At 39.8% G+C, this 1,153,433-nt stretch overlaps 7 protein-coding genes across 31 annotated transcripts; 3 read left to right on the top strand and 4 right to left on the bottom strand.

Annotated features, from left to right (window-relative positions):
* Window positions 1-86,007: 86,007 nt before the first annotated feature.
* Window positions 86,008-159,603, bottom strand: SEC16B (SEC16 homolog B, endoplasmic reticulum export factor). 3 transcript variants are annotated; one of them, XM_064276600.1, is made up of 27 exons: window positions 159,526-159,603; window positions 149,926-150,140; window positions 128,073-128,417; window positions 125,710-125,822; window positions 124,367-124,487; window positions 123,475-123,583; window positions 121,727-121,871; window positions 120,890-121,038; window positions 120,488-120,549; window positions 118,866-119,001; window positions 118,140-118,374; window positions 113,565-113,658; window positions 111,384-111,465; window positions 104,839-104,956; window positions 103,092-103,203; window positions 100,237-100,342; window positions 98,054-98,194; window positions 96,771-96,893; window positions 95,854-95,926; window positions 93,256-93,555; window positions 92,036-92,103; window positions 88,873-89,028; window positions 88,501-88,599; window positions 87,976-88,084; window positions 87,768-87,847; window positions 86,837-86,935; window positions 86,008-86,191 (listed from the first exon to the last, which is right to left on the bottom strand). In XM_064276600.1, exons 3-27 carry the CDS (start codon window positions 128,357-128,359, stop codon window positions 86,123-86,125), a joined length of 3,186 nt encoding a protein of 1,061 aa, XP_064132670.1. In that variant the 5' UTR covers window positions 128,360-128,417; window positions 149,926-150,140; window positions 159,526-159,603; the 3' UTR covers window positions 86,008-86,122. The 3 variants fall into 3 exon arrangements, with proteins under 3 accessions (XP_064132670.1, XP_064132671.1, XP_064132672.1); XM_064276601.1 differs by lacking the exons at window positions 86,008-86,191; window positions 86,837-86,935; window positions 87,768-87,847; ... (4 more) ...; window positions 93,256-93,555; window positions 95,854-95,926 and having other exon boundaries at window positions 96,783-96,893; window positions 98,054-98,160; XM_064276602.1 differs by lacking the exons at window positions 86,008-86,191; window positions 86,837-86,935; window positions 87,768-87,847; ... (5 more) ...; window positions 95,854-95,926; window positions 96,771-96,893 and having other exon boundaries at window positions 98,088-98,219.
* A 51-nt stretch (window positions 159,604-159,654) lies between these two features.
* Window positions 159,655-201,858, bottom strand: LOC100654875 (quinone oxidoreductase-like protein 2). Of its 2 annotated transcripts, XM_023549244.2 has the most exons (11): window positions 201,710-201,858; window positions 201,509-201,617; window positions 199,129-199,225; window positions 197,112-197,170; window positions 196,496-196,561; window positions 195,731-195,840; window positions 194,797-194,878; window positions 184,989-185,170; window positions 182,697-182,925; window positions 160,460-160,563; window positions 159,655-159,766 (listed from the first exon to the last, which is right to left on the bottom strand). In XM_023549244.2, exons 1-11 carry the CDS (start codon window positions 201,757-201,759, stop codon window positions 159,739-159,741), a joined length of 1,116 nt encoding a protein of 371 aa, XP_023405012.2. In that variant the 5' UTR covers window positions 201,760-201,858; the 3' UTR covers window positions 159,655-159,738. The 2 variants fall into 2 exon arrangements, with proteins under 2 accessions (XP_023405012.2, XP_023405013.2); XM_023549245.2 differs by lacking the exons at window positions 159,655-159,766; window positions 160,460-160,563 and adding an exon at window positions 171,219-172,257.
* Window positions 201,859-251,510: 49,652 nt separating this feature from the next.
* Window positions 251,511-681,223, top strand: RASAL2 (RAS protein activator like 2). Of its 8 annotated transcripts, none has more exons than XM_003410874.4 (18): window positions 251,511-251,795; window positions 483,615-483,742; window positions 506,978-507,104; window positions 583,626-583,732; window positions 609,430-609,539; window positions 637,029-637,182; window positions 639,157-639,255; window positions 639,892-640,446; window positions 642,661-642,805; window positions 647,319-647,463; window positions 648,305-648,541; window positions 652,331-652,532; window positions 654,641-654,819; window positions 655,583-656,444; window positions 666,882-667,016; window positions 668,669-668,871; window positions 670,422-670,509; window positions 675,769-681,223. In XM_003410874.4, exons 1-18 carry the CDS (start codon window positions 251,594-251,596, stop codon window positions 675,931-675,933), a joined length of 3,843 nt encoding a protein of 1,280 aa, XP_003410922.1. In that variant the 5' UTR covers window positions 251,511-251,593; the 3' UTR covers window positions 675,934-681,223. The 8 variants fall into 8 exon arrangements, with proteins under 8 accessions (XP_003410922.1, XP_064132667.1, XP_003410923.1 ...); XM_064276597.1 differs by having other exon boundaries at window positions 654,620-654,819; window positions 655,583-656,450; XM_003410875.4 differs by having other exon boundaries at window positions 251,513-251,795; window positions 654,620-654,819.
* Window positions 681,224-681,302: 79 nt separating this feature from the next.
* CLEC20A (C-type lectin domain containing 20A) lies at window positions 681,303-697,661 on the bottom strand. The gene is given in 10 exon segments (XM_010591109.3): window positions 681,303-682,262; window positions 684,377-684,462; window positions 685,301-685,547; window positions 688,277-688,481; window positions 688,593-689,027; window positions 690,586-690,802; window positions 691,967-692,332; window positions 694,072-694,217; window positions 696,955-697,322; window positions 697,325-697,661. Coding segments are annotated over 10 exon segments (2,484 nt in total). The 5' UTR covers window positions 697,658-697,661; the 3' UTR covers window positions 681,303-682,181.
* An 11,822-nt stretch (window positions 697,662-709,483) lies between these two features.
* TEX35 (testis expressed 35) lies at window positions 709,484-733,563 on the top strand. Of its 2 annotated transcripts, XM_064276594.1 has the most exons (9): window positions 709,484-709,962; window positions 713,968-714,192; window positions 717,789-720,129; window positions 720,899-720,967; window positions 722,293-722,349; window positions 723,528-723,587; window positions 731,465-731,529; window positions 731,746-731,932; window positions 732,654-733,563. In XM_064276594.1, exons 3-9 carry the CDS (start codon window positions 720,040-720,042, stop codon window positions 732,780-732,782), a joined length of 657 nt encoding a protein of 218 aa, XP_064132664.1. In that variant the 5' UTR covers window positions 709,484-709,962; window positions 713,968-714,192; window positions 717,789-720,039; the 3' UTR covers window positions 732,783-733,563. The 2 variants fall into 2 exon arrangements, with proteins under 2 accessions (XP_064132664.1, XP_023405005.1); XM_023549237.2 differs by lacking the exon at window positions 713,968-714,192.
* A 169,739-nt stretch (window positions 733,564-903,302) lies between these two features.
* On the top strand, window positions 903,303-1,151,980 carry RALGPS2 (Ral GEF with PH domain and SH3 binding motif 2). Of its 14 annotated transcripts, XR_010319387.1 has the most exons (22): window positions 903,303-903,504; window positions 970,619-970,827; window positions 1,033,025-1,033,157; window positions 1,038,373-1,038,477; window positions 1,039,554-1,039,604; window positions 1,055,573-1,055,656; window positions 1,064,294-1,064,383; window positions 1,067,345-1,067,437; window positions 1,070,720-1,070,846; window positions 1,109,235-1,109,372; window positions 1,111,100-1,111,190; window positions 1,117,889-1,117,956; window positions 1,119,980-1,120,115; window positions 1,120,758-1,120,909; window positions 1,124,534-1,124,588; window positions 1,127,077-1,127,154; window positions 1,128,912-1,129,017; window positions 1,132,795-1,132,887; window positions 1,141,426-1,141,531; window positions 1,144,281-1,144,372; window positions 1,146,191-1,146,315; window positions 1,147,243-1,151,980. XR_010319387.1 is itself a non-coding variant. In XM_064276590.1 (20 exons), exons 2-20 carry the CDS (start codon window positions 1,033,101-1,033,103, stop codon window positions 1,147,270-1,147,272), a joined length of 1,752 nt encoding a protein of 583 aa, XP_064132660.1. In that variant the 5' UTR covers window positions 982,645-982,774; window positions 1,033,025-1,033,100; the 3' UTR covers window positions 1,147,273-1,151,980. The 14 variants fall into 14 exon arrangements, 6 of the variants coding, with proteins under 6 accessions (XP_064132660.1, XP_064132659.1, XP_003410920.2 ...); XR_010319389.1 differs by lacking the exon at window positions 970,619-970,827; XR_010319386.1 differs by lacking the exons at window positions 903,303-903,504; window positions 970,619-970,827 and adding an exon at window positions 982,645-982,774.
* On the bottom strand, window positions 1,080,366-1,100,597 carry ANGPTL1 (angiopoietin like 1). The gene is made up of 4 exons (XM_023549236.2): window positions 1,099,150-1,100,597; window positions 1,083,897-1,084,090; window positions 1,082,102-1,082,372; window positions 1,080,366-1,081,467 (listed from the first exon to the last, which is right to left on the bottom strand). Exons 1-4 carry the CDS (start codon window positions 1,100,006-1,100,008, stop codon window positions 1,081,280-1,081,282), a joined length of 1,512 nt encoding a protein of 503 aa, XP_023405004.2. The 5' UTR covers window positions 1,100,009-1,100,597; the 3' UTR covers window positions 1,080,366-1,081,279.
* Window positions 1,151,981-1,153,433: the final 1,453 nt, after the last annotated feature.

Here is a 1,153,433-nt window from a genome sequence, read left to right as displayed (position 1 = left end):
CCTATGGCGGGGCCAAGATGGTGGAATAGCCAGATGCTTCCTGCAATCCCTCTTACAACAAAGACCCACAAAAACAAGTGAAATGATTATATTTATGACAAGCTACGAGCCCTGAACATCAAAGGCAAAGTTAGAAAATGGACTGAGTGGCGGAGGAGGGAGAGACAGTTCAGAAGCAGAGAGGAGTTGCCAGACCTGAATCGCTGGGATCCCTCAGGCACCATTCCCAGGAGCAGCTGTGGCGGGCTGGTAGTAGCGTTTGGCCGCAGTTTCCTCAGGAAGAAGCAGCCGGCTGCACAGCCTACTCACACCTCTGGAACCAGAGAAGAACAGCGCTCTCAGCAAAAGCTAAGTACTTGTGTATATTTTAGCACACCCCCAACCCCCAAGCTGGCTTCAGTGGCTGTTGATTTCCCTGGGCCTGAGATAGGCCCTGTTAAGCACCCTGAGCCATCCTCCCAGCCTTGGAGTAGGAATAAAGTCACATTTGAGGGGAAAGATAATTTGCCAGCTCCACTAACTGGGGGAGCTCAGGACAGAAGTAGCTCCTGTCCAGGCATAAACGGTCCATGGACTTTGAACACCATTCCCCCTGCACGGTCTTGTGTGGGCCTATTTCAGGAGAATAGGCCCTTGATGGCAGACTGCAACAATTTCAGCTGTGTGTTGAAGAGGTGGGTGTTTGATATTTGACACCGCTTTGCCTATTAAACAAGGTCCTCACCTACCCACATCAGGGACATAAGGACTGGTGGCTCCACTCAGGTCACTCAGCCACCCATGACAGGGGCCCAAGGATAACTGGTACCTCCTAGTCCTTACAACCAAAAGCATTGGGTACCCAAGGTCCATCTGCAGAACCCACCCACCTATACACTGTAGGGAAGAGAGTCACGCTTTTCTCGCAAGCACTCAGGGGACGGTTCTCAGCCCCCTGCCTTGTTCAGAGCATGACCCCCTGCTGCAACCAGATACTGGTACATACACCAATCACCCCTGCGCCTCTAAGACTGTAGGACAGAGTGTACCACACACTTGATGATCAGCTACCTGGACACCTGAGCTGAATTTATACAGGAAAAATGAATGGACTCCAAGACTGATATACCTGATAACAGTTCCAGCCATCTGGTGACAGGAAGTCAGAGCTTCAAAAGCCAAAATAATCAAACTAACTCACTCAAGCAACCCATTTGGGTATTTCAAAACAAAACAAAGCAATAAGTGAGGATACAGTAAGCAAACATAAAATAAACTAATACAATAACTTATAGATGGCTCAGAAACAACAGTCAATATCAAGTCACTTAAAGAAACAGACTATGATTGCCTCATCAAGCTCTCAAAATAAAGAACCACTGGATCTTCTGGATGAAGTTGCCTCCCTGGAATTACCAGATGCAGAATTCAAAAGATTAAAATACAGAGCTCTTCAAGATATCAGGAACGAAATTAGGAAGGAGATCAGGCAACACGCAGAACAAGCCAAGGAACACACAGATAAAGTAGTTGAAGAAATTAAAAAGGTTATTCAAGAACATAATGGAAAATTTAATAACCTGCAAGAATTCACAGAGAGGCAGCAATCAGAAATTCAGAAGATTAACAAAAAAACTACAGAATTAGACAACTCAGTAGGAAGTCAGAGGAGCAGAATCAAGCAAGTGGAAGGCAGAATTGCTGAGCTTGAAGATAAAGCACTTGGCACCAATATATTTGAAGATAAATCCAATAAAAGAATTTTAAAAATAAAGAAAACTTAAGAATCATGTGGGACTCTATCAAGAGAAATAACCTACGAGTGATTGGACAGACCAGGGAGGGACAACAGAAAATACAGAGAGAGTTGTTGAAGATTTGTTGACAGAAAACTTCCCTGCTATCATGAAAGGTGAGAAGATACCTATCCAAGATGCACATCGAACTCCATATAAGGTAGATTTTAAAAGAAAGTCACCAAGACATATTATAATCAAACTTACCAAAACCAAATATAAAGAGAGAATTTTAAGAGCAGCTAAGGATAAATGAAAAGATGTGGGGCCTATTTTCCCATTCCCTCGAATGTAGTCTTGTGACTTACTTTGGCCAGTAAGAATACGTCAAATGTAACCACGTACTAATTCCAAGCTTAAATATCAAGAGGCCTTGAGTGGTTTTACTTATTCTCATGTAATCTGCCCAGACACCACTTAGAACAAGCCCAGCTAGCCTGCTGGATAATGAGATTTACGTGACGCTTTGGTGGGTTTAATCTCCCCAATCCCTCAGCCAATAGCCAATTGATTGCCAGACATGTGAATGAAGATATGCTAGACCAGCAAACCTCTATTTGACCCACCTGCTGACTGCAGATGCATAAGCAGACACGTCCAAACAAGTTTGCCTCAGATCAGCAGAGCCGCCCAGCCGTTCATAGAGTCAGTCATATTTACTGTTTAAACTCATTGACTTTTGGAATGGTTTGTTACACAGCATTATTTAGGCAATAAATATCTTTAAGGGGGTCTTTTTTAGCCATGATCAAATTTAAAAGAAAATTATCTTTTAAAAAAAAAATTTTTTTATTCTGCTTCAAGTGAAAGTTTACAAATCAAGTCAGTCTCTCACACAAAAACCCATATACACCTTGCTACACACTCCCAATTACTCTCCCCCTAATGAGACAGCCTGCGCTCTCCCTCCACTCTCTCTTTTCGTGTTCTTTTTGCCAGCTTCTAACCCCCTCCACCCTCTCATCTCCCCTCCAGGCAGGAGATGACAACATAGTCTCAAGTGGCCACCTGATCCAAGAAGCTCACTCCTCACCAGCATCCCTCTCCAACCTATTGTCCAGTCCAATCCATGTCTGAAGAGTTGGCTTCAGGAATGGTTCCTGTCCTGGGCCAACAGAAAGTCTGGAGGCCATGACCACCAGGGTCCCTCTAGTCTTAGTCAGGCCATTAAGTCTGGTCTTATGAGAATTTGGGGTCTGCATCCCACTGCTTTCCTGCTCCCTCAGCGGTTCTCTGTTGTGTTCCCTCTCAGGACAGTCATCGGTTGTAGCTGGGCACCATCTAGTTCTTCTGGTCTGAGGATGATGTAGTCACTGGTTCATGTGGCCCTTTCTGTCTCGGGGGCTCGTAATTGCCTTGTGTCCTTGGTGTTCTTCATTCTCCTTTGATCCAGGTGGGTTGAGACCAATTGATGCATCTTAGATGGCTGCTTGCTAGCGTTTAAGACCCCAGATGCCACTATTCAAAGTAGGATGCAGAATGTTCTCTTAATAGATTTTATTATGCCAATTGACTTAGATGCCCCCTGAAACCATGGTGCCCAGGCCCTGACCCTGCTACACTGGCCTTCAAAGCATTCAGTTTATTCAGGAAACTTCTTTGCTTTTGGTTTAGTCCAATTGTGCTGACCTCCCCTGTATTGTGTGCTGTCTTTCCCTTCACCTAAAGTAGTTCTTATTTACGATCTAATTAGTGAATACCCCTCTCCGGCCCTCCCTCCCTCCCCCCTCTCGTAACCACAAAAGAATGTTTTCTTCTCAGCTTAAACTATTTCTCAAATTCTTATAATAATGGTTTTATACAATATTTGTCCTTTCGCAACTGATTAATTTCACTCAGCAGAATGCCTTCCAGGTTCCTCCATGTTATGAAATGTTTCACAGATTCCTCACTGTTCTTTATCGATGCGTAGTATTCCATTGTGTGAATATACCATAATTTATTTATCCATTCATCCGTTGATGGACACCTTGGTCGCTTCCATGTTTTTGCTATTGTAAACAGTGCTGCAATAAACATGGGTGTGGATATATCTGTTCGTGTAAAGGTTCTTATTTCTCTAGGATATATTCCAAGGAGTGGGATTGTTGGATCGTACGGTAGTTCTATTTCTAGCTTCTGAAGGGAACGCCAAATCGATTTCCAAAGTGGTTGTACCATTTTACATTCCCACCAGCAGTGTATAAGTGTTCCAATCTCTCCACAGCCTCTCCAACATTTATTATTTTGTGTGTTTTGGATTAATGCCAGCCTTGTTGGAGTGAGATGAAATCTCATTGTAGTTTTGATCTGCATTTCTCTAATGGCTAATGATTGTGAACGTTTCCTCAGGTATCTGTCAGCTACATGAATGTCTTCTTTAATGAATTGTCTATTCATATCTTTTGCCCATTTTTTAATTGGGTTATTTGTCTTTTTGCAGTTGAGTTTTTGCAGTATCATGTAGATTTTAGAGATCAGGCACTGATCAGAAATGTCATAGCTAAAAACTTTTTCCCAGTCTGTAAGTAGTCTTTTTACTCTTTTGGCGAAGTCTTTGGATGAGCGTAGGTGTTTGATCTTTAGAAGCTCCAGTTATCTAGTTTTTATCGTGCATTCTTAATAATGTTTTGTATACTGTTTATGCCATGTATTAGGGCTCCAAATGTCCCTATTTTTTCTTCCATGATCTTTATCATTTTAGATTTAATATTTAGGCCTTTGATCCATTTTGAGTTAGTTTTTGTGCATGGAGTGAGGTATGGGTCTTGTTTCATTTTTTTGCAGATGGATATCCAGTTATGCCAGCACCATTTGTTAAAAAAGACTGTCTTTTCCCCATTTAACTGTTTTGGGGCCTTTGTCAAATATCAACTGCTCATATGTGGATGGATTTATGTCTGGATCCTCAATTCTGTTCCATTGGTCTATGTATCTGTTGTTGTACCAGTAGCAGGCTGTTTGGACTACTGTGGCGATATAATAGGTTCTAAAATCAGGTAAAGTAAGACCTCCCACTTTGCTCTTCTTTTTCAGTAATGCCTTATTTATCTGGGGCCTCTTTCCCTTCTGTATGAAGTTGTTGATTTGTTTCTCCATCTCATTTAAGAATGTCGTTGGGATTTTGATCAGAATTGCATTAAATGTATAGGTCGCTTTTGGTAGAATAGATGTTTTTATAATGTTAAGTCCTCCCATCCATGAGCAAGGTATGTTCTTCCACTCATGTAAGTCTCTTTTGGTTTCTTGCAGAAGTGTACTGTAGTTAAAAGAAAACTATCTTAATTTAAAGCCTTTCAATAATGTCAAGAAATCTGTTCTTTTTTTTCCCCAATATATCATTTATCCAAAATATTCAAAGAATAAGTTAATACACATAGTTAATTGTTCAGACAATTGATGCTTACCCCTTAAAGCATCAAATCTTTTTTAACCATTTCTATGGTATCTTTCTAAACTCCATTATACATATGGAGTCCTGGTGGCATAGTGGTTAAAGAGTTTGGCTGCTAACCAAAAGGTCAGCAGTTCAAATCCACCAGCCACTCCTTGGAAACCCTATGGGACAGTTCTACTCTGTTCTGTAGGGTCACTGTGAATCAGAATTGACTCAAAGACAATGGATTTGTTCTTCTTTTTTTTAATGCACACACTTACTCTGACACATACAGGGTCTCCATGAGTCTGAATGGACTGGGTGACAACAGGTTTGGATTTTTTAATGTTACATGCATCAACATAATGTTTGAATTTTGTATTTAACTTTCCCTCAATGCTTTTATTTTTTAAAATGCTATTCTAAACTGTTATACAGTAATGGCCTCAGGGATCATAGTGGTATATTGGACAATTTATATTGGATGGTACCAGAACATTATACTTTTTGAACTCTTATCTGTGTATACACATATTTTGGGTCCCCCTCCTCACCCTTTAAGATGTCATCTATCATTTCTTGTTACAGTAGTATGTGCTTGCCTAGAAGCTACCTCTCTTTTAATTTGTTTATTCCAGTCTACTGTGGTCATATACCCGTATTTGTAATTTTTTTAAATCCCCCAAATTAAAGAAACTCTGAGTAATTGTAATACCAGAAACACTGTGCTCTAAGCTATCTTATCTTTCTCTCTCTCACACACACACATGCACACTCACACACACACACACACGGTAGTACAGATTTATTTCCACCCCCAGAGACACATTATCAGTTGATATAGGTGTAACCTCAGAAGAATATGAGCTTTAGAGAAAAATAACAAGACATCAGAAAAGTACAACTATAAAATAATTACAACTAATTGAACAACTATACATATAATGCAAGATGAATGGACCACACAGAACAAGAATTAAACTGTATATTTCAAATACTCTCAAAAGATTGAAGGAGAATAATTAAGAGATGGAGCAAGAATATTAAGTCATAAAGTAGCATCAACTGGAGATGATATATTTTAAAAACTTTAAATATGTAACAGTCAGATTCATGCTGGTTGAAGAATAAATAAGGAAGCTGTAAGATCCATTTGAAAAATACCCAAAAAGCACCAGGAAGGGATAAAGAGAAGAAAATGATATTAGAAAAGTAAAGAGATGTGGAGGGTAGACACAGACATGTTAACGTTCATACTATTTGAATCTCTAAAAAAGGGAAGAAAAAAACAGAAGGGTGAAGATATTTAACAAAATAATGCCCCAAAATTCCAAGAATTAAAGGTATGAGGCCTAAGATCAAAAAGATTATAAATTAACAAATGAATTAGATAAAAGAAAATGCCTAATCTTGTGAGAATGAAAAAGAGAAAATTTGTAAAGTCAAAAAAATTCCAGTGGCTTCCAAAGGAAAACAAAAGGAGGCTACCTACAAAGAAACAAAAAATGAAATTTTTACCTGACTTTTCAACAGTAATACTGGATACAAGAATTCAGTGGAGAACTATTTTCTAAGTTTTGAGGGAAAATAAATTCAAACCTAGAATTTTATAGCTAGCCAAACTATCATTTCAATGAGAAGGTGAAATAAAATATTATTAGTAATATAAGGCTTCAGTACATTTGCTATGCAAAATCCCTCCTTGAAAATGTTCCCAAAGGAAGTACCCCAAAAGGAAAAGATATTAATCCAAATGGATGCCATGAAATATGCATGAGGGCCTTAGTAACAATTGATGTGTAAATTTTTTAAATGAGCTAAATAAAGAAAAATATATTTGCAATATGTATAACTAAAATTCCATGATAGCAATATGGGTTGAGGGACAGTGGCACTTAGCAATTAGACCAGAGTGAGGTGAGAGCATACTAAGGTACTTGTCTTGTTAAGAGGCGGAAATGTTGCTAGTGATATGCTTAAGAAATTGATAGATGAAAAATAAAAATAACAATGTTAGAGGCAACTACGAGAAAAATAAAAACGGAACATTTAACTTGAAAACCACCCCAAACCAGAAGAAAGTTTAGTGTCCAATGAAAGTTAAGAAAAGTGGGGGGAGGGAGCTAGGGTGAATGGAAAACATAAAATAAATTGACTAAAACTAAGTCCTAATGTAACAGTGATTTTAACATGTGAATGGGTTGAATTTACCAAGTAAAAGACAAAGACTCCCAGATTGGATGAAAACATAGTTAACTTAGCAATACAATATTTATAACACATTTTAAAACAAAAGGATTCTAGAAGAAAAAAAAAGATGTAGCAGCTAAAGCAAAAGGAGGAAATGATGAAGCAAAAGAACTGAACAGAAGATATCAAAGGGCAGCTCAAGAAGACAAAGTAAAATATTATAATGGCATGTGCAAAGAGCTGGAGATAGAAAACCAAAAGGGAAGAACACACTTGGCATTTCTCAAGCTGAAAGAACGGAATAAAAAATTCAAGCCTTGAGTTGCAATAGTGAAGGATTCTATGGGGAAAGCATTAAATGATGCAGGAAGCACCAAAAGAAGATGGAAGGAATACAAAAAGTCATTACCAATAAAGAATTGGTCTACGCCCAACCATTTCAAGAGGTAGCATATGATCAGGAGCCGATGGTACTGAAAGAAGAAGTCCAAGCTGCACTGAAGGCACTGGCGAAAAACAAGGCTCTGGGAACTGACAGAATATCATTTGAGATGTTTCAACAAACAGACGCAGCCCTGGAAGTACTCACTTGTCTATGCCAAGAAATTTGGAAGACAGCTACCTGGCCAACCATCTGGAAGAGATCCATATTTATGCCTATTCCCAAGAAAGGTTGATACAACCAAATGTGGAAGTCATCAAACAATATCATTAATATCACACATACGCAAAATTTTGCTGAAGATCATTCTAAAGAGGCTGCAGCAGTATATTGACAGGGAACTTCCAGAAATTCAGGCCAGATTCAGAAGTGAACATGGAACTAGGGATGTCGTTGCTGATGTCAGATGGATCCTGGCTGAAAGCAGAGAATAACAGAAGGATGTTTACCTGTGTTTCATTGCCTATGCAAAAACATTCAACTGTGTGGATCATAACAACTTATGGATAACATTGCAAAGAATGAGAATTCTAGAACACTTAATTATGTTCATGAGGAACCTGTACAAAGATCAAGAGGCAGTTGTTCAGACAGAACAAGCGGATACTGTGTGGTTTAAAGTCAGGAGAGGCAAGTGTCAGAGTTGTATCCTTTCACCACAATTATTCAATTTATATGCTGAGCAAACAATTCGAAAAGCTGTGCTAGATGAAGAAGAACAGGCCATCAGAATTGGAGGAAGACTCATTAGCAATCTGTGATATGCGGATGACACAACTTTGCTTGCTGAAAGTGAAGAGGACTTGAAGCACTTACTGATGAAGATCAAAGACCACAGCCTTCAGTATGGATTACACCTCAACATAAAGTAAACCAAAATCCTCACAACTGGGCCAATAAGCAACCTCATGCTAAACAGAGAAAAGAATGAAGTTGTCAAGGATTTCAACTTACTTGAATCCACAATCAATACCCATGGAGGCGGCAGTCAAGAAATCAAAAGAAGCTTTGCATTGGGCAAATTTCCTGCAAACGATCTCTTTAAAGTGTTGAAAAGCAAAGATGTCACCTTGAAGACTAAGGTGTGCCTGACCCAAGCCATGGTTTTTTCAATCATATGCATGTGAAAGCTGGACAATGAATAAGGAAAATCAAAGAAGAATTGATGCCCTCGAGTTGTGCTGGCAAAGAATATTGAATATACCAAGGACTGCCAAAAGAATGAAAAAATCTGTCTTGGAAGAAGTACAAACAGAATGCTGCTTAGAAGCAAGGATGGCAAGACTGGGTCTTACATACTTTGGACATGTTGTCAGAAGGGATCAGTCCCTGGAGAATGACATCACACTTGGTAAAGTACAGGGTCAGCAGAAAAGAGGAATACCCTCAAAAAGATGGACTGACACAGTGGCTACAACATGGGCTCAAGCATAACAACGATTGTGAGCATGGCACAGGACTGGGAAGTGTTTCATTCTGTAGTACATAGGGTGGCTATGAGTCAGAATGGACTCGATGGCACCTAACAACAATAACAAAGAAGGAACGAGTTCAAAATATATAGCAATATTATTACACAAAGTAATGACTATTACTATCGAGGACTAGGTACCATTCTAAGTCCTCATCTAAGATCTTTTCCTATACTAACTCATTTAATTTTCACAGCAAAACTATCAGGTAGATTATATCATCACTCTCATTTTACACATGAGGCAACTGAGGCCCAGATACATGTAATAATCATAAATACAACTGTATTTAGAGAGACAAATAAACCAACTATTATAGTAAAAAATGTTTAAATGTGAAATTAAGCAGCTCTCCTTTCCAGAACAATACCAGCTAATAAATGTCAAACATACACTGGAATAAGAAAACCATCGTCTGTAACTAACGATGTAATTCTTGATTCAGGCAAAGATCACCAATGGATGCTGAAACCACTGAGTGAACGGTTTTAAGAAACAGGGTATTAAAACAGTCTCAAAGTATCACCCCACAGATTACTTATTAATTTCAAAGTAGGAAAAAATACATCTTTACAATAAAAAGATGTAACAGACTCCACCTAAACTATGTTACCAACAATGGAACAAACTGACGTTATATGCCTCCTGATGTAATGCACTGGGAAGAAATTCAGGTAACTAATAAATATATGAAGAGATGCTCTACCAGAAATACGCTAAATGAAATTTTGAAAAATACATGTACATGAATCAGTTTGCCAAACACAATTAAAATGATGAAAAAGTGGGGAAATAGGAAACCTAGTGCGCTCCTGGTAGGAAAGGAACGTGGAGAAGCCATTCTGGAGAGCAACTTGGCAGTCCTGTGAAACTAAGTGTGTGATTACCCTATAACCTGTAATCCCAGGGCTAATTCCCCAGGAACACTCACACCAGGTCCTAAAGGGGCATAGAAAAGAATGGTCTTCACCGTGCTGTCTGTGGTAGGAAGGCCTTGGGCCAACACTGATGTCTACAACTGGGCTTGTAGGCAAACCCGCGCACGCTCTGGATGACAATGCAGAAGAGTTAAACAAAGGCACATTCACCAACATGATAAATCCTGACAAATTATGCTAAACAGAACCAGTAAAAAGTATGAAAAGATATATATTGAAATGTCATTTATACGAATTTGAATGCCATACATTTCAAGAAGATATTCTAAACATTAGTATCCCCGTTTACTGCCTGTAGAGGGAGAGAAGACCAGGCACAGGAATGAGACATGAAGGGAGAAAACACTAAAGGAAATTTACACGTGTCAGCCATCGTAAACAGGTGCTGTCAGGAGCTCCATAGGGTGATGACTTCACCCCTTTGTGCCTGAGGTCCAAATTAAAGAAAAAAGAGGGAGATGGTAGCTCTGGATGCGAGCTTGAGGAGATCACTTTTGAGCTAAGAGTATGAGTTTTAGTGTGGATAGATGTGGGAACATCTATATTGTCTACTCAATGGCCCTTTTTCTTTACATACTGATGACAAAATAAGTCATTTCTTAATGGCCAGATAAGTCATCCTCAGATAAGAAAGACATTGCTGTACTGGGTTTCATAACAATAAGATATACTACAATGTAACCTGATAACCCATGAGTAATTCTTTCCAAGATCATTATGAATTCCCAAATTCACAGGTAACAACTATATCACATCATTTCCACTATGTCACATCATTTCCCCCCTCATGGGCATACATTGTGTGAAAAACAACATTTTTTCTTTCAGTGGCTGAGGGCAGGGTGTCAGACTCATTCACTAGCCATGTTGCCCAGCAGCCCAGCCAGCAAGTGCAATGCTAATTCATGCTTCAGCAAAGATACAAATTACCACACATTTTGAACCTGTAAGGTCATTTGCAAATAATGAGAAATGCAAATTCTAAATCAGTGAAAGTCAAGGGAGTGCTGACCATGATGACCACTGCAGTGTCCTGGAAGAGTTACTGCAGCTTTTTGAAAACAGTGAATATAAGCTCGGGAAGAACTCGGGCCATGAGCAAGCCCTGCTCATCTTGATTGGCAGTTTGGCCTGTGGCTCAGACCAGGGCAGCACTTACTAAAGTACATCCTAGATGATTGAAATCCTAAAAGAAGCAGTTGATTTCAAAGCTTTTAACGATTCAAATGTTCAACCAGTGGTTTTTTGTTGTTTTTTTTTTTTTTGCTTCTGACTGCGGATCAACCAATGTGTGCAGCCCATCTCCTCCTTAATTCCTCCAGTAAGACAATCCTGTCCATCACTTTACTCAGCCGGGGAAAACAAAGCCAAAATATACATGTTCATTTCACCTTCATTTTCTTTGGCAGGATTCCAAAAGCATGGGAAACAGAGTAAAAATCTCCCAGCAGCTCCAAAAGCTTCTCAAATGAAGCGGAGCAAGCCAATGATTGCTTAACGCAACTGAGTGGATGGGCGATGGAGCATGGGCTGGCAGCTCCGGCTGTGACAAAGGCGAGAGGCAGGAGGCAAAAGAGAGGGAAGGGGGAGAGTCCAGCCTCAGGTCAGAACTGTGTCCATCTCCCAGTGCCATTCCACCTCCGGAGGCTGGAGATGAAAATGACTTGGCTTTGAAACATACACAGGCTATTCAGGAAAGCAGCCAACAATTACAAGTATGAAGGGGGATTTGGGAATGGGTTCCTACTGTGTAAAATTGCACGTTATTGAATTGATTGTGTTGTCATTCAGAAAAGGTAGTCTTAGAAATGAAACTAGCAGGGGAAATAAATAGAGTAGAAATTCAGATAAAATTCATTTAAGTAATGCCACTGGTATCTATGAAACTAAAGGATTGCAGCAATGAAGGTAATGTTATTAAGCGATGCTGAAGGTTATTCCTTGCTACCCTTGTCTATAAATTATCCCACTTTTTGGCTTTCTCACTGACCTGACTGGCACTCAGCAGAGCTGCTTGCTCACTGACTCCTGGGAGCCTGGACCAGCCAGGCTATGGTAATACTAAGAAATCAGCAACGTTATAGATTAAATTGTGTCCCCGAAAAATATGTGTCAGACTTGGCTAGGCCATGATTCCCAGTATTGTGTGATTGTCCACCATTTTGTGATCCAATGTGTTTATCCTGTGTTGTAAATCCAGACCTCTATGATGTTAATGAGGCAGGATTAGAAGCAGTTATGTTAATGAGGCAGGACTCAATCAACAGGATTATGTTGTATCTTGAGTCAATCTCTTCTGAAATATGAACGAGAGAACCAAGCAGAGAGGAGAGAAGCCTCATATCACCAAGAAAGAAGTGCCAAGAGTGGAGCCCGTCTTTTGGACCCCCGTCTCTGCACTGAGAAGCTCCTAGACCAGGGGAAGATTAATGATAAAGACCTTCCCCCAAAGCTGATGAGAGAGAGAAAGGCTTCCCCTGGAGCTGGTGCCCTGAATTCAGACTTCTAGCCTCCTAAACTGTGAGAGAATAAATTTCTGTTTGTTAAAGTCATCCATTTGTGGTATTTCTGCTATAGCAGCACTAGATAACTAAGACAAGCATGGTGTCTTAAAGGTCTCCTAGAACTCATTTACCATGTTCTCTCCCCAACCATGACCCGCCGTTACCTCTAGTCACTTCAGTGCCTCTACCAAGTTATTGGTTCCTGTATTTGACCAGTTGGTGGGAGCTGGAGAGAACTGGGACCCAGCTTTAAGGCATCTCATGAAGCAGACAACAGAAGCACTAAGTACAGTTTTTAACAGTGTGTGGCAAACTCATATTTCGCTAGGTTTACCTTGAGAACTGAGGAGGATAAACCTTGGACTGTGTCTTGTATGTAGTGGGGGCTCAATAAAAATGCATTCAATGAATGAAGGAACAATGAATAACTGGATGTTCCCTACAATAGTAGGTTGTTGTTGTTGGCTGCTGTCGAGTTGGCCCCTGACTCATGGTGACTCCATACACAGTGTGAAAACTAATTGTTGTGATCCAGAGGGTTTTCACTGGCTGATTTTCAGAAGTAGATCACCAGGCCTTTCTTCCTAGGCTGTCTTAGTTTGGAAGCTCTGCTGAAATCTGTTCAGCATCATAGCAATATGCAACCTTCCACTGACAGACAGGAGGTGGCTACATATGAGACACACTGGCTGGGAATTGAATCTGGATCTCCAGTAGGGAAGGCAAGAATTTCACCACTGAACCACTACTGCTCTGTCATGTTAGCAAGAATCAGAGGAAAAACAGCCATCAGCACCCAGCCTGGCAGGCCCATCCAAAGGAACAAAACCCCAGCTGGAGGTGACAGCATAAACACAAGGCTCAGAGAGGCAGAACCAAGATGGCAGAATAGACAGACGCTTCAGGTGAGCCCTCTTACAACAAAGACCTGAAAAAACAAGTGAAACAAGTATATTTATGACAAGCTAGGAATGCTGAATATCAAAGGCAACCTTAGAAAATGAACTGAAGGGCAGGGGGAGGGAGAGAGGGTTCAGAAGCGAACAGGAATTACCGAACTTGAATCTCAGCAAGCCCTCAGGTACCATTCCTGGGAGCAGCAGTGGCAGGATGGTGCTAGTGTTCAGCCGCAGTTTCCTCAGGAAGAAGCAGCCAGCCACACAGCCTACTTATACCTCCAGAACCAGAGAAGAACAGCGCTCTCGGCAAAAGCTAAGTACTTGGGTGTATTTTACTGCACCTTCCCCACCCCCCCAAGCCAGCTTCAGCGGCTGATTACCCTGGGCCTGAGATAGGCCCTGTTGAGTGTCTAGAGCCATCCTCCCAGCCTTGGAGAAGGAATAAATTTGCAAACTGGGGGAAAAGATAATTTGACAGCTCCACTAAGACGGCAAGCTCTGGACAGAAGGAACTCCTGTCCAGGCATATTTGGTCCACGGACTTTGAGTACCTTTCCCCTCTGTATGGACCTGTGTGGGCCTATTTCAGGAGAATAGGCCCTTGTTAGCAGACTCCAACCATTTCAGCTGTGAGGGGGAAAGGTAGGTGTTTGATGTTTGACATTGCTTTGCCTATTAAACAGGGTTCTCACCTACCCACATTAGGGGCCTGAGGACTGGTGGCTCCATACAGGTCACCTAGCCCCCCATGACAGGGGTCCAAGGATAACTGCTACCTCCCAGTCCTTACAACCAAAAAACATTGTGCACTCATGGTCCGTCTACAGAACCCACCCACCTGTACACTCTAGGGAACAGGGACACGCTTTTGTCAGAGACACAAGAGGGATGATTCTCAGCCTCCTGCCTTGTTCATAGTTTGACCTGCAGCTGCAACCAGATACCAGTATCAACACCAATCACCCCTGCCCCTCTAAGACTGTAGGACAGAGCCTGTGCCACACACTTGATGATCAGCTACCTGGACACCTGAGCTGAATTCATACAAGAAAACTGAATGGACTCCCAGGCTGATATACCTGATAACAGTTCTAGCCATCTGGGAATAGACATCAGAGCTCCAAAGGCAAAAATAATCAAGCTAGCTCACTCAAGCAACCCATCTGGGTATATCAAAACAAAATAACTCAAGCTACAACACAGTAAGCAAACATAAAACAAAGTAATACAATAACTTACAGATGACTCAGAGACAACAGTCAGTATCAAGTCACATAAAAAGCAGACCATGATCACCTCAACAAACTCTCAAAACAAAGAATCAACGGATCTTCGGGATGAAAGTGCATTCCTGGAATTACCGGAGGTGGAATACAAAAGATTGATATACAGAACCCTTCCAGACATCAGGAAGGAATGAGGCAATATGCAGAACAAGCCAAGGAACACACAGATGAAGCAATTGAAGGAATTAAAAAGATTATTCAGGAACATAATGAAACATTTAATAAGCCAGAAAAATCCATAGAGAGACAGCAATCAGAAATTCAGAAGATTAACAATAAAATGACAGAAGTAGACAACTCAATAGAAAGTCAGAGGAGCAGAACTGAGCACGTGGAAGGCAGAATTTCTAAACTTGAAGATAAAGCACATGGCACTAATATATTTGAAGAAAAATCAGATAAAAGAACTTAAAAAAAAATGAAGAAACATTAAGAATCATGTGGGACTCTATCAAGAGAAATAACCTACGAGTGATTGGAGTGCCAGAACAGAGAGGAATAACAGAAAATACGGAGAGAATTGTTGAAGATTTGTTGGCAGAAAACTTTCCTGATTTCATGAAACATGATATCTATCCAAGATGCTCATCAAAGTCCACATAAGGTAGATTTTAAAAGAAAGTCACCAAGACATATTATAATCAAACTTGCCAAAACCAAAAATACAGAGACAATTTTAAGAGCAGCTAGGGATAAATGAAAAGTCATCTACAAAGGAAAGTCAATAAGAATAAGCTTCAACTACTCCACAGAAACCATGCAGGCAAGAAAGCAATGGGGTGACTTATATAAAAAACTGAAGGAAAAAGAAAGTCAGTCAAGAATCTTATATCCAGGAAAACTGTCTCTCAAATATGAAGGTGAAATTAAGACATTTCCAGATAAACAAAAGTTTAGGGAATTTGTAAAAACGAAACCAAAATTATAAGAAATACTTAAGGGAGTTCTTTAGTTAGAAAATCAATATTATCAGGTATCAACCCAAGACTAGAACACTGGCAAGAGCAATCAGAAATCAACCCAGACAGGGAAATCACAAAAACAAATCAAGATTAAAAAACGCTCAAAACAGGGAAACAGCGATGATATTATGTAAAAGAAGACACCATTAAAAACAATATAATGGGACTAAGAAATGTAGTCATAGATCTTCCACATGGAGAGGAAGACAAGGCGATACAAAGAAATAAAACTTAGGTTTAAATTTAGAAAAATAGCGGTAAATAATAAGGTAACCACAAAGAAGACAAACTATCCTACTCATCAAAATAAAATACAAGAAAAAAAATAGAGACTCAGCAGAAACAAAATCAACAACAACAAATATGAAGAGAGGACAGTATATAATTTCGTCACTTAAAATTAAGTAGGAAAAAAACTGTAAAAAAGACATCAAAATGATATCACTAAATGCATACCTATCTATAATTACCCTGAATGTAAATGGACTAAATGCACCAATAAAGAGACAGTGGCAGAATGCATTAAAAAACAAAATGCGAATATATCCTAGAGAAATAAGAGCCTTTACATGAACACATATATGCACACCCATGTTTATTGCAACACTGTTTACAATAGCAAAAACATTGAAGCAACCAAGGCGCCCATCAACAGATGAATGGATAAATAAATTATGGTATATTCACACAATGGAATACTATGCATCGATAAAGAACAGTGAGGAATCTCTGAAACATTTCATAACATGGAGGAACCTGGAAGGCATTATGCTGAGTGAAATTAGTCAGTTGCAAAAGGACAAATATTGTATAAGACCACTATTATAAGAACTTGAGAAATAGTTTAAACTGAGAAGAAAATATTCTTTTGTGGTTACGAGAGGTGGGAGGGAGGGGGTCGGAGAGGGGCATTCGCTAATTAGATAGTAGATAAGAACTACTTTAGGTGATGGGAAAGACAGCACACAGTACAGGAAAGGTCAGCACAATTGGACTAACCAAAAGCAAAGAAGTTTCCTGAATAAACTGAATGCTTCGAAGGCCAGCGTAGCAGGGGCAGGGGTCGGGGGACCATGGTTTCAGGGGACATCTAAGTCAACTGGCATAATAAAATCTATTAAGAAAACATTCTGCATCCCACTTTGAAGAGTGGCATCTGGGGTCTTAAATGCCAGCAAGCAGCCATCTAAGATGCATCAATTGGTCTCAACCCACCTGGATCAAAGGAGAATGAAGAACACCAAGGAAACAAGGTGATTACAAGCCCAAGATATAGAAAGGGCCACATGAACCAGCAACTACATCATCCTGAGACCAGAAGAACTAGATGGTATACAGCTACAACCAATGACTGCCCTGACAGGGAACACAACAGAGAACCCCTGAGGGAGCAGGAGAGCAGTGGGATGCAGACCCCAAATTCTCATAAGACCAGACTTAATGGTCTGATTGAGACTGGAAGAACTCCAGTGGTCATGGCCCCAGACCTTCTGTTGGCCCAGGACAGGAACCATTCCCAAAGCCAACTCTTCAGACAGGGACTGGACTGGACAATGGGCTGGAGAGGGATGCTGGTGAGGAGTGAGCTTCTTGGATCAGGGGGACACTTGAGACTATGTTGTCATCTCCTGCCTGGAGGGGAGATGAGAGGGTGGAGGGAGCAAAAATTACACAAAAAGAGAGAGTGGAGGGAGAGCACAGGCTGTCCCATTAGGGGGAGGGTAATTGGGAGCGTGTAGCAAGGTGTATATGGGTTTTTGTGTGAGAGACTGACTTGATTTGTAAACTTTCACTTAAAGCACAAAAAAAATTATTAAAAAAAAAAAAAGATGCGTCTATATGCTGCCTACAAGAGACACACCTTAGACTTAGACACACAAACAAACTAAAACTCAAAGAATGGGAAAAAAACGTGTCACGCAAACAACAATCAAAAAAGAGCAGTAGTGGCAATATTAATTTCTGACAAAATAGACTTTAAAGTTAAATCCATCAAAAAGGAGAAGGAAGGACACTATAAAATGATTAAAGGGACAATACACTAAGAAGATATAACCACATTAAATATTTATGCACCCGATGACAGGGCTGCAAGATACATAAAACAAACTCTATCAGCATTGAAAAGTGAGATAGACAGCTCCACGATAATAGTAGGAGACTTCAATACACCACTTTTGGTGAAGGACAGCACATCCAGAAAGAAGCTCAATAAAGACACGGAAGATCTAAAAGCCAAAATCAACCAACTTGACCTCGTAGACATATACAGAACACTCTGCACAACAGCAACCAAGTATACTTTCTTTTCTAGTGCACATGGAACATTCTCTAGAATAGACCACATATTAGGTCATAAAGCAACCCTTAGCAGAATCCAAAACATTGAAATATTACAAGGCATCTTCTCTGACCATAAGGCCATTAAAGTAGAAATCAGTAACAGGAAAAGCAGAGAAAAGAAATCAAACACTTGGAAACTGAACAATACCCTGCGCAAAAACGACTGGATTATAAAATACATTAAGGATGGAATAAAGAAATTCATAGAATCCAATGAGAATAAAAACATTTCCTATCAGAACTTTTGGGACACAGCAAAAGCAGTGCTCAGAGGCCAATTTATATCAATAAATGCACACATCCAAAAAGAAGAAAGGGCCAAAATCAATGTATTATCCCTACAACTTGAACAAATAGAAAGAGAGCAACAAAAGAGACCCGCAGGCACCAGAAGAAAACAAATAATAAAAATTAGAGCTGAACTAAAAGAATTAGAAAACAGAAAAACAATTGAAAGAATTAACAAGGCCAAAAGGTGGTTCTTGGAAAAAATCAACAAAATTGATAAACCACTGGCCAAACTGACAAAACAAAAACAGGAGAGGAAGCAAATACCCCAAACAAGAAATGAGCTGGGCGAGATTACAACAGACCCAACTGAAATTAAAAGAATCATATCAGATCACTATGAAAAACTGTACTCTAACAAATTTGAAAACCTAGAAGAAATGGATGAATTCCTAGAAACACACTACCTACCTAAACTAACACAAACAGAGGTAGAACAACTAAATAGACCCATAACAAAAGAAGAGATTCAAAAGGTAATCAAAAACTTCCAACAAACAAACAAAAAAAAAACCCTGATCAGGAAGGCTTCACCACAGAGTTCTGCCAAAAGTTCAGAGAACAGTTAACACCACTACTACTAAAGGTATTTCAGAGCATAGAAAAGGACGGACTACTACCAAACCAATTCTATGAAGCCAGCATATCCCTGATACCAAAACCAGGTAAAGACACCACAAGAAAAGAAAATCATAGACCTATATCCCTCATGAACGTAGATATGAAAATCCTTAACAAAATTCCAGCTAATAGAATTCAACAACATATCAAAACAATAATTCACCATGACCAAGTAGCATTCATACCAGGTATTCAGGGATGGTTCAACATTAGAAAAACAATTAATGTAATCCACCACATAAATAAAACAAAAGATAAGAATGGCATGATTTTATCAACTGATGCAGAAAAGGCATTTGACAAAGTTCAACACCCATTCGTGATAAAAACTCTCAGCAAAATAGGAATAGAAGGAAAATTCCTCAACATAATAAAGGGCATTTATACAAAGCCAACAGCCAACATCACCCTAAATGGAGAGAGCCTGAAAACATTCCCATTGAGATCGGGAACCACACAAGGATGCCCTTTATCACCACTCTTATTCAATATTGTGCTGGAAGTCCTAGCCACGGCAATTAGGCTAGATAAAGAAATAAACGGCATCCAGATTGGCAAGGAAGAAGTCAAAGTACCTCTATTTGCAGATGACAAGATCTTATACACAGAAAACCCTAAGGAATCCTCCAGAAAACTACTAAAACTAATAGAAGAGTTCAGCAGAGTATCAGGATACAAGATAAACAAACAGAAATCAGTTGGATTCCTCTACACCAACCAAAAGAATATGGAAGAAGAAATCACCAAATCAATGCCATTTACAGTAGCCCCCAAGAAGATAAAATACTTAGGAACAAATCTTACCAGAGATGTAAAAGACTTATACAAAGAAAACTAGAAAACACTTCTGCAAGAAACCAAAAGAGACTTACATAAGTGGAAAAACGTACTTTGCTCATGGATAGGAAGACTTAACATTATAAAAATATCTATTCTACCAAAAGCGACCTATACATTTAATGCAATTCCGATCAAAATCCCAAGGACATTTTTAATGAGATGGAGAAACAAATCACCGACTTCATATGGAAGGGAAGAGGCCCCAGATAAATAAGGTATTACTGAAAAGAAGAACAAAGTGGAAGGCCTTACTTTACCTGATTACCTGATTTTAGAATCTATTATATCGCCACAGTAGTCCAAACAGCCTGGTACTGGTACAACAACAGATACATAGACCAATGGAACAGAATTGAGGATCCAGACATAAATCCATCCACATATGAGCAGTTGATATTTGACAAAGGCCCCAAAACAGTTAAATGGGGAAAAGACAGTCTTTTTTAACAAACGGTGCTGGCATAACTGGATATCCATCTGCAAAAAAATGAAACAAGACCCATACCTCACTCTATGCACAAAAACGAGCTCAAAATGGATCAAAGACCTAAATACCAAATCTAAAACAATAAAGATCATTGAAGAAAAAATAGGGACAATGTTAGGAGCCCTAATACCTGGCATAAACAGTATACAAAACATTATTAAGAATGCACAATGAGGTGTTGATAAAAATGAATGTCCGGCAGTGGGCCAAGATGGCGGACTAGGTGGACGCTACCGCAGATCCCTCTTGCAACAAAGACTCGGAAAAACAAGTTAATCAATCACATACATAACAATCTACGAACCCTGAACAACAAACACAGATTTAGAGACGGAGAACGAACAAATACGGGGAGGCAGCGATTGTTTTCAGAGCCTGGAGCCAGCATACCAGTCAGTGGATTTTCTGGAAAAACTAGTTTCCCAGTGATGGCTCAGAGACAGCAGTCCATATCAAACCACATAAAGAAGCAGACCATGACAGCTTCTCCAACCCCCCAAACAAAAGAATCAAAATCTCTCCCAAATGAAGATACAATCCTGGAATTATCAGATACAGAATATAAAAAACTAATTTACAGAATGCTTCAAGACATCACAAACGAAATAAGGCAAACTGCAGAAAAAGCCAAGGAACACACTGATAAAACTGTTGAAGAACTCAAAAAGATTATTCAAGAACATACTGGAAAAATTAATAAGTTGCAAGAATCCATAGAGAGCATGTAGAAATCCAAAAGATTAACAATAAAATTGCACAATTAGACAACGCAATAGGAAGTCAGAGGAGCAGACTCGAGCAATTAGAATGCAGACTGGGACATCTGGAGGACCAGGGAATCAACACCAACATAGCTGAAAAAAAATCAGATAAAAGAATTTAAAAAAATGAAGAAACCCTAAGAATCATGTGGGACTCTATCAAGAAGGATAACTTGCGGGTGATTGGAGTCCCAGAACAGGGAGGGGGGACAGAAAACACAGAGAAAATAGTTGAAGAACTCCTGACACAAAACTTCCCTGACATCATGAAAGACGAAAGGATATCTATCCAAGATGCTCATCGAACCCCATTTAAGATTGATCCAAAAAGAAAAAGACCAAGACATATTATCATCAAACTCACCAAAACCAAAGATAAACAGAAAACTTTAAAAGCAGCCAGGGAGAAAAGAAAGGTTTCCTTCAAGGAAGAATCAATAAGTTCAGACTACTCAGCAGAAACCATGCAGGCAAGAAGGGAATGAGACGACATATACAGAGCACTGAAGGAGAAAAACTGCCAGCCAAGGATCATATATCCAGCAAAACTCTCTCTGAAATATGAAGGGAAAATTAAGATATTTACAGATAAACACAAGTTTAGAGAATTTGCAAAAACCAAACCAAAAAAAAAAAGAAATACTAAAGGATATTGTTTGGTCAGAAAACCAATAATATCAGATACCAGCACAATACAAGGTCACAAAACAGAACGTCCTGATATCAACTCAAATAGGGAAATCACAAAAACAAACAAATTAAGATTAATTAAAAATAATAATAATAATAATACACATAACAGGGAATCATGGAAGTCAATAGGTAAAAGATCACAATAATCAAAAAGAGGGACTAAATACAGGAGGCATTGAACTACCAGATGGTGAGTGGTACAAGGCGATATAGAACGATACAAGTTAGGTTTTTATTTAGAAAAATAGGGGTAAATAATAAGGTAACTACAAAAAGGTATAACAACTCCATAACTCAAGATAAAAGCCAAGAAAAACATAACGACTCAACTAACATAAAGTCAAACACTATGAAAATGAGGATCTCACAATTTACCAAGAAAAAGTCTCAGCACAAAAAAGTATGTGGAAAAATGAAATTGCCAACAACACACATGACAAGGCATCAAAATGACAGCACTAAAAACTTATTTATCTATAATTATGCTGAATGTAAATGGACTAAATGCACCAATAAAGAGACAGAGAGTCACGGACTGGATAAAGAAACACGATCCATCTATATGCTGCCTACAAGAGACACACCTTAGACTTAGAGACACAAACAAACTAAAACTCAAAGGATGGAAAAAAATATATCAAGCAAACAATAAGCAAAAAAGAAGAGGACTGGCAATATTAATTTCTGACAAAATACACTTTAGACTTAAATCCACCACAAAGCATAAAAAAGGACACTATATAATGATAAAAGGGACAATTGATCAGGAAGACATAACCATATTAAATATTTATGCACCCAATGACAGGGCTGCAAGATACATAAATCAAATTTTAACAGAATTGAAAAGTGAGATAGACACCTCCACAATTATAGTAGGAGACTTCAACACACCACTTTCGGAGAAGGACAGGACATCCAGTAAGAAGCTCAATAGAGACACGGAAGACCTACTTACAACAATCAACCAACTTGACCTCATTGACTTATATAGAACTCTCCACCCAACTGCTGCAAAGTATACTTTTTTTTCTAGCGCACATGGAACATTCTCTAGAATAGACCACATATTAGGTCATAAAACAAACCTTTGCAGAGTCCAAAACATAGAAATTTTACAAAGCATCTTCTCAGACCACAAGGCAATAAAACTAGAAATCAATAACAGAAAAACTAGGGAAAAGAAATCAAATACTTGGAAAATGAACAATACCCTCCTGAAAAAAGACTGGGTTATAGAAGACATCAAGGAGGGAATAAGGAAATTCATAGAAAGCAACGAGAATGAAAATACTTCCTATCAAAACCTCTGGGACACAGCAAAAGCAGTGCTCAGAGGCCAATTTATATCGATAAATGCACACATACAAAAAGAAGAAAGAGCCAAAAGCAGAGAACTGTCCCTACAACTTGAACAAATAGAAAGTGAGCAACAAAAGAACCCACCAGGCACCAGAAGAAAACAAATAATAAAAATTAGAGCTGAACTAAATGAATTAGAGAACAGAAAAACAATTGAAAGAATTAACAAAGCGAAAAGCTGGTTCTTTGAAAAAATTAACAAAATTGATAAACCATTGGCTAGACTGACTAAAGAAATACAGGAAAGGAAACAAATAACCCGAATAAGAAACGAGAAGGACCACATCACAACAGAACCAAATGAAATTAAAAGAATCATTTCAGATTACTACGAAAAATTTACTCTAACAAATTTGAAAACCTAGAAGAAATGGATGAATTTTTGGAAAAACACTACCTACCTAAACTAACACATTCAGAAGTAGAACAACTAAATAGACCCATAACAAAAAAAGAGATTGAAATGGTAATCAAAAAACTCCCAACAAAAAAAAGCCCTGGCCCGGACGGCTTCACTGCAGAGTTCTACCAAACTTTCAGAGAAGAGTTAACACCACTACTACTGAAGGTATTTCAAAGCATAGAAAAAGACGGAATACTACCCAACTCATTCTATGAAGCCACCATCTCCCTGATACCAAAACCAGGTAAAGACATTCCAAAAAAAGAAAATTACAGACCTATATCCCTCATGAACATAGATGCAAAAATCCTCAACAAAATTCTAGCCAATAGAATCCAACAACACATCAAAAAAATAATTCACTATGATCAAGTGGGATTTATACCAGGTCTGCAAGGCTGGTTTAATATCAGAAAAACCATTAATGTAATCCATCACATAAATAAAACAAAAGATAAAAACCACATGATCTTATCAATTGATGCAGAAAAGGCATTTGACAAAGTCCAACACCTATTTATGATAAAAACTCTCACCAAAATAGGAATTGAAGGAAAATTCCTCAACATAATAAAGGGCATCTATGCAAAGCCAACAGCCAATATCACTCTAAATGGAGAGAACCTGAAAGCATTTCCCTTGAGAACGGGAACCAGACAAGGATGCCCTTTATCACCGCTCTTATTCAACATCGTACTTGAAGTCCTAGCCAGGACAGTTAGGCTAGACAAAGAAATAAAGGGTATCCAGATTGGCAAGGAGGAAGTAAAGTTATCACTATTTGCAGATGACATGATCTTATACACAGAAAACCCTAAGGAATCCTCCAGAAAACTACTGAAACTAATAGAAGAGTTTGGCAGAGTCTCAGGTTATAAAATAAAGATACAAAAATCACTTGGATTCCTCTACATCAACAAAAAGAACACCGAAGAGGAAATAACCAAATCAATACCATTCACAGTAGCCCCCAAGAAGATAAAATACTTAGGAATAAATCTTACCAAAGATGTAAAAGACCTATACAAAGAAAACTACAAAGTTCTACTACAAGAAATTCAAAAGGACATACTTAAGTGGAAAAACATACCTTGCTCATGGATAGGAAGACTTAACATAGTAAAAATGTCTATTCTACCAAAAGCCATCTATACATATAACGCACTTCCGATCCAAATTCCAATGTCATATTTTAAGGGGATAGAGAAACAAATCACCAATTTCATATGGAAGGGAAAGAAGCCCCGGATAAGCAAAACAAAAAAGCATTACTGAAAAAGAAGAAGAAAGTGGGAGGCCTCACTCTACCTGATTTCAGAACCTATTATACAGCCACGGTAGTCAAAACAGCTTGGTACTGGTACAACAACAGGCACATAGACCAATGGAACAGAATTGAGAACCCAGATATAAATCCATTCACGCATGAGCAGCTGATATTTGACAAAGGACCAGTGTCAGTTAATTGGGGAAAAGATAGTCTTTTTAACAAATGGTGCTGGCATAACTGGATATCCATTTGCAAAAAAATGAAACAGGACCCATACCTCACACCATGCACAAAAACTAACTCCAAGTGGATCAAAGACCTAAACATAAAGACTAAAACGATAAAGATCATGGAAGAAAAAATTGGGACAACCCTAGGAGCCCTAATACAAGGCATAAACAGAATACAAAACATTACCAAAAATGATGAAGAGAAACCCGATAACTGGGAGCTCCTAAAAATCAAACACCTATGCTCATCTAAAGACTTCACCAAAAGAGTAAAAAGACCACCTACAGACTGGGAAAGAATTTTCAGCTATGACATCTCAGACCAGTGCCTGATCTCTAAAATCTACATGATTCTGTCAAAACTCAACCACAAAAAGACAAACAACCCAATCAAGAAGTGGGCAAAGGATATGAACACACATTTCACTAAAGAAGATATTCAGGCAGCCAACAGATACATGAGAAAATGCTCTCGATCATTAGCCATTAGAGAAATGCAAATTAAAACGACGGTGAGATTCCATCTCACACCAACAAGGCTGGCATTAATCCAAAAAACACAAAATAATAAATGTTGGAGAGGCTGCGGAGAGATTGGAACTCTTATACACTGCTGGTGGGAATGTAAAATGGTACAACCACTTTGGAAATCTATCTGGCGTTATCTTAAACAGTTAGAAATAGAACTACCATACAACCCAGAAATCCCACTCCTCGGAATATACCCTAGAGACACAAGAGCCTTCACACAAACAGATATATGCACACCCATGTTTACTGCAGCTCTGTTTACAATAGCAAAAAGCTGGAAGCAACCAAGGTGTCCATCAATGGATGAATGGGTAAATAAATTGTGGTATATTCACACAATGGAATACTACGCATCGATAAAGAACAGTGACGAATCTCTGAAACATTTCATAACATGGAGGAACCTGGAAGGCATTATGCTGAGCAAAATCAGTCAGAGGCAAAGGACAAATATTGTATAAGACCACTATTATAAGATCTTGAGAAATAGTAAAAACTGAGAAGAACACATACTTTTGTGGTTACGAAGGGGGGAGGGAGGGAGGGAGGGAGAGGGTTTTTTATTGATTAATCAGTAGATAAGAACTGCTTTGGGTGAAGGGAAAGACAACACTCAATGCATGGAAGGTCAGCTCAGTTGGACTGGACCAAAAGCAAAGAAGTTTCCGGGATAAAATGAATGCTTCAAAGGTCAGCGGAGCAGGGGCAGGGGTCTGGGGAACATGGTTTGCGGGGACTTCTAAGTGGATTGGCAAAATAATTCTGTTATGAAAACATTCTGCATCCCACTTTGAAATGTGGCGTCTGGGGTCTTAAATGCTAACAAGCAGCCATCTAAGATGCATCAATTGGTCTCAACCCACCTGGAGCAAAGGAAAATGAAGAACACCAAGGTCACACGACAACTAAGAGCCCAAGAGACAGAAAGGGCCACATCAACCAGAGACCTACATCATCCTGAGACCAGAAGAACTAGTTGGTGCCCGGCCACAATCGATGACTGCCCTGACAGGGAGCACAATAGAGAACCCCGGAGGGAGCAGGAGATCAGTGGGATGCAGGCCCCAAATTCTCATAAAAAGACCATACTTAATGGTCTGACTGAGACTAGAGGAATCCCGGCGGCCATGCTCCCCAGACCTTCTGTCGGCACAGGACAGGAACCATCCCCGAAGACAACTCATCAGACATGAAAGGGACTGGTCAGCGGGTGGGAGAGAGATGCTGATGAAGAGTGAGCTAATTATATCAGGTGGACACTTGAGAGTGTGTTGGCAGCTCTTGTCTGGAGGGGGGATGGGAGGATAGAGAGAGAGGGAAGCTGGCAAAATTGTCACGAAAGGAGAGACTGAAAGGGCTGACTCAATAGGGGAAGAGCAAGTGGGAGTACGGAGAAAGATGTATGTAAACTTATATGTGACAGACTGATTGGATTTGTAAACGTTTACTTGAAGCTTAATAAAAGTTAATAAAAAAAAAAAAGAATGCACAATGAAAACTAGATAACTGGGAGCTTCTAAAAATCAAACACCTACGCTCATCCAAAGACTTCACCAAAAGAGTAAGAAGACTACCTACAGACTGGGGAAAAGTTTTTAGCTATGACATCTCTGATCAGCTGATCTCTAAAATCTACATGATACTGCAAAAACTCAGCTGCAAAAAGACAAATAACCCAATTAAAAAACGGGCAAAAGATATGAATAGACACTTCACTAAAGAAGACATTCAGGTAGCTAACCAGATACTTGAGGAAATGTTCACGATCATTAGCCATTAGAGAAATGCAGATCAAAACTACCATGAGATTTCATCTCACTCCAACAAGGCTGGCATTAATCCAGAAAACACAAAGTAATAAATGTTGAAGAGGCTGTGGAGAGATTGGAACACTTATACACTGCTGATGGGAATATAAAATGGTACAACCACTTTGGAAATTGATTTGGTGCTTTCTTAAAAAGCTAGAAATAGAACTACCATACGATCTAGCAATCCCACTCCTCAGAATATATCCCAGAGAAATAAGAGCCTTTACACGAACAGATATCTGCACACCCATGTTTATTGCAGCACTGTTTACAAGAGCAAAAACATGGAAGCAACCAACTTGTCCATCAAAGGATGAATGGACAAATTATGGTATATTCACACAATGGAATACTATGCATCGATAAAGAACAGTGAGGAATCTGTGAAACGTTTCATAACATGGAGGAACCTGGAAGGCATTATGCTGAGTGAAATTAGTCAGTTGCAAAAGGACAAATATTGTATAAGACCACTATTATAAAAACATGAGAAATAGTTTAAACTGAGAAGAAAACATTCTTTTGTGGTCAGGAGAGGGGGGAGGGTGGGAGAGGGGTATTCACTAGTTAGTTGGTAGGTGAAGGGAAAGACAGCACACAATACAGGGGAGGTCAGCACAATTGGACTAAACCAAAAGCAGTTTCCTGAATAAACTGAATGCTTCGAAGGCCAGTGTAGCAGGCGCAGCGGTCTGGGGACCATGGTTTCAGGGGACATCTAAGTCAATTGGCATAATAAAATCTATTAAGAAAACATTCTGCATCCCACTTTGAAAAGTGGTGTCTGGGGTCTTAAATGCTAGCAAGAAGCCATCTAAGATGCATCAATTGGTCTCAACCCACCTGGATCAAAGGAGAATGAAGAACACCAAGGACACAAGGTGATTACGAGCCCAAGACACAGAAAGGGCCACATAAACCAGAGACTACATCAGCCTGAGACCAGAAGAACTAGATGGTGCCCAGCTACAACGGATGACTGCCCTGACAGTGAACGCAACAGAGAACCCCTGAGGGAGCAGGAGAGCAGTGGGATGCAGACCCCAAATTCTCATAAGACCAGACTTAATGGTCTGACTGAGACTGGAAGGACCCCAGTGGTCATGAACCCCAGACCTTCTGCTGGCCCAGGACAGGAGCCATTCCCGAAGCCAACTCTTCAGACATGGATTGGACGGGAATATGCGTTGGAGAGGGAACTGGTGAGGAGTGAGCTTCTTGGATCAGGTGGACACTTGAGACTATGTTGGCATCTCCTGCCTGGAGGGGAGATGAGAAGGTAGAGGGGGTTAAAAGCTGGCAAAATGGACATGAAAAGAGAGAGTGGAGGGAGGGAGCGGGCTTTCTCATTAGGGGGAGAGCAATTGGGTGTATGTAGCAAGGTGTATATAAATTTTTGTGTGAGAGACTGAGTTGATTTGTAAACTTTCGCTTTAAGCACAATAAAAATTTAAAATAATAATAAAAAAAGAAAAACTGAAAAACAACTTAAAAAAAAAAAAAAAGGCTCAGCCTCTTTGAGGCAAGGACCGGCAAGGAAGTAGCAAGCTTCCAGGACTTCAGTGTAGGAGGCTGGAGGTCAGAACAAGAATCCCTCCAAGGAATGCAAGTGTCGAATGGATTCAACCCAGCAAGATTAGGGGAAGTGTGTGGATTCCCACAGGTACACTGCTACCTTAAAACCAAAGCATCGAACCACTTGCCATCCAGCAGATTCTGCCTCATCGCAACCTCATGTGCGTCAGAGTAAAACTGGGCTCCTTAGGGTTTCCAGCAGTTGATTTCAGAAGTAGATTGCCAGGCCTCTTTTCTGAGACACCTCTGGGGGGACTCAAACCTCCAACCTTTCGGCAAGTTCATTAACTATTTGTGCCACCCAGGAACCAACCAGGAGTGGGGAAGGGTGTGCACTGCTTAGGAGAAACCTCAAGGCCTGCTCCGAGCTGAGCAGGGCCCAGGAAGATTGCTGGCCCTACTCTCCAGTTGGCATCTACCACGTTTCATATCTGGCTCTCAAGAAGGCATGCATTTAAGTCACAGATTTGCGGAATATTTTACGCAAGTGCCTGCCCCAGTGGAAACAGCCCTGACCAGAGGCTTCATCAGAAGCTCCAGATTCCAGTCCCAGCTCTCCATCTCAGACAAGTCACTTAACTTCTCCGAGACACCTCATAATTGGGGGCAATTATTAAACTTACCGGAGTGCTTGACAGTAAAGGAGATGGCACATAAGGAAGCCCTCTGTAAAGAATGTAGCACCATAAATACCGGCTATTTGTACATTAAGTTGTGTTTTATATTGAATCCAATACTCCATTGGTCAAATTGAATTTTCTGTAATTATAGAAATAAAGTTTTAGTTTTCTGTTCAAGGAATTCTCAGCATCAAGAAATCAAAACGAGTTTTGGGAGGGGCCAGAGAAGACTTCAACGGGCCCCTGAAATCACCTTGCAACTGGCATCCACCAGCTGCTTCCCCACTTAACGTGAGCTCTGCTGGAAGCTGTGATCACTAGCCTCGGTATGAAGCATATTTAAGTACCTGCTGGAGGGCATGTAAATAAAACCTTCATGGAGGTAAACAGTTGTTCAGTTTTACAGCCTATTCACACGTAACTTTTATGCTCCATTATGATCTATGACTTCTATGTGTTTGGAAGTCCTGGTAAGTCGTTCTGTGTGTCATGTTCTAAGTGACTGGCTGATAAATGGTTATTTACTCACTAGCTTTCACAGGCAATGAAAGCTTTTAAACTGGAACGCTGTCCCTAACTACCCATTAGTGATCATGGTAATTCTTTTTAACGCAATATGAGTCAGTTATCCTGACAGCCGTAGTGGCATAGGTGGAAGGTTGGGTGTGATGAGGCGGAGCCCTGCTCAACTCCAGGGAGTTTCACTGCATCATCTAAATCAAACCATCAGTGTGTCACGTTGTGACAAAATGTCACATGCACTTTTAACACATGGCTCATGTCACAAATACAAAGAGGTTCCAGCAAAGGACTTGGGTGCTATCAACAGCACCTGGTAATGAATCAAGACTGAACCCTCAATCCCCACCTTCTGCTGGTTTCACACCAAAGTGACCGTGTTCAGCTGCTTGACAGATCTTAAGACACAGACTAGAGAGTCAAGTATGTTTGCTCCATTTCCTGGTGACACCTATGAATGCTTCTGTGATAGAAGGCAAGTCACTTTTCCACTCTGGGGAAAGAGGCAGTCTGTAGCTTGACAACAGGATGGATCCAAATTTTGTTTGCAAGATCGTTGATTGGCATTTGCAAAGAATTTTTAGTAGAAATAACATTGTAAATAGTAGTTTGAAAGTATCACAATGTTTATTGTAATAAAACAGAACAAAAAACAGTTCTCTTTGAAGACTCTGACTCGAACTGTGCTCCAGAGGGTTTTCCATGACTGATTTTTCAGAAGTAGATCACCAGGTCCTTCTTCCCAGGTACCTCTGTAATGCACAGCAGACGTGTGAGAATATGAGTCTAAGCAGAGGACCAAGAGAAAGATGAGAAAGAAGAATATGGAAAATGAGGGACCAAGGATAGAGGAAGATGTCAGAGAGGGAGGAGGAAGAAGATAAGCAAATAGAATTTAAAAGAAGGAGGTCTGCATGGAAGAAAATGTGGACACATGGAGATACAGGGGAAGGGCATTCCAGGCAGAGAGGACAGCAGGAGCAAAAATATAAAGCAGAAAACCTAGAGTGTATGAAAAAGAACGGTGGAAAGAAGTTGCAGTTAGGCAGCGAAAGACTTTGAATGTCAAAGTAGGAAACGTGGACTTTCTTCTGTCTCCTGAATCAGTACCACTTCTTACCTCATGTGGATTTCATCACACAAAAATGTATTGAACGTTAAAACTGCTATGTTGTCAACTGGAAAAAGAAAGAAGCGATTGTTAGCACCTACAAAGATCAATTCTTTTTTTTTTCAAAAAGGAGGAAATTACTTAAGTGTCATATTTATAATAAGAATTGTCTTTTCCTTTGAAGTAATGGAACAAGAAGATTTTCGCATTTTCAAAATACTAATGATCATCCAGCGCCTTAAATTATTACAAGGATTCGTCTGCATGTGATCAGGGACCATGTCAACTGTTGAGTGTGTTTTTTATTTTGTTCATTGTCCTCAACAGTATCTGACACTGTCCCTACACTCAAGCACTCAGTAAACATTGGTGGCTGGACTTTATGGACAGATCTCCAGTCTCAACAGGTAACTGGAATATTAAGTAGGGAAACTGAGGCAAAAGCCCAATTATTAGCCAACCTGGTGGCATTAAAAAGGCTGCCACTTGGGTGTTCTCAGGTATTCAGGGCTCAGTTTATCACAAGAAAAACTCAAATGCCAGGCAGCCCTCCTGGCACAGCAGCACTACACACCCACTGAGCATTTGGGTGTCAGGCCCCGTGCTGCTGCTGAGGAAACAAAGAAGACAAGCTCACCGCCCTTGAGGAACTTACAGTCTCATAGCACTTCCTTTGTGGTCAGAATTAACACAGGGACCTGAGGGACAGTGCTGGTAAATGGAAGATGTCTGTGAGTCCTGCCCTGAGAGGCTGGTGGGGTAGGTGGGGAGGCGACGGGGACAGGGACTCAGGCAGGGACCCTCCTACACGACATGTACATATTCTTCACTGTCCTTCAGCAACTGTGCAAGGAGGGAGTCTCCTCTCCCACACCTACTGGTGAGAGAAAAGAAAAGACGTTTGTTGTAGCTTTGATTTGGTTTGACCATTGTGCCAGGGCATGCAGGGTCACTTTCCAGAGCTGGAAGGATTCTCTGAACTCTCCATCCTTGCTATAGCCATCTTGGATATTTTCAATTCCTCAAAATTACCACATTCTCCCTACTTTGATTTTTGGGCATTCTTTTCCTTCTGATGGGCATATCCTTCTACCCTCATCTTTCTCTCCTCCTTCATCTTATTAACTCAGTTCTGTGTTTGAGTGATGACTGCATTTGAGGCTTCTCCCAATCCAGGATGAATACCCAAGGCACTTTGTTGTTCCCTCTTCCTAACACACACAGTTATTTTTTTTTGTTGTCCCCCACTCCTCTAGATCATGAACCTTATCAAGAAATAGTTTCATCTGTGTTGTTTCCCACTGTATCCTTAGCATCCAGCACAGGGCCAGGCATTTAACAGTTGCTTAATAAATAGTTGTTAAATAAGTGACTGAGTGAGTCATGAGTCACATCTCTATGCAAGACCAAGTTTCTGGAAATTTGCATTACTCAGTTGTGAGCTACTAGAGCTAGGACCAAGCCTGGTTCATCTCTGTAGCTCTGGTGCCTTGCACTGCTGATGAAACATTGTAGTCCTTGAATAAGAAATAAAAGGAGTTTCTGTTTAGAACGATGAAAGTCTTTTGGAAATGGGTAGTGGCGATGGTTACACAGTATGGTGAATATGATTGATGTCATGGAATTTTACACTTAAGAGTGAAATGGCAAATTTTCATGATATATATATATATTTACCACAGTAAAGATGGATGAATGAATGGGTGGGTGGATGGATGGATAGTGTGATGGATGGATAGTGGGATGGATGGAGGGATGGTGGGATGGATGGATGGATGGATGGATGGATGGATGGATGGATGGATGGATGGATGGATGGATGGGTGGGTGGGTGGATGGAGGGAGGGAGAGATGGAGGGATGCATGGAGGGATGCATGGAGAGAGAGTATGAGATGGGATTTCCTCATACCAGGTTCTCCCCCTCTACACAGCCCCGGAGACCAACTCAAATTTCACTTACTACAGGAAATCGTTCCTCTCTACCCCAGCCCCAAATTGTTTTCAGTGTCTTAACTTCTACAGGCCTTAATGGCTGTGCCATCATTTGGCACTTGTCACACCCTTTTTATGCGTATCCCATAAGCCTTTAAAAGCAGCAGCTGTGTCTTCTCTTTCCTTTAATTTCTTGGCTCCTAATTCCTTGCACAGAGTAGGTGCCCAATATATGTTGACTAAGAATTGATAAGAAATGGAATTTGTTTCCAAAAAGATTTTATAAATTTTTCCCTAGCCGACTTTAAAAACTAGAGTAGATTTTCAGATGTCTGAAAAAACAGAGTGAGAGCTTTTCTGGAAGCAGAGAGGTAAACTACGTGAGCCCCATTCCAAGTCTTCGAACCCATGAAAATAAGTGTCTTATTGACACTATAAAAATGATAAAATGCTCTTTTTGTCTTTACTCTTTGAGATGAAGGCTGGCTTTGTCAGATATACTCAGGTTTCAGAGGGCTCCAGAGTAATAGGCAGCATCCTCCATGCTGGCTTAAAGTAAACAGGTAGACTCATCCTGTGAGGGCAGAATGAGCAGCCCTCTTGAGAAAGCTGGGGCTGACTCCCAGTTTTAGCCCAGGAAGGATCAGCAGCACCATGAAGAAGTGCCTTTACTTCAGAGACAGGGCCTGGTGTCCTAACGTCCGTAGGGACTAAGCCCTTCTCCCTGCACTTACTGGCACGTTGTGCTGGCCCACAGATATTGAAGGAAAACTTGCCTGGCCTTCACATCACGATTCCCCTTCCAGGAGCTCTTCTAAGCCTCTCCACACCTTTCCTGGTAGACAGCGACGGGAAAGGCTCCCTCAGAGGGGCCCCTGGGTGTGTCACTAATCCATTCGCCTGCTTCTACGTCACATTTAATTACTCATTCAATACAGAATTATCTGTACTGTGACTCCAGGCTAATGAGATGCTGCAAAGCCTTCAAATCAAGGATTACAAACTGCAGCACATTGCACCAAGGTCGGCTGGGCTTGTTCTAAAGCTCTGACTACTATATGAACATCTTCTTCTTAACCTGAAAATCTTCATTTCTCATTTTCCAAAAGGAAAAAAGTTATAGAGTGTTTTGGAGGAAGCAAAGGTATTGCTAGGTTGTTTGTTTTAACAACATGGAAGCTTTGGTGATCAATGTCTAAATCCTCAGAGTTGCATTGAAGAAAACTCTCAGTAATCTTCCCAGTAAATACGTTGACCTTGCCTAAAAGGAATAAAACACTCAAACCTCTTGATGGCATTTGGTAGGAAAATAATGCAAGAGGTTGGATGGATATTGTCTTAAATATATATGCATTCTTACCTAGTTTAATAGTTAAGGGATCCTGCGTAATCTTTTTATCCCAATTGCTTATTATATGAGTGTCTTAGCTTCTTAGTGCTGCTATAACAGAAATACCGCAAGTGGATGGCTTTAACAAACAGAAATTTATTTTCTCACAGTTGAGCAATCTGGAAGTCTGAATTCAGGAAGCCAATTCTAGGGTAAGCTGACTGTCTGTTGGCACCGGAGGGAAGGTCCTTGTCTCTTTTCAGCTTCTGTTCCTCAGTTCCTTGTCAATTTTCATGTGGTGTTTTAGCTTTCTTCTCCATGCCTAATTTGCTCTTTTATATCTCAAAAGTGATTGGCTTAAAATACACCCCATACTTACATGGTCTTATTAAAATAACAAAGAAAATCCTATTCCCAAATGGGATTATATCCACAGGTATAGGGGTTTAGGGTTCACAGCATATATATGGGTGCGGGGGGGGCACAATTAAATATATAACACTGGGTCTCTCAAAAGTACTAATACTTTGCATCTCACCCAGAGGGAGGCTATACCCAGGAAATGTGGGTCAAAGAGATCTTCCTGGACTTTATAATTTCCCTAGAACTGTGATGTCAAATATAGCAGCTGTAGTCATGTGTGGCTATTGAACAATTGAAACATGGCTAGTCTGAATTGAAGTGTGCTGTAAATGTAAAATACACACCAAATTTTGAAAACGTAGTACAAAAAAAAAAGTAAAATATCACATTAATAAATGTTTATATTTGATGACATGTTGAAATGTTAATATTTGGGATTAAAAAAAAGAATATATTAGGTTAAATGAGGGTTCCTCAACCCTGGAACTTTTGAATTTTGTCCCAAATAATTTTTTGTTGTAGAAGGTTGTCCCCCTGTGCATTGTAGGATATTTAACAGCATCTCTTGCTTCTACCCACTAGATGCCAGTAGGACCCCCCCTTTTGCAACAACCCAAAATGTCTCTGTTGTTATTGTTGTCAGCTGCTGTCAAATTGTCCCTCAAGTCATGGCCACCCCATGCACAATGGAACAAAATGCTGCCCAGTCCTGTGCCATCCCCATGGTTGGTTCAGATTAGACCATTACAATTCACAGGCTTTCATTGGCTGATTTTCTGAAGTAGATTGCCAGGCCTTTCTTTCTAGTCCATCTTAATCTTGAAACCCTACTGAAACCTGTTCAGCATCATAGCCACACTCAAACTACCACTGACAGATGGGTGGTGGCTGCGTATGAGGTATATTGGCTGGAAATCGAACGCTGGTCTCCCATATGGAAAACAGGAATCCTACCGCTGAACCACCAATATCTCTAGACAATGCCAAATGCCCTCTAAAGGTCAAAATCTCCTTTGGGGTTGAGAACCACTGGCATGAATAAGGAGCCCTGGTGGCGCAGTTGTTAAGAGCTGGACTGTGAACCAAAAGGTTGGCAGTTCAAATCCCCAGCTGCTCTTTGAAAACCCTATGGGGCAGTTCTATTCTATCTTAAAAGGTCACTATGAGTTGGAATTGACTTGACAGCAAAGGGTTTTAATGAATGGGGCAAATAAAATATGTTATTAAAATTAGTATCACAATTTCATTTTACTTTTTTTAATGTGGCTACTAGGACACTTCAAATTACACACGTGGCGTGCATTTGTGGCTCATACCATATTTTCTCTGGACAGCACTGTCCTGGACTATGAGCTCCTTGAGACTGAGGCTCTTGCGTTTTCCTTGTTGTATCACCAATGCTGAGAACCAAGACCCTCAAGGCCTGGCACTGGGGAGAGAAGAAGGGTCAGAACAACAATAGGCAATGTTTATAGGTAGGATTGGTAGGTATTAGCCCATTGAAGACACTCAGAAGGGTAAGAAGAAGGAAATGGGACCAACACTAGGTCATGGATGGATAATCCGGGACAGGCCAGGCCTGCACATGATGAAAGGATATTCTTATAACAAGTCATTGAGCTTGAGGAAAAGTGAATTCTTAATAATTGTTACAAAATCCCTGGTTGCCCCTGATGGCATATATACCACTGGATAAAGACCACTTAAGGACTCCATGTTGTTTTTTAACTGAGAAACGCTGCTGGTGTCAAAATAGAAAAAAATAATATATCATATGGGGGCATAACATCTCATTCAGTACACAAGCTCCCAAGTCCTTTTGCCGTTTTTTACACTTCCTGCTTTCCAGTTCTGATCCCCTTAGCCTGCCTTTCCTAGCTGTTCTTCCCAATCCTTTCTTTTCACCTATCGTGTCCCACTCAGACCATAAAGCCCTCAAAAGCTTGCTGTTCTTATGATTAGTAACCCAGTATGTCTCCCTACCCACGCATGTGCTCCCAACATATTCTTATTTGGTAGCATCTCCCAGGTTGTGAATGCTTTACTGACACCCCGACTTGCTTACCACTCCACCCTTTCCTAAAATTAATCCTTTCCTGGCTCTCCTCCCACTACTTGGAACTTGACTTAAGTAGAAGGTTTATAGCTAAGTGCAGCCTCTAGCACCAACACCTACCATTGCCTTGAGTGAGGCCCACCCAAACCAAAACCAAACCCAGTGCCGTCGAGTCTATTCCAACTCATAGCGACCCTATAGGACCGAGTAGTACTGCCCCATAGAGTTTCCAAGGAGCGCCTGGCGGATTTGAACTGCCAGCCCTTTGGTTAGCAGCTGTAGCACTTAACCACTACACCACCAGAGTTTCCGAGTGAGGCCCGAGGCACCTGTATATAACCTATCCTTGTGTCCGCATGAGGGAGAAGAACTGTAACATTATCACTTCATCTGTTAGCTTGCCTTTGACTGAAAGCAACAAACAGAAAACTCCAACTCAATTTGGCTCAAGAATTAAGAGGTGGGCAGTCCCACAGTTAATTTAGCAACTAAATGATATCATCAAGGACTCGAATTCTTTTCATCTTAATTGCTCTGTCATTCTCAGTGTGTCTGCTTTGCCCTAAGGGTTGCTTCCTTCATAGTCACAAATACAGCAGTCCCAGGTGCCCCATCCAGAGACAACAATGACCAGAGGCATTTCTCTGTGTTTGAAGAGTGAGAAAATCTTTCCTAGGAGTTCCCAGCAGACTATTCAAATCTCATTGGCCAAAACTGCATCACATGTCCATGCCTAACCAATAACCAGCAAGAAGAACAAAGTCACCATGATTGGCTTAGACCAGTGGTTCTCAGTGTGGTCCTCACAACAGCAGTATCGGCAACACCTGGGAAGTTTTTAGATATGGAAATTATCTAACCAAATCCAAACCTTCCAAATTAGAAACTCTGAGGGTGGGATCTGCAATTTGTGTTTTAATGATGCACATCAAAGTTTGGGAACCACCAGCTTAGAACAATCAAGACCTCTTTGTCGGTCAAAGCCTGCCTCCCTTGAAAAGTGCAGTCATGATGAAGGAGGGTAGATATGTGAACAAAAAATCAGGGTTTTTTGAAAAGGAGAAAAGAGTGATGGAAGAATAGATGATCAGTAGATAGCCAACGTTATCAACTTTAATCACCATATCCATTTTCTTCCATTTTGACCAGAAAAAGAGCCCTCCTATATTGTAAGCTTTTATTGCCCATACCCAGTAACCATTCTGTGAATGGTATCTTAGTTATCTAGTGCTGCTATAGCAGAAATACCACAAGTGAGTGGCTTTAACAAAAAGAAATTTATTCTCTCACAGCCTAGGAAGCTGAAAGACCAAATTCAGGGTGCCAGCTCCAGAGGAAGGCTTTCTCTATCAGCTCAGGGAGAAGGTCCTTGTCATCAATCTTCACCTGGTCTAAGAGCTTCTTAGCTCAAGGACCCTGGGTTCAGAAGATGTGCATGCTCCTGGCTCTTCTAGCTGTGTGGTAATGAGGCCCCACTGTCTCTACTCAATTCTCTTTCATATCTCAAAAGAGACTGACACAAGATATAACCTGATCTTGTAGACTGAGTCCTGCCTCATTAATGTAGTGGCCTCTAATCCTGACTCATTAGCATCACAGAGGCAGGATTTACAACAGGCAGCAAAATTGCATCAGATGATAAAATGGTGGGCAATCACACAATACTGAGGATCATGGCCTTGCCGAGTTGACACACATCTTGGGGGGACGCCAGTCAATCCATAACAAATGGTTCCAAGAATATTTCTAGATACTGTTATGGGTCAATTTGTGTTTCAAAAAAAACAGGTATTACATTAGTAATACCTGTTAATGTAATCTTATTTGGAAATAGAGTCTTTGCAGAGGTAATTAGTTAAGTTAGCATGAGGTCATACCACATGCTAGTTACCCATTGCCTTAGAGTCAATTCTGACTCATAGTGACCCTGTAGGACAGAGTAGAAGTGCCCCGTAGAGTTTCCAAGGAGCAGCTGGTGGATTTGAACTGCCAACCTTTTGGTTAGCAGCCAAGCTCTTAACCACTACGCCACCAGGGTTCTGGTACCCCTAATCCAACATGATTGTTGTCCTTATAAAAAGAGAAGAGACACAGAGACAGGGGCACACAGAAGAAAGACAGTGATGTGAAAATGGAGGCAGAGATTTGAGTTATGCTGCCACGTGCCAAGAGAGCCTGGGGTTACCAAAAACTGGAAGGGACAAGGAAGAATCTCCCTCAAGAACCTTTGGAGAGAGCATAGCCCTACGGATACCCTGAATTTGGACTTCTAGCCTCCAAAACTGTCAGAGAATAGAATCTTGTCATTTTAAGCCACCCAGTTTGTGGTACTTTGTTATGGCAATCCTAGGAAGCTGATACAGATTTCCTTAGAGAAAGTTTGACTAACGCTATTTCTAGACAATATCCAACAAAAACAATAACGCTTTAGCAATCACAGTCTTTAAAAGTATTTCCCATGAAAGGTTTCATATTATCCTCAGGACGGTACTATAAGGTAGAGAGAGCAGTTATTTTTATTTTCATTTTATATGTGGAAAAACTGAAGCTCAGAAAGAGCAGGATCACTTACACACACATACACACACACACACACACACACAACTCATTCCTTTGATTCCAACTCATAGCGACCTTATAGGACAGAGTAGGGCTGCCCCACAGAGTTTGTAATCTTTATGGAAGCAGACTTCCACATCTTTCTACCACGAAGCAGCTGTTGGGTTTGAACCTTGGACCTTTTGGTTAGCAGCCAAGCACTTTAACCACTGCTCTTACTTCTTCCATGCTAATACCAAGCTGTCTTCCAAGTTGTTATGGATTGAATCACGTCTCTCTAAAAGACACGTTGCAGTCTTAACCCCTGCACCTGGGAATATGACCTTGTTTGGGGAATGGGATATTGTTTTGGTTATCAGCTGGGTCAAATGAAGCTATACCAGAGTAGGGTGGTTCCTAGTCCTAATTCTTTCTCAGTAGTGTCTTAGAAAAACAGAGTGACATGCAGGGGAATGTGACAACAGAGGCAGATGCATCTATAAGCAACAAAGGAGCACCAAAGATTGCCAGCGGCCACCAGAAACTAGGAGAGAGGCCCACAGAGGGAGTCGACACTGCCAAGACCCTAATTTTTACTTCCAGGCTCCAGAACTTTCTGAGAAAATAAATTTTTGTTCTTTAAAGCCACCCACTTTGTGACGTTTTGTTATGGCAGGCCTTAGGAGACAAAGACACAAGTAAACACTGCTAGACGAGGACGCTGTGACCCAGTGCATCCTATAGCAGAACCCTGTGGGGAAATAACACCCTGCAGTACAGTCTTTTAGAGAGAACACTACGAATGCTTTGATGGCTTCCACGATGCAGAATGCTGGAACTCCAGCTACAAGAAAATCTGACAGCTTGAAGAAATGGCAGAGATTTCTCCACCACTGTTATTCTACAGCAGAGAGAGTTTGCGTGCCACTGCCCAAGAAAATGAGCCCTTTCATTAAGCACCATAGCTTTAATTAGCCACCTAAATTCTAGCAAAGAAGGTGAAACTTTGATCATATTGAGGTTACCTAAGCACTGAGTGGGTTAAGAGGATGTTTTTCTCTAGAAAATCCATGATTTTTATTTGGGTTTTGTGAGCTAGAAATACGGATGTTTTTAAATACTTAAAAAGAAAAAAAAAAAAAAAGTACACATATTACACCTTAAAATAAACCCCAACAATGGCTTTTCAGCTAGGGGACCCAGGCTGTAGTGTTCTTAAAGAGCCATGGAGCCTGGAGCTCAACCCCCAAAGATCACACAGGGTTCCTGGAGCAGCAGAACCTAAGAAACAAGGCCATAATGTTGCTCAGCCCCAAGGGGCTCCATTCTCCCTGTATTCAATTCATTTTGCAGCCCTGCCAGGAATGCCCTTGAGGCCCCGGGAGTAATTTTACTAGAACAATAAAAGATGTGCTATTGTGATGTTCCCGAACTCTATCACAGCCTGGGTCAGCCCTTCAAAAGCCTGAGCAGCATCTTGAGACCAGGGAGCAGGGAATGACGTATACTTGGAGAGTCCCAGGAGAAAAAGACATTCACTAAGAAGAATAGGTCAGCGGATTTTAGTGGAAACCCTGAATAATGGACTAAATAAATAAATACATAAAGTTGCCCTTGAATCGACTCTAACCCATGGCAAACCCATGTGTTACAGAGTAGAACCATGCTCTGTAGGGTTTTCAATAGCTGTGTTCTTTTGGCAGTAGGTTGCCGGATCTTTCTTCCATGGCACCCCTTGGTGGGTTTGAATGGCCAGTGTTTCTTTTAGTAGCTGAGCACTTAACCGTTTGTGCCACCCAGGGGTTCCAAATAAAGGACAAGGGCAACTGAGTCCCCTGCTCTAAGGCTCTCCAAGGGAAATGGTCATCTCCAGATTCTCTAGTCCTGGCCCTGCCATTGATTTGGGACTTCTCCCTTTTGTGGCCTCAGTTTACCCAAAATGATGATCTTTGAGCCCTGAAGTTCTATGATTCTGTGCTGGGATTAATAAGAGGATGGACCAGCTCTCCAGCTCACACTTCAACATCACACCAACATGACTTGTCTTAGATCTAATGCACCTGCTCACCAAGATGCTGTCACTAAGGAGAACTTTCCTTTGGATACAAAGCAATCTGTGCTCCAGCTCCACTGGGTCCTCGTGTATCTGCCAGGTTCTGTCCCTGATCACAGTCAAAAATCTTCCTGCCAGAGCCCAGGCGACAGAGCACACACCCTACCTCAGCCCTGCAGGGGTGCTGAAGTTCAAAGTCCCAGAAAGAGCTCCTCCTAAGCTGGGTTCATGAATGCTTTATTATTGTTCTCAAGAGCAGATACCCCCATACCAAGCAAGTCAGAACAAGTCTTCTAAGCTGTGGTGATGAACGTTTGCAGGGAATCCGTGGGAGTTATTAATATTCATGCTCCGTCACACTTTTGCAAGTAATGGAAGCTTGTTTTCTGTAACACATCATTAGGCAAGGAAGACAAGTGACCTCCTAGAGTTTTGAGGCACAAAGGGTGGTCACTCAAGACCGAGAAGGGGCTGAGGGGGGAGCAGAAAAAGTAAGAGGGTTGAAGATATTAAACTTTCTCCTTTTGGAGACTCAGAAAAGATCCCGTGGAGTGCAGGCGAGGTTTTCCAGCCATTGTGGCATCTAGAGGCTGTTCAAAGTCTCTCCTCCTCACAGAGGTCAGGGAACTCACAGCAGGGCATCTGGGAGCACAGCTTTGAGAGTGAGAAGCAAGGGATGTGGCTGCCTGGGCTGAGCCTGCTGGCTGCTGTAGAACACTGAGGGGCCTGCAGACACAGTATCAAAATAGTAGTCAAGGAGGTCAGAGAGAGAGCATTTGCTGAGCCTAGGGGGACCAGGTCCAGAGCCGCAGGGACTAGAGTGAGGGAGAGTAGACGCTTCCAGCAACTAAAAGAGCTGGCCAGTGGGAGTAGGGAAAGGAAAGTGATTATTTCAAACAGGCCTTTCAAAGCTGCCCAAACCCCTCTAAGGAAAAAAGTACCAAGTAAAGATGTTAAGCTGCTTTCACACACATCACTCACACCTCGATTCGAACACTTCTCACCCTGCATTGTAATTAGATGCATGGCCCCTCTGTGCCTCTGTTTCCTCATCTGCAAAATGGGCATATGAACTACACATACTTCCTTGTGTTGTGAGAATTAAATGAGTTAATATGCATAAACGCGCTTAGAACAGTGCGGTACATAGTACACCCCCATTCAATGTGAACTATTATCATTATTTCTATTAGCATTATTTATGTATTCATTTCCCTCAGTGAACTGAGTTCCCTGAAAGCAGGTACCACGTCTCCGTTATGTTTGTTACCCCAAAGCCTAGCACTGCGCCAGGCACAGTTTAGTTGCATGATAAAGGCCTAGTAAATGAATGAATCGATGAATAAATGGTACATTCTCTAATCCTGCCATTGTATGGAAGGCCTTACTCCATGCCCAGGCTATACAGAAACTTCTTCCTAATCTAGGGTCAGATGATTAATTCATTCAACAAATATCGATTGATCACCCACTGTATACCAAGCTCTGTTCTAAGGTGCTGAGGATACAGCAGGGAACAGAAAGGGCAAAGCTCCCAGCCCTCATGGAGCTTACCTTTCATCAAGGGAGGGGGGAACTTACAATAAATAAATAAATAAATAAATGGACAGGCAGGAGAATGAACAAATGAATAAAATAAATACAAGTCAAATATACATGCTATGCTATGAAGCAAAATTGAACTGGCAAGTGTGATTAGGATGAAGAGGTGTTTTTTTCATTTTACTTTTTGTAGTTGTTGAGAATTGTCTTAGTCATTTAGTGCTGCTATAACAGAAATACCACAAGTGGATGGCTTTAACAAAGAGAAGTTTATTCTCTCACAGTCTAATAGGTTACAAGCCCAAATTTAGGGTGTCAGCTCCAGCAGAAGGCTTTCTCTCTATGCTGGCTCTGGAGGAAAATTCCTTGTCATCCATATTCCCCTGTTCAAGTTGCTTCTCCGGCGCAGGGACCCTGGGTCCAAAGGACATGCTTTGCTCCTGGTGCTGCTTTCTTGGTGGTATGAGGTCCTCAACTCTCTGCTTGCTTTCCATTCCTTTTTATCTCTTGAGAGATAAAAGGTGGTGCAGGCCACATCCCAGGGAAACTCCCTTTACATTGGATCAGGGATGTGATGGGTGCGGGGGAAGGGGGGTGGGGATAAGGGTGTTACCATTCCACCTTAATCGTCTTTAGCATAAAATTACAATCAAAAAATGGAGGACAACCACACAATACTAGAAATCATGGCCCAGCCAAACTGATACACATTTTTGGGGGGACAAAATCGAATCCATAATTTAATCCAAGAATATACACAGCAAAACATACACTAATTCAACAGTTCCTACGTGTACCATTTAGTGACACTGATTACATTCTCTGAGTTGTACAACCATTCTTACCCTCCTTTTCTGAGCTGTTCCTCCTCCGTGAATATAAATTCACAGCCCCCTAAGGTTTTTGTCTAATCTTTCAAGTTGCTATTGTCAGTTTGATTCTATACAGATACTTCTTAAGAGAGCGTAATGCACAAGGCAGACATTTTTTACTAATTAAGCTAAACTATTGTTTGGTTTTAAGAAGACTTCAAGGGATATTTTTGGTTTAAGGTTTAAAGATTATCTCAGAGCAATAGTTCCAGGACTTTATGAAATCTTCATGGCTCCAGGAAGTCTGGAGCCCATGAGAATTTGAAATTCTTTTCTGCATTTTCCCCCTTTTGATCAGGATTCTGCTGCAGAGTCTTTGATGAAAACCTTCAGTGGTGATAGGCAGGCACCGTCCAATTCTTTTGGTCTCATGACAAAGGAGGCAGCTGTTCATGGAGGTAATCACCAACACAGCCCATATCATCCTGATGCTCCTTCTCCCTCTATTGCCCCAAGTGAATAGAGATCAGTTGTTGTGTCTTGGGTGGCAGCTTGTAAGATGTGAAGACCCCGGGCACTACGCAATGAACCAGGAGGTAGAAGAGAAGCACTAAATGTGTTATTAGGCCAATTAACTGGGATGTCCCATCAAATCATGACCCTAAACCTCCAAACCAAGAAACCAAATCCCATGAGGTTTTTGGTTGTTCACAGAGTGGTCGGAGAAGACCTACCAGAGAAGGTGATATCTGTGGACCACATAGTTGTCAGGGAGGTGAAGCATTCCAGTCAGAGGGAACAGAAAATGCAAATGTCAACTAACTTCTACTGCATCCTGTCTGGTGACACCTCAGGGATACATGTCACAGCCTCCCTGAAATAGAAAGGGTTTCCTTCACCTCCTGGGCAGTCAGGGTCAGCTTGTAGTATAGATTCTTTCAGAAAATCAAAGCACGATCATTGTAACAGCTCTTTATTAACTAATGTGTACTTGTATAGTGAAACTGGATGTCTCAATCTGGTCAGGAAGGGGCATTCCTGAAAATTCCAGATGTATTTCTCTCTATATACCATAAACTTCTTCTCCTCTTAGACATATTGATTAAATATTATACATGAAATATCTAGCGCCATACCTGGCACATTGTAGTGGCTTATTACATGGTGATTCCCATTATTTCTGTCTTACTCCCTCACACACACACACAATCTCCCACTCCACCAAAATGCTACACAAGAGAAAAAGTACTGCAGGGGTTGTTGTTCTGTTGCTACTTGAGGATCTGGATGGGGAAGCAGAGGGAAAAGACAACTGACTACTATATTAATGTATTATTAATTTTCTGCATCAGACTGTGGGCAGATTGAGAGTAGAACTCGCCATCTTTGTAACTATCCACAATGTTCAACTGAGTGCCTGCCACATAGTTTAAAACAAAAAACAAAAAAAACCTGTTGCCATTGACTCAATTCTGACTCATAGCTACCCTATAGGACAGAGTAGAACTGCCCCACAGGGTTTCCAAGGAGTGGCTGGTGGATTTGAACTACCAACCTTTTGGTTGGTAGCAGAGCATTTAACCACTGTGCCACCAGGGCTTCATAAATGCTTGATGAATGAATACTAAGGGGGGTACAATGCAATAGGCTGTGGTCCTGTACTATGCTAACCGGGATGAGCCCCGCCATGCTTCTCAGCCAGCATGAGCTGATGACACCCACAGAGCTAAGCTTGACTGAGACCTAAGATCTCAAGAGCTTAACTCTCCTACTGTCTCCTGGGCACGCTCCCTTGAATGTCACCTGGGGTTTTTGGTAGCAAGTGAGTGGCAGCCCACAAAGGGGGCCTGGGTAATTTTACCACAGTTTAGCTTTGTTGGCCTTTAAATAAATCATCTCTTTCTGTAATTTTAAACTTTAGTTCAGTGTTCTCAGAGAAGATGTAAATTATTAAACAAAGGAAAGCAACTCTGGCTCCAGATGAGATGGCAATTAGCATCACTGAGCACTGAGAAAAGTCCATTCATGTGGCCCACGTGTCAGCATAAGGAGTTTCGGATTTGCCAACGATGCCTAGTTCTGACTGATGTTAATCTCAGATGTGCTCAGAACCCAGAAGGACTAATTGAAAAGATTCTTCTCTAAGACATCCCTGCCACCTACAAAAGAAAAAGAGAGGAAAGGGGAGGGAAGGGAAGGAAAAATAAGAAGTAAATCTTGGTGTGAGAACAGAAGAGATTTTGCACTGATGGCTCATCTTCTCTGTGCCACATACAGTACACACATATCTCATGTTAACTTTTACATCATGAGGTAGGTGCTACTATCTCTGTTTTGCAGCTAATGAAACTGAGGTTCAAAGAAGTTAAATAACTTCCTTGAAGACACACAGCAGGTGGAGGAGCTGGCGCTGGATGAATGAATGAATGATCGTGGGTCCGCCTCACACTAAGCTATCTCCTCTCAGAAGGCATCACTGAACCCTTCGGGAGCCACAAAGCACATCCCAAAGGGTCCCACAAGCAACGAGCAGGGATGCCCTGGGGAGAGCTTCAGTGGGGCCTACCGCCTTCGAAGGAGTGCAGTGGGAGAAAGAAATGAATCTTCATACATTTCAGTAGCCTCAGAATTGCTTTCTCCCTGGCAGGAGAGGAAAAGTCATGAGGTCCTAGCGCAGTGTTTTTCAAATTTTTCTTCATTATAAGTCCCCTAAGGAGCTTTTTTGGAGTCCCTGGGTGGTGCATGTGATTAAGCACTCAAAGACTAACCTGAAAGTTGGTGACTTGAACCCACTCAGAGGCACCCTGAGAAAAAGGCCTGGCAATCTGCTTTCGAAAGGTCACAGCCTTGAAAACTCTATGGGTAGCTCTACTCTGCAACACGTGGAGTCGCCATGAGTTGGAATCTACTTAAAAGCAACTGTTTTGTTGTGGTGATGGTTGTTGTGGTGGTGGCACAGGGTTAACCAAAATTTCACAGTTAAAGTTCACCCAGAGCACCTTAGAAGAAAGGCCTGGAGATCTACTTCTAAAAAAATCAGCCATTGAAAAACCTATGAAGCACAGCTCTATTAGGTTGTACAGAAGGTTGCCAGGAGTTGTAATGAATTCAACAGCAACTAATTGCTTTTTTGTTTTTAGGAGCTTTTTCAGACATTTTTTTCTTATTTGGCCCATCATGAAATTTTAATACCACAGATATACGGAACACGTACTCTGTGCACGTGTGTATGTGTACATCCACACGTGCGTGTGTGTGTGCTGTCATGGATTGAATCGTGTTGCCCAAAAATATCATCAACTTAGCTGGACCACGAGTCCCCGCATTGTGTGATTGTCCACCATCCTATGTCATTTCCCTATATGTTGTAAATCCTACCACTGTGATGAAATAAAATAGATTAGCAGCAATTATACTAATGAGGTCTCCTAGATTAGATAGTGTCTTAAGCCAATCTCTTTGAGATATAAAAGAGAGAACCAAGCAGAGACACGTGGGGACCTCATACCACCAAGAAAGCAGTGCTGGGAGCAGAGCGCTTCCTTTGCATCTGAGGTTCCTGTGCTGAGATGCCCACAGATCAAGGGAAGACTGATGACAAGGATCTTCCTCCAGAGCCAGCAGAGACAGGAAGCCTTCCCCTGGAGCCGGCACCCTGAATTTGGACTTACAGCCTACTTGGCTGTGAGAGAATAAATGTCTCTTTGTTAAAGCCATCCACTTGTGGTATTTCTGTTATAGCAGCACTAAATGACTAAGACATGTGCTTTACATATAAAAAGAGTAAGATTTTTTTTGTGCTCCTCCCTGAGAACCAGTTTTCACTCCCATTGACAATGCGTGTCCTAGAGGAAGTCAGGGTCAGCAGTTCTTTCAGTCATTCAACAAATATTTATTTTCTGGTCTCTATAAATGGACTCATTTCACACTCATTTTCCTTCCTGACTCTCTAAATTGTCACTTTGAAGAGCAACCTAACCCTTTAAACACTGAAATTTTTTTTTAATTTTTGATGATGCTATTTTTTTTTTCACTAATGAAATGGATGCTGAATCATTGTTTGTTGGTAGTTTTTTATTTCAAAAAATGGGGTGCCAATTGCAAGTAGGCCATATCAGTCCCATGCTCCATGAAGTATATCACAAACAAGTGGGCCATATCAATCCCATGTTCCAAGAAATATATCACAAACAAGTGGGCCATATCGGTCCCATGTTCCATGAAGTGTACCACAAACACAGTACATATCGGTCCCATGGCCTAGGAAGTGTATCACAAATCCTGGCTAAACTTGAGCCATAAAATATCAGGCATTCTAGCTGTACTTCTTCCAAGACAGATTTGTTCATTCTTCTGGCAACCTATGGTATATTCAATATTCTTCACCAACATTATAATTCAAAGGCTTCAATTCTTCTTCAGTCTTCCTTATTCACTGTCCAGCTTTCACATGCATATGTGGCAATTGAAAACACCATGGTTTGGGTCAGGTGTACCTTAGTCCTTAAAGTGATGTCTTTGCTTTTTAACACTTTAAAGAGATCTTTTACAGCAGATTTGCCCAATGCAATGTGTCTCTCATTAAAGTTAGGAAAATGCATAGAGCAATTTCAACATAGGGAAATACACATTGTATCTTTTCTTCTATTATGGAATCATACTTGCCTACTGAGTAAAATTTGTGGTTCCTGAATCTGTAAACTTAGTCTCATGTAAGAATGAAATCGTTGTACTTTTCCATAAAAATCTGTATTTAAGTCATTGGGATAATCTTTCACTAATTTCTTGGATGCCCTCATGCATTCTTCATTGGGTATATCAACATTGTTTAAGAAGGAAAATCTACTTGAAAGAGCTTTATACCCTTTCAGTATGTGATTATCCAAAATTGATCTCTGGCACTCAGTCCTTCTGAATCACTTCCGTTATTGTTTCTTTCTAATGCTTCTGTGATGGTAAAATTCATGATTATCAGTATTTGGCAGTGTTTGTTTTGTTGTGTTTTCAAAATCTTCTCTTAAAGTATGTATATATCCCATTAATGACTGGTAGGGATCTGTGCATGTCTTTAAATTTACTTCTGAATCTTGAACAGCTTGACTCATCCAATGAAAATGTTGCAATATATTATTCCACATAACCAACTAAATACACACTCTAGGGTTGGCATTTTTGTTGGCAATATTTTCAGCTTCTCTTTTGATATCTCCTTTTCGTATCTGGTCTTCAGCAATATTTTCTAAGGCATCTACAATTTGAGTGTATGATTTCAGGATTGCACTTATTGCTACAAAATGCACTTCCCAATGTGTATTAGAACAACATTTTAATAATTGATCATTGCCTAAATGTTTCAAGAATAGCCCATTAGTGAGAAGTGATAAAAACGTGTAGAGTAACTGAACAGTAGAAAAAAAATCAACTGCTTTCAGACAACAATCTACTGAACTACATCCTACAAGATTACGTGAAAGTGCCATACGTGGTATGACAATAGCATATTCATTACATTCTAAAATTTCCTGTTGCATGCCTTTATAACACCCTGACACATTAGCAGCATTGTCTTAGGACTGGCCTCTGCACTTAGGAAAATCAATTTTGCAAACTTCACACAAATAGTGAAGTACTTGATTTGTAATTTCTTCACTGGTATGACTTTTTAAGCTTGTAAATATGATAAACTGCTCAACATGTTTTCCATCTGAAGGAGATACATACATATCTTAAAAAAATACATAGCTGATCTGTATGAGAAAGGTCAGGAGTGGAATCTACAGACAAACCAGAATATTGAGCTATACTTATTTCACTGAAAATAGTTGATCAAACTTCATCACTTTTTAAGTTTATTAGTTCTTAACACATTGTTTTAGACATATATTATGGGTTGCTCTTTCCTGTGTTACCACATTTTGAGATATGACTTGCTAAAAATGGATCAAATTGAGCAACAAGTTCAAGTAAAGCCAAAAAATTTCCATTTTGTGGGAGCCCAAACACTTCATTTCTTCCTTGAAAAGATAGCCCACATTCAGTGATTGTTATAATGACAGCAGCAACATGTTGCAAAATGGCTTTCCAATACTGACATTCATTAATTTGTGTTTCCAGTTCATTATTTAAGCCAAAACCATGTGTTCGGTTTAAGTATGACAACATACAAACTCTGTGAATTGAACTGTTTTCATGTTTATCAGTCACATTCAAGTTATGCCAATAGCTAAATCCTTCCATAGCAAATTGAGAATTAAATGATTTAGGATTGAATAGTTTGCAAACAAAACGATATATAGAGCTGAGTGATGGAGAATACGGTAGCTACTTCCTCTTATAATTTTCACCCTAGAAATATATCCTGGCTACAGAAACTTGTTTGCTTACCATCCAGAAATTTTCAACATAAATTTTCAAATGGTCCATAATCACTTGGCCCTCTTTCAATCCAATAATTTATATCATTAGAAGAAAAATTATTCCACAAAACAAGATCTGTATTTCTGTTATTTATGGGGTTACTGATGTGACAATTTCAGATTCTGAATTAGTTTTACTTTCTACATAGTTTTTTTTGTTTTTTTACTACAGCAAGGAATGCATGCAGAATTTGGAACAAATCTGTTATGTTCATATTGCTGTTAATTTCAGCACTAGTGGTACCAGTAAAATGAGTTACACCCATTAAACTCAAGCAATCAATGGGAGAAGTCTCTTCTGATTCATTACATTGTTAAAAGGACGTTAATTTTGGAATTGTCTTTAAGGATTCACAAATCCTTTTCTTTTTATATTCTTGGAGCTTTCATTTTTTGCAGTCCACTTAGTTGTCACCATTTCATTTTACCTGGATATAAAATTAGGTCACTTCTTAAATTTGGTTCTACTGTAGCAAATTTGTATAATTGAAAATAAATAAAATTTACAAAACAAGTAAAATTTATAGAATAAAATTTACACTCAAATTTGGATGCTAACACAAAATTTTATATTTGAAAATTAGTTGAGTAAAAACCTTATTTGGTACATGTAATTTTGCTCTTCAGGTCTGAGATAGTCAAAAGAAATAGTATACAAGGCAGTCAGAGATAATTTCATTTGTTTATCATACGATGTTTGTTGGCAGGCCCTTCACAGATCTCCATAGGTGTTTTTAGTCTTGAAGTAATACTTAAAAACTTGCGCACTCACTTTCCTCCCTTTGATGCTGTGTCTTCACAGTTCATTGGACTACTGTTGATATCTGACAGGGGCGAGAGTGATTGCAAAGAGCATGATACAAATACAAAGGTATGTTCGATCTGAAGACGTGTTTTGGTCCACTTTGCACAGGATAGGATCAAATGCATCACGAGTCACATGATTACAGTGCCACTGGCACATTTTTAGGTTGTCAACAAGAAAGAACTGAATGTGAGCTTATACCTGGTTAGTGTGAAATGAAAAGGAAAACATAATTGTTATGATACACAAAATTTATAAAATGCACATTTTACTTCTTTGTGGAATTGTTCAACTCCCATATTTTAAGATACACACATAATAGATATAACAAGAGCACCACTTCTCGACCAGCAAATTTGTTTTGCAAGTCATAACAATATCAATCAATTTCTTAAAAGAAAATCAGTATAAAGGGAAATGGAAAATAAAATACATTTATATAATTTTTATTACCTAAATATTTAAATAAATTTAATTGATTTCCTCGAGTAATTTGCTCAATTCCTTATGTGGAGATATGTAAATATTCTCTTAAAGTATAAATGTAATGTTCTGATAAATGCCCTTTGTTGCTTTCTTGGAAGAGGAATTTAGAAACACCCATTGTTGCAAAACAGAAACATTTTGCAAAAATAAATATTGACTTTTGCATCCTCTTAGTCCCCTAATACCTTGTTTATTAGCATATGGAGAGTAATATCAGACTGGAGAGTAATATCAAGCACTGTGTCCCACGCAACAGAAAATAAAAAACAAAACTCACATGATCATAAATTAAAACGTTTTGTGTTAGATAAATATTAATATTTCCAGTATTTTTGGACATTTGCTATGTTGGTATTATATTAAATTATTACTCATGTTAGTATTATATTAAACGCATGCCAGATTGCATCTGCATGTATGCCAAACATATTTTAAAGTTAAAGTTATAAATATTATTGATTACAAAACTTAGAACATAACTATGTATGTAAATGCTATACAGTTAAAAAGTAACTTGATTGAATTCATTGTAATGGTTGACTTATACAAGTTCCCTCACTTTTGAGCATCATCTGGGACTGGAGTTTCCATTGGTTGTTTACTAGGACAAGAGCAAGAGCACACTCTTGTGTTTGTATCATGGAAAAGAGCATTGCTGGCATTCCTGGCTGGAATTGCTGGATCAGCAGATGTGGATGTACAAGATAGTTCTCTCAAAATGGATCAGAGACCTGTTCTCTATTAAATTAATCTGTCCTTGCCCAGTAACTGTTCATGTTGGATTCAGTTGCATATCGGATGAATGTATCAAGAGTTATACTAGACAGTCCACCCCGCCTTTTGTTTATTAGAAAGAAATAGTATACTCCCAGGAGAGCCACTGTGATGAGGAGTTTCAGTTACATGGGAGGGAATCATAGGAGACTGTCATGAATTGAATTGTGTCCCACAAAAATATGTGTCAACTTGGCTTGGCCATGATTCTCAGCAGTTTGGCAGTTATGTAATGATGTAATTATGCCCCATGATGCAATTTTATGTGATCAGCCAATCAATAGTAAGGGGATTAAGGTGGGATGCAACCCCCTTACTCAAGTCCTATCCCTGATCCAATGTAAGCTGTTTTCCCTTTTATCTTACAAGAGATAAAAGGAGAGAGAAGCAAGCAGAGAGAGGGGGACCCCTTACCACCAAGAAAGAAGAGCCAGGACCTTTGGACCCTGAGTCTCTGCTCTGAAAAATTCCTAGACCCAGGGGAAGATTGAAGACAAGGACCTTTTCCCAGACAGAGAGACAAAACCTTCCTGAATTCAGACTTCTAGCCTCCCAAACCATGACAGAATAAATTTCTATTACAGCACCACTAGATAACTAAGACAGACAGATGTCAACGAAGGCTTTGAAGTGGTAGGGCCTCATAGCTTAAACAACTGTCTTAGTCATTTAGTGCTGCTGTAACAGTAATACGACAAGTGGATGGCTTTAACAAAGAGAAATTTATTCTCTGATAGTCTAGTAGGCTACAAGTTCAAATTCAGGGCATCAGCTCCAGAAGAAGTCTTTCTCTATCAGCTCTGGAGGGAGGTCCATGTCATCAATCTTCCCTTGGTCTAGGAGCTTCTCTGCACAGGAACCTCAGGTCCAAAGGACACACTCTGCTCCTGGCACTGCTTTCTTGGTGGTGTAAGGTCCCCATGTCTCTCTACTCCTCTCTTTTGTATTTCAAAAGAAATTGGCTTGGGTTGGAGAGAAATGCTGATGAGGAGTGAGCTACTTGTATCAGGCAGACACTTCAGGCTATGTTGGCATCTCCTGCCTGGAGGGGAGATGAGAGGGTAGAGGGGGTTAGAAGTTGGCGAAATGGACATGAAAAGAGAGAATGGAGAAAGGGAACAGGCTATCTCATTAGGGGGAGAGCAACTGGGAGTATGTTGTTGCTGTTGTTGTTGTTAGGTGCCATCAAGTCGGTTCTGACTCATAGCGACCCTATGCACAACAGAACGAAACACTGCCTGGTCCTGCACCATCCTTACAATCGTTGTTGTGCTTGAGCTCATTGTTGCAGCCACTGTGTCAATCCACCTCGTTGAGGGTCTTCCTCTTTTCCACTGACCCTGTACTCTGCCAAACATGATGTCCTTCTCCAGAGAATCATCCCTCCTGACAACATGTCCAAAGTATGTAAGATGCAGTCTCGCCATCCTTGCCTCTAAGGAGCATTCTGTCCGCACTTCCTCCAAGACAGATTTGCTCATTCTTTTGGCAGTCCATGGTATATTCAATATTCTTTGCCAACACCACAATTCAAAGGTGTCAATTCTTCTTCAGCCTTCCTTATTCATTGTCCAGCTTTCACACGTGTATGATGTGATTGAAAATACCATGGCTTGGGTCAGGCCCACCTTAATCTTTAGGGTGACTTCTTTGCTCTTCAACACTTTGAAGAGGTCCTTTGCAGCAGATTTGCCCAATGCGATGTGTCTTTTGAATTCTTGACTGCTGCTTCCATGGCTGTTGATTGTGGATCCAAGTAAAATGAAATCCTTGACAATGTCAATCTTTTCTCCATTTATCATGATGTTGTTCATTGGTCCAGTTGAGAGGATTTTTATTTTCTTTATGTTAAGGTGTAATCCATACTGAAGGCTGTGGTCTTTGATCTTCATTAGTAAGTGCTTCAAGTCCTCTTCACTTTCAGCAAGCAAGGTTGTGTCATCTGCATAATGCAGGTTGTTAATGAGTCTTCCTCTAATCCTGATGCCCCGTTCTTCTTAGTATTGTCCAGCTTCTCATATTATTTGCTCAGCATACAGATTGAATAGGTATGGTGAAAGAATACAACCCTGATACACACCTTTCCTAACTTTAAACCAATCCGTATCCCCTTGTTCCGTCCGAACAACTGCCTCTTCATCTATGTAAAGGTTCCTCATGAGCACAATTAAGTGTTCTGGAATTCCCCTTCTTCACAGTGTTATCCATAGTTTGTTATGATCCACACAGTCGAATGCCTTTGCATAGTCAATAAAACACAGGTAAACATCCTTCTGGTATTCTCTGCTTTCAGCCAGGATCTATCTGACATCAGCCATGATAACCCTGGTTCCACATCCTCTTCTGAAACCAGCCTGAATTTCTGGCAGTTCCCTGTCGATATACTGCTGTAGCCGTTTTTGAATGATCTTGAGCAAAATTTTGCTTGCGTGTGATGTTAATGATATTGTTCTATAATTTCCACATTCAATTGGATCACCTTTCTTGGGAATAGGCATAAATATGGATCTCTTCCAGTCAGTTGGCCAGGAAGCTGTCTTCCCTATTTCTTGGCATAGATGAGTGAGCACCTCCAGCGCTGCATCTGTTTGTTGAAACATCTCAGTTGATATTCCATTAATTCCTGGAGCTTTGTTTTTTGCCAGTGCCCTCAGAGGAGCTTGGACTTCTTCGTACCATCGGTTCCTGATCACATGCCACCTCTTGAAATGGTTGAATATTAACTAATTCTTTTTGGTATAATGACTCTGTGTATTTCTTCCATCTTCTTTTGATGCTTCTGGCATCGTTTAATATTTTCCCCATGGAATCCTTCACTATTGCAACTGGAGGCTTGAATTTTTTCTTCAGTTCTTTCAGCCTGAGAGACGCCGAGCGTGTTCTTCCCTTTTGATTTCCCATCTCCAGCTCTTTGCGTATGTCATTATAATACTTTACTTTGTCTTCTCGAGAGCCCCTTTGAAATCTTCAGTTCTTTTACTTCATCAATTCTTCCTTTTGCTTTAGCTGCTCGATGTTCGAGAGCAAGTTTCAGAGTCTCCTCCGACATCTATCTCGGTCTTTTCTTTCCCATCTTTTCAACCACCTCTTGCTTTCTTCATGGATGATGTCTTTGATGTCATTCCACAGCTCGTCCAGTCTCCGGTCACCAGTGTTCAATGCGTCAAATGTATTCTTCAGATGGTCTTTAAATTCAGGTGGGATATACTCAAGGTCATATTTTGGCTCTCATGGACTTGCTCTGATTTTCTTCAGTTTCAGCTTGAACTTGCATATAAGCAATTGATGGTCTGTTCCACAGTCAGCCCCTGGCCTTGTTCTGACTGATGATATTGAGCTTTTCCATCATCTCTCTCCACAGATACAGTCAGTTTGATTTCTGTGTGTTCCATCTGGCGAGGTCCGTGTGTATAGTCACTGTTTATGTAGGTGGAAGAAGGTATTTGCGATGAAGAAGTCGTTGGTCTTGTAAAATTCTATCATTGGATCTCCAGCATTGTTTCTATCACCAAGGCCATATTTTCCAACTACTGATTCTTCTTCTTTGTTTCCAACTTTCGCATTAAAATCACCAGTAAGTATCAATGAATCTTGATTGCACATTCGATCAATTTCAGACTGCAGCAGCTGATAAAAATCTTCTATTTCTTCATCTTTGGCCCTAGTGGTTGGAGCGTACATTTGAGTAATAGTCGTATTACCTGGTCTTCCTTGTAGGCATATGGATATTATCCTATCACTGACAGCGTTGTACTTCAGGATAGATCTTGAATCGTTCTTTTTGATGATGAATGCAACACCATTCCTCTTCGAGTTGTCATTCCCAGCATAGTAGACTATATGATTGTCCGATTCAAAATGGCCAATGCCAGTCCATTTCAGCTCACTAATGCCTAGGATATCGATGTTTATGCATTCCATTGACGATTTCCAATTTTCCTAGATTCATACTTCATACATTCCAGGTTCCAATTATTAATGGATGTTTGCAGCTGTTTCTTCTCATTTTGAGTCGTACCACATCAGCAAATGAAGGTACCAAAAGCTTTACTCCACCCACGTCATTAAGGTCGACTCTACTTTGAGGAGGCAGCTCTTTCCCAGTCATCTTTTGAGTGCCTTCCAACCTGGGGGGCTCATCTTCTAGCACTGTATCAGACAATGTTCCGCTGCTATTCATAAGGTTTTCACTGGCTAATGCTTTTCAGAAGTAGACTGCCGGGTCCTTCTTCCTAGTCTGTCTTAGTCTGGAAGCTCAGCTGAAACCTGTTCTCCATGGGTGACCCTGCTGGTATCTGAATACTGGTGGCATAGCTTCCAGCATCACAGCAACACACAAGCCCCCACAGTACGACAAACTGACAGACATGTGGGGGTGGGAGTATGTAGCAAGGTGTATATAAGCTTTTGTGTGAGAGACTGACTTGACTTGTAAACTTTCACTTAAAGCACAATAAAAATTTTTTTAAAAAGAGAGAGAGACATTCGCTTAAGACTCTAAGCCTATAGATTTCGTCAGTATTAACTGCCACTAATCCATTTCATTACATCGTAGTGATAGGATTTACAACTCAAAGGAAAATCACATCAGATGACTAAATGGTTAGACTTATACAATTCTGGGATTCATGACCTAGCCAAGTTGACAGATATTTTGGAGGGGCACAATTCAATCCATGACAACAACCTTACGTATGGCTGCCCTCATAACCCTGTGTGAACAAATATTTCTTGTCAGCACATCCTCACACAATGGAGCTGGTACCAGTTTCATTTAGTGCCCTTCCAGTTCTCTTCCACTGTGGTGCTCACTTTTCTTTGTGTCCTATCTGCTTGGCATCTGTGGGTCTTTGCTTTGCACAGCTGGTGCCCCTGTTTTGGTGATGGCCCTAAGCATGTGCTTACCTTGCTTATTAGGTAATCTATCCCTGTCCACCAGATACCTAGTAAATATTTGTTGAATGAATATTCTTGTGTAAAATCTATCATGGGAAATAAAAGATTATAACTGATCCGACTAAATAGGGTTCAAAGAAGTAAAACCATTAAACATTTTTTTTTTTTCTGACTGTAAAAGTAAATCCCCCTCTTGGAATTCAGAAAGTGACATGAGTTGCTGATGCTGGAGTATGAGGGAAGAGGAGGCTGGATTAATCAGGTATCCCAACAAGAGTCTGTATTTACCTAAGAGTCCCTCAGTCCCTGCCAGATGCCACTTAAGATGAAAAGTTGTCACTTCTCAGGGAAGATTCTGATAGAAATGAGGGAAATGCGGTTGAAAAAGGCTTTAAACGGGCATCACTGGGGGCATGGAGGGCTCCCAAGTTGGTGTTCTAATTGGTCAGCTAACATGGGGAGGAGAAGAAAAGAACAGGAAAAGACTGCATTGCGAAAGACCCTCCAACTACCAATGCAAAAATGAATTTCTGAATGACCACAAAAGCCAGGCAAGTTGGGAGGAAAATATTGCTTTAAAGATTCCTAGTAAGACCTCTTTTACCCATCTGGCCAGGCTACACACACACGTATATACACCCCACACACAGGCACACATGCGTATGCACACACACCATACACACACCCAACCTACACCCGCACACACAAGCACAAAGCTGATGAGAATGCTCCTGGGTTTCGGTAACCTTCCAGTTACCATTGTTGCCAACTGCTGTGCCTCTTGGTCCCAAGCCAGAGCCACAGCTTCCCGCTGAGCATTCCAGGACGATAGACGATTACACACATCAGGTGACTTCTGAGCCTGAGGGAAGAGCCAGCTCAAACATTTCACTTGGGATCACACCAAAAAGTAGCTGCCTAAATAACAGCCCCATAACCAGCTCCAGTAAGATTCTCCCTCTGGATGAGAAGGGCCATTTATGCTGCCAGGTTGTGGGCTGTAGGGCAGCAAGAAAAGGTCAGGTAAAACAGGCTGAGAATGTGATAAAATTCTCCTCTGGAATTTCAAACTGTCTCAGATACAAACACTTAGAGAGTTTCTCTATTCCCTTCTATGGTAATCCCACTTTTATAAAATAGCTATAACTCATCTACTATTCACAACGTGCCCAACTGTTACAAGTATTTACAAGTATAAGCTTATTTAATCATGCAAAAAATGTTCTATGAGGTGCAAATATTATTACCCCCATTTTAAGGACAAGGAAACTGAGTTCCTGGAAGGTTAACTTATCCAAGACCACACGGCCCCAGAGACCTCACTCTTATTCAATATACTACCCAAATCCATTGCTGTCAAGTCAATTCTGACTCATAGCAATGCTATAGGATAGAGTAGAACTGCCCTATAGGGTTTCCAAGTCTAAATCTGTACAGAAGCAAACTGCCACATCTTTCTCTCATGAAGTGACTGGTGGATTTGAACTGCCAACCTTTCAGTTAGCAGCCGAGCACCCAACCACTGCACCACCAGGGCTCTCTTCACTAGCGTGTCATATATTTGGATCCCAAAGAACCTCTTTTATATTCTTATCTCTCTTGATGTCATTGGCACAAAATAACCCCTCAATCTTTAAACCAGGAATATGTGTTTGTCCCTCAGGATTTATCCAGTTCTGTAAATCCAATGACCTTTCAGCACTTGCTAGGTGAAAATCAGGGTTAGGTACAGGGCTGGGCTCCATCTGGTGGGAGGAGTCAGGGCTCTCCCCATTGCAGTCCACCCAAAAGAGGAGGTGCACCGATGCAGGACATGGCTTAGGATGCTACTGGGCCATAATGCTGGGTGGAATGTTCTGCGCAATGAGCGATAGGTTTAAAGCTCTTGTATCTCTGATCTGCTCTCTTTCCTCCTTATTTAGTCCCTAACTTTATTTCCAGACTGGATCCTGTTGTGAAATGAATTGTGTGCCCCACAAATATGTGTTGTGAATCCTAATCCCTATGTTGTTGTTGTTGTTAGGTTTCACCAAGTCAGTTCCGACTCATAGCAACCCTATATACAACCGAGCAAAACACTGCCAAGTCCTGTGCCATGTCTGCAATGTTTGAGCCCATTGTTGCAGCCACTATGTCAGTCCATCTCGTTGTGGGTCTTCCTCTTTTTGATTGACCTTGTACTTTACCAAGCATGATGTCCTTTTCCAGGGACTGATCTCTCCTGACAACATGTCCAAAGTATGTAAGATGTAGTCTCACCATCCTTGCTTCTAACTCCTTGCTTCTAACCCCTATACAGGTGGATATAATCCCATCTGGGAATGAAGTTTTGTTATGTAAATGAGGCCATATCAGTTAGGGTGTGTCTTCAGCCAATCCTGTTTTAGGCACAGACAGTGGTGTCATTAGGGAAGTGCAGAGGGTGTGGATTGCTTCGAGTGACACAAAATGACTATCTGAAATTTTTGTTCAGTGTTGCAGCAACACTTTACTATTTTTTATAAAAAATCCCCCTAGTTAGTTATAATAACAAAAATATTTCTTATAAGCCCAGCTTACATGTATCAGTATACCTACAAGGCTAAAACCCTGTGCTAATTTACTTTTTGAACCTTCTAATGCTGTCCTTATTACCCAATTACCAAGACGCTTTGAATCACGTGTTTTCGTCTGCACACCCTATAAGCATGCGCTGTTTTTTCCGTTGCTGCTGCTGTTTTTATGTCACTGATTTTGTCAGATTTTCTGGTGTTTTAGCTACAAGATTGTGGTAATTAGGATTTGCGAAACTATATCAATAACTTTTTTGAGAATGAAGTAGTAATTAAAGGAATAGAAGCAATGATATGTGGGAATTACTATTTATGAGTATCATTAGTACAAAAAACTTTACTAAGGATTCTGTATGTTTGGTACGGGAGGAGGTCTATGGGAGAGGTGACATCATGAGTTACCACACTGGGAAACACCAACCCTAGTGACACCACTGGGCACAGAAGCAAGCATAGATGGGAGAAGATAGATGCCACATCACATGAAGACTGCAAGTAAATGAGGAACAAAAGTTGAAAAAAGGAATTCTGTTAAGAAGAACAAAGGCAGAAGGACTGTTGCCTGGTGTGGCAGGCTGAGTAATAGCCCCCAATGATAGCCAAGTCCTAATCCCTGAATTCTGTGAATGTTATACAGTAAAAGGAACTTTACAAGTGTGATTAAATTAAGGATCTTTCAATGGGGAGATTATTCTGTCTTATCAAGGTAGGCCCAACGTAATCAAAAAGGTCCTTAAAAGAGGGAAGAAAGGGAGATTAGGCAGAAAAGAGAAGACAAAGTGACCACAGAGCAGAGAAATAACCAGCCCTACCAATACTCATTTTGGACTTCTGACCAATAATAAATTTGTGTTATTTTAAAAGTCACTAAGCTTGTGGTAATTTGTTACAGCAGCAGCTGGGGAACTAATAATGTCTTTTACAAGTCAAAAGGACCCTAGACAAGAATTGCTGGGTCTCCAAGAATCCTTCTAACCTTGAATTTCTAAGACTGTAATGGGGGTAGAAGGTAGAAACAGGAAGGCCTTGTTTGATTTTGGTTATAAGAAAAGCAGGAAGTGGGGGCTGCTCTGAGCAATTTGGCTGCACTGTTGAGACTGAACTTTGGGTGTTCCAAATCCCAGCAGTGAAAAGGGCACTGAGCTGACCATCTGGAGAAGTAGGTTCCTGCCTGTGTAGCCTCAGGCAAGGCCCTTCTCTTTGTTTTCCTTCTCTTGCTACTGGAGAATTGCATTAGATGATCTCTAAGGCCCTTTGGGGAGCTCTGGCATTGCAGTGGTTAAAGCACTCAGCTGCTAACCAAAAGTTTGGCAGTTCGAATCCACCAGCCGCTCTGTGGAAGAAATAAGTGGCATTGTGCTTCTGTAAAGATTTACAGCCTTGGAAACCCTACGAGGCAGTTCTGCTCTGTTCTATAGGGTCACTATGAGTCAAAAATGACCCGCTAGCAGTGGGTTTGGCTTTTGTTAAGACGTTTTACAGTCCCTAGGTGATGCAAATGGTTGATGTACTTGACTGCTAACCAAGAGGTTGAAGGTCAGTCCACTCAGAGATGCCACAAAAGGAAGGTCCAGCAGTCTAATTCCAAAAAATCAGCAATTAAAAACCCCATGAAGGTGGTCATTCAAGGCACAAAAATTGGTCTCTATTTGCCTGGAACAACAGAGGAAGAAGAAGAGTCAGTATTAGGAGGACGAAATGGAATTTGTGGCTAAATACCTCCATGAACAACTACCTCCTTTGCCATGAGGCCAGACGAACTGGATGGGGCCCAGCTACCCATTACTGAACATTTTGATCAAGGATTCTACAGAAAAATCCTAATCAAAACGGGGAAAATGCAGAACAGAATTTTAAATTCTCATGGGCTTCAGACTTTTTGAAGCCATGGAGGCTGCATGAATCCCCAAAATTATTGCCCTGCAATAATCTTCAAACATTAAATCAAAAATATCCCCTGAATTCTTCTTAAAACCAAACAATATCGGGGGCCAAGATGGAGGACTAGGTAGACGCTACCCCGGATCCCTCTTGCAACAAAGACTCATAAAAAGAAGTGAATCGATCACATACATAACAATCTACGAACCCTGAACAACAAACAAAGATTTAGAGATGGAAAACGAACAAATACGGGGAAGCAGTGACTGTTTTCGGAGCCTGGAGCCAGCGTCCCAGTCAGGTAACCTTGGCGCCGGGCATCTGGACCCAGGGGAGCTGAACTCATAAATCTTGTGATGGCACAAACAAGGGGCACAGCCCTACCTCCCCTGAACTCAACCCGAGAGGGGGCCCAGCTGGTCCACACAGGCTGCGTGGCGACGCGGCTGGTGGGAGAACTCCCTGGGAGGCAGTGACTGGTTTTGGAGCAGGGAGTGCTGCGTCCCAGCCGGGGAACCTTGGCACTGGGCTTTTGACTGGGCGCTTTCAAGGCGCAAACATGGGGCGCAGCTCCACTCCCCTGAACTAACCCCAGGAGGGGGACCAACCGGTCTGCGGGGGCGGCGTGGCGACGCGGCTGGCGGGATGAGAAATCTCCGGGAGGCAGTGACTGATTTTGGAGCCGGAAGTACAGCGTCCCAGCAGGGGAACCTTGATGCTAGGATTTGGACTGGCAGCGGAGGATCTGACAGCGGGCTTCAGCAGGCCAGACCCCTGGGGGAAATCTCCACACAGCCAACACACATAGGCGACACGCCCCTCGGGAATCTCAGATATAATAGTCATTCCAAGCAAGACAAGCAACTCTGGCTATAGTCCGAGGTGCTACTCTCCTATCTCTCTGATCCCTCCCCCACCCTCCCCAGTCGGCTTCATTAACATTGGAATTTCCTGAGCCAGAGGGAGAACAGCTCCAGCTCCACGGCGGCTTTGCTTCCCCCCCCCTTTTTTTTTCTTTTGGTCTTTTCCTAACCCACTCTTCCAGCCTGAGAGAAGGAACCACAAAAAACCCAGGGACCAAAAATCCAACCCTAATTGGACTAAAAACACAGAACCAGCTACAGCCAAGCATATACAATCCAAATCTCGGACTTTCATCCTTACGGGGAACAAGGTGGAGGTTATAATCCAAAGGCAGTTCTGATAGGGATCTGACTGCATTTTTTTTTAGTGGAATTTCTGGAAAAACAAGTTTTCCAGTGATGGCTCGGAGACAGCAGTCCATATCAAACCACATAAAGAAGCAGACCATGACAGCTTCTATAACCCCCCAAACAAAAGAATCAAAATCTTTCCCAAATGAAGATACAATCCTGGAATTATCAGATACAGAATATAAAAAACTAATTTACAGAATGCTTCAAGACATCACAAATGAAATAAGGCAAACTGCAGAAAAAGCCAAGGAACACACTGATAAAACTGTTGAAGAACTCAAAAAGATTATTCAAGAACATAGTGGAAAAATTAATAAGTTGCAAGAACCCATAGAGAGACAGCATGTAGAAATCCAAAAGATTAACAATAAAATTACAGAATTAGACAACGCAATAGGAAGTCAGAGGAGCAGACTCGAGCAATTAGAATGCAGACTGGGACATCTGGAGGACCAGGGAATCAACACCAACATAGCTGAAAAAAAATCAGATAAAAGAATTTAAAAAAATGAAGAAACCCTAAGAATCATGTGGGACTCTATCAAGAAGGATAACTTGTGTGTGATTGGAGTCCCAGAACAGGGAGAGAGGACAGAAAACACAGAGAAAATAGTTGAAGAAATCCTGACACAAAACTTCCCTGACATCATGAAAGACGAAAGGATATCTATCCAAGATGCTCATCGAACCCCATTTAAGATTGATCCAAAAAGAAAAACACCAAGACATATTATCATCAAACTTGCCAAAACCAAAGATAAACAGAAAATTTTAAAAGCAGCCAGGGAGAAAAGAAAGGTCACCTTCAAGGGAGAATCAATAAGAATAAGTTCAGATTACTCAGCAGAAACCATGCAGGCAAGAAGGGAATGGGACGACATATACAAAGCACTGAAGGAGAAAAACTGCCAGCCAAGGATCATATATCCAGCAAAACTCTCTCTGAAATATGAAGGTGAAATTAAGATATTTACAGATAAACACAAGTTTAGAGAATTTGCAAAATCCAAACCAAAGCTACAAGAAATACTAAAGGATATTGTTTGGTCAGAAAACCAATAATATCAGATACCAGCACAACACGAGGTCACAAAACAGAACATCCTGATATCAACTCAAATAGGGAAATCACAAAAACAAATTAAGATTAGTTAAAAAAAAAATGCTCATAACAGGGAATCACTGAAGTTAAAATGTAAAAGATCACAATAATCAAAAAAAAAAATTTTTTTTTTTTTAGAGGGACTAAATACAGGTAGCATAGAACTTCCATATAGAGAGTGATACAAGGCGATATAGAACATTACAAGTTAGGTTTTTACTTAGAAAAATGGGGGTAAATATTAAGGTAAACACAAAGAGGTATAACAACTCCATAACTCAAGATAAAAGCCAAGAAAAACGTAACAACTCGACAAACATAAAGTCAAACACTACGAAAATGAGGATCTCACAATTTACTAAGAAAAACGCCTCAGCACAAAAAAGTATGTGGAAAAATGAAATTGCCAACAACACACATAAAAAAGCATCAAAATGACAACACTAAACACTTACTTATCTATAATTACGCTGAATGTAAATGGACTAAACGCACCAGTAAAGAGACAGAGAGTCTCAGACTGGATAAAGAAACACAATCCGTCTATATGCTGCCTACAAGAGACACACCTTAGACTTAGAGACCCAAACTAAAACTCAAAGGATGGAAAAAAATATATCAAGCAAACAACAAGCAAAAAAGAAGAGGAGTAGCAATATTAATTTCTGACAAAATAGACTTTAGACTTAAATCCACCACAAAGGATAAAGAAAGACACTACATAATGATAAAAGGGACAATTGATCAGGAAGACATAACAATATTAAATATTTATGCACCCAATGACAGGGCTGCAAGATACATAAATCAAATTTTAACAGAACTGAAAAGTGAGATAGACACCTCCACAATTATAGTAGGAGACTTCAACACACCACTTTCGGAGAAGGACAGGACATCCAGTAAGAAGCTCAACAGAGACACGGAAGACCTACTTACCACAATCAACCAACTTGACCTCATTGACTTATACAGAACTCTCCACCCAACTGCTGCCAAGTATACTTTTTTTTCTAGCGCACATGGAACATTCTCTAGAATAGACCACATATTAGGTCACAAAACAAACCTTTGCAGAGTCCAAAACATGGAAATATTACAAAGCATCTTCTCAGACCACAAGGCAATAAAACTAGAAATCAATAACAGAAAAACTAGGGAAAAGAAATCAAATACTTGGAAAATGAACAATACCCTCCTGAAAAAAGACTGGGTTATAGAAGACATCAAGGAGGGAATAAGGAAATTCATAGAATGCAACGAGAATGAAAATATTTCCTATCAAAACCTCTGGGACACAGCAAAAGCAGTGCTCAGAGGCCAATTTATATCGATAAATGCACACATACAAAAAGAAGAAAGAGCCAAAATCAGAGAACTGTCCCTACAACTTGAACAAATAGAAAATGAGCAACAAAAGAATCCATCAGGCACCAGAAGAAAACAAATAATAAAAATTAGAGCTGAACTAAATGAATTAGAGAACAGAAAAACAATTGAAAGAATTAACAAAGCGAAAAGCTGGTTCTTTGAAAAAATTAACAAAATTGATAAACCATTGGCTAGACTGACTAAAGAAATACAGGAAAGGAAACAAATAACCCGAATAAGAAACGAGAAGGGCCACATCACAACAGACCCAACGAAAAATTGTACTCTAACAAATTTGCAAACCTAGAAGAAATGGATGAATTCCTGGAAAAACACTACCTACCTAAACTAACACATTCAGAAGTAGAACAACTAAATAGACCCATAACAAAAAAAGAGATTGAAACGGTAATCAAAAAACTCCCAAAAACAAAAAGCCCTGGCCCAGACGGCTTCGCTGCAGAGTTCTACCAAACTTTCAGAGAAGAGTTAACACCACTACTACTAAAGGTATTTCAAAAGCATAGAAAATGACGGAATACTACCCAACTCATTCTATGAAGCCACCATATCCCTGATACCAAAACCAGGTAAAGACATTCCAAAAAAAGAAAATTACAGACCTATATCCCTCATGAACATAGATGCAAAAATCCTCAACAAAATTCTAGCCAATAGAATTCAACAACATATCAAAAAAATAATTCACCCCGATCAAGTGGGATTTATACCAGGTATGCAAGGCTGGTTTAATATCAGAAAAACCATTAATGTAATCCACCACATAAATAAAACAAAAGATAAAAACCACATGATCTTATCAATTGATGCAGAAAAGGCATTTGACAAAGTCCAACACTCTTTAATGATAAAAACTCTGGCCAAAGTAGGAATTGAAGGAAAATTCCTCAACATAATAAAGGGCATCTATGCAAAGCCAACAGCCAACATCATTCTAAATGGACAGAACCTGAAAGCATTCCCCTTGAGAATGGGAACCAGACAAGGATGCCCTTTATCACCACTCTTATTCAACATCGTGCTAGAAGTCCTAGCCAGGGCAATTAGGCTAGATAAAGAAATAAAGGGCATCCAGATTGGCAAGGAGGAAGTAAAATTATCTCTATTTGCAGATGACATGATCTTGTACACAGAAAACCCTAAGGAATCCTCCAGAAAACTACTGAAACTAATAGAAGAGTTTGGCAGAGTCTCAGGTTATAAAATAAACATACAAAAATCACTTGGCTTCCTCTACATCAACAAAAAAAAACATCGAAGAGGAAATAACCAAATCAATACCATTCATAGTAGCCCCCAAGAAGATAAAATACTTAGGAATAAATCTTACCAAGGATGTAAAAGACCTATACAAAGAAAACTACAAAGCTCTACTACAAGAAATTAAAAAAGACCTACTTAAGTGGAAAAACATACCTTGCTCATGGATAGGAAGACTTAACATAGTAAAAATGTCTATTCTACCAAAAGCCATCTATACATACAATGCACTTCCGATCCAAATTCCAATGTCATTTTTTAAGGGGATAGAGAAACAAATCACCAACTTCATATGGAAGGGAAAGAAGCCTCGGATAAGCAAAGCATTACTGAAAAAGAAGAAGAAAGTGGGAGGTCTCACTCTACCTGATTTCAGAACCTATTATACAGCCACAGTAGTTAAAACAGCCTGGTATTGGTACAACAACAGGCACATAGACCAGTGGAACAGAATTGAGAACCCAGATATAAATCCAACCACATATGAGTACCTGATATTTGACAAAGGCCCAGTGTCAGTTAATTGGGGAAAAGATAGTCTTTTTAACAAATGGGGCTGGCATAATTGGATATCCATTTGCAAAAAAATGAAACAGGACCCATACCTCACACCATGCACAAAAACTAACTCCAAGTGGATCAAAGACCTAAACATAAAGACTAAAACGATAAAGATCATGGAAGAAAAAATAGGGACAACCCTAGGAGCCCTAATACAAGGCATAAACAGAATACAAAACATTACCAAAAATGACGAAGAGAAACCAGATAACCGGGAGCTCCTAAAAATCTAACACCTATGCTCATCTAAAGACTTCACCAAAAGAGTTAAAAGACCACCTACAGACTGGGAAAGAATTTTCAGCTATGACATCTCCGACCAGCGCCTGATCTCTAAAATCTACATGATTCTGTCAAAACTCAACCACAAAAAGACAAACAACCCAATCAAGAAGTGGGCAAAGGAAATGAACACACACTTCACTAAAGAAGATATTCAGGCAGCTAACAGACACATGAGAAAATGTTCTCGATCATTCGCCATTAGAGAAATGCAAATTAAAACCACGGTGAGATTCCATCTCACTCCAACAAGGCTGGCATTAATCCAAAAAACACAAAATAATAAATGTTGGAGAGGCTGCGGAGAGATTGGAACTCTTCTACACTGCTGGTGGGAATGTAAAATGGTACAACCACTTTGGAAATCTATCTGGTGTTATCTTAAACAGTTAGAAATAGAACTACCATACAACCCAGAAATCCCACTCCTCGGAATATACCCTAGAGAAACAAGAGCCTTCACACAAACAGATATATGCACACCCATGTTTATTGCAGCACTGTTTACAATAGCAAAAACATGGAAGCAACCAAGGTGTCCATCAACGGATGAATGGGTAAATAAATTGTGGTGTATTCACACAAGGGAATACTACGCATCGATAAAGAACAGTGACGAATCTCTGAAACATTTCATAACATGGAGGAACCTGGAAGGCATTATGCTGAGCGAAATCAGTCAGAGGCAAAAGGACAAATATTGTATAAGACCACTACCATAAGATCTTGAGAAATAGTATAAACTGAGAAGAACACATACTTTTGTGGTTACGAGGGGGGGAGGGAGGGAGGGAGAGGGTTTTTTATTGATTAATCAGTAGATAAGAACTGCTTTAGGTGAAGGGAAGGACAACACTCAATACATGGAAGGGCAGACCAATAGGACTGGACCAAAAGCAAAGAAGTTTCTGGGATAAAATGAATGTTTCAAAGGTCAGCGGAGCAAGGGTGGGGGTTTGGGAACCATGCTCTAAGGAAACTTCTAAGTCAATTGGCAAAATAATTCTATTATGAAAACATTCTGCATCCCACTTTGAAATGTGGCGTCTGGGGTCTTAAATGCTAACAAGCGGCCATCTAAGATGCATCAATTGGTCTCAACCCACCTGGAGCAAAGGAGAATGAAGAACACCAAGGTCACACGACAACTAAGAGCCCAAGAGACAGAAAGGGCCATATGAACCAGAGACCTACATCATCCTGAGACCAGAAGAGCTAGTTGGTGCCCGGCCACAATCGATGACTGCCCTGACAGGGAGCACAATAGAGAACCCCGGAGGGAGCAGGAGATCAGTGGGATGCAGACCCCAAATTCTCATAAAAATACCATACTTAATGGTCTAACTGTGACTAGAGGAATCCTGGCGGGCATGGTCCCCAAACCTTCTGTTGGCACAGGACAGGAACCATTCCCGAAGACAACTCATCAGACATGAAAGGGACTGGACAGTGGGTAGGAGAGAGATGCTGAAGAAGAGTGAGCTAATTATATCAGGTGGACACTTGAGACTGTGTTGGCATCTCCTGTCTGGAGGGGGGATGGGAGGATAGAGAGAGTTGGAAGCTGGCAAAATTGTCACGAAAGGAGAGACTGGAAGGGCTGACTCATTAGGGGGAGAGCAAGTGGGAGTAAGGAGTAAGATGTATATAAACTTATATGTGACAGCCTGACTTGATTTGTAAACGTTCACTTGAAGCTCAATTAAAGTTTAAAAAAAAAAAAAAATAGTTTAGCATAACTAGTAAAAAATGTCTGCCTTGAGCATTATGCTCTTTTAAGATCTACCTATATGGAATCAAATTGACAACAGCAACTCAAAAAATTAAATAGGAAACTTAACGGGCAGTGAGTTTATGTTAGTGGGGAAGAACAACTCAAGAAGGAGAGTAAGAATGGTTGTACAACTTGAAGAATGTAATCAATGTCACCGAATTGTACATGTAGAAACTGTTGAATCGGTGTATGTTTTGCTCTGTATAGTCTCAACAACAACAAAATAAATAATATTAAAAAAAAAAAAAAAAAACTTGGAGCACAGTTCTACTCTCACACACATGGGGCACGAGTCGGAATCAACTTGATGGCAACCGGTTTGTTTGTTTAATGAGTGTTGTGGATTGAATTATGTCCCCCAAGAAATGTGTGTATTAACTTGGTTAGGCCATGATTCCCAGTATTCTGTGGTTTTCCTCCATTTTGTCATGTAATTTTATGTTAAGACTATTAGGGTTGGATTGTAACACCCTTACCAGGTCACATCCCTGATCCAATATAAAGGGAGTTTCCCTGGGGTGTGGACTCACCACCTTTTCTCTCTCAAAAGATAAAAGGAAATGGAAGTAAGCAGAGAGTTGGGGGATCTCATACCACCAAGAAAGCAGCACCAGGAGCAGAGCACATCCTTTGGCCCTGAGGTTCCTGCACTGAGATGCTCCCAGACCAAGGGAAGATTGATGACAAGGACCTTGCTCCAGAGCCAACAGAGAGAGAAAGCCTACCCTGGAGCTGATGTCCTGAATTTGGACTTCTAGCCTACTAAACTGTGAGAGAATACATTTTTCTCTTTGTTAATGCCATCCACTTGTGGTATTTCTGTTATAGCAGCACTAGATAACTAAAACAATGGATTTAAAAAAAAAAAAAATGATTGCAGCCCCTCCTTCTGCTGACTCCTTCGATGTGAAGATGCTGGAGGCAGACACAAGCCCAGTCCAGGTCCCCTTCAAGTCAGGTTGGCCTCTTTTGTAACGGTACCTTTAGGAAACAGTATTTCCAGGCCCAGTGAATAGAAATCATCCTTTTTTTTTTTTTTTTTAAGACCATTAGCTTTCCTAGCTCTTTCTTTTTTCCCTTATGGGAGGAGGAGAAAAAGACTTCATGCCCTGAAGTAGAAATAATTACCTTCAGGACAGCATCCCCACTGCTTATGCCATTCTAATCAAAGTCAGTCTTGAATTAAAAACAAACCACAGCCTTCTATTCGTTGTGTCTTCAAATAAGCTTTCTGTCTCGCCTTTTTGGAAAAAAAAATGTTTTAAACCTAAGACTAGTATTACCCATAATGATAATGCGGCACGTTTATATTCTCAAAGAGCATCAGCGTCATTAGGCAGGCAGTTAATGCAGAAGACACTTCTGTCAGGGAGGGGGGCCAGTACAGTTATTCTCTCTTGGCAACAGGGACCTGGGTACAGCAAGAGTCAGCACTAGCTCACAAACGTGTCACCCATCAGTCACAAAGCCAGGGCTGGAAACCAGGTTGATGGAGTCTCAGATCTTCTCAACATATAAAGACTCCAACAGCAACAAATGGCCCCCGAAAAAGATTGAGTTAAAAAAAAAAAAGTTGATCACTTAATAACAGGATTAAAATGAAGTATTTCTATTATTTAGGGGAGATAAGAATTGTGAATTAGAAACCAAAACCAAATTAAAAAAAAAAAAAAAACAACTCATGGCCATCAAGTCGATTCCAACTTGTAGCGACCCTGTAGGACAGAGTAGAACTGCCCCATAGGGTTTCCAAGGAGCGCCTGGTGGATTCCAGCTGCTGACCTCTTGGTTAGCAGCCGTAGCTCTTAACCAGTATGCCACCAGGGTTTCCAAAACAGAAAACAGTGTAAAAACCAAGGGCTACTCTATGTGCTGTAGACATGCTTCACTTCAACTAGAATTCCCGTAGCTCAGAAAGGCACTTGGCATCACACAGTCATTCAGGGGCAGGTTACGCAGTAAGCAAGATAGGTGTGGGCTTAACCATGTTTACTTACTAATTTGTAGTGCACAATTTCACATGGGTTTCACCACATCTTTAACGTGGTGAAAAACAGGTGAATTTGTGCACTAGAGATTAGTAAATCAGCCCTGTGTACCTTGCTCATTGGGTAATCTGCCCTGGCAATCAGAGAACATACATGTTCTAACTAAAGTCAAGACAGCAGCTACATGTCCAGCAGAAGAGAACACAACAAACGTTAGTGAATCAGGCTTCTGTGCTCTTCTGTTCCTGTGGCTGACCTGGATTTAAGACATATCCTCTATCTTAGGTAGGGCATTTCCACAAGTGTGTGACCAGCCTGTATCCCTGGTCTGAAAAGACAAGACAGAAAAGTACTTGTCAAACCTGAAGCACCTTATCATTTACTAAACTGAACTAATTACACAGCCAAGTGTCTCACTTAAGGCCAACAAGTGATTTTAGTGATTTTTTTTCAAAAAGAGATGAGTTAAATCAGTGGTCTCAGACGTTGGAATTTCGAAGACCAATAAGAACTTCCTACCTAGAAAAACTGTAGAAGACTGAGAAATGAATAAAAAGTTACAGACTTTTGTTTTGCCAAAGGTGTATTTTTTTTAATTTATTGTGCTTTAAGTGAAAGCTTACAAATCAAGTCTGTCTCTCATACAAGAATTTATACACACTTTGCTATGAACTCCTAGCTGCTCTCCCCCTAATGAGACGGTACACTCCTCCTCTCCACTGTATTCCCCATGTCCATTCAGCCAGCTTCTGTCCCTCTCTGCCTTCTTATCTCACCTCCACACAGGAGTTGCCCACATAGTCTCATGTGTCTACTTGAGCCGAGAAACTCACTCCTCACCAGTATCATTTTCTGTCTTATAGTCCAGTCCAATCCCTGTCTGAAGAGTTGGCTTCAGGAATGGTTTCAGTCTTGAGCTAAGCTAACAAAGGGTCCAGGGGCTATGACCTCCAGGGTCCCTCTAGTCTCAGTCAGACCATTAAGTCTGGTCTTTTTATGATAATTTGATATCTGCATACCACTGTTCTCCTGCTGCATCAGGGATTCTCTGTTGTGTTCCTTGTCAGGGCAGTCATCGGTGGTAGCTGGGCACCATCTAGTTCTTCCAGTCTCAGGCTGGCATATTCTCTGGTTTATATGGCCCTTTCTGTCTCTTGGGCACATCTTTACCGTATGTCTTTGGTGTTCTTCATTCTCCTTTGCTCCAAGTGGGTTGAGCCCAACTGATGCATCTTAAATGGCTAATTTCTAGCGTTTAAGATCCCAGACACCACTCACCAAAGTGGGATGCAGAACATTTTCTTAATACATTTTGTTATGCCGATTGACCTAGATGCCTCCTGAAACCATGGTTCCCAAAATCCCGTCCCTGCTACTCTGCCTGAAGGCATATTTTTAAAACGCTTGTCATCCACAGTTATCATCGTTTTATAAAAGAAGCAGTACAAGTACCTGTTGTCATCAAGTCAATTCTGACTCATGGCGACCCTAGGTGTGTCAGAGTAGAACTGTGCTCCATAAGATTTTCAATGGCTGATATTTTCAAGTAGATTACCAGGCCTTTCTTCTAAGGCAAGTCTGGGTGGACTCAAACCTCCAACCTTTTGGTTAGCAGCCTAGCGTTTTAACCATTTGCACCACCCAGGAACTCCTTATAAAATGGGTACTTCAGCACCAAATAAAGTAAAAGCACCTGATGTCAGAAAACTCATTATCGTGTCCTTATTTTTCGAATATCATTGAAGATGTTTTGGCACCAATTGCAGACCTGCATTTGGAAACTGTTGGGTTAAATGTTTCTTAAGGTTTCTGAGACTCTTAGTTCCTGAGACCCTTTCTGCCTTTTGACCATTTGCAGGCAAATTCAAGGAAAGCCATGTCACTTACCCATTTTGTTCCTTAAGCCACAGTGACAGGTGGACTGTGCCTGCAGAGAGCAGTCTCCAAGGGGACAAACACTTTCATCCATTCACCTATCTACTAGTTCACTCACTCATTCATCTGCTGAGCACCTACTGAATGCCAGGGACTGTGTTAGGAAATAAGGAAACAAAGAATTTGCAAGCCCTACGAACACACAAATGATGAAACAAAGAGATAAAGTTGCAAAATGCAACAAGATCTGCAAATAGCAGTGCCAGGGTCTGTCCAGGTATGGTTGGAAGATAGAGGTTTGGGGCACGGGGAAAGAGGTGGAGCGTGCATGTGTCACACCCACCAACATGCTCATCTTCCATTGTACACGCCCTGGTAACCATGCTGACAGCAGGCATATCTTCAGATAAGGCAAACAATGATACATCCCACTGTTCTAATTCTGGAACTGCTATACCACTTCATTAATATGTGAAAACGTGCTAAAAAGCTGCTGATAAACAGCTGCACAGAGGCAGAAATAGAGGCTCCCCTCACATTTGCAAGCTTTACTGGCTCTCATGCGTGGCATGAGAAGTGAAGCTTCGCCTGCATGTATAAACTGGGTAATTTGCTGTAATGCTCCACTTTATTGGTAGACATTTTGCCATATCATGTCTCCCCAACCACAGTTTAAAGACACTCCTGATTTACACAGCCTTGTAAATGGCCTCTTTCTTAGAAAGAACTCTCATGTAGATTGGCATCGTTGTTTTAACATTCCAATTTATCAATAAAACGGAAGATTGACTAGCTTCCGTGTCTTGCACAGTTTCTAATCACTGGATTTCCACTCACTCAGAAAGCATTTGCTAAGAAATTAGAGGTATAAATCAGTACGAGTTCTGAATTGACTGAGGCAATGGAAAGTGCATTTCTCAGGCCAGGAGAGTAAAATTTCACCCCAATCTGGGAACAGATCAAGAGTTAGAAAAGAGGTTAGCCTGAAATGTTACAGGCAGAGCAGATTTTCAAATCTTACAGGCACAGCTCCCCAAAGCCAGGTGCAAAATTGCCAGTTTACCTTACTTTAGGCATGGCCCTGCTCGTATTCTCTCACTACGCTTCTGCTTCCGGAGGAAGGAAAAGTCCCCAGTGAAGCTCAATTCATTTACCACCTCTCTCCCCTACCTCTCCCATTTTCCGTGACAGATTGATGGTCTCCTTAGTTGCCTTCTGAGTGCGCCCTGTGACAGGGGACAGCAACGTCGAGCTCGCTAAATTGATTCCCTCCAGGTCCCTATTTCAACAGGCAGGGCCTGTGGAGATGTTTCTCATCTGGCCTCCTTCTGCCTCCCCCACCCCACAAAGGAATTACAGCCTGCTGGGGGGCCTTGTCTTCTGGGTAAATATTAAACTGTGTTCTATTTGGTACCAGGTGGCAGCTGCTCCCTTCCTTCTGGGTTGGGGATTATGTATTTGTGTAATTTTTACATTGTGTTTGTTTTCTTGGCAGATGGCTGACTTCTCATTATTGGGGTGGCATGGTGGGGAGAGGAAGGGTGTAACTTTAGGGGCGTGTTCTGCTTGTTAAAAGCAGATAATAAAAAGGGTTATTTTTTTTAACACACGGAGAGCAAAGCTATATAATTTAACCAAACGCGAAGTGCCTCGAATCCTACAATTATCCAAGAAATGCATGGAACATGGGATTTTCTTTCTAGAAGCATTTAGATGATTCTCCTAGCACACACATTTTCCCTAGCTCCCCTGGACCCCTTTCCCAGCCATGCGCCCGAGAGGAGTGAACAAACCTACTCTGGGTCAGGGTGTCCCCACCTCTGGAAAATGTGACTATTTCCTGGCAGTGTAGAGAGTTGGGGGCCTTAGAATTGCAAATGCAGCATTCAGTTAAAGCCCTTGGTATAAAATTTGACCTAATTAAGGCGCTACCGAGGCAAAGCATTCCAAAAGCAATTATGCAGGTTGTAAAGGGGTGAAGTGTCTTTTAAAACCAAGAAATGCTTCTGCCAGAAATAAGTGCCCCTGGGGGTCAAATGAGGAGTTGTAAATGCAGGGCCTCACTTGCCTTGACCTCAAGTGCAGCACCTGCCACGAAGGCTGCCAGCCTGGGGATCCTGCAAGGAGCAGCGGTCTCCCTCCTCTGATGATCTCTACCGTCTCTCTCCTGGGCAGTTCTCAGAAGCTGTGATGAGGCTCCCATTTGTACCCCTTTCCTCCCTTACCAATCCATCCATTCATTCCCAGATATTTTTGGAGCATTTACTATACTAAGACCTGTATCAGCCTCTTAAGATGCAGAGGTGGATCAAATTCTAACCACAGAGTGGCCACCCAGGACAACTGGTAGACCAGAAATGATTTCTGGACCTTCTCTGGTTAGCAGTCATGGTGTTCTCAGGATGGGAAATACATTCATTCAGCTCTATTCTGGATATTGAGCACTTATTAGGCATAGGCACTACGCTAGGTGCTGGAAACATAAAGATGAATAAGTTTATTGTATCATCCCTATCCCCACGGGGTCACAAGTCTAATGAAAAAATATAAACACTTAAGTAATGAGTACATGATATTCCTTCTTGTAGATGGGAAACAGGCACAGAGAATCACCCTGAGACCATACAAGTCTGAGAATAAGGTTCAGGGGTCCTGCTTGGAAGAGCTTATAGTACAGATACATCTACCTTAAGTGAACATGTAAGTAAGAGCACAGGCTCTGGGGCCAGACTGCATAGGTTCAAACCCTGGTTCCTCCACTTATTGGCTTTATGCCTCTGGTTCCTCGTTTATAAAGTGAGGCTTATAAGGCCACCTTTTTCAGTTGTTTCAGGAATTAAAGAAGACAACATACGGAATGAATCTGCCATGGTGCTTTCCCGGCTCCATCATTAGCTGTGTAATGTTGGGCAAGTAATTTAAACTCTGTGCCTCAAATTCCTCAAAATACTTACTTCGTTGGGCTGTTAAGAGAATTTAATGAATAAGCACATGTAAAACCTTAAAACAATGACTGGCATAAAACCTGAGCTATAATTATTGATGTTTTTATTACTACAAACACACCCTCAATGGAATAATAAAAAGAGCCTTACATTTTAAATTATGTTCTCATATTCAAAGGAAAAGGCCATCAGCTTGGAAATCAGTAGAACTTTAATGAAAGGAATTTAGGAAAATTGATTAATCTCTCAGGGCCATTGTTTTTTAATCAATAAATTACCTCCTCCAGAACCTTCTCCAATAACATCTTTCCCTGGGTAGGCAGGCATGACATGCCCACAGCACCAGGAGAACCAAGTACCCGGAGTTGTGCTTGGTCACATATTAGTCTCCCAAATTATTTGTGAGCTCTTTGAAAGTACTTTGCTCTCACCTATCGAGGTCATAAATAAATGTTTATTGAACGACTGAATCTCAGGTTTTTAGCTGAGAAGTTTGGAGCACTAGGAGGTTTAATTAACTTAAAGTCACCAATTTAGCTAGTGGGAGACGTGAGCCCAGAGCTCAGTTGTCTCATTCTTATTATAGTGTCTTTCCCAGGACTACAAAATCTGCCTTTAAAAAAATCATAAATTGAGAGCAATTGTTTTCTTTGCAAATAATTCATTACTTTGGAGGTTTAACATCCAATAACCTTTACATTGCAAGCTACTCCAGAGCATTTAAAAACAGATTTGATTCAGCACACGTCAATGTATCTGCAACTTTTCAGTAATATATCCATTGCACAATGCAAATGTGTTTGGATACTGACTCAAGGCATTAATTAATTGATGTACATCATCAGTATGATTAACACCATCTGCGGACTTGGAGGTGGTGATGATGATTTGCAATGAGAAGAAGCTGAAAATTACAGAGAAGTCGTGATTACAGTGAGATACCACTTCATACCCACTAGGATGGCCATTATTGGAAAAGTGGAAAATAACAAGTGTTGATGAGGATGAGGAGAGATTGGAACCTTCAAGCATGGTAGAAATGGTGCAGCCACTGTGTAAAGGGCGATTCCTTAAAAATTAAACATAGAACTACCATATGACCCAGCAATTCCATTCCTAGGTATATGCCCCAAAGACTTCAAAGTAGGGACTCAAACAGGTACTTGTGCAACAATGTTTATTGCAACATTATGCACAATAGCCAAAATGTAGCAACAACCCAAGTGTCCATCAACAGATAAATGGATGAACAAAATGTGGTGTATACATATAACGGAATATTATTAAGCCATAAAGACAAATAAAGCTCTAATACATGCTATGACATGGATGAACCTTGAGAACATTATGCTAAGTGAAATGTCAGACACAAAAAGACGAATGTTATATGATCCCACTTATATGAGATGTCTCGAATAGAGACAAAAGGTAGTCAGTGGTTACCAGGGGCTGGGGGGAAGGGGTACAGAGTTTCTGTTTGGGGTGGTGAAAAACTTTTAGAAAGAGAGAGTGGTGATGGTTGTACAACATAGTGGGAGTAATTCATGTAATTAATGTCACTGAATCATACACTTACAATATCAAGTTTTGTGTTATATATGTATTTGCCCCAATGATTATTTTCTTTTTTAAGTCATGACTGTTAGATTCTGGTTTGTTCTTAATTCACGATCTGACTTGAAATCAAATACCAAAAGAAGTGGTAATAAAATCTTGAAGCCCAAAAACTCAAATTCTTTCTACTGCAGGATAATGAGGTGTCCTTATGATCCCCAGCCAGGAAAGTAGAGCATGAAGCCAGTGGTCATCTTTTACATTCCAAAATGGGCTCTTAAAACCCAGAGACAAGTTTTAAAAGTCAAGACCTTTGGTTTTCAAAAATCCAGTTTTGAGGAACATGAAAAAATTAGCAAAATTTTTCTAGCCAAAAGTTTGGTATTGCCTGCCTGAGACCTATTATATCCTATTCTGGCATGTGGGACTCCATGGATGTCTTCATAATACCAGCAGCTTGGGAGATGCTTAGTGAAGATGCTGTCCTCTGGATAAGCCTCTCTTGGGAGTAAAGAGGAGAAATAAAAAAGGCTAGAGTTGGAGATTTGGAGAACAAGAGAAAAATTCCAAATGGATCCTCAGGCTATGGTGCCCACATATGGGCATACACACAAAACCCTTCACATTCCTCATCTTGGACCCTTCCCTTCAGAGGATTTCCATTGCAATATTCATGGTTATTTTCTGCCTCCATATCTTGTAAAGAGCAAGGAGGGGAAAGAAGGGATCCTCTGATGGCAGTTTGACAAGTTTAAATCAGACTGTGCCCCTTTCAGATGCCATTTCTCCATGGATAACATGGATGGTATTTGTGATCACAGTGCTCTGTTGCTTTTGTTCGTCAGGCTTCATGGGCATCCATGCATTTTGATGCCACTTTAAAATTTGGCCAACAGATACTCTGTTCTACACAGCAAACAGTGAATTTGACCTTGACCTTAACCTACAAGAGGTGGAACAATTTGAACATGTTAAATATTTTCCCCCAAAATTATACAATTACATGAAATCTCTATATTATTAAGAGATACCAAGGGGCAAAGTTCTTTGTACATATCTGTAGTATAACAGTTCTCACGTTATGCTGTAGTTTACATGTTTACATGTCTGTCTCCCCCACTAGACTGCATTTTTAATGTCAAACCATCTTTGTTGGGAAACCAGTATAACACCCGATACACCATCCAGTAAAGATCTGATGGATAAACGAACAAATATGTGCATATTCAGGAACACTGTGGCTAAAAGCCCAGATTCTGAAGTCAAACTATCTGGATTCTAATTCCAGCTTCATCGCTACTAGCTGTGTGACAATGGACAAGTTATTTGACCTCTCTTGAATTTTCAGATTTCCAATCTGTAATATGTTAAAATTAATAATAATACATACTTTATGGAATGCTTTAAGTCCCTGGGTGATGCAAATTGGTAACACGCTGAGCTGCTAACCAAAAGGATGATGGTTCAAGTCCACCCGCAGCACCTCAGAAGGAATGCCTGGTGATCCTACGCCTGGAAAATCAGCCACTGAAAACCTTATTGAGCACAGTTCTACTCTGACACACATGGGGCCGCCATTAGTCGGAATGACTCAAAGGCAACTGGAGGTAGAATGCACAGCACAGTGTCTGACACAAAATAAGCACTCGATAAATTTTATTACTGTTATTATTGAAATTCAGATTCTCTGGCTACTGTAGCTACCAAAAGATGGACATTTTAGCTGGTTTAATTCCCAACTCAAGCCAAGAAAAGCCATTTTGTAAGCCTTTATTTCTTAAGCTGAGGCATGTTTTAAGGGCCTTCTAGAATGTAAAAGGGTTCTGGGCACAGGTGTTGGTGAGCAGCTGTTTTCCAGCTCCACTGAGGACCAGCTGAGAGCCTTAAAGAGCCACATAGTGATTTGGGTATAAAGTATTAGGAACAGCTTCCAAATGTTGAAGGGTGTGAAATCTTGTACGAAAACATCAAGGAAAGCCATGGAATCTCCCTCTCTTGAGATTCTTTAAAAATTGGTTAGTGAAGTGGCTCTCTCTAAGCTGGAGAGGGGCCAGGAAAGCACCTTACATTAAAATAACAGTCTGGACAGGTCAGTCAATTTGAGTTACGCTTTTACTGACCTAGTTCTAGAGAAGTACTATTACCTGGAGACATCAAGATACAAAAAGGAAGAAAGTATGGAAAGCAGATTCCTCCACTTTGTCAGTGAGATTGTAATGAACACTTTTTAATGTGTTGTTAATTCTTGTTCAACATAACTTTAAATATCATTAAGAAACCATTTTAAAGGACCTGAATGAATGATGCCCTGGTAGGAGCACTTCATGAGAACAGTCATTGGAGGCTATGTTTAGGGGCACCTCAGCTAAGTACCTAACATTCTATTGCGTGTAGATCATGCTATATGCGATTTCCCGCTGAAGACAGCAAATAGAAAAAGGGAAAAGGTGCTTCCACTTCTCTCTCTGGGGGAAAAGGTGTCAGAGAACCTCCTGTAAGTGGAGAGTCCCAAATTACATGCCTATTAAAAAAAAAAAATTTTTTTTTTTTTTTATTCTTTCAGGGGTCCCTGGGTGGCACAAATGATTAGGCGCTCAACTACTAACTAAAGTTTGGTGGCTTGAATCCACCCAGTGGTACCTTGGAAGAAAGGGGTGCTCTGTTTCCAAAAGATCACAACCTTGAAAACCCTATGGAGCAGTTCTTCTCTACACACATAGTGTCACCATGAGTTGGAATCAATGGCAATGGGTTTGGGTTTGGGTTTATTATTCTTCCCAAGCAGAAGAATGTTTTGCAGAATTTCTCTTGAGTAGAAAATATTCCGATTTTAGTAAAGAGGGAGATACAGTCTCTTTCTCATCTTCTTGATTGCTCAGAGGAAGAGACCAAAGGGAAAGAAGATTTCTAAAGCGGGGGAGCAGAGAGTAGCAGGGGTTTTGATGACAAGCAACCTGAAGCTTGAGTTAGGACTGGAAGTGAGTACATGCAGGTGACTGAGAAATCAAGGCTTCCTCTCATTTTTTATAGCCATATAAGGGGATTAGTCAGAAGGCTGGAATGGTGAATTGTGTTACACACTTAAATGGAATTTAAAGGTTTGTTCTCTTTCAGGTTATTGAATATTAAGTTTAAACATTTTTATATAAATGTTAAGCTAAATGTAGCTTCTTTGTTTCCTGTAACTGACCTGTTCTTCCATGCTCGCCACTCTATTGAGGAGCAGGGGGGAAAAGAAACTTGTCAACTAATATTTGAGGTTCTTCCGTTTTAAATAGAGATGTTTTAGTTACCCAGTGCTGCTATAACAGAACTACTACAATTGGTGGCTTTAAAGAACAGAAATTTATTTTCTCACAGTTCTGGTAGCTAAAAATCCAAATCGGGGTCTCTGACACGTAGATCCCTTCCTTGTCAGTAGGCCCTGGCATTCCTCAGTTCCTTGGTTTGCACACAATCCTTACGTGGTATCATGGATTGAACTGTGTCCCCCAAAAATATCTGTCAGCTTGGCTAGGTCATGATTCCCAGTATTGTATGATAGTCTACCATTTTGTCATCTGATGTGATTTTCCTATGTGTTGTAAATCCTAATCTCTGCCTGTGGTTAATGAGGTAAGATTAGATTATGCTAAAGATGATTGGAGTAGGATATAACACTCACACCCACATCACATTCCTGATCCAATGTAAAGGGAGTTTCCCTGGGGTATGGTCTGTACCACAAGAGATAAAAGGAAAGGGAAGGGAGCAGAGAGTGGGGGACCTTATACCACCAAGAAACCAGCACTGGGAGCAAAGCACGTCCTTTGCATCCAGGGTTCCTGCATGGAAAATCTCCTAGACCAAGGGAAGATTGATGACAAGGACCTTCCCCCAGAGCCGACAAAGAGGGAAAGCCTTCCCCTGGAGCTGATGCCCTGAATTTGTACTTCTAGCCTATTAGACTGCGAGAAAATAAATTTCTTTTTGTTAAAGCCATCCACTGTTAGTATTTGTTACAGCAGCACTAGATAACTAAGACATATGGTATATGTCTTCCCCCATGTGTGTCTCTGTGTCTATCTGGTCTTTTAATGACTCAGAAGTGATTAGGTTTAGGATTCACCCTAAACTGTTATGACCTCATTAACATAACAATGGAAAAACCCTGTTTTTAAACAGGATCACATCCACAGATATAAGGGCCAGGAATTCAACATATATTTTGGAAACACACAACTCAAAAGACTTCTCGTAATTTTTTTTTTTTTTTTTAAAGAGATGGAGGACACTGTTCATTCTCCCTCTGTACAGTAATCAAAACAGCCTGGTTCTGGTACCAGGATAGGCATACAGACCAATAGAATAGAATTGAGATTCCAGAAATAAAGCCATACATCTACAGCAAACTGATCTTTTGACAAAGGTGTTAAGTCCATGCAATAGGGAAAGAATAGCCTCTTCAATAATGGTAATGGGACATCTGAATCTCCACATGCAAAAGACTGAAGTCAGACCCATATCTCGTGACATACACGAAAATTAGCTCAAAATGGATCACAGACCTAAATGTAAGAACTCAAACCATAAAAATCTTAGTACAAAACATAGAAGTAATGTTTTGGGACCTAGTTTTCAAAAATGGATTCTTAAATACCAAAAGCAGAGAGCAAAAAATAAAATAGATAAATTGGACTCCATCAAAATTAAAAACTTTTGTGCATCCAAGGACTTTATCAACAAAGTGAACAGATGACCTACAGAATGGGAGAAAACATTTGGGAACTATATATCTGACAAGGATTTAATATCCAGAATGTACAAAGAACACCTACTACTCAACAACAAAAAGACAAACAACCCAATCACAAAATGGACAAAGGGCTTGAATAGACGTTTCACTAAATAAGATATACAAATGGTCAATATGCACGTGAAAAGATGTTCAAGGTCATTAGTCATTAGTGAAATGCAAATCAAAACCACAGTATGAAGAGAGAGAGGGAAGCTGGCAAAATTGTCACGAAAGGAGAGACTGAAAGGGCTGACTCAATAGGGGAAGAGCAGGTGGGAGTACGGAGTAAGATGTATGTAAACTTATATGTGACAGACTGATTGGATTTGTAAAAGTTCACTTGAAGCTTAATAAAAGTTAATTAAAAAAAAAAAAACCACAGTATGATACCACTTCACCCCCAACAGAATTGCTATTAAGGAGCCCTGGTGGCACACTGGTTAAGTGCTTAGCTGATAACTGAAGGGTCAGCAGTTTGAACCCACCAGCTGCTCCACTGGAGAAAGATGCAGCAGTCTGCTTCCACAAAGATTACAGTCTCGGAAGCCCTATGGGGCAGTTCTACTCCATCCTATACGGTCACTATGAGTCAGAATCAACTTAATGGCAATGGGTTGGGAAGGTGGCTATTACTAGAAAAACAGAAAGTAACAAATGTTGGCCAAGATTTGTACAAATTGGAACTGTTATCCATTGCTGGTGGGATTTTAAAATGGTGCAGCTGCTGTGGAAAACAGTATGGTGGTTAACTTCAAAACGTTAAACATAGAATTATCATATGACCAGCAATTCCACTCCTAGGTATAAACCCAAAATAATTAAAATCAGGGACTCAAACAGATACCGGTACAGCAATGTCTGTTGCAGCATTATTCACAATAGCCAAAAGCTGGAAACACCCCAAGTGTCTATCAACAGAAGAATGGATAAAGAAAATGTGGCATGGGCATACAAGGGAATATTATTCAGCCATAAAGAGAAATGAAGTTCTGATACACGCTACCACATGGATGAACCTGGAAAACATTATGATGGGTGTAATAATTCAGACACAAAAGAACAAATATTGTATGATTCCCACTTATATGAAATATCTAGAATAGGAAAATGCATAGAGACTAAAATTTATTAGTGGTTACCAGGGGTGGGGAGCACTGGGGAATGGAGAGGTATTGCTTAAGGCAAGTGACTTTCTGTTAAGGGTGACGGACAAATTTGGAAACGCATATCACTGGCTCCCTGATGGTTACACAACATGGTGAACATAAGTAATGTCACTGAATTCACTGACTTGTACATATAAAATTGCTTGAAATGGCAAATGTTTTGCTATATACATTTCCCACACTAAGATTTTTACAAAGTAACATTCCCCTTATATACCTATATCAAGAATGAAAACTCCACAGTTAATCTGATAGACAACAAAGAGAGATACAATTTTACTTAGTAGAGGGCATACTAATAATGAAAACATTACATAGTGCTTAGCATGTACCAGGTTCTTTTCTAAGAGCATGACTCATTTAATTTAATTCTTGCAATGTCCCTATGAGGTAAGGACTATTGTTATTACATCCTCATGTTATAGATGAGGAAGCTGAAGCACAGGACAGGTAGGTAACCTTGTCCAAGGTTACAAGGCGAGCAGTGGGTGAGCCAGGACTCCAGTCTAGGCAGTTGGGCTCCTGTGAAACTCACACACTACTGCCACAGTACGGCCACTGGGCGTCAGCATACCGAACTGAAGGAGCAACAGCCTTTTGAAAGAAGAATGGGGAACGGCATTTATTGAGGGATTTCTATGGGCTAAACATCTCTGAATAAACTTTCTAGGGAACAAAATATGCAACATTTAGTTAATGAAGTGACTAACTTGTATTGGAGAAGTTTTCTCCATACTTTTTAAATTGAAAAAATAATAACATTACAGTAGACTTGGAAGTTAAGAGGATCAACTTCTAGATTCTTGTTAACAAAGAGCTCTTCCCAGCTATTCACACCTGATCACACAATAAAGCCATTATCAGAAAGACTTCAGGGAAAAAAAAACAGGGAAGAGACCACTAAATGTACTTTCTCCCTCTGCAAAAATCAGTCAGAGATAGCATTTGCTATAAAATTATCTGAGTTTAATCGCTATCCACATCAGAACCATAGTACATTAAAGTACAAAACCTGTACTTACAATTACACATACAAAAATGTTCTTTGTGAGGAGCAATTTTCAGCAAATCTGACAAACAGCAAGAGCCATTCCTATTTGGGGTTTGAAAGGAGAAATGGAAATTTCCAAGATACCCCCCTCCTCCCTCTGGCTGCAGGGACCCTCAGAACATCAATTGGCAAAGGCCTGAGGTAGGAAGGGGGCTGTTAATAATACCAGGCACTCCTTCCTCCCCTCCTACAGAGATGAATTTTTAGGAAACATTTCCCATCATTTATTATACTGATGTTCCATCCATCTGCATCATTAGGTTCAGTAAGTTACCATGACAATATGATGCTTACAGCAATCTAACTTGATAGCCAGATGCCAGCATGTGAAAAAATAGGACCAGCTAAGAAAGTGGGAGAAATATAATTAATCTGAAACTCATAGAAAATGTGCACAAAACTAGGACCAAGAGTGAAACTGCTGAAATGTCACTGAAGAGGGAATTATGAAGGGAAGGAATACTCCAGCTTCAGTATAAAAACTTTGCTAACTAGAGCTACGTATTGGTCTATTACAAAGACTGGAGTGGAAGCCAATGTTAATATAGACGATCACTCCGAGCCTCTCCCTAACCCCCAATCATTTCCGGCTGCACAGCCCAGTGGTGCCATTGTTGATTCCAGCAGTGGTATTTTTAGGGCCCTAGGGTGGGGGGGCACTTTCCAGTATGCTCCTTAGAAGCAAGGATGGCAAGACTGTGTCTTACATACTTTGGACATGTTGTCAGGAGGGATCAGTCCCTGGAGAAGGGCATTATGCTTGGCAGAGTACAGGGTCAGCAGGAAAGAGGAAGACCCTCAACAAGGTGGATTGACACAGTGGCTGCAACAATGAGCTCAAGCATAACAACGATTGTAAGGATGGCGCAGGACCGGGGAGTGTTTCGTTCTGTTGTGCACAGGGTCACTATGAGTCGGAACTAACTCGACGGCACCTAACAACAACAACAACAACAACAACTTTCCTGAGAAAACCCTGGTGGCGTAGTGGTTAAGTGCTATGGCTGCTAACCAAAGCGTCGGCAGTTTGAATCCACCAGGCGCTCCTTGGAAACTCTATGGGGCAGTTCTACTCTGTCCTATAGGGTCGCTATGAGTCGGAATCGACTCGACGGCACTGGGTTTGGTTCTTTTGGTTTTGTAACTTTCCTGAGGATATCAAGCCATCATCCTAAGCGCTGTGTCCATGGCATTCTGCACACTTCCAGTCTGCTATTATATCCAGCTTTTCCATTTGGCAAAATGCCCATAGTTCTGAAGCTCATCTTAAGAGATGGGACTGAACTCTGTCTTGGAAGACCCTGTCTCCTTGCCTTCTAAGTGCTCGGTGGAGGCACAGGCTAGCACAGCCCTCTTGTGGGCCAGCATATGGCAGGGAGACTGGGAGACTGAGAAAATGAGAGCAACTTGAAAGTTGACGAGGAGACGAGCCCGGAACAAGCGGGTATTCTCATCATGGCTGGATTGGATAGCGGCGCTGAGCTAGGCGATTTGGCTGATTCAGGCTAGTAGCCACGGAGAGCTGAAAGAGAAGGCACAAACATCCCACGAGATTATGGGCTGACTAGTTAAACTGAGCTAGTGCACCCAAAGAGCCTAGAACACTTCCTCTGCAGTTGGCTTACAATGGTTGTGTTCTAATTATTCACCTTCACCCTACACCTTCACCTTTCAAATATGGTGAAAAGGAACCAGGTTTTATAAATTAAAAAAAAAAAATAGAAGAGGCCAAATGACACATTGAAAGAGATAAGTCTGTTCCAGGTTACCGAGTGAGCAAGGAACTTAGCTTCTCTCAGGGTTCACAATGATACCGTCACCTCCAGGAGGCAGTGGTGGTGCACCCACACCACTGATACCAGCACCAACTGTGTCTCTCAAGAGTCTCAAGACCTATGAAAGGTCAAGAGCAAAATTAGGAATACCTACGTTTATTGAACATTGTCTTCATGCCAGGCCCTTCATGGACATTATGTCATTTGATCCTTACAACTACCCTCTGAGGTCACTACCACTAACCCTATTTTACAGATGAAGAAACTCAGACTGAGAGAGGTCAAGTAATTGTTCAATAACTCATATATAGTAAGTGGTAACCCAGGATTATAAACTCAGCCCTCCTCATCCAAAGCCTGTGCTCCTAACCCCTCCACCTCAAGTTTCTTACCTGAGGAACCTGAGATGGATTGTAGAGAGGAACAGCCCCTTTCAAGGAGGGAGGAGGGAGCAGACCACCAGGGTTGAAGCAGAGCTCAGAGGAAACACCCTGCGATGAAAAAATAACAGAAAATTACATCCATCGATAAAATCAGCTTCCCAGATTCCAGAATGCTGAGGCCTTCCCTGAGCAATCACTTTGCTCATGAGAGACAGATAGGGAGGGTTTCTTGACAGAACTCAGGGAATCTCAAGCAAACAAACATGGTTAAAGCGGGTACAACCAACACCTGGGGCTGAAGTGGCAATGCAGAGTCTCACATGCTACCAACATGGAGTGAGTACAAATAAAAAAAACATAAAGCATCATACTGATATCATCATAAAAAGTAGTAACACATTTTTTGAAAGGCCTAAAACACCACACAAGTTCTCTAACCAGACCACGAGAAATAAAAATGTTTTCTTGGCAATAGGCATAAAATCCGTATGAGTGTACACAGCCCATCAAGAATTTCTTACAGCCTTTACTAAGGATGAAGGTCCCTGGGTGGCACAGTTTGTGCTCGACTGTTAATCTAAAGGTTGGCAATCTGAATCCACCCAGTGGTGCCACAGAAGAAAGGTCTGGCAACCTAGTTCCATAAAGACTACAGCCAAGAAAATCCTATGGAGCAGCTCTACTCTGTAACACATGAATTGGAATCCACTCAACAGCAATGGGTTTGGGTTTTTGTTTTGTTTTGTTTTGGAAAATACATGGGTGAATTCTTGCTTCTACTGGGACAGAAAAAGAGGTGGTTCTCCAGGCTTCCCCTAAGGAAGTATTTCCCATTAATCAGTCCTTTACAGGTAGCACCTTCAGCCCATGCTGAAAGTTCAGTCCTCATACACACCAGGCACCTGGTGGGGTTGTAGGCTTGAGCCCGTGGGCTGCTCACCTGAGGTCCCTGCACACCTCCAATCCTGGTGCCCTCAGCATTTCCCCTGCTGGACATGGATCCTTGGGCTTCACCACCACCTAGAAAGCAATGTAGCTGTTTCCTTTGCTGGGGACTGAGAGGTCCCCATGCCCAGAAGTCACCGCCACGCTCCCTGGAGTGCTGAGAGGCCCACAGGCAGCCCAGGAGGACAGGAGGCGGGCAGTACCTGTGCTCTGGGAGAAGGTGCTGGTGCCCGGCAGAGGCTGGGGTCCAAGGGGTGGAGTCAGGGAGAGGCTGGGGCCACCCTGGGTGGGAGAAGATGCTCTGGGGGTCTCCTGCAAAGGGAAGAGTTTGGATTTAGAATGCTTCGTGGAAAAAGAAAGAAGCATTGGTGGCTAAGAACTCAGGCCAGCCTGCTTGCATTTCTGTGGCCCCCACCATAGTGCCTAAACCTGCTGCTCTCCCCCAAACTACCACTTTCCTTGTGCTGCTTATTTGCTCAGTCATCCAGATTAGCTCCCTGCTGCCGGCCCTCTAAAGTTAAAATTCTCTATCCTAACTTACAAAGCCTCTCATAATCTGTCTTTGCCCTTGCTGGACCAATTTATTTCCCAAAAGCTCCCATGGCAAAACTTCTGTTTCCTTCAGACTGGGGCAGGGTTGGGGGCCTCCAAGGTGCTGAGGAAATTTCTTCTGAAAGAAAGGCCCACAGAAGGGGGAGCGTCCTGCCCCCGGAGCCCCCAGAGGTTACCTCAGAGTCTGGACTGTCCGACGAGTCTTCGTCTCCAGAGGAGGACACGGTGGTGGTGGGCTTTGATCGAAACCAGCTGAACCATCGGAATCCTGAGCTCTAGAAGGGGAAGGAGAATTTTCATTCCTCTAGGTTTGCCCCTCTCTGATGAACAAGAGATTAACCCACCCCCCAAGGTGACAGTGGTGAGAAAGGGAGGGGACACAACCAAAGGCCAAATTCCTGTCTCTGCTCCACTGGGGAAGGGAAGGAGAGGGGAAGGCTGGGGAGGGGAAGATGGGAAGGGAAAAAGGGGATGAGAAGGGAAGGAAAGAAACAATGGGAAAAGGGAAGGGAAGGGAATAAGGAGACGGGAGGAACGATTCCCTCCACCTTTGCGTTCTCTTTCACATCTAGCTTTTCTCGCTGTGCGTTCTTTTGGAGAGATTTTTTATCTGCCTCGTCAGAGGACTCTTTCTCATCCTCCTTGATGGAAACGGTGGAGCTTTCAGAAGTAGTTCGTGCCCTGGGAACCAGTGGAGCCTGGAACTGAAGAAAAGAGCTAACACTGGTACAGCCCCTGACAGGTTACAAAAGTGCATTGACATACACTCGCTCACGTGACCCGCTGAATCAATCAGTGAGACAGTCTGATGAGATTACATCTTACCGAAGAGGAAGTAAGGCTCAGATGTGAAAAATGATTTGCTGAAGGTCCCAAGACAAAGCCAGAGCCCAAACCCAGTTCTCATACTATCCCTAATCCTCTGGAGTTTTGTCTGCTGTGCTACGTCTCCAGAAAACATAAAGTTTCCAGAATTATGCTGAGCCTGGAGCAGCGGGAATGGAACACTACTGCTACAGATTAAAAGGGTCAGGGAACACCCCCACAGGGACCCAAAAACCCAATATAGACGGACAATGTACGAACTAATGGATCAACTTCATCTTAGAGCTCAAGACTGAATAGACTTGCTCAAAATCAACTGTGAGTGTGTGCATCAGGGAGTGTAAAACATGCTGATCCTCTTTATATTTATAGTCAAGGAAAGCATAATTTGTACAACCTTTGGAAAATACTTCAGTAATATACAGAAGAAGGCTTTTTAAAAAAATTCTAATTAGTATAGTATTTACTATGTGCCGGCCACCGTTCTAGGAGCCCTGGTGGCACAGTGGTAAAAGTGCTTAGCTGCCAACCAAAAGGTTGACAGTTCTAACCTACCAGCTGCTCCATGGAAGAAAGACATGGCAGTCTGCTTCTGTAAATACTTACAGACTTGGAAACCCTATGGGGCAGTTCTGCTCTGTCCTACAGGGTCACTATGAGTCAGAACCGATTTGAAGGCAGTGGGCTTGGTTTATTTTTGGAGGCACTGTTCTAAGTAGTTTATATATGGTAATTCATTTAATCCTCATAACAGTCCTATAATCTAAGTGCTATTTTTATCATCAAGGGTGATGGAAACATTAGCGCTCAGCTACAAGTCTAAAGGTTGGAGGTTCCAACTCATCCAGTGGCACTGCGCAAGCAAGGCCAGCAAGAAAATCCTATCGAGCAGTTCTTCTCTGTAATACATGAAGTCACCTGAGTCAGATCTGACTCGACAGCAAAAAGGTTTGGATTTGGTTTTATTATCATCTCATTTTACATATGAGAACACTTAAGTCACAGAAAGGTTAAGCACCCTGTCTAAGATCACACAGCTAGTAAATGGCAGAGCTAGGATTCAAACCTAGGCAGTCTGGCTTTCCTCCTAGGAATTTCTTCTAATTAAGTAATTCGAGACACAGGCAATGGTTAATATACTAGGATGCCCATTGCTGTGTTTTATACATTAGTGAAAGAAGCAAAGAGAGAAAGGAAGGAAGTGGGGAGGGAGGGAGAAGGAAAGAAGAAACAAGAAAAAGGAAGGAAGAAGATGGGGAAGAGAGAAGGAAGGAAGAAGAAAAAGAAAGAAGGAAAGAGGAAGAAAGACAAGGAAAAGGGAAGTGAAATACTCTAATCTCTGACAAGGTAGGTCCTTACCATGGCCTACAAGGCCCTCCATAATCTGGCCTCTTTGCTACTCTCTGGCTGACCTTGTTTCTTAGCACTCTCTCCGATTGCTCCCCACTTTCTCAATAAACGGATTCCCTTGCTCATCCTTGGTTACAAATTCCTATTTCAGGGCCTTTTTTCTTGCTCCTCCCTCTGCCCAGAACACTTGTTTCCCAGATACTTCCAAGGATCACCTCCATGCTTGTTCTCATCTCTGCTCAAAGACCTTCTCTGAGAGACCTTCCCTGACCAGCCTATCTAAAGTAAAATCCCCTGTGTGTATATTTGTTTATTTCCTGTCACCTCCACCAGATGTAAGCACCATGAGGGGATGCTTTACCTGGCTCGTTGACATGTTCCCCGTCCGCTGTAACAGTGTCTAAACCAAAAACCAAACCTGTTGCCGCCGAGCCGATTCCGACTCATAGCGACCCTGTAGGACTGAGTAGAACTGCCCCGTACTGTTTCCAAGGAGCAGCTGGTGGATTCGAACTGCCAACCTTTTGGTTAACAGCTGACCTCTTAACCACTGCACGCCAGGGCTCCAGCAGTGTCTAGAACTCAATAAATATTTGTGAATGAATGATGTTAGTTTGATTCAATGGATTGTGTCAAACCAATATTAAAAATCTTATTTATGAATAACATAAAAAATTTCATTATATAAGGTTAAGAAACAAATAGGAAATAAAGTTTATACACAATGATCTTAATCACTTAACTATATATACACACAAATATGTACATATGGAAAAAATACTGGAAGAAAGGAATCAAAATACTTGACTGGGATTAACAGTGATATTTGTTTGATTCTTTATATAACACTTCTCTTTATTTTCCAAGTTTTTTATAGCAGTAATGTACTACATTTTTTGTTGGAGAAAAAAAAAAAAAAAGTAAAGGAATAAAAGTTTTACAAGGCCTGTAGCGTAGCCCCGTGACTACCTGAGAAAATTGCATGCTGCAGCCTTCCAACCAGGAAAAGCTGGAGAACAGAAGCTGCTGCCCACCACTGCGGGGAGAAGTGCATTGATGCAACAACTAGACAGAATGATTAACCAGACCTGGTCACCCCCAGAACCTTACAGCCTAACCGAGGAGCTATCACAGATGCCACAGATCCTTCTTGAAAATAAAGGAAGGTAAAAATTTAAATGAAATAAATCTCCGGAGTCTTCCCATGACAGGAAGAGGACAGTGAGCATTTGGTGTTGCAGAAGGAAGGGAAGGACGTCAGAAGGAACAGAGATCTGAGAGCAAAGCAAACCAAGAACAGCTCTGCTGCCCCTTCCCCCACTGACACAGGGTGGTGGGACTAAGCATTAACAAGCACACAGCCCCCTCCCCCGACACCCAGGATGTGCACGGAGAGAAACGAGCAGAACCACAAGGTGGAAAGAGAGCTGGTGCAATGCTGAGCAAGGGGTTTGCATGTGGCTAAGAAACTCAGGTGATGGTAAAAGCCAGAAGCATTGGGGTGGCATCAGCATCTTGTAATGCTTTGTCTTTCACCTGTGGTTTGGAAGTGTCCTTTTGACCATCGGGGTCCTGAAAGGGTTCATGACACACGTAGTTCTCTCCTGTGCACAAAACAAAACCAAACACAGCAATTTGAAGTTGTACTTCTTCCACTCACCTTGAAGAAGGGTGATGGGGACCTAGTAGGATTTCCTAACCATAGCTGGAGTTCAAAGCTCATGACCTGAAGGGGATGAAAAACAAAGCAAAACAAAACCCATTGCCATCGAGTTGATTTCGACTCATAGTGACCCTATAAGACAGGGTAGAACTGCCCCATAGAGTTTCCAAGGAGCACCTGGTGGATTTGAACTGGTGACCCTTTGGTTAGCAGCTGTAGCACTTAAGCACCATGCCACCAGGGTTTCCAAGGGGCTCCCAGTGAGTGAGAATTCAGCTTGCATGGTTCCTCTCAGTTCCAGCCACTCCCAAGACACTCCTCACCCCAACCGGACGGGGCCTCACCTTAGAAGGTCTCTGATCTAACCCTTCTGTTTGGTTTCCAGTACTTCCCAGGCATCTCTCAGCCCTGTGGTCTCATGGCTGATGGGCCTGGGGAAACTCAGAACTAGGACAGAATCCCAGCCTCTGACAACAATCCATGACAGTAACCTCTTGGATGCAGGATGACTTTGAAAAAAGAACTTTCCTACACTACAGTGCATTTCCTGAAAATTTTCAGGAAAGACTAATTGCTTAAAAAGGACATCATGTTTGACAAAGCAGAGGGTCAGTGAAACCATGGGAAAGTCTCCATAAGATGCAAAATGGACTCAAACATAGCAACAATTGTGAGGATGGCGCAGAACAAGGCAGTGTTTTGTTTTGTTATATATAAGGCCCCCATGAGTGGGAGCTGATTGGTCAGCAACTAATAACAACACTATGCATGCAAGGCACAGGTGGCATTTTCCCCACCCTCCAGCCTCTCCTAGAAACTCTGTCATTCGAGGGGAAGGGCAGCAGTGGCTGCTGTTTGTTTGCCATGCTCATCCCAGTAGAGACTGGCCACTCCCATAGACTAGACTTTAAGAGAGCAACCTTCTAATGTCCACAAAGTACCAGCACAGTGGCTGATGTATAGCAGGTCCTCAATAATGTGCACACCCTCCCCCCACCACCATTCATGTCTTGACCAGCTCCAACCCTACATCCTCTGAATGGTCCCTGTACCTCCATCACTCGAGGCTTCCAGCCCACCCAGCATGTCTTACCAAAGAGTGGGTGTGCCTGCAGGGCTTCCTCTCGGGCCCTTGCTCCAGGAGCTGCTGTCACTGCCATGCTGCTGCCAGTCCCTGGTAGATGGGTCTCAGGAACCGAGCACAGAGGCACTGGTGGCCCTGTCTGCCCTGCACCTCCTCCCACTGGGTGGGAGCCCAGCTGCAGGGGAAAGGGCTGTTGCGAGCTGGGCTGACTTGGGCCTGTCTGCTCAGGCATTGGCCATGGGGCTGAGCAGTACCCAAGGAGCTCTGAGTAGCCTTGATGTCTTGAAAGATCCTGGTAGAAAGGATTTTCTAAAGACAAAGGATGAAGAGGAAGAATGGAGACCTGAAATGTGGCATCTGCATAGACACAAAGAACATTCCTGCCCATGTCCATTTTGCAAAGCAGTCATAAGGATGGGCCAGGTGATGTGGCTTCCACTAACGTGATGACAAGTAAATCACAGCAGTGATCACAGAACTTCTCACTGTTCGTCACTTACTATTTACAAAACATCTCCCTCACTGCCTTCTGTGATTCCTGAGCCTTAAACCAGCGGGCTGGGAATACAGATATTACAAACCCATCTAACACCACACCTATTTTCAATAAACTCTGTCTCCTCTAAGGATTTCCAAAGTGACTTGGGTATTTGAAACTTATAAAGTTTCCAGTTACAAGTCCAAGTCAGACTACAGAAATGACAGCTCTGCTTTCAAAGAATCAGAGTGTGTTTGCCCTGGAAGGGACCTTAAACAAAAAAAAATTTTTTTTTTTTCTTTTTGGTGGTCATTAATTCTGGCTCCGCCATTTTGTTGATAAGATATACGAAGGTAGGAAGGCCTTTGGTAGTGCAAACGGTTAACACACTGGCCTGCTAGCAAAAAGGCTGGAGGTTCGAGTCCATCCACAGGTACCTTGGAAGAAAAGCCTGGAGATCTACTTCCAAAAAATCAACCACTGAAAACCCTATGGAGCATAGTTCTACTCTGACATACATAGGGTCACCATGAGTTGGAGTCGACTCACAAGGTGGAAGATTAGCCCAAGGTCGTAGGGCTTGTGCGGCGGCTGTCCCACCTACTCAGTCGGGTAGTAGGAGACACGTCTGTTAGGAAACAGCCATCTGGAGACAGCCCAGCCTGCCATCCTCCACTCCCTAATCTTTGCAGATCCTGAGACACAGCGACAAAGCTGAGAAACAGGACCCAGGGCATGCCCTTCCTTCCTGTCCCCATGCTCATCCCTGAGGAAAGTCCAAAAGGCCAGAAAACGTTTGGAAGGGAAGAGATGAGGACCTGTACCCAATTTGACCATGAGTGTGACTTGGGGAAAGTGTATGGAGTTAATTGGGGATAATACTACCAGACAGATCCACCAGTCAGAGGCATACTGAGGGGAAAGTAGAAGTGTAATGAAGATACTTTTAAACCACATTTACTTCACACGTATGTTACAAGTGACAGCTCAAAAATCTTAAGAGCTTCCTATATCCCCAGTGGGGCCAGTGGTGGTTCTGCCTTCCAGGCGGAAGACCCAGGTTGGAGTCCCAGCGAGTGTACTCCACGAGCAGCCACCACCCATCTGTCAGTGGGGGGTTGCATATTGCTATGATGGTTTCAGCAGTTTCAGTGGAGCTTCCAGACTAAAACAAACTAGGATGAAAGGCCTGGAGATCTACTCCTGAAAGTTAGCCAGTGAAACCCCTATGGATCACAACAGTCCAATCCCCAACCAATCATGAGGATGGCGCGGGACCAGGCAGTGTTTAGTTCCATTGTGCACGGGGTCACTGTGAGTCAAGGGCCGACTCCACAGCAGCGAACAACAACAATTATGTCCCCAACACTCACATAAAATACAGATAACTCACATCCCTGACAAGAAACTTATCTAGTTGGGGAGAAGCTACTAATATGGGTGAAGCAATTAGATAACAATACCATACAGTATTTAAAACCTAAATGGTGAAGCAAAAACTATAATAATGTGGAAACTTAGAACCATCCAGACATGTGGACTGCGCTCTGTGGAGGAGGTGGGTCTCGGCCTTGCCTGGAAGAAGGGTCAGATTTCCACAGGCATACGGAAGAGCAAGGAACGTACTCTGGGAATGTGGGGCAAAGTGTTTTTGGAAATTATTTTGTCAACCAGAAATGACCATAATCAGTTTAGATCAGCCCCAGGGGCTTCCACCTACAAACCTCACTTAACTAGTATTTTCCAAACCCACATGCTCTTGAGATTTCATCAGAGTAAAACCAAGAACACTTGCACCTATTACAAATGAAAGAAAGGACACGGGGCCCAATCAAACTTGTCCCACCTCAAGAGGACCCTCCTTTGCTGAAATCACAACTTTCCAGAACCTCTCCCTTTTTCCTCAAAGCCAATTATAAAAGAAAACAGCTATCTCTCTCAAACTGAAGTCCTTGTACCTCCTCTTGAGTGCCAGGCTCCCTTGCTGTAGCAATTTGGTTTACTCTTAAATAAAATCTGTGTTAAATTTGTAGAACTCGACTCCCGAATCTGTCATTTAACAGTTGTATCTTGTATGATCAGATCCTGGAAGTCAGCTATTTATTTGTTCTCTTCATCAGCGTGGGTACCTGTTGTTCCTCTGGCTCCCGGAATATCTGAGTGAGCAGAATGCGGATCACCAATGTCCTCTGCTACCTTCTGCTGTTCAAAAATTAAGTAAAATCCTTTTAAGTACCACAGAGTAAAACAAGAACGGAAAACAAGGTAGTTTAAAATTAGGTCAAAAGGATACTTCCAGGGGAAATATCAAGCTAATCAAGCCTCAGTTGAAAGCTCAGGGGCCTTGTGGGTCACATGGGCAGGGAGCAAGGTCTCCACCATCTTGTCTCCCAGCTGTGCTTGGTGGAGACAGAGGCAGCCTGGAGACCACGACATCTGTCCTCCCCCGAAGGAAGGGGCAGTGAGAGGAACTGAACTGTGGGCTTCAGAGCATGCAGGAGATGAGGGTAGGAAGGACCTTGCATACTTTCAAAAATCCACCTTGTCCTTTCTTCAGAACAGAGTGGGAGAACAAAAATGGAGGGGGCCCCATCCCAATTACTGTTCCAGTTACTACCAGCAGCTCCTGCAATTGTCAGAACAAAAAGGAAAGGCCCGGAAATCTTTGAAGCAATTGCCCTACATTACATGAAAGTGACACAGGTTCACTGTGATCCACTGTTCCTAACAGAGATGTGGAGGCTTTGATGGTCATGAAACATGTTTTCTGGGGCCTCAGAGAAGGATGGCGGGTGGGAGATTTGGGGGAAAACCTACTGTCGCATGAGCAGATAGCACTGCACAGGCAAGAGGCACAGCCAGGAGCTCTGACCCCCACCCTTTCCCAGGACAGACTGCACTTGGTGGGCGATGGGAGATACCACAGCCTGACTATGGAGCATATGTGTGCAGGAAGGGGGCTTGCTGTTGTCAATGCCTACTCTGTGACTAGGGGAGGAAAGAGGAGGGACACAAAGGGCCCACCCCACCAACCTCTGGCCCCCACCTCATTCACTCCCAGCTCCTTGTGCTGCCTCCGAAGTTGCACCAGCCAATCTGGCTCTAGGTCTCTGTCTCCACAGCGACTTTCCAACACCAGAGGATCCGACAGCTTCAGTTTTTCTGCTAGCTGTGCCAGGTTTCCAAACAGGGTAGGGACAGAAAGGCAGAAAAGAAAAGGAAGAGAGAGAGACGAACATGGAAAAACAATGGGGAAAGAAGAAGTAAGGGCAAAGGAAAAAAGAGAGCTTTAACTCACATATAAATGAAAATTTTAAAGAACAATTGAGAAACAGCAAACTCAGGAGATTGCCTCATAAAACTGCAACATAAATAAACAATTAACCCATCTTGGTGTCAGATACTAAACCAAAGAGGAGAAACTCTTACTGGGCTGGTCTTTCTCTGCAAAGCTATCTGCTCTACAGCCGCGCTGCTCAAACTTCAGGGTGCACGGGAATCACCTTGGGTCTGGTTAACTGTGCACGCTAGTTCAGTAGTTCTGGGGGGGCGGCCTGAGGCTTTGCATTTGTAGCAAGCACCCAGGTCATGCCGATGCTGCTGGTCCAGGAACTACATTAAGTAGTAACGTAGTTAATTGGCATTAAGTCCCCAAACTTTCCTCCTCCTCCATTCTGGGTCCCCGAGCTCCATGCAACCATCCTCCAAAGTACGGAGGCTTCGAGCCACAGATTTTATTGGTTACGGAATCCAACACTTGGGTCTCGTCTAAAAACAAAACAAATATTGAGAGTAGGCTGCTTTCTATGCTTTCCAGCTAATGAATGGATTTTTCTTAAATTAACTGGAACAGCTCTCGGTCTGATTGTTGTTTTCTTCCCCAGAAACTACAGGTTAATTTTTTTTTTCCAATGTGTCCCACATGTAATAAAATATTCGACAGACCTAAAAACATTTTAATATGGATCATTTCCTGTTTTAATCATCAATATATATTTTCTGAGCACAGCTTTTGCAATTAGAGCCGTTCACAGCAGCATGCGGTTTTACAGGCAGGCGCAAGAATGAATTTCTCACATAGCACATGCTTGGTCTCCAGTTCCCCAATCTCCCCCTCCTGCACCCCCTCCCCTCAGTATCCTTCTTTGTTCAATGTGCGGGGCTTCTGCTTATCACATCTGGGCATGCATATGTGGTCAAAGACAGCCGTGGGCGCCAATTTTACAACACGTTCAAAGAAGAGGAAATGCAGAGTCTACGCTGCTTTACAGTGGCTTTCTCTGAACATGGAAGATAAAACACCTGCAGAGAACCCTTTGAGAAGCTCACCTTGATGAGTTCCGCTAATAACACAGGGTGACTGTACTCTTCCTGGCTAAGGAGGGCCACACCAATGGCTTCACAGTAATGCAAGGCCTGGGACGTGAGGCCGTAATCTGCCAGACGGGAAGCATAAAGGAGTTTATATACCTGTGAAGAGGAACAGGGCCAATGACTGGTCCATCCAGGCAGGGAAAGAGAGAGAGAGAAAAATGTAGATCAGACTTCTTGGAAGTCAGCTGACTGCCAGCTTCCGCCACTCTGACATCCAAGTATCAATGAGGGCCTATGCCACTGGGGGCATTTTATACTTGCATGGGCACAATTTCAAATTCAGCCTGCAGTTGAATAGAGAAAGGGATGGAAACACATCGGCTCAGCCTTCCTAGAGCCTGGCCACCACGGAAATGCATTCCATCTCTGGAGCGCCTGATGGATGTGTGGTGTGGGACTGGGCACCAGGACCAGAGAAAGGAGTAAAAGATAGCTCCTGGTGCAAGAGGCTGGAAACCCAATGGAATCCAGAGTACAGGCAAACTCAGGTAAACTTTCACAGAGCAAGAGGGACAGGGTAGGATCAAGGATGAGGTCTGTGGAGTCAGACAGGCCCAAGTTCAAATCCCAGTTCCACGCTGTGGCTCAGTTTCCTCATTATAATATGGTGATAATAATACTGCCTGTCTACTTGGCCATTGTGAATATTAAATGAGATAATTCATGTATTTATAATAAACAGTGTACATGAGACTGAGCCATTATCACGTAACCCTTCTAAGCCTCAGTTTCCTCATTCGTAATAGGGGTAATAATGCCTACCTCACATGATTAGAAATAATACACAGAAAGCATGATAGCACAATGCCAGACATGTAGTACACGTTCAACAAAACCAGCTAATATTCCTACTGCCAGCCCAAAACAGAACCAAAATAAAGGGGAGGTGGGATGAATGAAGAAAGATGTTGGCCCTAGAGACCAAAGTGCCTGCACTCAAGAGAAGCTCAGGAGCCAAAGCTTTGCTGGAGAAGGTGGGTCTTTAGTAAACTCTTAAAAAAGAGATACTACTATTTGAGTTATTTCCCTATATACAGTAGTTCCTTCATATTAAAGTTTTCATTCTATGTTTTGCATTATGTTTTTATGTGTGTGTTGTTGTTTTGCTGAACATATACACCAGGCACTAAGGGAGATAAAAATATTCATTAGAACAGGTCTCTGCCCCAAAGAAGATCATTCAGATAGGAAGGTACCTGGACATGAAAATAATAATAATAAAGAGCAATATGAGTTAAATGCTTAATGGGGGTCTAGTTCAAGAGCGTCCTGGAAGCCCAGCTGTGGGAGTCCCTTATCGTGGGGTAGAATAATTTGTATGCCAGCCACTGTTCTTACAAAAATTAACTAATTCAGTCCTCGTGCCAGTTCCATTACACAAGCACTACTATAACCCCATTTCACAGATGAGGCCACTGAGGGGTACTATTACAGTCACACCATCAAGAGTGGCTACAGAAGACTTCATGGAAGAGAGGGTGAAGGGGAATACGCACAGGATCTGGACATTAGGATGACATGACGCTGGTATTAGACTTGTTCTCTGCTCAACCATAAGGCATCAAGTTGAGAAGTTGAGAAGGAGGTTAGAACCTGCAATGCAGACATTACCTGCACAGAGGAGGCCCTGAGAAGAAGAAAGAAGTATGAGGCCCAAGGACAGGACACAGAAGAATTTCCAGAGTTAGAAGGAGTCCACAAGAACTTGGAGGAGAGAGTGAGGAACAGGGTGAGAGGCCCACTGTGTTGGCCACTGGTGTTCATACTCTTGGGCAGGATAGCTATGGAGGCTGAGGAAAGGGCAGGGCTGTTTGGAGAGAGAAGAACAGAAAGAGCAGCAGAGCAGGAGTAAGGAGCTGGACCCCAGGACTGCAGCACAATTTTTATGTGTCACAAAGAGGCAGGAGGCCACCAGCAGAGAAGCCTCTGCAAGATTTTGCTTTCATATCTTAAAATGTAGACCTTTCAGGGACATAAAAAGAACTTCTAAACCTCCCCATGCTTGAGCTGATGAGGAAAAGTTCAGTAGGCGATTTATCCCAGCACGATGTGGACAACAGCAAAGCTGAGAATTCAGCTGCCTGGCAGCTCACCAGCCAGGCACAGCTAAGATGGCGGCCTCATCTGGGTTCACTTACCTGAAAAGAAGGGATGAAGGACTTGGGGCGGCCCAGCATCTGGCAGTATTCGAAGATCTCTGTCCTCTGGATAGCCTCAGTCGTTGCAAATTTCAAAAACTCTTGGCTAAAACCAGAGAGACAACAATAAAAGAGAGTGAGGTCTGGGGAGAAAAATTAAAAACCCTAGAAGATGGCCAAAGACACGCTGCATGAGTTCATGGTAGAGTTTCTGTCCTGGGCTGATCCCTGGGCTGCCCCAGGAGAAGAAGGAGACTCTGGGCATCCAGTGGGAGTGTTCTGCCTCCTCTCCCCCTGCCTTCCTGAGGCTGGAGAAGGAACTCAACAAAACACTGCACCAAAGGCACTTGCAGGGTGGGGGGTCTCTGTTTTCTCAGTTAGAGGGTAACATAAGCTGGGCCTAAGCAGCCCAGCCTGCTCTCCATGCCAGCTCAGTGGGCACTGGGTCCTCCTCTTAAGTACCTTGAGAGTTAACCTTAGTGCCCTGAAGCCCAGAACATGCACTTATGAAAAGCCACCCCTAACCTGAGCAAAACCCAGCTTGGTGGACACTGGGTCCTCCTTTTAAACACACTGAGAACTTACCTTGTTGTTGTTATGTGCCATCAAGTTGATTCCAACTCATAGCAGCCTGTAGGATAGAGTAAAACTACCCCACAGGGTTTCCTAGGCTGTAATCTTTATGGGAGCAGATCACCAGGTCTTTTCTCTCACAAAGCTGCTGGTGGGTTCAAACTGCTGACCTTTCAGTTAGCAGCCAAGTGCTTAACCATTGTGAAACAAGGGCTCCTGAAACCTTAGTGCCCCTAAAGCCTGGAACCCGGGGAAAGCTACCCTTTATACAAAACCACAAAAAAGAGGGAGTGATTTGAGGCTCCAGGAATGCTGAAAAAGGAAGGCAAGGCAGATAATGGGGAGACCTGCTGAGCCAAAAATCAAATCACAATTCTTATGTTGGGTATTCATTCAGCCAAGCAGGAAGGGGACTGGGTGAATGTCATCAGAGGGAGCAACAAGAGTCCCCACAAAAGGGTTCTCCAAATCTCTCCCCTCAACGGCTTATCGTGATATTTGAAATCATGGTCACCAGGGTAATTTCTGGGTTAAAACTTTACCTCCAGAAATTTCCTCTTGAAGCACAACATAGCAGTGAAGACATATTAACCCATACACATTAATTGCCATACTGGCGTAGAGAGACTTCTTTGACAAGCACACGACGCACTACCAGAGAGTGTGGCCTGGAGAGAACAGGCTGTGAGGCAGGTACGGTCCTACGGTTGCAGGCAGTTTGGTACAACCGGTCAGCGTAAGAGTTTGCAGCCTGACTGCCTGGCTGTACTCGCTTAGACACCTTATTGAACCTCTCTGTGCTTTAGCTGCCCTCCTGTATGAAATAAAAATTAAGAATATACCTTCTTCACATGACAAATTTTGAATATTTAAAGAAAATACTACAAATAAAATGACTGGCATAACAAAACCAAAAAAAAAAAAAAAACAGCTGCTGTCAATTACAACTCATGGCGAATCCATGTGTGCAAAGTAGAACTATGCTCCATAGGGTTTTCAAGGCTGTCACCTTCCAGAAGCAGACCATCAGGCCTTTCTTCTGAGGGACCTCTGGGTTAGTAGTTAAGAGCTTCACCGTTTGTGCCATCCAGCGATTAGCATGACATACCAAGCCGAAATCAAACCCACTGCTATCAAGTCTGACTCATACAGACCCTATAAGACAGAGTAGAACTGTCCCATAGGGTTTCCAAGGCTCTAAATCTTTTCTTTCTCTCTCAGAGTGGCTGGTAAATTTGAACCATCGACCTTTTGGTTAGTAGCCACGCGCTTAACCACTCTGCCACCAGGGCTCCTGGCATAACATAAACCAAATCAAAACCAAACCCATTGCTATAAGTCAATTCCAACTCATAGCAACCCTGTGGGACAGAGTAGAACTGCTCCACAGGGTTTCCAATGAATGGCTGGTAGATTCGAACTGCCAACCATTTGATTAGCAGCCGAGCTCTTAACCGCTGTGCTACCAAGGCTCCTGGCATAACATAAGAGCTTAGTACACCTAAACTATTACAGTGAGTCCCGGAGAGAGACTCAAAACATGGAGGTTTGCTAGGGAGCAAAGTGGTCTGTTCATCCATTTATTCATTCCTTCAAGGCTTATTGGAAACCGTGGTGGCGTAGTGGTTAAGTGCTGCAGCTGCTAACCAAAGGGTTGGCAGTTCGAATCCACCAGGCGCTCTTTGGGAACTCCATGGGGCAGTTCTACTCTGTCCTATAGGGTCGCTATGAGTCGGAATCGACTCGACGGTACTGGTCAAGTCTTATTAAGGTCCTTCTGCGTGAAAAGCCTAATGCTATGGCCAACAGAGAATATGTGACTGGTGGGACTCTGAGTAGCTTGTGTACCAAGTCATTGTGGGCATGCTGGGGCCCCAGAGAGAGGCTATACAGAACCTTCTTCCACTTCCCAGTTTTGCAGGATAGGCCCTGAACAGGCCCAGGGCTGCCTAAGACTCCATGAGCACGCTCGCATTTTGTTTAATAGCAGTCTCTGGTCATGGAGCCAGGGCACCACACAGTGGCTAGGGTGGCACACTACAACCCAAAGACACCAGCTCTAAGCTTCCCAAGCCGGGCCTGTGGCCTGAGGCCCCCTGGTGGTGTCATGCGGCTTCCACCAAGTACCTCCTTGCCAGACCTGTGCAGAAAACAATCCTAGATGAAAGGACCAGCACTAGCTGAAATTCATACAATAATGTGAAAAATGAAGCCATGAAGCCAGCAAGGGCTAAAACAATCCCCTAGAAAACGTCCTTCCCGCTTCCCAGAAGATCACAAACCTGTGGCTGCTGCCCAGCAAGGCCAGATGGTCTGTCTTTACGGTGTAGTAGCCAAAGGGCACATGAGCCATGAGGTAGCAGAAGTGAGCAGCCTCCACGAGTCCCTTCCCAGCTGCCAGAGGAGAAAAGTAAGACCCAGTCACGGACCACATCCCATCGTGCCGGAGGGGAAAGGGGTAGAAAAGTGGATCCAGAGGGGAGAAGCCTCATGAGAAGAAATGAACTTCTTATAACACAGCTCACAGACACACACACATGCCTCCACTCCCTCCTACCAGCATTTCTGGCCTCATACGTTACATTTCAATTCACTCTAGCCAGAACAAGGCACTATTTCATGTTCCCCTTGATGAATTTTTTTTAATATTTTATTTTTGTTGTTGGGAATATGCACAGCAACGCATATACCAATTCAACAGTGTCTACATGTGCAATTCACTGATAATGATACATTGTTTGAGTTGTACAACCATTCTCATTCTCATCCTCTTTGAGTTGTTCCCCATGAACACAAATTCACTGTCCTCTAAGGTTGCTATTTAATCTTTCGAGTTGCTGTGTTACCTTGATTCCATGTAAATAGCCCTTAAAAAGAGCCTAATGCTCAAGGCAGACACTTTTTACTAGTTAAGCTAAACTAGCACTTGATTTTAAGAAGACTTCAGGGGATATTTTGTGGTTTAAGGTTTAAAGGTTATCTCAGGGCAATAGTTCCAGGAGTTCATCCAGCCTCCATGGCTCCAGAAAGTCTGGACTCCATGAGAATCTGAAATTCTGTCCTGCATCCTTTGATTAGAAATTTTCTAGCATTTTAGTCCTTCCTGAGGATAAGACATGATGGAGAGATACTTACACCTGAGAAATGGAAGGGGCAGTGGGAGTGGCAGCTCTTAAACTAGGTATCTGGGGGTGCTAATGCTCTCCCTGCTAAAAGCAAACAATAGGAGACTTTTCCTAGTGCTCATAAAAATCACATCAAATACCAAATTTTTCCCAATTTAAAAATGCTTTCACCAATATTTTCCATTACCTTGAAATTGAATTAATTCAAGTATGTAATGTACCAAGCATGGCGCCTGGCACTCAAAAAGAGCTGAAAAAATTTAAGTTCCCTTTCCACCAGTGTGCTGACTAACCAGCTATCTCACATGTAGATACTTTAACAGGACAGTATTTCACAAAGTTCCACAGACAGCACCATGATTTCTAGATGTTCTGCCCCTTGAACAAATGTGAGAACTATTGATGTGGAACATTCAATAGCCCCTCAATGTCTATAAGGCCACGTTCACAGAGATATGATAAAGAGAAAAGATGACACAATGACCCAGGGTAGTTCAGGCAAAAATAGAATTTCCTGTCTGATTGAGCTGGGTCACTGCTGGACTAACAGCAACAGTAGGCAAGGTGGCCCATGTGTTAACTCCATCGACAGGGAAATCTCACCCAGGGTAGAAAATAACTGCTGAGAAGCCTCCCCGAGTAGAACACCAGAGTCCCAGGGGCCTGGCCTGCATTGGCTCACAGCAGAAATTCTGGGAAGGAAAGAGGCAAGACAGATACTCCTTTTTCTGGGATTCTTTCCCCAAAACACTGAGACTCCAGAGTCAAGGGAAGGCCTGAGGCATAGACTCTGGCCCCACACAGAATCTAAGAATCTAGGAAAGCACGTTTAAAGCCTACCTGGAAATGCCCTGCAAGAGAGGAAGGAGCTGGAGAAGGAGAGTAGGACTTGGTTTCTGCTTACCCAAGGTGTCGCCCATGGTGATAATGGCACGCTGATGCAGCTCTGGGTCCCCAGCCTGATTCGACAGAATCACAGCCAAGTGAGGCCTCCAGTCTCCCCACTGCTTGTCCCCACAACACTGAAAAGCAGCAGAAAAGTAAAGATTTACTGAATAACGTAGGGTAACCAGAATGTGGAATCCCTGGATGTGCAAACAGTTAAGCACTTGACTACTAGCCGAACGATTGGTGATTTAAACCTACCTGTGGATGCCTCTGCTAACCAAAGCGTCGGCAGTTCGAATCCGCCAGGCGCTCCTTGGAAACTCTGTGGGGCAGTTTTACTCTGTCCTGTAGGATCGCTATGAGTCGGAATCAACTCGACGGCACTGGGTTTGGTTTTGGTTTTTGGTGGATGCCTCAGAAACCCTGGTGGTGTAGTGGTTAAGAGCTACAGCTGCTAACCAAAAGGTTGGCAGTTCAAATCCACCAGGCGCTTCTTGGAAATGCTATGGGGCAGTTTTACTCTGTCCTTTAGAGTCCCTATGAGTTGGAATTGACTCGACGGCAAAGGGGTGTTTTTTTGTTTTGTTTGTGGGTGCCTTGGAAGACAGGCCTGGTGATCTGCTTCCAAACCATCACTGTTACTGAAAACCCCGTGGTGCAGTTCTACTCTGCACACATGGGGTCGCGATGAGTCAGAATCAACTCAATGGCAACTAACAACAACAACAACCAGAATGTAGGCAAAGGATATTGTTGTCTATTTCCTGGTTTGGAGGAGTTCAAGGAATACCCATTATGCTACCTGTAACGCTGCCCTTCACTGATTTAGGGTTCTCTTTTAAAAAGACAAAACTCCTAGAAGGAAGGAAGGATGAATGCGTAAGTGGGTGGGCAGGTGGACAGACAGATGGATGGGCAGACGGACAGATGGCTAGAGGGACATACAGATTTAGGAAGATAGATAAATAAAATGACATTATTGGTCACTTACTAATTTTCAAATCTCTTCCTGGTGCTAAGAAGCTAGGGGGAAAAAAACTGGTGTTTCAGTAGGAGACAGATGATCAAACATCCTTGGCTCTTGAGCAGAAGAGATTATATTAGCCTGTCACAGAAGTCAGAGGAGCACTCGGTTCCTCAATACCTTACCAAATGGTTAATATGTTTTGGTTTTACAAAGCCCTTTCACACACATCATCTTAATTAATCTTTACAACAACCTAATGAAGTTTAATTCCTATCTTTGCTTTAGGAATGAGAAAACCATGCTAAGTAGTCCAGCCAAGACTCAATCCCATTCATCTTCCTCCTGGTGGCACTGCAGAGGCAGTAGAACTCCACCAGAGGGCAGCAGAGTACAAACAGAGCCGTGGAAATGGCAAAGAGCCCCACACAAGAGGTGCTTTCCCTACAAGCTGGCCCGGGGGGCATCCTTCTCCTGAATGAAAGGGAATTTCAGGGCAGGAAATATAGCTACCTGTGTGACCTTGAGTAAATCTCTTAGCGTCTTCAAACCTTTATTTCCTCATCTCTAAAATGGTGACCATGATTTCTACCTAACAAGGTATTGTTGAGAATAATGTGAGATAATTACGTAAAGCACGTAGCACACTGTTTGAGTGTTTGGATTTGGTTTGCACTTGGCAAATTACCCGTAGGTGTAAATACATACACACACACACACAGTGGGAAGCCCAGCAGAGAAGAGATGTGATGTGCAAACCAGTTTATCTTCCAATTTGTTATACAGAATGGGTAGAGCAGGACATTGACAGTAATAGCTAGATCTGGAGGTCAAAACTATTGACAATTATTTGGTCTTTGTAAATACCCCGGGGAACAAAAGATGTTTATCCAGCTCTATTTTACACTTCCTCCTTGTTAATCAGGGTGATGCAGTGTTGATGAGGAGGAAGATGTTAATACATTACAATGATGATAGAAGTTCTCATTTATGCAGCACTGGCCATAAACCATACCCTCTGCTAAGCATCTCCAACCAACAATCACATGTTCTAGGTACTATTATTATCCCCATTTTAACATATAAGCCACAAAAGAAGAAAAGACTTTGATAAAGAGGAAAAAAACTTGGAAGTCATTCTTCTGTTTCCTCCCAGGTGATTTTTTTAAAAATCACTGTAAAGCAGACCTACAGGGAGAGAGAGAGACAGAGCAACATTTACTAAGTAGCTTCAATGAACCAAGCATGGTGGTAGGTACGTTCACATATTCTCTTTCCTTGGATTTCCACAATAACTTTATTGGCTAGTGTCATGGATTGAGTTGTGTCCCCCAAAAATATGTGCCAACCCCGTTAGGCCATGATTCCCAGTATTGTATGGTTGTCCTTCATTTTGTGATTTTCCTGTGTGTTATAAATCCTCTCTGCCTGTGGTTAAAGAGGACTAGGGTGGGATGGAACACCCTTGCTCATGTCACATCCCTGATCAAATATAAAGGGAGTTTCCCTGGGGTGTGGCCTGTGCCACCTTTTATCTTACAAGAAGCAAAAGGAAAGGGAAGCAAGCAGAGAGTTGGGGACCTCATACCACCAAGAAAGAAGCACCAGGAGCAGAGCACATCCTTTGGACCCGGGGTTCCTGACAGAGAAGCTCCTAGTCCAGGGGAAGATCAATGAGAAGGACCTTCCTTCAGTGCTGACGGAAAGAGAAAGGCTTCCCCTGGAGCTGATGCCCTGAATTTGGACTTCTAGCCTACTGGACTGTGAGAGAACAAACTTCTCTTTGTTAAAGCCATCCACTTGTGATATTTCTGTTATAGCAGCACTAGATAACTAACACAGCTAGGTACCAAAATTCCCACACAGATGAAGAACTGAGGCTCTGTGAGATTAACTAGCAAGGCAAGTTCATGCGGCAATAAGGAGCAGGGTCTAGATAAAACCTGTGAGTAAATCCATGTCTGCGATTCCAGGAGCCCCAGTGATACAGCGATTAAGCTCTCAGCTGCTAACCAAAAGGTTGGCATTTGGAACCCATGAGCAGCTCCACAGGAGAAAGATGTGGTTGTCTGCTTCTGTAAAGATTTACAGCCTTGGAAACCTTATGAGGCAGTCTGACCTGCAGGATCTACTCTGTCCTATAGGGTCTCTATGAGTCAGAATCAACTCGACAACAACAGGTTTGGTTTTGGTTTTTGTGTGATTCCAGTTGCCATGCTCTTTCCACTACACCACACAGTACATGTAACAAAACCTAGCCTTGTTACTGAGATGCTACTGTGCCACCGGTATTTCAAATACCAGCAGGGTCACCCATGGTAGATAGGTTTTAGCAGAACTTCCAGGCTAAGAAGGACTAGGAAGAAAGGCCTGGCAATCTACTTCTGAAAATTAGCCAGTGAAAACTCTACAGATCACAACAAAATATTGTCTGGTATAGTGATAAAAGATGAGCCCCTTAGTTTGAAGGACGCTCAAAACACACAGTGACCACAACAATGGACATAAGCATGCCAACAATTGTGAAGATGGTGCAGGACCAAGCAATGTTTCATTCTGCTGTACATGGGAGCCGACTTGACAACAACAACAACAAGAAATTCCCAAGCTCTAAGCTCATATACTACATTGGCACATCCCCTCTGGCTCCTCAGTCTTCTTACCCACATGTATGGAAAATCCAGCTAACTTTACTTTTGCAGTGAGATCCAACGGACCGTAAGTTGATTAAATCATTTTGTGCCTTTAGTGCTTCGTGACACAATGCCATTTCAATGGAGCGCACAGGCATTCAGCTGACGTGTGAGGCGCACTCTGTGTTCCAATATAGACAGTCAGTTTTATGATGGGGCATTAAAGTTACCAATTTTGTTTTCTTTTCTCGGACTTATCCACAAGCAGTAAGAATGCAAAAGCAAAATGTGAAGTTTATTTTCATTAAAACTAGGCTTCAGCTAAAAGCCAAGCCTCAATACACAAGCAAGGGCTGCCAAAAGCAGTGGAGACTGAACAGAAGTGCACTCAGAAGGAAACAGAGAGGGGACACCTGAGAGAGAGGAGCCCCACTATCTCCACTGACTGGGGAAAGTAAAGGCTAGGTGGACTCACACAGAAAACGCTGGGTCATGAGGAAAAACTACCACACAGCCTGGAACATAGCCCTGACCCCTGCCCTATACAAACCTCCTATAAATAATCAGTCCAGGGAAGACTCAACTCCTTCAAAGGTACCTAACATAAAGCAGTATGCACAGAATCTGTTCAAATGTACTGTAAGATCAAAGAAGGAAAGTCACATGAAAACAACTAGAAGGGAGAGAGAATATTCACCAGAAAAATGTTACCACAGAACAAAGGAACAACGGTCACCAAACATTTCATCATGAATTTAAATAAAATGAAAAGTAGTGAAACAATTGTTTCTATGAAGCAAGAGCATAAAGCTGAGTTACAAGAGTTCAGGAAAGAGACGGTGGGCAACAGGAGGAGATAAATATGACCTGCAGTGCTCGGGAAAGAAGTGGGAGAAAAATCAAAGAAATAAAGGCGCAAATGGAAAGAGCACAAAAGTGAAGAGAAGAGACACTAATGAAAACACAGGAAGGGACAGGGAGGACAGAAACGAGAAAGGCAAAATAAAAAAATGAAGAACAGGAGAGCAGTGGCGTGCAGACCCCAAATTCTCATAAGACCTGACTTAATGGTCAGACTGAGACTGGAAGGACCCCAGTGGTCGTGGTCCCCAGACCTTCTGTTGGCCCAGGAAAGGAAGCATTCCCGAAGTCAACTCTTCAGATAGGGATCGGACTGGACAATGGGTTGGAGAGGGATGCTGGTGAGGAGTGAGCTCCTTGGATCAGGTAGACACTTGAGACTATGTTGGCATCTCCTGCCTGGAGGGGAGATGAGAGGGTGGAGGGGGTTAGAAGCTGGCGAAATGGACATGAAAAGGGAAAGTAGAGGGAGACAGTGGGCTGTCTCATTAGGGGGAGAGTAATTAGGAGTGTGTTTTTAGCAAGGTGTATATGGGTTTTTGTGTGAGAGACTGACTTGATTTGTAAACTTTCACTTAAAGCACAATAAAAATTATTTAAAAAAAAATGAACACACAAAAAAAATTTTTTAATGAAAGAGAAAATTATATATCTATAATTCCTATATATATATGCTTGCTATATATATATATGCTTGCTAACCAAAAGGTCAGCAGTTCAAATCCATCAGGCGCTCCTTGGAAACTCTTTGGGTTAGTTCTACTCTGTCTTATAGGGTCGCTAGGAGTCAGAATTGACTCGATGGCAATGGGTGTGTATGTGTGTGTGTATGTATATATGTATGTACATATTTCTCATATATACACATGTATATGAGAAATATGTACATACATCCATATGAAACATATACATATATATATATGAAATATGTATACGCAGAATTCCTGAAAAGAAAACCAAAATAATGGGAGAAAACAAATATTTAAGGACATAATTCAAGAAAAATTTCTTCAATTATAAGACATGAATACTCATGTTAAAAGGGGATGCTCTGTCCCGAGAAAATACTAATCTATACTGTAAACACCAAAACATATCCTAGTACAGTTATTAGACTTCAAAGATAAGGAAGTAATACTCTGGGGGCAAAAAGACCAAGCCTTTTATAATGGGAAAATGATCAAATTGGCCTCAGACTTCTCCTCAGCCATATTCAACTCTAGAAGGCAGTGGAGCAACACATACAAAATCTAATATATCCAGCTTTGAAGGATCATGCACAGAGGTGGAAATGCTTTCTTCAAGGGAAAAGGACAGCTTTGCTGTGGGAAGCCTGGAGAACAGTCATGGGGTCTTTTGCTATTCACAAGGAAGCAGACCGCTGTGGTGTAGAGGCAGCTGTGGCACTGTGGAAAGGGCAAGGTCTTGATCATCAAACACACTAGGCTGATCCTCACTCTACTACTATCTGTGTTATCTTGGGTTACTCTACACCTTTGCACCTCAGTTTCCTCATCTGCAAAATAACTCCTACCTCCATGGGTTAAATGAAATAATATGCATCAAAGTGCTTACCACAAGGCCAGACACATGGTAGATGACTAATAAACAATATTTATTTTTAATTAAAGCTATCAGGGCTCAGGAATAATACTTGTGGTATTTCTGTTACACCAGCACTAGGAATAGTAGCGTCATTAGGGTTGGTGTCACCCAGTATGGTAACTAGTCATAACCCCCGTCCCCCTCCCCCTTCTCTTCTCCCCCCTGTCTCAGTCACCCACCAGTTTGGGTGCTGGCCAATCACAGCACCTACCCTTGGGTGCAAAGAAGGTTGTCCACCTTGGCCAATGGGAGAGGGGAGGAACTATGGAGAGCAGCAGGGGATAGGGCCGGGAGGAGGGGGATAGGGCAGCATGGGCACGTGGCACTGAGTAATGCGTGGTGGTGGGGAGGGGCCAGACCACTCACCCACAGGGGTGGAGGGTGGGGAAGTTCACCAGCTGCCCACCCATGGAGGGTTGACACCATGAGTTACCACACTGGGTTACACCAACCCCAGTGATGCCGGTGATGCCACTGACTAGAAACTAAGACAGGTACCGTGGCTGCTTGTGGAATCCTCCCCGACATGAGCTGGAAGAGGGTCTGCAATGGGTCGTTGAGCGCCAGCGTGCTGGTAAAGCTGCAAAGAGAGGTGACCGTCAGTGGGGACTGTGCCAGGAGAGCCTCTTTACCCATTTCCAGCGAGGGAAAAGCCTTTCCATATTTCCATTTGATTTCAGCAGCTTTGTTTGGACATGAGCTTCTCTTTGCTTTCTACTACACCTTTGTTACATCCTCCATTTGATGAGGATCAGCAGGACCTTCATTCCCCTGCACACCCTAGGAAGATGTCATTCCTGGAGGATATTCCTGTACTTTGGCACTGATGCCCTAACTCTTGGTTAACAATCTCTGTATGCTTTCTTCTGTCAAGGAGATGACTTGCCATCATCTGAAAGGCCCTTGGAGAGCCCCAACAGTTAACCTGGAAGTTCTTCTCTGTGGACCTCTGCTTCCCAGCCACCCCTCTACTCCTATTCCACAGCATTCCTCCTGCTTTCCAAGCCCACAGCTCTCAGTGTCATTTTTCTAGCTCATCACAGGCCTGGGTCCGTAGTGTTTTTACTCACGAGTACTAAACAGCCATTTTCCATAACCAAAGAGGCGTGGAACAGGGACCAGAAATTATCCTGCTGATGACAAACCATGGGATATGCTTAACAAGGATATAATAAGCTCTACAGCTGGTATGAGATTTAAGCAGACTCAGTAAGAGAGATTTTTCACAATTCACTGGGACCCATCAAAAATCAATGGCCCAAGGCAAAAATGTGTAGTGGAGATAGATGCTACAATGTGGGGTTGTGGGATGTTCATTTCCAAAACCCAAAGGAAAATCATCCCTCTGAACACCATCTTTTATTTAATAGCACCCTTGCCTCAGGAGCTCAGAGCTCTTATCATAATAAAACTTCAGTGTTCCTCACATCTCAGATTCTGAATATAATGAAGTGTGCAGTGGTGTTACTTCCTAGTCTGGGAAGACCGAGGTTTTGAGTAATAAAGAGACTCAGCCGAGGCCATCATGAAGAATGAGCTGCTTGGTAGTGTGACAACCATCAGGCCCACAGACTGAACTTAAAGTGGAGGTGTCTGTCTTTTTATCCAACTGTTTGCCCAAGAGGATTTATGGCCAAGTCTCAAATGGTACCTGAAGCCTGAAAGATTTAACTGAGAAACCCTTCTCCAGTACTCTCTACACCTACCACCTCCATTTTATCTTGATTTTCTTTTGCTCTGCTTCATTTCCCCAATTTCACACTCCTGGCTCTGTAACCTCACCTCAGTCCCTATTTGCTCCTGGTCTGGGCACTGTATGCCTTCTTCTATCTTCATGACTCCATCTCAGCATCCAGATCTTGGTGTGTCGCCATAATTTCTAACTAAGCACATTCCTTCAGTCTCAGTATCTCCCACTCACCTTCATGAAGACTTCTGCCTCTAATTCCCAGTCTTACAATCTCCTTTTCCTACCACAGTTCACTGTCCTGTTACACCATACCAAAAAACCCAAACCAAACCCATTGCCATAGAGTCAATTCCAACCCATAGCAACCTGTTTCTCAGTATCCAGATCCACACTGCAAGACTACCAAAAACCAAACCAAACCCAGTGCCATCAAATCGATTCTGACTCATAGCAACCCTATAGAACAGAGTAGAACTGCCCCATAGAGTTTCCAAGGAGTGCCTGGTGGATTCGAACTGCCAGCCCTTTGGTTAACAGCTGTAGCACTTAACCACTATGCCACCAGGGTTTCTCTGCAAGAATATGCAGTAGACAATTACATACATCAAAAATCTTCAATCCTAAGGCTCTGTCAATTATGCTTAAGTGATCACTTCCTCCCTCACTGATGGAATGAGCTACAATAGCCACTCAGAAAAAAGATTACAGCAATGTACAGACCTATTTAATTTTTTTTTTTTTAACTCCAACCCTGGAAAATATTACTAAAATGTTTGGTTCAATTTAGCAGGTAGAAATGTAGGCTGTATCTAGGTTATAAGAATCTGGAGAAGAGAAAGGCTACATTCATCTCAGAGAGAAGAAATTGAGAAGATGCTTGGAGTGTGGAGTTTCTGAGTGCTACTTTCATTCCTTCCCACCCTCAACCCCACCACTGCTGGGAAGACCCCTCTGCTCTACTGGCCTCCTTTGCATAGGCCCTGACTCACCCACTCATGACCCAGCTGTAGGTCCTTGGGTCCATCTTGCTGGACAGGAACAAGGCGTGGCCCCACAAGTGGTTCTTCATGGCCCATTCTAAGGCTTCCTAAAAACCAAACATATCACAGTCAATATTGGCTTACTCACCTTCCTGTAACAACAATGATAAGAATCAATTAATCAATAAATAACCTACTAAGTTTACATATGGTGGCACCCCAAGCAGCAGAGTCTGGACTTCCAGGAAAACTCTTTTAGAGCCTCATATATGAAGAAGCAATAAAGGGGAAATAACAGGTATAGTATTTCCCTCTAGGTTGTACCCTTTTACAGCCTTCACCTTATCAAAATCTATTATGTTATTTCATTAGCTTCCCATCAAATATAGTTGCAGTTAACCTTATCTCTATAGCAAAACTCAGAAAATACTTTTATGAATCTAAGCTGAGGAACCCAAACTGAGGAAAGCACCTCAACCCAAGGACTGAATATCAAAACACAAGTAGCAAAATTTTATTCATAGGGGTATCTTAAAAGAACAGTGTCTTTTTTAACAACTGTGGCAGAGACTACTAGTTGCTCACCAAAATCCATGTTCTTCTTCTTGGGCCAAGAGCTAGACTACATTTTCCCACCTGCCTTGCACCCAGATATGGCTGAGTTCTAGGCAATGTAATGGAATGGAAGTGAGATGTGCCACTTTCAGGTTTGGCCCTTAAAACCACCCACATGCAATCCTCCATGTCCTTTTCTCCAACTAGCTGTGTAAAATGGAGATGACTACATGGTGAAGATGGAAGAGCCTCCAACATCCGGAGTGCCTGAATGACTACATGGAGGAGACCTGTCCAATACAGTACTCTCACCTGAATAGAAAAAAAAAAAAACTACAATTACATTTAATCTAGTATTTGTTGCTGTAGTAAGCCGCCATTGAGTTTGCCCCCAAATCATGGCAATCCCATTCACAATGGAACGAAATGATTGGCTGCAGATCAGACCACTGTGATTCATCGGATTTTTATTAGATTACTTCCGGAAGTAGATTTTCAGGCTTTTCTTCCTAGTCTATCTTAGTCTGGAGGCTCTACTGAAACCTATTCAGCATCATAGCAACATGCAAGGCTTCACTGACAGGTGGTAGCTGCACATGAGGTGCATTGGCAGGAATCAAACCTAGGTCTCCCACATGGGAGGGTAAATTGGTACAAACTCTAATTCTATCACTGAACCACTAACGTCCTCACTAAGCTAGTTCACATACTAGCCAGTGGCAACGTAATCCACTTATTACTACAACTAATTACAGGTTAGCTATCAAATGCCTTCATACACCAAATTAATGACACCATTAACTGGGTGAGTTAGGTTAGAATAGCATATTAAAGAAAAACAAACATTCTCCTATTCATTTGATTTTCAGGAGTATTCACTAAGGACCTAATTCATATGTGAAGTTTTGAGGTAGTGTTGGTAATTTCCTTGGTGCCAAAAAATAATGTGATTTTTGGATAGGAAGTCACTAATGAAGTGATTCCACCTCCGAATGTATCTTCACTGGAGAGAAAGAAAGTGATAATCAATAAATGAATGAAAATTAATTTTAAAAAGAGAATAAATTTAAACAAGCCACAGTTAGGGAATTCAGCCTCACATCCAGTACAAGTAAAATATGACATTAAGAGTTACTATTTTGTATGCTCAAACCATCTCATAATAACTATTAAAAAAAAAAAAAAGAGTTACTAATGCTTGGTTGAGAATCATCAGTTTACTCAAAAATCTGCCTCTCCACATCTGGGGTCTTAAATGCTAGCAAGCAGACATCTAAGATGCATCAATTGGTCTCAACCCACCTGGAGCAAAGGAGAATGAAGAACACCAAGGACATAAGGTAAAGATGAGCCCAAGAGACAGAAAACGCCACATAAACCAGAGACTCCATCAGCCTGAGACCGGAAGAACTAGATGGTGCCCTGCTACCATCGATCACTCCCCTGACAGGAAACACAACAGAGAATCCCTGATAGAGCAGAACAGTGGGATGCAGATCTCAAATTCTCATAAAAAGACCAGGCTTAATGGTCTGACTGAGACTTGAGGGATCGTGGAGGTCACGGTCCGGGATCCTTTGTTAGCCCAAGATTGGAACCATTCCCGAAACCAACTCTCCAGACAGGGATTGGACTGGACTATAAGATAGATAATGATACTGGTGAAAAGTGAGCTTCCTTGGCTCAATAAGACACATGAGACTATGTGGGCAACTCCTGTCTGGAAGGGAGATGAGAAGAAAGAGGGGGACAGGAGCTGGTTGAATGGACGCAGGGAATACAGGGTGGAGAGGAGGAATGCGCTGTCTCGTTAGGAGGACAGCAGCTAAGAGTACATAAAAATAGCAACATGTAAATAACTTTCTGTATGAGAGACTGATTTGATTTGTAAACTTTCACTTAAAGCACAATAAATTAATTAATTAAATTTTTTAAAAAGTAGACAGACACACACACAAAAAATCTGCCTCTCCAAAAATATAATTTAAGACTAAGTGAAGAAATTTGAGAATTTTTATCAAGGTCTATGAATCTCACACAGTACCAGAAATAAGACCCAGTCAAGTATTAACATATTTTTAAAGGTGTTTTTATATCCCACTCCTTCATGAAACCCTCTGAACTCTGCAGTGCTCCATCTATTCCTTGCTTGCCTTTGGGTCAAGTTCAGAAAAGCGGTGTGGTGGAGTGGTTAGAAGCACAGGCTCGGGCCTCAGGCTTCCTAGATATAAACCCTGTCTCTATCCCTTACTAACTTAGCTCATCTTTGAATAAGTAAAGCAAGAATAGAAATGTAACTTACAGGGTCTGTATAAAGATTAAATGAGATGATACATGTAAAGCCTTAAGCAAGTGTCTGGCAGGTAAAAAGTACTTAAGAAATATTTGCTTTTGTTATTAAAAAAATCAAACCCGTTGCCAAAGAGTCAATTCTGACTCATAGCGACCCTATAGGACAGAATAGAGCTGTCCCATAGGGTTTCCAAGGAGCAGCTGGTGAATTCGAACTGCCGACCTTTTGGTTAGCAGCCAAGCTCTTAACCACTGCACCACCAGGGCTCCACTGTTGTTATAGTCATCATTTATTTTTCTTACAGGGAGAGATCATAACTGATTTATCTTTGTATTCCCCACTAAGGTGGTAGAAAAGATTTTTGTCCCTCTCAGATTGGCACATATTGAAAAGCTTCAAAACACACTGGGACGGTGAGGATGTGGGGACACATGCACCCCCATACATTGCTGGTAGGGTAAATTGGTACAGTCTCTAAAAAGGCAATTTGCAATATCTATCAATATTAAAAACCATATACCCTTTGACCCAACATTTCCACTACTAGGTATTTATCTTATATATATTCTCTCACACTGGGCAAAATAACAATGGCAATTCATTGTACCATGGTTTGTATGATTCCATTATTTGAACTATCCAAAACAGGCAAATCCATAGAGACAGAAAGATTAGTGGTTGCCAGGGTCTGGGAAGATGGCCATAGGGTTTTGGTTTGGAGTAACAGAAAGGTCTGAAACTAGTGGTGAAGGGTGCACAACATTGTGAATGTATTTAATGCCATGAAATTGTATACTTTAAAATGGTAAATTTTGTTACCACGTTTCTCCACTAAATCCCCTTTTAGTAATCTATCCTAAAGAACTAATAAAAAGATTAGCCAAAGGCATATAACAGGATGTTCAAATGGCATCATTTATAACAGGTGAGAAAATTGTAGACAGCCTAAATATTCAACAACAGTAAATTTGTTAAATAAAATATGATATATTCGCATAATGGAATATTGTTCAATCACTGTTTTTAAATGGTGTTTTAAAGCATACTTAATGCCATGGGGGTATTTCACCATATAATGTTAAGTGAAAAAAAAACTGTATATGTAATTTAATGTGCATAGAAAATGTACATAGAAATGTATATATGTGTGCATAGAAAAATGCTATGAGTAGAGGTATCAAAACATTAACAGTACCCTGAAACGATTGCCCTGAGATAATCTTTAAACCTTAAACCAAAAATATTCCCTGGAGTCTTAAAACCAAATAATAGTTTAGCTTAACTAGTAAAAAATATCTGTCTTGAGCATTATGCTCTTTTAAGAACTATCTATATGGGATCAAATCGACAACACCAGCTCGAAGTTATTAGACAGGAAACTTAGGGGGCAGTGAGTTTATGTTAACGGCGGAACAACTCAAAAAAAGAGTGTGAGAATGGTTGCAAGACTCGGAGAATATAATCAATGTCACTGAATTGTACATGTAGAAACTTGACTTTGTGTATGCTTTGCTGTGTATATTCTCAACAACAAATAAAAAAATTTTAATGTTAACAGTGGCTATCTTTTAATGGTAGGGTTATTGGTGTTTTTATTTTCTTCTCTGTACCTTTCTGAATTTCCCAAAAGCTCCAGAATGACTATAATATTCACATATTTGGGGGAGAGCTGAGTGATGGGGAGAAATGGTGGTCACTTCCCTAAAAGCGTAAAACAAGCATGAGGCGGGGCACACTTGCCTTCTTTCTTCCATAGTAGAGCAGTTTCGTGAATTTCCCCAAGGTCTGGGCAGGTGTCTCCACACTCGGGGGGATCTCCCCGGTGAGCAGGTTCCGGGTCCTTGAGCTTGGCATTGGCCAGTCCTCGTCCGTCAGGTTGATGAGGTTGGCCACAGGGGGTTGCCTCTTGTACTTCTCCAGCTTCTTGCAGTCTTGCATCAGCAGCTCAGCTACGTCAGACCCCACCGTGGACTGCAAGGCAAAGAGGGTCATCCTAGAGGCACAACCCTCTTAGGCTTGCTGGCATCCCAGGCCGAGGAAGGAAGGCACCAGAGTATCGGGCATCTTCATAAGGAGGCCAGTCATACAAACACAAACACAAGGCAGTCCTTTCTTGGGTTTCTGTATATCAAAATTCAGCTTCAATATCATGGTTATTTTCACCCTGTCAGAAGCCACAAAGGACCAGAAATATTCACAATTTCACAGGTGTGTTACTTGGCCGGTGTAATAACCCAGGAGCTGGACGATAATCCCCAGACAGGGGAAAGAAGCAACAGAGGAAAAGTTAGCGTTTGCAAACTGGTGCTGATATTTGAGCAATTTTTCCCTGGGCCAGTTGTTCACATCTTAAAAATTGTATTCACAATCCTGCCATAGGCCTACTCCTCATCCATCCCAAAAAGACTTAAAATTTCAGTCCAGTCTACAGCTGCGTACCCTATTAGAGTGGTAATACTTACCCCATTCTGTCGACAAAGGAGAACCAGCAGCTGCCACAGTAGAGCCGAGTCTCTGCTCCTCGGTGTCTCCAATTTGCAGCTCTGACCTGCTTTCTGTTGGCAAAACGTCATGATATCCACTTTGTGTACATCTTCCCTATAGGAGATTTCAGGGAGCAAAGAGTGAGTGGGCAGACACTTCCCTGTACAGGACCCCAGTATGAGAGCCACTGGTTGGGCTGAGATTTAGATAGAAGCCTGACAACCCCAGGCTGGGGTGATGAGTCTCTACAACAGGAAAGGACTTCAGAGATTACATCCTCTCCATTCTGAAGATGAGGACACTGAGGCCCTGAAGTGACTCCATAAGGTGGAGGTAAATGAACAGACTTTAGTGTCACATAGATCCTGGGTTTAAATCTGGTTCTACCACTTTTCACCTTAGACAAGTTACTTACTTCCTCGAAGCCTCAATTTTTTTTCCCCTAAAATAGGGATAACAAAAAACCTACCTCCATACAAAGAAGAATTAGAAAATAGTAAGGCAAATATTAAGTGCTCAATAAATAAATAAATAAAAATTTCCTCACACTCATTCAATAAAATCAAGGCCAAGTTGGGACCAGTATCCTACTGTTCTAGTACCCGCCTTGGTGGTCTACCCCACATCTGTATCCCCCAAAGAAATAGAGACAGCAATCATTTTTCATTGAAAGGGTTGTATTTTGAATATCTGAGGATATTCTTAGAGGGGGAACTTCAGAATAAGGTTGGATTTACAGAGTAGGGTTGACATAGAAAGAGTTTTATCTCACTTGAGTCTCACAGCCACCACTTGGAGTAGGCAGAGTACACATTACATCATTTCTCAGAGAAAAACTCTAAGGCTCAGAGAAAGCTAACTGACCCTGTCTACCATGGACCCACTAGTTAGTAGGATACCTGGGCTTGGGATTCAAGTCCTCAGACATCCAGGCAGGACTCTCTCCACAACAAAAAACCCAAAAACCCATTGCCATCGAGTCAATTCTGACGCATAGCGATCCTGCAGGACAGAGCAGAACTGCCAGAGCAGCTGGTGGGTTCAAACTGCCAACCTTTCAATTAGCAGCCAAGTGCTTAACCACTGCACACTAGGGCATCTTGAATGTATTTATCAAAAGCATGACAAGAAATTTTCTAGCAGTCCTAGCTCATTCCTGCAGAGGGCAGACTTGGACACTGTTCAGTAACTCCAACATTTATACTGACAATGTTATCTCTCTAAAAAAAGACCACTGTTGCAAGAATTTTTTCATTGTGATCCCCTTGTTTATGATTTTCCAGGCTGTGCTCTACTTTTCAACTAATATCTATTAATCACACTGAATGCTAAAACTTCCTACTACATAACCTCTGCAAAATGGAACTGATTTTAGATTTTTTAATTATGTTGATTTTTCTTTGTGCCCTTCAACTACAGAACCTCTTGTCAAAATGGCTCAGGCCACAGGAGACTCTATCTTGTAGCAGAGAATTCTACTCCAACAGGGTTAACATTTTCTTCCAAGAAAGCTAAGAACAAATCCTTCAAATGCTGATCTGGGCAGAAAGGTTTTCTAACTTTCCAGAGCCCTTCCTCAGCCGCTCTTGCAGACGTGCACCTGATCAGGGGTCCTGAGAAAGTTCTCATCTCCTCTTGTTCCTCAGAGTCACTAAGAATAACCTGGAACAAAAAAAAAGCAGATTTGGCCTTTAAGACTATATCCACCCAATTCCCCTTTCAGCTCAGGATATTGTCAGTGCCAAAGCAGACAGACCAAAGGGAGTTATCCTGTTGCTGAAGATGAGCCAATACCATCTTAGGAAAAAAAACAGAATTCTAGCATCATTGCTTCCAGAAAAGAGTCACCCCCACTTTCTGCACCCCCCCCCAACCCAGGGAATGCATGGCCCAGTTCCCCACCAAAGTGCACCATTCTTGTAGATGCCTGGGAAAGGAAGTATGTTAAGAGTAGCTGGGTGAGTAGCATGCTGGCATTCCAAGGGCACAGAATCTTGTTTACCTCCATGCTGTGCAGCTCAACAAGGGCCGTCTGCCCATCAATGGGAGACCTGGGACCCACACACACCAGCTGACCTCCTGGTCCAAAACTCACAGGCACATGGGGGACATAGAACTTCATGGGGGCCTTCGGACCAGCTGAGATATCCTCTGACCAACAGACACAGATGAACACTGTTAGCATTCCTGCCACTGCTTCTTTAGTTTAGAAACATGCCACAAACATGTTTCTGTCCAAATTCCCCCTAGACAAGATTCTGGGTGGGGACATAACTACAGAAAGCTCATGCTCCAAGTCAGATTTAAGGCTCTGAAAATACATCAGAATATAATGCAAGGGTTTGATTATTTTGTCCAAATGATACCACTGCCCCCCCCCACCCCGGCCCAGTCTCCCAATGATGGTGAGAGGCCCAGGGGTCTCTGGCTCTGGTAGACTCCCTGGCTTTCATAGTCTCTCTACACGTGAGAAGAATTTTCTACACCAGACCAAGTAATTGTGCCTTGTGTCCTTGCCTTTGCTTTACCTAATTCTCTCTGGTCTTCATTTTCCTCACCCATTACTTAAAACACTTCTGAGTGCCTCTTCTGCAGCTTGATGATGGTTAGAGGCAGTGTTCCCTTCCAAGAATCAGCTATGGTATCATCATCAGTACAAGGGAAATGTTGATAATGGAGCCAACCAGCTGGCCTCTCGGCCAAGGAGACCACAGAAGCAAACAAAGTAGACAATGGTCTCTTCTTGGAAACACAGCCTAAGGGTGATTTCCCAAGAGACCTGCCACCTAGCTCTTTCCTCATCAGACTTAACCAAATCCTTTGATCACTTTGTACCCACCACCCTGAACGGGACTCCAAACTGCTGAAGCCGTAGGATCATACTGCTCAGAAGCTTCCACCATGTACTGACTGAGCTCATAGCTGCTGGAGCTGAGGCCAGACTCGTGCTGCTGGAGAAGGTTGGACTCACTGGTCAAGGATGGCTGAAACGTAAAAACAATCAAAACACACAGGAACAATCAGAAGCAGTTTCAGGGAGCTGGTCCTCACGCATGGTCCTTCAAAGACACAAAGTTCTAATTTTCAAATAAATGCAGTGACAATGGATCTGCTAAAAGGAGAAGAAGGAATAATTCAATCGACAGGAATTTACTGAGGGACACATTATGGCCTAGTGACAAGAGTACAGTTCTTAGGGTCAGGAGGCTTGAATTCAAATCTCAGCTTTGTTAATACCTAGCTACTGTGATCTCAGGCACAGGACTTAGCCTCTCTGAGCTCAATACCTTCATCTGTAATATATATGCTCAAACCTGGCCTATGTTGCTGTTAACTTCCATTGAGTCAGCCCCCAACTCCTGGTGACTCCATGCACAACAGATCAAAATGCTGCCTCGTCTTGTGCAATCTCCATGATCAACTGCAAATCAGACCACTGGGATCCATAGGGTTCTCATTCGCTGATTTTTGGAAGTAGATCACCAGGCTTTTCTTCCTAGTTCATCCTAGTCTGGAAGCTCCACTGAATCATAGCAACACTCAAGCCTCCACTGACAGATAGGTGGTAGCTGTGTATAAGGTGCACTTGCCAGGAATTGAACCTAGGTCTTCCTCATGGAAGGTGAGAATTCTACCACTGAACTACCAAAGCCCCCTCCACATACCCTGTATGCCTCAAGTGTTTACTCATGCATTCATTCAGCAACTATTGACTGAGCATCTGTTATGCTGCAGGCACTGTTCCTTACCATTGGGATACAGTGGTATGTAAGAAAATAAGGTCCCTGCCCTCATGGAACTTACATTCTAGGAACATACAAGTAAAACAGTGCATGCGAGTGCTCTTTGCACACTGTAAAGTCCTGTACACATGTGCTGTGTTTTCTGTTACTGTGTTGTTGTTACCATTAATCATTACAATATGTGCCCTGCCCTGGTAAGCACTGGATATACAGAAGAAACTGCCCTCAAAAAATCATATAATCTAATCATGGGGACAAAATTAATACAACTATCAAAGATTAAGAGCTCTTCTCTGTAGAATCTTTGACACTTTTCCATAAATTTAAAATTATTCCAAAATAATATATTCATTAAAAGCTTCACTTTGTGGCTCAGCTGGTACACACAGTTAAAAATTTAGAGGAAAGAGACAGAAGAGTTAGGAATGACTTCAAGTCCTGCTTTCTGACCTGAATTAAAAGACTCTTAAGAACTTCCAACTTTCTGCATAAAACAAATTGCTAGCCCATTAGGGTTCCAGACAAAGAATTAAACCCTAACACCTGGCTGCAGCCTCTTCTCTTTCCTAGAACCTCAGAGTGACTTGGTGATATTTTCTGACCAAGACGCTTTGACAAAAATACAGAAGGGCCAGATTAGAGCGCCAGACTCATAAGATGGAAGCAAGAAGGTAGGGAAACGGAGGAGGTGTGAGCAGAGGCTCTGCCAAAAGGGGAGGAATGGCACCCCTCAGACTGCTGGGCACTGGAGACCCCCAGCCCCAAGGGCCCTCCCTGCCACTGCTGACAACAGCAGTTGTGATGTGCTGTCACAGGCCAGTACCCCCAAGTCACTTCAGGTTACCTTACTCTTCTGGGTCCCAGGCAGCAGACTGTCTGGAAACGCCTCCCCAGGCCTCTCCTGTCCAGAGTTGGAAGCAGGACTGTCTCTATAGGAGTTCCGATTCTTAGTTCTGCAGCAAAATGACAGGAGCGGGTGAGAGGGGGTCCAAGGCTGAGCTGCTCTCTGCTGGAGGCTGCTGTGCTTATTAAAAGTGTGAGCAGGTGTCAGGTCGGCCTGTGTACCACAGGGAAATGCATTTCCCTCCCGTTCCCCATTTCGATCTATTAATAGCAGAAAAACAGGAACACTTGTGTGCCATAGTGCAGTTACTGAAGTAGCCTCAGACCCTGCAGAGAAGGGTTGGTATCTGTAGCCTGACACTCTGGAATGGCTTAAATCAGAGCATGGAGATCAATGAGCTGCAGGGTAAAGGCACCAGGAGTAAGGTCACTTACGCAGACGCTCGAGCAAAAGTCTCCTTTCTGCTCTGCCTTATTCCAGGGGGATACCCCAGTCTCAGAGCACAGGAGTGGGCAGAAGAGAAGCACCCCAGCCCCAGGCAGGACCCAATCATGAGAGCTTTTCCCAGGCCAGATCTGTTCTCAGGCCAACATGGGATTAAGGCCCTCCTTTAAAAAAAAAAAAAATTTTTTTTTTTTTTTTTTTTTTAGGGTAGTGGCCTCACAGAACCCAGACTAGTCCAGGTCCTAGAACTGCCTCTCAGAGATACAAATATCTCCTCCCAGGGTCTGCGCTAACAGCTAGCACAGGCCATCTTGGCTTAGCCTATATCCTGGAACAAAACCAGACCAGCTGTTTGACGAGGGACCAAGCACCGGATGCTGTAAGATTTGCATAAAGTAGTCTAAGTTTGGCTGAATTATGTTGAACTAGTCCCTCCTTTTACACTTACTGGAATTGGGTCTCATTATTTGTTCCAAACGAACTATTCTTAGTTTCATAATGATGTTCTTTGAGGTACTTTTGGTCTTGGTAATCTTCATGCCAGGCATAAGGACTCCCTTGCCTTGGAACTGCACCCTCAGAGAAAACAAAATAAAGACCGGTCACTTTCTGAAAGTTCAGAAAGACACTAGCAAGTTGTAATGCTGAGTTACTGGAACACAGGTGGTATAAAAAAACATGTTGACTAAATTGAATTAAATTGATGGGTGAGACCTAAGATGAAAGTTCATAATACACCCCTCAGTCCTCTCCGAACCAATTAGCATGCTTCTATTTTTTTTTTTTTTATACAATAGTATGGAGTCCCTGGATGGTGCAAATGGCTAACATGTTTGGCTGCTAACTGAAATGGAAGATTGGAAGATCACGTCCACCCAGAGGTACCTCAAAAGAAAGGCCTGATGATTGACTTCCAAAAAAATCAGCCATTGAAAATAGTTCTACTCTGACTTACATGGGGTCGCCATGAGATGGCAATGGGTACTGGTATACAATTGTATAATGGTGGGAATCATGGTGTGGTGGGTGTGTGGGGGTGTGTGTGAGGGTGTGTGTGTGTGTGTGTCCAGTCTTGAAACAGACTTCTCTCTTTGCTAGCAGGTCAGAAGCTGTCTTTCACATACACCACCTTAATATTAATGTTGTTGTTGTTGTTAGGTTTCAACTCATAGCAACCCTATAGGACAGAGCAGAACTGCCCCACAGGGTTTCCAAGGAGCAGCTGGTGGATTTGAATTACTGACCTTTTGGTTAGCAGCCCAGCTCTTAACCGATACTAGTGTACGGTTTGAAAACTCCTATTCAGGCATATCTGTTGCCCAGCCCTCTGCACAAATGGGTCAGAGCCTGAGGTCTATGCTCAGGGTGGAGTGACAGTCAGATTCATACCTCAGATGGTTAGAGCCCACTGAAACACCTGATGCCCTTGAGAACTGACTTCACTATTACTTGATCAGAGACTACAATCTCAGCTATAAGAATGAGTATGGAAAAAAATGCAGGTGAGGTACAAACTATCCATACTACTAGTAACATAATGAGAATCGTTTCAGTACCATTATCTCTGGGCAAAAGATGATTCCTTCTTATCACTTCTCCTCAAGACATCTAGGAATAGTGACTTTACTTTGGGCTCATCTGGTCAAGAAAGAAGAAAAGGAGGGCCTCTACTCTAACCCAGTTGGTTGCCCAAGTTGAGGCTCTGAGCATGGCTCCTTTGGTCTCTGCTCTGTCTATTAGATCAGCTTCACCACCCCCAAATCCCAAAGGCTTCTTGGAGACTATTCATACCTCTTTCTTCCAGTAGCCTCTGAGGATGTCCATGACGGTAATAACTTCTGTAAACATATTCTTCCCTGAGGGTCGGAGAATGATTGCTCTGATATGGATTCTCATAGCCTGTCCTAAAACATCACAAAGACTGCCAGTCATTCGAAGACAAGCGTGGTAAAAAGAGAAGCCAATCGAAGACTTGACAAACTAAGCAAGCGCAGAGCTCAGAATTGTGACCCCAAAATAGAATCAGCTGGAAAGCCAAAATTAATTCTAAATCACATAAACAGAAAATCCAGAATCAGACCAGGAGGAAAGTCTTTGTTAAAAAACAAGGGCCTGTACTTTTATGGTAAAACCATAACCAAACGCCTTATTCTCTCTGTTTCCTTCTTGCTCCCAGAATACACACATCCAACAATAGTGAGAAAACCCTGCCTTGATGTTATCTTACAAAACACCTTCATGAGATGATTTGCAAGTACCCAACTTATCATTACAATTTCAACGCATATTACAGATGGAAATGAGATTTTAAAAAATCAAGTTGGACTATCTTAAATCTGATTTAAGCAATTAAATACTTTTACTGCTGCCTTCCTTAACAAAACTCTCTTTGAGAATTCAACAATCTAAAACGATTGGGAAAAGGAAAGTGATGTACTTAGTACTATTATCAACTAATAATTCTTTAGCATTTTCTAGGGGCAAAATGCCTTGCAATAATTGTCCTAATTTCTACCTTAAATTTGCAGACAGGTAAATATCACCCCACCTGGAAAAGCTAAAGTAAACATTGATGGCTTCCAACATCCCATGAAATATCCACTCCAGTGTAATCACTAGAACTCAGGAGCAGCAATTTCAGATTCTCCAACATGAGGAATTAGGTCACTGAGACCTCTTCCTTACGAACTTGGAACCTGCAAGTTTATATCTACTTTCCCTGAGGTTGATTTAAAAAAAAAGTTCATTCAATACGGGGTCCCGTCTGCTGTCTCAAATGTCATCATTCTTTCTAATCCATTCAATGGTGACTTCTTTACGAAGCTCTACTGGGTAGAAAATTGTTTTCAGTCTCCGAAAAACAATTTGGGAGAGAAAAGCGTTTAGCTAAGGCAATGTAGTAGGGTGAATGTCTTAGTTATCTAGTACTGTTATAACAGAAATATCACTAGTGGAGGGCTTTAACAAACAAATTTATTTTCTCACAGTTTAGAAGGCTAGAAATCTGAATTCAATGTGCCAGCTCTAGGGGAAGGCTTTCTCTCTCTGCTCTGAAGGAAGGGCCTCATCTCTTTGAGCTTCTCCTCCTGAAGGATCTTCATGTAGCTTGGCATCTCTCTTCATCCATCTCTGCTTGTTAGCTTGCATTTAATCTCTTTTATATCTCAAAAGAGACTGACTAAAGACACACTCTACACTAATCCCGTCTCATTAACATAACAAACACAACCCATTCCCAAATGGGATTATAACCATAGGTATGTTGTTGTTAGGTGCCATCAAGTCGTCTCTGACTCATAAGGACCCCATGTACCACAGAATGAAACACTGCCCGGTCCTGCGCCATGCCCACAATTGTTGCTATGCTTGAGCCCATTGTTGCAGCCACTGTGTCAATCCATCTCGTTGAGGGTCTTCCTCTTTTTCACTGACCCTGTACTTAACCAAGCATGATGTCCTTCTCCAGGGACTGATCCCTCCTGACAACATGTCCAAAGTATGTGAGACGTAGTCTCACCATCCTTGCTTCTAAGGAGCATTCTGGTTGTACTTCTATCAAGACAGATCTGTTAGATCTTTTGGCAGTCCATAGTATATTCAATATTCTGTACCAGCACCACAATTCAAGCGCATCAATTCTTCTTCGGTCTTCCTTATTCATTGTCCAGCTTTCGTGTGCACATCATGCGACTGAAGATACCACGGCCTGGGTCAGGTGCACCTTAGTCTTCAAGGTGACGTCTTTGCTTTTCAACACTTTAAAGAAGTCCTTTGCACCAGATTTGCCTAATGCAATGCATCTTTTGATTTCTTGACTGCTGCTTCCACGGGTGTTGATTGTGGATTCAAGTAAAATGAAATCATTGACAATTTCAATCTTTTCTCCATTTATCATGATGTTGCTCATTGGTCCAGTTGTGAGGACTTTTGTTTTCTTTATGTTCTTCCATACTGAAGGCTGTGGCCTTTGATCTTCAAACCATTGGCATAGAGGTTAGAAGTTACAACACATATTTTTGGGGGACACAGTTCAACCCGTAACAGTGAATAAGGAAGAAAAAGAGAAATGAAAAAAGGAAAAGGAAGATGGAAAAGGACAATTTGTTCATAAGTATTTAGGAGAGTTGGGTCCATTCCAAGCCCTACAACCATACCTGGAATATATGGGATAACCACCTTCATAATAGTCAACAGACACAGGTTGATGCCACTCCCCAGGCCTGTATGGATGCTGAGGCTGCTGGTGGTCTGCCCTGGGGTCCTGCTGTGGCTGGGGGCTTCTTCGGAGGTCTTGCCACTGGTGGAACCTCTCTCCATTGTGCCAAGAGTGAGGAATAGGCCTGTGATATCCATCTCTCCGAATCCCTCGGTCCGAATCCTTTGACGGTGTTCTGGTCCTCCCCTGTGGCTCAGGCGGCTGCTGGGGAACCCAAGGTTCCATCCCTGACCCTCTGAATTTCTTTTGGGTGTTGAGTAAGTTGTGTAGTTATTTTATCTTCCTGAAGACAAAAACCAAAATAAATTATCATCATTTTAAGCCTGTATCTACCCATGGTGCTTGATTAGGTTTTGTGAAAAGAGGCTTAGCCGTCACAGCTATGGTCCTCTGAAATAGTCTCTCTAAAACGAACCACATGGGTACTGATAGAGAAATCTGAAAAACAACTTTGATCTGCTACATGAAATAAATAACAGACTTGACAATTATATCAATGTTGCTTAAAAAATTAAAAGTATATTTTGAGAAATATTAGATGTGGAAGGCATGAAACAGGTAACAGCACAGATGCAATTTAAAAATGCTTTATCAAGGTAACCCGATTCAATACATGCTTGTTCATTTATTCTACTAGCAAATATTTACTCAAGACTTATTTTTGAGGCCCTGTGGTATATAGAAATAGAGTGGCCCTTGGAGGGAGCTTGACCAGGGTTCAAATCCTAGGTCTGCTATTTGCTACCTATGTGATCAGAGAAGCTAATCTTTTTCCAGCCTCAATTTCCTTACCTGTAAAATGGGGACTATCTTTCAGGTTTATTCTCAGAACTAGAGATAATGTATGAAAAATGTCTAACACACTGCCTGGCATATAGTGGTTGTTCAATAAATCGTACTTAGTATCATCAGTATGTGCAAAGCACTGTAAAAGAGTCAGAGAGAAAGATTAGGGTAGTGTGAGTGGCTGAAGACATCTCTCAAACAAAAAGAAGATGAAATAACCTCTCCAAAAGAAGTCTTTTCTGAATCCTTACATTAAGCTCTTGGAAGAACTCCCAAAATATGACCACACTCTGTCCCTCCTCCAAGGGAACCAATGAGATGCAACTTTGGAATTGTTTACTCAGTACTACTTCCTGACTGGAGATTTTAAAACCCAGAAAGTCTCCCCCCACATCAAGCTAATTTTCCCCACTTACTCCTCAAAATAAAAAATAGCTCCAGGTGGCTAACTGCCTTCCAAGTTCCTTTGTCCACCTTAGTATCACAACAGAGCGCCTGCACCCAGCTGCCTCTAAAGGGAAAGCTCCTATCAGGCCTTCCTCCTGCCTAGGGATTCTCTTGTGTCAGGACCGTACACCACCTCACTCTGCCCCACCTCTTGTCTCCTTTGGGAGCTGTTTTTGGTTGCAGGATTAAGATCCTGATTGATCCAGTTCACTTGCTCCCCTACTGAAACTCTCAGCTCAATATAAAAATTCATATCAGGACAAAAGGTCAAAAGGGTGTGTGTTGAAACCAAGGTGTCACTCTGCTCTAACGTCATGGAGTCAGGGTCCACAGTCATGAGCCAAGGGCAGTGAGAGAGCAGTTCGGTTCAGAACATACAAGTAGAGCTAGGCACAGAGGAGCTTCCCATGTCAGCCTATTTCCTTGAAAAAGCCAGGTGCAATGAAAGTGATGTCCAACAAAACAGCAGAAAGGCTCAAGGTGCCAGAAATAGTAAAAGGGTGTGTGAGTCTTCCTGAAGTCCCATGGAACTCAATGCCACTTGGACACAAGGGCAAACCCTAGTGGCGTGGTGGTTAAGTTGGGTTTTTTGTTTTTTTAAGAGCAACAAAGAGCCTGGGTGATGCAAATGGTTTGCAATCAGCTGCTAACCTGAAGATTGGTGGTTTGAACCCACCCAGCTGCTCTGCAGAAGAAAATTCAGGCAAACTGCTTCTGTAAAGACTAAAAAAAACAGACTACGGCCAAGAAAAACTTATGAGGCAGTTCTACTCTGTTAACACATGGGGTTCACATGAGTTGGAATCAACTCCACAGTAATGGGTTTGCTTTTGGTTTAAGAGCAACAAGAGGAAAGCCACATTCACCTCGTCCCCGGATATTTTACTAGACAGCCCTTTCCTGCCTGCCGCAGCGCAATACCCAATCCAATCTCTTGGCCAAAATCACACCAAAGGAAAAGCACTTAAGATTCTCAAAATGAAGGAATTTCATCTACAGTGACAAGTCACACTGATACATTCATATACATGACCTTCTCTTATTCCCAATAAGAGCATTGTTGTCTTTTCTAATCTGACAGCAAAGCAAGTACAGCTAAAAGAAAGAGAACAAACAGACCTATCATTTCCACATATCTGTTCTGACCACTTCTTACCTTCCTCCAGCGCAGCTCCAGGGACCCAGCCCAAAAGAGTCTCCTTTCCTCTTGGAAACTGTCAAAGTCCAGGTGCCACATCTACTGAGACTTACCTGGCCCTCAAATCCACAGCCAGTGAGTTACCTTTGCGATTGCCTGGCCTCCATGGAGCTGATTCATTAGGGCAAAGTACAGCCCAGTTACCTCAGTCAAGAACAGATCTGACTTGGCATATTTGCTTAGCACCCTGTCAGAGGCTCATGCTTCAGCTTGCCTGCTTGTGGACTGACGCAGGTTCATCCATATGAGAGAGAATCCAACCCCCCCACAGCAAATCAGGAAGAGAGACGATGGGGAGAGGAAATCAGAAAGCCCTGAGGCAGCCTGGTTTGGTGAGAAGAGCACCACCGTGAGGGTGTTGACTTATAGTTCTACCACTTACTGCCTCTGTGACAAAGGGCAACTTACTCAACCTCTCTGTGTCTGCTTCTTTTTCTCTAAAATGGGAATAACAATACTTGGTTTATGAGGGTTATTATGAGGGTTAGATATTGGTGAAGTGGTACGTGATAGGTGCTCTATAAATAAATAGCATTTTTTCTTTTCAAAGAGATGGGCTAATTCCACTGCTCAGGCCAGGGAGAATACTTACTGGTGCGTAGTAAATAGCTGGTTTGGAATTTTCTCATTCATTTTTTTCCCCCATTGAGTTCAGGCTGTGTGACCCATTCTTTTATCTAGTTGGACAGCAGATTTAAATACCCAATATTGAACTGAGGGCACTAGAAAGTTTTCTATTTTAATAAGAATGCAATTTCTCACATTTGAAAAATACATTTCTTCAACATTTTCAACATAAACACAGAAAAGCTCATGTCTACCTTTGAATTAATATTCCAAAATACAGAATTTGCTTTAGAAAGGCCCAATAGAGATTATTCTTTCTTTCAACAAACATTTATTGAGTTCCTATTATGTGCCAGGATTTGGTACACATATATATGAAAGACACAATCCTTGCCTTCAAAAAGCTTAGAATAAATGACTATCTCAAGTTGTTACTAGTCCAGGGGAAACTACCACTGTTGTGTCTCAAGTTCAGGTAGGAAAATGTGTACCTGAGCTGCAGGATTTTGTCTCTAGCCCTTCAACTGATTTCTAGGACCTGGCAAGTGAACACAGAATTCTCTGACTGTGGGTGATAGTTTCTCACCTCACTGGTGGGCCGTGAAGTTTGACTCACTAGTAGCTGCACTGCCTTTTTAATCCTTCTGGAAAGAGGTACTGGAGGTCACACACGTTGACAGCAGGAATCATAACACAGTTGATTATAACACAGACTCAGATATCAAATTATGTGTTCCGATAGACCACAATAACACTCATGAAAGTCTGATGTAACTCTTTTGGTAGTTAACTCTTTTGTAACATGATGGTAGCCCCACCCCTGTAACACTAGCTACATTAACTCATTGCTATCATTTGGTTTTGGTTTTATCGAGGTGATTCTGATTCATAGCGACCCTATAGGACAGAGTAGAACACCCCCTTAGGGTTTCCAAAGCTGTAAATCTTTACAGAAGCAGACCGCCACATCTTCCTCCCATGGAGCAGCTGATGGGTTCAAACTGCCAACCTTTCACTCAGCAGCTGAGTGCTTTAACCACTGTACCACCAGGGCTCCTCTAGCTACTTTACTGGAATGTTAACTTTGGAAGAGACTGTAGAGGTTATTTTAGCAGCTTCACTTCATCAATGATAAAACTCAGATCCTGAGAAGTGAAGTGATGTGCCCAGGATCGCAAAGCAAACTAGAAGCTCAGGCAGTATTATATTGGTGTCCTGGAGCTGTTTCACACAGGCTTGCAAGAGCTGTTGTTAAATATTCAGGAATTTGCTGAGCCAGTTGTTAAACCACTGGAAGTGTGAAATCCACCATAGAAGGAGTATTTATACCACAGAATCAGCAAGTGCTACAAGACAGAATGGTTTATTCCTTCAGAGAGCCAGTTTACCAGCACACCACTGATTACAGCCCTGAACTCCTAGTTGCTAACTCAGTGTTCTTTCCACAGCAGAACTACCATTCATTCTGTTACTACTCTTTGTTGCATATCTCTGGCTCAAACATCTAGCCCAGTTACTCCAAATGCTCCTTTTGTGACATCCCAAAGCATCTCTAATTATCTTAAGAATTATTATGAAACTCTTCACTCACCAAGCAAAATTAATTTCAATTAGCTTTAATTATTTTTTAAAGACATATGGAATACCATACTTATGTGGGTCATGGAATGAAATAAATTATGGTGGGATCTGACCACTCCAACGGGTTTAGGACTTACCAGTTCCCGCGTTCCTCAGCCCCATTTGTGTCAATTACTTAAGTCTTTCAGCCTGGCAACTCAAACCCTCCCAGTTTCTAAACCACACTTACTCAGGCCTGACAATACATTAACAGCTCAATCCCTACCAGGAGGTAGGCTAGAATTAGTCTTGTCACCCCAAGTCCAAGTCAAAGTGCCTGTGCATGATCCCCTATGTCCCTCATGCCCAAACAGCTGCAGTCTTCCCATTCTCCCAGCCACTGGTGTCCTGTCCTCATGACTGATTCCTCCTCTGCATTCTAGTGCTCCACAGGGGTTAACCCAACCGATTGTCATTGAGTGGATTCTGACTCACAGTGACCCTATAGGACAGAGTAGAACTGCCCCATCAGGTTTCCAAGACTGTAAATCGTTATGGAAGCAGACTGTCACATCTTTTTTCTGTGGAGCAGCTGGAAGGTTAGAACCACCAACCTCTGGGTTAACACCCAAGCACTTTAACCACTGCACCACCAGGGCTCATCCTTGAGGATTAGAGTGCTGGAAACATGCTAATTTATGTGAATTTCCTTTCTCAGTCCCTGTCCTCCTTTCTAAATCCTCAACCACTAACTAGAGTCTTGCTTCAAACTGGAGTAACTGCCCCAATTTGGCATCTAACAAAAAGAGCACCACTTCCCAAAGACTGATGCTGTAATCTCTACCCACCAGATTAGGGCTAATGGATATAAACACCTACCCAGATCCAAGTCAGGTTTGCCATGAATCCTGGAGCACTGCGATTTAATAAGTAATTACTCTCGCAAGGGACAGCTCAGCAGCTGAGACATCCCTTGGCCTGAGCCCATTCCTTTACTGAAAGTAAAAAGTTAGAAAACAGACTGGGAGACTCTCTGTCAATATGTTAACAGTAGTCCTCTTTTTCTGAGTAATGGAATTACAGGTGACTTTTCTTCTTCTTGCTTCTCCATATTTTTAACTTTTTTACAGTAAGTATGTATTAAAAGATAAAATCAACTAACATAATTTTTTAATCACCACTGTCCAAACGTGCTGCTGTCATATCAGTAGTTAAGACCCCCAAATTACTAAAATGGACAGTGACTCCCCAAAGTTTCCAAGATTGAATAACTGTACACTGTCTACTCTTCCAGACAGAGGTTGAATTGTTTATTCACTAAACAAATGTTCATGAACACCTACTATATACCTGAGGGGCCCTGGTGGCACAGCAGTTAAAGCACTCGGCTGTGGAACAAAAGTCAGTGGTTCGAACCTATCCGCCACTCGATAGAAGATAGATGTGGCAGTCTGATTCCACAAAGATTTACTGCCTTAGAAACCCTATGGGGCAGTTCTACTCTATTCTGTAGGGTGGCTATGAGTCAGAATCGACTTAACAGCAATGGGTTTGGTGTTTTGGTTTATTACATCCCCAGCACTGTCATACGTACTGGCGATACAAAGATGAATAACATATAGTCACTGCCCTAAAGAAGCTCTTAATCCAGTGAAGCAGTAGACATTCAAATATGCAATCACAATTCAATGAGGTCATTATTCTAATGGATATACCACTGATTTTCTAGTGTAAGTACTAGGGAAGATACATGACTAGAAATGAGGAGATGTTCTATTCAAGACTATCGGGTACAATCAAGTAAGGCAGATAAATGCCTAAACTAGAGCAGCTGAAGAGAAGTTGGAGGAAAGGGGGCAGATAGAATATATACACGTCTGTAAAACAGAATCATGAACAGGTACTCTGTCGACTGCAGAAGATAAGGAAGAAGGAGAAGCCAAGAACGGGGTACCTTGTAGAGGGGATCATGTCTTTTTTTTTCTTTAAATAAATAATCTTAGAAGAGGAGCCAATTTGGCAAGGAAGGTGACAAGTTCAGTTTTGGACATGCTAATTGTGAGGGGCCTGTGAGACACAGAGGTAAGTATGGTGAGTAAGTAATTGGCTGTAAAGGTCTAGAACTCAAGGGACAAGTCTGAGGAGGAGAGAGAGATGTGATGCTTGAAGCCACTGGAACGGATTAGTATTATCTATGAAAAGCTTAGAATAAGAAGACAAGTCTAAGAAAAGAACTCTGAATAACACAAACATTTGAAAACTGAACACAGAAAGAGGAGCCTATAAAAAATACCAAGGAAATGCCAGCAAGGTAGGAAGATAACCAGCAGAGGGTGGTGTCATGAAAACCAGCCAAGGTGATAGCTTAAAAAATGAGAGAGTGGTCAGCAATGCCAAATTTAGGAGAAATACCAAGAAAAGTAACAAGCAAAACTGTTCTCTGGATCACAGGATTTGACAATTAGGAGGCTTGATGATTTAATATGAACAATTTCAGTCCAACTATGGAGCCCTGGGGCACAGTGGTTAAGAGTTACGGCTGCTAACCAAGAGGTCAGCTGCTAACCAGAAAAGGTCAGCAGTTTGAATCTACCAGCCGCTCCTTGGAAACCCTATGGGGCAGTTCTACTCTGTCCTGTAGGGTTGCTATGAGTCGGAATCGACTTGAAGGTAATGGGTTTGGTTTGGGTTTTTTTGGTATGGTCAAAGGAGTGAGAGAGTAGATACAGAAGCCAGTTAAGCAACAGGTGGGAAGTAAGGAAAGGGAGACGCAAGTATAAATTACTTTTTCTAAGAGCCTGGATGTGAAGAATAGTGGACGATTGCTGGAGCTACCATGAGGCCCTCAGGTTTGAAGAATTAGTTTAGGGTGGACAAGATGATTCATATGGAAAGACTGGAGACACAGAAAAGAAAAGGAATAAATCTCAGAAGAGGCTGGTCATGTGAGACCCAGAGTATGGGAGCAAAAATTAACCCTATCTGGGAGGAAGGAAACCTCTTTCTTTGAGAAAAGGAGAAAGGAGACAATGCAAGTAAGTTTGTACATAAGGGGATTGGAAATGGTGACTCTATGCCCCACGGCCACAAAAAATCTCGACTGCTTAAAGATCAAAATGAGCATTTGATAAGAGATTTGAGGAAAACTGTGAAGGTTTGGAATGACCAGTGTAGAAAACGAGAGTGGGCTTGAACTAGGAAGATGTCCTCAGAGTGACAAACGGTCTGGAAATGCAGCTGCTATTGGATATCTAGACTGGCTTTAAGCTCCATGGGCACGTTAAACATCTATGTCGTGTTCTGTGCTTTATCAACAGTGCCCGCCCATAGTGCCCAGCATTTGATAAGAGCTCAATATTTTGTTTATAAATAAATAAAAAATAAATAGATGCCTTAAATTTATAGCAGCAACAGCCCATACTATATGTTTTTATCCAGTAGTTTTCACAGCCTGGGTATAGAATTTAACTTTGATAGGGAGTTTCCAGAGAAGAGAGAGATGAGGGAGTGAGTCAATGGGCTGACCAGAGAGTGGTTGAAGGGATGCCACACAGAACATAAACTAGACAGAAGCAGAGAGAAACTATCTGCATAGTTTGTTAAACTGAGATTCCTAAGAAACCCACTTCAACAAGACAGTGGATAAAAACCTTAAATCACAATTTTAAAAATCTGGAATGACTAGATAATATCTACAACTCCATTTCAATAACATCTGGAACATCACGGCTCTTTTCAGTAAATAAGCATCTCATATTTCAGACTCCAGGAATGAGTCAAGGGGTAAAGATTTTGTGTGGATTAGCCTCTAGACTCTAGCAGACAAAGCCACCACATGGAGCTGGCCTTGGAGACATGGAATTTATGGCCTTAGCCAGGGACTGGCTACGAAGACTTTGACCCCTTCCCTCAGGTGAGCTGGGTCTGCAGGCAAGATGCAGAGCAGCATGTGCCAATCAGCAGTTCCAGTTATCAGGAAGGTGTGTCAGGAATAACTGGCCTGAGGGCCCAAGACAATTAGCCTGGTGCAGGCACTGTAAGCTACTGGGGACTCCTACTTTTACCACAGGCTTAGAAGTGAAAGTTTGGGCACAATGTGGGCTTGCTACTAGACCAAGGAACCTTGTGTACAAGCCCTGGCAAAAGAAATCCTTTAAGTGCCCTACCTGGCTGTCTACACTGTCCTCCCTGCGTCCACCTCTGCTGCCAAGAGCTAGAAAAGCAGTGTGTCACTCAAGAAGAAGAATAACTCCATTCTTCCTTATCAGCCCTGGGCTGGCAGGGGCCCCCACCTTCTCTTCTCTTCACCTTCCCATTTTATTGATGCACCCTGGATCAGAATGAGTGGGACGGCAGATGGATGATGCTGTGACTTCCGACCCCACGTCAAGCTCCATTAGCCGTGGATGACTCACACACCCACAAAATTGAGTGAAATGACTACATGAAATAAAGGCTAATTGTAACAGACTGAATTGTATCGCCAAAAAATATGTGTCAACCAAGTTAGGCCATGTGTGGTTGTCCTTCATTTTGTGATTTTCCTATGTGTTATAAATCATAATCTCTGCCTGTGGTTAAAGAGGTTTAGGGTAGGATATAACACCCTTTCTCAGGTCACATTCCTGATCCAATGTAAAGGGAGTTTCCCCAGGGTGTTTGGCCTGCACCACCTTTTATCTTACAAAAGATAAAAGGAAAGGGAAGCAAGCAGAGAGTTGGGGACTCATACCACTAAGAAAGGAGTACCAGGAGCAGAGCATGTCCTTTGGACCTGCGGTTCTTGGACAGAGAAGCTCCCAGTCCAGGGGAAGATTGACAAGAAAGACCTTCCTCCAGAGCCGACAGAGAATGCCTTCCCCTTGAGCTGACGCCCTGAATTTGGACTTCCAGCCTACTAGGCTGTGAAAAAACAAATTGGTCTTTGTTAAAGCCATCCACTTGGGGTATTTCTGTTATAACAGCACTAGATGACCAAGACAGTAATATTCTCGGAGTGTTCAGCAAGCCCTCAAGGCCAACAGGATATAAATTTCCTATAGGATATAAATTTCCTATAGGAGCAGTAAAACGTGGTGGCACTGGAATAAGGTTGCCTTGGTTTGAATCTCAGCTCCACTATTTGTTAGTTGTATGAACTTGGGCAAGTTTTTCTGTAAAATGTGGATAGCAAAACCTTTTCTTCATCTGTAAACTGGAGTAACAATATCTACCTCACAGAGTTATTATAAGCATGAATTACATTAAAAACCTACAAGGTACTTGGCATGCAGTAAATGCTCAGTAAACGTTATTACCACTTTCCTGGAAATATTGTACAGCACCTAGGAGGTATTCTGCACAAGACATCAGTAAAGAATTAATTGACTCTGCATTAATGCTGCAAAACCCACATCTCCTCCTTGACACTTATCCAGTGTCCTCACTGAGCCATGAGACCAGGGAAAAATGGAGAAACTGTGTCACTCAACTACGTAGGAAGAAAAAGAATGAGCTAGGGTGAGAACACCAGAATTAGAAACTTTGAGAATATGCTGCCTAAGCCCAGTGCTTCATACACTGGATTTACTTATAGTCCCAGAGACAATGCAGGATGCCACAGGATAAACATTCATTTTATTTATAAGTAATTTAAAATACCATTTTAACTTAAAACAAACACAAATATTATGAGATGAAATTCAAATTTGCATTAATTTAAGAGATGAATTATGAGATGTCAAAAAAAAATACATACTTGCCCCCCAAAAGGATAGAATACCTAGGAATAAATCCAACCAGGAATGTAAAAGACTTATACAAAGAAAACTACAAAATACCACTGCAAGAAACCAAAAGAGACCTACATAAACGGAAAAACATACCATGTTCGTGAACTGGACAACTTAATATTATGAAAATGTCATTGCTACCCAAGGCAATCTATTGATGTAATGCAATCCCAATCCAAATCCCAATGACATTCTTTAACAAAATGGAAAAACTAATCTCCAACTTTACATAAGAAGGAAAGAGTCCCCGAATAAAGGATTATTGAAGAAGAACAAAGTAGGAGGCCGCATGCTTCTTGATCTCAAAACTTACTATCCAGCCACAGTAATCAAAACAGCCTGGTACTGGTACAATGACAAAGACATAGACTGATGGAACAGAATTGAGAACCCAGAAGTAAACCCATCCAGCTATGGACAGCTGATCTTTGACAAAGGGCCGAAGTCTATTCAATGGGGAACAGATAGTCTCTTTAACAAATAGTGCTGGCAAAACTAGATATCCACTTGCAGAAAAATGAAACAGGATCCATACCTCACATCATATACAAAAATCAATTCAAAATGGATCAAAGACCTAAATGTTAAACCTAAAACTACCCACAAGATAACACAGGGACAAAGCGGGGGGGTCCTAATTTATGGCATAAATACACTATCAAACATAACTAAAAATCCACAAGCAACAGAAGATAAACTAGATAAGTAGCAGCTCCTAAGAATTAAATACTTATGCTCATCAAATGACTTTACCAAAAGAGTAAAAAGAAAGCCTATAGACTGGGAAAAAAATTTTTGGTAATGACATACCTGACAAGGGTCTAATCTCTAAAATACATAGAAAACTTCATTGAACACCTTAACAACAAAAAGACAAACAATCAAAAAATGGGCAAAGAACATGAACAGACACTTCACCAAAGAGGACACTCAGGTGGCTAACAAACACATGAAGAGATCCGTACAGTCATTAGCCATTAGAGAGTTGCAAATCAAAACTATGAGATACCATCTCACCCCTACAAAAATGACAATGATCCAAAAAAAAACAGAAAACAACAGACGCTGGTGAAGTTGTGAGGAAACTGGAACTTTTATACACTGCTGGTGGGGTTGTTAAATGGTACAACCATTATGGAAAATGGTATGGTGCGTCCTCAAAAGGCTAGAAATAGAAATATCATATGATCCAGCAATCCCACTCCTAGGTATGTATCCTAGAGAAATAAGAACAGTGACACGAATAGACATATGCACATCCATGTTCACTGCAGCATTATTCCAATAGCAAAAAGATGGAAACAACCTAAATGTCCATCTGTGGATGAATGGATAAACAAAATATGGCACATACATACAATGGATACTACGCAACCATAAAGAATAATGATGAGTCTGTGAAACACCTCATAACATGGATGAATCTGGAGGACATTATGCTGAGAGAAATAGGTCAATCACAACAGGACAAACATTGTCCTTTTTTTATAAAATATTTATAATTTTTATAAAATATTGTATGATTTATAAAAAGTCAAGAATAGGTTTACACACAGAAAGCCATATTCTTTGATGGTTATCAGGGATGGAAGGGAAAGGGAGGGAGAATCTTTCACTAGATAGTAGACACATATTAATTCTGGAAAAAGGAAAGGCAGTATACAATATGGGGGAAGTCAGCACAATGTGACCAAGGTAAATGAAGACACTGAGAGGTAGGTAAGAATAAAGAACAACTTTTTTTTATGGTAAATGCTATAACATATACAATTCTGCAACAATGGTAATAACCACCAAAAATTTGTGAGTGGTTACATAGGTAGGTATGTATCCTATATAGGTAAGGGAGGACATATGGGAGTATATGTGCATGCATCTATAAGAATAGTTGAGGGCATTTGTATATACATATTTGTATGTGCTGCATATAAATTCATATATATAATAGAGGATGTAAGGGCACAGTTATGGAAACTTCTTAGACATATCCAAATATCTCATGAGTCTGAGTTACTGGGCTTCAAGGCTAAGGACCATAGTCTCAGGAAACATCTAGGTCAATTGGCTTAACACAGTTCATAAAGGTAATGTTCTACATCCTAGTTTGGTAAGTAGCGTCTGTGGTCTTAAAAGCTTGCAAGCAGTCATTTAGGATACAACTATTGATCTCTTCTTGCCTGGAGTAAAGGAGAGTGAAGGAAACCAAAGACTCAAGGAAGCAATTAGTCCACAGGACTAATGGCCTACAGGAACCACAGCCTCCTCTAGCTTGAGAACCAAAAGAACTAGATGGTGCCCAACTAGGAGTACCAACCACTCTGACCAGGGACTCAATAGAAGGTCCCAGTTAGAAGGGGAGAAAAATGTAGAACAAAATTCAAATTCATAAAAAAGACCAGACTTACCGGACTGATAGAGACTGGAGGCACCCCCAAGACTATCACCCTAAGATGCCCTTTTAACCTGGAACTGAAGCCACTACCAGAGGTCACCTTTCAGCCAAGTAATAGATCGGCCTACAAAATTAACAATAACACCCATGGAGAATACGTCCTTCAAACAATCAACTGTAGGAGACCAAGCGGGCAACATTTGCTTAGAAGCAAAGATGAGAAGGCAAGGAGGGGCAGGAAAAACTGGAGGGATGGAAACGAGGAAGGCGGGGTAGGAACAGAGAGAGTACTGACACATTGCAGGGATAGCAACCACTGTCACAAAACAATTAGTATATGAATTGCTGAATGGGAAGTTAATTCGCTGTGTAAATTTTCACCTAGAACACAATAAAATGTTTTAAAAAATTTTTTAAAATGCAATAATAAAGAATAAATAAATAATTTTTTTTAATAGCTTACCTTAATTAGTAAAGTACCCCTGCTTTCAGCATTGTGCTCTTTTAAAGAATTATCTGTATAAAGAGCAAAAAGATGGAAACTATGTAGATGCCCATCAACAGTCGAATGGATGAACAAATTATGGTACACACACACAATGGAACAGTATGCAATGATGAAAAACAATGATGAATCCGCGAAACATCTCACAACATGGATGAATCTGGAAGGCGTTATGCTCAATGAAATCACTCAGTTACGAAAGGACAAATATTGTATGAGACCACTATTATAAGAACTCAAGTAAAGGTTTAAACACAGAAGAAAACATTCTTTGGTGGTTACAAGGGTGGGGAGGGAGGGAAAGGGGAATTCACTAAACTGGACAGTAGACAAGAACCATCTTAGGTAAAGGGAAGGACAAGACACAATACAGGGGAAGTCAGAACAACTGGACTAAACCAAAAGCTAAGAAGTTTCCTGAACACAATCAAACACTTCGAGGGACAGAGTAGCTGGGGCTGGGGTCTGGGGACCATGGTTTTGGGGGACATCTAGGTCAATTGGCATAACAAAGTTTATTAAGAAAATGTTCTGCATTCCACATTGGTGAGTGGCATCTGGCGTCTTAAAAGCTACCAAGGGGCCATTTAAAAAAAAAAAGGCCATTTAAGATGCATCAATTGGTCCTAACCCACTTGGAGCAAAGGTGAATGAAGAACACCAAAGACACAAGGAAAATACTAGCCCAAGAGACAAAAGGGCCACATAAATCAGAGACTCCATCAGCCTGAGACCAGAAGAACTAGTTGGAACCCGGCTACCACCAATGACCACCCTGACAGGGAACACAACAGAGAGTCCCTGACAGATCAGGAGAAAAATGTAGAGCAGAACTCAAATTCACGTAAAAAGACCAGACTTTATGGTTGGATTGAGACTTAAGGAGCCCCGAAGCCATGGCCCTCAGACGCTCTGTTAACCAGGAACCAAAACTATTCCTGAAGCTCACTCTTCAGACAAAGATTAGACTGGACTATAAAATAATACTCTGAAGAGTGTGCTTCTTAGTTCAAGCAGATACACGAGACCAAATTGGTGGCTCCTGTCCAGAGGCAGGATGAGGAGGCAGGATGAGACGGCAGGAAGGGACAGGACCTGGTTGGATGGACATGAGAAACCTGGGGTGGAAAGGGGAGTGTGCTGTCACATTATAGGGATTGCAACTAGTGTCACATAACAATATGTGTATAAATTTTTGTATGAGAAATTAACTTGAGTTGCAAACTTTCACCTAAAGCACAATTAAAAAAAAAGTGAGGATGGCAAAAAAAAAAAAAAAAAGAATTACCTATGTGAGATCAAATTGACAATGTCAACTCAAAAGGTTGGATGAGACGCTTAGGGGGCAATGGGTTTAGATTATGGCAGTAGAATAATTTGGAAAAGAATAGCGAAAATGGTAGCACAACTTGAAGAATGTAGCCAATGTCACTGAATTGTACATGTAGAAATAGTTGAAATATTGTATCTTTGGCTGTGTGAACGTCCACCAAAAAAAAAAGTTCTCTGGTATTTAGAATAGGCAAATTCATAGAGACAGAAAGTAGACCAGAGGTTACCAGGGGCTGGGGATTGAGAGGAATTAATAGTTACGGATGCAGTCTCTGCTTGAGTTGAGGGAAGAGTTTTGGAAATAATGGTGGAGGTAGTACAATATGGTGAATGTAAGTAATGCCACTGAATTATATACTTAAAAATGGTTAGGATAGTGTCAGTCATCTAGTGCTGCTATAACAGAAATACCGCAAGTGAATGACTTTAACGAAGAGAAATTTATTCTCACACAGTTTAGGAGGCTAGAAATCTGATTCAGGGTGTTAGCTTCAGCGGAAGGCTTTCTCTCTCTGTTGGCTCTGGGGGAAGGTCCTTGTCATCAATCTTCCCCAGTCGAGGAGCTTCTCAGTACAAGGACCCCTACTCTAAAGGACATGCTATGTTCCCGGTGCTTCTTTCTTGGTGGTATGAGGCCCCCCATTTCTCTCTGCTCGCTTTCTCTTTTATATCTCAAAAGAGATTGACTTAAACACAACCTAATTGTGCAGACTGAGCCCTGCCTAATTAACTGCCACTAATTCCATCCTCATTAACATCATAGAGGTAGGATTTATAACACATAGGAAAATCACATCAGATGACAAAATGGTGGACAATCACATAACACTAAGAATCATGGCCCAGCCAAGTTGACACACTTTGGGGGGATACAATTTAATCCATGACAGATGGTAAATTGTATATTATACATATTTTACCACAATAAAAAAAAATGTTATACTTGCAATGGGACAGATACACACACACATACATTGCCTGCACCCACGGGAGTAGCTCTCTGCCATTTGCTGGAAAGTTGAAGAGACACATTTTGAACAAGAGCAGACATTCAGATACACAGAGCCACTGAACTAGAAAGAACCTCTGGAACATGTCCACCCCTGCAGGCAAAGCAGCGACTAAGCCAGCGAGACCCAGGCCAAGGCCCTTGCTCACATACAGCTCTTTCGTTTACGAACCACAGCAAGTCAAGCTCTCTCTGCTGCTGGATAAAACTAGTCCCAGTTGCCACAGAGTTGATTCCAACTCAAGAGTGACAAGGCATGTGTGTCAGAGTAGAACTGTGCTCCATAGGGTTTTCAGTGGCTGATTTTTTGGAAGTAGATCAGCAGGCCTTTCTTCCAGGATGCCTGCAGATGGACTTAAACTTCCAACCTGTCAATTTGCAGCCAAGTGCATTAAACATTTTCCCCACCCAGTGACACTCTACTGCTAGATCCAAATCCAAACCCACTGACAAAGAGTCGATTCTGACTCACAGCGACCCTATAGGACAGAGCAGAACTGCCCCATAGGGTTTCCAAGGCTGCAAATCTTTACAGAAGCAGAATTCCACATCTAACTACCGTGCTCCTTAAAAGAATCACTTATATGGCACCAAACAATTAACAATTACTTTAAAGCAAAGATGAGGATTAATGTAAATGGAACAACGGGAATGGAAATAAAGAGAATGTTCGTGCATTGTGAAGAACGTAACCAATGTCACTGAACAACTTACATAGAAATAGTTGAATGGGAACCTAAACCAATGTGTAAACCTTCACTTAAAACACAATAAAATATTTTTTTAATGCAAGTATTTAAAAATCCATTCCATGTAAATACAATGATTACAAACTTCAAAGTTATCAGTCAATATAAATAGGTTCGCTCAATCTGTTACAAATACATAATCGTGAAAACAAGAACTCAAAGATCAATTTCTGTATTTTCTCCTTGTCCCACTTGTCAGCCAATCAAAGTCTGTACCACTTGGCTGGTTCTACTCCTCTTCCCACTCTTCCATGTACAGGCATAGCCCACATGTGTGCACAGTGTGAAGGCATGCATGTGTTTTAATGGCACTCACATCCCTTGTTCCCTCAGTCTGGAATAAGAGACTGCAGCTCCCCAGCAGTGTTGTCCTAATGTTGAATTTAGCACATCAGAACAATTTCCATAGGAGCCACTTATGATGTCAAAAAAACAAAGCTCAGACTTCAGTTTCTGGAGGATATTGAAGGACATGACAAGATGATGGAGAGGTTTCTTTTCTAAGCATAAATACCTGCAGCCATCACAAGGGAGACGGCCAAAGTTCATTGTTTTCTGGGGCTATCCAATAAGTGAATGTTACAGATTCTCTTCATGCTGAGTAAATACTTACTGCCTTTCCTGACTGCTTCTCTGATGTAGTTACTCTACAAGCCGGCTAATATTTTTTTTTTACACTAAGAACACAATACTGTGTATGACCATGGCAGTATGACACTATGACACCATGTTCTAGTGATGGTCCAGATGTCATTCACTCAATGAATCTGACTGGGGAATCACCTCATGCCTGGGAGAATGAAAAATTTTTTTTTACTTTATTCATTCAACAAATAACATTTTAGATAAATACTAATTTATTCATTGTAGTAAAAAGGTTGTTCTACTGCATAAGCTGACTTTCCAAGGCTCCTCCAATGCAGCTGCTAAGCCCCAAGGCTAAGAAGAAGTAATTCAAAAGAGACCCTGTTCCTACTTAATAAACAAGACATTGGTGGGAAACTGAGTGCTTCACTCATCATGTACTTATTAAGTGCCTGCTGTGTGCCAAGCATCATGTTAGGTATTAAGTGCAGACCACACTAAGTGATCAAGATGAACTTGTCCCTTATCGTTACAGACTTTACAGTCCATTGGGGAACAAAGACCAGATAACAGGTGATTCCAATGACGAGTGCTAGGCCAGGGTGATAGTAGGAAGAAGATGGAACACACAGCAAGGGCACCAAACCTAGTCAGAGAAGGCTTCCCAGCAGAAGAGATGTCTCAAGTGAGATCTGAAGGACTAGGGTGTGTTCACCTGGCAACAGGAGAAGGAGAACAGGAGAGAATGTGTTCCTGGAAGAACGAAGACTATGAGTAAAGGCTCTGAGGCAAGGGAAGGTGGTGCATTCAGCACAACTATAGTGGGTTTGATGTTCAACGTGGTTTGAGCCTAGAATGCAAAGAGAAGTGGTGAGAGTTGAGACTAAAGATACTGTCCTTGATGCCTCATCCAGCCAAAAAGAGCAAAATGTGGCCCTAGCACTCCACAATACCTAGGTTGTTTGCACACACTTATGGTAGATATCTACTATTTTCCCCCTACCCAGCATCCCCTCTTCTGGCTTCTGGTAATATAGCATCAATTTTCCCTTAACGAACTTCCCTGACTCCTCTCAATTTTTGTAGGATGTGTGGGCCTGACCCTTCCCTTGCTTCAAGGGTATGCACAAGATTCATACCTGGACGATAAGAGTCTCCCATCTCTCTGGCCACAGTAATAAGCTCAGGGATGAGCACGTGTCCAGGAAAGTCCAAAGAGCGTGCACCCAGAACTGATGCTTGAACTACTGGGAAAGAAGCACGTTTCCCACTGAGTTGACCAAGATGGTAAAAGTCAGCCTGAGCTGCAGGTGGCCATCTGTTCCCCATTCATTCATTCAACAAACATTTATTAAATAACTATCATGTGCCAATGCTGTTACAGACATTGACGATGCAGAAATAAAAGACATAATTCTGTTTCTTAGGTGTTGACCATGAAGTAGAGAGGCAAACAAAGTAAATTAATCAATTTAATACATACGATAAGTGTTAGGACACAAATTACATAGATTATTATATATACAGGGAAGTGCAGCAAACTCAGGGAAGGCTTACTGGAAGAGAAAACCCTCATTGAACCTTGCTGGATAATTAGGACTTCATTGTGTGAACTGGGAAAAGGAGTTGCCTCCAGATGAAGAACCAGTATCACTATGTACAAAGGCATGGAGAGGAGGATCAGCTAGATGAGTTCCGGTGAGCCACCACATTCAATCAGGCCAGAGAGTAATGCCAAGTCAGGAAAGTGGGAGAGGGGAGTCCAGACAGCCAAGCAAGGACTGCACCATAGAGGCCGTGGATGTATGCTGAAGACTCTGAGGGGCTACTGAAAGATTCAAAGCAGGTGAGTGACAGTATCAAGTCAGCATTTTAGGAAATCACACAAGTTACAATATAAAGAATGGTTTGGAAAGTTCCAAACTGCAGACAGGATGAGTTTTAGGAAGTGGTTGCCATAATCCTCCTTAAAGTCAACGAAAGCTAACCCAAAGCACTGTTGCTGTTTTTATGTGCCATGGAGTCAGTGCTGACTCATAGCGACCCTGTGTGACAGAGCAGAACTTCTCCACAGAGAAGCAGTCTGCTTCTGTAAAGATTTACAGCCTTGGAAACCCTATCTATGGCACAGTTTGTTGTGTCCACAGCATTGCTAGGAATCAGCATTTACTCAATGGCAATGAGATTTTTGGGTTTTTAATCTTTACGGAAGCAAATCGTCAAGTCCTTTCTCCCACAGAGCCACTAGTGGATTCAAACCTCCAACCTTTCAGTTAGCAGCCAAGCACTTAACCATTACACCACCAGGGCTCCTTAACCAAAGCATTGGTGGAGGGAAAAGTGAACGGGCATGGGTGTTGGATTCAAGAGACAGCAAGGAGGCAAAATAAACAGAGTGTAAAGGCTAATTGAATTCACATGGCTCTGGATTGGTCACTGTAGATAGCAATGCCCCTGAGGAAGACTGAAATGCATTTCAGTTCAGGTTGGGCCACAGTAACTTGAGTCACCTGCAGGATGACATACTGAAGCCCTGTCAAACAGTGAATATGAATCAGGAGCTCCTAAGTCTGAGGAGACACATTTTTGTGGTTCATTTGTTTATACACTGCTTCTTTCCTTAAGCTTCTATGTATTTGACTTCTGTGTTATTAGTATTCGAGTCATAATTAGAATCATGGGTATGAATGGGATTGTCAAAGAAACGCATAGACTTCAAAATGAGAGGATAATGGTTTAAAAGACAGAAAGAGAGGCCCATGAAGGCTGAGAAGGCAGAGCCAGAACGGTGTCAAGGAAACTGAGGGAGGAGAAAGGGGAAGAGAAAAAGAGCACAAAGAGGCCAAGTTATGTATGAACTTGAAAACGTCCACTGGATCCCACAGAGTTAATAGGGTGGTCAGGAAAGGGATATGACAGTAAGGAGGGCTCATGAGTATTTGTTCATTGGCTGGTTGGTTAGTATAAAGTGGGAGAGACTTGAACATGTTTTCAAGCTATAGGGAACGCCTCTGTAGGAAGAAATTGATACAGGGGGAATAGAGGAAATGAGTGATGGACATGGTCCGTGAGGAAGCTGATAGGGATAGAGTTCATAGCCCAAGAGAAGGGATTAGTCAGGGGTAAGGAAGTAGACCTCTGCTACTGAGAAGGCAGTGAGGCAGGAAGGAATACATGAATGCCCATGCAGATAAATTCGTGAACCAGGCTAGACAAGGCCAATGAAAGAAATATACATACTAATTACACTGAAGAAATTGATTTTATCCATCAGTGTATTAAAACACATTAATGAGACTCCCACAATTTGCAAAGTCAAAAATGCCTAAGCTGATGATGACGAGTTTCAGGAAACTGAGGATCACAGCACAGTTACCAATGGTGGGTATTTTCTATTTTGTTCGAAACCACGGCCTCGTTTATTTTTTACTTGGTTTAATTTCTTCAAGCTTTTGGCCTATGGGGCACACCTATTTCAAACAACGTCATTTTCCTCAGTGTCAGGCTTTTGTGTCTTTGCCCCATAAGGGGCGGCAGCAGCTGGAAAGGAACTTGTTCCAGTCAATAACCATTTGAAAATAGAAGGCTGGATATTTAGGTTGAGTATGGGTGGAATCGCCACCTTTAAAATGCGTTTCTTGGAAGCAACCTTTCCTCCTACCAATACCATATTGTAGATGGGCCCATCTAGAATGATCCTTCGAGTTTCTATTACAAAAGGTCACAATCTGATGGGGTCTGGATGGTGACAAGTCAGATCCATTTCACGAATAAAGCACCCCTTCCCAAATTGAATGTGGAGCAAATTCCAGGCTGAGTACAAAGCTGCTCAGCAAGGGGAAAACTCACACTAGGTGAGGAATCAAATATGACTGAAGAGGTGACCCATTCCAACGCATTTATTTTATAGCACATAAGCTGAAGCTCAGAGTGCCGTGTGGGTAATCGGGATCAATGCCAGTACCTGAATCCAGGTCTCCTAACTCCCAGCCCTGTGCTCCTTCCTCCTCTCATAACATCGGCTTTTCCTGCTGGGAAGCAAATTACACAGAGGCAGGGGCCCCTTGCATCTTGTTCACTTATGTCTCCCCAGCATAGAGGTGAAAATCAAAAACATCTGTTAGTCAATAAGTTGATCACACTCTGGGTGGATTGGTGTTGGTCATTGTGAGGTTTCACACAGAGCCGATCAGCGTAAAAGTCTCAACAGAAACTTAAAAAAAAAATCACCAACCCATAAACAAGTGGTTTATGGACTCTGAAAACACCAGAAACTCTGGAAATGACTTTCAGGGTGGAAGCCTTGGGCACAGCAGCCTCAGGGCCACCTCTTGTTAAAGGGATCCATGCCAGAGTTTCGTTTGTCATGAAGTTGGCAGGCGTCATGCGCCTTGTCATCTCTATAACTTGAGAGCAGAAGTTTCCACATTGCCTCTAAGTCAGCTTTAACCGACTTGAATCCTCCCTAAAACATTTAACAGGCTCTCTCCTCTCTCCCAAACACTGTAACTACTAAGCCTCCCTTCACCTTCCCACAGTCAAACCTGCCTAAGATTTCTATGTAAGTTGAAATCACATTTTCTTTGGCACATTAGCAATGCATTCCATTTCACAGGGGACAACCCCTGCCAGGGTAAGTGAGCACTTCAAGGAGTTAGGGTTCAAAAGTGGCATCGCTCACAGTTGAAGTTACGATTTTTTTTCAAGACCCTCTGAGGTTCTTCGTGTTGCTGAAAACCATGTGCTGGTTTAATGTCGTTCTTCTTGGGTTGATACCAAATGCTCCTTAAATGAATCTGCTAGAAGGGTCTCTAGCAGAAATTCTATTCCCTCTTAGCATTCTTCAATTTGGTTTGGGTTAACTGGTTAGGGGTGAAAATAAGTACTTACATCTTTTGCCCCTAAATCAGGAGGTGCTGGTGCTGCTGCTGCTGCTATATTCCATCATGACGCCTGCAGTTACTCACAGCTGGCAGACACTGGAAACTGTGATGCCACGTCAGCTGTCCAGAACCTTTCTGCTTTAGCAACAGTTTCCCCACGGAATGATTTGGCGTATAGATCCTGAGGCTGGAAACGTGATCTGACCACCATATTGAGAAGGTCTAAATAAAAAAGCCACCAGCTGAGATTACAGGAACAAACCACACACACCTCTCTCTGTGCCTAAGTGAGAATACCAAGAAGGACCTAAAAATCACATTGGCTTTCTAAACAATCATAACAGCAGGTTAATAACTGACAGAAAAAAATCCAGATTAGAAATTGAAAAAGTAAAATTTAGGGGCTCATAAGCACCATTACGGATTATTTAGTTCATTTTAAAATTATAAGTTTGGAGTGGCAAAAAACTGAAAAAGTAAATGCTCATGAATAGGGTAATGATTAAAAAAAAATAAATACTTGTGAATAAATAGTTGAATGACATTTATGTCATGGAATATTAACCCGCTACCCGCTGCCAGCGGGGGGGGGGGGTAATATTAGGATATCTAATTAACTAGACAGCATTGGGTAATAAATAAGTTAGAACTATACCAGTTGGCCTAGAGGGATTTCAATGACACATTATCGAATGAAAAAAAAGGATAATATCCCATTTTTAAAAAGAATATACATATATGCTTCTATACATGTACATACATAATTGTTTAATTAAATATAAGTATTTATGTATCTATATGAATAAAAGTATAAAAAAGATGATATATAACTGGCTGTCAATAATACTTTTTGCTTAAGAGAGAGGTATGCAGGGGCAATGGGTAGGGGTAGAAGTAACTATTTATTTTTAGATGAAGGTTTACATAACAAACTGGTTTCTCATCAAACGGTACACACATTGTTGTATGTCATTGGTTAACAACCCCACAACATGTCAACACTCTTCCTTCTCAGCCCCGGGTTTCCTATTACCAGCTTTCCTGTTCCCTCCTACCTTCTAGTTCTTGCCCCAGGGCTGGTACGCCCCTTTAGTCTTGTTTTGTTCCATGGGCCTGTTCAAACTTTGGCTGAAGGGTGAACCTCAGGAGTGGCCTCATTACTGAGCTGAAAAGGTGTCCAGGGCAGTACTCCCAGGGTTTCTCCAGTCTCTGTCAGGCCAGCAAGTCTGGCCTTTCTTTTTGAGTTAAAATTTTGTTCTACATTTTTCTCCAGCTCTGTGCAAGACCCTCTATTCTGATCCCTGTCAGAGCAGTCAGTGGTGGTAGCCAGGCACCATCTAGTTGTACTGTACTCAGTCTGGTGGAGGCCGTGGTAGATGTAGTCCATTAGCCCTTTGGACTAATTTTTCCCTTGTGTCTTTACTTTTCTTCATTCTTCCTTGCTCCTGAAGGGGTGAGACCAGTGGAGTATCTTCGATGGCCACTCACACGGGAAGTAACTTTTTTTAAGGGCTTCACAATAAAGTCACATTTATTACATTCCATTCCTGCAAAATTGTGTGTATGGGAGTGGGGTGTGTATTTAAAGAATAGCATGTATAAGGTTATAGAAATCTTAATTAGTTATCCTAAGGTGGTGGGACTCCAAGGGATTTATTCTTTCTATATTTTTACGTATAGTTTCATTTTTTTCAAGAAATTTTTATTTAAGTAATTAGAAGAGATAATAAGCCTGTTTTTATTATATAAAAAACATGGACAAGTGGTTGCTTGTCTGAACTCTTACGTTTCTGAGCTCTTCTGCAGAATCTTAAATGTATTTGGGTTTTTTCCTCTCTCTGTTCTAAAAACACTCAATAATTCTAAAGATGTTCTCATGCTTATCAGAAACATGACAAGCCATCACAGAGAGAAATGTAAAACACTCTTCCAGCCCTGACCTCCCTTGACCCTCCTCTCCTTTGAGATTGATATCAGAGGTGGGCACATCTTTACGCCGTTCCATTCGGTGATGTGTGCTACGGGGGGGCCCACAGCACATACACACACAGAGGAGTTACTGACTGCGCTGTTCAATCCATACTGCCCTAGATAATGTCTCTAGGGCTGATTCAGAAATCCCTGGGGAATTTTCTGATTGAAGGAAAGAAGAAGGGGTTGGAATTCACCAACCTATCCCTCCATTCAGCAACAGGGCCAGAAATTGTGAAATAAGTTCTTACTGATCAGTTACCAAACAACCAACAAATCTTATGTAATTAGAACACAGGAGAGGTCGCTATGTATTTACTGGCCACATTTTCTGAAATAAAAGTGAAGTCAGGTATACGAATATACTTGGATGTTAAATTATCTTAATTATATGGACAACAGGATAGATCTTTTAAAATTGAGGCAATCATAGAAAATTCAAAATGTCCAGTCACTATAAGGGGCGAGTATCAAGTAAATACATGTATGAATCAGAAGAGAAATCTTGTATGTATTTATTCATTATCCAGAAGGAATCGGGAGAGCTCTCAATTTTAAATTAAATGGGGCAAAGGCCTGATTTAGGTAAAATCTCTGATTTATAGAACTGTTTTAAAAATAGCTTTTAAAAAAGAAACATTGCTCTTTTACTCCCAACTATATAAATAAAAAAAAACCAATTGCCCTGGAGTCAATTCCTATTTATAGTTATCCTACAGAATAGAGTAAAAGTGCCCCATAGGGTTTCCAAAGCTATAATCTTTATGAGAGCAGACTGCCACATCTTTGTCCTGCGGAGTGACTGCTCGGTTAGCAGCCGAGCGCTTAGGATCTCTAATTTAACCTATGATTTCAGACAGAAATAACTGAAGATCCCACCCACCCACTGCCGTCAAGTTGATTCCAAATCATAGCAACATTATAGACAGAGTAGAACGCCCCATAGAGTTTCCAAGGAGCACCTGGCACATTCGAACTGCTGACCTTTTGGTTAGCAGCTGTAGTACTTAACCACTACGCCACCAGGGTTTCCACTGAAGATCCAGAGAGGTTAAATAACTTGCCCGGGGCACACAGCAGACCTCAGGGCTGCTGGCTCTCAGAGATCATCCCAAAACATAGTGCTAGAAATATTAAGAACAGCTCGTGCTGAACCCAGCTTTTCATAACTAGAGAAGACATTCAGAGTTGCCATATTTTTGTTTTGTATACAGAGTACCTTCTTAGACACGCAAAGAACAGTCAGATATGGTCTGCTTTTGCCAGCTTGTCCGACAATTAGTTTACTCTCCTGAGCTTGCTGATAATCACTCAACTAGATGAAATGCTGTTGTTGTTAGGTGCGCTCGAGTAGACTTCAAGTTATAGTGACTCCATGTGACAGAGCAGAACTACCCCTTAAGATTTCCTAGGCTGTAATCTTTGCAGGAGCAGGCAGCCAGGCCTTTCTCCCTCAGAACCACTGAGTGGGTTCGAACCTCCAATCTTTCAGTGAGCAGGCAAGCTCTTAACTGTTGCACCAGCAGGGCTCCTTAGATGAAATGAAGGATACAAACAGACATCCACAAAAGACGAATGAAATTAAGTGCCTGATGTGAGAGGTCAGGAGAAGGAGATGAATCCAAATTGATTTCAGTAATTATATGGGGCCACAGGGAGAAAAAGCCAATGAAACAAAGGGATAGGAAGGAATATTAAAAAGATGAAGATTGTTATCTGTGAACATTGCACGTGTTCTGAGAACACTCTGCTGTTCAGGCTATGACTAACCGTATTAGGTGTTAGTTTACATGGGGCTTATAACCCTCATCCTAAAATAATAAAGCAGTTTCATTTTCTACACATTTCTTTTACTTTAAAAGAGACACATTTGGCCTCAAAAAGTTATACACAGAATCACCATATAACCCAGCAATTCCACTCCGAAGTACATATCCAAGAGACCTGAAAGCAGGGACTCAAACAGATACTTGTACACTAATATTCGTTGCAGCCTTATTCAGAACAGCCAAAAGGTGGAAACGACCAAAGTGTCCATCAGTAAATGAATGGATAAACAAAATGTGGTATATATATAGCAATGGAATGTTATTCAGCCATAAAGAGAAATAAAGTTGATACATGCTACAACATGGATGAACCTTGAGAACGTTATGCTAAGTGAAATACGTCAGACACAAAAGGAAAATATTCTATGATCTCACTTACATGAAATCTCTAGAATAGACAAATGCATAGAGACAAAAGTTTATTTGTGGTTACCAGGTGTTGAGGGGAGGGGGACTGAGTTTCTGTTTGGGGTGATGAAAAACTTCTAGAAATAGATAGTGATGATGGTTGCAGAACGTGGTGAATGTAATGTCACTTAATTGTACACTTAAAAGTGGTTAAGTTGGCAAGTTTTTTGTTATACTGTATATGGCTTACCACAATAAAGTGTTTTAAAAAAGACACACTTGGAAAATGTGCAGAAAGCCTATATCCACATATTCTTAAGTCTGCATTTTCTTTGGCTCAGACATCTTAGACAAATTGGGGAAGTTACTGGACTTGTCCTCATGTAACTAAACAATCAAATAAAAAGTAGACAATGCAATGGCTGGCAGGCTTCCAAACACAAACTTTTTGCATCCCAACTGCACATCCTTACCAATATCATCAGCAGACTGGAAGTATCAGCTCAGACTTTGCTGAACCAAAACCTATGGCAGAAAATAATAAGTATAAATGTTTCTTCTTGAAAGAATGTTAAGCTCCACTCCTTAACCTAAATGACTTATTTACAGCTGACCAGGGATCTCACATTAACCCACCATGCTAACCCAGGTCCAGTGATAAGAAAACATCTTGAACTCCTCAGGAGTTGCTATGTGAAAGCAGAAAGCCCATTTCTGAGTAGAGGCACTATATCGCAGTGGTTACATACATGGGCTCTGAAGTCACACTGCCGGGCTCGGGTCCTGGCTCCGCCACTTTGTAGTTCCAGGATATTGGGTAAATTACCGGATCTCTCTGGGCCTCAGTTGCCTGATATGTAAAACGGGGTCCATAGTAACTACTACAAGGGCTGTTATGAAGAGTAATTGTATCATTACAGATAAAGCACTTAAAAAAGTGTTACAGGCTATGGTTCGGGCCACTAATCTAATACTAATCTACTATTATTATTATTATTTAAAATGTGTTGAGTGCATACAATGTGCCACACATTGTGCTAAGTGCTTTTTATATATAATTTTATGTAATCCACTCAGCAGCCCCATGGAGTAGCTCCTGGTATCTATCCCCTTTTTTAAAAAATGAGAAGCTCAGATAGGGTAAATAACTTGCTCAAAGTCCCATAGCTAGCAAGGATAGAACAGGACTTTGAATCCAGGTCTAACATGAACCAAGACCTTTCATTTTAGTCACTGTTTATAGTGCCTCCCAAGTCAACAAATTCACAACATAGATCACAACATAGATCCATTCCTTTATTCACTCATTCATTTACTCCCTGAGAGTGTCTTCTGTGCCACGCACTGTACTTGCTTTTGGGGACCTAGAGATGAACTCGAAGTAGACAGACTAAAAGGAAACTAGCTTCATGGAGCCCACATACTAGTTAGGAAGACAGATAAGCAAACAAAAATAAATCCATCATGTAATGTCAAATGGTGGTAAGCACTATAAAGAAAGTAAGATTTAGGACAGAGAGTGTCGGAACAGTGTGGGAAGCTATTTTAGGCAGAGGAGTCAGGGAATGCTTCTCCTAGAAGGTGAGAAGAATCCAGTAAGGGGGTGTCCCATGGCAAGATCTGTGAGAAAATCATGTTAGTCAGAGTGAACTGTAGGTGCAAATGCCCTGGGGCAGAAAGAGTCTTGGTCCATTGGAGGCGTGAGAACACCAAAGATACCAGGGGGAGTTCTGGAGGTTTGGAGAGAAAAGAAATCACCTCTCAGAGAAGGTGAAAACGAATTAATTGGGGTAATGGGGCAGTGCTGCCAGGAAGCATCCCTTGAGCTTTGTGTACATAAAATTAAGACCAGTAAATCAGCTGTGTATTGTTTTCAGTCATATTCTGAGATCTGGTGCTTGGAGACAGACATGGAATAGGTGAGTAGAGTTTTATCAGGCCAGGGGTTTGCCATGTGAAGGCAACAGAGGGAGAGAGAGGGGCAAGAGTGTTGAGCACGGACCCTAGACTCTAGGTTAGGTAAAGTGGAAGGTGAGGCCTGGGGGTCATAATAGACAGTGAAAAGGAATAGGGGCTATGTGGACTGGTAGACCTGGGGAGCTCGAAGAATGATTGGAGCTGGGGTTCCAGAAGGAGTGAGCCAGAAATGAGGTAACTGTTAGAATGAGATGCCAGAAATCATAATTCTTCAAGTGGGACATGTACTAATCATGACAAACACAAGTGTGTGACTATGAAAGTGAGTGCTAAGGTGGGGAAAGGACTGTTGACATAAGGAAGTTAAGGATCCAAGAGGCCAGATACTACGTGGACCACCTACACCAGTGGTTCTCAAACCTGGCCATGTGCTAGAATGACCTGGGGAGTTTTTAAATTGTACAGATGCCTGTAGCCCACTCCCAAAGATCCTGGTTCAATTGGTTGGGGTGGGGGGAGTGATACCCGGGCCTTTTAACATTTCCCGAGTGAGTTTAAAGTGTAGCCAAGGCTGAGACTGGCTGATTTAAGTGGACAATGCAACCCCCAAGAGTGAGGACAGGAGCTGTGTTGAAGAGTGACGGTGAGCCGGCAGGGGCTCAGGTCTTCACTGAGTAAGGAGGCGCAGTGACAGGCCAGGCTGGTAGGTAACTACAGTAAGGAGCATTGGTGGGGGTTCATGGATATTCTGAGGTCCTGTGCTTCAAAACTTGAAAGGGGAGAGGAAGAAGAGAGAAACAATGGTCTAGGAACGGCCATGAGGAACAAAGAAGACACCTACCCTACCACGAGGCCCTGTATACTTACGGGATATCTCCATCTCCCCAGAAGAAGTCAGGTATCAGCCAGAGCAAAAGGTGAGAGGCACACTGAGAGAAGAGGTTGAGGGTATAAGGGAAGGGCTTAGGGGTGAGGTCAAAAAGGAAGATATGCCAAGATGTGGAGGTTGGGAGGGCTTGGGCGTCTAGTACTTAAGTAATCATAAGTAAGTGTTATGGATTGAATTGTGTCCCCCCAAAATATGTGTTGCAATCCTAACCTCTATACCTGTGGAATAATCCTATCTGGAAATAAGGTTTTCTTTATGTTAACCTATGACAGCCCTGGTGGTACAGTGGTTAAGAGCTTGGCTGCTAACCAAAAGGTTGGCAGTTCAAATCCACCAGCTGCTCCTTGGAAACCCTATGGAGCAGTTCTACTCTGTCCTTTTGGGTCACTATGAGTTGGAATCAACTCCACGGCAATGAGTTTTTTGGGGTTTTGTGTTAATGAGGCCCTATCAGTGTAGGGTGTGTGCTAAATCCAATTACTTCCAAGTTACAAGGAGCAGCAGAGACACAGAGACATATGAAGCACGAATGGCAGAATACAGACACTATCTGAAGATGACAGAGACAGACGAGCCTACAAGCCCAGGAACTCCCAGGAATGGCGAAATACAGACGCTATCTGAAGATGACAGAGACAGATGAGCCTACAAGCCCAGGAACTCCCAGGAATGGCGGAATACAGACGCTATCTGAAGATGACAGAGACAGATGAGCCTACAAGCCCAGGAACTCCCAGGAATGGCGGAATACAGACGCTATCTGAAGATGACAGAGACAGATGAGTCTACAAGCCCAAGAACTTCAAGGACTGCTGGCTACTAGAAGCTGAAATAGATAAAGAAGTATCTCCTCCTAGAGCCACAGTCAGAATTTGAACTTCTAGCCTCCTAAACGGAGCCCTGGTGGTACAGTGGTTAACTGTTAACTGAAAGGTCTGCAGTTCAAACCCACCACAGCAGAAAAACCTACTTATCTGCCCCCATAAAGATTTCAGCCTAGAAAACCCCATGGGGCAGTTTTAGTCTGTCATATAGCATCGCCATGAGTTGGAATCAACTTGAGGAAATACAACAACAGCCTCCTAAACTGTGAGAAAATAAATTTCTGTTCTTTAAAGCCACCCACTTGTGGTACTTCTGTTACAGCAGCACTAGGTAACTAAGACAATAAAGTGTGATGGAATTGGTACCAAGGTCTTTCAGGGAAAGATGGTTAATCAATTCTAATTAAAATATCCCTTTACTGGGGAAGCCAGCACAACTTGTCCAAGGCAAGGTCATGGAAGCTCCATAGATACATCCAAACTCCCTGAGGGACCAAAATGCTGGGCTGAGGGCTGTGGGGACCACCTAGCTCAACTGGCATAATATAGTTTATAAAGAAAATGTTCTATATTCTACTTTAGTGAGTAGCATCTGGGGTCTTAACAGCCTGTGAGCAGCCATCTAAGATACTCCACTGGTCTCACCCTTTCAGGAGCAAGGGGGAATGAAAAAACTAAAGATACAAGGGAAAAATTATTCCAAAGGACTAATGGACCACAACTATCAAGACCTCCACCAGACTGAGTCCAGTACGGCTAGATGATACCTGGCTATCACCACTTGCTGCTCTGACAGGGATCACAATAGAAGGTCCTGGACAGAGCTGGAGAAAAATGTAGAACAAAATTCTAACTCACACACAAAAAAAGACCAGACTTACTGGCCTGACAGAGACTGGAAAAACCCTGAGAGTATGGCCCTTTTAGCTCAGTAATGAAGTCGCCCCCTGGGTTCAACCTTTAGCCAAAGATTGGACAGGCCCATAAAACAAAATGAGACTAAAGGGGCACACCAGCCCAGGGGCAAGGACTAGAAGGCAGGAGGGGACAGGAAAGCTGGTAATAGGGAACCCAAGGTCAAGAAGGGAGAGTGTTGACATGTCATGGGGTTGTTAACCAATGTCATAAAACAATATATGTAGTAATTGTTTAATGAGAAACTAGTTTGTTCTGTAAACCTTCATCTAAAGTACAGAGGAAAAAAAAAAACAAACCATACCTCCCTTTAGTATTTATTTAGACTCCTAGGCAGTTTGTGGAGGTGAGGCTGGAGGTGATGTGCCAGCCACAAATGACATTCTTATCCAAGAAACACAGGCTCTTTGGGTCACAGTTAAATCCACTGAGTGCCTGGCATGGCCAGAAGAGGGCAGCTCTGGGCTTCCTTCACGGGGCTGTGTGTCCTGGCAGCAGAAAGGTGCTCTCACCAGGCACACACACAGCTCTGTGTGCCTTCCTCAGCCCTGCCTGAGTGAGAAAACAAAGCTGATTCAAGGACAACCCGTCTGCACAGGTAGATAAACAAGTCAAACAAACTGTTCATGGCAGGTCATCAGTATCTTTGAACACAAGCATAGCACATGTTTGATGAGAAGCCACGCATTGACAACATAATGAAAGCCAAAAAGATTTCCTGCTACTTCACCATGACAAGCAGGGAAACTGGAGAGATAAAGACAAAGAAAATAACCTATGTTGTGCTACAGAACCCAAATTCAGTTAAATGGAATAATGTGCTCCATCAATCCATTCTCGAGGATTAAGTGCCTATTGCCGTAACACTGACACAAGAGAAATAAATACACAGCACCATCCTGCAAAGAACTTACCCAACCAATGGGGATGCGGAAAAACTACTAAAGAGCAAAAACAGCTGCTGTCACGTCCACCTTGACTCATGAAGACCCCACGTGTGTCAGGATAGAACTGTGCTCCACAGGGTTTTCAATGGCTGATTTCTGGAAGTAGATTGCCAGGTCTTTCTTCTAAGGCACTTCTGGGTGGACTCGAGCCTCCAGCCTTTGAGTTAGCAGGTGAGTACATTAGCCACTTGAACTACCCAGAGATTCACTATTAAAGACAAGACATGGTTAATTGTTAAACTGTTTGGTGTTGATAGACTCAATGATACAGAAATCTAAAAATAGGACAAATTGATGATACTAGAATTACTCAAATTGAGCTTTTTGGAGTTTGCTAAGTATTTCTTGGGGGGCCTGTTCTGTGCATTCCAGGTAGTCGGCTAGATCCTTAACCCTCAACCTTCACTCCATGAAATTATCAGCATCCCTGTTCTACAGATTAAGAAACCAAGTTCACAGACATGAAGCAACTTGCCCATGGACAGATAGCTTGTAAGCTTCCCAGTCGGGATTTGAGCCTACGTCTTTTATCTCCAAGTCCATGGCTTTGTCTACAATGCACCGAAGAATGAGTAAGGTTTAAATAGGTAAAGGAAAACAAGGAGAATGATTTATGTGTGGGAAACAGGATTAATACTTCATTATTACATTTACATGATCAGCTCCTAAGAGCCAGTCTGTATCCCCAGATGAGAAGCTGCTGTCAATCCTCCAGCTTTTAAAATATCTGGGTCAGTGAGAAGAGGATCACAAGTCCTCCTTGTGGTTATATTTAACTTAAAAAAAAAAATAACTTTTAAAGCATAGGAGAGGATAAAAATGAAAAAAATAAATCAGAAATTTTACAAGCTGAAGTCAAAAGAGAACTAAACTGTTCAATGGGAACAGCTCGACTACTGACCTGACTTGGAAGCTGCAGGGACAGGTCCCTAGTTGGGTCACAGTGGTTCCTGGCTCCATGGGAACTGAGACAGGTGGCCTGGAATCACACATCAGAAAGTGGACCTGAGAAATGAGCAGAAACATGAGGCAGGAGACATGCTGAGACTGGTCCCATACCTGCCTTCAGAAAGAGGCTGCCCTTGATCTTTCTTCAGAGAAAAAAAAAACGGAGAAAGAAATTCACTGGACCTGATTCAGCTTATACCTCTGGCTTTTGCAATTTTCAGAACAAAAGGAAAGGAAGGGGAATCTTTTAAGCAATTGCCCCATGCTATATGAAAGTGGTACCAATTGGCCCATGAGTGCTGTTCTTATGAGAAAGATATTGAGTACTGCTTTATATTTTTTGAGACAAATTAGCGATACAAATAACACAAACCCCTTGCACAACTCCCTATCAACTCAAAGACACCAGGGATGAGGAAGCTCTAAGAGCCAGAACATAGGTCTCCTGGGACCTCAAAGTGAGAGGTTCCTGCAATGTACCCCACTGTGTCACATGTCAAAAGCAGCACATAGGTTTTCCCTCAAGTCTCAGCTAAGGCCAGCACTTTCTTGCACTGGGTTCTATAAAGAAGAAAAAGTATCAGATGTGGGACCCCCATCTAAGGAATTTCCTACTTGGTTGCATCTCTAACCCAGGGCCTAGGTCATAAGAAGTGCTCACTAAATGTTGAACAACATCGAAAGATAAGACTAACATATGCAACGCAACAAGACAACTATGTAAATTCATGGCTGTCTGAGGGTGGAACTGAGCACCATGGGAAAGCAGGATCAACACAAGCCAGTTTCACTGAGGAAATAAGCCTTCAGTTGGGACCTGATTCAGATACGACTTGCTCAGAAAGAAATGAGAGTTTCCTGGTGCAGAGAGGTTTGTTCCTTCAGCTGTGCGTGCACCACAGACAGCAGTGAGCAAAGCACATCCCAGTCCCTGCTTTTGCAGAGCTTGTAGTCAGTCCAGCAGTCAATCTCCCTAGAGAACAGGATATTGGTGGGTCATACAAAAGCTGACATTTGTTTAGGGCCTACAATGTGCAAGACACAATGCTAAGTGTGTCACAAATATAACCTCATTTCATCCTCACTGCAACTCTGTAATGAGATGTTAACCATTGACACCGCTTTATGGTTCTGAAACTGAGCCCACACTGCTAATCTGCAGTATAGCCAAGATTCAAAACCAGGGCTGCTTGGCTCACCGGCCATTCTCTGTCCACTACATGACATGGGAAATTAGATCAGATGAGGTCATAATGTAGAGTGCTTGAAAGCCAGGTAAACAGTTTATACTTGCTACAGAGGAAATAGAAAGTTTTTTCTTACTGGTTCTCTCTTCCTGCTGTTGCTGCGCCCCATCTGCCAAAGTCAGGTGCCCAAGAGATGCACATGGAATTCAGCCAACCTCCAGGCAAGACATATTCTCTCCCTGTAGATCTTCATCAGCTTTCCTGCCACCGTGAACTGCAATGGCCATCTTCAAAGGAAAAGTCATGGTCCTATTCTTTCTCTCTCCCTTAAAGCCTAAACCTATGAGAAGCCATAAGAAGCAGTCCCCATGGTTTTTCTCTTCTAAACCCTGTACTGGCCCTTTTTAGTTTCCCTAAGATCTACAGAAACCCTCAAAGTCCTAAGGACCAAAAACATGCCACCCTTTTAGTTGGCATTGTACCACATAAGACATCCAAAGGAGAAGAGAGATGCTTACAAAATTCTCCCGACAACTTTTTACAATTCCTTTAGTTCTCCTACCAGATCTTCCCCAGGAATGAGAACAGGGATGAGAGAAGAGGTGTTTGCATTCTCTCCACCTCCCTAGAGGATGAGGGATTGATCCCTGTCCTCTCCTTCATTTTGAAGTTGAAAAGTACTGATCCCTAAGAAGGCCAGGGTAAGGAAGGGCAAGATGAAGGTTAATCCAGCTGAAGGGCACAGAACTGGAAATGCTAAATGAAAGTAGAAATTATTTACCAACTACAAAACACTTCCAAAAGCCTTGCTTCATTTGAATCTTTCAGAATAGCCCTGTTAAGGTAGATTGGTAGGTAGATAGATAGGCAGGTAGGTAGATGGGGGGGTGGGGAAGGTCGGTAGGGAGGTTGGGGTGGTGGATGGGTGGATGGGTGGCTGGGGGGATGGATGGATGGATGGATAGACACAAAGACAGACAGATAGATAAATAAAGAAAAAAAAAATAGTTGCCATAAAATCAATTCCTACTCATAGTGACCTTATATACAACAAAATGTTGCCTGGTCCTGCATCATTCTCACAATCAACAGTAAGTTCCAGTCCATTGCTGTGGCTATTGTGCCAATTCATCTCACCAACTGTCTCCCTCACCCTCACTGGCCCTCTATTTCACCAAACATTATGATTTCCTCCAGCAACTGATCCCCCCTGATGATGGGTTCAAAGCAAGGAAGTCAGACAACATTCTGTTGTTATCCATAAGGTCTTTAATGGCTAATTTTCAGAAGATCACCAGGCCTTTCTTCCTAGTCTTCCTTAGTCTAGAAGCTCAGTTGAAACTTGTCCACTATGGGTGAACCTGCTGGTATTTGAAAAATCAGTGGCATAGTTTCCAGCATCACAGCAACACACAAGCCAACACAGTACAACCGACAGATGGTGGCCTATGAGGTTACCCGTTGCCATCTAGTCAATTCCAACTCATAGCGACCGTACAGGACAGAGTAGAACTGCCCCCCATAGGGTTTCCAAGGAGCGCCTGGTGGATTTGAACTGCCGACCTTTTCGTTAGCAGCCGAACTCTTAACCACTACGCCACCAGGGTTTTCCCCTGTGAGTTTAGGCAGGTTTTAATGTTGCATAACCTTTTCTTTTTTTAACAGATGAGGAAACTAAAGTACACAGGAGAGAAGTCACCTCCTAAGGTCAGACAGGTAAGACTAGCAGCAAGCTCCTCTGAGCCCAAATTCTGTACTCTCTCCTCTCCTGCACATCCACCCAGGAATCCTGACGGAACAAGGATGCCATATAGGAAGGAAAGCTTAGCAGTCACTCCCTACGGTGTCAACCTCTACTCGAGTAATTTTAATTTCATTTTACAATCCCCGATAAGTCTATCCTCCAATAACATAATCTTTCTCTTATAATATTTGTTTTTGATCCTGGCAAACCCTGAGAGTATTAAGTTCTATATGGTTACTACCCAGTACCCGGTAAACTGGGTAATATGGTTACTATGCCTATGTAAAAGAAGTGCTATTTTTACTTTGCCCAAAAGTGTTTTTTTTTTTTTTTTTAATAAAGGAAAAAAGTTATCCCTAGTTTCTGTGCTCTGGGACTTAACAAGTTCATATTTTCATCCTGTCTATGATTTTCATTATTTTATAAATTTCAATCACACCCCACTCTTGGCCTGCCTTTCCAGAATGGAAAGCCCTAATTCTTTCATCATTCCTCACAAAGAACTCTCTCTCCCCTCTTGATCAATTTAGGTGTCCTTCTCTAGTCCTTGCCTCCCTCTGGTATGTCTTTGAGGTACATCAGACCATCAGGCCCCTATTACTTTGCCTATTGTTCTGTATGAAAGAGCACAATGACCTCAGCTAAAATAAAATATAAAAATATTTGAGAGATTTTCAAAAATCAAACAATTCTCTTGCTTCAAGTCAGCAAAGCATATGCTGAAAAAATATATACACATTTTTGCTTTAACTCTGAAATGAACTTGAACACACTGGTACTAGGCAATCTTGTAATCTATTATAACAATGACAATTTGCAAAGCACTTTCCCCTGTACTATCTCATTTAACCCTCACATGAACCATGCAAGGCAGAAACAAAACATACTCTTATCTTCATTTTTCAGATGAGGAAAGTAAAAGATGAGTCTAGCCCAAGGTCAAATAGCTGGAATTAGAACCCCAGTCTCTTGCCCTCCATTGAGAGGATGGTGTTGTATCCACTATGCAATACAGCCTTCCTTATAACCACTTGTCATTTATTTTAAATCACCAAACTACCCCTCTCTACATCTCTTTCAGCAGTCTATAGCACAGTCACAAAACAGTCTACAGTTCTGTTAAAAGGAAAGAGGTCCAAGGCTAGTCTAGCTTCTCTTCCTTTCTTACCCTACAATTCTTCCTGGATAATCTCGGCCATACCATAGGTATCAATATCACCTTCATGCAAATGACCCCCAAATTTGTATCTCTGCCCGTATCTCTCTTCTGAGCCCCAAACAGGTATACAAACTGCATGCTTGACATCTTTTAAATATCTCAACACGTATAAAACTTAATCTTCTGCCTCCCTCGTCCCCATACTCCACTGCTAAAACCCAATTATCTTCTGTTGTTTCTCTTCTCAATCATCTACCCAGAAACCTACGAATAATTCTGACATTTCCCTCTCCATCCCCTGGCTCCCATGTCCAACCTAACACCAAATCCTTTTACTTTTTATCTCCTGCATAACCCTCTATTCTGTCCATTTCTCTCTTTCTCCATCATCTCCACCTTAATACAAGATACCATTTCCTCTCATTTGGACTTCAGTGGACTCCTCACTGGTCTGCCCACACTAATCAAGCTTGTCTCCAATCACTTCTCCCGCTATAAACCAAAAAAAACCCAAACCATTGCCATCGAGTCAATTCTGACCCACAGCGACCCTACAGGACAGCATAGTGCTGCCCCATAGGGTTTCCAAGGCTGAAATCTTTACAGAAGCAGACTGCCACATCTTTCTCCCACAAAGCGGCTGCTGGGTCCAAACCACCAACCTTTCAGTTAGCAGCCAAGTGTTTTAACCACTGCGCCAACAGGGTTCCTTCTCCCACTATAGCTGGGACTTTTCCAAAATGTCATTATAATTGTGATGTCCCTCCCTATCCTGCTTACAGCATTTAAATGGTGTAAATACTCTTTAAAGGCAAAGCTCTGTAACTGACCCACAAGTTCCAGCCTAATCTACCCCCATTCTCAGACTCACCTCCCAAAACTCACCTCCATTTCCAGAGTTCCAGCCCCGCTAGCCTTCCTTTCAGCCCCTTTTACTCCCCACACGACCCTAGAACATGCTCCCCTTTCTTCTCTGCCTATTTAAATTCCTAGTCCATCTTCAGATAGAGGCTCAAGGGTCTTTCGTCTGGGAAACCTTTCCTGACTCCCTTGAGTCAAATTCTACTATGTCTTCTACGCCGCTGGTTTGGCACGGCTGTGTGTATTTGATTAATGTCTATCTCTCCATTAGATTTATAAGCTCCAAGGGGCTAAGGGACATACTTACCTTTGCTCAACACTATATCCTCTGTGCTGTGCTTGGTATGTAGAGGAACATCAAAAATATTTACTAAAGAAATGGATAAGCCCACCAATAAGGAAATACTATACACATCCTCACTGTGGTATACTATGCAACTGTTAAAAAGAATGAGGTAACTGTATTTACTAAAACGGAATGATGCCCATGATACACTATTGATTAAAAACAGTACATTACAGAAGAGTATGTGTACTATGATCAGTTATTTTTAAAATGCATAAAAAATTTCAAAAAAAAACCTGTATGTGTTATATATGTGTGTGTCCTATTAAAAAGGTCTGCAAGACTAACACCAAACTGCTTGCAGTGGTTTATTACCTAAAGAATGGGAATGAGACAGGAATAGGGAAAAAGTAGAATAACAATTTATACTCATAAAAACTTCTGGGTGGCCTGAATTTTTTTTTCAGTGACTATGTGGTATTTGTATGATTATTTTAACAATTTGTTGTTTTTGTTGTTGTTGAGGTGTGCCATCAAGTCAGTTCCAACTCATAGCGACCCTACAGAATAGAGCAGAACTGCCCCATGGGGTTTCCTAGGCTGTAGTCTTTACAGGAGTAGATCACCAGGTCTCTTCTCCCACAGAGTCACTAGTAGGTTCAAACTGTTGACCTTTCAGTTAGCAGCTGACTGCTTCACCATTGCACCACCAGGGCTCCTTACTTTAACAATACCAAAACCAAAAAACCAAACCCATTGCCATCAAATCGATTCCGACTCATAGCGATCCTACAGATCAGAGTAGAACTGCCCAATAGAGTTTCCAAGGAGCGCCTGGTGGATTTGAACTGCCGACCTTTTGGTTAGCAGCCATAGCACTTAACCACTACGCCACCAGGGTTTCCACTTTAACACTACTATCTTTAAAATAATGAGGCAATTCACTAAGGTTTAGAAAACTGGCCATTCCCAGCCACCGTACAGAAGAAATGAAATCTTCCCAGACAATGAAAAAGTTCTAGGAACCAGCATTTCTAATTCAGATCTTCCATCTATCAATAAGCTGTGATGAAGAGCAAAATGGGACAGTCCAACATGCCAGAGTTTGTTTGTTTGTTTGTTTGATTGGATGTTTAAGTAGGTCTTCCCCTCACATGACTTTTATAAACAATAAAGATTTTGAAAAATCACTGCTCTTTGATTCACTTATATGATCTTAGGGATAAAAATAAGAGAAAGAAAATGAATTATTTCTTAGTTTACATGGATTTTTCTAATTAAAAAAATGATTAGAAGATGATACTGAAGACAGTCTTTTTAATAAATGGTGCCGGCATAACTGGATATCCATCTGCAAAAAAAATGAAACAAGACCCATACCTCACTCCATGCACAAAAATGAGCTCAAAATGGATCAACGACCTAAATATAAAATCTAAAACAATAAAGATCATGGAAGAAAAAATAGCGACAATGTTAGCAGCCCTAATACATGGCATAAACAGTATATAAAACATTACTAACAATGCAGAAGAAAAACTAGATAACTGGGAGCTCCTAAAAATCAAATACCTATGCTCATCCAAAGACTTCACCAAAAGAGTAAAAAGACTACCTACAGACTGGGAAAAAGTTTTTAGCTATGACATTTCAATCAGTGTCTGATCTCTAAAATCTACATGATACTGCAAAAAGACAAATAACCCAATCAAAAAATGGGCAAAAGATATGAACAGACACTTCACTAAAGAAGACATTCAGGTAGCTAACAGATATATGAGGAAGTGTTCATGATCATTAGTCATTAGAGAAATGCAGATCAAAACTACAATGAGATTTCATCTCACTCCAACAAGGCTGGCATTAATCCAAAACACACAAAATAATAAATGTTGGAGAGGCTGTGGAGAGATTGGAACACTTATACACTGCTAGTGGGAATGTAAAATGGTACAACCACTTTGGAAATCAATTTGGTACTTCCTTAAAAAGCTAGAAATAGAACTACCATAGAATCCAGCAATCCCACTCCTTGGAATATATCCTAGAGAAATAAGAGCCTTTACACGAACAGATATATGCACACCCATGTTTATTGCTGCACTGTTTACAATAGCAAAACGATGGAAGCAACCAAGGTGCCCATCAACGGATGAATGGATAAATAAATTATGGTATATGCACACAATGGAATACTATGCATCTATAAAAAACAGTGAGGAATCTGTGAAACATTTCATAATATAGAGGAACCTGGAAGGCATTATGCTGAGTGAAATTAGTTGCAAAAGGACAAATACTGTATAAGACCACTATTAAAAGAACTTGAGAAATAGTTTAAACTGAGAAGAAAACATTCTTTTGTGGTTACAAGGAGGGGTGGGAGAAGAGGAGTATTCACTAATTAGATAGTAGATAAAAAAAAGAAACTACTTTAGGTGAAGGGAAAGACAACACACAACACAAGGGAGGTGAGCACAATTGGACTAAACCAAAAGCAAAGAAGTTTCCTGAATAAACTGAATACTTCGAAGGCCAGTGTAGCAGCAGCAGGAGTTTGGGGACCATGGTTTCAGGGGACATCTAAGTCAATTGGCATAATAAAATCTATTAAGAAAACTTTCTGCATCCCACTTTGAAGAGTGGCGTCTGGGGTCCTAAACGCTAGGAAACAGCCATCTAAGATGCATCAATTGGTCTCAACCCACCTGGATCAAAGGATAATAAAGAACACCAAGGACACAAGGTAATTACAAGCCCAGGAGACAGAAAGGCCCACATGAACCAGAGACTACATTATCCTGAGACCAGAAGAACTAGATGGTGCCTGGCTATAACCAAAGACTGCCCTGACAGGGAACACAACAGGGAACCCCTAAGGGAGCAGGAGAGCAGTGGGATGCAGTTCCCAAATTCTTATAAAAAGACCAGACTTAATGGTCTGACTGAGACTGGAAGGACCCTGATGGTCATGGCTCCCAGACCCTCTGTTGGCCCACGACAACTCTTCCCAGAGCCAACTCTTCAGATATGGATTGGGCTGGACAATGGGTTGGAGAGGGATGCTGGTGAGGCGTGAGCTTCTTGGGTCAGGTGGACACTTGAGACTATGGTAGCATATCCTGCCTGGAAGGGAGATGAGAGGGTAGAGGGGGTTAGAAGCTGGCAAAATGGACACGAAAAGAGAGAGTAGAGGGAGAGAACAGGCTGTCTCATTAGGGGGAGAGTAATTGGAAGTATGTAGCAAGGTATATTTTTTTAGCAAGGTGTATACAAGCTTTTGTGTGAGAAACTGACTTGATTTGTAACCTTTAAAGCACAATAAAAATCATAAAAAAGAAAAAAAAAAGAAAATGATACTGGTGAGAATTGAGCTGCTTGGATCAAGTAGACACGAGACTATGTGGGCAGCTCCTACCTGGAGGGGAGATGAGAAGGCCAAGGGGGACAGAAGCTGGCTGAATGGACATAGGAGTACAAGGTGGAGAACACAAGTGTGCCGTCTCATTAGGGGGAGAGCAACTAGGAGTACATCAAAAAATAGCAAGGTGTATATACATTTTTGTATGAGAAACTGACTTGATTTGTAAACTTTCACTTAAAACACAATAAAAACTAAAAAAAAAAAATAATGATTCCAGGAAGGCACCTCTATTTTCTTTCACTTGTCAAATAGCAAGGCTTTTATTGGTTGTCGTTACCACAGCTCAGAGAGAAAACAGAGTTTTCTAAATCCACAGAGATTACAGAGGCAGTAGCAGGGACAAATATAGTGATGATATGTAGACAGGATTGTTCCATGGCTAATAACTCAAAACCTCACTTTGATTGTTGAGAGAAGTATGTGCAGGTGGACAGACCCACAGTTACTGAAAAAGAAGATATAGGTATGTGGGAGTGATTTCTCCAGCAGCCAGCCTACAAGGGGGAGCTGGGAAAGTCTGTGAATATAGAATAAATGCTGTCACTCAGAGCTGCATTGGTTTTTTTTTTTTTTTTCCAGACTAATGGCTCAGATGGTAGAACAACCAAACAAGGACTAAAATATGAGCCAAATGCTTTCAAATCAAATCATTCCAGTGGAGCAGAAACACAGACAAGCGGAGAGCAGGTCATTAGGGGCTCTAATCAATTCTTGTTAAACTTGAAAAAACTCACTCTCCTTAATGACTGACTCCTTCAATCAAAGTCATTTTGATGTTAGTGAGCTGGGGGCAATCGATCTTTGTTACTTGTGACACCTACTGATCAGCTCTGAATGGTGGGAAAGATAGCTCTGGGCTGGGCTCCTGCACTCTTCCCAATCCTGAGTTTGTCTTCCTTCTCTCCCGGGATCTATCCAGCATGTCTCCAATTATCACAAAGGATGTTGGGAAATTCTAAAATTAGTCTCAAAGTTGAGTTTCTTGATATTTTCGAAAACCAACTTTCATTTAAATACAAAAATGACTCGAATTAAGAAGTGGGGCTTAAATGGCTGGAATTAAGAAGGCAGATGAGAGGAGGCGTGTCATTAAATGGAACCAGAAGATATAGAGCTCCCAAAGGCTGGGTCCTGCCAACCAAGGCACAGAAGAGGCAGCAGTAAGTGCTTGGGCCATCATGGAGGCACCACTAGGGCTCACAACAGACACGTGGGTGATTTCCCCACCATCTTTCCCTTCCCCGCCTTCTGTGAATTACTCAGTTTCAAATTCATTCCCCACATGTTCAATCCCTATTTTACAATTCTATTCTTTAAAAGAATCTTGGTGAAAAGTCCCTGAGAAGATAACCAAAACCAAACCCACTGCCATCGAGTTGATTCCAACTCATAGCGACCTTATAGGACAGAGTAGAACTGCCCCATCAAGTTTCCAAGTGCCTGGTGGATTCAAACTGCCAACCTCTTGGTTAGCAGCTGTAGCACTTAACCACTACACTACCAGGGTTTCCCCTGAGAAGATAGGTATCTTTAAATGGCCTGAGGTACTTATCAGAGCAAAGCCTCTTACCACATTTATTGCAACAGGGCTTCATCAGAAGTAAGCCGACATACCCACACCCCTATTCTGTCAGGTGTCTGTTTTTACCTCTCCCACCCTTTTTCAAGCAGTAGGAGCAGTGGAGTATAAGGCTTAACCAACCACTTGCTGTCAAGTGGATTCTGGCTCATGGCAACCCCCTGTGTGTCAGAGTAGAGCTGCAATCCATAGGGGTTTCAATGGCTGAATTTTTGGAAGTAGATCACTAGGCCTTTCTTCCAAGGTGCCTCTGGGTAGACTCAAACCGTCAACCTTTGTGCTAGCAGGCAAGCACATCAGCCATTTGTACCACCTGGGGACACCATACAATTCTTAGCTCCTAGCAGATGTGTTAGGATTTCTCCTCACAAACCAAGACATGGGCAGAGACTTGAGCTTCCTTCCACCTAAGCTAGGTACTCTGCACACACTCTCTCCTCTCTTCCCTGAATGGATTCACATAGATGTGAGGGTAACAAAGTCTGAACATAATTCTACAACTCAAGACTTGCAAGTAATTCAAATTCAATTCACTTTATTGAGTATTTACAATTGAGTAATACATTGGGAAAGGAGAGGAGAAAGAAGGGAAAGTACCTAGCATTTGCTAATCACTTACCATGTGTTTTACACAATCATTGCATGTATTGTTCTCAACAACCTTGTAAGGTAGATATTGTAATATTGACTTTACAGTTGAGAAATTGAAGGCTCAGAGGCCAGGTCCTAAGGTCAGGAAGGCTTATGTTTGACAGAGATGAGGGTGTCCAGAGAATGGCATGGGCAAAGGGAGATAGCAGGTAAGTACAGTGTATGCTTAGGGACCAGTGAAGCGGTAGAATGTAAGGGTAGAAAGTAGAGAAGGGCAAGGTCATGGTCATAATTAAAAGCTACCTCAAGGAGTCTGAATTCCACCATGTAGCCAACGTTGAGCCACTTGTGGGTTTTCTGAGACAAGACATAGACGTAGTTATGCTTCAGGAAGGTCACCACGGCAATAATGTATAACATGGGTGGAGAGGGTGTGGGTGGCTTGAAGGTAGGAAGGCCAGTTAGGAGGTCACTGGAAACAGCAAATGAGAGATAACTAAGATATGGAAGTGAGAGATACCTTAGAGGTAGGACTGAAAGAAATTGGCAATTGATGCGTTATGAAGAGGGTGACCATACAGCCTTGGTTTGCCTGGGACACCTATTTTCCTGGTGTAATTATTAACATCACTCTGTCTCTCGAAAGGTTTCAAGTTTGTACATTTAAACTATGATCACACTAATTATGAGCAATAAAAAAAGAAACAGAATCAAAGGTGACTCTAAGATTTTAAATCTGGATAAGTAAGGAAGGTGGTGGCACCTTTAGGAACTCAGGAGGGTAATCAGGTTCCTTGGAAAGGGGATCAGTTTGGATTTGAATAAGCTGAGTTTGTTGCTGAGGCGAGGAGTTATTTGAGAGAGAGAAGCACCTTGCCAGTGGATTCTCGCTGTATCACATGAAGGAAGGCATCATTGACCTAATTAAAAAAAACAAAAACAAACAAACAAACAAAAGCTGTAGCCAGACTTACATATATATATGCATATTTCCACAAATGCCTGCCATTGGCTAATTATTAAAATAGCTAAGGTATTAAGATGTGTTTACAATGAACTGTACATAGCTAACTATGCAATTCTAAGCAATTAACCACCACAAACTCAAAGGAAAACAATGATAAAGAATCACCTTGCCTCAGTTTTTCTCTCACCTTAAACTTATAACTTTCAATTTTGTCAGACAAATTGCCAACAGATAGAGAGTCCTCCCCACTGTGGCCTGTCTATATTGTCATTGTTCTATGTGCTATAGATTTTGAAAGAATGTAGTCTCTGCTAGAGAATTAATACTCAAATTTTTTGTATCTTTTTATTAAAATGTTCCTGTTTCCTATGTAACTGAAATTGTAATCCATCTCAAATCCTTTTATAGAAGTACGAGGTTACAAAACATAAATAATAAGGCAAAGAAGAATGGAAGTAAGTACATAAAAGTGCCATTATTTGTAGACAACATAATAATCCACACATACGCACAAGACAAACCAATCAAAGCAACAGGCAAACAAATAAGAAGAAAGGTAGAAGACTGAGATACAAGATCAGCAAAAATCACTGGTGTTTCTCTACATCTAAAATAATCAACTAGGGATATAATGGAAACCCTGGTGGTGTACTAGTTAAGAGTTACAGCTGCTAACCAAAAGGTTGGCAGTTCGAATCTACCAGGCGCTCCTTGGAAACTGTATGGGGCAGTTCTATTCTGTCCTACAGGGTGGCTATGAGTCAGAATTGACTCGATGGCAATGGGTTAGGAATATAACAGAAACAAAACATTATTCTCAAAGCCAATAGAAACCATAAAGTACTTATAATTAACATAAGCAAAAATAATCCAGAAGACTTTATGGAGAAAAAATGTAAATTCTATTAAGAAGATAAGAAACGTTGGCATCTTCTGCCTGGAGGGGAGATGAGAGGGTAGAGGGGGGTTAGAAGCTGGCAAAATGGACACGAAAAGAGAGAGTGGAGGGAGAGAGCAGGCTGTCTCATTAGGGGGAGAGTAATTGGGAGTACGTAGCAAGGTGTATGTATTTGTGTGAGAGACTGACTTGATTTGTAAACTTTCACTTAAAGCATAATAAAAATTATAAAAAAAAAAAGAATATACGAAAGAGCTGGATAAGTGGTGACAGATCCCTGTTCACAGGTGATACAACTTAACATTATAAAAATATCAATTCTCCCTCTAAATTAATCTATAGATTCAATTTAATTCCAAGGAAAATTGCATCCAGATTTTCTGAGGAACCAAACGAATTTATTCTAAATTTTATCTAAAAGGCTAAAGATTCACAAATGGTTAAGCTTGAAAAAGAAGAGCAAAGGTGGAGTAATTACCCTTACAGAGATTAAAACACACTTCAAAGCTATAAAAAAAAAAAAACAGATATGTGAACCAATGAAACTGAAAAGAGAGCAGCCTCACGTACATACTGGAGCTTGAAATAAGAGTGGCACCACAAATTAATGGAGAAACAATAGACTGTTTGGTGCTGAGAAAACTGGCTGAGTATAAGGAGAAAAATAAAAATTGGTTACCTAATGTACATCCAACACAAAGGTGACTTCAAATTGGTGAAATCCCTAAGTGTGAAATAAAGTTATAAAGCAAATAAAGGAAAACGGAAAAGATCATTGTGACCCAGGATGGAGAACTTCTTAAAAAAGCTCCAAATAGCACTAACTATAAGACAAAATATTGATGTATTTGATTACATTAGATCTAGAAAAGATGACAAAAAACATGATAGGCTCAGAAGGAAACTTTTGCAAAATCTAAAACTACACCTAGAGCCTTGCTACTGAAAGGGTGGCTCAAGACCATCAGCTTCTGCATCATCTGGGAGTTTATTAGAAATGGACAATCTCAAGCCTCATTTCACCCCTACTCAATCAGAATCTGCATTTTAGCCAGACTTCCAGGTATTTTAGATGCATATTAAAGTTTGGGAAGTACAGATTACACAAGGAACTCTTGCAAATTAGTAAGACCGAAAGATCCGTAGGGAACTGGGCACTTCAAAAAAATTGGAAAACTGAATGGCTGGAAAATCTATAAAGAGATGCTCAAATTCATCAGAAATCAGGGAAATGTAAATTAAAACAATGACATGCCACTTTACATCTATAAGTTTGGCAAAAACTCGGAAGTTGGACAATGCTACATACTGGCAGGCAAATAAACAGGAATTCTCACACACTGCTTTGTTGTTGTTAGTTGTCCAGTTGGCTCTGATTCATGAAGACCTTATGTATAACAGAAAGAAACACTGCACAGTCCTGCACCATCTTCATGATCATTGGTATACTTGAGTCCATTGTTGTGGCTCTCATTGAGAGTTTCTCTCATTTTCGCTGACTCTCTACCAAAAATGATATCCTTTTCTAGTGACTGGTCTCTTCTAATGATGTGTCCAACATAAGCAAGCCAAAGTCTCACCATCCTCGCTTCTAAGGAGCATTTTGGTTGTATTTCTTCTAAGACTGATTTGTTTGTTCTTCTGGAAGTCCACGCTATATTCTTCACCAACAGCACAGTTTGAATGCATCCATTCTGCTTCTGTCTTCGTTTTTCACTGTCCAGCTTTTGAATGCATATAAGGGGATTGAAAAGACCATGCCTTGGGTCAGGTGCATCTTAGTCATCAAAGTGACACCTTTGGTTTTTAAAACTTTGAAGAGGTCTTCTGCAGAAGATTTGCCCAATGTAGTGAGGGGATAAACTAGTCAAATCATTTCGGAGAGCAATTGGCACTCAAATTAAGGATGTATACAGCCTTTGATCCAGTAATCCTACTCCTGATAAAAGTACCCCAATACAAAAATACAAGTCCCTAAAATTACATATGGGGCCCTGGTGGTGCAGTGATTAAGAGCTTGGCTGCTAACCAAAAGGTTTGCAGTTCGAATCCACCAGCCACTCCTTGGAAACCCTATGGGGTAGTTCTACTCAGTCGTATAGGGTCACTGTGAGTCGGAATCAACCCAATGGCAACAGGTTTTTTTTTTTTTTTTTAAGTCACATATATAAAACTGTTTACTGCAGTACAAATTATGGTGTCAGGGAATCTGTGTCAACCTCCGAAGTTTATCACTAAGAGGTAGATTTGTAAACTATGGCAAGTGGACATGATGGACCATGATGTAGCAATGAAAAGCAATGAACTAGATACACACACAACATCAAACCAAAAACCAAACCTATTGCCACTGAGTCAATTCCAACTCATAACAATCCTATAGGACAGAGGAGAGCTGCCCAACAGGGTTTCCAATGCTGTAATCTTTATGAAAGCAGACTGCCACATCTTTCTGCTGATGGTTAGAACTGCTGACTTTTCAGTTAGCAGCCAAGCGCTTAACCACTGTGCCACAAGGGCTCCTTACGCACAAGACAGATGAATCTTAAAAAGACAGCGCTGGGTGAAAACTAAAGAAACACAATAAGGCCTACTGCACAATATCCATCTATCAACTTAAAAATATATTAGTACAGCTGGATGATATATGATATGATGAGAATATACACTCAACAGCAACAAATAATAAATAAATTTATATATACATACGTTAGTATACAAAATAACTGTTTTATAAGGAAATACAATCCCCAGAATATTGCAGTCACATTACAGTGACTGACTCTGAGGAGAGGAAAAAGAACGGGAGTGGAGAACGGCAATGGGAAATAATGATAAAGGGAATAAGCAAATACAGACATTCATACAGACATAAAAGAAAAAGGTGGGCCTTGTGTGGCCCAACGAAGAATATGTGCTTTGAAGTGAGGATGATGATTAACCAACCCTCTCCATCTGAGAGCCCCCCAAGGAACCATAAGAAAAATACACACAGAGGGGTAAGCGGAGAAACTAACCAAGCATGGCAGTCTCTCTGCAGTATGAAATCCCTGGTTCCAAAAACATCTTTCAGGGCTTTGTGCCTTACAGAGACCTTTCCAACCTAAGCAAACTTAGGCTCACCCAGAGGAGACCCAAGAAGTTCAAGACAGTTGCTTGAAGCACTCATCCCCCCTGTCAGTCACTCCACGGTGCAGGTACCTCTCCAGGTGACTCACAGCTGCATCCCTCTCCCTGGCAGTCAGAAGTCACTTATTCCCAGAGAAAAGTCACAGCTCCACAATGTGAAAGACTTGGGAAAATAAGTATCATCTGGGATAGTGACACCTTTTTTGCTCAGCATCATTATCTCCTGCAAGTCAATGTTGGCAAAAAAAAAAAAGTTGCCCCTCCAAATGCTAGATTTTATTTTTTAACCTTTCTGGATATAAATTTTTATTAAAATATATCACATTATTTCCCTGACTTCTTTAAAAGATAATATTGGGGAAAAACATAACCTTTTTAATCCATGACTTGGGAATCTCACCATTTTGACCACCCATTATTTTACCTTGCTCCTTCCCTTCTGTTTTTTCAGATGTTCTGTCACTTCTCTTCATGTTCAGTTGCCGCTTCTGTTATCATTGTTAACTGCTTCTAAAAATATCCCACCTCTGCTCCTTTCTATCTTGTAGCTTCTATCTGGGCTTGGAAACTGGACAACCAGTGAATACGTAATAAGAATCTTAAGGCTCTGAATGAGAGACTGAGAAGAGAAGTGTACGGCTTTAATCCAGGGACTATTTTTTAAACCAGTGTCTTCTTTTTCAAGACCAGGGCCTTTTGATAGCTAATTCTGATACTTACGAACACTTCCCTCCTTCTGTATTTTAAAGGCTGCGTTATGAGAATGAGGCTGCTCAATACTAACACCTAGATAGATCCACAGGCTGTTCCCAACATCTTTGTTCTCTGCCTTGGGGTTCTCTACGGGGATGAAGTTGTAATTAAATTTGTCTCTGGAGATATGCAACCTGGAGTTTGGAGCAGGGTGAGAATATTGCTTTTGTTTTCAGATGTGAAGGTTCTACTGTTGAAATTTTTTAATTAGCTCATCAAGCAGGAATAATCAGAGTAACTTACAGTTCCCTAAATATGTCATGCTGATTCATGCTTCCCATTAGAAACAGCCCCTCTCCCTATGCTAACATTGCCCTGAGACCTTCTCCACTAACAAGGGCAGAACTAGGTCATGCTTTGCTTATTGACTGGCATAAGAAGGTACTCGGTGAATAAAAGAAATTTCATGAATTAATAAATATGTCTGGGATGGAGTGAGACTGTTTCTAGAAAGTAAAAACTTTTAATTTGTGATATATTGCTGTAGCTGAATTTTATTCATCGTATCATTGCTGTGATGCAAGTTGATCTGAATCTTCTTTTAAAAGTCAGTCAATGCATTTCACCAAAGAGGACGTACAGATGGCAAACGAGCACAATGAAAGATACTCAAGATCATTAGTCACTAAGGAAATATGAATTAAACCCACAATCAGACACTACTACATGCCTATCAGAATGGCTGAAATTAAAGAAAACAACTGATCAACACTAAATGCTGGCAGATGCTTGGCCACTGGAACTCTCATGCATTGTCAGTGGGAACGCAACCTGGTACAACCATTCTGGAAAATTAGTTAGGCAGTTTCTTGAAAGTTAAACATATACTTAGTATAAAAAAAAAAAAAAAAACTTGGTATATGTCCCAATATGTCAGTCCTAAGATAATTAAAAACATAAGTCCAAACAAAAACCAGTACATGAATCCTTATAAAGGATTCATTCAAAGCAAAAACTGAAAACAATCAAATGTCCACCCACTGGTGAGTGAATAAATAAATCGTGGTGTATTTATCTCATCTTTCATTTGTTAAAGCCTTCCCCATGGAGTGAACTCCCCACACTTCAGGACTGCGGTACTCAGTCCCTCCAGGCAGTTCTCAGCAAGCCAGAGGCTCCAACAGGTCCCCACTGAGCACAGTGGAGGCTTTGCCTAAGCTCAGCCCTCACCCCTAGGAATGCATGAGACCACCCACAGCATTAGATGTGCCACAGCAACACTGCTCTGTGACTACAGGACACGCGCCATCACTAGAGAAGCACGACAAGTGGCCAAGGCTTAGGGCAGGTAGGGACAGCGGACAGGGGGAGACCCATAAGCCACATGTGGAACAATGGGCTAAAATTAACTTACCTTCTAAACGAAAAGAGAAGTTTAATTCCTAAGAATAGGCCACAGATACAGTCAGGAAAACGCAAACAAACAATTTCTATCCGTTAGATCTCTTCATTTTGTGATCTCGCCTGATCTTTTACAATAAAGAAGTTCAGATCTGTGAGGTTTAAGTACTGCATCGGGTCAAGATGTATGTGGGCGGCTCCACACAGACAACAGACTTTGCAGAGATGAAAAATGCCATACTCTGGACAGATCATGGAGCTTATGGTCTATGGGAAACATAGGCATTAAAGTTATTAAAACTAAAAATAAAAAAATTTTTAAAACTGTTGCCGTGGAGTCAACTCTGACTCACGGCCGACCCCATGTATGCCAGACTGGAACTATGCTCCACAGGATTTTCAACAGCTGATTTTTCAGAGGGGGATCACCATACCTCTGGGTAGGCTCGAATCTTCAACTTCAGTTAGCAGCCAAGTGTGTTAACCGTTTGCACCGCCCAGGCACAGACTGCTATGGAAGCTCACATCCTACGCCTACTAAAAATGCTATGATGTAAAGTTTCTGGTCACATTAATATCAACACTCAAGGTAAAGTCTATAAGAAAATTTGTCTTTACCTGGGTTCATGCTTTCAGGAGAAAATACAAGCTGGGTAATCCCTATCTCTAGTACTATATATAAAGTATAGTAGTCATTTTCCAAACCCAAACAGGCTCTGATAAAGATTTTTCAAATATGTCAACTAATTTACATAGAAAATATTACAAAGACTTTAAAGTAAAGTGAAATTAATTATACACTCCTTTAGCCATCTTCATTTTGAAAGAACAAAATATATAAATTCTGGTACTGCTTAGGGAATACAAGATTCCTGCTCATTTTAACTCTAAGATAGTTCTTTCACCTAGATAATTCCACCATAGATTGATAAATTTCATACTATAGAATAAGGTTTCTAAGAAGCACCTTCCTTGTTTGTTTGAAGAGAGAGTCTGGTGTAGTCATAAGGAGCCCAGATTCTGAGGTCAGGCCGACATGGACTAGACCCCAGGTCTGTCACTGTCTACATATTACTGGGCAGGTTTCTTAGCCTCTGGTGTTGTTGGGTGTCGCTGAGTCAGCCCCACTCATAGTGACGCCACGTGACAGAATAGAACTGCCCTATGGGATTTCCTAGGCTGTAATATTTACGGAAGCAAATTGCCAGGTCTTTCTCCCGCAGAACAACTGGGTGGGTTCAAAGTGCCAACCTTTCTTAGCCTCTACCAGTCTTGATTTTGTCTGTAAAATGTGATAAAAGTAGTTCCTACCTCAAAGGGTTGTTGTGACCATTAAATGAAAAAAATGCATATGAAGTGTTTAGCAAAGTTCTTGACCTATAATAAGCACCTAATGTATGTGAGAGGCCATTATTGTTATTATTCCCCTAACAGTTTACACAGTGACAGAAACAGAGAAGAAAAAGTAAATGAGACGCTGTGTGAATGAGATGCCTGAAATGTCTTAGGGAGCATGGCCTCAGAGAGCCCCCTGATAACACCACGTCAACAGAGCAGGAAGAACTATAAAATCCTGGTGAAGAGCCCTCATTGGAAAGGAGAAGAGTGAATGGAAGCTGACAGGGAGTTTACAGTGATTATATATTTAATTCATGTTTAAGAGGAGAGGGAACTTCAGTGTGAGTAATTAAAACAATAAGCCACCTCTGGCTTTGTTTCATGCCTAAGCAATACCTAAAACATGTCAATGGAGAGAGGAAACAGCTGAAATTAACGCTTGTTTCCATTCCGGTACTACCTAATTGTTCTTATTCTCTGTCAACAGGTAGACAAGAGCCTCAGATGAGGTAAACATCAGTCTCGAAGCCACTTGATAAAAGCCACAAAATAGAAGGACTCTGAGATTATACAGACTGATGGTTTTCCAATTTTTAAGCCACAAAACCCTCTCTGAACAGAAATCCTAAAAATATGAACAAAAAAGTAAAAATGTACAGCTACTCAGGCCCAAGCAGAGTTGGGGTCCCAGAGCCCAGGCAGTTCGAGTCTACACCTGCACACCCCACATCCCTGCCGTGCCTCCTGATACACAGTCTGAAAACCACTGATCTAGTCCTGCCCCTTGCTTTTAGAGATGTGGGAACTGAGGGTCAGAAACAGTGAGGGGCTATCACACAGTCACAGGACTAGAGGGACAAAGCTGGAACTAGAATCCAACCTGTTGTCTTTTGGCCCGTCAAGCTTCCCACTCACCATGTGGTATGGATTGAACTATGTCCCCCAAAATATGTGTTGGAATCCTAACCCCTATACCTGTGGATGTAATCCCATTTGGGAACAGTTTTTGTTATGTTAATGAGGCCTAATCAGTGTAGGATGTGTCTTAAACCTAATGACTTTTGAGATATAAAAAGAGCAGGTTAGACCCAGAGAGACCTAAATACAAATGGGGGAAAGGCAGATGCCACATGGATACCACCAAGGAACTGAGGAACAGAACTTGACAAGGATTTTACCCCAGAGCAGACAGAGGGCCTTCGCCTTGAGCTGCTGCCCTGAATTAAGACTTCTAGCCACCTAAACTGTGAGAAAATAAATTTCTGTTCTTTAAAACCACCCACTTGTGGGCGTCTGGGGTCTTAAATGCTAACAAGCGGCCATCTGAGATGCATCAATTGGTCTCAACCCACCTGGAGCAAAGGAGAATGAAGAACACCAAGGCCACACGACAACTAAGAGCCCAAGAGACAGAAAGGGCCACATGAACCAGAGACCTACATCATCCTGAGACCAGAAGAACTAGTTGGTGCCCGGCCACAATCGACGACTGCCCTGACAGGGAGCGCAACAGAGAACCCCTGAGGGAGCAGGAGATCAGTGGGATGCAGACCCCAAATTCGCATAAAAAGACCATACTTAATGGTCTGACTGAGACTAGAGGAATCCCGGCGGTCATGGTCCCCAAACCTTCTGTTGGCACAGGACAGGAACCATCCCCGAAGACAACTCATCAGACATGAAAGGGACTGGACAGTGGGTAGGTGAGAGATGTTGATGAAGAGTGAGCTAATTGTATCAGGTGGACACTTGAGACTGTGTGGGCATCTCCTGTCTGGAGGGGGGATGGGAGGATAGAGAGAGTTGGAAGCTGGCAAAATTGTCATGAAAGGAGAAACTGGAAGGGCTGACTCACTAGGGGGAGAACAAGTGGGAGTACGGAGTAAGGTGTATATAAACTTATATGTGACAGTCTGACTTGATTTGTAAACGTTCACTTGAAGCTCAATAAAAGTTAATAAAAAAAAAAAAAACAACCACCCACTTGTGATATTTCTGTTACGGCAGCACCAGCTAACTAACTAACTGAGGTACCATGGAACACTTCCTTCCTCGCTGACATGTTAAAAAGATAAGAAGAAAGTAAACTATGTTTGAAAAGAATGTGCCTTATCCCAGGAAAAAAACAAACCATAAAAACGGAAGGCTGGGAAGCAATGAAGTCTGGCACTGACAGCTTGGACTCTACTAATGTTGCATGTGAACAAAGTGTCTCTTCCATCTATGGCTGACTGGAGTTACCCAAACAGTTCTGAAACATTAAAGTAAATTAAGCCAGAAAAAGAAGGCCCCAGAGTGAACGCCCAACGGATTCGCACTGATGACGACATTAACGACGACATTGCTTATGCGTGCACAGGATTACACTTGGGAGGAAGTTTAAGCCACATTAATGGGACTGCGGGGGAGGAAAAGAGGGCGTGAACAGCCAACACAATTAACTACGGTGACTAACTGATGAATTACAGTCTTATGATGCTGGGCAAGATTTCGTATTCTGTTCACAGAACCTCAGTTTAGATCATCTGCTTGTGCTTTAACGTGTCTGTGTTTACAAATCAAAGGTCAAGTTAAGTGTTTCCTTCTCAGGCAGAGTTCAGGGTTCACATCAACACGTGTAAATTATTTTCTAAAGTATCATAAATTCGTTCTGTCTGAGGCACAGTGATGTAGATAGTGTCCTCAAAATTCACTCCTTCATGGCCTTTGCTGATTGAGCTTCAGAGGTGGCTAACTCGGCCTGGACATACACCCACATGGCCCTGTAGCCTGTGAAGCTCCATTATTCTGGGTTGCATTTCCACCTTTTTGGTCTATAAAAGGAGAATTTCTAATATTCAGAGATAAACTACCCAGTAGCTTGATACAGATTACTTCCTGGCCTTTGCTTTTTGCTCCTTATTTACATCCACAACTCTTAAAGAGCATCTTACCTCCTCCAGCTTAAACTCCGCTCCAATGTGAGGCCGGATGCGCCCTTGCTGGCAGTACTGAAGCGCCGAGGACAGGATACTGGAGAAGAGGGGGAAGTTCTTGTGTCGATACTGGCCCCAGGATATCCCCATGGCAGAGATATTCCTCAGGAGTAGGAGGTTGGCTGGCACAGAAGCAATGGTTCCTCCAGCAAACCCCACCACCACGATCCTGCCCTCCCATGCCAGGCTGAGGAGAAAGGGGAAACGTAAAAGAAATTATAGAAAACAATGTAAAAGAGATGACTAGGTAAACAAAATATGGTACACACATATAATGGAGTATTACTCAGCCATGAAGAAAAATGAAGTCCAAATACGAGCTACAACATGATGAACCTTGAGAACGTTATTCTGAGGGAAATAAGTCACTCACAAAGGAACAAATACTGTATGATTCCATCTATATGAAATAACAATAGGCAAGTGTATAGAGACCTATGTTTATTAGTGGTCACCAAGGAGGGCTGGAAGGAAGAGTGAAAAGGGGATTTATTGCTTAGGGGACTCTCAGCTTCGGTTTAATAGAAACATTTGGAAATGGATAATGGTGACGGTTAAACAATAAGATAAACATGATTAATGTCGCTGAATTGTACAAGCAAAAGATGTTGAAATGGCAAATGTTTTGTTACATATATATTTACCACAACCAAAATTTTAAAAAAGCAATGTACATTAACGTCACAGCTATAAACTTCCCTTGACCTTACAAACTGGCATGTGTGAACCATTTTGCACTTTGGGTCCATGAGTAGGAAAATATAAAAATAAGCCATGAGCAAAGCACTGGGGGCCAGAGCAACCAGCCAGTTTTACAGGGGGACCCACTTAACAGTCAAGGCTATTTAACCATCTAAAATACTATGTGGAAGGAAAACGGGTGTAAACAATTGTCACTCCATTTGCCACACTGCAGGACAACACAGTCTGAAGATTTTGAACATAGGAAGCAGGAGTAAGAAGATAATTAAACACTTTAATGAAGGATCATTTGCTTTACAAAAAGACTTTAGGACTCCTTTAAGTTGTATGTTTCTCTAGAGTATTTTGGATAATCTAAAAAATTCATAACCTTTCTGGATCTCGTTAGGAAAAGTACCATACGGTGCATGCTAAGCAGAGGCCTCAGAACAAAGTCCTGCTGATTGTCTTCTAAACGACCACAGACATTGACAACCCTATGGGGCACAGTTCTGTTCCGACACATACGGGGTAACGGTGAGTCAGAGTAAACTCCACAGCCATCAGTTCGGTTTTTGGTTTCTTAAGCAATGAGTTGTGAAAATAAACTTAATAGACATCTTTGATATAAAACATTTGTTTGTTTGCCTTTTGCTCTTTTTCTTTAGAAGGGAAATAAGCTGTTGTCAAAACAAGATTATCCAGAAACCCAAAAGGAAGGCAAGAGAAGGGTGAGTTTCCCCAGCTCTCTGTCCCGCCTTCCCCTTTGGTCTATATTCTCCTTCCTTTGTATCTTCAGTCAAGCACGGTGTCGGCACAGTGCGACGGTCATCAAGCGTGTATACTGCCTGCCTCTTGGCAAAGGGGCTACAGAGCCAACTGGATCCCTTCTGTGGGTAAGCTGCTCTCTCTGCTTCTGTTTCTTCAACCTCAAACTGAGATAAACCACAATCAAAATGATGCCTGCCAGGGTACCCTGAGAATTAAACTAATATTACCGGAGCATTCCAGGGTCCAGAGTTGAAAACAGAAATGAGAATTGGTGTGATGCAACAGTTCCACTAAGTCTCCAGTGATTTTTTTTTTTTTTTTAAATAAAACCAATCAAGGAAACACCTACACTGCTGATTGTTTCAGAAACCAGTAATATCAGCAGAGCCTGTACCATGGTGCACAGTGAACTGGGGAATGAGGAATGACCACCCCAGTAATTCTAACATCTGAACAGTGATCTCCAGAATTCTCCACATCCATGTATAGTTAGTGCTGGCTACCATAGCTAAATTTAGCAAACGCATAATTTCTAAGTATTTGAATATCTGCAGTCGTTTTTTGGATATTTTCCAGTTGGGTGTCTTGTTTTCGCTATATTTAAATGAAGCTTTTCCTGATTTTCCCTCTGCTTCTATTCCTTTTCACTCACCCACTCAGCTGTTCTCACGGATGCCAATGTCTACAGGAGAAGCAGCAAAGGCAAGAACAGAAGCAAAGCCAGGAGGAGAACAGCGCTTCAGACAGGTTTTGGTGGAGTCCCAGCCCCAGCCACTCTGAACAAACCCTTTCATGTACCTGCGGAGGGCCTCCAGGAAGACATCTCCTCCCACGGTGTCGATGACCACGTTCACCCCGCCATTGCCCACCAGCTTCCTCACTGCCTCCTTCAGGCTGCCCTGACTATAGTTCACGCTGGAATGCGCACCTCTCTGCATCGCCAGCCTGCACTTCTGCTCACTTCCGGCTGCAGCTATTACCTAGATAAAGAACACAAGGCTTCTGATGGTCAAGGACATGTACCAAGAGGGCTCATGTGACCCAACCCAGCCTCCAGTCAAGGAATGCTACTCAAGGAAACCAATGTGACCAGGCTGCCCTGGTGTCAGCCTTGATTCCACACATCAGGCCCCACACACAGCATCACCTTATCAACTCTTCCATGCCCAACTGGCCATGGTGTCCACATTCCTAGGAATCCTGGTACCCCAGTAAGTCAAGCTAGTAGATGGTTCAGGAGATGCTCACAAACTCTTCTACGAATACAAATTAAAACCACCATTTGTTGAGCACCTGCTATGAGTTAAGTAAGAATACAAGCTAGATACCAAGCTGAGAGTCAAGAAAGCAAGATACCATACATACAATGGAATACTACTCAGCCAGTAGGCAAAATGGAGTCTGGAAACATGCTACGATGTAGATGGAGCTGGAAGACATTATGTTGCATGAAATAAGCCAATGAAATATTGTATAACCTCACTTATATAAAAAGACGAGAAAAAGCAAATGCTTAGAGAACAAGTTATTAGTGGTTACCAGGGTGGGGAAGCAGGAAAAAGGGAGGTAACAGTGATGAAGACATCACATTAAGATGTTACAACTGTTGTCAACAAGCTGTATATGTATGTATACCTGTAAAAAGTTGAAATGGCAAAAGTTGTGTGATAGACATATTTACAACAACAAAAGACAGAGAGAGTAGCTACTGAAGCTGCTTTTGTACAACCAAAATCCTCATGGCATTTGGTTTCTTGGTTTGGAGGCTTAGGGCCATGGTATCATGGCACATCCCAGTTAACTGTCTTGATAACTTGTTTAGTGCTTCCATTCTACCTCCTAGTTCATTGCATAGTACCCGGGGTCTTAAAAGCTTGCCAGTGGCCATCCAAGGCACACAATTGGTCTCGACTGACCTGCTGCAACAGAAGAAGGAGCATCGTGAACAGAAGAAAGATATGGATCGAGTGGCTAATTACCTCCATGAGCAATTGCTTCCTTTGCCATGAGACCAGAACTCTATGGAAGAAATCTGGATCAAAAGGGGGGAAATGCAAAACAGAATTTCAAATACTCATGGACTGAAGACATTCTGCAGCCAGGAAAGTTCGAAGACCACCTGAAACTACTGTTCTGAGATAATCTTTAAACCTTAAACCAAAAATATCCCCGGAAGCCTTCTTAAAACCAAACAAGTTTAGCTTGTTAGTTGTTGTTAGGTGCCCTGGAGTCAGTTCCGACTCATAGTGACCCTATGCACAACACAACGAAACACTGCCCAGTCCTGCACCATCCTTACAATCGTTGTTACGCTTGAGCCCATTCTTGCAGACACTGTGTCAATTCACCTTGTTGAGGGTCTTCCTCTTTTCCGCTGACCCTGTACTCTGCCAAGCATGATATCCTCCAGGGACTGATCCCTCCTGACAACAAATCCAAAGTATGTAAGATGCAGTCTCGCCATCCTTGCCTCTAAGGAGCATTCTGGCCACACTTCGTCCAAGACAGATTTGTTCGTTCTTTTGGCAGTACGTGGTATATTCAATATTCTTCGCCAACACCACAATTCAAAGGTGTCAATTCTTCTTCAGCCTTCCTTATTCATAGTCCAGCTTTTACACACGTAGGATGTGATTGAAAATACCATGGCCTGGGTCAGATGCATCTTAGTCTTCAGGGTGACATCTTTGCTCTTCAACACTTTGAAGAGGTCCTTAGCAGCAGATTTACCCAATGCAATGCGTCTTTTGATTTCTTGACTGCTGCTTCCATGGCTGTTGATTGTGGATCCAAGTAAAATGAAATCCTTGACAGCTTCAATCTTTTCTCCGTTTATCATGTTGTTGCTCATTGGTCCAGTTGTGAGGATTTTTGTTTTCTTTATGTTGAAGTGCAGTCCATACTGAAGGCTGTGGTCTTTGATCTTCATTAGTAAGTGCTTCAAGTCCTCTTCACTTTCAGCAAGCAAGGTTGTGTCATCTGCATAACGCAGGTTGTTAATGAGTCTTCCTCCAATCCTGATGCCCCATTCTTCTTCATACAGTCCACCTTCTCGTATTATTTGTTCAGCATACAGATTCAATAGGTATGGGGAAAGAATACAACCCTGACGCACACCTTTCCTAACTTTAAGCCAATCAGTATCCCCTTGTTCTGTCCAAACAACTGCCTCTTGATCTATGTAAAGGTTCCTCATAAGCACAATTAAGTGTTCTGGAATTCCCATTCTTTGCAGTGTTATCCATAGTTTGTTATGATCCACACAGTCTAATGCCTTTGCATAATCAATAAAACACAGGTAAACATCCTTCTGGTATTCTCTGCTTTCAGCCAGGATCCATCTGACATCAACAGTGATATCCCTGGTTCCACGCCCTCTTCTGAAACCAGCCTGAATTTCTGGCAGTTCCCTGTCAATATACTACTGCAGCCATTTTTGAATGATCTTCAGCAAAATTTTGCTTGCATGCAATATTAATGATATTGTTCTATAATGTCCACATTCCGTTGGATCACCTTTCTTGGGAATAGGCATAAATATGGATCTCTTCCAGTCAGTTGGCCAGGAAGCTGTCTTCCATATTTCTAAGCATAGACGAGTGAGCACCTCCAGTGCCGCATCTGTTTGTTCAAACATCTCAATCGATATTCCATCAATTCCTGAAGCCTTGTTTTTTGCCAATGCTGTCAGAGCAGCTTGGACTTCTTCCTTCAATACCATTGGTTCCTGATCATTTGCCACCTCTTGAAATGGCTGAATATCGACTAATTCCTTTTGGTATAATGACTGTATTTCTTCCATCTTCTTTTGATGCTTCCCACGTCGTTTAATATTTTCCCCACGGAATCCTTCTCTATTGCAACTCAAGGCTTGAATTTTTTCTTCAGTTCTTTCAGCTTGAGAAACGCCAAGCGTGTTCTTCCCTTTTGGTTTTCCATCTCCAGCTCTCTGCACATGTCATTATAATACTTTACCTTCTCTTCTCGAGAGCCCCTTTGAAATCTTCTGTTCAGTTGTTTTACTTCATTGATTCTTCCTTTTCTTTAGCTGCTCGACACTCAAGAGCAAGCTTCAGAGTCTCCTCTGACATCCATCCTGGTCTTTTCTTTCTTTCCTGTCTTTTCAATGACCTCTTGCTTTCTTCAGGGATGCTATCCTTGATGTCACTCCACAACTCATCTGGTCTTCAGTCACTAGTGTTCAATGCATCAAATCTATTCTTCAAATGGTCTCTAAATTCAGGCAGGACATACTCAAGGTCATATTTTGGCTCTGGTGGACTTGGACTTGCTCTGATTTTCTTCAGTTTCAGCTTGAACTTGCATATGAGCAATTGATGGTCTGTTCCACAGTCGGCCCCTGGCCTTGTTCTGACTGATGATGTTGAACTTTTCCATGGTCTCTTTCCACAGATGTAGTCAATTTGATTTCTGTGTGTTCCATCTGGCGAGGTCCATGTGTATAGTTGCCGTTTATGTTGGTGAAAGAAGGTATTTGCAATGAAGAAGTCATTGGTCTTGCAAAATTCTATCATTTGATCTCCGGCATTGTTTCTATTACCAAGGCCATATTTTCCAACTACTGATCCTTCTTCTTTGTTTCCAACTTTTACATTCCAATCGCAGTAATTATCAATGCATCTTGATTGCATGGTCTATCAATTTCAGACTGCAGCAGCTGATAAAAATCTTCTATTTCTTCATCTTTGGCCCTAGTGGTTGGTACGTAAATTTGAATAATAGTCATATTAACTGGTCTTCCTTGTAGGCGTATGGATATTATCCTATCACTGACAGCGTTGTACTTCAGGATAGATCTTGAAAAGTTCTTGTTGACGATGAATGCAACACCATTCCTCTTCAAGTTGTCATTCCCAGCATAGTAGACTATATGATTGTCTGATTCAGAATGGCCAATACCAGTCCATTTAGGATATCGATGCTTATGTGTTCCATTTCATTTTTGACGATTTCCAATTTTCCTAGATTCATACTTCATACATTCCAGGTTCCAATTATTAATGGATGTTTGCGGCTGTTTCTTCTCATTTTGAGTCGCACCACATCAGCAAATGAAGGTACGAAAAGCTTTACTCCATCCACGTCATTAAGGTCGACTCTACTTTGAGGAGGCAGCTCTTCCCCAGTAATCTTTTGAGTGCCTTCCAACCTGGGGGGCTCATCTTCTAGCACTATATCAGACAATGTTCCGCTGCTATTCATAAGGTTTTCACTGGCTAAGGCTTTTCAGAAGTAGACTGCCGGGTCCTTCTTCCTAGTCTGTCTTAGTCTGGAAGCTCAGCTGAAACCTGTTCTCCATGGGTGACCCTGCTGGTATCTGAATATTGGTGGCATAGCTTCCAGCATCACAGCAACACACAAGCCCCCACAGTACGATAAACTGACAGACATATTTAGCTTAACTAGTAAAAAATGTCTGCCTTGAGCATTATGCTCTTTTAAGAACTATCTATATGGGTTCAAATAAACAACAACTTGAAAGATTATACGGGAACCTCAGGGGGCAGTGAGTTTATGTTAATGGAGGAGGAACAACTCAGAAAAGGAGGGTGAGGATGGTTGCACAACTTGAAGAATGTAATCAATGTAACTGAAATGTACATGTAGAAACTGTTGAATTGGTGTATGTTTTGCTGTGTATATTTCCAACAACAACAAAATTAATAAAATTTTTTTTAAAAAGGCAAGATACAGTAGTGTGGCAGGGGAAGTACAGAGGGCTCCAGGAGCGTAAACAAGATTTAGGACAGGAAAGATCAAGAAAGGCTTCCCAGATGGTAAAACAGGATACAATGGAAAGATATTGAAGTAGGACAGCTGTGAGTTCAAATCCTGGCTCTGACACTTATTAGCTGTGTTACCTTAAGCAAATTACTTAATAATAATCGTTCTGGATTGAATTGTGCCCCCAAAAAGATATGTTAAAGTCCTAACTCCCAGTACCTGTGAACATGACCTTGTGTCATAAAAGAGGGTTTGTAGATGTAATTAATTAACATGAGGTCATACTAGAGTAGGGTAGGATTTCCAATATGGCCGATGTCTTTATGAAAGAGAAGAGACATAGAGATGCAGACACAGAAAGAAGATGACCATGTGAATACAGAGGCAGAGACTGGCAATGGTGCATCTATTAGCAAAAGAATGCCAGTGGTTGCCTGCAACCACCAGAAGCTGAAGAGGTAAGGGAAGAATTTCCCCTAGAGCCTTCAGAAAGAACATGGCTTGGCAGACACCTCAATTTCATACTACTAGCCCCCAGAACTGTGAAACAAGAAATTTCTGTTGTTTTAAGCCGCCTAGTTTGTGGTACTTTGTTACAACCATCCTAGAAAACCAATATGATAACTGGCATGTATATAGTGCTTACTATATGCTGGGCACTATACTAAGTGCTTTACATATATTAATAACTCATTTGATCATAACAACCCAATGAAAGAGCCTTTATTATTATCCCTATTTTATAGATGAAGAAAGTAAGGCAACAGAAGTTAAGTAGCTTGCCCAAGGTCAAACAGCTAATGAGAGGCAGAGCTGGGATCCAAAGCCAGGTAATCCAACTCCAGAGGCCATGTTTTTAACCTCTATACTGCCTCTCAGCTTCCCTAGGCTTCAGTTCCCTGATCTGTAAGATAAGACTTATCTTAAGAGTTAAATGGAATACTGCACGTAAAGCGTTTAGAAAACAAAGTGTTAGCTAAATTGAAGCAATTACTATACATACAGAACTACTTATTTTATTTAACCCTCATGACAGCATTATGGGGGAGGTATAATTACTCCCATCCTATAGATGGAGACACAGACTCAAAAGAGGTTAAGTAATCAACCCAGGCTAATCCAGGTGGTATGTGGTAGAACATCAGCTCAAACCCAGTGCCGTCTGACTCCAAAACCCATGCTTTTTCACTCTATCACCTTGGGGGAAAGCCATATCTAAGGCTTGGTACAGATGGCATAGCTGGCTGTGGGCTATACTGTAGGGCACCCTGGGGCTTGAAATTCTCCAGAGAAATTCCAAATACTACCACACTGCCTAAAACCAAAAAACCAAACCAGTTGCCATCAAGTGAATTCCGACTCATAGTGCCCCATGTGAGTCAGAGAAGCGTTTTCAATGGCTGTGACCTTTTGGAAGTAGACTGCCAGGCCTTTCTTCCGAGGTACCTTTGGGTGGACTCCAAATGCCAACCTTTCCGTTAGTAGCCGAGCGCTTAATGGTTTGTGCCAACTAGGCAGCCTAAAGCACTGTTGTTGTTGTGCCATCAAGTAGATTTTCGACTCATAGCAACCCCATGTGACAGAGGAGAATTGCCTCGTAGGGTTTTAAAGGAGCAGCTGGCAGGTTCGAACCACCAACCTTTCCGTTACCAGCCAAATGCACTAACCACTGCACCACCAGGGCTCCCAAGAACATCAGTGCCCTTTAAAGATTCCACACTCATTCATAACTATTGGAAACTGAAAGCTGCCCTGAAATAATTCCCTGGTGGAATTCTCAAAGAGCTCAGGTTCACTGAAGAGGCTATCAGCACACAGTGCCACAGTTGGCAGATGCCACAGTAGGGTCAGGCTCCTCATCTCAATCCCAGGATTCCCACTAGGACTCAAGGAGATCTGAGATGAACCATTTTCTCTCTCAGTGCCTCACCTTTATCTGTGAAATAGGGATAATAAACACTTACATTACCTGCCTCTCAGGAGTGTTGTAAGAATCAAGTGTAAGACAACTGCTGTGGAAGCACTTTGAAAGCAATATGAAATCTGTAGATGGAAGGTGTTATCAAAATGACCAAGTAGGCAGCATGCGTTACTTTTTTTTTTTTTTTTAAACCATCATTTTGCTAGAGAAATACAGTGTGGATTAATTTTAAAATCTGAATTTTATCTCTCCTTAGCCTCTCATAACTATTTAAAACAAAAAAACCAAAAAAAACCAATTTATATCTTCCTGAAATGTTAAGTCGATGGTTCTAGACAATGAGACTAATTATGGTCTTCCCCGTAAGAGAGGGGCTTTTAACATGAAATGTGTTAATATTCCTTGAGGAGCTGCCTTCAGAATTCACATGTCTTTCCCAAAAGGAACTTAATCTGAGAAAGGAGAAATGCCACCTGAAGAAATTCCAGACCGATCTAATTATCTCCAAACTTATATACCTAGTTGCCTTATGGATATCCCAATAGAATATTCCACAGGAACCTCATGCTCAACACATCCAAAACTAAACTCAACATTGCCTCCCGTGTTCTCAACCACAGGAGAACTGGCAAACCCACCAGTTAACCTAGATTGCTCCTTCACACTCAGTGCCTAATAATAATAATAACCCATCGCCATCGAGTTGGTTCCAACTCACAACGACCTCATGTGTGTCAGAATAAAACTGCTCCATAGGGTTTTCAAGGTCTGTGATCTTACAGAAGTAGTTCCACAGCACCGCTGGGTGAATTCAAACTGCCAACTTTTTGGGTAGTAGCCGAGCACAAACTGTTCGCACAAATAATAGAATTTTTTTATCAAGAGATTCTTAACAACACAGGCACGCTACACATGTAATCTCAACATGCCCACAACAACCCTATGAGGAAAGTGTTACTTTACAATAAGAACAATGATGCTATTAAGCTGAGGCAGAGCTAGAATTTGAACCTAGGCTAACTTCAAAGTCCTAGTTCCTTTAAGTATATTAGGATGTTCTCCAAGCACCAGATTCTGTATTTTCTTCCACTTCACTCAATCCATCACCTCCATAGCCTTGTTTCAGGTATCATCATCTCTGACTAGGCCTGCTCCAAGAATCTGCCCTACTGTCTCCAGACTACTACAACTTTGTCCCCATTCCTCATCCCCACTGCAAAGTGAAGTGTGCAAAATGCAGATGATCATGGCACTTCCCTACTTAAAATCTTCAATCACTCCCTATTGTTTCCAATAAATGTTCAAATTCTTTGGGTCCACACAAGGCCCTTCAACACCTCTCTGGAGTCACTGTCCACCATTCCCTCCCCAAGTCCTTTGCTGCAGATATGCTATATGCAATTCTCTGAATGCATCATGCTAGTTCACATTTCTCTGTCTTGTCATATGTTTTCCCACCCCTAAAAATGACCTTTATCTCCATTCTTCCTGTTTTACTGCTACCAATCCTTCCAAAGTCAGCTTAAATGTCTACCTTCTCCAAGAAGTCCTCTTTCTTTAACATCCACAGCCCACTCCTGCAGAGACTTGGGTCTTTCTTTCATTCATTCAAGAAATAGTTTGACACTAGCAAGCGGCCATCTGAGACACATCAATTGGTCTCAACCCACCTGGATCAAAGTAGAATGAAGAACAGCAAGGGCACAAGGTAATTATGAGCCCAAGAGACAGAAAGGGCCACATAAACCAGAGACTATATCAGCCTGACACCAAAAGAACTAAATAAATGGTGCCTGGCTACAACCGATGACTGCCCTGACAGGGAACACAACAGAGAACCCCTGAGGGAGCAGGAGAGCAGTGGGATGCAGACCCCAAATTCTCATAAAAAGACCAGACTTAATGGTCTGACTGAGACTAGAAGGACCCTGGTGGTCATGGCCCCCAGATCTTCTGCTGGCCCAGGATAGGAACCATTCCCAAAGCCAACTCTTCAGACAGGGATTGGACCGGACAATGTGTTGGAGAGGGATGCTGGTGAGGAGTGAGCTTCTTGGATCAGGTGGACACTTTAGACTATGTTGGCATCTCCTCCCTGGAGAGGAGATGAGAGGGTAGAGGGGGTTGAAGCTGGCAAAATGGACACGAAAAGAGAGAGTAGTGGGAGGGAATGGGCTGTCTCATTAGGGGGAGAGCAACTGGGAGTATGTAGTTTTTGTGTAAGAGACTGACTTGATTTGTAAACTTTCACTTAAAGCACAATAAAAAGAAAAAAAAATAGTTTGCCTACTACTTGGAGGTGCCTTACTAGGTGCCAGGACTGTAACATTGAGCCAAAAAAGGCACTTCCTCTGACTTCATGGGATTACAGTCTAGGAGGTGGAAGACAATGACACAAGTAAAGGAGTAAGCACAGACCGAGACGTATACTATGAAAAAGAAGTGTAAGGTACTATGAGATGGAGTTTAAATATGAAGCACAGGGAGAGACAGTTCAGAATACTACAGGGAATAGCATCTGCAAAGGCCATAAAGTGAGTTGGGTCTTGCCAGATTCCAGTAACTGAAGGACAAATGATTTACTTCTAGATCCCCCTCACTAGTCTATAAACAAATACAGCGAAACCTGTGAAAGCCAGAACGCAATGGGGCTGCCTTGTTTTTCCAGGTCTCACAAGCTTTCCACCTTTGACAGGGTACAGTCTTACCACTTTTCTATCCCTCATTTTAATGGAAAATATTTGAGTTTTCCCTCTCTGACAGGGTTCTGCCTTACACGGGTTCTGGCTTTAGGAGGTTTTACTGTAGATGGCAAGATCCTACTCCAGGTTACATTATGTCCCTAGTGCCTGCACATGTTTTTGAATAAATGAATGACTATATCCCATGTTTGAAAATGGGGCGGGGGGGGGTTAAATAGAGATTTTAGCATGCAAATACCTTGGCCTGAAGAACATTTGTTGCCACATCTATCACTGCAAGGCCTGTGGCTCCAGCTGCTGCTGTCACTAAGACAGTTTCTCTGTGCCAGAGAAAGATAAGTGTTATTTCAAAAGCCTTCACAAATCATCCTGTAATGTGATTTCGTGAACATTTTAGAGTTAGAACACTCTAAAGCAAGAACTCCGAAGTCGTTTCATTCAACCCTTCATGTACATCTGTTCTCTGACTTTACGGCTGGGTTATGTATGTGCTAATTTGGTCTGGTTTGAAGACTTCCCAGGAAAGTGATTTCTTAAGCTCTCCAGGTAGCCTCTTCCCTGCATTAGTGCAACCCTTCCTTTGAACTAGCACTCCGACTTCTGCCTCAGAAATTCTGTCCTAAAACCATTCTCACAGTAAACACTGCCGGATTTTAGAAGACGGTGGCCACTGCTCAACTAAACCCACCTCTCTGGAGCAATCCAGAGGCTCACCAAGAAGAACAAGAGGCAATATGTATGGTCCAGGAAAAATGGAAAACTCTGGCCCCTCTGAGCATGAAATACTCAAGTTGGGCATATCCAACTAAGCCTCACAGAGAAACAAATACCATAGGCCTCCCATTAAAACTGGGGCCAAGTGACTTTCATCAAAGCAATTCTCTAAACTTTAAGATTTTCTATGAGTTGATCCCCAGAATGGTCAGGTTTGAGAGAGATAATTTTCCAAATTCATGTTGGCAAAGTTCACAACCTACCACTGTCTCCCAGACAAAAAGATGGCCCCATGATGACCAGACCCCAAACCTGGGTCAATATCCCTCTTTGGCCTTTCCTTAGCCAAACTGAACGTGGCCTGAAGGACAGAAAAGAGAAGAAGCAAGGTCCTGGCCAGCACTTCTGGTATCAGAGAAGGATACCGGCTAGCCCTTTATTGTCTACACAACCCTTACCCCGGCTGGGTACAAGCCCGATGCTCCAGGGCCAAAATAGCAGTGCCATAAGTTATAGGCAGGGCAGCAGCTTCTCTGAGGGTGACCCCTTCTGGAATCTTCCACAGTGTCTACAAAAAAGAAATAATAGTGACTCAGGGATTTTGCGCATATACCTGGTCATAAAGGTTGCTCAGTAAACAGTATGACTTGACTGAGTGACTGATTTGCAAAGGGAAACAAATCCAAGTAACCAAGCCCAGTGGAAAATTCTCCAAGAGCAGTGGAGAATGGAACAAAACCAGTGTCTCAATAAAGCTTTGAAAAAAAAATTGTGTACTGCACACCACTAGGGGACACCATTCATACCCCACACAACACTACTGGGCCGCCCAGGCTGGCTCTCTTCCCAGGGCTCTCTCTTTCACAAGCTTCATGTGGAGGAGAAGACTATTACATTCAGTTCAATGCCCCAAACCAGTTTTTCTACCAAAACTACCTAACTATGGTCCAATTTGGAAAACAGCCAGTTGCTCCAGGACTCAGAAAACAAAATGCCTTCTTCATTAAGCCACTCCACAGAAACAAAGCTCTGTGCAAGGGTTGTCACACCTATATACAGAAGGATTTTAGCATTTGAAAGAAAGAAGTGCTTGGCTGAGAAATAAGATATGACGAAATTAATAGAAAGAAAAGAAGGGGTAAGGGGAGGGATAGGTAGAAAATCAAGAAAGAAAAGAAAGGAGAAAATAATCTCCAAATATTGATAATGAGAGGTAAGGATACCTTCTCGTCAATGACGCATTCTTCAGCCAGACAATTAAGGACACTCCAGCCAATAACCGAATCTCCCTGAAGGGAAAACAGCATTAAGGGTTTGTTCAAGTCATTCACCTCTCTCTGAATTAGTAAAGTAAACAAACAATGACAAAACTCACACCTCTGATTCCTGAAGGTTCACCTTAATTATCTGTTCAGAGTTAATGCTTAGTAAATAAACCAGTCATTCTCACAATACCCCACCAGATTGCCAAGGCAATTTAGCTCATCTTGGAACAAAGATGGGATAGATGAAGGAAAAGGCTACAATATGAAGTAGAAACCCAGGGCTCATTTCTTTCACAAGAGGTTGAAACTTGCAAATTCCCAATCCTCTCACTAACTAAAGATGGAGGTGCTGCCCTTTACTCATAATAAAAAATTTAACGAAGCCAGGAACTTTCATGGCTTCCTTCCCCCAATTCAAAATGAGTTTATTTCCCCTCCCTCTTGGTTTCCCTTTGCTGTCTGCTGGCAAAGACCAGGAGAAGCAAGACCCTGATTCTGACACTTAGTACACTTCTGCTGAGCACATTTCTCACAGCTATACACACATTGATGCCCTAGATTTCAACTAATTTACCTGTTTCACTGTGCTGACATCTGCGCCTGTCTCCAATACTATCCCAGAAAACTCCATCCCTAAAACAAATTGTTTAAACATTAGGTCATCTGTAAAGCCCAGCACATGAAGATGAGACAATCTTTATCAACAGGCCATGCTATTAACTTTCTGGAGCCAAGAGAGTAGGTGAGTGGACACCCCACCCTACTCCCAGGGCAAAGGGGTCAGCATATTGTTCCCAAAGCCCAGGAATGTGAACGATTTTATGATCCCATTCTTGTTGTGATACAACGGAAATTTCAAGAATGTGCAAAAGCACAGAGGTTAGCAGGTGCACATGTATATATACACACATTGTTATGTGACCCTAGTTGCTCTCCCTACTATGTGACAGCACACTCCCTCTCTCCCCCAGTGCTTCCCATGTTCACTCAACCAGCTCCTGTCCCCCTCTGCCTTCTCATTTCGCCTCCAGACAGGAGCTGCCCACATAGTCTCAAGTGTCTACTTGAGCTAAGAAGCATACTCCTAACCAGTATAATTTTAAACCCTGGTGGCATAGTGGTTAAGCGCTACAGCTGCTAACCAAAGGGTCAGCAGTTCAAATTCACCAGGCGCTCCTTGGAAACTCTATGGGGCAGTTCTACTCTGTCCTATAGAGTCACTCTAAGTCGGAATCGACTCAACAGCACTGGGTTTGGTTTTTTTTTTTTTTTTTATAGTCCAGTCTAATCTTTGTCTGAAGAGTTGGCTTTGAGAATGGTTTTAGTTTTGGGCTAACAGAGAGTCTGGGGGCCATGACCTCTGGGGTCCCTCCAGTCTCAGTCAGATGATTAAGTCTGGTCTTTTTACTAGAATTTGAGGTCTGCATCCCACTTTTCTCCTGCTCCATCAGGGATTCTCTGTTGTGTTTCCTGTCAAGGCAGTCATTGGTGGTAGCCGGGCACCAACTAGTTCCTCTGGTCTCAGGCTGATGGAGTCTCTGGTTTATTGCCCATGTTCTTTTAACCCTGATCACTGGGGTCTTTGGCTCGCCCAGCACCCCAATTACAATGTTCATCACATTGTGTTTATGTGTTTCCCTGTGTCGCCTTTTGGACTATGAGGTCCTTGAGGACAAGAACTATTTTTATTCATATAGTACCTGGTTCATTTGGATGAACTGGTATTGCCTGTCCTTTCCTCTTCTACCTCCGAAATTTCTGAATTTAATGATTACGCATTTCCCACATAAGCTGCCAGGGGAATAACTCGATTGAGTCTGACATCTTCCACCCTACCCAGCACATCGGCAAATATAGAGGGAAATGGGTCCAACTGTTGAGGTACAACCAAACACCAAAAGACCGAAACACAGCAGCTATTATGCAATCACTGTATCCTTAACACCACATATGTATATTGAATATACCCACACTGTACACATGCTAAACTATACCTACAGTTCTTTAAGTAAATATTAACAACAACAACAACAAAAAATCAGTCATTTGTGCACATATTCATAATCTAAAAGGAATAAGATTGGGCCTAATGAAGATCAGGCACTGAGCTCCTAAGAAATGGAGAAGAAACTGTTTTTCTTCTTTCTAATCACTTGGCATTAGGTTTCTTTGGAAATGTTGTTTGTGAAGACTAGAGTTTTAGCTGCAAACAGATGTTTGTGATCCTTCAGTAAATAAAACAAAGTCGCAGGCGCCATCAAGGAAGAAAAGGGAATGACTGGGGTCACTGAAGATTTTGACGAGCAGAATTCTAGAGAACATATTGGCATGTGAAAATTCATTCAGTTATTAATTTTTAAAGTATTTATATTGAATATCTACCATGAGCTAAGCCAGAGAGATATAATGCTCAGCAAGACAGACATAGAACCCACCCTCATGGGCTCATAATCTAGGGATTCTAATTATCAGAGAGGCTAAAGTAGCTCACTGATCAGCACTGATGGCAGAGCCTGGGATGGAGGGCATGGTTCTAGAAACTCTCTGTATCCACCTTCCCTGAAGCAATCACTTGATCCCCTCGTACTCACCAGGTGTGAAGGGAAGAGGGGGCTTTTCCTGATACTGACCATGGCAGATTAGTATATCAGCAAAGTTAACCCCACAGAAGTGGACGTCAACTCTGACCTATAAAGAAAATAGAGCAACAAAGTAGAGCAGTACGCATTCACGGAGATGAACTTCATTCAGTTTTACCAAACTATGGTATATATTAAATGCCAACTACTTCCCAGTGGACAAACATGAGGCAAAATAGACAAGATTCTGGCCTTCATGGAGCTAAAAGTATAGTAGGGAAGACAGATATTAATCAAATAATTGTGAAAATATATGTGTTAAATTACAAATCCAACATAAAGTGTTAAAGACAGAAATATATGGTGCTATGAAAACACATAATGAGGAGATCAGATCTTTTAGAGAGGTCAAGAAAATCATCTCTGGGAAAATAACACTTGAACTAAGGATAGCAAGAGTTAACCATTCAAAGATAGGAAGGGGAAAGCATCCCAGACTGAAGCAGTGGCATGTGCAAAGGCCCTATGGTAAAGACTAAAGAAAAACCAGTGAGCCTAGAGCACAAAGAGGAGGGGGATGAGGCTAGAGGGAGAGACAGGAACCACAACATACAGGTACTTGTAGGCCTTATTGAGGATCTTAGACTTCATACTAGGAACAGTAAGAAGCCATTAAAGAGCACTAATCTGTTTGGGGAATCAGGAATCCTGGAGGCTAGTCCTAAATCCCTGGCTTCTATGTTTTTCCATAGTACCAGATCTGAGGCAGGTCCTCAGCAATGCAGTCAGCAGTTTTCTAAACTCTGTAGGCCAGTGGTTCTCAAACTGTGGGCCCCAGACCACCAGCAAAAGAATCACCTGAGAACTTGTTAGAAACGCATAATTCTCAGGCCCCCATCCCAGGCCTACTGAATCAGAAACTCTGGAGATGGAGCCCAGCAATCTGTCTTAACAATCTGATTGTTTTACAAATCCAACTTGTTTTAACAAAGCCCAGGTGATTCTGATGCATGCTAGAGAACCAACCGTAGTAGACCACCCCATCCCATCAGGAGCCGGAATTCCAGGAGGAAATGAAGTATTAGAGGCAGAATTGACGGCATTCATTTATTTGTTTGTGTGTCTAGTATTGTACAGAGGCAGTCATATTGGTAAGAAGGCATTTTTATCTACAAAATTCATTCATTCGTTCAACAATTTATAATTAAATATCTGCTATGTGCCTGACGCCATTCCAGACTGTGGAGATTTGATGATGAGTAATGCTTATTTAATGCTAACATAGTCCCAACTCTCACGAGCTTACAATGTAATGTTGGGACATATCACAGAACAAAGAAGCCCAGCCCTCACTCAGCCTGCACACATTCTGTGTGACATCAGTTGTTGACAAGTGCACAGAACACACACGTTCCCAAGTCACTCTACCTTGAGTCAGGAAGGATGGAAGTCTGTCAGCAGGTGAATCCCAGGAAGCAGACTGTCTGCCATCATGGGCTCACCCAAATAATTCATTTTAGACACAGGTCCATGTTAGTGACACTTCAGGGCTGCAGCCACATGTCTTCCTGCTCACCAGTGGTCTCCAACGCTGAGGCTCATTGCCTGCTTCACCTTTTCAGAGGTTCTCATTCTCCACACCAGATAACACCATATCCCCAGAGTGGTCAACAGACATGGAAGCCAATGTAACTTCCAATAGTTAGTGAAATTGCCCACAACCCTAAACTAACCCCACCCCAAACCACTACAGTATACTACAGGAGGGCACAAGGCACAAATTCACATGGAAATGCAGGGTGTATGATAATTAGATTGAACGATGTGGTCATTCAATCAACATTTATTGATCATGTACTATGTGCCAAGCACATCATACTGGGGAACAAAAAGATTTTAAGGTTTTGGCCTAACTTCAGTTGGAAACATTCTTTGGATTTGCTAATGCAGTGTAGAATCATTCAACACCGAATTATTAGTGGTTACTAATAATATTAGCGTAAATGTAGGGGGGAGGCAGATAATTAGAAGATGACTCTGGAGAGGAACAAAGCAGATGATGGGGTCCATTTACCTGTGTTAAATTAATAGCTTGCAGGTAGTTATTCAAAGTAATGTGCAAATCAGAATTCTGTTTCTAAGGCAACAGCTCTTGGGCATTCGGAGAGAGGCCTGTATTTGTGTAATGGGGAACAATCCTCCATTAGCACTTCCCGCCTTTTTGTGAACTCTGAAAGGGTCCTACTTGCCCAAGACTAAAGTTGAGCTCCAATTTCCAGTTCGCCCCCTAGCTGAGGGTAACTTGATTCAGGATGGAAGCCTGCGAGGTCGAAGTTCAGAAGGGTGGTAAACGGGGCGCCAAGGGTTCCTGGGGGTAGGCCAGTCACCCTACCTCATGAGGACGGACAGAGCGGGGACTGACTTCCTCAATGGCCAGGGGCTGCTTCAACTCCGTGCAAATCGCGACGCGGTACTCCCGGCCGCAGCCCTGCCAGGCCCTCCTGCAACAAGAAACAAGGCCCGGGTTACTCGGGCCGCCCCCCGCGCAACGCGGGGCTGCCTTTTGCAGTTCAGAAAAGAGTCAGAGTTGCACCTGCGGAGCCATGCCCGAGGGAAGCACCGTCCCCTTGCCACCACCGCCATGGGCTCGCCAAGTAAGTCACGAGAGGGGAGTAGGAGCGCGGCAGGAAGAGCCAGACAGCGCGGACCTCAGCGCCGCTGCACTCGGGGAGAGCGGAAGAGTCCCGGGAGGGGCCGGGCATCTGCGCCCCCGGCCGGCCGCTCCGCGCGATTGCCGAGCTCCAAGCCAGGCGGGGCGACGGCGGCCGGAAGGGCAGTCCGGTGGCAGCGGCTCCCCTCGCAGCGGGCGTTGTTACCCCAGCGGGGGGCGGGCGGAAAGGACCCGTCCCGGGCTCTGCGAGTCCCCTAGTTCCAGGCCCCTCTGGAGATGGAGTCTGCTGGAGGGAAAACTAGTACAAGGAAATAGATTATGGAGATTTAACCTTTGTTGGCGTTTTGTTTTGTTTTTGTTTAGCAAGAAAAGATTTGGGAGACTTTTAAAACCACACTTGGAGACATTTAAATAACAATTCTTGGGTCCTCTGCACGTGTGAAATCTTAAATGCATGTAAGTAAAGGCTTTAATGTCTGTGTATTTACTTTGCTAGGGTTCACTTAGTTACTAACTTTCTTAACACAGGACCATTTACACTAACGTTATTGGTAACCACTAATAATTCAATACTGAATGAGTCTACACTGCATTAGCGAATCCAAAGAATATTTCCAATTGAAGTCAGGCCGAAACCTTGAAGTCTTTTTGTTCCCCAGTACTAGACGCTTGGCACATAGTAGGTGATCGATAAATGTTTGTTGATTGCATGACCACATAATTCCTATGTGAACTGCCATACTCTAGAAGAATATAATATAATCTGTGAATTATTCTAAAACTGAGTAGAAGCTCTGTTGCAACAGTAATCAAATAGCTATATATTTGCAATATAAGAGAAACACTTGGTGTCCTGGGAAGGAAGTTTCATTTGGCTAGTAGCTTTTAAAGACCGAATGATGTAGAAAGCCCTCTGGTCAAAGTACTAGATCTCAGGTTCAAGCCCCAGCTCTACCACCTAATTGTGTGGCCTTGGCATTGAAACTTGATGGCTCTGGGCTTCAGTTTCCTTCTCTGTAAAGTAAAAGCATTGGGATGATCCTCAATCCTGTGTTTCTATTTTTTAATGAAAAAATATTCCAAAGATAGCAAATGACTTGGAAGACATGGTCAGAGATGGAATAAAGGAAAAATGGAGAGAGAAAATGAAGTAAGAATGAAGTTCTGAGATTATAGCCTAAAGGGTTTGATGGGCAAGGGATCCAAGAACCAAGTCTCCACCATGGATATGTAGTAGAGGTCAATGTGATTTTAATAGAACTCACCGGGAATTGAGAAGTCATTTTAGGCCACCCCTAGGGGAAACTCAGGCTAAAGAGAAAACAGGCCTAGAAGGAGAGAAGGTAAGAAAACTTCAAGTCTTTCCAATGAAACATGAAAGCACTTTGTAAGCTGTTAGACATTAGGCACATAAAATCAAACCAGGGATAAAGGAAAAATATTAATATTAGCATCAACAAAATGAGCATTCTGTTTGCCAAATAACAGTGAGCAACAAGAAATCTCAAGGTTATGAAGCGTGGAGCCAGTATTGATTGCTCTGAGGATGAAATGAATTGTTGCGTGGGAAAGCGTTTTGTAAAATGTTAAGCATTTGTACAATATATAAGGCAAGCAATTTTTAATTCCGCTCCTCAAAAGCAGTACACATCTTACTCTCCTTTATGTTTGTAATACTTTGCACAATGCCTGACACTTTTAGGCATTTAATACAGGTTTACCTAATGAATTGTTGAATGAGCATTCAGTTATCCAGCATCAATTTTCCAGATAATTCAAAATATCTTTATACATCAAATCTTTTATTTTTAATTAAGTATTTTTATGGAAATCCTTTCTATTGTGGTTGTCATAATAGTGTTGTCATTCTCAAGGAATGTGAAAATCTGTGAGTTTGGGGAAATCTATCAATACTGCATTCCACATTTATAACAATAAAGGAAAAAATAGAAGTCTCTTTAAGAAGAATCTTGGAGGGAGCTAAAAGTATCTTAGGTAATTATAGGTGATTTTAAGCACTTACTTGCAAAATAACTTTCACATTACCAAACAGTTTTAAAGTGAAGAGCTATTTAATAGTAGTTGCTATAGTAGCAAAAAAATATTTAGCCTATCCATCAAAGTTACTGCCACCACACCTCACTTTCTAGTTTGTTCTCGGCCCCCCGCCCCCCCCTGCTCCCCCCCCCCCCATTATTTGGTTTTATATGGGACTGGGGAAGGAAGAGGGGACAGAAAGAATACAATTTGAGTACTGGTGGAGACTAAGACCAAGCAGTGAATTCTGAACTGATCGGTCCTCTAGGGAGAAAAGGAAAGAATAGTTGCCCTGCAAATCAGCTTGAAGGCTCATTAGGAAGTAAAAAAAAAAAAAAAAAACAGATGACTCTTCCTTCTGGTACAACTCACACGAACAGATAATATTTAATATCCAGAAGCTGCTAGAGGGTTGAGAGTGGAGAAACAAGTCAAAGTTAAATACACAAACAGCTATGTTTTCACAGAATAACAAACAATTTATAGACAATATAAGCACCATACAGGACTATACAGAAGATGTTCTTGTACCTACTTTCCTGTCTTAGTATGCAGGTAAAAGTATCTCCCACAGTTAAAATGCTTTATCCAATAGATTGTCAGCCCTTTCAGAATAGAAACTATATCTCAGTAGCCACTGTATCCCCAGAGTGTTCACCACAGCATCTAGCACATAACAGGTACTCAGTAAGCATTTTTGCTGTTGTTACCATCAAGTTATCTCCGACATATGGCAGGCGACCCCATACAACAGAACAAAATGATGCCCAATCCTATGCCATCTTCATGATTGTTGGTATGTTCAAATTCATCGTAGCCACTCTGTATTTTCAGTGCCTTCCAACATGGGGGAGTCCCTGGGTGATGCAAACAATTAATCGCTCTACTACTAGCTGAAAGGTTGGCAGTTTGAACCCACCCAGAGGCACCTCAGAAGACAGACCTGGTAATCTGCTTCTGAGAGGTCACAGCCTTGAAAACTCTACAGAGCACAGTTCTACTCTGACAAACATGGGGCCACCATGAATCAGAATTGACTTGAAGGTCACTAACAATAACAACCAACCTAGTGGGATCACCTTCCAGCTCTGTATCAGCCAATATCCTCTTTTGACCCATAAGATCACATTGGCTAATTTTTGGAAGTAGATCACCAGAGCATTTCTCCTAGTCTGTCTTAGTCTGGAAGCTCCAGTGAAATCTGTCCACCATGGATGACGCTGCTGGAATGTGAAATACGGGTGGCATAGTTTCCAGCATCATACCAACACACAAGGCCACCACAGTATGACAAACTGGCAGACAGTGTAGCAAAAACTTTGTTGTTTTGTACCATCTTGAGTCAATTCCAAGTCATAATGACCCTATAGGACAAAGTAGAACTGCCCCATAGCGTTTCCCAAGCTGTAATCTTTACAGGAGCAGATCACCTGGTCTTTTCTCTTACAGAGCCACTGCTGGGTTTGAACCACTAACTTTTCAGTTAGCAGCCAAGCACTTAACCATTGTGCCACCAGTGCTCCTTCAGCAATAAGTGTTAAAACCAAAACCAAACCTGTTACCGTCAAGTTGATTCTGACTCAGTGACCCTATAGTAGAGTAGAACCGCTCCACAGGGTTTCCAAGGCTGTAATCTCTATGGAAGCAGACTTTCCCATCCTTCTCCTGTGGAGCAGATGATAGGTTTGAACCATGGACCTTGTGGCCAGCAGCCGAGCACTTAACCACTGTACCACCAGGGCTCCTTGCAGTATTAGGGAAATAGAAAGCAAAGAGCCCAACAAACTGTATGGGGAGAACTGCCAGTGCACCACAACTTTTCAAAACCACAAATCCAAAAAATATGAGGGGTTCATGTACCCACTTTCCTGTCTTAGTATGCAGGTACTAGGCATAATCTGGTCTTTTTTCTGACTAGCTCAGTATTGCCATTATAGTTATAAGTTGTTATCTTCTGCTACAATGATATCCTTCAGGATTCCTGAGGTGTGTAGGAGTATCTTGCCTTCTCATTGAATTTCCCTAGATTACTGTCCTGGTTGTTGCAGTTGGGATTAACTTTTATCAACCTCAGAGAGATGCTTCAAACATTGATACATATAACTCATAATGACCTTCTCCTCTAGTCCAGGAACTGTGTAAGATTTGCTGTGTAAGTTATTTGCCCATGGAATCATAGAATTCCAGAGTTTGATGGATCTTCAAGATAAGCTAATCAAATGGCTTCATTTTCCAGTGAGAAAAAAGGAATCTCAGAGACAAACTTGCCCAGGGTTACACTGCTGGTTAGTGGCGGGGTAGCATTAGGATCTGGCTTTCCTGATTTCCTTTTCTCTGCTCTTTCTACCATGCTTTTTAGAGTTCACTCCTCAACAGTGTACACAATAATAATATTTTACGGGTCATAGCGCTTCATAGGTCTCAAATCACATTCTCCCAAATTGCCTCATCTTGTTAATGATAAGAATAAGAATAATTAATATTACAGCTAGCACTTATTGGTGAGTTTTAAAGAACCAGAGTCACTAAGCACTTTTGCCATTAGTTCATTAATCCTCCCAATAGCATACATACTATTATTATCACTCTTTTAGAGTTCAGGAATTTAGGCTTAAGGTTAAGTAACTTGCCCAAGGCCACGCAGCTAGGAAGTGGAGCAGGTTAGAATCATCCTAATGGCCTGGTGCCAGAGCCCCACAAAGGTATCTGGCCACCCACTGTGCCCTCCCTCACAAATACCCTTCAGAGCAGACAAAGAAAGTATTGTACCATATGTTTTAAAGCCATGCTTTGCTTGTAGTTATAAGCTTAATTCTATAGAAACTTTCCGGTAGTTCAAGCCTAGAATATAGATGAATTCCCTGAAGGAGAAAATCTAGAGAAAGCAGCCTCCAGGGATGCCTTGTAGTTATGAAACAAGAGCAGAAAGAGGAGCCAATACTAATTAGGAGTTACTATCCCTTTTTTTTTTGTTTTTTTTTTTAATCCCTATTCCATATAGCCATAAACTTGAAAATGTGCTGATTTCGTTTAAATTTAACATATATTGTGGAAGATTAAAACTATGCTTATGTAAAGTAGGAGTTTTCACATATACATGCACACACAGGCCTATGATTTTAATGAAACAATGTGTTGACTGGGTTGCCTGGTAACCAGTTGTCCCTTAAGCAGGTACCAGCAGGCTTTTGAGCTAAATTCCTGTCACCCAAATGGACCAACCTGAAAGCAGTAGTGACCTGGGCAAAGGCTGCTGTGGCTCCTGAAACTAACCACCAGTATTCAATGCAGGGAACCTTTTTCTGCTGCAAACCATCATTATGGAACCAGTCTACAAATTCCAAGCATTCTGGCAACCTTAGGAAGCCTTTCCAGTCCCCACCTCCCCCAGAGAGAACAAATTCTTCCCTTGCATATGTTCCCTCAAAGAACTTTGCACAAACCTGTATTAGCTCACCAAACTCATTATTTGAGTGGTATGTATCTGTTTATCTATACCCCCAGCTAAGCTGTGGGTATCTTTGAATGGCTCTGATGATAACATAGTGAAGTGAAAAGAATTTGGGCCTTGGAATTAGATGTACCTAGGTTTAATTCCTGGCTTAGCTACTCATTGTGACCTTGGGAAAGTTATTTAGCTTCTCTGAGTCTCAGTTTCCTCATCTTTAAAACAGGCATAAAAATATCCACCTCAAGTAATTGTATTGAGATTTAAAAAAGGTGAGTGAGTACACGTCCACCCTATTTAACTGTATATATAAATACCAAAAACCAAACCCAGTGCCGCCAAGTCGATTCCAACTCATAGCGACCCTATAGGACAGAGTAGAACTGCCCTGTAGAGTTTCCAAGGAGCGCCTGGCAGATTTGAACTGCCAACCCTTTGGTTAGCAGCCGTAGCACCTAACCACTACGCTACCAGGGTTTCCGTATATATAAATAGCAGCTCTTATTATGAAGACATAGTACCTGCCCTGGAGCCTCTCATCATCTAGTGGGGAGAGGCACACATAAATAGGCATTTATCATTTGTATAGGGAGCATTGGCAGTTCAGTAGCAGAATTATCATCTTCTATATTTTTTTTTTTTTATGTGTGGGAGACCCAGGTTCGATTCCAGCAATACATCTCAGGCACAGCCATCATCTATCAGTAGAGGCTTACATGTTGCTATGTTGTTGAACAGGTTTCAGCAGAGCTTCCAGACTGAGACAGACTAGAAAGAAATGCATGGTAACCTACTTCCAAAAATTAGCCAGTAAAAACTTTATAGATCACAATGGTCCAATCCGCAATCAATTATGGAGATAGCACAGAACCAGGAAGCATTTCATTCCATTGTGCATGGGGTCATCATGAATCAGGGGCCAAACCAATGACAGCTAACAACAACAACGTGTCTGATGCATTCTATGACAAAAGACTCCAAAGGGATCCTGGCATAGCAGAGAGGAAGGGCAACCTATCCTAGCCAAAGAGCATCATTTCAGGAAAGCCCCCCAGGAAGAGGTTGAGGAAGAATTATAGAGAGCAGCTGAGTGTGTCCCAGGCAAAGTAAACACCTAACAGAAAACATAACATGTTCAAGTGGTTAATTATGGCTGAAGAGTAAGATTTGAGTTGGAGAATGATGAGGAACGAGGTCAGAGAGTTAGGCAGTGTAGAAAGAGCATAGGTTTTAGAGTCAGGCAGAAGGAATTCCAACTTTCCCCACTTTCCAGCCATATTATCCTCAACCAAGTAACTTTTCTCTGAGTCAGTTTTCCTATTTGTGCCTGGTGTAGAACATACATTTTTTTAAATAATAGCAAATGCTATTTATCTCTATTTATCTAGGATATGCTTGGTAGCTGGCCCATGAGTATCCACTCATTTTGATTTAGTGCAAGGATGAATGAATGAGTGAATTAATTCACTTAGCACAAATTCGTTAAACTCCTTCTATGTGCTAGATAGGACCCCTAGTGGCACACTGGATAAGCGTTCAGCTGCTAACCAAAAGGTTGGTAGTTCAAACCCACCAGCCACTCCTTGGAAACCTTATGGGGCAGTTCTACTCTGTTCTGTAGGGTCGCTATGAGCTGAAATCGACTCAAAGGCAACAGATTTTGTTTTTTTGGTTTTTTGTTTGTTTATGTGCTAGATACTCTTCTAGGCACTAGGGATGCAGCAATAAACACAACAGACAAAAATTCCTACCCAGTGGGACTAGAGGTTCATGAATCAAAATAAAGGGCCACTGGTGTCCATGAGGGAACAGCCCACTTCATAGCTGAGGTGGCTCCAGGGTTCTCCAACAAAAAGGTAATAAACTGACCAAGAGAAGTTCACGTGGAGTCTGAATGTTAGTCCCACTTCCTAACAATGAGAAGGCGTTTGCCCCTTCCCTTGATCATGTCTCACTTATCAACCCTCAGCTTCCTGTTGTGATCCAAGGGAACTGATGAGTAGTGTTTGGCAGGAAGAAATGTCAAGGAGGGCTCAGTTCATTCTTGGACTCTAGCGTCTAAAGTGGTGGCCAGAGGAAATAGGAAAGCAGCACACACAAAAAGGCTATGGAGAGGGGCTTTGCCTATCTCAGCAGCCAAGTGATAAGTGAGCTCAAATGTCGTGCTGTGTGGAGGTTTTATTTCCACAGCAGGATAATCATACTTCACATGTGCATACCTCTGTACAAAAAGGGTTCACCAGGGGATCTCGTTTAATCCTCAGAAGGACTCCGTGAGGTAGTAATTAATCCCGTGTAATCCCATCTGTCTCCTCAAAGTTAACTCCTCTCCTCCACTGCCTTCTTCTCTGTGGCACATAACTATGCCCAAGTTTTAATCATAAACAAAAACAAGGAAAACCTTGCTTCACCCCTCACCCCTCTCTAGCCAACACCCTATTAATCTCCTCACAACCAAGTCCACTAAACATTAAGATATACTGATTAGCTCTGATGCTCTCCTTTCATACTATCACCCCACTCTGATCTTCCCCCAAATACCGCTGAACTGTTCTTGCTAACATCACCAGGTAACTCCCATTTACCCAGTTAACGGGTGCTTGTCCACCCGCATCGTAATTGGCCTCTCCTAGCATGTAAAGACATTCCCTACTGGTTCTCCTCCTACTCCTCAGCCCATTCCTTTTCAGTCTTCTCCTCAGATTCTTTTCCTCTGCCGTGCCTTTAATGTTGTCAACCAAGGGTCCTTCTACCACTGTACTCACTTTCTCTCTAAGTGGTTGTTCTTTTTCTTCAAAATCTTGCTCAGGCTTCTGATTTGTGAAACCTTCTGTAACAATAGTCTCACCGCCTCTCGCCCCCATCCCCTGACTCTCTCACTCTTCTCCCCCATTTCAAAAGCAACACAGTCCTCTTCCTTGCTCCCATAGCAACTCTTTCATACCTTCGGTTAAGCACGTATTGTGAGGTGACTGTGCCTGTCTTCTCCAGCAGAATACGGAAAACTTCAGGATGAAGAAAGTGACCTCTGTTTTTGCATTCTGAGTGCCTGGTACAGTGCCTGGAACATGGTAGAAACTGAGATTTCAAGGTGTTTCACAAATGCTGAAGAATCAAATCTAGTTAGGGCCTAAGCCCTAATCTTCTGACTTGAAAGACATATTTTCCCTACCTCAGCACAGAAAAGAGTGATGTTGCCCATATCTAATTATAAGTGCCTCAACCCCAGACAATTATATAAATCAAGGGACAAGGTGGCGGGAAGGATTTCCTTTTCCCCACAAACATTGCCCTGGCTGCCAGGTGTGGAAGGATTGTTTGGTATTTGTAGCCTTCCTTTCTACACCGCAGGATAACAGCAGCAACAGAAAAAGAAAAACACCTCCCATCTCTTCCTTCCAGCAGACAATCACCACCATCACTTCCTTTCAAGCCAGGAGGCAGGAAGCCTATCCTAGCTCATGAAACTCCTGATTTGCCTCAGGTTTCCTCACAGAGGAGAGGGATAGGGAGTGACTTAATAAGAAGCTTCGTAGCTGGGTCAGCTCTGAATATGATCTCTACCATCCTGAAGTAAGACTCCTGAGGAAACGTTCCCAGGGTGGCCAACGGTACATCTTGAAGGAAGGAAAATTCACCCTTCACAAGGAATAAACAAGCTTTCCAGGGAGAGGCTCTGAAATCAGTGTGTGAACTCACCAATTACAAGCTCAAGCTCCACCCAAATACACACAAGGCCATCATTACATGTACTGGGACCCCCTGCTGTTTGGGTAATATTTTAGTCCTGCAGTGAAGCAAAATAAATGTCATCAGTGTGGCGAGGTAAAGACAGATCTGTTCAGCAGTGCCTTTTTCAACCTGATGATTCACTTAGCCTTGTCATTTATAATGCTGCAGTCTGGGAGGGGAAGGAGGAAATGAAGAGGAAAGAGTGGGCTGTGTTGTACGTGTAATTTGTTTCCCAATTTCAGACGGCTTTTTAACGAGCTTTCTCATTAAGGACTCTATGAGTCTGTGCTTAAAGTTTTCCGGACAAGCAAATGAGCAGGACTGAAATCAGATGGCATCAGGCCAGCCCCTCATGTTTTGTTTTAAAGATATAGTAATCTGGGGAGCGGGTGTGAAAGAAAACATTGTTATTTGTGAGAAGAGAGATTTGGTAAGTCTTTTGTCTAAGAAAATTTGAAAATTAATGATGTGGTTTTAGCCAATCCCCATGAAAATACTAATGTTCATCAATTATTAGTATATTAGAGGCATCTGTGGTAACCTTGCTCTAGTCAACCATTTCCCACAAAGGTAACTGTACTATGTATCCTAGCCCTTGGTTCATATTTCTAGTAGGGGTGTCACCACACTACATGAGAAATAATGTCCCCTCCAGACTCTGACCCCCTTGAGGTAGGTACTCAGCCTTCCCTATTCCTCCTTTGTCTTCTCAGGTCTAGACAATAAATGTTTTATTTTACCTTTCAGCTGAATTCGTTAAGTGCTATTAGTACATGCAAAAGTACATTACAAGAATTAGACTTGAACACTAAACTACGCATCAGAGTAATTTATCACCTTGCAATGTTCACCAAACATTTTAATGTGCTAACAGCACCCCCTTGGAAACCCTGGTGGTGTAGTGGTTAAGAGGTATGGCTGCTAGCCAAAAGGTCAGCAGTTTGAATCCACCAGGTGCTCCTTGGAAACCCTATGGGGCAGTTCTACTCTGTCCTATAGGGTTGCTATGAGTTGGCCCTAATTAAAGCAGCAGCCTTCTGTTAAAGTTATCAAAAGGGAGAAAGAAAACAACTGGGGAAGATCGAGGGATGCAATTTCTTTGTCACTGATGGGCATTTTGAATTGGGTTTCTGAACATGACTTAGCCCTTTTTATGATACAGAAAAGGATGGGATTGTTGACTTTTTTTTTTGTATTTTTAATGAGTTTGCTTAACAGAACATAAGTACAAAGTACAACACACGAAAGCAAACTCTAGCTGTTGCCTTTGCGTTAACAAATTGTGCAGCAATCCTTCCCTATGCTTGCATGATATCAAGAATGCCTCTCAGCCAAAATCACCCTAAATGGAGAGAGCCTGAAAACATTCCCATTAAGATCGGGAACCAGACAAGGATGCCCTTTATCACCACTCTTATTCAGCATCGTGCTGGAAATCCTAGCCAGAGCAATTAGGCTAGATAAAGAAATAAAGGGCATCACTAATTAGATAGTAGATAAGAACTACTTTAGGTGAAGGGAAAGACAGCACACAATACAGGCGAGGTCGGCACAATTGGACTAAACCAAAAGCAAAGAAGTTTCCTGAATAAACTGAATGCTTCGAAGGCCAGTGTAGTAGAGGCAGGAGTTTGGGGACCATGCATCTAAGTCAACTGGCATAATCTATTAACAAAACATTCTGCATCCCACTTTGAAGAGTGGCGCCTGGGGTCTTAAATGCTAACTAGCAGCCATCTAAGAGGCATCAATTGGTCTCAACCCACCTGGATCAAAGGAGAATGAAGAACACCAAGGATACAAGACGATTATGAGCCCAAGAGACAGAAAGGGCCACATGAACCAGCAACTACATCATCCTGAGACCAGAAGAACTAGATGGTGCCTGGCTACAACCGATGACTGCCCTGACAAGGGAACACAACAGAGAACCCCTGAGGGAGCAAGAGAGCAGTGGGATGCAGGCCCCAAATTCTCGTAAGACCAGACTTAATGGTCTGACTGAGACTGGAAGGACCCCGGTGGACATGGCCCCCAGACCTGTTGCCCCAGGACAGGAACCATTCCCGAAGCCAACTCTTCAGACATGGATTGGACTGGACAATGTGTTGGAGAGGGATGCTGGTGAGGAGTGAGCTTCTTGGATCAGGTGGACACTTGAGACTATGTTGGCATCTTCTGCTTGGAGGGGAGATGAGAGGGTAGAGGGGGTTAGAAGCTGGCGAAATGGACACGAAAAGAGAGAGTGGAGGGAGACAGCGGGCTGTCTTATTAGGGGGAGAGTAACTGGGAGTGTGTAGCAAGGTGTATATAAATTTTTGTGTGAGAGACTGACTTGATTTGTAAACTTTCACTTAAAGCACAATAAAAATTATATATATAAAAAAAATGCCTCACTTGCTATATTCCAGAAACTTGCAGAGATGATATACATGATGTCTCTGGCACAGTGTTGGCCATGGAGTGTGTGTTCAGTAGAAGTTAGGTGCCTCCCCTCCACCATTGCCAGGAAGGACACAAGAAAAGGAAAGGGTCTGGGCTCCATTGGAGATCTGTAGAGGTGGACATTGAGGAGGGTGACACAGTCCTTCCTGAAATGTTTGCTCAAGGGTCCAGAATGCTTATGCTGCAGAATTTTCTTCTGTGTCCAGGACTGTATTTCGTACCAGAGGTCTAGGCTTTCTCTGTTTCTCTGTCTCTGTCACTCTCTTTCTCACTCAGAAACCCACAAGCCCATTACTTGAGTAGTCAGTAAGGAGTAAGTGACCCATCCTTATGAGCAGATGAGTTTTGGGTGTTCTCAGAATTCTGGAATTTTTTTTTTTTTTCTGATGAGCATCATCTAGTCAGTATTTCACAAAGAGTGATTGGAAAACTGTGCACATCAGATCTCTAGAGATGCTTATTAAAAGCATTTATCCCCCACCTCCATCAGACGCAGGCCTGAGTTGAAGTTTCTGGGGGAGGGCACTGGCGCCTATATTTTTATCAGGCTCCCTAGAAGGGTCAACATCGTGCTCAAGTTCAACAGCCATTGGCCCTGGGTTCTGACCTAGTGGTGCCTCAGATCACTAGAGGGCACCCTGGAACAACATTTTTCCCAGGCTTCGTGCTTCCTGCTCATGCCAGCTGACCAGGGCTGTGGCTCCCACATAGCTCTGGGCTGTAGCTTCCAAGCCCATCCTGCAACCACAATTTCCTTTAAGAAACTTAGTGCAATTTGCCACATCACCAAATACATCTAGCATGCATTTCCACAACAGCATTGTGATAAATTCAAAGTCTAAAGAAAAATTGGGCTTTAAATCATCTTATGTTTAATCATTAAACACTTAGAAATTGTGTACCACAGCATGAAGTATTAAAAGGATTGATTAAAAGATGTCCTTCCCTCTTTAAAGAAAAATGTAGGAAAGATAAGACAGAAATAGCAAATCATTAAAAAATTATTTAGATAGAAGAGAATAAATTACTAAATCTGACAGACAAAGTGCCAGTATATGCACAAACATGTAGGCTGAGGGGTGGCCCCTGAGTTTTCTGGGGTAACTGCAGGTCTGGATTCCTGGGAAGGCATCATGGAAAAGGTGGGAAGGAGGGGCTTGAAATAAAGTGAAAATGAGATAGGAAGTTCAGGGCAGCCCATCTACAACACCTGTCTTTCTAATTCAGGACTCTTCCTTATGTCTCGGAGACACTTGGTTAAAATAAATATGGCAACTGCAAACCTGGGAAGCGCCGTTGAAATTTTTATTATCATATTGGCACAGTGCCCATTTTATTAATAAATACTCACTGAGTACGGCTGTGTGCCAGGCACTGGCCGAGTACTGGGGATACAACAATGAATGGGACAAGCATCCTAGACTGGTCTCAGGTGCTTACAGTCCAATAGGGAAGACAGACAAGTAATTACAAGGTAGTGCATTAGGTCATATATTAAGCAAAAAGTTTGTAGGGGCTAGTAGGAGGAAACCAAACCCAGAACCAAGGTGGTGAAGGAAGGCTTCTCTGGGGTAGAAATGTCCAACAGAAGAATTTAAAGGAGTTAGAAGCAAAGTATTCCAGACTGAGAGAAAATAAGCGTGTTTGAAGATTGGGGAAGAAGGAAAGAAGAGCATATTTGAGGAACTGAAAGAAATGCAGTCAAGCTGTCCATGTGGTGGTGAAGGTTGTACCAAACAGTGAGGGGGGTATAGGGTGAGCCAGAGCCAGCTCAAGAAGAGCCTCGTAAATCCTAATAGGGGTGTCTGGACATTATCCTAAGGGTGCTGAGCAGCCATTGAAGGGTTATGAGCAGGGGGATGGTGGGATCACATTTGCATTTAGGAGGACCTGCCTGGGTCAAGTCAGTGCTACCTTGGCATGTTAATAACCAAGCAAGCTATAATAAACAAGCAAAGCCAAAGAAAGCAGTCTGTCCCTTTCATTGGACATTTCCGGTTTCTTTCCTCCCTTCACAATCACCACCTTCCCAGGAAACTCTTTAAAAACTGAGGTATTTGTTAAGGTCTTATTCACATGCCTGATATCTGAGGCAGAAAGAACACTCTAAAAAATATGGCTGGAATGCCCTTTTTGGCATGCCCTGTGGTCCTGGCAAAAGGTGATCTCTGGCAACATGGAGAGGGAGGCAGAGCCACCCTGGACTGAGAGAAAGAAGATCCATTCCAAACCACATGTCCTCGGTTGGACACTTTTAGCACTGCCACTGAACTGTTTAAAGGCAATTGCAAAGAGGAAAAAAACAAACTTGTGAGTTGGTGTCCAAAAATTATGCAAAATTTCCAAGAGAGGCCTTATCTACCTACGTAACTATTGTTCTATTATTTTTATTACAGACTTATTACTTTCCCTTGGCCCACACATCAAAACTTACAACTCTTAATCAGGCCTACCATCCTTAATCTACATGGTAGCCAAGAGGCAGGTGATGGCAATAAACCTTTATGACCAGGAGAAGCATAATACTAATGCAGGTATTTAAGCTTTCCAATTTAATTGAAGTCTGTTTCCTTCCCATGCTTGCTTGCTGTTGTGGGTTGAGTTGTATGCTCCAAAAAGATATATTAGATTCCTAACCTCCAGTACCTGTCAAACCAAACCAAACAAACCAAATCCATTGTTGTCGAGTAGATTCTGACTCACAGAAACCCTACAGGACAGAGTAGAACTGCCCCATAGGATTTCCAAGGAGCCGCTGGTGGATTCAGACAGCCGAGTTCTTAACTACTATGCCACCAGGGTTCCATACTGGATTAAGGTGGGCCCTAACTCCAATGACCGGTATCCTTATGATGGAAATTTAGACACAACGGGAAGAATGCCATGTCATGATGGAGGCAGAGATTGCAGTGATGTATCTACAAGCCAAGTGTTGACAGCAACCACCAGAAGATAGGAGGAGGCAGAAATGAATCCTCCTCTAAAGCCTTCGGAACATGGCCCTACCAACACCTTGATTTTGGACTTCTAGCCTCCAGAACTGTGAGACAATAAACTTCTGTCCTTGTAAGTCACCCAGTTTGTGGTAATTTGTTACTCCAGGGCTAGGAAACTAATTCACTTGCCTAGGGAGTAATCTTAAGAGCACCTAAAAAAAAAAAAAAAAAGAACTCCACCCTCAGGCCTGTCCCAAAGCGGCCTCATTGGTAAAATGGAGGCATGTGGAATACAGGCCTTCGAGTAACACAAGTTCCTCAATTCCGGCCTCTGTGACAGGGAGGTCTCATGCTCCAGTTTCCTTTCCTTCCGAGTAAGGAAGAGGCTGTGCACAGAGGCCTGGAGCCTCTGGGTCCAAAAATAGAATATTTGAGTATTTGGATTTTCCTTTCCTGACAGTGGATTTACTCAGGAAGAGGCACTCAAACAAGATTTTTTTTTCCCCTGTGTTTTTCAAAAAACGTATTTAAAGGCAAGGAACAAAACTGTTGTTGAAAGGAAGTCTTTTCAGCCCCATCCTCCTTGTTCCCCAGACAGGCTCAGGTAAGGAGGTCCTTTTCCCCTTCATCGCCTTTTTTACTTGCACCTCCCCACTTCTGCCAGCCTCTTTTCAGACTTCTTGCACAGCCCCGATTAAGTTCTAAAAACACCGCCTCTTTTGTTGGGCTCATAACTGAGACTTCCCACACAGTGGTTCAAAGAGACATGATTCAAGCATCCCCATTCCAGAAACATTAATATAGGCTCAGGAAAAAAAAAAAAAAAAAAACAGGGGCCTGCTCTGTCTGTCGCCCGGAATAAACCCCCAGTTCCTTCCCTACTGTTCCCCAGATGCTCAATTCTAAAGATTATTCAAGCTTATTTTGCCACCCCCAAGGTTCCTAATCCTAGCTAGTGGTTGAGGGAGAGGAAGGAGGAAGGGCGGCCCTGAGGTTGGCCAACTCAGGGTATGTGAAGCACATGCTTGTCACGTGGAGAAAAAATGTGCCAAGCTAACCTCTGAGACTCCCTAGAGAATCCAGAGTTTGTGTCTCTTTGCAGAGCTCAGAACAGCCTGTATGTTCTCCTTCTCCTGTTGTGTGCCTGGCGCTTCCCCAGTGAGATATCTCCTATAAAAGCTTTTCCTGTGAGGGGTGGGGAGCTTTTGTTTTCTGGGAAATACGGTGCCAGCTAATTAAGCGCATTGTCCTGTGAGGGAGGGGTAGAACGGGTGGGTTTAGGGGCCGGTTGTTTTCACCAGGGGTGAATGCAGCTGCTGCTACTCACTGTTGCTATGTTATTGATCTCTCTGCCCTGCTGAGCTAACCACTTTGAGGGGCAGACAGTGATGAAGCCCAAAAAATAAAAATAGATATCTAAAGTGAAATCTCTTTTTTTTTTTTTTTTAACATTTTTCTCTGTGATGAATTGGCTTTCTATTAATAACTCATTTAAAAGAAGGACCCTCCAATCATTTGGCTTTTGGTTCCTACTGACCAGGTAGAGGCTGGAAGGCACAGGACTAATGCTGTTTTTGTTTATCCTCCATTTCATACATAATTACATGTAGATGTGCAGCTAACATGACATTTATAGCAACTCTTTTTATTTAACTTTTGGTTGTCAGCACAGTCGTAGTTTAACAACTCTTAGTTCTTGAATCAAAAAATATGCAGTAGCATATTGTATGGCAAAAGTTTTAAAATATCATACAAGCTGTGGTTGTCCCCATAATGGCAAACCCAATTAGGAGCCAACTTCGTTGCGGCAAAATTCTGCTAGCTGTGTTATGTACCTGGTTTGTTCTCTCTGGGTTCAAGAATCTTCATTCATTAAATGCTGAAAATATTTATTGAGCACCTACTACATCTTAGGTAGTGTTCTGGGTGCTTGGGATACATTAAGAAGTAAAACAAACAGAGATTCCTGTTTTTGTGGAGCTAATATATATTATAGATGGGATGACAAACAATGAAACAACATGTAAATAGATTATATGATATGTTAAAAGATAAGTGCTTTGTGGGAAAAAATGTAGCTCAGGATAAGGGCAATTGGGATGAAGGAGGTTGGCTGCAACTAAACTGGTGGTCAGGTAGGCTCATTGAGAAGATGACAGTTGAACAAAGATTTGAATGAGGTGACAGAGTTAGCCATGTAGATATCTGTGGGAATGAATTTTTCAGAAGGACGAAAGAGTCAATGCAAAGGATCAGTGATGTGAATATGCTAGAACAACAAGGAGGCCACAGTTGCTGGAACTGTAGAGAGTATCCAAAGAGAGGGCAGAGAGATAACAAGGCTCCATATGCCATTAGAGTCCTATATGCTGCCGTTTTAAGTGCTTTGCCCTTTACTCTCAGTGAGACAGGGAGCCACGGGAGGTTTTGAGCAAAAGAATGAAATTATCTGACTTAAGTTTTAACAGACTTATCCTGGCTGTTGGGTAAGATAGCAGCAGAAGTGATGAATCCTAGATATATGAATTTTTTATTTTTTGATATTTTCTGAAACTTGAGCCAATAAGATTTGCTGATTGGATGTGGGGTATGAGAATAAAAGATGAATCAAGGGGATTACAAGCTGCCACCCAAGGCACAACAACTGGTCTCTATCCACCTGGAGCAAGAGGAAAAAGGAAAGTTAGAAATAAGAGGAGGAAATGGAACGTGTGGCTAATTCCCCCCCCACACAACTGTGTCCTCTGCCAGGAAACCGGAAGAACTGGGTGGTGCTCAGCTACTGTTACTGAGCATTTTGGTCAAAGATTTTATAGAAAAACCATGATCAAAAGGGGGAAAATGCAGAATATAATTTCAAATTCACATGGAATTCAGAATTTCTGGAGCTATGAAGGCTAGATGAACCCTTGAAACTATTGCCCTGAAAAAACAAACCAAACCCTTTGCCCTAAAGTCGATTCCAACTCATATTGACCCCATAGGGCAGAGTAGAATTGTCCCGTTGGGTTTCCAAGGAACTGCTGGGGGATTTGAATTGCTGACCCTTTCATTTGCAGCCAAGCTCTTAACCACTATGCCACCTGTGCTGCTATTGCCCTGAGATAGTCTTTAAACCTTAAACCAAAAAAATCCCCCAAATTCTTCTTATGAACAAATGATAGTTGAGCTTAACTAGTAAAGAGTGTCTGCCTTGAGCATTGTACTCTTGTAAGATCTACCTATATGGAATCAAGTTGACAACAGCAACTGGAAGGATTAGATAGGAACCTTAGGGGCAGTAAATTTATGTTAATGAGTGAGGAACAATTCAATTTTGCTATTCTCCTGTGTCTGACTCACATCTGCTGATAGGAATGAGCCTCAGAATGAGAATGATTGCACAACTTGATGATGTGATCAATGTCACTGAAGTGTACATGTAGGAATTGTTGAATTGGTGTATATTCTGCTGTGTATATTCTCAACAACAACAAATTATTAAAAAAAAAAAAAAAAGAGTTAAGTGAAGGGTGACTCCAAGGTTCTTGGCTTGAGCAATTGAAGGGAAGGAATAAGCATCAATTGAGAATGGGAAGACTGCACCAGGGTCATCTGGGATCTATTTGCTCTGAGTAACTTCATCTGTAGTTCTTATCTAAGTATGTACGTCAGAATCACATGAGGCACCTTTGCCAGCTATATTTACCCAAGAACCCCACAGATTCTGATTTGGTAAGTCTGAAGTGGAATCCAAAAATATGTATTTGATGTGTGCTTCAGTTTGAGAACTACAGAATTCTAAAATAATATTTGGCAAAGTTTTGTGTTTAAAACTCTGGACTTTATAATGAAATAAGTAGAAGGGTTTGTAGATAATTCTCCCACTCACTGAAATGAACTATATACCGTAGACTCTACTTTCAAAATATACACAGAATAAACTATATATAGAAAAAAAAGGTTTTTTTATATATCTCCTACTAAATATCTGATGAATGCTTAAGCATACAAAAATGCCAAATAATATAGAATGACTTTGTGAGGTTAACTTCCAATCTCTTAGCCAGTTATAGGACCGTCTGTCCTAAATATATTTAGATTTATTTCATCCTCTCTTAGTATCGATTATATGAACATCAAGCCAATCACCAGCCCCACAGCAGTGACTAGAAGGTGGGCAAAAGAAAGGCAAACTTCAGGTTAAAGAGGAAGACAAGAAGATTAGTTAGCTCCAGGAAGATTCTGGGGATAGTTAAGAAGTGGCCTGACAATGTCTCCAACTCAAGCACCGTTTATAAATATTCATCTGATATGAAGGTTACTGATCGCAGTTTTCAGATTTAAAAAGCTGAGGCTCAAGGAGGCGAAGTATGCTTGCATACACTCAACTAACAATTAGTGTTAGGACTGGGCTTCAAAGCTATGAATCAAAGCCCAGCTTTGCTAGTTCCCAGGGCTGTCAGCCTTTCTTTGTCACAATCGGTTCCACCAAGGGTTGGATTCCCTCAGTGAAAGGAAAGGTTGCATAATGAAGCAGCATTCAATGAGAATGTTTTATTCAGGCTGACTACCAACCAGATCATTCTTTTATCGTGGACCATTTTCTCAAACCATTTATTTCTATGCAGCGGTGGTTGGAAAATTGACGCCAAAATGGCACCTTCTTACTCAATTTTGCTGCTCCCTGTGTGTCTGACTCACACCTGCTGACAGGAATGAGCCTTGGCTTCTTCATTTCCTGTGGAGCTGGAGGTGGATTTTAACTTGCCCTTGCCCTCCCCATCATCATGAAGACTGTCAGTTTAGTTCTGATTTAAAAACAAAAAGAGAAAGAAACAAAGCAACACCACAAACCTTTATTACCCAGCAGGTCACCAGAGGCAGAGGGAGAGCAGCTCAATTCTCCAGGCTCACGTGGAGGGACTGGTGCTGGCAGTTGAAAGGCCATCTTTTGACTTGTAAAACAGCAGCTAAATTGGCCACAGAGGCTCATAGGCAGGGAGGAACAAGTGGCTCCCCTTTTTGTGTTCAACCTTTGCAGCTGAGAATACTATTTTCACTGGGTGGAATGTCTGTCTGAGGACATTTATTTGAGGGGCATTTGTGTACTTGTCTTTTTGAAATCTAGCTTTCATTTGACCTGAAAAATACTGCTCACAGTCGATGAGAGTGTAAAACCAATTGAATAATGTTCTATTCTTATTGCCAACAGGCTGGGATTGCAAGCTGCTACTTTTTTTTTTCATTAGCGGTAATAGGCTGGGACTCATTCTTCTTCATCTTTCCCAGACGCTCTGCTCTAGAGGACAAACCTTTGCAAGAGGGCTGGCCCCGGAGTAACAGTAGTGTACACTCCTGCAGAGAGCAAAGGTTGACTAGTTATATGTGGATTAAACCCCTGACCTTGTCTTCCTTACCACCTTGTTCTATGACACCAGGACAGAGCCCGTTTGGCATAGAGGCACTACCTGTGGGATCTGTTTGGACTTAGCCCGTCTCTAGAAATAACTTTCTTTGGAGTCAGGACTTGGGTTATTTCCCAACTGTGTTGGAATATTTGACCTTTACTTGCGTGCTCGTTAAATGGCGAGTGATTGTGCTTTTTTGCCTCTCTCCTAGGGTTGCTTTGGGATATTGGGAAAGGGGGCACAATTCAAGAGCAAATTGCTCTGATTAATATCGTATTTATAGTTCAGTCTATCAGGCTCATTTCCCTTGATGCCAGCCTTCCTTTATGAAGACAAAAATACTGTGTCAGTGTCTGTCTATCCCTAGAAGAGGCAGGAGGCAAATATATATATATGTTTGCCATCAAGTCAATTCTGACTCATAGCAACCCTATAGGGTAGAGTAGAACTGCCCTATAGGGTTTCCAAGGAGCGGCTGGGGGATTTGAACTTGACCTTTTGGTTAGCAGCCCTATCTTTTAACCACTGTGCCACCAGGGCTCCCATACACACACGTACATATATAAAAAAATATATATATATATATGTGTGTGTGTGTGTTTTTAGCAGCTTGGTGCTATAAATACGTCTGGCGCAGCCTTTTCTTTCTACTCTGAATCATCTAAACTTCTCTTAAAAAAACTTCTCTTAGATTACCTTAATTCCCTCTTAAATTGTTTCTTTGAAACAAATCTACCTCTGTTAATTTTATTCTGCTTCTGTCTCTCCTCTGACCAAACTAAGTGTCTGGTGGCATCACTTTATTAAAATCTGACTTTTAAATCATACAAGCTTGTGAAGCTTGAACTAAGGCCTGACCTCTGTGGCTCTGGACAGCGCAGTCACCTGTAGAGCGCAAGCTCTCTTTGAGCAAGCATGACTGAGATTACAGACATCTGTGACACTAAAAGAGAGGGCCCAGTAGTCTTAAATTACAGAAAAACAAGTTAAAACAGTTACCTTAATGTTCACTTGTTTCTAAGGGTCACATTTACATAAAGAAGACGTTACCTCAGACTCCGTCATGACGCCTTCAGGAACCTTGAGATGCCCTGTTTGATTCAGAACTCAAGGGAGTATAACTCCCTGAGTGCTTGGGGTAGAAATAGAATGAGCTCAATTCCAAAAAGCTCCAATTGACCAGCAACCATTTTGGTGTTTTTTTCCTAATGCATGGTACATAGTTTAATGTATTTAATATTTACTTTTGGGTTAATGGTAAGAGTTTTGGTGACATGTTTAGAGACATTCATTTATTCATTTCATGAATATTTAGCGAGTAGCTATAAGGAGATGAATGATACATTTCCTGCCTTCAAAAGTAAAAATAGCTAAGTCTCACTGAGCACTTGCTATGTGCTAGGCCAGATTCTAAATGCTTTACTTGGTTTTTCTCGTTTAATCCTCACAACAACCAAATGATATCCATTTGACAGATGAGAAAATTGAGGCACAAGAAAGCGACTTGTCCAACATCACAAAACTAGGATGTTGCTGAGCTTGGATTCAAATCCAGGCAATCTTGCTCCAGAGCCTGAATTCTTAACCATTGTACTCAATTATCATGGCCTCGAGTTCCTTGGGTCTAAAGAGAGAAGATACAAAATGCACAATGATACAAGGAAGTACAGGAAATAATAACTCATTTAAGAGGTCTACTGACCCAAGCCACCTACCACTGTGACATATACTTTTAGGCAGATTCCCTGCTTCGTATGAGACTCAGGAACATGCCTTGGAAAATAATTTAACCTAGTCCATAATATGTAGAAACATATTTGGATGTATAGTTTGACAGAGAAGAGAAGTTATCACAGAGAAGGAATTAGCTAGCTTGAGATTAAGGACAGCTTTCTAGCAAAGAACCCAGTATCCGTTCAGCAAGGTTAGATATAAGGGGTGTGTGGGGGACGAGTGGGCAAAGGAGAGCTTGGTGAGAGGTTGCCAGATTACGAGAGGCCGCACATGCCATGCCAAGAAGTTAGGGCTTTATCTTGAAGGACTTGTACTTTAGAAAGCTCACTCTGGCTGCAGGATGGAGAATGGATTAGTGAAGAATAATATTGGAGTCAGGCAGACCAGTCAGAGGATGTTTACAGTAATCCTGGGTAGAGGAGATGGGCTTGGTGAGGGTTTGGTCCTAGGCAGTAGTAGTAGAAATGGAAATAAGTTAGTGAGTTTCAGAGATATGTAAGAGGTATAATTGTCAGACTTGACTGGAAATGGGGCATAGATGAGGGAGAATAAATTGAGAATGGCACCCAAATTTTTCTTAGGCAACTAACTGGTTGAATGGTAGAGCCATTCACCGGAAGAGTAGGTTTGGAGGGGGATGGTGATGGGAAAGCAGGTAAGTTTGGAAAAGTTGTATTAGAAGTGTCTATATTTTTTATAGGACATCTAAGAAGCCCTAGTGGCATAGTGGTTAAAGCAATAGACTGCTAACCAAAAGGTCAGCGGTTTGAAACCACCAGCAGTTCCCCTGGGAAAAAGGTGTGGCAGTCTGCTTCCTTAAAGGTTTATAGCCTTAGAAACCCTCTGTCCTATAGGGTCGCTATGAATCAGAATCAACTAGATGGCAACGGGTTTGATTCTTTTTTTGGTTTTGGGTAGCATATCTAACTGAAAATGTTCAGAAGACAGATTGATGTATATTTAAGTATTAAGCTCAGAAGAGAGATCTAGGCCAGAATTACAGATTTGGAAGTCATAGTCAGACAGGTGGTAACTAAAGCCAAGGGTAATAGCTGCAGCAATGGACTCATACCAGTGATCATGAAAATGGCACAGGACTAGGAAACATTTCATTCTGTTATACATAAGGTCGCCATGAGTTGGAGCCAACTCGATGGCAACCAACAACAACAAAACCAAGAGAGTAGATGGAGCCATCTAGGGAAAGTGTATACATTGAGAAGTGAAAAGACCATAATACAGAACCCCAAGGGAAAGAGATGACTAGTAGAAGAAGAGTTAAAAAAGAAGAAAGCACAATCAGGGAGGTAGAGAGGAAACCAAGCAAAACAAAGAGAGCAGTTTAAGACAGAAATAATGAACGAGAGTGTCAGATGCTGAGAGGAGAAGAAATTGAGTGAGCAGTGTCACTAAGATTTTGTAATGCCGAGGTCATTGGTGTCCTGGGTAATAGCAGATTGAGGGAGGTGTTGGTGGTGTAAACTGGGACATGGTGGGCTGAGAAATGATTGGGAGGTAAGGAAGAAGTACCAGTGTAGACAACTTCTTGAGAAATGTGGTTGAGAAAGGGAAGAGAGAAAGGGTGGGGGCTATTGGAGGGATTTTTTTGTTGTTAAGCATTCTAAAGCATATTAAAATGTATATTTAAGTATTTTTGAAAAAATGATAATAAGATTTAATAGGAGAGAGAGAGGTGGAGAATGAAGAGAGAAGGAACACTCAATAGAGAAAGTTTCCTGAGGAAGTGAGAGGGTTTTGGATCCAAAGGACAGGCAGAGGCTTTAGCTGCAGAAGGGAGGAGGGACGCTTCCATTGTAACCACAGACAAAGATGAGATGTGTACAGGGGGAGGCCAAACTTTAAGGAATGGTGGTGGGAAGTTGATGTAGTTACCATCGGATGAGGTAGTGACATGTGTGGGTGTGTTGAAGACTTCCAGAGAGTAGAAAACGTGTGAGAAAGCTGCTTTGGGGAAGGGTAGGGGACATGTAACAAGGGTCCCAGCTGGGTCTGAGTAAAACTGGAGAACTTTCCCCACTGTGACATACACGTTTAGCCAAAGTCTCTGCTTTATATGAGATCCAGGAGCCTGCCTGGGAAAGTACATTAACCTAGTCCACAAATAAGTTTGAAACACATATAGACATGTCAGTTAATTCAGAGGTGTACCTAAGATACGGCAGGTAGGGTGTGTGACCTGGATGCTGCTTCAGGAGGGGCACTAATGAGCAGTTTCTTCTATTGACTGTCACAGTTTCCATTGCCAGCTGTGAGAGATCATTCAACAATTTAAAACTCATTGCCATGGGCACTATTTTCTGTAGATAGGCCCTTGCAGTTACCTGGCTGGACATAGAACAAATAAATACTTCCTTGAATTCATATTCATTGACTCTTCATTGTAAGTACTGTGTTTTCCACAGATTTACAGACTCCACAAATCTCAAGTTTTCATTAGATTCTAATATTAAGACATTGGTATAACTGGTACAAAGAAGTGGTATTGCCTGATGATTAAGAGCATGGACTCTGGAGTTAGTGAAACTTGGGATTCAGTCCTGGTCAGGCTACAGTGCAGATGCATGACCTAAGCAAGATAACCTATTAAAATACCATCTATAAAACGGGGATCTTAAGAACAATTACCTCATAGAGTTGTTAAAGGAGATAATGTATTTGGTGGAATAATATTTTTGATGTCTGTTTTAAGTTATTAACTAGTACCCTTCCTGGAACCGTTTTCTTGTGGTCTCTTCCTTAAAGGATTGCAGGAGATGGGGTCAAGTTAAAAAAAAAGAAGAAGAAGAAGAAGAAAAAAGCGTTTTCTAATTTGGGAACCCCTAAATACATTAAGAAAACCCTGGTAGAGTAGTAGTTAAGAGTTTGGCTGCTAACCAAAAGGTCAGCAGTTGGAATTCACCAGGAGCTCCTTGGAAACCCTATGGAGCAGTTCTACTCTGTCCTCTAGGGTCACTATGAGTGGGAATCGACTTGACAGCAATGGGTTTAAACCCATTAAGGAGATTTTGCCAGGCAATACATCTGAGGCCAATAATAGCAAGAGAAGGATTATGTCTGAGGCAATTGATTTTTCCTGGAGAGTAGAAAAGGCCTTTTCCTTCCTGAAAAGAACAAAAAGAAGCTGAGAGACAGGAGTATGTGTGTGTGTAGGCAGTGATGCAAGAGGTCACAGCAGAGAGGCCCAGACTTGTCAGAGCCAAACCCACAGAACTGAGGAACAGCTTAGCAAAGAGACACTGAATTAACTATCTATCACTATGAAACATTTTACCCCAAAACCTAGCAGCCGAAGAAATAAAATATGTATTATTTCACACATTTTCTGAAGGTTGGGAACGTGGAAGTAGCTTAACAGTGTGATTCTGGCTCAGGGTCTCTCATGAAGTTGCAGTCAAGCCATTGGCTGGGTCTGCTGTCCTCTGAAGGCTCAACTGGGGCTGGAGGATCTGTTTCTAAGATGGCTCACTCACATGGCTGTTGGTGCAGTGGTTAAGAGCTACAGTGAGCTACGGCTGCTAACCAAAAGGTCAGCAGTTCGAATCCACCAGCTGTTCCTTTCACCAGCCTCATTTCTTCACTACATGACAGCTGGCTTCCCCCATAGCAAGCGATCTGAGGGAAAGAGGAGGAGAGAGAGAGAGAGAGACACTGAGAGAGAAACTACAGTGTCTTTTATCCCTAATCTTGAATGTGTCATACCATCGCTTCTACCATATTCCCTTGGTTACACAGACCAGCCCTAATCTAATGTAGGAAGGGACACAAGAATGTAAAGATGTAAAGACCAAGACACAGGGATCATTGGGGATTATTTTGGAGGCTGGCTGCCACAGATACCATGAAGGACATTGTTGGAGCAGCCAAGCATGAATGGAAAGAGACTGCCCATCTTCCCTGGAATTTTTGTCAGCGTCTGTGGCCATGCCAGCTGAACTTCCATTTGGCATTAGTTGTGAACTTGCCTTCTACAGAAGACATCCCCTTGACACACAGGGCTCTTCCAGCAGAAGTGATGGCCACTATGCACTGGGACTTTGCTTGGTGCTGCTTACCCTGCATACAAGATGCCCCACCTTGTAATGATCCTCAAATAATGAGGCCTGGACTTATCCATGGGTTGGAGTACTCAGGAGCTCCCTTCCAATCTGGGATATTAGTTAAATATTCTGAGTGCATATATGTAGCTAACATTTGTTGTTATTATGTGCCAAGTGGATTCTGACTCATAGTGATTCTATAAGAAAGAGTAGAACTGCTTCATAGGGTTTCCTATGTTGTAATCTTTACAGGAGCAGATCGCTAGGTCATTTCTCCCAAGGATTCCAAATTCATGATCTCAACCTCTACCCTACATGTATGTAAAGCACTTAGCACAGAGCCCAGTGTTAGTAAGTGTTGTGAGTTGGAATTGATTCGACAACAATGGGCTTGGTTTTGGTACTATCATTAATTTTCCTCATGGGGGCAAAAGTACTTTTCCTAGGTGCAAGAAGCTTAAGAATTGGTGAAGTAATTTTGAAAGATAAACATTATTAGGTTTTTATACCCTTTTTGGTTACTCTCAATAAAAGTTCAATGAACTTTATAAAAAATTATACTTACTAAATGTAGTCATTTTGATTTATTTGCTCACCAAATTGCTTTTTGGTGTATCTAGATGGGCTAGGCACTTTAGCACTTTATAACATCTGATAAATAAACACCATTTGTTTTAGCTTCTGTTTATATAGTTTTAATAAGCCAAAAGCCATTCTTTCAAACGTTAGTATCTCATCTAAATCAGGAGCCATCAATTCTTCCCTTATCTCAGCTGTAAGCTACATTGACACCTTCCTTGAGGTACCTGAAAACGGAATGGACTCTACTAGGTTTCAGTTTAGCCTGGATACCAAATCTTAGCTGTGTGACTTCAAGCAGCTTACTTAATGCTGCTGAGCTGCTATTTCCTCATGTGCGAGGATTAAATGAGTTAAGATATATAAAACACCAAGCACAGTGCTTATCACAGGGTAGCCTCTCAAAATGTCATTTTCCCTCCCCCAAGTAAAGTTTAATTGCTCCAGCCATTGTGGTCCCAAATCAGCTTTTTGACACCTGAAATTTATTAGAAGATATTTAAATGCTCATTGCATAAGAAAAGTGAGCCTAACATCTCCATTTGTTTTTCATTTTGTTTAGAGTCACCTCTTTCTTCCCCCAATGTATTCCCTGAGGGCAGGGGCTATTTCTTATTCATATTCATATTTTTGATCACTGTAGGGTTGCTCATGAGTTGGACTGACTGGAAGGCAATGAGTTTGGTTTTGATTTGGTTTATTAGGGTGCATACGAGTTGTAATCAAATTGACAGCAATGTGTTTTTTTTTTTTTTTTATGGTGCCTATCAAGAGTCCCTAGGCAGTGCAAATGGTTACTACTAACCTAAAGATTGGTGGTTTGAACTCACCCAGAGGCTCCTCAGTAGAAAGACCTGGCAATCTGCTTCTGACAAGTCACAGCCTTGGAAACCTATGAAGCATAGTTCTACTCTGAAACCCACAGGGTTGCCGTGAGTCAGAATCAACTTGACTGGATGATTTGGCATAGTGCCCAACAAAGCCCCCGGCATGTAGTGATGTTTAATACATATTTGATGACCTAAACTGAAATCAGAGTATTTGGAAATGATTTAAACCATAACAAAATAGAAAATGTTTGAAATAAAAAGTGGCGTGAATGAGTTTTAGGAGAGGGGAAATTCGTATTTTCAGGAAGCCAGTTATGTGCCTTGTATAGAGTTTCATATTATACATTATTCAGTACCTTCCACATGCATTTTCAAATTCAATTACATAACATTTCAAATCTTCAAAGAGATAATAGTGACAGAAATAGAGGTTCATCTTTTTGAAAATATTTAATATTTTATTTCCTGAGCTTAAATGATATGAACACCTGTTACTGGAGAAATTATACCATTAACCATATTAATGATTTAAATGGTTTCCCAGAGTATTTCAGTTCTATTGTTACTTAAAGAGAGAATTCTTAGAAAAAGGATTTATTTTAGAGGAAGTCAATTTATAGTTTCCATTCAACTATTGGGGGCAACAAGACAGCACATTTAAAACTTTGATAATATGAATGGAACAATGAGTAGAAGACATTTTCTTTTCCTTGCTCTGTTGTCTTAAGCATTTGGCTGTTAACCAAAAGGTCAGCACTTTGAATCCAAGAGCTGTTCCTTGGAAACCCTGTGGGGCAGTTCTACTCTGTCCTATAGGGCTGCTATGAGTTGGAATTGACTCAATGGCAATGGTTCCCCCCCGCCATGGTCTAGTCTCATAAAGTTTTTACAGGCTAATTATTATTATTATTTGGAAGTAGATTGTCAGGTCCTTCTTCCTACTCTCTTTTAGTCTGCAAGCTCCACTGAAACCTGTCCACCATGGATAACCCTGCTGGTATTTGAAATACTGGTGGCATAAACACAAAGAACATAAAAATCTTCATAAGTGGACCAATAAGCAACATCATGATAAACAGAGAAAATATTGAAGCTGTCAAGGATTTCATTTTACTTGGATCAACAATCAATGCCCGTGGAAGCAGTAGTCAAGAAATCAAACGACGCGTTGCATTGGGCAAATCTGCTGCAAAAGACCTCTTTAAAATCTTAAAAAGGCAAGATGTGACTTTGATGACTAAGGTGTGCCTGACTCAAACCATGATATTTTCAATTGAGTCATACACATGCGAAAGCTGGACGTTGAAAAAGAAAAACTAAAGAAGGATTGATGCATTTGAATTATGGTGCTGGCAAATTTCTATGGACTGACAGAAGAATGAACAAATCGTTATTGAAGGAAGTATAGCCAGAATGGTCTTTAGAAGCAAGGATGGCGAGACTTTGTCTCACGTACTTTGAACGTGCTATCAGGAGGGACCAATCCCTGCAAAAGGACCTTATGCTTGGTTAAAGTAAAGGGTCAGTGAAAAAGACGAAGTTTCTTAACAAGATACATTGACAGTGGCTGCAACAACAGGCTCAAAGATAGCAAAACTTGTGAGGATGGCTCAGGACTGGGCAAAGCTTTGTTCTATTATACATAAGGTCACTATGAGTCAGAGCTGACTCTAAGGCACCTAACAACAACCCCATTGTCTAGTCACATCTGCATGACAAATGTCCAACCTGTACCAACTCAATCATCTAATTTCTCCTTGCCCACATCTGTTTGGACCAGTCACTTGGCAGCCTTGGATTGCTGCCTCCTTTTTGGATGTGCAGTGCCGTGGTTCTCTTTTTAATTCCCCTGCTCAATGATATGGTCTTCCATTGAGATTTGGGACTCTCTCCCAGGCCTGTAGAGAGACTTCTGGTCAGGCACAGCTCTTGGGAGGGAGTGGGCAGGGACTTCTCTGTAGCAGAGCTCCCTTTTCAGTGTTGAATGGATGCACTGGCTTTTTCAAGGGGCTGAGTCAAGATGGGTTCAAGAACGGAATCAGACTCTAGTGGGAGTATCTCCTTTAACTTCCTTCAGGTCCTGTTGGTGAGTCAGCTCCACTGCTTTAGTCTACTCTCTCCCTTATGGTGATGTTTTTTGTCTGGAGGGTCCCACTGTACACTTCTGTAGTCTGGCTTTTATTTTGGGGGGTAGAGGATGAGATGGAGAATGGCATGAAGCTCAGGGAGTGCATGAGGAGGTCTGCCACACACATTACTTGGTCATAATATTTTAAGTGAAAAGTTTATTCGTTTGTTTTCAGGCAGAGTCAGAATGTACCCATATCAAAAGAGCCATATCAAGGCAGCCACGTCAAGATGTTCCTGACATCAAAATGATTAGGTCAAAACTGTGTGTCAGCAAACGGACTATGACAAAATGGCCTGTGTCCTACGTTAGCACAGGACTTGACATCAAGGGAATGATTTCTAGAACGTCAGTCCCATTTACAGTAAGATGAAAATAAAGATGTGTTTCTTTTCATCAATGCTTCAACTTTCAGTTTGGAGCTGGCCTCACCCACAAGGAACTAATGACAAAGAGGAGTTATTCGTTATTCCTAGAGATCAATGCCTTCTGCAAAAAAGAATTAGATATGTATTAACAAAGATGATCCTATTTTTATTACGGAAATCATAAAACTTCTATACTAATTTTATAGTCATGCCTTTATGCTTTGTTTTAATCACAAAGATCTTTTGGAATTAATCTATTATAGATCAGCCAACAAATTTATATCAACATGGAGGGGGCCTGGAGCCACTTGTTCAGGATCTACCACTCTGCGTTCCATCAGGGGCCTGGAAGAAACACAGCAAATGCTGATCCCCTGATCTGCAGTCTTTGTGGAAACCCAATTAGGTTGCAAAACCTTTCCTGGGAAGTCTGTACCTTCAGGCTGAGAAAGCTTATAGGTTGGTCAAGGTCTTACAGAGGATGTGGACTATACAGTGGACGCAGTTCTGTCCCTAACTTAATTGCTGAACACTTCTTCCTTGACTTCTGAGGTTCCACACTCCCTTGGCTTTCATCCTGCCTCACTGGCTGCTCCTTCTCAGTCCTTTTGTGTGTCCCTTCCTCTTACCTATCAACTTGACCCTGATCCTCTACTTTATCAAGCATGGTGTCCTTCTTCAGGGACTGGTCCCCCCTGATAACATGTCCAAAGTGCATGAGACAAAGTATCACCAACCTCACTTCAAGGAGCATTCTGGCTGTACTTCTTTCCATAAAGATTTGTTCACTCTTGGGCAGTTTACAGTGTATTCAATATTCTACACCAATACCACAATTCGAAGGCATCTTCTTCGGTCTTCCTTATTCATCTTCCAGCTTTCCCATGCATATGAAGCTATTGAAAATCCCATGGCTTGGGTCAGGTGCACCTTAGCCCTTAAAGTGACATCTTTGCTTTTTAATACTTTATAGAGGTCTTTTGCAGCAGATTTGCCCAATTCAATACATTGTTTGATTTCTTGACTGCCGCTTCTATGGGTGCTGATTGTGGATCCAAGTAAAATGAAATTCTTGACAACTTCAATATTTTCTCCATTAATCATGATGGTGCTTATCAGTCCAGTTGTGAGAATTTTTTTTTTCTTTACGTTAAGGTGTAATTCATACCGAAGGCTGTAGTCTTTTATCTTCATCAATAAGTGCTTCAAGTCCTCTTCACTTTCAGCTAGCAAGGTTGTGTCATCTGCATTTCACGGGTTGTTAACGAGTCTTCCTCCAATTCTGATGCCATGTTCTTCTTCAAACAGTCCAGTTTCTCAGATTATTTGCTCAGCATACAGACTGAATAAGTATGGTGAAACAATACAACCCTGATATACACCTTTACTAATTTTAAACCATGCAGTATCCCCTTGTTCTGTTTGAACCATTGCTTCTTGGTCTATGTACAGCTTCCTCATAAGCACAGTTAAGAGTTCCGGAATTCCCATTCTTCTCAATGTTATCCATAATTTGTCATGATTCAGAGAGTTGAATGCCCTTGCATAGTCAATAAAGCACAGGTAAATATCTTTCTGGTATTTTCTGCTTTCAGCCAAGATCTACCTGATGAAACGATGATATCCCTCATCCCACGTCCTCTCCTGAATCCAGCTTGAATTTCTGGCAGTTTCCCGTCCATGTACTGCTACACTCATTTTTGAATTATCTTCAGCAAAATTTTACTTACATGTGATATTAATGATATTGTTTGATAATTTCTGTATTCTGTTGGATCACCTTTCTTTGAAATGCTCACAAACATGGACTCTTCCAGTCAGTTGGCCAAGTAGCTGTCTTCCAAATTTCTTGGCATAAACAAGTGAGTACTTCCAGTGTTGCATCTGTTTGTTGAAACATCTCAGTTGGTATTGGAGCTTTGTTTTTCAGCAATGCCTTCAGTGCAGCTTGGACTTCTTCCTTCAGTACCATTGGTTCCTGATCATTTGCTTCCTCCTGAAATGGTTGAATGTCAAATAATTCTTTTTGGTACAGTGACTCTGTATTCCTTCCATCTTCTTTTGTTACTTTCTGTATCATTCAACATTTTGCTCATAGAATCCTTCAATATTGCAACTTGAGGTTTGAGTTTTTCCTTCAGTTCTTTCAGTTTGAGAAATGCCAAGTGTGTTCTTCCCTTTTGGATTTCTAACTCCAGCTCTTTGCACATTTCATTATAATATTTACTTTGTCTTTTCAAGCCACCCTTTGAAATCTGTTCAGCTCTTTTACTTCATCATGTCTTCTGTTTACTTTAGCTACTCTACGTTCAAGGGCAAGTTTCAGGGTCTCTTCTGATATCCATTTGGGTCTTTTCTTTCTTTGCTATTTCTCATGACCTTTTGCTTTCTTCATGTATGATGTACTTCATTAGTGTTCAGTACATCAAATCTGTTCTTGAGATGGTCTCTACATTCAGGTAGGCTATACTTAAGGTCATACTTTGGCTCTTGCGGTCTTGTTTTAATTTTCTTCAGCTTCAACTTGCACTTGCATATAAGCAATTGGTAGTCTGTTTCACATTTGGTCCTTGGCCTTGTTCTGGCTGATGATGTTGAGCTTTTCCATCATCTCTTTCCACAGATGTAGTCAATTTGATTCCTGGGTACTCTGTCTGGCGAGATCCACATATATAGGTACCATTTATGTTGTTGAAAAAAGTTGAAGAAATTGAAGATTTTTACCAACGTCTACAGTCTGAAATTGATCAAACATGCAATAAAGATGCATTGATAATTACTAGCGATTAAAATGCAAAAGTTGGAAACAAAGAAGGATTGGAAGTTGGAAAATATGGCCTTGGTGATGGAAACATTGCAGAAGACTACATGATAGAATTTTGCGAGAGCAATGACTTATTCATACATATATATACCCATTATAATTAAAAATGTAGTGGAGGAATACAAAATTATTATTTTGAAATAATAAAGGTTCTTTTTAAGTAAGGAACTGCCTTTGTTTAGAATATCTTGAGAGATTCTTGAGGCTCCAAGGTGAGGCTCTACATGGGTTGGAAAGAAGCAACAAAAAGATCACAAAATCGTTTGCATAGGAAATTATTGGGAGTTATGGAAGAAGAGAAAAGGGAAGTGAGGATAAAGAATGGGAAAGAAGGTTGAGCAAAATATCAGTAGGCTTACGCCTGAATTGGTGTAAATAAAACCAGGAAGTCAAGTTTTCAGTTTTGAATTGACTGCTGAAAAGTGCTATAATATAGGCCCCTACATAGCAAACATTATCTTTGAATCTTCGGCAAGAGTCTATCATACACAGCTGCCTCTCATGAATTTGGGGCGGGAAATCAAAGAGGAGGGGCTGTAACCTACCCTTGGGTTAGTGCCAAATGAAGATAAAGAAACAGCTGCAAGATGCAGAGTGAAGAATAGGAATTCAGCAAAAGCCAGAAATCAACCCCTGAAGCAACCAGTAGAATAGGGAGCCCAGGGAGAATTGCAGTGAGTTGAGGGAGAGTATTGAATTTCCCAAAGTACCTGGGATGGGATTTCCAGCTGAGCTTATGTAAATCTCAAGGCGATGTCTGACTTCACAAATAGTCACAGCGTAATTCGGCTGATGACTATTAACCACAGCCAACCACAGTATTAGTGGAAATACCAGTTAGTGATGATAAGTAGTGTATGTTTCAATCTGGACCCTCTCCTTTCATCATTCTATCCTTCTTTATTTGTTTCTGTTTCCCCTGTGGTTCCATGCTCCTACTAAAATTATGATAGCCACACTGATAGGTCATTTTTATTATTATTATTATTATTATTATTATTATTATTATTATTATTATTATTATTATTACATCCAGTTAGCCAGAACAATCCGAATTAAATTTATGAAGTCTATGGAAGACTATGGAAGACTAGTGTAAACTAAATTTTAAACAGTACTACAAAACCCAAAAGTTTTCTGCAAAGAGCATATTCAACTGAATTACATCTTTTGTTCATTGACCTCAACAAATATTTATGTGCCAGATACTCTGCTGGGCCCTGGAACTACAAATATGCATAAAACCCAAGTGCTGCTCTTGATGAACTCACAGTCCTGTGGGGATGCATAAACAAATCATTATGATACAATGTAGTAAATGCAAAATATAGCAATAAGCATAAACATTTATAGGATCACTGAAGAGAGGCAAACAGCAAAGTCCATGAAAGAGGTCAGAGTTAGGGATGGCTTTTGAATGAGCTCACAGCTGAGTTGGGTCTTAAAGGATGTGAAGAGTTAGCAAGGCAGAGATGAAGAGGGAAATTGGAGAGAGGTTAGAGGTAGGAGAGGAGAGTGGAAGCAGAGGAGTACATTCTAGGCAGAAGGGACAGAATAGGTAAAGGCTCGGAAGAAAGAAAGCAGCATATGTTGCATAGGGAACTACAAGCAGTTTTGAATTGCTGGAGATAAGAGTAAGGTGCTAGATGAGGCTAGAGATAAAGGTAGATAATGGTGGTTCTGAATGCTGTATTAAGGAGTGTAGACCATCCTGTCTGCAATGAAGAACCACTGAAAGGTTTTAAAGCAAGGAAGTGATGTGGTGAGACTAGAGTTTTAAACAGATTACTTTGGTAACTGTAAAGACAGAACCGTTGGGAAGCACCTGGGGTTGCACCTATATTTGATGTGGACAAAGCAAAGGAGATCTGTTAGTAAATTGTTGTTCTAGTCTAGGTAAAAGATGAAGCAAACCCTATTCAGGGTATGGATAGTGAAGATAAAAAGATGAAGATAAATCCAAGCAATGTTTAGGAAGTTGAACTGTAGGATATGGTAACAGATTGGATTTGAGAGATGAGGGGAAGACACTATTGAAGGATTCTGTCTTGGATACCAGTTATGAATAATGAAGTCATGAGCTAACATTATGACTACAGGAGAAAGAACTAGTTTAGTGGAGAAAATGATGAGTTCAGTCCTAAATGATTAGTTCAGGTGCCTTTGGGACAGCCAGAATGAGCTACAGTAAGCTAGAGCTGAGGGGAGAGATTTGGGCTGAAGGCGCAGCACTGGAATTAATTTCCATACAAGCGGTAGGTGAAACACTGAGGGTGCATCAGATCACTTACAGAACATCTGTAGAGTGAGAAGAACAATGGTCAAGGAAGATTCTCCAGGAGAGATAAACCCACAAGAAGCCAAGAAGGCATGATCAGAGATTTATGAGAGAATGAGGAAAATGTGGTGTCATTAAAACAGAGAGTAATTTTAAGAAGGAAGTGATCGACAATTTTAAATGTAATAAAAATATTGTAATATAGGGTTTAGAGGAAAATTCTTTTTTTTTCTTTTTTTTTTATTGCACTTTAGATGAAGCTTCACAGAGCAAATTAGTTTCTCATTAAACAATTAATACACATATTGTTCTGTGACATGGGTTGCCAACCCTGTGACGTGTCTACAGTCTCCCCTTCTCACCTTGGGTTCCCCATTTCCATTCATTCAGCTTTTCTGTCCCCTTCTACTGTCTTGTCCTTGCCCCTGGGCTGATGTACCCATTTAGTCTTGCATACATGATTGAACTACATGTGTTATTGTTTGTTGTATAGGCCTGTCTAATCTTTGGTTGAAGGGTAAACCCCAGGATAGGGGAAAATACATTTAATGTGTCAATTGAGATATCATTTCGAGAACCATTTTTATAGAATAATAGAGGGTTAAAGAGTGAGTAGGGAGGCAACTCCCTTTATTAGGCTAGCATAAGCTTGATATTCAAACTGGATAAGGGCAATATTAGACAGGAAAATTATTGAACAGTCTCATTTATAAGTATAGATACACACAAAAACTAAGTAAAATATTTGTAGTTCATTGAAAACACAATATAATCAAGGAGAGTTTAATCCCAGAAATGGAATAATTTATTTTTAGAATTATTTAATGAATTTATTATCATATCCAATTAAGGGGGAAACATAAAATGATCCCTCCAATAAATACAGAAAAAAATATATAATAAAATTTAATATCCATTTCATGATTTTTAAAATATCCTTTATAAAAAACTACAAATAGAGAAGGCTTAACTTAATACCAAAAACGTCCAGCAAACATCATAATTAATGGTAAAATATTGGAAACATTCCCTTTAAAGTCAGGAACAAGATATGGATGTCTGTTATTGTATCTATTCTGTATTATCCTTCAAGTTCTAGCCAATGTAATAAGACAAGGGAAAGAAAAGGATAGGAACTGCAAAGGAAGAAACAAAATAATCATTATTAGCAAGACAATATTTTGATATGCTATGGTATTTATTACAGAGTTCATCAAGGCTGATAGACAGAAATTTAATGTTCAAAAATCAACAATGTGTCTATACATTAGCAATATAACTAGTTGGAAAATATAATAAAGATAATTATAATACCTAAACAACAGCAGCAAAAGCTATAATGCTCCCATAAATAAATTTAAAAAATGTCTAAGATCTCCAAGAAAAAAAATTATAAAACTATATTGATGGGTATAAAATAGAATCTAAATTACTGGAGAGATATACCATGTTAAGGAAGGGAAAATTCAATATTACAAAGATGGCAATTCTCTTCAAGTAATATATAAATTTAACACATTACAACAGGAATCCCAATAGCGTGCTTTGTGGAATTTGACCAGCTGAGTTCAAATAGCCTATGGAAGAGTTCAGGACCAAGAAATAGGCAAGATAATTTTAAGAACACATATACACACACACACACACGCACACAAAATGGGAGGAGTTAACACAGTGTAGTGTTGAGCATAAGGAGAGAAATGGGTCGGTGGAAGACGAGAGCCAAGAAACAGAGCAACACATATGAGAACTTAGTATATGATAGAAGTGAAAGTACCAAGCAGTAGGGGAAAGCTGGACTATTTAGTAGAAGGTCATTTAGCTATCCATATGGGGAAAATTAGATCCTTACTTCCCACTGTATGTATAGATAAGTACCAGTTGGATTAAAGACTTCAATGTGAAAGGCAAAATAATAAAACTTTCAGAAGATAATAGAGAAAAATATATTCATGACTTTGGAGTAGAGAAGGCTTTTTTAAAGTATGAAAAATTTAAACCGTAAACAAAAAGGATGGTGAATTAAAATTAAAAATTCTGTGTGAAAAAAGATACCAAAATATGTTAAAAGACAAGACCCAGATTAGGAGAAGATATCTGCAATTCAAATAACTGACAGAAGATTAGGATGAAGATTCTATGGACAGAGAACTTTTATAAATTGTCATAGATTGAATTATGTCCCCCCAAAAATGTGTGTATCGATTGGTTGGGCCATGATTCCCAGTATTTTATGGTTGTCTTCCATTTTGTGATTGTAATTTTATGTTGAGAGGATTAGGGTAGAATTGTAACACCACCTTCACTTAGGTCACCTCCCTGATCCAAGGTAAAGGGAGTTTCCCTGGGTGTGGCCTGTACCATTTTTTATCTCTCAAGAGATAAAAGGAAAGGGAAGGGAGCAGAGAGTCGAGGACCTCATACCACCAAGAAAATAGCACCAGGAGCAGAGCACGTCCTTTGGACACGGGGTCCCTGTGCCTGAGAAGGGAAAGATCGAGAACAAGGACCTTCCTCCAGAGCCAACAGAGAGAAAGCCTTCCCCTAGAGCCAACACACTGAATTTGGATTTATAACCTACTAGACTGTGCGAAAATAAATTTCTCTTTGTTAAAGCCATCCACTTGTGGTATTTCTATTGTGGCAGCGCTAGATGACTAAGAATTCAATATGAAAAAGATAAAAATTCAATAGAAAAAAATCACGAAAGGATATGAACAGGCAGTTCAAAGAAGTGAAACCCAATTGCCCATAGCATATTAAAAAGATGCTTAACCTCTCTGGTAAACACAGAAATACAAATTTTAAAACATTGGATAGCTTTTTATATCTATGAGAATGGCAAAATTAAAAAAGTCTAATAATGCTAAACATTGGCAAAGATATAAAAATATGAAACTCTTATATTCTGCTTCTGGGAAAGTAAATTGGAGCAACTACTTTGGAGAACAATTTGCCAATATTTTATAGTGTTGAATAAATGTATACCCCACCATTACAGAACATCTTGATCAAAGATTCTGTAGCAGAATCCTGATAAAGGGGGGGAAATGCAGAGCAGATTTTCAAATTCTCCTGGAATCCAGAATTTCTAGTGCTGTGAGGCTGGATGAACCCCTGAAACTATTGCCCTGAGATAATCTTTAAAACTTAAACCAAAAATATTCCCTGAAGTCTTCTTAAAACAAAGTAATAGCCTAGCTTACAAATGAAGAATATCTGCCTTGGGCATTGTGTTCTTTTAAGATCTATCTATATAGGATCAAACTAACAACAGCAATGTGAAAGGCTAGATAGAAAACTTAGGATGCAGTGAATTTATGTTAAAAAGGGAGGAAAATTTGGAAAACGAGGATGAGATGGTTGCACAATTCGAAGAATATAATAAATGTAACTGAATCGTACATGTAGAAATTGTTGAATTGGCCAATGTTCTGCTGTGTATATTCTCAACCCGTTTACCCATTGTGGTCAAGTAGATTCCGACTCATAGAGGCTCTATAGGACAGAGTAGAACTGCCCCGTAGGGTTTCCTAGGCTGTAATCTTTATGGAAGCAGATTGCCACATCTTTCTTCCCAGAAACAGCTGGTGGGTTCAAGCCTCTGACCTTTCAGTTAGTAGCTGAGCACTTAACCACTACTGCACTAGGGCTACTTATATTCTCAACAACAAAAGTACATTCTCTAATACATAGCAATTCAATTTCTGGACCTATATTTAGAGAAACGCTTATACATATGCACAAGGAAACTTCTCTTAAAAATGGTCATTGCTTCATTGTTTGCAACAGCGAAAAATTAGAAACAACCATCATTAGTGGAATATGTGAATTAATATTTACATATAAATAAATAGTATAAATAGTGGGCGATTTGTACAATACAATACTACGCAACAGTTAAAAGGAACGGACTAGGTCCATAAGTATCAATATTGATAAATCTGGAAAATATAATATGGAATGCAAAAGGTAAATTCCAGGATATAATATGTATATGTACATTTTAAAAGACACAAAACAAAAATTCAATAGGAAAAAGCTATATAGATTGTATATCTACGTAGCATATAAAAACCATATATATATATTTTTTTTTTTTTGACAGTGTACACCAACTTTAGAATGGTGGTTACATCTTGGTAGCTGAGAGTGAAAGGGGATTAAATAGAGTACAAAGGAGATTTCGACTGTATTTAGCACATTTTTATCTCTCTTTTGAACATCTGAAGAAAAATTGTGACACGGGGGCGCCAAGGGGATAGTAGAGACGGTGAGTATAGTCTATTCTTTGAAGAAGTGCAGATGGAGAACGGGAGATGAGAGATTGGATGGTGACTTGCAGAGGATGCTGAGTCCCTCTTTCCCCAACATTTTCATTAGGACAATTTTTAAATGTACAGAAAGTTTGAGGAGTTGTACAGTGAACACACATACCCGCCACCTAGATTTTACAAATGACATTTTGCTATATTTGGTTTACCACATATTTATCCATCTATCTATCCATGAATTCATATTATATTTTTTTGGTATGCATTTCAGAGTAAGTTGCCAACATCCACGCACTTCATGGGTTGGGAGCTTTTTGATTAGATGGGAAAGATGAACACATAAATTGAGAGAAGGAGCCAATGTTGCAGGAATGATTGAAAGAAGAGAGAAAATAATCATCCAAGCCCTGAAGGAGGAAGAAGGGCCTGGCCTTTGAAAAAAAGGAGGTGGGGTGGGGATGTTGATGGCAATCTTACTTGGTGACCTCAAACATGGCAAAATCATTTGTTGAGGCTGTCATAAAGAAATGTAGTCCTTAGTCCTCAAAGTGACATCTCTGCTTTTCAACGTTTTAAAGAGTTCTTTTGCAGCAATTTTGCCCGATGCAATACGTCCTTTGATTTCTTGACTGCTGTTTCCATGGCCATTAGTTATGGATCCAAGTAAAATGAAATCCCTGACAACTTCAATATTTTCTCCATTTATCATGATGTTGCCTATTGGTCCAGCTGTGAAGATTTTGTTTTCTTTATGTTGGGGTGTAATCTATACTGAAGGCTGCTGTCTTTTATCTTTATCAATAAGTGCTTTAAGTCCTCTTTGCTTTCAGCAAGCAAAGTTGTGTCACTTGCATATCACAGGTTGTTAATGAGTCTTCCTCCAATCCTGATGCCATGTTCTTCTTCATATAGTCCAGCTTCTCAGATTATTTGTGCAGCATACATATTGGATAAGTATGGTAAAAGGCTAGTAAAAGGCTACAATCCTGACACACACCTTTCCTAATTTTAAACCAGGTAGTATCCCCTTGTTCTGTTTGAATGACTGCCTCTTGGTCTATGTACAGGTTCTAGATGAGCAAAATTAAGTGTTCTGAAATTCCAATTCCTTGCAATGTTATCCATAATTTATGATCCACACTGTCGAATGCCCTTGCATAGTCAATAAAACAGAGGTAAACATCTTTCTGGTATTCTCTACTTTCAGCCAAGATCCATCTGACATCAGCAATGATATCCCTCTTTCCACATCCTCTTCTGAATCTGGCTTGAATTTCTGGTAGTTCCCTGTCCATGTACTGCTGCACTCCTTTTTGAATTATCTTCAGCAAAATTTTACTTGTGCATGGTATTAATGATATTATTCAATAATTTCCACATCCTGTTGACTCACCTTTCTTTGGAATAGGCACAAACATGGATCTCTTCCAGTCAGTTGACCAGGTAGCTGTCTTCCAAATTTCTTGGCATAGATGAATGAGTGCTTCTAGTGTTGCATCCATTTGTTGAGCCACTTCAATTGGTAATTCCTCAATTCCCGGAGCCTTGTTTTTTCCCAATGTCTTCAGTGCAGCTTAGACTTCTTCCTTCAGTAGCATCAGTTCTTGATCATACGCTATCTCCTGAAATGGTTGAATGTCAAACAATTCTTTTTGGTAATGAGTCTGTGTATTCCTAGATTATGTGATTTTTCTCAGTTCTTAGTCATTTAAGAGGAGGGGCAGAAAAAGCAGATGGTGAAAATGATTCAGGGTTGATGTAGGAGGTCGAAGCGAAGGGGAATGGGAGGGATGGGTGTAAGAGTGTTTCACATTATCAACCACTGGTCCCAGGCAGGGCATGGAATGAAGAGACTCTGGAAGTGGCTTATAAATTGAAATAAAATGAAGGAATCAACAGATCTGAGTTCTCAATAAAATGGAAGAATAACCCTTTCCTCAATCACAATCTTCATCTCTATAGGTCGGTAAAGCTAGGGTCCTTGCTACTACTCCAAACAGAGAGGCAGCTCAGCTAAAAACAAAGTCCTTATGGGTTCTCCAAAAATTTGGGGGTAGCCTTCACCACATCTCTGCATTTTGAGAGAACCATTTTCCAATTGTGACACTACAAAATGTGTACCAGAATATTTGAAGTTATAATATTTGAAGTCTGTCTCTGTCTTAGCAATCATTGGTTGAAAGGCAAATACTTCCAATCACCTATCCTCTGTTTTATCCTCATCTTCTTAATGGTTCAGCACTTTCTCACTTCTTGTGTTTATCACTACAGACCCCACTAGTCGTGCTTTCTGCTATGCCCTCTGGAGCCATTATTCCATTATAAATAAGACAGTCTTAATATTATTCCGTGTAAGTGTATCCACTTCCTTGCCTTCAATTTAGGTGCTTTCCCTCAACATCAGGATTTACCCTGCAAATTTCTCTAGTTGAGGCTGCTCACTCTTATCCTTTGCTCTGTTATGCTGTAGAGGGAGTTGGATGCAGGGATTGGCATTTGACCAGCTAGCTCCTTATTGCTACTTCCAGGTCATCATTCTTTAACTCTCATGTAAAATCTCATCTTTCTCTTGTGGGATTTTGTCTATCCTCTCCTCATTGCCACTAACCAACTACCTGGTCTCTTTCCCTTATTTCCCAAAGCCTGGAACTTAACTCATAGTTGTTTTCTTTAGCTCAACTCCTGCCAGTTGGTGTAGGTGTTATCAACTTGTTCAATAACTCAGCTTCCTAATTTGTGTACTTCCTTAACTTTAATGACCTTCCCCTCCACTCTATTTTAGCTATCTATTTTCCAGGACCACATTTTGTACCTTGTTATCACTCAGATATTAAATTTTAGCAATCTTAAATTCCAGTATCCGCACTTCCAGATTATCAGCTTCTAATCTCCCAGCTCCTCCTTGCTTGTCCTGCTATGGATGTCTTGTTATAAACTGATGGGAAAATGACCAAAATAAAAAAATAAATAAAAACTTTTCATATTTTGTATTCTCAATACTAGCAATCAACCCCGATTAGTAACGAGTTGCTATGACCATCTTCATCTACATTTGGATATCAGTTTACAAGGGAGATAGTTTAGATATTTCCTGCCTCACAAGAGTCTGAAATAGGCTCTGGTTATTACAACTGATATCTTGACATCTTTATTATACAAGAGGAAAAAGTATCCTGGGCTGGTGTAGCCTCTACATATTGATCAGTTTTAACAATATTGCTCTCAAGACCAAGGTGAGGACAGTGGACTTGTTTTAAAAATCTCTCTTCTAGAATCATTTGGCTCTGATTTTTTGACTACATCTTCTGAGGGCTCATGAGAACATCCAAGCTAAGGAAGTGATCATTTTCTTTGCCTAGGGTGAAGTTAGTTGGTGTTTCTATATTTCTATATTTACTAGAAGAACACAGAATTTAAAGCTAGAGCTTATCCCCTTCAAAAATTGCGTTAGTTAGTAGATGTTTGGTGCCGTGTATTCCAGACAAGGCTTGATTATTCAAAAGATATGGGGCTCAGGGCACTGGCAAAGCAGGAGTACAAGTAAACACCTAAAAAACTGTTTAAATTTTTTTAAAAATATTTGCTATTTCTAAAAGAAGCCTTGTTGCAGTCATCACTGGAAAAAAAAAAAATTGGAACCTTGTTGCTCTCCCTAACACTTTTCATTTTGGTTTTGCTTTTATTTTGAATTACATGTGGTGGGGTATGGCACCTTATTATTTTCAGTGCTTAGGACCCCTAAAAGTTTTTATTAGACCATGTTGTCATGGGCCACCATGTTTCCATCTGAATGTTTTTATTCTTTTTGCATTCCTGTAGTTGAATGCTGAAGTGAGATCATTATTTTGGAGGAGGTTTTGCCAAGAAGAAATGACTGGAGGAGGTCTGTTTGTCTCTGACCTCTTCCACTGCTTTCCCAAACAATATTGTCATCGGCTGGCACAACAGTGGCTTTCTCTTAGGGGACACAGGCCAGGTATAAGAGGGTACTTACAAAACCAAAGACGAAAACTAAGCCTTTCTTTGATACCAATGACTGGCTGAAATCATGCAGTTTCCATTTTATAATCACTATCGAATGTTGCTCTGAAAAGAGTCAGTGTTCTTCAGTTTTTTACTTCAACCCCTGTTTCCCTGTTTAGAATACTTAAGTCCTTTCTATCTGACCTGCTTCCAAACCTGACTCATGCCACAGCTTTTTGTTGTTGTTTTGTTTTGTGCTTTAGGTGAAAGTTTACCGAACAAATTGGTTTCTCATTAAACAATTAGTACATAAATTGTTTTGTGACATTGGTTGCCAACCCCATGAAGTGTCAACACTCTCTCCTGTTCCACACCAGGTACCCTGTTTCCATTCATCCAGTTTTCCTGGCACTTCCTGCCTCTTATTTTTGCTTTTGAGACCGTGTGTTCATTTAGTCTCGTACACATGATTGAACTACGAAGCATGTTCCTTACATGTGTTATTGTTTGCCTTATAGACCTGTCTAATCGTTCGCTGAAGGGTGAACCTCAGGAGTGACTTCATTACTGAGTTAAAGGGGTATCCAGGGGCTATACTCTTGGGGTTTCTCCAGTCGCTGTCGGACCAGCAAGACTGGTGTTATTTTGTGAATTTGAATTTTGTCCTACATTTTTCTCCTGCTCTGTCTGGGACCCTCTATTGTGATCCCTGTCAGAGTAGTCGGTGGTGGTAGCTGGACACCATATAGTTGTTCTAGGCTCAGTCTGGTAGAGGCTCCAGCCAGGATGGGACCAGTAGATGTATCTTAGATGGCTGCTCGTAGGTTTTTAAGACCCCAGACTACTTATCGCAGTAGGATGTAGAACATTTTCTTTAAAAACTATGTTATGCCAATTGAGCTGGATGTCCCTGGAGACCATGGCACAGTTTTGATTTTTTATTCAGCTTCTTTCTATCCAGAAGGCAGGGGAATGAATGGCAGATGCCCAAGCACTTGAGGTTTGCTGTCCTACTCTCTTGAACAAAGAGACTGAGAAAGTAGAGAAATAGTTTCTTTTAAATTCATATCCTTTCTAGAAAGTAGGGAATGTATTTTCTTTTATTGCATTAGATTCTGCTTAAGACTCTGGGTGCAGGATGCTATCTTGATAAGGGACAGACAAGGTTGAAAAGGGGAACATACTGAGCAGTGAGGAACAGCTGAGAGCTACAAAGATAGGGCTGTGTTCATGTATAAATAGAAATGTTGCTGCTACCCTGATGAATCAGACCAGATGTTTCTCTGATGTCTCTGTTTGGTCCTTTGGTTTAAAAAAAAAAGGATAACTTTGCTAAAATTATATGTGGGACCAGGAATGTGGCACAAATGCTTTAGGCTTAATAATATGTAAAAGAATAAAATTACTTTACTGTGGAAACCTTTATCAACAAGAAAAATATCCATTTAGAGAAGGACAGGAAGCCATAGGAAGAAATCAGTCTTCTGATGGGGGTGAATTGAGATTCAGGAGATCTGAATTCTAATCCCTCCTCTGTACTTGTGTGTGACCTTGGGTGAATCATGTTATTTTCTTGGGTCTAGGTTTGTTTGTTTTTTGAATGGGGAGAGGAGAGGAGAGGAGAGGTGGTTATAAGACTAGGTTCGTTAAATTGATTTTTAGTCTTTTGCAACCACAAATATGTGAACCAAACCAGATTTTATTCTTGTCTTCTGTCTGATTTCTTGTTTCCTGGCTTCTGGTTTCATTGAGGGGTTGATATATGAAAGACATTGTGGGGATAAACATGAACAACGTGGTCTCTGTCCTCAAGATGGTTATAACCTAATAGCAGATATTAAGATTTACACCAAGGGCTATACTGTGATCAAGCTCCAGAAGACAGACAGGAACAAATGCCCTGGGAACTCAGAGGAGGCTGAGGATAGGGAAAGACTTGGTGAAGGAGGATGCTGATTTGAGGGACTTGAGGTTGGTAGGTTTTTAGCAGCCAAACATGGAGTAAAGGATATACCAAGTGGAAGAAACAATTAAACAGAAGCAAAGGGCAAGTAAAGTGTTGGATATATTTAAAGAACAGTGAGCCATTTGGGTTGGTTGAGTACAGGCAACGAGTCGGGTAGCAGTGGTAGTTTGGGACATTTGTGAGATCCTCCAAAGCTTGGTAACCAACCAACCAGTTGCGATGAGTCGATTCTGACTCATGGATACCCCATGTGTGTCCGAGTAGATTTTCAATGGCTGATTTTTTAGAAGTAGATTGCCAGGGCTTTCTTCTGCGGACCCCCTGGGTAGACTTGAAACTCTAACCAAGTGCGTTAACCATTTCTACCACCCAGAGACTCCAGAGCTTGGTAGAGCTGCCTTTTACTCAGTAGGTCACACATGCACACAAAAAACCCAAACTTACTGCTGTCCAGTAGATTCCGACTCGTAGTGACCCTATAGAACATAGTAGAACTGCCCCATAGAGTTTCCAAGGAGCTCCTGGTGGATTCAAACTGCCAACCTTTTGGTTAGCAGCCATAGCACTTAACCATTACACCACCAGCATTCCCTCAGTAGACCATAGGAGATATTTTTTGAGCTTATATTTGACCAGGTCTGAATTGTGGATTAAGATAATTGACTTACAATAGAGTGTAGGATGAACTGTAGGTGGAAAGGTCTCAGAGGAAGGCAGATAGCTAAAAAAACTAATGCAAGAATCCTGGTGAAAGTTAAGAGACCTGAGCTAGAGTGGTGGCAGTAGGAATGGAAAGGAGGGGTTGGATCTACATAAATTATGGCGAGTGGAAGGGCTCAAAGGTAACTTCATGTTTAAGTGAGCCTGAGATAGAACCTACTAGTTTCACAAACATAAAAAGGAAATTCAAGAAGAGAGTGATGTTTGGGCAGGAACAGAGTGACGTCACTTTCCATGCATCGGGTAGATCTGAAGTGCAGAAAGCACATCTTGTGGAGGTGTTCAACATTTACAAACTCTTGACTGGACCTTGGTACTATGAATGGGGCTGAAGATGGGTATCTCAAAGCCAACATTATCAAAGTGAGAGTTTAAATCACAGAAGTGGATTGTTCACCAGAGAATTAGAGAGTGAGGCGGGAAGAAGACAACAGCCTCTAGGCGAGTGTCCAGATTCTTCCTGATGGTAGAAGGGGCATGGTCAGTGCTAGTGAATATAATTGGAAGAGTGCTACATCATGATGTTCAAGGGTAATAATGAAAAGGAGGGGCTAGTGAGCCACAGTTTAAAAATTTAATTACCTTTTTGGGGACTAGCTGTTTAGAGCGAGCTAGTGCCTACATATTCTAGAAGAGACTGGCAATGACAAAATAATTAAGTGTTTTTGATGAAGGAACCTTGTACGTGTGTATGTGTTTTCTGAGAAGTAAACAGAGAAGAAAATTGGATGTATACCTGGCCCTCGGGTTGTGACAGCCAAGAACTCAGACCCTCATCTCCCCTTAATATTGGCAATGTATGTTCAGAACTGAAGGCCTTTTTCTTTCTTTTGGAAGTCTCTGATTATTCCCAACCCTGTTTTTCAGACTATTACCTAGGGAATTTATTTTTTCTCCATCACAGTTCCCCAATTTTTAGTTCCCACTGGTCTTGGATTTTATTCTTGGAGTTAGGAGTTCCAACACAATGAAAATGTGGATCACCTCTGAGAGCTTAGAGTCAGCAGCCCTAGAGGGTGGGTCAGTGGGAGGGGAGAGGGACACTGAGGGAAGGACGAAGCAGGGAAATGAGACTTTAGCTCTATTGTGATTCACATACAAAGGCCTGTTTGCAAGTTAGCTTTTGTAAACAGAGACTTTATCAGGCCAGGATTTATCTTCACATTAAAATCTGGGATTGTACCAGGGAGGTACTAAGGGTATAAATCGAAGTAGGATTAACCACTTCCCAGCAAGCCAAACTGGTTTATCGCTTTGTTTTGTTTTGTTTTACTTAAATGATAATAATTTGAAGCCACTACGAAATATTTACTTTTGGTTCCACAAATGTCGGAACAACCCCCACCCCCTCCAGGAAAAAAAAAGCTTTTAAGAAATCCAGGTCTTTAGTGAATTACAAAATCAGGACACTAGGTTTCCAATCTCAGTCTACTAACTAGGTATGTTAATTCAGATAGGCTGCTTAATAGAATTTCAAGCTTCCATTTTTTTCCCATTGGCTCGATTATGATAAAAAAAAAATACTGGTTCTGCTTATCTCAGAGAATTATTGTGCAGGTTGCGAAAGTGTTTTTTAAGTTATGAACACTAGATAAATTCCAGACATACTATTACTTAGGCAACTAGATAACCACCTGCAGCTAGTCTGCGGACAGTATGGGTAGGAACTGGTATTTGGAGAGTCTGCATGAAAAAAGTAGGAGGATTACTAGGAGTTGGCAGAGGCTTTTTCTTCAGCTCAACAACAGATGACTGAAGTTTGAAAAAGTTTGAAAAACACTTCAGTGCATATTTCATACACCACTCCTAATGCTGTTTTGAGATAATTGCTTGGGTATATAAATTCCTTACATATTGACTAACAGAGATGCTCACATCTGTACATCTGATGCCCATTATTCACGTGCTCCCTGACTTACGTTACTATGACTTCAACAGTAATTTAATATAAATAAAAATACTCTAGCCCTGCTTGGTGTTAAGCTTTAAGATCTTCCCTTGTCCATTCAAATGCTGAAAAATACAGTAGTTAGACTTGGAAGACTATGCATCAAATAGTAAGAACTGGGGTTCTAAGTATTGGAAGTGATCACTCCAGTAAGTTGCCAAGAGTATCAACAAGCATAATCACAAGAAGTTCTTGAGGGAACAAAGTTGCAATGCCATCAGGACCTTACAGGCATATCTATACTGGTGGTTGATTTGCCAGGTCATGGCTCTTCCAGTTTCCTCACCTGTTGAACAAGAGGCCAGATGAGATTATCTTCGTTCTTTTAAATAATATTGCTCTAAATAAGAGTTTGGAGGAAATTACAAAATATATTCTCATAGCATAAGCCAAACAATGGACCAGGACACCACAAAATCAGAAAACTAAAACATGTCCTGGTAGACCAGCGTCTTTGCGCAAAGAAGAAAAAAATGAAAAACAAAACAAAACAAACAAAAAAACCCAACAAAAAGACTAAACAAAACCCTCACAAAAAGGTGTTTAAAAAAAAGCAACGGTGTTTTTCTTGAAACTCCAGCTGTATTTTAAAAAGCCATGTTCAAGAGAGTATTGAAGACCTACTGTGTGCAAGGCAGTATTTAAGTTTTTAGTTTTCAATTTTAAAAAGTTATTATTTTGACAGGAGTCTGTTATACCTGAACTGGTCGGCCCGCCCTGGGTGGGCACACAAGTAAATCCAAGGTCAAGATGGGAGACAGAGTTTACAAATAGACCAAAAATAAAACGCAAGTGACATCATTAGAGAAAAAAAAGCCAACATGTTGCACAAAGATCAAAGGCAAAAAAAAAAAAAAAAAGAAGAAGAAGCATGTTTGGTTAATACGGGGCTTTTGAGCATTTCATGTGCTTGCGCTGCCGGTCCATCCATCCACACCACACTTCTTAACCATGCTATTCTAACCCAATGGCAAGTCCAGCTTCAGCGCGGACAAGGCACAGAGCGCGGATCCTATATATATCCCACAATCCCAGAACCGCTGCCAACTCTCTTCTCTGGGAAGGAAGGAGGCGTTTCCCCCTCGGGTGACTGTAAAATAAAGCAGCCTCTCCAATCTCTTCGTCCAATAAAAAATAAATATTGGTCCTTTCCCCCTTCCCCCAACAAAGGAAAGAGGTGGGAAAAGGGGAAAGAGAAGCGCCTTTCCTTTTAAATTTCCCGCACCCCTTTTCCTCCCCGCCTCCCTACAGCGTCTTTCCACTTTAAGCAGCAGCTAGGGAGAACGGGATCAGGTACTGCTGGGCGGTCGGGGAAAGGGTTTTAGGAAAGTAGGCGGGACTGGCCAGATGAATAATTCGGTGTCCGATTCTTCCTGCCTTCGGCGGCAGTTCCTCCTCCGCTTCGTTACTCATTTGCACACGCGGCCGCGTTCTCGGCCCTCGATTGCTCCGGCCTATCACCCTGGGATTCCGCCTGCCGCCGCGACCGCCGCGGTTGCCGGGCTTGTGGGATCCGCGGCGGAGCCGGAGCCGGAGCCGGGGCCGCGGCAGGAGCTGCGGCCTGAGAGTTAGGGGGGCGGGTCGGCTCATTTCAGGGGCGAGGGTCGAGAACAGGCGGGCGAGAGCCTGGAGACAACGGCTCCTCAGACTCAGGGAGCGGGCACTCCGAGCTCCTGAGGCTGTGGCGGCGGGAGCCGGTCTGAGGGGGCGGCCCCTGGCGGCGACGCCCCCGGCTCAGTCAGCCCTAGCCGGACCCGCTGCATCCCCAGCCTGAACGCGATCTGGCCGCTAGAGACGCCGGCGGGGGCTGAGGAAGGCGGCTCCGAGGGGGCGGGAGGGCGAGCCGCCCCTTTCCACGGTCCTTCCACGTCCGCTCCCGAGAGGGACCCACACCTGAGCCCGGACCCACCCCCGGCCGGGACCACGCTGGATCCGCCTCCTCGCCTGGGTCCCGCCCGCCGGCTGCAGGTGGGCTGCAGCGCCCGAGTCTCGGGCGGTGGGCGGCAGGGAAGGAGGTGAGCGGTGTCGGCGCTGACCGCCACTCGGGTCCCTGCCCCGGCCGCTGCGCCCTCCTCCTCGCTTTCCCTCGGGCAGGGCGGGGAGCCGCGTGCCCGCCCCGCCGCCGCCACTTCGTCCCTCCGGGGCACCATGGAGCTCTCGCCGTCGTCCCGAGGAGCCGCGGAGGCGCTGTCCTGGCCGGAGATGTTCCCAGGGCTGGAGTCCGACTCGCCGCTGCCCCCGGAGGAGCTGGACGCGGTTGTTCCAGTCAGTGGGGCCGTGACCGGTGGCATGTTGGATCGGATCCTTCTGGAGTCCGTGTGTCAGCAACAGAGCTGGGTCCGGGTGTACGGTAAGGACCGCCTGGCGTCTTCGAGGCGTCTTCATTTCTTATCTTTGCTCGGGATGAAATTCATTCAGTGTTCTCAGTCCTTCTTCATTCTCGGTCACTTTCCCACATCCCTTTTTGTTCCAGGGTGCGTCACCAGACTCACCTGGGTAGAGAGGTGTGCCTCAGTGTGGTCTTTGGACCTCTTCAGGTACTTGCAGTAAGTTTAGGGGGAGTTGGGCTGTCCAGGCTGTCAGCCCATCTTCAGGAAGGTTGTGACGGGACACACCGTGAAACCAAGTGAATGGAGCCTCATCTTTTCCTCTTGTTGAGTGAAGGAAGGCTGGAAACAAGACACACTGAACAAGCTTAGTAGAAGATAAGCTAACGACCAAATGGAAGACAAACAAACAAAAAAGCCAAACAAAAATCAAAAAACAAATCCAAACATATTTATTTAACTGATGATAGCAGACTAAACTATAACCTCTTCCTGACCTTTACTTTCCAAGGGCGGGAGTGGGGAGATGGGGGGTGGGAGGGAGTGGGGTGGATTGTTTCAGGTAGCGCTGTTGTTTCTGCTTCTCATTGTAAAGTGACTGAGTTGCCACTCAGCAGGCTAAAAGTGATGAACACACTAAAACTTTCCCTTTCTGCATTCCTAGCAACCGCCTCTTTAATTAAAACTGAATGACGAGATTCTATTAGGGTGAGCCTAGTGGCAGCGTTAAAACCATGCTGGTTTTGAAAACTCATAGCCCAAGCATTTATACTCTGGCATTCAGGATTGAGCTGTGGCTTTCCAAAATATTGAAACATCAAGATGTTTATCACTTAGCTCACATGAACACAAAAGACATTAGTAGTGTGGCTGAGTATAAGACAGCAAATTTAAAGCACCTAGGATCGAACACAATATTAAGACGTCATCCTGCAGTCATGTGTGTCTGAGCCCTTAGTGATAAAGTACACTACGTTTTTTTGTCATCCCTCTCAGCAGGGTATATGTCTACCATTCAAGACTAACCAGGACTTCAAGTTGCCTTTCTGGATAGTTCAGTTGGTTTCATGAATCCATGTCCATCGCTTTCAGGAAGAGCACAGAACTAAGAGTTGATAAATCTGGCTGCTTGCTTCAGTTAGGCCACTGCTGTGTGGTTTAGGGCAGATCGGATCACTTTTTGTCCTCTGATTCTCTAAAATGAGTGGATTGGAATAAATAATCTCTATACTCAGCAATCCTCATAACCATTTCTTCTTAAGGATTTATGTATTTTTATGGGTGGTTATAATTGTTTCTTGATGTTATTTGATGGAGTTGAGAGAAATAAAGCAAATAAGTGGGAGATGATGCAAGGTCACCCAGTTTGTTCTCAGCGGATTAAATTAAGAATTTTAGTGCCTGATTTTCTGTTGGCCTACTAATCCCATTTAGTTGATTGTTTCTAACCAAGGATGGTGAGAATCTGAAAATGAGTATGAATGAATGTATTGTGGTTATAACATTTTCCTATTCTATCCTACTTCCTGTCCTTACATACTTGTTTGGTATACTGTTTTTTATATGAAATTAGAGATTAGGCCATGCTATGGCAAGGATATATATATATGATCGTTCAGAATTTCAGTGTCCAAAACTTTATCATGGTTTTCTAGACCTCATGTTAACTATGGTTCTTTGCATTTGCCTGTTTTTGTAGTCTATTCCTATGACTTGGTTTGCGTTTAAGAAAAATACACATGTACACTGTGTATTTCTGTGCCAGGTTTCAGACTTTCTACTGCTTTGTAACTTTTTTTTTGGTCTTCCCTATCAATTAACAAGAAGTTGTTTTTATTTACTGTTCAGTACTGCTGCTTTCCTTCCTCTGAGGTGGCTCATCCTGGATACTACTTTGTTGTCTTTAGTTTGATGTAAATACAGGCAATCCCCAGGTAAGAATGTCTGACTTATGTACAACCCAAAGTTAGGAACCAACCCCCGCCCCACCGTAAAGCCTATTATATTAAAAATTCGAGGTACATACAATGGTTCATAATAACAAAGGGGTACTTCTTTTTGACATGAATCAAAACATTATTAATACCGTATTATTATGTTAAAGATGTTTTAATCTATTTGAAAGTGTTTCTTTAATTTTTTTATGCATAGAAAGGTGCACTTTATACTGTATACTAAGACACAGACTTGTCTAATGTACTTAACTGTATATACAAATTCGACTTAAAGACAGATTTAGGAATGGAACTTGCTCATAATCCGAGGAGTCTTTGTATTCCCAAACTCTCTGGTATGACTCTTGTCTTTTGTATATCCTTAGCTAGTTTTTAAGTTACCTATTTGAAAAACTCTGAAGTAAAAATAATAAAATGTACAGAATGAATTTGGAAGATACCGGTTTTTTTCCTCTTGTTTGTTTTGCATGCTCAAAACCTTGATTATCTTGGAACGTGTAGGTTCTTCTACTCAAGTGTAAGAGCCTTTGATGAGTATAGTCTGATATGTTTTAAAGACACCCCCAGATTGGGAACCTAGTCTAGGAGTATATAACTGGAAATGGAGAACCTGGGTTTTCATTCTGGCTTTGCCACAAATTGGCTGCCTAATTTTGGGTAAGTAATTTTAGCTCCTTGGGACTAGGTTTCTACATAAAATGTGAAATCTGGAGTAGGTGATATCTGTGAATCCCTTTTAACTTTAAAGCTGTTTGATTCTGTGGCTACAGCTTTGCCTTCAAATTCCGGCCTGACTCTTGGGGCCAGTCATCAAGGAAGGCTTAAGTTAATGCTTAAATTTAAATATCATGATTGTCAGGGGATTTGGGGGAGCATTTTTATCGAAAGGTCAGTGAACTAAGTTTTGAAAGAAGGAATGTTGAGGGCAGTTGTATATTTGTTTGGAATGTTTTCATAAGATAGGAAGGTGGGGATGGGGATCTTGCTCAGGTCTAGCTCATGCAGTTTTGAGACCTAACCTAAAATAGCCGCATGAGTTTTAAAGATAAGGTACAAAATAAGGAGCTGTGTCAAGCACTGCTGGCTGATGCTGTGGTTCACAGCCTCTGTGATATACTTCTGTTTAAAATAAGTATGGAAACAAACAACAAGACCCCGCCCTCAAAAAAAAAAAATCTTAACAGAAACTTTTAGAAGCAGTGTTTTATTAGTTTGCCTCATGTAATTTCAAGAGTGGGCCCTGTTCTGAGTTTGCAGTTGACAGGGCTGGGTCTCTGGTTGATAATACATGTATCCAAAGTTTTGTGTCTTGGCATGATTTGGAAAACTTTTCTGGAATATATTCAGAACTTTATAATAGGTGAATCTATATTTAGAACACAAATGCACATCGTTGAGCCACTGCTAAGAGAAAATATTTATGCTGTCATGGTCTTCATCTTCTTTTAGCTGTAAAACATTTCATTTTAGTATTAAGTTGTATTTATGCCCTGTCAAGATTATACTTGACAACGAGGTCAACGAGTCTGTCTTGTTTATCTTTGTATCCTTGTCTTTCCCCCTCACTCACTGTCACTGTGTCTAACAGATGGGTACCTTTCTCATATGGTTCAGTGTCTGTTGAATGTTGCTATGTACTTAGACCATCTAGATCTCAACCTGACAGACCCTATGGGTGGTAGAGTAGCTTAAACAAAGGCATGCTACAAACAGCTAAATATGGATGCAGAATCCAAGAGCATCAAATGCAGAACATTTTTCAGATATTTATAGCCTCAAAGCAAAGTCAATTGGCTGAAAAAGCTCAGCAGCCTAGCAAAAGGAAACGGGAGCGGCAAAGCCAGCCTCACTGTCTGTGCTTTCTGGTAAACAATGAGAACATTAAAATTAACTACTTTACCATGAATGGATGGTGAGTGTTGAACACTCTTTGGTAGAAGTACCAGTCCCTGGGACTGCCTGCTGAGGAGCTCTGTACCCATCAGTACAACAGGTCTGCAAGTGTATTATGCACAGATGTGCTCTTGGATGGCTTGAGGGGAATATAGGTACCCCACTAAAGGGGTCAACAAGAAATTACATACTTTCTAATTTTAATAGTATCAGTAGGTCTTAACTAAAATATGCAGGTAATGAAATGAATAGTGTCAATGTTATTGCTTACCATTAAGTGGCTCTGAGGGAGAAAAGACCTGGCCATCTGATCCTGTAAAAGATTAAAAACCCTGGAAACCCTGTGAGGCAGTCCTGTTCTGTCATATAAGGTCACTCTGAGTTGGAATTGACTCAGTGGCACACAACAACAAGCTAGTATACAGTTCATTGTTTATTTTTGGTAGCTCAAATCTCAGTTTGTTCTTTTATTTTTAGCTGGGTTTCTGTGAGTCCCATATTGGTCTCATCTCCCATGTTTCAACTCTCTAGAATCTTCCTACTTTTGTTCACTATTCAGAGCCTTCAGGCCATTGAGTTTGTTTGTTTATATATGTATGTATTTAACTTTATTTATAGTATTTTTTCCCCAGAGTTCATAGTTGTTATCTGTGAGAGGGTTGGGTCTGATAAGAGTTTATTAGGCCATACTCAAAATAGATACTCTTCCCATTGCATTTTATTCTGTCTTCATCTTCTCATTTTCATTCAGGTGATTTTCCTTCTGCCTGAGGAACCCCTACAGTTCATTGTTTATTGGTGACTGATAGGAGGCTGCTGGAAAATTTCTAAAAGGCTGGTACTGTTTCAGCAAGCATAAGAAGAAGGGAATTAAAATTAATTTAACATGGAATTAAAATTCCATGTAATTCCAGAAATGGTAAGAAATTCTCAGGGACTGGATATGAGTCCTTGGGATGGAAGTTATATCTTTTGGTTGTATGTATTATTGCTTATGCTTTAGGAATTAGCACAAAAGATGAAATTTATTGTGTTTTTGGAGAGTGTCTCTATTAAAATGTTGCAACCAATAACAAGTCCAGGAAGTTGTTTGATTTTTGCCCAGTATGAATTCAGTGTGACTAACTCAGTGGCCTTATACAGAATGTTGTTAGGTAATTTACTTTGAATCTTCTTAGCAAATCACTGATTTTTACATGTCTGAGTATCCACCCATGACTCCTATTTTGTATTAACATGTAGATGAATTAAATTGTTCAACCAAGATAAAAAGTTTTATGTGCATTCTAGTTGACTGCTAGAAGAAATTCAGTGTGTACAAAATGCATCCTAAACGTGTTCATACTATTTAAGTGTTTTAATTTCCTCAGACACTATTAATTTAACCTTTAGAAATGAGTTTTAACACTTTAGAAAATTTTGGGGATTCTTGAGCTTGAGTTCAGTACTTAGGATGTGACATTGATACATTCATTTCCCATGATTTCCAAATAAATTTGATAACATTAGCAGTTGACAGTTATTCACTGAAATAAGAGAGAGCTTCTGAGAATGCCTAGGCATGTAGTGTTTATTTAAAGCATTATATTGATCAAATAGCCCCCTTTTTTCCTCATTGAAACTGTTCTGTTAATGTTCATATATGATGGGCAGTTCCCTTTATAACATCTTAGCATTTTTCTACTGTCCGTCTTGGTTTATTGCTATTTCGTTTTCAAAGAGTGCAAATATTTTTGAAGAATGAACTACCTATCCACAATATCTTTTCCAAAACTGGGTTAGAGTGTTTCAGAATTCAGAATTCTTTAAATCTCAAAAATGAATATGGTACATATACAGTAATATAAACCTCCAAGTGGGAGCAATGTCTAGTAATCAGTCATGTTAATATTTCTGCAATGAAACAAATGAGTATTCACACTAAGTGGTATAAAAAGACTATAAATAGCCTTATGTCAGTACAGGTCAGATTTTACTGCCAAAGGAGTTATGAAAAAAGCCTTGCATTTTAGAGAGCTTTTTAGATTTAGGATTTGCAGATGTGGGCTTAAGGATCTGTACGAATTTTCTGACATAAATAATACAAAGTTCTAGAATGACCATTTATTTGAGAATGGTTTGTTAATAAGGAATGGCATTAGTCTTTTTTAAGAATAAAATTTAGTGCATACATTTAAAAAAATGATGTACATTTGTCTCCTATTATATTGAATGAAATACATTTCTGTGATTTGCTAAGGAAAAGAAAAGGGATTCACATGACAAAGAAAGCAGGCTGTATGGAGATTACTAAGGAAATGGTGTCAAGGCAGTGGTTTCTAATGCTTTGTTTCATTAAAAAGAAGGGTGAGGTAAGTTGAAGCTGAAGGTTTATGTAATTATTCTTTGCAGTTGCTCTCTTCAGTAACACAAACTGATTTGATCACCTTTTAAGTAGGTGAACCACAAAAAAGCATTCAACTAATGACTGAGTTAATCCAGAAAAAATTCAGCCATCTGTTTCCTTGTCCCTCCCTATTGGAATGATTTTTAAGTAACTGGAGAGGTGTTTGGTCTTGTTAACCATGAGGAGGAGCTTGAAGTGCTGAGGGCACTGCTGAGATTGCTTCACCCTGCCTCTGCAGAGGGATAATTGCTCTCTGATGTTTGGAAAAACCCGGGCTTCAAACAGGTTCGATCTGGTTTGAACCCCTGTTGAGAATTTGCATTTCTAACCAGTTTCCTTCTGAGAATTTGTGTTTCCACCCAAGATATACTGAATCAGAATCTACATTTTAACAAGATGCCCAGGTGATTCTTATGTATAACTTCCTGGGAACTTGCAAGAAATTAAAATTCTCAGCAGGGGTTCAAACTGGGGCGAACAGATTCAAAGCCCTGGTAAAAACATCTTTCTTCTCAAAGGCTTTCAAGAACTTCTCAAGATGAGTAGGTAGAAAACCCTTTACAAATGTAATGTAGCTTATTTTCTAGTGAGAAGGCAGTCATCAAGAAGTACATGACATGCAAATAGAAGGGAAAACAGACTCTTGAAACTTCAGCCAAGTGGTGGTGTGGATATCCTGTTAGCAAAAGAAATAAAAATTGAACACTTGAGGGCATAACAAAACTTCATTTGCTTAGATTATGATACAGAAACTTTCACCTTCTTTATCTTTACAGCAGGGTTCTCAGTTAATTTACTCTGAAGGGAAAATTAAGTAAATGACCCTCTGGTTTCATTTCAGATGTTAGGAGTCTGGGTCTTACCTTCACTAACCGAGTGTTAGTTACACTAATTAGTTGTCTGTGTCTTCGTTGTCCATAACTGTCCAGTTTAGATACTGTTGGCATTCGTATTCCTGTAATAAGTTGTCTTCAACATTTGCTTAAGTTCTGTTCACCTTGTGTTTTCAGTAGGATTTCTAAAATTACACCCTTTTCCCGATCCTTGAAAACAATACGTGTAGATAAACTGTTTGGGAAGAGTGAAAATATAGAGAGGAAAATATTTAACATAAGGCAAGAAAACAAAATTCAAAAGATAATTTGAAAACTTAAAAAGAAACTTTAAAGTTCATAGTCCTCAATATTTTTCAAAACAATCCTTTATGTTTCCTCATTAAGGAAACTGGCTCAGGAAGTGTAGCCTGTTCTCAAAACTAGAGGCAAATTCCACAACTTGTCAGGATTGGAACCCTTAACCTTAGATTCCTCTGCCTCCTTATTTAGCCTCTAAATCTTACTGCTTTCCCGTAGGGAGATGGCCTACTAAAGCTTAAGGTCAGGAAAATTCGACAGTGAGAAATACCAGATTGTTTGATTCACAGTCTTTAAGGGAAATGCTGGAAGCACTATTACCTAGGTAACAGAAAACAAAAATGGACAAAACATCCAGAAAGTACAGGGGTGAGAATAACTCATAGTGACCCTTAAGAGGGTAGACTAGAGGAAAGATTAGGTATCTTTCATCTCTGTCAGATGTGTGCTGCAATTTCAGGTGATATTTTAAGGACATTTGAATGTTTCCTATATGATGCTTAGAACCCTAGATAGTGTCTAATAACTTTCCACCTTCCCCTTTAATTTCTAACCTCTATGTTTCATATCATTAAATACCTTTCTGCTTAATGTAAAGAATTTGAATTATAGAGAAATCCAAAGGTAATTAAAATCACCTGTAATTGTACCTTTGAGAGATAACTATTTTTAATATTTTGTTGTATTTTATTCCAGTTTTTTCTGTGTGCAATTTATTTTTTTTGTACATATTTGGTATAAAATTTTTTCAAATATATTTAATCTTATTTTCTAATTGAAACATTTTTTGAATAGGTAATACATTCCTGTGCTTCAAAATTCAAAAAGTATAAAATGATATTCCATGAAGGTAATCCCTCTGCCTGCCATCTGGCAGGAGTCCCCGGGTGGTACATATGGTTGATGTGCTCGGCTGCTAACTGAAAGACTGGAGGTTTGAATGTACCCAGAGGCACCTCAGAAGCAGGACCTGGTGATCTCCTTCCAGAAAATCAGCCATTGGAAACCTCACTGAGCATAGCTCAGCTCTGACACATGGAGCTGTCATGAGCCTCAGTGGCAACCGGTTTGGCCATCTGGCAGGCAGTCATTGCCCCTTCCACAGAATCAATAAATGTTTTAAATTCTTGTGCATCTACTAATCATCTTTGTGCACAAGACTTTGAACCAAACTTCTCTTTCCTTAGGCTGAATTCCTAGAAGAGTATGAAGTGTATTTAAAGGCCTAAGAATTAGTACCAAATTGGTGCAAACTTCTTGGAAAGCAATTTCTGCTACTTGTACATGAAAGTATAGCTCATAATTTGAAGTCCAATTGCTTCATTGCTGCTTTCAACATAATATCTTTTTATATAGATTTTTTGTGTAGTTGTGTGTCATTGAGGTGATTCCGACTCATGGCGACCCTATAGGACAGGGTAGAAGTGTCCCATAGGGTTTTCTAGGCTTTAAATCTTTATGGGAACAGACCACCATGCAGAGCGGCTGGTGGGTTCAAACCACTGACCTTTCGGTTAGCAGCCAAGCACTTAATCATTGTGCCACTAGGGCTCCTAGATTTCATGTAGTACCGTAAATATTATTTTAAAAAAAAAAAAATTTTTTTTTTTTTAAATATTATTTAGCACATATTAAATGCCCTCAGAGTCCTGATACTTATAAGACTGTTCTTTACAGGCTTAGTTGTTTTTTCCAGTGGTACTCCTTTTGATTAATGACACATTTCCAGGTGAATGAGGGAAAACTAGGAGTATAGAGTCAAAACAGTTGGTCTGCTAAAGGTCCAATCCATGACTATGACCTATCTCACCTATCCAGACCTCTCTAGCTGAAATAACCTGACACAAACACATAATGTTTTAGGTACTTCATAAAATACATGGTTAGTGGTTTTCATCTCAGCTATTCCAGTCTTCCATCTACTCTTTGTTTCTTGGAGTATTACAAAGGAATTGACATTTATGAAGATTCTTTTGAACATGAATATAGGTTCATTTTGCTTTAGCTGGATGAGCCATTGACATGTATACCTTACCTTACCTAGTACTGTTTTATAAATTATAGTATGGGATTAATCTAAGTATTTTCTGAGGGCAGTTTATTATAATGTCAATGGCAACAAGAATGTTAATGACTAAAGTGATATAAAGTCTTCAGGAAAAAAATGTCAGAATAGGAATTAGACTCTGAAAAATTTTATCTTGTATAGATCATCAACTAACCAAGAATTTTTTTTATCAGTTAGCTGTGTTGCTTATGTTTTGTTTATCATGCAATACATAATAAGCTTGCCTTGGTAAGTCAGAAAGGAGCACATTTAGAAGGAACTAAGTAGTTTAACTTGATTTCAGAATAGGAGTTTTTCATTTTGTTCTTGTAACAACATTTTTTCACTGATGTATTTTATGTAATAACTGTCCAAAAAAGGACAGAATTTGCACTATATTCAAGGCAGTAACTGACAGCATGAAACATCCCCTTGCCTGGCTGCAGCCTGTTTTTGTGCGTTCCAGTTTGTGCTGAAGTAGAGCACAGCCACAGTTTCAGACTTCCCCCCATGTTTCCCTTAAGCTTGACTATGTACAATTTTCTTTGTATTAGTAATGCATGGTCCTATTTTGAAATGGGCCAATTTTGTTCAAGTGGTCAGTAGTTAGTTTGAATCAGTGGACCTTGAAAAAGATGGCCAGTACAGGCCTACTAGCAAAAGACATATTTCAACAACTAAAAAAAATGACTCTGGCTTTAGTATTTTCTAGTTTCATAAAGACATCATAACAGTTTTCCTTTTGTATAGAAATTAAAATTTATAAGCTTGTTTTTGAATCTAACCTGATAACGTGGTTAATAAGAAAGAACAGCATCATACGTTGTGATTCCCAGTGAAACAAAAAGATACACCAGGTGATTTGAATATGGCTAGATTTCTTGCTGTTTGGTTCAGGTAAGAAGCCTTCAGTCATTCCTTTGCAAGTTCAGACTAAATCAGTTTAAGAGGAAATTTTTAGTTATCTGCACTTTAGGTTATGTTTTTGGTCTACACCTAGATGTTCATATGTGAGAGTATCAGCTGGAGAGAGGTTCTACTTTGTAACGCCTACTGGGAGATCATCTTCCTTTTCCTGTTGCTTAGCTAACAATATTAACTTCTATAGAAGCAATGATGTTAATCTATTTATCTGTGAGCATATTATATTAAAAAATATTTTTCTGACATTGCTTTTTTCCCCTAAAATCTCCAAATATCTTGGATTATTTTTCTTTTGAACAAACTTATGAAATATGGTAAGCCTTTTTTCCTCTCTGTCAGGGAAGAAATTAGTCATGAAAAAGTTCCTGTCTACTAAAAATTTTTAGTGAAATGAGATTATCACTACCTGACTCCCAATCCAGTACTTTTTGGGAAAGGATTACCCTCGCTCCTAAGTTCACAGTTACTGCTTCCAGTTGAAAACATTTGTGTTAAAATAAATCACAGGCTGTTTAAAGTAGCACTTCCATGCTTTTTGGGGGGACAATGGTAGTTCCGTGGTAGTATTTTCCCCTTGCATGCGGGAGACCCAGATTTGGTTTCTGGACAGTATGCCTCATGCGCAGCCACTACCCGTCTGTCATTGGAGTCTTGCATGTTGCTCTGACGCTGAACAGGCAACAGACTGGGAAGAAAGGCCTGGTGGTCTACTTCCAAAAAAACCAGGGAAAACTCAGTAATCACAGTGATCCAGTTCTGCTGCACATGTAGTCGCATGAACGGGTGGCCGACCTGATGACAGCCAACAATGACAACAACAACCAGAAGTTGTCTCAGCAGTTAGCAGCGTGCCTCACCCTGGCTTCCTAGTCTGTCGGTGTCGGGTAGGTAAAAACTGATTCTGAGTTTTTCATTGGTGAGCTTCCAGAATTAAACTGAGGATGCTGAGTAAACAATATATTCTTTTGCATTATTCTTAGCATATTGGTATTTGTCCCATTGTTACTCATAGTGTTGATTGTCAGATATATAAATCTTAACTTACTAGCAGGATAATAACAAAATGACAAGCAAAACTTCCTCGGTGTTTACCATGAGCTAGACACAACTCTTAGGTGCTTTATGTCTGCTAACTTATTTAATCCTATAACTACCTGTTAGGGATTCAATTGTGTCCCCCCAAAATATGTTTTAGAAGACTAACTTCTGTACGTACACCTAGAAACCCTGGTGGCGTAGCGGTTAAGAGTTCAAATCCACCAGGTGCTCCTTGGAAACTGTATGGGGCAGTTCTGCTCTGTCCTGTAGGGTCGCTATGAGTCAGAATCCACTTGACGGCAACGGGTTTTTTTTTTTTTTTTAATACCTATACCTGTGGCTATAATTCTATTTGGTAACAGGGTTTTTTTGTTATGTTAATGGGACCATATCAGTGTATGGTGCGGTCTAAACCTAATCACTGCTGAGTTACAAGGAGCAGCCTAGACACAGACAGGCAAGCGCAAATGGAAAGATAAATGCCAAGTGAAGATCGTGAAGAACCCCAGAAAAGCCAGGGCTGCAGAAGCTGAGATGAGGCTCTTCCTCCAGAACTGGCAGAGAGAGCCTTTCCATATACCCTATGCCCTGAATATGGACTTCTAGCCTCCTAAACTGTTAAAGCCATCCACTTGTTTTTCTGTTACAGCAGCACTAGATAAATAAGACATTACCTTATAAGGGAGATACTGTTACTATCCTTATTTTATAGATGAGAAATTGGAGGCATAAAGGTATAAAGGAGCTTGTCCAAGGTTACACAACTAGTAAACGGCTGACGTGGGATTTGAATCCATGGAGTCTGCTCTTGAATCCACGCTTTTAACCATTGTATACTTTGGCTTCACACAGATAAAAAATTCAAACGGTTACTATATGCAGCATGATGTTCGTTAATTTGAACCTTGGCCCTGTAGTTTACCTGTGTGTTCTATATAGTACTGTAACTACAAAATAATGTCATTTCTTCTTCTTTAATGCCACGAGGCTGTAGAACATCTTCATAGAGTTGTCCCAAGTTTTAATTGCATGCAATATGAGAAAAGTGTATGTGGGTAAGTGTTGTGAATATTTCTGTAATAAAAAAAGGTTGAATATAGTCTGTTACCTGTTAAAAATTCTTGTGTTTTTAGCAGTTATACAAAATATGAAATAGTTTTTTTGTGAAAGTGTGCCTTTCCAACCCTTTATTTTTCTTTGATCGAGTCAGTGAGAATAGTGGTATTTAAGAGACCTCACAGTCTTAACCATGAGTTATATTCATCTGGAGCATAGCTTTATTTACTCCAGAATTTACATTCCCCAGTTTAATATCAATAATTCCAGGAAAGAGAATCCACTTTCACAGAGCTAAGTCAACCCAAACATTGATCAGAGCTTGGTCATAATAGCAGACATTTTAGGATATTTATAGAATTCATATGTTCTTTTCTAAATGCCCAGGGGCAGTGAAGCCTTTTGGTGGGCCTTGTTCGCTTTCATCTTAGTTCCTCTTGAACATGACTGTATTTATGGTGCATATATGTTTTATAGTTTAGACATAGCCCAAGGTTTATATTTCAAGAACTCAGAAACTTAAGGCATGATTCATGGATGTTTTTCTGTGTGAATCAGTTTGGAAATTTAACTTCATTTCCTACTAATGGGCCTAAAGGTTTTTAAAAATACGTGATTCTGTTGAGTTTTGGGCACTTTAGCAATAGGAAGTGAGGTGTAGTCTATTACATTCTGATCAATTCCTGTATCTTTTCTTAAAAACAGATTTAATGAGATATAATTGACATACAAGAAACTACACTTTTTTTAAAAAAAAATAATTTTTTTTTGTGCTTTAAGTGCAAGTTTATAAATCAAGTCAGTCTCTCACACAGAAACCCATATACACCTTGCTACACACTCCCAATTACTCTCCCCCTAATGAGACAGTCTGCTCTCTCCCTCCACTCTCTCTTTTCGTGTCCTTTTCACCAGCTTCTAACCCCCTCCACCCTTTCATCTCCCCACCAGGCAGGAGATGCCAACATAGTCTGAGTGTCCACCTGATCCAAGAAGCTCACTCCTCACCAGCATCCCTCTCCAACACATTGTCCAGTCCAATCCATGTCTGAAGAGTTGGCTGTGGGAATGGTTCCTGTCCTGGGCCAACAGAAGGTCTGGGGGCCATGACCATCGGGGTTGTTCTAGTCTCAGTCAGACCATTAAGTCTGGTCTTATGAGAATTTGAGTTTTTTTTTTTATCCCACTGCTCTCCTGCTCCCTCAGGGGTTCTCTGTTGTGTTCCCTGTCAGGGCAGTCACAGGTTGTAGCTGGGCACCATCTAGTTGTTCTGGTCTCAGGATGATGTAGTCGCTGGTTCATGTGGCCCTTTCTGTCTCTTGGGCTCATAATCACCTTGTGTCCTTAGTGTTCTTCATTCTCCTTTGATCCAGGTGGGTTGAGACCAATTGATGCATCTTAGATGGCTGCTTGCTAGCATTTAAGACCCCAGACTCCACTCTTCAAAGTGGGATGCAGAATGTTTTGTTGCTGGTTTTTATTATGCCAATTGACTTAGATGTCCCCTGAAACCATGGTCCCCAGACCCCTGCCCCTACCACTCTGGCCTTTGAAGCATTCAGTTTATTCAGGAAGCTTCTTTGCTTTTGATTTAGTCCAGTGGTGCTGACCTGCCCTGTATTGTGTGCTGTCTTTCCCTTCACCTAAAGTAGTTCTTATCTACTATCTAGTTAGTGAATACCCGCTCCCAGCTTCCCTCCCTCTCACCTCTCGTAACCACAAAAGAATGTTTTCTTCTTAGTTTAAACTATATCTCAAGTTCTTATAATAGTGGTCTTATATAATATTTGTCCTTTTGCAACTAATTAATTTCACTCAGCATAATGTCTTCCAGGTTCCTGCATGTTATGAAATGTTTCACAGATTCCTCACTGTTCTTTATCGATGCGTAGTATTCCGTTGTGTGAATATACCATAACTTATTTATCCATTCATCCGTCGATGGGCATCCTGGTTGCTTCCATCTTTTTGCTATTGTAAACAGTGGTGCAATAAACATGGGTGTGCGTATATCTGTTTGTGTAAAGGCTCTTATTTCTCTAGGGTACATTCCAAGGAGTGGGATTGCTGGATCGTATGGTAGTTCTATTTCTAACTTTTTAAGGAAGCACCAAATTGATTTCCAAAGCGGTTGTACCATTTTACATTCCCACCAGCAGTATATAAGTGTTCATCTCTCCACAGCCTCTCCAACATTTATTAATTTGTGTTTTTGGGATTAATGCCAGCCTTGTTGGAGTGAGATGAAATCTCATTGTAGTTTTGATCTGCATTTCTCTAATGGGTAATGATTCTGAACATTTCCTCATGTATCTGTTAGCTACCTGAATGTCTTCTTTAGTGAAGTGTCTATTCATATCTTTTCCCCATTTTTTAATTGGGTTATTTGTCTTTTTGCAGTTGAGTGTTTGCAGTATCACGTAGATTTTAGAGATCAGGCGCTGATCAGAAATATCATAGCTAAAAACTTTTTCCCAGTCTGTAGGTAGTCTTTTTACTCTTTTGGTGAAGTCTTTGGATGAACATAAGTATTTGATTTTTAGGAGCTCCCAGTTATCTAGTTTTTCTTCTGCATTGTTTAGTAATGTTTCGTATACTGTTTATGTCATGTATTAGGGCTCCTAATGTTGTTCCTATTTTTTCTTCTATGATATTTATTGTTTTAGATATTATATTTAGGTCTTTGATCCATTTTGAGCTCGTTTTTGTGCATGAAGTGAGGTATGGGTCTTGTATCATTTTTTTGCAGATGGATATCCAGTTATGCCAGCACCATTTGTTAGAAAGACTGTCTTTTCCCCATTGAACTATTTTGGGGCCTTTGTCATGTATCAACTGCCCATATGTGGATGGATTTATGCCTGGATTCTCAATTCTGTTCCATTGGTCTATATATCTATTGTTGTACCAGTACCAGGCTGTTTTGACTACTGTGGTGGTATAATAGGTTCTAAAATCAGGTAGAGTAAGGCCTCCTACTTTGTTCTTCTTTTTCAGTAATGCTTTACTTATCTGGGGCCTCTTTCCCTTCCATGTGATGTTGGTGATTTGTTTCTCCATCTCATTAAAGAATGTTGTTGGAATTTGGATCGGAATTGCATTAAATGTATAGATCGCTTTTGGCAGAATAGACATTTATATAATGTTAACTCTTCGTATCAGTGAGCAAGGTATGTTTTTCCACTTACGTAGGTCTCTTTTGGTTTCTTGCGGAAGTGTATTGTATTTTCCATTGTATAAGTCTTTTACATCTCTGGTAAGATTTATTCCTAAGTATTTTATCTTCTTGGGGGCTATTGTAAATGGTAGTGATTTGGTGATTTCCTCTTGATGTTCTTTTTGTTGGTGTAGAGGAATCCAACTGATTTTTGTATGTTTATCTTGTGTCCTGTTACTCTGCTGAACTCTTCAATTAGTTTCAGTAGTTTTCTTGAGGATTCCTTAGGGTTTTCTGTGTATAAGATCATGTTATCTGCAAATAGAGATACTTTTACTTCTTCCTTGCCAATCTGGATGCCCTTTATTTCTTTATCTAGCCTAATTGCTCTGGCTAGGACCTCCAGCACAATGTTGAATAAGAGCGGTCATAAAGGGCATCCTTATTGGTTCCCGATCTCAAGGGAAATAAATGCTTTTAGGCTCTCTCCATTTAGGATGATGTTGGCTGTTGGCTTTGTATAATTGCCCTGTATTATAAGAAACTACACTTTTAAAGTATAATTTGATTTGTTTTGAAATATGTAAACAACCATGAAACCATTACCACAATTGAGAAAATGAATATATCTGTTTCCTCTGAAAAGTTTTCCTGTGTCTCTTTGTAATACTTCCATCCCACCTCTCCTCCCTCCCCCATCACCAGCCAGCCACTAAGCTGCTTTTTGTCTTTATAGATTAGTTTGCATTTTTAAGAATTTTATGTAAGTGGAATCATACAATGTATACTCTTTTTTTTTTGACCTGGCTTCTTCTATTCAAGATAATTATTTTGGGATCCATCCATGCTGTTGCATATGTTGCTGTTAACTGCTGTCAAGTTGCCCCCCCATCTCATGGTGACCCCAAGTACAATGGGATCAGACTGTTGTGATCCACAGGGTTTTCACTGGCTAATTTTGGAAGTAGATCACCAGGCTTTTCTTCTTAGTCTTAGTCTGGAAGCTGTGCTGAAGCCTGTTGAGCATCATAAACTAAAAAAAAACCAAACCTGTTGCTGTCCAGTAGATTCCGACTCACCCTAGCCACAGGCAAACCTCCATTGACACATGGGTGGTGGCTGTGCATAAGGTGCATTGGTTGGAAATAGAACAGGTCTCCCACATGGTAGGAGAGAATTTTACCGCAGAACCACTATGACCTTGCAGTTGCATGTGAAAGTATGTACCAGTAGTTAATTCCTTTGTGTTGCTGAGTAGTATTTCATTGAATGGATATTCTACAATTGTTTATTCGTTCATAAGCCCTGACGACAAATTTCATAGCACATTCCTTCGTATACATGGTGTAATGGAAGCTGGAAATACATTTGATCTCAATAAACCATTGAAACCTTTTTTACCTTTTTGAAGGTGCTGCAAACAAGGTCAGTTTTACAAGGTTAGTTTTACAAGATTTAGATCAAAATTTTCAGGTTCCTTACTAGCAGGTAATTAAGCTACTAACCTAGTAAGTCATGCTAACTATATGTTAAAAAAAAAAAAAGTTATTTTGCTAAATACACAGAGGGAAGTGAAGGTGTGGGGGGAGCTGATCAAGGGGCTGCATTTGGCCCATAGGCTGCACATGGTAGTTCATGCAGGGCAGTGATGCCGGCTATATTTGTTGGTTTACCACAGATATTTTGACAGGAGAGAAAACATGTTGGCTAAGGGGAAGACTCTCTTGAGGAAGTGACATTGGTACTAAGCTCTAAAGGGTGAGTTGGTGTTAACTAGGCGAAGGGGGTTAGGAATGGATGAGCATTCCAGATGGAGAGAGTAGCATATTGCAGTTATACTGGTGTTAGCAGGCATGGCAAGTTTGAAGAACTCTGAATAAAAGCCAGAGTGGCTGGAGCACAGATAGTGAGAGGGCACGTGGTGTAAGATGAGGCCAGAGAGGTAGCCACGTCAAGGATTTGGGTCTGGGAGGTGATGTATCTTTGTTTTAGAAAAGACTACTCTGACTACAATGTGGAAGGTAGAGTGGCATGGAGCAGCGAGACTAACCAGAAAGGCTATTGTAGTTTGGGCAAAAGATGATGGTAATTTGGGCTAGGGAGATGGTGGTGGAGAAGAGAGAAGTGGACAGATTTGAGAGATATTTAAGAGGGAAAATAGATAAGATTTGGTGAGGGATTAGATATGGGGACATTGAGGGAGATGTGTTGAGGGTGACTCCTAACTGAATGGTAAATGATACTGGAGGGGTTTTAGTATCATTTACTGAGATGGAGTTCTTTCCCAGTGATCTGGAAGCACTTTTCTTCTTGGGAAATGTGTATTTTATTTAGGGATGTTTCAAAATTCTATTCATCCTTTAGAACCCAGCACAAATATGACTTCTTGAAGTCTTCCTTGCCATCTCTTTGCCTGCTTTTCCTCATGTCTAGAAATAACCTCTCTCTTCTCTGAACTTCTGCTGAACTTTGTTTATATTTCTGTAACGGAACTTTTTATCACCTAACTTGTCATATTCTATTTATTTGTACACGTATTGAAAACTGCTTAAAGGGACATTTTCTTCATCTTGATATTTTCACAACTAAACAGCAACTGTTTTTTAATGAACACATACTCTGGCCTTAATGGAGGTGTGGCTTCCATGGCGGGGTATATCATTTAGTTAATTAAAACTCCTATGTACATTAAGGTATCCACATACAAGAAGGATTCTCTCGGGTAATGTAGTAGTAGAAATGTTTCTTGACTGCATTATTTAGATCATTAATGTTATCAAGCATTCCTTTTTTAAAAAATGAACTACTTCAGTTAAATGTGAATACTTTTGCTTAAAGTTTCTTAACAAAATAAGTTGTTACTTTTTATGATTACTGATTTAATATATCAATCTGAAATTGGTGAGCTAAGCATTGTTGTTATTGTTAGGTGCCATTGAGTCGATTTCAACTCATAGCAACTCCATATGACAGAGTAGAACTGCCTCATAGGGTTTTCTAGGCTGTAATCTTTACAGGATTAGATTGTCAGGTCTTTCTTCTGTGGAACTGCTGAGTGGGTTCACACTGCCAACTTTTTGATTAGCAGCTAAGTGCCTAACCAGTGTGCTACCAGGGATCCTTGAACTTAAACATAGGTTTATGTAATGTCTAATATTTGTATAGGGCCTGACTGTTCAAATCGTATTCACACTGTATGTCTCACATTCTATCTTCAAATAGTTCTTTTAAGATAGGTAAGTTAGGTATTCTCATTTTTACAGGTCTGTGCCATATACTGGAAACCCTGGTGGCATAGTGGTAAAGAGCTAAGGGTGCTAACCAAAAGGTTGGCAGTTTGAATCCACCAGGCGCTCCTTGGAAACTCTACGAGGCAGTTTTCCACTGTCCTGTAGAGTCGCTATGAGTTGGAGTCAACTCGATGGCAACGGGTTTGGTTTTTTATGCCATTTAGTATGAGGAGCCCTGGTGGTCCAGTGGTTAAGTGCCCAGGGGCTAATCAGCAGGCTGGAGGTTTGAATCCACTAGCCACTGCGGGCGGGGGTGGGGGTGGGGGTGGGGCGGGGTGGGGGGGTGGGGGTGGGGTGGGGTAGAAAAGACCTGATGATCTACTTGCTCCCATAGAGATTATAGCCTGGATAACCCTGTGGGGCAGTTCTGTTCTGCCCTGTAGGGTCACTATGAGTTGGAATTGACTTGAGGGCATATAACAACATGTCATATATTGAAGGATACTTTTGAAGTTTTTGGAATGAGACTATTTTGTCTTTATAAAGATCAAAATATTCCCTTTTGCTTTCTCTAATAGAGTAGTAAAGTAATTGGTACTGTTGTAAATAGTAGTCTTTCTGATTATTTGACCTGAGTAGCAGTTTAGGCTAGCATCTCAATCAGATTCAGTTTCAGAGATGACCTGGACTCTAACTCATTCTGTTTAAGCATTTTATGATCTTTTAGTATTTTAGATTTAAAAAAGCCTAAAGTTTGGCTTCCAAGTAACTGGTAAAATTGCATTTTGTAATAGATTTATTTTAAAAAACAAAATATACCTTGAGTGAAGGAAATGGCAAGACCTTACACATAAAGCTCAATTAGGATTTGGAATGTGATAATATGGCTCTTTAATTTTCTTTTAATTTGTTTTAGAGAATCAGGGCAGAATCACAATAATATCCTTTCTCCCAAGTTTTTGCAAATCAACTGTTTCATAAAGTGTTTTTGAATTTTTCCAGGTGAGTCTCATCACACTTAACTGGTTAGCCAGTTTCTTAAGTCTACCCCAGACTTCTTTGTGAAAACCAGTACAGTATCTTTGTTTTATGAGACTACTTTCAGAGGTGTTGTGAGTAAATTATCTCTTGTTTCAGATTGCTTTCTTTTCATTTTTTATTGTGCGAGAAATATATAACAAAAAGTTTGCCATTTCAACCTTTTCGAAAAGTACAATTCAGTGACATTAATTACATTCACCATGTTCTAGTTTCCTCTTAATATTCTTAAAAAAAAAAAAAAAAAGATCCAATTTGAATTTTGTTCCTTAAGGGATTAAAAATTTACAGTTTTGTAGCTCTTGGACAGGCATGACATAACGTTTTCCTTTCTGTTCCTGGTAGCAGCTTTGTGAAATAGGGTTATAGGTGAAGAAACTAAGGCTAAAATAGGTTGTGATTGGCTTAGAGTTATAGACTCCAAATCTGGTGTTTGACCTACTCTCTACTAATAGAAATTGAGTAGTTCTGTTTTCTTTTTGTCATTTATTGTCCTTACAGTCTTTTCTCCAAGCCCTAGACCTTGCCCTGCTTTTTTCATTTACTTTGTATATAGCTGAAAACAAAAATAAGAGCAAGAACAAAGACCCACCCTCTGTTTTTTTAATTTCTCTGATACTGTTTTTTTCAGTTTTGGGTTTCTTTGGAAGCTTTTGGAGATAGATGCTCTTTATTTAAGAGCTAAGCGTGGCTCTAGGACTATGTCACTTTTGGACTGCTTGTTTTTATTTATGGTATTCTGTACCTTAAAGACAAAGACACCTTGAGTCTTCTCTAAGGAGCTTGGAAGCCATGGAGCTGACTCCTGTTGCTGCAGCTGGGGGGAGGGGGGCAGAAAATCAGTGGCTGAATGTGTCCCCTAGCCTGAGACTTATGAAATGTTCAGCAGAATGGGTTTGGAATGTTAGGTGAAGTGTGTAAACATTAGTGAGCTTTATCAACAATCCTGTTCTTGTATGGTATAAGAAATAATAGACAAATATGCAATTGCTCATCTGTCTTATAAAGCCAGGATCGGAGTTGAAAAACTGAGTATTTTGTGATGCACATTAAGTCAAAAAGAAAATGATGCTGTCTGCTTCAGCTTTGCTAAAGTAAAAAAGGAGATGAAGTTGTCATTTCTGTTTGCTTAAATAATATTTTCAGGTCTTCAGAAGACTGTAGTAGGAATGATTGGATGTCAAAAATGACATGAGAACTCATTTATCTCTTGCATCCTAGCACGTCTTCTTAATGTGTGTCCAGGAAGAAAATGCATCAAAAAGACTGATTTATGAACTTACTGTACTATTGTTAGAGGCAACTATTTTTTGTGGTGCATGAAAAATCTTTATAAAAGAGTCAGGATTTTTACATCCAGAAAAACATTTTTTCCTCTTTATTGTTTCTTACGTATAAAATTATAGCTAGGATAAGTGTAGTTTTTACATAAAGGAAAGATTAATATGGATTTGTCAGATTTTATATTCTAGCTCTTCATTGTAAAATGAATCTGTCATTTTACTTTCCTTTTCTTCGCTCACACACTACCGTAGACCATTTTAATTGTATTTAGAATTTATTTTTAGATCTTAGATAAGTTGACCAGAGGCTAGTGATAGTACTGAGTATAGTATAATTCATTGCCATCAAGTCGATTTTGAGTTATAGTGACCCTATAAGACAGAGAAGCACTGCTCCATAGAGTTTGCAAGGAGCAGTTGGTGAATTCGAACTGCTGACCTTTTGGTTAGCAGCTGTAGCTCTTAACCACCAGAGTGTGGATAGATAAGAGTGTGCTAGAACTTGCTTATAACATTGTATGTAATGCACAGCTATGTGTGTCAGTTGAGGCTTATGTGTTGCTATGATGCTGAACAGATTTCAGTAGAGCTGCCAGACCGAGATGGACTAGGAAGAAAGGCCTGGCGATGTACTTCTGAAAATCAGCCAGTGAAAACCCTGTGGACCACAATGGTCTGATCTGTAATCGATCATGGGGATGGCACAGGTTTGGGCAACATTTTGTTCCATCATGTATGGGGTTGCCATGAGGCTCACTCACTGGCAGCCAACAACAGCAGCTTGGGTGCCAAATCCAGCATGTTGACCACTGGTTTTCAAAATGAGTACTTCAGCCATATCACCTGGAGCATATGTTAAAAATGCAGAATCCTAGACCCTTTTTCCCTCCTGCCCCCCAACAATCAAAATCTCGGGAATTGCATTTTAACAAGCACCTGGGTAATTTGGTAATTTTTGAGGGGGCGGTAATTTGGATTCACATTAAAATTTGAGATCTCCTGATACAGAAGATTCAACTTGTTACACATATTACCCTCTTGTTGAAGATGGTTAATTAGGAGATCTTTGAAGGCAGGCAGAGCAAGGGTATCATCTATTTTCAATTTAAGAATCAAATTAATCCTAGGGGTTTAAAACAAAACTTAATGTACAGGGTTAATTTCATTTATTAGCTTCTCCTGATGATGAAACTTGGACACAGGATTTTATAATTCAGGGCTTTGAGCATCTAAGGTTTATTTAAGCAGAGTAGAAAGTAATGTAATGTTTCCCAAAACTAATTGCAGTTTTTATTGGGTTAAAGAACTACAGATGAACTACACATTCAGCTTGCCTTCTGACCTTCACTTCACTGTCTTTTTTGTCTCTTTAGTGTTCTTCCAGATGTCAGTTTTTCCAAAATTGGCTTTCATTAAAAAAAGGAAAAGAAAAATTTTGAAGTTTTTTATTTAATGTGGTATGCAGTTTGGTATTATGAAATGTCTATCTAGGTCAGGATTTTCAAACTTTTATCCTCCCCTCCAAAGGAAGTATTAGCCAAGAAATGAGAGTAGACCTGCTCTGGTTAAAGGGAGTAACCAACTCTACTTAGCCTCCCTGTCATCCCCATGGGTGCTCCTGAGGCATTTTCTGGAAACTGTAGGGCCTTGGGTATAAAATTTGAAAACCACTGGAAGGAGAGGTAGCCAATATTTATTAAATTATGAGTAGAGGGAAGAGGTAAGAGTCTGAAATCCTGTCAAAGATGTTCAATCCTTAGAGCAGTGGTTTTCAATCAGGGTTGATTTCACCCCCAAGGGACATTTGGCGATGTTTGGAGACATTTTTAATGTCACAACTGGGGCAGGGGTGGGGGTCTTACTGGTATTTAATAGATAGAGGCCATAGATACTACCAAACAACCTACAATGCATAGGACAGCCCTCTACAACAAAGAATTATTTAGCCCCAAATGTTAGTAGTGCCTAGGTTGAGAAACCCCGCCTAAGAGAAACAAGTTTTCTAAAATAAAACTTGGTTTATGGACCAAGTAAATAAGGATCTATAAATAAGAGTTTGTGAAAAGAACTGGCTCAGTGGAAAAGAGGCACTTGCTTTTGTGAGTGGTTAGGTAAATGTGATGTTACTGTTAGGTTATCTTTCATTAGGGTGTTTATTTTATAAAGATATTTTGATTAAATGTAAGGTTTGTTTCAACAGTTTTAGCAAGATATTTAATAAGAATACATGTTATATATGCTTTATGTATGATAACCTATTAGCACAGTGTGAGAAAATCTCTGAGTTCCTGTCTTTTGAAGAGATTCTCTGTTATTTTATGACCAGCTTCTATCAGCGGATTTGACTTTTTTCTAAAGAAGTTTTTAATCAGCTTTATTCAAGAGGGTAGAATGTTTTTTTTTTAAGTGAAAATATTTCTAGTTTAGAATCTCCTTTCTCCATAAGCTTCTTTCTATTAATTCAGCATCATGTTATTTCAGCATTAAAAACTAAACCAAACTCGTTGCTGTTGAGTCAATCCAACTCATAGAGGCCCTGTAGGACAGAGTAGTACTGCCCCATAGGGTTTCCCAAGGCTGTAGTATTTTCGGGAGCAGACTGCCACATCTTACTCCCATGGAGCAGCTAGTAGGTTTGAACTGCTGCCATTGTGGTTAGCAGGTGAGTGCTTAGTCACTGCGCCACTGGGGTTCCTAGGAATTGAGGTCAAAAGCTTGTGTTAGAGAATATTCTGTCTCAGTCTTTGAGAAATTATCTCCTATTAGGCCTTTAATAATTGCCAGTCATAGAAATACCTGACGAAGAACCCAGACGTTAATTAGAGAAGGTGTGTTAAGGAAGTTCTGGTCACGCAAAATACTTCCTTTAGCCTTATTTCCTCTTTAGTGAATATATGACATTTTAGCCAGTTCCCCTGGCATTATGTATTTAATGAGTATGCTACATTGCCTATATATTTTTTTTAATATTTGACAGGAAAGTTAAGTATTTGATGGGTGGAGATCGTTGAAAATATATTCTTACCATTTTATCTAAAATTTCTTTCACTAGGTTTTTTTCTCTAAGGCATTAAGGTGGTATCTCTTCATATGCAACATAGCATGTATGTTTATTAACCTAGGTCATTTGGGAATCTAAGAACAAGGCAAAGTTTTCCTTTAGGTTTTCTCTTAAATCTTGTAGAAAATTTGTCACCTCAACGCTTTCTGTAGATGTATAAAACAATAGCTAAGTACTATAATTTCACCCAGTGTTATGGTCAGTCGCAGCACTTAACACAGGCTTTACCTAATGTTTATTGATTGATTTTAACATTGAAATGGTAGAAAACAATTTTATTAAATGGAACAGAAGGCATTTGAAAACTGTAATTTTATATGTAGTAGAATGCATTATTATCTGGTTTTATTTTGTCTGATATTTGCCAGCTAAGCATATTGAGAAGAACTACTTTGGGTTCATACTAGGTAGAAACCGCTACCTGTGTCCTGTTACTGTGATTTATAAGGTAAGTTTCTGTATCAGTTAGTAAACTGAGGCATGGGGGGGCTGGTAAATAAGGGAGGCCAAGGTCACGAAGCTTGGATTTGAACTTAGGTGGTATGGCTCCAGAGCCTGTGTTGGTTTTTTTGTTTGGTTCAGAGAAATGGCTTACATGATTGTGGGTGGCTGGCAAGTCTAAAATCTGTAGGTCAGGCTGGAAACTCAGGCAGAAGTGGATGCTGCAGTCATTAGTCTGAAGTTTGTGGGGAAGGCTAGCAGGCTTGAAACCCAGGCAAGATTTGAATCTTGAGACAGATTTTCTTCTCCTGGAAACCTCATTTTTTGCTCTTAAGGACTTGCTCTTAAGGCCCACCCGCATTGAGAGTAATCTTTACATAAAACCAGCTGATTGATTGTAGATGGTAACCACATCATCACAGCAATACCTAGATTAGTGTTTAATTAAATAACTGGGTACCATAGCCTAAATCCATTGAAGGCATTGGCGAAAAACAAGGTTTCAGAAATTGATGGAATACCAATTGAGATGTTTCAACAAATGGATGCAACGCTGGTCGCGCTCACTTGTGTATGCCAAGAAATTTAGAAGACAGGTACCTGGCCAACCAACTGGAAGAGATCCATATTTGTGCCCATTCCAAAGGGAGATGATCCAACAGAATGTGGAAATTATCGAACAGTATCATTAATATCACACACAGATAAAATTTTGCTGAATTCAAAAATGGTTGCAGCAGTACACCAACAGGGAACTGCCAGAAATTCAGACCAGATTCAGAAGAGGATGTGGAACAAGGGATATCATTGCTGATGTTAGATGAATCTTGGCTGAAAGCAGAGGATACCAGAAAGCTGTTTACCTGTTATATTGACTATGCAAGGCATTCAACTTCGTGGATCACAACAAATTATGGATAACATTGGAAGAATGAGAATTCTGGAACATTTAATTGTGCTCATGCAGAACCTGTACTTAGACTAAGAGGCAGTCGTTTGAACAGAACAAAGAGATACTGCATGATTTAAAATCAGGAAAGATGTAAGTCAGGGTTGTATCCTTTTACCATACTTATTTAATCTGTATGCTGAGGAGATAATCCGAGAAGCTGGACTATATGAAGAAGAAAGCGGCATCAGGATTGGAGGAAGACTCATGAACAACCTACATTATGCAGATGACACTAGTTTGCTTGCTGAAAGCAAAGAGGGTTTGAACCACTTACTGATGAAGTTCAAGGACCACAGCCTTCAGTTTGGATTACGCCTCAACATAAAGAAAACAAAAATCCTCGCAACTGGATCAGTAAGCAACATCATGATAAGTGGAGAAAATATTGAAGTTGTCAAGGATTTCATTTACTTGGATCCATAATCAATGCTCATGGCAGCAACCCAATGGCAGCAGCAGTCAAGAAATCAAACGACGTATTGCATTGGGCACATCTGCTGCAAAAAAAACCTGTTGACATCAAGTTGATTCCAACTCATAGGGACCCTATAGGATAGAGTAGAGCTGCCCCACAGAGTTTCCAAGGAGTGCCTGGTGCATTCCAATTGCTGACTTTTTGGTTAGCAGTGTAGCATTTAACCACTAGCCACTAGGGTTTTCTCTGCAGCAAAAGCCCTCTTTAAAACATTGGAAAGCAAATATGTCACTTTGAGGACTGAGGGGCGCCTGATCCAAGCCATGGTATTTTCAGTTGCCTCATATAAATGTGAAAGCTGGACAGTGGATAAGGAAGACCAAAGAAGAATTGATGCCTTTGAATTGTGGTGTTAGGGAAAAATACTGAACGTACCATTGACTGCCAGAAGAATGAACAAATTTGTCTTGGAAGAAGTACTGTGAGAATGGTCCTTAGAAGTGAGAATGATGAGACTTTGTCTCTCATACTTTGGACATGTTATCAGAAGGCACCAGTCCCTGGAGAAGGACATCATGCTTGGTAAAGTAGAGGGTTAGCAAAAAAGAGGAAGAACCTCTATGAGATGGATTGACACAGGGGCTGCAGCAGTGGGCTCAAACATAGCAAATATTGTGAGGATGGTGGAGGACTGGGCAGTGTTCATAGGGTCACTGTAAATCTGAACTGACTTCACAGTACCTACCAACATCAGCCTAGCAACATAGCCTAGATCAGGTCCCTGAGTGGCACAAATGGTTTGCGTTGGACTAACATAAAGTTTGGAAGTTTGGACCAACGCAGCTGCAGTGTGGAAGAAAGGCCTGACGATCTGCTTCTATAAAGATTACCGTCAAGAAAACCCTATGGATCAGTTTTACTTGTAACACGTGGAGCCTCCATGAGTCAGAATCGATTTGATGGCAATGGTTTTTGTTTTTTATTTTTTATAGCCTACGTAATACCATCACAATTTTCAAAGAGCTGTTCTTTTTATAACTGTTTCTCAATTTGTTACTTGATATTTACTATGGTTCATTCAAATATATTGCCGTTTTGAACTCAGTTCCTTTTCCTTGGAGATAAAATGCAAATTTAGGTATAATACCAGAAATGCAGTTTTCACCTCTATTCCATTTGTAGCAAAGTAATAACTTAAAATATGATACAAAATCATATGGTCAACTGTCTTACATATTGAATACGAAATGTTTAAGTTGACCGTAGTAATTTAAGATTTTTACATTATAAAAAAATCTCTGAAGTATCTTATTTTTTACTTTTGAAATTAATTTAAATTATTCTTCCAAAGAATAACAATAAGCTTTCCTATGTTTTGATAATTAGTGTGATATTCTAACTATCCTAAAATGGACTGGACGAGGTTTCCTGCTTTCTCATACTTAGTAGCTGGAACTGTAGTGCAGATGCAGAACAAACAAATGAAGAATTTGTCCTGTGGTTTAGTAATTATTTTCCAATTCCTCCTTCTCCTCCAACTCTCCCAACATACACATCTGCATCCTCTTCCTGGTGGTATCTTTTTAGTCACCAGTTCCAAAAAACTGATTCTAGTTTTATTACCAAAGAAATGATTTCTCACATTTCCCCCACCCCTAGTGCAAAGTTTTGCTCTGACCAGTCATTCTAGGCAAACAGTTTAAGTTTCAGTTCTTAGGAACTATATTGTCTTGTGAGTTGGAGACACAAAGATACTGGATTGGGCGAAGTGTAATCTCCCTAGGAGCTCCTGGGTGGTGAGAACAATTAAGCACTTGACTGATAGCCGAAGGTTGGCCATTGGAACCCACCCCGAGGTGCCTCGGAAGACAGTCCTGGTGGTCTGCTTCTGAAGGTCACAGACTTGAAAACCCTACGGAGCAGCTCTCAACTTGATGGCAACTAACAACAACGTAGTCTCCCCACTAGGGTAAAGAATATAATAACCTATTTTAAATTTTCTTTATCGTAGTAGTTTGCTATTAAAAACTATGTATGAGGGGTACTCTAACCGAGATTGAAAAGTAGGGGTATATGATGTTTTAATTTAGAGTAATGGAGAACATCTTTCAGAATTATATAAAGAAGGCATTCTTAAACTGTAGAGTGTTCATTGTTTATAAATTATATGGTAGTGATGAACGAAATTCTAACTCTGATACAGTTGTACAATTTTTAACCAAATGGCAAATACTTGAGCGTCTACTAAAGAAGCAAGGTTTGGTGCTAGTTACTGTAGGGAATAAAAAGAAGAAAAAGAAAAAAAAACCCGGTTGCTGTCGATTTGATTCCAACTCATAGTGACCCTATAGGACAGAGTAGAACTGCCCCATTGAATTTCCAAGGAACACCTGGTGGATTCAAACTGCAGACCTTTTTTGGTTAGCAACCGTAGCACTTGACCACTGTGCCACCAGGGTTTCCACAGGGAATACCAAACCAAAACCAAACCCACTGCCATCGAGTCGATTCCGACTCATAGCGACCCTATAGGACAGGGTAGAACTGCCCCATAGAGTTTCCAAGGAGCGTCTGGTGGATTCAAACTGCCGGCCTTTTGGTTAGCAGCTGTAGCACTTAACCACTAGCCAACTGGGTTTCCACAGGGAATACAGATCATTATAATTAATATTTATAGTGCTTACTGTGTGCCAGATACTTTTCTAGGCACTCAGAATTTATTACTCATGCTATAATTACAATAGCTGTATGCTGTTATCCCCATTTTGCACACTTGTAAACTGAGGCACAGGAAGGCCAAGCTGGTGGTGGAGCTTAGATTTGAACCCAAATGATATGGTTACAGAGCCTGTGTCTTTTTGTTTTTTAATTTTTTAGTGTTTTAAAAAAAAATTACGTATATATAAAAGAAAACATTTCCCAATTCAACAATTTTTACATGTACAACCTAGTGATATTGATTATAATCATACTGTACATCACTATTTTTTTTTTTCAGATTATTCTGCTACGTTTAACAGAAATTCATTGCCTTCAAAGCAATGACTCCCGCTTTCTCCCTCCCTCCCTCCCACCCGTGGTGACCACTAATAAACTTTGGTCTCTATGCACGATTTGCCTGTTTTATACAAGTGGGATCATACAGCAAGGTTCATCCTGTTGTAGCATGCACCAGAGCTTCATTTGTTCTTCTTTTACTAGTTTTGTAAGGTGAAAGCTGAGGATATTCACTTTGTTGATAAATAAACCAAAAAAAAAAACCCAAACCCACTGCTGTCGAGTCGATTCCTACTCATAGCGACCCTATTGGACAGAGTAGAACTGCCCCAAAGAGTTTGAACTGCCGACCTTTTGGTTAGCAGCCATAGCAATTAACCACTACACCACTACACCACTAGGGTTTCCTGTTGATAAATAGAGCTTGTGTTTTTAACTTGTACTACTGTTACTGTATGCTGAGCCCAAGTGGCATAGTGGTAAAGGGCTAATGCTGCTAACCAAAAGGTCGGCAGTTCTAATTCACCAGCTGCACCTTGGAAGCCCTACGGTGGAGTTCTACTCTGTCTTATACGATCCGTATGAGTTGGAATCATCTCATCGGCAACGAATTAATTTTTTTGTGTGTTGTTTTTTACTCTGTGCTAAAAGTGTAAGACATGGTTCTTGCCCTCAAATAGTCTCGTTGAGGTGACAAGTCTCAAACACATGCACACATATGCAATGTATGTTTTTTAAAGATTGTAGATGCTAAATAATTGCAATAAATGGAAAGTTAGGTCCAATTATTCGACTAGATTGGCATAAAAAGGCAGAATCAGGATACTAGACTCCTGTAGCATTGTTGCATAATATTGAGCAGCTGGACTGGGCTATACACTATAAATATATATGTGCAAGATTTAAAGAACACCATTCTTTTAGTCAGTACTTTTTTTGTTTTTTAGCCATGTGCTTGTAGTTTTGTTGAATAGTTTATTAAAATTCTCTTACTTGTTTTTGAAACCTATTTAGCTAAAAATGTGAGAAAGCCTTAAGAGTGAGTATACTGTTTTACAATTTAGCTTCCTTTTTAAGGGATTTCTACTTGCACTGCCTTTTGAAAGTCGTTCTTTTTTCTTTGTAATCAAAGGGAGATGATGGAGAGGGGATACAGAAGAAGGGAACAGCTGCATTCATTAATTTCCCATAAATGACTTTTATTAACATTGTTTTAATGCTTCAGGTCTGTGCTCAGGATGTGTCATTCATTGCACATCATGCTGACATGTCCAGTGGGCCTCCTCAAAGACTTCTCTGAGTAGAAATGACTCAGTGGTTTGATTGAGGGCCGGCCTTCCAGTTTAAGGGAAGCAAACTTCTGCTTAAGATAATCTTTCTCTCTGAGATACTTAGGTAGGGTCATAGTCTAATTCTTTGGTCCTTTATAGCTTCTTTTACCTCAGTCATACTGTGACCCACAAATTATAGGTTGATCCTGCTCTTCTTTGAATAATTTTAATATTTCCAGAATGTGCCACAGATAGGAGAGTAAATTAGTTTGAAGATAGGGACCTTTCAAAGGTTATTCATCCTTTTAAATTAACTTTCCATCTAACAACTGCTTGTTGTCCAGTACTGGTGTTGTTGGTAGGTTCCGTCAAGTCGGTTCTGGCTCATAGCGACCATGCCCAGTCCTGTGCCATCCTTACAATCATTGGTATGTTTGAGCCCATTGTGGTAGCCACTGTGTCAGTCCATCTCGTTGGAATCTTCCTCTTTTTTGCTGACCCTCCAGTTTACCAAGCATGAAGTTCTTCTCCAGGGACTGGTTCCTTCTGATGACAGGTCCAAAGTATGAGAGACAAAGTCTTATCATCCTCGATTTTAAGGAGCATTCTGGCTGTACTTCTTCCAAGACAAATTTGTTCATTCTTCTGGCAGTCCATGGTGTATTCAGTATTCTTTGCCAACACCACAATTCAAAGGCACCAATTTTTCTGTCTTCCTTTCCGTGTATAAGACATTTGAAAATACCATGGCTTGGGGTCAGGTGTAACTTAGTCTTCAAAGGTACAGCTTTGCTTTTAAACACTTTAAAGAGAGGTCTTTTGCAGCAAAATTGCACAATGCAACACATCGTTTGATTTCTTTTTTAATTTTTATTGTGCTTTAAAGTGAAAGTTTACAAATCAAGTCAGTTCTCACACAAAAACTTATATACACCTTGCTACATACTCCCAATTGCTCTCCCCCAATGAGACAGCCCGCTCCCTCCTTCCCCTCTCTCTTTTCGTGTCCATTTCGCCGGCTTCTAACCCCCTCTACCTTCTCATCTCCCCTCCAGGGAGGAGATTCCAACATAGTCTCAAGTGTCCACGTGATCCAAGAAGCTCACTCCTCACCAGCATCCCTCTCCAACACATTGTCCAGTTCAATCCCTGTCTGAAGAGTTGACTTTGGGAATGGTTCCTGTCCTGGGCCAACAGAAAGTCTGGGGGCCATGACCACCGGGGTCCTTCTAGTCTCAGTCAGACCATTAAGCCTGGTCTTTTTATAAGAATTTGGGGTCTGCATCCCACTGCTCTCCTGCTCCCTCAGGGGTTCTCTGTTGTGTTCCTTGTCAGGGCAGTCATCGGTTATAGCCGGGCACCATCTAGCTCTTCTGGTCTCAAGCTGGTGTACTCTCTGGTTTATGTGGCCCTTTCTGTCTCTTGGGCTTGTAATTACCTTCTGTCCTTGGTGTTCTTCATTCTCTGAATCCGGCTTGGGGGTGGGGGGGTGCAGTAAAATATACCGAAGTATTTAGCTTTTGCCGAGAGTGCGGCTCTTCTCTGGTTCCACAGGTGTGAGTAGGCTGTGTGGCTGGCTGCTTCTTCCTGAGGAAACTGCGGCCGAATGCTATTACCAGCCCAGCACCACTGCTCCCGGGAATGGTTCCTGAGGGCTCCTGGTGATTCAGGTCTGGTGACTCCTCTCTGCTTCTGAACTGTCTCTTCCTCCCCCTGCCCCTCTGTTCGTTTTCTAAGCTTGCCTTTGATGCTCAGGGCTCCTAGCTTGTCATAAATACACACATTCCACTTGTTTTTTTGTGTCTGTGTCTTTGTTCTAAAGAGGGCTCGCTGGAAGCGACTGTCTATTCCGCCATCTTGGGTCCGCCTCTCGTTTGATTTCTTGGCTGCTGCGTCTATGGGTGTTGATTGTGGATCCAAGTAAAATGAAATCCTTGACAACATCTGTCTTTTCTCCGTTTATCATAATGTTGCTTATTGGTCTAGTTGTGAGGATTTTTGTTTTCTTTATGTTGACGTGTAATCCATATAGAAGGCTGTGGTCTTTGATCTTCACCCGTAAGTGCTTCAAGTCCTGCCTGCTTTCAGCAAGCAAGGTTGTGTCATCTGCATAATACAGGTTGTTAATGAGTCTTCTTCCAATCCAATTCTTCATATAGTCTAGCTTCTGAGATTATTTGCTCAGTGTACAGATTGAGTAAGTACGGTGAAAGGATACGACTCTGACATATACCTTTCCTGATATTAAAGTGCGCAGTATCCCCTTGTTCGGTGAACAACTTCTCCTTGCTCTGTGTACAGGTTCCTCATGAGCACAGTTAAGATACACAGCCTCTTAAAAATGAGGCAGCAGGAAAGAAAATGTTTTCTGTTTTGAAATGAAAGCATTTAAATGCACAAAGAAGTGGTAATCCCCTTTTCTCCTGAATGACAAAACCAGCATTAACTCTTTTTGTTCCCAAATAATATGTAATCATGTTAGAATATTCCTTTGCTTTCTCTGATTCTTAAAATTTCAGGGATAGATTATTTGTGAAAAACACATTTTTTGGGAACTTCTTTTGGGAGAATTATGATATAAATGAAATTTAAGGCTCACAGAGGAAATGATATGAGCATTACATTTTATAACTTCGTTACTTTTAGGATGGAGATATATTCCAATAAGAACATCTCCAATTGTATAGATGATTTTTAGTATATTTTGTTTCTTCATTCTTATTCTAGAATATAGATTTTTCGTATATATACCATCCATGGATACATTTCCTTTTCCTTCTCTGATAAGAAAATTGTATGTAACTTCAATTAGATTCTGTCATTGCTACTTGTTTTTACTGTGAATAACTTGTGAAAAAAGAAGGCAAATGAAGAGCCTTGGCTCTGACCTACTTACCTAAGCACATAAAAAATTGTTAGGTGCTGACAAGTTGGTTCTTACTCGTAGAGACGCTGCGTAGAGACAGAACGAAATGCTGCCTGGTCCTGTGCCAGCCTCACAGTTGTTGCTATCTTTAAGCCCATTGTTGGAGCACCTGTGTCAATCCATCTCACGAAGGGTCTTCCTCAATTTCGCTGACCCTCTACTTTACCAAGCATAATGCCCTTCTCCAGGAACTGGTCCCTCCTGATAACATGTCCAAAGTATATGAGTTGAAGTCTTGCTACCCTTGGTTCTAAGAAACGTTCTGGCTGTACTTCTTCCAAGACAGATTTGTTTGTTCTTCTGGCAGTCCATGGTATATTCAGTATTTTTCACCAGAACTATAACTCAAAGGCATCAATTCTTCTTTGGTCTTCCCAATTCATTGTCCAGTTTTCGAGTGTATATGAGGCAATCGAAAACACCATGGCTTGGGTCAGGTGCAGCTTAGTCCTCAATGTGATGTCTTTACTCTTCAGAAAATGAGGAGGGAGGAAATGATGGCTCTAGTGGCAATACTGAAGCTATAGGAAACCAGTGGCGAAAGATGTCTTGATTTTCTGTGGAAAATATTCCCTTTTGTGTAACGAAATTGAATGGGGCTTTAGAGGTTGTCTAGTTCAGTTCCCTCATTTTTACATAAGGCATATCAACTCATGTTTTCTGACTTTGAAGAAATGGTCTTTGTCTAACATCGTTTTTGTTGTTGGTAGTGGCCATCCAGTTAATTCTGACCCATGGCGACCCCATCTGTGCAGAATAGAACTGCTGCATAGGGTTTTCCAGGCTGTGACATTTCAGAAGCATATCTCCAGGCCTGTCATCTCAGGTGCCTCTGGGTGCATTTGAACAGCCAACCTTTCAGTTAGTAATCGAGTGCTTAATCTGTTTGTACCACACTACCTAGGTGTTTAGGAGCCCCTGGGTGGCACAACTGGTAACAGAAAAAAGAGAAGCATTTTATGTGACTTGGAACATAATGATCTGGACACCTTTTTGTTAAACAGTTTTACTGAGGTGTAATTGTACAATTCAGTGATCTTAAGTAAATTCATAGAGTTGTGTGACCATCTCCAAAATCCAGTTTTTAACATTTTCATTATTATTCTCTCACCCCGCTCCCCCCTTAAATTTCCCTGTGGCACTTAATCTCTACTCCCAGCCCTAGGCAATTACTGATCTGCTTTCTGTCTCTGTGAGTGTGCCTTTTCTGGACATTTCGTATCAATGGAATGATACAATGTGTAGTCTTTTGTGACTGGGTGTTTTTACTTACAGTAGTATTTTCAGGGTTCACCCATGTTGTAGTGTGTACCAGTACTTCATTCCTTTTTTATGACTGGATAGTATTCCATTGTATGGATATGCCACATTTTGTTTATTCATTCATCAGTTCATAGACACTTGGGTTGTTTCCACTTTTGGGCTATAATGCTGCCACGAACATTCACATACTAAGTAAGCACAAGTAAGCCCGTGCTTACCTTACTTACTGGGTCATCCACCCCTATCAGGGATTGTAAATTTGAAAAAAGGCTTTGTTTGTGTAGAAAGGTGCTGTGGGGTGACAGAGACGGATGACAGTCATACCTGGAAGCAGAATCTTTGATGTGGTGAAAAAATATGAAATTGTTCACTACAGATGATCTGGTATGCAAGGTCAACACCATGCTAACATTGCCTTTTGGATAATCCACCCCTGCACACAGGTTAACATATGTTTTAAATTCTTTTGGGTATATGCCTATGAGTGGAATTGCTGGGTCATCTGGTAATTATATTAAACTTCTTGAAAAACTGCCAAAATCTTTTCCAGTGACTGTATCATTCTACATTTCTACCAACAGTAGATGGGGTTTCCAGTTTCTCCATATCCTTGCCAATATTTGTTATTTTCTGATTATTATTATTGTTGCCATCAGAATGTGTGTGAAGTGTTATCTTCTTGTGGCTTTGATTTATGTTTTCCTAATGGCTAATGATGTTTTGTACCTTTTTATGTGTTTATTAGACATTTTTATATTTTCTTCAGTGAAGTGTTGTTCCAGATTGAATTGTGTCCCTCCGAAATGTGTGTCAGTTTGGCTAGGCTATAATTCCCAGTATTGTGGTGTCCTCTATTTTGTGATCTAATTATCCTATGTGCTGTAAATCCTTACCTCTGTTATGTTAATGAGGCAGGATTAGAGGCAATTGTATTAATGAGGCAGGACGCAAAAATCAATTGTATTAATGAGGCAGGACACAATATATAGGATTATCTTGTAATTTGCGTCAATCTCTTTTGAGATATAAAAGAGAGAAGTGAGCAGGATAGGGACCTCCTCCAAATAAGAAAGAAGAGCCAGGAGCAGAGTGCATCCTTTGGACCCATGGTCCCTGCAAGGAGAAGCTCCTAGACCAGGGAAAATATGATGACAAGGACCTTCCCCTGGAGCTGACACAGAGAGAAAGCCTTCCCTGCAGCTGGTGTCCTGAATTTGGACTTCAAGCCTCCTAAACTGTGAGAGAATAAATTTCTGTTTGTTAAATCCATCCACTGGTGGTATTTCTGTTATAGCAGCACTAAATAACTAAGACAAATGTCAGTTCATGACTTTTGCCTATTTTAAAATTTGGTTGTTTGTCTCCTTATTGAAGTGTAGGAATTCTTTATTTTGAATTCAAGTCCTTTATAAAGATGTGTACAGGAGCCCTGTTGGTGCAGTGGTTAAGTGCTTGGCTGCTAACTGAAAGGTTCGTGGTTCTAACACACCACCCACTGCTCTGGAGAAAGATGTGGCAGTCTGTTCCAGTAAAGATTTACAGCCTCGGAAACTCTGTGGTGGCAGATCTACTGTCTTATGGGGTTGTTATGAGTCAGAATAGACTTGATGGCAATGGGTTTTAATTAAATTTCCAGATAACTGGAGTTTAATGCATTAAGTGCCAAGACCCATTCAACAACAAACCTTTTGGATGGAAATATTTAAATTTATTTTCTTACCCTCTTGGAAGTATATCCTAAAACTTAATTTAACATTCACTGGATAGTATTTTTTGGATGGTGGTGGTGGTGAGGATGGTTTTTCTGGAAATCTGGCACTAAGGTGAACATTTTGTATAAATTATCTTATTTCCTTATAAGCTAACAAGCTAGATATTAGTATTTTTAGACTAAAGATTAGTTGATTTATCCACAGAGAGGCCAAATAACTTTAATATGTCCAAAGATATATTACCTGTACATGTTGATAAAAATCAGTAATTACGTGGTACTAGAAGGCCTTCAAGGAGCCCTGGTGGCACAATGGATAAGTGCTCTGCTGCTAACTGAAAGGTTGGTGGTTTGAATCCACAGGCAAAAGACCTGGCGATCTGCTCCGGTAAAGACCGCAGCCTTGTACAGCTTTGGAAACCCTATGGGGCAGTTCTAGTCTGTCCTTGAGGGTAGCTGTGAGTCAGAATCGACTCAATGGCACACAGCAACAGAATGTTTTTGACATGTTAAGACTTCATCCCTATACTTAAATCCCGTTTGACTTTTCTGAGTTTTTATATCTCCATTTTATAATTTGTATTTCTTTCCTCATTGGCAGACTTAAAAAAAAAAAAGTATTGTCAATGTAGCATACCTGTTTTTGTCCCTCTTCTTATTTGTTTCTAATCTTCTGTGGGCTTGAAAATCAGATAAGAAAACTTGTTAGTGTAGCTTCTAATGTAAGAGTGAATAGGTCATGAGTGAGGACAAAATAAGTGAGCAGATAATATAGCTCTAGATATGCAGGTTGTTACTATAATAAGATATCACATAAGATGCTAAAGATTTTTTTTCAAGAAGGATTAAATATTTTGCGTATTATATTTAAACAAATAGTTTTTTTTTTTTTAATTCTAGTTTCTTGTCAGGATAGCATGATTTTTTGTGGATTTATTTGTTTCAGTTTACATGAAGTATGTGTAAATAAACAAACTTTGTTTATTGGATTTGTTAATCCAGGGAGTAAATGAACAGCAAGTACAATTAAAAAAACCCAAAAAACAAAACCAAACCTGTTGCCATCGAGTTGATTCTGACTCATAGCAACCCTATAGGACAGAGTAGAACTACCCCATAGGGTTTCCAAGGAGCGGCTGCTGAATTCGAACTGCCCACCCCTTGGTTAGCAGCCAAAATTTTGAACCACTGTGTAATAGTCACCATTAAAACAAATCCATGTATACTTCCTGTAATATGTAAGGTGCTGGATAAGATCCAAATGAATATAAAGCATGGCTGTTACCTTCAGAAGAAAACAGAATACAAACATATAAAAAGTAAATGATTTCTGATTGAATGGATACACAAGAATCTGTTGATGACCATTAGCTCTGGTGAATAGAACTAAGATCTGATGTGGGAGAGTATAACTTTTTGTACTTTGAAATTTTTACTATGGGCATGTTTTATTTTCACAATACAAAGACATGCTTAAAAAAGAGAATGTAAATAACAGTTACGTTAAGTAACAGTTCCATACAACAGTAGAAACAATGCCCTAGAGAAATAAGTGATGAATTGATGAGTGATACTTGTTTAAAGCGAGGGCGAAATCTCTTTGGGCTTTTAACTTGGAGATAGAATTTGAAAAGCGGGATGGATTTTTCTTGAGGTCTGGAGGATGAGTGCTATTATAATTTGACTTGTTTTTTTTTTTTCTTGCTTTCATTCATCTTCGCGGTTCAGAAATTTAAATGATAGTTTTAGATAGTTTTTATTGGGGCAGGGAAGTGAAATTCATGAACTAGAAACAGTTTGGTATCTCCTTGGGCTTCAGACTTTGAATCCTGTTGTCTTTCTGCTGCATCCTTCTCTTAGTCCTCTGCTTCCAACCCCTTAGTAAACTTGCCTGAGGAATTAGCTTCACTCATGTGTTTCCTTTCCTTCCATCCTTCCATTTTTGGCTGTTACCATGACTGTTATCAGAAAGCCTGCCATCTGCCTTTCCATCACTTTGGTCACATTGTATCAGCCGCAAGTAAACGTGGCAATTCAGTGAACAGCAGGACAGACTTGAATGTGGCACGTGTGCAGAGGAAGTTGTTAACTTTTTTTTAATCTTAAAAAGTGCTACCAGAAAACATTCACCACCCTGTTGCTGGCTTTTTGTTTTTGTCTTTTGATACTGTTTTTTTTAAGCTGGTAATTTAATTTGCTTTATAACTAACGAAACTTTGAAAATTTGCCTTATATGTCTTACAGGCACTATAGTGTATGAGAAATTGCATAAAAATTTTGGATAGGGCTCTTGCCTCTATTCCCTCCTGTGTTAATAAAAGCCTGTTCATAGGACTCATGTGAAAGAGCAGGGGAATCCCTCTGAGGTTTGGAGAAGTCGTACCAGTTAGTAGGTCCTAGCAGAGCCTGGTCTGCTGTATAAATCTGTCAGAGCCTCTTACCTTTCTTACTATACCCAACATCTGTAGGGTGCCTCATTTATTTTTAGATAATCATATTGCTTATCAGTGATTGTTAGTCATGGAGGGAGTGTGACAGGATTACCTGGGGGGACCTTTTCTTAATAAAAAGCTGCCTTGCTCCTGAAGATTCTGTTGAGCATGGGAAAGGAAAAAGGCTAAGGCAGATGTTCATAGGAAACAATGTAAGAAATTTAATAATTGAAAGCTTCCTTAGTTCCATATCTATTGCTATATAACAAACCACCCCAAAACTTAGTGGCTTAAAACTGCAGTGAGCATTTATTATCTCACAGAATTTTGTAGGTTAGATTCATGTGCCAGTTAGCAACGTCATTCTGGCTCAGGGTCTTTCATAATGTTGTACTCAAGATGTTGACCAGGCTGTAGTCATCTGAAGGCTTGTCTGGGGTGGGAGGATGGCTCACCCCTATGACTACTGTCAGGAGACCTCACTTCCCTTTGGCTTTTGGCAAGAGGCCTTCATTCCTAGCCTCATGGACTTCCATAGAGCTGTTTGAGTCACAACTGCTAGCTTCTCCCAGAGAGATCCAGAAGACAGAGCAAGGAGGATTTGCAATGCCTTTTATGATCTTGTCTTAGAAACTATGTACTGTCACTTCTGCATTATTCTTTTCTTTAGAAGAACATCACTAAGGCCAGCCCATTCTCAAAGGGAGAGGAATTAGGCTCCACATTTTAATGGGAGGAATGTCAAAGAATTTATGGACATATTTTAAAACCAACACAACGGGTATAAGAGAAAATTGGTTCCTTTTTTCTAATATTAAAAAAAAAAAATTTGAGAAGCTAGTCTAAAAGCTACATACCATATGATTCCAGTGGAAAAGGGGAGACTATAAACTTGTTGCTGTCAGGTCAATTCTGACTCATAGTGAACCTGTAGGACAGAGTAGAACTGCCTCATAGGGCTCCAAGGCTGTAAATCTTTACTGAAGCAGACTGCCACATCTTTCTCCCATGGAATATCTGGTGTGTTCGAACTGCCAGCCTTTCAGTTAGCAGCTGCCCATTTAACCACTGTGCCACCAGAGCCCCTTAGGCAAAACTATTGAGACAGTAAAAGGAGCAGTGGTTACTGGGAGTTTAGGTGGAGGGAAGAAGGGATGGGTGAAGCACAGGACATTTTAAGGGCACCAAAACTATCCTTTGTGATACTATTATGGTTTATATATGACATTATGCATTTGTCAGAACCCATAGAACTGTAGGACACAAAGAGTGAACCCTAATGTAAACTGTGGACTTTATTAATAATGTATCAATATTGGTTCATCAGTCGTAAGAAATGTACCTTTCTAATGCAAGATGTTAGTAATAGAAGAAACGTCTGCAGTAGGGAGATAGAGTACGTGGGAACTCTCGCAGTGCAGTGGTAGAATTCTTGTCTTCCATGTGGGAGACCTGGGTTACATTCCCAGACATTGTACTTCATGTGCAGCCATGACCTGCCTTTAACTGGTAGCTTTTTTGTGTGTGTGTTGCTGTGATGCTGAACAGGTTTCAGTGGAGCTTCTAGACTTAGAGGGACTAAGAAGAAAGTCCTGGCAATCTACAAAAATCAGCTGGTGAATAACAAGTTGTGTATAAAGTATTGAATGGGGAACTAATTTGATATGTAAACTTTTCGCCTGAAGCACAATAAAATCTTAAAAAAAAAAAAAATCAGCCAGTGAAAACGCTATGTATCGTAAAGGCTTGATCCACAACCAACCACGAGGATGGCTCAGGACCTGGCAGCATTTTGTCCTGTTGGGCATGGGGTTGTCATCATTTGGGGCCAATATGATAGTAGCTAATAACTGTACATCTCCTGCAGTTTTTCTGTAAACGTAAAACTGCTCTAAGTAATGTATTAAAACATTTGAATACCTACCATATGCAAGGTATTATGGATATGTATAGGTTAAAGACTTCCCTCTAGAAATTTACCTTCAGAAGAAGGTAAATTTAGGGTTTAGTTAGGCATGTGTGTAAATAATATGAACACAAGGTAAAGCATGATATATTTCTAGAAAACCTGTAAATTCGTTTTCAAATAACTTTGCCTAATTACTCTTCTAACTTATTAGCCTTAATTAGAGAATGTTAAAAATCTGTCTCTTCATTAAAAAAGAAAAACCAAGACAACAACAACAACAGAAAAACAGCTGCCATTCATTAGCAGAATTCCCTAAGGTAAACTCAGAAATTCTATACTTGATTTACCTATTATAGCAAATGTATAAAGTATAAAAGAGAAATAGTAGCATTTTAAATATACCTTATGAACTCTTTGAGGGGATAGGAGAAATACGTGTTGTTCCTTTAATATAGCATAACCCCAGTTGGCTAATTGCTAGTAAAAAAAGAAATACTAATATCAAATGGTAGTTTTGAATAGAGTTAATTATCCAGACTGTCAGTTTATAGATCTTTGTGTAAGCCACAATACTTTTTGTAACTCTGTATTTAATTAGGTATTTCCTTCTAGTATTGCAGCTTCCCTTTAAAGAGAGAGGTAATGTAGTGTAGAAGAAAGATTGTGTGCTTGCAATTAGACAAATTTGGGTTTGAATCTTTGCTTCATTATATACTACCTATGTGACCTTAAAAAAAGCCAAACCCACTGCCATCGAGTTGGTTCTAACTCATAGCAAACCTGTAGGGTTTCCAAGGCTATAAATCTTTACTGAAGCGGACTGCTACATCTTTTCACTGTGGCCAGCTGGTGGGTTTGAACTGCCAACCTTTTGGTTAGCAGCCAGGCGCTTTAACCACTGCACCACCAGGGCTCCTTAGGTAACCTTAGGAAAAAAAAAAAAAAGCCTTAGAGCAGCTATTTAAATCTCTAAGACTGTTTCCTCATGTGCAGGAATTGTGAAGAGTAAATGAAATCATTGCCCATTGTATTTTAGGTACTCAGTAAACCTCAGTTTCCTTCATTTTGCTCCTCCCCTTTAAAGAATGAAAAGATAGTCAGGAAGGGTTCTCTGAGGAGTTATCTTTAAATGGAGATCTAAAGGTCTACCCTGTCCAGGCAGTGGGAATAATATGTGTAAAATTACATGTGAAGATGAACTTGGAAGTTTTAAGGACTAATTGAAGGCCTTTGTGCCTGGAACATGGAGATAGGATTGGGGAGGTAGGTAGGAGCCAGATCATAAAGCCCTTTGAGTTTGTGACAAGCATTTATTTGTGTTAAGTGCCAAGTGCAGTGGGAAGCCATTGGGAGTTTAAATCCACAAGGGCTGTAACTCTGATTCCCCCAAATTTGTGACAGTAGGCGGCAATTAACCCCAGAGGATTTCTTTCATTATTCAGAATTTTAGAATCTAATGCTTGTTACTTGTTTTCAAGATTTTTTTTTTCTTTTTTCCAAAAACCAGAGAATAAACCTTTATAGAGGAGGTCCATGTAGATACGTGATCCTTTCTCACTAATAACCTTTAAAATAACTGCAGGGGCTGAAATTGAAACCTACCCTCCCTTCTGCTCCCAGAGTTGAAGTTGTTTTTCTTCTGTACAGTTGCTGCATTTTTGGAAAGTTAGGAATTGAGCATTTGAATTGAGCTCTGCTGTTTCCCTCTGTTGTTTTTCTGTGGAGTGATGCACAGTTTTTACTGTTAGCTAAGCAGATTTTTTTGAAGATTTCTAAGGCACATACACTGCCATCCCCTTGTTTCTCTTTGTGCTCTCAGGATTCTATTGCCTGTGCATCTGTCATCTGTGGTATATACCAAGCAAAAACCCGTTGCTATTGAGTTAATTTCTACTCATAGAGACCCTGTAGGATGGAGTAGAACTGCCTGGTAAGGTTTCCAAGGAGCCGCTGGTAGGTTTGAACTTTGGACCTTTCTGTTTAGCAGCCTTAGCTCCCCATAGGCTCCGTAGGGTATATACTAAAAAAAAAAATAGGGCGTAATAAAAAATATTGAGGTTAATTTATTAACTCATGTTATCTTTCAAATGATTTTTTGAAAGTTTGGGAATTTCATTTCACAAAATGAAAAATCTTGTTGGTGCTTATAGGAAGAGAGTCAGCCTCAGATGCTGACTGACCTTTTCAGGTAGTCTAAGAAAAAGCGTAAGTTAAGGATATTGTGAAATGATTTGTTTGTGGCCAAAAATCATGGTCATGGCTTGGATGATTTGGTTAAATGTATGCCAAATACTTTTTTTTAACTAGGTAAAAAAATATAATGTGTCTAGAGTAGGTACTGTTTTTGCTCACTGTATCTGTTCCATACTATATCAGAATTTTCTTCATCAGTTCAGGGAGGGTGACTAGAGAGAAGGTGCTCTGTGTTGCCAAAGGTGTTGTAACAGAGATGCTGTCGGTTTTCTCTCACTGTGCACTTCCCAGAAGCACTCAGGAGCTGGGTGTGTTTTCCTATGGAGAAGGAAGAAGAAGACTGCTAATATTTAATAAAACCTTAGCGTGTTAGTATATATTAGGTACTTTACTTAACTATTTAATTGTTATAAACATATTTATAATACAGGTTCTCTAGAAACTGAGATTTAAAGGGATTAAGTAATTTGCCGGTGGTAACACATCTCTTAAATAACGTAGGTCATGGTTTGAATCCAGGTCTGCCTCATTCTGAAGCCATATCTATCCTTTCTTCTCTTTCCTATTTTTTCTTCTCCTCCCTTCACTTGCCTTTCTTCCTCTTCCTTTTCTTCCCTCCTCTCCACCACCCTTCCTTTATTTTCCTTCCTTTCTTCTCCCTTCTGTTCCCCTTCCTTCCGTTCTCCTCCTTAAACAAAAACAGAAAACCCTTATTAATTCTGAAGCAGCCCAGGTACATTGTTGAAAATTGCAAAATATAGGTAAGTCAAAAAAAAAAAAAAAAGTTAGATTCCCACCATTTAGTGCTTACCTTTGTGAACACTTAAGTGTTAATTGCTTTTTTTCCTCAGCTGTGTTTGTCTTTCCATGTTAATAAATTTTCATTTTATCTAATGAGTCACTTAACCCCAAAGTTTGCTTCATAGCTGGTTTGTCCAAACCAGTATTCAGTCTAGAAAGAAACATACATTGAATCTGCTCGTCATGTCCCTTAAATGTCTTCTAATCTAGTACCAATCTAATCCTATTCCTTTTGTTTTTTTAATGACACTGTTTTGTACAAGAGACCAGGCCGATTATTTTGTAGAATAGCATCTCTATTTCTGCTTTTGTCTGTTTGATTCATCATGGTGGTGACTTCTTATTCTGTTTCTTGTATTTTCTGAATACAGGGCATATCTATGCCTCATATTGCAGCGCATTAGATGACATACAATATCTAGCTAATTGACAATTAGTGATGCCGCAATTGTCCACTGCATTTGCTCTCTGCATACATTTTAGACCTTGTTACTAGGAATTCATTTATATAATGTTACTTTGGCACAGTAAAAATGCCCAGATCCCCATCAACTATCCTCATTGCTTCAACACCAAATTGATTATCTTTGCCCAAATGAATAATTTCAGTAGAGTATGTGAAGTAATGTTTTCCTAGTTCTGTTGTTCAGTCTATATTTATTAGGTGAAAAGCTCATGTTTTCCCTGAGTGGGCTGACTGAGAACAGGGAAGCTTGAGCCGTACTGGAGATGATCTTATAAAAATACGGCAGTGAGACCAAACTAAATAGTCCTGGAATGGAAATAAAATCTCAAATACAGTTCTAGAGAAGAAAGTCATTGGCAAGAGTCAGTTGAGAGGAAATTTACATATTAGCTCCTAAACCTGATTAATCTAAATTTCCCGTGACTCATATTTTTCACAAATTTTGCATGTAAATGATTAAGTTAAAATTAAGGTAAGTATTTTAGATACTTCGGTTAGGTCTGCAGATTATTGCAGGCGTAGAAAAATGGTGATTTACATATGCATTTGACTGCACAGGGACTCAGTTTAAAATCTGAAGATCATTTAGGTACCTTTATGAAAAGGGGAAGATAATAATTGATAGCCATTCCAAAGCCAAGAGTTAATTCCTTCAAGTTCCCAGAAATTGTCAGATATTGTATATATTTATGAATTGCTGTCATATTGGTGGTTCTTTTATGCCTCATAGATACACTTCAAATTAAAAGTTTTTACACAATGGTTACTAAATTCGAAATTGTACTTATGAGTGGGTTTAGGAGTTAGAACTGATTTTGTCATGCATGCTCTCTCTGTAATGCATCATAGACATCATTTCAGAATAGAGAGTGGTGGTAATACTATACCTCCCGGTCATATAACCTTGAGCAAATTACTTAAATTTTTTATTTCTCAGTTTCCTCATCCCTAGAATGGGATGATAATACCCTATATCATTTGATTCTGAGCTGTAAACATTTTTTCACATTTTAAGTTTTCTGAAATCAGGGTGCATTTTTACGATTGATATGTCTGTCAGCCAGATGACAATGGGAATGATATTACATGAAAATCTTTCATTGATACTTTCTGGTAAGATCAAAGCATCTAGCCAACCTCAGCCTTAAAGATTTGATGGTAGAACATACATCTGTCAAAGGATTCTTGTGAGGATCAAATCAGGTAATATACCTGCCACCTAGTAAATGTAATGTAAGTGTTAGCTATTATTAAGTAGATTAGAAATATAAAACACTGGTTGGTTGGTTCATTTAAAAATTTAAGATGATATAGTACCTTTTCTCTGTGTAATGTGAAGCATTTTCCATTGACCATTTTAAAAAAGGAAACTAAATTACTTCATGTTATAGATATATAATAAATACAAGGGAGGAGATATGATTATTGGGTTCCCAACAAACCACCCAGTGCCGTCTAGTTGATTCCGACTCATTGGGTAGGAGAGGTAAATGAGGGTGGTAGAGGTGGTAAAAACAAGTAGAATCCTATATGATTTATACTTACTACATGAAATTTAAGTTTCTGCTGTATTTGTTTCTGATTTTGGTGTTTGGGAATAGATTTTAAGAAAATATCTAGTGGATGCTTACTTTTTTGAAGATGGTCAGTCTGCTGGTACAAACTTCCTCTTTCTGATAGGAGCAAGGAAATTTTTTCTTAGAAATCTGTGTTTGTGAAAAATTGATCACTTAAATTTTTGTCTTATTTGTGATTTTTAGGGGATCCAGCCTAAATCTAACAGATTAGTATTACAACTGGTCATATTATCTGATTATCTCTGTCAGTTTTTTAATTGACCTCTTTCCTGATTGATGTGTATCTTCCTAATTAAAAGTAGAAAATTCCAGAGTGAAAATAGAGCTTTTGAATTTTTTCAGGTAACCTCTTACCATTATTCTATTCATTATTCTGATTCCTCAATATGATACAGAGTTATATGTAAGATAATTTTCAGTTTTTATCAAGTAGGAAAGTTACCTACGATAGTGTTAGAAGCTGCAGGAAAGTTATTTCTGTTGGTATGGTACTGAATTGTTCATTAAATCACATGAACTGTATGTCATATTTTAATTGCCATATAAAAATTGTCAATTGCTACAATTTTCTTTTTTTAAATGTAGTTTTTTCCAGGTTGATTTGCTTTGTAGTAAACTAGTGATATAATAGCCTAAATGCCCTACTGCTTTTTATGGGAATGAAATATACTCATCTTGCTTTTTCAAAAATCAGAAGGGACTCTACCTTTTACTGAGCTCTTCTGTGTTTAAGCCTGAGTGCTTCATATACGCACTTATGTTTACTTGGCAAAAATAATATTCTTTTTCCAGATGTCCTATGTAAAGTTGGTATTCTCACCTCCGTTTTCAAATACATACAGAGTTTGAAGAGTTTCAAGAACTTGTCACCAAGATTTGAACCCAGTTCTACATTTTCCCAAACCTTATGAAAGCTGTTTGAAAATTTAAAACTTAAACGACGCCTCTTTTTGCAGACTAGAGCATTGCTTCTCAACTTTTTTTTTATTATCACCTCTCTAAGAAGCTTTTCCTTAGACATTTTTCCCCCTAATCTCCTTACCCCCCACCATGAAATCTTAATACCATATTGTGTATTCGTTTATGTCCCGTGGTCCTTTGTTGCTAGGTGTTGGCAAGTCGGCTTATAGCAACCTTATGTAAAACAGAACGAAACATTGCCCAGTTCTTGTTGTTTGAGTCCATTGTTGCAGCCACTGTGTCAGTCCATCTCACTGAAGGTCTTCCTCTTTTTTGGTGATCCTCTGTTTTGCCAAACGTGATGTCTTACTCCAGTAATTGGTCTTTCCTGATGACATGTCCAAAGTAAGCTAGATGAGATCTTGTCATCCTTGCTTCTAAGGGGCATTGTTGCTGTACTTCCTCCAGGATAGATTTATTCGTTTTTCTGGTAGTCCATGGTGTATATTCAGTATTCTTTGCCAGCACCACAACTTGTATGCGTCAATTCCTCGGTTTTCTGTTTTCATTTCCCCAGCTTTCGCGTGCATGTGAGTCGATGGAAAAGACCATTGCTTGGGTCAGGCACATCTTAGTCATCAAAGTGACATCTTTGCTTTTTAATACTATAAAGAGCCTTTAGCTGCAGAGCTGGCTGGTGGAGAGGGTTATATTTGAAAAGATTGTCCTTCCTGGTAATTGAAAAATCTCAATGTGAATGTTTCTTAATTGTGAGCATGATTATTATGTTAGAACCTAAATTATGATTTTTACAGAAGAGAGTTAGTTTTGGGTTTGACTGCATAAAAGAAAACTCAAAAACAACAGTGCCTTAAACAAGTTAGAAGTTTCATAAAAGAGGTGGGGTGACAGGCAGGGCTGCGTGGCTCTCAGGCACCAGTCTCCTTTCTTCTCTATCATCCTAGTGTATGGCTTCTGTATTTACGATGACCTTTTGGACCACTGTGCCTGCAGAGCTGCAGCCATTGTGTTTATATACCAGGTAGCAACAAAGAGGAAGGGGGGGGGCAGAAAGGCTCCACCTTTCAGTTACGCCAACTCCCTGTAATCTGCCTTCCGAGAAAGCTCCATACAACATTCCTACTTAATCTCATTAGCCAGAAAAATCAGACATATGGCCAAAATCAGACATATGGCCACACCTAACTATAAGAGAAGCTGGGAAACTGAACTAGGTGCATTGGTGCCCCAAATAAAATTGGAATTTCATTTACTAAGGAAGAAGGAGAGTACGTATTGAATAGCAAACTAGCTATTCCTAGGTAGGGCAAGAATGGTTTTTGCTCCTACTGGGATACAATAGGTAATTTTATATATTTTGTTGTTAATTGCAAATTTGTAGTAAATTAATTCTAATTAGTTACTAACAAGCTTTCTCTTATAAATTCCTTAATGGAAAGATTGTCATCTAGATGGTTTTAAAAGGTACATCTGGGTAATAACACAAATTATAGTTTGATTTTATACTTTAAAAAGGAATAATCTTTCCTTTTACTCTTCATACTCTACTCAAGCTCCTGGTGTCTTTAATGGGGTTTTGACATTATCCTTTGCAAAGTGATATAGCCCTGCAAGCTTTGATTAGCTTTTTAATGCTTACTAATTCTAGTCAGATTGCATTCTTTTCTTCCTGATGTTTAAGAAGGAAATAGAGAATATTGGGATATGTAAATAATTTCATGAGACTCTAACTCAGTTGTTTAGTGCCGCTGTAACAAGTGGTTGGCTTTAACAAACAGAAATTTATTTTCTCAAAGTTTAGGAGGCTAGAAGTCTGAATTCAGAGTGCCGGCTCTAGGGGAAGGCTTTCTTTGTCTGCTGGCTCTGGAGGAAGGGCCTTGTCTCTTTGAGCTTCCATTCCTGGGCAGTCTTCATGTAGCTTGGCATCTCTCTTCCTCATTTCTGCTTCTCTGCTTGCTTGTTTTAATTTCTTTTATATCTCAAAAGAGATTGACTCAAGATAACCTACACTAATTCTGCCTCAGTAACTTAACACAGACAACCCATTCCCAAATGGGATTATAACCTCAGACATAGAGGTTATGATTTATAACACATATTTTTGGGGGACATAATTCAATTCATAACATTCTCTCAAAACATGAGGCCATTTTTGTAATTATGTTATTTTCAAAGTGGCTGCAAGTATTTTTGCCAAGGTACTTGGAAAACATGTTCTTGTCTCATTCTATTATTATTAGATGATTGAGTTGGAAATGTTTATGCTGCTTTTGTAATGGTGACTTATTGGCTGAGTATTTGTGCCTGCTGCTGTCCTTGGCATTTGAATAATGAATTAACTTGTAGGTGGCCATGGGAAGGGAATGTTATGAATGGACTTTGCCTACGCTTATTTGGTAGCAAATTATATTTGGTACAAGGTTGCTGTGCCATACCTTTATGTCTTCAACTATTATAAAGCTATTAATTTGCACAGTGATGGATGGCAGTAACCTTTCCCACACAGAGCTAATCTCAGCATGGTGTATGTCAGGCTGATCTGCAGGTGGAGACGTCTATATAAAGGCTTGGTATGAATGCCAAAGTTACTTAATAGCATAACGTGCTTACTTTTAGCAGTAGCCTTTGCCTATTTTCAGCTGTCTTGAGATTGGTTTACTTATTTCATACAACTTGGCTGCTTTATGAAGTTACAGATTACATCTGTAATTAAGTCTTCCTTTAAATTACTTAAGTCAACATAGATGCTTATGGCAAATAACTCAGATAATTTTATTTTGAACTTTTATATTCAGAAGGTTGGATATTTCAGTTGCCTTTACCCCTACTGCACATTATACTGTTGTTATCTTAAATTAGTTTCTGTGAGCAGTAAAAGAGGCCCGTGAATAGAACAAACCATTAAAATATATATGAGAACACAGGCTTCTTTGTCAAATAAATGGGGTTGTATAAGGCAAGATGTTCTTTTTCTGGAGGTCTGAGAATGCCTGCAATAATGGAACTAGGTCATATACATATATACAATGGGGAAAAGTTTGCCTTTCTGAACAGCTTTATCTTAGCCTTACTATAAAATGATCGTTAGTTTACCATAAACATCTATATTGGAGTAAGTAGCATTTCTCTGGTGTTCTTTTTTTTCTTCTTCTCATTTTATTTTTAAGGGTATAAAACTATAAATAAGGCACTAGAGAAAAGTGTACAAAAGGGTAAATCTTGGTAAAATATTTTGACTTTTTATCTTGACTTCAGGAGCAAGTTTCCCGTATTCACCATAAATTATCTGGAGGAAAGCCATTTAGTTACTGTCTCTTAAGTGGTGAATTGAAGAACAATCTTCAAAGTACAATCAACAAACTTAGCTGGTTTATCTATTTTAATTCTTTACTATAAACTGGGTTAGAATTTAGAAATCTGTATTGTTGCTCCAGGCTACTTATAGCTGTTGCTCCACACCTGTTGAATATAGATATGTAAATATGTGTTTGTTTATGTTATCTTGGAGATTGTCTTTGTAATTTTGCGAATTATGTTTTCTTTACTATAGTTTTTCACTTACCTTCTTTTTCTCTCCGTGTGGTATAGAAAGAAACAGTACTATTGGAAACCCTGGTGGTGTAATGGTTAAAGGTTCGGCTCCTAACAAAAAGATTGGCAGTTCGAATCCACCAGGCGCTCCTTGGAAACTCTATGGGGCGATTTTACTTTTTTTTTTTATAGGGTTGCTATGAGTCGGAATAGACTCGATGTCAACGGGTTTATTTATTTATTTATTTTATTGTGACTGTTGTATTCGGCTCTCGCTTTCTCTTCCCCACATCTTCCCTCCTTCCCTCTCTTCTTCTTTTCTTCCTTAAAAGTATTAAAAATATTTCATAAGTATTTAAATACTTTGAAAATATTTCATTAGGGAAGATTATCCCATATGAATGATCTAAATCAGTGTAAAAAAGTCCTCGTTGAGCTAGGTTATTCTAGGACATAAGTTATCACTAAAAAAAAAAAAAAACCAAAAAACCAAACCCAGTGCTGTCGAGTCGATACCGACTCATACAGACCGTATAGGACAGAGTAGAACTGTCCCATAGAGTTTCCAAGGAGCACCTGGCGGATTTGAACTGCCGACCCTTTGGTTAGCAGCCATAGCACTTAACCACTACGCCACCAGAGTAGCCAGTTATCACTAAAAAAAAAAAAAAGGATGCTAGATAGTGGCTGGGTAGATAGTGATATGAAAATTAAGAAGCTTTTCAAAGGTTCCTAATTTACAGAGAAAAGTATAGGAAGAGTTTGACTGTGTTCACTTCTAAGGAGCATTCTGGTTGTATCTCTTCTAAGACTGACTTGTTCGTTCTTCTGGCAGTACACGGTATATTCAGTATTCTTTGTCAGCACCATAATTCAAATGCATCAGTTTTTGTATCTTCCTTTCTTTTTTTTTTTGAACAACTTCTTGAGTATCAGTTGGAGAGAGGTTCCATGTCCTCTCTGTGGGCCAGATTAGAACAAAGTAGTCACTTTAAAAGGAATGATCCTCCTTATTGGTACAAAATCAAAACTGTCCTACATTCTACTTAAACACTTTTCCCATCATCTTTCCTTCACCACTTTCCTGACTAGAGGGCATTTCTGTTGCATTTAAAATAAATTATATTTAACATGAAAATAGGATCACTGTGGTTGTCTAACCGTTGGTTGTCCTCCTTCATTAGCTAATGGATGCAATTAGACTAGGACTGGCGACTACTGGCCTGGGTTTAGGAACTGCTTCAACCCCGATACATAAATATTGGGAGTTCTATCAGTGTTGGTTTCTACTTTAGGTGGTTCAACTTGTTCTCATTTCAAAGGTACTGCCTTTTTTAAGACAGTTAAAATTGTAATTTAGCCCCTTGTCAGGTCTTTAGACAGGCTTGTTCCTTAAACTTTTCATGTTTAATAGATTTTCTGAGATGTCTTAAGAAAGTGAAAGCCGTGTTTTGTCGACTGATTAAGACATCACAGCATGTTGAATTTAACTGTTGGAGGTTTTTAAACCAAAATAAAAACCCACTGGTTATTTTTATCATAAAAGAGAACATATCACCTGCTGTTATACTGGTGAGAAAGTTAGAGGTTAAATTCAAATACTGTGATATAGAAATACTGAGTACTTCTAAAACTTCTTCCTTCTATAGGGAATAGATAGCAGCTCAAAATTCCACCATCACTACCACTACCACCATAATCATTATCATTTTTTTTTTAAACTTCCTTTTTAAGCTTTCTCTGTCTGTCAGCCTTCTCATCAGTCATCGCCTAAACTAGGAGCTTCTCTGCACAGGATCCCTGGGTCCAAATGATGTGCTCTGCTCCTGGTACTGCTTTCTTGGTGGTATGAGGTCCCCCATCCCTCTGCTTGCTTTTTTCTTTTACATATCAAGAGATTGCCTCAAGACACAATCCAATCTTATAGACTGAGTCTTGCCTCACTAACATAACTGCTGCTCATCCCGCATCATTAACATTGTAGCGGCGGGATTTACAACATATAGGAAAAGCACACACATTTTGTGGGGTACATAGTTCAGTCTGTGACAGGAAATAATCATGAGCTTGTAGATTTGGAAGGACCCTCATTTTAGGACAATCTTTATAAGGAAATTGAGGCTCAGAGAAGATAAATATTTTCACCAAAACTGGTATGAGAAGAGCTAATACAGCAATTCAAATCTCTTGACTATAATTCCAGTGTTCTCACTACAATAATGTAAATAAGCTGTTTTGAATGGGCTCAACATTTTAAAGACCTGTAGCTTTCCAATTTTTTTTTTTTTAAAACATGGGTTGTTGTATCCAGGTTTCAAAATGTGTGAAATTTTTGTGTAAAGCTATGTCTAGATTAGGAAACCCTGGTGGCGTAGTGGTTAAGTGCTACAGCTGCTAACCAAAGGATGGGCAGTTTGAATCCGCCAGGCACTCCTTGGAAACTCTATGGGGCATTTCTACTCTGTCTTATAGGGTTGCTATGAGTCGGAATCGACTTGATGGCACTGGGTTTGGCTTTTTGTTTTGGTTTATGTCTAGATTATGATACTGAGGGTGTGCCTAGATTGTATTGGTCCCTTTTTGGAGGAGCTGTTTTAGTGAGGGAGCTCTGGTGGCTCAGTGGTTAAGAGCTCGGCTGCTAATCAAAAGATCGGCAGTTTGAATCCACTAGCTGCTCCTTGGAAACCCTATGGGGCAGTCCTATAGGGTCGCTATGAGTCGGAATCTGCTTGATGGCAACAGGTTTGGGTTTTTTTTTTTTTAAATATAATTCATTGACTGTTCATCTTGATTCTATTATTCCTTCTTCTTTATATGCCTGTATTTATGCGTGCCAGTCATTTTGGTTGTCTGAAGCTTGTTCTGTAACTGCATTATCAAAAACATTAGCTGCTAGCAACATAGCTAATTAAGATTAAATTTACATTAGTTAAAATAAAAGCTTTGATTCCTCAGTTATGCGAGCCACATTTCAAGTGCTCAATAGCCACATTTGGTGAGTGGCTACCATATTGGGCAGCACAGAAAGAGAACATTTCTATTGTTTCAGAAAGTTATACTGGATAATACTGTGCTATAGTGTGTTTCTCTGTTCAAGGGAACAGTATGCTCTAGGTTCTTACATGTTTATAACAGTGTGTGCCGGTATATTTGAAAGTCAGTTTGGGTTGATATAGAATCATTGATATTTTACCTGCCTGGTAGCTGTTGGTAGTTTTTCTTTACTAGGTTATATTTTGAGGTCCAAGGAAATGGTTTCTTATCTAGTTTTGTTATAGATATTGTCTCTACATTATTGGCTTAGCCGTCCTAGTTGCTCTGTTTTTATATAGGAATTTGAGGAGATTCAGAAGTGTGCTGCCTTCATTGGTATATTCCCAGAATCTCTGCGTATTTATTTTAACAGAACTCATTACTGCAATGAGATAGCATCTGTCTGGAGTGGGGCCAAACTTCACAGGTTAAGGGCACAGTTCTCCACAAGATTGCCTTCACTTCAGACACCAGCTGTGAGTTTGGGAGTCCCTGGATCACCTTCACTTCTGACCATGCAGCAACAAATTTTGGGGTCCCCACTACGCTATTGGTGCAGTGGTTAAGTGCTATGACTGCTAACCAAAAGGTTAGCAATTCAAACCTACCAGGTGCTCCCTGGAAACTCTATGGGGCAGTTCTACTCTGTCCTGTAGGGTAGCTATGAGTTGAAATCGACTCGACAACAGTGGGTTTGGTTTTTTGGTTGGACCCTCTTAGGTTCAATAATTCACTAGAACAACTTAGAGAACTCAAGAAAGTGCTATACTTACCATTACAGCTTCATTATAGCCAAAGGGCACAGATCAGAACCAGCAAAAAGGAGAGATGTATAGGATGAGATCTGGCAGGGTTCTGAATGCAAAGTGTCCGTTGTCCTGAGGGATGCGTCACCCTTCTGGCATATTGATGTGTGACAATTTGCAAAATATTGTGACCCAGGAAAACTCCCTGAGCTTTGGTATTCATCGTTTTTACTGGAGCTTCGTTTTATAGGCATGATTGATCGAATAATTGGCTATGTGATTGAACTCAATCTTCAGCCCGCATTCCCTTCAGGGAGCTCAGGTTGAACTCTGTTGACCCAGAGCTCCAACCTTCTAATCACAGTCTTTCTGGTGTGACAATCTCCCATCCTCAGTCATCTCTTTGAGTAGGGCACCTCATTAGCATAAACTTTCAGGTGTGGTCTGAGGGCTCTCCATGAATAACAAAGACATTTCAGTCACTCAGTAAATTCCAAGGGTTTAGAGACTGCCTCCCAGGAACCAGAGAAAAAGACCAGCCAAGTTCTTTATTACACAGTTACTAATTTAGAATTGTAGAAAGTGCTAGAAAGAACCAGGGAGGTCATTTAGTTCAAACTCTTTGTTTTGTAGATGAAGAATTTGAATCTTGAAGAAGCTGTGTGATTACAAGCAGAATCAGGTTTATGGCCCAGTTTGCCTGACTCTAGTCAATGCCTTTTCCCGCATCTGTAGCACTGAGGCCAAGTATGAAATGGAAAGGGAGGTGAGATAACTTAAAAAGAGGCAAAATGGATAGCTGGGCAAAGAGACTTAATTGTCTTTTAAGGTCAAATGGAAAGGAGAAGGAAAACAAAGTAACCAATAGAAACAGTTATAAAGAATCAGAATACAAGATTTAAAAATATGATGTGCATATAAATATAATTAAAATATTTTTAAGGTAGATAGTTGGCAAACTATTTGCCTATTAAGATGGATTAAAAATGCCTCCTGGGAAAGGGAAGAGTAATTCCAGGGAAGCTTCATAGGGTGTGTTAATAAGATTTGGGAATTACATTTCCAGTTAACTGACACAACTGCAGGTCACTTGTGTGTTTACTGTGCTATTTTATAATTTCATCATTTGTAATTCTTGAGAATTTAATCCATACTTGCAAGTGAAAATAAAACAAACTTAGAATCATAAATATTGTCAGAAAAATCTGTTGCTGTTGCGTCGATTCCAACTCATAGTGACCCTATAGGACAGAGTAGAACTGCCCCATAGCGTTTCCAAGCAGTGGTTGGTGAATTCGAACTGCTGACCTTTTTGATTAGCTGCCAGGCTCTTAACCATTGTACCACCAGGGCTGCAGTATTGTCAGAAGTAAATGTGAAAACACTTACTAAATTTTTTTCATAGAAGATATAATTACGTATTTAGAAAACAAAAGAATCAATTGAAAAAATCTTTTAAAGTTGGCACACACACAAAAAAAAGTTGAGTAAAGTGATGGGAAGTGTGATAATACGAAATAAATAACCATCACCTACCTAATAAGATGTTGAGTTTTCTAAAATAAAAAAAAAAAAAGAAAAAAAAATCAAAAGCCGTACTTAATTCTTATAATTCCCCCATTATTGCCCAGAATGCCCAGTATTATTATGAAATTAAAATCTTTTAAAAGCTGTCATCAGTATATGATTAAATAAGTATCTGCAGTAGAGAGGTAAGGTTAGATCAGTAGGGTATGTCTGTTTTGCCGATGCTCTTTAGTGATAAGCTGAGACACTGAGAACTCATTTAAAGTTTTTGAATAGAAAAGTTTGTAGTTTTTTAATTGGGAGATAATTAAGATTAATTCTTTAATACATGCCAGATAGAGAGGGCAGATCCTAAAGCCATGGGAATCTGGAAATTTCAGTAATAGTGATAAGGCCTATGAATTAAGGTAGTGGCTCTCTAAAAGTCAAGGAAGATATGGTTAAGAAACTTTTTAAAAAAAATTTTGAAATGGTTTCAGATTTACAGAAGAGTTCCAAAAATAGTACACTGAGTTCTTCTATACCTTTTACTCAGCGTCCCCTAATGTTAACATCTTATAGTATATATAGTACAATGTTCAAAACTAAGATATTAACAATGGTATAATACTATTAACCAAATTAAAGACTTTATTCGATTTCACCAGATTTTCCACTAAAGCCGTATTCTGTTCCAGGATCTACTCCAAGATGCCATGCTGCATTTAATTGTCATGTCTCCTTTAAAAAGCAAAACAAAACAAAACTGCTGTTTAGTTGATTCTGACTCATGGCACCACCATGTATTTTTTAATAAAACTGAGTTCCATGGGTTTTGAATGGCTGTAATCTTTTGGAAGTAGATTGCGAGGCCTTTCTTCCGCATGTCTCCTTAGCCTTTACCAAACAGTGTGACACTTGATGCTTTTTTTAAAAAAATAATTTATCTTTTGTTGTTGTTGAGAGTGTACACAACAGAACACATACCAATTCAACAGTTTTCTACATATACAATTCAGTGACATTGATTATATTCCTTGAGTTGTGCAACTCTTCCCACCCTCCTTTTCTGAGTTGTTTCTCCCCGTTAATAAACACTCACTGCCCGCTAAGTTTCCTATATAGTCTTCAGAGTTGTGGTTGTCAATTTGATCTCATATAGATAGATCTTAAAAGAGCACAATACTGAAGGCAGACATTCTTACTAGTTAAGCTTAACTATCGTCTGGTTTTAAGAAGACTTCACAGGATATTTTTGGTTTAAGGTTTAAAGACTGTCTCAGGGCAATAGTTTCAGGGGTTCATCCAACTTCTGTGGCTCCAGAAATCTGGATTCCATGAGAATTTGAAATTGTGTTCTACATTTTTTTCTTTTTTGATCAAGATTCTTCTATAGAATCCTTGATTAAAATGTTCAATAATGGTAGCCGGGCACCATCCTGTTGTTCTGGTTTCATGGAGAAGGTTGTTCACAGGCAATTAGATCTCCTTCTTCCTTTGTTGCTCAGTAAAGACTATTGTTGTGCCTTGGATGGCCACTTGCAAGCTTTTAAGACCCTAGACACTTAGGAGGTCGAACAGAAACACTAAACAAATTATTAGGCCAGTTAGCTGGGATGTCCACAAAACCCATGACCCTCAACCTCCAAACCAAGGAACCAAATCGCAGGAGGTGTTTGGTTGTACATAAGTAGCCTAAGCTGCTGCTCTTTTTTTTTGTTGTTGTTATAAATGTATCTATCCCACCGAAAAAAACCCCAAACCATTGCTGTGGAGTCAATTCTGACTCATGGTGATGCTATAGGACAGAGTAGAACTGCCCCCCATAGGGTTTCCAAGGAGCACCTGGTGGATTCGAACTGCTGACCTTTTGTTAGCAGCCGTGGTTCTTAACCACTGTGCCAGCAGGATTTCCATCTATCCCACAGCTTTTACCAGATCAGCTTTTTGCAGATGCAGAACTTATCGACAGCAATTACATTAATCAGCTGTGCAACTCTACCCTCAATCAATGCAGTTTTTCCATCACCGTAATCTGAACCTCAATATTCCATAAACAAAGATTCCCCTTTTCCCCCTCTCTCCTGCCCTTGGTAACCACCACAAAACTTTGGCTTCTATACATTTGCCTTTTCTCATATGATATTTGTCCTTTTGTGATTGACTTATTTTATTCAACGTAATGTCTTCAAGCTCCAGCTGTAGTGTGATGTGTAACAAGACTTCGTTTCTCTTACTAGCTGAGTAGTATTTCATTGTTTGTATGTATCACAATACATGTAATGTATTTTGTTTATCCCTTCGTATATTCTTTTTTATGTTGATGGGTATCTGGATTGGTTCCATTTTTTGGCTGTTGGGAATAGTGCTGCAAGGAACATTGGTGTGCAAGTCTCTTTTTGAGACTCTGCTTTCATGTCTTTTGAGTATATATATCTAGAAGTAGAATTGCTGGGTCTTATGGTAGTTCTATTTTTCATTTTTTTGAGGACTTGCCACACTGTTTTCTACACATGCTATACCATTTTGCATTCCCACCAGGCTCCAATTTCCTTACATCCTTACCAACATTCCCTATTTTCTGTTCTTTTTTTTTTTTTTTTTTAATCTTACCCATCCTTGTGGGAATGAAATGGTATCTCGTTGTGGTTTTAATTTGCATCTCCCTGATGGTTAATGACGCTGAGCATCTATTTATGTGTTTGGTGGCCGTTCAGTGTTCTCTTTGTTGAAATGTCTATTCAAGTCCTTTGCCCATTTTATGATTGGGTTGTCTTTTTGTTGTTAAGCTGTTGAAGTTTTAGATATATTTTGTTTATTAGATTCTTGTTGCATATATGGCTTGCAAAGGTATTCTCCCAGTCAGTAGCTTGTCTTTTCACTTTTTTGGTAAAAGCTTTTGATTAACAAATGTTTTTAATTTTTATGTGGTCCCAATAATATATTTTATCTTTTGCTGTTTGTGCTTTTGTTATTTGTAGTAGATAATCTGTTGGTAAAAGCTAGGCCTGCCAGCATTACCCCTGAATTTTCTCCCAAGAGTTTTATGGCTTTAGTTTTCATGTTTAGGTCCTTTTTTGTGTATGGTATGAGGCATGGCCCTGTCTCATTTTTCTGCATGTGGAAATCCAGTTTTCACAGCACTATTTATTAAAGATACTCTTCTTTCTCCATTGAATAGACCTAGCATTCTTATAAAAAATCGCTTGATGATAGATACGTTGGGTTGATTTCTGGACTCTCAGTTCTATTCCATTGGTCTGTGTATTTGTTGTTAAAAATAAACATTTTCCAGTAAGTAGAATGTTGGCTGTTGTCTTTCATGTATGCCCTGAATCATATCGAGGAGTTTTCCTTCTGTTGCAGTCTTTTTGAGGGTTTTCATCAAGAAGTGGCACTTGATCCTTTTCAGTAATGTAGGTTAGATATTTTTTAGAATGCCTCTCAATTTGGTTTGTCTAATTAGACTGAGCTCATGAATTTTTGGGAGACTACCACAGAGGTGAGGTGCCTTTCTCATCATGTCATAGCAAGAGGTACATAATACCAACATGACTTACCATTCACTGATGATGTTAATTTTGATCATTTGATAAGGTGGTGTCTGCCAGATTTCTCCACTGTGAAGTTAGTATTTTTTTCCTTGTCATATTCTGTTAGTTAGAAGTGAGTCACTAAGTCCAGCCTACATTCAAGGGGAGGAGAATTAAGCTCTGCTTTCTGGTAGGAGGAGAATTTATGTTAAACCAACCTTGTAATTAATCAATATTTTTTTGCGAAATACTTTGAAGCTATGCACATTTTGAGAGAATTATTATTAGGTTTTTATACCTACATCCTACGATAGTTATGATTCTAATTAATTATAGGGGATAAAAGAAAGGAAAGGGAACTTTCCCAGACTTTGAGTCTTGATCACTGATTATATTATTGAAAGAAATAGAGTAATTCATTTTGACTCTGTCATTGATTCAGTCTGTTTCTCCACTAAAATCCAGTTCTGTAAAGAAGAGTTTAGGCAGATAATCTAGATCTAATACCAGGAAATACTACTGTAAACCACTTTGATTCTATAGTCTTCTGTTGCCCCAGGCATATTAGAATATTTCAGAGCATACATGCCATTCTGATGTGGACTACTCAGTCCTGAGCCATAGTCATTAGGCTGCCTGCTTTGTCTTCTGACAAAATTTCATAGTTATAATTTATGCTTTTTTCCCCTGATAAACTTGCCTGTTATTTTTTAATTTTAAGACATTTTTAGGGACCCGCCCCCCCCCCACAAGAATGTAACTCACCCAGCACTTTATATACTAGAAAAAATTTTTTTGTTTGAAGTGTGGTGGTGACATCTTATCTGTTATGATTTACATGTTACCTTCTCAAAAATCTGTTTCTGTCTTGCAGGGGACTTTTTAGTCACTGCTAAATCAGCCTCCCACGGGCTTTTGTAGTGTAGGAGACAGATCTTGCTGGATCACTGTCATCTTGCCAGCCTAATTTTAATTTCTTTCCTTTTAATTAAAGAATATGCTGAATATGTTGGACTTTCTTTCTCAGTTCTACTTAAAGCCCCCATGAGTGACTTTACCACTGATGACTGTCTTTCATCAGGCTGTGGGTGTGCTCCAAAGGACTTTGTTGAGAATGTTGCACACCTGTTCTGTGCAGGGAACAGTTTAGTTAGGCCCTATCACATCAATATGAAGTTGTTGTAGAGAATCTGAATCAGAACCAAGGTCCCTTCTTCCCAGTAATTAGTAATCTGTCATTTGAGTTCATAGTTTCCAGAAACCTGTTGTAAAATAGTGTTTTATTACCTCCGCCCTGGAAACCTTTGAATTTTTGCCTTGTTTAATGATTGTGGTGTGATGATTACTAGGTATTTAATTGCAAAGGGTGTTTTAAGAAGTTCTCTTCAGGTAATATTTACTTCACAGTTGGGACCTGGTAATTAACTGCCTTATAGTAGAAACTTACAGCTGAAGAATTTTTAACTGGAAGTTTAAAAATGATTATGTTTGAGGCAGATTACTGGAATTCAACTCCCAGATTATTCACTATTTGCTACTGAAGACAAATTTAATGCAAAGAAATCAAGCTATTGTTTTAGGAAGAGTTGTGATTTAAGTTATCGTTTTGAGAATTTCCTGTCATTTAGCTGATTTTAATTTTCATTATGTACTTTATGAAAATTATTCATCTCTAACTAAGCATTAATTGTTTGATTTTACATTGTCCTATTTCTCGTTTTGTCAGGTAGTTGTAGAGTATATACAAATAATGTGTTAGTGGATTTCTTGTAAACAATGAACTTTGAACCTAATTTTTGTTGTCGGAATATCTTTATTTGAAAGAAATATACATGAAACTAGAGTGGCAGATGTCAGCTAAAACATTAGACATCTTTAGAGCTGCTAAGCAATTCTTGTATAGAGGAGTGTGATGGACTTTTAGATGGTTGACATTTAACAGGTCTTATTGAATAGGTAGAGAGAAAATGAACTAAGGCATCAATCATTAAAAAAAAAAAACCCACTGCCATCGAGTCGACTCCGACTCATAGCGACCCTACTTTCTAATAAATGTTATTCTTTAAAAAAGCACACAGAAAAAGGTTCAGTGATACAAACCTGATACAGCCATTTATAGGCAGATAATCCCAACCCCAGTGCCGTCGAGATAATACTGGCTAAAATAGAAAAAAATATGTTACAACAGGCTTGAACAAATGTCATTATATCTAAGATCCTCAGTGTTTTAATTTCATGAAGGCTGAGATCAGTGTAATATTTCATCTTTAAACCAGCAATTCTGTGTAGCCTAAGTAACTTTTTTTTTAAGTAACTACTGATATTATCATCTCTTCTTTTAATGCCTGGCATTATGCCTAGCCTTCTTTGTGTGTATCAAATATTACGTATCAGGTGGGCTTGACTTTTATACAGATCCTATCTTTGAACATTATGTATTGATTTCCTGAGCTATTTTTTACATGTGGAATTTCATCTTCCATATTCTGTTCCCTGGCCCACTATGATAATTTTGAACTATTGCATTGTGGCACTTCCTGCCTCAGACCACTGACAATATCTTACAGCATAAGCATTTGGGCTGGCCGTGGTATAAATATTTTTGCTGTGACCTGCCTTGTAGAGGGAGCCTCCCAGAAGTCCTAGATTGCCAGGTGCTTCTCTGGACCACTGCATAGCCTGCACTTGCAGTTTGTTTACTTACAGAGGTGTCCATATACCCTGGGTTTCCCCCACATCCAGCCCTTCCTTTTCTGCCACTCCTCTTCCATTTTTACTACCCAATTTTTGCTCTTGTGGGAGTGGGGAGCTGGTCAGTGGAAGGGCTGTAGTCCTGTACTTGATTGCAAAACCAGCAACTTATTCTTTATTTGTCTAACTCACTGAATACATTTTAATTGCAGTGCCTCTGTTGGCCTTTGAGTTTGCAGCCTTTCTTTAGAAGAATAAAGGAATGGGCAACATAGTATAGTGAAGGAATAAGTTTTGGAATTAAACAGACTTGATTTCAAAACTCTGCTCTTCCTTGTGCCTTGTGTATGTCCATGGACAAGGTAGTTGACAGTCTTATTTACCTCATTTGTAAGATATGGAAAGTAATATTATTTTTTGAGGATTAAATGAGACAATTTATATGTAGCGTGTAGCACATAGTAGGTATCCTATAAATTGTGATTCTTATTAGAAAATAGCGGTTCTTATATTATAGACAGTTAATGAACAACCACTACTATCATGGCAACTTTCTTAAAATATTGCAGGCACCTGTTACTTTGATCCCCCCTACCTTTTCCCTTTTAATTCAGATCCTCAAGTTGCTCTTCATGGAAATATGTAAATAGATTTCTCCCTTAAAATTTAGTTGATGCATCCCCATCTTAGAAGAAAAAATGTTTGCCTTGTAGCTCTCTTTTAGTAGACATCAATCTCATCCTGACATTTCAGAGGTCATAGGGCATGTGACAACATGCAAGTGTTAAAGTATTGTAATAGAAATGTTTCTCGATGACTTCTAGATAAGGCCCAAATTCAGGTTACTGGAAAACATTTACTTTGTGAACTTTGTATTGTCAAAATATAGTCTTAAAAGCTCCCAATCAGGTAAAATATGACTTGAAATTTGGCATGTAAGTAACAGAAGACTTAATTGGAAAATAAAATATGGTTTTAAAAGAGCCAAAGTCTAAGGTTTGTACTACTTGGTATTTCAAACTAAGTTGTGCAAATTAGTATTATACTAGGTATCCTGAATTTTGTTTTTGAACTCTCTGTCCTTCGCATTTTAATCTTTATTATTTAATGTACAGATCAATGCCAAAAGAAACATTACTCATGAAATGTCATCACTGTAGCATCCATATTGATGATGCTTCTCTGACTGTCATGTGTATACATCCTTTAAGTAGGCCAGTCACATAATACAAAAGGGTAGACTTGGCATATCTTATTTCAGAGTAGTGCCAAGACTTTGTCTTGGCTGACCAGACAGTTTGCTTACAGCCTAATAGTTTTCAGGTGCCCTAGAAAATAAAATAAAAACAAAGTGATGCAGGGAAAGTGCTCCAAAACAAACGGACTTACACATCTACCTGTTCCTTTCTAAAAGGCTGTCTCACTTATTAGACAATTGTTGAAGAACAGGAAAGCCATTTTTTTGCTCTTCTGTATATATTACATAAAATACCACTTTGGATGAGTGTGCCCAAAGCAAAAATAAAAATGTCCAGCACTTTTAATTTTCTAGTCAATCTCTGGGAAAATTGTTCCTTGGTTTTAAAAACTGTAATAGCATTAGTGCAGAGGAAAAACAAACACTATAACTTAATAAAGTGGTAAAGTAATAGAATATACCATACATTTTTTTTATCTGTTCATCAGTTGGTAGACATTTCGATTGTTCCCACCTTTTGTCTGTTGTGGATAGTGTGCTGCTATGAACATTTGTATACAGCTTTTTGAATACCTGTTTTTCTTTTTTTTTGGTACATATCCAGAAGTGAAGTTTCTAAGTCATATGGTAATTCTATTTTTATCTTTTTAAGGAACTGCCAAAATGCTTTCCATAAAGGCTGTACAATTTTACATGCCTACCAGCGTGTGAAATGAAAGTTCCAATTTCTCCATATCCTCATGAACACCTGTTATTGCCCATCTTTTTGATTATAGCCGTCTTAGTGGTGATGCTGGCACATGACCAGGGAATATATTCAGAGCTGACTCTGGCAACTAACAGTAACAACAAGAAGTAGGTGTGAAGTGGTGTATCTTATTTTGGTTTTGATTTGTATTTTCCTAATGACTAATGATGTTGAACATCTTTTCATGAGCTTATTAGCAATTTGTATACCTTCTTTGAAAAAGCATCCTTCTAGATCCTTTTCCCCTTTTAAAATTGGGTTGTTTTTTGATTGTCAAGTTTTAAGAATTCTTTGCATTTTCTGGATACCAGATCCTTATCGGATATATGGTTTGAAAATATTGTCTCCTATCCTTTACTTTGTCTTTTCACTTTCTTAACTGTGTCATTTAAAGCATAAAAGTTGTTAATCTTGAAGTCCAATTAATCTGTTTTTTTCTTTTGTTGTTTGTGGGTTTAATGTCATTATCTAAGAAACCATTGCCTACTCTGAAGTCACACAGATTTACAACTATGTTTTCTTCTAAAGGTTTTACAGTTTTAGCTTGTACATGTAGGCCATTAATCTATTTTGAGCCAATTTTTATGTATGTGTGAATGGTACGAGTCCACTTTGCTATTTGTTTTCTGTATGTCCTGTGCCTTTTTTTTCCTCTTACTTCATTACTGTCTTCTTTTGTGTTAAATAGATGTTTTCTAGTTTATTATTTAATTCTCTTGTTATTCCTTTCACTATGTTTTTTGAGTTATTATTGTTTTTACTTGGAATTGCAGTTAACATCTTAATTTCTGACAGTCAGGTTTGGATTAATACAAAGTTAATTTTAACGGTATATGAAAACTTTATCTCCATTCCATCTTCCACCCTTTCCAATTTTGATTAATGGAATTCAGGTGTCAACATCTGAAATTAGGGTCATTCTAGAAATCTTTCAGTATGCATTCAAATCTACTTGGTCACTGGCCCTGATGATTGTATGTTCTAGGATCTCCTAGATCTGCTCCCTCTTTTTCATGTTGGTCACCATTTCTCACCTAGAATGCTACTGTAATCTCCTGTCTGGGTTCTCTGCTTTCTGTCTTAATCCCTTGTTTCTTCCACATTGCTGATTGGGCGATCACTCTGAAATGTAAATTTGAGTATGTAGGTTCTCTACTCAAAAGATCCTTTAGTTTCTTCCTGATCTTTTCAGGTTAAAGTATAAACCTCCTTCCTTGGCATGCAAGATTTATTATAGTTTGACCCTTGCATACTCCATTTTCCTCTTTCACCTTTCCTTCACGTGGTCACTGTATTTCAGATCATATTGACCTCTTTGCAGTTCAGTAAGCTTGTAAATTTCTCTTTTGCCACTTTGGTTTTGTACATGCTGTTCTATCTCTCTGATATGTCCTTCTTCCGCCTTTTTCTTTTTTTACCTAGCTATTACGGTGAAACATTTGAAATTTCCATTTTTTTTGCAGGTCAAAAACAATTAGATTGGCAAAGCATCCAACTGAGAATTTGACCTTTAACCTGGGGTGGCAGTGGTGAATGTATATATGGATCTTCTATTGCTTGCATGTGTGTGTATACATATATGTCTACATATATATGTATACATCTATATTAAAAAAACAAACAAACCTGTTGCTGCTGAGTTGATTCCGACACATAGAGACCTCATAGGACAGAGTAGAACTGCCCCATAGGGTTTCAAAGGTTGTAATCTTTACAGAAGCAGACTGTCGTATCTTTCTCCTGCAGAGTAGCTGGTAGGTTCGAACCACTGACCTTTTGGTTAATAGCCGGACACTTAACCACTGCATCACTAGGACTCCTAATGTATATAAATACATAAATAGATAGATAGAGATTGATTCTAAGGAATTGGCTCATGTTATTGTGAGGGGCTGGAAAGTTAGAAATGTAAAAGGTAGTAAGGCTGGAAACTGGCGTGACTGCACGCTGTAGTCTTGAGGCAGAATTTCTTCTTCTTCCCTGGGAAACCTCAGTTTTTGTTCTTAAGACCTTCCAACTGAAAAGGGAGGTAGGAGGAATCTTTACTGATGGGGGTCATGTGTTTACGATTAATCTCAGTGTTGGAAAGTGTGAAAATAATAGCTATGTGACATGATAGCAGTGCGAACACTTAATGGAGTTTTAAATGAATACACTTTAAAAACCCAAGGCTTCTTATTCAAATACAACTATTTTAAGGTGGAAATTTCCTATGAAATGTCAGCTATCTTCATGGAACTAAAATCGAAACCTATTGCCGTTGAGTAGATTCAGACCCATAGTGACCCTATAGTACAGAGTAGAATTGCCCCATAGGGTTTCTAAGTCTGTAATCCTTATAAGAAGAAGACTGCCACATCTCTCTCCCGTGGAATGGCTGGTGGGTTCGAACTGCTTACTTTCAGTTAGCAGCCAAGTGTTTTAACCACACGCCACCTGGGCTCTTAACTAAAATCTAATAAGTGCCTAATATGACTTGGATGTGGCTAGAACTCATGGTACAGTTTTGAAAGGCACCGTGCTAAAAAAAAAAAAAATTTTTTTTAACTCCTTTTTTTTTTTTATTAGTCAGTTTATTCAAAAAGGAAACTGCTGAATTAAAAAAAAAATCGAGAGATTCATTTTAAAATTTCAATTAAAGGACTTTTTAAAGTCATTTATGTGGGTTTTCAGAGTTACAAAGTGGCTCTTTCTAAAAACAATCAAGCAAACAAAAATTTTTCCTAACTGATATATCCCATGGTGCCCCCCCAGCCCCCAAGATCTAGCAAGATATTTTTCATCTTCAAAGTTTTCTTTAGGCTTTTAGTAACATGCCTGTCAGTTTGTTGTACAGTGGTAGCTTGAAACCTATCCTACCAGTATTTCAAATACCAGTAGATGGATGGGTTTCAACAGAGCATCTAGACTAAAGACAGACTACGAAGAAAGGCCTGGTGATCTACTTCCTAAAATTAGCCAGTGAAAACCTTGTGAATTACAATAGAACATTGCCCACCTTACTTGCTTTGGACATGCCATCAGGAGGGATCACTATCTCGAGGAGGACATCATGTTTGAAGAACTCGAGGGCTGCCGAGGGAGACCCTTGAAGATATGTATTGGCACAATAGCTGCAGCAATGGCCTTGAACATACTGGTGATTGTGAGAATGACCAGGCAGCGTTTTGTTCTGTGTGCATAAGGCTGCCATGAGTTGGAGTCGACTTAATGTTAGCTATTTACCTACCTAAGGAGTCCTGGTGGTGCACTGATTAAAGACTTTGGCTGCTAACCAAGACGTTGACTGTTTAAACCCACCAGCCGCTCCACAGGAGAAAGATGGCGGCAGTCTGCTTCTCTAAAGATTACAGCCTTGGAAACCCTATGACACAGTTCTACTCTGTCCTGTAGGGTTGCTATGAGTCGGAATCTACTTAGTGGTAATGGGCTTGGTTTCTTTTTTGTTTTACCTACCTACCTACAGTATGTGAGAATATGCACGAGTTACTAGTCATTGGTGTTTTATGTTATTTGGACACAGCGGAAGTGGGGATGAACTTTATCACTGCCCAGAAAACTTGAAGTTTAAATTTGAGAGACAGATAAAACAATAATGAGAGCACGAGCATTTATATTTTCCAGATAACTACTGTGAAACCTAGGACGGTGCATGATTTTACTGTACTTTTTTCTTGCCTTCATATTTGTTGATATCTGGACTATATGAGATAGAAATAATTTCCATTATAAAAGATGAGCTTATTTTTTACATAATGAATCAAAATAATAGATTTTCAGCTACTTAATAGAGAGTACTATTTAGAATTGGTGGTTCGCATTAATTTGAGTTTTCTTTTTTAAGGTAGGTGTATAAGGAAAGGATATATAAAGCAGACAGCTGCTTTTAGAGGGGAAAACAAGTTTTTAACTATGTCTAAGAGCATTTTAAAAAATAACAGTTCATCTTGGATATAGAGTATGTTTTCAGTGTGAGCTAAACAACCAGATTTTCCTGTCAACTTTGGAAACTGCTAAGGTTTAGCTTGATTCATGGCACAAGCAGATGGCATCCTGCTTCTGGCAAAATGGGCAGAAAATTCCTTAATGCACCCACCTGCATATGTTCTAGTCTTCTTAAAATCCCATGCACCTTTAAACTTAAGTACACTCTCCAGTTTTTTTTTCAATTGTGCTTTAGGTGAAAGTTTACAGCACAAATTAGTTTCTCATTCAAAATACAAATTGTTTTTGGCATCGGTTGCAATCCCTGCAATGTGTCAGCACTCTCCCCCTTTCCCTTTCCACCCTTGGGTTCCCTGTGTCTATTTGTCCAGTTTTCCTGTCCTTTCCCGCTGTCTCATCTCTGCTTTTGGGCAAATGTTGTTGCCCATTTGGTCTTACATACTTAATTGAACTAAGAAACATATTCTTCATGTATGTTATTGTTTGTGTTATAGGCCTGCCTTATCTTTGGGTGAAAGGTGGACTTCGGGAGTGGCTGCAGTTCAAAGTTAGGGTGTCCGGGGCCATAGTCTCTGTCAGACCAGTAAATCTGACCTTTTTTGTGAATTTGGATTTTGTTCTACATTTTTCTCCTGCTCTGTGCGGAACCTTCTACTGTGATCCCTGTCAGAGCAGTTGGTGGTGGTAGCAGAGCACTATCTAGTTCTTCTGGGCTAAGGTTGGTAGAGGCTGTGGTTCATGTGGTTCTTCTCTCCAGTTTTAACAAGCACATTTATGAAATCATTGATAACCTGCAAATTTCCAAGACTTAGTCTTATTTTAGAGCCTACAACAAACAACAACAAAAAAAGAAAATCACAGACCGGAAAGTATATACAGGCATACCTTGTTTTATTGCACTTTGCTTTATTGCGCCTCGCAGATACTGCAGTTTTTACCAAGTGAAGGTTTGTGGCAACCCTGTGGAGAGCAAGCCTGTTGGTGGCATTTTTCCAATAGCATGTGCTCAGGTTGCAGCTCTGTGTCACATTTTGGCAATTCTCAGAGTATTTCAAACTGTTTCATAATTTTTATATCTGTTTTGGTGATCTGTGATCAGTGATCTTTGATGTTACCATTATAATTGTTTTGGGGTGCCATGAACCACGTGCATATAAGATGATGAACTTAATAAATGTTGTATGTGTTCTGATAACTGCACTGACTGGCCATTGCCCCATTTCTCTCCTCTCCTCAGGCCCCCTACTCCCTGAGACACAAAAATATTGAAATTCATAACCCTACAGCGGCCTGTAAGTGTTCAACTGAAAGGAAGAGTTGCACATCTTTCACTTTAAATCAAAAGCTAGAAATGATTAAGCCTGGTGAGGAAGGCATGTTGAGAGCTGAGATAGGCCGAAAGCTAGGACTCCTGTGCCAAACAGATAGCCGGGTTGTGAACGCAAAGTAAAATTTCTTGAAGGAAGTGACAGGTGCTACTCCAGTGAACACATGCATGATGAGAAAGTGAAACATCGTTATTGCTGATCCGGAGAAAGTTTTAGTGGTCTGGATAGAAAATCAGACCAGCCACAACGTTCCCAAAGCCTAATCCAAAGCAAGGCCCTAACTCTCTTCGATTCTTTGAAGGCTGAGTGAGGTGAGGAAGCTGCAGAAGAAAAGTTTGTAATTAGCAGAGGCTGGTTTATGAGGTTAGGAAAGAGGCTGTCTCCGTAACAAGGAAGTGCAAAGTGAAGCAGCCAGTGCTGATGTAGAAGCTGCAGCAGGTTTTCCGGAAGACGTAGCTAGGATAGTTGATGAGGGCGGCTACACGAAAGAACAGATTTTCAGTGTAGATGAGACAGCCTCATATTGGAAAAAGATGCCATCTGAGACCTTTATAACTAGCGAGAAGTCAATGTCTGGCTTCAAAGCATCCAGGACAGGCCGGCTCTCTGGTTAGGGGCTAATGCAGCTGGTGAATTTAAGTTGAAACCAGTACTCATTTAAGATTCTGAAAACCCTAGGGCCTTTAAGCAATATACTAAATCTGCTCTGCCTGTGCTCTGTAAACGCAACAACAAAGCCTGGATGACAGCACATCTGTTTACAACATGGTTCACTGAATATTTTAAGCCCACTGTTGAGACCTACTGCTCAGAAAAAAAGATTCCTTTCTAAATATTACTGCTCATTGACAATGCACCTGGTCACCCAGAAGCTCTGATGGAGAGAAGTACGAGGAGATTAATGCTGTTTTCATGCCTGCTAACATCCATTCTACAGCCCATGGACCAAGGAGGAATTTCAACTTTCAAGTCTTATTATGTAAGAAATACATTTGTAAGGCTCTAGCTGCCCTAGATAGTGATTGCTTTGATGGATCTGGGCAAAGTAAATTGAAAACCTTCTGGAAAGGATTCAGCATTCTAGATGCCATTATGAACATTCATGATTCATGGGAGGAGGTTAAAATATCAACATTAACAGTTGGGAAGAAGTTGATTCCAACCTTCGTGGGTGACTTTGAGGAGTTTAAGACTTCAGTGGAGGAAGTAACACATATGTGGTGGAAGTTGCAAGAGAACTAGAATTAGAAATAGAGCCTGAAGATGTAACTGAATTGCTGCAATCTCATGATAAAACCTTAATGGTTGAGGAGTTGCTTCTTATGGATGAGCAAAGAAAGTGATTTCTTGAGATGGAAGCTACTCCTGGTAAAGATGCTGTGAACATCGTTGAAATGACAACAAAAGATTTATAGTATTTCATTAAACTTAGTTGAGATATCAGTTGGCAGGGTTTGAGAGGATTGACTCCAGCTTTGAAAGAAGTTCTACTGTGGGTAAGATGCTGTCAAGCACTACAGAGAAATCTTTCATGAAAGGGAGAGTCAATCGATGCTGGAAACTTCATTGTCTTATTTTAAGAAATTGCCGTGGCCACCCCAACCTTCAGAAGCCACCATCTGAATCAGTCAGGAGCCATCAACATAGAGGCAATATCCTCTATCAGCAAAAAGATTACAGCTCGTTGAAGGCTCAGATGATGGTTAGCATTTTTTAGCAATTAAATATTTTTTTATTCCGTTTTTTTAAAATTGTACTTTAGATGAAGGTTTACAGAACAAACTATTTTCTTATTAAACAGTACACATACTGTTTTATGACATTGGTTAACAACCCCACAACATGTCAACGCTCTCCCTTCTCGACCTTGGATTCCCTATTACCAGCTTTCCTGTCCCTTCCTGCCTTCTAGTCTTTTCCCCTGGGCTGGCATACCCCCTAAGTCTTGTTTTGTTTTATGGGCCTGTTTAATCTTTGGCTGAAGGGTGAACCTCGGGAGTGACTTCATTACTGAGCTAAAAGAGTGCCTGGGGGCCATACTCTTGGGGTTTCTCCAGTCTCTGTCAGACCAGTGAGTCTGGGTTTTTTTTGTGTGTGTGAGTTAGAGTTTTGTGCTACATTTTTCTCCAGCTCTGTATGGGACTCTCTATTGTGATCCTTGTCAGAACAGTCAGTGGTGGTAGCTGGGCACCATCTCATTGTACTGGACTCAGTCTGGTGGATGCCATGGTAGGTATGGTCCATTACTCCTTTGGACTAATCTTTGCCTTGTGTCTTCGGTTTTCTTCATTCTCCCTTGCTCCTGAAGGCGTGAGACCAGTAGAGTACCTTAGAGGGCCACACACAGGCTTTTAAGACCCAGATGCTACTCACCCATGTAGAATGTAGAACGTTTTCTTTATAAACCATGTGTTGTCTGTTGAGCTAGATGTTCTCTGAGACCATGGTCCCAGTAGCCCTTAGCCCAGCAGTTCAGCCCCTCAGGGAGCTTAGATGTGTCTGTTGGAAACCCTGGTGGTATAGTGGTTAAGTGCTATGTCTGCTAACCAAAACGCCAGCAGTTCGAATCCACTAGGTGCTCCTTGGAAACTCTATGGGGCAGTTCTACTCTGTCCTTAGTGTCACCATGAGTTAGAATCGACTCGACAGCAACGGTTTGGTTTTGGCTTTTTAATGGTGCTTACGAGACCTTGCCAGCAATTAAGTATTTTTAAATTAAGGTATGTACATTTTTTTTTTTTAAGGTATAATGCTATTGCACACTTTCCAGAGTATAGTATAGTGTAAACATAACTCTTGTATGCACTGGGAAACCAAAAAATTCCTGTGAACTGCTTTATTGCAGTGGTCTGAAATTGAACCCGCAATGTCTATGAGGTATGCCTGTAACCCTTGAGGAGAAAATTTATTAGAAAGATTACCAGAAATGTTTTCTTTTCATACCTTTAGCTCCAGCTTTAGAGGTTTATTTTCTTTAAAGTACTTTTTGAAGACCTAAAGTTTGTAATCAGGAGTTTTCACTGGTAATCTATAAGAGTGTACTCCTATTTTGAAGATGATATTCTCTATCCCACTTTCATGCCTCATTTTAAAATTTGGGATTGTGGTATGTTCTGTCTTTGATGGGGCCTGCAGGTCTCAACAGTAGCCCTCAACATTAGCTCTGTAGGCTAGTTGAAATGCACACTGGACTCTGTATTTCTGAGATTTTTACCTACCTTTCATGTGACTGTGCACATAGCCCCACTGACTGCCTTGAGGTCAAACATAAACTGGTAGGTAAAAATCTCAGTCACACAAAATGAATTCTTTATAGTCACTCTTATGGCTGCTCTTTACTGGATGGAGTTTTAAAGTTTGTCACCAAGTGTTTTATAGCACATGTATGGAATCCAAAGTCTAATATTAATATGTTTTTGAACATGTATGGTAATGTTTAAGTTAGTTGTGGTTCTATATCTCCATTCATTCTTTAAACTACAAAGCAGTTTTCATTTAACATTTAAAATTCCCAAGACCCTGAAGAGATTGATGAAGCTACCCGTTGTTCTTATCTTTTTCTGGAGCCGTAATTATTGTGTGGAAAAGGAATAGCATTATTTTATTTTACTTATTTTTTTTGGTGAGAAATAAGATTTTTATTGATTATTTGCTGTAACATATACTATAATAAACATATTTGATTAGAAATGTCCATTTGGATTATTGAAGTATGGATGGTAAGCTACAGCTTAGATTATCAATTTACATTATTCAACTGATTTTATTGGCATTACTATTTACCTTTAAACAGTCAGACCTTACTAAAAAAATTGCCTTTATTGCTTTCATATTTTATCGTAAAGATTTTATTTTATAAGAGAATTTTAGAATTGAGTTTATTTTCAGGTATTTGCTCTTTGTTTTGATTTCACTTTAGCCTGTGTAATAATAGCTAATATCAGTCAAGTACTTACTATGGGCCAGTTATTATACTTAGCAATGTTCCGTGTATTGAGAGTGGCAGTAAAGTATAATGGTTACAAACCGAGGTTCTTGATTTGGGCTATCTAGGTTATATTCCAGCTCAACATAGCTGTACATAAAATTTTTAGCATTGATATAGGCAGTTACCTGCTTCTCCTTAAAAAATGCACCATTTGTCAATTTTCTGTTATTTCTATGACTCTCTTTTTTTTCCTTAGCCAGCATATTGTTAGAGAAAAAAAAAATCCCATGTATATTCTTTGTGTTTAACTGTCTCCAATTCTTACTTAACTATGATGGTTGCTTTCTCTTTCCTCTGTGATTGACAGGTTTTAACAGGTTTTATTCACATAGTTTAGAAAAACCCCAAGGGATCCTTGGTGACAGTTCTTACTGGAAGATTTTATTTTGGTGAGGTGTTCATTTATTTTTGTCTGCCTTTTAGATAAGAGCTTGGTTGTCTCTTCAGTGGGCTCCTGCATTTGAATGAATTCGTTTTTTGAAAGACGTTCTTTTTAATCATTACAGTCGACGTTAACTGCCTCATTTTTTGGGTACATAGTGAGGATGCTAAGTATTAAGTAAGTCCAAGAGAGCATATGTGTTTTTTTTATACTCTTATAGGAGGCACAAGTCAAGTTGTGTGCAGAAGTCTTATGGTTTGTGCTTGTGTCACACCTATAATTGAAGAGTCTTCTCCACAGTTCTCAAGTTTGTTACCGACCATTGTTTACCAACCATTCTACTATCATTGAAATTAGCTCTTTAGAGTATGCACCCCATGCTGAGGTCTGAATGTAGAGAGCAGTTGCAGTACTTACAGCCTTTAAAATGAAAGCTAAAGTATTTAATTATGGGAAAGTACAGTTTTAAAATGGGTGAGCATTACCAAAAGGAACTTACAAAAATTACTAGGGTGTTTATGCTTGCCAGAGGGCTCCCTTCTTAACATTCCACTTTATATTTTAAAGAAACGCACGTCATGGAAGAATGGAAGTTTTAAAATAGATGAGCAGTTTGGCCAAGTGATTATGAATACATTTATTTCTACTCTGAAAATCCTTAACTTTGTGACTGTGTCCTTTCCCATCCTCCCTACCCCTATTTATTTCAGACTTGTCTTTTCTGTTTTAAGATGTTCCTCATTTCTGAGTAGTATAAATTGAAAATAGGCAATACTCTGTATTACTTCGTTGCTAAGAAAGATTCCAAGACATTTGAAAGTGGGTTTTTGATCTTCAGTTTAGAGGAAATAAAATTTGACTGGAGTATTAAGCATTTATGAAGTACATTAAAGGATTTCCTTTCCCTATTTTAACACAGAAAAAGATACAGTAAATTGTTCAGTAAATTGAGAGAGAGAAATTCTGTGATCTTTCCCTGTGTAAAGACACGGTGTACACATGCTTTGGTAGGAGCATAAAAGAGGAAGCTCCTAAGTTAAACCTAACAGCTGCTATTGTGGGAAGAATTAAGTCATAGTTAATTCTTCCATTGTAATAAAATATATAATTCAGAAAAGAGAATCTCTAATTAGAAGCACAGTTTCAAGGAGGATTAAAATATTTTTAATATTCATATGTGCAACTATTTAAAACATATCTCTCGTTTTACAACATACTTTTCAAAGGGAAGTTCTTGGGTGGTTCTTTTTCTTAGAGTTGGTCTTTCTATGTCTCTTCTTAAGCTGATTTTGTTTGCTTTTTTTCTGTGAAGGACATACTATTCATTCATATTTCATGCTGTTTTCATATATCTTTTTAAAAATTTTTTATTGTGTTTTAGGTGAAAGTTTACAGCACAAATTAGTTTTTCACTGAAAGATTTTATATACAAATTGTTTTGTGACGTTAGTTGTAATTTATATATCTTATTTATCCAGGAATTCTGATCTATCTTTGGCCCTTTTGCGAGTCCCTGGGTTTTAAATGTTAAACATTCATGCATTAGCATATGCTTACAATTAAGCACATACACATATCACACACATACACACATGCGTATACATAGCCTGGGTATTTTTTTGTTTAAATATATCAGTTCTTTTTTAGTTTTGTCGGTTTGAGCTGTCAGTTCATCATTCTATTTCTTCATTTCTTTTTTTCTATGAAGCTTTGCCTCAACCAGTTTGAATAAGGGCAATACATTCCTTTTGGCTAAACTTCTCAACACTTACTCTCTTTCAACATAAATTTGTATGTCTGCATGTCCTTACTGAATTAATAATCAATAAATTATCAATCAGTAGCCAGTAAATTTATATACCACTCCATCGCAAATTGTTTCTGAGAGCGTGAAGTATGTTTTATTCACATAATATACGTATGCGTCACCATCTAAATAACAATGCATAACATTGTTATTCTTGCTTAAAATAGTCTGATCTATCAGCAGATTGTTTCTGTTCACTCTGACTCTTACAGTGGTACTGGTTTTCTTTTGAGAAGCATTGACATGCTATGGACCTCTGGCAGCTTAGCCTGTCCACACAGTGATGACTAAGGAAACGTTAATAAAACCTGCAAACTCTCATGTTATTTTGATCAGCTTTCTCTACAGAAGAATGAAAATAATAATTGACACTTGAGTAGCTTGCCTAAAATGCTGGTTTGGGAAATTCAGACTTGTAGCCTCAACAGTTAGTAGTTTTGAGGGGAAAAAAGGATTGCCATTTTAGAAACGGGGTAAATCATACTATGAGTCCTTTCAGACAATACTGTACTTGTGTTGCTGGGGTGAACAGGGTGGTGTGGATCAAAACCTACTAGAGATAATAGGATGTGAACAGTTTAAAGCAAAAGTTCTTCACCCAGTAGATAATATAAGCTATTTTAATGAAAACATAAGCTGTTTTACTTAAAACATAAGCTATTTTAGTCAAATAATCCATTTGGAGAGGATTTATGAATTTAGGCCTAAGGGGGAAATTTGAGGAGGTTGTTAAAAGACTAAGACGCCCTGGTGGCACAGTGGTTAAAGTGCTTGGCTGCTAACCGAAAGGTCAGCAGTTTGAACCCACCAGCTGCTCGCCTGCAGAAAGATGTTGCAGTCTGCTTCTGTAAAGATTATAGCCTTGGAAACTGTATGGGGCAGTTCTGCCCTGCCCTATAAGTTTGCTATGAGTCAGAGTCCACTTGATGGCAATGGGTTGGGTTTGTTATAAGACTGAAGTTAAAGTGTTAATTACTCTCTGTTTTTAAGTCTTTTATGGGGGCCATACCATGAGTAACGATGTCCTTAAATTTGCCTTCTTACTTGGTTCTACTGTTCAAGGCTTTCTAAAATTACTATTATGCCTAATTTTTTTTGAACCACTAAGAAGTTTATGGGCACCCTGGTGGTACAGTGGTTAAGAGCTTGGTTGCTAACCAAAAGATCAGTAGTTCAAATCCACCAGCCACTCCTTTGAAACCCTATGGGGCAGTTCTACTCTGTCCTTTCAGGTTGCTGTGAGTTGGAATTGACTCAACGGCAACAGATTGTTGTTACTGTTTGTAAGACGTTCATAGATACGTAAATTTGATATGTTCCTGGATAGCTTTTTTTAATTTTCCATATCATATATTACCTTACCAGCCTGAAAGAGTTTTCTCTTTTCCCTTTCCTTTTTTTTCTTTTCTCCCTCCTTCCCTTCTTCTTTCTATTCATTCATGGCAGTTCTTGTCAAACCTGAACTCTGGGCAAGGCCTAAGTTAGAAACAATTATTAGAAACAATTTTCCTATTTGGAAAGGTTGTCAATGAAAAATTGATAGATGAAAGAGAGGTCTTTTTCATGAATGTGGAAGTCCTTTACTCCATCTATCTACTTTTCTCCATCCAGTTTCACAAAATCATTTATACCTACACATGGGCTCTAAGGTCAGGGAAAAGACCTCTTCTGACTGTGGCTGAGATAACTTGTAGAAATGGTGTTGGTCTGAGTAGAGAGAACCTGGCTGTAACACCTACCTCTGGCGTGAGAAGATAAAAACACCCAACACATGAACCTCACAAACTACCATTTAACAATATTGAATTGTATTTGTAAAGAAATTTGACAGGTTTTCCAGTTAAATTTAACATTGTTATCCCTAGAGCAGTGGTTCTCAACCAGTCTGATTCACTGCCCACATTTTATAGCAAATATTTTGTGATGCCGTCTTCACCCTATCCTGAAGTGAAGTTCATATACAGAGTACACTACTTCAACATAAATTTAAAATAATTATAATACTCTAAGTAATATAAATGAGAAATAATGAGAGTAATTTATAATAAAGTATTATGTATTTCAGTATATAAATGTTCAAGCATGACTATACTAGAAGACATAATGAAGTCAGATACTTGTACTTATCTATAAAATCACCATAACTGCAGCATTTCCAAATGCAGATTGATAAAGGTGTACTTTTTTTTGGCAGCTCAAAGACTATAAGTAGTGTTGCTATTGGTGACATGATTTTCCAGTGAACAACTTTGGTAAAGATATAAACAAAGTACAGTCTTCATCTTTTTACATGGTAATCGCATCCCTAGAAAATTCAGTTTATATTAAAATTATACAAAAACGCCTTATGTTTATGTGTAGTACAGATTTAAGTTTTGGACTTTGATAATTACAAGCAGGTTTTCCCTTATGTGAATGTCTGGTAGTACCTTCTTCACTGTGTGAGGATATCCATGCATCCAAGATGTCAAACAGCGTCTCTTTCTCTTCTTCCTGGGGCTGGGGGAAGGAGAAGACAATAAACCTCAATACCAACCGTTTGTCCCCTAATCGGTTACAACTCATAGCAACCCTGCAGGACATAAAGAACTGGCCCATAGGGTTTCCAAAGCGGTGAGTCTTTACGGAAGCAGACTGCTGCATCTTTGTCCTGCCAAGTGGCTGGTGAGTTGGAACCACTGACCTTTTGGTTAGCAGTCGAGTGCTTAACTACTGCGCCACCAGAAAACCACACACACACACACACACACACCACACCACACACACACACACACACACACACACACACACACACACACACACACACACCTCTCTCACCGCATCGATTCCTACTAACAATGACCGTAAAGGACAGACTAGAACTGCTCCGTAGGGTTTCCAGGGAGCAGCTGTGGATTCAAACTGCTGACCTTTGGGTTAGCAGTGCAGCAGTTAACCGCTGTGCCACCAGGGCTCCTCATGAACCTAAGTCGCAACTTCCAGTTACAGTGGTAACCAGAAACACCCCTACGGATCCCAAAGGTACCTCCTAGGGGTGCATAGCCCCCATTTGGAACTAGTGCCTTAGAGGAATGGCCAATGGGAAAACAGTTTTAACGTTCCGTTATACCTTCAATAATGCCTTTGCACAGCATTCTTAGTATTCATGTTTCCAAAGTAATGGTCTTTCCCGTAAAAAAAAAAAATAGTGCTATCGAGTCGTTTCCGACTCATAAGCGACTCTATGCAACGCCCCACAGGGTTTCCGAGGAGCGCCTGGCGGAGTTGAACTGCCGACCATTTGGTTAGCAGCCATAGCACTTAGCTGCTACGCCACCAGGGTTTCCGGTCGTTACCGTAGGACACATATAATAAGTCAATCGTAAAAGGCTGCCACAGTGTAGCATACATCTAAGTATAGCATTTACCTTGGTAGGAAGTATATAAATACGTCATTCTTTTTTTTAGAGCAAGGATCCTAATCTGGGATTTGTGTTCTCCTGGAAATTGCACAACTTTGTGTGAAAGTTCTAAGGTGTGTTTTCTTTGCAGATATGGTTCATAGTTTTCATTAGAGCTGTAAAGAAGTCCATGAGGTCATGAGGAAGTCTAAAAAGTATGAAAAAAGTTATTTCTCTTTCTGTGTACCTTGGAGCACAGTGACACTCCTTGAGGTTGACTGAGATTAGAAGAGTCTTACCTTTACCAGTATATTTTCCCTTGTTGACCAGAAGCAGTAGGGCTTAAAACCCTGAAAATGAGAAAATTCACTTTTGAAAATTTAGAACTCTTGAAACCATGGCATTAAAACTGAGAAGAAAACCTAACATATTGTTATTGAATCTTTATTCCACACATTCCAGGAGAAGAATTTTAATCACTGGGTAAAAAAGCTTTCCAGAATATCAGTTATGAAAAATAAGCGTTTTAAAGAAATGAAGTATTTTAAATTGTAATCAAGTGTAATGTTTTATAAAAGAATGAAAGACTTGTCTTTAATAACCCCCAATTAGCCTCATATGTGTGATATTAAAATATTTAATTAGTTGTTGTAGCTCTTCCTTTTGCTTATTACTTATTCCAAGAATTTTTAAAAAATAATTTATTGTGCTTTAGGTGAAAGTTTGCAAATCAAGTCAGTCTCTCATACAAAAAGCCATACACACCCTGCCCTGCACTCCCAGCTACTCTCCACTTAATGAGACAGCACTTTTCTCCTCTCCACCCTGTATTCCCTGTGTCCATTCAAACAGCTCCTGTCCTCCTCTTCCTTCTCATCTCACCATCAGACAGGAATCACCCACATAGTCTCATGTATCTACTCGAGCCATGAAGTTCACTTCTCACCAGCATCCTTGTCTATCTTTTACACTCCAGGCCAATCCCTGTCAGTAGAGTTGGTTTCAGGAATGGTTCCAGTCTTGGGCTATCACAGGTTCTGGGGACCGTGACCATCAGGGTCCCTCTGGTGTCAGACCATTATGCTTTGTCTTTTTATGAGAATTTAAGATTTGTATCCCACTGTTCTCCTGTTCAATCAGGGATTCTCTGTTGTGTTGCCTATCAGGGCAGTGATCGGTGGTAGCCAGGCATCATCCAGTTCTCCTGGTCTCAGGCTGATGGAGCCTCTGGTTAATGTGGCCATTTCTGTCTCTTGGGCTCATATTTTCCTTTTGTTTTTGGTGTTCTTTATTCTCCTTTGCTCCAGGTGAGTTGAGACCAATTGATGCATCTTAGATGGCCGCTTGCTAGTGTTTAAGACCCCAGATGCCTCTCACCAAATTGGAATGCAGATTGTTTTCTTAATACATTTTATTATGCCAGTTGACCTAGATGTCCCCTGAAACCATGGTCCCCACACCCCAAGTCCCTGCTACTTTGGCCTTCGAAGCTTTTGGTTATATTCAGGAAACTGCTTTTGGTTTAGTCCAGTTGTATTGACTATCCCTGTGTTATGTGTTGCCCTTCCCTTCATCTAAAAAAATTTTTTGTCCATTAGCTAGTTAGTGAATATCCCCCTCCCCCCCACCCTCATAACCATCAAAGAATACTTTCTTCTGTATTTAAACTTTATGTAAAATTCTTGTAACAGTAGTCTCATACAATACTTGTCCTTTTGCAGTTGACTAATTTCACTTAGTGTAATGCCTTCCAGGTTCCTCCATGTTATGAAATGTATCATAGATTCATCGTTGTTCTTGTTGCACAGTATTCCATTGTGTGAATATACCATAATTTATCCATTCATCCATTGATGGGCACCTTGGTTGCTTCCATCTTTTTGCTATTGTAAACAGTGCAGCAGTGAACATGGGTGTGCATATATCTGTTCGTGTAAAGGCTCTTATTTCTTTAGGGTATATTCGAAGGAGTGGAATTGCTTGGTCATATGGTAATTCTATTTCTAGCGTTTTAAGGAAGCCCCAAATTGATTTCCAAAGTGGCTGTACCATTTGACATTCCCACCAGCAGTGTATAAGTATTACAGTCTCTCCACAACCCCTCCAGCATTTATTATTTTGTGTTTTTTGGATTAATGCCAGCCTTGTTGGGGTGAGATGGAATCTCATTGTAGTTTTGATTTGCGTTTCTCGATAGCGTTTATTTTTTTTTTATAATAGCTAATGATAGTGAGCATTTCCTCATGTATCTTTTAGTGGCCTGAATGTCTTCTTTGGTAAAGTGCCTGTTCATATCCTTTGCCCATTTTTTGATTGGGTTATTTGTCTTTTTGTTGCTGAGTTTTTACAGTATCTTGTAGATTTTAGAGATCGGACACTGATCAGAAATGTCATAGCTAAAAACTTTTTCCCAGTCTGTAGGTAATCTTTTTACTCTTTTGGTGAAGTCTTTGGATGAGGATAGGTGTTTGACTTTTAGGAGCTCCCAGTTATGTAATTTCTCTTCTGGTGTTTGTACATTGTTAGTAATGTTTTGTATATGTTTATGCCATGTATTAGGGCTTTTAACATCCCTATTTTTTCTTTGATGATCTTTATTGTTTTAGATTTTATATTTAGGTCTTTGATCCATTTCAAGTTGGTTTTTGTGCATGGCATGAGGTTTGGGTCTTGCTTCATTTTTTTGCAGATGGACATCCAGTTATGCCAGCACCATTTGTTAAAAAGGCTGTCTTTTCCCCGTTTAACAGACTTTGGGCCTTTGTCAAATATCAGCTGTCCATATGTAGGTGGATTTATGTCTGGATTCTCAATTCTATTCCATTGGTCAATATATCTGTTATTGTACCAGTACCAGGCTGTTTTGACTACTGTGGCTGTATAATAGGTTCTAAAATCAGGTAGAGTGAGGTCTCCCACTTTGTTCTTCATTTTCAGTAATGCTTTACTTGTCCCGGGCCTCTTTCCCTTCCATATGAAGTTGGTGATTTGTTTCTCCATCTCATTAAAAAATGTCACTGGTATTTGGATTGGAATTGCATTGTGTCTATAGATTGCTTTGGGTAGAATAGAGATTTTTATGACGTTGAGTCTTCCTATCCACAAGCAAGGTATGTTTTTCCACTTATGTAGGTCTTGTTTGGTTTCTTAGTGTCTTTTCTTTTTCTTTGTATAGGTCTTTTACATCTCTGGTTAGATTTTTTCTTAAGTATTTTATCTTCTTGGGGCTATTATAAATGGTATTGATTTAGTGATTCCCTCTTGGACATTCTCTTTGTTGGTGTAGAGGAATCCAACTGATTTACGTATGTTTATCTTGTATCCTGATTCCCTGTTAAACTCTTCTATTAGTTTCTGCAGCTTTCTTGAGGATTCTTTAGGTTTTTCTGTGTATAAGATCATGTCATCTGCAAACAGAGATACTCTTACTTCTTCTTTGCCAATTTGTTTGCCCTTTATTTCTTTATCTAGCGTAATTGCCGTGGCTAGGACCTACAGCACAATGTTGAATAAGAGTGGTGATAAAGGGCTTGCTTGTCTGATTCCTGTTCTCAAGGGGAATGCTTTCAGATTCTCCCCTTTTAGGATGATGTTGGCTGCTGGCTTTATATAAATGCCCTTTATAATGTTTAGGAATTTTCCTTCTATTCCTATTTTGCTGGGAGTTTTTTTTTTTTTTTTATGATGAATGGGTGTTGGACTTTGTCAAATGCCTTTTCTGCATCAATTGATAAGATCATGTGTTTCTTGTCTTTTATTTATATGATGGATTACGTTGATTGTTTTTCTAATGTTGAACCATCCCTGCATACCTGGTATGAATCCCACTTGGTCATGGTGAATTATTTTTTTGATATGTTGTTGAATTCTGTTGGCTAGAATTTTGTTGAGGATTTTTGCATCTAAGTTCATGAGGGATATTGGTCTGTAATTTTCTTTTTTTGTGGTGTCTTTACCTGCTTTTGGTGTCAGGGATATGCTGGCTTCATAGAATGAGTTTGGGAGCATTCCATCCTTTTCTATGCTCTGAAATACCTTTAGTAGTAGTGGTGTTAACTCTTCTCTGAAAGTTTCGTAGAATTCTCCAGTGAAGCCATCAGGGCCAGAGCTCTTCTTCGTTGGGAGTTTTTTAAATTACTTTTTCAATCTCTTCTTTTGTTATGGATTTGTTTAGTTGTTCTGTCTCTTTGTGTTAGTTTAGGTACGTAATGTGTTTCTAGAAATTTGTCCATTTCCTCAAGGTTTTCAAATTTGTTAGAGTACCGTTTTTCATAATTTTCTGTTATGATTCTTTTAATTTCAGTTGGGTCTGTTGTGATTTTGCCCATCTCATTTCTTATTTGTGTTATTTGCTCCATCTCCTGTTTTTGTTTTGTCAGTTTGGCCAGTGGTTTATCAATTTTGTTAATTTTTTTCAAAGAATCAGCTTTTGGTCTTGTTAACTCTTTCAATTGTTTTTCTGTTCTCTATTTCATTTAATTCTGCTCTAGTTTTTATTATTTGCTTTCTTCTGGTGCCTGGGGTTTTCTTTTGTTGCTCTGTATTTGTTCAAGTTGTAGGGATAATTCTTTGATTTCAGCCCTTTCTTCTTTTTGTATGTGTGCATTTTTTCATATAAATCGACCTGTGAGCACTGCTTTAGCTGTGTCTCAAAGGTTCTAAAAGGAAGTGTTTTCATTCTCGTTAGATTCTTTGAGTTTCTTTATTCTGTCCTTAATTTGTTCTATAATCCAATTGTTTCTGAGCAAATTGTTGTTCAGTTCCCATGTGTTTGATTTCTTTTCACTGATTTTTCTGTTACTGACTTCTAGTTTTATGGTTTTGTGGTCAGAGAAGATGCTTTGTAATATTTCAATGTTTTGGATTCTTTTTAGCCTTGCTTTATGGCCTAATACGTGGTCTATCCTACAGAGTGTTCCTTGTGTGTTGGAAAAGAAAGTATACTTGGATGCTGTTGGGTGGAGTGTTCTGTATATGTTTATGAGGTCAAGTTGGTTGATTGTGGCATTAGCTCTTCTGTGTCTTTATTGTGCTGCTTTCTGCATGTTCTGTCCTTCACTGAAAGTGGTGTGTTGAAGTCTTCTACTGTTATTGTGGAGCTGCCCACAATATGTATGTATTTTGTGTATATTGAAGCCCTGTCATTGGATGCATAAAGATTTAATATGGTAATGTCCTCATGGTTTATTGTCCCTTTAGTTATTATATAGTGTCCTTCCTTATCCTGTGTGGTAGGTTTAATTTTGAAGTCTGTTTTGTCGGAAATGAGTATAGCCACACCTCCTCTTTTTTGCTTGTTGTTTGCCTGATATGTTTTTTTCCATGTTTTGCGTTTTTGTTTGTGTCTTTAATTCTAAGGTGCGTCTCTTGCAGGCAGCATATAGATGGTTCATGTTTTTTTTAATCCATTCTGCAACTGTCTCTTTATTGGTAGATTTAGTCTGTTTACATTTAGTGTGATAATAGATAGGTATGAGTTTAGTGCTGTCATTTTGATGTCTTTTTTTTGTGTATGTTGTTGATGATTTCATTTTTCCACTTATTTTTCTGTGCTGAGTAGTTTTTCTTAGTAAATTGTGTTCCTCTTTTTCATTATTGTTGATATTGTTTCTTCTGAGTGTTTATGTTTTTCTTGTATTTTATTTTGATATGTAGGATTGTTAGTCTTATTCGTGGGTACCTTAATATTTACCCCTGTTCTTTTAAGGTTAAACCTAACTTGTATCTCCCTATATCGCCTTGATTTCCTCTCCATATTGAAGATCCATTACTACCTTATTTAGTCCCTCTTTATTGACTTAATGTTATCATCTTTTACATAATGACATCGCCGATTCCCTGTTTTGAGCGTTTTTTTATCTTGATTATTTTTGTGATTTTGCCATCTGGGTTGATATCTGGTTGCTGTGTCCTGTGTTCTAGTGTTGGACTGATATCTGAAATTATTGATTTTCTAACCAGAGAATTCCCTGTAGTATTTCTTGTAGTTTTGGTTTAGTTTTTGCAAATTCCCTAAGCTTCTGTTTATCTGGAAATGTCCTAATTTTGCCTTAGTATTTGAGAGACAGTTTTGCTGGATATATGATTTTTGGCTGGCAGTTTTTCTCCCTCAATGCTTTATGTCATCCCATTGCCTTCTTGCCTGCATAGTTTCTGCTGAGTATTCTGAGTTTATTCTTAATGATTCTCCTTTGTAGGTGACATATCACTTATTCCTGGCTGCTCTTTAAAATTTTTTGTCTTTGGTTTTGGCAAGTGTGATTATAATACGCCTTGGTGACTTTCTTTTGGGATATGCCTTGCATGGGGTTCAGTGACCATCTTGCATAGATATCCTTTCATCTTTCACGTTGTCAGGGAAGCTTTCTGCCAAAAAATCTTCAACAATTCTCTCTGTGTTTTCTGTTCTCCCTCTCTGTTCTGGTACTCCAATCACTTGTAGGTTATTTCTCTTGATAGAGTCCCACATGATTCTTAGAGTTTCTTCATTTTTTAACATTCTTTTATCTGATTTTTCCTCAAGTATATATTTTTTTATATTGTTACCAAGTGTTTTATCTTCAATCTTGCTAATTCTGACTTCCATCTCCTCAGTTCTGCTCCTCTGACTTTCTACTGAGTTGTCTAATTCTGAAATTTTATCGTTAATCTTGTGAGTTTCTGATTGCTTTCTCTCTATGGATTCTTGCACCCTATTAAATTTTTCATTCTATTCTTGAATAATCTTCTTAATACCCTTGACTGCTTTATCTTTGTGCTCCTTGGCTTGTTCTGCAATTTGCCTGATCTCCTTCCTGGTGTCTTGAAGATTTCTGTATATTTATCTTTTGTATTCTACATCTGGTGATTCCAGAAATACATCTTCACCTGGGACCATCCTTGATTCTTTGTTCTGGGGGTTTGTTGAAGCAATCATGTTCTGCTTCTTTATGTGATTTGACATTGTTTTCTCTGAGCCATCTATAAGTTATTGCATTAGTTTATTTTATGTTTACTCACCGTGTCCTAGCTTCTTGCTTTGTTCTGTTTTGATATACCCAAGTAGGCTGCTAGAGTAAGCTGATTATTGAAGCCTTTGAAGCACTGATGTCCTGTTACCAGAGGGCTAGAGCTGTTACCAGGTATATGAGCCTAGGAATCTATTCACTATTCTTGTATAGGTTCAGCTGAGGTGTCCTGGTAGTCTGTCACCTAGTGTGTGGTGCAGGCTCTCACCTATGATCTTAGAGGAGCAGTGGTGATTGGCTTATGCACAGCTTTCTGGCAGCAGCAGGGTGTCACACTCTGAAGAAGGCAGGGGGCTGACAACCTTCCCCCAAATGTCTGTGAGGAAGGCATGTCCCTATTCTTTAGAGTGCTCTCATGTGTGGGCTCTGCAGCCGTACCATAGGCATCCAGTGCTTTTAACTGTAAGGACCGGTAGGCTTCACTTATCCTTGGACAGCTGTCGTGGTTGGCTAGGTATCGTGGGTGGAGCCTCTAGTCCTCAGGCCCCTGCTGTGTGTAGGTGAGGGCTCTGTTTAATTGGCAGAATGGTATCAAATGTCAGAAACCTGCCTCTCAATGACACAGCTGAAACAGTTACAGTCAGACCTCAGATTCGCCCTTGCAGTATAACAGCCAGATCTTGTCTACTGTAATGGGGTCACCTGGATCTATGCATGGTTAAAAGACAAAGTCTGTGGACCACTTGTGTCTGGACTGTAGCTACTTCTGCTCTGAGTTTCCAGATTTGGGGAGTCGACAGAGTAATTTTTTCCCCCTTTTGTTAATTTCTTCCTTCTCCAAGGCCAGGAGAATTGCTCAGGGAGCGCAGTAGGACCTATCTCAGGCTCAGGGAAATCAACTGTTAATGAGGCTGGTTGGGGCAGAGAGAGGAGGGATTAGATAGATAGGTAAGAGTTCTTTCAAAAGGAGGAGCTATTAGGTCTGCTCGGTAAATTCGACAAAGTTATCTTGTGCTGAGAGCATTGTTTTATCTCAGATTCTGGAGCTGTATGTAGGTTGTGTGCACTGACTTGTCCCTGCAGCGGTCTCGCCAGGGGTTCAGGGCTGCGGCACCTCACTTGCCTTCTTTCATGGAAGCACCCACGTCCTAAACGCCACTGCCAGTGTCACCGCAGTCACACCAGGGGGTCAGGGGCACGCCACTTCGCTTGCCTTCTTACGCTGAAGCAGCTGCATCCCCGAATGCTACTACCAGCCCCGCGCAGGGGAATAGGGGCTGAGGTGCTGCTGTGGAGTTGGCATCTCCTCACTGCTTCTGCACTGTCTCTTCCTCCCCCTGTCACTCAGTTCGATTTCTTAACTTTGTCTTTGGTGCTTGGGGTTCCTAGCTTGTCATATATATAATCGATTCACTTATTTTTTTCAGGTCTGTTTTGTAAGAGGGACCCCTGGAAGCATCTGACTACTCCACCATCTTGGCCCCACTTCCCGTCCAAGAAGTTTTCAAAAAGAATCTTTATTCTTTAATAATTTAGTGTGATATGAAAAAGTATTAGCATATAATTTTTTCTCTTGGGAAATGTCAGCAATATTCTTAACCTCTCTCTAAATGCTTAATTTAGGTCATACGGTATCTTGTCATAATAGGCTTTTTAGAATGTCTATATCCCTCATCTATCTATATCTTTCTGTATCCTCTTTGGGAGCTGCTTCAGGGTTCTTTTTTTGGTGTTCTTCATATTTCTCTTTTATTTTCTGTCTAAGATTAATGCTTACCTAGTAGTACAGTTACCATTGTATTAATTAAGTCGGAAATCTTAAAAGCTTTCTTCAAGTTTTACTGAAACTAAAGGGAGCCCTTTCTAACACATATAATCTAAATGATGCCCTAACATATGCTTCAAAGCAAGGAAAGAAAAAGAAGAGGTAAGGGGCTTTCTGTCAGGGTAACACCTAAGATAAAATGAGTTCTACAGGTTCGATGAAGTTAAATGGTTTTTAGACCAGATTCCCTAAAGGATTAGATTGTGTTGGAGATGAATTATAATTAGGCCTGTCAAGAAAGCCTAAACTAAACAGATAATAAATGAGAGGCTGATTAATTTCCTGCTTCTGTCTCTAGATTTAAACAATGTAAAGAGTTCATGCATGAACCCTTTGACTTTGGCGTTTACAGTCCAAGGACAATTGCAGGCAGTAGCTAGTTCCTCCGTGAGCTAAATCCAGCTCCTTCCTGAACTTGCTTTAAAAAATAATCATCCTCGCCAGATTTCAGCTTCTGAGCTGTGTATTCTCCAATCAGTAGAAATTATTGTCAAATACTGATTGTTCTATATTGCTTATGTAGAATCACAAGAAGCTTTTAAAGTAGGTTTAGTGTTCTGTGGAGCTTTTGCTTTTGACACTTATGTAACTAAGATGAGGTAGTGAAAATCATATAGTACATGGCACATTTTTGGGAATAAGAAGGTTCTGGATTTTAGAGCTAATGTGGCCGATATGAGTTTGGGATAACAAAATTGTCTTAATTGTTGCTTCAGTTTTCTCATTAATAAAATGGGAGAGATTGATCTTAGGTCCCTTTCACTCCCTTGATTTTACCATGTATTTTCTCCTTCTGGTTTAGTTATGGCACTCATTAAATCATTAATTTAATTTTGAAAAATTGTATATTAACTTTCTTGGGAAAAGTTATTTATGGAGAATGTTGTAATACCCACAAGGTTTTATGGTGAAAGAGAAGTCCACCGCATCCTATTCCCCGCAGTCTCCCAGTCCACTCTCCCAGAGCCAACTACTATTTCTGCAGTATTCATTTAGAAATATGCTGTCTGTACACAGTCACATTTGTGTGTGAATGTGTGTGTATAATTATGCCCTTTTTTCACCAGTGAATTATATTTATTTTAAACGTTGGTATTCCTTGGCAATATATTATGCATAAATACTAAAAAATAGCTATAATTATTTAATGGTAATTAAGTTATTTACTTATACTAATGCTATTTATTTTGCTAGGTCATTCTTATTTTACACCATCTGATTTTTATTAGAAAGTCATTTATGGCTCAGTTAATGCTTTTCTTAGATGAGGAGAAGGTATGTGCTGTCATTTCTGAACTTATTTTCAAACAACAATATTAATAGTGATAACCCAAACCTGTTGCCACTGAAATGGATTCAGACTCATAGTGATGCTGTAGGACAGAGTAGACCTGTTCTATAGGGTTTCCAAGGAGTGGTTGGTAAATTCGAAGTGCTGACCTTTTGGTTAGCAGCCGTAGCTCACAGTAGCTCTTAACCACTGATAGCTTTTTATATTTTATAATGTTTCTACTTGGTTCAAATGTTTGAAAAACTTGCTGTGTCAAAACTTGTCAATCTCCATATGGCATAAAAAGTGAGGTGGTATTTTTAGGGTATAAAATATTCAGTGTCTAAAAAGTGGCCAGGGTCAAAGAACTTTTGTCAGAGCTAGTTGTGTAGCTGAGATCTCTTTGCCTAATCCATTTTTTTTTACCCTGTGTAGACAACTATTAATATAGGTTACCAAAGCCTCTTAACACTTGTCTGTGCATTTTCCACTACTTGCATTTAGGCCAGTTATACACTAGGATGAACAAATTTTAACGTGGTTCAAAAATACTTTTAAGTGTTTAATTCTCTCATAAATAAAATAAATATATGTCATTTAACTAGGTGGTCATATGCATTACATAGGTGCCGCCACTCCCTTAGCTTCTGCATCTTTGGCAGACACTCATTCATCTCTCAGTTCTCTTTTCCCCTGAGTTTAGACGCAGCCTCAGGATCCTTCTTAACATATGCTTCAGGCAGTCATTACCAACTCATGAGAGTCTGTAACCATATAATATCAAATCATATAATATTAATCACAGTTTAAAGAACGGGAAGAGGGGAAGAGAAGGAGAGGGAGAGGAGGGGAAGTGGGGAAAGGAGGGAGGAAGGAGCTTTAAGATTGAAAATTGAGATCAATTGATTCAAAAAAAGCTGGGGGTAGGGGAAGAAAAACAAAACTATTGAAGTGATAACTCGAGTTTTATCAAAATAGGCAACAATCTATTGTATTTTGTCACTGTAAAGAGGACACACGGCATATACTAATAATAGCTACTACATAGTAAGGGCAGTTGTGTTCAGATGACTGCCTTCCTGCAACTCATTATCTATTCTTGTAAGGCTTATTCACTCCGATTTCAACCAATGACCACATCACTGCATACAAAAACAGTCAGCAAAATAGAGAATGTCACTTATTTCATACGTAAAACACAGTAAGTAGGAAATAACAATCTCTTATTCATATGACACAGAAAATAACCCTAGTTTTCTGGGGCGTAATGGGAAAACCAAATATGCTGTCCAACAGGCATCACTTACAAAACTGTTTGTTTTTATAAATAACAAGGAAAGAGAAACATAGTTTTAGAGCACATCTAGAATGCAGAACCATTCCCCTGAAATTTTCAGAGTTGTATTATGAAATATTCACCTGTTTGATCTGCAGTAAAATCCTATTATATATGGTTTGAGATGTATAAGGTACCAGATAAAAAGATTTTCTGTATGTTTACAACCAATCACATCAAAGCCATGTATTTTACTAAAATGTTTTGAGTTGTGTTAGTGGTGTGTAGCTTCTTTCATTAGGCATATAAAGTCAAAGTTGAGCCAAGTAGCAGGAACATACAACCAAGAAAATACATTATTCATTTTAGAAAAAAGTCTTTCCCTTTCCCACTCTTGCAAAATTATATGGAACAAAAGAATGATATTGGAAGAAGAGGAAAAAGGCACCACTGCTACCCTAACCACACTTTTTTTAAAAATAATTTTTATAGTGCTTTAAGTGAAAGTTTACAAATCAAGTCAGTCTCTTACATGAAAACCCATATACACCTTGCTACACACTGCCAGTTACTCTCCCCCTAATGAGTTAGCCCGCTCTCTCCCTCCACCTTCTTTTTTCATGTCCATTTCGCCAGCTTCTTACCCCTTCCACCCTCTCCTCTCCCCTCCAGGGAGGAGATGCCAATATAGTCTCAAGTGTCCGCCTGATCCGAAAAGCTCATTCCTCACCAGCATCCCTCTCCAACCCATTGTCCAGTCCAATCCACGTCTGAAGAGTTGGCTTCGAGAATGGTTCCTGTCCTGGGCCAACAGAAGGTCTGGGGGCCATGACTACCGGGGTCCGTCTAGTCTCAGTCAGACCATTAAGCCTGGTCTTTTGAGAATTTGGGGTCTGCATCCCACTGCTCTCCTGCTCCCTCAGGGGTTTTGTGTTGTGTTCCCTGTCAGGGCAGTCATCGGTTGTAGCGGGGCAGCATCTAGTTCTTCTGCTAACCACACTTTTTAATTAGCTCTGCAAAGTAGTAGTGTCTAAAATGTTCATGCAGGAAAATATTAAAACAGCCCTGAAAAAGTGACTTTATTAAAAAAAAAATATTTATAGTTCACAACCAAAAATATCAATTGAAATTAGAGAGAAGCCACTGAAATTTAATTCTGCCCTGTTTTTATATCACATAAGAAACACATATACATTCCTTTTAAGTTGTCACACTTATTGACATAACTAATCATAATATTCCTTTATCTTATTAGTGTCTGTAGAATCTATTGTGAGTTCCTTAAGAAGTGAAGAGTTATGCTCCACCTCCTTGAGGGTGGAGTATCTACATAAATTATTTAGAATTCTTATACAAAGTGGATTTGTCTATTCTTCTGCATTTATTTACTTTTTCATCCATTTTACATCAGTATGGAGTCTTGGATATCATGTCATCTTTGGGTTATAATCCAATACTACTTTGTATATCTTATTGCTCAAATTGTTCTAATTTGACCATTGGGAGCGCTTTCAGTTGGCTCATCTTGTATATTTCTTGTCCCAGTCCTAGTTCAGCCATTTCTCTTAGGGACCTTGGTTCCTTTTATTGGAGAATGATATTAGAATTCAAGATGTGGGTGCTAGATGTTTTTGGTTATACTGGAGTGTCATTGCTTCTAGGCCCTCTCAGCTGACAAAACTAGGAAATGCGTATATATGCTAACCTGTGTATATATGCATATCAGTAAATATTTCTATATTAAACTAAATGAGTTCATACTGATGTTTCCAACTCTAATCCATTACTATATAGATTATTCTGGCCTCCCCTTTATCAACTATAGCATAGTGCTTATTTACAGTTTCTTTTGCATTTAGCTGTACAGAAGTCACTAATTTTCAAAGTTAGTTATGTCAGCATCTTTTCCTCCCACTCCCTCACTGAGGTTGTTTCATACATTTATTAATATTATTAGATTTTTTTTTTATCAAATTCTGCATTCCATCCCAGAATCTCTAGCTTCCTAAATGATTTGTTTTTTAATTTGCATATTTTAAGTTTCACTCTTTGTACCATAAGGTTCTATAGGTTTTGACAAATGTTTATACGCTGTGCCATATATACACCATGTGATACCGTAAGAAGAGTTTCTAAAAACAATCCCTATTGCTTCACTTGTTCAACACCTGCAACTGCTGATCTGTTTATCGTCTCTGTAGTTTTGCTTTTTGCAGAATGTCATATAATTGGAATCACAGAGTACATAGACTTTTCATACATATTTCTTTCATTTAGTAATATATATTTAAAATTCATCCATATCTTTGCAGATGTTGGATACTGCATTTAGATATCTTTGTGTAATTCATTCCCTTTATTGCTGAATAGTTTATATTCACCCATTGAAGGACATCTTGGTTGCTTCTAGTTTTTGGTGATTGTGAATAAAGCTGATATAAATATTGGTATGCATGTTTTTTTGTGTAGACCCAGAGCCCATTGCCGTCGAGTCAATTCTGACTGACCCAGAGCCCATTGCCGTCGAGTCAATTCTGACTCCTAGCGACGCTATAGGACAGAGTAGAACTGCTCCATAGGGTTTCCAAGGAACACCTGGTGGATTTGAACTGCTGACCTTTTGGTTAGCAGCCGTAGCTCTTAAGTACTACGCCACCAGGATTGTGTAGACATAAGTTTTCAAATCAGTTGAGGAAACACCTAGGAGCTTGATTACTGGATTGTATAGTAACACTATGTTTAGATTTGTAAGAAACTGCCACAAAGTTACCATACCATTTTGCGTTCCACATGGATGAAAGCTTGTGTTGCTCTACATTTTCACCAGCAATTGGTATCGTCAGTTTTTTTGATTTAGCTAGTGGTATCTAATTTCTTTAATTTGCATTCCCCTACTGTCAAATGATGTTGATCATCACTTCATATGCTTATTTGCCATTTATGCCTTCTTTTGTGAGGTGAATGTTTAGACTTTTGGCCCCTTTCGTAAATAGGGTGTTTGTTTCTTATTATATTCAGTTTTAAGGATTCATTGTATACTTTGGATACAAGTCCTTTATCAGATAGGTGTTTTGCAGTTTTTTTCTTCCAGTCTGTGGTTTGTCTTTTCTTTTTCTTAACATTGTCTTTTGTGTGCAATCTTTAATTTTAATCCTGTTTATCAACTTTTTTCTTTGACAGACAGTGCTTATGGTGTTGTATCTAAAAATCTATCATCAAACTCCAATAATAGCTTTTTTTTTTTGGTAGAAGTTTTATAGTTTTTCATTTTACTTTTAGGTCTACATTCCATTTTGAGTTAATTTTTGTAAAAGATGTTAGGTCTGTGTCTAGGTTCATTTTTTTTTTTTTTTTCGCATATGGATTTTCCCGCACCATTTTTGACAAGACTATCCTTTCTCCACTGAGTTTTCTTTTTTGCGTTTGTCAAAAATCAGCTGACTATTTATGTGGATCTATTCCTGGGCTTTCTGTTTCATCCTATTAATGTGTCTGTTCTCTTGCCAGTACCACAAAATCATGATTACTGTGGCATTATAGTAAGTTTGGAGCCCTGGTGGTGCAGTGGCTTAAGAGCTACAGCTGCTAACCAAAAGGTAGGCAGTTCAAATCTACCAGGTGCTCCTTGAAAACCCTATGGGGCAGTTCTGCTCTGTCCTGTAGGGTCACTATGAGTTGGAATTCACTTGATGGCAACTGGTTTGGCTTGGGTTATAGTAAGTCTGGGTGTGATGTAAATGGTTTGCACTCTATGACTAACCTAAAGGTTGGTGGTTTGAACCCACCCAACAGCACTCCAGGAGAAAGGCCTGGTGATCTGCTTCTGTAAAAATTAAAACAACCAAGAAAATCTAGTGGGGCAATTCTACTCTGTAGCACATGGGATCACCATGAGTCAGAGTCAACTTGGAAGACAGTGGGTATAGTAAATCTTGAAACCTAGTAGTGTGATCTACAACTTTGTTCTTTTTCTTCAGTATTGTGTTAGTTATTTTAAGTCTTCTACCTTTTCATATAAACTTTATAGTTAGCTTGTCAGTATCCACAAAATAACTTACTGGAGTTTTCATTGGGATTAATTGAATCTGTGGATGAAATTGGGAATAATTGACTTTTTTTTTTTTTTTTTTTAGCATTACTGGGATTTTGTATTTTAAAATTTTCATGGGCATATAAGCAGGATTGATAATTAGCTGGTATGTCCCATGTGGCTCTTCTGGTTCTTTATAATGGGCATCAGTTTTTTAAAAAAGAATTTATTTTATTTTTGTTGTTGTTGAGAATATAATTCAACAATTTCTACACGTACATTTCAGTGATATGATTGCATTCTTCCAGTTGTGCAAGTATTCTCACTGTCCTTTTCTGAGTTGTTCCTCCCCCATTAACATAAACTCACTACCCCCTAAGTTTCCTATGTAATCTTTCGAGTTGCTGTATTTACTTTGATACCATATAGGTAGATCTTGAAAGAGCATCATGCTTGTCTTGGTTGTCTACTGCTGCTATAACAGAAATACCAGAAGTGGATGGCTTCAACAAACAGCAGTTTATTCTCTCACAGTCAGGTAGGTTAGAAGTCCAAATTCAGGGTGTCATCTCCAGGGGAAGGCTTTCTCTGTTGGCTCTGGAGGAAGGTCCTTGTCATCAGTCTTACCCTGGTTGAGGAACTTCTCTGCACAGGAACCTCAGGTCCAAAGGACACTCTGTGCTCCTGGTGTTGCTTTCTTGGTGGTATGAGGTACACCCCCCTGCCCTCCCCCCGCCCCCCGCTTCCCTTTCATTTTATCTCTTGTAAAGTAAAAGGTGGTGCAGGCCACACCCCAGGGAAACTCACTTTTTGTTGGATCAGGAATGTGACCCGAGCAAGGGTATTATATCCCACCCTAATCCTCTTCAACATAATCCAGTCTTGCCTCGTTGACCACAGGCAGAGATTAGGATTTATAACATATAGGAAAATTATATCAATCACAGAATGGAGGACAACCACACAATACTGAGAGTCATAGCCTAACCAAGTCGTGACATATTTTTGGAGGACACAGTTCAATCCATGACAGTGCTCAAGACAGGAATTCTTTACTAGCTAAGGTAAACTATTGATTGCTTTTAAGAAGATGTCAGGGAACATTTTGGATTAAGGTTTAAAGATTATTTCAGGGCAGTAGTTTCAGGGGTTCATCCAGCCTCGGTCCGTGGCTCCAGAAATCTGGATTCCATGAGAACTTGAAATTCTGTCCCACGTTTCCCCTCTTTTGATCAGGATTCTTCTGTGGACTCTTTGATCAAAATGTTTAGTAGTAGTAGCCAGGCACCATCCAGTTTTTCTGGTCTCAGGGCAACGGGGCAGTTGTTTGTGGAGGCAATTACCTACACATTCCATTTTCTCCTCCTATTCCTGACCCTCCTTCTTCCATTGTTGCTACAGTCAAATAGATACCAATTGTTGTGCCTTGCATGACCACTTTTAAGCTTTTAAGACCCCAGGCACTATGCAGTGAACTAGGAAGTAGAAAAGAGGGACTAAGCACGACATTAGGCCAGTTAGCTGGGATGTTCCATCATACAACTTTTGCCAAGTCAGCTTTTGTGTGCAAGTTGTATATAGCAATTACATTAATCAGCTGTGCAAGCTTACCCTTAATCAATATGATTGTTCCATCACTGTAAACTGATAGTACTGCATAAGCAATAACTCCACCTTTCACCCTCCCTCTTGCCCCTGTTAATCAGTAATAAACTTTGGTGTTTACGCATTTGCCTATTCTTGTCTTTTTATATAAGTAGGCTCATACAATACTTGTCTTTTTGTGTTTGGCTTATTTTATTCAATGAAAAATGGACGTCTTTGACTAGTTTACCAGTTATTATCTGCTATTTTCATCATCTGTGTCATTTCTGGTTCTGTACCTACTGGCTGATTTTACTGCTGGTTATGGGTCATATTTTGCACTTCTTGACATGAATAGTAATTTGTATCGAATGCTGTGAATATTACATTGTTAATTGGTTTTTGTTGTCTTTTAATTATGATTGTGTTTTATTTTTCTTGAGAATTAGCTTTTCTTTTTCAAAGCATGAATTTAAGCTTCATTAGGGTAGGTTTAAAGTAACATTCATTTTAGGGCTAATTTATTCCTCTGACGAAGATGCAACTTTTGGGGGGCTCTCTAAGGAATGCTCTGAGTGTTCAGCAAGTCTCTTTCTCTCTGACTTGAAATGTCTCCAATGTCTTCCAGCCCTTAGCTCTGCAAAGTTTCCGGCTTATGGCACCCTAGATTTTTTTTTACTGTAGTCATGGAGTTTAATCCTATACACATGCAGCTTAATATCCAACTATATATATTTCTAAATCTGCCTTTTCTGTATAGTTCCCTTTTTTCTGCTACTCTACCCTGAAAATTTTAGCATTCTGCATCTCTTTTAACTCTGTCTCCTCAAATTTGGTGAGATCATTGTGCTCTGCCTGGATTCCTTCTCCTTGTGCAAGTGTCCAGAAAATGCCTTTAGCTTAAAATCTGGGATGATTATAGGTTTATCTAATTTGTTTTCCTTCTCTTAGGGATTACAGTTTTGTGTTTCCCTGTTGTCTAATATCTGAAAAAAGCCATTTATATATATATTTGCCTAGTTTTTACACTGTTTATAGCATGAGGGCAAATTCAGCTGGTCATGGCATGATATGAATTAATACAGTTTTATTTTTAGCACAATATTGATTATCTAAAATCTACCATTAACTTTAATTTGCATATTATTTAAAATACTTTCTATCAAGGAGTATTTCAAATAAAACCTAGAAATAGTAAAATACACACGTCCTGATTCCATGTTTAATTAAAAAAGCAGTTATGGGGTGGAAGGTTTATTATACACAAGGTAAATTACACTTTTCAGTATTTAAAAATATCATGTATTAGCCTAAGTATAAAGTGAATGGAATTGCTTTCACCACCAGGGTTTCCTATGAATTATAAAAACAACCGCACTGCCAGCGAGTCGATTCCAACTCATAGTGACCCTATAGGACAGAGTAGAACCGCCCCATAGAGTTTCCAAGGAGCACCTGGCGGATTCGAACTGTCGACCGTTTGGTTAGCAGCCGTAGCACTTAACCACTATGCCACCGGGGTTTCCCCTATGAACTATGAACTATAGGAATCATTAATAGTACTTTATTTGTCAAAAGCTGTTGAATGTTATACCTCTGATGCTTCTTTTTTGATTCAATTATTTACTGAGTTTACATTGAGTTGGAATTACTGAGTTTGCCTGATATGAAGTCACATTCAGTGACATCAGTTATAAAAATAAAGTCCCATATGGTAATTAGGAGTAGCCAAGATAAAGATAAGTAGCCATACTAATTATTGTGGTTCATTGCAAATGTTGATTTGTTACTTTTACAAAATCTGAAAGATTATGCAGCTATCAGCTGATCATTATCAGCCATGAGTTACTGCAAGTCAACAGCTCATAATATTCTCCAAAACCACTGTTACATGGATACCTTATCATGGTGTAAATATGGGACTTTCAGCAGTAGCCATAATTATAGTTCTTATGTTTGTAGGCATGTATCCCCACTATGCTAACCAAAAGGTCGGCAGTTCGCATCCACCAGGCTCTCCTTGGAAACTCTACGGGGCAGTTCTACTCTGTCCTATAGGGTCTCTATGAGTCGGAATTGACTCGACGGCAGTGGGTTTATCCCACAAATATTTTTAATAAAATATGATTGTTATGTGAGGATATAATAACTAATTTTTTGCTCCATTCTTTGGATTGGTTTGAAAATAACGGTTGTGAGACTTTGTGGTAGAACTGGAAGAAACACAGCTAAGTGTCATTTTATGAATTACTAATATGTGCAAGGAAACCCTGGTGGCGTCCTCGCAGTCAAATCCACCGGGCGCTCCTTGGAAGCTCTATGGGGCAGTTCTACTCTGTCCTATAGGGTCGCTGTGAGTCAGAATTGACTCGACAGCACTGGGTTTTTGGGAATATGTGCAAGTAACAGATATTAGAGAAGGAAAGACCAAAGTGAACCAGAGAATTGATCCTGAGTCACTAGTCTCAGCATCATAGTTCTTAACATTAGCAGGAGTTTAATATGTTTTCCTGGGTAACCTTAGAGTCTTCTTACTTTTTAATCAAGTTCATAACTCTGTTTTATTATTGCTGATTTTGTTTTTGTGGTTGATTTGTGACTTAGGAGACCCCATGTGTTACAGAGTAGAACTGCTCCACTGGGTTTTCTTTACAGATCGCCAGACCTGTTTCTTCTGTAGTGCCACAGGGTGTGTTCACAGCTGAGTGCTTATCAGCTGTGGTCACCAGCTGAGTGCATATCAGTTTGATAATCTCTCTTTTACATTGTGGATGGGAGTGATTATATTTAATTTATAAATGACATTAGTATGGCATAAACAACCCAGTGGTCTAAAAGTCTCACTGTAAATAATAACCTAGTCTAAAGAAACAGGTCTCCAATCTGTGACTATAAACTGTACCAGTAGTCTTGAAAGTGTGCGCTGTATATCCCTGGAAGTACACAAATAGCCCACTGGAGTGCAGGATAAAAGCAGTAGTACTTTTATTTATGTGCTTTTTATCTTATTCTGTTTAAAGTTGGCAGTTTGAATCCACCGGCTGCTCCTTGGAAATCCTGTGGCGATTCTGCTCTGTCCTGTAGGGTCACTATGTGTCAGAATCAACTCGACAGCAACAGAGTTGGTGTGGTATAATGAATATATTATTTAGTACAACACTTCATGTATGCAATTTATAAATAAATTTACCTAGATAGGGATGCATGCTCAAAACTTTTTTACTGATGGTATATATTTGGGGAAAAGTTTGGATGTACTGTTCCATACTGTAGACCAGTGGTTCTCAACTAAGGGTAGTGTCTAGAGACATTTTTGATTGTCATGGCTTGGGGGAGAGGATGTACTACTGGCATCTAGTGGGTAGAGGCTAAGGATGCTGCTAAACTATAGACTAACTACTTGATTTTCCTGTGGGTATGTCTGTATTTCCTAATATCTAAAAAGTAGGCACTAAGTGTATTGAAGGTACTTTTAAATAACCACAATGGTCTAAAAACCAAAAGGACATTGTGAGTACTTGGAGGAGACGAGGTAGCAAAATTTGTGAGGCCCTATACACAGGTAGTAACAAACGTGTGTGTGTGGTTTTATACTTCTTGGGTTACCTAAGTATGTTAATTCAGCTCTACTTTATGTACCTGTTAATTCCTATCAGACTTTTCTGTGTTTTATGAATTATATTGGTTTCGTGATTCATTAGAACCTAAAAAGGAAGCAGCTGCTAGTAAGGTTGACAAGAGAGGATTCATCATCAGCTTGTAGCTAAAATAGACTGTGCAAAGTAAAGAACAAAGAGTAGTATATGATGATTTCAGAGAGAGATTCTGACTCAAGGGTTTTATTTTGGGGTCTCCTGTGCCTTTGCTACATAATCCTATGTGTATTAAACTTTGTTTTGGTTTCACAGTCTAAAAAAATAACTCCCTATTTCAACCAGGAATAAGCATTCACTGTGAATTTTCCATTTTAGAGTGTAAGTTTTTAGATGGTAAAGACCTGTCCTTATTTGAATTTATATCTGCATCAAACCTGTCTTATTTCTCTATACCCTTAAAATAAAGATGATTCCAAAGAAGTGCAAGGCCTGTCTCACAAGAGTGGTAAGGATTAATAGCTTAAGTATTAGAAAAATTAGAGTTCCTATCACCATGTTAGTTGCTTCTGCTTTTGATCACATGTGCCAAAGAATGCGAACCAGCAGCTGCTCACTCCACTGAGATGCTTAAGGATTTTGGTCAGCATAGCTGAATTGTTAGCACAATCTTTAATTAAAATGGATCATCATCTAAATGATATACATTATTCTTCCGGAAGTCAGAGGAAAAGACTTTCAAGTATAATCTAGCTCCAAAAAGAAGTTTAAAATTGGGAATAACTTGAGAGTTATATTCAGAATTAGATGCATTTAATAATAGTGCTTCTTATTGTTTCTTTTTTTATTTTCAAACTAAAACCTTTGTAAAATACAATAAAAGTGAATAACTAGAGAAATGATATTTAAAAACCTACACAAAATACAAGCCATAATTTTTTTTATTAGATTAGTCAAAGATATAATTACTCTGTCAAATTGCTATAAGAGTTTCTAAACACTTCTTTCTGTTTTTCTTTCAATCTTGACACAGCCTCGTAGTAAACAACTTGTCTAGCGCCAGAAGTGTATGAACCAGGCTTTGAGTAGTAGTGATTTCAATAGAAATTACTTGAAATAAAATTTCCTTTTTCACATGTTTGCATTTCAGGCTTCACTAAGTACAAACGCCTGCCTAACTCAGTTCAAATACTACTTTCTCTACAAAGCTTTCCTTGACTTCCCTAGGCTGTTTATGTATCTAATCTATCTGTCTGTCTGTCTGTAGTACCTCTCTCTCTGTGTCTCAGTCATCTATCTGATACTGACCTAGCGTATGCAACCCATCACTAAACAGATCGATTTAGGTTCCAAAGGTAGAAATGAAGCTAAAAGAGATGAGAAATGGTAAGGAATTTAGAGGCCTAGAGTCTTCTGCCTTTAATGTGTGTCTCAGAAGGCGATGAATATATATGCAGTTCTTTCCCCTCTGAGGCTACAGAACTATTTCCTTTGCATTCCATCTGCAAGAGACTGGTTTAGGAGAGGGAGGAAGTACTAAAGTCTGAAGTGCTAGGATGCTGGCACTACCCTTGGGAAAAGTTCAGATCTTGCATCACTTCTTGGGTATGTGCACATTTTCAGTTCCCACAGAGAAGCTGATCCCTGGCAGAAGGCAGATAGATACAACTAGACTGAGTCACATCTTGAGAATCAGAGAAATTATTTTTAAAGGAATAAGAGCCCTTAATAAGTAGCTAACCAGGAAGTAATAAAGAAAAAAAACCCTTTAAATCTGGATCACATTTGAGGGAACCCATCTCAATAATTTCAAATTATTCTGCCATTGGAAACAAATCAGTGTAGGCTTACATGGCAATTATCTCTGTTGATTCTCCTTCACAAACACTGATTCAGAATCTTCTGTTGTATTTTAACCCAACTGGCAGCTGTACAGTGCTCTTTGAGTATGGTTCATAGGATAAGCAAAGACCGTGTTATTAAATGAATATTAAAGACCGCAATAAATACCACAAACCCTCTTTTCTGCTCCTTTTCTTTGGTGATTAGTAAGTTTATTTATAATAAAATCTTGTAACAGCAAAATAAATTACTTTTGTTTATAATTTAATAAATTCTCTATGTTGAAAAAACTAAAACTAAATAAACAGCACTGTCTGGAGAAAATTGAGGACATGGTTTAATGACATTATGCTTCATAAAATTTAATTTTATTGGCAGTTCTTTAACCTTTCTTCCTGCCTGCCTATCTACCTACCTACCTACCTAGCACCGATAGTTGATATACAGGTAGTCCCCAACTTACCGTGGGGTTCTGTACTGATAACTCTGTCGTTGGTCAGTTGTGACGTAAGTCAAATGCCTCATATTTTTTTTTTTTTTGTCTTCATTATTACTGCATTTTCAGTATCAGTATCTTTATAAATCCAATCTTTGTCTTTGGGGGTTGGAAACATTATATATAAACATACAGATCTGTTTTAATACATGCACGCATACATATATAAAAAAATACATGAATCATAGAAATTTATTCTGATGATGAAGTGTTAGACGTTGGCATTTTGTCAGTGACAGTAATAACTCCATTTGTGGAAGGCCCTGGATCATCTGGATTATCCCTGGGAATAGGGATGATGTTTCTAGTTAGAAAATTAGTGAGAGTTGTCTGTGTGGTCCTTTTATTTTTTTCTTCATATATTTCCTGGTAAATTCTTACTACTTCTTGAATCTGCCTGTCGAGTTTAGCAAAGTGATCATTGTTTCAGTCCATGTTTTCAAGCAACTAAACCCGTGATATAGTTTAGAAAAAACGCTAGCTAATCCTTTTACTGTAAAATTTTTTGGTAACTTCCCTCCATCCTTTTCCTGTTTCTTTCTTCTTCAGCATTTCTTTCCTCTTCAAAATCCATTAAGTCCTGATCTGTCAGTTCCCTTTCTTTGTGATCTACGAGGGATTCCACATCAGCAATATCAAGTTCTAAGTTCAGTGTTCTTGCTGTATGGACGATTTTCCCACCGATTTCTTCCATCATATTATCCGTATGATCAAATGCTTAGAGCCTGTTCACATAACTCAAGCAATTTTTTCTGTATCCCCTGCATGCATTTTCCCGTAACTTCCTCCCAGGAAGATGCAATGTTCCAGATACACTGACATTCCTAAGTGTAGTTTGTCATGATTGGAATACATCGTAAATCGGAGATTACCGTATTTTTACGCAAATAGCGCATACCTTCTACATTTGTTTGCCAAAAGCACCTCCCCACCCCCACCCCCCCCGAAGTATTTTTGTAGGCTCCACTGTGCCAATTTTTTTTTACATGTTGCTGTAAAAAAAATTAGCATAGCACGCTTAAGAAAATAGGTCACGGGGGAGGGCACAGTTGGCAAACAGATGTAGAAGGCATGTGTTATTTATGTAAAAATATGGTACCTGTACTGCTTCCCTTCCTAGATTTAAATATCCTCTTAGGGAGGGACTTAATCTTTCTGTTTCCTTGTGTATAGTTTTTTATAGTTATTTTTCACTCAGTGGCTTCATTTTATACTCAGTAATCCCATGCACATACATGACACTTGAATAAATTTAACTATAAGCACTTGACACAATGAATGATTTTAAAGTTTAAATATAGGTATTTTTGGTCAACATGCCCCCTAAATGTTTGCCAGCTGTTTTTTTTTTTTTTTTTTTTTGTTCGTTAACCAGGCATGTTCAGATGATGAAAAGTAAATACAAAAATAATAATAGCTGTATAGGACATTGTAAGAGATGTTAACTCCTGATACTGTAGTTTGAGTGATTTAAGAGGGTAATTTTGACTATACCTAATTATTGCTTTACTCATTTACTATAAAACCTACTCCACCCCTGCCCCCTTTCCATTCAACACAGATACATGTAAACAGTGTCACTCCACAATAGTCCCGTTTTTAGTTGAGTAAAGTAAAGCCCAGACTATTAAGTGACTTGCTCAAGCGGAATCAGCTAGACAGCTTGGAGTGGGACCAGCTAGACGTCATGTTTTTCTGATTTTAAAGTTAATGCTCTATCTTACAATCCAGACCGCTTCTAATTTGCCAGCAGTAATATAGTACTTTCTTCATGGTAGAAGGTCATTAAATATTTATTATTTAATTAACTGCATTTGAGTGACTAATTATAGGTGACATTTTCAATAATTTGCAATATAAATTAGCACAAGGATTAAGAGTTACCAGGCTTGTGTTTTAATTATTGCTCTTCCTCTTGCGAAGTATGGTTGTACCAGTTAATAACTGTTGCTCTGGTCCTTATTGTGTGGTTTTGGCAGTGAGCCTCATTTTTTTCCACCTGTAAAATGGGGATAATATCTACTTCATAGACTGCTGTGAGAATTCAAAAAGCTAATGTATTTCAGATGTTCAACACATACCAAACCAAACCTGTTGCCATCAAGTCGATTCTGACTCATAGCGACTCTATAGTACAGAGTAGAACTGCCTCATAGGGTTTCCAAGGAGTGGCTGCTGGATTCAAACTGCTGACCTTTTGGTTAGCAGCCAAGCTCTTAACCACTGCAAAAAGCCCTGGTGGAGCAAAGGTTAAGCTCTTGGCTGCTAACCAAAAGGTTGGCAGTTAAAACCCATCTAGCGGCTTTGCAGGAAGAAGACGTGATGATCTGCTTCCAAAAGGATTATAGCCAAGAAAACCCTATGGGGCAGTTCTGCTGTGTCACATGAAGTTGTTATGAGTTGCACTTGACTCAGCAGCATCTATCAGCAATGACATTATCCGTTTACACACTTGATGTTTTCCATCTCAAGAATACTGCTACAGAAAACGAATCACTCTTTGCAGTATCAGGACTAAAGGAAACTATTCATCACACTGCGCATTACTGTCTAGATAGAACTCTTGAAAGTGTGACACTTAATTATCCAGGAAAAAAAATACAAAGCTAATTAAGATGGGTTATGAATTAAAGACACTGAATGTGTTATTCTAAGATTGTTACTGTGATTATAAAAGAATAAAGGTTACTGAGAGTTTTCCCTCTCTCAGATCCTTACTGTTCAAGGGTCCTTTGTAAATCTTAGGTTCGGGTTCTATATCATATTAAGGATATAAATCCACTGTGTCCAAACCAAAGACTTAAGAGAAAATTCCAAATTGCATAAATATTTGAGGATGTCAGTATTACCATATCAAATAGAAAATAAATGGAATAAGAAAGAATGTAGAATATTATATGCTTTCAACTTAAGAAAAAAAGTAACATCTTTTTTTTTTTTCAATTTTGTTGTTGAGGATATACGCAGCAAAATACATACCGATTCAACAGTTTCTGCTTGTACAATTCAGTGAAAGGAGGCATCTTAAATTTTCAAGTTTTTTACCTCTTTTCATTGAATGAAAAAAAAAAAAAAAGTAAGTAGCTTCCAATGATATCATGACCAAGCCCCAGACTCTTTGCCGTTGAGTCTATTCTGACTCATAACTACCAAATGGAACAGAGTAGAACTGCCTCATAAGGTTTCCAAGGAGCGGCTGGTGGATTCGAACTGCCAACTTTTTGGTTAGCAGCTGAGCCCTTAACCACTGGGCCTCCAGGGCTTCAACGATATCATGTAAGCCTAAAAATCTCTTGCTGTGTACATTTGGGGTCCATTCACACTCACTAGAAAATAAGTTAAAAAATTCTAATACTTTAAAGAGAGGGAAGAGTCAAGCTTAAAGTGAGAGAAATTCGTAGCCTTTAAAACTCAGAATATAAAAAATATTATGAATTAGTAAGAGAAAGACAAACCACTTAGTAGAACAATGAGTAAATGACTGAAAGAGGCACCTGCGAAAGAGAAAACACAAATGACTAGTAAACACATCAAAAGATGTTCAGCTTCATTGGTAACCAGGAAAATGCAGCTTAAAACCACAGAAGTACCATCACACACCATCAGATTAGCGAACATTAAAAACAAAGGTGGTCAGTGTTGAAGGAGATATAGAGCAATAGGGACTTTTATTCAAATCTAATGGGAATGTAACTTGGTACAAGAACTTTGGAAAGTACTTTGGCGTTACCTGGTGAAGTTGAACGTGCTTGTAGTCTATGACCAAACAATCCCACTCCTGCATATTTACCCTAGAGAAATTCTCAAATATGTGCACCAGTGCCATGTATTAAAAAGCTGATAGAAACATTGGTCATGATAGCATAAATTGGAGATAATGCAAATGTTGGTATCAGTGAATTGGTTAAACGGTGATAAATTCATATGATGGAATGTATTTTACAGTAGTGAAAGTGAATATAACTACCTACAACAACATCGAATACATGAAGGTTTACACATTTCATGGCATACACTCCTTTTTAATTTATTGGAGGCAAAAATTTTAGGTGTAGGCATGAGAAGGCTGATAACAGAGCCAGATACTGCACTAAGTGGGTATAGCCTTCTACCAGCACTATCCCTCTATGCACCTCTGATGTTTGACTCTGTTCTTGAAAGCATTTGCAATATGCAGTATGCATCTGAGGGGTGATTCACACTACAGGATTTTGTATTTTAACAGTGATCCCAAAAAGAAAGCTTCGTTCTAATGATGATGATGGAGGTAAAGAATTGTAACAGATGGTCCTTAAATCAAATATTGAAATTTTGCATCAATTAAAAAGCAGAACATTGAACTCCCAAGCATCTTGACTTTAAGATTTGAATAAATCCATCCTATATTCTATACAAGGTCCTAAGTGGTGCAAGAAACTGCTAGCCTAAAGATTGGTTTGAACCCACCCAGAAGTACCTCAGAAGGAAAGACCTGGTGACCTGCTTCTGCTAAGATTACAACCAAGAAAACCCTGTGGAGCTGTTTACTTTGTAACACATGGGGTCACTATGAGTCAGAATTGACCTGGCAGCAACTAAAAACAGTATATTCTATACAAAAAGAACAAGGTATGAAATTATTTCATGGCTTTTTTCAACTGTTGTAAAAAAAAAATGTCCATTAACTAATGGATGAATAATTTGTCACTTTAATTTCATGTACTTTCTTCCAAAAAATGGAATTTAGTGGTATTTCATAATTGGAGAATATGCAAAGGCTTCCAGGTGCATTATTTGACCATAGCTAGGGCCTACTGTATGATTGTGATAAAAAAGGGAAAAGAAATTTTAGAACTACCACTTGAAAATATTTTTAGGGCCTACTGTATGATTGTGATAAAAAAGGGAAAAGAAATTTTAGAACTACCACTTGAAAATATCGTCTGCTGCTTAGTTAAGCAGTTAATAAAGCCAGTTATTTAGGATATCTCTTCCATCATTTAGGCACTGTCAAAAATTTTTTATGTTTATGAAAAAATAGATGCAATGTGTGAATTAATAGGCCATGCCGGATATTAGTGAACTTTTTAAAAAGTGGCACCTTTCCTGAATTCTTTAATTAAAGGCCAACAGCAGATTCATGAGTCAGCCCTCTTTTTTTCTTTCCAGCATCAACAACCTTGTCAAAAAAAGGACTCTTAGGTTCATACCGTTAAAGCACTTTAAATTTATACTTTCTCACCATCCACTTGTTTTTTAAAACCTATCGGAACTTGACATCCATACTTGGCATTTTACTGAAATTACAGATTTCCTACTTTCTTTTGAATCTAACGGTAACTTCTAAATCCTCAACACCTTTGATTCCTGTTTGACACTAAGGACCGTCCACTCCTTGAAATTCTTTCTTCCCAGCTTCCTTGACATCACTGTCCTGATTTTATTGTTTTTCTGACCCTTTCCAGCCTCGTTCCTTAACTCTTGTCCTCTGCCCTTTCCTTAAATATAGAATTCCCACAATGTATTTCTCTTGCTCTATGTACTCTATTTTCTCTGCAGCCTGATCTGCTTCTGTTTATCCAAATAAGCCAGCTTCAGATGAAGGTTTTTGGAAAGATAGGGGTGAAGAAGGCCAGGGAGAAAAGAGTGAGTGTAGCATTCTATCTTAATTTTAAGCTTTCTAAAAACTAAATGATTAAACTATGTTTTACTTCTAGTATTTCCTTTACCTCCCCATCTCCTATCAGATCTTGCCACATTGATCCTTTTTTCTCTTGAATATTCATCCTTTCCGTTTCTACTAGATCCAAACTCTCAGCTAAGAGTTATTAACAATACGTGTGACGGACACTTGATACTTGGTATGCTATCTCAGTCATAGTGTACAACAACTCTGTGAGAGAAGTATTATTTCCATTTTACAGATGAGGAAACAGGTTAAGTGACAAGTTCAAGCAAATAAGGAACAGAACCAATACCTGACAATGTTATCTAGCTACAAAGTCTGTGCCCTTTTCAATTCACTGCTATCTTCTTTTTAAATTTAAGACTCCATGTTAGTTAATCCTCTTTGGCGAAAGCCTTAAACTTTTCCATTCCTTCGAATGAGTAATTCCATTTCTAAGTATCTGCCCTCAAAAACTAAAGATTTGGAAAAAGATATATACAAAAGTTGTTTGTCACAGTGTTATTTCTAACAACAAAAACTTAAGCAAACAAAAAAACCAGAACAACCTTAAAGTCCATCAGTAAAAGAATAGTTGAATAAATTATGGTACATCCATCCAATGTAATATAACGTAAAAAATTAATGATCTCAAGGAAGTTTAATGACTACTGGAAATACTGACGTTATGTAGAATATGATGATCTCAAATGTAAAGACATATATACATATTCACCTAACGTACATATATGGAGCCGTGGTGGTATAGTTGTTAAGAGCTATGGCTGCTAACCAAAAAGGTGGCAGTTCGAATCTACCAGCTGTCCTTGGAAACCATATGGGCCAGTTCTACTCTGTCCTGTAGGGTCGCTGTGAGTTGGAATCGACTAAACAGCAGTGGGTTTTTTTTTTTTTTTTTAAAAAAAAAAACACGTGTAAGGAGCTCTGGTGATGCAGAAGTTAAAGTGTTGGACTGCTAGTCGTAAGATTAGCGGTGAGTTTGGAACATATATATGCATACAGGTTGAAAGAATAAACACCAGAAGAAATAAACTAAAATGATAACCGAGTGGTGGAATTTTGGATGATTCTTTTTATCATTTAAAAAAATGTTTTATTAGACTAATACATACATGTGGTTAATAGCTTGTAAGAAGCCCTGTTGGTAAAACCATAAAATTCCTGGAAGTTTAGAGAGAAGACTACTGGACCTAATGTTCTGTAAACATAGAACAAGCATTACAACAAATGCGTGAGTAGAAGTCGACAAAATAGATAAAATGGGATCCCATAAAAATTATAAACTTTTGCTCATCAAAAGACATTATCAAAAGAGTAAAAAGACAACCTACAGACTAGGAAAAATTTTTCAGAAAAGACAGAATAAGGGTCTAATCTCCAAAACTTATAGAAAACTTCAACTCAACAAGAAAAAACAAAACAAAACTCAATTGTAATATAGGCGAAGGACATCAACATAACCTTCACTAAAGAACACATCCAAGCAGCCAAGAAACACATGAAAAGATGCTCATGATCATTAGCCATTAAAAACCAAACCCATTGCCATGGAGTCAATTCCGACTTATGAGAGGTGGAAGTCAACACTGAAACGAGATGCCATTTCACTACTGCTAAAATGGCACTGATAAACACAGAGAATAACAAATGTTGGCGAGGATGTGGGAAGATTGGAACCCTTATTCATTGCTGGTGGGACCGTAAAATGGTAAAACCACTATAAATAATGGTTTAGCGCTTTCTCAAAAAACTAGAAATAGAGCTACCTTACTATTCAGCAATCCCACCCCTAGGAATATACCCTAGAGACCTAATACTACTGACACGACCGGATATATGCACTCTTATGTTCATTGCACCTTTATTCACAATAGCAAAACAATGGAAACAACCTAAGTGCCAGTCCTCAGATGAATGGATAAGCAAATTGTGGTACATACACACAATGGAACCATAAACAACAATGGTGAGTCCATGAAACATAACATGAATGGACCTGGAGGTCATAATGCTAAATGATATGTTAAGTATATAACTACAAATATTGTATGATCTCTGTTTTATAAGAAGACGAGAACAGATAAATGTAGAAAGACCAAATTCGTTGGTGCTTACCAGGGAGAAGAGGGAGAGGAGTGATAAGTATGCTTTAGAACTTAGAGTCTTGTTACTTTGGTGATGGGAAATGTGGCTCCAAGTGTAGAAGTAGTGAGTACAGCACAACCATAGTAAAGATGAGTGTTTGAGCACAAATAGAAGGGTATAGCCACAAAGAAAATGCTGACAAATTGTGATAAGTGTAACTAATGTCAGTGAACAATTTATCTTTAAGTTTGTAAAAAAAAAAGTCTTTGGAGGATATACAATTTTGCAACAATAGTAATAACAACTGAAAAACATGTTTGGTTACATAAATATGTAAGTATGCATAAATATGTACAGGAAGGCACATATGGATAACTGTAGGGGTATGTTTATGTGTACCACATATATTTTCAAGTATAAAGCACATAGTGGGCACAATTATGGATACTTCTTTGATACAACCAAACACCTCACGGGTTTGGTGTACTAGGTTTGAGGGCTTAGAGCCATAGTCTCGTGAAGCAGCTCATTCAGTTGGCATAATACAGTCCATAAAGACAATGTTCTACATCCTGGTTTGGTGAGTAATATCTGGGGTCTTAAAAGCTTGTGAGTGACCATCTAGGATACGATTATTGGTCTCTATTTGTCAGGAGTTAAAGAGAAGGAAGGAAACCGAAGACTTTAAAAGGAGAAACTGATCTGTAGAACCAGTAATCTACGCGATCAATGATATCACCTACCTTGAGACCAGAACTACCTGGTACCTCGCTACCACTATTGACCCTTCTGACCAGGGACCCAGTAGACAGTCCTGAGTAGAATGGAAGAGAATTGTAGAACAAAAGTCAAATTCCTAATAAAAGGTCAGGCTTACTGGACCAATAGAGACTAGATGAACCCCTGAGACTATCACCCTGAGATATTCTTTAAACTTGGAAGTCAAACCACTCCTAGAGGTCACTTTTCAGCCGAATGACAGATTGACCCGTAAAATAAATAATGTCACCCATGAGTACTGTGTTCCTCAAAATAATGGTCCAGATGAAACAAAATGGTTAACATTTACCCTAGACCAAAGATTAGAAGGCTCGGGGGACAGGGATGCTAGATTAATGGAAACAGAGCAACCAAAATGGAAATAATGAGGATGCTGATATATTGTGAAGAATGTAACCAATGTCACCGAACGTGTATAGAAATTGTTAAATGAGAACCTGATTTCCTGTGTAAACTTACATCAAAAACTCAATAAAATATTAAAAAAAAAAAAGCTCTGGTGATGTAATTGTTAAGCATAATGCTGTTAACTAAAAGGGCAGTGGTTTGAATCTGCCAGCGGCGGTGTGGGAGAAAAGATCTGGTGATCTGCTCCCGTAAAGATTTCAGCCTAGGAAACCTATGGGGGCAGTTCTACTCTGTCGTATAATGTTGCTATGAGTTGAGATTGACTCCATGGCACACAACAATAGCTTGTACTATAAAGCTTATAACGGAAAACAGTAGTTCCTTGCTTCATGCTTGCCCTCCTCCAGGGCAACTTTAAACCCTTTCAGTGGTTTTGTTTAGTAGTTACATCCACATACGTGAGTAATATGGTAGTATTTTCTGCTTCTTGATTTGTTGACTTTAGGTGTTTTCACCTTCTCTCATGATGTGAGCATTAGAACTCTTATACCCCCATACTTTCACTACAGAATCCCCCAAATAGGTATGGTACACTTTTTTTAGTCGAGTCAGAAAAAAGAGCTGTTTGTAAACGTTTTCATTATATATTTCTTTTCTGTACAGCTTATTCTGTTTTTCGTTAAGTTTCTGATTGTCTTCTCGCATTGTCTTTATCATATCCTTGTATTTTTCAAACGTGCCGTTCTAGCAAGTGATTTTATATTAAGCCTGTCCCCATTATACACACATTTTTTTTTTTTTTTCTTTTTCCTGGAAGTGTTCCCTCTGGAACTTTCTTTTTACCACCTCCAGTCTCCATTGCTCTTTATATCTGCTACATGACCTAGTTGTGGGACTGCCCTGACATTCTTGATTGGATTCTGTTACCTGGAACCCGTGTTTCCTCTTTCTTGAATTACTTCTCATTTTACTGAGATATGAAGTAACTTCCTACGAAATGGTGTATTTAATTCTGGTCTAATAACCTTTTCAAAATTTTGGTGATTTTTAGGCAGAGGCAGAAATCCTGAGTCTTCTATATTTAAACTTATATCTTATTCTTTTCACCTCTTTGTCCTGTTGCATTATATTTTGAGAGAATTCTTTGGCTATCTTCAGTTCAGTTAGAAGCAAGGATGACGAGACTTCATCTCACTTACTTTGGACATATTATCAGGAGGACCAATCCCTTGAGATAGGCATCATGCTTGATAAAGTGGAGGATCAGCGAAAAGGAGGAAGATGGATTAACACAGTGGCTGCAACAATGGGCTCAAACACAGCAATGATTCTGAAGATGCTGCAGGACCAGGCAGTGTTTTGCTGTTATACATAAGGTCGCTGTGAGTCAGAACTGATTTGACAGCACCCAGCAACAGTTTACTTATTCTGTCTTCACTATGTTCATCAGCCATTCCATCATTTTTTTTTTTAATCTCACCAATCATGTTTTTATTTACAAGCACATTTAAAAGTTTAAAAAATATATTACTGTACTATTACAGGGTTATTTATGCATGCCCCTGTAACAAACAGTTCCAAAATCGTAATAGTTTATCACAATAAGGGTTTATTTTCATTCGTGGAAAAAAAAAATTTTTTTTTTTTTGGTGGTTTTTAGTGTGACTTCTAAGAAATCCAGTGTTTTCTCATTTTTTTCATTCCTGTGTCCCAAATCAAACCAAATCTGTTGCTGTCGAGTCAATTCCAATTCACAGCAACCCTGTAAGACAGAGTAGAACTGCCCCATCGGGTTTCCAAGGAGTGCCTGGTGGATTTGAACTACTGACCTTTTAGTTATCAGCCATAGCTCTTAACCACTATGCCACCAGGGTTTCTGATGTAGGTAACCTTTTTATACCCACCTCCTCTGAAGTTTTTAAGCTTATCTCTTTATTCCCCAAGTTCTGAGATATCATGATGATGTGCCGTATGTTGGTATTCTTTTTATTCGATATTCTGGGCACTTGGTGGGCTCTTTTTTTCTAAAGAGTAGTATTTCAGTTCTGGGAAATTCATAATCTCTATCACTTTCCCTCCCTCTCTCATATCTAACAATATGCTGCCATCCATTTGCTCCATTCTTTCTTTTTGGCCCTCTTATTGAATGCTAGATCCCTAGATTGATGTGCCATGTATCTTTTGCTTTTCTCGTTTCTTTCTGTTTCTGCATTTTGTTTTATTTCTTTGTCCTTTCTAGGACATTTTCCCAACGTTTATTTTCCAAGTCATTTTTGAGGCCTTTGTCTTTATCTTCTTGTTTTATTTTGAATTCACAGTAGCTCTTATAATTGCTTTTTTTCCCCATAGCATCCTGTTTGTTTTAATGGAGGCAAACATCTGCTTAAATCACTGTGAGAGTAGTAATAACCAACCCTCAAACCAAATGCACTGCTGTCAAGTTGATTCCGGCTCACAGTGACCCAGTAGGACAAAGCAGAGTTGCTACATAGGGTTTCCAAAGCTGTAAGTCCTTTTTTATTTTTTCCAAATTTCATTTATTTAGTTGTTGTTATTGAGAATGTACACACAAATACATGTACTGATTCAACAGTTCTACTTGTACAGTCTAGTGACATTGATTACATTCTTTGAGTTGTGCAGCCATTCTCACGCTCCTTTTCTGAGTTGTTTCTCCCTCATTAACATAAACTCACTGCTCGCTAAGATTCCTATCTAATCTTTCAAGTTTCTGTTGTCAATTTGATACCATATAGATAGTTCTTAAAAAAGCATAATGCTCACGGAAGACTTTTTTTCCTTACTAGTTAAGCCAACTTATTATTTGGTTTTAAAATGACTTTAGGAGGTATTTTTGGTTTAAGGTTTAAAGATTATCTCAGGGCAACAGTTTCAGAGGTTCATCCACCCTCCATAGCTCCAGAAAGTCTAAAGTTCATGAGAATCTGAAATTCCGTTCTGCATTTTCCACTTTTCGATCACGATTTTTCTGTGGAATCTTTGATCACAATGTTCAGTAATGGTAGCTGGAAATCATCCACTTCTTTTGGTCTCATGGCAAAGGATGTTCTTGGAAGCAATTACCCATACATTTCATATCCTCCTCCTATTACTGACCTTCCTCCTGTGTTGCTCCAGGTAAGTAGAGATCAATTGTTGTTCCTTGGATGGCAGTTTGCAAGCTTTTAAGACCCCAGGCACTACACAGCAAACTAGGAGGGAGAACAGAAGCACTAAACACATTATTAGGCCAATTAACTGTGATGTCCCATGTAACTCTGACCCTAAACCTCCAAACCATGGAATTAAATCCCATGAGATGTTTGGTTGTACATAAACAGCCTCAATAGCTTTTTTTTTTTTTTGGTCATTGTAAATATATCTGTCATACAACCTTTACCAGTTTAACTTTTTACAGGTGTAGCAATTACAGTAATCAACCATGCAACCCTTAATCAATGCAATTTTTCCATCACCATTAACTCTGCTTTTTCTCCTCCTTCCCACCCCTGGTAACCACTAATAAACTTTGTACCCTATACATTTGCCTTTTCTTGTCTTGTTACATAAGCAAAGGCATACAATATTTGTCGTTTTGTGATTGGCTTATTTTGCTCAACGTAATGTCTTCAAGTTCCAACCATATGGTAGCAAGTATGAAGACTTCATTCCTCCTACTGGCTGAGTAGTGTTCCATTGTGTGTATGTGTATATATACACATACATACATACCACATTTTGTTTATCCATTCATCTGTTGATGGGCATTTTGATTGGCTATTGTGAATAGCGAAGTAATGAACATTGGTGTACAAGTCTCTGCTTTTAAGTCTTTTGGGTGTATACCCAGGAGTAGAATTTGTGGGTCATATGGTAGTTTTATTTTTAGTTTTTTGAGGATCTGCCACACTGTTTTCCACAACGGCTGTACTATTTGCATTCCCACCAGCATTGGGTAAGGGTTCCAGTTACCCCATACTCTCACCAATATTTGTTATTTTCTGTTTTTTTTTTTTTTTTTTTTTAAACCTTACAAGGCTGTAAATCTTCATGGAAGCAGACTGCCACATCTTTCTCCTGCAGAGTGGCTGGTGGGTTCGAACTGCCAACCTTCTGGTTAGCAGCCACGCACTTACCCACTGTACCACCAGGGCTTCTTGAGAGTAGTAATAAAATAGTTTTTGTTTTTAAATTCTCTTTTCTACTTCATCTCTGTTACCTGGGTTTCCTTTTTTTTTTTTTTTCTTTCCAACGTGCATAAGTTTTTAATTAGAACCAAACTAAATAAGACCAGGTAGGCGTAGAAACACTGAATAAGAGCATGGATAAATTTTAAAACCACCACATTTCTTACAATTGTTTTTCATAACACTTAGTCACATCATTTATAGTGGCATGTATTTACAAAAGCTGTTTAAGACTGGTGATTTAGTCTTATCTTGGGTTTTCTTTTAAAATTGAGAATAGGGGAGCAAGTTATGAGTTCACAAAGATGATTTCAGGATGATATGTTTGACTATAAATTCAAAAGGTCCACAGACATTAATCCATAAACAGCAAATATAAATGTGACTTAAGCTTATTGGTTCACATTTTTTGAACGTACCCTCACTTCTTTAAAGTTAAGTACTATACATGATTCTTGACAGTCCATTGTGGACATGACATCCTCATGGCCACATGAGGGGGCAGAGGGTGAGTTTATGTGACTATCCAATTCAGGGTTTATGCTTTTGCTTGCATATACCTTTCTCTTAAATAAATAAATAAATAAAAGTTCACCAAAATTCTGAAAGTCACAGTTTGTAAGCACTGAATGGGAGTAGTTTTGGCATTTGAAATTACAAAGTCACTTTCGTTACAAATATTCCCTTCATTCTGGGTCAAGGCGAGGTAAAACCGGAAGAATAAGGTTCCCAAATGCAGAGACCTGAGTTATGAAGTATCTGGATGAATGCGCATGGGTATGCTGTAAAGCTGCCTTCTGCTGGGCTGCAATATGCTGCTGCTCAGCGTGATCTCGGAAATCCTTATTCAGAGAGGGTCTCGAGAGGGCAATGCTTGTCCTGGAGCATTTGCAGTCATTTGCCTATTTTCTGTTTGTTATGTTCAGTGGCAACTGGTCAACACTTTACAATCACTGGGACCCCTGCTTTCAGGAGGACGCAACCACTTAGAGACCCACAAACTGAGCCCAGAGAGTCACACTACATCTCTCCTGCCCCCGCTGCTCTTCAGCCTCCCAGCCCTGAATTTCTTTTTATGTACTTCTGTTTGAAGCTCTTTGTGCTTGAAGCTGTGGTTTGATGTATTTCATGACATATAGAAAATTTTTATTCATTATCTTTTAAAATAATACCTCTGCCTCATTCTTTCTCTCCTTTCCTTTTGGGACTCCATTTTAACACATTAAACTTTCTCACTCCAACTGCTATTTTTTTTTCTCTCGTATATATTTATATTTTTCATGTTTTTGTCCCTCCATGCTTTATTCTGGATAATTTCCTCTGACCTAATTTTCTCATCAGCTGTGTCACATATTTTTCTTAGTCCTCGGATTTTTATTTGGTTCTCTTTCTAATTTTTTTTGATACTTTTTATGACTTGCAGTTTCCTGCCACATTTTCAAGCTTGGCTTTTATTGCCCTATATATTGTAACCATGTAATTCTAGAGACTTGGGCTTTTAATTCAAATACGTGGTATTTTTGTTAATGTCTCTGTTAATGGATATGTTTTCGTTTTTTACTTGTTTGTGCTCGTGATTTCTCATGTCATGTGCTTGGTTATCTTTGTCAGCTAGACGTTACAGAGCTTCACAGTCCGTTATCAACAATTCCAAAATCTAAAAAATTCTGACAACTAAAGTTTTTTTTGTAACTAATTTCTTTGCAAAACTTGACCTAACCTCAACTGATTTGATAGCAAAGCTGCTGTGAAGTGATTCAAAACTATTTAGTCTTCTGCCTAGTATGAATGTTCATACGTATTACTCCAGATTGAAACAGAGTGCTGTCCCATGTCCATATATGGTGTAATATAATACATAGTATAGGTACCATATTACCTGTCTAAAATCTGAAATCTTCTGAATTCTGAAACATATTTGGCTTGAAGATTTGAATAAAGAATAACCTGTTGCCATCAAGTGAATTCCAATTCATAGTGACCCTATAGGAAAGGGTAAAACTACCCCATATGGTTTCCAAGGCTGTAAATCTTTATGGAAACAGACTGCTGCATTTTCTCCCTTGGAGTAGCTAGTGGGTTCGAATCGGCAGCCTTTCGATTAGCAGCTGAGTTCTTTAACCACTGTGCCACCAGGGCTCCTTAGGATAAAGAATAGTGGACTTATATTTGAAAATTGATTTCTAGAAATAATTTGAGGCTTGGAATAATGTTATGTTTTGCTCAAGAATATTTTTATTTCTGTGAAGCACCGGGGCAACATCAAATCTAGAATATAAAAAATCCAATAATGAGACTTGATAGAAAACTCAAAGCCAGGCTTCTTACAAAGCTAGTTGACTTGTGGTTCACCTTTAGTCCTGGAGAGTAGCTCTTTGGAGTCCCAGCCCAGAGTGGAGTGAAGGGAAGGAATTTAGGACACCTGGGTCTCTAACTCTGTGAGACTCTAGTCTTTGACTTTTATCCCTTTATTCCCTATATTAAAGACTTAACTCACTTCATAAGCACCATTTCTGGGTAAAGAAAAGTCTCCAGACAAGAACTACCCCTGTGCCAGGCTTGCTTCTTTGGATTCTTATTTCACCCATGTAATTCCTTACCCTCTGGTTAGTTCTTTGGTGCTTGAAATGGTTGATCTTGCAGCCAGCAGTGGATTACTGATTCTACTGCCCTAGTTCAGGTTCTCATCATTTTATTCCAGCAGTATCCTAGCTGATCTTCCTCCATTGATTCTTATTCTTTGCCAAGCTAACTTACTAACTATTGCCAGAAAGACCTTTCTAAGAAGCACAAACATGATCACATTACTAACCTACTTAAACTTTTTTCATAGCTTCTCATTACTTACAAATAAAGTCCAAATTCTTTAGCAGAGAAGAGAATGACTGCTCCTCCCTTTGTCTACTTTTACAGTGTTGTCTCCCATTGCTTCCCTCCTCATACTGTGGACTCTAATCAGCACCTGAAATGCACCATGCTGTTTTATGTTTTCACATCTTTCGTCATATTCTTCTCTGAGCCAGGAATGCCTCTATTCTAACCTCAAACTCCGTTCAGTTGGCCTGGAAAACTCATTTTTATGTTGTTGTTATTAGGTGCCATTGAGTTGGCTTTGACTGATAGTGACCCTGTCAATAACAGAATGAAACATTGCTTGGTCCTGCCTTATCCTCACAATAGTAGGTATGTTTGAGCCCATTGTTGCAGCCACTGTGTCAATCCGTTTAGTTGAGGATTTTGTTGACCTTCTACTTTACCAACCGTGATGTCTTCTTCCAGGGATTGGACCCTCCTGATAGTATGTCCAAAGTAAGCAAGACAAAATCTCGCCATCCTCTGTTCTAAGGAGCATTCTGGCTCTACTTCTCCAGGACAGATTTGTTCATTCTTCCAGCAGTCCATGGTGTATTCAATATTCCTTGCCAGTACTGTAATTTAAATGCACTGGTTCTTCATTGGTCTTCCTTTTTCATTGTTCAGCTTTTGCGTGCATGTGAGGCTGTTGAAAATAGCATGGCTTGAATCAGGTGCACCTTAGCCCTCAAATTGACATCTTTGCATATTCCCATGAAACCTGATAAACGTGACTATTACCTTTTTCTGTAAAGATTCCTTCATTTACTCTCCCATCCCTTCCATCTGTTGCCCATTATATTCTGTATGTACTTCCGTTTTTATACTAATCAATCTATCTTAGCAATTATTAGTGTCCTTGTCTGTCTCCCCTAACTAAACTGTGAGATCCCTGAGGGAATATAGAATGTGCTGCTATGTACCACAACACTGAGAATACAATAAATGCTTTTTAAAAAAGCCTGTTGAAATAAGTGAATGAATGATTTGATTTGCATCTCATTGTTATTCATTATTTACAAAGTAATAAAGAATTGTATTTAGCGATGATCACTACACAATAAAATGGTTTCCTGAGAAAGGGCGTGTGGACTCTCTCGACCTCTGAAAGTAAGAAACCAGTCATATCTCCAAGATGGTTTAATTATGTTCACAGCTAGGTACAATCACTTTGGAAAACTCTTTGGTTGTATTCACTGAAGTTAATAAGCACATGCCTACTCTCTGTGTTGCCCAGGGATTTCATGCCTGGGAACATACATATGATAAAGGAGTACAGATATTCATCAAAAGACTGTATAAAAATGGTTATGACAGCCTTATTTGTTTAAAAACTGAGAACAACCAAATGCCCATCAACAGTAGAATAGTTAAATTGTGGTATATTCATTTAATGAAATACTATACAGGATCAAAGAGAATAAACTATTGTTATATATAGCAACATAAATGAATCTTACAGACATACGATGAGCAACAGAAGCAAGAAACAAAAGAGTACATACTGTATAATTTTATTTATATTAGTTTCAAGAAGGGTAGAAACTAATCCTTAATGACAGAAGTCAGAATAGTGGTAATCTCTGGTTGGGAGGGGTAGTAACAGACTGGAAAAAAGCGTGAAAGAGTGTTTGAAATGCTGGAAATCTGTGTTGTGATCTAGGTGGTGAATATATATTTATAAGAACTCATTGAACTGTTTATATATGTGGAAATTACTCTGTATGCATCTTATACCTCAAAAATTTTAGAAAAGAATGTATTTCCATCTAAATAAACATGACTTATTTAGAACTTAGCTGTTTGGAAGCTTCACTTAGCCAGGTCTTGGGAAGTATTTGAAAGCTAAGCCAAAAGAAACAAACAAACAGCTTTTGAGCAACCAATATATGTTTCACGGAGTAGATGCCATAGGCAATAACTCGTACATTTTAACCAGTGACATCTTCTGGTTTTGTTTTCACTCATACCTGGCTTCCAAGCAGATAGCACATTAAATAGGACATATTAATCATTTGGGGCATGAGATTTATGGGTATCTCGCCTTTTCTGTAATGGCAGCTTTCCTCTCTGTCTTCTCCAGATGTTTTCAACCTTCATTTTAACTGTGGAACTTTTTCTTCAAATGTTTCTCATGCAGAGGCAGAGTATATAACATAGCTAAAAGTAAAACTTCTGGTTGTAGCAAAGGAAAGGTATACTAGCCCCGCTCTTTCATCTGGCACTATTATTCCTGTCATATAAATAAACTTAGATTCAAATATTAACTAACTTGATTTAAATCACTCAGCTGGTATTTATAGAGCCAGTATTTGCACTCAGATGTGGCAGAGACTGGTTGAATACTTACTACACCTGTTTTCTCTTTATATATATATATATATATATAAAATTTGGTTTTTTGTTGTTTTTGAGAATATACATAGCAGAACATATACCAGTTCAACAGGTCCTATATGTGTAATTCAATTACATAGATTACATTTGAACTTGTTTTCTTTTCCTTTTGGGCACATAGCTAGGAACTCACTGTTCCTCCCTTTGTACGCTTTTACAGTGTTTTCTCCCGTTACTTCCCTCCACATACACTGAACTTTAATCAGCACCTGAAATGCACCATGCTGTTTTATGTCTTCACATCTTCTCACACTGTTCTCTTCTTGGCCAGGATTGTTTTTAAGCCTCTTGTTAGGTGTGGCCATGTGACTGGGTTCTAACTAGTGAATGTGGCTTGAAGTGATGTATGCACTTCCAGGCTGGCATATAACAATCTTGCATGAGTGGCTCTCTATTCTCTTTCTCTTGCTTCGTCTACTTGTTGGGTGATGAGCATTCAGTAGAGGACTCTGACGCATAAGGGGATGGCAGAGTCGCTACAAGTGCAACACCTGGATCGTGAATTCTCCATTGGAACTTACGTGAGCAGGGAATAAACTTCTGTTGTATTCAGACATTAAGTTTGGGTGTTTGTTGTAGGAGCTTGTGTTACTTACTTTACTAATACACCAAGTCTGCCTGACTCTGAAACTTGTGTTCAGCATCCCAGGGAATTTTCTCCTAATAGGAGGATTAGAAAGTCTCATTAGGTCTTAAAGAGTTGGGGATAAGATAGTTTTTTTGCCGTAGATGTACTTCTTGGCTCAAAAAAGGGGAGAAAAACTATGAATGCTTACTTTATTTAAATTTAAGGCAGCTTTAGGGTCGCTATGAGCTTTAGGGTTTGGTTTGGTTTTTTAATGACACAAAAGATTATCAATGAATCAGTGAGTAGGAATAATTAGACCATAACCTCTCTCTAACATTCTTCCAGCCCTAACATTTTAAAAATCATAACTAAAGTTCAAAACATGAAACGTTACTTAGAGAAAAAAAATCCAAGAGGATAAAGATTTGTTCTTTTGTACAATATTTAAATAACTAAATCTATTCAATGGAACATCTTCCATTAGCTCAACCTCTAATCATAAGGAAATACTTTAGCAGAGAATTAAAATGCTTTTGAGACTTTTAGCTCTAATAATCGTATTAGAGATTGGAAATGAGGGGAAAGGTTTGGGTTAATATGGAATCCTCAGGAAAGATACAGCTTCAGATTTTATGTATTTTGGAGCCCTATCTTTTGTTGTGTAGATATTTATTATGGTTATATCTTCATGGTGGATTGTCCCTTTAATCATTATGTAATGCCCTCTTTGTCTTTTATGGTGAATTTTGTTTTAAAGTCTATCTGAGATTAGTATTGCCGTTCCTGCTCTTTTTGGTAGCTGTTTGCTTGATACATATTCTTCCATCCTTTGATTTTTAATAAATTTATGTCTTTGTTTTTAAGGTGTGTCTCTTGTAGACAGCACATTGATGGGACCTGTGTTTTTTTTTTTTTTTTTTTAATCCATTCTGTCACTGTCTGTCTCCTGTGGGTGCATTTAAGCCATTAAGTAGGCTTAACTTTGTGGTTACCCTGAAATTTACCCCAGTCTTCCTAAGTTTAAACTAATCTTTTATTACTTGGTATCACCTTGACATCCTCTCCATTTGAAAGTTCTATACCTATACCATTTTTTCCCTCTTTTATTGTTCTGATTTTGTTGTCATTTACAGATTGAAGCCTCTGGTTCCCTGTTGTAAATTTTTTAGTTTTGTTTTATCCTTGAGAGTTGATTATCTAGGTTGGTATCTGTCTCATGCTGTCTAATGTGCTAGATTCAGGTTGTTGTCTGATAGTGTTGGTTCTCTAATCGAAGGACTCCCTTTAATAATTCTTGTAAGTTTGATTTGGTGTTTGTGTATTCCTTTAATTTCTGTTTACCTGGAAATGTCCTAATTTCACCATCATATTTGAGCAAGAGTTTTGCAGGATATATTATTCTTAGTTGACAGTTTTTTTCTTTCTTCAGAGCGTAGTCTTATTGTTTCCCCTTTGCATGTGACTTTTGGCTTTTCTTGAACTACTCTCAGGATTCTTTCTTTGTCTTTGGTTTTAGAAGGTGTGATTTTGATATGTTTTGGTGTTTTTCTTTTGAGGTCTCTTATATGAGGTTCATTGAGTTTCTTGGGTAGTCGGCTTTTTGTCTTTCATAATATTAGGGTTGTTTTCTGCCAGCAAATCTTCAGTGTTCCTATTTGTGTTTTCCATTTTCTCCTGTTCTGGAACTCCAATCACATGCAGATTTTTGCTTTTGATAGTATCCCACATCGTTCTCAGGGTTTCTTCATTTTTCTTTGTTCTTCTCTCTGATTTTTCCTCAAACAAATTGATAGCCAAGGATTTGTCTTCAGTTTCGCTGATCATGTCTTCTGTTGTTTCAGATTTGCTCCTAACACCTTTTGGACTGTCCATTTCTGAAATCTTGTTGTTTATCTTTTAAATTTCTAGTTGATATTTTTCTATGATTTCTCATTGTTTATTTTCACATTTTGTTCCTGTGGTATTTTCCTGACTTCTTCCATTGTTTTGTCTGTCTTTTCTGTGATTTTTGCCTACTTTTTCCTTATTTTTGTCCACATTTTCCTTCATCTGTTGGAGAACCCTGAATATTAATGTTCTGAATTCCCTGTCAGGTAGTTCCAGTGCATTTTCTTCTAGTAGAAAGCCACTTGGTGTTTTAATTTTGTTGCTTTCTGGAGCCATCTTCTCCTTTTTAAAAAATATGTTTTAGTATTGTATGCTGTTTCTGGGACATTCAGGAATTATTTTCTTCATTTATTGATACTACATTTGATTGTTTCGTCCTGCTTTTTTGTTTTATTTGGTTATGTCTGGGCAGGTGGGCTGGGTGTGTTTTGTTGCTTGCTCACCTGTGGGCGCGATATTTCCCACTGCCTTCTCTAGGTGGGCAGGGCTGGTCATACAGCTGTGGTGCAGCAGGGTGGGTCCAGTGGGGGTGGAGGGGCAGGGATGGGTAATTTGTGGCATGAACTGAGGGGCAGTGGAGCAGGGTTTGGGACAGTGGCGACTGTGTCTACTGCTTGGGGGTCTGGCACTTGTTGCATAGTGCAGATAGGCAGGAAGGAAAGGAGAGGTTGTAATGTGCAGAGCTAAGTGGATGGGTGAAGGAAGAGAAAGGAGAAACAAAGGCAAAAAAGCAAAAAATAAAGTAGAAAAAAAGTAAATAAAATGGCGGTGCTGTAGGATTTGGTGGGTGGGGATGGTGCAGACCTGGCAAGGTTGCGTGCTGGTGGCTCTCTAGCTGCGTGGTGTGGTTTGGTCTGTTTAGAAGCAGTGTAGCTGGCACATGGGGCTAGATGGGGGGGGCGGGGGAGAAAGGAAAGGGGAGGGAGAAGAAACCAACAGACAAAGAAATTTAAAAAAATGATAACAACAACAAAAAATACGGTGGGGCCACTGACCATTGGGGGGTGGGGTTGAATTGGGGTGGTGGTGAGCTGACGTCTCTCTCAGTGGGTGGCACAACACAGCCCATCAGGAACGGGCACAGGCAGCGCAGGGCCTAGGTGGGAGGGAGAAGGAAGAGCAGAAGTGGAAAGATAAAGAAAAATAAAAAATATGATGCTGAGGGAGCTGGCCTGTGGGGGCCAGCAAGTGGTACAGCGCAGCCTACCAGGAAGTCGGGGGTGGTGCACAGGGCTGGGTGGATGGCAGAAAGGAAAGGAGGGGGGGGGGAGAGAGAGAAGAAACAACAACAGAAAAAAAAAACAAAAACAAATAAAATGGCTTGAGGGAGTTGGTCAGTGACAATGGCGCAAACCTGGGGAGGCTGCATGCAGTGACTGTCCAAGCGAGCTGTGTAGCACGCCCCCCCCCCCCCCGAAAGGGGCAGGCGTGGTATATGAAGCTGGGTGGGTGGGGGAAAGGAAAGGAAAGAAAGAGAAGAAATATGAAAAAAGAAAGAAAAAAAAAAAAAGAAAAATAACCAAAAATCACAGCCTATCAAGAAGGGGAGGGGATGGCACATGAGGCTGTCTGGACAGGAGAACGGAAAGGAAGGAGGGGAGAGAGAGAAGTAACAAAAAAGCCCAAAAAACAATATTAAAAAAAAAACAAGAAATCACAGCCCATCAAGAAGCAAATGGGATGGCACATGGGGCTCTCTGGGTGGGAGAAAGAAGGATGAGAGAAAAACAACAACAACAACAAAAGAAACAAAACACACCTAAATAAATAACAACAAAGGAACAAAGCAAACAAACCAATCTCAGCCTGTCAAGAAGGGGAGAGGATGGTATACAGGGCTTGCTGAGAAGGAAAAAGAAAAGGAAGGAATGGAGAGAGAGAGAGAGAAGCAACAACAGCAACAAAAAGCCCCCCCCCAAAATATAAGTATACTTATATATATCAAAAAGCAAATAAGCCAAACAAACAAAAAAAAAAAACCCAACGGAAACACACCAAAAAATCACAGCCCATCAAGGAGGGGAGGGGATGGCACATGGGACTAGCTACACAGAAGAACGGGGGAGGAAGCAAGGGCAGAGAGAGAACCAAAAAAAAAAAAAAAAAAAAAACCAAGGAAACAAAAATACAGACCAAAAGCGAACAAATAAAAAAATGGTGCTGAAGAAGAGCTTTCTAGGTAGAGTAAGCAATATGAACAAGAGCCCTGGAGAATGTCAAGTGTGAAGGACTGGAAGGCTTCAAGTGTGTCTGTAAGAGGAAAGCTCAAAGGGTGGGGTAGCTGGGAACAAGGCTATGTTAAAGGACTTTATCTTGATCATAAGATAATGGCCCCCCCATTATCTTGATCAATGGGGGGCCATTGAAAGGTTATAAATAGGACACAGAAAACTTATATTTTGAAAATACTGTTCTGATTACAGTAGATAAAAAGGGTTTGCAGGGGGCCATAGTAGATGTGGGTAAGTGAATTTAGGAGACTGTTATAGTCCAAATGAGAGATGATGATAGATTGATTTAGGGGAGATGGTGAAGAAGTAGATACATAAAATAACACTGCACCACCAGTGCTCCAAAATAATACTTAGAAGATAAAATCAGCAGGTCATGTGGATTGGATATTGAGTGGTGAGAGAGGTGGGTGACTAAGGTTTGGGGCTTGTACAGGTGGATGGATGTGGTGCTGTTTATTAGAGTAGGGAACACTGGAATAAGATGAGATTTTAAAAGGAAGATTATGGGTTAGGCTTTATACATTTTAAGTGATGAGATTGAGATAGCCAGAAGATGTCAGATTGAATATTGAGCATGTTGCACAAAGGAAAGGTCTGAACTGGAGGTATAAGTAGATGTGATAATTGTGAATGATGATGTGCTTGGTAAGAATATGGAGAGAGGGGGCAAGAACTGAGCCTTTTAAAACTCCGGTTATTTAGAGACTGGATAGAGAAGAAAGAACGTCAAAGGAGACAGAGAAAGTATAATCAGGTTAGACAAAAAGTAGGGTTTTTTTTTTTTTTTAAAGAAGGCTTTTCTGTTTGTATTAATTGAGATATAACTCACTTACTATACACATTATTTATTGAAAGTATACAGTTCTTCTTTTTTTTTTTTTTTTTGGTATATTCACAGAGTTGTGTAACAACTATCACCACTATCTAATTCCAGAGCATTTTATCACTGCAAAAAAGAAACCTGTAGCAGTGAGCAATCACTCTACATTCTCTCTTCTCCCAGCCTCTGGCAACCTCTAATCCATTTTATGTCTCCATAGCTTTCCCTGTTTCAGACATTTCTTATAAATGGAATCATATAATATGTAGCCTTTTGTGTCTGACTTATTTCACTGAGTATAATGTTTTTGTTTTTTCTTTTGCTTTATTTTTTTATTGTGTTAAAATACATAATGAATCATTTACCATTTCAACCATTTTTACATGTACAATTCAGTGACATTAATTACATTCACCATATGGTACAGCCATTACCTCTGTCCACTTCTAATTTTTTTTTTATTTATCCTTAACAAAAACTCCATGCCCCTTAAGCAGTTATTTCCCTTTCTGCCTCTTACCCATCCCTGGTAACTGCTAATAAATTTTAGTCTCTATGCATTTTCCTGTCCTAGATATTTCATTTATGCAGAACCATGCAATATTTGCCGTTTTTGTCTGGCTTACTTAACTCAGCATAGTGTTTTCAAGGTCTATCCATATTGAGGCATATATCAGAACTTCCTGTCTATTTATGGCTGGATGATATTCCGTTGTATGTGTATACCACATTTTGTTTACCTATCCATTTGTTGATGGGCACTGGTTGTCCAACTTTTGACTATTGTGAATAATGCAGCAGTTAACATTGATGTACTAGTATCTGTTTGAGTCTCTGGTCTAGGTTCTTTTGGGTATATACCTAGGAGTGGAATTGCTGGGTCATATGGTAATTTTGTGTTTAACTTTTTGAGTAACCTGTAGACTGTTTTCCACAGCAGCTGTACCATTTTACATTCCCACCAGCAAAGGAAGAGGGTTCCATTTTCTCCACATCCTCGCCAACACTCGTTGTGTTCCATTTTACTGATCATAGCCATCCTAGTGGGGGTGAAGTGGTATCTCATTGTGATTTTGATCTACATTTCCCTAATGACTAATAATGTTCAGTATCTTTTTATGTGCTTACTGGCCATTTGTGTATACTCTTTGGTGAAATGTCTGTTCAAGTCCTTTGGCTATTTTTTGATTGGGTCATTTGTCTTTTTGCTGTTCATTTGTTGGAGCTTTTTAAAAAAAAAAAAAATATTCTGGACATTAAACATTCATTAAATATATGGTTACCAAATATTTTCTCCCCCTTTTGTAGGTTGTCTCCACACTTTGTTAATAAAGTCCTTGGATTGAGGGGGGGAGAGTTTTTTTTTTTTTGATGAAGTCCAATTTACCTATTTTGTCTTTTGTTGCTCTTGTTTTTAGTGTTTAAGAATCCAGGTCTTGAGCATTACCCCTATGATTTATGGTTTTAATTTTTACATTTAGGTTGTTGATCCATTTTGAGTTAATTTTCATATATGCTATGAGGTATAAGTCCAGCTTCATTCTTTTGCACATGACCATTCAGTTGTCCCAGCACTGATATAGAAGATATTGAAGATACTGTTCTTTCCCTACTGAATGGATTTAGCACCCTTGTCGAAAATTAATTGGTCATAGACACGTCAGTTTATTTCTGGACACTCTGTTCCGTTGGTCTGAATGTCTCTCGTTATGCCAGTACCAGACATTTGATTAATGTAGCTTTATAGTAAAGAAAGTTTTTTAATAATGGCATTAGGAATCATCTGAATTTTGTGTTTATTTTATTTAAAAACTTTTTTTTTTACTTGCAAAAAAAAAAAAAGAAGCATTAGTTCTAACGGTTGTCTTTTAAAGAATATTTGGCACTTCTAGGCATATCTTTGTCTCTTAAATGTGAAGCAATTGTATATGTGTCAGGTGTGTCTTTCAGTTCTAATACTTAGAAGGGAGGTAGTTTTTGCCACAGGAAGTGTTTCATCGGGAAGCAGATGTGCTTCAGTGATAGGGGATGGGAAGGGGATGTTTTGCTATTAATTACTTAGTGTTGTGTAAACAAGGACTTTGCATTTTTGAAAGAAGTCTTCATCTGGTTAATAGAAATCCCATTTTTAAAGCTTTTTACAAGTTACTATAAGAGGTATTCTAGTAACAGAGTTCCAAAACTCTTTTTGTTACTTGTAGCGTATGTCATGTCTTCCATTACAAAAAGGACATGTGGTGTAGGATACAATTTCTGTATAGAAAAGGTACGGCATAAAATAGGAAGCGGTGGCAGACTATTTGTACACTGAGAAGTTAAGTTTTGCTTTTTCGTTTCTACCTGCTTCCTTTAGTTGAAATAACTTTACAAAGACATTTTAATGAGAAATGATATATTTTAGACTTTAACAAAGGAAGTATTTTAGCATTTAAACTAAGTAACACTAGAATATCTGGGGCTTAATGTCACAGCTATACTCTTGAAGCCTGAATTTCTCAATTGTGTTCTGTGGATCATAGTTGGAAAATGCGAGTTTAAGCAGTTTTGGAGTCCTGAACTGGGAATTAGTATAGACATGTGTTCTTGTCTCTTTTAACTAAGCAGTTGATAGACTAGTCATTTCTCTCTGGCCTTGTTGGATTGTTTATAATATAAAAGACTGGGTTCATTTGATCCCTGATAACCTGTGTAGTTCCCTGTTCTCTAATTCTTATTCTGTAAGTTAATGTTAAGGCCTGTATTTTTACTGTGGATGGATTAAAAAAAAAAAAAAACATATTTAATATTTATATATTAAAATTTTCTGCTTTCAAAGTAATAAAAGTATACATGCTCCCTGTGAAACTTCACATATTATAGAAATTATTAATATAGAAAAATCTCTCATACTTCTACCCCTCAAGAAAATAACATTTTTCCCCCATGTGTATCCTGCCATATATATAATGACGTACTATGGATAATGTTCCACTTATTATAGTGCATCATGTTTTTCTCCCTTATTTCTGGGACCTACTTCTATATAAATTTATCTCTTTAAGTTTTTTCTCGTTATTATTGTAAAAGTGGTATATATTCATGGTTAAACATTGAAACTATGTAGAAAGATCCAAGGCAATTTCTCAGATGTACTCTCCACAGGTAACCATTCTTAAAAGTTTCTTGTTTGTCTTTGTAGTACATGTAAATATGTAAGTGTTTCTTTTTGTATGAATATGTGCTGTGATTTATTTAGTCTCTTATTTTTTCAGTCTCCTATTGACGGTATTTAGCATGTTCTGACCTTCCAGAAACTCTGGTGGTATAGTGGTTAAGTATTACAGCTGCTACCCAAGAGGTCACCAGGTGCTCCTTGGAAACTATGGGGAAGTTCTACTCTGCCCTATAGGATTGCTATGAGTCGGAATCGACTCGACAGCAGTGGGTTTGGTTTTGGTTTTGGACCTTCCTTCCTTCCATTAAAAAAAAAAAATGCAGTTAACTTCCATATATATCACTGTATATTGGCATATGAATGTAAGCGCAGAAGATTGTTGAATTTCTAATTGTGCTTTTTTTCTATGCTGTAGGTGAGGTTTTCTGTCTCTATGGAAGATATTTGGCTAAGATTACCATATATCTGCTTCTCAGTAGACTACCATGATCACTGTTAGGTCTCTGTGTGATCTGTGTGCACGTGCACGTATGTGTACATACACACCAGTTGAACCTCTAAATCCCAAGCAATCAAGAGACTGTTAGGATGAGAACTCAGCAGTCTGATCCATTTAGATTGTACACACAAGACACTTACACGGTGTTGGCAATTGACAGTTGTTATTGTTTATATAAGGTAAACAGTAAACAACAAGAACAGATTACTTAGAGAAAGCAACAGTAAACAACAGGAACAGATTTGAGGTGAACCAGTTCCCTCCACCCCTGTGAGTACTCCTCTTATCATCATAGGGGAGGAACCCAAATTACCCATGTTCATTTCTGCATTGCTGGGTGGGCATGCCATGGACCCAGGTATCATCAGGTGTTTCTCTCTCAGCAGGTGTGTGTCATTAGGTCAGATTTGGTCAGATATAGCGTGGCTTTGTTCATTCTCTCTCTCTCTCTCTGGCTTTTCTTGGCAGACTCTGGCCATCTGTGCTTCCTGGTCCAGCTTTCAACCAGCAGCTTCAGGACAGATCTGCCAGTGTTAGGCCAGCGTTCTGACAACTCTTGAGGCAAAATTTTTATGGACATCCCCTATACGATGCATGTCCAAACCTCTGCTGTGTTGGTGACCTCCAGATCAAAAGTGCCCAGCCCTGTTGGTGACCACCTGCTTGGAGGTGCCCAGCTGCATTCTGTGGGCCAGCCCCCCACTGCCGCCGTTTCCTTTTGTCATGGCACTGGCACTACTGCCACCATTTCTCTGCCACTCGGCTCTGCTGTGCTTGCCACCATTTCTTTTGCTGTTCAGTGTTATCAGCTCAGTCAGTGTTACCAGTTCAGTGTAACAGCCTGCATTACTCCCCTCCTAGAAGGTTCTCAGTGCAAGGCCCTGTATCCAAAGAATATGCTCCCTTCCTGGCACGATTGAAGCCCCCAAAACCTCTGTGAAATTGGCAAGCTCCTTGTCAATTTCCAGGAGTTTCTCCTTGTCAGTTTCTGGGAGTAGCTTTCCTAAACTGATCAATCCCTTAGGCAGATTGTAAATTGACCAGTCCCGTTGGGTAGATTTGAAAGCCTCTTATGCTGATAGCAAACTTACCAATCCTTTGCAAGCCACTTATGCAGATAGTAAACCAACCAATTCCTTGCCAGATTGTGGCCTGACCAATCATTTTGGGAGGATTAAAAACCCAGGTCCAGAAAGGCCATTTAAGAGAAAACCCATTGTACCACATTATATATAAAATCTCACAGAACATTTCATTCAAATGTTTTCCCTTTTTCCTCAAATCCCAATACAGTTTTCTATTTTGATGAATGTGACTGAATCTCACTGGAAACTTGAGGACTTCTTTAGTCCTGTTAGCTTAAAAATCTATCTATTGCTTGTTATTCACAATGAAATCTATGGACCAGCAGTATAGGTATCACCTAGGAGCTTGTTAGAAATGTAGGCTGTCAGTCCCATGCCTGACTGTACCGAAACATATACTAAATCAAAAGTTACATTTTAATAAGATCCCCTGGTGGATGGCACATTCAAATTTGAGAAGCACTGGTCTGGAAGCAGATCTGTTCCTTTGTTTTTTCCACTTGTGTCTACATCAAGGCTTGTTCCTCTGGTTCTTATTGTTCATATTAAGAGAGGAGGAAGGAAAGAAAAATATTAAAAAAACTAAAGAGCCACTTTCCCCTGTTTTTATTGTAGCTTCTGATAGTAGGGTCTCCTGCTGATTTTTGCCGGGTTTTCACCATTACCAGCTATATAGAAGAGAATAGAAAATAGTTCTGCTGTAGTGCTTGTTTTGAAAATGAAGATTTGTGCCACAAAATCGATATTAGGAAACAATTGGAGCATTACCTGAATTTCCTGTTTCCTTATATGCCATTCGTCTGTGAGAAACATTAGTCGAATGGATAAAGCTCTACCTAGCTGAAACAAGCTTCATAGGAATACTAAAAACACACACCTCAAACAACTACTACCTACCTCAGCTCTCTGCATGTGTTATGAGACATGCCCATCCACATCTGGTGTTACAGCTGTCCATCCAATTTCAGATAACCCTCCTTCCACTGCTTCACAGTAACTCAAAAGCTGCAATCCATCCGATTACCATTTCCACAAGCAAACTTCGTGTCTTTCAAGTTAAAGTGCCATATATATTGTAGTGTTTATGTGCTTCTTAATCATTTAACATGTGTAAAACTGTGCCAGTTTTTCTTAGCTTTCTATCATTTTAAATGCCATTGTTGAAGATGTGTCTTTAACTCCACTTTCCCAGTAGCTCTGTGATTTTTTTTTTTTTTTTTAAATGCAGTGTTACACCACGTGGAGATTTTTAGAAATGCATGTAAAGGCAGTCCCTGGGTTATGAATAAGATCTGTTCCAAAGTCAGTCCTTAAGTTGAATTCGTAGGTAAGTCGGAACAGGTGCACATGGTTCTTATTTACTGTCAATCAAATATTTGTCTTACTGTGTAGTATATATCTTACCTTTCTATGTACAATGCCGTCAGTGATAGGATAATATCCATACGCCTACAAGGAAGACCAGTTAATATGACTATTATTCAAATTTATGCACCAACCACTAAGCCCAAAGATGAAGAAATTGAAGATTGTTTACCAACTCCGGTAGTCTGAAATTGATCAAACATGCAATCAGGATGCATTGATAATTACTGATGATTGGAATGTGAAAGATGGAAACAAAGAAGGATTGGTAGTTGGAAAATACAGCCTTGGTGATAGAAACAACACTGGAGATCACATGATAGAATTTCACAAGACCGATGACTTTTTCACTGCAAATACCCTTTTTTACCAGCATAAACTGTGACTATGTATACATGGACCATGCCAGATGGAATACACAGGAATCAAATTAACTTCGTCTGTGGAAAGAAGTGTTGGAAAAGCTCAATATCATCAGTCAGAACAAGGACAGGGACCACCTGTGGAACAGACCATCAGTTGTTCCTATGCAGGTTCAAATTGAAGTTGAAGAAAATGAGAACAAGTCCACAAGAGCCAAAGTATGGCCTTCAGTATATCTCTCCTGAATGTAGAGGCCATCTCAAGAATAGATTTGATGCATTGAACACTAATGACCAAAGACCAGACGAGTTGTGGAATGACATCAAGGACATCATACATGAAGGAACAAGAAATTGTTAAAAAGACAGGAAAGAAAGAAAAGGCCAAAATGGATGTCAGAAGAAACTCTGAAACTTGCTGTTGAATGTAAGGGAAAGGAAGAAATGATGAAATAAAAGCTGAACAGAAGATTTCAAAGGGCGGCTTGAGAAGACAAAGAAAAGTGTTATCATGAAATGTGCAAAGACCTGGAGATAGGAAACCAAAAGGGAAGAACGCGCTTGGCATGTCTCAAGGTGAAAGAGCTGAAGAAAAAACTCAAGCCTGAAGTTGTAATATTGAAGGAGTCTACGCCGGAAGCATCAAAAGAAGATGGAAGGAATATACAAAGTCACTGTTTCAAAAAGACTTGGTCGACGTTCAGCCATTTCTGGAAGTAGCATATGATCAAGAACCGATGGTACTAGGGGAAGAGGTTCAAGCTGCACTGAAGGCATTGGCAAAAAACAAGGCTCCAGGAATTGACAGAATACCAATTGAGATGTTTCAACAAATGGATGCAGTGCTGGAAGCACTCACTCATCTATGCAAAGAAATTTGAAAGACAGCTACCTGGCCAACCGACGGGAATAGATCCATATTTGTACCATTTCAAAGAAAGGTGATCCAACAGAATGTGGAAATTATTGAACAATATTAATATCACACAAGTGAAATTTTGCTGAAGATCAGTCAAAAGCGGTTACAGCAGTATATCTACAGGGAACTGCCAGAAATTCTGGCCGGATTCAGAAAAAGACATGGAATGAGGGGATAGCATTGCTGATCGCAGATGGATCATGGCTGAAAGCAGAGAATACCAGAAAGGTGCATTCGTTATTACGAACCGTAATAGGCTTATGGCAGTCCGTTCTTAAGTACAAGTTGTCTGTAAGTCAGTTGTTCATAACCCAGAGACTGCTTGTATCACATTATGCCAGAACTGACTATAGATCCAAGAGAATCTGAGAAGAAATTGGTTCCATCCCTTATGTCCTAGATTTGGTAAAAATGACTTTACTGCATGCTTTCTAACATCCTGTACTTTCCATTTCCTGGTCAACTCGAAGTTCCAAGAGGGCAGAGAGAGAGTGTCCTGTTCTTTTTTGTCCTTCTAGTCCTAATGCAGTTAGTGGTCAATAAAAATTTCAAATAATGGCTCTGTGTGAATATAAGTACTTGCATATTTATCCAAAGAATTTAGTTGTTACTTTTGACTTAGCAACCAGAATGGTTCTTAAGGCTGTGCTTTAAACATTGCAGCTTATTAAAGAAAATTTAAAAATAATTAGTTGTTGCTTGAGGCTGCAGAAACATTTTTGGGCTGACATTTGAATCAGCTGGATTCAATCAGTAGGATTCTTAGTAAATATACTAATTCAGTGGTACTAAGGTCGTTGTTTCAAATTTTAAGAAATTATAAGTCCTATGAATACTTTTTCTTAAGAATTTATATCTTTTGGGAAAATGCAGAATATGAAGAGTACCAAGTTACTGTCTTAATTTCAGATTAAAGATAAAGTTTGGAGAAATAAATGACTGAATGAAGTCAGGTTTTCATGATGATAGAAGATAATTTTGAGCATTTGTCAAATCAACCGTTGGCCAGCTATGAGGAGTTGAATCTTCGCCTTTATTTCTTTGGCTGTTCCTTCCTACTTAAAAATGGTCATGTCCTCAATCTGTGGCTCTTTCTGTTTTCTGATTTTGCTTGATCCTTTTTCATTGTTATTTAATATTGTCTAGTTCCCCATTCCTAAAGTAAATAGGGAAGCTTATGGTAAGAATTGTGGTAGTTTCTCAAAAGAATTGAGTTGATGAGTTTAGAAACTACCACAGTTCTTCTTAACCATAAGCTCACCAGTTTGGTGTATAAGAAAATTTTCTTTAAAAAACCTTTTTTTATTATTGTACTTTTAGATTAAGGTTTACAGAACAAACTAGCTTCTCATTAAGCAATTAGCAAACATACTGTTTTCTGACATTGGTTACCAACCTGACGACATGTTAGCACTCCCCCTTTTCGACCTCATGATCCCCATTACCAGCTTTCCTGTCCCTGCCTGCCTTCTAGTCCTTGCCCCTAGGATAGTGTACCCCTTTAGTCTCGTTTTATGGACCTGTCTAATCTTTGGCTGAAGGGTGAACCTCAGCAGTGATTTCATTACTGAGCTAAAAGGGTGTCTGGGGGCCATACTTTCGGGGTTTCTCCAATCTCCGTCAAGCCAGTAAGCCTGGTCTTTTTTTTGTGAGTTAGGATTTTGTTCTACATTTTTCTCTAGCTCTGTCTGGGACCCTCTCTTGTGCTTCCTGTCAGAGCAGTCAGTGGTGGTAGCTGGGCATCATCTAGTTGTGCTGGACTCAGTCTGGTGGAGGCTGTGGTAGTTGTGGTCCGTTAGTCCATTGGACTAATCTTTCCCTTGTGTTTTTGGTTTTCTTTGCTCTTTCTTGCTCCAGACAGGGTGAGACCAGTGGAGTATCTTAGATGGCCACTCAGAAGCTTTTAAGACTTCAGGCTCTATTCACCAAAGTAGAATGTAGAACATTTTCTTTGTAAGCTATAGTATGCCAATTGAGCTAGATGTTCCCTGAGACCATGGTCCCCACAGCCCTCAGCCCCGTAAGTCGGTCCCTCAGGGACTTTGGGCATGTCCATGACCTTGCCTTCAACAAGTTATGTTGATTTCCCCAGTATTGTGTACTGTCTTACCCTTCACCAAAGTTACCACTTGTCTATTTAGTGTTTTTCCATTCCCATCCCTCCCCTCTCTTATAACCATCAAGGATTGCTTCTTTTTGTGTGTAAACCTTTTCATGAGTTTTTATAGTAGTGGTCTCATACAATATTTGTCCTTTTGTGATTGACTTATTTCACTCAGCGTTAGTGCCTTCCAGATTCATTCATGTTGTGAGATGCTTCACAGATTCATTTTTCTTTATCATTGCATAGTACTCTATTGTGTGTATGTACCATAGTTTGTTTACCACTCATTTGTTGATGGTCATCTAGGTTGTTTCCATCTTTTTGCTTTTGTGAACAATGCTGCAGTGAACATGGGTGTGCATATGTCTATTCACGTGACAGCTCTTATTTCTCCAGAATGCATTCTTAAGAATGGGATTGCTGGATCATGTGGTATTTCTATTCCAAGCTTTCTAAGGAAGCGCCATATCGTTTTCAAAAATGGTCGTATCATTTTGCATTCCTACCAGCAGTGCATGAGAGTTCTGATCTCCCCACAGCCTCTCCAACATTTGTTATTTCCTGTTTTATTGATTCGTGCCAGTAACGTTGGGGTGAGATGGTGTCTCATTGTGGTTTTGATTTGTATTTCTTTAATGGCTAGCGATCATGAGCATTTCCTCATGTGTCTGTTAGCTGTTTGAATGTCTTCTTTGGTGAAGTGTCTTTTCATTTCCTTTGCCCATTTTTTAATAGGATTATTTGTCTTTTTGTTGTAGAGGTGTTGGATTTCCCGGTAAATTTTAGAGATTAGACCTTTGTCTGATTTGTCATAGCCCCAAAATTTTTCCCAGTCTCTCTTTACAATTTTTGTGAAGTCTTTTGATAAGTGTGTTTAATTTTTAGAAAATTCAAGTTATCTAGCTTATCTTCTGAAGTTTGTGTTGTGTTAATTATGTTTTGTATCCTGTCAATGCTGTGTATCAGGGCCTCTAGTATTGATCCTATTTTTTCTTCTATGATCTTTATAGTTTTTGGTTTTATATTTAGGTCTTTGATCCATTTTAAATTAGTTTTTGTGTATGGTGTGAGGTGTGGGTCATGTTTCATTTTTTTGGTAGATGGATATCTAGTTTTGCCAGCACCATTGGTTAAAAAGACCATATTTTCCCCATTTGATGGACTTTGGGCCCTTGTTGAAGATCAGGTCATCATAGGTGGATGGATTTACATCTGTGTTCTCAATTCTCCTCCATTGGTCAATGTATCTGTTGTTGTGCCAGTACCAGGCTGTTTTGACCACTGTATCTGTACAGTAGGTTCTGAGGTCAGGTAGGGTGAGTCCTACTTTATTTTTCTTCAGTCATCCTTTCTTTATCCGGGGCCTCTTCCCTTTCCATATAAAGTCAATGATTAGTTTTTCCATCTATTTAAAGAATGCTGTTGATATTTGGGGAAACCCTGGTGGCGTAGTGGTTAAGTGCTACGGCTGCTAACCAAAGGGTTGGCAGTTCAAATTCACCAGGTGCTCCTTGGAAACTCTATGGAGCAGTTCTACTCTGTCTTATAGGGTCTCTGTGAGTCGGAATCGACTTGACGGCACTGGATTTGGTCTTTGGTTTTGGTTGATATTTGGATCAAGATTGGATTGTATTTGTAGATTGCTTTGGGTAGAATTGACATTTTCATAAATGTTGAGTTTACCTATCTGTGAGCATGGTATGTTTTTCGTTTTATGTGGCTTTCTTTTAGTAGCATTTTGTAGTTTTCTTTGTATAGGTCTTTTACATTCCTGGTTAGATTTGTTCTTATACATTTTATTTTTTTAGAGGCTATTATAAATGGTCTTATTTTCCTGATTTCCTTTTTGTCATTCTCTTTACTGGTGTATAGGAATCCAGCTACTTTTTGTATGTTTATCATGTATTCTGCTACTCTGTTGTATCTTTGTATTAGTTCCAGTAGTTTTCTCATGGAGTCCACTAGGTTTTCTAATCATACCATCCACAAATAGGGCCAGTTTTACTTCTTCATTACCAGTTTGGATGCCCTTTATTTCTTTTTCTTGCCTTATTGCTCTAGCTAGGACTTAACAGCACAGTGTTAAATAGGAGCAGTGATAAAGTGCATCCTTGCCTTGTTTCTGTTCTCAAGAGGAATGTTTTCAGCGTGTCTCTATTAAGAATGATGTTCACTGTTGGTTTTGTATAGGTGCTGTTTATTATGTTAAGAAATTTCCCTTCTCTACCTATTTTATTGAGAGTTTTTAACAAGAATGGGTGTGGGACTTTGTCCAATGCTTTTTCTGCATTGATTGAGATGATCATTTGATTATTTTCTTTATGTGGTGATTGTTGTTGCTGTTGTCGTTAGGTGCTGCAGAATCGGTTCCGACTCATAGCAACCCTATGCCCAACGGAACGAGCCATCCTTACAATCGTTGTAATGCTTGAGCTCACTGTTGTAGCCACTGTGAAAGTCCACCTCGTTGAGGGTCTTCCTCTTTTCTGCTGACCGTGTACTCTGCCAAGCATGATATCCTTTGCAAGGGACTGAGCCCTCCTGACAACATGTCCAAAGCATGTAAGATGCAGTCTCGCCATCCTTGCTTCTAAGGAGCATTCTGGTTGAACTTCTTCTGAGACAGATCTGTTCATTCTTTTGGCAGTGCATGGTATATTAATACTCTTTGCCAACACCACAATTCAAAGGCGTCAATTCTTCTTCAGTCTTCCTTATTCATTGTCCAGCTTTCACATGCATATGATGCAATTGAAAATACTATGGCTTGGGTCAGGTGCACCTTCCTCTTCAGGGTGACATCTTTGGTATTCAACACTTTAAAGAAGTCCTTTGCAGCAGATTTACCCAATGCAATGGGTCTTTTTGATTTCTTGACTGCTGCTTCCATGACTGTTGATTGTGGATCCAAGTAAAATGAAATCCTTGACAACTTCCATCTTTTCTCCATTTATCATGATGTTGCTCATTGGTCCAGTTGTGAGGATTTTTGTTTTCTGTATGTTGAGGTGCAATCCATACTGAAGGCTGTGGTCTTTGATCCTCATTTTTGGAGTAAGTGCTTCAAGTCCTTTTCACTTTCAGCAAGCAGGGTGTGTCATCTGCATAACACAGGTTGTTAATGAGTCTTCTTCCAATCCTGATGCCCTGTTCTTCTTTGTATACTCCAGCTTCTCGTATTATTTGTTCAGCATACAGATTAAATAGGTATGGTGAAAGAATACAACCCTGGCGCACACCTTTCCTGACTTAAAACCAATCAGTAGCCGCTTGTTCTGTGTGAACAAGCGCCTCTTGATCTATGTAAAGGTTCCTCATGAGCACAATTAAGTGTTCTGGAATTCCCTTTCTTCGCAATGTTATCCATAGTTTGTTATGATCCACACAGTCGAATGCCTCTGCATAGTCAATAGAACACAGGTAAACATCCTTCTGGTATTCTCTGCTTTCAGCCAGGATCCATCTGACATCAGCAATGATATCCCTGGTTCCACGTCCTCTTCTGAAACCAGCCTGAGTTTCTGACAGTTCCCTGTCAATATACTGCTGCAGCCGTTTTTGAATGATCTTCAGCAGAATTTTGCTTGCATGTGATATTAATGATATTGTTCTATAATTTCCACATTCGGTTGGATCACCTTTTTTTAAAAAAAAATAATTTTTATTGTGCTTTAAGTGAAAGTTTACAAATCAAGCCAGTCTCTCACACAAAAACCCATATACACCTTGCTACACACTCCCAATTACTCTCCTCCTAATGAGACAGCCCGTTCTTTCCCTCCACTCTCTTCTTTTTGTGTCCATCTTGCCAGCTTCTAACCCCCTCCACCCTCTCATCTCCCCTCCAGGCAGTAGATGCTAACATAGTCTCAAACGTCCACCTGTGGATCACCTTTTTTGGGAATAGGCATAAATATGGATCTCTTCCAATCAGTTGGCCAGGAAGCTGTCTTCCATATTTCTTGGCATAGACAAGTAATCACCTCCAGCACTGCTTCTGTTTGTTGAGATACCTTAATTGATAGTCCATCAATTCCTGGAGGCTTGTTTTTCGCTAGTGCCTTCAGAGCAGCTTGGACATCTTCCTTCATTGTCATCGGTTCCTGATCATATGCCACTCTTGAAATGGCTGAACATAGACTAATTCTTTTTGGTGTAATGACTCTGTGTATTCCTTCCATCTTCTTTTGATGATTCCTGTGTAGTTTAATATTTTCCGCCGTAGAATCCTTCACTATTGCAACTCGATGCTTGCATTTTTTTCTTCAGAGTTTTCAGCTTTAGAAACGCCGAGCTTGTTCTTCCCTTTTGGTTTTCCATCTGCAGCTCTTTGCACATATCATTACAATACTTTGTCTTCTCAAGACGCTCTTTGAAATCTTCTGTTCAGTTCTTTTACTTCATGAATTCTTCCTTTTGCTTTAGCTGCGTGACGTTTGAGAGCAAGTTTCAGAGTCTCCTCTGACATCCATCTTGGTCTTTTCTTTCTTTCCTGTCTTTTCAGTGACCTCTTGCTTTCTTCATGTGTAATGTCCTTGATGTCATTCCACAACTCGTCTGGTCTTCAGTCACTGGTGTTCAATGTGTCAAATCTATTCTTCAGATGGTCTCTAAATTCAGGTGGGATGTACTCAAGGTCATATTTTGGCTCTCGTGGACTTGCTCTGATTTTCTTCAGTTTCAGCTTGAACTTGCATATGAGCAGTTTATGGTCTGTTCCACAGTCGGCCCCTGGCCTTGTTCTGAGTGATGATATCAAGCTTTTCAATCGTCTCTTTCCACAGATGTAGTCAATTTGATTTCTCTGTGTTCCATCTGGCGAGGTCCATGTGTATAGTCACTGTTTATGTTGGTGAAAGACGGTATTTGCAATGAAGAAGTCGTTGGCCTTGCAAAATTCTGTCATTTGATCTCCAGCATTGTTTCTATCACCAAGGACTTGTTTTCCAACTACCAATCCTTTGTCTTTGTTTCCAGCTTGCGCATTCCAATCGCCAGCAATTATCAATGCATCTTGATTGCATGTTCGATCAATTTCAGACTGCAGCAGCTGATAAAAATCTTCTGTTTCTTCATCTTTGGCCCTAGTGGTTGGTGTGCAGATTTGAATAATAGTCATATTAACTGGTCTTCCTTGTAGGTGTATCCTATCACTGACAGCGTTGTACTTCAGAATAGATCTTGAAATGTTCTTTTTGACGATAAGTGCAACACCATTCCTCTTAAAGCTGTCATTCCCAGCATAGCAGACTATGATTGTCTGATTCAAAATGGCCAATACCAGTCCATTTCCGCTCACTAATGCCTGGGATATTGATGTTTATACATTGCATTTCATTTTTGACGATTTCCAATTTTCCTAGATTCATATTTCGTACATTACAGATTCCAATTATTAATGGATGTTTGCAGCTGTTTCTTCTCATTTTGAGTCATACCACATCAGCAAATGAAGGTCCTGAGAGCTTTAGGCCATCCACGTCATTAAGGTCGACTCTACTTTGAGGAGGCAACTCTTCCCCAGTCATCATTTGAGTGTCTTCCAACCTGGGGGGCTCATCCTCCAGCACAATATTAGACAGTGTTCTGCTGCTATTCATAAGGTTTTCACTGGCTAATGCTTTTCAGAAGTAGGGTGCCGGGTCCTTCTTCCTAGCCTGTCTTAGTCTGGAAGCTCAGCTGAAACCTGTCCTCCATGGGTGACCCTGCTGGTATCTGAATACCGGTGGCATAGTTTCCAGCGTCACAGCAACATGCAAGCCCCGACAGTTCAAGAAACTGACAGACGCATGGGGGACTTGGTGATTACATTGATTCATTTTCTAATGTTGAACCATCTTTATATAAACCTAGAATCCTGAGCCTTTGAGTTGATTCTGACTCAAAGCGACCCTATAGAACAGAGTAGAACTGGCCCATAGAGTTTCCAAGGAGCGCCTTGTGGATTTGAACTGCCGACCGACCCTTTGGTTAGCAGCTGTAGCACTTAACCACTACACCACCAGGGTTTCTTACCAATGAAATGGACTGCCATCGAGTCAGTTCTGACTCATTGTGACCCATCTTTATATACCTGGTAGGAATCGCACTTTGTCGTGGTGTATTATTTTTTTGATAGGATGCTGGATTCTATTGGTCAGAATTTTGTTGAGTATTTTTACATCTATTATAATAGGAGATACTGGTTTATAATTTTCTTTTTTTGTGGTGTATTTGTCTGGTTTTGGTATCAGGGTTATGCTGGCTTCATAGAATTAATTCACATGTATCCCTTCCTTTTTATGTTCTGAAGTAATTTGAGCAATACTGGTGTATACTCTTCTTTGAATGTTTGGTAGAATTCTTCATTGAAGCCATTTGGGTCAGGGTTTTTTTTTTGTTGAAAGTTTTTAAATTACCTTTTCAGTCTGTTCGCTTTTTTATAGGTCTGTCCAGTCTTTCAACATCATTTTCTGTTAGTTTGGATAGATAGTGTTTTTCTAGAAATTTGTCCATTTCTTCTAGGTTTTCAAATTTGTTGGAGTATTCATAGTGCTCTGTTATGATCCTTTTTGTTTTTATTGGGTCTGTTATAATGTCCCACGTTTCATTTCTTATTTGGGTTATTTGTGTCCTCTCCTGTTTTTCCTTTGTCAGTTTCGCCCATGGTTTGTCAATTTTGTTTCTTTCAAAGAACCAAGTTTTGGCTTTGTTGATGCTTTCTATTGTTTTTCTATTCTCTATTTCATTTATTTCTGCTCTGAACTTTATTAATTTCTTTATTATGGTGGCTCTGGTCTTCTTTTGTTGTTCTCTGTTTGAGTTCTTGTAGCTAATGTTTTGATTTTGTCCCATCTTTTTTGATGTGTGCATCTATTGCTATTGATTGAGTTCTGAGCACTGCCTTTGCTGTGTTCTAGATGTTCCGGTTTGATGCATTTTCATATTTGCTTGATTCTAGTAATTTTTTTTTCATTCTGTCTTTGATTTCTTCTATTACTCAGAGCTTTTAAGTAGGGCGTAATTCAGTTTACATGTACTTAATTTTTTTTTTCTTGCTCTTCGTGTTGGTTATTTCTACTTTGACGGTGGTGTGACCAGAGAAGGTGCTTTGTATTATCTCAGTATTTGGATTTTGTTGAACGTTGCTTTGCAGCCTAAGATGTGGTCCATTCTGGAGAACGTTCCGTGTACATTGGAAAAGAATGTATACTTTTCAGCTGTTGGGTGAAGTGTTCTGTATATGTCTATGAGTTCAGGTTGGCTGATTGTGGCCTTTAGATCTTCTGTGTCTTTTGTTGAGTTTTTTCTAGATGTTCTGTCCTTTACTCAGACTGGTGTGTTGAAATCTCCTACTATTATTGTCAAACTGTCAATTTCTCTTTTCAGTGTTGTTAGAGTTTGTTCAGTGTATTTTGGAGCCCTATCATTGGGGGTGTGGTGTATAAGAATATTTTCTCATTTAACTTTGAGTCTTTGAATTTCTCAATACTGGTTACAGGGCTCAAGTTTTACTCCTACTGTGCAACTTTTCCCAAAATTACAGCCTTAATCTCCCACTGAAGTATTTTAATAGAGTGGTCTTTTTTTTTTTTTAATTGTTTAAAAATACATATAACAACATTTGCCAATTTAGTATTTTTATATGTACAATTTAGTGACACCAAGTAAATTAATCATATTTTGTAATAATCACCATTCCCAAATTTTTCATCACCAAACAGAAACAAAATCCTTCCTAAACAATGACTCCCCTAATGGGTTGATCTTAAGTTCCCTCCTCCGTAAAAACTGTGAAACTAGATATTTCCTTGTAACATTCAAAATATACTCTCAGAGAATGTTACAGTATTAATGATAAAAATATCTGTATTATAGACGCAACGGAAGTAGTTTTGCATTTTTTAAATTCAGTTTTGTAGTGTTTTATTTTGATATAATTTCAGACCGACTGAAAATTTGTAAAGTGCAAGAGACTTCCATATGCCTTTTACCTAGATTCAATAATTATTATACATGTTGCCCCATTCGTTTTATCATATTTTGTTGTTGCCAGCTGCTGTCAAGTCAGCCCAGAGTCATGGTGACCCCCATGAGTTACAGAGTTGCAAACTGTGTCAATAGGTTATCTTGGCTGTAATCAATAAAGAAGCTGATTGCCAGGGTTTTTCTTCGCAGAGCTGCTTCCTGGGTTTGAACCACTAGCCTTTTGATTAGCAGTCCATTGCAAATTGCTTGCCACCACCCAGGCTTCTATCAGATTTTATCTACTTCTCTATACAGCTTTTTCCTGAGTCATTTAAGAGTAAGTTGGAAACATCACACTCCTTTTTCTCTAATTCTTCAGTGTATAAGTTCGTAAGAACAAAGACATTCTGTTGCATGACCACAGTAAAATGATTCAAAATCAAGAAATTTGACAGTGATGTGATTCTATTATCTAGTCCATACCCCATACTGAAATTTTGTCAATTGTCCACCAAAAAAACCGAAACTTTTGCAGCTATTTTTTTCCCAGTTCAGAATCCATTTCAGAATAATGCATTACATTTAATTGTCTTTCTTTACTCTTTTTAAAATTGGAATAGTTCCATAGCCTTCTGTTTTTTGTTGTTCTTTTTTTTTTTTTGACCATGACACTTTGGAAGCATGCAGGATGGTTATTTTGTAGAATGTCCTTTAATTTGGGAGTTTGGGGTTGCCTGATGTTGTGCATGATTAGATTCAGGTAATACATTTTTGGCAAGAATAGTACACAAGTGATGTTGTGAACTTCAGAGTTTATTATATCAGGAGGTACATAATACCAGTTTGTCCCAATATTGGTGGTGAAAACTGATTGCTTGGTTAAGGTGGGATGTGCCAGGTTTTCGAACTCTAAATTTGCTGTTTCTCCCTTGTAATTAATAGGTAATTTGTGGAGTGATACTTTGAGACTGTAAATATCTTCTTCCTCATCAAATTTTTACCCACTAATTTTAGTGTCCGTTAATGATTTTCTAACTCCATCATTCCTTCCATATTTATAGTTAGCATTTTACTATAAGGAAGAATTTTTCTTTCCTGCTTATTCATTTATTATATATCAGTAGGAATTCATGGATGCTTTATTCAAATCATCATTTATTTGAATGCTCAAGTGTTCCTGGATTTGGTTAGTGGGCAGCCCCTCCAACCTGGTTTACTGCATCTTTTTGATATGTCTCCATGAATACCTAAGCATTGCGTTATTTTCTGGCACAGGAAGATGTTTTAGCCTCTTCTAGTACCTTCTCTGTCTCATCCTTGGAGTCAGTTTTTTCTGTAAGGAACCCTGGTTCTTCTTACTGCAGTATGGTATTTAGAAACCAAGAGTTGGAGTCAGAGTACCTTCTGAGTTTTTACTACCTCCATATTTGTAACTCCGCCAACCCGCCCCCCACCCCCCCCCCAAAAAAAAAACCCACTGCCATTGAGTCTCTTCCAACTCATAGTGACCCTATAGGACAGAGTAGAACTGCCTTATAGGGTTTCCAAGGAGCAGCTGCTGGATTCGAACTGCCAACCTTTTGGCTAGTAGCCAAGCTCACAACCACTGTGCCATGAGGGCTCCTCCTAGTTCTCCAGTAGTAAGAAATGTGGCACGCATTATCCTCAGTGTATTTCTGATTTATAATTTTTCTATTGCAGATTAGTTTTGCCTGATCTAGGACTCCACATAAACGGAATCATACAATATGTATTCTTGTGTGTCTGGTTTCTTTTGTTTGCACACTGTCTGTAAGATTCCTCTACACTGGTTTGCATATGAGTAGTTTGTTCTTTGTATAGCTTAGCATTATTCCACTGCATGAAAATATCAGTTTATCCACTCAACTATGATAAACATTTGGGTTGTTCCCAGTTTGTGACTATTATAAATACAGCTGCTATGAACATTCAAGTACAGGTATATATGTTCTCATTTCTCTTAAGTAAATAGGAGTGGAGTTGCTGGGTTGGGTAGGTGTGTATTTAACCTTATTGAAAAAAAAACTGCCAAATTTGTTCCATAATATTTGTGAAATTTCATGCTCCCATTACCAGTTATGAGAGTTCTGGTTGCTCCACATTCTCACCAACATCTGCTGTCATTAGCCCTTTAAATGTTAGCCATTCTAGTGAGTGTGAGTGGTAGCTCATTGTGGTAATAACTTACATTTCTCTAATGACTAATAGGAAACCCTGATGGTGTAGTGGTTAAGAGCTACGGCTGCTAACCAAAAGGTCGGCAGTTCGAATCCATCGGGCGCTCCTTGGAAACTGTGTGGGGCAGTTCTCCTCTGCCCTGTAGGGTTGCTGTGAGTCGGATTTGACTCAGTGGCAATGGATCTTTTTTTTTTTTTTTTTTTATGACTAATAGGTTAAGCACTTTTTCATTCCTTCGTGGCCATTCATATAATTCTTTATGAAGGTTCTGTTTAAATCTTTTGTCTATTTTAAAAGTTGTGTTGTCTTTATTAATGTGTTGTAGAAGTTCTTTATTCTAGAATATATGGTGAAACATTTGTATTGTGAATATGTACCATTTTGTGGCTTGCCTATTGATTTCCTTAATGATCTCTTCTATTGAGTGGAAGTTTTAAATTTTTATGAAGTCAGGTTTATTAATGCTTTTCTTCCATGGCTGTTACTTTCTGTGTCCCAGGAAATCTTTGCCTACTCTCAGGCCACAAAAATATTCTCAAGTTTTCTTTTATAAGCCTTTACTTTTATAGTTTACATCTAAGTCTATTTTCCATTGCAGATTAATTTTTGTGGGTGGTGTGATACGTCATAAATAGAGATTATGGCTTGATGTTGTTTCTTTGTGTAAATTTATATTCCTGAGGTTTTTTTTTGGTTTGTTTGTTGTTTTTAATTTACAAAGGAAAATTTTAGAATTGTAAGGTCCTCTAATTTATATTATGCTCTGGGAAAGCCAAGTACTTCAACATTTATTTAATATACAAATGTATAAATTTAGAGAATATATAAACAAATTAAAATAATTATTGCTTTATGATAATAGAAATAACTAGAACACAGTATGTTTAGAAGAATTGCCTATTATTAAATTTCTTTACCATTTCTACAGTAATAAGAGAGACATTGGGAGAACAGTTTTTCACTGTACACATTCTACAAAGAAATAGTTTTTTTTTTAGTTTGCCAGATGAAATAATCATTTATATAACTTGCAAAGTGACTGTGATTGTCTTGTTTTATTGGTGGTCTAAAGTCTGTCAATCTTTCCATTCAAAACCCCTATTTTCAGTTTTAAAAAAAAAAATTAACCAGCCAGAAACTTGGCATTCATGATCTTGGTTCAATATAAGGTACTTTTTTAAACAAAATTTTAAATAGTCAGCTCTTTTTTAAAGTTGTAAGGGTATAAAGAGGAATAAAGGAATTTCTTGGTTAAACAGATAGGGAATATTTTTCCAGCCAACTTATTCCAATTAGATTTACAAAGCAAACTTTCCCATTCTAGAAATCTTTTAAGTATGTGTGTTCCTATGTTCCAGTTGCCACAAGCTCTTGCCTCAAGACTTTCCTTTCCTTTGCTATTAAAAAAAAAAAAAAACCCTTTGCCATCGAGTCAATTCTGACTGATAGCCACCCTATACAACAGAGTAGAACTGCCCCATAGGGTTTCCAGGGAGCAGCTGGTGGATTTGAACTGCCGACCGTGTGGTTAGCAGCCATAGCTCCTAACCATTGTGCCACTAGGGCTCCTTCCTTTGCTATATCCAAACCAAAAAACCAAACCCTTTGCCGTCAAGTCGATTCCGACTCAACAGCCCTATAGGACAGAATTGAACTGCCCCATAGAGTTTCCAAGGAGCTCCTGGTAGATTCAAACGCCGATCTTTTGGTTAGTAGCCGTAGTTTTTAACCACGATGCCACCAAAAAAACCAAACTCAGTACCGTCGAGTTGATTCCGACTCATAGCAAGCCTACAGGCCAGAGTAGAACTGCCCCATAGAGTTTCCAAGGAGCGCCTGGCGGATTTGAACTGCCAACCCTTTGGTTAGCAGTTGTAGCACTTAGCCACTATGCCACCAGGGTTTCCCTCCTTTGCTGTAGTTTGTAACAAATGTCCTCTATCTTTCCTCTGCTTTCTGCCCATTTACATTTTTCTTAATTCTCTCTAGTATATTTACATTGATGGTGGCTTTAAGTATTGGATTTGTTTTGGCTTTTTCACTCTTCTTTCCAGTGCCAGTTTGAACAAAAGAGTGCATGATTTTACCTATCGGCTGAAAAACAGTATTAACTTTGAGAGAGGTTGTGGTGTAAATGGCAATGATTTGCTTTAAATTAAATATCTGAAATGTAGACTTCAAAAACTATTCTGAGGAGCTGTTACTCAACAAGCAGACTTTTGGCAAGTTTTTTTTTTTCCAGAAAGTATAGATGTCAGCTTGAGTACTTTCACAATCTGTTTTTAACTCAGTATCATTTGCATGGTCAACACTTAACTACTATTGGTCCATGGAGGTGTTTGTGGGTTTTTGTCTGTTTCATTTCACTTTTTTTTTTTTTTTTTTTATCATTTCCTGAAATCCTAGTACAGAAATGTAACCTGCTTCAAGAAGTGAGATGGTGTTTTGGAAATCTTTACTTACTCTGTACCCTGAAGATGATTTGCTTCGGACAAGAGGTTTTTGGGTGCTGCTGAAATTTTGGAGATCTGGGAAAACGGGGTAATAATATGACACCAGCTCTTAAGCAGCAACATCTGCTGTGGTTCAAAGCCACACAAAGAAAGCTGCTTAAGCAGTCGAATGTTTTGGACTGCACGGACAAGTGTGGTTCATCTGCAAAGACTGCAAAGTAGAAGAAATTTAAAGTCGAGAGAAGTTAAAAAATGGAATCGTGGAAGATGAGTATCTTTAAAAGACAAACATCGCCTTGTCCTCCAAGCTATCGAAGATGTTTGTCTGAACCTGCTTATGAAAATTCTGAGATACAGACAAATGTAAAGAGGTATTCATGGTGTGGTACAGCAAAAAGCAAGAAGAAGAAAAATGAATGTGCTATTTCCAATCTAGGAAAGCCACTGGGTGCTTATCGGTGGCAAACACATCCCAGCTTTAGGTGGAAGGTGGGCAAAAAGGAGAGATTACAAAATCATAAAGGAGACCTAGATGAACCACAGCAAAAGGTCCTCCCAAAGATCATTGGTAATGATGCTTCTTTCTCAGCTAATGAGGTCCTTGGAACATCAACAGAGAAGCTGAACCTGGTCAATACCCGGTCATTTCGGGTTCCATTCACCAGATCCATTTCAGAACCAGCAGCCCACTGCAGTATCAGATTTGCTAGACCTTGGCCTACTTCAGTGGGATCGGTGGAGTCTGAGCAGCAGGGATTCTTCATCCGTGGTATTTTCTCTACTCTTTCCAATGGCTTCTCCAGAATGCTGAGTCTGAAAGGAGAATTACCCAATGAGCCAGGAAGAGAAGGTATATTGTGATGAATAAGGGGATAGAAGGGGTGGCTCAGATTTAATTGCTATTGAAGTTTTAATTATTTGTGTTTTATAATAAGCTGAACCATTCTGTTTACCTGTTATAAAACTGATGTAATCAATTAGCACTTAAAAAAAAAAGTGATAATCACTTCTTCTGAAACCTTTCGATAAGGCATAGTAAATAGTAGTGAGAAATGAATGAATTTTTGGCTAGTTTAAGGATTTTAAAAAATTATGTTATACTCTTGACTCTTTTGGGGCTAGTACAAAGCGTTATTTTTACCCTCATTTATCCCCACTGATCTACTCTTACATGTTAAGTGAAATTTAGGGAGAGAAGTAATCAAATGATTTGACATGACAAAATTGAGAATTAAAAACAATTTCTACTGTTGTCTTTTAGTAAAAATTATTTTCAAATTAAGTATTATTAGAGATAACCATTTAGAATAGATCATATTGATAACTTTTAATAAGTTGGAATTTTGATTTGCTAAGTCATAAAAACACAATTTGAATGTGGAAGCCAAGAATGCAAATCTTGAACATCTGTTTAGATGACAAAATAGAAATTTGTGTTTGATTTATTTCAGACAACAGAATCATTAAAAAAATAACCTCACATAGAAATTGTTTAAATTGTGTTTTATACTGATGGTGGCATTGTTAAAGCCAAAACAAACAAACAAAAACCCACTTTTAAACTTTTTACCTGATTGCTTTAGAAATGGCTGACCTTATCTAATGAACTATTTTACTTATGAGTTAGGGCCTATTTTTATTTACTTTGAAAATCGTAACACTGCAACCCTGATAATATCTCCATCCAGTTGAGATTATTTTGGGACAAGTTCTTACCATTAAGAAAATTTCAGCTTATTATGAGCTTGACCATATCAGCAGAGGCTTAAATTCTTTGTAAACTTGTGGGACTTGGCAAAAATTTGTTATTATTGGAGTATAATTTAACTCACTTTAAAATAAAGTTTAAAAATGTGAAAGAGTGGCATTTCAGTGAAAACTTAATTTTCCAAATATATGTGTGCCAACAATTCAGTATTTCTTCTAAACCCTTTCCTCCCTAGAGTCTCTCTGCTCAGTAAGTTTTAATAATGCTATAAAATGTGCTCATTTTCTCCTTACCCTTGGCTTATAGATAATTGCTAAGAGGAAAATCTGTTAATATCCTATTAAAATTTTTGAAAGACTGGGCTGATGCATTTCCTTAGCTGTTGGTATGTCTGTTTCCTAACCAGGTGATCATACCCAACCCAGTGCAAAGTAAAGGTGTTATCAACATAAAGAGTTTAAAATATATTTTTAGAACTAATGCCTCTCAGTGGTTAACATGTGTGTATTTGATTTAAAAAAAGAAACTAGTTTTTTAATTTTTTTATATTTGTATTTGTAAACATAGACTTTTACAGTTTACTTTCAATCTTTAGCAAATATACCAACCTATATTTAGATTGCCTACTGTGTGTGAGATGCTGTAAGAATGTGTCCCTGCTTTTTAAACATTTATGGTCTAATTAAGGAGATAAGACATGTTCTATATTTATTACTTTCTAATGTCTTAATCATTGCAGTCATAGAGTAATTTTGCATGTGGAAGCATATATAGAACTTAAGTTTACGGTGCAATTGTAAGGGAGTTCAATTTCAATAGTCCATAGTGTTTCTACAGATCTCATCAGCAAGTATTTATTAAAGTTACCATGATATCTCCTCAGTATTCACCAGTAGGGAGACAGCTCTTAAGACCGAAATGTACCGTTTACTGCAAAGGTTGGAGCAAGTGCCTGTGCAAAGGTCTCCTTTCCACTTTTGGCAGTAGCTTCTATATGGCCCAGAGTCCCTGTCAGTGGTTTTCAATCCCATAGTTGTGAACCCTTCTTCGTTCCTCATTCCCCACAAGGGAAGGAATACCACTGACCTAGGAGATCTGAATTTGACTTCCAGCTTTGCCAGCTACCAGTTGTGAATGTTAACATTTGTATTTCCCTTTTTACACTTATATGGAATGATAATTCCTTCCTCATAGGGTGATAATTGAAATTTGAAAATGCTGTTTTTTGGTCTGTAAACTAAAGGTGGTGTAGTGGTTAAGTGTGACGGCTGCTAACTAGAAGGTTGGCAGTTCGAATCTACCAGGCGCTCCTTGGAAACTCTATGGGGCAGTTCTACTCTGTCCTATAGGGTCACCATGAGTCAGAATCAACTTGACGTCAGTGGGTTTGGTTTGGTTTATGTAAATAATCAATTTTGTGAATAAAAAGTATCATCAGAGTTGCTATTATAGTAATGTGGCAAGGTCTAAAATTATTAGAACATAGATTTTTTGTTTTGCTTTGTTTACTTTTGATTTCTGTGCTTTAAGTGAAAGTTTACAAATCAAGTCAGTCTCTCATATAAAAATTTATATACACCTTGCTATATACTCCTAGTTGCTTTCCCCCTAATGAGACAGCACACTCCTTCCCTTTGCTCTCTCTTTTTGTGTCCATTTGGCCAGCTGCTGACCCTCTCTGCCCTCTCATCTCCCTTCCAGACAGGAGATGCCCACATAGCCTCATGTGTCTACTTGATCCAAGAAGCTCACTCTTCACCAGTATCATTTTCTATCCCATAGTCCAGTCCAATCCCTGTCTGAAGGGTTGGCTTTGGGAATGATTCCTGTCTTGGGCTAACAGAAGGTCTGGGGACCGTGACCTCTGGGGTCTTTCTAGTCTCAGTCAGACCATTAAACCAAAACCAATCCAAACCCACCGCCATCGAGTCGATTCCGACTCATAGCGACCCTATAGGACAGAGTAGAACTGTCCAATAGAGTTACCTAGGAGCACCTGGCAGATTCGAACTGCCGGCCTCCTGGTTAGCAGCGTAACACTTAACCACTATGCCACCAGGGTTTGTCTGGTCTTTTTACGAGAATTCGGGGTCTGCATCCCACTGCTGTCCTTACTCCCTCAGCGGTTCTCAGTTGTGTTCCCTGTCAGGGCAATCATCTGTTAGCCAGGCACCATCTAGTTTTTCTGGTCTCAGGCTAATGTAGTCTCTGGTTTATGTGGCCCTTTGTGTCTCTTGGACTCATTTACCTTGTGTCTTTGGTGTTCTTCATTCCCCTTTGCTCCAGGTGGGTTGAGACCAATTGATGCATCTTAGATGGCCACTAGCTAGCGTTTAAGACCCCAGACGCCACTCTCCAAAGTGGAAAGAACATACATGTTTTTAAGACTTCTTTAAGAAAATGAATTTCTTTATGAATTTGAAAGCCACTCGTTGTTAAGTACCGTAGAGTTGGTTCCGACTCATAGCAACCCTGTGTACAACAGAATAAACACTGTCTGGTCCTGCGCCATCCCCATAAGCATTGTTATATTTGAGCCCATTGTTGCAGCCACTGTCAGTCCATCTTGTTGAGGGTCTTCCTCTTTTTCGCTGACCCTCTGCATGATGTCCTTCTCCAGAGACTGATCCCTCCTGATAACATGTCCAAAGTATGTGAGATAAAGTCTTGGCCATTCTTGCTTCTAAGGGGCATTCTGGCTGTACTTCTTCCAAGACAGATTTGTTCAATCTTTTGGCAGTTCCTGGTATATTATCAAAGGTTTATATAATTCAGAGGCATCTACTTCGGTCTTATTCATTGTCCAGCTTTTGCATGCGTATGAGGTGATTGTGAAAACACCATGGCTTGGGTCAGGCGCACCTTAGTCTTCAAGGTGAATGCCGCTAGTATTTGTTAATTTCATTCTTCATTATCAACTGTAAGATGTGAGAGGCACTAAATAATATAACATGTCTCTCAAGCACCTAAAACATAGTAATTACTCAAAATATATCACATAGGGTTTCTATTAAGAAAATGAACTAGTTTATTTACATGAATTTAGTTTTTAAAAAACAAATTGAAGGAGAAAGTGGATTCCTGATTGTTGTCTGTTATCATTACTTAACGTAATTATTGAATGTAATGTTATGGCCTAGAACAGTGTGAATCCATACTTGTTCTGAGTATGTACATGTTCTGAACATGAGCAATAATATTTCTTGTCTCATTGCTGGTCACAATTTCCCCCCTGCTTCAAAAAATGAATTACACTGTGCTCAGGATCCCTAAATAATTTAAGAGGGAAAAGGTCAATGGCTTCACTACTGTTCTGTGTTGTATAGTATGTATATTACTTCATCATAGGTTCAGCGATAAAATATAAAAAATGAAGCATCATCTCTTCCAGCTAAAAGTAATCCCAACTGTTTTGGACCCAGAGATCTCTTAAGTATGTAATTATCATGCTTGCAATAGTGGAAACAATTGAAACACCTAGTACTAAAGGAATAACTAAGCAGATTAAACTAAAAACCAAAAACCAAACCCACTGCCTTTGAGTCAGTTCCGACTTATAGCAACCCCATAGGACAGAGCAGAACTTCCCCATAGGGGTTCAAAGGCTGTAAATGTTCACAGAAGCAGACTGCCACATCTTTCTCCTTATGGAGTGGCTGGTGGGTTTCAACTGCCGATCTTCTGGTTAGCAGTAAAGCACTTTAACGGCCGTGCCACCAGGGCTCCTGATACTAAGCAGATTATGGCATATCAGATCAACAAAATACCAGATAGTCTATATAGTTGCCATTTTTCAGTACAGCTGTGCAAAACTTAGGAGAAAGTATAAAATTGTAAACATATGTATATAACACTTAGGATGTAGGAAATTATTGGGAAGCATTTTATTCACAGATTATTTTTCCTCCTCTGTCAGTAGGCAGATATAGGAGTGGAAGCCTTAAAAAATAAAAGTAGGAAGGGAAGTTAAATATACCCTATGCAGTCCTCCTTTCAGAGCCCTGGCGGAGCAGTGATAAGTGCTCAGCTGCTAATCAAAAAGTGTGCAGTTCCCAGGGAGGAAGATGTGGCAGTCTGCTCCCGTAAAGATTTATAGCCTTGGAAACTCTGTGGGGCAGTTCTACTGTGTCCTGTATGGTCACTGTGAGTCGGAATCAGCTCAGTGGCAATGGGTTTTGGGTTCACTCTCCTTTCTGGCTACAGTTAACACTTCCTCTTTATCTATAACATCATAGTAATAAGAAAATCTTCACTCTCCCCAGTTTTGGTTTTGTTTTTAAAAACCTGTCTTGTGGATAGTTTTCTTTTAATATTCTCATTCAACCTTTTAACACTTTTTTCATAAAAAATCTTATTATTGGAGAAGATCTTATATATCAATTCCACAACTGTTTATAGAGTTACTGAGGCACTATTTTAGGTGCTGGGAAGATGATGTTTTATGAAGTAGCTGCTTCCTCACGTATCCTAGGGAGTCAATAACCATATCAGAAAAAAAACATAAAGAACCCTAAGTTGAGAAGACATTACACATACAATAAATAGTAGTAAAGTCTAGTCATTGTAAGAGCTTATATAGTGCTTCCATCTTCTTTATAAGTGGCTCTTCTATTTGCATTAAAGTATAATCAGTTAAAAAAAGACATGTCTCAGTGAAAAAGAAATACAGATACATTTCTACCAAGAATCCCTGCATTTCGTATTGCATAATGGCTACTCAGCTAGTATTTTGTCACCCATCAGTTTCATCTAAGCTGTCCTGCAGTTGTTGCCTCAGTATTTTTAATACTTATAGTATTTATGTTGTCTGATGTTTAAGCAACTTTGAAATTAATAATAAACTTAAAAATTTTTGGCATTGAACATAAATATTTATTACACATAAATACTTATTACAATTCGTATTACAATATGAATACAATTACTTATTACATACTTATTTACATAAAATTCTGTATTTAAAATGATTCACCGTATTAATATAATTTCATTTTAAATAAACACATTTTAGGGAATAAAGTTTTCAATGATCATGAGGTCATTCATGCAATATTTATCATAAATAAGTACAAGGAACATTAAAACTAGCCACACTCCTAAGACCCAAAGTAACCACCATTAATAATATTCCCTTACATACACACACATTCACGTGCACACGCACATGAGTAATTTAAAAATAAAACTATGATAATAATAGCAAACTTTATATAGTGTTTATTTGGCACCAGGGAGTATTCTAAGCACTTTGTGTTCATTAATCCTACAACAACCTAATGCAGTGAGTACTATTGTATCCCCATTTTTCAAAAGGGAAAATAGAGGCATACAGAGATTAAATAATTTACTCAAGGTCACAAAGTTAGTAAGTAGTAGAAATGGGATTAGAACAACAGGGATCAAGTCCCACATTCTGTGCTCTTAATCAAGGCATTATACTTCTTCACGCTATGCAGAATTCTTTATCCTGCTTGTGTGCTAAACATTTTATCATGTATTGTTGAGAAACATAATTTTGATGCTCCACTTATTCAGCAGTCTTTCAGCAAATATTAATCATGTATCTGTTATGTGCTAAATACTAGTTTGCCTGTATCATTTGGATAACCATAATCTATTGAACCTGTACCACTATTATCATTATTTTCCCTTTGTTTGTTTTAAAAAAAACCATAGTAATATGAACAAATCACTGTGTACAGAAATAATTTCAAATTTGTTTTCTAGGAGATAGTCTTAGAAGTAGAATCTTTGGGTCAAAAGGTGAACTTATTTTAAAACTTAAAATATAAAATATTTACATACATGTACACTTTTTTACACAATAAAAAGCACTCATTTTAAGTGTGCAGTTGGATGTATCTGACAAACGCATACACGTGTGTACCCACAATTAACATATGGAATATTTCCATTATTCCAAAAGAGTTGTGTTAAGCCCCTTTCCAGTCATACTCCAGAACCTCTGGTCTCAAGCAACTACTGCTCTGCTTCCTAATACTATATCATAAATTATAATTATATACTATATCATAAATTATATTTGTCTTAGAGTTTCAGATAAATTAGATGGATGAATCTTTGTTTATGGCTTCTTTTGCTCACTGTAATGCTTATGAGATTCATCCATACTGTTGCATATAATAGTAGTTTATTCCTTTTCATTGCGGAATAGTATTTCATTGTATAGATATAATGCAATTTACTCATCTTTTTATCTGTTGGTGGACATTTAGGCTGTTGCCAGTTTTTTGTTGTTATAAATAATGCTGCTATGAACACTTGTGTACAAGCTTTTGTATAGTTACATGCTTTCATTTCTCTTAGTAGTGGAATAGCAGGGTCCTATGTTTAATTTTGGAAACCGTGGTGGCGTAGTGGTTAAGAGCTACGGCTGCTAACCAAAACGGGTGGCAGTTCAAATCCACCAGGCACTCCTTGGAAACCCTATGGGACAGTTCTGCTCTGTCGTATAGGGGCGCTATGAATCGGAATCAACTTGATGGTAATGGATTTGGCTTTTCGTTTATGTTTAATTTTGTAAGAGATTGCAAACTGTGGTTGTTATAATTCACATTTCCATCAGAAATGTATAAGAGCTCTAGTTCCATATTCTTGTCAAAACTGGATATAGTTAGCTTTTAAATTTAACTTATTCTAGTGAGTGGGTATGTCATTGTGGCTTAATTTGTATTTCCTGGATGACTAATGTTGATAAGAATCCTTTTTGGTGGTAATTGGCCTTTCATATATCTTCTTTTTCGAAGTGTCTGTTCAAATCGCTTGCCCATTTTTATGGGGTTGTCTCTAACCGTAAGAGTTTGTTATATATTCTGGATATGACTCCTTTGTCAGATAAGCATATTGAGAATATTTTCTCCCAGTTTGAAACTTAACTTTTCATTTTCTTAATAGTGACTTTGAAGAGCAAAGGCTAATTTTTATGAATTTGTCGGATTTTTCTTTTATAGTTCATACTCTGTGTGTCCTCGAAATCTTTGCTTACTGCAACATCACAGAGATTTTTTTCCTATGTTTTCTTCTAGAAGTTTGTATACTTTTAAGTTTATGTTCACACTCTGATTCATGTCAAATTCATTTTTATGTATGGTATTTGCTAAGGATCAAACTTCAGTTTTTTTTCCATATGAATATCTAGTTTTACGAGAATAATTTTTAAAAAAAAAAAGACTATTTTTCTCTGTTGAATTACCTTGTCATCTTTGATAAAAAGCAGCTGACCGTATAGATGTGAATCTATTTCTGGACACTCTCTTCTGTTCCATTAATTAATATCACACTACCTTGATTAATCCAGCTTTATAGTAAATCTTGAAATCAAGTACTCAAAGTCTTCAGATTTGGTTACTTTTCAAATTGGTTTTTTGAGGTTTTTTTTTTTTTTGAGGGGGGCTATTTTAAGTCCTTTGCATTTCGTATAAATTTTAGAATCAGATTGTCAAATTCTACAAAAACCTGCTGACGTTTTGTTTGGATGGTATTAAATCTATATTGATTGAGGAGAATTGACATCTTAATAAAGTTGAGTGTTTCGATCAATGAACATGGTATATCTCTTTATCTATTTAGACCATCTTTATAGGGTCACTCGCTATGAGTCGAAATTGACTTGATGACAGTGGGTTTGGTTTGGGCTTAGGTTTAGTTTCCCTCAGCAATATTTTACAGTTTTCAGTGTACAAGTGGTCACATATTTTGTTAAATTTATTCCTGCGTGTTTTGTGGTTTTGATGCTATTATAAATTGTATTTTTATTTCAATTTCCAATTGTTTATTGCTAATATATAAAATTAAAATTGATTTTTGTATTGAGCATCTATCCTGCAACTTGCTAAACTCACTTATTAGTTGTAGCTTTTTAATAGATTCCTTATTCTTTTATATCAATAGTCATGTACACAAATAAAAGCAGTTACAAGGATAATAATGAGCATAAATCAAATCCTCACTTTTTTACTTCTCTGACACCAGCTGCAATATGCATCACTCATCTCTCTGACCCTAGCCACCTGGAGCTAGCTCAGATCTCACCAGTTAAAAGGACACTGCCCTTTCGCTGCCAAATATGTACACACCGGCTGCAAGTTTGGGGGCCCCAGGAGCTCTTCACACTTCTGGTCTGCTGGCCATAGATTCCATGTTTTCCTTGTACCTCTTCAGAATGCCAGCTGCAAGCTTAGGGGTCCCTAGCCCCCTTAGTTCTGACCTACTGGCTCCCAGTACTTGCTCAGGTTCGATAATTCACTGAAACAACTCACAGAACTCACGGAAAGTACCACAGTATACTTAACAATTACAACTTCATTATAAAGGATGTAAATCAGGATCAGCATAGAGAAGAGACACTTAGGGCAAGGTCTAGGAGTGTTCCCAATGCAGAGCTTTTGTGCCTCAAAGGAGTCACATCACCCATGTGAAAACAATTTTTTAAAAAATAATTTTATTTTGTTGTCGAGAATATATACAGCAAAAAACACGTACCAATTCAAGTTTGTACATGTACATTTCAGTGACATCGATTACATTCTCACTCTCCTTTCTGAGTTATTCCTCCCCCATTAACATGTACTTATTGCCCCATAAGGTCCCTATCTAATCTTTCTAGTTGCTGTGGTCAGTTTGATCCATATAGATAAATCTGAAAGAGCATAATGCTAAAGGCAGACATTCTTTACTAGTTAAGCTAAATTATTATTTGGTAAGAACAGATGCTTTTGCCAACCAGGAAGCTAATGGAAGTTTTGCGTCCAGAGTTTTTTTATCAGGGGTTTTGCATTATGTAATGCAAACTCCAGCCCCTCTCCCCTGAGGTTAATGGATATCATGTGATGATCACGGGGTAAGGCTCCCTGCTTTGACCACCAAGAGGTCATCATCATGAGGTAGGTAACACAGGACCTGGCCAGCCACCACCTGAGTGGCCTCTCTCCACAGCCTGTCAGGTCTGGAGTCCTTATCAAAATCCCAAGGTTCCAAGGGTCACTTCTCAGGAACCAAGGACAAAGGCCAAATCACTTTATTATTATTGTGCTTTAAGTGAAAGTTTACAGTTGCAGTTAGTTTCTCATACATAAATTTATACACACATTGTTATGTGACCCTAGTTGCTCTCCCTATGATGTGACAGCACACTCCTCCTTTCCACCCTGGATTTCACATGTCCATTCAACCACCTTTTGTCCCTTTTTGCCTTCTCATCTTGCCTCTGGACAGGAGCTGCCCATTTAGTCTCACATATCTACTTGAGCTAAGAATCACTCTTTTCAAAAGCATCATTTTATGTCTCATAGTCCAGTCTAATCTTTATCTGAAGTGGGCTTTGGGAATAATTTTAGTTCTGGGCAACAGAGAGTCCAGAGGGCATGTCTTCTAGGGTCCCTCCAGTCTGAGTCAGACCATTCAGTCTGATCTTTTTACTAGAATTTGAGTTCTGCACCCTACTTTTCTCCTGCTCTGTCGGGGATTCTCTGTTGTGTTCCCTGTCGGGGCAGTCCTCTAGTTCTTCTGGTCTCAGGCTGATGGAGTCTCTGCTTTATGTGTCCCTTTCTGTCTCTTGGGCTAATATTTTCCTTGTGTTTTTGGTGTTCTTCATTCTCCTTTGGTCCAGGTGGGTTGGGACCAATTGATACATCTCAGCTGACCACACCAAATCACTTTAGATGAAGCTAAATTCTTTGTCATACAACAGTGTTCACCTCTTCCTTTTTATTCTTTATGACTTTTATTTGTTTTCTTCCCTTATTATACTGGCTAGGACTTCTAGTATTATATCGAATATAACAAGAGCAGGTAATTTTGCCTTGCTGTTTATCTTAGGGGGAAATATTTATTCTTTAACTGTTAAGCGTGATGTTATCTGTAATTTTTTTTGTAGATGCTGTCTCCCAGATTGAGGGAATTTTCTGCTATTCATAATTTCCTAAGAATTTTTATTGTAAATGGTATACTCTTGAGAAGATCATTTGACATTTTCCCTTTATTTTTTTAACATGATGAATTACATTGGTCAGTTATTTCGAGTGGTAATTTAATCTTGCATTCATAGGCTGGTTGTTGTTGTTGTTGCCATTGAGTTGATTCCGACTCATAATGACCCCAAGTGTACAGAGTAGAACTCCTCCGCAGTGTTTTCAAGGCCGTAACCTTTCAGAAGTGCATTGCCAGACCTTACTTCTGAGCCTCTCCTGGGTGGGTTTCAACTGCCAGCCTTTCAGTTAGTAGTCCAGTGCTTAACCATTTGTACCTCCACCTGGTATGCTAGTCTTTTAATATATTGTTGGGCTTGATTTGCTATTATTTTTCAAAGAATTTTTGCATCTTTGTTTATGAGAGATGTTGGTCTGGAGTCTTTTTGTGATGTAATTTTCTGCTTTTGGTATCTGGGTTTTGCTGGCCTCATAAAATGAATTGGGAAATGTTCTTTTGTTTTCTTTCTGCAAGAGTTGGAGTAGAATTGGTATTATGTCTTTCTTAAATTTTTGATAAGATTTGCCAGTGAAGCCATCTGGGATAGAGTTTCCTTTGTGTTAATTTGGTTTTTAGTTGTAGGGCTATTTAGATTTTGTCTTTCTTTTTAATCTTTTTCAAATTTATTGGTATAAAGTTGTTCCTAATATTCCCTAACTGTTCTTTTAATGTCTCGTAAGGTGTGTAATCATATCTTCCTTTTTATTTTTAAGAACTTTTGTTTTTTTTCTCTCCCCCCCCCCGGCCCCGGTCAGTCTAGCTAGAGTTTTGTCAATTTATTGAGCTTTAAAAAGTAAACAAACCAAATCTTGGTTTTATTGGTTTTCTCCATTGTTTATCAATTGCCTGTTTCATTGATTTTTGGTCTTGTTTCCTTTCTTCTTTTAACTGGGGACTAATATTTCTCTTTAATATAGATTTTTACAATGAAGGCTTATGTCGTAGATTTTTAGACCCTTCTTCTCTATTTTAAGTATTTTGATGCTATAAATTTCCCTCAAAGCAGTTCTTTACTCACTATCCACTAATTTTGATATGTTGTGTTTTCATTTTCATTCAGTTGAAAAATACATTCTAATCTTCCTTGCGATTTCTGATATTGATTGATTTCTACATACTTAAGGATTTTCATAATAATCTTTTTGTTAATCATCTGTAGTTTAATTTCACTGTGATCAGAATATATACTTTGTATGACTTCTATCCCTTGGAATTTATTGAGACTTATTTTATGGCTCAGCATACGGTTCTTCTTAGTGAATGTTCCGTAATGTCATGTATTAGACTGTGTCCCCCAAAAATATATGTCAGCTTTACTGGGCCATGATTCCCAGTATTGTGTGATTGTCCACCATTTTGTCTTCTGATGTGATTTTCCTACCTGTTGTAAATCCTGCCTCTATGATGTTAATGAGGCAGAATTAGAAGCAGTTATGTTAACGAGACAGGACTCAAACTACAAGATTAGGCTGTGTCTTAAATCAGTCTATTTTGAGATATAAAAGGAGTGAGCAGAGAGACAAGGGAACCTCATACCACCAAGAAACGGGAGCCAGGAAAATAGTGTGTCCTTTGGACCTGCGGTCCCTCCACAGAGAAGCCACTTGACTGCGGAAGACTGATGACAAGGACATTCCCCCAGAGCCGGCAGAGAGTGAAAGCCTTCTTTGGGAGCTGCCGCCTTTAATTCGGACTTCTAGCCTCCTGGACTGTGGGAGAATAAATTTCTCTTTGTTAAAGCCATCCACTTGCGGTATTTCTTTTACAGCAGCATGAGATAACTAAGACACATGAGTACTTGAAAAAAATGTGTATTCTATATTTGTTGAGCAGAAGGTACTCTAAAAGCCAACTAAGTTCAATTGATTTATTTTTACTGATTTTTTCCTACTTGTTCTATCAGTTGCTAGGAAGAATATGTTTAAGTCTTCCTTTACAGAACTTGTTCATGTTTGCAGCTCTGTCAGCTCACATGTAAGTTTTCTGCCTAATGTATGTGAAAGCTCTGTTATTGGGCAATACACATTTTTCTTGATAAAATGACTTCTTTATCATTATGAAAGGTCCCTGGGTAGTACAAAAATGGTTTGTGCTCGACTACTAACCAAAAGGTTGGAGGTTTGAACTCACCTAGTGGTGCCTTCAGAAGAAGTCTTAGCAATCTACATCTATAAAGATTATAGCCAAGAAAACACTGTGGAGCGCTTTCTATTCTGTAGCACGTCGGGTCACCGTGTGTCAGATCGACTCAACAGCAACAAACGGGTTTGGTTTTGGTTATCATTTTGAAACATTCCTCTTTATCCCTAGTAATATTCCTTTTTCTGAAGTCTGCTGTTCTGATACTAATGTAGCCAGTCCATCTTTCTTATAATTATGATTCTGTGGTATATATTTTTTTCATTTCCCTTTAACATGTTGGTTTCTTTACATTTAAAGTGACTCTCCTGCAGAGAGCATATGATTTAGATCTTATATTTTTATCTAATCTGACAATTTGCCTTTTGATTGGAGTGTATACCATTTACACATTTAGTTGCTTACTGATACAGTTAAGATCTACTCTCTTGCGCTTTTTAAAAATTTGTGCCATCTATTCTTTTTTATTTTTCCTTTCTTCTTTTCTCTTGGTTTGTATCATTTTGTTTTGATATTCCATATTCTCTTCACTACTGGCTTATTAGTTATACCTTTGTAACTTTTGAATTGGGTACTCTAGGATTTATAGTATGCATCATTAACTTATTATAGTCTACTGTCACATAACATTGTAGACGTTTTGTGTAGTTTTGGAATTTAAAAAGTGTTTATTTCTGTTTCTCCTGTCCCTTCTTCTATGCTGATTTTTCCATGTATTTTACTTATACATGTTATAGACCTCACAATACGTTTTTGTTATTTTTTTCTTTAATCAGTTATAATTTAAAGAAATATGAAAGTGCTAAAATATTACCTAAATACCATTTTGGGGTAGTATTTTTCTATGCAGATCCCAGTGCCCATCTGGAATCATTTTTTTCTATCTGAAAAACATTTTTTAGCATTTCTTATTGTAAAGCTCTACTGCTGAAGATTTTCTTAGCTTTGTTTACAAAAAAATTGAAATAAAACAAAGTTATATAAACTTCAAAAAATTTAAATAAAATTTGGAAAACTTTATTCAGATCTTTTTTCCTCTCATCCCTCCTTCATTGACTCATGCTAGTTGGCTTGATATTGCCTCACAGATCACCATGGCTGTGTTCATTTTTTTTCTCAGTCTTTTTTTCCTTCCTGTGCTTTATTTTTTTGCTTAGTTGCTAAAGAATACCATTTTAATTTCTGGTAAGTTATAGGTTAGCTAATAGTTTTATGACAGTGATGCTGTGCTACTTAGTCATTTTGTTGCAGTTAGATCTGATGTTAAATTCTGGCTGTTTTTTTTTCTTTTCAATATGTGAGCCCTTCCGAGCCTCCATTTCCTTTATAATAAAATAGACATAATAACACATATTTCATGGGTTTGTCAATTAAAATACTATTCATCAATTCATATACTAACTCACAGTAAATGCTCACTTAATGGTAGTTTAAAAAAAAATCGGTTCCTGAGGATATACCTTAGACTTAGTAAATAATTTAAATTATACATTTACAAGCAACTTCTTAAAAGTTTTGCCTTTAAGTGATTTTTTTTTTTTTTAATATGTTTATAAATTCTGGGAACACTTTCTAGTTGCTGTGGTGTCAGTCCTGACTCATGACAACCCCATGTGTGTTAAGGTAGAGCTGTGCTCTGTAGGGGTTTCAGTGGCTGATTTTTTTCAGAAGTAGATTGCCAAGCCTTTCTTCAGAGGTGCCTCTGAGTGGACCCAAACTCCCAGCCTTTCAGAGAGCAGCCAAGTGCATTAATCATTTGCACCACCCAGGGACTCCAGCTTACCTACCCATTTATTTGTTGCTTAATTGATAGAAGAACTGTTGCTGTTTTTACAACTTGTATTCTTCAACAAAGCAACAATGCTCTGTATGTCTGTGTGTGTGTGTGTATATATACTTTTTCATTTGTTAATGACTTCCGTAATTTTTTTCTGTGGTTTTGTAATGTTTTTGAGTAAAAGAAAAAAAATTAACACCCAGATTTATTATACTTGTGAGTGGGCCCTGTCTTTATTGCATATTTTTACAGTTAATTTTAAGGAAGATAAAGAAGTATGCTGATTTTTGTGCCAAGCTCTAGTTTATTACTGATTATTTTTATCTGATATTTAAAACCAGTATGCCTTATTTTAGAAGCAGAATATTTTAGTGCATGGAGGATTAGTCTTTGGAGGCAGAAAGATCTGTTTTCAAACTTTTTGTTTGTCAGTTATTTGCTGTATAATTCTTGATAAGTTATATTTACATTCTCTGAGCCTTTCCATCCTCATCTTGAAAATAAAGATAATATTTACATTGAATTATTAAAAAGCAACATAATATACATGTTAAGGATTGGGGTTTGCCTTCAGAGATATTTGGGATTTAATCCTATCTTTAAAGAGAAAGAATTATTTTAGAAATAATAAACAATAAGAAAGAAACAATTTTAAGATAGGATTTGCCTTTGCTGGGGTGAACTAGGGGACAAATGGGGAAGAGTACACAGGTTGATAAAAGTTACTGGTAATGTTCTAGATTAGGAGTTGAATTATGATTTTACTTCTATTTATTATATTATAAATAATTGAATGGGTAGATGAATAAGTTAACTTAAAAACCAGGCCATGCATGACCACTGATGAAAATTAGTTATGAGTGAAGAATTATAATAAAAATAATTAAATTAAAAAAAATTGTGGTCTATCATTCATTAGTAGTGTGACCTTGGGCAAATTACTTTACCTCCCTGAGCCCATTTCCTCATTTGTAAAATGAGTACTATCTTCCTAATAGGTTGTTGTGAGTATTAGATGAGATAGAATGTAAACAGTGAATAGCACAGTGTCTGTGAGGTAGTAAGAGCTCAATGGACATTAGTTCCCTGTGGCTTGCATCTGAGCTGGTTGTGTTCATCTCTTCCCAATGCTGCATTCAGTGATGTTACATTTTGGTAGCTTCATATCACATTACAGAAATGGGCAAATGCTACAAATCAAAGCATTTTTTCTTTTTGCCTCAAGAGAGCCAACTGTTCAACTTTTACCAGCATACCATTGATAATAAACCAAAATCAACTCATTGCCATTGAGTCAATTCTGACCCGTAATGACCCTCTCTGACCGAGTAGAACTGCCCCATAGGGTTTTCAAGGAGCCGCTGGTGAATTTGAACTGCCGACCTTTTGGTTAGTAAACGTAGCTCTTAACCACTGTGCCACCAGTGCCGCCATTGATATAATACGTATTATTATTTTCATCTTCAGAGTTACTAACCAGTATTGTTACAGAAAATAGGATTTTGACCCTAGATTTAAATGTTATGCTTTTTATCACATTAAGAAAGAAATTTTATATTTAACATTTTAGAGTATCAAAGTTGAATGCCGAGTTGTATTTAATGTCTCACTGTTGTCATCTGGGATATATTTTTTTATCACACTTATTTTTATTACTAGCATCAAATGCCTGGTATTATATATATATGGATATGGATAATTATTTTAAGGTATTCTTTGCTGAGGTATGTTAACATTTTTTGTTAAGATTTTCTTTTTTTAATGTCATATCTGTGTTCCTGCCTCGGAGATTACCCAGTAATTTTTTTGCACCCTGTTATTGACTGATTTTCAAATCGAAACTATATATTACTTTCTAGAAGATTAAATAAAATGTAATCCTGTTCTGAATTCTGGAATAATTAATATAAATAACATAGGCGTTATTTAGTGTTTGAAACTTTGGAAATTATGTCTACTAAATTCATTCATGGTACTTTTATTAGTGGGTTTTTTTTTTTGGAATTTAAAAATTTGCTTTTGGTATTATTGGTCTTTATGTTCTGCTTCTTGTTAACTTTATTTCGGTGTTTTATTTAAAAAAAAAAAAAATTTTCATTTTTTCACCTGGCATATGACTAGGAAAAATCGCCTCCTCCAATATTAAAAAATTTTTTTGTATTATTTTTCCCTATTTTTAAAATATATAAATCCAATTAATATAAAATTAGTAATAATTTCAAGCTAATTATAAGTATAATCACTTGAAATTTTTATTGAATATTTTAGTTTACTTTCCTTATCGTATTCGTGCCAAACTAAGAAAGTTTTTTGTCTTTTTTCCCTCATATTTCAGTATCAGACTTCACCCTTTCCATGTGATTATGTAATTTTTGAGCAATTTGACATATAAAATGAAAGAAAAAAAAATGATGTGCTTTATATTCAAAGTTTTTTTTTTTATCAAATAGCTTATTTGATTTTCTTAGTAAGACAAAGCAATTTAACTTAAATTTGTTGAATCATTAAATGAATAAATTAATCTGTGGGCAAGAGCCAGTAACTAAGGATTAAGTTTTCCTAGCCAATTAATTCATTTACTGAAATATCTTAGTCTATTTACCTAAAAAGATTATTTAGCTATTACCTCACCTTCTCCTGGTTGCTGGTATCTTTTTTCCTGCTTATTTTCTAGATATTTGAGTTGGAAAGCCATTGATTACCAAATCCTCAGATAATCAGAAGACATTCCCTATGTTGAGATATAAGGGGCAAAGAACCTGACTCAGTAGGGTCAAGGTAGCTAATGGTAACTGTCTCAGTTATCCAGTGCTGCTATAGCAGAAATACCACAAGTGGATGGCTTTAAAAAAGAGAAGTTTATTCTCTCGGAGTCTAGGAAGCTAGAAGTCCAAACTCAGGCCAGCTCCAGGGGAAGGCCTTCTCTGTCAGTTCTGGGGGAAGGTCCTTGTCATCAATCTTCCCCGTTCGAGGAGCTTCTCAGCACAGGGACCCTGCGTCCAAAGGATGCGCTATTTTCCTGGCTCTTGTTTCTTGGTGGTGACTCTATGCTTGCGTCTCTTTTTTGTATTTCAAAAGAGGTTGATTTAAGACGCAACCTAATCTTGTAGATTGAGTCCTGCCTCATTAACATAACTGCCTCTAATCCAGCCTCATTAACATCATAGAGGTAGGATTTACCATAAAAAAATACACAGGAAAATCACATCAGATGACAAAATGGTGGGCAGTCTGCACAATACGGGGAATCATAGCCTAGCCAAATTGGCACATATTTTGGGGGAACACAATTCAATCCATGACAGTGATATCAACCATATAGTAGTTTTTCTAGACTGTGTCTGTTATAGATTGAATTGTGTGCCTCCCCGACTCCCCCCAAAATATATATGTGTGTGTATGTTGAAATCCTAACCTCTGTGGTTGTATATATGACCCTGTTTGGAAATAGCGGTTTTCTTTTGTTATACTAATGAGGCCGTTCCAGAGTAGGGTGGATCTTAAACCTAGTCACTTCTGAATGGTGTCTTATAGAAAGAGCAGAATAGACACGTGCATGGGGAGGACAGATCTCAAGGAGTGGTGAGAAACTCTGGGGGTACTGACAAGAAAGGACCCTCCGCTAGAAGTGGTGCCCTAATTTGGACTTCTGGCCTCCAAAACTGTGAAACAATAAATTCCTGTTTTTTAGAGCCACCCATTTGTGGGTTTTTTTTTTTTTTTTTTACTGTAGCAAAAAAAACCCACAAATGGGTGGCTTCCTAGGCGGTAACATTTATGGGAGGGAATCATCAGGTCTTTTCTCTCATGGAGCTGCTGATGGGTTCAAACTGCTTGTCTTTCTATTAGTAGCTGAGTGCTAACAGCTGTACCACCAGGGCTCCTTTATAATGTAATGATGAGGTAGATATGTAAACAAGTGAAAGTCTCTGACAAAATGGGATTAGAAATAGATTTGGATTAGTACGAGTTTGCCAAGCATAATATTTTCAAGGTTCATCCGTGTTTGTAGCATGTATTAGTACTTCATTCCTTTTTATGCTGGAATAATAATACTCAGTCGGAGCCCTGGTAGTGCAGTGGTTAAGAGCTACATTTGCTAACCAAAAAAAGTCAGCAGTTTGAATCCACCAGCTGCTCCTTGGAAATCCTATGGGGCAGTTCTACTGTGTCCTGTAGGGTTGCTATGAGTCAGAATTGACTCGACAGCAGTGGGTTTGGTTTGGTTTTAATATTCTGTTGTATGGATATGGCATGTTTTATTTATATATTGATCAGTTGATAGACATTTGGGTTGTTTTTACTTTTTGGCTATTATGAGTCATGTTGCTATGAACATTCATGCACAGATTTTTGCATCATCATATGTTTTTGTTTCTCTTGGCTATTTACCCTTATATTTTGCAACGAATGTATTCTGCTCCCAAAGTAATGATTTGGTGTTTTAAGACTTTAAATCACATTTAATGTTCTACTTGTTATCTAAATATGTAAGTCCTGTTATTTCATTCTTGTTTTGTGTCTATATAGCCATTTATTCAAGGAATGTATATAGGTATATATTAAATTAGGTTTTAATCAAATACGTTCAGTAGTTAACAATTTTCTACACCTGTGCTGAAAATACAAACATAGATATGTAGTTAGTTCAATGTGATCTAGAATTTCCCTCTTGGTAGCATGATTATAATGAACATGATGATTTGCCCACATTTCCGGGGTGATTGTCATATTTTTATCTGCCTGAGGCAGTTTTTGTCCGTTTCTCACGCTCTAGGCCTGTATGTCTTTGTGAGAAGGCAAAGAGTAAGATGAGTAAGGACTCTGAATCTATGATTATGAAACCATATCCATATGAATACACAGGTTCTTAGTGACTAAGCTTTAGTCAATAAACCACAGGCATTTTTCCTATCATTCTTATGTGGAATTCTCATTGAGATGTCTTTAAGGTTTCTTTTTCTTTTTTCCCCTGTAATTTCTCAATTTGATGATGATTATTTGTTCATTTGCCTTCACAAAATAGAATTCTGTATTCTATCCATATTTTTAGCTATTGTCACCAGAATGTCAAAATAGGTTGAAATTTAAGGGATCTCAATTTCTCAATTGAATTATAACTTAACTCAATATGTAACCAAACGTTGAGCAAAGTAAAGGGTATTTTGTAATGTTATGTGGTGGTGTGTTATTCTGGAGAAAAGTGGTATCTGGTGGTTAGAACATACAAGTTGCTGTCAGCATTTGTGGGTTTTATTCCCAGATTGAAGCTTTTTTTTTTTTTTTAAAGAGAGGCAGGTCCATGCCTAGCATATGTTTCGTGCAGCTTTACATGCAGTTGTTGTTGGGTGCTGCAGAGTTGATTCTGACTCAGAGACAACTCCCTGTGACAGAGTAGAACTGCCCCATAGGGTCTTCTGGGCTGTAATCTTTACAGATGCACATTACTAGGTCTTTCTTCCACAGAGCCACTGGGTGGGTTCAAACCACCAACCTTTCTGTTAGCATAAACTAGTGAATATTTTATAATACTGGCAGAATAATAATACATTACTCACAGTACATTTGGAATGATAGCTGCCATGCGTAGTGAGTCCATTCTTTAAGCTTTCTTTGGGAAAGATGTGATTAATTTTCCAAGTAGTGTGATTATTTTAAGCAGCATATAATGACATTTTCTATTCACAGTGTTTAGAAATTATTCTCTGTTCAAGGGACTCTTGAAAACTCTACCTGATGGAACTCATCCGTTTCATAGTAGTACATGCCAGAATCTCAGAGCAAGGAAGATGCTTTTAGATTGTGCGATGATTCTCACATGTGGAGACTAGTCACTGATTTCTAATCTTTGAGTTTTATTTAATTCCCTTCTCTTGATGCATCCTAAAGCAGGGATTCTTAAAAATAAGCCCTCTTGTAACGTTACTAGCTCTTAAGTTAGATGGACATGTTCTGCCCCTAAAATAAGATAATGAAGGTCTCTTCCTAGTTCATTGAGAACAGATGGTGTTTTTTAAGTAAATTTTCTTCTTTTATAAATATTTTTTAAAATTTTGGTGCTTTACTATCCCTAGTTGATAATAAAACATAACCATTTTACTTAACACAAGTTTCTGTTTTTGGTTATTTTATATTTAATATAGATTGGTTGCTTTTTGTCCTGTAACTTAATTCTAGGACGTTGACTTATAAGCAAGAGTTTTACGAGCACCTGTTATCCATGATGAACAGGGGTTGGTTGCTAGTAGAAGTCGTGGTGCAGAGGTTTGTTAATTCTCTCTAGCCTATTCCAGTTCGTCGCATTGATAGTTATGCTTCAGATGTTTCTATTAGTCCCTTGGTTGAGACTGTTTCCCTTTGAATAATGCTTTTCTTTATAGAGCTCTAGATGTATCATTTTCTTTAGTCAAAGGAAACTTAGTATCTTCTTTTGAATTCCATCTCTTCTGAAGCTCATGTTTATTGTATTTCTTTACCAATTGGGAATGTTCATTTAAGCATTATTAATAGACCATTTTTCTAATTTCTTAGTTTTTTTTCAGCATTAGAATTTATTTCTGATATTAGGATACATAAGGGCCTTTTATCTAAGAATAAATGGTGTTGGGAAAAGGCCACTTAAATAATTTAAAACAGGTACCAGAATTTCATACTAAATAATATATGCATGTATGTTAGGGCCAGATAATGTGACTGGAAATTTATCTTGAGGAAAAAATTTTTTTATGAAAACAAACTTTTTAGAATTTAAACAAAATTTAACCTATAATTGCAGTTATGCACTTGTTATTAAAATAAACAAAGAGAAAAAATGAAGAATTAAAGAGCATCTTTTGTTTGGAATATTTTTTTCTGAAGAAAGTTGTGTGATTGCAAGTTATGACAGCCTTCACATTTGAGTTTCTCAGCATCGGTATTTTATTACAATGTTTTTTGTAAAATCATTGGAATACTTTCTTAGTTTTTCCAAGGCTTTTTATTTTTTATATATACATGCTTTAATTTACTGGAAAAATAAGCCCTTCTGTTATGTCCTGGAAACCCTGGTGACGTAGTGGTTAAGAGCTACGGCTGCTAACCAAAAGGTCAGCAGTTCGAATCCACTAGGCACTCCTTGGAAACTCTGTGGGGCAGTTCTACTCTGTACTGTAGGGTCGCTATGAGTCAGAATCAACTCAGCAGCAACAGGTTTTTATTATATTCTATTGCTTTTTTTTTAATTTTTATTGCTATGTTCTAATTTGTCAATATGGTTTTTAAACAAAACACTGAGGTGGAATTTTGGAGAAAGGATCAATAGTTTATAGTTTATAAAAATTTTTTTAAAAAAGGATGAATTTATAAATATGCCCGATTGTTAAGGTTTTGATAGTCTTGATTCTTTCTGGAGTGCTATATAGTTAGAACTTACATAGTAAAACCTGGAAAGCTGAAACCTGTGCTGTGTGAGGCGGAAACCCGTCAGAGAAGGAAAACGCAAATACTTTCCATTAAAACGAGTGGTAGAAAAGTGGTAAGATGGCACCCTGTCATCTGTTCTTAATAAAACTTGGGAGACCTGGAAAAACAAGGCAGTCCCGTCAAGTTCTGGCTCTGATAGGTTTCACTGTGTATCATAAATAAGTATTGATGTAATTTGTGCCTGTATTTGGGATAAAATACAGAGTGCTGAGTGACTGTATTAAAGAAAGAAGTGCTGTCTTTCTGTGTACAGATCTCCAAACTATGTTATGAATAAGCAACAAAAGTACTATATATTTTTGTGATTCTTTTTAGTTTTCAAGACTTTTCACATGTTATTTGTTAATAAGTGCATTGTGGAGAAAGTAATAAGTTCATTTTGTATATTAAGACAAAATATAACATTTCCAGAAGGAATCTCTTCTCCTGTTTTAAGGCAGCTATTGATTTTTTTTTTCTTTTTTTTATTGATTAGGAAATAGAGGGACAGGGACCCTGACAGTCAGGCGTAAATCCCCCAGTAATCTGATATCTTTATTTTTCTTTCTTTGCAGTAATTTAACTAGAATAAATTAAGTCATGATCATGGCTAAAGTTCAGTAACCTTTACTTAACGCCCCCCTTTCCTGTCCCAGAGGTGAATGGCCAAGGACCGCACTGGGAGTAGTGAGCAAAGGGAGGCAGATGATCTACCAATTTATCATGGCAATGTCTTGGACAAAGTCACTTTTTATTTGGCTGCCTGTTAAATGCAGATAATAATTGTATAGATGAGTTTCTGTCTGCCCTGCTCCCACCCCAGCACGTACACAAATGCAGTGAGGCACATGCAGAGTCCACAACAGCTGGATTGCTTAGTCTGAAAAGTTCTTTCAATCTGAAGATTTTATGATCTCTGGCCATGATGTTGTTTACCTTTAGCTTTCTCCTCAGTTCAATTAATCACTTATTTAGGGGGTACTAGTCTGAGCATTAGGATGGGGAACTGCGTTATTTTACCCACAGATTTGTCTCTTGATTTATGGTATTTCTGAATGTATATCTTCATACAGTTTTCTTAGTGGTAGCTCTAGGTATTACACTATGCATATGTGACATCACAGTCTACTGGTACCAGCGTTTTTCCACCTTGTGTGAAGTGTAGAAAACTTACGTCCAGTTTAGGTCCATCTCCCTTCTTCACGGACACCCTAGTGGTGTAGTGGCTAAGAGCTACAGCTGCTAACCAAAAGGTTGGCAGTTCAAATCCACCAGGCACACCTTGGAAAACCTATGGGGCACTTCTCCTCTGTCCTGTGGGTCGTTATGAGTCGGAATCAACTCGACAGCAATGGGTTTGCCTTCCTCACCTTAAAATATCATTGTCTTGAGTATTATATGGTGTTATAATTTTTGCTTCAGTCATTAAGTATGATACATAAAACTCATGAGGAGAAGAATGTTGTTGTTAGGTGCCTTTATAAGGCAGTTCCAACTCATAGCAACCATATGTACAACAAAATAAAACACCGCCTGGTCCTGTGCCATCCTCAAAAATCATTGCTATGTTTGAGCCCGTTGTTGGCAGCCACCATGTCAGTCCATCTTGTTGAGGGTCGGTCTTCCTCTTTTTCACTGACCCTCTATCTTACCGAGCATGATGTCCTTCTCCAGAGACTGGTCCCTCCTGATAATATTTCCAATTTATGTGAGATGTTTCACCATCCTTGCCATCCTCACTTCCAAGGTGTGGTTTTGCTGTACTTTTTTGCAAGACAGACTTGTTTGTTCTTCTGGCAATCTGTGGTACATTCAGGATTTTTGGCCAACACTGTAATTCAAAGGCTTCAATTCTTTGGTCTTCCATATTCATTCTCTGGAGGAGAAGGAGAAAGTGCCCTAATTTCTGCTCTTCCTGTTGGTTTTCCTTTCTCCTTGATGCTTCAAGATTCCTTCTTTTATCGTTTTCCTTCTATTTGAAGAACTTTAACCATTCTTTAAGAACAGGTCTGCTAGTGACCTTCTTTTAATTTTTAGCTCTCCTTCATCTGAGAATGTCTTTATTTCCCAGGCACTTGCGAAGGATAGTTTCACTGAATATAGACTTCAGGTTTGACAGCTCGTTCAGCACTTGCAAACTGTTGAACCACTTTCTTCTGACCGTTATGATTTTAGATGAGAAGTCTACTGTCATTTGAATTGGTATTTCCCTATTGTTAATATTTCATTTCTCTCTGACTGCATTCAAGAATTTTTTCTTTGTCTTTAGTTTTCAGAAGTTTAATTATGATGTGCCTTGGTGTGGATTTCTTTGAATTTAGCCTGTTTGGGGTTCTCTCAGCTTCTTGAATCTCTAGGTTTATATCTTTTGGCAAATTTGGGAGGTTTTCAGCCATTATTTCTTCCAGTACTCTTACCTTACTCTGTTTCTTCTCTCCATCTCAGACTCTGATAATATCGATGTTAGATCTTTTGATATGTTCCACAGGTCTCTGTTGATCCTGTTTTTAAATTTTTTTTTCAGTCTTTTTTCTGTCTGTTGTTCTGGGTAAATTCTGTTGCACTGTCCTCAACATTACTGATTTCGTCTACTGTTATCTCCACTCTACTGTTGAGACATTCTAGTGAACCTTTTGTTTTTTGTTATTGTAAACTGGAACATATGGTCATTCTACCTAGACCACATTGCTGGTAAGTATGGAGCTAGGATGAGACTCCGAATCTCCTGGTTTTTTGAATAGTGTGGCTGTGATCCCTTTTCTCAAATTATCTGTGCCAAATTTTAGAGGCGGAGCCAAGATGGTGGATTAGACAGACCCTTCCTGCAAGCCCACTTTACAACAAAGACCCGAAAAAGCAAGTGAAACGAGTGTATTTATGACAAGCTAGGAGCTCTGAGCATCAAAGTCAAGCTTAGAAAATGAACAGAGGGGCAGAGGGAGGAAGAGACGGTTCAGAACCGGAGAGGAGTTATCAGACCTGAATCGTGGGGTGCCCTCAGGCACCATCCCTGGAGCGTCGGGGTTGGCAGGCTGGTACTAGCGTTTGGCCACAATTTCCTCAGGGAGAAGCAGCCAGCCACACAGCCTACTCACACCTCCGGAACCTGAGAAAAACGGTGGTCTCAGCAAAAGCTAAGTACTTGGGTATATTTTACCGGCCCCCCCCCCCACCCCCACCCCCAAGCTGGCTTCAGAGGCCCAATTCCCCGGGCCTGAGATAGGCACTATTGAGTGCCTAGAGCCATCCTCCCAGCCTTGGAGAAGGAAAAAATTTGCAACTAGGGGAAAAGATAATTTGCCAGCTCCACAAACCAGGGGAGCTCAGGACAGAAGCAGCTCCTGTCCAGGCATAAACGGTCCGTGGACTTTGAGCACCTTTCCCCTCTGCATGGACACGTGTGGACGTATTTCAGGAGAATAGGCCCTTGTTGGCAGACTCCAACCGTTTCAGCTCTCCGGTGGAGAGGTGGGTCTTTGATGTGTGACATTGCTTTGCCTGTTAAACAGGGTCCTCACCTATCCACATCAGGGGCCTAAGGACTGGTAGCTCCACTCAGGTCACCCAGCCACCCACCACAGGGGTCCAAGGATAACTGCTACCTCCCAGTCCTTACAACCAAAAAACATTGTGCACTCATGGTCCGTCTACAGAACCCACCCACCTGCACGCTCTGGGGAACAGGGATGCGCTTTCCTCAGAGACACTCGGGGGTCGGTTCTCAGCCCCCTGCCTTGTTCAGAGCATGACCCTCTGCTGCAATCAGATACCATTATATGCACCAATCACCCCTGCCTCTCTAAGACTATAGGACAGAGCCTGTACCACACGCTTGATGGTCAGCTACCTGGACACCTGAGCTGAATTCATACAAGAAAAGTGAATGGACTCCTAGGCTGATACACCTCTAGCCATCTGGGGACAGGACGTCAGAGCTCCAAAGGCGAAAACTCTCAAGCTAGCACACTCAAGCAACCCATTTGGGCATATCAAAACAAAACAAAGCAAGAAGCTACGACACAGTAAGCAAGCATAAACGAATACAATAACTTACAGATGGCTCGGAGAAAACAGTCAATATCAAGTCACATAAAGAAACAAACCATGATCACCTCAACAAGCTCTCAAAACAAAGACTCCAGGGATCTTCTAGATGAAAGTGCATTCCTGGAATTACCAAAGGCACAGTACAAGAGATTAATATATAGAACCCTTCAAGACATCAGGAAAGAAATGAGGCAATACACAGAATGAGTCAAGGAACACACAGATAGAGCAGTTGAAGAAATTAGAAAGATTATTCAGGAACATAATAAAAAATTTAATAAGCTGGGAAAATCCATAGACAGACAGTAATCAGAAATTCCGAAGATTAACAATAAAATGACAGAAGTAGACAACTCAATAGAAAGTCAGAGGGCAGAACTGAGCAAGTAGAAGCTAGAATTTATGAACTTGAAGCTAAATCACTTGGCACTAATATATTTGAAGAAAAATCAGATAAAAGAATTTTAAAAAATGAAGAAACCTTAAGAATCATGTGGGACTCTATCAAGAGAAATAACCTACAAGTGATTGGAGTACCAGAACAGGGAGGGATAAGAGGAAATACAGAGAGAATTGTTGAAGATTTGTTGGCAGAAAACTTCCCTGATATCATGAAAGATGAGAAGATATCTATCCAAGATGCTTATCAAACTCCACATAAGGTAGATGTTAAAAGAAAGTCACCAAGACATATTATAATCAAGGTTGCCAAAACCAAAGATAAAGAGAGAATTTTAAGAGAAGCTAGGGATAAGTGAAAAGTCACCTACAAGGGAGAGCCAATAAGAATAAGCTCGGACTACTCGGCAGAAACCATGGAGGCAAGAAGGCAATGGGATGACTTATTTAAAAAATTGAAGGAAAAAAATTGCCAGCCAAAAATCATATATCTATCAAAACTGTCTGTTAAATATGAAGTTGAAATTAGGACGCTTGCAGATAAATAGAAGTTTAGGGAATTCGTAAAAACCAAACCAAAACTACAAGAAATACTAAAGGGAGTTCTTTGGTTAGAAAATCAATAATATCAGGTATCAACCCAAGACTAGAACACTGAGCAGAGCAGTCAGAAGTCAACCCAGACAGGGGGGAAAAAAAAGCAATATTAAAAAAAAAAAGAGCTCAAAACAGGATAACAGTGATGTTATGATGTTATTATATAAAAAAAGACAACATTAAAACAATGAAGAGGGAGTAAGAAATGTAATTATAGATCTTCCATATGGAGAGGAAGATACGGCAATACAAAGAAATAAATGTTAGGTTTAAATTTAGAAAAATAGGGGTAAATAATAAGGTAACCACAAAGGAGACAAACTATCCTACTCATCAAAATAAAATACAGGGCAAAAATACAGACTCAGCAGAAACAAAATCAACTACAACAAATATGAGGAAAGGACAATATATAAAGAAAATCTACTCAGCACATAAAATCAGGTGGGAAGAAGAAACTGTCAACAATACACAAGAAAAGACATCAAAATGATAGCACTAAATTCATACCTATCCATAATTACCCTGAATGTAAATGGACTAAATGGACCAATAAAGAGACAGAGAGTGGCAGAATGGATTAAAAAACAAGAGCTTTCTTTATGCTGCCTACAAGAGTCACACCTTAGACTTACAGATACAAACAAACTAAAACTCAAAGGATGGAAAAAATATATCAAGCAAACAACAATCAAAAAAGAGCAGGAGTGGCAATATTAATTTCTGACAAAATAGACTTCAAAGTTAAATCCATCAGAAAGAATAAGGAAGGACACTAATGATTAAAGGGACAATACACCAAGAAGATATAACCATATTAAATATTTATGCACCCAATGACAGGGCTGCAAGATACATAAAACAAACTCTATCAGCATTGAAAAGTGAGATAGACAGCTCCACAATAATAGTAGGAGACTTCAACACACCACTTTCGGTGAAGGACAGGACATCCAGAAAGAAGCTCAATAAAGACACGGAAGATTTAAATGCCACAGTCAACCAACTTGACCTCGTAGACATGTACAGAACACTCCACCCAAAAGCAAGCAAATATACTTTCTTTTCTAGTGCACATGGAACATTCTCTAGAATAGACCACATATTAGGTCATAAAGCAAGCCTTAGCAGAATCTGAAACACTGAAATATTGCAAGGCATCTTCTCTGACCATAAGGCCATAAAAGTAGAAATCAGTAACAGAAAAAGCAGGGGAAAGAAATCAAGCACTTGGAAACTGAACAGCCCTGCTCAAAAAAGACTGAATTGTAGAAGACATTAAGGATGGAATAAAGAAATTCATAGAATCCAACAAGAATGAAAATGCTTCCTATCAGAACCTCTGGGACACAGCGAAAACCGTGCTCCGAGGTCAATTTATATCAATAAAAGCACACATACAGAAAGAAGAAAGGACCAAAATCAAAGAATTATCCCTACAACTTGAAGGAATAGAGAGCAGCAAAAGAAACCCTCAGGCAGCAGAAGAAAGTACATAATAAAAATTAGAGCAGAATTAAACGGAATGGAAAACAGAAAAACAATTGAAAGTGTTAAGAAGACCAAAAGCTGGTTTTTTGAAAAATTTAACAAAATTGATAAACCATTGGCCAAACTGACAAACGAAAAACAGTTGAGGAAGCAAATAACCCCAATAAGAAATGAGATGGGCGATATTACAACAGACCCAACTGAAATTAAAAGAATCATATCAGATTACTATGAAAAATTGTACTCTAACAATTTGGAAACCTAGAAGGAATGGATGAATGCCTAGAAACACTACCCACCTAACCTAACACAGAGATAGAACAAATAAATAGACCCGTAACAAAAGAAGAAATTGAAAAGATAATCAAAAGGTAAAGTAAAAAAAGCCCTGGCCCGGAAGGCCTCACTGCAGAGCTCTATGAAACTTTTAGAGAAGAGTTAACATCACTACTAAGAAAGGTGTTTCAGAGCATAGAAAGGGACGGAATACTCCCAAACCCATTCTATGAAGCCACCAAGTCCCTGATACCAAAACCAGATAAAGATAGCACAAAAAAAAAAAATTACATACCTATATCCCTCATGAACTTAGATGCAAAAATCCTCAACATAATTCTAGCCAACAGAATTCAACAACATATCAAAACAATAATTCACCATGACTTAGTGGGATTTATAGGAGGTATGCAGGGATGGTTCAACGTTAGAAAAAGTTAATGTAATCCATCACATAAATAAAACAAAAGACAAGAACTATATGATTTTATCAATTGACACAGAAAAGGCATTTGCCAAAGTGCAACACCTGTTTATAATAAAAACTCTCAACAAAAGAGGAATAGAACGAAACTTCCTCAACATAATAAAGGGCATTTATACAAAGCCAACAGCCAACAGCCAACATCATCCTAACTGGAGAGAGCCTGAAAGCATTCCCATTGAGATCGGGAACCAGACAAGGATGCCCTTTATCACCACTCTTATTCAACATTGTGCTAGAAGTCCTAGCCAGAGCAATTAGGCTAGATAAACAAATAAAGGGCATCCAGATTGGCAAGGAAGAAGTCAAAGTATCTCTATTTGCAGATAATATGCTCTTATACACAGAAAACCCTAAGGAATCCTCCAGAAAACTACTGAAACTAATAGAAGAGTTCAGCAGAGTATCGGGATACAAGATAAACAGACAAAAATCAGTTGGATTCCTCTACATCAACAAAAACAACATCGAGGAGGAAATTACCAAATCAATGCCCATTTACAGTAGCCGCCAAGAAGATAAAATACTTAGGAATAAATCTTACCAGAGATGTAAAAGACTTATACAAAGAAAACTACAGTACACTTCTGCAAGAAACCAGAAGAGACTTACATAAGTGGAAGAACATACCTTGCTCGTAGATAGGAAGACTTAACATTGTGAAAATGTCTATTCTACCAAAAGCAACCTATACATTTAAGGCAATTCTGATCCAAATCCCAGTGACATTGTTTAATGAGCTGGAGAAACAAATCACCAACTTCATATGGAAGGGAAAGAGGCCCTGGATAAATAAGGCATTACTGGAAAAGAAGAACAAAGTGGGAGGCCTTACTTTACCTGATTTTAGAACCTATTATGCCACCACGGCAGTCAAAACAGCCTAATACTGGTACAATAACAGATACATGGACCAATGGAACAGAATTGAGAATCCAGACATAAATCCATCCACATATGAGCAGTTGATATTTGACAAAGGCCCCAAACAGTTCAATGGGGGAAAAGACAGTCTTTTTAACAAATGGTGCTGGCATAACTGGATGTCCATCTGTAAAAAAATGAAATGAGACCCATACCTCACTCTGCTCACAAAAACTAACTCAAAATGGATCAAAGACCTAAATATAAAATCTAAAATGATAAAGATCATGGAAGAAAAAATAGGGACAAAGTTAGGAGCCCTAATACATGGCATAAGCGATATACAAAACATAAAGAAGATGCAGAAGAAAAACTAGATAACTGGGAGCTCCTAAAAATCAAACACCTATGCTCATCCAAAGACTTCACCAAAAGAGTAAAAAGACTACCTACAGACTGGGGAAAAGTTTTTAGCTATGACATTTCTGATCAGCGCCTGATCTCTAAAATCTACATGATACTGCAAAAACTCACCTGCAAAAAGACAAATAACCCAATTAAAAAATGGGGAAAAGATATGAATAGACACTTCACTAAAGAAGACATTCAGGTAGCTAACAGATACATGAGGAAATGCTCACAATCATTAGCCATTAGAGAAATGCAGATCAAAATTACAGTGAGATTTCATCTCACTCCAACGTGGCTGGCGTTAATCCAAAAAACACAAAATAATAAATGTTGGAGAGGCTGTGTAGAGATTAGAACACTTCTACACTGCTGGGGGGAATGTCAAATGGTACAACCACTTTGGAAATCAATTTGGTGCTTCCTTAGAAAGCTAGAAATAGAACTACCATACGATCCAGCAGTCCCACTCCTTGGAATATATCCTTGAGAAATAAGAGCCTTTACACAAACAGATATCTGCATACCCATGTTCATTGCAGCATTGTTTACAGTTAGCAAAGAGATGGAAGCAACCAAGGTGTCCCTCAATGGATGAATGGATAAATAAATTACGGTATATTCACACAATGGAATACTACGGGTAGATAAAGAACAGTGATGAATCTGTGAAACATTTCATATCATGGAGAAATCTGGGAGGTATTACACTGAGTGAAACCAGTCAGTTGCAAAAGGACAAATATTGTATAAGACCACTATTATAAGAACTCAAGGAAGAGTTTAAACAGAGAAGAAAATATTCTTTGACGGATACTAGAGGATGGAGGGAGGTAGAGTGGGAGAGGAATATTCACTAATTAGATATTAGATAAGAAGTACTTTTCGTGATGGGGAAGATAACACACAATACAGGTGAGGTCAGTACAGCTGGACTAAACGAAAAGCAAAGAAGTTTCCAGAATAAATTGAATGCTTTGAAGGCCAGCATAGTAGTTGCACGGTTTTGGGGACCAAGGCTTCAGGGGAGGATATCGAAGTCAGTTGGAATAATAGAATCTATTAAGAAAACATTCTGCATTCCACCTTGGAGAGAAGTGTCTGGGGTCTTAAATGCTAGGAAGTGGCCACCTAAGATGCATCAATTGGTCTCAACCCACCTGGATCAAAGGAGAATGAAGAACACCAAGAACACAAGGTAATTATGAGCCCAAGAGACAGAAAGGGCCACATAAACCAGAGACTACATCAGCCTGAGACCAGAAGAGCTAAATGGTGCCCGGCTACAACTGATGCCTCCCGTGACAGGGAACACAACAGAGAACCCCTAAGGGAGCAGGAGAGCAGTGGGTTGTAGACCCCAAATTCTCGTAAAAAGACCAGATTGGTCAGACTGAGACTAGAAGGAGCCAGGTTTTTATGGCCCCCAAACCTTTTGTTGGCCCAGGACAGGAACCATTCCCAAAGCCAACTCTTCAGGCAGTGATTAGACTGGACAATGGGTTGGAGAGGGATGCTGGTGAGGAGTGAGCTTCTTGGATCAGGTGGACAATTGAGACTATGTTGATATCTCCTTCCTGGACGGGAGATGAGAGGGTAGGAGGGGTTAGAAGCTGGCGAAATGAATGTGAAAAGAGAGTGGAGGGAGGGAGCGGGTTGTCTCATTAGGGGGAGAGCAATTGGGAATATGTAGGAAGGTGTACATAAGTTTTTGTGTGAGAGACTGACTCGATTTGTAAACTTTCACTTAAAACACAATAAAAATTAAAAAAAAAATTCTCTTGGCCTCCTTTTCTTCATCTGTAGTATGGCAGTAATGATAAAAAAAAAATTTTTTTTTTTAGTAGGTACTTAACAGCTATGTTGTGAGGCTTAAATAAGGTTATGCTTGTAAAACTCATAGTACTGTTGCTGACATTTAGTAAGTACTGTGTTTGCTGTTGTTATTACTTTTGTTGTTCTTATTTTGTAAAATCCTAAGGTCAGAAAAGGCAAGGACTAAGTGAGGTGTATGGTAGCTATAGGTTAAAACTATGAGTTAGGAATCTGGAATTCTATTTTTGTTTTGCTCCTGACTCACTTGGACTTCTTGGGAAACTGCTTGACCTTTTTCTATCTAAATCTAGCCATCAGAAACTAGAAGAATCTTGCCATCTGCCCACTTCATGGAAGATCGTAAAGAAAAATTTAGAGAATGCTTTGAGATCTGTGGGAGAAAGGTGCTGTATAAGCTTATAACTTTATTCATTTTTGTATTGACATTAACTTGCTCATTAAACATGTATACAGTTTTTAAATCAGCTTAACTAGTAATTCAGTTACTAAACGTGGGTAATGTGGGGGTGTTGATACTTCTGTTAGTACATTTTCTTTTGAGTTTTCATTATTTAAAAACATGTAGAGCCTTGTTGCTGCATTACGCTAGAAATGTATTTTAAAATCAGGGTGTATAAATTATGGTTAATGAGTGAGTAATAATTCCTCATTTTTATACTTAGTTTTGATTAAATGTAGCTTTAGATCTTTTTAGTGAAAAGAAAAAAGATGAAAGTGAGGACAAGAAATAGTTGATTAATTATAAAGACAATAAAATACGATCCAGAAAGTACTTTGAAAGGTCATTTAGCCTCTCTTCCTGCTCCTGTACAACTGTATTTTAATTCAGTAATTATTGAATTTGGGCCAGCAGGGTGGCAGTGTCCAATTCAATAGTTATAGATCAACTGGCTGCTATGTGCATGGCACATAAACAAGTAAGACAGTCCATTTCCTCAGATGCTTATAGCCTGTTATGAAAAATAAAAGTATAACTATTTTATTCTTTCATTATCATTAATGTTACAGATACCTTCTCTCAAAGTAAAGGGAGTACTTGAAATGGAATCTGTATAAGATTTTGACTAATGTTTTTATGTGAGTTCCTAAAGTCACTAGATCAGAAAAGACACATACATCAAGGTTTCAAATTTTCCAAATTCATCTCATTCGGGACCAAAATCAGCATTAATTTATAATTTTTTAATAGAGAAAAATTATTATATATTCAAGAGTGTAAAGTACTTGTAAAATTGTATAAACTGTGACAATTATGTTGGGGGGCATTTTGTTTTGCTAATTTCTCCATAATGTGAGACTATGATTTTGCCTAAATGATTGCTATTTCAAAAGTAACCCAGAGGAGATGGAAAAAATTCAAGATCTTAAAATGAACTTATGTGGAAAAATATATTCTAAACATATGAATACAAAAATTAAAAAACCTGTTGCCGCCGAGTAGATTCCAACTCGTGGCAACCCTGTAGGACACAGTAGAACTGCCCCCTAGAATTTCCAAGGAGTGCCTGGTGGATTCAAACTGCCGACCTTTTGGTTAGCAGCCATAGTACTTAGCCACTATGCCACCAGGGTTTCCAGACATATAAGTGTAAAATTGAAATAATAAAATTTCAAGTATAAATTATGATAGTCAAGTAGTATTAAAAAACCTGTTGCCATCCAGTCGATTCCGACTCATAGAAGCCCTACAGGACAAGGTAGAACTGCCCTTTAGGGTTTCTGAGGAGTAGCTGCTGGATTCAAACTGCCTACCTTTTGGTTAGCAGCCCAGCTCTTAACCACTACTCCACCAGGGCTCCATTGAAATGGTATACTCACCCCGGATTCTTGCTATTCAGTTATACTTGGAGGGAAGTATTAGGATAGGAGAAGATGTAATCTTAGCGATATGGCAGTATGAACATTGATGTTTATGTAAAATGTGAGCAGTTTAGTGTTTTTAGGTCCATGAAGACAAGAAGATAAAAAATAAGTTCTATTTTGTTTTTAAGGGAAGAGTCTTCTTGTGCTGATGGTGCGATGCTTTGGGACTAGTAATCAGTCCTTCTCTGTCTCTTTGCTTCAGTTGCAGATCTCTAAAATGCTACTGAAGAAAGAGGAATGAAATAGTTCATTAACCATTAAGATCAGAATAGAGGTTTTGTCCCTGAAAGCTCAAGGAGGAATCTTTAGACAAGAATTAAAAGGCAACATACGTATAGTAATAGTTTGGAAAACATGAGATGCCAAGAAACATTATGAATCACAGTCTCCCATCCAGTTGGGTAATCCAGAAATTGGGAGATGACGTTTTACACCTTGCTTTCCCTCTCTGTCACCAAATCCAGTTGATCATCTTGTCCTGTCCTTTTTACCACTTGAGTATTTCTCTAATATGTTCTTTTATCTCCATTGCCACCCTGCTGGTCTCAATCTGCCATCCCTCTTGGCTGGATTTCCATAATAGACTGTAAACAAAGTGCCCCGTATATTTCAAGTTTTTTCTTCCTAGTCAGTTCTCCACATGCAACCTGATGATTTTTCAAAAAGGCAAATCTGACTCTGTAACTTCTCTGTTCAAACTATTCATTGATTGTCCATTCTTGGTTAAAATTAGGCCCCAAATTTTATTAAGCCCAAAATCTCTCTCCATTTTTGTTGCTGCTGTTAGTTGCCATCAAGTCAATTCCAACATATGGTGACTCCATGTGTGCAGAGTAAAACTGCTCCATAGGGTTTCCAAGGCTGTGACCTTTCAGAGGCCCCTCAGAAGACAGACTGCCATCTTTACCTGGAATCATTCCTCTGCCTTCTATTTCTCTTACCAGCCACTGGCCTGCTTTAAAAGTTCCCAGACTGTGCCATTATCCCTTCGACCTCAGGGCACGTGCTGTTGTCTCTGAGATGCTTTGCCATCCCTTGTTCCTCCTTTTTTTTAATTATTCTAGTTAATGTCTATTTATCCTTCAGAACTTAGTTAAAAAATTACTTTCTTAGAAAAATATCCCCAAACTAGATTATTATTGTACTTGTAGCATTTTTCTGGGTTTGGTAGCGTTTTTCTTTCTTTCTTTCTTTCTTTTTTTTTTAGTAGTACTTTAGATGAAGATTTGCAGAACAAACTAGTTACTCATCAGATAGTACACACATTGTTTTATGACATTGGTTAACAACCTCATGACGTGTCAACACTCTCCCTTCTCAACCTTTCCTGATTGCTCCTACTTTCCAGTCCCTTCCCCAGGGCTGGTGTACCCCTTTCTTCTTGTTCCATGGGCCTGTTCAATCTGTGGCAGGATGAACCTTAGGAGTGACCTCATTACTGAGCTGAAGGGGTGTCCGGGGGCCGTGCTCTCAGGGTTTCTCCAGTCTCTGTCAGGCCAGCAAGCTGAGTTAGAATTTTGTTCTGCATTTTTCTCCAGCTCTGTTCGGGAACCTGTATTGTGATCCCTGTCAGAGCAGTCAGTGGTGGTAGCTGGGTACCATCTGGTTGTGCTGGACTCAGTCTGGTGAAGGCTGTGGTAGGTGTGGTCCATTAGTCCTTTGGACTGATCTTTCCCTTGTATCTTTAGTTTTCATCATTCTTACTTGCTCCCACAGGGGTGTACGTGTAGCATTTTTTGTTTGTTTTTAAATAATATTATGTTTTTGGTGAAGGTTTACACAGCAGTTTATGTTCCCGTTCAACAATTTCTACACAAGTTGTTCAGTGACATTGGTTACAGTCTTCACATTGCATGAATATTCTCATTATTTCCATTCTGGTTGTTCCATTCCCATTAATCTAGATTTCCTGCCCACTTATATCCTCCTCCTTGTTTTAAAGTAAATGTTGAGCATTTGGTCTTATATAGTTGATTTTTTAAAGGAGCATAGTACTTATGGGTGATATTCATTATTTTTTGAGCCAGTTTGTTATTTAGTCAGAAGGTGGCATCCGGGGTTACTTTCACTTCAAGGTTTGAAGAGTATCTTAGGGCAATAGTCTTGGGGAGTCCTCCAGTCTCAGCCAGTCCAGTAGGTCTGGTTTTCTTTTCTTCTTCTTTTTTTTTTTTTTTAAGAAGTTTGTGGGTTCTGTTCCACATTTTTCTCCTATCAAGGTCCATCTATTGTTGCCCTGAATAGGATGTTTGGTAGCAGTAGCCAGGCACTGTGTAGTTCTCCTGGTTTCAGGTATATAAGGCTGTGGTTTATATAGACTGTTTATCCTTTAGATTAGTTTCTTCTCTGAGTCTTGATTTCCTTCTTTCTCTTTTGCTCTGGGTAAGTAGAGACCAATAGTTGTTCCTTAAATGGCTGTGTACTTATAGTATTTCATGTATTGTAACTATAATTACATATATAGGATTTAAAAAAGATTAATGTCTGGATTAGATCAACTTTCAGCATGATAACATGAGGGGCTCCACAGACTCACTCTCCAGTGAAACTGATGGAAATGATAAAATAACAGCCATTTGAAGCCTCTGGAAATGGTCCTGGGGGCATACAGAAAATGAAAAACCTATGAAAATTTGGTAAGAAAAATGAGTGTCTGTGATAATTTCACCAAGATTGCTCCCACCTTCCCCTATCCCAGCTCAGCAAGGGAGAAACTCCACTCCAGACTGGTGTAGCCAAGAACACAGGGCTCCCTCTGCCCCCAGCTCCTAATTGGAAGGCTTTTATCCCAAAGCATTTCATTACCCTGGGCAAGTGTGGTCAGTAGGTTGTTGTTCCTTTCTTCTTCCTAGCCCCCACTCACGGAACAGGGCTCTACCTTGGGTATCGCACTACTGGGAATACTGTAGCCTAATTGTCCTTTCCCTGGCAATGGTTCTTCACCAGGAGAGGCAACATAAGAAGATCTCAGGCTGCTGCATACCTTCGTCCCTACCAGTGCTCAGTTCCTAAAGTGGGGGTGTCATACAGAGAATTGTGCCATTGTCCTAGCTCCAGAGCCCTGGCTCAGTGATTTTTTTGTTGTTGTTTTAGTGGGGTTTTTTTTTATTATTATTAGGTGAAGGTTTACAGAGCAAATTAGTTTCTTATTAAACAATATACATATTGTTTTGTGACTTTGGTTGCCACCCTCATGACATATCCACACTCTCCCCTTCTCTACCTTGGGTTCCTGTTTCCAGCTTTCCTGTCCCCTCCTGCCTTTTCATCCTTGCCGCTGGGCTGGTGTGCCCATTTAGTGTTGTTTTGTTTTATGGGCCTGTCCAACCTTTGGCTGAAGGGTCAACCTCAGGGATGACTTCAGTACCGAATTAAAAGGAAGTCCGGGGGCCATACTGTCAGGGTTTCTCCAGCTTCTGCCAGACCAATAAGTCTGATCTTTTTGTGTGTGTGAGTTAGAATTTTGTTCTATATTTTTCTCTAACTCTGTCTGGGACCCTCTCTTATGATCTCTGTCAGAGCAGTGGATCGTGATAGACAGGCACCATCTAGTTGTGCTGGACTCAGTCTGGTGGAGGCTCTTGTAGTTGTGGTCCATTAGTTCTTTGGACCGATCTTTCCCTTGTGTCTTTGGTTTTCTTCATTCTCTTGCTCCAGACGAGGTGAGACCAGTTGTAAGCTTGTAAGACCCTAGACAGTACTCACTGAAGTAGGATGTAAAACATTTTCTTTATAAAGTATGTTGTACCAGTTGGCTCAGAGATTTTTGCCTAGGAGAGAAGCATGCCATAGATCAGATAGCCCCCGGTCTCTTCCCAAAGTAATTGACTTCGTTTGTAACTGTTCGTGGAGAAGGTCAAGCCTAAGGGGTCTCTCAAAATAGTGGAGGCTGTGGTGGAAAGCCTTGTTGGCGCAGAGCTGGGCTGCTAACCAAAAGGTTGGTAGTTTGAATCCGCCAGCTGCACCTTGGAAACCCTGTGGGTCAGTTCTACTCTGTCCTGTAGATCACTATGAAGGAATCCACTGGATGGCAGACAATAGAGCAGCCAGCCTGCAATTTGTGAAGTTTAACAATGGAACGTGGTCAGGGAAAGTGGCATCCCCTAGTGACTGTGTGCATACTCAAAGCTGTGCCTCTCTAAGTTGCAACTTCAGAAGCCTAACAGAAGGAAGGAAATAAGATTAGAGTGGAAATTAATGAAACAGAGAATAAAAAAACAGTGGATAAAATCAATAAAACCAGAAACTGGTTCTTTTGAAAAGATTAACAAAATTGACAAATCAGTAAATCACTAGATTAATTAAAGAAAAAAAAAAAAAAGAGTGAGAAAAGACTCAAATTACTACAATTAGAAATCCAAGAGGGGGCATTACTACCAAATTTACAGAAATTAAAAAAAAACTACGCAGGAATACTATGAACAATCATATGTCAACTAATTAGATTACCTTGATGAAGTAGACAAATTCCTAGAAAGATACAAACTACTAAAATTGATTTAAGAAGAAATAGATAATCTGAATAGACCTATGACAAGTAAAGAGATTGAATTAATAATCAAAGGCTACCCACAAAGAAAAGCCCAGGCCAGGATGGCTTTACTGCTGAATTCTACCAAATAATTAAAAGAAAAATTAACACTAGACCTTCACAAACTTGGAAACCCTGGTGGTGTAGTGGTTAAGTGCTACAGCTGCTAATCAAAAGGTTGACAGTTCAAATCCACTAGGTGCTCCTTGGAAACTCTACGGGGCAGTTCTTCTCTGTCCTGTAGGGTTTCTATGAGTCGGAATCAACTTGATGGCAATGGGTTTGGTTTTTATGGTTTCACAAACTTTCTCAAAAAGTAGAAAAGAGTCCCCAACTTATGAAGCCAGTGTTTCCCTGATACCAAACCAGACAAATATATCATGAGAAGAAAAAAAAACAAAAACTACAGATCATTATCTCTTACGAATGTGGATGCAAAAGCCCTTAACAAAATACTAGCAAACTGAATCCAGCAACACAGCAAAAAGATTGTATACCATAGCCAAGTGGGATTTATCTCAGGGATGCAAGGTGGGTTCAGCATGTGAAAACCAGTTAGTATAATACACCATGTTAGTAGAATAAAAACCACATGATCAACTCAATATGGACAGAAAAAGCATGTGACAAAATCCAACACCCTTTCTGGTGCAAACAGTTAAGTGCTGGGCTACTAATTGAAAGATTGGTGATTTGAATCCACCGAGAGGTGCCTTAGGATCTGCTTTCTAAAGGTCAAAACCATGAAAACCCTATGGAGCACAGTTCTCCATTGAAACCCATGAGGTTGCCGTGCGTCGGAATCAACTCAATGGCAGCTGGCTTGGCTTTTGTTTTGTTTCATGATAAAAATCACCAAATAATCTAGGAATAGAAAGGAGCTTTCTTAACCTGGTAAAGGGCATCTACAAAAACACGCACAGCTAACATCATACTTAATGGAGAAAGACTGGAATCCTTACCCTAATATCATAAAAAACACAAGTATGTCTTCTGTCGCCGCTGCTACTCAGTATTGTTCTAGCCAGGGCAGTTAGGCAAGAGAAAGAAATAAAAAGCATCCAGTTTGTAAAGGAAGAAGTCATACTATCTGTATTCATGGATGGCATTATCATGTATACAGAAAATCCTAAGGAATTTACTCAAAATATATTACAAACACAAACCCAGTGCCATCGAGTCGATTCCAACTCAATATATTAGAACTAATAAAAGAGTTCAGCAGGGTTTCAAGATGGAAGATTCATGTACAGACACAATTGTATTTTCATACACTTGGCAATGAACAATCTAAAAATAAAATGAAGAAACAGTTCCATGTACAGTAGCATTGAAATGAACAAAATACGTAGGAATCAATTTGACAAAAGAAGTATAAAACCTTTACTCTCAAAACTACAAAACATTGTTGAAAGAAATAAAACATGATCCAAATAAATGGGAAAACATCTCATGTCCATGGATCTTAAGACAATATTGCTAAGTTGTTAGTGTTTCCCAAATTGATCTATAGATTCAGCACAATCCATCAGGATCCCAGCTGATTTCTTTGTAGAAATTGACAAGCTGATTTTAATTTGATGTAGAATTATAAGGGACCCAGGATAGCAAAAATAATTTTGAAAAAGAACAAGAGAGGAGTCATACTCCCTGATTTCAAAATTTACTACAAAGCAACAATCATCAGACCATGTGGTACTGGCATAAGGATAGACATGTAGGTCAGTGAAATAGAATTGAGAGTTGAGCAATAAAACTGTGTGTCTAAGGTCTGTTCATTTTTCATAAGATTACTGCATTCTACAGGGTAAAGAACAGTCGTTTCAACAAATGATGCTGGGATAACTGGGTAGCCACCTGCAAAAGAATGAAGTTATACCCTTACCTCACACCATAAACAAAAATTAACTCAAAATAGGTGAAAGACCTAAGTATAAGAACTAAAACTATAAAACTAACATAGGGATAAATCTTCACACTTAAGATTTGACAAAAGATTCTTAGATATGACACCAAAAGGACAAGCAACAAAAGAAAAAAATATATAATTTGTTGTTGTTAGGTGCCATTGAGCCGGTTCCAACTCACAGTGACCCAGAACACTGTGAGTGTTCTGCACAACAGAACGAAACACTGCCAGGTCCTGAGTCATCCTTACAATTGTTACGCTTGGGCTCATTGTTGCAGCCACTGTGTCAGTCCATCTCGTTGAGAATCTTCCTCTTTTCTGCTGACGCTGTACTCTGCCAAGCATGATGTCCTTCTCCAGGGACTGATCCCTCCTGACAACATGTCCAAAGTATGTAAGATGCAGTCTCACCACCCTTGCTTCTAAGGAGCACTCTGGTTGTATTTCTTCCAAGACAGATTAGTTTGTTCTTCTGGCAGTCCATGGTATATTCAATATTCTTCACCAACACCACAATTCAAAGGCGTCAGTTCTTCTTCGGTCTTCCTTATTCATTGTCCAGCTTTCACATGCATATGATGCGATTGAAAATACCATGGCTTGGGTCAGGCGCACCTTAGTCTTCAGGCTGACGTCTTTGCTCTTCAACACTTTGAAGAGGTCCTTTGCAGCAGATTTACGCAGTGCATTGCGTCTTTTGATTTCTTGACTGCTGCTTCCATGGCTGTTGATTGTGGATCCAAGTAAAATGAAATCCTTGACAACTTCAGTCTTTTCTCCGTTTATCATGATGTTTGCTCATTGGTCCAGTTGTGAGGATTTTTGTTTTCTTTATGTTGAGATGTAATCCATACTGAAGGCTGTGGTCTTTGATCTTCATTAGTAAGTGCTTCAAGTCCTTTTCACTTTGAGCAAGCAGGGTCGTGTCATCTGCATAACGCAGGTTGTTGATGAGTCTTCCTGCAATCTTGGTGCCCCGTTCTTCTTCATATAGTCCAACTTCTGGTATTATTTGTTCAGCATACAGATTGAATAGGTATGATGAAAGAATACAACCCTGACGCACACCTTTCCTGACTTTAAACCAATCAGTATCCCCTTGTTCTGTCTGAACAACTGCCTCTTGATCTAGGTAAAGGTTCCTCAAGAGCACAATTAAGTGTTCTGGAATTCCCATTTTTTGCAGTGTTATCCATAGTTAGTTATGATCCACACGGTTGAATGCCTTTGCATAGTCAATAAAACACAGGTAAACATCCTTCTGGTATTCTCTGCTTTCAGCCAGGATCCATCTGACATCAGCAATGATATCCCTGGTTCCACGTCCTCTTCTGAAACTGGCCTGAATTTCTGGCAGTTCCCTGTCGATATACTGCTGCAGCCGTTTTTGAATGATCTTCAGCAAAATTTTGCTTGCTTGTGATATTAATGATCTACAATTTCCACATTCCATTGGATCACCTTTCTTGGGAATAGGCATAAATATGGATCTCTTCCAGTCAGTTGGCCAGGAAGCTGTCTTCCATATTTCTTGGCATAGACGAGTGAGCACCTCCAGCGCTGCATCTGTTTGTTGAAACATCTCAGTTGATATTCCATCAATTCCTGGAGCCTTGTTTTTCGCCAGTGCCTTCAGAGCAGCTTGAACTTCTTCCTTCAGTACCATTGGTTCCTGATCATATACCACCTCTTGAAATGGTTGAACATCGACTAATTTTTTTTGGTGTAATGACTCTGTATATTCCTTCCATCTTCTTTTGATGCTTCCTGTGTCGTTTAATATTTTCCCCATAGAATCCTTCACTATTGCAGCTTGAGGCTTGAGTTTTTTTTCCAGTTCTTTCAGCTTGAGAAACCCCCGAGCGTGTTCTTCCCTTTTGGTTTTCCACCTCCAGCTCTTTGCACGTGTCGTTATAATACTTTACTTTTTCTTCTTGAGATGCCCTTTGAAATCTTCTGTTCAGTTCTTTTACTTCATGAATTCTTCCTTTTGCTTTAGCTACTCGACGTTCGAGAGCAAGTTTCAGAGTCTCCCCCTCTGACATCCAAGATGGAAGGATATAATTTGTAGTTCACCAAAATTAAAGCTTTTGGGCTTCAAATGACCAATCAAGAGACTGAAACAGCATGGGAAAAATATTTGTAAATCATCTATCTGATAAGGGGCTTATATCCAGAATATACTGAATTTTTAGGGTAAGGGATCATGTCTCTGGGATTGTGCTGGAATGAACTAATAAGTTCTTCTTTTTGACATTTAACTTGTGAGAGGCATCGTGCCAATCATAAATCTGTTAACACAGAATTCTTTTTAGTATGTGTACAAAACAAATTTGATTCAATTTCCATTTTTGAGTTATTGCCACACTCTAGCTAGTCCTTCAGATTCTACCAAGTGAATTTCTTAGTTATTAATTTTTTTGAGTATTATTTGGGTAAGGTTACTTTTATCAGTAATTGATCTCAACTATTAGAAACCCTGGTGGAGTAGTAGTTGAGTGCTACAGCTGCTAACCAAAAGGTCGCAGCCTGAATCTACCAGGTGCTTCTTGGAAACTCTATGCGGGCAGTTCTACTCTGTCCTGTAGGGTTGCTATGAGTCAAAAGCAACTCAATGGAAGTGGGTTATTGCTTACTGTTTTTTTTCTAATTTTATTCCCAAATGGCAATTCTAAGTTTAGGAATGTCTTGCTGTCATCCTTATCTACCTTTACAGAGGTATTCAAGGCTCATTGTGTTTTAGAGATATTCATGGCCAGGGTATCAGTGAGTTTCAGGAGTATATAAACTTAATCTCAATAAAAGAGCAACAGAATACATGACCTAAGTCCAATTATTGTTTGAGATGTATGGATCAAATATGCAGTGTCAGTCCTTTATTCCTTAATTATGGTATTTCTGTCTTGATCATTTCTATTTTATGTTGTTAATAGGTACCATCGAGTCAGTTCCAACTCATAGTGACCCTGTCCACAACAGAACAAAACACTGCCTGGTCCTGTACCATCCTCACAATTGTTGCTATGTCTGAGCCCATTGTTGCAGCCACTGTGTCAATCCATGTCATCAGGGTCTTCCTCTTTTTTGTTGACTCTCTGCTTTGTCAAGAATGACGTCATTCTCCAGGGACTGGTCCCCCTGATAACATGCCCAGAATATGTGAGATGAAGTCTCACCACACTCACTTCCAAGGAGCACTCTGGCTGTACTTATTCCAAGACAGATTTGTTCTTTCCTCTGGCAACCCATGGTATACTCGGTATTCTTCACCAGCACCATAATTCAGCGACATCAAAGGAATCTCATAATCAGATTCATTTTTCCAAATTGGCAGCAAGAGTACAGTTTTTTGGTTGAATGGAGTCAAAGCTGAAAGCAGGAATATCTGTTGTGAGCTATACAATGAAAATCTGAACTAAGAGAATTGGAGTGGGGTTGAAGAACTAGAGAGAATAGATTCAATAAACATTTAAGATGTAGGGTCTACAAGTCTTGGTGAATAATTTTAGATGTGGTGGGACAGGGAAGGTTCTAGAAAAATGGTCAGGTTTGGGACTTGGGTTGTTAGGTGCTATTGAGTTGATTTTCGACTGATAGTGACCCCAAGTGACAGAGTAGAATTGCCCCATAGGGTTTTCTTTGCTATGATGTTGAAAGAAGCAGATCACCAGTTCTGTCTTCCACTGAGCTCCTGAGTGGGATTGAGCCACCAACCTTTCGTTTAGCAGCTGAGCACTTAACCCTTGCTGTACCAGGGCTCCTTGGGTGACTGGGTAGTAGGATGCAAATAAATGTATTTTGGGTGTGATGGTTAAGGTTGTGTATGAACTTGCCTGGGCCATGATTCACAGTGGTTTGGCAGTTATGTAAGGTTGTAGTTTGGCAGTTATGTAATGATACAGTCATCTTCCATGATGTGATCAGCCAATCAGTTCTAAGGGGAGTTTCCCCAGGGGTGTGGCCTGGATCCAATATATATATGGATGTTTTGGCAAAACTTGCTTGCTTGCTCTGGATCCTGCGTCTGCTTCATCATCATCTGACCTCTAATTCTTGGGACGTGAGCGAGGGGCCTGCTGTATTGCCTACCGATCTTGGGTTTATCAGCCTCTGCAGTCCATGAGCCAGTAGCCTGCCATCTGACCTGCTGATCTTGGGTTCATCAGGCTCTGCAGCTATTTGAGTCAGGAGAAGCCTCCAGCTGGATGCCAGTCCCATGGACTTGGGACTTGCCAGTGTGTGCAACTGCATGAGCGTTTTCCTTGAGATAAATCTCTTTCTCTCTCTCTCTCTCTATATGCTTCATTGGTTTTGCTTCTCTAAAGAACCCAGCCTATGACAGTGGGATATGAGAGAAAGATGAAAGGAAAAGAGCAGAGAGCAACATAGACCACTCTGAAGAAATTTAACTGTGAAAGAAGGAAAGGACAGGAATTACTAGAGGGAGGTATGGAATCACAGTAAGTATTTTTGTGGCAGAGGTGGAAGATAGTAGATTTGGAGACATACAGAGACTGATGAAAATTTTTAATTGATGCTGTGAGGCCTGAGAGCTGCTACTAGATAGAAATAGGTAAAAGACATCCCTAGTCCATGCCTAAAATTTTTGTAGTATTTTCAACACCTCTCCACACTAACCACAAACATTCATTCTGTGTCTCTTTTAGGCCTCTCTTAGGGGTGTATCTTCTCTGTCGTCTTCTCATTTAAGCTTTAATACTATTAGTGTGTCGGCTCCTTCTTCCTCTATTCTTTGTACCATTAGCCTCTTAAAAGTAATACAGCCTGTTATTAATTAGCTACACTAATGTAGGAAAACTGGTCTGCATAATTTTAAATAGCAAATAATCTAAAAATAATTGATATTGGAGTATGGGTTTCCTGTACTTGTACTGATTATAAATGACCTAGTTGTTCTGAGAATTTACTGTACTTTAGAAGTTAATACCCAATTATTTGGGGCCACAAATTCTAATAAGACTTTGTTACAATCAGTCTGCAATTATTTATTGATCATCTTATGTGCCAGGACTGGAATCACTGCCTTCAGGAAGTCTGTATTAAGTCTCGACTCAACCGGAATGGACTCTGTGGGTGACATTCCTGGCTTTATTTCTTACTGCTATCTGTCTTCTGTGGTTTCACTTTGACCCCTAGCAAGAGATTGAAGAACAAAAGAAAAGCCCGGAAGTAGAGTCGCGTGCTTCCCTCTCTCCTCAGTGGTTTTAAGTAATTTCTTAAAGTTTATTTTTTAGTCTAATGAGCGATAAATAATTTGCATTTGTTGAGGCTTGTGATAAATTGAGAATGGAAAAGAGATACTGTAGGTTTGACAGTCCACTGTTAATTTGAGCGAGCACTTCTGATAAGTGAATGGACAGATTATGTTAAGAAAACTTGACAGGCTACATTCTTTACTAAAATTTTTATGACTGGTGGTATGATTGTTAGGTCCCTGGCTCTTCCAGATGTTGAAAGTAGTTTCTAATCACCAGCTAATTGAGTTGTTCTTAAATATGAGAAATTGGTAACCGTCAACAACTTTGACTGCGAAAAGAAAATGTTTCTTTCGTGTGTTACATTTTTCGTTTGTAATTAAAAGACTTGATGTGAATGTAACTGCTTTGTGTCTGCTTCTACCAGTATAAAACTTTCTATTTTTAAATTTTGTTTAGATAAAAATAATTTTGGTTGATTTACTACTGATTGATTAAAATGAACATAAAAGGAATTTACATTAATTTTGCATTGTCATTATCTTCATATTTGTCCATTAACTTTTGTAATTATTTCCTTACACTATATTTTATTGCTTCACTGATTTCTACTATGGGTCTAACCCCTCAAGACATGAATTGTTTTAAAAAAGTTTTTAAAAAATTTGTGTTTTTGGTGAAGGCTTTACACAGCAGTTTAGGTTCTCATTCAATAATTTCTACACAAATTGTTCATTGACGTTGGTTACATTCTTCACAGTGTGTGAACATTCTCATTGTTTCTGTTCTGGTTGTTCTGTTCCCATTAATCTAGTTTCCTTGTCCCCTTTCACTCTCATCTTTGTTTTAAAGTAATTGTTGAAAAGGCATATGAATTTGAGTACATTTTAGACTTTAGGGTATAGAAAAAACCACAATCTTACAAAAAAAAAAAAACCTGTTGCTGTCGAGTTGATTCCGACTCATAGCAACCCTATAGGACAGAGTAGAACTGCCCCATAGGGTTTCCAAGGAGTGGCTGGTGATTTGAACTGCCAACCTTTTGGTTAGCAGCTGAGCTCTTAACCACTGCATCACCAGGGCTCCACAAATGACCTTAGTGGTTTGTTTTCTGGGGCGGAGGAAAGTCATCTGTTTTTGACTTTGTAATCTTACAAATTCCCTAAAATATGAGGCTTGTTTTGCCTTCATAATAGTTGTAGATTTTATTTTAAAAATCACTTCATAATAGTTGTTTTAGCCACTGGGAGACTCAGTAAAGTCAGGCACCTTTCATGTTATATCTGTGTATCTAGTTTTATTTTCTTCTACTGTCTCATCTTTTGTTAACAAGTGTAGAGTGCTCATTAAGACTTCTGCACAGTGTACATCAAGTTGAGTCAAACTGTAGGATGAAAAACATTATTCACCAAGTAGAAATTTAACAGTGAATAGGAAAGATAATATAGTAAATGGAAGAAAGGTATATAAAGGACAGTTATTTCTTAGAACATGGGTTTAATAGGCAGATATGCTTTTTCTTTTTAGAAAAAGGCAAATGTAATGCTAGATTGCCAGATTGCTAGAATGCTGAAAATTCAAACTGGATTCAGAAGAACATGTGAAATGAGGGATGTCATTCCTGATGTCAGATGGATCTTGGCTGAAAGCAGAGAATACCAGAAAGATGTTTACCTGTTTTATTGATGGTCCAAAGGCGTTCAACTGTGTGGATCATAACAAATTACAGATAACATTGCAAAGAATGGAAGTTCCAGAACACTTAAATGTGGTCACGCAAAACTTGTACATAGACCAAGAGGCAGGCATTAGAAGAGAGCAAGCAGATACTGCATGGTTCAAAATCAAGAAAGGTTTGTGTCAGGGTTGTATTCTTTCACTATACTTATTCAGTCTGTATGCCGAGCAAATAGTCCGAGAAAAAAAAAAAAGTCCGAGAAGCTAGACTATATGAAGAAGAATGTAGCCTCAGGATTGGAGGAAGATTCAGTAACCACTTGCGATATGCAGATGATATAACCTTGCTTGCTGAAAGCAGAGAGAACTTGAAACCCGTACTGATGAGGATCAAAGTCTTCCGTATGGATTACACTTCAACATAAAGAAAACAAAAATCCTGTACCAATAAGCAACATCCTGATAAATGGAATAAATATTGATGTTGTCAAGGATTTCATTTTACTTGAATTCACAATCAACAGCCATGGAAGCAGCAGTCAAGAAATCAAAGGACTTATTGCATTGGGCATATCTGCTACTGCAAAAGACCCCTTTAAAGTGTTGAAAAGTAAAGATGTCACTTTGATGACTAAGGTGCGCCTGATCCAAGCCATTGTGTTTTCTGAAGCCCCATATGCGTGCAAAAGCTGGGCAATGAATAAGGAAGACTGAAGAAGAGTTGATGCATCTGAATTATTGTGTTGACGAAGAATATTGAATATATCATGGAATGCTGGAAGAACGAACAAATCTGTTGTAAAAGAAGTACAGCCAGAATGCTCCTTAGAAGCGAGGATTGTGAGACTTCATCTCACTTTGGACGTGTTACCACGAGGGACCAGGCCCTGGAGAAGGACTTCATGCTTGGTAAAGTAGAGGGTCAGTGAAAAAGAGGAAGACCCTCAATAAGATGGGATTGACACAGTGGCTGCAACAGAGGGCTCAAACATAGCAACAATTGTGAAGATGACACAGGGCCGGGCAGGGTCATTTTGTTGTGCACAGGGACACTATGAGTCAGAACGAACTGGACGGCACCTAACAACAACCATAATAGCAATAATGGATTTTATTATTTTAGGAACCTTTTCTTCATCAAGATAATTAGATATTTATTTTAAATTGATACTAGGTTTAATGGTTTGACTTTGCTGTGACTTTTAAAACCAATTAGGAAAGTGATTCATAAAAACCTTTTTTAGTCTTCCAAGGAAGAAGAAAATAAGTTAGTTTACAAGTAAAATTCACATTTCCCTACCTCACACTGTAATAACTAACTTCATGAAAACATCTGCAGTATTTTATAAAAGACTTGCTGGACTAATTGACATGATTGATTCCCCGAAGGGCTCCGTTCATTCTTTGAAACTGACTGATGCTTATGGCACACTGAACATGTGGGCTGATGGACTGCTTTCCAGCATGCCCACTCAATTCTGTAAGCTTACCAAGAATCAATGATGTTTGTTCTCACACTTGCCAATTTGTTCTTGTAATCACATTAAATTTTAATGTTTTATAAATTGATGAAATATGAGTGCAAAAAGTTGTTTCCATAAAGTTAAATACTAATATTTTGGAAAGGCTCAATTAAGGCAAGTTGTTTAAAAATAATTGCTCTCAATCTGATGAAACAACTATAAAAGAATGGAAAAAACAAAAATTTAGTAAGGACTCTGCACTCAGGTTCTTTCACTGCTGCCTTTAAGCTTTCATTAAATAAAGAAAAATAAAATAACCGGAAATCAGAGTTGATACATAATGGCTGTGATTTATGAGAAGATATTATGTAGAACTCTGAATTGACAGACCCCTATTCTAAACGAAGGCTTGGCTCTACATCTGAAGATTGGCAAACGAGTATATGTTTATATATATGTTATTAAAATATGCTTATTAAGGTATGCTTGTATAACTTAAAAAAAAGAATTTCTTATTTTAGCTGACTTGGTTCTCGTTCTTCTTTTTTACATGTTTCACGTTGTATTGCTACTATTTGATTACTTGACTCTTCCACAGTGGACTCTGTACTTTGTCCCTAATATTTAGTATGGAGATTTGATTATAGCAGTACTTAATAAATGTATAAAAGAGAAGTACCTTTTTAAAACTTTTTTTATTGTGGTAAAATATATATAACAAAATTTACTATTTTAATCATTTTTGGGTGTTCAATTCAGTGGCATTAAGTACATTAAAGGTGTTGTGTTACCATCACTATTATCTATTTGCAGGTATTTTTAAATCATCAGAAACGATGTGGGTTTTTCATAAATGCCCTTGATCATATTGAGAAATTCCTCTTTTATTCCTAGTTTATAGAGTGTTTTTATCATGAAAGGGTGTTAGATTTTATTAAAAGCTCTTTCTGCATCAGTTGAGTTGGCTTTTTTTTTTTTATTCCGTTAATGAAGTGTATTGTATTGACTAATTTTTTTGCATGTTGAATCAACCTTGCATTCATGGGATAAATCCCACTTGCCTATGGGTATATAATCCTTTTAATCAGCTGCTGAATTCAGTTAGCTTGAATTTTGTTAAGGATTTTTGCATATGTATAAGGAATATTGGCCAGTAGTTTCCTCATCATGTGTTTGTGTTGCTAGCACCAAGGTAATGCTAGCCTCATTAAATTAGTTAGGAAGTGTTCCTTTCTTATCTATTTTTTTGGGAAAGTTTAAGAAGGATTGGTGTCAATTCCTCTTTAAATATTTGGTGTAGCTATCACTAGTGAAGCCATCTGGTTCTGGACTTTTCTCTGTTAGGAGTTCTGAAATTACTGATTCAATCTCTTGTCAGATTTTCTATTTCTTCCTGACCTGGTTTTAGTAGTTTTTGTGTTTCTGGGACTGTGTCTGTTTCATCTAGGTTGTCCAATTTGTTGGCATACACTTGTTTATAATATTCTCTTATAACAGGAGAATTTTATCCATTTACATTTAAAGTAATTAAGACTTTAAAGAAAGGATTTACTTCTATTTAGCTATTCATTTTCTATATGTCTTATATGTTTTTTCTTCCTCAGTTCCTCCATTACTGCCTTTTTTGTATTTAGTTGAATTTTTGTAGTATACTGTTTTGATTCCCTTCTTTCTTTTCTGTATAAATTTTTTTAAATTAATTTTCTTAGTGTTTATTTTAGGGACTATAATTAACATCTTAATCTTATTAACAACTTAATTTATATAATCTCAGTTTAGTTAAATGCAATACATACACTCTGGCCCATTACATCCCATCCTTCCACCTTTATGTTGTTTTCCCAGATTATATTTTTATACGTTATGTGTCCATTAGCATAGATTTATAGATGTGATTTTATATATTTGCTTGTTAGATCATATATCAAAAAAGAGAAGTTGCAAGCCCAAAATACAATAATACTGGCTTTCATATTTACCTATGTAGCTTCTTTTACCTGTGTTCTTTATTTCTTTTTATAGCTTTGAGTTACTATTGTCTTTTCATTTCAGGCCGAAAGGCTCCTTTAAGCATTATTGTAGGCAGGTTTACTTGTAATGAACTCCCTCGGGTTTTGTTTATCTGGGATTGTCTTCATTTCTACTTCATACTTGAGGATAGTTTTGATGGACATAGTATTCTTGATTGACAGTTTTTTTTTTTTTTTACTTTCCTCTTTTAATGGTTTATAATTTTTTGTTGAGAACTGCACATTCTGGGAATAATACTGGTAGCTCTGAAAATCTGATTCTCCCTCTCCTTAGGAGTTGCTGTTGTTACTTGATGAAAGCCGTAGTGGTCCATTTGTTTAGTAACTTTTCTGAATTATTTTTGTAAAGTGTGCATTCCTGTTATCTGTGGTCATTGAAGTTTCTGCTCTGTTGTTTTTGTATTCAGCCAGTGACATGGCAGATTGCACACACACAAGCACGCATGCACACACTCATCGTACCTGTCCTTTAAGCCACTGCTACTTGGTGAAGCCACGACTGTGACAGAGCTGAAACTGCATAATCATCTGCCCTGGTCCCTCAGGGCACTGCCATACTAACCCAAAATGTGCAACCCAGATCTTTGAAGGACAGGGTCCCTACTTCCTACCTTGGCAGCAGACAGCCCCTCTAAGAATGTGACTGCCGTTGCCACTACCACAGCAGAGGAATGGGGGATGGTAGCTTTTTGGTGCACATGGCTTACCTACAAAAGATCAGCAGCTTCTCCCTTCGTCAGGCCTTTCTCTGATTGATTTAAGTTTCCGGTCAGATTCCATAGTTACAAAATCGTTGATTTCCTTGCTCTTTCCAGTTTAGTTGTTTTGGTGGAGAGACCAACCCCTAAAGCCTCCTACTTTACCATTTTGCATGACATCACTGCAGAAATACTTTTTTCTTCAAAGCCTTTAAAATTGACAAAGATTTAAATAACATTCATTGTTAAGGTGTGTTAAATGAACTTCGTCCTCTGAATTGGGCAGTATAAATTGTGCATATACTTTTCTGAAGGACTGTTTGGCAAGATGTGTATGATAAGAATATTAAGAAATGCAAACCTTTGGTTTAATAATTACATTCTTGGAGTTTATTCTTAAGATACAATCAGATGCGTACAGACTTTGGGTATGACATTTATTGCAAGTTAATTTATAAAAGTGAACAATTGGAACCAACCCTGTATTTTCAGCATCCAGGCATTCACTTTTAATAAATTTTGGTGCATCTGTATGGTACAATCTTACATTAAAAATTATTCTCAAAGACTAAGGATATCAAAGAATGCAAATAATATATTACTAATTAATTTTAGATTGTTAAATTTGTCTCATTGCTTTCAACTTGTCATGATAATTTTGGGCCTAATTCTGTGTCCATCATGTGAACCATTGTACTCACTTCTGTGTCATGAGTAAATTTAAGATGTATGCCATCTTGATTATCCAAGTTATTGTCAAAAAAATTAACACCATAGGACTGAGAGTTCAACTCTTTAGTAAGCTGCTAGAAACTGGCTAGATTTTATTACTTCACATTCTTGATCCCTATAGTCATGTGATTATTCCTTTCTTTTTTAAAATAATATTGTGTTTTTGGTGAAAGTTTTACCCAGCAAATTCGGTTCCCATTTGACAATTTCTATACAGATTGTTCAGTGATATCAGTTACATTTTTTACATTGTGTCAACAATCTCTTTAATTGCATTCTGATTGTTCCATTTCCAGTACTCATATTTCCCTGTCCCTTTATCAGCTCATGTTTGCTTTAGAGTACTTGTTGATCTTTTGGTCATGTGATTGTTTCTTGGCCTAGTTATGCAAATAGTTTGGTTCTGTGTCTGCAGTGCTAGAGAAGGACTCAATCTGCCCACTGTTTTGGATTCTGCTTCTTGTCATTTCCATCTTTGCCCCATGCTTCAGCAAACATTTCTATCTTCCATTTTCCCTGCTATATCAGGCTCTCAGCCATCCCACCTCCACTCGTAATCTTTTTAGTTTCCACTTCGGCATAATGGAAACTATGAAATTCTAACACTTACTGAATAGCTTCTCAGCCGCTCCAAGCCTCGTTTTTTTCTCCCATCTACTTCCGTTTTATTTTAACTAGATTTAACACTTTGAAAGCATTGTCATTAACAGAGAAACTGGTTTTTAATTTATATTATCCACTTTTAAGAAATGATGAAGTGCTTAAAAATTACTTTTAATAGATGTTGTTTTGACAAATTAAATGTAATTGTAAGCTAAATATGTTTAATCATATGATCATGGTCTACTGGATAAAGAAATATATTTACATATAAACATTGGTTTGATATGCATCCTGGCAAAATGAGTTTGATAGTGAATTAGAAGTCACAGAACCCATGATCTGGTTCTCTGTTCCAATTGTAGTCATTAAGAATTGTATTTAAACCTTTCTTTGGCTTGAAAATTGTACTAGTGCCCCACTAAATTTAGTAAGTATACCTCTGTACCCTTCATCATTAATTGTTATATGGAAACTGATGATGAGGCAGTATTTCTTACTTTTGGAGGCTCTCAGGGACTTAAATGAATCCCACAATAGCTTTTCATAGTAAAAAAAAAATTTTTTTCTTACATGTTATGTCTTTTGGCTACCTTTTGAGAGTCCAGTAATTGGCCCTTTATACACAATATTGAATTCTTCACATTACCATTTATTTTTAAAAACGTTTTTAAAATGGCTAAGTTTAAAAAAAGTTTCTTTGCCATAATCTTGGCATTGTAACAGTCTGATTGTGAGGTAATGTAAGGAGAGAAGCCAGAAGGTGTGGAGGTGGTTGACTCATTCCATTCATATAGCTTAAAACTTCCTGTGCTATCATCATCATCAAACAGCTCTTTGGAACTCACTAATTCCAGGCTTCGTGAGTTCTCTGTTTTCCTCTTCAGTTTCCAGCATGTATTTTAAGGAATACTTGATTAAAATATTTATCTCCTAAATAGAAAAATAAGAGCTCCGGAATTGTCCAAAATCTCAATGGTACATCCAATTAAGGAAAACATATTCCACAAATGAAGTTGATGTAAACATAATATACATATAAACATAATATAAATCCTATCTCTGGATAAATATTAAAGAAGAATTTAGCTATAGACTCTTTATAACGATTTAAAAGTACCACCTTGTTTTAGAGACCTTCATAAAGACCTTTTTTTTTTTTTTTATAAAGACCTATAACTTGTTTAACTTTTAACATTAATATAATCATTTCACTCTCAACCTGTGTTTCTGTGTTGGAGTAGCTACTCTAGCTAGTATATACAAGTTCGCATACTAAATTATGTGAGTTCAAGATTAATAGTAAGTGAGGAAAAATAACTTCTCCAGGAAAGATACAGAAGGAAGAAGTTCTCTGTGTTACTGAAAGAGTACTCCATAACACAGAGGGAAATAACTGTAGGGATTAATCAGAAGTATTTATAGGATTACATTTTTTGAAAATCTGCATTGTGAATTTCCATTAATGGACACCAGGCTAGCCTTTTGAGAGTCTCTCTATTAAAAGGCTGTGTAGATTTTTAATCCTCTTTTTTTTGCTGTCATTATTTCAGAATAAAAAAAAAAAAAAAAAAAACGAATGATTGAGGAATGCCCCGGAGCATATTATTAGAGAAATTATTGGGGCAAAATCAGTGTCCTTTCCCTGTTGGAAACAGTGACTAAAAAGAGAGAAAGTAGGCAGGCTCCTGGTATTGTTAGGAAGGTTATGCTCATGGCTTTGTATAATTGCACAGTATTTAAAGTTCCTGGTATCCTTGGAAACACGAACTGTTTGTGATAGCAGTTGGTACTTGTGTTTCAGTGACGTCATACAATTTACTGATTCACACAATGGGTCTCTTGTTTATAGACTTACAGATGAGTGCAGATAGTTTTGGAAAAGCACCTAAATACCCACAGGAATTGAGAATTATGTATGTGTGTGTGTGGGTGTTTTCTTAGGCTATAATTTTAAAGAGCAGTGACAACCGTCCTATCCATTCCTTCGTGTTTTGAGTTTGGATTCAACTTAAAAAAAAGGCAAAAAAAATCACCCACCGGATTTTTCATTGTTTTACATTCTTGTGGTTGCATTTGAGAAGTGTGACACATTTTTGTACTAATTAAGACTTGCAGAGAAAGATGAAGAGGATTATTCAAGTTAGCCCTCAGCTGTGCGGTGGTAAGAGGCTTATAGAACTGGGAGTGTTTGAAATCATTGGTTAGATTAAAACACTTCCATTAACATATTATTTTCTTTGCCCCCCCCCCCCCCGCTGTTTTTTAATTCTAGGAGGGAATTGATGGGCTCCCCTAAATGGTATACGTTAAATTGGCCTAAATAAAAGAATTTATTTCTGCCCTTGTGTTTCACTTACGCTTGTAATTGTTTCTCTGGTCAAAAAGCTATGGGTTGCTGGCTCTTCTTTTGCGAAGTTTGCTACAAGAATGATGGTGAATTTGTGGTGCATCAGAATTCAACTCTTGGTATCAGATAGGAGTTTCCTTTTGTTAGTGCAAACCTTTGCAGTTTTGTCTTCCCCCCCCGCCCCAAGATTATTTCTCAGGAAAGGTTTATTTATATCTATCGGTATAGTCCTGAAGATCATTCACAGTTTTTTTTTACCTGGACATTTTCTTACATTATTTTAAACATCTGATAGTTTTGAATAGACATAACAAACTAAGGTATTGTTTCAAATGTGTAATATAAAGAACAATAGTAGCTGATGCTTATTGAGGGCTTACAATATGCCAGGCACTGTTCTAAATTCTTGATGTTTCTCATTGAATCCTCACCATAACACCATGAAGAAAGATACCGTATTGTTTCCATTTTAAAGATGAGGAAACTGGGGTACCGATAGGTTAAGTATCTGGACAAGAGTTCACAGCTGGCAATTGATAGAGCAGGAGTCCCTGGGTGGTGTAGATGGTTACATACTGGACTACTAACCCAAAGGCTGGCAGTTCATACCTACCCCAAAGCAACTTGAAAGTAAGGGCTGCCCATCTGCTTCCAAAAGGTCACAGCCTTGAAAACCCTATGGAGTGCATTTCTGCTCTGCACACAGGGTTGCCATGAATCGAAATTGACTCAAAGGCTACCACCACCACCAACAGCAATTGATAGAGCAGTGATTCCTTTTCAGGCAGTGTAACTCCAGAGCCTGTGCTCTTGATCGCTTGACCATGTTGCCTCTCACCATCAGTGATAATGGGAGCTAACATTTATTAAGCACTTTTTCTATATGCTGAAAGTTGTTCCTAGTGCTTTCTAGTGTGTTAAATCATGAGATAATCTAAGTTGGGGACGTGGATCTTGCCAGGGCCCCAGGCTAGCTCTACACTCAACTGCACCTCAATTTCTGTGCCTTGGTAGCCTTTTCTCAAAGATCTTTGAAAACAGTTTATATGTGCTGAAGATCAGGATTGAGTTTTATTAAGCAGTCCCATATAAGAACCCTAGCAGAGGTCCGTATGTGCCATGACACTTTCAAGGACACTCTAACCTTTTGGGGGAAATTGCGAGAACTTTAAGTTTGAACTGAATGTTCCAAATACTACTAAAGTATTTCTAAAGAAAAGAATTAAAAACCTTACAACCAGCATTTCTTTTTTTAATTCCTAGGGTCTTAAAATAGACTTGAACCAATGAAGAATAGGTAGTTCATTAGTAGTATAAGAAAAAAAAATAGAAACTAATAATAAAAACATCTGTGAACTCACTTAAAGTTAGTATTTCCATGCCACCCACACACTGTCCCATGATAGAGAAGTTGAATTATGAATGTATTAACATACTTTAATCCTTGTTTTCTTGTCCATGAAGTTGATATTGATCAATTTAGTTTGGAGCTTCCCTTAATTATTTTCTAATTCAGTAGGACCTAGCTATGTATTTTTTAATTTAATTTTAATTTAAACCAAGGTACTAGATATACATAGTTAAAAAAGTCAGTTCTACAAGGCTTGAAATGAAAAAGAGCAGTTATCTTTCCTATGCTATTTTTGTACCACAGAGCATCCAGCCAATTTCTGCTCTACAGAGACATCCATTTTCAACTCTTTCAGAGGTTTCTTCCACTACTTACCTTCATATTTTTAAATAACTCATGCATTCACACGTGCACATACGCACACATGAAAATATAGATTTGTGTTTTTAACAGCTATTTAGACTTATGCAAAGACTCTTTGTTTGGAACTGTCTTCCACTTTCAATCCATTTTTAAAATTATAAGCTCATTCATGCCCATGTACAAAACTGATTTTTATGAGAAAATGGAATCCCTCAGAGAGTTGAATCACTTGCCCAGGATCACGGTGATACTAAGTGGCCAATTTAAATCTCTTCATCTGACTACCCAGCTAAATTTGATTTTTTGGATAAATCAAATTTGGGCTTGTTCAAAATAGTGGTTTCCCCCTCTTTCTCAGTTCCCAAAAAGTTAATAATAAACTTTTATTGCGTGCTTAGTATTTGCGAGGCACTTTGTTGAACATTTGATGTACGTTATCTCATTTAAACCTGCCCAAAATCCTCAATAAAATAGTACTTTTTTTTTTTAACAGTTTTTATTGTGCTTTAAGTGAAAGTCCACAAATCAAGTCAGTCTCTCACACAGAAACCTTGCTACATTCTCCCATTTACTATCCCCCTAATGAGACAGCCCGCTCCCTCTCTCCACCCTCTGTTTTCATGTCCATTTCACCGGCTTCTAACCCCTTCTACCTTCTCATCTCCCCTCCAGGCAGGAGATGCCAGCATAGTCTCAAGTGCCCACCTGATCCAAGAAGCTCACTCCTCACCAGCATCCATCTCCAACCCATTGTCCAGAGCAATCCATGTTTGAAGAGTTGGCTTCGGGAATGGTTCCTGTCCTGGGCCAATGGAAGGTCTAGGGGCCATGACCATCAGGGCCCTTCTAGTCTCAGTCAGATGATTAAGTCTGGTCTTTTTATGAGAATTTGGGGTCTGCATCCCACTGCTCTCCTGCTCCCTCAGGGGTTCTCTGTTGCGTTCCCTGTCAGGGCAGTCATTGGTTGTAGCCAAGCACCATCTAGTTCTTCTGGTCTCAGGATGATGTAGTCTCTGGTTTATGTGGCCCTTTCTGTCTCTTGGGCTTGTAATTACCTTATGTCCTTGGTGTTCTTCATTCTCCTTTGATCCAGGTGGGTTGAGACTCATTGATGCATCTTAGATGGCTTCTTGCTAGTGTTTAAGACCCCAGGCGCCACTTCAAGAGAATAGTAGGTACTTTTGTTGTTCCTGTTTTATAGATGAGGATATTCCTTTTCAATTAAGTTGAGTAGCTTCTCCAAGGTCACACAGCTTATAAATGGTGGAATTGAGATCTTCTTTTAAACTTTTTATTGACGTATAATGTACATGAGAAAAGTGCAGAAACCTGAAGTGTGTAGCTTAATGAATTTGCATTAAGGGAACATATCTGTGTAACATGCACCTTGCCGAAGAAACAGAACAGTACCAGCACCCCAGAAGCCCACCTCATGCCCCGTCCTAGTCACTGCTTCCAAAGAGTAACTGTTATCTTGAATTTTAATGCTGTAGATTAGTTTTGCTTGTTTTTTGAAATTTATATACATTAAATCATAGGTTTATTGTATCTGGTTTCTTTTACTCAACACTATATATGTGAGATTCATCCAGATTGCTACATGTTGTTGTAATTCTTTCATTTTCATATATGTATTAAAAAAAATTTTTTTTAAATAATATTCCATTATATGAATTGCCACAATTTAGCTAGCCATTCTTTTGGTGGATATTTTGCATATTTCTAGTTTTCAGCTATTACGGATAGTTTGTTGTGTGGATTCTTGTACATGTCTTCTGGCAGACATGTGTCTGCATTTCTGTTGGATATATATCTAGGAGTGGAATTGCTGGATGTGCATATGTTTCCTTTTAGTAGATACTGTTTTTCCAAAGTGATTATACCAATTCATACCCACACCAGAAGTTGCTCCATATTCTCATCAACACTTAGTATTGTTTTCATTTTAGCCATTCTGGTGGGTATGTAGAGGTGTCACACTTTTCTAATGACTAAGGAAGTTGACTACCTCTTCATATGTTTAGTGGACATTTGGATGTTCTCTTTTGTGAAGTGGCAATTCAAGTTTTTTGCCCATTTTTCAATTGGGTTGTCTGACCTTTTCTTAAAAAGTACATTGGTTTCCCCCACCCCATCCCTTTTTCTGAGGCAAGAACTTTTAACTCTTTAAACTTCTTATTCTGGCATTTACATATCTCTTTAGTTCTAAATTATATGCATATCCTGCTGCTTTTTTGTTTCATCAATTTTAGACACTTTCTATTGGTTTTCTGCTATGGTGTGTAAGGATTTAGCTGTCATGTACAAACATCCTCTCTGCTTTTGATTCCATTCCCAACTCCCTCATTATAATTATAATTTTTTTTTAAAATAAATCAGTATTCACTGTTTACACTATTATGCCTATTTTGGGCATGGTTGAATATAATTATTACATTTTTTTTCCCTGAAGTTAATAATTACCTATTTTTTTTCATTCGTTTAATTTTCTTTGTACCTGCTACTAATTCTCCGCATACCTTCCTGTAGCCTTACAGTGCACTTTTTTAAAATGATTTTTATTGTGCTTTAAGTGAAAGTTTACAAATCGAGTCTGTCTCTCACGTATAAACTTATATATACCTTACTACATACTCCGACTTACTCTCCCCCGAATGAGTCAGCCCACTCCCTCCCTCTAGTCTCTCCCTTCGTGACTGTTTGCCAGTTTCTATTTTTTTTTTTAGTTCTAACCCCCTCTACCCTCCCATCTCCCCTCCAGACAGGAGATGCCAACATAGTCTCAAGTGTCCACCTGATGCAAGTAGCTCACTCCTCATCAGCATCTCTCTCCAACCCATTGTCCAGTCCAATCCATGTCTGTTGAATTGGCTTCGGAAATGGTTCCTGTCCTGGGCCAAGAGAAGGTATGGGGACCATGACCTCTGGGATTCTGCTAGTCTTAGTCAGACCATTAAGTCTGGTCTTTTTATGCAGATTTGGGGTCTGCATCCCACTGTTCTGCTGCTCCCTCAGGGGTTCTCTGTTGTGTTCCCTATCAGGGCAGTCATCAGTTGTGGCTGGGCACCATCTAGTTCTTCTGGTCTCAGGATGATATAGTCTCTAGTTCATGTGGCCCTTTCTGTCTCTTGGGCTCATAATTACCTTGTGTCTTTGGTGTTCTTCATTCTCCTTTGATCCAGGTGGGTTGAGACCAATTGATGCATCTTAGATGGCTGCTCGTTAGCATTTAAGACCCCAGACGCCACACTTCAAAGTGCGATGCAGAATGTTTTCTTAATAGAATTTATTTTGTCAACTGACTTAGATGTCCCCTGAAGCCATAGTCCCCAAACCTCCACCCTTGCTTAGCTGACTTCCAAAGTATTCAGTTTATTCAGGAAACTTATTTGCTTTTGGTTCAGTCCAGTTGTGCTGACCTCCCCAGTATTGAGTGTTGTCCTTCCCTTCACCTAAAGTAGTTCTTATCTACTCTCTAATCCGTAAATAACCCTCTCCCACCCTCCTTCCTTCCCTCCCCCCTTTTGTAACCACAAAAGTATGTGTTCTTCTCAGTTTAAACTATTTCTCAAGATCTTATAATAGTGGTTTTATACAATATTTGTCCTTTTGCATCTGACTAATTTCACTCAGCATAATGTCTTCCAGGTACCTCCATGTTATGAAATGTTTCACAGATTCCTCACTGTTCTTTATCGATGTGTAGTATTCCATTGTGTGAATATACCATAATTTATCCATTCATCCGTTGATGGACACCTTGGTTGCATCCAGCTTTTTGCTATTGTAAACAATGCTGCAATAAACATGGGTGTCCATATACGTGTTCATGTAAAGGCTCTTATTTCTCTAGGATATATTCTGAGGAGTGGGATTGCTGGGTCGTATGGTAGTTCTATTTCTAGCTTTTTAAGGAAACGCCAGATAGATTTCCAAAGTGGTTGTACCATTTTACATTCCCACCAGCGGTGTATAACTGTTCCAATCTCTCCGCAGCCTCTCCAACACTTATTATTTTGTGTTTTTTGGATTAATGCCAGCATTGTTGGAGTGAGATGGAATCTCATCGTAGTTTTAATTTGCATTTCTCTAATGGCTAACGATCAAGAGCATTTCCTCATGTATCTGTTAGCCGCCTGAATATCCTCTTTAGTGAAGTGCGTCTTCACATCCTTTGCCCAATTTTTGATTGGGTTGTTTGTCTTTTTGTGGTTGAGTTTTAACAGAATCACATAGATTTTAGAGATCAGGTGCTGGTCGGAGATGTCATAGCTGAAAATTTTTTCCCAGTCTGTAAGTGGTCTTTTTACTCTTTTGGTGAAGTCTTTAGATGAGCATAGGTGTTTGATTTTTAGGAGCTCCCAGTTATCTGGTTTCTCTTCATCATTTTTAGTAATGTTTTGTATTCTGTTTATGCCTAGTGTTAGGGCTCCTAATGTTGTCCCTATTTTTTCTTCTATGATCTTTATTGTTTTAGTCTTTATGTTTAGGTCTTTCATCCATTTGGAGGTAGTTTTTGTGCATGGTGTGAGGTATGGGTCCTGTTTCATTTTTTTGCAAATGGATATCCAGTTATGCCAGCACCATTTGTTAAAAAGACTGTCTTTTCCCCAATTAACTGACACTGGGCCTTTGTCAAATATCAACTGCCCATATGTGGATGGGTTTATGTCTGGATTCTCAATTCTGTTCCATTGGTTTATGTGCCTATTGTTGTACTAGTACCAGGCTGTTTTGACTACTGTGGCTGTATAATATGTTCTAAAATCAGGTAGAGTGAGGCCTCCCACTTTGTTCTTCTTTTTCAGTAATGCTTTACTTCTCCGGGGCCTCTTTCCTTTCTATATGAAGTTGGTGATTTGTTTCTCCATCACATTAAAAAATGTCGTCGGAATTTGGATCGGAAGTGCATTGTATATATAGATGGCTTTTGGTAGAATAGACATTTTTACTATGTTAAGTCTTCCTATCCATGAGCAAGGTATGTTTTCCACTTATGTAGGTCCCTTTTAGTTTCTTGCAGTAGTACTTTGTAGCTTTCTTTGTATAGGTCTTTTACATCTTTGGTAAGATTTATTCCTAAGTATTTTATCTTCTTGGGGGCTACTGTGAATGGTATTGATTTGATTTCCTCTTCGATGATCTTTTTGTTGATGTAAAGGAATCTAAGTGATTTTTGTATGTTTGTCTTATAACCTGAAACTCTGCTGAACTATTAGTTTCAGTAATTTTCTTGAGGATTCCTTAGGGTTTTCTGTGTATAAGATCATGTCATCTGCAAATAGAGATAATTTTACTTTTTCCTTGCCAATCCAGATGCCGTTTATTTCTTTGTCTAGCCTAATTGCTCTGGCTAGCACCTCTAGCACAATGTTGAATAAGAGCGGTGATAAAGGACATCCTTGTCTGGTTCCCGTTCTCAAGGGAAATGCTTTCACGCTCTCTCCATTTAGGATGATGTTGGCTGTTGGCTTTGTTTAAATGCCCTTTATTATGTTGAGGAATTTTCCTTCTATTCCTCTTTTGCTGAGAGTTTTTATCATGAATGGGCGTTGGACTTTGTCAAATGCCTTTTCTGCATCGATTGATAAGATCATGTGGTTTTTGTCTTTTGTTTTATTTATGTGGTGGATTACATTAATGGTTTTTCTAATATTAAACCAGCCTTGCATACCTGGTATAAATCCCACTTGGTCGTGGTGAATTATTTCTTTGATATGTTGTTGAATTCTATTGGCTAGAATTTTGTTGAGGATTTTTGCATCTATGTTCATGAGGGATACAGGTCTGTAATTTTCTTTTTTTGGTGGTGCCTTTACCTGGTTTTGGTGTCAGGGGTATGGTGGCTTCATAAGAATGAGTTGGGTAGTATTTCATCCTTTTCTGTGCTTTGAAATACCTTTAGTAGTAGTGGTGTTAACTTTTCTCTGAAAGTTTGGTAGAATTCTGCAGCGAAGCCGTCCGGGCCAAGGGTTTTTTTTTGTTGGGAGTTTTTTGATTACCTTTTCAATCTCTTCTTTTGTTATGGGTCTATATAGTTGTTCTACTTCTGATTGTGTTAGTTTAGGTAGGTAGTGCATTTCTAGGAATTCGTCCATTTCTTCTAGGTTTTCAAATTTGTTAGAGTACAATTTTTCATAGTATCCTGATATGATTCTTTTAATTTCAGTTGGGTCTGTTGTGATATGGCCCATCTCATTTCTTATTTGGGTTGTTTCATTTCCTGTATTTCTTTAGACAGTATGGTCAATGGTTTATCAATTTTGTTAATTTTTTCCAAAAACCAGCGTTTGGCTTCGTTAATTCTTTTCAATTGTTGTTCCATTCTCTAACGCATTTAATTCTGCTCTAATTTTTATTATTTGTTTTCTTCTGTTGCCTGACGGATTCTTTTGTTGCCCGCTTTCTATTTGTTCAAGTTGTAGGGACAGTTCTCTGATTTTGGCTCTTTCTTCTTTATGTATATGTGCATTTATCGATATAAATTGACCTCTGAGCACTGCTTTTGCTGTGTCCCAGAGGTTTTGATAGGAAGTGTTTTCATTCTCATTGCATTCTATAAATTTCTTTTTTCCCTCCTAGGTGTCTTCTATAATGCAGTCTTTTTTGAGCAGGGTATTGTTCAGTTTCCAAGTATTTGATTTCTTTTCCCTGATTTTTCTGTTATTGATTTCTACTTTTTTGGCCTTATGGTCTGAGAAGATGCTTTGTAATATTTCGATGTTTTGGATTCTGCAAAGGTTTGTTTTATGACCTAATATGTGGTCTATTCTAGAGAATGTTCCATGTGCACTAGAAAAAAGAATTTATTTTGCAGTTCTTGGGCGGAATGTTCTGTATAAGTCTGTGAGGTTAAGTTGGCTGATTGTAGCAATTAGGTCTTCCGTGTCTCTATTGAGTTTCTTACTGGAAGTCCTGTCCCTCTCCGAAAGTGGTGTGCTAAAGTCTCCTACTATAATTGTGGAGGTGTGTATCTCACATTTCAATTCCGTTAACGTTTGTTTTATGTATCTTACAGCCCTGTCGTTGGGTGCATAAATATTTAATTTGGTTATCTCTTCCTGGTAAATTGTCCCTTTAATCATTATGTAGTGTCCTTCTTTATCCTTTGTGGTGGATTTTCGAAGTCTATTTTGTTAGAAATTAATATTGCCACTCCTGCTCTTTTTTGATTGTTGTTTGCTTGATACATTTTTTTCCATCCTTTGAGTTTTAGTTTGTTTGTGTCTCTAAGTCTAAGGTGTGTCTCTTGTAGGCAGCATATAGACAGATTGGTTTTTTTTATCCAGTCTGAGACTCTCTGTCTCTTTATTGGTGCATTTAGTCCATTTGCATTCAGTGTAATTATAGATAAGTGTGTGTTTCGTGCTGTCATTTTGATGCCTTTTCGTGTGTGTTGTTGACAATTTCTTTTTTCCACTTTTTTGTGCTGAGAAGTTTTTCTTTATAAATTGTGTTCCTCATTTTCATAGTAGTTGAGTTTATTTTTGCTGAGTCATGTTTTTCTTGGTTTTTATTTTGAAGTATGGAATTGTTTCACAGTGCACTTTTACTAAAGGTCAGTAACATCAGGAAATCTATCAGATGCAGTTTTGTTTTTTCTTGGGAACATCTCTCATGGAGACCCCTTATTCTTCTTATATGTAGGGCTGTTTCCTGAATAAAAACCAAAACCAAACCCTTTGTCGTCAAGGCAATTCTGACTTATAGAGATCCTTAGGACAGAGTATGACTGCCTCATAGGGTTTCCAAGGAGTGCCTGGTGGATTCAAACTGCCAACCTTTTGGTTAGCAGCCAAACTCTTAACCACTATATCACCAGGGTTTCCTGTTTCTTGAATAGCGTTTTTTGGTGTCATCCTTGGAATTCCCTTTGCTTTTCTCCAAGGTTGCGTTCTCTGTTTTCTGGTTCCTAGAGCTTAAGTCTTCATCACTTTTTATTTACTCCCTTGTTTTGTTCAAGCGCATTCTCCACTAGTTTAGAAAGATGGCAAGTTGCAGAAGGTATGGAATGACAGATTTCAGCATGCCAAACTCTTTAGTTACCTTGCTGCAGGCTGGAATGCTTGTCTTTTCTGTCTAGTGATAGTTACCGACCTGCTGTTTCTCTTCATCATCATTTTTGGGTACTCTTTGCTTTTCCCTTTTTTTTTAGTGCTTTGTACGTTTCCCTTTTTCTCAGTCTACTCCCTCATTTTGAAGGTAGGTATCCTACAGTAGCTTTCTGAGGAATGATACATGGTAGATAAAAGTTTTGAGGTCTTGAATATCTAGAAACATCTTCATTCTGTTCTCACTTCATTGTTAGTTTGGCTAAGTAAATAGGTTGGAAACAATTTTCTTTCAGAATTTTGAAGGTATTCCTTCATTGTTTGCTAAATTCCTGTGTTATTCTTGAGAAGGCTGGACCCTGATGTTTTTGTATGTAACCTGTTTTTTCTCAGTGATGCTTTAGAGGGCTTCTGTTTTCATCAGTTTTGCTGGGCATAGTTGGATGTTTCAATCTGAAAAGTCATGTCCTTTCAGTACTGTGTAATTTTATTAATGTTTTCCTTATCTCTAGTTCCTCTTTTTCTGTTATTTTTATGTTGAAATTGCTGGATTAGTTTCTCAGTTTTCTTTCTCCCCCTCTCTTCATCTTTTTGTTCTTTCTCAGAAATTTTCTAAACTTTATCTTCCAATTTTTCTATTGAAATTTGTTTTTTTTTAATTTTTACTATCATATTTTTAATATAAAAAGGCTTTTTAGTGCTCTAATTTTTTTTTTTTTTTTGATAAAATACCATCATGTTTAGTTTTTTTTTTTTCTCCCTGTAAATTTTGTGTGTCCTTCAGGTTGCATTCTTCTGTTTGATCTCTGTTTTCTTAAGCTAGAGGCTTTCCTCTGATCTGTTGTTCCTTGCTTGTCTACTCATGACTGTGAATAGGAGAGGAAAAAGCTAACTGGAAGATCTGAGTGTGAGATTGGGGCTGGTGCACTGAGGGCTCCATTGTGTGGTGATTGGAATGGACTGTTTATTGAGATAATCTCTTTCGTTACTGTCATTACGTCTGTGTCTTCTTGGATTGATCTGATACCCAAAGAGCACTCTCCTAATATCCATCCTGGAGGGTAAAAGTCAGGCTGTCAGTTCTGAGAGTCAAGTAAGGGGTGAGGAGAACTTTGGGGGTAGTTCTTAGCATTTCTTATATGCTTCAGGATGTACTTTCCTCAGTGGTGACAGTCATCCTTTAGACCAAAGACCCTTTATTTTACCTGTTGAAAAGGGCAGGGTTGCAGAGGAATGGATTGGAGAGAGGAGCTTGGGAGTATGATTACCTCTTAAGCCAATTTCACCCAATTCTTATTTTAGACCACCCCTCTCACCATCAGGAGACGCTTAGTGCTAGCCTATCCCTGAACCTTTTTAGGATTCTGTGGTATAATTTGGAAACCCTGGTGACATAGTAGTTACGAGCTTGACTGCTAACCAAAAGTTTGGCAGTTCAAATCCACCAGGCATTCCTTGGAAATCCCATAGGGGAGTTCAACCCTGTCCTATAGGGTCGCTACGAGTTGGGATCGATCCATGGCAACAGGTTTGGTTTTTTCTGGTTGTATAATTGGGTTGGATTGATTCTTAGCTTTTCTCACTCTTAGCCTAGGATTCCATTTTCTCAGGCGTGCTAAGTTAGTTCCCACTTGAAAATTGTCTTCTTAGCTTCTAAAATTTTATTTCTCTTTTCGCTATTTCTGTTCTCTCTGTCCTGTGGGTTTATGTCTCTCTCTCTATATATATATATTACTGTTAATATCAGTATAAAAAATTATCTTTACGGTAGTTTTAGTGGGGTGTTGAGAGGGAGTGAAATTATGTATATCTGTTGCCATTGAGTTGGTTTCTACTCATAGCGACCCTATAGGACAGAGTAGAACTGCCCCATAGGGTTTCCAAGGAGTGGCTGGTGGATTTGAACTGCAGACCTTTTGGTCAGTAGCTGAGCTCTTAACCACCATGCAACCAGGTCTTTCACATATACATATATACACACATACACATATGTAGGAGCTCTCATGGCACAGTGGTAAAAGAGATCAACTACTAACTGAAAGGTTGGCAGTTCAAAACCACCAGTGGCTCCGTGGGAGAAAGATATGGCAGTCTGCTTCTATAAATATTTATAGCCTTGGAAGCCCTCTGGGGTCTCTGTGAGTTGGAATTGACTTGACAGCAGTGGGTTGGGTTATATACGTATACATATGTATGCTGAGCAAATAACCAGAGAGGCTGCACTGCATGAAGAAGAACGGGACATCAGGATTGGAGAGAGACTCACTACCAGCCTGCATTATGCAGACGACACAACCTTGCTTGCTGAAAGAGGACTTGAAGCACTTATTGATGAAGATCAGAGACTACAGCCTTCGGTATGGATTACATCTCAACATAAAACAAAAATCGTCCCAACTGGACCAATAAGTAATATTGTGATAAACAGAATATTGAAGTTATCAGGGATTTCATTTTACTTGGATCCACAATCAACGCCCATGGAAGCGGCAGTCACAAAGTGAACGATGTATTGCATTGGGCAAATCTGCTGTAAAAGACCTCTTTCAGGTGTCAAAAAGCAAAGTTGTCATTTTAAGGACTAGGGTGTGCCTGACCCAAGCCATGGTGTTTTCACTCGCCTCATATGCATGCGAAAGCTGGACAATGAATAAGGAAGACAGAAGAAGAATTGATGCCTTTGAATTACAGTGCTGGTGAAGAATATTGACAATACCATTGACTGCCAGAAGAATGAACAAATCTGTCTTAGAAATATAGCCAGAATGCTCCTTAGAACCAAGGATGGTGAGACTTTGTCTCAAATACTTTGGACATGTTATCAGGAGAGACCAGTCGCTGGAGAAGGATATTATGCTTGGTAAAGTAGAGGGTCAGCAAAAAGGAGGAAGACACTTTACATGATAAGCTGACACTGTGGGTGCAATGATGGACTCAAACATAGCAACAATTGTGAAGATGGTGCCAGGACTGGGCAGTGTTTCATTCTTTTGTACATAGGGTCGCTATGAGTTGGAAGTGACTCGATGGCACCTAACAACAACACCCTAACTACACACACAAACACACGCCTACTCCTCACTTATCAACTGTCTCATTATCCAAAACTTCTCATTTATGGCAATGGTAAAAAAATCTACTATCCGACTATTTTGTGTCTTAACAACGTACATCTGGTAGTAACTAACGCCGAGGTGGGAGGTGAGAATAATGCTAGCTACGATGGTTAAGGTTATGTGTCAGCTTGGCTAGGCCGTGATTCTCCGTAGTTTGGCAGTTATGTAATGATGTATTCATCCTGCATTTTGGGATCTGATGTGGTCATCCTCCATTTTTCATAACACTGGGTTTTGCATGAAGACCTGGTCTTTGGAACCTAACCACGTTGATAAGTGAGGAATGGGTGTATATATATAAGTATATATACACACATGCACACATACACATGTATGTATATGTATACATACAGAGAGGAGACCTGGCGGTGCAGTGGTTAAGCACTTGGCTGCTCACCAAAAGCTGCTCCATGGGAGAAAGATGTGGCAGTCTGCTTCCATAAACATTACAGCCTTGGAAACGCTATGGGGCTGTTCTCATCTGCCCTGTAGGGTCATTATGAGTTGGAATCGACTCAACAGCAACAGTTACGTATATTTTCAGTCTGCCATTTTAACGTAGTAGCTACCATATATATCTTTTGTTAATTAAGGAAAAAAAAATAATAAAAGAATGCTTCATTGAGGAATGATACACATAAACTGCAACTCACCAATTTTAAGTAAACATGATTTCTTCCTCCATTCTCCCCTTCCTCCATTCCCTGGTAATGACCAATTTTCTTTTATCTCAATGGATTTACCTATTGCGGATGTTTCATATAAGTGGCATCATACAGTATTTATCCTTTTTGTCTCTTTACTTACAATAAAGTTCCAAGGTTCATCCATGTGGTAACATGTGTTAGAACTTCATTTTTCTTTATAGCTGAATAATACTCCATTATGGAATCGACTCAGTGGCAACAGGTTTGTTTGGTTTTTTTTTTGGTTGTGTATGTACCACAATTGTTTATCCATTCATCTGTTGGTGGGCACTTGGGTTGTTTCCACCTTTTAGCTATTGTGAATAATGCTCAATGAAAATTGGTGCACATGTGTCTTTTTGAGTCGCTGCTTTAAATTCTTTTGGGTATATACACAGCAGTGGAATTTCTGGACCTTATGGTATTTCGATGCTTAACTTTTTGAGAAATTACCGAAGTGTTTTCCACAGCAACTGCATCATTTTGCATTCCCTCCAGCAATATAAAAGGATTCCAGTTTTTCCACATCCTTGCCAACACTTGTTTTCCTTTTTTTTTTAAATAATAGCTATTCATATTGGGTATGAAGTGATATATCATTGTGATTTTCATGTGCATTTCTTTGATGACTAATGATGTTGAGCATCTTTTTATTTACTTGTTGGTGAGTTGTATATTTTCTTTGGCGAAATGTCTATTCATATCTTTTCCCCATTTTTTAATTTGAGTATTAAGACTGCTTTATAATTTGTGGATATGAAACCTTTATCTGATATATTATTTGCAATATATCATTTCTCTTCATTTTCTTGATAGTGTCCCCTGATTCACAAAAAAAATTTTTAATTTTGCCAAAGTCTTCTTTATGTATTTGTTATCTTGGTGCTTGTGATATCACCTCTAAAAATTGAATACCCCAAAGAAGGTCTTGAAGCTTTTGTCCATGTTTTCTTCCAAAAGTTTTTATGGTTTTGTGCTTATATTTAGGTTATTGATTCTTTTGAGTTAATTTTTATATATAGTATGTGGTATGGCTCTAGCTTCATTGTTTTGCATGTGAAAATGCAGTTGTCCCAGCACTTTTGTTGAAGAGACTATTTTTTCCCCATTGAGTAGATTTGGCACCTTTACCAAAAATCAGTTGGCTGTAGATGCGGGGGTTTATTTCTGGATTCTCAATTCTAGAACAGAATGCAGTTTTTATTACTGTACCTTTGTAGTACTTTTAAAACAGGAACTGTGAGTCCTATTACTTTGTTCTCCCCCTCCCCCGCCAAGATGGTTTTGGCTATTCCAGGCCCCTTGCAATTTTATATGAATTTAAGGACCGGCTTTTCCAATTCTCCGATAAAAGGCTGTTGGAATTTTAATAGGAATTGTGTTGTAGCTATAGATTACTTTGGGTAGAATTGACACTTTAACCATATTAATTCTATCAATCCATGAACAAAGAATCTTTTTGCGGTTATTTAGATCTCCATAGATTTCTTTGAACAGTGTTTTATAATTTTCAGTATAAACGTCTTTTACTTCCTTTGTTAAATTTATTCCTTAGTATTTTATTCTTTTTGTCACTATTGTAAAAAGAATGACTTTCTCAATATCCTGTTCAGATTGCTTGGTATTGGTATATAAAAACACAATTGATTTCTTTGTTCTCTGCAACGTTGCTGAATTATAATAGCTTTCTTGTTGATTCTTGGGAATTTTCTATGTAAAGTATCATGTCATCTTCTTTTCCAGTTTGGATGCTTTTTATTTATATTTATTTATTTATTTGCCTAACTGCAAGGTCTAGGACTTCTAGTATACTGTCGAATACCAGTGGTAAAAGCGACCATCATTGCCTTATTCTTGATCTCAGAGGGGAAGCTTTCAGTTTTTCATACTGAGTATGATGTTTGCTATGGGTTTTTCATAAATGTCGTTTATCATGTTGAGGAATTTCCTTCTATTCATAGTTTGCTGAGTGTTTTTATCATAAAAAGGTGTTGGATTTTTGCCCAAAACTCTTTCTGCATCAGTTGAGATAGTCACATGTCTCCCCCTCCCCTACATCTATTAATATGGTATATTATATTGATTTTTTTACTGAACCACCCTTGCATTCCTAGGATATATCCCACTTGGTCATGGTTTATAATCCTTTTAATATGTTGTTGGATTCTGTTTGCTAGAACTTTGTTGAGGATTTTTACACTAATGTTCATAAAGGATATTGGTCTGTAGTTTTCTTGTGATGTCTTTATGTGGCTTTGATATCAGAGCAATGTAAGCCAAATAACATGAGTTAGGCAGTTTTCCATCCTCCTCTGTTTTTTGGAAGATGTTGAGAAGAATTAGTGCCATATATTTATTAAAATGAAATTTGAATGATGCACTTGTGGAAATCTTAAAGTAATTCCAGGTACTTATATAGGCCAAGGTTAGAGGTCTTGGACATAGATAGTCTGATCTAGCATTTGACACCCGTCCCATCTACGGAAGACAGCTTCCTGGCCAACTGACTGGAAGAGATCCATATTTATGCCTATTCCCAAGAAAGGTGATCCAACAACGGAATGTGGACATTATAGAACAATATCATTAATATCACACGGAAGCAAAATTTTGCTCAAGATCATTCAAAAACGGCTGCAGCAGTATATCGACAGGGAACTGCCAGAAATTCAGGCCAGTTTCAGAAGAGGACGTGGAACCAGGGATATCCTTGCTGATGTCAGATGGATCCTGGCTGAAAGCAGAGAATACCAGAAGGATGTTTACCTGTGTTTTATTGACTATGCAGAGGCATTCGACTGTGTGGATCATAACAAACTATGGATAACATTGCAAAGAATGGGAAATCCAGAACACTTAATTGTGCTCATGAGGAACCTTTACCTAGATCAAGAGGCAGTTGTTCAGATAGAACAAGGGGATACTGATTGGTTTAAAGTCAGGAAAGGTGTGCATCAGAGTTGTATTCTTTCACCATACCTATTCAATCTGTATGCTGAGCAAATAATATGAGAAGCTGGACTGTATGAAGAAGAACGGGGCATCAGGATTGGAGGAAGACTCATTAATTAACAACCTGCGTTTTGCAGATGACACAACCTTGTTTGATGAAAGTGAAGAGGACTTGAAGCACTTACTAATGAAGATCAAAGACCACTGCTTTCAGTACGGATTGCACCTCGATATAAAGAAAGCAAAAATCCTCACAACTGAACCAATGAGCAACATCGTGATAAATGGAGAAGGGATTGAAGTTGTCAAGGATTTCATTTTACTTGGATCCACAATCAACAGCCATGGAAGTCAAGAAATCAAGAGACGCATCGCATTGGGCAAATCTGCTGCAAAGGACCTCTTCAAAGTGTTAAAGAGCAAAGATGTCACCTTGAAGACTAAGGTGCGCCTGACCCAAGCCATGGTATTTTCAATCGCATCATATGCATGTGAAAGCTGGACAATGAATAAGGAAGACCGAAAAAGAATTGACACCTTTGAATTGTGGTGTTGGCGAAGAATATTGAATATACCATGGATGTCAAAAGAACAAACAGATCTGTCTTGGAGGAAGTACAACCAGAATGCTCCTTAGAAGCAAGGATGGCAAGGCTGCGTCTTACATACTTTGGACATGCTGTCAGGAGGGATCAGTCCCTGGAGAAGGATATCATGCTTGGCAGAGTACAGGGTCAGCGGAAAAGAGGAAGACCCTCAACGAGGTGGATTGACACAGTGGTTGCAACAATGAGCTTAAGCATAACAATGATTATAAGGATGGGTCAGGACCGGGCAGTGTTTTGCTCTGTTGTGCATAGGGTAGCTATGTGTCGGAACAGACTCAACAGCACCTAACAACAACAACAAGCATTTGACATGATTTTGTCTAACTAGGTGTGATCTAAACTAATTTTATTGGCTTCTCCCTCCAACCTGTTTTCCTTATCTCAGTAAACAAAGTCCCTATTCACCCTTGACAAAACTGCAACTCTGTGGTGTCACTCCTTTATTTATGACCCTGAGCAGCTTCCCGTTGCTTTTAGGATAAAGATCAACATCCTTAACCTGGTTTATAGGGCTCTCATGACCTTGCTGCAGACTGTTTCACCAGCCTACCATCTCTGCAATTACCTCTTTGTGCCCTGTGCTTCAGGCATATGGGCCTCCCTTTCAGATTGTTGGAAACCCTGGTGGTGTAGTGGTTAAGAGCTACAACTGCTAACCAAGAGGTCGGCAGTTCGAATCCACCAGGTGCTCCTTGGAAACCGATTGGGGCAGTTCTACTCTGTCCTATAAGGTAGCTATGAGTCAGAATCGACTCAACGGCAACGGGTTTGGGTCCCCCCCCCCCCCGCCCCGGATTATTGGAATAGAACCGCTTTCTTCCTCGAGGGCTTTTGGGTTTTGTGGATTTCATTTGCCTGAAATGCCAATATTTACATTCTTCTTCACCACTTGCTATGCTCCCAACTGCACCGATGCCTCCGATTGAGTCAATTCCCCATATTAAATGCTCTCACAGCACCCTGTTCTGTTTGGCTTTATTACTTAACAGAACTGATTTAAATGAATTGTGTACTAGTGGTATAATATTTGAATCGCCTACTAGAATTTAAGTTCCATGAGTCCGGTGACTGGGTCTTGTTCACTTCTGTATCCCCAGGTTTGAGCATGACTATTTATACACCCCAGAACCAAACCCATTGCCATCAAATTGACTCGTATCGACCATGTAGGACAGAGTAGAACTGCCCCATAGGGTTTCCAAGGCTGTAATCTATATGAAAGCCAACTGCCACATCTTTCTTCTGTTAGTGCCTGGTGGATTTAAACCGCTGACCTTTCAGTTAGTAGATGAGCACTTTAACCACTGCGGCACCAGAGCTCCTTCTTTGTATACAGTCCCCCAAATAAAACCAAACCTGTTGCCATATACCAAAAAAAAAAAAACAGTTGCCATTGAGTCGATACTGACTCATAGTGACCCTGTGGGTCAGAGTAGAACTGCCCCGTAGGGTTTCCAGGGAGTGCCTGGTGGATTCAAACTGCCGACCTTTTGGTTAGCAGCCGTACCTCTTAACCACTACGGTACCAGGGTTGCTGTAGACAGTAGCTCTTAACCACTACGGTACCAGGGTTGCCGTAGACAGTAGGTGTTAAATAAGTTCTTACTGAATTTAAAAAGAGAGAGAGAGGGAGAAGCATTGTGATGAGCTAGAAAAACAGCCTTAGATTGTATATCAGAATAACTAAATTCTAAGCTGACGGTTGTAGATGTGTCAGTTTCAGCAGGTAATTTTTGTCTCTGGGCCTCAGTTTATTTCTTTTTTTATTATCGTACTTCAGATGGTTAATAGAACAAACTAGCTTCTCGTTAAACAATTAGTACACACATTGTTTTGTGACATTGGTTACCAACCCTATGACATGTCAACACTCTCTCTTCTCGACCTTGGGTTCCCTGTTATAAGCTTTCCTGTCCCCTCCTGCCTTCTAGTCCTCGCCCCTCAGCTGGTGTGCCCCTTTAGCCTCACTTTGTTTTATGGGCATGTCTAATCTTTAGCTGAAGGGTGTATCTCAGGTGCGACTTCGTCACTCAGCTAAAAGGGTGTCCAGGGGCCATACTCGGGGTTTCTCCAGTCTCTGCCAGGCCAGTAAGTGTGGTCTTTTTTTGTTAGAATTTTGTTCTACGTTTTTCTCCAGCTTTGTCCGGGACCCTGTGTTGCGGTCCCTGTGAGAGCAGTTAGTGGTAGTAGCCAGACACCATCAAGTTGTGCTGGACTCAGTCTGGTGGAGGTGTGGTAGTTGTAGTCCTGCGCCTTAATTTCTTAGTCTGTGAATTGAGTATGATTTAGTGTCCTCTATATCTTTCAACTATTGTTTCTCAAAAGACTGTTCTCTTCCCTTCGATACATTTTTCTGTTGACTTTAGTTTTTCTCTTACCTGATACTCATCCATTATTTGCTTCCTTATATCACTCCTTTTCTCTTTACTGTCATGTGAATGTATCCCTTGATATCTGAACTCTATCCAATTGTTTATTGTAATAATTTGGAATTTTTTTAATCCAAAATTTACTACCCAAATTGAAATATCACTGAAAGAAACTCGTATGTGTGTTCTGGCTAAAAATAATAGAGTTGTACCTGAATCTGGGTGAGATAATATGGAGTAGATTATCACCCCGTATGAGCTGTTTTCCCAACAGGAGTATGTTTCATGGTCATGTTGTTAAAGGTTTCTTGCAATCTAAATATCTTCTAAAATAATGGAAAAACTTGTGAAAAGTAGGTGAGCCTGGGGAGATTAGAGAAGCTCTTACGTTAGAGGGAAAGGTGTAAGTGTTAGTCTAATGAGAGCTAAAAGACAAAAAGGCCAAACACATTAACTTGGCTGTAAACATGTCCCCATGTACTATGGCGTATGATTTTTTTTTTTTTTTTGAGGAAAAATAAAAACTGTGAAAGTGGTATTAACTAACTTTTTAGAAAGCCTTGTTAGTTTTACTTTGCTGTTATTTGTATTCATTATGTGCCTTTAACATATTATTGTTTATTTACCTTGCAGTGCATGTTTATTTAAAAAAAAAAAACAAACACCAAACCCACTGCTGTCAAGTCGATTCTGACTCATAGCAACCCTATAGGACAGAGTATAACTGCCCCATAGGGTGTTCAGGGAGCGCCTGGTAGATTCAAACTGCTGACGTTTTGGTTAGCAGCCATAGCTCTTAACCACTACGCCATCACATTTTCCGTGTTTATAGTGTAGAAGGAAAATGTAACTTGTATCTCATACTCTATGCTGTGTACAAATATACCCGTCAAATGATCTCATACTGATATTTTTAATATGTAAATTTCTGATGCATTGTTGTCTGTTTAAGAATACTTCATAATATTTGAGAAAATTAAAGTTTTGGATAAGCTTGAACTAAACGATTCCTCTTCTACTTAAAATAGTAGTATATAGGCTCATGTTACGGAAAATTTGCCAACACATTTTCAGGAATGGATTACATACAGATAAAAGGGTTCCCTTGTCTGTGTATTTGTGTTGGTCGTATTGAAGAAAAAATGCTAAATGTTTCCATTAACTGGATTATAGCTCTATATTGTAGACATTTATTCCCTCCTTGAGGTCAGTGGATTTTGATAAAAAGAAAGGTTTTTCAATCCTAATGTAAGTCAGCTAAGTTGTGTCAGGGCAGACCTGATTGCGTTGTGTTGTCGACTTAACTAGCGAATGACTACTAGGCTTCTTTAGAGAAGTCTGTATTATTTTCTTTATAATGTTCACTATAGGCTCAACGGGAAACCCTGGTGGCGTAGTGGTTAAGTGCTACGGCTGCTAACCAAAGGGTTGGCAGTTCGAATCTGCCAGGCGCTCCTTGGAAACTATGGGACAGTTCTACTCTGCCCTATAGGGTAGCTATGAGTTGGAATTGTTACAGGCTCAATGTTATTCAAAATTGTTACTCAAACAAGTCACAATTCAGAAAAGGTGCGTATTAACTGGTTTCTATTCTAGTTGCCACCATGGAGAGAGATAGAGCTATTAAAAATTTTAGTGCTGCCAGACCCTTGACAATTTTATTTTGAATGCAGTCTGCCTTTTTCTGTTCTCTTAGAGAATGTCACAGTGTTTGCTATGTAACCAATTGCTAAAAGCTCAGAAACTAATTTCTCAGTAGTGATAAACTATTTACTTTTTTCCTCCTCCTCCCCCTGCTCTGAGAATCTCATTCCTTTAAAAGCTTTAATTCTTTCCCCACAACAGATGCCCCTAAAGGAAAGTGATGAGATTCAATTCAAAAAGAGGCAAGTGTGGGTGTATATTAATATAGGAAGAATACTAAATATAGCAGAAGGAGTGTGCACTAGGTGGTGTTTCATATTAATTCTTAGTATAGCTCATTTTTCTATTAATAGGAACATGAACACAAAAAGAATCTTGAATTTTGATCTGTGGTGGTGTTTTAAGGGCCAGATCTGGTATTTTCTTAAATTAGCACAATACCTGACAGTTTAAGAAAAACTTGCATGTAGACCTCTTTTTTCCTCCTAAGGGTTAGTATATACTATGAATTATTTTACTTTGTGTATTTGATATTCTTCTGTTTAGGTAAGAGGCTTAGTATGAACTGCCAATGTGACTGGTCTGTTCGCATTGAAGGATAGACTGTCATCTAAACACTGATGTCGTTAATAGCTCTCCATGCTTACCCAGTCTGTATTCTTGCTTAAGCAGTACTGGACCCAATGGGGGAATTATGGAACTTATTCCTTCTGATGGAGACCTGGTGGCACAGTGGTTAAAGTGCTCGGCTGCTAACCAGAAGGTCGTGGTTCAACCTACCAGCCGATCCTTGGGAGAAAGATGTGGCAGGCTGCTTCTGTAAAGATTTACAGCCTTGGAAACCCTATGGTGCAGTTCTGCTCTGTCCTGTAGGGTTGCTGTGAGTCGGAATCGACTTGATGGCAGTGAGTTTTGGTATTTTCTTGTAATGCATGTCTAAGAAACAGAAGAGAACCATGTGATCTGCTCTGCCTGCTGTTTTATGGTGCATACTACATGTTCAGGTACAGTGCAGGCTATGGAATAGTGCTGTGAAGAGGAGAAGCAAGGCGGAACCATCATAGGGATGGGGTTTCTCATGCCATCCATCTTCTTAAAATGGATGCTTATGCAATAGCACCAAACCAAAATTAGCACTTCTGTAGAGAGACCCAAACCAAACCCACTGCTCTCGAGTCGATTCCGACTCATAGCGACCCTATAGGACAGAGTAGAACTGCCGCATAGAGTTTCCAAGGAGTGCCTGGCGGATTTGAACTGCCAGCCTTTTGGTTAGCAGCCGTAGCACTTAACCACTATGCCACCAGGGTTTCCTCTATAGAGAGAAGTATTTCTTTTATTAAAAATTTTGGTCATCTACTGTAAGCCATGCCTTCAAGGAACTTACTATATTGTTATCAGGTTACTCACTCTGCCCTGTGATAGAGCTGAGTTAAAAACCCTATATCCTTATGCTGAATTCTTGGAGCTGCTGAGACTGAGAGGGGAGCAGGAAAGGGACTCTGTACAAATGTTAGAAAAAGGAAATTACTCACCAGAAAGAAATATCACATGTTACTGACTGCCTCCCCTCTCTTACTCTTAAAAAGGGTGATAGTGAGCATAGCCATAGGGAGTTAACTTACTGAATGGACTACAGTGATCAAGTAGTATGAAAATTAAGCCTCTGTAGCTGAGGAGGAAACTAAACTGGTAGTTGTTGTTGTTGTTAGGTGCTGTCGAGTCGGCTCCGACTCATAGCGACCCTATGTACAACAGAACAAAACACTGCCTGGTCCTGCGCCATCCTTACAATTGTTGTTATGCTTGACCCCATTGCTGCAGCCACTGTGTCAATCCACCTTATTGAGGGTCTTCCTCTTTTCCGCTGACCCTGTACTTTGCCAACCATGATGTCCTTCTCCAGAGACTGATCCCTCCTGACAGCATGTCCAAAGTATGTAAGACGTAGTCTCACCATCCTTGCTTCTAAGGAGCATTCTGGTTGTACTTCTTCCAAGACAGATCTGTTCGTTCTTTTGACAGTCCATGGTATATTCAATATTCTTCGCCAACACCACAATTCAAAGGCGTCAATTCTTTTTCGGTCTTCCTTATTCATTGTCCAGCTTTCACATGCATATGATGCGATTGAAAATACCATGGCTTGGGTCAGGCGCACCTTAGTCTTCAAGGTGACATCTTTGCTCTTTAACACTTTGAAGAGGTCCTTTGCAGCAGATTTGCCCAATGCGATGCATCTTTTGATTTCTTGACTGCTGCTTCCATGGCTTTTGATTGTGGATCCAAGTAAAATGAAATCCTTGACAACTTCAATCCCTTCTCCATTTATCATGATGTTGCTCATTGGTCCAGTTGTGAGGATTTTTGCTTTCTTTATGTTGAGGTGCAATCCGTACTGAAAGCAGTGGTCTTTGATCTTCATTAGTAAGTGCTTCAAGTCCTCTTCACTTTCATCAAGCAAGGTTGTGTCATCTGCATAACGCAGATTGTTAATGAGTCTTCCTCCAATCCTGATGCCCTGTTCTTCTTCATACAGTCCAGCTTCTCATATTATTTGTTCAGCATACAGATTAAATAGGTGTGGTGAAAGAATACAACCCTGATGCACACCTTTCCTGACTTTAAACCAATCAGTATCCCCGTGTTCTGTCCCAACAACCGCCTCTTCATCTATGTAAAGGTTCCTCATGAGCACAATTAAGTGTTCTGGAATTCCCCTTCTTCGCAGTGTTATCCATAATTTGTTAGGATGCACACAGTCAAATGCCTTTGCATAGTCAATAAAACACAGGTAAACATCCTTCTGGTATTCTCTGCTTTCAGCCAGGATCCATCTGACATCAGCAAGGATATCCCTGGTTCCACGTGCTCTTCTGAAACCGGCCTGAATTTCTGGCAGTTCCCTGTCAATATACTGCTGCGGCTGTTTTTGAATATCTTCAGCAAAATTTTGCTTGCGTGTGATATTAATGATACTGTTCTATAATGTCCACATTCCATTGGATCACCTTTCTTGGGAATAGGCATAAATATGGATCTCTTCCAGTCAGTTGCCCAGGAAACTGTCTTCTATATTTCTTGGCATAGACGAATGAGCACCTCCAGCGCTGCACCTGTTTGGTGAAACATCTCAATTGATATTCCATCAATTCCTGGAGCCTTGTTTTTCGCCAGTGCCTTCAGAGCAGCTTGGACTTCTTCCTTCAGTACCATCGGTTCCTGATCATATGCCACCTCTTGAAATGGTTGAACATCGACTAATTCTTTTTGGTATAATGACTCTGCGTGTTCCTTCCATCTTGTTTTGATGCTTCCTGCGTAATTTAATATTTTTCCCCATAGAATCCTTCACTATTGCAACTCAAGGCTTGAGTTTTTTCTTCAGTTCTTTCAGCTTGAGAAACACCGAGCGTGTTCTTCCCTTTTGGTTTTCCATTTCCAGCTCTTTGAACATGTCATTATAATACTTTACTTTGTCTTCTCGAGATGCCCTTTGAAATCTTCTGTTCAGTTCTTTTACTTCATCAATTCTTCCTTTTGCTTTAGCCGCTCGATGTTCGAGAGCAAGTTTCAGAGTCTCCTCCGACATCCATCTCGGTCTTTTCTTCCCTCTCTGTCTTTTCAATGACCTCTTGCTTTCTTCATGAATGATGTCCTTGATGTCATTCCACAACTCGTCTGGTCTTCGGTCACCAGTGTTCAATGCGTCAAATCTATTCTTCAGATGGTCTCTCAATTCAGGTGGGATATACTCAAGGTCATATTTTGGCTTTTGTGGACTTGCTCTGATTTTCTTCAGTTTCAGCTTTAACTTGCATAGGAGCAATTGATGGTCTGTTCCACAGTCGGCCCCTGGCCTTGTTCTGACTGATGATATTGAGCTTTTCCATCGTCTCTTACCACAGATGTAGTCAATTTGATTTATGTGTGTTCCACCTGGCGAGGTCCATGTGTATATGTATAATATAGTCACTGTTTATGTTGGTGAAAGAAGGTATTTGCAATGAAGAAGTCGTTGGTCTTGTAAAATTCTATCATTCGATCTCCAGCGTTGTTTCTATCACCAAGGCCTTATTTTCCGACTACTGATCCTTCTTCTTTGTTTCCAACTTTCGCATTCCAATTGCCAGTAATTATCAATGCATCTTGACTGCCTGCTTGATCAATTTCAGACTGCAGCAGCTGATAAAAATCTCCTATTTCTTCATCTTTGGCCCTAGTGGTTGGTGCGTGTATTTGAATAGTCGTATCAACTACGCTTCCTTGTGGGCGTATGGATATTATCCTCTCACTGACAGCACTGTACTTCAGGATGGATCTTGAAATGTTCTTTTTGACGATGAATGCAACACCATTCCTCCTCAAGTTGTCATTTCCGGCATAATAGGCTATACGACTGTCCAATTCAAAATGGCCAATACCAGTCCATTTCAGTTCACTAATGCCTAAAATATCGCTATTTATGCATCCCGTTTTGTTTTTTTTTCCCCCATTTCATTTTTGATGACTTCTAATTTTCCTAGATTCATACTTCGTACATTCCAGGTTCCGATTATTAATGGATGTTTGCAGCTGTTTCTTCTCATTTTGAGACGTACCACATCAGCAAATGAAGGTTCCAAAAGCTTTACTCCATCCACGTCATTAAGGTTGACTCTACTTTGAGGAGGCAGCTCTTCCCCAGTTGTCTTTTGAGTGCCTTCCAACTTTGGGGGCTTGTCTTCCAGCACTATTTCAGACAGTGTTCTGCTGCTGTTCATAAGGTTTTCACTGGCTAATGCTTTTCTGAGGTAGACTGCTGGATCCTTGTTTCTAGTCTGTCTTAGTCTGGAAGCTCAGCTGAAATCTGTCCTCCGTGGGTGACCCTGCTGGTATCTGAATACCGGTGGCATAGTTTCCAGTATCACAGCAGCACGCAAGCCCCCACAGTACAATAAACTGACAGAGACTTTAGGTTTCCTGAAACTCAACGTTGATACAAATTTATATTTCATCAGGAAACCTGGGTTATGCTATAAATGTAGTATCCCATAGTCTAATTTTTATGGGCAGGATCTATCAGTTGTTCTTGCTTAGTATAGATCATAAGATTACTGGTCATATTAAATTACAGCGGACAGTTTAGGTCACCCATGGCTAAGTTATGTCAGAAAGTTAGTCATTTGAATAAAAACTTATCTAGGGGACAAAACTACCACATTTCCACATAAAGTAGGTGTATCCCTTTCTTTTGAAGAGGTCTTGATATTTGACTCTAAAAATAGGGTCTACATTGTGGCAAAAATGTAACCCACTCTATGTCCCAATCATGTGAAGAAAATCAGATTTGACAGGGCTTTTAAGTATAGACAAGAATATCCTACATATGTCGAAAGGATTAGAAGTCAATTTTTTTTAAGTTTTTTAACTTTTTTGTGTTAATCTAGGAAGTTTTGAAATTCAAAGAATACTTTAAAATAATTTAAGATGCAATTGTAACATAAATAATTTAAGCTTCGTAGAGCACAAGGAGAGAAGTAGTGTATGGGGAAATAGTTGGGAGAAGTGGAATGGAGAAGCTAGAGATGCAAGAGGGTTAGTGTTCTACAGTGTGGAGGGGACAGAAGCAGAAAAATAATGGAGGCGAAAAAGGAAAAGAAACGGAACTTCTAAGAATTAGTTACATGCCCAGCCAAGGGCTAGCAACAGTATTGGTTCTTGGATCTTAAATTATTTTTGGGGAGTTAAACACCCCAAAACGTGCAAAACAGCAAGAAGTTTAGGCAGAGTGTAAAGTATGGTTAAGCCAGAAGAAACCATGAAGATAGTGTTGAACACGTAAGGGGATTTAAGAAGAGAGACATATGCCTAACTGCCCTAATTACTGACTTTCTGCATAGTTCTCCCTATGGTTATGCATATTTGGATAATTACAGTACAAAACAGCTATGAAATTTGATTTCCTTGAAGTCAATACTAGTAGTATCTGTCATCCCTGTGGCAAAAGAGACAGAAATCTGCAGCATGCAGTGATAAGTCCATTTGAAAAATACCCATCTAAGACTTATGTTCTTATTATGATTTACGACTCTCCTTATTAACTCTTATGTTATGACTTAAAACTCTCATGGGTGTTTGTTCTCTAGTCTGTTACTTCAGTTTAAGTTGCTCCTCTAGTATAATAACTAAATAGTAATTTTTTTCTGCCGTACATTCCTAAGAGGAGTAAGTCCTTAGTGGCTAAAGAACTTTTAAATTACATTGAGCTGTCTTAAAAGTCTTCTATAATTGATTTAATGTGTGCTCAATTAAGATATGTGCCATGTTTCACAACAGCTCAAATGTTGAGTGAACAGTTCATATCAAAAAATTTCGAAGTAACAATGGTGATAGTAACCACGTGGTATTTTATAAGGAAATGAGGCATTCGAGACAACTGAGACATTTTGCTTTAATATGGTGTACCTTCACCTTTAACAGACATCATGATAATACATTTAGATTCTTACTTGAGGGGAATTAATCTCTTTGTTTTTAAGATCTTACTGGCCCCTAGTGGTAATATGATGCTATAGTTGAAACATTTCTAATTCTTCAAGTGACTAGAAATAAGGCCATTTTGAAGACATGGCCTACCAATAAGTGCACTCTCACTTCTGGGTCAACAGTATTCTCATGTAACATGTAACATCATCTTCCTCCTGAAGCCTAGAGGCTTTATCTTTTCTTCCTGTCTCTCACTCATCCCCACCTCTTTATTTTCAGTGATAATGGTTTAGATCTAATGCTACCTCCCATTATTTTAGTGCATGTACTGTGGTGATTTCTCTTTGAAGTTTGTGCTAACAATTTTTGTTAAAAGTATTTCAACCGTTTAGTCTGTAGACTATAGGGCCAATTTTTCCTTATTTTGTATATAAACAAACAAACAAAAACCCAAACAACTGCCATCAAGTTGATTCCAACTTATATAACAATTTTTGTTTTCTTAAGATGAAGTTTAAGTTTTCAGTTTATCTTTGAGATTTATGTTTAGACTTATCTAATTTGTTTTAAAAGGATTTTACATTTGAAATACTAGTTTAGTTAGCATGATAAATAATTTTCACTTTTGTTTTTCTCTTTTGTCACACAGATGTGAAAGGGCCACCTACCCACCGTCTGTCTTGTGGTCAGTCACCCTACACTGAGACCACAACATGGGAGCGGAAGTATTGCATTCTCACAGACAGCCAGTTGGTGTTGCTCAACAAGGAGAAGGAGGTGAGATGGATGTTATTGAGAAAAGCCACTTCCCTTTTCTGTCTAAATTCCTAAAATAACCTAGTTTTTATTTGCATTTTGGTCAGTTGTACTTATGAAAATGGAGGCTTTATGAATGATAAACTATAGGTAAGCTAAAAGGCTGCCAGTGTCATAATGATACGCTATTGCCATGAAGGCGTGATTTCAACCAGATAGAACTGCTTAACGTGGAGTGCCCCAAAATTCAGCCCTGGGATCTTAGTGCCTTAGGGATCTTGTCTAATCTCATGTCGTTACCCTCTAATGGTGACGACTCCTAATTTTATGTCTTAACCATGAATCTCTCTCTTCTTTAGACTCATATATCCATTTGCATGTTATACATATCCCCTTGGTATGTAATAGTTATCTCCACAATGCCCGAGATTGAACCCCTAATTTTCCCTTCTAGACCTACCAGAAGTCATCCCCATCTCCGTTAATGGTCAAGAACTTCTCCCCCAAGCTTCCTTACTGTTCCTTGAGCACATCAGGAAGGCAAGGCACATGTTCCACCTGGAACATTTCTTTTCTCAGACATCTGCATGGCTCACTTTCTCACCTCCTTCAAGCCTTTGTTTGCATATCACCTGATCTGTAAGGCCTACCTTGGCCAACATATTTAAAATTGTAACTCCTACCCTGCGTCTACATCCAGAACTTCTAATCTAATTACCTAACTCTAATTTTTTCCCCTATACCTTGTCACCTTCTAAAATGTTATGTAATTTAATTGGTATGTTTATTGTTTATTGTCTTTCTTCCTCCACTAGAATGTAAGCTTTGGGCAGGGACTTTGTCTGTTGTTCAGTGCTGCATCCCCCAGTGCTTAGAACAATTCCTAATACATGGTAAACTCTCAGTAACTTATTTGTTGAATGAATGTTGAAAAAACCAAATTATAAACTTTGATTCCTGAATGTCCATTTCCTTTAATATAAGTTTGAGAGGAGATGAACCTTCTGTTCCGTCTCTCTTTTCTGTGATAAACCTACCCAGAGAATGAAACTTAATTCCTTATATTTTCTAAAATTGGATAGTAAAAAGAGGAGAAAAGTAGACCATAGTTTTTCCATTTTTTCCCTGTAGTTGAGTAGTTCCATCCTTATTTAGTAAACAACCATTGTATGTTAAGTATTATGGCACAGAGATGCAGTTTTGTTGGGGAGACATTGAGGTAAAAATTGTAATATATCCAATAGTATAAACACAAGGGAATAGTTAACTCAGATATTGCATGGGGTTGGTGATGGCATAGAATGGAGAGTGACAAAAAAGATTTTACAGAAAATTATGCTTGGACTGTGTCTTAAGCGACATGAAAGTTCACAAAGAGGAAAAGACGGGAAGGGCATTCCATATACATATAAAGACCCAAAGTCAAGAAACATCTTATTTCTCTTTGAGAAACCATAAAACGTTCAGGGTTTTTGGAACGTGGTTTGCAAGAGGAAGAGCAAATAGCTGGCAAGAACAACATAATAAAGAGCCTTTAAGACCATGCTAAAGATTTTGCACTTTATTCTGGAAATGATCAGGACCATGGGAGGGTATTTAACAGGGCAGGGACATCATCAGATTTGCTTTTTTTGAAAAATAATTTTGTTGATCATGTAGAAGTTGAAAGAGAAGGAATGGAATCATATAGATGAGTTAGGAGATTATTTCAGGAGACGAGGTGAGGGAAGCATGATAAGCTTAAAAAAAAAAACAGTTTAACACCCTGACAGGTGGCTATATTATTAAACTGTGAAAACCAAAGTAAATCTCTAGGAAAAGAAAATGTTCAGCAGTTGCTGTACCTGCTGCTTGAATGATAAATTTAATATGTTGTTAATGTCATTACAGAAAAAGATTAGAGAGAGAGAGAGTGTGTGTGTGTGTGTGTGTGTGTAAGTAAAAGTACCAGAATATGCCATCATTCCTCTACCTTTCACCACACTCTTTTGAAAGTATAACTCTTATCCTTGGAATTTTGCATTGAACAATTTAAAATTCCTTGAAATGAGGAGTTAAGGATTTCCTGCTGAAATTATCTAAAAAGGCTGCTTTAAACTGTAATCATCTAATTACGAGAGTGTTTATTGCTGTGTTAAAAAGATCAGTTAAGAGAGTTCTGTAAGGATTTAAACGATATGTTTAGCCAGGCACTGTTGGAATGTGGGAGGATTATATCAGTCTAGTATCACTCATGTATGAAGTCAGTGTGTGGGATCTCTTTTTTTTTTTTTTAATTTTTATTGTGTTTAAGTGAAAGTTTACAAACCAAGTAAATCTCTGATACAGAAACTTATATCTTACATACACCTTGCTATATACGCCTAGTTGCTCTCCCTCTAATGAAACAGCACACTCCTTCCCTCCACTCTCTATTTTCATATCCATTCGGCTAGCTTCTGCCCTCTCATCTCTTCTCCAGATAGGAGATACCAACATAGTCACATGTGTCTACTTGATCCAAGAAGCTCACTCTTCACCAGTATCATTTTCTGTCCCACAGTCCAGTCCAATCCCTGTCTGAAGAGTTGGCTTTGGGAATGGTTCCTGTCTTGGGCTAACAGAAGGTCTGGGGACGATGACCTCCAAGGACCTCCTAATCTCAGCCAGACCATTAAGTCTGGTCTTTTTACAAGAATTTGGGGTCTGCATCCCACTGCTCTCCTGCTGCCTTGGGTTTTCTGATGTGTTCCCTGTCAGGGCTGTCATCTGTTATAGCCAGGAACCATCTCGTTCTTCTGGTCTCAGGCTGATGAAGTCTCTGGTTATGTGGCCCTTTCTGTCTCTTGGGCTCATAATTACCTTGCGTCTTTGGTGTTCTTCAATCTCCTTTGCTCCAGGTGGGTTGAGACCAATTGATGCATCTTAGATGGCCACTTGCTAGCATTTAAGACCCCAGACGCCACTCTCCAAAGTGAGACGCAGAATGTTTTCTTAGTAGATTTTATGCCAATTGACTTAGATGTCCCCTGAAACCATGATCCCCAAACCCCTGTCCCTGCTATGCTGGCCTTTGAAGCATTCAGTTTATTCAGGAAACTTATTTGCTTTTGGTTTAGTTGTGCTGACCTATCCTGTATTGTGTGTTGTCTTTCCCTTCACCTAAAGTAGATTCTTTTTTTTTATTGCCTAATATAGTTCTTATCCAGTATTAATTAGTGAAAACACCTCTCCCTCCCTCCCAACCATCAAAGAGTATTTTCTTCTTTGTTTAAACTATTTCTTGAGTTCTTATAATAGTGGTCTCATACAATATTTGTCCTTTTGCAACTGACTAATTTCACTCAGCATAATGCCTTTCCAGATTCCTCCATGTTATGAAAGGTTTCACAGATTCATCATTGTTCTTTATCAATGCGTAGTATTCCATTGTGTGACTATATCATAATTTATCCATTCATCCGTTGGTGGGCACCTTGGTTGCTTCCATCTTTTTGCTATTATAAACAGTGCTGCAATGAACATGGGTGTGCATATATCTGTTTGTATAAAGGCTCTTAATACTCTAGAATATATTCCAAGGAGTGGGATTGCTGGATTTTATGGTAGTTCTGTTTCTAGCTTTTTAAAGAAGCACCAAATCGATTTCCAAAGTAGTTGTAACATTTGACACCAGCAGTGTATAAGTGTTCCAATCTCTCCACAGCCTCTCCAAAATTTATTGTGTTTTTTGGATTAATGGCAGCCTTGTTGGAGTGAGATGAAATCTCACTGTAGTTTTGATTTGCATTTCTCTAATGGCTAATGATGATGAACATTTGCTCATGTATCTGTTAGCTACCTGAGTGTCTTCTTCAGTGAAGTGCCTGTTCATATCCTTTGCCCATTTTTTGATTGGGTTATTTGTCTTTTTGCAGTTGAGTTTTTGCACTATCATGTAGATTTTAGAGATCAGGCGCTGATCAGAAATGTCATAGCTAAAAACTTTTTCCCAGTCTGTAGGTAATCTTTTTACTCTTTTGGTGAAGTCTTTGGATGAGCATAGGTGTTTGATTTTTGAGAGCTCCCGATTATCTAGTTTTTCTTCTGCACTGTTAGTAATGTTTTGTATACTGTTCATGCCATGTATCAGGACTCCTAACATTCTCCCTATTTTTTCTTCCATGATCTTTATCATTTTAGATTTTATATTTAGGTCTTTGATCCATTTTGAGCTCGTTTTTGTGCATGGAGTGAGGTGTGGGTCTCATTTCATTTTTTTGCAGATGGATATCCAGTTATGCCAGCACTATTTATTAAAGAAACTGTCTTTTCCCCCATTTAGCTGACTTTAGGCCTTTGTCAAGTACCAGGCTGTTTTGACTACTGTGGCTGTATAATATGTTCTAAAATCGCGTAGAATGAGGCCTCCCCCTTTTTTCTTCTTTTTCGGTAATGCTTTACTTATCCAGGGCCTCTTTCCCTTCCAAATGAAGTTGTTGATTTGTTTCTCCATCTCATTAAAAAATGTCATTGGAATTTGGATTGGAATCACGTTGTAGCTATAGATGGCTTTTGGTAGAACAGATTTTTTTACAATGTTAAGTCTTCCTATCCATGAGCAAGGTATGTTTTCCTACTTATGTAGGTCTCTTTTGGTTTCTTGCAGTAGTGTCTTATATTTTTCTACGTGTGGGTCTTTTACATCCCTGATAAGATTTATTCCTAGGTATTTTATCTTCTTGGGGGTTACTGTAAATGGTATTGATTTGATGATTTCCTCCTCAATGTTCTTTTTGTTGGTGTAGAGGAATCCAACTGATTTTTGTATGTTTATCTTATATCCTGATATTCTGCTGAACTCTTATATTAGTTTCAGTAGTTTTCTTGAGGATTCTTTAGGGTATTCTGTGTATAAGATCATGTCATCTGCAAATAGAGATACTTTTTTTTCATTTTTTTAAAAAATTTTATTTGTGCTTTAAGTGAAAGTTTACAAATAATAGAGATACTTTTACTTCTTCCTTACCAATCTGGGTGTCCTTTATTTCTGTATCTAGCCTAATTGCTCTGGCCAGGACCTCCAGCACAATGTTGAATAAGAGTGGTGATAAAGGGCATCCTTGCCTGGTTCCTGATCTCAAGGGGAATGCTTTTAGACTTTATTTAGGATGATGTTAGCTGTAGGCTTTGTATAAAAAAAAAAAGCTGTAGGCTTTGTATAATTGCCCTTTAATATGTTGAGGAATTTTCCTTCTGTTCCTGTTTTGCTGGGAGTTTTAATCATGAATGGGTGTTGAACTTTGTCAGATGCCTTTTCTGCATCTATTGATAAGATCATGTGTTTCTTGTCTTTTTTATTTGTATGATGGAAATACATTAATTGTTTTTCTAAGGTTGAACCATCCCTGCATACCTGATATGAATCCCACTTGGTCATGGTGAATTATTGTTTCGATACGTTGTTGAATTGTATTGGCTAGAGTTTTGCCGAGGATTTTTGCATCTAAGTTCATGAGGGATATAGGTCTGTAATTTTCTTTTTTTTTGTGGTATCTTTACCTGATTTTGGTATCAGGGCTATCCTGGCTTCATAGAATGAGTTTGGGAGTATTCTGTCCTTTTCTATGCTCTGAAATACCTTTAGTAGCAGTGGTGTTAGCTCTTCTCTAAAAGTTTGGTAGAACTCTGCAGTGAAGCCATCTAGGCCAGGGCTTTTTTTGTTGGGAGTTTTTTGATTACCTTTTCAATCTCTTCTTTTGTTATGGGCCTATTTAGTTGTTCTGCCTCAGTTTGTGTCAGTTTAGGTAAGTAGTGTGTTTGTAGAAATTCATTCATTTCTTCTAGGTTTTCAAATTTGTTAGAGTACAATTTTTCATAGTATTCTGATATGATTCTTTTGATTTTGGTTCGGTCTGTTGTAATATCGCCCATCTCATTTCTTATTCAGGTTATTTGCTTCCTCTCCTGTTTTTCTTCTGTCAGTTTGGCCAGTGGTTTATCAATTTTGTTAGTTTTTTTAAAGAACCAGCTTTTGGTCCTGTTAACGCTTTCCATTGTTTTTCTTTCTGTCTCATTTAATTCTGCTTTCATTTTTTTTATTTGCTTTCTTCTGGTGCCTGAGGGCTTCTTTAGTTGCTCTGTATTTGTTCAAGTTGTAGGAATAATTCTTTGATTTGGCCCTTTCTTCTTTTTGTGTGTGTCATTTTTTTGATGTTAATTGACCTCTGAGCACTGCTTTCTCTGTTTCCCAAAGGTTCTGATAGGAGGTGTTTTCATTCTCATTGGATTCTGTGAATTTCTTTATTCAATCGTTGATGTCTTCTGTGACCCAATCGTTTTTGAGCAGGGTATTTTTCAGTGTCCAAGTGTTTGATTTCTTTTCCCTGCTTTTTCTGTTATTGATTTCTACTTTTATGGCCTTATGGTCAGAGAAGATGCTTTGTAATATTTCGATGTTTTGGGTTCTGCTAGGGCTTGCTTTATGACCTGATACATGGTCTATTCTAAAGAATGTTCCATGTGTGTTGGAAAAGAGAGTATACTTGGCTGCTGTTGGGTGGAGTGTTCAGTATATATCTATGAGGTCAAGTTGGTTGATTGTGGTATTCAGATCTTCCGTTTCTTTATTGAGCTTCTTTCTGGATTGTCTGTCCTTCATCAGAAGTGGTGTGTTGAAGTCTCCTACTATGATTGTGATGCTATCTCACTTTTTGATGGTTTTAGAGTTTGTTTTATGTATCTTGCAGCCCTGTCATTGGGTGCATAAATATTTAATATAGCTATATCCTCCTGGAATATTGTCCCTTTAATGATTATGTAGTGTCCTTCCTTATCCTTTATGGTAGATTTAAGTTTAAAATCTATTTTGTCAGAAATTAATATTGCCAGTCCTGCTCTTTTTTGATTGTTGTTTGCTTGATATATTTTTTTTCCATCCTTTGAGGTTTAGATTGTTTGTGTCTGTAAGGGGTGTCTCTTCTGGGCAGCATATAGATGGATCGTGTTTTTTTAATCCATTCTGCCACTCTCTGTCTCTTTGTAGGTGCATTTAGTCCGTTTAAATTCAGCTTAATTATGGGTAGGTATTTTTTATGAGTTTAGTGCTGTCATTTTGATGTCTTTTTGTGTGTGTTGTTGACATTTTCTTTTTCCCACTTAATTTTTTGTGCTGAGTAGCTTATGTTTTCCTCTTATTTGTTATAGTTCATTTTGTTTCTGCTGAGTCTCTGTTTTTTTCTTGGGTTTTATATTGATGAGTAGGATTGTTAGCCTTTGTGGTTATCTTAATATTTACCCGTTTTATCTAAGTTTAAACCTAACTTTTAATTCTTAATATCACCTTGTCTTCTTCTCCATATGAAATATCTATGACTGTATTTCTTAGTCCCTCTTTATTGTTTTAATGTTGTCTTCCTTTACATAATAACATCGCTGTTTCCCAGTTTTGAGTGTTTTTTTTTTATTTTTTATGTTGATTTTTGTGATTTCCCTATCTGGTTGACATCTGATTGCTCTGTCCAGTGTTCTAGTCTTGGGTTGATATCTGATACTATTGATTTTCTACCCAGAGAGCTCCCTTTAGTATTTCTTGTAGTTTTGGTTTGTTTTTTATGAATTCCCTGAACTTGTATTTATCTGCAAATGTCCTAATTTCACCTTCATATTTGAGAGACAGTTTTGCTGGATATATGATTCTTGATTCAGAATTTTTTTTCTTCAATGCTTTATATAAGTTATACCACTGCCATCTTGCCTGCATGGTTTCTGCTGAGTAGTCTTGGCTTATTCTTATTGACTCTCCTTTGTAGGTGACTTTTCGTTTATCTCTACGTGCTTTTAAAATTCTCTCTTTATCTTTGGTTTTGGCAAGTTTGATTATAATATCTCTTGGTGACTTTCTTTTAAGATCTAGCTTATGTGGGGTTCAGTGAGCATCTTGGATAGATATCTTCTCATCTTCCACGAAATCAGGGAAGTTTTCTGCCAACAAATCTTCAACAATTCTCTGTGTATTTTCTGTTATCCCTGCCTGCTCTGGTACTCCAATCACTTGTAGGTTATTTCTCTTGATAGAGTCCCATGTGATTCTTAGGGTTTCTTCATTTTTTTTAATTCTTTTATCAGATTTTTCCTTAAGTGTATTGGTGGCAAGCACTTTATCTTCAGTCTCACCAGTTGTACCTTCCGCTTGCTCAATTCTGCTCCTCTCACTTTCTATTGAGTTCTCTGATTCTGTAATTTTATTGTTAATCTCCTGAATTTCTGATTGCTGACTGTGGATTCTTGCAGCTCATTAAGTTTTACATTATGTTCCTGGATAATCTTTTTAATTTTTTCCACTACTTTATCTGTGTGTTCCTTGGCTTATTCTGAGTATTGCCTGATCTTGCTTCTGATGTCTTGACGAGTTCTGTATATTAATCTTTGGTATTTTGCATCTGGTAAATCCAGGAGGCCACGTTTATGCAGAAGATCCCTTGATTGTTCGTAATGAGAGCTTGTTGAAGTGATCATGGTCTGCTTCTTTATGTGATTTGATATCGACTGTTGTCTCTGAGCCATCTATAAGTTATTGTATCAGTTTATGTTTGCTTACTGTATCCTAGTGTCTTGCTTTGTTTTGATATGCCCAAATAGGTTGCTTGAGTGAGCTAGCTTGATTATTTTCACCTTTGAAACACTAATGTCCGGTCACCAGATGGCTAGAGCTGTTACCAGCTATATCAGTCTAAGAATCTATTCACTTTTCTTGTATGAATTCAGCTCAGGTGTCCCGGTAGCTGATCATCAAGTGTTTAGTACAGGCTCTGTCCTACAGTCTTAGGTGGATAGGGATTATTGGTGTAGGTACTGGTATCTGGTTGCAACAGGGAGTCGGTCTCTGGACAAGGCATGGGGCTGACAGTTGTCCTGCAAATGTCTGTGAGGATAGCATGTCCTGTACAGCACACAGGTGGGTGGGTTCTGTAGATGGACCTTGGGCACCCAGTGCTTTTGGTTGTAAGGACTGGGAAGTACTATTCTTTTTTTTATTAACTTTTATTAAGCTTCAAGTGAACGTTTACAAATCCAATCAGTCTGTCACAAATATGTTTACATGCATCTCACTCCCTACTCCCACTTGCTCTCCCCTTCTTGAGTCAGCCCTTTCAGTCTCTCCTTTCGTGACCATTTTGCCGGCTTCTCTCTCTCTCTATCCTCCCATCCCCCCTCAGATAAGAGTTGCCAACACAATCTCAAGTGTCCACCTGATATAATTAGCTCACTCTTCATCAGCATCTCTCTCCCACCCGCTGACCAGTCCCTTTCATGTCTGATGAGTTGTCTTCGGGGATAGTTCCTGTCCTCTGCCAACAGAAGGTCTGGGGACCATGGCTTCCGGGATTCCTCTAGTCTCAGTCAGACCTAGTTTGGTCTTTTTATGAGAATTTGGGGTCTGTATCCCACTGATCTCCTGCTCCCTCAGGGGTCCTCTGCTGTGCTCCCTGTCAGGGCAGTCATCGATTGTGGCTGGGCACCAACTAGTTCTTCTGGTCTCAGGATGATGTAGGTCTCTGGTTCATGTGGCCCTTTCTGTCTCTTGGGCTCTTAGTTGTCGTGTGGCCTTGGTGTTCTTCATTTTCCTTTGCTCCAGGTGGGTTGAGACCAATTGATGCATCTTAGATGGCTGCTTGTTAGCCTTTAAGACCCCAGACGCCACATTTCAAAGTGGGATGCAGAATGATTTCATAATAGAATTATTTTGCCAATTAACTTAGAAGTCCCCGCAAACCATGTTCCCCAGACCCCCGCCCTTGCTCCACTGACCTTTGAAGCATTCATTTTATCCCGGAAACTTCTTTGCTTTTGGTACAGTCCAATTGAGCTGACCTTCCATGTATTGAGTGTTGTCTTTCCCTTCACCTAAAGCATTTCTTATCTACTGATTAATCAATAAAAAACCCTCTCCCACCCTCCCTCCCTCCCCCCTTCGTAACCACAAAAGTATGTGTTCTTCTCAGGTTTACTATTACTCAAGATCTTATAATAGTGGTCTTATACAATATTTGTCCTTTTGCCTCTGACTAATTTTGCTCAGCATAATGCCTTCCAGGTTCCTCCATGTTATGAAATGTTTCACAGATTCGTCACTGTTCTTTATCGATGAGTACTATTCCATTGTGTGAATATACCACAGTTTATTTACCCATTCATCCGTTGATGGACACCTTGGTTGCTTCCAGCGTTTTGCTATTGTAAACAGAGCTGCAGTAAACATGGGTGTGCATATATCTGTTTGTGTGAAGGCTCTTGTATCTCTAGGGTATATTCCCAGGAGTGGGATTTCTGGGTTGTATGGTAGATCTATTTCTAACTGTTTAAGATAACTTGGAACCCAGTTGCAGGTTGCTGGGTGACCTGAGTGGAGCCACCAGTCCTTATGCCCCTGATGTGTGGGTAGGTGAGGATCATGTTTAATAGGCAAAGTGGTGTCAAACATCAAACACCCACCTCTCTACCACATAGCTGAAACAGTTGCAGTCTGCCTACAAGGGCCTATTCTCCTGAAATAGGCCCGCACAGGTCCATGCAGGGGGGAAAGGTATTCAAAGTCTATGGACCGTTTATGCCTCGACAGGAGCTGCTTCTGTCCTGAGCTCCCCAGGTTAGCGGAGCTGGCGATTATCTTTTCCCCAGTTGTGAATTTATTCTTCAAGACCGGGAGAATGGCTCAGGTTGCACAACAGGCTCTGTCTCAGGCCCAGGGAAATCGACAGCCATTGAAGCTGGCTTTGGGGCAGGGGGCACGGTAAAATATATGCAAGCACTTAGCTTTTGCTGAGCGTGCCATTCATCTCTGGTCCCGGAGGTGTGAGTAGAATATGTGGCTGGATGTTTCCCCCTGAGGAAACTGTGGCTGAACACTCCCACCAACCCACTGCAGCTGCTTCCGGGAATGGTGTCTGAGGGCTCCTGGCGAGTCAGGTCTGGCAACTCCTCTCCACTTCTCAACCATTTCTCCCTCTTCCTGCCACTCAGTCCATTTTCTAACTTTGCTCTTGATATTCAGGTCTTCTAGCTTGTCATAAATGTAATCTTTTCACTTATTTTTCAGGTCTTTGTTCTAAGAGGGTTCACAGGAAGCGTCTGCCTACTCTGCCATCTTGGCCCCTCCTGCGTGTGGGATCTTTTCAAGTTTTCTCTTAACTGTGCATGTTTCCTGTCAGAAATGGGGAAGAGTCTGTAGATATACACGGGAAGAGTGTTAAATAAACCAATTAGCAATTTGGGAATGTAGCAGAAGAGTAGATCTGGACAGAGTGCTGAAAGAGAAATCTGCCAGAAGTATCACCTTGAGAAATGACTCATTGGTTCAGTAAATTACTTCATGCAAATTGTGCCAAATAGACATTGCTTATGTGTTATGAAATATACATTTCTGCCTGGGTGTCAGGAAAGGGCTCAGCTGGCTTGGCACTAATCCCATTCAAAGAGAATGAGGAGGCCAAAATGATTCCATTTTATTTGCAAGGGATAAGACTAAGTAAACTAGAGAATGTAATTTACCTAAGTAGAGACTTGGTCTCACAACGTTTGGACATGTTATCAGGAGGGACCAGTTCCTGGAGAAGGAGATCATGCTTGGTAAAGTAGAGGGTCAGCGCAAAAGAGGAAGACCCTCAACGACATGGATTGACATGGTGGCTGCAATAATGGGCTCAAACATAGCAACAATTGTGAGGATGGCACAGTACTGGGCAGTGTTGTGCACAGGGCTGATATGAGTTGAAATCAAGCTGACAACACCTCACAACAACAAACTAGAGAATAAGGAGTTGAGGGAGATAGTAGACAGTCATTAACTCCTCTTAGGTATACCAATATGAAAATAGAAAAGAGTTTGTGAGTTTAACTTTCTTGGGAATAGAAAGCCATCAGGACTTGGTAAATCTGGTTCCTTTTTTTTTTTTTTTTAAAACGCATGCTCTACTTTCTGTATTTAGAATTTCCTAAAGGTGGATGTTAGTGTACAGCCAGCAAGGCAGTAAAAACGCAATTTTAAAGTAATAATTCTTGCATTTGAAAGGCAGTATTTATACTCAGATATACTGATGAACCCCCACGTGTCTGTCAGTTTAACGTACTCTGGGGGCTTGTGTGTTGCTGTGATGCTGGAAGCTATGCCATTGGTATTCAGATACCAGCAGGGTCACCCACGGAGGACAGGTTTCAGCTGAGCTTCCAGACTAAGACAGACTAGGAAGAAGGACCCGGCAGTCTACTTCTGAAAAGCATTAGCCAGTGAAAACCTTATGAACAGCAGCAGAACATTGTCTGATATAGTGCTGGAAGATGAAGCACCCAGGTTGGAACGGATGCAAAAGATGACTGGGGAAGAGCTGCCTCCTCAAAGTAGAGTCGACCTTAACGACGTGGATGGAGTACAGCTTTTGGGACCTTCATTTGCTGATGTGGTACGTCTCAAAATGAGAGGAAACAGCTGCAAACATCCATTAATAATCGGAACCTGGAATGTACGAAGTATGAATCTAGGAAAATTAGAAGTCATCAAAAATGAAACGGGGGAAAAAAAAACGAAACGGGATGCATAAATAGCGATATTTTAGGCATTAGTGAACTGAAATGGACTGGTATTGGCCATTTTGAATTGGACAGTCGTATAGCCTATTATGCCGGAAATGACAACTTGAGGAGGAATGGTGTTGCATTCATCGTCAAAAAGAACATTTCAAGATCCATCCTGAAGTACAGTGCTGTCAGTGAGAGGATAATATCCATACGCCCACAAGGAAGCGTAGTTGATACGACTATTCAAATACACGCACCAACCACTAGGGCCAAAGATGAAGAAATAGGAGATTTTTATCAGCTGCTGCAGTCTGAAATTGATCAAGCAGGCAGTCAAGATGCATTGATAATTACTGGCAATTGGAATGCGAAAGTTGGAAACAAAGAAGAAGGATCAGTAGTCGGAAAATAAGGCCTTGGTGATAGAAACAACGCTGGAGATCGAATGATAGAATTTTACAAGACCAACGACTTCTTCATTGCAAATACCTTCTTTCACCAACATAAACAGTGACTATATTATACATATACACATGGACCTCGCCAGGTGGAACACACATAAATCAAATTGACTACATCTGTGGTAAGAGACGATGGAAAAGCTCAATATCATCAGTCAGAACAAGGCCAGGGGCCGACTGTGGAACAGACCATCAATTGCTCCTATGCAAGTTAAAGCTGAAACTGAAGAAAATCAGAGCAAGTCCACAAAAGCCAAAATATGACCTTGAGTATATCCCACCTGAATTGAGAGACCATCTGAAGAATAGATTTGACGCATTGAACACTGGTGACCGAAGACCAGACGAGTTGTGGAATGACATCAAGGACATCATTCATGAAGAAAGCAAGAGGTCATTGAAAAGACAGAGAGGGAAGAAAAGACCGAGATGGATGTCGGAGGAGACTCTGAAACTTGCTCTCGAACATCGAGCGGCTAAAGCAAAAGGAAGAATTGATGAAGTAAAAGAACTGAACAGAAGATTTCAAAGGGCATCTCGAGAAGACAAAGTAAAGTATTATAATGACATGTTCAAAGAGCTGGAAATGGAAAACCAAAAGGGAAGAACACGCTCGGTGTTTCTCAAGCTGAAAGAACTGAAGAAAAAACTCAAGCCTTGAGTTGCAATAGTGAAGGATTCTATGGGGAAAAATATTAAATTACGCAGGAAGCATCAAAACAAGATGGAAGGAACACGCAGAGTCATTATACCAAAAAGAATTAGTCGATGTTCAACCATTTCAAGAGGTGGCATATGATCAGGAACCGATGGTACTGAAGGAAGAAGTCCAAGCTGCTCTGAAGGCACTGGCGAAAAACAAGGCTCCAGGAATTGATGGAATATCAATTGAGATGTTTCACCAAACAGGTGCAGCGCTGGAGGTGCTCATTCGTCTATGCCAAGAAATATAGAAGACAGTTTCCTGGGCAACTGACTGGAAGAGATCCATATTTATGCCTATTCCCAAGAAAGGTGATCCAATGGAATGTGGACATTATAGAACAGTATCATTAATATCACACGCAAGCAAAATTTTGCTGAAGATATTCAAAAACAGCCGCAGCAGTATATTGACAGGGAACTGCCAGAAATTCAGGCCGGTTTCAGAAGAGGACGTGGAACCAGGGATATCCTTGCTGATGTCAGATGGATCCTGGCTGAAAGCAGAGAATACCAGAAGGATGTTTACCTGTGTTTTATTGACTATGCAAAGGCATTTGACTGTGTGCATCCTAACAAATTATGGATAACATTGCGAAGAAGGGGAATTCCAGAACACTTAATTGTGCTCATGAGGAACCTTTACCTAGATCAAGAGGCAGTTGTTCAGACAGAACAAGGGGATACTGATTGGTTTAAAGTCAGGAAAGGTGTGCATCAGGGTTGTATTCTTTCACCATACCTATTTAATCTGTATGCTGAGCAAATAATATGAGAAGCTGGACTGTATGAAGAAGACCGGGGCATCAGGATTGGAGGAAGACTCATTAACAATCTGCGTTATGCAGATGACACAACCTTGCTTGCTGAAAGTGAAGAGGACTTGAAGCACTTACTAATGAGGATCAAAGACCACAGCCTTCAATATAGATTGCACCTCAAGATAAGGAAAACAAAAATCCTCACAACTGGACCAGTGAGCAACATCGTGATAAATGGAGAAAGGATGGAAGTTGTCAAGGATTTCATTTTACTTGGATCCACAATCAAAAGCCATGGAAGCAGCAGTCAAGAAATCAAAAGACGTATTGCATTGGGCAGATCTGCTGCAAAGAACCTCTTTAAAGTGTTTGAAGAGCAAAGATGTCACCTTTAAGACTAAGGTGCACCTGACCAAAGCCATGGTATTTTCAATCGCGTCATATGCATGTGAATGCTGGACAATGAATAAGGAAGACAGAAGAAGAATTGATGCCTTTGAATTGTGGTGTTGGCAAAGAATATTGAATATGGTACGCACTGCGGAAAGAACGCACAGATCTGTCTTGGAAGAAGTACAACCAGAATGCTCCTTATAGGCAAGGATGGCGAAACTGAGTCTTACATATTTTGGAGATGTTGTCAGGAGGGATCAGCCTCTGGAGAAGGACATCATGCTTGGCAAAATACAGGGTCAGCGGAAAAGAGGAAGACCCTCAACGAGGTGGATTCACACAGTGCCTGCAACAGTGAACTCAAGCATAACAATGATTATAAGAATGGTGCAGGACTGGACAGTGTTTTGTTCTGTTGTGCATAGGGTCACTATGAGATGGAACTGACTCAACAGTACCTAACAACAAATAACAGGATATTGATGAAAATCTGAATATAGCAGTTAAGCTTTGTCCAAACTGTTAAAATCAATTGTTATTTATTCTGGGGTAAATTGCTTATGGTATATTTCATTAAGAACCACTTTCAAGTTACTGAACAGATACATAAGTTTTACTCACTGTGTTCAAAACCAAAAAAAGGTTTTGAACTCACTGTGTTAGGGGTTACAAAAATTGAGATGCAGTTTTTTCTTCTCTCTCCCCGTTACAAGTTTAGCGGTGGAAATATAACAAATAATTTTAAAGTGGCATTTCATTAATAGGACAAGTAAGCTAGACAGAATAAAGGAAAGAAATGCATTTATTCTAAAGAACTTTGCTCTAACTAAATATGTCGTGAAGATTATATTGACAATGGGTAATTACCAAAGAAAGCTTAAGAAAGGAAAGGATTTGATAACATTTACGTGCAATGAATATTAATATGTAGTATGCGTTGGAAGTGGGAGTGATAGGAAGGAGACAGACCAATTGGGAGAATACTACCATTCAAGAAATCAAAAGGCACATTGCACTGGGCAAATTTGCTGCAAAAGACCTCTTTTTTAAAGTTTTGAAAAGCAAAAATGTCACCTTGAAGCCTAAGGTGCGTCTGACCCAAGCCATGGTGTTTTTAGTTGCCTCATATGCACATGAGAGCTGGACAATGAATAAGGAAGACTGAAGAAGAATTGACGCCTTTGAATTGTGGTGCTGGCGAAGAATATTGAATATACCATGGGCTGCCAATAGAATGAACAAATCTGTCTTGGAAGAAATACAACCAGAATGCTCCTTAGAAACAAGGATGGTGATACTGTGTCTCATGTACTTTGGACATGTTATCAGGTGGGATCAGGCCCTGGAGAAGGACATCATGCTTGGTAAAGTAGAGGGTCAGAGAAAAATCGGAAGTCTCTCAATGAGATGGGTTGACACAGGGGCTGCAACAATGGGCTCAAGCATAGCAAGGATTGTGAGAATGGTGCAGGACCAGGCAGTGTTTTGTTCTGTTGTATGTAGTATCGTTATGAGTCAGAATGGACTCAATGGCACCTAAGAACAACAACCATTCCTTAATCTAAAAACTTGTGAGTGCTCTCTGAATTATGAATGGCTTGGTATTCAGGCCCTCCCAACATGATCATAATATATTTTTGGTGTTCTGCCCTGTGTCTCCCCCTAAAGAGGCTCAAGCTAAATTGCTTCCCACACACCCTTACCCTCTCCCTAAAAAGTCTTTTTTTTGCCAACTTCTTGGCTGATATTATACTTCTTCCTTTGTCTAAATAACCCACATCTCCACCTATCAAATATTTATTCATTGGTTGGAGCTATTTTAAGGTTTAGAGACTGACAAGTAAGATACGAGTTGTTAACTTATATGGAATTAGTTACATAAATTGAATAATTACAATGACAATGTAATGAATTCAGTGGCAGAGAAAGATACGTATTTTATTGGAGGAACCCAAAGGAGGTGTACCTAACCTTGCAGGATTGGTAGAGGGAGAAGAGATTCCTGAAATAGGTGATACCTTTCCTAGTAGGCGTTTACCTGGAAGGTATAGGATAAAAAAGAAAATGAGGGAAAACATTTCATGCTAAGAAAACATACTAAGCAAAGGCACTGAACTATAAAATTGGAAACGTATTAGGGAAATGCAAACAATTTGGTGTTCCTAGAGTGTAAAGTCTGAGGCCAGACACTCCTGACAGTGGCCAGATTGTGGAAGGCCTGGTATACTGTTAGGGAGCTTGGATTTTATCTATAGGATAGTAGTTTTTAGATTCTCTTTGCAGAAGAACCCTGTCTTTATAGAAGTTTATGCAGAAGCCCTGTACAACAGATAATCTCAGAATTATGCTCTGGTTCAAGCAGAGATGCCCCGCCTGCCACACACCCACCTGTAGACAAACATACTTCCCCTCCTTTGAAAACCACTACTAGGTCGCTGTGAGTCGGCAGCTAACAACAACTAGAGGCAAAGAGGAGCCACTTAAGGGCTTTGAGTCTCAGAATGACATGATGTATTTGCATTTCAAAAATATATCACTCTCATAACTATGTAAAAGATAGATTTAAGGGCTAGAACATCAGAGCAGATACCAGTGAAGAGACTATTGCAGTAGTTTGGATAAGAGGCTCCCTGAACCAGCTATAATAGAGTGATGGGTACAAGACTAGCCCTTCCACTGCGTAGAATATAAGACAGGACAATATGTATGAGATAACTGCTTTCATATATTAGACAGTAGGCAGCCTAGACTGTAACCATCACCATTGCCCTGGCTGTGTGCCTACATACCGTTCCCCAACTGTGGTGCAGCGATTGGTCCAAGCAGAGGACAGTGGTCCCACTGAGCCAAGGAGGCAGAGGACAGAATTTTGCAGCTGAAGGAGCTGCAATCTGCCGGGCAGGACACCGGTGAGTCTTCAGCCAAGGGCTGAACTGTATGTGCTCAGGGCAAGACTACACAGACTTTCCAGAGAGCAGCTGAAATATTGACCACAAAATAGAGATAGAAGGGTCATCTGGACAATGATAGAGGCCTGACTTTGCTTCTTTAAAATTTTAATATCCTGGGCATCCAGCCGAGATATCAGAAAGATCATACCTCAAAAGACAGAAATTGAAGTTTAGTAAAGGTAAGTGATTTATTCATCCCTCTATAGTTAGAACTGGTAGTCAAGGGTTAACAAGCAAATAATTCGAGTTGGAGGTCCTGAGTTAAATCAGTGGTTCTCAACTTTAGCTGCACATTATAGTCCTCTGGGGAGCTTTGAAAGATCTCAATATCCAGACCACACTCTAGCCAGTTAACTTAGAATGTCTAGGAGTGGGACCCAGGCATCGTTATTTTTAAAGCCCCCATTTCCCCGTTGCCACCGAGTTGATTTGACTCATAGCAACTGTGCAGCACAGAGTAGAACTGCCCCATAGGTTTTATAAGGCTTTTTATTTTTATGGAAGCAGATTGCCACGTTTTTCTTCTGGGGAGTGGCTGGTAGGTTTGAAATGCTAACCTTTCGGTTAGCAGCCAAGTGCTTTACCACTGTGTCATCTGAAAATCCACTTCATCGGATTTACCACTGTGTCATCAGGGCCCCTTAAAAAACTCCCTTAGGAGATTATAATTTGCAGCAAGGTTGAGAACCTCTGCTGTAGATCATACTTGGAGACATTTTGCCTGGTAGAAAGAGAGAAAGCAGCACATTAAGGCACAGGTTTTTAACTTTTAGGGAGCATCAGAATTGCTTAGAAGTCTTGTTAAAACAGATTGCTGTCTTCCACCACACCCCCCAACCCCCACATCCCACCATTCTGCTGTCGTCCCCCCGCCCCGCCCTGTGCCAGGTTTTGTGATTCAGTAGGCCTGTGGTGGGGCCTGAGAATATGCATTTTTAACAAGTTTTCAGGGGATGTTGATGTTTCTGGTCAGGGGACCACACTTGCTTTGAGAACCACTGCCTTAAAGGGATAAGAAAGTTGAGAAATTTTTCTTTTACGGATACAGGAGACCTGAGCATTTGGGGGGGGGGGGGTAGGGGGAGGGGGAGAAATAACTGAAAAGGACTAGTTAACATAATAATCTTGATCTTTTATACTTATTATCTGTTCAATCTGTATATGCTCAGACTGAAATTGAAATTGTCATTGTTAGGTGCCATTTGAGTAGGTTTCAGCTCATAGCGACTGTATGTCAACAGAATGAAACACTGCCTGGTCCTGTACCATCCTTACAATCATTGCTATGCTTGAGCCCATTGTTGCAGACACTGTGTCAGCACATGTCATCAAGGGTCTTCCTCTCTTTTGTTGACCTTCCACTTTACCAAGCATGATGTCTTTCTCGAGCGACTGATCCCTCCTGACAACAAGTCCAAAGTATGTGAAACGAGGTCTCACCATCCTCACTTCTCAGGAGTATTTTTGCTCTACTTCTTCCAAGACAGACCTTATCTTAGGCTGGGGTTCTCTAGAGGAGCAAAACCAGTAAAGCCTATAAATGTATATAGAGAGATTTATATCAAGGAAACAGCTCACACGATTGTAGGGGTTGGACGTCAACATCCCAAGTCATTGGATCAGGGTAGAAGTCTTTCCCGATTCATGGAGCCACAGAAGCTGGTGAACCCAAGATGAGCAGGACAGAGAGCATGGCTCCCACTCACAGGCTTTGAAGGTCGGAGGATCCCCAGTCTCGGCAGGCAAGATCCCAAGGTTTCTCCTGATTCATGTAGCTTCAGGAGCTGGCCATCCCAGGATCGGCAGGTTGGGGAACAGGACTCTTGCTTGCAGACCGTGAAGATTAACAAATCGCAAGATGGACAGATAAGCTGCTAGCTCAAGCCCCAAGAACTAGAGGTCAGACGAGAGACAGCTGCTGGATCCAGACAAACCAATAACCCTTGCAAGGCAAGCAGGAAGGAAGTAGGTGGCGGAAGGTGGAGAGATGAAGGCTGAGGGCATGGTGAGCCACCACAGGCCCCACCCCTGCCAGTACCACTCAGCAGATTCCATCATGGGGGTGATCACATATCAAATTTCAACAGGGAAGTGATTACATTATACAACTGCCAAAACACTGAGAATCATGGCCCAGCCAACTTGACATACAATCTTAGCCATCACGGTCCTGTTTGTTCTTTTGCAAGTCCATGGTATGTTCAATATTCTTCACCAACACCATACTTGAAAGACATCAATTCTTCTTCCGTTTTCCTTATTCATTGTCCAGCTTTTCCATGCATATGGGGCAATTGAAAATACCATGGCTTGGGTCAGGTGTACCTTAGTCCTCAAGGTGACATCTTTGCTTTTTAACATTTTAAAGAGCTCATTTGCAGCACATTTGCCCAATGCAATATGTTGGTTCGTTTCCTGACCGCTGCTTCCATGGGCGTTGATTGCGTGTCCAAGTAAAATGAAATCCTCGACAACTTCAATATTTTCTCCCTTTACCATGATGTTGCTTATTGGTCCATTGTGAGAATTTTTGTTTTCTTTATGTTGAGGTGTAATCCATGCTGTCAGCTGTAGTCTTTGATCTTCATCAATAAGTGCTTCAAGTCCTCTTCACTTTCAGCAAGCAAGGTTATATCATCTGCGTATTGCAGGTTGTTAAACTAAGTTCCATATAATCCTAAACAAAAGGAAAGGTAATTGTGCAGGGAATGTGTATAAATATAATGTTTTCTGAGTAATTTGATTTATTTATGCTGTGTTCTTCCATTGTCAGGATTGTTTGAACTATCAAAGAGGACTAGGAGCCAGAGATCCAGTTTGACTTTTTTATTAATTTGTCTAGAAACTTGAGAAGTCATTTATTCCTTAATATTTTTCTCATCTAAAATGCAATGAAATTAAAGTGCTTGACTCCCCCCCCCCCCCCCAAATAGGATTCAGAAGCACAGTACAGGGCTAAAGAGGTTTAAAAAAAATTTTTTTTTCCCCATGTTATAGTACCTGGAATTTTTTTATGAGCAATTCAGTATAACAAGTAATTGTGAACTAATAAGCTAATCAAAGTGGAGAAGATTGCTTTTTTAAAACTGACTTTCTAAAACTGATTGTCTTTAGCTACTTATTCAGATTTGTGAACTCCAGAGTAGTTCATTTAAAAGTACTTGAAATATGATCTGTCCATTTACAAAGGAGTAGATCAATATCTTGTTTTAAAATATTTTAACTAAGAAGAAATCTATAGTGGTGTAAAAGTAAAATATTCTTGTTTAAGAAATTCAAGCTTAGAATAAGAGCCAACACTGTCTATTTTCCCTTATATCCTGAGTGCAGTCTGTTTTCATTATGGCTTATTGTTGTTAGCTGCAGTCCATTTAGCCCCCGGTTCATGGCAATCCCATGTACAATGGAAGAAATTGCTGTCTAGTCTTGTACCATCCCCATGATCAGTTGCGGATGAGACCATTGTGATCCACAGGGTTTTCATTGGTTGATTTTCATCAGGCTTTTCTTCCTAGTCTGTCTGAGTCTAGAAGCTCCACTAACACTCAAGCCTCCACTGACTGACAGATGGTGGCTGTGCATAGGAACATTGACTGGGAATCAAGCTTGGATCTCCAGCATGGAAGGCGAGAATTCTACTGCTATCAGTGCCCCCATTTTTTAGGGGTTAATTATTTCAAATAATAGGCATTTTTAGAATTATCACCAGAATAGGTTTTATTTAATTCAGCTATTTTTCCAAAGATTCCAACTATTTTTTCCAAATTTACCCTGTTCTTGTCTACTTTTTGCCTTCCTTAAAAAAAAAAAAAAAGGAATCATTTAACTTCTTGATGCTACCCTTTAAATTATTCAAGTAGAGATAATATAATTTCCATCATGAAAGGGATGGATGACTTAAATTACTGTTTGGTAAAGTTTTGAATTACATTGTGCTTTTGAAAGTTCGTGTCATTATTTATGCTATTATTTGGGCTCACCGTATTTTACCTTTCTTAACGCTGTACTTTAATTTCTCAATGCACACACAGTAACCATAATGGTGGTAATGAAGAAATGAGGAATTTTTGGTCCTACAGGGAGTAGAAATTTTCCAGTCCTTACAGAGGCGTTAGAAGTTTGCTCCTCAGATTCTCAGTAACACAGAGTGCTTCCCTGCCGTTATCTCCTTGGCCCAAGTCATTGGAGTTGTGTTACTGAGGCAAAGCAGAAGGCAGGTGCATTTAAGCCTGCATCTGTCCCAGTTTTGCAGAATCAGTTGATGTGATGTGTGCCCAGTGTGGTTATTTGGAGAAATAAATAATTACTCCACATCTGGAAAATGGGGGATAATAATGATGCCTCCATTATAACGCACACATGTAAATTCCTTAGCCTTGAACATAGTAAGAACTCAGTGTCAATCGTTGTGGGAATTTTTTGAAAACAATATTGGAATCATAAGAAATTTGAATGTCTTTACTGACATTTTCCCCAAACTATATAAGATGTGGCTAACTTACTTCTGATAAAGCTTCAGTAGTAAAATCTCATTGTGAAAGCCTTTGCCCTTTGCCAAAAAAGGAAACTGGAGCCATCCCATTGCCCTACAATGATAACCTGCTGAGTAGTTTTTTTAAGTTTTTGGCACTAGAGGTTTTTTTTTTTTAACAATCCATAGTTTTCATTCCACGTATACAAACGACACACAATGTGTTCCTGAAATGATGCCAGAAAAATAATTTTTAAGATTTTAAAAATTAATCGCTCTTTTGGAAGAAAATATGCCACTTTATATAGTTAAAAAAAATGTAAATTTCCACTGAAAATGTGTTTTGTAAACTAACTCTTAAGTGCTTAATTCTAAAATTGAAGAAAATTTGGGTAATTTTACTACCTTTGTCTAACAAAGCCTACTTTTAAAGAAAATTTTGAAGCTGAATATTTCTGATCAACTTCTATTTCTATTTACCTATTGAATATTGTGAAGCCCTGGTGGCACAGTAGGCAGTTTGAATCCACCAGTTGTTCCTTGGAAACCCTAGAGAGCAGTTCTACTCTTTCCTGTAGGGTCGCTATGAGTCGGAATCAACTTGGCGGCAATGGGTTTGTTTTTAGTTTATTGAGCGCTGGGCAAAGTCGGAACTCATGAACCAGTTTCTTTTTTTTTTTTTTTTTTTATTTGTGTGGGTGTTTTGTCTTCTGAGCTCCCAAAGCAGGTCACACTTGGATATGATATATACTCAGGAAGGTAATTTACATACTTGCCTTTCCTGATCTTTCAGTTTTCTTTTAAAAAGCTTCCTCAAAAGGTGTTGGTAATACCTACTCACGTATATACTTTATTTCTACGTTGCTTTTACTTTTGTTCTGTTGACCACACACTTCTGCCTTCAAGAACTAAAAACATTTTTTAATCAGAAAATACTTATGGCAAGTTCACTATTAAGTTTCATCTCTTTTTCTTTTGCTAACTAGGTACCTGTGGAGGGGGGACAGGAGCAGCAGACAGATCCCACCAAAGGGCGATGCCTGAGGAGAACTGTGAGCGTCCCTTCTGAGGGTCAGTTTCCTGAGTACCCACCAGAGGGTGCCGCCAAACTGGGTAAGCTAATACAGGCAGTCCCCTGGGTTAGGAACATCTGATTTACGTAGAACTGGTAGTTATGAACCAATCCCCATAAAGCTTATTTTATTAAAAATTCGAGGTGCATACAAGTGGTTCATAATAAATGGGCACTACTTTGTGACACACATCAAAACATTGTTATTATTACTGTATTATGTTAAAGATGTTTTAGTGTGTGTAGAAGCATTTCTTTAATGTTTTTATACATGGGCAGGTACACATGGGAAGGTACACTGTATACTATATATTAAAACAGACATTTGACTAACTGATGTTAGATACCATACCTGACTATTCTGGCTTACGTACAAATTCAATTTACAGACAGACTTAGGAACAGAACTCGTTCATAATCTAGGGACTGCTTGTAATAAAAGGATAGAAAGTCTAAGCTTTTATTGGGTAATTTATGGATTTATTATCGTTACAGTAAAACAAAACATCTTATATTTCCTGTTCAGCACATTGAAATCAGTAGCATGTTAACTGAGAGTTAGAGGTCATTGGAGAGCTCTGTTTTTTGTAACCATGTGACAGCAAAGTTATTTTACAGAGATAGCATTTGTCTTAGCACTGACAAGATTGTGTTTCAGTTCCAGGTAGACTGGATGATGAGATTGTTTTGGGGCTCTCAATTTTGAAAGATTAGGTGATCTTGTTGAAGCTCTAAGAGACTTAGAGGATTCAGTGTATGGAAACTATATTGAGTGATTTGAATGTGTCCCATTCATACTGGATATTATCTTGTACAGTGTAATGTCAGATCAGGTTAATTTAGCTAAGCTATTTTATTTTTGTGTATCTCATGTGAGTTACATTCAGTACTATGGTTGAAATGGGTAACAGGAGAGAAATCAGAGAAACCCCACTTGAGCTGTTTTACACTAAGGGAATTAATATTAATATCAAAGCAACTCTTTACCCTGTTTGCCAGGAAGTGTGTGCTGTTTGGTGTTTTTCATGCTTGCCAGTGTATATTTAGATTATTCTAAATTATTAGATTATTTGACTGGTCTAATAATGTAGATTATTTGACTGGTCTAATAATGTAGGTTATTAGACCAGTCAAATAATTTTAAGGGAACATAATTAAGATAAAATATTAAAGAAATTTGAAAAGTACTTTATATCTTGGTATTATTTGCTTAGTGAGCCATAGACATTCAGTCATAGACATTTAGTAGGCAGATAAAATAAAGTTGTTTATTTTCTGTGTTAGGCAATATGGATAATACTGTGATTTTTGGTCGTATTTTTTTTAATCAGAGTTTTTTGTTTTCCTTTTTCTTCTTTTCATTTTCTAAATGGAATGCAGAATTCTTAGTCAGAATTTGAATCTTTAATTTCTCTTTTAATCCTTTAACAGTTTTTGCTTTTGTAGAGAATTTTGTCAGGTTAGCAGACACCTTTCTCTAAGGAGTCATACTTGGAGAAGCCAGATTTTCCTCTCATCTTATTTCCACTGTACTTCTTTGGCGTGTGTAGAAACCAGTTTAGGTGTGGGCCTAAATTATACTACAAACCTGTTTGGGTGTAACTGTTTTACACCTTGTTTACAGCAGTGGAGTGGGTTTTATATTTCACACACAAGTTTTATGCGAATTGAATTGGCCCAGACTCACCTTCTTTCAACTCCTTTGCTTTCATTATTTGTAATGTTATATTGATGGCTGTCTTTGCCACCTTTGTAGCATCCTTTGCCTGTTCAAGCTTCTACCCAACAAAAGTCAATGGATTTTAAGGAGGTGCAATCACAGTCTGAAGAATTATTATAGTATAACAGAAGAGACAACTCTATAGCAAAATGGTAAATATCTACAGTGTTCCAGGTACTGGATCCAAAGACACACTAAGATGAGGCGGCACAGGTATCTGGTCCAGAGCCAATATTCCACCTCTGTCCTTGGCAACAAGTATAGTAGCCATCCTGATTCATCACTGTCCATGATCAGTTTAGGAGTGGATTTCCTCAATTAGCACTAACAGATATTGCCCATAATGTTAGAGCCAGAAAGTCTACTTCTAGAGCCATTTTTCTTTACATGCCAATCTGATCTTGAATTAGAGAATTACTCCGTGTTCTGTTTTTATCTGCTAGTGATTTTGTCTTGAGACAAAATTTCCTACTGTCAAATATTTCATTGAGATATTGATGAATATGTAAGGTTCTTTGTCAGTCCCTAAGAATAAAAAGAGGTGTAAGATAAGGTCTCTGCCTTTAAGAAAGTTTTTATATAGTTAGGAAGACAGGATGCATACCCATTGAAACAAATACATAAGTTAATATATAAAAAATCAATTGTATTTCCATATGCCAGCAACAAACAGAAAATGAAATATCTTTTATTTGCCATAGCCTCATAAAATTGCAAACATCTAGGGAAAAATATTATGAAAGATGTGTGAGATTTCTACACAGAAAGTTATAAAACATCATTGAAAGAAGTTTAAAAAGACTTAAATGAGAGCTATACCATAATCATGGTTTAAAAGACTCAATAGTATCTCTAAATTCTCTTAAAAATCAAAATTCTAACAAAGTTTTGTTTCCCCTAAAATTGGCAAGTTGATCCTGAAATTCATATGGAAATGTCAAAGGCCAAGAATAGCCAAGATGAAAAAAAACAAGGTGGGAAGACAATCTACAGTATCAAGATTTATTTTAAAATTACAGTAAGTTATTGGTGGAAGAACAAACTATTGAAACAAAATGGAGAGTCTCTTATTAAGTTCTCAAGTGATGCAAACCTACTAAAGCCAATTTTATTTTACTCACATGAGCTAATTTTAGGTTAGGAGTTATAACATTTTTTTCTACGGGGAAATGAGTTCTCAGTTCTAAGTTGTCAAGACCATAAATCCCTCTACCCTGGAAGTGGAAGTTTGGATTCCTGATCTGCTCTCTTATCTTCCTCCCTGGTTTACTGCGGCGAAGATGACACCAGGGCAGTACTACCATTTATGGCTGTGAAAATTATGCATTGACCAGTTCCTTGTTGTCATTGTTAGGTGTCATCCAGTCGATTCTGACTCATAGCGACCCTGTGTACAACAGAATGAAACACTCTCTGGTCCTGCACCATCCTCACAGTAGTTATTATGCTTGAGTCTATTGTTGCAGCCACTGTGTCAGTCCGTGTCATTGAAGGTCTTCCTCTTTTTCATTGACCCTCTACCAAGCATGATGTCCTTCTCCAGGGACTGATCCCTCCTGATAACATGTCCAAAGTATGTGAGACAACGTCTCGCCATCCTCACTTCTAATGAGCATTCTGGCTATACTTCTTCCAAGACAGATTTGCTTGTTCTTCTGACAATCTATGGTATATTCAGTATTCTTCTCCAATGCCATAATTTAAAGGCATCAATTCTTCTTTGGTCTTCCTTATTCATTGTCCAGCTGTCATGGATTGAATTATGTCCCCCCAAAATGTGTGTATCCACTTGGTTAGGCCATGATTTCCAGTGTTATGTGGTTGTCCTCCATTTTGTGATTGTAATTTTAAGTTGAGAGGATTAGGGTGGGCTTGTAACACCACCCTTACTCAGATCATTTCCCTGATCCAAGGTAAAGGGAGTTTCCCTGGGGTATGGCCTGCACCACCTTTTATCTCTCGAGAGATAAAAGGGAAGCAAGCAGAATGTTGGGGACCTCATACCACCAAGAAAGCAGCACAAGGAGCAGAGTGCATCCTTTGGACACGGGGTCCCTGGGCCTGAGAAGCTCCTCAACCAGGGGAAGATTAAGGACAAGGACCTTCCTCCAGAGTGGACAGAGAGAGAAAGCCTTTCCCCTGGAGCCAACACCCTGAATTTGAACTTGTAACCTACTGGACTGTGAGAAAATAAATTTCCTTTTGTTAAAGCCATCCACTTGTGGTGTTTCTGTTATGGCAACACTAGATGACTGAGATACCAGCTTTCACATGTGTATGAGGTGATTGAAAACACCATGGCTTGGGTCAGGTGCACCTTAGTCCTTAAGGTGACATCTTTGCTTTTCAACACTTTACGGAGATCTTTTGCAGCAGGTTTGCCCAATGCAATGCATTGTTTGATTTCTTGTCTGCTGCTTTCGTGGGCATTGATTGTGAATCCAAGTAAAATGAAATCCTTGACACCTTCAATCTTTTCTCCCTGTATCATGATGTTGCTTATTGGTCCAGTTATGAAGATTTTTGTTTTCTTTATGTTGAGGTATAATCCATACCGAAGGCTGTACTCTTTGATCTTCATCAGTAAGTGCTTTAAGTCCTCTTCACTTTCAGGAAGCAAGGTTGTGTCATCTGCATAACACAGGTTGTTAATGAATCTTTCTCCAATCCTGATGTTGCATTCTTTTTCATATAGTCCAAACTTCTCAGATGCAGTTGTGATCCTAGATTTGTAGTTATTTCACATATTTTCCAGTAGGTGGCACTAAAGTGTCTTAAATAAAGGATTCCTTTTTCTAATTCACAGGAGTCATTTTTATAGCATGTTGGTAGGGTTGCTCCAAAGCCAGAAGCCCTGGGGAAAGAAACCGTGAAGGCAGCCAATGTTTAACTGCGGGCCAGCTACTTGCTAGATTGACAAGACCTATAAATTAGCCTAACATACCTTTTTCCCCCAAAACCAAAAAAAAAAAAAAAAAAAAAAACCCACTGCTGTTGAGTGCATTCCGACTCATAGCGACCCTGTAGGACAGAGTAGAACTGCCCCATAGAGTTTCCAAGGAGCGCCTGGCAGATTTGAACTGCCGACCTCTTGGTTAGCAGCCGTAGCACTTAACCGCTATACCACCAAATATGTTCTGTTCTTCTACTTTGACCAGTATACCTTCATAACAATATGAAAGGCAAGGTTAGAATTTTCAAATAGGCTGCACACTATGAGAGGCCCCACGTGCATGTGTACAGAGAACCCAGCCTGTACATTCAAGCTCTTTGGGGATTGGTGCCCAAGAGGACCAGAGTAGAGCCCTGTAAAATGTGGGGCCAAGTTAGGGGCTATTTTACTTAGTCCTAAAACAACATTAATCCTAGTAAATCACTATGATGGTTGGAGAATTGGGTGGGAAGGGGAATGGGTGGCATTAACAGTCAGGAATGGCTTTTACTTTATTTTTTAATGAACAGATTTTATCCTTAAGGAAATAGATATTTATAGATAATTATTATTGCTGGAATGAGACTGGATTCAGCATCAATTTTATATCTTTTTCATTTTTTTAAAATTGTGCTTTAGGTGAAGGTTTACAGAGCAAATTAGTTTCTCATTAAACAATGCACATACTGTTTTGTGACATTGGTTGCCAACCCCACAACATGTCAACACTGTCCCCTTCTCGATCTTGAGTTTCCTGTTACAGCTTTTCTGTTCCCTTCTGCCTTCTCATCCATGCCCCTGGGCCAGTGTGCCCATTTAGTCTCATTTTGTTTTATGGGCCTATTTAATCTTTGGCTGAAAAGTGAACCTCAGGAATGACTTCAGTACTAAGTTAAAAGGGTGTCTGGGGGCCATAGTCTTGGGGTTCTCCAGTCTCTCAGAGCAGTAAGTCTGGTCTTTTTGTGTAAGTTAGAATTTTGTTCTGCATTTTTCTCCAGCTTTGTCTAGGACCCTCTGTTGTGATCCCTGTCTGTCATGGATTGAATTATGTCCCCCCAGAATATGTGTCAACTTGGTTAGGCCATGATTCCCAGCATTGTGTGGTTGTCCTCCATTTTGTGATTGATACAATTTTCCTGTGTGTTGTATCTGCCTGTGGTTAATGAGGCAAGATTAGATTATGTTAAAGAGGATTAGGGTGGGATGTAACACCCTTGCTCAGGTCATGTCTGTGATCCAATATAAAAGGAGTTTCCCTGGGGTGAGGCCTATACCACATTTTATCTTACAAGAGATAAACGGAAAGGGAAGTAAGCGGGGGGGGGGGGGTGTGGAGGGAACACCTCACACCACCAAGAAAGTAGCACCAGGAGCAGAGCTCATCCTTTGGACCAGAGGTTCCCACACAGAGAAGCTCCTAGACCAGGGGAAGATCAGGACAAGGACCTTCCTCCAGAGCTGACAAGGAGAAGAGGCCTTCCCCTGGAACTGGTGCACTGAATTCGGACTTGTAGCCTACTAGAGTGTAAAAGAATAAATTTCTCTTTGTTAAAGCCGTTCACTTATGGTATTTTTGTTATACCAAAACCAAACCCAGTGCCGTCATAGTGATCCTATAGGGCAGAGTAGAACTGCTCCATAGAGTTTCCAAGGAGCACCTGGCGGATTTGAACTGCCGACCCTTTGGTTAGCAGCCGTACCACTTAACCACTATGCCACCAGGGTTTCCATTTCTGTTATAGCAGCACTAAATGACTAAGACACTGTCAGTGCAGACGGTGGTGGAAGCTGTGCTAGTTGTGATCCGTTAGTCCTTTGGACTAATTGTTCCCTTATGTCTTTGGTTTTCTTCATCCTTCCTTCCCCAGTCAGGGTGAGACCAGTGGAGTATCTTAGATGGCTGCTCACAAGCTTTTAAGATCCCAGACTTTACTCACCAAAGTAGGATGTAGAACATTTTCTTTATAAACTATGTTATGCCAGTTGAGCTAGATGTCCCCTGAGACCATGGGCCCCTGCCCTCAGCCCAGTAATTTGGTCCCTTATGGAGTTTGGATGTGTCTGTGGAGCTTCCATGACCATGCCTTGGCCAAGTTGTGCCAGCTTCCTCAGTATTGTGTACTGTCTTACCCTTCACCAAAGTTACCACTTATCATTTGTTATTGTTTTTCCCTCACCGCCCCTCTCCTCGCTCGTAACCATTAAAGGTTGTTTTTTCTGTGTGTAAGCCTTTCCATGAGATTTTATAATAATGGTCTCGTACAATATTTGTCCTTTTGTGGCTGACTTATTTCACTCAGCATAATGCCCTCCACATTCATCCATGTTGTGAGATGTTTCAGAGTCATCATTGTTCTTTATTGTTGCATGGTATTCCGTTGTGTGCACGTACTGTAGTTTGTTTATCCTTTCATCTGCCGATGGGTGCCTAGGTTGTTTCCATCTTTTTGCTGTTGTGAATAATGCTGCAATGAACATGGACATGCATATGTCTATTGGTGTGATGGCTTTTATTTCTCTAGAATATATTCTTAGGATTGGGATTGCTGGATCATATGGTATTTCTATTTCTAGCTTTCTAAGGAAGTGCCGTATCATTTTCCAAAATGGTAGTACCATTGTACATTTCCACCAGCAGTGCATAAGAGTTCCAAGTTCCCCACAGCCTCTCCAACATTTATTATTTTCTGTTTTTTTTATTTGTGCCAGCAATGTTGGGGTGGGATGGTATCTCAATGTAGTTTTGATTTGTATTTCTCTAATGGCTAGTGATTGTGCACGTGTCCTTTTGTGTCTGTTAGCTGCCTGAATATCTTCTTTGGTGAAGTGTCTGTTTATATCCTTTGCCCATTGTTTTTAAATTGGATTATTTGGTTTTTTGTTGTAGAGGTGTTGGATTTTCCTATAGATTTTAGAGATTAGACCTTTGTCATCGTCAAAAATTTTTTCACAGCCTGTAGGTTCTCTTTTTACTTTCTTTGTAAAGTCTTTTGATGAGCATAAGTGTTTAATTTTAGAAGATCCCAGTCATCTAGCTTATCTTCTGGTTAGGAATGGTTTTTGGATTCAGCCTGGACTTCTGGGAGAAAAGTGGCAGATTGAATACAAGCATTTAATTTTACTTCTTCCAGAAACCCCACTAAAGATATAATACAGGGATTTTTTTTTTTTTTTTGAAGACACAGTCCTTTAAGGATGGGTAGAATGAGAGAAAAGAAACAACTACACACATAAGAAAATTGAAAGCCGCGAAACAAATGGAATGTAGTAAATTACCTAGCTGGTTTAAGAAACTCAAATCTTAATCTGTCAATGAGGAAAGCCAAGAACTAGCCTGATTTTTATGACAGAAAACAAACAGCTCAAGAACCTATGGTCCTGGGAATCTATAGTAGTGATGCAGGGGAGTTGGAATGGCAGATATGGCACAGATAAAATAGAGCCTGTGTGGAAGCTCAAGAAGCAAATGCATGCCCAAGTCTTCTTTCCTCTTTCTGTTGAACAATTGCACTTTCCATTCTCCATCCCTACCCTTTTATAAGACTGGAGATTTAAATCTCCGGAGAGGAAAAATCAAGGGTCTCTGGATTAAGGGATACCTGGCAAAATCGAAGGCAGGACACATTACCCGATAGAAGGGAATTAAGTGAGCATCTGCTTACTGAATGATGAGACTCCACCATCATTTTTCCCTCACTTGCCTTTACCCTCCAGGCAGGAGATTTTAAGGGTATTACTCTCTTGGGTATCTAGCCCAAGAGGAACAACCTAAATATGATAGCATTCCCAAGCATCAGACCTAGGCAGACCACTCTACTGTAAAGTTCATCATCAGGGAGCCCTACCCTGTGTTCAGACCTTCCAATCAACTTTTTGGTCTTCAACTTTTAAATAGCAGGCAACCAAAGGGTAGCAGATATCTGAAGAAAAGCCTCTACCATGAAAGAGATAGCCCAAAGCAAACAAACATACTTTAAAAAAAAAAAAAAAAAACACTTCTGGAGGAACAGAGAGTAGGTAGAGAATAGAAAACTTAAAAAAAAAAAAAACAAAAAACCATTACTATCCTCAGAGATAAGAATTACATACATGAAACAAGAACTGCTTTACAAAGCCAAAGAACTAAAAAAAAATTAGAGTGGAAATAAAACTCAGTAGAAGGCTTGGAACATGAAATTGAGGAGATACTCCAGAAAACAGAGGGGGAAAAAAAGATAAAAATAATTAGAGAACCAGTCCAGGAAGTCCAGCATCAAAACACTGTGAGTTTGAGAAAAATGAAAAGAAGGGGAGGAAATCACTAAAAAAATAATTAAAGAAAATTTCCCAGAACTGAAGGATATGTAACAGTTTCCGGATTGAAAGGGCTCACCGAGTGCCTATGGCAAGTCATGTTTTCGTGAAATTTCGCATTGTCTCTGGTGACAAGGAGGCAGTCTTACAAACTTCCAAAAAAGGGAAAAAGCAGGTTATGGACAAAGAATCAGGCATCAGTGCCTAAAGACTTCTTATCATCACATCAGAAGCTAGAAAACATTGAGTAATGCCTTCACGTTCTGGAGGAAAATTATTTGCAACCTAGAATTCTGCATTCCCTTGTAAACCATTAATCTAGTGTGTGGGTAGAATCTAGATAGTTTCAGACATGCAAGATTAAAATAAACATTTTTTTAAAAGATTACCTTCCATGCATGATTTCTTCTGAAGCTACTGGAAAGTAAGCTTTACCAAGAATGAGGAAGGTGTGGGTTACGGGACTAGAAGTCCCTTATCCAGCACAGGAGAGAGACAACAGGAACCCTTGGGAGAATGCTGTAGAGAGAGCCAAGGTAAACAACTCTACCAGGCATAGAATGAAAGACAACCAGCTCATTTGGGGCCGCTCAGAAGAAAACTTCAGGAAGACAAAATTGATACAACAAGTAAATGAATAAAGTGATCTAGATCACAGGCAGTGAATTTGGAGTTAAATAATAAATATAGAAATATAGGCAAAGGAATAATCAAGCAATAACTACAGGAGAAACAAACTAGTTCAGGACATACAGAATGCTTATATAGCACTTCTATGCATTAGGCACTTTACATATATAAACTCATTTAATCCTTGTTAAATCCATGGGGTAGATACTATTATTATGACCATTTTATAGGTAAGGAAACTGAGGCACAGGAATGTTAAATAACTTGCCTATGTAACTAGACAATGCAAAGGTAGGATTTGAACTCAGGCAGTCTGCCTTCTAGGTGTATGTTCTCGAGCACTATACTATATTATACGTAGATTTACCATGTGGCTGAACTCTAAATAGCATAGGTAGTCATAATATCGTTTATCCTTACCAAGAATACCATGTAACTATATAGGTTGGCAGTTCGAGTCCGCCAGGTGCTCCTTGGAAACCCTATGGGGCAGTTCTACTCTGTCCTGTAGTGTCGCTATGAGTTGGAATTGGCTCGACGGCACTGGGTTTTGTTTTTTTTTTTTTAATATAGGAGAGGTGAAAGAATAGGAAGCATGTATGCATGGTTTGTACTGGGGTGGGGGTAGAGGAAAAAGTCAAATTCTCATCTTCGGTAGTAGTAGACAGTCAATGGATAATGTCTAAAATGGAAAAATTTGAAGTATTGTTTAGTGATTTGGTGGTAACTCCCAAAATAAATAACTAAGAAAGACGAGAGTAGTTGCTTCTGGGGAAAGAGTGGGGCTAGGGATTGCTGTTCATTTTAGCAAGCCTTGTAGAACCAGAAGATTCTAAACTATGTGTATGTATTATTTGATTAAAGAAAAAAAAGCTCAAATTGACAAAATTGGGAAAGGGCATATACAGTTCACAGGAAAGAAAATTAAAATGGCATTTAAACATGAGAAAAAGGCTCTGTACCTCATTTCTAACCAGATAAAAGTAAATTAAAACTGTAATGAGCTGTCAATTTCTACCTATGAAATTAGCAAAGATAAAAATGTTTGTGTTAAAAGGATAGGAGGAAATAAGCATTCTAGTCCATTAATGCCAAATTGCCTTTACAGAGGGTAGCTAGCCTCTATAGGATTCAGTTTGGCAGAAATATCCATCCCTTTTGCCCCAGGAGCAGTCTACTTCTAGGAATTTATCCTACAGATTGCCCAGTCATTGCATCATTGTTTATAATAACGAAAGAGCAGAAACAGCCTATGTATCCATTAAGAGGAGATTCTTTAAATAAATTATGTTAAATCCATATAATGGACTACTAAAAACAACCAGTTGTCATCAGAGTAGAATTGTGCTCCATAGGGTTTCCAATGGCTGATGTATGAAAAAGAAGAAGGTAGTTGTCTGTGTACTCATATGAAACAATTTCTAAGATACATTGTTAAGAGGGAAGACAATCAAGTGCAGAAATATATTTGAACATTATACTGTGATTTGTGTAAAGTAATGGCATATGCATATATGCGTATAAACAAGTATGTGTGTGTAAAACTCTAGAACGGTATAGAAAAGCCTTTAACAGTGGTTGCCTCTGAAGAACTGGACTTCTCATGGACCAGAGTGAGAGAGAGATTAACTTTTCATTATATAATTTTAACCTCCTAATCTTTAATCAAATGACTGAGTTAATTATCCCCAAGTAATAATAATGACAGTAATATTGATAACAATGGTAACAAGAAGGAAGAGAGAGGGAAAAAAAGAAGAAACCCACCTGTACTGAAGGTACCTTTCAGTTTTTTATGATATACTAGATTTTAAAAGTATAAATAAAATCTTAGGGAATTACCTGGGAGGGTATATTATATAGATGCCAACCATTGAGTTTTATACTACTGAAATGTATTGTTTTAAAATTTAGCTTAAAAGTCTCTTTTTACTCTCCAGTCATTAATTTGCAATAGAATATTAACTTGACCATTAAAGCTGCTTGGTTTTTTTTTTTTTTTTTTTGATGGGAGATGCTTTAGGTGAAGGTTTACAGAGCAAATTAGTTTCTTGTTAAACAATTAACTAATTATTAATTATGACATTGGTTGCCAACCCTGCGATGTGTCTACGCTCTCCCCTTCTCGATCTTGGGTTCCCCATTTTCATTCATCCAGCATTCCTGTCCCTTCCTGCCTTCTCGTTCCTGCCTCTGGGCTGATGTACCCATTTAGTCTCCTATGTGTGGTTGAGCTTCATGTGTTTTTGTTTGTGTTATGGGCCTGTCTAATCTTTGGCTGAAGGGTGAACCTCAGGAGTGACTTCAGTACTGACTTAAAAGGGTGTCTGGGGGCCATACTCTCAGAGTTTCTCCAGTTTCCGTTAGGCCAGTAAGTCTGGTCTTTCTTTGTGAGTTTGAATTTTGTTCTACATTTTTCTCCAGCTCTGTTCCGGACCCTCTGTTGTGATCCCTGTCAGAGCAGTTGCTGGTGGTAGCCAGGCACCATCTAGTTGTGCTGGACTCAGTCTGGTAGAGGCTGTGGTAGTTGTGTTCCATTAGTCCTTAGAACTAATCTTTTGCTTACGTCTGGTTTTCTTCATTATCCCTTGCTCCAAATGGGGTGGGACCAATAGGCTTACATTAGATGCTTGTTCACAAGTTTTTAAGACCCTGGACGTAAAACAACTTAGTTTTCATTTACCTTCGGTAAAGAAGTTGAATCTGACTAACCAAGAATAACCTCTCTTGGATTCCTCAGGAATGTTAAAAAGGATATTTTCTTCTCCTTGACTCCTTAAACATAGCTGAAATTTCAAGAGCATAAATACTGTGGATCATAAATACTGTGACCATGATTTAATTATTATTTTTATTGTTCATATATTTTCCAATGAATTCAAAACCCAAAGGACACAATAGTTAAATATATGAGTGTGTACTTAGGTTCATACACAGGTCACCTTTAGACTCAAAGCAACCTTTTCTCTTAAGATCTGAGAATGCAGTTTTTCTGCCTTGTTTAGGAATATTTTTGTTATTTGTTGATGTATTGAGTAATTAAAATTCTGGAGAAAGTAAGAAAAATTGCTTATAAGTCTTTTATTTTATGGTTTTTCATGGAGTGATGGTGAAGAGCCTCACAAATAGTATTAGGCTAACAAAATGGTCGTCTTTCAGCTCTTAAAACAGTCCCAGCTTCCAACTTGATATTACAGATTTGTCATTGCTCTACACAGAAACTAAATAAATGAAATATGAACTATAGGGTTGTTGAACCGGTATTGTATTTCAAATCACCACTCTGAATTCAGGCTACTTTCTAATGCTGTATTAGTTAGCCTTATGTTAAGATTTTCTTTATCTCATTTTTCCCCTCCAAATATTGTCCCACAGTCATCCACTTCAGAGAAATAGTTTGAGAATGAAATTAGAGAGTCAGTAAATATCATTGTACAGCCATAAGTACTATAAACAGTTATTACAGTTACAACTGTTGATTTTGATAAGGGCAAAATTGGTAAATTCAGTTGTCACAGTTACAAGTTGCAATGCTGAGTGTGCCTGGTTGTACTCTTTGACTGTGCTGTTGGTTGGTATCGGAACCGTAGTGGTGTTAATGAACAAGGTTACCATGCTTGTTAAGATTTTATTACTAGGAAATAGCTTTGATTAAATATTTTCTAATTTCTGTACAGAATGAGAATACAGATGAGAGAATAGATTATTTTAATAAGAGAAAATTTCCATTTTGTCCTTTTTACTGCACTTCAAGTTGATGTTATAAACTTGTACACTATTGTTGGAGTTCAGGTTATTAAGAAATTGACTAATATATCAAAACTGCACAAGCAGATTTAGAAGCTAATTCACAGAGTTCACCGCTTTAGAAGAAAAAAATAGACATCTGTAGACAGAATTTTCCATTCTTTCTGGAAAGGCTGCTTTTATCAAAGGCAGTGGTGGGCAGTGGAAATGGTACAGCCTTTGAAGATGTCCTACCCTTAATCCAAATTCCAACTCTTCTGCTTATTTTCGCTAAGCTTCAACTTCCTTATCTGATACGACATATGTTATGATTTGAAAGAATGCAAGACCAACAACATAAACTTCTTATAAAATCATGGAACCAGGGAGATAATAGAGTAAGTATTATGTTTCTCATTTTGCTTGGACAGGTTTAAATGAATCCAATAAAGAAATTTCAGGTGTGACATCTTAGGATGCATCCTATATCTATATTTAATGTCTTTACTCATTTGAGGTTTTTTCCATTTTCACGTGCACATTTAGGCAAATTCATTTCTTCTAAAGTACAGTCATTCCTGTCTGGAGAGGAGATGAGAAGGCAGAAGGGTATAGGAGCTGGCTGAATGGACACAGGGAATACAAATACAGGGTGGAGGGGAGGAATGTGCTGTCTTATTAGGGGGAGAGCACCTAGGAGTACAATAGCAAGGTGTATATAAATTTCTGTATGAGAGACTGACTTCATCTGTAAACTTTCACTTAAAGCACAATAAAAAAACAGTTAAATAATGTGGTACAGTCATAATTCACCATTCTGTTATTTAATAGAAGAAGAAAGATGGGGACGGGGTTGTTTATAATTCACCCTGAGATATGTTTTTGAGACTTGATCTAGGCCCCTGGCTGTCACAGAACCTTTTCTGAAGAGTTAGGAAAAGTATATATTCAAATAAGTCGAGCAAAGTTAGCTGAACATTGCTTAGTTGAATTGCCTTTTTTTTTTTAAATGCCGCCCAGGTTTGGCTAAGTGATTTACCAAAGTGTTTTTAGTTTGTATTTCAAACAGAAGGATTTATAAATCACGTTGGTAGAAACTCTAGTTTGGTGTGTATACAAAACATACTGGAGCTGCCTCCAGGGATGAAGCATTTGTTTTGTTATGACCCCCTTGGCATCCACCTGCCAACTGATCTCTATAGTAACAATACTTAACAAGGCAAGTTCCCCAGTTTCTCATAAAGCTGCTGTGTTTACTGAATTGTTCTGATTATTTTCTCTGAAATTTGTGGCCTGTTCTTTTCCTCGTGTCTTCAGGTGTTTTCATGTTAATTTTTTTGTTTTTAATTGATATTTAATACAGAACAAAGGAAATTTCCCTCAATTTCAATTTTTTTTTCCTGCTTACAAAATTAATTATTTTTATTTATCTGTGTTCAGCGTGTGCTTTTTAATTTTAGAGAGTAGAGAACAACATAGGAAGAATCTAGGGTAAAAAAAAAGGGTAGAAGGGTGAAAAGAACATGAATTCACAGGATGAGAAGGAAGTAAAAGAGACACAATTAAAAGAATTGATAACAGAGAAAGATCATTACCATCTCAGTCCATTTTTCCAATTAAAGGCTTTTGGTTTTTTTTTCCCCTCTCACTTTAATCAGAGTAGTGCCATCAAAGAGTCAAAAGCATATTTAAACAACTCTTTTATAATTAATTTTTGGTAGTAGGGTATATAGAAAAGTACTCAGATGTGTCTGTTAGGAACCAGATGCGCTAGAGAGGGAGCCATTGAAACAGTACATCAGGTGTGAGAGGGAGGGAGGGAGGGAGAAAGATACTTTTAAGGCAGAACATCATTAGCAGTGCATCTAACTGTCAGATAAAATAGCCTTAGAGTAGCCACTAAAACGCTAGAAAACTGCACAATGGTAAGTAGGACACCAAGAAAAGAAACTGCATGCAGAATAGAAGGAGAAAATTTGCCCTCTCCTGATAGTCTTTGACACCAGTGGTACAGCATAAGGTTACAGGTTTAGGATGAGCTTTTATAACTTAATATGTTACTCTGGTTAGTAAGGGTTGCTATGAGTCCGAATCAACTCAACGCAGCAGATTTGTGGGTTTTTGTTTTTTTTTTTTTGGCTTATATATGCTTTAGCTTTCCTACAGCTTAGCAATGAGTTTAATTGTTCTAGTTATGCTTAATAATGCATTCAGGTATAGTACTATGTCACCTTTAATTGACACAGCAATTTAAAGGAAAATTACATTCTTACAGAATCTCATGTGCTCATCCATATAGAAGACTAGTTTATACGTTTCCACATTGGAAATGGTGAAGCATAGATGAACCAAATAGTGAACCACAGATCACACAAAGGTGTGTTGTATTGGTTCCCATCAGGTAGCAGATTCAAAATTTCATTGGCAGAAATCTACCTCCCTGTTACCTGTTGTTAATAAGTCAGATTCATGAATGGGTTTCAAAAGAAAAGTTATGAAACTTCAAGAATCATCCTTTTAAATTTATGCTATGCTATTTCAGAATTGGTGATTGTACCAAAAGGTTATCTCTCAGAAAAAAATACCTAATTGCATTTTCCTGGCTACAGCCCCCCACCCCCAACCCCACCCCCCACCCCTTTCTCCTCCTGTTCCTATTTTGCCTTCTCTCCTATGGACTTTGGGTTATATACCTTGTGATGGTTTTTCCTTTCTTGAGACGATCAAAAACATAGCAGTATCCCTATGGTTAAACTTAAGATGCCAGCATGCACATATTGTAAGGCCCTTATTACGGACAAGTTTGATGTCCAGGTTAATAGATAATCTCATTCTGGCTAAGCTTTTTTTAGGTTCTGTATTTTGAAACTTAAAAATCACCAGCCTCTCAAGAAATCCAATACGCATGTATATATATCCAAGTTTAGTTGCTGTCATTGAGAGCCTCTTAAATAGCTTTTTTAAAGCACACTATTTCCTAGTATCCATTTAAATTAGAGGAGACTTTCTTGAGGGTAAAAATCTTTTTAAATTAAAATCTCAGAAATCAAAAAACCGTTAACATATCAGGGAGACTTTGTAATTAGTAACAACATAGTCTTTTGATGAATCTAAAAGCATAGTTGGCAGGAAGACAATCTTGATGATTTTCGTACCTAGAAAAACAGTATCAAAAATTCAATTGGAAAATCTGGTAGGAATATGCAATAGAAAATCCAATGGGAAGAACAAAATATATGCCTAGTATGGTAGGTTGAGTGGTAGCCCACAAAAAGATAAGTTTGTGCCCTAAGCTTCAGAATCTGTGAATGTGATCTAATCTGGAAAAAAGGAATTTCACAGATGTAATTAAGGGCAACCCCGGTAGCATAGTGGTTAAGTGCTATGGCTACCAACCAGAAGGTCAGCAGTTCGAATCCACCAGGCGCTCCTTGGAAACACTGTGGGGCAGTTCTACTCTGTCCTGTAGGGTCGCTATGAGTCAGAAAATTGACTCGGTGGCAGTGGGTTTGGTTTTTTGGTAATTAAGTTAAGGATCTTGAGATCATGTGGGTTATCCCAGTAGGGCCTTAAATCTAATGACAGGTCTCCTTGTAAGAGGCAGAAGTAGAGAAGACCCAGACACGGAGAAGTCCATGTGAAGATGGAGGCAGAGATTGGAGTTACGCAGCCACAAGCCGTTGAGCCACCAGAAGCTGAAAGAAGCAAGGAAGGTTTTTACCCTAGGGCCTTTGGAGGGAGCATGACCCTGGCAGCACCTTGATTTAGGACTCCTGGCCCCTCAAGCTGTGGGAGAATAAATTTCTGTCATTTTAAGCCACCCAGCTCATGGCAATTTTTTATGGCAGCCCTAGGAAAGTAATACACCTGGCTTTTTTTATGTTTTTTTTTCCTCTGAGAAATTCACTAAATTCTTGAATAATTACTATGGTTTACAAACTTTATCTCATTTCCTGTTTTTTACGATACAGTACCCTGAATTAGCTAATTTTAGATATGAGTCTCTGATTCTTTTTCTCAGTATCACTGATTACCACCTCAAATTTATCTTTACATTTTTAGAATAAAAATAAAGAACAATTATGGATATGAAAAAACAATGTGTCCAGTTAGACATTATGACAAAGCAGTGACAGGCTAAGCCTTGGATGTGCATCATCTTATTTATTCCTGTTAACAGTCCTGTGAAATAAAAGCCCGTTGCTGTCAAGTCGATTCTGACTCATAGCGACCCTATAGGACAGAGTAGAACTGCCCCATAAGTTTCCTAGGAGTGGCTCGTGGATTTGAGCTGCCAACCTTTGGGTCAACTACTGAGCCACCAGGGCTCCTATGAAATAGGTGCTGCTACTATGCTCATTTTATAGGTGAGGATACTGGTGTGACGCATCCAAATAAGTGGCAGAACCAGAATTCAAACCCACTTTATTATGGTGTTTCCCCACCACTTTGTACAAACTGCAACTACTGATAGGCTGTTTCTGGTTTAAGAATCACTTGTAAGTACTCACAAGCAGCTGTGAAACCTTGTCTTTTTTCTATTTCCTCTCCCCAACTAGTTTTTGTTCCCTGATTCAGAGCCCTGTAGAGTGATTGATTTAGTAATTGCCTTGTCCTATGGAGTTCATTCTTTAATTCAACAATTTTTTTTTTTAATTCCTGTTATGCACCACATCCTATTCTAACCTGTTTGAACAAAGCAGTCATAATAGTCAGCAATACATACAAAAGTCCCTGCCTTCATAGAACATCAATCCTGGTGGAAGTGGACTGACAGGAACAAACAACTCCACAATATGGTGACAAATGCCATGAAGAAAAAAAATTAAGTAGGATCAAAGATGTAGGGGAAAAAGGAATGAAAGAATGTAAGTTCTCAGCACAGTGAATAGAAAAAGATCCACTTTGAATGCCTGCAGTTAGGAGAACTTCCTAAAAACCTACAGGGACTTAAAACAGAAACAAAAATACTCTACAAAGTATTAGAATAAGAGTGGCATCTAACTTCTTAACAGTAATATTAGAAGCTAAGAACATGGGGTAACGCCCTTAAAATTCCAGGTAAACCTGATTTTCATTCTGATACTCTAAAGCATCAGGTAGGTTGTTCTCAGCTGCCAGAGTTGGCCCCCAACTCAGGCGCAATGGGATCGGACTGTTGTGATCCAGAGGACTTTGATTGGCCGGTTTTCAGAAGGAAATCACCAAGACTTTCTTCCTACTCTGTCTTAATGTGGAAGCTCTGCTGAAACTTGGTCAGCATCACAGCATCAGCAGCCCTCTACTGGCCAATGAGTGGCAGCTGCGCATGAGGTAAGGTGCAAAAATTGAGAATAAGAGAAACACAGAGAATCCCCAGAATTCCCTTGGTGAAGGGAAGTCCCAGGACAGCAGCTGTGTAGATGACTGAGAGACTAACCAGTCCAAACTGGAGTAGGAGAATAAGGGGAAGAGGGAGAATATATGACCAAAGAAATGGATAGATAATTAAATATTGGAATATTTGAGAAGTTATTGAAGGGTATCAAAAGATTAGCAATAAGTACATAGAAAACTAAGCAAATGAAAAATATAATGTGATTATTAAGTACAAGAATAACAAATATTATATAAGAAAGGAGACATAATACATTTTATTTGGCCCAGCTATGAACTATTTTTACATAGTCATAATAACAAATAATGAATATGAATATCTTATCAAGAAGTTGTAATTTTACTGTAATGAGAGAATAAAAAGAGAGATTGGGATGGAAAAGAATTATAAGAGATAGAAATTCTCATCTGTCATAATAGAATATCAAAACAATGTCTAAAATGCATAAAATAAGAAATAAGAAGTATATTATTTAGAAATACTGAGATAAATACAAAAAAGAAAGAGCTGAAAATCAAAAAGGTCACCTTTGGTGAAGTGGAAACCCTGGTGGCATAGTGGTTGAGAGCTTGGCTGCTAGCCAAAAGGTTAGCAGTTCAAATCCACCAGCTGCTCCTTGGAAACCCTATGGGGGCAGTTCTACTCTGTCCTACAGGGTCGCTATGAGTCGGAATCGACTCGATGGCAATGGGTTTGGTTTTTTTGTTTGTTTGTTTTGGTGGAGTGGGTGAGGAGGCTGCTAATTTTTATTAGCCTAATTGATTTCAAGTACTGTTGATTTATTTAACAGTATGTTTATATTGCTTTGATAAAAATAATGTGTAATTTAAGGAAACAACCTTTCTGAATGTTTAAAAGCAGCATGATAATTACTACCTAAGTAGGGAAAAGTAAGACATTCAATGTATGTTTCTTAGCGGTGCACAGGCACATAGTAGATGCTCATTAAATGTCAGTTTCTTTCCCTCTGCCACTTTTTCTACAGTATCTGTAAGATATCTTGAGTTCCAAACAGTCGGTATATGAACACATTTAAAACTCAGCCAATTTTTAAGTAGTGTATCTGCAGTAGTATTTCGAGTTGTATGGTACATGTATATGTTTTTGTATCAGTGATATGCCAAAGACTGTACCATAAAATCTATGCTTTTTCTAATGGATTTTATGAAAATGATAGCCCACAGTAAGTCACACATATTATTTAGAAATTAAGCTAAAAACAAATTCCTAATGACTGTTATTTTTACTGAAACTGATGTATTATCTGCATTATATGGGAAAGGTGGATGAGTGTTTCAGTTATGACTACAGATTAGCTAAATAGGAAATCAACTAGCCTAACAGGTAATTATAATTTTTTTTTTAAATGCCACAAAAAAAAGTTTTCAAAACATGTTAGAAACCCAAAACACATGTTTAAATTCCCATTTTAAATGAGGAGAGTCAATATCACATACATGCCCTTGGCTTTCATGAGCCCATTCAGAGATAGTACCAATTAATATCCAAGGTTGTTGTTGTTGTTAGGTGCCATCAAGTCGGTTCTGATGCACAGCAACCCTGTGCACAACAGAACGAATTACTGCCTGGTCCTGCACCATCCTTACAATCGCTGTTATGTTTGAGCTCATTGTTGCAGCCACTGTGTCAGTCCACCTCACTGAGGGTCTTCCTCTTTTCCACTGGCCCTGTACTCTGCCAAGCATGATGTCCTTCTCCAGGGACTGATCCCTCATGACAACATGTCCAACGTATGTAAGACACAGTCTCGCCATCCTTGCTTCTAAGGAGCATTCTGGTGGTACTTCTTCTAAGACAGATTTGTTCATTCTTTTGGCAGTCCATGGTATTATTCAATATTCTTTGCCAACGCCACAATTCAAAGGCGTCAGTTCTTCTTCAGTCTTCCTTATTCATTGTCCAGCTTTCACATGCATATGATGTGATTGAAAATACCATGGCTTGGGTCAGGCGCACCTTAGTCTTGAAGGTGACATTTTTGCTCTTCAACAATTGGAAGAGGTCCTTTGCAGCAGGTTTACCCAATGCAGTGCGTCTTTTGATTTCTTGACTGCTGCTTCTGTGGCTGTTGACTGTGGATTCAAGTAAAATGAAATCCTTAACAACTTCAGTCTTTTCTCTTTTTATCATGATGTTGCTCATGGGTCCAGTTGTGAGGATTTTTGTTTTCTTTATGTTGAGCTGGAATCCATTCTGAAGGCTGTGGTTTTTGATCTTCATTAGTAAGTGCTTCAAGTCCTCTTCACTTTCAGCAAGCAAGGTTGTGTTATCTGCATAACGCAGGTTGTTAATGAGTCTTCCTCCAATCCTGATGCCCCGTTCTTCTTCATATTGTCCAGTTTCTCATATTATTTGCTCAGCAAACATATTGAATAGGTTTGGTGAAAGAATACAACTCTGATGCACACCTTTCCTGACTTTAAACCAGTCAGTATCCCCTTGTTCTGTCTGAACAACTGCCGCTTGATGTATGTAAAGGCTCCTCATGAGCACAATTAAGTGTTCTGGAATTCCCATTCTTCGCAGTGTTATCCATAATTTGTTATGATCCACACAGTCGAATGCCTTTGCATAGTTAATAAAACACAGGTAAACATCCTTCTGGTATTCTCTGCTTTTAGCCAGGATCCATCTGACATCAGCAATGATATCCCTGGTTCCACATCCTCTTCTGAAACCAGCCTGAATTTCTGGCAGTTCCCTGTCGATATACTACTGCAGCCGCTTTTGAATGATCTTCAGCAAAATTTTGCTTCCTTGTGATATTAATGATATTGTTCTATAATTTCCACATTCAATTGGATCACCTTTCTTGGGAATAGGCATAAATATGGATCTCTTCCAGTCAGTTGGCCAGGAAGCTGTCTTCCATATTTCTTGGCATAGACGAGTGAGCACCTCCAGCACTGTGTCTGTTTGTTGAAACATCTCAATTGATATTCCATCAATTCCTGGAGCCTTGTTTTTCACCAATGCCTTCAGAGCAGCTTGGACTTTTTCCTTGAGTATCATTGGTTCCTGATCATATGCTACCTCTTGAAAAGGTTGAACATCGACTAATTTTTTTTGATATAATGACTCTTGTGTATTCTTTCCATCTTCTTTTGATGCTTCCTGTGTCATTTAATATTTTCACCATAGAATCCTTCATTATTGCAACTCGAAGCTTAAAGTTTTTCTTCAGTTCTTTCAGCTTGAGAAATGCCAAGCCTGTTCTTCCCTTTTGGTTTTCCACTTCCACCTCTTTGCATATGTCATTATAATACTTTGTCTTCTCGAGCCACCCTTTGAAATCTTAATATCCGATGCTTTTGGTTGCTTTTTGCTATTAATTAATGATTTGTTTTTCCCCCATAAAATTTAAAGTATTACTTTTTTTCCTTTAGTATATTCTGACTCATACAATTGAAATAAAACTAGAAAAAGACTTGCTTGTATATTGACACTTAGGTTATACTTATTTTTCTTTGCAATACGATCCTGTTTACATGAGAGGCTGAGTACGTACTGAAAAAGTGACTGATCTTTAATTTTGCCTACTCCATATGATTCGTCCCTCCCTGCCAATTTCCATTTCAGGTGAGGAAATGCAGACTACTAAATCATCATAGCTAGAACAGCAAAGTCAAGCCCGAATGCTTAGCCAAAAGTTAAAGATATTGTGTGGCTATCAAAATTGTCATTTTTTTGGCATATTCCTTTTCTAAATACTTGTATGTGCTTTGCTAACCATATGAATAGCGGAGCTTCTGGTCTTTATAATGCTTTTTTACCAGAGCAGAAATGGTATTTGTGTGTGTATTTTGTGTTGTAGTCCCACCATAGACCAACGAAGTTAAATAGAAAGTAGAATTTTAGTGGCATTTCTGAACAAGTGGGTGACTTTGGTGTTTGTCACTCCAATTATAAACAATGATTGCCTTTTCTAATACGTAGTGTACAAAGAATTCAGTGGGAACACCACAGTATCAGAAGGCTAATCTGGTTTATGGGGAGACATTAAAAGAAACTTGCTGGATGGAGCTCGAAGACATTATGCTCAGTGAAATAAGTCAATCACAAAAGGGCAAATATTTTAAGACCTCACTTACATAAAAAACCAAGGGAGGACCATTGCTTTTATTATTTTTTTTTCATAGCTAGAAAAATTCTCCTAGCTTTTCAGGAACAAAACCAACATTTGTTGATACTGAGTTTGGAACCTCACTTAGATATAGCTCTCAGTAATCCACTTATACCTGTTTTCAAACCACTTGTTTATTCAAGAAATATTTATTAAGTACTTACTGTGTGGCATACAGAGCCCTGGTGGCAAAGTGGTTAAGAGCTCAGGCTGCTAACCAAAAGGCCAGCAGTTCAGATCCACCAGCCGCTCCTTGAAAATGCTATGGGACATTTCTACTCTGTCCTGTGGGGTCAGTGTGAGTCCAAATTGGCTCAACAGCAATAGGTTTGGTTTTATATGTGTGCCAGACACTACCTAGTGCTCAGAATACAGCAGTGAACAACGCAGGTATAGTTTCAGCCTCTCTGACTTGTATCAGGATGAAGAGCAGATAAAAAAAAAAAAAGAGCAAAGAGCAGATAGGTACCTAATAACTCAATTATAATTGTGGTAAGTTTTAAGGTGGACGAGTACAGAAAGCTATGTTAGTGAATAATAGGAGTTCCATAATTTAACAAGGTGGTAGCCAAGCATTAAAATTGATTGATGCTCTTATATATATTTGGATTATAAGATCATGAGATCCCTGAACTTGAAGAGACCTTCAAAAGTATCTAGTCCCACCATTCATCCAATGCTTGATTCATTCTTACTAATTCAAGCATTGCTGTATTCGACCATTTTTGACTTACAAAAAAAGGGGGGGGGGATTTTTATATAGTTCACCATAATACAAACATTTATTAAGTACAATGTTGTGACATAATTATATAAGGTGGATTAATCAAGACAACCCTACCGAACTCCTTACACGAGAAGAAATGTGACATCGAGTAATTACAACATAGTGATTATTTGCAAAAATAAAATGGCCTGAGTGACCTCACCTGTTCACAGTGGACATGCTTGGTGTTTAGTTGAATGTTCTAATTGTTTAATTCATTACGTCACTTCAGAATTCCATGAAATTCTGTGAGGCTTTCCCTAGCCAATAAGGGATTTTTGGTATGAATGTGGATTTCAGCCACTTTCTAGCTTGATGGTTAAAGGGTGAAGCAGTCAGTCATGCTTCTCAGGCTTCTTGGAGAACTTCCAAGTGTTGTAGGAGAAGATTTAATCTCTGCATTTCCCTGGCCATGGCAGCAGAGCTCATGCGTTTGGGTTCATACATGTTGAGGGTGAAATGAAAATTATTCCTAAAAGCAGCTTCTATAAATCAAGCTTCAGTCTGTTTACAAGTAGGTCCTAATGGCGTAAATGCTGAAATGGCCATCTTCTCTTTGTTTCTGATTCTATTGGCTTCAACTAGTGACTTGAAACTGTATAAGTCAGAGATGAATTCCTTAATGTTCTTGTATCACCACATGACATACACAGTGCTAGGCTCTGATGTCAGAAAAATGGGTATGTTATAGGCCCTGCCCTCAAGTTATTATAAAGTACTCTAAGTCTAAATAAATACTTACAAAAGTAGTGATGAGTGAAATAGATTCTTTCATCCATCCATCCATCCATCCAAACCATTCATTCATCTGTTATTTATTAAGCACTTACTGATGGCAAGCATTGTTCTTAGCTCTGGGGATAAGCCGGAACAGGACAAAGTCCATGACCCCATCTACCTCACGCCCTGATGTGGAAAACAGACATTAAACATCAATACATAATATGTTAAGTAACGACGAGGGCTATGAAGAAGGAAATAGAGCAGGGCTAAAAAAAAAAAAACACACATACATAGTGCAAAGGAGAATGTGACCAACTCAGGGATAGGAAATAAGGTAAGCCACACTAAGAAATTGATTTTAAATCTGGGTTTGGAAGAATAAATAAGAGCATGACAGGCAGACCAGACAGGGAAGGGATGTCCAGACAGAGAAGCAGCAACACCAAGGCTGGCAGGCATAAAACTAGGAACTACAAATAGTAATACATAGTTGTAAAAAGATTTAGAAACTAATAAAGTAAGATGTACTTTATTACAGGGTCCTTTGAAGCGTTTTGAATAGTGAGATAACATCCTATTTTGATTTAAGAAAAATTGTTTCCTTAACAGTTCTCAGACTTCTTTAGGAATTAGAACTCTAGGGAGCAAAAGTGCTTTTTGCAGAACACAATAAAATTAACCTTCAGATAACCGAATATGTCATTAAAACCAACCCACTGCCGTCAAGTCGATTCCGACTCATAGTGACCCTACAGGACAGAGTAGAACTGCCCGATAGGGTTACCAGGGAGCACCTGGCAGATTTGAACTACCAACCTCTTGGTTAGCAGCTGTAGCAATTAACCACTACGCCACAAGGGTTTCCGAATATGTCATTAGGGACCTGAATTTAGCACTATTTTTAGCTACCTTAATTTTTTTTTTTTAAACTTAGCTAACAATAGTGGATTCTAGCATTTAAAAAAAATTTAAGAAGAAAAATTCACACTTGAGAAAATTATATACATGAATTTTTCTGTCATTTGAGAAGATTGCCATTATTCTGTTTTATTATCAGAATGCCAGTGTTGCCCAGTAGCATAGCCTGAGAGCTGCTGCACTACAATGTACTCATCAAATGGACGTTCAGCCTGCATAGGAAGAGTTAGGGAGCTGACTGTCCCTTTCAGCAGGCGGCCTCACCCAGAAGCTACTTCCATATTTCAGTGGCCCTCTCTTGCTTTTATTGAGCTGAAGCCTCCCTCTGTGACTTGACACTCACTGCCATTAATTCTAAACCTTGGATAGGATTATGGCTATCATGACCCACTTAGAATTATTTTGAGTACTACGAAGTAAAAATAATTTCAGTGTGCTTTGCACTATTTTAAGATCAATTACAAATGGCAATTAATAATAATGATACAGCTTTTCTTTACCTTTGTTGATGCTTTGTTTTGTGTTTGGGCGGGGTGGTGATTTGTGGTCTGTAAGTCTTTTTCGTCAGACCGCAAGTTTTCCTTTCCACATAACTTTTGTTTATATCTTTCTTTCTCTGTTGTTATTGTTGGGTGCTGTTGAGTTGATTCCAACTCATAGGAACCTCATGTGACAGAGTAGAAGTGCACCATAGGGTTTTCTTGGCTGTAATTTTTATGGAAGCAGATCGTCAGGTCTTTTTCCCATGGAGCCTCTGGGTGGGTTCAAATAAATCATCAACCTTTCGGTTAGCAGCCAAGTGATTAACTGTTATGCCACCAGGACCCCGCCCGCCCCCATCTGAAGTAGAAATAGGAAACCAAAAGTAAAGGCAGAGGAAAATGCAATGATGGAATTAAAGGAGAACCTTGAAGTCTTTGAGACTTGGGTAGAAAAAGGGAAGGAAAGTAAAAGGTGCCAAAGAACATGCATGCACGTAGACCCAAAAAAAAAAAAAAAACCAAACCCTTTGTCGTCAAGTCAGTTCTGACTCATAACGACCCTATAGGACAGAGTAGAACTGCCCCATACTGTTTCCAGGGAGCACCTGGTGGATTCGAACTGCCGACCTTTTTTGGTTAGCAGCCATAGCTCTTAACTTGCATTTTGTGCATATAGGTGTATTAGATAGATAGTATGTGAGCTATACAAACACACACTATGTGTGTGTGTTTCCATCAGCTGTTTTGCTGTTCGGCCCATAACAGATTGATACTGTGTTCTTTTCATGTCTGTTCTGTTCCACTGCCTGAAGTAGCAGGTGGACTTTGCTGGGGTTCAAACTGTGAATTGTTTAATTGATCAATCCTGACATGCCAACCTCAGCAGCTAAGCAGCTGCACAGTGTGTTAGGTCATCATACCAATAATGAAGATTACATCATGAACCTTCTGTCTGATTTTAAAGCAAAATGAAATGATGGCTGAGAACACTGGTATCTGTGATATAATTTCATCACATCTAGTAGTTTTTTTTTTTAGTAGAAAATTAGTTTAGTAGAGCTGCTTAGCTTATAAAATTAATTTTTTCTCTTTTTTAAATGCAATTCCAGTTTAAGACCTGAATGGTGGGTTTTAAGAAAATAAAAACTTTGTTTCTTTTCTAAATTTAATATTTTTCCATTGTGATAAGTTAAGGAGAGCTGCTTAGTAATGTAGTTTACTAAGGTATTTACCTGGTTTTGGTACTTGGGAAAGTTTATATTTGAATTCAGCATAACGATATTCAAAATTAGAATCTCTGAAATTTGCTTTGTTTTTTAATTCCTAAAATGGGACCGATTTTAAAGTAGATTGGTTAAAAATAATTACTTCTTAAAACACACAGTTGCGTACATCCACCCTTCTACCTCTTGGGAGAGAAAAAAACGAATTACTTTGCTTGTAAATCACATGGCTTCTCCCAAAGTAGATTGCCTATACCCAGGTCTGTGAAAGAGAGACGCAGTAAGTGAACGACTAAGGAAGGGCGGCTTTTGTTTAGTGCACTCTAGCAAAAGAACTGGAAAAGTAAAAGGGATTGAGTTTGACTGGCATTGGCTCCGGCTTTTCTGCATTCCAAACTGTCTGAGACAGAGAGAGAGAGAGAGAGCAGGAGCACACGCTGAAGTGCTGGAGTGAGCAGGGGCAAGTACGGGATACAAAGTGTTTTGAGTTTCTGACTGGCATGCTGGAAAGATCATGTTAGCGACACCCAGAAACTTTACAGAATGGAAACCCCAGGTAAGAATTCCTAGAGCCTGTCTGAGACAGAAATTTTAAGTTTGTATATACTTAAAAGGAATGTGCCTTTTTAAAATTACACAAATGCAGTGACTGTTTGTCTTTGTGATTATTGGCCTTAAAATAGGTTGGTTTTCATTACTGTGAGTTCACAGGAAGACTGTGAAGGCTACCTCTCAGCACTTCAGTACAAAATCCAGCACAGGAATAGCCATCTGAGAAACTGAGATAAATTAAAAAGAATTACAGGAAAATATTAACATTGCAAAATTTACTTTTTCTTTTAATAATTTAGAGGGGGTTCTTATTCTGAATGTTCCCCCAAATTCTTTATGAAATATAAACATACCGGAGAATGGTTACAGTCCATGTGTACTTCAGGATGTTTGGATAAGGGTGTTTCTCTTTGAGGGAGACAGAATATGTAGACCATCAATAAAATTGTTAACAGCCTTGCTTGAATTTCAGTGGCACATAATAAATCTGTGTCATTCAGAAAGTTCAACAGGTTGGATCCATAGAAAACAGTAGGAGCATTCAAATGAGAACTTGCTTTGTTCTTTTTGCCCAAGATAGACTTTTAATATCCTCTGCCAGTAGATAAGTTAGAAACGTTAACTGATTGATTCATTGAAAGTTAAAGCTGAAAGAGACTTTAGAGATGATCTACAGTCCAGTCTGTTTTCAGTGAGAAAATTGAGATCTAAGGTGTTTAATTCTTAACCCAAGATCACAGAGTAAGGGACAGAATTGAAATGAAAACCCAGATGTCCTGATTCTCAGTTTGTGCACTTTCCATGATACCAGTTACACTTCTGCTTTATATTTTATCTATATATTATCAGCTGGCCTCAGGTACTATAAATTATTGCCTAAAAAGACCAAATACATCAAAAAACTATATTGAAATCTTATGAGGAGAGGATGTTGGAGGATGGATGTCATTAAATTCAGATTGATACTATGTTCTTGACCAAAATAAAAAATATATAACAAAATACTTTTCGGAAGAAAGAATGGCTTTGGTCACTATGTTGGTTTTATATAAAGAATTACATGGCGGTGATATATTCTGAGTATCTGTGTGTGAAAATAAAACTCTTTGAAATTGATTTTAATTTATTTTAAAGGCTTTAGGGCCTAGCAATTTTCTGTATAAATAAGTTAGTAAAACTTTCCCTATACTCAGGTATCCATTCTCGTAACATACTTATTTACTGAAAGCAAACAAATCTTCCCATAGCCATTTCTTTCCCTGTTGATTAAAAAAAAAAAAAGATAAAATTAAAAAAATTTCCAGCTGCTTGGACCGTTTGTCTAAGGTCCAGCTGTGTTTCTCTCTACTTATAAGGATCCCGCGCTCCTTCACCTCATGAATTATTTTAGCAGATAACAGGACAAGAAGATCTTGAAGTCACAACACACAGTGAACATCTGTCTTCATACATTTTCATTTAGTCCTTAAAATAAGTTGCTGCCCTTTCCATTTTTCAGGAGACCATTGTGAAGATGAGAGAGGTCACACTATTCTAGTGAGTTAAAGAGTAAAGATAAAAAAAGATAGCCACTGTCAAAAGGGTAAGTCATGGTTCTTTGCAACTCCTGGGAACAAGTTAGCTTGATTTGGCTATAAGCACAGTGAAGGGATGTTGTCCTTTTGTATTCAAACTTGACCTGCTCATTCCTGTTTTCAGCTGGTCTGCATAAATGCAGCAGTGATTTACAAGTCTGTGTGGGATGGGCAGTAAGTTTCATTATTGCTCTCAGCCATCTGAAACCAAATTACAAAGTGAAGTCTCCACCCAGAAGGAAACAAGAGGCTATTTGTCTTACTGCAGAATCCATTATTTAAGCACTGTTTATGAGGACTGACAACTCTGAGAATGAAGACATAGTGCTCTATCCAGCTTAGCTGTGTTCCTGTTGTATTAAACAGGGCTTAGATTTTCTCTCATCTTTCATCCTACATGGAGTATGTGAAGGGACTGCTATGATGTGTGTATAATATGGGTATGTAGGTAGGTAGGCAAACAGATGTTAAAATGGGTCTTTGACCTGATTGTATTTCCTGATACTAGGAACAATCAAAGGTCATTAATCTATTGCTGATATGTTATTGACCTAAGTTGAAAGAAATTGTGTTATTAGCCAATCTAATCATTATAAAATTTACTACCATGTATTAGAAAGAGAAAAGTATTGGAAGGAACACAAATTTCTTTTTCTGTTTTGAACATTAATGTCAGGTTATACAGATTTATGCTTCCTGCAGTAGAGAAAAGCAATAGTACAGTGCCTGCCCAGTTCATGACTAAAAGACACTTTAAATGAGAATGGAGTAGGTAGATTATGTGAAATGAGTGGCATAAGAAAAGAAACTCTAATATGTATGTGAAATAATTTTCTTTTGACCAGTGTTTTCTTGAAGACAGAATCATTTTCACTATCATAATTTTTCCTTTATTAAGAATTTTTTATGAAATATATATATAATGTATACGTTAATTTTTCAAAGGAGGTAAGAAGCTCTGCAATATAGCTATAATATTTTTCTGATCAAGGTTTAGCTATAATTGACCAAACCTTTTGACTCATTCAAAGAATTGTTATTTCTCCTTTTCCCCTGAAATTTCTCTCTAACTCTTGGGCATAATTCTATATTTAAACCCCAATTAAAACCCTAAGAACGAAATCTCTTCAAACAAAAATGAAGGCAGAACACAGGGGTGGGGGCAGGAGCTTGAGTCTGTACATGTAAATCAATCTGAGTTGTCAAATTAATTTTTGTTCATGAATTACCTGATTATTCACCCAGAGCTCTCTTAATCCTTTTGTGTAGCCGGCATGAGGGTGTTTTCCCTCTGCTCCAGTCTTGACCTTCAGCAGCCTTTAAAGAGAAGTGTGTCTTACAGACTCATGTTTTGTTCTCTCAGTTCTTTCACGCTCCCTAGTGGTGATTCCTGTTTTCAGTTTCCTGTATATCAGTTTTAGTGAAGAACAGGGGACTACTGTGAAATCAGTTTCACCTGATTTGTACACTTGAGCTACATGAAGTGTCTTAAAACATCTGATTCTTTAAGTGCAGAATCAGAGGAAAAAAAAACTGAGAGTGTCCTGTTGTTTCTTAGTGAGCAGTGACTCAAGAAAATGAGTCATGACTAGGCAATATGAACTCTCTCATAGCAGGTTTTTTGTTTGTTTGTTTTGTAGTACTGATTGAAATTCAGTCTATCGAAAATGCCACATTCAGTTATGGGTATGATCTCAACTTGTGTATGGAAGCCTTAAGCAGTGCCACACAGAATAGTTTCTTTGTACATACTTGACAAGTAAGAGAGACTTACTGAATCAGTGATTACAATTCAGATGAAGGTCTTTGTCTTGTCTGGTACTCTCCTTGCCCCTATTCAAAATTTATCTTTCAGCTGAGCTAGATGTGCTATGAACTTAAACGCGTAGAGAGAGAGCTTATGAGGAGTTCACATCAATAATTTGACACTAGAATTCCACATTTGTCATTCTAAGGTTTACAGTATTATAAGAGTTACTGAAACAACTGCTTGGAAAATTAGTTTAGTGCAATCCTATTCTATTCTTTGTAAAACAAAAATTACCTGGTTCTGCTTGTTCTTAGGTCAGACGTTAGAAAGTAAGCATCTTGAGCAACTGGGATCAAGCGTCATCAAGATCAGGTGTCATCTAGAATAGTCAACCTGTTGGGCAAGTTGCTAACAGTGATGTCTTGCGTCCAATTCCAAAGATTATGTTAATTGTTCATAAATACTACATTTAGTTTACATGAAGTTGGAAAAACTGATATTAAAAACACTTTTTAATTTTCTGGTTTATAAAATTTTGCTTAGTTATATTCGTTTGGAGTCCTCGGGTAGAGCAAATTGGTTAAACACTCCTCTGCAAGCCAACAGATTGACAGTTTGAGCCTACCCAGAGGTTCCTCAGAAGATAGAGCTGGTGCTCTGCTTCCAAAAGGTTGTTGTTGTTAGGTGTCATCGAGTTGGTTCTGACTCATAGCGACCCTATGCACAACAGAACGAAACACTGCCCAGTCCTGCGCCATCCTTACAATTGTTGTTATGCTTGAGCTCATTGTTGTAGCCACTGTGTCAGTCTACCTCGTTGAGGGTCTTCCTCTTTTCCACTGACCCTGTACTGTGCCAAGCATGATGTCCCTCTCCAGGGACTGATCCCTCCTGACAACATGTCCAAAGTATGTAAGACGCAATCTCGCCATCCTTGCCTCTAAGGAGCATTCTGGCCCCACTTCTTCCAAGACAGATTTGTTCATTCTTTTGGCAGTCCATGGTATATTCAATATTCTTCGCCAACACCACAATTCAAAGGCGTCAGTTCTTCTTCGGTCTTTCTTATTCATTGTCCAGCTTTCACATGCATATGATGTGATTGAAAATACCATGGCTTGGGTCAGGCGCACCTTAGTCTTCAAGGTGAGATCTTTGCCCCTTAACACTTTGAAGAGGTCCTTTGCAGCAGATTTACCCAATACAGTGCATCTCTGGCTGTTGATTGTGGATTCAAATAAAATGAAATCCTTGACAACTTCAATCCTTTCTCCATTTATCATGATGTTGCTCATTGGTCCATCTGTGAAGATTTTTGTTTCCTTTATGTTGAGGTGCAATCCATTCTGAAGGCTGTGATCTTTGATTTCATTAGTAAGCGCTTCAAGTCCTTTTTAGTTTCAGCAAGCAAGGTTGTATCATCTGCATAACGCAGGTTGTTAATGAGTCTTCCTCCAATCCTGATGCCCCGTTCTTCTTCATATAGTCCAGCTTCTCGGATTATTTGTTCAGCATACAGATTGAATAGGTATGGTGAAAGGATACAACCCTGATGTACACCTTTCCTGACTTTAAACCAATCAGTATCCCCTTGTTCTCTCCAAACAACTGCCTCTTGATCTGTGTAAAGGTTCCTCATGAGCACAGTTAAATGTTCTGGAAGTCCCATTCTTCACCATGTTATCCATAATTTGTTATGGTCCACACAGTCGAATGCCTTTGCATAGTCAATAAAACACAGGTAAACATCCTTCTGGTGTTCTCCGCTTTCAGCCAGGATCCATCGGACATCAGATGGTCCTAAAGGTTACAGCCTTGAAAACCCTATGCAGCAATTCTACTCTGCACCCAGAGTTGCCATGTGTTGGAATCAATTCGACAGCAACTAACAACAGCAACATACTTCAAATGGTTATATGTGGATGATTTGATTTTTGGTCTCTTGAGTCAGATAGAAGGTAAGATAGTTGAGTACCTACTTCTTTAATAGCTCCTTTCTCCAGAAATACCTAGAATATAAAGTATCAGGTGAATAAATGAAATGGAATGGAAAAGGAGAAGTGCTATGTCAAAACAAGTACAAGAAGAGCCACAAAAAAAGTGGTTAGAATTCTAGAAAATCTGGCCTGTGTGAATACATAAAAAGCTTGAGGTTTGTTCAGTCAAAGGAAGTGAGAAGATGTGATAGTCTATTAACAGGGGAAGATAACAAGGTTTGTGTGTCATAGACCTTATAGGAATGAGGAGTTCATTTCTGAGAGTTTGCTCAGTATGGTTATAGAATATTTCTTATTAACATTTTCTCAAACTATGGGAAACGAATCACTTGAAGAAAGTATAATAGATTATTTAAACAATTTCTGCACGATATAGAGGAACTGAATCACATAGTATTTGGCCTGCTTTTTTGTGAGTCTCTATTACACAGCTGAAATTTAATGAGATTTTTAATGAATCAAAATCTTTATTTTATATTCCATATAATTTGCTACATCCTGAGATTTTCCTTAAAGCATTTTTGCTTCCACTTGAAGTTCAGTGAAATGTCATTGTAGTTTCCTGAAACAATAAATGTCACACTATTTTATGAGAACCATTATTCTACTTGTAAATATTTGCACAGCTACAATTGCTAAAATTTTGAAATATGCTTTTAGTATTTCGAGTTTAATTCATTCCCTTCCCCTATAAATACAGGGCTCAGCACATATTTGATTGATGATCTACTTTGAAAGGTAAATTTTCAAGGAAAATGGCTTACTCCCCTCAGTTGGAGCCTGTACCATTCTCTTATCATCTTTGAGAGATGCCAAAGACCATTTTTATTAACAAAGTCAAAAGCATGGTGTAATAGAAGAAACCTTAGAAAGTACACTGCTATCAACCCTAGGAATTATCAATGATAGCAGTACGGTGCTATCATTGATAATTCCTAGGGTTTCTTCTGTACTGCTGTCATAAGGAATGAATACCAACCTCACTTGGACATATTATAGCTGATATAAGACCAAAATCTACCATACAAAAAAAAGAGGGACATAATTTTATTGTAATACAAAAGGCAGAAGTCTAGTGGAAGGAAATATATCTCTGTCCCCTGTGCCTCAGTAGAACTGTTTTAGGTCAGTCCTTGATGACACCACTTTATTTCAGGGTTTTTGTTTGTCTTTTGTTTTGTTTGTTTTCAGTGGAAGAGTATTTAAAACCATAAACCAGGTTTCTATTTGGTCCTTTTAGAAAGGAAAATCTGACCAATTATTTGCCAATTTTACTCAGAAGCACATTGTAAGCAAACTGCTAATTGTATTTGATAATGAAATTTTAATTAACGAGAAATAGCGAGCTCCAAGGGTATAACCATTGCTGCAAAGCACTGTGATTTATACAGCTTCCCAGTAAATTTCTTTTAGTGTCATAAATTATAAAAAAAAGTTCACCTTTCTGTATGTGTGTTTTGTTTTCAGTAGGATAAAGTGATACACGTTGTAGTTTAACTTGCCTTTTTCACTTAAAAATATACTGTAGGCTCTCTCTGTTTCTGGCGATGGTGGGCTAGGTTTGTTGAACAACCCTCCCACTAGAAACACCTTTAAAAAAGTTGGCTAAAATATAAAAAAAAAAAAAATTCTTGAAAGTATCAAAGAGATAACAGTACATTAAGAAATTACTGGGACAAACGTGAAGGGAGAAAATATTAGACCTTCATGTTGACAGCAGTACAGGGTGAGGGGAACAGAAATCAAAGCCCAGGACGGGTCAGTAGAGAGTCTGGCAGGAGACTCCGAATTACACCACTATTTTCGTTAAGGTAAAGTGGAAGTGGAACACCCCACATGCAATTACAGTGAGATATGAATCCTCTGGGAAGTCTAAGAATTTAAAGCCTTGAACTGTGCTTTAATGTGGTCTCAGGTAGGTAGCAATCCTAAGTGCCTGGTAGAAGCAATCATAAACCCTAAAGAAAAGTATATATGTTATCAGCCTGAAATTATTCCTGCAAATAATTTTTGAAAAACAGTGGCTAGTACATGGCCACAGATAATTATGCGCACAAGGAAATTAAATTCTATGTTCCTGAAGCCAGCAAAATAAACAACAAAAATAGATCTGCAAAGATGTCATACATGGAAATTAAGTACAATAACTATGCTGACTATGTTTAAATAAGTAAAATACAGGCTTGAAGATGTCTGTGAGGAATGGGAAACTATAAAAAGTAATAGCAGTTTTAGAAAAGATTCAAATAAGACTTTTAGATATTAAAAATTTACTGAACCTAAGAACTGAATAAAAGTTCACTGGTAAATTTTACAAAACAAATATCCTTGTTTCTTATAAAAATAAAGAGTATGAAAAAATGGAGGGGAAACTCTTACAGACTAAAAGAGCTTTGAGAGACATATCAGTACAATGCAATATGTAAAACTTGTTTGGATCCTGATACACAAACAATACATAGATACGATGCATTTGGGAGAAAATGAACATGGACTGGTTTTAGTGATCTAAGGAATTATTTTTACCTTTATTGAAGTGATACTATTTTATGTCTCCAATAAAGTTTTTATGTGTTAGTACTACAATTTACAGAAAAAATGGCACATTTAAAAATTTCTTCACATGCTCTTGAAAATAATTTTTGAACTTGGGGGCATAGGTGAAAAAAGAAAAGCAAATAGTAGTTGGTGGTTATTAAAACTGAGAAATGAGTAGGCTGCTTTTCTACTTTGTGGGAGTTTGAAAATGTCTACAGTTATAAATTTTTTTTTTTAAGAAAGTTTAAAAGGAGTTTTAGAGTAATATTTAAGGGTATAGGAAAATGCATATAATATTATGTTAAGTAAATCTACAAAATACAGTATTTGCAACATGGTCCTAATTGGAATTCCGTCTTAGATGGGTAGACAAACAGACAAACAAAATATATGCATTATATGTTTTCATGTGAGTATGTATACATAGCATCTAGCATCTGATAACTGATTAATAAATATTTTTGAATTTTTTTAAAACAGGAAGAAACAGTAAGACAAAAACAATAAATGAAGAGAAAATCACTGACAGTGTTTTGTTTTTTCCAAACAGATTGAAAAATCCCAACAAATCCTAAAGTGGATAGAAATTCATATATTGATACATTATGGTGAAATTTTCAATTATGGAAGTTCAATTAAGTTATTTATAGGCAAACAAAAACTTAGAGCTTGATACCTATAGGTCCACACTAAATGAAATTCTAAAGAACATACTTCAGGTAGAAGAAAATTGTCACAATTGTAAGGTTTGACTTGCAGTAAGGAATGGCAAGAAAACAAAGTGGTAAATTTGTAGATCAACAAAGAAATCATAATGGAAATTAGAAAATATTTTCAGTTGAATGAAAAAAATAAATATCAAAGATGAAGGTCGAATATTTTTTCCCATCACTTTTGTCACAGTAATTTCTTACTGTATTGTTCTCTTTGATACTTTTAAGAAGATTTTTTTTTTTTTAATATTTTATCCAACTTTTTAAGGTTGTTTTCAGTGGGAGGGTTGTTAAGAAAACTTAGCCCACCACTGTCAGAAACAGCCTACAGTATATTCTTAAGTGAAAAATGGAAGTTCAACTACATGTATTGTTTGATCCTATTGAAAACAAAACACAGAAAAAAATGAAAATGGGTTTATTATTTCTATATGATTTAGCTAGAGTAGAACTTTTTAGCCATGAATGCATATATTAGAAAGGATAAAGGTCTAAAATTTAATAAACTGAATATCCATGTGAAGAAGTTAGAAAACCAGAGCAATAATAAAGTAGAAGGAAGGAAATAAGGATAAGAACAGAAAGTAATGAAGTAAATCAAACATACTGTAGAGCAAACCTATACAGCTAAAACTGGGTTATTTGAAAAGACTTAATAAAACTGAAAAGCCTAGCAAAAGAAAAAATAGTTATTATCAGGAATGGGAAATACTACATTACTATAGATACTACAGATAATAAAAGTAGAGAATATCATCAACAATCTGTAATTAAGGTCTTTCCCACAAAGAAAACCCTAAGCCCAGAGGACTTATTGTAGCAAACATTTAAGAAAGAGATGATTTCCAGTTACACAGACTCTTCCAGAAAAAGGAAAAAATCCTACACATGTGAGCTCATTTTAAAATGCTAGCATCACCTTTATACCACCTGATAGGACCTTACATGAAAGGACAGTTATGGGGCAGTCATACTCATTAACATAGATACAAAAATTCTAAACAACATATTAATAAATGGAACAGTACATTGTGAAAAAAATTGGGTTTATAACACAAATGTAAAAGTTGATTTAATATTAGAAAATTAATAAAAAGAAGATCCTAAAATCATCTAAATCGGTACAAAAACCACATTTGATAAAATTCAGTAGCCATTCATAATAACTCCTAGCAAACCAGAAATAGGAAGCAAATTCCTTAATCTGATAAAGGTTATCTACAAGAAGCCCTCAAAAAACACTGAGTTGATAGTGTTCTTCCTATTAATATGTATGAGTTCTTTATATGTTCTTGAGAGTAAGTCTTTAACAGTTGTGTGTGTTTGTGAGTATCTTCTCTCAATTTGTAACTAGTCTTTTTATTTTTTTTTTTAAGGTCATTGAATGAACAAAAATTCTTAATATTAATATAGTCAAACATATCTGTTAACACAATCCAGGCTTCTGTTTCTTGTTTAAGAAATCATTCCCTATGCCAAGTTCTCCAAATATCTATCTATATTTTCTATTAGAATTTTAAAATGTTTATTCTTAACATTTAAGTCCTTAATCCACCAGAAGCTGGTTTTTATACTTGTGGTTTTTTTTTTTTCTTCTTAAATTGATAACTGCTTTTTTTGAGCTATGTTTATTGAACAGTCCTTCTTTTTCCCCGTGGACCCCATTGTCATATATAAAGTTTCATAGTTTTCTGCAGGTGTCTTAATTTTTCTTGTTAAGCATATCTCTTGTTTATAGTTTTTATTGCTTTTCTGAATGGGATCTTTTTTCCCATTAGTTTTTATAATTGGTAACTACTGGTTCATAGGGAAGCTCTTAATTTCTGCATGTTTATCTTTATTCCAACCATCTTACTAAATTTACTGTTTCATTAATTGATAGCCTTTCAAGCACTTCTCTTGTTCTTTTCCCACCCCCACTTAGGGATCCAGTCTTATTTAATGCAAAAATTTAATTTGTTTCTTCCTGATATCTGCATCTCTTATTGCTTGTCCTATCTTACCACTACCATGTGTTATATGTCACTAGTAGGAGGTCTTAGAGACTTCCATTAAGACTGTTAAGAGTTCAGCTTCCATGCAGGGACTTCACGTAGCAAAAGTAGGGGCAACTGTGTCTTAAGACAGTCTCTAGGACCTCTTAACAGTAACATGCAACAGAACCTGTGAACCCATATCCTATTGAAAAATATTGGTCATAGTGGATATCTTTATGCTCCTAACTTTAATGAAAATGTTTTTAGTGTTTTATATTTGTGTGCAGAGCCCTGGTCATGCAGTGGTTAAAAGCTTGGCTGCTAACCAAAAGGTCAGTAGTTCTAATCCATCAGCTGCTCCTTGGAAACCCTATGGGACAGTTTTACTCTGTCTTATAGGGTCGCTCTGAGCTGGAATTGACTGGATGGGTTTGTGTGTGTGTGTGTGTGTGTGTGTATGTGTGTACAATATTGCTATTGGTTTCTGGTAGGCATCCTTCATTAAGTTAAGGAAGTTTCCAACTATTCCTGATATTCTAAGATTTCTTATCAGAAGGAGTATTAGGTGTTGTCAGTTGCCTTTTCATCATCCATTCATATGATCACTTGGTTTTTATCCTTGAATATGTTAATGTAGTGTCATAATAATATTGTGTTAAGATGTTTATTCATTTCTTTCTAGTTACAGATATAAAGCCAGGAAACTTAAATCCAGCAGTTTGTTGATAATATAAATATTGTCCTTTCAGATATTCCCATAAGGCCTTAGAAATTTGAAATGTTTTGTGCTTGCTATTCAGCTTACTGACCATGTGCTTACCCTTTTACTCTGATTACCCAGTTTCATTTTATATAGCATCATTAAGGAATTTCCCAAGAGATTTAAAATTTTATTGATTTGTTAATTATCTGTAGAAAAACCCAGAGTCTCTCTTCATGCTGACTGTATGCTTCACTGTAGAAACATGAAGATTTCTTTAAGGAAAGCGAGACAGTGACTTATCATAGATTCTGCGCCATAGCTGAATGATGATTTCTTTAGGTGAACTTTGAATGATTTTGGCATAAATGGCTGTAGATACTTGATAAATTTTTGCCCATGTTATTGCTGTTGAATTATGTTCTCCTGTCTGTCTGATGGGAGCTTCTACTGCCCTGAGCCTGAAGATCTGTACAGCATATGAGACCTTAATAAAAGAAAAAAAGAGATTTGTATTTATAATTTTTTGTGTTATTTTTCCTAAAGATGGGCCCACAAATTTTATAAGCTTCAGGCCTCACAACACCTGAACCGACTTCTAAGCATAAGCAGAAAGTGGTTTTATTTACCTTAGTTCTTGCCCCGAACTTGAAGTCACTGCATAGAAGCTGAACTCTTAACAGTACAATCGGGATCCAATAATTTTTTTTCAATAATTAAACAGCCCATTTAGTCTGAAGCCAAAAAACCAAACCTGTTGCCAGTGAGTTGATTTTGATTCATGGCAACTCCATGTGTTAGAGAGTAGAACACGCTCCATAAGGTTTTCTTAACTGTGATCTTTACGGAAGCAGATTGCCAGGACTTTTTTCCCATGGCGTTACTGGGTGGATTTGAACCACCAACCTTTAGGTTAGTAGTTGACTGCAAACTGTGCTACTCAGGGCACTTTCCATTTAGTCTACTCCATTTTAAAATTCTCTTTCACGTCTGAATTAACTTTCCCTTTCTCCCTGCCCACATACCCATGCATTGGGAGTTATAGATATTAAGCTTCCCCCTCCCCTCTTCCTCTTCTAGTTCTAGCTCCTCTGGTATTGGAGCAGGAACAGAAAAGAGACAGAACTTTTCACTTAGCCGAATATACAGTTACAAGTCTCTGTTGAATATTACAACTTCTCTGGCTACCGTTGACTGGCCATGGATCATGGATGCCTTCTGTGTGTTCCAGCTGTTCCAATGGGGAGAGGAGTGTTAACTTCAGAGGGGCCCACTACATAGTTCTTTAATATTGGTGACCCAGCATACATGCTTCAGATCTTGCTACCTTTTTTGGTGTCCACTTAACTCATAGGAGTCTACCACATCTTTTCTGGACCTCCTTGCTCTGCCAGATAGCAAGACTGCAGGCTGCGCCATTGTGCCATCTTGGTCAGATTCCCCCTCCCTTCCCCTGTTTTCTCCATTATTCTACTGCCTCAGCTTTCTAACCTTGAACAAGTTACTAGTCAGACACACCTAGTCTTTATAAGTAATTCTCTTGTGCTTCCTTATTTGGATGGAGTTGAAGGCTAGGCAGGGAAAAGCACTCCCTTCTAGCCAGCAACTAACATTTTGAAGGCTATCTTTGAAACCTTATTCCCCTGCTTGTAAAGACTGAGAATGTGAGTAACAGAGACAGGCCACCTCATAATAAGCCCTGAGGAATCTGGCTCCAGTTGTTTCCCACTTTCTTTAAAATGTGGGAATACTCAATCCACTTTGAGTATATTTAAAATTTGGGGGACAATAAGAAATGTCCTACTCAACATTCTTTTTGGAGGGGAGGGAGGGTAAGAATCATGCTGTTTGTGCACGAACTAAATAGGGAGTTGACTGTACACACATTATAAAGTAAAATTCCTTCAAATAACAAAATATCCCCTTACACTTCTTTTATCCTGCCTTTATAGGTTCTACCTGTACTGTTAAAAAATAAAATAAAATGAAAATGACTCTTGACTAGTGGTCAAGTTAGACTAAATGACAAAGATTTTAAGACTACGTTGTCTCCTTGAATCTGGATAAATATCTAAATCTCACAAAGGTTGATAGGGCTGAGGGCATTTCTCAGTAAAAATAGTATTTTTTAAATGATTCGTCAATGAAGAGGTAACCAAAAAGTAAGTCCAGTATACCTAAACGCTTCTGTGTATGTGAGTTAAAAGTGGACTGCCTGTCTTGCTTCTGTAGAAGTGTTAAATTGATTTTTTTTAGAGATGGCAGATCTGTTTCGATTTGTATGCTGACTCTGATTACTCAGTAGTAACTGACAGAATAATGTGTTACAAGGTGAAATGCTGGTTTTGAAAGAAAGGGTGCTATCATTATTTTAGGATATGACATTATTTAGGAATGCGAAGTTCAGTCGAGTGTACTCCATGTTTGCTACACCCCTAAAATGGGTCCATCCTGGGCTAGAATGGGGCAGGGGGAGGAGAAAATAATACAGTTTTTATTCATTTATTTTTTACATAAAAATAAAAAATACCTTTCAACTAAATGGGTAATACCTGCCCAAAAGCAAAGAGAAGGCAGGAAGGGACAGGAAAACTAGATGAATGGACACTGAGAACACAGAGTGGAAAGGGAAAGAGTGCTGACACATTGCAGGGGGTGCAACTGATGTCACAAAACAATTTGTGTATAAAGTTTTTGAATGAAAAACTAATTTGCGCTATAAACTTTCACCTAAAGCACAATAAAATAAAATAAAAAATACACTTCACTAATATTTCCTACATAGATTTAGAGTATATGCATATAATTTATAAATAAGCATATACTGGATATGTTAAATCTTTTTTTTTATTGAGAAGAGTATATACCATTAAAGAAGTATAGACCATGAGCTTCTTGAGAACAAGACTTTTTCTAATTCATCTTTGTTTTCCAGAAATATTGTGTGTTCCACTCTTGAATTAATGAATTTTCCAGGTAAATAATACTGTAGGTGTTCTGCCATTTAAACTGATTTGAGGTTAAATGGAGTAGGTTTTACATATTTACTGATGCAGGTGTTTTTTTTTTCTTATGCTAAAACCCGATTTGCACCAAATTACAAATACTAGTCAAAAGGAGATTAAAAGGATTGGTTGTGGTGTTTGTTTTTCCAATCAAGAAATGTGTTTTCTAGAATACCAGTACGGAACATTCTGGAGCACTATGTATTGTGTTATAACAATCCAGGTGATAGCAAATGCCTTGGAAGTTCTTAGTAGTTGTGGTGTTTAATGTCCAAAAAAAAAAAAAAAAAAAAGGTGTGAAAGGAAATAATTTTTTTCAAATTTCCAAAACATTTCTGTAGTACCATATAAACTTTTCATTTGTTGTTGTCATCAGTTTCTGTGAATTCAGCCCCCAACTCATGACAACTCCATGTGTTTCACAGAACTGTGTTCCATAAGATTTTAGTGACTAATTTTTTGAAAGTAGATTGCCAGGCCTTTCTTCCAAGGCACCCCTGGATGGACTAGAACCTCCAATCTTTTGTTCAGCAGCCAAGCATGTTAATAGTTTGTACCATCTAGGGACTCCTTCCTAGCTGTTAGTACCCATTAACTTTATCAAGCACCATATTTGCAAGGTTAAGTTTTTTCTTAAAACCTCCAAATATGTTACTTTGCCATACTTTAAAGACATAACTATAAATGATAGATAAAAATGGATATAGTTTCATTGTAAATTTGGCAGTGATAAATTTGTCAAGTACACATCAAATAGTCTCATTAAAATGCCTGTGGAATCAAAGAACCCGGTCAAATACTCTGATCGGGCATGAAATTTATATTAATTTATGCATTCATTCAAGAAATATTGAGCACTTATTATGTGCTAAGCATTGAGCTAATGTTCAATGAAATCCTTTTGTTAAGAGAGATTCTTGGTGAAAACAGACTATCAGAATCATTTATTGGTGAAAAGGAATAAAACATGTCTGCTCTCTGAAATTTCAGTTGATCGTTTCATCCCTTCCCGTTTGAAACTATGGGGTCTGGCTTCCAGATTTTGCCACTTCCTCTCTGGATTCCTACACAACTTACTTAGCCTTGTTGTAGTATCTCAGATCATTGATCAAGGAAAACAATTTTATTTTCCAGTTAATGACTGCTCACCTTCTCCCTTTAAATCTCCCTCAAAATACCTAAAAATTTCTTAGAAACTCTTCTATGGAAAGCAGTTAAGAGTGTCAACTCTTGCTTGAATAAGAACGTGTAAGTCCTAGCTCCCCCACTTACTGCCTATATGAGTTTGTCACTGCTCTAAAAATCTTAGTGTTCCCATTTATAAAATGGAAAAAATGTTACTACTACTTCACAGGGTTGTTAAGAGGAGTAAATGAGGTTAAACACGTAAAGCACTTTATTTACTACCTGGTACCTTATAAGTGTACAATACATTTTATCTATTATTATTCTTGATACAAATGTTCAAATTATTGCTGAGCCTAGAGACAAATTAGAAGAGATATTAACCTAATGATTTTCAGTTTACTTAGATATCAGCGATAATCTTAGATGTGTTAGGTTTATGCATCCATTCACTCACTCATTCAGTACATACTGGATAGCTACTATTTGCTCAACATTGTATTAGGTGTTAAATAGATTCTAAGAATTGCATATACATTGAATACAATTAGTTGTAAAGTTAAATTTTATTCTATAAAAAAATTTCCTCATAGAGAAATCTGGAAGACATTATGATGAGTGAAATTAGTTGCAAAAGGACAAATGTTGTCTAAAACCACTGTTATAGGAACTGGAGAAATAGTTTGAACAGAGAAGAAAATATTCTTTGATGGTTATAAGAGGGAGCAGGGAGGAAGGAAGGGAGAGGGATTTCCACTAATTAGTAGATAAGTTTTATTCTAGGTGAAGGGAAAGACACCACCACAAGACAGGAAAGGCCAACACAACTGGACTAAACCAAAAGCAAAGAAGCTTCCTGAATAAACTAAACACTTCGAAGGCCAGCATAGCAGGGGCGGAGGCTTGGAGACCATGGTTTCAGGGGACATCTAAGTCAGTTGGCATAATAAAATCTATTAAGAAAACATTCTGCATCCCACTTTGGAGAGTGGTGTCTGGGGTCTTAAACTCTAGCAAGCGGCCATCTAAGATGTATCAATTGGTCTCAGCCCACCTGGAGCGAGGAAGAATGAAGAACACCAAAGACACAAGGTAATTATGAGCCCAAGAAACAAAGAACCACATAAACCAGAGACTACATCAGCCTGAGACCAGAAGAACTAGATGGTGCCTGGCCACAACCGATGACTGCCCTGACAGGGAACACAACAGAGAAGCCCTGAGGGAGCAGGAGAGTAGTGGGATGCAGACCCCAAATTCTCATAAAAAGACCAGACTTAATGGTCAGGCTGGGACTAGAAGGACCCCGGAGGTCATGGTCCCCAGACCTTCTGTTAGCCCAAGACAGGAACCATTCCCAAAGCCAACTCTTCAGACAGGGATTGGACTGGAATATGGGATAGAAAATGATACCGATGAAGAACGAGCTTCTTGGATCAAATAGACACATGAGACTATGTTGGCATCTCCTGTCTGGAGGGAAGATGAAGGGACAGAGGGGCCAGAAGCTGCCTTAAAGGACACGAAGAGAGAGAGTGGAGGGAAAGTGTGTGCTGTCTCATTAGGGGGAGAGCAATTAGGAGTGTTTAGCAAGGTATACGTAAATTTTTGTATGAGAGACTGACTTGATTTGTAAACTTTCACTTAAAGCACAATAAAAATTAAAATTTTTCCTTCAAGAGTAATTATACTTTAGCTACTTTCTGAGTCTTTTTGAAACATGTTTAAGGAATCATATTTAATCATCAGTTTGTTTGTTTTCTTTTTTATCAGAATCTACCTCTTGTCCTTGAATGGCACATTTCTTTTGAGCATCTGTTTTGTAATAGTGTTACAGCCTTACATTTTTATACTGCTCTTCAACGGAAGATTACTTATATTAAGCAATCATGTAATATAATATCATATAATACCACTTATAATATTGAAATAGAATTTATATAAACCAGTTGCTTCAAGGCAATTCTGACTCATGGTGACCCCCTGTGTATCAGCGTAGAACTGTGCTCCATAGGACTTTAATGGCTGATATATTCAGAAGGAGTTTTCCAGGCCTTTCTTCCCAGGTACTTTTGGGTAGACTTGAACCTCCAACCTTTTGGTTAACAGGTAAGCATATGGACCATTTACACCACCCAGGAACTCCCAAGAAATTATATATTAATGTTGAATTTCCTGATTTTAATCATTGCTCTGGATTATGTAAGAAAATGTCCTTTGATTTAGGAAATACACACTGAAGCCTTTGATGGTAAAACAAACAAGGTTTCTGACTTACTCAAATGGTTCAGAGCAAAAATGCATATGTATCATAATAACATACACAGAGAGAATGGTTAATCTAAAGTTGCAAAATTTAAACAATTGGTGAGTCTGGACAAAGGGTGCGCAAAAGTTTCGTGTATTCTTCTTGCAACTTTTCTGTAAGTTTAAATTTCTATCAAAATACAAAGTTACAAAAAAATCACCAACTTCAGTTATCAACTTAGGGAGAGATCCACTCTTGTATTTACTTGTCTTTGTTCATTCCTGGAGTATGTAGTATTAATCTTTTCATGTGTGCAAGAATAACAGAGCAGGAGGAAAGAGACTGAGTCAGAGGTTTCTTTAATAAGGATGGAAATCCCAGATGAATTAAGAGGAAAATATGGTGCTTATAAAACGGAAAGGTAATTCTCTTTTGCTATAGTATTTTAAAAATCTTTGGTACAAAAAAGCAGATTACATAGTACATCTTATATGGATAATGTTCTAGACACTTGGGATATACCAATGATCAGAAGATTTTTCCCTGCTCTTGTGTAGACTACGTTCAGAGGAGCATGCAGAGACATAGAAGTGAGGTAAATAGCACAGCATGGCTGAGACAAGCGAGTCTGGGGTCTCCTGTTAACAAAGAAACAGGAGCCAGATGATACCAAGAAGTTTGAACTTGATCCCCTAGGCCAGTGATCTTCAACCTGTGAGCTCCAGAGATACTGGTGTGCTCTGAAGTTATTACAAAAGGATCATCAACCCATGCTTAGATGCCAAGCAGGCATAGCCTATGAATTTGAATAAAGTGTCCTTTATACCTATTTACCACTGTTTTCCAATTTTATATAGTTACGTTTTTTCAATCAAGTGAAACTAAAGCTACAGGTACTTCTAAGTAACTATGTCAAAATGGTTAATTTTAAAAAGAGTTTCTAATACTCAGAAAGGCTAGTATTTTTTTTGCCAGCGTTGAAGCTGTTACAACTTTTAGAGTGGCAGACCAAAACTTCCCTAAACAGCTCCATGTGCAGTCACTGTTCTAGCCACTGGGTTACAAAGATTAATATAAGACAAGGTCCATGCTCTCAGAGAACTTGCAGTCAAAGTGAACTCCTGGAGAGAAGGGGATGGATTCCAGATATATTAGGGGAGTAGTAACTCTTTAGCAAGGAGCCCTAGTGGTGCAGTGGTTAAGCACTCATCTGCTAATGGAAAGGTTGGAGATCCAAACCCACCAGCCGCTCCTCCAGAGAAAGATGTGGCAGCCTGCTGGCATAAAGATTACAGCCTTGGAAACCCTACTTTGTCCTATAGAGTCACTATGGTTTGGAATCGACTCAGTGGCGCACAACAATAAGCACCCTTCAGCAATAAGAATTCTCTCATTTAAGGCAGCTTACTATTTTTTTTTTTTTAATTAGTGTAGGGTCGCTGTGAGTCGGGTTTACTAGTATAGTAGGAAACAACTAGATTATTGGGAACAAAGCTAATGTTTTGCTAATGTGGGAGAAGAAAAACTCTTTTTAAAGAGAATTGTATCTTCATAGCAGCAAACCTTATCAATCTCCAGAGACCAGGGATATTAGTAATTTATGGGTCTCTGGAAATACCTCTGCTGCTTGATTTTTCTCAGCCTGGTAATGTGTAAGCCTGTGAAGTAATCTTAAATCAAACCATATAAATATGTAATGTAAATCATATTTTAAAATTCTATTTGGATCTGACTACTTCAGTGACAGGAGTTGAAGGACAGTCATTCACTGCACTGATGGTTCTCTCAACCTTTAGCCCAACAAGCTTACTTCTCATCTTTCAGATTTCAGCCTCCTTTCCTTTACAGACACACACACACACCCTTTTTTATGTTGAAAAGACAGACAGAGCTATTGACTGCAAGCCCAGAATTGCCCCTGAGTTCCGACCACCGACTCAGATTCTTATGAAGTGGACTTGTTGTAATATCCTTAATGTTGCTGTTGGCAGTCGGTTACAGATTCCATTATTGTCGATCAATGCAGCCGCCATGCGAGGTGGGGGAGGAATGGAGGAGGAGGAGGAGGAGAAAGGAGGGATGAGAGCTTCCTATTCACAGATTGATCAACCTGCCTTTACTCGCAGAAAATCTTCATAAAAGAGGCTGGAATGCCGTTGATACAGCTAAAGCAGGAAAAGGGTTAGGGGGCTGCAGTTCTCCTGGATGACTGAAAGGAAATTTGAAAACCTTTCTTCTCAGAACAAAACAAAATGTTGAGTTTGTCCTTTTCCTTTTGTTTTTGTTTGATGATATGCTTTACTTAACTGATTAGCTATTGTGTTGCCTGGTTATCTAAGCTGCTTCCAGTGTTGGAACCTGTTTCTTTTTCTTTGAGTGCCTTTATCCTTTATTTTCCTATGCTTTCTCCTGTCATTAAACACAAAGCATTGTTCGAGTTTATTCCGACTTTCTCTTTCAGACTAAAGCTTAATACCAAGAGACAGGAGGACAAATCTTTTCCCTTCTCTTCTATCACCCTCTTTTAACCCTGTCTATTTCCTTCCCCTCCCCCGTTATATTAGATTGATGTCACAGAGACAGAATTCAGAGTGGAGGGAGGATCACATTTTCTCTTTCATCATCACAGCCTAGCCCAAGAATTTAGCCTCTCTACCCTTCTTTTCCCCACTTATCATTCAGTAATTGTGCTCTGTATGGAAAAGTTTTCTGGCTGGAGAATGAGTCTCCTTTCCCCCGGTGATGTGGCGGAGTGGTTGGATAGTAGCACCGAAGAGGAGAAGAGCCTTCTGTCATTTCTGGGTACGGTAGGGCTCTGCTTGTTCTTTTAACCGTTTGTTATCTGAACTTTTCTTACGTTGGGGAGTAAGACCCCACATTTTCTAAATCTACTTTTGTATTTGTAAAAGAAGGGTGAGGAATTAAGAGAATATGTTGAAGTTGTTTGCTTTTAAAGTTTTGTTTATGTCTGTAGAAATAGTGCCACCAACACTGGCCATGAGAAATAAGAGACAGCTTGCTTCTTAGCTTTAACAAAGAATGCTAGCTCCATACGGTCTTAACATGTCATCTGGCCAGCTGTTCATGGAATTTAGGCAACTTCTATTGGCCAAAATATGTTATGGTTTCACTATACTTCTCAGTATAACGATGGTAAGGCTTGCTGTGTGTGAGTGGGAATGGGCTTTGTGTGCATTAAAAGCCAACATAAGAATTGAGAAGTAGCTTTTATGCAAGGTGTGAGATATTTGTAACGCTCATATGTAAGATTTTTGCTGAGTATATAAAACAGGACAGATGGAACCAGCCATTACTTTAACTTCCCATTTACAAGTGTTTTCAAATAAATTTCTAAGTAAAACAGTTGTTGATCATGGAGTTATTGGTTAAATAAATGCCTGGGAAAGTTCTTTTATAAAGCCAGTCATATTTTAAGTGTGATAAGGGAGCTCAATACTTATAAAAATCCTATTTGTGAATAATTTTGTTTAATTAATAGTAACTTTTGAATTTATTGTTTTTGTAAATGTGGTACATCTTAAATATTTGCCTAAACATAAAAAAAAAAATTAAGTGTACCTTTATTTTAAATGAAAAAAAAAAAAATTCAGTTGGCCTTCTAATTTATTCCTCATGAATATTCTCTGTGTCCTAACTATAGTCTTCTGTCTGTCCAGAAGATATCTCTACTATAATTAGAAAAAATTTAACTATATACCATAAGTTTCTGCTTTATTTAATTCTGTTGTCGACCTTAACTTTCTATAAATGCTTTTCTTTTTTCACGCAGTTTAGATGTAAAGGGTCATTCTAATTGGTCTTTTAAAATTTTATAACAAAGACTCAGGTAGATATATTTAGATATTAATCCTACTCTTTATCTTGGCCATTTAGATTACTTAAATATATATACGTACGTGTTAAGTCTTCATTTCTCTGAAGCATGTCTCATTCTACTTGCTTCCCATTCCCCTTCCCCCTGCATACACGCACACATACATTTAAAGAAACATGAGTGAAGAAAAATACAAATCTCTCTTGAGTAAAGCCAACCTTAGACCCTACTGCATCATGGGAAAGGAAGGCAGAGCCATCATTAAACATCTTTGTCCTTGCTCTTGCATGATCATTTTATGATTTTAATAATCTAGCCTCAAACTTTCTTTTTTTCGCCATTATGCCAGTATGCCTAAAAATCTATTTGACTGAATAAATAGGAATGAGCAAATAAAAAGCACTACAGTTTGAGCCTGCCCCACTTCCGTCCTCTGATTAGAGGAGTTGTAAATTCTTGTTTATCCACAGATGGAGGTGATCAATACAAAAAATGTTAGAACATGTTTAGAAGAAGAATATAAATTCCTACAAATTATTATGCTGATTTCTAGGTAGTCATCTCCCAATTACCACATAATGGAAGGCAACCTGTAATAGACAAATCAAAGGCATGATTCTGTTCAAAGACTTTAACAAGAGGCTTAGTCACTGAGTGAGTAGACAATTATGTATCCCATTCCCTGCAGTGCCAGAGCTGAGCCCTGGATGACAGAAAATCTTTTTAGGATTGAAGCCCTCTCCTGACCATGGGTAGCAAACATCCCCATCTATTTATAAACAGGATTTTACTAAACTCCTTTAGAGGAACTTAGGAGCAAAACTCTCTCAGATACAGCCAATGATAACTTGTGGAGTAACCAAGGACCTTGTGACGAGCCATTTACTCATGCCATTGCAATTAATGAGAACATGTTTTTCCCAATGAAGATGCCAAAGAAAAGTAAGAAAACTGAATCTACTTTATGGTGAACCTAGGATGAGTACAATCAAAAGAGATAATGTCTTAAGGAACCTGCCAAGCTATACTTGCTTTGCCTAAGGAATTTTAAGGCAGATTTTCCTCTAGGAGAGGAGATGTATGCAAAGGATGTTGTGCTTGTTAAACTCTATTTCTTCACTTCCAGACAATAACAATCTAACTGATGGTCAGGTCTTCACATTAATTTAATGCCTTGCTGGTTTGATGAAATGTCGTAAAACTGTGCCCTGATCATTCCATTCCATTCCTCTATTCAAAACCTTCTGTGCTCCCCTATTACCTGCCAAATAAAGGGAAAACTTCTTACACTTTAGCTTATTCTGGCCCTTCCACCTGGCATCCCAGTATTCCTTTTGAGAAAAGAACAAAATAAACAAAAACTATGCAATTCCAACCAAATTGATTAACTTTCTATCTCTGGAACAAGGATTGTCCTTTCCTATTTTTGCATGTAGTGTTTCTTCTACCAACAGTCTCCCTTCATCCACCCCGCTTTCCAAAACCTTACTCCTGTTTCGAATTTTGCTTATATCTTAAGTTAGCATTGGTAATGAATTGACACATAGTTCTTCAATAAAATCTTCATTCATCACTCCAAGCAGAATTGATAATTTTCTATAGTAACATATCACACTAACAAATAGTGTGTTCAAGACACTGTGCTAGGTACAGTGAAAGATCTATAAGATACTGTGGCTAGTGAGAGGCGTAACGTTTGCCTGGGAAGAAAACATGACTTGAGTACAAGTTAAATGAGAAAGATTAAATGGTAATGCAAGACAACAATGGAAAAAATAAAATAAGACCTGATTGTGAAATTATTTATCCAGATAAAAATTGCTTTGAGAGTTTGGAAAAGGAACACCTCATTTTTAGTTAGGAAAGCTGAAGATTGCTGTAGAGAGATAGAATTTGCTCTGAATCTTAAAGGATAAGATAGATTTTTACAGACATGGTGGGAGTTTTCTATATGAAAGGAGTGCCATGAGCAATATTAAATTATGTTCTAAGCAATGAATAAACTGATTTGAAAGGAGTGGAGAGTTCATGTGAAGAAATAGTGAGAGATAATACTAAAGATATTTAGGGACTCACTGTGTAGGACTTTTCATGTCAGGCTAATGAGTAACAACTTTAACCTTAAAGCACAGGGGAAGATTATAAAAAATATATAAAAAAAAAAAAAGCGGGGGGAATAGACACGGGGAAAGGGGGGTTGTCAGATGGAAAAAGGATGGTCATGTAGCTGTGGGAGCAAATGTAAGCCAAGAAATGCCAAGAATTGCCAGGAGCCACTAGAAGTTACAGGAGAGGCATGGAACCCTTCTTCTCTTAGAGTCTCAGAAGGAATCCACATGACAAGAACCCTGATTTGGAGCCCTAGCTGCCAGAACTGTAAGACAATAAATATGTGATCTTCAAAACCAAAAAAAAGCATAGGGAAAAATCAAAGATTTTTGAGCAAGTAAAAGATGTGATCAAAGTAATTTATCAGGAAGACATATCTGAATGTGGCAAGATAGGGAAGAGACTAGAAGCAGTTAAGCCAGTTAGAAAACTATTGCAGTAGTCCAAGTATGAAATAAATGCCTCTATTTTAACATTTGTTCCTCTACAATAGAATTATTGATTTGTTTATTTACTCTTAAAACTAGATTGTAAATGCCTCCACAATGGGGGCTTACTCCTCTGTCTCTTCAGGACCTAGTTCACTCCACATGCAGTTGAATATTTGCTCAGCTCAGATGAATAACTCAGATGAAAAGATGGAAAATTTTCAAAGAATGCATTGTCAGAACTGGTGATAGATTGGGGGTACAGGGAGCAAAGTGAGTCAATGACAATTTTTGAACTTGAGAGGATGGTGGTATTAATAGAAAGAGAAGTTATGAAAGGGGGCTAGTTTTTGAGAGAAGATGGTGACTTCTGTTTAGACATAATAACTTTGAGATGACTAGTAGACATCCCAGGCAGAAATATAGATCTGGTGATTGGAAATGATGAATCAGATAGAGAGCAAGATTTGGGAGTGGTTCATCTGAAGAACAAAGGTAACTGAAGCTCTGAGCATCTGTAGGTGATCTACTATTGAGCGTGTCAAGAAAAAGTAGAGGGCACAGACTGAACCTTGAAGAATAGCAATGTTGGAGTCATGGGACAGGGAAAGAGTAGAAAGGAAGAGGAAGTACAGAGGGAGTGGACTATAAGGTAGGAGGAAACTCAAGGTGGTATGGTGTCACAGAAGCTAAGGTAGAAAAGGTCAAAATGTGATCAGTAATGCTGGTGGTTGTAAAGGGCAAAGAGCAGTCAGAAAAGACCACTGGAATTGACCATTAGGAGACTGTTGATCAGTGAAAGTATTAATACTGTTTCAGTAAGGTTGGGGGAGGGGGAGAAGTCAGATTTTATGGCACTGAGAAAGACAGTAGGTGGTGAGACAGATTAAGCCTCTTGCCTGGAAAAATCCATGACAGAAAAAAAGGAAAAGATACCTTTTTTAAAATTGGGGAGACTTGTGCATGTTTTTAGGTAGAAGAGAGAGCAAAATATTGAACCTACAAGAGAGGGAAATGTCTGGGAGAACAAAATCGTTTATGGGTTTGGGGGTGAAGGTGGGATTAAGGGTATAGGATTACTCTTTTGGGAAGAGAAGGGAAAACTCATACACAAGCAGAGATTTAGCAATGGAAAGTAGGGAACGTGAGGTGATAATAGCCATTGTATTAATCTTATGGCATTTATCACACCTAATCTGGATTGTAGTTAGTTGTCTACGCATCCAGTACTCCCCTGCCTACTACAAGGTAGAAATCTTCTCTTAATATTTTGGCATCTTCCAGAATAGCACTGAATAGGTACTTAATAAATACAACATGTAAAAAAAATTGCTATAGCAGCACTTATGAAAATACCTCATGGGGGAGGGTGCAGTTGGCAAACAAATGTAGAAGGCATGCATTATTTGTGTAAAATATGATAGTTAATTATTTGATATTTGCAACTATTTTCTCATTCCTAAATTTATGCCTAAAATCAGAGGGGCTGTATATTCAAAAAGTTAAAACTTGCATATCTGGCAATATAGCAGACCACATACCCTGAAAAATACTATAAAATAACTAGAAAAAAAATTTTTTTTAACTAGAAATGCCATATTAATGTAACAAACATTTTTCAATAAACAGTTGAACTTTTAAGAAGGAAAGGAAACTTCAGGAAGAGAAAAAAAGAAAACAAAGATCTAAAAATCCAAGTAGTAAATTATCCTAGGGATATTTGCCAACCTGAGAGTTCCAGAAGTTGAGTTTTAAGGGCCACAAGATAGGAGATGGGACTAGTGTCCAAACTAAGTCAGGAATTAGAACTGAAAGCTATACCCAGTCCTGCCCGATAGAACTGGGTCCCTTCAGTGGCATCACTAGGGAGGTGCAGGGGGTGCAGACTGTACCACGTGACACTGTCAGAGGGGGTAACACGAAAATGACCGTCTAGATAAAAATATCCCTGTGGTTAGCTATAAAAACAAAAACATTTTTCATAAATTCAACTTGCATATATCAGTATACCTTCAAGGCTAAAGCTCTGTGCTGATGTACTTTTTGAACCTTCTAATATGCTCCAGTCAGAGCTGCCATTATTAGCTAATTACAGCGGTGCTTCAGATCACATGGTTTCCTCTGCATGCACTGCAAGTGCGCGCCGCTGTTTTCGTTGTTGCCGGTGTTTTTATAGTCGCTGATTTTGTAAAATTTTCTGGTGTTTTAGCAACAATGTTATGGTAATATTTGTGATCGATAACTTTCTTGGGAATGAAGTAGCAATTAAAGGGAAAGAAGCAGTGATATATGGGAATTACAATTTACGAGTAACCATATAAAAAGCATTACTAAGGATTCTGTATGGCCTGGCACAGAGGAGGTCCATGGGAGAGAGCTGACACCATGAGTTACCACACTGGGTGACACTAACCCTAGTGACACCACTGGGTCTCTTGATGGGCTACACCCTCAGTGAAACTGGATCAAGAAATAAATTACTCACTGACAAAAATAGACAAAAAAAAAAAAAAAATTATTTCAGTCTATAATGGGGGTGGGGGCGGGTAATGTAGGGGAGAAGGGAATAAAATCCCCTGAGAATACATAACCACAGTCTTAATCAGACAGAACTAAAATAGTGGACAACTGCAATATATAAGACAGGAGGGAGGTAACTGGAGTTGAAATATTTTAAGGTCATGAATTAGTCAGGGAAAGGATAGAAATCATGATTAGTTTTAGGCTTTAAGTATATGTGTTAAAACGTTAAAGACAACTACGTAAAGAATAAAATTAGAGTACATAATTTCAAAAGGAGTAGAGGAGAAAATGGATTTTTTTTTTCCGTCAAAAAAATTTTTTGTTGTTGCAGATATACACAACAACACATACACCAATTGAACAGTTTCTGTATGTACAATTAAGGGACATTGATTACATTCTTCAAGTTGTGCAACCATTCTCACCCCCTTTTCTGTATTGCTCCTCCCTCAGTAACATAAACTCACTGCCCTCTAAGGTTCCTATCTAATCTTTCAAGTTGCTGTTGTCAGTTTGACTTGATATAGATAGTTCTTAAAAGAGCATAAGGCTCATGGCAGAATTTTTTTACTAGTTAAGCTAAACTGTAGTTTCAGGAAGACTTCAGGGGTATTTCAGGTTTAAGATTTAAGTTTTATCTCAGGGTAATAGTTTCAGGAGTTCAGCCACCCTCCATGGCTTTAGGAAGTCTAGAGTCCATGAAAATCTGAAATTCTGTTCTGCATGCCGCCCCCTTTTGATCAGGATTATTCTGTGGAATCTTTGATCAAGGTATTCAGTCATGGTAGCCAGGCACAATCCAGTTCTACTGGGCTTCATGACAGAGGAGGCAGTTGTTCATAGAGGTAATTAGCCACAAAGATTCTTACCCAAATTGTTCCATGGCATTGGTTGTAATCCCTACAATGTGTCAGCACTCCTCCCGTTTCCTCCCTGGGTTCCCCCATTTCCATTAGTCTGGTTTCCCTGTCCCTCCCTGCCTTCTCATCTTTGGATTTGGGCATATTGTTGGGCAGATATTGCCCTCTTGGTCTCATAAAGTTGAGTATTCTAAGGAACACATTCTTCATGAGTGCTATTGTTTGTTTTGTAGCCCTGTCTATCATTTAGTTGAAAGATGGCCTCCGGGAGTGTCTTTAGTTTCAAGTTAGAAGATTGTCTCAGGGCAATAGTCTGGGGGGTTTCTCTAGTCTCCTTCAGAGCAGTAAGGCTTTTCTTTTTTTATTTTGAATTTCATTCTACATTTTTTACCCATTTTCACCATGGTCTTCTATTGTGATCCTGGTCAGAGAGGTCAGTAGTGGTAGCTGGGCACCATCTAGTTCTGGTTTCAGGTTAGAGAAGGCTGTGGTTCATGTGGGACATTAGTCCTTTGGACTAATTGCTTTCTTGAGTCTTCTGTTTTCTTCATTCTCCTTTGCTCCAGGCAGGAAATGTCCAATAGTTGTTTCTTAGATGGCCGCTCACAAACCTTTTAAGACCCCATATACTACTTACCAGGCTAAGATATAGAACATTATCTTTATGAAGTGTATTTTGCCAGTTGACCTACATGTCCACCAAGATTATAGTCCTTAGCCTTCAAGTTCAGTAGTTCAGTCCTGATGTCTAAGTAGTTTCTGTAACTGTGCCCAGTATGTGCTCTATTATATATGAGTATACATGCAGCATTTATAAGTATATGTATAGAAGTATCCACAACCATACCTATATATGTACACGAGTGTACTCCTATATGAGCTCCCTCACGTTTTTAATATACATATTGGCCTGTGTATCTACTCACAAATTATTGTTATCACTCTCATTGCAGTATATGTTACAGCATTTACTGTAAGTGCTTGTGGTGGCTAAGGTTGTGTGTCAACTCTTGGCTAGGCCATGATTCTCAGTGGTTTGGCAGTTAGGTAATGATGTAGTAATCTTCCATTTTATGATATAATGTAATCACCTCCATGATGCAATCTGATGTGATCAGCCAGTCAGTTCTAAGGGGAGTTTCCTCTGGGATGTGGCCTGCATCCAATATATATGGACATTCTGGCAGACCTCACTGGTTTTTACTTGCTCTGGATCCTGCACCCACCTCATCATCTCATCATCTGACTTCCAGTTCTGGAAACTTGAGCCAGCGGTCTGCCGTATCGCTGGCTGATCTTGGGATTTGTTGGTTTCTGCAGCCTGTTGGCCAGCAGCCTGCTGTCTTACCTGCTGATCTTGGATTCATCAGTCTCCACAGAAAGTGAGCCGGCAGCCTGTCATCTAACCTGCTGAATTGAGTTCATTGTACCCTGCAGCTACGTGAGGCAGGAGAAGCCTCCAGCCTGATGCCTGACTTACAGACTTGGGACTTTCCAGTCTCTACAACTGTGTGAGCCATTCCTTGATATAATGCTCTCTCTCTCTACAGAGAGGGAGACAGACAGATAAATAGATATGCTTTGCTGATTTTGCTTCTGTAGAGAACCTGGCCTAATACATTTGGTACCAAGAGTGGTTCTAGAGAAACAAAATTATAAGGATGAGTTTTTGAAATGGGTTCCCAAGCCTAGTTAGTTTTAAAGATGTTGAAGACTCTGCTTCCTGTAGTAAAGAGGGCACTGCTAATCCATGGCATGAGATGGCAATAGAAATACACAAAATATCACCACCAATAGATCAACTATTGGGGAAAGTCGAGGCTCTGGGTGATCACATGTTTGATTCTTTTCTACAGTTTAGTCAAAATGAGAAGTACAAGGAAGCTGGTTGGTTGGTCCTACTTTCGTTAGACAAAGTGGTAAAAGCAAGAGATGAGCTCGGGGCTTTAGAGTCACAGCTTAGGTGCCACACAAATGGCCTCTAAGTTACCACTTGTGCCCTGATGAAAAACCTTATTTCTTGTAGTAACAGAGCTGATATTACTGAAAACCATACCCAGAGTCTTATGATAAGAGTGACTGAATTATAATGCTAATTGAATTCCCAATCTGAAATGGTGTCTGAACTTAGAGGACACTGATTGGAAAGAAATGGGATCCTGAAACTTGAGATGGGGACTGTCTTAGTCATCTAGTGCTGCTATAACAGAAATACCACAGGTGGATGGCTTTAACAAACAAGTTATTCTCTCACGGTCTAGTAGGCTAAACTAAAGGTCCAAATTAAGGGCATCAGCTCCAGGGGAAGATTTTCTCTGTTGGCTCTGGAGGGGTCCTTGTCATCAGTCTTCCCTGGGACTAGGAACTTGTCTGCACAGGAACCCCAGGTGCAAAGGACACGCTCTGCCCCCAGCGCTGCTTTCTTGGTGGTATGAGGTCCCCCGTCTCTCTGCTTGCTTCTGTCTTTTATATCTCAAGAGAGATTGATTCAAGACACTATCCAGTCTCGTAAATTGAGTCCTGCCTCATTAACGTAACTGCCACCTATCCCACCTCATTGACATCATAGAGGTAGAATTTACAACACATGGGAAAATCACATCAGATGACAAAATGGTGGACAATCACACAATACTGGGAATCACGGCTTAGCCAAATTGATACGCATTGTTTTTTGAGGACACAATTCAGTCCACTACAGGACGTATGGGGAAATAATCAGGAAGCTGAGGATACTGAGCTCCTAAATTCCATTGAATCACTCCTGCCAACAGAACTACCACGTCCACCTCCATCTGATGAGATAAACCCAGCTATGTCTGAACAGCCTTTGCCTGAGATGTCGCCTAGGGCGGTGTCTGAGTCATTACTTGGGGATGTGACTGAGCCATTGCCTGGGGCATTGCCTGAGGCAGATGCCTTACAAGACATTGCTGAATGTTCTCAGAACACATCCGCATCACCCGTTTTTGCTTCTAGATCTAGAACTAGACTTAAGTCCCAGGGAACGCCAAAAGATGAAATACGTACAAAGTGTGAGGGGCCAGGAGGAGGTACACTACACTACAAAAGAATTACTTGACTTTTCTAATACCTGCAAACAGGAATCTGGGGGATATGCGTGTATACATGTGTGTAAATGGCTACTAAAGGTATGGGATAATGGTGCAAGGAACATAACACTGGATCAGTTTGAGTTTGTTGATATGGGCCCACTAAGCACAGATTCTTCATTCAGTGTTCCAGCTCGAGAGGTTAGGAAAGGATCTACTAGTTTATTTGGTTGGTTCACTCAAGAATGGATTACGTGGTGGCCTATACTAAATCATGTTGAAGTACCAGACTTGCCTTGGTATACTGTAGAAGAGGTTACCCAAAGTCTTAGGGAAATTGGCATGTTAGAGTGCATTTAACAGGTTAGACTAACAGACCCACACATGGAGCACTCAGAGGACACACCTTTTACCACAATGGTGAGGAACAAATTTGTGAAGAAAGTCCCAGCATCCTTGAAGACTGCCTTGATTGCTGTTTTGTTTAAGTCAGGCTTGACAGTGGGAACTGCCCTAACTGAATTACATTGCCTAACTACACTGAGGAAACCCTGGTGGCATAGTGATTAAGAGCTATGGCTGCTAACCAAAAGGTCGGCAGTTTGAATCCACCAGGCACTCCTTGGAAACCCTATAGGGTTGCTATGAGTCGAAATTGACTCGACGGCGACAGGTTTTGTTTTGTTTTTTAACTACATTGGGGCTTATTGGATCCCATGGTGGTATAGGCCAAGTGGCAGCACTTAGTCAACAAAGTCAAGGTGGGCATGGTTACCATAACAGACAGCAGAGTCAAAGCAGTAAATCAGGATAGTACGACTCGTATAGACTTTTGGTATTGGCTACTTAGCCATGGCGTCCATAGGGGTGAAAAAAATGGCAAATATTTACTTGATCTGTACAAGTGGAAGAATTCTAGATCAAGCGAACAGCAGTCTAATTTCATGGCCAGAATAGAGTCATAGCTTCTCAGTCAGTTCCCAGACTTGGGTGACTTTACTTACCTACATCCCCTTGAATGAAAGAGAGGACAGGTCCTCTTAAGGAAGGATCCCATTTCACTGTCAAAATTTCATACTGTTAATTTTTCTCTAAGCTGTCCCCAAAAAGATCTACAGCCTTTTAGGGGAGTGACTGTTCATTTGGGAAAAATAATCAGACTTTTGGGGGATTACTGGATACTGCCTCTGAACTCTCACTAATACCAGGAGACCCAAAATGTCATTGTGGCCCACCAATCAGAGTGAGGGCATTTGGAGATCAGGTTATTAATGGAAATGGAGTCTTAGCTCTGGTCTGCCTCACAGTGGGTCCGCTAGGTCCCTGAACCCATCCTGTAGTAATTGCATAATTGGAATAGACATACTCAGCAATGGGCAGAACCCCCACATTGGATCCCTGACATGTGGAATCAGGGCTGTTGTGGTAGGAAAAGCCAAGTGGAAGCAATTAGAACTGCCCCTACCTAGGAAAATAATAATCCAAAAGGAATACCATATTCCTGGAGGAATGTCAAAGATTACTACCACCACCAAGGACTTGACGGATGCCAGGGTGGTAATTCCCACCACATCACCATTCAACTCACCTATTTGGCCTGTGCAAAAAACAGATTTTGGAGAACGACAGCGAATTGTCGTAAACCTAACCAGGTGATTACTGCAGTTGCAGCTGCGTTCTAGATGTGGTTTCATTGCTTGAGCAAATTAATATATCTCCTGGTACCTGTTATGCAGCTGTTGATCTGGCCAATGGCTTTTTCTTGATTCCAGTTTTGAAGGAACACCAGGAGCAATTTGCCTTAAGTTGGCAAGGCCAGCAATACATGTTCAGTGTCTTACCTTTGGGATATTATCAACTCTCCAATCCTATGTCATAATTTAGTCCACAGAGACCTTGATCACCTTTCCCTTTCACAAGACATCACACTGGTCCATGACATTGATGACATTATGCTGACTGGACCTAGTAAGGAAGAAGTATCAACAGCTCTGGACTTACTGGTAAACATTTGTGTACTAGAGGGTGGGAAATTAATCAGACAAAAATTCAGGCACCTTTCACCTCAGTCAGATTTCTAGGGGTCCAATTATGTGGGCCATGTCAAGATATTCCTTCTAAAATGAAGGAAATGTTATTACATCTGACCCCTCCAATAACTTAAAAGGAGGCACAGCGCCTGGTGGGCCTCTTTGGATTTTGGAGGCAACGTATCCCCCATTTGGGTGTGCTACTCCAGCCTATTTATCAAATAACTTGAAAAGCTGCTAGTTTTGAGTGGGGCCCAGAACAAGAGAAGGCTCTGCAACAGGTTCAAGTTGCAGTGCAAGCAGCTTTGGCTGTCCAGTGGTGCTTGAAGTGTCAGTGGCAGATAGAGATGCTGTTTGGATTCTTCGGCAGGCCCCTATTGGTGAATTATAGTGCAGACTCAGGATTTTGGAGCAAAGTCCTGCCATCCTCTGCAGATAACTACTCTCCTTTTGAGAAACAGCTTTTGACTTGTTACTGGGCCTTAGTAGAGTCTGAATGCTTAACCATGGACCACCAAGTCACCATGCAGCCTGAGCCCCCCATCATGAACTGGGTGTTGTTTGACTCACAGTGCCATAAAGTTGGACGTGCACAGAAGCACTTCAACGTTAACGGAAGTGGTGTATATGAGATTGGGCCCAAGCAGGACCTGAAGGCACAAGTTGCATGAGGAATTAGCTCAGATGCCCATGATCTGCACTCCTGTCACTTATCTACCCTCTCTTAGTCTACATCTATGGCCTCATGGGGAGTTCCTTATGATCATTTGACTGGGGAAAAAGGAATATGGAATAGGCGGTGGAAGAGGTTATATAAGTTACAACCACGTGACCTGTTGCAGAAACGAAGACTGCATTTGTTAGAAGTATTCCTTCCTTGTATATTTACATCACATATTTTTGTTTTCTTCACTTATAAAACTTTAGATGTAAACAAGACTATTGTGTTTTTTTGTTGCATGCATGTTCGGTGTATCAGATTAGCCACAAGTATGACTTTGTAGTTGTCTTTATTTAGAGATTGTGTATGGTTTAGGGAGATGTGTGTAGGCGCCAAGTTGACAAGGAATGGACTGTGATGGTTAAGGTTGTGTGCCATCTTGGCCGACTGTGATTCTCAGTGGTTAGGCACTTAAGTAATAATATTGTTATCCTGCATTTTGTGACATAATGCAGTCACCTGTATGATGTGATCTGATGTGATCAGCCAATCAGTTATAAAGGGAGTTTCCTCAGGGATGTAGCCTGCATCTAGTGTATGTAGATGTTCTGGGAAAGTTTTGTACACTCTGGATCCTCCATCCGGCTCTTCATCATCTGACATCTGGTTCTTGGGGCTTGAGCTAGCAGCCTGCCGTATTGCCTGCCAGTCTTGGAATTTGTCAGCCTCTGAGCCTGTGAGCCAGCAGCCTCCAGTCCTACCTGTGGATCTTGGATTTGTCAGCCTCTGCAGCCCTTGAGCCAGCAACCTGCCACCTGTACTACTGGTCTTGGGTTCGTCATCCTTTGCAGCTGCATGAGTGAGGAGAAGCCTTCAGTTTGATGCCTGACCTGTGTATTGACTTGCCAGCCTCTACAACTGCATGAGCCATTTCCTTGACATAAATTTCTCTCCCTCTCTCTATATATGTATGCACTTCGCTGGCTTGCTTCTCTAGAGAACCCAGCCTAAGACATTGCCCTTTATTCTTGTGTACCTCTCAGTGCCTTCCTTTGCCATGGTTACTTTGTGCTGACTTCCCCCGTGTTGTGTGTTGCCTTTGCCTTCACTAAAATTAATATTTGTCTACTATCTATTAGTGATTCTCCCTCCTTCCCCCTCCCACCCCTAGTAACCATCAAAGTCTGTTTCTTTCTGTGTGTAAACCTATTCTTGACTTTTTATAATAGTGGTCTCTTACAATATTTTTCCTTTCATGATTGACTTATTTCACTTAGCATAATGTCCTCCAGATTCATCCGTGTTGTGAGATGTTTCATGGATTCATCATTTTTCTTTATTGTTGTGTAGTATTGCATGGTGTGTATGTACCACAGTTTGTTTATCCATTGATAGGTATTTAGGCTATTTCCATATTTTTGGTATTGTGAATAATGCTGCCATGAACATGGGTGTACATGTCTATTCATTTTACGGCTCTTATTTCTCTAGGATATATACCTAGGAGTGGGATTGCTGGATCATATGGTAATTCCATTTCTAGCATCTTAAGGAAGTGCCATACCATTTTCCATAGTGGTTGCTCCGTTTTACTACATTCCCACCATCAGTGTATACATGTTCCACAACCTCGCCAGCATTTCTTTTCTGTTTTTTGGATCGGTGCCATTATTGCTGGGGTGAGGTGGTATCTCTTTGTAGTTTTGATTTGCATCCCTCTAATGGTTAATGATCATGAGCATCTCTTCATGTGTTTATTAGCCAACAAAGTGTCTTCTTTGGTGAAGTGTCTGTTCATGTGCTTTACCCCTTTTTAATTGGATTGTTTGGTTTTTTTTTTGTTGTTGAGATGTTGAAGTTTTCTATAAGTTTTAGAGATTAGACCCTTGTTGGATGTATCATAGCCAAAAATTTTTTCCCAGTTTGTGGGTTCTCTTTTTACTCTTTTGGTGAAGTCTTTTGACTTCACCAAAAGATCCCAGTTATCTAGCCTATCTTCTGGTGTTGGTACATTTTTAGTTATTTTAGTTATGTTTGGTATTCTATTTATACTGTATTTTAGGGTGCCTAGTGTTGTCCCTATTTTTTCTTTCACGATTTTTATAGTTTTAGGTTTTACTTTTAGGTCTTTGATCCACTTTGAGTTAGTTTTTGTGTATGGTGTGAGGTATGAATCTTGTTTCATTTTTCTGCAAATGAATATCTAGTTTTGCCAGCACCATTTGCTAAACAGACTATCTCTTCCCCATTTAATGCACTGTGACCCTTTTCAAAGATCCATAGGTGGATGAATTTAATTCTGGGTTCTCAGTTCTGTTCTTTCAGTCTGTGTGTCTATCGTTGTACCAGTATCAGGCTGTTTTGACTACCGTGGCTGTATAGTAGGTTCTGGGATTGGGGAGTATAGGCCTCCTTCTTTGTTCATCTTAAGTAATGCTTTACTTATTCAGGGCCTCTTTCCTTTCTGTATAAAGTTGGTGATAAGTTTTTCCACCTCCTCAAAGAATCTTGGAATTTGGATCAGGATTGCATTATATTTGTAGACTGCTTTGGGTAGTATTGACATTTTCATGTGTTAAGTCTTCCTATCCACGAGCATGATCCGTTTTTCCATTTATGTAGGTCTCTTTTGGTTTCTTGCAGGAGTGTTTTGTTGTTTTCTTTTATACCCCTAGTTGGATTTATTCCTAAGCATTAAATCTTTTTGAGGTTGCAAGCTTCTAAGACCCCAGGCACTACACAAAGAATTAAGAGGTAGAACAGAGCCACTAAATACATTATTAGGCCAGTTAACTGGGATGTCCCATGATAGAAAATGAAATTTTAAAACCTTGTTCAATCTCAGGAAAGACAAAAAATCAGAAAAAAAGCATAAAAGAGTTAACAGAAAACACAGCAAGATAGTAAAAACAAAATCCAAGTGTATCAGAAGAAACAGTACAATATATGAAAATGTTAAAAGGTAAAAATTGTGAGAATGGATTATTTTTAAATGCTGCTAATGAGAGGCATCTAAAATATAAGGACCCCAGGAGGGTCCTTATGAAAGTCAAAGGTTTGCAAATACTAATTAAAAGAGAGCTGGTATAGCTATGAAAGTGAAATAAAATGGAACTTCATGTCAAAAAGCATTACCAGGAATAAAGGAGGCCCTTATGTAATCATAGAATGTATAAATTACCCAGAAAATGACAGTTCTAAGCTTACATGTACCCAGTAACAAAGCCTCAAGTTTATTAGGCAAAACTTGGCAGAACTGTAAGGACAAATTGATAAATCTACAATCATGTCTGTAAAAAATTAATAAGGATGTCAAGGATGTAAAAAAAACACAGTAAGCTTGAGTTAATTGGCATATATAGAATCCTGACTCCAACAATTAGACATTCTTCTCAAGCACATATGGAGTCTTTGTGAAAACTGACAAAAGACTGGAGCATAAAGCAAATGTCGGCAAACCCTAATTTTCATATCATATGGATCACATTCTCTGATCATTGTTGAACTATTTTAGAAAGTAGTTACCAAAAAATTTAGCTTAAAACCTTTATTTTTATAAATTTCAAAAGCTACTTGTAAATAACTTTTTAGTCAAAGAAGAAATCGTAATGGAAATTATAAAATACTTAGAACTCAATGATCCTGAAAATATTTTATATCAAAACTTGTGAGATGTTGCTAACGTAGCTAGGGGATATTTATAGTCTTAATTGTTTATATTGAAAAGGGGAAAGGCTGAAAATTAACGAGCTAAGAGTTCAACCTAACAAAGTAGAAAAAGAAAAAACTCCAATGAAAGTTTATTGAAAGAAAGAATGAACATAGCAACAGATGATAAAATGAAGAAGAGAAATCAACTTAATAGAGTCAACAATACCAAGAGTTGTTTCTTTAAAAAGTCTAATGAAAATAGATGCAACTCTCAAGATTCATCAAGACAAAAAAGAAAACACCATTATGTTAGAAATAAGAACAGGGGCATAATTATAGGAAAAGAAATTTGAATATGAGACTATCATGAACAGCTTTATAATAATAAATTTGAAAATTTAGACAAAATAGACACTTTAAAGAAAAATATGATTAATATAGAATATAGAAAAAATAAGGAGTCCTGTCGACACAGTGGTTAAAGTGCTCAGCAGCCAACCTAAAGGTTGACATTCAGAACCCTCCAGCAGCTCTGAGGGAGAAAGATATGGCAGTCTGCTCACATAAAGATTACAGCCTTGGAAACTATGAGGCAGTTCAGTTCTGTTCTGTTCTTCAGGATCTCTGTGAGTTGGAATCGATTCGATGGCAGTGGGTATGGGAGAAATAGAAAACCTTAATAGTCCTGCAACCTATAACCATTAAATTGGTAGTTTAACATCTACCACTGATTGTGGTTCAGTCTCTCCTATGGCTTGACTTCAGAAAATGAATGAATGCCAAGTCACACTTGCATTAGTATTTCCAGATTAACAGTTCAGCTTTTTCATCTCAAATGAAGAAATTGGCATTCTTGTGTCCAAATTTAAAAATAAGCAATTAAAAAGTATCTAATCATTTTGAAACTTAAGCATGGCGATTAAATCCATGCTGAGTCTTTCAGGTGGTCATGGTTCTGTTAAGTGTGCTTCTTAACAAGAGTTAGACGTTTGTACACTTTCTAATAGAATGATACATGGAAGGAAAACCTTAAAATTTAACCTGATTTCTCATAAAGCTTATTTGTCAAAATCTGAATAACAGCTGAAGATACAAGTTAATATAAATAAAAGGAGAATGATGTAAACTTGAACAGCTGGTTGAGTTTAATTCCATACATGAATTAAAATAACTAGAAATTTTTATCATTAATTTTATTATGTATTATTAAATTGAATAGTATAAAATACCAATATTTTACCATTTTTGACCTACAGAAAATAGCAATTCTATATTGTTCAACCTAATAGAATCATAATTATGAGCACATGTGTCTGTTAAAGGGAAGAAAGATCCGGGCTAAGTATGATTAAATGTTTTTTAGTTGTTTAGTTACAATGTATTTGCTACTAATTGTTGTATTTTATTTTGTCTTAATACTCCCTGGAGTCCCCGGGTGGTATCAATAGTTAACACACTCGGCTGCTGAAAGCCCTGGTGATGTACTTCTGAAAAAAATTAGTTACTGAAAACCCTGTTGCGCACCGTTCTGCTCTGACATACATGGTGTCACCATGAGTTAGAATCGACTTGACAGTAACTGGATTTTTGGCAGACAAGCGAAAGTGTAGATGGTTTAAGAAAACATTGTGGAGAAATACTTAAAATTGAGAAAATTCTATTAAGAAGTATTTTATTTGAAAATCTAGACAGGATCATCATCATTCAAATCTGGAATCACAAGACCAAGTATTGGGCAGGAATATAATTTGAGACCCCAAACAAGAGAACATATAATCAAGTCGTATGAATTTATATAAATGTATTGATTGGAAATCAAAGAAAGGAATGTGAATACTTAAGCCTGGTTTTATGGAAGTAGGTGAATTTAAATTGTTATTGAAAGTCTCCTAAATTTTGAGAGAGAGATGCAAAGCATTAGTTAAGACAGGAGTGAGTATGGCCAGTTGCAGATCAGAGATTATCTGAATGAGACAGTTTGTTGAGGAATTTGACAGAAGAGAATGAATATGTCAGGTAGGGCCAGGTGATTTTTTTTTTCTTTCTTTCAATGCCAGACTGACTATCCTAAGATCTCTAGGAGGGTAATTATATCAAGAAAGCAATATTTTAGGGAGATTAATCTGGTAATGATGAGCAGAATAGCTTTGAGCAGAGAGACGAGTCAGTGAAATCAGTTAGGAGGATCCTGTGGTAATCTGCATGAGAAGATAAAAGCCCTGGATTAGAGCACTAGATGCTAGTGGAAATAAAGAGCTCAGAATGAAGCAGACAGACATTTTGAAGACAGATTTAGCAATGTTTGGTGGCTTAAGGGATACAAATCAACATCATAGGCTCCTCCCTTTTCCATTACCTTCATTAATGAGTTTGATGTTGTGTGTAAACATTTATGTTTTCATATACTGTCATGTGCATATTTGGTCCTTAGTAAATTCTTAAGTGTTCATCCTCATATTAGTGCTCTAAATATTTGTTCTCTTTTCAGTCAATATTAGTATCTGTTTTGGAATAGAACCAAAATTAGTCTTAAAAAGATCCTGATATAATCAAGGACCAAATCTTTATTTTAATGTTCACTGAATACTGAAGTCATACTATGAATGAATCAAATATTATATCCATAATTATATATGAAACATTATAACGGTTACAGAAAATGTTTAAATAAAGAACATTTCTAGATTAGAAGAGAGATTGTCTTCCAGAGTCGATGACAAATTATAACTAGCTGTAAGATTAAGAAAATCTTATAAATAACTAAATTGAAATGCTCAGAAATCATTTTATGCTGAACAATGTTTATTAGCTATTTAGAGATTGTTTTTTGCAAAATCTAAGGTCTTGATGCTTTTTATCTGTATTTGTCTTGTAAAATTTGTATAAGTAGTTATCTTTTCGCAGGACCGGGCAGTGTTTTGTTCTGTTGTACACGGGGTCGCTAGGAATCAGAACCAACTCGATGACACCTAACAACAAGTTATCTTCCCGCTCCGGTGTACTGAAGATTAATAATCATTGGTGACACTCCTTAGAGAGACTGAAGGGCAGGTTGTTTTGGAGGGCTTTTTTTGGTTTGTTTTGTTAATTCAAGGAATCAGTAGTATATATTCTTTATAGCTTGTTTCCTGTTTTGTTCAAATTATTTCACTATTATATATATAATTTATTATCAATCAAGTAAATTTTCTACCTCTTTACCCCATTACCTCATCTTTCTGTTTCTTGGCTAGCATATTCTTACTACCATCAGTGTTCCAGGATTGAAACTTTGCTTTGCTGTGGGTTGATTTATTTATTCTCAAAATATGAAAAGTCAGGTGCATATTGTTAAAGTCTTTGGAGTGTTTTTTTAGGAAGAAGTGAGATAATTGGAGTCTCCATGATTACTTATCTTTATCTCAATTATAGCCCATTATACAAAATGCAAAGAGAGTAGTATAACATGCATCGTCGTTAAAAATACAGGCTCTAGATCGAGACCGCATAGGTTGAAATCCTGATTCTGCCCTTTACCGGCCACACAAACAGGCAGAACAATAGAATTTCTCCTCGTTTCCTTACCCAGAGAATGGAGGATGAGGATTCCGAGTGCAAAGGATTGTAGTGAGGATAGAAGGGATTACCCATATAAAATGCTTAGCATGTAATAAGGCTTAATAAATGATAGTTTGGTGGTATTACCATTATTATGTTTTTATTGTTATTATTAGGATCCCTCATTGTTATCACTAAGAACCAGAGATGTGCTTTCTATTTGAAACTTCAGATACCATGTAATTATCCTTGAGCCATTTTCTTAGCCTTTCTAGCTGAAAGTGTCATTTGCATTAAAAATGTTCTCTACTATATTATACAGCCTCATCATGTGAAGCACTAAGTTGAAGAAATGAAATATTTGTGGGTCTTCAGATTGCTTGATCAGGAAGAAATGTTTAAAATAAACAAAATGTCAAAGAATAAACTTGGAAGAGAGAAGGTGGGGGAGACAGGATAGCTTTACTTTCTGAGAATTCACATTTCTGTACTTACCACCAATTTGTATGTATTGAAGTAAGTGTCAGAGGCATGCAAACTTGAAAGGACTGCTTGTTTGAATGAAGTACTGCAGTCTAAGTGATACAAATTGGATAAAATTAAAGTGGCTCTAGGGATTTGTACTTCAGAGCAGCTGAATGGTGATGACTGTCAGCATACAGGCTTTAAAGCAGTAAAAATGGGGTACAGCAGAAAATGGCCTGCTGAAAATGGTGGATGAAATCTACAATACATCCAGGTGTTATGGTGTTAGCCGCTATATAAATGCATAATATGCCCAGGTGTTACAGTGATAGCCGCTATATAAATGTGCTATGTAATTTTCTTTTCTTGGCTCTTGTCACTTTTCCTTTATACTGTTGTTGTATGCCTCCATCTTTAAGCTCCCACTGCCTTCAGGAGTCCTCCAAGAAAAAAATACAAAACTTCATTTTTGTGAAAGCCTTTTTCTTTCATGTTTTGCTTTTGTTATTAAAGTCCCTCTTCACTGAAAAGATACCAACCCATTTCCAACTACTAGTCCTTCTTTCCAATTTTGTTTCTTAAATGTCTTCTGAGACTCCTTTGAGAGGGGATCCTCCAATTTAGAATCCACAGCATGGAGGTATTTGCTTGTCTCATTTGTTAATAACCGGAACCACTGACATATTTCATCCTATTTAATGTTATCATTTACACAATATAAGGGAAAACAGCATGATAGTGAAATGGACCCATTTTTAGCAACACTACTCATGCTGAAATTTCAGTGACTTGAATGGGTTCACAAACAGTGTGGTGTGTTTTCAATTTTTTATCATGCTTTGTTGAAATATTATTGATCTTTAAAAAGGGTTTTGAGGTGAACTGAAGAATTCCTCTTTGGAGAATAACATTAGAACACTTGTTTCCTAATACAATATCAAAAAATACTAAAGGGGACCTATGAATAATTGTAATTAGCAGAACTTTTCCATCTGGAAACCCTGATGGCATAGTGGTTAAGAGTTTGGCTGCTAACCAAAAGGTCGACAGTTCGAATCCACCAGGCACTCCTTGGAAACGCGATGGGGCAGTTCTTTGTCCTATAAGATCACTATGAGTAGGAATCAACTCAACAGCAACAGGTTTTTTTTTTTTTTTTGGTTTCCATTCATACATTTTTTATAAGTCTGTGTGTAAAACTGCTAGGAATTGGATTTGGTTGCTATTAATGTGAAGTGTTTACTCGTTGCCATTGAGTCAGTTCCAACTCCTAACGTCCCTATAGGAACAGAGTAGAACTCCCGCATAGGGTTTACAAGGAGCAACTGGTGGATTCCAGCTGCCAACTTTTTGGTAAGCAGCCAGGCTCTTAACTGCTGCACCACCAGGCCTCCGTGAAATGTTTAAACATACAATACATGCCAAGGAGCCCTGGTGGCCCAGTGATTAAGAACTCGGCTGCTAACCAAAAGGTCAGCAATTGGAATCCACCGTTGCTCCTTAGAAATCCTATGGGGCAGTTCTTCTCTGTCCTGTAGGGTTGCAATGAGTCTGAATAAACTCGGTAACAATGGGTTTTTTGGTTTACATATGCCAAAGTAACTGCATCTATGAACATGTAATTTTTTTTTCCTGGCCTTTTGCTGTGAAAAGAGTATTTTGGTTCTTTACATCATTGTCCCCCAAATTAAAACCTTATAAATATTTTTCTACATTTTGTTCAGCTTTCTTGATGAATTTTCTGAGTTTACTTACACATTGGTAAAGTTATTCCGTTTTTAAAAAATTTTGCCCCTCCCTCCATCAAAGGGAATAATTATCATTATTACTACATGAACAGCCACAAGAATTAAATAAGATAGATACTAAACCCAGTACTTTAAAAAAAAAAAAAGTGTAATTGTTGAGTTAATGAATCTCTAAGTATGTACACACATATGTAATTGATAATTTTAGCTTATTAAGAAATGTAATTTCACAAGTAGGCATTTCACTGTATTCAGTAAAAGTTCAGAAATTTTACTAAACCCTTACAATTACGTGCTTAACACTTGGCTAGGTCTGCAGTGGTGGCAGGGGATAAGTCAGAAGGGGGAAAGTATGTTGGTGGTAGTAGATACAAAAGAACTACAATAACTGTCCTGTCACCGAATAGCTAGTTAGTTTCAAAACTCTACAGCCTCTTTAGGGGACATGTGGCACATATACATGAAAATGTCAAGAAAAGTACCAGAAATTAGATGTTCAAGTACTAACAGGAAAAGTAAGTTATTGATGTAAGTAAAAAAAAAAAGACACTGGTAAGCTAGAGTATTTGGGCAGCATAAACGTGTTAATAGTTGTGTAAGTAAAATTATTTGACTCATCAAATTTGTCTATGGAAGATGAAGTTTAAAGTGGAACTTGATTATTTCATATTTTGTGGTACTTTTTTTGTTTTGCTTTGTTTTGTTTTAGGCCACGTTGTTTTAATTATTCATTCAACAAATGTTTTTTAAACAGCTGCCACATGCCAGGTACTGTTCTAAGGACAGCAGGGAGTGGTAATCTATGATTTGTTTTAAAAAAAAAATTATAAAAGAGCTGTATTTTTAAAGACAATTATAATAGCAATATGTTTTTATTGCAAAAACTTTAGAAACTGCAGAAATGCAAAAAGAAGAAAATCATAATCCGTAATCCACAATAACTCAAAAGAACTACTCAATAAATTTTGGAAAATGTCCTTCTAGGCTTCTTTTTCGTACATATATAAATATATTTCTACAAAATTAGGGTCATACTTAAAGTGCTGTTTTTTAACTTGCTTTTCTTCACTTAAAATTATGAACACCTTTTCTACACTAATAGAAGCCCTGGTGGCACAGTGGTTAAGAGCTCAGCTGCTAACGAAAAGGTCAGCAGTTTGAATCCACCAGCCACTTCCTGGAAACCCTATGGGGCAGTTCTACTCTGTCCTGTGTGTCGGAATCGACTCGACAGCCACAGGTTTGGTTTTTGTTTTTTTTCTGTACTAATAGATCATTATTTTTAATGTCAGTATAGCATTCCAGTGTATTGATATACCATAATTTCTTTGTCCAGCATGTAGAAAGTTTCAATATTTTTACTTTTATTAAAATGCTATACTGTATATCCTCATACACACACCTTTTGGGCATTTGGCAGTTTCACTAGGATAAACCCCCAGAAGTGGTCAAAGGGTGTGTAAAATGCCAAGGCTTTTTTGGGGTACCTATTATCAAATTACTGGGTTATTATCAAATTGTATGGCACCATTCACGTATGTATCAAGGGCAGTGATTGTTCAGTGGTAGAATTCTTACCTTCCATATGGAAGACCTGAGTTCAATTCCTGGTCAATGCATAGCCACCATCTGTCTGTCAGTGGAGGCTTGCATATTGCTGTAATACTGAACAGGTGGTGACTGAGCTTCCAGACTGACACAGACTAGGAAGAAAGGCCTGGTGATCTGCTTCCCAAAAAATTAGCCTGTGAAAACCCTATGGATCACAGCAGTCAGATCCTGTTGTGCATGGGGTTCCATGAGTCGGGGGGCTGACTTGATACCAGCAAACAACAATAACAATATTACTGCAGGTGACCAGAATACTTCAAAAAGTCAGGGATTATAATTCTACACATAGGTATATTTTGGCTTGATTTTTTTCCCCTAGCCTTAAAAGCTATAGATGGTTACAAATAAAAGTAGTTTTCCTTAAAGTATGAACCAAAACTAACTAGGTGCTCTACACCCCTCCCCCGTCCCCCAAAGATTTCATTTTTATAGACAAGTTTTAGAATTGTAGTCAGGTTCTTCCTCTCATATAGGAAGTGCCAGTATCATCTTTTCAAATGTTTATGGCAAAGTAAATGTTTCCGCCCTTACTCTTAGTTTAGCAATGTTTGAACCACCAGACTTTCGATTAGCAGCTGAGTACGCAACCACTGCACTGCCAGGACTCCTTTTAGCTGGTGTTACAGTAGTAAAATCAAAACTAGGAATCCTTCCAAGCCCTACTTTCATTTTGGGGGGATGCTGTCACTGCATTAGTCATTCTGTTGTGTGCCTCCATCTCACTGCTTCCCCCGAGTTTAAAAAAAAAAGCTCCTTAGGGTTCCCCAAATGTATGACTATTTCCTTTCCTTGCAAGAGACCCAGAATTTTTTTTTTTTCTTATTGTACTTTAGATGAAGGTTTACAGAACAAACTAGTTTCTCATTGAACGGTACACATATTGTTTTATGATGTTGGTTAACAACCCCATGACATGTCAACACTCTCCCTTCTCCACCTTGGGTTCCCTGTTACCAGCTTTCCTCTCCCCTGCTGCCTCCTAGTCCCTGCCCCAGGGCTGGTGTGCCCCTTTAGTCTCGTTTTGTTTTATGGGCCTGTCCAGTCTTTGGCTGAAGGGTGAACCTCAGGAGTGACTTCATTACTGAGCTGAAAAGGTGTCTGGGGACCATACTCTCAGGGTTTCTCCAGTCTCTGTCAGGCCAGCAAGCCTGGTCTTTCTTTTTGAGTTAGAATTTTTTTCTCCATTTTTCTCCAACTCTGTCCGGGACCCTCTGTTGTGATCCCTGGCAGAGCAGTCAGTGGTGGTAGCCGGGCACCACCTAGTTGTTCTGCACTCAGTCTGGTGGAGGCCGTGGTAGATGTGGAGAGAGTTGGAATTTTTTGACATTTGCTTCCTTATAAATGAACTGAAGGCCAGTAGTATGCTAAAGAGCACAATGTTAGTGTAAGAATGAGGCTGCCTTCTGTTCGTTGAACTAGCACATCCTCCTCCAAAAGTACCTTTACCGCTGTAATTATTCGGGTGTCCGTTTCTTTGCCATACTTTTCAAAGAAAGCACATTGACATAGATTTCCAACTTATAAGAGATGTAAGAAGAGAAAGTGTATGTTGAGGAAGTACTGCTATATTAATACCACACTTTGAATTTAGAGAGCCCCTTTCCAAAAAACTTATTTAATATCCAAGTATATAAAGTCATGAATCTTTTCTTAATCAAGAGTAGCCTCTGGTTGGTTTGAATAACCCATTTTATTAAATGATGAAGACCAGGGTAGGAGAGGTGAAATGGTGTACACAGAATCACACAGATAGTTAGTAGAGCTGCAGAGAAAAACACTCAAATGTTCGCTTTGTTCAATGCGTGTCCTCTGTGGAGCTGTGTTGGAGGTTATCTCTCATCATTATAGGTCGTCTCTCACCTCATCTCAGTTCGTACCCCATGGCAAAGGAAATGATGAGATAAATTAATAGCTTAAAGGGGCTTTTTATAACTTATTTGCCTTCTAATCTAAAGATGAAAAATTTTATTTTCAGAGGATGAGAGAGTGAATGAAGCACTTTCAGGCCTTTATCTACTGAAACAATATTGTATGTCTCTTGCCTCAGTCTCAGGAGGTGAAGCATACTCAAAAATTACTGTAATTAAATGTTGTGACTATGAAAAGAACATTAATTTTACAGCAGGTGAAATAATGCAAGAGTGTGTAGCATGAGCAGGGTAAGGGACACAACCATCTAATTTTGGCCTACTGGAACTAGTACAGATTTTCCTTCCAACTCAGCAGAAATATTGTTCAAGAGCATAGTAGCAGCTTGCTTTCTTCTTGGAGATTTAAAGTTAAAGGTAGCTGGACCAGTTTAATATGCACGTTGTTAATTTTGCACTTGCTGATGCTGCTCCCTCATTTCTAAGTGGACACTGGTTCTTAGAGTATATATTCTTGTCTTTGCTTTGAAATAGTATGAATCTTCTGAGAGCTCAGAATCCTGGATATTTCAGAGGCCCATCCTGCATCAACAGATAAGTTGCATTGTTGTGGATGCAGAGAAACTGACGTAGCGTGGACTTCTTTCTCTGTCATTAGTTGATTTAGCTTACCCAGTTTCCTTTCTTTCCCCCTTTTTAGTGGCAATTTGTTCACATTTGAGGAATAATTTAATTTCCTCTTTCTGGACCCAATAACATCGTGATACAGAAAGAGAATCTAAAAGAGAAGAAAAGATACAAATATCTTATTTGTTGGAGTTTGAAATGTGGTTGCTCATTTCACCAATATAATTTCAAATAGTTAAAAGCATTGAAATATATTTATTTAATGAGTTCATATGTCTGAAAACTAAAATTATGAGTTTGGAAGAAAGTAAGGAATGAGTTTTAAGTTTTTTCCTTTGCAAATTAAGGAAAATGGTTTACTGGATTATTTTATCCTTGCTACTGGAATTTATCATTTTTCTCCAAATTTGGTTTCCATCAATTATTCAGAGATTAAAATATATTGTAATGCCCAATCTCATGTATCTTCTAATTTCATAGAAGAGATTACCTTTATAGGCAATTATCAGATTTTCTTCTTCCTTCACAAAACTCCTCTCCCCACCTGCCTTGTCTCCACTCTTCCATATCGAAGTGCCTGATTTGAATAATCACTCTGAAAAGTCATGTTCCGGAGGTCTGGGATCTTCTTTCAATGTGCTTTGACAAGCCGATTTGCTTAAATTCACTGCTTTGTGCCATTTCCATGAATTTGAGCTAATTATACTGCTATTTTTCAGAGATGTGCGTTAGAAGTCATGTGTGCCTAATTCTGAAAATGGCTTTGTACATTAAGGCTCATTTAACCACTGATGGTTAGAAAGGAATTGAGAGACAGTTATTGGTCATAATTTTAAAATACAATAATAGCGTGAAACTCTCTTGTACTGCAGGCATGTAAGACGCTCTGTTGTCAACCTCTCAGTCATTAGGAATGTTGCAATTTGACTTATGTCTTACTGATCAAGATGTCACTGAGAAGATATGTTTTAGTCATGGAAAAGAAAATTGGCGTGCAGCATTCAAAGATAGTAATAGGGTAAGCACTTCCAATTGAATTTTCATAGGAAGAATTGATTTGTGTGCATTACTGGGTCTGTGTAAAATGGTGTCCTTTTGGCACTAGCTGAATATAAATTTCAGTAAATGTTTTTTCTTGCTGCAGATTAGTGTGATACAGTGAAATTTTCTGTAACTGGGGGAGCAGTGCTTAGGCGTCTGTTAATAGCCAAAAGTAACTAATGAGGATGTGCAGTCGGAAGGATTGATTGAATAGCTGCAGTCTGTGTGTTTCTTTCTCGCTTGCTCTCTCTGCAAGCTGTAGAGAGGGAGGGGGAAGAGCAAGACACAGAGAGGGAGGGAGCAAGAGAAAAAACGCTTTCTCTTAAGTGGAAGTAGCACAGATCCCAGGGGCCAGGAGGCCAGAAATGGAAGTTTAAACTGCATCTGTCTTTTAAAGGGAGAACAGCAGGAATCAAAATGTCAGTCTCCGGAGTCACATTTTACTCGTTTTTTTTAAGATCTGGAAGAGAACACAGAATACTTTTTTTAGGATGTGGTTTTTTGTTTTTTTTTTTTTTCCATGTTGAGATTATCTAATATCTGAGAAGCTGGATTCCTATATGTCTGTCAGTTGAAGTGGAGATGGGAAGCAGTTGTGATAAAGGTATAATATGTATATATCTATCATCTCTGTTGGCGTGTGTATGTGCAGATATCTATGTGTGTATATATATCACTCTGTGAAAAAAAATCTTAAAATGTAACCTTAATATAGTATATGTAGTAATTAAATTGGAGAAGATCACATCATCTGCAAAATCCGAAGCTTGTTAGGTCAGTTTGAACAGACTGAGGATTCCAGAGTAAGATCTTAGTGAGGTCATATTGCCAGAACCAAGGAGAAGCTGATCTATTTTTATATCTGCATAGGCATATATGTGATTTTATCCTGGCAGCCACTTTCAGTCTTCTCATGGCCTGTTGGTTGCAGTCTGGTGAATCATCTTATCTGCACAGAACTGAACTTTGACCTTTTTGCAAACACCATCAAATCATGTATAACACTAGACTATATTTTGTTCACAAGAATATCAGAAATTTTGTTTTATTCCATTAACTCCTACATTGCTGACAAATAGAGTAGTAGATTCATACACTGTGAAGTGCAAATGTTTAATTAGTTCATGGATAGTAAGCATAGCTCAGAGGAAATTATTTTTTATAAGTGCACAGGTAAAAATAAAAACTGTCACACTAGAACAGATTCTTAACTGTGATCAAATCTCCCTAGAGTCTTGATAGTTCAGACACCACAGAGAAAAAGAGATAAATTGTATGAAGATAGAATATAATACACCTTTTAAGCACACTCACTTTTGTGGGAAAAAAAAATATCGTTACAATTTAGTGAAAGAGCCTAAATTTCAGATTCTTACTGGTGTTTCTTTCCTTGTCTTTTTCAGAGGTGCCGGCAGAAAGGTCCCCCCGCAGACGGAGTATCTCAGGGACCAGTACATCAGAGAAACCCAGCTCCATGGACACTGCAAATACCTCACCCTTCAAAGTACCAGTAAGTATTTCTCTTGTCTTGATATCAAATATTTTACTTTTCCCTTTTCTTCTTAAAGTCAGAGACAACTAAAGAAATCAAGAACTTCTGCTCCTCAAGAACTTCTAATACTGAGGTTAAAGAATACAGTTATCATCTTGTATGGATCACCCGTGGTAACGTCCACTGCTTTTAGTATAAGGTTGTAAAGTTTTAGAGAATATTATTTTTACTTGTGGGATATTTTCCAAATATATAACTAAATACATTAAATTGAAATTCCTCTAAAAAGAAGAGGGCAAATCTTGGCAGGATTTTTTTTATGAAGTTACTAGCTAACACCTATCACAATTCTGTGAAGAAACTGGTGGAATTTTTTTTTTTTTCTTTTGGAGGGAGAGTTTAATTTTTTTATATTCCAGAACTGGGACATAGCAGAGAGTGATGAGACTTCTCTCATTGCAGAGCAGACCATCAGAGTATTAGACAATTTTGAGTTCTCATCCTGAGACCAAGCCTGTGCTTTGCTTAAGCCATTTTTAGGGGAACATCTAAGTGCTTAAGAAACACTCTGGAAGAATATAACTCTTTAAACTGACCAGCCAGTACTTCTTGTTGTTGTTGTTAGGGGCCATCAAGTAGGTTCCAACTCATATCAACCCTAAGTACAACAGAAGGAAACACTGCCCCAGACGTGCGCCATCCTCACAGTCATTGCTAAGTTTGAGCCCATTGTTGCAGCCACTGTGTCAATCCATCTCGTTGAGAGTCTTCCTTTTTTTCCCCTAACCATCTGCTTTGCCAAGCATGATGTCCTTCTCCAGGGACTGGTCCCTCCTAATAACATGTCCAGAGTTCTTGAGATGAAATCTTGCCGTCCTTGCTTCTAAGGAGCATTCTGGCTGTACTACTTTCAAGATAGATTTGTTCATTCTTCTGGCAGTCTATGGTATATTCAGTATTCTTTGCCAGCACCATAAATTAAATGCATCAGTTCTTCTCTGGTTTTCCTTATTCACCGTCTAGCTTTCGCATGCATATGAGGCAATTGAAAACACCATAGCTTGGGTCAGGTGCGCCTTAGTCTTCAAGGTGACATTTTTGCATTTTAACACTGTAACGAGGTCTTTTGCAGCATACTTGCCCTATGCAATACATTCTTTGATTTCCTGACTGCAGCTTCCATGAGCGTTGATTGTGGATCTAAATAAAATGAAATCTTTGACAACTTCAGTATTTTCTTCCTTTGTCATGATGTTGCTTATTGGTCCAGTTGTCTGGAGCCGGTACTTAGAATTAGTATTAAATACATAAGAATGCTGAGGAGGAAAAGCTGTATGTGATCAGTTCTGGTGACTACCAGTTGCAGGCCTGGTTTCGATCCTTTTGATGTAACTCTGAGTAACTCATATTAAATCTCTTTTCCTTTGTTTTATTGGGCAAGAAATATACTTACTTTCTAGTCATATCATTTTATTAAAATTGTTTTTACACTTGAAAATAATTATTCTAGGTAGAACTGCAACCAATATAAAGTAGAAATACTTTTCTATTTTTTTAAAAGAGTCTGTTTCTTTTAATTCGGCCAAGTCAGTAATAAGAGCCTATTCTTTATTTATTTATTGCAATGCCTTTTTAAATTTTTTTACTTGTGATGCTCTTTAGAACTGATACTTTGTGATATATAAATTGATGTTCACTTCTGAAACCTGGTATGGGTATTTTATTTTGGATTAATCCTGAGGAGCAAGATTTCCTTTTCTTGTATCTTAGGGGCTTGTAGAGTTTGTGGATATCTGTAAATGTGACATTTTTCTGATTTTTTAATAAATTTTCTCACTTTTTAAAGATCACAAGCATTAGATTAATATTCTAACCAAATTAAGACAGAAACTTTAAAATATCAGGTTTAGTGCCTTTGTATTAAATTTCTGTGTTTCATAGATGTAGTTACTTTTTTTTATGAATGTAGAGTTTTTTTTTTCTTCCTTCACTTCTTGTTTTCCTAGTGAAGCAGAGATCAGTATAATAATATTCACTACCCATATGCGGAGTCTGTTGAAAAGGGTTGATTTAGAATTTGATGTTTGCATACCATTGTGCTGGAATAAAATGATGAATTCTTTTTTTTTTTAAGTCAGTGACTAAAGAAGACCATCCCTCTGTAATGTGGTAACATTGTAATACTTCCTATATTTGAGTCTAAAGTTCATGACTGGGCATTTAACATTTGTACTAATTTGGAGCCACAACTTTCACTTATATTTAAATAATAAGTTGACAGCTAATTTAAGGCTCGTCTTGATAATAAGACCAATTATTTTTGAGTAAAAGTAATAAACCAATGATGCATATACATGAATGCAAGTACCACTTACAAATCACTTACTCAGTTGTTGGCCTTCTAACAACCTCAGCCACCACATAGACAGAAATAATGAGGGAAAGGCTCTCTGACTACCAAATTGTAGTCACAAAGCTCACATTGTTAGCGCCCTAGAACTTACCCATTCTCAGGCCCTCCCTAGACAGTTGTCTGAAAAATAACCATCAAGGAAGGAGGTACTTCAAAAGCCAGATTTTTCCGGAAAACAAGTTTTATAAGCATCACATCTCTTTAAGATTTTAAATATTCTAAATGGATATGTATCGCATAATATTACACCCCCTCCCCTTTTTTTAAACAGTAGAATGAATATGATTTCACTTTTTCTTGATGATTCAGGGTCTTGTTATCAATGTCAGTTACTGTACTATCCATATCCTGTAAACAATGGTACCCTTAAGGGCTACTGATAAATGTAAGGCTGTTTGTAACAGTGAGTAAAGGGAGGAGATAGAAAATAAAAGCCAAAGAACCATAAAAACAACCTAAATCCATTTAGGATAAAGGCAAATAGCCTTACATTTATCAATAGCCCTTCAGTTTACTGTTGTTTACAGAATGGTGCATAGTAATTGATATTAATAATAATGACCTAGAATCACCAAGAAAAAGTGAAATTATATTCATTGTACTGTTTTAAAAAAAGGGGAAGGGCTGTGTAATATTATGCGATGTATATCCATTTTTAGAATATTTAAAACCTTGAAAAGATGTGATATTCATGAAACTTGTTGTCCAGAAAAATCTGGTTTGTAATGTATCTCATTCCTTGATAATTCTGGATAAGTAATTTATATTATTTTAGGAGACGCCAAATAACACTGGCTGAATGAGGCACTGCAGTACTTGGATGTCTATGGAAGTACATTTTATTTTTAAAATTTCCATGTAACACCAGTTGCTAAAGTGACTTACATCATTTTGATGTATTGCTGAAAAGAAGTATGTCTAGTTTTCAAATCAACACAGAATATTCTGGCAAGTAATATCTCAAATGGACTTTCTGAATATGGATCAACAGTACAAAAAGGGACCAAACTGAGATATTTGCCTTTAAGTTATTTACACAGTCTCCCAAAGAAGATCTCTTCCGTATTAACATCATGAAGAATCAGAAGTAAGATCTAAATGCAAGTGCTAGTGGTTCTAGGATTCAGATGTTTTTACTACAGTGAATATCACATTCACCACTCATCAGGTGGACTCAAAAAGGAGCTAGAGTGGACTCTACAAAAGGGCCTTATTTCTTTCCTGCCCCATCTTCAGGCTCACTGGGAACAGATGAAATAGATTTAGTAAGCCCTGACTGAAGTTATTAACAGTGACACACTTATTGAATGCCTACTTTTGTCAAAGTATTGATGATTCACCAATTGGTGATACTTTTTTGCTACTGTTGTTGGTATGGAGAAACAGAAATGAACACAACAGAGTTTTCCACTCTCGGAGAGCTTATAGTCTAGTAGGAAGAGATAGAAAAATGACCAGATTCATAAGGAGATTGTAAGTGTTGTGACACAGGCTATTAACAACACACTGTGTAAGCTTTTTCCAAGGAGCCAGTATTTGAGCTGAGTTTCAAAGGCTGAATGAAAATTGACAAGTAAAGAAGACTTTTCCAAGCTGGAGGAATAGCATTTTGGAAAGATAACACATCATGAAATGACTGACGCTTTCAGAGAACATAGAAAGGATGTAGTGAGGCAAGAATCAAGAAGTTTGTGGGAAAACATGGTAAGAGAGGAGGCTAGAAAAGTAAATTAGAGCAAGACCCTGAATGGGTTTGTTTGTCAAACTTTAAATTTTGCTGGCTGCTAAAGCATTAGAGATAGATGTGTTTGTTAAGATATTTGCCTTTGTCTCAAAAGCTACTAAGTTGGATAAATACAGAGAAGTGTTGGTAAATTGCTTGACTCTTCCCGTAAATGCCGTCGTTTTCCTTTTGCTATCATTATCCCAATTCAGGAGTTCCTGGGTGGCACAAATGGTTAATACACTCTGCTGCTAACTGAAAGGTTGGCGGTTCAAGTCCATCCAGTCGCACCTTGGAAGAAAGGCCAGATGATCTGCTTCCAAAAAATCATCTGCTGAAAACCCTGTGGAGATCAGTTCTACTCTGACACACATGGGGTCTCCATGAGTTGGAATTGACTTGATGCCAATTGGTTTGTAATCCCAATTCAGGGTGATAGGTAAAGGGCTATCATTCAATAGAAACCAGCCCAGCAGCCACCCCTGACTATTCAGCTGATGCTGCAGGTATTTCTAGAGTAGTGGTTAAAAGAGTAGTGGTAGGTAATTCTAGAAGAAGCCAGTGAGTAAGTGTCGCACTCATATCCTGCTGGCTGACGATGGATAGGGCAGAAAGGAGCTAAGGCAAACCTGGAAAGCCCAAAACTTTTATATTTCTTCCTCATTCACAAAAATTTATACTTTTAAAAACTTAAAATAGATAACTAGTACAACAGGGTATTCATGTGAATTCCTTACTTAGTCGACCATCTTTATGCAGGTGATAGACAGCAAAGTCAATTAGTTTAAAAATAAGGACATAAGAAATGAGTGGGAAAAATGGCCACTGAACCTATAGGTTAACACGAGGTCTTGGGTTTTTTTCGAAGTGATTAAATATACTTCTGCTTTTATCTAATCATAGCTGTAAGAAAAAAGCCGTGATCTGCAGGATAGTTTTTCTGTCCTTCCTCCACTTTTATGCCATATTCTTCACACATACCTTAACCCAAGTAGCAGTTATTCATTTGTAGGCCTGTGTCCTCAGACAGTGATTATTTGTTCTGACCATCTTTGTAACAACCCCATGCCTAGCATGGTATCTGGCACATAGAAAACACTCAGCAAATTATTGTTGAATGGATAAAATGTGCATAAATTATCTAAGAACCAGAATTGAACAAGTTTAGTGCATGCTTATTCTCTTGGTGTTTCTGATAGTATTTCCAGTAAAATGGAATACCAAGCCATTTAATAACCACTACATACACTTGGAATAAATTAATGTACCTGTGCAGAATAGTTCAATTTTTTTTTTCTTTCCTCAACAAAGAGAGGTTTTAATTTATATTTAGAATTGAGGGCTATGGTATTTTATCTGTATAGTGTATACTGTATTTACATATATTGGGTACTGAAAATAGGTAGAATTCTTTATTCAACAATTTGTTTCAATGGATATTTCTTTGAACCATTTAGGTGTTAAACATATGTATAAGATGACAGTGTTTTGCAGATCTGCATTGTGACTTAGATTCTTCAAGAACAATTTTAGTCATTTGAATAGTTTTTATTTATTTTAAAAATTGTTTTTCATTTTTTCTTTAACATCCTGCTAAACTTTTTGCCTTCATCAGATCTGTGTTTTCTGTTAATAAAACATCCATTGTATGTTTTATATGTTGTTAAACTACATTTACATGATATTACAGGGATGATTAAGAAGAATTGAGTAAACTGATGAGAAGTTATCCAGGTGCTTAAGTTTAACTCAGAAAGGGAAAATGATCACGTCTTGTAATTATGTATATTTATTTCACAGTGCCTGTTATTGGATTGCGCTCTTTCTGTAATACTCTATTTATAAAGTGACTATTGATATTTATGAATTTTGCATTGCTTCTACTTACACGGTGCCATCAATTTGGCCTTGGCTAAGCAAGAACTGCTCGTGTTCCGGGCCAGGTGCTTGGCTTAGTGTTCTCATTTCAACAACACAATGGTTTGAGTTGGCCTGCCATGTGAATATAACACAATGCAGTTGCAGCTGCTTCATTTGTATTAGCTTTGAGCTTGGCTCTGAAAGAATTCAGGCACTAAAATATATGCCAAGGCAACCAGAAAGCGTAGTTGAACTAAGGCCAAACAAACCAAACCCCACCGCCGTCAAATTGATTCCGACTCATAGTGGCCCTAAAGGACAGAGTGGAACTGCTGCCCCACAGGGTTTACAAGGCTGTAATCTTTACAGAAGCAGTCTGCCACATCTTTCTCCCACCGAGCAGCTAGTGGGTTCGTACCACCAACCTTTTTAGGTTAGCAGCAGAGTGCTTTAACCACTGTGCCACCAGGGCTCCTTTGAACTAAGGCAATAGCTGAATATTCCTGTGATATTCCTCTGTGTGTTCTTGTCACCATGACACCTGAATATTCCCAATCAGATACTAGATGCAAAAGATGGTCAAAAGATAAAGCTTTTGCACAATTTTTAGAAGAAAGTAAAGCTCTGAAAGAATAAAATGTAGAATAAGTTAAAGTCCTGTGTAAAAGAAAATGTTGTATCCTTTCTTAAGTATAGAAGTATCAGGCTCAGTTGGTATTGCTCTCTGTTTTGATAGAATCCTCAATTAATAAAATCCTATAGAATATTATTCCAGGTTAAACAAAGAGACAGTTTCATGCCCCTAGTAAAGACCAGAAAGCATACATTGTCCAAAGCAGTGGTTTTCAAATCTAGTGGTATGTAAAAATCACCTAAAAACCCATCGCCATCGAGTTGACTCTGACTCCTAGCAACACTATAGGACAGAGTAGAACTATCTCATAGTGTTTCCAAGGAACACCTGGTGGATTTGAATTGCCAGCCTTTTGGTTAGCAGCCATAACTCTTAACCACTACACCACCAGGGCTTCCAAGAAAAAAATCATGCAGGAAACTTAAAAAAAAAAAAATACTAATGCCCAGTCCCCACCTAAGACCAGTTAAATCAAAATCTCTGAACTAGAGCCCAGTCATCGGAATTTTTTAAAAGTCTCCCAGATGCTTCTAATATGCAGCCAAGATTGAGAACCTTTTGTCCAAATTATTGGTAAAATATTAGGAACCATCCTAGTCAATGTCTTACCTTTGGACATCAGAGCTTTCTTTTGTACATTCAGGTCTGCCATAAGAAACTAACAAGAGACATGTTCTCAGTGACCTGCTCTTATTCGCAAACAAACTGCTGCATTGTACATTAATTTGCCCCTGTCTGTTTCAGATGGCCAGTCTAAATTTATGAAATTCTTGAATTACTTTGACACAGTGACCTCTGGCCAACCTAACAATCTCAGTCTGAGGGGTAAAATAATGAAATTCAATTCATAGGACCTGAACTGCAATACTATTTCAGTTTTTATTTTGTGATTGCTATCATATTTCAGGACACTTAAAGTTCTTTCCTCTACTGCTTAAAGATTTCTATATCCATCTTTCTTCCTTCTCTTCACTGATGAACTACATGGAATTAAAGTACATAATAGGATCACACTGCAGATACCCCTTTTAATAAAGAGTGTATTCATATTCATACATATATATGACTATGTAAGTAGTTTATGAATATAATATGAATATATTCATATGTATATAAAATGTTATTATCAGAGGTAAAAATTATGTAATAAACAGATGTCAGAAAAGAAAAATTATGGTCTGAAGATACCAAATATTAACCATACCTTATGTATGTAATCAGACAGGGTATAATTTTTAAATCTTTTAATGGTGAATATTCTAGAAAATGTAAAAATTGGAGCCCCAAGTCTTGTTGCAGAGGAAAAAGGATTAAGTTTAGATAAGACCTCTTAAGGGGAAAGGAGGAGATAGGCAAGTACCTGAAGGAAAAGGGAGCAGCCTTGGCAGGGAATATTGCCAAGACTCTAAACTTAGAAGAATCAAAGAACAATGGAAACCCTCTTCCATCTATGGTAATTCCTAGAAATAAGTTTGCAGCAACACTAACCAGTGCCGATTTCCATTCTATTCTACTCACTTAAATAGTTCAGTCTTATAGAGAGCGCTATAAGCCCTCTTCCATCAAACCACAGCCTTACAATGGAGAGGGGAGCTCAACACCTTTCATTCCGTAATTAAAGGTACATGTTTTGATAGCTAATGCCCACTTAAACCAAACCCGTTGCCGTCAAGTCGATTCTGACTCATAGCGACTCTATAGTACGGAGTAGAAGTGCCCCATAGAGTTTCCAAGGAGTGGCTGGTGAATTCGAACTGTTGACCTTTTGACCAGTAGCCGTAGCTCTTAACCACTATGCCACCAGGGTTTAATGCCCCTTAAAAAGCCAAACCTATTGCCGTTGAGTCAATTCCGACTCATAGTGACCCTATAGGACAGGGTAGAACAGCCCCCATAGAGTTTCCAAGTAACACCTGGTAGATTTGAACTGCTGACCTTTTGGTTAGTAGCCATAGCACTTAATCACAGCACCACTAGGGTTTCCAGTGCCTCTAAAGGGAGCATATAATTAATCACTAAGTATAATTAATATATAATGAGATGTTTTCCTCTTTCATCGAAGTTAGGAAGCTAGAGACATAGAAAGGAAACCTTGCCGACTTCTCAATTTTGCTAGGATTAGCTGTACAAATGGTATTTTTGCCCGTCTCGACTCTGCCTATACTTAGTAAGGTATCAGCATTGCTGGTAAACAATAATACTCCTGAGGTGACTTCCTGTCCCCGCCCCACCCCCAAAAAAAAACCTGTTGCCTTCAAGTTGATTACTACTTATAGTGACCCTATAGTCCCAGAGTAGAAAGAACTGCCCCATAGGGTTTCCAAGGAACGCCTGGTGCATTCCAACTGACAGCCTTTTGGTTAGCAGCTATAGCTCTTAACCACTACACCCCCTGGGTTTCCAAGCCCCAGGCCTTTTAAATTCTATAACCAATACCAGTACCATTCCACTAGGTTTTTAAATACTTTGTTTTACCTTAACATCTACTAATTTTATCTTAAAGAAACTTCATTCCAAGAAGATTCTTTGATTACAATATCACTCTACAAAAATTTTTGACACACTGTTAGGTAACTTTTTTTTAAAAGCTCAAAAAGGATTTGAATAGATATTCTGTAAATAATATAGACAAATGTCCAATATACACATGAGAAGATATTCAGCATCATTAGCCATTGGGGAAATCTAAATCAAAACCACAACGAGATACCACTGCGTGCACACTATGTTGAATATAAGCAAAAAGAGGAACAATAATAAGTGCTGGTGAGGATGTGGAGAAATTGGAGCGCGCATACATTGCAAGTGGAAATGTAAAATGGAGCAGCCGCTGTGGAAAACAGTTTGGCAGTTCTTCAAAAAGTAAAACATAGACTTAACGTATGATGAGGCAATTCCACTTCTAGGTATGTACACAAAAAAGTTGAAAGCATATGTTCACATAAAATCTTATGCACAGATGTTTCTAAAAGCATTACTCAGAATAGTCAAAAAGTGGAAATAACCCACATGTCCATCAACTGACAAACTGATAAAATGTGATCTATTCGTAGAATATTATTTGGCCATAAAAAGAAAGTACTGATATACATGCTAAAACATGGATGAACCTTGAAAACATTATGCTAAGTGAAAGAAAACAGACACAAAAAGCCACATATTGTATGATCCATTTATATGAAATGCCAGAATAGGCAAAACCATAAAGACAGAAAATAGATTGATGGTTGTCTGGGGACAAGGGGATTGGGGAATAATTGCTAATGGGTACAGAATTTCTTTTTGACATGACGTAAGTGTCCTGGAATTAGACAGTAGTGATAGTTGGTTGCACAACTTTGTAAACATTCTGAAAAAACACTGAAATGTATACTTTAAAAGAGTTAATTTTATAGCTGCTAAAAAAAGAATAAAATATCAGATTTAGAAGACTTAGGAAAAAGTAATATATTAATATTTTTTGTATTGATTACAAATTGAAATGATAGTATTTTGGACATTTGGGTTAGATAAAATGTATAGTGGGGTGGAATAAAGGCACCAAAAATACATTACACTATGTATTGGCTGCTGCTTCCTGTAAGTTTTTTTTGTTGTTCATTACTGATACTTTGCATATTTGCATTTTTTGTGCAAACCACCATAATTTTGCCTTCTGTAAGGAAAATAGCACCATACCTTTTATTCAAGGATGTAGAAATGTGAAGCATAACATTTGGTATAAAAAGAAAAAAACAAAATTATAAGTCTTAAATATGTGAGCTTTTTTTAATTTTTGCAAACTATTAATAACTTCTCATATCTTAAGTTATTCATATCTTAGTATACGTTATAATCTTTCTGCCATAAGTGCACATCTATTAAGTAAATTGACCTCTTGCATTTTGTATGTAGTCATCTCTGCCTCTTCATTCTTGTAAGGTGTTTTATATGTAGGCTTGTTTAATGGAATGGTGTTGAGATCTTCATTTTAGAAGGATTATTTTATGACTTTTGGATAGCAGTGAGATTAATGATCAACAAATCAGGAAATAGAGAAGGATATTGTTTTGGCGAAGCTTCCTAACCACCCCTTCTCCACCCCACCCAGCCACAGCTGTGTTTCACTGACCCTGGCAGAGGCCTAGTCAGAAACATGGGGAAGATCAGGTTTAGGCCACACACCCTGTGGTGTCTTAAGGGCAGGGCTTGATGGGGCGGTACTTGCCGCTGCCTGGCAGCTCCACAGGTGGCCAAAGGCCACAACTCAGTGGGGGACAATTCTCTTGCCCACCCCTAATCCAGGTACCTAGTGGCAGACTGTAGGAAGGAAAGAAGCCTGGCTGGACCTCCTTGCCCCCTGATCAGTGGCTGGCCAGAGGGGAACTTGGTATCCAGTGAGCTACCCACATGCCAAGTCATGGGATGGAGCGGGCATCTATGAAGATTGCACTTGCCCTGCGAGTATTTCCCGTGCCCAAGGAGTGTGACGTTAAATAGCAAATAACAAACACCATAGCAGATGGAGAGAGTGTATTGAAGACAGGAGAAAGGTGTTTTTTTTAGTACCTTTAATGGCACTTTTTTCCTACTCTTTGAACAAGGACCCCTGTATTTTCATTTTATACTAGGCCCTGCAAATTCTGTAGCCAGTTCTGGTTAGTACAATAGACCTCTAACTTATCTCCTGGCCTCTAGTCTCCCTCACCCACTTTGGCCTTCACACTGCTGCTAGAGTGATCTCTAAAACATAAACCTAATCATTACCTGACCCTCCCTTGCTTAAAGTCTTTCAGTGTATCTCTATAATCCTATGCCCATGGGCAGGCCAACTTTTGCACATTTCATTTGGCTGGCACAGTGGGTTCTCTCTCTCTACCACTCTTCCCTCCTTCCCCTCATGTGGATGTCTTCAAACAGACCTTTTCCTTGAAAAAGCATCCGTCACCTGCTGAAGGCTTTTGAAGTTGAATGCCTGTTACAGAGTGGTAAAAACCAAAGTTAAAGTCTATGATTTCCTTTTTTAAAAATAAATAAATAAATAAAGGAAGTATTACACATATTCTGTAAGGTCCTTAGAGATTTGCCGGTGAAAAGATACTATATACTAAGGAACAATTTTTTAATATTTTTGGACCTGAATTCATAATGGATTTTTTTTTCTATATTAGAACCATTACTATTAGGAAATAACCTCTAGCTATATATATATATATATATATATATATATATATATATATATATATATATATATATATATATATATATATATATAAATAAATGCATTTCCATAATATATTTCTCCTTTCCTTTCTCCCTTTATTCTTTGACAAGCCTTTCCTGATAGATACTAGTAAAGAATAATTATATTGCTTTCCATTGTACCTTTTGCTCACCACCATTTCCAAAATATGGTTTTTTAGATGCATTTGTTTCTCACCGGAGGCAGTAAGAATTTTATTTTTTTAAATAACTCATAGATTCCAAAGCCCACCTCCATTTTGTGATGCTGTTATTCTTAGAGTCCTAGAAATGAGAGATGGAAAACTTCAATTAAATTCATCTAGTCCAGCTCCCCTGACAGTGAAACATGTCCTTTGCATTATATTATCTGATACTTTTTTCAGGCTCTGTGATAACCTCTGGGAGATTGTCCAGAAGAGTAATAGACCTCACTTTGGGGGAATGTTCCCTTTCTTAGTTTTGACCCATCATTTCTCATTATTTTATCCCTTAAAGGCGTACTCCTTAATATCCATATTCATGGTGAACTTGAATAAGATCAGCACAGCCTCTGTCAGTTATAACAAAATCAACAGACACCTCATTACCAGAAACTGATATGGCCTACATTAAGTGAATATTTCAAATAACTAAAGTTTTCCTATCTAAAGACCAAATTTGATTTTGTTTCAATTATTCTGAGGTTTGTTTTTTTTTTTTCCCTCAGATGTAGTAGATGTTTTGCTGCTCTCTTGAATGAATTGGACTTTTCGTAATAATTCAAGTTAGTCATTATTAACATTGAAAAAACGCTTATTAAATAGCCACTGTATACTAAGCATTGCAGAAATACAAAGATGAGCTCAATAATGTTCACCTTCAGGAGTTCAGATTTTGTAGAGGATATAAAATCAGAAGAGAACTAACTAGTGATCCAGACAGGAAAACAGTAGTATAAATAAAAGGTCTTGATATTAAGAACTGAGAGAAACTAAGTCCTATTGGAGAAATCAAGAGTGGTTTCCTGAGGAGCTGGCATTTGAAATAAATGGTGTAGAGAAAACTGGGTAGCCATTTCAAAAAAGATAAAATTAGATGTATATCTCACACCTTAGACAAGAATAAGTTCCAAATGTATTAGAGATCTAAATGTAAGAATTAAAAAATTTTTTTTAATTGAACCAACTATTAGAAAAAAACATGAATGAATTCCTCTTTAACATTCATGTAGGAAAAAAACTAATGACTACTGAAAAGCCCAATGCAATTTAAAAAGAAAATATTCGTAAATTTGACTACATAAAAAATGTACTTTTTTAAATTGCATGGCAGAAAACACTAACAAAGTTAAAAGATGACTAGGAGAAAATATTCACAACGTAAGTCACAGAAAAAGGGCCAATGCCCCTAATACATGAAGAACTACAGGTAGTCCTGGTTTACGACGTATTTGAGTTATGACGATCTGCACTTTTGACTCCTTTTTTTTTTTTTTTTTAAACATCTCATCGTTAGTAATATGTACAACAGACAGTGTTGCAGTGCATAATTTGATGTCATTCTCAGATGCTCACTCACAGATGTTCGGTGTTATGATTTATTGTTGAAAACACTGCCATATAGAGAATGAAGAAACCTAAAAATACAAGGGAAAGATTAGTCCAAAGGACTAATGGACCACAACTACCACAGCCCCTACCAGACTGAGTCCAGTACAACTAGATGATGCCTGGTTACCACCACTGACTGCTCTAACAGGGATCATAATAGAGGGTTCCGGACAGAGTTGGAGAAAAATGTAGAACAAAACTCTGTAACTCACACACACACACACAAAAGACCAGACTTACTGGCCTGACAGTGACTCCCAAACACCCTTTTAGCTCAATAATGAAGTCACTCCCGAGGTTCACCCTTCAGCCAGAGATTAGACAAGCCCATAAAACAAAACGAGACCAAAGGGGCACAACAGCCCAGGGACAAGAACTAGAAGGCAGGAGGGGACAGGAAAGCTGGTGATAGGGAACCCAAGGTCGAGACATGTTGTGGGGTTGTTAACCAATATCATAAAACAATATGTGTACTTACTGTTTAATGAGAAACTAGTTCTGTAAACTTTAAAGTACAATTTTTAACAAGTACATTTAAAAAAAATTACCATATAGCAAGCTATGGTAATATATAATGAAAACTGAAAGGAAAAAAAAAGAAGTATTCGACTTACGTCAGAATCAACTTACAGCGGAGTCATCAGAACAGAACCCTGTTTTAAATTGGGGACCACCTGTATTAAAAATTAAGGAAAAAGGCACCAAAACCTAATAGAAAAATGAAAAAAGGACATGAACAGACAATCCACAAAAAAAGATTAAAAATTGTCTCAAATATATGAACACAGTGTTCACACTCACTTATAATCAGAGAAATGTAAATTAAAACAACAGTGAGATACCATTTCACCTCTCAGGCTGGCAAAAAATATAAAGCATGACAACAAACTCAGTTTGTGAGGCTTTGGAGTAACAGACACTCTTACGCATTGCTAATGGGAATGCAAACTGGACAACCCTTCTGGAGGGGATTTTGGCAGTAACTATCAAATCTACAGAGCTGTGGTGGCGCAGTGGTTAAGTGTTTGGCAGCTAACCAAAATGTGGGCAGTTTGAATCCACCAGCCGCTCCTTGGAAACCCTATGGGGCAGTTCCACTGTGTCCTATAGGGTTGCTATGAGTCAGATCGATTGGACAGCAATAGGCATTGTTTTGTTTTGTTTTTTGGTATCAGAACTATATATATGCATTTACTTTCCCCAGAAATCCTACTTCTAGGAATCTACCCTGAACATACAGCTCTACCAGTGTGAAAATACACAAGCACAAGGTTATTCATTGCAGCATTGTTTTTAATTGCAAAATATAGGAAACAACCTAATTGCCTGCTCATGACAAAGAAGCCAGCCTGAAGAAGCTCCCAGTCGCCCAAACTAGAGTACTTGGAGCAATAAAATGATGACGGAATAGGATTATAGTCCATAGAGTAAACTATAAATATCCATTAGTTTATACTGATATAAATACAAAACCCACTGTCGTCGTGTCCACATACGTAATGGAATATATAAATGAATGGGGGAGAAGAATGTAGCTCTTCTGTACAGAGGAATTCCAGTTCATAAATGTGGAAGAAATAAGTGAAATACCAAATCCCTATTAGGCAGACATCACGGCAGTAATTATTACTGGAGAAATCCAGTGATAGATGCTAAAATCAGTGGCCAAGAGTTTGGAGACAGGATATTTGCATATTCTCAAAATATCTCTCCAAGATGTTCACTAATTACAAAAGGAAAAAGAGTTGAGGAACCCATCAGACACCACCTTCACCAAGTGACATACTGACTTCGTGAACCCCACACTGTGATGCATTGAGAGGTGCATGGTATTCTTGCCAAATATGTATAACCTTAGTCTGATGATGAAAACACATCAGCCAATCCCCAATCCAGAGACATTCTGCAAAATAACTGAACACTACCCTTCGAAAGTGTCATGGTCATGAAAAACAAGGAAAGCCTGAGGAACTGTCACAGATTGGAGGAGACTGAGACATAACAAAATGCAATGTGGGATTCTGAATAGGATCCTGAAACAGAAAAAGGACCTCAGTGGATGTGGTAGGACGAATAACTGACCCACAAAGATGTCCATGCCCTGATCCTCAAACCTGTGAACATGTCACCTTACGTGGCAAAAGGGACTTTTGCAGGGGTGATTAAGGTTAAAAAAAAAAAAAAAGGACATTGAAATAGTATGGAAATTATCCTGGATTTATTTGGGTGCGTCCAGAAACAATTTTAATTTATGATAGAACTTGTCATTGATGCTTAAATGAACAAAAAAGCCACTAGGAGAGAAATTGAAACTGTTAACTCTACAGCACTGTGCAACTGTCTGGACTTGTAATAACTAGAAGATTAAGTCAGTAAAATATGGTGAATGGAAAGTGGAGTTTAACAGTTTTAGTTACCCTTTCTTTTTTCCCTGTTAATTCTCTACAGTTGCTTTAGTCAACATTTATTGATCGTCTTTAAGTTCCCGAGTTATGTTAGGAGAGCGAGAAACGGAATAACATATATGACATAGCCCGTTTTCTCAGGTATTTACAATCCATGATGAAATGAACAGCTAAAATTATTAAAATATGAAGAGTTTAATTTACTAATTAAACTGAGATTTGTAAAGAAAGAATGAAAACACTTCTCACTTGGATCCTTTCTAGTTGATAGGGTGGCATTTTCTTAGTGTGAGTCATGTAAATGTACTTTTGTAACAGTAATCACACAGAATTGCTGTAATATCATCCCTAATCCCATGTGTGATCACTGATGTGAAAAAGTCTCAAACAGAATTGAAGCAGAGTTCTGTTGCACTTCACTCTGTTTGTATGTGAAAGGTGATGACATTTTTCTCTGTCTCCACTAAAGGTTTCTTCTCCTTGTCTTAAGGGAACAGCGGCAATGCTGGGATGCCGGCAAGTCAGTGTGTCTGATTACCACCGCTGAGGCTCCTGAGGGTGGTTGCATAGCAGCAGTTTTATTTCAGTTACCAGTCATGCCCAGATAGCCAAGTTCAGTCTTCAGGGGTTACTCCAATTTGCAGATGGTGAATAGGTTTTGTTATCATTAGCTTAACGTTTACCACGCTCAAGAGCGAAAGGTAACATATGACTTTTTCTTTCACTGGAAGTTGCTAATTTTGAGGCTCATTTTGACAGAAAATAGTGAGGCCAACTAATTAAAGTAAGTCATTTTAGTTATATTTATTGATAGAACAATCTAGTTATTTTATATGATAAGGTTTTACAGTTTTTAAAATTTGTAGATGGTAGCAACAGCATTTCAAAGGAGATTTGGATAGAATAGGATCTGTTTTGAGCGTTGCGTTAGTGTTCTTTTAGATTAGGTTGGTGTCAGCTGGTAGGATGAAATCAAGGTTGTGGGTTTTGGGGTTTTTTTTTTTAGTGTTTCTTTCATTTGCTTTCATTCATGCTATTGGATTTTAGTAGTACACTTATAGGTGCATCATTTATCTTTACATTTCTATAAGATATCATAACTGTGCAAAAGAGAAAAACATTTTTCTCTTGGCATCTATTTTTAAGTTTTATAGTCATGATTTTTTCCCTTATACTCAGTGACCATAGAATCAGTTACATATAAAAATAATTTCAATAGAATTTCAATTTTACTTCAATTTAATTATATAGATAGGAACTGTAGGGGCAAATTCTTATAAATCAAGTGTCATGCTAATTTTGTTTCCCTCATGTTTTTGAAGTGTCATATTGCGTTTTTGCCTCTTTATGGTATATAATTTTATAATAAGATGTGTGTAGAAATTCAATACAGTACATATGAGAAAAATAAGTAGAGAAGGAGGAATTAGAAGTGGAGAAGTAGTAGTATACTGTAGTTGTTAAAAGCAAGAGTTCCAGAGTCAAGCTGCCTGGGCTCAAAGTTCTACCCTGCCACTCAGCTGCTATGTGACCTGGGGAAAGTGATAAACCTTCTGTGTGTCTTGGCTATTGATATGTGATCTACTGTTGATGAAGAAAATGAACTGTTCGTATACTACACATTCTTTCTTGAATGTTTTTTATTAAATGAGTACACATTGCTATTTTCATGGCTGAAAGTATTTCTCTCAGAAAAGCAAATGCTAATTTATTTATGACTGCTTTAAATTGTCTGTCATTGCTGGTTTCCTTACCTGGCTTCCTCTCAATCAGAACAAAAGGTGAGGTTCATACAGTGGCCTGCAGAATCACAGCTGTCACCATTACCACCACTGCCATGACCACCATCACCCTGCTTTCTCAGCACCTACTACCTTCCCCATGGCTTTTTCCACTCTAGTCACACTGACTTTGTGGGTATTCCTTGAAAATACTATGCATACTTCTTCCTTAAAGCCTTTTCCTAGCCTGTTTCCTTTTCCTGGAATGCTTTTTCCCCCAGGTATCTGCAGGCTAACTCACCTTCAAGTCTTTACTCAAATGTAATCCTTTTCCATAAATGTGTATTCCCAGCCCATTTACACAGCTCAACTTTTTATATAGCACTTACCTTTCATTTATTATGTTCTTTGTTGTCTTTCTCTTTGCACTGGTATGTTAACTTCATGAGGACAGAGAATTTTACCTGTTTTGTTCACTGATATGTACCAAGTACCTCAAGTATCTGGTGAGAGTAGGTGCTCAAAAAATATATGAATGAATAAAATTTTTAGGTACTGGCAATATACTGGGTTTAAATCCTAACACTATATCTATTAACTGTGTGAACCAAAGCAAGTTACTTAATACCTACTTCATGGAGTTGCTGCATAGATTAAATGGTATTACATATGGGAAAGTACTTGGCCAGTGCTTGGTACCCCAGAAGCATTCAGTAAATTCATTCAGTCAACAAATGTTTATTGAGCATTTACAGTGTAGTAAGTATCACTTCGGAAACCCTGGTGGCGTGGTAGTTAAGTGCTACGGCTGCTAATCAAGAGGTCAGCAGTTCGAATCTGCCAGGCGTTCCTTGGAAACTCTATGGGGAAGTTCTGCTCTGTTCTATAGAGTCGCCATGAGTCAGAATTGACTCGACGGCAGTGGGGGAAAAAGGGGGAAAAGTATCGCCTTAGGCACCAGTATACATCAATGAACAAAATAGCCAAAAATCTCTATTGTGGAACTTATTTTTAGTTTTCTTCCCTCCCTTTGGCGTGGTAGTTTGTAGGAGGAAAAATGTTGATTCCGCCTAGTCTATTAAGTAGTGTCTCACTCTATAATCATACTCAATATGTATGGGTATCCATATTCCATCATTTTAAAAAGACTTTTATATTCAGTTATCTTACTTAATCTTTGAAGTGACCTAGCAGTAGATTTTTTTTTTTCATCCTCACCTTGTAGATGAGAAATCTGAAACTTGGAGGTTGTGACTTGTCCAAGGTCATTCCACCAGGAGGAATTGGAGCTATCACTTAAAGCCACATTTTCTGATTCAGAATTTCTTGTTCTTTCCATGGTGGCACTTCTACAGATACCACAATGACTTTTATTTACATGACTGCCTGTTTTATTTTAGTTCTACAAATATTTATTGAGCACCTACTAAATGCCAGATCTCTGCCCTCCTTGGGGACACAAAAATTGTTTAGTCTCTGCTCTAAGGAGTTCAGAGTTTCGTAGGAAAGACTAATGACACATAAGTGGGCTTGCAGTATGCTAAATATAAGGCTAGATCTATTTGCAGATACTTGAAAGCACAGAGAAAGGGTACCTAATCAAGAACAGGGTCAAAAGGAAAAAAATCAAACTTGTGGCCTTTAAGTCAATTCTGACTCGTGGAGACTCCATGTGTTACAGAGCAGAACTGCTCCATAGGGTTTTCTTTAGGTTTACTCTTTACAGAAGCAGATCATCAGGACTTTCTTCCATGACATCACTGGGTGGGCTTGAACTGCCAACCTTTAGGTTGGTAGTTGAGCACAAACTATTTGCACCACACGGAGACCTTAGTACAGGGTCAAGGCAAGTCATAAAAGACATCTTAGAAGAGGTCGTGCCTGAGATGAGTCTGAAAGGGTGGTTTGGCCGGGAAGAAGAGGGAGCATGAACAGGGAGTAGCAGTGGTGTATGATGAACACAGAGAATTATAGGCTTTTGTAATTGCTAGAGTATAAAGTATGAAGCAGGGAATGGCCAGGGATCAGAGTAGGGTGGTAAGTAATTACGAGATGATGCCATATCCTATAGACAAAACTCTTAACAGGACCACTCTTATTGCTTTTCCGTTCCTTTAGGTCAGTTATCCACCCCTGGTCCACTTACCTGTAGCCAGGGCAGAAGGACTGATTGGTACAAAGCCTAATGGCCTGTACATAAGGAATTACAGCGGGCAGGTGGGCATGGCATGACTCTGAGGTTTCCCAGAAGGAGATGATGTTGCTGGTAGGCTTACGTACATGGTTCGTCCAGGACAGGGGGATAGTGAAAGCACAGCCAAGCTTGGAGACAATGAAGTTTTGGTGGCATCGCTCTATATAGCTATGTGGTCTTCTTGAACAGTCAGGTCATGGAACCAGAAAGATGAGTTTAACCATTGATCCAGTGTTGATTTTGGGTAGCTGATCACTAAGAAAATGGAGGGTACTGGTGATTGTTTCAGATTATTTGCCACGGAGTCCAGGTTAGATCGAGAAGGAAAAGAGACCAAGAAGAAAAGAGGAACAGGGAGAAAATGGCATGATCAAGGGACTGGAGGTTTCTGTGAGGCTTAAGAGTAAATGTACTTGAAAAAAGATGTATGAGAGATAAATGGTTAGCAAGAAAAGTCAGAGGCAAGAGTATTGCTGTTTAACATGTCTGAGATGGAGCATCTCTGAATGATGATAAAATCTATAGTGTGGCTGCAGGAATGGGTGGCTGGAGAGGAGGATAATGGCTATTGGAGTCAAGGAATTGTGAAGCTGAGTTATTAGATGGGTCACTACCTAGTTATTTCCTTAAGAGACGTAGAAATAGTGTAGACTAGGGGCTAAAGTCCTTAATGAATAAAGTGGCAAAGAGATTGACACAAAAGAGTAGCAAAGAGGGATAGAGGATGCTAAAGCAAGATGGAGTGAACTTCAGAGAATAAGCTTTTATTGCAGACCATTCTTTCTGGGTTCCATGGGATAGTGAGTTGGGGAGAATGAGAGCCTCTACCAAATAGCCTCAAAGGGAAACAGTATTCTCAGGTGAAAACCAGGTTTCAGTTACATCAAGGTGAAAACAGAATTTTGTAGTAGATTCTGCTACCTCTGCAAAATCACTGACAACTCTGGGTAGTCTTAAGCTTTCCCTTACCTGTATTCCTAAAATAACCATAATTTTTTGCATATATTTATCAGATTCTTATTGAGTACTTACTAAGATTTGGATACTGTGGTTGGTAAGATAGATATACCTTCCCCCAAAAGTTTAAAGACCAACGGGAACAATACATTACAAGTAGACAAACTACTTTTCCAGTCTTACTTTTCACCACTTCTAATCATATATCAGAAGCCCTGTGGTGCAATGGTTAAGCGCTTGGCTGCTAACCGAAAGGTTGCTGGTTTGAACCCACCAGCTGCTCCAGAGAGAAAAGACTTGGCAATCTGCTCCCATAAAGATTACAGCCTAGGAAACCCCATAGGGCAGTTCTACTCTGTCCAATAGGGTCGCTAGGAGTCGGAATAGACTCGACAGCATACAACAATCACATAGCAGAGTCCCTTGGTGGCACAAGCAGTTAAGCTCTCAACTACTGACCGAAAAGTTGGCTTTTCAAACCCACCCAGGAGCACCTCAGAAGAAAGACCTGGAGATCTGCTTCTGAAAGGTCACAGCCTTAATAACCTATGGAGTGCAGTTCTACTGTGCAACATTTGGGGTCGCCATGAGTTGAAACAACAGCAGCTGTTTTTTTTTTTTTTTTTTTTTTTAATCATAAGCCAGTCAGACTAAATTTAAAAGCAAACCCATTGCCATCGAGTGGATTCCAACTCATAGCGACCATAAAGGACAAAGTAAGACTACCCCTTATGGTTTCTAAGGCTGTAAGCCTTTACAGAAACAGACTGCCACATTTTTCTCCCATGGAGTGGTTGGTGGGTTCAAATTACCACCCTTTTGGTTAGCAGCCAAGTGCTTTACCACTGTGCCACCAGGGTTCCTTTCAGACTAAGTCTACTTATACTCACCCTACATATTCTGTGTACTCCTACTGCCATGCCATTTCCCATGCTATGCGCTGTACCTTGAGTGCCCTTGCTCCTCAGCACCCCGAAGCCTAAATCCTGTCTACCCTTTGAGACCTAGCTCATATTCTACTTCTTTCATATAACCTCCCTGTATCTCTCCAGGTGATGTAACCTCTTCTTTCCCTGAACTCTGAAATTATTTTATATGTATTTAAAATAATACCATACTTCATCAATTCTAAGGTGCACATTTTTTCATTTTTTAACATCTCTGTAGATTACTCATTTAAGACATGCTGTTCGTCGTCAACATTCTTAAAAGAACACGGGATGATATTGTGTGGGAACACATGAGCAACAACTACACTGAGCCGAAAAGTACTTCACAAGAATGAAAAGGCAGGAATACTTTTACTAATTTACTCTGCAGTATTCTTTTTATATATTTACTATGTGATATATGATAAAACCTATCTCAGTAAGTCTTTTACAATGCTTGTTTAATACAAAATACATTTTTAAGTGATAAAGCATTGTGTTATGGTTGAGTTGGCAGCCATTTTTTCTTAGTGTATATAAAATAATGATGTGACTTAAAATCACTGGTGCCTTACATTCAAAGAAGTATGATAATTAACTCTTATTTATTTTGTGATTAATATGCCAGGCGTTAAGAACAGATACCTTCCTAATTATGTCATACCTGTTACCCATTGCCATTGAGTTGATTCCAACTCACAGCGATCCTATAGGTCAGAGTAGAACTGCCCCATAGAGTTTCCAAGGAGCACCTAGTGGATTTGAACTGCCACCCTTTTGGTTAGCAGCCGTAGTACTTAACCACTACGCAACCAGGGTTTCCACAATTATATCATGTATATTTATATACAGTTTCTAAATCCTGTATTAAACTACAAGCTCCTTGAGAGCACAGTCTGTGTTTGTATTATGTTTGATTCCCTTACAATACTGGTACAGTGGTTTTCATCAGATAGACATGAAATAAATATCTGTTAAATAAATGGACTAAATATGCGTTACAGGTAATCCCCAACTTACAATGTAGTGGAGTTACAACAACCTCACTTATGACCATCCATTGTTTCTTTTTTTGTACATCTTATTGTCAGTAGTATGTCTCACATACAGTGTTGCAGTGCCTTATTTGCTGATGTCATCATTGTCATTCCAACCCTCAAAGACAAGTAAAAATTAGATTTATGAAGATACTGATAATAAAAGGCAATAGTAATGAAAACTAAAAAACAAATGAGGTATTTGACTTATGCCAGAACGGACTCACAATGGAGTCATCAGAACAGAACCTCATTGTAAGTCAGGTACTATCTGTATGATATAACAAGTGCCACAAAAAGGTAAAGTTTAATGTACTATGTGAGTGAACATCTACTGGTACACTTTTAGTTAACTTCTTAACTGCAACTTTATTGGTGGTGGTGGTGTTAGGTGCCATTGAGTCAGTTCCAACTCATAGCGACCCTGTGTACAACAGAACGAAACACTTCCTGGTCCTGCACCATCCTCAGGATTGTTATGCTTAAGCCCATTGTTGCAGCCACTGTGTCAATCCATCTCGTTGAAGGTCTTCCTCTTTTTCGCTGACCCTTACTTTACTAAGCATGATGTCCTTCTCCAGGGACTGATCCCACCTGACAACATGTCCAAAGTATGTGAGACACAGTCTTGCCATCCTTGCTTCTAAGGAGCATTCTGGTTGTACTTCTTCCAGGACAGATTTGTTCATCCTTTTTGCAGTCCATGGTATAAAAGGTCAACTCAGTGAGTTTGGTTTGGTTTCTTTTTTGTGTGTGTGGTCAGGTTTTGGAGCCAGATCTCAAGTTAGGCTACTGGTTTTGAATCAATCCTAAAGAACCCTAATAGAATTCTGTGAACTTAGATCTGGTTTGCAGACTGCGTTTTTGAGTAAATATGATGCATTTTGGTTGAGTCATGGAAAGTAGTAAATAAAACCTTTGCCTTGGAGGGCTACAATGACTTTTCCTAGTGACACTGAGATTGTGTAGGACACCAGGCAAATACCGGTCTCTGACAAATATAGTACTTTTAAAAATAGCCTTGTTTTCTTCCCTCCACTCCATCTCTGTATACTTATAATAAACTGGAATAAAAAGCTTAGGGAAATTTAGGGTAAATTATGACTGTGATATTTTCTAGGAGTTTTCACCTTTATCCTTTGAGCTGCAAGAACAACAGGATAAAACTAACTATTTTTGTTTAGTCAGCTAAATAGCTGTACTTGTGATTCACATAAATTCGTTTCCATTTTCCTGCATTGGAAGGATCAGTGCTTATGTGGTTATAAAACCTTAGCCTGGAAAAGTACCGTGGTAGTCCATAGTGCTGTTCACCAAATAGTTCCAGTTCTCTTTATGGACACATAGTAGGAGTGCCTTCCCCAGTAAAGTTAGGTGTGATCATTTGACTTATTTTGTCTAATGAAATGAAACCGGAAGTGACATGAGTCACTTCCAGGCGAAAGCTTTAAGAGCCAGTGCAAAATTTGCCATGCGTCCTTTATCCTGCTGCTGCAGCGTACAGGCACAAAGATGGAGCCTCCCTTAGGCTAAGTCCCTGAGTGTGGACAGGATAGGGTAGACCCATTCTCCCATTTCCGTGCTTATGGGAACGTAGCATAGCTTATGCCACTAAGATTGTGGGGTTATTAGATAAGCATAACCTAACTTAAACTGATTGATACTGTCCTAATTCCAAAACAGTGAGTTTTGGTTGTAGCTAAAGGAATATAAGGAAACCCTGGTGGCATAGTGGTTAAGTGCTACAGCTGCTACCCAAAAGGTCGGCAGTTCGAATCCGCCAGGCGCTCCTTGGAAACTCTATGGGGCAGTTCTACTCTGACCTATAGGGTCGCTATGAGTCGGAATCGACTCTACGGCAGTGGGTTTTTCGGTTAAAAAAGATTTGATATGCTGATATTCTTCCCGTTTCTTTTTCTTTCTTATGAAAACTTATGCTAATTGTACACAGCTTCTATAAGGTGACAGTCATCTCTTGGATGAATATCCAGGATGACTAGAAAGAGTAATTTTCCCCACTTCAAAATATCTTTTCTTTGAATTACATCCTTTTCCAAGATACTTATGTATACTTCTCAGAATACTTATATATACTTCTATATGGCGTCCTTTCGTCTGCCAGCAACAGAATAGTAAGTTTCTTGAAGACACCGACCATCATAATGCATTCTTGCGTTTATTATTTTAATCAACAAACTTTTATTGAATACCTGTTATTTGCCAGTGTAGAGACTAGGAAGATGTTCAGGAACTCTAGATAGTTTGGTGGAAGTGTCAGAAGGTAAGAAGGGGCCAAGACTGTAAAGCAGTGATCTCGAACTTCGTTTTTCTGACGTCTCAATGTTTCAATGATTTCGTAAATGATTCTGTCTGTATTTTGAAATAGTTTAGCTACATTTGAAACTTAACTTTACAAATACCACATCTAAGATGATATAGATCGAATTTTAACACGTTTGAGACCATCAACATATTGCCTTAGTCTGCTTAGTTAACTTTTTCGTGTACAGATCTTAGACTAAAACTTTTGTTCTCATCATCAGTGTCTTCTTTTAGTTCTCCAGTGCACCAAGCACCTTCTCACCACAGTATCGTTGCACCTGCTACTCTCTTTGTTTTCTATCAATTTAGATTAGGAAATCACTGGATGCCATTTCTACTGAAATTGCTGACACCATCTTCATGGAAAAGAGTGTATTTTTCTGTTATACTGTTGTGTTTTTAAAAATCTACTAGTAGAGTTAAATGTTTCTCTATCATAAAAAAAAAAATCATAGCTAGTATAAATACTGTTTAAGAATTAAGAAATTAGGTGCTAACAAAAAATTTAATTATCTCAATCATCATTGAAGAAAAAAAAATTCCCATCACGTTACCAGGTGGTATCAAACAACTATTATTTACAAAATTGAAAAACTCGATTCTGTTTCTGGTTTTCATTAGAAAAATCTAAACACTTTTTGCAGAAGAATAAGACAGCAAGGTGCCCTTTTGGTTCTCTCTCCTACCACTTCTACCTTTTCATTCTAGGGGTTCTTCAGCAAGCGCCTGAAAGGCTCCATCAAGAGGACCAAAAGCCAATCAAAGCTTGACAGGAACACAAGCTTTCGACTTCCTTCCCTTCGCAATACAGATGACAGGTAAAAACTGCTTAAAACAAAAGACAGTTTGAGAGTGGGTAGTGACAAGACATGTTTTGGTGTTCTCTAACTTTGCGTCAATGATAATTACACGCAATATGATAGTTACTTTTTTGAGCCAAGGTACAGGACATTGGCTTAAATACCCAACCAGCTTGGGAATCTTACAACATTGGAGACTGTGTGGATACATAAGAACTAATTTCAGAATCAGTTGTACTATTTCTATAGGCTCAAGTTTTAATGGTCAGGTGTATCTTTTTTTCTGTAGAGTGACTATAAAGAGGTGTATCTTTTTTTCTGTAGAGTGATAAAGATGATGATGATAACTAACATTTTTTAACCACTGTACTAGATGTTTTATACACATTATCTTGTTTAATTTTTATAATAATCCTGTAAGTACTATTATTTTCCCCATTTTATAGATGAAGGAACTGAGGCACAGAGAGAGAGGTCAAACAGTCTTGCCTGAGATAATACAGCTAGAAAATAGCAAAAATGAGATTTTAACTTGGACAATTTGACCCTAGAGTCTGTATTCTTCACTGTTACATTGTTCAGTGTGTATAGCATATGGAATGGGTCTTGGCTTGAAGTCACATCTAGAAGACATGTAATGAAAAGGAACCCTCAGTTTCAAAAATTAAGATGACCAGTTTGAATAAACCTCAAATACATGGCTTGCTAAGGATAATAGCCTAAAATGTTGTGTGTATGCTAGGGTACTTCTTTAATACTCCATGTCTCCATAATGTTCAAATGTAAGAAATAATGCTTTTAGTATGTTAACACATCATCACCATCTCTAATATTTATTGAATGCTTGTTATGTGCCAGTCTTTTGTTTTGTTTTGTTTTGTTTTAGAATCTCCAGTAGCTTTATGAAAAAGCCCTGTTAAGGTTGGAAGGCTAATGGAGCCTGGGTCTGGACTAGATCCATGAGATCAAGGAAGGTTTTAAAATATGCCGGGCATTTTAAACGTAATACAACAAGCCTAGATACTATTGTTACCCTTATTTTACAGATGAGGAATTTAGGTTTAGAGAGATTGAGAAACTCGCCCAAGGTCACATAGCTAGTAAGTCCTAGAGCTGGGATTGAATACAAGCCTGCCACTTATATTTGATACTCTTATTTATACTTGGGTTTTTTGTTTTTAAGTAACTGACATGATTTTCAGTTATTTGCCTAGCAAGCAGAAATAAAAACTATAGATTTGCCAGGCAGAGAATTACTCTCTTTGTTTTGTAGATGAAGAAACTTACGCCTTCACACATGCAGAGCTGGTGAAGGACTACTGCTTTGTCAGCCCTTCTCATCACTGAACCACATTAGAGGTGCTCTGTGAAATTTGCAAGTCTATTCACAGTATAGTGTAACTGAGATTGTTAATTGTGTCCTTTACACCTCTTTGTTTTAAGGTAAACGTAAAGGACTGGTTTTTCTTCTCATATTTTTTTGCTTAGTTTCCTATTAGTCTACATTTTTTTTTCCATTCCAGGAATTCAAAGCATTTGATAAATATGTCTCAATAAAATAGAACAATAATTTTTTTCAAATGTTGGTTTTGAAAAACAAGGATGTTGTACATTAATTCAAACATTCCCAATTCAATAGGTGATTTTTTTAATTTTTTATTTTGCATTAGGTGGAAGTTTATAGAGCAAATTAGTTTCCCGTTCCATAGTTTGTGCATGAAGTGTTCCACGACATTGGCTTCATTCCCCACCATGTGTCAGCACTCTCCCCAACAATAACTGATTTCTTAAACTCTGCAGTGTCATTTAGAAAGTTGGGTGACAAGGAGATACTTTTTATAGGTGTACTTTATTTTTTAACTTTGCATTAAATAGCACCTTCTTTATTTCAAACAAAGTGCTCTCTCCTATTCCAGTTTGCTTTAGGTAGCCCATGGGAGTTCTTGAATTAAATTACCAAGAGATCATATTCTACTAGAGTCTCTTATATTGCTATTATATAGTTAGGTCATGTTTAACCTTTCCAGTGAACTACAGTCATTTTATGTGCCTTCCATCCTATTTACTTCAATCAATAGCAGTATCTTTCTGTCTGAAACATAGCATAATAAAAAGACACTAGTAAACCTCAAATATTAGACAACCCTTTTATTTTTTAAATCCATTTGAATGATAGAGCTTTGCTCTACAGGAATTTTTCAAAAACTGTTTATATTCTTCTTGTATAAGGATGTACTCACTAGAGTTTGAATGGGTTGTAACATTATATCCACACAGATGAACAGGACTAAGATACAAGGTATTAATCACCTGAGGTCTTTGAATTGGTACCCTTACAGGTGTGACCAAACATTTTCTGAAGATCACCAGTTTTCTTGGGTCATATACATCAATTGCTGAAGTCAGGCCATTTCTTCCCAAATGGTATATGACAGTTCTTAGTAGGAAAACATTTCTTATATCAAATCTACAGAAACCTAGTAAGCAGGTTCGCCAGTTTATTGCACAAGGAAAATGTGAATAATCCTTGTTGTTAAAAAAAAGTTCAGGTAAGTAGTAAAAAACTAAAGTCCTTTATCTTTTCCATCTTCCCACATAAAGGACCTCATTAGCTAAGTTTGTTTCCTTTCAAACCTTTTTAAAACTTCATACACAATGCGCATATATGTATTTTTGCTTATTTTTACGTAAGTGGGATTATACATACTATTCGTGACTTGCTTCTTTGCATAAATATTTTGGATGACGTACGTCAGTACATGTAGATCTACATGATTCTTTTTTTTTTTAATATTAAAATATTTTATTGTGTTTTCGGTGAAAGTTTATACAGTAAATTAGGTACCCCTTCAACAATTTCTACACAGTTTATTCAGTGATATTAGTTATATTTGTCACAGTGTGTCAGCTGTCTCATTATTTCCGTTCTGGTTGTTTTGTTTTGAGTAATCTGATTTCCTTGCCCCATTGCCTTCTCTTTGATTTTGAGTAAATGTTGACCATTTGGTATAGTACTTATGGATGATATTGTTTATTTTATGAGCCAGTCTGTTATTTAGCTAAAAGATGACTTAATGGAATAATTTTGGTTTAAGGTTTAAAGAATATCTCAGGATGATAGTCTCAGGGAGTCTTCCAGTCTCTACTGGTCCAGTAAGTCTGAACTTTTTAAGAATTTGAGTTCTATTCCACATTTTCCTTCCATTCTCTCAGTATCCATCTGTTGTGTTCCTGATCAGAACAGTACATATTGTGTTCCTGATCAGAACATTAGTGGTCATTGGGCACCAACTAGTTCTTCTGGTCTCGGGGTAGATAAGGTCGTGGTTCATGCAGACTATTAGTCCTATAGATAGTTTCTTCTCTGAGTCTTTGGTTTCCTTCTTTCTCTTTTACCCTGGACATGTAGCGACCAATAGTTGTATCTTGATGGTCACTCGCAAGCTTTTAAGACCTTAGGCACTACTCACCAAACTAGGATGTAGAACATAAACTTTATTATATTATGCCACTTGACTGAGTTGTCCCACGAGACTATAGTCCTAAGCCTTCAGACCCCATAAACCAGTCCCGCAAAGTGTTTGGTTAAGCCTAAGAAGTACCTGTGTTTTTGCCCCCATGTGCTTTATTGTATATATGAATATATATGCGTGCATACACTTCCATATACATACACCTGCATATAAATACATCTATATATGCCCACATATATACACACATACATACCTACACACCTGTATGCATACATAATACACATGTAACCACATTCCTGTTTTTTAGTTGTTTCGCAGTTTTATATGTCATAGCTACATCGTTATTTTTAACAGCTGCATTCTTAATATGCTATAGTTTCATGTAACAATGTATTTTACTATTCTATATTGATAGATATCTAAGTTGTTTCTCCTTTTTTGGCATAAAATAGGGTTGTAATGAATATTTTTGAACTTGCACATTTTTATACCTATGTGACTAGGTCAGCTTTCTGAAATGGAACTGCTGTATTTAGAGTATGTACATTATCAAATTGTCCATTCCCACCAGCAGACGGAGATTACCTTTATCCTCAAAACAAGCTGTCTCATTTTTATCAATATGATGGATTAATAGTAGTAAACAATTATGTGGTATTTACTATGTGCCAGACAATATTCTAAGCACTTTACATGTACTAACTCATTTAATCATCACAACATCCATATAATGTCGTTATTATCATGAACCCCATTTTGAAAATGAGAAGACTGAGACACAAAAAGACAGTAGTAAGCTGCCTAAGGTCACACAGTTTAGGAAATGGCAGATCTGAAGTTCAAACCCGGGAAGCCTGGCCCTAGAGTCCACATTCTTAACCTTTATGCTGTACTGTCTCTACCAAAAGAAGCTGGGGGGTTTCCTTTGTTTTAATTTGCATATCCCTATTTTTATAGTGCCTAGTATAGGGAGCCCTGGTGGTGCAGTGGTTAAAGCGCTCCACTGTTAACCGAAGGGTCAACAGTTTGAACCCACCAGCCACATTGCGGGAGGAAGATGCTGCAGTCTGCCTTCCATAAAGACTTACAGCCTTGAAAACCCAGTGGGGCAATTCTACTCTGTCCTGTAGGGTCGCTATCTATGAGTCAAAATTGACTCGACGGCAGTGGGTTTGATTTGGAATACCTAGTAAGTTGAACACTGAACATCTTTTCACATGTTTTCTTCTTCATGACTTCCTGTTCATTTCCTTTCCTCATTTTTTCATCTTTCTATTGAGTTGTTTGTCTTTTTCTTGTGATTTGGAATAGCACTTTTTTATCACTAGGAATAATAAAGCACTATTATTCATGTTGCTGAAGTTTCTCCCAGTCTGTCACCTGTGTTTTAAAATCACATCTTCCAATTACATAGGAGTTTTTAATTTTCGTTTGGACAGATACAATGCTGTGCAAATCACTTTCTCTCTCCCTCCTTCAAGAAGAGGAAACATTCTCTCTGGTATTGGGAGGATAACGAAGTAGTGATTATGATATTTTAAATTCTTCAAAGTATTTTATAACCACAAACTTTTTCTGCACTTATAACATTTTAAAAAGACAAAATTATTCTCAGGTGGCCTGTGTTACTTCTTTAAGATAGCAGAAAAAACATTTTTAAATAAGCTAATTTCATCTGAAGAAGACTTACTGCATATGGACAGTAAGCTTTTCTATGTAAAACACCATAGAGTATTTTAATATGCAGTCTTGATTGATCAAAAAGACCCTTAGGGCTCCAGGTCTGTCTCGCCAATAATCCACAAGTCATAAATTCTGCTATGAAGCCCTGATGGCAGCAGATGCTGCTTATTGGATCAGTTTATAATGATCCTTAAATTCAGAATTTCCTTTGTGGGGCATAGACATAAGAAGTTAATTTTACCAAGTAATTAATTTTTCTAAATACCAAATTTTTTAATATATGGTAATATATTTAACGTCTGACAGTTATATACAAGCTACCATGCCCCATGCCTCAAGGAAATACAGAGAAGCAAAGGTTCAATCCCCATCCTCAAGGAGTCTAGTAAGAGATAAATGTCCAGGGGGAAATGGCAACTCCAGAAGAAGAAAGGTGTACAAAGTGTAGGGGTTTACAAGAAGACGAGGTTACTTCTTGTTTGGTGGATCAAGAAAGACCTTGGAGGGTGGTGGCATGTGAGTTGAACCTTAAAGAACAGGTATAATTTGAACCTGGAAACAGACCAGGGAGAGGACCTTTCCTTGGAATGGACATAACAAGCAAAAGCAGAGATTAGGAAGGTTATGGTGCTTGAAGACACACACTGAATAGTTTATGATATAATATTGGAAAAGGTCAAGTTACCAGTTTTTAAGTTGGTAGGCAGCAACCTTTCTGCCTTTTTTTCCCCTTAAAATTACTCCATACAGGAAAAAGCAATATAAACTCCATCTTTTATGAAACTAGAAGAAATCTGTATGATAGATGACAAAGTTAGAGGAGGATCAGATACAATCATCTGCAAAGGGGAGTTCCAAACAGAAGTCTATCACTTAGGATTCAGATCAGCTGCTAATTAACAGATTCCTAAAATTGTAATGGTTTAAAGAAAGTAGAATTATTTTTTCCTCACATAAAAGAAGTCTGAAGGTGAGCATTTGGTAGCTGGTTTGGTAATTCCACAGTCATAAAGGACTAGGGCTCTTTGTGGAATTTCGGCTCTGCCATCCTTAGGATCTTCAAGAATCTCTTTATGGACACAAGATGGCTACTGGAGCTCCAGCCATGACATCTATGGCTATTAAGGAAGAGGGGAAGGAATGAATATTGGGAAAACAGCTAGCAGTTTCTGCCAAAGAAAGAGGCTGATTTACCCCCTATAGGACTCTGGAAAGGTTCAGAAGTACAAGCCCTCCTCTAGCTGCCTGTTCCATCTCCAACCCAACTCTAGAAGGCCAGCAGCCAGACTTACGTTTACCACGTAGCAAATTGGAGAAACTGAACCACCCCAGATAAAGAGATCTACCCCCCACCCCCCAGAAAACCAAACCCATTGCCATCGAGTCAATTCCAACTCATAGCGACCCTGTAGGACAGAGTAGAACTACCCCATGGACACTGACATTTATATATCCCATTTTAAAAGACAGCTGGTAATCCTACTGTAGGTATATCCAAGAGAAATGAAAACATGTCTATATAAAAATTCAATGGAAATATTCATAGCAACATTATTTTTATTAGTCCAAAAGTGGAAACAACTCAAATGTCCACCAGTAAATGAATAAATAAATAAAATGTGGTATAACCATATAATATGGAATATTATTTGGCAATAAAAAGAGACTACTGGTCCATGCAACAACATGGATGAACCTTGAAAACATCATGTTAAGTGAAAGATACCAGTCACAAAAGACCACGTATTGTATGATTCCTTTTATATGAATTGTCCAAAATAGGTTAGTCTATTGTTGTTGTTAGTTGCCATCAAGTGGGCTCTGGCCCATGATGACCTCATGTATAACAGAACAAGATGTTCCCTGGTCCTGTGCCATCTTAGTGGTTGCCAGAGGCTGGGGGTGTGGAGTAGGGGTAGGTGAGGAATGTGAAGTGATTGCTAATGGATACAGGGTTCCTTTTGGAGGTAATGAAAATGTTTTAAACTTAGATTGTGGTGATGACTGTACAACTCTGTGAATAAGCTAAACATTGAATTGTATACTTTAAATGGGCAGGTTTTATGGTATGTGCAGTATATCTTGTTATGCGTTAAATTTTATCCCCCCAAAAGATATTTCATGTCTAAATCCATTGTATCTGTGACTGTGACCTTATTTGGAAATAGGGTCTTTGAGTATGTAATTAGTTAACATAAGGTCATACTGGAATAGGGTGGGCCCTAGTCCAATATGACTAGTGTTGTTTTAAGAAGAAAACGTGAATTTCCAGATTAGAAAGGCCACCAAATTTCCAGCATATCATTGTGAAATATCACTTTAACTTTAAAAAAATTTTCTTAAAAGCTTCTAGAAAGAAAAAAATAGGTTACACAGAGCATGGAGAAGACAGTACTGGCAACACAGTAGTCCGGGAGCTGGTATTTGTCTAGTCTCCAGCCCTGACTGTGCACACCACCACATGGATAGACGTGGATGGGACAGGCCAGCGGTGGCCCTCCTTAAGATTCATTCAGTTCTTGGGCTCACCAGCAAAACCAGACCATGATGTGCTTTCCCTCATAAAGCTACCCTAGGGAGAAAATGTGTGGACAGGACCCACGGGCAGTTACATACTTGCCATAAATGAATAAATAGACACTTACAAGAAAAAACTGGTTACCTACAAAGGAGTGAGGGAAAGAAATGGCAATGCCTTCAAAATTCTGAGTGGAAATTATTTTCAGCCCAATATTCCATATCTCACGGCAGTCCTTAAATGTCAGACAAAGGAGTTTGGATTTTATCCTGTAAGCTATGGGAGAACATTTAAACATTTTTTGAGCTGAGAAATTACCTAATCAGAATTGTGTTTTGGATAGATTAATTCAGCAGTAGAATTTCAGATGACTTAGTTTGCAGAAAGATGATTGCAAGTTTGGGGGACCGGTTAGCAGAGATAATGAAGCCTTTAAGGAGGGGTAATAACAGTGGGAGTAGAAAGGTAGAAACAAGACAGAAGGAGCATTTTGGAGGCAAAATCAATAGGATGTCACAAAGTCATCATTGTTCTAAAGCCATCTAATCAGATAAAAGCCAGTAAAGTGATTCCCTAGAATCAGTGTTGTCAGCATTTTCACATTAAATTCATGCCATGTAGGAGAGTATTGGGAAAAAGAAGAGAATAAACCCTGTGATATTTCTGTCTTTAGTTCAAATGCACTTAAAACTAGACAATGCTGAAAAGTAATGGTCATACTACATTGTCCAGGCATTCTAGGATTCCATGTGCCTATCAGGTTGCCAGGTTTGCTCTGGAAGTGCTCCTTAAATTTACCAAAGACTTGAGGTAAACATAGGTAAGCAGAATCAAAACCAAACCCTTTGCCATCAAGTCGATTCTGATTCATAGCAACCCTGCAGATAAGTCTAGGTAAAAAATAAACCTGTGGATTAGACTTCTCACCCCCTCCATGTCTCCCTCAAGTAATAAACCTTCACAGTACTATCCTTAATTCTGAAGCTGACTTACAAAGTATGATTTTTTAAAGAATTCTACTTGTTTTTTGTCAAGGGATATGTAAATGTGGTGTTGACTAATAGAGGCAACTTTGTTACAATATATTCAGGCTCTTAAGTTTCTCCTTATTAAAGCTAATTTTTTTTTAACTTTTTATTTTGAAATTATGTACTCATAGTACACTATTAAAAAAAATAGAACATAGAGTCTTGCAAACCCTTCCTCTAGCCTTTCCCGTTAGTGGTATCTTATATAACTGTGGTATGATCGAAAAATCAGGAAATTGAAATTGATTGGCACAATATTATTAACTAGACTACTCATTCAGTTGTCACCAGTTTTTACATGCACTTGTGTGTGTGTGTGTAGTTTGTGCAGTTTAATGCAACATATAGATTCGTGGAACCACCACCACAATCCGATACGTAGCTTTTCCATTACAAGAAAGGAACTCTGTCGTGTTGCCCATTTATAGTCATACCCATCACCCCATCACTGTCCCTTGGCAACCATTAATATGTTCTCTGTCTCTATAGTTTTATCATTTCTAGAATATTATCTAAATGTATACAGTATGTAACCCTTTGAGATTGCCTTTTTCCCCTAAACAAATGCCCCTTTTTGTTCCTTTTTATTGTTAAATAGTATTCCATTGTATTACTGTAACAGAGTTTGTTTAACCATTCACCCATTGAAGGACATTTGATCGTTTCTTGTTTTTGGTTATTACAAACAAAGATGCTGTGAACAATTGTGTGTAGGTTTTTGTAGGAACGTAAATGTTCGCTTTTTGGGGTGAAAGCCCAAGAGTGCAGTTGCTAGGTTGTATGGTAAATGCATTTTTAGGTTTATAAGAAACTGCAAAACTGTTTTCCAGAGTAGCTGTACAATTGTACATTCCCACCAGCAAGATTTGTGGGGGTTTTTTGTGTCGTATCTAAGAAATTTTTGCCTACTGCAACGTCTTAAAAATTTCCTCCAGTTTTTGTCTAGAAGCTTTGTAATTTTAGCTTTTATATTTAAGCCTGTGATTCATTTAGAGTTATTAATCAAAATTCTAAACTTGCTCCAGCCAACCCAGTTACAGGCAGACAGTCTACCTTTGGGGAAGGAGATATGGTAAGCCACTTCTCTCTTTACCTACTTTTCCTCTCCAGCTTGGTAACCATGGTTTTAGGTGCCCTCTAGGTTGTGGACAAAGGGAGAAGGAAAGTGGGGAGAAGGGATAACAAAGTTGTGGTACTATTTTAACTTTCATTTATACTCTTGGAGACTGACAGATGTTCGAAGCAGACTTCTGAATTTATCAAGGATTTCATTTTAATTGAATCCACAATCAATGCCCGTGGAAGCAGCAGTCAAGAAATCAGTGACGTATTATCGCGTAGACCTCTTTAAAGTGTTAAAAAGCAAAGACATCACTTTGAGGACTAAGGTGCACCTGACTCAAGCCATGGCATTTTCAGTCAGCTCATATGCATGCGAAAGCTGAACAATGAATAAGGAAGACCGAAGAAGAATTGATGCATTTGAAGTATGGTGCTGGTGAAGAATATTGAATATACCATGGACTACCAGAAGAACAAACAAATCTCCCTCGGAAGAAGTACAGCCAGAATGGTCCTTAGAAGCGAGGATGGTGAGATTCTGGACATGTTATGAGGAGGGACCAGTCCCTGGAGAAGGACATCACGCTTGGTAAAGTAGAGGGTTAGCAAAAAAGAGGAAGACCTTCAAGCAATGGATTGGCACAGTAGCTGCAACAATGGGCTCAAGCATAGCAAGGATTGTGAGGATGGTACTGGTCTGGGTCGCATTTTATTCTGTTGTACATGGGGTTGCTGTGAGTTGAAATTGACTCAATGACATCCAACAACAACATTCTCTCACGAGGTGCTTTGGGGAATTCTTCAGAGTTCCTAAGGAACTCTCACTTATGGTTTCATTGACTTGGGCAGGTACATCTCTAGACCAGGTGTTCACTTGCAACTCCTTTCACAGTTCCTAGATGTAATTCTTGCCGCTTTGGTCTCTGCACCCTTGCAGTCAGTCCTCTGGAAAACCAGAAACTTCTGCATGCACTTTGCCCTGACAACCTCTAGGAGTGCAGGCTGATCCAAAAAGCAGCAACACTCTAGCTCTGCCACCAAGCAGTTAGTGGATCATTTCTCATCATCTGGATTTCCCAGGTAAGACTCAGACTCCACCGTCTGTGCATCCTCTACCCCTATCATATCCCTTATGGGGAGCAGGGAGATGAACCTCACAGCATTCTCTACAAATCCCTTTCCTTCTCACATATTCTGACGCTTTTTATATTCTTGATCTGAGGATTTCAAGATAGTGGAACTGGTTCCGAAACATTTTCTTTGTGAAATGTTTCTCTTGCACTTCTACAGTTTGTCTCATACTTCACTTTGGTGTATATCATCTGTTTTATCTTACTGTCTTGACTGAAACTTCAATTTTAACATCTTATTACATGTATTTCAATATGTATACTTTATATGTAAACATATATAGCACCCACCCCACCCCACCCCCCATTGCCATTGAGTCGATTCTGACTCATAGCAACTCTACAGGCCAGGGTTGAACTGCCCTGTAGGATTTCCAAGGCTGTAATCTCTATGGAAGCAGACTGCCACATCTTTCTCATATGGAGAGGCTGGTGGGTTCAAACTGTCTGCCATTTGGTTGGCAGCCGAGTGCATAACTACTGAGCCACCAGAGCTCCTTAAACATACATAAAGAAGCTAGTCTACAGGACTAATAGCCTACCCAAGCCACGGCCTCATCTACCCTGAGACCAGAAGAACTAGATGGTCCCCAGCTACCACTACGGATGATTCTGGTCAGGACCACAATCAAAGGACCCTGATAGAGCAGGGAAACATGCAGAACAGAACTCAAATTCTTAAAAAGTCCAGACTTACTGGACCAGTTGAGACTAGGGGACTCCCTGAGACTGTCATCCTGAGATACTCTTTAAACCTTGAACCTAAACCATCCCCTGAGATCACCTTTTAGTGAAATAACAGATTGGCACACCAAATAAAGGATATTCCTCATGAGTATAGTGCTTCACTAAAAACACCGTCTCTGTGAGACCAAAGATCAACAAATTACTCTAAAGCAAAGATGAGAAGATAAGGGGGCAGGGAAGCTGTAGAGTACTCGAAACGGAAAAACCAGAATGCAGCTAAAGAGAATGTTGACACATTGTGAAAAATGTAACTAATGTCATTGAACAATTTGTGCAGAAATTGTCAAATGGGAGCTTAATTTGTTGTGTAAAGTTTCACTGAAAACACAATAAAATATTATTAAAAAATAGAGAATAAATATGTATTTATAGGTGTTAAATGCTTTTATTAAGTCTGCAGTCTTTAGCATAACATATGAAGTGCAACACGGCCCAATCCTACGCTACCTCTCAGCATTGTTGCTGTTGTTGTTACGTGCCGTAGAGTCAGTTCCGACTCATAGTGACCCTATGCATAACAGAACGAAACACTGTCCAGTCCTGCGCCATCCCTGCAATTGTCGTTATGCTTGAGCTCATTGTTGCAGCCACTGTGTCAATCCACCTCATTGAGGGTCTTCCTCTTTTCCGCTGACCCTGTACTCTGCCAAGGATGATATCCTTCTCCAGGGACTGATCCCTCCTGACAACATGTCCAAAGTATGTAAGATGCAGTCTCACCACCCTTGCTTCTAAGGAGCACTCTGGTTGTATTTCTTCCAAGACAGATGAGTTTTTTCTTCTGGCAGTCTATGGTATATTCAATATTCTTCACCAACACCACAATTCAAAGGCGTCAGTTCTTCTTCAGTCTTCCCTATTCATTGTCCAGCTTTCACACGCATATGATGCGATTGAAAATGCCATGGCTTGGGTCAGGTGCACCTTAGTCTTCAGGGTGACATCTTTGCTCTTCAACACTTTAAAGAGGTCCTTTGCAGCAGATTTGCCCAGTGCGATGCGTCTTTTGATTTCTTGACTGCTGCTTCCATGGCTGTTGATTGTGGATCCAAGTAAAATGAAATCCTTGATAACTTCCATCTTTTCTCCATTTATCATGATGTTGCTTATTGGTCCAGTTGTGAGGATTTTTGTTTTCTTTATGTTGAGGTGTAATCCATACTGAAGGCTGTGGTCTTTGATCTTCATTAGTAAGTGCTTCAAGTCCTCTTCACTTTCAGCAAGCAAGGTTGTGTCATCTGTATAACGCAGGTTGTTAATGAGCCTTCCTCCAGTCTTGATGCCCTGTTCTTCCTATAGTCTAGCTTCTCGGACTATTTGTTCAGCATACAGATTAAATAGGTATGGTGAAAGAATACAACCTTGATGCACACCTTTCCTGACTTTAAACCAATCAGTATCCCCTTGTTCTGTCCAAACAACTGCCTCTTGATCTATGTAAAGGTTCCTCATGAGCACAATTAAGTGTTCCAGAATTCCCATTCTTCACAGTGTTATCCATAGTTTGTTATGTCCACACAGTCAAATGCCTTTGCAAAAATCAATAAAACACAGGTAAACATCCTTCTGGTATTCTCTGCTTTCAGCCAGGATCCATCTGGCATCAGCAATGATATCCCTGGTTCCACGTACTCTTCTGAAACCGACCTGAATTTCTGGCAGTTCCCTGTCAATATACTGCTGCAGCCATTTTTGAATGATCTTCAGCAGAATTTTGCTTGCATGTGATATGAATGATATTGTTCTATACTTTCCACATTCAGTTGGATCACCTTTCTTGGGAATAGGCATAAATATGGATCTCTTCCAGTCAGTTGGCCAGGAAGCTGTCTTCCATATTTCTTGGCATAGACGAGTGAGCACCCCCACGTGTCTGTCAGTTTGTCGTACTGCGGGGGCTTGTGTGTTGCTGTGATGCTGGAAGCTATGCCACCGGTATTCAGATACCAGCAGGGTCACCCATGGAGAACAGGTTTCAGCTGAGCTTCCAGACTAAGACAGACTAGGAAGAAGGACTCGGCAGTCTACTTCTGAAAAGCATTAGCCAGTGAAAACATTATGAATAGCAGCGGAACATTGTCTGATATAGTGCTCAAGATGAGCCCCCCCAGGTTGGAAGGCACTCAAAAGATGAGTGGGGAAGAGCTGCCTCTTCAAAGTAGAGTCGACCTTAGTGACGTGGATGGAGTAAAGCTTTTGGGACCTTCATTTGCTGATGTGGCACGACTCAGAAGAAACAGCTGCAAACATCCATTAATAATCATAACCTGGAATGTATGAAGTATGAATCTAGGAAAATTGGAAATCGTCAAAAATGAAATGGGATGCATAAACATCCATATCCTAGGCATTACTGAGCTGAAATGGACTGGTACTGGCCATTTTGAATCAGACAATCATATAGTCTACTATGCTGGGAATGACATCTCGAAGAGGAATGGTGTTGCATTCATCGTCAAAAAGAACGTTTCAAGATCTATTCTGAAGTACAACGCTGTCAGTGATAGGATATTATCCATATGCCTACAAGGAAAACCAGTTAATACGACTATTATTCAAATTTACGCACCAACCACTAGGGCCAAAGATGAAGAAACAGAAGATTTTTATCAGCTGCTGCAGTCTGAAATTGATCGAACATGCAATCAAGATGCATTGATAATTACTGGTGATTGAAATGCAAAAGTTGGAAACAAAGAAGAAGCATCAGTAGTTGGAAAATATGGCCTTGGTGATAGAAATAATGCTGGAGATCGAATGATAGAATTTTGCAAGACCAACGACTTCTTCATTGCAAATACCTTCTTTCACCAACATAAACAGCAACTATACACATGGACCTCGCCAGATAGAACACACATAAATCAAATTGACTACATCTGTGGAAAGAGACAATGGAAAAGCTCAGTTTCATCAGTCAAAACAAGGCCAGGGGCTGACTGTGGAACAGACCATCAATTGCTCATATGCAAGTTCAAGCTGAAACTAAAGAAAATCAGAGCAAGTCCACAAGAGCCAAAATATGACCTTGAGTATATCCCACCTGAATTTAGAGACCATCTCAAGAATAGATTTGATACATTGAACACTAGTGACCGAAGACCAGACGAGTTGTGGGATGACATCAAGGACATCATCCATGAAGAAAGCAAGAGTTCACTGAAAAGACAGGAAAGAAAGAAAAGACCAAGGTGGATGTTAGAGGAGACTCTGAAACTTGCTCTTGAGCGTCAAGCAGCTAAAGCAAAAGGAAGAATTGATGAAGTAAAAGAACTGAACAGAAAATTTCCAAGGGCTTCTCGAGAAGACAAAATAAAGTGTTATAATGACATGTGCAAAGAGCTGGAGATGGAAAACCAAAAGGGAAGAACACACTCAGCGTGTCTCAAGCTGAAAGAACTGAAGAAAAAATTCAAACCTCGAGTTGCAATAGTGAAGAATTCCATGGGGAAAATATTAAACGATGCAGGAAGCATCAAAAGAAGATGAAAGGAATACACAGAGTCATTATACCAAAAAGAATTAGTCGATATTCAACCATTTCAAGAGGTGGCATATGATCAGGAACCAATGGTACTGAAGGAAGAAGTCCAAGCTGCTCTGAAGGCATCGGTGAAAAACAAGGCTCCAGGAATTGATGGAATATCAATTGAGATGTTTCAACAAACAGATGCAGCGCTGGAGGTGCTCACTTGTCTAGGCCAAGAAATGTGGAAGACCTCTCAGCATTATCTCCCCCTGTTCCTACTGAAAGGCTATCATTGATAGTACTTACCACACAGTTTAATATTTCTCTGGTTTCGAACTTGCTGCCTCCTGTATCCCAAATGCCATTCCCTATTTCTATACCCTGTCCTTTGTCAGGCTAGTTCTAATTCATACTCATGCAACAGTACTCAGATCAGAAATCATATGCCTCCTGACTTTATTCTTTGTTCTTCCCTCATATCACCCCAACTAAGTGCCTACCCACCCATCTACCCATACCAACTGTACACACTTTATTATTGAACTAACTTTCTGTTAAATTTATCTCTTCATTTTTCTGCCAACTGCAGCAAAGTGGAAGCTCCTGAAGGGCACAAACAATCTGTGTATCTTAATCCCCTAGCATAATCCCTAACCCATTAAGAAACTCAATAAATGTTTGTTGGCCTCAAACAAATGGGAAAAGTTAAAGATAACTGCTAGATAACAAAGAAGAGAACCTTTTCAACATGGTATACTTAGATATAATGACAACTTCTTAGAAAGTATTGGTTTCCATGCCATTAATCAATCAGTACAAGCTAGCTATAGATTATAGGGTTTCCCTTACCAGTGTTTACTGCCATGGGCCAGTTAAGAATCCCTTAATTTTGTGAACTGAAATCCAACGGAAGTTTCTAATTGTATCATGATAGTACTTCTAATTCACTAGAATGCTTTCTCTTAATAGAAAAAAATTATTTCCATACATTTATTCCTTCTGTCTTTATATTCTTCCAGCAGAGAATATATTCAAGAATAGCTATCCTGTTCTCAACCAGATGAATAATTCACATGAAATGGACTAATGTATGTCATATCACCTTGAAAAAGCTCTAGGTCTGCGATAATAGTCCCTCAGATTTATATAAAACTGCAGTTAATGAGATTGATGTGAAATCATAGATTATTGTATTTGATTCTCACAATAACTCTGAAATATAGGAAGAGAAATCATTATTCACATTTTCCAAATGAGAACACTAAGGCTCAGGAAGAATAAATGATTTGCTCTATGTCACATAGCTAGTGAATAGTTTTAGTTGACATGAATGTGTAGGGTTTTGGCTCCAAGTTGAGGGCTTTCTCCACTATACTCCTTGTTGCATGTGTTGGTAAGAATCCTATCTTGCTGAGAAGATAGTCAAGAAAGAAAGAAAGGACAAAAGTAAAAACCACACACAAACACACTCACACACAACTCTTGGTAAGACTAGAATACTGTAGCTTAATGTATAATGAGTCAATTTACAGTCAGAGTTCCACAATTTGGAAAAATATAAAGCTGACTCCCTATTCTTTTCATCTCACCTCATCCCCAAAACAAATGGATTGGATAAAAATATAAAATAAAACTTTAAAAAAGCACTAAAAATATATAGCTGGATTCTTATGATCTTGGAATGGAGAAACACTTTCTAAGCAAAAACTGGGAGGAAATAGTTACAAATATGACAAAGGACTAATTTACTTGTTACACAAAATTCTTTACATATCAATTAAACTCAGCAATCAGAAAAATGGTTTAAAATCATGAAACAGTAGTCCATAATTCTCAGACAAGGGAACACAGATTTTCAATAAATGTACAAATGTCCTCAACATCATAATTAAAGAAATGCAAACTAAAGCAATAATGAAATATCATTTTTTTCCAGTTATACTGGCAAAGGTTTTTAAAGTTCAGCCATACCCCGTGTTGGTGACAGCATGTTTGTAGACAGTTAAGTTGATTCCATCTGTTTTGGAGGGTAATATGGCAATATCAAAATTTTAAATGTATACACCTGTCTTGGATTAAATAGTGTCCCCCCAAAAGATATATTAAGTCCTAACCCCCCAGTACCTGTGAATGTGACTTTGTTAGGAAATAGAGTCTTTGAAGGTGTTATCAGTTAATATGATGTTCTACCAGAGTAGAGTAGGCACTAATCAATCTGAGTGGTGTCCTTATAAAAGAGAAGAACAGACACAGAGAGACAGAGGAAGGATGTTGTATGCTACAGCTGCAACCCTAGGAACACCTGCAGCTATGAGAAGCTAGGAGAGAGGCATGGAATAGATTCCCCGCCAAAGCCTCAGAAGGAATCATATTTGATTGTCGATATGTAAAAAGTTTGTAGGAGGGTTCACAAAAATTGTTAACAGTGGTTTCTTTAGGGAGTTGAGAGAAGTACCCTTATTTTTATTCTATACTTTGTATCTCTTTGAACTCTTAGAATGTTTTACCAGGAACATATATTACTTTACCATTTAAGAAAAGAAAGTAATTTAAAAAAAACCTATAGCCTCCTTCAACCCCACGTCTCCCACTAGATATTTCCCTGACACCACCCCTTCACACCCACTAGGATGGCTACTATTAACAAAGAAAAACAAAGAAACAGGGAAATAACTATTGGTGAGGATATAGAGAATTGGAGCCCTCTTGCCAAAAAAAAAAAAAGGCAAGGTGATCTGCTTCTGTAAAGATTATAAACAAGAAAACCCTATGGAGCAGTTCTACTCTGTAACACATGGAGTCATCATGAGTCAGGGTCGACTTGATGGCAATAGGTTTGGGTTTTTTTTTTTTGCATTGCTGGTGGAAATGTAAAATGCAGCAGCTGCTGTGGAAAAGTTTGGCAATTCCTCAAAAATTGAAACATAGAATTAACATGTGACCCAGCAATCCTACTCCTAGGTATATACCCAAAAGACTTGAAAGCAGGGACTCAAAACGGATACTGGTACACTATTGCAGCATTATTCACATTGCAACATTATTCATAATACCCGAAAATGAAAACAACCCAAGTGTCCGTCAACAGATAAATGGATAAACAAAATGTAATATATACATACAGTTAAATATTACTCAGCTATAAAGAGAACTATGCTGCCTCTGAAATTTCAGGAGGTAGCATATGATCAAGAACCGTTGGTACTGAAGGAAGACGTCTAAGCTACACTGAAGACACTGGCGAAAAACAAGGCTCCAGGAACTAATGGGATACCGATTATGAGGTGTTTAAAGAAATGGATGCCACGCTGGAAGTGCTCACTCGTCTATGACAAGAAATTTGGAAGAAAGCTACCTAGCCAACCACCTGGAAGAGATCCATATTTATGCCTGTTGCAAAGAAAGGTAATCCAGCCAAATGTAGAAGTTATTGAACAATACCGTTAATATCATATGCAAGTAAAACTTTGCTGATGATCATTCAAAAGCAGTTGCAGCAGTACATCAAAAGGGAAAACTGCCTTAATTGGAGAAAAGATAGTCTTTTTAACAAATGGTGCTGGCATAACTGGATATCCATTTGCAAAAAAATGAAACAGGACCCATACCTCACACCATGCACAAAAACTAACTCCAAGTGGATCAAAGACCTAAACATAAAGACTAAAACAATGAAGATCATGGAAGAAAACATAGGGACAATGTTAGGAGCCCTAATTCAAGGCATAAACAGAGTACAAAATATTACCAAAAATGACGGAGAGAAACCAGATAACTGGGAGCTCCTAAAAATCAAACACCTATGCTCATCTAAAGACTTCACCAAAAGAGTAAAAAGACCACCTATAGATTGGGAAAGAATTTTCAGTTATGACATCTCTGACCAGCGCCTGATCTCTAAAATCTATACGATTCTGTTAAAACTCAACCACAAAAAGACAAACAACCCAATCAAGAAGTGGGCAAAGGATATGAACACACACTTGACTAAAGAAGATATTCAGGCAGCTAACAGATACATGAGAAAATGCTCTCGATCATTAGCCATTAGAGAAATGCAAATTAAAACTACGATGAGATTCCATCTCACTCCAACAAGGCTGGCATTAATCCAAAAAACACAAAATAATAGATGTTGGAGAGGCTGTGGAGAGATTGGAACTCTTCTACACTGCTGGTGGGAATGTAAAATGGTACAACCACTTTGAAAATCTATCTGGCGTTTTCTTAAAAAGTTAGGAATAGAACTACCATACAACCCAGAAATCTCACTCCTTGGAATATACCCTAGAGAAATAAGAGCCTTGACACGAACATATATATGCACACCCATGTTTATTGCAGCTCTGTTTACAATAGCAAAAAGCTGGAAGCAACCAAGGTGTCCATCAATGGATGAATGGTTAAATAAATTGTGGTATATTCACACAATGGAATACTACGCATCGATAAAGAACAGCGACGAATCTGTGAAACATTTCATAACATGGAGGAACCTGGAACACATTATGCTGAGTAGATTAGTCAGAGGCAAAAGGACAAATATTGTATAAGACCACTATTATAATATCTTGAGAAATAGTATAAACTGAAAAGAACACATACTTTTGTGGTTATGGGGGGGAGGGGGGAGAGGATTATTTACTGATTAGTTAGTAGATAAGAACTATTTTAGGTGAAGGGAAGGACAGTACACGGAAGGTCAGCTCAAATGGACTGGACCAAAAGCAAAGAAGTTTCCAGGATAAAGTGAATGCTTCAAAGGTCAGCGGAGCAAGGGCAGGGGTTTGGGGACTATGGCTTAAGGGGACTTCTAAGTCAATTGGCAAAATAATTCTATTATGAAAACATTCTGCGTCCCACTTTGAAATGTGGCGTCTGGGGTCTTAAATGCTAACAAGCGGCCATCTAGATGCATCAGTTGGTCTCAACCCACCTGGATCAAAGGAGAATGAAGAACAAGAACACCAAGGTCACACGACATCTATGAGCCCAGGAGACAGAAAGGGCTCCATGAACCAGAGTCTTACATCATCCTGAGACCAGAAGAACTAGATGGTGCCTGGCCACAACCGATCACTGCCCTGACAGGGAGCACAACAGAGAACCCCTGAGGGAGCAGGAGATCAGTGGGATGCAGACCCCAAATTCTCATAAAAAGCCCAGACTTAATGGTCTGACTGAGACTAGAGGAACCCCAGCGGTCGTGGTCCCCAGACCTTCTGTTGGCCCAGGACAGGAACCATTCCCGAAGACAACTCATCAGACATGGAAGGACTGGACAATGGGTTGGAGAGAGATGCTGATGAAGAGTGAGCTACTTGTATCAGGTGGACACTTGAGACTGTGTTGGCATCTCCTGTCTGGAGGGGAGATAGGAGGGTAGAGAGGATTAGAAACTGGTAAAATTATCACGAAAGGATAGACTGGAAGCGTGGACTCATTAGGGGGAGAGTAAGTGGGAGTATGGAGTAAGGTATATATAAGCTTATATGTGACCGACTGACTTGATTTGTAAACGTTCACTTAAACCTCAATAAAAATTATTTTTAAAAAAAAGGGGAATTGCCAGAAATTCAAACCAGATACAGAAGAGGACATGGAGCGAGGGATATCATTGCTGATGTCAGGTGGATCTTGGCTGAAAGCAGAGAATACCAGAAATATGTTTACCTGTGTTTAATTGACTATGCAAAGGCATTTGACTGTGGATCATAACAAATTATGGATAACATTGCAAAGAATAAAAATCCCAGAACACGTAATTGTGCTCACAAGGAACCTGTGCAAAGATCAAGAGGCAGTCGTTCAAACAGAACAAGGTGATACTGCATGGTTTAAAGTCAGGAGAGGTATGTGTCAGGATTGTATCATTTCACCATACCTATTCAATCTGTATGCTGAACAGATAATCTGAGAAGCTGGACTGTATGAAGAACAGGGCATCAGAATTGGAGGATGACTCATTAACAACCCGTGTTATGCCAAGGACATAACCTTGCTTGCTGAAAGGGAAGAGGATTTGAAGCACTTACTGGTTAAGATCAAAGACTATAGCTTTTAGTATGGATTACCCCTCAGTATAAAGAAAACAAAAATCCTCACAAATGGACCCGTAAGCAACATCATGATAAACGCAGAAAAGATAGAAGTTGTCAATGATTTCATTTACTTGGATCCACAGTCAACGCCCATGTGGAGACAGCAGTCAAGAGCTCAAGTGATGCATTGCATTGGGCAAGTCTGCTGCAAAAGACTTCTTTGGAGTATTGAAGGGCAAAGATGTCGCTTGGAGGACTAAGGTGCACCTGACCCAAGCCATGGTGTTTTCATCCTCCTCCATACGCACGCAAAAGCTGGGCAGTGAATGCGGAAGACTGAAGAAGAATCGATGCCTTAGAATTACAGTGTTGGAGAAGCATATTGAATATACCATGGACTGCCAGAAGAATGAACAGCTCTGTCTTGGAAGAAGTACAGCCAGAATGCTCCTTATTAGTGAGAATGGCGAGACTTCACATACCTTGGACATGTTATAAGAAAGGACCAGTCCCTGGAGAAGGTCATCATGATTAGTAAAGTAGAGGGTCGGCAAAAAAGAGGAAGCCCCTCAACAAGATGGATTGACACAATGGCTACAACAGTGGGCTCAAGCATAACAATGATCATGAGGATGGCACAGGATCGGGCAGTGTTTCATTCTGTTGTTCATAGGGCCGCTATGAAAAGGAACTGACTCCATGGCACCTAACAACAACAGCAACAATAAAGAGAAATGAAGTTCTAATGCATACTACAATATGGATACACCTTGAAAACCATATGCTAAGTTAAAGAAGTCAGACACAAAAGGTCAAAGATTGTATGATTCCACTTATATGAAGTATCTAGAATAGGCCAATTGATAAAGACAGAAAGTAGGTTAGAAGTTACCAGGGTCTAGGGTGTGAGGGAATGGGGAGTTATTGCCTAATGGGTACAGGATTTCTGTTTTGGGGTGATGGAAAAATTTTATAAACAGTGGTGATGGTTGTACATCACTAGGAATGTAATGCCACTGAACTGTGCATGTAAAAATGGTTTAAATGGCAAGTTTTATTTTATACACATACACACACATACAAGTGTGTATATATATATATGTATACTGGAAAAAAAATGTAATCGAACTCCACCAGTTCTTTCCAGTTTTATCCTTAGTTCATTCCTACCTTAATTAACGTAACTATTAAAGAGTGACTGGAAAGACTAATCAATTTTCTTTCTTTTTTTCCTGATTTAGTTGCTAGACTTTTAGTCCCATTATCACAATAAAATTAAGGTATGAGTAAAGAGATTGTTCCCTAGTGTCTGTCATATTGGAGGCAAGTTGAGTTTCCCCCAGAACATGTTTTAATATTTATAATCTAGCCTTCCTTCTGCCTTTGCCTTCACTGTAAGTATACATGTATATGTATCAAAGTAGGTGTGGGTATCAATTTCATCTGTGATGATAAATTTCCTTACTGTGAGCTTGTCCAAGTGACAACTCAAGCTAACAAATGCCCTCCTTACCGTTAGCAGTCAGTAGACCATCTTGTCTAAAGGCTGAGAGCAGGGAGAAGGAAGAGCTGCAGTATATGGTATGCTTCCATAGTTTGCTGGTGTGAGTGGTTGTGTGGTATATTTTGGAAACTAATAAAAATCAGTGAGTAATTTAAGCAGTAGGGACTTGGTTTAACTGTGGCAGTTAAGCCAGTGCAACTAGTGCTGTCAGGATCCTCAAGGAGAACTTTTTTTTATGCACACAAATCGAACTCTAGCGAATGAGCTCTAATTTCCAATTTTTAATCTAGGAAGAGAAACTTTTAAAGTACAGGAAAGGAACACATAGGTATCTGCTCCTTCAAACAGAAAACATCAGTTGGATGTTTTTACAAGTATCTGGTTGAAAACCCATATAATCCAAGGAACAGGTAAAACTACATTTTTCCCAGAGTGAAATCTCAGGTGCAAGTTTTTAAAAAAACTGATTGTCTCCCATGTAAATTTGTTGATAGTTTATTAGGATACCAAATTTGGTTAATTACTACGTGGGAGGTGTTCCAACAAGGTGAGGTGCCTTCGGAATGCACGTTGGTGGGTATGAGTGAACGTTGCTGTGCCCAGCTTCCTGGCTGAGCTGCCTTCTCTTCAAGAATTCTGTGAAGCAGTCTGGAATCATATCTGCCAAGCAAAGCAGAAACTCACCTGCACTCACATCCAGGATGCTGTCTCTGATTTTGTGGGACAGTAAGCATTTTAAATTAAAAGTGTCTCAGATTTGGAACTGAATCTGTAAATATGTGGCAGATTGAGCTAGCACAGCCAAGCATCATTGGAACTGTGGGGGAAATGTGGCTCTTAAAAAATTGGGTGGTTAAACTGAGAAAATCCAGCTGTGTTTTACTTAACTTAGCACTAATCAGAGTTCTTTGACTTTTTTTTTTTCCTTCATCAGTGTATCAGATGATATGTGTGTTGGCTCCCCATCCCCCAGCCCTTCACTTTCGCCTTTAAGACTGATTTCAAATAGGGATGAGGGGTAGAGCAATATAATACTCATTCACAGTAGTGAGTAGTAGTAGAAAGCATCCCCTGCTTTGCAGTTTCTCTCTTAAATAGGTCAGAAACAGCAGGTAGTCTTCATCAGCAAAACAATTAGATTGTTAACCCTAACCTAGCACATTGTCTAGAGGTCTTGGAGTTTATACACAAATAAAGGTAGTTGCTGACCCTAAAACGGAAAGTAAAGAATATGTTGGTTTTCCTTAATTAGAAGTAGAATGACACCTGAGAAGCAGTTTCTTAATTCAAACCAAGAAATAGTCATATTGGAACCCTGAATTATTTTTACATTGTGTTTGGGGTGGTAGAAGGGCCAGGAGAGAGAACTTTGCCTATAGTCAAGGGATTCCGTGTTCATTTTTGAGGCTAGGTTCCTTAATGAAGGCCATTGTCAGAACGAACTGGGGAAAGTCATTTTAAACTCATACCATTCTCTCTATAAATCCACAGTCTATTTTTCTTCAGAGGAGGAAAATGTTTCGCCATTCAGGGCTACTAAAACTCTCTAGTTAATAGATCTAAGAAAAATCAATTCATATGAAGGTATGGGGGAGGTAAACATGATTTAGAGGGGACTTGGGATTACTATTTTATAGAAAATTTGTACAGATAATGTCTCTCCCTGCCCCCTACCCCCACCATTCCCAGGCTGCTTGATCTTCCTGTTTACTGTAATCCTGTTTCTCTGGGAATTACTTCTGTCTTCTCAGAGGCACTTTCTTCGCTATACAAGAAAGGCTTGCTTATTTATTCATTAATAATGTTCAACATATTAGTGCTCAATTCATATATAAAAAATATATATATATATAAATGGTGAACAATAGGAAATTCTGAACTGTGTGTTAATAATTAAACTTTTAGTAACTAGGAAGGGTTTTCAGTTATAATTCAGATGATTTGGTTAATAATATCAGTTTATAGCTGCATTTGGATATTAGACCTGCATATCCAACTTAAATTTGTTCGCCATTGAAAAACTGCAGTTAAAAAAAAAAATCAACTTTCTCTAAAAAAAAAAAGTATAACCCAGATAATTTAAGATAAGATAATACCTAGAAACATTAAACTAGGGCGAGCACTGCAAAGGAAACAGAACAGACGTGAGAGAAAGACTGTACTTGCGAGGTGGGATGTCACAAATGCCTTCTACGGGGACGTGGGGATCATACACAAAGCAAGCTAAAAGCTTCTCAGATTTGTTGCCTGGAAGAGTTTTTAATAAGAGATTCTTCTCAGCTCTCAAGAGTTGCCTCAGCTTTTTCTACAGTCTTTGACTCTGAGAAAGTGTTAATGGAAATGGGTAGGGACTTCACCATTCCATCCTTGTCCTTCGTATCTTAAGGCGGTCACCTTTGTCACATTCACAGAGCAGCTCCTTGAATCCGTCAAGCTGCAGCTTCTTCTGCCAGCTGCTTTCCAGCTCTAATCTCCTTATAGGTATAGCACCATGGCAACAGGCCCAGCCTAGAGCCCAGGAACCTTGTTTGTCTCACCTGAGGGGCTAGCTGCAGCCTGAAGGAAGAGAAAGGATATTACCTATCCTGCAGCCTATCTGGGTGAAGATGACTTCTAGTTGTGTTGCTGCTTTTGTTTTTTGTTCCACTTCTATTGAAGACTTGAAGTAACACCTGGAAAACATTCATCCAAAGATGTTATCAGTAACCGAGGGAGCAGGGAAACCATCTTCTGTTGGTTCCTGCCGTCTAAACAGAGAGTTTTCTGAGATGTGGTTCAGAAAGCGACTTGCTATACCGTGACATGTGGCACCGCTATGATTTGGGGCTGCACTGCCAGGTGGCTGTACAATTGCTTCATGTAGGTAGATGCTTATTTTGTTTGAAATAAAAGTAATTTTTGTTTTAGAAAATTTTCATAGAGGATTTAAAAAATAAAAGGAAGCCTCTTTTGATACCTCCTATTTTAATATGCCTTCATCTTTCTCATTGAGAGCCTCACCCCGTAGAGCAGGAGAGGCTTCTCCCCTCAACTCCTCCTGGGAGAAACGGGCTAGAGTTGTTGTTTTCTGTGTATTTAAGGAAGGTTACAGTGTCCTGTTGCCTCAGTCAGGCTTCCTATGAAGCATATTGGGAAAGGTTGTATGGTAATTATATTAATATTTTTTTAGCATTTGTTTATAGTCTATATGCTATATTTTCAGTATACAATATGCCTCTGTCTTACCCAATAGAACAAAAGGAAATAAATGTGGAGCTGTGTTACATTGTTATATTTTTTAAAGTACAGAACATTAGGTGGCATTTGTCCCTTTTGTTCATACTTTATATTGTCGATGGGAAAATATAAATGCTGATGTTTTGACCTTAAACTGCTGAATATCAGAACACATGTTTTTCAGCCTAAACTTTAAATGGTGAATGATTTTTGTGGAAAGAAGAAGGAACTAATGTCTTTATTGCTCAAGATGTTTCTTAATGTATGGAGTTTGATTAAACAATGTTAAAATGGAGACTGAAGGGGGAGAACAGCCTTTAGTGCTAGTTCCCTGTATCTCTTTTTTTTTTTTTTTCATTACTTTATAATTTAACTAAAAGCTACTCTGGCATTAAGTATTCCAGTTCCTGTTAATGTTAACTTGGTTATTTCAAGGAAGTGATCAAAGCTGCTTATTTAATGTGTTTTACAAAAACAAATGCCTTTACACAAGACACTTTTTTGGATCCCTATTATTAAGCAGTTCTACTTGAAATGCACGTATTTAATTCTGGGTATTTCAGCCAATAAATACTATAATTATCAAGTAAAACTGCATGACCATCCAGTTCTGGATTCAATATTGTGCTTTATATTTGACTCCGTTAATTCCTCCAAGGGGAAGGCAGGAAAGTACTAGCTCCTGTAGTGTAAGAGTCATGACTCCCGGCATTCTTTATAAAACAATTAGGAAACAAAATGAGCCGGGATGTCTGAATGGCATTGACAAAGATCTGTTCTTCTAGATGGGAGTATGAGCATTTCTTTTGGGGGTAGGAGATTACTTCCAGACATTTTTTTCTTTATTCATGTTTGTACAGTAAAGCATGGATAGAGCCAAAGGCTTGCCAGAAAAGAATTCTGTATTGAGATGGAAATCAGGCCTTTTGAAAGACAGGGTCTTTGACTTTAACTCTGAGTATATGTGTGTGTTTATTCTACCAAAGCAGAAAGAAACAAAATGAAGATTCAGCCGCTACCATTTTGTCAAGGATAGAAGAGGATAAAGCTATAAAAAAAAAAAAGAAAAGCATGTCTTTTGACAATACCTTTGCGCGCACACACACACACAAAAAAAAATGTATACGATAACCTTGAATAGCATATATTTCTCCATCTTCAAGATGGGAATGAGGATAAAAACAATGTCCGTTGTAGAGCTCTGAGGTCCCCTGAAGAACTAGTGTGTTTTTGAGCTTTATTGAAAGAAAAAAAAATGTGTGTGTGTATATGCACACACACACAAACATATATACAATAAAACTTGTGAGAGCCAAAACCAGTGTAAGGTGAAAACCTGTCAGAGAAGGAAAACTAAAATATTTCCCACTAAAACAAGTGATAGAAATATGGTATGACTGTACCCCACCAAAGGGAGAAGACTTGAGAGACCGGGAAAGAGTTCCGACTCTCACAGGTTTCACTGTATAGGATTCATCTGTGTCTTGTGACTATGGTTACTATTTTTGTTATTATAGGTTAGCTATTTTTTGCTGTAGACATGTTATGCATTTGTTGTTAGCATCTATTGCTATTAAACCTTCCTTTCCTTGTTGGCCAAGTCTACACCATCATTAATTACTTTTCCTACTTTTAGGTCTCGAGGACTGCCTAAACTAAAAGAGTCACGTTCCCATGAATCCTTGCTGAGCCCATGCAGCGCAGTGGAATGTCTGGATCTTGGTAGAGGGGAGCCTGTATCAGTGAAACCACTCCATAGTAGCATTCTTGGACAAGACTTCTGCTTTGAGGTAAACAAGTGTAGAAAGAGAGACACGTAGTTAAACAAGAGGTAGACCTTCTATCCAGTAATGTTTTGAATTTGTTACTGTGGTATTGATGATTCGATCATCTTAAATAGCTTTCAGTTGTTGAAAAGTACTTATAAGAAAGTCAGAAATCTATCCATCTAATTATGTTGGCAGTTAAAGTTGTTCATAATGGCTTGTCATTCCCTTTGGCCTAGTCTGCTTTCAAAATAAGTGGGTTCTTGGTACATTCTCAGCACTGGCCCCCAAGACGAGGAATAACTTATTAAAGCAGTATATTTTTTGGTATTGATAAGGCTGTAACCCACAATATTACTGTTTTTCTCCTGAAACCCTATACCCCCAATTTAAGTGTTCTTTAAGATAATTATTAAGGCCATAACGTTTCTAACTGTAACCCGAGCAGTTCGAGATCTGGAAAATATCTTACTTATTTTTATAATCACCTACAACTAGCACAGGCCCTGGTATATTGCAAGTACCTAATTTGTTAAATGAACCAGTTGCCTTTCAACAGAAAATTATAACTATCTTTTTATAGTAATTTATTCCTCTCAAACTAGATTAAAAAAAAAAAAATTTTTTTTTTTTTTTTAATCTAGATGTACACGATTGACCGTTTGCAAGTTAAGTCTGAAAACCATGTATCTATAATTGTTAGGGTTAGAATTTGATTTCTGAACAGGAACTTACTCATTGACTAGTGATTAGTACTATGCTAGATGTTGTAGCATCGAGAGATGTTTGGTTCCTGTTCTTATAGACCAGTGCTGTCCAACAGAAATAAAATGCAAGCTATATATGTAATTTTAAATTTTAATTAACCTAGATGCTATTATTTCAACGTGTAATCAATATAAAAATTATCAATAAGATATTTTACCTTCTCTTTTTTTATGAGTCTTAGAAATTGGATGTGTATTTTACACTTGCAGCACATCTCAGTTTGGACTAGCCACATCCCAGGCGCTCACTAGCTACGCGCGTCTAGTAGCTGCTGTCGCTACGGTATTGGTTCAGCACAGTTATAGAACATATAGTGTGATCTGATCACTAAGGGATTATCTTGAGATTGAATTAATATTTGAAGAGTTCTGTATGCCTAAACTCCAGTAATTTGGACAGGTCATTTATTGATGTTCCTTTTTTTTTTAATTAGAAATCACTTGAACTTCCCAGTATTTGTGAAACTCACTTCAACAGTGATATACACCAAACCCAGTGTTAGGTGCTAGGGATATAGACGTGTTTCATTTTTAAAGGATGGTGATTATAATGGGCAAGCTAACCTAATAAATGACTGGAAATCTACAGGCTCGTTGCCTAGTGGAAGAGTAATGAGTTCCAAAGACAATAATTCAACACTAGTAACTCTTTTCTGTTTCATTTAGTACCTTTCTAATACCTTGGTAGCACAGTGGTTAAGAGCTCAACTGCTAACCAAAAGGGTGGTGGTTCAAATCTACCAACTGTTCCTTGGGAACAATATGGGCCAGCTCTCTTCTGTCTTATAGGGTCGGTATGAGTCAGAGTCGACTCGACGGCAACAGGTATAATAATATAGTGAAGGCAGTCGCTAGAAATTTGATACTCTCTTCCCTTTTTAGTGATTTTTATCATCTCATTCAGAATTGAACATACTAATTTGCAGGTAATTTAAGATTGACCTGAAAGGTTTTCAATTTTGATCTTTCTGAACCATAGACTAGTTTTAGCTTCCTTAGATGAATTCTAAATTGCCTTTGTTCTCGTGCCTAGAGATGAGTGTGAATGCTGTGTAGACAAAACAAAAATTAGATATAAAACAACTAGCAAAGATCATTTCGGTTTCATGTAGTATGAGTTGGGTTCATAAAAAAAAAGCACATCCTTAACTCTTAAATGATAGAATTAGGAAGATAGAGCCCTCATACCTGGTGTTCTTTTTTTTTCTTATCTCTAATCTTTATGTGGAAGGTTACCTACTTAAGTGGGAGTAAATGCTTCAGCTGTAACTCCGCTTCAGAGAGAGATAAGTGGATGGAAAACCTTCGCAGGACAGTTCAACCAAATAAGGTAATAGTAGCTTTGCATCTCTAAAAAATATATAACTCTATAAGCAGTAAGTGGATAGAAGATAAAATGTAATAATAATGCCTTAAGTCTTATAAAGCTTTACAGTTTTTAAAGCACATTTATATGTGTTATAACATTTTATGCTTAAAATAATCTTATTGCAGATAGTATCATCATTGTTTTACCAATGTGGGCAAGAAGACTCAGAGAAGCTAAGTGATTTGCCCAAGTCAGAAGCTAAGTCATACTAGAAATGGGACTGGAACACAAGTTTCTTAACTGTTTATCTCATTTTTTTTTTTTTTTTTAATTTCCAGAAACTAGTCCAGTCACCACTGGCTTGGCTGTATGAGAACTTATCATTACAGAGTGATTTTTTTTTTTTTTTTTTAACCCAAGTAAAATACATTGTATGTGGCTCTTTAAGATTCTAATATATTCTTATTTAGAGCATGCTAAAAAAAAAAAAAAAAATTTTTTTTTTTTTTATTATCCTGAACAATGAGATAACAATCCGTTTTATTACTTGTTGGCCACCCTTTATGGAATACATAATCAGCATCACCTACTTTAAGGGGAAAATGATCTCTTTCTGGGATGTCAGCTCTCAAATTCAACTTCGTTGCTTCTTTATAGGATAATTGCAGAAGAGCAGAAAATGTTCTCCGTTTATGGATCATTGAAGCCAAGGACCTCCCCCCTAAAAAGAAATATTTCTGTGAACTGTGCCTTGATGATACCCTCTTTGCTCGTACAACCAGCAAGACCAAAGCAGACAATATTTTCTGGGGTGAACATTTTGAATTTTACAGCCTCCCACCTCTTCATAGCATCACAGTTCACATTTATAAGGATGTGGAAAAAAAGAAGAAAAAGGACAAGAATAATTATGTAGGGCTAGTCAACATTCCCACTGCCAGTGTGACTGGTCGCCAGTTTATAGAAAAGTGGTATCCAGTGAGTACACCTACACCCAACAAAGGAAAGACAGGAGGACCTTCCATTCGGATTAAGTCACGTTTCCAAACTATCACCATTCTGCCTATGGAGCAATACAAAGAATTTGCAGAATTTGTCACCAGCAACTACACCATGCTCTGTTCTGTCCTTGAGCCAGTAATTAGTGTGAGGAACAAAGAGGAGTTGGCCTGTGCCTTAGTGCACATTCTTCAAAGTACTGGGAGAGCCAAGGTAAGTGGAAAGGGGGATTGTATTACCTGAAATATCTTCCCTACATTTTATGAAGAAACAAAGATATAGATACTGTGGAGATCCAAATTAGAGAAATCTGTTTTACTATTGGTCAAGAAAAAGAGAATCAAGAAAAACACCTATTAGCAATTCTTAGAACCAGAAGAGATGGGGATTATAAAATGAAGAAAGTGAAATAGACCAACAAATACTTATTTAAAGTCCATTTGCATGAAAGATAAATAGCACAGCCAACTCTCTATTGTCTGACAAAATAAATAGTAGGATTAGCATGATAATCCCACAGTGTGTTCAGGATCCTTTATCTTTAATTCTAGAGTGTGTTATATGATAGATTATTCTTCACTATAAATGTTTTTTTAAGTTAAAATTAACTAATGACTGTATCTCTCAGTCATAGAATGAGGTGTCCCAGAAGCATGCTGGGTTTTAGCAAGGGTCCTCATGGGATTAAAATCTACATTTAGAATATAGATATTCAGAGATATTATAAAATTGATAGCTGTTTCATGATAACCTTATATCATTATATCCTGAATAGAAATAAAAATTCAGGAAGATGAAAAAAAGAAATATGCTAATTGTGGAAAGAATAACAACCAATTGATAATAGGGTCATTGACCAGCTTGAAATATAATTGCACCTCTATGAGGCATATTCACTTGACTAGGCTGAGTCTCCATTATGTTGTATGTAAATTGTATTTCAGATCTAGAGAAGTTCACAGATAAAATATTTAGAACCAAACAATAAACGAAGTGCTATTTAGATTTCTTGATACAAATCAGAACATGTCAGTATGCTCAGTGTTTAATACCTTATCTAACATTATCTGCCTTCCTATTGATTATAATCTTTGTTGTTGAATTTACTGATAATCTTAAGCATTCTTATGTTAAAAAACCTTAAGAATTTGGAGTGAGGTGCCATTGAGATTTTTCATCTCATATTTGAAATTATATAGATATGTTCTTTCTGCTCTTCCGTTGCTCAAGTTTTAAGATAGACATAAGATTTTTTTTTAAACAATTTTATTGAAGTGTCCCTGGGTGGTGCAAATGTTTAAGCACATAGCTACTAACCAAATGGTTGATGGTTTGAGTCAACTCAGAGGCTGTTTGGAAGAAAGCCCTGGCAATCTGCTTCTGAAAGGTCACGGCCATGAAAACCCTATGGACCACAGTCCTACTCTACAACACATGGGGTCTTGAACCACAATAAACAGGAAATTTTATATCAAGTTTTTTAAGGCTTTTGAGGAATGAAGCAGCTGTTTCTTTAGGGCTTTACTTCTTATGCCTTCCTTCTCCATGGATGGATGGATGGCTGGATAGGTGGATTGACAGACAACAGATAGGTAAATAGATAGTCACTCTAGAAAATGATTTCAAGTGATAAGTTCAAGAAATTCCATGTTGATACCGTGGACCAATTTGTAGATAATATATATTGAACACCTAATATGTGCCAGAAGCTGTTAGGTGTGGAGATACTGTTGTAAACAAAAAAAGATACTATCCTTGGTCGCATGGGCTTACAGTCTTTGAGGAAAACCGATATTAATTGAGTAATTACAGAAGTAAGTGTGAGATTACAATAAAAAGTACAGAGAAGAAAAGACATGGTGGTATGAGTGTGGAACAAGAGGACCTGACTAGTGGGGCAGGGGCAGTATTGGTCAGGGAACACTTCTTAAGGAAATGATGTGTGAACTAAGATCCAGAGGATCCCAGGAATTAACTCAGTGACAGTGGGGGCGGGCACGAGGGCAGGATTGCAGCTGAACTGAGACCAGCGTATGCTTTGTGGTGAATAGAGAACATTGTGTGTTAGAAAGGGCTTGGTGTATTCAGGGACCTAAAAAGATAGACTATGAGGCTGGAGGAGAATACAGAGAGAATGGTACAGGATGAGACTGGGAAAACAGCAAAAGGCTGGGAATATAGAGAGTTGTAGATTGCATTCAGAATTAGTCTTTATCAAAAGTGCAATGGGACACCTGTTGAAGGAATTTCAACTTAGGGGTGGTGACATGCCTGAGAATCTATCCTGAATGGTTTTTTTCACTTAAATGTATTTGGCAGCTTTAGTTTTCAAGCAGTATTCCCAGGATTTCTCATATTTCATCAGTCTCTTATAATGTATATTATTTATTCAGTTGATTTCTGCCTGATTGAACATTATTCTACCAGGATTTTCTGACTGACTTGGTGATGTCTGAGGTGGATCGATGTGGAGAGCATGATGTCTTGATCTTCAGAGAGAACACCATTGCCACCAAATCTATTGAGGAATACCTCAAGTTGGTGGGACAGCAGTATCTTCATGATGCATTGGGTATGGAGAAGAAAAACATCTATTTTCTTTTCCTTTTGATTTTAAATTATTTCACCGTCTTGAGACAAGTGAATATTGAGTTTAAATTCTCTGTGTTATTTAATTCTGTCTGACTAGAGTGTTAAAGTTTGGGTTTCAAATGTAAGACGACTCTGCAGTACTCACCAATGGAGGAAGAACAGATTATTATGTACAATAAGGGCAGAAATAGAAAGCCCATCAGCATGTGCAGTTACCCTCGAGCCCCAAGTTCCTGATTCTGGGATACACCGTAAAATTACTGGGTGTCGCTGCTCAAGATCTAAGGTGGCCTGTTTCTCCCAGAGTGTTGGATATTTGTATCATGATATAAATATGCTTCTTGAAACTCTTAATCTAACATTTGTTACCATGTGTACAAAACTCTAATCCAGCTCCTTGGAAACCCTATGGAGCAGTTCTGCTCTGTCCTATAGGATCACTGTGAGTCCGAATTGACTCAACGGATTTGTGGGTTTTTTTTTTTTTTTCTTTGGGTGTATATACATAAGCACACATACACTGTCACGTGTCACTTAACATCCACAAAACATTCTGTGAAATTGGATGTTATGGGATTTGGTTGTTGTGTGAACATCATACAGTCGTGCACTGCATAATGTGTGTTCGGGCATACGTGTGTGGGTGTATTTCAACAAGAATTTTTAACAGTAACTAATTTTTTTTCAATACAGTTTCTTGCTGACCAGGCCACTCATTCGCAGACCCAGATGTAGTCATGAAATTCAGGCGTCAACAGTGGAGTAAGGCACTATGCTGGGCACTTTAATATAGATAACAATAAAACAGACATGAATTCCTTGGAGAAAATAGCCATTTCTTTTATCTCCATTTCACCAATCCTTAGGTCAGAATGTAGAATGCCACTCTCCTGTGGAAGCATTATGTGAACCACATAATATAGTTTTAAATTTTCTAATAGCCACACTAAACAGGTGAAATTAATTTTAATAGCATATTTTATTTAACCCAATATATCCAAATATTATTTCAGTAGGTAATTAATATAAAAAGTAAGTAATAAGATTTTTTATACTAAGTCTTGGAAATTCAGTGTATATTTTACATTTATTGCACATTTCAGTTTGTACTAGCCACATTTCAAGAGCTCAGCAACCACTTGTGACTATCTAAAGACACAGTAAAGGTAGGTTGAGTGGACAGATACATTTTTGCCCTCAAGGAGTTTATAATATAGAGGAGATAAGAAAGAAGGATATCGCTATAACCAAAAAGAAAGAAAAAAATTCTGTGCTCTTTTAAAGAATTAAAGGAATTGATTCCAGCTGATGGAATTGTAAAATTCCCTGAGTGAAATGCATTTATAGTGTATGTGTATAGCTGGAAGGGCAGAAAGGTTATAGAAAACAGAAATTGGGCAGGAGAAAGGATAAGGATTAGCATGGAGGGAAGAAATTCGTGAACAGAAGGGTGTAGGGTTTTGAGGAAATGAGGTATGTGTAACTTTTTAGCTGAAATAACTGGAAGAGACAAGTGAATAACAGCAAACAAGCAAAAAAAAAAAAAAATTTTTCAGAAAAACTATTACATATTGAGAGCCATGAATACCAGACTAAGGAGTTTAGATTTTCATTGGAGAGCCAGTGAAAGTTTTTGATGGGTTGTTTTCGATAGTCCATTTAACGGAATAATTAAGATGGGTTGGTGAAGAAAGCACTGTTTGCAGAGTGTCCAGATTAAAAAGCCATTGTAATAAGAAACACAAAAAATAATGAGACCAAACGAGGTAGTCACCATGAGGGAGAAGAGAGAAAAGATAGATGTGAAGACTATTAAAGAAGTTGAACTGATAGGACTTGGTGGCTTTTTAGTTTATGGGAATTGTAAGGTCAAATATTACAGTGAAATTTGGGCCTCTCTGTGTGACTAGACCTAGTGGTGTAGTGTTCAAGAGCTGCAGCTGCTAACCAAACAAGTCAGCAGCTCGAATCCACCAGGTGCTCCTTGGAAACCCTATGGGGCAGTTCTCCTCTGTCCAGTAGGGCTGCTGTGAGTCAAAATCGACTCAATGGCAATGGGTTACGGTGTGACTAGAAGTATGATGAGATTCTTAACAGAAATAAAGAACATAGAAATAGTGGGTTTGAAAGAGAGGAAATGATATTTCCACTTCACATACATTGAAGTTCTAGCAGAAAATCCCAAGGCATCTGACTAGCTGGCTGTTAGAAATTTGGGACTGACTTTCATCCACATAGAGGGGATTAGCAATGAGCAGGAAGGCAATAGGGCCAAAGACAGATTTTACAATGCACCTGGGTTCATGATATGAAAGGAAGAAAAATCAGAAAAGTGATCAGAGAAAGAGAGAGCATGCAAAAAAGAAAGATAACGAGGAAAATACTAGTCATAGACATCAAGAGAGAAGTATCAAGAAGGATGGAGTAAATCAACACAGATTGAGGAAAGTAATGATTTTTTTTTTTTAAAGGCCATTGTATTTGGCAATTTAAATATCACTAGTGATTTTTTTTTTTAAAAAAGGGCCATTATATTTGGAAGCTTAAAGATCACTAGTGATGACTGTGACTGGAATCAGGAGGATACCAGCAAGGCTGGAAGGGATTTTAAAAAAAGAATACTGGTTAAGAAATAAGACCAGAGTGTTTATAGGAAGTAGATTCATTATAGCAGCAATTAGTTCCTACTGTGTAGAGGTTGCTGTTGAGTCAGTTCTCTAATGTGGAGTGCAACATATTGAAAGGTGAACCTTATATAGGTTTATATCTAGAAGCTGCTTATCTGATCAGAAATCACTGAGACAGATTAAAAAACCATTTAAGTTTGTTACCTTGCCTTTGAAAAAAAATCAGAGCCAAAGGGGTGCTCACTACGTTGTTTAAGTACACGACCAAAATGTTCTATGAGGTATTTTCTATCTAACCTATTAACTCATTACTACCTAGCATCAAAATTTCACATATAGGAATAAGTCATAGGGCATGGACATATTACTGCTGAAAGGAATTTGCCCCTGCCACCAAGGGCAGAAATCAGGCTTTCAGGGATTTCTTTTCTATATCTCACAGATGGTATCTCCTGTGTGTCACAGGACATCAATATGCTATCTGGTTTTAGTTAGGCAGGTAAAAGGGGCTAACAGATGGAAGATTTAAGTCTAAATGAGGCAATCTCATTTAGTAAATAGTAATGCTTTAATCAAGATAAATGAAGAGTATCTAAAAGCAGGTAGATACTGTACAATATGATTGGCAGCTTTTAAATTCAATTCTCTCAGACTTCTTCAGGCAATCTGGAAGTAGCATCTACCTTTTGCCCGAAGTGTATGGAATATAGCAAAACTTTTTTTAGAGTGCTCAACTGTACTTATTAATTTAATTTTTTGGTTTACTGATACTTCGTTATGAAGCCTTTCTATTTAATGCTTATGAATTTTTTCTAAATTGTATTATTAGAGGTTCCTGACACTAATAATACTGGATCATATGATAAACATAACTGAATCTTACTTAGATAACTGAAAATTTTGCAGTTCTTCAGGGCTGCTGTTTGGCAAATCTCTCATTATTTTCTTCAGCCTTATTAAATAAGTCTCAATTTACACTGGTTACAAGACAGGTTCCGTAACTCATTTTAAAAAGAGAACGTACCATAAAAGTAAAATATAGGAGAAAAAAATCAGCCACTGGCGAGTCTGGTGTGTTAAGGCTAACTGGAAGTATGGGGAGTTAAGTGGGAAGAGGTTGATACAATTCCTGTCTTCAAGAAGTTTACCAATTATTCATTCTCACCACCCTGGCCCTTGCTCTTGAATTAAAAATATAACAGAGATCTTTGTGGGTTTCCTTGAATTTCTTCTCATGCTCACTGAACTAATTTTCATGTCCTATTGAATCCATCAGCTGTTTAATTATTCAATGTCCTATCAAAGGACTTCTATCCACTTTTCATTTTAGAAATTATTTCCTTTGGAAATTGTGTTTAGCTCACTGAACTCTAGAATGTTAATATTTGATTTTTCAGAAGTAGGTGGTCAACAAATATTCTCCCAGGGAATGTGGGATGGAGAAAGGGAAAGTGTGTATTAACTGTTTGATAAGTAACTAATTTGTTCTGTAAACTTTCACCTAAATCACAATAATAACAAAAAACATTAGTCACCCTGTAGAGGGGGGTCTTGAAAGAAATAACAAGTTCATGCTAATTATATCTGTGATTTGAGATGAAAGTTACTGTCTACTGTAGTATCAGTATTATGCTTATAAATGCTATGATGCTGACATTAATGACTGCTGTTATTCCACTTCCAGGATAAGGGAAATAAATGTGATGTGTGAGATGTGGTAACTCTTGGGTTCCAAAGCCCTCCACTTCAGATCTCAGAAAAGAACTCCCCATTATGCACTTTAGGGCAGAAATCCTAAGTCCTTTTATTCTAACCAGAAAGATACTGTTTATAGCTATACTATCTGTCATCTTCTCCTTCAAATAGGGGAGTTCATCAAAGCCCTGTATGAGTCAGATGAAAACTGTGAAGTGGATCCCAGCAAATGTTCATCTAGTGAACTGATAGACCATCAGAGCAACCTGAAGATGTGCTGCGAGCTGGCTTTCTGCAAGATCATCAACTCTTACTGGTGAGCTAGTATCAGTGCCTCATACCATATAAAAGCCACCCCAGTGTTAACTGCTACTTCTCAACCAAAGGAAGGGCTTAGAAGAAAAATTGCAAGCTTCCCTAACATAATCCTGTCTAAAATAAATCTGTTGTAAGCGGCAGTGCCCCTGAACTGATTATATAAATATAATCTTTCCCCAGAATATTTGCAGCACACTCTCTTAATACCGAAAGTATTTTTCTGGCTTTCTGAGATATTTACTGGAAACCCTGGTGGCGTGGTGGTTAAGTGCTACAACTGCTAGCCAAGAGGTTGGCAGTTCGAATCTGCCAGGCACTCCTTGGAAACTCTGTGGGGCAGCTCTACTCTGTCCTGTAGGGTCACTATGAGTTGGAATCAACTCGACGGCAGTGGGTTTTTGGTTTGTTAAAGGTATTTACTATTAAACAGTTGTGTTAATGATTTTTGACCATTGCTCAAACCTAACAATTGGTAAGATTTTGGAAGGTTTTTGCTAAACAGTCTTGAGCCATATTAAGCCACAGGGTTTAGTCAGGAACCTCATGCCATTTCCATTTTGCGAAACTAAATTTATACTCATCCCTGAGCTTTGTAGCTTTGGGTTTCCAGTCTCCATCTGGCCGTGTGGCCTTCTGTAAATTTTCCTCCACCTTCACCTCTCAAGCCATGAATCAGACAGCTCTCTCCATCAGGCCCTCCCTCACAGCCTGGCTCTAGGAAAAAAAAAAAAAATTTTTTTTTTTTTTCAGAGATGTATTAGGTCAGAATAGGATTGCTTTTGCTTTCCTAGGCTATGGTACTTGTATTTAGAGGTTTTGATTTTTTTTCCCTTCCCCAGTGTTTTCCCTCGTGAGCTGAAAGAAGTATTTGCATCATGGAAGCAGCAGTGCCTGAACCGAGGCAAGCAGGACATCAGCGAGCGGCTCATTAGTGCCTCATTATTTCTCCGTTTTCTCTGCCCAGCCATTATGTCTCCCAGTCTTTTCAACCTTATGCAGGAGTATCCTGATGACCGCACCTCTCGAACTCTAACTCTTATTGCCAAGGTCATCCAGAACCTGGCCAACTTCGCCAAGTAGGTGACACTACTATAACCACTTTAAAGAAATATTGTTTTAAAAATACATGAGGCCTAAAGTTTGGATAAGGATGGAAGCTTCATCACTCACGTTAGAAGATTTTCCTTTTAGTGTTTTTAAGGATAGCAAAGAATTGAAAACAACTTATATCCATTCAGTAGGATATTTGCAGCTACTACAATGTTTAGAGCCACGGTGGTACAGTGGTGAAGTATTCAGTGGCTAACTGAAAGGTTGGTACTTCAAACTCAACAGCTGCTCTGAGGGAGAAGGATGTGTGGTGATTTGCTCCCTTAAAAATTAAAAACCAAACCCAACCCATTGCTGTGAAGTCAATTCCAACCCACAGCAACCTTATAGGACAGAGAAGAACTGTCCCGTAGGGTTTCCAAGCTGTAATTTTTACAGAAGCAGACTGCCACATCTTTCTCCTGCAGAGCAGCTAGTCAGCTCAAACCACCAATTTTTCAGTTAGCAGCCAAGTGCTTAACACTGCACCACCAGAACTCCTTTTCCTGTAAAGATTACAGCCTTGGAAACCCTATGGGGCAGTTCTACTCTGTCATATTGGGCCGCTATGAGTCGGAATTGACACAACAGCAGGGGGTACAAACAGTCTTTAAAAAGAATATCCAATAATATGGAAAATTATGACAGTATAATATTCACTGAAAAGTGCTAATAAAAATAGTCAAAACAAAACCAAAAGACAGAATACCAAATGGTACATATGCTCTTATCCCAACAATATGAAAACACAAAAGCCTGAATATAAAAAAGTCAGGAAGAACCAGACAACTGTGGTTTTATCGCCTAAGACGGGCCAGGGCACTTCTAAAGCCAGTGTCATAAAAAATGGAAAAGATGGAGATGGGGGAGACTGTTCTGGATTAAAAAACTGAAGAGACATACCCAAATGTAATGCTTGAAACTCAGTTAGATATTGAATTGTGGGGAGAAAAAAACAAAATTATAAAATACATTGGTAAAATTTAAGTATAGACTGTGTATAAGATGATTCCTGAATAATGTTTTTTAAAAAGAGTTTTAGTGTGGTAATGGCATTGGCTTATGTAGGAGATAGTCCTTTTTCTGAAGAAAGGGATGCTAAAATATTTAGAGGCAGTGTCTGCAACTTAGTTTAAAATGGTTCAGAAAACAACAAAACAAAAACGTGTATGTGCATATATAGAGAGAGTGTAAGCACATTTGGCAAAACATTAATAGTTGATTAATATAGATGAAAGGCATATGTGTGTCCATTGTATATTCTTCCAATTTTTCTGTAGGTTTAAAGTTTTTTAAAAGAAAATTAAGAGTCCCCCAGACACCCTTTCAGCTTCAGTAATGAAGTCACCCTTCCGCCAGAGATTAGACAAGCCCATAAAACAAAACGAGACTAAAGGGGCACACCAGCCCAGGGGCAAGGACTAGAAGGCAGGTGGGGACAGGATAGCTGGTAATAGGGAACCCAAGGTTGAGAAGGGAGAGTGTTGATATGTCGTGGGGTTGTCCTAAAACAATATGTGTAGTATTTAAGAAACTAGTTCTGTAAACCTTCACCTGAAGTACAATAAAAGTGAAAAACAAAACAAAAAAGAAAAGAGAAAACAGTTGGGAAGGAAATGCACTCAAATGTAAACAGTAGAAATGTTTGGGTGGTGTAAGTGAGTGCATCCACACTTACTTTTTCTGTTTTTCAGTGTTTTCAAATTTTCCTTCAGTAAACTCTGTATTACTTTTATGATTTTTAAAAAGTAGTTTTAAGAAATGACTGTGGGAAGGAATTCATACTTGTAAAATTGAGCTCAGATGTATTCAATTGGATGCTTAAAGATAAGTTTCTATTAGAATTGAATTGAAAAGAAATTAGACATTCAATGAGAGAGATCGTGTGTGTGTGTGTGTGTGTGTGTGCTTTAAGTGAAAGCTTACAATTTAAGGCAGTTTCTCATACAAAAACTTATACACACGTTGTTATGTGACCCTAGTTGCTCTCCCTATAATGTTGCAGCACGCTCCTCTCCACCCTGTATTTCCCACATCCGCTCGACCAGCTCCTGTCCCCTCTCCCTTCTCTCATCTTGCCTCCGGACAGGAGCTGCCCACTCAGTCTCATGTATCTACTTGATCTAAGAAGCACACTCCTCACCAGCATCATTTTATGTCCCATAGTCCAGTCTAATCTTTGTAGAGTTGCCTTCAGGAATGGTTTTAGATTGGGCTAACAGAGAGTCCAGGGGCCATGGGGTCCCTCCAGTCTCAGTCAGACCATTAAGTCTGGTCTTTTTACTAGAATTTTAGTCTGCACCCCACTTTTCTCCTGCTCCTTAATGAACTCTCTGTTGTGTTCCCCATCAGGGCAGTCATTGGTGGTAGTGGGCACCATCTAATTTTTCTGGTCTCAGACTGATGGTGTTTCTGGTTTATGTGGCCCTTTCTGTCTCTTGGGCTCATATTTTCCTTCTGTCTTTGGTGTTCTTCATTCTCCTTTGCTCTAGGTGGGTTGGGACCAATTGATGCATCTTAGATGGCTGCTTGCTTTTAAGACCCCCAGACGCCACTCACCAAAGTGGGATGCAGAACATTTTTCTTAATAAACTTTGTTATGCCAGTTGACCTAGATGTCTCCTGAAACTATGGTCCCCAGCCCCCTGTCCCTGCTACTCTGTCACTTGAAGTGTTTGGTTGTATTCAGGAAACTTCTTAGCTTTTGATTTAGTCCAGCTGTGCTGACTTCCCCTGTATTGCGTGTTATCCTTCCCTTCACCTAAAATAATTCTTGTCTACTATCTAAAAAAAAAAAAAATTTTTTTTTTATCTAGTTAGTGAATACCCCTCTCCCTCCCTCCCACCCTCATAACCATCAAAGAATGTTTTCTTCTGTGTTTAAACCTTTTCTTGAGTTCTTTTAATAGTGAAGACAGATTATTTTCTAGTATAAATAGTAGCTTTTTAGAAGTAAACTATTTTAACTTTGTGTACTTTATATATAAGCCAATAAAATATATACACATATAAATATATTTTTACATGTATAAGATATGTAACATATGCACACCACCTCACATCTGTCAGTTTATTGTACTGTGGCGGCCTGTGTGTTGCTGTGATGCTAGAAGCTATGCCACAGGAATTGCAAATACCAGCAGGGTCACCCATGATGGACAGGTTTCAGCAGAGCTTCCAGACAAAGACAGACTAGAAAGAAGGACCTGGCAGTCTACTTCTGAAAAAATTGACCAGTGAAAACCTTATGAATAACAACAACATATGTATACACACACACACATTTGAGCTAATTCTGGTAGAAATTATTTTTTGTTTATCTTAGAATGTATTTTATGCACTTAAGCAAGGCCTTACGGATAACTAGAATCTAGGAGGCAGAAAAGCGAAAGTTCTTCTGTAGTGGAAATATGTAACATGAGCAAAGTCTTGGGGAAGAAAAAGAATATATTTGGAAGTCTTTGAAGAAGCTTAGTAACAGGGAAGGTATATACTGGTGAGAATTTGGTAGGTAAGAGCTATATTGTAGATAGCTTTAAATGCCAGATAAAGGAGATTTAGCTTTACACTATAGAGAACAGAAAGCTATTCAAAGTTGTTTAGTATTAAAGTGATAGTAAGGAAGTATATTTTAGTATTTATCATTTATAGATAATAAAATTAGTTACCCCTCACAAATAAAAATAAAAAAATCACAGACCTGCATAACTCAACTCAAAGGATCACATCTCTTTTCCTAAATATATTCTTTCTCATTTTCTGTCCCTCTGTTTCAGGTTTGGTAACAAGGAGGAATACATGGCATTCATGAATGATTTTTTAGAACATGAATGGAGTGGAATGAAGCGCTTTCTTTTGGAGATTTCTAATCCAGATACCATCTCAAACACCCCAGGCTTTGATGGTTACATTGATTTGGGCAGAGAGCTTTCAGTTTTGCATTCTTTATTGTGGGAAGTAGTTTCCCAACTTGATAAGGTAAAGCAGGCTGGAAGAAGGGTAATAGAACATGGGAGAAACTTTACCTGAATTCTGGAAATTATCTAGAAAGTGATAGCACTCACCCTTCTGCTCAATGAAACTAACCTTTTACCTTATGAGTCTGGAAGTAAATGGTTTATAATTTTGGAGTAAAATAAAAAAAAAAGTGACCCAGAAACCATGAAATTTGCAAAAGCCATGAAATTATTAATATACCTTTTTAAATAATTATGTGATTTAGTGGAGTACATTTCTGTAAATTTTATATACACACACACGTATGTATATCTGAAAACTTGCATAGAAACTTGAACTAAATATTTGGTTATTCAGCCTTGTTCATACATGAGAAAATGAGATGAAATCACATGTGGTAATTTCTAACAGAAATACTGACAGAAATATATTGAGAATATCGTGTTTAACTAGTTTTACCCATGAGATTTTTTATTATGCAATTCAGAGGGTTGATATTAGTGCTGCAGTCACCTGGGATCTGAAAATTCTGGTGTTTTCTTTTTCTGTAGATGTGAATTAAGAATATGGGGAAAAAAATACCACTTTTACTCATTCCTTTTCTGACTTTAAGCTCAATTTTATTATATACCGTATTAATGATTAAATTTATACCATGCCAATCATTTCCTTTATCCTGGGATTTTTAAAAGAGAAATAGATTTTGTAGTAGAAAATAACCTAACAGACTTTGGCTGGGTTTATCACAGTAATTATTTATTGATGTTTTTGTTTGCTACAGGTATTTATAAACATATATGGTGGTATGTTAGAATAACTTCAAAAGACAAAGTTATTTTTCTGTGATAAGGATTTATGTATTTGTTTTCCTATTATCCTTAAAAATGTTGTACCAATAAACTCTGGGGGAAGGGGGGAGTAAAACCTATTAACAAAGACCACTTTCCTAAGAAAAATGATAGGGTATCCACAGGTGCTTAAAATATTTGTAAAACAATAAAGTATTCCTTATTCTCTAAGCCTCCATGCTTAGAAATGCTAGCTAGATTTTAATTTGCAGCTATATGCTGAGGGTAAATTCCTCAAATATGAATTGTGGCTCAAGATAGTTGAGGAAGTAAATGCATTCTTCAGGTGGCATGTGTACCCATTTGCCAGTATTGATTATTGAGAAGACAAAGAAGACTCAAAGGCAACCATGTGAAACTGCATAATAGCTAAGGAGTCCCATAACTTTATTGAGAATAAGAATCCCCTAAAGAAAAAAATATTTGAGATGAATAAAGTGAGTGCTAAAAGGTTATTCTTTGTTGACTAACTGCATCAGTGGGGTGCAGACATAGTTATCTTGTGAAATAAGCATAGCTTATTCAGGGTCAAGGTCTTTTTAACAGGCTTTGCTATGTAAACACACTTTCTCCTTTTTAATTTCTGTTTGGTCCTGGGAACCAGGAGTACATCTAGACATACCTCCTAGGGAGAGTTTATTTGATTTTGCTGTTAAAAAAGAAAAAAAAAATTTGCCTTGCTGATGCAAACTTAGTTAGCAATGGATCAAGGTTCCCAAGATGAAATGGGATTGTGAATGGCAGTATCATCTGTGTGCCCTGCAGTGCTCTGGACCCTGAATGCTGCACCTTTTTGTATGTTGGCATGCATTTCTTTTCTCACATGATCCCTTTTCCTTGGAAGTTTCATCACACTAGCTGATTCTCTGGTCTTTAAGTTCCTTTTGGTTAGAAGGTGTTTGATCTTCCCCTGCCCTTCCCCACCTTGATCTACTAGCCTCCTCCCAAAGATTTAGTTTGCTTTGCATGTCTGTTTTAAGTTGGAATGGCAGTAGTTTGGTTGTATTGAGCATGTCTTAATTTTTATTTGCATAATCCTAATTTCTATTTCCTTTCTTTCCTCAATGTCTGCCGCACCTTGTTTCGCCTCCTCCATTCATCTCGACGCCATGGTTCCGCTGCTCCATAACAATGCATTATGAACCTGCCACTCCCATATGCAAACACCTACCCTTCCCTCCAACCTCCACCCCTCCATCAATGGGCCTCGTGTCCCAAAACAATCTGTGGTGGATGTCGCAATGCTTATTATCCAATTAGGGTGAAAATTCCTTCCTACAGGCGACCGTGGCAAAATTGGGACCCCTCCCTCGTGTCCTTGCTGATATTACCAAGTCCCTGACTAATCCTACACCAATACAACAACAACTGAGACGTTTCACTGAGCATAACTCCAGTCCAAATGTCAGTGGAAGCCTCTCTTCTGGGCTGCAGAAAATATTTGAGGACCCCACTGACAGGTATGAAAGAATTCGAACTACTATCTCAGAATGTTCAGAGATTTGGCAGAAATCTATTTATTTGTTCAGTTTACAACTTTAAAGTCATATGAGCAACTGAAAAGAATTATCTGACCTGAGAGAAATCCAATTGTTTGTCTTGATAATGTCCAAGATCCAGGATAACTTATATTCTAGAAATGATAATATAGAGTTGTAATATATCCAAGAAACATAAAAAAATCTATGACCTACTTAATGAAAGACTAAGAGCTTTATGAAATTGATGTTTTTCATGCATTGTAGCATTCAAAACACTGGAGAACCTCAGTTTAAACCATTTTATAGCTCCTACGTCAGCTAGACAGATACATACAAAGGTGACCTTTAGGCTTTGTTTTCTGAATTAGCAAGACTTGTGCCCTTAGCAGGGACCCTTTGTATATGCACAACTTTTCCTTTTGAAGGCTTATAACAGATTAAGTAGATGAAGTAGAATACTGTTGGAAGGGTTTAAATCTCACTAGGAAATGATTGGAATTCTAGTAAAAACCAAAGACAGTGTTAGGGTGACATAAGACAGTGTTGTTCTACTCCTTTGGGGAAAACTAAAAATGGATTTTACTCTTAAGAATTGTGATGATGAAATCTGAGTTTAGAAAGAAATTTAAGTATCCATATTGGGCCTGTGAACCTTCAGAAGAGTTCGTATGCCTTAGTTGAGGAATTTTAGCTATGTTGAAATTGCTTCAAAAGTAATTAAGGATCCTTTTCTTTTACACAGTGATTTACATAAACTGAAATCTCCAAGCCAGGACAACACAGACAGCTATTTCAGAGGGAAAACATTATTGCTGGTTCAGCAAGCCTCCTCCCAGAGCATGACTTACTCTGAAAAGGATGAAAAGGAAAGTAGTCTCCCTAATGGTCGGAGCATCTCTCTCATGGACCTACAGGACACTCACGCTGCTCCAGTGGAGCATGCCTCTGTCATGCTTGATGTGCCTATGCGTTTGACCGGAAGCCAGCTTTCCATAACCCAGGTGGCCAGCATCAAACAACTTCGGGAAACCCAGAGCACTCCCCAGAGTGCACCCCAAGTGAGGAGGCCCCTGCACCCAGCCTTGAACCAACCAGGCAGCCTCCAGCCCTTGTCCTTCCAGAACCCAGTCTATCACCTCAATAATCCAGTTCCAACAATGCCAAAGGCCTCTGTGGATTCCAGTTTGGAGAACCTAAGCACTGCCAGTTCCAGAAGCCAAAGTAACAGTGAAGACTTCAAACTCAGTGGACCTAGCAATAGTAGCATGGAGGATTTCACCAAACGTAGCACTCAGAGTGATGACTTCTCCAGGCGGCACACTGTGCCAGACAGACACATACCTCTCGCCCTTCCTCGGCAAAATAGTACTGGGCAGGCCCAAATCCGAAAAATGGACCAGGCCGGGTTAGGTGCCCGAGCCAAACCACCACCATCCCTGCCTCACAGTGCTTCCCTACGTAGCACGGGGAGCATGTCAGTGGCATCTGCAGCCCTGGTGGCTGAACCTGTGCAGAATGGGAGCCGGTCCCGGCAACAGTCTTCTTCCTCCAGAGAAAGCCCTGTTCCCAAAGTGAGAGCCATCCAGAGACAACAGACACAGCAGGTAGGGGTGAGTGCTGGAGGGGTCTGGCTTCCAATTGCCCCAGCTGTTTCCTCAGGTCTTTATATGTAACTCATTGGGAAATCCAATTATAACAGGATTTTCACTTGTAAATATTTTCTGCTATCCTTAAATGGAAAGAGAAAATAAGAAGTTTTGGAGGCTTCTGACTAGGCGAGGCAGCAGCTGGACAGATAGTTTGACTCATTCCCCTCAGGAGACTAACAGCAGCAGAGCTACTGCCTCAGTTTGCACTTAGGACAGATCTGTGGTATTGAATGGATAATTAACACTTAAACTATGAACTCTGTAGGCCAAATTAACTGTAATGTATTTTGGGATTCTGAAAACAAATTCTAATTTCTTTTTCTTAAGCTTCCAGAATAAAGTTTTGCATTCTGAGCCAAGAGTATAGTATAACTGCTCCCCACCCCATCCCTCAACTCCCTCTGGAAATATCAAGTCCCAGATGCCTTTTCCTGGAAATGGCTAGAAAGACAAACAACTGAAAATCTATAGAGGCAAGATAAAAGAGAGGGGTAAAAAGGATCAAACACAGGTGGTTGACAAGTTTTCTAAACATTTCCAAATCTGTTATATTTTATTTACATGGACAAGCCCAGGAAGTACTCACATCTGCTCTTTAAATGATAAGGTTTTCAAGCATTTTCTCCTGACACATAAAAGTTTGCCAAGAATTTAATCATTTCTTCCTTACACATTACATTTTGAGGTACTAATATACACTTTGCTCTTCAAAACAAACTAATAACCTTAGTGTATATATATATTCCTAAGGTTACATATGTGTGTGTGTATCCCATTCATTTAAAAATATATTGCTTTAAAACATATTCACTGAATTTTTTTGAAACCTAGTCATGCTTTATAAAAGCACTAGGGAGCTTTCTGATTAAAAGAATTTTATGACAAATTGTCTCATGCAGCAAAATAATTGGATAGGGGATCTCACAATAAAACCCCAATGTATCTTTTTAATATATTTGCAGTTTTACAGGTAGACACTTACTGGGTTGGCTACTTCAGCCTCCACTTTGCTATTATCATAGTCTCTTGCCTATACTTGGAAACCCTGGTGGTGTAGTGGTTAAGAGCTACAGCTGCTAACCAAAAGGTCAGCAGTTAGTTCCACCAGGCACTCCTTGGAAACTCTATGGGGCAGTTCTGCTGTATTCTGTAGGGTTGCTATGAGTCAGAATCTACTCATCAGCAACGGGTTTGGTTTGTTTGTTTGTTTGTTTGTTTGTTTGTTTGTTTTGCCCCTACTTTGATAGTTATTGTTTGATAACACACACATACACACAAAACAAAAACCCAGATACAGAAGTGAAGAAGGGGTGAAAAGCATGACTACCTTAAGCTAATTCTGAGAACAGACTTCCTGTGCAAAACCCCCTGGTTGGTTGTTCTTTCCTGAGAAATCAAGTTTTTCTTCAATCTTAATTTTACCACTTTTAGTTTTGTTACACTTCCCAAAATCTTACTAATTCATTTTATTTAGTAAATATTTTCATTTAAAGAAAAGGAATAAATATATATTTGTGTGTGTTAGGAGGCTATCAGTCATTCCCACCTTATTGTAAATTATTGGGAAGAGAAAAGGAAAGATAAGTAACTTTAGAGATGGAATACTGTGTGGAAGCCAACATCTACTTGGGGGATTCAGGCTACACAAAGTCACTGAGGGTGAGGTAGGAAATAGAGAAGAACATTAGACAGGTAAGAGGGACAGGAGAGGGAAAAAGGGCCCTCCACCTACTTTTTCTAAAGTTGGCTTATGGTCAGCCCTGGGCGAAAAAGGGAAATTAAAATTCTCTCCTTCTACTTCTGCTTAGACAGTCCTTCTGTATCATGCAGTCCTCAATTCTGAAACACATGCCTCAGGTTGATGGTACCATTATTTATAAGTTCTGTAAAGTAAGTAGCATTTTGTGTGCTTGTCTGGAACCAACTGGCATTTTTAACTTTTTTCCTTTAGGAAAATATAACACCTGTCACAGAAAGAAGCACACAATAAATGTTTCTATGGGTGAATAGAAGACAGTTTTTAAGTGTACAATTCAGTGACACTAATTACATTCACCATGTTTTGCAACCATCACCACTATCTATCTCCAAAAGTTTTTCATCACCCCTAAGAATTAATTTTTGTACCCAAACCATTAATGAGTTAGGGAATGACTGTATTATGTTGGCATAAAGTGGGCATAGCCACATTGAGATATCCTAGCCCAACTTTAAATATTCATCTTGGTTTATGCCTTTGCTGGTACTGCCACGATCACATCAATTGAAGTATAAATCACTGTATTTTGCTTGCTCAATTTTCTAGTTTTTCTACACTGGCTTTTTTTACCCATTTGGTTAATTTTTTCCAACTTCTGTTTTTTGTTTTGTTTTGTTTTTGTTTTTTTATTCTCTTTCTGTTTCTTGCTTACTTTTCTCATCTCACCCCTATGAAGGCTCTGAAGTTCTGTGTAATCAGCACATATTTAGGGGGCAAATTCCTTTACATATTTTAATTGCAGATTGTGTTGGGGAATTCTTCTCTTTCCAAAACTAGACGATTTCTTTGTGGAGATTGCTCTGTAGGCGTCTGTAATTATCTGTAGCTTTGTCCCATACGAATTCCTCTTGTGTCTAAGCACAAAGCAGTGGCCATTGTTGGCAGAGTAACTGGCTTCAGTCTCCTCCATTTAGTGAGTAGGAAGGAAATAAAAATTCTAGTGAAACAATTTATAGAAAAAGATTTTTTTTCCCAGAAAACTTTTGTAATTTTTTGACTCTTTTCAGCCTCCATTTGGATTTGTTTTTTCTCATTTCCTTCTGCATTTTGTTTGTTTTTGAGTATCAGTGTTCTCTGAACACATAACAGGCTTTATTTATTTACCATATGTCAGTTGTTCAGATTTAGCATATTTCCTAACCTTAGAAATTCAAATTTGAAGAGGCCTTTTAAGTAGGTATTTGACAAGCCTGTGGGTATGCCACTGCAGTTTTCTCATTTGGGTTTGTTGAAACCTCTCCTAACCTACCTCTTAAAGGACTCTCAGAGTTACTTAGTAACCTAGGTAGCCCCTTCTTTGGTGTCCATAGCAAGAGCGTTACTCACGTATGGGAACCTGACTATTCAGTCTATGAAGAAGCGAAAACCAACAAAACTTGTTTATGTCTAGTAAATACTAGCAGGAACAGAGACTTGTCTTGTTCTCAATTGTCCTCAGCATAGTTAAGCCATGACTGATTGTAGTATCAGTGAAACTGCTGTGTCAGATGCTTTAACCCTAAAGCAGTCTCTTACTTTTCTTTTTTTAATTTTTATTGTGTTTTAAGTGAAAGTTTACAAATCAAGTCAGTCTCTCATACAAAAATTTATATACACCTAGCTATATAATCCTAGTTGTTCTCTGCCACTGCTTCTCTCCACCCTATATTTCCATGTCCATTCAGCCAGCTCCTGTTCCCCTCTGCCTTCTCGTCTCCCCTCCAAACAGGAGCTGCCCACATAGTATCACGCGTGTCTACCTGAGTCAAGAAGCTCACTCCTCACCAGTATCATTTTGTATCTTACAGTCCAGTCGAACCCCTGTCTGAAGAGTTAGCTTTGGGAATGGTTCCTGTCTTGGGCTAACAGAAGGTCTTGGGACCGTGACCTCCAGAGTCCCTCTAGTCTCAGTCAGACCAGTAAGTCTGGTCTTTTTGGAAGAATTTGAGGTCTGCATCCCACTGCTCTCCTGCTCCCTCAGGGGTTCTCTGTTGTGTTCCCTGTCAGGGCAGTCATCGGTTGTAGCCAGGCACCATCTAGTTCTTCTGGTCTCAGGCTGATATAGTCTCTGGTTTATGTGGCCCTGTGTCTTGGGCTCATGTTTTCCTTGTGTCTTTTGTGTTCTTCATTCTCCTTTGCCTCCAGGTGGGTTGAGACCAATTGATGTATCTTAGATGGCTGCTTGCTAGCGTTTAAGACCCCAGATGCCACTCTCCAAAGTGGGATGCAGAATTTTTTCTTGATAGATTTTATTACGCCAGTTGACTTAGATGTCCCCTGAAACCATGGTCCCCAAACCCCTGCCCCTGCTACGTTGGCCTTTGAAACATTCAGTTCATTCAAGAAACTGCTTTTGGTTTAGTCCAGTTGTGCTGACCTCTCCCATATTGTGTGTTGTCTTCCCCTTCACCTAATATAGTTCTTGTCTACTGTCTAATTAGTGAATACCCCTCTCCCTCCCTCCGTCCCCACTCTTGTAACCATCAAAGAATATTTTTTTCTCCGTTTAAACTATTTCCCAAGTTCTTATAATAGTGGTCTCATACAATATTTGCCCTTTTGCAACTGACAATTTCACTCAGCATAATGCCTTCCAATTCCTCCTCCACATTATGAAATGTTTCACAGATTGGTCCTTGTTCTTTATCGATGTGTAATATACCATTGTGTGACTATACCATACTTTATCCATTCATCCATTGATGAGCACCTCGGTTGCTCCCACCTTTTTGCTATTGTAAACAGTGCTTCAGTGAACATGGGTATGCATATATGTGTTGGTATAAAGGCTCTTATTTCTCTAGGATATATTCCAAGGAGTGAGATTGCTGGATCATATGATAGTTCTGTTTCTAGCTTCTTAAGGAAGTGCCAAATCGATTTCCAAGGTGGTTGTACCATTTTACATTCCCACCAGCAGTGTAGAAGTGTTCCATTCTCTCCACAACCTCTCCAACATTTATTATTTTGTGTTTTTTGGATTAATGTCAGCCCTGTTGGTATGAGATAGAATCTCATTGTACTTTTAATTTGCATTTCTCTAATGGCTAATGATCATGAGCATTTCCTCATGTATCTGTTAGCTACCTGAATGTCTTCTTTAGTGAAGTGCCTGTTCATATTCTTTGCCCATTTTTAAATTGGGTTATTTGTCTTTTTGTTGTAGAGTTTTTGTGGTATCATGCAGATTTTAGAGATCAGACGCTGATCAGAAATGTCATAGCTAAAAACTTTTTTCCAGTCTGTGAGTAATGTTTCCACTCTTTGGTGAAGCCTTTGAATGAGCATAGGTGTTTGATTTTTAGGACCTCCCAGTTATCTAGTTTCTTTTCTGGTGTTTGTGCATTGTTAGTAGTGTTTTGTATACTCATTATGCCATGTATTAAGGCTTCTAGCATTGTCCCTATTTTTTCTTCCATGATATTTATCGTTTTAGATTTTATATATAGGTCTTTGATCCATTTTGAGCTCGTTTTTGTGCATGGCATGAGGCATGGGTCTTGTTTCACTTTTTTTGCAGATGAATATCTAGTTATGCCAGAAAAGAGGCTGTCTTTTCCCCCACGTAACTGACTTTAGGCCTTTGTCAAATACCGGCTGCTCATATGTGGGTGGATTTATGTCTGGATTCTCAATTCTGTTCCATTGTCTATGTATTTGTTGTTGTACCAGTACCAGGCTGTTTTGACTACTGTGGAGGTATAATAGGTTCTAAAACCAGGTAGTGTGAGGCCTCCTACTTTGTTCTTTTTCAGTAATGCTTTACTTATCCAGGGCTTCTTTCCCTTCCATATGAAGTTGGTGATTTGTTTCTCCATCTCATTAAAAAATGTCGTTGGAATTTGGATTGGAATTGCACTGTATCTATAGATGGCCTTTGGTAGAATAGACATTTTTACAATGTTAAGTCTTCCTATCCATAAGCATGGTATGTTTTTCCACTTATGTAGGTCTCTTTTGGTTTCTTGCAGTAGTGTCTTGTAGTTTTCTTGGTATGGGTCTTTTACATCTCTGGTAAGATTTATTCCTAAGTATTTTATCTTCTTGGGGGCTACTCTAAATGGTATTGATTTGGTGATTTCCTCTTCGATGTTCTTTTTGTTGGTGTAGAGGAATCCAACTGATTTTTTGTATGTTTATCTTGTATCCTGATACTCTGCTGAATTCTTCTATTAGTTTCAGTAGTTTTCTTGAGGATTCTTTAGGGTTTTCTGTGTATAAGATCATGTCATCTGCAAATAGAGATAATTTTACTTCTTCCTTACCAATCTGGATGCCCTTTATTTCTTTATCTAGCCTGATTGCTCTGGCTAGAACCTCCAGCACATTGCTGAATAAGAGTGGTGATAAAAGGCATCCTTATCTCGTTCCCTTTCTCAAGGGGAAAGCATTCTCTTACTTTTCCAGGAAAACCTTATACAGCTTTATCTCAAATTATTAAGAATTTCTTTTCTTTTTGTCTTTTTCATCCTTCATTTTCTTTGATGATCTTGATGAAAGTCAGTGGATATATACTCTCTTCCTATGCCCATAGCTAAGCAAGATAGGATCTGTACTACTTACCAACCTCTTTCCTCAATTTCCTTGACGGTAAGCTAGAGATAATTTTTGTTAACTCTAAAGGTAATTTTTGCTAATTATTGACCATAAACTAGAGGTAATTTTTGCTAATTACAAAGGAGGTGGAACAATCCTTGAGGAAAAGCTTTTGATGAGCTTTCAAAGGATTAGAAGAAAAACAGTATTCTTTTCTTAGTAATGAATTATATTTTAGTAATGAACTCTAAAGAAATACCATAGTGTTTTAATAAGTGGATAAGATTTTATTGAGCATCTCTTGTGCATTTAACTAGTCACTACCATTCAAAACAACTGTATGATGTGCTGGCATCTCTCAGGGATTAACAGTCTGATTGGGAACTAAGAGCCACGCACATACATAAAAAATGTAAGAGACAGTATATGGTTTTTTTATATGAAAGACATATTACTCTGAAAATTAATTTTGAAACAAAAATTCTATTTTCTCTCAATCTAGCACAATAACTATATTCAGTTTGCTTAATACTACTTCTCAACCTCTTTATAATTATGAAAAGGCTTTATCATAAATATAAGGAATAGATAAGAATGGTCTGGATTATTTTGTCAACAGTTATTGACTACCTACCATAATCAGGTAGATTTCTAGGCCTAAAATATTAGAAAGTGTTGAAAATAAGATTCAATCAGTAAAATAGGAATGCACCTGAAATACCGAGTTCTCGCTGTACAGCCTCTCCTAATTATTGGATATTATGTTAGTCCTTCTGAAGATACAGTAGCTACCACCATTGTCAGTGTAATGAACCAACCCTTGTTTTTACAACTTCTTAACAGTTAAAGCTCAAATTACCCAAGGTGGCGGTGGTAGTGGTGTTTTTACATGCATTTTAGAGGTTAAATTCTCTTGATGTGTTCCTAGGAATACCATTCATTTGCAGCGCATTTATAGGCACTCGATAAGTTACCCATAACAAACCACAGAGAAAGAAAGTTTATTCAAGCAATGCCTTGTTAACTATATAAGACAGAAAGCTGTTGAATTAGCTTCCTTGAAGTAATACATTCCAAACCATAAAGTTGTTATTAATTTAAATAGCAACTTTATCTCAAACTGCTATAGAATAGAAAACTCTGGTTTCACACTAAAGTACCTTTCCTGTGCTCTGTGCATTAAAGTGATAAGATTATAAAACAAAAAAGGCATGTCTCCTTTAAATATTGTCTTTTTATTAATTTTTTGAAATTTAGATTTTTTAAAACTCAAAGCCACATTTTTTATTTGCCTTCCAAGTATTTTTAAGAGCCAGTAGAGGGAGAACTGTGTGTGTGTGTGTGTGTGTGTGTATATGATTCAATTAGCATGTAAAGTACCTTATACAGTTTACAAAGTGCTTTTAAAACATGTTCTCTCATTTGTTTCTCATATTAACTTTCGATGTGGATATTATTGTCTTTATTTTATAGATAAACTATTATATCCTATAGTTTAATGGTCCTAAATGTATATGGAAACATTTTTACATGTGTCCAAGGTATTTATTTAAATAATCATGTAATTATTTTAATGCATACTAGAAAATATGTAACTATAGATATATAAATATATAATATACAAATATATCTATAAATATATATAAGTATCTAACATCAAACTCATTATTTTACAGGTATTATTGCTTAGCACAAGGCTAAATAAAAAAGTTTTAAAGAGTTTTCGGTGAAAATGTGAATGATAAAAAATAATGAAAGAAATACAAATAAATAAGGTATAAGAAACATTAGCAGAGATGGAGATATACTATTGAGTACTGAGGGTACTGAAATTTAAGACATATTTACAGTGCAGAAAATGACTTTAAGAAGGAATATCTAGTTCACTGATTAATTGTGTGTGTGCGTATCCATTCATCTATCCTCAGACATGAAGCCATTTTTTATTAATAAACCCAAAACCCAATGCCATCAAGTCAATTCCGACTCATAGCAACCCTGTAGAACAGAGTAGAACTGCCCCATAGAGTTCCCAAGGAGCGCCTGGCAGATTTGAACTGCCAACCCTTTGGTTAGCAGCTGTAACAGTTAACCACTACGCCACCAGGGTTTCCATTATTAATACGTATCTGTAAATGTGTTTGTAAATCAACTAACCCAAATTTTCCTTCAAACCTTTAAAAGATACTCCTTTTTAAAGTATTGCATTTTTAAAAGTCTTTCCTACCCTATCTCTGATAACCTTTTTGTCTCTGCAACCAAATTTTTTCTCAAGGCCATCAAAATACCCCCGTTTTAAAAATATCTATCTATTTAGAGTTTAACTGGGCTCTATTCCAAAATGATGTACAGATTCTTAAAGTATTCCACTCAGCATGGAAGAGAAAATTCCCTTCAATTATGAGATTATGGAGTATTGGTCCTCAAAATAGAAATCCACTTTAATTATAAAAAGGCCAACTGACATACAAAGCTTTGTTCCTTCTCTTTGTCTACACACGCACACACACACACACACAGATTTAGTGGATTGAATCCAAAGAAACAAAACCAAATCTGAGACAAAATATTTAGAAATAATCTGAATGTAAAAGTCAAACTCCTGTGTTGTAAGTTTTTACAAGAGACTGTACTCTTAAAAAGATAGCCTCAATTTATCTTATTTTGGCTAGTGTTTTATGCATGCCACAGTTTGAGAATAGAGCAAAAAAATTACTATCTAAAGTTGAAGTTAATAGGAGTCAGCATAAAGTGAATGAAGTTAACCATTTGCAGAACTAACTCAGAAATCAGTATTGCTGACAATACAGAAAGCTTCCTAAGTTTGGATAAAGAATAGCTTACATAAACTAGGGTCCGTTGAATTGTCCAAAGAGATATCATAATTTGAACAGAAATGTAGTATTCATAGAAAAGGCGGGCCAGAGAAAAGGAATTTGTGGTTTATTTCCAACATTATGGAAAAAGCACTAATATCCAGTAGCCTGATATAAATTGTAATACCCAATGCCAGTTTTCTAAACATAAGTACAGTAATAACATCTAGGCTCTATAGCACTCTGTAGCTTACAAAACACAACCCAGTGCCATCGAGTCGATTCTAACTCATAGCGACCCTATAGGACAGAGTAGAACTGCCCCACAGAGTTTCCAAGGAGCGCCTGGCAGATTCGAACTGCCAACCATTTGGTTAGCAGCCATAGCACTTAACCACTACGCCACCAGGGTTTCCGTAGCTTACAAAGAACTTTCAAATACATTGTTTTATTCAATCCTCACAACTCCCTAGAATAGGTAGTGGTGGTGACGGTGGTGGTATCCCCATTCCATAGATTAGGAAAACAATGTTTAAGAGATTAAGTAACATAACTACCAAATAGAAGAATGGCTACTCAAAGCCAGACTTCTGTACTACAGCTCCTTCTGTATATCTGCATTGGAAAAGGACAATTTATCTAGCCATCTTAACTTGATAAAAGCGTCCCTTAGACTATCCAGCATCAATTATTTTGATCCTTTATTCATCAAGGAACTTTCTGGTGGAAAAATATGGACTCCTGAGTGGCTTTAGTCCGTTAAGAAGCCAGTGCTTTATAAAAATGACCAAAACCACTTATTCTTCTGTTTTTCTCAATGAATAATATGAAAATTAAAAATTTGGCATTCTGACATGTAAATGGGCATTTGGTGAGTTTGCTTAGCATTAATCACTTTCTTAGTTCCCAACCATCTGAGTAACCTTTAAGTCATACTTTCTTTCTCTCTTTCTATCATCTTCTAAATTTTAGTAGATAGTTTGGTACCTAACAGCATTTGGACCATTGGGCAAATCAACAGTCTTAAAGCATTGCTTTTTTAGAGGGAGAAGAACACAGGTTCTTGAATGTGATGCATACAAATTTCTGTTCAGAATAGTTTGTTCTTATATGAATGGATATTCTCTTCCACCATCCCTAACCATGGCTTTAATAAAATATTACTTAGGGCTGAGAGCATTTATTAGAAAACTGATGTAGAAACTGGTACATTGGTTATCTCTTCCAAGAATATCTCTCTTTGTGAAATATAGCCAGTGGGTGAGCTCTTTTGGGAAATGCTAATAACTATTCCTGATGCAGGTTCAGTCACCTGTGGACTCTGCCACAATGTCCCCAGTAGAGAGGACAGCAGCCTGGGTTCTGAACAATGGGCAATATGAAGAGGATGTGGAAGAAACTGAGCAAAATCAAGATGAAGCCAAGCATGCTGAGAAGGTAGAACATCCAGCCTATCTTTTTTGGCTTAATTACTTTCACAAGTGGTAGGCCACTAATAGAGGCTATCTAGCCAAGAGTGTGAACTCCTGCGTGCTCCCTTCAAGTATACCTCTTAGGGTAACCATCATATACATGTCTACATGCAATGGGTCAGAAGCATCTGTGTGAAAATATGCTGAAAATGTCCATCATGCTGGGCAGTTTGCCTATAATACTTTCTTTTTTTAAATGTAGGTTGCCTTACTTTTGAGAATGCTCTGCTATTTATTGCAAGTTACTTTAGATGACTGTTTAGTGTTTCCACAAACTGGTTGTTAGTCTTTAACCAAGGAGGACTAGACATCCTTTCTATATCTTGGTAACAATTTTGTCTCTTTTTCTTTCTTCCTGTTGTAGATTAAAAAAAAAAAAGCTGCTAACTCTATAGACAATTTTTAAAAACACTATCTATTTTTGGGTTTTGCTTTGTTTTTAAAGAAAAGTTGACATGGAAAAAGGATTATCAAGCAAGAACTTTGATGTCGCTTACGGTTTTATTTCATTTAATTGACAACCAAACAACTAGCTTCTGCTTGCTTATTAGCATGAGCCTGAACTATGCTTGTTGATACATCCACCTCTTAAAGCTGCTATAAAAGCTGTCATTTTTTATATTCTGGATTAACAAGTGTATTTTAGGAACATGTTGTTGGGTAAGCAGAAGCTAGTTATCTAGTTGTCAATTAAATGAGGTAATTTTATGTGAAAATACATTGCATTTTATGAAGTACCATGCAGATTTATCATTATTAGTTACTGATGAATGTAGGTAGCCTATCCATAAGAAAGCTTATGCTTCTCGCCTTACCTAGAAAATTGTCCACAGCAACTTCAGTATAAGAAAGGGCCATATAACCAATTGAATCATTGAATTTGTATAAAGCTACATAGTGAGAAAACAGACATATATGTTCCCGGAAGTGGTACCAAATGAGCAGATGAGCCACAGTGGAAAGGACTAAGGGCAATATTAATCAGTCCTGGAGAGCATGTAGGCCTTTGCTTAGTGCTTGTGACCTGAGTAACTCATACTTTTATATCTAGGGAAAAAGCAGCAGTAGCCTACTGTACCATAAAGCACTACTTAGTGATTTAGTAGCTTAACATTACAGAACCGTTGCTTGTTCTCTGAAGGTCTGATCCTAGTAGAGAGAAGGAATGAGCTGGGATATGTCAGAGATTCTACAATGCAGGTGAAGATACAGAAATCTTTCCTTTTTTAGACAACTGGCTCTAGGCTCTTTTAAAGTGGTTTGTCAGGCTTCTAAGTGCTTAAACTTATTTTTTACCTGCTCCCGTTGTATACCATCACCGATTGGATGTGGCTTACAGCAACTGGTAGTTTAATGTGGAGAGAGATACATAAATATATAGATTGGGAATGCCAAAATCAGATTGGAAATGTAATTTTAGGAGGAAGGCAAAGCTGCACTAACACTTACAGCTGTTGATAACTTTAAAGAACATTAGCAGCACATGGAATGGCAGCTTGAACAGCATCCGGCTGCGTTGCCTACAGTTGCTTTTGTAAAAAAGTAAATCACTAACTTCTAAAACCAATAAAACTCTAATTTTTTCTCCTTCTCTTTGGTGCCTCTTCTCTGCTGTAGTATGAACAGGAAATTACTAAACTGAAGGAACGCCTGAGAGTATCCAGCCGGCGGCTAGAGGAATATGAACGCCGGTTGCTGGTGCAGGAACAGCAGATGCAGAAGCTGCTGCTAGAATACAAGGCCCGGCTGGAGGACAGCGAGGAACGTCTGCGCAGGCAGCAGGAAGAGAAGGACAGCCAGATGAAAAGCATCATCAGCAGGTTAGAGGATCGACTAGTGGTGGTTGTGGGCTAGTGGGGGTACAGAGAGGTGGGAGATGATCAAAAGAATCTAAGAGGAATGGCAGCAAAAGCCATTTTCAGCCCTGTGTATACTCTGTGGTACTCAGTACATATGTGATGCCTAACTGTATTTCTTAAGATCTCCTAAATCTGAGGCCTTAGCACGCTCCCTATGAAGATAGAAGCATACTGGTTATCTTTAATCCTAACCATTAGAAAAAATAAAACCCTAGTGATTCACTTGAGATGTCTTAGAAGAGATCTGGGTTTTAAAAATCTATGTATTCAATGTCTTAAGATTGTGTATCAGAGTAGAACTGTGCTCCAAAGGGTTTTCAAGACTGTGACCTTTCTGAGACAAATCACCAAGCCTTTCTTCCAAGGCACCTCTGGGTGGGCTGAAACTGCCAACCTTTTGGTTAGTAGTCAAGCGCTTGACCGCTTGACCCAGGAACTCCTAAGGCATATTGAGGGAGGGGTCAATTTTCCCAAACATTTGTATAGCTCTTATGGGCCAGGCACTTTTCTAAGCACTTTAAAAATAATAATTTGTTTTATGTTCATTATAGTCCCTGAGGCAGCCATTATATTTCTTCTCATTTACAAACAAGGAAACAGGCATAGGCTTATGAAGTCACTTGCCCAAGGTCATTGTGGTGGAGGCAGGGTTTGAATCCAGGCAGTCGGACTTGGAGTCTATGCTTATAACCACTGTGCTTCCATATTGTCACACGCTATGGACAGGTTAAGTAAACTGAGATCAGAAAAGGCTTATTGTTTTAGTAGTACGGAGGTGACTGGCCATCTTACTAAGGAGCCCTGTTGGTGCGGTGGTTGAGCGCTCCGCTGCTAACTGACAGGTCGGCAGTTTGAGCCCACCAGCTGCTCCCAGGGGCGAGATGTAGCAATCTGCTTCCATAAAGATTTACAGCCTTGGAGACCCAGTGGGACAGTTCCACTCTGTCTTATAGGGTTGCTGTGAGTCGGAATCGACTTGACAGCAGTGGGTTTGGTTTTAGTTTGGCAATCTTAACTGAAAGCAGTTTCAGTAGAGTCATGAGCTAAATATCAGTGGTAAAACGTGAACGGTGGGTGCGGAAAAACCAGACCTAGTGAATCTAGGCTACTCCCTGAGAAAACTTGACTGTGGATGGAAAGAACAAGATAGGACAACAGTGATAGGGAAATCTGGGATTAAGAAAGGGTTATGTTTTTGCTGGCTGGTTTGATATTTTAAGATGAAATAAATTATATTGAGGGGGGTGGTGTGGTAGAAGTAGTAGAAGAAATGATTAATAGAAAACTCGTTCCAGAGAAGATGAACATGCCTGGGGTCCAATCACAGAGAAATCAGCCTTGGATATGTGTTCTTCCAAAGTAGGAGAGGAGAAAGAAAAGATGGTTGCAGATGCAAATAGATTAGGAGGGAGAGAAAATATTGAGCTATTGTGAGTTTTGAGTTTCTTGTTCTTTATGTTAGCCAGCCCTCACTTTGAAGATGTGAATGTCTCCTCCCTGCCATGTTCTAGGCTAATGGCTGTAGAAGAGGAATTGAAGAAGGATCATGCTGAGATGCAAGCAGTTATTGATGCAAAGCAGAAAATCATTGATGCACAGGTAAGCAGGCTCTGAATCTAGTAGAAGGCACTTGTTCATAGTAATTGTTATTTCCTGACTTCCCATTCTTTGCAAATGCCCAGGCAGGTACTGGAAATGGGTCCCTGAAAAAGTTCTTGACATTACCTTTTGAAGAGTAAAGGAGTTTCTATGTGACCTTCATTACTTTTCCTTTCTCTCACTGGTGACAAGTCTGTTAACCCAGCAAAGGGTTAGTGTGCTTTAGTGCAGTTGCTTGACATATCTCAACCTAGTGCATGATGGGGTTTACTTCTTTCCTTGTGGAAAGGAGAGCGTTCTCTGAGGGGGCAGCTGGGGAAAGTACACTGCATGTGTCTGGCTTGTGACCTCCACTGACCATTGCTTGGCTGTGACGTTCACGGTCTTGTCAGTCACGTCCACTGTGCCATCAAGTTCTAGCCCCAGACAGTAGCAGAACTACAGGGGAAAGACAGGGTGGCAGAAGGTATCTTTCCTTGTTATTCTTTTGGTTCAGGGCTTGGCATTGCTGCTTGGAATTTGCTGGCTGCCCTTCTTTATTGGCACTGTGCTTAGAGAGCCTGTTTTGGTAAAACTTTAAAAAGAAGAAAGTGTTGATGGAACCAGAACCTAGGCCTGTCCTCACTGTAGCTTATACCTGTGACACCAGTGGGGTGTGATGGCTGCCAGAAGCCTCTCACGGGGGCACTTCCAAATCCAGGGGGTGGGAAATCTTTCTAACTCCTTTTCATTTTAGCAATGTGAAATATGGTTGTATTTCTTAGAGTGAAACAAATAATAAAAGGAGTGTAGTTTTGATAGTGGTTAGTCTAGCTGCTGAATGTCCCTGGAACATCCCAGCCTGGTTTGCATTTCTCACCCTTAAATACCACTTCATGTCCCTAATCTGTGAAATAAAAATGGGAGCAAGGTCTTTATACATAGATTTTATGCCCCCTTCTCTGCATATCAGCCAGTGGTCAATGAATGCTCTAGCTCCCCATGTTCTTAAATGTGTACTTAACACCTCCAGTCTAGTTCCTTACAGGGTCAGTGTGGGATGGGGTTATTTTTCAAGGGAATTGGGAGTGAGGCCAAAAGCATAGCCATGGGGAGAATGCTCCATGGGCCTTATACTCCTCCTTCAGACACACTGGACCTGGAGCTGGTGTGGGTTGTGATATTCCCTGTCACCATGCTTACTGGAATATTATGGAACTCTCTAGTTTATGGATATTTTGACCTCCTAACAATTAGAAGAAACGTCTGCTGTGATTAACTTGATCCTTTTTTTAACCTTTCTATGTGTCCTTGAGGTAGATGTGGGAAGGTAGCAGAGACAAGGACATCTCTCTATATGTACTGCAAAATTTCATCCCACGGGCTCAAGAGAAACAGCCTGCATGAAGAAGGCAATTTAGTCAGGAAAACTGATGTTGCTAAGTTTTTCCTTTTGGGTTTTCAATATGACAGTACAAAGCAGGGAGAGTTCTCCTAATAACCACATCAGGAGAGATTTCAGTACTGATGAGATAAAACAAATTGTTTTAATAATTTCAGCTGGTTTAAAGACTGTCAGTTTGAAGCAGAGGGAGTGTGGCCGTGTCTCAGACGTGGCTCTGTGAACAGGAGTTCCCTTTTCCCGTTGGCTGTCAGGACAGTCTCATTTTTAGCTTCTGAAGATTTTTACTCCTTCTGTCGTCTATTTTGAGGTCTAAACCAAGGTGACTGGGTATTAAGCATGAGTCATAGGCGTAGAAGGCAAATGCCAGAGGGGGAATCTTATTTATCAGGGCTCAGAGCTCTGGAAATAAAGCACCTTCTCTCAGTTGACCAAGAGAGTGTCATGGTATAGGGGTGAGAGAAATGCTTTTCAAAACAGCAGTCAGTGTCAGACTTCTGGTCTGGCTAAGCTAGATAATATTTGGAATCCATACCTCAAGGCAGTGGTTCTCAAATGATTTGGTTCCGTGGACTATTTTGGTGGAACCAAAGGCACCTTTCATAGATCGATATCCAGATTCTTCTACTGACTGCTCAACAATAGCAACCACTCTCAACTAATGGATCGAATTGCACTGGAGTTTGTTCAGTATAAATTACTGTTCAGACATAAGTATTCCTGCATAATAAATGGGACCCCTAAAGAATATTTGTAGACTCTATTAGACCACGTTTTGAAAACCACTGCACCATGTACAGCACAAATCATAAGACTGAAAATAGTGAACAAATTATTACCTCCTCATGAAGAGGGTTTCCCTGTTCCAGCTGCTGGCTTATTGATACATTGATGTCTTCTTATAGCAAAAGACATGGGCCATTTTTTGGCATCTTTTGTAATGAATGACTTTCTATATCAGATCCTTTCCTTTGTAATAAATCTTACATCTTAAATATCTGGTGGAGCCTCTGGCATCATTTAATAGAATGAAGACATGTTTGAGGTGAATGCTTCCCAGTGAGGTAACATGTATTTTGTCACTGGTAGTTAAAAAAAAAAAAAAAAATTCAGAAAGGACTTGGGCCCAACATTTCCCAAAATTGAAGGCTGGGTACCCAGTGAACTGGTTTTCATCCTTCTCAGCAGCCCTGTCCCACAGGAAAGGTTCATCCCTGAGTTCCGCCTCTCCCTGTCCTTGATTCAATTCATGCTACAAGGCTTGGGTCAGCTGTTTCCTAAGTGGAACTGCAAAAGGATGAGCAGTCCATCAGTGACACTCCACCCAATGTAAACTCCATTAGGAGTGGCAAGACCACCTGTCCCAGACCTTGTAGCATGGACATGGGGAGGAGGGCACAGAGGAACCATTTTTTTTAAATATCAGACCAGGCAGTGTGTCACCTCTCACCCCTCAGCATGAGTGGACACTCTGACTCCCAGGATCTCTCCATGGACTTAGATGGAGGACAGAGAAGGGCTTCCTCCTATGAGAAGCAAAGCAGCTGCCTAGTTACTGTTGCAAGTGATATCTCCGCTGTGTTAAATTACAGGTCATAAATGGAGATGAGATTATTCAAACAGGCAAGTAAACCCTGTCCATTCTCTAGCTGAGCAGTAGCCAGCCCTGGCCCAGTGCACTGGCCTCCTACACATTCCAGCTCCTGCAGCTCCCACACTGGAAATCTTCATATCAGGAATGGACTAGATTGCTCTGCTTTCCAATCCAGAATGGAAATGTCAAAGCATCCTTTGCCAACCGAACTTGACTTTCAAATGTTCCTGTTTGATTTTTTTATTATTACTATTATTTTACTTTTTGCTTTATTTTGAGGACTTGGCAATGGGGGGAATTCAAAGGGGAGTTTATCCACCTGAAAACTTTTAGCTATTTATAAGGGGGTTGCTTGGATTGAATTGTTGCCCTTGTAAGCAATAAATAATTATAGTCATTCTTGGCCTTCTTTTTGGCCCTTTAAGAATCAAATAATTTTTCATGAATGCCTAATTTTTTATGGACGAGCCCTGGAGAATCCTACTTCCCTCAGTATTCGGGCCTTAAACTTATTCCAATACTGAAATAACTTTTCTTTTTTAATCATTTTAAGAAATTACCCATTATTCTGTTTACAGATGATTCCTAACCATGAAGGGGGCGCATATCTTTTGTTTTTTAGTGGCCATTGGCCAATCCTTACCTACCGGCTTGTAAAAGAGCTATATATATATATATATGTATATATACATATATATATAGCCTTACAGGTCTTTGTTTCTGTGAGTTTTTGCCATCCTTAAAACTCGCATGCTGAAAGTAGAACGCATCTACATAGATTAGTGATTAGTTAATAATGCAGACTTTGTGGATCTTGCTACCTGAATTCTCCATGAGGGAAAGGAAGAATTTTTTAATAGTAATGACAAGTGTGAACTAGTGTTTTGAGTTTTTTTCCCCCATACTTTAGAAACTATGACCACCAGCACTCTGCCATGCAGATACCTACCCATCCCCATTCCCCAAGTAGGAGATTAAAGGGAAGCTGTTGTTGTTTTATATGGCTTTACCTAAATATTTCCTTCAGGGCAGTAGTCTTCCCTCTGCATCCCTGTCAGCACATTCCCCACCAGAGCTGTGCTGTACAATGGCCCTTTCTAGCTACTACTTTAATAGCCACAAGCATCATCAAGCCCTGAGTCCTCATCCCTCTTCTCTGACCCACAACTAAGCTTTACCATGCCTATCCTTGGGGAAATTCAAAGACTCCAAGGGAGGGAACACTCCTTTTGGTTTGGGGTTGTTCTTTATATGCTCTTTTCTTTATAATTTCATTGGCCTAGGTAAAGACTGTCTTTTTCAGGATTAACTTGTTTCCTGAAAACTGTAGACTTCATGTTGGACGGGTTCTGAAAAGATCTGCCTAGCTGGTGAAGCTAAGATTAGTGTGTCTCTTTAATCTTTAGATGGTCCTTTTTCCTTTGAACTGCCCTTTTTTTTCTTTTCACCTTTTTTTCCCCGTTGATCTTTTTGTATATTCAACAGTCCTTTGTTCCAAAGTAACATAACCCTAAAGCAATTTGTTTTCAGAGATTCAAAGCAAAATGTAAGCAGTCTCCTTACTGGGTAGCTTTTCTGGAGTACCTCTGAGCTGGAATGGGTCTAGGAGCCTTGTGTTCTCTGTTTGTTTCCATGTGTTATGTTTATGGCGTCCCCCTCCAGTCACATCTACCTTCTCATATTCAAATAACTCCCTGGGCTGAGCTTTTGGCTGCTTTTTTCCCTTCTTGCTGTTGCATCCTCACTTTGTCGGTGACTATAAACTGCCACCATGTATGGTTTTAATTTTGAGCACAACGTGAACTCTTTCCAAATGTGACAGATGCGTCCTTTTGGGGGGCTCAGAACCCATACACGTGCACTTTCACCTCTGTGAAATGAAACCTCTGGTGCTTCTTTCTTCGCCACCTAATTTCCACATTTCAATTTTGACCAAAAGCACTTCATATAGTAAGGCAGCTTGACACATCTGTTGCATAGACTAAAGTAACACGTGGTGTCATTTTTACATGACATTGTAATATCCCAAGGGATCATTAATAACAAGTCCTGCTCTGCTGAACGGAAAAAAGAAAGAGAAAATACACGGAGACCCCTTGGACCCAAGGGAAACTGAAGCTGACTAGTGTGCAGAAAGAGGCAGAGACGTTCCATTTGTCTGGGAACATCATGTGTACTGCTGTCCGATAAAAAGCATTGGAACAATTGTTCAAAAAAAGAAAGGGTGTTTTGGTGTGGATTTACTGCATGTAGCCTGAATAAAGCCATGATTGGTGTATTGTAGGAAAAACGGATCATGTCCCTGGATTCGGCCAACACCAGACTGATGAGCGCGTTGACCCAAGTGAAAGAGCGGTACAGCATGCAGGTTCGCAATGGCATCTCCCCCACCAACCCCACCAAGCTTTCCATCACGGAGAATGGTGAATTCAAAAACAGCAGCTGCTGATGGGCTGTATGAACAGACAGACTACCGAAGGAGACAGAAGGAAATTTACCCACTCTCCTCTCTCTAGCCCTTTACCCCGCCCCTCCAGGTTTATAGAGTGTTGCTACGTCAGAACGGCAATGTGAAGAGAAACTCTTGACTGAAGAAAGGAACCTTGTCTTTCAGGGCATCAGGCTAAGACTCCAAGGTCAACTCTTTTCCCCCATGTCTCTTTGTACATAGAGAACTTAGTTCTGGGCCATGTACAGAAAATACCGCTGTAATATACCAAAAGGAAGTTAATAATGTAGATTACCTTTTTAATTATTGCTATTTTTATTATTGTTTTCCTCTTGTTGCAAGCACTGCAGTTGTTAGAGGAGGAAACGTAGGAACTATGTGTGAGTGAAGAACGAGCCTGTGGGCTCAGTAGCTGGAGACCGAGTGTCTACCTGATAGAAGCACATGGAGTGCAATAGGACATTGTCAGAATGAACTTTCAGGGATTCATCTGCCAGTTTAAAAGCCCCACTCTGGCCCCGTGTCTTTTCAGAAAACATGCAAATACCAAGATCCAAATAAAACAATAATTTATCCTGCTGATCAACCAAGACTGGTTCTGGTCGGACAGCTAATTCTGATTTGGGGACTCACTTTCAGAGGACACAGCTAAGAGCTGTTGCATCAAAACTGGACTTTAGGAGTGATTTCTATCGAACACCTGTCAATATGTTTATTTCCTTCTGTCTGTGGCAGGTGGGATTTTCCATTTTAGATAGGGGACTTTTTTTTTTTTTTTACCCCAATTGTAATAAAGAGTGTTCGTTTTCCTCTTTAGAGTTTACAAAACTATAAATATTTGTGTCTCTACTTACCATCTTCATCTTCACACACTCACTGCCTTTTCCTCCCCCAAGGTGGGAGCGTCATCACCAACAGGGTTTACTCTCCCCTGGAGAGGTTATTCAAATATGTTATCTGTAAGCCATCCAAAATAAACCCCCTTTCCTTCTCACAGAAAAGGGCTAACCACACCACAGCAGGAATCTCTGACTACTTCCTAATTTAAAAAAGCATTTCCTATTTGTAAGTTATAAGTTTTATTTGGGATAAATATTTTATCCATTGTTCTAGCAAATCTATGGTCAGGGTACTTTTATCTGGATCTTAAACTTTTAAATTGCTTCTTTTTCCTTTTATTCTCTTAGTAAAATTTGGAAAAGAAATTCAAATCTGAAGTATCACTCTCTTAAAAGTGATGATTACTCTTATAAAAAAAGAAATTTGGAAGTGTGGGGATGCAAACTGCAATTGTTATTCCCAGGAAAAAATAATTAAGTCCATACTCTTGGTACATTTGACTATAATGACCCAGTTTCAACATTTGTCATCCATGACTTTATTGTAAGACATGTTATAGGACAGAAAAGGTCATAGAGACTAATGTATTTCCTTTTTTTCAGACGTGTGAAATGTCATCTTGAGTGCAACCTTGATTATCGGAAGTATGGGATGTTATATGCTAAACAGACGTATATACAGATATATACACACACATATATTCACACGTATGTACATATAACTGCACAAATAGGAAAAATTCATGCCTTCTATGCTGTCAGATATAATGTTAAAAAGATTTGGAATCTCTTTAAGCAAAGTCTTAGCAGCTGTTTTACATTGAGAAAGCAACAGTGTTTCTCATTAACTTAATGATGTTTATTTTAAATTAAAAAGTTTAAGGAAATACCAAAAAAAAAAAAAGGTGGGGGAAAACCTAAGGGAGACGTATACATGCAGTGCCATGCAGTGAGTGTTTCTGCATAACAGAATGTTGTTAAAGGAACAAGAGAACATTTATGGCATCCTCTTTCTAGTGAAGCCCATCCTAGACCCCAAGCCTTTTTTCTCACTGGACCCCGGGCTTGCATTCTGCCCTCTTGAGCACTGGTCTCTCTTAGGTGGATCTTTGTGGTGGACCTTGCATTTCAGCAACCTCACCGTGGCCCCCCGCCCCATAGCCTTTGTAAAAAATTTGCTTCACAATAGCCCCTGTTAGTACCAGACAGTGATCTAAAACAGGAGTTTCTCACCGTGCTTATCTGCTCTGCAGAGTTCATGCCCTCTTGTGTTTTTTTTTGTGTGTGTGTGTGTGTGTGTGTTTTCTAGACCCTCGGTAGTTATTTTACAAATTCTTATCTCTACTCTCCAAGCTGAGGGTACGGTATGGTCAGAATCACTTATTTTAATAGGAAAAATAGTTACCAATTCTGAAGCAGTGCCCCTTGTTGGAGGAGGGAGGAATATAAACATAGTCTGTTCTTGCTTGTTGTGGCTCTCCTGCCTCTGGAAAAAAAAAAAAAAAAAACGCCTCTTAAAAAAAAAAAAGCGTTGGTAATGGATTACAGAGGGCTTATAAGATTACCTATATGAGGGGAAAGAGGGGACAAAAAAATCAAATGTATTTTTGATGGATGCAATATATCTCATTAGCATAGTGGAAGCTCCTTAGAGGGTTGTCTGCATTGAAGTCTAAATGCCCAAAACTTTTGGCTAGATTATGCAACCCTCTATTATCAGGTTATCTTGAATGAAAAGAGTAGGGTAGAAAAATGGAAGCAAGCTAAAAGTTCAGTTGTTGCCAGATGTTAAATTTTAGATTGTGCTTTAAGCCTACTTCTATCGAAGTCTTTTTCTGGGTATTTCTTTAGAGAATGCTGCAATCTATAGAACTTATTCTAATTTTTTTTTTTTTTTTAATATGAAGGAAAGCAGCAACAGCTGATAATGAGTTTTTATGGAGGTGTTGCTTTAGCCCAAATAGGTACACACCTCTGTTTTGCTGGGAGGAGGTTCATGGTTGAAGAAAGATGGGTGGATTAAGCTAGCTGAGTCTTGCACTCCCTGTTTCACTCCGCATATCACCACCTTGCAGGGTGCAGGATGGAGCAGGGTTGAGTGAAATTTAGAATTCAGGTGAAATGCTCACAAAGTGCTTGCCTGGCTGCTTACCAAGAACAGCTAAATGTAGGCAGGGTTCAGAAAAAAAAGAGTTTCATACTCCCTTTTTATTTCACTGGAGCAATAACCTTTCTGGGCCTAAACAGCAAAAAAGAGATCCATCAGGTCATCATATTCCCTGAGTCTCTGCAATAAAAGCCATGACAGAGGGGAAATGATAATGAGGTAACTATAATGGACATTGGAGCACTTAGTGCATTCCAGGCCCATGACCAAGGTACTATTGGGGTAGGTAATCATGCTGCTATAGCTTTTTGCTTTTTTCACTTGATATTGAGTTGGTCAGAATTCACTTTCTGAGTGGTTTACAACTACCTTTCCCTATGATGGTGTTAGACTGTGCTGCATATGGTGAAAGATAACAAGATTTCTTGTCTGAGACTACTGTCCATTTCTACAAGCATTAACTATCTGCCCTTGAGAATTAGCTTGACTTCAGAAGTAAAGCTTTTCAGATCTCAGTCTACCCCTGGCCTTTGTTAATGGACCTGTAGTTCTTATAGACTCCTGGCTTTCAGTCTTTCCTCAGAGGCACACTGTGTTGGGATCAGAGCAAGACAACTGCCATCAAGTGAGTTTGTATCGGCATTTGTTTTGCCTTCCATCTGGGTTTAGTTGTCGTCCTCTCCAGTTTGGAGTTCTTGAAAAGGCTGATTGTGAGACTGAGCTTGGGGAAGGAACCCTCTTCAGGGTCACTTCAGTCCCAGGAGTCTACCCCACTGTGACCCTGGCCCAAGGCCTGGTACCAGACTAGATTTGTCGCTGGGCCCCAGCCCATGCTGCAGCTTTACTGCATTTCTCAGCTACACCCTGGGAGGCCATCTTCTCCCACAGATGGTGGAAAGCGAAAGACATTCCTCTGCATTCCCCTGCATTTTTCAGGTGTAGTAATGAAATCCTCTGCTTGCCCCAGCAGAAAATACACAGTTGCCTTCCCACCCCCTAACTGGGGGGCCAAAAATTTGGGATACTTTTTTTTTTTTTTAAGTCAATTTATCAATTGAGAGGACTTATTTTACAGTTTTTTGAAAGCAAGAAATGTTCAAGTGTTGAATTTTTAAATCAAATCTCTTTTCTAGAGGCATTCACTTGTGCTGACCATGCTCTTGAGTTTAGGAAGGACAAAAGCGATGAAATTTGCATGAGATAGAATAAATATCTCATGAGCAGGGAAAGAAGCTGAGGAAGATACATGATCCAAAAAGGGATTAATGCATTGCAGCCTTCTCAGTAGCCCAGAGGTTCAGAGGAAACAGAGGAGGATTTATACCCCTTGGCTGCCCTTAAAATACATGGATACATGGAATAGCGGTTTCTGTAGACAGCACATAGACCCTCCCCCCCACACACACAGGCACAAAACATAGTTACTGGGCTTCCCTTTTCTGAATGTTAATCCATTTTATAAAGCAATGATTCCTAGACTTTTTTAAGTTGGTAAGATTTTATGGTGGTCATTTTTTTTTCCTATTAAAAAATTACGGGTTATGTGTATATATAAGTTAAAGTCACTGGAAATTGATTTGGTTTGACATTGTCCCCAGTAACTTAAATATTGTCCATTGACACCATGGGGAGTCATAGAAAGAAAGGGGAATATCACTGATCTAAAAAAAAAAAAAAAAAAAAATTAGGATCCAGAAAGAACTGGCTTTGTTACTGATCAGTTAATCCTCAGGTGTTCAAGTAACCGATCCAACAAGACTTGGCAAGCGCAGGGAGCCACCCAAGAAAAGGCAAGTGGTAGTTTTCACTCATATTTCAGCATGGGTTTTAATTCCCTACTCAGTTCTTATGTTTCACTGAAATGCCCTCATTTTTCTCTAGGAAATTTTTTAGTTTGGGACTTAAAATCATATTTATCTGTTGTTTCAGAGAGATCTCCACAGAAGCTGTGTTTTAGGGATCTCTATCACCTGTGTGTGGGTGCAAATGTTTGTGTATAAATCTCATATTTATGTCATTTCTAAACTCCCAAGGGAGAAATTCTGATTCCTCATTCACCAAAAGGTTAAATACTAATTAACTCAAACCACTATCTTGCAGAAAAGTTAAAATAAATAGTAAAAGTTACATCTTGACTGGTGCTTAGACATTTCTTAGTTATATGATAATGAACTCGAGCAGACAGCAGCAGCACATTAACCTGAATCACACCTGTGAGGAATTTACTTTCTAAAATTTGATTTTTCTTTTTTTTTTCATCTCCAGGGCCTTAGTAAGAGTATGTTAATACACATGACTATTTTACAATGATAGCGCTAAATAATTTATTTTTTATTTCAAGAAAGAGAGATACACCTTAGAAAAACAAAACCCAAGATTTTATTTTATTTTTAAAGCCATATTTTTGTGCTGGTAGCACTTAGATTGTTCCATATGTGAGATCCATATTTGCATTTCATTACCTGGGTTTGTTCTAAAGAAGATTTATTTTTGTTCTGTGAATAATTTTTGACAGTTCTTGTACATGTACAGATATAGATACGTTTGAGGTCTTTTATTGATATTCCTACAAAGAATACAAATAAACTTTGACTTTAAACATTTCAGAGTAAACTTGCTAATGTACTTGAAATATTACTATCTTCTAGCATGTGTGTGGGTATTTACAATACTTGGAGAAAAACAAAGAAAGTATATGTAGAAACATCATTCTGAAGTTATATTTTAACATTGAGAACAATGTGCCCTAGAATTTCCCAATTTACTGGTAAGAAATACTTAAAGGACAAATAACTAGCATTCACATATATTGTATTATGCCAACACCCTTATAGCTAGTGCCTCATCCTGGAGACTTTTAAATCTCTTTAATAGCTTGTGGCTGGTAAAGACAGTCTCCTCCAGTTTATTTGGAAATGTGGCCCCACTTAGCTCTAATGCCCCAGATGGATATAAAGAAAGTTAAGATTGTTGATACTGGATTGGGTTTGTTTTCTCAAGATTTTGATGGTTTGGTTCCAGTTTTTTGTTCTTGTTTGTCATTCTCAAGGCTATTGTTCCCAAATACCTCATCTCCTGCTTTCCTGTTTCATTCTAGAGAATCCAGGGATGGAAGTTTCATATGTTGTTTTCTCCTGTGCTATTTTAAGGTCTGAAATTTAGCCATTTGGCTTTTTTTTTTTTTTATATAGCATATCTGGAGTTATTTCTAATTCTTTTCTACTAGGAATTCAAAAACTAACATTCACTCAAAATCTAGGGATGATTGTGTGACAAGGAAACTCCCAGTCAGCAGACTTGTGCTATTTTCTGTTCACTTCAAAGCCGACCCATTTCAGTCTGAATTGCTCATGACCTAATTGAAGCTTTAAGACTTCTTGGATCTGGAACATCAAAAAAAGAGAAACTGTTGATGCTACCTTGTGATCTCCTAGGTACCTTAACCCTAAACTGTCTACCCCTCTAACTATCTACACCCTTTACTTTTTCACAGCCCTCTAGCTGCCTGCCTTATGTCATTAGCGCCTTCACCAATGGGCATCATTTGCACCTGGCACCAATTTTGTTAGGTTTTTTTTAAGTTAAGTGGCAAAGGAGACTGAAACAAATGACTACATCAGTGGTTCTCAATCTTGACTGTTCATCAGAATCACTGGTGAGCTTAAAAAAAAAAAAAAAGGGTAGAGATGTCACCCATGCTCCACCCCTGAGCAATTAAATAAAATTTCTCTAAAGATTGAGCCTGTACTTTTTTTTTTTTTTTAACCCCCACCCCCCAGGGAATTCAAACATCAAGGACGGTTAAGAACCACTAGTCCAAATAGAGCCCTGAGTACTCTGTGTGTGTCTGTTACAAAATTTTCTCTGACCCCATCCCTGGAACTGGGATAAATTGGCTACAGGTATTTTCTTGCCTTCTGTTTGAAATAAAAAATGCCCCTAAAACTGATAACCTGTACTCTACCTTCCTCCACACACACCTTTTCCCCCACCAACTGTATTCTTTAAATTGGTGAGGTGGAAATTCTTTTCGTTAATATAATCATTTATGGGATAGATTCCAAAAAAGCTAACCAGAAGATGGACTTTCCCATTTTGAGCCAGGTTTTCCCCTTGGCTCCAATTTAAAGCAGAAGGTAGATGATTTCTGGTTTGATGTCTGAAGCTTCAGTGAGTACACCCCTGAAGAGTGCCAAAGGGCCCAGGTAGACCAAACATAGGACATTTGACCTGAAGAAATCAACAAGTCAAGAACTCAAAATTTCCTTTTTTTCTCTCTCCCACCCCAGGAAGGGAAAAAATAATGTCTCTGATTCATTTGCTGTATTCCTTAAAACTGAAATTCCTAGACCAGGCTGCCATTAACCAGGGTATACCTGAGAGGGAGCCTGACTTTTATAGAGCTAAAATGCAGCATTACTCAACTCAAAAATTTATCAGATGCTGAATTGCATCATTTACACCTGCTCTTCCTTTAATAGCAAAATGCACTAAAAACTCTCCAGCCCCCTTCCCTTGGGATACACAAATGCACACACACACTACCATTCTTTCTAGAAACTTGAGTTTGTAAGATTTTTAGAATGAATGACCTGGGCAGTATTTCTTTGGCTTGTGAGTAAGTTGCAGCAAGCTAGCAGATTAATACTAATCTGTTTCCTTTTCTATAAAATTATGATTTTGGCAGGATACTCTATAGGAGGGTGCTCTCTAGCTCCGACATAATGATTTAAGTAAGAAATGTGCTCTTAGGCCATGTTCAAAGATCAGCTTGAAGTTTTTGCCACAGAATTTAGGAACAGTTCTTGGCTTGCACACTCTTATCCCACAATACTTTAAAAGAAAGAAGGGGGGGCGAAAAAAAAAAGACTGGAAAAAATGTATATTCAGAACACTGCAATAATAATGTTGATAAATGAAAAAGAAAAAAAAAACCCGTTGCCGATTCCAACTCATAGCGACCTTATAGGACAGAGTAGAACTACCCCACGGGGTTTCCAAGGAGCAGCTGGTGGATTTGAACTGCCGACCAAACACTTAACCACAGCACCACCAGGGCTCCAGTGGTAATAGTAGCTAATGCTTATTGAGCACTTACTATGTGCCTGATAATTTACTACACACTTTATATGAAATATTTCATTTAACCATAGCACCAGCTATATGAGCTAGGTACTATTATTCCTGTTTATGAGGAAACAGGCTCAGAAAGGCCCCAGGTCAGATAACTAACGAGTGCAAAACTGAGACCCAAACTCAGATCCTTCTGACTATACTATCTTGATAAAGAAGAACTCTGGAAAAATGTTGGAGAGAGTAAGAAAAAGACCTGAAAAGCACATGAACCAGCATGTTGCCATGAACCAATGTGATGGCAGTGGGAACAAGACAAGCTAATTTTCCAAAGCTTTTTTCTTCATATATTGGTTTGGACAATATTTCCTTGCATTGTCAAGTCAGCTAACAGACTGAAATTAGAACTGGGCAGAAGTCTCACCTCTTTCAAAAACTGGTCTTTCATATCTTCTGGGTTCGCGCGAGTTGTAGTGTTAAAATCTGCTTTCAGGATTACAAAGGGGTGCCCTGAAAAAGAAAGTGCTACCTTGTTCAGATGGGAATTACCGACTTTTGAAACCTTCAAGTTCTTAGCAGTCAGAAGAGCCCATTGGACACCATAGCTGCTACCTAGTGATTTAGGATTTCAGAAATGAAGAAAAGAAACTGCTGAACAGGAGCGTGCTCAACCACAATTAGGACCAATCTATAGAGTCTAGAAAGGAAAGAGTCCTATGCCTTGGGGTTACTTCTCCCCTCACAGCCTGGCCACCCATTAGGCAATTATTTTCTGTCTCTTCTGTATTTTCCTCTTTCCTTTTAATAAGTGTATGAAGTAGATGCTAAGCACCATGCTGGAAATATTCACTTCTCCCTGGGCCGACATTTCCAGAAGCTATCTCTAACCTGTAGGTAAGTTCTCTGGGCCTAAAAACAAACCCGGAGCCCTTTTGCTGACCTGGCCTTTGGCTGTGAGCCACCTGTTACCATCACAGGAACTACAACCTCATAATAGGACTACTTTATATTTGCATAGTATTTTATTTACATAGCATAAAGTCCCTTTGCATAATTATCTCATTGGGTGTTCACAACCGTATGATGCAGGCAGGGTAGTTTTTACTATACTGCTTTTGCAGATAAGAAATCTGAGATTCTGAAGTGAGGAAACTTGCCCAAGCTTTCCCAGTAGTTGGTCACTGAGCTGGAACTAGAATCCATGACTGACTTCATTCCTATCCCTGTGCCCTTCCCCATGTTTACTGCTGTCTTTCATAAAAAGATCTCCAGTGCCCTGTGCTAAGGAGTGGCTGTCCAGATTTACTGCTTGGCGTCGAGTGGGAACTTGTTAAACAGAAGCACTTACCTGATTCTGGTGCGGGTGTTGCTTGTTTAGACTCTGGGCTGTTAGATGAGCTCAAATGTTGGGCCTGAGTAGTAGCAGCTGTATCTCTTATATCAATACCATTCTCTGCACTGGTCACAGCTACAGGAGGGGAAGGTAAAGGAGTTACAGCAGACACAGCTGAGGGCCAGACGGTCTGATGCTGGTGACCAGCCCTGAGCTGGAAAACAGGCATGAGCAGCCACTGCTCCATACACAATTGCAGAAACTATGGAGACGGGAAGCTCTGTCCCTGCCAACCCTTGACTTACTCCCACAGTTTCATGCACCCAGCCCTTGGATTTCTGTCCCACTGCCTGTGAAAAAGTGCCTGAAATCAAGATTTGAGGGTCTCTTGCAATATTATGAGGTCGGTTCTCAGTGTCAAATTTCTCCTTTCAGTAGTCCCCACCCCAAGAAACCCAATACCCTTATGTTGTCTACCACCTTCATAGAGGCCCCCACCATGGCACCCAGGACCACAGAGATCCCCACCAAGGGGAAGTACCTCAAAGTACTCCAAGCTCAGCCTCTTCCCCCAGCAGCCTCCTCTTCCTCTGTGTGGCCATCCATGGAGACTCGCCACCCAGAGCCCCAGGAAACCTCAGCCACTTCCTCACTCCCTCATTCTTGCTTTCGGGTTCAATCAGTCACCAAAGTCCTGTCAATGCCTTGCAGATACCTTTTTTCCCCCCAAGTGTAGAAATAACCATATTGTTTTTGTGATATATTATTGTGAAATATTTAAGCATAAGTATCTCTTCCCCGACCCAGGGAAAACCACTGTTTAACAGTTTGCTATAGAGTACCTTTGCACTCTTGATTTTTTTAATTTGAATGCGTAAAGATTTACCGTATTCTCTTTAAAGGCTGCATAGTATTTCATCAAATGTACCATAACTTCTTTAACCAATTTGCTTTTGATGGACGTTAGATTGCTTCCAGTTTTTCACTGTAATAAACAATGCTGCAGCCAACAGCCCTGTGTAGGGGTGGTGCATATACTATCCCTGTGTACTTTACACTGTTATTTCCCGAAGGGTAGGATTCCCGAATGAAAGGGTGTGCACATTTTGAAATTGACACACATTGCCAGAATGGTAGCAGCTGTTTACACTAAGACCCAGTGTCTGAGATTGCTGCTTTTCCATCATCATAACATTATCACTCTTAAATCTTTGCCAAACTGATATGTAAAAAAAATAATAAATTTTAAAAATGTATCTTGTTTTTAATTGGCATTTCTGATTCAGTGAGCAAAGCTAAGCATTTTAAAAATGTGTTTGTGTCTATATTTCTTGCGTTAACATCTCTTGGGAGCTTTCTGTAAAGTCAGCTCCCTTAACGTTGCTCCTCACTGCACTGCCCCACACCAGGCCTCAGCTCCACTCACTCAGCCCGTGCCATCATCTCCCACCACAGGCACTGCCAGTCTCTCCTCTCCTAGTCAGCGCCTCTCCAAGTTCCCCTCCTTTCCTCTTTCCCCACGGAAAACGCTGTAAAATTCTTTAATGGAATAAATGAACTTGTAAAATACAGAAACACAGAAGGGGGAACATCCATACATTCATCACCTGAATCTAATCACTTAGCATTTTCACAAATTTCCTTCTGATCTTCTAAGCACAGATTGATGTTTCTTTTAAATATTGTGACTGTATCGCATGTGTAATGTTGAATCATGCTTTTTTCATTTTAAGCATTGTCCCATTTTATTATAGCTACTTCATTTCAGCGAACTCCAGATCTGAGCGTTTTGCTCACTTGCTACAAACCTCTGATGGCTTCCTTGACTACAGCATCAAGTCCTTCACAATTTGGCCCTAATTCTCCTTCTCCTCAACCACTGCCACACCCTCCCCCATCACATCAGTTTTCTTGCCATTCCCAAATCACACACTGTTACATCTGCCTGTCTTTGCCCAGAACCTTCTAGTCTTTGCTGCCCAATGAAATCCTCCACTCCCTTTTGTCCAGTTACCACCTTCCTGGCAGAATGAACCACTTCAGCATGCTCACACTTTGAGTGCAGCACTTACCATACTGTCCTGGTTGTTCCTATGCCCACCTTCCCTGTTAGACTAAGCTCTTAAAACAGGGAACACCCTGTTTATCTTGGCATCCATAGTTCATTGCCTTTTTCAGAACAGATAGGAAAGGATCATTGAATTAAACCACCTACCAATGTGCAAAGCAGTGTTCTAGGCCTGTGATGGATAACAGCGAGCATTCATAATCATTTACAATAGATAAAATAAGAAAGGGGCCAGCCCTGTCTATTGAATAAGGTAAGGAGAGAAATAGGAAGAATGAGTCACTAAACATTTCACTAGGGAATCAAATTTAAAACTGTGATTATTACCATTTATTCAGTACCTGCCAGATGCCAGGCCCTGAGAGAAGTACCTCATGAAGCTGATATTTTCTTCATTTTAAAGATAAGCAATGTGGAATTCAAAGAGGTTAGGGAACTCCCCTAAGGCCGCACAGTAAGTAGCAGAGTCAACATTCCAACCCTTGGCTGTTAAGACTCCTGTGCTTATGGCGAGAATACAGTGTCTCCCGATCACCTCCCCTCCCCACATCCACCCTAAATTATTACCATAAAGGCGAGGAGGATAAACTGGCGCTGGCTGGATAGAATCCCCTCTACAAACGCAAACCTATTGCCATCCAGTTGATTCTGACTCACAGTGACCCCATAGTACAGAGTGGAACTGCCCTTAGAGTTTCCAAGGAGCAGCTGGTGGATTCGAACTGCCAACCTTTTGGTTAGCAGCCTGGGTGGGCAACTTATGCCCCATCACACACCCCTCGCCCCCAACTCCCCGGCCCTTGGGCTGAGCTGGGCATGGCAGCCTGGGCCTTGCCTCCCTACCGAGGGGCCTGGTGCTGGGGCCTGACAGGAGTGAAACCTCCTCTCAGTGACGCAGGTGGGCACCTGTTCCAGGCCCTGGCCGGCTCCCTGTTGTCTCCGGTCTGGTGGCCTGGCTCGGGGCTATCAACGCCTGGCGCGCGGTTGTTCTTTGGGGTGCGGCCTGGCTCCTTGGGCCCAAAGGCTCCAAGGAACTTTCTTCCATCCTCGGGGAGCTCTCTGGAGACTCGGGGCTGCGGAGTCCGCTGGATGTGGCCAATCCGGTGGGCGCCGCCACTGGTGGGGTTGCTAAGGCATCGCGGAGGGAGGTGAGCGAGGGGCCCCCTGTTGACTCCCGCGGAGTCACCTGTCTGCGCTCAGTAGTGGGGTCCCCCAGGGCCGCGGGGACTGCAGCAGGGCTCGAAGCGGAGGCCACAGGACTTCTGGTTCCTTCCTGGGAAACAGTGGGGCTCGAAGCAGAGGCCACAGGAGTTCCGGTCAATTTCTGGGGGACAGTGGGGCTCGAAGAGGAGGCCACAGGAATTCTGGTCACCACCTGGGGGACAGCAGGGCTCCCTGGGGACGCAAGACCAGCTGGGCTCGAAGTGGAGGCCACAGGATTTCCGGTCACTTCCTGGGGGACAGTAAGCCTCCCTAGGGACGCAGAACCAGCGGGGCTTGGGGTTGTCGGGGTCGTCAGGGCCGTGGGGCCGGAGAACGCACTCTGGGCAGTGGCCAGCCGGGTCCCGGTCGCTTCCTCGGAAACCAAGGCGTTTAGCCGGGCCGTGGTGTCGGCTGAAGAGCTCAGTGCCTGTGTCCCTTGGGGCCAGGGAGCCGCGGAGCCGGCGATGGTCTCTAAACCAGGAGAGAATGGTGCTGTGGGACCCTCTGACCCCAAGACCCTTCCCCAAAACCCCCAAGACCCTGGCTGTGGCACCGAGCAGCCGGGGCAGAACACGCCAGAATGTACTGTGCGGGCCTCCTGGGTCCCCCAGGGCGCAGGGCAGAGGGAGGAGCCAACGGCCTGACTTCAGGTCCCTGCAGAGCCTGGGAAGTCCCAGGCCAACAGCTCGGCTCTGTGGTCCTTCCAGGCGTGGCCCTGCCCACCCATTCCAGACGGGTGAGCAGGGTGGGCCTCCTCAATCAGCTAGGGCATCCAGGGAGGCCACTGGGCCTGGGGTAGCCAAGCGGGTGCCAGGTTAGGCCTTAGATGGGAAACAGAACAGACTCCTGCCCAGCTTCTGAACCAAATCTGACAGCACTCACCTGCTCCGGTGCTATTGTCTTCAGGGTGAGCGTCATCTTCCTTAGCAACTCACAGAGGTTGCCCAGGAGCTGGGCCTTCACTCTCTCCAGTGCTAACCACCCCCCACCCCACCTGCAGCTCCTTCTGCCTGCACCCCTCACCCCACCCCACCCTTACTCCCCATTGTAATCTAAGGCCTACTCATCCTTCAAAACAGTTACAAAGTCACCTCCTCTAGGAACCCCTCCCAGTGATTACAGGGGCTTGGGACACTTCCCTTCTCTGTGCCCCACCATGCCTGTGACCACGCTAAGCACAACACAGTTCTGTCATGAATCGTCTTCCCAGCTGGCTGCCAGCTTCTTCAGGAAAGGCCCTGCCTTTTCTTCCTGTATCCCCAGAATCCTACCAATGGCAGTCCCTCTGAGAGGGCAGAGACTCCATCAACATTAAATGCATGAGTTGATAAAGTTCTCTGCGAGCTTGAGCAAGCCTCCTATATTCTCTGTCCTCAAAAAAAACAATAATGCCTTTGTCTGACGTAGGCATCTGTAAGGAGGCCAGGAGAACTGTGGTTTTGCACTCAATTACCCCAGTTAGTTTCAGAACTCTTGGGAAGCAAAATGAGATGATAACTGTGAAGATGTTTCAGGAATTTTTTACATGCTATAGGAACGCTGTCATAGGAAAGGAGGTGGAAAAAGAGCACTGGGGACCACAGGAAAGGGAGCTAGAGTCTGGCTTCTAAACACTGTCAGAGGAAGCCTTTCCTGAGGGCTACGTCCCCATGTGCAGTCCCAACAACTTATCCCTCATCTTCTCTCTACTTCAAAGCAGCCACACTTGGAAGAGGCTTTAACATGCATCTCTATCCTGCTTCCCTCTCTGGGTACTGAACCTCAAAGACATCTCTGATGATTTTTCCTCAGGGCCCTCTTAGCCAGGCCAGGCCCTCATCACCTCATGGAAGAGACTTCCTGCCCTCTCCTGGCTCTGGAGCTGCAGGTTCAGTGGCCCAATTCAGGGATGGGGAGGTTGATTATAACAGCCCCCTCTTCCCTCTCCCATCCCCAGCCGACCAACATCCTGGGGGAGGAGAGGGAAATCCTCTGCATAACAGCCCTTGGCTGCCGCCCAGTTGGCTTGCCCCTTTTCTGGCCTCTCCACTGGCCCTTCTGAGAGGGGTGCCATGGGCCTGCCCTGGGCTGCTGTATGCCAGCCTGGAGATCCCAAGATCCAGCCAAGAACAGGTTTAAAACATCTATACAGAAGAGAAAATAGTGGTGTATACTTGGCCTGGGAGTTGTCCACACAGTATCTTCCGTGCAGGGAGTGAGAGAGAGCGGAGGGAGTTCTGCCGACTCCCGGTGTCCGATAGAGGGATCTGCCGGAAAATATGGAGAGTGAGCATGCAGGCAGCGTTGATGCGGGACACACAGCTCCCTGAGGTCTGGAGCACCTAACGGGCTATGGGGCCTGTGAGAAGTCACACCAGCACGCATGGCCCAACCTCCCACCACACTAACCCCACCCAGGAGGATGGCTTTGATTGCACAGCTACAGTGTGCCAGTCACTGGGGTGAGCATTTTCAGTCTTTAATCCTCACTGTGGCCCTTTAAGGGAGGAACTACTATTCCCATTTTACAGATAAGGGTCTTGATCTCATCAAATCCAAAACACAAAAGGAAATAGCCAAGAATAGGCAATTCCACAGAGACAAAGAGTAGATTGGTGGTTGCCAGCAGCCAAGGGGCAGGGAATGGAGAGTGACTACCTTTGGGCATGGGGTTTCTTTTGGAGGTAACAAAAATGTCCTAAAATTAGATAGTGGTGATTGTTGCACAACTCTGTGAATACACTAAAAACCACTAAATAATTTACCCTTTAAAAGGATGGATTTTATGTTAAGTGAATTATATCTCAATAAAGCTATGATTAAGAAGGAAGGAAGGCAAAGAGGAAGGGAGAAAAAAGCAGGATGAAGCCTGTTGCCTGGGAGACATGTTATACCCAAGACCCAGCATGTATCTGGATCCCGTGCATTTATAATGACAATAAGAATGATAATAATTAATATCTGTTGGTGTCTACTCTGTGCCGGTTTCTCCACTAGGCCCTTTACATTCCTTCTCTTACTCAGTGTTCAAGCCATCCTATGAGGTGCGTGTTAGCACTCCCACTTGTTAAATATATTTTCCAGATGAGGAAAAGGAGGCTCAGAGATACTGCTCATCTGATTTCTAGCAAGAGGTAAAGTCTGTCTGATTCCAAACCCAGGCTCTTCACCACTTCACTGTCCTATGACCAACTGCTGTTGCTAATTGATAATACCCCAAGGCAAGATGGGGTTCCATTCCATTCTCTAAAGATCCCCCAGAATTACAATAGCACAACTTCCTCCCAAGTTTACAGTACAAGGATCTCAGGACCCTGCTTCAGAATTCAGTACCCTCAGAGTCTAGAAGTGCTTTCTTAGGCCACGTAAATCCCTTTCCCACCCCCTTGTAGCTTTGTTGGACCAGTCTAGAGGGGTGGACTGTCACTCACCATAGAAGCAGATAAAAGGTTGCAGGGAAGAGCAGGTCACTGAGTAAACCATGGGAGTGAAGCGTGCGTAAGTGCGGAACCCGGCACACAGTCCTGTCATGAACTCCGGCACCTGCAGCCAGGTGGGGATGCTGGTGCCCAAGCCGCTGGACCAGCTCAGAGACTTGGAGGCTGGGTTGAAGTAGAGGCCAATCCAGGCCTCGAACTCATTCGTGATGGACCTCAAGGCCTTCTTGTCCGCCTCGTCAGTCACGTTCTGCAGGTCGGCCAGGTCCGTGTAGTGTCTGCGGCAGTGTATCAGGGCTGAGAGCCATGTCATTTCTTGGTTAAACCGTGTGAAGGTCTTCTGGCCGATCTGGACCTCAACTGGGGGGCAAAAAACATGGGTACCATAGGCCTGAGGCCCTGAATCTCCAACAGCCCAGGCCTCATAGCCCCCAGGGTCAGAATTCTGGCCTGAATCCCACACTTGTCAAACCTTGTCTAACCTTGGGTGTTAGGTTTGATGAAAGCCACGAGTCTACAGGCAGACTAAATACCAGTCTGGGACAATGATGAGATATCATAGCAGCAGCTAAGGGAAAAAACAGTAGGGGAAGCAAGGACTAAAAGCTCTCCTCAAAGCTGTATGGCCTTGGTAGGATACATCTCAATTTCTTATCTGTGCAGTGGGGATAATAATACTATGAGTTTAGGATTAAGTGAAATGTGTATATAAAAGTTTAGCGCAGTGCTTGTAGATAGTACTTAATACGATGATAGTTACAACCTTGGATGGTACAAGCCATTAACATGCTCAGTCGCTAACCGAAAGGTTGGAGGTTCAAGTCCACCCAGTGGTGCCTCAGAAGAAAGGCCTGGCAATCTACTTCTGAAAAATCAGCCGTTGAAAACCCTATGGAGCACAGGTCTATTCTGACACACATGGGGTCGCTGTGAGTTGGAATCAACTAGACAGCAACTGGCTTTTTAATGTTGGAGAGGAGGATAATTATGGTTTGGAGTCAACTTCATTTGTGATTCCCTGGGGCTGTGACCACCTCACTTAGCAGAGGGCTGAGGCAGAATAGAGGTCAGAGGAAATGTGTGAAGTTCCTAGGCTCACAATGCCAGGAGAGCCAAGGAAAAGGGGAGGCTGCTGAGGGACAGACTTGGTGGGGCAGGAGGCAGAGCAGGCCTGACTTCGGTGGGGCTAAGACAGAGATGCTGGCTTCCCATGGCTTCTGCCTCTAGTCTCTGCCCCAGGCTGGGCTGTGCAGGGTCTCCTGGGGCTCAGCGAGGCCCAGCTGCCTGCCCAGGTTCAGGCCTGCCTCAGAGGCTCCATACAAGCCACGGGAGTCATTCTAAACCATGGATGTCTGAAAAGAATGTGAACAGCTTGTGGCCGCGACCTGAGGTACTGGTTGCCGAGATCTGGCTAAAGGAAGCACCCATATCTTCAGAAGTGGCAGTCGCATCCTCACGTTCAAATGGGACCTCCAAAACCCCTGACGTGTGCTGTTCATCTGAGCCCATCCAGATTTGACTAATATTTCCTGAATATTTTCTCTTCCTAAACTGTTAAATATATATATATGTGTGTATATATATATATTACCCTTTATTAAGCCTTTATCAAGCATCTAGTACATGCCGGCCCTGAGCTATGCGTGTGGCAGACGCCGTCTTTCTTAATCCTCACTGTCGTTCAGAAAAGTAGGTATTATTAACCTTATTTCATGGATGAGGACAAGGAGGCTCAAGAAGACCATGTGACTTGCCTAAGCTCGGCCACAGTAAGTGGGAAGCGAGATTCAAATGCAGGTCGGCCTGCCTTGGAAGACTGTGCCATTGTCACTCATAACATGCAGAAGATCCGCTGTACAAAGCAGATGGGTTAAGGAGTAATTGTGTATCTATAAAGGGTATTTTCTTCATCATAGAATTTGTCTATAGCAGACATAAAGAAACTTAAAAAAAAATTTTTTTAATTCCAGAGGGGGGAAATTGAGAGCAAACTCCCCCTCACCAAGTAGACAGCTGATGCCTGGCAGTGGGGGTGCCAGCCCCCAGGTCTCTTGGGTGGGGGCACCTGGAACACAGGGAGGTAGCCTGGATGTCGAGACCTTGAGCAGAGACCACCTGCATAATGGAGGCATTGGTCCCCTCCATGGGCTTCAGCTGGGAGCAGTAGAGCCTGAGACCCCTCAGGGACAAGCAGACAGGCTGGGGTGGAGGGAGTTGCGGGGCCCAGGTGTAGTGCTTCTGCCAGCTGGTCCAGGTGGGCAAGTATAAGGCAAATAGAGCCAAAGACCCAGAAAAGGGAAGGCAGAGTAGGTGTGTACCTGGCTTGGGAGAGACAGCCAGGCAGAAAGTGGGCTCCAAGGAGATCCTGGGCCCTATGGCAGCGTCTATAAGACAGAAAGAGGACCACACATCACGGGATGTGAGGCGGGATCTTCTGCAGGCACCAGCAGCTGCCAAGTCAAAGCCAGAAAAGCCCAGCTCAAGGGTGAAGAGGCTTATTCAACAAATGATATTGAAGACCTATTGTGGGGCAGAAGGAGCCCCAATGGCACAGTGGTTAAGTGCTCAGCTGCTAACCAAAAGATCAGTGGTTAGAACTCACCAGCCGCTCCACATAAAAGTGTGCAACCTTGGAAACCCCATGGGTCAGTCAGTTCTACTCTGTCCTATAGGGTTGCTACGAGTCAGAATCGACTCGACAGCAATGGGTTTGGTGTGTTTTTTTTTTTTGCCAGGCAGTCGCTATTCTAAAACCTAAAAAAGTCAAACCAGCAGCCATCAAACCAGTTCCAACTTATGACAACCCCTTGTGTATCAGAGTAGAACTGTGCTCTATGGGGTTTTCATTGGCTGATTTTTTGGAAGCAGATCACCAGGCCTTTCTTTCAAGGCACCGCTGGGCGAGTTCCAACTGCCAACCTTTCAGCTAGTAGTGGAGTACTTAACTGTGTCATCCAGAGACTCCAACATTTTGGTCAGCAGCTGAGTGTGTTAACCATTGCACATAACCATTGCACCATCCAGAGACTCAGACGCTATTCTGTTGTGTGCCATTGAGTTGATTCCAACTCATACTACTCTATACTAGGAGCTGGGAAAATGGCAGAGATAAGACAAGCAGGGTTCCTGCTCTTGAAGAGTTTACCTTCCATGGGGCTGAGGTGGTGACAAACAACAAACTCTAAGTTTGGTTAGTATTCTGATGGTGCTGTTAAGGGCATAAAGCAAAGCGAAGCATGAAGTGAGATGATGCTCTGGATGAAGAGCTGAGGAAGGCTTCTCTGAAGAGGAGGGATCTGGACTGAGCAGAGGGGATATGAGAAGCAGCCAGCCTTGTCAAGAGGCAGGGAGGAGTATCCACAGAAGAGGGACAACAAGGACAAAGGCCCAAAGGTGGGAATGAGCTGTGTATGTTTGAGGAGCAGAAAGAAGTCAGTGCAGCTGGGGAGAGAGATGGGGATGAGCCAGAGGAATCAGACAGGCCTGGTTTGCTACAAAAAAAGGATGTTATTCCAAGTGCAATGGAAACCTCTGAGTATGTTTAGGCAAAGTAGTCTGATTTACATTTTTAAGCTCACTCTGTGTAGAGAACAGACTGTAAGGGGATGAAGGAAAGACAGTGGGGCTTGGCCTAGATACTGGTGGAGGACATGGAGAGATGGAGAGAGTGGGTGAGGTCAGGACAGGTTTTGGTGGAGTCCTAAGACACCAGAGGGAGTAGGGAAAGTACCCCATAGACAGCCCTTCCCTTGTGGGCTCCCCTTTCCAGGAATACTCACCACCCCTGGAAATCTCTTTACTCGCTTAGAGACCCAGAGTTCAAACCTCAGCCACCATAGGTTACATTCCAAGGCCACTGAGATGGGCTAGTGACAGGTATGATGTGGCCATGACTTGAGGACACATCAGATTGGCCCTTCCTGCCCCTATTTGGAGACCTGGTGGTGGAGTGGTTAAGAGCTCAGCTGCTAACCAAAAGACTGTCAGTTCGAATCCACTAGCTGCTCCTAGGAAACCCTATGGGGCAGCTCTACTGTTTCCTGTAGGGCTGCTATGAGTTGGAATCGACTCGACGACAATGGGTAATGGGCCCCTATGTGAAGGGTGGGGGTGTTGGGCTGAACCTTGACTGAAGAAAGAAAAGCAGAAAGTGGCACTTTACCAGCAAAGTGCTATCCGGTCTATAACTGTCCCTCTGTGTGATCCCAGCATCTTCACAGACTGCCAGGGGCAAGGAGGGACCAGCTGGAGTACAAGGAAGTCACTCACATCCATCTGGTTCCCTGGAAGCAGAAGTTCCCCCAGAGTGGCTGTTTCACTCTACCCACTCGCATTCAGACATAAGACCATGCCCTGTGGTTTGTGGAAGGCAGGGAGACAGGCCTTAAATTCTGCTCCCCATCTCTGCATGGTACGGATCAGCCCCCTGCTGCATTTCCCTTTCTCCTTCCTTTCTTTTTCCTCTTTCTCCAAATCCTTAACTGGCAGAAAGAGGGAACATAGTGGAACATTTTGGATTTTACTTTTTTCTCTACCCTGATTACACACATTTCTCTGATGGGGTCTTGGGAATGCGGGGTGGGGGTGGGCAGAGGAGATAGAATGTAAGGCCACAAAGAGGAAGTGATATAGCAAAAGGAGTAAGGTAATGTCAGCTGAGATTCCTGGGTGGCACAAACGATTTTCACTTGGTGGGTAATTGAAAAGTTGGCAGTTCAAACCCACCCACTGGCACCACAGAAGAAAAGGTCTGGCAATTTGCTTCTGTAAAGATTACAACCAAGAAAGCCCCATGGAGTAGTTCTACTCTGTAACACATGGGGTCACCATGAGTCAGAATCAACTTGACAGCACAAGACAACAATAGTCAGTTGTCTTCTGAAAGACGTAAAGCTTCTCTCTCTCTCTTTCTCTCATTTGCTCCTGCAAAGCTGGGGCGTTCCCTGGGGGGAAGACCAGGCCCTGAATATGACTCGACACACCATAGTAGCAAGTGAAGGGCTTCTGTTCCATCCACAAGGCGGTCCCCAGTGAAGGGGTGGCAGCAGAATACATACTGGTGCATCACAGGCAGCAGGCTCCACACTGGGAGGGTAAAGGTGGAGCCGCTGGACCAGCTCAGGCCATTAATGTTCACATTCAAGTAGAGACCAACCCACATGTCGGCGTAGCTCAAGGTGGAGTAGATGGACATTATGGCACCCAGGCTGTTCAAATTCTGTAGGTCAGCGAGGTCTGTGTGGTGCACCTGGCAGTGCCACAGGGCCTTATACAAGTTCAGCAACTTCTCCACCCCAAAGAAGGTCTTGTTGCTGCTGCTCACCAGCTTCCAGGCTGGGGCTGGAGAGGCCTAGTTACCACATAGCCTCCACCCCACTCCCTAGTCCCCAGAGAGCTTTTGGCCAGGGCTGGGCCTCTCCAGCCTCCTCTCCTACTCTGCACCTCACCGCCTGCTCTAAAGTTGCATCTTGCTCTGCCTTCTGGCCTTCCTGCAAGTTGCTCCACTGGCCTGGAAGAGCTAGCCAACCCCACCCACTCTCTCAACTGCCTCACTCCCCCATCCCTTTGCTCAACTAACTCCTTGCCCCTGACCCTATCCTTGTGTCCTTCCTGCATGCTGCAATAGTGCTTTGATAGTGTGTAACAACAATAGATAAGGTATACTGAGTGCTTGTTATGTGCCATCAGATCATTGAATCCTTCCAGTAACTCCCTATGGTAGACATCACTTACAATACCTGTTTTACAAATGAAGAAATCGAGTCACAAAGTTGGGTGACTTGGCCAATGTCACCCTGTTGGGAAGGGGTACAGCCAAGACTCAAGGACCCTAGGTGGGACTGCCCCTGTGTCAGGAACTCAAAACTGGGCTGCGCATTAGAATCACCCTGGGGAGCTTTTCAAATATACCTGTGCCCAGGCCCACCCTAGATCAAGGTCTGACTATCTGTGGATCAAACTGGGTCTAGGAAACTGGGGGCAAAGTCAAGACTTACTCATCATTATATTCCAGTGCCAGGACAATGCCAGGCACGTCAGAAGGGTTCTCAATGTGCTGAGTGAATGAATGAATGAGTGAACAAAGTAATGAGTGACTCAAACATCCCCTAGGAGCCAACTCCAAGCTCCAAGACCTCAATGTTCACTTCTTTCCTTTCACTCCACGGCCTTGTATCGGTCCCAGCAAAGGAGCAGAGGTCAAAGGCTTCTGGGCCCTGCCCAGCTCCTGCCTGTGAGGGATGCAGAGAGAAAGAGATCTTGGGGTGCTAGGCCTTAAAGTACCAGCTTCTAGGCCAGATACGCTAGGAACGAACATAAGAAGACTCTGGAGACTGAACATACAAAGTGAAAAGAATGGGCACCACTGAGGTGGTGGGGGGTGCGAGCATGGAAAAGGGCTGACCAGGCTCTTGCCAAAAAGAATCAAATTTCTCATACCCACCAGACTCCAAGATGCTGCCCGTTGCCAAGAAAATGTGGAGGAGCCCTGTGCCAGAGAAAAGGAATAGGAAAAATTAGTTTTTCTTACTATGTTACTCACTTTGATATTTTTTGTTCAACCTTGTTTAATTTTTCTTTTCTTTTTTTTTTTATTAATGACTGGCTGTGACCCACTAAATTGATTTTCTGACCTGTTGTTGTTGTTGTTAGATGCTGTCGAGTCGGTTCCAACTCATAGCGACCCTATGCACAACAGAACGAAACACTGCCTGGTCCTGAGCCATCCTCACAATTGTTGTTATGCTTGAGCTCATTGTTGCAGCCACTGTGTCAATCCAACTCGTTGAGGGTCTTCCTCTTTTCTGCTGACCCTGTGCTCTGCCAAGCATGTTGTCCTTCTCCAGGGACTGATCCCTTCTGACAACATGTCCAAAGTATTTAAGATGCAGTCTCACCATCCTTACTTCTAAGGAGCGTTCTGGTTGTACTTCCTCCAAGACGGATTTGTTTGTTCTTTTGGCAGTCCATGGTATATTCAATATTCTTCGCCAACACCACAATTCAAAGGCATCAATTCTTCTTTGGTCTTCCTTATTCATTGTCTAGCTTTCACATGCATATGATGCGATTGAAAATACCATGGCTTGGGTCGGGTGCACCTTAGTCTTCAGGGTGACATCTTTGCTCTTCAACACTTTAAAGAGGTCCTTTGCAGCAGATTTACCCAATGCAATGTGTCTTTTGATTTCTTGACTACTGCTTCCATGGCTGTTGACTGTGGATCCAAGTAAAACAAAATCCTCGACAACTTCAATCTTTTCTCCGTTTATGATGATGTTGCTCATGGGTCCAGTTGTGAGGATTTTTGTTTTCTTTATGTTGATGTGCAATGCATACTGAAGGCTGTGGTCTGTGCTTCAAGCCCTCTTCACTTTCAGCTAGCAAGGTTGTGTCATATGCATAATGCAGGTTGTTAATGAGTCTTCCTCCAATCCTGATGCCCCGTTCTTCTTCATATAGTCCAGCTTCTTGGATTATCTGCTCAGCATACAGATTGAATAGGTATGGTGAAAGAATACAACCCTGACGCACACCTTTCCTGACTTTAAACCAATCAGCATCCCCTTGTTCTGTCTGAACAACTGCCTCTTGATCTATGTAAAGGTTCTTCATGAGCACAATTAAGTGTTCTGGAATTCCCATTCTTCGCAATGTTATCCGTAATTTGTTATGATCCACACAGTCAAATGCCTTTCCATAGTCAATAAAACACAGGTAAACATCCTTCTGGTATTCTCTGCTTTCAGCCAGGATCCATCTGACATCAGCAAGGATATCCCTGGTTCCACACCCTCTTCTGAAACCAGCCTGAATTTCTGGCAGTTCCCTGTGAATATACTGCTGCAGCCATTTTTGAATGAGCTTTAGCAAAATTTTGCCTGCATGTGATATTAATGATAAAAAAAGTGATATTGTTCTATAATTCCCATATTCGGTTGGATCACCTTTCTTAGGAATAGGCATATATATGAATCTCTTCCAGTCAGTTGGCCAGGAAGCTGCCTTCCATATTTCTTGGCAAAGACGAGTGAGCACCTCCCGTGCTGCATCTGTTTGTTGAAATATCTCAATTGATATTCCATCAATTCCTAGAGCCTTGTTTTTCACCAATTCCTTCAGAGAAGCTTGGACTTCTTCCTTCAGTACCATTGGTTCCTGATCGCAATGGGTCAGAATTCATAGCTCAAAAAACTGCCCCTGTGGATCCCAGGGCTTTAAGCAGTATCTATGTGCCGACAACCTCCACATCTCTCCCTCCACCTCTGAGCTCCAGCTTGTGTGTCTATTTGGGATCAGCACATAGAGTCACCCTGCCATCCTGTTCTATCTCTAGTCTTCCCAGCTCATTAGGTAGCACCCCTCACCACAGGTGCTCAAGTCACAACCCAGGAGTCTTCCTTGGTCTTTCCTTCTCTCATTCTGGGCGTCTAATTAAACAGCGGGTCTTCTCAGTTCTCCATCAGCATGCATCTTGAACCTGCCCCCTTCTTTCCATGCTTACTGCCCCCTGCTCCCAGTCACCACCCTCTCACCCTGATGGACAACAGTGGTCCCTGACAGGTCTCTCTTCTTCTACTCTTGGCCATCTCAATACATTCCCCACCCCACAGGCAGAATGAGATTTCTAGGGCATCTGCCATGTCATCGCTCCCACAGGTTCCCATTGCACTTACAATTCTCCATCCCTGACCAGAGCCCACGAGGCCCTGAGTGACCTGGGCCCTGCTTTCCCAGGAGACCTTCTCCCCCTCATGCACTGATTTCCAACCATACAGGCTTCTTTCTCTTCCTCACACACAGCAGAGTCATCCACTGCCTAGGGCTTTCTTTGGTTTTATTCCTCGCTCTTCCTTTGCTCGGCTCAAATCTTCTCAGAAAAACCTTCCCACCCCCTGATCTAAGGAATCCTCCACGACACAACACCTCTTCCTTGTTAATCTCCTTCTGGTCACCCTGATCATTTCCTTCGTTGCATTGATCCCATTCTGTAATTATCTTGTTTAATATCTTCTTGCCAAGTGTCATTAACCCCCACTAGAATGTAAACTTTGTAAAGTCAGGGACTGTTTCTGACTGGTACATCGTTATTGTTGTTAGCTACTGTCTAGTTATCTCCTGACTCATGGTGATCCCATGCACAATGGAGTAAAAAGCTACCTAGTCTCGTACCATCTCCATAATCAGTTGTAGGTCAGACTCTTGTGCTCCATAGGGCTTTCACTGGCTAATTTTCAGAAGTAGATCACCTGGGCTTTCTTCCGAATCCATTTTAGTCTGGAAGCTCCACTGAGACCTGTTCAGCATCATAACAACACCCAAACCTCCACTAACGGATGGTGGCTGTGAACGAGGTACATTGGCTGGGAATCGAACCCGGGTCTCCCACATGGAAGGTGAGAATTCTACCCCTGAATCATCAGTGCCTCATGGCTGGTATATACTAGGCACTTCATAAGTGTTTGTTGGTTAAGTGAAGAAATGAAGGAGTAAAATTATACCGTAGAACAGTAAACCCTGGCTCTTGACCCTGGACCCATGGATATGTGAGGCAGGGAGGGGCCGAGGTAGAGCCCAGCCAGTTGCTAAGGGCAGCAAGAAGGAGAAAGGTGGCTGACGCTTCTTGTACCTGCCTCTGGACTGATGATTAAGAAACATTCATTTTTTCCCCACTTTTATTCCCTTCAACCTCAAAATCTGGGAGCCTCAGGTGATAGACACCTCCACCTTCTCCCACTAGGGACCTAAGAATACGTGGCGCCCACATGCCGGCTGCCCGGCCTCACCTGTGGAGGAGAGGAAGAGTGGCAGGCCCCAGGCCAGCATGGCGGAGGTGTGGACGGTGGGTGGCAGCAGGAGGCTGGCTGCACCGTGTAAAGGCTCCCACCTCTGGCAGAAGCTGTGCCTGGTCCTCTGGTCATTTCTTCCTTGCTCTCCACTCCCCTCTTTCCTGCCCGAACTGACCAATTTCCCTAAACAAATACTTACTCAGCGCCTACTGCACACTAGTCACTGGGTTTGGTGCTGGGGGTTCAGACAGAGTAAAACAGAAAAAGATCCCCGTTGTCCTGCCACGTATAGGGAAGACAACATTGACCAGGAGTTAACAAAGCAAAGGCAGGGAGAAGCCCAGCTTTGGGCCTGCTGTGTGGGTGGGGTGGGGGTAGGAGGTTGGGGGGAGGGAGGTCAGTAGGGTGGCAGAGAGCAGGGCCAGGTTGGACCCCCATGTCCCCAAGGGCCACGAGATCAAGAAAGGGAGTGGACTGAGAGGGAAGAGGGGCCTGAGGTGGTAGAAAGCCAGGCTTTGCTAGATTGCCCCTCCTCCCCACCCTCCCAACACCACCAGGGAGATGCTAGCATTATCTGCAGTGTACAGATGAGAGAGCTGGGGCTCGAAGAAGTGAAATAACTTGCTCAAGACTACATGGCAGGAAGTAGCAGGCCAGCAATTCAAGCATCAGGTCACCAAAAAGCACGAGGTGGGGAGGGGAGGGAACCCCCAAGTCCTGCTTCAGCCATGCCTATGGCCGCCCTAGTCTAGGCTCCAGCTGCCCCTTAAGCACACAGAGTAGGGGACTTTCTCTGAGAACCAAGAAATCCCCACAGGCCTCCCTCTCTCCCCCAGCATCCTGTTTACACCTAGAGCCCTTCCATTCCCTGAAGGGCTCAGCTGTTAGAAACCACAGCCAGGAAGAATCTCTTTTTTTCTGCCCTCTGCTCCTTCATACCCATCCCTGAGGCCCTGGGTACACAGAACAGCCCCTCTGCTTGAATGGTTGAAAGAGAAAGGGGAAAAATGCTAATGCCTCAGAAATAATGTCCCTTCACAGAGTCCTCTTGTGCAGGAATGACCTCAGATGACCTCACCCCAGTGACAGAGGCCTTTGTGCCAGGGTCTCTCAGGGCCACTCTCTGGGGACAGAAGGCAACCTGATAATCTTGGCCTAGAATATACCACCCCTGCAGGGGACCCTTTCATTCCACCAGCCACCCAGTCACCATTCAAGCTGCTTGGATTCCGGGTCCTGCTAGGCTTAGAGAGCTGAGATGACTGGGAATGAGAGGGCCTCAGGGGGAAGGGCAGCCAGGATGTGTGGCCTCTGAGAGCCAGGAAGGAGCACAGCGGCTTTCAGAGGGCAGCACCTAGCACTCTGGGTGCTTGAAGTTCAATATGCATTTCTCTTTTCTCCATCTAGACTGAACTCCTTCAGACCAAGGGCTGCTCAACCCATACCAAGTACAGAGGATCTCCCCAATAAGTAGTAGGTGCTGTTGTTATTATAGTGAGGCAGTGGTGGTTTGGTGGTAGAATTCTCACCTTCCATGCAGCAGACCTGGGTTCAATTCCCAGCCAACGCACTTCATACACAGCCACCGCCTGTCTGTCAATGGGGGCTTTCATGTTGCTATGATCATGTTTCAGTGGAGCTTCCAGAGTAGGAAAGGCCTGGCAATCTACTTCCAAAACTCAGCTAATGAAAACCTTGTGGATCACAAAGGTCTGATCCCCAGCTGATCACAGGGATGGTGAAGGACCAGGCAGCATTTTGTTCTGTTGTGCATGGGATCACCATGAGTCATGGCCCAACTCAAAGGTACCTAACGACCATGTTGTTATTGTCATTGATATGATAACAGCAAATACTACTTTAAGTATTTAATAAAGAGTAGTATTTGCTATTATTATTATTATATTTAGATACCCAGGTCCTAGTGCTCTGCCTGGGACATAGGGATCTTGAATAAATGAATGAATGGGTGCGTGAATGAATGAGGTATCATGGCCTGGACAGGGAGGGCTGATGATGAGGATAAGGGAGGAAGACCCTTGATTCCCAGGAGATAAGGTTTCACTGGTAGTTGTGCCAGCAAATCCAAGCAAGGGTAAAAGGAACAAAGAGAGTTAGGAAGCAGCAGGCTTCCTGATCAGTCCAGGAACAAACACTGGGTTTGCATGAGCTACAGAAGCAAAGTGGTTCATGGAAATTCCCTGTAGCATCTTTTCTCACTGTCCAAAGTGTCACTTCCACCAAAACACAGTAAACCCTTACAAATAATTTTTAGCTTCCCACAATCTTTATCTTTCCTCCCAGGCCGACCTGATCTCCTACATCCCTGAAAGGGACTCTGCTCTCGGCATCCATGAGAGCGGGCAGGGGTCCCTCTGCAGAGTGAGTTGCCAACGACTATCTGAGCCTTTAGTAGAGATGTGCATTGTGGGTGGGCTGTGTTGCCACCAAATGCAGGGCACAGTGGGAGGAGCCCCCTGAGCCCAACTCAAGTGGTTTTCACTAACCCTCGATTCCTTATCTACAAAATATAATGGGGACCTGGTGGCACGATGGTTAAGAGCTCAGCTGCTAACCAAAAGGTCGGCAGTTCGAATCCACCAGGCTCCTTGGAAACTCTATGGGGCAGCTCTACTCAGTCTTATAGGTCGCTATGAGTCGGAATTGACTTGATGGCAAAGCGTAATCTACTTTACAAGGGTCTTATGAGGATTCAGTGACATCATCTTTGTAGCAAGCCTGATGCAGTCTGCAAACACCAGTGTGCCACAAATACTGTATCTCTTCATTGTCCCTAAATCAACTTAAATGTGCTAAGGTTTATGCACAATAAAATGCACTTATTTTAAGTGATGGTTTGATCAGTTTTGGAGAATGTATACACCTGTGTAACCCCCACCACAGTCAAGATATAGCACATTCCAGCACCACCAAGTGTCCCCTCCTGTCCTTTGCCATCAATCCCTCCCCCCAGCCCCAGCTCCAGGCAACCTCTGATCAGCTTTCTGTCACTATAGATTCATTTTGTCTTTTCTAGAATTCCACGAGTGGAATTTTACTCAGTGCAATGTCTGTGAGATTTGCCCATGTTGCATCTATCAGTGGTTCACTCTTTTTTATTACTGAGTAGTGTTCCATTGCATGAAAATATCACAATTATTTATCCACCCTCCTGTTGGTGGATTTGGGTGCTGTTTCCAGATTGGGGATAGTGTGAATAAAGCCCCTATGAACATTCGGGAACAAGTCTTTGTGTGGACATCTGTTTTGACCCCTGTTGAGTAAATGTCTAGGAGTGGAATTGCTGGGTCATGTGGTAAAACAGGTAAGTGTGTGTTTATAAGAAACTGCCAGACTCTTTTCCAGAGTGGCTATATCACATTCCACTCCCACCAGCAGTGTTGAAGAGTTCCAGTTACCCCACTGCATTGGCAACACTTAAATCAACTTAGTTTTGACTCTGAGCCCTCACCCTGCCAAGTAGGAAATTCAGCCTTACCTATATTCGGGCTGTTCCCCACAACACACACACACACACAGAGGCACACACATACACACACACACTGTAGGGGGAGAACAAAGAGCCCGTGCCTCACATTATAACCTATTTGCATTGCTCCCTACTAAGATCTCCATTTTCCCAGTCCTTTTGGCCATTTCGGGTCTGCTGTGTCTGAGCCACGCCAATGATTGAGGATGTTCTGAGAGTCCGGGACCCATACAGCTGTTCCTGTCTGACATCCTGCTGCTGCCCAGGGCATGGGAAGAAAAGCAAAAATTAGTAGCTAAAAAAATAATCTTGCCTCATATATATAAAGCCCTTAGCATTGTCCCAGGTCCACAGGAGATGCTTAATGTTAGTTCCGTTTCCTTAAGAGAAAGGGGCCCTGGTGGCACAGTGGTTAAGAGCTCCTCACACCTGTGCATTTTGACCCGGAGGCCAGGCCTGTAAGCTAAGAGTAATACAGGGCCTGGTGTCTGCCCACTGAGAAGGCTCAGCCTGCTGTCTGGGCTGAGGATCATCCGCAATGACTGCCTGACTCCGAGCTCATGCTGCACCTTGCTCATTTTGTCAATATTGCAAAAGCACGAGCAATATCCCATTTAGTAAAGGGACAGCTCTCTCTTTTATTTTTTTTTTCTTGATAAATTTATTTACTTTTGTGCTTTAAGCGAAAGTTTACAAATCAAGTCAGTCTCTCATACACCTTGCTGTGTACTCCTTGCTGCTCTCCCCATAATGAGACTGCACGTTCCTCCTCTCTACCCTGTATTTCCCGCATCCATTCAACCAGCTTCTGTCACCCTCTGGCTTCTCATCTCGCCTCCAGACAGGAGCTACCCATATAGTCTCATGTGTCTACCTGAGCCACGAAGCTCACTCTTCGCCAGTATCATTAACTATCTTATAGTCCAGTCCAATCCCAGTCTGGAGAGTTGGCTTCGGGAATGGTTCCAATCTTGGGCTAACAAAAGGTCCGGGGACCATGACCTCCAGGGTTCCCCTAGTCTCGGTCAGACCCTAAAGCCTGGTCTTTTTTGCGAGAATTTGAGATCTGCATCCCACTCTTCTCCTGCTCCTTCAGGGATTCTCTGGTGTGTTAAGGGGACAGCTCTTGTGTGCACTTTTCTCCACTGGTCACACTCCCTGCCCCCAAAAGTGGGGCTTTTGGGGTAAGAGGCCCCTTCCCTTTATTCCTGCTCGCTGTTATGAAGCCATTTCTTCAGCTCGTAACCCAAATCAGTTTTGACCATTCTCTGTCACAAATGTGGGTTATGGTGCCTGGCAAATAGTAGGCAGTTGGTACACATTTGTTGATGAACAGATGACTGAGGTGTTGACTGCTGATGATTTTGTGGGTGTGGACATGGGCTGTTGAAGTCAGTTATACCTCATGGGGCAGTCTCTGTTGGAAGGAAAAGTTCTGCTACTGCTGGTCTCTCTATATCCCTGCCAAAACCAAAAACCAAACGTGTTGCCTTTGAGTCAATTCTGACTCATGGTGACCCCATGTATTACAGGGTAGAACTGCACCATAAGGTAGTCCTTCAGTAGCACAAATGGTGAAGCACTTGACTACTAACTGAAAGACTGGTGATTCATAACCCAACCATAGGTGCCTTGGAAGAAAGGCCTGGCAATCTGCACACGAAGTTCTACTCTGCACACCTGAGGTCGCCATGAGTTGGAATCAACTCGACAGCAGCTGTTGGTTTGGGGATTTTTGTTTTTTTAAAAAAAAAAAATATTTATAGAAGCAGATCCTGACCTTTCTTCTGTGATTCCCCTGAGTCTGAACCTCTAGCCTTTAGGTACAGGATTGGAGAAAGCAGTGGGGTCAAAGGTCTCCATGGGGACTTGCAGTAGGCACTCGGGAGTGGGGCGGGGAGCCTCTGCTCTTGGATGCCCCCTAGGGGTCAGCATGCACTACTGGGCAGCAGGCCCTGCTTCCTTCAACCTGGAGAACTTTTTCACTGGTGCCCAAACAGATGGCGAGCCCTTAGACTCTAAACTACCACTGCTTGTATTTGTCATTTATTTTTTCCCTCTGTTTAAGTGCTGTTTTAATAACTGGTCTTACATAATGCACAATTCTACTTTATTCCTTTTTAAATAATTGTTTCCTGAATTAATATTATTTACTTAATTTGACTGTTTTTCTTTCATTAACCTAATATCTGTATTATTTCTGATTTTGATTATCTTACCTTTCAACTTACCAAATTCTTTTTGTTTCATGTAACTGTACGTGTGAGTGCATGTGAAATATTTGGTTTGTTCTGTTTCATATAATTTTGTTTGGCAATTATTTCATCCTCTTTGTAGGTTCATTTAACTCAGTACGTTCGTTATTTATTTTCTTCTGATACTTTATTTCATTTTAATGATGCAGTGGCGGGGGGCTTCAGAAGGGGGTTAACTAGGTACACACTCCGTGTTACTGAGCATACCTGAACAAGCTTGGCTCAAGGGCAATGTGGCAATCTCCACATGGGCATATGTCCCCTAAATTTCCTCACATCTGCCCACCCCAACACAGTCCCGGGGTTGGCCCAGAGCCCTGAGGGCGGGGAGGGGCTATAAATTTAAAAAATGAATCACTAGTACCTCAGTGGAATGCTGCTTCCTGCCCTGAGAGATCCTGGCACTGGGAGTAGGGAGTAGGGCACTGTTCCGTCTAGGAGAGGCCTCTGGAGCTACAGTTTACAAGGAGCAAGTGCCACACCCTTTACATACTTCCCCTTATTTAATCCTAAGAGATTGAATTCAAAACCCTATGAGATGGTACTTGTCATAGTCAGGGTTCTCTGGAGAAAAAGAATCAGTAAGACATACGTGTATGTGTACATATATATACACACACACATATATGTACATATATATGTATACATGTATATATAGAGAGAGAGATTTATTTTAAGGAAATAGCTCATGCAATTGTGGGGCTGGCAAGTCCAAAGTCTGTAGGTCAGATAACAAGCTGAAGATTTCCTGAAGTTGTATCACAAGATCCCTGGGTCGGGCAATGGGAAGAGAGAGGAGTAGAGGAGTTCTAGAAAAATGGCTATTTATAGTCTGGAAGCAGAGTAAACAAACCTTAGAGAGGACTCCCTTTTTGCTCTTAAGGCCTTCAGCTGATTGGATGAGGGTAATCTACTTAAGGCCCACTGATTTAATCACATATACCTGCTTCATCTATGGCATCTAGTGTTTGACCAAGCAACTGGGCACCATAGCCTAGCCAAGTTGACACATAAAATTAACCATTATGGTACTATATTATTATTCCCATTTTACAGATGAGGAAACTGAAGTACAGAGAGGTTAAGGAAGTTCCTCAAGGTCATATAAACAGTATGGAGAGAGCCTGGGCTTTGAAAAGGTCTATATGAGTTCACAGCCCAGGCTCCCAGCCTGATATTTCCCAGTAATTCTATTCTAGCCCCCACCTCAGGTCCCTGACTCAGAATTGAAGGGGGAGGAGGAATGGAGTCCTGTCATATGCATTTCAACACCCTTGCACAGGCAATTCTTTTTTTTTTAGTTCAGTTTCTCTTTATTCTGAGATCATATCCTATTTTGGGTAGATTGTAGTTAGTATAACTTTTCTTTTTTAATTGTATTTTAGATGAAGATTTACAGAACAAACTAGTTTCTCATCAAACAGTACACACTTGTTCTATGACATTGGTTAACAACCCCACAACATGTCAACACTCTCTCTTCTCAACCCTGGATTCCCTATTACCAGCTTTCCTGTTCCCTCCTGCCTTCCAGTCCCTGCCCCAGGGCTGGTGTGCCCCTTTAGTCTTGTTTTGTTCCATGGGCCTGTTCAATCTTTAGGGTGAACCTCAGGAGTGACCTCATTACTGAGCTGAAAGGGTATCCAGGGGCCATACTCGCAGTGTTTCTCCAGTCTCTGTCAGGCCAACAAGTCTGGCCTTTCTTTTTTTTTAAATAATTTTTATTGTGCTTTAAGTGAAAGTTTACAAATCAAGTCAGTCTCTCACATATAAACTTATATACTCCTTACTACTTACTCCCACTTTGGTCTTTCTTTTTGAGTTGGGATTTTGTTCTACATTTTCCTCCACCTCTGCCTGGGACCCTTTATTATGGTCCCTATCAGAACAGTCAGTTGTGGTAGCTGGGCACCATCTAGTTGTACTGAACCCAGTCTGGTGGAGGCCATGGTAGATGTGGAGGCCATTAGTCCTTTGGACTAATCTTTCCTTTGTATCTTTAGTTTTCTTCATTATTCCTTGCTCCCAAAGGGGTGAGACCAGTGAAGTATCCTAGATGGATGCTCACAGGCTTTTAAGATCCCGGACGCTACTCACCAATGTAGAATGTAGAACATATTCTTTATAAACTCTGTTATGCCAATTGAGCTAGATGTTCCCTGAGACCATGGTCCCCACAGCCCTCAGTCCAGCAATTCCCTCAGGGAGCTGGATGTGTCTATGGAGCTACCATGACCTTGCCTTGTACAGGTTTGCACAGACAATTCTAACTTGCATGATACTCTCCTAGAAGTGGGCATGGCCTAGAAAAGCAGGACTTACTTATTTTTCTGTTTTAACCCCAATTTTACAGATGTCAAGTGGGAAATGCTGACTCTGGGCTGCGGTGGTCAGGACAGTCCACACCTCAACACCAGAAGAAAGGACGGTGGCGAGCCTGTGCCCTAGGCTGAGGTGGTCAGTTATACATGTTGGCTGTGTAGCCAGCTGTCTGGGTTCATTTCATGGCTCCTTCCCGCTCCCAGCTGTGTGACTTCAGAAAAAGTATTTCGCCTCTGAGTTGAACAGTTTGCTCCTTTGTAAAATGGGAATGATAATACAGTAGTCCCCCCTTCAGTGTTGTTATGTGCCACCGAGTTGTTTCTAACTCATAGCCACCCTATAGAACAAAGTAGAACTGCCCCATAGGGTTTCCAGGGAGCCTGGTAGATTTGAGCTGCTGACCTTTTGGTTAGCAGCTGAGCTCAACCACTGTGCTCCTTTCAGTAGTCCCCTCTCATCCACGGTTTCAGTTATCCGTGATCAACCGAGGTCCAAAAATGTTAAATGAGTAGTGTGATGAAATCTCGTACCGTCCTGCTCCATCCCTCCCAGGGACCACATTCACATAACTTGTATTGCAGTGTATTGTTATAATTGTTCTATTTTATTATTAGTTATCATTGTTAGTCTCTTACTGTGCCTAATTTATAAATTAAACTTTATCATAGGTATGTATGTATAGGCCAAAACATAGTATATACAGGGTTCAGTACTATCCATGGTTTCAGGTATTCATGAGGGGTCTTAGAATGTATCCTCAGTGGAAAAGAGGACTACTGTACTGCCTACCTCTTAGGGTAGTTGTGAGGATTAAATGAACACATGTGAAATGCTTGGTTAACACTCAGGAAACACAAGATGTCTTAACGCAGGAATTTCCCATACTGCCCCCCAGGCGAACCTGCAAGGAAGGAGACTGGCAGGGCCACCCGGATATCTCTGAACCAGAAAATCCAGATACACGGCCCCAAACCTCTATCAGGGCAACTAAAAGTCTCTCCTTAGCAACCGGATGGGAATCCCTAGGTGGTACAAATGGTTAACGTGCTCAGCTTCTAACTGAAAAACTGGAGGTTAAGTCAACCCAGAGATGCCTCAGAAGAAGGTCCTGGCACTCTACTTACGAAAAATCAACATTGAAAATGCTGTGGGGCACAGTTCTACTCTGACACACAGAGGTTGCCATCAGTAGAGCCAAGTTGGCTCCACAGCAATAGGACAGCCCAAGGTCTCTTTATGCCCCAGCATCCTGTCCTTCCACAAGAAAACGTGCTGTGCAGCCTGATTGCTAATCTACACACCTGCTTGGCATTAACCAAGCTGTGAAAACAGGCTGAGGAGCAGCAGGAGACTGGGGAGGCTGGGGGCAGGGTCTCACCCCAGAGGGGTCTTGGCTGGGACATGGGGTCTGCTCTCTTGAAAGTATGCCTGAGAATGAGCTCAGAAGAGGCCCTGTTAGGGGGCAGCCAGGGCCGAGAGCTTCTCAAGGGAACCTGAAAAACAGGCTCTTCACTCAGATGGGGTATTAGGAGGGTGTGAATAAATACTCTCATACTAAATGGGTGCCATGGGGACAAAGCACCATAAATGAGAGAGAAAGAGGAGGCGTGACCTCAGAACTAGTCTGTCCATAAAACTGAGCAGAGAGAGAAATGTCTTTCTGGAAGACTCTGCTTTGATATCATGAGCCATGGTGATGGGGTAGGAAGGAAGATCTCCAACACGGACAAAGGGAGGAAGGAGAGGATCTGGCATCAGAACAGCCAGGGGCCAGGATCTGAATAGGAGGGACTGAGAACTCAGGGTCTCTTGCTAGTACTGCCTCTGAAGGAAGGTCAAGTGGAAAGTGTCCTGAGACCAAGCCAGCAGTCAGTTAGCCTGAGATGAGATCACATGTGCCAAGACTGAAAGAAGGAAGGAAAAGCAGAAGATGAAGTGATGGGTTAAGAAAGCAGGAGATACAGGATTTGTAGGTGTGGGTCAATCCACACTGCTGTGTATAGAGACAAGGCCAGACTTGGCCCAGATGAACCAGACAGAGAGGGTTGATTTGGCATGCAACACTCCCACTGGGACAGATCAGGAACTGTCTATGCTACAGGGAAGACCCATTTGACATGCCATTGACAGGTAAACACTGACCACTGGTCCCCACTGGTGAGTGGAGGGACTGTGGTCTTTTGTGAAGACTGGCATTTAGTATATAGCATGGCCCTGCCTGGCTTCTGTGCTGGGAATTAGAGAAGGATTTGGGTCTAGAGGAACCAGGGTACTGGCAGCTCACAGGCTAAGAATGAACTGGGTTGAGAGCCAGCTCTAAGCACCAGTCCATACACCTCCTCTGGGCTCCCTCAACACTGGGTCTACCTGTACTATCACACTTACTGTCTTGTGCTTAAATGGCCTATTTATGCCTGTTAGTCCCACTGACACTGAGTTCTTAGGGGTGAGCACATGTTTTAATTATCTTTGTGCCCTTGGTGCTTGGCAGAGTGCTAGGCACATAGTAGATGCTCAGTATACATGAGCTGAACCAAACAGGAGGCTCCATGTTGAGTCACCTGAGTACGGAACTAGAGCTACTTTCTAAAAGCCAGCACCTGGAAGAAAGTGCCAGCAAGGCATGGGGCTGAGAACCAGACAGGCCCTGGGATCCACTGGTTCTCTGGATGGGTGATTACCACCATGGTTCTTAGGGCAGGGACCCAAGAAGGGGATTACTTTGATTTCATCATTTTGTTATTGTTGTCTTCAAGCCAGCTCCAACTCATGATGGTCCCATGTACAACAGAATGAAACATTGCCCAGTCCTGCACCATCTTCACCATTCTTGGTGTACTTGAGCCCACTGTTGTAGTCACTGTGTATTTTGAGTGCCTTCCAACTTTGGTTAAATCACCATTAGATAAAAATAAATTAACATTTGTGTTTAGGGGATTCAGCGAGTGAGTGTGGCTTGCTTCAGTGTTTGATTCAATCCAAGTTGCCTAGAGGCAATTTTCACATGCATTTTGCCACCCAGAGAAGCAATGTCACTTACACCTCTTCCTCAGCTTCAAGTCAGAGCCCAGGGCCCCCAGAGGGTTCTTCTCAGTGTTCACATGTCACATGGCCCAGGAATAGCTCAGAGCCACATGGTGGGAGGAGCCCCAGAAGGAGGGGGAGGCAGGCGCTGAGTGACTCTGAAGGAATAAGGCCAGGTGTGGCCTTATGGATTCAGTTTTCTCTTTCCTCTTCACACCTCGAAGATCAGCTGCTAGGAGAAAGCTCACATTGCTGGATAAACATACAAGCGAGAGGCGTTAATCCCTTGTGAGGAAGAGGCCATCCTCTGTGTCTTGATGCAATAAAACGTACCTGTCTGGTGTTTGGCTACAGAAAACCAGTCAAGTGAAAGCACTCACTGTAAAAACAACACGAAGGACTTAAATAAAAAGGTATCAGGTCCCCTTGTTTTTTTATGGTCACTAATTAAGATGATCAATCCTGCGATTGCATGTGATGCCACCAAATAGAAGTCCTCTACGTTTCTATAGCACGTATTCTCGAGGGTCACCAGCCAGGGACTAATGCTGCACACGTGTGAGTCCCAAAGACCTGCGACTGGCCCACTCTGTCAGTGTGGCTCATCAGCCACTAAGAGAATCCACGCTGGTGTAATTGTTGGGGTTGGGGGTGGGGGGGTAGAGAAAGAAGCTTGACTCTAAGCTTCCAGAACGATGTTTAGAACCACATCAGAGAAGTGGCTGATTCCGATTCTGCTGCTGCCAAAAGCTGGCACCTTTGCCCTATGTGCACCAGCAAAGAGGTAGGGAGTTTCCTCACGGTGGACCTGTGAGCCAAATGAAAATCGTTTTTAAGTACAGCACATCAAAGTGGATCTGGATATATGTTTTCCAGCATCATTAAACCTAAACTAAATCAGAACAGTCAAACATTTTGGCATTAAAGGTGAGAGGAACATGGAACCCATGGAATTCAAATTTCAAAACATCAACCAGCCTGTTTATGAGCATTCTACCATTGCTCTTTGCCAACATAGGAAAAAATCACAGCCTTGCATGAGCCCTGTCATATAACTGGAAGGAATGAACAACCCCCTTGAAAACTGCCTAACACTTAGTCTTTAAATCTGCCCAGGCTTCCGCCGATCACCCATGAGAGCCCGTCATGTTGACCGCGCTTGTGCCAGGATGTGTTCTCTCTCCTGCCTTCTTTCCCCTGGCTCTCTCTACAGCAGCTCTCAGAATCTGCCTTTGGCTTCTCTATTTGGAGACACCCTTTAAACAGCTCGCTGACCTCAGCTCTCCACATGACTCCTGGCTCTACAAGCTCCCTTGCTTTTACTGCCACCCAGAGTTCCAGGTAAGAGATGCTCCAGAGCTCCCTCCAAGGAAGGAGGGTAACACCTTCAGGACCGTTCTTCACTTGAACTCAGCTCTGAGGTGCTAATGACCTCAGGGGCAGAATGTTCAGAAGAAGGAAGTAAACCAGACGTGAAAAAGTCTGGGACCAGGCTGACCCCCAAGAGACTAAGCAGTGGCCAGTGTCTCTAGGTTCTGAAGAACTTCGGTCCAATCTGGGTTGTTGTCCATGTTTGGCGGGTGGGACATGGCAAGAGGCATCTCCAGGCAGAGGTCTTCTTCAGGAGAGTGGTGGCTTCATGGCACTAGTCACAAAGATTCATCTGAAGCAAATTATGGACTCTCAGCTAAGAGGACAGCATCAGGTCCCATCCCCCAGGAGAGGGAGTTGGTGAAGGGCATGCAGCTTGGTAGAGCCCCAGTGCTACTCAGAGGGCTTAGAAGAGCAAGAGAAGCAACAGACCCCACATTCTGGTGCCGACAGGAGGGGATGAGCCTACAGTGGGGAGGGAGGTCTGCAGGGCCTTCTGCAGATTGGGACTGGGATAGACTGGGACTGGGAGAGACTGACACTTGTGGGCTGTAAAGGCCTGGACAGGCAGGATCATGATTACAATCTCTGTCTCAACATACCAGCCCATTGGCCATTCAGGTGGGGAGGAAGTGGGTCCCTATGAAACTTCTCAGCTACATCACGTGTGCTAGGGGTTTTAATCTTCTCTTTTGGACTCTGTTCTATAGGGTCGCTATGAGTCGGAATCGACTCGACAGCAATGGGTCAATGGGGTTCTTTTGGACCTTGTAGGCTGCTTCCATTTTGTACCAAAACCAGAAGAACCCTGAATCAAGTTTTCCTAAGAGAAGAGGGGACTTGTTAGAGTGAAATTCATTAGAAAAGTGTGGCAGAGATTGGCCACCTGCTCCTTAAACTATCCCCTCTTCTTCTTAGGAGAAACTTGACCATATTTCCTAGCCCCCCTTACAGTTAGGTGTGGTGTTGTAGTTGATTTTTAGCTAAAGAAATGTTGAGTGAGAGTGATGCTGGCTACTTCCAGGACGACTAGACCATGGAAACCTCCCATATGTGATCTTCCATCCCCTTTCCTCTTCCCTCCTCAGTGCAGATGGAAACAGTGGCATTGAAAGCCACACTGAAGATGGCTGAGCAAGCCAAAAGGAACCTGGGTCCCAAAATCATTGCTAGGAGGAGAAACACCCACTGATGAGGATGGCTTAATTCTTTTAGGTCTTTATGTGATCAAGAAATAAGCTTCCATTACATTTTGCATTTTGGGATTCATTACAGCAATTAGCCTAACCCCAACTAAAACAGAAAGCAACATGCATTAAGCTCTAGTTAGGGCAATGCTTCCAATCACCCACCCCGCCTCCTGGCCTCCTGGCTGCCGTGTCTTTGCCACTTCTATGTAGTCACCAAGGGTGTGGGCTTGTCCATCTTCCTAGGAGAAGCAGCAAGAGGTTGGTTCTCTGCTTGTTGGACACCATGCAAGTTATGGTTCCCCAACAAGGCCAATCCAGCAAGGCTATTGTACCACTCAGTGTTACAGCTTCAGTGATAAATGGGAATTTGAAGGTGCTAGAGGAGAGCAATTGTAGAGAGCCTTCCGGCAGGAAAACAAAAAGAGGCGGGAATAAAATACTGCCGTCCTCTATTTGGGCTCCATTCAAAGAGGCTAAGGGGGCACCCAACTAAGGGAAGGAGGCCCCCAGAGCCGTATTTGGCAGGAGCAGGGGGAGCCTTGTGTTGGTAGTGGCTCCTGCTTTATCTCACACAGCAGGCTGCTCTGTCACAGTTGACTGTGGGAATAGTAACAGGTTCCCCTGGGTACTAGGAGGCCCTGGCAAGCTTGTCTGTGTCATGGTGAGCATACAGGAGAGAGAAGCCAGCGCTCCTCACACAGTGCATTTGCTCTGACTCTTCACTTATCATTAGCTGTACTGGAATAGCTGATGACTTATAGTTTTCTGTTCAGAATATGATGCTTTGTTTCTGTAACAGAGGTACCAGAAGGTCACATGACATGAATATAATTTTTCCACAGAAACGATACAATATGGAAACGATTCTAGCCAAAGGACTGATCTGCTATTTATAGAAATGATCAGACATTGCACGGTCCTCAACGTGCCAATGGTAAAAGCTATGTGCACCCAGCACAGAGGAAAGCTTTCTAAGGTGTCTATAAGTCAGTCGAGTAGGACAATGCAGTAACCAACCGTATAAAATCTCGGAAAATTTTATTTAAGAGGGTCCCTGGGGCTAAGAACCTGAAAGACTCTCTGGCTGAGAGCAGCCACCAGATGCTGCAGGATGTCAGGAAATAAACTGCAGAGTGTTGTGGAGGGAGTCATTGAGGCTCTATATGCTGAACCATGTCAGTCAGAGGTTGACTGGAGACACTGGCTATCAGGATTCTGGGCAACTTTATGAAACGTTCCGCAACTAATCACAGAGCTCTGGAACACTGGGGTCACTGACAGCTGACTGGCCGCAGTATGGTCGGATAGGCTTCTCAGCACAGGTGGCATTCTTTTCACGTTTCTGGGCTCAGACATAGCTGGTGAACGAGCCTGAGCCTCACCCTGGCTAGATTCTTTGGAATTTTGTATCCCTGGAATGAAAAGGGAGTTCCTGGGTGGTGCAAATGGTTAAGTTCCTGGCTGCTAACTAAAAGGTTGGAGGTTGGAGTCCACCCAGAGATACCTCAGGCCTGGCCATCTACTTCTGATAGTCAGCCATTGAAAACCCTATGGAGCTTAGTTCTACTGTGACACATAAGGGGTTACCATGAGTCAGAATCAACTCCATGGCAACTTTTTTTTTTTTTTAATGGAAAGAGGCCAAACTCAGAGGCCTGGGGTCTTTTTTAAAATCCCCCACCACTAGCATCTGCACACCATTGTCTCCATGAAACTAAAAAACCAGGGCACTCAAAAAGAAGACGGTATCCAAATGACATTCTCTTGGAGAAAAGAGATTGTGGTTGCTTCTTCCTCTTCGTTGTGACTGTCCCCCTCCCCCATACTCCTATGGAGCATCAGTGGACTTTATGCACCTCGCCCTATGGGTTTTGCCTTGAAGGGGGTTAGGAAAAACCTATCTTGGGATTCTTCAGGTAGCAATGGCCTATGGCTTGCATATAACAAAGTTATCCAATGGGGATGTTCAACATTGCAGTACTGTTTCAACCTCAAGCCTCACACAGTTGCAAAATCTTCTTAAAGGAGAAGAAAATAATGTGAGACTAGTTTAACCAGGTTCAACAAAAAGATATCCCCAGTGCTTTCAGAACATGTTGATAACAACAGTGATTCCTTTAGGAGCCTGGACAATACTTGTGAGAAGGCAAAAGCCCAGAGATGTGAATCATATGGACAGATAGTAGGTAACTATCTGTCCATCTGTCCATATGATGATAATAATACCTCATAAGTATGCAGCATTTTGCACTTTATAAAACAGTTCACATTGAAATCTTGATTTCATTTAGGCCCTGTGTCCTATTGACAGGCCAGGGGGTTTCTGCTGTGTGCTTGGCTATAACAAGGCTCCTTTAATAGTTACTTTGTTTCCAGGACCATGAGGATCTGAAACCAGAATGATAGGAAGATGACCCCCCACCCCCTTTCACAAGGTTGGTAGATATTGAGATGGAGTCAGTCATTTTCACTATGATTCCCTGCTCAGGCCTGTGAGGGAGCTCTGGAAATCTGTGGAGAAAGGGCCTTTCTGACGTTTGGCCAGTGAATTTGGGAGACTGAGTTAAGTGGGCAAGAACGAAGGTTTCAGCAGAGAAGGAAGAACCTTGGCGTTCCAACCCCCTATTTACAAGTGGGGGAAAGTGTGGCCTGGGGAGCTCCCTGCCAACCCTACCTACTCCCCCTGCCACCCCGCCCCCAGTTGAATAAAGTGACAGACACACTTTCCTTGGTTGTGTTGGAATAAGATCAACATCTATCACCAGGTTAGGGGCTAGAAACAGCACCAGTAATGCTGCGAGCAGCTCCTGGAGGCAGTTTCCGGGCTGGTGGCAAGATCTCTGGTCTCTGATGGGGAAGAGACCCAAGCAAACTTTTGAAATGGGAAAGAAGGTGTGGTCAGTAATTAAGGGGGTGTGGGCATGTAATTACTTGGAGTCCAGTGGTGCAGTGGTTAAGAGCTATGGCTGCTAACCAAAAGGATGGCAGTGTGAATCCCCCAGCTGCTCCCTGGAAATCCTATGGGGCAGTTCTACTCTGTCCTATAGGGTCACTATGAGTCAGAATTGACTCGAAGACAACGGGTTTTTTTTTGGCGGGAGGGCATGTAATTAGAAGCCCTGGTGGCAGAGTGGTTAAAAGCGCTTGGCTGCTAACCAAAATGTCAGTGGTTCAAACCCACTAACTGCTTCGTGGAAGAAAGATGTGGCGGTCTGCCTCCCTAAAGATTATAGCCTTGGAAATCCTATGGGCAGTTCTACACTGTCCTTCAGGTTCACTGTGAGTCAGAGTTGGCTCACTGGCAGTGGGTATAGTTTCTGTTTTTGTTTTCTTCTTTGGCAATAATAGGCCATGGCGCTCACTGGTGTGGCCTCTCCTGGGAGAGCTCCTTCTCCCCTTGCAGAGGGGCAGACTTTGTTGTTTTGAACCTGACCTGAGCCCCTCACCTCCATGGCCAAGATACCCCAGACCCAAAGCTGCGATGACCCCAGGCCAGTATGTGGGACCTGGGCATTGTGACCTCAGCTGTTGCACACAGAGAGGTGGTCACCTGCCCTTCCCTGGACCTGTAATTTGCATAGGAGTGGCCTGGTCACAGGGGCCCTTGCGGGGAGGCTGGGAAGCTGAAGAACACTCTGGCCTACTCCACTATGTCGGCCAAGAGGGCGGAACTGAAGAAAGCAAACCCGGTAAAGGAGAAACGTTGCTCAACAGTGCAGGGCCTCTTGGAGCTCCTTCTGTATGGAGATGGGGTGGGGGACAGAGAATGCACCTAAGAGCCCTTGGCTTTCTTCCTCTTTGCTTGGAGCATGAGGTGGCCTCTTTGCCTGGAATGGGGGGCGGGATTAATCCTTGGCCTTGGGGTGGGAAGGAAAGAGGCCTCTGCTGACTCCCTCTGGGCACAAGGAACACTGTCATACCCTCACGTCTGCTCACGGAGCCACGACCGCCAGACAGGCCTGCACCACGTCAGCATCTGACAGGCATGTCTAAGGGTCACAAATAACCTTACCTGGTAAATAGAATGATCACTCCCATTTTATAGATGAGGAAACAGAAGCTCAGAGAGACTACGTACCTTGCCCAAGTTGACACAGCTAGTGAGGACAGCTGAGATTAGAACCTAGGTCTGTCTGTCTCCGAAGCCTGTGTTCCTGGAACAATACTTGGCTTCTTTAAATTTGTCTTCAAGTGCGCTCTTTGCCCAGGCTCTTCCAGTAGGGACAGGGCTGCCTGCTGAATGGGCAGGCGCATGTGTGTAAGAAGAGCATAACCTGACCAGATCTGAGTTGTCGTGAGTCAGGTAGGGCTGCTGGGGGTTGTGTGGCCTGAGCTCAAGCAGAGCTGGGCAGGAAGGTTAGAGTGGGGTGCTCTTACCAGGTCAGAGTGTTAAACCGGTTGCCGTAGAGTCTACTCTGATGCCTGGCAACCCCACACGTGTCAGAGTAGAACCGCGGTCCACAGGGTTTTCAATGGCTATAATCTTTCTGAAGTAGATTGCCAGGCCTTTCTTTTGTGGCACCTTTGGGTAGATTTGAACCACCAACTTTTCAGTTAGTAGCTGAGCCCTTAACCGTTTGTGCCACCCAGGAACTCCTATGACCTCCTTGGCCCTCCCACAGTCTTAATGATTGACAGGCTGACTTCCAACTGCTTCTCTCTGCAGAGTAAGAACTACAAGACAGCTTGCCTGGAATTGAAGGCAGAGCCGACCAAAGTAAGAAGCTTTCTGGAGGCCATACAGGCAGCCAAGCCTGAGGGTCACGGGGAGGTGGTGTGGAGTTGGGGGGGGGTCATTCATTGTTCCTGAAGGATAGGACCTGTCCCAGGTGCTGGGGGATACAATGAGAGAGAGAGTTCTCTGCTCACAGAATTTCACACTAGTAACCAGATACATGGAGCACTGATGGCACAGTAGTTAAGAGCTCAGCTGCTAACCAAAATGTCAGCAGTTCGAATCCACCAGCTGTTCCTTGGAAACCCTATGGGGCAGTTCTACTCTGTCCTGTAGGGTCACTACGAGTTGGAATTGACTCGATAGCAATGGATTTGGTTTGTTTTTTTTTCAGCTAGACACATAAAAAAGGAAAAATTGAGTTGTGTTTTGTGCTCTGCAGAGAATTAAAAGAGGGAGACCTAACTGGGTGGCTGCTTTAGATTGGATGATCAGGGCAGGCCCTCATTTGAGCTGAAGACCATGGAAAGAGAAGAGGAAGAGCATTCTGGGTAGAGGAAGCAGCAAGCACAGATGCCCCGAGATGGGGACAAGCTTGGCTGTTCAAGGGACAGAAAGAGCTGAGCCCAGAAGGACATGAGCTCAGAGAAAGAGGAAGAGGATGGAGGAAACTTATGAGCAGGTGTGGCCCCCAGCTGGCACCTCTCTGCCCTGGCCTTCAGGGAGGAACAGAAACTCAGGTCATCTCTCCTGCCTCATCCACCCACACCTGCAATTTCTAAGGTTCTGTGTTTCTGATTTCAATCAACAGACGTATGACTACAAAGGAGTTAAACAAGAAGGGCCAACTACCAAGATAGGAGGGACAAAGGAGTTAAAGGTGAGTGTGTGAACCCAGATGGCAGTGGGGATGGATCAGCACAGGGGCAGAGAGTTGGTGGCTGTCAACTCAACTGAACTCATGTGACAGATAAAAAGTGCTGGCACCTACAGTGCTGCTCTAGGCCCTGTGATCGCATTCCCTCGGATTCTTCCTTTCTTTTTGGACTTTTTAACTTGAAATAAGTTGAGACTTACAGAAAAGTTGCAAAAAATAGTACAATGAATTCTAGTATAACTTCCACTCGGATTCCCTAAATGTGGACATTTTGTTATGGTTGCTTTATTCTCATTCTCTGTCTTTCTTTCTCTTCCTCTCCCCTCTCTTTATATATGTATGTGTATGTTATATCCTGAACCATTAGAGAGTAAGTTGCCTCTTTACCCCTAAATCTTCAGTGTGTATTTCCTAAAACAATATCCAGAGTAAAATTATCAAAATCAGGAAATTAACAGAGATACAGTACTAATCTACAGTCTTTATTTTAATTTTGCCAATTGTCCTACAAGTGTCTTTTATAACAGAAGAAGAAAAAAAAATGCTTTTCTGATCCAGGATCCAATCTGTGATCACACATTGCATCTAACCCATTGCTGTTGAGTCGATTGTGACTCAAAGTGACCCTATAGGGCAGAGGAGAACTGCCCCATAGGGTTTTCAAGGAGCAGCTGGTGGAATCAAACTGCCGACCTTTTGGTTAGCAGCCGTAGCTCGTAACCACTGTGCCACCAGGGTTCCATGTTGCATCTAAAAAAAACCAAAACCACACCCAGTGCCGTCGAGTCAATTCCGACTCATAGCAACTCTGGTGGCATAGTGGTTAAGTGCTACGGCTGCTAACCAAAGGGCCAGCAGTAAGAATCGGCCAGGCGCTCCTTGGAAACTCTGTGCGGCAGTTCTAACTGTCCTATAGGGTAGCTATGAGTCTATGTTGCATCTAGTCTCCCTTAATCTGGAGCAGTTCTTCTACCTTTGTCTTCCCTAACCCTGATATTTTTAGGATTACAGGCCATTTATTTTGAAGAATGACCCTTAGTTTGGGTTCGTCTGGTGCTTCTTGGGACTGGATTCAGGTTTGGTGCCCTTGGTGGCATGTCACAGAAGTGATGCCAAGTCCTTCTCAGTGCATCATATCGGGAGGCACGTGACGTCCCTATGCCACATTAGCCTACTTTCTTTACCGCATTCATTCGTCCTTCCCTAAAGGGAAGTATCTCTGCTTCTTTTTCAGCAACACCCCAGGACCTTTCCTTCCCTCATTTTGTCAGCTTCCTTCCATCCAAGACATTTCTTCACTCATTTTCTTCTCCGTTTTATTTCTTCAGAATGAACTCAGGGAGGTGAGGGAAGAGCTCAAGGAAAAAATGGAGGAGATAAAACAGGTAAAAGGAAGATACTTCACATAACATGGAGGAAAGGGGTAGCTTGAAGAAAAATGCAATTCCTAACTTTGAAAAATGAAGGAAATCAGGAATTGCATGGAAAAAAGCAGCCAGACTAACTCAGCCCTAATCCCCTAGGGTGCTAAAGTGTTGGGTGGTTTAGGATATTCATGTCTGTTTTTTTGATGATTAAACCTGATTTTTTGTTTGTTTGGAGACTCTCTTTCCAAATATTGAATGACTAAGGACTCTCTAAGGACTCTTATCTCATTGATAAGGTTTGGCTTATGTAACTTAGTGACCAAGCAGAGTGAGAGGGGCTGACTCGGATTTGGAGGCAGTCAGGGACCCATTCCTTTCTCTTCATTCATCTGCCCTAGGACAGCTGTGGAACTAACAGTCTTGTTTCTACGATGGGACCACCTATGCCAGTTGCCATCAAGGCAACTTCAATTCATGGCAACCCCTTTTGTGCTAGGACTGTGCTCCATACAGTTTGTTTTTTTTTTTTTTTGATTGTGCTTTAAGTGAAAGTTTACAAATCAAGTCATTCTGTCATACAAAAATTTATATACACCTTGCTATGTACTCCTAGTTGCTCTCGCCCTAATGAGACAGCACACTCCTTCTCTCTACCCTGTATTCCCCATGTCCATTCAGCCAGCTTCTGTCTCCATAGGGATTTCAATGGCTATTTTTTTTGTTTGTTTGTTTTTTTCTCTGGAAGTAGATTGCCAGGCCTTTTTCCTAGGTGACTAGGTGGACTCGAACCTCCAACTTTTCTGTTAGCAGCCGAGCAGTCTAACAGGTTTTTATATCACCCAGGAACCACCTATAGCATACTTTTAAAAAGGAAATAATCAAGAAAGAAGGTGTAATTCAGGCTATGATCTGAGCTTCACATATAAGCCTTGCAATAAGCCAGATTTAAGCCTTGGCAAAGCTGGCCATGGTGATAAGTGACTTGGTGGTATGTGCACCCTGGTCCTTGGCCTTCGTAGACCCCTTGGAAAGAAAGTAGCTGTAATAGGCCTTTATTAGTCTATTCCTTGAGCTTTCTCCAGCTCATTCCATAGAAGCAGCTGTTGTCTTTTGCTTAAAAAGCTCCAGAAAAGACTCCACAACTGTCTTCAATCATTTGATGTGTGTTGTCAAGCCATGCCTTTCTTCTTTATTAGATAAAAGATATAATGGACAAGGATTTTGATAAACTCAAGGAATTCGTGGAAATTATGAAGGTAAGCATTTATGGAGTGTCTTCCATGTGCTAGTATCATACTAGAAACTACAGAAGAGGTAGCAGACCCTGCCTTCCAGGTGCTTACAATCTAGTAGGAAACCCAAACTCCATTACAAGAAAGAATTAAATAACAAGTAAGTACCAAGCTAAGTGATAATTGGCTGTCTGTTGATTAGAGGCTTAGAGAAGAGAGACATGAATGTGGACTGGAGCAACCAGAAAGGTCTTTATAGAGAAAATGAGCCTGAACTGAGCCTTGCAGACTGCATTGGAGGATTAATGCAAATATAATAAAAAGCCCAGTAAGATTATTTTTTACCTCAAGAAATGAGGAGGAGGATCATCTAGATTCTAAAACAGTGGTTCACAAACTTTGGTGTGTTCCAGGATCACCTGGAGCTCCAGCAAGGAGGGGAGCACAGAGCCCACGTTGTGTTGGGATGGGACTTGGCTCTTTTATTTTTGCCAAGTTCCTCAGGTTAAAGTTTGAGAACTACTGACACGGAAGTATAAACAGGCAAATGTAGATATCTACATTTTTTTTTAAGAGTTAGGAGGGATACTAGCCCTAGCAAATATTAAAATTCACGACGTTGTGTTGTTGTGTGCTGTTGAGTCAATTCTGACTCACAGTGACCCTGTAGGACTGAGTAGAACCTGCCCCACAGGGTTGTAACTTTAAGGGGGCAGACTACCGCATCTTTCCTCTAAAGAGCAGCTGATATGTTTGAACTGTCGACTTTCAGCTAGAATCTAAGCACTTAACCACTGCATCACCAGGGCTCCTTAAAACTCATGATAAAGCTATAATAATCAGATCAGTTGGTATAGCCCAAAGAATACCAGAGCAATGAATGATACAGAATAGATATCCCAGTAACAGTAGGTGTCAGTCTGCCAGATACGCACTAAAAATCACCTGTGGGCTTTTAAAAGTCCATATACTCATGTTGTAGCCCAGATGAACCGAGTAAAATTCTCCAGGGTTAGACAGAGTTACTCAAGACTCCGTAAGTGATTCTGATGCCTGCCCCTGGATGAGAACCAGGTCCTAAACATTTTAGCAGTAGTTATTAACCTTGGCTACATATTACAATCACCTGGGGAGCTTTGAACAACCCCCCCCCCATACCCAGGCTGCACCCCAGAACAATTAGATCAGAACCTCTTGGGATAAGGTCCAAGTACCAGTAGGTTTTAAATCTCCCCAGGTGACTTCAGTGTCCACTTAAGGTTGAGAACCACAGCCCTATAAAATTTAAAATATGATAGATGTGATTTTTTTGTATGGCAGTGAGAAGGAAAGGATTATATACTAATTAAGAACAGTGTTTGACTATATGAGGGAAAACTTAATTTCGTTAATGCTGTAAGCTGAAATAAAGTCTATAGGGTAGATTGAGGTAATAAAAACCAATAAGAAAATGTATGTAAATATTTAACTGGATATTCTAAAGACAAAAACAATGGAAGAGATCACAAAAGAAATGTTGATAGATTTAAGTATATAAAAATTTTATATTATGACAGAAAATCACCATATATAGAATTAAAAAGCAAACATTAGGTTGGGGAAACAATTTCTACCAATATGACAGACACAGATGAAAAGTTTTTAGCCTTAACATGAAAAGCTCACACAAATCAATAAGAACCAAATGGGAAAAATGAACAATCCACAGAATAGAATATAACCAAAAACCAATAAACATAAGAAAAAAGGTTTTAACTCCTGAGTAGTCAAATGAATGCAAATGAAACAATAATCAGACAATTATTACATTCAAATAAGCAGGGTTTTAACCTATGACAGCATAAACCTATAAGTTAAAACCTATGACAGTATAGACGAGAGGAATGCTGTTTCTCCTCTGACGGGCATGTAAATTTGTACAAAACTGGAAAGTAAATTAGACAATACCCATTGCCATCAGAGTCAATTCCAACTCATAGCCACCTTGTAGGACAGAGCAGAAATGCCCCATAGGGTTTAAAAGGTTGTAATCTTTACCTAACAACAATAACCATCTTTACAGAAGCAGATTGCCACATCTTTCTCCTGTGGAGTGGCTGGTGGGTTCAAATTGCCCACCTTTCAGTTAGCAGCTGACCGCTTAACCACTGGACTACCAGGGCTCCTTAATTAGATAATGTTGTTGTTAGGTGCCGTTGAGTTGGTTCTGACTCAAAGTGACTCCGTGTACAACAGAACAAAATACTACCTGGTCCCACGCAATCCTCACAATCCTTGCTAAGTCTCAGCCCATTCTTGGAACCACTGTGTCAATCCATTTTATTGACAGTCTTCTTTTTCCCTGACCCTCTACTTTACCGGGCATGATGTCCTTCTCCAGGGACTGGTCCCTCCTGATAACATGTCCAAAGTACGTGAGATGAGATCTCATCATCTTCGCTTCTAATGAGCATTCTGGCTGTACTTCTCCCAGACAGATTTGTTCATTCTTCCAGCAGTCCATGGTATATTCAATATTCTTGCCAACACTGTAATTCAAAAGCATCAATTCTCCTTCGATCTTTCTTACTCATTGCCCAGCTTTTGCATGCATACGAGATGATTGAAAACACCATGGTTTGGGTCAGGCATACTTTAGTCTTTAAAGTGACATCTTTGCTTTTTTTTTTTTTTTATTATTAACTTTTATTAAGCTTCAAGTGAACGTTTACAAATCCAATCAGTCTGTCACATATAAGTTTACATACATCTCACTCCCTACTCCCACTTACTCTCCCCCTCTTGAGTCAGCCCTTTCAGTCTCTCCTTTCGTGACAATTTTACCGGCTTCCCTCTCTCTCTATCCTCCCATCCCCCCTCCAGACAAGAGTTGCCAACACAATCTCAAGTGTCCACCTGATATAATTAGCTCACTCTTCATCAGCGTCTCTCTCCCACCCGCTGACCAGTCCCTTTCATTTCTGATGAGTTGTCTTCAGGGATGGTTCCTGTCCTGTGCCAACAGAAGGTCTGGGGACCATGGCCGCCAGGATTCCTCTAGTCTCAGTCAGACCATTAAGTTTGGTCTTTTTACGAGAATTTGGGGTCTGTATCCCACTGATCTCCTGCTCCCTCAGGGGTCCTCTGCTGTGCTCCCTGCCAGGGCAGTCATCTATTGTGGCCGGGTACCAACTAGTTCTTCTGGTCTCAGGATGATGTAGGTCTCTGGTTCATGTGGCCCTTTCTGTCTCTTGGGTTCTTAGTTGTCGTGTGGCCTTGGTGTTCTTCATTTTCCTTTGCTCCAGGTGGGTTGAGACCAATTGATGCATCTTAGATGGCCGCTTGTTAGCATTTAAGACCCCAGATGCCACATTTCAAAGTGGGATGCAGAATGATTTCATAATAGAATTATTTTGCCAATTGACTTAGAAGTCCCCGCAAACCATGTTCCCCAGACCCCCGCCCTTGCTCAGCTGACCTTTGAAGCATTCATTTTATCCCGGAAACTTTTTTGCTTTTGGTCCAGTCCAATTGAGCTGACCTTCCATGTATTGAGTGTTGTCTTTCCCTTCACCTAAAGCAGTTCTTATCTACTGATTAATCAATAAAAAACCCTCTCCCACCCTCGTAACCACAAAAGTATGTGTTCTTCTCAGGTTTACTATTTCTCAAGATCTGATAATAGTGGTCTTATACAATATTTGTCCTTTTGCCTCTGACTAATTTCGCTCAGCATAATGCCTTCCAGGTTCCTCCATGTTATGAAATGTTTCAGAGATTCGTCACTGTTCTTTATCGATGTGTAGTATTCCATTGTGTGAATATACCACAATTTATTTACCCATTCATCCGTTGATGGACACCTTGGTTGCTTCCAACGTTTTGCTATTGTAAACAGAGCTGCAATAAACATGGGTGTGCGTATATCTGTTTGTGTGAAGGCTCTTGTATCTCTAGGGTATATTCCGAGGAGTGGGATTTCTGGGTTGTATGGTAGTTCTATTTCTAACTGTTTAAGATAATGCCAGATAGATTTCCAAAGTGGTTGTACCATTTTACATTCACACCAGCAGTGTATAAGAGTTCCAATCTCTCCGCAGCCTCTCCAACATTTATTATTTTGTGTTTTTTGGATTAATGCCAGCCTTGCTGGTGTGAGATGGAATCTCATCCTAGTTTTAATTTGCATTTCTCTAATGGCTAATGATCGAGAGCATTTTCTCATGTATCTGTTGGCTGCCTGAATATCTTCTTTAGTGAAATGTGTGTTCATATCCTTTGCCCACTTTTTGATTGGGTTGTTTGTCTTTTTGTGGTTGAGTTTTGACAGAATCATGTAGATTTTAGAGATCAGGCGCTGGTCTGAGATGTCATAGCTGAAAATTCTTTCCCAGTCTGTAGGTGGTCTTTTTACTCTTTTGGAGAAGTCTTTAGATGAGCATAGGTGTTTGATTTTTAGGAGCTCCCAGTTATCGGGTTTCTCTTCATCATTTTTGGTAATGTTTTGTATTCTGTTTATGCCTTGTATTAGGGCTCCTAGGGTTGTCCCAATTTTTTCTTCCATGATCTTTATCGTTTTAGTCTTTATGTTTAGGTCTGTGATCCACTTGGAACATCTTTGCTTTTTAACACTTCAAAGAGGTCTTTTGCAGAAGATTTGCCCAGTGCAATACATTGTTTGATTTCTTGACTGCTGTTTCCATGGCCTTGATTGTGGATCCAAGTAAAATGAAATCCTTGACAACTTCAATCTTTTCTCCGTTTATCATGATGTTGCTTACTGGTCCAGTTGTAAGGATTTTTGTTTTCTTTATGTTGAGGTGTAATCCATACTGAAGGCTCTGGTCTTTGATCTTCATCAGTGTTTCAAATTCTCACTTTCAGCAAGCAAGGTTGTGACATCTGCATATCGCAGGTTGTTAATGAGTCTTCCTCTAATCGTGATGCCCCATTCTTCTTCGTATAGTCCGACTCCTCGGATTATTTGCTCAGCGTGATTATTGGCTAGTAACGTCCAGTTGATTCTGACTCATAGCAACCCTGTAAGACAGAGTAGAACTGTCCCATAGGGCTTCCAAGGAGCGGCTGCTAGATTCCAACTGCTGACATTTAGATTAGCAGCCGAATGCTTAACTACTGCGCCAACAGGGCTCCTTGCTCAGTTTACAGATTGAGTAAGTATGGTGAAAGGATACAACCCTGATGTACATACACCTTTCCTGATTTTAAACCACACAGTATCCCCTTGTTCTGTTCAAATAACTGCCTCTTGGTTTGTGTTCTGCATGAGCACAATTAAGTGTTCAGGAATTCCCATTCTTCAAAATGTTATCCATAATTTACGATCCATGCAGTTAACTGCCTTTGCACAGTCAATAAAACACAGGTAAACATCTTTCTGGTATTCTCTGCTTTGAGCCAAGATCCATCTGACATCAGCAGTGATATCCCTTGTTCCACATCCTCTTCTGAATCAGGCTTGAACTTCTGACAGTTCCCTGTTGATGTACCGCTACAACCATTTTTGAATGATCTTCAACATAATTTTACTTGCGTGTGATATTAATGATACTGTTGGATAATTTCCTCATGCTGTTGGATTGCCTTTCTTTGGAATGGGCATGAATATGGATCTCTTCCAGTTGGTTGACCAGGTAGTTGTCTTCCAAATTTCTTGGCATAGACGAGTGAGTGCTTGCACTGTTGCATCCATTTGTTGAAACATCTCAAGTGGTATTCCATCCATTCCTGGAGCCTTGTCTTTTGCCAGTGCCTTCAGTGCATTAAACAATAGGCATCCAAAAACATTAAAACCCTTGACTTATCAATTCCACTTCTCAGAATCTAACCTACGAGAATAATCAGAAATATCAACATGGCTACATATAAAAAGATAGTCATCAGAGAATTATTTATAATAGCAAAATCTTGGAAACAAACCATGATTTTCAACATTACTGGAATAACCAAATAAATTATGGTATATCCATATAATGAAAATTAGGAACTATCAAAGATGATGTTTAGAAGGAATGCTTATAATATAATGAAAAGTGAAAAAGCAAGATATAAATAATATATGCAGGTAGATTTCAGCAAGGTGAAAAGATTGGTAAATACACATACAGAAAAAAGATTGAAAAGAAATATATCAAATTGATTCATCCTGGTTATTTCTGGGTGGTGAGATTTTTTTTTCTTTTATATTCCTCTAAATTTTTCAAATTTTCTACAAAAAGCATGTATTATTTTTATATTAAAAAGCAAACCCAATAAGGATTTTGTTTTGTTAGTGGGTAGGACTCGGTACTGGAGGGCACGAGGAGCCTATTTCCGGCACAGGAATAGCTTGAGCACAGCAGGGAAGCTGGATGAACATAATGTGTATCCCAGGCAGCGAGGAGATCAGTCATCAAAGCGGATCATTGGGGGACACTGTAAGAAATAGAACTGAATGGGCACAAAGGCAGCGGATAATAAAGGGGCTTTTGAAAGACAGGCAGACAAGCTGGGACTTGATCTGTAAGCAGTAAGAGACCTCTGGAGATTCTTAATCAAAGAAAATGCTAGGAGCAGCACTTCAGAAAGCTTATCCCTCAGCTGTTTGCAAGGTGGCCTGGGAAGGGGGGAGGTGTGCAGGAGCAGATGGGGGCTGTCTGTGAGCAAGAACACCAGGCAGGAGCTGTATCCCGGCTCAAGGTGATGAAAGCAAGGCTAGGTGTTGGAATAGAAGGAAAAGGATAAATCTGAAAGATGCATACAAGGAAAAATAACAGCTCTGGGTGATGGATTCAATATAGAGAACGAAGCAGAGGTCAGTGTCCATGATGACACCGAAGTTTTAATCCAGGTGATTAGAAGGAAGTGTGACAATGACAAGAGAGTTGGGAAATAGGGCTAAATTAAAAAGGGAAATGATGAGATGAGCTTGGGACATGATGAGTTTGAAGTACTTGTGAGACTATAGGATATTTTTGACTCCCAACTTTTTGACCCAGGGTGCATTTTCTCTTCAAGGATATTTTTACTCTGTTTATGAATACGGATACTTTACCCCAAATTTATACTAACACTTAAAAGTGCTTTTCAAGAAAATATTTTCTGAAATTATCTCTACCTAGATGCTATAATTCCTTGATCCGTTTTCTACAACAGATCAAATAAACTGCTTCCATATGTTTAATTTTTTAATTAAAATTATTTTCACTGTAGTACATTGTCTTTTATATTTTATGATGATCGCCTGAACCTGTTTTTGTCCATAAGACTTATTGACATGTATAGCTTCTGCCACCTTAGAACGTCTTTTGTGACCACTCTTTCTACCAAATTCAATTTTCCCTGGTCAAATTTTATAAGTGTAAACGTTGCCAAGAATATTTCATTCTTCTGTCAGTTCTTAGTAAATAGTGAATGTTATGTGCCAATTTAGGTACAATCGGTTTTATTTTGTGTTGATCATTTCTGCCAGAAATTGGGTAAAAGATGGCGCAATTATAAATACATTGGGTCTGGGTGCATGGCAGGGGTCAAAACACTGGAGTCAAAATGTCTTTGGGATCAGAAGTTTTATTTTCTTGGTTCCATCACTTTATAGGCATTGAACCAAGACAGATACTAGTTTCATCCAAAGCATGAGGTCGGATAAAAGAGTTCCTGGCCTGTGATTCAATGAGAGACATTGGATCAGTCCCCTAATGACTCTGCCTGTTTCTTCAGTTTATCATGGAATGGGAAGGGGGAAGGAGAAGTGGTGTAAGTTGTCACCTCCCTTTCCTAAAACCACCTCACTTAAGTCTGGTGAGGATTCTTGAGGGAATAAGCTGATGGAACAATCTCTGAATGGTTTGCAGAGAGAGGCTAGGGAAGTACATTTCAAAAGCCCTTTAAATTAGATTTTAGCTTTGAATTCTCTCTTAAAGGACATGCAGAAGGATATGGATGAGAAGATGGACGTCTTAATGAATATACAGAAAAGCAACAAGGTGTAAGTGTAACCTGCTCCCATCTCTCATCATCCCCCTTTGCTTTGCTAAATGACCTCAGAACCCATATGACATTTGACTCTCCAAGGAGAGATCTTGGCTTCTTTTGCCCCAATGGCTTGGAGTCAACACCTTCCATGTCTACCACTACTACTGATTACTGTCTTACCATCTTGGAAATGGTCTCACCAACTCTCTGCCCCCTCCCTGACTCCCAGACCCCTTAGAAAACGACCAAAGGAACAGCAAGAACTCAGATCGATGGAGAAGACTGACTCAGACCCACCATTCAGGCTCAATAGAATGGATAAAGTTGATAGAGCACCATCTGTTCGTCTCAGGAAGATCATGGCACCACAAAAAGTAAAACAGGACACACTGGATTCCATTCATTGTAGGACCTGCGTAAGTGAAGCCCAGCACCAGAACTAGACACCTGGGCTGTTGTTCCTCCCTGTTTTTCTCTGAGTCTCCTCACTCTCTCATCTCTTGCTTGAAAAGAGACTTGTACAATCCCTCTGATGTTCCCCGGATGCTTCCCTAGTCTGGAGCCCACTCTGAACTTTCTTGCCTTCTAGACCTGGGGAGAATCCTAAGCCATGACAATGTAGGATTTGGCACTCAGATGTACCTGCTCCTAAGTGCCACCGGGTTATTCTGTCCTCTTGTAGCAAGGCCTGATTAGGGGCCCATCAGGTCGGCCATGTTGGGCCAGGGAGAAATGATCGTTCTTGTGCCATTTCCGTCCTCTGCAGGAGAAAGGTTTGTTGTGTGCCACTCAAAAAACTACAGAGGTAGGTGCCTTTTCTCAATTGGGTGCCTCATTAATTGCAAAGGGAGTGTGACAGGGCTGCATTTGCATCAAATTCCACTGTGTAGTTTTGAGGAGGGTATACGATTATTAATAGACATTGCTGCCCAACACTAACACACAGGAGACATGCACGCCCATGGGCACCAGTGGCATCCAGGAGGGGGACTTGGGTAACCAAGTCTAGGGGCTGCTACAGAGTCTCAGGAGGGAGGAGCTTGCTCCCAAGATACCTTTTCACCCCTGGTGGGAGGGTATCCCCCAGCTGCTGACCTGACCTTGTCTCAGGTTCCTGCCTTTCTTTCTACCTCACAGGAAACTTCCACACCAGGCCTGGGCACCTTTCTCACCCTTGACATCCAGTGCTGCCTTCTGATTCAGCTGTACTTCAACTCCAGTGCAACCAACAACATCCTTCCAACCTTGTACAGTCATAAAACTTAACAGCAGCTCCTCCCCACACCTTGAGCTATACAGTAAGGGCTTCTTGCCCTCTCAAATACCACCCCACCCCAGGCCTCCACCAGGAGATTAAAATCTTCATTTAAAGCCAAAAGGGGATCACCATGTTGAGTAACAGTCCAAAACTTGAGTGTGCAAGGAGTGTCATTTTCTCATTCTAAATCAGCATATTTCAGACTCCAACACATCTTCCTGCTTCCTGGTGAATTAGTGGGAAAATCCACCTTGGTCATCCTCAAGATTTCCCCTACACCACCTCCTTCCACCACTCCACCTTATTCTGCAGAGGTCCCAGGTCTTACATTAACAGGTCAAAACACAGGAGGCCATGTCTGTCTGTTCTGGTCTCAGAAGAGACCCCTGCTGTCTTATCCATCTGGTCCCTTCCTGTCCTCAACTTCCTGCTCTTGCAGTATGCATAGTGCCTAATGTCTTGGGGAGTGCAGGAACCCCCAGGCCCAGGCCTGCACTGTTCCCTCTGAGGTATCATCACCTAGCAGGGTGGGGGTTCCCACTGTTCATGGAATGGAGTCCCCTACCTGGGCTCTGAGGATCCACCTCCTGGCCTCCTCCTTCGTCTTCCCTTCCCTGAAGGAGACGTACCCTTCCAGAGGTCTTAGACCTTTGCATATGGGGAGATGAGCCAGGAACCCCTGACTGCTCCACTCTCTGCTCTGCCCCAAATCCCCTGAGGGAAGGTGAAGCTTGGCTGCTAGCTTGAAATGAAACCAAAGACATGGATAACAGTATTTTAATAAATTACCCTGCCATGAGTGTGATTCTTTGGCTATGCTTTTTTTTTTTTTTTTATGGCAATATGTAAAAAAATTGGCGTAGTGGTACTTATGAAAATACCTCGCAGGGGTGGGGAGGGAGGGTATGTTTGGCTAACGAACGTAGGAGCATGTTATTTGCATAAAAATATGGTTAATGGGATTCCGTACTCTATTTTACACAAGCTCTTTCTTGTTTCATCTCTTTTCTAAGTTCACTAATTCTAGTTCCCTCTTCTGTGTAACATTGTATTCACAGCTTCTGAGGATTAGGGAGTAGACATCTTTGAGGGTCATCCTCCCTACCACAGGAGAGTTCCCAGACCCTGTCTCTTAATCACCACTCCAAACAGTTAGGGACACTGCATTATTGAGTTTTGTGCTGTGGTAGTTGTAAAATAGGCCCATAAATTTTTTAATGCTTCTTCCTTCAAGAAGTGGAACCTAATTTCTCTTCCCTTGAGTGTGGGCTGGACATAGTGACTCGCTGCTAATGAATAGAATATTGCAGAAGTGACACTATGTTACTTCCAAGACTAGATCATAAAAGACATGGTGGATTACATCTTGCTCTCTCGGATCACTCTCAGTGAAGCCAGCTGCCATGTTGTGAAGACACCAAAGCAGTCCCATGGAGAGGGCCACGTGGCAAAGAACTGAGGCCTCCTGCCAACAGCCATGTAAGCCATACTCCAGGCCCAGTCAAGACTCAAAATGACTGCAGCTCTACCCAGCATCTTGACTGCAATCACATGAGAAGCCCTCAGCCAGAAACAGCAAGCTAAGCTGTCCCGAAATTCCTGTCCCGCAGAACTACAAAATGCTTGTTTTAAGTTGCCAGGTTTTGAAGTAATATTTTTACACAGCAATAGATAATACATATGCATATATCCTGTTTATCCTTTTTTGTTGTTTTCTTAAAGACTTATTTTAATCAAGGTATGAAATATATCGTTATGAGTACAAATACTAAGTGTACAGCGTAATGAATTTTTATATATATCTATATCACCAAGATTACTATAGGACATTTCCAGAGCCTCCTTCCCATCCACACCTGCCCCCCCCACTAAGTTTCTGCTATTCTAATCTCTCTTATTATGTATTATTTTGCTTGTTCCTGAACTTGATGTAAATGAAATTGTACATTATTTTGTGTTTCTTTTGCTCAAAATTATGTCAGTGCAAACCATGCACACTGTCCTGTATGTATAGCAGTAGTTCACTTTTTAATTGCTATGCAGTTTACATTTTATGGCCATAACAATTTATTTCTCCACTCTCCTCTTGGAGATCCACATGATTATTTCAAATAATCTAAATACAAAGCCATTCTCCCAATTTCTCTCTGTCCATTTTGCCCTGCTTTAAACACCTGTTCCAGCCCACAATGCCCGGCAGGTTATTCTGCTTCCCCTTCACTAATGAACGTATGAAAGGGCCCCTCTGTCTCACCACTCTGCTTCACCCTGCACACCTGGCCTCCGCCCCTCTCTGCTCATGAGCCTGCTCCTTTGAAGGAAAATACTAGTTCCAATGACCTCTCCATAGTCCTCATTCTTCCACAGTTAACTCCTGCTTCTGACCCTGAGGATGAATCCTCCTTGGATTCCCTGGCTTCCTTTACTCTACTCTTTTTCGTACTCCAGCTTCTCCTTTGGTCTCTCTTGATCACTACTCCTTTGCCTACATCCTAAATATGGGCAACATCTAGGCTTTTCCTTTCATCTGTTTACTGTTTCCTAGGGACCTACTTCACTTCCTTCTTAAAAGACTGAGGGCAGAAATCAAGTCTGTTAGTCAACACAACATTCCCAGAATTAACACACCATTCAGTGAGGAGGGTCTCGGTGGTGCAAACAACGCACTTGGCTACTAACCCAAAGTTGGAGGTCAGAGCACACCTACAGGCAACTCAGAAGAAAGGCCTGGCAATATTCTTCTGAAAGATCAGCCACTGAAAATCCTGTGGTGCCAGTTCTACTCTGGCACACATGGGATCACCGTGAGTTAGAATCAACTTGACAGCAACTGGTTGTTTTTTTCTTTTTCTTAGTGCATTTAATCAGTGTCAAGCCTAGATGATCAGAAGGTTAAATCCAAATGAACGTAGGCCCTCCTGTAAGAAATCGAACTGGCTCTGGATTCTAGAGCCTAGATTAATTAATGGCCTGGAAGAAAAGGGAAAGTGCCTATGACTCTAAAACCCAACCTGGTCCTGTCCCTCCTGTTCAGGATTTTATTTATTTATTTATAAAAATTTGGGGTGTCCATGATCATATCTTGATTAATTGTAAAATGCCCCTACTATCCCTTTTCTCTGTCACCCTTCACACAGCAGCTTGTTAGTCCTGATAGCTCAGCTGGCTGCAATGGAAAAGTTAATTTATTTGAGAAGAATCAATGTCAATTCTGCTCTAAAGAGGAATGAACTTGAACAGTGGTCTCAAGTCAAGGTCTCTGGCAGGTGACTGTCGCACTTCAGCTCAAGCCCTGACCTTGAACTCAAGTGCAGAGCTACAAGTCTCTGGGCCCTGGCCATCTGTCATACTCAACACAGCCCAAAACAAACTCCTGCTCCTGCCCCCAAGCCTCTTCCCTGCCTGACTTCCAGACGGAAGATCTTACCCTTGTTCAGTTTCCTGACAGCCAGAGCACAGGTGCAGCTCTAGACAAGGGGTGGGCTTCCTTCACCCATCTGTCTGCTTACACAGCCTAATGCCCGGGACCAGCCATCCCAGGAGGAAACTTGAAGGCCTGCAGGGCCACTGCCATGAGTAGCCAGGCCTCTGCCCTCCTCTACCAAGGCCCTTCTTGGCTATTTTGAGGAATTCTGAAAGAATATCAATAAAATACCTGTCACAGGGCTAAGCAAGTGGAATTTGCTTTCCTCTTTCCCCTTGTCTCCATCGCTTCCACCATTACTTATCTTTGATGGCTCTCATGGCCTTTTCTGGAAGAGCTGAGGATGAGAGGAAAGGATGTGAATTCCTTAAGGGCAGAGACCATGGGCAGTTGCGTTTATTACCCTGACCCCTGCCACTTGATGGATGTGTGGATGCATGGCTGACATTCCCTGTTTCTGACAGTCAAGCTTAACTTTTTCCCCCTCCCTCCCATACCGAATTAGTCACCAAGTCCCATGGAGTCTTTATAATATTTCAAACATCTATTCCCGAATCCCCACACACTCTGATCCAGTCACTTGTTATAGCTTCCTAACCGGTCCCTCTGACTCTAGCAGTACCTTTTCACAATCTGGAATCCATTCTGAACACCCCATCCAGGTGCCTCATCTCTAACTACTGCATTCTCTCCAACTCTAAAAATTCTGACTGCTATATGCTTTGCTCAAAACTCTTTAACACCCCATTACCTATGGGATAATATCCAGACTCCTTAAACTGCCATTCAAGACCTGATTTCTGATCTTAAATCACTTTTCTGATTTTATTTCCTTCCATTCCTATCTGTCTGCCATCCGTCTGTCAGTTTGTCCTACTGTGTGGCTGTGATGCTGGAAACTATGCCACTGGTATTTCAAATACAAACAGGGTAACCCACGGTGGACAGGTTTCTGTGGAGTTTACAGACTAAGACAGACTAGGAAGAAAGGCCTAGTAATTTAGTTCCAAAAATTAGCCAATGAAAACCATATGGATCATAACAGAATTTTGTCTGATATAGTGCTGGAAGATAGGCCTCCTAGGCTAGAAAAAACTCAAAATACACAGTGGCAGCAATAATGGACTCAAGCATACCAGTGATTGTAAGATGGTGCAGGACTGCGCAATGTTTCATTCTGTTGTATATGGGGTCGCCAAGAGTCAGAGCTGACTGGACAACAACAACTAACATTCCTATCTGTAAACTCTACCCTCTGGGTTTACCACCCCACATCCTTGCTGTCTTGGTCATCTAGTGCTGTTGTAACAGAAATACTACAAGTGAATGGCTTTAACAAACAGAAGTTTATTCTCTCACAGTCTAGAGGGCTACAAGTCCGAATTCAGGATTCTAGCTCCAGAGGAAAGATTTCTCTGTTGGATCTGGAGGAAGGTCCTTGTCATCAGCCTTTCCTGAATGAGGAGCTTCTCAGCACAGGGACTCCAGGTCCAAAGGACACCCGATTCTCGTGGCTCTTGTTTCTTGGTGGTATGAGTTCCCCACGTCTCTCTGCTGGCTTCTCTCTTTTATATCTCAAAAGAGATCGGTTTAAGACACAACCCAATCTTATAGATTGAGTCCTGCCTCATTAACACAACTACCTCTAGTCCTGCCTCAATAACATCATAGAGGTAGGATTTACAACATGTAGGATAATCACATCAGATGACAAAGTGGTGGAGAATACTCACAGCCATGGCCTAGCCAAGTTGGCGCTTATTTTGGGTGGATGCAATTCAATCCATGACACTTACCTTTGCTCACTCATCCTTTCTCACGTCTCTTCTCCTGAGGACCCCATTATCCCTCCTGGACTGCCCTCTGCTTCCACACAGCTCCTCAAGTAAGCAATGACCAGGCCACTTGGCCACTGAGAGCTATTTCTCACATTCTTTTATATGTCTTTCCTCTCCATGCAGACTGTCAGCTTCTGGAGGCAGGGCTCATGTCTGTCTTCATCCTCCACACAGAGGTCAGAGCCCTGTACTTGGCAGGTGCTCAGAAAAAGTTTGCAATTGGACTTTCGTTACTTAGCCTGAGGACTCACAAGTTAGTCCCCTCCAGTGCTCCCAACACCTGTGGCCTCCGCACCATGGACATGCCCAAAGGGTCCCAGGTGGCAGCAGAGCTGTCTTTCCACAGCAATGCCCCCAGGACTGAGCAGGCTGGGAAGAGTCTCCAAGAAAACTCTCAGGACTGTGCAGATTTTCACCCCCAGATTGTGTCTGGAATATACATGTAAGACTGTGTTCCATGTTCAGACTGGTTGATAGAATGAGGGAGGACTCTCTTAAGACTGGATTTGTGGCCAAATTTCCCCCAACATGTTTTCAAATGTAAGCAGGATGCTGAGAAATACAGACCCTCTTGGGGGGCATCTCCATCACCTCAGACCCCTACTTCTTTTTTGTGCTATAGGTCTCTGCCCTCCTGGTCACAGTTGATTGGGTCTAGGTGGATATTCAACCCAACTTGCCCAGTTGGGTTTCTTTCCCTGAGAATTTGGAATCTGGATTTGATGAGACCAAAACTGAGGATTTGTCACTGGGAGCTGGGGAGCCATATACCACCATCGATCGAGGAAGTGGAAAAAGCTAGTCTGTAGGAGAAGAAAACCAGCTTGCTGAGAGAGAAGAATCACATGGAGGAGTCGAGAGACGTTCCAGAGTTGGACCTGTAAGTACCATATTCCAGGTCCTGGAACGTCTCTATCTGGTGCTGCCTCCCACCTTAGCTTTGTGAGATTCCCCTGGGTTTTTGGATTGTACTGCCCATGTCTGCATAAGCAGAGTGGACTTCTGTTACTATCAAATAAGCCTCAACAAAGGCCACACCACTGCAAGGAACCTCAGAGACTGTCCAAGCCAATCTCTTCAATTTATAGATGAGGATTCTGAGGCCCAGTGAGGTGCCCTCAGCCACACAACCAATTAGCAGCCAAGCCAGGACCAGAACCCAGGTTTCTGAACCCCATCCCCATGCTCTTTGCCTTGTCTTTTCAGTCCTGGCTTGCTTTGCTCTGTGCTCTCTGGGGCTGTTGCACTTCAAGGGGTAATGAGGTGAGGTAGCAAGACCTGGGAATCAGCTGGGTCTGGATCCAAATCTCAGTCCCACCACTTACTAGTGATGTGATTTACCTATCATTGCACTTGTCTGACTCAGTTTTTTCATCTCTAAACTGGGGATAATAACACCTAATGCATAAAAGTATTGGGAGGTTGAAATGAGAGTATACGCAGAGGAGTTCAATTTTTTAAAAAAGAAAAAGGACTGTGAAAATGATGACAGTGAGGTCAGAAGTGCCTTTCCTAGATTAAAAGGCTTTACATTCCCAATCCTGGTTTCCTAACACCTTGACTAAATCCAGTTATGGCCAGGCTTGCCATGATTGAATTTTAATCTCCTTTAATTAAATAAACAGTTGTCCTATAGCTGTTTGAGAGGAGGAAGGATATGTAGATTAGGAAATCAAATAGTAATAACACACAAGAATCAAATGGGGATTGGACCTGGCCGTTCTGGAAGGTAGCCTGGGTGCCTTGTCACACAGCACCTCACTCATGTAACCTCAGTGTCCATTTCCCCTTCCAACAGAGGGAGGGGCAAATGGGTCACCCCAGTGCACCCCTGGGTAACAGGTGATGCATCCCCAGGTCCTGATGCATGCAGTCATCAGAGAAACATGAGGGAAGTCATGTTGGGGCAGTCAGAGGGGAGGGGCTGGGCCCAGGGTGGGGGCCAGACTGAGTCATCTTTCTGATCACTGCCAGGGGCCCTGGCACAAAGCTCTCCACAGCAACCCTACTCCCTGGTTGCAGGCCAGCCCTGGGAGGTGGGTAAGATGGGCTCGGTCATGCAGCACCAGACCAATCCCTCTTAGACTCTTTAACACAGCAGGTATTATTATAACTCCATTTCCATGGTGATGGGCTACCCACCACCTTCCTAAGGGATGCTGCCATGACTGGCTCTAGGGACCGTTACAGCCACCCTGCAGCCCCCTTCCAAAGGGGCTACCTTCAGTATCTCACAGGTGATTTGCCCTCCCATTCCTGTGATCCAGGTGACCTTCTGGCAAGTCTCTCTTCATTAAAACAAAACAAAACCAAGTTTAAGCTCCAGCATTGAACAGTGAGCGTGAGAGACCAGCCCCCACCCCCACCCCAGTAGACAGTACCGAACGATGCTGACAAGTGTCCTCTGCGGGACGGGGGAGCAAGTTTAAAAGATGGGAGGTTCTGCCCATGGGACATGTCAGCTTTTGAAAGTGGTAGCCAAGAAGGTCGTTGTGTTGTGTTTGGGGTGGGGAGTTTGTGGGGAGATAAGCACCTCTGCTGTGAGTCTAACTGGTACCATCTTTTTGAGGGATAATTTGGTAATCCATGTCAGATGCTTAAATACTGGAAAAAAACAACAGATGCGCAAAGATTCAGCTGCAAGGGTATTCATCACAGAGTCACTTATAACATGTATCAAACAACTGGAAACACCTTAAATGGATACCAGCAGAGGACTGGTTAAATAAATTATAGCACACACATAAGATAGAATTCTCTACTAACATTAAAAAGGATAGAATTGAAATATATTTAATGACATAAGGAGATGTTAATAGTATAACGTTAAATTTTAAAAAAGTAAATTATGAAACAGTATTAGAGTATAACCCTATCTTTTGTAAAAGTATACATGTTCATGAGCATAGAAAATGTCATGGATTGAATTATGTCCCCTCAAAATGTGTGTATCAATGTGGCTGGGCCATGATTTCCAGTAGTATGTGGTTGTCCTCCATTTTGTGATTGTAATTTTACGTTAAAAAGGATTAGGTGGGATGATAACACCCTTACTAAGGTCACATTCCTGATCCAATGTAAAGAGAGCTTTCCTGGGGTGTGGCCTGCACCACCTTTTATCTTACAAGAGATAGAAAGGAAAGGGAAGAGCAGAGAGTTGGGGACCTCATACCACCAAGAAAGCAGCACTGGGTGCAGAGCGTGTCCTTTGGACTGGGTGTCCCTATGCCTCAGAAGCTCCTTGACCCGGGGAAGATGGAGGACAAGGACCTTCCTTCTGAGCCAGCACAGAGAGAAAGGCTTCCCCTGGAGCCGGCACCCTGAATTTGGACTTTTAGCCTACTTTACTGTGAAGAAATAAATTTCTCTTTGTTAAAGCCACTCACCTGTGGTGTTTCTGTTACAGCAGCACTAGATGACTAAAACAGAGAGGTGTGTATGACCTGAAAAGGCCTAGACAGATAGACACAAAATGACCACAGTGGTTTTCTCTGGTAGTGGGATTACAATGAATTTTTCTGTCATTCTTTGTGCTCACCTAAAATTTCTAATGTTCCTGCAATGAACGGGTATTATTTGCGCAATAAACAGTAAACTTTTTTAAAAAGAAAAAGGCGGCCTAGTAAGGATCTTTAAGAAGGGAGGCAGCATCAGTGGAGATCTCATAATCTTTTCTGATGTAAAGCACTTTAAACATTTTTATTACCTGGGAGTGACCAGTGAAGTCATGGGCCTGTCCCAGTGCTCATACAAGGGAAGGGGATGAATTAACCCCACTGAATATAAAGGGAAATAAATTGAATCCATTTGAAGGGACAATGGGAAACAAAATTAAAATTGCTTTATGTTTATATCTGTAAGTATGCTTATCCAGTATAAATCCTCCTACCATTGCCATTGCTTGTGTGTTGCTGTGATGCTGGAAGCTATGCCACCGGTATTCAGATACCAGCAGGGTCATCCATGGAGGACAGGTTTCAGCTGAGCTTCCAGACTAAGACAGACTAGGAAGAAGGACCCGGCAGTCTACTTCTGAAAAGCATTAGCCAGTGAAAACCTTATGAATAACAGTGGAACATTATCTGATATAGTGCTGGAAGATGAGCCCCCCAGGTTGGAAGGCACTCAAAAGATGACTGGAGAAGAGCTGCCTCCTCAAAATAGAGTCGACCTTAATGACGTGGATGGAGTAAAGCTTTCAGGACCTTCATTTGCTGATGTGGCATGACTCAAAATGAGAAGAAACAGCTACAAACATCCATTAATAATTGGAACCTGGAATGTACGAAGTATGAATCTAGGAAAATTGGAAATTGTCAAAATGAAATGGAATGCATAAACATCAGTATCCTAGGCATTGGTGAGCTGAAATGGACTGGTATTGGCCATTTTGAATCAGACAATCATATAGTCTACTATGTTGGGAATGACAACTCGAAGAGGAATAGTGTTACATTCAACGTCTGAAAGAACGTTTCAAGATCTATCCTGAAGTACAACGCTGTCAGTGATAGGATAATATCCATACGCCTGCAAGGAAGACCAGTTAGTACGACTGTTATTCAAATTTATGCACCAACCACTAGGGCCAAAGATGAAGAAAAAGAAGATTTTTATCAGCTGCTGCAGTCTGAAATTGATCGAACATGCAATCAAGATGCATTGATAATTACTGGTGATTGGGATGCAAAAGTTGGAAACAAAGAAGAAGGATCAGTAGTTGGAAAATATGGCCTTGGTAATAGAAACAATGCCGGAGATTGAATGATAGAATTTTGCAAGACCAACGACTTCATTGCAAATACCTTCTTTCACCAACATAAACGGCGACGATACACATGGACCTCGCCAGATGGAACACACAGAAATCAAATTGACTATATCTGTGGAGAGAGACGATGGAAAAGCTCAATATCATCAGTCAGAACAAGGTCAGGGGCCGACTGTGGAACAGACCATCAATTGCTCATATGCAGGTTCAAGCTGAAACTGAAGAAAATCAGAGCAAGTCCACGAGAGCCAAAATATGACCTTGAGTATATCCCACCTGAATTTAGAGACCATCCGAAGAACAGATTTGACGCATTGAACACTAGTGACCAAAGACCAGACGAGTTGTGGAATGACATCAAGGACAACATCCATGAAGAAAGCAAGAGGTCACTGAAAAGACAGGAAAGAAAGAAAAGACCAAGATGGATGTCAGAGGAGACTCTTAAACTTGCTCTTGAGCATCGAGCAGCTAAAGCAAAAGAAGAGTTGATGAAGTAAAAGAACTAAACAGATTTCAAAGGGCCTCTCGAGAAGACAAAGTATTACAATGACATGTGCAAAGAGCTGGAGATGGAAAACTAAAAGGGAAGAACACGCTCGGCGTTTCTCAAGCTGAAAGAACTGAAGAGAAAATTCAAGCCTTGAGTTGCAATAGTGAAGGATTCCGTGGGGAAAATATTAAACGATGCAGGAATCATCAAAAGAAGATGGAAAGAATACACAGAGTCATTATACCAAAAAGAATTAGTTGATATTCAACCATTTCAAGAGGTGGTATATGATCAGGAACCGATGGTACTGAAGGAAGAAGTCCAAGCTGCTCTGAAGGCATCGGTGAAAAACAAGGCTCCAGGAGTTGATGGAATATCAATTGAGATGTTTCAACAAACAGATGCAGCGCTGGAGGTGCTCACTCGTCTATACCAAGAAGTATGGAAGACAGCTTCCTGGCCAACTGACTGGAAGAGATCCATATATATGCCTACTCCCAAGAAAGGTGATCCAACCGAATGTGGAAATTATAGAACAATATCATTAATATCACACGCAAGCAAAATTCTGCTGAAGATCATTCAAAAACGGCTGTAGCAGTATATCAACAGGGAACTGCCAGAAATTCAGGCCGGTTTCAGAAGAGGACGTGGAACCAGGGATATCATTGCTGATGTCAGATGGATCCTGGGTGAAAGCAGAGAATACCAGAAGGATGTTTACCTGTGTTTTATTGACTATGCAAAGGCATTCGACTGTGTGGATCATAACAAATTATGGATAACACTGCAAAGAATGGGAATTCCAGAACACTTAATTGTGCTCATGAGGAACCTTTACGTTCCTCAAGAGGCAGTTCGTTCAGATTGATTTAAAGTCAGGAAAGGTGTGTGTCAGGGTTGTATTCTTTCACCATACCTATTTAATCTGTATGCTGAACAAATAATCCGAGAAGCTGGACTATATGAAGAAGAACAGGGCATTAGGATTGGAGGAAGACTCATTAACAACCTGCATTATGCAGATGACACAACCTTGCTTGCTGAAAGTGAAGAGGACTTGAAGCACTTACTAATGAAGATCAAAGACCACAGCCTTCAGTATGGATTACACCTCAACATAAAGAAAACAAAAATCCTCACAACTGGACCAATGAGCAACATCACGATAAACGGAGAAAAGATTGAAGTTGTCAAGGATTTCATTTTACTTGGACCCACAATCAACAGCCATGGAAGCAGCAGTCAAGAAATCAAAGGATGCATTGCATTGGGCAAATCTGCTGCAAAGGATCTCTTCAAAGTGTTGAAGAGCAAAGTTGTCACCCTGAAGACTAAGGTGCCCCTGACCCAAGCCATGGTATTTTCAATCGCATCATATGCATGTGAAAGCTGGACAATGAATAAGGAAGACCGAAGAAGAGTAGACGCGTTTGAATTGTGGTGTTGGCAAAGAATATCGAATATACCACGGACTGCCAAAAGAACAAACAAACCTGTCCTGAAAGAAGTGCAGCCAGAATACTCCTTAGGGGCAAGGATGGCGAGACTGCGTCTTACACACTTTGGACATGTTTCAGGAGGGATCAGTCCCTGGAGAAGGACATCATGCTTGGCAGAGTACAGGGTCAGCTGCAAAGAGGAAGACCCTCAACGAGGTGGATTGACACAGTGGCTGCAACAATGAACTCAAGCATAACAACGATTGTAAGGATGGCTCAGGACTGGGCAGTATTTCGTTCTGTTGTGCATAGGGTCGCTATGAGTCAGAACCGACTTGATGGCACCCAACAACAACAACCTCCATTGCCACTAATGGTCTCTGCCACCCTCCTCTCTTGCCTTGGTTATTGCAATGACTTTGGAGTGTGGTAGGGGCTCCCTACGTTCTATTCTCAACCAGCTTCCAAAGTCATCCTTTTGAAACGTAAGTTAGATTATGCCACTCTTATGCTCAGAATTTTCCAATGTTTTCCCATTTCTCTCAGAGCAAAATCCAGTCCTAACAGCGACTTTCAAGGCCCTGCTGCCTCTTCGCCCCCGTACTATTTTCCCCCTCACTTTCTGGGCTCCAGACTCACTGGTTTTCTTGCTCTCCTCAAACACATCGTGTACACTCTTGCCTCAGGGCCTTTGCACTCACTATCCCCTCCCCTACAACATTTCCTTTGGGTCTCTGTTTCAAAGTTACCTTCTTAGTGACACTTTTCCTAGTTGTTCTATACAAATAGCAACATCCCCACCCCCCGGCATTTCTTACCTTCCCCACCCTGCTTTAGTTTTCTCACCAGCACACTTATCACCACCCACTCACATACTATCTATTTTACCTATTTGTCATCTGTCTTCTCCCATTGGAATGTAAGCTCTTTGAGAACAGAGATTTTCCTTCTGTCACTGCCAACTCTAGGGCCTGGAACAGTGTCAGGCACATAGGAGGGACTCAATAAATACTTGCTCATCTGGTGTATGGAAAACAGGCGGTCTCACTCTGAACAAGGGGCTGCCCATAGTCTGGGCTAGCTTGGTCTTGGGCTCGGTACCCTCGTGGGCCATGCTGCCCCACCGCCCCTCATATCTCCTGTGCAGCCGCCAAGGAGCGTCTGTGCAGATGGGGAAGTCTTTGACACCTCTTCAGCTGCCCCACAGGCCTCTGGGAAAGAGTCACGGTTTTGTGGGATTAGTAAAAGCTCAGCAGTTGTTGCTATATAAGAGATAGTCCCATTTTGGACAGAGCTGCTTCTCTTTCTTGTTGGGAGGTCTCGTCTCTAGGTTCACTTAGGGAAAAAAAGACCTGTGCCTCTCAAAGCACGCGAGAGAACCCTTTCACTATCTGAGCTGCAACAGTGAACTTGGAGTAAAGTCTCTTTCTACCTCCCACATCTTAGGAACTCAGGTCAGCGATGCTGTCAAAACAGAACAAACAAAACTAGAAAACACACTTCCACTTGGGTAGCTCATGCCTTCAAGCCCACCCTGACACTCATTTTTATCACCAGGAGCCCTGTTCGTCCTTGACATTCACTGAGAAGTGGGCCTGAAATAAAACCAGAAGTCCTTACTCAACTTGCCTTGCCTAAGCTGATTAAAAACAAAAACCAGTTGCCAACAAGTTGACCCTGACTCATGGCAACCCCGCGTGATTAAAAACAATGTCTCTGGGTGGCACAGTTTGTGCTCAACTACTAAGGGTTGACAGTTTGAACCCACCCAGTGGCACTGCTGAAGAAAGGCCTGGCAATCTGCTTTCCATAAAGATTACAGCTATGAAAACCGTATGGAGCAGTTCTATCCTGTAACACATGGGGTTGCCAGCCCTGGTGGTGCAATGGTTAAGTGCTTGGCTGCTAATTGAAAAGCTGACAGTTCGAACCCACCAGCAGCTCCACAGGAGAAAAGACCTGGCAATCTGCTTCTGCAAAGATTACAGCCTAGGAAACCCTATGGGGCAGGTCTATTCTATCCTATAGGGTCACTACGAGTTGGAATTGATTCGATGGCACATAACAATGGGTTTGGTTTTTTCAACTTTATACAGTGAAACCTGTGAGAGCCAAAACTCAATGGGACTGCCTTTTTTTTTTTTTTTTCCACGTCTTGCAAGTTTTCACTTTTGACAGGGTGCAGTCTTACCACTTGCATATTGCTCGTTTTAGTGGAAACTATTTGAGTTTTTTTTTTTTTTTTTTCCTCTGATAGGGTCCCCCTTACACAGGTGCTGGCTTTCACAGGTTTACTATAAATACCAAAGTATGCAAAAGTCAACTATGAAGACTTACCAGCAGAGGGCGCTGGGGCCCCACCAGTCCTGCCCTCTGAACCCTCCAAGAGGAAAAGCTGCAAAGACCTAAAACAGGAACTCAATGCTAGACTAGGGGTCCACGCCTTGGGTCCCACCCTGGCTTCATCCTTGATGTTTTGGGGGCGACCCAGGATGGCTGACGCCTTTGACTTGTGTCTACAGGAAAGCCAGTGGTTATCCAAAAGTCCACCCCAAAATCTAGTATCTGGAACTCGATGTGACTTTCATTCAATCCTTTATTTACCTAATCAATATTTGTTGAGCACCTACTATGGGCCAGGCACAGGGCTAGACGATGTATTTTCCTGTAAAGTGATGTTATAGTAAAACTTAGATTCCCAAGCGAGTCCCCCAAAGCAACTTAAATCTTTAATAAAGGGAAAATAGGACTAAGAAGACTATTTTCCGTTCTAGAATCAGAGAAAAGAATAGGGGAAGGACAGTGGGGAGAAGAGGAAAGGAAGCATTGGGAGAGGTAGAGAAGAGACAAGGAGGAGGAAGAGAACTCTGGGGAGAAGGAAGAGAGGTTGGGTTTCAACCCTTTCCTGGTGTAGATAAAATGCTGAACCATGAAAGTTTGTCTTAGGTATCCTTCATTCCCCATTCTAGATGCCGGCCAATCACCTGGGGCTCCTCTCCTCAGGACAACTCCACAACTCCTGTACCACATCCAGAATTGCCCTGCCCATCATGGCAACCGTGGTCCCCCATTTCCTACTCGCACACCCCCCACCTATACTCTCATGCTGGTGGCCATACTTCTCAGCTCAGTGTAGGTAGGAGAACCAAAACAAAAAAAACAAAAACAAAAAATCCCTGTGGTGGTCAACTTGATTCTGACTCATGGTGACCCCATGTGTTACAGAATAGAACTGTTCCATAGGGTTTTCTTAGCTGTAATCTTTATGGAACCAAATCTCCAGGGCTTTCTTCCATGGTGCGGCTGTGTAGATTTGAACTACCAATCTTCCGGTTAGTCACTGAGAGCAAATTGTTTGCACCACACAGGGACCTGTTGGTAGGAAAACCATCCTTTAAAGTAACACAGCCTGATATGTGACAGACCGGCCCTTCAGAGACGTTTGCGTCTTTCAAAGCGTATCCACATATCTCCACCTGATAAATACCCAGGCCGTGGGATGAAGGGAAGTAATCATTTCAGGCTTTGTGCTGAGGGTAGTATTTTAAAATCAAGGTCTAAGTGCTTGTCAAGGCCTCCCACATAATCTCTTAGAGGAATTGGCTAGAGAGATTCCTGGTAGTGAGTGGCTGGTATGAAATGGTCATTGCTAAGCTGAGGATTTGCAGGCCAGGATAAATATCTGAGCTGTTATGAGTGTGTGTGACAGGGTCTTCGTGTGTGTGATTTTGTGTGTGTGCTTAGTGAGGCCAGAGGAGAAGGTCAGTGTCGGGGAAAGGATGGACCAGGTGTGTCTGAGAACTGCTGAGCCAGGAGAAACTGCCTCCCACTGCTGAGGGCCTCACTGTGGCAGCTGCAGGCCCGACTCTCTGGGGGCTTCCACCCAGGATGCCCTCCTCCCCGAGCACAGCTTTCTGGCATTTTGTGTAGCTGAACAGATGGCTGCGTTGCTGGATTGCCCACTCTGCAGCTCCCTGCTGGTCAGGAGCCTGCTTGGAAAGTCCTGCCTCAGTGGCTGTGGGGGTGGCTGAGGTCTTTGTGGCTGGGTCTTTCCTAAGAAGCCCACTGATGGGGAGGTGAACAGATTCTCAAGGGACATGGAAGGACAATTGTGACAGGGAAGTCGCAAATATAGGCTCCCTCCCTGCAGCTACCCCACCACACACAGGGCTAAATTGCGGCACTTTATACCCAAAATTCCCTATCAGGATGAATCTCGGTTGTTGTTGCTGGTGGCTGCACATTGCTTCTCCACCTCAGCTGCCTCCCCACCTGCCTCCCACAGGGTCCTAACTGAGAAGCCCACCTGCTTGTTATTTCTTTGAAAGTGTCTACTGACTGCACAGGAAGTGGTATGACAACAGATAAATCTGGGTAGCTGTCCACACAGAAGAATTTAAAACTGGGATTGCCCTGCCTCCTTCATTGTGCCTTCACTAAAGTTTTTTTTTTTTTTTAATTGTGCTTTAAGTGAAAGTTTACAAATCAAGCCAGTCTCTCATACAAAAATTTATATACACCTTGCTATGTAAAAAAAAAAAAATTTTTTTTTCTTATGTACTCCTAGTTATTTCCTCCCTAATGAGACAGCACACTCCTTCTCTACTCCTTCTCTCCACCCTGTATTCCCCATGTCCATTCAGCCAGCTTCTGTCCCCCTTTGCCTTCTCTTCTCTCCTCCAGACAGGAGCCGCCCACATAGTCTTGTGTGACTACTTGAGCCAAGAAGCTCACTCTTCACCTGTATCATTTTCTATCTTAGAGTCCAGTCGAACACCTGTCTGAAGAGTTGGCTTTGGGAATGGTTCCAGTCTTGGGCTAACAAAGGGTCTGGGGACCATGACCTCCAGGGTCCTTCTAGTCTCAGTCAGACCATTAAATCTGGTCTTTTTTATGAGAATTTGAGGTCAGCATCCCACTGTTCTCCTGCTCCATCAGGGATTCTCTGTTGTGTTCCCTGTCAGGGCGGTCATTGGTTGTAGCCAGGCACCATCTAGTTCTTCTGGTCTCCAGCTGATGTAGTCTCTGGTTTATGTGGCCCTTTTGCTAATATGTTCTTACCATGGGGCACATACCCTCAGTTCCACCTATCAAAGTTTCAGCCATCAAGTTAATGTATAGTGACAGAAGTATTAAAATATTGGTTACCTTGGGAGTGAGAGGGGGATGACAGGGAAGGAGACTGGAGGAGGCTTCTAGAGTGCTACTACCTACTACCCCTTGCCATTGAGTCAATTCTGACACATAGTGATCCTACAGGACAGAGTAGAACTGCCCCATAGGGTTTCCAAGGAGCAGCTGGTGGATTCCAACTGCCGACGTTTTGGTTAGCAACTGAGGTCTTAACCACCAGGCCACCAGGGCTCCAGTGCCCTAGTGTGCTGACAATGTCCTATTTCTTGATCTGGTTGTAGTGATATGGGTGTGTGTTCCACGTAAAAGTTCATCAAGGTAAGAATGTAAATGGTGCAGTTGCTTTGGAAAACAGTTTGGCAGGTCTTCAAAAAGTCAAACATGGAGTTATCATATGACTTAGCAATTCTACTCCTAGTTATATACTCAACTGAAAACATATGTACACACAAAAACTTGTACAAAAATGTTCATAGCAACATTATTCATAAAAGTCACAAAGTGGAAACAACCCAAATGTCTATCAATAGAGGAACGGACAAACAAAATGTGGCACATCCATGCAATGGAATATTAGTCAGCCATAAAAAGAAATGAAGCACTGATTCATGTTATAACCTGGATGAACCTTGAAAACGTTGTGCGAAGTGAAATAGACCAGACGCAAAAGACCACATATTATATGATTTCATTCATGTGAAAAGTCTAGTGTAAGGAAATCTATAGAGATAGAAAGTAGACGAGTGGTTCTCAGGGGCTGGGGGAGACAGGGGATGAAAAGTGACTGCTAAGGGGCATGGGATTTCTTTCCGGAGTGAGATAAGAATGTTCCGGAAATAGATAGTGGTAATGGTTGCACAACTCTGTGAATATATAAAAACCACTGAATTTTACGCTTCAAAAGGCTGAATTTTATGGCATGTAAATTGTATCTCAATTTAAGAATTTCACCGAGTTGCACACTTGCGACTCGTCCCCTTTGCTGTATGTATGTTCACCTTAATTAAAAAAGAGTTTACTTTGAAAGTGAAGGTGCCACAATGGAACCAGCAGAACAGAAATAATGAGAATGTTCACACATTATGAAGAATGTAAACAATGTCACTAAATGACTTGTGTAGAAATTGTTAAATGGGAATCTAAACTGCTATGTAAACCTTCACAACCCGATAAAATAGTATTTTTAAAAAGTGAAGGTGCCAGTGTTCAAGGTTCAGCAAAAGCTCCAGCTTCTCCATGAAGTCTCCTTCATCCCCACTCTAAACTCCCTAGACTTGGTCTTTCATTGTCTGTAGAGCCTGGCTACTGGAGTGTGGACCGTGGCCCAGCATCACCTGCGTCACCCGAGAGCTGGTTGAACGTGCAGCCTCTCTGGCCACCCAAACCTTTTGATTCAGGCTGTGCATTTTGACCAGATGCCCAGGTGGTTTGTGGAACATCAAAGTCTAAGCAGCATAGCTCTAGAGTTGGTTTTTCTTCCTTCCCCTGCCCCCGTGCTGCCCCCAGAAGAGAGTCTTAAGATTGTCTTTGTTGGATCCCACCTAGTATGTGCTCATGAGCATTTGGTGACTTGGTGCTCACACATGCACATCCTGTAAGCAAGGCTGGGTGGTCTTCCAACCAAAGCCAATGCCTGCCCTGACTTTAAGACCAGGAGAGAGAAACTAAACTTTGAGGATGCTTTGATTAGAGAGTAAAATAGGTAAACCCCTGGCATGGAGAGTAAGGTCTCCAAATATCATTTTCCACAAAAGGGAACCAGGGATCCTTGGAGAAATGGCTAATTCCAGGTCTGGGCAGAAAATGTACAAGGTGAAGCTTGTACAAACTTACAAGACTTCTTGGGTCTTGTCTAAAGGATTCAGAGGTCAAGTAGAAGAGACTTCCACTAGGCAGGGATGGGCAAATTGAGCATCAATAAAAAATACTAACTGAAACACATCAAATGCATTAAATTCCACACATTTGTAATGTACTAAAAACAAAGCAAAGCTTTAACTGGTTACTGTTGGAGGGACCAGTTCATTATTCTGGAAAATAGTATGTAAAGAGGAAAAAAACTGAGCAATTATCCTAGATTCTATCAGTCCTCCTTCATTTCTAAGCTAGAATGCTCCTACGAAGGGGGACTAATAGAATCAGATATCACTATTTTGAAAGCTTTAATGAATCAAAGAATCCAGGCATAGATCATCTGTAGGGTCTAATATCACAGAAAGAGACAACCAGCTATCATGTGCCCTCTGTTGGAACAAAGTCCCTGGGTGGCACAAATGGTTTGTTCTTGGCTACTAACCTAAAGGTTGGTGGTGTGAACCCAACCAACAGCATTGCGGGAGGAAGTCCTAGCGATCTGCTTCCATAAAAATTACAGCCAAGAAAACCCTGTGGAACAGCTCTACTCTTTAAAACGTGAGGTCGTCATAAGTCAGGATCAACTTGGTGGCAATGTTTTTTGTTTTTCTTTTTTTCCTGTTTGAAGAATATAACCAAAACCAATCCAGTTGCTGTAGAGTTGATTCCAACTCATGACAACCCCATGTGTGTCAAAGTAGAACTGCGTTCCTTAGGGTTTTCGATGGCTGATTTTTCAGAAGTAAATCAACCACTAGGCCTTTCTTCCAAGGCACTTCTGGGTGGACTTGAACCACCAACCTTGCTGTTAGCAGCTGAGCATGTTAACTGTTTGCACCACCCAGGGACTACTGGAAGAATATATTACTATTGAAATCAAACCTGAATCTGATCAAGCTCCAGCTCCAATTACCAATTTACAGGAAAAACGGGGACAGAGAATGTGTTAAACTACTACACTGTAACGGAAGATAATCAGCAACTCTACATTATGGTAAATCTCCAGGGCAAACAATCCAGTGTCTTTAACAAATAAATTGCAAGAAAATAAAAATAATAATGGAGGGGGAACCTACAGATTGAGAGACTTGAAAGTTACAGCAACCAGTCTCCACATGTGAACCGCATTTGGATCCTGATTCAAAGTGTCAACAAATCCATTTATCACAATTTTGAGACAACTGGGGAAATCGAACACTAGGAATTATTGTTAATTTGTTTTGATGTGTAATGGAATTCATGTTTTCTATGATACAAAAAGTTCTTTTTGAGTGATTTACTGAAACATTTAGAGAGGAAATAATATGAGATCTGGGATTTGCTTCAAAATAATAGGGGATGGGCTAAGTTGATGTGTGTGGGGTTGAGGCAGGTTTGGCCATTATTGGGGTTCAGGAGTGGGTAGGTATGTGGTCGCTCCCAATACTATTCTGCCTACTTTTGGGTATGTTCGAAAGTCTAAAATAAGAAAGACAAAAACAAAAAAGACATAAAAGAAATGAATGTATAGACAAAATAAAGTTTAGGTAAAGGATCCATAACTGTAATTACAATAAAATTCTTTCTTGTTTTGTTCTCAACCTATATTTCCATAACCAGGTTTTTTGTAACGTAAGAGTTTTTTTTTTTTTTTTTAAGAGTTTGCCTTCAGAGATGTTTTATAAACCCACAAGCTCAATTTACAGTCCAGAGCATGAGGCAGAAAATTAAAAGTTATTAAAACTCAAGGAAAAAGTGTTGGATACGAAAATGATTATGGAAGATATTGGATCAGAAATGAGCGTAGTTGAGTTCATGCAGGAAGTTCACGGGTTGAAGGCATGAGACAGGCTGCAGTGGTGTGTTCATGACCAGTTGTAAATGCAAAGAATGTGTTTAGCTTCCTCCTCCTAAAGTGCTTGGCTGCTAACCCAAAGGTTCTCAGTTCAAACCCACCAGCCACTCTGCGGGAGAAATGTATGGCAGTCTGCTTCCTGCTGTAAAGATTTCCAAAGCTGTGAAGATTTACAGCCTTGGAAACCCTATGGGGCAGCTTTACTCTGTCCTGTAGGGTCACTCTGAGTTGGGATTGACTTGACAGAAACAGTGGTGCTCAATCTCAGGACACGTTAGGATCACCTGGGGAGCTCTGAAAAACAAGAGCCCGGGCCCAGCACAGATAGATTAAATCAAGGTCTCTGTGAGAAGGCTGGGCAGCAGTGTTTTCAAATACTCCCCAGGTGATTCTAATGAGCAGTCCGAGTTAGGCAGCGCCATGCAAAACCCATTGCCTGGAGCTGATTCCAACTCAATGCAATGCTTTAGGACAAAGTAGAACTGCCCCGTAGGGTTTCCAAGGCTGTAATGTTTACAGAAGCAGGCTGGCACGTCTTTCTCCCACGGAGCAGCTGGAGGGCTCAAACTGGCAACCTTTCAGTTAGCAGCTGAGCACTTTAATCACTGCACCACCAGGGCTCCTTATCACAATGCAAGGGCAGCAAAATCGGGATTTCAGCAGATCTGTTCACATGTAAAGGAGCCCCTGAGTAGTGCAAATGGTTAAGCACTTAGCTATTAACCATATAGGTTGGTGGTTTGAGTCTACCCAGAGGCGTCTCAGAAGAAAGGACCGGAGATCTACTTCCAAAAGGTCACATTCATTGAAAACTCTATGAAGTGCACTTCTACTCTGAAACACATGGGGTCACCGTGATCAGAATCAACTTGAAGGCTGCCGGTTACTTTTTGTTTGTTCTGTTTTGTCCCCATTAAAAACAGCTGAGTAAGCACGCTGGGAATGGTGGCAACCAGGGTAAGTGGCGAATTGGGTTGATAGGTGAGGCTCTGGGTGTCAGCTTCATTGTGTTTGCTCCGAGTCACCTGGGGTCATTTGGAGCCACTGTGTCCAACCTGAGTCATTTCTCTCTGAGTCTTGGGGTGTGGCTGAGATCTTGGCAGGCTGAAGGTTGCTTCCTTCAAGGCTCAGCTGTGAGCTTTTATGGCCACAGGTTTTAGTAAGCGCATATCGAGTGCCCAGAGTAAGAGCCGGCCGGCACAGGGCACTGTCGGGATAGAGCTGGGAGAGGAAGGGCTGTGGTGGTGGCCGAGGGAGGGCTTCCTGCTGCCTTCTGAGCTGCACATCAACCCTATGTAACACCCAGCAGCTGAATGGGCAGCACCAAGCCCAGATTCCATCTCCACAGCAATGAAATCGCTCCCAGCAGCACTTTCATCAGGGCTGAGAGACTTTCATCAGGCCTGTGCCACAGTAGAAAGTTAAACTGACAGGGAACAGAAAAATTTTGAGTGATAGTGTTAGGAGCCGTGGATCCCCGGCAATTGGAAAACATTATGGGAAAATGTGATTCACATTCCCCAAAGTCCATTCTCAGGTATTAGCTGAGCTCAGAGCAAGGTTCCCCCTCAACGCCACCTCCTTGGCGACTGACAGATGGGTGGGCATCTCCTCAGCTGGGATGGGTGCGGCCCCACCCATCCAGCAGGACCCCATCACTTGCAGGCCCAGAGGGAAGGCATCTACCCTCCACACAGGGTTTCAGACTTAGCTGACCTTGCACCACACCCTCCATCTGCTCTGTTGTAAACACACCCTTTGACCTTCCCTTGCCTCAGCCCCACCCGGGTTTACCTGCTTCCGCCCACTGACCAGCACAGCACTGCTCACAACTCCCTAGCACTGGGGACTCTCTGGCTTGGCCTCTCTCAAGAATTTTCTCTCAGGAGCCCTGCCAGATGTGGCCTGGCCTTCCTAGAACCGTGTCCTCTCTGGCTCTGGCCCTAGAGGTAGTGGCATCAATTACCTGCTTCCAGATGATAAGGCAGAGATCTATAACCAATCAATCAATCAACCAGTCACTGATAAGTTTAAGACCCTCAAAGAGATTGTCTTTTCAATAGGGGCATATTTGGTAACAAAGACTCCATATGAGCCTGGAGTAAGATAGAGTGATATGGGGGTGAGGGCAAGATCACTGGGGACTGTGGCCAGTTTCCTGGAGGGGGTGGGACTTGAACAGGGTAAGAAGGACAGTGGAATATTGGTGGGACGAAGCCAAGTGTGTGGCGAGGAGAGAAGAGTCAGGGGCCCTGCTGAGTGGAGAGGTGGGTACTGAGAACACTTGTGGCCAGGACTGATACCCCAAATACTTGACCTACCAGGGCCTAGAAGCCCGGGCTGAGTTTTAGTTGCTAGATTGTGGGAAGGCCTGGGGAATTCTGGGAAAGGGCAGGGTGATTATGGGGGGAAGTGGCAAAAAGGATGGTAGTGGAGGGCTCAGAATGGAAGCGGTTCAACATTTGAACAACCAGTGGGATCATATATGGTGTGCACCGACTGATGCTCTGCCGGCTCATGGGGTGGGGCAGTGCCCCGGCCACAAACTACAGCCGTGAGATGAGAGCCCAGCCTCTGGACACCCAGCTGGTTATCTTTTAGCTGAATATTTGACTGCAGGAGGACACAAGTGTGAGTCAGAACTGCTGGTTTTCCTTGCTTCTTGGAAAGGATGGTATCTTCCAGCATTGTGCCGAGGACCCCGTGGACACTCACGCCTTCGGAAAAGCCGAGCTCATTCTCTCTCTGGCCCTACCATCACCTAGGTACAGCCCAGCCTCCACAGGAGAGCTGCTGGGAGCCTCCACACCACTGTCTGCAATTCTGCAACTATTAGCCTCCTGGTGATTCTGACTCCAGCCTCTGTTGGGCTTTTGAAGTCAGAGGAAATCTCAGTGACAACATGAGTAGAGACTAAGACTTGTCAAACCTCATTTAGAGCCAGAAAAATCAAAGGATTATAAATGGCTGTTGTTCTAACCTTTGTAATTGGGTTTGGCTTCTCCGGAAATACTCTCACCAGGAAGTTGTAGAGGCCTTGCTGGGAGAAAAGCCTTCCTCTTTAAGAACTACACGAAGATGCAGAGCCAATGGGTGGTATCTTGCAATTGTCACACAGGAAGTCTTGACAGGGCCAGGATCCTGACTTCAGGGACTGGGAGGAGAAGGAGCCCACACACTGTTGCTGTAGAACAGAGCAAGCCATCAGCTGGGAGCCAGCACAACCACAGTGAGAGTTGGTGGAGGCTTGGAAATTGCCTGGGTTGACAAGCAGGGAAAGAAATTTCTGAGTGGATATGCGGAGCTTACAGAACGGTGTCAGTGGGAAGGCTGGTGAAGCACGTTGGGGAAAGGGTAGGTCCTAAGGCAGGCTGGCAGCAGAAGGCAGCTGAGGCCACCCGGTGGGCACGCCATGGTGAGGACACCACTGCTGGACCACTGCCACCGGACATGTAGTGCTGCTTTCACAGATGGTCTCTGGGCCTCGCTGCCATGGCCAGAAATTTTATTTTATGTCCTTACATCTTTGCCTTCCCAATTTAGAGTCCCCAGTTGGCTGGAGCAGAGCAAGATGTGTGCAAAGTCTACAAGGGCTGGGAGAGATAGGAGCAAAGGGGCTCTTGTCTTCCAGAGGGGCTGATGGATTTCTGCCAAGACTCGCAGAAGGGGACTCCTTCCAAAGGGGAAGGGTGCTGGAAGGTTGGCAGCAAAAACAAACAAAGCAGGAGCAGCAAATGCCCATTATATACCAAAGAAGCAGTTTTGTAGATGGAAACAGTGTTGGTGCAGTTGAGAAGGAAAGGAATGAGCTAACTTTGTCTTTAAAATTCGAGAATATCCAGACTAGTAACATCACCTGACTAATGTTGAATGAAAGCAAAAGACTTGGTGGGTTCATACTTCTATTCCACATGAGACGATATCTAAGCCAACATTAAAAAAATGCAACACCTGGTGGTAGGTGAGGAGCAATGCTCTCCACATTTAAAAATGTCTCAATCCTTATCCCCCAGAGGGCTTACTTTTCTAATGGTGCAACTCCTACCCCATGCAGACAGAGAGGGTGTGTGACCTGTGGAGACTATATCAGAGGTCAGTTCAGGTCCTAGGTTATGTGATGACAATTAGTTGTGGCTGGTGGGTAAGGGGAACCTTAATAGTAACATGAGAGTGGATAGTTCTGGAGCCATGAACACCCTGACATTGTGTCAAATATTGCATGTGTGCACAAGTAATTTTTTCTGGAATAAGAACAGAGCTCTCGATTACACTTCAACTCTATTCTCTTCCACTTCTGTCCTGACACCACTGACCGTAACCACCAGGAGCTAGGTCAGATCTCACAAGTTAAAGGGCATCTCCTCCTGACTGCCAAGTCTGTCTAAGACTTCAGGTACCAGCTGCAATCTCGGGGTCCCCATGACATCCTCACTTCTGCTGGCTATGAATTTGAGGTTTTCCACTATGCCCTCAAGATATCAGCCATGAGTTTAGGGTTTCCAGCCCCCTCACTTCAGATCCACTGGCTCCCACTATTTCCCTGGGTTTGAGAATTTGCTAGAATGACTCACAGGACTCCGGAAAGCACTATACTTACAATTACAGTTTTAGCATAGCAAAAAGGACACAAATGAAGAAATGCACAGGGCGAGGTCTGTGAGCCTTCCCAACACAGAGCCTCCTTGTCCCAAAGGATGTCCTACCTCCCCCCGTGCACTGATGTCTCTCACCAACCAGGAAGCCCATGGAGCTTCGGTGTCCAGAGCGTTTATATTGGGGTCTCATTATATAAGCATGATTGGTTGAACCATTGTACACGGTTGAACTCAATCTCCAGCTCCCCTCCACTGAGGTCAGGCTAATATCACCTGGTGGGCTTTCTGGCCTGGCCAGCCCCCACCCAAGAGTCATTGAGGTCATTAACTTCCTAAGAAGATGTAGTTTAGAGCCCTCATCAAAGATAATTCAATCACTGGGGAAATTCCAAGGTTTTAGAGGTTATTTCTCAGATACCAAGTAAAAAGACCAAAATTCTTTGGGTAAAGTTAAATCTCACACATGGGTTCCTCAGATGGAAACAACCATTGCTCTAGGACAGTATTTCCCAAATACTTTGATTTCTGATGCCTCTAAAGCCTGATGGGATTCTCTAAAAGATCCATTTCTGCTCCTATCCATTCAAGTCAGGTATTTAATCCCACTTGCCAGCCTTCTCTTCTGTCCTCTTCTTTCTCCTTACCATGGTTAACATTTCAGCCCCAACCTCCCCTCACCCAGGGCCAGAATGATATGCCCAGTGTCTTGATTAATGTCTTCCCCTGGTTCTCCCCCTGCCCCCGCCCCCCCCATCACCATTCCTCCCCTGGTCTTCCCTATCCCAGTTAATGGTGCTCCTCTTTTTATAAAGAGGGAGGACTGTATAGTGGTTAGGCACTGGGTTCAAATCCAAGCTCCTCCACTTTCTAGCTGTGCAACCTTAGGAAAATTGATTAAACTCTGGGCCTCAATTTCCTGGAAAAATAGGGACAGTAATAATGGCTACTTCTTAGGAGTGTTGTGAAACTGAAGTGGCTGAAAATATGTCAAGGGTTTAGAAGAGCATCTGGCTAAAGACGAATTTCAGTTGTCATTGTTATTTTTCTGGTCGTTCAGGACAAAATCTTAAGAACGACCTTTTATTTCTCTCTTTCCCTTACATACCGTATCCAATCCATCAGCAATTCCTGCCCATTCCACTACTTCCAAATACCTATCCAATCTGACCACCTCTCACCATCCCTGTTGCTACCAGCCTACCTCAAGCCACATTACCACTTGGCAATGGCCTGCTAACTGGTCTCCCCGCTTCTATTGCTGCCTCCCTCCCCGATCAGTTCTTTAACTAGCAGCCAGGGTAAGATTTTAAAAATGTAAGTCCGACCATAACTGTCCCAGTCAGACTCAGAACAAAAGATACTATGATTGCAAAGCCCTACCTGATCTGGCCCTTACCCACCCTGCCACTCCACTCCCTCCCTCTGCTCTGGCTATACTGAATGTCATTCAGTTCTTGCTTTGCCCTTTCTGTCCCCTCTGCCTAGAATACTGCCAGCCAGAGTAGCAGAGGTAGAGTCAGGGGCTGTTTGGATACGGTGGTGAGGGGGAATTCCTCTGAGGATGGGACATCTGGGCAGGCTTGAAAAAAATGTTGGAGCAAGCCTGGCGAATACCTGGGCACAGTTCTGCCTGATGAAGGGGAAGCAAAAAGAAAAAAAAAAAAAAATTCTTCACCGTGACCCGATTTTTACAAATGGTGCTCAGCCTCCTAAGCCCCTGCAGGGAGGCAGCTACCATTTTTAGGGCGCCCTCAGCCAGGAATGCACACCCAGAGAGGCTGGAGGGGTTGTGCCCCGGTTGCCAGGTACCACTTTCCTACTCCCACATCAGCCATACGCACTGCAAAGGGCTGGTGGGCCGCCAGGACGAGCCTCGGTGGGTCCAGGTGTTCTGTTACCACCTAGCTTGAAGCAGCATCCTGCGAGCAAGAAGGCGGAGGTGAAACAGCTCAACCCCCTTCCTTCTCCCAAGCTTCCCTCCCCTTCTCCCAGTCTTTTCCTGCTCCCACCGCTAGACGGAGCTGCTAGGAAACCATTCTTTCACTTTTTGGAAGGCGGGAAGAGAAGGGCAACAAGCCGACCAGAAGAGCTACCTGGCACAGGCAGGGACCGCGTGGGCAGTTTGCCCTTTGATTGGACGTGGTTTCAGGGCCTGACGTACAAAGGGCAAAGGCAACTCAGTGAATGACTGAACGATTCTAAGTAGTGTTTAACCGAGGGCTCTAAGATACCGACTGATAATAGTCGTGCACACCTGCTGATTCTGCCACAGGTTGTAAACAATCAGTGCACTGGCCCAGAGTATGGACAGCTGGGAAAATTAAAACTGCCATTGAAGTAATAGATGTTACCGTCTCCGTCCCCACTCTTGGCATTACTGCCATTCCGGTTTCTTTTTTTTTGCTACAGTTGATTCATTCCAGGCACATAAATGACAGCAACCTTAAACTGAGCAATCTCCTTGGCGCCAGGGTTTGTTCCTTAGGTTGTCTTCATCTTTAGCTGCGGGCAGTGAGAGGCTGGGAACCGAGCGGCGTGCGGTTCCTATAAGGCCCACTAGATGGCGCAGGCACCGCACTTTGTCCGGAGACTGGTGCCATGTGACCTCACGGGACTGTCAGCGGATGGACAGCCCCAGAGTCTGAGCCTGGACCCACGCGGGCTACAGCGGCCTCCCCCCGGCTCAGGTTCTGACAAACGCCCTCATTTTGCATTCCAGCAACTTTTCTCCTTGGGGATTCGCATCTAAGAGCAGGCTCCAAAGCCGTGGGCTTGGCTGTGGATGTGCTGAAATGGGGTAAGAATGGTGTAGGGGCCCGCGTGAGGCGAAATGAGGGGGGCGCAAGGTAATCAGTTGTCAATACTAGGCCTGTGGTCAGGGTTCTTGGTTAATAGTTAGACCACCTGCAGCCCTGCATCTTTTTTTTGTTTGTTTTTTATTGTGCTTTAAGTGAAAGTTGACAAATCAAGTCAGTCTCTCACACAAAAACTTATATACACCTTGCCACATACTCCCAATTGCTCTCCCCCTAATGAGACAGCCAGCTCCCTCCCCACACTCTCTCTTTTTGTGTCCATTTAGCCAGCTTTTAACCCCCTCTACCCTCCCATCTCCCCTCCAGGGAGGAGATGCCAGCATAGTCTCAAGTGTCCCCCTTCACTCCTCACCAGCATCCCCCTCCAACCCATTGCCCAGTCCAATCCCTGTCTGAAGAGTTGGCTTTGGGAATAGTTCCTGTCCTGGGCCAACAGAAGGTCTGGGGACCATGACCACCGGGGTCCCTCTAGTCTCAGTCAGACCAGTAAGTCTGGTCTTTTTATGAGAATTTGGGGTCTGCATCCCACTGCTCTCCTGCTCCCTCAGGGGTTCTCTGTTGTGTTCCCTGTCAGGACAGCCAGGCACCATCTCGTTCTTCTGGTCTCAGGTTGATATAATCTATGGTTTATGTCGCCCTGTCTGTCTCTTGGGCTAGTAATCACCTGTGTCCTTGGTGTTCTTCATTCTCCTTCAATCCAGGTGGTTGAGACCAATTGATGCATCTTAGATGGCCGCTTGGTAGCGTTTAAGACCCCAGACACCACTCTTCAAAGTGGGATGCAGAATGTTTTCTTAATAGATTTTATTATGCCAATTGACTTAGATGTCCCATGAAACCATGGTCCCCAAGCCCCCACCCCTGCTGTGCTGGCCTCTGAAGCATTCAGTTTATTCAGGAAACTGCTTTTGGAAACCCTGGTGGCAGAGTGGTTAAGTGTTACGGCTGCTAACCAAGAGGTTGGAAGTTCGAATCCACCAGGCGCTCCTTAGAAACTCTATTGGGCAGCTCTTCTCTGTCCTATAGGGTCGCTATGAGTCGGAATCGGCTTGACGGCAGTGAGTTTGGTTTTTGGTTTCTTTGCGTTTGGTTTAGTCCAGTTGTGCTGACCTTGCCTGTATTGTGTGTTGTCTTTCCCGTCACCTAAAGTAATTCTTATCTACTGTCTAATTAGTGAATACCTCTTTCCCACCATCCCTCCCTCCCCCCTCTTGTAACCATCAAAGAATATTTTCTTCTCTGTTTAAACTATTTCTTGAGTTCTTATAATAGAGGTCTTATACAATATTTGTCCTTTTGCAACTGACTAATTTCACTCAGCATAATGCTTCCAGATTCGTCCATGTTATGAAATATTTCACAGATTCATCACTGTTCTTTATCGATGCGTGGTATTCCATTGTGTGAATATACCATAATTTATCCATTCATCCATTGATGGGCGCCTTGGTTGCTTCCATCTTTTTGCTTTTGTAAACAGTGCTGTAATGAACATGGGTGTGCGTATATCTGTTCATGTAAAGGCTCTTATTTCTCTAGGATATATTCCAAGGAGAGGGATTGCTGGATCATATGGTAGTTCTATTTCTAACTTTTTAAGGAAGCACCAAATTGATTTCCAAAGCGGTTGTACCATTTTACATTCCCATCAGCAGTGTATAAGTGTTCCAGTCTCTCCACAGCCTCTCCAACATTCATCGTTTTGTGTTTTTTGGATTAATGCTAGCCGTGTTGAGTGAGATGGTATCTCATTGTAGTTTTGATTTGCATTTCTCTAATGGCTAATGATCGTGAGCATTTCCTCATGTATCTGTTAGCTACCTGAATGTCTTCTTTAGTGAAGTGTCTGTTCATATCCTTTGCCCATTTTTTAATTGGGTTGTGTTTTCGTAGTTGAGTTTTTGCGGTATCATGTAGATTTTAGAGATCAGGCACTGATTGGAAATGTCATAGCTAAAAACTATTTCCTAGTCTGTAGGTAATCTTTTTACTCTTTTGGTGAAGTCTTTGGATGAGCATAGGTGTTTGATTTTTAGGAGCTCCCAGTTATCTAGTTTTTCTTCTGCCTTGTTGGTAATGTTTTGTATACTGTTTATGCCATGTGTTAAGGCTCCTAATGCAGCCCTGCATCTTGGTAGTGGGGTTCTTGTGCAGATGCGGGACAGTTGGGAATGGGAGGTGGGGGGAGGCTCTCCCGGTGAAAGGAACAGAAGGGCGAGATGGGGGCTAGAGGAGCAGAGAGGAAGAGTAGGACTAAACAGACCCCTTTGTCAGGCAGGGCCCAGGCCTTCTGGAATAGACTGGTGTCCCCCTTCTCTTTTTCTCCCACCTTGGGTATAGTTGCTTGGCAATGCTTAGAAACCCAACATCTCAGGAATTTCTCAGGTTCTGACAGGAACCCATCCTCACACTCCCACCCCCTTCTGACTTGACCCTTTCTTCCACCCAGTTCAGGGCAATGAGCCATATATCCAATTAGAAGTTGGTTTTTGCTTGTGGAGGTGTGGGGTACTGGAGCAGAAGTAACACATCCTCCCTGCCCACCCCCTACCCCCTACCCCTACCCCAGGATTTATGGCCAAAAGTTCTTTGGAGTAAACACCTTAGGTCACAAACACAGCCTTCTGCTTCTTTGGCACATCCACACAATACTTGTGATGCTCTTCTGCACACAGTAGGGACCTAATCAGTGTTTACTGTCTGCCTGTGTTTAAGAGGCGGAGGAGCCCTGGTGGCACAGTGGTTAAAGCGCTGTGACCGAAAGATCGTCAGTTCGAATCTACCAGCCACTTGGATAGGAGAGACATGTGGCAGTCAGTTTTGCTAAAGATTACAGCCTTGGAAAACTAATGGGGCAGTTCTACTCAGTCCTGTATGGTTGCTCTGGGTCGGAATCTACTCAACAACGGTGGGCTTGGTTTTGGGGGTGATAGAGGGAGATGGGAAAACCCTGGTGGCAGTGGTTAAGTGCTATGGCTGCTAACCATGGCTGCTAACCAAAAGATTGGCAGTTGGAATCCACCAGGTGCTCCTTGGAAACTCTATGGGGCAGTTCTACTCTGTCCTATAGGGTTGCTATGAGTCGGAATTGACTCGAATCCAACCTGTTGGTTTGTTTGTTTTGTTTTTTAGAGGGAGCTGGAGAGCAACATCTGAGTAATGCACCCTGGGCTATTTGTATAAAATGCAGATTTCACCTTCTCATCCCTAAAGATTCTAATTCTGGAAGACAAGGTCCGGGCCCAGGAATCTGCATTTTTTACCGTGATTCTCCCCTCCTGCAGTCACCCTGACTCTGAGGCATGGTGGGTAGGCCACACTGAGAAATACCAGCTAAAAGCTTTCAGGTAATAATTCTGTGGGATGGTGGAAAGCTTGGAGTCAAAAGTCCCAGATTCCATTCCAAGCTGTCTGGCTCAGTGTAGCTTCAGGCTCTTCCTGTTGCATTTTGTTCCCTGCCCCCAGTGGCTCCAGTTTTCCCACACCTGTTCTTTTCCTGACCACTCTGAAATGTGGAGTCCAATTCTTTCAGAAGGCAAGCTCTTCACTAGTGTCAGCCTGGACTTTTAGGAATCCTCAATTGGGCGGCATTGGATACATTCTGTAACAAATTAAATGTTCACTTTAGAGCCATTCTTATAGAATCTGTATTCTGCAGCCACCCCCTTTTCTTTCCTTAAATGCAGACGTTCTGATTTGAGCCTAAACCACCCCCACCACTCCCACACCCAGTTCTCTGAGCCTCATGAACTCCAAGTCTCAGGGCTGTCAATCACAATTTCTGTCATTCTTTATAGCCCTCATGGAATTAGAGGCACAGATTTTTTTTGAAAAAAATAAAAAATCAGAGAACGCCTAAATTTCTTTATCTATAGAAAGACCTTAAAGTAAACGGACTTCTCTGGGATTTATTTTCCTCCCAATATTTTCACAACTCAACCTTCCACCGTAAGAATAGATGGTTCGCAGACCAACCAATTATTCTAAGAGTCTTCAGTTGGATTTTTCTTCATTGCATTTTAAGAAGCAGTATTTTATAATTGCTTCGATAAAACAAGGCATGGTATTTGTGAGAGTGAGTCAACACCACTTCTCCGCTGGTGTCTGCCCTCTAATAACCCCGTGGGATGCACAGCAGCGAGAAGGAATCACCACCCAACATTAATAAGGTAGAAGGCTGAGTTCTGGCGCCGGGAACACTTCAGAGACAGAAGCAGTAACTAGGCCAGACAGGCCCGTTGTTTTCACGCTTTGAGAGAGAAGTGAGAAATGGAAAATGGTTTCTTTACCCTCCCAAACCTCACAGTAGCAAATACAGGGCCTTGCTCAGAATTTCCTCTGACTTCACGTTCTCAAAACACTGGCACTGAGGATCAGCTCCAGAGAAACTGTCATTCGTGAGAGTCCAGGAAAATGAATATTCTCCCAACTCTGGATTCTGGGTGAGGTGAGAGAACATAGAGAGGGCTATAACAGAGCTCTAAGTGCATCTAGAACACTCTAGGCGACAGGGTGAGGGGGGTACACTTCAGCCATTTTCTAAAAATTGTATTTTGAAGTTAAATGTGGTAATGATTTTTTCAATATTTCATGGGACTTCAGAAAAGAGGTAATACCTTTGCTTTTTCATGGGGTTGGGGGTAGGGGGTTGCTAAGCTTTCTGGAATCATCTCTGCTACAGCTACAGATAGCAGTTGGGCTTTACTTGCAACAACAGAGAACTTGCTCTGAGGCCACCCTGGGCTGTCTCAGGACCCCACAGGCTGAGCAGAGCCCCCATCCCAGACCACACAAGGGGACCAGAATGTGATCTCCAGGTCCGAGGGCACCAGCTGGTCTCCAGGAGGACTGCCTCTTCCACATTTATTTTGACCACCTACTAAGTGCCAGGTATTCCATTTCCACTTCTTGAACTTTTCACTTATCCCTGGGAGGCATCAGTATTGTTGTAACCTCTTGATAAAGAAAGGAAGGCTGAGGAAGGCTAAAAGCCTGGCCCCAACCACAATGAGATAGCACTTCACCCCCCGCTAAACCTAAACCCACTACTGTCGAGTTGATTGCGACTCATAGGAACCCTGTAGGACAGAGTAGAACTGCTCCACAGGGTTTCCAAGGAACAGCTGGTGGATTCGAACTGCCGACCTTTTGGTTAGCAGCTGTGCTCTTAACCACTGCACCACCAGGGCTATTATCTGAAAAACAGAAAATGACAAGTGCTGGTGAGGATGTGAAGAAATTAGAACTCTGGAGTGGTTAAGAGCTCAGCTGCTAACCAAAAGGTCGGCAGTTCAAATCCACCAGCCATTCTTTGGAAAGCCTATGGAACAGTTCTACCAGGGTCGCTATGAGCTGGAATCAACTCAACAGCAAAGGGTTTGGTTTTGGTTTTTCGTTTCTTTTGATGGAGGGAGTGTAAAATGGTACAGCTGCTGTGGCAAACACTCTGGAGGTTCCTCAAAAAGTTAGACGTAGAATTACCATATGACCTGACAATTCCTCTCCTAGGTACATACCCAAAACACTTGAAAGCAGGGGCTCAAGCAGATATTTGTACACCAATGTTCATTGCAGCATTGTTTGCAAAAGCCAAAAGGTCAAAACAACGCAAGTGTGCTTCAACAGATGAATAGATAAACAAAATTGGTATATACTTGCAATAGAATATTATTCAGCCCTAAAGAGAAATGAAGTTCTGATACATGCTACGACATGGATAAACCTTAACAACATTGTGTTGACTGACATAAGTCAGACAAAAAAAGGACGAGTAGTGTATGATCGCATTTATATGAAATATCTAGAAGAGACAAATGCATCAAACCAAACTCACTGCCGTTGAGTCGATTCTGACTCATAGTGACCTAGAAGACAGAGTAGAACAGCCCCACAGAGTTTCCAAGGAGCACCTGGTGGATCTGAACTGCCGACCTTTTGGTCAGCAGCTGTAGTTCTTAACCACTGCACCACCAGGGTTTCCAACAAATGCATAGAGACAGAAAATAGATTAGTGGTTACCATGGGCCGGGCGGAGGAAGAAAGGGAGTTACTGCTCAATGGACACTGAGTTTCTGTTTGGGGTGATAAAAAGGTTTTAGAAGTGGATAGTGGTGATGGTTACCTGACATTGTGAATGTAATTCGTGTTATGAATAGTATACTTAAAAATAGTTAAAACAACAAAATTTTTGTTATATATATTTTACCACAATAAAAACAAACAAAAAACCCTGGTGTAGAATCCCTGGTGGTGTAGTGGTTAAGTGCTACGGCTGCTAACCAAAAGGTCAGCAGTTGGAATCTACCAGGTGCTCCTTGAAAGCCCTGTGGGGCAGCTCTACTCTGTCCTGTAGGGTCGCTGAGTTGGAATTGACTTGACGGTAATGGATTTGGCTTTTTTTTTTGGCCCAAGTCACAATCATCTCCTATTGAATGTGCCCCTTACCTGGGTATCTGCAGTGTCCAGGACACCAAAGGCCCTCGAGAAGCAAGTGTGCAATGCCACAACAGCACAGCTGCCTTGGTTGAAAAGCTGGGACAGTGATCTTCAGTTTTCCCATTGAAAACTCAAGAAATTTGTGTCCCCATCCACTCTGCTTTAATTCTCTGAGGAGCTGCTTTAAGCCAATGACCATTTCATACCCTAAACCAAAGAATAGACTCTATAGTTGTAAACAGAAACATTACAAAGGCCAAGCTCTAGCCCATGGAGAAGACAAGTACCTATAGGACAGCTACAAAAAACTTCGGGATTTATTTCCAAAGTCACTGCTAGGGCATCCCAGAATGGCATTTTATAGATGTGGTTTTTGTTGTGCGCTCTTGAGTTGATTCTGACTCATAGTGACCCTATATGACAGGGTAGAACTGCCCCAGAGGGTTTCCTAGGCTGAAATCTTTATGCGCGCACGTTGCCAGGTCTTTCTCCGGTAGAGCTGCTGGGTGGGTTTGAACTTTGAACCTTTCAGTCAGTAGCCAAATGCTTAACCATTGCACCACCAGGGCTCCTTATTTTATAGATGGAAATAGGGAAAACTAAAATGTTCCCAATCTAATTTGTTACTTGTCAGAAGACCAAGCAAATGACTGAGGGGATGATCCTGGGCCAAACCAACTGTGTTGTATAGATACAGCCCAAAGCAGCCCATTTCAGGCAAAACTTTTTGCTCTGGAAACTCATGGAACCTTTTGGCCTTTGAATGTGGTAGAGCTGATCCAAAAAATTTAGAAAGCATTGAAACGTACACGGCACTGGCAGAGTCAAGAGTGGAAGTGGTGGTCTTTAAGGAGCTCGTCCTCATTTTGAGGGCCCCACAAAAATGAGATGGGAAGAAAACTGAGGTCTTGTCAGAGTAGTTTTCCAGACAAAAACTTAAAGAAAAAAATGACAAAGAAAATGCGTGACATGAAATGAAAAGACCTGCATAAATTCTAATAAATATAATGGACTTTTACTTCATTTGAGACCTGGTTCAGGTCTTACCTCCTCCAGAGGTGCCTTCATAGCAACACTTCAATCAAAAATTGAATCTAAAGTTTTTATAATTGTGATGGTTAATTTTATCTGTCAACTTGGTTAGGCTTTGGTTCCCCCAGACACTAGTCTAGTTACTGTCATGAAGTAGTTACACGTGATTAGATCAGCTGGCCTTGGATAGAGCAAATTAGCTTCTCCCCAGCAGATTACCTACAAGCAAAGTAACACCAAGAGTCATCGGCAGACACCAGAACTAGGAGAGAGGTTCATAGAAGGAATTGACATGCCAACACCCTGATTTGGACTTTTAGCCTCCAGGACTGTGACAAAATAAATTTCTGTTCTTTAAAGCCACCTATTTGTGGTATTTCTGGTACAGTAGCATAGGTAACTATAACAATAATATATGGAATACACCATAGTGTTTAAAATAATCTACTGTCTTATATTTGACTTTCTCTACCTCCTTTCTCCAGTACACAGCTGAGGTCAGGAACTGTGTCTTTAATGAGAAGAAAGATAATGTCTAGCACTGTACCACTTTTAGACCTAGACAAGAGGGGTGCTGGCCCTAGGGCAGTGCTTTCAAGGGCCCCTCTCTGGCTTTTTTGTAGTGGTGTCCAGAGCCCATGATCTCCCCTTCTAGACCACACTCCAGGTACCCAGGGCCCACATAGACCCCTACCCAGGTCTTTCCTGTCTGGTGGACCATGCTGAAGTATGCATAATCGTATGCCCATGGAATGGCCAAGGGATAGCTCTTTGCAGGGGGGAATGACAGAGCTTGGGCATGGAGCTGTGGTGACCACAGACCTGTATATGAGAGCATGCATGGTGCCCAAGCTGGGTGGGAAAAGGAGATAGTTAGCTGCATGCTGGGCATTAGGGACCACTTCTCTCTGTGCTACCACATTCTAGGAGGGAGTCCCAAGGAAGCCAAGAAGTCTACATTTGAACTGGATTTCGTAGCTGCATTCTCCTCTGAGAAACTGTAAAAGGCCATGCCAGCAGTTGGTGGTGGTGTGGGAGCACCTTATAGGCAGAGTTGCCTGGCTCAGAGTAGGAAAGCACACCATTATATCTTCTTGCTCCAGGCCACACAAATGTTCAAGACAGCCTGGGTATGTCTTGGCCAGCTCAATCCCTCAAAGCTCTGTTTAATTCTCATCTTGTTATTGCTATCATTTATCTGGTAGCAGTTGTAGGATAATATCCATATGACTACAAAGAAGACCAGTTAATACGACTATTATTCAAATTTACACACCAACCATTAAGGCCAAAGATGAAAAAATTGAAGAGTTTTACCAACTTCTGCAATCTGAAATTGATCAAACATGCAATCAAGATGCATTGATAATTACTGGTGATCAGAATGTGAAAGCTGGATACAAAGTAGGATTGGTAGTTGGAAAATATGGCCTTGGTGATACAAACGATGCTGTAGATTGCATGATAGAATTTTGCAAGACCAATGACTTATTCATTGCAAATACCTTTTTTCAACAACATAAACAGCAACTGTACACGTGGACCTCACCAGATGGAATACATAGGCATCAAATTGACTACATCTGTGGAAAGATATGATGGAGAAGTTCAATATCATCAGTCAGAACAAGGCCAGGGATCAGCTGTGAAACGGACCATCAATTACTCATATGCAAGTTCAAGTTGAAGCTGAATATGATTAGAACAAGTCCACGAGAGCCAAAGTACGATCTTTAGTATATCCTACCTGAATTTAGAGACCATCTCAAGAATAGATTTGACACATTGAACACTAATGACCAAAGACCAGATGAGTTGTGGGATGACATCAAGGATGTGATACACAAAAAAGCAAAAGGTCATTAAAAAGATAGGAAAGAAAGAAAAGACCAAAATGGATGTCAAAAGAGACTCTGAAAGTTGCTCTTGAACATAGAGTAGCTAAAGCGAATGGAAGATATAATGTAGTAAAAGGGCTGAACAGAAGATTTCAAAGGGTGGCTTGAGAAGACAAAGTAAAGTATTATAATGAAATACCCAAAGACCTGGTGTTAAAAAACCAAAAGGGAAGAACACGCTCAGCATTTCTGAAATAACTGAAGAAAAAATTCAAGCATTGAGTTGCAATATTGAAGAACTCTATGGGCAAAATATTGAATGATGCAGAAAGCATCAAAAGAAGATGGAAGGAATACACAGAGTCACGTACCAAAAAGAATTGGTCAACGTTCAACCATTTCAGGAGGTAGCATATGATCAAGAGCTGATGGTATTGAAGGAAGAATTCCAAGCTGCACAGAAGGCACTGGCAAAAAACAAGACTCCAGAAATTGACCGAATACAATTGAGATGTTTCGACAACTGGGTGCAACATTGTAAACGCTCACTCATCTGTGCTAAGAAATTTGGAAGGCAGCTACCTGGTCAACCACATGGAAGAGACCCATAGTTGTGCCCATTGCAAAGAAAGGTGATCCAACAGAATGTGGAAATTATTAAACAATATCACTAATATCACACGCAAGTAAAATTTTGCTGAAGATCATTCAAAAGTGGTTGTAGCAGTACATTGACAGGAAACTGCCAGAGATTCAAGCTGGATTCAGAAGAGGACGTGGAACAGGGGATATCATTGCTGATGTGAGATGGATCTTGGCTGAAAGCAGAAAATACCAGAAAGTTGCTTACGTGTGTTAGTGTGGATCTTTATAAAGTATGGATAACATTGCAAAGAATGGGAATTCGAGAACGCTTAATTGTGCTCGTGCGGAACCTGTACACACACCAAAAGACAGTTGTTCAAACAGAAAAACGGGATACTGCATGATTTAAAATCAGGAAAGGTGTGCTTTAGGGTTGTACCCTTTTACCATACTTATTCAATCTGTGCTGAGCAGATAATCCGAGAAACTAGACTACATGAAGAAGAACGAGGCATCAGAATTGGAGGAAGACTCGCAACCTGTGATATGCAGATGATGCAACCTTGCTTGCTGAAAGTGAAGAGGACTTGAAGCACTTACTGATAATGATCAAAGACCACAGCCTTCAGTATGAATTACACTTCAACATAAAGAAAACAAAAAATCCTTGCAACTGGACCAATAAGCAACATCATGAAAAATGGAGGAAAGATTGAAGCTGTCAAGGATTTCATTTTACTCACATCCACAATCAATACCCACGGAAGCAGCAGTCAACAAATCAAATGACGTATTGCATTGGGCAAATCTGTTGCAAAAGATCTCTTTAAAGTCTTAACAAACGAAGATGTCACTTTGAAGACTAAGGTGCGCCTGACCCAAGCCATGGTATTTTCAATCACCTCATATGCATGCAAAAGCTGGACAATGAATAAGGAAAACCAAAGAAGATTTGATGTCTTTGATTTATGGCATTGGCAAAAAAAAGTTGAATATGCCATGGACTACCAGAAGAATGAACAAATCTGTCTTGGACGAAGAACAGACAGAATGCTCCTTAGAAGTGAAGATAGCAAGATTTCATCTGACGTACTTTGGACATGTTATCAGGAGGGACCAGTCCCTGGAGAAGTCCAGCATGTTTGGTAAAGTAGAGGGCCAGGGAAAAATGAAAGACCTCCAGTGAGATGAATTGACACAGTGGCTCCAAGAATGGGCTCAAGCATAACAATTATGAGACTGGCTCAGGACCAGGCAGTGTTCTGTGCTGTTGTACATAGGGTCGCTATGAGTTGGAATTGACTCAATGGCACGTAAATAACAACAACATTTGGTGCCAAAAGGAGCCCTGATGGTGCAGTGGTTAAGCACTTAACTGCCAACCAAAAGGTCAGTGGTTCAAACCCACCAGCTGCTCCTGGGGAGAAAGACATCGCAGTCTGTTTCTGCAAAGGTTACAGCCTCGGAAACCCTAAAAAAAGGGGCAGTTAATAACAAAAATAATGAAATTCCTAGCTAAGCTTAAAAACAAAACCATGGAGATTTTCTAAACAAATAAGTTATGAAAAACAAAGCAGAAACTCCAGGTCCCTATAATCACGTCAAAGGCTTTGTTCCAAGGTTGAAGTAATCTTAAACAAGGAAGTTTAAGGCAACATGGATGGTTAGGAAAGGAAGGCAACTGACATTGGGCTGAGAAGATACCAAGGCTCCATCTCAAAAACAAACGTGCACTATTTCTGTAGATAGCAGCGCTGGTGGTGCAGTGGTTAAGCGCTTGGCTGCTAACCGAAAGGTTGGCGGTTCAAACCCACCAGCCACTCTGCGGGGGAAAGATGTGGCAGCTGGCTTCCTCAAGATTTCAGCCTTGGAAATCTTACGGGGCAGTTCTACTCTGTTATAGAGGGTCGCTATGAGTTGGCATTGACTCAACATCAATGAGTCTGGGTTCTGTATATTGCTCTATTGTTTTAAAACACAGCATAACTAATTTAAAATTTGCGTAAATATTCATGGTTAGGCCAACTCTCTTGTGCGCTTCTTAAAATTCAGAGAGCAAACAAGAGTGCAAGGGGAATATTAGGTTTAATTACTAAATTGGCTCTTTAAAGGACTTTAGCACAATAATTGTTGGTATGCAAATGGTGCTGTGAATTATAAATGAGTCATCTGTTCTTGGAAGGAGGTTGAGTGAGATCTCTTCTTGGAAAGACTTGGGGAGCATTTTGCATTGCATTTGGCCACAATCAAGCAATAATACAGAGTCATTTGAAGGTTAACAACAGCAGGTAACATTCGTTAGGTATTTATGTCAGACTACAGCCTTGGCTGAATGCATTTAGTCCTTGCAACTGCCCTGTAAAGTACAGGCAGTCCCTGGGTTACTAACGACCTATGTTCCTGTGTCTTTAAGTTGAATTTGTAGGTAAGTCTCCACCAGGGCTCCTCCGAACATGTACTTACGGTTCTTATTTAGACTTGCTTTAGTGCTTGGAAAGACTCAAAGCCTTTTCAGTGATTTAAAAGCTGCACCTGCAGTAAGCGAAGGTGATTGTGATGAAGAATTTATTTCATGGTGAGATTTTACAGTCATTTCAAGGTGAGGGCAAATTTACATACCATTACATAACAGATTTATATAACATTGTCCATAAGTCAGACATTTGTCACCTGGGGACTGCCTGGACTAGGTCCTAGTATTAATGGCCATCTTCCAGATGAGGAAGTGAAGGCACTTGCAGGCCAGGTGCTTTGCTCAAATTACCCAGCTAAATGCTCGGAAAACAAAGACAGGTGCAACAGGCTCTCTGCCGTTAAGAAGTTTACTATCTAGGTTTGTTTGTTTTTTTAACTGTTGTACATTTTCTAATTTTATAGAAAATAAAACAAAACAACATGAAAATATTTTTCCAACCAATTAACTATTATCACATATTTTAACTAGGAACGAGGAGGAAAGCTGTCTTACGGAATACCCAACCCACACTTGGGAATTAAGTGTCTGCAGGACATTTTTATTTCCGGATTGTAATGTGGCATTTATTATGCCTGAACAATGACCGAAACAGCGGTGATTTTGTAGCAAAACCTCAGGGAAGCTGTTAGCAAGTTGGCATTTCTAATCCACGTGGAAATGCTCTTTTTATTTACGAGAGAATTGTAGCAGTGGTGTTCATTTTAATTAAGAACCTAATGCTGTGGAAGAGTGAGTTTGTGAAGTTCATAATATTGCAGGCAAATACGAAAGGCAAAACACAAAAGAAAATTGGTTAAATAGCCAAGTGTCAGCTTATTTTTCCTTGAACCTCTTGTTTTACATGGTTTAGAGCAGTTTGACAAAGAAATTATATAAATATGTTGCATCATTTTGTAAGCTTTTTTTTGTGTGTGTGGTAAATCATCTAACTAGCAACTGTTCTAGGCTCATAAATAGCCAAAAAGAATAGTGCCTCCTACTTTTTTTTTTTTTATATTGTACTTTGGATGAAGGTTTACAGCGCAAACTACTTTCTCATTAAACAGTTAGTACACATACTGTTTTATGGCATTGGTTAACAACCCCAGGATATGTCAACACTCTCCCTTCTTGACCTTGGGTTCCCTATTACAAGCTTTCCTGTCCCCTCCTGACTTCTAGTCCTTGCCCCTGGGCTTGTTTTTTTTTTTTTATGGGCCTGCCTAATCTTTGGCTGAAGGGTGCACCTTGGGAGTAAAGTGCCTCCAACTTTTGATAATAACTTAGGGATCTAACTCAGTATATTAGAAGGCAGGGTTAAGATCTAGTAGCTTTTCCAACTGCAAATAAAATGTCAGCACATTCTAATCTAGGTGATGTTGTCAGCTGCCATTGAGCCACCGGAACTCATGGCAACCCCATACTCAATGGGATGGAACACTATCCAGTCCTGTGCCATCCCCATGATGGGTTGCAGATAGCACTGATCCATAGAATTTTCATTGGCTGATTTTCAGAAATAGGTTGCCAGGCCTTTCTTCCTAGTTTGTCTGGAAGGTCTGCTGAAATCTATTCCACATCATACCTACAATAAAGCCTCCACAGACAGACAGCCAGGTGGTGGCTGTGCATGAGGCGTATTGGCTGGGAATACAAACCTGAGCCCCCCGCAGGAAAGATGAGAATTCTACCACTGAACCACCAATGCCTAATCTAGGTGATACAAAAAACCCAAAACCAAACCCACTGCCATTGAGTCAATTCCAACCGACTCATAGCAACCCTATAGGAAGAAGTAGAACTGCCCATAGAATTTCCAAGGCTGTAAATCTTTACGGAAGCAGACTGCCACATCTTTCTCCCATGAAATGGCTGGTAGGTTTGAACGACATTGGAAGGGAACAAAGAGACTGGAAAAGGTGACAATGGATAGCACCCACTATTAGTAGCTAACACATACATCTTCCCCAACGAACATCATTCACATGTCTAAGCTGAAGGGTCTGGTTATCTCAGTGCATTCAAGTGCCTAGGGGTGGGTGTGCCACTTCATGGCTTACCTTTTTAAGCCACTTCACCCCAATGTCTAGATAAATTCATTTACAATAAGCATTTATTGAACACTAATTATGTGCTTTTTTTTTTTTTTAATTATGTGCCAGGCTCTGTGCTAGGCCCTGGGCACAGGTATGTCCTTAAACAAGGGAGATCAGGTACCTGGCCTCTTGAAGCTGACATTCTGGTCAGAGGAGACGGTCTATAAACCAGTAGATAAATAATTATGAGAGTAGCAGATGGGATTTTGTGCTATGGAAAAAATAGATCAGGGTAAGGGGCTTGAGTGTGATGGAGGAGTGGGGGCAATTGAATAGGTGGTCTGGGAAGGTCTTTCTGAGGTCATAATATTTGAGCAGGGAAGGAACAAGTCCAAGAAGCTCCAGGGGGAAGCATTCCCGACAGAGCAGGTGCAAGGACCCTGGGGCAGGGAGGAGTTTGTTTTATGTGAGAACAAGCAAGAAGGCTGATAGAGTTGACCTCTAGAAGGGGATGAAAAGTAGGAGATAAGGATGGAGAAGGCGGCAGAGGCCAGATCCTGAGGGCCTTTTAGATCATGGCCATATGCTGGGATCCTGCTTTATGTGGAATGGGCTACCATTGGAGGGTCTTAATTAGGAAGTGATGTGATCAATTTAAATTTTTCAAATATTACTCTGACTACTCTGAGGGGACTGAAGATGAGAGTAAGGAGGGAAGTGAAAAGAGGATTGCAGTGGCTCAGGGAAAGGGGACGAAGTTTTGCCCTGGAGTCCAGTAACTGGACACTGTGATGCCACTGTCACTAAACTACTGCCAGGGACAGTGCTGGGTAAAAGGAGCTCAGAAATAAGACACAAAATCAGTGCTTTCAAACCCTGAGTATGTGTTGAAGTACAGATATGAACATGATACCATGGGAGCTTGAATTTGGGGGCCAGTAACTGCCTGAGAGAAGCCCTGATGGTGCAGTGGTTAAGACCTACAGCTGTTAACCAAAAGGCTGGCGGTTCGAATCCACCAGCTGCTCCTTGGAAACGCTGTGGGCAGTTCTACTCTGTCCTGTAGGGTCGCTATGAGTCGGAATTGACTCAACAACAAAGAGTTTGGTTTTTGGTTAACTGCCCAAGGATGGGAGGAGTCAAGGAGACCTCCTAAAGGAGGTGACAATTGGTCTAAGACTGAGTGATAAGAGTGCACAGAGGGATGAGGCATAATGGAAGATGAACAGTAATCTGAAAAAGAAATCACTTTTTGATAGTACTTTAAGTGCCATGACTTCTCCCAAACTGAGACTTGCCCTCATGTGAGTTTCTAGTACACATTATGTATGTGTAGTTAAGAATCAGGATAATTTTGATTCCAGTATCCTTTTTGGAATAATCAGAAAAGTAAGGGGCTGGGGTGAGGTAGCTGTTGCTTTTAAACTATTCAGTAGGCTCCTCCTACTTGCTTCTTTTAATAGGTCCGAACTCCAACCACGCTTTCAGGTTGGGCATTCCTTGAAGCTGACCCCTGGACAGAATTTGAGTGAGAGCGCTTTTCTTGGCAGGTGTGTCGCTTAGTCAGTTTGATGGAGTTGAGAACTCTGTTTCCCAGAATTCTCTTCCATGAATGGTACCAGGTGGGAGTTGGCCAAAAGGACTTGCACATTTGGAAGGTGGAAACAAAGCCGTGCCTTTTCCCTCAGAAGGCAGTCATGGTCAGATACAACATAAACAGACACAGAAGTGCCTGGTGGCCCTCAGCGTATGCTTTGTTTCCTCCTTGCATGTTAAAATATCATAAATATTGTCTTTATTCTGTGTGGTCTCCTCATCTTATTGTAGTGAACAGTAAGTATTTATGAAAGCTTTTATAGCTTCTCCTTTGGCTTAATCCCAGCTTGGTTTTTCCTAAAAGGGCTTAAGTCCCTCAACCACAAATTGTCCTTGTTTTCCCACCTGCTGGCCCTGCTGACCAGAAGCAGCCCCAGGCCCACCAACAGATGCTTTGCTGTGGACCCACAGAGCCAGAGCCTCCCAGAAACTAGCTTCCCATAGACCTTTTCTAGGGCTTCCTCCGCTTTGCAGTTCCACCTTGGCAGCCAGACACAACAGCCTTCTCAGATTTCTTTGCAAGCTCCAGCTTGTCCACAGGGCCAGTGCTTCAGTAGGTTGGTAAGTGACTCATCCTCCAGCTCTCCCTTCTAGGTCTTCACATCCCTGGCTCCTCCACATTTTGTAAGGCCACGTTCCTATAACGCACCCCTGATTCCTATAATGGAAACCTGGTGGCATAGTGGTTAAGAGCTACAGCTGCTAACCAAAAGGTTGGCAGTTTGAATCCAGCAGGTGCTCCCTGGAAACCATATGGGGCAGTTCTACTCTATCCTATAGGGTTGCTATAAGTTGGAGTTGACTCAACAGCCACAGGCTTGGGTTTTTGTTTTTTTTTTTTTAAATTGAACTTTAGATGAAGGTTTACAGAACAAACTATTTTCTCATTAAACAGTACACACATTGTTGTATGATATTGGTTAACAACCCCGCTACATGTGAACACTCTCCCTTCTCAACCCTGGATTCCTTGTTACCAGCTTTCCTGTTCCCTCCTACCTTCCAGTCCCCGCCCCAGGGCTGGTGCGCCCCTTTGCTCTTGTTTTGTTCCATGGGCCTGTTCAATCTTTGGCTGAAGGGTGAACCTCAGGAGTGGCCTCATTACTGAGTTGAAAGGGTGTCCAGGGGCCATACTCTCAGGGTTTCTCCAGTCTCTATCAGGCCAGCAAGTCTGGTCTTTCTTTTTGAGTTAGAATTTTGTTCTATGTTTTTCTCCTGCTCTGTCCAGGACCCTCTATTGTGATCCCTGTCAGAGCAGTCAGTGGTGGTAGCTGGGTACCATCGGATTGTACTGGACGCAGTCTGGTGGAGGCCGTGGTAGATGTGGTCCATTAGTCCTTTGGACTAATCTTTCCGTTGCGTGTTTAGTTTTCTTCATTCTTCCTTGCTCCCGAAGGGTGAGACCAGTGGAGTATCCTAGATGCATGCTTACAGGCTTTTAAGAACCCAGATGCTATAGAACATTTTCTTTATAAACTCTGTTATGCCAACTGAGCTAGATGTTCCCCCCAGACCATGGTCCCCAAAGCCCTCAGCCCAACAATTTGGTCCCTTAGGGAGTTCGGATGTGTCTATGGAGCTTCCATGACCTTGCCTTGTGTAAGTTGTGCTGGCTTCCCTAGTATTATATACTGTCCTAGCCTTCACCAAAGGTACCGCATATCCGTTGTCTATTTAGTATTTTTCCATCCCCACTCCTCCCCTTCCCCATAACCATCAAAGACTATTTCTTTTTTGTGTGTAAATTTTTTCATGAGTTTTTACAGAAGCGGTCTCATACAATGTCCTTTTGTGATCGACTTCTTTCGCTCAGCATAATGCCCTCCAGATTCATCCATGTTATGAGATGCTTCACAGATTCGTTGTTGTTCTCTATTGTTGTGTAGTACTCCATTGTGTGTGTGTACCACAGTTTGTTTATCCATTGATCTGTTGATGGGCATCTAGGTTGTTTCCATCCTTTTGCTGTTGTGAACAATGCTGCAATGAACATGGGTGTGCATATGCCTATTCTTGTGACGACTCTTAAAAATAAAAATTCTTTTAAGTAAGGGCAGGGACCAGGTCATAAAGGATCTCAGCCCAGCTAAGGCAGTAGACTTGGTCCTGTAGGACTAATGATGTTGAACATCCCTTCATGTGTATCTTTTCTGGAGAAATATCTATTTAAATTCTTTGCCTATTTTCAAGTTGGTTTGTCTTTTTGTAATTGAGTTGTATAAATATTTTTTAAATGGGTGTCTGGTTAGTTACTGAGTCATCTGCTGCAGACCTCTGCTGCTCCACTGCTTCCCTCCAGCACTTCCATCCTGGGGGCCCCATGGCCACTCTCATCAGATGCCTTTGTCTTGCTCATCTCTGGACACAATCCTTCCTACTTCCCCTGCAAGGACCAGAGGCTCTTCCAGGCATTGTTAAGCTTTCCTACTGGTCTTTACATTCTTTAGCCAGGCACCACCACAAACACAGGAAGTCCTCAAGGGGCTAGAGTCACCCCATGGCAATGTGGGAGAAGTGCCTTCCCAAGGAGAATCAAACCCAAACCCGTTGCTGTCAAGTGGATTCTGACTCATAGTGACCTTACAGGACAGAGTAGAACTGCCGCATAGGTTTTCCAAGGAGTAGCTGGTGGATTCGAACTGCTGACCTTTTGGTTAGCAGCCAAGCTCTTAACCACTTTGCCACCAGGGCTCCCTCCCAAAGAGGGGCCCCTACAAAGAGCTGCTAGTGCGCTGTATGTGTGTTCACAAAGGGTCATCCTTCCAGGTTTTACTTACAGCTCTTTCTCCCTTTAGGAGTCAGTTAGCCTGTGGGTCAGGACCAGGGGCAGATTATCCAATAGGTAAGGTAAGCACGGGGCCTACCTTGCTTACTGGGTAATCTGCCCCTGATCAGTATCAGGGAACAATTTGGAGTCAAACACCAACCTTTCCTTTGCTGAGGCAGGGACTTCTCACAAAGTCAAGCACGTCATATCTCCTACCTGAAGATGAATTCTTTCCTAGGCCAGGAGACACCTCAGTCCCTCAGGTAAAGAGATTTGTTGTTGTTGTTAGCTACCATCAAGTAAGGCTCCAACTCATGGTGACCCCATGTGTTGCAGAGTAGAACTGCTTTATAGGCCTTTCTTCCATGGAGCCACTGGGGGCTTCAAATTGCCAACGTTTAGGTTACCAACTGGATGGCAAACTACTTGTGCCACCAGAGCTCCTAAAGAGACTTTAGGTGAGTCAATTCTGTGGTTCATCTGACATATCTAGATGTCTAAACCAAGGGGGTGATATGAAAAAAATTTGTTTTTAAATAAGATTAGATTGGCAGTAGAGAAAGGATGACTTAGCCTGCAGCAGACTCTCTGGGAGAGCTTGTTAAAAATACAGATTCCTGGGTCCTACCTGGATATTCTCATTCACTAGGCCAGGGGAGTACCTGAGAATCTGCATTTTAAACTCCCACCCCTATGAATTTGCTGTGGTGGTTGGAGGATCATAAGAAACCCTGGATTAGAGGGGCACAAATGTAGAGGGCAGGAGACGAATAGGGAGCTTGCACTGTGGGTGAGTGATGGTAAAGGATCCACCACAGAGATGAAGAGGAGGAGATGGAGCCCAGGGACAGAACCGGGGGCAGGAGTCAAGAAGACTGGCTCTGACAGAGTGGGAGGAAAGGAAGAAGCAGGGAGGAGACACCCCTGGTCTGTCTCCAGGCCAGCACCTGCCTTTCCCGGAAATGGCCTTCTTGGCCTGGTAGCTCCTCACATATTAGGGAGAGGTCCGGGGCTTTCCCAGCTGCTCCAGCTGGCTCTGCTCACCGATGGCAGCTCTCACCCTGTGGACAAGCAAGTGCCACTCCCTGGGAATGCTCAGGTTACAGCTGTGCACTAGCCTCCGACACAGCCTCCCCATGACTGCTGCCTGATAAAGTTACCAAATGCGAGGTGTGACAGATTCCTGGAGGACAACAGACAGTGGAAATGATGGCTGATCCCAACAGATTATCTCTTAAGCTCCAAACCCGCTTAGTGGTAGGAATCCTTGGGTGGTACAAACAGTTAAAGGTTAACGCTCCTAACTGAAAGGCTGAAGGTTCAAGTCCCTTCAGAGGTACCTTGAAAGAAAGGCCTGGCTATCTACTTCCAAGAAATCAGCCATTGAAAACTCTGTGGAGCACAGTTCTACTCCGACACACATGGGGTCACCATTAACCACAGCCGACGCAACAGCAGCTGATGGTTTCAGCTTAGTAAGTGACAACTACAGTGGAAATTCCCAGAGCCTTCCTCTTCTGGGGGGATTTAAAAATGCATTGAGCCCACGTGGTTTTCATGATCCCAGGGCATTTTTATGATTTTCACAATAGATTGTCACATACGAGTGTTAAAGTTATTTTTCTTTCTCATCTCTTCGTTATAAAGTAGGAGGGGCATTAATTTCATTAATAAACCAAAAAACCAAACTCATTGCCGATGAGTCAGTTCCAACTCATAGCAATCCTATAGGACGTAGTAGAACTGCCCTGTAGGTTTCCAAGGAGTGGCTGGTGGATTCCAACTGTTGACCTTTTGGTTGGCAGCCAAACTCTTAACCACTGCGCCACCAGGGCTCCATAATCTCATTAAAGGCATGGATCATTTCTGGATGTAGATGGCTCACTAATTTGAAGCTGCTATTTTCTTACAGAGTTGTCTTCTTTATTTTATTTTATTAAAGAAGTCCGTATCCCTGTGGGTGGCACTCTTGGGCCTTAGAAAACCATTTTACCCAGAGAACCTCACCTGAGAAACTTACCTTCTGTAGCTTTGTGTTCATGCAAAGCACCTACCTGGTTTCAAGCTCTGCTCAGAGGGGTCACCTTGCAGGCGCTGCTTATCCTCACTGTGGATGACAGGCTTCAACAAGGGAAAGTCCTCTGCCTTTAGTCTAAAAACATCATGGAGATTATAGGATCCTTCCACAGACGTGGTAGGAAATGGGAATTTATGTCAAAGCAATCATCTTAACCCAGACTCCCTAGAAAACTGTCATCAGAGGCAAAGCTTGTGTGCTGAGGCTTAATTTGTTGTTGTTGTTGTTGTTTGTTGCCATCAAGTTGGTTCCAACACATGGCGGCCTTTTACATAAGAGAACAAAACATTGGCTGCTCCTGTGCCATCTTCATGATCGCTTGAGTCCATTGTCATGGCTGTTGTGTCAGCCCATCTCATTGAGGGTTTCCCTTGTTTCACTGATCATCTGCTTTACCAAACATGGGCCCTATTCTAGTGATTGGTCTTTCCTAATGACCTGCAATACCAAGGCTGCAAGAGTGAGAAAAGTGGGAGGTGAGGCAGGGAAGGACGGAAAGCAAATGTAAGGTGGTGTATTGCCAAGCTAGCCCCAGCTTCACAAGAAAATGCAGCCTGTTCCTTGGTCACCCAGGGTGTCTCCAGACAGGACAGATGGAACCACTACACCTCAGTGTGGGAGAGAAAGGACAAGGGATTTGTCTTCTGACCCTTTCCTGTTCTCCTGTCTTTCACTGATCCAGGTTTTCTTCACAGGGTGTTAGTTCCCTCAAAGTTCTGAGCAGTGTTATCTGGCCTCTCCTGGTACTAACTGATGAGTACAGATCCCATGCCCCATGTTTCATTTGTTCATTCAGGCTTGGCCTGGCAGCCAGGGCTCCTGCTGGTACCAGGCTATAGGCACGATGGAGGACATGCAGAAGCCCAGTGTCCAGCCGGGGTTTTAGGAGGTGAGGCGATGGCGGTTAACAGCCAAGGCCAGAGGACAGACAGGTGGGACTGAGCACAAATGGGTTTGGTTCAGTGATAAACAAGGAGCTAGGGGTGAAAAAGACAGTTATTCTTTTGCCTTCCCACTGAAGTCTTGGCCCCACTAGACCTCCAAATGCCATTTACAAGTTATTCCTTTCTCTAGTCTGGCATCTATCTTTAGTAACATATGACAGTAAAAAGGGAAAGTCCTGGGGAATTTGTGAAGAAAAATTCAAGCTTCCTTACTTTATAAATCACCCCAAATTGTATCTTTGCCATGCTCTCTTACTTACTGGGTGAACCTGTGAAAGTCACTTAACCTCTCTGAGCTGATATGGCAATTTCATAAGAGTTAAAGTAGTAACATTTCACACAGGGTCATTGGGTGCAGATTTGATGAAATAAGCAAAGCATACGCACTTTAAAACCTTGGGTGCTCTACAAGATGAGGGGTTATTATTACTTCCCCTGTCTTCCTGCACCCCCCACACTGTGCCTCTTGAGATACTTCTGGTTTCTCTCTCAGATCCTCTTGGGCTTTGTTCCAGCTGCCTTTGCAGCTAATATCCCTGAGTTTTGCTCCAACCCCTTTGCTCTTTGAAACCTGAGACCACATGGCCATGGGGGCTGTATTAGGGGAATTCTGACATCCATATCAAGGATCCTCCTCTTTTAAGCTATCATGGCTTGCTAGGGCAGTAACTTCACAATTTCACAATAAAACAAGCTTTCTTTTGAAACAATGAGTAAGCTCCCCACAAGAGCCAACATGTTGGGAACCACAACAAGGCACGTGGGAAAAGCTGGTCTAATGGCATCCAAGATCCTCTGTGTTCAGGCTGAAAAGAAATGCAGGTTGGCTTATTCATTGCTAAGGCCCTTTTTTTCTCAATACCCTTTCCTACACAGCGTCTCATTTTAGCCTTACAATGACCCTTATGAGGTAGGGATGACATGTCCATTTTTACTGCGGAGGAAGCTGAGGTTCAGAAGACATGAGAGATTTGCCCAAGGTCCAACACAGCCACTGTGAGGCCAGCCCCATGACAAGCCTTATCTTCTTGTTCCAAGTATCTTCTATTAAACAATGCTGCCCTTTGTTCTGGTCTGTCCCTATTTCCTTTATTCTTGATTTTCTCAAGAATTTATACCTCCAGGAAAAGCATGCTGGCTCTGACAGATGTTTGTGTTCCTGATAACATGGTTTATTTAACTCAGTAAAAAGAAAGTCCATCACAGAACCATGCAGCCCTTTGGGAAGACCTGAGACCACATGGCCAGCCTTCTGCCTTAAGCTCAACGGAGGCCTAAGTCAATGTTTTCTAACTGGATTGAGGGAGTTTCATGGTGCCATGGGCCTGCCCCAGAGTTCAGAACAGAGGAAAGGCCCAGGGTATCCCCCAACCTGACTTCATATTTTAAGGCTCCCCCTGTGGAGGGGTGCGAAGGCTTCTCCCTTCACCTCCACCCCCAGAGGCTTTATGGCCAGACTGTGTAACTACATTATCTTTTATTTTGCTGAATGCTCTTCAGCTGGTTTGTCTTTCTGAGGGGGCTGTGCAAGCTGATAAGATTTTGAGAGGAGATCTGGGGGATGGAAGCGAAGTGAACAGAGACTGAAAAGGAGATAGGGAAGAGGAACTGCAGAGAAAGTGCAGAGAAGCTAAAGTGGATCAGAGGAGACCGCGTGAGGTACATGTACCTAATCACCTCTGGTTCCTCCTGAAAGTTTTAGTCAAATCTGTGTTTCTAACTGGTGCGTTTGGAGTCAATGGCGAAGATGTGATTAGCCTGCACTTGGGTGTGAGATGAAAACAAGGGTAGCTCAAGGGCTTCCGGTCATTTGTGGGTCACACGCTGAAGATTTCGTTAGGAGAGGGGTCTGTTGCTGGCCTAAATCCTCAGGGGATTGGTCCCCTAATCTGAATATAAACGTTTATCAAGAATTCCTCCTTTATGTCTCTTCCTAACCATTCTTCTTAAAATTCAAGTCCATTTCTTCTGGTTTGGCTCAAGTTGAGTTCTTGCCCGTGTCCCAAACTTTGACTCACAAAATCCAGAATCGTAGAAAAAGGAGTCGTGGGGAAGGAAGAAGTATGTAGCCAGAATCAATGGAAACTGTGGACCAAACAATTTTGGCAAATGAATTACACTGTTAGAGAAACTGTGACTGTAGCATAGAAAGGAGCTGTTGTTCTGCAGAAAAGATAGTAAATAATTTCCCCTTGGCGAAATGAATTACAGGGAAAGTCAGGAATACTCAGACTTTACAGGGACGCACATGCCAGTGCCAATCAACACCCTTCTGAAGTATTGACAACAATGTGCAACAATAATGGCATTTATCTTTAGTCCATATGTATCTAAAAGTTCTTGAGCACTATATAATCTCCTCAGTCCTAGCCATTCTCATCTACAAATCTGTCTTCTGTCACCTTGCGTCCCAAGGGGCACCCCCATGCTCACTTTCTTAGCAGCCAAGATCTTCCTCGCTTGGGTTAAATTAGCCCTTTTTTGTGCAGAAACACACCAAGCGTTACAATTCGCAAACCTAACTAGTGTCTGCATTCTTGCAGGGCGCCGGCTATAGAGGTAACTAGGTTTTGAAGGACAAAAATATCTTTTTAAGGACCATTGTTTTTATCAGCTACCATTTAGATGTCAGGGCACATTTTTCTTCTCATTTAACTTGACACATGAGAAAATTGTTGCAAGCTAGTTGAGCTGTAAGGTGAACTTGACTGTGATAATGGGACACAGCTCAGCAGAGACAGCAAGGTCAGCTCACTGGTGTTCTGTTCTTCTCTGCTTGCTGTATCTACTGACCTGGTTCAGGACAACCTCTTTGCTCTCCGAAGGACTATTGGATTAGTACTGGGGTGGCCCACGAGTGTCTTTTATGCAGTTGATCAGTAGGGACACCAACAAATGCATATGGAATGAATAGATTCAAAGAAACAGTAATATTTGTAGTGAATCCCAGCCAGCTAGCTTTGCATTTAGCTATCAACCTAAAGCCAAGCATTTCTTCCTTTCCCCAAATCAATCTAGAAACTCATAGGGTCCCAACGAGCGTTTGTTTGTTTTTCGGGTGTATGTATGTGTGTGGGAAAATTACCTTGCTTAGAAAATGTCTGTTTAAATCTCTTGTCCTCCTATGCCAACTGTATCAGTCAGGATAGGCTAGATATGCTATGTAACAAACTACCATCAAATCTTTCGCTTCATCCAATAAAAGTTTATTTATAGCTCACATCATATCTACTGTGGGTTTGGGCAGCTATCCAGGGCAACTGTCCTCACGTGTTGACTCAGCATTCCATTCTATTTCATGGCGCCTCCTTATCAATGCATGTGTCCCTGATTGCCGCAGTAGGGAAAAAGTAAGCAGGAACAATTAAATGCTTCCACCCATAAATGGCATGTGTCATATTTAATTTGCAAAAGCAAGTCCTGACCATACTGAACTCCAGGAGGGCAAGTCTATCACTTATGGGTTGCTATAAAACAAACCACCCCCAAGCCTGTGGCTTTAAACAATACAATTTATTTCTCATGACTCTGTGAGTTGGCTGGGCAATTCCTTTGCTTATTTCGCCTGCCTGGCTGCATTTGGCTGGAAGATTGGCAAGACTGGAATGTTCAAGAGAGCTCGGTTCACATGTCAGGAAGTAGAGCTTGGCTGGCGTGCCTCGGTTCTTCTCCATGTGGCCTCTCATCCTCCAAAAGGTTTAACTGACTTCCTTAGACAGTGGGTCTCAGGACAGCATTCCAAGAGGGCAGAGACAAAAGCTGCAAAGTCTCTTGAACCCAGGCTCCAGAATTTGTACATCACTCCTGCCACATTCTATTGGACATGATCAATCACAAGGCGAGGCCAGATTCAAGGTATGGGGAAATATTCAGTCTCTTGATAGGAGGAGTAGCAAATACTGTAGTCATGTGTTTTACTCTATGACATTACGGTATGTGTACATGGAAGAACAGGGAAACCAGATATTGGTGAACAGTGGTAATTGCTGACACACTAACCCATGTGACCATAGGAAGAAGAAATGAACAATACTGAGTACTTATTGCATAAGATGCAATAATTCTTAAGGGATAGTTATTATAATCCTTATATGCTGCCAGATTTGGTTTGCTAGTATTTTATTGAGGGTTTTTGTTTCTGTTATTCATAAAGAATATTGGTCTTCAGTGTTCTTGTAATGTTTTTGTCTGGTTTTGGCATCAGGGCAATAGTGTCCTCATAGAATGAGTTGGGAAGTATTCCCTCTTCTTTTTTGGGGGGTGGGGTGGGGAGAGTTTGTGAAGAATTGGTATAAATTCTTCTTTAAGTGTTTGGCATGATTCTCTAGTGAAGCCATCTTGCCTTTGGCTTTTCTTTGTGGGTAGTTTTTTTTTTTTTTTTTTTTTATTCCTAATTCAATATCTTTACTTGTTATGTCTATTCAGATTTTGTGTTTCTTCTTGACTCAGTTCTGGTAGTTTGTGTCTTTCTAGGAATTTGCTCATTTTGCCTTGGTTATCTAAATTGTTGGAATACAGCTGTTCATAGTATTCCCTTATAGTCCTTTTTCTTTCTGTAATGTCAATAATAATGTTCATTGAGAAATTTTTAGCTAGATAGATGAAGTTATCTTAACTTCTCTCTTTTTTACTTCATCTATCTAGCTAAAGATTTCTTAATTTTCTGATCTTTTCAAAGAACCAACTTTTGGTTTCATTGATTTTCTCTATTGTTTTTCTATTCTCTATTTCCACCCTAACACTCTTCTTTTTCTCATCTATAAAGATGGTAGTTTAGGTTACTGATTTGAGATCTTTCTTCTTGTGTGATATAGGCATTTTCCACTATAAATTTCCCTCTAAGCACTACTTTGGTTGCATTCCATGAATTTTGGTATGTTGTGCTTTCATTTTCATTCATCTCACTGTATTTTCTAATTTCCTTTGTGATTTCTTTTTTGACTCACTGGTGATTTAGGAATGTGCTATTTAATTGCCACATATTTGCAAATTTCTCAAATTTCCTTCTGTAATTGATTTCTAATTTCATTCTGTGGTATTCAGAGAATGTTGTATGATATCAATACTTTAAAAATTATTGAGACTTGTTTTATGGCATAACATATGGCCTATCCTGGAGAATGATCCATGTGCACTTTAGAAGAATGTGTGTTCTGCTTGTTCTCTTCTTGTGTTCTATAGGTATCTGTCAGGTCTAATTTGTTTATAGTGTTGTTCAAATCTCCTGTTTCTTTGTTAATCTTCTGCCTCCATTATTGCAAGTGGAGTGTTAAAGTTTCTAACTATTGTTGAATTTCTTTCTCTCTTAAATTCTTTCACTTTTTGCTTTATATGTTTTGGGGCTCCATTGGTAGGTGTATATATGTTTATAATTTTTTGTATCTTCTAGATGGATTGGCCCTTTTGTAATTATAAAATGTCCTTTTTCTCTACTAACTATACTGTCTTAAAGTCTATTTTGTCTGATAATAACATAGTCACTTCAGCTGTCTTTTGGTTACTGTTTGTGTGGTGTATTTTTTCCCATCCTTTTACTTTCTTTTTTTTTTCTTATGATTTATTTTGTTTTTGTTTTTGAGAATATACACAGCTGAACATACACCAATTCAATAGTTTCTACATGTACAATTCAGTGACACTGACAACATTTTTCAGGGTGTGCAACCATTCTCATCTTCCTTTTCCTAGTTGTTTCTCTCCCATTAACATAAACTTACTCCCCCTACCCCTAGGGTGCCTATCTAATCATTTGAGTTGCTGTTATTAGTTTGATCTTAAAAGTGCTCAAGGCAGACATTCTTTACTAGTTAAGCTGAACTATCATTTGGTTTTAAGAAGACTTCAGGGGATATTTTTGGTTTATGTTTTAGGGTTTAAATTTTATCTCAGGGCAATAGTTTTGGAGGTTTGTTCAGCCTCAATGGCTCCCATCCTTTTACTTTCAACCTATTGGTGCCTTTGAATTTAAAGTTTATCTCTTACAGACAGCATATAGTTGGGTTTTTTTTTTTTTTAACTCATTCTTCCGATCTCTGCCTTTTAATTGAAGTATTTAATTCATTTACATTTAATTATTTACAAGGTAGGATTATGTCTGCTGTTTTGGTATTTTTTCTCTATGTCTGTATATCACGTGTCTTTTCGTTCCTCTAATCTTCCATTTTAATCGTCCATTAATACTTTCTTTTAAAGAGATCTTTTCTAGGTAATAATTTTAATTCCCTTGTCATTTCTTTTGCTGTATTTTTTTAGTTATTTTCTTAGCGGTTGCTCTGTAAATTACAAATTAACATTTTAATTTTTAATAATCCACTTCGGATTAACACCAATTTAATTTCAGTAGTGTACAAAAACTTCGCTGCTGTATAACTCCCTTCCCTCCCTCCTCCTTTGTGCTATAATTATGATATAAATTACATGTTTTACGTTGTGTGCCCATCAAAAAAAAAAGATTTATAATTATCGATATATGTAGTTGTCTTTTAAATCAAATAGGAGAGAGAGTTACAAATGGAAAATACATTTATACTGTGTTTTATATTTACCTGTACACTTTTATAGTGCTCCTTATTTCTTCAGGTGGATTTGTTTATTGTCTAGTATCCTTTCATTTTAGCCTGGAGGACTCCTTTTAGTATTTCCAATAGGCAACTCTGTTAGCAATGAATTATCTCCATTTTTGTTTAACAGGGAATGTCTTAATTTCCCCTTAATTTTTTGAGGGAGAGTTTTGCTGGATATAGAATAGTTGGTTGACAGTCTTTTTTCTTCAGCATTTTGCATGTATCATCCCCCTGCCTTCTGGCCTCCATGGCTTCTGATACAAAATCATCTGTTCATCTTATTGAGGGTTATTTGGATGTGATGAGTTACTTCTCTCTTGCTGCTTTCAAGATTCTCTCTTTGTCTTTGGTTTTTGACAGTTTGACTATGTATCTAGGTCTGAATCTTTTGAGCTTATACTACTTGGAGTTTGTTGAGTTTCTTGGGTATGTAAATTAGTATTTTTCATCAAATTTGGGAAGTTTTCAGCCATTATTTCTTTGAATGTTTCTTTGTCCCTTTCCTTCTGGGCTTATTATGCATATATTCATGTGCTTGATGGTGTCCTAGAGATCTCTGAGGCTCTGTTCACTTTTCTTTATTCTTTTTTCTTTCTGTTCCTTAGACTGGGTAATCTCAATTGACCTATCTTCACATTTGTAAATTCTTTCTTCTGCTTTCTCAGATCTGCCATTGAGCCTCCCTAGTAAAATTTCCTTTTTAGTTATTGTACTTTTCAGCTCCAGAATTTCTGTTTCTTTTTTTGTAATTTTGATCTCTGTCTTTTCTTTAATTCTCTAGTTGGTGAGACATCATTCTCATAATTTCCTTTCATTCTTTGAAAATGGTTTCTTTTATTTTTTAAAACTTATTTATAATAGCTGACTTAAAGTATTTATCTGCTAAGTCCAACATCTGGGCTTCCTCAGAGACAGATTCTATTGATTGCCTTTTCCCTGGGTATAAGCCATTCTTCTTTGTTTCTTTTCATGTCTTATAATTTTTTTGTTGAAAACTGGGCATTTTAAATGTGTCAAATCTCCCTTTTGCAGGTTTGTTTTGCTTTTGTGATTTGTTGTTTGTTTGTTTAGTGGAATTTCTGAACTAATTCTGTAAAGCCTGTATTTGTCCTGTGTGTCCACTAACGTCTCTGCTCAGTTATCTTAGTAGTCAACTAATGATTGTACAGAAATATCATTAAAAGCCCAGAACAAATAAGTCTCCTACGGGCTCTTTATGTGTTTTGGAGCTTCCCTTTAATACTAAGCCACACAACTGACAACTGTGCCTTAGCCTTCACTTCCTGCCTTCAAAGAGTCTCGAGGTCAGCCAGAGGTGAGACCTTAGGGCTTTCTTAGGGCTTTCCTGTACATGTGCACAGCCCTATGCATGCACATGGCCTTCTTGATTCCCAGAGGTATGTCAGAGGTTATCAAAGCCCCTATAAACATCTTATCCCACAGTTTTCCTTTTTAAACTTTTTGGTTAGCCTATTGTTTCCCTCAACCACTAATATTATCTATCACTTCAGGGAGCCGCAAATTAGAAATTACCTCAAATTGTTTTTAATAAATACCCCTGGGGGGAAGATATTTCACACTGCATTAACTTCAAGTCAGGTCAATGAAAAACAGCCTTGCATATGGGGTCTTCTAGGTAAGCACCAGCAGGTCACATAATGATAATTCTCCAGGAATGAGACTTTGAGGGGCTCCAACCACTTTAAACCCCCTCCAGTGGCTGACAGGCTTCTAGTTTTCACCACAGGCTGTTGGTTTTCAAGGCTACCACAGAGCTGGAAACTAGGGATGGGAATAGAGAAAACTAAAATATCATGAAGCTCACTATTCTTACCAAGATTCAGCTGTTTTTCTTAAATATGTGCTCCCTGGATTGCTGCAAACCTTTGGTTAATTTCTAGAGTTCTGGAAAAGTTAATTCTGATTTTTTTTCAGTTTTTTTCATTGCTTTTAGGGAGGAGAGAATTTTTTTTTTAATTTTGGTAAATATATATGTGACAAGGCATTTGACATTTTAACAGTCTTCACGTGTACAGTTCAGTCACAGTAACTGTTCACCCTTATCTGTTCCCAAGTTAAGGTGAAAATTTTTAGAAGTCCTTATTCTCTCGTTTTTGCTAATGCCACTTGGTAGTTGTCATAAGGATTTCTATTGTATCAGTTAGGATTAAGTTCATCAGCACATGACAAGAAAAGCCTGAATTAACAGCAGCTTAAATACACAAGTTGTAGTCTCTCACATTAAAAGTCTTAAAGTATATACTTCTGGGACAGCAGTTTATTTTAGTTCAACTCTACTGTCCTTGGAGTGTGGCCCTTATCCTCATGGTCTAAGGTAACTGTTAGAGCTCCAGCGATCACATATGCATTCCAGGAAACAAGATGGAGAAAGAGGTGAAGAAGAGCACATACCCTTCCTTTAAGGTGACTTCCCAGAAGTTGCTCATAATACTTCCAGAATGTAGTCACATAGCCACTCGTAACTACATGGGAGTTTTTAAAACGTGGTCTTTACTTAGGAAGCATGTGTCCAGCTAAAAACCAAGGATTTATTATGAAGGAAGGAAGGAAAACTAGCTGCTCTGAGGTTTAGAGAAGTTCAGTAATTTACCCAAAGACACCCAGGCAGTAGATGGTGGTGTTAGGCTTCAAACCAGCCAGTCTGACCCTAAAGCCTCTACTCTTAGCTGCTTTTCCATACAGAAAAGGAAGCTGAGGCTTAGAAAAGTTAAGTAACTTGATGAGGTTAAATAGCTGGCAAGTGCAGATCTGTCTAGGTCCAAAGCTCATCTTTTTCCCTCTTGTTTGTCCCAAACCATTTTATTTTACTCTGGAGGGCCACGAGGAGGATTGATTTAAAAAAAAAAAAAAAAAGACCTCAATGTTCACACTGAAATGTCATTAAGATACTTAAATAAAGTGCTTTCAGTGTCCTCTAAACACCCCGGGATGATAATGAATATCTGAAGAAGAGCAAATGAACCAGGATGATGAATAATCAGAAATAGAGCCACTAAAGAACAAACACTGTGGAACTTGCTTGGTTTCTGGAGCAGGATTAAGGGACCAGTTACGTACAGGCTGTTAACTGCTGTTAAGAAAGCGTCATCGAAAGTTGCAGTCTTGAGCAGAATTCTAAGTACCTTTTGTTTTGTTTTTCCCACTAATCTCTTGGACTCCTAGGCCCCCTTCTAGGCAGTCAGTAAGTTATTATTAGTCTCTTCCACCCATATCCAGCTCTGAGATGAGGTGAGGCCCAAGTTAAGCCCTGGTCTTAAGGTTCCTTTGAGCCCACCCAAGGTCTAAGGGAACAGGCCCAGTGCCTGCCCTGACTCACTCATTTCTTTTCTTTTTGTCAACTCTTAATTTTCTTCACCTTGGCTTATCCTAAGCTGAATTAATTGAGATCTGAATAAGTGGGAGCACATTGTAATTACAAATTTAGGACAAGTTTTCAATTCAACCAGAGCTCCCTTTCATAGTGCTCACAGAGTGTACACTCAAGAGGGGGTATCAATGGAATTGTAGTTTGATAACCAAACAGAAGCACAATTGAAGGCTTGATGACTCGTATAGCTTCATTCACAGCCACCCAAAGATAATCCACTGTTCCGTCCATGGTTTGAATCTGTCACAAAACAAAACAAAACAAAACAAGATTTGATTCCAGCAGCTGGAGTAATTCTAGCTCTATCTAATGGCGCATGTTTGAGTTACTGAAGCTTGAAAGCTCATGGTTCGATCTCGGGCCCTATAGGGAGCTGCCATCTGTTCCTGCCTTTGCTTCTTAGAGCCCCCTTACTGTTGCTGGCACATAGCAAGGCCGTGTGGCTAAGAGCTCCCACCCCACTCTGGCCCTGGCACCCCAGAAATAACCTCTGCTGATACCCTTTCACATGCACACAAAGCACAGGAATGGCTCCAATCTCTGCCTTTGTCCTGCACTTTGAACTTTTTTCAGGCTTCTCCACTGATCTTTCTTTTGCTTCACACCTGGATTCTTTTTCTATACAACAAAGTTTACAGATGTCTGTCATGAGAATACTAGATTTCATTTAATTTTTAATCAACCTTTTTATTTTGAGATAATTGTAGTGTCAAATGCAGTTGTAAGAAATGATAGAGTTACCATGTGCCCATTACCCAGTTTCCCTCAGTGGTAACATCTTGCAAAACTACAGCACAATATTACAACTGGGATATATTAATATTGATACAATCTACCCATCTTATTTAGATTTCCCTTGTCTTACATGCACTCATTTGTGTGTGTGTGTGTGTGTGTGTGTATTTAGTTCTATGCTATATTTTCACATGTGGAAGTTTGGGTATCAATCACTATCTCTCATGTTGCCTTTTATAACCTCACCCATCTTCCTCTTGCCCCCTCCTCCTTGGCTCTACCCCCTAGCCCTAGCCCCTAGCAATCATTAATCTATTCTCCATCTCTATAATTATGTCATTTCAGAAATGTTATATAAAAGAGATAACCTTTTAGGATTGGCTTTTTTCACTTAACCTAATTCCTTTGAGATCTATCTCAGTTTTTACACCTGTCAATTGTTTGTTCCTTTTTATGCCTAAGTAGTATTTCAAGGTATTGATGTATCCCAGTTTAACCATTCACATCTGGGTCATTTCTACTTTGAGATACTATGAATAAAACTTCTATGAACATTCATGTACAGGTGTTTGTATGAACATATAACATAGGTTTTTATTCCTTTGGGATAAGTGCGCAAGAGTGCAGTTGTTGGGTCATATGGTAATTGCATGTTTAGTTTTATAAGAAACTACCAGAATGGCTATACCCACCAGCAATGTATGAGTGATCTGGTTTTCCACGTTCTCACCAGCAATTGATATTTTATATTTTAGCCATACTCATAGGAATGTAGTGAAATCTCCTTGCGGTTGCATAAATTTTTAAAAAACTTTGTGTACATTTCAATTTTTAATTGGTACTGATTATTTGTACAGCTTTCATATTTTTATTTTTAAATAAACTTCTTTACTATTGAACAGTGTATGAAGTATTGGGAAAATTAAAGCACTATTTCATATATATTCCATTTCACTTGTCAGGTCACACATTTTTCAATATGTCCAGAATTCTATGCCTACTTTTGAGACACGAGTTGATGTACAGTATTGAAACATTTTCAGTAATTATCAACTCAAAAGTTAATTGGGCATTCTGGCCTTCATGGGCCTGTTGTAAAGGAAATTGCTTTGTTCACACATCAATTTTGTAGCTATACTCATAAAACATTTTTTCTAATAAAAAAAATTCATCTATAAAAAAATAGACACCTGGCTATTTATTTTCCAGCCCTCCCAGAATGATAATTCATTTAAGCCATCTGCTCAGCTTCTTGAATTCCTCAACTCGATGCAACCCAGGTCCCAGTCCAGCTTCCAGGGCATCATATGCTCGTCTGGGTGAAAGGGGAGGGGAGAGAGAAGCCTCAGCATCCTAGGCTCCTATGTGTCTGGGAGGGAAATTCAACATTCCTAGCAGAAGATTAAAATGTTTGCTTTGAAGAAATTAGGGACCAGTTGCCTGGATACAGCCAGGAATACACATCATTGGATCTGTGGGTGACTCGTTGTCACTTTGTCCCTATTTGAGTTTCCAAAGTGTTAAGCGGAAAATGAGACCTATTTAACAAAGAACTCATACCTGCTTGGGTTGTTTCTGCTGATCCTATCTGTGTGTAGGTATATATCACACACCCACACATGTGCATTTAATAAGCAGCTTGGTATAAAAACCCTGCAACGAACATCAATCCTTGTAAACTACCGGGGAGCCCTAGTTGGGTTTGCTAGTAAAGGAACGTCTGTGAAGACTATAAATAGCAAGCATGTGTCTCTGTAAGCAGTGCAGCTATTTATTTTTTTAACAGGAGATTCTCCTGTTACCAGGACATCACAGATTACTGAATAATTTATTTAATGGTAGATTATATGGGCTTCACTCCTGGCCAATGAGCTCATATCCAAATGTCTAAAGGAGGTAAGGTGAGCAAAAGCTAGAGCTCAGGCTTGGGTGGGCAGTTTGTTTACTCTTTATTTAGATATGTATAGCTATTGTAGCCATACGTGTATATTTTATTTAATATTACTTCAGCTGCAAAGGTAGTATATCCAATAGTGGCATCACTTTATTGCTGGAAATTTGGTTAACTTATCACAATGCATCCAACAGGGAGCACTAAAAAATACAGAGGAGAATAATAAATGACCTGGTCTCCAATTGGTGGTTTTAACAAAGAACCATGATATATGGGTGGATGCTTATTCTGTATGAAAATGTAGTTTAAAAAAAAGAGCTGGCAAAATTCCATTATGAGATGTTAGATTTGGAAAATGAAGACAGGAATGGCAAAAATGGTCTGGAAGAGTATTTGTGAAATTCCATTGTTATTATCTTAAATTTGACAAGAGAAAAATGGCAAAAGACTAGAACAGGCTTATGACATAAGAGAAAATTCATGTGACCAATTAAGTGTAGGAAAAGGTGCTTGCTTTTATTAGTCACCAGGGAGATGCAAATCAAATCCACGATGAAATATCACTACGCACCCACATGATTAGCTGAAATTTTAAAGTTTGGCGATTAAAAGTATTAGTGAGGATGGAGAATAATGCAAACTCTCATATACTGCTGGTGGGAGTTTAAATTGAAGCAATTGGAAAATACTTGCCATTATCTGCTGAAGTTGAAGATTCACATACCCTATTCACAACTGAAGAAATTCCATTACTGTATATGTATGTCCTGTGGACCAGGATATATACAAAATGTTTACAGAAGTGTTGTTCATAATAGCCCCCAGCTAGAAATAGTGCAAATGTCCACCTGGTATAGAAAGGATAGGTAAGAGCTAGAGCTACTTGCAAAAAAAAATTGGTAAATTTCACAAATATAATATTGAGCCAAAGAAGCAAGACACAAACACATAAAGTAAGGGTCCATTGATATAAACCTCATAAATAGGCAAAAGTAAACTGTATTATTTAGGGATGCATATATAGATGGAGGAGCCCCAGTGATACAGTGGTTAAGAGCTCACCTGCTAACCAAAATGTCAGTTCGAATCCACCAGCTGCTCCTTAGAAACTCTCTGGGGCAGTTCTACTCTGTCCTGTAGGGTCTCTGAGTTGAAATCAACTCAACAGTAACAGGTTCGTTTTTGTGTGTGTGTGTGTGGTATGTAGATGGAAAACTGTAGAGAAAAGCAAGGAAATCATTATAATAAAATTCAGGATAGTGGTTATTTTTAGGGGAGAGGAAGGATAGTGTTCAAGAATACTCCAAGGGCTTTGGACACTGGAAATGTTCTATTTCTTGACTTGGCTGCAGTTTCATGAGTTTTTACTTATTCACTGAACGTGATGTTTATGTTTAATGTACTTTTATGTATGTATTTATATTTCACACACACAGTGCTAACAGTACTACTAAGTCCTTAAAAGATCAAGATCTAAAAAAAACAAAACAAAACTCCCTAGTTGAATGTGTTGTTGTTAGTTGCTCTTGAGTTTATTCTGACTCATAGAGACCCCGTGATTGTCAGAGTAGAACTGCTCCATAAGGTTTTGAGGGCTATGACCTTTCAGAAGCAGATCCCCAGGCCTGTTTTCCAAGGCACTGCTGGGTGGGTTTGAACGTCCAACTTGTCGGCTAGTCGACGAGCACTTAACTGTTTGCACCACCCTGGGATTGCTAGTTCAATTTAGTACTTTCAAAAATTGAACTTCAAGCATTCAGTTCAGTTGAATGAACATTTAAAACAATAAGCCAGATCTTGTGTACGTTCCACGTCACAATTCTGAAATGTCTGGCTGGATGAGAGGAAAGGGTGCTGGCTACCAGACCAGAGACTCCATCCAGCCAGCTCCGACCCTCAGTAGCTCTTTGTCATGGGCAACTTTCTGGGTCTCATTTGTCATCTGTGAAAGAGTGTCAATCCCCATGAGAGCTCCTCTGAGAGTCTCCTAGTGTATTCTTGGGAGTTCTCTGTGGGAACTTTAAATTTTTTAATAAAATATTATTTTCATTTTGAGGAGAATCTAAAGAATATGAACATATTCTGGAGCCTTTGAATGCCTACCTTAGAGCTTACAGTGCCAGTATCTGTTCTGTGTTTATGATCATATTGGGGCCCAGATGTGCTATTTTGTCTCAAGCCAGTAAGAAGAAAACGCAAGTGACCATAATGAGCAAAGTCTGTGGTTGCCAAGTGTCTTAATCATCTAGTGCTGCTATAACAGAAATACCACAAGTGGATGGCTTTAACAAAGAAAAGTTTATTCTCTCACAGTCCAGAAGGCTAGAAGTCCAAATTCAGGGTGCCAGCTCCAGGGGAAGGCTTTCTCTCTCTGTCAGCTCTGGAGTAAGGTCCTTGTCATCAGTCTTCCCTTGGTCTGGGAGCATCTCAGCACAGGAACCTCAGGTCCAAAGGACGCGCCCTGCTCCCACTGCAGCTTTCTTGGTGGTATAAGGTCCCCATGTCTCTCTGCTCTCTTCTCTCTTTTGTATCTTAAAAGAGATTGGCTTAAGACACTAGCTAATCTTGTATATCTCATCAAAGTAACTGCCACTAATCTGTTTCATTTCATCATTGCAATAGGATTTACAACACATAGGAAAATCACATAAAATGGTAGACAATCACACAATACTGGGACTCACGGTCCAGCTAAATTGACAGATATTTTGGGGGGGGACACAATTCAATCCATGACACCAAGTGACCTCATGGAAGTGCCAAAGTGCTCATCAGAGTTTGAAAAGACAATGTTGTGTGATATTTGTATCCTGATTTTAAAACCAGGGCTTTGAACCGGTTCATTCTGGTTCAAACCTCTGCTGAGAATTTGCATTTCTAAGAAGTTCCCAGGAAGTTATACATAAGAATCACCTGGGGATCTTCTTAAACTGTAGATTCTGATTCAGCATATCTGGGATGGAAATGCAAATTCTCTGCAGAAAACTTGTTAGAAAGGCAAATTCCTAGCCGGGGTTTGAACCAGTTGGAAGCCCTGTTGCCAGAACATCCGTTTATGTCATCGATTCAGGCCACACCCCCAAGGACACTCCTCTTTCAACTGATTAGCTACTCACATCAAATCACAAAATAGGAGGTGTTTACATAATGTCTGACAAACCACTGAGAATTATAGCCTAACCAATTTGACACATTATATTAACCATGACAAACCCCAACCCCTTTAGTCTATAGCAATGGCTCTCAACTACAGGTGATTTGCCCTCTACGGGGTATTTCCCAGTGTCAGGAGACATTTTTGATTGTCACAAGTGGGGGAGGGAGGCTAGTCAGTGGAGGCCAGGGATGTTGCTAAACATTTTACAGTGAACAGGACAGCTCCCCACAATGAAGAATTATCCAGCCCACGATGCCAACAGTGCCCAAATTGGAAAACCCTGATTCGCCTCTCTAAGCTTTAACTTTCATAAGACGAAAATCTTCTGTCTGTTCTCAGTTAATCAGGATAAAGCAGCAGTTTCCTTTTACAAATTACCTTTCTTGGCACCTGTTTCCTTCTACACGGCAGAAACAGACAAATAAGCAAAAACAGTTCCCCAGGTGTGAGAAGGAGCCCTGGTGGTACAGTGGTCAGGAGCTTGACTGCTAACCAAAAGGAAGGTAGTTTGAATCTACCAGTTGCTCCTTTGAAACCCTATGGGGCAGTCACACCCTGCCCTATAAGGTCGGTATGAGTTGGAATCGACTCGATGGGAACAGTTTGGTTGGTTTTTGGGGTGTGAGAAGGTCGGTTGCACAGCTGGCTTAGTTTAAGAGTGGAAGTTTGGGAGGTCCGCAATATTGCTGTTGCTTTGAGGTGACCACATGCCTGGCCCCCGCTATCACGTCCTGGTTCTCCACCTACACAGTGACTTTCCTTTCCAGGGACCTGATGTCTGATGTTTGTAGCTGGTGTCTGGAGGAGATATGGTCAGAAGTAACTCCTGGAGGAGCCAACATCTGTGTCAGAATAAACCTTTTAAAACAATATTTAAACAGAAATGTTAATAGAGCTTCAAACAGATTCGAGTGGTTTCAGAGCATCTGAGGAATCCATATCAGTCTCCAAGGGCCCAAGTGGCTCTATGGTTGTCTATGTGCCTGTTTAAGGACAGTTGGGGAAAGTCTCTCCTTTACTACCTGTCCCCATAGTTTACACAACTGTGTATTATGTAATTCTTATATATGTTTATATACCTCCTGCTGTATGTCCTTGGGTCCTACCTCATCTACCACATCGGATATTTAACTCCTTGAGAACAGTTTTCCATTTTTTTTTAGTTGTCATGGTATAGCTCCCAGGCATCCAGTATGGTAGCCTTCTCTGTGGGCAGCTAATCAACACTGTCAATGAACAAAAAAAATCATAGGAAAAAAAAAAAGACCAGGAACAGTTGTTAAAAATAATTAATAAATCTACCTCAGAAGATACTAAAAAAAAAAAAGAGGACCATGTGGAATTATGTTATTCTAGTGACTAGAATCCAGTCACAAATCAGTTTCTGAGTTTTGGAAGCATCAGAACCCATGGCTTTCTCCTCACAGGAGAACAGCCCTTGAACTCCAGGACAAATAAGGGAATGTGCTCCCCCTCGCGGGTCTGGGCAGGCTGCCTGAGGTAGAGATGGGGAGGGGGATCTGAGCATTCCTCCCTCCGGGGCCCCACCTCCCCTCCCCACCACACCACACTCACACAAGGTCACAGAGTCCACAGTGGACAAGACTGCGTCCAGCCCTGACAACCACTGATACGCAGCAGCTGCTGACCCACGACTGGAGGTCTCACATCCTGCCTGAAACCACCACCCTTTCCTCTCCTACCCCTCCCCCACAACACACATCCTGAATTCTTTATAAAAAGAAAAAATAATCCTCAGTGCTGTGTAGCCTTTCAAAGACACAGTGGGGGTACTGTGCCCTAGCACAACATGGATGCTCCTGGGTGTGGCAAATCAGGCCCCTGTTCCCTGGTCTGCACATAGAGGTCTGTCTGGATCTCACAGATGAGAGAGGCGGGAGCTGCTGGGGGCACTGAGAAGGCCAAGGGGCACAGACATCTCTACTCAGTACACACAGCCACAAACCTGCTCTCCCCATTGGCTGTCTTTGGTCAATGACCTCTCCTCCTCTTTGGGCCTTTGAGGCAACCACCCACCTCCAGGCCCCTGGGTCTAGTTCCTGGGGTCTGGGGTTGGACCCAAGGCCACACGTGGAACCTGTGTGAGGTCTTGGGAGTGAGCCTGAGTGGCTCAAGGAAGCTCATTGGAATAGGAATTCAAGCCATGGCTAAAAAAGAAGATAAAAGTTGAAGGCCAGAGAACCTGACAGAGCATCGGATATAAGGTGAGGTTGGGCCACAGGAAGGAAGGCCTATCCTGGAATGAAAGCCGGAAGAGTGATAGCACAGTTTTAACTGCTGCGCTGTAGAAAACAGGTTGGTGGAAATGGCTCAGGCTGGAGCCTGCTCTTAGGGGATCCTCGTGATGATTTAGGGAGATGGGCTCAGCAGGATAGTCCTTCAGGCCCATTTTAGCCAGATTTTATGTCAATGATCAGATTTGGCTGGGGAGAAGGAAAGGAGTAGTTGTGATTTTTCCTGACTGTACCCCGACACAGTGAAGGCCTGGGGCCCAATATGTGACACTGAGAGGACAAACCAGACCTCATCCTAGCCAAAGCATTGGGTAATCCCCTGGCTCAGAGGTAGGGAATAGCTAACTGTGGTGCTACACCTGGAGTGAGTCAGAACCTAACTTTAGCCTCCTTTAAGTACATGCAAAACCAGTGGTTGACTGCCCCGTCAGCCTCACCAGGGACCACGCCTGTTTTACATCCTGCACCTGTAGGGATTTGCATGCCTTCGAGCTTGCCAGCCAGTTCTGATGCTGAGAAAGTACTAGATCTCCTCAAACAGAACTCCTTGTTCCCTTAGCCAGCCAGCTCCTCCTTCCCTTCCCACTCTAGAAGCAAATCCTTCATTTCTACACCTTTGCTCTGGGAGGGGCCTCATGCACTAGATTTGAACAGCAGAGTAAAGGGTTGTTAGCTGCCCTCAAGTTGGCCCCCAACTCATGGTGGCGCCATGTACTATGGGAACAAAATGCTGCCCAGTCCTGTGTCATCCCAATGATCAGTTGCAGATCAGACTGTTGTGGTCCACAGGGCCTTCATTGGCTTGCCAGGTCTTTCTTCCTAGTCCATCTTAGTCTGTAAGCTCCTCTGAAACCTGTTCAGCATCATAGCAACATGCAAGCCTCCACTGACAGGTGGGTGGTAGCTGTGCGTAAGGTGCTTCGGCCTGGAATCGAACCTGGCTCACAAGCATGAAAGGTGACAACTATACCACTAAACTACCACTGCCTCCCTGGGAGAGGGGTGGAGGATATCGAGAACTTACTTGTCCATGTGATATGGGACACGATCCCTTCAGAAGCCTGTGGCCCAGCTTGCATATTATCCAGAATCCTTGTTTTCCCCTTCCCGTGGCTGGCCGCCTTTTGTTCTTGTCACAGCTCATTAGCTCCCTAAACAGACAAAACGGAGAAAATGAAAGGAGAAAAATGGAGAAATTAATAGCTCTGGTAAAAGGTCTGGTGGGGAAGGAAGTTAAAACTAATTATCGTGAGGTTTCAATTATCCCGTACACACTCTGGCTCCTTTATGTTGCATAGTCAGGGGCCAGAATTTAATGTGGGGTGTAGGCACAAAACACATTTTACTCCCATCCACCAATGAGTTCTTTAGTTTTCAACTTGAAAGCTGGTGAGCCCAGGGGTCAGGATACTCCACTGGAACCCATGCCACAGTGACAGCACACCCACACCAGCCTGCAGGCTGGAGGACAGGAAACCTTGCCTGTGAGAACTGGGGTAAGAGCTATGAGTGATTTGTGTGATGTCTCCTTGGCACTGAGGGAAGATACAGGAATGGGCTGGGAGTGGAGAGAGTGGGAGAAGCTTCTCTTCCTACATCACTCTTTGGAAGAACGCCAGAGTCCTGAAGCCCGGCCCAGAGGGATTACCACACTTTAGGGGAATATCAGGGAACAGACCTACGCAGTGGGAAGAGAGAAAACAGTGAAAGCCCCAAGTGCTTCTCTGGCAAGACGGGCGGCTCTTGATGCCAGGGAATCTCAGAGCTAGAGTTCTCTGCTAACGGCGTCTCTCCTTTCACCTTTCTCATCCCTTCTCTTCATGGGACTATGTCAAACACAAAATGTAAAGAGGCGTTGCACAGTTCCAGAAAGTCTCTCTATGGCTCCACTAAAGTCAAGTGGGCTACAAATGTGTAGGAAATGTCAAAGCAGATGTAAAAGCAGGAAGCAAATCTCTTCTGAGTGCCAGTTGCTGTTGAATCAATTCCGACTCATGACGACCCCACATGTGTCCGAGTAGAACTGTGCTCCATAGGGGTATTCAGTGGCTGATTTTCCAGAAGTAGATCACCAGGCTTTCCTCTGAGGAGCTTCTGGGTGAACTCAAATCTCCAACTTTTCAGTTAGTAGCCAAGCCTGTTAACCGTTTACAACACACAGGGGCTCCCTCTTCTAAATTAAGTTCTCTTAGTCTGTGGAATGTGTGACAGAATATTGTCCCACCTTTGAAGTCCAATTCCCACCCTGCTCATAATGGGTATTCAAACCGTAGGCCTCTGAGGAGAGCCAACTCTCTCTCTCTTAAGGGGTAACCATTGGCATCAAGGACCTGACACCATTCTACCAGCAAAAAATCACAGTAACACCACTTGAGTTCCTACCCAGAAAACAAATATAACCGCCATACCCTGAGCCTTGGTATACAACTGGTGACTCTATGGGGTTGTGGAGATACAACTCACCCCACCCCAGTAGATGTCAAAACCCACCCTGAGCACCATACAATAGAAAAAAAGCCTTAGTAATGTGGGCACCATCATTTACCAAACCAACCTCCAAATAAGCCCACTATTTAAGTTGACCCATAGCTTTGAGGAATTGACATAGTCGCTTCTGATGCTCCCACCAATAATCCTGCCGTAGGAGCAATAGGAGACCCAGTAGAAGTAACAGTTTCTGTGATACAGGTCAGAGAAGGGGCTTGCATTTTTATTTTGTATGGACCTGGGGTAAACATAGAAAGGCAGAGAAAGTGACTCTGTTATTCCCTGCTAAAATGGATGTCCCAGAGAGACATAAGGGACAAAATTGGCTGGGACATATGGAGCACTATGGAAGAGGCTGTGACGCAGGTGAGTGCACCTGAGGGTAGCAGATTCAGGTCTCTGGTGGTAGAGGACTGAAGCACAGACATCAGTGTGCCTGTCTGTCAGAGAAAAGTGGAAAGGACAACTCAAGTATAACAACATGGAGAACCCATTAACGTGTTACCATTGAGTGGATTCCAACTTATAGCAACCCTATAGGACAAAGTAGAACTGCCTCTTAAAGTTTCCAAGACTGTAACCTTTTATGGAAACAGACTGCCACATCTTTCTCCCATCGGGCAGCTGCTGAGTTTGAACTGTTGACCTTCCAATTAGCAGCCAAACGCTTAACCACAGTGCTACCAGGGCTACTTTAACAATATGGGGGCGGGAGGGGGGGTCTAAAGAAATTTATCTTCGGAATAACCATTTCTCTTTGGAAATCACAAAAGTGATCCCATGTGGTGTGCCTTATGCCCCAGCCCTAGGATGTGGAGAATTCAAGGGAAGAACATCTCATGTTTATATGGCATTTTATACCTGGTTTTATTTTTACCACAGGGCTGCACTGGATGCTCACGACAACCTCTAAAGTAGACAAGAATGATTATCTTTATTTCACAGATGGAAGCAGAGTCAAAGAGGGGTGAAATGACTTCTCCAAAGCCACATTGTTCCTGAGGCAGAACCTGGATTGGAACCTGGGTGTTCTAACTAAATTCAGAGCTCTACCAGCTGTGGCAGTCGTATTCAAACTGAGATCCCAACACAGTACCCTCAGAGAGGAAGGGAATCCTGGCATCCCGATGACCACTCTGTCCAGAGCAGCTCCAATTATACTTGCTTTAGATGTTGGTATTCCATTTAGGATTTTCTTTTAAAAGAGGGAGTTAAGTTTGAAAGTCATTGAACTCTGCCATGATCCCTTCAGTGGAGGGTTAAGCCGCAGTACAAGGAGCCTACTTAGAGCAAGTACAAGGAAAGGAACATGAGATACCAGCCCCGTTGTCATTGTTAGTTGCTCTGGAGTCGGCTCTTACTCATGGTGACCCCAGGCACAGCAGAATGAAATGCTACCTGGTCCTGGGTCATCTTCATGACGGTTGGTATGCTTGAGTCCTTTGTTGTGGCCACTGTGTATTTTGAGTGCCTTTCAACCTAGGTGGCTCATCTTCCAGCATGACATTGGACAATATTGTGTTGTGATCCATAGAGTTTTCATCAGCTGATTTTCAGAAGATCGTCAGGCCTTTCTTCCTAGTCTGTCTTAGTCTGGAAGCTCCACTGAAACCTGTCCACCACGGGTGAGCTTGCTGGTGTTTGAAATGCTGGTGGTGTAGTTTCCAGCATCCACAGTACAATAAACTGACAAATGGGTGGTAATCGAGTCCCATAGGTGTGGTGAACTACTCACATGTGAGTGTGCTGAACATCAATTCTTCTTACTTGGGGAAAGAAAGAGCTGAGACCTGTCACTCTGGGGAAGTACTTCCTGGCATGACATTATGGGCTGCTGTCTGGTCAGCTTTGTGGATCTTCTTCAAACAAATCTAAAGACTTCAATGAATCCTGAGTCACATAACCCTCCAGCTTAATCAGCTACTACAGCCCTGTACCTGGTAAGCAGTGTTCACAGGCTCCTCCTTGCCTGGCCTCCAGTAAAATACACGCTTATTCTAAGGTTTGTCTTATGCTGGGGCACCACTTGTCCATGGTTCAAGGCCCCTCAGGGTACCGCCCCCACTAGCCTGGGCTCTAAGAGTTCCCAAGGGTTTATCACTTTCCTCTTACCTCATCAGGGGGTTCCTGATCTTTCCAGGAACGCCCTGTGTTAACACTTGCTAGATCCAGGTTCTCTTGATTATTTAGAATCTGCCCTCTGTGCCCCCTCTACTTCCCAGCTGGTAAATATTCTGGCTTATCAAGGGCCTCCTGGAACTGTGCAGAGCTCAGGGCAAATCATTTAAGATTTGGTTTTGTCCTTTTAACCTGGACTGTTAAAATGCTACCCTCTACAAGCAAAAGACTTGTCCAAGGCTCGTCTCTGCAGATCATCACAGTGATGAGCCTAAAGAAATCCCTTTGTTCAGATTTTGCAAAGCACTTACGACTTGGTTTTATCATTTGTTTTCAATCTTTCTTCATAAACGATGTGTAACAGAAAGAAATCGGACAGACCTGGTTTTGAATCCCAGCCTTGCCACTTACTAACTGTATGATCTGCAGCAAGTTACTAAACTTTTCTGATCTTACTTTTCCCTATTTATATAAAAGAGGTGATACTAACCACTGCAGAGTTTTTTCTTTTTTTTAGAATGAAGATAAATGAGCTGAAGAACCCTTTACAGTGCCTGGCACAAAGTCAGAAGTCACTAGATGTTAGCTCCTCCTTCTTCTTTAAGGATAAAACTCAAAACATAACCCACATTTTTATCCCCATAGTCTAGCAGAGTAGATGGCACAGATGCTCTCTGTAAATGTCTGTTGAAAGTATGAATGAATGAGGCAGTGAATCAAGGGGGCACATATGAAACCGACAGCACTGGCCCCAGGAGGGTTCCCCAAACCTTGCCAAGTCCCGTAAGGCAAATGACAGTATTAGAACTTGAGAAGTAAGAAATGTATCCTGAAGAGATGGTCACATGCTCCAAAATGTATGTACAAGGATATTCATGGCTGTGTTCTTTATAATAATGAAATTTTGGAAATAAATGTCCAGCAAACAGAACTGGGTAAATTAATTAAAGTGCATTACTACAATAAAATACTATGCAACCATAAAAAATTAAAAAATGTAGGCCTAGAGGAACTGTCCTACAAAGATACCCAAAACACATTCTTAGAGGAAATGGCTATTGTACAATTACATGTATCCCACTTTTGTAAATGATCTGTCTAGCTAGCTGTCTATTGAAAGAGATGCCTGGAAGAATAATAATATTTCCTAAGTTTCACTATTATAAAGAACACAGCAATGAGTATCTTTGTACATGCATTTTAGAGCATTTGATCATCTCTTTAGGATCAATTTCTTCTCAAGTTCTGGTATCAACAGACAGTGGTTATGTCTGCATGGTGGAACAGTAATTTTTATCTTATATATCATTCTTTTCAATATTGTTTGAAAAAATTTTAAATAAGCATTATTCTTACAATCAGGACAAAAATAATTTTATTCTGGAAAACTAAAACACATACGGAGGATAATAATCAGAAGGTTTACAGTCGTAAATGTCAAATGTACCTTAAACTCATTTAGACTCAAAGGAAAATGTAATTGGAAGGCTGGTGACTACAGGAAGGTTGGGTGTGGCTGCACCTCAGGAACAGCTGGGACAGGGTCTGGGATATTGTCACGCCTCCCTCTTCCTGCATCTCTGGACGTTACTGACATTCCTTCTACTGCAGGCCAGCCAGCTTCCTTCACATGGCAGGAGACACCATCTGGATGGCTTCAGAGCTGCTAATGTCCATCACAGGGAGAAGACGAGCACTGTGCTCTCTGGTTCTCAGGTCAGAAATTCTAAAGATCCATTGCAATTGGCCCCACTTGGTTCAGATGCCTATCCCTTACTCAGTCACTGTGCACAGGGGAGGGAGCTCAATGATTGGCCCAACTTGGGTTCCATTCCCACCGTTAGGTCAACCTCTGTGCCAGGAGGCAGTGTTGTGTATAAGAGCTTAATTACTGGTGAGAAACAATTGCTCTCTTTCCCCTACACTCTTTTGTTGTGAGCTGCTATTTCCTTGGAGGTAATGAAGACAGCATAAGAAGTTCTGGGTTTGTTGGTTTGATTTCCATCTTTAGAATAAGCCATGGGAAGGCTGGCGGTAGAAGGTCAGGCAGGATTTGGATCACCTGTTATCGAGATCAGAAGCATTCACTGAGTGCTTCCCTGACGTGACTCTCTGGTGGTGCAAAGTTGACTCATCAGAGCCCTCATGGAGTTCAACCCCAGTGCTAAATGGAGATTGAATAGACGCAGCAGCTTTTGTTCTAGCCATTACCTTACCTCTCTCGCTGTGTATCTTTTATCACTTCAGTAAAAACAAGGAGAAATATCTCTTCCAAAGATTCATAGACTTTCTTAAAGTGTATTGAAACAACCAGGAGCTCAATAGGACATTTATTGGTTTTGAACCCTCTGTGCACTCCCTGACTTGTTTACTTAAAAAAAGAACCCATTGCCGTTGAGTCGATTCCAATTCATAGCGACCCTATAGGACAGAGTAGAACTGCCTCATAGAGTTTCCAAGGAGCACCTGGTGGATTTGAACTGCCGACCTTTAGGTTAGCAGCTGTAGCACTTAACTTGTTTACTTAGGAGATTATAATTTAATTATTTCAAAATAGAGTAGTATGTTTAGAAAATAAATCCTTTTAAATACAGTAGTACTTCACAACATCATAGTTCACCATTATTTAATTTGGAATAAGTTATTATTTTGGAATGGGATCCCTGGACGGTAAGCTCCCAGTGGCCAGGAACTATGCTTTAGCCATCTCTGGGGCACCAGCTTTTGTGACAGTGCTGGGGCATGGTAGGTGCTCAGAGGTTAAGCATACCCAAATGGTCTATTGTTCATTCTTTTTCTTTCTTTTTTTTTGGGGGGGGGCAACCATCACCACTATTTTCAAAACTTTTTCGTTAACTCAGGTAGAAAGTCTGTACTCATTAAGCAATAACTCCCCATTTCCCCCTTTCTCCAGCCCCTAAAACCACAAAACGAAACCTAGTGCCGTCAAGTCGATTCCAACTCATAGCGACCTTATAGGACAGAGTAGAACTGCCCCATAGAGTTTCCAAGGAGCGCCTGGCGGATTCAAACTGCCGACCCTTTGGTTAACAGCCATAGCACTTAACCACTACGCCACCAGGGTTTCCTCTCCAGCCCCTAGTAACTACTAATCTTTCTGTCTCTATGCATTTGTCTATTCTAAAATCTTTCATACAAGTGGGATCATACAGTATTTGTCTTTTTGTGCCTGGTTTATTTCAGTTAGCATGTTTTCAAGGTTTACCCATGCCATAGCATGTACCAGAACTTTATTCCTTTTAATGGCTAAATAATATTCCACTGTATGTATATACCACATTTTGTTTATCCATTCATCTGCTGATGGACATTTGGGCTGTTTTCACCTTTCAGCTGTTGTGAACTGTGCTGCAATGAACATTGGTGTACAAGTATTTGTTTGAGTCCCTGCTTTCAATTCTTTTAGGTTGATGCCTAGGAGTAGAATTGTTGGATCGTATGGTAATTCTAAGGTCCCTGGATGGTCCAAGCCATTTGACAATGGCTATTAACTTAATGGAGGTTTGAACCTACTCAGAGGTGCTGCAAAAGAAAGGCCGGTGATCTGCTTTCGTAAAGGTTATATCTAAGAAAACACTACGTAACAGTTTGACTCTGTAACACATTGGTGGCCATGAGTCAGAATTGACTCGACAGCAATTGGTTTGGTCTTTTATGGCAGATCTATATTTAACTCTTTTAGGTACCTCCAAACTGTTTTTTCACAGCAGTTCCACCATTTTACATTCTCAGGAACGTTTCTCAAAGGTTCCAATTTCTGTATATCCTCACAAGCACTTATTTTCCATTTTTTAAATAATAACCGTCCTAGTGGGAGTGAAGTGGTATCTCATTGTGGTTTTGATTTGCATTTCCCTTGGCTGCTGACCTAAAGGTTAGCAGTTTGAACCCACCAGTCACTCCGTGGGAGAAAGATGTGGCAGTCTGCTTCAGTAAAGATTTACAGCCTTGGAAATCCTATGGGAGCCATTCTACTCCATCCTATAAAGTCGCTATGAGTCAAAATCGACTCCACAGCAACAGGTTTTGATTTTAAATGACCAATGATGTTTATGGAGCCCTGGTGGCATAGTGGTTAAAGAGCTTGGCTGCTAACCGAAAGGTAGGCAGTTTGAATTCCCTGGAAACCCTCTGGGGCAGTTCTGTTCTGTACTATAGGGTTGCTATGAGTCAGAATCAACTTGACGGCAGTGGGTGTTGGGTTTGGAATGGGGTTTATGTACTTATTAACCATTTGTGTATCTTTGGGAAAATCCTATGGTTCATTCTTAACACATGTGTTTCTTTGGGTTTCTGTTAGTGTTGAAATTTTTGCTTTTCTTCTCTCCTACCTTTTTCTGTCTATTGGGGATGCCACACATATCCCCCAATTTTCTGATTCCTGAAGTAAATCATTTTCAGAAGTAGGTTCTTCCTCTGAGTCTTTGGTATGATGATCCCTTTTCCTTGTTCCTCAGCATTTTCCCCATATAACCTATTTTTACCTTTTTATTCTCTTTGACCAAGGCAATATCTATACCTTTATCAACAGAGAGGCTATTGGATTGCCTTAGGTTGGGCTCATTGTCCACTCGGGCACTAGCTGAATCCTCTTCTTAGTTCTATAAATGGGAGCAGGTTCATAGGCACAGCTCTCAGCCCATTATAGGCCATTATTTCGTCCTTGCAGGGGATTTAATCCAGCCTCCCAACAAAAACATTGCCGTGCAAGATTGGCTGGCCCTCAGCCTATTTTCTGTTGCCACAAAATAACATGTAGCACAGGTAAGATTGTATCTCCCAAGATGCACAAAAGAATTCCAGTGTAGCATCACTTACCTATGAGGAGAGACACGTCTCATCCGTTAACAGCCACTACTATAAGAGCTCATTGTACCATGTTTTCTTTCTATTGATAGCTAATAATCGTTGAGCACTGAGGGGAACAAAAAGAATGTCCTTCCTTTTCCATTTACTGTAAGAAGTGTTTTCCAGAAAAAATTAAAATAATAGTTTGGAGCAATACTTGAAAATATGTACATTTAGAATGCTTAAAGAGATAAATGAAGGAATTGCATCCTTAAAAAAGATAACACATGCCACCAAAACAGGCAAAAATGAAATAAACACATGTGGATCTAAAATTAGAAAACTTGGAGAAGAAAAATATAGCCATTAAAAAAAACAACTCAGTAGGATAGTCTATACTAGACATAGTTGAAGAGAGAATTAACAAATTGGAATAAGGAATTCACCCAGAAAGTAACAGTATCAAGGAGATTATACAAGTGAGACAGAGAATGACAGGAGCTCTTCTTATGGATAGGGGTTTCAGTAAACACATGTGAAAAGGGACTTTTGAGCAATGACCTGACCGATTAAGAGAGTGAGTCATATGAATGTAATAAAACTAAATCAAATAAATCCACAGACACATTGTAGTCATAACCTACTTTCCAAACTGCTGTCAGGATTAAATTAACATACATGCAAGTATCCTACTAGTGTTTGACACATAATTGATAACAAATTGATAACAAATGTTAAGAAGCTCTACTTCCCTTCCTAAAAACCTGAGTTAATAGAATAGAATTTAGTATTCCACCTCCATATTGAGGAGGTTTGGGCCATCTCTGCTGGAACCCAGTGTCGTTCCAAAGAGACTCAAATTTGCTGATAATGTTTGGATCTAATAATGGTGAATTTAGCAATTTGTGACAAAGTAGTTGGAACATTGCCAGTTGTCCATATGCCTGTTTTCTCATTCTGCTTTTCTCCCTTGAGAACAAACTCTGCCTATTCCTCTAGCATTAACTAAGAGTTAGTCACATCCAGATTATAGAGACAAAATTTTAATATATCTAGATGCCTAACTAGTAGTTCATTTGCAAATCCCAACATTGCACCAGTGCTGTGGCTCTTAGCATTTCTCCCCATTATGTCTCGTCTGGAACCTCAAAAGAACTCCTGGCAGAGGTCATGAAATGAAGAGAGACAAAGCCACCCTCTTTTTGAGCATGGAGCCTTTCCAACTCACAGGCCGCTGATGAAAACATTCCCTAATGAAAAGAACAAAATAAGACCAGCTCACAGTGAGCGGCAACAGAATGTTACATCAGACAGAGAGTAGCTTCTTGGGACGTGGGAATCTGAGAGACTGGATTCCATTCAAAGAAAATACCCCAGAGTGATAAAGAACAAGTCCTGGGGGCTCAGCAACATTCATATTTTCATAAAGCAAAGGGCGGGGATTCTCTGCCAAGGCTTGTGGATGGAGCTGGGTATCCTAGAAATTGAACTAGGCTGGGACCGTGAGACACTGATGATCAAGGACATCAAGCCGAACAGTTTGTTCCTTGAGCCAGGCAGATAAGGGAGTCTGTGTCCAGCCAGAGTGAAGAAGCTAGAGGTGTAGAGTTTGTTTTTCTAACCAGAGGACAGAAAATATGTTCCACCCTGAGCCCTTGGTCAGGAAACAGTTGTTTTAAGATGGAAAGAAGGGCGAGGAAGAAAGAACATGGGGATTTCAGAACACTTAATTGTGCTCATGAGGAACCTGTACATAGATCAAGAGGCGGTCATTCCAACAGAACAAGGGGATACTGCATGGTTTAAAATCAGGAAAGGTGTGCATCAGAATTGTATTCTTTCACCATACTTATTCAATCTATATGCTGAGCAAATAATCTGAGAAGCTAGGCTATAAGAAGAACAAGTCATCAGGATTAGAGAAAGACTCATTAACAACCTGTCATATGCACATAACACAAACTTGCTTGCTGAAAGTGAAGAGGACTTGAAGCATTTACTGATGAAGATCAAAGACTATAGCTTTCAGTATGGATTACACCTCAACATGAAAACAAAAATCCTCACAACTGTACCAATAAGCAACATCATGAGAAATGGAGAAAATATTGAAGCTGTCAAAGATTTCATTTTACTTGGATCTACAATCAACACCCATGAAAATAGCAGTGAAGAAGTCAAATGATGTATTACACTGGGCAAATGTGCTGCAAAAGACCTCTTTAAAGTGTAAAAAAGCAAAGATGTCCCTATGAGCACTAAAGTGCTTCTGACCCAAGCTGTGGTATTTTCTCTCACTTCATATGCATGTGAAAGCTGGACAATGACTAAAGAACACTAAAGAAGAATTGATGCTTTTGCATTATGGTGTTAGCAAAGAATATTGAATATACTATGGACTTTCAGAAGATTGAACAAATCTGTCTTGGAAGAAGTATAGCCAGAACACTCCTTAGAAGTGAGGGTGGTAGACTGTCTCATGTACTTTGGACGCGTTATCAGGAGGGATCAGTCTCTGAAGAAGGACATCATGCTTGGTAAAGTAGAGGGTCATGGAAAAAGAGGACACTCAACGAAATGGATTGACAGAGTGGTTGCAACAATGCGCTCAAACATAGCAATGATTATGAGGATGGTGCAAGATTGGGTAGTGTTTCATTCCGTTGTACACAGGGTTGCTATGAGTCAGAATTGACTCGATGGCACCTAACAACAACAACAAGGTGAAAAGAAGGGAGAAGAAGAAGGAACATCCCTTTTTACTGAGGTGAGGACCACCTTTTGCATTCAACATCTGGGAGGAGGCAGACTGATGGACTCTTCCTTCCTCCTGTGGATGCTGGGTCATGGTCCAGGGACCCAAGTCCTACTGGTCCCTGCCTCCACCTTCCCTCAGCATCTTGGCCCTACCCTCACCAGCATGCTCACCCCACTCCAGCAAGTCTGTAAAAAATAAATCTTCCCCTTGTTTACTTTTTCTTTTTCAAAAAATGCACATCTCACCAAGTATGAATTATTTAAAAGAAAAAAGAAACAACTGAATATTTCAACTTTGGCTCAGTTGGAGGTAAATGTTCATGCTTGGAATGGGAGAAAATAATAGGAATTGCAGACATAAACAGTAGGATTTTAACATCTCCCACATCCCATGGTGCATATTTCCCCTAATATCTTCTGAAAAAGAAGGGGAAAAAAATCTTAACTGGCTTCACATAAAAAGTGCCAGATGTTTGGGGTGAGGTTAGAGAGGAAATTATTACACACCAGCCAAGTGAGGGCAGGTGTGTGCATATAAGGGAATGAACAGTAGCATTGCTTTGGCGGCCTCCATGTGCAAGCCAATGTTTTGCTTTCAATTTGTCCAGCTTTCACATACATACAGCTTGAAATGTATCTTTAATAAGATGTTAGGCCCCGTGGCAGGCAGTAGGAGAGATGTTGAATAGAGGAAACTTCAAATTGAGAGAGGGGCATAGCTCAGTGATCAATATCTATTGGGCAACCCATGGGGGCCCTGCACTGTAGCCGACTCACTGTACGTCTGTTGACTGAATTAATGCAGGCCACGGTAACAGCAAGTGGCAAGTGATTTATTCCTTTCCTTAAGGATGATCATTTTGTGGGTACCCCTTAATCACATCATATAACCAGTTGCCTACCCCACACAGACTGCCATAGGTATATGTTTCACAGTTAAATTCTTTTTAAACCCGGATCCTCACTATAATGAGAAACACTGTACTGATCTGTGTTTTTTCTCCATGCTTCATTGCTTCTAAAATTTCACCTACCTATTGTAGAGGAAACCCTGGTGGCGCAGTGGTTAAGTGCTATAGCTGCTAGCCAAAGGGTCGGCAGTTTGAATCTGCCAGGCGCTGCTTGGAAACTCTATGGGGCAGTTCTACTCTGTCCTACAGGGTCTCTATGAGTTGGGATCGACTTGATGGCACTGGGTTTGGTTTTTGATTGTATGAGACCTCTACCGTAAATACTCATGGAAAGGTTTACATACAAAAAGAAACCATCTTTGATGGTTATGAAGGAGGGGAGGGGCGGGGATAGAAAAACACTTAATAGACAGTAGATAAGTAGAAACTTTTGGTGAAGGGAAAGACAGTACACAATATTGGGGAAGCCAGCACAGCCTGTACAAGGCAAGGTCATGTTAGCTCCATAGACACATCAAACCCCCTGAGGGACAAAATTGCTGGGCTGAGGGCTGTGGGGACCATGATCTCAGGGAATATCTAGCTCAACTGGCAAAACATAGTTTAAAAGGAATATGTTCAACATTCTACTTTGGTGAGTAGCATCTGGGGTCTTAAAAGCCTGTGAGCAGCCATCTAGGATACTCCACTGGTCTCCCCCTTTGGGAATAAGGAAAAATGAAGAAAACTAAAGATACAAGGGAAAGATTAGTCCAAAGGACTAATGGACCACATCTACCAAGGCCTCTGCCAGACTGAGTCCAGTACAACAAGAGGGTGCCCTACCACCACTGATTGTTTGACAGGGATCACAGCAGAGGGTCCTGACAGAGCTGGAGAGAAATGTAGAACAAAATTCTAACTCGAAAAGAAGGACCAGACTTGCTGGCCTGAAAGAGACTGTAGAAGCCCTGAGAGTATGGCCCCCAGATACCTTTTCAGCTTAGTAATGAGGCCACTCCTGAGGTTCACCCTTCAGCCAAAGACTGAACAGGCCCATGGAACAAAACAAGACTGAAGGGGCTCACCAGCCCTAGGGCAGGGCTGGAAGGTGGGTGGGGGATAGGAAAGCTGGAAATAGGGAACCCAGGGTTGAGAAGGGAGAGTGTTGTCATATCATGGGGTTGTTAACCAATGTCATGGAACAATGTGTGTACTAACTGTTTGATGAGAAACTGGTTTGTTCTGTAAACCTTCATCTAAAGTACAATTAAAAAAAAAAATTCACCTACCTTTTTTATCTTTAAAAAGTTTATCTACCTATTCTCATGTGACCCTCCAAAACCACAACCCCTTGTGATATCCAGGAGAGAACACTGAGAACAAGTGTGACTATGATAACTCAACACTTTACAGGACCTTCCAGGTCACACGCTTTTACAGCCTCTTTGCCTCATCCTTTGTTACAGGCTTAGAGATCAGGCATTTGTGTCCGTAAGATCTTAAAAATGAGGGTCCAGAAGAGATCACCTGTTCAGTATTATAGAGTAAAACAGCAATTAAGCCAAAACTAGAAACTAGAATTCTTAAGAACTAGGTCTGCCTAGGGGAGCCCTGGTGGTACAGTGATTAAGTGCTCAGCTGCTAACTGAAAGGTCAGCAGTTCAAACCCACCAGCCACTTCATGGGAGAAAGATGTGGCAGTCAGCCTTGGAAACCCTGTGGTGCAGTTCTACTCTGTCCTATAGGATAGCTATGAGTCCAGATCTACTCAACAGCAACAGGTTTGATTTAGGCCTGCCTGATATCTTTTTATTGGAAACCCTGGTGGCATAGTAGTTAAGTGCTATGGCTGCTAACCACAAGGTCGACAGTTCAAATCCACCAGGTGTTCCTTGGAAACTCTATGGGGTAGTTCTACTCTGTCCTGTAGGGTCACTATGAGTTGGAATAGACTCGACAGCAGTGGGTTTGGTTTTTGGTTTTAATAATTTTATTTGAGCCTTTGTCTCAAAGACAGAATTTGAACCATAAAGTGAGAGCTCAGTAAATATTACTAACTAACCCAATGTCCTCTGCCCAGGGGTAACTTGCCAAGGCCCAACATGCTGAGCGGGAGGGGAAGGCAACACAAAGAAGACAAACAAGGAATGAGTCATCTGATCACATTTCCCCAGCCAATTACCAGCCCTCACAGGGCGACACTTTTCACCTACCTGGCCCTCAGTAGAACCCTCACAGATTGCCGGCGAGTTGAATTCCAACTCATAGTGACCCTATAGCACAGGGTAGAACTGCCCCATAGGATTTCCTAGGTTATAAATCTTTATGGAAGCAGGCTGCCACATCTTTCCCCCTTGGAACAGCTGGTGGGTTCGAACCGCTGACCTTTTCTTGGTTAGCACGCAAGTGCTTAGCCTCTGGGCCGCCAGGGCTTCTCAGTGGAAGAAAGTCTCAATGCTTATTGGTTCTGAGTGATCTTTTGATGCAGCATATTTTCAGATTAAACTAGAATATACTGAACAGCTGCCTGTGTGGATTTATTTTGTGTAGTGCTAGTTCAGTGCCATCATACAAGGTGTACAATGAAAAAGAATGTGGGGCAAATAGCAAAGAAGCCAATTTACCTATTGAGTTTAATGAGGAATATTCACTTGAATAGCTAATAACCTGACAGTACAGTCTATCAGGAATCATTAGCCCTCACTCCCTTGTCCCCTGATGAAATTACCAGTGAGTTAAACAGCTGCTCTGTTATTACAATTCAGCTGTTTTCTTTATATTTTAATCAAAGCAGATTTGAACCAAACTGGCATCTCTGGACATAATCTACACTGTATGACTTCTTTCAGTTAGTGAGAAATGGTTCCCTCTGTTTGTTTTATGCTTGCGCAAAGCTAATTTATCTTGACCAATGTTATTATGCTAATTATATAAGTGCAGTTGATTCAGGCAAGTTCTGTTATGAGAGCTCTTGAAAGTGCAATGTAGAAGTAAGAATAAAATGGAGCAGGCAGATTATTAGGGTTATTATGAAGAGCCTTTCATCAGATATCAAAAATATATTTTAAGTATAGGAATTTTGTTTTTTTTTAATAGGAATTTTGGTCTTTGTATTATGTTGCCTATATCGTCTTCGGGGCCAGGTCATTCTTTCAGTTCCAGTGGGGAGGAAGGTGGTCCCTGATGCCTACAGGGGCCAGGAAGATGAGGTAAGCAGTAAACCGGCAGGGCTTAGTGCTTAAGCTTCTGCCGCTTGAGCAAGGGCTGTGGAGGCCTGGAGAGACGGTGCTTGCATCATCCGAAGGAGGCAGCCCACTTCAGTGCCGGGCGCTTGATGATTTAAGGGAACGAGGTCCATTGCTACCAGAGGAGCCAGAAATCTGGACTTGAGTAATAGCTACCAACTCATAGCAACCTCATGTATGTCAGAGTAGAGCTGGGCTCCTTGGGGTTTCCAGGGGTTGATTTTTCACCAGTAGATCACCAGGCCTTTTTTTCTGAGGCACCTCTGGGTGGATTCAAACCACTAAACATTCATTTAACAGGCAAGTGTGTTTACTGTTTGCACAACCCAGGGACTCCACACATGAGTGAAATATTCCTTTTTTTTTTTTTTTTAGTTCTTTTTAAAAAATTTTTTATTGTGCTTTAAGTAAAAGTTTACAAATCAAGTCGGACTCTCACACAAAAATTTACGAACACCTTGCTATATACTTCTAATTGCTCTCCCCTTAATAAGACAGCACACTCCTTCCCTCCACTCTCTTTTCGTGTCCGTTCGGCCAGCTTCTTACCCCCTCTACCTTCTCATCTCTCCTTCAGACAGGAGATGCCAACATAGTCTCATGTGTCTACTTGATCCAAGAAGCTCATTCTTCCCCAGGATCATTTTCTATCCCATAGTCCAGTCCAATCCCTGTCTGAAGAGTTGGCTTTGGGAATGGTTCCTGTCTTGGGCTAACAGAAGGTCTGGGGACCATGACCTCCGGGGTCCTTCTAGTCTCAGTCAGACCATTAAGTCTGGGCTTTTTGCGAGGATTTGGGGTCTGCATCCCACTGCTCTCCTCCTCCCTCAGGGGTTCTCCATTGTGTTCCCGATCAAGGCAGTCTTTGGTTGTAGCCAGGCAGTATCTAGTACTTCTGGTCTCAGGCTAATGTAGACTCTGCTTTATGTGGCTCTTTCTGCCTCTTGGGCTCATAATTACCTTGCGTCTTTGGTGGTCTTCATGCTCCTTTGCTCCAGGTGGGTTGAGACCAATTGATGCATCTTAGATGGCTGCTTGTTAGCATTTAAGACCCTAGACGCCACTCTCCAAAGTTGGATGCAGAATGTTTTGTTCATAGATTTTATTATGCCAGTTGACTTAGATGTCCCCTGAAACCATGGTCCCCAAACCCCTGCCCCTGCTATGCTGACCTTCGAAGTGTTCACTTTTTTCAGGAATGTCTTTGCTTTTGGTTTGGTCCAGTTGTGCTGACATCTCCTGCATTGCGTGCTGTCTTTCCCTTCACCTAAAATAGTCCTCATTTACTCTGTAATTAGTGGAAATATCCCAATTTTTAAGTAATTCCACTTTTTCTCTTTAAATACTGAGCTCAGTCAAATAAAAATTATCCAAGGGCAAGATCCCCCAGGCTGCCATTTTGTGACCTCTGCTCAATTTAGTACAAAGGTAATTTCAGTGGCAAGAGGCTTGGAAGTGGTCTAAATTTAGTTGGAGGATCCACCAGGTGACAGGAAGAGGTAACCGGTTTCTTGGGCTTGCAGTCCTCTCCAGGGTCAAAGATTTCTGTGTAGTACTTAGGTCCATCTGGAATCTTAAAAAAGCTGCTGTCCTCCTGGCGCCACCAACCATGATCCACAAATCCAGAAGCAGCCAAACACTGAGGAGACTCTTTCCCTATCATTATTACACATGGGTGTGCCAGGAGGAGTGGAAACCACAAAGCCCACCACACCCCACCACCCCCCTGTCTGCCCCTCCCACCCACCCATGGGCCACTGGGGAGGAGTTTGTGGAGTGTGACTGGCAAACAGCCCTCACCTCCACTTCCTCCTTTCTGTGAGCGTGAAGGCACTTGTTCTGAGGTGGAAAGTCAATGAAAATGAAGGATATCCCTGCCCTGGGGCTGGTTCCTGTTGTAACTAGAGGCAAACAGACCACTTGGGCAGACAGCTGTTTTAGTATCAAGGTCTACTTGATGCTGTTACCTGTGTTTGAGGCCGGGGAGTTGAGTCCGAGTTCCTGATCCTCTGCATCCCCTGCCTCCCAAACTCAGGCTCCTTTGGCCTCTCAGTCTGGCTTTGACCCTTACAGCATTATTCCCACCAATGGTGCACAACTCAGGCCCCAGCTCCCACCTATCATAGACTCCCCATTCCATCTCCACCTTTATCTTGGCCCCAGACTTCCCAAAGCCCAGGCCACTCCCATGCCCAGCCCCCACCCTCTGCTCCCAGCTTCTCTTTGCTTCACCCCACCCCATCCTCCTCACTCTCAGTCTAGACACTGAAGCTGTGCTGCTGGGGCTGCCCTCCCCCTCCCAGTTGTTTTTAGGTGCTGCCAGTTGGTTCCAACTCATAACAACCCTATGTACAACAGAACAAAACACTGCCATCCTCACAATTGTTGCTGTGTTTGAGCCCATTGTTACAGTCACTTTGTCAGTCCTTCTCGTTATGAGTTTCTCTCTTTTCAACTGATCCTCTGTTTTATCAAGCATGATGATTCTCCAGCGATCAGTCTCTCCTGATGACATGTCCAAAGTAAGCAAGACAAAGTCTCACCATCCTTGCTTCTAAAGGAGTTTTCTGACTGTACTTCTTCTAGGACAGATTTGTTCATTCTTCTGGCAGTCCATGGTGTATAGTCAATATTCTTCACCCAACACCATAATTCAAATGTGTCTGCTCTTCTAAGGTCTTCCTTTTTTATTGTTCAGCTTTCACATGCATGTGAGGAAATTGGGTCAGGCACACCTTAGTTCTCAGAATGACATCTGTGCTTTTTAACACTTTGCCACAGATTTGCCCAATGCAATATGTTATTTGATTTCTTGACTGCTGCTTCCATGGGCGTTGATTGTGGATCCAAGAAAGAATTAAATCCTTGACAACTTCAATTTCTTCACCTTTTGTCATGGTGTTGCTTATTGGTCCAGTTGTAAGGATTTTCATTTTCTTTATGTTCACATGTAATCCATACTGAAGGCTGTTTTCTTTGACCTTCATCCATAAGTGCTTCAAGTCATCTTCACTTTCAGCAAGTGAGGTTGTGTCATCTGCATATATTAATCTGTGTTTGTTAATGAGCCTTCCTCCAACCCTCCAATTCTGATGCAATGTTCTTCTTCATGTAGCCCAGTTTCTCAGATAATCTGTTCAGCATACAAATTGAATAAATAAGATGAAAGAATACAATGCCGATGCACACTTTTTCCAATTTTAAACCACACGGTGTCCCCTCTATGTCCTCTGAGGGCTTAGGGCTAAAGGAGGGGTACAATGGAAATATGCAACTTGAGAAAGGGCTTGGGGAGAGACTGCTGCTCTTTTCCACTAAGAATTAACTGGAGACAGATAGCTTTAAGTTGTAGCAGGAGAGATAAAGGCTGTAAAAAGCTGGAAGCTATTATCTAGGGAGATTCCAGAATGTCAAGAGTAAAAGAAAGTCCAGAGCCTGGAATGGGGATTGACTGGGAGAAGGGAAACCCTGTAGGGGTAGAAGGACAGGTTAGTTTCAAGATTAGCCCTCCAGATTCAGCCCTGTCCTCTTTATCCCTAGTTAGAAATGGGGATATCTTATTAGGAAAAAGCTGTGAGCTCATTTAAAGGGAATTTAAACCAGGCCAGGCCAAGTGCATTTCCATAACGCCCGTTGCAGGACACTGTAAAGAAGTGGGAGATCCCAGCCTGTGAATTAGGAGCCTGGGTTCTGGCTCAGTCTGAATCTGTGGGAGTTCAGGCATGGGACCAAACCTCAACTGGATCTGTTCACTGAAAATACAGAGGTTAGATTGGGTAATGTGACTGAATTATGTACTAGTTATCTAAGGCCACATGACAAATTACCTCAAAGCTTGGTGGTTTAAAACAACAAACATGTATTTTCTCACAGATTCTGTCAGTCAGGAATCCAGACACTGCTTAACGAGCCTAGGTTGATCTGAGGCAAAGTCCTGCTACGTTAGGAGGAGTGTCATAATTCAAAGGTCACTCCCAAACTCTTACTTTCTTTACAAAATAATCCCAAATCTGTGGGTTATCCACAAAACCTCTGTGAGATATTTGCATTTCCTCAGGAATGATGGGACTTTCTTAAGACATCTAAAGCCTGTGCATGTTATACCTTGGCCTGTCTCAGATTCAGAGGACCGTTGGACTGACTTGCATTAAATGAGATAAATCTATCCTACAGAAAAGGGAACTAATTTTGCTATGTTCATCCTGTGAGAAATTTGTGTAGCAGTCATGGATTCATTTTTAAAATCTGTTTGAATTAGTCAGAAGTCCACATTTCCTTTACTGATAGCTCTATTTAAAATTGTAGCCATAAACCCTGCATTTTTAATGACTTTGAGACCTCCTTTAGCTCAGAAAACCACCCTACTAACTTGCACGTATATTTTAAATGGGATAGGCAGCAAAACTAGGCCTCTTACCTATGAATGAAAAGGCTGAGCTCTATGTTCCCACTTACAATTTCTTTTTGTTTTTGAAGTTTTTATTTTGGTGAAATATATATAACAAAACATTTGCCATTTCAGTCATTTTTATGTTTACAATTTGATGACATTAATTACTTTCATCATGTTACCCAACCATCACCATTATCTGGTTTCAAAAAAAAAAAAATTATCACCCTTAACAGGCACTTGGAGCCCTGGTGGTGCAGTGGTTAAAAGCTATGGCTGCTAACCAAAAGGTTGGCAGTTGGAATCCACCAGCCGCTCCTTGGAAATTCTACAGGGCAGGTCTACACTGTCCTATAGGGTCTCTATGAGTCAGAATCGACTTGACAGCAATGAGTTAGGTTTGATTTGGTAACAGAAACTCAGTAACCTATTGTAATCCGTTGCTGTTGAGTCGATTACAACTGCAGAGTAGGACTGCCCCCGTGGGGTTTCCAATGAGCCGTTGGTAGATATGAACTGCTGACCTTTTGGTTAGTAGCTATAGCTCTTAACCAGTGCACCGCCAGGGCTTAAAATTTCTAATGTGGAGTATTCCTGAGCAATACATTTTGAATTCGTGAGATTTTAACTGATTCCTTTCGATTTCTTTTCATCATACTTAAGAATCAAAGGCTTACAGATAACTTGACTTAGAACTATCAGAGCTTTTTACATGTAGTTCTTCATTCTCCCAAACCTTATAAAAAGAGGAATTTAGTTCTTCACTGGGAGGTAGTATGGCATAAAGAAAGAGCATGGATGTTGGCATCAGACAAGCTGGTTTTGAATCCCAGATCCACTGCTTACTGGCACTGAGACTTTGGCCAATCTTCTTAGCCTCTCAGTGACTGTGTTATAGAGTCCTTATCTGTAAAATGGTACCATAGACACGTATCTCACAGAATTGTCTCAAGGATTTAATTACATACCTATAGCTCTACAAAATGTTTAGCACAGTGCCTGGAACTAGTTACTCAATAAATGTTGGTTTCCTTTAATGTTTTTGGAGAAACAACGGAGAGCCTGAGCGGTGTCTCCAAACATTCAACCAAATAGAAACAAGATGAGAATGGAATCCTTGAATCTAGGCCATTTGCCTTTATTGTAGTTCCTTCACTCATCCCTTCTTTAGCAAGTTACTCTGAAACATCCTGGTTCACTACTTTAAGAAGTTTTGTAAATGGACCCTAAAATGCCACACAAGAGACATACTGCCCATGCCAGCCCTATGGCCTCAAATAAGGGTGGATTCACTTCTATCTAATTCGTCAAGGTAAAAGAAGTGTTCTGCAGTACGTATCAAAGCACTGAAATGATCTCTTTTTGAGCTTATGTTATGCTATGCTTTGTGTTTTAATCCCTGGATCTAAAGGATGAAAAGTAAACATATATACAGGTGGACAGTGAGGTCTCTGGAGGCCCCCAATAAATAGCACCTCTTTTTCCCTTGCTGGATGATTGACAAACTCAGCTGTGTACTTGGAAATTCCTCTCCTTTACGTGGGGTCACTAGGAGCCGAAACTGACTCAGTTACACCTCATAACAACCTATGGAGTAGCCGAGGGTGGCTGAGGCTTCCTAGAATAACTTTGATGTGTAAGCGGCCAACTGGACATGCCTGAAACCTGATGTACGGGGGAGAGGACTGAAGAATGGTAAAGAGAAGCAGCCAAGGTTCCAAATCAGGGGCTGAAGGAAGAGAAGACCAGCAGTGGAGAAAGATACCAGCCTGGAGGGCCTTGGGGCCTGTGTTTAGGGGTACACTGGCCATTTTACTAGGTTTTTTAAGGGAGAGACACAGAATGGACTGGCCCAGGGTTTTCTCTTGATCACTGCAGGAAGATTATAAGGACTTTTTTCAGATATAAAAATGAAAGTAAAGTGAATAGGCTGACTATAGAATATTCAACAAAATTTGGAAAGACGAAGGTCAAAGGTATAAAGAAAAAAGGAAGGGTTAATTGTGTCACCAGTTCTAGCTGCCCCCAGCTTTCTTCTTCCAAAGTTCTCTACTCCAGGATTCAACTCCACCTACAGTTTTTCCTCCCCTCTCTACCTCCCTTATGGATGAATTCACTGCTCTCTCACTCTCCTGATTATGGAAGTGCTCCCTAAATTCATCCAAGAAATTTACTAGGAAACCCAACCAAGATTACAGAGAGAATATATTAAACACAGGAAATGTTTCAGAGCACAGATATGGCTTGGCCTGAGATAGTGGACATCTGGGCACACGCTGGCCCAGTTGACGAGCTTTTTGGCAGTTTCCATTCTCTAGCTCAATACTAATCCAGGGAATCCAGACAAAAAGTCCTCCTTTTTAGCCCTTAGGTGTTGCTCCTGTCACATTCCACCCACATCTTCTCCTTTTATGCCCTCCCACCTCTCCTTCACTGCTTCTACAGGTGACCTCAATAACACCAAGTAGTTATGGAGATGGCTGGGGGTGCCTCTCTGGGTGGAGAATGGTATTCTTTATGGAAGCAAAGGACACATCAAGATTCACTTCTTAATCTTGCTACTAGGTATCTTCCGGTATTATTTCGGATTATGGTGGTGGTGTTTTGTAGAAAAATTATCCGTAGATACAAAAAAATAAAACCACTTGCCATTGAGCTGACTCTGACTCATGGTGGCCCCATGTGTGCTCCATAGGGTTTTCAATGGCTGTTGTCTTTTGGAAGTAGATCTACAGTCCTTTCTTCCGAGGTACCTCTGGGTAGACTCGAACCTCTGACTTTTTGGTTAGCAGCCACCCAGGGATTTCTCCCCCTAGATAAATGCTATATAAATGGATGCTCCTGGATTTATAATACCCTCATAATGCATTACTAATTAACTTTCATTTAAGTAGTGAGTCCTATTTCTTGCCATTTTCCCTTCTTCCATTGCCCTTCTTCCACATAAGTAATAATCTATAGACAAAAACTCAAAGAGGGAAGAATCCAACATGACAGAATCCTGATGAAGTGTTTTCTCAATTGACTGCCCTTCCCCTCCCAACCTTCTCCTCAAACATTCATCTGTTCTGAGGTTTGGTTTGTGTGTAATATATACAAATTATATAGAATATATACATATATATTTTAAATATTATATACTTTTTAAAATAAAGAAGTGCACTTTAGAAACTGAAGAGATTCCTCTTCCTCTCTCTCTCCACCTACCTTCCCGCTCCCCACTCTCCCCACACAGTCTCGATCTCTCCATCTCTCCCTTGGAGTTGGCAACAGGATCCTAATCTAGAGGCCAGGGTTGAACCACCGCCAAGGAAGTACTTACACGGCAACCTCCTGTGCAAAGCATGGAGTCCCATGCAGGCCTCCAGTTTTCATACTTAACTCTGACTCCTTCAACGTGAACCTGCTCCTCACCTGTCTTTAAAGGTGTCATTTCTACACTGAACTTTCCCTGAAAATCAGCCCCTCCATGAGGCTCCTTTCCAGTATACCCCTCCTCGCTCTTTCCCTTCAACCTGACAAGTGAGGATCTTTTCTGTCCTCTTTGAGTGCTGGCTTGATGTGCAGCATCTGGGGGAAAGTCTTCAAAGAAACAGATCCTTGTTTGATCCCCAACCCATTCACGCAAACAAAGCTGATGGCAGGGAGGCCCAATTCTAGGTCAAGTGAGCCAGAGCATTGCCACCCACAAGCACAGCTGCTGTGCTAATTTTGGAACACTCTGAGAAGACACCTGACCTCAGGGCACTTTGGAGATACACACCACACCCTCTCTCAGGAGGTATTCTGGGGTGGGCCCCAATCCTCCATTTTAACTCCCATAACACATTTGTAACCTAGAAAAGTGACTTTTTTGGAGGCTACCCTCCATGATTGATTAAAGAAAAAAGAGCCATTCAATCAGCTATCAAATTCCTCATTATCTCCACCCAATCTAACCCTGAAGCATGTTTTAAAATAAAGAAAAGCACTTTAGAAACTGAAGAGATTCCTCTTCCTCTCTCCTTCCACCATCCTTCCCACTCCCCACCCTCCCCACACAGTCTCCATCTCTCCGTTGGTAGAGTTGGCAGCAGGATCCTAATCTGGAGGCCAGGGTTGAACCACTCAGCTGGTCTGTCCAACTGAGCTGCTTAATGGGTGTGTCTGCCAGGTGTCCAGGCACAGTCTCACATTCCACGTGTCCAGCTTACCCGCTTCCCCCAGACCCTTTCCTCCTGTCTGTCTCTGGGACATTTCCAGTTAGCCAAGCTGGGACCTTCAGGTCAACCCCGACTACCTTCCCTGCATCCTCAATCACAAAATCGTAAACTTAAAAAAAAAATTTTTTTTTTTTTGTAAAATAGTTCTTGTGTGTGTGTGTGTGTGTGGTAAATATATAGGTAATAAAACATTTGCCATTTCAAAAATCTTTACATGTACAGTTTGTTGTTTTTGTCTTGTACCATCAAGGCGATTCCTACTCAGTGACAGTAAATGTGTTCATCACGTTGTACAACCACCGCCATTAACCATTCCCAATGTTTTCCGTTATAAAACTATTTTATCTCCTAAATAATTTTCAGAAACATCCCTCATCTCCATTCCCACCACATCTGCCCTAGTCAGGACCTCTTCAGCTCTCACTTGCATTCTCTCCCTGCCTTCCTGCTCAGACCCTTCAAGCTCGTCCTTCACACAGCTGCAAAGAAAAGTTTTCTAAAATGACTTCTGTCTCTGATTTGAAACCCTTCAAGGTTTCCTGTCAGGTTCTCAAAATCCCAGTTGCACATTAGAATCACTTGGGCAGGTTTTTAAATTTTTTAGTGCCCGAATCCCACCACCAGAGTTTCTGATTTAATCAGGCTGGGTAGGGGAAGGCAACCATATTTCTTTTGAAAGTTCCGTAGGCAATTCTCATGTACAACCAGGGTTGAGACCCACTAACCTGCAGAATGAAGTCTAAGATGCTCCCTGACCTGGTCCTTCCCACCTCTTCAGCCAGCTTCCCTCCTGGTCATGCCATGTCTTTATGTTCCAGCAACACTTGACTGCTTATAGCTCCCACTGCCACACCATTGCTTATGCTATCCCTTCTGCCGGAAACACCTTTCCCACTAGTCCAGTATCACCTTCTACAGAAAGCCATTCTCAGCTACCCACCTTAGAACTTTCCCTGGTGCTCTGTAAAACCCTGGGCGTATTGCTATTATTGAACGTCTACATTATTTTATGGCGATCTATTTATGTGTCAGCAGTTTGAATTCACCAGCCGCTCCTTGGAAACCCTGTGGGGCAGTTCCTGTGAGTTGGAATCGACTTGTCGGCAACTGGTTTGGTTTTTGGTTTATTTATGTGTCAGACTCCCTGGTGATGCAAATGGTTAATGGTTAACGTGCTTAGCTGGTAAATGAAAGGTTGGCTATTCAAGTCCACCCAGAGGTGCCTGGTGATCTACTTCCAAAAAATCAGCCATTGAAAACCCTGCGGAGCACAGTTTTACGCTGATGCACATGAGGTCACCATGAGTCAGAGTCAGAGTCAACTTGATGGCAACTGTTTATTTATTTTTGTGTCTGATTCTTTCACTAGTCTGTGAACTCACAGTTGACACTTATTCATCATTGTATGCCCAGCACCTACCACAGTGCCTGACATTTGGTAGGTATTCAGATGTTTGATGAATAAAGGAAAGAAAACATTATTTATCAGGCCCCCTTTATGTTGATAGGCATTGCTTTTTGGTGCCTGTCATGATGAGAATATGGTAAAGAAGAACTGTGTCATTCAACTCAACAAAATTTAACAAACATTTATTGAAACTTTCTGTGAAAGCAACTAGAAGATAGTAGCAGCTCACCAACTGTGATTTTAAGATAATTCAGTTTTATATTTAATGCAGTAGTGTCACTAGGGTTGTTGTCACCCAGTGCAGTAACTCATGGTGTCACCCGCCCATGCTAATTAATCACCACAATATTGTAGCTAAAACACCAGGAAATTTGACAAAATAAGCAACGAAAACAACAGAGTGTGCTCATAGTATGTGCAGAGGAAACCGGGTGATTCAAAGTGTCACGTGATTGGGTAATAAGGACAGCTATGATGAGAGTTTGACTTGATGGCACTGGGTTACTGGGCATGATGAGAGTGCATTAGAAAGTTCAAAAAGTAAATTAGCATAGGCTTTTAGCCTTGTAGGTATATTGATACATGTAAGCTGGGCTTAAGAAAAATGTTTTTGCTTTTAAAAGTAACTACAAGGATATTTTTATATAAAATAATAAATTTCTGCTGAAACACTGCAGAAAAATTTTTAGAGACAGTCGTTCTGGCATTGACTAGTGTTACCCAGTGCAATCTGCATCCCCCACAAACCCCTAGGGATGCCACTGGTTTAATGACCAAGAATTTTAAATTGAGTTCATTCAAACCCAAAACTCATTGCAGTCAATTCTGACAACAGGGAGATTGCTCCTCCTTTTTTTTTTCCTTTACATTGTATTTACTTCATTGTTGTTGTTGAGAATATACACAGCAAAACATATACCAGTTCAGTGGTTTCTACTTGTACAACTTAGTGACATTGATTATATTCTTTGAATTGTACAACCATTCTCACCCCCTTTTACTGAGGCGTTCCTCCCTCATTAACATAAACTCACTGACCCCTAAGGTTCCTATCTAATCTTTCAAATTGCTGTTGTCAATTTGATCCCGTATAGATAGTTCTTAAAAGAGCGTAATGTTCAAGGCAGACATTTTTTTACTAGTTAAACTAAACTACTGCTTGGTTTAAAGAATGACTTCAGGGAATATTTTTGGTTAAGTTTTAAAGATTGTTTCTGGGCAATAGTTTAAGGGATTCATCCCCCCTCCATGGCTTCAGAAAGTCTAGAGTCCATGCGCATTTGAAATTCTGTTCTGCATTTTCCCCCTTTTGATCAGGATTATTCTATGGAATCTTTGATCAAAATCTTCAGTAACAGTAGCCAGGCACCATCCAGTTCCTCTGGCCTCGTGGCAAAAGAGGTAGTTATTCATGGAGGCAATTAGCCACACGTTCCATATCCTCCCCCTATTCCTGACTCCCCTTCTTCCTCTGTTGCTCCAGGCAAGTAGATGGCTGCTTGCAAGCTTTTAAGACCCCAGGCACTATGCAACAAACTAGGAGGTAGAACAGAAGCACTAAACGTGTTATTAGGCCAATTAACTAGGAAGTCCCATAAAACCATGACCCTAAACCTCCAAACCAAGGAACCAAATCCCATGAGGTGAATGGTTGTACATAAGCAGCCCCAGCAGCTACTCTTTTTTTTTTTTTTTGGTCATTGTTGTAAATAGATCTATCTCAGAACTTTTGCCAATTTAACTTTTTACAGGTGTACAACTCATTGACAGCAGTTACAATAATCAGCTGTGCAACCCTATCCTTAATCAATGTGATTTTTTCATCACCGTTAACTCCCCATTTCCCCCTCCTTTCCACCCAATAATCACTAATAAATTTTGGTCTTTATATATTTGCCTTTTTATATAAGAAGGCATACAACATTTGTCCTTTTGTGATTGGCTTATTTTGCTCAGCGTAATGTCTTCAAGCTCCATCCATACTGTAGCATGTGTCAAGACTTCATTTCTCCTACTAGCTGAGTAGTATTCCATTGTATGTATGTACCACATTTTGTTTATCTATTTTTCTGTTGATGAGCATCTAGGTTGTTTCCCCCTTTTGGCTATTGTGAATAGAGCTGCAGTGAACATTGGTGCATGTAGGGTAATGCTATTTGGCTATATGCATCCCCTCCTAATGGAATCAGCTTTGCTATTCTCTGAAGTGTTAACAAAAAAAATGGGGATGAATTTGGGATGGATTCAGGCTAAGGTGCAATGCTGGGAGTGGCATGACTGGGCCAGCGGCCAAGGCTGAGGAATGCCTTAGCAACAGGAAGGAAAACATCTGGGGCTAGATGTGAAGTCCCTGGGAACACTGACTGCCCAAGGACATGGGAGAAAAACAATGAGCCTTGGTCCCAGCTGGAAGGATATATAAGCTTGTATCCCTTGCTAGGTGGTTGCAGAGCACCAAACTGGTCCAGCCACCACTCTGGGCCACAGTCCTATAAGTAAGCTTTCCAAATAAACCATACATATGTCATGATTGCTCGTTTTAGAGTCTTTCTTTGGTCTCTTGGAGATGCGGCTGACCTCGGGTTCAGATGCTGCTGGGTTGTTACCCAACAATTGGTGAGCCAGCCAGGAGGCTGAAGAAATCTCTGTGAGCGCAGGATATATGGTGGGGAGAGAGACCTTGACCGGAGGAATCCCGGGATGGCCTCTGTCCTCCATGTGGGGGGGTCGGATGACCCCTGTCCTCCATGGGGGGGTCGCAGCTATCTTGGATAGCTGGAGCCCTCCACATGAGTACAGGGATGCCCCGAAAACACCTAAGGGCATTGAAGATATGCTGTGTCAGCTGGAGGTCCCAAAGCAAAAGCCAGATTGCCATGCTGAGGAGGCTAGTGTGAGGTGGCTTCTACAGGCAGCACTGAGAGGGGCGTCTGATGCGGAGCCAGCTGCTAGGGCCCTAATTAGGCAGCTGGAGGCAGAGCTGCAACTGCAGGATTTGAGTGCAGCATATTCCTCTTCCACTGAAACATTAGTGCCCCGTTTGCGGAAGCAAGAGTCACCTTCGAGAAATCCCAGGGTGGCCAGAGACTTCTATGTGGGAAGGTCTGGTCCATATGCTTTTCTGTGGGAGAAATTCCAGGTTGGCCAGCAAAGCCCGGCTAGCTCAATCAGTAGAGCTTGGGAGTGGAGCTAGTTGAAGGGGCTAAACAGGTCCCTGGCTCGCTCTGAGAACCCCCTGTAACACTCAGTGCAAAGCAAGAGTTGAAACAGCAGGGAAAAAAGGAAAAAAAAAAAAAAAGGAGTAAAAAGCCCTTCAGGATAGCTTGTGCTGAGCAACCTTGAAGAGACCTCGGAATTCTCTGATAGCTGCTCCAGCCAAGATAACTGAACAGCAACCTCGCTGCAGCTACAGTGGTAAGGGGAAAACTAAAAGGGGGGCCCACCTCCAGGTTACCGGGCAACTGGGCTAGACCCATGCTTGCACCTGGTTTGGTGGAGGCTTGGCTCCACAAATGAATGAGGGCTCTGCCAACTTTTCCCAGATCTTCTTTCAGAAATAATTAAGATTGAGGATTAAGCCTAATTTCTCTGTCACCAGTGAGGAGCAAAGACCTTGTGTTACAGTTAAAATCCAGTGAGGTATACTTTGGGTCTGAGGTCACTATCATTGAGACGCTTACCCCAGCCTAACTATGGGTAAGTCCCTCGGGGCCCCTGCAAATCCTTATTGTGTGTACTGATGATGATGTATTAATGCACACGTTTGTAAACTTTTGCCTCCAAGTCCTGATGGGAATTGGTGCAGTTAGGGCTGTTCTTAAAGGGACACAAGGAAACTGTGACATGGGCTATAGCTAACAGCCTGGCCATCCAATCTGGCCACTGACAACCCTCAAACTGACAGATAAAGCAAGCCTCCATAGAGATGAAACATCTGGGCAAAAAAAATAACAAAATCAGTTCTGCTCCCGAGAAGCTTTTGTTACTTATGTGGATAGTCATCAGAAAAGCCCCTATGCTGAGAGTGGAAAACAGCCAACAAGCAGACTGGTCTTACCAGCTGACTGCAGAGGCTGAAGCATTGTCCTCTCCAGAGTAAAGAGATGTGCTATCGACCACCTCCTGGATTTAAGAGAGGACCGTTCATGGAGATTCACACACCATCCTAGACTGGGCCTACATGCATGGACTGCCACTGTCATCAGAAAACGCTGGATAGCAGACCCACCTACGAGACCCTAGCGAATGCTAAAACCTGTGCAGGGACAGATTCCCAAGCCAACAGGCCAGGGTGTTCTCGGCAGGTAAATTATTTCAGGGCTTTTTATCCTATACAGTGGCTTCTGCTGGATCTTGAACGAACTCTTCACACTCTTTATCACCCCAAGACATAGGGGCAATTGAGCATTTCAATGGACAGGTTTAAATGGCTGATGGGAGGGGACAAGACAATCCCAGCCTGAACCATGCATCTCAGACAAGAAGTCTGGGGTCTCAATGCAGCAGTTCTCTGCAAAGGCATTTCTTATTTGTGCCGTATGTTTGATCAAACTGTCTATTCTTTAAAATGTGTTTCTTTGGTGTAGAATTGTTCCTGACGAAAGATCTGGGTTCCACAAAGGCACTGACCAGAGCCCATAAGAGGAGGCCAAGACTATGGCTCCCCCTGCTGAGGGGTGGGAGTGTCTCTCACCCCTCAACTAGGGGTGTGACCAAGGTACACCACGGAAGCCCTCCGCTGGGTGACAGGGGACAAGAGGCCACACATTGAAATGATAGTACACTGGACCCCCACTAACAAGCAATGTGTTTTGGCTTTGGTGGACACCAGAGCAGAATGCACCCTGGTGTTTGATAACCCAGATAGGTTTAAAGGGCCATTAACAGCTATTGATGGGTACGGGGTTGGGGCCATCAGGGTGCGGCAAATCAAACTAACGCTGCTGATTGGAAGGATACCCTCAAAGGCCTACCAAGTACACAGCCCCAATACTGGAATACATTCTGGGCAGAGACATCTTGTTGGGGCTGGAACTGCAGACCTCCGGTGAGTTCCACCTGCAAGTAAGAGCCGTAAAAACTGTAGTACAAGGTAATACTAAATGATCCTCTGTGCAGTTGCACTCCCCAGCTCTGGTCATGGCCCTTAAGCAGTACCGTCTCCCTGGCGGGCACCAAGAAATCATTGCGGCCGCTCAGGAACTACACCCAGTGGGGGATTCTGAGACTGGCCAAGAGCCCCTTCGATAGTCCTGTCTGGCCAATGCACAAGCCAGACAGCTCCTGGAGAATGATGGTAGACTATTGGGAATTGAATAAGGTGACTCTCCCATTGTTTGCAGCTGTATCCAACATCGCACTGATGATGGGGCAAATAGGGGAGGCATTGGGCACTTACCGCTTTGCGCTTGACTTGGCTAATGCTTTCTTTAGCATACCTCTACACTCAAAAAAAAAAAAAAAATTTTTTTTTTTAACACTCAGGCAGCCAGGACCAGTTTGCCTTCAGCTGGGAGGTGAGGCAGTGGACTTTCACCATGCTCCCACAAGGGTACCTGCATAGTCCCACCAAATGCCATGGCATGGTTGCCACTGACTGCAAGTGGTGGGTTCCCCCTACTGAGGTGGACATATTCCACTATATTGATGGTGTCATGCTGACCTCTGACTCATTTGCTTCTTTGCAGACTGCAGCTGGTGAGGTAGTCGCGCACCTCCAGTGGCGAGGATGGGCAGTGAACGAGGGAAAAACCCAGAGGCCTGGTTTGTCGGTCAAGTACTTGGGTGTTATCTGGTCGGGTAAGATGTAAGTGATGCCTGCAGCTGTGATAGATGAGGTCCAAGCCTACCCCCACCCAGAAACTGTAAAGCAAATACGGGCTTTAGGAGTGTTAATGCAGGGTCAGCTGTGCAAATTGGACATAGCCTGTATGGGTGAGGTGCTGCACCTGGGGGTGGCTGTACATAGCTCTAATATTTACACCACTCTCCCCTGTGTTCCCAGCAATTGGCAAACTGTAATGGCCCAACACACATACCAGTGTACATCATGGTGGTTTTGCCCCTTGTCCCTGTTCTTGTCCCAGGCCACCACTATAGATGTGGAGTAGCAGATAGAGGTGCTAGCCAGACACACCACAGCTGCTCTTAACAACAGGTGGGCTATCACCCTTCTGAATGGGGAGACTCAACAAATACGGAAGGTCATCCTTCAGAGTAGGATGGCCCTTGACATCCTGACCGCCACCCAGGGTGGCACCTGTGCCATGATAAACACTGAATGTTGCATGTATAGCCCTGATGCCTCTAAAAATGTGTCTTTGGCTCTGCAGGACTTGCAGCAACACATCACTACTATCAAACATGATGCTGCTGACCCTGTCTCCAGCTGGCTGCAATCCCTCCCGTCTGCCTGGGGGACAGACTTCTGGGTGATATTGGGACTCTTATTACTATGTCTTTTCCTGTGTTGCTGGTTATACTGAGTATGTGGTCTGGTTTTGCAACACTCCTCTGCATACCAAGTCCGATGGCAATCGCGGAAGGAGGAGTGGTAAGATCATAAGGACATTAAGAGGGTATGCAGCGGTGGATTGCAGGTAATGCTATTCAGCTATATGCATCCCCTCCCTGATGGAATCAGCATTGCTCTTCCCTGAAGCATGCTGGGGATGAATTCCGGATGGACTCAGGCTAAGGTACAAGGCCAGGAGAGCATGACTGGGCCAGCGGCCAAGGTCAAGGAATGCCTTAGTGACAAGAAGGAAAACATCTGGGCCTGGACATGAAGTCCCTGGGAACACTAACTGCCCAGGGACATGGGAGAAAAACAATGAGCCTTGGTCCCAGCTGGAATGGTATATAAGCTTGTGTCCCTTGCTAGGTGGTTGTGGAGCGCTAAACTGGTCCGGCCGCCACCCTGGGCCATGGTCCTGTAAGTAAGCTTCCCAAATAAACCATATGTATGTCATGATCACTCGTTCCAGAGTCTTTCTTCGGTCTCTTGGAGATGCGGCTGACCTTGGGTTCAGTGTCTCAATGATAGTGACCTCAGACCCAAAGTATACCTTGCTGGATTTTAATTGTAACAAGTCTCTTCGAGTCTCTGCTTTTAAGCCTTTTGGGTATATACCTAGGTGTGGAATTGCTGGGTCATGTGGTAGTTCTATTTTTAGTTTTTTTTTGAGGAGCTGCCACATTGTTTTCCACAGCAGCCGTACCATTTTGCATTTCCCCCACATCCTTGCCAACATTTGTTATTTTCTGTTTTTTTTGTTTCGTTTTTATCTCAGCCATTCTGGTGGGAGTGTAATGGTATCTCATTGTGGCTTTGATTTGCATCTCTCTGATGGCTAAAAATGCTGAGCATCTTTTCATGTGTCTGGTGGCCATTTGAATGTCCTCTTTGGTGAAATGCCTATTCAAGTCCTTTGCCCATTTTATGATTGGGTTATTTATCTTCTTGTTGTTAAGTTGTTGAGGTCATATATGTGTGTGTGCGTATATATATTAGTTATTAGATTCTTTTCAGATAAATGTCTTCCCAAGATATTCTCCCAGTCAGTAGCTGGTCATTTCACTTTTTTGGTAAAGTCTTTTGACAAAGCAAAGTTTTTAAATTTTATGAGGTCCAACTTGTTTATTTTGGCTTTTGCTGTGTGTGTGCCCCTCCTTCTTACAGACCATGTGAGCAAGCGTGCTCTGTATCTTCTTAGATAAAGACCAGAATAAAACATTCCCTTAAGCACCACAACAATTTGTGAGAAGACTTGTGGTCACACCAAAATTTTGCTACAAATTGTGAAAACAAAGCCAGGGAGAACAAAAGTGTAACACAAAATGCCAAGTTATATAATAACGGCTGGTTGAAACTTCTTTCCAAAGGCTCAGTCTGTATAACATAAAACTTGGAGGGCATCTGCCTCAGCACGTCTGGATATCTTAGTAGTGCTTCCTGAACAAGTGAACAAGGAGGAAAGCCACCTTTCAGAGCAGGTTCTTTAAGCAAATGCAAATACATTTAAAGCCCTTTCAATAGGTAGCTGTGTAGAGCAGGAGTTGGCAAACATTTCCTGTGAAGAGCCAGATAGTAAATACTTTAGATTTTGCAGGCCATATATGGTCTCTGTTACAACTACTCTAAAATCTGTTGCCGTGGAGTTCATTCTGACTCACAGCGGCCCTATAGGACAGAGTAGAGCGGCCTCATAGATTTTCCAATACCATAATCTTTAGAGAAGCAGACTGCCACATTGGTCTTCCATGGAGCGGATGGTAGATTCGAACTGCTAACCTTTTGGTTAACAGCGAAGCTCTTAACCACTGCACCAACAGGACTCTACAGCTACTTTGCACAATACCATGAAAGCGGTTGTAGTCAAACAAATGGGCACAGCTGTGTGCCAATAAAACATTACTTACAAAAACGGTCAGTAGGTCATTTTTGCCCTGTGGGCTACAGTTTGCCAGCCCCTCACTAAACCAGTTCCACTTGCTAATGAGTCAGCTCAGACTCGTGCTTATCGGATGTGTGTCAGAACGGAACTGTGCTCCATAGGGTGCTCAGTGGCTGATTTTTTCAGAAGTAGATCACTAGGTTTTCTTCTGGGGCACTTCTGGGTGGACTCGAACCACCAACCTTTCAGTTAGCAGCCTAGCACCTTAACTGTTTGCGCCACCTGGGACTCCAACCCCTGACTAGAACATTACTTTTTAAACTATTGTGGTGAAGAGCCAGATGAGTTTGTAAAATGCACTAAGTACAAACTACTAGAAGAATTTTAAAAAATTTAAAAAGGCAAGAAAAATATAAGGCCATTTTTTAAAACATTAGACTCAACAGACATAAAATTATTTTATCTAAGCTGCTATAAAAGTTTCTAAACACTCTCTGTATATGTACTTACCTTGTTGTGACCGGTGATAAACTGTTCTCAGATCAGCATTGGTGTACAAACCACATTTTGAGTAACTTCTGGAACTTCTATTTGTTGAAGACTCTTAAATATATCTTACTATTTTTTATTGGTTTGTTATCGTTCTCCTACCCTGGTTTTCTATGAAACCCTGCTCTTGACAAGCACAGGTTTTTTGTTTTTTTTTTTCTCTCTCTCTTTCCCTTTAAGGAGATAATGCCTATTCTCAGTGGAACTTCAAGGCTCTTTTGGTTGCAAGTTACAGGAGCCTGCCAGAACTATCTTAACAAAAGAGAGAGATTTACTTATATAGGGATACTTCATGGAGCTCAAGGCTATTGAAAATCCAGCTGGGCCTCTCAAGCATCAGAGCCATGAATTAGAAAGCTGTCAGGGACCAAGGTGCTTCCTCACTGACTCTGTCACTCGCAGGGGTTACATGGCTTCTGATCTCTTTTCATTACTTTTGGATCTTCTTGTCAGACCAACTCTGTCACTTTGTGCCCAGGTGAGTCAAAAATGGTCACTCCACAGAGACAGCCTGAATTCCTGAATGTACATATTCTCACTTCTAAACACTGACTACACCCTAAATGTCAATTTCAAAGAGAATCTTTTATTGTATTGACCCAGTGTCCACCCCTGTTCTAATCAACTATGGCCAAATAAGAACTGCTGCATAAGAAGGCAGGTCTTGGAAAAATGAAGATTAATCAAGGAATGGGCAGACAGGGCTGTGAACCAGTTTGTTCTGGTTTGAACCCTTGCTGAGAATCTGCATTTCCATCCCAGATGTACTGAATCAGAATCTACAGTTTAAGAAGAGCCCCAGCTGATTCTGGGAACTTGTTAGAAATGCAAAATCTCTGCAGGGAACTTGTTAGAAATGCAAATTCTAAGCAGGGGTTCTAACCAGAACAAGCAAGTTCAAAGCCCTGTGGACAGACACCACAAAAGGTGACAATTACAGCCCAAGAGGCAAGGGATTCTTGAGCTGTGTGATAAGTGGGTGGAGACCAGCAATAGAGACCAAGTGCTTCAGTGAGCCCAGAGAAGGAAGCCATGAATTTAGTCTTGGATGTTAGGGATGGCTGCACAGAAAAGTTGCACTGGACCTGGGCTTTGAAGGATGAATAGGATTTTGCTAGACACAAGGGGATAAAAGGATATTGCAGGTAAAGGCAGTATCAGCAAGATACCTAGAAACTATGTTTCCATGTGGAGAGCATGGAAGGGGCTGAAATGGCTCCAGGGAGTCAGAATCTGGACTAGGACTAGGATTGTGGGTTTGCTCCAGGTTGTGAGAAACTTTAAGAGCCAGATGAAGAGTCTGGTCTCTCTGCCTTAGGAGGTGGATTCCCTTTAGAGAATCTTGATCACTCAAAGAAGGAGAAAGCAGAGTCCACAATCCCAGGGAGAGACACTGAGGATCTTGTTAGCACAACAGGTAGGTTCTGACCAAACTTCACAGCTTATAAAGCATTTTGCCTATGATACCTCATCTGATTCTCCCAATATCACCAATGCTGATCTGAGAGCAGTTTGTCACCAGTCACAAGATAAGTACATACACAGAAAGTGTTTAGAAACTTTTACAGCAGTTTAGATAAAATAATTTTATGTCCGTTGAGTCTAATGTTTTAAAAAATGGCATTATATCTCCCAGTATCAGGCTTGTATAAGCTGTGCTGGCTTCCCCAGTATTGTGTACTGTCTTACCCTTCACCAAAGTTGCCACTTATATATTGTCTAGTGTTTTTTTATCCCCATCCCTTCCTTCCCTTGTAACCATCAAAGATTGTTTCTTTTTGTCTGTAAACCTTCTCATGAGTTTTTACAGTAATGGTCTTATACTCCATCATGTGTACATACCACTGGTAGTGCTGGCTCTTATTTTACCCGTATGACCAAAGAGGAAAATACGGCAACTTGACCAAGGTCAGACAACTAACTGGCTTGAGTATGACTTGAACACAGTTCTTCTGATTCTAAAGCCTGTTCTCAGTCTACAGCAATGGAAAGATCAGACTAAAGCTGCTTGAATTAGAGTGTAGAGAAAGAGACTGGGTAATTCAGGAAAATATTTTCATTTTTGACTAATGATACGGAGAAAAGCTCATGATATGATGTTGAAGGGTGTAGTAAAGGTTGACTAGAAAACCACATGAGTATTGTAGTGCTAATCTTTTAAAAAGTGTGTATACACATTGAAAGAATCCCAGAAGGAATAACATCAGATTGCTAATAATTATTATTTATGTATGGTGGTATTCTCGGTAATACCTCTATCACTATCTTTTAAAATTTCTATAGTGAAATTGAATTGTTTTTGAGTAAAAACAATAAATGTTTTATAATCATAAAAATTATATATTCTCATGGTAAAATAAACAGTATTTTTTCAGAAATTTTTAGTACATATAAAACCATAATTCCATTTGTTTGAAACAAAAGAGCATACTGTATATACTCTTCTCCATTTTGCTTTGGTCACCTAGTATATCTTGGTCATTTTTTCATATCAGTACCTGTGGATCTACATATTTTTCACAAAGAACATGCCACAGAAATAACGTGCCCGCACACGTAATGAGCATGGTGCACCCAAGAAAAGAACATGCAAGGGGGTAGCATGCTTGGCAAAAAACATATAATGTGCATGTTATTTGTGTTAAAATATGCTACTTCATCTTTATAGCAGTAGCATGAGATTCTATTGAATGTATGTATCATAACTTATTTAAGCTATCCATTTTAATTTATCTTTTTTTTGTACTTTAGATGAAGGTTTACAGACCAAACTAGTTTCTCATTAAACAGTCAGTACACACATTGTTCTATGACATGGGTTAATGTGTCATCATCTAGTGCTGCTGGAACAGAAATACCACAAGTGGATGGCTTTAACAAAGAGAAGTTTATTTTCTCACAGTAAAGTAGGCTAATAGTCCAAATTCAGGATGTCAACTCCAGGGGAAGGCTTTCTCTATCGGCTCTGGAGGAAGGCCCTTGTCCTCAATCTTCCCATGGTCGAGGAGCTTCTCAGGCCCAGGGACCCTGGGTCCAAAGGACACGCTCTGCTCCTGATGCTGCTTTCTTGGTGGTATGAGGTTCCTCTGTCTCTCTGCTCGCTTCTTTCTTTTATATCTCAAGAGATTGCCTCATGACGCAATCCAATCTTGTAGGTTGAGTCCTGCCTCACTAACATAACTGCCGCCCATCCTCCATCATTAACATCATAGAAGCAGGATTTACAACATATAGGAAAATCACACAATACCAGGAATCATGGCCTAGCCAAACTGATACACACATTTTTTTAAATTAATTTTTATTAAGCTTCAAGTGAACATTTACCATTCCAATCAGTCTGTCACATGTAAGTTTACATACATCTTACTCCCTTCTCCCACTTGCTCTCCCCCTATTGAGTCAGCCCTTTCAGTCTCTCGTGCCAATTTTGCCGTCTTCCCTCTCTCTCTATCTTCCCATCCCCCCTCCAGTCAAGAGTTGCCAACACACTCTCCAGTGTCCACCTGATTTAATTAGCTCACTCTTCATCAGCATCTCTCTCCCCGCCCCGCCGCTGACCAGTCCTTTTCATGTCTGATGAGTTGTCTTCGGGGATGGTTCCTGTCCTGTGCCATCAGAAGGTCTGGGGAGCATTGCCTCCGGGATTCCTCTAGTCGCAGTCGTACCATTAAGTATGGTCTTTTTATGAGAATTTGGGGTCTGTATCCCATTGGTCTCCTGCTCCCTCAGGAGTTGTCTGTTGTGCTCCCTGACAGGGCAGACATCGATTGTGGCCAGGCACCAACTAGTTCTTCTGGTCTCAGGATAATGTAGGTCTCTGGTTCATGTGGCCCTTTCTGTCTCTTGGGTTCTTAGTTGTCGTGTGACCTTGGTGTTCTTCCTTTGCCTTTGCTCCAGGTGGGTTGAGACCAATTGATGTATCTTAGATGGCCGCTTGTTGGCATTTAGGATCCCAGACGCCACATTTTAAAGTGGGATGCAGAATGTTTTCATAATAGAATTATTTTGCCTATTGACTTAGAAGTCCCCTCAAACCAAGTTCCCCAGACCCCAGCCCCTGCTCCGCTGACCTTTGAAGCATTCATTTTATCCCAGAAACCTCTTTGCTTTTAGTCCAGTCCAATTGGGCTGACCTTCCTTGTATTGAGTGTTGTCTTTCCCTTCACCCAAAGCAGTTCTTATCTACTTATTGATCAATAAAAAACCCTGTCCCTCCCTCCCTCCCTCCCCCCTTCCTAACCACAAAAGTATGTGTTCTTCTCCGTTTTTTCTATTTCTCAAGATCTTATAATAGTGGTCTTATACAATATTTGTCCTTTTGCCTCTGACTCATTTCGCTCAGCATAATGCCTTCCAGATTCCTCCATGATATGAAATGTTTCAGAGATTCGTCACTGTTCTTTATCGATGCGTAGTATTCCATTGTGTGAATATACCACAATTTATTTACCCATTCATCCATTGACGGACATCTTGGTTGCTTCCAGCTTTTTGCTATTGTAAACAGAGCTGCAATAAACATGGGTGTGCATATATCTGTTTGTGTGAAGGCTCTTGTATCTCTAGGGTATATTCCGAGGAGTGGGATTTCTGGGTTGTATGGTAGTTCTATTTCTAACTGTTTAAGATAACGCCAGATGGATTTCCAAAGTGGTTGTACCATTTTACAATCCCACCAGCAGTGTATGAGAGTTCCAATCTCTCCACAGCCTCTCCAACATTTATTATTTTGTGTTTTTTGGATTAATGCCAGTCTAGTTGGTGTGAGATGGAATCTCATGGTAGTTTTAATTTGCATTTCTCTAATGGCTAATGATCGAGAGCATTTTCTCATGTATCTGTTGGCTGCCTGAATATCTTCTTTAGTGAAATGTGTGTTCATATCCTTTGCCCACTTCTTGATTGGGTTGTTTGTCTTTTTGTGGTTGAGTTTTGATAGAATCATGTAGATTTTAGAGATCAGGCGCTGGTCTGAGATGTCATAGCTGAAAATTCTTTCCCAGTCTGTAGATGGTCTTTTTACTCTTTTGGTGAAGTCTTTAGATGAGCATAGGTGTTTGATTTTTAGGAGCTCCCAGTTATCTGGTTTCTCTTCATCATTTTTAGTAATGTTTTGTATTCTGTTTATGCCCTGTATTAGGGCTCCTAGGGTTGTCCCTATTTTTTCTTCCATGATCTTTATCGTTTTAGTCTTTATGTTTAGGTCTTTGATCCACTTGGAGTTAGTTTTTGTGCATGGTGTGAGGTATGGGTCCTGTTTCATTCTTTTGCAAATGGATATCCAGTTATGCCAGCACCATTTGTTAAAAAGACTATCTTTTCCCCAATTTACTGACACTGGTCCTTTGTCAAATATCAGCTGCTCATACATGGATGGATTTATATCTGGGTTCTCAATTCTGTTCCATTGGTCTATGTGCCTGTTGTTGTACCAATACCAGGCTGTTTTGACTACTGTAGCTGTATAATAGGTTCTGAAATCAGGTAGAGTGAGGCCTCCCACTTTCTTCTTCTTTTTCAGTAATGCTTTGCTTATCTGGGGCTTCTTTCCCTTCCATATGAAATTGGTGTTTTGTTTCTCTATCCCCTTAAAATATGTCATTGGAATTTGGATTGGAAGTGCGTTATGTATATAGATGGCTTTTGGTAGAATAGACATTTTTACTATGTTAAGTCTTCCTATCCATGAGCAGGGTATGTTCTTCCACTTAAGTATGTCCTTCTGAATTTCTTGTAGGAGAGCTTTGTAGTTTTCTTTGTATATGTCTTTTACATCCTTGGTAAGATTTATTCCTAAGTATTTTATCTTCTTGGGGGCTACTGTGAATGGTATTGATTTGGTTATTTCCTCTTCGGTGTTCCTTTTGTTGATGTAGAGGAATCCAAGTGATTTTTGTATGTTTATTTTATAACCTGAGACTCTTCCAAACTCTTCTATTAGTTTCAGTAGTTTTCGGGAGGATTCCTTAGGGTTTTCCATGTATACGATCATGTCATCTGCAAATAGTGATAGCTTTACTTCCTCCTTGCCAATGTGGATACCCTTTATTTCTTTGTCTAGCCTAATTGCCCTGGCTAGGACTTCAAGTACGATGTTGAATAAGAGCGATGATAAAGGGCATCCTTGTCTGGTTCCCGTTCTCAAGGGAAATGCTTTCAGGTTCTCTCCATTTAGAGTGATATTGGCTGTTGGCTTTGCATAGATGCCCTTTATTATGTTGAGGAATTTTCCTTCAATTCCTATTTTGGTAAGAGTTTTTATCATAAATGGGTGTTGAACTTTGTCAAATGCCTTTTCTGTATCTATTGATAAGATCATGTGGTTTTTATCTTTTGTTTTATTTATGTGATGGATTACATTAATGGTTTTTCTGATATTAAACCAGCCTTGCATACCTGGTATAAATCCCACTTGATCAGGGTGAATTATTTTTTTGATGTGTTGTTGGATTCTATTGGCTAGAATTTTGTTGAGGATTTTTGCATCTATGTTCATGAGGGATATAGGTCTAAAATTTTCTTTTTTTGTAATGTCTTTACCTGGTTTTGGTATCAGGGAGATGGTAGCTTCATAGAATGAGTTGGGTAGTTTCCGTCTTTTTCTATGCTTTGAAATACCTTCAGTAGTAATGGTGTTAAGTCTTCTCTGAAGGTTTGGTAGAAGTCTGCAGTGAAGCCGTCTGGGCCGGGACTTTTTTTTGTTGGAAGTTTTTTGATTATCGTTTCAATCTCTTTTTTTGTTATGGGTCTGTTTAGTTGTTCTACTTCTGAATGTGTTAGTTTAGGTAGGTAGTATTTTTCCAAGAATTTATCCATTTCTTCTAGGTTTTCAAATTTGTTAGAGTACAATTTTTCGTTGTAATCTGAAATGATTCTTTTAATTTCATTTGGCTCTGTTGTGATGTGGTCCTTCTCGTTTCTTATTCAGGTTATTTGTTTCCTTTCCTGTTTAGTCAGTCTAGCCAATGGTTTATCAATTTTGTTAATTTTTTCAAAGAACCAGCTTTTGGCTTTGTTAATTCTTTCAATTGTTTTTCTGTTCTCTAATTCATTTAGTTCAGCTCTAATTTTTATTATTTGTTTTCTTCTGGTGCCTGATGGATTCTTTTGTTGCTCACTTTCTATTTGTTCAAGTTGTAGGGAGAGTTCTCTGATTTTGGCTCTTTCTTCTTTTTGTATGTGTGCATTTATCGATATAAATTGGCCTCTGAGCACTGCTTTTGCTGTGTCCCAGAGGTTTTGATAGGAAGTATTTTCATTCTTGTTGCTTTCTAAGAATTTCCTTATTCCCTCCTTGATGTCTTCTATAACCCAGTCTTTTTTCAGGAGGGTATTGTTCATTTTCCAAGTATTTGATTTCTTTTCCCTAGTTTTTCTGTTATTGATTTCTAGTTTCATTGCCTTGTGGTCTGAGAAGATGCTTTGTAAAATTTCAATGTTTTGGACTCTGCAAAGATTTGTTTTATGACCTAATATGTGGTCTACTCTAGAGAATGTTCCATGTGCGCTAGAAAAAAAAGTATACTTTGCAGCAGTTGGGTGGAGAGTTCTGTATAAGTCAATGAGGTCAAGTTGGTTGATTGTTTTAAGTAGGTCTTCCGTGTCTCTATTGAGCTTCTTACTGGATGTCCTGTCCTTCTCCGAAAGTGGTGTGTTGAAGTCTCCTACTATAATTATGGAGGTGTCTATCTCACTTTTCAATTCTGTTAAAATTTGATTTATGTATCTTGCAGCCCTGTCATTGGGTGCATAAATATTTAATATGGTTATGTCTTCCTGATCAATTGTCCCTTTTATCATTATATAGTGTCCTTCTTTATCCTTTGTGGTGGATTTAAGTCTAAAGTCTATTTTGTCAGAAATTAATATTGCTACTCCTCTTCTTTTTTGCTTATTGTTTGCTTGATATATTTTTTTCCATCCTTTGAGTTTTAGTTTGTTTGTGTCTCTAAGTCTAAGGTGTGTCTCTTGTAGGCAGCATATAGATGGATCGTGTTTCTTTATCCAGTCCGTGACTCTCTGTCTCTTTATTGGTGCATTTAGTCCATTTACATTCAGCGTAATTATAGATAAATAAGTTTTTAGTGCTGTCATTTTGATGCCTTTTCATGTGTGTTGTTGGCCATTTCATTTTTCCACATACTTTTTTGTGCTGAGACATTTTTCTTAGTAGATTGTGAGATCCTCATTTTTATAATGTTTATGTTAGTTGAGTCGTTACGTTTTTCTTGAGTTATGGAATTGATATTCCTTTTTGTGGTTACCTTATTATTTACCCCTATTTCTCTAAGTAAAAACCTAACTTGTATTGTTCTATATCGCCTTGTATCACTCTCCATCTGGCAGTTCAATGCCTCCTATATTTAGTCCCTCTTTTTGATTATTGTGATCGTTTATCTATTGATTTCCATGATTTCCTGTTATGTGTATTATTTTGTTTATTTATTTATTTTTTAGAATTAATCTTAATTTGTTTGTTTTTGTGCTTTCCCTATTTGAGTTGTGTTGATATCAGGACGTTCTGTTTTGTGACCTTGTATTGTGCTGGTACCTGATATTATTGGTCATCAGGCCAAACAATCTCCTTTAGCATTTCTTGCAGTCTTGGTTTAGTTTTTGCAAATTCTCTAAACTTGTGTTTATCTGTAAATATCTTAATTTCTCCTTCATATTTCAGAGAGAGTTTTGCTGGATATATGATCCTCGGTTGGCAGTTTTTCTCCTTCAGTGCTCTGTATACGTCGTCCCATTCCCTTCTTGCCTGCATGGTTTCTGCTGAGTAGTCTGAACTTATTCTTATTGATTCTCCCTTGAAGGAAACCTTTCTTTTCTCCCTGGCTGCTTTTAAAATTTTCTGTTTGTCTTTGGTTTTGGTGAGTTTGATGATAATATGTCTTGGTGTTTTTCTTTTTGGATCAATCTTAAATGTGGTTCGATGAGCATCTTGGATAGATATCCTTTCGTCTTTCATGATGTCAGGGAAGTTTTGTGTCAGGAGTTCTTCAACTATTTTCTCTGTGTTTTCTGTCCCCCCTCCCTGTTCTGGGACTCCAATCACTCGCAAGTTATCTTTCTTGATAGAGTCCCACGTGATTCTTAGGGTTTCTTCATTTTTTTTAATTCTTTTATCTGATTTTTTTTCAGCTATGTTGGTGTTGATTCCCTGGTCCTCCAGATGTCCCAGTCTACATTCTAATTGCTTGAGTCTGCTCCTCTGACTTCCTATTGCATTGTCAAATTCTGTAATCTTATTGTTAATCTTTTGGATTTCTACATGCTGTCTCTCTATGGATTTTTGCAACTTATTAATTTTTCCACTATGTTCTTGAATAATCTTTTTGAGTTCTTCAACAGTTTTATCAGTATGTTCCTTGGCTTTTTCTGCAGTTAGCCTAATTTCATTTGTGATGTCTTGAAGCATTCTGTAAATTAGTTTTTTATATTCTGTATCTGATAATTCCAGGATTGTATCTTCATTTGGGAAAGATTTTGATTCTTTTGTTTGGGGGGTTGGAGAAGCTGTCATGGTCTGTTTCTTTATGTGGTTTGATATGGACTGCTGTCTCCGAGCCATCACTGGGAAACTGGTTTTTCCAGGTAATCAGCTAAAAAATAATGCAGTCAGATCCCTATCTGAATTCTCCCTCTGGCTCAGGCTATTCGGATGTTAATGGAGCCGCCTGGGGAGGGTGGGGAAGGGATCAGAGAGCTAGGAGTGTAGCACCTCAGAATATAGAACTGATCCCTACGTTCACGCTCCGCCCGTGCCTGCCAAAATCCCAGCGGGACGGCTCCCCGGCTGGGACGCTGCTCTCCCTGCTCCAAGACCAGTCACTTCCTCCCAGGGACTTCTCCCTCCAGTGCGCTGCACCGCAGGCGTGAACTGGGTGGGCGTTGACCGCACGAACGTCTGGCCCCCCCCCCCGGGGTCACTTTAGGGAAATATAGCTGATCCCCATGCTCGCACCACGCCCACTCCCCGCCAAACTCCCGGCAGGATGGCTCCCCGGCTGGGACGCTGCTCTCCCCGCTCCAAGATCAGTCACTGCCTCCCGGGGACTTCTCCCACCAGCTGCGCCGCTACGCCGCCCGCGCCAACCAGTTAGGCTCCCTCCCGGGATGAGTTCGGGGGCTAGGGCTGGGCCCCTTGTCTGTGCTGTCTGCCCCCCTGGGCTCTGCCCCAAATCGGGCTCCGAAGGTCACCTGCCTGGTACACTGGCTCCTGGCTCTGAAAACAATCGCTGTCTGCCCATATTTGTTCGTTCTCCGTCTCTAAGTCTGTGTTTGTTGTTCAGAGTTCGTAGATTGTTATGTATGTGATCGATTCACTTGTTTTTCCGAGTCTTTGTTGCAAGAGGGATCCACAGTAGCGTCCACCTAGTCCGCCATCTTGGCCCCGCCTCTTTGATACACACATTTTGGGGGGGGAGGAACATAATTCAATCCATGACAGTTAACAGCCCCATGACATATCAACACTCTCCCTTTTCAACCTTGGGTTCCCTATTATCAGCTTTCCCTGTTTTCTCCGGCCTCCTGGTCCCTGCCCCTGGGTTGGTGTGCCCCTTTAGTCTCATTTTGTTTTATGGGCCTGTCCAATCTTTGGCTGAAGGGTGAACCTTGGGAGTGACTTCGTTACTGAGCTGAAAGGGTGTCTGGGCCATACTCTCAGAGTTTCTCCAGTCTCTGTCAGGCCTGCAAGTCTGGTCTTTCTTTTGTACTTAGAATTTTGTTCTACATTTTTCTCCAGCTTTGTCCGGGACCCTCTATTGTGATCCTTGTCAGAGCAGTCAGTGGCTTTAGCTGGGCACCATCTAATTGTACTGGACTCAGGCCGGTTGGAGGCCGTGGTAGATGTGGTCCATTAGTCCTTTGGATTAATCTTTCCCTAGTATCTTTAGTTTTCTTCATTTTTTCTTCCTCCCTAAGGGGTGAGACCAGTGAAGTATCCTAGATGGATGCTCACAGGCTTTTAAGAACCCAGGCGCTACTCACCAAAGTAGAATGTAGAGCATTTTCTTTATAAACTATGTTATGCCACTTGAGCCAGATGTTCCCCCCAGTCCATGGTCCCCACAGCCCTCAGCCCAGCAGTTCTGTCCCTCAGGGAGTTTAGATGTGTCTATGGAGCTTCCATGACCTTGCCTTGTATAAGTTGTGCTGGCTTCCCCAGTATCGTGTACTGTCTTACCCTTCACCAAAGTTGCCACTTATATGTTGTCTATTTAGTGTTTTTTTTATCCCCATCCCTCCCCTCCCTTGTAACCATCAAAGATTGTTTCTTTTTGTGTGTAAACCTTCTCATGAGTTTTTACAGTAATGGTCTCATACAATGTTTATCCTTTTGTGATTGACTTATTTCACTCAATATAATGTCCTCCAGATTCATCCATGTTATGAGATGCTCCACAGATTCATTGCTGTTCTTTATCGTTGCATAATACTCCATTGTGTGTATATACCACAGTTTGATTATCATTCCTATGTTGATGGGCATCTAGGTTGTTTCCAAATTTTTGCTATTGTGAACAATGCTGCAGTGAACATGCGAGTACATATGTCTATTCGTGTGATGACTCTTCTTCTCTAGAATATATTCCTAGGAGTGGGATTGCTGAATCATATGGTATTTCTATTTCTAGCTTTCAAAGGAAGAGCCATATCATTTTCCAAAATGGTTGTATCATTTTGCATTCCCACCAGCAGTGCATAAGGGTTCCGATCTCCTCCATGGCCTCAGCCTCTCCAATATTTGTTATGTCCTGTTTTTTTGATTCATGCCAGTAATGCTGGGGTAAAATAGTATCTCATTGTGGTTTTGATTTGCATTTCTCTAATGGCTAGTGCAAAGGACCTCTTTGGAGTGTTGAAAAGCAAATATGTCGCATTGAAGACTAAGGTGCGACTGACCCAAGCCATGGTATTTTCAATTGCATCATATGCATGTGAAAGCTGGGCAATGAATAAGAAAGACTGAAGAAGAATTGATGCCTTTGAATTGTGGTATTGGTGAAAAGTATTGAATATACCATGGACTGCTAAAAGAATAAACAGATCTGCTTGGAAGAAGTACAACCAGAATGCCCCTTAGAAGCAAGGATGGCAAGACTGCATCTTACATACTTTGGACATGTTGTCAGGAGGGATCAGTCCCTGGAGAAGGAAAAGAGGAAGACCCTCAACGAGATGGATTGACACAGTGGCTGCAACAGTGGGCTCAAGCATAACAACAACTGTAAGGATGGTACAGGACTGGGGAATGTTTCATTCTGTTGTCCATAGAGTAGCTATGAGCTTGAACCAACTCAACAGCACCTACCAACAACAACAACAACAACAACGGCTAGTGATTGCGAGCATTTCCTCGTGTGTCTGTTGGCCACTTGAATGTCTTCTTTGGTGAAGTGTCTGTTCATTTCCTTTGCTCATTTTTTAATTAGATTTTTTGTCTTTTTGTTGTAGAGGTGTTGAGTTTTCTTGTAGATTTTAGAGATTAGACCTTTGTCTGATTTGTAATAGCCAAAATTTTTTTCCAAGTCTGGAGGTTCTCTTTTGGTGAGCTCTTCTTGTGAGCCTAAGTGTTTAATTTTTAGAAGATCCCAGTTATTTAGCTTATCTTCTGGAGTTTATGTGTTGCTGGTTGTGGTTTGTATCTTGTTAATGCTGTGTATTAGGGCCTCTAGCGTTGATCCTATTTTTTCTTCTATGAAACTTCATAGTTTTGGGCTTTATATTTAGGTCTTGTGGAGTGAGGTATGGGTCCTGTTTCATTTTTTTTGCAGATGGACATCCAGTTTTGCCAGCACCATTTGTTAAAAAGACTGTCTTTTCCCCATTTAATGGACTTTGGGGCCTTGTTTAAGATCAGGTGGCCACAGGTGTATAGATTTGTATCTGGATTCTCAATTCTGTTCCATTGGCCAATGTATCTATCATTGTACCAGTACCAAGCTGTTTTGACTACCATAGCTGTGTAGTAGGCTCTGAGGTTAGGTAGTGTTAGTCCTCCTACTTTATCCTTCTTCAATAGTGCTTTACTTATCCTGGGCTTCTTCCCTTTCCATATAAGGTTAATGGTAAGTTTTTTTTTCATCTCTTTAAAAAATATTGTTGGTATTTGGGTCAGGATTGCATTGTATTTGTAAATTACTTTAGGTAAAATTGTCATTTTCACAATGTTGTGTCTACCTATCCATAAGCATGGTGTGTTTTTCCATTTGCATAGATCAATTTTGGTTTCTTGCAGTAGTGTTTTATAGCTTTCTTTGTATAGGTCCTTTACATCCCTGATTAGATTTATTCCTTTTTTTTTTTTTTAAGGGCGACTATATTGTTTTGATTTCCTTTTCATCATTCTCTTTATTGGTGTATAGGAATCCAACTGATTTTTGTATGTTTATCTTGTACCCTGTGACTCTGTTGAATCTTTCTAACAGTTCCAGTAGTTTTCTCGTGGAGTCTTTTGGGTTTTCTATGTATAGTATCATATCATCCACAAATAGGGACAGTTTAACTTCTTCATTACCAGTTTGGATGCCTGTTATTTCTTCTTCTTGCCTTATTGCTCTAGCTAGAACTTCCAGCACAGTGTTGAATAGGAGTGGTGATAAAGGGCATCCTTCTCTTGTTCTTGTTCTCCAGGGGAATGTTTCCATCCTTTCTCCATTAAGAATGATGTTGGCCATTGGTTTTGCATAGATGCTCTTTATTATGTTGAGAAATTTCCCTCCTATGCCTATTCTATTGAGAATTTTTATCAGGGATGGGTGTTGGACTTTGTCAAATGCCTTTTCTGTGTCGATTGAGATGATCATGTGATTCTTTCCTTTTATTTATGTTTTGAGTTACGTTGATTGATTTTTAATGTTGAACCATCCTTGCATACCTGGTATGAATCCTACTTGTATTATTTTTTTGATATGATGCTGAATTTTATTGGCTAGAAATTTGTTGAGGATTTTTGCATCTATGTTCATGAGAGATATTGGTCTGTAATTTCCTTTTTTTCTGGTGTCTTTGCCTGGTTTTGGTATTGGGGTTATGCTGGCTTCATAGAATGAATTTGGAAGTATTGCTTCCTTTTCTATGTTCTGAAATAGTTTGAGTAGTGCCAGCATAAGTTCTCCTCTGAATGTTTGGTAGAATTTTCCAGTGAAGCCATCTGGGCTGGGGCTTTTTTTTTGTTGGGAGTGTTTTTTTTTTTTTTTTTTTACCTTTTCAGTCTCTTCTCTTGTTATGAGTCTGTTCAGATTTTCAACATCATTTTGTGTTAGTTTGGGTAAGTAGTGTGTTTCTAGAAATTTTTCCATTTCCTCTAGGTTTTCAAATTTGTTGGAATATAGTTTTTCATAATACTCTGCTATGATCTTTTTCATTTCAGTTGGGTCTGCTGTAATGATCCCCATTTCATTTCTTATTTGGGTTATTTGCATACTCTTGTGTTTTTCTTTTGTCAGTTTGGCCAGTGGTTTGTTAATTTTGTTGATCCTTTCAAAGAATCTTTTGTTGATTCTTTCTATTGTTTTTCTCTTCTCTATTTCATTTATTTCTGCACTGATCTTTATTATTTCCTTTCTTCTGGTGGCTGTGGCCTTCTTTTGCTGTTCTTTGTTTCTTCAAGTTGTGTAGCTAATGTTTTGATTTTGTCCCTTTCTAACCAATCCATTTTTAGACATATTTAAGTTATTTCCAGTTTTTATATTGCAAATTATGTAAATATGCTATATTCATATTCTTATGCATTGTGCACACATTTTATTGTATATGAACAATAGCTACTGTATTTTTTATGCAAATAACGCATGTCTTCTGCTTTTGTTTGACAGCTGCACCCTTTCCCCATCCCCATGAAGTATTTTCATAAGTGCACTCTGCTGATTTTTTTTACGGCAACATGTGGAAAAGGATTGGCATGGCAGAGCTTATGAGGAAGGGGAGGGAATGGCCAGCAAACAAACGAAGAAGGTGCACGTTATTTGCTAAAAATATGGTACCCAGCAATGGAATTACTAGGTAAAAGGGCACACACATTTACAATTTTAATAGATATTGCCAAATTGCCCCCACCTTCACTAACTATGAACTGTTTTTTTTAATTTGCCAGGTTGATAGGGGTAGAAACAAAAGGCATTCGTTTAGAAAACACTTAAAAAAAAAAAAGTTCTGTCATTGACCAATACGGAGTGTATGTTTCAACAGTCAAAAATACATCAATTATGCAATTATTTTGCCCAAGATTGCACAACTCATAGTTGTAATATTTTCCCTGAGTTCTACTTACAAAAACTACTGTTTATTGTTAGTCAGTGAAAGCCCATCACTATTTACAGCAGGACATGAAAATTATCTTATGACATAAAACTGCTGTGATTCATAGTACAAGGCAATAACTACAATTTTCTTCCCTGTGATTGAAGCTAATACCCCGTGGTTGCAAAACTTAGTTAAAAATAAGGACGATCTCAGAAAAGGCTCTTCTCAGGGCTGATCCAGAGGGCTGGTCATAATCTATAGGACAATTAACTACAGGAGGGAGCCGTATCCGGGCTGAGAAGTGGTCTGGATAATAAGCTGAGTACATTTCACAGGTCTGCCAGCAGTGGGCCTCCAGGGCAAAGAAAACAACCCGTTGCCTTTCAATAGTGACCCTACAGGACAGAGGAGAACTGCCCCATAGAGTTTTCAAGGCTGTAATCATTACAGAAGCAGACTGCCACATCTTTCTCCTGCGAAATGGCTGGTGTGTTCCAACTGCCAACCGTTCAGTTAGCAGCTGAGTGCTTAACCGCTGCACCAGCGGGGCTCCTTAAAACAAAATGCTCCCCAAATAAAGAAAACCAAGCCTTTTGCAATTGAGTCAATTCCAATTCATGGCGACCCTATGCGTGTCAGAGTAGAACTGTGTTCCGTAAGGTTTTCAATGGCTGATTTTCAGAAGTAGATCACCAGCTCTTTCTTCTAAGGCACCTTTGGGTGGACTCGAACCTCCAACCTTTTGGTTAACAGTCAAGCTTATTAACCGTTGGTACCACCCAGGGATTCCCCACAAAAAAAATGGTGCTTCTTAAAAATAAAGTTCAAGCTTTGTTCATTTGCTTTCCTGCTCGCTTGCTAGTTTATTTGTTAGTTGTTGAGCTATGTACCAAATCCAGGTATTAATGCATTGTCCACACATCCATTGTCAACCACAGGTCAAGTGTCAGGGTTAAATCTTCATACTAATAGGAAAATTGTGTAAAATGGTTCCATTATATCAATAGAAACCAAGATAATTCAAATCAACTCAATATTCCTTTTGAAAACTCTAGCAAGCTTAACAAAGTTTCTGTATTAAAGGTCCTTTAAAAAAAAAAAAACTAAAACTAAAAGCCAATATTATATAAAATGGAGAATTCCTTCAGAATAGAAACAGTGTGTCCTCTGCCATCATTGCATTTATCGAAAATGCTGACAATAACTTTCCAAGAAGGGCAAGAAACAGAGGCATCTACCCAGGAGAGAAGTAATTAGAATATCTTTGGGAGATGATATTATTGTATACTTATAAATCTAAGAGATGAGAGGCGATAAAAAGTTATGGTGTATAAGATAAATCCATAAAATTCGCTGTCATTCTTTATACTAGTGGAAAAAGAGATTCCATTCCATAAGAATAAAAAAAAAGAGTAACAAAAATAAATTCTTGAGTATTGTTTCAAGTTGAGTAAAAAAAAGTTATCCTATTCAAAGAAATATAAAACACTATAATAGGAAAAATAAAAGGAAACAAAAAATTACAAAACCTGTTCTGCTTAAGAAGAGAATACAGTAAAGACAATATATCTTAGGTTAATATATGAATTTAATGCAATTAAGAGCTTCCCCATAATAATTAATACAGTAACAAATAATGTTAATTAGTCTGAAAGAAAGGGCAGTCAAGGATAACAAAACCTTTTTTTTTTTTTTAATTTCCTGATGGTGGGTGCACCCTATTAGATTCTGAAACACATAACAACTAAATCGTTATGAAAATTGTATGGTATTGACTTCAAAATAGGGAGAGAAAAAAAGCACTAATTGAATAAAATGGATACTCCAGAAACAGATTCAATTACCTTAAGGACAAAATATATTGGGGGTGTGGGGGTGTGGAGGAAAGGAAACAGAAGCAATTTAGTAATAAAAAAAGAATCATTATTTAAACAAAATTGTAGGAAAAACTAGGGAAGAGTTATGTATACATACGTATTACACTTAGAATGAACTATTGAGAATTACCGACATCTTGTTTTTTTTTTTTTTTTTGTGTAGTTGGTAGTTTTGTGGAGGGGTTTTTTTTTTTTTTTTGGTGCCGTGGACTCATTGGCAAAGACTAAAGGGAATTTTTCCTTTTCCTCTTCTCAGAGAAGGGAGCCGGCCATTGTGTTCCTGTGTTCCAAGCCCGAGAGGGACACATTTTGTGTTTTAGGATCAATCCTTTGTTCCAAGGCAGGAAGAGGTTGAGAAACTGGGAGGTGGAGGGAGTGGCATTGTGGGTCATGAAGTGTCTTGGAGTGGTCGGGGAACTATGTGTATTTGACTCAGGTTTGAGTCACATAGATTCTCCTTCAACACTATTATCATGAAAAGTAAATGATTGTATACACTTTGGTGAGTAGCCTCTGGGGGCTTAAAACCTTGTGAGTGGCTATCTAAGATATTCCATGGTCTTACTCCATCTGGAGCAAGTAAAAATGAAGACAGCCAAAGACACAAGGGAAAGATTAGTCCAAAGGACTAACGGACCACAACTACCACAGTCTCCACCAGACTGAATCCAGCATGACTAGATGGTGCCCGGCTACCACCACTGACTGCTCTCACAGGGATCACAATAGAGGGTCCTGGACAGAGCTGGAGAAAAATGTAGAACAAAATTGTAACTCACAAAAATAGACCAGACCTACTGGTCTGACAGAGACTGGAGAAACCTCAAGAGTATGGCCCCCTGGATACCCTTTTAGCTCAGTAATGAAGTCACTCCTGAGGTTCACCCCTCAGCCAGCGACTAGACAGGCCCATAAAACAAAACAAGACTAAATGGGCCCACCAGCCTAGGGACAAGGACAAGAAGGCAGGAGGGGACCAGAAAGCTAATAATGGGGAACCCAATGTCAAGAGGTGGAGAGTGTTGACATGTCATGGGGTTGGCAACCAATGTCACAAAACAATATATTAATTGTTTAATGAGAAACTGTTTGCTCTATAAACCTTTAACTAAAGTATAATAAAAATAAAAACTCAAAAAAAGAAAAGGAAATGAATGTAGCACTCACTTAATTGGGCTTCTGATCACATGGTTCACTATCATAAAAACTTGATCATTTCTACTCAAATCATTTAATTGAGCCAACCAGGCCAAATCTAAATATATAATAAAAGTAATTTTTATTATATTTACTGTTTGAATGAATTCAACATTATTAATTATTAGGATATTAATTACCTTAAGTTGGCTGGTTACTTACATTTCCAAGTTTTTATAATTTGATTTTCTCTTTGCACAAATTATGCTTTTTCCTGTGACTATTCTGTGTCCCTTTTCTGTCCCTTTAGACAGCAACCCAAGACTGGATTCCATATTTAGTATGTTAGAATGTCATTACTGTCTGGGGTAATCTCAAGAGCACTGACCTTGGTGCTATAAGACCTGAATTACAGCCCAGGTTACCTCACTTCTGAGCACAGGAACTCCCATAAGTTACTTGATGGTGCGGAGCTGTGGTCTCTCCTCCATAAAACGGAAACATTAATACCTCTCTGACTCTCTTTTCATGGGCTTGTGGTAAAGATCAAATGAAATATACAGAAGTCTTTGTAAAGCATATCGTCGTCATTGTTAGCTGCCATTAAGTCACCCACCCCCGCCCCCCCTGACTCCTGGGCAACGCCATGCACAGCAGATTGAAACGATGCCTGGTCCTGTGCCATCCTCATGATCGGTTGCTGTTCAGATCCTTGTGATCCATAGGGGTTCATCGGCTGATTTTCAGAAGTAGATCTCCAGGCTTTTCTTCCTAGTTCATCATAGCCTGAAAGATCTGCTGAAACCCGTTTAGTATCATATCAACACTCAAGCCTCCATTGACAGAGGGGTAGGAGCTGCACATGAGGTGCACTGGCCAGGAATGGAACCCAAGTCTCCTGCATGGAAGACGAAAACTCTACCACTGAATCTCCATTGCCTCTTTGTAAAGCACACAACCTCATAAACCGTGAAGTATTTTTATTGGCACTTTCTAGGAGTCCAAGTGCTGAAATTCTAGAGTGCATTGAGAATTCCATGACTTGATAGTTTAAAATGATGCTTTGTAGGCCCCAATCTAGAAAGTCTACTTCAGTGGGTTCTGGGTACAGCTCGGGGATCTGCATTTTTAACACTCAGTACCACAACCACCATCATCCTTTCCCCTGCCACGTGATTCAGGCCACGCACTTTGCTAAATGCTGTTACAAGAGTTAAAACACTGCAGAAGAACTTCAGAAGTGGTCCTTCAGGAGAGTACATTGGGTCCCGACTGGTTTGGATTAAGTATCACGTAATTAATTGCTTTAAGTGATAAACTTAAACCAGCTGATGAACTGACAGCCTGTTGGAAGATAGTACCCGAATGCATTTACTACAGAAAAAGACATTTAGTGTAGAATTGCTTTTAGAATTGGTTGAAAATAATAGAAAAGACCTTTTGCTTTCCACTGTTACTCAGCTCCCTTGAATCCCACTTTGGGCCAGTGTTTCTGGCTTCACTCTGCTCCCGACATGATTTCTATACTGAATGAATGTCCTCCTTCTGGTTGTTCCTTTCCATTTTGAGGAGACTAATGGAGCCTTATCATTTTAACAAGGATGTGTACTGAGCCGTGGGGGCATGCCAGAGGCCAGAGGGATGACTAAGAAACAAAACTTCAAAGATCCTGGCAACCACTGGTGAATACAAGAAAGGAATAGTGCTGTTGTCCATCAACAGCACAGAATCAAATGAAAGCAATTTTGTTACTCAGAACAGATTGCACGGGGCTAGCCTTGGGCTAAATTATTAAGTCACGGAAGCCAACTTTGATGTCTTCCACTATCTTCACTTCCTGATCATTCTTATCATCCCTGTCTCCTACCCTGACCAAAGACTTCATTGTTAGTTGCCATCGAGTTGACTGACTCATGGTGACATTATATATAACAGAACAAACTATCGCCCAGTCCTGTACCATCTCATTATTGTTGGTATGTTTGCACCGTCCAGCACTGTATCGAATAATGCTGTATTGTGATCCATAAGGTTTTCATTGGCTGACTTTCTGAAGTAGATCACTTTCTTCCTAGTCTATCTTCATCTGGAAGCTCCACTGAAACCTGTCCACCATGAGTGGCCCTGCTGGTATTTGAAATACTGGTGGCATAGCTTCCAGCATCACAGCAACACGCAAGCTACCAGAGGACAACAAACTGACAGATGGGTGGTGGGGCCAGGTACTTAGAAATCTTCATTAAGATGCCACACCCTGCCCTCTCTGACTAGCACGAACCTGGAAACTTACTTTTCTATGACGCCACCTCACTTGCCCATTTTCTGTGGTGGTAGTGGGGGAGAGAGCTTCTAATTAATATAATCAACAAATTTGGGCTAGGATTTAATATGTTGCCCCTCCTAGGTTACCGGGGACTGTGTAGAAAGAAGATGTTTTAATTCCAAGGAACATAAATTACAGGGAGCATATAGGCACCTCAGGTAACCTCGGGGGACAGGAAAAGCGAGAGGCTAGAGGAGAAATTTTCAGGTAGCAGCTCTCCCTGAGTCATACCACCTGGGAGGGGGTAGTACTGATGACTTTGAAAATTTCCCAGGGATTTATCCTAGGACTGCATGGGGCCATTGGCTGGACCCACCAGTACTTCCTATAGCCTACCAGCCTCTTCGGGCATGCCATTCTAGTTCCTGAATTAGAAAGACTACATATTCTATTTAATCTTCTTAGTAACCACATAGGAAGGTGTTATGCTATCCCTTATGCGGCTTGGACCACAGAGTCCTTCATAAGTCCACCCTCCTTGCCACAGTGCTTTGTTCTGTCACAACCAAGCCAATCAGCCTGTGACATTCCCCTGGCCAAGTCTGACCTAAGTCAGGGTAATGAAAATCAAGGAGATATATAAGGGCTTCTGTGAAAGGAGCTTCATTGTTTTTATGAGAGAGCTTCTGGACATGACTCTCTCTCTCTCTGAAAACTGATGATAAGAAAACATGTTAGTCATCTTTTTGTTGGCAGTCATCTTGTTCTATGAAGGAGAGCCCACCTTAGGATGAAACCAGCACCAAAAGAGGAGCAAAGATCTGGAACAAAGCTCATTTTTTGATAATAACATCATTGAGCTGCTGAATCAAACTAACACTAAAGCCCACCCCTTATATACACTTCTGTGTATATAAGTTAGGTTTAGTTTCAATTGCAAGTTAACATAAAATCCCAAATAATAGTGACTTGAACGAGTTAAAGGTTTCTTTCTTTCCCGGGTTAAAAAAAAAAAAAAAAAGTTCCAGCAGATAGTCCAGGGATAGCACACTATCTATCTGTTAGCTCTGCTATCTAAACACAAACTCTATCCCCTCATGGTCCAAGATGGCTGCTCCAACTCCAGCACACCTGTATCCATGGTCCAAGATGGCTGCTCCAACTCCAGCACACCTGTATCCATGGTCCAAGATGGCTGCTCCAACTCCAGCACACCTGTATCCATGGTCCAAGATGGCTGCTCCAACTCCAGCACACCTGTATCCAATCAGCAAGAAAGTGAAAACGGAAAGACTTCTCAGAAGATACACATACCGCTTCTGTTTACATGTTGTTTTTGTTGGATGCTGTCGAGTCGATTCTGGCTCATAGTGATCCCATGTAACAAAGTAGAACTGCCCCACAGAGTTTTCTAGGCTTTAATCTTCATGGGAGCAGATTGCCAGGTCTTTCTCCCTCACAGCCTCTGGGTGGGTTCAAACTGCTAACTTTTCTGTTAACCGCTGAACACTTAACCATTTGGGCTAGCAGGGCTCCTTTCTATTTACATGCTAGAACTTAATTATATGAACACACCTAGTGGCAGGTGGGGAGTCTCTGGGTGATGCCGATGGTTAATATGCTCAGCTGTTAACTGAAAGGTTGGAGGTTCGAGTCCACCCAGAGGTGCCTTGAAAGAAAGACCTGGTGATCTACTTCCACAAAATCAGTGATTGGAAACCCTATGGAGCACAGTTCTACTCTGACTTACATGGGGTTGCCATGGGTCAGAATTGACTTGATGGCAGCTGGTTAACTGCAGGTGAGATTGAGAAATACTGTCTTTATTCTGAGAAGCCAGATGGCCAGCCATAAATTGGGGGTTTCTCTTCCTGCTACAAGTGGAAAACTAACACTAGAAAATAAGCAACACTCTTAGTCACAGTGTGTCCTCTTGGTTGTTTAAGGCACTTAGAGCTGGGTTTCCTGGTACTTGCAGTCAAATGCATCCTAATTAATACAGCCCCTGAACTCTCTTCCTACCTGCCATCTCCAAGCACAAGGTCAAGAATAAAAATAAGAAGTCTTCACTGGGAACATCTCAAGGTTTTCCCTTATTTTTCTTCTCAGGCTTGGTGCAACACGTTGAGTCATTTGATAAATATTTGCTGAATCAAACAAAATTAACTAAAAGGATTCAGAGACAGTTCAGTACAATCTTAGCATTCGGCCTTGTCAGCTCTGTTACCTTGGATAAGTTGTAAAACTTCTCTGAGCCGTAGCTTCCTCACCTGCAAATAGGAGAAATAATGTCTACCTTCAAAAAAAAAAAAATTGTTATAAAGTTAGTGAAAATGCATGTAAAGTGCATAGCACAGTGCCTGGCACACACTCATGTGATTAACACACATATCTTTTTTTTTTTTTTTAAATTAAGATTACGTACATTTGGTGTTTTGAAGGAGCCTTGGGGTTCAGAAAAGAGAGGTTTGGCATGTTTCTTAATTCTTAAGAAAAATACGACTGCTGGGTTCAAAGGAATGAATGCTTTGAAGAGATTTTTCATTAAAATTCTGAAGCCTTCTTAGATATCAAATAATTATTTAGTGAGTAGAGTGTGAATGGGTCAGGAACATATGTATTTAACTTATTTTGGAACCCTAAGAGTGTGAAACTTAACTAGGCAACTTGCTGTGCGTTCTTCTGATGTTCAAGGGCTGGAAAAACAGCATGATGTTCTGCTGAACCCGAAATGACCTTAAACTCACCAAATAGACCAAACAGATGTAGAACCCCAGGTCATTATTCAGGAACTCTGCCACATTAACGGATACACAACTCACTGTGATTTGGGATTTTATTTTTTCTTTTCTTTCTTCTTTAAAGTTTTAAAAAATTTTATTGTGGTAAAATACACATAACAAAAAAATTGTCATTTTAACCATTTTTCAGTGTACGATTCAGTGACATTAATCATATCCACCCTGTTTTGCAACCATTACCACTACCCAGTTCCAAAAGTTTTACACCACCCCAAACACAAACTCGGTACTCTTCAAGCAATAGTCCTGCTTCCCCCATGCCCAAGCCCATGGTAAACACTAATCTATTTTCTGACTGTATGCATTTGCCTATTCCAGATATTTCATAGAAGTGGGGTCATGGTCATACAATATTTGTCTTTTTGTGTCTGATTTATTTCACTTAGCATAATCTTGTCAGGTTCATCTATGTTGTAACATGTATCTTTATGGCTGAATTATATTCCATTGTGTGTGTATACCACATTTTGTTTATCCATTTATCTGTTGATGGAAACTTGGGCTGTTTCTAGTTTTTGGCTATTGTGAATAAAGCTGCAATGAACATTGCTGTACACATATCTGTTTGAGTCCCTGCTTTCAAGTCTTTTGGATATACACCTAGGAGTAGAATTACTGGAGTCCTGGTGGCGCAGTGGTTAAGTGCTTGGCTGGTAACCGTAAGGTGGGCAGCTGAAACCCATCAGCTGCTCTGCAGGAGAAAGATTTAACAGTCTGCTTCCTTAAACATTACAGCCTTGGAAACCCTTTGGGGAAGTTCTACTCTGTCCTGTAGGGCCACTATGAGTTGGAATCGACTCCGTGACAATGGGTTTATGATAATTCTATGTTTAACTTTTTGAGAAACCATTTGTAATCTTTTTATTTGTTTTCTTTGGTTTTGACTCAGAAACCTCAGGTAGAAAATAAAACTACCTCGTTTTTCCACCATAAAGATCCTAAAAGAAAGATGGAGACTTCACTCCTGTGAAGATGTCCTCTGGTAAGTAAGGCGCCTCAGGTGCATAAAGAATTCAGAGCTCACTTTTAAGTCAAAGCAGAGATAAAGCTTTTAGTAAGGAGAGCTGAAAGAGAGTAGTGAGGGAGATTTTAGACTGTTCGAAGGACCTTTGGGGATCAATGAGTCCAGCCTTAAAATTTGGAGATGACAAAACTTCCCCTCAGAGAAACAGACTATTTTCCTCAGCATGCTGCAGTAAACTAACAAGCTAATAGAGTTGGAACTAGAATGCAAGTTTCTCATTTCATAGTCCAGTACCCCCTGGCAAGAAGAATGTTTTAAAAGACAAGAGAACTTAAACAAAAACCTATTTGCAAAGGCAACATATTGGTTTTAAAGTGTTGCTAGTGCCTTAGCCTCGTGATGTGCTCTCACACAAATCCTCTCATCTGACCTTCACAGGAACTCAGCACAGCTATTATGCCCACTCTGCCTTAATTTCTAGGGGAGCCGAGGATACTAAATGATTTGTCTGAGATCACAAAACCGCTCAGTGGTATGCTGGCTCCAGATATACTTCTCTTTCCACTCTACACATGGACATGTCAGAGGCAAAATAATTCTGTTTCTTTTTAAAAAGAAGAAAGAAATGCTAGCTTATTGTTCTAGTACCATCATCTCCATTTGCTGAATATCTTTGACTGGAGAGGTGGTGTTATAAACAAGATTTTGCAAGAGCATTAAGAACAGTGGTCTTGATATGCTCGTGTCGCTTGGCCTGCAGTTGGGTCTAGTCAGTGGTGTACTGATCCGCCACCATCAGTGGTTGCCGTGAAGTCAGTTCTGACTCACGAAATTAGATGCGAACCTTTCCAGGACTGTATCCATGGGGAGGTCCCTGCTGATCTGCCTTTGACCTCAGCCCTAATGAAAGAAGGAGAGATTTACCTGATTCTTCCTCAGCCTTGCCTTTCTGGTCTCTCACTCCTGTCTTATTTACCTAGTGGTGCTGAAACAGAAATACCACAAGTGGGTGACTGTAAATAACAGAAACTTCTTTTCTCACAGCTCTGGGGGCTAAAAGTCCAAAACAGGGTTGGCTGTGTAGATTCCTTCTTTGTTGGTAGCCCCGAGTGTTCCTTGGTTCCTTGACATCCCTTGGCTTGTAGATGTTTACACGGTGTCTGTCTGTCCACCTTCCATCGTCCCGTGTGTGCATTTTTCTCTGTGTCTATGCTACTCTATATAACTCTGAAGTGATCCTCTGTAGGATCCACCTTACACTTGTATGATTTTCACTGGTTAATTGATTATGTTACATTAGTTTGCATTATGGAAGTTGATTACATTACATAGAGTACATTAGGAAACCCTGGTGGCATAGTGGTTAAGTGCTATGGCTGCTAACCAAAGGGTCAGCAGTTTGACTCCACCAGGCACTCCTTGGAAACTCTATAGGGCAGTTCTACTCTGTCCTTATAGGGTCGCTATGAGTCGGAATCGACTCAATGGCAGTGGGTTTTTAGGTTTATAGCACATTATATTACATTATGGAAGGTAATCTGCTCTATTCACTTTGAGCTGATTTAATCACATATAATGACTTCATGACAGCAACAAGACTAGTTTTTGGCCAAACAACTGAGAACCATAGACCAGCCAAGCTGACACATAAAATTAACCATCACACCTTCCTTGCACATGCTCTTATCGACTCACACCTGGACAGAATAGTATATCTTCTCTGGCTCTTTCAGCCACAACCCTCCTGAAAAAAACACTGCAAACCAAATAAAGCTCAAGACTCTGTTGTCACAATTGTTGGTGTGTTCTAACAGGTAGACTTTAACCCTTGTCAAATCATTTCTCCCTCTAGATAAACTAAACATATAATCTATTCCATTTCTTCAAAGGGCAAATCATCTCAAAATTGTAGACCTGTTTAGTATGCTGGACATTCCATCAAAACATTAATTAAGCTGTTTTCACAACAAATGGCAGGGTTGGGGTTCTGCCTAATGTTGATTTTTGCAGTATTGGCCGCTGACTGATGCTTTTCCCCGCATGGAGAAATTGACTTTTCCTTGGCCTTTAATTACGTTGACCATGACGGTTATGCGCTGGTGCCTTATAGTAACTCGAAAGAGCTGAGGCCTAAATTTTCAGGAATTTTGTGAGCCAGTTGTTAAAAAACAACCATTATTTAAAATGAAATCATAAGTGGTTACATAGATATGTACACATATGTATGTAGAAGAAGGTATATCTGTGTATATACATGAGCATGTATATGTGTGTCTGTGAGCACTGCACATATATTCATACATATAATAAAGCATATGGGGGCACAGGGCTGGCATTGCCTATCATGGGGCAGGAAAGGCTGGATCTTGGAACCAGGAAGCTCACTTACATGCCACATTTTCTGCTCACATACATGCCACATTTTCTGCTAAAGGATGCATTTTTGCTCCGATCTTCCTTGGACCTTTGTCTTATTTCTCAATTGATCCAGAATCTGGCCGGGAAGAGGGTATTAGCTGGAGGGTCTTTCTAACCCATCAACAAGCAAGGGTTACGTGGCTTAGAACTCAATCTTCCAACAAGGACATGACTAAGAAATTTCTATGGCTGAAGTGAGAGGCTGTCATCACTTGCCCAAAATATCTCCCATATTAAAACCGTTATTTTAAATGTTCTACTATGTAGAGCTTTGGCATCTCAACAGAGCACTATCTAGTGTTGGCCCCGCTCCAAACTCATTCCTAAAGAAAATCCTGGCTTTTCTTCAGACACGGGGTCCTCCCCTCCCCACCCCAGCCCAGCTCCAGGCAGGGATGGGAGGCCTTTGATCTAGACAGGGATCCTGGCCAGCTCTTTCTTAGTTCATAAGTGAACATTAGCCCTCTCACGTGCTCAGCTGGTTTTCATAGCAAATGCCTCTGTCCTCGTTTATCAGTAAAGGATTCTGGAGCTCCAGGTCCTCCCTAAGAAAGATAATTTTTGAATTAATATCCCACTTCTCTGAAAAGCCTGGTTGAGAGTAATCTTATTTGGGGCAGATACTTTAATATTTGCTATAGGAACATTTACGGAAGGTTGCCCAGAAGAAACAGACAAGTGAAGATCCCTCCTGTGTCTGCTGTGATACTCTCGTTGAGCACCCTCCAGGAACTTCTATCTGATAACCCATACGAGGAAGAGCTCAGATCTTCGTGCTAAGGAAACTTTGCCTCCCCTGAGAAAATGAAACGCTTCTTCCTCTCAGATGATAATTTAAATACCACTTTTCCATCTTTAGGCCATGAGGAGGCTGCAGCCAAGCCTTGGCCTTCACGTTCAATCACAGTAGCTCTATCGACCTTTATGGTTGGGATATCTATCTTTCTCCTCTTAATCTTGTTTTGTCTTCTTTTCCTCCTCTTTTATTGATCGATTTAGTTCCTTTTAAGGCCATTTTCAACTTCTTTTGAAAAGAGGTGAGATAAAACTAAATAACATTAAAAGATTCAATGATCGTTTGAGGTCAGGGGAAGAGGGGTGTGGCAGACATGCAGATTGCAAAAGGACATAAGGGAACTTTCTGGCATAATTGAATTTCTAAATTCTGGTTGTGGTAGTGGTTAAGTGGTGTCTTAGTTACCTAATATTGCTATAACAGAAATACCACAAGTGGGTGGCTTTAACAAACAAATTTATTTTCTCACAGTCTAGAAGGCTAGAAGTCTGAATTCAGGGTGCTGGCTCTAGGGGAAGGCTTTCTCTTTCTGTCAGCTCAGGGGCAGGGGGGAGGGAGTCCTTCTCTCATCAGCTTCTATTCCTTGGCTCCTTGGTGATCTTCATGTGGTATGGCATCTATCTTCCCCCACCTCTGTTCCTTGCTTGCTAGTATAATCTCTTTTACATCTCAAAAGAGATTGACTTAAGATACACCCTACACTAATACAATCTTACTAATGCAACAAAGAAAACCTATACCCAAATGGGATTATAACTACAGGTATAGGTGTTAGGATTTACAACACATATTTTTAGGGGACACAATTCAATCCGTAACACATGGGTACATGTCTTTGTCAAAATTTATTGAACTGAATATTTAGAATGGTTGCATTTTACTGTAAGCAAATTATACTCCCAATAAAGTTGGTTTAAAAATTAAAAATTTTTTTTAGATAATCAACAAACATTATGTACCTATTATCTGCCAGGCACCTTGCATGATGTTGGGCAGGCAGAGTGTACACAGTTGTGTGGGTAGTTCACTGAACAAGTGTACCAGGCCAAGGGGCAAGGAAGAGCTGGAAATCAGCCCCTTCCTGGCTCACCATGCAGGTGCCCAGCAAGGGGCTGGGTCTTCTCAGAGAAAGAGACAGGCTTTTCAGTTTCAGAAAAGGCATAATATGAATTTCTAGAAGCCTGATTCTAAAAATATAATGAAAAATAATATAGACAGCCCCCTGCCCTCATGGAGCTCGTAGTTTAGGGAGAGAGGGTGATAATGAGTCACTAAACATGTAAGATAATTATATAGTATAATGAGCATTATATAAAAATAAATAGGGTGACATAATGGAGCATGTCAGCCTAAGGGAGATACTTATTCTAGATAAGCAGTCAGGGAAGCTTCTAAGGAGATGATGTTTAAGAGAAGGCCCAATGAAGAGAAGCAACTGACCTTGCAAAGTGTGGACAGAAAGCATTCCAAACAGAGGGAATGGCTTTGGAGGCCAGAGGACTTGGCCTATTCACGGATCAAGAGAAGGCCACTGTGGCGTGTAATGAGCCAGCTGGAGAGTAGCATGGGGTCAACAGTTCAACTAAGTCTCAGAAAACTAGGCATAAAACTTGAGAAATGGCTCAATATATTAACTGCACTACAAAACATTTTATTTTTCTTAGATTTTAGCATGGCAAGAAACCTTAAAGATAAGCTAGTCTTTCAATCTCCCCCCGTAATAAATGGAAAAATGAAACCCAGCTCGCTCTCGTAATTAATGGCAGAGATAGAATTAAAACTGGGGCATCAGTTCAATTCAATTAATACTTACTAATTGCCCACATGTGTCAGGTACTATTTACTACCCATCAGTCCAGAGATTATCAGGCCTGGTAAGGTAGAATAACAAGAATGACTGACTTGATAAAATTCTGTTGCTGGAGACAACTTAAGAAACAGCCACCTTTATATAACCGTAGGAGTTTAATCAGATACATATTTCACAAGACTTGATTTTTCCTCGTTTTAAGAAATATCTCCATTCCTGAGCACTAGGAGAGATGCAGCATTAGAATAACTTTTAAAGCAACCAATCCTGAAGTCAGTCCTACGTTCAGGGATGTAGGGATGGGAGGACTCTGTTGGAGATTGATGGGTGGGGATGTATCAATCCTGCATTCTTTGGTGAAAAATGCTAGTGATCAATTGTGAGAAACCCAGCATCATCTTTGAAATTCAAGCAAAGCGAGATTGGGTTAGAAACCTTGGCAGGAAAATCTCACGTATCACGCCCCAAGCCGTGTCAGTCACCGTATGACTGACAAAAACACTATGTCATCTACAACATTTCCTTCATTCTGCCATTTCCTGCCTATAAGTGGCAGGTGAAAATGGAAACTATCTATTCTGAAGCCATCCTTCATCACTGTTAAATGATTCCAGTGACTAGCACAACCAAAAGTTCTTGGAATTGCATACCCCGTCTCTAATCTCCCCTTTCAGTTAAAGAAGCTGTAGCCACGCAGTTAAGCAGCAGCCCACAGAAATACGTCACTAAACCACTCCCTTCCTCCTTATCAGTTCAGAATACCGACATAACCGACACAATCTTCAACACAAACGTTAGTATCTTACTCAAGCAGATACAAAGTAATTAAGAAAGCAGGACTAATATTTTTAAAAACATTTTAATAGACTTTATTTTTTAGAGCAGTTTTAGGTTTACAGGAAAATTATGTAGAAAGCACGGGGTTCCTATATACCCCCTTCCCCGCTCATTGTTTCCCTTATTAACATCTTGCATTCCTGTGGTATATTTGTTACAATTGATGGGCCAATACTGATACTTATTACTAACTAAAGTCTGTAGTTTACATTAGTATTCACCCTTGGTGTGGTACAGTTTTATGGGTTTTGACAAATGCGTAATACTGCATGTCCACCATTACACTATCATACAGAATGGTTTCACTACCCTAAAAACAAGGCTAATATTTTAAGAGCTGTTTTCCCTTGAGTGTGAGAGGTTTTTGTTGTTGTTTGCATTTAAAGAAAGTCACTTCCTTATTTTCAGTTCACAGGTATTACCTTAACTGCCTCCTGACCCACAGATGCAACCTTCAGGTAGCCCAGTCTACACTACAGAGCTTCAACCCCTGACCTCTGAGTGATCAACTTTGAATAACTCATTCAAACTCCTGCCAGTGCCTTCCATGGGAGGGATTTAAGATGTGGGAGCTGCCTCAGTCTGGGCTGGCCTCCTACTGGAGGTGCAGTGGACTCTTCTCCAGTTGCCTGTCCGGCAAGTCCTCCTCTTTTGGGAACAGTGCTGCCCCCTCCAGTCACAGTGGAGCTTCTGGAGAGACCATGGTCCTAGGACCAACCTCTCTGCTCAGAGTTGATTGGTCCAGGTTGGTCCCTGACTCAAGTTGAGTCGATCTAAAGGTATTCCCACACATTTAGAATTGGACTAGGATTCCAGTTCAGCATAACTGCTTTCTTGAATTGAAGAGTTGTACCCCAAGAAGCTAGTGGTTGTGGCCAGTTTTTACTTTGTTGACTGGGGGATAGTCTGTGGAGAGGTAGGACTAACACAGATATGTAAAAAGATATAGGGAAAAGAGACAGAGTAAGACACTTGCCTACACTCCTGTTCAAGCCTCTGGGTCCTGTTGCACATGAGGCCCATCTGCAATGCTGTTGTTGGATTCTGTGAGACATTATTGCTTGCAACCGAGAGTCCTAATTTCTGTGACACTAGAGAGCTATGGTGCTGCCATCTTCTACCACATGGACTAAGCAATTGAGAAAATTAGCATGCAGAGGGGAAAAGGGAAGCAAATAGAAGCAGAGATGCTCCGCTCAGTGCTGTCTGAAAGGCTTAAGGTTCTGGGTCAGTTTATGAGGCCCAGTAACCTCCCTGCCCTCAGGTTACACCATCAGTATTTCTCTATGGGATGTTATTGACTTTTGGGGCAGAGCAATAAATGCTGAATGGGATTTGTCACATGCATTGGCAGGACGTTTACCATATTGGCCCCTGCCTGTTAAAGGCCAGTATCACTCTTAACCCACTCATTATGACAACCATAAAAACAGCCCCAACTATCTGATAAATGTCCTTCAGAAGGCAATTTCATCAAGGTTTGAGAACTGTACATTAGACATTCCAACTCAGCCTGGTTCAATTTGGCATATTACTCTCAAAGAATTCTAATTAATATACTGATCATATATGGCTAAATTTGGAGAGGAATTTCCTTTGGAATACATTTTAGAGGAGAGAATACCAAAACCTGTTGCCACTGAGTCGATTCCGACTCATAGTGACCCTATAGGTCAGAGTAGAACTGCCCCATAGAGTTTCCAAGGAGCACCTGGTGGATTCAAACTGCCAACCTTTTGGTTAGCAGCCATAACACTTAACCACTACACCACCAGGTTGGACAGAGGTACACGAAACCCAAAATGGCATTTCGCTATGAAAAATGCCACATTTGTTTCTAAAACCAAACGTGTTTAGATTTTATTTTTAAGTCACCTTATCTCAGCTGAATTGCTAATTTATTTTTCTTGCACAATGATATGATGGTGAACCCAAGGACATGATAAATGTGTGTTTCTTTTAAATTGTATAACAAAACTAGTAGAAAAAAAAAAGGCCAATATTGTGGGTTGGCATTCTCCATTGAATTCATATAACCAAATACCAATGCAAGTTTCAATTTGGATTTTTAACCGATGTGATGAGGTGATAAGCCATCTCTGAAAGGAAGGCATACAAACATCAGGGCAGTGTAGTGGAAAGGGAACTGACTTGGGAAGCAAGAGATGTGGATTCTAGAATAAACAGAGAACCCAAGAGTCCACACTAATATAAATACATACCTACTGTCCTAGTTACCTAGTGCTGCCATAACAAAAAATACCACAAGTGAATGGCTTTAAAAAAAAGGAGCTATGGTTCAGTTTTGGAGGATAGGTGTCTGAGTTCAGGATGTCGGCAGAGTTAGGCTCTCTCCCCTGGGTTGTAGGGGAAGATCCTTGTCCCTTTTCACTTCTGTAGTCCCAGGTGTTTCTTGGTATTCCTTGGCTGCTTGAAGATGTATCTTCTCAGGGTGCCTGCCTTCCCCTGTGTGTCTCTCTGTGTCTATACTTTCCTTTATAAGACACCAATCCTTGCCTTCCACGTAGGAGACCTGGATTCGACTGCTGACTGACATACCTCGTGCTCAGCCACCACCCGTGTCAGCGGAGAAGTGTGTGTTGCTGGGATGCTAAACAGGTTTCAGTGGAGCTTCCAGACTGATGGACTAAGAAGAAAGGCCTGGCAATCTACTTCTGAAAATCAGTCAATGAAAACCTAATGGATCATAATGGCCCAACTGCCCACCATCATGCAGATGGCACTGGACCAGGCAGTATTTAATTCCATTGTGCACGGGGTTACCATGAGTTGGGGGACCAACTTGATGGCAGAGAATACCAACAACAACAATAACAAAAAAAGATTAGACTTGGGACCTACCCTATTCTGGTATGACCTTACTAATATAACAAAAGAAATCCTATATTCCCAAACAGGGTCACATTCACAAGTACAGGGGTTAGGGTTTCAGCATGTCTTTTGGGGGACACAATTCAACCTATGACACCTGCATACACACATATGTACTACAAAAATGGGGGAGACAGGAAAATGTTTCTTTATAATAGCATTCCAACTAATATAAGTAGAAGAAATGATAGAATTAGAAAATCACCATTTGGCAACCACCATAGTAATAGTAGTGTTGGACAAGAATCATTGATGGATAATAAAATTACTAGGCAAAAGTATAATAAGAAATATATCTATATAGTGAACTCCTTAAAAACTCATTGCTGTCGAGTAGATTCTGACTTAGTCATCTCCTTACAAGATACTTATTAATTACAAAGGTAGTGGTGGTAACTTTAAAAAAAAAAAACAACTTTTTTTTTTGGTAACTTTACAGTGGATAAAACCAGCAGACACCACCTGAACCAAGTGATGGATGTTCACATCACCAGGAATGGGACCAATCAACATAGTGTGCCTCCTGATGTGATACCCAGAGAAGGACTCTAACACTACTGTGGTATTTGTGCCAAAAATGTGAAACTTGAATTTAATCATTTAATCATGAGGAAACATTAGACAAACCCAGATGGAGGAATGGTCTACAGAATAACTGACCTGCACCCTTCAAAAGTATCAAGGTCCTGAAAGACAAAGAAATACTGAGGAACAATTCCAGGATAGAGAGGACTGGGGAGGCGTACAAGAATCTGGATTGGATCCTGGACCAGATAAAGGACATGAGTGGGATAATCGACAAAATTTAAATAAGGTCTGTAGATTAGTTAATAATACGGTATTAATGAAGCCCTGGTGGCACAGTGGTTAAGTGTTCAGCTGCTAACCAAAAGGTCAGAAGTTTGAATCTACCAGACTCTCCTTGGAAACACTACGGGGCAGCTCTACTCTGTACTATAGGGTCACTATGAGTTGGAATCAACTCAATGACAATGTTTTGCTTTACTGTATTAATGTTAATTCCCTGATTGTATAGCTGTACTGTGGTTAAGAACGAGTGTTGTTGTTTTGGGGAAATACATGCTAAAGTATTTAGAGATGAAGAAAAGAGAGATTGAGATTCTAGTCCCGGCTCTGCCATTTGCTGGGGGTCTCAGGCAAGTTATTTAAACCCAGTGGACCTCAGTTTCCTCATTTATAAGATGAAGAGATTGCTCTAGGTCAGTGGTTCTCAAAACGTGGTCCCAAAACAGCACCATCTGTGATGTTTGTTGGAAATGTACATTCTAGGAGGGGGATATGGAATGTGTGACTATTTGCCTCCAGGAGTAACTGCCTCCTTTGCCATGAGGCCAGAACTTGTTTGTGCCAGGGTACCATTACTGAACACTTTGATCAAAGATTCAGTAGAAGAATGCTGATCAAATGGGGGAAAATGCAGAGTAGAATTTCAAATTCTCATAGAATCCAGACTTTCTGGAGCCATGGGTGCCAGGTGAAGCCCTGAAGCTACTGCCTTGAGATCATCTTTAAAATTTAAACCAAAAATATCCTCTGAAATATTCTTAAAACTAAACAATAATTTAGCTTAACTAGTAAAAAATGTATGCCTTGAGCCTTATGCTCTTTTAAGAACGATTTATATGGGATCAAAATGACAACAGCAACTCAAAAAATTAGATAGGAACCTTAGGGGGCGGTGAGTTTATGTTAATAGGGGAGAAACAACTCAGAAAGGGAGGGTGAGAATGGTTGCACAACTCGAAGAATGTGATGAGTGTCACTGTACGTGCAGAAATTGTTGAATTGATGTATGTTTTGCTGTGTATATTCCCAACAAAATAAAATTAAAAAAATTAAAAAAAAAGATACTGATATCCCAGGAAATGTGGATGGGGTGCTGACCATGTCAACTACAGCAGATTAGCGTTGTTGTTACGGCTACTCTACTTTTGTAAAAACAAATAAACACCATGCAATAATAGAGGGAAAAAAAAAGAATGTAACCAATGTCAAAGAACAATACGTGTAGAAATTCTTGAATGGGAACCTGTTTTGCTGTATACACTTTCACCAAAAATATAATAAAATATTATTCATAAAAAGTATAGGAAAAAGAAATGCACATTCTCAGGCCTCACCCCAGACCTTGTCAATCAGAAACTCTGGGGATAGAGCCAGTGTTTTAACAAGCCCTCCAGGAGATCCTGGTACACATTCAAGTTTTGAGAGCCACTGCCCTAGTTGATCTCTAAGGTCACTTTTAGTCTTAACATTCTGTGGTTCAAATTTGTCTCCCCTACTGAGGACAACACTTTCTCAAACAGAGCACCCCTCCTTCAGTTCATCCATCAATTATTTGGTGCCCACAAAAGGTGGCCAGGGAGCTAGACATGCCGGAAGTTTGAAGAGATAGTTCTCCTCTTGGGCATTCAACTCAACCTCGCCTTTCAACAGGTACAGATTAAACGTAAAACATTTAATAACCCTACTTAGCTCAGGAAGCATTAAAGAAACCAAGGGATGCATAATTAAGTTCCATGCAGTAGCTTATCTGCCTTGGCCTCTTACTAAAATGCTTCAGCCAGTTGCTTCTAGGAGGAATGGGGCTGTGAGTCATTCCTGCAAGTTTCTATTACTAGCATAGAAAAGTTTACCTCAGTCTTCCCTTCAGGATAAATGTTTCGTGGATTACTCAGGTAGTGAGAATGTCTCCTAACCAAAACCAAACCCACTGCTGATGAGTCAATTCCCACTCGTAGAATGTCTCCTAAACCAAAACCCATTGCTGTCAAGTCAATTCTGACTCAAAGCCATCCTACGGGACAGAGTGGTACTGCTCCATAGGGTTTCCAAGGAGCGACTGGTGGTTTCGAACTGCCGAGCTTTTGGGTTGCAGTCATAGCTTGCCATAGCTCTTAACTACTGTGCCACCAGGGCTCCACCTTCTAAATACTTCTTTCCTTTTTTTTTTTTTTTTTCCAAACGTGTGATTTAGGTAAAAGTTTAAGGAGCAAATTAGTTTCTCGTTAAATAGTTAATACACACTTTCCCCTTCTCTACCCCAGATTCCCTGTTTCCATTCTTCCAGTTTTCCTGTCCCTCTCTGCCTTCTCATCTTTGCTTTTGGTCTGGCGTGCCCATTAGTCTCATATACATGACTAAACTATGAAGTACAACCCTCATGTGTGTTATTGCTGGCCCTACAGACCTGTCTAATCTTTGGCTGAAGTGTGAACCTCAGGAGTGACTTCAATACTGATTTAAAAGGGTGTCCGGGGCCATAGTCGTGAAGTTTCTCCAGATTCTGTCAGACTAGCAAGCCTGGTCTTTGTGTGTTTGTGTGAATTTGAATTTTGTTCTACATTTTTTTTCCTGTTCTGTCCGGGACCCTCTATTGTGATCCCTGCCAGAGTAGTCGGTCATGGTAACCAGACACCATCTAGTTGTTCTGGGCTCCGTCTGGTAGAGGTTGTGGTAGTTGTGATTCATTAGTCCTTGGGACTAATCTTTCCCTTGCGTCTTTGGTTTTTTTCATTCATCTTTGTTCCAGCCGAGATGGGACAAGCAGATGTATCTTAGGTGGCCACTTACAGACTTTTTTTTTTTTTAATAATTTTTATTGTGTTTTAAGTGAAAGTTTACAAATCAAGTCAGTCTCTCACACAAAAACCCATGTACACCTTGTTACACACTCCCAATTACTCTCCCCCTAATGAAACGACCTGCTCTCTCCCTCCACTCTCTCTTTTCGTGTCCATTTTGCCAGCTTCTAATCCCCTCCACCTTCTCATCTCCCCTCCAGGCAGAAGATGCCAACACAGTCTCAAGTGTCCACCTGATCCAAGAAGCTCACTCCTCACCAGCAACCCTCTCCAACCCATTGTCCATTCCAATCCATGTCTGAAGAGTTGGCTTCGGGAATGGCTCCTGTCCTGGGCCAACAGAAGATCTGGGGACCATGACCACCAAGGTTCTTTTAGTCTCAGTCAGACCATTAAGTCTGGTCTTACGAGCATTTGGGGTCTGCATCCCACTGCTCTCCTGCTTCCTTAGGAGTTCTCTGTTGCTGCTCACAGACTTTTAAGACCCTAGTTGCTACTCACTACAGTGAGATGTAGAACATTTCCTTTATAGATTATGTTATGCCTTCTAAATACTTCTATGAGGCCAGAGTTTACTCTTGTCTGCTATGAGTCTTAGCTGTGGTTCAAGAGAGAATTTGCTTATGACTGTAGATTTTAAAAAAGCGCATACACACACACACACACACACACAAACACCCCTCCCATCTTGATTAACCAGGTTTCTACTCTTCCTCAATCACTGGAGTTTTCTCTGCTCATATCCACTCCCTTATCAAAAATCACCTGACTGTCAAAATCTACATTTTCAGTCCTGACTTCCCCGCAGCTTCAGTGGCTGATTTTTGACAGTCCTCATGGGGATCCTGAAATTCAGTATGTCCGAAATGAAGGAATCCTCTTTCCTACCCACCATGAGCTCAAACTCTTTAACCCTCTTTGTCTTCACCTGTAAAATGGGATAATAATAGAACTCGCATTTCAGGGTTGTGGTGAGACAATACTTGTAAGGGTGGGCACTGCCAGGCACATAGTAAGCACTCAGTGAAAATTTACTATTGAAAATACAGTAATAATAATAAGCAACTGTTTCTAAGTTGGGAGTCTTGGGTGGTGAAAATGATTAATGTACTTGGCTGCTCACTAAAAGGTTGGAGGTTTGAGTTCATCCAGAGGCAACTTAGAAAGCCCTGGTGACCTACTTCTGAAAAATAAGTCATTGGAAACCTTATGGGGCACAGTTCTACGGTGACACGCATTGGGTCGCCATGACTCAGAGTCGACTGGATGGCAACTAGTTTTCCTAGGTTGAGTATCTGTATATAGTTTTGCCTTTTTTCCCCTAGTCTCCCAAACTGGTAAGTCTGGAGTTGATTTTTTCCCTTTCTTCTTCTTCTCAATACCTGATATTCTGGTTTCATCCATCTTTAATTTGTTCTTTTCCTCATGATATTTGGGCAGGGCTAGAGGAATTGGGAGGAAATTCCCCGGGAAGTTGCCCTTTTCTTGCAGGACTCCTGGACTCAGTTGCTGAGGAGGCTCTCAGCTGATGGGTCCCAAACAATTGCCTCACAGTCCTCCCAATATGGACTCTTAGCATTTCTCTTCTGGGATGTTAGTGTTGATTAGTAATTCATTCCTGATGTTATTGTTTTCTCCTTGGTCAAGTGACTAAGATAGATATGTTCAGAAATACAAGATTTCTGGGCTGCCTTTAGTGCATTTAATCTTTCCACCACAGCTTACGTGTTCTTTCCATGGATTTCCATGAACAAATGCATAGTTATCAATTTCACGGTAAAACAAATAAATAAATATATTAGAACAAAATCTTTCCATCTATCAAGTTTTCTAGTCCTTAAATATAAAGGAAGACTATCATGACCTTGGGGAGGCGGGAGATGGCAAATGACCACCTCACAGCCCTCGGTCTGCATTTTGTTAGAAAGGAGAGGGTGGTGCTGAGGCTTACATTTCCACTTTCTGCTCTGTATTCCCTCAACCCTATTATGACCCTCCCCACCCTTAGCAAACGGGCATTACACACATGGAGGACTGCGTTTAAATCTAATTGTATGAATCACTAGAAAGAATTTTCCTAGGTAAGCCCATAAATTAAGAAAACCTTTCTCCTTCCTATGATTAAAAAAAAAAAAAATTGCCGTCGAGTCAATTCTGACTCATAGTGACGCTATAGGACAGAGTAGAACTGCTCCATAGGGTCTCCAAGGTGTGGCTGGTGGATGCCGACCTTTAAGTTAGCAGCCTGAGCTCTTAACCACTGTGCCACCAGGGTTCCATTCCTATGACAGCAACTTAAAAATGGGCTCTCAGACCTCTAACTTCTCTCTACCAGTTGCTGTACAGTTGATTCCAACTCATGGAGAACCCATGTATGTCAGAGTAGAACTGTATTCCATAGGGTTTTCCATGGCTGATTTTCTGGAAGCAGATTGCTAGGCCTTTCTTCTGAGGCACCTGTGGCTAGACTCAAACCTCCAACCTTTCAGTTAGTAGCCACACGTGTTAACTGTTTACACCACCCAGAATCTCCAACTACACTCTACTAAACCATATTTGGAACTAGTAGAATAAAATTTTTCAACTGAAATGGCAATCTATCAGAACATTTGTAATCTTGCCAAATAAAGGGGTAAAAAGAAAAATGTCTTTTTAACCAAAGCTAAAGTATCTGCCACCTGGTTGTAACATTTCACATTTGGTTTCAAGGTACATTAGATTATATCATGTACTTCATTTTTCAGCAGATCCTTCCTCTGCTGGAAAATACTGGGCTTGGGCATTTCCTCCTCCAAGAAGCCTTCCCTGACCCTGCTTCCCCTTCCCTGGCCTTGGTTATTTTCCCTGAGTTCCCAAAACCAGTGTGCTGTGGGCACACAGGGTCCTGCCTTGGGCCCTGTGTTTTAGGGAGAGCCCCTCTGGCCCTCTTTAGATTAGCCCCACCTAACAGGACAAAGAACCATGGACCAAGGGGATATGCCCACCCAGAGCACATGCCCCCTGCTTTTGGACCATATTCTGAGTACCTAACACCCCAAAATGCCCTCCTCAAATGGTCCAGATTCCTCTTTTATGGCCTGTCTAGATCTCTTCCCTGGGTCCATCCTCCTGAAGATGGACCACACTCTGGTGAATGCACCCCTAGGCCCAAGTGGTGGCCAGGCAATGGTTCTCTGCTGCTGGGAAGAAGCATGGATATTCAGCCTGGGGTGTCCACATTTACAAATATTTGACACAGTACAGGATGGAGCTGGAGTTGGAAAGCCCAAGTGCACGAGCCAGGGGTATAACCACAGTGCACGAGCCAGGATAGAACATATTTTATTGACAGCTTATTAGCTTGGTTATAACTTTTTAAGTATTTAGAGATAATCATCTATGGGCCTCTCTTTGTACTCAATGCTCTGTGTCCTATACATGTGAGAGGTGTGTCTGCCCCAAACACCCTAGGAATATCTCTAGTTTTACAAAGCTAATATCCTATAGTCATCTATTTTCACGGCTGTGAGAGTTGTCACACATTTCCCCCAACCTTGTGGCCCTTGCATCTGCTGTTCCCTCTCCTGGAATACTTTTCCCCACTGACCTTTTTAACCTTGTTAATTTTTAACTCGTCTCAGATTAAACATAATTTTCTCAAGACAGTCTTTCCTGACTTCTTAGACTAGGTCAGCCCCTCCTAGATTTTCACTCTCACATCTCCCTAGGTTGTCATTGCTAGCTGCCATTGAGTTGGTTGTGACCCTGTGTATGACAGAACAAAACAGTGCCTGGTCCTAGACCATCCTCACCATTGTTGCTATGTTTGAGCCCATTGTTGCAGCCACTGTGTCAGCCCCTTGTTGAGGGTCTTCCTCTTTATTGCTAACCCTCTACTTCCCCAAGCATGATGTCTTCTCCAGGGACTGGTACCTTCTGGTAACATGTCCAAAGTACATGAGACAAAATCTCTCCATCCCTGCTTCTAAGGAGAATTCTGGCTGTACTTCTTCCGAGACAGATTTGTTCATTCTTCTGGCAGTCCATGGTATATTCAATATTCTTTGCCAACACCATAAACCAAAGGCATCAAATCTTCTTTGATGTTTCTTATTCATTGTCCAGCTTTTGCATGCATATGAAGTGATTAAAAATACCATGGCTTGGGTCAGGTGCACCTTAGTCTTCAAAGTGACATCTTTGCTTTTTAACACTTTAAAGAAGTCTTTTGCAGCGAATTTGCCCAACACAATGCATCTCTTGATTCCTTGACTGCTGCTTCCACGGGCATTGATTGTGGATCCAAGTAAAATGGAAAGACAACTCAGTCTTTTCTCCTTTTATCATGATGTTGCTTATTGGTCCAGCTGTGAGGGTTTTTTTCTTTTTTCCTTTATGTTGAGGTGTAATCCATACTGAAGGCTGCAGTCTTTGATTTTCATCAGTAAGTGCTTCACGTCCTCTTCACTTTCAGCAAGCAAGGTTGTGTCATCTGCATATCGCAGGTTGGTAATATTCCAGCTTCTCAGATTATTTGCTCAGCATACAGATTGAATAAGCATGGTGAAAGAATACAACCTTGACGCATGCTTTTCCTGATTTTAAACCATGCAGTATCCCCTTGTTCTGTTCAAACCACTGCCTTTTGGTCACGTACAGGTTCCTCATGAGTACTCTTAAGTGTTCTGGAATTCCCATTCTTCTAGACTTTATCCATAATTTGTTATGATCTACACAGTTCAATGCCTTTGTATAGTCAATAAAACACAGGTAAATATCTTTCTGGTATTCTCTGCTTTCAGCCAAGATCCATCTGACATCAGCAATGATATCCCTCATTCCACATCCTCTTCTGAATTTGGCTTGAATTTCTGGCAGCTCCCTGTCAAGATACTGTTACAATCGTTTTTTAACCATCTTCAGTGGAATTTTACTTGCATGTGCTATTAATGATATTGTTTGATAATTTCTGCATTCTTTTGGATCACCCTTCTTTGGAATGGGTACAAATACGGATCTCTTTCAGTCAGTTGTCCAGGTAGCTATCTTCCAAATTTCTTGGCATAGATGATTGAGCACTTCCAGCACTGTATGTGTTTGTTGAAACATCTCAATTGGTATTCCGTTAATTCCTGGAACCTTGTTTTTTGCCAAAGTGTTCAGTGCATCTTGGATTTCTTCCTTCACTACCACTATTTTTTGATGCATTGAACACTAGCGACCGAAGACCAGGCAGGTTGTGGGATGACATCGAGGACATCATATATGAAGAAAGTAAGAGATCGTTAAAAAGACAGGAAAGAAAGAAAAGACCAAAATGGATGTCAGAAAATATTCTGAAACTTGTTCTTGAATGTAGAGTAGCTAAAGCGAATGGAAGAAATGATGAAATAAAAGAGCAGAACAGATGATTTCAAAGAGCAGCTCGAGAAGACACCTCCGTATACTCTGATAAATACTGACGGGAAAGTATAACGGTAGTAATAATAATGCCAGTGTTAATGATAAAAAACAGTTATTGATTGCTTATTAAGTGCCAGGTACTTTACATGCATTACCCCCATTTATTCTGCTTAAGAAGCTTAATAAAGTACTATTATCATCCCCATTGTACAGACGGAGGAACTGAGGTTTAGAAAGTGTGGTAGACTGTTATACTAACACTCTCCAAAGGAATCAGATCTACCAGTACTCATATCCTGTGTAGTCCCCTCCATTGATTCCCGGCTTGGCTGTGTGATTTGCTTAGGCCAATGGCACATTAGCAGACATGACTTAAGTAGAGACTTGATAAGCTCTTGTGCATTGGCGTTCATCCTCTTGGATCCAGCTGCCACTTAATGCCAGACTAAACTACTGTATCAGTCAGTGTTCTCCAAAGAAACAGAACCAACTGTGTGTGTGAGTGTGTGTGTATAAAGAGATTTATTTTAAGGAATTGGCTCATGTGATCGTGTGGGCTGGCAAGTCTAAAATCTGCAGGATAGGCTGGCAGACTGGACATTCCAGCGGGATTTACCCTACATGAGATTTACAAATAAACTCTTCTTGATCCCAATAAGATTTCCCATCTGGAGTCTGCAGAATTGGTGTTCCCGTTCAGGAAAGCAGAGGGCCCAAAAGAACAAAAGTGCTGTTCCTCCCACTTTAGTGCCAAGCAGAACTATAAATATGTTCTAGCCCTAAGTTAGAAAGCAGAGGAGAAGAACACTGTCTAGGGAGATAGCTGAGGCCTAGAGCATGAACGGTAATTTTGCTCTGTCACAAGCTGAGATTCGAAAAATCCTATAAAAGGGGATAGTTTTCAAGGGCACTTGTCCACTGCTGATCCTTCTGTCTTCCAGAAAAATGTAGGTTACTTTCTTTCTTTTTTTTTTTTTTTTTGACAGAGTTATTGAGATATATTTTACGTATCAGAAAATTCACCCATTTCAAGTGTACAATTTGATTTTCAGTAACATTCACCATAAATTTGTTTTTAAAATTTTCATCCTCCCAATAAGGTCCCTCATGCCCTCATCCCCATTCCCACCCCAAGCCCCAGCAATCACTAGTCTACTGTGCCTATAAATTTGGCTTTTCAGGCTTTTTATACAAATGGAATCATGTAAGATATGACCTGTTATGTCTAACCTCTTTTACTGAGCATAATTTTTTGAGGTTTATCCATGATGTAGCATGTGTCAGTAGTTTATTTCTTTTTTATTGCTGAATAGTATGCCATTGTATGAATAGTCCACATTTTGTACATTCATATACCAGTTGATGAATTGTTTCCAGGTTTTGGCTGTTATGAATAATATTGCCACGAACATTCACATAAAAGTCTTTGTATGGATATATGTTTTCATTTTTCTTGGATAGATACCCAGGAGTAGGCTTTCTGGGTAATTTTATGTTTAGCTTTTTTTAAAAATTGCCAAACTATTTTCCCAAGTGACCATACCATCTTACATTCACAACAGCAATTGTGGGTTACTATCCCCTTCCCAGGTCATAGGAAAAGCATCCTCTAATCTTTGATCAGCTCCCAGTGTTTTTACTCTAAAAATTAATTAGGTCCTTAAGAATGCTTCAGCTATGCTCTCCTGACTTGAGTTATGCTTTGTTCTCTACAGCGACCTTAAATAGTCATTTATGGCAGTTATACTCAATATGTACATGTCATTATTTATTTAAAACACTTAGCTCATTGGGCTGGCTCCAATGACCATTTAGTTTTAGAATATCTCAGGGGATGGTCATGCAAAGGTACTCATGTAAATGCTGAGGCAAACCAACAGTATACAGCTCAGAAGGTACATAGGAAAACTAAACTTTCCAAAAATGGGTTTCAGAAGAGTGTAGCCTCAGGAGGTATTTTCCATAAAAGTACATTGCCCTAAATTTGTCCACATGAAACTCATTAAGGTGAAAAGTTACTACAAAGAATGTAGGTATAGGAAACCTTATAGCCCAGAGAAAATAAATTTAGGGAGAAGCAAAACTAGTGTTCTGTGAAGATATATACCAATACCAAAACATCTTGCAGATTTTAGTCATAAGAATTTTCTTATTATGCAAATGCAGTCAAAGAAACTTTGATCAGCAATCTTAACTTTTTCAAAAAGCCTTCTAGTCTGTGTCTACACACAGCAAGAATATACGTGAAATAAAATTTAAAAAGCAACATTCCTAATGACAGAAAACCTTCAGAGATTCAGAAAAAAAGCCTAAGACATTACCATTGACGCTTTGGTAATGCTGAATGTGTTTACTCTCCAGGGAAGGGATCAATAACTGTTGACCCTGAGGTCATTTGCATGAGAACCTCAGGCCCCTGGATTCCCTTCTATAATCAGCATGAACTGGGTGATAAGGAAGAGGTGGAGGACAGTTAGGTACCTCCTCAATTTGAAGACAGTATTCTTCTCTGAAAAAGAAATTATGAAAAATCAACACAACAAACCCACTGTAAACTGAAACCTATGTATTGGGGACATTTCCCACAGAAGGTGTAGTGTGGGGAAATTAGCATGTCTGAAGGTGGGATCTAGGTCTATGTACTGTACTTTTTTGGGCAAGAGTGATAATAGGAGTTCAACCTTCACTGCATCAGCAAGCAGAGTCCAAACATCAAGAACGGTCTACAGAAGATAGCCTGGATTGGCTTTTCTAACGTCCTCGGCAGGGGTACCCCTACAGTGGACACAGACGCATCACACTCTTGTAGCTTGGCAACAAGAGCCATTAAGAGCATTTTGAACTCCCTTTGTTACGACTCCATACTCACTTTAGTTGTGCTTTGGCTGTCCATGTAGTTCTTGTATAGCAAGCTAATGAGCTGATCAGTCAATGCAAGGATTTTAACCCATTGATATTATTTCCTCTTCATAAATTAATAATTTGATATTCTGGTTCATGTATCGATGTCTTATGGGTTTTATAAATATCAATGAGCAAGTAAAGCAAGGGTTATTAACCTGGAAACCAAGTGTCTTAGGCTGGGTTCTCTAGAGAAGCAAAACCAATGAAGCATGTATATATATATAAAAATAAAAAAAAAAAATGTATATATATATATGTACAAATATATAGAGAAAGACAGAGATTTATCTCGTGGAAATTGATCACGTAGTTGTAGAGGCTAGCAAGTCCCAAGTCCAAGGGGCAGGCATCAGGCTGGAGACTTCTCCTGACTCATGTAGCTGCAAGGGCTGATGAACCCAAGATCAGCTGGTCAGATGGCAGGCCACTGGGCCAAGTCTCAAGAACTGGAGGTCAAACGATGATGAGCCAGATGCAAGATCCAGAGCAAGCAAGTGAGTTTTTCAAGAACATCCATGTATACATATATTGGATACAGGCCACAATCCCGAGAAAACTCCCATTACAACTGATTGGCTGATCATGTCAGATCACATCATGGAGGATGACTACATCATTATACAACTGCCAAACTACATCATTACATAACTGCCAAACTACATTATGTAACTGCCAAGTCACTGAGAATCTTGCGTGGCCCAGCCAAATTGACTCATAGTCTTAACCATCACAGTCCACCCCTTGTTAACTTGGCACCTGTACACATCACCTCAGCTGGTCGTGGTTCTTTGCCTGGTATCTGGACCATTAATAGTCATGTCAGAATTGGATTGCTGTAGTTTTCCATTGACTTTAGTCACAGGGCATCGTAGTGCTAAGAGATGCCCTATAGAATCTCCTTTATTCCAGACATACTCTTTTTACCTCCATTATACAACATCAATCTGATTTCCCCATAGTAGTCAAGGTCAGTCACATCAGACAATATGGTAACTCCTTTCGTTGCCTGTTGATCCAGAGACATGAAGAACCCAAAGTGACCAGGTGTCAGTCTTAACTTTCAACTCAGTGGAATACATGTTGTGTGTCTAAGTGGCCGCATTCATCCCTCTGGAACTAGAATCTCTAAACCAGCAAAGCATAGGGTCACAGGTACAGGAAGCAAAAATTTTGCGAGTGGGTCACTAAGGGTAATAGTGAGTGGCGCCACTCCCATTTCCATCCCTTGATTCCTGGATCCATGAATCCTGGCCATGAGATAAACAGCACCATATACTGGACACTGGTTTAGAGTACATACAGCCTCCTGAAGAACATTACCCCAACTCTGCAAAGTGTTGCCACCTAGCTAGTGCTGTAATTGTGTATTTAGAAGGCCATTCCATCATTCTATCAAGCCAGCTGCTTCAGGATGATGGGGAACATGGTAAGATCAGTGAATTCTATAATCATGGCCCATTGCTGCACTTCATTTGCTGTGAAGTGGGTCTCTTGATTCAAAGTGATACTGTGTGGGCTACCATGATGGTGGATAAGGCATTCTGTGAATCCATGGATGGTAGTTTGGGCAGAAGTACTGTGTGGAGGGAAGGCAAATCTGTATACAGAGTAAGTTCTATCCTGGTAAGAATGAAAGGCTGCCCTTTCCATGATGGAAGCAGTCCAACATAATCAATCTTCCACAAGATTGCTGAGTGATCACCTTGAATAGTACCATATCAGGGACTCAGTGTAGGTCTCTTGCTGGCAGATTGGGCACTCAGCAGTGGCTGTAGCCAAGTCCACCTTGGTAAGTGGAAGTCCATGTTACTAAGCCCATGCATAACCTCCACCCCTGCCACCATGGCCACTTTGTTCATGAGCCCATTGGGCAATGACAGGAGTGGCTGGGGAAAGAGGATGACTGGTTTCCACAGAACACGTCATCCTATCTGCTTGATCGTTAAAATCCTCCTCTGCCGAAGTCAACCTTAGGGGAACATTCACATGAGACACAAATATCTTTACTTCTTTGGCCCATTCAGGGAGGTCTATCTACATACCTCTTCCCCATACCTCCTTGTCACCAGTTTTCCAATCACGTTCCTTCCAAGTCCCTGACCATCCAGCCAAACCATTGGCCACACCCCTTGAATCAGTACACGATTGCACATATGGCCATTTCTCCTTCCAAATAAAGTGAACAACTAGGTGCACTACTTGAAGTTCTGCCTTTGGGGAGGAATTTCCTTCACCGCTGCCCTTTGAGAAGGTCCCAGAAAGCAGCTATAGGGCTACAGCTGTCCACTTTTGAGTGGTGCCTGCATGTCGCACAGAACCATCTGTAAACCAGGCATAAGTTTTCTCTTCTTCAGTCAACTCATCCTAAGGAACTCCCCATGAGCCCATTGCTGTAGACTGGGAGAGGGCAGGTAATGTAACAGGAGTGGAGACCATGGGCATTTGAGCACTTCCTCATGCAACTTACTTGTACCTTAAGGCTCTGCTCCAGCCCAATCTCATATATACTACTTACATTTAATGATGGAGTGCTACTGTGCATGTCCAATTTTATGACTTTGTGGTTCAGAAAACACCCAATTCATGATGGGCAGCTCAGGCCACATGGTGACTTGGTAGCCCATGGTTAAGCGTTTAGTCTCTAGTAAGGCTCAGTAACAAACCAAAAGCTCTTTCTCAAAAGGATTGTAGTTGTCTGCAGAGGATGGCAGGGCTTCACTCCAAAATCCTAAGGGTCTGCACTGTGTCACTAACAGGGGCCTGCCAAAGTCTCCAAACAGCATCTCTAACACTGACACTTCGAACACCATTGGATCAGCCAAATCACTCTGCCCAAGTGGCAGCATGGCTTGCACAGGAGCCTGAACTCATTGCCGAGCCTTCTCTTGTTCTGGTCCCCACTCAAAACTAGCAGCTTTTCAAGTCACTTGATAAATAGGCCAGAGGGATATGTTGCCTCCAAACTCCAAAGAGGCCCACCAGGCATTGTGCCTCCTTTTTAGTTGCAGGAGGGGCCAGATATAACTACTTATCCTTCACTTTCAAAGGTATATCTCAAAATGCCCTACACCACTGGATTCCTAGAAATTTCACTGAGGTGGAGGGCACCTGAATTTTAATGGGATTCATTTGCCAACTTCTAGCAATCAAATGTTTTACCAATAAGTCCAGAGTCATTCACACTTCTTTCTTGCTAGATCCAATCAGCTTAATGTCATCAATGTGACATCTTGTGGAAGGGAAAGGCAATCAAGATCCCTCCAGACTAAATTGTGACATAGGGCTGAAGAGTTGGTATACCCTGAGGTAGGACAGTGAAGGTGTATTTCTGGCCTTGTCTGGTAAAGGCAAACTGCTTCTCTTCTAGTGTTTCTTCAAAATCAGAATCAAGAAAAAGGCATTGGCCAGGTCAAAAGTTGCATAAAAACCAAAAAACCAAACCCAGTGCCATTGAGTCAATTCAGACTCATAGCGACCCTATAGGATAGAGTAGAACTGCCCCCATAGAGTTTCCAAGGAGCGCCTGGCAGATTTGAACTGCTGGCCCTTTGGTTAGCAGCTGTAGCACTTAACCACTATGCCACCAGGGTGTCCAAAAGCTGCATACCAGCAATAAAACCACATGTGGAACAACAATTGCAATTGGAGTCACCAACTGATTAATTTTACAATAATCATCTGTCATTCTCCAAGATCCATCTGTTTTTTGCACAGGCCAAATAGGCAAGTTGAATGTGGATGTGGTGGGATTCAACACCCCTGCGTTCTTCAAGTCCTTGATGGTGGCAATAATCTGCAATCCCTCCAGGAATGCAATATTGCTTTTGGCTTACTACCAAAAAAAAAAAAAAAAATTTTTTTTTTTTTTTTGCTAGGGATAATTCTAATGGCTTCCACTTGGCTTTTCCTACCATAATAGCCCTTACTCCATTTGTCAAGGATCCAATGTTGTGGTTCTGCCCATTGTTAAGTATATCTATTCCAATTAAGCATTCTTGAACTGGGGAAATCACTACAGGATAGGTTTGTAGTGGACCCACTATGAGATGAACCTGAACTAAGACTCTATTAATAACCTGACCTCCATATGTCCCCACTCTAACTAGTGGGCCACAGTGATGTTTTGGGTCTCCTGGAATTAGCGTCAGTTCAGAGTCAGTATCCAGTAACCCTCGAAGTCTGATTATTTTCTTTTCCCCAATAAACAGTCACTCTCATAAAAGGCCATAGATGTCTTTGGGGAAGGCTGGGAGAAAGATTAACAGTATAAATTTTTGATGGTATAGTGGGGTTGTTCCCAAGGAGACCCAGCCTTCCCTTCAGGCAAGCAGTTGTGGGTATGTAAACTGACCTGAGTCTGGAAATTAATTTTGGCAATTCGAGTTAGACTGCCTTTCACTTGACCTAGAATTCATCTGCTTGTATAGATCAAGTAAATATTCAGTATATTTCCTTTCTATTTCCCTCCTAGGGACACGATGACAAAGTAGCTGTTGCTATAAGTCCATAAGAGTCAAACTCTTCGGATTACTGCTTTGACTCCACTGTCCATTACAGTAACCAAGCCCACCTTGTCTTTGCCTTCATTTCACTTGAATCCACAATCAACATCCCTGGAAGCAGCAGTCAAGAAATCAAAGAATGCTTTGCATTGGTCAAATCTGCTGCAAAGGGCCTCTTTAAAGTGTTAAAAAGCAAAGACATCGCTTTAAGGACTAAGGTGCACCTGACCCAAGACATCATGTTTTCAATCTCCTCATATGCATGTGAACCCTGGACAGTGAACAAGGAAGACCAAAGAAGAATTGATGCCTTTGAATTCTGGTGTTGTCAAGAAAATTGAATATACCATGGACTGCCAGAAGAATAAACAAATCTGTCTTGGAAGACGTAGAGCCAGAATGCTCCTTAGAAGCAAGGATGGTGAGATTTCATCTCACGTACTTTGGACATGTTATCCGGAGGTCCCAGTCCCTGGAGAAGGACATCATGCCTGGTGAAGTAGAGGGTCAGCAAAAAAGAGGAAGAGCTTCAATGAGATGGATTGACACAGTGGCTGCAACAATGGGCTCAAGCATTTCAACAATTGTGAGGATTGTGTAGGACCGGGCAGTGTTTCATTCTGTTGTACATAGGGTCACTATGATTTGGAACTGACTCCATGGCATCTAACAACAACAATAACAACATATATATAGAGAGAGAGAGAGAGATTTATCTCAAGGAAATGGCTCATACAGTTGTAGAGGCTGGCAAATCCCAAGGTGAGGCATCAGGCAGAGGCTTCTCCTGACTCACATAGAAGCAGGGGTTGAAGAACTCAAGATCAGCAGGTCAGGCAGTAGGCCACTGGCTCAAGGCCCCAGACCTGGAGGTCAGATGATGACTAGCTGGAGGGAACATGTACAGCAAGCAGGTCAGCTTTGCCAAAACGTCTATATATTTATTGGATGCAGGCCACACCCCCAAGAAAAAGCCCTTTGCAACTGATTGGTGATCACATCATGGGGGATGACTACATCATTACATAACTGCTAAATTACATCACTACATAACTGCAAAACCACTGAGAATCATGGTCACCAAGTTGGCATACAACCTTAACCATTCCACCAAGGATGGGCTTCTTGGGATCTATAAAGTCCTGTAATTGTATGCAAATGTGTGTGCATCTGTGCAGTGTGCATTTTTCAGAGGGAAGGATCAATAGCTTTCCTAAGATTCTCACAGAGTTTCAAATCTGGATGCACTGACAGAATAGAATTTTGGGGTGTATAAAACTGAGGAATGGTGTTGCATTCATCGTCAAAAAGAACGTTTCAAGATGTATCCTGCAGTACAATGCTGTCAGTGATAGGATAATATCCATACAAATACAAGGAAGACCAGTTAATATGACTATTATTCAAATTTACGCACCAACCACTAGAGCCAAAGATGAAGAAATAGAAGATTTTTATCAGCTGCTGCAGTCTGAGATTGATCGAACATGCAATCAAGATGCATTGATAATTGCTGGCGATTGGAATGCAAAAGTTGGAAACAAAAAAGAAGGACCAGTAGTTGGAAAATATGGCCTTGGTGATAGAAAAAAAGCCAGAGATCGAATCAATAGAATTTTGCAAGACCAACAACTTCTTCATTGCAAATACCTTCTTTCACCAACACAAACGGCAACTATACACATGGACCTCACCAGATAGAACACACAGAAATCAAATTAACTACATCTGTGGAAAGAGACGATGGAAAAGCTCAATATCGTCAGTCAGGACAAGGCCAGGGGCTGACTATGGAACAGACCATCAATTAGCTCATACACAAGTTCAAGCTGAAACTGAAGAAAATCAGAGCAAGTTCACAAAAGCCAAAATATGACCTTGAGTATATCCCACCTGAATTTAGAGACCATCCGAAGAACAGATTTGACGCATTGAACACTAGTAACCGAAGACCAGACGAGTTGTGGAATGACATTAAGGACATCATCCATGAAGAAAGCAAGAGGTCACTGAAAAGACAGGAAAGAAAGAAAAGATCAAGATGGATGTCAGAGGAGACTCTGAAACTTGCTCTTGAGCATCGAGCAGCTAAAGCAAAAGAAAGAATTGATGAAGTAAAAGAACCAAACAGAAGATTTCAAAGGGGCTCTCAAGAAGACAAAGTATTATAATGACATGTGCAAAGAGCTGGAGATGGAAAACCAAAACGCTCGGCGCTTCTCAAGCTGAAAGAACTGAAGAGAAAATTCAAGCCACGAGTTGCAATAGTGAAGGATTCCATGGGGAAAATATTAAACGATGCAGGAAGCATCAAAAGAAGATGGAAAGAATACACAGAGTCATTATACCAAAAAGAATTAGTCGATATTCAACCATTTCAAGAGGTGGCATATGATCAGGAACCGATGGTACTGAAGGAAGAAGTCCAAGCTGCTCTGAAGGCACTGGCGAAAACAAGGCTCCAGAACTGATGGAATATCAATTGAGATGTTTCAACAAACAGATGCAGCACTGGAGGTGCTCACTTGTCTAGGCCAAGAAATGTGGAAGACAGCTTCCTGGCCAACTGACTGGAAGAGATCCATTTTTATGCCTATTCCCAAGAAAGGTGATCCAACCGAATGTGGAAATTATAGAACAATATCATTAATATTACACGCAAGCAAAATTTTGCTGAAGATCATTCAAAAGCGGCTGCAGCAGCATATCGACAGGGAACTACCAGAAATTCAGGCTGGATTCAGAAGAGGATGTGGAACCAGGGATATCATTGCTGATGTCAGATGGATCCTGGCTGAAAGCAGAGAATACCAGAAGGATGTTTACCTGTGTTTTATTGACTATGCAAAAGCATTCGACTGTGTGGATCATAACAAACTATGGATAACACTGCAAAGAGTGGGAATTCCAGAACACTTAATTGTGCTCATGAGGAACCTTTACATAGGTCAAGAGGCAGCTGTGCAGACAGAACAAGGGGATACCGATTGGTTTAAAGTCAGGAAAGGTGTGCGTCAGGGTTGTATTCTTTCACCATACCTATTTAATCTGTATACTGAACAAATAATCCGAGAAGCTGGACTGTATGAAGAAGAACGGGGCATCAGGATTGGAGGAAGACTCATTAACAACCTGCGTTATTCAGATGACACAACCTTCCTTGCTGAAAGTGAAGAGGACTTGAAGCACTTACTAATGAAGATCAAAGGCCACAGCCTTCAGTATGGGTTGCACCTCAACATAAAGAAAACAAAAATCCTCACAACTGGACCAATGAGCAACATCATGATAAACGGAGAAAAGATTGAAGTTGTCAAGGGCTTCATTTTACTTGGATCCACAATCAACAGCCATGGAAGCAGCCATCAAGAAATCAAAAGACGCATTGTATTGGGTAAATCTGCTGCAAAGGACCTCTTTAAAGTGTTGAAGAGCAAAGATGTCACCTTGAAGCCTAAGGTGCACCTGACCCAAGCCATGGTATTTTCAATCACATCATATGCGTGTGAAAGCTGGACTATGAATAAGGAAGACCGAAGAAGAGTTGATGCCTTTGAATTGTGGTGTTGGCGAAGAATATTGAATATACCATGGACTGCCAAAAGAACGAACAAATTTGTCTTGGAAGAAGTGCGGCCAGAATGCTCCTTAGAGGCAAGGATGGTGAGACTGCATCTTACATACTTTGGACATGTTGTGAGGAGGGATCAGTCCCTGGAGAAGGACATCATGCTTGGCAGAGTACAGGGTCAGCGGAAAGGAGAAAGACCCTCAATGAGGTGGATTGACACAGTGGCTGCAACAATGAGCTCAAGCACAACAACGATTGTAAGGATGGCGCAGGACTCGGCAGTGTTTCGTTCTGTTGTGCATAGTGTCGCTGAGTCAGAACCGACTCCACGGCACCTAACAACAACAACAACATAAAACTGAGGTGACCACACTAAGGTGCTATGCTGTAAAACTATCCTTAATAGGGAGCAGTTTTATTTGTTTATTGCTTATTTGGTCTTGCTTTAACTACAATATCTCATACCGAAGGGATTATTTCACAATTTGATTTCAGTTTTCTTTTATTTTCACATAATACATTCAGATAATTTTCCCATGCGCTTATATACTCAAAAGTCCCTGGGTGGCTCAGTGGTTTGAGCTCAACTGTTAACCTAAAGGTGGTGTTTTGAACCCACCCAGTGATGCCATGGAAGGAAAATCTGGCGGCCTGCTTCCCTAAAGATTACAGCCAAGAAAACCCTATGGAGCAGTTCCACTTTGTAACACATGGGGTCGCCATGAGTCAGAACCAACTTGACGGCAACAGCTTTTTAATTATATATTCTTCTATGACATCATTTTTAACAACTTCATAGAAATCAACTGCTTGAATTCATCTTATAAGAAAGATTTTTGAAGTTTATTCACTAATAACCTCTAAGGCTTAATTTTTAGGTGAAATGTTTGATTGTTTTTGTTAATAGATTCCCAAGCATGAGTACTAATGGTAAACATTATTATTAACAGCTACCATTTATAAGACAGTAGCTCTGTGCCAGGCAATGTACTAACTGCTTTGCATATGGTATGTTACGTGAGCTGTACAACACCCCTGGGAGGTAGGTATTATTCTTTCCATTGAATAGCTGAAGAAAATAAGGTACAGAAAAATTAGTTTACGAAGGTCACACTGCTCTCAGGGGTGGAGTCAAGCTGACACATCTGGCTGGCCTTCCCAGCAAACAACATTGCTCAGTGTCTTTATCCTTCAAGCTCCAGTTCAAGTACTTCCTCTTTGAAGCTTTATTCCCACCCAAAGTCACTTCTCCATTCTTGAAATTCCTCTGGCTCTTCAACTGGGTCCAAACCATCCCATTTAGCACCATCAGAGTATTCGCTTACTCCTGGGTCAGCAAACTATTTCTGTAAAGGACCAGACAGTAAATATTTTAGGTTTTGTGGCCCATAGGGTCTCTGTCACCACCACTCAACTCTATTGCTCGTTGTAGTGCAATTTTCATATGTCACAAATATTATTCTTCTTTTGATTTTTTTCGACCATTTAAAAAAATATAAAAACCATTCTTAGCTCAGTCTACACAAAAACAGAAGGCAGACTACATCTTGTGTGGTCATTGTCTCCACAACTAGATAGAAACCACGCAGCATAAAAACTGTATCTTCACCTTTTCCTATTCTCTACGAAATCTATATACAGGGCCGGACTCATAAGTATATAATTCAACAAATATTTGATTAATGTTATTGATACTTCTCACCCTGAGAGCCATATCCAAGAAAAAATAAGCCCATTTCAAAACATGTGTTATCTTTATTTTCTTCACCCTTTCCCCTTCCTAACAGAATTCTGTGTCTCTAGAATATCACAGCAATTTTTTGGTTCTGAGTGCTGATAAGAAATACCCACGTGCTTGGCCAGCTTAAAGGTCAGATGGCATCCTGGCAGGGGGCCAGAGAACACAGCTGGTAAAATTTCTTGCTGTCACACACTTGTCGTTAGCCCAGTTTTCTACTTCCTTCCTCATGAATTATTAGATTGTTTATCATAATGAATTGCTGCATGAGCAATCATTTTTAAGCCCTAATCCCCAACCAGAAGAGAAGTCATGACCCAACAGACTAAATTTAGGACCATGAGAACCACGCTCTAGGACGGACAGTCAGTCATGTGTCTTCTCCGAGTCTTCATTTCCTCACTGTAATGTTGTCATTGTTAGCTGCCATGAAGTGGGCCCCCACTCGTGGCGACGCTGTGCACAATGGAAGGAAACGCTGCCCGGTCCCACACCATCCCCATGATAGGCTACTAATCAGACCGTTATGACCCATGATTGATTTTTGGAAGTAGATCAGTAGGCTTTTCTTCCTAGTCTTAGTCCAGAGGTCCTGCTGAAACCTGCTCAGCGTCATATCAATACTCAAGCCTCCACTGACAGGTGGGTGGTCGTTGTGCGTATGGTGCATTGTCTGGGAGTTCAGCCCAGGTTTCCTGCATAGAAGGTGAGGATTCTACCACTGAGCCACCACTCTCCTCATCTGTGGTAGATGGAGGCTTACAGCCCTGCCTTTCTCCCTATGGACATTGTGAAGCTTGCATAATTGCGAACTACCTGCAGACATAATAGTAATAGTTGTAACCTTTTACTTTGGCTCAACCATATTAAGAGGTACTGGTGTATGGTAGAAGCCCTGGTGGCACAGTGGTTAAAAGCTGGGCTACAAACTGAAAGGTTGGCAGTTCAAATCCACCAGCCACACCTTGGAAACCTTATGGGGCAGTTCTACTCTGCCCTGTAGGTTCTCTATGAGTCAGAATCGACTTGACAGCAACAGGTTTGGTTTGGTGTATGATATTACAGGACAGAGAAATGTCCTATGTGTAGGAATGAAAATTGTTTTGTTTTTTAATTTGCTTTAAGGCTATATCAATAAACTATGGAATCAAGCTGTTATTTACTACTATGTACACATTTAGAAGTCATATAACATATGTTAATGAGCTTCTTTGTTTTTCTGTATTTTTCATAACCATTTCAGTGTGAAATTGCTGAAACCAGAAACTGTAATTACAGTAATCTTTTTTATGCCCTCTATGGGTGGCATAGTGGCTAAGTGCTACGGCTGTTAACCAAGAGGTCAGCAGTTTGAATCCACCAGGCGCTCCTTGGAAACTCTACGGGGCAGTTCTACCCTGTCCCGTAATGGGGTTGCTATGAGTTGGAATCAACTTGACGGCAGTGGGTTTGGTTTTTTGGTTCTGGGTCAGATGTCACTCTGCTGAATCACATGTGAAAAGGGGAAGTTCTTATTATCCTTTGTTAAGAATGGCCCGTGGCCTGGTTTTCAAGATAGACCCTTTCAAACGCTTCTGGGCACCAAGTAAAATTCTAGGTCTTGGAGGAGTCAGCTGCTCTGCAGGGCTGAAATGTTATTCTGATTTCTAAACTTTTTTTTAAAGAAATTTTCACTAGAGTTAGTTTGCACTCACTTTACGGATGCCTTAAAATATCTGGTGTTGAAAACAGTTCTCCTCCAAGTGCTGCCACCTTGCCCCTGAGGTGAGGAGGCTGCTTCCTCAGGGGTAGAACTGCACTCAGCACACGCAAACGTTTGAAACTGGGGAAGACAAAGAGACAAAGGAAAGCCTTATCCTGTACTGGTTAGCTAAAGCAGGGAGGAACTTTTTCAAGTCAGAAATTTCACAATGTTCTTTGGTAGATTGATGATTTCTTGCTCCTAAAAATACAGAAATCTCCTGCACGGTGTATGACACAAGGTGGGAAGTAAACGGACACACAGAAGTTCTTTCAAACCTCAAACTGCAATGACTGTGGAGAAGGGGAGGAGGCGTTGGCTTTGTAACTGGAGCCTCAGTAATAGTCAGGAGTTCAAGTATGACAACCTCAGAGGTAGCAGCTGCCTTCTGCTCCCAAATGCTGCCTCCTTCCACAAGATGGGTCAGGTGACACCTGTGTACTCAGCATTTGTGACATTTGTTGGGCATTTAGTGGTGACTGGATGAAGGGTGTTTATAGGAATGTTGGTGATTGTTAGTTGTTATTATGATACTATGGATAGAAAGTATAGTGGCTTTCAGCATGGCAGCTTATATAAATACCTGCTTTGATGTCAGAAGCTCCCTAGTCTCAGTGGTTAACATAATTTTGGTTAGCTGTTACAGTCAGCTATGGTCATTATGGTGGCTCCCTAACATAACCCCAAAGACTAGTTCACATATTTCCATGTGGATTAGTCACTGAATCCTTATAATCAACCAAGAATTTAAGTCACTGGTGTGGCAGATTTTGTTGCTATTACTAACATGCTAGACATGTTAGACCAACTCACTTCCATCTTCGCTGATGATCCCAGGGTCGAGAAGAAAATATTTTCCCCAAAATGTGGATTTATACTGCTTGAAACTGAAAAGTCCACGAAATGTTTTCATTGAATAAAGAAAGCTTTTTTTTTTTTTAGCCCAGAGTCCCTGGATAGTTCAAACAGACACTACGCTGCTAACCAAAAGGTTGGAGGTTCAAGTCCTCTCAGTGGCACCTTGGAAGAAAGACCTGGCAAAAATCAGCCATTGAGAATCCTAAGGAGCACAGTTCTACTCTGACACACACAAGGTCACCATGAGTAGAAACAGATTCTACGGCAACTGATTTTCGTTAGCCTAGGCGTAAAAATAAAAAGGAGGGGAAGAAACACAGTATAGGGAAGTCTTAGGTTAATTTGATGATTTAAGCAATTCTTGAGCCCCCACTGGGGCCAGACACTGGAGATACAAAGAAGCAAAGCTGTCCAGAAGACTGCAGGCTGGGAGGCACAGACAGACAAATCAACAAGTGTCATAAAGGCCACATGTACAATGATACAGGTACCAAGAACAGTAGAAGCACAAAGGAAGGAAAGGACTTTTCTACCTGTAGTGGAGTGAGCTAGTCAGGAGAAGTCAGAGGACAAGTCAGAGAAGTCAGGAGAAATCAGAAGTCTTAAAAACTGGCAGAAGCCGTTGTGGGAGGAAGAGTGCAAAGGTGAGAAACAAACCAGCCTGCAAGCAGATCAAAAAGAAAACTCAGAAGTGCCTAACCCAAACCAAACCCACTGCCACTGAGCTGACTCCAACTCCTAGTGACCCTACAGGAGAGAGTAGAACTGCCCGCATATGGTTTCCAAAGCTGTAAATCTTTAAGGGAGCTGACGGCCACATCTTGCCCCAGCAGAGCGGCTAGTATGTTCTAACCACTGACCTTCTGGTTAACAGCGGAGCTCTTAACCACTACCACTAGGGCTCTGTCTACAAGACACATTAAACAAAAACGAAGGCAGTTGTCGTAGAGTTGATTCCAGCTCCTGGCAACCCCATGTGTTACCCAGTAGAACTGCTGCACAGGGTTTTCATGGCTGTGACCCTTCAGGAGCAGATTGGCAGGTCTTTCTTTGGAGGCAGTTCTGGATAGTTTCAAACCACCAGCCTTTGGGTTAGTAGCCAGTGCTTAACTGTTTGTACCACCCAAGGACTCCTAAAGAGACCTATGTGGACCCTTTTTTTCTGCTTTTATATGTTTTTTTACTTTGAAATTTAAACTTTGCAGAAAAGTAGAAAAAAAAAAAAAACAGTGCTGGAAGCTCCCCTATGCCCTTCACTCAGATTTGCCAATTATTATCATTTTATCACATCTGCTTTAATCTTTCTCTCTATATAAACACATATTAAAGTTGTTCATTGTTCTTGAACCATTTGAGAAAAAGTTGCAAACATGGTGTCCTCTTGCTCCTTTATCCTTCAGTGTGTATTTGCTATAAGCAAGGACATCCTCTTACGTAACAACAATATAACCATCAAGGTCAGGAAATTAACATTGACCCAGTATTATCATACAACTCTTAGATTCTGTGAAATTTTCACTCATTCGCCCAATAATACCTTGTATAGGTCCGGCTTCATCACAGTTATCATTTCTCTTTAGTCTCCTTCATTCTGGAATAGTTCCTGTTTTTCTTTCTCTTTCACAAGCTTGACATATTTTGAAGAGCATAGTTACTTTGTAGAAGAAGGTCGTGCAATTTGAGTTTGTCTGCTGTTTCCTCATGATTTATGCATTTGTAGCGAGAACACTTCAGAAGTGATGCTGTCCTCTTCTCACTGCCTCATATCAGGAGGCATATAATGTCAATGGGTCCCATTACTGGTTTTCTCACTGGTTATGTTTGGTAAAGATGGCATCTTTCAGATTTCTCCAGAGTCATTCAAGACCATTTTGTGGGAAGATGCCTGAAGACTTCTCTTGTAAGAGCTTTCTTTTCTTCTCCATTTACTCATTTCATTCATACCAGCATAGACTCATGGGTTCCTATTTTACTCAGAGGGATAAAATCAGTAACTATTATTTATTGTGATACTCAGATTGTCCCAGACTTGGCCAGTGGGAGCCCCTTCATGGTAGTTCCTGGGTCCTTTTGTGTCCCTATCATTCTTTGAGCATTTCCTTACTTTCTAGTATAAAATATTCCAAGGCTTTCCCTACCCCAGCCCTGGTAGTCACACCTCTAAGGAACCCTGGTTCCTGTAAGTGGAGAATAATGTTTAGAAGCTGAGGCCTGCAAGCTAGATGTGCTCATTGCTATCAAGACATCTTTGCTTCTAGGCCCTCTTAGCAGATAGAACAATGAAATATATGCATATATGTATGTCTGTGTGTCTGTATTTGTGCATGTATACATTTATGTGTATATGTATGTCTTTGTGTACATATATACACACACTCACATAAATATCTATGTACATCTATACCTTTTCTATATTTATGTTCTACTCTGTCCTATAGGGTTGCTATGAGTCGGAATTGACTTGATGGCAACGGGTTTTAAATAAAGGTAACCAAAATATTGGCAGTTCAAATCCACCAGGCACTCCTTGGAAACCCTACGGGGCTGTTATACTCTGTCCTTTAGGGTAGCTGTGAGTTGGAATCAACTCCACAGCAATGGGCATATAAAGCTATGTGTTCACACTGATATCTCCATTTCCAATGAAACATTACAGAGTTTATTCTAGCCTTTCACCTTCCCATATTTCTAGTTCCCTCTGACAGTGAGAAACATGCCCAATCATTCCTGTATGACACCAGTCCCCCAGCTGCACTGGCCAAAAGCTTGACCACCTCATCCCACCTCCATCCCCACTCCCCCAACCCAGCAATAGGCTAGTCCCTTCCCCTGCCACAGAGTAATCTTATCAATAACAAAGTCAGTGGAGAAGAATCGCAGTGCTTACTTTTCCTTGTGCTGCTCAGCAGAGTGAAGGTTATTTTCTTCTTTGCCATGGCAGTGACCCCTTTAAAATGTGGAGGTTTTTTGTTTGCTTGCTTCTCTCTGCATTACCAGTTACTCATGGGGTGGTAAAAGGGTTAACTGAACCCACACAAAGATGTGCAGTGCCCCAGTTCTCCCGGGAAGAGCACATTATAAATATTACATAGCTGTAAAAACCAGAGCTGGAGGCCAGAGGTCAGCTGGTCCCACCTCACAGCTGGCAGATGGTTACAGAGACAGGTTACCCAGTAAGAAAGGTAAGCACGGGCTTGCTTGTGCTTACTTACTGATCTGTAGTGACCAATCTGACTATAAATCAGTAAGTAAACACAAGTAAACCTGTGCTTACCTTGCTTTACTGGGTAACCAATGTGAACCAAAGATGTGGTGAAACCCATGTGAAACTGTTCACTACATATTAGTAAGTAAGCATAAGTAAGCCCATGCTTACCTTACTTACTGGGCCACCTGCCCCTGTAGGGATTGTAAATTTGAAAAGAGGCTTTGGTTCTGTAGGAAGGTGCTGTGGGGTTGGGCGAGAGATGCCAGCCATACTTAGAAGGCGAGTCTCAGATGTGGTAAAAAACGTGAAATTGTTCACTACAGATGATCTGGTAAGCAAGGTAAGCACCATGCTTACCTTCGACTATCTGCCCTGGATGGTTGGCTATTCTAATACATTCTCAAAGCCCCATCTTCTGTTCCCAGATACACATCTTTAAGTCATCTCTGACTCCTCCCACTCCTTCACCCCCATTCCATGTCAAATCATAACCTTGCAACTGTGGAGGCAGGGAGTTCTCTCATATCCAGCCAAAACTTCTGCAGCTGCTGTGTCAGTTCTCCTTGACCAGTTTATGGCAGTAGCAGGCCGACCCCCCACACCCACCCCAATGCTCTTGCTGTTCCGGAGAGCAGCCACAATCCTGTTCGAGGAGTTATGTTTCCTCACAGAATTTACAAAACCAGGTATTTATGTTACACCGCATTTACTGAATGCAGTTCGAATCCAGATTCTAAAATTGCTTTCAGCCCTCTCACGGTTTATATGTTCAGGGAAAAAGGATAATAACGAGGCCCCGTCTTTCAGTCCAGAATGGACTTCGTTTCAGAGGAGCAAGAAGCGCTGTCTTGGTAACACAACGCGCTGCTGTGCGTACACTTTGTTTACAGCCAAGGCTGGAGTAAGAGAACAGATGGTAAGAAAATCGGATTTAAGGCAGGGACAGATGAGCCTGCATGAGTTGCTCGGTAAGTCTCTTGGCTTCTGGTTTGCAGATAAGGGTGACGGCTAACTCCCCTCAGCTGTCGTGTCCCAGTTCACTGTTGCTTTTGACTGTTTGGATCTTGTCTTTACAGATAGTTAAGACATCCCATTACAAGCGTTTATCTCATCCCTCCCACGGGGAATGTGTTTCCCAGGGATTTGTATGTTCCCTGGCCTTTTATGGAAAGTAGCTTCTTGAGCATTCACGTGATTGTATATCTAAATTTCTCAAGACTATTTAAGCTGTTAACCCTGCTTGTCTACAGAAGATGGGATTATAGTTCTATGATCTTGGAAGCGTTTACAATGAGCTTGTATAACAAAGAAAAATAAAGTTAAAATGTAAACATTTATGCTTAACACACTCATAAGCACCCTCCTGCACACACTCACACACACACCATGCTTCAGTACACCTCTTTGGTGTTCTTCTCTATGAAGGCAAAGAAATTTTAAGATGTTGAACTCATGATATATAAAATGGCTATTATAAACTCTGATATTAAAGTTGCCAGGCTTACTTTCCTCTCTCTCCTAAAAAGGGAAGTGTAAATTACGCTTCATGTAAGATTTACATTTGTACCTTTGCGGAGGTGTAGAGGGAAGAACACACGCATTCTACCCAGTGATGTATGGCTGGATTGAGCCCCAATCGTTTGATGCTGGGATCAAGTTAGAAACCGTTTTATTGCACAAGGACCCCACTTATAGCAATTCTAGGACCTTCATAGCCACCCCACAAATCACTTCCCTACAGAAACATGCAACATGAAAAGAAATGTCATCAGGGGCAGATTATTCAACAGGCGAGGGAAGCATAGAGCTTACCCTGCTTACCAAATCATCTGCAGTGAATGATTTCACATTTTTTCATCACATCAAAGATTCTGCTTCTAGGTAGGGTTGGCGTCTCTCTCCCAACCTCATAGCACTTTCCTATGGAATCAGTCTCTTCAAATTTATAATCCCTGAGAGGAACAGATGAACAAGTAAGCAATGGCTTACTTGTGCTTACTTACTAATCTGTAATGATAGGGAGCAATTAACCTACGTGAAATTGTTCACTACAGCGGCCACTGCCAGGCAGGAGGCAGCTTATATACCTCCTTTTTTGGCATCCTTCTCCCTTCCTGACACGTATACCCTTGGTTCCGTGGTACTTAAACTTTCGTTTGCAAAGGATCACCTGAAATTCTTTTTTAAAATGCAGATTCCTAAGGTCTCCCTTGCCTCAGTCATTTAGGTTTAATAGGTCCAGCCTGGGCCCAGGAACAACAGGCTCTCCAGCTGAACCTGATGCTGGTGGATTTTTGGACAAAGACCGTGGATACTAACCTTTGACCACTTCTTCTCATCTGCCTTTACACAATCCCCCCTCCCACTTGTTTTAATTATCTTAGAGTTTTAATTTATTAACTACATGCTAATGACTTCCAAGTCTATATATCTATAGTCTTAACCTCTCTCTTGAATGCTAAGCTTAAATTTCCATCAGCCAGCAAGTATTTCTCCCTCGATGTACTATAAAAAAACCAAACCCATTGCTGTTGAGTCAATTCTGACTCACAGCAACCCTATAGGATAGAATAGAACTTCCCCATAGGGCTTCCAAGAAGTGGATGGTGGATTTAAACTGCCAACCTTTTGGTTAGCAGCTGAGCTCTTAATCACCATCCCACCAGGGATCCCTGATGTACTATACATACTTTCAAAATACAATTAATTGTGAAAAGTTATTTCCTCCCAAGACATTTGAAATTAAAGACCATTCTTTGAGATTCACTTACATAATGAAAAGCCAGTGTCAGCCAAAGTATGGAATCTACGAAAAGAAAAAATTTTTTTAATTGTTTAAATTTCTTGTAATATTTAAAAAAAAAAATTATTGCTAATGGCTGAATAACCCATAACACCAATACCAGAAAGCTATTTGCTTCCAATTTATAAACTCAGGACTATTGCCATCTCTTCTGCTGAAGGCTTGAACAGGTATTTAAATATTCCATCGTCATTTAGTGAGTTTTTGCCTTGTTTCTCTGAGCCACAGAAAGCTGTGTGAGGATAGTAATTGACAGCTATGGATACTTACTATTTGTTCATCTGCTTCTCTATTGCTTCTCAAATCAGGGCGGTGAAGATTCCAGCCTGAGAATCTGAGTTGTTATTTCTACCTGAGGATTAAATCTGTAGTCATAATTAGGTTCCTTTTGTTGCAAGGAACAGAAACCAGGGCTTTGAACCAGTTCGTTCTGGTTTGAATTTTAATTTCCACTCCAGATATACTGAATCAGAATTTACATTTTAACAGGATCCCGTGTGATTCTTATGGATCCTCAGCTTATTCTTATGTGTATAGAAGAATCACCTGGCAATCTTGCTAAAACGTAGATTCTGATTCATTATATCTGTAGAGAAATACGAATTCTTGGCAGGGGGTCAAACCAGAATGAACTGGTTTGAAGCCCTGTTGGCAGCTAGCAGAAAAGTTGGAGGTTAAAGTTCACCCAGAGGCACCTTGGAAGAAAGGCCTGGCAATCTAGTACTGAAAAATCAGTCACTGAAAACCTTATGGAGCACAGTTCTACTCTGACACACGTGGGGTCCCCATGAGTCAGAACTGGCTTGTTAGCAACTGGTTTATCATTAGCCCTACTTTACAAAACGGGGAAACTGAGGCATAGAGTGGTAAAGGAATACATCCCAGCTAGTCTGGTTCCAGATTCCAGGCTCTCTCCCACCATGTGACACAGTAGCTCTACTGGTTGTCTCTCAGAAGCAGACCACCTGGAGCTCCTGTATGGTGGTGACTCAGCAACTCCCTGTATTTGCCTCTCCTGCTCTTGCTGCTGCCAGCTGACTCCATGTCCTCTCCCTGAGGTTTTCATTCACTTCTTCAACACGTGTGTTCTGAGTACACCGTCACTGGTGGTGGTAGGCAGGCCACACTCGGCAGGCACCAGGAGTAGCATTGGTGTCTTTGGGGGAATATACGGAAGCTTGGGGCTGATAGAAAAGTAGAGACATTACCATAGCATGACAAAAGAAGGAAGTAAAAAGTTGCAAGCCAGAGAACAAAAATATAGTGGAAGCAAATATCCCCCTATAGCCACACATTCTAGGTTCACATGCAGGGCATCCCCTGGGGGCTCCTAGAACCAGTAGGGGAGAAATTTGAAGGGGATGAAAATACTGTGGGGGGAGAAATGCATTGTACTATTATTTCACTCTCACTTTTCTTCCCAGGCTGGTATGGACTGAGGAAACATGGGTCACATATTTCTAGTTCTCACAAAATACAGCTCTATTGCCAACCCGCTACAAATGTAGGTGCTCATTATATGTTGGTTTGATGTAATTTTCCTTTCCCTATCACATCAAGTTCAGGGTCCAGAATAAGCACCACGTCCCCCACAAAGCACTCTCCCTACTGGGCATTAAGCACTGTCCTAGGCACTGAGGACATACATAACAATGAATAAAAGAGACAAGGTCCTGCTGTCACATTTGGGTTGAAACATATACTAGAAGTGGGAAGGGACCCTAGAGATTATCTAGTCCACACCTCACCCAAGGCAGGAGTCCTCTCTACCCCAGGCCTGACCACCAGTCAGCCAGCTTCTGTTCCCATTTCCATCATAAGTCAACTCTAATGCTTAGAAGGAATCCCTGGGTAGCTAAACAGTTAATATACGCAGCTGCTAACTGAAAGGTTGGAGGTTCAAGTCCTCCCAGAGGCACCTCAGAAGAAAATCCTGGCAGTCTACTTCCAAAAAATCAGCCCTTGAAAACCCTATGGAGCACAGTTCTACTCTGACACACGTGTGGTCACTATGAGTTGGAGTCTACTGAAGGTAACTGGTTTTGGTTAATGCTTAGAAAGCTCTTTCCTAAATAATGCCCAAATCAGCTCTCCTACTACGTCCATTCAGTGCCCTTGGTTTCATTCCTCTGGAACATAACAAAACAAAACTTACATTTTCTTCCATGTGATAGCCCTTCAAATACTGGTCAGTCAATGACTCATTATCCTTAAACTTGCCCACTTCTCCTCTCTGGCATCTTCCCCTGTCCCCACCAAGTACAGGCCAGACCTCCTTCCCTGACCTTTATCTTTGCCTAACCCTTGCTTTACCCTCTCTCAGCCTAAGGGTCCAATACATTTGAACTACCATAGACTTTCTTTCTTTGTACTCTCTCTCCCTTTTTTCCCCACACTACAATCCTGGAACCCAAAGCTAAGCCTGTATTGTCTCATCTTTTGTGTTTTTATTGTGCTAGCTCATTGCTACATTGGACAAATTAGAGTTGGACAGATTGGGGTAAGTGATAGTAGCAAGGAGGTGGCAAGTCTGCCTTCTCTTTGGGGGTTTGTTTTGTCTTTGTTTGGGTCTATTATCTCTTTGGAGCCCTGGTGGCATGGTGGCTAAGAGCCCAGCTGCTAACCAAAATGTTGGCAGTTCAAATCCACCAGTTGCTCCTGGGAAACCCTATAAGGCAGTTCTACTCTGTCCTGTAGGGTCCCTATGAGTCAGAATCGACTCGACTGCAATGGGTTTTTGGTTTTATTATCTCTTTAAATTTAAATTATTACCAGGCAGAATTATTTAAGAAACTGGATTAGGGAGTCCATACATGGTAGTTATTTTGATCACTAAAATAAAATTTAATAAAACATATCTACCAACAAGCCCTTGCACAGATAAATAGTAAACAGAGAATGAATAAATGAATGAATGAGTGAATGAATGAATGGATCATTTGTTGTCCGTAAGAATTAGAACCAATATTGTCCACTTTTAGTTTATTCCTACTTATATCAAATAGGTGCCAAATTGGACGTTTTTTCAAATGAAAATAGCTAAGTTCTGTCATTACTATTGCTAGTTTATTTATATTAAATAAAGATACAATCCCATCACACTATGCAGCATAATTAGCAAGTATTTATGCTGTTGAATCCATGACCCAGTTTTCTGAAGACACCTATTTTCCAAAAAGATCTTTTTTTCAAAACTGAGATTAAAAGGCATTACTCAAGTACGGTTGCCAGATAAAATACAGAACAACCAATTAAGTTTGAATTTTAGATAAACAACAAATAATTTTTTAGTATGATTCAAATATTGCATGGGACATACTTATACCAAGAATATTGTTCATTGTTTATCTGAAATTCAAATTTAACAAGACATCCTGTTTTTTGTTTGTTTGTTTTCCCAAATCTGGCAACCCTATACCCAAGCTTTAAGCCCTAGAACATCATTCCACCACTAACCACCCTCTTCCCATTTTCCATCCCATTTATGTTTCTCTCACTCTCTCTGTCTTTTTTTACTTTGGATAAAAGGCTCAGATTTCAGTTCTCCCTAGCGTAATGGCTTCATTTCTAGTCCAAATTGTTTTCAGATTTTTTCTCATTTGACAATATACAACAGGTGTGTAGCCTTTGTTGATTTCTATTGAGGGATGAATGTGTATAGGATATACTGCTGGGAAAATCAGCTTAAGCAACCTCTGAATGGATGACTAATAGTGTAACAGTTGCAAACAGGTGAAACCAGTTTCACTGTGCAAATGATGCAAACTCCAGAGTCAATCTGGGTGGAGATCTGTGACAGTAAAACACTATTTCTTGTCAACAGAAGTGAGTTTACTGAATGTTATTGCCTGTGATCTAAAGGTCTTGTATATTCATCATGTTTTTTTTTTGCCACCTGAGAACTGAATTCATTTCCTTTTTTTTATCTCTATGACTCTACTTCCCTTTTACCCCGTAAAGTTCTTGAGACCGTCCACAAGGTCTTCAGAAAACAATCCATGAATTGATTTCTCTAAGTGCTCTGGACCATACCATACACCAAAAGGCTTTGTCTTCACTGGCCTGAGAAGTGCAGACCTGAGATGTGCCATCTTCCCATCTCCTCTCATCCAGCAGGCAACCAACCACGGAGACATTAATGCTGTTGTGCTGGTCATGTGAGTGATTTATTTCATTATTGTTTATGGGGCTGAGTAGGCAAACATGTCGAATCATAAACATAGGGGGAAAAAAAAAGACATTATTCTTGCTGAAAGTAGGCTGCTTCAATGTCTATGGTGAGATGCTTTAAATTGTTAGGCAGCTATTATCAACATACTGGACAATGTAACCCCGCTAAATGTACAGAACAGTTATGTGACTTAGCTCTCTGGAAATGATAAACTATGTAGTAAGCTGTTACCTATGCTTAACAAAAACTACTGAAAATAGTCTATGAGATTGCAATAACTTGTTTCAGCCAGAGATGCTAGAAATGATTTAACGGAGTCAACAAACTTGTTATCTAGTGAGCATTTGGTTCTCAAGCTTTTGTGTGCATAAGAATGTTCCAAAGATTTTTCTAAATACAGACAGACCCTTGAGCCCCACTCCCAGAAATTCTGTGTCAGCAGGCTGTATAGCATCACAGTTAAGGGCATAGTTCAGAAGTCAGACTAATCTGCCATTTCACTACCTATGGAAGCTTCTCATGTCTCAAGTTCCCTCATCTGTAAAATGGGGATAATGGTCCCTACCACACGGGGTTGTTGTGAGAATTGTGAGTTACTACTATTGATAACGTGGAGACCTGGTGGTGCAGTTGTTAAAGAGCTTGGCTGCTAACCAAAAAGTTGGCAGTTCAAATACACCAGCAAAAAAAAAAAAACAAAAACAAAACCCACTGCCTTCGAGTCAATTCCGACTTATAGTGACCCCATAGGTCCTTGGAAACCCTATGGGGCGGTTCTACTTTGTTCTGTAGGGTCACTATGAGTTGAAATAGACTCAAAGGCAGTGGATAAATTTGTAAAGCGCTTAGAAGACGGTCTATGTTAGCTATTCAAAAAAAAAAAAAAAAAAGCACTCCAGGTGATTGAGATGCTGGCAGCCCTCAATTAAACACAACAGCGCGTCCTCAGGCTAATTGTTGACTCATTTTGGGCTCACTAAATCGGTTAATTTCTCCATTTATGAGTTTACTGCCAGTAAAATAAGCCTAAGCATTCTTAACTAATTCACAGATCCAATCTTTGAGAAAGGAAATAGCTACGTTCTCTCTCCCCCGCTCCCCCACACCCATTGCCTCGTGGTGTTCTTTCTTTGCTCTGTGCGAAAGTTTGTAATAGCAAGAAACGCATGGTAAACGCGGACTGTGCTAAGAATATAACCAACCATCTAATGGATTCTGCAGCATGGCAACCCCGTACGTGTCCGAGCAGAACTGTGCTCCGTACGATTTTCAGTGGCTGATTTTTCACAAGTAGATCACCAGGCCTTTCTTTGAAGGAGCCTCTGGGTAGGTTCAAACTGCCCACCTTTTGTCTAGTAGTAAAGCACTTAACCATTTGCACCACCCAGGGACTAGGGACACCACAGCACCGATAAAACACTTTGGACCTTAGGGCTTTCTGGGACTGTCCAGTCAATTGGCCTAATACTATTTTTAGAGTTACTGTTCCACTCCCTGGAGTCCTGGTGGCTCAGTAGTTAAGAGCTTGACTACTAACTAAAAGGTTGGCAGTTCGAATCCCAGCCTCTCCTTGGAAATCCTATGGGGCAGTTCTATTCTGTCCTATAGGATCGCTATGAGTCAGAGTCAACCTGATGGCAACGGGTTGTTTTTGGTTTGTTTCATTCCCTAGTTTGGTTAGTAGTGCCTAGGGTCTTAAAAGCTTGCTAGTGACCATTCAAGATACAACTGGATTCTATTTGCCTGGTATAGCAGAGGGTGAAGGAGGCCCAGGAACTGGGAAGGAATTGGACTGCAGATCTTACTGCCTTCATGGACTACTGCCTCCTTATCCATGAGACCAGAAGAACTGGATGGTCCCCAGCTACCATTACTGAATATTTTGATCAAGGAATCAATAGTCAGTCCTGATTAAAAAGGGAAAAAATGTGGAAAGGAATTTCCAGTTCTAACAGAATCCAGACTTACTGGACCTATTGAGACTGGAGGAACCACTGAATCTATCGTTCTGAGAAAATCTTCAAACCATAAACCAAAATTATTCCCTGAAGCCATCTTTAAACAATATGCTAAATTAGTGAAGAATGTTCAACATGAGCCTTGCACACTTTTAAAGAATTATATATATGAGATCAAATTGTCAACAGTAACTCTAAAGCATAGAAGAAATGTTTAGGGGGTAGTGAGTCTAAGTCAATGCTAGTAAAACAATACGGGTAGAGATAGTGAGAATGGTGGCACACCACGAAGAATGCAACTGATGTTACTGAATTCTACATAAAGAAACTGATGAATGGGTATATGTCCTGCCGTGTATATTTTTACCAAAATAAAAATTAAAAAGAAAAAATATTTAAGAAAAATAGACACTTTGGATATCTACTGTTGCTCTGTGGAGAGGCAAAACTGCTCACGAGATGCTTGCACTCTTGGTTGCTACAAGCCTGGCACACAAGAAACAATTAGCACACAAACACCATGGATGTGTTTGAACATGTGATACCTCAATGGTTATACCTTCTGAGTCTCCTTTGCTGGCTCCTCCTTCCTGATCTGTAAATGTCAAGGCCTCAGGGCTCTGGCCTCTTCTCTATCTACACTCCTTTCCTAGGTGATCTCCTCCAGGTTCTTGGTTTTAAATGAAATCCCAGTTTATGTCTCCTCTTGTTGGGCTCCAGGCTCATAAATAGCCAACTGTCTACTTGATACCTATACTTAGATGCCTAAAAGGCTCTCAAACTTAACATGTCCAAAAACAAACTCTTGTTTCCAAGTCGAACAGTCCCGCTACCCACACAAATCTGCATTCATTGCCTGCCCCAAGCTTTCCCTACCAGTAAATGACTCCCTCATATATTCAAGTACTCAGAATTAATACTAAAGAGTTGTCCTTGATCCTTCTCTCCCTCAAAACCGTGCAGTTTCTCACCTCTGCCTCTTCTTATCCCATTTTCTACTATATTGTGTCCCATGTTGGTCTTCTTGCTGTTCTAGAGCACCCCAACCCATTCCCACCTCAGGGACTTCACTTTCCTTTCTCTTTACCTGGTACACTCTTCTCTTGGGCTGGTTCATGGCTGATTTCTTATCATAATTCAAGTCTCTGTTCAAATATCAAGGGTTGCCTCCTCAAAGAGGCCTTCCCTGATCATCAAATCAAAAACAGCCTCCCCTCCCATAGTCACCCTCTAGCCTTTATCCTCCATTTTTTTCTCTTAGCACTTTTCTCAATCTGAAGTTATATTATTTTCTTTTTTATTTATTGGATTATTGCCTGTCTTTCACACTAGGTTAAAAGCCCCAAGAGTGCAAAGACTTTGTCTTATTCACCACAGTTCTAGAATGGTTCTAGAACCAGGCTCTTATTCTTGAGTTCTAGAATGGTACCTAATTCATAGGGGTTGTTAGTAAATATTTGTTGTAAGAATGAATGATGAATGAGTATCAATTGTTAAAAATAAGAGGTTTTGAGGACAAGTAGAATAAAGAGTACTAGAACAGTAAAAGAAGGTTCTACTTGGTCCTAGAAGGGCTGGGAGAATTTGGATAAATGAAAAAAAAAAGGAGAAAGGGCTTATCGGGTGGGAAAAGAATCCATGCAAAGCCCAGACATGGCCACAATATACATGGGACGGTAAAAAGAAAGTGGCCTGAGAGAGGCAGAGAGCAAATGGTAGATTAAAAAAAAAAAGGAGGTTGAATAGGTAGCACAGGGTCAGGTCAGCAAATCTTGAATATGTCACATAGAGGAGTTATTTGATGGGGATGTGAGTACTTCCAATGGGGTGTCAAGGTGTCAACGATGAGCGAGGTATCATGCAATGATTAATATCGGGAATAAAGAAGAGTTCCACTACCAGTATGAGAATACCCAGGGAAAGTCTTTGGAAAAGAAAAATGGCACTGCAATTAAATTTCCCCAAAGCCTGATAAGAAATCCCACAAAGAAGTCCCTCTGCTCTTGGATTATGTCTCAGAAACTTAGAAGTCAAAGCAGAACCTGATAATGGGCTCAGCCAGGAGGACCTCACACTACTCAGTGGTCAGGGAGTAATTATTTATTGCTACAGAACCCAGGAAGTATTGCCTATTGTGTGAAGGTATGGGAATAAGGTGCTTTCTGAAACACATTGTGGATATTGTTGGAAAAATGTCATATTTTAATTACCAAAAAATGATCATAATAAAATTTCAAGTAAATTCTCTCCCTGATTTTGTTGTAACCACCTTGCTGTTTTTGCAGTTGTTAAACACCGTCAGGTCAGTTCTGACCCAAAGCAACCCTATGTACAATAAAATGAAACACTGTCCGGTCCATCCTCACAATTATTGCTATTTTTGAGCCCATTGTTACAGCCACTGTGTCAATCCATTTCATTGAGGATCTTCCTCTTTTTTACTGACACTTTTCTTTACCAAGCATGATGTCCTCCTTCAGGGACTGGTCCCTCCTGATAACATGTCCAAATCATGTAAGAAGAAGTCTTGTCATTCTCGCATCTAAGGAGCATTCTGGCTGCCTTACTAGGGGATAAAAATCACCATCACTTTTGGAAGTGGAATGTAGGAATACTTCGCATGGGCCCTTGTTTTAAAGATGATACACTGACCTTTGGAGAAATTGTATTTATTCCTGATGTTGCTACTTTGCATCAGTGGTGTAGAATTGACTGACTGCGAGAACAAAACCTGAAATGACCTAGCTAAGTACAGAAAAACCCAAAGGACCCACTCATTTTTCTATTAAGACCAAGCGACTAGTTAGATGGTAAAACCTGTTATAGTTCCCTGACTTCTGCCTCCCTCAAAAACGGGAAAGGCCTATTATGCAGCATCAAGGCACCATTTTTTAAAATGGTGCAGCATTTACTTTATTCCCACACATGTAACCGGGCCACTTATTGCACGTGGAAAATATCCCACCATTGTGTGTCCCACTGTGGTACACACCACTGCATCGCCAGGGGTCGTGGGACCACTGAGATTGTGCAACCCTCTTGTTGGTTTGGCCTCGGTGTCCCCATGCTGGGCCTGCTCTCTGGCACAGGGGAAGGGGAAATTCAATCCAGTGCATGGATGCTCACTGTGAACCTGCCTCTCTGCTGGGTACTTTATATATTTTTGGTCAGTGAATCAGTCCTCACATATGAAGAATATACCATCATGCCTGTATAACATATGCAAAAACTAGTCCTCAGAGAACATTTCCCAGCATAGTCTATTTATTTCAGGTAAGGAGTATATTGACTCTTGTTATTGTTGGGTGCCATCAAGTTGATTTTTGACTCATAATGATCCCATGTGACAGAGTAGAATTGCTCTTTAGGGTTTTCTTGGCTGTAATCTTTATGGAAGCAGATCACCAGGTCTTTCTCCCAAGGAGATGCAGGGTACTCTCGCATAGCCAACCCTTTGGTTAGCAGCCAAGCCCTTAACCATTGCACCCCCAGGGCTCCTTATATTGACACTTGGAGCTCCAAAAATTAGCCAGCGAAAACCCTATATATCACAACTGTTCAATGCGCAACCAGTCATGGAGATGGTGCAGGACCAGGCAGTGTTTCGTTCTATTGTGCATGAGGCCACCATGAGTCAGAGGGCTGACACAACAACAACTAACAATAACAACAACAGTCTTTTCATCTAGAATAGCTCTGCCTGGTATGTATATACAATGGAATATTATTCAGCCATAAAGAGAAATGAAGTTCTGATACATACTATAGCATGAGTGAACCTTGAGAACATGCTAAGTGAGATAAGTCACTCACAAAAGGATAAATGCTGTAGGATCCCACTTATACGAAATATCTAGAATAGACAGATGGTAAAGACCGAAGTTTATTAGTGATTACCAAGAGTCAGTGGGAGGCGAGAATGAGGAGCCATTGCTTAAAGGGTACTGCATTTCTTTTAAGGGTGACGGAAAAATTTAAAAACAGGGGTGATGGTTGTACACCTAAATTAATATCATGGAATTGTTTGTGTAAAAATGGTTGAATTAGCAAATGTTTTGTTATGTATGTTTTGCCACAATAAAAATTAAAAAAAATAATAAATAAAAGAACAGCTCTGCCTAGTCATGTAGGGGTGGAACCCTTTAAAATACAATTGCTATATAACTTAGAAATGGCTAGAGCTCACTTATTCCAAGCTAAACTTGAAAAAAATTAAGTTCAGGGCAACCAAAGAATGTACATAGGATCAAAGAAAAATGATCTCTTCCTTCTCCAAACAGGGACCATGTCTCTTCTTTGTCATCATATTCCCAGTGCTTAGAATAGAGAAAAAAATCAAGGTAGTTCTGTGGGGACAAATGAATTCATTTAGTGGCTTTGAAATCTTGCATTATGGAGTCTGGGTTGAAAGCTTCCACAAAAGTCACTCTGGGCCAGGCACCCTTGCAGACAGGTTCGCATAGAAAATAATAAGCAGCAAAGGGATTTGGCCTATCCACCCAAGGTCTAAAAGTCATTATACATGGGCAGTAAGAGCAACAAAGAGGGTCTAAAATAAACATGATCTTCAATGCCTTCTTGCCTTCTTTTCTAGTTGATTTTTTTTTTTTTTTTAAACAGGGATCTGTTGGGAGAATTCCTGGATGTTTCCCACAAGCAGATGGCAATGTTCTTTTATTCTCATGTTACAGGAGCCAGACAGGGGGGTGGCTCAAAGGGATGATAGAAACAGAAATAGACAAAGTATATCTAGCCAATCAGAAATCCTCTAGTTCTAATGGCTTTTGAAAAGTACAGTATTTTCAAGAATTACTTAACATTATCATTATAATATTACAATCAAGGAGTAATAAGAGATTTTATCTTCATCGATTCATCTTTTCAACAAATGTTTGCTCAGTGCCTAGCATGGCAGGCACTGGGCTAGTTGATTGTTTTGCAGACATGAACAAAACAGAGTCCTTGCTTTCAACTAGCTCATAGTCAAGGTAACCCAAACAACAATGACCACACAGTTTGGTCAGTGCCAGGATAGCAGCATGCCAAGGATGCTAGAGAAGCATTGGAGAGGGCAGTCACAAAGGCTCCTTCTAGGTTTGTGTCTCAAAAGATGGGCAGGATTTAGACACAGATGTAGAAACAAAGGAAAGGTATTTGAGGCAGGAGTAGGAGTCATTGAAATATAAGAGCACCCGAGCCGTTTGGGAGCCACAGCTAGTTGGTCAAACTAGAGTCAGAGGTGAGACTGAGAAAGGATCAAGAACTGAGGCTGAAGAAGGTGGCAGGGCAGATCTAGAAAGACTTTAGCTCTCATGGTTGGGCATTACTGTGAAAGCAGGGGGAGCCACTGAAGGATTTCCAACTAGGAGCAAAAATATCAGGTTAGCATTTTTAGAAGATCATTCAGAAAGCAATGTGATGCACAGACTTGTGGGGGAGGCATAAGGATATGAGGCTGGAGGCAGGGAGACTAGTTAGAAAACTATAGCGAGAAACCAGGTAAGAAACTACACTGGGTCGAAATCAAAGGGAGTTACAATGATAATGGAGAAGAAGAGGTAGTAAAAAGAGATAATAGGACTTAGTGGCCAATTGAATGTGAAGAATGAAGAGTCAAGAAGACACTTTAGATAATTCCCAGGCTTCTGGTTTGGTGGCTGTTGATGTGATTAACCAACATACAGTGTAGAGAAAGGGAACAATTTTGGGAGGAAGATGATATGGGCAATTTTGGATATATTGAGTTTGAGATGTCCAGCTGGCAGTTGGAAAACCGTATCTGCAGCTCAGAAGCAAAATCTGGGCTGGAGATATGATCACATGGATGATCACTGAAGTTATAAACCCTACTAGATTGATGACTTTCGGACATTTTTTCCACAACCTGCAGTAGAAATGTATCTTATATCACAATCCTGTGTACACATACACACACACACAGAGACACATATAAAAAATTTGCTAAATGATATTTACCCTTACTGAGTGTGATGAACTCTAGTAGTTTCAATTTTATTCCTTTTTTTAAAAATGCTGGTCAGATGCACTCATGTGATTTTTCAATCTACTAATCAATAACAGATTTCAACCTATAGTTTAAAACACATTGTCCTAGACTGTGTGGGAGGGAGCACATCCTACACAATTTAGATTTCCCATAGCATCCAGTATAACACTTTGTACACAAGGATGTCTTGGCAAAAGAACGAGGAAGGAAAGGAGGGAGGGAGGGAGGGAGGGAAGGAGGGAGGGAGGGAGGGAGTGAATTAGGAAAGGAGGGAAGGAAGGAGGTTGTTTTCTGATACTCAACCCTGATTTTCTCCAGTGGACTGTGATGACATCTCATCCTCCAATTCTTTTGAACTTTTATACATATTTCCTTTTTTTTTTTTTTACACATTCATTCTCAAGGCAAATCAAGCATAGATCATAATGCCTGGGTTGAGATTTGCTGGTTTGATTTTTCTCCCCCCCACCACAATACCAGCTCCGTAAACCAGGTCTCATACTTCAGGCGTAGTCCTTTACGCTGGAAGGGACTGGCCAAACAATGATCTTACATGTCATGACCACAGCCCCTTCTGTCCAAAGGTTGTCCTTCTCCATTCCATGTAGCCCCACCCCAGCTGCCTGGACCAGAGGAAGATGGCAGCAGCAGCCAAAATACACACAGAGAAAAGGAAGTAGAAGCCCTGCGGAAGCAGAAGACAAGAGGAAGAGTGGACAGGGTGGAGAAATTAGTTGGTAGGAGCAGGAACAGTTGAAGAAAAAACAGACAGCAGTTTATTAACCAGGGTAGCAGAGTACTAGAAAAGGGCACAGCGGCTGACTTCAGCTCACAGGACCAAGATACCCAATTGCTGGAGCCACGTTGAGTTCTGAATTACCTTCCATTTCCCTTATTAATTCCAGGCATTGTGAGGGGCACAGTGGCATCACTAGGGTTGGTGACACCCAGTTGGGTAACTAATGGCATCACTCCCCCACCTCCTCCCGACCATACAAAATTCTTAGTAATCATTTTTACTTATATTGTTATAAATTGCTTAAATGTAATATGTCTTAGGTTATATGAATATTGACAAGTGTTTTGTAAAGTCTTTTTATGTGGAGTTACATTATTAGTAACTGAGCAGAAGCCTTTTTTGCTTTTTCTCCTTTTCCTTTAATTACTACTTCATTCTCAAAAAAGTTATTTATATAGATTGACAAATACTAATTATCACAATATTGTAGCTAAAACACCAGAAAATTTGACAAAATCACCGACTATAAAAACACCAGCAGCAAGGAAAACAACAGCCCGTGCTTGTAGCACGTGCAGATGACGCCACGTGATTTGAAGCATCATTGTAATTCGATAAAAATGACAGCTCTGACCGGAGCACCTTAGAAGGTTCAAAAGGTAAATTAGCATAGAGTTTTAGCCTTGTAGGTATATTGATACATGTAAGCTGGGCTTACGAAAAACATTTTGGTTGTTAAACAGGGATATTTTAATAAAAAATAATAAATTTCTGCTGAAACACTGAATAAAAATTTTATAGACAGCCATTTTGGTGTCACCCCCTCTGACACTGTCACCTTGTGCGGTCTGTACCTCCACTCCCCCACACTCCCTAGTGGTGCCACTGGAGGGACGGCTTTTTACAGAGGCCTTTCTTTCTCCATGAGGCCTGCTCATTACAAACGACATTTCTCTCTTTCTTCATTTCACATGTATTTTATTTTTATTTTTAACTTACAGAAAAGTTGGTAGTATAATACAGAGAACTCCCATGTATACCTTTTACCCAGATTCACCAGTTTTTAACATTTCCTTTGTCTCTCTTTTCCTGAAGTGTTTGAGAATAGGATGCTAACACTGTACCCCTTTACCGTTTCATATTTCAATGTGCATTTCCTTGGAAAGAATATTTTCTTATACAACCACAGTGCAAGTATCAAATTCAGGAAACTTAACACTGATGTAATACTTTGACTTAATTTGACAGTCCTTATTCCAATTTTGTGAATTTTCCCAATAATGTCTTTTATAGCATTTTCCCCCTCCCCTAAAAGTCCAGTCAGGATGACATATTTGACATAGTTATTCTGTCTCCTTTGCAGGGTGGCCAATCATCCTAGTACTCAGACTTTCCCAGTTTTAGCATTAAGAGTCCTGTATCACCCTGGGAAACCACTCAGTCCTGGGCAAACATGAGGAGTGGTCATCCTACTTGGTAGACTCCTTTGACCTGGAATAATTCTTCAGCCTTTCTTTGTCTCTTATGACATTGATATTTTTTAGAGATCAGGTCAGTTATTTTATAGAATATTCCTCAATTTACTTTTGCCTGATGTCTCAGTCATGTAGTGCTGCTATAACAGAAATACCACAAATAGATGACTTTAACAAAGAGAAATTAATTTTCTCACAGTCTAGTAGGCTAGAAGTCCAAATCCAGGGCGTCAGCTCCAGGGGAAGGCTTTCTCTCTCTGTCGGCTCTGGAGGAAGGTCCTCCCGGTCAATTTTTCCCTGGACTAGGAGCTTCTCTGCACAGGAACCACGGGTCTAAAAGATGTACTCTGCTCCCAGTGCAGTCTTTCTTGGTGGTGTGAAGTCCCCAACTCTCTGCTTGCTTCCCTTTTCCATTTATCTCTTGTAAGATAAAGGATGGTGCAGGCCACACCCCAGGGAAACTCCCTTTACATTGGATCAGTGATGTGACCTTAATAAGGGTGTTATAATTCCACCCTAATCCTCTTTAACGTAAAATTACAATCACAAAATAGAAGACAACCACACAACACTGGGAATCGTGGCCCAGCCAAATTGATACACACAATTTTGGGGGGCATAATTCAGTCCATGCTGCCTGATATTTCCTCAGGTTATGCGTTCCTGGGTGGAATACTATGTTAGTAATGTGTGTCCTTCTCAGAGTCTCACAATCAGAAAATAAATGTCCATCTGCTCTGCGCTGGTAATGTTAATTTAGATCACCTGGTCAAGGTATGGTCCTATTTCACCACCATGTACTTATTATTTCTCCTTCTGTATATTGACACAGGAAACCCTAGTGGTGTAGTGGTTGAGAGCTACAGCTGCTAACCAAAAGGTCTGCAGTTTGAAACCACCAGGCTCTCCTTGGAAACCCCATGGGGGCAGTTCTACTCTGTCCTATAGGGTCGCTATGAGTCAGAGCTGGCTTGACGGCACCTAACAACAACAACAACAAATATTCTTTAAAATAAGCTTCTATATCAGCCAACAGACATTCCTTGCAACCTGAACAAGCCTACCAGAAGCTTAACATTTTATAGGAAACACCTGGTAGCACCCTTGTACTTGTTCAAAGAAAGTGGTTATAGAATCCCGTTTCCATGGCCATTGCAGAGCACAATAAACCACTTTATTCCTCACCGCCTCCCTCCTTGGCCACATTAATTTCTTTAAGAGTGAATTTTCAAAATGCAAATATTTCTATAAGCTCTTCTTTTGAAAGATTCACATTACTTGCGAAGAAAGCGCATCCTTCTGTTGAATCCTTTGCCTTAAAACATTCTCAAAGTGCAGACTGTTTTGTGTGGGAAGCATAATGTTTATGTGTAGCAGAGACCTTTATCCTTTTTATTGACAGCCCCAACTATCATCAGAGTTTGCTGTGTATTTAGTAAATGATCAGTTCAAATAAGCCCGTCTTCTTTATTAATTACCCAATTACGTAACCAACGAACTCTTCAGATTCACTGGGAGTCGTAGGAGGTGAGGCTTTGTGGGGAAGAGGCAGGAGATGGGCAAAGGTCTCTGGGCTATTTGAAGCACACAGAAGCCTCTAGGTGCTGGGAATACCTTGTTCTGGAATCTAACCATAGCTCTTATCACCTGCTAACATGCGATATAGTCTATTTATTTCTGTTTACTGGTCGTCTTCTGCCCCTCTTTGGTAGAATGAAGAAAGCTTCTCAAAGCCAATGATCTTTGTTTTGTTCACAGACAATGGTGCCCTGCCCCATTGTATGCATTTAATTAAAATATATTGAATGAATGAATGAGTATGAATGAACTGTTTTTGAGGTCATTAACAATCAGTCATCGGAGATGGGGTAGACCTGGGTTGTTGCTGTATGTGGAACAACCTCAGTAGATCTGCTTGACTGAGAAATCAACCCAGACCAATTCCTCATCCCAAGAACCTCTGGAGAATCATTCAAGTAAGGGCCTGCCCATTTCAAAGCCTCTTGACTCAAGTTTTGTTTAAGTTTTTCTGAAGAAGAGCAGCCCCTTTGGATTATAACCTGTTCCTCTACATTTCCTTCCCATGTGTACTCTTGAACTCACTCCCACTGGACATTTAAAGACTGGAGTTTTCAAACTCTAAAATCGATGATGTAATAGTTTTGTTTCCAGGGAAAGGCAGGAAAAAATATTACTTTGCATTTTCTGCCAGTATTCTCGGTCGACCATCTTAAGCTGAGTGTTTGTGTGCTATGGTGACAAGGACTTGCAAGCTGTCCCCTTGGATAACATTACATTCACTGCTTCTCCTGTTCTCAATCACTTCTCCTCCCCCAGCAGTAAATAGTCCATTCTTGCCGGCAATGAACTCTAAAAGGCATAGAAGGAAGAACTACACCTCAAGGAAGTTTTTTTGAGGTAAAATTAAGAAGGAATGTTGGAGCTACATTAATCATCTACACTGGGAAGCTTTCCATTTTAGTGTTCACAAAATACTTTCCGATCTGCAGGTGAATTTGCAGGTTCTGCAAAGCAGAACGTGCAAACGGCTCGTGGTAAAATCATTACGCATCAAAGCTATTTTTCTTTGCCCTTCAGACTATCTAGTTTGCTTTTTAAATATTTGGACAGTTTTGTAAAAGTTGCGACAATGACACAAGTTTATAGATAGACCCTGACCTGAAAAAGCCTCCACCCCCCACTTAGGGATCTTCTCCGAGATTAAAGACAGATTTAAAGGGGCACTAATTAATACAAGGCTTTAAAAAATATGTAAGGCTAGACATATATTGTGGGGGTGTCAGTGGTTTGGTGGTAGGATTCTCGCTTTCTGTGGGGGAGACCCAGGTCTGATTCCCAGCCAAAGCATCTCATGCGCAGCCGCCACCCATCTGTCAGGGGAGGCTTGCATATTGCTATGATGCTGAACAGGTTTCGGCAGAGCTTCCAAACTAAGACAGACTAGGAAAAAAGGCCTGGAGTCCTACTTCTAAAAATCAGCCAACAAAAACTCTATGGATCACAACAGTCCAATCTACAACCAGTCATGGGGATGGCGCAGGCCCAGGCAGTGTTTTATTCTGTTGTGCGTGGGGTCACCGTAAGTGGGGGGTGGGGGGTGGGGGGAAGTCCACGATAGCTAACAAAAACAATAATAAGGTATATATTGAGTGCTCAATTTTTTTTTTAAAGTGTCCTACTGAATTTAACACCTAAGTCCACGAAGAACACCTAAGTCAGTTGAGGAAATAGTAACAAAAGACATTTTATAAAAGGCAGAATTAATTGAGTGATGTTGTTTACAAAATTTCCACCATCTTTTCGAATTTAAATTCTGGTGAAGATGCAACTAACAGGCCTTGGGCACCTACTTTGCTATTTTAAATGCTTTCACACATTTGATCTCATTTAACTTGCAGCCATATCTACATCTGTCTACATAGATTAGAATATCCCTCTGGTCTTCTTCAGGCAAATGATTTGGTTCTCAGGTAAGAAATTCTCTTTCACTCTCTTTTGTTGTTGTTGTTCAATTATAAGGAAAGAAGGCCATTCTTAGTTTAAGTATTACTACTTCTCTGACACATTTCATTTTTCAGAATTCTAACAAATAGAAAAAAGCATGCTCTTGTTGTAAGACTCCAAGGTTAATTCTATCAAACTCCAATCCAATGTTTTCTTATAACTATATTTTATGATAAGTATATATGTTAGTTAGAATGGCACTGCTGCGTTTAGTATAATTGTACATTTTGATTATGAGTTGCAATAAAAATGCTAGGTTTGAACTAAAACTGTCACGGAAGTGGGCAGAAAAGTTGCAGAGGAAGTTAAGATGAGAACTACAGACTGGGGAGCAGACTCTCTAAAAAATGGAATTGCCAACTAGCCCCCTCATTTGTTATAAACTCAAGGCACCTTTGCCAACCCTCATTTTTGGGAAAAAGTGTCAATGAGCACAGTAACTATACGCAAATCATTCCAGGGCAAAACGTTGATTAATGTTTGCAGTATATCATTGACAGTTTTCATTCTAGGCCAAACATTTTAGCAGAAAACGCTTAGAATAAAGGTAACATTTCAAAAGCATCATACTAAATTGCACATATAGGTCTACAGTGTGGCTTATTCAATAATACAGTCCCGGGCAAAAAATTTATGTATTCTCTCATATGTGGAAGGACTATTAGATTGTGGCAGTTCCCACTCCAGGGACCTCAATAAAGAGCTGATAAGTTGTTAGAAGTAATCGATCAGTGCCTCTGAAGGTATAGATGAATAGATACGTTTAGGAAGAAGAGAGATGATCCTCTGTGTATGGGCTGTAAGAATGTGAGTCTATCAGAGAATATGGAATCTGGAACGGGAAACCCTAAAACCCAAGAATCCAATCTAATGTTTACTAATTGTATGACTTTGATGAAGTTCATTTTATTTATAAAATGGGGATAAAAATATTACTTACCTCCAAGGAGATTTACGGTATTTTGAGAAAGACAGGTGATAAGGAAAAACATTTTTTAAGCTAATACACCATAGATAAGTTAGGTATGGTAATATACGTTTTTGGTAAGATTCTAATTTTAATTTCCATTTAAATTTTATATTTAAAAGTTAGTTTATAAATGCTTGTTTAAAAAATCAGGAAAGTAGATGTAAGGAAAAAAGGGCAAATCACCCGTAGCCTCACTATCCTTTTTCGCCTTCATGTGTTTGCTCAAATGCCACTTTCTCAGGGAGACTTTTCTAGATATTTTGTTTAAAAGTGCAGCCACCACCATCAGCCCACACATAAACACCAGCACTCCATAGTTATAGCCCTTAGGCACATGTGACACAACATTTTATTAATTTATTTCTTTCTTGCCTATATCCCTCCACGGAAATTCGAGTTCCATGAGGTCAAGGACTTTTTCCATATCATTCACTCTTGTATTCCCAGTGTCTGCACATCGTCAAAAAAACAGCATTCAGTAAATATTTGTTGAATGAGTCAATGAGTCCAAACACAAGTACTGTTGACACGTAGATGTGCTTCTTCTGGAGTGTTTCAAGTTCTACTGCGGTGAGTTTTGTTGTTTTTTTAACATAAATTTAAAAAGTAACATATTTGAATGCCAGGCACTGTGCTAGGGATTTTAAAAACTTTATTTCATTTTATGTCTCAACCACCATGAAAGATATTATCCTGAATTACAAATGAAAAAACCAAAAGCTTAAAGATATTAAGCAATGAGCGCAAGGTCACACTCCTAGTAAACCAAACTGAGTTCAAATCAAAGTGTGTGACTCTAAAGTCAGCGTAATGTCATTTCATCATTGCCCTCGATAGGGGTGCTCTTGTATATTTCTTCATATACTGCCTTTTCCACGTAGCTTTATATCCTATGTATCTCCTCATACGAACACATTTCATTTTCTATTGTAATGGCAAAAGTAAACTGTATAAATGAGGACCATACCAGAGAGAGCAATAATGTGTGTTGGCTGAAAGTCTTAAGTATCTAACATTTAAGGGTGTAACTGTGAACTTTTCTAAAAGTCATACTTAATCTAACTTCTGTGCTTTTGCCCAGAAACTCCTCCCTACTCTTATCTGTTTACCCATGTTTGTATTAGTCAGGATTCTAGGACTCAACCTAGCTGCTTAAGCTTTTTGGTTTTTAGGAGGGATTAGTTATGAGAGGTCACTGGATTGGCTCACAGACTTGAAGTGAACAGCTAAGCCTCGGGCCCTGGCCATCCAGGCTCTCTCACTGTCTCCTGCCTTTGAGTCTCTGCCTGTTGGCTTCATCCTCTCAGACCAGCCTTCTCTGTAGGAGTAGAGGCTTTGTTGGGCTCGCATTCTTACAGCTCTCTCACTAGAGAAAAAAAAAAAAAGGAATATCTTTCTCCAGATCGGGTTTAAAAAATACTGGGGGGAAAGGGGGAACAGTGATTGACCTGACAGAGACCAGGACCAATCAGTGTGCTCCAGGGAATGGAGAGCAATAATTGACTCAGCTTGACTACCTGCCTTATCTCTGCAGCACTTCATGATAAGTAGTCCCCACATGGTTTTAAAGGGGCTTTTATGGGGAGTGGGGGAAGCTGTTCGGGACAGAGAAAACATTGAATACCCTACTACAGGACCAGCTCAAACCCTGCCTCCTTCCTTGACCACTTCAGGCCATCTTCAGTCATTATGAACAAAGATCGGAGCCTGTACGCATGGTGGGTATTGCTAGTCAGTCAACAAATGCTAATTCAAAGCCTCCTATGCCAGGCACCATGCTAAATGGCTTAGGACACAATAGTAAGGAAGAGAGATAAGGTCTTTGCCTTCTCAGAATTCATATCCCAAGGGCACAACAGTCAATAAAATAAACAAATGGAACAGTCACAGATTGTGGGAACAAATGAAGATGGTGCCATAATAAGAACAATGGGGAAGGGGGAGGATGGGGAAGAGTGTCTGCTTAGATAGGTGGTGAAGGCTGGCCTTTCTGAAGAGCTGATAGTAGAAAAATTACCAAGCCCCCTGTGTCCTTCTTATGAATCCCTCACAGCCTTAGCATAAGGCCCAAGCACATGAAGATTTGCTAAATTGAAAGGGAAACCAGGAAAAGGAGAAGAAATACCTGAATTAGTGTAAAAATAAAGGAAATGTTTTGAAAACTGAACCTGCCAGTTAAAGGGGGTCATATTCCTTTATGAGTTTCGGAAAACAACACATCATTTAGCAATCATTCAAAAAAAATGTGTGACCATAGGAACTGCAAAGTTCACATGGCTTCAGTACATATTTCAAAACAAGCCTAAGAAATAACAATCAAATGTGTCATTGCTGTATAATTCATTCAACAACATACCCACAACAAAAGGAAAGAAAAAAACATAAGGCTGTTTTGCAGTCCACATAGCTAAGCACCAAAAACGTGAGGGCTATACTGAGAATCCAATAAATTATACTTGTTTCTTTATAATGATCTTCTTCCCTGGGTATGTTTTTTTTGTTATTGTTGTTTTTATTAGCAACAAATATAGAAAGAAAATTAAAATTTATATTTTGAGATTGCTCTGTATATATGCACGATATTTAACTGTGTAATGTCAAGAGCATACCCTACACACACACACAAACACACACACACACATACATGCGCACATAAACTTACATGAAGGCAGGGTCATGTGGTTACATGATGTGAACTCCCGGAGAAACTTTGTCTGACGCCCATTCTATTGCAGAATTATGTGATTTCGGTTACGTGAGTCAATAAATTCTTTTTGCTTAGTCCTCTTTGATTCTAGTGTTTTATTATTTGCAACTGAACATATCCTGACTGATACATGTGAGAGAGCTCTTTCCTATCATGGTTGTCTTCCTTTGGACAAACCCCAGCTTGTCAATGACCCTCTAACCAGGCTCTCCAAACAAAACCTACTCTTCTGGATGGAGGTGGTTGGTGCAGGCCACAGAGGGCTGCTCCCGTGTCTGGATCAGAACACAGCGTTGTTATGTCTGAGCCGGAGATTCTGTTCGGTTTCTGGACATCCCAATTCCAATGACCCTCACCAGAAACTACCTATTCCCTCAGATTATTTACTGAAATATAACACGACCCCTTCCCCCCAAATACCTGGGCGCTTGTAGGAGAGGAAAGTATATGTTAGAATATGCTTTCTGTTTGGTCTTTCCTACGGGAAGGCTCACTGCCTCTCTTCTGTTTCTGCTCTGGCTTTCAAAAACAGAATTACCAACTCAGTTCTTGAGAATTTTGCCACAAATTTTTACCAAGCTACAGGTTTTCAAATGCAATTACCATACATAAGTACTCTGTTTAAAAAAAAAAAATTGTTAAGCAAAGTGACCACAGTGTTTTGCAGCCATGTCGAAGTCTGAAATGTTGCACAATGAAGAAGTGTCAGGGGTCTCACCTGGGGAAGAACAGCTGACTGAGATATGCGAACTTGGTAAAATAATCGCATGAGATGGACATATAAACCAGAATGCCAATGCATAAATGTTACATGGAGATGTCCTTTACATGGAGATGACCTGTGTCTCATTCAGAATAACATACTCCCTTTCCTAGGGGCATGGTGCCTGGAAAACCAGATTGGAAATCAACATAACTGCTGACTGAGCATGGAATTAAGAGGGAAGTGGATTGTCTTGAAGGTAGTTTTACCAAGGCCATGATGAGACCCTGATAAAATACATCCTGCACATGTGTGATAATACATATCTAGGAGCCAGAGGGACTGTGGCATGGTTCCACATTGCCAACCATTTCTTTGCAGAAAGACAGTAGCTAATGCTTATATATGGTGGTGCTTACCATTGGTCAATTGTTATTCCAGACACTGTACAAATTAACTCATTTAACCTTTCTAATGAACCTATCCACTCTGTGGAAACCCTCTAGGACAGTTCTACTCTGTCCTGTAGGGTTGCTATGAGTCGGAATTGATTCCATGTCTATTGATTTTTTTGGTTTAATGAACCCATAAGGCTTATGCCATTATTAGCTCCATTTTACAGATGGGAATACTAAGGCACAAGGGAATGAGTAATTTGCTGAAGGTTGCAATGTTAATGAAGTGGTGTAGCTGGGATTAAAACGTAGGTAGCTTGGCTTCAGGATGCACGCTTTAAATTGCTCTGATAGACTGCCTCTTGAATGTTTCTTCCTATGCTGCACACTCTCTTTCGTTGCTGTATTCTACATGCTACATCAATTATTTCATATTTAGTTGACACCACCCTGTATAGAACTGATTCCTTATAATGCCATGTCTCTGAAATCTTTTACTTGAAAATTATATATATATATATATATTTAAAATATTGTGTATAATAGTATAATAAGAGTCCCTGGGTGACACGAATAATTAAGCACTCAGCTATTACACAAAAAGTTGGCAATTCAAACCCACCCACAGGTGCCTCAGAAGAAAGACCTAGTGACCTGTTTTCAAAAGGGCGACTAAACCAAAAACCAAAGCCACTGCCGTTGAGTCGATTCCAGCTCATAGCGACTCTACAGAACAGAGTAGAACTGCCCCATAGAATTTCCAAGGAGCGCCTGGTGGATTTGAACTGCCGACCTTTTGGTTAGCAGCCGTGGCTCTTAAACACTACGCCGACAGGGTTCCCATAAAAAACCCTACGGAGTGTTGTACTACTCTGCAACATACGGGGTCACCATGAGTCGAAATAGACTCAGTGGCAACTGGTACTAGGGTACACTGTTGTAGCTGTTGTTAGATGCTGCCGAGTTGGCTCCGACTCATAGAGATCCTCTGTACAACAGAACGAAACCCTGCCCCGTCCTGCATCAGGCATGATGTCCTTTTCCGGGGATTGTGCCTACTGATAACATGTCCAAAGTACATGAGACAGAGACTCACCACCCTCACTTTTAAGGAGCATTCTGAGTATAATTCTTCTAAGACAGACTTGTTCGTTCTTCCAGCAGTCCGTGGTATATTCAGTATTCTTCTCCGACACCATAGTTCAAAAGCATCAATTCTTCTTCCATCTTCCTTATTCGTTGTCCAGCTTTTTGCATGCATATGAGGTTCAACTAAGTCTTCAAAATGACGACTTTGCTTTTTAACACTTTAAAGAGGTCTTTTGCAGCAGATTTGCCCAAAGCAATATGTGGTCTGATTTCTTGACTGGTATATATAATTTATAAAACCCAGTTGCCATTGAGTCAATTCCGGCTCTTGTGTGTCAGAATAGGACTGAGCTCCACAGGGTTTTCAATGGCTGATTTTTTTTTTTTTAATTTTTATTGTGCTTTGAGTGAAAGTTTACAAATCAAGTCAGTCTCTCATACAAAAATTTATATACACCTTGCTATATACTCCTTTTTTTTAATGTATATACTCCTAATCGCTCTCCTCTTAATGAGACAGCACACTCCTTCCCTCCACTCTCTTTTTTATTCAGCCAGCTTCTGACCCACTCTCTCCTCTCATCTCCCCTCCAGACAGGAGATGCCAACATAGTCTCATGTGTCTACTTCATCCAAGAAGCTCACTCTTCACCAGTATCATTTTTTATCCTATAGTCCAGTCCAGTCCCTGTCTGAAGAGTTGGCTTTGGGAATGGTTTCTGTCTGGGCTAAGAGAAGGTCTGGGGACCATGACATCTAGGGTACTTCTAACCTCAGTCAAAACATTAAGTCTGGTCTTTTTATAAGAATTTGGGTCTGCATCCCGCTGCTCTCCTGCTCCCTCAGAGGTTCTCTGTTCTGTTCCCTGTCAGGGCAGTCATCGGTTGTAGCCAGACACCATCTACTTCTTCTGGTCTCAAGCTGATGTAGTCTCTGGCTTATGTGGTCCTTTCTGTCTCTTGGGCTCATAATTACCTTGTATCTTTGGTGTCCTTCATTCTCCTTTGCTCCAGGTGGGTTGAGACCAGTTGATGCATCTTAGATGGCCACTTGCTCGCGTTTAAGACCCCAGAAGCCACTCTCCGAAGTGAGGTGCAGGATGTTTTCTTAATAGATTTTATTATGCCAATTGACTTAGATGTCCCCTGAAACCACGGTCCCCATCCCCCACCCCTGCTACGCTGGCCTTCAAAGCGTTCTGTTAATTCAGGAAACTTCTTTGCTTTTAGTTTAGTCCAGTTATGCTTACCTCGCCTGTATTGTGTTGTCTTTCCCTTCACCTAAAATAATTCTTATCTACTAAACCCCTCTTGCACCTTCCCCCCTCTCGTAACCATCAAAGAATATTTTCTTCTCTTTTTAAACTATTTCTCCAGTTATTATAATAGTGGTCTTATACAATATTTGTCCTTTTGCAACTGACCGATTTCACTCAGCATAATGCCTTCCAGATTCCTCCATGTTATGAAATGTTTCATGGATTCATCATTGTTCTTCATCGATGTGTAGTATTCCATTGTGTGAATATACCATAGTTTATTTATCCATTCATCCGCTGATGGGCACCTTCGTTGCTTCCATCTTTTGCTACTGTAAACAGTGCTACAATGAACATGGGTGTGCATATGTCTATTCGTGTAAAGGCTCTTAATTCTCTAGGATATATTCCAAGGAGTGGGATTGCTAGATCGTATGGTAATTCTATTTCTAGCTTTTTAAGGAAGCACCAAATCGATTTCCAAAGTGGTCATACCATTTTACATTCCCACCAGCAGTGTATAAGTGTTCCAGTCTCTCCATAACCTCTCCAACACTTATTATTTTGTTTTTTTTTTTTTGGATTAATGCCACCCTTGTTGGAGTGAGATGGTATCTCATTGTAGTTTTGATTTGCATTTCTCTAATGGCTAATGATCGTGAGCATTTCCTCATGTATCTGTTAGCTACCCGAATGTATTCTTTAGTGAAGTGTCTGTTCATATCGTTTTCCCATTTTTTAATTAGGTTATTTGTCTTTTTGTAGTTGAGTTTTTGCAGTATCATGTAGATTTTAGAGATCAGGTGCTGATCGGAAATGTCATAGCTAAAAACTTTTTCCCAGTCTGTACATAACCTTTTTACTCTTTTGGTGAAGTCTTTGGATGAGCATAGGTGTTTGATTTTTAGGAGCTCCCAGTTATCCAGTTTTTCTTCTGCATTGTCAGTAACGTTTTGTATACTGTTTATGCCATATATTAGGGCTTCTAGCATTGTCCCTATTTTTTTTCCATGATCTTTATCGTTTTAGATTTTATATTTAGGTCTTTGATCCATTTTGAGTTAGTTTTTGTGCATGGTGTGAGGTATGGGTCTTGTTTCATTTTTTTTGCGGTTGGATGTCTAGTTATGCCAGCACCATTTGTTAGAGACTGTCTTTTCCCCATTTAACTGACTCTGGGCCTTTGTCAAATATCAGCTGCTCATATGTGGATGGATTTATGTCTGGATTCACGATTCTGTCCCATTGGTCTATGTATCTGTTGTTGTACCAGTGCCAGGCTGTTTTGACTACTATGGCGGTATGATAGGTTCTAAAATCAGGTAAGTGAGGCCTCCCACTTAGTTCTTCTTTTTTAATAATGCTTTACTTATCCGGGGCCTCATTCCCTTCCATTTGAAGTTGGTGATTTGTTTCTCCATCTCATTAAAAAATGTCAGAATTTGAATTGGGATGTGTTGTATCTATAGACAGCTTCTGGTAGAATAGACATTTTTACAATGCTAAGTCTTCCTATCCAGGAGAAAGGTATGTTTTTCCACTTAGGTAGGTCTCTTTTGGTTTCTTGCAGTAGTGTCTTGTAGTTTTCTTTGTACAGGTCTTTTACATCTCTGGTAAGATTTATTCCTAAGTATTTTATCTCCTTGGGGGCTACTGTCAATGGTATTGATTTGGTTATTTTCTCCTCCATGTTCTTTTTGTAGGTATGGTGGAATCCAACTGATTTTTGTATGTATATCTTGTATCCTGATGCTCTGCTGAACACTTCTATTAGTTTCAGTAGTTTTGTTGAGGATTCTTCAGGGTTTTCTGCATATAAGATCATGTCATCTGCAAATAGAGATATTTTTACTTCTTCCTTACCAATCTGGATGCCTTTTATTTCTTTATCCAGCCTAATTGCTCTGGCTAAGGCTTCCAGCACAATGTTGAGTAACAGCGGTGATAAAGGGCATCCTTGTCTGGCTCCCGATGTCAATGGGAATGCTTTCGGACTCTCTCCGTTTAGGGTGATGTTGGCTGTTGGCTTTGTATAAATGTCCTTTATTTTGTAGAGGAATTTTCCTTCTATTCCTATTTTGCTGAGAGTTTTTATCACGAATGGGTGTTTGAGTTTGTCAAATGCCTTTTCTCCATCAATTGATAAAATCATGTGGTTCTTATCTTTTGTTTTATTTCTATGATGGATTACATTAATTGTTTTTCTAATGTTGAACCATCCCTGCATACCTGGTATGAATCCCACTTAGTCATGGTGAATTATTTTTTTGGTATGTTGTTGAATTCTATTGGCTAGAATTTTGTTGAGGATTTTTGCATCTAAGTTTATGAGGGATATAAGTCTGTAATTCTCTTTTTTTGTTGTGTCTTTATCTGGTTTTGGTATCAGGGATATGACGGCTTCATAGAATGAGTTTGGGAGTATTCCGTCCTTTTCTATGCCCTGAAATACCTTTAGTAGTAGCGGTGTTAAGTCTTCTCTGAAAGTTTGGAAGAACTCTTCAGTGAAGCCATCCCGGGCAGGGCTTTTTTTTGTTGGGAGATTTTTTAATTACCTTTTCAATCTCTTCTTTCATTATGGGTCTATGTAGTTGTTCTACCTCTGTTTGTGTTAGTTTAGGTAAGTAGTGTGTTTCTAGAAATTCATCCATTTCTTCTAGGTTTTCAAATTTGTTCAGCACAATTTTTCGTAGTAACCTGATATGATTCTTTTAATTTCAGTTGGGTCTGTTGTAATATCGCCCATCTCATTTCTTATTCGGGTTATTTGCTTCCTCATCTGTTTTTCTTTTGTCAATTTGGCCAATGGTTTATCAATTTTGTTAATTTTTTCAAAGAACCAGCTTTTGGTCTTGTTAACTCTTTGAATTGTTTTTCTGTTTTCTATTTCATTTAACTCAGCTCTAATTTTTATTAGTACTTTATTCTGGTGCCTGAGGGTTTCTTTTGTTGCTCTCTTTCCATTTGTCCAAGTTGTAGGGATGATTCTTTGATTTTAGCCCTTTCTTCTTTTTGGATATGTGCATTTTTTGATATAAATTGTCCTCTGAGCACTGATTTCTCTGTATCCCAAAGGTTCTAATAGGAAGTGTTTTCATTCTCATTGGATTCTATGAATTTCTTTATTCCATCCTTCATGTTTCCTATGACCCAGTCGTTTTTGAGCAGGGTATTGTTCAGTTTCCAAGTGTTGGATTTCTTTTTCCTGCTTTTTCTGTTATTGATTTCTACTTTTATGGCCTTATGGTCAGAGAAGATGCTTTGTAATATTTCAATGTTTTGGATTCTGCTAAGGCTTGCTTTATGACCTAGTACGCGGTCTATTCTAGAAAATGTTCCATGTGCACTAGAAAAGAAAGTATACTTCGCTGCTGTTGGGTGGAGTGTTCTGTATAAGTCTATGAGGTCAGGTTGGCTGATTGTGGCATTTAGGTCTTCCATGTCTTTATTGAGCTTTTTTCTGGATGCCCTGTCCTTCACCGAAAGTGGTGTGTTGAAGTCTCCTAATATAATTGTGGAGCTGTCTATCTCACTTTTCAGTGCTGATAGAGTTTGTTTTATGTATCTTGTAGCCCTGTCATTGGGCCCATTAATATTTAATATGGTTATATCCTCCTGGTATATTGTCTCTTTAATCATTATATAGTGTCCTTCCTTGTCCTTTGTGGTGGATTTAACTTTAAAGTCCATTTTGTCGGAAATTAATACTGCCACTCCTGTTCTTTTTTGATTGTCATTTGCTTGTTATATTTTTTCCATCCTTTGAGGTTTTAGTTTGTTTGTGTCTCTTGTAGGCACCATATAGACAGATTGTGTTTTTTTACCCATTTTGCCACTCTCTGTCTCGTGATTCGTACATTTAGTCCATTTACATTCAGCGTAGTTATAGATAGGTATGAGTTTAGTGCTGTCATTTTGATGTCTTTTTTATGTGTTGTTGACAGTTTCTTTTTCCCAAGTAATTTTTTGTGCTGAGTAGCTTATCTTTACATATTGTCTTTTCTCTTATTCGTTGTTGTTGATTTGGTTTCTGCTGAGTCTCTATTTCTTTCTTGTATTTTATTTTGATGAGTAAGATAGTCTCCTTTGTGGTTACCTTAATATTTACCCCTATTTTTCTAAGTTTAAACATAACGTTTATTTCTTTATATCACCTTGTCTTCCTCTCTATATGAAAGATCTATGACTACATTTGTTGTTGTTGTTGTTGTTGTTAGGTGCTGTTGAGTCGGTTCCGACTCATAGCAACCCTATGCACAACAGAACGAAACACTGCCTGGTCCTAAGCCATCTTTACAATCGTTGTTATGCTTGAGCTCATTGTTGCAGCCACTGTATCAATTGACCTCATTGAGGGTCTTCTTCTTTTCCGCTGACCCTGTACTCTGCTAAGCTTGATGTCCTTCTCCAGGGACTGATCCCTCCTGATAACATGTCCAAAGTATGTAAGACGCAGTTTCACCATCCTTCCCTCTAAGGAGCAATCTGGCTATACTTCTTCTAAGACAGATTTGTTTGTTCTTTTGGCAGTCCATGGTATATTCAATATTCTTCACCAACACCATAATTCAAAGGCGTCAATTCTTCTTCGGTCTCCCTTATTTATTGTTCAGCTTTCACAAGCATATGATGCAATTGAAAATACCATGGCTTGGGTTAGGCGCACCTTAGTCTTCAAGGTGACATCTTTGCTCTTCAATGCTTGAAAGAGGTCCTTTGTGGCAGATTTACCCAACGCAATGCGTCTCTTTTAATTTCTTGACTGCTGCTTCCATAGCTGTTGATTGTGGATCCAAGTAAAATGAAATCCTTGACAACTTCAATCTTTTCACCATTTATCATGATGTTGCTCATGGGTCCAGTTGTGAGGATTTTTATTTTCTTTATGTTGAGGTGCAATCCATACTGAAGGTTTTGGTCTTCAATTTTCATTAGTAAGTGCTTCAAGTCCTCTTCACTTTCAGCAAGCAAGGTTGTGTCATCTGCATAACGCCCCATTCTTCTTCAAACAGTTCAGCTTCTTGTATTATTTGCTCAGCATACAGATTGAATAGGTATGGCGAAAGAATACAGCCCTGACGCACACCTTTCCTAACTTTAAACCAATCAGCATCCCCTTGTTCTGTCTGAACAACCACCCCTTGATTTGTGTAAAGGTTCCTCATGAGTACAAGTAAGTGTTTTGGAATTTCTTATTCCCTCTTTATTGTTTTGATGTTGTCTTCTTTTATATAACAACATCGCTGTTTCCCTGTTTTGAATTTTTTTTATCTTGATTTATTTTTGTGATTTCCCTGTCTGAGTTGACTTCTGATTGCTCTGTCTAGTGTTCTAGTCTTGGGTTGATACCTGATTTTTTAATAAATATTATTGATTTTCTAACCAGAGAACTCCCTTTAGTATTTCTTGCAGCTTTGGTTTAGTTTTTACGAATTCCTTAAACTTCTTTTTATCTGGAAATGTCCTAATTTCACCTTCATATTTGAGAGACAGTTTTGGTGGATATATGATTCTTGGCTGGCAATTTTTTTCCTGCAGTGCTTTATATAAGTCTTCCCATTGCCTTCTTGCCTGCATGGTTTCTGCTGAGTAGTCCGAGTTTATTCTTATGAGTCTCCTTTGTAGGTGACTTTTGTTTATCCCTAGTTGCTCTTAAAATTCTTTCTTTATCTTTGGTTTTGGCAAGTTTGATTATATGTCTTCATGACTTTCTTTTAGTCTGCCTTATGTGGAGTTCAATCAGCATCTCGGAGAGATATCTTCTCTTCTTTCATGATATCAGGGAAGTTTTCTGCCAACAAGTCTACAGCGATTCTCTCTGTATTTTCTGTTATCCCTCCCTGTTCTGGTACTCCAATCACTCACAGGTTATTTCTCTTGATAGAGTCCCACATGATTCTTATGGTTTCTTTATTTTTTTTATTTATCTGATTTTTCTTCAAATATGTTGGTGCCAAGTGCTTTATCTTCAAGCTTGCCAATTCTGCCTTCCAGTTGCTCAACTCTGCTTCTCTGACTTTCTATTGATTTGTCTAATTGTGTAATTTTATTGTTAATCTTCTGAATTTCTGATTGCTGTCTGTCTATAATTCTTGCAGCTTATTAAATTTTTCATTATGTTCTTGAATAACCTTTTTAATTTCTTCAGCTACTTTATCTGTGTGTTCCTTGGCTTGTTCTGCGTATTGCCTGATCTCCTTCCTAATTTTATTCCTGATATCTTGATGAGTTCTGTATATTAATCTTTTGAATTCTGCATCTGGTAATTCCAGGAAGGCACTTTCACCCAGAAGATCCATTGATTCTTTTGTTTTGAGAGCTTGTTGAGGCAATCATGGTCTGTTTCTTTATGTGACTTGATATTGACTGTTGTCTCCAAGCCATGTATAAGTTACTGTGTTAGCTTATTTTATGTTTGCTTACTGTATCCTAGCTTCTTGCTTTGTTTTGTTCTGATATGCCCAAATGGGTTGCTTGGGTGAGCTAGCTTGACTGTTTTCACCTTTGAAGCTCTGATGTCTTGTCCCCAGATGGCTAAAGCTGTTATCAGGCGTATCAGTCTAGGAGTCCATTCACTTTTCTTATATGAATTCAGCTCAGGTGTCCAGGTAGCTGATAATCAAGTGTGTGGTTTAGGCTCTGTCCTACAGTCTTAGAGGAGCAAGGGTGATTGGTGTAGGTACTGGTATGTGGTTGCAGCAGGGGGTCATGCTCTGAGCAAGGCAGGGGCAGAGAACTGTCGCCTGAATGTCTGTGAGGTAAGCGCATCCCTGTTTCCTAGAGCGTACAGGTGTGTGGGTTCTGCAGATGGACCATGTGCACCCAGTGCTTTTGTTTGTATGGACTGGGAGGTACCAGTTATCCTTGGACCCCTGTCACAGGTGGCTGGGTGACCTAAGTGGAGCCACAAGTCCTTATGCCCCTGTTGTGGATAGGTGAAGACCCTATTTAATAGGCAAAGCGATATCAAATATCAAACACCCACCTCTTCACCACACAGCTGAAATGGTTGCAGTCTGCCAACAAGTGCCTATTCTCCTGAAATAGCCCACACGGGTCAATGTAGGGGGGAAAGTTATCCAAAGTCCACAGACCATTTATGCCTGGACAGGAGCCGCTTCTGTCCTGAGCTCCCCCGCTTAGTGGAGGCAGCAAATTATCTTTTCATCCAATTGTGAATTTATTCCTAGTCCAAGGCCAGGAGGATGGCTCCAGGTGCTCGACATGGCCTATCTCAGGCCCAGGGAAATCAACAGCCACTGAAGTCAGCTTGGGGGTGGAGGGGGGGGCATGGTAAAATATACACAAGTACTTAGCTTTTGTGGAGAGCGCTGTTCTTCTCTGGTTCCTGAGGTGTGAGTAGGCTGTGTGGCTGCTTCTCCCTGAGAAAACTGCGGCCAAATGCTACTACCAGCCTGCCACAGCCAGTTCCGGGAATGCCTGAGGGATCCCAGCGATTCACGTCTGTCAGCTCCTCTCTGCTTCTGCATTGTCTCTCCTTCCTCCTGCCACTCAGTCCATTTTCTAACTTTGCCTTTGATATTCAGGGCTCCTAGTTTGTCAGAAATATAATCATTTCACTTGTGTTTTTGGGTCTTTATTGTAAGAGGGATAGCAGAAAGCGTCTGGCTATTCTGCCATCTTGGCCCCGCCTTCTCAATGGCTGATTTTACAGAAGTAGATCACCAGGCCTTTCTTCTGAGGCATAGTGGCTAAGTGCTACAGCTGCAAACCAAAAAGTCAACAGTTCAAATCCACCAGGCACTCCTTGGAAACTCTATGGGGCAGTTCCACTCTGTCCTGTAGAGTTGCTATGAGTCAAAATTGACTCAACAGCAACAGGTTTCATTTTTTTTGGTTTTCCTTCTGAGGTACTTCTGAGTGGACTTGAACCTCCAACCTTTCAGTTAGCAGCCAAGTCAAGCACACATTAACCATTTGCACCACCCAGGGATTCCATAATAATGTATAATATTATATAAATATTGTATATGCATATATATGTGTGTTGTTGTTGTTGTGTGCCATTGAGTCAATTCCGGCTCATAGTGACCCCTCGTGACAGAACTGAACGTCTCCATAATTTTTCTAGGCTGTAATCTTTAGAGGAACAGATAGCCGGGTCTTTCTCCCGTGGATACCCTGGGTGGGTTTGACCTACAAACCTTCAGTTAGCAGCTAAGTACACCATTGTGCTGCCAGGGCTCCTACATATGCCTACATAAATATATAAATATTTTTATGTATTTTAACAATCCATTACAGTTGCCTCCATACATACCACCTACCAATGTGAGCAAAACCATGTTAGTATGAGGTGTTGGCCAGGACAGGAACTTTGTCGTATTGAACTGAACAGCAAGATGATAGCTATTAAAATAGGATTCTGCCTATACCTAATCCTTCTCCAAAAAAGGAAATATTTAGTTTCAGAAAGGCATTCAGTAGTTACAGCAAGAAATATTAGAAAAGAGTGAGGGACATGCATTGGCCCTGTGTCAGAAAGCAGTGCTCCCTTCGAGCCAGCTGCTGCAGGACAGTCTTCGAGGTGGTGCACCCTCTGCACACTGGCCTTGGATCTTTGTGGAAGGCCCAGGTTAGGCCTGGACTCTATTGAGCTGATGAGAGCCTTGACCCCAAGGATTGTTTCTAAATTGGCATAATCTTAAAGAAGATTCCCTTATTCTTTTTTTTTAAATAAAATCTTTGTTAAAAAATAGATTAAAAATTCACACGATTCAAAAGCCTAAATGTACAAAAGGTTATACAGTGAAATGTCTCTCCCACGCCTAAACCCCCAACACTTGCTTACCCTCCCAGGAGGCAAATTATCCTTTTTTGTCCTTCCAGAGATATTCTATTATCATTTTCTTTCACTGCCATGTTTTTCCCTGGAGAAATGTGTTTGGGACATTTTTATCTTGTTTTGCCATGCTTTCTCTTCTTTCTTTCCTATCCGTTCTTAAGACAGGGGTCAACCAAAGACCGGGTCAACCCTCCTGGGGACTGTCTTCCAAATGTCAACTTGCTACAGGATGATATTAGTTTTATGTCCTTTCTAACTCCAATTTCTGCTCTAGCAGTTTGCGTGTGACAGCTGGTTGTCCCAGTCATCTTCTGAGGAATGATGGATGGGACCAGGAGGAGCAACCGTTCCCTAACATCATTAATTACAAGATTTTTAGGAGCTCAAAATTCTAAGAACTGACAGTTGCCTACAACTGTTACCAGCTGTTAATTTGGCTGAGTGGTGGGAATCTGAATCCCTATTACAAACAATAGCCTCCGTGACACCAGATTCTGAATGTCTTAAGCCCAAAAATAATATCATAAACCCATTCCAGAGTCCACATGTCTATCACTCATTAGCTATGTGACCTTGTAGGAGGAACCTTTGGTATTGTGTTTTCCATCTGTAGAATGAGGGGACTGGACTTTTATGATCTCTTAGTTTTAGCCTTAAAAACTCCATAAGAAAATGGAATATCTCCCAACAGTCAGTTGTTAAGTGGTGATTCTAACCCCATTTCTTTTCTCTTCTCTGAAAAGCACTGGAAACTTGAAGGAGTAAAGGATCTGACTAGAGTCTTGAAGCTGATGTATCCCTGGGCAGTTTTACAGCTAAGGGGTTTTTGCTTTTCACTACATTTTGTCCTGGAGAGTTTAAGAATTGCTTGTACCATAGCTGCAAATAATTCTTTTATAACCCCATATACTGTCAATTAATATTTTTATAATTTCAAGTTATGGAAACAACATTAAAAGTATAGAAAGGCAAAGGAAAAAGGGCTGTCTCCTCATCCTTTTTCAACCTCACCTCATTAAAATCCAGTTAATCTATAATTCTCAGCCAAGGTGAATGATATTTTGAGTTGTCAGAGTTGCAGTTTGGGGTGAGTTTGATGAGTTAGATGCTTCTCCCTGGGAAAGGCCAAACTGGATGCTATACCAAGGCTTTGTGGGGGGCAGTAACCTGGGGTGCCACATTTCTGTTTATGTGCTTCAGCTTGGTAGATTCTGAAATTCAGTTTTGTCCTGGTATTCCTCCGTTTCAGGCCCTCAGGACTCAACTCTGCAAATCAATCTCCCAGGAGACTGATATTCAGACAAGATCAACCACTTACCTTTTTGCAATAGGAAATTTACTTTCTCCGTAACCAAAATACACAGGTCTGCTCTCTAGGTACCACCTCTCCACTATCAAGATTCCTGGAGAGAAAATTTGTATCAGACAATTTGATGAGCATGGAATTAGTAAAAGGTATCTATGTCATTCAGGGCCTGATAGAATAAGAGGAACAATCCTACTCCACCAGACACATTCCCAGAATGCAACTCTCTCACTTTTGGTTCATCTACTCATTTACCAAACATTTATTAGGCCCACCAGCCGATTTACTGTGAGGCTATTATTTTTTTTTTTATTAAAGCTTAAGTTTCAAGGCCCTTCACTTGCAAGGGCCCCTTTCAAAATAGTGGGAGGGGCCTTCATAATAAGTTCACACATTCATATGTTTTTGTAAAATTTTCTTGAAAGTAAGATGCAGTTGACTGTCATTATTTGTGGACTCTGTATCTGTGAACTTGCCTACTTGCTAAAACTTATTTCTAACCTAAAAATCAATACCCACTCCACTGCTGTCATTTATGGGCATGTGCAGAGCTGTGAAATATTTAACCACCTGATGCACTTGTTCTCAGCTGAGGGCAAATAAGTGATGTTCTCCCTTCTTGTTTAAGTTCTCAAACTGTAAACGAGGATACTTTTCGCAGCTTATCTAGTGCCAGGGTTTTGGGGAGTGTTTTGGGTTTTTTTTTTGCATTTTTGTGCTTTTCGTTAGTGATTGTGCTATTTAAAATGGCCCCTAAAGTGTAACGCTGAAGTGCTGCCTAGTGTTCCTCAGTGCAAGAAGGCTGTGATGTGCCTTATGGAGAAAATACGTGCGTCAGATAAGCTTACTTTAGGTATGAGTTATATTGGTGTTGGCTGTGAGTTCAGTGTTTATGAATCAACAGTATGGTTACTTCTGTTGTTAGGTGCCCTGGAGTTGGTTTGGACTCATAACAACCCTATAGGACAGAGTAGAACTGCCCATAGGGTTTCCAAGGAGGGCTGGTGGATTTGAGCTGCCAGCCTTTTGGTTAGCAGCTGAGCTCTTAACTACTATGCTACCAGGGCTCCAACAATATGGTAGATCCAGGAAAAAGAAAGGAAATTCATCTCCTTGTGAGTTTGCTCTGTAAGTGCCAACATAGAATCCATAGTGCAATATGAAGCTATGGAAAATATGGAAGAGCAGCTAAATTTTTGGATTCATAACAACCAATAAATTAAAAAAAAAAAAAGCGAAGTAGATAGCATTGTAGGGCTAAAAGCCAAAGAAGCTGATAGTCATATTACCCAGGACAGGAAAATGTTAAACCCTTCTAGATTATTGTTTTATTATATATAAAAAAAAATAGTGCATATGACTAATTACTTATAAGAAATAAATATTAAGCAACATGTATTTAAACAGAAGAGTCCTTGGGTAGTATAAACAGTTAAAGTGCTCTGGAGCTAACAGAAAGGTTGGAGGTTCAGGGGCTACCAGTCTGCTTCTGAGAAATCAGCCATGGAAAATACCGTGGAGTACAGTTTTCTTCTGATATACATGGGGTCGCCATGAGTCAGAACTGACTCCATGGCAACTGGTTTTTGGTATTCAAACAGAAACACACATAAAACAAGGTTGTATAAGGGTTGCGACAGAGGCTTGTAGTAACCTAATCCTATACTATTTGCCCTAGGAGCAACGGCTCAGTATTTGCAAATTCAGTGTTCCTGGCAACTTTATAGAAGGTAACTATTACGAATAACAAGAATTGCCTGTATTTTAAATGCAATCAGTTAAGACTGTTGTTTCTTTGTGCTTCAACTTCCCCTCAATCACTCTTTCCCACGAGTGGGGTGGCGTTAGACTAGTCACAGGCATTTTTGTGACCAGAGAAGGAGTTGAGGTTGTGGATGCATTTTAAGTTTAGTGGCTCACAATCATTTCTGTAAGGAGCCTGTTGGCACTTTGGTTAAGCATTCAGCTGATAACCAAAAGGCTGGTGATTCTAACTCACCACATACTCCAACGGAGAAAGATGTGGCAGCTTGCTTCCATGAAGATTAAACCAAAACCAAACCAAACCCGTTGCCATCAGTCAGTTCTGACTCATAACAACCCTATAGGACAGAGTAGAACTGCCTCTGCCACATAGTGTTTCCAATGAGCAACAGGAGGGTTCGAACTGCTGACCTTTGGTTAGCAGCCAAACGCTTAATCACTGGGACATCCTATGGGGCAGTTCTACTCTGTCCTATAAGGTTGCCACAAGTCAGAATCAACTTGACAGCAACAGGTTTGGGTTTTTTGGTAGTCACTTCTGTAAATGGTTGTCATTTCTGGCTTCTCTGTGTCAGAATGGCTTCCTGGAATGCTTTTACTGCCCACTGTGCTGGCCTGCCCGGCACTGAGACAGGAAAGTGCTGGGCCAGAAGTCATATTATATTATGAACACATTCTCTAACATCGAAAGCACGTGGAGTCAAAGAGAAAGAAGGTTGAAGATTACAGTCAGAAAATAATCTGTGGAATATTCCTTCAGTCATCACACATGTGAGAGTGTAAGTAGAAAACTCAGTTACCCTTAATGTCTATTCAAAATGAAAGTTTCTCCTGTCAAAAACATTCTTAATTACACAGTACATACAGTTATAAACATGTCATACATTTTTTTCTTCCTTGATACAAATGGGGCAAAATAGGCTGTCAGAATCCATGTTTTTGTAAGGCAATATTAAAACTATGAGTACATTTGTGTGACAGGTTGAATATTTTATGCATCCCAATCATCAATATTAAAAAAATTTTTTTGATCAACCAAACTAAAATACTGAATTAAGTTGTTGGTGATGGTATCAGGTGTCGTCGAGTTGGTTCCGACTCATAGCGATCCTATGTACAACAGAATGAAACACTGCCCTGTCCTGGGTCATCCTCACAATCATTGTTATGCTTGAGTCCATTGTTGCAGCCACTGTGTCAATCCATTTCATTGAGGGTCTTCCTCTTTTTTGTTGACCCTCACTTTATCAAGCATGAAGTCCATCTCCAGGGACTGATTGCTCCTGATAACATGTCCAAAGTATGTGAGATAAAATCTCCCCATCATTGCTTCTAAGGAGCATTCTGGTTGTACATCTTCCAAGACAAATTTGTTCATTCTTTTGGCAGTCCATGGGGTATTCAATATTCTCTGCCAATACCACAATTCAGAGGCGTCAATTCTTCTTTGGTCTTCCCGATTCATCATCCAGCTTTTGCACGCATATGAGGAGATTGTAAAATAATAATATTATTATTGTAAAGTAATAATACAAAATTACTGTTACATAGAAGTATCCAAGAGTATTCAGCCAAAAACGTAGGAAAAATAGTAATTTAGAACTGTTTTAAGAAGTTAATTAATAAAGATATTTGTTGGTTTTTCTTCTGAATTTTGTCAGCTTATAAAAATTTATTTGTGACTTATTTTCTCATTCAAAATAAAAATCTACTTTTGTACCTAATTTTGTATCTATAATGTTGCCTTGCTTTTCTTAAAGAAAAAACTTTAGGCCCCACAAAACTTGGATCTGCCTGGATTGAGCAACTGCCATTTGCCCAACTATGTATTAGGTTCTGGGGATGCAGAGATGAGTAAGACACAATCCTTACCATCAATGAGTTCATGGTATAGTTTGCAAGTTTGAGGAAGCAGATATGTAAGCCAATAAACACAGTATATTATTTCAGTGTTTTTTATACATAGTAGGTATGAATCTTACAGCATAGGTATGACTCTCAGTCCACAAACTCAGATATGTAATGAGTACTAATTTTTTATTAATAAATTTATTTTCTTGGTATCTACTTAAAACCTTTGAATTGTGCTGTTAGCAAAGAATATTGAATATACCATGGACTGCCAAAAGAATGAACAAATCTGTCGTGGAAGAAGTGTAACCAGAATGCTCCTTAGAAACAAGGGTGGAGAGACTACATCTTACATAATTTGGACATGTTGTCAGGAGGAATCAATCCCTGGAGAAGGACATCATGCTTGGTAAAATGGAGGGTCAGCAAAAAAGAGAAAGACCCTCAACCAGATGGACTGACACAGTGGCTGCAACAATGGGCTAAAGCATAAAAATGATTGTGAGGATGGTACAGGACTGGAGAGTATTAAGTTCTGTTGTGCATAGGGTCACTACAAACTGACTCAACAGCACCTAGTACCACCAACAACAACTCAATTTCAACCTTGATACTCCATATTCCAGGATGGTGGGAAATTCTAACTTAGTTCCAGCTCAGTCATTTTGGGGACCTTTTTCATCCTGCTAGAGCTGCCTCAGAAGTAGAAACACTTACCAGGTATGGAAAAAATGGTGAAAGGCCTTAATCTCACATCTGTCACAGTTGCCACTGCCATTCTCATGGGCCCAGCCTGTGATCCCATAAAGGCCAGCAGCATTCTGCATCCACATACCTACTGCTCAGGTCCAAGAATCTTTGCTGAGACTAGGACCCTGGTGTTAAGGGTCTTACCTCCTTAGATGGAACACACAGCCAACCTCTGCTGATACTTCTTGGGGGGTGGGGTGGGGAGAGGAGTTTGCTGCTGAGCAGCGGCTTCTACTTTCTCAATCCAGGGAAATTTATGTACCACTCTTCTCCAAAAATAGAAGCAAGACCTTATCTTCTCCACTTTCTTCCAAGACACCTGTTACAGTCAGTTCAAGGGCCTTGAGATTTTTACAAAAACCAAAAGGAGCCTTTGATTTCAGACTGCCTGGTAAATATTTCCTGGTAAAAAATCCCCGGGAGACTGAATTGCTGGGCCGAAGCCTGTGGAGACCATGGTCTCAGGGAACATCTAGCTCAATTGGCATAACAGTTTATAAAGAAAATATTCTACGCTCTACTTTGGTGAGTAGCATTTGAAATCTTAAAAGCCTGTGAGAGGCCATCTAAGATACACCACTGGTCTCACCCCTTCAGGAGCAAAGGAGATGAAGAAAACTAAAGATACAAGGGAAAGATTAGTCCAAAGGACTAATGCACCACATCTACCATGGCCTCCACCAGACTGAGTCCAGTACAACTAGACAATGGTGCCCAGTTACCACCACTGACTGCTCTGACAGGAATCACAATAGAGCATCCCAGACAGAGCTGGAGAAAAATGTAGAAAATTCTAACTCCAGAAGAAAGACCAGACTTGATAGCCTGACAGAGACTGGAGAAACCCTGAGCATTTGGCCCCTGGATACCCTTTCAGCTCAGTAATGAGGCCACTCCTGAGGTTCGCCCTTCAGCCAAAGATTGAACAGGCCCATGGAACAAAACAAGACTAAAGGGGCTCACCAGCCCTGGGGCAGAGACTAGAAGGTAGGAGAGAACAGGAAAGCTAGTAACAGGGAACCCAGGGTTGAGAAGGGAGAGTGTTTACATGTCGTGGGGTTGTTAACCAATGCCATAGGACAATGTGTGTACTGACTGTTTGATGAGAAACTAGTTTGTTCTGTAAACTTTCATTTAAAGTTCAATTAAAAAGAAAAAACCAGACTTACTGGCCTGATAGAGACTGGAGAAACCCTGAGAGTATGGCCCCTGGACACCCTTTTAGCTCAGTAATGAAATCACTCCCAAGGTATACCCTTCAGCCAAAGATTAGACAGGCCCATAAAATAAAATAAGACTAAAGGGTCACACCAGCCCAGGGGCAAAGACTGGAAGGTAGGAGGGGTTAGGAAAGCTGGTAATAGGGAACCTGAGGTCAAGAAGGGAGAGTGTTGACATGTCGTGGAGTTGTTAACCAATGTCACAAAACAATATGTGTATTAACTGTTTAATGAGAAGCTAATTTGTTCTGTAAACCTTCATCTAAAGTACACTTAAAAAAAAAAACACAGGACCAGGAAGGGCCTGGCAACTTCCTCAAAATGAGGAGAAGTAAAAAATATTGAGAATACAAATTAATATAAACTGAATATGGTGGAGAAGGAGGGGTGAGGGTATCATGCGGTTAGATTATGGAAGTAGGAGTCCCTGGGCAGTGCAAACAGTTAGTGCACCAAAAGGTTGGGGTTTGGAGTCCACCCAGAGGCACTTAGGAAGAAAGGCTGGGTGATCTAGTTCTGAAAAATCAGCTATTGAAAACTTTGTGGAGCACAGTTGTACTCTGATACGTGGGGTCACCACAAGCTGGAATCCTGAGAGTAGAACAGAAAAAATTGTGTAAGTGTAGGGGTGGAAATTAGATGGATAAGCACCACCAAATTCTTGCTCTCAGCCTTCCTTTTAGAGAGGCTAAGCAGATTGTTCCCTTTCCGAAGTCCTCTTTTTGCAAAACACACCACAATTGGTTAGGTTAGGCTTTGGTAGTTACGAGGGCATCCCAGTCACGCCTCCTTGAGGTGATCTGATTAAATTTGGGATTTCTTTAACACTTGAAAAATTCTTTATTAAATACTGAATAGATTCAAGGGAAGAATAACTCTGTAGAAGATATATATACAGAACAACAATGCAAGGAGCACTCAAGTCTCCAACCTTCACGAAAACAAACCAGTGAACACTGTGAACACTCCACATACAGTCTTCCTTCCTTTTCCCTCAGCGGTGGCCACTATCCTGAATTTTGTAAATAACATTTGTTTGTTTTCCTTTATAGTTTTATCACGTATGTTTGTCATCCCTAAATACTATATCATTTACTTACACATGTACGTGTATCTGAACTTTATATAAATGAGTTCAAGTTGTTGTTGTTAGATGCCGTTGAGTTGGCTGTGATTCATGGCAACCTCATGCATAACAGAATTAAATATTGCCTGGTCCTGTGCCATTTCCCTGATTGTTGGCATGTTTGAGTCCATTGTTGTGGCTGTTATATCAATCCATCTCATTGAGGGTTCCCCTCATTTTCATTGACCCTTGACTTTACCAAGTATGATATCCAGGGGTGGATTATCCAAAAGGCAACGTAAGCGCAGTGCTTACCTTGTTTATCACATCACTTGTAGTGAACAACTTCACATTTTTTTCACCACATTCTGCTTCTAGGTATGGCTGGCATCTGTCTCTCTCCCAACCCTACAGTATCTTCCTACAGAATCAAAGCCTCTATTCAAGTTTACAGTCCCTGACAGGGACAGATGACCCAGTAAGCAAGATAAGCACGGGCTTACTTATGCATACTTACTGATCTGTAGTAAAGAGTTTCGCACATTTTTTACCACATCAAATTGTTGGATAATAAGCTATGTGCCTCTTCAACTTTATTAGATAATGCCAGTGGTTTTCCAAAATGACTCTACCAATTTACATTCCTATCGGTTGAATACAAGAGTTCCTTCCTATTGCTCAGCATCCTTGACAACCTTTGACATAGTCAAATTTTTTAGTTTTAGCTAAACTGGTTGTGTAGTGATGTCACATGAGGATCTTAATTTGAATTTTCTCCATTACTAATCAGGTCGAACATTTTTCATAAGTTTATTGAGCATTCAGGTTTCTTCTGTGAAGTGCCTATTCTAGAGTTTTCCTCATTTTTCTATTGAGCTGTGTGTGTCTTATTTATTTTGTTTTTGTTAGCTCCCTTGTTAGCTGCCGTGGAGTCAACCCCCAATTCCTGGCAATCTCATGCACAATGGAACTTAACAGGGGCTGGCCCAGCACCATCCCAATTACCTGCTGCAGATTGGGCCATCATAATCCATAGGGTTTTCATTGGCTGATTTTCAGAAGTAAATTGCCAGGTCTTTCTTCCTAGTCCATCTTAGTCTGGAAGCTGTGCTGAAACTTGTTTAGCATCATAGCAACCTGCAAGCTTCCACTGACATGTGGGTGGTGACTGTGCATGAGGCGAAGAACTGGAAATCGAACCTGGGCCTGCCTGCACGGAAGGTGAGAATTCTACCACTGAACCACATGCTTTGTAAAAAAAAACAAAAACAAAAAACCAAACCTGTTGCCGTTGAGTCGATTCCAACTCATACCAACCCTATAGGACAGAGTAGAACTGCCCCATAGGGTTTCCAAGGAGTGACTGGTGGATTCTAACTACCAACCTTTTGGTTAGCAGCTGAGCTCTTAACCACAGCCAGGGCTCCATATGCTTTGCAGGGGTTATCTTATATTCTGGGTATAAATTATTTACAAGTTCTATTTTACAAAAGGAGCCCTGGTGGTACAGTGGCCAAGCTGCTAACTGAAAATTTAGCAGCTTGAACCCACCAACCACTTTGAGGGAAAAAGATGTAACAGTCTGCTTCCGTAAAGATTTACAGCCTTGGAAACCTATGGGGCACTTCTACTCTGCCCTACAACGTCGTTATAAGTCAGAATCGAATCAATGGCAGTGAGTTATGTTTTCCAAATGTCTTCTCCACGTTTGTGATTTGTCTTTTAATGACCAGTTTTTTTTTTTAATGTAGTTAATTAAGTACATTAATATTTTCCTTTTTGGTTTGTATTTTTTAAATCTCTTTTAAGAAATCCTCTCCTATCCTGAGATCATAAATATGTTCATCTATATGGCACCAGTGTTTAAGCATCTGGCTGCTAACCAAGAGGTCAGCAGTTCAAATCTACCAGCTGCTCCTTGGAAATCCTATGGGGCAGTTGTACTGTTGCCATCAGTTGGAATTGACTCAACGGCAACGAGTTTGGTTTTGGTTTATACACCAAAAACCTGCAGCTGTCAGAGTCCAGACTGACTCATAATGACCCTATAGGACAGAGTAGAACTGCCCCATAGGGTTTCCAAGGCTGTAATCTTTACGGAAGCAGGATGCCACATCTTTCCCCGAGGAGTGGCTGGTAGGTTTGAATCTCTGACCTTTCAGTTAGCAGCCAAGTGCTTTAACCACTCTGCAACCAGGCTCTTTATATGCTATGGCAGATGTGCTTTCACTCTGTATTGATTTTTTTTTAATTTTTATTGTGCTTTAAGTGAACGTTTACAAATCAAGTCAGTCTCTCATATAAAAGTTTATATACACCTTGCTATATACTCCTAATTGCCCTCTCCCTAATGAGACAGCACACTCCTTCTCTCCACTCTCTGCTTTCGTGTCCATTCCGCCAGCTTCTGACCCCCCCTGCCCTCAAATCCCCGCTCCAGAGAGGAGCTGCCCACATAGTCGGATGTGTCTACTGGGTCCAAGAAGCTCACTCTTCACTAGTATCATTTTCTATCCTATAGTCTGGTCCAATCCCTGTCTGAAGAGTTGGTTTTGGGAATGGTTCCTGTCTTGGGCTAACAGAGGGTCTGGGGACTGTAACCTCCAGGGTCCTCCTAGTCTCAGTCAGACCATTAAGTTTGGTCTTTTTATGAGAATTTGAGGTCTGCATCCCTATGCTCTCCTGCTGCCTCAGGGGTTCTCTGCTGTGCTCCCTGTCAGGGCAGCCATGAGTTGTACCTGGGCACCATCTAGCTCTTCTGGTCTCAGGCTGATGAAGTCTCTGGTTTATGTGGCCCTATCTGTCTCTTGGGCCCATAATTACCTTGTGTCTTTGGTGCTCTTCCTTCTCCTTTGCTCCAGGTGCATTGAGACCAATTGATGCACCTTGGACGGCCGCTTGCTAGCATTTAAGACCCCAGACGCCACTCCCCAAAGTGGGATGCAGCATGCCCTCTTAGTAGATCTTATTATGCCAATTGACCTGTATGTCCCCTGAAACCATGGTCCCCAAACCCCCACCCCTGGAATTGTCCAGTTCACTCAGGAAACCTCTTTGCCTTTGGTTCAGTCCAGCTGTGTTGACCTCTCCTGTACTCTGTGTTGTCTTTCCGTTCACCTAAAATAGTTCTTATCTAATATCTAATTAGTGAAAACCCCTCTCCCTACCTCCCTCCCCACTCTTGTAACCATCAAAGAATATTTTCTTCTCTGTTTAAACCACTTTTCAAGTTCTCATAATAGTGATCTCGTACAATATTTGTCCTTTTGCAACTGACCAATTTCATCCAGCATAATGCCTTTCCAGATTCCTCTATGCTCTGAAATGATTCACAGATTCATCACTGTTCTTTATTCATGTGTAGTATTCCATTGTGTGAATATACCAGAATTTATTTATCCATTCATCCATTGATGGGCACCTTGGTTGCTTCCATCTTTTTGCTATTATATACAGTGCTGCAATGAACATGGGTGTGCATATGTCTGTTCGTGTAAAGGCTTTTATTTCTCTAGGATATATCCCAAGGAGTGGGATTCCTGGATCCTACAGTAGTTCTATTTCCACTTTTTAAAGGAAGCGCCAAATCGATTTCCGAAGTGGTTATACCATTTTGCATTCCCGCCAGCAATGTTTAAGTGTTCCGGTCTCTCCACAATCTCGCCAACATTTATTATTTTGTGTTTTTTGGTTTAATGCCAGCCTTTGTTAGAGCGAAATGGAATCTCATTGTAGTTTTGATTTGCATTTCTCTAATGGCTAATGATCCTGGGCATTTCCTCATGTATCCGTTAGCTACCTGAATGTCTTCTTTAGTGAAGTGCCTGTTCATATTGTTTTCCCATTTTTTAATTAGGTTATTTGTCTTTTTGTTGTTGAGTTTTTACAGTATCGTGAAGATTTTAGAGGTCAGGTGCTGATCGGAAATGTCATAGCTAAAAACTTTTTCCCAGTGTGTACATAATCTTTTTACTCTTTTGGTGAAGTCTTTGGATGAGCATAGGTGTTTGATTTTTAGGAGCTCCCAGTTATCTAGTTTTTCTTCTGCATTGTTGGTAACATTTTGTATACTGTTTATGCCATATATTAGGGCTTCTAGCATTGTCCCTATTTTTTCTTCCATGATCTTTATTGTTTTAGATTTTATATTCAGGTCTTTGATCCATTTTGAGCTCTTTTTTGTGCATGGTGTGAGATATGGGTCTTGTTTCATCTTTTGGCAGATGGATATCCAGTTATGCCAGCACCATTTGTTAGAGACTGTCTTTTCCCCATTTAATTGACCTTGGGCCTTTGTCAAATATCAGCTGCTCATATGTGGATGGATTTATGTCTGGATTTGCAATTCTGTTCCATTGGTCTACGTATCTGTTGTTGTACCAGTGCCAGGCTGTTTTGACTACTATGGGGGTATGATAGGTTCTAAAATCAGGTAAAGTGAGGCCTCCCACTTAGTTCTTCTTTTTTAGTAATGCTTACTTATCCGGGGCCTCATTCCCTTCCATATGACGTTGGTGATTTGTTTCTCCACCTCATTAAAAAATGTCAGAATTTGAATTGGAATGTGTTGTATCTATAGACAGCTTCTGGTAGAATAGACATTTTTACAATATTAAGTCTTCCTATCCATGAGCAAGGTATGTTTTTCCACTTAGGTAGGTCTCTTTTGGTTTCTTGCAGTAGTGTCTTGTAGTTTTCTTTGTATAGGTCTTTTACATCTCTGGTAAGATTTATTCCTAAGTATTTTATCTCCTTGGGGGCTACTGTCAATGGTATTGATTTGGTGAATTCCTCCTCCATGTTCTTTTTGTTGGTATAGAGGAATCCAACTGATTTTTGTATGTATATCTTGTATCCTGATGCTCTGTTGAACTATTCTATTACTTTCAGTAGTTCTTGAAGATTCTTTAGGGTTTTCTGCATATAAGATCATGTCATCTGCAAATAGAGATACTTTTACTTCTTCCTTACCAATCTGGATGCCCTTTATTTCTTTATCTAGCCTAATTGCTCTGGCTAGGGCTTCCAGCACAATGTTGAATAAGAGCGGTGATAAAAGGCATCCTTGTCTGGTTCCCAATGTCAATGGGAATGCTTTCAGACTATCTCCATTTAGGATGATGTTGGTTGCTGGCTTTGTATAAATGCCCTTTATTATGTTGAGGAATTTTCCTTCTATTCCTGTTTTGCTGAGAGTTTGTATTTGAACGGGTGTTGAACTTTGTCAAATGCCTTTTCTCCATCAGTTGAAAAGATCATGTGGTTCTTATCTTTTGTTTTATTTCTATGATGGATTACATTAATTGTTTTTCTAATGTTGAACCATCCCTGCATACCTGGTATGAATCCCACTTAGTCATGGTGAATTATTTTTTTGGTACATTGTTGAATTCTATTGGCTAGCATTTTGTTGAGAATTTTTGCATCTGAGTTCATGAGGGATATAGGACTGTAATTCTCTTTTTTTTATGGTCTTTACCTGGTTTTGGTATCAGGGATATGGTGGCTTCATAGAATAAGTTTGGGAGTATTCTGTCCTTTTCTATGCTCTGAAATACCTTTCATAGTAGTGGTGTTAAGTCTTCTCTGAAAGTTTGGTAGAACTCTGCAGTGAAGCCATCTGGGCCAGGTCTTTTTTTTTGTTGGGAGTTTTTGATTACCTTTTCAGTCTCTTTTGTTATGGGTCTATTTAGTTGTTCTACCTCTGTTTGTGTTAGTTTAGGTAGGTAGTATGTTTCTAGGAATTCATCCATTTCTTCCAGGTTTTCAAATTTGTTAGAGTACAATTTTCTTTAGTAATCTGATATGATTCTTTTAATTTCAGTTGGGTCTGTTATTATATCACCCACCTCATTTCTTACTCAGGTTATTTGCTTCCTCTCCTGTTTTTCTTTTGTCAGTTTGGCCAGTGGTTTATCAATTTGGTTGATCTTTTCAAAGAACCAGCTTTTAGTCTTGTTAATTCTTTCCATTGTTTTTCTGTTTTCTATTTCATTTACTTCTGCTCTAATTTTTATTATTTGCTTTCTTCTGGTACCTCAGGGCTTCTTCTGTTGCTCTCTATTTATGTTGTGGGGATAATTCTTTGACCTGTCCCTTTCTTCTTTTGATATGTGTGCATTTATTGATATAAACTGACCTCTGAGCACAGCTTTCGCTGTGTCCCAAATGTTCTAATAGGACGTGTTTTCATTCTCATTGGGTTCTATGAATTTCTTTATTCCATCCTTAATGTCTTCTGGAAACCCTGGTGGTGTAGTTGTTAAGTGCTACAGCTGCTAACCAAGAGGTCGGCAATCAAATCTGCCAGGCGCCCCTTGTAAATTCTATGGGGCAATTCTACTTGTCCTATAGGGTTGCTACGAGTTGGAATTGACTCCACGGCAGTGGGTTTTTCTTCTTTTTTTTTTTTTTTGCTTAATATCTTCTATGACCCAGTCGTTTTTGAGCAGGGTATTGTTCAGTTTCCAAGTTTTTGATTTCTTTTCCCTGCTTTTTCTGTTTTTGATTTCTACTTTTAAGGCCTTATGGTCAGAGAAGATGCTTTGTAATATTTCTTTTTCTTAAATAATTTTTATTGTGCTTTAAGTGAAAGTTTACAAATCAAGTCAGTCTGTCACATATAAGCTTATATACACCTTACTACATACTCCCACTTACTCTCCCCCTAACGAGCCAGCCCGCTCCCTTCCTCCAGTCTCTCCTTTCATGACCGTTTTGCCAGTTTCTAACCCTCTCTACCCTCCCATCTCCCCTCCAGACAGGAGATGCCAATACATTCTCAAGTGTCCACCTGATACAAGTAGCTCACTCTTCACCAGCATCTCTCTCCAGCCCATTGTCCAGTCCCTTCCATGTTTTGTCCTTTTGCATCTGACTAATTTCACTCAGCATAATGCCTTCCAGGTTCCTCCATGTTATGAAATGTTTCACAGATTCCTCACTGTTCTTTATCGATGCGTAGTATTCCATTGTGTGAATGTACCATAATTTATTTAACCATTCATCTATAGATGGACAACTTGGTTGCTTCCAACTTTTTGCTATTGTAAACAGTGCTGCAATAAACATGGGTGTGCATATATCTGTTCGTGTAAAGGCTCTTATTTCTCTAGAGTATATTCCAAGGAGTGGGATTTCTGGGTTGTATGGTAGTTCTATTTCTAACTTTTTAAGAAAATGCCAGATAGATTTCCAAAGTGGTTGTACCATTTTACACTTCCACCAGCAGTGTATAAAAGTTCCAATCTCTCCGCAGCCCCTCCAACATTTATTATTTTGTGTTTTTTGGATTAATGCCAGCCTTGTTGGAGTGAGATGGAATCTCATCCTAGTTTTAATTTACGTTTCTCTAATGGTTAATGATCAAGAGCATTTTCTTATGTGTCTGTTAGCTGCCTGAATATCTTCTTTAGTGAAGTGTGTGTTCATATCCTTTGCCCACTTTTTGATTGGGTTGTTTGTCTTTTTGTGGTTGAGTTTTTACAGAATCGTATAGATTTTAGAGATTAGGCGCTGGTCAGAGATGTCATAGCTGAAAATTTTTTCCCAGTCTGTAGGTGATCTTTTTACTCTTTTGGTGAAGTCTTTAGATGAGCATAGGTGTTTGATTTTTAGGAGCTCCCAGTTATCTGGTTTCTCTTTGTCATTTTTGGTAATGTTTTGTATTCTGTTTATGCCTTGTATTAGGGCTCCTAACGTCCCTGTTTTTTCTTCCATGATCCTTATCGTTTTAGTCTTTATGTTTAGGTCTTTGATCCACTTGGAGTTAGTTTTTGTGCATGGTGTGAGGTATGGGTCCTGTTTCATTCTTTTGCAAATGGATATCCAGTTATGCCAGCACCATTTGTTAAAAAGACTACCTTTTCCCCAATTAACTGACACTGGTCCTTTGTCAAATATCAGCTGCTCATATGTGGATGAATTTATATCTGAGTTCTCAATTCTGTTGCATTGGTCTATGTGCCCGTTGTTGTACCAATACCAGGCTGTTTTGACTACTGTGGCTGTATAATAGGCTCTGAAATCAGGTAGAGTGAGGCCTCCCACTTTCTTCTTCTTTTTCAGTAATGCTTTACTTATCCGGGGCTTCTTTCCCTTCCATATGAAGTAGGTGATTTGTTTCTCCACCACTTTAAAAAATGTCATTGGGATTTGGATCGGAAGTGCATTGTATGTATAGATGGCTTTTGGTAGAATAGATATTTTTACTATGTTAAGTCTTCCTATCCATGAGCAAGGTATGTTTTTCCACTTATGTAGGTCCCTTTTAGTTTCTTGCACTAGTATTTCGTAGTTTTCTTTGCATAGGTCTTTTACATCTTTGGTAAGATTTATTCCTAAGTATTTTATCTTCTTGGGGGCTACTGTGAATGGTATTGATTTGGTGTTTTCATCTTCGATGTTCTTTTTGTTGATGTAGGGGAATCCAAGTGATTTTTGTATGTTTATCTTACAACCTGAGACTCTGCCAAACTCTTCTATTAGTTTCAGTAGTTTTCTGGAGGATTCCTTAGGGTTTTCTGTGTATAAGATCATGTCATCTGCAAATAGAGATAATTTTACTTCTTCCTTGCCAATCCGGATGTCCTTTATTTCTTTGTCTAGCCTAATTGCTCTGGCTAAGACCTCTATAACAATGTTGAATAAGAGTGGTGATAAAGGGCATCCTTGTCTGGTTCCCGTTCTCAAGGGAAATGCTTTCAGGCTCTCTCCATTTAGAATGATGTTGGCTATTGTCTTTGTATAGATGCCCTTTATTATGTTGAGGAATTTTCCTTCGATTCCTATTTTGCTGAGAGTTTTTATCATGAATGGGTGTTGGACTTTGTCAAATGCCTTTTCTGCATCAATTGATAAGATCATGTGGTTTTTGTCTTTTGTTTTATTTATATGGTGGATTACATTGATGGTTTTTCTAGTATTAAACCAACCTTGCACTAAAAAAAAATTTTTTTTCTTTTTATCTTGCATACCTGGTATAAATCCCACTTGGTCGTGGTGGAGTATTTTTTGATATGTTGTTGAATTCTGTTGGCTAGAATTTTGTTGAGGGGTTTTGAATCTATGTTCTTGAGGGATATAAGTCTGTAATTTTCTTTTTTGTGGTGTCTTTACCTGGTTTTGGTATCAGGGATATGGTGGCTTCATAGAACGAGTTAGGTAGTATTCCGTCATTTTCTATGCTTTGAAATGCCTTTAGTAGTAGTGGTGTTAACTCTTCTCTGAAGGTTTGGTAGAACTCTGCAGTGAAGCCATCCGGGCCAGGGCTTTTTTTTGTTGGGAGTTTTTTGATTACCTTATCACTCTCTTTTTTTGTTATGGGTCTATTTAGTTGTTCTACTTCTCATTGTGTTAGTTTAGGTTGGTAGTGTTTTTCTAGGAATTCATCCATTTCTTCTAGGTTTGCAAATTTGTTAGAGTACAATTTTTCGTAATAATCTGATATGATTCTTTTAATTTCATTTGGGTCTGTTGTGATATGACCCATCTCTTCTCTTACTCGTGTTATTTGTTTCCTTTCCTGTATTTCTTTAGTCAGTCTGGCCAATGGTTTATCAATTTTGTTAATTTTTTCGAAGAATCAGCTTTTGACTTTGTTAATTCTTTCAATTGTTTTTCTGTTCTCTATTTCATTTAGTTCAGCTCTAATTTTTATTATTTGTTTTCTTCTGGTGCCTGATGGATTCTTTTGTTGCTTGCTTTCTATTTGTTCAAGTTGTCGGGACAGTTCTCTGATTTTGGCTCTTTCTTCTTTTTGTATGTGTGCATTTATCGATATAAATTGGCCTCTGAGTGCTGCTTTTGCTGTGTCCCAGAGCTTTTGATAGAAGTGTTTTCATTCTCTGAATTTCTTTATTCCCTCCTTGATGTCTTCTATAACCCAGTCTTTTTTGAGCAGGGTATTGTTCAGTTTCCAAGTATTTGATTTCTTTTCCCTGATTTTTCTGTTATTGATTTCCACTTTTATGGCCTTGGGGTCTGAGAAGATGCTTTGTAATATTTCGATGTTTTGGATTCTGCAAAGGTTTGTTTTATGACCTAATATGTGATCTATTCTAGAGAATGTTCCATGTGCACTAGAAAAAAAAGTATATTTTGCAACTGTTGGGTGGCGTGTTCTGTATAGGTCTATGAGGTCAAGTTGGTTGATTGTAGCAATTAGGTCTTCCGTGTCTCTGTTGAGCTTCTTACTGGAAGTCCTATCCTTCTCCGAAAGTGGTGTGTTGAAGTCTCCTACTATAACTGTGGAGGTGTCTATCTCACTTTTCAGTTCTGTTAAAGTTTGTTTTATGTATCTTGCAGCCCTGTCATTCGGTGCGTAAATATTTAATACGGTTATATCTTCCTGGTCTATTGTCCCTTTAATCATTATATAGTGTCCTTCTTTATCCTTTGTGGTGGATTTAACTTTGAAGTCTATTTTTTCAGAAATTAATATTGCTACTCCTGCTCTTTTTTACTTGTTGTTTGCTTGATACATTTTTTTCCATCCTTTGAGTTTTAGTTTGTTTGTGTCTCTAAGTCTAAGGTGTGTCTCTTGTAGGCAGCATATAGACGGATCGTGTTTCTTTATCCAGTCTGAGACTCTCTGTCTCTTTATTGGTGCATTTAGTCCTTTTACATTCAGTGTAATTGTAGATAATGCGTTTAGTGCTGTCGTTTTGATGCCTTATAGTGCGTGTTGTTGACAATTTCATTTTTCCACTTACTTCTTTGCGCTGAGACGTTTTTCTTTGTAAATTGTGTGTTCCTCATTTTCATAGTAGTTGAATTTATGTTTGCTGAGTTGTTATGTTTTTCTTGGTTTTTATTTTGAGGTATGGAATTGTTAGACCTCTTTGTGGTTGCCTTAATAATTGCCCCTATTTTTCTAAGTAAAAACCTAACTTGTACCGTCCTATATCGCCTTGTTTTCCTCTCCATATGGCAGTTCTATGCCTCCTGTATTTAGTCCCTCTTTTTGATTGTTGTGATCTTTTACATAATGACTTCAGTGATTCCCTGTTTTGAGCACTTCTTCCTTTTTAAAATTAATCTTAATTTGTTTTTCTGATTTCCTTATTTGAGTAGATATCAGGATGTTCTGTTCTGTGTCTTTGTGTTGTGCTATTATCTGACGTTATTGATTTTCTGACCAGTTTCCTTCAGTATTTCTTGTAGCTTTGGTTTGGTTTTTGCAAATTCTCTAAGCTTGTGTTTATCCGTAAATGTTTTAATTTTGCCTTCATATTTGAGAGAGAGTCTTGCTGGATAAATGATCCTTGGCTGGCAGTTTTTCTCCTTCAGTGCTCTATATATGTCATCCCATTGCCTTCTTGCCTGTATGGTTTCTGCTGAGTAGTCTGAACTTACTGATTTTCCTTGGTAGGAGACCTTTCTTTTATCCCTGGCTGCTTTTAAAATTTTCTCTTTATCTTTGGTTGTGGCAAGTTTGATGATAATATGTCTTGGTGATTTTCTTTTTGGATCAATCTTAAATGGGGTTCGATGAGCATCTTGGATAGATATCCTTTCATCTTTGATGATGTCAGGGAAGTTTTCTGCCAACAGATCTTCAACTATTCTCTCTGTATTTTCTGTTATCCCTCCTTGTTCTGGAAGTCCAATCACACGCAAGTTATTCTTCTTGATAGAGTCCCACATAATTCTTAGGGTTTCTTCATTTTTTTTTTTAATTCTATTATCTGATTTTTCTTCAGCTATATTGGTGTCAATTGCTTTATCCTCCAGATCCCCCACTCTGAATTCCAATTCCTCAATTCTTCGCCTCTGAGTTCCTACTGAGTTGTCTAATTCTGTAATTTTACTGTTAATCTTTTGGATTTCTGAATGCTGTCTCTCTGTGGATTCTTGTAGCTTATTAATTTTTCCACTATATTCTTGAATAATCTTTTTGATTTCTTCAACTGCTTTATCAGTGTGTTCCTTGGCTTTTTGTGTAGATTGCCTTATTTCATTTTTGAGGTCATCCCTGATGTCTTGAAGCATTCTGTAAATTAGTTTCTTGTATTTATTCTGCATCTGGCAATTCCAGGATTGTATCTTCATTTGGGAAAGATTTTGATTCATTAATTCGGGGAGTTGTAGAAGCAATCATGGTCTGCTTCTTTATGTAGTTTGATATCGACTGTTGTCTCTGAGCCATCTATAAGATATTGTAATGATTTATTTTATATTTGCTCACTAAGTCTTATCTTGTTTTGTTTTCTTTCAATATACGTAGATGGGCTACTAGATTGCGCTGTCATAATTGTTGTAGGCTTTGAATCACTTATGTCCTCTTACCAGCTGGTTTGGGCCAGTACCAGAAATATAAGCCTAAGAGCCCATTCATTATTCTTGAGTAGAATCTGATTTTGGGTCACCAAGTGTGTGGGGTAGACTGTCACCTATTCACTTAGAGGAGTAGTGGTGATAGTTGTGTGCACCAGATTCTAGTAGCAGCAGGGGATCACATTCCAGGGTGGGCAGGATGCTGACAGGCTTCCCCCAAGTGCCAGTGAGGTAGGTGTGTCTCTATTCCTAAAGCACTTTGGTGGGTGGGCTCTGCAGCTGTACCTTAGGCACCCAATGCATGTACCTCTACAGATTGGTAGATGTTACTATCCTCAGACCCCTACGGCAGGAGGTTAGGTGGTTTGGGTGGAGCTTCAGCCCTCAGTTCCCCGTTGTGGGTCAGTGAGGACTCTGTTGAATATGCAGAGATATCAGACCTGGGAAACTTGTCTTTCCAGTAATCTGCTAAAACAATTACAGTCGGATCCCTATCAGAATTGCCTTTGCATTATAATAGCCACCTTGTTCCCTGTAGGGATGAAAGCCCAAGACTGTAGATCACAAATGCTTGGCTGGAGCTGGTTCTGTGTTTTTAGTCCAATTTCGGGAAGTTAGGGAAGGATTCTTGGTCCCTGGGTTTTTTGTAGCTGCTTCTCTCAGGCCAGGAGAATGGGTTAGGAAAAGACAAAACAAACAAAGAAAAAAAAACCACAGAGCACTTCACTGTTTGGCCCAGGAAATTCCAGTGTTAATGAAGCTGCCTGGGAAGGGGAGGGGAGGCATCAGATAGATAGGAGAGAGTACACCCAGGAATATAGACAAAGTTACTTATCTTGCTTGGGATGACTGTTTTATCTGAGATTCCCAAGGGGCATGTCGACTGTGTGCTCTGGTTGGGTGGAGATTGCCCCCAAGGGTCAGGCCCGCGTCCTGTGCTTGTGCTGTCCCAGAAGCCGTGGTTAGTTCCTCCGCTCCCAGTTCAAAGCCCAGCACCAAGGTTCCCCAGCTGGGCTGCTGCACTCCCGGCTCCAAAATCAGTCACTGCCTCCCGGTGACTTCCCCTGTCAGCCACGTCACTGCACTGCCTGAGTGCACTGGCTGGGCTTCCCCCGGGGTCACTTCAGGGGGCTAGGGCTGCGCCCTGTGTTTGCACCGTCTCAGGGTGCTGTGCTCAGCTCTCCTGCGCCCAGTCCAAAGCCTGGTGCCAAGATTTTCTGACTGGGACGCTGGCTCCAGGCTCCGAAAACAGTCGCTGCTTCCCCATGGTTGTTCGTTCTCTTATTAGCCCCGTCAATGTGCAGCCTGCTTGCGCTGGCTGAGCCTCTATGGAGGCTATCCCAGGGGGCTAGGGGTTAGGGCTGTGTCCCGTGCCTGCCCTGCCTCAGCAAGCCACAACCAGCCCCACCACTCGGCACCAGGGAACCGTGGGAGCTCAAGGCTGTGGGGTGGGTCAAGGGTTCCAGAAGCAGTCGCTGGTTCAGGGCGCAGCTTTTCGCTCACCTGTCGCTGAGGTCAACTCTTTATATCTGTGTTTGATGGTCAGGGTTTGTAGATTGTCATGTATGTGATCGATTCACTTGTTTTTCTGAGTCTTTGTTGCAAGAGAGATCTGAGGTAGCATCTGCCTAGTCAGCCATCTTGGCCCCGCCTCTGCTTTGTAATATTTTGATGTTTTGGATTGTTCTAAGGCTTGCTTTATGACCTAATATGTGATCTCTTCTAGAAAATATTTCATGTGCACTAGAAAAGCACTTGGCTGCTGTTGGGTGGAGTGTTCTGTGTATGTCTATGAGGTCAGATTGGTTGATTGTGGCATTTAGGTCTTCCATGTCTTTATTGAGCTTCTTTCTGGATGCCCTGTCCTTCACCGAAAGTGGTATGTTGAAGTCTGCTAATATAATTGTGGAGCTGTCTATCTCACTTTTCAATGCTGATAGAGTTTCTTTTATGTATCTTGCAGCCCTGTCATTGGGTCCATTAATATTTAATATGGTTATATTCTCCTGGCATATTGTCCTTTTAATCATTGTATAGTGTCCTTCCTTGTCCTTTGTGGTGGATTTAACTTTAAAGTCTATTTTGTTGGAAATTAATACTGCCACTCCTGTTCTTTTTTGATTGTCATTTGCTTGTTATATTTTTTTTCCATCCTTTGAGGTTTTAGTTTGTTTGTGTCTCTAAGTCTAAGGTGTGTCTCTTGTAGGCACCATATAGACGGATCATGTTTTTTTTACCCATTTTGCCACTCTCTGTCTCTTGATTGGTGCATTCAGTCCATTTACATTCAGAATAGTTATAGATAGGTATGAGTTTAGTGCTGTCATTTTGATGTCTTTTTTTGTGTGTTGTTGACAGTTTCTTTCTCCCACTTAATTTTTTGTGCTGAGTAGTTTATCTTTACATATTGTCTTTTCCTCTTATTTGTTGTTGTTGATTTGGTTTCTGCTGAGTCTCTATTTTTTTCTTGTATTTTATTTTGATGAGGAGGATTGTTAATCTCTTTTGTGGTTACCTTAATATTTACCTCTATTTTTCTAAGTTTAAACCTAACTTTTATTTCTTTATGTTGCCTTGTCTTCCTCTCCATATTAAAGAGCTATGACAATGTTTCTTAGTCCCTCTTTATTGTTTTAAAGTTGTCTTCTTTTACATCATGACTTTGCTGTTTCCCAGTTTTGAGTGGTTTTTTATCTTGATTTATTTTTGAGATTTCCCTATCTGGGTTGACATCTGATTGCTCTGCCCAGTGTTCTAGTCTTGGGTCGATATCTGATATTATTGATTTTCTAACCAGAGAACTCCCTTTAGTATTTCTTGTAGTTTTGTTTTGGTTTTCACGAATTCCCTAAGCTTCTTTTTACCTGGAAATGTCCTAATTTCACCTTCATATTTGAGAGACAGTTTTGCTGGATATATGATTCTTAGCTGGCAATTTTTTTCTTTCATTGCTTTATATAAGTCATCCCGTTGCCTTCTTGCATGCATGGTTTCTGCTGAGTAGTCTGAGCTTATTCTTACTGGCTCTCCTCGGTAGGTGACTTTCGTTTATCCCTAGCTGCTCTTAAAATTCTTTCTTTATCTTTGGTTTTGGCAAGTTTGATTATAATATGTCTTGGTGACTTTCTTTTAAGATCTACCTTATGTGGAGTTCGGTGAGCATCTTGGATAAATATCTTCTCATCTTTTGTAATACCAGGGAAGTTTTCTGCCAACAAATCTTCAACAATTCTCTCTGTGTTTTCTGTTATCCCTCCCTGTTCCGGTACTCCAATCACTCGTAGGTTATTTCTCTTTATAGAGTCCCACATCATTCTTAGGATTTCTTCATCTTTAAAAATTCATTTATCTGCTTTTTCTTCAAATATATTGGTGCCATGTGCTTTATCGTCAGTCTCACCAGTTCTGCCTTCCACTTGCTCAGTTCTGCTCCTCTGACTTTCTATTGACTTGTCTAATTCTGTAATTTTATTGTTAATCTTCTGAATTTCTGCTTGCTGTCTTTCTATGGATTCCTGCAGCTTATTAAATTTTTCATTATATTCTCGAATACCCTGTTTTAGTTATTCAGCTGCTTTATCTGTGTGTTCCTTGACTTGTTCTGTGTATTGCCTGATCTCCTTCCTGATCTCATTCCTGATGTCTTGAAGAATTCTGTATGTTAATCTTTTGTATTCTGCATCTGGTAGTTCCAGGAAGGTACCTTCATCTAGAAGATCCCTTGATTCTTTTTTTTTTGAGAGCTTGTTGAAGTGATCATGGTCTGCTTCTTTATGTGATTTGATATTGACTGTTGTCTCTTAGCCATCTATAAGTTATTGTGTTAGTTTATTTTATATTTGCTTACTGTATCCTGCCTTCTTGCTTTGTTTTGAAATGCCCAAATGGGTTGCTTGAGTGAGCTAGCTTGATTATTTTTGCCTTTGAAGCTCTAACGTCCTGTCACCAGATGGCTAGAGCTGTTATCAGGTAAATGAGCCTAGAAGTCCATTCACTTTTCTCCTATGGATTCAGCTCAGATGTCCAGGTACTTGGGCATCAAGTGTGTGGTAAAGGCTGTGTCCTACAGTCTTAGAGGTGCAGGGGTGATTGGTGTAGGCACTGGTATCTGGTTGCAACAGGGGGTCACGCTCTGAACAAGGCAGGGGGCTTGCAACTGTCTCCTGAGTGTCTGTGAGGAAAGCACATCCCTGTTCTCTAGAACACACAGGTGGGTGGGTTCTGCAGATGGACCATGGGCACCCAGTGCTTTTGGTTGTAAGAACTGGGAGGTACCAGTTATCCTTGGACCCCTGTTGTGGGTGGCTGGGTTACATGGGTGGAGCCACCAGTCCTTAGGCCCCCAATGTGGGTAGGTGTGGACACTGTTTAATAGGTAAATCAGTGTCAGAAATCAAACACCCACCTCTCATCGCACGGCTTGAACAGTTGCAGTCTGCCAACACACAGGTCCATGCAGGGGGGAAAGCTATTCAAAGTCCACAGACCATTTATGCCTGGACAGGAGCTGCTTCTGTCCTGAGCTCCCCAGGTTAATAGAGCTGGCAGATTATCTTTTCCCCCAATTGTGAATTTATCCCTTCTCCAAGGCTGGGAGAATGGCTCCAGGTGCTCAGCAGGACCTATCTCAGGCCCAGGGAAATCAACAGCCACTGAAGCTGGCTTGGGATCTGGTGGTTGTGGTAAAACATACCCAAGTACTTAGCTTTTGCTGAGAGCACCATTCTTCTCTGGTTCTGGAGGTGTGAGTAGGCTGTGTGGCCGGCTGTTTCTCCCTGAAGAAACTGTGGCTGAACACTACCACCAGCCTGCAGCAGTTGGTCCCGGGAATGGTGTCTAAGGGTTCCTAGCGATTCAGGTCTGACAACTTCTCTCCACTTCTGAACCGTCTCTCCCTCCGCTGCCACTCAGTCCATCTTCTAACTTTGCCTTTGATGTTCAGGGCGCCTAGCTTGTCATAAATATATTCGTTTTATTTGTTTTTTCAGGTCTTTGTTGTAAGAGGGATCACCGGAAGTGCCTGACTGCTCCACCATTTTGGCCCAGCCTCCTTTATAATGATTTTTAACCCACAAAGTATCATTATTATTTTTTTAGATTTTAGGCTTGTTTATGTTTACCCATACTACATACTTACTACTTTTTGGTTCTTCATCTCTTCTTGCTTTTCAGACCTTTGGGATTATGTTACTTCTTCTTGAAGTATATTCTTTAGAGTTTATTTCAGTAAATTGGCAAAATATTTCAGTTCTTAAAAGATATTTTTTGCTAGCTATATTATTTTAGGTTGATGATTATTTTCTTTTAGGGCATTGAAGATATTATTTCACCACCTTCTGACTTCCACTGTTGCTGTTGACAAGTCTAATTTTCATTTCTTTGAAGATAATGTGATTTTTTTTCTCTTCGTCTACTTTTAAGATCTTCACTTTTACTTTGTTGTTCTGTAGTTATGCTACATGTCCAAATACCTTTTTTAAATTTATTTATGTTGCTTAGGATTCTTAGGACACTGACATGAAGATATGGCAGGGGTTGAAATTGGAAAGGCAGGGGATTAGGTTATAAAATATTTTGAAAATCATACTGAATTTTATTCTATAGACAAGTGATCTTCAATCTTTGTAGGTTCTGCATATCAGATAAGATTTTTTTTTTTTAGCATGTGTTCCCTTGTACCTATTTAAGTTGACAAACTCAATTTTTGTCATTTTTCACTGTAAGATTAAATAAGTTTATTTCTTGTTAACAGGAGAAAAATATTAAGTATTTTATAAACTAAAATAAGGCAATGGTTAACTGAAATTGGAATACATTTTTTGATATGTGTTAAATATATCCTATTTGACATATATTTGGGTATGATCATAGCTATTTGAACTATGTTTGTGTGCTTATTGAATAAAGCATGCCAGTTAAAAAAAACACATGCAATTTTTACCCATCAGTTTTATGTAATGAGTCTATAAAAATTTATGCTTTAAAATGCTAGTTTTATTTAAAAGACTAAGAACTACTTAAACCTATGCCACTTAAAAGTTCTGAATTTAGAGTATCCTAACATGGGACCAACACTGTTTCTAACTTCAAGCTTCACCCTTAACAGGAATTTGTGTAAGACATTAAAAGTCAGGAAGTCTCGTGCATTTAAGATGTTTGATTAATCATTAAGGAGGGTTCCCTGAAACCAATTGCCATTCCAGGCCGGGTCCTTCAGGGCCATAATCAGTCACACAAGAGATCTGAACAGATTTTACGATGTCACAATGGTTTTGTCTTCAGCATGTGAAAATCAATTTCTTTCTCTCTCTCATATGCACAAGCAGACTGGGATGTCCAACATTTACTTTTGGGAAATAGATTCATGTAGATATAGAAAGTGTTGCCCACAAACAGGTGTCTGCTTCAAAGAGGAAGGATGGTGGGACATCTTTCTCGGGGCCAAAAATGATTGACTGTGAAGACATTATTTCACCACTCTACTGCAGCATTTGGAAGTCTGTCCTGCTCTGCTTTTTCATTGTACTGACACAAGCTGAGACAGAGATTTTTGTCATAAGAATATGTAAGCATTGCAAGTCCACTTATTGCAATATTGTGAAATTTATCTTTCTGAGAAATGTACAAACACATCTTGGTATACTTTACTTGAGAACAATAATTATTAATTACCAACTAGTTACTAGAAACCCTGGTGGCTTAGTGGTTAAGAGCTACGGCTGCTAACCAAAACGTTGTTAGCTCAAATCCACCAGACGCTCTGTGGAAACCCTATGGGGCAATTCTACTCTGTTCTATGAGGTGGCTATGAGTTGGAGTCAACTCAGTGGCAACGGGGTTTGGTTTTGGTTAAAGTTACTGCCATTTATTTTTCAAAAACAGAAAAGTATCATTAAATATATGAATGTCAGGGGAACTTTAGATCTATAGAGAAGAATTTGATCAAGGCTCTCCTAGAAAAAGGCTTAATACATGTCAGAACCGACTAGATAGCACCTAACAACAACAACAGCAAAACAAAACAAAAAAAAAAAGACCCATTGCTGTAGAGCTGATTCTGACTCACAGTGACCCTATAGGACAGAGTAGAACGCCCCCATATGGTTTCCAAAGCTATAACTCTTTATGAAAGCAGGCTGCTACATCTTCATCCTGTGGAGTGACTGGCGGGTTCAAACCGCCAACCTTGATTAGCAGCTAAGTGCTTATGCACTGTGCCACTAGGGCTCCTTATTTTCTGGCTAGGTGTTAACTATCACCAGCTATAGGTTGTATGTGTGACACTATAGTAATTATTAAGCAAATGGAGGAGGTATAGAATAGTGACTGAGAGCTTAAGCGCCACAGTTAGACTGCCTGAGTTCAAACCCCAGCTTTACCCTTTATTAGCTCTGTGAACTTGGATAATTTATCTCTCTGAGCCCCAGTTTCCTCACGAGTAGTAAATAAAAAAACTCTTTGCGGTTGAGTAAATTCTTACTCATAGTGACCCTATAAGACAGAGTAGAACTGCCCCATAGGGTTTCCAAGGCTGTAAATCTTTACAGAAGCAGACTGCCACATCTTTCTCCTGCAGAGCAGCTGGTAGGTTTGAACCACCGATCTTTTGGTTAGCAGCTGAGCACTTTAACCGTTGCACCACCAGTAATAGAGGACTAAAATACTATCTACCTCAGATGATTATTTTAAGAATTAAATAGATGCCTATTCCCTCACCTGTAGCTCTCTTGGTCACAGGGTTGTTTTAAGCATTAAATGAATTACACGTGTAAAGTGCTTAGAACAAGGACCTTGGCTGATGGCGTGACTTCAAAAAATGTGCTTTATTTAGCAAGTAAGGAAATAAATCTGCCTTAACAATGCAAAATTAAGTGCTTATTTTACTTTCACATACTATATTTTGCCTGGGAATTTAGGGGTTTAGGACATTGTACTGATAGTGAATATACTGAAAGAGAAAACAGCAAGGCATTAATTTTGAAGAAAAAATTCCCTTCACATTTTTGTATTCCATTGTGTGAATTACCAAGTGAATATAGTGGGAACTGGTAGCAAAGATGCGCTAAGACTTAAATGCTTTTCAAAATTTTAAATAAAGCACATTTTGGTCTTTGTTCTTCATAGAACTCAATTATAGAAATGTGATGGCAATGCAATTTCTCCATTTTTTTTTCTTATATTAGTTCTCTGGTTTAGTTCTAGCTTCTTGAGAGTAAATATGATGTGGAAAGACATTAAATTATATATTAAAATCTGTTTTTTTTAAATTGTGGACCAGTGGTTCAGCGTTACATGTTTTAGATTTTAAATGGCATTAAATTGGGTTTACAAAGCACTAAAACACACAGAGAAAAGATAAAGGGAGTCAATTACCCATATTTTTCATCAGACACCAAAATAATTATTTTGAAATGACTATGATCGAATGAATTTTTCTTTTTTTTATTTAGTTATTTGTAATTCTGATAAAGATATACCGTAAGGAGACAAAGTATCCTAGAGCTAGTCCTGATTTTTTTCAGTTATCCAATGTAAGCTAATTTTTTTCTCTTTAATTTTTCTAATTTTCTAGTTAGCAGTAATATTGAACATTATAGCGGACAGCTATAGTTTTTGTTTGCCTCTCTTTATTTGGAGGATTTTATTAGAGCTTAACAGGGGTACCAGTCACGGTACTCTGCCACCCATTCTCCCTCTACCTCAGTGACAAGCATGGGTATGAAAACCAGGCTTTGCCAATCAAAGCAATCCAACACCCCAGCTAAAATGGTTCAGGGATGGACGTAAAACTCAACATGAGCCAATCAAAATCCTTCTCTGGTTAGAGCTAAAAAACCTGCTCTTAATTCTAGACCTGTGAGGCTGGAAGGATGTGCATTTGGGGTGCTATCTTCTCATCTGCAGAATTAGATGATGTAAACACATCCATAAAATAGGTCCAGGAGGTAGAATGAGCAGGCCTGATTCTATTGCTTGGGCCCCTAGATTCAGTTCATGCCTGATATTGTGTCCTCACATGTCCATGTGTGTGCATTTTAAAGGTAATTTGAATTGGGCTTATGGCACTTGCAACTGAAGGAGGCCTGGTAAATTCAGATTTTTTTCTAATTTATTCATAAATATAGTCATTAACCTTGAAAGAAAATACATTACAATGAAGTGCATTAAAAACGTGGTCCATGTATCTCTTGAAACCGGCGTTATAGCAAAGCAGTAAGAACCTAAGTTCTGGAGTCAGATTGCTTGCCTGCATACCAGACACGCCCGAGGCTGAAAGTGGCTGCCCCCTCTAGAGGGGACATGTGATCTCCAGTTGTCACAGAGAGGGGCTCAGCCCATCATGGGTGGGCCAGGTGCTGATTGCCATTGATCATTGCACCAACACTTGTTTTTTTTTATAGGTATACTATGAGAAACATAAGCCATTTCCTGTATCTGTATCATTATCCAAAATGGGAAGAGAAAGATAGAAGTGAGAGAACCAAGAAAAATGGGAGAGAACCCTTTTCTCTGTGGATGGGAGGAACATTCTTGCAGGTTGTACCCGTGAGGAAAGGATACAATCTAAGCCACCATTATGAAGTCATTTCATTCATTTTCATCACCTTCCTGGACCCTCCAAAGCATATGCATTTGCCATCCTGGCCTATACGGTGGCTCTCCACCCCCAGAATATCTTCCTGAACACTACTTGAACACTTTCACTTCTCTGTTACCAGTACCAGTTGCTCTCAAGTTGATTCCAACTCATGGCGACCCCATGTGTGTGAGATAGAACTGTGCTCCGTAGGGTTTTCAATGGCTTATTTTTCAGATGTAAATCACCAGGGCTTTCCTCTGAGGCACCTCTGGGTAGACTCAAACCTCCAACCTTTTTTTTAGCAGTCAGGCATATTAAACATTTCCACCCAGGAACTCTCACTTCTTTGTTGTACTCTCTGAAATTTGGAGATTCATTTAGGTTAGAAAACATTTCATTTTAAAAATACAATTCCTTCTGGGAAGGTTAATAGCACAGGCTTAAGTGCCTAACTATAGCATAACAACCTTGGAGAAGTTACCTAACCTCTCTGTGCCTCATTTCCTCATCTGTGGAATGGGAATAGTAATAGTACCTCACTCACAGAGTCTTTGAGGATGGAAAGAGTTGATGTTCAGAATTGTGCCAGGCACACAGACAACACAAACAAGTGTTAGCCCTTGTTATGTTTAGTTGTTTACAGATTGTTTAAATCAGATTGGCTTCTCCCTAATCTAGTTGAGGACAGCTTCACTGAGGGAGTGGAAGTTTGATGGAAGAACAGGGTTGGGAGTAAGAAGTAGTGGGGTTGGAGGTAGGGGATGGGGGGAAGAGTAGGATAGAGGAAAAAAAGCACTTTACAGAGTGAGGCAGGCCTGGATTGGATGCTACAGTTGGAGCCTCTGGGCCCCTAGGGTAAAGGACCTTGAAAGGTGGAAGAGAGGTAAAGGAAAGGAAGTGGAGCATGCCAAAGTAAATACCATGTATTTCAAAGCTTTATCTCGTGTTGACTCACATCCAGAAAAGGGGGAAGAAAGTCCTCATCCTCCCTCTTACTCTTAGACTAGTATCATGATTTAACTATGAAATGAATGAAATTGGGTTGGGTTGGTTATGAATGAAATAAAGTACTCTGGGCAGAGGCAACGTTTATAATGTTGTTTCAACAGGAAATGTGTTCCGAGTTCCACATAACAGGTGTCAGTGATCTTTTGGAACAGGATCGATTAGTAAGTAGGGGCCTGCCTGTTGGCTGGCAGGGGATGAGGGTTGCAACTGGGCAGGTCAGATAGAGAGTCAGAGTTTCACAATTGAAGAAACTGGAGCTTGGAGTGGTTGAGTTGTCTAAACTAAAAACACAGCCAGAATTAGAGCCCAGGTCTCCACATTTCCAATTTATTCTTACCTTCGTAGTCAGTGTTATTTAGTAAAATAAGAATAGTGAGATATGGTTTAATGGGCCAGATGGCAAAAAATGCCAATGAAATACTTAATTTTTCAAAAGGTAATAGAATCTGAATTTACAAACGGTATTGGCCAACTAGAGATGGGTAATTAGAAACTGTCTTGCCTTCCTTAACTTGAGCTGCATGATGAAAGGCAAGCAGAGGCTGGATGGCCACGTGCCATTCTCTGAGGAGGAATCCAAACATCAGGTAGGAGGAAGAGCATAGGAACGTGGAGAGCCCCTTGGGTCTCTTCCAAATCTAAGGCTCTTTTATGCCACACTGCCTATTTTTAGACTACACCATGGTGTTGTATGCTGAGTTGATTCCAAATGAAATAGAGTAGTGTGGGTAGATGGGAATATACTGCTGCAGCTGCTTTTGAATGATCTTCAGCAAAATTTTATTTTTGTGTGATATTAATGATATTGTTCAATAATTTCCACATTTGGTTGGATCACCTTTCTTGGGAATAGAATAGACTACAGTGAGCATCAATCAGAGGAGTCCCTGTGGCACAGTGGTTAAATGCTCGACTGCTAGCTGAAAGGTTGGCTGCTAACAGAAAGGTCGGTGGTTCAAACCCACCAGCTGCTCCACTGGAGAAACACGTGGCAGTCTGCTTCCATAAAGATTACAGCCTTGGAAACCCCATGGGGCAGTTCTACTCTGTCCTATAGGGCCACTATGAGTTGCAATCGACTCGACGGCAACGGGAAGCATCAATCACTTGTTTTCTTTTTCCTTTTAGGTACTGCAACAACCTGGATCATAATAATTCCTCACTGACAAAGATCAATTTGTACAATCTGCCCTGAATTGTTAAGAATATTTAGCACCTCTGAAAAATGGTGATAAATTACTTTGCATTAGTAGAGTGATATGGGATAACGTATTTTTTCTTTATTTGCAAGAAATAGTCCCAAGATCAATGATGTTATTGTTCCCTCCCTAACAGCTGTGGGGACTAAACAAGGGAGGTGAAAGGACCAGCTGCTTCTCATGGCAAATTATCTGTCTAAAGCAATGATATGTGGTTCCATCAGGGAGTTATTTCCTTTCATTGATTAATGGCGCACAAATGAGATTTATAGTCTTATCAGTTTTAACAACAACACAACAACAAACTGATGACACAGTAGGCTCAGTGACAGTGCAAATCTTTAAGAATATGTCTATATTGGTTGTTCTCATGCAGCAATAATTATGTGAATCGCTAAGAGAATAATAACAACTACTATTAATTAAGCAAGGATCTCTGGTGGCTCAATGATTAAGCACTTGGCTGCTAACTGAAAAGTTGTTGGTTAGAACCTACCTAGTGGCTCCATAGGAGAAAGACTTGGCGATCTGCCATAAAGATTACAGCCTAGAAAACCCTATGGGGCAGTTCTTCCCTGTCATATGGAGTTGCTATGAGTTGAAATCAACTCAACAGCACTGTCGTGGATTGAATTGTGTCCCCCCAAAACATGGCTGGGTCATGATTACCAGTATTTTATGATTGTCTACCATTTTGTCATCTGATGTGATTTCCCTGTGTGTGGTAAATCCTAGCACTATGATGTAATGAGATGGATTAGTGGCAGTTATATTGATGATATCTAAAAGATTAGTGTCTTAAGGCGATATCTTGAGATATAAAAGAGAGAAGTGAGCAGAGAGACATACCACCGAGAAAGCAGTGCCCGGAGCAGAGCGCATCCTTTGGACCTGAGGTTCCTGTGCTGAGATGCTCCCAGACCGAGGGAAGACTCATGTATCACAAGGACCTTTCTCCAAAGCTGACAGAGAAAGAAAGCCTTCCCCAGGAGCCAGGGCCCTGAAATAGGACTTCTAGCCAATTGGACTGTGAGAGAATAAATTTCTCTTTATTAAAGCTACCTACTTGTGGTATTTATGTTATGGCAGCACTAGATGACTAAGACAAGCACTTAACAAAACAACCATAACTGAACACCTACTATGTGCCAGATGCTGAACTGTTCACCTTACCTATATTATCTCAGAACACCACAGTAACGCAGCTAAGGAGATAGTTGTAATGAAGGACTACAAATTTGAAGGACACCTTATCCTCAAGGAGCTTATGATCTGTTATAAGAAGTTATGCATTAATAAAATACAATGTAGAAAGCACCATGAAAAAGGCACTGTCAGCTGGTAACACAGTGGTTTCCAGAATCCTATTAAGCACATACAAAAATGGATTAGTCTTTGGCTCACCAATGCACCCAGATGCCAAACGTAACAATGAGCATGAGGGAATCAAATTTTTTTTGGAAGGGCCTCCTGGGGTACAATAGGTATTAAGACTAGTCCTATCTTGGCTTTGCAGGATTAGAAATTTAATCAGACTATTCAGAGGATGATGAAAGCTTACCAAATGGGCAAGAGACTAGTCAGAGCAAGAATTTATTAAATTATTGAGACCCAGGGCTGATCATCTATACAGCCCCTCATTCTCTCCTCTCTAGCCCCACACCCTACCATTCCTGGTGAATAGATTCATTTTTGGAACAAATTATAGATCGGATGATTACTTGGTGTGAGGCAAATAAATTAACATTTTCCACTCTAGGAATAGTTCTGTTTTAATTATATGAGCACTTTTGTGTCTGGACAATTTTCTAGACTCCTTTTTATACCCCCCAAAAAATTATAACACAAACCTTTTTCTTTTGAACAGAGATTTTTAGCATGTTACAATTTCCAAGTTTATACCTCATTTCATGTTGGCCTCATTTTAAGTTAGTTTCTTCCTGATGACATTCAGGGAGGAAACATAATTTCTTATCAGTATGTTCTAAATCCAGCTATAAAATGGGTTATGTTGGAGGGCTTTCTGTAGAAAACAAATACTGTCCTAGTGAATGAATTGTTTCTACACCTGAGGATTCCATCTTCCTCCTGGTTTTTTGTCTCTATCTCTTGCTCTAGATCTTCACTATTATTTTTAGACTTGGACTTCTGTCTGCTGATTATATAGCAAATTTTTTATATTTGGTTAATTGAGTAGTAGTCATATCTCATTTGAAGCCAACTCACTTATATCTAAGAATTCCTTTGGCTGTCCCTAAGGGGTTGTATGAAGCCAGAGGAAATCACACCGAATGTTCACCTAATGGGAAATATATGCATTCAGGTAACATCAAATTGAAATAAATGTCAAAGGAAAAGAACCACGGATGAGGTTGTGTTAGTGAGAAAGATGGGTGGAGCTTTGCCCTTGCTGATGGGCACGAGGTTTAAAAAATGATTAGTTTTTTTTTAATACCATTGGGTGACTGCTTCCCTAAGATATTGCAGAGATGTGGCAGGAGAATGAGCTTTTGAAATAGGAGTTTTGAGCATAACATGTTTTTGTGGGCTTACTATAAGAACAACTCTGGAAAGAATAAGGTGAATGGATTAAAGCCTACCCAGATAAGTTTGCCTGAATTCCCTTTCCAGCAAGGTGGATCGAGTTCAGTTTCCAAAACTCTGACCTGGACATGGGGTAGGGCCTAGCCAGGGGCTGGTGAAACAGAGACAATGGAAGACATTTGAAGGAAGGTGTTGTGGGACAAATTTGGAACAAGGTAAACAGAGTCCAATCTAAGCATTGATCTGATGGTCCTGGGCAGCAACTCCGGGACAAGAGAAAGAAAACAAGAAGAGAGAAAGTTGTAAGACTGTGGTGTAGATCTTACAACTTCAAGCTAGAACCAAACATTCAAATTAAATTCAGTGATTTGTTGTGTTATAATTAATATTACTATATAGTATTATGTAACAATACAATTTTAATTATATTCTATAACCCACTGCCATCGAGTCAATTCTGACTCATAGCGACCCTGTAGGACAGAGTAGAACTGCCCCATAGGGTTTCCAAGGCTGTAAATCTTTACTGAAGCAGATTACCAGATCTTTCTCCCGGGAGCAGCTGGTAGGTTTGAACCGCTGACCTTTTGGTTAGCAGCTGAACTCTTTAACCACTGTGCCATCAGGGCTCCTCTAATCATTACATTTTATATATTATACATATTGTATATTAAATTTTTTTATATTATAATTAATATTCTAACATAGAACAAATAATACTACTTATAAGCCCAGCAGCTAACTGAAAGTGTGGTGGTTGGAACTCACCCAGCTGCTCTGGATGAGAAGGACCTGGCGATCTGCTTCCATAAACATTATAGACAAGAAAATGCTAGGAGGCAATTCTACTCTGTCACGTTGGGTCGCTATGAGTCAGAATTGACTGGACAACAACAACGTATCTGACTGTTAAAAATACTTTTGAAATTTACTTTTACTTTTTAACACAAGCTCTTCCCTGACTTCTTTTCCTTTGATGTTTATTTCTACTTGATGTTACCTGAATACGTATATTTCCTATTAGGCAGGGCACCGGTGTGATTTCCTCAGGCTTCACATAATTTAAATTACTTATATAATATTATTTGGAGCCCTAGTGGTACAGTGGTTAAGAGCTCAGCTGCTAACCAAAAGGTCGGCAGTTCAAATCCACCAGCCACTCCTTGGAAGCCCTATGGGGCAGTTCTACTCTGTTCTACACGGTCACTATGAGTTAGAATTAACTCGACAGCAATAAGTTATAGGTGGCTGGTAGGAGTCCCCAGGTGCTGCAAATGGTTAAGTGCATGGCTACTAATGGAAGGGTTTGTGGTTCCAACCTACCCAGAGACTCCATGAATGAAAGGCCTGGTGATCTGCTTCAGAAAGGTCACAGCCATGAAAACCCTATGGAGCACAGTTCTACTCTGAAGTACACAGGGTCACCAAGAGGCAGAATTGATGCCAACTGACATGCGTGGTTGGTAAAGAGGCACACACACTATAAATATTATGAAGTATTTGATCATAAGCTATCAATACCTGTTGACCTGTTGCTGTCAAGTCAATTCTGACTCATAGGGACCCTATAACACAGAGTAGAACTGCCCCATAGGATTTCCAAGGCTTTTTTTAAGGCAGCTCAAGTCTGTTCTGTAGGGTTGCTATGAGTCAGAATCGACTTGATGGCTACAGGTTTGCCTTTTTTTTTTTTAGGGGACAGTGGTGGCTCAGCGGTTTAGAGCTCAGTTGCTAACCAAAAGGTCAGCAGTTGGAATCCACCAGCTGTTCCTTAAAAACCCTGTGGAGCAGCTCTACTCTGTCCCGTAGGGTTGCTATGTGTCAGAGTCGGCTCAATGGCAATGGGTTTTTTAATCTTTGCAGAAGCGGACTACCACACCTTTCTCCCAAGGGGTTGCTGGTGGGTTCAAACTGCTGACATTTTGGTTAGCAGCTGAGTGCTTTAAGTACTACGCCACCAGGGCTCTTTTAAACTATCAATACAGCCTTATAACTAAAAACCAAAAAGAGGACAATATACTTGTTCATTAAGAGCACTGTTTAGTGCCAAAAATCAAACCCGTAGTGTCAATTCCTACTCATAGCCATCTTACAGGACAGAGTAGAACCGCCCCATAGGGTTTCCAAGGAGCAGCTGGTGAATTCAAACTGCCAACCTTTTGGTTAGTGGTGAAGCTTTTAACCACTGCACCACCAGGGCTCCATTTACTGTAGTACGGGGTCTAATTTTGGACATTTCAGACCAAAAATACTAATGGATTCAGGGATGATTCAGAGGAGAGTTCCAAACCTCTCCTCTGAATCCTTCCTGAAATCATTTTGATTGGAAATTATGACCTTTTTAATGAAGATAATGGAGGCATTAAATAAGTGGATTAAAAAAATTTTAAAATAGATATAAATTTAAAAGATACGAAAGGGTACACATCAAAGATCTTTCTTCCACCCATAGCCCTGGTCACCAGTTCTGCTTTATCCCTATTATCATTTTTGTGTATCCTTCCAGAAATATGCTTTATATATACAAGCACACAGTTCTACATCTTGCTTTCTTCATTATACTTTAGAAATTATTCCATACGAGTGCATCTCGAACAGCCTTGTTATTTTTTTCATAGCTGCACAGTATTCCATTGTACGGATGTAACAGAATTTTTTGACTAGTTTCCTATTACTGACATTTAAAATGTTTCTAGACTTTTGCTATTACCATCCTCGTATATACCCCTTTTTACGCACAAGTGAGTTTATCTGTAAAACAAATCCTTTGAAATAGAATATCTGGGTTAAAGAGCATGTACATTTTAATTTTGAAAGAAATTGCCAGACTTTCCCTTATAGGGATTTTGCCGATAGCTGTCCAATCAACGATGTATAATTGCATTGGTTTTTCCACACTTTTAGGTCACTGTAGAGCTGCAATATGGTTAGGTGTTTTGCCTGACCCAGTTGTCTCATATGCATGCAAAAGCTGGACAATGGAAAAGGAAGCCCGAAGGAGAATTGATGCCTTTGAATTATGGTGTTGGTGAAGAATATCGAATATACCATGGACTGCCAGAAGAATGAACAAGTCTATTTTGGAAGAAGTACAGCCAGAATGTTCCTTAGAAGTGAGTATGGCAGACTTCATCTCACATACTTTGGACATGTTATCAGGAGGGACCAGTCCCTAGAGGACATCATGCTTGGCGAACTAGAGCGTCAGCGAAAAAGGAGACCCTCTGCAAGATGGATTGACACAGTGGCTGCAACAATGTGCTCAAACACAGCAATGATTTTGAGGATGGTGCAGGAATGCGCAACACTTTGCTCTGTTACACAGAAGGTCGCTGAGTCGGAGCTGACTCAACAGCACCTAACAACAGCAACAGAGTCTTTTCCTTTCTGGGAAATTACCTCAATTTTATTTTCCAAGCTCCTGTTGACATTTTTATATTGGCTATTATATTTTTAAGAGCTTTTTTTTTTCCTGTTCTTTGTAACTTTTTTATAGCATCTGTCTTAGTTATCTGGTGCTGCTATAACAGAAATACCACAAGTGGGTGGCTTTTTAAGAAACAGAAATATTTCTTCTTACAGTTTAGGAGGCTAGAAGTCTGAATTCAGGGTGCCAGCTCTAGGGGAAGGGTTTCTCTTTCTGTCAGCTTTAGAGGAAGAACCTTGTCTCTTTCGAGCTTCTGCTCCTGGGCAATCTTCATGTGGCTTGGCCTCTCTCTTCCCCTATCTCTTCCCCTATCTCTGCTCTGCTCACTTGTTTAATCTCTTATACTCAGAAGAGATTGACTTAAGATACACCCTACACTAATCCTGCCACATAACAAAGACAACCCCAAATAGGATTATAACCACAAGCATAGAGTTTAGGATTTAAAATACATCTTTTTGGGGGACACAATTCAATCCATAACATTCTACCCTTTGGTCCCCCAAATTCATGTCCTTGCCATATGTAAAGCACATTGACCCCATTATATCATTCCGAAAGTCTTAAATCCACTCCAAGTCTAAAATACCATCTTCTGAATCATCTAAATCAAGTATGGGCGAGACTTTAGATATAGTCCATCCTGGGGCAAAATTCCTTTTCATCTGTAAACCTGTGAAATCTAGATTACAAAGTTGTTTCCAAAGTACAAAGGTGAAACAGGCACAAGGTAAACATTTCCATTACAAATGGGAGAAATTGGAGGCAAAGAAGGGATAACAGACATCAAGCAAGTCCAAAACCCAGCAGAACAATTTACATTAGTTTTTTCTCAAGGCTTGAAAATAATCCTCTGTTCTCTGAAACCATCTGGGCCATCTGGGCAATGGCCTCACCCTCCAAACTCTGGGTGTTGGCCATGCCCTCTGGATTCCGGATGGAAGCTCCTCAGCCCTGGGTTTCAGCTCTGCTTTCCAGGCCCACTGGGACAGCAACTCTGCTCCCTCGGCTTTGGGCAGCCTCATTCTTCTAGTCCATCTGAGTGGCAACCCCACCCCCCAAGGCTCCAGAAGGTCCCATTCTTCTGCTTCTCGGGCATGGCAGCCCTTCCCGTCTGCTTTGGGCTGTGGCCCCATCCCCGTGGCACACCTTAATGGCAGCCCCACACTCTGGAACCCAGTTGGTAAAGGTCTGACTCTGAAACCTAGGAGGCTGTGGCCTCACCCTTTGAGATTCAGGAGACAATGGCCCCACCCTTTGAGACCAAGGCAGTTCTGCTTCCCATGCTCCTTCCAAAGGTTCTGCTGATTTCCGAGCTGTTCCAGGGATGATTCTTTTCTTTTCTGGGAGGACAAAAGATGTAGCTCCTCTGGCCTGTTTCCTGCCTGTAGAATTCCAAGAGGCAGGCAGTGTTCTTTCTTTTAGTTCTTTCTCTGTCCCCTTCAGTCTAAGCTGATGGATTTTCTGCTGTGGTAATTGGTTAGATCCATCAGCCACAGGCTTAATCTCTTTAGCAAAAGACTATGTAGCTATATCCTTGGTGAACATTCTAGGATATGTGTCCTTGGTTTATACAACAGAGTTTTCTAAATCTTTAAATTTTGTTTTCATTTTGCACAGTTCATTTTTAAAACTATCTCTTTCCTCTTGCAATTTACTATAAGCAGCAAGGAGAACCCACACAGCCCCTGAAAGATCTTGCTTAGAAATCTCCTTAGCCAGACATCCAAGTTCATCACTTACAAACTCTACCTTCCACCAGACGTTTGAACATAGTTCAGGCAAATTCTTTGCCACTACATAAAAACCATCGCTCTTCATCCATTGTCCAGTCACATGTTCACCATTTTCTTTTAAAGCCTCACCCGAAGCACATGTAATGTCCACATTCTAGCAACATTCTGTTGCTGGCTCCATATGTATTCTCTAAGGTGATAGAGACTTTCTCTCTAGCTCTCCTCGCTTCCTTCTGAACCATCACTGGAACTGCCTTTGTCATCCAAAGTTTTACCAATTGTCTCTTCAACCCAGTCTAGGCTTTTACTTACTGTTAGGCACCTCAAAACTCTTCCAGCCTCTACCTATTCCAAAACTGTTTCCATATATTAGGTATCTGTTACCCATTCCGAGTACCAAATTCTGTCTTAGTTATCTCGTGCTGCTATAATAGGAATACTGCAAGTGGGTGGCTTTAAGAAACAAATTTATTTTCACACAGTTTAGGAGGCTAGAAGTCTGAATTCAGGGCACTGATTCTAGGGGAAGGCTTTCTCTCTCTCTCAGCTTTGGAGGAAGGTCCTCGCATCTTTTGAGTTTCTGCTTCTGGGTAATCTTCATGAGGCTGGGCATCTCTCTTCCCCCATCTCTGCTCTGCTTGCTTATTTAATCTTTTATATCTCAAAAGAGAGTGACTAAAATACACCCTACACTAATCCTGCCTCATTAACATAACAAAGACAACCCATTCCCAAACGGGATAATACTATAGGCATGGAGATTAGGATTTAAAACACATATTTTGGGAGGACACAATTCAACCTACAGCCACATCCTAGTCTTATTTACTGAACACAATACAGTGCCTCTTTGTAGATGTTAATTAAGGTTAAAAAAATTTCCCCCACTCACTGCATTTTTTTTTCAGGGGAGGGTGTGGTAGAGTGGGTTGAATGATCTCTGCCTTCATGTTAGAGTTTCCTAAAATGTTCAATAGTCCTTGACTGCTTGTTTGTATTTAAGAGTCAGATACCTCCCCCAGCTCCTCTGGTTTAATCCTGCACAGAACAAATGTCCATTCTCCCTTAGGTGTTGGCGTGGGGTAGCAGCTGGGAGTGGGATAAGGGCTGGGGTGTCTTACTCTCCCTTATAAACCATTGCCTTTGAGTTGATTTCAGCTCATGGCAACCCCATGTATTATAGGGTAGAAATGATCCATTGGGTTTTTTTTGGCTGCAGTCTTCATGGGAGCAGATCACAGGCCTTTTTTCCACAGCACTGTTGGTTGGGTTCGAACCACCAACATTAATGTTAGCAGTCAAACACAAATTATTAATATCACCCAGAGACCTTTCAGGTGTTCCTTACACAGATTTTATCTAATCCTGTTTTTAGAGGCCTTTCTTATCCCCACTTTCCTAAGTACCTGGTGTCTCTAATTCCTAAAACTTTCCAGAGATCTGCTGTGCAAATCATCCGGCTTTTTCTTTTTTTTTTTTTCCCACCTAAACAAGTTAATTTCATTTTTCTCTACTTAGCTAAATCAATTACTACTTATCCTTTCTTTTCCCCCATCTTCCAAAAATTTTTCTTTGTTATCATCTCCTCTTTCCCATTCTTTTTGTCTTTTATTGTAATTTTAGAGGAGTTTTGGGAGGTAGCAGAGATTAACACATATGTTCAATTCACCGAGTTTAGAAGATAGTCAATAAATTTGTTTTAATCTATCCGAAGCCCTGCCTCTCGTCTGGGTATTCAAAATTAATAATGTTGATAGGAAGTAAAAGTACTACAATATAAGTAGGTCTTGGCGAATATTACTAAGGTTTATGTTTTAGATGTAACTCAGCTCCAAAACTCATTAGTTTTAAAGAGGTTTTATTTTAGATTTGTTGTGAATACTGGTAATGTTCATAGTATAGTACATATCAGTAAATTGACAACAATTTTTTGAAAAGCGATTAACATATCAACCTGTTTTTTATTTTTGAAGTTGTTTTCTAGAGTCCCAACTTGAAAGCCAATTTGAAAGCTTATTTTAGCACCATTTTTATTTTCCAAAGTTGAATACTCTGAAAATAATAACTGCTAGTGTTATATATGGTGGCTTTTAATTCCAGATATAGCTGCCAGTCAACAATGAGTATCAAAACTGTGTATAGAGCACTAAGTCATAATTTAGAAAGTCTCTCTTGCAAAGTGAAGTCTCAAATATGGTAAAAATTATGTACTTTAAGATGCTGATGTACTAATTTCCAGAAGGAGTAAGAATATTTCTTTCTGGAATGTGAAACCACAGATAGAATTGCATCTCTCCAAGGAAATGGATTCAGTGGTTATACAGTAAGCCTCTCCCATCTGTAATATGATAACCAGCTTTATTACTGCACTAGTATGGTAGAAAACTATCTCCTGCAATATATTTTTTATACACTGGGTGGACAAGATAAAGATTTGATCTTGATGTCATTTTTTTCCATTTAACTTTTCTCATTATTCTAAAATGTTTTTAGATTTTAGCAGGCAGCTTTACTCTTAGGAACTCTTGAATAATAAGCTTTATAGCAAAACTAAATTTTGGAAAGTGTGATTTTCAAATTAAACATGAATTGGATATCATGTCAGACTGTTCATGGTTACCATAAAATACATTGTTTCAGTAAGTATTTTCAGAGCTTCATTAATAAGGTACATGACCCAAACCAAAAATCAAACCCATTTGCCATTGAGTTGAATTCTGACTCGTAGTGACCCTACAGGACAGAGTAGAACTGCCCCATAGGGTTTCCAAGGCTGTAAATCTTTACGGAAGCACATTGCCCCATTTTTCTCCTGCATAGCTACTTTTTGTTTAGTAGCTGAGCGCTTAAGTGCTGTGCCACTAGGACTCCATGTACATAACAGTGTGTTGTTAATTGACAAAAATGTGTAAGCACAATTTTTAGGGTGCAACATAGCATGGAGGCCGTTAGCAGCCTGCCTGGATTTGATTCTCAGCTTTGCCACTTCTAGCAACAAATTTGGGCAAGTCATTTAACCTCTCTTTTTTTAAGCCCCATCTGAAAAATGGGGTAAAAATGTTTACCTTTTAGGGTTACTGTGAGAACTAAATCAGGTGACATATATAAAGCATTTGATATATTTTCTTTCTATTGTAAGCGTTCAATAAACATGACTCCAAAAAGAAGAGATTGTATTGTGCTCTCTAGGAGTTTACAATCTACTGGACGTAAGAAATGCACACATTATTTAGGTAAAACTGTAAGTCAACATGTAATAAATTCACAAGTGAGAAAGTGATAACAGCAATAACCTCTTCAGGAGAAGTCAGTGTGAAATGAATGTGCCAATCAGCACATCCTCATGGGAGGGATACAGGTGCTCCTTAAGTCAAAAAAGAGAAACCCCTGGTGGCGTAGCGGTCAAGAGCTACAGCTGCTAACTAAAATGTCGGCATTTCAATTCCACCAGGCACTCCTGCAAACTGTATGGGGCAGTTCTACTCTGTCCCATAGGGTCACTATGAACTGGAATTGACTTGATGGCAACAGGTTTGGTTTTTAAGTGAAAAAACCATTTGCTGTCAAATTGATACCAACTCATGGCAACTGCCTTAGGCTGGGTTCTCTAGAGAAGCAAAGCCAGTAAAGCGTATTAATCTACATAGAGAAAGATTTATATCAGGGAAATGGCTCATGTGATTGTAGAGGCTGGAACGTCCCAAGTCTGTGCATCAGGGTAGAGGCTTCTCCTGATTCACATAGCCGCAGGGGCTGGCGAACCCAAGATTGGCGGGTCAGAGAGCAGGGCTCTTGTTCACAGGCTGTGAAGATTGACGAATCCCAAGACTGGCAGGCAAGACTGAAGTCTTCTCCTGATTCATGTAGCTGCAGGGGCTGGTGAACCCAGGATCAGCAGGTTGGAGAGCAGGGCTCTTGCTAACAGGCTATGAAGAGCAACAAATCCCAAGATCAGCAGAAAAGCTATTAAGTTCCAAGAACTGGAGGTCAGATGAACAGGATGCAGCTACAGGAACCAGAGAAGGCAAAAGCCAGAATGTCCACTTATATTTGGATGCAGGACACACGCCCAATGGAACTCCCTTTCAACTGAGTGGCTGCTCACAGCAGATCCCATCATTGGGGTGATCACATAAAAACTGAGAATCATGGCCCAGCCAAGTTGACACACAATCCTAACTGTCACAGAAACCCTATGTGTATAAGAGTAGAATTGTGCTCCACAGAGTTTTCAGTGGCTGATTTTCAGTAGATTGCCAGGCCTTTCTTCTGAGGTGCCTCTGGATAAACTTGAACCTCTACGGGGCTAGTGCAAATGTTTTAACCATTTGCACTACAAAAAAAAATTTTTTTTTTTTTTTAAAGAAAGCCTTAGAACAGAGAAGAGGGGCACAGGATAGGTGCTCCAAAGGGAGGAATGGAACAGTAGAGCAAATGCATATTTGATAATTACAAAGAGACATAAGTGTTGAAAGAATAAATCAAAGAATAGTCTGCTTAGTGTGTGAAGTGGACAGTTGTGATGAGGTGAATTAGTAGGGTAGACGCAGGTTATGGAAGTCCCTGGATGCTACCTTGAATATACATGTAAACTGTAAGGAACGCTTGGAGATTTTTGAACCTACATGGGATGAGGGGGAAAGTGGGAGGACAGAAGGTTTGAAAAATTATGGAACAGTAAAAATTGTGGTGTAGGGAAAGATGTGTAAATAAACAGGCGTAGCGAGCAGGTAAAGTCTAGAGACCAGTTAGGAGTAACTTTCTTTGTTGGGGCTGATAATTGTGAAAAAAAATTTTTTAGTAGGATCAGGACTCATTGGATGAATGTTGTTGTTGTCGTTGAGTCAATTCTGACTCACAGCGACGCCATGTGGCACAGTAGAACTACCCCATAGGGTTTTCTAGGTTGTAATCTTTATGGAAGCAAATCGCCAGTCTTTCTCCCGCAGAGCTGCTGCGTGTGTTTGAACCTCTAACCTTTTGGTTAGCAGTCAAGTGTTTAACTATTGCACCACCAGGGCTCCTCAATGGATAAATAATGAAGGAGAAAAAAAAAAAAAGAGTTAAAGTTTATTCTAAAGCCTGGGAAAGAGAACAAATGGTGGGAGCAATGATGTTGGGAAGGGACTGTGATTAAGGAATTAAAAGTTTTCAGGTTAACAGAAAACCAACTTTTTTTTTTTTGTCACTCCTATTTTATCTTTTTATTGTGCTTTAGGTGAAAGTTTACAGAGAAAATTAGTTTCTCCTTAATTAACACACAAATTATTTTGTGACTTTGGTTGCCAGCCCCTCAATATGTCAACACTCTCCCCTTCTCCACCTTAGATTCCCCATTTCCATTTGTCCAGTTTTCCTGTCTTCTTGTCTTTGCTTTTGGGTTGGTGTGGCCACTTAGTCTCGTATACATGGTTGAACTATGAAGCATGTAACTCACGTATGTTATTGTTTTATAGGCTAGTCTAATCTTTGGCTGAAGGCTGAACTTCAGGAGTGGCTTCAGTATTGAGTTAAAAGGGTTTTGGAAGGCGGAGGCATACTCTTGGGGTTTCTACATTCTCTGTCAGATCAATAAGTCTGGCCTTTTTTTGTGAATTTGAATTTTGTTCTACATTTTTCTCCCACTCTGTCTGGGACTCTCTATTGTGATCCCTGTCAGAGCAGCTGGTGGTGGTAGCCGGGCACCACCTAATTGTTCAGGACTGTCTGGTGCAGGGTGTGGTAGTTGTGGTCCCTTAGTCCTTTGGGCTTATCTTTCCCTGTTGTCTTTGGTTTTCTTCCTTCTCCTTTGCCCCAGAAGGGGTGGAACCAATAGATGTATCTTAGATAGTCACCCACAGGCTTTTAAGACTCCAGAGAAAGCCAACATTTTTTAAAGTTGCTTTTATAAAAGACATACATGATTCTAGTAAAAAAAAATTCAAACAATAGAAACATGTCAAATAGAAAAATGAAAGTTTCCTTCTTCACCCCTCAATTCTACCGCCCCTTGGAATAACTACTGTGATAGTTTGTTGCATAGCTTTCCAGACTTATTTCTACATATATACCATTTGAAGGAGTGCTGGTTAAAGATCTGCTTCCATAAAGATTTCAGGGTGGGAAACCCTACGGGGCAGTTCTACCCTGTCCTCCCATAGGGTGGCTGAGTCAGAATTGACTCAACAGCACACTATAACAACATATACCATCTTAAAATAAGTGGAGATTGAATCCTAGCGTCTTAGGCCGGGCTTTCCAGAAGAGCAAAATCAGTGAAGTGTATATATAAATAGATACAGAGAGATTTATTCAAGGAAATGGCTCGTGCAATTGTGGAGGCTGGCGAGTTCCAAGCATCAGGCTGGAGGCTTCTCCTGACTCATCTGGTATGCAGGGGCTGATGAACCTGAAACATGCAGGTCAGGTGCAGGCTGCTGGTCACAGGGTTGTGGGAGCTGGCGAATCTAAAATCTGCAGGTCTGGCAGCAGGCTGAAGGCTTCTCACATCCCAAAAACCAGAGGTCAGAGAATGACGAGATGAATGCAAAATCGAGAGAGCGTGAGCTTTGCCAGGACATCCATATATATTGGCTGTCGGCCACCCACCAAAGAAAATTCCCCTTCCAACCGACTGGCTGCTCATATCAGATCACAAAATGGAGGATGACTACATAATATCTGCCAAACTACTGAGAATCATGGCCTACCTAAGTTGAAACATAACATTAACCACCACACCTAGTATGCGTGTTTTTTTCAACTTTTTTTTTCCCATATGGGTTCATATGGAGCTGTCTTTTCATGGCCTATAATTTAAATTAGAATACTGCAAGCATAGCCAACAATTTCTTCGAAATATCAGCCACGGCATATATTTGAAAAAAGAGATTAAAGGTTAAAGAAATAACAGGCATAGGTTAATACTGAGATTTTATTGGTTGTAATAGAATTAGGTGTTTTGAAATAATATGCTTTCTTACCATGGCAGTTTTTGACAGCTGTAACGATGAGGTTTTTTGTTTGTTTGTTTGTTTGTTTTGCGCTGGTGGTCTCTTCTCTGAACTGCTTGTTCTACATCTAAATGAGTTCCTTGGCTTACCCCTTGGAAAGTAATTTTGATGGATAGTAATAAAACTATTACATAATGGTGATTCCTCTGAAGTGACTTTTAAGCATATTGAATTCTCATTGATTTTTATTTTATATAATGGCATTTCTATTTTATACATTAGCACTTTCCGTTATATTAAGACTTTGCGTATTTCTTGTCTTCTGGCAAAAGCAACTTACAGAATTTAATTCTAAAAGATCTTCTGTTAAAGAATATTTGCTGTGGTTCTTCTTTAGGTGCAACAAGCCAATTCATATTTGCATATCAATAAATGGGAATGGACACCTACTTTCTAATTACCAAACTCTGACCAAAAAAAGTTGAGAATAAACTTTTTTCTGTATTTTTAAACACAAATTCTTAATCTTACCAAATTCAGAGATTTGAACTTAACATAACTCTAAAGGTTAATGAAAGTATTATTTTCCAGGTTATCAACACGAGAAATAGATTTTGGATAATTATTCCAAACTCAGAAATTCAGTAGGCATAAACAAAAAAGAAAAAGTATATTCACAGCCTAGCTTCATGAATCACACGGCTTTTTCTCTTCAAAGTCCAAATAAAAACTTCCCTGGTCTTACAGTAAACTGAAAATTATTGGCAGATGTAGGAACACAGGCTCATTTGTTTTTATGAAACCTTAATTCAAGTTTAAAAGTAATTGCTAGATATTTATACAAAACAGAATTCCCTGTTGTTCTGCAGCTTTCCTATTTCTTAAGAGCAGATGTTTGTGATAATATATATAATTAAATATCATATATATTTATTGTTGTATGTATTATTGTTGGCAAACTGCCAACCACCTTTTCATTACTCTTTCACTAACACTTACAGAAGACTGGAAACCCTGGCGGTGTTGTGGTTAAGTGCTACAGCTGCTAACCAAAGAGTCGGCAGTTTGAATCCACCAGGCACTCCTTGGAAACTCTATGGGGTAGTTCTATTTTGTCCTACAGGGTCACTGTGACTCGGAATCGACTCGATGGCGCTGGGTTTGGTTTTGGGTTTTGGGTACAGAAGACTAAACATTTACCCAACTCTGTAACTAAAAGGGATTTTTCCTCCAAGTGCCAATTCAGTGTGCCTGTTGTTTCTTTGGGACTCAATGCAATTAACATCTATGAGAAAACTTCTCCTATACATAATACATTCTCCCCCAACCCTTCCCTTTTTTTTTTTTTTTAACCAATACTAGTCTGTTTTCCTTTTTGTGTGTCTATTCTCATTTGAAAATTTTTGTAAGGGTGGGCCAGTGGTGCAATGGATAACTATGAACGTTTTTTTTGTCTTGTTTTGGTTTCTCTGCTTTTTCCAGCGATATTTTTATTATTCTTTTTGAAGTTTCCTTTGAAAGTAAATGGAATACAAATTAATTAAAAGCCATGAATTTTGTTGCCTCTCCTGGCTTTGTTTTTTTTCTTCTGGGTGGGGACTTTAAAAGGTAGCCTTTTTATTATGAGAGGGGGCCGAAGGACATTCTACCTTCCCCAGTTAGAATAAACGGCTGTGACACCAGGCAGTCAAAGGTGGAAATAATTAACATTCTTCAGTGCACAAGATCAATCAGTTCTGTTTAGCAGTTATTAAAGGGAAGAAAAAAACCCAAATGGGAACAGTCAATTTTGGTGCTTTCAGCTTTTAGACCAAATGCTGGTACACGGTATTCCTTCCACACTACAGCATATCGCCTAGTGAAAGGGTTGCAGATTATCAAATAAGCATCCATTTACAAAGGATCTAGTGACAGCATATACAAAAGCGGTTCATTAAAAACCTTCCATTTATAGTCACACTGCAGCAAATGGTGCTAATTCTTAAGTAGGCCACCCCACAGTGCACCCTCCAAACAACACCCTTCCACCGTTTGTACTAAACCCATTTCTTTTTCACTCACAGGAAATATTTAATGTTTCAGAATTATGTTGGCGCAATGACGTCCCAACACTGCTCACCTGGAACTCAACAGTGAGTCCCAGAGGATGCCAAATTTCTGTCATTTGCTCATTAAACCCTGGACAGTACCCTTCGTGACACCTACAAAGGCCTACTTCTAATACTTCCGAAATCTTCGTATGTGACATAATTTACGGTGGGGTGGCTCTTCACATTTTGAAAGCCCCCTCACTTGTCTGCAGTGACTTCTAAAAACACCGCTGGCGCTGGGTGGATATTTGATCTTGGGGTCAAGTGTTTCTAGACTTTGTTCTCTGGGGCTTAAAAAGGTGAGGTGCCAGGCGCTGAAGGCGACACCACTGTGGATTTCACGGTGGGGAGCCCGGGGTGGGGAGGCTGAGGCCAGGCTGTTTGGGGTGCCCCACCTGTCCTCCAGCCCCTCCCCGCCTCCTCGTTTGGCGGGTGGGGACCCCTCCCTCCCTCCAGCTGGCGCTAGACGGAGGGGCTGCGGCAGGCGGCGCGCGCGGCGGACACCGCTCCCCGGCGGCAGTTGGGTTCCGCTGGGAAGAAGAGCCGCGGCAGGGAGCGCGCGGGGAAGCCCCCGCCGGCCGCCGCGCTCGGCCCCTCGCGAGCGCGCTCGGTTGGTGCGCGAACGCGTCTCCGCCCCGCCCGCTTGGCGCGCGCCCCCGCCAGGTCCGCTCTCCTCCCCCACCCCGGGCGTGGACGGGGTGGATCCCGCTCGCTCCCCTCCCCCGAGCGGCGGCGGCGGCGGCGGCCGGCGCTGAATGAGACGCCGACTGCTCGGGTCGGCGAGCTCTACCCTTGGCGTCGGCGGTGGCGAGGCGGCGGAGCGTGGGGCCGGCGTCGCCTTCCCATCCTCTGAGGCGGTGGCTGCGGCTGCACAGGTCGGTTCTCCCGCCGCTGACCCGGTGCGGAGTCTCGGTGGGCGGTGCGGGGGCGGGAAGGTGGGTGCGCTGCGCCCCCCGGGTGGCGCGGAGCCGCTGCGGCGGCGCGGGGAATGGCGGCGGCTCCTGCGCTGCGGTGTGTTGATCTCCCGGCCGCGGGCGCCGGGGTTGCTCGCTCTCGGTGCGGGGAGGGGGCTGCCGAGCTCCGTCTGAGGGGAGAAGGGCGCTGGGGACCGCGCTTTCCTCGGCGGCTCGACCTCGAGTCGGGCGGAAACCGTGGGGTCCCTGCTCGGGGCTCCGTCCCGAGTGTGAGGGCGCGGCGACCCCCGAGGCCGCCTGGCCTCGCTCTCCCTCTCGGGTGGCGGAAGCCCCCGTCTCCATCCGCGCTGCCCTGTTGCCCGGCGGCGCTTCAGCCTCCGTCAGGTGAGCCCGAGCCGGGACCGCCGAGCCGGGACCCGCTGAGCCGGCCACACCCCCTCCCCTGGCCCCGGCGGCGGCTCCCCGAAGCCTGACCGCCGAGCCGCTGCCTGCGAATCGGCGGACTCGCGGTCATGGTGACCTGTTGCGGCGCGGAGGCAGCCCGTGTCGCCAGCCAGCCGGCCTGGGACCCGGGGGGGCTGCGTCCTGCGCTGGCTGCGGCCCGGGTGCTGGGCGGCCGGCGCTGCCTGAGGTCGGATTTCTTTACAGCTAGCTTGGAGACAGGAGACAGGAGCTTTGGGAAAAAAAAGAGATTCCCGAGGTATCTGATCAAACACTTGCAAAGCCAGGATATCTGTCTGCAAATATCCGGAATTCCGTTGCAGTATCGGATTAGTTAGACTCATAAACACCATGCTTTGGAGGTGACTTGAGAGAAGCGCGAACCACGACTGAGGTGCTAATATCTGGAAAACAGCCGTAACCCAGTGCCGAGCTGAGTTATTCGCCACCTACCCCCCTCGAAGCTCTTTTTCCTGTCGCTGTGTGTTGTGTAGACGCAGGCCAGTTTCAGTGTACGTGGGCGTGTTTGGGAAGAAGCTGCGAGCTGATAGGAGGTAGTTTCGTACAAATGTTAATTTGTTTGAGCTGGGAGGGGTGAGGGAGGAGGAAGAAAGGGCACTGATGTTAGCTGTGGAGGAGGGGCAGTCGAAACATTAAATTTCTGTTTAAGAAAGCGCTAAAAAAGGAGAATCTCATGGTCAGCGTTTAAGACCATGAAGTCGGAACACACAGACAGGCATTAATTTTTATCTTGGGTTTCTTTTTTTTTTTTTTTTTTCTCCCCAACGCTATAGTTGCTGTAGAGAGCCTTGTTTTCGCAACAGTGTATGCTAGTTACTTTGGTGTTTTTCTCTGTTCATCATCATATCGACTCTTTCAAGTCTCTGAAGATGACCCTCGGGGTTTTGGGAAACTTTTCAATCCGTGTATGCAAAGTATAGCAGTCGCACAGATCATAGCTTCCTTTGAAGCCCCTTCCACCCAGATAATTATACAAGTGCTGTAGAACCATACATGTGTTACTGTTAATACTCAATATCTTGCTGTAGACTTTAGAATTATGAACGAACTTAAACTCAAACAGTATTATTTCAATAAATATAACCTCTAACTTAAGCTTTGTAGACATGAAGTTTATAACCTAGCTTCAAAGATGTGGAAAGAAACTTACGAGCTTAATCTAAAGATCAAATGTCAAGGGCGATAGATGCCATTTTGAATAAATAATTCAGTGTAATTTTAAATTTAGCTCATTTTCTCTTTTAAAAAATCAAAATTTCGAAATGGTAAGATCTGCCTTTTTTTTTTTATTCCATCTTTCATTGAATTAAAGAATCTGACTCCTTAAAGTACTTTGGATCAGACTCTGGAAGTACTGTTCACTTTGCCTAAATTCAAAGTTCAGCAGTTCAGATCCACCAGGTGCTCCTTGGAAACTATGGGGCAGTGCTGCTCTGTCCTATAGGGTTGCTATGAGTCGGAATGGACTTGATGGCGGTGGGCTTTTTTTTTGGTTTTGCCTAAATTGGAAACCTTGGTGGTGTGGTGATCAAGTGCCCCCATTTGCCAGCTCTAATCCACCAGGCGCTCCTTGGAAACCTTATGGGGCAGTTATACTCTGTCCTGTAGAGTAGCTCTGGGTTGGAATCAAAATATTCCCCATTGCAACAGAACTTTAAAGATAGTGCTTGCATTTTCACAATTGCAACATGCTTTTCTGATACACGTTTTTAATGTCAGAAAACACAAACATTTCCTGAAAGAAGAAAAATATACTAAAAAATCTAGCTTTGTGAGTCAGATGATGTTATTACGCACGAGTAATGTATGTGTGTGTAAATTCTTCGTATATGTCCATTTCAGTTCATCGGGTCATTAAAGTTAAGACAGTAGTTGTTTGTAGTGAATGACGGACAGATAGGTGATTTTGTTGTCTTGCAACTTAAAACACTTAAGTTTTTTCCCAGAGACCCAATTCATTCATTCCTTTGTTCATTCATTCTATACATACTTATTAAGCACCTACTTGGAGCAGTTACTCCCCTAGGTGTTGTCGTACATCAGGGAGAAAAAGACAGGTCTTTGCGCCAGTGGCGCTTAAAGGTTAAATGGGCAAATAACCTACTACTTCACTCTAGGATAACAGTATTTGTTTAATGTTAGTTTAAAAGTTTAAGAAGTAAAAACTCCTCTGATGACTTTTTTGGTTAAGGATGTCGTTTGTGCTTTTCCTCCTAAGAATAGCGGGAATTTTTACTTAGAGAACAAAAGCGTTGAGACGGTTGTGAAAATCTGCGTGTGTTTATATACATTGGGTATCTGGTTCCCAAGCATACCAAAAATAAACATTCTACCTGAAGTCAGATGATGCATAGTTTACATGTGGTTAAACAGCTTTATTCTTTTGGTTTATATAGTTAAATGAAATGTTTGCTAAATATATCCTCTCTTGGCACTTACTTGAGTCTACATTTAAAAAAGAAATTTTTTTTCTGTGTAACTGTGTGAACCAACGTCCTGTTAAAATCAGAAAAGTTCAACTAAAAGTGGTAGTTTTCCTTCTTGATTAAAATATGACCAACATTGGTATGGTTCTTTGCAAATTACAGAGCTCTTTTTATGTATTATTGGTACTTAAATATTGAATTAGTTCTCATCGACAGGGTTGTTGGTTATTAACATTGACCCTACGTAGGTAGGCATTATTTTCTCCATTTTAGATCGGGAAACAGGTTGAAGATGTTAAGCACACTGTCAAGCAAGCAGTGCTCCCAGACAGCTCTTACTATAATGCATTGCTCCACCCTAGGAGTGCAGAGCTGGGTTGGGAGAGTTTCAACATTCGGCTCTGTAGTTCAGCATTATAGTTGCAACTACTGGTCTGCTTTTCCTGAAATTTCCAAATAACTTTTAAACTTTAAACCAAACTATTAATTGAAATTTCATAAATTTAAATTTTTTGTCAGATAAAATTTAAACCTATTATTTTTTTTGAGAGTATTGCTTTTTTTTTACTGCATAAAACATACACAGCTTGAGTTTATTTTTAATGGTACAAGTGTTTCAAGAATAAGATTTATTAAAATCCATCTATTTGAATATGTGGTAGTGACTATATTTGGAATAAAATCATTTTAATTTGAATACTGCTTTTTTATTTTTTAGATATGCAATTTTCAGTGAAAAGATAATTCAAATAACTTGAAACTGTCTCAGCCTGAGGTGAGGTTCCTTGTCAAGGAAAACTAATGTATTGCATTACCTATAAATTGTTTCTTTAAATGTGTGTTATTCTTATTGGTTCCTCTGATGTGAGAGAACTAAAGATTAGATATGATAAATTTTGGAACTTGGAATGATCTAGAATCTTTCTGGCTTGACATTTTGATTTAAGAAAACTTTTAACTACATAATAGGAATAAAACCCTGGAATATGAAATGTTTAACATCTATTCTATAAAAAAAGGAGCCTTGCTGGCGCAGTGGTTAAGCACTCGGCTACTAACCGAAAGATGGGCAGTTCGAACTCACCAGCCACTCCACAGGAGAAAAATGTGGCAATCTGTTTCCGTAAAGATTACAGCCTTGGAAACCCTGTGGGACAGTTACGCTCTGTCCTGTACAGTCACTGTGAGTCGGAATTGACTTGAAGTCAATCGGTTTGGGTTTGGGTATTCTGTGAAAAGAAGTTTGAATATAAATCTGCCCAGTCTCTTTAATAAGTAATGGCTAGTTAGCCAAAAAACCCAACCCATTGCTGTAGAGTCAATTCCAGCTCATAGCGACCCTATAGGACAGAATAGAACTGCTTTATAGTGTTTCTGAGGAACGGCTGGTGGATTTGAACCTCCGACCTTTTGGTTAGTAGCCAAACTCTTAACCACTGCGCTACCAGGGATCCTAGTTAGAGGTGTGATAGTACCAAACCCATTGCCCTAGAGTCGATTCTGACTCATAGCACCTGTATAGGACAATAGAACTACCCCCGTGGGTTTCCAAGGAGAGGCTGGTGGATTTGAACCGCTGACATTTTGGTTAGCAGTCTCTTTAACCACTGCACCACCTGGGCTCCAGTTAGGGGTATGGGAAGGGTATGAGTAGCAGTGTTCATATGGCTTAGGTTGAGGATGGTTGGCAGTTCATGCCACCATGGAGGATTTTTTGGTACAGGCTTTTGAATGATACTTTGCTCTGGAGAGAGACTTAAATGAAGCTGTCATCTTGACCTAATTGATACCTTCTGTTATTTTATGACTTTTTTCTTAAAACAAACTTTCTTTCTTAGGCTGATTTTCTTTTTGTAGGTAGAGATGCATCTTTGTGGTAATAACCTAAGATGATGCTAAGAACCTTCCTTTGGCAGATTGGCTCCCAATGCTTACTGATTTCAAGACTTTTTTTTTTTTTTTTTAAGTACCGAAGAGTTGATTCTTAGGCCTTTTCTGAAAATGCTACCTAAATAACATCCCCATCATATTCTGTGCCCTTACCTTGCTTTATTTTTCTTCATAGCATTAGTTTATCCGACATAACAAAAACCAGTTGCCTTCGGGTTGATTGCAACTCAGGCGACCCCGTGTGTGTCACAGTAGAACTGTACTCCATCGGGTTTTCAAAGCTGCCCTTTGAAATCTTCTCTCCAACTCTAACTTCATTGTTACTTCTGTTTGCTTTAGCTACTCTGTGATTCAGAACAAGTTTCAGAGTCTCTTCTGGTATCCATTTTTCTTTTCTTTCTTGTCTTTTAATGAACTTTCACTTTTTTCATGCATGATGTCCTTGTTGTCTTCCCTCAGTGCTTCTGGTTTTCAGTTATTAGTGTTCGGTGTGTCAAATCTATCCTTGAGATTCTCTCAGAATTCTGGCAGAACGTGTTTAAGGTTATAGTTTAGCCCTCATGGACTTGCTTTGATTTTCTTTAGCTTCAACTTGAATCTGCACATGAGCAGTTGATAGTTTGTTCCTCAGTCAGGCCTTGCCTTTGTCTTGACTAATGATATCGAGCTTCTCCATCATCTCTTTCCACAGATGTAGTTGATTTGATTCCTGTGTAGTCCATTAGGCGAGGTCCGTGTTTAAAGTCGTCGATTATGTTGTTGAAAAAAAGTATTTCCAGTGGAGTAAGTTGTTGGTCTTGTACAATTCTATCATGTAATCTCGGTCATGTTTTCTACTACTAAGGCTTTATTTTCCAACTACTGATCTATCTTCTTTGTTTTTAACTTTTGGATTCTAGTCACCAGTAATTATCTATACATCATGATGACACGCATGTTCAATCAATTTCAAACTGCAGCAGTTTATAATAATCTTCAATTTTATCTTGTTTGGCATTTGTGCTGAAGGCAAGTATTATGATGAGATGTGCAAGGACCTGGAGTTGGAAAACCAAAAGGAAAGAACACAATCAGCATTTCTCAAGATGAAAGAACTGAAAATTCAAGTCTTGACGTGCAATACTGAATGATTGTGTGGGTAAAATGAGTGACACAGGAAGCATCAAAAGAAGATGGAAGGAGTACACAGACCTTGTACTGAAAAGAATCGGTTGATGCTCAGCCATTTTGGGAAGTAGCGTATGATCAAGAGCCACTAGTACTGAAGGAAGAAGTCCAAGCTGCACTGAAGGCGTTGGTGAAAAACAAGGCTCCAGGAATTGATGGAATATCAACTGAGATGCTTCGACAAACAGATGCAACACTGGACATGCTTATTTATCTATATCAGGAAATTGGAAGATAGCTACCTGGCCAACCAACTGGAAGAGATCCGTATTTGTGCTTATTCTAAAGAAAGTTGATCAAACAGAGTGAAGAAATATCGAACAATATTATTAATATCATATGCTAGCAAAATTTTGAAGATAATTCAAAAATGACTGCATCCACAGATTGACAGGAAACTACTAGAAGTTCAAGCTGTGTTCAAAAGAGTACTTGGAATGAGGGATATCATTGCTGATACCGGATGGATCTTGGCTGAAAGCAGAGAGTACTGGAAAGATGTTTTACCTGTGTTTTATCAGGTATGTGAAGGCATCTGGCTGTGTGGATCATAACAAATTATGGGTAAAATTGCGAACAAAGGGAATTTCAGAACCCTTAATTGTTGTCTTGTGGAACCTGTACATGGATCAGGAGGCAGTTGTTTGAACAATACTGCTTGGTTTAAAATCAGAAATAATGTGCAGCAGGGTTGTATCTTTTTTCACCTCACTCAGTCTGTATGCTGAACAAATCATTTGTGAAACTGGACTACATGAAGAACACAGTATCAGGATTAGAGGAAGACTCATTAACAAGCTGTTATGTACAGATGACAACTTTCCTTACCAAAAATGAAGATGACTTGAAACACTTACTGATCAAGATCAAAGACTGCATTCTTCAGTATGGATTATACCTCAACGTAAAGAAAAGTAAATCTTCACAACTGGACTAATAAGCCACATCATGATAAACGGAGAAAATATTGAAGTTGTCAAGGATTTCATTCTATTTGTATCACAGTCAGTGTTCATGGAAGCAGCAGTCAGAAAATCAAACAGTATATTATTGCATTGGGCAAATCTGCAGAAGACCTCTTTAAGGTTTTACAAGGCAAAGATGTCACTTTGATGACCAAGGTGTGCCTGACCCAGGAAGACAGAAGAATTGGTGTGTTTGAACCTGCTGTTGGCAAAGAATATTGAATATACAGTGGACTGCCTGGAGAACAGACAAATCAGTCTTAGAAGAAATATAACCAGAGTGTTCCTTAGAAGTGAGGATAGTGGGACTTCAGCTCACTTACTCTGGGCACATCTTCAGGAAAGACCAATCAGTAGAGAAGGGCATCATGTTTGGTAAAGTAGAGGGCCAGTGAAAATGAGGGAAACTCTTAATGAGATGGATTGACACAATGGCCGCAACAATGGACCCAGACATACCAGTGATCATGAAGATGGTGCAGGACTGGACAAATTTTGTTCTCATATACATGAGATTGTCATGAGTCCGAGCTGACTCAGTGGCAGCTAACAACAACGATGGGGAGGCAAAGTCATCAACTGAGAGTGCAGAAGATTGGGAGTATGTATCGGAGGTTTGAGGAGAGAAGAAAAGATAGAGTCATCTATCGAAGGATGAAGAAGTGAAGAGAATAGGATGGAATAGAATAGGGAAGTATGAATGCTGGGAAGTATGAAGGGCTCACTTGAGATTGGTGATTCTGGATTTCATGTTCCTGACTTCAAGTATGATGTCTTATTCCATGTTTTTGATAACTTAAAAAAAAATTAAGAAACACTTTCCAATCTTAGTTTTCTAAGACTTTAAAAAGATATCATAAAGAAGTGTTGGATTTTATCCAGTGCTTTTTCTATGTCAGTGGAGATGATCATAGGTATTTTCTCCTTTAATCTGCTAATAGGATTGTATTGCATTCATAGATTATTATCTGTTGAACCATCTTTGAATTCCTCGGTAAAAACCCTGCTTAGCCGTGATGCATTTTCCCCTCACGCTGCTGAGTTTAATTTGCTCATGGTTTATTCAGAGTTTTTTTTTAAGTCTGCGTTCATCAGTGAGATTTACACACACACACGTATGTATGTTTGTATATATTTTGGTTTCAGAGTTATACTGGCCTCATAACTTGAGTTGTGAAGCTTTTCTTTTTCTATTTTTTTGTAATAGTTTTGTAACATAGGGATTACCTGTTACTTGAAGGAATTGTAGATGTAACATGAAAGATAAAACCATAAAGTTTCTAGAAGAAAACATAAAAATATCTGCTTGATCCTGCAGTAGACAAAGAGCTTTTTTAAACAGGACACAATAAGTACTAACCTGAAAATAAAAGATTGATAAAATATTGCTCATTAAATAAGAGCTTCTTTTCATCCAGGGATTCTGTTAAGTGAGTGAAAAGACAAGTGACACACTAGGAAAAGGTATTTGCAATACATATATCTGACAGAGGACTTGTATCCAGAGTATAAAGAAATCTCCAAATCAATGAAATAAAAATACAAGCAACTCAGTTTTAAAACAAATGAGCAAAAGACTGGAACAGGCCCACACAAAGAAGTTGTCTCCATGGCCAAGGTGAAAAGATACTCAAACATAATTGTCAGAACTGAAAATTAAAACTATAATAACAATACCACTACACACCCATCAGAATAGTGTTAATGAAAAATCTGAACTTTGTTGAATTATATCTCAAAGCCCATATCTGCGTGCATGTAAGTGTGTGTGTGGTCTTGTAAGGGTGAAAAAATGTTCTACACATGTTTACAAGAATGTATAGCAATCAGAATGTTCGTATGTTTCTGATGGATCTCAAAATCGGTAAACCATTTGTTTTGGAAAATTCTTTGGTAGCATATCCAAAGGCTATATGTGTATATGCTCTGTGATCCAACAATTTCACTTCTGGGTGAAATCAGTATATTTCTACATCAAAAGACTTGTTAATTAGAAGAAAACAGGGAAACTCTTCATAATCTTGGAATTGGCAAAGAATTTTTAGGTATGATGCTAAATAACAAAAGAAAATATAAATTGAACATCAAAATTAAAAACTTTTGTGCATCAGAGGATACAATCAGAAAGTGGAAAGACAACCCATAGAGAAGGAGGAAATATTTGCAAATTATATATCTGAAAGGAACTTGAATCCAGAATATATGTAGCTCTTACAACTCAATAATAAAAAGACAGATAATGCAAAGGAGGTATACAGATGGCCAATAAATACATGAAAAGATGCTCAGCATCATTAGTCAGTAGGAAAATGCAAATCAGAACACAGTAAAATACCTCTGTACACCCACTAGGATGACTAGAATCAAAAAGTCAGATAAGTGTTGGCGAAAATGTGGCGAAGTTGAAACTGTCATACGCCACTAATGGGAATGTAAAATGGTACAGCTGCACAGTCTGGGAGCACCTCAAATGGTCAAGCATAGTTACCATATGACCCAGAAATTTCACTCCTAGGTATATGCCTAAGAGAAATGAAAATGTATGTCTGTGCAAAAACTTGTATATATGTGAATGTTTATAGCAGTATTACACCTTTTCCTCACTTATCGACTATCTTTGTTATCTGACATTTTGCATTTGCAACAATAGTAAAAAAGTCTTGCTGTCTGACTATTTTGTGCATTAACAATGTACGTCTGGCAGTAACGAACACCGAGGTGTGAGTGAGAGTAATGCGGGCTTTGATGGTTAAGATGAGTTAAGATGGTTAAGATGAGTCAGTTTGGCTGGGCATGATTCTCAGTGGTTTGGCAGTTATGTCATGATGTAATTTGGCAGTTATGTGCATAGCCATCCTCCATTTTGTGGTCTGATGTGGTCATCCTCCATTTTCACATAATGTCAATTTTGTATAATGACCTGGTCTTCGAAACCTAACCATGCCGATAGGTGAGGAGCGGGTGTATTCATAAAAGCCAAAAAGTGGTAATAACCCAAATGTTCATCAACTGGTAGATGGACACGATGTGGTATATATATACAATGGAATATATATAAAGGAATGAAGTACATGCTACAGTGTGGATGAATTTGTAAACATTATGCTAACTGGAAGAAATCGGTAAAGAACGCTGCATATTATGAGGTTTCACTCATAGGAAATTTTCGCATCAGGGAACTCTATTGAGACAAAGTAGATTAGCGGTTCCCTAGGGTTTTGGGGTTGCTGGTGGTGGTTGATGGGGTGATAGCTGAAGTTTCTTTCTGAGGTGATGAAACTGTTCTAAAATTGACTGTGGTGATGCTTGCACATATTTGTGAATGTACTAAGTACAGTTGAATTGTACACATTAAATGGGTGAATTAATGATATGCAAATTATGCCTTAATAAAGCTGTTAAAAAAGACCAAAAAAAAAAAAAATTAGTGATTTTTTTTGAGAAAAGTAGGATGCAGAGGAGTAGATAAAATACCACATTTTTGTAAAGCAAACAACAAAAACCCTGTATCTGCATGTGTATGAGTGTGTAAGCGATCCTGTAAAGGTGAAAAATGTTTCACACCCAATGTAAACATTTGCAACCTGGTTAGGCTGAGATGGGGAGTGGGGGAGAAAGAAGGGAGAAAATAAACAGAAAAAAGGGAGAAGTTAAATTAGAAAAAACAGTGTGCTTAATATTACGTTGTTTATGTAAAATGTAAATGTTAAAATGAAAATGTTAACGGTAGTTGTGGTGGGATATCATATTTTTCCTTTATTATGCATTTCTGAGTTGTTTGGCCCTTTTTATTTTATTAATAAAATATCTAAAAAAATTAAAAGGCAATAAAAAAAGTAAAAGTTATGAAACCTGAAAAAACTAACAGGCAAACAGATTTTAAAAAACATATACAAGAATGTCCGTAGCAGCTTTTTCCATGATAACTCTCAACTGGAAGCAACGCAAATGTCCATCAACAGAATGGGTGAATAACTTGTGGTATAGACTTAGAGTGGAACACTATACAGTAGGGAAAAAGAAAAACTCACTACATTCAGCAATCATGGGTGAATATCACAGACACCATGTTGAGTGAAAGAAGACTGGCACAAAAGTGCATAATATTTGACTCCATTTATGTGACGTTCAAGGAAAGGTCAAACTCATCTGTGTTAATAGAAGCCAGGATAGTGTTTAACTTTGAGGCTGTGGCTAGAGAATGATTGGGGCAAGAGGGGCCTCCCAGAATGCTGGAGATGTTCTGTATCTTCATTGAGATCATGTGGGTGTTTACATGTGTAAAAATTCATCAAACAGTATACCTTAGATACATAGGACACATTGTAGTATGTATGCATATCTCAATAAAAAAAGTAAAATCAAACCACAAAAGAAAGGGAAAAAATAAAAATAAAAACAAGCAAAAACAACTGGTGCTCATATAAAAAAGCCTTTGTATACTTCCGGGAATACTTACATCGTGTTCAAAGATGGTTTCTCTTTACCAACATTTTTCATGGTTGCATTGTATCATATATGGATGTGTTATAACTTATGGAAACGGTGTATTGATGGACATTTCAGTTGTTTCTAACTCTTCCATAATATAAGCGTTTATAGCGTTAACATCTTTTTAAATAGGTCTTCTTGTACTTTCCTAATTATTTCCTTTTGATGAATTCCTAAAAGGGGAATTGCTTATCTGGAGATTAAGTACATTTGCGTCTCTGTTGTGTATTTGTTTCTCTGTGCCTTCACTAACCTGGTGATTAGCTTTAAAAACGTATATGTTGTTCTGATGTGTAATAAAAGCTCTCTAATTGTTTTAATTTTCAATGAAATTGATGCTTTCATATATTTAGACACTTAGGCTACTTTCGCTAATTTCCTCTTCATATCCTTTACCCATTTTCTTATTGCTCAGTCTTTTAAGATTCTTTTAATAAAATAGATACACAAAAAAGTATATAAGGAATAATTAACCCCTTACTTATGAAACAACCAATGCAGTTGAAGCATCTACCACTAATTAACATACTATTTGTGACCTCTTCATGAATATTAACTCTTTGTCATTTGTTCTGGATACTTTTATCTATTTTATCTTTTGTCACCTAAGTGGCTGTATTTTGTTGCCCTCAACTGTAGGATACACTATTATTTTTTTTATTGTAGCAACTTCACATGTATAGCTTATATATGTGATTCAGAAACCCTGGTGGCGTAGTGGTTAAGAGCTACGGGCTAACCAAAAGGCTGGCGGTTTGAATCCACCAGGCACTCCTTGGAAACACTATGGGGCAGTTCAGCTCTGTCCTACAGGGTTACTATGAGTAGGAATTGACTTGACAGCAATGGGTTTTTGGTTTTGTATTTACAATTCACCCATTTAAACTGTAAAATTTAGTAGTTTTTAATATATTCACAGAGTCATGCAACCGTCACCAGAATTAATTTTAGAATATTTTCACTATCCCTCAAGAAGCTCCCTGCCAATTGCCTTTCAGCTGGTAGTCAAGTGCTTAACTGATTATGCCACCCAGGGGCTACAGGGTTATTGATATTTACTACTTCTATCTCCAAGTAGATTTGGAAGTGATGGATGACAGTGGGTTTTCCTTTTCATAATTATAACACTCTCATTATAGCATGGCAGACCTTGACTTAACAATGGCTGAATCTGTGACCCATGTCGTGTGTGACCCATTGCTTGTGTGACACTGTATACTATATGATCTCTTGTATTTATGACTGCCTAATCTACTTAATTATAGTTAATTACTATAATTAAGTAGATTACCTAGAAATACCGCCAAGACTTTTGAACCCCAGATCAGTGGTGATAGCAGACTCGGTGTCCTAGACTTGTGTTTTGCAATTCCAGCCTGCCCAAGTTCCTTGGAAGGAGATCTACTTTTTCCACAGTACATTGCAGAGGAATGGACCTCATAGCTTAGCTATGTTTTATATCATGTAGAACTGTATTGCAACTGATTGGTTCAAGAGTGGGCATTTGACCTAAGGGCTGCTTATTCGTAAGCCCACTGACAACCTCAGGCTGTCTGGAGGAGAAAATTATAGTCAGTTATAGAAAACACAGATTAATTTGCCATTGAGCCATGGGAGGGGAAGCTGAAAGTATGCCTTGGTGTTTAGTCCTGTAATACTAGAGTCTGAGGGAATGGAAGTAGGTGTACACAGAAGCTGTGAGTTACAGAAATGATAAAGGAGATGAAGTCAGTTAGTAATAAGAATAGGACATATGTGCCGAGAGAGGCATGTAATTCTAAGGTAAACCATGTGACCCGAGAGAGAGAGGGAGATTCAGAGCTTGAGATTGAAGATTGTGATTTCTGGCTCTGCTTTAGATACTACTCTTCCTTCACTTTAGTACTTCTGTAGCTCCTGCCCTTCTTAAGGCTAATACAAGAATTTTTCCAGAAAAGAGTGTGGTTTACGTGTCAGACTTCGGACATTAGAAGCCTGGCTTTAGCTTTTATCAGCTGTATAACCTTGGGCAAGTCACTTAACCTCTCCACCTCCTCCCTCATTGATAAATTGAGCATCATCATAATACCTTTCCTCAAAGGGCTGATTTGAGGATTAAATGAGATGACACAAGCAAAGTGTTTAAAACAATTCCAGGCACATAACATGTTCAGAAAAGAGCATACATATAATGCTGTTTGGGGTAATTGGAATGAATTTCTTGTAAGTAAAAGAGCCTAACTGGAGTGAATCTGTTTACAGATTGACTTAGAGCAGTATAACCTAGTGTTTGGCTGGGTAAGCAAGATCACTGTACGTAGTGATAGGGCATTAAGAAACATTGACTTATACAATGAGAATAATAGTGATTGCTATTTACTGAGCATTTAATAGGTGCTAGGTGTTGTTTTAAGCATTTTATATGTACTAACTCTTTGGCTCCTCATGATAACCTGGTAAAGTAGCTACTGTTGCTATCATTTTAAAGTTGTAGAAACTGAGAAACAGGCTGAGCAGCTTGCTGGGATTGTGCAGTATGTAAGTGGCAGAGCTAGAATTTGAAACTGGTGATCTAGTTTTAGAGTTCAAATTCTTAAACATCTATTTCCTTTTTAGATATTTAACTCTTTTTAATGAAGTCGAGGAGGAGGTCTCAGTTTGCTGCTTGCTTTTTCTAATGCTTGCTTTTCTCCGATTTTAAGAAAGAGGTAGCACACCTCACAGAGCCTTCGGTGGGCAAGATATGATACAAGGTCATATACTATTTTAAGGTTCTTATACTATATGCAAAGTGATATAATATCACTTGAAGATAGATTGTGGTAAGTTAAAATATGTATTCTGTAAATCCTAGAGCAGCCACTATAAAAGAGACAGTTATAGCTAATAGGCCAGCATAGGACATAAAATAGAATCAGAAAATGTACTCATTTAATCCAGAAGAAGATGTTAAAAAGATGAAAAGAACAACATGGGACAAGTAGAAAAGAAATAGCAAGATAATAGACTTAAACCTAACCATATCAGTAATCACTTTAATTTTAAATGCTCTAAACACACCAGATAAAAAAAAGACAGAGATTGTCAGATTGGCTAAAAAAGCAAGACCCAACTATCCTGCCTATAATAAACATTTTAAATACAAAGACATAAATAGGTTAAAAGTAAAGGATGGAAAAAGATACACCATGCTTAACATAGTAAAAGAAAGATGGAATGGCTATATTTATATTAGATAAAAGGTAGATTTCAGAGCGAAGAATGTTTCTGGAGATAAAGGAGGCCATTAGATAATGCTGAAAAATTCAGCTAATCAAGAGGACATAACCATTCTAAACATCTGTGCTCCCAATAACAGACTTTCAAAATATATACAAGAAAAACTGATAAAACTTTGAGAAAAAACAGTCATATCCACAATTTGAGTTGGAGATTTCAGTACGTGATAGGATATGGAGACAGGAGGTCACAAGGATATAGTAGACTTGAACAACAGCATCAACCAACTTGGTGTAATATTTATAGAATACTGCCCTCAACAACAACACAATACACATTCTTTTCAATTGCACACAAAACATTTTCCATGATGGATCATATATTGGGCAATAAAACAAGTCTCAATAATTTAAAAGGATTGAGATCTTGCAAAGTATGTTCTCTGATTACAGTGGAATTAAATTAGAAATTATTAACAGAAACCTCTCTGGAAAACCTAATATTTGGGAACTAAATAACACAACTCTGAATAACCTATGGGTCAAAGAAAAGGTCAAAAGGGAAATTAGATAGTATTTTGAACTGAATGAAAACGTAAACACAACATATCAGAATTTGTGTGAGGTGCTACTGAAGTAGTTCTTCGTATTTATAGCACTAAATGCTTATATTAAAAAAGATTTCAAATTAATGAAAGTAATAGACTTAAACCTAACCATATCGATAATTAATGAAGGTAATAGACTTAAACCTAACCATATCAATAATCACTTTAATTTTAAATGCTCTAAACACACCAGATAAAAGGCAGAGATTGTCAGATTGGCTAAAAAAGCAAGACCCAACCATCCTGCCTATAATAAACATTTTAAATACAAAGACATAAATAGGTTAAAAGCAAAGGATGGAAAAAGATACACCATGCTTAACATAGTAAAAGAAAGATGGGTAGCAGGAGCATTGGTGGTTTGAACCTACCTAGTGGCTTTTGTAATCATCTGTAAAGATTACAGCCATGGAAACCCTGTGGAGCAGTTCTACTGTATAACACGTGGGGTCACCATGAGTTGGGGGCTGAGTTGACAGCTAACAAAAATAACAATAACAACTTCTACCTCAAGGAATTAGAAAAAGAATAAATTAAACTGTGTTGGTTAATGTTGTGTATCAACTTGGCTGGGCCGTGATTCTCAGTAGTTTGGCAGTTACAATGTAGTCTGGCAATTATGTAATGATGTTATCACCTCCATGATGAGATCTGATATAATGTAATCGCCTCCCTGAGGAGATCTACTATGAGCAGCCAGTCACTTGAAAGGGAGTTTCTTTGGGGTTGTGGTCTGCATCCAGTATATATGGACTTTTTGGCAAAGCTCACTGGCTTTTGCTCAGCTCTGAATCTAGCACTCGGCTCGTTATCTGCCTTCCGGTTTTTGGCGCTTGAGCCAGCAGCCTGCCGTCTTACCTGCCAGTCTTGGGTTTACCAGCCCCTGCTGCTATGTGAGTCAGGAGAAGCCTCCAGCTTATGCCTGACCCATTGACTTGGGACTTTCCAGCCCCTACAACTGTGTGAGCCATTTCTTGATATAAGTCACTGTCTCTCTCTCACTCTATGCATATACGTATATATAAACATATATGTATATAAAATATATGTATATGTATGCACTTCATTGGTTTTGCTTCTCCAGAGAACCCAGCCTAAGACATAAACCAAAGTAATTAGAAGAAATGATAAAGATCAATGTGGAAATTAATGAAATAGAAACAAAAATAATAGACAAAATCAGTGAAACCAAAAACTGGTTCTTTGGGAAGATCAATAAAATTGATGAAGCTCTAATCAGACTGATTAGTAAAGAGAGAAGACACATAAATATCAAGAATGTCAGACATGACATCACTATACATTCTACAGATACTAAAGGATAACAAAGAAGTGTTAAGAACTGTATGCCCGTACATTTTACAATGGAGATGAAATGGACAAATTCCTTGAAAGACACACATTACCAAGTTTTACTCAAGAAGAAATGAGCAACCTGAATAGCCCAGTGTCTATTACAGAAATTGAATCTGTGGTTAAAATCTGTCCACAAAGAAAACTCCAGGCTCAGTTGACATCACAAGTGAGTTCTGCCAAACATTTAAGGAATAAATAATGCCATTCTATACAAACACTTGCAGAAAATTGCGTAAAATAGAGAATACTTCCTAACTTATTCGGTGAGACCAGCCTTATCCTTATACCAAAACTAGACAAAGACATTATATGATAAGAAAATTATACAGAAATATCCCACATAAACATAGATGCAAAAATTCTTAACAGGTTTTAACAAATAAAAAGGAATAATATGTAAAAAATATAATAATACACCATGACCAAGTGGGGTTTATCCCAGGAATGCAAGGTTGGTTTAATATTTAAAAAGCAATCAATGTAATTTACTGTATTAGTAAATAAAAAAAGAAAAACTGCATAATCTCAATAAATGAAAACAAAAAAAAAGCATTTGACAGTCTAATCCCCATTCTTGATAATAAACCTGAGCTAGGTAGGATTAGAAAGGAACTTCCTAACTCAATAAAGGGCATGTATGAAAAACCTACATGTGACATCATACTTAATGACTTAAAGACTTAAATACTTAAAGGAATGCTTTCTCCCTAAGATCAGGAACAATACAAGGATGTCTATCCTCATCACTTCTATTTCATGGTGTTACTGGAAGTTCTAGCTAGTGCAGTCAGTCAAGAAAAAATAAAAGGCACCTAGATTAAGAAGGAGGAAATAAAAGTGCCTTTATTCACAGGCATCATGATTGCTTGTATAGAAAATCTGACGGAACCTATAAAACTGCTAGAACTCCTAAGGGTGTTTGATAAGGGTAGGGCATAGAGGAACAATATATAAATATCAATTGTATTTCTTTACACTAGGAATAAACAAATGGAAATTTAATATTATTGACAGTAGCATTAATGTATGTGCAATACTCAAAACCACACAGCATTGCTGACAAAAGTTAAGGAAGGTTTAGGTAAGTGGGGAGATGTTCATTGTTCATGGGTCAGAAGACCCGTGTTTTTAAGACAACAATTTTCCCCAAATTGATATGGTGATTCATTGTAATCCCAATGAAAATCTTAACCAGATTTTTTTGGTAGAAATTGACAAACTTTTTGAAATTCATGTGGAAATGCAAAGGACTTGGAATAGCCAAAACAGCTTTGAAAAAGAACAGTGGTGGAAGGCTAATACTACCTGGTATCACAATTCAGGTAATTATGTGTTATTGTTGTAAAGATAGACAAATAGATTAGTGGAATAGAACAGAGTCTGGAAATAGACCAACACATACATGAACAATGGAATTTTGACAAGATACAAAGGCAGTTCAGTGGTGAAAGGATAGTGTATTCAACAGATGATGCTGGCACAATTGGTTATCCATGTGCAAATGAACTTGAATCTGTATATCTTTCCTGTGTCATATACATAAATTAACTCAAACTGAATCATACACCTTGATGTAAGACCTAAACTTACACCTATTTTTAGAAAAAACCAAATCTTTGTGATCTAGGTTTAGGCAAAGAGTTAAGTACAGCACCAAAAGCATGGTCGGTGAAACAACACATCGATAAAATGAACTTCATCAAAATTAAAAATACGTGCTTTTCATAAGGTATTGTTAAGAGAATAAAAAGACAACCCGTAGATGGGGAGAAAATATTTGTAAATCAAATACTTGATTAAGGACTTGTATCTAGGATATATAAAGAACTCTCAAAACTCTCAAAAGCAACAACCCAGTTTTAAGAATGGGCAAAAGGTTTGATAGACACTTCATCAAACAAGATGTACATATGTTAAATAAGCACATGAAAAGATGCATAGTATTATTAATTAGAGAAGTAACAAAGTAAAATCATAATGAACTACCACTACATACCTATTTGAGTGGCTAAAATAAAAAAAGATGAACTATACCGTGTGTTAACACAGTTGTGAAAAAACCGAACTCTGTACACTGCTGTTGGGAATGTAAAATGGAACAGCCACTTTGGAAAACAAACTGATCATTTCTTAAAATGTTAAGCATACATCTCCCAGCTATTCCCCTGCTAGGTATTTACTGAAGAGAACAGACTTACGTAACGTTCATAGCAGCTTTATTTGTAATAGTCACAAATGTCTGTCAATAGCTGAATGCATAACAAATTGTGATATGTCCGTACTGCTTAGCAATAAACAGACATGAACTACTGATACACACAGAAACATGGATGAATCTCAAAATAATTATGCAAAATGGAAGAAACTGGGCATTTTGGGGTGATGGGTATATTCAATATCTTAATTGCCAAAGTTTTTTTTCTGGGTGTATACTACATACTTTGAATATGTGCAGTTTTTTAATATGTCAACAGTATCTAAAAGCTGTTTTTGAAAAGTTAAAGTGATACAGCAGTTAAAAAACAAAACTAAAACTAAAACTAAACTGCTTATATAACATGCAGCATTACTATATCTTTTATGGTGCTATGGCTGCTAACCAAAGGGTCGGCAGTTCGAATCTGCCAGGCGCTCCTCGGAAACTCTATGAGGCAGTTCTACTCTGTCCTGTAGGGTCGCTATGAGTTGGAATCGACTCGACGGCACTGGGTTTTTTGGGTTAATTTAAATATATATAAAGCAGAAATTATCAATAATTAAGTGGAATTAATTTGGAGAAGATATTTTCAACTGGGGGTGATTTCCCCTCCCAGAGAAATCATTGGGCAATGTCTGGAGACTTTTGATTTTCATGACTGTTACTGGCATCTAAGTGGATGGAGGCCAGAGATCCTGCCAAACAGCCTATAGTGCACAGGATAGTCCCCCTCAACAAATAATTACCCAATCTCAAATGTGAATCAGTAGTGCCAAGGTTGAGAAACCCTGACTTAAGAGTTTCTAAAGGGTTTCTGTGAGTCGGAATCGACTTGAAGGCAATGGGTTTGTTTGGTTATTTTTTAAAGTCAGTAAAAAAAAACAAAAAATCTATTGCCATGCAGTCGATTCTGACTCATGGTGGCTCCATAGGGTTTTCTTATATGTAATCTTTGGAGAAACAGATTGCCAGGCCTTTCTTCCTTGATGCTGCTGAGTGGGCCCAGACCACCAACCGTTAGATTAATAGTTGAGTGCGAACTGAGTGTGCCAACCAGGGATCTAATGTCAGTATAACTGCTTATTTTTCGAATCCTTTGTTATTACACATCCCTGTGATGAACATGTTATTAGCGAAGCAAGTTGCTAAACAAAAACCTTTGTTGAAAGCTATGTCTTAGGCGTTTGAGAATATGTGGATGATATCTGTAAGAGACTTTAATTCCTGAGATCATTGTTTTCAAAAGTAGAGCACACAGCCTTCCTTTGCATATTGCTTCCATCTATTTGTACTTAAGAAGTGCTTTCTGAAGTGGTATCTGTCCCTGTTTTTGTTCTAGACCAGGAATGTTTTTATTTTAGACCAGGGATTGGCAAACTTTCTGTAAAGGTCCAGGCAGTAAATAGGCTTTGGGGGCCATACAGTCTGTGTTGTAATTATTCAGCTCTGCTTTTGTAGTGTGAAAGCAATAATACCCGTTACCGTTACCGTTGAGTCGATTTCTGACTCATAGAGACCCTATAGGACAGAGTAGAATTGACCCATAGGATTTCCAAGCAACAGTAGACAATACATAAGCAGATGAAAGCAAACATAGACAGTACACGAACAAATGAGTGTGGCTGTGTTTCAGTAAAACTTTATTTACAAAAACAGGACCAGATTTAGTTTGTAGGCTATAGTTTGCTAATCCCTGTTCTAGAGCATTAGTATTTCTTCTTTGGGACGTTTGGCATTTTCTGGTTAGTTGCCCAGCCGTGGCTGGTTGTACAAATGGAGGAAGGTGGAACCTTTTCATTTGAAGCTGCTCTGCTGTGTTTAATGGCTCTGACTTATAATTGTGTGGAATAGGTGAATGGCATGAACTTTAACTGAGAAGTAGAATAAGGCATCCTTATCTGTCTGCTTTCTCACAACCCACATAGAGGTGGTTGGTAAATTCTAACAAGTTTACCTTTGAAAAGTTTCTGGAATTAGTAATTTCCTGTATTTATAATCCCTTGAATGGAGTAGTGCAATAACCTCCTTATTGCTGTCTCTGCTTCTAAGCCTCTTTAATCCATCAACCCCCACAAATGTTGCCAAAGTTACCTTCCTAAAATAAAAAAATAGAGCACACTTCCCTGCCTGTAATTATACAACGACTCCAGTCACCTAGAACAGAGGTTCTTAACCACTTTTTATTCCTGAGTTCCTTTGAAAGTCATTTGGTAGCTGTGGATCTAGGAAAATTAATTTATTTACATGTGTTCCTGCACACAGTTTTCTTACACTTTTGGGGAATTGGGCAGTTCATGGCCCTAGAGTTTTGTTCATGGTCTCTTAGTTAAGAAATCTTGTTTTAGAGAATAAAGTGTATGTTTTCTTCCCATGCTGTTGTAAGTGCTTCATGGTCTGGCTCTAGTCTGTCTTTGCAGTTTATTCTCCATGTTCTCAAACATGCTTGCACACATACATACAGACCCTCACATACTGTTGTGCTTTATCTGCAAAGAATAACCAGCATTTTCCTGTCATGCCAATTTCTCCCGTTTCAGTCTTTGCAAGCGTTTCCTCTTGCCAAGAATGCCTTTACCACTTCGCTCCATCTGTGCGGTTTCTGCTCATTAAGACCATCTCGAATATCAGATTCTGTGTGAAGACTTCCCTGACATCTCCTTCTTGGCAATAATAAATAAATAGGAGGAAATTCTAGCAAATGAGATATGTTTGGAAAGCCTTCCCTTATCTTAGTGGGGGGTGAGGGAGTGCAAAGGATAGAGGGAGGAAACTTCTGGGAAAGATTTCTTTGTTCTTAACCTCTTCTTAAGCCTCATGTTTCCTGATAAGCTGAATGTAGTAGTATTTATCTTCTAGGGCTTTTAGAATAAATGAAAAATTGTTCCAGTCTTCACATCTCAATATTTATGCAAGAAATTCCCTTCTGATTAGTGAGTGGCCCCAGGAACGTAGGCAGGAGTGAAAGCAATTTCACGGATCCAGTTCTCTCAGTTCTTCATCAGATCTTCTGATAGAAACCCGTGCTGTTAATTGACTAAAGCATTTCTTGAAGTCTTTCTGCAGAAATTACTTTAAGGTATGTGTGTAAGCTGTAAGTCACTATGGAAGTGTTCATGTTGTTGTAAGCATTGCTACTTTTAAAAGGCCAGGGAGATCTTTACTGTTAGAGTAGATGTTGCTTTTTTTTTTTTTTTGGCTAGTCAGTTGCTGATAGAATAGATCCCTGGCTTTTACAAATTAATGCTTGTGGTTGTCACTATTCCATGAATGACTCAGAGGGCACAGGAAATGTGATAATTTGTAATTTTGCTAAGCATAGATTTGGACCTGCCACACTTGGGCTCTACAACCCAGTAACCACATCTTATTGGGATTTGTTATCCTCTACGTTTTTGTACAGTAATTTTTGTTACTAGTACTGTTTCTACTGCGGAAGCCAACTCCTAGTATTGGTTACCAAAGAGAAGCAGAAAGCAGTAGGTCTGAAAAAGAGCAGTTTTGGACAATTAAAGAGTGAAATGTCGGATTTTGTGATGGCTTGAGTCCGTGATATGAATGAGTCTGCTTTGCAGTTATATGGTGATGTGCGTAAGTGTGAACTCTCAGGATTTTCAGAATTATTAAAGACCCTTAGGAATTAAAAAATTTAGTTATGCTTTACTGTATTATATACCATAGTAGTATTCTCAAGGTGTGCTGGAATAACAAATACCTCATAAACATTGAGGATCTATTATACTTGAAGTGTCTGTTTATTGAGATGTCTGAATTCAATGGAAATGGATACTGTGAGGTCTCTCTCTCTTGCTGTGTGTATGTGTCTGTGTACACACACAGGGTTCTGAATGAAACTCAGGATATAATAGTACATTTATAAGTATTCTGCCTTTTCATTGTCTAAGTCCAGGCTTTTCTTTTTTACTGTGACAAGCATTACCCTTTAGAATGTAACTCTACCTACTTCTCCACTCAGCTCGTGCTTCCTAACTCTCTTTTACATGTTACCATCTAGCTGTACTGTACTCAGGTGTTGGCAGTTCCCTGAATATGACAGAAGATTTCACCATTACTAGCCTTTGTACATGCTGTTTCCTTTGTCGTCTTGATTACCTAATGAGCTTCTGTTAGGCATAAAGAGGGAAAAAGACTAGATATTTCTCTCTGTTGTGGATTGAATTGTGTCCCCCCAGAATATGTGTCTACTTGACTAGGCCATGATTCCCAGCTTTGTGTTGTCCGCCATTTTGTGATCTCATGGTATTGTACTTTGTATGGTAAATCCTACCCTCTGTGATGTTAATGAGGCAGGATTAGAAGCAGTTATGTTAATGAAGCAGGATGAAATCTACAGGATTAGGTTGTATTTTGAGTCAATCTCTTTTGAGGTATAAAAGAGAGAAGTGAGCAGAGAGGGGAGGGACCTCATTACCTCCAAGCAAGAAGGCCCAGGAATGGAGCGCATCCTTCGAATCTGGGGTCCCTGTGCTGAGAAACTGCTAGACTCAGAGGATGATGACAAGGACCTTTCCCCAGAGCCGACTCAGAGAGAGAGTCTTCTCCTGGAGCTGTCACCCTGAATTTGGACTTCTAGCCTACTAAGCTGTGAGAGAATACACTTCTGTTTGTGGAAGCGATCCACTTGTGGTGTTTCTATTATAGCAGCACTGGATAACTAAGACACGCTTCCTTCATCCCCTCATTTCTGCAATATTTATTATTCAGGGAAGAGTTGGTAGGCAGGGGGTAGTTTGACATTGTAGAAAGTGCCAAGAATTATAAAACAGAAGACTTGTGTGAGCTTGGCCAGATCCCATGACCTCAGAGTGTTGGATTGGTGATAACCTTCTTTAAAATCGGGGGTTGGAATAAAGCAGTGTTAGCAAACTACTTTTTATTCCTTCCTCTTCTTTCATTCTTGTATATTTGAAGGATACAATGTTTTCCCATCAGTTTACAGTAAGTTACTACAACATGATTCTCTGTAGGGGCTGGAAGGTGGGGCATGTCCTGGAATAAGGGAGGCAAGCATTAAAATAGGGAAAGACCTGAGAGTTTGAAATGTACCCCAAGTGGAAATCTCCAAAATACCTTCCACTTCTTAAATAATATTTATATTATTCTTTTTTATTAGCACAAGACAAAAGTATTTGTGGATATTTGTAGCTTAGTTATGTCACCTTGAAGACTAAGGTGCGCCTGACCCAAGCTGTGGTATTTTCAATCGCATCATATGCATGTGAAAGCTGGACAGTGAATAAGAAAGACCGAAGAAGAATTGGTGCCTTTGAATTGTGGTGTTGGCGAAGAATATTGAATATACCATGGACTGTCAGAAGAACGAATAAACATCTTGGAAGAAGTACAACCAGAATGCTTCTTAGAAGCAAGGATGGCGAGACTTCATCTTACATACTTTGGACATGTTGTCAGGGGGGATCAGTCTCTAGAGAAGGACGTCATGCTTGGCAAAGTACAGGGTCAGCGGAAAAGAGGAAGACCCTTAACGAGGTGGATTGACACAGTAGCTGGAACAGTAGGCTCAAGCATAACAACGATTGTAAGGATGGCACAGGACCAGGCAGTGTTTCATTCTGTTGTGCATGGGATCACTATGAGTTGGAACTGACTCGATGGCACCTAACGACAACAAGTTATGAAAAAGAGTGTTCATGGGTCCGTTTTGACTCTTTAAGGCGAAAGTGACACCAAACAAGTGAGCACTACCGCCATCTGTTGGTGGGAAGAGTTGTACTTTTTATTGTTTATGTAGCTTTCTTAGTTGCTTTAACAGGCTAAAGGCTTTTAAGTTGAGTGTCTGTATATTCAGGAATATTTGCAGGTCCCACTTTTTAAAATTATTTTAAACTAACAAAGTTATAAGAATAGTAGAGGACTCCTGTACATCCTTTACAGATTCACCAGTTCTTAACCTTTTTCCATGCATTTGCTCTATCATTCTATTTCTCTGTCTCACACATGCTATTTTTTCTGAAACATTGGAGATTAGTTTGTATACCTCATACTCCTTTATCTCTTAAACCTTTAGTTGTATTTCTTAAGAACAAAGGTTTTTTTTGTGTAATTATAATACAGTTATCAAATTCAGGAAATTGATACGATACTTTACAATCTGTGTTCCACATTTGTGAATTGTCCCGGTATTATAGCATTTCCTGTCCTCCAATACAGGATCTGTAGTTGTCATGTCTCTTGAGTTTCCTTACATTTGTAATGGCTCCTTGGCCTTCTTTGAGTCTCACAACGTGGACATTTTTGAAAAATACATTTGTAGAGTGTTCCTCAGTTAGGTTCGTCTGCTTCCTTGAGATTAGATTCAGGTTATGCATTCCCGGCCCGGATGCTCATTGATGTTGTGTCCTTCTCAGGGTATCACAAGCAGAGGCACGTGTCTGTCAGGACTTCATTGGTAAAATTTTGGCCCATTTGGTCAGGAGGTTGACGAGTTTCTCCATAGTATAATTACCTGTTTTCCCTTTTGCAACCATAAACAACCTGGGAAAACACTGTTTTGTTTTTTAACTTCTTCCTGATTTAAATAATCTTTGTAAAAAATTAAAAAATACACAAATAAACCAAAGTTAGGAAAAAATTGACTTGTAAACCTGGAGATAACCACATTTTAGTTTATGATGGTGTAGTCTCCCTCCTGTGCTATAGTAATAATGACGATGATGATGACAACCAAAAAGGATTATACCTTTAATACTGTTTGATAGATTTTATTCATTTACCAGAGTGTTGTGAACATTTTCCCATGTATCATTGAATCTTCTTCTTCTATGATATTTTAGTGGCAGCATAGTGTTGAGTCCCTCCATTGCCAATATTGTCAACAGAGTATTCTGTAAAGTTCAGTTTAGCCTCATATTTCAAGTTCAAGAGATTCCCTAGTAGCTGTCCCCTAGAGCTTAGGGAATCTCTTACCCCTAAAGCCCCTTGGGTGTCAGTGCTATTTACTTGCCCTCCTTCCTTCTAGGAGATACTGTTCCACCTTGAGGGAGATACTGCTGTACTGTTACTTCGCCTGAAATCTTGGCTCTGACTGTGGAGTCTTGGTGTCTGTGTTGCCCTATCAGCACTGACCATGCTGTTTTTCGGTTCCACCGTTCCATACTGAGAGGTCAATATTCCTTTGTCTGACCATTTCTGGGCCCACAGTGTCACACTTTTGCCAAATGGGTAAGTCTCTTTCTGATTCAGTTGGATAGTTTCCACACTTTGTTTAATTGCTAATGGTGTATCAGTAGCTGAGATTTTTGTTTGTTTTATTGCAAGTACATAGTTTTATGGATTAAATGGACTTTTATGGGGTAGTCTTTTGAGTTCAGAAACCAGACAAAAAGCACACGTACCTACCAAAAACAAAACCACTAAAACAAAACAACATTTGAAGTACAATTTATCCTTTTGCATGGAACTTCCTTTCAGTTTTCTGCATTTCTAGTTAATCTGTATTCCTATTTTGGGCCAGACAGCATAGGAGATCTCAGAGTCTTGTGTATTAGAATCACTTGGCAAATTGTCTTTAGTGAACCTTTTACTCTGCTGGAGATAGAGCATAACTGTTAAAGGCGTTATAGGTTTTTTTTCCTTTACGCCTTAATATTTAGTCATTCAAAGTCTCTCTTCCCCCACAAGTTATTTCACTTCAGGACTTTTAAAATACATGACAATCTAAGCTCCCTGTAGTGCTGTGGGTCTGTTTACAAGTGAATCATTTCATTACTTATACAATTAAGTACAAATGCAACTAAATTATATCTGGAAAGAGTTAAACATAGAGTCTCTTATTGACTTAGGTTTTTTAGTAAAACGGTTTTAATTCACATGAATTTTTTAAGTAGCTTCATTATTTTTAAGCTTTTTTACACTTTGAGAAATAATGTCTGCCATTTTATAATTTGGTGAGGTACATTTTTAAAGTTTATTTTGTTGTTGTTGAGAATATATACAGCAAAGGATATACCAATTCAACTATTTCTACATATACAGTTCAGTGACACTGATTACATTCTTCGAGTTGTGCAAACATTCTGACCTTCCTTTTCTGAGTTGCTCTTTCCCCGTTAGCATAAGCTTACTGCTTCCTGAAGTTCCTATTTAATCTTCGAAGTTGCTGTTGTCACTTGGATCTCATATAGATAGTTCTTAAAAGAGCATAATGTTAAAGGCAGCCCTTTTTCACTAATTAAGCTAAACCGTTGTTCAGTTTTAAGACTACTTCAGAAAGTCTGGAGTCCATGAGAATTTGAAATTCTGTTCTGCGTTTCCCCTCTTTTGATCAGGAATCATCCGTAGAATCTTTGATCAAAATGTTCAGTAGTGGTAGCTGAGCACCATCCAGTTCTTCTGGTCTCATGTCAAAGGAGGTAGTTCATGGAGGCATTTAGCCACACATTCCATATCCTCTACCTCTTCCTGACCCCCCTTCTTCCTCTGTTGCATCAGGCAAATACAGACCAATTGTCTTGCCCTGAATGGCCACTTGCAAGCTTTTAAGACCCCAGTTCTATGCAGCAAACCAGGAGGTAGAACAGAAGCACTAAACACGTTATTAGGCCAATTAACTGGGATGTCCCATGAAACCACGACAATAAACCACTAAACCAAGGAACCAAATCCCATGAGGTGCTTGGTTGTACATAAGAAGCCTCAGCAGCCATGCTTTTTTTTTTTTGGTTGTTGTAAACAAATTTATCACACAACTTTTGCCAGGTCAACTTTTTACAGGTGTACAACTTATTGACAGCAATTACAATAATTGACTATGCAACCGTATACATAATCAATGTGATTTTTCCATCACTGCTAGCCCCCCTCCCCCTTTTACCCTCCCTCTCATCCCTAGTAACCACTAATAAACTTTGGTCTCTATACTTTTGCCTTATCTTTTTATATAAGTGAGGTCATACAGTATTTGCCCTTTTGTGATTGACTTATCTCACTCAGCATAATGTCTTCAAGCTCTGTCCATATTGTAGCCTGTATTAAGACTTCTTTTCTCCTGCTGGCTGAGTAGTATTCCATTGTACGTATGTACCACATTTTGTTTATCTGTTCACCTGTTAATGGGCCTTTAGCTTGTTTCTGCCTTTTGGCTATTGTAAATAGTGCGGCAGTGAACATTGGTGTGTAATTATCCGTGTGAGCCTTTGCTTTCGGGTCTTTGGGGTGTATACCTAGGAGTAGAATTGCTGGGTCATATGGTAGTTTTTATTTTTTCTGAGGAACCTGCACAGTGTTTTCCACAGCAACTGTTGTGTTTTGCATTCCCACCAGCAGTGGATAAGAGTTCCAGTTGCCTTGCATATTCTTTGGCATTGTCTATATATAGAATCATGTCATCAACAAATAGAGATAATTTTACTTCTTTTCCAGTCTGTATACCTTTTATTTCTTTTTCTTATTGCTCTGGCTAGGATTTCTAATACAGTAATTTGCTTCCCACCCCAACTGTCCCCCCCCCCCCGCCATTTGCAGGGAATACGTTGCAATGCCCCCGTGGATGCCTGAAACTGCAGATAGTACTGAACCCTATATAAAAAAAAACCAAACCAAACGAACCCTATATATACTGTTTTTCCCTATATGTACATACCTATGATAAAGTTTAATTTATAGATTAGGCACAGTAAGAGATTAACAACAATGATTTTGGCATATCTGAATCACCAGCATCACTACTCTTGTGCTTTGGGGCCATTACTAAGTAAAATAAGGGTTACTTGAACACAAGCCCTGTGATGCCGTGAGAGTCTGACAACTGAGATGGCTACTAAGTAACTAATGGGTAGGTAACGTGTACAGTGTGGATATGCTAGAAAAAGGGATGATTCACGTCCTGGGCAGGATAATGTGAGATTTCATCACACTACTCAGAAATGGTACACAGTTTAAAATTTATGAATTGTTTATTTCTGGAATTTTTCATTTAATATTTTTAGACAGCGGTTGACCACGGATCACTGAAATCACAGAAAGCAAAACCATGGATAACGGAGACTGCTGTTGTTTTAGGCTGGGTTCTCTAAAGAACCAAAGTCAGAGAAGCAAAAATATATATACATATATATATATACACACACACACACACACATACATATATCACACACACACTCTATATATATGTAGAGAGAGATTTATCTCAAGGAAATGGCTCACACGGTTGTAGAGGCTGGCAAGTCCCAAGTCTGTGGGTCAGGGGTCAGGCGTTAGGCTGGAGGCTTCTCCTGACTCATATAGCTTCACAGCCTAACAAACCCAATATCCATAGGTCAGATGGCAGGCTGCTCACTCACAGCTGCAAAAGCTGACAAATCCAAGATCAGCAGGTAAGATGGCAGGCTGCTGGCTTAAGTCCCAAGAACTGGAGGTCAGATGCTGATGAGCTGAATGCAGGATCCAGAGCAGAGCAAAAGCCCATGAGCTTTGCCAGAAAGTTCACCTATATTGGTTGCAGGCCACACCCCAGAGAAAACTGTCTTTCAGCTGATTGGCTACTCATAGCATATCCCATCATGGAGGTGATAACATCATTATATGACTGCAAAACTGCATCATAACTGCCAAACCACTGAGAATTATGGTCCAGCCAAGGTGACACACAACCTGAACAATCACATCTGTACAGTATTGAGTACAAGTGATGAGAGCGGGCATCCTTGTTCCTGATTTCAGGTCTTTCTCTTAGTCTTTCTCCTTTCGGTATAATGATGGCTGTTCGCTTTTCATATATGCCCTGAATCATATTGAGGAATTTCCCTTCGATTCTAGTCTTCTTTAGGGTTTTCATCAAGAAAGGGTGTTGGATTTTATCAAATACATTTTCTGAGTCCATAGAGATTGAGGTGCATTTTAAATGCACCAGTTTCTCTCCGTTACCCTAATGTGTGCACTCTACTTCAGGTAGGGTGTTAGGGTGGCTGTGTCGTAAGTGAAACAGTTTTCTCCTATCCTTATCTTTTTTCTTCTAACTTAGGGTGTTAGTGTGTTTTGAGAATATCTTTATCACATGTCTTGAATATGTGCCTTAAATACTTAAAATATATGTTTAAAAAATATACCTGGATGTTGAAGCTGAGACAGTAATGTGGTAAGCAATATAGTGAGCCTTGCTGGGGCACGATTTATTTAGTTCTTTTGACATGAGATTTCTAAATGTATGGATTAATGTAGACATTCTCACTTTTTTTTTTTTTTCCTTTTGCAGCCTGGGTGGTGTGTGGAATTGCTAAACCTGTCATTATAGGTTGCATACCACGACTGAAGTTTCTCCAGAACTTGTCTTATTTTCCTTACAGTTTTAGGGTGTGTTCTTATCCATGTGAATGGCTGGTTTTTGAAAAATGTATACTTTCCAATAGTTAAGAATTTAAATGTAGCTTAGAGTTATGTTCTTTTAGGTAAATTTATAAAATAACTTTCTTAGAACATTTATGTTTAATCTACATTTAGAAAGCAGTCAACAGATGCAAAGTGGTATTCTCTTAAGGTAGGCTTTTTTTATATATATAATTTTTATTGTGCCTTAAGTGAAAATTTACAAATCAAGTCAGTCTCTCACATAAAAACTTATATACACCTTGCTACATACTCCCAATTACTCTCCCCCCAATAAGACAGCCTGCTACCTCCTTCCACTCTCTGTTTTCATGTCCATTTTGCCAGCTTCTAAGCCCCTCTACCCTCCCATTTCCCCTCCAGGCAGGAGGTGCCAACATAGTCTCAAGTGTCCGCATGATCCAGGTAGCTCACTCCTCACCAGCATCCCTTTCCTACCCACTGTCCAGTCCATTGCATGTCCGATGAGCTGGCTTCTGGAACGGTTCCTGTCCTGGGCCAACAGAAGGTCTTGGGGGCCGTGACCACCGGGGTCCTTCTAGTCTCAGACCATTAAGTCTGGTCTTTCTGTGAGAATTTGGGGTCTGCATCCTGCTGTTCCCTACTCCCTCAGGGGTCCTCTGCTGTGTTCCCTGTCAGGGCAGTCATTGGTTGTGGCCGGGTACCATCTGGATCTTCTGGTCTCAGGATAATGTAGTCTCTGGTTCATGTAGCCCTTTCTGTCTCTTGGGCTCTTTATTACCTTGTGTCCTTGGTGTTCTTCATGCTCCTTTGATCCAGGTGGGTTGAGACTCGTTGATGCATCTTAGATGGCCGCTTGTTAGCATTTAAGACCCCAGACGCCACTCTTCAAAGTGGGATGCAGGATGTTTTCTTAATAGATTTTATTATGCCAATTGACTTAGATGTCCCCTGAAACCATGGTCCCCAAATCCCTGCCCCTGCTTTGCTAACCTTCGAAGCATTCAGTTTGTTCAGGAAACTTCTTTGCTTTTAGTTTAGTCCAGTTGTGCTGACCTCCCCTGTATTGAGTGTTGTCCTTCCCTTCACCTAAAGTAATTCTTATCTACTAACTAATTAGTAAATATCCTTCTCCCGCCCACCCTCCATCCCCCCTCTCGTGACCACAAAAGAATGTGTTCTTCTCGGTTTAAACTATTTCTCAAGATCTTATAATAGTGGTCTTATACAGTATTTGTCCTTTTGCAACTGATTAGTTTCACTCAGCATAATGTCTTCCAGGTTCCTTCATGTTATGAAATGTTTCATGGATTCCTCACTGTCCTTTATCGATGTGTAGTATTCCATTATGTGAATATACCATAATTTATTTATCCATTCATCTGTTGATGGGCACCTTGGTTGCTTCCATCTTTTTGCTGTTGTAAACAGCGCTGCAGTAAACATGGGTGTGCGTAAATCTGTTCGTGTAAAGGCTTATTTCTCTAGGATATATTCCGAGGAGTGGGATTGCTGGGTTATATAGTAGTTCTGTTTCTAGCTTTTTAAGGAAGTGCCAAATCAATTTCCAGAGTGGTTGTACCATTTTACCTTCCCACCAGCAGTGTAAAAGTGTTCCAGTCTCTCCACAGCCTCTCCAACAGTTATTATTTTGTGTTTTTTGGATTAATGCCAGCCTTGTTAGAGTGAGATGAAATCTCATTGTAGTTTTGATCTGCATTTCTCTAATGGCTAATGATCGAGAACACTTCCTCATGTATCTGTTAGCCACCTGAATGTCTTCTTTAGTGAAGTGTCTGTTCATATCCTTTGCCCATTTTTTAATTGGGTTGTTTGTCTTTTTGTGGTTGAGTTTTAGCAGAATCATATAGATTTTAGAGATCAGGCACTGGTCAGAGATGTCATAGCTGAATATTTTTTCCCAGTCTGTAGGTGGTCTTTTTACTCTTTTGAAGTCTTTAGATGAGCATAGGTGTTTGATTTTTAATAGTGCCCAGGTATCTGGTTTCTCTCAGGCATTTTTAGTAATATTTTGTATTCTATTTATGCCATGTATTAGGGCTCCTAACGTTGTCTCTGTTTTTTCTTCCATCATCTTTATCATTTTAGACTTTATGTTTAGGTCTTTGATCCATTTTGAGTTAGTTTTTGTGCATGGTGTGAGGTACGGGTCCTGTTTTGTTTTTTGGCAGATGGATATCCAGTTATGCCAGCACTATTTGTTGAAAAGACTATCTTTTCCCTGATTAACTGACACTGGGCCTTTGTGAAATATCAGCTGCCCATATGTGGATGGATTTATATCTGGATTCGCAATTCTGTCCCATTGGTCTATGTGTCTGTTGTATCAATATCATGCCGTTTTAACTACTGTGGTGGTATAATAGGTTCTGAAATCAGGAAGAGTGAGGCCTCCCACTTTGTTCTTCTTTTTCAGTAATGCTTATCTGGGGCTTCTTTTCCTTCCTTATGAAGTTGGTGATTTGTTTCTCCATCTCATTAAAAAATGTCATTGGAATTTGGATCGGAATTGCGTTGTATATATAGATGGCTTTTGGTAGGATAGACATTTTTACAATGTTAAGTTTTCCTATCCATGAGCAAGGTATTTTTTTTTTTTAATCCATGAGCAAGGTATGTCTTTCCACTTACGTAGGTCTCTTTTGGTTTCTTGCAGTAGTACCTTGTAGTTTTCTTTGTACAGGTCTTTTACGTCTCTGGTTAGATTTATTCCTAAGTATTTTATCTTCTTTGGGGCTACTGTGAATGGTATTGATTTGGTGATTTCCTCTTCGATGTTCTTTTTGTTGGTGTAGAGGAATCCAACTGATTATTGTATGTTTATCTGGTAACCTGTTACTCTACTGAACTCTTCTATTAGTTTCAGTAGTTTTCTGGAGGATTCTTTAGGGTTTTCTGTGTATAAGATCATGTCATCTCCAAACAGGGACACTTTTTCCTTACCGATCTGGGCCCCCTTTATTTCTTTATCCAGCCTAATTGCCCTGGCTAGGATCTCTAGCACAATGTTGAATAAGAGTGGTGATAAGGGGCATCCTTGCCTGGTTCCCGTTCTTAAGGGGAGTGTTTTTAGAATCTCTCCATTAAGGGTGATGTTGGCTGTTGGCTTTGTATAAATGCCCTTTATTACGTTGAGGTATTTTCCTTCTATTCCTATTTTGTTGAGAGTTTTTGTCATGAATGGGTGTTGGAGTTTGTCAAATGCCTTTTCTGCATCAATTGATAAAATCATGTGGTTCATGTCTTTTGTTTTACATTAATTGTTTTTCAAATATTGAACCATCTTTGCATACCTGGTATAATCCCACTTGGATTATCCCAATTATTTTTTTGATACGTTGTTGAATTCTGTTGAGGATTTTTGCATCTGTGTTCATGAGGGATATAGGTTTGTAATATTCTTTTTTTTTGTGTTGTCTTTAGCTGGTTTTCGTATCAAGGATATTCTGGCTTCATAGAATGAGTTAGGGAGTATTCCGTCCTTTTCTATGCTTTGAAATAGCTTTTGTAGTAGTGATGTTGAGTCTTCTCTGAAAGTTTGGTAGAACTCTGCAGTGAAGCCGTCAGGGCCAGGGCTTTTTCTGGGGGGAGAGTTTTTCGATTACCTTTTCAATCTGTTTTTTTGTTATGGGTCTATTTAGTTGTTCTACCTCCGTTTGTGTTAGTTTAAGTAGGTAATGTGTTTCTAGGAATTCATCCATTTCTTCTAGGTTTTCAAATTTGTTAGAGTACAACTTTTCGCAGTAATCTGATATGATTATTTTAATTTCAGGTGAGTCTGTTGTGATATGGCCCATCTCATTTCTTATTTGGGTTATTTGTTTCCTTTCCTGTATTTCTTCAGTCAGTCTGGCCAGTGGTTTATCAATTTTGGTGATTTTTTCAAAGAATCAGCTTTTGGCCTTGTTAACTCTTTAAATTTTTTTTTTCTGTTCTCTAATTCATCTAATTCTGCTCTAATTTTTATTATTTGTTTTCTTCTGGTGCCTGACGGTTTCTTTTGTTGCTCTCTTTCTATTTGTTCAAGTTGTAGGGACAGTTCTTTGATTTTGGCTCTTTCTTCTTGTATGTGTGTATTTATTGATATAAATTGACCTCTGAGCACTGCTTTAGCTGTGTCCCAAGGGTTCTGATAGGAAGTGTTTTCAGTCTCATTGCATTCTCTGAATTTCTTTATTCCCTCCTTAATGTCTTCTATAACCCAGTCTTTTTCGAGCAGGATATTGTTCAGTTTCCAAGTATTCAATTTCTTTTCCCTGCTTTTTGTGTTACGGACTTCTACTTTTATGGCCCTGGGGTCTGAGAAGATGCTTTGTAATATTTCATTGTTTTGGATTCTGCAAAGGCTTGCTTTATGACCTAATATGTGGTCTGTTCTAGAGAATGTTCCATGTGCACTAGAAAAGAAAATATACGTTGTAGCAGTCGGATAGAGTGTTCTGTAGAAGTCTATGAGATCAAGTAGGTTGATTGTGGCAATTGGATCTTCATGTCTTTATGGAGCTTCTTACTGGATGTCCTGTCCTTCACTGAAAGTGGTGTGTTGAAGTCTCCTACTATAATTGTGGAGGTGTCTGTCTCACTTTTCCGTTCTGTTAGAGTTTGTTTTATGTATCTTTAGCACTGTCTTTGGGTGCATACATATTTAATATCGTTATATCTTCCTGGTAAATTGTCCCGTTAGTCATTATGTAGTGCCCGTCTTTATCCTTTTTGGTGGATTTAACTTTAGAGTCTATTTTGTCAGAAATTAATATTGCCACTCCTGCTCTTTTTTGATTGTTGTTTGCTCGATATAGTTTTTCCATCCTTTGAGTTTTAGTCTATTCGTGTCTCTAAGTCTAAGGTGTGTCTCTTGTAGGCTGCATATAGACGGATCGTGTTTTTTTATCCAGTCTGCGACTGTGTCTCTTTATTGGTGCATTTAGACCTTTTACATTCAGCATAATTATAGATAAGTGTATGAGTTTAGTGCTGTCATTTTGATGCCTTTTTTGTGTGTTGTTGACAATTCATTTTTCCACTTTTTGTGCTGAGAAGTTTTTCTTTGTAAATTGTGCATTCCTCATTTTCATAATAGTTGAATTTATTTTTGCTGAGTCATTATGTTTATCTTGGTTTTTATTTTGAAGTATGGAATTGTTAGACCTCTTCATGGTTACCTTAATATTTACCCCTATTTTTCTACGTAAAAATCTAACTTGTGTCGTCCTATATCACCTGGGTTTCCTCTCCATATGGACGATCTGTGCCTTCTGTATTTAGACCCTCTTTTTTGATTATTGTAATCTTTTACATAATGGCATCAATGATTCCCTGTTTTGAGCATTTTTTTTTTAATTTTAATATGTTTTTGTGATTTCCCTATCTGAGTTGATATCAGGATGCTCTGTTTTGTGATCTTGTGTTGTGTTGGTATCTGATATTATTGTTTTTCTGACCAAAGAATTTCCTTTAGTAATTCTTGTAGCTTTGGTTTGGTTTTTGGAAATTCTCTAAGCTTGTGTTTATCTGTAATGTCTTAATTTCACCTTCATATTTGAGAGAGAGTTTTGCTGGATATATGATCCTTGGTTGGCAGTTTTTCTCCTGCAGAGCTCTATATATGTCATCCCATTGCCTTCTTGCCTGCATGGCTTCTGCCAAGTAGTCTGAACTTATTATTGATTCTCCTTTGTAGGTGACTTTTCGTTTATCCCTGGCTGCTTTTGAAATTTTCTCTTTATCTTTGGTTTTGGCAAATTTGATGATAACATGTCTTGGTGATTTTCTTTTGGGATCTATCTTGTATGGGGTTCAATGAGCATCTTGGATAGATATCGTTTTATCTTTCACAATGCCAGGGAAGTTTTCTGCCAACAGGTCTTCAACTATTCTCTCTGTATTTTCTGTTATCCCTCCCTGTTCTGGAACTCCAATCACACACACATTATTCTTCTTGATAGAGTCCCACATGATTCTTAAGATTTCTTCATTTTTTAAAATTCTTTTATCTGATTTTCTTCAACTATATTGGTGTCATTTGCCTTATCCTCCAGCTCCCCCACTCTCCATTCTAGTTCCTCGATTCTGCTCCCCTGACTTACTATTGAGTTGTTTAATTCTGTAATTTTATTGTTAATCTTTTGGATTTCTGAATGCTGCCTCTGTATGGATTCTTGCAGCTTGTTAATTTTTTCACTATGTTCTTGAATAATCTTTTTGATTTCTTCAACTGCTTTATCGGTGTGTGCCTTGGCTTATTTCATTTCTGAGGTCATCCCTGATGTCTTGAAGCATTCTGTATATTAGTTTTTTATAGTCTACATCTGGCAATTCCAGGAATGTATCTTCATTTGGGAAAGATTTTGATTCTTTGATTGAGGGGTTTGTAGAAGCAATCATGGTCTGCTTTATGTGATTTGATATCAACTGCTGTCTCTGAGCCATCTATAAGTTATTGTAATGATTTATATTTGCTTACTGAGTCTTATGTTCTTGTTTTGTTTTGTTTCAGCACACCTAGATGAGCTACTAGAGTGTGCTAACTTAATTGTTGGAGCCTTTGAATCACTTATGTCCTGTTACCAGTTGGTTTGAGCTGTTACCCGGTATATGAGCCTATGAGTCCATTCACTATTCTTGAGTAGAATCAGCTCAGGTGTCCCGATAGTGGGTCACCTGGTGCGTGATATAGGCTCTCCCCCACTATCTTAGAGGAGTTAAGTGATGGTTGTATGCACCGGTTTCTAGTAGCGGCAGGAGGTCACACTCCAAGGAGGGCAGGGTGCTGATAGCCTTCCGCCAAATGCCAGTGAGGAAGGAGCATCTGTATTCTCTAGAGTGCCCTGGTGCGTGGGCTCTGCAGCTGTACCTTAGGCACCCAGTGCTTGTACCTCTAAAAATTGGTAGGTGTCGCTATCCTCAGACCCCTTTAGCAGGTGGTTAGGTGGTGTGGATGGAGCCTCACCCTCAGTTTCCTGCTGCGGATCTGTGAGATCTCTCTCTGTTTAACAGGCGGAGCGTTATCAGACCTCCAAAACTTGCCTTTCCACTGCTCTGCTACAACAGTTACAGTCAGATCTCTAAAAGAATTGCCTTTGCATTAAAATAGCCACCTGGTTCCACGAAGGGGTGAAAGCCAAAGACCGTGGATCTCTTACGCCTCGATGGTGCTGGTTCTGTACTGCTACTCCAGTTTAGAGAAATCAGGAAAGGGTTTTTCACCTGATTGTTAATTGCTCCTTTTTCAGGCCAGGAGAATGGGTTAGGAAAAAAAAAATGGCAAAGCACTTCAGTCTCTGGCCCAGGGAGTTCCACTGTGAATGAAGCCAGCTGGGGCAGGGAGGGGAGGGATCAGATAGATAGAAGAGAGTAAAATAAATAAACTCACTTATCTTGTTTGGTCAGGACTGTTTTAACTGAGATTTATCTGAGGGGTGTGTAACGTGTGTGCCCTGGCTGGGTCCCTGCGGAGATTGCCCCAGGGGGTTAGCGCTGCATCTCTGTGCCTTGTCTCAGGAAGCCACAATCATCACAGCTCTGGCCTCAAGGCTCTGCAAGGGTTCAGGTCTGGGGCACGGCTTGCCGGGCTCTGGAACTGGTAGCTTCTTCAGCATATGGTTTCTCCTTCCCCTGAGGGTTCAGGGCTGAGGTGTGGCGCCTTGGTCTCCGGAACTGGTCGGTGCCCCAGCACGCGGATTCTCTCTCCCCTGAGGGCTCAGGGCTGGGGCATCACACCCCCAGTCTCCAGAACTGCTCTGTGCTTCAGCGAGCAGATTCTCGCTCCCCTGAGAGCTCAAGGCTTGGGGGCAGCACGCCGGTCTCCAGGACTGCTTGCTGCTTTGGCGCACGCGGATTCACGCTCTGTTGAGGGCTCAGGGCTGGGGCGCGCACGGTTCACCAGTCTCTGGGACTGCTCACTCCTTCAGGGGGCTTGGATTCTCGCTCCCCTGAGGGCTCAGGGCTGGGGCGCTGCTCACCAGCCTCTGGGACTGCTCGCTTCTTCAGGGCGCACAGATTCTCACTCCCCTGAGGGCTCAGAGCTGGGGTGCGGCTCACCGGTCTCCGGGACTGCTCACTCCTTCAGGGTGCATGGATTCTTGCTCCCCTGAGGGCTCAGGGCTGGGGCGTGGCTCGCCAGTCTCCTGGACTGCTGGCTCTTTTAGCACACAGATTCTCGCTCCCCTGTTACTCAGGTCAATTCCTTAGTTCTGAGTTTGATGGTCAGGGTTTGTAGATTGCCACGTATGTAATCAATTCACTTGTTTTTCCAAGTCTTTGTTGCAAGAGGGGTCAGCGGGAGCTTCTGCCTAGTGAGCCATCTTGGTCCTGCCTCTTACGGTAGGCTCTTAAATCATTAAGTTCATTGATTTAGTATTGCAAACTCTTTGTAGGTTCATCTCCTTTTTCTAAGAGATATAGTTATTAAATTGGCTAACGTGTTTACATATTGTCTTAGGCTGGGTTCTCTAGAGAAGCAAAACCAGTGAAGAAATGGCACACCTGGTTGTGGAGGCTGGCAGGTCCCCAACTCCATGGATCAGGCGTCAGGCTGGAGGCTTCTCCTGACTCACGTGGTTGCAGTACCTGACAAATCCTGAATTAGGTCACATGACAGGCTGCTGGCCCACAGGGCTGTGGAACCTGGCAAATCCCAGAATTGGCAGGTCATACAGCAGACTGCTGGCTCAGGTCCCAAGAACTGGAGTCAGATGATGATGAGCTAGATGCAGGATCCAGGACATGAGGGCTTTGCCAGGGTGCCCATATGTATTGGATGCAGGCCATACCTTTGAGGAGACTCCCCCTATATCAGATATCTGAGTAAGGTGGTAACTTAAGTAAGGGTGTGACTTCAGTAAGGCTATTACTTGAATCACATCCTTTAGTAAGAGTGTGACTCAAGATAACACCCCACACTAATCCTGCCTCATTAATGTAGAGAGATTTTGGATTTACAATATAAAATGAAGGATAGTTACACAATACCAAAAATGGAGGACAATTATATCAAATCACAAACTGGAGGACAATTATACAATAGTGGTAACCATGGCCTAGTCACCTTGACACATAGCATTAACTATCACACATAGTTAGAACTTTTTTCTAAGAATTGAATAGTTTTTTGAAAGTTAAAAAGAATATATATGTATATGCACACGTATGTGTTTATGTGTGTGTATAATTACTAAATTTTTTTCAGTGTACTTATGTCTTAAAATGAGAAAGTAAAAGAGCTGAATAGAACATTTCAAAGGGCAGCTTGAGAAGACAAAAGTATTATAATGAAACGTACAAAGACCTGGAGTTAGGAAACCAAAAGAGAAGAACATGCTCGGCATTTCTCAATCTGAAAGAACAGAAGAAAAACTTCAAGCCTCGAGTTGCAATATTGAAGGATTCTATGGGGAAAATATTGAAGGATGCTGGAAGCATCAAAACAGGATGGAAGGAATACACAGAGTTACTGTACCAAAAAGAATTGGTAGATGTTCAGCCATTTCAGGAGGTAGCATATGATCAAAAAACCAATGGTACCGAAGGAAGAAGTCCAAGCTGCGCTGAAGGCATTATCAAAAAACAAAGCTGCAGGAGTTGATGGAATAGTAATTGAGATGTTCCAGTAAACAGGTGCAGCACCGGGGGTGCTCACTTGTCTATGTCTTGACATTTGGAAGACAGCTACCTGAGCAACCAACTGGAAGAGATCCATATTTGTGCCCATACCAAAGAAAGGTGATCCAGCAGAATGTGGAAATTATCAAACAATATTACTGATATCACACACAAGTTAAAATTTTTTCTGAAGATCATTTAGAAATGGTTGTGGCAGTATAAGCATGGAACTGCCAGAAGTTCAAGCTGGATTCAGAAGAGGACGTGGAACGAGGATTATCATTGCTGATTTCAGATGGATGTTGGTGAAAGCAGAGAATACCAGAAAAATATTGTTTTTATTGACTTTGCAAAGGCATTTGACTGTGTGTATCATAACAAATTATGGATAACATTATGAAGAATGGGAATTCCAGAACACTTAATTGTGCTTATGAGGAACCTGTACAAGAGACAGCCATTCAGAGAGAACAAGGGGGTACTGCGTGGTTTAAAGTCAGGAAAGGTGTGCATCGGGGTCGTATCTTTTCACCATAATTATTCATTCTGTATGCTAAGCAAGTAATTCGAGAAATTAGACTATATGAAGAAGTACGTGACATCAGGATTGGAGGAAAACCCCTTAACAACCTGTGATATGCAGATGGCACAACCTTGCTTGCTGAAAGTGAGGAAGACTTGAAACACTTACTGATGAAGATCAAAGACCATAGCCTTCAGTATGAATTGCACCTTAACATAAAGAAAACAAAAATCCTCACAACTGGACCAATAAGCAACATCATGATAAATGGAGAAAGGATTGAAGTTGTCAAGGATTTCATTTTACTTGGATCCACAATCAAAAGCCCTGAAAGCAGCAGTCAAGAAATCAAACAATGTATTGCACTGGGCACATCTGCTGCAAAAGATCTCTTTAAAGTGTTCCAATTCACTATTGCAACTCTAGGCATGAATTTTTTCTGCAGTTCTTTCAGCTTAAGAAACACCGAGTGTGTTCTTCCCTTTTGGTTTTCCATTTCTGGCTCTGTGCACATATCATTATAGTACTTTACTTTGTCTTCGTGAGCTGCCCTTTGATATCTTCTGTTCGGTTCTTTTACTTCATCAATTCTTCCTTTTGCTTTAGCTGCTCGATGTTCGAGAGCAAGTTTCAGAGTCTCCTCTGACATCCATCTTGGTCTTTTCTTTCTTTCCTGTCTTTTCAATGACCTCTTGCTTTCTTCATGGATGATGTCCTTGATGTCATTCCACAACTCATCTGGTCTTCGGTCACTAGTGCTCAATGCGTCAAATCTATTCTTGAGATGGTCTCTAAATTCAGCTGGGATATACTCAAGGTCATATTTTGGCTCTCGTGGACTTGCTCTGATTTTCTTCAGTTTCAGCTTGAACTTGCATACGAGCAATTGATGGTCTGTTCCACAGCTGGCCCTGGGCCTTGTCCTGACGGGTAATATTGAGCTTTTCCATCATCTCTTACCACAGATGTAGTCAGTTTGATTTCTGTGTGTTCCATGTGGCAAGGTCCATATGTATAGTCACTGTTTATGTTGGTGAAAGAAGGTATTTGCAATGAAGAAGTCTTTGGTCTTACAAAATTCTATTGTTCAATCTCCAGCATTATTTCTATCACCAAGATGGCTGCAGCAGTATATCGACAGGGAACTGCCAGAAATTCGGGCTGGTTTCAGAGGAGGACATGGAACCAGAGATATCATTGCTGATGTCAGATGGATCCTGGCTGAAAGCAGAGAATACCAGAAGGATGTTTACCTGTGTTTTATTGACTATGCAAAGGCATTTGACTGTGTGCATCCTAACAAATTATGGGTAACATTGTGAAGAATGGGAATTCCAGGACACTTAATTGTGCTTATGAGGAACCTTTACATAGATTGAGAGGCAGTTCGGACAGAACAAGAGGATACTGATTGGTTTAAAGTCAGGAAAGGTGTGCGTCAGGGTTGTATTCTTTCACCATACCTATTCAATCTGTATGCTGAGCAGATAATCCAAGAAGCTGGACTATATGAAGAAGAATGGGGCATGAGGATTAGAGGAAGACTCATTAACAACCTGTGTTATGCAGATGACACAACCTTGCTTGCTAAAAGTGAATAGGACTTGAAGCACTTACTAATGAAGATCAAAGGCCACAGCCTTCAGTATGGATTGCACCTCAACATAAAGAAAACAAAAATCCCTCACAACTGGACCGATGAGCAACATCATGATAAACGGAGAAAAGATTGAAGTTGTCAAGGATTTCATTTTACTTGGATCCACAATCAACAGCCACGGAAGCAGCAGTCAAGAAATCAAAAGACGCGTTGCATTGGGTAAATCTGCTGCAAAGGACCTCTTTAAAGTGTTGAAGAGCAAAGATGTCGCCTTGAAGACTAAGGTGTGCCTGACCCAAGCCATGGTATTTTCAATGCATCATATGCATGTGAAAGCTGGACAATGAGTAAGGAAGACCGAAGAAGAATTGATGCCTTTGAATTGTGGTGTTGGCAAAGAATATTAAATATACCATGGACTGCCAGAAGAATGAACAAATCTGTCTTGGAAGAAGTACAACCAGAATGCTCCTTAGAAGCAAGGATGGCGAGACTGCGTCTTACATACTTTGGACATGTTGTCAGGAGGGATCAGTCCCTGGAGAAGGACATCTTGCTTGGCAAAGTACAGGGTCAGTGGAAAAGAGGAAGACCCTCAACAAGGTGGATTGACGCAGTGGCTTCAACAATGAGCTCAAGCAAAACAACGATTGTAAGTATGGCGCAGGACCGGGAAGTGTTTTGTTCTGTTATGAATGGGGTCGCTGAGTCGGAACTGACTCGACGGCACCTAACAACAACAACAAAGTGTTCCAAAGCAAAGGTGTCACTTCAAGGACTAAGGTGTGCCTGACCCAAGCTGTGGTATGTTCAGTCGCCTCACATGAATGCAAAAGCTGGACAAGGAATAAGAAAGACCAAAGAAGAATTGACCTCTTTGAATTGTGGCGTTGGTGAAGAATATTGAATATACCATGGACTGCCAAAAGAACAAACAAATCTGTCTTGGAAAAAAAAAAACAAAACCCTTTACCATCAAGTCAGTTCTGACTCGTACAGCCAAAATGCTCCTTAGAAGCGAGGATGGCCAGACATCATCTCACATACTGTGGACATGTTATCAGAAGGGACCAGTCCCTGGAGAAGGACATCATGCTTGGTAAAGTAGAGGGTCAACGAAAAATAGGAAGACTCTGAATGAGATGGATTGACCTAGTGGCTGCAACAATGGGCTCAAACATAGCAATGATTGTAAGGATGGCACAGGACCAGGTAGTGTTTCATTCTCTTGTATATATGGTCACTTTGAGTCAGAACTGACTTGACAGCACCTAACAACAACATGTCTTAAAAACATGTTTCTTTTAGAGGAATAATTTACTCACTTTTTCTAATTTGTTTTTTATATTGTAATTTTCACAATGCTTCTGGAATTAAGAAGTAGAGGAAGGGATCCTAGAGGTCCCCCCCCCCCCTCGCTTTTTAAAAACCATGTCACTAAAAAATGGACTTTAAGGGTTTGCTTAAATACCAGCAAAGTTCCTTGCCTGAGGCCATATTGCTGGCAGTACCTAAGCTGGAATTTGAACACAGGACTATTGGACTTCAAAGTCTATGCTCTGTACCTTATACTATGCCACTTCTACAGGCATTGTGTTTTCTTGTACATGATTTCATTTCATTCTTCAAAGTCTCTCTCAGGAACATTTTTATCATTCCTTATTTATAAATGAAGAAACCAATGTTCAGAGATTAAATAATTTACCCAGCAGAACACCGCTGGTTTAAGTCCTAGAGCTGGAATTCTTTATCTCATGCTTTTTCCACTGTTTCCTTCCTCCGCCCTGAGGGTGAGGGTCATTCGTGAGTTAATGTGAATTGCATTAATTTTTTTCTGTTAAATATCTCTTTGAGGTTGCCATTTTCATGTGATCAGGGATTTTGAATTAGAAACTGGGAGATGGTAAAATTCAGTGATTAAAGTTATGGAGACAGAATGTGACCATGGGAGGTTTTGTACAACGAGAAGACTGGAAGAGGATCCTGAGGAGGTTGGAGAACTTGAGGTGGGAAGGGAGCCTGAACTTCAGGTAGTTTGCTGTTTTGGGCAGTAGGTAGGAAACACGTTTACTACTTACATTCCCTAAAGCTCCAGTTGCATACCCCTGGCGTGTTAAACCTTCTTGATATGCCAGTTTTAGCTTCGTAAGGTCAGTTTCCCACTCAGGAACCTTTAATGACTCTTAGTGCCTGCTCTGTCTAATCTAAATTCCTCTCCTTGACAGTGGAGACCCTCCATAATCTGGTCCTGTCACATTGTACCTTCTCTCTGTCGTCTCTACTTTTAAATTTGTGCCTTTTTTATGTTTTTTTCCTTCTTGCATGTGTTGCTTTTGCTTTCCCTTTCCTCTTACCCATCAACTTGTTTTCCTTTATATATCTAAACATTTCCTGCAGTAGAATCTATGTGACTCTTGACGTGGAACCACAGTGTAACAAGTTGTGGTAGTCTCTGATTCTCTGATAGTAATACATATTCTCAGAGTAGGAACCACCTTTTAGGTTTGCTATCTTCCTCCCTTCCTTACTTCTCTTCCCTTACTTATTTTTTTATTTTTTTCCCCTCTTTTTTTTTTTCCTGTCTATCCGTGAATCAGTTCATTATCTTTTTGTCTTCTCTTTATCCATCTGTCATTTCTTCCTCCCTTCCAGCTACCCAGCCTTACTGTATAAGAGTGGACAAGTTACTTATTCTTTCATCTCTAAAAATGGAAAAAAAGGGTTGTTTTGATGATAGAGTAAAGATTTACATGAGAAAGTACTTTGAGGAAGACCTGCTAGATAGTTACTCCATAAATTGTAGCTTTTATTATTGTACAGTTTTATGTATCCCAGTGCATAAAACAGATAATAGAATTTTCTGTAAGAGAAGTAATTTATCTTTTATACATAAGAGCAAGTTATTATTTTTAAAAGTTGTTAAATAGAGGTTAATTTTGAACTTTGAAACACTTTGGCAATAGAGGTTAATTTTGAACTTTTAAACACTTTGGCAATAGCCCCAAAATATTAATCTTCTTAACACTCATGGTTGAGATAATTATTTCTACGCCTAACTTTAGTTTCAGCTGTTGTAAAGTTCAACAGAAACCAGGACAAATTTTACTACTTAGTGATAGATTATTTTTTTTTATATATATAACAGTCTTGATTGCTTGCCATTTGGAGTAATTTTATAGTAAATTCTTTGTCTGAAAATGTCTCTATTTTGCTTCCTCTTGAATGAGTATTTAGCTGGGTATGGAATTCTAGGGTGACAGTTGTTTTCTTTTAGCACTTTGAAGATATTTCATTTTTTTTCTGTTGGTGGTATTGAGAAGCTTTCAGTTTAATTTTGTTCCTATGTAAGTAATTTGCCTTATCTCCCTTTGGTTTTTAAAGTATTCTGCAGTTTAAAGTGATGTATGTATAATACGATTCTTTTATTTATTTATCCTGCTCAAAACTCAAGATTCCTGAATATGAAGATGTATGTCTTTCATTAGTTCTGGAAAGTCCTCAGCCTTTATCTCTTTAAGTATTGCCTTTCTTTCATTCTCTTCTTTCCCCCGGAAGTCTCTTAAGCTATGTTAGATCTTAATTTAGGTCCTTCATTTCTCTTCATCTTTCTTCACATTTTCCATTTCATCAACTGTTGTGAGGGGTTTTTGCTTAATTTCTTCATCTCTGTATTCCATTTAACAAATTCTCTCTTTGTTATTATAAGGTGCTTAATTTTACAATGACTATTGCTTTTTTTGAAGTTTGGTTCTTTTATGACTGTTTACCTTTCTTTGGGTTTTCATAATGTTACGTTTTTACTTTCTTCTTTTAGAGCTACTGATTTTGATCCTTCCTGTTTTATAGCCTGTATGTGATCATTTGTTATCTGAAGTTCTTGGGAAGTCTAATCCTAGTAATTATTGTGTTTCCTGTCTTTTATTCAGAGGGGGTTGTTGGCTTATATAGCTGGTCATTTTTTATTTTGAGCTTGTCATTAGGGCTTTAATTTCTGTCCTCATAACTTGAACTTTTTAAGGGAGGCAAGTGGCAAAGATAATCTTGCTTTTAGTGCTATTCAGAAATGATCTTAAAAGGCAACTATATTTTTTATTAAACTTTTGTTAGAATAACTCAAAGTCTTTGTTACTTCTCAGCATTTTGGTGGCTGTAATTACTGAAACAAAGTACTAAGGAATCTGGGACTAATCTCTTGTTTTCTTAGATTAAAAAAAATGAAGACTGCAGTTTTAGCTGTCACACATGCTGAAAGTAGGCTTACAGTTTAAATCTTCGGGCCTTCCATGGGTGTCATATAAAATGCATCTTTAACTTTTATTTAAAAACTAATTTTAAAAGAAAGCAGACTCTGAAATACCTTTTAAATATTGCGTTGCAATTTAGGTATTTAATTTTACTCAGTTACTTTTTTATAAGAGTATTATAAGATTCAGTGTCTGTTACTGTACCTGTCACTGCTGTTTTCATATTTCTTATAATTGTCCATATAAATTTTTTAATGCGATTGAATACAAAGGCATTAAAGTTGTTTTCGGTGTTTCTACTGTGAATAGTGTTTGACTGAATAACTTTATTAAGTTTTTTTTTTTTTTTTTTTAAGAGCTTTGGTAAGTTGAATTTCCAGGACTGAGATTTTGGGCCAGAGTGTATGAACATCTCAATGCTGTGTTGTCCAAATGTTTTCCCGAGAAATTGCACTAGTTAATTGTATTCCACTACTAGTTTCCTTGTGGTTGCTTGACCCTTCTAAAGTATGCTTTGTAAAACTATTAAATGTCTTTAGCACAACGTTCCTCATGATGATAGAATAAATTATTTTAGGAAAGAACATATAACTGGTATTGTGAAATGAGATTAATTGGCGAGGAATTTGTGGCTTTAATTTTAATCCCATGTTCATTTATAAAAAGGCATTGGTTTTGTTGTGGGAAGACCATTGAGAAGGTGGAAAGTTAGGAGACTGAATAGATTGTGCCTGCATTTCTGTAATAGTTCTGTGACCTTAAGCAGGGAACTCAATCTACACATTTCAGATTTCCTCACCCTAATGGTTGAAGGAGCCCTGGTGGCACAGCGGTTAAAGCGCTTAGCTGCTAACTGAAAGGTCAGCAGCTCAAACTCACCAGCTGCTCCGCTAGGGAAAGATGTGGAAGTCTGCTTCCGTAAAGATTTACAGCCTTGGAGACCCTATGGAGCAGCTCCGTTCTATGCTATGAGTCAGAATCTACTCGATGGAAACAGGTTTAATGAGCAGTTGCTGGATTACTTCCCTTTTTTTTGGTTGTTCTAAGTCAAGGGCAGGAGCGCCCCTGTTCATACATAGCGAGCCTCATACTTGGTACTCAGTAAATCCTTGTTGAATTGGTAATAGACATTCTCGTGCCCAGTTTTAAATGTGTATCCTTCCCGTCTTTTCTTCCTTTCAATCTTCTGAGTGACAGACCATGCTAAGCTAGCTTACAGCTTGGTTCTTTTTTACTTAGCTGCTCCTTGATGGAAACCCTGGTAGCGTAGTGGTTAAGAGCTACAGCTGCTAACCAAAAAGGTTGGCAGTTCGAATCCACCAGGCACTCCTTGGAAACTATGGGGCAGTTCTACTCTGTCTTACAGGGTCGCTGTGAGTCAGTAATCGACTCGACGGCAGTGGGTTTTCGTTTTGGCCTCCTTGATAGAGGTGTAACTGTCTGCCTCTTTAGTACTAATGTTTACGTTAAATATGCCGTTTTGGGATATAAACCCCAAAGACAGTCAAAGTGACTTTTAGAAGTTGAGGAGAATAAGTGGAAAATAAGACATGTGTGATGTTCATAGTCGTTACAAGTGATTATGTAATTTATAGCTCTAGGAAAAGTAAATAAAATATTAAAGCATATATTTGTATTGTTTCATTTGACTTTTCTATGTGCAAAGCACCGGCTTAGGTCCTGAGGCACATACTAAAAGACTGAACACATGTCTGTATTTTAGGACTAGCAGTGTTTCTGTAGTATCATACGAGGCTTTGCTGTACTTCAGCGTCGTTAAATACTATTGACATTTCTAATCATCACGAGATTTTCATTAAGGTATGCTTTGCCTTTTTTTTTTTTTAAACACAATAAATAGGTTTTAATACAATTCGTGAATGTTCATGAAATATTTGAATGACGGTTTAATTCAGAGCAGGCAAAAAAAAACTTGATTTCTTACTGCTGTAGTTTACAAATTGGTTAATGTTTATATCTGGTTTGTATTAGATGATCTCTTTTTCAGTAAATAATAAAATTTATTCCTTTAAGAATTAAAATTAAAATTTTTCTTTTTCTTAGCACTAGAGGGCAGTCTTGATTTATGAATTTATGTCAGAATGAATATGCACAGAATGTAGAGTGAGATGAAATTATTTGAAACGTTTCATTGTAAACTGAGTGTTGCCCTCAGAAGAAATCTGAATTATCAAGTTGGTTTTATATTTTATAACAGTATAAATACAAGTTGATCCTTGTGTCGTAGGATATTAAAGCTTATAGAATGAAAAACTGTAAATTGGTAGAAATTAAAGTATTTCTGTGCTTCATTCATTTTCATGTTGACTTTCTAAATGGGTTCTATATTGTTTTAAAAACCTCTGATTTCTAATACATGTTTTTAAGGAATTCTAGGGCAATGCTTTGCTCTTATGATTACCATATGTCTGAAGAAATGAAGATAAATTTTAAGATGTAACTGAAGTCTGCTATCATTACTAATAGTTTTTAAGCATTTGAAAACCAGGAACGGGTTACGCTTCACCTAGCAAAAAAGTGTGTCACTCTTACCGTTGTGTTTGCCCTTAGGGTTTTAACTGTTTTGGAGGAACCCATCAACGTATGCTGGCCAGAAGTGTATTTCTGAGGTTTTCATCTTTTTTCTTTAGTTCAGAGACTTTATTGAATTTAAGCTTTGTGTGGACTGTCTAATTGATAGTAGACAAAATGCATATTATCACCACTATCATAATAATAGCATACGTACTGTGTGCCCATTTTAGGTGCTTTCTATATATTAATCTCATTTCTCTGTACCACAACTCTATAAAGCAGGTACTTATTATTGTTATCCCTGCTTTATAGGTGAGGAAACTAAGCTCAGAAAAGTCAAGTGTAGTTTGCTGGGTTCAAACCTTGGCGGCGTTGTCCCCAAGTCTGTGCTTTAAAATCACTATTCTGGAGGGTTGCTATGCATCGGAATTGACTCAAGGGCAACTGAATAATGCTTCTCTGGAGGGAGGAAACTTTGCATCAGGCGAATTATTATTGTTTCAAACCCAGCTTTTTTAAAGTGGGTATGTGGGTATGGAAACCCTGGTGGCATAGTGTTTAAGTGCTACGGCTGCTAACCGAAAGGTCGGCAGTTAAAATCCACCAGGCGCTCCTTGGAAACTCTTTGGGGCAGTTCTTCTCTGACCTATAGGGTCGCTATGAGTCGGACTCGACGGAAGTGGGTTTGGTTTGTTTTTTTTTGTGTGGGTGTAGTGGTTTGTGTAAAACACCTAATTTATAAAAAGCACCTATTATTTCTCTTAGGAAACACATCATAGAAATTGAAAGTTGGAAAGGGACCTTAAAATCACTGTGTCGTTTTACAAAGAGGAAGAAAAATTCCATCTTAAAGGGGTGACCTAACAGTCACCTAAACAGTGCCATAACGCAGGTTATTGGTGGAAAGAGATTAGAACCTCAAGTAAATATTCTGACTTTTAGTAATGTGGAAAGAAGCATTTTATTGTTGAAAGAATATTCGACAAGAATTTTAGATGGCCTGAATTTTATTCTTGGCTTCCCACTTAGCAGCCTGTGTCTTCAGAGGCTCTGTTTGTGTTTATGGGTATAATAATATCTTCCCCAATTAGTGGTATTGGTAGTTATGAAGATCAGTGACATGATGGATTTAATATACTCAAAAAACTTTAAAACCCAAAATAAATATACCATATGTGTTTGATTTTATGATGTGTTCTATAATATTTTATTTTTGTTTTTAAGCATTTGTGTTATCTTGGTAAATGGGATTTCTAAAAAAAAGTTACTGTGTATGACGTGTTACTTTGCCATGTCTTTTATACTTTACTTTTTTTAATATAAAACTAGAAAAAGTACAGTATTCATTTAATAAGTGAAAAGTTAAGCTTTTGCTTTGCTGGTGAAGAAAATAGCAGTAACATCTATTGAATACTGCCCATTTAGTATTGCTAATCATTCAAAAATATGTACAGGATTGTCTTCAATCTGAATTTAGTGGTATAACTAAAAAATAGAGTTTGGCTAAGTTGAAGTATTTCACACCTCGGCATGGTGGTAGGCATGGGATTTACTTCCTAAACTTCCAATAAGACACACATTTCAATTTTTCTCTTTGCTTTTTACAGGAATAATGTATTTGTGGCCGTGGACGTGAGGTAATTGGTCCCTTGTTCCTGTTAACGTATTGATGTTGTGGGAAGCATGGACCTAATGAATGGACAGGCAAGCAGTGTGAATATTGTGGCTACTGCTTCTGAGGTAAGACTTCTAAGGCATTTAATTATAAACTCTCTTAACTGGCTTTCAAATATTTCAAGGATTATGATCGATTACAGACTTAAATCAGAACTTGAAATAAAGGGCTACAAATATTTTAGGATTTTCTTTTTTTTAAAACATTAATTTTGTCATTCATGTGTCCACTGTTCATCTTAGAAACCTTGATCCTTATCCTCGGCAAACAATAATTTAAGGAGTCATTAGTTATCTATTTTCGTATAATTTAGTCAGCTTCAATGAGAAGTCTGGAATTGAACATTTTCAATGGATTGATTGAGAATATAGTCTGCTATGCAGGAGGATGTCGAAAGAATTTAAGAACTACATTTAAAAGCCTTTAACGTCACTGGGCGCCTGTTACTTGAGAAGATATTTGAAAAAGTAATTATTACTTAAAACCCTTTCCTTGAGTTTAGTTTTAAAGGATCACTAGGATTTCTTTTTAGAATATTTTTACTTTACATGAACCTTGAGAGCAGTAGTACAAGTGAGTCAGAGAAAGGTTCTGTTTTTTCAAAATCACTGAATTTTTGACACTGTCTAGATCCCTTGACGCGAAGCTATTGGTTTTAAGTCTAATTAATACACAGAAGATTTTGGTTTTGTGTGGATAATATTAGTGAGTTTCAGATGTGACTTAATTTTCTAGTTGTAAATCAAATATTGAGTTTTATCTAGAATTAGCTCATTAACGTAGTATATCAAAATTTTAATCTAATCACAATATGGCTTTTTAAAATTATTATTAGAGGTAGTCATTCATTTAAATCAATGTATTTGAGAATTCCTAATTTTAAAAATGAGTGATCTGAAAGATCACTTGATTCGTTGTCATCTTGTTAATGATATAAGGAGACCTGGCGGCGCAGTGCTTAAAGCACTCAGTCGCTAACTGAAAGGTCTGCAGCTCCAGCCGCTCCTTGGGACAAAGACGTGGCAGTCTGCTTCCATAAAGATTTACAGCCTGGGAAACCTTATGGGGAAGTTCTACCCTGTCCTATAGGGTTGCTATGAGTCGGAATAGCTTGACGGTAGTGGGTTTGGTTTTCGGTGTTGATGATCAATCTGATCCCTGCTTCTTAAACTGCTAGGTTGGTAGCCTATATTTATCTTGCAGCTCTTGAGACCCATTTTGCTCTATGTGCAGTGCTGACAGGAGAGGGGCACATCTGCTTATATTTTATATGGCCTTGTTTTCCCTTCAGAGCTAGTTTGATCCATCTGTATTCATCTGTTTTAGGTGAATGGGTTTCTTAGTGGTCTTGGGGGAAAAAAAAAACTGAAAAGAGAATGATGGTGTGGGGGTAAAGAATTTAACTTTACCTAAAGAATTTGGTCTTTGTCCTTGGTTCCTGAGAGATAACCTCTAAAAGCTTGGAATTTCCTCAGTGACTGTAGCGTCTTTGTTGAGGCCTAAAGACCACACCTGAGAATTATGCAAATGAAGTGACTCAGGTTGGGGCTGGCCAGGCCACAAAGATCTCTTGAAGGGGTGGGAAAGGAGATAAGGGCAGATTGATTCTGTCAAAGGTGACTACACAATGAGCCCCCAGTTAAGGCTCTGGACATGGCAGTGGTTGACAAAGACATCTGTACTTGGAGGGTGACACGCCCTTTTTGGGACACAGAAGCTCCATATTGGGAGTTTTCCCAGACCTCACCCTATGCTTCTTTTCTTTATACTGGTCCTGAGTTTTATCCTTTCTTAAAATAGAACAGTAATTATAAGTATAGCACTTTCCTGAGTTCTGTGAGCCATTCTACCGAATTATCTATCAAACCTGAGGGAGTAGTGGGAGCCAGCGGGCCAGAAGTGAGGTTATCATGGGGACTTCCAAGCCTGTGGTTGGCATCGGAGGTCTTGGGCAGATTTGGGGACCCTTTAATTGGTGAGATCTGAGCTCCGGGTGGCTAGGGTCAGGGGAAGAGATCCTGTATGTGCAGTTGAGTTGGAACTGATTTGATTTCGTTTGGCTGGTGTGAGAAGTAGAATAAATTGATTGATTTCCACACATTTTGGTGTCAGAGAAGTGGGATTCGATATTCTTTAACAGATGACTTCTAGACTTAGCACACAACTGTTTCTTCAATATCTACTGTCTTTCCTTTTTTTCTGATGTTCCAGGAATCATCTGATACAGTTTTTATGATCTGAACTTTCACGTCTAGGCAGCCAGGTTTGCAGTCAGTGCTCTTCACTCATAGTTGAAAGCTGTATTGCTAAACCAGTCTCGGTAACACTTTGCCTCTGCTGTTTTCTTCTGTTCTCTCATCACAGTTCTAACCATTCCAGGATCAATGTGCTTGTATCTTTTTCTCTACTGGTACTGATGTTCTTGAGAGGGAGACAGAACAAGAGAGAAGTGAAGACATGAATCTCTTGAGTATTTACAGTGGACTTAAGGCAGAGAGGGGTTGTGATCATAGTGATGATGACAAGGTCTGGGATGTGGACTTGCGATCAGGTTGTTGAAATGCTGGGCAGGTGACAATTGGGATTAAAAAAGAAGAAAACTCATTGCTGTTCAGCAAATCTATAGGACAGAATAGAACTGTCCCATAGTGTTTTCAAGGAGGGGTTGGTTGATTCAAACTTCCCACCTTTTGGTTAGCAGCCAAACGCTTAACCACTGTAATTGGGATAGAAGAAATCAAAGAACTGTTAGACTGGGATATTAGAAGGGCTACTTTGGTGATGTAGCTTAGGGTATTTAGATGGAGCTGACCGGATAGGTGTTCACCTCTCTAGTTAATGTATTATAAGTTTATCACACTACCTTTTTTCTTTTGTCTATAGATCTAGGATATTTGCCCACGTACCTTGATAACTTTAGCATCTGGCTCTTATATTTCCCTTTTTATTTTTCTCGCTACATACTGAATGAGAATAATGTTTGATGACCCTTTTAATAGAGGTCAGAGAAAGGAGTTAGACTATTTTCTTTACAGGTTGTGGGACAGAACAATAATAAGGAGTTTGATTTTGTTCACATATAAGTAAAATTTTTCTGGTCCATCAGAAATGCTTTATAACATTTATGAAGGAAGCCAAGGCTAGGGACAAAAATACAGAAATCATTTGCATAAGAAAAGTAATTGAAACCATACACTGAGAATATTTTCAGTGATAGCAAAGTCTTAAGTAAATGGCTGGGGCAAAATTGAGCTAAAGCGGAGTTGAAGATATTAAGGAACTTTGAGATCAAAGTGTTAAGAGGGTCATAAATATTATTCTCTAATACAGTAAGAGAAAAGTAAATGTATTTCTTGTGCTTCTTCTTTAAACCAGATTTTTCACGGCAGTTAGAATACACTTTGGTTTATTTCTAATGATTAAGAGGGCCATTTCATGTGAAACTTCCCAACCATGGCAGATTTTTCATAATATTCTAGTACTGTCCAAAATCTAAGGAGCGCTGATGGCATAATGGTTAAGCACTTGGCTGCTAACAGAAAGATTGGGGGTTCAAATCCACCCAGTAGCTCCATGGGAGAAAAGACCTGGCAGTCTGCTCCCATAAAGATTACAGCCTAGAAGATCTATGGGGTCGTTGTACTCTGTCACATTCAGTCACTATGAGTCGAAAATGGACTCGACAGTACCTAGCAGCCACAGCAATAAATCCTGCATTTTGATGGCAGAAAATAACACTTAATTTTAAAAAGCCATGGCTTTTTCTGTTCCTTGTATACCTAATTTTGAAAAAAATGTTCAAATTGAAAGGGTCATTGGCATAAATGATTAAGGATATTTAGTGAAATGGACCCCTTCCTTTGTAATGATTATGAATCTATACTTGATATTTTGCTGGTACTAAAAAGGAGAAAAAAAGTAGAAACAAAGCATAAGGACAAGTACTTAGAATTGATGTGTAACAGCTGATTGACCTATACCTTGGTAAATGGGATTTTGGTTCCTTTTTTGTGCCTGTAACTGTGGTCTCGGATCCTACCACCATGTAGTAGATCCTAGTCTAAATGATCTTACACTGATTGTCTTAGTCATCTAGTGCTGCCACAACAGAAATACCACAAGTGGACGGCTTTAACAAAGAAATTTATTTTCTCACAGTCTAGTAGGTTACAAGTCCAAATTCAGGGTGTCAGCTCCAGTGGAAGGTTTTCTCTCTTTCTCAGCCCTGGAGGAAGGTCCTTGTCCTCAGTCTTCCCCTGGTTGAGGAGCTTCTCAGGCACAGGGACCCCGTGTCTAAAGGACGCGCTCAGCTCCCGATGCTGCTTTCTTGGTATGAGGTCCCCAACTCTGCTTGCTTCCCTTTCCTTTTATCTCTTAAGAGATAAAAGGTGGTGCAGGCCCCGTCCCAGGGAAACTCCCTTTTCATTGGATCAGGGAGGCAACCTGAGTAAGGGTGGTGTTACAATCCGGCCCTAATCCTCTCAACATAAATTTAAAATCACAAAATGGAGGACAACCACACAAAACTGGGAGTCATGGTCCAACCAAGTTGATACATTTTTGGGGGTATATAATTCAATCCATGACACTGATGATCCTCTGAATTCAGCCAACCAATACAGAATACATATTTATTTCATGGTAGAGATGAAAATTTAACATAAATAAGATTTTCAGGGCCAAAAGCCACCTTTTTTTCTTCTATGTGTAGCAACAAAAAATTCAAACATAAAGCAGTAGCCTTAATGCAGAAAACACTTAGGTTTATAATACAATACAATAGAAAGAGCAGCATCAATTGTTCTTTCACCAACAAACATCACCTAACACATAGGAATGGATTATACAGCTCTTTAATTAATGGAGTTGCTCTAAATATTTTCTTGTGGTTTTTGTTATCAAAATAAGTTTATCATTTAAAAAAATAAATATTTGTTTAAAAATTATAAATAACTATATATCCTTTTCCTCTGGCTTCCCTTTACCCCATTCGAGAATGATTGAACTTATTTAAATCTTTTTTTTTTTTCTATAGAAAATGATAGGATGTCAGGATGAGACCTAAAAACCTAAAGCCAAGGTTAGATTGCAAGTTGACTGACCCTTTATCTAGTATTCTTTCATCTGGGCAGCACGCTCTGCTTAATAACTCTTCTACAGTATTTGTTTAAACTTTTAACTCACTATCCTTCATTTCCTCAGATTTAATGCCAATCAGATTTCTGTCACACTGACTATGAGACGATATTAAAATGGCTGCATTTTCCTTCATTTTGACAGAAGAGTAGCAGCTCTGAATCTTTAAGCGACAAAGGTTCTGAACTGAAGAAAAGCTTCGATGCCGTGGTATTTGATGTTCTTAAGGTTACACCAGAAGAGTATGCGGTGAGCTTCCCACCCCTCCCTTCTCTGGTTTTTTGCCCATAATTTACGTACTGGTGCTCTTAGCTTCTAATTTGTAGGCCCAGGGGAGGCATTTGTAAAACAATAAAACAAAACAAAAGCTGGATGTAGAAATCGATGGGAAGGGTAGCACAACGATGGAGCAAGCACAGAGGGCTAGGGATGAGGTGGGAGGTGAGAAGAGTGTAGGTAATTTTAGGGCAGCTTCAGAGGTTATACTTGCAGGTTGGCAAGTAATAAGTATTTATTTTTATGGTAATGACTTTCCTCCCTACCGTTACTACCTCCTCAAGCCAACTCTGCTTTCTTGACATTTTTAAGAGGTGTTTTTACTTTTTTTGTAAATTAAAAAATTGAAAAATGAAATATGAAGGTGTTCCTGCAATATCATAAAAGGTACCTAGAAAAACTGGTGTTAACATTATTTCTGTTCTCTTTCTCCCATAATTTGTTAATGGACTATATTGATTTTGTGATACTGAATTACACTTCCATTTTAGGAATAAAACTGCGCTTGGTATAACATAGCATTCTTTGATATATTGCTGGATTTTGTTTGACATTTATAACCATAAATGAGATGGGTCCATAGCCATGTAAGTGCTTAGATATACTACGTTGCCACTATTGTAGTCTGATTACTTTTTCTAAGTCAAGAAGAAAACCTTTTTATTAATACCAGATTCTATAAGTTTAAGAAGATATTTAATAGTCATAACAAGAACAATGTTCTGCGAACCAGTAGATCTGATTTTTGTTTTTGATTTTAATGTGTGACCATGTCTGAATTTTTTAAATTATTATTTTCTAACGTTATGTTATTTATTGCCCAAGAAAATACAAATGAGCATGATTATTAGAAATAATTTAGCCATTGTACCATTAAATATAATTTTTATTTTCTGATAAGCCTCTTATACTGTAAAGTCGACACTTCATTCAATTGAAGATTTGTGTATTGAGTAATATTTTGGTATAGAATATAATTTCAATTTAGAAGATGTGTTGTATTATGGAATTCCAAACAAGATAGTGTCATATTCTACTTTATATTTCAGGGTCAGATAACACTAATGGACGTTCCAGTATTTAAAGCCATCCAACCAGATGTGAGTAGTTTTAAGAACTTTCCTTTTAAATACAGAAGATGACCCGTTGTAATATCCCAAATGAAGAAGTTTTAGAAACGTCAAATTATACTTCATATTAATTTTAAAATGTTTAAAGTTTTTGCTGTAACTTGCTTATATCAGACTTTAGAAATTAGTGTGGCATTTATGGTTATACATCAAGTCATAAAACCTGTCGTTACTGATTTGATTCTGACTCATGGTGACCCCATATGTGTCGAGTCATAGATGGAACTCTTTAAATCGTCTTGGTTGATTCAGCTTTATCACTTTACTAAAGCAAGGTATAGACTTGGAAGGGTTCACTGATTTACCTGTGGCTTTGAAGCTTTTTAGTGGTGGAATGGAAATTAGAAACAAGGTTTCATATCTCGCTACAAAAGTCTTTTCCCCTACACCTTTAATTTATGACTTTATAATATGACTGTGTTGATAGTTTGGAGAGAAGAAGAAGGATCAAGGAAGGCGTTTGTTTTTAATAAAAATAAGGGCGCTAACATCTATTATGCACCTGTCCACTCTAAGCCATTTATTGTGCTGTGTGTATCTGGGTAGTGCTCCTGTCATTTTCACAACTTGGGTGTGATAATACCATTTTACTGATGAGGAGACAGAGTAACAATTGCCCTTGATACACAGCTAAGTGTTGGAACTGGGCTTTGGACTCTAAAACTGAAGCTTTTCCCACTCTGTGAAGTAAGAATATAAATAGGATTTTTCACTCCAGAACAAGCTTATTGATAATTCAGAGATTCAGTACCATAAACCAAACAAACCAAACCCATTGCCGTCGAGTCGATTCCAACTCATACCAACCCTATAGGATAGAGTAGAACTGCCACATAGGGTTTCCAAGGGGCAGCTGGTAAATTTCAACTGCTGATGTTTTGGTTAGCAGCCGTAGCTCTTAACCAATATAAGGTAGATACATTCTTAGTTCTTTGGGAACAAAATGCAGTGTGCTTGTTGTGGTTATATACAAGTCTATATTGTCCCTGAACACTATTTATAATGATTATGACTAATTAAAGAAAACATCAGTGTCTTATATAGCATAGCCAGTGTTAGTCCTGTGATTTTTGAAAAAGTTACTTAGTGTCTTAGTATCTCAGGTTTGTCACCTGTAAAATGAAGGCCTAAATGATCTCTCACTTCCTATCATTTCCACATTTTGTGTTTTCCTGACTTATTCCCTGTAACCCAGAAGGCTCTCCAGAAAAACAATCTATTTCAGGAATAGGACACAAACAGAAAATGGCTTTTGTGTTAAATGGCAAAAAGCTGTAATAATTCGTTCCATTTCCCTGAACAAAACAAGCCAAATTCTTTGTAAAAATTACGTTTCACCCCCAAATTCAGCGATCTTTTCCTTAAATGTATTTTTTTTCCTTTTGAATAAATTGCAACAACTGTATTGTCATTTCCTATCAAATGGGCACCGTCCAATAGAAATATAAGGTGGGCCGCTTAAATAACTTTAAATTTTCTAGTAGTCATATTAAAGAGTGCAAAGAAGTAGGCGAAAATTAATTTTTAATAATATATCTTATTTAACCTGCTATATTAAAAATATTATTTCAACTTGTAATCAGTATAAAAACTACTGAGATATTTTATGTTTTTTTTTTTTTTCTGTACTAAGACTTCGGAATCTAGTGTATATTTTACACGTAAGCACATCTTTATTTGGAGTAGCTACACTTGAAGTGCTCAGTAGCCATTTGTGGTTAGTGGCTTGGACATCGAAGATCTAGATAATTACTACTTGCGGACATAGACTCGGTCTAATTTTTTATTCCCCTGGGACATCTAACAGCACTTTGTGAAATTTAGAAGTAAACGTTAAAATTCCCTTCAGTTGACTCCCTATATCTGACTCACCCCCAATCCCATTGGTTTTTAGCCTCCTCAGTATCCTGTTGGTTCCTTCTGTGTCTGCTCAAAAACCCTAATTCAAGATACCATCTTCTCGGTTGAAGCACTGCCGTAGCCTCTTACCTGATGTCGCCGCATCTACTCTCACCCCTCTCGCTTTTCTTTACCCAACAGCCATGGTAATCTTTTCAACGTGCAAATCCGATCATATTATCCCCCTGGTTAAAACACTTCAGTGGCTTCCTGTTGCTCTGAAGATAAAGGCAAAACATCCCAATATAGTCTACAAATCATTTCATGGTTTTTCTTCTTTCTGCTGTCTCCATCCTCATCTTATACCTTTTCTACCTCTTTCTGGTCTAGCTACACTGGCCTTCCTTTAGTCTCTCTCACCACTGAGCCTGTGTACATCCTGGTTAACTCCTACTCATCTTCAGTTCTCACATCAAATTTGACTTCCTCCAGTAAGCTTTTCTTGTCTCCCTACAGGCTCTCCTGGTACTCTATACTTTCCACTGGACTTGAAAGTTGCAATTTTACAGGTGTGTTGTGATTCAACAAGTATTTACAGAATGGCTACTGTGTGTTAGGCACTGTTTCAGTTGCTGGAGATACACTGATGAACAGAATAAAATTCCTGACCTTGTGGATCTTACATTTGAGTGAGGTGAGCTAGGCAGTGATTTCATGGAAAAAACAAAGCAGAGAGAGAAGACTGGGAATGGAGATAGTGGTAGTTGTAGTTTTAGACAGGATGGTCAGGGAGGGCTTCATTGAGAAGGTGACATCCAAGCAAAGACCTGAATGAAGGAGGTGAGAGCAAGCCATATGGGTTTTAGGGGGAAGAGTGTTCCAGGTAGAGGAGATAGCAAGTGCAAAGGCCAGAGAGCTATAATGGAATGAGCAAGGTGAGAGGTAGGGTGAGGGCTAGATGTTGTGGGCCTCGAACACCATTTTTCTGAAAAAGATGGGAAGTCACCAGAGGTCGTCAAGTAGAAGAGTGGCATTTTCTCACTTAGATTTTAAGTAGCTCTTTCTGGCTGCTGAGTAAGATATGTGGGAAAGTGAGCAGGTAAGATACGTGGGAAAGGGAGACCAAGGTGAGAGACGAATGCTGCTTGGATCAGGATTGGAGCGTCGGAGATGATGAGAAATTGTCAGGCACTGTGTGTGCAAGAGGAGTCAAGGATGACTTCAAGATTTTTGGCCCGACACCAGAAGTATGTAGTTGATATTCTCTAGATGGAAAATTGTGATCGTTTTATTATACAACTCAGGTGGCTGCCCTTCATATAGGATATGCAGTTGTCCAATGCAGCCTAGCAGAGAAAGGCTGGAGGAACGGATTTTGAGGGAAGATCAGGAGTTGAGTTTTGGTCATACTAAGGTTTACACACCTGTTAGACATCCAAAGAGAATATTGTGTTTGGCAGTACATAGCCCAGGCTGGAAATAAAAGTTTGGGAGATGTCATTATATAGATGGTATTCAAAGTGTTAGATTACCAAGGGAGTGAATACGGATAGTGTCCTGTTTAGAGGTAAGAAGGAACCATTAAAAGAGATTAAGGAGCAACAGCCAATGATTTAGAAAAACCAGGGTAGTAGGGTATTCTGTGAGCCAAGTGAAGGAAGCATTTTTTTTTTTCAATAATTTTTATTGTGCTTTAAGTGAAAGTTTACAAGTCAAGTCAGTCTCTCACACAAAAACCCATATATGCCTTGCTACACACAGAAGCAAGCATTTTTAAGGAGGCGGTAATGAGGTGAAGTGCTGTTAATCATGTGCTTATTTGGTTACCCCTTGCCTCTTCCACTAAGTGACTTGAAGGCAGAAACGGATAGCTTTTTTCCTAACTATTTTATCTGTTTGGCATTTAGTGGCATCTCAGTATTTAGAAGGAAAGAATGAACGTGCTGTTTAGTAAATATTTGCTCAGTGAGAGAATGTTTTTAAAAATTGACAGCAGCAACCCTACTGGAAGAAACAGTGTAGCAGCAACATATTCTTGTTAAAATCACCAAGATAAACATTAAATCTGGCAACATACACAGAACCTTGTCATCTGGCAGAGAAACATTTTCTAATTTATTATGAGATACTTAAGACGTATGAAAAAGCATGCAGATAATAAGGTGAACGCCTGTGTACTTACCAGTACTTTTGAAACCCCTCTGTATCCTCCACATTCTCTTCCCTCCTCCTTCCCAGAGAACCACTATACAGTATTAGTTTGTATCCCTCCTGTGCATTAGTTGTTTTTCTGTAACTGTATGTACCCCTTAGTAGTATGTACTGTTGTAGGCTTTAATGTTTTGTATAAATGATACCAAAAAACCAAAACCAAACCCATTGCTGTTGAGTCGATTCCGACTCATAGGAAGCCTATAGGACAGAGTAGAACTGCCCAATAGAGTTTCCAAGGAGGGCCTGGTGGATTTGAACTGCCAGCCTTTTGGTTAGCAGATGTAGTTCTCTTTTAACCACATGCCACCAGGGTTTCAGTGTAAATGATACTATTATTTTGTCATCTTTAGCTTGCTTTTTATGTTTAGCGTTATTGACTACCATCCATGTTGATATATGCACATGTCTGTTAGTTCGTCATACTCTGGGGGCTTGTGTGTTGCTGGAAGCTATGCCACCGGTATTCAGGTACCAGCAGGGTCACCCATGGAGGGCAGGTTTCAGCTGAGCTTCCAGACAAAGACAGACTACTTCTGAAAAGAATTAGCCAGTGAGAACCTTTGGAATAGCAGTGGAATGTTATCTGATATAGTGCCAGAAGATGAGCCCCCCAGGTTGGAAGGCATTCAGAAGATGACTGGGGAAGAGTTGCTTCCTCAAAGTAGGGTCAGTCTTAATGACATGGGTGGAGTAAAGCTTTTGGGACCTTCATTTGCTGATGTGGCATGACTCAAAATGAGAAGAAACAGCTGCAAACATCCCTTAATAATTGGAACCTGGAATGTACGAAGTATGAATCTAGGAAAATTGGAAATTGTCAAAAACGAAATGGAACGTATAAACATCAATATCCTAGGCATTAGCGAGCCGAAGTGGGCTGGTATTGGCCGTTTTGTATTGGACAATCTTATAGTCTACTATGCTGGGAATGACAACTTGAAGAGGAATAATGTCACATTCATCGTCAAAAAGAACGTTTCAAGATCTGTCCTAAAGTACAACGCTGTCAGTGATAGGATAATATCCACATGCCTACAAGGAAGACCAATTAATACAACTATTATTCAAATTTACATGCCAATCACTAAGGCCATAGATGAAGAAATTGAAGATTTTTATCAGCTTATGCAGTCTGAAATTGATCAAACATGCAATCAGGATGCATTGATAACTACTGGTGATTGGAATGCGAAAATTAGAAACAAAGAAGGATCAGTAGTTGGAAAATACGGCCTTGGTAAAATGCTGGAGATCGAATGATAGAATTTTGCAAGACAAACGACTTCTTAATTGCAAATACATTTTTCCACCAACATAAACAGCAACTAAACACATGGACCTCGCTGGATGGAACACAAAGGAATCGAATCGACTACATCTGTGGAAAGAGACAATGGAAAAGCTCAGTATCATCAGTCAGAACAAGGCCTGGGGCTGACTGTGGAACAGACCATCAGTTACTTATATGCAGGTTCAAGTTAAAACTGAAGAAATTCAGAGCAAGTCCACAAGAGCCAAAATACAACTTTAAGTATATCCCACCTGAATTTAGAGACCATTTCAAGAACAGATTTGATGCTTTGAACACTAATGACAGAAGACCAGACGAGTTGTGGAATGACATCAAGAACATCATATATGTAGAAAGCAAGAGGTCATTGAAAAGAAAGACCAAGATGGATGTCAGAAGAGACTCTGAAACTTGCTCTCAAACGTTGAGCACCTAAAGCAAAAGGAAGAAATGATGAAGTAAAAGAACTGAAAAGAAGATTTCAAAGGGCAGCTTGAAAAGACAAAGTATTGTAATGACATATGCAAAGAACTGGAGATAGAAAACCAGAATGGAAAGGAAGAACATGCTCAGCATTTCTCAAGCTGAAAGAACTGAAGAAAAAATTCAAGACTTGAGTTGCAATAGTAAAGGATTCTATGGGGAAAATATTAAACGAGTCAGGAAGCATCAAAAGAAGATGGAAGGAATACACGCAAGCAAAGTTTTACTGAAGATTATTCAAAAGCAGCTGCAGCAGTATATCAACAGGGAACTGCCAGAAATTCGGGCTGGATTCAGAAGAGGATGTGGAACCAGGGATATCATTGCTGATGTCAGGTGGATCCTGGCTGAAAGCAGAGAATACCAGAAAGATGTTTACCTGTGTTTTATTGACTATGCAAAGGCATTCAACTGTGTGGATCATAACAAATTATGGATAACATTGCGAAGAATGGGAATTCCAGAACACTTAATTGTGCCCATGAGGAACCTGTACACAGATCAAGAGGCAGTTGTTCAGACAGAACAAGAGGATACTGAGTGGTTTAAAGGTATGCGTCAGGGTTCTGTCCTTTCACCATACCTATTCAGTCTGTATGCTGAGCTGACTATATGAAGCTGGACTATATGAAGAAGAACGGGGCATCAGGATTGGAAGAAGACTCATTAACAACCTGCGTTATGCAGATGACACAACCTTGCTTGCTGAAAGTGGAGAGGAGTTGAAGCACTTGCTAATGAAGATCAAAGACCACAGCCTTCAGTATGGATTGCACCTCAACATAAAGAAAACAAAAATCCTCACAACTGGACCAATGAGCAACATCACGATAAACAGAGAAAAGATTGAAGTTGTCAAGGATTTCGTTTTACTTGGATCCACAATCAACAGCCATGGAAGCAGCAGTCAAGAAATCAAAGGACGCATTGCATTGGGCAAATTTGCTTCAAAGGCCCTCTTTAAAGTGTTAAAAAGCAGAGATGTCACCTTGAAGACTTAGGTGCGCCTGACCCAAGCCATTTTCAATCTCATCATATGCATGTGAAAGCTGGACAATAAATAAAGAAAACCGAAGAATAGGTGCCTTTGAATTGTGGTGTTGGCGAGAATATTGAATATACCATGGACTGCCATAAGGACGAACAAATCTTGTCTTGGAAGAAGTACAGCCAGAATGTTCCTTAGGAGCAAGGATGGCGAGACTGCATATTATTTGGACATGTTGGCAGGAGGAATCAGTCCCTGGAAAAGGACATCATGCTTGGTAAAGTACAGGGTCAGCAGAAAACAGGAAGACCCTTAATGAGATGGATTGACACAGTGGCTGCAGCAGTAGGCTCAAGCATAACAAGGGTTGTGAGGATGGTGCAGGACCAGGCAGCGTTTCATTCTGTGGTACATAGGGTTGCTGTGAGTCGGAACGGACTTGACAACACTTAATGATAACAACAGTGCATTAATTTCTCCAGCCGTTTAGTAAGTAGTACAGTTTATGATTATGTCACACTTTATTTGTTTTCCTGTTGTTGGACATTTAAGCATTTTTGGTGTTTGGTTCATTTAAACAAAAACCCCAGAAAACCAAACCCATTGCCATCGGGTCGATTCTGACTCATAGCGACCCTAAAGGACAGAGTAGAACTGCCCCATAGGGTTTCCAGAGAGCACCTGGTGGATTCGAACTGCTGAACTTTTGGTTAGCAGCTGAAGCTCTTAACCACTATGTCACCAGGGTTTCCTATTTAAACAAAGCTACTATGAAAATTCTTTTTCATGTCTCCTCATTTGTGAGAATTTTCTTAGGAGTAGAATTACTGGGTTGTAGAGCATGAACATCTTAAACACAGACAAATTATATTCTGAAATGGTTATACAGATATTGGTTATTATGCCCAAATGCTTGCTATTGATAAATTTAACAAGATTGTTTAAGCCATGATGTTAATTAGACATTCTAGTTTATTAGTTTTATTTATTAGCATAAAATGGTATTTATCTCATTACGTAGTTGGAATATTACCTTTACTCAAGAATCAAGGAATTTTTCTGGGTATCAAAATTTAACCTCAAACATTATGAAAGAGGATAGTGGTTATCATTGAATTTACACCCAACCAAACCAAACTCAACCTATTTCCAGTCAGTTGATTCTGATTCATAGTGACCCTGTAAGGCAGAGTATAACTGCCCCATAGGGTTTCTAAGGCTGTAATCTTTATGAAAGCAGACTGCCACATCTTCTCCCATGGAGTGGGTGATGGGTTCAAACTACCTACCTTTTGGTTAGCACCAAGTGCTTAACCACTGCGCCACCAGGGCTTCTCAGATTTATACCCAGTGTTTTTATTTTCAGAGCCCTGGTGGTGTGGTGGTTAAGAGCTCAGCTGCTAACCAAAAGTTTGGTAGTTTGAATCCACTAACTGCTCCTTAGAAACTCTATAGGGCAGTTCTGCTTTGTCCTATAGGGTTGCTATGAGTAGAAATCAACTTGTTTCGTTTGTTTTTTGTTTTTTTATATTTATTTCCAAGGAGCCCTGGTTTCCTAAACTATAATCCTATCTGAAGCAGATCACCAGGTCTTTTCTCCCACGGAGCTGCTGGTGGGTTTGAACCGCCTACCTTTTGGTTAGCAGCTGACCACTTAACCATTGCGTCACAGGGGGACTTACGAGATAGTAAAGGTTAGAGATGGGGGGCCCAGAAGCCAAGCTCTTAAAAGTTGGGAGTCTGTGTAAATTGCATGAGGGCAGGAACATCTGTCTGTTCTATTTACTGATGTATCTCTAGTGCCTAGAAAAGTACCTGTTTGATATTTGAGATTTGACGAATGATCATTCCAAAACTTTATAGCTTGATCATTCCAAAACTTCGTAGCTAATAATCATATTATTCTGTTGTTTATCATGTTTGGAGTCATTTCTGTGAAAGTCTGCTACCCAATCCAAGAATGTGACTTTTATGTAACAGTCTTTCTGTGGGTTTTTGAGTTTTTTTCTTCCCACAATTCAGAACATTTTCAGGTTTCTTCCCTACTATGGGAGACCCTGGGTGGTGTAAACAATTAATGTGCTCAGCTATTAACCAGAAAGTTGGAGGTTTGAGTCTACCTGGAGGTGCCTCAGAAGAAAGGCCTGGCAATCTTCTTCCAAAAAAAACCAGCCATCAAAACCCCTAGGGATCACAGTTCTACTCCGGCACACATGGGTTACTGTGAGTCAGAGTGGCCTTGATGGCAGCTGCTTTTTTCTTTACTATGAATTCTCCAATTAAGAGTAAGGGCAAAAATTAGCTAAAAAAAAAAAAGGGCTGGTATATTCATTAATTTCTAGTATGAAAATGAATTCAGAGCTCAGCTTTTTAATTAAAGTTTTTCCCCCCACATTTCTTATATGCGTAGATTTCCCCAGTAGAATTTTCTTGTTTTTTGGTCATGAATTATTTTAGAAGGCTCTTACACATTTATAGGGCTTTTCCCCAGTGTGAGTTTTTTTCATGTTGAGGAAGCAATGAGTATATTCTGAAGACTTTCTCGTGTTCATTACATTCCTAGGTGTTTTTTTTTTTTTTTTTTGGTTCTGTTTTTTTGTTTTTGTCTATCGTGAATTCCTAACGCTCTGTAAAGCTTGTATTTCTTCTGAAGGCATTGCTACGTTCATTACACCCGTGGGGTTTCTCTTCGGAGTGAATATTACGTAATTCGGTCCAGGGTGAGTTATGACAGGAAGGTCATCTGCAGTCAGGCTTTCTCTTCAGTAGCAATTCTGTGGTGCTTTCAATAAGGCCTTAAGTAAGGGATGAACTATTCTTGAAATCTGCACTATAGTCATTACATTGGTAATGTTTGCCTCTGTTAAAAGGTTTTATGTGTTCATAAACAGGCTCTGACTGAAAGTCCTCTGACATATATTACATTCAGAAAGTTTCTGTGTAGTATCATACATTTCATACTGGCTAAGAAATGCTTGTTGGCTAAAGGCTTTCTCATATTCCTTGTGCTGGTAAGGTTTATCTCTATAATGAGTGACTTCAAGTCAGTAAGGAGTATGCCATTCCTGAAGGATCTACCAAGTTACCTCAGTGTGATTTCTCTTCATTATGCATTTTCTAATGTTGAACAAGGGAGGAGCTGCTCTGGAAGGCTTTCCCACACTGATTATGGTACTCATAGGGTTTCTCTCCTGAGTGTTTTTAGGGACGCATTGTGCTTATAGGCTTTCCACGTGCATTACATCCAGCTGGTTTCTCCCCATGTGAATTCTCTGATGTTCAGAAGCTCTGTCTTCCAGCAGTTATTTTCCTCCGTTTATTACATTCATGGAAACCCTGGAGGCATAGTGGTTAAGTGCTACAGCTGCTAACCAAAGGGTCGGCAGTTCGAATCCACCAACCTGCTCCTTGGAAACTCTATGGGGCAGTTTGACTCTGTCCTATAGGGTCGCTATGAGTCGGAATCGACTCGACGGCACTGGGTTTTGTTTTTTATTACGTTCATAGTTACCCCACCCCACTGCATGAATTTCTGTGTCTTTAATGTGGCTGAAGGCTCCCTGCCTTGGATGAATTTTCCAAGCTGTTTCCTTATCATGTTTAGTAAGGTATAATTACCAATGATGACTTTTGTATACAGGCAGTCTCCAGGTTACGAACATCCGTACAACCCATAGTTACAATCCAACCCTTGCAAAGCCCATTATATATTAAAAATTCAAGGTACATGCAGTGGTTTGTGATAACAATCAGGTGCTACTTTGTGACGCACATCAAAATATTATTACTGCATTATTATGTTAGAGATGTTTTAGTGTATCTGGAAGTGCTTTGTTAATGTTTTTTATGCATAGAAAGGTACACTGTATTACTAAGACATTTGATTAACTGACATTAGGTATGAACGGTAGCTAACTCACTTAGATGCATAGGTACCTAATTTATGTACAAATTCAACTTAAAGACAGACTTAGGAATGGAACTTCTTTGTAATCCAGGGACTGCCTGTGTTTGTGTTCATAGCATTTGTTTTTTACAGAGGTTTTATTCTCTTAGGTTCTAAGTTGTTTCCTGTGTCTCACTTTCACTAGACTCTTTTTCTTGAAAGGATGCTCAGTTATATAATAAAGTCTGTGCTCAATCTAAAGTTTTTACCCACATTGTAATGCTTATGACTTTTCTCTTAAATAAGTGTTTTCTTGGAAAAGAAGCCATCTGTCTTTAAATGTCTCTCCTGCCTTTTCCTGATATCACTCTAACTCGTCACAAACATCCCACATTTCTTCCTAACTGATAGGACAGATTTCTCCAAAATCTACATCTCTTTTTCTTTTTACAACTTGATGATTACACCTAATTAGGAAACCTGGTTCTCCAAAGATACCTTTTGCTATCATTTGCTGGCATTAAAAACCAAAAACCAGTTACCGTTGGGTCAGTTCCGATTCATGTCAACACCATGTGTGCCGGAGTAGGGTTTTCAGTGGGTGATCTGTTGAAGTAGATTGCTAGGCCTTTGTTTGGAGGCACCTTTGGGTAGACTCGAATCTCCAGCCTTTCTGTTAGTGGCCTAATGTAATTAACCATTTGCACCACCCAGGGGTGGGTGGAGATACATTTGTCTATCTATGTATATATATAAATATTTTTATTTTTTTTGAGAGAACATCTGTCTGTTCCCTAACCTTTATAAACTCATTGTTTCTGTACACACATCACAAACACACACACAGCTAGGTATTTAAGCTGCTTTTAAGGGAAAATTAGTCCGTGGCCTAGTATAATTATGTAATTCTCTTATGTATAAATTACATTGTAAATAATGAAAATGTCGGGAGATTTTTATTATCCTTAGCATGCAGCTGTTTTAGAAATTTGAATATTTTCCTGTGTAATTTCAAGTTGATCCCAGTAGCCCTTCCTACAGAGTGCCCATTATCAAATAAAATTAGAATGCTAGTGACCAGGCAGTTTGCAGGGGCATCAGTCAAGTCTCTGAATGACTGATAGAAGAAAATAACAGTAGTCTGATAGAAAAAAAAGTTCTGCACTTTATTTGCTCTAATAAAACCAAACCCATTGCTGTTGACTCAATTAGGACTTTCAGTGACCCTACAGGGCAGAGTAGAGCTGCCCCATAGGATTTCCAAGGCTGTAATCTTTACGGAAGCAGACTGCCACATCTTTCTCCTGAGGAGCAGCTGGTGGGTTCAACTGCCAGCCTTTCGGTTAGCAGCTTAGTGCTTAACCACTGCACCCACCCCCCCAAGGCTCCTTTTTGCTCGAATAGGTCAATAAAATAAGGCATTTTAATTTAATTTGCTGGTTAAATGAGGAAAAGTACATAAGTACTTCTGAATCTTATTAAAACATTTCTGAAAAGCTTACAACTGAGTAGTAAATAAAAACTCATGAGGTATTTCTGACAATATGTATAAAGAACTTCCTCTGTGCAAACTTTGTGTGTATGCCAGGAGACTATGATCTCAACAACATCTAAAGTTCCAACATCAGGAATGTCATGATTCTATTTGTATTTTAATGAAAATTATCATTTGTATTAGAATTAAAATGTAAACAATCCGTGAAGAATACAAATTGAGGGATTTGAAGGAAGAAAAGGACAGGTGTAGACTTGAAATATTTCTTGTAGACTAGAAAAAAAAGTTCTGTTATAAGCAAGATGCAGCTGTTTTGTCCATTCTTGTTGTTGCCATTCCATCACCATGAACGTAAAGTAAGGCCTAGATTAGGACTAAATCAAATACCAAACCCATTTCCGTTGAGTCGATTCCGACTCATAGCGACCCTATAGGACAAGAGTAGAACTGCCCCATAGGACTTCAGGGAGCAGCTGGTGGATTTGAACCGCTGACCTTTTGATTAGCGGCCAAGTTCTTAACCATGGTGCCACCTGGGTGGCAGATTAGGACTAGAGGCAAAAAAGAGGAAAGTTGTCATTTAGGAGAGTAGATATCACAGCATGGGCATTGGTGGTAGAAGGTAACTCCTTCTTTTATCTCTGTTCTCACTAGAGAGGCAGCTTTAACACATTGAGAGGAGGTAAGAGGACAGGTGTATACTCAAAAATGAAAGTGCTACTTTTGATTTAACATATTGCATTGGATTTATATAGTTGCAGAGCTTTTTTTTTTGATTAAAAATACAGGGTTAGTGGTGACCACTTCTATGGCTGAGATTTTTCTAAGTGGCCGTATAGACTGAATGCTAATGGATATACAGTGTCCCTTTAAAGCTTACCCTTTTGAGCATTCAGGAATAATTGCCTTCAACTTGTGAGGATTTTTTCCCCTATCTCTTACATCCATTGCTTTTTCTTTTCTTCCTTCAATCTCTGTCTGTATACTGGTCTATATTGGCCTTTTCTCTTCTTCTATCTATAGGTATCCCTACAACATCACCCTTAGAACAGTACTTTTAAGAGTGTTGGAACCTACAAGATGAAATTTAGATCAAGGATTTCACTTTACAGAACAAATCTAGAAGACATAAGAGAAGCTGTGACTCCTGTGAAATTCAGTAATTCTTTCATAGGGTAGGTGGTCATCAGTTGTGGTGTTTTACCTTCTCTTGTGCTTCCAAAATAAACTTGGCAGAAAATTGGGCTTCACAGTTCATGGTTCAAAATGAAGCCATGAACATGCTTTCAAAATTGCCTTTATATACCTGAGTTACTATTTGAAAATTTCTTCTTCACTGCCTGATTTAAAAAGTACAAGTCAGATCCATTTGAATGAATTTTAAGAGGTACCAGGCTGCTATATTTTATTTAACCTTTGCTAAAAATGAAGGCTTATTTACATAGTGTACTCAGCTTGAAACAGTCCTGTTCATTGTCAGACCCTAAAAAAAAAAAAACTTTTAATCACTAATTCCACTTTTTGGTGTTCGTGTGAGATGTTTTAGTATAGAGTAACCGTTGAGCAGGCTGATGAGCTGTCATATATACAGGATGACACTTGAGGCAGAATTTATTAGATTGTAGTCTAGTCTGACATGAAGGAAGACCGTAGTGTCTGAGATAGAAAGAGACAGAGACAAAGGGAAAAGCAGTTTTTTCTCACTGAGAAATTTAGTGTTGGTTGAGGCAGAGGTGAGGCAGGGCAAAATTCTATGCCATACACTATGTCTACTTACTCAAATTTTGTTTTATTTGAGCTAATAATTCATTTTAGCTCTTTCTGAATTTTCTGCCAGAAGTGTCTCTTATCAATATGTTTGAACACATCAGGTATTCAGGTGATGTGTTTTATCTTTTAGCGGCATCTCTTCTGAAATCTCTGTTCTCTTCTTCCTGTCTGGACTGTTGGTCTTAAGGTCTGCCCACAGCTTGGTTCTAAGATCTCCCTTTACTATCAGTCTGGGTAGTCCCAATATTTTTTTTCTTAGTTGACTAGTTTGTTTTGATGGAGTACGTACTTTAGTAGTTCTCTGAGAATAGGCACGTAGAAGGCAAATTCTCTGACTTTCGTGTCTGAAAAGATCTGTTGTCTACTGTAATACTTAATTGGTATTTTTATTGGGCATAGGCTTCTAGGATTTTGAAGGCATTGTTTCAGTTGTTTTTTTAACTTCAGTTTTGCTGTCGAGAAGTTCTGTATCTTCTGATCTGATCTGTTTTTCTGAATGTGTGATCTATTCTTTTGTTTTTGAATCTGAAAGATTTTGTGATCTCTGTCTCCAGTGTCTTGCAGTTTCTTGATACTATGCCTTGGTTTTAGCTGTGTGTGGGGGTTGCGGGGTAACTGGATACTCTACAGACCTTTTCTTGTCCTTAAGTCCTAGGGCATTTTCTCGAATTACTTTTTTGATAAGTTCTTTTTGCTTTTTTGTTCTAAAAGATTTTATCAGTGTTATGTCACAAACTTTCTGTTGATGTGTTAATTTTGGTTATTATAGCTTCCGTTTCCAAAAAGCTCTTTATTTCGCTTTCTGAGTATTTCTCTTTTATACTTCTCCTCTTTTTGATTAATGAGCACAATATCTTTTCTCATCTGTCTAAGGATAATAGTTATATGATTTTGTCTTCCTTTTCACAGTTTTCTTCCATCCCCTGCTCTAACTCAATTTCCTCTCAGTTTTCTCTCTCTGTCTCTGATGGTGGTTGTAGTATTTCAGCAAGGTTCTTAACCTTTCTGAGTATTGGATCTCTTTGGCAGACTGAAGTCTATGGAACTCTTCCATTAAAATCAAAGGAAATCAGTTCTATTAAAATATACTTACCAAAATATTTTTTAAAACTCTATGATGTAGCTATACATGTGCTTCTGCATATTAAGATCTAGAGATGAATCTGTAACTACCATAATTTCAAAATAGTGATGAGTGTAAGTGATATCTGAGATGTGTACCAAATGTAATGTGATGTGAAAATAGCTGTGATTTTTTTTTGAATTGGTGACAAAATCACATGTATTGCTAATACCACTGTAATCTGTAGCCTGCATTTGTAATTGAAAGAAGTGTCTTATTTCAGTTAGAGGCTAACATAATTTTTTTTACATTCATGTTCCTGGGCTCTTTGAATTATGTTGACAGACCCTTCAAATATCTGGGATTGTCGGTGATCAGCTCAAAGCTGGTGAAAAGCTGATTGCAAGCTCTTAGTGATTGAATGACGCTTGATAACTAGTGGGCTTCACTGAATGTTTTGGGATGCTCAGCTTTCATTATCTGTAGATCTTTCCTCTTGGGATTCAAATCTCTTCAGAGAAGAATCCTCCAATTTCCTGTCTATGAAAATGAGCCTTTTTATCTTATGTTCCCATAGCCAAGTGCAGGGAACTGCATGGGAAGGGAGGCGGGAGTTCTTTCCTGTTTAGTAATCATACTCAGGTAATGTATCTAAATGCTTATTACCTTGATTCTCCAGTTTCAGATATGATTTATTGATTGTACTACAGAAGATAATTTTGCTTTCTTACATTCTAGTAAAAATTGCTTTTGTGATTTAGCTGAATGGTTGTATTAGACATGTTCCTATTAAATAAAGTAATTCTAAAAATGGAGAAAAACAATCTTTAATGCTTGGAAACCCATAATATAACAGGAAAACTGGGCTATTTCTTGAATTTATATTTAATTTTCACCTTATTATTCCAGGAACTTTCAAGTTGCGGATGGAATAAAAAAGAAAAATATAGTTCTGCACCAAATGCAGTTGCCTTCACAAGGAGATTTAATCATGTGAGTTGATAAAATTTCAATAATTTCTGGAATTCAGTTCCTCAAGACATAATTTTTCATTAAGATATAGTTTAACATTTTACATTAATTCTGGAATATTCTCAGCCAGTATCTCTTGAAATATTGTCTCTCTGACTAATCTCTGTATTCCCCCTCTGAACTTCCTAAGAGTTCGGCTGCTAACCAAAAGATCAGCAGTTCAAATCCACCAGCCACTCCTTGGAAACCCTGTGGGGCAGTTCTATGAGTCAGAATTGACTAGACGGGAACGGGTTTTTTTTTTTTTTTTACTTCGTATTGGAAATTTTTTGGAACTTGACATTCTTTTCTACTTGTCTCTTAACCTTTCATACTTCCAATTTATTTCTTTGTGTTTCATTCTGAGTGATTTTCTCAGATCTCTATTTCAGTTCACTAATTATCTTCAAATGTGTCTTACCTGTTTTAAATCATTGTGCTTTTTTAACACTAGTATTTCCTTTTCCTATTTTTTAAATTCTTAAATCATTTTCAACATTTTATTTATTATAGTTTCTATTTTATTATCTGAAGTCCTTGAGAGTACTAATTCCGTTATTTTTGCTAATTCTTACAATAGTTGTTTTCTTATATACTTTGTAATTTTGGATTGGGAGCTAATGTCTGTTTAAGCTTTACCTGTGGAAATTGCTGGTGCCTCGATTGAGAGTATATCCCTTTTGAGAGGCTTTTTGTTTGCTTTTACCAAGTACCAAAGGCTATCACAGAGCAATTTTTTATGTTAAAGGTTTTGTTTGGGGAGTATCTGTACCTCTCTGGAGGGAAAATTTAAATTCCTAATCCAGTTGAGGGCAGGCCTTTGGTTATGAATTCTTATGAAAGGCTTCTTTTTTTGTCCTTAACCACCCAGAGCCTCAGCTAATACAGATAGACTTCTCTGTTGTCTCCCTCGGCCAAATAGGTGAATTCGTTAAGTCCACATTTTTATCAAGATTATAGCCCTTTGACGATTCCTTAGATAGAAAAGCAGGGGGCTGTGAGGCCTCGTGTTGCCTCTGAAGGAATATTAAACTCAAGCGCCTGTGTCGCTGAAACAGGAAATCCTCCAAAGGTAGCAACAGCCTCAGCTCTTTTAACTACTGCTTTGCTTTTACTTCTCTCTTTGTTTCTGGCTGCTAAGGAAATCCCTTATTTTTCTTTATAGCTCAGCTGTGCATTTTTTTTTTTAAGTTTATTATATTTCATTTAGCATTTCTAGAAGTTTATAGCAAATATTTCCCTGGCTTTTTGGTTTACAGTATTCCGCAAAGTAGATTAAAGTTTTAAAAAATTAGATTAAATCCATTACTATGCGCATAGGACAAACTTGCCTTGCATTGAATTGCGTATTTGAGCGATGTAAGAGTTGTGTTCAAAAATTTTCTGAGATAGTTTGAATTTATCATCACAGTAAAAGAATATCATCAGGGAATACATGTAAAAGTGTAAATTTTGCCCAATACCATTTCACCAGTTTCTGTCTGCTTTGGGCCCCTCTCTTGTACTTCTAAATGGTTGTGTTTTTATACTTTGTAATTTTAATTAGACTAGCTCTCTTAAGACACAAGCTATTCCACTGTTGCCAGAAGTGGAACACTCATCTCTTTAAAAACTGTGCTTTTTTTCTGATTATTGAAGTAACGACATATATTAAAACGAAGAAGGTTGCTGGAAAATTGAAAAAAAAAAAAAAAAAAGTAGGAATGTATAAAAAACAAGAAGGAAAATTGCCCAGAGGTGACTGTTGTTAACATTTTAGCATATATCCTTGAATTCTTCATTTTTTTCCTTAATGCAGTAGAAATTATTAGAAATTATGTTATACATACATGTAATTTGTAGCCTTATTGCCTTAACCCACTGCTGTCGAGCCTTAACATACCGTAAAATGCTCCTATATCATTAAAATTCTTTTGGGAACATTTTTAATGACTGTATAATCTTCTGTCACTTGACTATATCATAATTTTAGTAATTTGTCTCGGATATTTCTGTAATAACTGCCTTTAAAGTTTAACGGATTTTTTACTGCAAATACAAGGGTTTATATGATTATAAAACTCTGAATAAAGCAACTGCAGTTCAGTATGTGTGAATAAATGTTCTCTAGGATTTACATACTATTTTATGAAATAGTTGATGTACTTCCAAGAATATGTGCTAAGTATTTGAGCCGTATGAAATCGTTGATGTTTGGCCATTTTTAACCTACTAAAATGGCTATTTCATATGGCTAACCTAATGTATGTTGAGAATCGTTATAAGAAACAAATAGGAATTAACCACCTAACTTAAGAAATAAAATAGTACCAAAACTTGAAGTGTCTTACACGTCGGTTCCTCCTCTTAAGGTAACCATTAACTGGACATTTTGTGTGTTGTTTATTTTCTTTTTTTCAATTTGGTTTTTTTTTTTTCTCCTGTAATTCCTTTATAGATTTACCAGAAATATTTGTATCCCTAAAACAATATGTTACGTAATCTTACTTTCCAACTTCATAACCACTGTGCCGCTAGGGGTTCCGTTACTGTATATGTTCTTCTGATTGACTTTTTTTCACTCAGGTGTGTTTCTCTAATGCATCCACGGTGGTGCACGTAGCTCTAGTTCATTGATTTTCACCGGTTTTTAGGGTTTCATTGTATGAACGTATCACAGTGAATTTATCTGTTGTTGTATGGGTGGATGTGAGATATGTTTTCAGGTTGTTTGCTGTCATAAATGTTGCTATGAATGTCCTAAGAGTCTCTTGATAGCGCATGTCCAGTAATTCTCTAGGCAGGAACTTTCAGACTTTTTGACTGTGACCTGTAGAAAGATGAAATATTTTACATTGTACCTCAGCACAGACACAGAGCTAAAACAAATATTCTGGAACATGGTTTACTTGTTAGGTAATACGTACTTCGATCTTTTCCATTCTATTTCACTTGGAAAAAATTGCTTCTTAGACTTAGAAATTGATTTCAGAAAACAGGGTTGTGATCTGTTTGAAAAACTGTCCTAGATATTTGCCTAGATATAAAATCTGAGTCATAGAGTATATGCACGTTTAGCTGTACATGATAATGTTTTGTTTTTTCAACATGGTTATACCAATTTACATTTCCAGCAGCAGGGTACAAATTTTCATTACTCTGTATCCTTATCAACACTTGGTATCATCAAACTTTGCTATGTAATTGGTATAAAATAACTTTAGCTTTCATTTTCATTTGATAACCATTTCTTAAGTTCCTGCTGTGCCCTGGGCAATGTTCTAGATGTGTGTGATGTATCAATGAACAGAAACGTCTCTACCTTCATGGACCTTTCATTCTAGCGCTTCCTGGTTTTAATTTCTCTTTCTTTTTTGTTTTGCTCTCATTTTTAGAAGTTCTGTCATTTCCAAATCTCCCTGGTCTTACTTATTGTTCTCTTATTTCCTATGTTTAAATGACTTATTATCAAATAAAACATAGACACAGAAGACTACAAAACAAAGGTATGATTTAATGAATTAATTGGTAGGCAGATATCCTTGTAACCACCACCCAGGTCAAGAAACAAAATTTTACGATCCCCCCTAGAATCTCCTACATGTACCTCAATCCAGTCACCCCCTCTTTCTTCTGGTAGAAGTAAGTACTGTCCTAACTTTTATAGTAATCACTTCCTGTGTTTCTTTTTCCAATTTTGTCACCTAAAATGTGGAGCCTTAGACACTATAGTGTAGCCTTGCCATTTCTTTTTTTTAACTTGATAAGTGTTTGAGACTTTTTAATGTACAATTTTCCCATCCCTTTCTTTTCCTGTGGAGGAATTTATCTATGGAGGAACCCAGGCATTTTGGCCCATAGAGTTTCCCACAGTCTAGATTGCATGATTGGGTGGAGGGCATTTTAACATGCCCTGTGTTTGTTTGTTTTTGTGCAAATGAGCAGCCTGTTCCAAAAGTTAGATCAGACTGAGGTTCATTCCCTTTGGCAAGAGTATAGGTTGTGTTTTATTTTTTCATCAGGAGGTGCATAGTACCGGGTTGTCTCTTCTGTGATGTTAGCAGTTCATCATCTAGATCAACTAATTAACCTGAGATTGTTAAAGGTGAATTCTTACTTTATTATTATGTTTTCATTTATTAGCAGGAATCTTTTTATAAAAAGACATTTTCCCTCATCTGGTATTTGCTTACCCAGAGGTCCATTTACTACAGCAAAGGAAGAATAAATGTTTGATTCTTTTTCCCTTTATTTAGCAGTTTTGAAGATAATGAGTTGGTCTTCTGTTATTCTCTGATGGTGATCGAGTAGGTTTTTTTGTGTGTTATTTTTGAATATTATTATGAACTTAATGGATTTAAATATGTACGATAGGTTTCAGTTGATTGCAGTTATTATCCTTATTGAAACTCACATTGCCCTTTGGCAAGGGAGACCCTTTTCGGGTTGGCTTCCGCATCCGTTTTCCACAACCCCAGTAGTCTTTAATGCTCCTTGGAAGCAAGGATGGTGAGACTACGTCTCACGTATTTTGGACATGTTATCAGGAGGGACCAGTCCCTGGAGAAGGACATACGCTTAGTAAAGTAGAGGGTCAGCAAAAAAGAGGAAGACCCTCAACAAGATAGATTGCCACAGTGGCCGCAGCAGTGGGCTTAAGCATACCAATTATTGTGAGGATGGTGCAGGACCAGGCGGTGTTTTGTTCTGTTGTACATGGGGTTGCTGTGAATCAGAACCAACCTGACAGCACCTGACAACAAGTAAAAACCCAAAAACTGAACTTGTTGCCATCGAGTCGATTCTGACTCAGAGCGACCCCATAGACAGAGTAGAACTGCCCCACAGGGTTTCCAAAGAGCGGCTGGTGGATTTGAACTGCTAACATCTTGGTTAGCAGCCAGACGCTTAACCACTGGTGCCACCAGGGCTTCAACAACAGGTAGTTTTTAATAATTTCCTTGCCACCTGGTATGCCAAAATGTTCCAGACTCATTTTGTGCATTTCTTGCTCCCTTCGAAAATGAACATTTCTTTAAGAAGTCCTGGTTTACAGGGTGGAAAGGAGTGTGCTGTATCATTAGGGGGAAAGCAACTAGGAGTAATAGCAAGGTATGTATAAGATTTTATGAGAGACTGGCTTGATTTGTAAACTTTCACTTAAAGCACAACAAAATTTTTTTAAAAATTAAAAAAAAAATTCTGGTTTATCATAGTGGGAATTTCTATTTCAGTCTCATTGCTAGGGATACTCATAGCTACTGGGATGACCACAATTTTTAGAGTTTTTCCATGGATATAGTTAGGATATCTATATCATACACATACACAAATATTTAAAGATAAAATACCTCATGAGTTCATATTGAAACTTCAATTCGAACTCGGGATGGAAGTTTTTGCTTTAATTCTTATGTATTAAATCTGTATGTCTTTTCTCCACATCCAGCATCCTGGTTTTCAAGGAACACAGACATAATAGAATATCGTATAATTACACATATACTTTATCTTACATAATGAACAACAACCTCAAGTAAGAATGCTATCACTAACAGCACCAGTATAGTTACTGAAAACGTAAATTCCTTGAGTATGCTTTCTCTAGTCTCCCCCATTTTTAATTATTGTACTATATATTGTCAGAGCATGCAGCCACGTATACTGTGCTCTCACTCCCTTCTAGCGCTCATTAAGTCTTTGTGTGTGTGTGTGTGTGTGTGTGTGTTGCTTTAGGTGAAAGTTTGCAGAGCAAATTAGTTTCCGATTCAGTGATTTATATACAGTGTTCTGTAACATTGTATCCCTGCAATGTGTCAGCACTCTCGCCACTTCTACCCTGAGTTCCCCATTACCATTCGTTTCGTTTTCCTGCCCCTTCCTGCCTACTCATCTTTACTTTTGGGCAGATGTTGCCCTTTTGGTCCCATATAGCTGATTGTTCTAAGGAGCGCTTTCCTCACAGATGTTATTTTTTAGGCCTGTCTGTTATTTGGCTGAAAGGTGATCTCCCGGAGTGGCTTCAGATCAAGGTTAGAAGAGTGACTAAGGGCCATAGTCTCAAGAGTTCCTGCAGACTTTATCAGACCAGTAAGTCTGGTCTTTTTTATGAATTTGGATTTTGTTCTATATTTTTCTCCCTCTCTGTCCAGGGCCCTCTATTGTGACATTGGTCTGAGTGGTTGGTAGTGGCAGCAGAGCATCATCTAGTTCTTCTGGTCTCAGGCTAGTGGAGGCTGTGGTTCGTGTGGGCCATTAGGCTTTTGGAATAATTGCTTCCTTGAGTCTTTGGCTTTCTTCACTTTCCTTTGCCCCAGACAGGAAGAGACCAGTAGGTGTATCTTAGATGGTCACTCGCAAGCTTTTAAGACCCCAGACGCTGCCCACCAAACTAGGAGGTAGAACATTGACTTTATGAACTATGTTATGTTAGTCTTAATTCTGTGAATAAGTATTACACATTTAATGCTCACTACTATCTTTTTTTTTCTACTGTCATTACAAAGGATCCCTGGTAGCTCAGTGGTTAAGGGCTCAGCTGCTAGCCAAAAGGTCAGCGTTTCAAATCCATCCGCTGCTCTGTAGGAGAACGATGTAGCAGTCTGCTTCTCTAAAGATGTACAGCCTTGGGGAAACCTTATGTGGCAGTTCTGCTCTGTCCTATAGAATTGATATGAGTTAGAATCGACTTGATGGCAGTGGATTTTTTTTTGTTTCTTTTTGATATCCTTATGTTGATGTCTCTAGTCATTTTTGTTGTCTGAAGCTCTTTCGTTCTCCTATACATTATTCGGGAAGGGCTTATTGGAACAACGATCCCTGAGTTCTTACGTGTTGACAAGTCTGCCTGTGCTGTTTATAGATGAGAGTCACTTTTACTGAACAGAAAAAATTATTGGGTTACATTTTCTTTCCTTGGTTATCTTTGATATGTAAATCCTTTTTTTTTTTTTTTTTTGCATAGAGTGTGGCAGTTGAAAAGTATGATGATAACTGAATTTCCTTTTCCTTAAAAATCACTTTCTCTTTTTGTCTAGTTGCCCTCCAATTTTTTTTTTACTTTTAAGTCCAGTAATTTTATTAAAGTATGCCTTGGTGATGGTCATTTTGGGTCAGTATCCTCAAGTGTGGGTAGCCTTAGTTGGGACTGCTAGCTGGAGCAACATGTGGTCTCAGGGTAGTTGGACTTCTTACATGGTAGCTTAGGACCCCCAGAGAGAGTGCTCTAGCAGTCAGGGCAGGAGCTGCATGGTCTTTTGTGACCTCACCTTGAAAGTCACTTAGCATTAATTTCACCATATTCTATTCATTGAAATAGTCACAAGCTTCCCCAGATTCAGTGGGAGATGACTCACACCACAATTTTCAACGAGAGCAGTGACAAAGAATTTGTGTCAATGTTTTAAAACCACCACAGTATTTGTCTTAAAATTTGTTTGACATTATTAGATTGAATTAATAGTTGATATTTGCAAAGATTATTGTTAAAATATTTATAGTTTAACTTTTGATATTTTTTAGGAGTAAAGCTTGTTAGAATCAGGGAAAATTATTGCCGTTAGTAACCCAAATAAAGAAACAAGCATTAAGAAACCTTTTTAATATATATGCATTTCACATTTACATATACATTTGTAAAATACATTTGACGATTTGTTTACAGTTGAAAATTGTAAGTAAAATTTGAAGTATTTTTCATTTTAAAAAGTGAAGAAATGTGAGGCAGTGGTATTTAAAGCTTTCTTTTACACCAAGATTTTTAACGGCATCCTGATTTTAGATTGGTCTAAGTTTGAGCTTACAGTGCTTTGATTTTATTTTCATATTTCATGGTACCTGAGTGAATTATGTCACAGCTTGTGGTGAGTGAAACTCTTTATACCAGGGTAGAGCATTTTAATAAAGTTATCCACCTAGTTGGCTTTCTGATAATTTTTAATGTTTAATGTTTTCAAATAACTAAAAAAGATAGTTTCATTGACTTAAAAAGCATTACACAATTTCTAAAATTCAATCTTAATTTTAGAATGATAGCTTATATGTATTTTTCTATTATATTTTATCTCATTTTATTCATACCAAGAAAACCATATGGGACTCTTCACACTTAGGATTCTGCTCAGTGTAAATAAATGGTGGTGTGAGATGTATACAGCCGCAGAAAAACTTGCTTATAAGGAGCATCTTTTACAGTGTCTGACCTTAGAGCCTACTTAATTCTGTCAGAATGTTTCAAAATACAGCAGAAAACACTTGTATCTGTACAGCGTTTATGTTGCAGCGCTCTGGTTTAATCGTATTCTCCTTCTCCTCAAAATTTACGTTCCATAGGGTTTCCAAGGAATGGCTGGTAGATTCGAACCGCTGACCTTTTGTGTAGCAGCTGGATATTTACCCACTGTATCTCCAGGCCTGCAAAATTTACGTCAGCTTTCACAAATTGAAAATCATACACACACACATCAGTACCTATATCTGTAGATCAGCATCTGCCCATCTCCCTCTCTCTCCCTACGTTAAAGATACACAGCATTTGAAAATTGTTCATATCTTGGTAGTGAGCTAAGGGTTTCATCACGAGTTTGATTCTAGTGAGTAAAGAAACTTGCTCTTTTAACTATTTTTAATTTTTATTTGCAGGTAAGTTTTTGGGTTGTTAGAGAGATTCTTCATGCTCAAACGTTAAAAATTAGAGCAGAAGTTTTGAGCCACTATATTAAAACTGCTAAGGTAAGAAAAACTTGTGTTTTTATTTTTGAGATCAACCATTCAAAAATGTATGTGATTGAATATTTGCTTGTGACATTTTGTTTACTGTTTATTGACACTGGGAAATAAGGCCTATTGATTAATGTAAGCCAGTTTCTTTAATTAGATGCCTATTTTCTCTCTTCCTTTTTCTTTCTTCCTCCTGTCTCCCCCTTTTTTCTTTCATATCCGTCCCCCCTCTCTCTGAGTAACTGAGCTATGATCTCTTTCACTAGATAAGTAAATAGAGGTCAGATTGTAGTGAAGTGTGATACTTACAAGATATTGGACTCTATTCTGAAGTGATAGAGAAAGCTATATAGGGTTAAGTAGAATTCATGGTTAATTATTTGCTTTTGAAATAGACCTCTCTGCCAGCCATGTGATTATTTTTACAAGAATTGTGTAAGTACAGATGTTATCAGATAGTTAATTGAGCAGTTATTGTTGGGCGTAGATAATAAATACAGCAAGAGAAATGGAGCATGGACTTCAAGGATAGCCAGAATTTAGAGAGGAAGATGGAACAGGACATGCCACGAGAGGATACCAAAATTTTATTAAAACTTTTATCAACTCCGGGTTTATAAGGTTCACTAAGAAATGTAATTGTCGCCAGGTTCTTCATTACTTTTGTAATAAATACATACCTTACCTGTGAATGAAGGAAAACTGAATAAAATGAGGATACCATGTTTATAATTTTTACGTCAAAACTTTTCTGTTTTTCTTAAGCACGTGGGAGCAATTATATTCTAACAAATTCTGTGACACTAGGTGGCAGAACTAGCCTTTCTAAAAATTTGACATTCACTAAAGTGTCAAAAAAAAATTTAAAACATTCTTTGTGATGTAGTAGAGAAGTACTGGTTTTTATCTAACAGCAATTCGTGACTTTTCTGTGGATTCTGGATTTCCATTTGTTTTTTCATGTTTGTTAGTTTTTTTAAAAATGTACTTGTATCTTCCACTCAGAACTACCACATTTTGCCTGTTAAATCTACCATTATCCTTCTCACCAAATAGTAATTTAATTCCAGTTCAGAGTCACCCTTTGATTTATTTTTGATAGCTCCCACGTTCATCCAAAGCGCTAAGCATAAATGCTTTTGTTCTTGTTTTGATCACCGTCCCTGAAATCTGTCTCTCCTGATAGTCTGCCTCCCATATTCAGGTCGTTCTCTTCTTTTAGTAGATTGTGTCAGTTGGGGTTCTGTATAGAAACAGAACCAGTACGATCGATGTATGTACGTACACACACACACACTCTCTCTCTCTCTTTCTCCTTTTATGGCTTTTCAACTGATTAGATGAGGCTCACTCTCGTTATCAAGCGTAATCTCCTTTGTTGTTTTTACTTGCTGTCAAGTCAGTTCTGGCTCATGGCAAGGCCATGTTTTACGGAGTAGAGCTGCTCAATAGGAATTTCTTGGTTGTAATCTTAATGGAAGCAGATTGCCAGGGCTATCTTTTGTGGTACTCACTGCTGGATAGTTTTGAACTGCCAAGCTTTAGGTTAGCATTTGAGCCAAAACAGTTTTTGTCACCTAGATGCCTAATATCTTTTACTTAAAGTCACTGATTGTAGGTGTTACCCACATCTACAGATAACCTTCACAGCAACACCTAGATTAGTGTTTGATTAAGTAACTGGCATAGCCTAGACAAGCTGAAGCACATATAATCAAAAGAATATTTATAAGATATATTTAAAATATCTATTTTTAAAGAGCAGTAAATTGGATACCCTTGTGCACACTGTCCACTTTGAATTCTCGTTTGTCTCTTTGTATGCAATCCCCTACTCTGCCACTACAAAGGGAACCACTGTTCTCAATTTTGTTTGTCATTCTCCTGCTTTTTCTTCTAGTTTTACTGTATATGTGTATCCCTGAATAATACATTGTTTCATATGTATGTTTTCTAACTTTGTTTAAATGAAATTATTCCATATTTACTTTTATAACTTGCTTGTTTAATTCAGCAGTATTACTGAGATTTGTACATGTAGTTGGCTGTACCTCTGTTGTATTCTGTTGTTTGAATATACCACAATTTATTCAGTATACTGCAGTTTGGGTTTGACAGTTTGGGTAGTTTTCCAGATTTTTGCTGTTATAAACACTGCCACTGTCAGCATTCTCATATGAGTCTCCTGGTCTTCATGTGAGGATTGAAGGTCTAGAAATACAGAGTCCGTATTAGGAGCAGCACTGCTGAGTTGTAGAGTTATGCTCATCTCTCTGATTTGCAAACTGCTTTCCCAGTCTCCCAGTGCCGTGCTAGCTATACTAATACACACTCCCACCAGCAATGTACCAAGGTACTGGGTGCTCCACATCCTTGTCACCACTTGATACTGTTGGAATTTTTCATTACCAACCCTGGGTGGTATAAAATGTGTCTCATTTTCGTATTAGTTGCCTTTCATTGAATCTAATGACAATTCACATCTTTTCTGTGTTGGCTATTTAGCTTTTCTCTCCTGAAATACCTGTTCAAGATCTTTAAACAATTTTCTGTTGTGATATTGGTCTTGTATTGATTTTTTTAGGAGTTCTGTGTATAATTCTAGTTACTAGTTCTCTGTTACATCGTTTGTATACATCTTCCTATTTGTGGCTTGTTTTATCACTGTTTTCATGTTATCTTTTGATATAGACATTCTTAGATTTTAATAAAGTCAAATTTATTAGTCTTAGTGCTTTCTATTATCTTATTTAAGAATATCTCGTTTAAGAAATCTTACCCTAACTTTTGAGAAAATCAAATGTAGTCTCTTATATTATCCTTTTAAAGTTTTATAGCTTTGGTTTTGACACTTGAGTATTTAATCCACCTGGAATAAATTTTTATATATAACATGTTTTATGTATTTCTGTTTCTTGTATTCATGCTATTTATTTGTCATCTCTGCCTCTCTCTTTTTTTTTTAATCTTCAGAAACTGTATGAGCTGAATAACCTCCATGCACTTATGGCAGTGGTTTCTGGCTTACAAAGTGCCCCAATTTTCAGGTTGACTAAAACATGGGCGGTGAGTAATCTTCATAAGTTAATGAAAGGTTAGACTTCCTATTGGAAATAGTTACTAGTTTCTTTTGTGTTTTTTAGTTAGGTTAGTATTATGATAATAGATAAGGATTTTAAAATGACTTCATACCCTGCTCTCTGAAAACTACATTTTCTCTCCTTACATAGTTTACCCAGGTATACCAGATAGTTTTTGGACACAATGTAGCTTGAGACTTGGTTTCTGCTCTTTGGGAAATAGTTTTTCTAGTACCTCTTTAAGCATCTTACAGACAGCACACTACTTCATATTCAGTCATGGAAAATCATAAATGCAAAAAAAAAAATTGCATTTAGCCATGTAAAGATTATACTTTTGGAAAGTTTGAGGAAGATCTAAATCGTAAGTTTCCCAAAAAATATACTGATTGAGATTTGCAGTCATTTTTTGTCTGTAAACCACTTAGATACTTTCCTTAAGAATAATTGAAAACCTGATAGTTAACGTGCATTGTGTAATGTTGCTGTACGTTCTGGTATTATTATGTTAATCATATTTGGTTCTGTTTACCTTAACAAGATCAGGGTACGAATTTTGATTTCTGCAAATTTGTGCATTTTTTATATTTGAGTGACATGATACTGGCCTCAAGCTTTCCAAGTATTTTTCATTTAGGTTTCATATAAGTAAAATTTTAGATTCAACTAAATTTGTTCAGATTTAATATTATTCCTTAATGTTAGGGGGAAGTGATTTTTGTGTGTTGAGGCATTTTGTGAAGAGTTAGTGTGTTCTTAAGGTCCTGTGCTAGAGACATGATGGACTTTCTCAAACATCTTTCTCTTCTTTTATAATTACTAAAAACATGGCTTTGTTTTTGATTAGCCTAGTGCTGCTTTCACTGTCCATAATATCTGAAGAGACAGATGTTTCTCATGAAAGCCAGAGTAGATTTCTATATTGGAAAAATGTTAGTATGGAAAAGCTTATGACCCATTTTATATTTCATTTGTATTATAGAAAAACCTGGGTGAAAGGCTTTCCTACTTTAAAAGGCTTTTTAATAAAGATGGCCTTATCTTTTTTTCTTAAAAATTGAATTTCATGGGAAAATAGAAATGATTATACAGTTAAGAATCCCGTCTTTAAGGCTTTTGGGAAAAGACTTAGACTCTGATTTATACTATGGTTTAGAAATGTGATACAGTTCCCTTAATTTTTATTTTCCTTGAAGATATTTATATTGGCATGAAAAAAAATTTTTTAACAGCTCTATTAATCTGAATAAAACTTAAGGTGTTTGCATTCAATTTCAAAATATTCTATACTGTGCAAGGCACTAATTGCTTGGCATACAGTAGTGAGTGATACATAGACCAAGTCATATTCTCTGTCATAAATAGTGATAAATGCTCTGGAGAGAAATAAAGCAGAGTAAATGGAATAGAAAGAAAAACTGGGCAGTACTATTTTATATAATGTGATAATAGAATCTCTGATAAGTGACAGTTGGTTAGAGACCTGGAGGAAGTGAGAGGACCAATCATATGGATATCTAGAAGAAGAGAGTTCTAAGCAGAGTAAATAACAAAGGCCTCAGTACATGTTGAGATAGAGGGTTGACCAGTGTTGATGGAATGGTATAAGCTAGGCAGTAGAAGGAAAAAAAAGGTGAGCATCTTTCTGGCTTGGCATGAATAGATTTCCAGCTTGGGATAGGTGAGGATTTTTTAGATAAGATAACAAAAAGCTCGGACAATGAAGAAAAAATGGATAAGTTCTCCCACATCAAAATAAGAATTTCTGTTCATCAAAAATATTTAAAAAATAATTGAATAGAGGCTGCAGAGTAGGGGGAGATAATGTAACTGATCAGGAGTTTGTCTACAGTATATATAAAGGTCACTATGAGTCTTTCGATGGCACTGGGTCATATATAAAGAACTCTTAACAAAGCAAAAAGAAAAAGACAAACAAATAGAAAAGAACGATTAGACTTATGGGTAGCGAGCAGAGATTGGCATCTAACCTTGAGAATGCTAATTGTGTGTGTTGAAGGGTGGCGGGGAAGACTGTGGAACCACTGTTCCAGGGAATGGAATGTCTAAAGCAAAGGACTCCTTGACAGCCTGTTTCAAAAAGGGAAGGATACTGTTCAGACATTTTTCTGTTACAAATTATCTGAAGGGAATCTGCATCTTGGAGTTTATGAAAATAGATTCTGACATCAGTCCCAACTGTACAAACTTGTAATACTTGAAAGTAGTGGATTAGATATCAGGATACTCTTCAGCTCCTGAACCAAACTATGGGACCCTGAAAAACAGGGACATAACATCTTTGTGAGTGAGTGAATGACTAATATTGGTATGCTCTGCTGTCTGCTAACCATGTGATCACTTTGGACTCAGTGTCCTTATCTTTAATTGTCAGATTTTTCTCTTAGCTTCATAGGAGAATTTATAATTGGAAGTGTTTTCCCTGCTATAAACTATCACCAATATTTTAGGACATAAATAAAGTAGAATTTTATTACATAGTAATGAAATACTAACTTCATATGTTTAAAGAAAAAAAATTTCACTCATTGAAATGATTCAAAAATATATTTCCTGATTTTTTAAATATCATTCCTTAATACCATCTTGGGTGACTCCTGACCTTGCTTTTTTCTCTTGATTATCTCCAGTGATCTCAAAGGGTACTACAGATCTCTCCCTGAAGCCTCTTAAAACAATAAACTTTTAGTTAGCTCATTTAGTTGTTCAACTGTATACAGTATAGCACTGATCAAATAGATGAGAGAGAAAATGGATTGCCAGAAGTCCCAAAATGTAGGAAGTTACTGGGTTTTTACAGTCTCATTGGGTCTAGTCATGATTAGATACGTCAAGAAAAGTTATTTCTTAATTATGCAAGAATGATCTTTATCTGTGAGGGAGCGCGATAGTCAAAATATTTGAGTATTTGAGCTGAATATGAATATGTAATTACTTTAAATTATTAAAATGATTAAGAAAAATCGCTTAGCCACTTAAAACAGTAAGGATGAGAAATAATGTAATATAATTTACTACTTAGTAACTTTTATATACATACAAAGAATATTATATTTTACAAATAAAAAATTGGCTCATTAAATAGACCTGATTTTGTTTTATTTATATACTATCAAAATATAATTAAAGAAGGTATAGTTTTGAAATTAAGAAATTAAAATTCAAATACACAGTAAATATAACTTCAAGAGAAATATCTTGGATTTGTAAATAACATATACTTTTCTGTTTGTTTTTTTTTCTTTAGTTATTAAGTCGAAAAGACAAAACTACCTTTGAAAAATTAGAATATGTAATGAGTAAAGAAGATAACTACAAAAGACTCAGAGATTATATAAGTAGCTTAAAGATGACACCTTGCATTCCCTATTTAGGTGAGTTATGTCACTGTGTATTCGTTATACCTAGTTGTTACTCTGACTTAATCAGTAATTTATCTGACATTTAGGAACTTTTTTTTAAGTATGAATTCTTTAAATAAATTACTGAAAGATTGTTAAGCCAAGAAAACCAGTTAAAGTTGTTACCTTATTACCTAGAAAAAAGTGTATTTTCATGTTAAACTAGCCGTTTGCCCTTAAAGTTTTCTATAGACTATCATTTTCCATAAAGTAGACCATATGGTAAAACTGTTACGTTGTAGCTGTTTTAGCAATGCTTTTTAAAAGAATGAAATAGTAATTTGTAATGAAATTTAATACTATAAAATATTTAATTTTAGCTAAAGAAATTGATCAAATGCTTTGTTGAATTTACTTTCAACACTGTGAGTTTTTATTATATATATTTGGCAGATGTTTTAGCATGGACTACAAAGAACATTCTCCACTAATGTTGGCATTACACTCTTTTCCTGGATGAAATTGTCTAGCTGTGGAAATTTAGCTAAGTGCTGAGACAAGCAGTTCTTCACTTTATCTATCATTTGACTAAGAATTTATCTCTTTACTGTCTGTTTTATAGTGGGAATGGGGGATACATTGTGTACCCTTTGTTGAAGGCAGGATTCCCCTAAGCACAGCAGAGTTAGTGGCCACTACAAATTAGAATGTTTCTTTGATAAACAATTCAGGACTATAGTAGCATGCCTCCATCAGAGAGGCACTGAGCTAGGTTAGGAGAAGGACATTCTGTATTTGCTCAGCTTTTTATGTAGCCTTGGCTGTGTCTATACTTTAAAATGTAATTGGGAGGAGAGGAGGAATAGAGGATTTCAGTATAATCAGTATAGCTTCACACTCCACAAAATATAAACTTCTTATAGCATAAAGAACACTAGATAGAGAATTGGCAACCTCAGTTCCAACATGGCTACCTTAGTAACTTTACAGGTCATTTCATTATCTCCTGTGAGCCTTGTTCTCTTTACCTATGAATTTCATATGCATAGGACCAGAGTCATGTTCTTAAGACTGAATATGACCTCTTCTAATTCACGTATTTTACAATTGAGAAAAACTAGGTCCAGAAAAGCAGAAAACCTGGTTTATTTATAGTCCTGAGACCTAGTTACTGACAGATCTGGAATCCTAAGTCTTGATCTAGCATGTTTCCATATTATACCTGTCAAACTTGCATTCTAAAATTTACTAATTCTGTGATTCCATTTTTTCCTCTTTGAAATATTTTTTTCTCAAACTAACGCCCATATTTGTGTATTTTAGGAAAAAAAAGTTCAGATTATTTTCTGTTGAAAATGACAAAATAATTTGAATCCTTATTCTGTGACATCTAGTTTAGAGAAGCGATCTTTGTTCTGTATCTTTCCATGGTGGGGGCTGCAGTAAAGAATTAAAAGCTGGTTATGCGCAGCTTCATGTGCAAAGAGGAGGGGAGGAAACCACTAGCATAGTTGAAGTTCAGTGGAATCTGGAAAGGTATTCCGTTAGAAAATATAACTCCTCACTCCCAGCCCTGGTACCTAAAACAAGCACACTAATTACTTCTTTTAGTTATTGTTGCAAATTAGGCAAATACTGAGGTGCAGGTGATGTTTTAGAGAAAATACTAAAACCGTTATCTTTCCTGCATCTTCAGTTGATGTCCATCGACTCCTCTTTTCAGATCCCTTCCATTTTATGTTCTTGTGATGCAAAATCATCCTCATTGTCACTGTGTAATTCTACTTCACTTTATACTTCACTTAATTTAAGGTAATAATAAAAAAGTACCCTGTTCTTAATGTTTCCCCTTTCTCAGCTTTTATTCATTTTCAACCTGCTGCTACCTCCCTCTTCACTTTGTAGAGGTTATCCCAGTAAGGTCACCATTGACTTCCCAGTTGGATCTTGTAGGAGGTGTTACTCAATCCTCATGTTAATTTTGTGAGAGTTAATACTAGTTGTTATTTCTCCTTGAAATTGACCATGACTAACACCACACTCTCTTGGTTTATCTTCTGCATTTCTACATTTTGTTCTATTGACTCCTTTTTTCCTCAAATGTTTTCTTCTGAAAGTCTCAGTCCACTTCTTTTGTTCATTCATTTGGCGTGGTCTCATTCAGGTTTTTTTCCCTTATCAGCTCCCAAATCTAGGCCAGACCTATATATTTATCTGTGCACTAAACATCTCAGCTGCGAGGCCTGTGTCTTCATTAACATCTTAATCCCTGGGCCTAGTAACATTTTAGGTACCAAACACTGATTGAATGAGTTATCTGTAGGTAACTCCAGTTCAAGTTCATCATCTTTCCTCTTTCTTTCAAACCTGATCCCCTATCTTTATTTCCTAGTTTAGTCTACCAGTGATCACATAAGTGTGGCGTTTTCTACACTACTCCACCAAACTGGAAACCTGGGATTTTGTTTCATAGCAAACCTTGAGATTGAATATTTTTATCTATCAAAACATACATGGTTTTTCTAAGAAAATGTGGAGCACATCTCTTATGCAGCTTTTTGACTGCTTGATTTACTGATCTTCGTACTGAAGTGTGAAGAATGAAGACTTGACAGTAGCATATATCCCTTTAATATGTACTTTTTTCATATTTTGTTCTGTTTTAAGATGAATTAAGATGGTGGTTTTTAATTTAACTTGATTTCAGAATCCTTTCCCATTCATATGGGACTAGGCCTAGTGCAATTGAAGATTTCAGCATTTACAAAATGTTTTCATGTGATAGGACAGAGCTTGCCCTGAAGACATTTGAAAAATAATACTCATCATGAAACTAGATGGCTTCTATTTAATTTATTCTCCTTTAAGTATACAGAATTTACATAATGCTACACTTTGTTCCTTATGTCTGCAAAGGTCCTGATGGAAAGAATATATCAAACAAAATAATCTGTAGTACCTAGAGAAAAGGTAAAGGTTAATTATCTGTTTTTTAACATGAGAGATAACGGTCCAAACTAACGGTTTTCCCTCCCAAAAAATAATGATCAAAATTAACCATTCTTTGTGAAGGTGTGGGGTTTAAATGCTGGCAGAACTCTTACTTTGATATCGTGGAATTTATCTGTAATTCAATGTGTTTTAAATTTTAAGAAGTAGAAAATGTTTTCTTCAACTCATCATCCCTTGAAAAGTTATCTCTTCTGTTGGCTTGCATTCAAGGTAAAAATTAGTCAGCCTAGACAATGTAGTGAGAAATTCTTAGAATAAGGGTAAAAACATTTGTCTGGAGAGGAATAGTTTGGCAAATCTCAAGGAAAAAATTGTTTTATATGAGAATTATTGCTTTAAATCTGAAAATCATTAACAGCACTCATTTGTTCTTGTCATTGGCGAACAATCTTAAGGGGTTTATTGAAGAATTTGGCATGGAAAGTTTTGCTTTGCTGCAGAAAGAGAAAAATAGGAGACTGTGCAAAAATAATATAGTTGTATGAAACATGATAAGTATTCTCTCGCCCATTTTCTAGCTTCATTTCTACTTTATTCAGGTAATAGGAAGTTGCAGTAACTCAACCAGCTTAAGATGTTTTCTGTGAAAGAAAGCATTTTTTTAAAACTATGGAAATAAGTAAATTCTTACAGTTCTATATATTGTTTCCTATTAAGTAGACGAAGAGTGTTAGAGAAATTTTTGCAAAACTTCTAGCCCTTCTGTGGGAAATGTAGATATACTGTTTTGATGTATCTAGATAGGGCGCCTCCTCAGTCTTATAGAGGGTTCTCTTCTTTCCCCTCCCCGTTTAATTTTCAATTTAATATCTCAGATTTTCATAATAGGACTTTTTTTTTTTTTTGAGAAAGCAAAGAGTAAAACAGCCCTTACTATGTTTTCGTTAACCTGTCTCTGCCTCAACAGAATGTAAACCCTTATTTGTCTTAGTTTAAAGCTTTATCCTTAGTATCTAGAATCCCATGAGGCACTTAATAAATTGTTATTGGTTGAATTACTTAAGTGATCTCTTTCAGGCGCTTTGCATTGTTCCAGTAACATATATAAATTGCTCAAGGTAGCACAGCTAGTAATTTTGTTTAAATTTTTCTTTAAATACAATAAATATATTTGTGTGGCCTCAATTTTCTACCCACCCTCAATTTTTTTTTTTTTGGTAAGTCAGCTGTCCAGGTAACCAGTATTTGCTAAGCGCTTGGCTGCTAACCAAAAGGTTGGCAGTTTGAATCTACCAGCTGCTCCTTGGGAACCCTGTGGGGCAGTTCTAGTCTGTCATATAGGGTCCCTGTGAACTGGAACTGATTTGATGGCAGTGGGTTTGTTTTTTTTCATTTAGTATGCTTAGTGCTAGATACAGCACGGAATGAAGTGGACTTTATTCCTGTCTTTCTGGAACGTTTCTCTAATATCCAAGGTTCAGGTCGATATCATCACCTCATGTATAACCATCGCCGCCCCCCCCCCCCCCAAAAATGCTAAACAGTTGCCGTTGAGTTGATTCCAACTCAAAGAGACCCTATAGGGCAGTCCATTTTCAAGCAGATTGCCACATCTTTCTCCTGCAGAGTGGCTGGTGGATTTCAACTGCTGGTAGGTTGAAACTGCTGACCTTTTGGTTAGCAGTGCTTAACCTGTACCACCAGGGCTCCTTAGGGGACCTCTTGAATAATCTCTCCTAACTTTTGGAAACCCTGGTGGCGTAATGGTTAAGTGCTACAACTGCTGACCCAAATGTCAGCAGTTCAGATCTACCAGGCGCGCCTTCGAAACTCTATGGGGCAATTCTCCTCTGTCCTGTAGGGTCACTGTGAGTCAGAATTGACTCAACAGCAACAGGTTTGTTTTTTTGTTTGTTTGTTTTAACTTTTCTATGCCATGGAAGAGGTGTATACCATTGCCTTGTGTCTTGCATTGTTAGCGGTATCCTTATAGCGGGTAGAATTTTAAAAGCATAACCTGAACTTACAGAAATCTTTAGAATTTTATCTGAGCCTTTTTTTCAGTGCTTTTTGCTTATATTGAAATGTTGAATACTGCTCTCTGAGTAGAGTACAGTTCTATCAGTTTTAGAAATTTCTACTAACCTATGTACAAATATTTAAAAAAAAATAATAGCTTCTTATTCACATTTCTGTTGAGATAATTTTAACAAAGCTGTGCATTTCTGCATCTCTATGGGATATTTTTCTTCTCCATTGGTAGAATTTTACTTGATTAAGTCTCTGAACACTGATCTCAAAAAACACCTAATGGTCAAAAAGTATCATTGGCTTTTAATGTTTTAAGATCCAGTTTTATTCCATTTTCTTCTGTTTGGTTTGATTTGTAGTTAATAAACATACGAATTACTTTTCCCTATTTTTTTTTTTTATTCTGATTAGGTTATATATTGTATTCTAAAGCAGCAGTAAAGCATATTTAGTTATGTTCTGCTGGATCCTGAGAAATGAGCTCTGACCAAATGGCAGCTAGCCCTAGCTTTGTCTTTAGCCAGAATTACATTGCCATTTTCCATTACCTCATTTATGTTCTTTTTTACTTTTTTTTTTTTTTAATATGTTTAAAATTCCTCTAACATTTTTTAACGGTACAGTCACGCGTCGCTTAACATCCATGACACGTTCTGTGAAATAGGACATTATGTGATTTGGACGTTGTGTGAACACCATATTATTTGCTGGGGCAAATGACCTCCCTCTACAACTTACTGTATGTACCACTCTAGGCCTGGAAGTGCCATCGCTTTATATACAAGAGACGTGAAATAAACATGTTGCGTGTGGGAAGCTGCTGCATTTGCTACATCTGGTTATGTCCACTATGTCCCATTCTCTGATACGGATTTCTGAACTCTGTTATAGCCTTATGGGACTGTGTATGTGGTCTGATGTTGCCTCAACGGACATTATGCAATGCATGACTATATGTGGTGTATTTTCTGAAGTTTAGACCACTCAGAGACTCAAAGGGCTGGTGATTAGGGTTGCATTCATTTCATTGCCATGTTCATAGTTTTTTCTTTAAGAACCTACCTATATCTTTAAAAAAAAAAAAATCAAGAGTAGCAGCTGTACATATCTGCATTTTAATCATAAACAGAATTGATTTCCTCCAGTTCCAGTAGCTTTGCCACTAGCGCTTCCAAATGTTGATAGTTCTGTCATTGGTTTTGTTTTTGTTTTCAACAAATCTTAACAGGAAACCAATAATAATAATTTTAATAATTAACGTTTATTCAGCTCTTAACCCTGTGTCCAGGCCGTATTTTGCATAAATTATTAATGCTTAATTTTATAAGGTAGATATTGTTACTGTTTGTATTTTATAGGTGAAGAAACTGAGGCCAGGGAGATTAAATTACATGTTTGAAAGATGCATTAAAAATATTTGTAGTTCAAAGAAAGCATTAAGAATTACATTCATATTTTGGGAATCTGTATTTAGATTAAAAATTTTAGTTCATCTTTTCAGTCTTTCCTATAGTTGTCTATAGAATTACAATTTAATAACTGCTTACCCCACTGATAAAAATTGAAAATTGGGTTTGTTCCTAGGTGGGCTTTTTTGAGAAGTGTCATGGCAGTGTAAGTGGAATCATTTTCTTTTTACTTTCTTTCACAGACATTAAAGTAAAAGACTGAAAATTTATTAGCGTATAATCATCTTTTAGGGAAATGGTTAAACACTCGACTGCTAACTGAAAGCTTGGTAGTTCAAACCCACCAGCGGCTCCACAGGAGAAAAGACATGGCGATCTGCTCCCATAAAGACTTCAGCCTAGGAAACTGTATCGGGCAGTTCTGCTGTCTTATAGGGTCGCAGAGTCAGAATCGACTTGATGGCACATCGCAGCAAATGATGTTTTACTGTTAAGATTAAATGTGTATGTCATATTGCATTACAAAAACCAAACACCAGTAGCCATCTAGTCAGCTCTGACTCATAGCGACCCTGTGTGTGTCAGAGTAGAACGGTGCTCCATAGAGTTTTCAGGGGGTGATTATTCAGAAATAGATTGCCAGGCCTTTCTTCCAAGGTGCCTCTGGGGGGACTCAAACCTCCAGCTTTTTGATTAGCAGCCAAGTGCGTTAACCATTTGCACCACCCAGGGACTCCAGTACATTAATACAGGTTTATAAATAAATTTGAAACATTTTAATAATTGCAGAACTTTTTACAGGCCTGTTATTCCCTATGTCATCCAGTTGATCCCGACTCATAGCGACCCTATAGGACAGAGTAGACCTGCCCCACAGAGTTTCCAAGGCGGCAATGTTTACAGAAGCAGACTGCCACATCTTTCTCCCATGGACAGCTGGTGGATTCGAACCGTCAACCTTTTGATTAGCAGTCCAGTCCTTAACCACAGGGACTCAATGGCAACGGGTCTGTTATATTATTACCAGTAGGAGTCCTAAGAAATATGATACTAGAAGCATTAGCATTCTCATGTCATGACTCTTAGTGTCAAGTAAGTGGACAGTAGATCTTAAATCACTTAATCTCGAGACAGGAAGTGTCTCATTTTGGAATCATCTGAAATCTCGAGTTTTAAAGGTCTAATTCAGAGAGATCGGAGCCCTGGCTGCTCACCAAAAGGTTGGCAGTTCACATCCACCAGCTGCCCTTGGAAACCCTGTAGAGCAGCTCTACTCTGTCATAGGGTCACTATGAGTAGGAATCAACTCGACAGCAACAGGTTTTTGGTTTTTTTCAGAGAGACCAGGTGCCCAAGGCCTTGATGGCCTTCTATTAAGTAGATTGTAAATCCTCTTTAGGATAAACTTCATTGCATTTATTAAAAATAACTGAACATAAAGAACCCTTCCGTAAACCAGCTGTAAAGTTGTAGCTCAGTCTTATTGAAGGTATGCAACCACATCTTTATTCCTAGGTGACCTTCAAAGTAGCTGACTGTTGAACCTTCCCTACCACAGAAGTGATCTAAACTCTCAACATTCTCAGGCAGAGATTCCTAATGTGACTCTTTGTCCCTTAATTTTTGTTTTTTATTTCCTTATGGTCCAGACCCTTCACTGCCTGCCATACCAGCTGACATAGCTCTGTTAGATTTGCAGCGAAGGTTACCCATCAGTGTGATTTTATGCCTGAAAACTCAGGTTTTAACATTTATTTACAGCACCACTCTAGGTATTACAGAAGATGCATAGAGGTATAGTAATAATAATGATAGCTAAAGTCTACTGAGTACTTACTAGTATCAGGCATTATTCTCAATACAAGTATCATCTCATTTGATCTTCACAATAACCGTATGAACTAGGTACTGTCAGTATCCCTATTTTATAGATAAGGAAACTGAGGCAGGAGTATATAAATTGCCCAAAATAACACAGCCAATAAATGGTAGAGCTGGGCCACAAACCCAGACAGCTCTGACTTTAGAGCCCATATTCAACCATCATACAATACTGCCTCTTATTCCTTGCTCTTAAGGAATTTTGCCCAAGCTATCTTAAACCCTCCGGGAAATCCAGAGCAGGTCAGATACAGGTCTGTGACGAACAGAATGGGCCCAGTGACAAGGAAGTTTAGCTAAATTTGTGTTTTAACTTTTCACATTATTCTTGTTTTAATAGTATTTCCCTTCTGTGGAAAATTCTACAAATTCTTCGACTTGTCTTTCATAAATAAGGTTTTGGATGTTTGGCGAAGTGTAGTAGTTCTGTCAGTAAATGGAATGCCCTGGTAAAATTTTATTCAGTTAGGATTTGATTTAACAATTCGATGCCTAATTCTTCCCACAAATTAGAAATAGCATATTTTTTGGCTCTGGTGGCGTTTAGAGGACGAGAGTTTAAAACTATTTCAAGGTGACCACAGGTAAAACAAAGAATAATGCCACAGTAAGTTTTGGATGTTCTTTTAACTGCTTTCACTAGAAATTTTATTTTGAGATGTGGCAAGTAAAAAACATTGATCATATTGGTGGACTTGAGTCTTTCAAATGATTATCTTTGAATCAAACCATTCTTATGGATAGTTTGCTTCACTGATTGGATAGTCTTTCTACTTGAGCAAAACTCATGAGATTTCCCTAAAATTTTAGCTTCACAAATGATTTAAGAGAAGGTAGTTCTAAGTAGTGAACATGTTGCTGGAAGGAAATTGTTCCAGAAGTTTACCAATAAAGGGATTGATTGCAAAAATGAGTTAAAGACCATGTGAAGCTAAGCATTAGTCACAGACACTATAAAATGGAATTAGCAAATTAAACTAGCCAAACCACCATAGATTCTGCTCTTAGCTGTTGAATCTCAGTATTAAAAAATTCTGAGAATTTCTGAAGTTGTTTTAGTTCCACCTGTAATACCTGTGGAAACCGTGTTGGCATGATGATAGTTAAGAGTTCAGCTGCTAACCCAAAGGGCAGCAGTTCAAATCTACTAGGTGCTCCTTGGAAACCCTATGGGGCAGTTCTACTCTGTCCTGTATGGTCGCTATGAGTCAGAATCAACTTGATGGCTAAGAGTTTGTTTGTCTTTTGTAACACCCGTAAAGTTAACCAAGCTTCTAACTTGAATACCAGGCAGGTTTGTTTTTTTTTTTCTTTTGTAGTAAGAACCAATATATCGGGGTGGGGGGGAGAGTATTAATACATAAGCTTAAAATTAAAAATCAGATCGTAAAATCTTTGACCTTCTAAGTATTCTAAACTTTTATTTTTCCTGACTTTATAACATAAAGTACATTTCAGGAGATTTGGGACTTCAGCAAATTATATGAATATTGAGAAAGTCATTTGTGTATTTCTATGTTTATAAATTAACCATTTAAATAATGCATGCATTATTTATGCATTTTGTTTGTTTTTAAAAGTGTTAGTTTAATGCAGTGGGTCACTTAACTCTTGAGAATATCAGCATAGAATTTATTGCCAAGAATTCACATTTCACTGGTTTATGTGAAAGGCACAAATTCGATTTGAAATAGTTTTTATTCCATGCAAAACATATTTTCTATTGGCAAAACTATAGAGTTTTCTCTCTAATTTCCTGTCTATATTTTTATAAATAAAATGTACTGCTTGGTTGAAATCTTAAAATTATTTTTCCCTTGGAAATTCAAGCAATCTTGTAAAGTTTTTAAATAAATTGTTAAGGATCTAGAACATGTTTTCAATTTTGGTTTAAAATAAAGCTAATATTTGTTTTACACTGTGGCAAATATTTACATTTTAGGAGCAAACTGCCTGATTTAGTCGATATAATTTGTGAAATAACTAGGACATGGGTAGAAATAATCACCTGCAGTATATTGAAGGAGGAAGACAAAGCAGTATTCATAGATCCCTTTTTATAGTTATAGTAAAATTCATTTTAAAATTTGTATCTGTAGAAATTGTGTGAAATAATATACATATAACATTTACATTTTTAAGAACTGGAAAATACAGAGTTCTGTGTCATTTTAAATTGGAAACTGTCTCTTTTCAGTCAATAGGCTTGATCATCATCCGAACTGCTCTCAAGGAGTAGGACCCACCCCTGTATTCAGCCCAGAAAATTCCATCTTGGTGTTTGCTTCTGTAATGGCCTCCTCTGTACCATACTCCGTTGAGGTTAGAATGTGCACAGGCATTGTACCACCACCCTCCTTTATGAAAGTGGGCGCAGTTTCCTTTGAGGAAAAAATAGAGATACCAAAACAAAAGATTATTCTAAATGTGGCACTCTACAAACCAGTGAAAACTTATTCTACCTTTGGAACAATTTAATTTGAACTTCCTGATTTCATTTACTTAGTTTTCTTTCTTTATGTATTCTGTCGCTGTTGCTTAAGTACCAACTCTTTGAAAGATTACTAGAATTGCCTTTTTTATTTTGCCCTTTGCTTACTTACTGCATGTTTTTTTAATAGATTTAATTTTCTAGGTAGCAGAGTACATAAAATGCAAGCAATGTTTGTATGTAAGAGAGGCAGAAAGGGAGAGATTGGAAAGATACGGAGTTGCTAAGAAATGCTTCTGCCCCATTACCCCATAAATCCAAATGGCTTGCCTCCCTCACTCCCTTCAGGTCTTTATTCATATGTTACCTTCTTAGATAGGCTTTCTTGGCCACCCCATATAAAATAGCACCCACCTTATCCCCTAGCACCCATTCCCTCACTTGGTTTTATCTTTTCCTGGCATATGTATCGCCATCTGACAAATCGTTTTGTCTCCTCTTCCCAGAGTGTAAGCCCAAGAGGACAAGAATGTTTTCACTGCTCTATCCCCAGTACCTACAACAGTTAGTTTTGTCTTACTCACCTGCATACATATCTTTATCTCTGTCCAGTGTTGTGAATTGTTTACCGTTGTGCCACATCATAGAATCCCCTGCATTTCCCTGGTAAGTTCCCAGGCGCAGTCTATAAAATTCACTTTCAGGTTCCAGACGAAAGCTTCTGTATTCTGCATAGACCTTTTTATCACTCCAGTCTTCTAATTCAATCAGCAACTTATAATTATCTTGATTGCTAAGCATATAGATGTTTTCTAGTCCGAGCCAATATTCTCCGTCAATATTTCCAAACCCTTTCTGTTAATAAACGAAGATCATGAGCATGTAAATGAATGTGGAGATATTAAACATATATATATATTTTAAACATTTGATAGCATTAAGGTATTGATCATTTAAGTGGTGATGTAAGCTTCCATTTTAGTTGGTCACCTGATCCTTATAAGCCCCACATAATCACTTTTATTTTGCTTTCTCTTAATATATCAGAATTTATTTGCACAGCTAGTTTCAAAACCTGTCAATAAAAGAAAAGCAAAAGATAATGAAATTTATTCATAGCTACAAAAAACATTCATCAATGAACCCCAGATCCTTAAAAAGGGTTCCTGGTCTATGTCATACAAAGCACCAAAGTTTTTTTTTTTTTTTTCTGAAACAAAAAGGATGTCTAGCAGATTAATAATGATCATTCCATAAAAATCTTAGAATCTGTTTTAGAACAACTGATCTTCTTTAAGTCAGAGTAGTAAATATAAGAAGATAAAGTAGTAACTTCAGAGTTTTACCTTTGAAAATTTTTTAATTAATGTTTGAAAAAATAAATGATTATCCCATTTCAATAAGCATTTGGCACTGCAGGTATACAGCGAGATAGAAGATTCGGTAACCTGATCGTAACACTTCAGATGTATCTTCAGGGGGAACGTGTTGAGGGTCCCCCCCCCACCCATTTATGCTAGCTGTGTGCTCAGAAATTTATACAGCTCTGACATGGGAGTGTTAATGTCCCGTTTGTAGCTGCCAGTAAGATTTCCCCTGAGAATGAGTCATCATATGTTACTTTACAGTTTTAAATGGGGGATTAACCATCTAGAAAATATAAATAAGAGTAGACAGATAAAAAGTAAGCCAAGCATTTTTTGTTAAGCTCTTAGAAACATCAGCTAAAATACATTGCTAATATGGCCTATTAAATGTGATTTCTAATAAGAAAGACTGCAGTTTGGTTAAGCATCTTAATTTTATCTCTTGCGTCTGCCATCCTTAAATTGTGAAAGTTATGAACCACTCATGAGATCCACATGATCAACATCAAAATTAACAGTGAAGACCAATTCTTCACCTTCCCCAAACTGGTGTCCCTTGATTTTAGGGCTACATGAAGGCGCAGGTGTGTATCACTTGCCAACAACACCAGCTCCAGCATGGTGGTTTAATAAACAGAGGTAACTAGTCCAAGAAAGGAGATCATTTTCTGGAAGTCCTATACGTTGTATTACCATCAAGTAATAAACTAACAAACAAAAAAAGAAAGTCTAAGTCTTCTTAGAAAGTAGAATTAAGAGTAGTCTTTGCAAAGTATTTTAAAAGTCATCCAGATTCAAAGGGGGCATTTTACAGTTTATTTTCAGTTTTCTTATTTTACATTTTAATTTTGACTTTAAATCTTAAGATGAGAATTACCTTTTTGACGAAGGTAGATAATGAAAAATGTACGGATAGTTATCTTTTAACTCTGTCTTGTTTATGACATAGAAATGGCCACTATTACAAAAACTGCGTTGCTTTACCTCCCCCAAGTTTCAGTCTTTGATTTACCTTATAATTTTCCCAATTTCTGAAGAAGTTGACAGAGCCGTCTGTTCTTTTCTGAACAACGGTCCAACCTCCAGGGTCCAGACTGTTCTCGCACCATAACTGCACCGGTTCCTTGCTGTTTTCAGGCTGAATCACATAAATCCCACTGACTGAATGCCCAGCTTCCTTCGCTCGCTGACAGTCTTTGAATGGTCCTGTAGTTTAAATATCATTGATTACCAGGAAATTTCAACTGCACCAAGAAGCAACATCATGATAAACAGAGAAAAGATTGAAGTTGTCAGGGATATTACTGGGATCCACAGTCAACACTCATGGAAGCACCAGTCAAGAAATCAAAAGATGCGTTGCACCAGGCAATTCTGCTGCAAAAGATCTCTAAAGTGTTGAAAAGCAAAGATGTCACCGTGAAGATTAAGGTGTGCCTGACCCAAGCCCTGGTGTTTTCAGTTGCCTTATGTGCATGCGAAAGCTGGAAAGTGAATAAGGAAGACCAAAGAAGAATTGACGCCTTTGAATTGTGGTGTTGGTGAGTGTTGAATGTACCATGGACCGCTAAAAGCATGAACAAATCTGTCTTGGAAAGAAGTATAACCGGAATGCTCCTTAGAAGCAAGGATGGCGAGACTACGTCTCACATACTTTAGACATGTTATCAGGAGGGACCAGTCCCTGGAGAAGTACATTATGCTTGGTAAAGTAGAAGGTCAGCAAAAAAGAGGAATATCCTCAGTGAGATGGATTGACACAGTGGCTGCAACACTGGACTCAAACATAACAATCGTGAGGATGGTGCAGGACCGGACAGTGTTTCGTTCTGTTGTACGTAGGGTCGCTGTGAGTCGGAACTGACACAATAGCACCTAACAACAACAGCCAGGAAACTTACTGTGAAAAGAGCCACATTAAAACAGTTTTAGTCAAGATTCTTACCTGCATGTCTTTCTTTAGAATTACCAGTTTTTACTCATCGTATTCAGCAACATTTTATAAAACTTAAACCAAAAAAAAAAAAAGAATTACTCCAGACCCACTACCTGGAACACGAACTTAGCCTGTAAGTGTTGTTCATACACAGACATATTTATATTGTTATAATTGTAACATGCATAGAAAGCTGGGTTCTGTCTCTTTATTGTAACAATCTTTTCCACGGGGCTGTAGTCTCCATTCTGGCTACTTCGAGTAGTTGTATAATAGTCCTTTAAGTTGATATATAAATGTTTATTCTTCTATCATTTGAGATTTCATCTGAATTTTACTATTTTAAGTAACAGTGCAGAGTGTCTTCTTTCTTGTTGCCTTAACTTTTTTCACATTATAAAAATACTGAAGGATTGATCTACTGGATTAAGGGGATATAAATACTTTTCCAACTATTTATAGTGACCGATTTATAGTTTTCAAAATTTGATTTCAGTGGAACATTGGTCCCTTGAGATACTCAGTGAAAACGAGGTACCATGGCCAGTTAAGTTTTAGAAATGATAAATATTATATTCCCATCTTGGAAATTCAAAATTTACAGTAAAACCTGTGAAAGTGGAACCTGTATAAGGCAGGAACCTGTCAGAGAAGGAAAACAAATATTTTTCCACTAAAATGAGCGATAGAAGTAGTAAGACTGTACCCTGTCAAAGGCGGAAACTTGGGAGACCTAGAAAAACAAGGCAGTCCTGTCAGCGTTCTGGCTCACACAGGTTTCACTCTATATTCACATATTAAAGACTGAGAAGCCCTGAAATAAACCAGAGTTTCTCAGACTTACAGAATCTTTTAAAAATTTCCCCCATTCAGCACTTACTAATACTCCATAAGAGTATACTCAGAAAATGTCAGCCAAAATCCCTTTCTAAAGAATTATATCAAATATATATCATCGATAGTAATCTGTTTACTCTGTACAATGACCCTGTGATGGTTTCCAGGTGTTCTATAGATGGAACAATTAACTAGTTGGCATAAGGTCATGATTCTTAGAAGGTGATCAACTCTTGTCTTAAACCCATTCCTTTCTCTCCTGGGATCCATGCTCTGGACTGCTGTGTTACACTTGCTCCTGCGTTATTTCATAGTTGTGTATATTCTCTTCCTGTGTCTTCATGCACTCATAAATGCTTCAAATCTTTTAAAACGACAAAACATTTTGGAAAATCATTTGTACAGTATGTGACTCTTGAATTTGTGATTTCTACACTTTTTCAGTCTAAAGAAAAATGACCGTTGTTTTTTAAAAGCATGCAAAATACATTAAGTGATTCAGAAATAAGAATTACCCTAAAGATCTGTTGTCGTTGTTCGGTGCCATCAAGTCGGTTCCGACTCATAGCGACCCTGTGCACAACAGAATGAAACACTGCTCAGTCCCGTGCCATCCTTACAATCATTGTTATGCTTGAGCTCGTTGTTGCAGCTGCTGTGTTAGTCTACCTCATTGAGGGTCTTCCGCTTTTCTGCTGACCCTCTACTTTGCCAAACATGATGTCCTTCTCCGGGGACTGATCCCTCCTGACAACGTGTCCAAAGTGTATAAGACGCAGTCTCGCCATCCTTGCTTCTAAGGAGCATTCTGGTTGTACTTCTTCCAAGACGGATTTGTCCATTATTTTGGCAGTCCATGGTATATTCAATATTCTTCGCCGACACCACAACTCAAAGGCGTCAGTTCTTCTTCGGTCTTCCTTATTCATTGTCCAGCTTTCACATGCAATGATGCGATTGAAAATACCATGGCTTTGGTCAGGCGCACCTTAGTCTTCAAGGTGATATCTTTGCTTTCAACGCTTTAAAGAGGTCCTTTGCCCCAAATTTACCCAATGCAATGCGTCATTTGATTTCTTGACTGCTGCTTCTGAGGCTGTTGACTGTGGATCTAAGTAAAATGAAATCCTTGAGAACTTAAATATTTTCTCCATTATTGTGATGTTGCTCATTGGTCTAGACTTGAAGCACTTACTAATGAAGATCAAAGACCACAGCCATCAGTATGGATTGCACCTCAACATAAACAAAACAGAAAAATCCTCATAAAAATTCAATGTTTTTAATTTGTTCTAATAGATCTTTGTGAGGAAAAAAAAAATCCTTACAAAGATTTATTAGAACAAACTAAAAGCGTTGAAATTCCAGTTGTCACATTTTACAGTTTACTATAAATTTTTAAATCCTGACATGTATAATTTTTAAGAAATTATATGGAGATAAAGTTTAGTCACGTAACTTCTAACAAGAAAATCTGTACTATAATCATATTGTGGATTGTTGAGATTTTGAGAGATGTGTTATGTATACTGTGCCAAGAATATAAAGGGTCCCTTTGGGGCCTTATTAAGATAAATTTCTTGTCATTAAATAGTTTCAGAACTATATTATTAGAAGGGGTTCTTAGAAAGATTATGAATTGCTGCTTGAAGACAAAGACTGTTTTTGTTTGGCTTTTTCTTCTACGTTCATGTCATCAGAGTCTTACATATTAGTAGGGCTGTCAATTTTTTTTTAAATAAATGAATCAGTTAATTTGCTTTCTCATTTCAAATACAAGGAAATTGAAAACCACATGGAAAGAGCAAGAAAAATCACGAGTTTTAAGTTATTTTGTTTCATTGACATTTCTGTTAGGTTATATGATAGTTCAGTGACCACTGACACCACAGATAGCTAATAAATTTGAAAAACTGGAAAGACTTATGCTTCCTTTCTTGGGATATATTTATTTCTGGTATTGTATTTTTTAATTCTACAATTTCAATTCGCTTTTTACAATTTCTTTGCTAATACCTCCCATCTTTGTATTCATTATGAACGTATTTCCCTTCAAGGCATGGAACACAGTTACAGTAACTGCTTTAAAATTCTCATCTGCTAATTGCAATCGGGGTTACCTCAGGTTTGGTCTCTGTTAATTGGTGTTTCTATTTAGAATGCATCACATTTTTTCTGTTTGTTCATGTTGACAAAAATTTTTGCTTAGTATCTCAGACATTGTGAAAATTATTTTGCGGAGACTCTAGATTCTGCTGTATTCTTTTGAAGAGTACTGACTTTTTTGTTTAGTTGCTGTTGGGTGCCATCGAGATGATTCCATCTCCTAGTGGCCCTATGTGACAGAGTAGAGCTGCCTTGTGGGGTTTTCTAGGCTGTAGTACAATCTTTACGGGAGCAGATCTCCAGGCCTTTTCTCCTGCTGAGCAGCTGGTGGGTTTGAACCACCAATCTTTCAGTTAGCAGCCAAGCACTTAATCATTGTGCCAGCAGTTAACTTGGTTTGGACTCAAACTGTTAACTCTATTTCTTGGACAGCAGCTCAATTCTCTGTTTAGTTCTGTTATCCTTGCAATTTATCCCACGTAGGCATGGTTCAGGGCTCAGCCGCAGGTTCAGGCAGAGGTTATACACAGAATTTTTGGCTCTCCCTCACTGGATCTCTCTTTTCCAGGATTTCTCTTCACTTTATAGTGGCTGTGGGTGCCAGTGGTTAATAGCTGGGCTGCTAACCAAAAGGTTGGAAGTTTGAATCCACAAGCTGCTGCTTGGAAACTCTATGGGGCAGTTCTGCTCTGTCCTATAGGGTCACTAGGAGTTGGAATCAGGTTTGGGTTTTTTGGGTTTTTTTTTTATTGGTGGGTGCCCCACACTCTGTTCTTCAGGCCTGAGAGACTGCAGCCTGCCCGTAGGTTAAAAGCCAAGATGGGAACTCACTCTGTGTCTTTGCTTCCAACTATATACTTTCCTCCAGGATCTGTCTGCACATTTTGTTCACTTCCTAGTGCCTTCAGGTAGTTATTTTTTGTATTTTGTAAAGACTCAGTATTTGTTACCTGCAGAAGGATCGGTCCAATAGCTTAAACTGCCATACCAAAAAGGGGACCGGCCTTTTAAACTTCTTTAAGTAGTGTTGTAGCTATCAATGGTATTTGAGATGTTGTAAATTAAAACTTTGGTAAAATTAAAATCAAATGGTTGTTTACCAAAGAATAAAATATTTTCCTTAATTAAAGTTTTCCAATCCAATTAAAAGGAGAAAGTTCCCTTCTATGCCTAGTTTGTTTTTATCATGAATGGATTTTGGATTTTGTCAGAGACCTTTTTGGTATCTACTGAGATGATCGTATGGTTTTTCTTTTTTGTTTATTAATACCGTGAATTATACTAATTATATTTTCTTTTTTATTGTGGTAAAATTTATATAACAAAATTTGTGATTTTAAATGTACAGTTCAGTGGTATTATATTTACAGTACTGTACAACCATGACGGCTGTTAATTTCCAAAGCTTTTTCACTACCCTGAATGGAAACTTCTCCCATTAAGCCATAACTCTCCATTCACCCGTCCTCCAGCCCCTGGTGACTACTAATCTACTTTGTCTCTTTGCATTTGCTTATTTTAATATTTCATATAAGTGGGATCATATATTTGGTTTATGTATGATTTACTTCATTCAGCATAAGGTTTTCAGGGATCATCCACGTCATGGCATGTATCAGAACTTCCTTTTTTATGGCTGCATAATATTCCATTGTTTGTATATACCACATTTTGTTTATTCGTTCATTTGCTGATGGACGTTTGAGTTGTGTCTACCTTTTTAGCTGTTGTAAATAATACTGCAATAACATTGGTGTACAAGTATCTGTTTGAACCCTGCTTTCACTTCTTTTGGGTGTATACCTCGGAGTGGAATTACTAGGTCATATGGTAATTCTGTGTTTAACTTTCGGATGAACTGACAGACTTTTCCACAGTGGCTGCACCATGTTACATTCCCACCAGCAAGTGTTCCCAATTTCTCCACATCCTTACTAACACTAATTTTCCATTTTTTTTTTTTTAATACTAGTCATTCTATTCGGTATAAAGTGATACCTGATTGTGATTTTAATTTGCATTTCTCTAATGACTAATGATGCTGGGTAGCTTTTCATGTGCTTATTGGCCATCTCAATATCTTCTTTGCAGAAACGTCTATTCAGATCCTTTGCCCATTTTTAAATTGGTTGTTTGTCATTTTGTTGTTGAATTATAGAAGTTATTCATATGTTCTGGATATTAAACTTTAAGTCAGATATATGACTTCCACATATTTTCTCCTGTTTTGTAGAGTCTTTTTGCTTTCTTGATAAAGACCTTTGATGCACAAATTTTTTATTTTGATGAAGTTTAATTTATTTTTTCTTTTGTTACATGTGGTTTTGGTGTTGTATCTGAAAATCCACCGTTAAAAACAAGGTCCTGAAGTTTTACTCCTCTGTTTTCTTTGAATTTTATGGTTTTAGCTCTTAGATTGAGGTCACAGATCCATGTTTGAGCCAATTTTCATCTATGGCATGAGGTAGGGGACCAGCTTCATTCCTCTGCATGTGGAAACCCAGTTGTCACAGCACCATTTATTGAAGAGACTATTCCTTCCCCATTGACTGGACTATTGATTATATTTTGAATGTTCAACTAACCTTTTATTCCAGGGGTAAACTTGATTTGGTCATGGTGCGTTATCCTTTTTATACGTATTATTGAATTCAGTTTGATAAAATTTTGTTAAGAATTTATGCTTCATGTTCATGAAGAGGAAACCCTGGTGGCGTAATGGTTAAGTGCTATGGCTGCTAACCAAAGGCTCGGCAGTTCGAATCCACCAGGCGCTCCTTGGAAACTCTGTGGGGCAGCTCTACTCTGTCCTATAGGGTCACTATGAGCCGGAGTTGATTTGACGGCACTGGGGTTGGTTTTTGGTTCATGAAGATATTAGTTTATTAGTCTGTTTTGAAACGGGGGAGGACTATAATAAAGATAATGTTTTGAGCTTATCACCCTGGCCATAAATTAAATCACAGTCCATTTAAATTCAACATGAATTATCATTTTTAAATTCTCTACTTTCTTAGTTCATGAATTTAAATGATAATGTATTCAGAGCCCTTAGCACAATGTTTAACAAAGTAGTCATCGTCAGTAACTGTTAATTCCCTTCTTTATTGCCGATCTTGACATATACTAGTTCCTAGGGAATATATGTTTGTTTAATAAATTTAATGTAGCTAACTAAAAATGAATGTGCAGTTATTCCTACTGTAGTGAAATAATTATTTCTGAAAAACTACATTCTGCAGTATCACGCCCTAGAAATAACAGCTGATTTTAGCTGTAGTTACTTGTGGTAAAAAACTTTGGAAAATCCCATATGAACCAATTCAACCTCTTCGTTTTACTGATATCATTCCCTTTTTTTACTGACCCCATATGAGCAACAGCATTGTAGCCAAGTCAAAGAAGGAATCATAATTTCATATGTGGGAGTGAGATGGAAGGAAAAGTAGAGTATGATTCCCAAGTCCATACTAGATGATTTTGTGTAATGCATGGTAATATATTCATTTGTTTACTTGTAGGACTTCCCATAGGCAAGGACTGTATCTTCTGGTTGTGTATTCACAGTTTGAACCCACTTAGGCACTCAGCTATTTGTTGAACTAAATGATTTCTGGTAGCCACAATGGTTTCCAGAATTTCTTCGCTATTTTTTTCAAGAAATGTCTGCATATATTATAGGCTAAAAACTGTTTTAGGCTCAAAAGATAAATAGCCTTACAGCCAAGTGGGAGGTGGGGAAAGTGGCAAGATAATTCTCTATAATAAGTACTTTGGTGGAGTTGTGCAGTGCACATGGGACCATATAGGAGAAACAGCTAACCAAGATTTGCAGGGAAGAGGTAGGCAACAGAATCTACCTACATCTGAGCTGAGTTTGAATGGGTGAGTAGGAGGTAGGCCATTGGGAAAAGGAACCTGATCAAGGCCACACATGGGTGACATGTGCAGAGGCATGGATTAGTATCAGAGAAGTTACAAGTTCAGTATGTATTAAATGTAAATGGAGAAGAGTGGTACTTTTGAGCTCTTGAGGTAAGTCATAGAGTTGAATCGGTTTGAAATTGCTTTGGTTTGAGATGGCTGTCATCCTGGTTATTTCTAAAATTAGCCAGATTTTTTTTTTTCCTGTCATTCGGGATAATCAAGAATATCTAAGGAGTGTTGGTCTTATTTTAAAACCTATCAGTATTGTAGTTAATGCACACATGAAGTGGTTTTGTTGTAATGTACAAAATATTTCTCAGGTTTCAGAAATTTGCTTACTCTGTCTGTGAATGTCACTTTTGTAAATGTTTGCTTTGCACTGATTTAAGTATATATAGCTTGACAGTTAACATTTTATATTTAAATATATATTCAAAAGTTGGACTTTTCATTAGGTAATTTGGTTGCTGTGAAATATTCAGAAATATTAAAGTTTTGAAAGTTTGTGAAATTTTTGTAAAATACCATTTGTTCCATAGAGCTAGACTCCTTTTCTGCTATTAGCACTCAGGGAGCCCTGGTGGCACAGTGGTTAAGCACTTGGCTGCTAACAGAAGGGTTAGCAGTTTGAACCCACCATCCGCTCTGCAGGAGAAAGATGTGGCAGTCTGCTTCCGTAAAGATTTACAGTCTTGGAAACCTTATGGGGCAGTTTTACTCTGTCCTGTACGGTCAGAGTCCTATGAGTCAGAATAGGCTCAACAGCTGTGGGTAAACAGGTACTCAGATGTTTAAGCAAATTGGAGAATTCTAGGTTTTCTGAATCTAGCTTTTATTTGATAAGACTTCAATTTGTGCAAATTTGATTGTCTTCAACTTTAGTTTTCAGCTTATTTTTTAGTGAGTTTCATGTTTGCAAGTTGGATGCCTGTCAGACTTAGTTGATACAAAGCCGTAGGAAAACTTACTTGAAACCCTTTTCTAGAACATATGGATAAAATTAGCCATGCTTACAATCTACTTTAAGAAGGAGCCCTGGTAGTGCAGTGGTTATGCACCCAGCTACTAATGAAAAGGTCGGTAGTTCGAACCCGCCAGCTGCTCTGTGGGAGAAAGATGTGGCAGTCTGCTTCTGTAAAGATTCACAGCCTTGGAAACCCTATGGGACAGTTCTACTCTGTTCTATAGAGTCACTGTGGGTAGGAATAGACACTATGGCAGTGGATATGGGGTATACATCTACTTTCTTCTCAGTGAAAGTAGTAAATATTAAAATTTACTGTTACTTAGATTTATTTTTACAAATATACCATTAACATGTCTTAGTCTATGGTGTTGATCTTGGCAGAAATATTTTTTCAACATTACTTGTATATCTTCTTTTCTGATCTAGATTTAGATTACAAATCATTCTCGTATTAAATGCTTTACTGCTTTCTCTGTACCATAAAGAACATTGCTTAACAGGAAGTCTTCAACAGCTGATAGAAAATTACCAGCTTCGTTGTTTAACATACCTTCTCTTTTTCTATAAAAAGAACTTTTTTAACTACTTAAAATTACAAGGAAAATCCTTCCCATTTCACTGTAAATTTCTCATTTATTCCTTTGTCCCAATCCTGTGCTGTTCGTGACAGGAAAAACAGGACACAAAAAAGATGACCAGTTTAGAGTTTTCAAATAATTGGTCAGCAAGTAAAATCTTTAGAGAGGTAAACTTTTTAATTAGGTTATAAGTTAACTATAAGCTAGATATATTCAACAGCATATCTGGAGTGGGAAGTTTGAGGCAGATACTTTCCAGAGTGATAATAGATTCTTTCTTGTAATAATAAAAATAACAACAGTCTATTAACCTCTAAGTCTAAACTGCAGTTACCCGAAAAACCAAGCCAAACCTGTTGCCATCAGGTCAATTCCAACTCAGGGCAACCCTGTAGGAAACAGTAGAACTGCCCCGTAAGGTTTCCAAGTTGCTGCTGGTGGATTCAAAACTGCCAGCCTTGGGTTAGCAGCTGAGCTCTTAATCACTGAGCCACCAGGGCTCCAAACTGCAGTTAACAAGCTTTTACTCTTGAAATTGTTAAAGAGTTTATCAGTTATTTTTTCATAACTAGTTAATATAATCATTATTCTACTAGCCTCTTTACTTGACCAATCTTCTTTAATTTGGGGTTTTTTTGTGTGTGTTTCTATTTTTTTAAGTATTAATATAAATATTCCATTGAAACCAATTGCATCTAAAAATTTGCTCATGGGAAGCAATTTTAAAAAGTAAATATTTGGTGTTTTAAAATTATTACCCACTAAAACCAAAACCCATTGCCATCATGTTGATTCTAACTCATGGTAACTTCATGTGTTTCAGAGTAAAGCTGCATTCCCTAGGGTTTTTAGTGGCTGTGGTCTTTTGGAAGTAGATCTCCAGGCCTTTCTTCCACATTGCCACTCTGTGAATGCAAACTGCCAATCTTTCAATTAGTAGTCGAGCCCAAACCATTTGCACCACCCAGGGACCTTACCCACTAAAAAGCACATTTTTAGTTTTTAATGTCTTTGCTTATCAAGTTTTACTTTTGTAAGCTTACCTTTTATGTCCTCATATTCGACACCAGTATAGCAAGGCAAAGAACGTTAACAGGGAGGTGTGCGAAAAAGTGTAATAACGCATGATAGACTGTCCACAAAGCACTTCTGCATGCATCGCCTCATCTGTGACAACAATCTCTTTTACAAAAGAGGCAACTGGGCCTCAGAAAAGCTTTGCCAGATCCAAGTTTCTTGATATTCAGATCTGTGCTCCAGTGTATAGCAAAGGAACTTTGTCAATACCATTCAGCTACGAGAAATTACCTTCTTTTTATAAATATACCATTTGTAAAACATTAATGTTTCATTCTATAGAAGAGTAACCCAAAATGAAGCCACCGAGTAACATTAACTCTTAAGAATTAGGTTGATCCAAATTTGTCATCAATGCCATATGTGTAGTTACATTCCCAAACATTGTAAGGCAGGGAAGACATTGCTTCTGGAGATAATTTATTTTACGTTAATAGAGTTATCTCATTACTTGCTGTAAGTTCATCTTTCTTGTTTTGAGGTGTATTTTTCTTATAACAATTTTTAAAGAAAATATAAAATTGCCTGTCAATTAAACAGCTTCTTAAATAATACAGTGGCCACATGCCATCTTGTACAGTAGTAGGGATTTCTTGGTGCCAGGAGCATACCAAGTACAGCAGTCACTATCTTTATCCTTTGTGAGCAAGCACCCAAACAGCTTTAGACATTTTTTCCCAGACAGAAGAATATGTGCAGAGACTTGAGCATATTAAAAAAAAGACTAAATCTGTTTATTGCTGCTTGTAGTAATTTACATTTGGTAAGAATCACAATATTAAAAGTGGAAAGAGATATTAGAATTATCCAGTCCAGCCAGCCCTCTCATTTTATAGGTGAGAAAACAAAGAGAGACAGGCAAAATGACTTACCCAACATCACATAACAAAGGTAACGTATTTCTTAATTCCGGGTTCTTTCCCTTACATTCATTATTGTATTAATGAACATTCTTATGGCATATCAGTTACGTCCTTGAATTTAAGAGCCTAACGTTTATAGAATAAGATAGTAAAAAGTTAATGTTTATTTCTAACAATAAATAAATAATGGATAACAGGAAAGGTTATCATTTCTTTTAATTGGTGATACCAGATAGCCACTTAAGATTTAGGGCCCATGTAGAATACTCCACGGCAGCTATCTCCATAGTTTTATTTGTACGTCTCAAAAAACTCCACACACCTCAGTTATGTTTGTTTTTAAGTTATATACACAAACTTGGAAACCCTGGTGGCATAGTGGTTAAGAACTATGGCTGCTAACCAAAAGGTCAGCAGCTCGAATCCATCAGCAGCTCATTGTGGCAGTTCTACTTTGTCCTGTAGGGTCGCCATGAGTCGAAATCGACTGGAGGGCAGTGGGTCTGGCTTATACGAAAACTACTATATTGGTAAATTATACACATTAAAACCATATATAAAAACATAACTTTTCAAAGGATATAAAAAGTAAATAAAAGATGTAATATTTTCTTTCTGTACCCAGTGGATCATTTTGTACACACTTTTCCTTTGGAAATCAAAGGATATGGGGATATTAATAATGACAGTCATTTACCTAATTTAATAGTACTCTCACCTGTAACTACTGAGAGAACAGTATTAAAATGACTCTGGAACTATATAATGTATTAAAGCACTTTCATGAAAGTTTTTGGAATGACAGGTTTAAGAAGCTCTACAAAGTGTATTATCAAATCAATTAATATTTATTCAGCATGTGCGAATAAGGTACAATGTCCATCTAGTTGGAAGGCATTTTATTTAGATGTGTATGTAAATGCTGTGTGTACATGTGAAGATATTGGTAATTCAAGAAGGAATATCAAGAAATACTGTGTGCATATTACAGAATATAGAGATGGTCATGGAGAGGAGCAGTCATTTCAAGCCTGAGGGAGTCTACAAGGGTTTCAGTGAGCAGCTACCGTTTTGCCTGAGCCTTATAATTTGAACAGGCAGAAAACACAGGAAATATTTCGGAGACAATGAGTGAATTTATTTTATTGGAGCAGATATTTTTCATGAGGGAAATTAGTGAAAGAAAAGCAAGGGAAGTGGCTTGGCTCTTTTGAGGGGCGTGTTAGTCACTACCCACTCTAAGCAGTTTGGACTTTTTCAGTTTATAATGTGGAACTGCTGAGCAGAATTGCGATGTGATCAAAACAGTGATTTAAGTAGACGAATCTTTGGCCGTGTATGTTTTGATGGAAAGAGAAATAGGAGTTAGACCAGCTGGCAGGCTGTTGAGTATGAATGCTAACCATGTGCCAGACACTAAGCACTTTCCAAGTATTCAACTCTATGAGGTAAGTACTATTCTTATCCCTGTTTTACGGATGAGGAAACTGAGGCACAGAGCAATCCCTTCTCTTTCCCCTCCTGTAAGATCACACAGCTGGTAACCCAGGAAGTCTCTGTCCTCTAGCTGCTGCCATAGAGCATTTGCATCTAAGTTAGAATTGTGGCTCTGAATAGAAATGAGGAACATGTACATGAGAGACTGAAAACGGAAATGGATAGAACTCATTTGATTGGACGTATGGGGCAAGAGGGAAGTGTCAGAGCTGAGCCAAGCTAATTCTGGAGCTGATAGTAGCATACGTCAAAATAGAGATAGCAAAAGGGGGTATTAACCCTTTGATCCATCAATTTTACTTACACAAATTTACCCTTAGGATATAATCATAGATGTACTTAAAAAGTTATAAGAATGCTGATTACTGTATTTGTGAGAGAGGGAAAAAAAAGACGTTGAGGTTATTGCCAGATGTTAATCGTGTTTATTTCTGAGTGTTCATATTTTCTAGATTTTCTTCATTAAATATATATTACTTTTTAAATAATTATTATTTCTAAAAGAAGAGTACAAGTTTAGGAAAAAGATTATCTTGGGGTTGGTTTAGTTACTAGTTCATTCATTTATTCCTCAAATATTTATTGTAGTGCCTACAATATGCTGAGTATAGTATACCAAACACAATCCTAGCTAGATGCTTGAGAGAGGAAAAATGAAAAGACAGCTATCTTTCAAAAGTGTTCAGTCTAGCAGGGACACAGATATACAAACAAACAAATGCAGTGTAATAGGACATAGAAAACATGTTCAAAGTGTATAGTCAGCAATTTGGAATAAAAGCCTCGTAGGTGTTCGTTTGAATCTGGGAAGACATAACGTTAAAGGTATTACTTGAGTTAAGCCTTGAAGATTGACAGAAGAAAGCAGCTGCATGTGAGGTCATGGTAGAACATCCAAATGCAAACATCCAGCTTTGCTTAGAATCAGGAGTCATCTGAGCAGTGGTGATACGTGAAGCCTTGAAGAAGGTCAGTGAGACCTCTAAAGCGGGATAACTTGAAGGAAGCCTTTTTAAGGCATCAACCAAAAAAAAAAAGAAAAAGCTGCCATCAGGTCAGTTCCAAATCATGATGACCCCATGTTTGTCAGAGTAGAACTGGGCTCCATGAGGTTTTCAATGGCTGTGATCTTTTGCAAGTAGATCGCCAGGCCTTTCTTGTAAGGTGCTCCTGGGTGGATTCAAACCACCCACCTTTCAGTTAGTAGTCAAGGCTCTTAACCATTTGCTCCACCCAAGGACTCTTTTTAAGGCATAGGAGAGGGAAGAAGATGCCAGTGAAAGACCTAGAGAAGTTAGAAGAGTCAGAATATTATAATACGGGAGCCCAGGAAAGCAGAGATGTGAACAGTCAATGGTATCCACTGCTGCAGAAAGATAGAACTACTTGGTGATGTGTTTCTTTCCAGTCTCTGTCTTTGTTCTTTGCTTTTGTTGTTGTCATTATTGTTTAAAATTATTTCATAGTTTTTATAAAGTTTCACGTCCTGCCTTTTTAATAGTGAGTGAACTGTGTCTTAATACTTTTTTTTTTTTTTTTTAACTTTTGGCCCTTTTTTTTTTTTAATGGTAGTGAAGATTTATTTATACTCCCTTGGATACAAGACACAAACTGTAGCTTGTTTAGCCTTGGAAAATAGGAGGGGATACCTTTTTCTCTTGAGGCTGAGGGCAAGAAGGCATGGGTTTTGTATAGATATTTTAAAGATATGAACCAACACAGAACCCGAACATTAAAATTGCAGTGGTAGATGAGTAGTGTGCATGGATGAGTTATCTGCTGAGGGTGGGCAGGAGGAGGAGGTGTAATTACAGGCTTAAGGAGAATGAAAACAGATTTTTTAATGTTCCTTGTGAGGAGGGTGACAGTGAATAAAAGGATTGTTGAGCAGAGTGAGCAGCCAGCTAAAGGCTGATAGAATGGCTATAGAGCAGTAATCCAGAAGTTAGGACTGGATCCTGGACTAAGTCCTGTCTCAACATTAATTTAGATGGTGAACATTCAAATAGAAGACTTGTACTTTTTTGTTGTTTTTTTACAAAAGAAGCAAAGTTTTTAAAAACTCCTAGAACCTCAGAACCTGTTTCTTCCGAGTAAATTCCGACTCATAGTGATTAGGAGCCCTGGTGGTACAGTGGTTAGGCACTCAACTGTTAACCAGAAGGTTGCGGTTCCAACCTACCAGCCGCTCCAATGGAGGAAAATATGGCAGTCTGCTTCTGTAAAGATTACAGCCTAGGAAACCCTGTGGGGCAATTCTGCCCTGTCCTCAGAGGTGCTATGAGTTGGAATTGACTGGACAGCAGTGGGTTGGGGTTTTTTGGTTTGTTTTGGTTTGTTTTTTTTGTTTGTTTCTTGTTTACAGCCTTAGAGCTAGCAGGGCAGGTATTTAAGTTCAATTCTGAGGCGAATTGTTTTATAAGCCACAAAACCTATTAACCTAATACTTGCATTTTTAACAGTAAGGCAGCACTCACCTTCATTGATGAAAGTTACTGGTGGTATCTTGAAAGGGCTTTTGGTGGGAGAAGTTGCCAGATCAGGTGGTGGCATTAAATCTCTGGGATAACCTGGATCTCTCTGTATCTCATTACCTGCCAGCAGACCAGGAGTATACTGATGGCTGTTAGGAATATGTTGTGGCACCACCTGGACAAGAGGAGGAGATACATGGGTGTCTTGTCGGGAAAATATCCTCAAGCACTGTTCCTCCAACAAAGTGATCATCACAGACTGGTTATTGACAAGATCAGTCAAGGAAGCGTATTTCACCTCTAGTTCCCTGTACCTTGTGGCCATCTTCAACATTTCTGTGGTAACATTGAGGATTTTGTTTTCCAGCTGGGAAAGTTCAAGTGAATTATCCCTCTTACGAATAATCTCATGTAATAGTTGCATATAGAGTTGAGTAACACGCGAGTTCATGTTACGGCTTTCTTTTCTCAGCAGCTTTACCTCATTCACAATGTTTCCATCTACATCCACTACCAGTTGCAGGACATCTATCTCCCGCTTCTGCCTGGAGAGCACGTCCTTCAGGTTTTCAAGGTCCATCTTGGTGATCATGTCTTTAATGGTACCTGCATCTTGCCCTTTGGTGTTGACACAAATTGGCCCTGTTATTTTTTGTTCAGGTACCAGGAATGTGTATGCACATTTCTTTGTTTCTTCTTTACCATCTGCAGCACGAGGGTATCTCCTCTGGGTTGGTTTTTTTATTTTGGACTGTCCTTTGCAATGTTCAGTGCTCATTAGTAACAAGAGCACACCTAAGATCCAGATAAAAGCCTTCATTTTGAAATGAGACTGTACAACGACGTCTTTAGAAAAGCACATCAAGGAAGGGAAAAAGTAAGAAGAATGAATATTAATCTACTTTGGAAAGTCGATAGTATAAAAAAGTATCTAAAGTAAGAATTGAATACCTATTGGTATTAACAAACTATGCCAGAAGTAACTTTCTTAATTTCTTTAATTCAAGATTAAATTATAGTGTGTTGGCATTTGTTTAAGGATTAGATGTCAGGGAATAGCTCCTTCAGCTACCACTTTGTTGTAATGCTTCTTGTTCCCCAGCTCATTGAGCAGATTTTGGTGGGTGCCCATAGTGTATTAAGGCACGCTGCTGGGTGCTGTTGGTGTTTTTGAGACCTAATCAGACACTCTTCTTACCTTTAAAGACCTCCGTTGTTATCTTAAGACTATGAAAATGGTACCCAGTGGTTCCCAAGGCATAAATTAAAACATTCTTGCCTAACCAGTATTAAAGTTGCCACGTGACTTTTTACTAGTCAAGGTTTTATATTTATTTAAAAAAAAAAAAACCCAAACCCGTTGCCGATGAGTCGATTCCAACTATTAGCAACCCTGTAGGACAGAGTAGAGCTGCCCCATAGGGTTTCCAAGGAGCGGCTGGTGGATTCCAACTGCTGACCTCTTGGTTCACAGCCGAGTTCTTAACCACTGCGCCACCAGGGCTTTTAAAGGAGAAAACTGAAAGTTTATTTTTTCAAAAACTGAAAGTTTATTTTTAAAAAATAAATGTAATTCCTTTAGCCTCAGAAAAGTAGTGATTCTGTTGTTCCCTAAAGCAGAGCAAGGAGCCACATTTCTTGAGTAGTAGACTAGTTACATCATTTACTTTTCATAGAAAACTATGGATCTCTTAAATCTTTAATTCATATATTGAGTAAAGAGCTGGTTTAAAAAATACACTTACTGTTGGCATTTTCTAAAAACATTCTCTTATTTAATATTTTCCCACATATTTTCAGTTTTAAAAGGGAAAGATCCATAAATCTGTGTTACCTCATAAAACTGTTCTGTATATGTTAAAATTTTCCTAGGTCCCAAGAGAATGTTATAAATTAGTTACAGTGTACTTAAGTTTAAATCTACATCTTTGCTTGGTTGTTGATTTTTTTTTTTTTTGCGGGTGGGAGGGGGATGGTTTCCATGCATTGGGTTAATTTTATCGGTACTCCTTTTCTTCATAGTTGCTAAATTGTCAGCTAGTAGAGAGAAGAAATAAAAGTCAGGATTTAGTTCCTTTCAGATGGTAAACTCATAGAGAGGCATTTACTGGCTGTGTCGTGCACTGAAAACAGCCATGAGGCACTGAACTTAAATGTATGAGGCATCGAGGATACATTAGATATAGAACTTTCTAGATTGTGAAATATGTTCTGAAAAAAGACTTGAGAACCATCTAGTCCCCCAAAGATATTTTTAAAAGAGATAAGTAGTTATATGTGTGATTTGGGTTTCAGATGAAATGATTGCCTAAGGCTTCAGTAAGAATTGAGGCTTTAAAGAGGTCCTCCACTTTTCGTAGCAAGGAACAACAAAAGAGAGAAAGAGAGATGACAGGTATTTCAGGTCATCTGAAATTTTATTGCTTGGAAATTTTATCAGAATTCCTTGAAAATACGTGGTTAGCAAAGATCCTCCCGGTATTTAGTCAGCCGAGGGAGTTTTGAATCTTTGAGGAAAGGATATGAAAGCAAAGTTGAAAAATCTTAGCTTTACTGTTATTTGCTTGTTAATGACTCCTGCCATTATTATCTTTAGTTTTTAAAAGGCCAGAGAATCCCCAAATGATACCAAAGTGTCTTTGGCATTAAAACTTACTATTGGCAACTAGTAATTTTTTTAGTAATCCTTGTAATATTAAACAAAGCCTTCAGATGGAATATTGAAGGAAACTTCTTGTTTATGGTTATTAAGAATATTTCTATCTAAAAGTCATCTGTACTTTTGCCTTTTAATTGTGTTCTTAAGTAATTATGTTTTTTCTTGTTAATATAAACTAGTTACATCATACTTCTATCACATTTTATATTTTCTACTCAATCTATAAGACAATTTTGGGGTTTTTATGTATCAATAATTTTGCTTTTCAAATAATTCCAGCTGTGTAGCAGTTTTAAATTTCTGTTACTCAAGTTAAATTACTGTTAGATGTAAAACCTAGAAAATTACTTAAAATTTTGAGTCATAGCAAGAAATACCATAGGTATATCTTAAATCTTGAGTAGAATTTTCTGCTTAATAGTTGGTTGCTGTAGAAATTGAGGTGTTGTTACCCTTCAGCTATTTTTATATCTTCGTGGCTTTTTTTGTAACTGTACTTTGAGAAATCCAACAGTATATATGACTCTTCAGAACACGTACTGTAGTTACCTGAAGAGAAGTTAACCATGTTTACAGTCCTCTTCTTTGGTTTGTATTTCTTTGTTTTTATTCAGGGTGCTATAAACCATATACACTGAATTTCTTGTTATAATTTCTAGTGTCTTTAAGGTACTTGTTTTCTGAAACCCAGCATGTATGCATCAGTATATAATTACATCCAGCAAATAACCACTACATAGAACCTGAAATAATATAAGCGGTAACCTCATAACATACTGAATGACCAGTTTTTACATAAAAATGCAAAAGAAAACCGGTATCAGATGAAATTGTAGTATGCTCCCAAGTTCTTTGTGTTCTAAGAGATTTGGAAATTGCTACTACAAATGTAAAATAATTATGCATGTCAACATACATAGTATTTTTAAATAAAAAGAAATTTTAAAATACCTTTTTGTATCTGTCGATAAAGTGAATCCAGAAACTTGCTGCCCTTATCCTTGATTTTAAAAATGAAGTTTGTTCATCTGTGACTCTAATGGCAACTGCATTTTTGTTTTGGACCGTTGAATCCAAGCTGTAATAAGGAACGTCTTTTTCTTCTTAAAGTACTAATCCATTGATTTTGACAAGCCACCTATGTAATTTTAAATAGTATAGTGGAAGTTCTGGTCTGTGGGCTGTCTTTAATCCAGCAAGGAAAGCATCATGGCTTTGCTCTGTCTGCCACATGGAGAAATGCAGTAACCAGCTGCAGCTGACCCAGATTGTACATACAGTACCCTCGAATAGTGATTCCCTCTCCTTCGCGGTAGTCTCAGGTTCAGCCCACGTATTACGTCACCAGAAAAGCTGCTAGCGACTGTGGGGGAAATCTCCTTAGGATTTCCTCTCTGTTGCCTTAAATAGGGTGGGGGTAGTGGGATCAGCAGGAGGTTGAATAGCTATGAACAAGGAAAGATTGTGTGCAGGTTGAAGGAAGGGCACCATCTGGAAACAAACTGTCATAGTTCAGCGGGCAATTATAAAACAAATATTTTAGTCTGCTGGCCAGAAGTCTTTTACATTGAACACTGAAAAAACAGTGTTCTCAACTTCACTTAGAAGAAGTTGCAGGCTGATGAGTTTGTTTTTCGTTAGCACAAGAGCCTGACTTTGTCAGGTGGCAACCCCCTAAATACCATATGCTTTAAAGCCTAAAATTTTTAAGCATTTTGCTAAGTTGACATTTTAGAAGGTCTCAGACTTACAGGAAAGCTGACATTGTAATATGTTATATTTTAACTTTGTAATGTTTCCTAAGATTAAACTGCTTTTACACAAGATTATCGAAAGCAAATAGACATCTATATATAACATTCTTTCAGAAACTTAATACGTTTTAAACTTAAATTCTGGTGTTATATAAAGTCACCTCCTCCTCTTCTACAATACTGCTTTTCTCACTTGACTAAGGTCGTTCTTGTTATTGTTGTGGTGTGGTTTAAAAGCAAACATAACCCTGAACTGAGTGAAAAAAAGAGAAATCTGACTCTCTACTAGCTACATGAACTTAAGCAAGCCATCATACCTACCTCTGGCCCAGTTTCTTCGCTGAAATTGAGGTGCTGGGGAGGGAATTGTTGAGTACCAACTATGCTACTATTTTTACATTAAATTGAGAAATGTTTTTGAATATCTTAATAGCTGAAGAAACATAAACTCAATGGTTGTAAGTAATTTGTCTGAGGCTGTACACTTAGCTACTAATTAGTGGGACTGGGATTTGCATCAGACTCCAAAGCATCATGCCACAGCATCTCAGTGAATCGTAGAGCTGCTGAACACTGTTTCCAGATTGAACGTTTGCGCTTCTGCTTCCTACACATGCCGTGTGCTTTCGCCTCCCCGCCGTCCTAGCTAGGGCTATTTTTCTGTCTCTGATACGCCATACCATCAAATGTTTGTCGATCCACATCTTTTATTTAAAATCTGAGCTTAATTTCTGCCCTTTTCACATTTTTAGTCTTAATTGTTTTTTAATTCTTGTGACATAAATAGGAGCCCTGGTGGCGCAGTGGTTAAAGCTGTCAGCTGCTAACCAAAAAGATGGCAGTTTGAACCCACCAGGTGCTCCACGGGAGGAGGATATAGCAGTCTGCTTCCGTAAAGATTCCAGCCTCAGAAACCCTGTGGGGCAGTTCTACTCTTTCCTATAAGATTGCTATGAATTGGAATCTAGTCCATGGCAATGGGTTTGGTTTGGTTTGGCTATAACAAATAGTTATACAAGGTTGAAAACTCAAGGGCCTATAAAAACAAATGCTCACAAGGATGAAGCAGATAATGTAAATAAGTGAAGTAAGCCAGAAGTAAAATAATAGAGAAAAATACAGTTAGTCCCTGACTTACAACATACTTGAGTTATAGTGAACCGCGCTTAAGACCATTACAACTTGGTTGAGTTCCAGTGAACTGCACTTATGATTGTAGTTTTTTTAAACATCTTATCGTTAGTAGTATGTACTACGTACAACGTTAAAATACATCTGTAATTATATGTAGTGTTCCCAACCCCCAAAGACATAGACTGGATTTATAAAGATACTGATAATAAAAAGGCAATAATAATTGAAAACTAAGGGGAAAAATGAGGTAATTAACATCAGAAGCAACTTATGATGGAGCCGTTGGGGTGGAACCCCATCACAAGTCAGGGACTGCCTGTAAGGGTGGTGATAAACTTTCACCACCAAGGATCATGAGACAGGGTTGCCAGGTCTTCCAATTTTTCAGGAAAAGAGAATCATTTAGATTTTTCCTATGCTATTTCCTGAATTTTAAAACATTAGGACAAAAAAAAATTTTTTTTTTTACTAGGACAGATGAGATGCCAGCTGCTAGTCTCTTATTTATATTATATAATACATTCCTGGATCATTTAGTGATTATGTTACATTCACTAATAATAGCTTCATCTGGAAAAATGGAAGATACTAAGTTCCTCCTGGTTTTGAGCTTTCTAACTCGAGTAGTTAGTAATATCACTATAACTAAGGTAGGAAATTGGAATGGCAGATGTTTAGGGACAAATAAGTTTATTTTGGCATGTTAAATTGAAAATGAAAGTCAGAAGCACAGTTCTATAGAGAGAGCTGGAAAGACATCAGTGATTAGGTGATGGTTGAAGCTACAGAACTGTAAGATACTACAGAGAAAGTACAAGTAGTGTGAGAAGATTAATGACAGAACCATGGAGAATACCAGCTTCCAAAGAACGTGAGGAAAAAGAAGGTTCAAGCCAGGAAAGACCAAGGAACTAAATATAAAGGAATGGTTAAAAAAAAAAAAAAACTGCAGAGATTAAGTAGATGGGGTAGATGAAGAAAAATACTAAGGATTTAATAATGAGGAGGTCATTAAGGTTTTTGCCAGAATTTCAGTAGTATGGTAGATATAGATTGAAGTTGAAGAGTGACTGGTTAACATATTACTGGCAAAGGATTAAAAAAAAAAATTAAGGATTTAGAAATCAGTAAGAAAAAGACAACCTAAGAGGAAAAAATAAGTAAAAGTCATTTTTAAGCTAAATGTTTAACTTCATTACTAATCAAGGAAATGAAATTTTAAATGAGCAAATTACAATTTTATACTCAACAAGATTGGCAAAAATTAAGAAGACTGACCATACCAAGTATTAACACAAATGTCAATCTGCAGAAATTCTTGCATACTATCAGTGAGAATGTGAATTGTTACTACTTTAAAAAAAAATGTCGCGTTGTTCCGTATAGTTGAACATTACTACATCTTCCTCTCATTGCCTTTGAGTCAATTCCAAATCATGACAACCCTATAGGACAGAGTAGAACTGCCCCATAAGGTTTCCAAGGCTGTAATCTTTATGGAAGCAGACTGCCACATCTTTCTCCCTCAGAGCAGCTGTTGGGTTCAAACCACTGACTGTATAGTTAGCAGCCGTGCACTTAACCACCGCATCACCAGGGCTCCTTTAATATATCTTGTTGTTAGGTGCCATCACGTCACAACTGTAAGATAACTACATAGCAGCCCTGTGTACAACAGAACAAAACGCTGCCTAGTCCTGCACCATCCTCACATTCTTTGTTATGTTTGAGCCCATGGTTGCAGCCACTGTGTCAGTCCATCTCATAGAGGGTCTTTTTTGCTGATCCCCTACCAAGCATGATGTCTTCCTCCAGGGACTAGTCCCTCCTAATAACATGTCTAAGTATGAGGCTTTGTAGTCTTGCCATCCTCACTTTTCCCCTAGGTATGTGTGTATATATATGTATATGTCCTAGAGTAGTTCTTATACATATGCACCGGGAGACACATAGAGGAATGTCCATAGCAACATGAGGGGAGAGGGGAATAACCCAAAAATCTTATCAACAGTAAAATAAGTAAATTGTGATATAGTTATACATTAGTTTTTCCCAACTTAAGGAATCGTTAAGAGCTCAGCTGCTAACCAGAAGGTCAGCAGTTTGAATCCACTAGCCGCTCCTTGGAAACCCTTTGGGGCGGTCCTACTCTGTCCTGTAGGGTCACAATGAGCTGAAATCAACTCGACGGCAGCGGGTTTGGTTTTTGGGGTTTAGTGTCATGGATGAATCTTAGAAACAAAACTGAGAGAGAAAGCTGTTGCAGAAGACTGTGGTTTTTAAATGTATTTAAAAAATGCTCATAAATCACTTATTGTGTACTGGACACTGTTCTAACCACTTTACAAATATCGCTATTTAATTTACTCACACGTACACAAAATAAGCTCAAGTCTTTCACAGGTTTTCCTGACATATGTAAACTTGTATATGTATCAAATATTACACTAAAAATAGAATGAAGCATAAAATAAAGCAGTAAGGGTACTGTGCTGTATTTCTCTTTCAAGGTGTTTGTTGAATGGAGGAGGCAAGGGTCCTATCTTGAGGGGATCATGTTTAAAGGAAGGGTTGCTTTTATTTTATTTTCTCAAATGGGAAATTTAAGTGTATATATTCCCTGGGAAGTGCAAATGGTTAACACGTTCAGCTGCCAATCAAAAGCTTGGAGATTTGATTCTACCGAGAGGTACCTCAGAAGAACGACCTGGTGACCTCCTTTTGAAAGGGCAGCCATTAAGAATCCTGTGGAACAAGTTCTACTCCGATACATATAGGGTTGCCACAAGTCAGAGTCAGCTCAACAGCGACTTGTTCGTTTGTTTGTTTTATTGGCTCTGGGAATGGAGCCAGTGGGGAATGAGTAATAATAGAGGAAACAAATGAAATTGGAAGAAGAAGAAAAGAGCTAGGCTGTAGACTCATTTGGGGTCATAGAATTAGTTGAGGTTCCCTAAAGAAAAAAAAGTATGTATGATGGGTAGCTTAAAGAATACCATACAGGTTTACTAAGTAGAAAGGAATGGTGCTAGGATGAGTAAAAGCTTTGCCATGCCAACTAGCAAAAATTAAGTACTTATTGTCAAAACAAGACCCTGATGGCTGCTAACCAGAAGGTTTGAGGTTTGAACCCACCAGCCGTTCTATGGGAGAAAAGACCTGGCAACCTGCTCTTGTAAAGGTTGCATCCTAGGAAACCATATGGGATAGTTCTACTCTTGTCATATTGGGTTTCTTAGAGTGTAAGATAGGGTAGCTGCTTTAAATGAGTTTTTAGTCTTGAACAGATTAAGATATAAATATAAGAAATTTTAAATAATTAAAGAGATTCTAAAGTCAAAAATTATCACATGAATGGTATGAATAGTGTGTGCATTTATAACATTGTGTAACAAAATGCGTGGTCTACAAGGGAAGCCTGTTTGTGATCGGCTCTCTCACTAACAGGTTGTATGGCATTAGACACCCAAGTTCTGTGAACCCGAAGTTCTTCATCTATAGAAAGAGGGGTTTTGACTAGGTAGTTGCTAAGTTCCTGTCCTTGAATCTGTGAGAAAAGCAGAGAATAGTTGACACACAACTATCATCTGAAAAATAATAAGATTAGAACGGGCAGCAATGAGTCTAGAAAACATCCAAAGTGAAGGAAGTGGTGTGAGAAAAAAGTAGGACTTATTTGGAAGATAACGAGTACATCATTTTGGTTACATTTACCCTGAGAATTCATGAATGTGGAGTCATGAGGTAAAAGAAGGAAAGCATGTGTTTTCTCTCTAACTATAGTGATGTACTTATACATTTTACGTGTGCATAGTGACACTCAGAAAATATTTTTAATACAGTGACCTTGCATGTCCAGGACTAGTACAACCAAATTACTTGCAGGGGGAGGATTTTTTTGTTGTTGGTATAGAGAAAAAGGAGTAGGAAAGCATTAACTTCAGTTTGTAGTCACATGGACTATCTCAGAAACCTAACTGTTGATCTCTAAGACATTTCTATCCGGATGAGACAATTTTCAAAGTACTTAAGACTGTAATGATGGTAGTTACCAACTCACGGCAAAAGGTACAGAACTCTCCTTAACATCTTCAGGTTTACCACAACTTGGGAAATAGGTACTAGTTGAATAGATGCAAAAATTTGAGGCTCAGAGAGATTATAATAACTGTCTCCATTGTACAGCTAATCTGCGGGAGAGCCAGTTCAAGAGCTCAGGTTCTTTCTTTCAGGTCCCACATGTGCTGGCGTTTTCTAACTCCAGGATCAAACCATACTTTAAATGGTATCGTAAGAAGACATTTTATCTAAATAAGACATTTACAAGAAACGTGTATTATTCGCATGTCTGACCTCCAACTCTGTGGAATCTAGGTTTCAGTGGTTATGTTTTAATAAGGCTGCAGTACATTAATAACAATATATTTTAAATATGACATATATTGAAACATAGCTATAAACGAACTCTGCCTCCCCTTTACTTTTTCATATTCTTCCAAACTACAAGTAAGAAAACGCTCATTTATCTAATTTTGTTTCAGGTATCTATTTGTCAGATTTAACATACATTGATTCAGCGTACCCATCAACTGGCAGCATTTTAGAAAATGAGCAAAGATCAAATTTAATGAATAACATCCTTAGAATAATTTCTGATTTACAGCAGTCCTGTGAATATGGTAAGTTTGTTGGGGGGTGAGGCTCAGCCATTATCACGCTATGGTTCTGCTGATTGATTCATACACACCAAAGGCCACTTTTCACACAGCCGGGAGCATCAATTTCTTATTTCCACCCTAACATGAAGGAAGAAAATAGTTATTTTTTTTTATTCCATCATTTAATACTTTGCATCTTTTCAAAATCTTGCTCTTAAGGAATTGAAGTATTTAGTATTTAAAATTTTTAACTTCTATCTTTTGTTCTCTAGCTCTTTTGCATACACGGCACAAGGGCAGTAACTACATTGCCACGTAACAGTCATTTAGCTCTTTATCGTTTACAGAATTATTTTATATTATCTTCATCTCATTTGATCTCCCTTATCTACTATATAAATCTTATCTTTTTCAGTTAGAGAAGAAGCTGTGACCCTTGATCTTAGTGACATTCAACTAGCTTTTTTGCATCAGATATTGAGTAACCAATTCTCTTCCAAGGTGTATTTTATGGAAAGACATTGGAAAGAGCTAAGGCAACCCAAATGATTAGAAAAGGCTTTTTTTTTTTTTTATGTTTTTAAAATGTTTAGATGCTTCCAGTTTGATAGGGAATAAAGTTGGCTGTTGGTATTTTTCAAATTTGTCATTTGTATTTGGACGTTTTAAGGCTGTGTCGTCATGCTTATTAGTATTTATTTTTGCATTTGAATTGAGAACAGTGTCTCCACAGTATCACTACCAATATTTTTATTTTTACTGTTACTTATCAGAAGGCTATCACTTTTCCTTTAAACTTGGCACCATTAAAAATATATTGATGCCATTAAACTTTTATTCTTAACCCTAGTAGTTACAATATTTTTAACAGATCCCATATATAGTTTTTATGATGCGTAGAACAGCGAGGTTACCGTATTTGGTTTGTTTAAAATAAATTTGCCTCAAAGTTAACTTCATTTGTATGCATCTATACCTAAAAATATATCTGGAGACAGGGTGCATCTTACTGAAAATTAAATAAAATACTTTCTTATTCTAGCCTTTCCTCAATTTTTTTTAATATAACACCAAATTATAATCTTAAATTAATCTTACTTAAAATATATGCATGGGGGAGGAAATACATTTACACATGGGAGCCAGGTTTATTTAAAAAAAAAAAAACTTACTTTACATCTTGCATTTAAGATGAAGTCCCCAAGTTTTTCTGTGAAATTTCTGAAATGAGACTTTGTAAATGGAGCCGTTTTATAAAATATTATACAAACAATGTGCAACTATAATTTTTATCGGTGCTATTAATACTTTTCTGTAACTCATTGGTTTCTCTATTACAATCCAGGTAAGATTTCTAAATTACTTTCAGTTTAACATCAAATAAGTTTACCTCAATAATGGCCTTCTCGAGTTAATTTGGAAACCTTGGTGACGTAGTAGTTAAGTGCTATGACTGCTAACCAAAAAGGTCAGCGGTTCAAATCCACCAGCCACTCCTTGGAAACTCTGTGGGGCAGAGTCGGAATCAATTAGACGGCAACGGGTTTGTTTTTTTTCTTGATTTAGAGTTAACTTAAATTTTGGTGCCATGTGGTCTTAATTTACTTTTAAATGTATTTTTCTCTTTACTTTTAAAGTTTTGTTTAAAATGTACATTATAAGATAAATTACTGTTTTTTCAAAGTTAACTTTTAAGGTTTTGGTTATGGTGTACTTCACAGGATAATTATTTATCACTTTTTGCCTAGATATTCCCATGTTGCCTCATGTCCAAAAATATCTGAACTCTGTTCAGTATATAGAAGAACTACAAAAGTTTGTGGAAGATGATAATTACAAGTAGGTTTGATCTTCAGAGGTGGTTTGTATGGTTTTGTCCTGTCTTCCACCCTTCCATCCCACTTATTTAACATTTACATTGTGCCATATGAATGTCATACAAATGTCTGCTACAGTGGTAAATTCGCAATAGTAAAGGTAATCACTGTATCATCACGGTATAATTGAGCCAATATACAAATATCTATTCCTTTATTAAAAAGTATTTTAAGTTGTTGAGAGCTAATGTTTGATAGTTAATGTAGTGATTTAAATTTCTTCCTTTCTCCATGTATTTAGGCATTGAATTTTTATGAAAACTTAGCTCATAACACACTGAAATTGAACGAAACAGTCTAAAAAATTAAGAAATTACTCCTTTTTTAATGGTAATTTTTTGAGCTTGTTTTCAGTTGTTGTTGTATTGAGAGAATATTGAACCTTCTTGCTTTTGGATAAGAGACAAATTTCCCCAGTGTAGCATCACACTTAGTTACTTTTTTCACTATATCATAGCAAGTCCTTTGTTAGGAATTATTTTAAATCACGTTTTAAATAGCTGATACCCATTTCTTTCTCCCTGTCTTTCACAGTATTGCCCAAACTTAGGAAATTTTTAAATTAGTAACCCTTTTTATCATGCATTTGCATGCTATATATTATAACTGCTAGGGTTTTTTCAAAAGGTGTGAGGATATAGAGCTTATTTCTCTTGAGGCTTCTCATTTTTCTTTTAGCTGCATTCATTAATTAAAAATTTTTTTTTTCTTAACTTTATTATATCAGTTATTCCCAAGCTTTTAAATTGATCTTTGTCTTCTGCAAATATTTTCTGTTTTAACATTTTACCAAAGTGAGACTAGATTGTTTTTCATTATTAACATATGTATACATTCGTCTTTCTTGTCTCATATGGTAGTGATTAGCAACCTCCCTGTTCCATAGGTTTCAACAATTTTTAAAGAATGCTGCTGAATAGAATTAGTCCCCATAAAAGACTGGAAATTCTGAAAAACAACCGTAGTTTTTCTTCAAATATTAAATATATTACAGATGCTCTGAATACATACTTCAGTGAATCTAAAATGTTATTAATGTTTGCAAATAACTTTATTGTAATCTTTTCCCACACCAAAATGTTACCACTTTATATTTGCATACCAATTTTTATTTTACAAAAGTTTTTACGTGGTAACTTATTTGAAAATCTCTGCGGTCGATGGATCAGCTTCAGGGCTGGAGTTGTTTCACAAGTCTGTTGTTGCCTTAAATTATAAGCTTCTTGAGTTTGATGGTCCATTTCTTATGTCTGCCACGGTTTTCTCACCCCATTTCTCTAATTACTGGCATTGCAGTTATATAGAATAAACATACATGTTTGGTCTAATGAGGTATATAGAATATATTATCTTAAAATTCAAAATATGAGTAAGCTATTAAAAATTTCTTTATCTGGCTCAAGAACCTTACTGAATTTAAAAGAAGTTACATTTTAACTATTAAATAATAGTGAAGTTGAAGAAGTTTCTGCCCAATATTAAATGATAAATTATAACCATTGAAGTTGAAACCCAGGTGCACACTGGTTAAGAGCTCAGCTGCTAACCAAAAAGGTCAGCAGTTCAAACCCACCAGCCACTCCTTGGAACCCCTGTGGGGCAGTTCTGCTCTGTCCTACAGGGTCCCTATGATGTCGAAATCAACTCGACAGCAGCGGGTTGGGTTTTCTGGTTTATAGCAAAAGCATAGTATAGTGTTTATTGAAGATCATTTGTACTTCGCTAAGATGATAGACTTGGCCATTTAAGCCACTAAAGAACTGAAGAAAAAATTCAAGCCTTAAGTTGCAATATTGAAGGATTCTACGGGGTAGAAAGCATCAAGAAAGGTAGAAGGAGTACACAGCCACTATACCAAAAAGAATTGGTTGATGTTCACCCATTTCAGGAAATAGCATATGATCAACAACTGATGGTACTGAAGCAAGAAGTCCAAGCTGTACTGAAGGCATTGGCAAAAAACAGGGCTCCAGGAATGGACAGAATACCAAGTGAGATGTGTCAACAAATGGATGCAGCAGCATTGGAAGTGCTCACTCATCTATGCCAAGAAATTTGGAAGACAGCTACCTGGCAAACCGACTGGAAGGGATCCGTATTTATGCCTGTTCCCAAGAAAGGTGATCCAACCGAATGTGAAAATTATAGAACAATATCATTAATATCACATGCAAGTAAAATTTTGCTGAAGATCGTTCAAAAGTGGCTGCAGCAATGTATTGACAGGGAACTGCCAGAAACTCAAGCAGGATTCAGAAGAGGACGTAGAACCAGGGTATGATTGCTGATGTCAGATGGATCCTGGCTGAAAGCAGAGAATACCAGAAAGAGGTCTACTTGTGTTTTATTGACTATGCAAAGACATTCAACTGTGTGGATTATAATAAATATGGATAACATTGCAAAAAGTGGGAGTTCCAGAAGACTTAATTGTGCTCATGAAGAGTCTGTACATAGATCAAGAGGCAGTTGTTTGGACAGAACAAGGGGATACTGCATGGTTTAAAGTCAGGAAAGGTGTACGGCAGGTTATATCCTCTCACCGTACCTATTCAATGTGTATGGTGAGCAGATAACCGGGGAAACTGGACTATATGAAGAAGAACAGACCATCAGAATTGGAGGAAGACTCATTAACAGCCTGTGTTATGCAGATGACACAACCTTGCTTGCTGAACGTGAAGAGGATTTGAAGCAGTTACTAATGAAGACCAAAGACCATGGCCTTCAGTATGGATTACATCTCAAGGTAAAACAAAAATCCTCACAACTCTACCCGGTAAACAACATCATGATGAATGGAGAAAAGATTGAAGTTGTCAAGGATTTCGTTTTACTTGGATCCACAGTTAACACCCATGGAAGTAGCATTGAAGAAATCAAAAGACATATTGGGCAGATCTACTGCAAAAGACCTCTTTAAAGCATTGAAAAGCAAAGATGCCACCCTGAAGACTAAGGTGCGCCTGACCCAAGCCATGGTATTTCAGTTGCTCATATGCGAAAGCTGGATATTGAATAAGGAAGACCAAAGAAGAATTGACACCTTTGAATTGTGATGTTGGCGAAGAATATTGAATATACCATGGACTGCCAAAAGAACGAACAAATCTGTCTTGGAAGAAGTACAACCATAATGCTCCTTAGAAGCAAGACTATGCCTCATGTACTTCGGACAGTGTTATCAGGAGGGATCAGCCCCTGGAGAAGGACATCATGCTTGGTAAAGTAGAGGGTCAGTGAAAAATAGGAAGACCCTCAATAAGGTAGATTAACACAGTGGCTACAACAGTGGGCTCAAGCATAACAACAATTTGAGGATGGCTCAGGATCAGGCAGAATTTTGCTATGTTATACACAGAGTTGCTGTGAGTCGGAACCGACTGGTCGGCACCCAACAACGACAACATAAACTGACATATTAAAGATATATCATCATTGTGGGAAAGCTGATGCTGTTTTTGATTTTTGTTTTCATGAGTAGCTGGAACCAGAGCAACCTACTCCTTATTTTAAAAACACAGGTGGTCCCTGACTTACGATGGGGTTTCCTTCAGACGACTCCATCGTAAGTTACTTCTGACATAAATCAAGTACCTCATTTTTTTTTTTTTTTTTAGTTTTCACTATTATTGCCCTTTATTATCAGTGTCTTTAAATATCCAGCAGTGTTTTGAACAGTAAATCATAAAATCGAACATCTCCAAATGACAACATCAGCAAATTACGTGCTATAACATACTAGTAACGAGAAGATGTACTGAAGGAAAAAAAAAAGACGGTCCTAAGTGGAATTCGTCATAACTCGAGTATGTCATAAGTTGGGGACTACCTGTGTTTGTTAAGCTTTTGCTACAGGCCAGTCACTGTGCTAATTGCTGGGACTATAAAAATGAATAAAACATCGTTCTTGCCCTCAGCCTAATGCAAGACACATCCACCAAACAGACAATTACAACACAGTTTGAACAATGCTATACAGGGTTATGCTTAGGGTGTTATGGGAACCTAGCTAAGGGGAGACCTGATCCTGCTGGAAAGTGAAGAGAGAACAGCTTCAGGAGATAGTCACCAGAGCTGGATCTTAGCAAGCGAGTAGGGGTTAGTCCCACATGAAGGATAAGGAAAGGCATTCCAGGAGATGTAATGATCAAAGGAATGGGGTGAGAAAGTGTGTTCGTGTGGGGGATTACAAGCTATTTGGTGGTGTTGAGGCACTGGCGAGGGTAGATTTTTTTTTTTCCCTAAAGATGCAGTTGGATTTCATGAGCTTACATAATTAAACACTTTAAGATGTTGTTAGTTGCTATCGAGTCAGTTCCGACTCATGGCAACCCCTAGAGCAGTTTAAGTTAAGAGCCATTGAAATTGTTAGGGGAAAAAATGATTTTTATGATGAAAAATATTTAAATAAAAATAATACTTCACTTATCCAAAGGCTTCTGTTTGGCAGCTTCATCTATATAGGCAGCCAGTCTAGACAGTACCAGTTACATGCATGGGCTTTAATCGCAGTGAAAACCCTTCTAAGTTATTTCATTTTAATACTGAAAATAATCTTTTCTCTCAGTGAGTCAGCATCACTGTTAATTATTATATGGTGTTTTGATGATATTGCATATAATACCCTGGACTAGCCCTCAGTTCTGTGCTCTTTAAGCTGCTTTTGCTGTTTTTAATACTGCCGCCAGCTCTCAGCCACTACTGATCACACTGTGATTCACTCAGCACCTCCCTTTATGTCCTTTCTGTTCCTTTGTTCTGATGCTGCATTAGGAATTGTAATTATTTTGTTTACTTCTGTGTCACCTAGACCATAAGCTTCAGAAGGGCAGGAATACCATGTCTGTCTTAGTATCTATTATATTCACAGCACTGAATATAGTACCCAACACAAAATAGGGGTTCAGTAAATATCAAATCAATGACTGCAACATAGTCTGTAGCCTAAGGAATTAAAGTAAACCGATTCTATTAAAAAGAAGAAGAAAAAAGGAGTGTTCTGGTTAACCATTCATCTGCTCAGTACATGGATTTTACGTTACAGATAATTGGAATATAATCGTACTTAATTTCCTCTTAACGTTATCAAAGAAATAATAAGATAAAAACTTCTAATATACGTTATTTAATATTTATCATTATGAATATCACTTGTTTTGGGCAGTTTCATAAAAACTCCAGCTAATAAAGCACTCACCAGTTTTTATTAATTTTCAAGACTAATACTTAGTAATAGAAGGAGTCATAGACTACAGCAAAATATTTTCTATAACTTCTTTATTATTCTATTTTCTGAAATAGCTTCCCCTGATAGGAATAATAATCTCTTTTAGTGTGGAACTCAAAACTGGATAAACCAAAAACCAAACCTGTTGCCGTCGAGTTGATTCCGACTCATAGTGACCCTATAGGACAGAGTAGAACTGCCCCATAGGGTTTCCAAGGAGCACCTGGCAGGTTTGAACTGCCGACCTTTAGGCTAGCAGCCATAGTACTTAACCACTACACCACCAGGGTTTCCATTGGATATGTTATGTTAAATAGAACTAATAAACCAATAACCTTTGACTCAGACCAAGTGTTACCAAGGCTGTTTATTGCCAACAACCTTTTTATCTTTATAGATCTTTGTTTTGAGAAGTTGAGTTTGTTGGTGTCTTAGTTATCTAGTGCTACTATAACAGAATACCACAAGTGGATGGTTTCAACAAATCAAATTTATTCTCTCACAGTCTAGTAGTCTACAAGTCCAAATTCAGGGTGTCAGCCCAAGGGGAATACTTTGTCTCTGCAGGCTCTGAAGGAAGTCCCTTGTCATCAGTCTTCCCCCTTGTCTAGGAGCTTCTCAGGCACAGGGACCCCAGGTCCAAAGGACATGCTCTGCCCCCTGTGCTGCTTTCTTAGTGGTATGAGATCCCTCAGCCTCTGCTTAGTTCTGTCTTTTATATCTCAAAAGAGATTGGCTCAAAATACAATCCAACCTTGTAGATTGTCACACCTCATCAGCATAACTGCCGCTAATCCCATCTTACCAACATTGTAGAGATAGGATTTATGACACAGGAAAATCACATCAGATGACAGAATGGTGGACAGTCGCACAACACTGGGAATCAAGGCCCAGCCAAGTTGACAGATATTTTGGGGGTACACAATTCAATCCACGACAGTTGGTTCATTAGTTGGTTAGTTTTAAATAAGGTGTTTTTGAAATTTTCAGTGCTGCAGTCATCGGAATAGCCCAACTAGTAAAGATTCTTAGAAGAATTTCTGTAATGTACTTGATATATATGTGAAAGTTCCTGAATTTAAGTGTCAGGTATTAATGACCTCAAGATAAATCACCTTTTAGTCATTCAACAAATATCTTTAAATATGTTGAATTGTTTGGCAACTTTGGGGTAGCTTGGGGAGATTTCTGTGTTTTTAAATACAGCTTTTTAATGTTTTTTTTTCCCTAATATTTCCTAGAATAACAATAAGATTGGCTTTGAATGAAAGAAATAGGAAACTTGATACTAGCTAAAGAGTACTCTTAAAGAAAAATACATAGCTAAGTATTTGATAAAAATGTTTTTAACTTTTTTGTGAGCAACTTTAATATCATTTTGTCAAATATTAATCATTTTATGTGTCTTATTTCTTTTTAAAATTCAGGCTTTCATTAAAGATAGAGCCAGGGACAAGCACACCACGTTCTGCTGCTTCCAGGGAAGATTTAGTAGGTTAGTGCATAGTTTTATTTCATTACCTGCGTGGAAAAATCAAATAGCACTTCTCACACCAAATTGTAAAAATCAATTCTATTCCCCTTTGTTCCTCTTCTATTCTGACACTAGCTACATAAGCATCAGTTCCTCCTTTGACCCTAACCATTGGGAAGCTAGGTCAGACCTCAGAAATTAAAGGGCGCAGTCCTTCAGGCTGCCAAATCTGCCCAAGATTTCAGAGACCAGCTTCAGGCTTGGGAGTCCTAGTGATACCCTTACTTATCACCTGCTGGATATATTGCTTTAGGCTGTTAGCCCCCTCACTTCTGACCTGGCTCATACTACTTCCTTGGGTTTGGTAATTAATTCACTAAAATGACTCACAGGATTCATGAAAAGCACCATACTTTTGATTACAGTTTCATTATAGCAAAAAGGACATAAATGAAGAGACACACAGGGCAAGGTCTGGAAGGATTCCCAAAACAGAGCTTCCATGTCCCAAAAAGGGTTGTGCTGCCCTCCCACATGAATTAACAATCTTTCACCAACCAGGAAGTCCATGGAACTTCCATGTCCAGAGCTTTTATTGGGGCCTAGTTAGGTAGTTCAAATCCAGCCTCTCTTCCTTGAAATCAGTTGATATCACATGGTGGGTCTTTCTGTTCTGTTCAGCCCCAACCCATGAGTCACCTCATTAGCATAACCTGTTAGGTTAGATATGATCTAGAGGTCTCTTAGTTGAGACACTTCTGTCGCTGGGGAGATTGCAAGGTTTTAGAGGCTCGCTCTCAGGAACCGAGGGCAAAGACCAAATTCTTTGGGTAAAATTAACTCCACATTACCTAATAATAAATCAGATAGCATAATAAGCAAGAATATACACCAAAATAAATAAGTATTTAACACATGCAAAAAATTATTTTTAGGATTAAAATCTGTCAATCCTTTCTGTTTGGTTTTTTTTTTTTTGCTTGCTTGTTGTTTAATCAGAAAGTTGCCTGTAGTTTGTCGGTGATGTACAAGCAAATATGCCACCCAATCAAGGGAAGTAGATACAACAGATAGAAAATATAGATAAGTATTTATGAATAGCCTATTAATTTTATATATATATACATATATATGTATGTATATATATTTAAGAATGCAGTATCCTAGACAGTGAGGGTTGATTGAACTAGAAATTTCTGTGATTTAAGTGGAAAATTGTACTAATATGAATAGGGATGTAATTTTTTTCTTTTTTTCAGTTTAATACTGGGCCAAGTACTAAAAATACCAAAAACAGTCATAGTCTTACTTCACTGTTATAATGCAGAACAATTAAAACAGCACTGGATGGAAAAATTAGGGAACGGATAAGAGTGATGATTCAATAACAAGATGAACTATACTTGTGAAGATTATTGAGATGGAAATTTTCTTTTACATATATTTTACCATAATTTAAAAAACAGAAGAAGCAGAGAGTCCACAAAAAAAGAAAAAGGCACTGAACTAGGACTCGGGAGACCTAGATGCTTTAGTCTGTGTTTTGTCTGTGATGTGAGATCCTGAGCAGATCTCTTCTAATTCTGCTTCTTTCTTTGTAAATGGGGAAAATATTTATACTGCCTTAGGTAGAAATTAATGGGTTTTGTATGTCTTAAGGAGCCCTGGTGGTACAGTGATTAAGCGCTTGGCTGCCAACCAGAAAGGTCGATGGTTCAAACACACCAGCCGCCCTGTAGGAAAATGACATGGCAGCCTTTTTCCAAAGATATTACAGCCTTGGAAACCTTATGGGGCAGTTCTACTCTGTCCTGTAGGGTTGCTATGAACCATAATCAACTAACTGGCTGTGGGTTTTATATATCTTAGGATTTTGTGTTTTAGGATTCAGAAGACAGGGTTTTCTTATCCCCAGCCTATTAAATAGAACTGACATTAATATTATCTTAAAATTTAAACCACCTTTTACATTTTATATGAAAGAATTAAAAAAATACAAACAGTGTTTTGAAACAGTTTGAAATTTCTTTTATTTAACCTTTAGGTCCTGAAGTAGGAGCATCTCCACAAAGTGGACGAAAAAGTTTGGCAGCTGAAGGAGCCTTGCTACCACAGACTCCCCCATCCCCTCGGAATCTGATTCCACATGGACATAGGAAGTGCCATAGCTTGGGTTATAAGTCAGCATTTTTAAATTTTATCTTTCAGATTTTTGAGATACATATAATTTTAGTTTATGTTCTGTTTTATTAGTGTTCTTGCATAGTTTTCTTATATAAAAACAATCTTATTCTGATTCAGTAAAATATCTCATTTGCCTAAAAGTATTTACGCCTGCCTTTACCTAAATTTAGAAATGAGCTTTTCCAGCAGTGTCTTCACATTTGGGGAGATAAATGAGCATCACAGAGAGGTGTCATAAGTAAATCTGGAAAGCAATATACCATTTTCCTTTTAAATTATAGGCTTTATATCAAGACAGTCATTACTTGTCTTAGCCAAAATAAGTCATCATAAATTAAGGTCTATATAAAGTATTCTCTCATTCCTAAATGTAAAGAAAGGGAAACTGATTTATTTTTTTTCTTAAGCATTTTCTATGTACATAAGGTGGATAGGACCAGATTTCCTAAAAAATTTCCCTAAACTTAAAAGTTTGAGACTTTTGTGGTAAAATCTGTGTCTTCATCAGTAGGAGAATTCAGAAATAAGTTCAGTGTAGCAGGTAAATCTTTTATATCCTGAATCTTATGTAGAAGTACCTTTTATGTCCTGAATTAGTAACAATAATAAAAGATGGAAAATGTCTCTCTTTGTTTCAGTTTCATTCATAAAATGAACACAGCAGAGTTTAAGAGTGCAACGTTCCCAAATGCGGGGCCAAGACATCTGTTAGATGACAGCGTCATGGAGCCCCACGCACCATCTCGAGGCCAAGCTGAAAGTTCTACTCTTTCTAGTGGAATATCAATAGGTGAGAAGTATTTCTATCAGGGGGGTTTCATCTTACAGAAAATGAAATTTTTAACAAAGCCCAGCTGGAACCAAGGGATTAACTCTACCACACGTAGAGAAAATGTGTAAAAGCGAAGTAGCTATTAGATACAGGATCATCTTCCTTATAGCTGCTTATACTGGTAATTCATGATGGTTTAAAAAGTACCTGATGCTTTTGAGTCCAGAAGGGGAGTGGTGGGGAAAGAATGTAGACTGGTTGAATTGGTTAACTGCATAATATGGATGTAGGAATGAGGAAAAGGAATCAAGTATGACCTCATGCTTTTTTTGTTTCGTTTTGTTTTGTTTTAATTGAGCAGCTAGGCAGATGGTGATTCTGTTTACCAAGGTAGAAAAGATTAGAAGTGTGTTCATTTGGGGGCAGGTAAAGAGCGGCAAGGCTAGGGAATCAAGAGTTCTGTTTGGACATGTTGAGTTCATATGGAGATGTCAGGTAGGTAGTTGGATATATGAAACTGTAGGTGAATGGGGGTAAAATCAGCACTGAAGATATATATGGGAATATATATATACACACACATTTATGTATGTATATGAGTGTATATGTGTGTGTGTGTGTATATGTGTTTGTGTGCATATATACACACACACACACATATATATATATTGTTTCAAACCATGGGACTGGTTGTAGTCACCTAGGAAGAGAGTGTAAATAAAGGAAAAAATTCCAGTATTTAGAAATATTCTTTAATTTTTTTAAAAAAGATAAACCATCAAAGAAAATTAAGGAGGGACTAATAAAGTTTGAGAGAACACCAGAGTGCGATATCACAAAAGGCCAGTAGAAGAAGTATCTCAAGGAGGATTGAAGTGTTGATGTTTCAGATGTGTACAGGAAAAGTAAGATGGGTACAGTGAATTGACCAGAGGATTCGGCAAGATAAAAATCATTGATGCCCTGGACAAGAGTTGCTTCATAGAATAGTGGGGACAAGGCCCTGACTGGAGTAGATTTGAAAATGACAGGTGAGGAATGGAGAAGCTACTGTGAAAAAAAAAGAAAATTGGGCCATATAAGGGATGTGAGGTTAAGAGAGAGGATTATTTGTTTTTACTTCTTAAACTTCTGGTTTCTGAAATCTTCTAGATGAGCACCCTTTAGAAAATACCCATACAGTGCTATTTTTATTTTTACAAAGAAATGAAGGAGGAAAGTATCTTCCTCTGTGATTAAGTTCCAGATTGCTCAAAGGCTAAGCCTACTAATGTTAGTTAATATGATCATCTCAGTCTCAGTAAACAGGCAGTAGACGCAAAAGAAATTCATTTCCCTGAACACATTGATTCCCTTAACCCTTGAGAGTTGCAAACCCTGAAAATGAAATTACTTTAGAGCTCTTCAACCTCATTCATCAATTGTTTATTCTGATATTCCCCTTTTAATAAATGCAAATGATTAACTGAAGATGACAAATTTTTTTTTGAATGTCACCTGAAATACCTCTCCACTCATGTACTAAGTGGTCAATATGTAAATATCAACCTCAACCTGAAAAATAATACAAAATAATTTCAAAAGAGAAAGGAAGTAATTTTTTTTTCAATTAAAAATTGGTTTTACCTTGGAAATGTTATTTAAAAGAAAAAAAAAACAATTTGTTTTAATTATAGCTCTCAAGTATATAATGTTTAGCTTTCCCTCCGTCATAAGTACTGTCTAACGGTAATTACCATCCTTAGGTTATTTGTGGCTTTTACTTTCCTTAAATGTGCTTTTAGTTACCAGAATATAGTTATCTTGTTATTTCATTGAGTTACAGTTAGTGCCTCAGCTTAGAGACTTTTGTCCTTTAGAGCAGGAATAGACTATTTTAATTTTTGCCTTTGTATTTATTTATTAGTTATTTTAAGGCCTTTAAATAGGTAAGTGTTAAGATTGTTGCATCCTTGCTTATAAAATTCAGAGTGTTAACACACGGACACTTACCTATCAAGGATTTTGTTTTAAAGCTTTGACATTTTGAAAAGTCTGTAACTGTAAGATGGTAGTATTAAAACTGTGTTAATACACACACAACAACAAAAAAAATTCTTAATCACAAAAGTTATTTCCATAGCTGTAACTTTTACATACAGTATTACCTACAATGCAGTGGAGGCTTTGAGAAAATACTGTAGAAAAATGCTTAGGAAAATGGCCTCAAGCTTTTTCTAATGTGTATATGTCCTAAACCAAAAACGCAGTGCTGTCGAGTCGATTCCAACTCATAGCAACCCTATAGGACAGAACAGAACTGCCCCATAGAGTTTCCAAGGAGCACCTGGCAGATTCAAACTGCCAACCCTTTGGTTAGCAGCCATAGCACTTAACCACTACGCCACCAGAGTTTCAGTATATGTCCTAGACAACCTAGAATAGTCTTGCCTAGCAAAGGTAAGTATATCCTCCCTGAGCTCAGTGTTTCTGGGAATGCTTATATTTTCTACACAGAAGTAATACCGATTATGCTTGAATTTTCAGTCTTACCACATGATGCTGCAAATCAAAAGATAATCTACAACCACCCTCTCCCCTCCACACAGCGAAAACCCAAACCCACTGCCGTTGAGTCGATTCCAACTCATAGCAACCCTGTAGGACAGAGTAGAACTGCCCCATAGAGTTTCCAAGGAGCACCTGGTGGATTTGAACTGCCGACCTCTTGGTTAGCAGCTGTAGCTCTTAACCACTACGCCAGCAGGGTTTCCCCTCCACACACACAGCACAGAAAATTACTTCAGTGAATATCAACCTCAGTTCTTTCAAAGATGGTGCATAACTAGTATCATCATTCTGTATAGGCGAGGGTTTAATCCATCACATACAGTTGTTACTGTGGGGCATTAGAATTTGATTCTCTCATGTAACCCCAACGGTAAAAGTCTGACAGACAGTTCAACTTGATACATAGTCAAGAGCCAGAATTATATTTCCAATAAGTTTTAAAGTCATTTTAAGCTGTTCTGGATTTTATCCCTATTCATTCCGCTCAGTTTTTTCTCCAGCTAATTTAAAACTCTATTTGAAGACCAATTTAACTCATGTTCTGGCCAAAGAGACAATTTTTACATTATTTTAGTACTGTTTTTTGTTTGTTTTAATTTAGGGATTCCACCCTCTTCTATCTTGTCTTTAAAGGCAAAGAACTGAATTTGATTATTACATCAAGCTTTTGATCCTTAGGTCAGAAACAGGTTTTAAAAGGAATTAAAAGGTAAAGAAGACACATGCCATAATTAAAACATTGGTCTTAAACTGTGATGGACCTAGTAAGGAAGCATTTTGTACTCCTGTGCACTCTCTGGTGGTAGAAAAAGTTCTTTATTACCATAATGAGCCTGAGCTGTAAGCAGACGTGCAGAAGTGTTTTATGCTGTTTTCTTGTTGTTTTAGGTAGTCTCATCCACTATATTCCAATGTATTGCAAAGTAAATCTAGCGGTAAGAATATTAGAATGAAGAATTGGTATGTGGAGGTCCGCCCACAAAAAATACGGTTATTTTATGAGCACAGTTAGAGAACTTATTTTTCACATATAAAATCCAAACAGGAAAAATAATTCCGATGTTTAAAATATAGAATAACTTTTGATTTTAGGTAGCAGTGATGGTTCTGAACTAAGTGAAGAGACCTCATGGCCTGCTTTTGAAAGGTGAGAGAGATTGCCGCTTTAAACTTCTTCGAGTTTATTTTGTCTGTTGGAAAGCATATGGTAATGTGAATATTAAGAGGGAATTTTTATGACATACCTTAAGGGACTATTTGTGATTCCTGCCAGTAGCAGAAATTAGAATTTGATCTTTAAGTCTGCAGTTGTAAGTAATGAAAGTGATTGATTGGTAGGGTCTTATCTTTGTGCATTTGTTTAGTGGTTTGACACATAACGCATTTGGATTTAGTACATCTTAAATATAATTTTAAAATAATAATAACCAATCATGGTCCATGTGCCTAGTTATGTTTTCAAAAGTATAATTATTTCCTTAAGTTTTGGTTTATTTAAGTCATTTTTTAAGGCATTTAGTGGAATGGTCAACTTCATTTTCTGCGGCTTTTTCAAGGACAAAATGATTTCACAATTTATAAATTATAAGTAAAGCAGCTTGAAGATTGAATTTAAATTGTCATAAACTCAAAGCTTGCACAGAGTAAATACATTTTTACTGAAATACTTTATAAGTCCTGCCCTTTTCTCATTTTTCTGTTGCTGTAAGCTTTTTTTTTTTTATAAGCTACAAAAGCTGCCATCTGCCTGTGGCAACGAATATACGCTATATCGAACTTCAAATATAAGATCTCCCTAAAAATGTAGCCAAGCAGCACAAGTAATTTTAATTTACCGAATTTCCATGAGGACTCTTGCATTATCTCTATTTCAATTCTGCCATTTTCAAATTTGCAAGATACTTGACTCTTGACCAAAATAATTGCTCTGTTCCATATAATATGTAAACAAAGCAACTAAGTTTCAAAGCAGCAAGATGTCATTTAGATTGAATTTTAAATGCCATATTAAAAGTGACGGAGTTGATCGTATTTAGTTACCAGTCCCTATCAGTCACTTTTTAATAGAAAACAATTATCCTAACTATATATTTGATTTAGTTAATTTTCTGCAGTTTAATTAGAAAATTAAACCCTTGTTTTTTTCTTTGTGAAACTTCATAAAAAATTTCTCATAAGCCCTGTATTTCAAAATACTTCTGATCCTTTCTACTCTGATTATCAGTTTTCCCAAGTTTTGTTCTCTTTAGATTTGGGGTTTTTAAAAAATTTGTTTTTACGTATTGTTTCTCTTCCAAACATTACTTTTGATCCTTTGTTTGAGTTTGCCTGAAATGGAGAAAACACAAGCGTTGCCTCTGGCATGCTGTCTGCATTTGTACAAATTGCCTTAGTTTTTTTCCCCCCTGGAAAGCACATAATAGGATTAGATGTTGATCGATTATGGAATATATTGTAATCTTTAGGTAAAAGATACTGGTTAACAAAATTGTTTATCAGATTGCTGGAATTATAAGTGAGTAAGCAGAATGGTGTTACGTTAAATAACCTTTTCTCATCCCAGCAGGTTACTTATGAAGACAGTATTTAATGGTGTTACCTTCAAATCTCAAAACAGCATTTTTCTTTTATGACAAATGTTTTGCTTTGCAGACATTTGCAGCTAAAATTCTACCTGTACATGTGCCAAGTTTAAAAATTAGTGGCTCTTGGAAATTTTTGAGACCAGTTAAATTAATGCCGCCCAGCAAGGTTCAGCCATGAAATAATAAAAAGTGAATAAAGAACTATATTTAAAACACTAACACTCCATGCGTAGTGAAGTTGAAAATACTACTCTGACTGTTAAACATGATAATTTTTGTTCTTATTTCCTTGTGAATAGAGATATGAAGTATGTTATGACATAAGTTGCTAAAAGAATGCTTTTTGTTTTAAATATCATTTATCAACAGTGCTACTTTTGGCTTTTCCCAAGCAAAGAAGTATCAATGTTTGTGTGTTTCTTTCCTTTGTTAAGCATCATGTGCCATTTTGGATAAATGTTAACTCATACCATTTTTATCATTTATTGGTTTTGTTAGTTGATGTGGAAATAAATAGTGCCTGTATTTTTTTTACTCAGCTCATCTCTTTTATTAGTCCTTGATATAACATAAAGAACAGGGAAGAAAATAAAGTGTTTGGACCACAGTAGTTTCAACTTTGCAGGCCATATTGCTTTTTAGGTGTCTTCATAGGGACATATAATAACAACAAATTATATAAACCAGGCATCATATTTAAACTGGAATCCAAAAAGTAGAAGAGAAAGAAAATTTTTGAAGTGTTTTTCAGGTTTTGGTATTATTTGCTATTATTATTTTTGCAGATTTGTGAAAGTGAATATATGTATAAATATATGGGTTTTTTTTCTTACCAGATACCTAAGTATTTTTAGAGTAAATAGTAGAAGAAAAAAAATTTCTGAGATCTATGCTGCATGCTGTAAGAAAGAAAGAGGCAAATCACTATCCTTTAGTAACATGTACAAAGCTATATATTACACGAAGAACTATTATTGTTCTAGGTACTGATGATGATTGTGTGAATAAAAGTATATGTAATCACATACAATTTATAATGGAATCCAACAGGAACAGATTATACCATTCTCTCGGCCCAGTGACAAGAATGGCACGAAATGGCTATCGAAGCCACATGAAGGCCAGCAGGTACAATCCCCCTGCATTCAGGGGTCACAGAACTCCCCTCTGGTGTTGGTGATTGGCTTACATGGGTGTGGTCTGACATTACTTCTGTTCTTTTCCAACTACTTAGTTTAAAAACTAAACAAAATGCCCAGAAAAATGTGCTTTCCAAAATTTAATGTAGAGATAAATTTGAACTATTCTTTCTGATCCACAGAGCTAATTGCTAAACCTTGTATCTTTATGTCAGATTTCTCAAATGCTTTCAAGTCACTAGCTTCTTAATGGCGCAGGTCTTTCTAATTCTGCTAATTTTGGGATAAGCAATACAAAAATCTGCTTGTTATTCATGAGGCTGCAATCAAAGCATTTTCTTTGCTAATCTACATTTATTTTGTGTTTTTTAATATGTGTCTGATAAACAGCAGGTCCTGAATCTAGACAGGTCTATTTCGGGAAATAATATTAGTGCATTTAAACTCATGGTCATAGAATTGTTGGTTCAGTCTAGTTAATCCAGGTTTCTTTCTGCACTGTATTAGCTGTGGAAGAACAAAAGGATGGTGGAATCATTCAGGGCGTAATTAACCAGTTCATAATACAACCAGATAGCAAACTTTTGAAGTGAGCTTTATATCTGTATACCTCCCTGTATATAAATAGCTCTAGCATGAAATGCTATGAGTCAGAATCGACTCGATGGCAATGGGTTTTATGGGTAGCATGAAATTTCTAGTGATTTTTAGGCTTGAAGTCACTTTGAAGACACCTAAATACATAAAGGGAGTCCTGGTGGTGCAGTGGTCAAAAGATCAGCTGCTAACCAAAAGGTCAGCAGTTCAGACCCACGAGCCGCTCCTTGGAAACCCTATGGGGCAGTTCCACTCTGTTCTGTAGGGTTGCTATGAGTCGGAATCAACCGGACGGCAGTGCGTTTTTTAAATACATAAAGGGATAAACTGGTAAACTTCATTTTTCTTCACTGTTGTAGAAATTCTACATATTCATGTATCACCAGAAAATAATTGATGTTTAACAGTTTGCATATTTTAGTTGGCACATGTAGAAATCATTCTTGTTTTGAATATAGGACCTTAAATCAGTTGGAGAAAGATATTAAGATGTTTGGTTATTTTGTAAGATTTCCTTAAGATGTATGAAAAGGAAAACTTGACTTTTGGACTTACTCTTTTCTTGCAGAGCCCATAATCAGACACGTACATATTAGATGTCATTAAAACTTACTGCAGAAACCCAAGCTTTTTAATCTGTTGTTACTGCTTTTAGTACTTTTTCAGCTATTTTAGAATTAAGCTTTTTTTTTTTCCTTTTTTGAGCTTTCGTTCCTTTTATTTTCCGTTTTTTATACTTAAATGCTTTTAACAATTAGAATCCTCCTCTTTCCTTACCAGGACTGAAAGTTTCTAATGGCAAAAAAAGGCTTCAACAGCGATGCAGCCTGGCATGTTAAGAAGAGGAAAGAAACTTTAATTTAATCTTACTGAAGTGAATTACTTTATTCTTTCTAAATCACGCTTGTTCAGATATGTAATAAAGTGTATTTTTTTAGCCATCTGCTGACTTTTAATAACCTCCTAATTAACTTTTGTGACAGCTTGTAAATTTCAGATCAATAAACAATTCTAATTGTCAGTGTCTTCTCAGGTCTGAATGAAGTAACAGTTTTAAAAATAAGAATAACTACATTTAAGTACTTAACTTGATGACTGCTATAGATAAAAGCTCTTAGATTTTTTTTTTCTTTGTTTCATTATTTATAGTTCTGCAGAATCGGAAGATTTGGCAGTACATTTATATCCAGGAGCCGTTACGATTCAGGGTGTTCTCAGGAGAAAAACTTTGTTAAAAGAAGGCAAAAAGCCTACAGTAAGATTTCATTATATTATGTTTTAACACACTTCTAAAACACATGTAAATGTATAAAACCATTGCTGTTGAGTCGATTCCGACTCATGGCAACCCTATAGGACAGAGCAGGACTGCCTCAGAGGGTTTTCAGGGCTGTAAATCTTGACAGAAGCAGGCAGCCAAGTCTTTCTCCCACAAACCAACTGGTAGGCTCAAACCACTGACCTTTCAGTTAGCAGCCGGGTGCTTAACCATAATGCCTCCAGGTCTCCTTCATAAATGCATAGGACCCTTGAATAAAAAAAAACCTACAACAATTGAAATAAAACTGGATATAGAAGATTTGAAATAATTTAAAGTACACATTTGCTTCTTAATTGAAAGTGTTGTTATACCTGCTGTGCAAATTTCCACTTAATCATTATCAAGGTACTCCTGTGCTTCTCCCCCTAACCATAGTTCTTATATAAAACTGTTGCTTAGAGGGCCCTGAAAGTATATACTGCTAAGAAGTATTTTAGTAATAACTTTAGGAGAAATAGAGAATGGAGAATAACAGTCCCACAAAATGGAACTGGACTAATTTTGTTTTGTCAATCTTAAGGTTTTTTTAAATCTCTCTAAATTTGGGAGAAAGATATGGCAGTCTGCTTCCATAGAGATTTACAGCCCTGGAAACCCTATGGGGTCACTATGAATCAGAATCAACTCCATGGCAGTAGGTCTGGCTTTTTTTTTTTTGTTTTTAACGTAGGCAGGTCCCTGGGTGGCACAAATGGTTTGTGCTTCACCAGTAATGTCCAGGCTGTGGTTCAGACCCAGCCAGTGGCCTGCAGAAGAAAGGCTTAGGGTTCTGCTTCCGTGAAAGATTACAGCCGAGAATACTCATAGTCTGTAACGTATGGGTTTGCCATGAGCTGGAACTGACTGTGTGACCATGGGCTTGGTTTTGGGTAATCTAGGTCTTTTTACTACATAAAATAGAACCCACTATAGAATGTCCTCCAAACCATAACTGTATTTAAAAAAAAAGTTTAGTGGAACAAAGCTTTTCATATGTAACACAAAAATGTGTTCTTTTCCAATATCAGTACAGTCGTTTGACTATTAACGAGAGAAGATTGTTTTGTTTTGTTTGGAGTTTTTCGTTTCCTCAGGTAATACAGTTTATCTAATTTGGAGTAGGAGCCCTCGTGGCACATTGGTTAAGCACTCATCTGCTAACCGAAAGGCCGGCGGTTCGAAGCTACGTGCTGCTCCATGGGAGAAAGATGTGGCTGTCTGCTTCCATAAAGATTTACAGCCTTGGAAACCCTATGGGGCAGTTCTACTCTGTCCTGTAGGATTGCTATGAGTTGGAATCAGCACAATGGCAACCGGTTTTTTTGGTTTCGATTTGGAATATAAAAACTTCAGCTTATACCTACACCTAAAGTTTTTGAAGATATAAGGGCTTCTTAAAATATAAAAATGATTTACATCTAAGTAATCTGATTATCCTGTTTACATTACAAACCACAGCCACATACAATCAAGAGACTAGACTAGCCACCTAGTACCAGGTGAACTAAGAATAGCATGTCAGTTGAGGCATTACCCGCCTCTTGTGTGCCAGAGCTAGAAACAGAACAGTAAACAAGATGAGACAAAGCACCTACCTCATGGAGACTACTTTCCAGTGAAGAGAAATAGAGAACAAGCCCTTAAATAAGGTAATGAGAGAGAGTAGTGGAGTGAGGAGGGATGTCACCAGAGCGGTACATGGAAGCTGAGATATATAAATGAGGAGGACGAGCTAGCTGTGCAGACATTTCAGGGAAGAGCCTCAAAGCAGAAGAAATAGTACAAGAAGACTTGTGTAGTTAAAGCATTGAAAGTGGAAGATAAAAAGGAGATGAAATCAGAGAGAAAGGCTAGGGCTGCTTGGTGATGAATTAAGTGTGATATATGACCGAAATAGATGAGTGGAAGTAACGATAACTTTCGGGTTTTTGGAAGTGAAGCGGATAGATGTTGGGGATGTTTATTGAAATAGTGAAAGCTTTTTTTGCATTGTTGAGGGAGTAGGTCTTGGCCAGGTTCACTCTGATAAGCTTATTAGACATCCAAGTGGACGTGTCAGTTTGGCTTTTGAAAGAATACAGTTCAAGAGTTGAGCAAAGAGGTGATGAACAGAGATAAGAGAGTCATTATCATACAGGTAGTAGTTGAAGCTGGGACTGGATGAGATATGAAAAAAAGTGTAGCTGGGGAAGAAAAGAGGGCTGAGGCTAGAGCTCTGTAGCATGTAAAGGTCTCTTACAAGAAAAGTTTAGAGGAAAAATAAAGAGCTGTTAGCACAAAAGCTTGGCAGTTAAGAATTTCAAGAAGGAAGGAGTGGCCAGCTGTGTCATGCTTCTGAGAATCTGGCACATGATGAGGACAGAGGACCATTGGCCTTGGTAAAGGACAGTTCATCAGTTTGACAATAGCAATTTCATCTTGAAAGTCTGTAGTAAGTTGGGGAGAAAATGGGCAAGATAGAAGTAGAGTCAGAAATTAGAAGGAGTGCTGTAAAAAGAGCAGAAAAATTGGATGGTGTCAGGGGAGTGAGCTGATGGAGCCAAGGGAGGGATTTTTTTTTTTTTAAATGGGAATGATACTAAGATTCAGTTGTGTAATAATAGTAGAGGGAGAGATACTCAGATGCAGTGGAGGGTGGAGCTAATTGCAAAAGCAAATTCCTTGAGAAGGTTAGAAATAGCAGGAATCTAGGGCATAAAAAGAGAGATGAGTTTGTCCTTTTATAGAAGCAGGGTTAACTATTAGAGCAGTAAGGAAGGCTGTGTATGCAGGCCTACAAACAGGTAGTTAGATCGAGTTGGTGCTGACAGGATGAGGTAGCACTCATCCAATTGCATACCTGGGAAGGATATACAAGGAGACCATTGTAGAGGGCGGGGCATTAGAAATCTGAGGGTAGGAGAAGGTGTGAAATAGTGAAATAACTGTGAGGAGGGGAGGGAGGACTGGGTAAAAGGAAAGTACTTCTATAATTTCCATTTGAGGTTGGTGATCATAATTTTAGCAGTCAGCACAATTGTGTGATTTCTCTATCAGTTTTTAGCTACTGTTACATGGTACCAAGTAATCAGATGATTAGGTTTAACTAGGGTTAGGGCCTTACCAGGAGAGCAGGACAAGGAAATTAGAGTATTTGGAAGAGAATGGTTATAGTGTTGGACCGTGGAATATAGACTAGATAGGAAGAAAAGGGAGGGAGAACATAGGGTTAGGGTGGAAAATAATAAATAATATTAATCAGTGATAGAATTCTTGCTAAGATCAAGAATTGTCTGAATGAGGGTACTAGAGTATATTAGCTGGAAGTGATAATTGCCAGCTGCTCCGCAGGAGAAAGCTTCTATAAAGATTAAAAAAAAAAAGTACTCGTTGCCATTGAGTCAATTCCAACTCTTCCAACCCTATAGGACAGTGTAGAACTGCCCCATGGAGTTTCCAAGGAGTGCCTGGTGATTTTGAACTGCTGACTTTTTTGGTTAGTAGCTGTAGCACTTAACCACTATGCCACCAGGGTTTCCCTGTAAAGATTACAGCCTTAGAAACTGTATGGCACAGGTCTACCCTGTCACATGGGGTCGCTATGAGTCGGAATCAACTCGATGGTAATTGGTAAAGTTTGACCATTGGATGGCTAAAGTGGAGTTGGACCAAAGGTCATTGGCACTAAGACAGTAAAGAAACTGAGAGGCCAGTAGCATTTTATTTGTATATTCATGTGTTTGTCTTCTGCAGGTGGCATCTTGGACAAAATATTGGGCAGCTTTGTGTGGGACTCAACTTTTTTACTATGCTGCCAAATCTCTAAAGGCTACAGAAAGAAAACACGTAAGTGTCCCACCTCTAAGTTGTTAACATAGTTTCACAGCTTCTTCGTGGCTGTAAAGAAAGCAGTCCTAATAGGACGTGAGCTTTGCGGGGCAGGAGTGGGGGGAGTTGTTTGTTTTCATATTCTAATCCAGTAGTTCTTACACCTGTTTCTCGTATGAATAGTGTGACGATATTATTTTTAATCAGTAAGGCCATTCCAGGAAGGAAACCGAATTTTTCCTTTTTTTTTTGAAGCTGCTTTTTTGAATGCTGTTTTTCCACTGCAGATGTCAAAACTGCACATTCCAAATACCCATGTTGACATCAAACCCTTCCCTAATGTAAGTTCCTGGTTCAGAACATGGCTCAAAACTATTGCCTTGGGGTGTCAGTTTCTAATCTATAAAATGTAAAAATTTGGGGCTGACATCTAAAGTTTCTTTCCACATCAAACTCTGATTCAGTGATTTTCCCAACAATGAAGAGGAACGAGCAGTCACGATAGTTACTATAGTCAGCTTTCTTGTGATTCATATTAGTTAAAAGAAACTCCCTCAGGAGTCTTCTCCGGACAACGTAGAATCTTCTAGATCTCTTTTGCGTGCTGTTTTGTTTTTATAGGAAACCCTGGCGGTGTAGTGGGGGTCAGCAGTTGAGATCCGCCAGGCGCTCCATGGAAACTACGGGGCAGTGCTTCTCTGTCCTGCAGGGGTCGCTGTGAGTCGCATTGGCTCGCCGGCAGTGGGCAGGGTTTGTTTTTATATTGCCAGTAATAAAGCCTTTGAAAGGAAGAATAATTTGTTTCCACGTTGCATTAATAAACCCCTTTTGAGAGGACTTTGATTTCTAAATTGTGTATTTTAGGGGAAATATTTAAGTGGTTTAAGATTTACTGAGGAAGAGTATGTGACTAAAGAAAAAGTAAGTCCTTTTTTTACTTACATGTTACTCAGCTGACACTGCATAATTCTGGAGAAACTCTCATAGTCTCAGTTTTGTTTCCTTCATCAAACCAAAGGCATTAAGAGGACATTCTTGGTTTAAATGAACATGGAAAGTGCCGTAGGCAACACCAGAACTGTCAGATCCGTCCCAGATGCTGTCATCCCCTTCCTTCCCACAACCCATCACTGTCCTGAACTTCACCTTAATCATTGCTCCCCCCGCCCCCCAGAGTTTTACCATACGTTTCCTTAAACAATACACTGTTTGATTTTTTAACTGTTTTGCATGGAATCATACGTGTTCTCAAGCACTGTATTTTTTGCTCACTATTTTGTTGTTATAATTATGTAGATAGCTCTTTCATTGAGGCAAAGCAGACTGATTGTTGGGACCCATCCATTCTGTGGATATTTATTTTTTTGTATTCCAGCCAAATTGACTATAATGCCCATATATGCAACAAAGTTACACAGATTAGCTTCACTACAACATTTTGCAGAATAATTGCCTCTGCTTAGTACTACTGTGGGAGCCCTGATGGTGCAATGGTTAAGCGCTCTGCTGCTAACCGAAAGGTCGGTGGGTTGAACCCACCAGCACCTCCTCAGGAGAAGACACCTGGTGATCTGCTTTCTTAAAGACTACAGCCTAGGAAACCCTATGGGATAGTTCTACTCTGTCATATAGGGTTGCTATGAGTCGAAATTGGCTTCATGGCACACAACAAATGAAACAGTACTAGGGAAAAAAAAGGTTGATATATTAAATCTTCTGTCTCCAAATATAAAGCAACTAATTTTTCATAGTGTCACTTTGAGGTACTTGTTGACTGGATTTCACTTAGTCTGCAACTATAAAGAAGTAGTTGTTCAAAATAAAGTGTTTTTCATTTTTTCCTAGCTTTAATTAGGAAGAGGCCAAATTAGAGCTGAGTTTGTCATCTAAAGCATATGTTAGATAATTCTTTGTGCTTGACATTGCTATTATAGAGAATTACTAACATATCATGATAGTTTGGTTTTTAATTTTATGAGGCTTGCTGATAAATAATGTGTATTAAATATTTAGAAATTAGAGCACAGTAGGTCATAAGGAAATCAAATAGTGAGTGCCAAGGAAACGGACTGTGCATCTCATCTCTTCTAGTTAAAGCTATAAAGATTAAAGAAAGAACTACAGGAACAGAATAGAGGGTATAGAAACAGGTCTGTGTTTAGATTTACTATCAGCCTGTAGATAGAAGAGATATGGCACCGATATAAAACCAAGGAAGGAAAAAAAATTGTTTTCCAAGTTAAAATAGAAAAAATTGCAAGAAAAGATTCACTATATCTAAGTAGCAGGTAATAGATTAAAATCTGTTATATAAATACAGCCTCACCTGTGTTATGTTCTTGCCAAAATATTCAACCTGAATCTAATCATGAGGAAACAACCAAATCCAGATTGTAAGACATTCTACAGACAGCTGGTCTGAATTTCTAAAAATGGCAGGGTAGAGGATGGGGGCGTGCTGCTCAGGAGGACTGTTCTAGGTTAAAAGAGACTAAAAAGTCTTGACAGTTAAATGTAATATCTCTACCTTGGTTAAATCCTGGAGCTAAATTTAAAAAAGCAAAGGTCACCTTTGGGACAATTAGGAAGATTTTAATACGGTCTTTATATGATTCTGTCTGTGAGATTCTTGGTTGTGATAATTACATTATGGTTATGTATGAATGTATTTTTGTTCTTAGGGGATCTAGGCTGAAGTATTTAAGGCTCACTGTCCTGTCTACAGCTTAAATTTAAATGTTCGGAGAGATCAAACAAATGTGGCAAACATATAGATGAAGGGTATTTGGGTATCATTCTAGGAGTCTTTCAACTTCTCTATAGGTTGAACTTTTTCAGAATAAAAAGCTGGAGGAGGAAAGAAAAATCACTAATGGAACTATACCTGTATATATGTATGTGTGTGTGTGTGTATTAATGTGGGGGTAGGGGAGTCTGGAGGCTAATATACATGTATTTGATTATTCTCTACAGTATTTTTTTTTAACCTCTAAGGATCTGAGTGGGCTTGGGAAGGTGGAGTGGCTGGGGAGAGAGAATGTGGACTGTTTTCTCGTGTCTGTATTTTTTAATGTTTTAAAATAAGCATATTCACTGTAAAATATTTTTTAATAAAAGTATATTCACTGTAAAAAAAATTTACAGATACGTTTGAACATGTCTCTGGATGTTCATGAGTGCCTAATAGGTATTGAATAAAATTGTTCGATTAGATTTTAAAAACCAAGCTTCCACCTGGAAAAGAAATCTGTAACATGTAGGAATACCTTCATGACTCAGTAAGAGTAAAACAGATTAGAAAAAAGGAAAAAAATTGAAGATGAAATACGATGGCTAATAAACATAAAAAGATGATTAGCCTCACTAGTTATTGACATATGCAGATTAAAGAATATACTTTTTTTTTTTGCCTTTGCAAAAAGTCCAGAGATTGATAATGCGGCAATTGCTGTGGTGTTTTTAGGTAAACATAGACTGTCATGCATGGTTAGCAGAACTTGCTTTTGTGCCGGGCAGTTCTAGTCAGTATTTAACTTAATGACTATCGATTCCTCATCTGAGAGTCTGTTCCTACAGAAATCCTTGAACAAACACACAATGCTCTCTATAGAAGTGTATGTATTCCTGGAATGTTTGTAATAGCAGAAAGCTGCAAACAACCAAACTACTTATCAATAAGGAAATAGTTACTGATAGGTGGAAACCACAAGTCAGTGTATAGCTATATCCCAGTTTGCATATAAAAGCCAACAGGAGCAACAGTCACCAAAAAGCCTGTGATGTAAATGCCTGGAAAAAGGTCCAGAGGGTTTTGCCCCGAGCAGTGGCTAACTCTGGGATTGAGATAGGATTCAGCAGGTGGTTGAGGGACATTTGTACTCTTTATTCACTTCATCTCTCTTTATGAAGGGGCTTAGGTTGCTTGAGCTGCTTTTTTTCCTTTTAATTGAAATAATAAGTAATTGAGGCAGAGGTTTTTGAGCATAGGAAAGAGTATTAGAAAATCGTGCTATCCACTTTGAAATAAATTCTGAGCCATGAAGTCAGCAGTTCTGGGTATTGCCAATTGTATTTTTCACAGTGTTAAAGCTTTTTATTTTCTTCAGTTTTCATTTTTGTAGTACCCATGTTTTACTAATAATGTGCAGTATTCATTTTTCTTTTAAGTTTTCTTTTAATTTTTTTAATTAGTAGTGCTATAACAGAAATACAAGTAGGTGGCTTTCTCAAACAAATTTATTTTCTCACAGTTAGGAGGCTAAAAGTCCAAGTTCAGCGAGCCATCTCTAGGGGAAGGCTTTCTCTGTCGGCTCTGAAGGAAGGTCCTTGCCTCTTTTCTGCTTCTGTTCCTCTGTGGTCTTCATGGAGCTTGGCGTCTGTCTTCTCCCATCTCTGCTTACTTGCTGCTTGCTTCATCTGCTCTTTTGTATCTCAAAAGAGATGGACTCAAGACACACCTTACACTAATACTGCCTCATTAGCATAAGAAAGAAAGTCCATTTCCAAATGGGATTATAACCGCAGGTACAGGGGTAGGATTTACAACACACATTTTGGGGGGACACATAACAATATCATACATACAAAAGAAGATATGTAGTGTAATGTACGTTTTAAAGAATAATAAAATGAACACCTCTACACCCTCTTCCTGGCCTGAGCAATAGAACATTACCAGAACCATCGAATCCTTCTCAGGTAACATCCCCTTCCCTCTGTAAGCACCACACCCACCACTCATCACCGTCCTGAATTTCACATTAATCGCTGTCTTGTTCTCTTTTAGGGCTTTACCGTGTGTGTGTTTCCTTGAACAATATATTGTTTCGTTTGGAATCCCATATATCTTCTTAAGCGCTAGCATTTCTGCTTGATATTAGATTGTTGAAATCCATGTCTGTTGATGAGTGTAGCTGTCACTTTTTTAACTGAATGGTCTCCCATTTTATCAGTATATACTGTTGATGAACATTGGGATGGTTTCTACCTTTTTGCCATCTCTAACAGTGCTACTATAAATATTTTTGTGCACATTCTCTAGATTATATACCTAGGAATGTAACTGTCCAACTTTACAAGAAAGTGCCAATTGATTTACACACTCACCAGTAACATAATGAGGTTTCTCATTGTTCCACATCCTCACCATACTTACCATTGTCAGGCTTTTTAATTTTGGCTAAGCTGGTAACTATGAAATGGTATCTCAGGATTTTAATTTGCATGTCTTTATTACTTAATGAGTTTTGGGTTTGTGTTTTTTTTTTTTTTCATGTTTATTGGTCATTCGTGTTTCTTCTGTGAAATGCCTTTATACATATTTTGCTTATTCTATTTGATGGTATTTTTTTTTTCTTACTAATTGGTAAAAATTCTGTATATATCTGCCTATTCATTCTCTTTATGGTGTCTTTTAATAAAAAGTTCTTGCTTTTAAAGTAATCTTTCTCTTCCTTTATGGTTAATACATTATGGGTCATTGTTATAGTTTGAATTGTGTCCCCCCCAAAAAAAATGTGTGTCAACTTGGCTAGGCCGTGATTCCCAGTATTGTGTGATTGTCTACCACTTTGTCATATGATGCAGTTTTCCTATGTGTTGTAAATCCTACCTGTGTGATGTTAATGAGGCAGAATTAGGTGCAGTTATGTTAATGAAAAAAAATTTTTTATGTTAATGAGGCAGGACTCAATCCACAAGAATAGGTTGTATTTTGAGTCAATCTTTTTTGAGATACAAAAGAGAGAAGCAAGCAGAGAGGTGTGGGAACCTCATACCACCAAGAAACAAGAGCCAGGAGAATAGCATGTCCCTTGGACCTGGGTCCCTGCACTGTGAAGCTCCTCAAACTGGGAAAATTGACGACATGGACCTTCCCCCAGAGCTGACAGAGCCTTCCCCTGGATCTGGCACCCTGAATTGGGACTTCTAGCCTCCTAGACTGTGAAAGAATAAATTTCTCTTTGTTAAAGCCATCCACTTGTGGTATTTCTATTATAGCTGCACTAGATAACTAAAACAGTCATGTTTTTAAAAAAAATCCTTCTCTAACCTGTGATCATTAAGATATTCTCCTATATTAACTGTTACTGGTTTTGCATTTTGCTTTAAAGTCATTGATCCATCTGGAATCAGGTGTGTGTATGTGTGTAATTGATTACTGAACAGTTCATCCTTCCTTCACTGGTCTGCAGAGCCTATTCTTGTCCTATCGGTTTACATCTATATGCATGGATTCCTTTCTAGACTTCTCTTGCTCTATTGGTCTGTCCCTGTCCCAGTAGCTCATAGTCTCATTACAATAGCTTTATGTAGTCTTGATGTGTAGCAGGCCAAACCCTGTCTAATTCTTCAGGAGTGTCTTAGATATTCTTGGTCCTTTGATCTTCCATATAAATTTTAGAATCAGCCTCTAAGGTTCCACCTAAAACTCTGTTAGAATTTTTACAGAAATGACATGCTTTATAGATTAATTAGGGAGAATTGATAGCTTTACCACATCGAGCCTTTTTCTTCATTTCACGATATTTCTCCATTGATTTAGGTCTTCTCTGATGTCTTTGAGCTAAGGGTTTACATTTCTATATGTTTTGTGTTTAACGTTACAAAGAATGAGAATTCCAGAACACTTTGCTGTGCTCATATAGAACCTGCATATGAGTCAAGAAGCAGTTGTTTGAATAGAACAAGGGGATACTGCGTGGTTCCAAATTGGAAAAGGTGTGCGGCAGGTTTGTATCCTTTCACCTTATTTATTCACTCTGTCTACTGAACAATTGTAAGAAGCCAGCCTATACGAAGAAGAACATGGCATCAGGATTGGTGGAAGACTCATTAACAACCTATGATATGCAGATGACAGAACCTTGCTTGCCAAAAATGAAGATGACTTGAAGCCCTTACTAATGAAGGTCAAAGACTACGATCTTCAGTATGAAGTATACCTGACTGTGAAGAAAACAAAAATCCTCACAGTTGGACCAATAAACAACATCATGATAAATGGAGAAAAAAATTGAACTTGTCAACATTTTCATCCTACTTGGATCAATAATCAGTGTCCATGGAAGCAGCATCAAGAAATCAAATGATACATTGCACTGGGCAGATTTGCTGCAAAAGACCTCTTTAAAGGATTAAAAAGAAAACACATCACTTGATGACTAAGATGCACCTGGCCCAAGCCATGGTCTTCTTCAGTCACCTCATATGCACATGAAATCTGGACAGTGAAAAAGGAAGACAGGAGAAGAATTGATGCATTGAGATTGTGGTGTTGGCAAAGAATACGGAATATACGGTGACCTGTCAGTAGAATGAACGAATCAGTCTTAGAAGAAACATAACTAGACTGCTCCTTAGAAGTGAGGATGGCGAGACTTTGCTCACTTACTTTGGGCCAACCAGGAAAGAACAGTTGCTAGAAAAGGACGTCATTTTTGGTAGAGGGTCAGCAAAAATGAGGGAGATCCTCAGTGATATGGATTGACACAATAGCAACAGTAATGGACTCAGACATAACAGCAATCGTGAGACAATGTTTTATTCTATTAATAAGGTTACTATGAGTCAAAGCCAACTACGGCAATTCACAACATGTCTTTTGTCACATGTATTCCTTGGTACCTTTTTTTTCGTAATTGACTTTTATATTGCTAGTGTATAGAATTACAATCAAATTTTATATTGATCTTGTTCCATCAATCTTATTAATCTTTCTTATTAACCTAGTAGATTTTGGGGACTTTCCTGTGTAGGTATTAATATCATCTGCGAGTAATGGCAGTTTTACTTCTTCCTCACCATTATACCCTTTGTTTTTGTCTTGCTGAGCTGACTAAATCTTCCAACTCAGTGTTGAATGGAAGTAGCAATGGTGAGCATCCTTGCTTGATGCTGATTTTGAAATGTTTTTAGCATTTTACCCTTGAGTGTACTTACTGCAGTGCTTTTCTTTTATGCTTTGTTTTGTTTTGGTTTTTGTATGGATTTGGGTTTTTGTTTTATTTTTTTGGTAGATATTCCTTATTAAGGAAGTTACCTTCGCTTTTTGTTTGGCTAAGTCTTATCACAAACATGCATTAAACTTTGGCAAATTTTTTTATCTATGAGTTGATCATGTGTTTTTTTCTCCTTTAATCTGTTAATATGATGATTTATTCAGTGATTTGTGGTTTATTTTAAGATATAACCCCATTAAAATGTATTTCCTTTGAAGGGGAGGTAGCGTGGTAACTTTGGAAAAATAAAGCAATATGGATGAATTTATCAGATTCACTAAAAGATCACGCCCTTTAGGAATGGAGACTAGGACAGCTAAGTTTTGATGAAGGGATATGGCTGGGAAAGGTCTAGAAAATAAGAGGTTATCTAAAGAGGGCCTGCCTAGATGGAATTTAGTGGTAAAAGGCCCTGAGCCGACTTAGATCAGCATGAAGTCACAAGTCTCATCTCTGATTAGGAAGAACTGAAAAAGAAAACTGCCTGACACTTAATTTTTGCTTAGTATGAGCCATCAGTGTTATGTTTCCATTAATTATCTTTTTTTCCTCTCAGTTCAAATCAACGTCAAATAAGAACGTATCTGTGGTAGGATGGATGGTGATGATGGCCGATGACCCCGAACATCCAGATCTCTTCTTGCTGACTGACTCTGAAAAAGGTGAATTGTTAGAATAACTAGGGTTTAAGGCACTGCTTATACATAGCTTTCGATAAGCCAAAACCAAGTTTAACTGGAATACTGTACAGGGAGAGTGTTTGTATAGTTTTGTCTGTTGGGAAAATATGTCACACAATGTATTTTAATGATATTTAAGTTCTTTAGAGCTATTGTTTTTGTTACATGAGCATAAACTTGAAAATTATAAGCCCAAATAATCCCTTGAGAGCTAACCAAAAGAGGGAGAGAGAGAGGAAGGGAGGGAGGGAGGGAAGAACGAAAGAAGAAGGAAATTAACTTGACCCTCTGCAGGCCAATGTTATTTTAAAATCTCAGACATTTGCCACGTATGTAGTACCTTTTCATTTATACCCTGAACTATATTATTATTCTTTAAATTCTGACTGTAGCAGTTTTTCTTTAAACAGTTTTCATTCAGTTACTTTCAATTAAATTAATTGGTTCTTTGATGTAAATCACTTTCCAAATAAGTATAATGCCAATACTTTACGTATAATGTATATAGACATTTATGAATTAAATTACTGGCTGTTGACCATTGGAGTTTCTTTGTAAAGTAGATGAGAGAAGTTGGAAGGTTGGCTGTGTACAATCAAATCATACCTTCTGACCCCACCTGAGCCTGTAGTGGATACCTGAGACAGTCCATCAAAAAAGACCCTTAAGTGATTGCTACTTTTCCTTCATAACAACTGCCAGCTGTTGACAAGTACCACAGAGGAAGCCAGAAAGGAAATTCTTTCATATCTGCCCAGCATCTTCCACTCCAGCAACTCCCAACTCATAACTGAAATGATATGTTAATACCTTTTGTTGACTTTACAACTATATTTTCATCTCTCTTTATTCAAATGCTATTTTGTATTCTGTTTTTAGGAAAATACAGTGTTATTAAGTAAAAATTTAAGTAAGCAAATATGTTGGATCAAACAAAAAAAAAAACCAAACCCAGTGCCGTCGAGTCGGTTCCGACTCATAGCGACCCTGTAGGACAGAGTAGAACTGCCCCCATAGAGTTTCCAAGGAGCACCTGGCGGATTTGAACTGCTGACCTTTTGGTTAGCAGCCGTAGCACTTAACCACTATGCCACCAGGGTTTCCATATGTTGGATACACAACAAAAAAAAAATACCAGAACTGTCTTGTTTTGAGATTAAAGAAATTGACTTAAAGATTAAGGACTCAGCTCTCTACGTTCTGAATTCAGAGCCCCACCTCCAAAATCCCAACAGCATTGTTAATAAAGTTATATTGTAAAATGGTATCATTTTTACTGAGTTTAATTAATAGATTCTTCGTTTTCCTTCATGTGCTTAACAGAAATATGTCAGAGTAGCCAAGCTGTTTATCAAGTCTGTACTAAAGGTCTTTTTGTAAGGGGAGAGAAGAATGGACAAATTGCAAGTGTGGCCAGCTTAATTGTAGATACAATATTCCTTTTATTCAGATCGACCTAATGTCTGCATCTGAGTTCAGTAAGCAAAACAGTTATTACTTAGCTAATTAAACATTTGGTGGAAAAAAAAAAAATTGCAAAGAATTTAGGTCATTAAAATAATAAAGCTTTGAACTTAGAGTAGTATAGTACATGAATTCTTTCTTTTCTCAGTTTATTTTCTTCACAGCTGAATACATATAATCATATAAAGTATCCTTATCATGTATCTGTCTTGAATTAGAGGCAGTATAAACACAACAAAACAAAAAAAAACCATTGCCGTCAGTCAGTTCCTATTCATAGCGACAGAGCAGAACTGTCCCACAGGGTTTCAAAAGCTATAGTCTGTGTAGAAGCAAACTGCCACGTCTTTCTCCCTCAGAGCAGCTGGTAGGTTTCAACCACCCACTTTTCTGTTAGCAGCTGAGCATTTAACCAGTGCACCACCAGGCTCCTCAGAGGCAGATGGGGCTATTTAAATACACACAACACAGATGAATTTCTAATTCAAGAAAAAGAGGTGCCTTTTTAGATTTTCCCATAGAGTCCTCAGGTCTAGACATTTGTAATAATCTTGATAAATGTAAATAAAGACTAAAAGCATAGTCGATACTGCTGTTAGCCCATTAATCCTTGCTGCTGCTGCTGCTGCTGTTGGGTGCAGTTCAGTCAGTCATAGCAATCCTATATGACAGAGTGGAACTGCTCCATAGGGTTTTCTTGACTGTAATCTTTAGGGAAGCAAATCGCCAGGTCTTTCTCCAGTGGAGCCACTGGGTGGGTTCAAACTGCCAACCTTTGGTTAGCAGTTGAGCACTTAACTCTTTGCACCACCAGGGCTCCTTCATTAATCCTTAATCACATTAAATAGCTAATGTTTAAATGTTAAACATACTAAAGCCTTTTGGCATGTAGAAAGGTAATATTAACCCTTACTATTACTTAGATCGATTGAGTAGTATTAAGAACTGATACTTTGCACTCTGATAAACATATACAAATCTAGAGGCTCCAGACAATTGTTTTATTTAGATGGATTTTACTCTAAAGAAACATTTAAGGGGACGAGTAAAATTACTTCTCTTCTAATACATGAACAGCAAAACAGTGACTTTCTGAAAAACCAATAAACAATAGCACGTAAATGTGTTTGTATAGAGGACTTGGTGGAGAGGGGAATCAGGAGAACTCTAGTCATGCTTTGTTTTGCTCTTTGATATTTGGCAGGATTATTGTATCACAGTCCTCATTTTTTTTTTATCATTTCTACCTTGTTTTTGATAATTTTAGGAAATTCATATAAGTTTCAAGCTGGCAGTCGGATGAATGCAATGCTATGGTTTAAGCATTTGAGTGCAGCCTGCCAAAGTAACAAACAACAGGTGAGCATCTCTCTCGGTCCTCAGAAGAATCCGTAATATGTTTTAAAGGATTCATAGAAAAGTAAGTGGACTACTTTTCCGAATGAACTGGGCAAAGGGTGGTGCTTTTATTCTTATTGACAGCACCAACAAGATGTGAAGTCTGCATTTTAGTGAGAAGCAGGACAACAAACAAGTAAACGTACAATTTCAAATAGTAAAAAGTATATTTAAAAAAAAAAAAACCATTGCTGTCAAGTTGATTCCGACTCACAGCAACCCTATAGGACATAGTAGAACTGCCCCGTAGGGCTTCCAAGGAGCAGCTGGTGGATTTGAACTGCCAACCTTTCTGTCAGCAGCCGAGCTCTTAACCACTGCGCTACCAGGGCTCCAAAAACTGTAATGTGATACAGAGTGATGAGAGCAGAGACAACTTTTAATAAATAAGAGTGAGCTGCAAAAGATCTCACTAAGGAGATGGCATTGACCTGAAGGAATAGCAAGAACTGAACCAGTTATATGAAAATTAGGGGGACGAGAGTTCCAGGAAGAGGGACAAGAGAATGCAAAGATGCTGAGGCTGGAACAAGCTTTAGAATAATATAGCTAGTGTCAGTAGAACATAGTGAGAGGCAAGGGAGCATAGTACCAGAGGAAGTAAAAACTAGGTGGCTTTTTAGTAAAAGCTATTGTGATTCATCTTTACTTATTCTATTGACAATTTGATATAGGTTCCCATGGTTACAGTGAAACCAAAAACCATTTTGATTTTTTGTTTGTTCATTTTTATTTTACTGAAACAAAGGTGGTGTAATTTAAAGACTTTCATCTTCAAAGGAGGAGGAGGAATTTTTAGTGTCGTTTTCCCAAAACCCTGTTGAACAGTTAGAATTCAATCACAAATTGGTAGAGCAGGCATCCATTAAACATAACTTTGGTTGTGGAAGTTTCTATAGGCTTTTTGTAGAACTAATTTTTAATTGAATATATTTGAAAATCATTGGCTTAGAGTATTGATAATACAAAAGCATAGAAAAGTTATCAGTAGCTAATATCGAATAAGATAATACACTAAGATTATAAAACTTACAAAAGTATTTTTTACCCAGCAATATTATCAGGATCTAAGTTATTACCCTTTTTTTAATCAGTGAAAAAAACCTAAGGCTCAGAGAAACTAAATGACTTGCTTCAGGGTCAGACAAGTAAAAAAATGGTTGGCCTGAGACTCAACTCTGGTATCTTCATCCTTTAAATCCATTCTTTCTAAATATTGTTGGAATAGGCTTTGTTCACGTATAATTTTGTTTTTTCATGTGTGTATTTCAAACACATAAGAAAGACTGATAACAAATACATATGAAAGACCAGCACAGCATTGGAAAACTGGCGTTAAGGATAAAGAGTGTTTATAGCAACCATCATAAAGGAGATGCAATGCCATAGAGCACAGATTACTGTCTTGCCCATGTCACATCAGTTGCCTGGGGCTGGATGAAGGAAACAGACCTTCTTTTGCCCATACCAGGCCTTTCCAGATACACCTCTGTGCTATGTGTTCTCTTTAAATGCAGCTTAAAGTATTAAGTCTTATTAAAAAAGAAAAAAAACTCAGATTTCAAGATTAACCTAGAGAGAGTATATGCACCCCAGCGTAAGATTCAGTTTCTTTTACTCTATTAGCAGACCTTCCTGCTGAACAGGTCAACCACGTGTCTGTCAGTCTTTTTGTTTGCAAATTTATAAATAGAATCGATAAAATTTGAAAAATTTTAGAAGACACTGTTACCGTCTGCCTCTCTCTCTCTATTTATGCTTCATCTCCCTTCACCCCAGAATGCATTGAGAAGACTCAGATGCAGCACCTTCAACCACGTTCAGGCAACTTAGGAGGAAATGAAACTTCTACTTTATTTAAAGATGAGTTTCTTATGACCAGACTTGAGAATTTATACTTTAATGTAATTTCAGCATTTGTATTTTATTTGACTTATAATTTAGTTATGGTTATATTGTCAAACAGAATTTTTCACTTAGAAGCTGATGAGCATAAGAGATGCATTTTTGTGAATATCAAAGGTTTTCAGAAGATTGACATTTGAGAGCTATTAAACTATCTTAAAGAACAAGGAAAAGACCGCTCACATGTGGATATCTCTTCCAGCACAACTTTGGAAAACTGGTATTAAGGATAAAGAGGGTTTTCTTTAACAAAGTGAAACCGTCTTCTAGACATATGACAAGAAGACTTACTGGCTATTTAAAAAAAAAAAAACCATTCATATTTCAAGAGGATTATTATTGAATTTCAGACTTGTAAGAAATGAGATTATATTCGATTCAATCTATAAACTGTAAACTGTTACATAGCCTATTGATTTTCAAGGTTACAAAGTGTCAGATCTGAGTTTATGTGGTTTTGTTCTTTTCTATTTATGTTCATGATAACTTCACAAAGAAATTCTTAGTGATGTTGTAAAATTATCTGTGCTGGATTTAGAAAATTTACATGTAGGAATTCAGTGTAACTCATATAATGAGAAACATAAAAAATGACAAGCATGTTTCTTTGGAATTTCGCCCTCCCAGAGTCATACTAAAACTTTTCTCATTGATTCGTTTATGCATTGAATAAACATCTACTGAGCTCCTGTGTTTGGTAAGAAAGCTATTTATTATCTCTACCCCCAGAGAGTCTCTTGTCTAGGTGTCGATTACTAGTGTATTAACCCAGCTCAGTGATTTTTTTCTAAAATTTTCTAGCATAGTATATTAATTTAGGTCAGAAAGATTTTAATATTTGGGTCTGCCTAAATGACAAGGAAAGATAAATACTACTTTTAAAAAATAGGCATTTAAACACTCTTGTTTTATAATCCCTGTTTTAGGTTCCTACAAACTTGATGACTTTTGAATAAATGCCTAAGAAAGAAGAAAGGTGAACTATTGCTCCAAAGTGAGAGTGGAGAACCTGACAAAAGAGCGCCAGCTATAAACTGATCCTGTGCAGGAAGGAGCCCAGCGGTTCCGGCTCAGCCTTTGGAGTTCTGAACCAAAAAGCACTAATTTCAGGGAATGAAGTGAGAACAAATTAGAGTTGCAAAACGAACTGCCACGGACCATGCTTCTTATCTCTGAACTGACCTGTGGAAACCACTGCCTTAAAAGAATGAAAGGAGAACCAACGTGAAACACCAAACAGTGTGTGTGAACCCTCTGGCGGTGCTGTGCTTGGAATAGATCGTAGCTAGTTTGCATTTCTTTTAACTTTGTACTAATTTTGGAGGGGGGAACCGCCTTTTTTAGATACACTTTAAAAAGAAAAAACCTATTTCTTAGGGGCTACGTCAGGAGCTGATTTTGAAATGAGGTGTAAAGATATTCAGACTTTGTAGGGATCATACCAGCAACCCCCCTGAAAGGTTTGTTTCACTTCCATTGGTCTGGAGCCTCACTCATTGTCTCCCAGCTTGAGTGTGGGAATTAGAATGTTAATATGAGTTGTTGGGGTTTGTTTGAGGTTTTGGTTTTTTTCTTCTTTTGTTGTTGTTTTGGGGGGGTTTTGTTTTGTTTTGGGCAGGGGGACTTTTTTTTTTTTTAGACACCGAAGTTCTGAAATTTTGTACTGTACCCAGAACATTGTTTCTTGAAGGAGGCACAAAGGCTTAGTATTCATATGCCGGGCATCTAAAAAGTAGACTCCAGAAAACATGGTTGTTTCTAACTGGGTTTAAAGGTTAGCCTTCTGTATGAATTCGTTGTCAGACCACAGATCTGCTTACTAAAGAGAACTGTAATCCTAACCTAAACTTTTCTGGGAGGATCTTAAAAAAAAAATATCTTTTTCAAGTTAGTTGGATTAGCCCATCTCTTGGGTCACGGGTGATTTTTATCATCAAGGTGATACATTGACATTTTGTCAGGATATTTTATAGTGTTTAATGTGCACAATGCCAGAGTTTTTTTCTTGTTGTTGTTTTGTTTTATAATTATTACTCAATTGCATTATTTTTGTTCAGTATGAGATGCAGGATCACATTTTTTTGAAAGAGATTCCACATGTGTAAGTATGCATGTGTTTTGTTATAAGACATACAAGATAATTCTTGAAAGGAAAAAGGTGAAAGCTTGAGATTCTGGGAATTTTAAGTATCAGAACTTCCAATCTTACATAACTTACCCTTTATAACAAAACATTTTTCTGAAAACTTCTACAGGTCCCTGTCATGAGACCATGTCTGGTCAGTGGTTGAGCATGCAGTTTGTGATAGCTCATCTGTGCAACAGTGTGTTTAGTTTCCAAAACAAACATTGAATTACCCCAAAACGGCGTGAAGGCGTGGCCTTAGAATTTTAACAAAAAAATAGCACTTGAACAAAGGCTATCTGTTGGATGTTATAACCTTGCAAGGCATCATAAATTTTAAGAGTAGCCCAGAGTAAGAAATGTTTTTTCCCTGATATCTTCTAATAGATCCCTAATACTTTGGGCCTCACATAAAAAGAATTTCTCACATTTGCATTCTTAGAGAATTTTATACTTTTTTTACCATAAGTATTTTGCCCGTGAGTCTGTGAAACTTAAATAGAAAATATTACCTACATAATAATTAGCTTAAAATCCATTCAAGGAAAAGTAGAAGAGCTTTATCTGGGCGTTAAATTTTTTAATTTAGTTTTCTCTTTGGAGAAGATATAAGAGTTCAAATATGTATCTCATATCACACAGTTAGAAATAGCGTTCTTTCTGGTTTTGTGGAAAGTGCCAGAGAACATGGGCTGGGAGAGGGCAAAAAGTTACCCGTGTTGAAGGATGTTTCAATTAAAGAACTCCCAAGCTTAACCCACGTTGGGTACATAGAGGGACACCGTCTGCGTAGCCAGCAGTATTACTGTGTAGACCTTGCACATCTTTGTTTTGCATTTTTTTAATTCCTTAATTTGATTATTTCTCTTTAGAAATAAGCATTTTAACAGTGTATGTGCTTTTTAAAAAAATATTGTAGATGAGAACCCTGTGGAACTTTTTTTCTGTTATTTTGTCATAAATAAGCTAAAGTAGATATGTTATAGGTTAACCATGTCTGTGGAGATATGCAACTGGAAGTTGGAGCCTGACATCACACAGTTTTGCCAAAGAGAGAGCGAAGCTGGAAGATGTGTTTGATTTTTTTCCAGCTCTAAACATTAATGGATGCTTGCTTAGTAGATTGGGCTATTAGTCCTCTGTAGATAGAATTGTGGCCTCTGAGTGACTGATAACTCTTAATGGTGCAGTAGATGTTGTCATTTTTCTGTCTTCAAATTTTTCCATTCAAGAGATCAGTCATTGCTTTTTAAGATTATATTAGCATTAAAAACAAATTGAAACTTGTGAGAGAAGTGAAAATTACAATAGTGTAGATGAATTTTTTATCTATATAATTCATCAAAGGATATCTGGTGATAATTCAAACAAAGAAGTCACCAAAATACATGAAATATTTAGGTAATTTATTAGTGGCAAGGTGAATTTTTTTTCATCTTATTAAGCCTGTCCTCAATTGTAAATTAGTGACTCAAAACTCAAAACTCGCACCAGTGATGAAATCATTTGTTTCTCTCCTAGCGAAGAAGAGCTCATTAGAAATTCAATTGCAATTTAAGATTAAGCTTGTTTATGATGTGGGTAGTGACTGGCACATAATAAAGCCTGGAATAGTAGTAGATAATATTAGCCAAACTACATCTTATTTAACAATTTATTTGAACCTGGAGGCTTATTTTTCATATAGAAATAACATCAGTTTTTTAACTCTAGCTGTAAAAATGGCTACGTAATGCTCTGATCACCACTTCTACTTTCACTCCCCCTGAGTGTTTAGGCCGTGCTTATTTTTCAGAGTATATTTTTACTGTAACTTCCAAACTATAAGAATTGAAAGAGAACTGATCAAACATGCCTTCTTATTTTGTCTTCTTCACTATGTAGATATTATTTGTGTAAACATTTCAAAAAAGGGATCCAGACAATTTGAGAAGTTTGTTTTCTCTCTAGGCATGTGCTTCAAGGGGCAGAAAATGCCACGTGGCTGTTGCACTGTAGTGTTGGTACGGAGGCCTTCTGTATATCAAGAGTCACTTATAGCTGCAAAGTTTTTATAAGTGGGTTTATTCCTCTTCTAGAACATTTTTAAAGGAGCCCTAGAAGCACTACTGTTATAGAAGGGAAAACCATGGAAAAAATGTTTATAGTCTGCAGCGAATGCGCTACATATACCGGTTGAAACTGGGGCCCTCCAAGAGCACCCTGTTGGCCTCTCGGGATAATTAGAATCCACCTGACCAAATGACTTGAGCATAAGCCTTTTTCTCTTTTTTCTAAGGTTAAATCAATAAGCTATATACCTTTACTACTGAAATCAAAACTAGAGGGGAGATGTCATATTAATTGGAAATCAATAGCCATAGTAGATTTATTTCATTAATTTTTTTTTAAAGAATATGTCCACTCTTGATTTCCACCGTTTTGAGGCACGTGCATTTACAACCCGTTCTTAAACCACCACATTGTTTTATCCTGTAAGCAAGAAGTACTAATGTTGGTTAACAAGATATTCTTTAATAAAAGAAATCCTTTGCTCCAAAGGCTTTTGAAATAATTAGATCCCTTTTTGAAAATGCAGGTGAATTTAACCGTGCCCTGGTAGGACAGTAGTATTGCTGTTGCATGAATGGACAATGCAAAGCAAGCGGTGAGGCTTGTCTGACTTCTTCAGTGACATTGTGAGGTTTGCTTTTATTTTCTCTCTCATTCCTTTTGTATTATTTCTCTCAAACAGTTTTACAGCCAGAGCGGCATTCTGTTTTTTTCCTAAGCTTTGAGATAAAAATTGTTCATTAAACCACATTGATGATGAATTATTTTCCATGTGAAGTCAGCCTTTTCAAAATAGTTTAAGTACTTTTTGGTTTTGCATCCTGAAAAATGGCTTGTGTCTTAAGTGATTGTTTTCTATTTAGAGGGTTCTAATGAAAGATACTTATGTGTACAAACTCTAAGCTTGTTGAAAGCAATTTCATTACATAGGTATCTCAAGCAGTAGTGTGGGAGATTTTGGTCAGTGCCTTATCCATTTGAAGACCAACCCTGGGCATCGAGTGTGACAGTAATCATTTGCCCTCTTACTCCTCTTACTTCAGGAATGTGTGCTATCCCTCTCTCCACCAGCTTAGTCTTTCTCACAGTGAGTCTAAGAACGCCGTACAGATAATGCTAGGTAATTGTTACAGTCCTCCTTGGTTTTGAATCTTTTTTAGACAAGCTCCCTCCCTTCTCCTCTCCCTCCAGGATATGAGATTAAAAATAAACCCACCCAAGTCAGCCTTTAGGTGAGCACTGTTGAAAGCAACTTGAAGAGCATCCAACTGAGATAATTTGTATTTTGTTGTTGTTGTTTTGAGCACAGGTTAAATCATAAAGCCTTTCCGAAAATCCATAAAAGATATAACTAGAAAGATTGGTTTGGGTTTTAATAAAACTACTGACATCTTGTAATGAGAGTCCCATTGACCAGAGTTGAGATTTATTTCAGTTCATTCATTCTTATATTAAATAAAACTCAGAACAAACCAGTAGTCACTTAACCTCTATCAGTTACTCTTGACTTAAAAATATCATGGCAGGAAAGTGAAAAATAACTTCAGTATATAAACTAAAGGGACGTTAGAGACTAAGTTAGCGTTCTCTGTGAAAGCAAGGCTTGAGGATCTGTTGCTTCTCTAACATTACTGCAAGATGTGCAGCTACTGCAACTGAGTGAGTCAAGGTGCTGTTTTCATGCTTTTTAAAGGGCTGGTGTGTTCCAGAGGTAGGCAAGTAGACGTGGCCTTTAAATCCAAACGAAGGGTTAACTGGTCCTTGATGTTTATTAGCAGAATTTAAAATTTTATTCCAGCCATTTGGACTGCAAGTGATGATGGGGTTAAAGATACATAATTAGAGTGCTTTTGGATTGAGCTTTTTTTAATGGACAAGCAGAAAACTTCATGAATATTAGCCGTGCTTTAGATACCAGGTACCAAATATTAAGTCCCCCGAAGATACTACCTACTAGAACTACTCACAAATACAGTCCAGTAGCTGTTGACTAATTAGTTATGCCAGAATAGCTAATAATGAGTCACAGACTCTCAAGAGTATCTATACCCTTATTGACAGATTCATTGTTTTACGACCTGTTGAAGTGTATGTGTGGGGAGGGATGGGGGACTGGTCCACAGCGGAAGCTAATGGAAGTCAAACATCCGTAAACACCCAGTGATGATAATATACAGGAAAACACAAGCCATTTTTATTCCTCTATCCCAATTAACTTGAGGTACTCTAATGATGAAGCACTCAATTGCACTATGACCTCTGTGAGTGATGTGCAACTTGGTTCCCCTCTCACTTTTTGTTTCTTTTTGATATGCAAATATGAGCGTGTGGTCTTCAGTGTGTTTGCATAAGCTAACTTAAAATGAATTTAAGTACAAATTTCTGAAATATTTCTATTGAAATAAATTACTTAAAAATAACGATTGTGTGGGGATATTTTGTTACTATATTTGCATTTTATCATTAACCTTTAAAGTCCAAATGAACTCAATTTTTTGCTTTCTAAAGTAGTTATGGTTGGTACCAGGTCCTTGGTACAGAGGAAGTAGCTGAGTAAATCTCCATTGCTCTTTAGAGCAGAACAAAGACGTGTTCTGCCATGTGGACAGGTGGGCTCTTGGGGGATAGAAGCCAAGGGTGTAATATTTCCAACCACATCTCCCCACTCTGAGTAGAAGATGGTATATGAACAAATCCCCAAAGAGGCCCTCTTTGCTACCACTATATTTCACGGGTTCTAAGACATGACATTTTTCACATTTTACCGTCTCTGGAAACAATCATCTTCTAGCCTCTGGAGCCTTAGATTGGAAGAAGTACAGAAATACCTGTGAGTCTTTGGCTGGGGTGTTGATTAAGCCCCATCTAGGAATCTCACATGAGCTTACACTCTTTAAGAGGCTTGGGAACCCCTTCAGCCAGAACTGGATGTTAGGCAAA

Source organism: Loxodonta africana, chromosome 25, assembly GCF_030014295.1.
Source record: "Loxodonta africana isolate mLoxAfr1 chromosome 25, mLoxAfr1.hap2, whole genome shotgun sequence".
NCBI classification, from domain to species: Eukaryota; Metazoa; Chordata; class Mammalia; order Proboscidea; family Elephantidae; genus Loxodonta; species Loxodonta africana.
This window is presented reverse-complemented; position numbering and strand designations above follow the sequence as displayed.

Bases quoted from the DNA above. Each gene is read 5' to 3' on its own strand.
- TEX35 (XM_023549237.2), top strand. From the start codon at position 720,040: ATGATTGACAGGCTGACTTCCAACTGCTTCTCTCTGCAGAGTAAGAAC. The intron at 723,588-731,464 runs GTAAGCATTTAT...TCTCTCTTAAAG, and splicing joins AATTCGTGGAAATTATGAAG to GACATGCAGAAGGATATGGA. The intron at 731,530-731,745 runs GTAAGTGTAACC...CCTGACTCCCAG, and splicing joins ATACAGAAAAGCAACAAGGT to ACCCCTTAGAAAACGACCAA.
- SEC16B (XM_064276600.1), bottom strand. From the start codon at position 128,359: ATGGAACCTTGGGTTCCCCAGCAGCCGCCTGAGCCACAGGGGAGGACC. The intron at 111,466-113,564 runs GTGAGTCAGGGC...CTCTCTTTGCAG, and splicing joins TACAGCTGGGTCATGAGTGG to CTTTACCAGCACGCTGGCGC. The intron at 86,192-86,836 runs GTAAGAAACTTG...CTTCTCTTTCAG, and splicing joins ATCCATCTCAGGTTCCTCAG to CTCTCCGTGGCTACTAGCCT.
- ANGPTL1 (XM_023549236.2), bottom strand. From the start codon at position 1,100,008: ATGTGCTTTTCTAAAGACGTCGTTGTACAGTCTCATTTCAAAATGAAG. The intron at 1,084,091-1,099,149 runs GTGAGTGCTGCC...TTTAAACTACAG, and splicing joins AGTAACTTTCATCAATGAAG to GACCATTCAAAGACTGTCAG. The intron at 1,082,373-1,083,896 runs GTAAATCAAAGA...GTTTATTAACAG, and splicing joins GAAATTGGGAAAATTATAAG to AAAGGGTTTGGAAATATTGA.
- LOC100654875 (XM_023549244.2), bottom strand. From the start codon at position 201,759: ATGGCGGTGGTGGCAAGGGGACGGTGCTTCCCTCGGGCATGGCTCCGC. The intron at 195,841-196,495 runs GTATCCTTACCT...TCTTTTTTGTAG, and splicing joins AATGCGTCATTGACGAGAAG to ACACTGTGGAAGATTCCAGA. The intron at 160,564-182,696 runs GTAAGATGCTCT...CTCATTTCTCAG, and splicing joins CGGAGTTTAAGCTGGAGGAG to GTCCACTTTCTGATGTGTGA.
- RASAL2 (XM_064276595.1), top strand. From the start codon at position 399,091: ATGGAATCGTGGAAGATGAGTATCTTTAAAAGACAAACATCGCCTTGT. The intron at 507,105-583,625 runs GTAAGCTAATAC...TGTCTTTTTCAG, and splicing joins AGAGGGTGCCGCCAAACTGG to AGGTGCCGGCAGAAAGGTCC. The intron at 637,183-639,156 runs GTAAACAAGTGT...TTTATGTGGAAG, and splicing joins GACAAGACTTCTGCTTTGAG to GTTACCTACTTAAGTGGGAG.
- RALGPS2 (XM_064276589.1), top strand. From the start codon at position 1,033,101: ATGGACCTAATGAATGGACAGGCAAGCAGTGTGAATATTGTGGCTACT. The intron at 1,120,116-1,120,757 runs GTCAGCATTTTT...TCTTTGTTTCAG, and splicing joins TGCCATAGCTTGGGTTATAA to TTTCATTCATAAAATGAACA. The intron at 1,132,888-1,141,425 runs GTAAGTGTCCCA...TTTTCCTCTCAG, and splicing joins AGGCTACAGAAAGAAAACAC to TTCAAATCAACGTCAAATAA.